A 1,027,810-nucleotide genomic window follows, 5' to 3' on the forward strand; every position below is an offset into this window, starting at 1 on the left:
CTCGCTCTTGTCTCAAGTGAATGTTATTTATACATCCTTAACAGTTGCTAGTGCCCTTGGTCTGTACATCATGTAAAGAACTATTCTAGGACACTAGACGGTGCCGGCTGATTGTGTTCACGGTGATCGTACCACTGTTTAGTCATAACATGCACGCAGCTGCAAATACCAGAAAGTCGTAGGCTTTAATATTACAGCGCAGCATTTTGTTAGAGCATTCGATAGAAGAGCTGAAGCAGAGAACACTGAGCTGATCCTGTGATGTGATACACCTAAGCTGATCTATACGGTATGGGGTCCCCTATGCAAGCCTATGAGACCTTCTAATAGTCTAATAATATTTTATTAGTTGCTAGAGAAAGGAGGGTGGTTGTTTTCCACTGTCATTATTAATATGATCGTTCCTTTCATTTTCTATGGTATTGTAACAATGCTAATGGTAATGATCTTAACCATTTGTCTGCTTATGTTAGCCAAAGTACTGTATAACAGGACTCGAGGTTTATGAATAAATTCTTTAAACTTTACTGTGTCTTAGTTATTCTGTTGTGGACTGATATACATGTGCAAACGGGTATTTCGGGTTCCCACCATTCCTGAGAATAACTAAGTCGCATGTTCTGGGTTGTCTATACATTGGGACCGCCGAGCTAAATCTCGGATAACGAATGTGACACTAAGCTAGTCGGATAAGGGGTTCTTAGTTCTGAGGGGAGTTTCTGGTACACCACAATTCTCTAAGGTTCTGGTTTCCTGCGCATAGTTCTGTGCATACGCAGAATCCCTACAACAGTATAGTGAAATATGAAAGTAATTTGAGTGGTGGATATGTTTTTCAGTTATTTGGATAGAGAAGGGTAGTGGAGGGATAGAAGAGGGAAAACGTTTTGCATTTATATAGTGCTTGCTACCTCTGATGAGGTGTTGAAGCGCTTTTTTGGCGAGTAACATGCTACTCTGGAACCAATAAAGGATTAGTGGTGAGTTAGTATAGCGAAATATGAAATTTGAGAAGTGAACATGTTAGTCTGTTACTTTGATTAAAAAGCATAGTGGAGGGATAGAAGAGTGAAAGATTTAGATTTTTTTTGGGGGGGGAGGTCATTGCAGTAGGAAGAGGCTTTGGGATGAGTAAAGAAGGGAAGAGTTTAGAAAGGCTTGTTTTGGGGGATCGGTATAGTAAAAGAGGTATCAGATGATGCAAGGAGGGGTAGAGTATGGGAGAGTTTAGAAAGGGTTATTTTGGGGATCATAGTAGTGGTATGGCATTTGGGATAAATGAGAGAGTGGATGTAGAGGATATATTGATAGAGGTATAGGGTGAGAAATAGGGTAGTGCATTGGTAAGAGTAGTAAAAAGAAGTTTGAGATGAGTCAGAAAGTTGGGGTAGAAGATATATGAGAGAAGTATAGGGTGATAAATAGGATAGTGATTGGATATGTTGAATTGGAAGAAAGTGATAAATATATAGATCCATAAGTACATGGAAAGTATATAGATGCATAAAGGAGGTAGGTATATGTAGATTAAAGATATTGATGGAGGTATAGGATGAGAAATAGGGTAGTGCATTGGATAAGCTTTTTTAGGAGAAAAGTCATAAATATATAGATCCAAGTGCATGGAAGGTATATAGATGCATAAAGGAAGTAAAAAGATGCATTAAATAAACTCTGGTTTTTAAGTGTTATTGTACTTAAAAATTGTATTTGTATTTATTTTTTAACAACATAATTATTCTACATGTTTATACAAAGCAATACACAAAGATAGGTACATATCTATAGTAAAGTAAATGCTTATATACATAGGGATATGCTGTAAATTTCTGCTTGCGTATAGTGCTTATGAGAAGAGCCAATTCTTGAGTAGTTTTCTGAAGATAAGGTGGTTGTCCCTGGATCTTATTTTGGGGGGTAAAGAGTTCCATAGTTTGGATGGTTGAACAGAAAATGATGTGTCACCCATGGGTTTTTTCTTGTATCTCGGGATTTTGAGGCGAGGTGCCACTTTAGAGTGGAGGTTCCTTTGTTGAATGTGTTTGGTGATTTTATTCCTGATGAAGAGCGGTCCCATTCCATGTATTGCTTTGTGGGTGATACAAAGCAGCTTGAACATGGATCTTCTGGCAACTGGTAACCAATGCAGGGCTTTCATGGCAGGTGAGCTGTTGTCTCGTGGTTTGATATGCAAGAGTAGTCTGGCAGCCGAGTTCTGAATCCATTGTAGTCTTTTTGTGGTTGTTAAAATACATTTCACTGACTTAAAGTTGTGACACATCCATTGCAAAATGTCCTTTAACTCCACTTTTAGAACACTTTCGGTTAACTGCTGGACATCTCTTGTCATGAGCTAATTGATTATGGCTGCCACAGTAATAACACCTGCTTTAAGATAATCTATTCTTTTATTGACGTATTTCTTAGAACTTTTTTTGTTTTCTTGATCTTCCTTAGTATTTAATTTCTTTTTTACTCCTTTCACCACTTCACCCACAGTCTTATTCTTTCCTGAAGATACAACTGCTTTCGCACACCTAGAAGTGGCAGTAACTTCTTGTAAGGATGAATCACCATGAATCCATAACTTATCCTGTAGACTAGACTTATTACAATGCATAATGACTTGGTCTCTAATTAGTTCATTGTGTAGCAAATCACATCTACATGTAATGGCCATTTTTTCAAGTGGCTACATAATCTTTTGTTTTCTTTGTGTCACCCTGTTTCCTCTGAAAGAAATTATAATGGTCAATCACTATGCACAAAGTCGGAGGAAAATATGCTTTAAGATCTGCAAGTGTGTGTTTAAAAACATCCTCCCTCCACTTCTGATTGGGGGTTTTTCTCCATGCGATTATACACCTTCAACACTCCAGGACCTAAACAATGCAGAAAAATGTTATTTTTCCTTTCTGGTGAAAATTCTTCATTGTCAAAGGTAGAAGTGTAGTTAATTAAATACTTCTTCTATTCCTCCCACTTCAAATTAGGTTCACACTCAGTCACCATAAGTGGTTGCAGAACTAGCATGTTCCATTTGTCATACTATTCAAGATCACACTTCCAAGACAGAACTTCAAAGGAATAACAGGTCTTCTGTGCTACTAAATATAGTTCCACTGGAATAATGGCCTGACCGACTACGTTGTCTTCAATTTTCACACGTAGCTGACATAGTATTTAACGGTATTTGTTGTATCCATCACCGAGATGGGTTGAAACCAAAATTCTTGTACCTTGCAGACATCCAAGTCTTCTCCCTAAATATATACAGCAGGCCACACCTCGTAGACACAGTGCACCTGAGGGTAAGAGACGTGAATACTTAAAGTCTCTATTGTCTCTCAGCACAATGCTTAATATAGTGATCTCAACCCAATCTAAAATGGCTGCCAACCCAAAATGGAGATGGAAGGAAAATCAATCCAGAAGGAGAATGTCAAGATGAAACAATAGGAAGCGATGCTGTGCTGGCAACCAACCTGGAGCGATGACTGAAACTTGAAACTGATGCAGCTATTGAGCAGAATTGACAGTGACACCAAGCGGGTAGCCAATCTTGAGTGATGATCAGAATTTGAAACCTAGGCATTCAATGAGCGTACATGTAATCACTCTTGCGGATGCCAATAGTGAAAGACATCATGGAAGAACAGGCAGCCCTCACGTGCTCATGTAATTGCCATATGAAGATAGACCTTGGAATACACAGTTGCCGTGCAATGGTACGTCTTGCGTGAGATAGCTGGGCAATGGAAAATTCACGTTCCCTACTTACTCCCACTTGACCTATAGACACACTCCTAGCAAGTGGCATGCAGACAGGATGCATGAGGCAGCAAAACCAGGGGCAAATAATGGTATCAAGCCAATTTAATTCAATACAGCCTCCTTCACACACTGACTCTCCTGCTATGCTGCACACAGGCAGGAAGTACGAGGCATTAAGGCCAGCGGCACAAAAGGGTCTTGAGATAATTAAGTTAATTGGGCCTTCTTCACTCGCCAACTCGCAGTCTGTCCTTCAGTCCCAGAGACTCGCAGAGGTCACATGGGTGTGATGGCAGTACTCCTGGGTTCAGGGCTTGAGTGAGCTCGTTGACAACCTTGCTATGTAGCGTTGTGGCACAAATGTGACTTTTCATCCAATTTATAGTCCGAGATTTATTCTGTAAACTAAAGCCCTTTGAGATTGCAGGGCCTTGCCTTCCTACCAGGACCAACCTGCTCCCTTGTTCTCCTTCCATCTTCCCACATGATCCAAACCCAATCTACATTCTAAGAATCAATGGTGACTAAAAACCTTAACATTGCAATTAAGCCAACAAAGAACACATGGAGATGTACAGTCTGACTTGTCGAGATTCTGCCTTGCTTAAGCTGTAGCGTGCTTCCATGAGGATCTTGGTACTACAGAAACTACCATGGTCAGAGGCCTGTAACTGGTACTCAGCCCACCAAGATCACAACAACAAATGAGCGGTAGAACGTTTGGATGAGTGAAGTGAAGTATACGCGCAGAGCAGACTCCAAGGGCATGTTGCCTGTGGTCTCTGTCATGTTTCCCCGTTTGGTGTCCCGATGTGAATGTGAGAGACGATGAGACTTCGCCGTGGTGCTATGCTACAATATTTCTTCTGCTGTGGTGACAAAGTTAAGCATGAGGGCCTAAGAGCATCTATATTGGTACCTCTTCTTGCACCCTGAACAAAGGCTACCTGAAGCGTGAAAGTTCTGTGAGACTGTTGACTAAGCACCACCGCTTCCCTGGAGATACACCTGTGACAGCATGATAACCTCTTCCCTTAACCGAACCCTTGCACACAATCCAATTTTGGCCATGATCAGAGCATGAATATAGGATCTGATGTCCAGCAGAGCTGATACTTCAGTTGCAGTCAGAACAAAGAACTAGTTCCCTCTAGTTGTAGATTAAAAACATGTACTTGACATTGTTTTCTAGTTGCTAACAGAAGGCCTTCAAAAAGTGCAAGACAAGTCAATGTGCACGAGTTTATTTCTCTGTAAAGCAGAAAAATAATGTGAAATAATTTCCAAATGCTGGTCTTGCTCGTCCTTATCTTTTTTCGTAGCTAACAAGATGTCGTTTTTCATGACTACAACACACAGTGCGCCTGCGTTATCAGGAGTGAATTTCCATGATCTGTTATGAAGTTTCTTTCTCCGTGTAACCTGTAAGAAGGAATGATGTGCAAAAACATTAATTTGTGCAGTGCATTTTAAAGTCGATATTGTGCTTCTGCTGAAATAATGAATGTTTGCGTATTAACAAGAACATATATCTGAACAGAAAGCAAATGTGTTTAATTTGAAGTACTAATTCTAGTTTCGTAAATCTGTTGCTAACAATTGTTATATGTCATATTCTTCTGTATAACTTGTATTTTCAAACCACTATAAAAAGGCATGAGTTTAGCTTTTTCTCTCTTATTTCATTTACACAGATAGCTGTTGGTCTATGCTGCTATTTTTCATTTGAAGGTATTTTTGCTAAAAGCATTTGGTTTATACATTTATTAAGTGCAGGGCACTTGCTACTTATTTAAACTGGATCATGATTTGTTTCTGTGAGAAGCTGGCCTGGTATATGATGTAAACTTATATAAGTGGACACCTTGCACCAGTCCGGACAACCTTTATGGTGATTTAAGAGGTCTTAGACAACCTTAAAAGCTCTCTAAGTGGTAGATGTGAAGAGCAGCCTTCATGCTTAGTCCAGGAGTGTAAAGCAGCTTGTTTTACAAGAATGCAATCTTATAGTATAGATTGAGTGAAAAATAACCACACAAGGTATTTATAAAAATATGTATTTATTATATAATACTCTCTGACACATACAAATCTCTCCTACCCGGAGATATGCACAATGCACACAATACTTAGCAAAGAAACACAGGAAATAGCACGTAATACACAGTGGCCCTGGGGGGTGGGACCAAACCCTATTCTAAGAAAGTATGCAAGAACCACAACTCTGGTCAAGACAATGTCAAGAGGCATAGAAGTGCTGGGGACCCAAGGAACCACCCAGGACAAGTAACTAAGAACCCCACGGAGAGTGTGTGAAGTGTGGGAACACGACGGCATGCTCCGTACAAGTCTATGTGTAAGTCACGGTTGGATTTTTAAAGATTAAGGACCCTTCCCAGTGGACCTTGACGAAACCCCATGGAAGACAGAAGGTTGGTGAGCCACCCCACCCGTGGAAACCCTAGTACCCATGTTACCTACACCAGGGAAGCCAGGTGCATAGGTGTGAAGTGGTGTCGGAAACCACCGTTGTACCCAATGGAGGACTTCAGGAAAGTTCTGCTACTGGAAGACGAGAAAGTGTCTGGTGGACGAGAAAGTGTCTAGAATCCGAAGGTGGATTCTAGACAAGAAGTACCTGCAAGCAGAGGGGCCAGAGTCTATGTCACTTAGGAGTGGCCTGGAGAGTTGGAAGACAAATTTCCTCCGATGTCGGGTGTTGCAGGAGAGTTGACAATGACTTTGACGCTGCTGCTGTGGGGACCAGGCAATGCTGAGGAAGTCCAGGAGCACAACCAAGCCTTGGCAAATGCAACCCATGTAGAAGTCGCAAAAAGGTGCAATGTCGGGACCAGCAAGGTCCAGGGGACTCACCAAAATCAGGGGAGTCAGTGCAGGCCTCGAGCAATCAGGTGAGCCCAAGAGAAGCAAAGGTGACCGTCAAATGGACACACAGGCCGGTGGCACTGGAGTCGCAAGAGGACCTCAAGCAGCTCACCAAAAGATGCAAGCCACGATACACACGATGTGGTGTGGCCAAAGATTCTGGTTTCAGGAGATGCTCGAGGTTGGGGCTACTTGGAGCCCTATGATCTTCTTGGAAGGAAGTCAATGAGCCTTTGCAACTGCAAGTTGATGCAGTGCACAGGGATTTGATTATTGCAAGCCCTACGAGGTATACTGGCCTCAAACTTGGTGAGAAGGCAGGGCAGGCCAGGCCTCGGGAGCTGTGGAAAACCACCACCTGTTTTGCAAAACCTTTCGGAGTCTGGAGGAGCTAAGAATAAGCAGACCGGTCGACTTAGCTGCAGTGCCTGCGAATGCAGGGGAATGAGTCCTTCACTCCAAGGGAGATTCCTTCAGGTGTCTTTGATGCCCACAGTCCTTGGAAGGTTCCTGTGTGGTGCACAGGCACAGACGATGCAGCAGCCCAAACGAAGTCCAGTGAAGTCCAGAGTGCCCTTACGGTAGAAGAAGAAGTGGTGTCTGATCTGAATCTTATCCCATGATGAATCTAGAGACCTACACCCAGGTAAGGCCTTATGTACCCTAGAAAAAGGGTTGGGATGATTCAGGGGACCCTCCCAGTGGAGGGTCTGGACGGAGGGGAGTTTACTCCATTGTTCTTTGTCCAGTTTCATGCCAGAGCGGGAGCCAATGGCTCCCAGGACTGGTTTGAACTGGACTATGCATGCGGACACCAAATTTGCCCCACATGCAGAATGAGTGGCACTGGCAAGCGCAATCACCCTGCCCCAATACACTAAATCTTGTCTGGGATGTGCTCACACCTCCCTGTGACAGGATGCCTATTGTTCTGCCTCCCCCTGCTCAAGCTTGACTCAGCAGCAGGAAGGCAGAATCGTGTCTCTGGTCAGCAGCAACCATTTTGTGCTGTCTGGGTCAAGAAGGCTGGTACCAGGAACACTAAGAGCCTAACGGAGGGCTCTTCCATTGCTTGAAATCATGCCTCCCACACCGTTTACAGTGTGGGGGTAAGATTCCAACATGTTTGATACCAAACATGATAGGATTTGTTGCAGCTAGTTTGAAGATGGTCATAGTGTAATTACACGGTGCCCCTCTTTATAGTATATGGCTGCTTCACTGACAACCCGGGAGAATGGACTCTGTAGACTGTAGGGGTGTCTTGCTCATACAGGGGCACCCTTTCACTTAGAACCAAGCACCCTGCCTTCAGGATTGTAAAGGACTGCCATAGGGGTGACTTATAGGTTTTAAGTGCAGTGACCCTAGATATAGGGAACTCATATCAGCAGTAAGTGGTGCTAGCACCAGCTTACATGGGCTGCAATAGCAGGCCTGTAGCTCCATTTTGAATGGTCTCCCATGGGTGGCACAATGCATGCTTCAACCCATGGGGGACCTCAGGGGTACCTAATCCCTGGGTAACTGAGTACCATATACTAGTGACTTATAAGGGTACTTCAGTATCCAATCTGGGATGTACTGAAGTACTGATCATAACAATTTAAGGAAGAAAGCAGAGAGACTGGGGTACTGATTAGCAACAGGCAAACATTAGGGGTAGCCATGCAGAAGGATCCTACCTTCCTACAGTTTCTTTTGACAATTTCTGCGCGAAAAGCATACAATTGTTTTTCCGTAATGTATTAATTGTTGCTGATGTAATTTTAACTGTATTCACTGAATAAATAAAATGATAAAAGAAACAAATGAGAGCCTTTTTGTTCAAATATTTCTAGCATTTGCCGCTTGATCAACCTATTGATGTCCTTGACACTCCATGTTATGACTATGCTAGCCTCTTGTGTGTTTGTATACTTCTGTATTTGGTATGTGAGTCACCTGCAGCACAACAATCTGTGTGTGTGGCTTCCCTTCAGTTCCCTTAATGGCCCTAACTCCCTTCCTTTCCTGAGGGGACGCCCCAACTTGGACCCCACAATGTGTACATACAGTACCTCCCTCCCATCAGCCGATGATATAAAATATATTCCTAATTTCCCCATCAGTGGTTGGTTTTTATTCAGTTCCCCCCATGAAAGGTCCACCGGCGCTAGCCAAGTCAGCCTCCTCTTCTTTCTAGTTTCCTCACTTCCACGCTGCCTTAGATTTTTCCTTGTTTCTACTGTCTTTGTGGTGCCTCCTCAATCTTACCAATCTGTCATTATTGCAAAATTGGGCAGAGCATGCTAATACATTACATGTTTGTCTGCAGGCATTCAATGAAGTGCAATACTTTGTGTGGATGCTTGAAAAATGTCTCTTCCCTTTTATGTCAATACAAAGGAGCACCAAGGTGTGCATGTGGTAGTAAAGTGTATGAAATATTGAATTGTCTACGTTTCCTTTTCACTTCTTAGAAAGTCTTCTATCTCTTTGCTTGTTGGGGCCATGGGCTGGGTAGAATGAAACCCTGTTCATTTTGTAAATAATGTGTCTTTGCTGTCCTGCTATCAATAGTATATGGGTCTTAAAGCAATTTTTCTACTTCGTCATCATAACTATCCTGGACCGAGCTCCCGGTGGGGGGTGGGGGGATGGGTGCTGAGACTGCATTATGCCATCTAACAAATCTTTCTCCATGAACAGTTCTTGAAGATACTTTTCCAAGAATAGTTCCATTGGGGGGTTTCTAAACCCCCTGTAAGACCTAGGGTGTGTTTGTTATTATGCCTTTATCTTTTTTTTTTAGATCAGGGTGCTTTTCCTCATGGCGTTTTGCAACTTGATTTGGCTTGGCTAGTTGCTCTGTGTATACAATGGTGTGGTCTTGTATTGTGAATGTTCTACTTCAGTGTTTTGTTTTTGTATTTTATCCAGACTTTGTCCTATTCTGTGACACTAATTACTAAGTTGTCAGTCTTCTCAGTAATTTCTCTGTTGCCTTCCATTATCAATTGCTTGACTACTGTGTTGAAGGTGGCTGATCCGGGCTGCTTGATTGTGCCATTTTTGCAGTTACTTCCTTGATTGTGTTTTTATTTTGAATTGGCTGCATAGCACCCATTTCGCTTTGTGTGGCATCTGCTTAATTCCTATTCTTGGTGTGATCTGGAATGTAGCCTTCTATTCGTGTATAGTATCTTTCGTCCCCTGGCTGGTTCCTCTACCATATATTTATCTTAATACCTAAGCTGTGAGCTTTGGTTATTATTTAATTTCGAGGCTCTTTCCCAGTCATCAGATTGCACCCCACATCTTCTTATCTTCTGCTCCCACTTCTCAAGATATAGGTTCTGGTCTGTGTTTAGTGCTACTGCCCTCTGTGGTGGGGATCTGGGTTTGCTTCATCCTTTCAATGCTTTTTTTTCCCCTTCACCATGCGCAAAAAAGGCCTGCTTACTCCTCTGGGGCCCTCCTCTGGAAACAGACAACCCAAGTACGTGGAAACATATTCCTAGCACTGCGGGTACTGTGAGGTTTACCTCTCACCCTTGTATGTTTCGGTCAACCAGTATCAGTTTATGTGGGCCCACCCACTCTCAATGTTGTGAGACCTTCTGTTTAAATGATACTGAGCCCTCATTGACTCTCGCCCACATATATGGGAGAGAAATTTCCCCACCACTCGTGTGACTAGCCACTACCCGACTCAATTTGTGGTTACAGGCAGGGCCTACATCCCAGTGTCTCCTGTTTGCAATGCTTTACTCACTTCTAAGCACAGCCCATGGATCAGGCACTATCGCAGCTTCCTCCTTCTCAACTGTCTCTTCCTCCTTATCACTCTGAGGTCTCTTTCCTTCTCATGGGAGTGGCCCTTTGGCATTACCCTTATCCCATACAGTGCTCTGAGCCCGCTGCTGTAGGAATCTGGCTCTGTATATATTATACCAAAATGAGTATAGTGTGCACAGGATCCAGTGGAACCCCAAAGGTAGGTAGAGGTAAAAGTATATAGCACCTTACTCTCTATTTGTGTTAGTGTGGGCGAGCAGTAAGGTTTTATCAGAGGGTAGTATTAAGCATTTGTTGTACACACTCAATCAGCAAATGATGTCACACACGCAAAGACTGAACTCAGACCAATTTGATTTGCATAAAAATATTACTTAGTTGTATTTATTTCCTAGAACCAAGCAAGCCTGGCACAGGTAAATGTATTGGATAATTTTCAAGGCAGGTTGAACAATACAAGCAAGTTGAATGAAAATGACTTTGTTACAGTTTTGTAAATGTTTTCAATACAGTGGAAATTACTGTTAGATTACTTTGAATTATTTTGCAAATTACTTTCTGGATTATTTTTCTACTCTGTGCGATACACCTAGATATCACACTGGGACATTCCCTAGAGAAAATGTAAGTAAGCAATTTTTAGTTCTTTGCAGTTTTTTAAAGTTCAATACAAAACCAACTCCACACTTAAAGCATTTTTCAGGGACAGGCTATGTATTCCTATGGAGAGAAATTAAGTTATTGGTTATCAGGTCAGTACTTTGTTGTGAGAGTTGGTATTCTGGGGTTAGAACCAGAGTCAAGGATGCACTCTCAAAACACCCTCAGCGGCACTAGGGCGGCCGGGTGCAGAGTACTGAGGCCCAATGTTATTCAATGGAGGATAGGAGGCCTCCAGTCGGTCGCTGCTAACGAGCAGGCCACAAGATTGTGGGAGCTCCTGGAGTTTAGCTCAGGACAAAGGGGGATCCATTTTAGCACCCAAAGTACACCTGCAGTGGCGCAGGGGCGGCTGGGTGCAGGGTGCTGGTTTGATGTCTGGTGCCCTGTTGATTTCACTGGGGAATCTCCGGTTTCAATAAAGACTGCAGGCTCGGGGATGGAGATCTTCTGGGGGTGACCACCGGTTGGAGGGGTAAGTTCGGATGTCTGGGAATGCTGGGACAGCGCGGTTGGGCCACCCAAGGCCGTGGGACTTCGGGTGCAGGGGTGTCTTTAGGCGTCGTATTTTCCTTACCAGCTCCTCTCAGGGGGATTCTCCAGAAAGAGGCTGCAGGCTTCGCTGGGAGATTCGAGGCAGATCAGAGATCACCAGATCTCAGGTCAGGATTGCTGCAGAGACCTTGTGGTGTTGGGCCACTCGAATTTGGGCTCTGGGCATCGGGTGCAGAGTGGTGCAGACTTGCGATTTGGCTGGAGCCAGAGACTGTGGGTGAGCAAATCTGGTGCTCACGGGAAACAGAGTCTTTTCTGTGGAAGGCATGGCAGGTCCTCTGGGTTCTTGAGGTTGATGGCTGCAGGACACACTAGGATTTCGCTTCTGCAGGTTCGAGGTTAAGACAGGCTGGTAGGGCTGGGGCCAAGTCAGTGGGCGTCCTTCTCTTCTTAGCTTTAGCACGGCTTCTTTGGTCCTTCTTCTTCTTAGTTGGTTCTTGTCTGAGGAGGCAAGGTTCGGGGTTGTCCCTAATACTAAGCGTTACAGGTAGGTAAAGTTTGGGACCAATGGGTCCCTTCCTTGAGGTGGGTACACCCCTTATTATGCCACCCTCCAGTGGGAGGGGGCATATGCCTCACTCTGGTTGGCTGTGTCCCCCATCTGAAAGATGGCAGGGACTGAGAGTTGTGTTTCAAATTGCCTCCCCCACCTGAGTGGTGGGGTATGCAAAGGTGGGCACACCTCCCTTCCTCACTTGGTTTTCCCACCAATGCTCCTGCCCAAACTGGAGGTCAGAACCGGTGCGGGCCAGTTGCTGGAAGCAGCAAAATGAGTGGGGAAGCTCACAAAGGCGGCAAGCCTTTAAAGCTTCCTCTTCGTGGATCCTGCCCATCCTGGGGGAGGATGCTTGGCACCTCATCCCAGGATGTGCATTGTTTCAGACCCCTGAGTGCAGCAGGCTCTTGACCCAGGGGTCCAGAAACATGTCTGGTGGTGGTAGCTGGTGAGCAGCCACTCAGCCTGGGCACTAGTGTTAGGTCATTTTTCAGGGGCCATCTCTAAGATGCCCTCTGTGTGCAATTTTCATTAAATCCCGCACTGGCATCAGTGTGGGTTTAATGTGCTGAGAAGTTTGATACCAAACTTCCCAGTTTTCAGGAAAGCCATTATCGTGCTGTGGAGTTCGTAATGACAAACTCCCAGTACCACATACTCTTAATGGCATTACTGCACTTACGATGTCTAAGAATTGGCTTAGACACTGTAGGGGTGCATGGCTCATGCACCTGTCCCCTCACCACTGGCATAGTGTACCCAGCTAGATGGGTGGCTGACCTATGCCGCGGCAGTGGGTTGTAGGCATGGCACATAGGGATGTGTGCCATGTCGACTCTTCACTTTGTTCTGCACTAACAAAATGCAGCCTGCAAAGGTACAGGGCCTCTAAGGGTGGCAGAGTAAGTGCTGCAGCCCTCAGAGGCATTTCCTGGCCACAGTGCCCTTGGTACCTGTGGTACCATTTACAAGGGAAAGAGTACCAATTGGGTTTTGTTTTCAATGCAGTTTAGGGAAAGAACATAGGCCCTGGGTCCCTGTTTGGCAGGAGCCCAGGGCACACTCAGTCAAAGCACATCAGCAGTTTAGCAAACCGTGGGGGCAACCATGCAAAAAGAGGGCACTTTCTTACGGCTGCTGCTCCTCTCTCCTTCCCTCGATGTGCATGTACTGCACACACCATCTCCTGCCCGCTCCAGTCCTTCCACACTGGCAATGGCACTTGGTGGTAGGTTGTGGGAGCCTACTCAGCTGGCGGCCTGGTGGTAATACAACGGATAGCCACTGCACATGAAGGCATCTTAGGTGTTCCACCCAGGATATGCCTCTTTATTAACTTAAATAAGGTCTTATTTACTTTGTCTAAGACAAAAATGCACAATACATGGAAATTATGGGGCTGATTTACAAAAGTAACTGACAATTTTGAGGAAGTGTATCACTTTTCGATATTCACAAATTGCACTTTTGTAGTAACTTAGGCCTGATTTAATTCCTGGTGGATGGCCCGTGGGTCTGCCAGGGCAACAGAGTAAATTACTTCATTGCCATTGTGGAAGGACCGCATGCTACATTTATAAATGACCACCAGGCAGGCGGTCATTAATAAAAACATTGCCAGAAATCACAATGACAATCGTTCCTGTCAATGCATTTTACTTTCTGTTATCAAATCAAATCAAATCAGGGACATTTATTCAGCGCACAAATCACTCGAAAGTCTCATGGCGCTTGCAGACAGCTCGGAGAGTTAGCTAATTTAGTTGTCGAACAGCCATGTCTTTAACTTCCTGCGAAAGCAGTTGTGATCTGTGATAGTGCGTAAGTTTGAGGGCAGTTTGTTCCAAAAAGCTGGGGCAAGAAAAGAAAAGGACCTTCCTCCATTTCTAGTGGTGCGGATTCTGAGTGGTGTAAGAAATGATTCCTTACTAGGTCTCAGGGTCCTAGAAGGCTTGTACCAACTTAGCCTTTGGCCCAATACCCCAATATGTTATGGGCTGCATCAGCAGGACACAGCCCTGTATCACTGAGTATTTAATTTTTCTTTTCAAAAAGAAAACCCCAAAACTATTGGAGTTGTCTAACATGGCTGGAAGAGCATTGTAATGATTTTACTGTTCCTTACCACCAGGTTTTACTTGGCGGTCAGAAACAGTAAAAACTGACTACTGCTCCACCTATTTATAGTGGGTGGGCGTACATATAGCCATTTCTCCGACAGCCCTTACTCCCCAGAGCCATCGGAGAAGTTTGGCCAAGGTCGGAGACAGAGTATTCTCTGCCATGACCAAACTGAAAGTCGGCCCACATTTGAAACGGGGGGCAGACCTTCAAATTGGTGGCATGTATGCTCCATCGTCATTGTGAAGGAGTATACATACCGCCAATATATAAATCGGTCCCTTACACTTTGTTAGTACCTTACATTTTTGTGGTGAGACCAGCACCTCACATGGCCAACCACTGGTTTACAACTCACTCCCATAGCAAATAATAGAGATAGGGACATACTACAAAAGTGTAAGTTACTACAAAAATGCACTTTGTGAATATTAAAAAGTAGTAAACTAACTCAAAATGTTAAGTTACTACAAAAGTGCAGTTTGTGAATAGCACTTTGTACTAAGTTTTATAGTACTGCTGTAGAAACTAAAAAAAATACTATAAAGAACAGTTTGGGAATCAGGTCCTATAGCTATACTACAAGACACCTTGGCTTACTGAAACTGTAACTTTGTACTCCACGACACAATCTAAGAATAAGCCCTGACTTTTTGACCTTGCTACCCCCTGAAAGTTGAAGTCTAAAAATGAGGTACTCAACAATTCAGTTAGCTTACAGTGGTATCTGAATTCAATCTGCAATATTTGTCAGAAGGGTTGCATGATTGCCCTTGTGTTTCACAGACCCCAAATAGCTGGACCCACATATGGGCCCCTAATGCTTGTTGCCCCTGTGGACCTTCTGTTGTTGCAGGCCATCTCATGCATCAGTAGTCAGTAAGCATTGGTAGCCAGTCAGCATCAGAAGTTCACCAGTTTGAGCCTTGACTTTAAAACCGGTTGGAGCAGCACTTGGTATCAAGTGCCCCCTTATAATTGACAAATGGAGTCCCACAGCCTGCATGCTGGCTGAACACTACGAATATGACTTTGGACCAGTTTTTGTGTGCATCCTTAAAACATTTTTTGTTGTGCATGGAAAATGCAGGCCACTCTTGGTTCATGGATTTTTGAATGTTCAAAGCATTTTGAGGTTTGTGACTTTTCTGGCAAATTCCCAGCTGAGATGTCCCACAATGCACTCAAGACTGTTGAGAAACTAGTCAAAATAGCAAGTGTATCATAGCATGTTTGCTATAATGCGAATTCCTCTGGCACTTGTGTCACTGGGAACTGCAAACAAAACCATAGTGTATCCAGGGGTAGCCTGAGAACACAAAGTCTCCACCAATAGCATACAATTGTTACTACAGATCAATATTATTTGGAATGTAGCACCTCAACCTATATGTACTATAGAACTTATAATTAGGCTAGATGCTCCTCTCTTTTTTGGTTAATGTACAGATTAACAATGAAAATGATGATAGTCGTCCTGTCTCTTCCTCAGGAGATGCTAAGTACTCTTAGAATTTTGTGGCATTTTTAGCTGCCCTACATCACACAGAGATAAATAAAGAAATGTTCATTTTTAAACGTTACAGTAGTGGCTGGTCGTTGAGTCTACAGTGTCTGATTACTGTGTGATACCAAATTCAAGCTCTAAACCATCTAGCACTTCCAGGAATAAGCTTTGAGTGTTCAATTTTGCTACACTTGGAGCGTCAAATTGTTGTGCTATACAGGACCGGACTGGCCGTAGGGGGCACCGGGCATTTCCCCGGTGGGCCGCCAGGGTGGGGGCCGGTTTTGGGCCACTGGGGGCCGTTTTTGTTACAGGGACATTTTTGCAGCATAGCTTCAAAATTGGCCCCTTTAACAAAATCGACCGAAACTAGCCCTGGCAAACAGCTCGGCAGCACCCCCAACCCCTTGGGGGCTGGCCGAGCACTTTGCCAGGGCCGGTTTCGGTTCCCAGTCCGGCCCTGGTGCTATAGCAATGGAGCCGGCATAATCAGTTGGATTACTCAGAGGGGGTCTCAGTTATAAAAATGAATGAAGCAGCGTGGCACCGAAAGCCATTTTGCTGGGCCGAGCTGCATCATTTTAAAAGCACACGGATGCGTCGTATTAACAACAATACGACGCATCTGTGTGCTTTCCCCTGCGTGGGGCACAATTGGCTACCTTGTGTCATGTTGCAAGGGTGCCTGCAACGGGATGATTATTTTTGTGTGGGAAGGGACACCTTCCTGCACAAAAAACAATAAATCATGGCATTTGAAAGAGGAGTAATTGAGAACAAATAATCGTTTTTTTCCCTGTTGCACCACTCCTATGCCTCCCCTGGTGAGTTGGGGGATTCTGAAGCATTCCCAGCTTTACAAAACTTTGTAAATCTGGGAATGTGCCCATATTTACAAGGCCATGAAAAGTGACGCAGGGTGACTTTATGTGGGCTTTTAAATATGGGCAGGCACACTGCGCTGGTGCTGCTTCAAAAATAGTGATGTGCCAACGCCGCATGGCTTTGTAAATGAGGCCCTTAATGTTTACTGCCAATATAGACTGGGAGCAGACAGGGATGTATATATATTTGTGGTGCAGATGGTGAAGTGGCACCATGGCTTGAAGAATAGTTGGCATTCCTGCTCAGCTGCAGTTTACTCAACAGGCTGAAAGGGAAATGAGAACTTTCAAATGTAGTGAAAAGTGGGGAGAGTAACAGACGTAAAGTAGCGAGATTCAGACAGATGCAGGGAGAAAATAGAAGAGAAAGCATGGTGAGTGAAAAGGGAGAAGGGTAATGCAGGAGAAAATAGGAGTGAACGGCTAAATACAATACAGAATGGAAACATTAATGGAGAATGGAAAGGGGGAAGGGCAAGTGGAGAGATACAGGTGGGAGGGTTAAAGGTGGAAACCTTTGAGATAGCAAAATAGAGTGAGGATACACAAGGAAGGATGGATACATAAGAATAAAGAAGAGTAGGAGAAAGTGAAGAGATGTGGAAGACAAAGTGGGAATGGTCAAGAGAGATACAGGAATGAAAGGAGAGATGGAACTGTGCAGAATGTAACCATCAGGGAGAGGGTGTAGCATAACGGCCAAAGCTGCTAACTTAGGCGCTGGGTTCAAGTCTCTGGGTAGGCTCAATATCCTATAATTTTGGGCAAATCACGTAATCTCCCAGTGCCTATGGACAGCGCCTAGAGACCCTCAAGGGTGATAGCCTCGCTATACAAATCTAAGTATTATTACTATTATAATTAGAAGCGATTTGCAAGGGGGAGGTAAAGGGTGGAAGGTAGCGATATGGATGGAAAGGAAGAGAAGGTGGGTCTGGGGATATTCAAGAACTGATGCAGGAGTACCAAGGTGGGAAGCGATGTGGGGGAGCAGGAAAATAGCTATCAATAGTGCAGAAGGTGCAGTGGTGCCGAGGTCCGGGAATGTGCAAGGGCCCATTGCAAACCAATGTCTGTAATTTTTTAACTAGCTAGCCACTGAGATAGGGCATCAGTTTCTTTATGTGCATTGGGGCCCATGGCAACCTAACTGCACCACTGGGAGCAGGCAAGTGCAGTCAGATTTCCTTCTTAAGTAGCATAAGGGAAGCAGGAATGTGCAGTCACATTTCCTGTTTACTTTTTACTAGTACTCAAGGGTGGAAACAGGCGCATGTACAGTCAGGTTTCGATTTTTGCACTTCTAATTCAGAGTGGGTAGAAGTTTGTGTGAGTTCAGTTCAAATGTTAGTTATTTATGAAGGTCTAGATTTGCAGCAGACACATGCTTCCAGAATTCCCGTGTAGTCCTTACTGCTAGAATAGAGTGGGAGCAGGCCCATCGCCTCAGATTGTAAACAGCGGAGCAGGCACATGCAGGCAGCACAATCAGTCTCCCCGTTTAACTTTTCCTGTAAGGTGGCAGCAGACGTGCAGTCCTATTTTAAGCTGTTCACCGCTGCTCTGGAGTGTCCATTTCGTTTTTTATGTCTCGCCTAGGCTGCGCGCATGCGTTGCTCTAGGAGGGCCTTTAACCATCGGCCTGCTCCTTTTCAAGCACACTCATGCTTGTGCTGGCATCCACCTTGCGGGAGTGAGCAGTGGGGCGCGTGGTAATTGAAAACATATGGCTCTTGCGCCGCCGCTGCTCGCTCCTGCAAGGCGGATGCCAGCACAAGCAGGAGTGAGTGCATTTGCCTGCTCTTTCGCGGCCGCGTGGCCGCGCCACGCTCCCTCACGCTTGTCCTTCCACTCACAGTTTCATTTTTGATGTTCAGACAATGCCGCGTGGAAAGCAGAACACACAGGGAAGGGACAAATCGGCTCATGAGGAACTAATCAGCTAATGAAGACCGAATGTATTTGCGGATTTAAAGTGCACATATGCATGGCCAAAAATGTCCTTTCTCTCAGATGCTCTTTTATGCAGGTGGACATGGAATATTCGTCTAAAATTGGTTGATGTATTTATTGTTGTGAGTAAACGCTTTCTCATGCCTAGTTACAAAGTGCATCTTTCCTGAAGTAACTTTTTGTTTCTTTATGTGGCTGTGTCTTAGTGACCTTTGAACATCATGTGTAATATTTTCCACTGTGTTTCTGCATGCCACCTTTTAGTCTCTGTCCATCGGCCAGTTTCGTACAGGGCAAGCGTGAGGTTTATGGTACCAGAGCTCTTGCGTTTCCCAGCTCAGTTAATTCAGGTTTTTGCCTTTGCATTATGGGAACTATAGCCCGGACCCGCTTATTCCACTATAAAATCAGGACCGCAAATCCTTAATCCTCAAATCACTCTATTTCCCATACCTTAAAAAACGGAATCTGACCTTATGTAAGGTAATCTGATCCTTATGTAAAACGCCTGTAATGCACCAGGTCCAAGCTCGCGCTATATAAAAACCGGGAAAAAAACACAACAAAAAACACACGTAAATCAAAAAACGAAACTGTACGATCAGCTGATTGAAAATCCCACAAAATGGCAAAACAGTGGAAAGAAGGTGCACAGATGTTTCTCAGGTCAAGGTGTCTCAGAGAATCACTCTTTTGCACTCTATCAGATACGAGACTGTCCGAATATTGCAAATGCAAACCAAGACTGTGCACTGGGCCATGTGCTGCAGATTCGTTCTAAATAGTAATCTTTAAGAGTTATTTAAAGTAAACTCAAATTACAACATACAACAACACGGTGTGCAATCTGTGCACAGAAAACTGGTACAGATTACAGGAATTTGGCTATATTTTTTAAGTATACTCATTGCATGGTTGCCCTCGTTAAATTTGGCGTGTCAGGGTTTTTATTGTGCATGCGGTACATTTCTATGTTTGAGTTGTGTTTATTTCTGAAATTTCTATGTCTCATATGTAACATGTTTTGAAACTGCGGTGTTGAACAAGAAAAGGGTGTGCCACAGAGATCTCTCAGACCTTCTTTTTTCTTTGCATTCACTTGTGTGTCGTTCTGAATTTATGATGAAAGCAATAATACTGCAAGTACCATATGTGGGTGGAGTCTTATTACCTAACATATGACTACCATAGCCTGACAAGGGTAACCTTGAGATTTCCAAAGTTGTCCCAACTCAGAGGTAGGCCTTCTTTCCTTTTATAGCTTAGACAGTGTTATTCAGTTGTCAAACTGAAACAACAATATGAGCTTCAAGTAAAAGTGCATCCTAATATATATTCACAACAAATGAAGTACAGTGATCCTAAAATGTGCTTTGTGAGGTATGAAGAGCAAATCCAATCGTATTTAGGCCTGGCTGCAAACAGCTTTTGTTGCTGCCAGATGCCATGCCTTCAACATAACAAGTCTCCTCCAGCATTGCTTGTCTAATATGTATTTCATAATTTGAATGTGGCAATGGTATTTTGCCGATGTGTCCATTTTACAGTGCAGATCGCCTGACAAAATAGTGCATCTTGACATTTGCAGCTGCTCCTCCGACAATTCTCCCGCTCCCACGAGAGGTTGTGCAAGGGAAGCCACTACCCCCCGCCCCATCTCCTTCTCCCTTGGCCATACTTTAAGCAGTAATGGCTCACTGCAGCGAGCGAGCCACGAGAAGCCATCTTACTGCTCATCATTTCAACGAGAAGCAAGCTACCTTATTGGATTAAAAGAGGAGTCTATGCCACGAAGATGGTTGCCAATTGAAAGTGATGACACAATAACCAAAGTAGATGATTGAGCCTCTCATAGTGCCGTGGAGCTGCTGCCCATTCATTTTACTTATCTCTAGCAGTGACTAAGAGTTATTATCTTGTATATTATTCACAGGGCAAACTGTGCAAACATATTTGTGCACTGTACAGCCATGCCGAAGCTGGTATCTGTTGAGGCAAATATTTGATATTACATTTCAGGTCAATAAAAAGCTGCTTTAAATGCAGAATTTCATTTCCAAATGCCAACTGTTGTCTCAGTAAAAAATATTTGTAAGCATCTGTAATACTTTTGAAATACTTTAAATCCTTTTTTAGGTCTCGCCTACGCAGCACGCATGCGCTATATAGGAAAAGACCTTTAGCCATCGGCACAGCTTTGCTGCCAAAAACGTGCACGCATTGCAATGCTTTGAATGCAACGCGTGCACGTCTGGCGATTCCTTTGCGGGAGCGAGTTTTCAATCCATGTGTTAATTACAAACATATGGTTCCTGCTCGCTCCCTCAAGGGAAACAGGCGCAGGCCCCCTCCTCTCTCCCCTCCCCCTGCTGCCTCCTCCTCGCCTCATCTTTTTTTTCCTCTTCGGCGCGAGGCGCGCGCTTGTCTTTTAGAGTAGTGGTCAGATCTTCTTCTGAGCTTAGTGGGCTTGTTGCAACGCCTGAGACTTGACGATTCTGGGAGCTTTGATTTGCCCTTGCAGCTGCAGATGTCGATGTCATTGGTGCACCACTCTTTTTGGCTGTAAGGGCTAACGTTGGGACGAGGTCTAAAGTTCCAACCAAATCGGCTGTCTTGAGGTGCTTTCCCATATTTATTATAGAGTCCTTCTAATAATGCCTTCAGCCCCAAAGGCAAACAGCCGGCCAAGAATAAACTACCAGTAGCCCCTGGAGCCCTCCGAAGACAGTCACTTTTGGCTTTAAATAGGTGAGGGCCAAGACTGATGTTTGCGGGGTCATAGTCAGTGACCCTCAGCCGGGAGAAATGTAAGCGACCCAATGATAGTAACTAAAACACCCCCGATGAGAAAACTGGCTTTGCACCCCTGCCGAGCAGTCCACAAGCATCCGTTTGTTCCGCAGTGATAGAGAGAGGCTACCAAGAGCTGTTGTTTGGTACCTAGAGCACCTCTAGGATAGGTCCTGATAGCGGTCGGCAGGACTCATTTTACCGCCGTGTACACTGAATCTGCCCCCGCTTGCTTCTTCACATTGCCGAATTCGCATGTGTCAGTACTGATGATTACAACTATGTTTGCGCATTTGTCATTGAAGTGTCGTGGAGCCAACCACTCCTCACTGCCGCCGCGGCCTCTACCAAGCAATCTCAACCCGGAAGCAGATGCACCATGGAAGGAAGCGGAGGGGCTGACCCTGTCTCAGACACGGAGCATGTGGGATACGTCCCCGGCCCACACTTGTCCGTTACGATTCTTTTTCAGTGTATAGGAATGTAAAACTGAACGAGGCTGGCATTTTCTTTTAGTGGACTGGAGCCATGGGAAGCCTCTGGGGCTAGTTTGAGCATTTTTGCCACTGCTGCTTTTGGTTCCCCAGTCCAGCCTCGTAGGCCAAGCAGTGCCTTTTGACATCTGTTTCACTGATGTGATACCTGGCGGTGCACAGTGTTGAATGCCATTACTACTTGTTGGTAAATTAGAAGGTTTAAACTTAAATGAAAACCCATTGTCCTAGTCATACACAGTATGTATTCATGCATAATCAATGTTGTTGGGATGAAATACTGGGGGGGTCTCTCGAAGGGGCGTGGCCAATGTAATTATGGGCGTGGCTTAAACACGTAAACTAAAAATCTGTGCTTAGCATAGTGTGCCTCCCAACTTGTATTTTGCTGTTTCTGTCATTGCATTCAGATGTATGATACAAGTAACATACCTACAACAAGTCAGGACTATTGGCTTTGTCAATGGTTGTTAGTTGCATAAGATAAATAAGCAGCAAATATGGCTTCTATATAATATTAAAAAAGCTTCCACTTAAAGCCCTGGTAACACCACAACAATGTTGCTGCTCCTGAGTTTCAAACAGAGAAGGGAAATCCAGAGAGAAAAGGTCTCTTTAAAGGATTTCCCTTCCCTTAAAAAGCTTACAGGGCATTCACCTGGCATGACGTCATGCTGTAACTTCTCCACTAGTAAGAAGTGAGCAGTGTGAGCATGTGCACATCGATGTGCCTGCTGTCACTGCAGTCCGGGAAAAAACAGGACCGCCTGTTCCAGGGCACAAAATAGAGCCCGATAGAGACCCGTTTCGAGGCCCCCTTTAAAAAACTGCGGGTGCTCAGCACCGGTGAGACCCTGCCCACTTAAAGCCCTGATTGTTGCTATACCTTGTCAGTACCTTCTACCAGCAAGCATTTGCTCAGCTGTCAAACACCTCCTGCTGAAAGCCGGAGCACCTCCCGTGCATTCACAGATTGTTTTAATTCAGTGGGGAAAAACATAGGTATGATATTAAACAAGCATTGGCAAAGGTAATAATTCTCACTTTTTTAGTGCTGAGCTGTTGGCTTTGTCAATGTTTGTATTATAAAAGAAAAAAACATTTCGAAATACTGGAGTAAAGCAAGCACATACCTTATGGTTTCTCAGAACTGTACACTTAATTCAATGTTTTCTGTCTTTATATATAGTATAGTTCGTTTTTCAAGTAATTATCACTGAGAAAACGCAGAACAGAGCATTGGCATTTGGGACCTTATAAGTATTTAGTTATGCAGCACAATATCCTTGGTGCAACAGCATCAACCGTTGCATGGCTAAACACTTATAAGGTCCCAAAGGCGAGACCTATTGGCTATGCCAATGCTTTTTTGTTCCTGTTTATGCTTTCATAACTGATTGATACAGATGCACTAGAGGCATTACCAATCTCCTACTCTCACCCACTCCTATGATTGCATTTGCTATGAGCGTTGATTCAAGATGGCTGCCTTCATGTTCTCGTCGACTCTTCTTGATGGGGTGGTTGTCATTTAGTCTGTCCTGAGACACCACCTTTCTGACAGGCGAGCTCGGCACCACACTGAATGGTGATACCAACGGGGATGAATGGTGGCAGTGAGTGGCTCAAGGGTTGGCACTCCACTGCGGCGGAGCTTGAATGAAATGTTGGCAGAAATCTTAGTGACATCAATTCCACTGTTCAAGAGTGCTTGTGACATCGGGTGAAGAATGTGTTACAGGTGCTTGATGGTGAGTGTAGGCAGCTCTACAAGGAACAGGCAGAAGCTGGGTAGTTTGAGCACTGAATTGCATTTCACTGTTTCGTGTGTGTCCTCCAGCTGTGTGTCCCCCCTCTCCCACCTTTCACCTGAGTACACATTTAAATGGAGGTACGGCGGGCTGAAAAACCCCAGCTGTCTCTTGGTTAGAGAGCGATAGCTGTATTAATGCCCTTCTCTCTGCCCCATCCTGGCTTCACCCAAGGAGGCTGTAATGGACTGTGCACCCCTGGGATCTCTGCACCTCCGGAATGGCTGCAACTCTCCTCCTGCTGTGCCATCCCAAGATTTTAGACTTCGCACCCAGTAGAAGGTATGAGCTGTAAAAGGATACAAAGAGTTTTTGAAAGAAATGGAAAATTGGCAGGTGGCTTTAACCTGTCCACTCTGGTCCGGTGAAATAAGGGTGTTAGGAGTACGATAAACTTGTCAGCGAATCTCTTTCATCCGGAGGTGATGTAGTCAAGCCCCACTCAAACACCAGGAATAGTATACATATGAAGTTTGGAAATGTGTAGTACATTAGAATTTATTGTGTGATCTCATATAAATCATGGATATGAATATGGATTATGATCATAAAAAAAATATTCCATCAACCAAAAATGAAATAAAGGTGGAAACTGGACCAACCGTAAACACTGTTCTTTGCACATCCCTAACCTATTGGTAACATCCACAAGTCTATCATATTTAGCTGGTTAACAGCGTGGTATGTTAGCTTAAAATAGATTCTAAAATTTGCTGAGTCATGTAAAGCCACTTGCACCCCTGTATGCCAGTAGGCTTCAAACGAGAGCCCCAGCAGCATATCTTCCCAGCAACCGGCCAGATATCTAACCCTCCAATTGTTTGGATCTTTTATGCTTTTTTCCAAGTATTAAGGTCTAAGGAGTAAGTGGGAGTGGACTCCTGCTCGGGCCCTGTATTGGTTACGCGGGACAGAAAGCGATGCTTCGATTAGTTGGTTGGGAAACCTGCAGGCCCAACTGTGCTATATCTTTCTAATTCCATTGGCATAGAACCTGCTCAAGGTCATTCTGCAAGCAGATTTATATCTGCTGCGCCGCATGGAAAGGACAAATACTTCACTGGCTATTATAACATGAGCAGCAGGAAATAATACATTATATGCAAACTCCTTTAGTCTGCACAAGAAATAAAGCTAAACATCTCTTCATCAAAAAGAGTCTACACCTAGGACTAGCACACGAAAATTCTTCCAATGCACAAGCATCTGGTAACATGCATCAGGACCTGTGTCTCATGTAACATGTTATAATCTGTACAATAGGAGTGCTTTCCTAACACTGTGTTGTAGCTGCACCTGTCCCTGGATCTCACCTTGCACCCCATCAGTGTCTGCCTGCACTTCTCTCCTCAGAGTTCCCTTGCCATCTCCTTGTCTGGGAGATGCTGCACTTCTCTCACTGGGCCCAAACTGCACAATGGTAGTGGTTGTACGTCTATCCCTCCTGTTACCCTTCCACATGGGTGCTTGCTGCGCCTCTGTCTAAGGCATTCTCTCAATGAGACCTGTATACACAGTCAATATATGGCATCATTTGTTTGCACTGTGCACCTTTTATTTAAATTGAGGGCAGATTTTAAAGCATTTAACCAGGGATCAAGTCCTGAAAAAAGAAGGGGGGGACTCACCAAGCTAGGCAGAATGGTGTGACATCACAGGAAGTGACTCAAGGCACGTGACATCGCATGTGGCATCACAGGAAGGGGCATCACAAACTATGACCTCACAAGAAGTGACATTAGCTCTTAAGACCTCACATATGTTTAGCAGGTCTATCATGAGTACATTTGAGCGCAGTGCGATATTTAACAAATTAGATTTTGCATTGGGGTTGTGCCAAATATTGACTCAACCCTGATGCAAAATCTGGGCCTCAACATTTGCATTTATTTTTTCTTAAATCCTACCACAAAGAAATTGGCAACAGGGAGAAACGTGGCTGTAAATCTGTTCTGCTTAACTGGTTGCAATGTTTGTATTTTAAAATATCGTATGGGGGTTAAGGCACCTGCTGTAGAAATCCTTGTGTGCCAGCTAAATCTCAAGAATAACAATAATGGTTAGATGACTCTGGAAAATACCGTATTTGCTGAAGAGGTCTATGTTTTGCCTAGTCCTAGTTTTGAATCAAAATGGCATAGAGGGTTAATGTCTCCTGCAAGGCACATTTTGTAACACACAGATGACTGATTTTTACTTTATGTAAATGGGTAAGGCATTGGGATGAGTAGTGCAAAAGCGTTATAAAAGAAATAAAATAAAATAGTGGTATTTAAATTGTGATTTGTGTAAATACTGGGGCGACCAACACATCGGAGGCAACAAACATACTTCTCGGCGCTCTTCCGAGGTATGTGGCGCTATATTATTAAAGGATCGCAGTGTGTGGGCATGCCAGTGGGGAATAATGGACTGTATTGCTAAACACTTATAAGGCCTCAAAGGCGAGACCGATTGGCTATGCAAATGCTTGTTTTTTTTTTACTTCTAGTGTAGAGTGCTGACATATATATATATGTGAGCGAAATTCCCCGATTAGATATTTCCCGTTAATCAAGAGTGCGAGCAAGCACGTGCAGTAAGATTCCCCGTTCAGTTTTTACTGCAGGTATAGAAAGAGAGCAGACACGTGCAGGCATATGGAGTCCATCTTTGTTTTTGGCTGCTATGTCGAGTGGTAGCAGGCACGTGCTGTCACGTCCCCCTTCAGTTATTTCTGCTCAGTGGCAGACAGCGGTGTGGAAGCCATGTTTCTACCAGCCCTGCACAGAAGGCCGTGTATGCCCAACCTAACAGGTTGATTAATGTTCTGATATCTGTTAAGCCTCTTCTGAAAACTCACTTTAATATCCATGTACATGTAAAAAAACACCATCTCTTTTCCAACCTGGCAATGTAACATGCTGTAGGATTAGGTGAGGCAGCTAAACCCCGAGACCTCTCACAATCATTTGCAAACAGGAGCCTGGATTAAAGTATCGTTTGTTGTTTTTATTTCTGGCAGATTAGTTGGTATTACTGCTGCTTCGGATACCCAGAGCCCCCACGCCGCCAACCCCTGGCTGCTGCTCGCTGCATTTTCACGTTCCCTGAAATAAAAACAACTTTATGGACTTGTGAGGCCAGTAATACTTTCAGTCCAGAGCAAATGAATACACAAAGATAAGCTTGTGCGTGCCACAGCGATTTATATTTTCGTGGATTTATGAAATTATCTGGATAGAAAAGTTAAAAAAAGATATCTATTCTCTGATGTTTTTCCAGGATAGTGTGTCAGTGGGAGTAATGACCATCTCGAGCGCCTGTGGCATATACTCAGTATTGCTGTATATATGTTCCATCCGATTTCAAATTAACTTCTATGGAATTCTATCCAGAAGCACGTTATACATTAACTGATTATTAAATTGTGTCTACGCCAAAAATCATTGTGCTCCAATGTTAATTTCCTTATATATCAGCGGCAAAACTAGTGCATAAGCCATGAAGCCTAGCTGCAAGGTTCTCCAATTCTCCTGTCCAAAGATATTTGGAAATATATTATAGATTTCCGATAGGGGTGAACTTTGGTAGAAGTCAGTCCATTATCAGCTAGTACATATAGAGCTATATATAGCTTCCGGATAGCATAATGCTCCAAGCAAAAGGCGTCTTACTAGAAGACCTAGACCTTGTGATGAAATCAAATTTGTGTAAAGTACAAAAAAGGCTGTCGTTCATAGCTGTTAGAAGTAGACAGATTACTGAACAACAAACAGAAGGGCCCTGGTAAGCTTCTAATTAGTTGGGAGCACATGAAAAGGGCCAAAACACATTGGCTGATCTTTTAATATAGATTCTGGAAAGAATATAAATTCGAAATAAAAAAGAATGAATGAATTCAACACCCAAAGTCAAGATCTGTATTTGTATTTTCTAATAATTGGCATATGTGTACAATAATGCACTCACACCAGAACCTCTAATATGATATTGTACAGAGCTTGGTCCCAGTGGCATTCACCAGCATGCCTAAAATATTGAATATATAAATGAAACTCTAAATTATTTTATTTTTTTTGTAAATACAGAGCATGCTTACACAGTCTGTACCCCCTTTGTGTGTCCGTGATACAGTTATTTGCCTACTTTGCTCATACCTGATAGAGAAAATTCCCACTGTCTTGGTTTTGTTAATCGGGTAGGTTTGGATCTTGAAGCGCTCCCTCTTCAAGGATATTATTTGCCATCACTACCTTTATAATATTTGTTGATCATCGTTGTACGTTTTGTCTCTTGTGCACCATTACCCCAAATAAATAGAACCCCCAGCAGTGTTACACTTCACTGCGCTAAGAATCCCCAAAGTTCGTGACAATGGCGGCATTGTAAATGAGATCCGAGATGAAGCTCAGGGATGTCTGCTGGCCATGCTCAGACCTGCTCTGAGGGAGCAGCTCCCAACAAGACATCTGCGAGGAAACCATCTGGTCAAAGTCTGTGAACTCTGAGCCGTACATCTCAGCCTGGTACCCAGATGTAACCCTCTTCTCGGCACCATCTACATCGCCATCAAACGAGTTGAAGTTCTGCCAGTGGGATCCATCCTGGCATAAAGGTGATAGGGTTTGATGAGAATGCAAAGTGTTCTCCCCACATAGGTGCTGCTCTGAGAGCTCTGGAGGCATGTCTGAGAAGGACTGATGCTGGCACTGCTGGAGGGAAGTCCCCTGTAAGCTCAGGCCAGGCATATGATGCAGTCTGGTGTCTCGGTCCTGAATTCTGGGGTCCAAGAACTGCATCCTGGGGTCTGAGTGCTGCATGGTGGTCAAAGGCTCCCTGTGACTGTACCTCTGATCTGGAAGAGAACTGGAGAAGGGCTGGAGGAGGCCCAGCTGAGGTGTGTGGCCAGACGAGCATATCTTGTACATGGACCGGTCCAGCTTCCCTCTCTTCATTCTTCGTGCGCGTCTGTTCTGGAACCAGACCTGGAAAAAGTGGGTCAAGGAATCAGAAGGGATCTGAAGTTATCATGGGTACAGGTTGAACATGTTGGGAACAGTTGAATGGGGAAGTATTGCTGAAGGCTACACATGCAGGGTATTCACCACAGCCGTAAAAAACTTAGACAAAATAGATTGTTACACTGGCAGAGTGGAATGGTACAAATAGAGAGCATACACTATAGGAAACTGAAAATAAAAAGACCTTTTTATTCTGTTCTGGAGGGGATTTATCACTAGTGGAAATATGACTATCTACGTCATTCCAGCATGAGTGTATGGGCTGCAAGGCAACAATAGGGCAAAAGTATATATTGCACAGTGCAGAGATTGTGTGAATAAGAATCCCCATGATAGTCAAAGAAGGCGGATATGGCAGCACAGTGGAGTAGGCTGGTGGAACTATATTATGACTTGAACCCTGTTCCTGTCTTGAATTTTACCCATGGGACTGAAGTTTAGCGAGATCGATACCTACTCCATTGAAAGGAGTTTTTGACTTCCACCTTGCAAAATCTCCTAGATTATCCAAATGTTCTACTTCCTTCTTTTTGTCCAACTGTGAATTCACCAATACACATCCCTCTCCTCTTTCTGCATTACTCATCCACACTAACATCAGGACCCGTAAGGTGGTGCACCACCCTCATAGCAGTGTTGAAGCCTTACCAGTCGCCCTCCATCACTGCAAACAAGGCACATTCAACCATTAACTTAAGCCTGAAAGCCACAGATTACGATCAATGGAAGCACATACAGATGGGCCAATGAACCAGCAGAGAGATGGAAGAAGGGGTCAACAAACAGAACCATTGATGGATGAATGGCTTCGTTCAGTGGGTGATGGGCAGATGATGATTGGGTAACTATGTGGATGACTGGATAGATCTTTGGTTACATGACTGAGTAGCAATGGATAGCCCACTTCCAAGCGCAATGGACCTTAGACTGCTGATCCTCTATGCCTTGACTTGCTGCCTTGGAAAGAGTTATCATTTAGTGGCTTTTGAAATGTGGGCATGTTCTTGCTCTTTTGGAGGGATTTTCAGCATCAGTTCCAGATTGAGCCCCAAGGGAAAAGAAGAACGTGCTGCATTTTCTGGGATAGTTGACCACGAATAGTGTCAATAGAGGCTGGGTGAAATTTAAATTATGCCAGTGTAATTCACATAATGTGTATTTCATATTACTCAAAATTCCATCGTTCCGCCATATCGTTTAATTACGCAACCGCTCGTGGCAAATTATAGTGCAGGATCACGGGAACAATGTGAACAACCAGACCACAAGAGGCTGTTGTTTGTGGTAATTGTCATTTTTTCCTACTTTTTAAGCACGAAATGTGTCATTTTGTTTTGTAAACAATTGCCCCAAGGGTGCTTTTAGTGCTAAAATGTAGCACTAAATGACACTTTCGCATTTTGATAATTACGAGTAATAGTGTTTTTTCCTGAACTTTTGTGTAATAACGCCAAAGAAAATTACAATAATATTGAGAGTTGGTTAATTGGAGATTGTGATTGGAATTGTTAGACACTGTACAAGAAGAGATGTTATTTTTAATTGTTAGAAAGTTTGCGTTGTCAGAATATCGCTGGCTGTTTGGATTGCTAGTAGATCAGAATTGGTGGAGGGGTGTCTGCAGGGAGGGTACGTAGATCTTAGGTGGTGGAACACAGGTGTTGGGATGATTGGTATTAAATTAGATTTTCCCAAATAGATGTGGCAAGTGTAATTGTTAAAAGATAAGTGTTGGTGTAGCAAAGGTAGAGAACTGTAGGAATTGTAAGAAAGAGCAACCAATCTGATGGCTGGAAATATAAGTAGCTCGTACTTGGCCACATGCATGGAAATACAGGTTGGGGTTGTTAGAAGTTTAGAGCTGCCTGCATGGATGTAAATAAAATAATAGGGGCCATAGTTGGGGGAGTGGAGATGATGGTTGGTATTGTAAGCAGGTCATGGTTGGGAAAGTTGGAATTGGTCAAGTGGAAGTGGAAGTTTGCTGGTTAGTAATTCATGATTGGTGATGGTAGGGATGGAATAAAAATGGAACTTAGTATAGTTAACAAGTGAGAGATAGTAGCCATTAGGATTGTTGGCGAGCCATAAATACCAAACAGGAGGTGATTGATGGAATTGGGACACATTAATAGTTGGTGTAGCAACGATGATGGTTGGAATTGTTAGGGTAGGCCTGGAAAAACTGAGGTGAATGTTAGACTTGTTTGGAGGTTGGAGTAGGGAGAGTGCAGGATTGTTAGAGCGTTAGAACTAGGTCTACGTTAGTGGTTAGTGAGATTTCCACAGAGTTGAAATTGGAAGACTGGAAATGCTCAAATAGCGTTTCATTTGGAAGAAGAGGCGGTGTTTGAACTGCTTAGGCTAGAAACGAGTTAACGGAACGGAAGAGCCTGTTGGTTTTGTTAGGTGGCTGGAGCTGGAAGAATCACAACTCAAGTTGTAGGCACTGATAGTTGACTGGGTGGAGTTGTAATTCTTAGATCTGTCTCAGTAGAGGAAATATACCAGTAGGATTATTAGTAGGTGATGTTGGCAGGATGGAGTACTTGGCTGCCGACATACCGCTGCAGTTTGTTGTGTTGTTATGTACACTTGCTCCTGTAGACCGTGATCTTTACAAGGGAGATAGCTTTGTAAGTCGCTCTGCCTTTCTTAAAGTAACAGTGTATTTAGGATTACTCAGACGGCCGAGTATTTAAATCTACAGTCTCCCTTTAAAATGTTGAATTTTTTTGTTGTACTTTGGTGCTGGATTTTTCTCAGAGTTGTAGGTAGTTTTGAGCTTGGTGTGGTCTGACTTCTATAATAGTGGAAATCTGGGGCTGTAGTCCTGTGCACAGGAGTCTAAGTATCCAGTGGAACGTGGAAGTTGGTGCAGGTATTCATATGTGCAGTCATAGGTACCCGACCATTCAAACGACCAGGGTTTTGCTTGTGGTGACACGTGGACTATGAAGATGTAAAGTGGAGTGAACTGTGAGCACGATGAGGAATAGTGGATCTATGAATGGATAAATTAACTGATGGGCGGTTGGTTGGATAAAAATCTGTTTTTCAATTGTGGGCACACATGTCGTTGTGCCTGTTGGGCAGAGGATGCATAAGAGGTCTGGCTATAAACAGTGTGGAGATGGGTTAGGGAGTCTCTGGGCTGTTAGGGTCTCTGCGGTCTGCTCTGGGGTCTCTCCAACACTCTACTGCGGTTTCTAACTATGTCATGGCCTTTCTGCTCTCGCTGTCACTCCTTGTCCTGGCTTCTGAGACTTCTCTCGCCTGTGTTCTATGGCCTCCTCCCTAACTCCCATCCTGCCTCCTCAATCACTACCCCTAGACAGATGCATAGGACCAGCCACTCGCAATGCACCGCTGCACGGTCCAGGGTGGTGTTGGTGACGGGTGCCTTCCACCCACAGGCCTCCTCCATCATTTCCGCTATGTTGTTCCTCTACGGATCCCTCTCTGACTCGCCCCCTTTCCCTCCCCACACTTATAGAAGATCTTTGAGTCATGTAAAGTACTATGGAAATAGAGAAACATTCTTTAACAGGCTGGCATTACAACGCAAAGCCTTTACCACGCAATGCCTTTACTGCGCGTGTTTTTACCATATAAGTGCCTTATGGAAATAAGTACAGATAACGTAGGGGTCTCGAGCATACCTGGATTTTGGCCTCTGGGAGCTTTGTGACGGCTGCAAGCTCCTCCCGGGTGCTGATGTCAGGGTAGGGCACCATTGTGAAGACCCTCTCCAGCTCTGCCAGCTGCCCCCTGGTGAAGGTGGTTCGCTTCCGTTTCCTCTGCCCCGGAAGGGATGCAGTCAGCTCGTTCTCTGGGTCCTCCTCGTACTGCGCCTTCCCAGCTCGCCGCAAACCTGGGATATGAAAAGAGACTCCTGTTACCACTAGGCCGCGTGGGTGTGTGACGTGAGAGCCGGACATCTGATGCATACTACTAGCGCGCGAGCTCTCACACCTGTCAACCATGCTGCCTGCAGCCAGGTGGGCGCCAGCCCCTGTGCTGGTGTTCTTGTGTAGTGTGTTGGTCCTTTCCACTCGTGCACCAGAGCAAGCACGCTGCCAACCTCATTTGTGTGTTAACTGACAACATTTGCGTGTGTATAAATTAGTGTCCGCGTGCGCAAACCTATTGGTAAATGAAGTTCCGAAAGACAGGCAACTTCAAATATTTTTGGTGCTCGTCAAAAAGCACTTCGAAGTTTACCAGTAGCACCCTGGGGTGCTTTGAGTCTGGCCGCTATCTAGTGGACGTCTCTAAGCCGCCAGAGTCCAGTCCCCACCATCCCTTGCGCAGCTAGTGCCATGGGTCACAGCAGCTGCTTAGCAGCTTATTCCACCTCTGAAAAATCACCCCCGCGCCCCTAGGGCGGCTTCCTATTTGCCAATTGGAGCATTTGGAGGGCGTTTAAAATCCTAGCTCTCGGGTTAGGGGCACTTTATTTTCTCTATCTCCACAGGCAGCCTTCTTTCTAAACCCATCCTGCTGTCGGCCAATATATTTATTAGGTTCGGCCGGTAACCTTCTCGTAAAGGCCCTGCCGTGACGTAAGAAAGGAGCGCGCCTGCCCCAGCCAGCCAAGGCCTGAATACAATATCAACGCAAGCATGGGGGGTGAGGGGCAAGGGGGCCGCACTGAGATGACCACGACATAAGAATCCACTAGGTTGTTAAAATACACCCCAGGAGTGGGGCACTCCGTCGCTGTTGCCATGGAGTCATCTAGTATCCTTACAGCTGCGAAAATTAAACAGCTATGGACACAGCGCACCCTTTTAATGGAAGATGGAGCCACACAGAGACAGAATAATGGACCCCGGTGAAGATCCCCAGAGGACTGCAGATTGAAAGAGGCTTGGTAAAGAAGCAGCGTGGGCCTGGCACCAGTGTGACCTTGAGGAACACTGCCCGCCAACAGGAGACTGTCCGAGACTGTCCTGGGGCAGCACACATGCCTTCTCATATACACTGTCTCAGAACATGAGACATGTTATTTCACATGCTGCCGCGGAACAGGGGACATGCTGTCTCAGATACTGTCCCAAAACAGGACACACTGTCCCAAAAAATGAGACATGCTGTCTCATGCACGGCCACAGAGCATGACACGCTATTTCATATGCTACCTTTGAACAAGTGACATGCTGTCTCATATACTGACCCGAAACATGAGACGTGCTGTCTCCTACACTGTCCTGGGACAGGACACATGCTGTCTCATATACACTGTCCTAGACCATGGGACCTGCTGTCTCATACACTGTCACAGAGCATGAGATGCTGTTTCATATGCTACCAGGAACAAGGGACATGCTGTCTCATAACTTTCCCGGAACAGGAGGCAAGACATCTCCTACACTGCCCAGTGACAGCAGTCAAGCTGTCTCATATAGTGTGGGTAAATGCTGTCTCATGTATAGTCCCGGGACAGGAGACATGCTGTCACTTATTTCACCCATGCATCCGCACCCTCTCCTCTCCCGACGGTCCTTCTTTCTGTAGGACCGCGGACCCCACCCCCCATTCTCACTAGTGTCTCTCAAGCCCCGCACCCGCTCTGATTCGCTTACAGTCAGACCAGCGCCCCGATTTTCTCCTAAGCGGCTTTGCACCCCCGTTCCTAGTCTGACTGGCAGTTCAGTATCTTTAGGTATCTTCTGACAGCCCCGGTCACGCATCCACTACTGCCCAGTCGGGTAGTGATTATCGCCCTGAGGTGCCCGCAGGAGTGTAGGCAGCAGGCGAGGGCACACTCAGGCTGAAGGTGGCACCCCAGTGTAACACGCACCTGCGCGCTGCTGGGTAAAACGACTGTGCGCACCGAACACAGTGAAGCATTGGGGAGCCCACCGGGTGCAGGGGAGACTTCATGGGACTATGGGGGAGCAAGCGCCGGCCGCAGGGGAGCTGGGGCGATGAACGGATTGGAAAATGAGGGAGACTGGATCAGGGGGCTGCAGTTGGGTAGAAGGGTGTTGGTCGTTAGGCAAAGAGTAGGGGGGGGGGGTGGTAGCTCGAGGATGGAGTGCCGCTTGAGGCAGGGAGTGTAATGAAACTACAGTCCTCCTGGGGGGTTGGTTCTAGGGGAAGAGTTGGAGCACGGAGTGCAGTGCTCGGAGAGGAAAACGTTGGATCGGTCGATGTTCTGCATTAGGGAAGGGGTGTGGCGGAGTGAAGAGTTGGTGCAGGGTTAGTGTTTGGTCAGGGACGGTTTTGTAGGGCGCAGTTGTGGTGAAGATAGTTCGGGGTCAGGGTGAAAGGTGATTCAGGGGTGGGGTCTTGTCCCCGGAGATGGGGCGAGGATGCTTCTTTGGGTGACCGGTCCCGGGGAAGGGAAGTGAGGTCGCATCGGTCTTACCTGCCGCTTGCGGCTCCTTCTTGAGGTGCTGGTGGCAGGGCGCAAACTCCCCCTGGCTGAAGAGACTCGTGCCCAGATGTGCCATGTCTGCAGAGGGGGCTCGTGCTGTCCTTAAAGCCCAGGCGAGGGCTCGTGCCGCCCGGTAATTCCTATCCCTGCGTCCGGCAATTCAGGAGAATTCTGCTCCTACCGCCCGGTATTCCTAGTGTATAAAAGTGATTTCTAGCGCTACACGTCCAGGGGTCCCTCCGCTTTTACCGCCCGGTATTTTCTAATTGTGGACCGAAGAGTCCGGAAAACCATAAGCAAAGACTGCGGGCCCCGTCGTGTGGGCCCCGGACCCTGGCATCGGTGCCAGAGTGGTTATTACGGGCGAGGCTGTCCCTGTGCGTGGTGATGCTGTTGCTCCCTCCGCCGCCCGGGCGGCTTTGCACTTTATATCCAGGACAGAGACCGACCCATCAGTTGCCCCCACACCTCAGCGGCTGCCTTTGATCCTGGCCCCCACCCCCGGACTTAGTCTGTCTGACACCTGGAGCACTCGCCTTGTCCAGCCCAATCCACAGTCAGCGGGACGCACCCAGCCTGACAGGAAGAGCCCCCGTCCCACCCTCGCCAGAAAGATACCTCCTGCCACTGAAGGGTGTAGGGAGCAGGAAACACCACAGACCGAGGGCTGGCTGGCGGCTCTCGTATTCATGCCGCGTTGGCACGGGGGGCACTGAGCCTTAGTACTGTTAATACTGATAAAGCGGTGACTTTTACAATTTAGACTCGTGAAATAGTGGTGCAGGTTACCTATTTTTATTAATCCTTGCCACCTAGGGAATATGATTCAGCGCCTATCATTACAGTTAAGCACATGTGTATACCCACTACCTTTACTTATATCTCGGGTAGGGCCTCTGATGTCCGGGAAGTATTGTAATGTCCAATTAAAATAGGACAGAGCGCGCTTGCACAGATGCAACGTTTCCAGTGTTTAAATCAACCACCCAGAACAGTGCTCAGACGATAACAAAATAACTCCGAACCCTGCTCCTAAAACCCAGGCCCGAAACTCACAAGAGTAGACAGAACCCCCACTTTGAAGCGAGTAAGCACAACCCTCCTTACAAGAGTTCAGTTCACCATTTCTTCCATCCATTTATCCACCATCCTTTCATCCACCCACGTACCCGTTTACAATCGCCCTTCACTTCCGCCCCTCCTTTTTATTACCTTTCCGTCCTCCCTTCCATTCATTCATCTTTTTATTCATCTATCAATCATATCCATTCATCCTTTTGCCTATGTGTTAATCTGTTCATCCATCTATCCGTCCATTATTCCTCCTATCTTTCCTTTCAACTTTCTATCTGACCACCACCCTTCAACTATCTTTCCATCCTTTGGTTTTGCATCCAATCTACTCTGTCCCCCATGCATCCATCAATGCACCATTCAGCCCATCCACCATCCACTCCTATTTTCACCCGTTGATCCTTTCATCCTTCCAACCAAACTTTATCCCTTCCATGTAGCCATCTTTTCAACCTTGCAGCTATTCGAACTTTCACTGTTCCACCGATCCACAGTTATAGCATTCCTTCTTTCCACTATTTTTTTTATCGTTCTTTTACCATTCTTTCTTTTTTTACCTTTCCTTCTTCTTCATTTTAATTTTCTTCTTCTCACCCTTACTTAGTTTAAATTTTCCTTCTGTCTCCCCTTCTTTCCACGTATATGCATCTTTCTTTCTTTTCTTCCTCCTATACTATTTTCTTTCTTATCTTGATTTATCCTGCTTCCTCTTTCTATTTGCCTCCCTCACTCTCTACCCTATTATCACAATTTCTCTTTCTCCTTCACTCTGCATGGCCTCTTTGGCAGCCTTTGGCCCACACTCCTCAGCTCTGTTGGTTCCCTCCCTAGATTTGTTTATGACTCGAGGTAGTGGATGTTATCCTTGCTGCCAGACACCCTGCCATGTTGTCCATCTATGCTGGTGCAATGTTGTTGCCTGCGGAGTAAGACCTCTGTTGTTGAGGAGTAAGACCATCGACCCTCGGTCTATGTCCAGCTCTGCTGTGCCGTCTCTTGCCTCCAGACCCCGACCTCCTCCTTGGGAGGTTCGAGGCTTCTGTCTGCTCCTGCGCCTGCTGCCCGCTCCAACTGGGACCAGACTGCCTGCAACCACCTTAACCTTTCTCTGCCGTTTTTTTCTTCTTAATATTCCCTGTAGTGTCACTGTTATTGTGCCCATCTGTGTCTTGCTCTAATTCCACAACTGTTTTTATTTTCTCGTGCCTGCCTGTTCCTTTCGCCTTTTGCCGCTGCTGCCCCTGCGGCCCCTCCCCCCCCCCGGAATTCCCACCGGGAATTCCCCTCCAGAATTCCCCCCCGGAATTTCCCCGCTCCCGCCTTCCAGCATCTCGTCCCTCCCACCTCCCCTACTTAATGGCGGCCGCAGCGCGGTCGCGTAGCGGACGAGTGTAACGGGCGCGCCGCTGGCGCACCGAAGACTCGCCAAAGGTAAGCCAGTCTGTGCCCGTACGCGACCCGACCACGACCAGCGCCAGGGACCCTGGACCTCCCACAACCCATCGCTACGACACCACCACCCTCCTCGCATTTAACCCTGGAAGACGTAGAGAATGCCAATAGGCCTCGCCGAACACGACCCACGGCCAGTTCTCCTGCCTCCACTGCCGCCAGACCCTCACCGCCAACCCAGCCTCCAACACCGCCGACGCCAATACCGGCGACACCCTAAAATGCATCCTCCTCAACGTACGCTCCGTACACAAACACGCCATGGAAATCTGGAACCTACTCGACTTTCTATCGCCCGACATCGCCTTCTTCACAGAGACCTGGACCAACTCATCCTCCGCCCCCGACATCAGCACCGCCATCCCAGACGGATACAAGATCCAGAGGAAAGACCGCCCCAACCACCCAGGAGGGGGCCTCGCCATCATTCACAAGAGCACCTTCCGCCTCACCACCTCCAGTGAAACCTTCCCCTCCGCCAAACACCTGCACTTCCAGATTCAGATCACCCCTAAAGCCACACTCCGAGGAACCCTCGTCTACAGACCCCCCAACCCCCGAACAGCCTTCGCCACCACCATCACCAACTTCATCGCACCCCATGCCCTCACCTCAACAAACTACATACTCACTGGAGACCTGCACTTCCACCTCAACAACTCCAGCGACCGCAACTCCACTATCCTTCGTGACAACCTCGCCAGCATCGGACTTAAACAACTCGTCAACACACCGACCCACAGAGCAGGACACAACCTCGACCCCATCTTCGCGGCTGGAAACAGCATCCAATTCAGCCACACAACGCAGCCGCCATGGACCGACCACCACTGCGTACACTTCGCCATCAACAAACCCAAGGCACCCAAACCAGCCGCGCGCCCACCACAAAGGAACTGGAGCAAGGTTACCAATGAGCAACTTAACTCCACCCTCACCTGAGACAACCACACCTGGGCACCCGATGCAAACAACGCAGCCAGAGAACTCCACACCTGGATCTCCGACTGCACAGATGAGCTCTCCACGCTATGCAACCCCGACAGACAACGCCCCAGGAAAGCCGCCTGGTTCACCACCGCTCTCCAAGAAGCCAGACACACCTGCAGATGCCTGGAGAAGAATTGGAGAAACACCAAGACAACCGAAAACCACAATACCTACAAGGACGCCATGACGGACTGCCACAACCAGACCAGAGCCACCAAGAGGAACTTCATCCACAACAAAATCCTGGCTAACTCCACCAACTCCAAGGAACTTTTCAGTGTCATTCAAGAATTCACCAACCCAAGCAGCGAAGCCACAGACATCACCCCATCACAAGACCTCTGCGACAAGCTTGGAACCCATTTCCACCTCAAGATCAAAAACCTCTACGACAACTTCATCGACCATCCACCAGACGCCACAGATGGCCCCCGAGAAACACCAGCCAGCCCACCATCTCCAACTGGACACCAATCATGGCAGAAGACACCACCTCGACCATGAAAAGCATCCACTCGGGGGCCCCCACCTGCCCCTGCCCCCTCACATCTACCACAGAGCCACAGCTGCCATCGCACCCGAACTACAACGCACCATCAACACCACCTTCAAAACAGGCACCTTCCCAGATAACTGGAAGCGTGCAGAAGTCAGACCTCTGCTCAAGAAGCCCACAGCTGACCCCACCGACCTCAAGAACTATCGGCCCATCTCGCTCCTCCCCTTCGTAGCCAAAGTTGCAGAGAAAACAGTCAACAGGAAACTGACACGATTCATTGAAGAGAACGCCATCCTCGACCCTTCCCAATCCTGATTCCGAAGCAACAACAGCACAGAGACCGCCCTACTCGCCACCACCGATGACATCCACAACCTTCTGGACCAAGGCCACTTCACAGCCCTCATCCTACTCGACCTATCAGCAGCCTTCGACACCGTCTCCCACTGCACACTAGTCGCCAGACTACACGACGCAGGCATACAAGGAACAGCCCTGGACTGGATCCGATCATTCCTCACCGGAAGAAGCCAGATCCCCCGCCGCTGCTGGGGCAAAGTCACTGAAGAACAACTACAGACAAACCTCGGACTCAACCCACTGACCAACCCCACCAACCACGACGATGGTGCACGCACCCTCAGACGCTGGATGGACAACTGCGCCAACACCTTAGCCCCGCTGAAAAAGCCAACCGACAGAGACACCAGCAAGAGAGCCAGCTGGTTCACCCCGGAACTCCTAGCATCAAAGTGCACCTGCCGGAAATTGGAGAACAAATGGCACAGCGACAAGACGCCGGACAGCCGTGCTGCCCACAAAGACGCCATCGGCAACCACCACCACCTCATCAGGACCGCCAAAAGGACCTCCTTCAAAGACCGCCTTGACAACAACACACACAACAGCAAGGAGCGCTTCAACATCGTGAAGGAACTCTCCAACCCCAGCTCCAGCGTCAACGACATCCCGCCATCGCAAGCCCCGTGCGACTCCCTCGCCACCTTCTTTCACCGCAAGATCACCGACATCCATGACAGCTTCAACCCCTGGACGACCCCTACAGGCCTCGACACACCGGACCCACCGCACCCCATCGACCACGACTCCCTGACTACCTGTGCCAACGTGAGCTTCGAGGACACAATCAAGTCCATGGGCACAATCCACTCCGGCTCCCCATCTGACCCTCTCCCACACCACGTCTTCAACAAAGCCGGCAGCTCCATCGCACCCCACCTGCGCAGCATCATCAACCTCTGCTTCGAGACCGCTACCTTCCCTGAGAGCTGGAAGCATGCCGAGATCAACGCCCTACTGAAGAAACCCAAGGCGGATCCGAGCGACCTCAAGAACTTCCGGCCCATCTCCCTGCTTCCGTTCCCAGCAAAGGTCATCGAGAAGATAGTTAACACCCAGCTCACCCGTCACCTCGAAGACAGCAGCATCCTGGACCCCTCCCAATCAGGATTCCGCAGCAACCACAGCACCAAGACCGCCCTCATCGCCGCCACAGACGACATCAGGATCCTGCTAGACAACGGCGAGACGGCGGACCTCATCCTCCTGGACCTCTCCGCCGCCTTCGACACCATCTGCCACCGCACACTACGCACGCGCCTCCACGACGCAGGGATCCGAGACAAGGCCTTGGACTGAACCACCTCCTTCCTCTCCGGCAGAACTCAGAGAATCCGCCTCCCCCGTTCCGGTCCGAAGCCTCCGAGATCATCTGCGGCTTCCCACAGGGATCCTCCCTCAGCCCGACGCTGTTCAACGTCTGCATGGCACCACTCGCACGCATCGCCCGACAGCACAACCTCAACATAATCTCCTACGCGACGACACGTAGCTGATCCTCTCCCTCACCAAGGACCCCCTCACCGCCAAATCCAACCTCCACCAGGGAATGAAGGCTGTCGCCGACTGGATGAAGGAAAGCTGACTTAAGCTGAACTCAGACAAGACGGAGATCCTCATCCTCGGGCCCAACCCCTCAGCATGGGACGACTCCTGGTGGCCCGCATCACTGGGGACACCCGCGGCTCCTACCAACCACGCACGCAACCTGGGAGTCATCCTCGACACAAACTCACCATGACCAAACAAGTCAACACAGTCTCCTCTACCTGCTTCAACACCCTCCGTATGCTCCGCAAGATCTACAGATGTATCCCAACAGACACGAGGAAAACAGTCACCCAGGCCCTAGTCAGCAGCAGTCTCGACTACGGAAACGCCCTCTATGCCGGATCCCCGTCCAAGCTCATCAACAGACTGCAAAGAATCCAGAACGCTTCTGCACGCCTGATCCTCGACGTCCCGCGCCGCGACCACATCACCCCCCACCTGAGGAACCTGCACTGGCTCCCCGTCGACAGAAGAATCTCCTTCAAGCTCCTGATCCACGCACACAAGGCACTCAACAAAACCGACTCAGCCTATCTCAACAGTCGACTCTCCTTCTACGTACCAAACAGGAAACTCCGCTCCGCTGACCACGCCCTGGCCACGGTCCCGCGCATCCGTTGAACCACTTCCGGAGGCAGGTCCTTCTCCCACCGCGCCGCCAAGACCTGGAACACCCTCCCCCTCAACCTACGACAATCCGAAGACCTGCTGACCTTCAGGAGATGACTCAAGACCTGGCATTTCGACCAGTAGAAGCAGCGCCCCCCCCCAGCGCCTTGAAACCCTTACGGGTAAGTAGTGCGCTTTACACATTAACTGATTGATTGATTGATTGAAGGGATCAGACTCCCACCCTTCCTCTACGACCCCACGAAAATCACCTGCGGAGTCCCAAATGGTTCATCCCTGAGACCCACCCTCTTCAACATCTACATGGCGCCCCTCGCAGCCATCGTCCGAAAACACGACCTCAACATCGTATCCAATGCAGACGACACACAGCTCATCCTCTCCCTCACCAAAGACCCACCACTGCCAAACTCAACTTCCAGAAAGAAATGCAAGATGTCGCAGTCTGGATGACCAACAGCTGCCTGAAGCTCAATGCCGAGAAGACAGAAGTCCTCGTCCTCGGTACCACCCCTTCTGCATGGGACAGCACCAGGCGTCCGACCGCCCTCTGAAGCCCACCTACCCCCTCAGACCACACCAAAAACCTCAGCATCATACTTGACTCATCACTCACCATGAACCAACAGGTCAACGCCGTCACCTCCAGCTGCTTCAACACCCTCCGCATCCTCCGCAAGACTTTCAAGTGGATCCCCCCTGAGTCAAGGAAGACAGTCACCCACGCACTCATCACTAGCAGACTGGACTATGGAAACGCACTCTACGCTGGCATCAACAAGTCCCTACTCCGCAAACTCCAGACAATACAGAACACTGTTGCCAGACTTGTCCTCGGCATCCCCCGACACGAACACATCAGTCAGCACCTACGAAGTCTCCACTGGCTCTCCGTGGAGAAAAGAGTCACTTTCAAAATCCTCACTCATGCCTACAAATGCCTACACAACAACGCACCCAAATACCTCAAACACAACTTCCACGTACCCAAAAGAAACCTCCGATCTTCCAACCTCGCACTGGCAGAAACCCCGCGCATCCACAGAGCCAGAGCAGGCGGAAGATCCTTCTCTCACATTGCAGCCAAGACCTGGAATGAGCGACTGGCAGACATCAGACGTGCCCCCTCCCTGAACACCTTCGGGAAGACCCTCAAGACCTGGCTCTTCGGCTAAACAGATCTGCGGACCCCCCTCAGCGCCTTGAGACCTTCACGGGTGATGAGCGTGCTTACAATTCCCCGATTGATTAATTGATTGATTGATTGATTGCCTGGTGTGGAGTCCGGGACACTGATTCCTTACAAGTAGCCCTGGGCGGAATTTCAATTAAGACAGACTAATTGGAGTCATTTTGGCAATTCTGCGTTACACTTTGCATAATAAGAGTAATTTGGGGAGAAAAAGTACTACTGCGAGACAACATTTTGTGAGCGTGAGCGGCTGCTCGTTCTGCTGTTTATGTTCTTTTGCATTTAGCCCTATTTTTTTAGAATAAAATGCAGCCTTATGTCCATATTTTGACACGAGGGAGCATTTTGCATTAAGAAACTAGCTAAATACTGGGTTTAAGTTGGGAAAAAGTCCTACTCCAAGTGGACATTTAGCAAATGCGAGCGACTGCTCACGCTCGCTATTCATGTATTGTTTCACTTAGCGCTATTTCTTAGTGCAAAATGCATCCTCACATCTATTTTGGTCGTGGGAGGGCATTTTTGCACTAAGAAAAAGGGAAACATCCTTTACCCCGCATGTTTTTACTCCACAAAAACGTTTACAACACATTCCCCAAAGTAACGCCCACCTGGAGTTAGAATAGTAATTGCATTGAAATGAGGAATGCATTGTAACAGATTGCGTTGTAAAGCCCTGCGTTGTAAAAAGTTTTACAGAATAAAAAATGCGGGGTAAAGTGTCCTATTCTAAAAAAAGCCCTTAATGTAGAATTACTCTTCTCACGTAATCTTGCAGAATCTTTGGGTAATTCCACGTGACTACGCTACACGGAAATACACAAGCTATGCCCACAGCTACTCACAAGCCAAACTTATCAATGAACATTTGTTTGTTCTTTCCTTAGCCCAGAAAGTTGGTGAAGTGTGCACAGTGAAAGTTCTTTTATCAGCCCTTTCAGAATTTCTATGTTTTCTGGGCAACAGTCCTTGTTTAAATCACCAGTTTTTATGTGTTTCCTCAAAGGTTTGACACTCATTTTGTTCCTCCCAACCCATTTGTAATGTCTCACTAGGAACTTAACCTGGTGTTGATATACCTATACACCCTTTGAGCCAACGCACATCTGCTCATTAAGGCTCTTGATGCTGAAAACAGTTTCTCTTTTTGCCGTCAGGTTGGTATACCATGTGATTTAGCTGAAGCCACTGTTGGTATAACCACTCTACACTAGATTCTTGTCTGAAAAGTTGATCTCGGGGTCACAGGAGGCTTTCCTCCCCAAGGTTGTGGCTCCCTTTCATGTCAGCTAACCAGTCACCTTGCCCACATTCTTCACCCTGCTTCATGCCTTGAATGAGGAGGAGAGTCTCCATTGCATTGATCTGAGGGGAGCATCGAGATTTTATATCAACCGGATGAAAGATCATCAGATAGACACTCAGCTGTTATTGGCTTCTCAGGTGCAAAGGGCAGGGCGGTGCAAGACAGGGCTCTGTCTTGGTGGATAGTACTCTGCATTAACATCTGCTAGGCACTGACAAAAAAGCAGCCCCAAGGGCCTCAGAGCCCATTCCACCAAGGCCAAGGCTGCTACAGCAGCATTGACCAGAGGGTTGCCTATTCTTGATATCTGCCAGGCTGCAACGTGGGCATCGGTACATACATTCACAAAGCACTACTGCTTTGACATCCAGGTCCGACGAGAGGGTCACTTCGCTCACTCAGTCCTGCAAGACTTTTTGATTGGAGTTCACTCCTCAGACCTTTCACCCTAGAGATGGAACTAATGTGGTATGTATTCTAAAGGTGAGGAATCTGTGGCTAGAAGTATCCATCACAAGAACAAGTTACTTATCTTTGGTAGAACTCTTCATGGTGGATACTTTATCCAACATCAGATTCCTCACTACCCTCCCACCTCCCTGTTCTGTGGAATGACCTCTTTAAGTTTTAAAGCTTTATTTAAACCTTGGAGATACAAATCGCAGATTAGTAGAAGTATAGGAAATATTATAACAGTATATAAGAGCAATAAATGATCAGGGAAAGAAAAGTACAACGTGGATAGTGTAATATTACATAGTAAAGCTTATTTTTGGTTTATATGGATAAAAATGGAACATGAGAAATAATAGTCATAAAAAGAAAAGAGAAAGTGGTAGGAGAAGAATAGAGAAGGCCAGGAATGAAAAATATAAGCAAATAACTGATAAGAAAAAAATACTAATCAGGAAAAAGAAAATAAATAGATGGGAAAATAGTGACATAGTAACAAATAAATGTGAGGAGAAGTGAAGAGGCATTATAAGTTCAAGGCGGTTTAATATTTTCTGAGGTAACAGAAGATGCATGCAGGAGATTTTCACAAACAATGTTTAAATAAGATGTTATTGGAAGCAAACATGCATCTCTATTAACTGCTAGAACTGAGGAGTCCACAAATGCTCTATCTACTGTAATGTGATTACAAGCTGCATACCTCTACTGTTAGACCTGGCATCCTTGGCCCACCGACCTCTCTGAGGGTACCCTAAGGAAGGCCATATCAGCACTAAAATCACAAGTGCAGGTTTGGAAACATATACCCCTGAGACCTGGATACCTTTGTTGGTGACCTCCTCTGGGTAGATACACACCATTGAATCGGGCTGAAGAAGTTGCAGCTGCTGGTTGGCGGGAGAACGGGGGGGCCTTGTCATTCAAAGTCTGCTATTTGGCAGTGTATTTACAATGGGTCTCATGGTGGCTGGCTGCACGCTACAGGAGGTAGACGTGCAATTGATCCGGACCCCTCGCGACTGCTACACTCTAAGTCCTCCTGCTTCCCAACATAACGCCTCCATCCACATGGTCATCGCAGGTATCGTTTGCCCGCAGATGTGTGGTCATCGTTTCTCACCTTACGTACCATGTCAGGCGGTATGCCCCAGCATTCGTCTGCAGGGCCTTTCCTGCATCCTTGGAGCCTACTGTGGGTAATTGGGTTCTTGTTGCAGTGCTCTCCACTTTTTGCCTGGTTTTTGATGCAACTTTGACTGAGGTGTACTAGGTCCCTACTAACCAGGCTCCCAGTACCAGTGTTCTTTTCTGAAAACTGTACCACAATTGGCACAACTTCAGCAACCCCCTAAAAGTCCTTAGTAAATGGTACCCCTGGTACCTAGGGCTTTGGGACTGAAGAGGGTCCACTAGGATTGGAGCACAAATTGCGGCACCCTAGGGATCCCTAACCAAGACCATCCAAACTGCCATTGCAGTCTGCGTGTTTTGGTGCAGAGAAAACTGAAGAGTCGACATGGGACACATCCATGTACGAATATAACTCTTTACATCGCAAATTGTACTCTGCAATGCATTCACAACGCGGTTGTTACAACGACCGCTTGGTCACAACGCAGTGCCATTACAACGCAAGTCAGTACAACGACTTCCTCTAGATGATGGGCTGGACTTAGGAATAGTATGATTTACTATTCCAACTCCAGTGTGTGCAACACTAGGGAAGGTGTTGGAATAGTAAATCATACTATTCCTTAGTCTAGAGCGCCATCTAGCGCAAGACGTTGTTACAACTTGCGTAGTAATGGCACTGCATTGTAACAATGCGGTCGTTGTGTTTGCACGCAGTGCAAAATCCGTGATGTAAACGCTGTTTCCCCGTATGCCATTCCCACAGACACTGCATGAGGTGTAGGTAAGTCACCCCTACTGCAGGCCTTAGAGCCCTAAGGCAGGGTGCACTACATTCCATGTGTGGGCATATCTGTATGAGCAGATATGACCCTATAACATCTAAGTCCATTCTTGGATATCGTAAGTGCTCAGGGAAGCCATAGAGAGTATACGGGCTCGATACTTGTCATCAGGAGTTTCCTTGCTCCATGATGGCTTCACTGTACCCTAAGATGTTTGGTACCAAACATCTCATCTTAAAAAATCCTCACTGCTGCCAGTGTTGAATTTATTAATAAATACACACAGTGGACACCTTTGAGGGCCTCCTGAAAACCTACCAAGCACTGATGTGGTTAGTGACTAGTCTTAGCCAGCCTGCCACCACCAGACATGTTTCTGAACTCATGGGGTAAGAGCCAGCACTGTCAAAGGCCAGGAACAAAGCCTGCTCTGGGAGGAGGCACTTCACACCTCTCCCAGGCCAGGATGGCCTTTGAAGGCAGAAAGCTTCAAGGGCGATGCCGCCTTTGAAATGCAACCCAGGTATCTCCAGATAGTAGAGGATGTCAAACCCCTCTTTCCTGCTCCACATTTGGTTGGAGGACAGGCAGGAAAATTAGGTAAAATAGGAAGTGGGTCTCCATTCAGCCAGCACCACCCCTAAGGTGGGGCAGGTGATGTGGATCCCACTTTTCATTTTCCTCCATCTTGGTTTGAGAGGGAATTAGCCAATTAGGGATAGGGTAATTCCGCTTGTCACAGGAAGTGGTCACTTAGAGGGTGTAGACACCATAAAGTTAGGTTGCCCATTGGCTACTACCTGTCACCTCCTTTAATGCCCTTGTATTATTTAGGTGGCAACCCTGGGCCCTGAACTTTAGATTTAATGGACACAGAGAAGAAAAGGACAAAGAAGAGCTGAGTATTGAAGCCATGCTGCAGAAAAGTGGCGCCAAACCCTGCCTGCTGCCTTAAGGACTCAACAATCATGGTGTACTGTCCTGCCTGCAACTGTGAGACCTCCAAGAACCCCGAAAGGCCTCAGCCTTCGATAAGTCACCAAAGAACTCCTATAGAGTAGCGGTACTACTCCCATGCAGTCCGCAGGAACCGAACCAGCAGAATCCGGTTTCCCGACTTGCTGCTCCCCGGCAACTCCGAAGCAGCACTCAAGCTAAAAGTGGCACACCAGCCCTGGAGGATCAAATCTGTCTCAACTCCAAGTGTGGAGACACCAGAATCTACCGGAGACGTGTCGCACCAATACCCGGGGTACCAGACCGTCTGCAGCATTCACCGAGACGAAGAGTTCAATCCGGACTTCAACTATCCAGGAAGCAAGCACCCATCAAGGGACATTAAGACCCCTGAGACCCATTTCATGAGTGGCCCAGCTGTCCTGGAATTGCCTCTCTATGCTGCCTGCTCCTGCCCGCGAGGACATATTGAAGTGCACCGCCCGGATGGCCTATCTGATCTGTAGCCAGCCTGTCTGGCCTGGGTATCGATGAGCCAGCTGTGCTTGCATTGTCCTGAGGCCCTTTTAACCTGCTGCCTCGAGTGAGACCCTTTGGACTTACCTTTAAGTCCCCTTGTGCATTGTGTTTTCAGGTGGTCCACTTCTTCATTGCACACCAGCTACCAACGACCTCAGGCCCCAGCTCCCGGCCGAATCCAGGATGCTTCCTAGAATCCGCTGGTGGAACATTGGGCCTGGTCTGGCTGCTTACCTTACTCCTGAAGGTGAACCTCGAAATCCAACTGAAGGATTTTATATACATTTTTCTATTTTCTCTCATTGACTTCAATGGTGCGTAATTCCACACAAAAAGGATTTATTTAGCGAACTTGAAAAATTAATATCTTGAAAAGTAATTACTGTTGAACGAAGTTATTGGTTTGAAAAATTATATAAAAATCAGTGTTATTTTCATAAATTGGTCTCCGATTTATTGTTGTGTTTGTATCATTTATTGCGTCTTTGAGCACAACAGATGATTAACACTACCCTCTGATGAGCCTAACTGCTCGCCCACACTACCACAAATTGCGCGGAGATTTAGCTACTTTTGCCTATGTATACCAATCTGGGTCTCACTGGACTCTCCTCCGGATGTGCTTCATTTTAGTGCAATATATTTCAAGCTAGTTTCCAACACCTACTCCCCTATGGACCTGAGGAACTGGCATGAACTATCTTTGACTAAAGTTGGTTACCTCTTCACAGATGACCACCTTCTCACCCTTGACCAACTTATCTCCGCTCAAGCTCCATCACCAAGGCAGTTTCTCACCTATGAACAGCTGCGTAAAACATGACAAGTTTTCTGGTCCACTAACGACGAGGAACCTTAGACCCACTCTGTCACACAGACACTTCTCCAAATAGGTGACGGGCAGCACCATACAACCTGCATTTGTAGGGCGATATGGGAACACATAGGGGCCTCACTGACCGCCCTGTGGGATAAATGGGAGAATGACATAGGGAGAGTGCTCCATGACACGGAATGGGAGCTGGCCTTGGAGTTCCCTCAGCAAATGTCCAGGAAAGCTCGATGTAAAAGCATACAGTTTACCATCCTACAACACACCTACTTGACACCAAACCAACTCAATAATTTTTTCTCAACGGTACACCTTTGTTCTCCCCGCGTGCCGTGCGGTCTCAGCAGACTTGCAGCACATGCTGTGGTCCTGCCCAGACCTATCTTCCTATTTGCACTCCATCCACGACACACTGCAGGAGGTCACAGAATTTACTGACATTCACACAAGGCGGCTTACACCATAGGCATTCTTAAGCTCAGGAAGTGGCATAGGGTGAGGCAGCTCACATATCAGCAGCGAAGATCTTCCCTCATAGGCCCACCGGACCTCCATCTATAGGTGGCAATCTACACCAGTATGTTCACTAAGGAGCCCCTCCCTGCGGCTTAGCAGATCTGTCTCCGAACCCAGGACACCCACACGCCTTACCAAGACTCACCCATAGTGGAGCTCACCTCACGCCTAACAGGAGTTTTGCTCCAGATGATCTTGGCACCCTTCATGGGTGTGATTCCATTAGCCTCCAGATCAGAATGACTGTTTTCCTTCCTCAGTTTTGCAGTTATGCCCCCGTTAGTCAGATCGACACATCAGCGTGCAGCTGCACCACATGCTTGCACCCATCCCTTTCAGCAGGGAGATGTTAGTGGCGGCCCTCCTAATGCATAACCGTGTGTGTTCAATATTGCTTTATGACTAACTGCACTGTGGTCATCCACATTTTTGTACTTAATTATGGTCATGCAATGCCGTTACTGTTTGCATATGAAAACCCAAATAAAAACAGTTCAAAAAACAAAGACCTGGCATCCTTGGCATGGTTTTCCCCCTAACATTTTGACTTCAACCCTCCTGTTTGCTGAATACGTTTTTTGCTGGTTTTAGGACGCTGCACACTTTACCACTGCTATCTAGAGCTAAAGTAGTGCTTGTGCTCTCTGCTTAAAATTTGGTAAGATTGACTTGCACCCAATTGGCACATTTAATTTTCCTGTAAGTCCCTAGCGAAGTGGCTCTACCTATGCCCAGGACCTGTAAATTAAATCCTACTAGTGGACCTGCATTACTGATTGTGCCACCCACTTAAGTAGCGCTTTCAACATGTCTCAGGCCTGCCATTGCAGCCAGTGTGTGCAGCTTTAAACTGCAATTTGGACCTTGCAGAATAAACCTTTTGCCAGGCCCAAAACTTCCTTTTTTAATACGTAATAGTCACCCCAGGGAAGGCCCTGGATTGCCCAGGGTGCAGTATATTTAAAAAGTTGGACATGTATTTTTAAGTCTTACTTATCCTGGTGTTGAAAAACACCTCAAGTTGTTTTTCACTACTGGAAGCCCTGTCTCTCTGATAGGATAACATTGAAGTTACCTTATTATATTTCATAAGTGCAATTTCCAAATGGGAACTGGTAACCAGTTCATTTTTAGTGTCTTTGGAATTGTAATGAAAAATCATAACATGTTGAAGTCGGATTTTAAACTACAATTTCAAAAATGGCACTTTTAGAAAGTTTGCATTTTCCTGCCTTCGCTTTTTGGTGCCTGCAACCAGTCTCTGAGTCACATGACTGGTTAAAGGTGGCAGTTGAGCTTTGTGTGTGCCTCCTAAACAGCCACCTACGATGGGGAGCTTAGGCGTGCCTGAATGGGCCATCACTTGAACAATGGGAGGGAGGAGCTGGACCCAGCTCCACTTTCACTAGAATAGGCTGTATCCTGCCTCCAAACAAAGGGCTGCATAACCCCTGTAGTTAGTCTGGAGACAGGCAGGGAAGGCAGGGCATCTGTTCACTTCAAAGGCCTGCCTGGAGAAGCTTCTCCCCACTTCTAAGGCACAACTGGATATATATATACTGGACCTCAGACACCACGCCTTCGGTACACTTATGGACCTGTGGATACTCTGCCAGGAAGAAGGACTGCTGTGTTGCTGAAAGGACTGCGACTCTGCTGGACTGCTGATCTGAAGGACTACTGCCCTGCTGTGCTGACCTGCTATCTGCTGCCCTCTTGCCTGGGTGAGAAGGACTGGACCTGAATCTCTTGAACCCAGAACCCAGAACTCAGAGTGACTTCAAGGGCTAGTTGGCGGGCCTCCTGATCTGAAGCCTCATGGACACAAAATGCTTCCAACAACCTTGCACCTTCACCTGGACTCTGCGATCTGTGAGTCTACCCTGCCAAGTTGTGCCACCCCTGTTCTAGACCCTTGGAAGTGGGTTTAAGGTGCTCTTCCAGCCTCTGTGGATCCAGTGGAATCAAAACATCTCCTCATCTCCTCTGATATGCTGGTCAATCCCGAGCTGAACCGACGCATCATTACTGCTGCCTGGATTGGACCTGTCACAAAGGCCCGCATCCCCTTTGCAGCCCCATCGGAACTGCCATTGCGCAACACATCCTCGACACAGGCCTTTGCATCCCTCGTCGACTGCAGCCTCGATTACGCTGGACACCGCATCGCAGCCTTGCAGCTGTTCAAAACTGATGCATCGCCCCAAATGCACGCTGCATCCGTGACGAAGGACTATGTATCGAAAGCCTCATTGATGGGATCCTTGATAACAATGCAGGCCCTCACATTACAAGATCGCTGCATCTTGGAACCAACGCATTGCTTCAGCTGTGTGTTGCTTCTTCGACGTGGATCCTTGCAACAAATTTCAAACCGGAATTCAAGGTACTCTGTTTTGTGGACATAACTGGGTCCCCGTAGCTGGCCCGTGCTCTATCGCGGTCACCCTGAACTTGGGACTTTGTCCAGGTCTGGCGCGACCAGATGCCTTAAGTTGGCACTTACTACTTTTTGGTGCTACTGCCACTAAAATCTTTAAAATTGGATAACTCTGGTTCTACTGATTGGATGTTCGTTATTTTTGTCTTGTTTTATATATTGAAGCAAGTTAAATTGTTCTAACGTGCTGTGGGATCTTTTTTGTGTGGTGTTTTTCACTCTATTGCTGTTGGAAGTGCTAAACAAATACTTTACACATTGCCTCTTAGTTAGGCTTGACTGCTCTGTGCCAAGCTACAAGATGTTTGGGCATAGGTTAATTTAGGGTTAGCTTTGCCTCACCCTGACAAGGATTGTGGTTATTGCTTGACCAGGGCTCACACTCAAGGCAACCAACAACCCAATTACTTACAACCATAAGGTGAGAAGTTGGCCTAGTATGTGCTGTTCACTGGTTAAAGTGGACACCTTGCACAAGTACAATTCGACTCTTATGGTAGTAGGTTTAAGACAACCTTTAAAGAAAGCTATCCTAGTGCTGGCTGTGGAGAGCAGCCTTCAGGCTAAGTCTTTAGAGGAATTTAAAGCAGCTTGTTTTATCTTATAATCTCTTGAATTACTAAATGAAAGGACACCACACAGGTATCTATATCAAATATATATGCATTTATTACTAAAAACACTCAGCTAATCTCTTTATGAGATTAGAAGCCAGAAACATATGCACAAATCAACATTTCACAATAGGTTAAGCACAAATATGGCTGAGGTCCTAGGGGCGTACCAGACCATATACTAAAAAAGAGACTTAGAGATAACAACTTGCAAGGGGACAAGGCCTAGGGCCTTCAGAAGCGCTGGGGCCTCACGAAACCACCCAAGGCAGGTAAATAAAGGACCCACGGGAGACGCATGCAGTGTGAGAACACAGCAACAAATCCCTATTGACTTTCAATGGAGCAAGTCGCGATTGGAAATTAAGAGTTTTAGGATACTTCGGGAGAGTCTACAAGCAAGTCACTTACAGGGTAAGTAGTTCTAGAGCCAACAGAGCACGGTAGTGCTGGAGTTACCTCACCCAGGGAAGCCGGGTGCATAGGTGTCTTTTGGTGTCGGGTCGTGGCGTCGTTTTCAATGGGAGCCAATGAAGACTTGCTGCTTGTGAAGACAGGAGAAGTGTCCGGTGGAATCCAAGGCTGGATTCAGAAGAAGGAAGACCTGAAAGCAGAGGGGACAGTGTTCAAAGTCACTTGGCAGTGACCCGGGGCAAGGAAGATGGATGCCCACAGTCGTCGGGTGATTTCAGGTGATCATGGGTGTCTTGACTCTTCAGCCACAAGGTCCAGGAGGCGTCGACGACAACCAGGAGCTGGATTCGGTGTGCCCCATAAAGTTTGCAGCTTACTGCGGTGTCGGTGACCAGATTGGAGCCAACAAGCCTCGGTAACAGCAAGTCTTGTGGAAAGGATAAAAAGTCAGCGGTGCAGACCAGCAAGGTCTGAGGGACTCACCCAGCAAAGGTAAGTCAGGGCATGCCTGGAGCAACCAGGGGAGCCCTTTGGAACTGTAGAAAAGTATTCTGGGGACCCACAAGCCAACCGGCAAGGGATCATGAAGACGCCTCAGGAGGATTCACTCAACAGGGGCCCATGGTCACTTGAGACTAGGTAGGCCTCTGATCTTTGGAGAGATGCCTGCTGGACGCTTGGACCATACGTAGTCCAATGCACAGGTTCATAGAACGTCGTGAAGGGGTTGCACTCGAAAATAGTGCACGGTACCCAGGGATTGTGGTTCCTCATCACTCGTGGGGTCCACTTGCGTCAGCGTCGCTGGGGCCTCACTATGGCCTTGGAGAAGTCAGGAAATCCTCTTCCTGGGCTGCAGCGACTTTGGACTCGGGCAGGAGTGGGAAAGTTTGCAATGGCAAGGGTTCCCTAACTTATACTGAATGGAAGGGAGGGACTAGCTCATGACTCCACCTATGGGAGGGTCAGGGGAGTGGGTGGCTACACCCACTTCTCTTTATCCAGTTTCGCACCAGAGCAGGGGCAGGTAGCCCCTGAGCCGGTTTGAACTGGTGTATGCACATAGGAGCCTACTGCTCCCCCAGTGCAGGTCTTCAAAGCACTCCAGGAGTGTACCCACCCAGCCCCAATACACAAAACCCTGTCTGGGAGGTGGTCACACCTCCCTGTGACAGGATACCTATTGTTGGGCCTCCTCCACTGCGAGTTTCGGTCATCAGCAGGAGGGCAGCCCAGTGTCTGTGACTGGTGGCATCCATTTTGTGATGCCAGGGTTCTTCAGGATTCTACTGTGTTTCCACAGTAGGTACATGCCTATCCCTCTAGAAGGGTGGCATAATACATGCTAGATAGAATGGTGCTACAAAGAGAAAGAGGGACTGGTAACTTAGTCATCTATACATGTTTTTATGAATTATATTATTAAAACTTCATCATCAGGCTTATTAATTGTCATGTAGAGGAAAAAATACCTTTTAGTTGCCTCTTATTCATAAGTTTCTCTGTATCCTCACTCAGTATTTTCACCATGTATGGCTATCTTTTGATAATGGATTCTGTTTAACTGACAGAGAGAATTGACATATAATAGGAAAATTAAGATCTATTCTCACCATCCAATTTTATTGCATCTCTAAGTTATTCATTTAACATTTAATATCAAGGGTATATAGATCTAGGTACCTTGTTGCATAGAGTGCGTTTTATATATCGCTATCTCAATTATACTTCAAACTTCATGTTTCTAACATCATTCAAGGAAGTCTGTTATCTGCCGACAAAATGGTTTATTTCTTCTAGTAAGCGCCACCTAATACATCTTTCAATTTTATATCCTATTCTAGTTATTCCAGGCTTCATTATTCACCCCTTACCTTATTCATTTCTGAGGGATATATGCGGGACGGACTCTACTTAGTTAGGTTCCTCGCTATATGAACTAACACATCTTGTTTTACCAGCTAGCCATACATGGTGAAAATACTGAGTGAGGATACAGAGAAACTTATGAATAAGAGGCAACTAAAAGGTATTTTTTCCTCTACATGACAATTAATAAGCCTGATGATTAAGTTTTATTAATATAATTCATAAAAACATTTATAGATGACTAAGTTACCAGCCTCTCTTTCTCTTTGTAGCACCATTCTATCTTTTATCTGAAAGTACTGAAGGATTGCAATAATATCTTTTGCCGATTGATTGAGGCTTCAAAACAGTACCAAATTCAGGTATGGAACAAAACATACAGTCTTTCAGGGATAGAAATAATAGTTAAAAGAAAAATCCTCTCCCAAGGAGAGTGATCAACATGATACTGTCTACAGGTTACCAAATATTAGAATGATTATTTGTAAATATATATCCAACAGTGTTGATGATGTTCTTCACCATGGTATTGAGATGTTTTAATATAAAGTAAATTATACAATTGTGGTAGAACAACTTTGGTCTAATGAAAGTGGTGAGACCCTAAATGAATTAAGGAGCCGTTCTTAAGACAAAGTGGGGATAAATAGATGGTTGTATGAATATACAATGTCAAAAGAAAAGTTTGTTGGATTGTTGCATGTATTTTCTGAAAACGAGCAAAGGAATATAAACATAAGAATACCAGTTCTTTCTTTACAATAATTCAATGTTCATATTTTTGTCTAGATGTTTTTATAATTTGAAATTGGGGTCCTGAAGAAGGTGACATTATTTTAGAACACGGAAACGCCGCGTCGACAGTCTTTTTTCAAAATATCTTTGTTTTATTATTATGTATTGTATATGTTTTTTTAATAAATAACATGGAAAAGTGTTTTTAACTGATATGGATGAATAATGAAAAATAGACTGGTTAATAAAATAGGTAAACATCTTATTCCTTTGCATCTGTGTAGTTGTTTTGTTTGACTGTGTAATCACAAAGCATTGAATTACTTTATTGTAAATTTGGTAACCTGCATAAGACTCTATCGCACATTTAGTCCCTATTTCTCACGTAAGAAAAGGGAGGCCCAGGAGGAGATAATCTCTTCCTAATCACATCAACAGGAGAAGGTAACTTTTGTATTTTTGAGTCCATATACCCATCCCTTTTCCAAAGAAGGGTACCTCCCACATTACCTTTAGATCCTTTGGAATGTTGACACTGGAGCACTTCAGTCAAGACTGCACTTCATTCTGGCAAACTGAAGGTGCAGAGGTTCGTTTCTTCCAATAAAGAAAGTTTCACTTACCTCCTGCGTCAGTTCTTACTTCAGCCTGTTTAACCGTCCTATGTTTCAGAATTCTGGGGACATTCCAGAGCTAGGTCACGTTTGCTTCTAGAAGTGAGAGCTTTCCTAGAAATGTTATCTTTTTGCGAGCTATTTTGGGGTTTGCAGATGTGCTTGCAGGTGAACCTGTAGTAGCATTTTGCTTCAAGCATGGGTCGCTTCAGACCATCAGCACTGGGAGATGTGGCCTTTATGGCAGGTGCCAGCCATAAGGCATGACACTAAATGTAGCATTGCTTTTAGAAATTGAAGCCAGGCTTTGGGAATGCCAATCAAGAGGGCATGACCATAAACAACATTCTTATGTGTTCTACAAAACCTCAGCATTTATTTGAATAACCCCCCACCCACTTGGAGTTTGTAAAACGTTGCATTATTAGTTTGGACACAATGCCCTTTCATGCACTGGTAAGTTGGAGCTGAACTCTTTTAAATTGTTCTTGCAAAATCACTAAATGCACCCATTCATATATATATATTTTTTAAAACAGATTTTATTTGCCAAATAACAAAGATATTGCAGAGCACTGTCACCCAGCAACTCGTGCACAGAAAATGTACATAGAAATGACTTTGACACTTTCTGGAACAAAATAGGACAAATTGAGAGCAATACAGTTGCAATATTAACCAAAGAAATAGAAAGAAACAAACCCCCCATCGCACTCACGCCTACCCCAAAGCAGCACCAGAGGAGAACAGTCACAACCGCCTAGACACAGTACACCTACCTCCACAGGGCAATATTACATATCCCCTATAACGGGAGGGACGCCAAGTCAGTGGACCTGGCTACTGAAACGGGTTCCAGCTCCAGGCCTCGATACTCTGCCCATCGCCGCCAGATTTTATAATGCTTAAGTGGGCACCCCCTGGCCACAAAGATAGGGATTTCCAGCCCCATACAGAAATCCATGCCATTTTTCCAAACGGATACTGAGGGCGCCCTCGGAGCCTTCCATGCTTTAGCAATATCCCGCTTAGTCAAAGTGAACCCCAGTGGCATGAGATGACGTTTGTATATGTTCCCTCCTATATCGTCCATAACATGCAGCAGGACCAGCTTTGGGGAGCTGGGGAGGTCCCATCCCAGAACCTCAGAGAGGCACGACAAAACTCCCTGCCAAAATCGTGCTAGGGCGGAGCAGCGCCAGATAGTATGCATCAAAGTGCCCTCCTCATGCTGGCATCGGAGACACACCGGGGAGGCCACCAATCTCGCCCTCCAGAGCCTGACCCTCGTGAAATAGACCGATGGAGATACCTAAACTGGATAAGGCGAAGACTCACGGCTATGGATACCCCCCGTGGGGAGGCCAGGGTCTCCACCCAGTCCTCTTCCTCCAGCGGGCCTTTGTCCTCCTCCCAGACCTCCCAGAGATGCTGCAATGTGGGGGAGCAATGTGTGACCAAGGACTGGTAGATCTTAGAGATTTTGTGGTCATGGAGGTTCCCCATAAATACCTTAGCCTCTATGGGACTAAACTCAGCCAAGGACCCCAACCCCTCGATATATGGGGTGATAGCATGTCGGAACTGCAGGTATCTGAAAAATTGGGTTTTAGGCATTTGAAAGTCCTTTTGGAGATCCTGAAAAGACTTCAGAACCGAGCCCTGCATGACATCCCCAAGAGTAGAAATGCCAATATGGTCCCAGCCACAAAAACCGGACAATGTAGCCAGTTGCGGCAGTCACCCATTGTGCCAAAGGGGAGTCTCCCTAGTTAGCCTGTTCCACGACCCGGTCCTCCGCAGCACCTGTCGCCATATTTGAAAGACAAATTTCGTAGCCGGGGGCAAGGAGCTGCGTAATGACGCCAAGTAAAGTATAGCATGTAGGGTGTGATCCCCCATACAACATCTCTCGACCGCGTAGGCTGGATCTGCCCTATCCCCATACCACCACTCATTGAGGACTAATAGGTGGAAGGCCATATAATAGGACAGGATATGGGAGGTTGCCAAACCCCCACAATACGTGGACCGAAAGCACGTCCACAGGGCCACTCTTGCCATTCCACCCGCCCACAAAAACTGATCCATTAACCCGTTGGAACCATCTGGGAGAGATCGGATATGGATGGTTTTGCAGTTGGTAAAGGAGACGGGGAAGCGACACCATCTTAAAGATGGCCGACCGGTCATATATTGATAGGGGCATGTGGGACCAGACTTTAAGATCCTCGTGCACGTGATCCCATACAGGGGCTAGATTCCTTTCCCATGAGACGAGTGCTGAATCTGATATGAACACTCCTAAGTACTGCAATCCCCCAGAGGCCACCTGAACAGAGGAGGCCCAGGAACCAGGACCCACCCCTCCCCCAATGACCCATCGAGTAGATTTGCGAGGGTTCATATATAGACCCAAGGTCTCCCCAAACATTTGCATAATGCGCAGAAGGCGCATTCCCGTCCTATCGATATTCATGAGAAAGAAGAGGACGTCGTCCGCATACAATGCAATGCGATCCGACACTCCAGACCAGTCACTTCGGCATCAATCCGTACCCAGGACGCTAAGGGTTCCATCGCTAGAGCGAACAAATAGGGGGACTGCGGACAACCCTGCCTAGTGCCCCGTCCGATAGAGAACGTGGATGAGACAGAGCCCGCCACCCGTACAGACGCAGTCAGGTCTGTATATAGGAGAGTTATATAGGACAGGAAGCGCGGTCTAAAATGTAACTTACGGTGGAGAGCGAATAAATACACCCAGCTGAGGGAATCAAAGGCCCTATCCATGTCTGCAAGCAATAGCGCGGCCCGCTCCCCCAACCCCTGGACAGTTGCCACTGCCACATGGGCGCATCGAATATTGTGGCGGATCGCCCACTGAGGCATAAACCCGGCCTGATCGGAATGAACCAAAGATGTAATATGAGCACGAAGGCGATTGGCCAGAGCCTTAGCCAGCACCTTGGCCTCCACATTGAGAAGAGATATGGGGCGATATAACGCATGTCGATCCGGAGGTCTTCCGGGCTTATGAAACACCACGATCTCCACGTGTCTCCAATCGCGAGGCAGGCATCCCTGCTCCCTGGCCTCCTCAACCACTCTACAGAGATGAGGTCCCAATTGCAGAAAATAGCGTTTAAAGAATTCACATGGGAAGCCATTGGGCCTTCCTGGGCTGCATTTCACCCAATGCCGCACCCAGGTCCTCCTCTGTGAGCGGGAGTTCCAGCTCCTCGCGCACATCGTCGGAGATGGTCCTGGGTGGCAAATCATCAAGAAAGTGACCGACTACCACTGCAGGGAGGCATTCCCTAGGGGCATAAAGGTCTGCATAATACATAGAAAAGCTTTCAGCTGTCACGGAGGGGTCCGAGAGGGTGGACCCATCTGGGCCCAGAATGCCCGGGAGCGACTGAGAATATAGCGACCGCTGACACAACCTATGCAATAATTTGCTGGACTTATCCCCGCACTGGTAGATCCTACTGCGGGTCACCAGCCATGCCTGTCGGGCCTCGTCTCACAGAGTATGGGCATATTCTTGGTGCGTCAACAGGAGTTGGCTCTAAGAGACGCCACCGAAACGGCTGCGGCACACTACCCACACGCATTGTAAGAGTAATCGGTGAGTGGTCTGTAAGACCACGTGGAAGAATATTTGCGGTGACCACCCTGCTATCCATGGCATGGGGAACGAAGATGTAATCAAGGTGGGAGAAGGAGCCATGTCCAACAGACAAGTATGTATAGCCCTGCGACGTCTCATGTAAGCGACGCCAAGGGTCCACACAATCCAGGCCCGCCACCATTGAGTGTAGCTTAGTAGTCCCACCTGCGTCCGGCGGGCCCCCAGGGAGCCAGCGATCCCCAGCCATGTCTAGCAAATCGTTCCAGTCTCCGCCCACAGCAGTTAGCCCATCAGGCATGTCTGTCCATAGGGTCGTAAGCTTTTCCACCAAGCTCCAAGAAAGGGGGGGAGGGGTGTAAACACATCCCAAATCTATGGATTCCATCCCTATCCGCCCCTGTAGGAAGAGATATCTACCCTGCGTATCCCTCCAAGTCTCTATGTGCGTGTATGGGACCCGTCTATGGATCAGTATCGCAACCCCCCGCGATCCCCTCACAAACCCGGAGTGAAAGACATGTATGTACCCAAATCGTTGAAAACATAACGCCTTAGACCCCATAAGATGTGTCTCCTGCAGCATGAGAACATCTGCATGCACTCGCTTTGCCTGCTTCAATATTGCGCCCCTCTTAATTTTATCCAACGCCCCCCTGACATTCCAACTCATTCGTTTAAGGGTCCCAGCAGGAACCCGCGCATCGCTAAGGGGCCCAGCCATGAAAAAGGTCGAGGAATGGATGCGTACCAGGCACAAATACGTGGTCCAGATAAGATGCCTCTGATGCAGCGTAGGCCAGTGCAATCAAACAACAGAACCCCCCTTCCTCTCCCCAAACAGCCTAACAGCACACTCCCCCCCACCCTATAACTCAAAAACGATGAAGTATCTGTTGCGGCGAGCGTGAGCGGGAGACCCCAACAGGAGGTCCCTCCACCCACCCATCAATGGATCTCCAACATACAGCCCATTGTCAGCTGGCCCTTTCCCTTCCAACTAACGTGTTCCAGGGATATCGGCCCTCAATTGTGCTTCCCCGGTCAAGGCAAACATATCAAGGAACTATATAAGTACAACCTCCCCCCCCCAAGTTAGTCTGATGTATTTGGCAGTCGCTGGGCCGATGCAGCTCAGGATGAGGTACTACATGACTGGGACCTGTGCCTGGATCTGGATCGTCGCTGTCCCTTCCCCTTTAGTATCGGTTGTTTCCAGACCATCTCGCTCGATGAGGAGTCAGAGTCTCTCCGGGGCGGCGTGTGTGGGCGAAGGCACACCGTCTTGTCCGTCCAGTGGAAGACCTCCTCCAGAGAATCAAAGAAATGGGTGCGAGAGCGATAGACCACCCGCAGTCTGGCCGGGTATAATAGGGCATAGGGGAGTTAGAGCACTCGGAGCTGGGCCTTTGCTGCCATAAAAGACTGCCTGCGTTGTTAGACCATTTTAGTATTGTCTGGGAATATAAGGATGCGGGCATTGTCAAACAACAGTGGTTCCTTGGCCCTAGCTTGTTTCTGGATAATGTCACAGTTGTGGTAGTTTAGTATTTTCGCAAGGACAGGTCTCGGGCGAGCACCACGGGGGCTTCTGAGTCAGTGCCCTGTGTGCGCGCTCCACCACGAAACACTTGGACAATGACCCCGGAGGGAGTCAACTCTCAAGCCACTAGGTGAGGAGCCGCTCCATACCGCCCTTCTCGAATCCCTCCGGAAATCCATCAAACCAAAGATTATTGAGGCAGTCCCTCCCCTCCGCATTCTCCACCCGGGACGCCAGTCCACGTTGAATTGTCTCCAGGGAGGCCACTCACTTCTGCAGAGTCTCTACCACATCTTCCACCCCTGAGACCCTCATCTCAGTCTCCGTGATCCGTGCTACCGCATTGCGTAGATCTTGACGCAGCAGCATGACGTCTGAGCCAACCGCACCTATCTTGGCATCTAGGGCATCTTGCGACTGGGTGATGGCTGCAAGGAGGCCGGCATTATCGGCACATCGCCAGGTGTCCCCCCTGACGCCACGGCAGAGGCCCCGGGGCCCGTGAATTTGTCCATTGTACTCTGCTTGGAGGACCCATCACCTGGCCGATCCCTCGTCATGGTCAATCCAAGGCCTCCCTGCAGGTTAGGGGGTGTCGTGCCTGCCCCCTGTACGTCAAGCTCCGTATATTATGAGGCCCCAAGATGCCACCGGGGGGAGGTAGTATGCCACAGTCTGACCACTCGGCCCAGGACCCCAACTCCGAAGTCCAGCGTCTATCGAGGGACCCCCTCCCGCTGGCACGGTCTGGCCGCCGATCCTGGGATGGGCTCGAAAGCAAGATGAATGGGGGAGCCTCGGAACTCCACACACCAAGGGCCCCAAAGGAGCCACACACCACTCGCCAGGCCCGTGTACAGTCAAATAGACTACTCTAGGCGCCGTGTCCAGCCAAGAGCACCGGGGGGGGGGGGGGGCACACACAGTCACGCCATGGCTCCTCCGGGACCTGCAGACAACGTAGAAATGGCGGCTCTGCAGTCTTTGACAGGACCCTAGTGGCGAGCCCACGCGGCCCGATCGACCGCCGGGGTGAGCCCACCAGCCCACCAGCCCACCAGGGGGGGGAGAGATCTGCCGCGTTCAGCCTCCCACCGGGAAGCTCAAGACAGCACCCGACTCCAGCTCCACCAGCAGAGCGGCAAGAGCGACTTCTCAGTGAAGGCGGCTCCAAGCATCTGGCCTCCCAAATATCAATGTACAGGCAGGACACCTAGGCCCCCCACCAGGCACCTACAGATCCCAGGAGTCGCCCTCCACGCAGGGGAGACCGAGCACACACCCCCACGCGGCCTGACACAGCCGCCGATCAGGTACATACAGTGCACGGGGGGGTTCCGCAGGGGGGCACGTCACGGCTCAGTCATATTATTTTTATTCTTCTGTGGTTCTGTTTTGTGCAATATGTCCAATTTCCTCTGAGTTTTGTGCACAAGGCATATCTTGTGGTTGACACAATTCCTTTAGAGTTCTATCTAGTTGTTTCGTATTGTCCTTTAGGGCATCCATGCCTCTAGTTATAGCAGCCTTAAGGCAGTCTGCTTATAGCCCATTGATAGTAATTTTCAGGGCCTGATTCACAAATATCTGGCAGCGCCCCGTCCCTTCTGTGTGGATCACTAGTGTGCTGCAGGAGTAGTCCCGGGTTGTGGTTGGGGCTGGACGATGGGTGGGGTGAGACCTGCAGGCAAACTGACAGAACAACAGTGCAAAGACAGTGCTTGAGGCATGCAGGATGGACCATTTTTCACTGACTCAATCCATTCAGGACCCTGGTTGTTTACCAAGGTCGCCTTTTATGTTCTTGGGCCCCGGGCACCATGCACTGTGTGACTTATGGCATGGAAGTTTCTGAACCCGCTGTGCTTAGAGCAATCCTTTGACCAGTGCACACAATTAATCACCAGTACAGAAGTCAGCCCAACCACTCTGGCAACCTAAATTTCAAGAACGTTTTAATTCCTCAAAATAGCCTAATGAAGTCTTTGTGGGTGGAAGCGGCAGCAGATTGGAACACTCGGAAACCAGAGGAGGAGGTATGTGATCTCTTGATTGAATACGTTATAGAGCCATTTGCGAATGAGTGATGGCGAGATAGTTTCAGTATTGGCACTGGTCCAAAGATTGTAGAAGATTTTGTGCATTTATAAACTTGTGGATTATTAACAACATGCAGTAAATGGATTTACTCTTGAATTTACATGTATATACTGATGTGGTACTATTGCATTTGAAACAAATTTGCTGTGACTTGTTGAAGTGTCTTTTCCTGCCCTATGCTAACTAGGCTTCAGTTAGGCCTCAACACCATCTTGTTCAAAATGGATGTCCCCTACTGCATGTTCACTGTTTATTATTTCTGCAGCACACAACCATGTGATGTCATGATTGTTTATTTCCGTTGACCTTGTTCTTGCTTTTCTTTTTTTTAAACCTCTTTATATTGAACATTTTGAGTTAAATCAGTTTAGCAGTAATACATCACTTAGCCCGTGCGGCACATATTTCCCCCCATTACATCCTCTAAGGCAGTTTAACACTGACAATGGCATACTGAAGCCCCTCAGATTGGTGGGGATAGGCCCTCCACTCCTTCATCAGTCCTCCTGACAGGAGACCTCCGGGCCTGTGGAGGGTTACATATGTTTCCCTAAATTTGTTCCATTTTCCCCAGACGCAGTCCCATTTCCGGGGGCAACCTCTGCGTTTGTAAACATCTGCTTCGGCAATCATGCACCAATCCATGTCTTGCTTCCATTCAGCCAGAGTTGGCGTCTCCGCCAACCCCACCCTCGAGCAATATTGCGTTTTGCAATCATTGTTCTCATAGTTATCCAGAGCTGCCCAGCACAATCAAGATCAGTGTGTTCCCACACATTCAACAGGCACACCGTATGAGAAAGTGATAATGTGCCCCCAATTGGTTCTTTCATACATAAGAGTATCGCTCTCCTGAATCGTTGGATGGATGGACACTCCCAGATAGTGTGAAAGAAGGTGCAAATCCCTCTACATGTTCTTCTACCCCCCGCATATTCAAGCCTTCCCATTTAAAAAGCGCAGTACATGTAATATATGACCTGTCGAATATTTTTAATTGAACAATTCGCAGTCTCAATGAAATCGCCACTTCATGAGGCGATGCAAGCGCCTCCCTCTAATCTTCTTCCTCCAAAGCCCCAACGTTTGCTTGCCACTGTTCCCAGAGACTGAGCAACGGGTCCGGTAGATTATTAATGATTTTTTTGTATGTCAGGGAGATAGCGTTGATCGGCATATATTCAGAAATTAGTCTATCCTCCAGAGGAGAGGCCTCCGGCAAGTCCTCCCCTCCTGAAACCACCCCCTTGAGAACGTGTCTTATTTGGGAGTCTCTAAAAAGTTCCCTATCTGCTAGTTCATAGTCTCTTTGCAATTCTGCGAATGGGATCATATCACCCTCGCCCAGAGGTCTTTACCCTTTGATATACCAACGATATCCCACTCACGAAACCCTCGGCACCGACCCAGTTTCTCTAGGTTTTCTGCCAACCAGAGGGGTGTGGCAAGAGTTACCTTATTGCTCCATCCTAGCTGTTTCGTGAGTCTGTGCCAGATTATGACCGTCTGCGCCATCTGCCCAGTACAGTGGTGTTTCTGTGAGTTGATGTATAATGCCTCAATGAACCCCCCCAAGTCCCATGAGCCACTTGTCCATGGAACACGCCGGGTCCACTTGTCTGCGGTGGGCCCATCTATTAATGACCACCAGCTGTGCCGCCAAAAAATATACATGGATATTGGGAAGTGCGATTCAGCCATCATGCCACCCACAAACAAGTTTATGGGTAGCAATTCGGGGTGGCCTTCCATCCCATAGCAGGCTAAGAACCTCCCCGTCAATTGCTTTAAAATAGGAATCCGGAATCGCGTAAGGCGTATTTTGCAGGGCGTACAGAAATCGTGGCAGTGCCATCATTTTAAATAATGCTGCCCTTCCCAGCAGGGAGAGTGGCAGGGCTCACCAGTGTTGCACATCTCCTTTCAGTCGGACGAGCGGGGCGAGAAGATTCCACTTGTAAAAGGCATCCTCACTGGAATTGACATATTAACCCAAGTAGGTAAACCCCTCTGTCTCAATGTTTGCTCCACAGCCCGCTCGCAAGGCTGGAGCTGCACCCCTTAGGGGGTACACCACTGACTTGGACCAATTGATGGTATAACCAGAGTATTGCCCAAAAATAGTACATATCTTAAGGATCCTGGCGATGGAAGAACTTGGCGATGCGACGTACAGCTGCACATAGTCTGCGTAGAGCGAGATTCTATCCTCCTGCCCTTCTGTCCATTTTAGTTCCCAGATAATTGGGTCTCCCCGTATCCAGCTTGCCAGAGGCTCCAGTATCAGGAGGGGGGACAGCGGGCAGCTCTGCCTTGTTCCCCTATTTATGCGAAACATGCGGGATGTATGTCCATTAACTACCACTTGGGCCAGTGGAGCAGCATAGAGCAGTTGAAGCTATGTCAGAAACTTGTCACCCAGACCTGTGCGTTTTAGAACTGCAAACATATATGGTCACTCGACCGTGTCAAAAGCCTTATGGGCGTCCAATGATAGAATTGCAGCGTCCTCCTGTATGCTACCCCTTTGACCCAAAACTGCTTTCAACCGCCTCCGGTTTAGGGCTGTTTTTCGACCCAGCATAAATCCGGACTGGTCCGCATGTACGAGCTTGGTCACTACTGGGATCAGTCGGAGGGCCAGCACCTTGGCTAAAATCTTAACCTCCACATTAAGAAAGGAAGTAGGCCTATATGAAGAGCATTCCTCTGCTGGATTCCGGTCTTATGGATAACCACCACAGATGCCAGTCGCTGATCCTTGGGCAGCTTCTCCACCCGCTTGCTTTCATTATACATCTTGAGGAGGTGGGGTGCCACCTTTGTGGCAACCAGTATGAGGAGCTCGATTGAGATACCATTAGGCCCCATGGCCTTACCAGATTGTATATTCTGTATGGCGGCCACTACTTCCTCTGCCGTGAGATCTTCCCCAAGCTGTTTCCTATCCTCCTCCAGGAGAACTGGGATCTGGACATCTTGCAACAAGTTCAGAGACTCTTTGATCGTACCGGATGCTTCTGGGGAGTAGAGACTTGCGTAATGGTCTGCGAAGGCCTCCGCAATGTCCTGCGGGTCCTGCAGCCACTCCCCCCATGAATCCCTTATGGTCATGACCCATCTCCCTGCCTTGTCTCTCTTGTCGAGCCAGACAAGTAGCTTGCCGGCCTTATCTCCGAGTTCATAAACTTTATGTTGTGTCGCCTGGAGTTTACTATTTACTGTTTCCGCCACCAGGTTTTTATATTCTTGGTGCTTCATTGCAAGCAAATGCTGGGTGTCTTCATCTAGCAAGGAGGCTCCAGGGCCAATATCTCCTGCTCTATGACCTCTAACTTAGCCTTTTTTTCTTCCCCATATCCAGCCGCAAGGGAGAGTGCTTGCCCCTTTACGACCTCCTTATATGCTTCCCAGATGGTCTGATGGGACTGAACAGATTCAACATTTTCTTTAAAATAGTAGTCAGCGGTTTTTACAATGTCCTCTCTAATGTGTGGGATAGTTAGGTACCAGGGGCTTATGGAAATTGATCGTCTCCTGAATTTCTTCCTTAGGCTGTATTTGGCCCACAGTGGAGCGTGGTCTGAGATTCCTCTTGCTAGGTGGCTGACTTCCGAGAAATTGTCTCCCGCCGCTGTCAGTATGTGATCAATTCAGGATAAACTGTTGTGTGCCCCCGACTGGAACGTGAATTGTTGCATTTCAGGGTGAGATTCGCGCCACACATCTATTAAGCCCAGGGCCATCAGGAATACAGGCATGGTACTGAATGTACGTGTGGTGGTCCTAGGCAGGAACCTGTGTAGCTGATCATTGAGGGTCATGTTTAAGTCTCTTCCTAAAACCAACGCCTCTTCAGGAAATTCAAGAATCATTTTATTCTTATCAGGAAGGGCAATGTTATGTAGAGCGGGGGGTATAAATGCCGACAGGACATTTACTCTCCTCCCCTCCCAATACTCTGTCATCCCTGCAAATCTACCCTGTGGATCAGTGTATGTGTCCGTCACCGTGATGGGAAATTGTTAGCGTAGCAGCAGACATCACTTAGCCCGTGCGGGCACATTTTTCCCCCCATTACATCCTCCAAGTGAACACCGAGTGTACTATAAGCTTATATCACCACCTATTAAGCGCCTCGCAAGTGTTCCTGATCAAGCGAGTCTCCTGGAGTAGTACCATCTCTGGGGTCTGCCGTTTAATATATTGGAGCACTATCACTCTCTTGAGTTTGTCTCCAAGACCATTAACATTCCAGGAGAGTATTTGGAAAGATGCTGGTGCCCCTACCTCCCTCTCAAAAGCAATGTCTCCCCTCATAGGTGCTGTCATTAGCAGGATGGGATGGAGCGATCTCGCATGTGGCCCGGGCTTGCTCTACTCGTATCCCGAGTATCCCTGGCGTTTCTAAGGTTTGTTGTCATGTATCCTGCCTTAGAGGAGACAATAGTGATGTGTTTCGTTGCTGCGCATAAACAACATAACAAACAATTCTACATCCCCCCTGACACCTATCCCCTCCCCCCACCATGCCTCTCTGCATGACCATGTCCATAGGCCTGCCTCCCCAACTGTGCAGACTGCCCGTCGCCCTCCCATCCCTGTGTTGGAGAAGTCATCGGCCAACCCTCCCTTCTGCCCCTCCCTCCATTTCCGATCAAATAGTTTGCTACAGGAGATGCCTGTCTTTAGCTCTTTCTGCAGCTCCTTTGGGGGTGATTCCGTCGCTTTATAAATCCCATACATACATACACGCGGTGTGCTCGCTCTACGGAGAAATAGTTGGAGAGGTTCTTGGGTTGCAGGTGTGTCCTTACCATGTCCTCCACAAAGAGATCGGCTGCTGGTCCCTCAGCCCTCTCTGGCACTCCTAGGATGCGGACGTTGTTGCGCCTCGACCTGCCCTCATAGTCCTCTATCTGCGCTTTTGGTGCAAGTTTGTAGGTCAGAGACTGGCTTCTTGAGAGTTTTCATTTCTGCGACCAGGTCCTGAGTGATATCCTCCACCTCTTTTACCCCGGAGACCATTTTTCTGAGGTCTGCCCGGAGCAGGGATATGTCCAAGGAGACGGAGTCTAGTCGTCCCTCCAAGGAGGTGCGCACACTAGTAATTGCCACCATAACATCGTGCAGTGTGGGGGATTCCTGTTCTGTCTGCTTTTGTTGTGCCTCCTGTTCCTAGCCTGGGCACGACGTTCCTCCTTCCTGTGCTTTCTGCCACGAGAATGTATCTATCTTGGGCTGATGCGAACCACGTCCCCCTTTGTTGGTCACCCTTACCTCGCACAGTGCCTCAGACTCATTGCGTTGGGGTACTCACTGCCGCCTACTGGGGTAACTCCCACTTGGCCTGTTGGTTTTCCCTCTTTGGAAAACTGCGTCGCTCCGGGAGCATCACTAGTGACAGTACTTTGAGCCAATGGGATCGTGCAGCGTGGCTGTCACAACAGTTTTGTGCCTCTGTATTTCTGGGAGCTAATCTCGCCCTGTGTTGTATCCCGTGCCCTCCATGGCCCCTCAATGTCCGATTTTATATATGTCGCCAAGGCACACCCTCCAACTGCACACCCGGTGGGCCTTCACGCACCCGCAGTCCAGTAGCTGTGCTCCCAGTGTCAGGCCGTACCACAAGCGTCACTGGGGGTCAGTAGATCCTCCTTTCCCAACAGCAGTTCCAGCAGGGGATCCTAGACTGCTCAGCCTCGGCCGTACCGGTGTCTCACCAAGCCACAGCCCAGGCCAGGGCCCACAGCCGGTCACATCGACCCTTCCGGGGAAATTGCTCTTGTCTGCTGGTATTTCACTGGTGTGCCCCTCTTTGGGTTACACTCCTCCGCTGCACGATCAGGGTCTCCTCTACGTTGCTTAATGCCACAGCTGGAGAAAGGCCGCTCCTCATTGGAGTTATAGCGGGCGCGCCCACACCACGTAGCCGAGTCCGCAGCCTTGCGGTCAGGCCCATGCCTACGTGCCTCTGCGGCTTCTGTGCTCTGATGGGCCGTGACCTCGTGGGCGTCCAGCCATGCCAAAGACAGTTTTTTATTTCCTTATGCCGAGTTCCCAGGCACCTTACTTGGTCGCCACCTGATGCACGTCCCATGCAGCCAGATCAGGTCCAGGATATTAACGGAGATATGAGGTTCAGGGCCATAGCCGCGCTACTATGCGGCCATCTACTCTGACAGTTGGCCATGCCCCCGTTCTTGCTTGTCTTGAATAAACATTTCCAACATGGTCATAGTAGTGTTACAGTTACTCAAGGCCCTTCTGCTAGCTCATTGTACTGCATTCTTTCACAATGGTTTGCTGTTTTTTTGCTACCGGTTTGTCTTGCCATCTCCTGACAATATAACATAGAGTGAGCAGAATCCCTATTCATGCAGTGGTATAGTGCTTAGATGGGAAGGCACTGTGACATTTAACAGAACCGGGCTTTGATTTGCTAAAAGTGCAATTCTTTTTTTTAAATTAAACCTTTTCGTCATTTTATCAGCTACAAACAAACAACATAGCTACACCGATGCTGCATCTTATATTGCATGTTAGGTTATTCACATTTACATCAACAATCATTGTTCAATTCTGAGGCATATTAATTAGATATCTAGGTACCAGCATCTATCTCATTTGCATCTCTTTCTCTTAAGTATTCTGTCAGTGGACTCAAGATGTCTTTGGATTTGGACGATTTTGGGAGTTCTTCTGCATATAGGACCAGAGTTTCTTTACATTATACCAAGTCCTTAACCCATTGTTCCAGTTTAGGGTTTGACCTGCTTTCCCAGTTCATTGCTACTCGCCTCTTGGCCATTAATAGAGTAATTGCTGTAAATGTATGTATGCTTCCTTTCAAGTTTGGAAGTAGTCCTAGAAAGCAGGTATGCGGGCTGCTCATGTTCTCTATAATTTTATTTACCCTGCTTACCACTTCAGACGAGAAATGTTTTATCTGATCGCATTCCCATGCTAAATGCATAAAGTCTGCATCTTCTTCCCCACATCTTCGGCATACATCACTTTCTTTGATACCATATCTATATAACCTTGCAGGTGTGTAGTACATTTGCTGTATGTGTTTGAAATGTATGATACGGAGATTGCAATTGGACGTTAGCATCTCTGTTTGATTACAACAGCTGGTCCACTCACCCTGTGTAAGCTGTGGATGCAGCTGTGCATTCCAGCGTTCAAGGGCTTGATTGGAGGTGCTCTTTTTGCCTTCTATGGCTGTCGTGTATAGTTTGGTAACTAATTTACATCTTGTGGTAGCTGTCAGCAGCGCCTGTATTGTATTTAGTGTAGGGGGCTCCTCTGGGAACATCGGGTACAGTTCCCTCATAGCCCTTCTGAGCCTTTGATATATAAATGTAAATGATGGTGTTTTGTTTTGTATGAATTGTAGGTCTTCAGGAGTGAGAATCCTTCCTTCTGGGAAGATATCATTCGCCCTCTCGATGCCCGCCTGTTTCCGTATGTCAGGCGCTCCCGCTCGAGGGTTGCTGATAGAGCCTGCGGGGCATATAGTGGCACTTTTTCTTCTCTTGTCCCCAATGTTTGTCATGCGTTTGTAGAGCATTGTATTGTATTCATTTCTATGCGTGGTATTCCCCTTTTGTGATGTAACAAGCACATTCCGTAGCAGCATAGGGTGTGCATTTCCCTCCTCCACCGCTGGCGTGCACACATCTGGGTTGTACAAATAATGTGCAAAATGTGCTTGAGCGCACGGACAGTATAGGTATAGGTCAGATACACTGAATCCTTCGCTTTTGTGAGACGTAGTTAGGGTTTCCCACTTAACTTGTGGCTGTTTAATTGCCCAGATCAGCCTTAGTAATTGTGAGCGTATATTCGCGAAGCATGAGCCCGGCAGGACAACGGGACTATTTATGAGCAAGTAAAGGAAGCACAGTATTATCATTTTTATTAGTGCTATCCTGTCTGCCAACGACAGCGTCATTCATAATTTTTATTAGCGCTATCCTGTCTGCTGATGATAGCGTCATTTTTATATATTTCCACCCTGTTTTCTAATTTAGTTAATGCCCTGCAATAGTTTTCTCTTATAACTAGGTCTGGGTTTCTGTACCCACACTCCTAAATATTTCACAGGCTCTGTGGACCACTCTATACAGTGTCGTGCATTCTGTGAGAGGTATGATTGTCGATTTTACCTAATTGTTACTGAGCCCTGAGAAGTGTCCGAAGTGGATGTGTTCACGGAGGACTGGCTCCAGGTATGTTTCGGGTTCCCGTACTGAGAGTACCATGTCATCAGCATATAGAGATATATTAAGCGGCCTCTGTCTAAATCGCAGCGCTGATTCCCCATGTCGCTGCCTTATAATACATGCCCATGGTTCTAACATTTGAGAGAACAGCAGCGGGGAGAGAGGGTAACCCTGCCCAGTACCTCTGTGTATCGCTATTGGTTGTGATGTGTTCCCCTCTTCTCGCACTCTCCCCAGTGGGTGGTGTAAAGGAGTCCTATCCATTTTTCTAAGTACCTAGGGGGCCCCATTCTTTGAAGTATTCAGAACATATAGTTTGACTCTATGGAGTCAAAAGCTTTAGGGACGTCCAGCAGAACTGCCACAGCTTTAAGTTCTGGATTGAGCTAGTGATAAAGTGCAAAGAGCGTGCGCAGGATGTGGGTGGTGGAACTAGTTGGTATGAATCCTGATTGACCTGGGAGTACCATCTTCATCAGAAGGGGGTGTAATCTGGTGGCTAAAATTCAGGCCAGTATTTTGGCATCTATATCAATAAGGGATAAAGGCCTATAGGAGTCACATCTCATTCGGAGGCTTATCAGGTATAAGCAAAGTCATTATTCAGGCTTCGTGCAGTGTTTTTCTTTTTTGTCCTCATTCGTGCAATAAGCATCTTGGAAGAAAACAGGGGGTCCCGCTTTCCTCACTGTACCGAGCAGATGATTATAGAGCAAGTCCCCAATCTTCCTGTCCCATAAGGTCCAAAAATTAGAAGTTCTGGAAACTCCAGCCCTTATCCCTGATAAATGGGATTAAGGAAGTATTGCTTAATCATTGGACTTCCATAACATGATTTTACCTATTTTACCCAGTCCCCTGTGTCCCAAAACTAAAATTCTGTTCCAATATATCCCAAAATGTATACCTCTTATTTTTCTCCCTGCTCTGGTCCAATTTCCGTATTCTTTGGACTGAGGCCAACCACTCACTTTTTGGTGTCCAATACACCCTGTGTATTGTAAATAACGGATTTTTCCTGAGTTGAGCTGCACTGATAACATACGACAAGGTAGATATTGATACTTGCCAGAGATTTTGTACTTCGAGCGACGGCAGGTCTATGTCCCAAATCTCTATAGGTAGTGCAAACTCTTTGTCCCCGGCACATATAAGCATCCAAATACCAGGCTGATATCTCCTTTTTCTGTGTTGAGCTGCTTAGAATGTTTTCTTCAAGGTCTTCATTACCTTCAACATCCTTCTCCAGTGCTTTCGCCAGCTAGCCAGTTGATAGTATTTAAATCTTGAGATACTACCATTCGTTATTAGCGACATATGTTCCCAATCTACTAGAGTCTTCCGTTCCAGCAATGGACCTCATCTCGTTATTCCCCCCTCTGCTAACGGGCTTGAACGTTTGTCCTTCAGGCACTCAGGGGTTCCTGGGAACGTCCATATCAGGGCATAGCCACTGTAATAAGGGATTTTTAGGGGTTTTCTGATCTGAAACCAAAGTTTACACGCCGCAAAGAGAATCTTCAATTTCACCTTTTTTTTTAAAGTTCGGGTGACCAATCTTGTAAAGGAAAGAAATCACCCTCTAACTGTGTCACAGCTTGAAGATACGGAGCATATTCTTGATGTTCTCAAAGCAAAGGTCTCATATTTTTAAATTGAGATGCCCTACAATATTGGAAAAGTCCAGACTTGCAATACCTCCCTGCTCTTTCTTCCTTCAAAGCTTTTTCCAGGCGATTCTTATTGCTTCGGAGGCCCAAATAAAATTGTTTTAATCACCTTGTAATGTTTTAAACCAAACTTGTTTAAATTCTAAAGATATAAACTAAAAAGTAACATTTGGTAATATAGTAATTTTAAAAATGTTAGTTCTTCCCAGAAATGATAATGGAAGCCCTGCCCAGGCTTTTAATGGTTTCCTGGATTCCATTACAGCTTTCTCAAAATTCAAACGTGCTACATCTTCAAGATCTTTTGTTACCATGATGCCCAAATATCTTATCTTCCCTCTTACTAGGGGATTGTTGCTTTGGTAATTCCATTCCATAATTTATGTTTTCTGCCAGTTTACTTGATAACCAGAAACTTCCCCGAATTTATCTAGGATATTCAATATTATTGGAAATGACAGTGACAGGTTCTTTGTAAATAACATCAGGTCATCTGCATATAAGGCAACATTCTTCTCCCCACCCGAAACCCAAAAGAGGGGATTTGTTCGGTAGCCCTTATTTTACTGGCTAATGGTTCGATATATAAGTCCAAAAGGAGGGGGGAGAGTGGGAAACCCTGCCGTGTTCTCCTTGATATAACTATTTTCTGTGTGAGATCACCATTAACCAATATCTTTGCAGAGGGGTTTTTATAAATCAATTTTAAGGCCCTTTAAACACCTCCCCTAAGTCATACTGCTACACGACTCTATGCATAAAAGGCCAGCTCACCCTATCAAAGGCCTTGTCCGCATCAAAGTTGATTATGGACAAAGGGAACCCTCCTTGTGTTGCCATATCTACTGCCCCAAACTGCTCATGTGTTAGCTCATACATCTTCCGGTTAGAACAGTGCAACACCTACCCGCTCACCTGTTGGACCATTCAGCAGTTCGCTTGAAACTGATGATAGATCCGATAGGCACATCTCTGAGGTTGACTCTGGATAGAAATTTACTTCTGGACCAACAGATAGTGAAAAATTTGAAAGAGACAGCAAAGGAATTTTTTTGTCTAAATTATACCAACACATCTATCCAAGTGACATGGGATGCATATAAGGCAGTTATTAGGGGGATGCTGATTAGCAATGCAGCTTTCAAGAACAAAACTATTAGGAGTAAAATAAAGTCCCTAGAAAATAGATTACAACAGTTGGATAGATTGGGAGATCAAAGCCACGGAATACAGGGTACAAGCAAGATTGAGGCTGAAATAAAAGAGAAAAAAGATGAGTTGACTGATAACCTAGGGGGAATAGTCAGGAAGCGAGTAAATTCTTGAACTATGAGTATGGAGAGGGTTGTGGTAAACTACTGGCTTGGAAATTAAAAATGGAACAAGGACAGAATAAGATTCCAGTAATCCGGGTGGCGATGATCCAGTGGGTTACTAACCTCAGGTACTCAACTACCATATACTCACCTGGGCCCATACACACACACACACATTCACATAGGCTATTAGATACCGCTGGGGTCAATTTGTTGTACTAATACCTGTACGATGAATTTATCTCATCATTTCTTACCAAACCTTTCTGACCAAATGTATTTTCCTCTGGTCAATGGACCTTTTAGTTAACTATATAGGTAAAAATTGACATTAGAATAAACCTTTAATACCCACAGACTCAGGAGAGTTTTAAATGTTTATCCAGTTAAATTCATGTGAGCCAAGAACCAAGAATACAATTAGAACACCGTTTTCTCCAAGGAAAGGAAGGGAATAAAATGTAAGCAGAATAATCGTTAAACAAAGTTAATACGATGACAGTGCCTGAATAGGGAGAAAACAGAGAGAGCAGTACAATGACATACTAAACAAGATTATAGTTACCTAGAGTGGTGTGAAAACCAAGCCCTTGGCCAAGGAGATGGAATGGGTCCCCTGGGACAGATCAGGTGACAAAGGCTCAGAACAGGACTTAGGGACAGGATAGATGACCTCTTCTAGATCCAATGCCTGCGTCGCACCCCTCTCTGACACTACCTTCCTCCTCGATTCTTCCGCGATCTTCTTCTATTATGTGCCTCCTCGGTTCTTCCGCGATGTTCCTCTAATTAATTGGCTCAGAATTTTAAGTCTGGAAATGGATCTTCTTCAGTATTCTTTTAATTCTCTGACAGCATCTCGGTCTCTCAGCATTCTGGTCTTGCTGCGGTCTCTCTACTAACTAACTAACTACCTCAATTATACCCTTCCAATGGCATGTACCACCCCTAAATGTTTCACATTTATGAAACTCCTAAAAGGGGAGATGATCATCACACCATGCTAAGTTTATTATTTTTCTTTAAGCCCATTGTTCTGTGTTCCCGCCCCTTAATTTACTTTCCCATGCTTTATTTCCCACCCGAGTTCACATTCTTATCAATCAGAATTATATATTTTAATATTTTCTTCAGTCATCAGTCAGGAAGACAATTTCGTTCCCAGGACATGTAGAGGTCGTGGCCTTGGATGAGTTTCAAGTACATTCGTCATGGTCCCTGGCGGGTTACAAGTGCACCTGTGCGGAGGCCACGTGGGGTATGGACATTGGTCATCCTTTGAGGCCCAAAATACGAACTAATAAAGAAGTCAGAAAGAGACATATTAAATTCAAAATAAAATGATTTCACTGTATCACCTAGCTCTACTCTAACCCCCTTTACTCATATGAATCTTTCGCATTAGCATTTTATAAAATTTGCATGGTTTAGTTTCAGCAAAAACATGCGCATTAACATGTAAGTTCCAAGTGGCCATCTTGAAAGCGATTGCGCAACTGCAAAGATTTCCCTCCAAAGCATAGACAAGTCATTACTATGTAGATGTAGTTGAACCATGCGCAGTAAAGATTCCCACGTTAGCAACCATTTTTAGTCACTCTCTGGTTACTTGTTAGTACGACACATAGGCAAGCTTCCCCTAAGCTTAAATGTAAGAATTTTTGATGCATTATTAGTATTTACAAACACAATTATTAGAGTCTAACGAGTTATCTGAGAAGATTGCATCCGAGCAAGTCTCTTTTATACGAGTCCTTGCTCCATCAGCGGGACAGAGAACTCTCAGCTCAGATGATAGCGAGATTGAGAGTGCTTTTGTGGATTTCTTCCAGGACCTGTACACAGAGGATATAGTTGTTACAAAATACCAAATTGACTCATATTTTGAGGGTATGGTTACCCGTACGCTGTCAAACGAACAAAATGAGGTGCTAAATTTGGAAATTTCAACTGAGGAGGTATTGGGAGTGATAGAGAAATTTAAAAAAGGGAAAGCAGCCAGCCCGGATTCTTTACAAAGTGAAATTTATATGTCGCTAAAAGAGGAGGTTGCCCCGTTTTTGACAGATCTTTTTAATTCGATCTTTTTAAAAGGGTTAGATATACCAGTCATGGGAGGAGGCAACTATCTGTCTTTTTCAGAAAACGGGGAAAGGCCCCAGGTGTTGAGAGTCTTACTGACCCAAATCACTGCTAAATAGTGATTACAAGATCTTCCCACAGATCCTGGCTGGGAGATTGGGGAGAGTGGTGGATGAGCTGGCATATCCAGATCAAAAAGGATTTATTAAAGGAAGGCTTCGTGCAGTATTGCCGGAAGAGTTCCCTTTCCAAATGCTTCCTTGTACATTTATAACATATGTGGGATTAGTAGGTCCACAAAGGCTTTATAAAACTGGCCCACTGAGTCCATCAGGACCTTGCGATTTACTGTTTGGTAATGTGTGTATTGTCTCTTTCAGCTCTGCTTCTTCGATGGCTTGGCTTAAATACTACCTCTGTCCATCAGACAGCCATGGGAGTGCTATATCAGATTAATAGTTGTCTAGCTCTTCTGGTTTTACTTGCCTGCAAGAGGCATTGAGGCTTTTATAGAATTGCTTAAATTGTGTCATTATTCCCCCTGGGTCATAATAATTATTCCCTTCATCATCTGTAATCTTTGTAATGTGATGATTATTTGTATTCACTGTTATTTTGGTTACTAGGTGATGTCCTGGTCTTCCTCCCTCTCCATATGCCCTCGCTATGTGTCTTTTTGTCAGGAAATGGACTTCCGTTTGTGCTACGGCATTGTATTCCATTATTTGCTCTCTTATATCTGCTAATGTGGCCTGGCTCTGTTTTACGTCATAGTCCTGCTCTAAGTGTTGCAGGGTCTGTTCTGCCCATTGCATCTGTGTGCGGATGTCTTTTAGTATTCCCGCGCTTGTGCTGCTACATACACCCCTTATGGTGACTTTAAATTCTTCCCAGAGCGTAGAGACTTCACTGACTTAGCCTTTGTTTAATATGAAGTAGTCTATGATGGCTTCCCTAATTTTAGCCTCAAAGACCTGATCAAGTAGTGCATCTGCCCTGAATCTCCATGTGTATTGCCAAGGGGTGCATTCTGGGATTTGTAGGTCCATCCTGAATGGATTATGATCTGACAGTATCCTTGCCAGGTGACCAATCCCTGTCACCCTAGCGTTTGCACCTGCAGTCACCAGCCAGTATTCTAGTCTGGACCAGGATCCATATGCCAATGATGCATGTGTTCCTTCTAAGCAATCTGGGTGGCAGACACTCCAGGCGTCCACTAAACCCATCTTGTCTATAACCTCCCTAGTAATTCTTGCAGCTCTAGTGTTTTGCCCCCATTATGGCTTGATTTATCATTGTTTGGGTCCAGATGTGTGTTTAAATATCCCCCATATTATTTCTGATTGTGGAAGTGGGCATAGGGCATTAAGTATGTCTGTGTACAAATCTCGATCGTCCACATTTGGCCCGTACACATTCACCAACGTTATTAGTTAACCTGCATGTCGACCTGTAGTATGGCATACCATCCTAGTCCGTCCGTGGCAGAGTGTGCAACGATGAACGGTGTTCCCTTACTCACGAGCGTTAAAACCCCCCTTGCATATGTGGAATACAAGTATGCCAGCCGAACCCCTGTCCAGTACCCTCCCACCCTAGTCTCTGTATGTTTTGTTAAATGTGTTTCTTGAAGAAGCGCTATTTAAATATTATGCCTGGTGAGCTAGGCCAGTACTTGCAGAATTTTCTTTGGATTATTTAACCCTTGTACATTCCATGTCATGCATGCTACTTTGATGTTACCGGAGTTACCAACTAGTGAAATCTAAGCAATGGAGTAGCTTTATCTGCAAACGTGATAACCTTGTATCTGTACCATATGTATACCTTCAGTGCTCTACAATAATTCAAACAATGAATGTGCTTTCCCTTCTCTCCCGCCCTGTCCCACTTGAGCATCCCAAACATACTAAAGACACTTTCCCACCTATCCCACCTAGCGTCTATCTGTCTAACACTAACAAAGTACTTATGGGTTCTCCCGTGTGGAGGGCTGCCAGAAGCTTGGCTCCCTCCAGTCTCGAAGGGGGCCAGGTGGTTCATATGGTCCGCTTACAGAAAGACCATGGCTCAAGATTGGGTCCTAGTTTAAAGTATATATGTATTTCTGTCTCGTGCCTCTGTGGAGAATCTTTGTGTGGTTGTTTACCCTATGCGTTGAAGTTATTGTCTGAGTCCTCTCCATCTTGAGTGCATTGAATGAGCTTCCGTCTTATGATGGATCTCAAAAACTCCTGCGCAGCTTTCAGGGTTGGGTATATTTTTTGCTTCCCTTTGTATTCAATGCGTTGCCGGCTGGATACAGCACACATATGGTGTTTCTTCTTTCTGCAGTTGCCATTTAATAGTCTGATACACCCTCCTTGCGGGTCTTGTACTATTGCTGGGTAAAAAGCTACCTGGTATCCTTGATGATTGAGTTCCTGCTTCTCTCTCGCCAGGCGCAGTATCGGATCCAGAGCCCGATAATTGAGCATTTTAGCTATTATGGGCCCCGGCGTTGATCTGGGCAGGGGTTTTGCCATCAGCTATCTATGTGCACGCTTAACCACCATTATGCGGGAGAGTTCTTACTGACCAAATAGCTCCTTAATCATCTGTTCCAGGAAAAGTTCTTTCTTTCCTGTATTCATTGATTTTGGAACCCCTATTATGCGTAGGCTATTGTGCCATGAGCTCGCTTCTAAATCTTCATTTTTCACTTGGACTATGGTCAGAAGCTTTTCCATTTTTGAGCATTTACTGGTTGTTGCTTGTGTCTCGTCTTCTGCCGTCGAGATTCTTTTTCTGCTTCTGTGATTCTGGATGCCTGCTTGTCAATTCTAGTAGTTATATTGTCTATGCGCTGGTTTTAAGAGTCTATTTTGCTATCGATAGACAGGAGGCTCTGTTGCACAGCCTGTAGGGTCAGTTATAGTGCTGTGGCCCCATGTGCATCTGGCTCGTGATTTGAGTCTCTCTGTTTTTCATGTGCTGGTGTGGACAGATTTTTATCCTCCAAGGTGAAACGTGGCTGATTTTTAGGTGTCGCCTAGGCAGCGCGCATGTGCTGCTCTAGGAGGGCCTTTAGCCATCAGTCTTCACTTTTCAAGCACTGCACTCGTGCTTATGGCAGCATCCACCTTGCGGGAGCGAGCAGCGGCATGCCACAAGCATGAGTGCAGTGCTTGAAAAGTGAAGACTGCTCTCCCAAAAGTGCTAACGCGCGCACCATTTTTTTTTCAGCCACGTGGCCACGCGACCGCGCTTGTTAACAGGGGGAGCAGGACAGGGCACGTTCACGATCTGATTTGTTGACGAGATCCAGCCCCTGTCACAAAAAATTATCCAGCCGGGAACATTAAAAGAAGACCCCATGTTGCTCAACATGACGTCCCCAACAGTGGTCTCTCTCTCTCTCTCTCTCTCTCATTTTCTCTCTGCCGCTGTGGAGGCTTTCCCTCTGCTTGTACTTGAGGCCTCAGCTCCCGACGACCTCACACTGCAGGCCTGTGATCTCATAGGCGTTCCCTTTCCCCGGGTTCTGTTTCTGGTGGTCTTGTGAAGGCAGTAAGCTTTCGATTGAATTTTAGATTAATTTTGAAATCTAGTTATTAAGATTACATAAATAAAGAAAACAGGTTCACATAATTTTTAAATTCATTTTAGAATGTATGTTTTTCTCAATTTAAAGTAAATGGCACAGTCTACATATTGCGACTCCTCATAACCTGTCTGCACAGAGCACATTCGATTTATATGTTGAAGGATTCTCACTGGGCCACATCGCAGTGTCTGACCTGCTCCGTTCCTCTAGCAACTGTTGGTTTCCCCGCTTTCCTTTCAAAAGACTCAAATATTACTGTGACGATTTAATCCTTGTGACAGGTCTGGACGCCTGTAGATCGAACCCTGCGCCATATTGGCAGCTGCCTCAAACGGCCCTTGTGCCTCTGGAGATGTAGCTTCTCTAGATGGACATGGTGCGGCTGATGAGAGGTTTGGCCTGCAACTAGTCCACTTCTTGTTTCCTTCTTGGTTGCCCTCCTGCGGCATGACCATCCCCTTTGTTTGGTGCTGCTATTTGCTCATCATCAGCTCTGATGGTGGGCTTCTTACCCTCAGAGCCAGCATCAAATGACAGATTCCTTTTCCTAGTCCACGCTGACATGTTTAAATAAAATGACATAATTTAAAGTTTTTAAGTGCATGCAGAACCGCGCCATTAACATATTTAGTGGCACAACTAAAGCTTTTGACTAGACCGAATCTGCATACTTTTCATAATGTTTCCCCCATTGTACTCTAATATAGCTTCTATGCGCTATAGAGCTCATCTGCACATAGTGTAATAGATTCTTATTAAGATAAGATCCCAACTCACGGAAGGATTGGTCACCTATACTCCCTGCTGTCTATGGGGTAGCTTATCCGAGCTCTTTCGTTATTTTTAACAGCATTTTGGGGTTCCTATACACGTGACTTTAAAAGTGGGATTTGTGTCAATGTGTACAGATTCGTGTGTTTATTTCACAGATCGATACTTTTGCTGCTCAAACTTATTCTTTCTTTAATAACTGGCATCTGGGCCAGCAGTATCACCCAAAACACAACCTGCTGTTCACACCAAGAGATACAAAACACATGCCTGCGTTAAAACATGAAATTGGACCCTTGTATCCTCTGATTGTCCTTTTTTTTCTCTGATCATTTGTTTATGAAAAAATGTGCTCAATAAAATTTGCCTGAAATAAAAAAAATATTAAAAATACCAGGGCTTTTGGTTATAACTAATGCACATGACCTGAGATACAAAGGTGCTACTCATGCATGGATTCGGGGCTCAGGGGCATATGTACAAGCCCCTATTGCCACAGGAATGTCACATCACTTTTTGTGACGTTCCTGTGGCGATAGAGGCCTTGCCTTATGTACAAGGCAATGTTAAGCCACTTAGCATGGCTTAACGCTGCCTTGTACATGCAGTGGGTGTTGTGGTGGGCGTTTCACCGCAACACACATTGTATTTGACGCTGCTCCCTATGTACAAGGGTGGCGTACATAAGAAGCAGTGCCAAAATTAAGATCAGGAAAACCCTGGTCTTAAGTTGGCGAAACAAGGAGAAGTGCATTATTTCTCCTCGTTTTTGCTTTTTCCATGTGTGCTGCCAGAAGCAGCACTCATGAAAGTTACAAAATGGAATTTTATGATTGATTATGTCTCTATCTCACTGACTAACTCTCTCTCTTTCAATGACTCTCTCACTGACTGACTCTCTCTCACTGACTGACTCTCTCACGCTGTCTCACTGACTGACTGATTGACTCTCTCACTGACTGACTCTCTCTCACTGACTGACTGACTAACTCACTCTCTTAATCTCTCTCCCACTGAGTGACTGACTGACTCTTTCGCTGACTGGCTGACTATCTCACTGACTCTCTGACTGACTGTCTCACTCTCTCTCTGGAAGAGGTGTGGCGCAGCGGCCAGGGCAGCTGACTGTGGAGTACAGGGCTCACGGTTCGATCCCTGGCTCTGGCGGCAGCTCAGCCCAGCACAATGTGACTCTGGGCAATAGCTCGCTTAATCTTCCCAACGGCCCCAAGCGCCTTGAGACCCTTATGGGTGATTAGTTCGCGCTTTACAAGAAATGGGTTATTATTATAATGACTGACTGACTGACTCTCTCACTGACTGACTCTCTCACTCTCACTGACTGACTGACTAAATGACTGACTGACTCTCTCACTCTTTCTCTCTCACTGACTGCCTGACTCTCTCTCTCACTGACTAACAGACTCTCACTCTCTCTCACTGACTTACTGACTGAGTCTCTCACTGACTGACTCTCTCACTGACTCACTGACTCTCTCACTAACTGACTGCCTCTCTCTCACTGACTTACTCTGTCTCGCTGACTGAATGACTCTCTCACTGACTCACTGACTGACTCTCTCTCTCACTGATTGACTGACTAACTCACTCTCTTAATCTCTCTCCCACTGACTGAACTGACTGACTGACTCTCTCACTGACTGACTGACTCTCACTGACTGACAGTCTCTCCCTCCCTCTGGAACAGGTGTGGCAGAGCGGCAAGGACAGCTGACTCTGGAGTACGGGGCTCATGGTTCGATCCCCAGCTCCGGCGGCAGCTTAGCCCAGCACCATGTGACTCTGGGCAATAGCTCACTTAATCTTCCTAACGGCTCCAAGCACCTTGAGACCCTTAGGGGTGATTAGTTTGCGCTTTACAAAAAACGGGTTATTATTATATTGACTGACTGTCTCACCGACTCACTGACTGACTCTCTCACTCTCTCTGTCACTGACTGACTCTCTCACTCTCTCCCTCACTGACTGACTGACTGCCAGACTCTTTCAATCTCTCTCTCACTGACTAACAGACTCTCTCACTCTCTCACTGACTGACTGACTCCCACTGACTCTAAATGACTGACTTTCACTCTCTCTCTCATTGCCTTACTGACTGACTCTCTCAGTGACTGACTCCCTCTCTGACTAACTGGCTCCCTGACTGACTCTCTCACTAACTGACTGACTCTCTCACTCGCTGTCTCACTGACTGACTGACTCTCTCACTCTCTCTCACTGACTGACTGATTGACTGACTCAATCTCTCTCACTGACTGACTGACTCTCTCACTCGCTGTCTCACTGACTGACTGACTGACTCTCACTCGCTGTCTCACTGACTGACTGACTGACTCTCACTAACTGACTGACTAACTGACTCTCATACTCTCTCTCTCACTGACTGACTGACTCACTGACTGACTCTCTGTGAGAAGTGGGCCTGGTATATGCTGTTCACTAGTTAAAGTGGACACCTTGCACCAGTACAATTCGACTCTTGGTAGTAGGTTTAAGACAACCTTTAAAGAAAGCTATCCTAGTGGTAGCTGTGGAGAGCAGCCTTCAGGCTAAGTCTTGGAAGGAATGTAAAGCAGCTTGTTTTACCACATAATCTCCTGAATTACCAAATGAAAGGACACCACACAGGTATATATATCAAATATATAGGTATTTATTACTAAACAACTCTCTACTAATCTCTTTCTGAGGTTAGAAGTCAGGAACATATGCACAAATCAACGTTTCACAATAAATTAAGCACAAATATGGCTGGGGCGTACCAGACAATATACTAAAAAAGAGACTTAGAGATAACGACTTGCAGAGGGACATGGCCTAGGGCCTTCAGAAGCGTTGGGGCCTCACGAAACCACCCAAGGCAGGTAAGTAAAGGATCCACGGGGACGCATGCAGTGTGTTAACCCAGCCGCGAATCCCCGTTGACTTCAATGGTGCAAGTCGCGGTTGGAAATTAAGAGTTTAAGGGTACTTCGGGAGAGTCTACAAGCAAGTCACTTACAGGGTAAGTAGTTCTAGAGCCAACACCCACAGGAGCACCATAGTGCTGGAGATACCTCACCCAGGGAAGCCGGGTGCATAGGTGTCTTTTGGTGTCGGCTCGCGGCGTCGTTTTCAATGGGAGCCAATGAAGACTTGCTGCTTGTGAAGACAGAAGAAGTGTCCGGTGGAATCCAAGCCTGGATTCAGAAGAAGGAAGACCTAAAAGCAGAGGGAACAATGTTCAAAGTCACTTGGCAGTGACCCGGGGCAAGGAAGATGGATGCTCACAGTCGTCGGGTGTTTTCAGGTAGTTCACGGGTGTCTTGACTCTTCAGCCACGAGGTCCAGGAGGCGTCGATGATGACCAGGAGCTGGATTCGGTGTGTCCCATAAAGTCTGCAGCTTACTGCAGTGTCAGCGACCAGATTGGAGCCAACAAGCCTTGGCAACAGCAAGTGTCGTGGAAAGGACAAAAAGTCAGCGGTGCAGACCAGCAAGGTCTGGGGGACTCACCTAGTGAAGGTAAGTCAGGGCAGGCATGGAGCAACCAGGGGAGCCCTTTGGAATTGTAGAAAAGTCTTCAGGGGACCCACAAGCCAGCTGGCAAGGCTTCGCAAAGACGCCTCAGGAGGATCCACTCAACAGGGGCCCACGGTCACTCGGGACGGGCTAGGCCTCTGATCTTCGGAAGGATATCTGCTAGAGGCTTGGACCACACGTGGCCCAAAGCACAGGTTCGTAGAACATCGGGAAGGGGTTGCACTCGACAATAGTGCACGGTACCCAGGGATTGCGATTCCTCATCACTCTGGGGGGTCCACTTGCCTTAGCGTCGCTAGGGACTCATGATGGCCTTAGGGAATTCAGGAAATCCTCTTCCTGGGCTGCAGGGACTTCGGGCTTTGACGGGAGCGGTGGAGATTGCGACCGTTGTTGCAGTTTTTGGTGCCTGCCAAGCAGGGGAGTCACTCCTTGACTCCAAGGGAGATTCTTCAGTCTTCCAGAGGTAGTGGAACGTCGAAGGTCTGGGATTCTTCTTCAGAGTGTTGTCCAGGGATATCTAGTTTACAATGGCAAGCGTTCCCTAACTTATACTGAAAGGAAGGGAGGGACTAGCTCTATGACCCCACCTATGGGAGGGTCAGGGGAGTGGGTGGCTACACCCACTTCCCTTTGTCCAGTTTCGTGCCAGAGCAGGGGCAGGTAGCCCCTAAGCCAGTTTGAACTGGTGTATGCACAGAGGAGCCTACTGCTCCCCCAGTGCAGGACTTCAAAGCACTCTAGGAGTGCACCCACCCAGCCCCAATACACTAAACCCTGTCTGGGAGGTGGTCACACCTCCCTGTGACAGGATACCTATTGTTGGGCTTCCTCCACTGCGAGTTTCGGCCATCAGCAGGAACTTGTGCATTGGATAACGTGTGGTCCAAGCCTCCAGCAGGATTTCCACTGAAAATCAGAGGCCTACCTCGTCTCGAGTGACCGTGGGCTCCTGTGAAGTGAATCCTCATGAGGCGTCTTTGCGATCCCTTGCCGGCTGGGTTGTGGGTCCCCTGAAGACTTTTTTATCAAACCAAAGGGCTCCCCTGGTTGCTCCAGGCCTGCCCTGACTTACCCTCACTGGGTGAGTCCCTCAGACGTTGCTGGTCTGCAACGCTGACTTTCTTCACATTCCATGAGACTTGCAGTTGCCAAGGCTTGTTGGCTCCAATCCGGTTGCCGACACCTCAGTAAGCTGCAGACTTCATGGTACATTCCGAATCCAGCTCCTGGTTATTATCGACGCCTCCTGGACCTCGTGGCTGAAGAGTCAAGACACCCATGATCACCTGACATCACCCGACATCTGTGGGCATCCAGCTTTCTGGCCCCGGGTCACTGGCAAGTAACTTTGAACACTGTCTCCACTAATTTCAGGTCTTCTTTCTTCAGAATCCAGCCTTGGATTCCACCGGACACTTCTCCTGTCTTCACAAGCAGCAAGTCTTCTTTGGCTCCCATTGTAAACAATGCCGCGACCCGACACCAAAAGACACCTATGCACCCGGCTTCCCTGGGTGAGGTAACTCGTGCACTCTGGTGCTCCTCTGTGTGTTGGATCTAGAACTACTTACCCTGTAAGTGACTTGCTTGTAGACTCTCCCGAAGTACCCTAAAACTTTTAAATTCCAACCGCGACTTGCTCCATTGAAGTCTATTGGGATCCGCGGCTGTGTTCTCACACTGCATGCGTCTCCCGTGGGTCCTTTACTTACCTGCCTTGGGTGGATTAGTGAGGCCCCAGCGCTTCTGAAGACCATAGGCCTTCTCCCTTTTCAAGTCGTTCTTCTTATACCTCTTTTTTACTATATGGTCTGGTACGCCCCTAGGGCCCCAGCCATATAAGTGCTTAATTTGTTGTGAAACATTGATTTGTGCATATGTTCCTGACTTCTAATCTCATAAAGAGATTAGTAGAGCGTGTCTAGAAATAAATACATATATACCTGTGTGGTGCCTTTTCATTTGGTAATTCAAGAGATTATAAGGTAAAACAAGCTGCTTTACATTCCTCAGAGACTTAGCCTTTAGGCTGCTCTCCACAGCTACCACTAGGATAGCTTTCTTTAAAAGGTTGTCTTAAACCTATCTACCATAAGAGTCGAATTGGACTGGTGCAAGGTGGCCACTTTAACTAGTGACCAGCATATGCCAGGTCAACTTCTCACATTGGTGGGCTGGCATGTGGGATTCCAGCTTGCCATTGTTTTACCAGAAAATCTCTAATTGAATTACTAACTGAAAACCACTAAAGGTACTCAAGGTACATATAAAGTCAAGCTTAGTATCAACAAGTTCTACTGAACTTAGAGCTGTGTGCCAAGGGATAGCACAACCTTTCTACAGCTCAAGCTAGGACCAGTAGGCCACAAACTAGTATAGGTAGTACTACACTGCACATCACTAGAATGTCCTTAAGGGTTGGAACCAGTGGGTCCACCCAGCCTCAGAATAAGGACATTACTTTCTTTGACTTGAAAGCCATGTGTGCTGCCTGCAAGGCACCTGAAGCTAGGACAGAGTCCCTCCACACTACACCTGATAGATCTGCTGACAGCAGATGATCTTAGATTAGCTCTAGGAGCTAATAGGTCTGAATCAGGGGGTGGGTCAATTACAGTGTCTGGGTCAGATGATGAAGGAGCAGCGCTCTTGCGCAATTAGACACATAGCCCCTGTTATGGAAATTTACACAGCAAGGGGAGTCAGCTCCGCTCTTTATGGGGCCGGGCTGAGCTGTTGGGCTCATGCAACTCTAGTGAGTTGTCAAGATCAGAGAGAAAGTTCTGTAGGGCTATCATGTCACTCCCTCAGGGTACCCCCACGACCCCATTGATGCTTGATTTAGGTTGTCGCCCTATTGATGAGTTGGCGAAATTTCGCCCTTTACTGTTATGGGCTTGGTTGTGGCGAGTCCCGGAATTAGCTAAATATGCTAAAGGACTCTCTGAAGTAATGTCACTTCCCGGGTGGCACAAGATCAAATGGTTGAGAGACATGAAAACCCTCCTTTGCAATCTGGGACTAAGTACAGCATGGGAAAGCAGGTCCTCCCCACCGAAAGCTACACTCAAAACCTTATACTGGAACTGGATTGCATCCCAACAGAACTCTAACTGCATATTGGGCAGACTTACGGAGGACTTTCTGAGTTTCAAGGACCTGCCCATCCGGGAATTATATCTTGACATCATAGAGAGACCATTTGATAGGACCCTTTACTTTAAATTTAGGACCGGGACTCTTCCACTCCACGCTTTTACATCTGGGTGGAAACCCCCCGTACAGACGACAGAATTTTGCCCTTTTTGTATATCTAGGCATGAGACTGTGGCACACTTTCTATTTGAATGCCAAGAGTATGTACTCCCAAGAAGAAGATGGCTTAAACATCTGTGCCGTTCATTAGGTACCAGACAGCATGTCGAGGCGTTACGCATTCTAAGGTCCGACTCTCGCCCATTGTATGCTTGTGCCCTCTCTAAATTTTTATATTGGGCATGGCGCATCAGAACCAATAGGCTTAAAATAATTGTTTAATCTTTTTTTTAAAATTTATTTATGATATGTTTCTCTTTTTATTGTAAAAAATGGTTTTTAAGATAAAATGAACTGAAATTTTTTATTGTGATGCTTTTATGATAAGTTTTTATCGAAATAAAGCCTTTAATTGATTGATTGATTGAACAAGTTCTACTGAATTTAGAGCTGTTTGTGAAGGGATAGCACACCCTTGCTACAGCTCAAGCTAGGATCAGTAGGCCACAAACTAGTGTAGGTAGTATAACACTGCACAACACTAGACTATCCTTAAGGGTTGGAGCCAGTGGGTCCACCCAGCCTCAGTATAAGGACATGACTTTCTTTGACTTGAAAGCCATGTGTGCTGCAAGGCACCTGAAGCTAGGACAGAGTCCCTCCACACTACACCTGATAGATCTGCTGACAGCAGATGATCTTAGATTAGCTATAGGAGCTAATGGATCTGGATCAGGGAGTGGGTCAGCTATAGTCTCTGGGTCAGATTATGAAAATCAAGATGACCTGGACTCTGTAGTTGAAGGGCCAGATCCACAGGGATCTGAAAAGGACAGAGGAATTCTACCTAAGAGAACTGACAGAGTGGAGGAGAGGCCTAGGTCCCTTTCTAGGGAATCTGACCACTCATATCACTCTGGCAGGGAATCTGTCCAGCAGAGGAACTTATACCTTCCTAGAAGGGAGACCTCCTCGGACAGAATGTACAAACTGCTGCAGTATGAGGAAGCAAGATTTGCCCCTAAGGCCAAGCAGTTGGCATTAGACAAAGAAGCCTTTGAGCTCCAGAGAGCTTCTAGAAGAGAGGGTTTAGAAACTCCTGGTGGCAGCAACAGTGTCCCTAGAGTCAGAGATTACATTCCAGACCATAGGAACCTGTCCAAGGTTGTTCCTCCCTACCAGAGTGGGGATGATATCCACAAATGGATAACTGCTATGGAGAGGGCCTGTAGAGTACAATACGTCCCCAGAAACAGTGGGCAGCAATCTTGTGGCTCTCCTTTTCTGATAAAGGTAGAGACAAGCTCCTCACTGTTAGAGAAGAGGATGCTGATGATTATGAAGTCGTGAAGAGTGCATTAATAGATGGGTTTGGCATAACCACTGAGCAGTACAGGTTGAAGTTCAGAGACACCCAGAAAGCACAGACTCAAGACTGGACTGACTTTGTTGATTGTGCAACCAAGGCTCTGCAGGGTTGGCTGGTTGGTAGTAGAGTCACTGATTTTAAGGGATTGTATAATCTTATGATGAGAGAACAGATCCTTAAAAATTGCCAAAACCAGTTGTTGCATCAATACTTGGTGGACTCTGATATGACCTCTCCCCAAGAATTGGGAAAGAAGGCAGACAAATGGGTCAGAACCAGGGTGAGGCAGAAAACACAGAACCAAGGGGGTGACACTAAGAAGAAGGATCCTAAAGGCTCTGAGAAAGGTGGGGATAAGTCAAAAGACCAGAAGTCTTCACAAGGGCCCCAAAAATCTGCATCTGGTGGGGATTCACAGTCTAACAAAGGGAAAGGCCAAAAGAAGCCCTGGTGCAAATTCTGTAAACAGAAAGGGCACTGGACTTCTGACTGTAACAAGTCCAAAGACCAAACCACCCCCACTCCCGCCCCTAAGGCATCTATTCCCCCTAGTACAGCTACTGGTGGAGGTGGTAATCAGAATAAGGGTGTAGTTGGGTTGACCCTGGCATCTGAAGCGGACTCTGGCCTAGTCAGCGTACCCACTCAGGCATTGCTGATTTGTGATGGATACATTGATATGTCCTTCCTAGTGAGCCCCACTAATCTGGGCAAATACAAACAGCAGCCTGTAATAAATGGCAAACAGGCTTTGGCATTCAGGGACACAGGTGCTAGTGTCACCATGGTGGCAGAGGATCCTGTTGACCCTGGGCAGATCATCCTGGGTGAAATGTACCAGGTTACCAATGCAAGCAATGTCAGGACCAACCATAGTCAGGCAGTTGTGAATTTCTCCTGGGGAGGGGTAACTGGCCTCAAGAAAGTAGTAGTCAGTGCAGACCTCCCTGTCGAATGTCTATTGGGCAATGATCTAGAGACTTCAGCCTGGTCTGAAGTAGAGTTATGGACTCATGCTGAGATGTTGGGCATACCTGCAGAGATATTTGCTGTGACAAGGTCACAGGCCAAAATGCATAAAGCGGAACCAACTCTGGATCCTGAAACTATGGACCAGATGCTACCCAAGAGGAGGAGCAGTAGGGTTAAGGCAGTGCCTTCCCCTCTGTCTCAGATCACAGATTCCCCTCCTGAGGGAGGAGAAGCAGATCCTGAAGAAGGAACTGCCCCAGAGGGACTTGAACCTGATCAGGTTGAGTTCTTGGGGGCAGGGGACCCTTCTAGGGAAGATCTGAGCAAAGAGCAACAGTGGTGACCCTCTCTTGAACCCCTCAGACAGCAGGCCGCTGCTGAGGCTGCTGGGAGTGCTAGTGGGTCCCATAAGGTTTATTGGGATGAGGGACTCCTATATTCTGAGGCTAGAGATCCTACCCCTGGAGCCACCAGGAGGTTGGTAATACCTCAGAAGTTTAGGGGGTTCCTCTTGACCCTAGCACATGACATCCCTTTAGCAGGACACTTGGGCCAAAAAAAGACCTGGGATAGGCTTGTTCCACATTTTCATTGGCCACATATGTCAGAGGACACCAAGGAGTTTTGTCTCTCTTGTGTCACTTGCCATGCCAGTGGCAAGTCAGGTGGCACAACAAAGGCCCCCCTGATACCACTACCTGTGGTGGGAGTACACTTTGAAAGGGTAGGGATTGACATTGTTGGTCCCCTTGACCCTCCAACAGCATCTGAGCACAGGTTTATCCTGCTGGTAGTGGATCATGCCACCAGGTACCCAGAAGCAATTCCCCTGAGGACCACCACAGCCCCTGTGGTGGCAAGAGCCCTCAATGGAGTTTTCTCCAGAGTGGGCTTCCCTAAGGAGGTTATATCTGACAGAGGTACCAACTTCATGTCAGGGTATCTAAAAGCAATGTGGAAGGAGTGTGATGTAAATGACAAATTCACTACTCCCTATCACCCACAACGCAATGGGTTAGTTGACAGGTTCAACAAAACCCTAAAGGGAATGATTAAGGGCCTCCCAGAAAAGCTTAGCTGAAAATGGGACCTTTTACTTCCCTGCCTTCTGTTTGCATACAGAGAAGTTCCAGAGAAGGGGGTTGGCTACATCCCTTTTGAACTTCTGTTTAGGTATCCTGTAAGAGGTCCATTATGTCTGGTGAAGGAGGGCTGGGAGTTACCTCTCAAACCTCCCGAACAGGATGTGATGCACTATGTACTTGGTCTCCACTCCAGGATTGCTGAATACATGAAGAAAGCAACTAAAAACCTGGAGGCCAGCCAAGAACTACAAAAAACTTGACATGACCAAAAGGCTGTGCTGACTGTATACCAGCCAGGACAGAAGGTGTGGGTGTTGGAGCCTGTGGCGCCAGCAGCTCTCCAAGACAAATGGAGTGACCCCCATACAATTGTTGAGGAAAAGGGAGAAGTCACCCATCTGGTGGATCTTGGAACTCCCAGGAGCCCCCTTAGGGTGCTCCATGTCAACAGATTGAAACCATATGTTGACAGGGCTTGCTCATGGCAACTGATGAGGAACAGGAAGAGGACAGTGACCCTCTCCCTGACCTGCTCTCACAGAACCCTGATGATGGATCAGTAGATGATGTTGCCTTGGCAAGCAGCCTCACTATCATCAGCAAACTGAGTGCAGACAAGTTTTGCAACAGTTTAGACATATGTTTAGCCTGACCCCTAGTCAGACTTCCTGGTGCACCCATGAGGTGGACACTGGAGACAGTCTGCCTGTCAAGAGTAAAATCTACAGGCAACCTGACCATGTCAGGGACTGTATCAGGACTGAAGTCCAGAAATTGTTGGAGTTAGGTGTAATTGAGACTTCAGATAGCCCTTGGGCTAGTCCAGTAGTCCTAGTACCCAAACCTCATACCCAGGGTGATAAGAAAGAAATTAGGTTTTGTGTAGACTACAGAGGCCTCAATGCAGTCACCAGGACTGATGCCTGCCCCATACCAAGGGCAGATGAGCTAATTGATACTTTGGCCTCAGCAAAGTATCTTAGTACATTTGACCTAACAGCTGGCTACTGGCAGATCAGGTTAGCTGAGGATGCCAAGGCCAAAACTGCATTCTCAACCTCTGGTGGGCACTACCACTTTGTGGTGATGCCCTTTGGTTTGAAAAATGCACCTGCCACCTTTCAGAGGTTGGTGAACAAAGTTCTGACAGGTATGGAAACGTATTGCTCAGCTTATCTAGATGATATTGCTGTCTTTAGTTCCACCTGGCAGGATCACCTGGTCCACCTCAGAAATGTTTTGGAGGCCCTGAAAAAAGCAGGCCTCACTATCAAGGCCACCAAGTGCCAGATAGGGCAGAGTCAAGTTGTGTACCTGGGCCACCTTGTAGGTGGAGCCCAGGTTCAACCTTTGCAGAGCAAAATCCAAACCATCATGGAATGGGTTGCTCCAACCACCCAGACACAGGTGAGAACCTTTCTGGGCCTGACTGGGTACTAAAGGAGGTTTGTTAAGGGATATGGATCTATAGTGACCCCCTTAAATGATCTTACCTCAAAGAAAATGCAAAAAAAAATTCAGTGGACAGCTAGCTGTCAAAAGGCATTTGAAGACCTAAAGCAGGCCATGTGCACTGCCCCCATCTTTCAGAGTCCAGACTACACCAAATACTTCATTGTACAAACAGATGCTTCTGAGCTGGATGTGGGAGCTGTACTGTCTCAACTGAATGATGAAGGTCAAGACCAGCCATTAGCTTTTATAAGCAGAAGGCTGACCCCAAGAGAGAAACGTTGGTCAGCTATAGAGAGGGAGGCATTTGTTGTGGTGCGGGCCCTGAAGAAGCTGAGGCCATACTTGTTTGGCACTCACTTCATAGTTCAGACTGACCACACGCCCCTCCTATGGCTTAAACAGATGAAAGGTGAAAACCCCAAACTTTTAGGTGGTACATTTCCCTACAGGGGATGGACTATACAGTGGAACATAGACCTGGGACCCAACATGCCAATGCAGATGGACTCTCAAGGTATTTCCACTTAGAACACGAAGACTCAACTGGTCAAGGTTAGTTTAGTGTCCCTGCATCTTGGGTAGGGGGTTGTGTAGGAGAGTAGGATCTGCACTTATGTTACCCCCACTCTTTTTCTGATGTTTACACTGGTTTCTGGCTATAGTCTGGCTGGGTCCCTGCTAATCAGGTCCCCACCCTCTCTGTTCTATCTAAACAACTTGGAGTGCATATTTGATGCACTAGTGATTGGATACTGTGGTACCTTATGAGCCCCTAGTATATGGTACCTTAGGTACCAAGGGTATGGGTACTTCACAGGCCTACCAGGGGCTGAAGCATGTATTATGCCACCCCTGGAAAGCAGACTAAATCTGACACCACAGGCCTGCTACTGCTACCTGGGCGAGGTACTGTTAGCACTCCTCACTGAGATATAGGTTCACTATATCTCTCCTTACACATACATATAAACCTATCAGTCACCCCTAAAGCAGGCCCTATCAATCCAGAGGGCAGGATGCTTGGTTTCCATGTGAGGGGGTGTCTCTGAATGAGCAGGGCCCCTCTGCAGCTCTCAGAGTCTATTCTCTGTAGCTGTTTGTGGATGCGGTTAAGTGCATTATAACCTAGCGGTAAATGCTAACTTTGGGATGGCTGCATCAAAACATGTCATGTTTGGTGTCAAACGCCTTGGAGTCATACCCCCACACCAGTAACTAGTGTGGGAGTATGATCCCACCCTTCTAGAGGGGAGGAAATGTACCTACTGTGGAACGACGGTAGAAATCTGAAAGAGCCTGGCATCACAAAATGGATGCCACCAGCACAGACACTGGGCTGCCCTCCTACTGCTGACTGAAACTCGCAGTGGAGGAGGCCCAACAATAGGCATCCTGTCACAGGGAGGTGTAACCACCTTCCAGACAGGATTTAGTGTATTGGGGGTGGGTGGCTGCACCTGGGGAGCAGTAGGCTCCTCTGTGCATATGCCAGCTCAAACCGGTTCAGGGGCTACCAGCCCCTGCTCTGGTGCGAAACTGGACAAAGGGAAGTGGGTGTAACCACCCACTCCCCTGACCCTCCCATAGGAGTGGTCATAGAGCTAGTCCCTCCCTTTCCTTTAGTATAAGATAGGGAAACCTTGCCATTACAAACTAGATATCCCTGCACGACACTCTACAAGAAGAATCCTGGACCTTCGACTTTCCACTACCTTTGGAAGACTGAAGAATCTCCCTTGGAGTCAAGGAGTGACTCCCCTGCTTGGCAGGCACCAAAACTTTGAATCAACAGTCGCAAACTTTCCCGCCGGAGTCCGAAGTCCCTGCAGCCCTGGAAGTGGATTTCCTGACTTCTTGACGGCCATTGTGAGTCCCCAGCAAACCTGAGGCGAGTGCACCCCACGAGTGACGAGGAACAGCAATACCCGGATACAGTGCACTATTGTCAAGTGCAACCCCTTCACTATGTTCTACGAACTTGTGCTTTGGACGACGTGTGGTCCAAGCCTCCAGCAGGATTTCCACCGAAAATCAGAGGCATACCTCATCCCGAGTGACCGTGGGCTCCTGTGAAGTGAATCCTCATGAGGTGTCTTCGCGATCTCTTGCCAGCTGGCTTGTGGGTCCCCTGAAGACCCTTTTCATGGAACCAAAGGGCTCCCCTGGTTGCTCCAGTCCTGCCCTGACTTACCTTCGCTGGGTGAATCCCTCAGATCTTGCTGGTCTGCAACGCTGACTTTCTTCACATTCCACGAGAGTTGCTGTTGCTGTTGTTGGCTCCAATCTAGTTGCCGACACCTCAGTAAGCTGCAGACTTTATGAGACACTCCGAATCCAGCTCCTGGTTGTCGTCGACGCCTCCTGGACCTCGTGGCTGAAGAGTCAAGACACCCATGATCACCTGAAATCACCCGACATCTGTGGGCATCCAGCTTCCTGGCCCCAGGTCACTGGCAAGTGACTTTGAACACTGTCTCCACTGCTTTCAGGTCTTCTTTCTTCAGAATCCAGCCTTGGATTCCACCGGACACTTCTCCTGTCTTCACAAGTAGCAAGTCTTCTTTGGCTCCCATTGAAAACGACGCCGCGACCCGACACCAAAAGACACCTATGCACCCGGCTTCCCTGGGTGAGGTAACTCGTGCACTCCGGTGCTCCTGTGTGTGTTGGCTCTAGAACTACTTACCCTGTAAGTGACTTGCTTGTAGACTCTCCCGAAGTACCCTAAAACTTAAAAATTCCAACTGCGACTTGCTCCATTGAAGTCTATTGGGATCTGCGGCTGTGTTCTCACACTGCATGCGTCTCCCGTGGGTCCTTTACTTACCTGCCTTGGGTGGATTAGTGAGGCCCCAGCGCTTCTGAAGACTATAGGCCTTCTCCCTTCTCAAGTCGTTCTTCTTATACCTCTTTTTTAGTATATGGTCTGGTACGCCCCTAGGGCCCCAGCCATATAAGTGCTTAATTTGTTGTGAAACATTGATTTGTGCATATATTCCTGACTTCTAATCTCATAAAGAGATTAGAAGAGCGTGTCTAGAAATAAATACATATATATTTTATATATATACCTGTATGGTGCCTTTTCATTTGGTAATTCAAGAGATTATAAGGTAAAACAAGCTGCTTTACATTCCTCAGAGACTTAGCCTTAAGGCTGCTCTCCACAGCTACCACTAGGATAGCTTTCTTTAAAAGGTTGTCTTAAACCTATCTACCATAAGAGTCGAATTGGACTGGTGCAAGGTGGCCACTTTAACTAGTGACCAGCATATGCCAGCCCAACTTCTCACACAAGGCTCTTCAGGATTCTACTGCTTTCCACAGTAGGTACATGTCTATCCCTCTAGAAGGGTGGGATCATACTCCCACACCAGTTACTGGTGTGGGGGTATGATTCCAAAGCATTTGACACCAAACACAACATGTTTTGATGCAGCCATTCCAAAGTTAGCATTTACCGCGAGGTTATAATGCACTTAAGAGTACATGGTTTGACCGCATTCACAAACAGCCCCAGAGAATGGACTCTTAGAGCTGCAGAGGGGCCCTGCTCAGGCAGAGGCACCCCCTCACATGGAAACCAAGCACCCTGCCCTCCGGATTGATAGGGCCTACCTTAGGGGTGACTGATAGATTTAAATGTGTGTGTAGGAGAGATATAGTGAATCTATATCTCAGTGAGGAGTGCTAGCACCACCTCACCCAGGCTGCAGTAGCAGGTCTGTGGTGTCAGATTTAGTCTGCTTCCCAGGGGTGGCATAATACATGCTTCAGCCCCTGGTAGGCCTGTGAAGTACCTATGCCCTTGGTACCTAAGGTACCATATACTAGGGGCTCATAAGGCACCGCAGTATCCAATCACTAGTGCACCTAATATGCTCTCCATGCAATGGGTTGGTTGAGCATTTCAACAAAACCCTTAAGGGTTTTGTTGAAACGCTCAACCAACCCATTGCATTGTGGGTGATAGGGGGTGGTGAACATATAAGTTACATTACACTCCTTCCACATTGCTTTCAAATATCCTGACATGAAGTTTGTACCACTGTCAGAGATGACCTCCTTTGGGAAACCCACTCTGGAGAAAACTCCAATGAGGGCTCTTGCCACCACAGGGGCTGTGGCGGTCCTCAGGGGAATTGCTTCTGGGTACCTGGTGGCATGATCCACTACCACCAGGATAAATCTGGGCCCAGATGCAGTTTGAGGGTCAAGGGGGCCAACAATGTAAATCCCTACCCTTTCAAAGGGTACCCCCACCACAGTTAGTGGTATCAGGGGGGCCTTTGTTGTACCACCTGCCTTGCCACTGGCTTGACAGGTGACACAGGAGCGACAAAACTCCTTTGTGTCTTCTGACATATGTGGCCAATGAAAATGTGGAACAAGCCGGTCCCAGGTCTTGTTTTGGCCCTAGTGACCTGCCAAAGGGATATCATTTGCTAGGGTCAAGAGGAACCCCCTAAACCTCTGAGGTATTACCAACCTCCTGGTGGCTCCAGGGGTTGGATCTCTACCCTTAGAATATAGGAGTCCCTCATCCCAATAAACTTTATGGGACCCATTAGCACTCCCAGCAGCCTCAGCAGCAGCCTGCTGTCTGAGGGAATCAAGAGAGGGCCAGCACTGTTGCTCCTTACTCAGATCTTCCCTAGAAGGGTCCCCTGCCCCCAGGAACTCAACCCGATCAGGCTTAAGTCCCTCTGGTGCAGTTCCTTCTTCAGGATCTTCTTCTCCTCCCTCAAGAGGTAAATCTTGGATCTGAAACAGGGGGGAAGGCACTGCCTTAACCCTACTGCTCCTCTTCTTGGGAAGCATCTGGTCCATGGTTCCAGGATCCAGAGCTGGTTCAGTGTTATGCATTTTGGCTTGTGACCTGGTCACAGCAAATACCTCTACAGGGATGCCCAACATCTCAGCATGAGTCCATAACTCTACTTCAGACCAGGCTGAAGTCTCAAGATCATTGCCCAATAGATATTCTAAAGGGAGGTCTGCACTGACTACAACCTTCTTGAGGCCAGTTACCCCTCCCCAGGAGAAATTCACAACTGCCAGACTATGGTTGGTCCTGATATTGCTTGCATTGGTCACCTGGTACATTTCGCCCAGGATGATCTGTCCAGGGTCCACAAGATCCTCTGCCACCATGGTGACACTAGCACCTATGTCCATAAATGCCAAAGCCTTTCTGCCAATTATTACATGCTGCTGTTTGTATTTGCCCAGATTACAGGGGCTCACTAGGAAGGACATATCAATGTCTCCATCACAAACCAGTGATGGAGCAGGTAAAGCAAAATGTTGTATACCTCCTCTATCTTGCATGAAAATACTAATTATATAACCTACTTATGATATTTGCAGAGCAGAATAACTCTGATAACCAATTATGTACGCATATTAATAGTAGTACGTGTTGTAATAGAATATTGCTTGATTTATGTTGCTTTTGTGATGTTTGCGTTCCCGTTTTGGACCGTAAGGGTTGTTTTTTATTGCTTCAAACGTCGCTAAAAGCTAGGAAAATACTAATACATAAAGGGATTAGTGAGGGTTTAACATTAGAATCTTCATTTATATGTATTAATTACTCTTTTGTGATTGTTTCGCTTAAGTTGGCATTTGGGCCTTTCAAATAATGGAATCCAAAATGGAGTTCAGAAGTGGCCACCGTCTTGTGAGCGCGATGCCTACTGCGCAGACTTGGATGGCTCCGTAGACCTCCAGGCGACCTCAAGGCACAGTGTTCCTGGTCAAGGATAGGAACACGGAGGACTGCCAAACTTCAGTCAGTAAAATCTGGTCTAAATGAACAATTGGGACATACAAGCAAAACCTTTACAATGTTGCATAAGGGCAACATGGACAGAGGAAGTGAACCAGCAAAATCCGTGAGAACCTCAAGTGATGTAAAAATCGGATGTTTCAAACTAGCCAATCATCTGCTTTCTTACTCTAAGAATGTTTCATGTTATCCCGAATTTCATTATAAAAAGGTAGTAGAATAGGGAGGGGCTGGCATTCTGGGGTTTCGATGACTGCACACCCCTGTTGACCCCACAGGCGATGAAAGATGCTTGCACGATTTCTGGTCCTTTGGAGATCTTTGGGACTGTAACGTGCTGAGCAAAGAACTTTCGGACTTTGAGCTTTGGCCTGCTTTATTTGGACAATTTAACGTCTAAATTCGGTTATGCAGAGCCAAATGAATTAGGAAAAATCCAGATAGCAAGATTAGGTAAATATAAATGTCATGCGATTTGTGCTGATTGAACAAAATTCTAAACTTTGATTGACCAAAATGCTAATATTAATTGCAAACAATATTTAGATAAACAGATAATTGAATAACAGAAATTACGAGTTTGTGGTTTTTCAATGAAGAGAGTAGAGGATTCTGAGTCTTAAATGTGTTTTAGCTGGTTCTAAATAACCATCAACCAGTCCAGCTAATTGGTCCGTCGACCAAGTGGTTGAGTGCCTTGATGTTTTAGGTTAGTATCCTATAGGGGGTGATGCTAATGCATATTCTGTAAAATAACTTTTCTTCCCTATAGGTAATAAGGTATTCCCCCACATGTCCAGCGTTTGATTTATCATCCCTCCTGAGTGGAGACGTGCGAGTGTTGGTGTTATGGGCCCCACCAATTACTGCGTGTGTGAATGAGCTAGTTTGACATCGGGTCTGCGACGCAGGAGGACAGTTGTAAATATTTGCCTCTTTCTTTCTCTTTTCCCCGGGTTTTTCCACGCTGGATCAGTTTTTCTAGTAGCAGAATGATGGTTATTATTGGCTAGTTTGGTGATTATTGCTTATTGATTTCCGATTTGAATATTGATTATTGATTGCGGATGTTTGGATGAGTATTGATTTTTGTACTAACATTCTACGTTGAGTCGCGTTGCGTTCTATGTTGTTTTTGAAGACTTCTGGGATGTAGGAAGTCGGATGACCTGTGGCAAGTGAAGTCACATGGTGAATTGTTTGTTGCCCTGTAGGTACACGGGGAAAACGTGTGACGATTGAAGTTGCACGACGCATTGACATCGCCGTGTGTTACCGTTAGGGACATTTCTGTGTGAAAGAGGTGTATGGGTAGCGAAGGCCACCTGTGAAATTTTGCTCTTAAATAACAGGAGTCCACGTGAACTCTGATTATGCTTATCACTGGAAAGGTAATAGGTGATCCCTAAGCTTGTAAGAAGGATAAAGTAGAGGGAGGTGCTACTTTATTAACGAGTGTAATAATTCTGTAGTAGGGCAGAGGTAAGCGCTGCTCTCGGGAAAGACAGGATTCTGTGTGAATCAACTACATTTTCCGTATGAATGTGTGCAAATGAAATAGCATTCGACTTAATTTTGAAACTCTGGTCTTATTTCTCAGGAGCAGTGCGTCTCCAACAGGTGTCTTATTTCCAGAGAAACGGTTAGTTAATGCTTGCTAGAAGGGTAAGGTAGAGGGAAGTGCTACTTTATCGGCGAATGTAATAATTCCGTAGTAGGGCAGAGGTAAGCTCTGCTCTCGGGAAAGACGGAATTCTTGTGAGAAAGGTCAAGACTATCTCTTTTGTTAGTGAAACAGCTAATGGTGTTGTTTTTATGTCGTTACTAACAGAATTTGAGTAAAAGAGAACGTAAAAAAGTTTGCCGATAAATTTTGTAAAGGAGGGGTCAGCAGAAGCAGGAGTAGCGAGAAAAGCTGACGTCAGAAAAGACAGCGCTGGGATTGGCCAGTCAGTAGGGGACATAGACGCTCCTGATTGGTGCGTTAGTGTACGCCGTGGTAGGATTGGAGAATTACAGGGTGACGTAGACGCTCCGGATTGGTGCGTTAGTGTGAGTTGCGCTACGATTGGATAAAACAACAGAATAGTCGTAGGAGAAATCTAGCGATACTGAGAAGAGAAAATGATGTATTACGATCCACCAGAAAAAGAGAAAAAGTCCTGGTTTGGAAAGATCAAGAGTTTATTTAAAAAGGACAAACCGATTGTGATTAGAGAGTGACAGTTGCTTCCTCCACCGAAATCACCTGCATCCTTTATGGTTGCGAAATATGGATATCATACATGTATTTGGCTAGACAATTGGGCAAAGTATACAAAAGATAATGGAGTTTTAGCATTTCCGGAACATGGTTCATTCAATTTAGCGGTATTGAGGAATTTAAGGGAAAGAATGATGAGATTAGAACCAAGACCTAGACCAACTCAGTTTGAAGCATTGACAGAATGGGAAGATGAGATGTATGACAGAGAACGACAGCGGAGTGGCGGAAGGTACAAATATATGTTCGGTAGTCCGTGTGGACAAGAGAATCATGATGATAGAATGAGGAGATGGCGAAGTGCAAATATGGCTGATGGTATGTTCCCCATGAGTAGTGCTGAAGAGACTAGTAGTAGAAAATGTACAGAGAAAATAAATAATACAGGATCATAAGGTTATAAGTATGGTGTGCATGAGTCGGAGGATGATGTTCTTGAGGACATGTTTTATTAAAATCCACCCCCGTACCAACCAAATTCCACATTGTTGACAGCAAGTGCCCCAGTAAAAGAATCACCACAAAAATAAAGTTTGAGTCAATACCACCTGAGGTAGGAAGAAATAATCCCTTTAGAGAAATAGAAAATATACAACTTGGTAAAATGACAAATGAAAATTCAGCTGAATTAGCCAGAACTACTTTAGAGTTAACTGAAAAGATTAGGGAATTGACTAAAAACATGGAAGCTGTAAGTAACTGTTCCTGTAACGATAGGACCCGTAATGCCTATTTTTGATAAGCAAAAGGATAGTGAGCATTGTCTGACGATTCCTTATAACAGTAATAAACAAACCGAAATGGAAAGAAGAGGTTCAAGAGAAAATCCATGGGGACAAGTGGTAGAAACTTCTGAACTAAGTACTCCTAAAAATTTGACAGTAAATCAGAGTCTAGCAAATAGAGTAATAATGACAACAGAATCAGTACCAGGGTCACCAAAAAGTTTAGAACAAACAAGAAATGAAACGATTCCTGTAGGTCCTACTTCTGATGAATTAAGTGAATGGTTAAGGAGTTTAAAGCAAAAAGATGCTGAACCTCGACCTTTAGATGTGTCTAAATTAAAAATAGTTCTAGAAGAATTAATAGTAGGAAATATTCCCACAGAAAAGTTAAAAGCCTATCAGGATGAAGAACTAATGTTTCTATGCAAAAGTATAACATGGAGAGCAAGAAATTTACATGAAAGATTGGAAGAAGTAGCAAGTGATATGGGTGTCGACTTTGAAAAAATAAAATCATTACAGAAACCATACAGAGTAGACGGTGCTGAAAAAGACATTGAAAATTTGAATACAGCAGGAAGAATAACTCAGATTAAAGACCTAATTGATTTACTGAGAAAATGGGGCGATGTAGACAAATGGAAAAGTAGGTGGTTTCGAAAACGAGACGATGCAATAGACAAAACGTTTGCAGCTTTCCCAGTAAGAGAAAAAGAAAAGGTGGTAACTGAATGTCCCATGAGGGAGATTCCAGGCGGAGGCTATGTGCATGTCCCCTGGACCAGACAAGACATTTTATCATGCACCAATGACTTTCCTCACTTGCGCGAGAAGCCGGTTGAATGGTACAGGCAGGTAGACAGGTTTGTAAAATTATCAAAGGTACTATGGATTGATTTGAACAGTTTATTTGACATAATTGTGCCAGCAGACCTATGGGCAGAATGTAAAATTACAATAGGTTGGCTTACTAAAGAATACCCTAGAGATCCAAAAACAGGTGCTCCTGATCCAGAAGTAATGAGAAAATATGAACAGGTAGTTACCTTCCTGAAAAATAAAGTGCCTCCTAAAGAAACTGATTGGGTAAAAATTGATAGAACTCATCAAGAAGTAAAAGAATCTGTACATGCCTGACTATGAGAAAGATTTTGAACTCTATTGCAGCGAAAGAAATGGATGCGCACTTTCTGTGTTAATACAGAAACATGGAAAATTGAGGAGACCAATTGCATATTTTAGACCCTGTAGCTGTAGCATTGCCTGGATGTTTGAAAGCTGTAGCAGCTACTTGTAAGAGTCTGGAGCAGAGTGAAGGAATTGTGATGGGATATCCTGTGAGAGTGTTTGTACCTCATGATGTGACAATCCTTTTAACAAGGAGCCGCACTCAGTTGATGATGCATAGTCGTCTGACTAAATATGAAAAAGTCATCTTAGGTGCAATGAATGTGAGCCTTGTGAGATGTCTGAATGTGAACCCTTCAACACTGTTATCTGATGCTGAGAATGTGGAAGTCAGAGATGATGAGGATCATGACTGTTTGGAAGTGCTTGAATTTTGTACCAAACCACGTCCTGATATAAAAGATGTACCTTTGACAGAAAGTAACTACGTGATGTTCGTGTATGGATCATGCCTGAGAACGGATGAGGGAATTTTGAGTGCAACGTATGCAGTATGTACGGTAGCAGCTGTACTGTAAGCATCTTGTCTGAAAGGAGTAAAATCAGCCCAGGTTGCTGAACTTTTTGCATAAACGATAGCATGCAAGTTGGGAAAGAATCCAAGAGTGACTGTGATAACCGATAGTCAGTACGGCTTTGGTGTGGTGCATGACTTTGGGCAGATTTGGTCCCAAAGAGGGTTTTTGACATCGAGTGGAACCCCTATAAGGAATGCTGAAGTGGTTGGAAAATTACTTGAGGCGATACAGCTGCCTAAGCAATTAGCAGTGGTGAAATGTGCTGCACATTCAAAGTCTGCTGATTACATTTCAGCGGGAAACCAGTTTGCCAACGACATGGCTCAGTATTGTGCACGAAATCAGAACTCTGTAAATCGGGGAAGAGAAAATGAAATGAATTCATGTCCCTTGCTGTTTACTAACACTGTGAATACATGGGAAGAAGTGAGGCAGTTACAGGAAGAAGCAGGAGATGAGGAAATGAGACTGTGGGTAAAAGCAGGATGTGCACCACGGGAAACAGATCCTGTGTGGGTTTATCGGGATGGAAGGCCAGTCATGCCTGATAGCATGGTTTCTACCATGGCACGGATGTATCATGGACAAGCACATGTAGGAAGAGATGCTATGATCAGACTTTTCAAACAGACATGGTATAATGCAAAGTTCAGACTTGTAGCTGAAAGCCTTTGTCAAAGATGCCTTATATGTCAGCAATACAATCCTGGAAGAAAAACAGTGGTAAGTCTGGGAACGATAGGACGAGAAGGCGGGCCTTTCACAAGAATGCAGATTGACTTAATTGAAATGCCCCCCTCCAACAGGTTGAGGTATGTTCTAGTGATAGTTTGTCTGTTCTCTCAATGGGTGGAAGCATACCCAACTCGAAGGAGTGATGGAATTACAGTAGCAAAACTACTATTGAGAGAGTTCATTCCCAGATTTGGTTTTCCAGTCACGATCGAGTCAGATAGAGGAGAACATTTCCATAATGAAATCATGAAATTAATTTGTGAAGCATTGAATGTACAACAGAAACTACATTGTGCCTATCGCCCAGAGGCTTCTGGTGTGGTGGAACAAGTAAATGGTACCATTAAAAATAGATTGGGAAAAATGTGTTTAGCCACAGGTTTGAAATGGCCTGATGTCTTGCCTCTGGTACTCATGACTATTAGATCTATTCCAGATAGGAATACTGGCTTGAGTCCTCATGAGATTGTGATGGGGAGAGCAATGAGACATGTTTTCATACCTGTCAACAAGCTATTACCTATATCTGATGACTTGGTGTTGGATTATTGCAAGGGGTTGGCTGATTCCGTTCATTTTGTTTCATCAGGTTGGATCGGATGCCACCACTCTTGAAAAGAAGCCAGCTCATGATCTGAGCCCAGGTGACTGGGTGAGAATAAAAGTGCATAGAAGAAGAAATTGTTTGGTCCCAAGGTGGGGTAAACCACGTCAGGTGATCCTGACCATGACGACAGCTGTAAAATGTACAGGAGTGAAAAACTGGATTCATGCTTGTCATACCTTGCGAATTCCAAATCCAGTGGATAACAGAGAAGAAGAATACTTTGAAGAATCTGATACAAGTTCCGAATCGGATACAGAAGAAATAAGAGCAAGACCAACTCCTGAAAGGGGGGAGTCAGAACCATGTTCAGCTATAGCACCAGAGAATCTACCATTAGGAAGAAAATTGCAAATTTCTGACACCAGCTCAGAATCAGACACTGAAACAGTACAAGCACATAAGAGTGTAAACAATACCAGTGGAGAGACTGTCAAAGAAATTCTGAATAAAGAAGTTCCGTATGAAAAGTCAAGAGAAATTCCACCTGAAATAACAGAAGTAGATGGTAAGGTACCAGATACAGAGAGAGAGGGAAAGATTGTTGCGGAAGACCCCTGAGGAGATGTAGGGAAACCATACATCCAGGTAGAAGAAGGGACAGTTAGTCAGCAGGAAGATTGTGTGGAAGAATTACGAGGAGGGACAGAAGTAGATAAGAAAAAGGAAGTGGTGTAAAGAAGGACTACTGAAAGTAAGAGTCAAGTTGGAACTGAATCTGAGGACAGTGACGAAGAAGTACCAGAAGGTCGAGTCCTGAGAAAAGGAGCATGGAGAACTGAGAGAAATGAAAAGGGAAATAAGTTAAAAAGGCCAGCAAGGGATGAAATTTGGCCCAACAAGATAAAGAGATTGAGATACAGATTGACACGAGTAAAATCATCCAGAGCTGAACAAGTGAATGAGGTGTCTAGCCAAGAGAAATCAAAAGACGTTGAACAGACACCAACAGAGGAAAGCAAAAGGACTAGAAAACCTAACCAGAAGTATAAGTCATCAGAATGGTCGTATGTGGCACTTCCTGAAGTACAAGAAGAGGCAGACAGCCAAGGAGATCTAGAGGTGACTATACCAGAAGTGGTTGAGGACGACGAAGAATCGGAAATCCTGAGAGTTATCTTGTCCGACATCGGGTAAGAGACGGATGTTCAGGAAATTCTGAATCAAGATTGTGAAAGAAAAGTGAAAGACGATCAAATGCCAAACTGAAGAGACAAAAGCACTCTAAAAGGAGAATCTTGAAAATAACTAAATAAAAGACATAACAGAAAAGAACCAAGTAGGTGCTTAGAGAATTGGGTTTAGACAAAACTAGTTGTGAAGTAGACGAGGCTAAGTCAAAAGACACTGATTATTTTCCGAAATGGCAAACACAGAAAGTAGCAAATCTACATGTGTGTTCCTTCGAAGATGGTGCAAAATGTGTTGTTGTTGTACAGGATTACTAATGCTTTTGTGGAGTGTGTTGGCTTTAATGGTCTCATTTAAGGTTACACTAGAAACAATAGAAGGTCATAGTGATAATAAGACTGATGTAGAAAAGATTCAGAAGATTTATCCAACTAAAATAGATAGAAATTATTTACATAAAGATAGGTCCATAACTGATTTTTCTAACAATGTTTTCTCAAAATTATTATATGAATATGTAAAAACAATGGATGTGAGAGACTGCTATGTATGCATGCAGTTGCCTGCATCACTGTCTGAGGGAGTGACGTACCATTACCTTCCAGTGACATATGGAATAACATGTAGCGTATTAGCAAGTTTGTTTTACAAAATAGGGAAACTAGAATATTATTTTTCAGATGTAGATAACATATTTTCACAAGTACCCGTAGTCCATAAACTGAATAAAGTAAAACCTGGTAAAGTTTTAGGTGAATTTTTCTTAGAAACTAGAGAATTAACATTAGAGTCAGTATTCAAAAATAATCTAACTTGTAGTCTGAAAAGAGAGGAGAAGACTTTCTTAGATATGGTAGAAGAGAGGAGAATAAAAATGCAAAAGAAGTTACCTGAGGGAAAAGAAGAAAAGACAGTTTGGGATGTTGAAAGAGAAAAACATTTGAAAGGAGAAGTTAGTCCAGCAATGGCTCTAGATTGGCCTCAGAAAGCGAAATTGTGTATTAGAAGAAATCAAACTGCATATGTAACTATTTCATAGGTGCATGTGATTGTCATGATACTTATAGAACCATGGGTGGATGGGGATTTAAAGGAGGAAATGATCCGGTATTGCCTCGATTATATTTTATCTGCGGGAACAAAGCTTATTATCGATTACCCGACCATTGGTATGGCACATGTTATCTAGGCCTGGTTTTCCCAAAGATATTTCATGTGGGAAGAGGAAAAGATGGTGCACATGAGATTGGTAGACAAGTAACACGTAGAAGAAGGGAATCTTGGTCAGAAATTGTAGGAGACATTTTTGGAGCGTTGATACCAGCAGTTGGAATATCTCTGAATGCACATAAAATTAGAAAACTATCAACAGTAGTGGATCGCTTGTCAACAAGCACTGCTGGAGGATTTTTATTGGTAAATACCAAAATGGTTGCCATGCGAGCCATGGAGATGCAAAATCGACTTGCCCTTGATTTAATTTTGGCAAAAGAGAGTGGAGTCTGTGGAATGCTGAAGGTTCAACATTGTTGTACTTATATTCCTGACGAAAGTCAAGATTTAAAGACGTACATAAAGAATATAACTGATTTGCATGAGGAGATTGTTCCACTGGAGGTTGAAGGAATTTGGGAAAAGATTGGGAAAAATTTTTCTACTATTAAAGACTTTTTACTAAAATTAGGTAGTACCTTTATTGGTAAGATTTTATTTCCAGTAACATGTGTGATTATTCTAGTATTAATTCTGAAATTAGGATGTTTATGTCGCAAAAGAAGGAAAATTCGAAATAAAATAAAAAGAGAAACTGTAAAGAAAAGAGAGAAAGAGAGAAAAGAAAGAGAATTTGAAGAGGTAGAATTAGAAGAATGGAAATAGAATATGTATAAAAAGACAAGAAAAGAAGAGAACTGAATTCATTTCTATTTACAAATGTTATCAAAAGTTTAGGGATTTGTGGTGATATTAAAAATCACCAAAGGGGGGATTGATGGAGCAGGTGAAGCAAAATTTTGTATACCTCCTCTACCTTGCCTGAAAATACTAATTATATAACCTACTTATATTATAATTTAAATTAACTGTTTGCAGTGTTATACTAACCAACATTTTACAAAACACAAATACACGTGGGACTAATTGCTATTTGCATGTCAGAATAACTCTGATAACTAATTATGTACGCATATTATTAGTAGTACGTGTTGTAATTGAATATTGCATGATTTATGTTGCTTTTGTGATGTTTGCGTTCCCGTTTTGGACCGTAAGGGTGAGTTTTATTGCTTTAAATGTTGCTAAAAGCTAGGAAAATACTAATACATAAAGGGATTAGTGAGGGTTTAACATTAGAATCTTCATTTCTATGTATTAATTACTCTTTTCTGTTTGTTTCGCTTAAGTTGGCATTTGGGCCTACCAAAATTTGGCGTCCAAAATGGACTTCAGAAGTGGCCACCGTCTTGTGAGCACAATGCCTACTGCGCAGACTCGGATGGCTCCGTAGACCTCCAGGCAACATCAAGGCACAGTATTCCTGGTCAAGGATAGGAACATGGAGGACTGCCAAACTTCAGTCAGTAAAATCTGGTCTAAATGAACAATTGGGACATACAAGCAAAACTTTTACAATGTTGCATAAGGGCAACATGGACAGAGGAAGTGAACCAGCAAAATCCATGAGAACCTCAAGTGATGTAAAAATCAGACGTTTCAAACTAGCCAATCATTTGCTTTCTTACTCTAAGAATGTTTCATGTTATTCCGAATTTCATTATAAAAAGGGTAGTAGAATAGGGAGGGGCTGGCATTCTGCGGTTTTCGATGACTGCACACCCCTATCGACCCCTCAGGCGATGACAGATACTTGCACGATTTCTGGTCCTTTGGAGATCTTTGGGACTGTAGCGTGCTGAGCAAAGAACTTTCGGACTTTGAGCTTTGGCCTGCTTTATTTGGACAATTTAACGGCTAAATTCGGTTATGCAGAGCCAAATGTATTAGGAAAAATCCAGATAGCAAGAATAGGTAAATATAAATGTCATGCGATTTGTGCTGATTTAACAAAATTCTAAACTTTGATTGACCAAAATGCTAATATTAATTGCAAACAATATTTAGATAAACAGATAATTGAATAACAGAAATTACGAGTTTGTGGTTTTTCAATGAAGAGAGTAGGGGATTCTGAGTCTTAAATGTGTTTTAGCTGATTCTAAATCACCATCAACCAGTCCAACTAATTGGTCCGTCGACCAAGTGGTGGAGTGCCTTGATGTTTTAAGGTTAGGATCCTATAGGGGGTGATGCTAATGTATATTCTGTAAAATAACTTTTCTTCCCTATAGGTAATAAGGTATTCGCCCACATGTCCAGTGCTTGATTTATCATCCCTCCTGTGTGCAGACTCGTGAGTGAAGACGTGTGAGTGTTGGTGTTATGGGCCCCACCAATGACTGCATGTGTGAATGAACTAGTTTAACTTCGGGTCTGCGACGCAGGAGGACAGTTGTAAAGATTTGCCTCTTTCTTTCTCTTTTCCCCAGGTTTTTCCGTGCTGGATCACCAGCAATGCCTGAGTGGGCACTCTAACTAGGCCAGAGTCCACTTCAGAACCCAGGGTCAACCCTACTACACCCTTATTCTATGTACCACCTCCACTAGTAGTAGCTGAACTAGGGGGAACAGTTGCCTTAAGGGCAGGAGTGGTGGTGGTTTGGTCTTTGGACTTGTTACAATCAGAAGTCCAGTGCCCTTTCTGTTTACAGAATTTGCACCAGGGCTTCTTTTGGCCTTTTCCCTTGTTGGATTGTGACTTCCCACCAGATGCAGATTTTTGGGGCCCTTGTGAAGACTTCTGGTCTTTTGACTCATCCCCACCTTTCTCAGAGCCCTTAGAATCCTGCTTCTTTGTGTCAACCCCTTGGTTCTGGGTTTTCTGCCTCACCCTGGTTCTGACCCAATTCTTGGGGAGAGGTCAGATCAGAGTCCACCAGGTATTGATGCAACAACTGGTTCTGGCAATTATTAAAGATCTGTTCTCTCATCATTAGATTATACAATCCCTTGAAATCAGTAACCCTACTGCCAACCAGCCAATCCTCCAGAGCCTTGGTTGCACAATCTACAAAGTCAGTCCAGTCCTGAGTCTGTGCCTTCTGGGTGTCTCTGAACTTCAACCTGTCATGCTCAGTGATTTAGCCAAACCTATCTATCAATGCACTCTTCAGGACTTCATAGTCATCAGCATCCTCTTCTGTAACAGTGAGGAGCTTGTCTCCACCTTTATCTGAAAAGGAGACCCACAAGATTGCTGCCCACTGCTTTTGGGGGACCTGTTGTACTCTACGGGCCCTTTCCATAGCAGTTATCCACTTGTGGATATCATCCCCACTCTGGTAGGGAGGAATAACCTTGCTCAGGTTCCTATGGTCTGGAATATATTCTCTACCTCTAGGGACACTGTTGCTACCACCATGGGGTTCTAACCCCTCTCTTCTAGAAGCTCTCTGGAGCTCAAAGGCTTCTCTATCTAATGCCAACTGCTTGGTTTTAAGGGCAAATCTTGCTTCCTCATACTGCAGCAGTTTGTACATTCTGTCGGAGGAGGTCTCCCTTCCAGGAAAGTAGGAGCTCCACTGGTGGACAGATTCTCTGCCAGAGTGATAGAAGTGGTCAGACTCCCTAGAAAGGGACCTAGGCCTTTCCTCCACTCTGTCAGTTCTCTTAGGGAGAATTCCTCTGTCCTTTTCAGACCCTTGGGGATCTGGCCCTTCAACCACAGAGTCATGGTCATCCTGATTTTCATCATCTGACCCAGACACTGTAATTGACCCACCCCCTGATTCAGATCCATTAGCTCCTCGAGCTAATGTAAGATCATCTGCTGTCAGCAGATCTATCAGGTGTAGTGTGGAGGGACTCTTTCCTAGCTTCAGGTGCCTTGCAGCACACATGGCTTTCAAGTCAAAGAAAGTCATGTCCTTATACTGAGGCTGGGTGGACCCACTGGTTCCAACCCTTAAGGACATTCTAGTGTTGTGCAGTGTTGTACTACCTACACTAGTTTGTGGCCTACTGATCCTAGCTTTAGCTGTAGAAAGGGTGTGCTATCCCTTGACACACAGCTCTAAGTTCAGTAGAACTTATTGATACTAAGCTTGACTTTATATGTACCTTGAGTACCTACAGTGGTTTTCAGTTAGTAATTCAAATAGAGATTTTCTGGTAAAACAATAGCAAGCTGGAATCCCACACGCTGCCACCAATGTGAGAAGTTGGCCTGGTATATGCTGTCCACTAGTTAAAGTGGACACCTTGCACCAGTACAATTCAACTCTTATGGTAGTAGGTTTAAGACAACCTTTAAAGAAAGCTAACCTAGTGGTAGCTGTGGAGAGCAGCCTTCAGGCTAAGTTCTTAGAGGAATGTAAAGTAGCTTGTTTTACCTTATAATCTCTTGAATTACTAAATGAAAGGACACCACACAGGTATATTTATCAAATATATATGTATTTATTACTAACAACTCTCTACTAATCTCTTTTTGAGATTAGAAGTCAGGAACATATGCACAAATCAACGTTTCACAATAAATTAAGCACAAATATGGCTGGGGCCCTAGGGGCGTACCAGACCATATACTAAAAAAGAGACTTAGAGATAACGACTTGCAAGGGGACAAGGCCTAGGGCCTTCAGAAGCGCTGGGGCCTCACAAAACCACCCAAGGCAGGTAAGATAAAGGACTCACGGGAGACGCATGCAGTGTGAGAACACAGCCGCGAATCCCTATCGACTTCAATGGAGCATGTCGCGATTGGAAATTAAGAGTTTAAGGATACTTCGGAGAGTCTACAAGCAAGTCACTTACAGGGTAAGTAGTTCTAGAGCCAACACCCACAGGAGCACCGTAGTGCTGGAGTTACCTCACCCAGGGAAGCCGGGTGCATAGGTTCTTTTGGTGTCGGGTTGCGGTGTCGTTTTCAATGGGAGCCAATGAAGACTTGCTGCTTGTGAAGACAGAAGAAGTGTCCGGGGGAATCCAAGCGTGGATTCAGAAGAAGGAAGACCTGAAAGCAGAGGGGACAATCTTCAAAGTCACTTGGCAGTGACCTGGAGCCAGGAAGCTGGATGCCCACAGTCGACGGGTGATTTCAGGTAGTTCACGGGTGTCTTGACTTTTCAGCCACGAGGTCCAGGAGGCGTTGACGACAACCAGGAGCTGGATTCGGCGTGTCCCATGACGTCTGCAGCTTACTGTAGTGTCCATAACCAGATTGGAGCCAACAAGCCTTGGTAACAGCAAGTTTCGTGGAAAGGATAAAAAGTCAGTGGTGCATACCAGCAGGGTCTGAGGGACTCACCCAGCGAGGGTAAATCAGGGCAGGCCTGGAGCAACCAGGGAAGCCTTTTGAAATTGTAGGAAAGTCTTCAGGGGACCCACAAGCCAACCGGCAAAGGATTGCAAAGACGCCTCAGGAGGATCCACTCAACAGGGGCCCACGGTCACTCGGTATGGGTAGGCCTCTGATCTTCGGAGGGATTCCTGCTAGAGGCGTGGACCACACGTGGCCCAAAGCACAGGTTCGTAGAACGTCGTGAAGGGGTTGCACTCGAAAATAGTGCACGGTACCCAGGGATTGCGATTCCTCGTCACTCGTCCACTTGCCTCAGCGTCGCTGGGGACTCACGATGGCCTTAGGGAAGTCAGGAAATCCTCGTCCTGGGCTGCAGAGACTTCGGGCTCCGGCGGGAGCGATGGAGTTTGTGACCGTTGATTGCAGTTTTGGGTGCCTGCCAAGCAGGGGAGTCACTCCTTGACTCCAAGGGAGATTCTTCCGTCTTCCAGAGGTAGTGGAACGTCGAAGGTCTGGGATTCGTCTTCAGAGCATCGTCCAGGGGTATCTAGTTTGCAATGACAAGGATTTCCTAACTTATACTGAAAGGAAGGGAGGGACTAGCTCTATGACCCCACCTATGGTGGTTTGAACTGATGGATGCACAGAGGAGCCTACTGCTCCCTCAGTGCAGGACTTCAAAGCAATCTAGGAGTGCACCCACCCAGCCCCAATACACTAAACCCTGTCTGGGAGGTGGTCACACCTCCCTGTGACAGGATACCTATTGTTGAGCCTCCTCCACTGCGAGTTTCGGTCATCAGCAGCCCAGTGTCTGTGACTGGTGGCATCCATTTTGTGATGCCAGGGCTCTGCAGGATTCTACCGCGTTTCCACAGTAGGTACATGTCTATCCCTCTAGAAGGGTGGGATCATACTCCCACACCAGTTACTGGTGTGGGGGTATGATTCCAAAGCATTTGACACCAAAGATGACATGTTTTGATGCAGCCATTCCAAAGTTAGCATTTACCGTGAGGTTATAATGCACTTAAGAGTATATGGTTGGACCGCATTCACAAACAGCCCCAGAGAATGGACTCTGAGAGCTGCAGAGTGGCCCTGCTCAGTCAGAGGCACCCCCTCACATGGAAACCAAGCACCCTGCCCTTCGTATTGATAGGGCCTGCCTTAGGGGTGACTGATAGGTTTAAATGTATGTGTAGGAGAGATATAGTGAACCTTTATCTCAGTGAGGAGTGCTAGCACCACCTCACCAAGACTGCAGTAGAAGGCCTGTGGTGTCAGATTTAGTCTGCTTCCCAGGGGTGGCATAATACATGCTTCAGCCCCTGGTAGGCCTGTGAAGTACCTAAGCCCTTGGTACCTAAGGTACCATATACTAGGGACTCATAAGGCACCACAGTATCCAATCACTAGTGCACCTAATATGCACTCCATGTCGTTTAGAGAGAACAGAGAGGCTGGGGCCCTGATTAGCAGGGTCCCAGCCAGAGTATAGCCAGAAACCAGTGTAAACATCAGAAAAAAAGTGGGGGCAACATAAGAGGCAGATCCTACTCTCCTACACTTACTGACTGACTCTCTCAATCTCTCTCTCACTGACTGACTCTCACTGACTGACTGACTGACTCTCTCACTCTCTCTCTCACTGACTGACTGACTAACTCCCTGCGGACTCTCTCTCTCTTACTAACTGCCTGACTAACTCACTCTCTCTCCCACTGACTGACTGACTCTCTCACTGACTGACTCACTGACTGACTCTGACTGACTGTCTCACTCTCTCTCTGGAAGAAGTGTGGTGCAGCAGCCAGCTCCTGGTTCGACCCTGGCTCTGGCGGCAGCTCAGCCCAGCACCATGTGACTCTGGGCAATAGCTTGCTTAATCTTCCTAACGGCCCCAAGCATCTGGAGATTCTTAGGGGTGATTAGTTCGCACTTTACAAAAAACGGGTTATTATTATAATGACTGACTGACTGACTCTCTCACTGACTGACTGACTGACTCTCTCAGTAACTGACTGACTGACTCTCTCATTGACTAACTGACTGACTCTCTCACTCTCAATGACTGACTGACTAAATGACTGACTGACACTCTCACTCTCTCTTTCACCGACTGATTGAATCTCTCATTCTCTCACTGACTGACTGACTCTCACTGACTCTGATTGACTGACTCTCACTCTCTCTCTCATTGACTTACTGACTGACTCTCTCACTGACTGACTCTCTCACTGATTGACTGATTCTCTCACTGACTGACTGACTCTCTCACTCACTGTCTCACTGACTGACTGACTCAATCTCTCTCACTGACTGACTGACTCTCTCAGTCTCTCACTGACTGACTGACTGACTCTCACGAACTGACTGACTGACTAACTGACTCTCCCACTGACTGACTGACTGACTGACTGACTCACTGACTGACTGACTCTCTCACTTTCTCACTGACTGACTGACTCTCTCTCTCACTAACTGACTGACTCTCTGACTCTCTCTGTCTCACTGACTAACTTTCTCACTCTCTCTCACTGACTGACTCTCTCACTCTCTCTCACTGACTGACTCTCCTGCTCTCTCTCTCACACTGACTGACTGACTCTCTCTCACTGACTTACTCTCTCACTCTGTTTCATTGGCGGACTGACTCTCTCTCTCACTGACTGACTGACTAACTCACTCTCTTAATCTCTCTCCCACTGACTGACTGACTGATTGACTCTCTCACTCTCTCACTGACTGACTAACTGACTAACTCACGTTCTTAATCTCTCTCCCACTGACTGACTCTCTCACTATCTCACTGACTGACTGACTCTCTCACTGACTCTCTGACTAACTGACTGACTCGCTTACTGACTGACTGACTCTCTCAATGAGTGACTGACTCTCTCTCTCACTGACTGACTGACTAATTGACTGACTGACTTTCTCACTTTCTCTCTCACTGACTGACGTTCTCACTTTCTCTCTCACTGACTGACTAACTGACTGCCTGACTCTCTCAATCTCTCTCTCACTGACTGACTGACTCTCTCACTATCTCGCTAACTGACTGACTCTCACTGACTGACTGACTGACTCTCACTCTCTCTCTCACTGACTGACTGACTGACTGACTCACTGACTCTATCTCTCACTGACTGACTCTCACTGACTGACTAACTGACTGACTCTCTCACTGACTGACTGACTCACTCTCTCTCTCACTGACTGACTCTCAATCTCTCTCTCACTGACTCACTCTGTCACTCACTCTCTCTCTCACTGACTTACTGAGTGACTCTCTCAATCTCTCTCTCACTGACTGACTGACTCACTCACTCTATCTCTCACTGACTGACTCTCACTGACTGACTGACTGACTCTCTCACTGACTGACTGACTCTCTCACTCTCTCTCTCATTGACTGACTCTCTCAATCTCTCTCTCACTGATTGACTCTCTCACTCACTCTCTCTCTCACTGACTTACTGACTGACTCTCTCAATCTCTCTCTCACTGACTGACTGACTGACTCACTCTCTCACTGACTAACTGACTCTCACTGACAGACTGACTGACTCTCACTCTCTCTCTCACTGACTGACTGACTGACTGGCTGACTGACTCACTGACTCACTCTCTCGCTAACTGACTGACTACGTAACTGACTGACTCTCTCACTCTCTCTCTCACTGACTGACTGACTCTCTCTCTCACTGACTGACTCTCTCTCTCTCACTGACTCTCTCACTCTCTCTCACTGGCTGACTCTCTCACCGACTGACTCTCTCACTGACTGACTGACTCTCTCGCTCACAGACTGACTGACTCTCTCACTGACTGACTGACTCTCTCACTGACTCTGACTGGCTGAATTACTCTCAGTCTCTCTCTCACTGACTAACTAACTGACTCTCTCACTGACTGACTTAGTGACTGACTCTCTCACTGTCTGTTATACAGGTACTATTTTTCAACCTTCACCCTCCTGTTATTTATGCCCCATAACAAAATAAAAACCATAACAAGCAACCATTGGGACAGGCAGATAGAAGTTGCCTGCATTGAAATGACACTTTCTGACTCTCTCACTGACTGACTGACTCTCTCACTCTCTCACTGACTGACTGACTAACTCACTTTCTTAATCTCTCTCCCACTGACTGACTCTCTCACTATCTCACTGACTGAATGACTCTCTCACTGACTCTCTGACTAACTGACTGACTCTCTCACTGACTGACTGACTCTCTCACTGACTGACTGACTCTCTCTCTCACTAACTGACTGACTAAATGACTGACTGACTCTCTCACTTTCTCTCTCACTGACTGACTAACTGACTGCCTGACTCTCTCAATCTCTGTGAGAAGTTGGCCTGGCATATGCTGGTCACTAGTTATAGTGGCCACCTTGCACCAGTCCAATTCGACTCATATGGTCGATAGGTTTAAGACAACCTTTTAAAGAAAGCTATCCTAGTGGTAGCTGTGGAGAGTAGCCTTCAGGCTAAGTCTCAGAGGAAAGTAAAGCAGCTTGTTTTACCTTATAATCTCTTGAATTACCGAATGAAATGACACCACACAGGTATATATATCAAATATATATGTATTTATTACTAGTCACACTCTACTAATCTCTTTATGAGATTAGAAGCCAGGAACACATTTAAATATCAACATTTCACAATAAGTTGAACACAAATATGGCTGGGGCCCTGGGGGCGTACCAGACCATATACTAAAAAATGGGTTATGAATGTCGACTTGCAAATGACAAGGCCCAGGGCCTGTAGAATTGCTGGGGCTTCACTACTGCAGTTAAAGCAGGTAAGTAACAGACCCACGGGAGATGCATGCAGTGTGTGAACACAGCCACGGGTCAACACACACTAGGACACCGGAGTGCACGAGTTACCTCACCCAGGGAAGCCGGGTACATAGGTGTCTTTTGGTGTCGGGTCGCGTCGCTGTTTTCTATGGAGACCAAAGAAGATTTGCTGCTTGCGTCGACTGAAGAAGTGTCCGGTGGAATCCAAGGGTGGATTCGAGATGCAGATGACCTGAAAATTGAAGGGACAGTGTTCAAAGTCACTTGCCAGTGACCGGTGGCCAGGAAGATGGATGACCACAGATGTTGGGTGATTTCAGGTCATCGATGGTGTATTGGCTCTTCGCTCACGAGGTCCAGGAGAGATCGATGATGACCAGCAGCTGGATTCTGAGTGTACCACAACGACTGCAGCTGACTGCGGTGTCGGCAACCGGATTGGAGCCAACAAGCCTTGGCAACTGCAAGTCTTGTGGAAATCAAAGAAGGTCAGAGTTGCAGACCAGCGAGGTCTGAGAGACTCACCCAGCAAGGGTGAGTGAGAGCAGGCCTGAAGCAACCAGAGGAGCCCTTTTAGTTGATAAGAAAATCTTTGGGGGACCCACAAACCAATGGGCAAGGGATTGCGAGATGCCTCATGAGGAAATGCTTCACAGGAGCCCACGGTCACTCTGGATGGGGTAGGCCTCTGAATTTCACTGCAAAACCTGCTGGAGGCTTGGGCCACAAATGGTCCAATGCACAAGTTCATAGATTGTCGTGAAGGGGTTGCACTTGACAATAGTGTACAGTACCTGTGTATTACTGTTCCTCATCACTCGTGGAGTCCACTCACCTCAGCTCTGCTGGGGACTCACAATGACGTTGAAAAGTCAGGAAATCTACTTTCAGGGCTGCAGGGACTTTGAACTCCAGCGGGAGCGGGAAAGTTTGCGACCGTTGATTAAGGTTTTTGGTGCCTGCCAAGCAGGGGAGTCACTCCTTGACTCCAAGGGAGAATCTTCTGTCTTCCAAAGGTAGTGGAACATCGAAGGGCCAGGATTGTTGTTTGTAGAGCGTCGTCCAGGGTTATCTGTCTATGCTATCTTATACTGAAGATAGGGGAGGGACTAGCTCTAGGACCACTCCTCTGGGAGGGTCAGGGTAGGCGGTGGTTACACCCACTTCCCTTTGTCCAGTTTCACGCCAGAGCAGGGACAGGTAGCCCCTGAACCGGTTTGAGCTGGCATATGCACAGAGGAGCCTACTGCTCCCCCAGTGCAAGACTTCAAAGCACTCTAGAAGTGCACCCACCCAGCTCCAATACACAAAATCCTGTCTGGAAGGTGGTGACACCTCCCTGTGACAGGATGCCTATTTTTGGGCCTCCTCCACTGCGAGTTTCAGTCAGCAGCAGGAGGGCAGCCCAGTGTCTGTGCTGGTGGCATCCATTTTGTGATACCAGGGCTCTTTCAGATTTCTGTCCTTTTACTACAGTGGGTACATGTCATCCCCTCTAGGACTGATGTGGGGGTATGATTCCAAGTTGTTTGACACCAAACACGACATGTTTTGATGCAGTCATTCCAAAGTTAGCATTTATAATGCACTTAAAAGTATATGGTTTTTCCGCATTCACAAACAGCCATAGAGAATAGACTCTGGTAGCTGCAGAGGGGCCCTGCTCATGCAGAGGCACCCCCTCACATTGTAAACCGAGCACCCTGCCCTTAGGATTGATAGGGCCTGCCATAGGGGTGGCTGATAGGTTTATATGTGTGTGTATGGTGAGATAGAGAAACCTATATCTGTGTGAGGAGTGCTAACACTACCTCACCCAGGCTGCAGTAGCAGGCCTGTGGAGTCAGATTGAGAATGCTTCCCAGGGGTGGCATAATACATGCTGCAGCCCCTGGTAGGCCTGTGAAGTGCCTATGCCCTAGGTACCTAAGGTACCATATACTAGTGGCTCATAAGGTACCACAGTATCCAATCACTAGTGCATCAAATATGCACACCAAGTCGTTTAGAGAGAACAGAGAGACTGGGGCCCTGATTAGCAGGGACCCAGCCAGACTATAGCCAGAAACCAGTGTATACATCAGAAAAAAGTGGGGGCAACATAAGTGCAGATCCTACTCTCTTACAATCGCTCTCTCACTGACTGACTGACTCTCTCACTATCTCACAAACTGACTGACTGACTCTCACTGATTCTCTGACTGACTGACTCTCTCACTCTCTCACTCTCTCTCACTGACTGACTGACTGACTTTCACTGACTGACTGACTGACTGACTCTCTCACTGACTGACTCTCTCTCTCTCACTGACTGACTCTCTCACTCACTGTCTCTCTCACTGACTGACTCTCTCAATCTCTCTCTCACTGACTGACTGACTGACTCTCTCCCTCTCTCACTGACTGACTGACTGACTCTCTCCCTCTCTCTCTCACTGACTGACTGACTTACTCACTCACTCACTCACTGACTCTCTCACTCTCTAACTGACTGACTAACTAACTGACTGACTCGCTCTCTCTCTCACTGACTGACTGACTCTCTCACTAACTGACTGGCTCTCTCACTGACTGACTGACTCTCTCACTGTCTGACTCTCTGACTCTCTCACTGTCTGACTCTCTCTCTCACTGACTGACTCTCTCTTTCTCACTGACTGTCTCTCTCTCTCTCTCTCTCTCTCTCTCATTGACTGACTCTTTCTCTCTCACTGACTCTCTCACTGGCTGACTCTCTCACTCTCTCTCACTGACTTACTGACTGACTCTCTCGCTCACTGACTGACTGACTGACTCTCTCACTGACCGACTGACTCTCTCACTGACTCTCTCACTGATTCTGACTGGCTGAATTACTCTCACTCTCTCTCTCACTGACTAACTAACTGACTCTCTCACTGACTGACTAAGTGACTGACTCTGTCACTGACTGTTATACAGGTACTATTTCCCAACCTTCACCCTCCTGTTATTTATGCCCCCCATAACAAAATAAAAATCATAAAAAGCAACCATTGGGACAGGCAGATAGAAGTTGCCTGCGTTGAAAGGACAAAAAAACTAAAGACATTATTTATTGTTAATACTTTTTTAATAATGGTCACTCAGTTGTACATAATGCTTTCTTGGTCATATATTCAATTTTCAATTCAAAGATAGCTTTATTCGGTATTTGACAAAACACCATATAAGCAAACATTACAAAAATACGGTTAAAACAGTGTTATTTACATACTAAAAGGTGATAGAAGGGTCGAGGTAAATATGACATATTTATGTATTATATGATGTTATTAGGCACAAAATAATACTTCTACAAACCCTCAACCTTCTAATCACTTCTCATAGACCCTCTACATTTTATAATAAACGACAGAAATTTTATCATCACTCCAATAGTACATTCGTCTTGAAGCAGATACAATCTGTGGAGAGCTGCTTTACAGCTTCTCAGGCCCCACAGTTTTAACAGAGGCAATAGATGTTTTTTCCTACCCCATTGATAGTACTTGCAGAACAATATGCAATGTATGTTAGACTGGGTGGCTATTCCGTCACACGGGCAATTAATCATTTTCACTGACCAATCATTCGGTGTAGGGAACGTTATTAACCTGAAAAAACAGTCTGTCCTCAGACGAGCCAACAGCATTCTATGGTAAGGGGAGATATTTGGCGCTAGATAAGGATGTAAACCATGTTCGTGCAAAATCTGGCGGTGGGCTATAATGGTAGATTTATTCCCATCTAAATAGTATCTCCTCTCCTCCAATAGGCCAAGACACGTCTCTTTTAGTGCTTTTTTGGGGATTTGGGCGCATGATATTGGGTCTGAAAAGAGTTCTGGGTTGCCGATGGAGTTCAAGAGTTTTTTAACGTAGGCTAGCCAAGGTTGTTTAGCGCCATTTCCTTGCTGCAGGCAATCCTGAATTACCTCCCTATTAAAGGTTGTGTCCTCGCATGTCCAGATCTTATGCCACAACATCACTGGCGCTATCTTTATAATGTCACTAATGTGAAATCTATCCAGTTCGTTGTGGCAGATAGTAGTAGATGTGGAACGCGGGACTCCTAAGAGGTACCTCAGGAAGGCATTCTCCACCCTTTGAATTTCGGAACTATCTGCAAGTCCCCAAATCCCCGCCCCATAAACAGCTGTGGACACACATTTAGCTGCATAGATCTTAAGTAGTGTGTCTACCGGTTTCCCGCCCAGTTTTTTAGCAAATTGCTTAACCGCCCCTATTGCGCGGGCAAAAGCCAGGTTTCGGGAGGTAACCGCGGCAGACCATGTCCCCCTATTATTAAAAATGATACCCAAATAGGAAAAAGTTTTCGACATCGCTATCTTTGAATTATTAACAAAGGTTTTGCAGTCTGGTACTTTTTTTCTCGTTGTACATGACATCGTGAAAGTTTTCCCCACATTTATTATAAGGCCTCTAGAGCTCATGAAAGTTGCAAAGCCTGTTAGTGCCTTTTGGAGTCCCCGCTGAGTGCGGGCCATAATCACCGCATCATCAGCGTATAGCAATAACGGGACTGCGAGTCCGTTTATCTTGGGGTAATCCACCTCCAGGTCATTCATCGAGTCTGCTACCTCGTTTATATACAAATTAAATAAAAACGGTGCAAGGATGCAACCCTGGCGAACGCCCTTTGCAATTGGGAATTTTCTGGTTTGTTCGCCATTTTTGCCATATCTCACCGTAGCTCCTGCATCTCTGTAAAGTTCCTGGATAAAAGTTAGGATGTTTTTATCTATCCCCATATTAGTCAGGGTTTTCCACAGGGTTCCATGATCCAGACAATCGAAAGCCGAAGTTAAATCGACAAATGTCAGGAACAAGTTCCCTTTTTTTGATCCAATATATTTGTTTATTATAAGGGACAGGTTTAAACCCTGCTCTATGGTTCCCACCCCCGACTTAAAACCATATTGGAATTTTGAAAGTATCCCGTTAGTCTTGGACCAGGTTTGTAGTTTGGTTAGTAACACCCTGCCAGCAACCTTCATTAAATTATCTAACAGAGAAATTGGGCGATAACATTTTGGGTCTTGTCTATCTCCTTTTTTAAATATTGGAATGACTATCGCTTCCTTCCATGTTTTAGGGAAACCCAAATTGGTATAAGCATTTAGAACATTTGCCAGTAAGGGAGCCCAGAGATCTACATTCCCTTTAAATAGGTCAATGGGTACACCGTCAGGCCCTGGAGCTTTTAGGCTTGCACTCTGGGAAATCGCTTGTTCCAGGTCTGCAGGGGTGAACATTACTTTTAGTGGGAAATTTCCCTGTGGTTGTAAAAGGATCTCCCTCCCCTCAGCCAACTCCTCTTGTGAGGTCGACATAAGTAAGTCTTTCTTATAAAGAGCAGTAAAATGCTTGACCCAGACATCTTCAGCTATGCCAATTTCCATGGAATCTACCTTCCTATCTAGAAAAAAGGGGGCATTTACCTCTTTCCAGAAGGACGTATTATCCCTTAGTGCACTTGCCTTTATCAAGGCTTCCCAAGCTGCATTTTTGAGTTCTTTCTTTCTTGTCAGGAGAGTCAGCTTATAAGCTTGTCTAGCCTCCTTGACTTGTCTGCTATCCCTGGGTATAGTCTTTAAAGCCTGTAAAAGTGTTTTGTGGGCACTTGTGCAGGCTCGGTTAAACCAGCCATATGTTCTCGTTTCCTCCCTTGCCTTTAATTTTTTAGTTAGCTTGGCGTTTATTTCTGCTTTAATCTCATCAAATGCCTGTATTATTTGTTCTGGGTTAATGCTTGGTTCCAGGCAGGTGTTAAATTGACTAGTTTCTTTCAGTAGTAGATCTTTCAGAAAATTCGTGGGTTCAATTTTTGCCCATTTAATGGCATAGCCATTTTTCCTGGCCAGTGCCACTGAACGGCCATGCAATATATCCGTGGTGGTTATTTTTTGCGTGCCCCGTTTCCCTAATTTAAGGGAAGTGCTAATGGGAAAATGGTCACTTATTGCTAGGCCCTCCGTTTCAAACCCACCCACCCAACCTTGGTTCCTATTTGAGACCAGGATGAAGTCTATTACAGTACCTGCCCCATGACCAAAAAAGGTTGTTTGAAACACTACGGGTGGCTGGCAAAGTTCATTTGCAAAAGCCAAATCCCATTCATGCATGAATTGATTTAGCAGATTTCCCGCTAGGGAATGTTCAAAATGTGTGGTGGGATCCCCTTGTGAGTCAAAAATGCCACATTTTTTTGTTTGGCTATAGGGACATAAATGACAATTAAAATCCCCTGCTATGATTAAGCAGTCTGCCACCTGACCGCCTTTGGTTAGCAATGAATCCAGTTCCGCTATTAGAGTTTTTACCTCTACTTTTGGCATATTATTATAAAGGTTTATCAGAAAAAAGGAGCGCCCATTTAATTTAAAAGACAATCCTAGTAGTGAACTCCCTACACCTGCTTTTGGCCCATTTGCCTCGTACATGTTCTGTTCTATGTTACAGAGGTTAGAGGTAAAAATACAAAGTCCCCCCGAACCCCTGCCTCGGTTACCCTGGATCGGGGGAACGTAGAAAGTACTAAAACCCTCTACTGATGTCTCATATGGGTCCCAACACTCCTGTAGGCAGACTATATCCTGCTTTTCCATGAAAGTTAAAAATAGCTGGTCACGCGCTTTTTTCGCAAGCCCAGCAATATTCCAGGAAGATATCTTAAGCAGATGAAACCCCTCAGTGATGAGGCAGGGTTCTTCCTGCCTAAGTTGTGAGACCATGCCCTCTTGCAAGGCTTCGATCTCATTATCGAGTTGGGTCTTGGTCCTATCTACTGTACTCAGATATGGTTTTATGTTAATAATTTCAGTTATTGTCCCAGTTCCGTTCTCAGTCCGTAACCTGCTGGAATTTTCTGTTAACTGCTGGCTTAGTCGGTTACCTCCAGACGAGTCTTGCACTAGTGTAATCTCTGGCATCACGGGGTTAGTATTTTCTACTAGGGAAGGGACGTCATGGATCTTATGTAGGGGAGCAGTGACTTCTAAAAGGGAAGGGACGTCATGGATCTTATGTAGGGGAGCAGTGACTTCTAAAACCCCTGTGGTGACCTTTATTGGTCAATCGACCATGTCTAGACAGTCAAATCTGTTCCTCATGGGAACCCCCTCCCAGTAGTCGAAATTTGAGTTGCCTCTACTATGGTACCAGGGGCGGGAATTCCAGCCTCTATTCCATCCATTATTATTGTTATTCCTATTTCTGTTTCTATTAGTGTACCCCACCTGTGTCCAAGGCCAGTCCTGAGCATCCTCCCATCCAGTTTTATTTTCATAATTCGGGGTATTTAACGGAGGATAAAAATAGGAAAGGCGCTGTACATCCACCCCCCCCCTTTTTTCAAGTGCTGGCCAGGAAGAGATATAGTCAGCCATAGCAGGATCGTCACAGTTGACTATAACGCAGTCACCCTGTAAGCTTTTTTTAGTTTCCCCGATCCAAAACACTCTTCTAACTGAGTTAATTCTGTTATAATGCGATGGCTGTATAGGTCTATTTTGGCTAAGCCATTGCAGAACTTTGTTTCTCAGTGACCACTGGGACTCATCCGCTCCCTCTATTAGTTCTGAGACCCCTGTTAGGACAACAGTGAACGGGGTGGCCTCAGGTGGGAGATGGAATGGCCGTCTAGGTCTAAATCCCGTCCTCTGTTTCCCCTGTGCTTGAGAGGGCTGAGATTTCTGGAGTTTTTGTGTATTCTCCTTTAGGTTTGCTAGCTGAGTATTTAGGGCTACTAGAGCTGGGGTGGGTTGTGCGTTATCGCTAGTGGTGACGAGTTGGCCCATTCCCTCTGCAGTTTGGGGTTTAGGAATATTTTGTGGATTCTGTTTGACGTTTTTGGTGGTCAGGATGTTCCCTACTTTATCTGGTCCACAGGACTTTGGGCAAGCGGCTGGTGTTGTAGATGGTTGAATTGGTTTAGCCGATTTGGCCAATTTACTTGGTTGTTTGATCTTCCCCTCGCCCATGTCTAAGGTACTAAGTGACTTCTGCATAAATGCAGGAGTATTTAGTTTGGCGAGTTGTTTTTCAATTACCCTTAGGCTTTTCTCCAGGGGTTTCAGATGGTATTTTAACAGTTCCCCCATGCTGTTTGTGAGAAAGTCGTGTAGTGTCACACATGAGGTACAAGGTTTTTGTATGCCCCCTACTGCGCCTAGTGTATCAAGGTTCTCCAGTGGCGTGATGTTCCGTGGGGGCGTATTTAGAATCACACTATTGGTTGGTGATGGTGTTTGCAACAGTACGGTGTTGTTGCTGTCTATATTCAGGTTGCTAGGAATCCCACCATTTGGTGGAACTAATAGATGCACATGTGGGTTCGCCCCCTTATTTAACCTCTTATGTATGGCGCCCTCCCTAGCCCCCGTGATGTTTAGTTCTGTGGCCGTTTCATAATTATGTAGGGATTGTAAATCTGGTGTTTTTTCCAGATCCTCCCTAGAATCAGAATCGGAACCTAGTGACAACTGTGTTGCTGACAAATCCACAGTGTTTGAAACTGTGTGAACTAGTGCACTTGTTTGATTCAGCAGGGGTATAATCGACCCCTTTTGTATAGGGGTTTGTGCTGAGGCCAGCGGGCCCATAGACGATCTTTTTCTGGCCATCTCTAATTCGTGAGACACCCGTCGATCTATCAGTTGGATAGTGTTGTCAATGGCTGCATTGGCCTTGTGTAGAAATAGGTCAAGTGGACCCGTTATATCGGTGGTTTTGTCTGTTTTTTTGCTTCTAGTGACTCTGGACATGATTATGATTAAGCACTCTGCGTCACAGGGGCAATAACTTGTGGGTCGCAAGCAGAACTGGTGTCACTGTTACAACTAGAATATGAGTTCCCACTAATTTATGACCACACAGGACAGCAAGAAAACGGAGAAAAATATAGACATGAAGACAAAAATAGAAATACCGTGGCCCAGTCCAGTCCTGCACAGTCTGTAACGGGCTGAAACGGGCCCGCCCTTGGCCCGGGCTTCGCCTCGCGCTTCTCCTCGCGCGCGTCCCGCGTTGCGTGAAGTATGGTTTAATTTAAAGGGGGAGTAAGAGGGCGTTACCGCCGGGGGAAGAGGCACCAGGTGATGGAAGCAAAGGCTTCTGGTCCTCGCAGTCCCCCGGTGCAGGCAGCCAACTAGAGTGGGGTCTAGCGCACGCTGGGAGCTATTGGACACTCCGTCGATCAAGGAGGAGCTCCCACCAGCAGCGCGACCTCGAAAAGTTTCTGCAGGCAAGTTTGGCGCAAATCCGCTTCCCAGGCGTCCCTCAACAGGCAGTAAATTGGATTTTGTGAGTGGCACCCGCGAAGCGGGTGTCACGAAGGATAAATAGAGAACAGCAGGTGATGGGCGTTACCGCCGGGGGAAGAGGCACCAGGTGATGGAAGCAAAGGCTTCTGGTCCTCGCAGTCCCCCGGTGCAGGCAGCCAACTAGAGTGGGGTCTAGCGCACGCTGGGAGCTATTGGACACTCCGTCGATCAAGGAGGAGCTCCCACCAGCAGCGCGACCTCGAAAAGTTTCTGCAGGCAAGTTTGGCGCAAATCCGCTTCCCAGGCGTCCCTCAACAGGCAGTAAATTGGATTTTGTGAGTGGCACCCGCGAAGCGGGTGTCACGAAGGATAAATAGAGAACAGCAGGTGATGGGCGTTACCGCCGGGGGAAGAGGCACCAGGTGATGGAAGCAAAGGCTTCTGGTCCTCGCAGTCCCCCGGTGCAGGCAGCCAACTAGAGTGGGGTCTAGCGCACGCTGGGAGCTATTGGACACTCCGTCGATCAAGGAGGAGCTCCCACCAGCAGCGCGACCTCGAAAAGTTTCTGCAGGCAAGTTTGGCGCAAATCCGCTTCCCAGGCGTCCCTCAACAGGCAGTAAATTGGATTTTGTGGTCATATATAAGGTAACAAAAATGCTTCTGACACTTCTTTATTGTAACTTTTCAGCATGCTGCAGACTTCTGTACAGCACAGCTTAAAGACATAGGCAAAGTCAATATCTCTGGCTAAACGCTTATAAGGTCCCAAAGGCGAGACCTATTGGCTATGCCAATACTTGTTTGACTTTCCCTATGTTTATAGGTCTTTCTTACCGCTGATCTCTAGAGCCGAGTGTGCGTCAGACGCGCTATGCCCACAGTTTCACACTGATCTGGTGTTGCTCCTTTCTTAGGCGGTTGCTTTAGTTGAGGCCTTTCTTGATCTTCTTGGCTTTTATTCAGGACGTTATAAGCTTGTAGGCCTTCATTAAGTCTGCTGTTTATTGACCAGCGTCCATTTATCCTCAATGCTGTTTTCCGTTTAATCTGACAGTTTTTCTGTTCTAGTCGCACCTGCTATCCGTTGCTCTTGAGGCCTACTATGATTCTGGTTCGTTATTTTACCCACCCACAGGAGCGCTGGAGCGCTCGCAGGCCTTGGGACACTCAGCTGCTTCAGCTGAGGTCGCATTAACTTTACACAAGCCTGATTGCTACGCTTACGGATTGCTTTCTGTCTATACGTGTATATAGCCAGGGCCGGACTGAGAACCAAAACCGGCCCTGGCAAAGTGCTCGGCCGCCCCCCCCCCCCCCCCCCCCGGGGCTTGGGAGTGCCGCCGAGCTCTTTGCCAGGGCCGGTTTTCGACCGATTTTGTTACAGGGCCGAAACTGCCCTATAACAAAAACGGCCCCCAGGGGCCCAAAAACGGCCCCCACCCCTGCGGTGCACCAGGGAATTACCCGGTGCCGCTACGGCCAGTCCGGCCTGTATATAGCTAACTTACTGGTTGCATCTTATGCATGGGTGGGTAGTCTTCACTTACCGTCTTTACTTCCTGCATCTTCGTTATGGAGTTCACGGCCCTCCCAACTTGCCTGCACAGTAGCTCAACCCGCCTACGCCAACCGCGATCCTCCTCTCGCCCTGCTGGGATGGGCGCAGGTACCGCTCCCGGCGTCCGCACTTTGTCACACTACAGACACGGCCCTGCTTGCACACCACATGGCCTCGCCAAGTGTGATGGGACCTTTCTAGCTGCCAGTGCTTAATTTGAGCCGGAGCTTTCCGGTGCTGAGCACCAGCACTTAATTGGTTTCCGGTGCTGGCACCGGCACCTAATTGTCAACACCACACTTAGGGCAGTCTGCCACAAGGTGGCGCTGCTCATGTAATTTAGAGGGGAGAAGTATAAGAGCTGTTTAGGGAACAAAATACATTAAACAATTACTAATACCTGCCTTCCCAGACATTCCTTTAGCTTTGGGGACCTGGAATAATCTGAACTGTCGCATTTACATGCGAGAGAGATGGTTAGTAGGTGTTTTGGCAACGATGACAAGGGCGATGGATGGTGCAAGCTGCAGTGGCCGCCTGGTCAGAGCCCTGGCACTTAATATTTTACAAATTAAGCACTGTAGCTGGCCAGAATTGCTTTGTAACAGCCAGGCCTGGGTTTGCCTCTCTTCGCTCGCTGTTCGTGTGACTGCCGAGGCTAAACTGCGTCTTTCATGTGCCGGTTTTCCAAAATCTTTGGTTTTGAATGCGTACTTCACTGCTCGGACTCCTCATGTGCCATATTTCTCATATTTTGAAACAGGATGAACGGATTATTGTCAGATTATTTCACCTGGCCGGCAGAACAGCACCAACGTGCGGCCATCTTGCCTCGGGCTCTCTAGCGCCCCTAAAATAGTAATTCTTAGGCTCATACCATGATGAATCTGCAGTTTTCATTCTATTCTACAAGAAGATTTCCTCTATGAACCCTCAAATTGGGGGGGGGGGGGGGGTGAGCCAGAAGACTTTCTGATGCTACAAGGGATGCTGTCTGAAGTCTCACTGATTTTGCTGCTCATTTGGTAATTCAAATTTCCAAAATTTGCACCTATTTTGACCTATCTCTGATAGCCTTTATGGTAATGACTTTATGCATTTATGATTTCTGTACCATACTTTTTGAATTTTAGTATTACATCTTCCTAAATGTTCTAATCTTTGAGTTTGTGCTTACTCAATCAACTGTATTTTTGATAAGCTGTATGGTGCCTTATCTTGGTGACACATTGCCTCATGAAATTGACCTTTAACACTATCTCTGTTTCATTCACCAGTGGTTGTGTTGTTGAGATGTAATTTTTGAGGTGTTCAATTTAGGGGTTCCACGCACCCACAAGAGCATGGGCCATCATGCAAACATGACCTATAGAGCTGCCAGAAATAAACTATCCACAAATCGCAATATGAGGGAACACTGGTCACTTTGTGCAAAATTGTAAGCTGGTAGAGGAAATTACCATCCAGGTTCACATGTTAATGAATAATGCACAGGCATTATATAAACAAATGGTTTGCTTCCGCTACAACCCACCAGCCCATTGTTGCAGCACTCATGGATTATGAGTAGAAATATTGAAATTATAAAAGTTGTGCTTTAGAGAAACAGAGAGGGCTCAGAGTGGCATTTGAGCCTCCCTCAAATGTAATCCCTTCATCTAAAAATATTGCAACAGCATCCAAAAAAGATCTTCCTTGATCATTGCTAACTAGTCCCTTTATCTCTTTAGGAGGTCTGAGATGAGACCCCAAGAGACCCAAGCAATCAATATGCAAACCCTGCCTTTTCACTAGACCACAGACAAAGCTTTAGCCAGCTAGCAGCCTTTTTCCGTTCATTTGCTAGCGCAATATGAATAAATCACTAGAATTAGTCATTGCTGACCTCTCTCAATGCTCACATAAAATGGAGGTTCAAGTGGACTTTCTGCAGGCAACAGCAACAGCTATCACAGAAGTGGATAAGAAAGTGAGCCTTCTGACGCATGTTGCTGCATAGACATTAAATCTCAGGTGCCTTTACTGGACTGTTTATGTACGGCAGTTATAGCTAAACTGCAATCCCTGCCAAAGTTCTTGCACTCTGTGATAGACAATGAAAAAAATCCTAGCTTTCTATTAATGGCTCAGAGGCGCAGATTATGCTTTACTTCCTTTGCTTTTATTACATGACTTCAAAACAGCAGTCCTTTTAGTATCAAACAAAAATAAATTAATGTTCCCAGAAAAACTATGAAACCACAATTTTGTGAACAACCAATCATAGGTCAACAGTCCCAAAAAAGTTCTTTGTTTCTGTTAAAGTTCCCTTTTTCTTCGTGCAAATCACACTGCTGCACGCTGTTTATGCGTTCTCTTTGGAACAATCAGCTCCTATGAAGAGATAAAACCCGTAAATACCTGGTTTCAGAGAAAAACCGTCATCAAGCATAATTCTTGAACTTCAGTGTTGTGACTTCAGCAGAAAAATATACTGTTAAACAAATACACTCATTAAGCATAAATGCTACAATCAACGGTGAGCCTTCGCACCAGCATGTATATTAATAGAAACTGTTGTGATTCCTCTGCCTTTAAAACAAGCAGAGTTATTTATCCTTAAAAAACCCTCTCCTTTCCCGTGTAAACCTGCACCACCAATGTGTAAAATATAATGTTTGTGTCTGCAACTGTGTTAAATGTTACTAAAATGTGAAATGTAATGTTTAGTCTCTAGGCAACGTTTCAACAATGTCCTTTATAGTTTCATGGTATTATTGCATTACGGGTACTTTTTGCTTCTCGTTTGCTTTTTAGGTGAACTATTTAGCATAATATGATCATTGGACTTTATTCTCTAAGATTGCACGCTGTTTAGAGACGTCAGGATGACAGTGAGCTCAAGGCGTGTGTAATGAATCTGGTTTTCACTAAAAGAACACACCCAACCCCTGCACTCCCTTTCTGGGAGGTAAATATATCACTGCACCTTAAAAAATACACGTTGAACAGCACTTCCTAAAGATGAGGAAAGAACACAGCGCTCCCTTTAGGCAAGGCAAGGCAAACAAATTCTGGTGCATTTAAAATAACACACAAGTTTATTAATGCAAGATTTTAAAAAGACAGGCCGAACATATCAATTATGGCAGACTCAAAGAAAACTATTGATTAATGCAATGTTAAAAAAAAAGTAAGCCAAATATATCAGTAAATGCAGATTCTCAGATGTTAAATGAATAAATGAACATTTGAAATAGAATGCAAAATATATGCAGATGGCAAAGATTAGAAAATATATACGAGAGAGAGAGAGAGAGAGAGAGAGAGAGAGAGAGAGAGTGGTTAGGAACACCTCACCGACTGATTCTGCAACATCCTTGCCCGCTCTTTAGCTGGGGAAGCCCTTTCAACAGCCCAGATAGGAGTGTCAGTCAAGACTCAAGTTCCATCACCTTCCACAGCAATACGTCTATTCTGTGGTGAACTTCCACCTGACCTACGAAAGCTTCCAGCTTAAATATCATTATTCAACGTGAGGCAAAGTTTCTAGAAAACCCTGCTCCTTTCTCATTGGACAAAAACGAGCAGGCTGTACCAGTCTGCGTCAAGGCCAAGACAGTGGCTGGCCAAGCCTCTGTATTTTGACTCTGAGATAGAGTTTGTACATTCCACAGATAATATCCAGTTCACTCTGGTCAGTGAGGTGCCAAAAACAAGTGAGGAGCAGAAAGACCTTGAATTATTAATCGCAAGCTCTGCTGTGTAGGTAGGAGCAAGGCAAAGTTAGACATGAGGCCATGTCAAAGCCAATAGTAAGGACTCATAATTCTGTGCACGCAGAAGCAAGGCAAAGTCAGAACGCAAGATGACATGAGACCATGTCAAAGCCAACAGTCAAAGTCAGGAAACAAGATGAGATGAAGCCATGTCAAAGCCAATAGTAAGCACTTATAATATAAATGTACTGTTCTACTCCATGACAGCTCTCACTTAAAGACAGCAAGATTATAAGACAAAAGAGAAGCAGGCATATGCAGGACCATTCTACATTAAGGCTAGGGTAAAATAACACGCTAAAGTCAGTTAGAATGATGGTAGTCGGGGGTCATCATAGGGTGCCAAATCACAAGAGCGCCTCTTTTATTACATTGCACCCCATGACCCTCGACTATCATCATACACATATATCAAAAACAAAATCTCTCAACTAAAGACACCACTACTAGTAAAAAAACTGCATTTCCAAAATACATGTTGAAGCAGTAACTCGTGCTGAACTGAAAAATCACAAAATCATAAAGGTACGTAGGAATAGCATAAAATGGAGTCAGTTATGTAAAACGGAGTCGATGGTCAATATATCTTTCCCCCACTCATAACGGCCCATCCCTTGACTAAGGACTACTATAATACATCGGTCTAAAGTCAACCACTTGGGGACGAAGCATAGATAAAAGATTAGGCACACACTGAATACAACAACAGAATGATACCAAGACACATATTGCTACTGCTATCACACCTAGAACCGAGCGAAGTTTAGCAAAATCTGATAACCACCCAAACAACCAATCCCACCATCCCTGTTCCACATTCTGCTTGACTTCTTTGGCTAATCTGTGTAAAGCATCAATGTGGGATTGGATTGATTTAGAATGATCTGACAGATTAAAGCAACACATTCCCTCGTAATCTGAGCATCCATGATCATGTTTCAGCAGTATATAATCAATTGCGGCTCTGTTCTGTAATATGGCTTTTCTAGCACCCCGTACATCTAATAATAATTCTGCTAAAGCAATTGATGTATGATTAATATTTTTCGGTACAAAAGGGGGTGGTGATGGACGGAGCATCAGAACCAATCAAACACTCACACCCAGTCAACAGATCTGGGTTTGATCCATCACCGTTCTTTAGCCCACTCTGCCACCCCAGTTCAGACATGGCCATATGCAAATCAGTCTGACCCTGTGCCTCATGGGAACAGTCCAGCCCAAACTGCCAAGCCATGCCTTCCCTGGACCGGAAACAAGCTTCCTAGGACCGGTTTCTGGCATTTCAGCCATCTTCAGCCAGGCTTGCTTGAATTCAGTGGCAAAGTGAGCAAGGGACTCACGTCTGAGCATACCCTGCCAACTTATGGCGAACAAAGCGGTACAAAAGGGGGTGGTGATGGACGGAGCATCAGAACCAATCAAACACTCACACCCAGTCAACAGATCTGGGTTTGATCCATCACCGTTCTTTAGCCCACTATGCCACCCCAGTTCAGACATGGCCATATGCAAATCAGTCTGACCCTGTGCCTCATGGGAACAGTCCAGCCCGAACTGCCAAGCCATGCCTTCCCTGGACCGGAAACAAGCTTCCTAGGACCGGTTTCTGGCATTTCAGCCGTCTTCAGCCAGGCTTGCTTGAATTCAGTGGCAAAGTGAGCAAGGGACTCACGTCTGCGCATACCCTGCCGACTTATGGCGAACAAAGCGGTACAAAAGGGGGTGGTGATGGACGGATCATCAGAACCAATCAAACACTCACACCCAGTCAACAGATCTGGGTTTGATCCATCACCGTTCTTTAGCCCACTCTGCCACCCCAGTTCAGACATGGCCATATGCAAATCAGTCTGACCCTGTGCCTCATGGGAACAGTCCAGCCCGAACTGCCAAGCCATGCCTTCCCTGGACCGGAAACAAGCTTCCTAGGACCGGTTTCTGGCATTTCAGCCGTCTTCAGCCAGGCTTGCTTGAATTCAGTGGCAAAGTGAGCAAGGGACTCACGTCTGAGCATACCCTGCCAACTTATGGCGAACAAAGCGGTACAAAAGGGGGTGGTGATGGACGGAGCATCAGAACCAATCAAACACTCACACCCAGTCAACAGATCTGGGTTTGATCCATCACTGTTCTTTAGCCCACTCTGCCACCCCAGTTCAGACATGGCCATATGCAAATCAGTCTGACCCTGTGCCTCATGGGAACAGTCCAGCCCGAACTGCCAAGCCATGCCTTCCCTGGACCGGAAACAAGCTTCCTAGGACCGGTTTCTGGCATTTCAGCCGTCTTCAGCCAGGCTTGCTTGAATTCAGTGGCAAAGTGAGCAAGGGACTCACGTCTGAGCATACCCTGCCAACTTATGGCGAACAAAGCGGTACAAAAGGGGGTGGTGATGGACGGAGCATCAGAACCAATCAAACACTCACACCCAGTCAACAGATCTGGGTTTGATCCATCACCGTTCTTTAGCCCACTCTGCCAATAATATTTTTCACCATTAAACTTGCCAATCTACTAATAGTTCTAGAGTTATAAATGGCTAGGCCTGGAATTCCTACTAATGCAGCAGCTAAACTAATATATTCAGATTTGGATAACAAGTGAACTTCAGAGTCACAATGTTCACTAAGCTGAACAGCTTCTCTCGTATTCTGAGCATGTGATGCTGGATCTAATGGAAACATCATCAGACCTAATCTAGCAAAGGCACATGGCCCTCCTGTGATGTTCGCTGGAATATATGTATATGTCACATTCCCACATGAGAATAACCACCCCACAGGCAACTTGACATGCCTGAAATGACTGGCAGCAGATAACACATTTTTGCTCACCATGTTGTTTTGCACATTTGCACAAACATTGTCATGTCTATGTTGATATAAAACTTCTTCCTGCCAAGACATAGTGGATCTATTTCCGTCAAGTCGAATTTGAGCACATTTACCAATGAGAGTAGGGTCGCAAGTTAAATTGTAACAGAGGTCGGCTTCCGTAATGTTAAACATGACCACTTGTGTCATGTTCTTCCAATCTGCTTCAGCAGTGTCTGGACAAAACCGGCAGAATTCATATGGTGAGAGATGAGAGTTCACGTCATGTTCCTCCACTGCCCGGTCTGCATTTGTGACATTAAAGAGTTGCAAAAGCAGTTCAACAGGGGTAGGCATTGCTACGAGGCACATGGAAACGATATCCATGGTGCTCTTCATGTTGGACATGCAGAAGTACGATCTATTGAGGACTGTCTGTGCGAGGTAAGACCACACATTATCAGGTCGAGTCAGCAGCGCTGTCAATCTGCGCGGTCGACTGCCCACTTCGGGGTAAGGGGCTCCTCGTCCTCCCCGGCCCCACATGCACACGCCCAAAAGGACTCCAACGAGCACAAGCAGAGCACAGACACGCAATACTGTGATCTAAAAGAACAGAAACAAAACAGGTATTACTCATTCTCTCAAGTAACATTTGTCAGCAGGCACATGTTCCCATTTTTCCTGCCTTGGTTTCATAATCAATAGGACATTGTCCTTTCCTGTTGCAATGATTTCCGCCTGTTCGGGGTACTATTTTGAGACTCTACCCACATTTTGGCTCCTGGGTTCTTATCAGTAGAGCCAAACCCTCCTTCCCCACATACGGTAAGGAGGGCTGGGGCAGTCCCCTTCTTAACTACCCCTCTGTACACCGGCATAATCACCATTTGAGCAACTCTGTCTCCAGATTGTATGATCAGATTTGCATCACCACTGTTAAGTAGGATGACTTTGATTTCACCTTGATAGTCTGCATCAATAACTCCTTCCAGCACTTGGATGCCCTTTAGAGCCAATACAGATTGAGGGGCAATCAAACCAAAGTGCTCTGGGGGTATCTGAATTCCCACTCCCATCTCAATGAGTGTAATATCTCTTGGTTTCAGTCTGTACAGTTTCAATGCATGCAGGTCAAGACCTGCAGCCTCCGTTGTCGCCCGGTATGGAGCCAAAGCTCCAGGAGCTGTCTCCTAGTAAAGAATGGTATTGGTGGTCACATGTGGCTGAATCTGCAAGGCTGGAGTTAACATTCGCATTAAAAGAGTCTCTGCATTTGCTAAAGGTCTATTATTCACAACCTGTAAGGCTTCACTCAAATGATCTCTCCAGTTTTTAAAAGAGCCGTTAGACAGCTTTCTCAATTGATCTTTCAACAATCCATTCATGCGCTCAATCAAACCCGCAGCCTGTGGGTAGTATGGGACATGAAAAATCCATTCAATATTGTGTTATACACAATATTCCTGCACCAATCTGCCTTTGAAATTAGACCCATTGTCACTTTGGATCTGTAATGGAATTCCATAATACAAAATCAGCAAGTCTAATGTTTTCAATGTATTCACCTGAGTAGGACGTTTACATGGAAACGCTATCAAATATCCAGAGTATGTATCCACAGCCGTGCACACATATTGACATCCTCGACTAGTTGGCAGAGGCCCGATGAAATCTATCTGCCAAATCTGCGCTGGTAATTTTCCTCTACCTCGCTGTCCTCTCACTATCTGTGGGACTGATCTATGTCGGGCATGCTGACAAACAGGACACTGCAAAATCACAATTTTAATCAAATCTAGGGGAATGTGTATCCCTCTATTCTCGGACCACCTGCTAGTAATCTGTTCTCCAAAGTGTACGCATTTCTGATGTGCCGAATTCGCAATCCCAACCAGGTCAGAATCCTGCGTTGCCACCTCGGCCTCTGAAATCTTAGCGTTTTCATCTGTGAGGGAATTAAACTAGCGGTCAAGTGAGTCGGTGGAGCAATGGGCATCTATGTGATACACGGTAACTGTACTTTGTGTCAACAAGGTCCAAATCTTTTTCCACAATTCCTTGCCCCACACTTCCTTTGCATTTATCATCCAATTATGAGCATGCCACGTGGGAAGTCAAGTTTCTAACCCATTGGCAGTGGAGCATGAATCAGTGTAAATATGACATGTTCCTGGCAATTCTTGTTTCAAAGCTTGATACACAGCATATAGTTCTGCAAACTGACTACACTTTCCTTCTCCAATAGTGGTCAACAATTTCTGGATCACAGGATCGTATGACACCGCCTTCCAGTGCCTCTTAGCCCATACATACCTGGCTGCCCCATCAGTAAACCACACATGCTTCTTGTCCTCCACGGACAATTCACTAAATGGCTTACCCCACTTTAAAGGAGACTCCTGCATTTCAGGTACATCATGCAATACCGCTGTCTCTTCCATTGGCGCCTGCGCCACCTGCTCATGTAACACCGTGGTGCCTTTGGGACCTACTGGGGCCCTATCCTGTATATACACCTTTCATTTGATTATGCTGGCTTCCTGTGCATGTCCAATTCTGTGAGTCTTGGGGGAGTTCATCACCTACTGCATTATTGGAATTTCAGGTCTCAAATCAAATCATGCCATATAGTCAATTGCTCAATATCCACCAGAGCCCAATAGCATGCAAGCAACTATTTCTTAAAGGGGGTGTACCTCTCTCCAGCATCTTGCAATTTCTTTGTCCAAAACCCTAATGGTACTTTCGTTGTTCCCTGCTTCTGCCCTAAACTCCAATTAGCATATGGTCCTTGTACTCTCACATTCAGCTCCACATCCCCCTCCCGCACTGGCCACAAATCCAAAGCGTACTGAATAGCCTCTTTTGCCAATTCAAATGCAATCTGCTGTTGCTATCCCCATTCAAATGCATTTTTCTTTTGCGTAACTTTGTACAATAGGGCCAAAATCTGACTCAAGTGAGGGATGTGCTGTCTCCAAGAACCAAACAAACCATTGAACCTCTGTGCTTCCTTTCTGTTTCTGGGCACTGCAAATTCTCTGATCTTTTGTTTCACTTGAGGCACCACCTCTCTGTGTCCCTGATGCCACTGAATACCCTAAAACTTCACACTCTGAGAGGGTCCTTGTAGTTTGGCGGGATTTATCTCCAATCCCTTGCTCTGCAAATGCTCCACAATCCTGTCTAACTTTGTCTGCACTTGTTCTTGTGTCTTTCCCTGTATCATCACATCATCAATGTAATGACAAAGCTGTACTCCAGAAATAACTGACACCTCATCTAAATGCTCTGCCACCAGCCAGTGACAGATCATGGGACTATGCAAATACCGTTGTGGTAAATTTTTAAATGTCATTTGTCTACCATCCCATGAGAAACTGAATTGCTCTTGACATTCAGGGGCAATTAGTATTGAAGAGAAAGCATTGGCAATGTCAACAGTCGCATACCAAGTCCCAGGGTGCTTCTGTATTTTCTCAATTAAAGTAACAGTGTCTGGGACAGTAGCAGTTAAAGGTGGTGTATGCTTATTCAATTCACGATAATCAACTGTCATGCGCCAAGTATTATCACTTTTGCGCACAGGCCACATGGAGTTATTCCAAGCGGTAGTGATTGGGGTCACCACCCCTGCCTCTATCAAGTCCTGTATGGTTGCACTGATCTCTTCATGCCCTACTGGAATTCTGTACTGTTTCAAATGAATTACCTTAGTAGCCTGAGGCACCTTCACTGGGGGAATTTTCAAGTGACTCATCCTTACAGCGCCAACTGAAATGTACTTCTTTGATCCAAATTGATAGTACAAATCCTCCAAATAAAGTAATTCCCTTCAAAATATCAATTCCAATAATATGTTCAGAGAGGGGCACAATCAATATAGTGTATTCTCTTTTTGGTATTCTCCCTATTTTCATTTGAACCTTTGTTTGCACTGCTGGTGTCTCTTTACCACCTAAGCCTGTGATTGTGAAATACTGTCCTTTAAACTTTCTGGGATTTCCATATATTAAAGTGGCAGGTCTCTCCCCCTCTTTCCTCTGCTCCTCGCTCTCACCCTCATCTGACTGTCTTTGCGTTTTATTTTGCTTATTCACTCTCCTGCTTCCTTCCTTCTTATCCAAACCTCTTTTTCGGTACATTTCCCATAGACTTTTAGTCTCTATTCCATCTACCTTTTCTTTCTGCACACCATCTTTTAACAAAGCCATAAATATATCTCTTCTAGACAGCCTGTTATTGTCTGTATGAGTCTCAGACCTGGAAGCTCTTTCAGTCTTTATCCAGTCCCCCAACTCTCCAAACTCACACACTTCCTCAACCACCAGCCCCAAAGTGTTACCAGTTTGATTGATTGGCAAAGTCATCATCACTTGTTTATATGCAGGGGGAGCTGTACGAATTAGTCTATTTCGCACAGACGCATTCAACAGCCCATCCATCAACCTATGAGCATTGTCCAGAAAAATAGCAGTTTTCATCACCTCCTCCTTAAGCCTCTGTATAGCATCTCTCAATGTATACCAAGGTTTGTCATTCTTTGGCCAGTCTGACTCTGTTGGGTATTTATGACTACATCCAATCACTGCCAAATGCAAAAAGCTGATTTGATTATTGTCACTGTAGTTCCTAAACTGCTCCTGCACTGTAGAATCAGAACTAAGCGTACAGAATTTCACTTCATCTCCGTGATCTAATATTACACCAGCAGCACCCAGATCAAACGACCTAACCATCCACGTAAGCAGAGACTCTCTGGGTCTCTGTCGGAATCTGTCTGAAATGTCATTAATCTCCTGCTGAGTAAAATCTTCCATAGAGTCCATCGCAACTCCCTGTGGATAATTAGGACCACCTTGGATTTTTCAACGATATATGGGCTGCGCCTGAATCACTTTGCATTTCCTTAACTCACTCTGCTTGTCAGCCTGGCTACGCTCGTCAAGTTTATCACACTCTCCACCAGAGTCTGAAAACTCAGAGGAATCCCAAATATTTCCATCCCACGTTTCAGGGTCCCAGTCTATTCCAACCTTAGAAATAGCTAAATGTACTTTTCTCTTGTTAACCCTTCCTCTCCTTTTCTTATACTTGTATTGTGCAATACTAACTACAACCTTTTCTGATACAGTCTGGTAAGTTTCCAGCTTATCTTGCAATAATTTATTCTGACAGGTTAACATGGTAGAGGTATTTCTGGCTTCAACAAACTTTTTCTCTAATTTCTCACATTCACTTTGCAACGGAACATATTTGTCATGTATGAGACGATAAGCATTTAAAAGGATCCAACCTATTCTTCCTAATGTAGAGAGTTCCTCTCCCTTTCTCACAGGTACTTTTTGCAAACACGCAAGCACTTGCGCTGGCTCAGCGTCAGCTAACCACACACTCCAATTCTCACTTCCTAATGTACTATATGGGACTACCTCCCATCCAGGAATTTCAGTTGGTATCTGAGAATCTGCTTTTGATATCCTAGAAAACATATTTTTTGCCCTTTAAAATCAACATTCAAATCCTGTGAGAATGATGCCAAGATGTAATGATTCTGGCTTTTCACTAAAAGAACACACCCAACACCTGCACTCCCTTTCTGGGAGGTACATATACCACTGTACCTTTAAAAATACACTTTGAAAAGCACTCCCTAAAGATGAGGAAAGAACACAGCACTCCCTTTAGGCAAGGCAAGAAAAACAAATTCTGGTTCATTTAAAATAACACACACAAGTTTATTAATGCAACATTTTAAAAAGACAGGTCGAACATATCAATTATGGCCGACTCAAAGAAAACTATTGATTAAAGCAATGTTAAACAAAAAGTAAGCCAAATATATCAGTAAATGCAGATTCTCAGATGTAAAATGAATAATTAATTGAACAAATGAAATAGAATGCAATATATATACAGATGGCAAAGAGTAGAAAATATATAAGAGAGAGAAAGAGAGAGAGAGAGAGTGTGGTTAGGATTCTGCAACATCCTTGCCCGCTCTTTAGCTGGGGAAGCCCTTTCAACAGCCCAGGTAGGAGTGTCAGTCAGGACTCAAGTTCCATGACCTTCCACAGCAATACGTCTATTCGGTGGTAAACTTACATCTGACCTACAAAAGCTTCCAGCTTCCAGCTTAAATATCATTTTTCAATGTGAGGTGAAGTTTCTAGAAAACCCTGCCCCTTTCTCATTGGAAAAAACCAAGCAGGCTGTACCAGTCTTCGTCAAGACCAAGACAGTGGCTGGCCAAGCCCCTGTATCTTGACTCTGAGACAGAGTTTGTACATTCCACAGATAATATCCAGTTCACTCTGGTCAGTGAGGTGCCAAAAACAAGTGAGGAGCAGAAAGACCTTGAATTATGAATCGCAAGCACTGCTGTGTAGGCAGGAGCAAGGCAAAGTTAGACATGAGGCCATGTCAAAGCCAATAGTAAGGACTCATAATTCTGTGCACGCAGAAGCAAGGCAAAGTCAGAAAGCAAGATGACATGAGACCATGTCAAAGTCAATAGTCAAAGTCAGGAAACAAGATGACATGAAGCCATGTCAAAGCCAATAGTAAGCACTTATAATATAAATGTCCTGTTCTACTCCATGACAGCTCTCACTAAAAGACAGCAAGATTATAAGACAGAAGAGAAGCAGGCATATGCAGGACCGTTCTACATTAAGGCTAGGGTTAAATCCCACACTAAAGTCAGTTAGAATGATGGTAGTCGGGGATCATCATAGGGTGCCAAATCACAAGAGTGCCTCTTTTATTACCGCGTGTTACCACCGGTGAGGCATGGCCAATACAGAACAAGGTAGTGCCACGCCCCACGTCACATTAAAACGTGCTCCAACGTGATGCCATTTTGGGTGTGGCACTTCTATTTAAAGCCACACCTAAGTTCCAGAACCTACTTAGTCTTCCATCGTCTTCCTGGAAAGCTCCTGTGACTTCATCCTTACCTGAAAATATGGCGCGGCAAGTCCAAGGCCCAAGGTCTTCACAGGCAACATCCATCAGACATCAAAGGAAGTTTCTTCGTGACCCGCTGAGCAGGAAATGACCTGAAAGAAAAAGGAAAGACAAACCAGCTAAGTTATTTAATTTAATCTAAGGCGCCCATCGCAAGACAGTTCATTGTACTAATGCATGGAAAGACAATTTGTGGACAGTATTTATTTAAAGAAAATACTTTTTGAAACTTAAAAAAGCCACAACAAAACCCATGATGAATGTTTGTAACTAAACAGGAGAAGACTATTGTTTGTTTTGGAATTTTGTTTTCTTTTCTCTAAGTGATCATATTGATGGACCTCATTGGGGATAGTGAAAGAATGTAAGTACAGTTTTGCAAAGAATATTGTGGAATCCTAAAGGGAGTAAGATTGCTCAGGTGTAATTTGATAATATTTTCTTTCTTCAAAGAAAAGAAGAGGTAACCAAAAGTGAGAAAGGCACCTCAGAGTCTACGTACTTCATAATCTCCATAGGAATCATCTTAGTGGACATCACAAGAACTACTAAGACACTCATAACACTTACTTGAGTTCTCAGGTAGGGAACCTATCACAAACATAGTATCCTTTTAATAAGAAGAAACTAGATAATGCAGTCTGACTATTGCTATTAGGTTGGTGTCCTATTGTTGCCTCGCAGGTCGACAACAAGAGCCCACCAGCGTCCAGTATCCGGCCCTCCTCCCTAAAACCTAATTGTTTAGCTTAGTGATTCTATAAATCCACAGGAAATCAAGTAGGGTTAAAGGAGGTTGGTCCATAGCGTCTCTGCGAAACCAACGGTGCACGTACAAGGTAAGAGTGCATGGTTATTCTGAAAGAAGGCTAAGCCCATGAAAAATGTTTCGCCCAGACACCATGGATCAAGCTTAGCAAATCTCTTTACAAGATATCCCCACCATGTTAACTGATATTAAATCAGAAAACGCGTCCTTAAGCAGAGATTTATCAACACTGCAAAATTCTATGCAGGAACATTCGGCTTAGGGTTTCTCCACTACGCACAAACCTGTTCGTAAACCAGCTACTTTTCAACCTAATTTTAAGTCAGCAACGCAAATGTTTCATTCTTCTAGTGCCACTTCTTCCACTCAAATTCAAGTGTAATCACAGTATCTGTTCCGTTAGCTCCCCCAGAACATTTTCTTGGAGACAGCAACAAGTTCACGATTTTCTTGAATCAATGCCATTTGCATTTTATCGCTAAACCTGCAGCCTTTCCCTATGATTCTTCCAAAGTGGCCTTTATTCTGTCATATCTGGGAGGGGACGCAGCTTTATGGTCAGTCCCTTTAGTGGAACGTGAAGATCCATTACTATATAACTTTAGTTGTTTTAAGGCTACAATGAAAAAACTATTTGCCAAACATGTGTTTGTACAATCAGCAGACCATGAATTACTTAATTTAAAACACGGCTCATCAGATCTATTACATTATATTTCCATATTCAACCAGTTGGTTATTGAAGCAGAATGGCCAGAAGAAAAACGAGTCTCCCTCTTTTATAGAGGCCTACGAGATGAGCTCAAGGATATGATAACTTAGATTTTAGATCCTCCTGATGATATTAATGACTTTATCGATCTCGTAGTAAAACTAAACCATAGTTTGAAGGAATGTAAAGGGGAAAGAGGCAAAACAGAACATAAAATGTTTGTCTTTAAATAAAGAACTTATCAAAAAACAGAGACCTCTAGTAAGCTTGATTTAGGGGAACCGATGCAAATAGGAGCTACCGGGGACACCTCACTAAAAAAGAAAAAGAGAAACGTCGAAAATTGAACCAGTGACTTTATTGCGGGAAAACAGGACACTTCGTAAAAGAATATCCTACTCGTCCAAATAAAGGGAAACCCAAGTCAGCAGAAGTAGCTGTCAGTCAATTATCGGAAAACTAGAACACTCGATGAAAGACGAGGTCAGTTTGTCGAGTATATTTTCTAGTTTGGCCTCCTAGCTCCTGCTGCTTCCTACCACCATCTTAGCTTTCAGGTTACACTAAGGTCAATAGATAACGACACACATACCTGGTCATTAGATGCTTTAATTGACTCTGGAGCTACGGGAAATTTCATTGATACACAATTTTTACAAAACTTAGGGTTAAGAACCGAGTCTAAAGCCCATCCCGAAATCATGCGTGCAGTAGATGGGAAAGAATTGACTTCAGGACTAATACAAAATCATACGGAAAGCCAAATTATGATGTGTTCTGCAATTCATAGTGAAACAAATGTATTCGATGTCATAGATGCCCCTCAGATTCATCTCATTTTAGGAATTCCTTGGTTAGTTCAACATAACCTAAGAATAGATTGGATCAAGAAAACAATATCATTTAATTCTGAACATTGTATCACCCATTGTTTTCGACACAAAGTTTTAGAAGATAAAGTACAAGGTTATGATTTTCCAAAAGAAGCACAAAGTATCTTACTCATTGATGGTGTTCCAAAAGAATACGTAGATCTTTTAGATGTTTTTGACAAGAAAAAAAATACCTTACCACCACATCGGGATTACGACTGTCGAATTGATTTCATGCCCGGGGCTTTGTTACTCTATAGCAGTATATATGCCCTTACTGAGAAGGAGAATGAATATCTGAGAACATACCTTGATGAATACCTGGCTAACGGATTCATACGACATTCCAAATCCCCGGTCTCTTCTCCTCTATTCCTTACACCAAAGAAGGGGGGAGAATTGCGCGTGTGCATTGATTATCGTGCACTAAATAAAGTAACAGTAAAAAAAGTTACCCCATGCCTTTGATACCCACATTGTTAGATCAGATGAACAGGCAATAATTTTTACCAAACTTGACTTGCGTGGAGCTTATCACCTTGAAAGAGTCCGAAAGGGTCATGAATGGAAAAAGGCATTTCACACTAAATTTGGCATTTTCGAATATCAAGTCATGCCCTTCAGACTCTGCAACGCTCCCACAGTTTTTCAATTTTTTATTTCTGAGGTTTTGCATGAATTCATTGACATCTGTTGTGTTGTCTACATTGATGACATACGTATATATTCCAATTCCGTATCAGAACATGTAAAACAAGAACAAGCCATTCTTCAAAAATTGTTGCAAAATTCCTTATATGTCAAATTGGAAAAAAGCATGTTTCACACCTTCAGAGTAGATTTTCTGGGATACATAATTAGTCTGTCTGGAATTAAAATGGACCCGAAAAAGATCGAAGCAATACTTAACTGGCCCAGCCCTTCGTCTGTGAAACAAATCCAAAGTTTTTTAGGGTTTGCCAATTTGTACCGGCAGTTTATTCCCAACTTATCTCAAACGATTACATCAATTACCAAACTTCTTCGTAAAGGAGTAAAGTTTGAATGGAACAAATCAGTTGTGAAGGCCTTTTAAGATTTAAAGAAATTGTTTACTTCAGCTCCCATTTTAAGGTATCCCGACCCTTCTCTTCCATTCATAGTTGAACCTGACGCTTAACAATTTGCTTTAGGAGGTATTATGTCGCAAAGACATAAGGACACGGGACAAATGCATCCTATTGCCTATTACTCCAGAAAATTATCTTCTGCAGAACAGAACTACGCCATAGCTGACAGGGAACTATTGGCCATAAAAGCCGTTTTTGAAGAATGGCAACACTACTTGTTGGGAGCAAGACACCCTATTACAATTCATACAGATCATCGTAATCTGCAAAGCTTAAGAATTGTAAAAGCTCTCTCAGCTCGCCAACTTCGCTGGACATTGTTTTTTAATGATTACAACTTTGTTATTACCTTTCGACCTGGAAAAGAAAACAGTAAAGCTGATGCTCTGTCACTCATATGTTTAGATAAAGGAATCATAAATCTTCAAGAAGACCTTAAAACTATTTTACCCACACACTGCTTTCAAGCCAGCATTACACATTCAGATGTGATATCAAACATACAAAACAAATTAAAATCAAAAACTGTTTCAGAATGGCAGTAATTGTACCCATTGTTACAATGGAAAAAGGAAACACTATTTATGAATGAAGAAATATTTGTGCCTTCTACGACTTCCCAAACACAAGTTATACAACTACATCACAATACTTCTTTGTCTGCTCATCTTGGGATTACCAAAACATATCCTTTAATTAAACAAACATTTTGGTGGCCTTCCATGTTTAAGGATATTCAAGAATATGTTGAAACCTGTGTTACATGTACTCAGAACAAATCACACCATCACACCCCTAGTAGTTTATTACAACCATTACCAATACCTCCTCAACCGTGGCATACTGTTTCCCTTGATTTTATAGTTTAACTCCCGCCTACAAAAAATTGTCTCACTATTATTTGTAGTCGACCATTTTATACGTATGGCACATGTTATACCACTAAAGAAACTTCCTTTAGCAGTCGAGTTGGCTCAAATATTTGTGCGAGAAATCATTCATCTTCATGGCATACCATCTGTTATAATTTCCTACAGAGGCCCTGAAGGACTGGGTTATTCTTAAGACCCAGCGGTGCCAGGGAACAACACCTGAAACCTTCGTGGGTTACCTGTTCTGGCGTACCAAACACAGAGACACGGGACACTTCCAGCGACGTCAGAGATCAGCGTTTATTTACTGCAGGGATACAGAGGTCACAAGAAGTACACAACGTGTAGGTTCTCGGAGACTGCTTCAAATTCGTAGAAGTGGATCGCTCCTTTTATACAGGTTTCGGCCATAGCACAGTATGGTGAACAAAGGTTACAGCTCAGTTCCCACAATAAACTGCAAAGGGTCGCATTCATGTTTCAAGAGGCCGGAACATAATTACAACAGTCTTGCCGGTTTCCAACTGTAAAAACATATCCCCTCCGCGATAAACACATTCCATCCTAACCATAAACGCATTAAAGAGGAAAGACGGAAAACAGATGTAAGGAAAGGACAAGGGTGCACAACAGGTTAGAAAAGAGTGTTGGGGCAATAAAGGAAACTCGATAGAGGGTCAAAGACCTCGTGTCTAATGTATGCGTGGCTAAAACAATAGACCGGCGCGGCAAGATGAGCCTCGAGCGGGGCCATCTGCTTTAGTCGCGTCATTCCCCTCATCATAAAAGTCACCTCAAAGGAACACGTGTCCTCCGTGTAAGCTTGAGAGTTCCAGGGTCACGAAGCGGACAAGAAGCCCGTTCGCTGGCTACCTGAGGGCAAGAAACAAAATGGACGCTGTATCTAAAATGGAACCCGAGGGCTCGGATGAACGAACCCAAAAATGAGGCGAACCATACGTGGCTGCATAGCGAAACTTCGTACACCCACTATACTCGTCATTTGCGGTTCATAGATACCAAACTCATCCATATTCGTCACCACTCAGAAAGTGGCGTCCCGTCTCGCACGGAACCTCAGACGCTCCTTTTGCCCTCATGTAGGCAAGCACTAGTCAAGATCGGAATCTATATCGATATTCATCAGATCGTTCAGCTGCTGCTGGAACATCATTCTATCCATCAATGTCTCCTTGGTAACAGATGGCCGCCCTATACACGTCGTAGCACATAGGCCACATAAGGCAGGACCACACTGCACACAAAGACAACACGTGAACAGGAATGCTACAACAGCCCCTACGATCATTAGAATCTTCCAACCCCAGGTTGACATCAAGCCCCAAAACCATCCTAGGAGCGTCCAATTACCTTCGTCCACGTGTATGGACTCGGAAATCTTGTGCAACTTCGAGATGGCTTGATAAACAGTTGGAGCATTGTCAGGAATAAAAATGCAACAACTCGAATGGATAATTTTACACACGCCCCCTCTATCTGCAAGAACAACGTCTAGAACCATACGGTTCTGCAACGTCATGAGTCTATCCGCCTGTAGTTCAGCTGTTAGATTACCAAGGGCATTTGCAGTAATATTAGCAGTCGACTCTACCACACGGGTCAACTGTCTTAGGTTCCTACTATTAACCATAGGTCCCCAAAACGGCAAGAAACCCTTAAAGAAGTCTCCTGCTTCTTGACCAGCAGTATCCTCTTTGCTAATAACGCCTCTCATGACTCTAGTTTTGTGGTAGTCCGAAGCGACTGTGAAGGTTGGAGGCAAAAGATTCGCAATATAACAGGTACCCGAAAAATCGCGGGGTAACCACGTATATGCGCGTTCATAACACACAAAATAGGTGCCCTTAGCAGTCAGAAAAACAGGGGAGGAGAGCATCGGTAGGACGTACGTTTCAGTGCAAGCACTGTTCCCAAGTTGTGCTCTCGGATTTCGACCCAAACCCTGCAAACAGAAATTTCCAAGGTGCGGTACAATCCATATTGGGGACGAGCTCTTAAGTTGTCTATCACCCACTGACGTACTATACTCAGTCTCGCTCAGATCCTTATAGGCCTGCACTTCTTCATCTGGAATGAGTGATGCATCAAAAACATCTCTATCCAGATCTGCTATGGCTATCGCCAAAGGCTTGTGGTACGGCCCAGGACCAAAGTTGACAGACCGTGGCTCTCGACTGGGGTAGGAATCTAGTGCACTGCGAAACATAGTTTGGAATGCTCGAGCTGAACCCTGGGAGCTGTATGGAAGGACCAAATACGGAATACCCCTATCCATAGTGTGTGGCATTAACCCACACACCCAACAATTGGTAGTATTCACCACCAACTGATGCTGATGTAGGAGTTGAATAAAGGAATTATTCATAAATTCCGCACGTCTAACCTGCTCATGTTGAGGCAAAGGATGAAAGGAATGTGGGGAAACAGTGGTGAGGGAACTTAGGTTAAGAGCAGAGGTAGGTGAAGCAGAAGGCAAGAACAACGATACTCCGAAGTACACTCCACCCACCAATAACATAGATACAGTTAGAAACAATAGGAACACCTGAAACAGAAAACATTTTGTTTGTACAACCCTCCATAACTCTGATCTCTGCGCTGACACCCTTTCTTCGTCCACTAGCTTAGAGAATGCCATCCTCTACAAACCGTCCGTGACGTACTTGACGCACTTCGTTCTGAGTGGCGATTATCAATCCCCAGGAGTTCCCAGAGATCGACAAAAGTAACCAACCTAACGTCAGAAACCTGCTAAACAGAAAGAAGTACCCGCACGGCCCTACGGTGACCCGGATGGCGAGGTTTCCTCGATTTATTACAAGTCTCTTAGCAGTGGAAAGCACGAAAAACTCAGAAAGAAAGGATGTAATTGTTCATAATATTCGTAACGTTAAAGACCACTATACTGTCAATTTTTATTAGTCCTTGAACGAAGAAAGTATCGACTTCTTCCAGGTCGAGTTTGCTCTACGAACAATTGTTCAGATGGCGCAACAGTGTTCAATGAAACAGATGACGAGTCAGACCTTGGGTTCTCTGCTACTAATGACTCCACCTGTGGATCTGACAATGACGAATCCTCCTCCACAGGGTGAGCGTCGCTAAATGGCACAAAGCGCAAAGGAGTCTCAGTTTCTGCGGCCGAAATCCCAGTTCTCACCCAACAGTCGGTTGGTAAGGGGATCGGTACCTTCTTTGTGTGGCTGGCATGAACCCAATTTTTCCGGCCCGCCAGTCGAACCGCTGTCCTCGTCGTCAACAAGACTTGGTGGGGTCCGACGAATCTTGGCTCCAAATTACGCTTTCGACCAAAGTTTCGGGTAACCACCCAATCTCCTGGCCGAAGCTGGTGTCCAGGACCCTCTGTCTGCGCTGGTAGAGCTTCAAAGACCTGTTGGTGAATTAACCGTAGTTTAGTGGTCAAATCATGCAAGTAATCGATCAACATTGGATATTCAAGACTATCAAAAGCCCTAGGTCTCGGGACTCCCCAAATATTCGCAGGGCGACCGAACACAATCTCATATGGGCTGAGCCCTACTCGAGAGTGTACAGTTGCTCTGGTCGATAGGAGAGCCAGAGGCAAGGCATCAGGCCATGACAGACCAGTCGTAGCTTGAATCTTGGCAAGTTTCAGCTTCAGGGTACCATTGTACCCTTCAACCAAACCCGCTGCCTGAGGATGATTAGCACTGTGGAATTTCTGACGAATTCCAAGGCCCTTACACACACTCTGCATTACACTTCCCACAAACTCACTCCCATTATCCGACCATACAATCCGGGGCATTCCGTACCGAGGAAAGTATTCCTTCAGCAGGATTTTTGCTGTGGACAGGGCAGTATTATCCTTAAGAGGATAGGCCTCAATCCATCTGGAGAACGCGCAAACCACAACCAAAACATACTTCAGATTATTGCATCTCTCCATATGGATGAAGTCCAGCTGGATAACCTCAAAGGGACAGGCAGGAGGAGCGAAATGACCAGGTGGAGTGGGGGTGCCTTTTCCGGGATTATGCATCAAACACACCATACAATTCTTAACCACTCTTTCGGCACACTTAGCGATACCATCATTCCTCCATACAGGAGACAAGAACTTACATATTCCTTTCGCACTAATATGTGACAACCCATGAGCCATCGTCACAACAGCTAATACATATGCGTCTGGTAACATCCACCTCTGGCATTCCGTCAGGTCAACCCAACATCCATGCATATCCAATTTCCCTGTACTTTCTTTCCACTTGGTCTTTTCAGCTTCCGTAGCTTCGTTCTGAATTGCTTTCACACTTTCAACAGTATTTTCACACATACCAGTCTCCGCCGGCCACCTCACTAAACTCGTGACATACATTCGAGTCGCAAGATTCTTAGCCGTTTCTTTAGCAATCTCATCCGCAAATGCATTACCACGACCGACATCATCCGTCACTTTCCGATGTGCACTACATTTGACGATCGCCACTTGTTTAGGCAATGTGAGTGCATCCAAAAGATCATTCACGAGATGCCCGTGCTGGATCTTTGTACCATGCGATGTCATAAATCCTCTTTCTCTCCACAATCTTCCAAAATTGTGCGCAACACCAAACGCATACTGACTGTCAGTAAACACATTCACTCGCTTTCCCTTCGACAAAACACACGCTCTTGTCAATGCAATTAACTCTGCCGCTTGCGCGGAATTCTGGTTCAATCTTGCAGTTTCCACAACCGTACTCAACGTCACTACAGCATACGCAGTCGTCACATCACCATTCGGCAACTTGAAGCAAGAGCCATCCACATACAAAGTACCATCGGGATCTGACAAAGGAGTGTTTTTCAGGTCCACACGACCTTTTGTTTCTTCCTCAGTCCGTAAATAACAATCATGTGGTAGCACATCATCTGATTCCATATTAATCGGCAACAATGTCGCCGGATTCAGTACATTACAACGCTTGATCTGTACGTGACTTGCCAAAAGGGTCAGCTCGTACCCAGACAACCTTGCACTCGTCAGATGTTGAGTCTTTGTCCGATTCAAGAGAGTATCAACTGCATGCGGAACCATTACTATGAGCATATTGTCCATGACCAGACCTGCGGACTGCCGAATAGACGCCGCAGCTGCCGCTGTCGCCCTCAAGCAACTTGGCAACGCTCTAGCCACCGGGTCTAAGGTCGAGGAAAAATATGCACACGGACGCTGCTTATCACCAAATTGTTGCGTTAGAACACTCAACGCACAACCGTCCCTCTCATGGACGTATAATGTGAAAGGCTTGCTGTAATCAGGAGTACCTAACACAGGAGCCGAACACAATGAATCACGTAATTCAGAAAAACTTTTCTGACATTCCTCCGTCCAAGGCAAAGGAGTCGAAACGTCCTTGCACGTGAGAGCTACCAATGGCTTCGCTAACAGTGAAAAATTCGGGATCCACTGTCTGCAGTATGACGTGATACCTAAAAAGGCACGCACATCTCTCTGAGTTGCTGGCACAGGCATTCGAGCAATTGCTGCAATTCGTTCAGGGGTCAACCTTCTTCCCGCCTTTGACAATAAGTGACCGAGATAGGTAACTTCTTGACAACAATATTGTAGTTTGGAAGGTGACACTTTATGATGTAAAGCACAGAGATGCTGTAACAAAGACACTGTAGCGGCTCTACAGAGCTGTTCAGTGTCAGCAGCAACTAACAGATCATCAACGTACTGAATCAAGGCTGCACCAGCCGGTAACACAAACGCGTCAAGCTGACTTTTAAGAGCTTGACTGTAGATTGATGGACTCTCACAGTAGCCCTGTGGAGCGCGTTTGAATCTGAAGCTACGACCACCTAATGAGAAACCAAACAAATCTCTGCTTTCCTCAGCAATTGGAATGCTAAAGAACGCATTCTTCAGATCGATGACCGAGAACCATGATGCAGTGGCTGGAATCAGAGTCAGTAAAGCTGTAATATCTGGCACCACAGGAAATTGCGGAACAACTACTTTATTCACCTCCCGTAAGTCGATAACTAGACGATACACGGGAGGCTTGGAGGGATCCGTTCGTTTCAGAATAGGCAACACGGGACTATTGCACACATTACCTCGTGTCTCCTCAATAACATCCTTGCCGATCAGATCATAAATGATCGCTAATAGTGCCCTTTCACCATCAAGGGAAATACGATACTGAGGTATACGTGGCAAACGCGCACCAACTTTTAGGTGGACAACATAAGGTGGTATATCCAACAGGCCCACGTCATTGGGAACTGTCGCCCACAAGGAGTCTGGAAGATATCTCAATTCCGATGGGAGCTTGTCGATCGATAAATACATAGGGGAAATCACGCTCTTACCCAACGTGAGCTCCACACCCGTAGGAGAACAGTACAAAGTCGCATGTAACCTTTTCAACAAATCTAAACCCAAAAGATTCTCACCACAACCAGTAGTCAAAATCAAAGGAGCTTCCAGCTCATGAGACCCGATTGTAAGGGGCAAAGGGCTAGAAACTGGATTACTAACGGGGGCGCCAGAAAATCCAACGGAAACATTCGTTAAGCCAGACAAAGGCGCGCCAGGGAGTTTTGAATGCATGATGGAACTTTTTGCCGCACCAGTGTCCAACAGAAAAGGCTCAACAACGCCCATAGTGGCTACTGCAACATATGGCCCTCTCTGATCAACCGGAACTGATACTTCTCCCTTCCTTTGTCTATGGCTGTCCTAGTAGATACCGTCCGCATCAACATCACACTCAACATAACAATCATCTACATGATACTGTGTAGACCGGCCGGACGGCAGGTCGCGGCGATCGAAACAATTTTGCGAATCCGAAGACGTCGCAAAGCGTTCGGCCTGATTCTGGGTAACTCCGCGACCTCTACCACGAGAAACCTGTTGAGGGCCACTACGTCCTCCTCGAGCCGACACACCATTGTTCCTATCACGGAGAACCGGACAGTCAAACTTCAAATGGCCCTCCCCACGGCAATATGCACATTGATTATAGCCCAGCACAAGGCGAGGCGCAGGCGAAACATTTCGCGGCTGTGATCTAGAAAACTGTGATTGCGATCTGTTTGGCTGCTGTGTATCACTGAAATTCGGACGCGGTGGGTAGGCTTGCTGCAACAAGACCTTAGTTTTGAGATCCTTCGTTTTCTTTTCTGCACGCTCACTTTCCTCCTTTTCTCTATTCTCGTAATATTGGGCCGTAGCCAATATTTGGGCAGTGGTAGAAACAGCCCACGCACTCTCAGAATTCTTCAACTTGTTGCTAAGGTCGGGCAACAAATTCGATACAAACTTATCAACGAACAGCCGCTGACCACCCTCGGAACCCATGTCCTGACCGCTATGGTCAATGAACGCTTCCTCAAATCTCGTAAAGAAATCGGAAACACTTTCATCTCTCTTTTGCCTGCACGCCGATAATTTGTCCCAATTGACGCGCATCGCAGGCATAAGCGTTTTCATGAGGGTAATTATCCTCTGGGGCAAAGCCACAATAATCTGTTCGGGTTTAGCCCCACCGACCTGCCGGGCATCTGCCGCTGTAAGGGCAGCCCAGTCACCGCCTAACTCGGCCACGTGATTCTCGTGACGAATTTTCGCCCAAATCGGCTGAGGCACCACATTGCCAAACAACATATCAACATCGGCTAGGTTCATAACAGTAGCATCCACCAATTGGGACAGTTCTTTATAGTACCCTGCAGGATTCTTACGGGGATCAGGTAGGGATTGCTTCACTTGCAAAACTTCCGATCGCTTCCAAGGGAGGTGTATCCACACCCTCTGGAAATGGCCTGGGACAGGAGGGTTAGCAGCAGAGTCACCTGGCATCCATACCGGGGGGACTTCCCGCATAGGATATTGGCCAGGTTGTGCCATCCATTCCGCGGTCGCGTCCTTAAACAGCGCACGCGGTTGCACTGTACATCGAAAGGATAACAAGCGTTCCAGAGCCTCTCGAACTTTGTCACCTACAATGACACCCGTGGCAAACCGAAGCTGTAGCTCGGAAACCTCAGGTGGTATATCATCAGCTATATCATCGTCCCACTCCTCTTTCAATGACTTACACAATTCTTCGAACACAAACCGTTGCGTGGGCACATTAAACTGAGAAAACGTTTCGAACACTACACGTGGGGTGTATTTAACAGGGTTGCGAATCCACCTACGTGCAGTTTTCACCAACGATTCACGTTCCCTACCATCAGGAAGCTGACTGCGTCTTTGAGCGATATCTGAAAGAGTCGAGCCAAGTATCGGCCCAAAAAGCGGAGAATAAAGAGAAGCAACAGCAGTCAAGAGACGACTACGAACAGAAGGAGAAGAAGACGAAGATGCAGGCGTAGCAGCCATAGGGGTGGAAACGGTAGAAGTAGACGCAGCAGCAGGAGTAGCGGGAACGACAGGCTGAGGAGGAACTTGGAAAGGCACAGTAGGGAGAGAAGCCGGGACAAGAGGATGTACGATCTGTGGCCCAAGGGGATTCGGGAGTATGGGAGGAACGGCGGGCTGACCAGCAGCCGCCAAACCAGCGGGTTGAGGAAGAGGTGGACGAACGGGACCCATAACATCAGGAGCATAGGGAGGTGGCGATTTCATCAGATAAGACAAAAGCGAATCTTCCACCGATTCTTCTCCTGTCTTATCGGTCGTAGAAGGTAGCGCCGGATAACATTTGTCCACTGCCATGTGGTGAAGCCGAGCACTAACTTCCTGCTCTTTCTCATCTTTATCTAACTGATATTGTTCTGCATTGCGCATCACCGTAATAACACCTTCTCGTTTATTTTTCTTATTCTGTTTGATTTCTTTCTGTTTGGCCTCTTTCCGCCATAACCGGAAGGAATCAAACATGGCCGGCCTAGCTTTCTTTTTAAATAATTTAGCTTCCAAGTTATCTAAAATAGCAGTCTCGAAACTACCATGAGGTGGCCAACTAAGGACACCATCCTTTTTAGTGTAACGAACCCAATATGCATTATATACGATAGGACCCACGCCATGGCGACTATAGAGCTCGTAAAGCGGAGTTCCAGCCGGAGGTATCGGACATGAGTCCTCCAGCCGGGAATCCATGCTGCAACATTTAAGAAACCCAAACAAAGTACTACGGCCAGGCATCGTGCACACTAACCGAGTATACAAACTTCAAGGGCTATCGGATTACGATGTCCTCGCAAAAATGCAAGACCCTCGGTTTTTGGCAATTGCAATCGTCAAATAAAACCCAACAACTAAGACCCACGAATACTATGGAACCATGCAAACAACAAAGCAACACTGGGAGCGACCCACAAATACTTAACTGAAAGAACAATGGCGTCACCAGGAAGGCCCGTTGATCGTCTCGCCGTTCAAAGGACTACGCCAGGCGCCAAAACAGGTCGACAGTCAGGGCATCGGTCCGTCGCAGCCGTCAGGAGGCGGGGATCTTCGCGGGAAAAGACGTCGGGCCACTTATTTCGACAACTGGATCGATGAAGCGGGGTGCACCTTCCCTCGGAGATTTCACACGAAGTTCCTCACGATCGTCGGGCTTTGGACCGGTACCGTTGATGTCGCCCCACGTTGGGCGCCAACTGAAGGACTGGGTTATTCTTAAGACCCAGCGGTGCCAGGGAACAACACCTGAAACCTTCGTGGGTTACCTGTTCTGGCGTACCAAACACAGAGACACGGGACACTTCCAGCGACGTCAGAGATCAGCGTTTATTTACTGCAGGGATACAGAGGTCACAAGAAGTACACAACGTGTAGGTTCTCGGAGACTGCTTCAAATTCGTAGAAGTGGATCGCTCCTTTTATACAGGTTTCGGCCATAGCACAGTATGGTGAACAAAGGTTACAGCTCAGTTCCCACAATAAACTGCAAAGGGTCGCATTCATGTTTCAAGAGGCCGGAACATAATTACAACAGTCTTGCCGGTTTCCAACTGTAAAAACATATCCCCTCCGCGATAAACACATTCCATCCTAACCATAAACGCATTAAAGAGGAAAGACGGAAAACAGATGTAAGGAAAGGACAAGGGTGCACAACAGGTTAGAAAAGAGTGTTGGGGCAATAAAGGAAACTCGATAGAGGGTCAAAGACCTCGTGTCTAATGTATGCGTGGCTAAAACAATAGACCGGCGCGGCAAGATGAGCCTCGAGCGGGGCCATCTGCTTTAGTCGCGTCATTCCCCTCATCATAAAAGTCACCTCAAAGGAACACGTGTCCTCCGTGTAAGCTTGAGAGTTCCAGGGTCACGAAGCGGACAAGAAGCCCGTTCGCTGGCTACCTGAGGGCAAGAAACAAAATGGACGCTGTATCTAAAATGGAACCCGAGGGCTCGGATGAACGAACCCAAAAATGAGGCGAACCATACGTGGCTGCATAGCGAAACTTCGTACACCCACTATACTCGTCATTTGCGGTTCATAGATACCAAACTCATCCATATTCGTCACCACTCAGAAAGTGGCGTCCCGTCTCGCACGGAACCTCAGCCCTCAATTTATTTCCCATTTTTGGCATAATCTAAGTAAGTCACTAGTCATTGAAGTGCGTACTTCTTCAGGTTATCATCCCCAAACTGATGGGTTAACAGAAAGCACTAATCAAACAATTGAACAATACTTGCGTTGTATGCTGGGAACTTGTGATCAAGATTAGTGTGATATTTTATGGGCATTGGAATTTGCTTATAATAATGCAGAACACTCTTCCATTGACATGTCACCATTATTTTATGCTTATGGTTATCATCCAAAGAACATCCCTGGACAATTGCCTTCTTCATTACCTGTTCCTTCAATTCATGATTATGTAGCTAGATTGACAACCATTCAACAACAGGCTCAATTGTATTTAGCAAAAACAAAAGAAAATCAAAAGAAGACAGCAGATCTCCATCGCTCTAAACAACCATTATATGACATAGGGGACAAGGTTTGGTTGTCTACAAAGCATCTGAGTATAAAAGGAAAGAAAAAGTTCTTCCCCCGGTTCATTGGGCCATTCCCAGTAGGAAAAATTATAAACCCAGTTAACCTAAAATTGACTCTTCCACCAAAATACCATTGTCATCCCGTTTTCCACGTTTCTCTTCTGAAACCACACAACCCCATGACTTGCATGAAACCCTCCTCCTATTGACATTGAGGGTGTTCCAGAATTTGAGGTTAAAGCAGTATTAGATTCTAAGAGAGAGAGGGGAACATTCTATTATCTAGTGGAGTGGAAAGCGTATGGTCCCGAGGAGCGATCTTGAGAACCCCTTGCACATTTAAAAAATGCTCCACGTGTAGTAAAGGCCTTTCATCTTCGATATCCTGATAAACCAAAACCGATTCCTATGGTTATAGGGGGGATTTTGAGAGGGGAGTACTGTTGTGATTACTCTGCCTTTGAAACAAGCAAGAATTATTTATCCAGAGAAAGCACCTCAGTCTACGTGCTTCATCATCTCCATAGGAATCATCTTAGTGGACAACTACAAGGATGCTTATCACACTTACTTGAGCTCGTAGGTAGGGAATCTATCATAAGCATAGTATCCTTTTAATAAGAAGAAACTAGATAATGCTTAATTCACAGTCTGCCTTTTGCTATTAAGTTGGTGTCCTATTGTTGCCTTGCAGGTCGACAAGAGCTCACCAGCGTCCAGTATCCAGCCCTCCTCCCCAAAACCTAATTGTTTAGCTTAGTGATTCTATAAATCCACAGGTAATCAAGTAGGGTTAAGGGAAGTTGGTCCATAGCGTCTCTGCGAAACCAACGGTGCATGTACAAGGTTAGAGTGCATGGTTATTCTGACAGAAACTAGAGTAAATGTGGATTATATACCATAAACAGGGGAAGGAACAAAGCAGATACTCTTCACTGGGTGGGATAATCCTCACCTCTGAGTCCTTTATAGAATTGAAACCGAAGATGAGGATTATGCTAGTGTGAAGCTTGCTCATCCACATCCAACTCTTAAAACTTAAAGTAGAATATCTTCAAGATGGAATCTGAGCAGGACCAATCTGCTTCATTCATTATGTCTGCCAAATGAGCACCTATTCTGAATGACTTAGAGGCCATTGCTCCTCTTGCTGAATGTGCCCAAACACCCTGGAGTTTATACCAGCTTCCTTCATGACCCAAGGTACCCAACAGGCTATAGTGGGTGAAGCGACTGCCTTGTGCTGTTTATGTAATGTGATGAGGAATTTCTGATCGCCTGGTGGACGAATATCTTCAGTCATCTCCTCATAAGCCTTGAGGCACTGTACCACACACCGCCTGGGGCCATCCAGGAAGGCTGAGTAAGAGATAATCCTAGTATTAGAATTAGTCCGTCTACTGACTGTAAAGGAGACCCTGTCTGGGGAAAACACTCTACCGCTAAGATCAAGTGCTGCCATATCTGAGACCCGTCTGCAGGACACCATACTTAGAAGCATTACCTATTTGCCCAAAAGTTCTTTCTGTGACAGAAATCTGTTAGGCTTCCAAGACAGAAATAGGTTAACAACCTAAATCACGCCCCCAAGAACCAAGTAGCAAGGTTCCGGGGGAAGCAATAGGCAAATCCTCTGAAGCAATCTGGAAATTAAAGGATGCTCGCCCACTGAGGAACCATCAATCAGGGCATGACCTGCAGGGATAGCAGTTTGAAAGGCATTAATTGAACGATAGGCCAGCCTATGCGAAGGCAGGCTGGACAAGAAATTGAACACCTGTGCCAAATTGCCGCCTATGGGATCAACACCCCGTCGCCGACACTAAAGCATCCATAGTGTCTAGGCGAACTGGTCGCGGTAGATGGTGCTGTCAGGCCAAGCCTTGGACAGGAGGATCTCAGCTTCTTTTGTTTCCAAAGTCCTGGGATTGTCCAGAGTCCCCTGTAGTCCTCCATACCATCAGGTGCAATGAACCCTCAGTCACTGTCCGGTGTGGAACACGGTCCAGATTCAATAGAAGATTTTGGAAGAGGGGAAGACAGATTGGAGAACCCCAAGAAAGTCCTATCTGAACTGGAAATCAAACTTGAGATCTCCAAATGGGAGTAATCACTTACACTTTTTGACTCCTCACCTGGGCCAATACCCTCGTGATCATTAAGAATAGGGGAAACAGTAGCCCCTTTCCTGACTCCAATCTTGGAGGAATGCACTGATCTCTACTGCTTGCGGATCCGGTCTCCAGCTAAAGAACTGGATTATCTGGTGGTCCAGATGGAGGGGCATAGAAACCTAAAGAGAATGGGCCCCACCTGTCCAAGATCATGGAAAAAACCTGAGGGTCTTATTCCCACAGGCTCGATACATGTACGTGGCGAGAATGCCAATCCGCCACCTGGTTTGCTTGGCCAGGAATATACTCCGCTGTGACTGATACATGATGTTCCAGGCAGAACTGCCAAAAGGTTTACACCAGATCTGACAGGGCTTTGGATTTTGTTCCTCCCAGATGGTTAATGTATCGCACTGCCAATACATTGTCCTTCTTGAGGAGGACACCAGATTGGTCCAACTCCAAACCATGAAGTAGCTGGAGAAGATCTTCAAACAGTTGATAGATAACCTCTGTTCTTGTTGTGACCATCTTCATCCTGTGCAGATGTCCCTACACCTCACACCCCATGGCTGTCCTGGTGGCTTCTGACTCTATGACAAGGTCTGGAGTAGAACCGAAGATTGCTCTCCTGTTCCAGGCCTCCAAGTGGGAAAGCAACAAGCATATTTCCTCCTTGGCCTCCTCCAACAATGGCACTCATTGAGAGTAAGTTAGGCCCTTCTGAAAGTGGTGCACCTTAAGGCGCTGTAGTACCTGCTAATGTACAGTGCCCGGGAAAATCAATTGGATAGAGGATGGCAGTAAGCCCACTAGACGAGCAATTTTCCGAGGGATATGTGCAGTCTGGATAGCGTTTTTTACAATTCATGTTGGATCTTCACCACCTTCCTGGACTGAAGGCTCAAAGATGTGGTGGTAGAATCTATTACGAACCCCAGGAATGTCGTTCTCTGGGAGGGTGTCAGGATCGACTTCTTCTCATTGATCCCAAATCTTCTAGGAGGTTCACCGCTGTCTGCAGTTGAAGGGACAGCTTCCTGGGGCACTTGGCCAGGAACAGAATGTCGACCAAATAGGTGTTGAGCTGTATCCCCTGTGCACGCGTAGGTGTTCCACCTCTGGCTTGGGAAATTTCGTGAAACACCAGGGAGCTGATGAGAGTCCAAACGGTAGGGTGAGAACTCTAACATTTGGCGATGATGGGGAGGGAAGACAGGGATTGTCAAGTAATCATCCATAAGATCCAGACAATCCATCCAATTGAATGGTTGTAAGACGTCTCTGAGTAGAAGGATCGTTTCCATTTTGACTTGTTGAACTCCCTGAGGTTGATAACTGATTACTGCCCACTGTTGCTTTAGTCGACCAAGGGATGTGCCACTGATGGGCAAATGACCCTTTGTCTAAGAGGGCCTTGACCTATGTGTCGATGAGTCTGGCAGTGTCCTTGGAAAAGCTGATTGGTCATGGTCGGGACTCTTGATGTGGGAAGCTATAGAACTCGATCTGAAATCTCCAGGCCATTTCTTGGACCAATGCGTCTGTTGTGATAGAGACCAAGGCCATTGTCTGGAAGAAGGGTGAAAACTCATCATTGGTGGAGGTGTGGTTAGCTTGTCCTTGTAAGCCTCCTCCACCACAGAATCAGTGGCATCTGAGGGAGTAGAACGATGTGAAGCAAGTGCTATCCTGCCATTGGCCATGCTTGGAGCCTAGTCCCCTGGAGGGGTTTTGGGAGGAACAACTGAGGCTTGAGCAGCCCACGCCATGACCGCCCCCTTGGAAAACCTATGCGTTGAAGTCTGCTTAATGTAGGACTGGGCTATGTCCAAGGACGTGAATATCGCCAAAAACGTCCCCAACTCCGTAATGAAGGGTTTGTGAAACAAACCACCCAGGGCCACTTCTGAGGAGGCGAGGTCTCCCAACTTTGGGTCTACCTAAATAAGAAGCAGGCATCAGCACTCTGTGGAGAGCGTGCAGTTAGCATTACCCAAGAAGATAACTGCATGCTGAGTCCATCGGAGAGGACATCAGGAGGGCCTACACCATCTAGAAACTTGTCTTGGCAAGAGCGCTAAGACCTATCAATGCCATTCTTGGGGTCCTTCATAAACTTCACCAGGAAGGTGGCCATCCTGGGATCGTTTGTCTGGAGTAGGGGCAACCTTTCCCTCCAATGAGGCGCGAGGGCATACCACCTGGAGAAGGCTGCGGGATTCCTTTTCCAGGGGCATACGCAAGTGCCCTGACATGTACCTTGCAACCTTATCAGTTGGGGCCCAGTCAGAGGCTGTAGGATGTATGATGTTGTCTGGGTCTAGCATATCTGACACAGTATCCAGAAGGAAAGTCCCAGGGAGAGGAGAGAATCAGGGGCTAGGTGTCAGGGCCTGAAGCGGCCTGCCTCACCATCAGCATGCACATCGGAGTCATCTCCCTGCTGGTTAATCTCCCTGCTGGTTATCTGGTGGTCCGGGCTGTGAAAGCCCTGGAATACAATCAGAAGGCTCAGTGGGCCTGCCTGGGGGCAAAGCCTGGGCCAGAAAGGCCCTCGTCAAGCATGCAAATACATTATGATCCACCCCTGTGTCTCATTTTCTATATGGGGTGGGGTATCTGGCCCCTGGGAATCCTGAAAGCTGCTAGGTCCAAGCTGGGGACCTTGGCTCATTCATGCGCTATCTGTCTTGAGAGTCATTGTTCAAGAGTGGCCACAGCCTTAGAGAATGCCCAGTAAATTGAGGCATCCAACACCTCATAATTATCCTTATCCCATTGAAGGAAGGATAGGGCTTCCTCCTCAGTGTGAGTGCTCTCAATCAATCAATCAGGATTTATAAAGTGCGGCAAATCACCCGTGAGGGTCTCAAGGCGCTGGCTTTGCTAGCTGCTTTACGCTGCTCTGTTCATTTGACGTTCCTGAGGTGCAGGGGATGGTCGTTCCAGGTTTTGGCCACCAGGAGCAACAAAGCTCCTGTTGCTCCTGGTGGCTATTGAGCTCCATCTAGCAGGCAGAGGACTGCAGTGCATTGTCCACAAATATGAGGGGAAATGAGCAGGCGGGTAAGGAGCACACTAGTGCTCCCGTGATACAGAAATAAACAAAATCTGTGAAGCACACTGGGTACTCAATTTCCTTTAGTTTTTTTTGCTGGGTTTTATATATCGGGAGCTCGACCCGAAGGTATTAGGTATCAGAGAACTTTACATGAGCACCAGTTGCGTTACAGACAGACACATTCGTTAGGCACGGGTAGATTAAGTGGTTTGCCCAGAATCAAAGGGTGTTGAGCGTTGTTGCTGAGACTCGAACCCGGGTCACCAGCTTCGAGGTCAACTACTCTAGTCGTTAGCCAGATCCTACCCGCAATCAAACAATTATCACATCTATTAACTATTTAAGAGTAAAAACCAATGAGAGAGCATTAAACATGACTTATAGGAGGCTGATGAGCAGCGAAATAAGAAGGAGCTTTAACAGAGACAAAGGACTTTATTGGGGCTTGATTGAGCAACCAACAGCACAAAATGTCACTTTATAATGCCTTAGATTTTTTTAAAGTGTATGATACCGGAGTCTCTTTTCTATCATCATTGGAATTTAAAGCCAATTTTAAAAAGTGCCTGCATTCATAATTCTTTAATCAAGATAATACAAATTACATTATATTAAAAACACTATTACATTTTATTAGAACTTTATGCTTAGGGTAAATTAAACCTCTTCCTCACTGAAGCAGTTTCGTTACGCTTAAACAAACATATTGCTAGATTTAAATTTGGCCTGTTTGATATTGGTGAAATAAAATTAAAATTGAAAGTTATCTGATGCACATATTACTGCATGCTCTGTTCTTATAAAACATAATCTCTGGTGCACATTATGGGGCCGATTCCAATCATGGAAAAAGGCTGTACGAATAGTCGTACGGAGCGTTTTCTCCATACGACTCGTACCAGGTAAACTCATTCTACAAACTAGGAAGTACGATTCGTACAGAAAGCCTTTTTCTGTACGAATCGTACAAAAGACCATACAGCAAAAAAATACCCACGATTTTGATCCGGAACTGCTTGTACGCGACGTCCACACGTATTTCAACAGCGTTTTCCGGCCCAGCAAGTACGATTCGTACCGACGTCACTATGTACCTCGCTGTGATTACGGGAGTGAAAAAGTGCCGGGAAAGCAGAACCCTACGCCACGGAGCCCCGGTACGTGACGTACAGCCATGAACCCCGTCGTACGTGTCATCCCGGTCCTCTTGGCCTACGACCTGGTGCACCGCACCCTACGCACACGCTGCAGAAGGTAAGAACAACATGCGTGGGTACGGTGCATACCACACATACCCCTACGGCGCCATGACAACAGGGGTAGGGACCATACCCACGCATGAATACGTGGGTCCGGTGTGCACCCCTACGGCCACATGAGTCCTCAGGTACGGACCGTACCCACGCATGAATGCGTGGGTACGGTGCGTACCATACGTACCCCTACGGCACCATGCCAACAGTGGCAGGGACAGTACCCACGCATGAATGCGTGGGTACGGTGCGTACTCCTACGGCCCCATGAGTACTCAGGTAGTACCGTACCCACGCATGGATGCGTGGGTACGGTGCGTACCCCTACGGCCCCATGATTAATCAGGTACGGACCGTACCCACGCATGAATGCTTGGGTACGGTGCGTATCCCTACGGCCCCATGATTAATCAGGTACGGACCGTACCCACGCATACATGGGTGGGTACGGTCCGAACCACACGTACCCCATTACGGCAGCAGGAAATTTTGGATACGAGGCGTACACACGCCAGGAATGTGGGCATAGAGGACTGCCCCAGCATGTTACCTACAAATTGTTGTGTGTGTAGGTCCTGGCCAGCAGTGTACAGCTCCAAGGGGGTGCGTGGGTGGGTGCAGAGGCCTCCCAGCAGTGCCCAGACATATGAGGGGTGGGTGCAGAGGACTCCCAGCAGTGCCCAGACATATGAGGGGGGGTGCAGAGGACTCCCAGCAGTGTCCAGACATATGAGGGGTGGGTGCATATCACTCCCAGCAGTGCCCAGACATATTAGGGGTGGGTGCAGAGGACTCCCAGCAGTGCCCAGACATATGAGGGGTGGGTGCAGTGGCCTCCTAGCAGTGCCCAGACAAATGAGGGGTGGGTGCAGAGGACTCCCAGCAGTGCCCAGACATATGAGGGGTGGGTGCAGAGGACTCCCAGCAGTGTCCAGAGATATGAGGGGTGGGTGCATATCACTCCCAGCAGTGCCCAGACATATGAGGGGTGGGTGCAGAGGACTCCCAGCAGTGCCCAGACATATGAGGGGTGGGTGCAGTGGCCTCCCAGCAGTGCCCAGATATATGAGGGGTGGGTGCAGTGGCCTCCCAGCAGTGCCCAGACATATGAGGGGTGGGTGCAGAGGACTCCCAGCAGTGCCCAGACATATGAGGGGTGGGTGCATATCACTCCCAGCAGTGCCCAGACATATGGGGGGTGGGTGCATATCACTACCAGCAGTGTCCAGACATATGAGGGGTGGGTACATATCACACCCAGCAGTGCCCAGAGATATGAGGGGTGGGTGCAGTGTCCTCCCAGCAGTGCCCAGACATATGAGGGGTGGGTGCAGTGGCCTCCCAGCAGTGCCCAGACATATGAGGGGTGGGTGCAGAGGACTCCCAGCAGTGCCCAGACATATGAGGGGTGGGTGCAGAGGACTCCCAGCAGTGTCCAGACATATGAGGGGTGGGTGCATATCACTCCCAGCAGTGCCCAGACATATTAGGGGTGGGTGCAGAGGACTCCCAGCAGTGCCCAGACATATGAGGGGTGGGTGCAGTGGCCTCCCAGCAGTGCCCAGACATATGAGGGGTGGGTGCAGAGGACTCCCAGCAGTGCCCAGACATATGAGGGGTGGGTGCAGAGGACTCCCAGCAGTGTCCAGAGATATGAGGGGTGGGTGCATATCACTCCCAGCAGTGCCCAGACATATGAGGGGTGGGTGCAGAGGACTCCCAGCAGTGCCCAGACATATGAGGGGTGGGTGCAGTGGCCTCCCAGCAGTGCCCAGATATATGAGGGGTGGGTGCAGTGGCCTCCCAGCAGTGCCCAGACATATGAGGGGTGGGTGCAGAGAACTTCCAGCAGTTCCCAGACATATGAGGGGTGGGTGCATATCACTCCCAGCAGTGCCCAGACATATGAGGGGTGGGTGCATATCACTACCAGCAGTGTCCAGACATATGAGGGGTGGGTGCATATCACACCCAGCAATGCCCAGAGATATGAGGGGTGGGTGCAGAGGTCTCCCAGCAGTGCCCAGACATATGAGGGGTGGGTGCAGTGGCCTCCCAGCAGTGCCCAGACATATGAGGGGTGGGTGCAGTGGCCTCCCAGCAGTGCCCAGACATATGAGGGGTGGGTGCAGAGGACTCCCAGCAGTGCCCAGACATATGAGGGGTGGGTGCAGTGGCCTCCCAGCAGTGCCCAGACATATGAGGGGTGGGTGCAGTGGCCTCCCAGCAGTGCCCAGACATATGAGGGGTGGGTGCATATCACTACCAGCAGTGCCCAGACATATGAGGGGTGGGTGCATATCACTCCCAGCAGTGCCCAGACATATGAGGGGTGGGTGCATATCACTCCCAGCAGTTCCCAGACATATGAGGGGTGGGTGCATATCACTCCCAGCAGTGCCCAGACATATGAGGGGTAGGTGCAGAGGACTCCCATCAGTGCCCAGATATATGAGGGGTGGGTGCAGAGGACTCCCAGCAGTGCCCAGACATATGAGGGGTGGGTGCATATCACTCCCAGCAGTGCCCAGACATATGAGGGGTGGGTGCATATCACTCCCAGCAGTGCCCAGACATATGAGGGGTGGGTTGCAGAGGACTCCCAGCAGTGCCCAGACATATGAGGGGTGGGTGCAGTGGCATCCCAGCAGTGCCCCACTCCCAGGAGGATGGATGTCATTCACACACTGCATGACACACCACATGTGGGTGTGAGGACATACAACACATGTATACCCACCCATGGCTGATGCCCCACAATACACACCAGGATTTAATGCCAACAGACTGTATAGTCATGGAAATGCATACTAAAATAAGTTAGCCAAGGGGAACACACACTGTCACGCACATCACAGGAGTGAGAGGAATGTCCAGGTGCTGGTCCAGCCACCCAGATGATGTCTCTCATGTAAGGAATAGGGTTCACTGCGACTAGATACAATGCCCACAATTGTGAGTCAGGTGCCCAAATACCCTGCATTACACGTGCCATTTGTGTGTTAGGCCGTGATTACACACATGCATAGTGATGAAAAGGGCCAATTGGTCCCTGATGCCATTCCTACATACACAAAACACAAGTACAGTGACTGGCAAGGATGGCACAGACGAGTCAGCAGGAGACATCAGTGAGCATACATGGCCATTGTTGAAGGGATCTGTCACCAACAAAAGATATGTTGACATAGGTCAGCACAACAATTGTGCAACTGTTTGCAGGGAACATGTCAGGTGCCACAGAGGAAGGAGCACTTCCTGGGACAATGTCTCACAATCCAAAGGAACACCCACTACCAATTAATACTTTCACAGACATTGAGATGGTCCACCTCATGACCATCATACTAAAACATTACTCAGAACCCTAACACATTACCAGAACACCAACTTCCTGGGCCTCATCACCAACATCAAGTACCTGAAATGCAATAGTGTGGAAACTAAAAGAAAAGGCTTTATTCAGCATACAAAAATAAAAATGTTATAACACATTATTTACAAAGGCCAATGGCCAGTCCATAATTCGAGTCCAAGGGTGGACGTATGCGAGTGTGTCCACCCCTACCTTGCCTGCACAAAGTCACCTCAAGGGTTGTTGACCGGGGGGGCATCATCAGTGGGAGTACCAGGCACCGCAGGGGCAGGAGTGGGTTGGGTAGGTGTGGTGGGTGCAGGGCTGGACGTATCCACCACAGGGGGTGGGGCAGCGCCAAAGGTGGTGGTGAGCAGCTCGCTGCACACTGCTGCCAGGGTGTCCAGAGGAACCCCTGCACCGGAAGGAACACCAGGGCCAATGGAGGGGGGGTGTCCGAGGGATGGGGTGCAGCGCTCTTGGGGGAGGTGGTGGACATGGGGGGGACTCAACTCCCCTGGCCGGAGACTTCCTCAACCGCTTGCGGGGTGGTGTCACAGTGGGGCTGAGGTACAGACTAGCCATGAAGGACTCTTTGGGTGACATTTTGCCAGGGGAGCTAAGGGGAGTGGATTTGGAGGAAGTGGGTCATGAGGACTGCAGACTCTGACTGTGGCTGCGTGTCTGCCGTTTGCCCCCAGACCCTGTGGGTGTGTGCCAGGAGGTGTGCGCTGTGCCTTAGTTGGGGGTGTGCTGGATGTGTCTGTTGTGGTGTGTGCCTGTGACTGGCTGTGTGTGCTTTGGACAGGCATGGGAGAGGGCAGTGTTGATGGGTCCAGGGTAGGGCGGGGGGACGGAGCGCCGCAGGAGAGACACTGTTTCCGTCAGTGAAGAGTCCATGGACCACAGAAACCTGCGTTGCTCATTCATCGTTGATGACATGCCCTCCACGAACAACACCAACTGTGTGAGCAGTCTAGTGTGTTCATGGAGGACATGCAGCATCGATGCCTGACCAACCTGCAACTGGTGCAGTGTGTCCACAGATTCTTCACTGAGGACAGCAGGGGTGACAGGGGCTGCGGTGCCTGGTCTGAAGGAGACACGGTGGGACCGTGCATGGACAGAAGGGACGGGAGCAACTTGGAGGGTGGAGATGGCAATGGAGGAGGCGGGTACAGATGGTGGGATGCTGCCAGATGTTGTTGCATCCTCCGCCTCCTCAAGGATGTCTGCCTGGGACCCGTCGGTGTCGTACATGCTCTCGCCTCCGGACAGGTCCTCCGACTGACTCCCCTCAAACTCCGTGCCACTGTCTCCTGCTGACTCCACAGCACTGGTGGCACTGTCGCTGGGTCCCTCCTCAAGGTCCATGCCAGTGTCTCCCTTGCGTGTGGATGATGATGCTGTGGGCAAGGAGAAGAAACCAGAAAGCATCAGTCACCTGTATACATCTGACACATGAGCACAAGAACAATTGGTCACAGTGCATATCAGGCAATGCATCATGAGTAACAGCGGGATTACTCCGCACATATGTAAGCCCTGTACTGCCCAGTTGGTAGACCCACCATTCCACTTTCACACCAAGAAACTCAATACACAAAAGGCCACAACTTGAATGAGCAATACACTGAGAAGCTAGTGTCTGCGAACCGGTGAGCACAGCAATACAATGAATTCATGACACCTCTTGTTTACCCTGAAAGAAACAGGAGTGGTGCACTCAAGGTTAACTAACACACCTTAATACTCAAGGTGTCACCACACTCAGAGACCTGTAAGTCCCTTGGAACACAAAACGAACAAATGTTGGTACCTTGGGACTCACACAACTGCAACCAATCTACATGTTTGGGATGTGCCAATTGGCCATTTTGCAAAAAGAACACTGATGTGCCTGCATGCAAGATGTTGCACTAGGCAGTGCACACAAAAGTACATTGACACTGTCATTGAAGAAGCTGGCACCTTTTCAGAGGAGCCACTGTTAGAAATAGATTGTGTTGCAGAAAGTACATATACATGGGCCCACGGAGGTCTGGACGTCTTGACACTCGTTAGATTGTATCACCGACAACTAATGAGTCTCACAAAATCAAGACCACCGTGGGCACATGTATATGGAGAATCTGTGACAACATTTATTTATAACAGTGGCTTCATTGAAAATGTGCCAGCTCATTCCATGACAGCGTCAATGTAGTTTTGTGTGCACTGCCTTGTGCGACATATTGCATGCAGGCACATTAGTGTTCTTAACACAAATCAACTAATTGCCACATGTGAAACATGAACAACTGTTGACAAGTGCTGTGAGTGCCAAGGTAAAAATCATGAAGAGTAACAACTTGAATCATGTCAGTTGTCACCAGGCCATCCGTCACCTGATTACACAGTTGGCTACACATATGACCTACTGCCTGTCATCTTGAGTGGCACCCATGTCCACACCCAGGACAATGCATAAGCTAATGGGCCTGCAATTGGGTGGTAAAAAAGGCTAGCTGTACTGTGGGGACACCCTCATGGCAAGCCTGAATGTACACACAGATGTCAGCACACACAGTCCAAACAGCGTTGCATCTGAACCACACACGTGCCAAAAATGTATGAGCAGGATTTTTGTTGGTAAAAAAATGACACAGGCTGCAAAGCACTTACATTGAGCACTGGCCAGCATCACAGGGGCACTGCCCAGTGTATTTTAGTACAGGCAATTCTCCCACACGAGTCAGACCTGCCACTGAAAAATCTGAGTTGCACATGTATGCCTCTCCCACACCCCCTCCCCCAATACCTGAGTCTATGTGATTTATACAGATCAAGAAGTGACACCTCTCATTCAGGGTTACAACAACTGTGCTCGCAAAATTGCTTCATTGACACCACATCACCTCGTGGGGCTGACAACACATATTTGTGACAAACAACCATCAACAGATTGTTGTGAATAGCCACACAGGCACTGGCCAGTGTGAGTATGCACAAGCAAAATGTTGTATCCCTGTCCAGTGGACACATGTAGCACACATTAACCAAATAAAAGTAGGGCAGGGAACAATGCCACAGAGGCAGAACTATGCAGCACACACAGAGAATGTGCACAGTGTTGGATGACACACATGATTAGGAGGCCAGGGTGTCTCAGGGGACTGTAGTGGGCACACTGCTCCATGGTCCTGGACAGAGTTGACTCTACCATGTACAACTGTCATGGCACTATGCATATCTCACACTCATGCACATCATGTCTGAGACCACAACATTGCACATGCATGCTGCAAGGGTGTCCAGTTGAAAGCTCACACTCCTATGTTGAGAATCAGCATCAGTGACAACAACTATGGACCCCCTACATAGTGAACAAGTCATGGCACAGGCAAGGTACCGACACGAGTCACAGACCACCCTCCCACATGATGCATAAAGCAATGTGCACTTAGATGTACTGGCACCCTAGATGACCATGTACAAATGTGATTACACACACACCAGGGGAAACATGTAAAGGAGAGGAAGGGATGAAAAAGATCCCCAGGTGACATTTTGAAAGAGAAAATGCACTGCACATATGAACTCTGGGAGTGTATTCATGCAAAATAGCACTTCCTAAAGCTGGCGACACATAACACAACAATAAGCCATGTACCTACCCCCTCCTTGCTGCAGTCCCTCCTCTAACTGCCTATCGAGGTCAGGGAAGACCATCACCAGGACACGTTTCATGTGGGGGGTCAGGTGTCTTCGCCCGCCGTGGCGGCGAGGTGGAGAGAGCTTGATCTGGACCCGGGCGATCCGCCGGGTCCAGCACCGGATGTCCTGCCACCTCTTGCGGACCTGGGCCAGCTGCCGATCACGCCCCCCCGCAGTCCTCACGGCCCTGACGACGTTGGTCCAGATGACCCTCTTCTCGTAGGCAGTTACCTGTCAGGATGACAAAGTGACACAACATCAATACACCTGCTCCATGTCCCAGAAACACACATCAGAACATCTTTGAAATGTTGAACAGGGCATAGGATGCTGACAGGAATAGCTTCATTCACAACATGCAAGTGGCCTGTGTGCAAGCGCCAATGCAGTACATGGCATTGAAAGTCTACAGGTGGCATGAGGGGTGCAAAACACTCAATGAACATGCCACACACTGTGCAGCACATGCAACAGCAGGCTGATGGGCAGCACGTGCCATGCAGTCACATGTCCCACTCCACTGACGCACCCTCAGCAGACTAGACAGACACACCCAGCCGCTGATCACTGGCCTGTCATTGACTACAGCGGATACAACCCTCACTCTCCACATGTGCCATTTGCCAGGGGGGAGTCACAGGTGTCGTGAAGCACTGCAAGTCAGACACAAAGCACGGCTCACCTTGTCACATCAGATGGTTAGATCAGTAGCCTTCAACATGCAGCTGTGGTGCAACACTTCACATAGACACTCACCCACATGACAAGAAACATTCACACACGTCAATGTCCATGAGGTCGTACGCGTCATTTGGACACTCTCGCCACAGGTCCACCCAACTCATACAATCTGTGGGTACAGTCACCTGTCACACCGGGGGGACCACTGAATCACCTCAGGACAACATGAATAAAAGCCCCCAAGGATTAGCCAGGCTGAATGTCTCATCCACTATGCAGTGAAAGTCACTGTAAGCACCATGCAAGTGAGGAGTGCACACAGGAACTACATGATGCACTGCATGAGTGACATAAGCATGCCCCCCCCCCCCCCCGGGACACACTCTGAAAAACATTGCATGTCAGTCCCACCTGGACACAATATTGGCTGTCACAAAACAGGTGCATAGGCAAAGGTAGTGGACTCAGAACTCACCTGCTCCCCTGGTCTCCCATACAGGCTGGTGTACTGTGGGAGGAGGACGTCCAGCAGGGCCTGATACACCTCCAGGGTGAATGGCTGGGCCCTCTCCACAGCACGAGACATGGTCCAGGGAAGCAGAGACAGCAGCAATGTTGTCGACAGGAAAGTTGTGCAGGCAAGTGCCCTCTCATGGCTTCTGGCTGCCTTATATCTGTCTTGCTGAGGGGCATTCATTTTGAGGAGTACATAGTGATTGGTCTGAATCATTCGTATCTTACGTTTACTCCAATCCCTTTAAACATACACCAGTGACAGCATTTGCATCGTTCAAATTTAGAGCATCATGTCAAGTCAACAACTACTTTGCAACATTGTATTTTGCGGCCAACTGACTTTTCCAGAACACCTGCTGGAAAAATTTGAAGAGAAAACTCGGTATCCATGGCAACCTGCATGCATTTAGGGCCTAATACCTGTCCCTTATGTGTCCCCTATGTAAATTTGAAAGCCACACACAGGTACGGTGTGTTTCACACGTACCCCTATGGCACCAGTTGCACAGTGCGTTTGACACATAAGTGTAGGCACTGGTAGTACACGTACGTGTACAACTGGTGCCTACACATACCTGTACAAGTACGTGTACGCCATGGTAGTACACGTACGTGTAGGCACTGTTAGTACACGTACGTGTACAACTGGTGCGTACACGTACACGTACAGGTACATGTAGGCACCAGTCTTTATAGTAGTGAGTCAAATCCCCTCTCTCTTATAATGAACCATGTTCAGGCTTTTGGTAAAAACAGAAGGTTCTTTTTATTCATAATTTGAATGAACATAGAAAATCAATTGAACGTGAACAGCCAACACGTGTTTCGCCCCCTGGGCTCAGTTGAGGCCGGGGCTTTCTCAAGGCTGTACGGGGGCAAGGGAAAAAAAGGACAAAAAGAAATTTAATCGTAAAAGAAGGAATTCAGTGAGCTATGAGAGGTTAGAGTGACCACTCCCAGTGAGTAGAAATTGTGTTTCGAAAAAATAAAGTAGGGCGTGATTTCAAACAAAGGAACTCGTGTTTCTAGATAAATCTAGATATGTCAAATCGTTACAAAATTATAGTGAACAAGTTATTTTAATTTATTGTGAATTAATTATTTCGGTATTAGGACTTCGTAGCGTTCAGCATGTGTCAAAGATACTTTAGTTCTTAACCGGGGTCACTTATAGACACATTAAGCAACCTATGCTAGGAGAGAAATACTGTGCTAGAAAAGGTTCATTGAAGTTGGTAAAGTAAAGAGTCCAATCACCAAGGGCTATAGTATGAGGCAGGAAATTGCAAGCAGGTTTTACCTGAAGATGTGCTTTCAGAATTCTTTCGGTACTAAACAACTCAAACAGGTCATAAATATCTTCATTATTTCATCGTTCGTTTCATAGGTTACTTGTGAAATACAGGTATACCAGCCTCTGTGTGAAACAATATGTATTGATACAATCACAAGAATTGCAGGCGGCTAGTCATTTTAAAATGAGGTCTGGACAAGAATCAGTTGGTACAGTAAGCATTAAATCATATCGAGGACCCCTATTCTGTTTCCTATGAAGATGTGAAGATTCTGGGGGCCCAATAGTTGATTAACATGATGGAAAGGGGTTGGTAAGTTAATTGAGACAATTCTAGGAAATAAAGTAACCCAATGAAAAAACAGCGTTTCGGCGCGTGATGGGGGGAACAGTTATTTGTTATTTAAGAGATTCAAACGCTAGTCTAGTCATGTTGACAGGACATTACATAGGGGTAATCTACTTACTTTCAGGCATAAGATCAGAGTCCCTACGGGGGTGCCGTTTCTGGTCGTCTTCCGTGCGCCGTATTCGCGTTCTGGTCCGCGGCCATTTTAAAGGGGTTAATGCGGCCAGTCCCGTGTTAATCACGTAGGAAGGGGATCTTTTTTAGCGCCATCTTTGAGTGTTGTTGTATACCCATTAGCGAAAACGATTGATGTCTAAAAGCTACATATTTATTATTTGTTAATAAAGAGTGGAATTAGATCCTTTTCCAGTATATTTGAATTTGCTCTAATAATTTTTAGGGAGGTATTTAATTTTGTTTTAAATTATATATATTTTGCTCGCCCGTGTATGCGGGATTACTATGATAATACGCGCCGCTTTGTGGTACACTTATAAACATTTATGATCTCTATTAGCGGTGGTTTATTTCAGTGCGCTCGTGGTTTTAGTAAGACCATCGACGCCATCTTGGAATGGGCTTTAGCCATTCTACAGTTGAGTTAATCCACTCTATTTGGACTATATTTGTTATAGACAGTATACACAGATACGTTGGGGTTACTTTATTCCTATATTTTGATTAGCTTTTATTATCGGTTTTATTTTGATTGGATTATTTATTTGGGATGAGTACCGCGTTGTTTGGGTGAGAAGGATGACTAAAGAAAGGAATTATTATGCAATATATTATTCATTTATAGCTTTGAATCGCTCTATTTATTATATGGTTTATAATGGGGCCAGTCAGGGGAAACCTGTTAGGAAAATCTAACTTGCTGATCAGGGAACAGTTTGGTGGAGAGGAGACAGGAAAACAACAGTGCATTATATAAGCTGGGTATGCATATATACACACAGGTGTCATCAACAGTGTCTTTGAGAATATTTCGATGTACATTTCAGTCTTTTTAGTGGCTGTTTGATGTTGTCAATTTCTTTTTTACTTTTTACAGCCAATGATGCCACTCATGATCTTTATTGAGGCCAAATTCTACAGTTCCACAACGGATTATGTAGGAGCTTTCCTTCTGTCTCAGACGTTGTTCCAAATTTCCTCCTCTATCGGATTGTCGGATCTTTTCTAGGCCACAGAAGACAAAATTCCGGTTATGTTCATGGCATTGATTATAATGTTCAACTAAGGGTTGTCTCTCATCTGTTTTATTGATGTTGCGATAATGTTCCTGTATCCGCTTTTTGAGTGGGCGGGTTGTGCTCCCAATGTAGTGTTGGCCACAAGGGCATGTGATGAGATAAATCACATTAGTGCTCTCACAGTTGATGAAGTCATGGATAGTAATTGTATGTCCATTTATTGTTGTTTGTTGTAGTTTTGATTGGCCTAGTTTACATATTGAACAGTTGGAGCATGTATAGAATCCATGTGGTTTCTGTAGAAAGGTTGTTGGTTTTGGTTTGGCTTCAAAGAATGAAGGACATAGTGAGTCTCTCAGATTTTTGCTTCTCTTAAAACTGAATTGCGGTTGGTCTTTTATTGCAGATTTGATGGTTGGGTTCAGTGTCAATAGGTTCCAATGTTTTTTGAGCACTTTCCGTATGTGGTGATGACCGTTGTGAAAAGGGGTAAGGAAGCGTATGGTGGGTTCTGTCTCCTTCTTTTTCCTGTTTTGTAGGAGATTATTTCTGTCCAGAGAAGAGACTTGTTGTTGAGTGTTTCTAAGAGAACTGGTGTTATATCCTCGTTGGGCGAGTCGTGATGTAATTTCCCTTGAGTGTATTTCAAATCCTTGGTCTGAGCTGCAATTGATTCTGGCCCTGCGGAATTCACCTGCTGGTATATTTTTGATGGTATGCTGTGGATGACTACTGGTCGCATGTAAGATGGAGTTAGCGGCTGTGGTTTTGCGATGAAACTGTGTTATTAAGGCGTTGTCTACAACAGATATTTTTACATCCAGGAACTCTATTTCGTTTTTGGATATGGTGTAGGTGATATTGATATCCCATTGGTTTGGTGTCAGGGTTCTGAGGAAGTTTCGTAGAAGTTCTTCAGATCCTTGCCATATTAGCAGCACGTCGTCTATGTATCTTCCCCACATTACTATGTTCTCGGAGTAGTTTGGTTCATGATCCTTCCAAATCCAGTGACGCTCTACTTCCCCCATAAAGATACAGGCGTATGGAGGAGCAAATTTTGCCCCCATCGCCGTACCTTGGGTCTGTAGGTAATAGGTACCATTGAATAGAAAGAAGTTGTTATAAAGACAAAATTCCAGGAATTCCAGAATCATGTTGTTTCTCGCGGTGAAGTGTACTGATCTTCCTAGTAGGCATTTCCTTACTGCCGCTATACCATCAGGGTGTCGAATTGACGTATATAAACTGACGACATCAATACTTGAAAGAAGGTAGTCCGGTTGCCATGTGATGTTATTCAGCTTCTGCAGTATGTCCTTGGTGTCCCGGATGAATGAGGGAAGGTCTCTCATGAACGGCTGAAGTTCCTCATCAATATACGCCCCGATCCTGGAGCATATAGAATCGATACCTGCAATGATGGGTCTTCCTTTCGGAGGTGTGCCTGGCTTGTGGACTTTGGGCAGGAGGTATAAAGTCGGAGTTACTGGCGTATCTATAAAAAGAAGTTGTTTTTCTGCCAGTGTGAGAAGACCTTTTTCATACCATTTGTTCAATAAGCACTGCAGTTTGTTTTGTATGTCTTTAGTCGGGTTATTGGTAAGTTTGCTGTAGCAGACTGGGTCTTGGAGTTGGCGTCCGGCTTCTTGGAGGTAATCCGATGTATTAAGGATGACAATATTGCCCCCTTTGTCTGCTTCCTTGATTGTTAACAATGAGTCATTTTTGAGTTCCAATAGTGCATGTTCTTGTTCTCGTGTTATGTTATGTGTGAGATATTTTCGTTTGGACAGATATTTACGATGTTCAGTTATCAGGTCATTACTTACTGCCGAGAAGAAAGTATCTATTGGATTGCCCGCTGGTAAGATTGGCGTAAATTTTGATTTCCCCCTCAGTGTTGTGTTTTTACAATAAAAGATATCAATATCCAATTCTTCTGCCGTGCTTGTAAGGGATTCCAAGTCATCTGTTGGAGCATCCGTAGACAAATGTGTTAATAGGTTGATGTCTTCTAGGTCTTTGGCTGAAAGATGACTGGTGATGTTGGGGTGACCTGGTTGTCTCTGTTGTTGGATTCCGTCAGAGAAAAAGGAATGTAGTTTCAGTTTCCGAGTGAATTTGTATAAATCCACTTGGGTCTGTACCAAATTCCAGCTAGATGTGGGGCAAAACGAAAGGCCCTTATTTAATATCTGATGATGAATAGGAGACAGGGTCCTATCTGAGAGATTGACCACAAGGTTGCATGGTGTTACTTCTGTTCTGTTGGTCCCGTCTTTGTCAATTCTTTGCTTCGTGCCCGTGTTTGCACTCCCAATGTACTTGGTTTTGATGTTTGAATATTTGGTGGTCGGGTTCGGTTGTCTTGTATGTTTCCCAGACGGTGTCGACGTACTTCCTCGTGAAAATTTACATGTGGTCTCGTGTTTCTCACTTCCTCTGGTTGTTCTATGGATTCTACATCGGATGATGGTATCATTTCAGAAGAGCTGCTTGCATGGTTTGTAGTGGTGGTGGGGGTAATGTTGTCATACTTTTTTGCAAAAGTGTATACCCTGCCTTGTTGGTAATCAGTCATGTCGCGTCGAAATTTTCGGTTCTTCCTTTGGATAATATCTTCCTCGAAATCATCTAGGACTTTGTTCAGGATGGCATAATTTTTGACTGTAATGTCACCCCAGTTGGCTTCTTCAATAGTTTTGGACAGTGTGTCCACTTCCAGTTTATATTTGTCATATTCTTCCTGAGCAATATCTATTAGTTGTCTTAACATGTTGTTAGATGCCGTTCTGAGATTGTCTTCCCAGAGTTGTAGTTTTTCAGGTAGTGTGGTTTCAATGGGTGGAAATATCAGAATTCTCAGGCCTCTCGGTATCAGATTGTGTTCTAAGTATTTCTTGAGTGACGCTCCTTCCCACCATTTAGAAGTTTCTTTTTTGACTGATTTTTCCAAAGCCTGGAAAGTACTTTTTGCAGATTGTGTGTTAAGTACATTCGTTGATCTCGTCGTATTGGTTCCTAATGGGTCAAAGATTTCCTCAAGTCTGATGTTCCTTCTTTCTCTCCTGGTATCATAGGTTGCCATTTTTCCTGTAGATTTTCTTTGTTTTGATGCAAAATAGTAAATATTTACAATTTGTGGCAAGGTCTCTGTTTATTAGAAGATTTAGTTAGCAAAATAATCCTAGCGCTCCAGGAATGGTAGAATCCTTATTGTGTATGGAGTAAGGTTCTGAGGTCCTAGGATCCCAAGTCCCGGAGAGTATTGCTTAATTCAAAGAAATAGATTCTCGAGGGAATAGACTCAAGGCACTGGACCTCTATGGCCTTAAAAATTCAATAGTCTTTATAGTAGTGAGTCAAATCCCCTCTCTCTTATAATGAACCATGTTCAGGCTTTTGGTAAAAACAGAAGGTTCTTTTTATTCATAATTTGAATGAACATAGAAAATCAATTGAACGTGAACAGCCAACACGTGTTTCGCCCCCTGGGCTCAGTTGAGGCCGGGGCTTTCTCAAGGCTGTACGGGGGCAAGGGAAAAAAAGGACAAAAAGAAATTTAATCGTAAAAGAAGGAATTCAGTGAGCTATGAGAGGTTAGAGTGACCACTCCCAGTGAGTAGAAATTGTGTTTCGAAAAAATAAAGTAGGGCGTGATTTCAAACAAAGGAACTCGTGTTTCTAGATAAATCTAGATATGTCAAATCGTTACAAAATTATAGTGAACAAGTTATTTTAATTTATTGTGAATTAACTATTTCGGTATTAGGACTTCGTAGCGTTCAGCATGTGTCAAAGATACTTTAGTTCTTAACCGGGGTCACTTATAGACACATTAAGCAACCTATGCTAGGAGAGAAATACTGTGCTAGAAAAGGTTCATTGAAGTTGGTAAAGTAAAGAGTCCAATCACCAAGGGCTATAGTATGAGGCAGGAAATTGCAAGCAGGTTTTACCTGAAGATGTGCTTTCAGAATTCTTTCGGTACTAAACAACTCAAACAGGTCATAAATATCTTCATTATTTCATCGTTCGTTTCATAGGTTACTTGTGAAATACAGGTATACCAGCCTCTGTGTGAAACAATATGTATTGATACAATCACAAGAATTGCAGGCGGCTAGTCATTTTAAAATGAGGTCTGGACAAGAATCAGTTGGTACAGTAAGCATTAAATCATATCGAGGACCCCTATTCTGTTTCCTATGAAGATGTGAAGATTCTGGGGGCCCAATAGTTGATTAACATGATGGAAAGGGGTTGGTAAGTTAATTGAGACAATTCTAGGAAATAAAGTAACCCAATGAAAAAACAGCGTTTCGGCGCGTGATGGGGGGAACAGTTATTTGTTATTTAAGAGATTCAAACGCTAGTCTAGTCATGTTGACAGGACATTACATAGGGGTAATCTACTTACTTTCAGGCATAAGATCAGAGTCCCTACGGGGGTGCCGTTTCTGGTCGTCTTCCGTGCGCCGTATTCGCGTTCTGGTCCGCGGCCATTTTAAAGGGGTTAATGCGGCCAGTCCCGTGTTAATCACGTAGGAAGGGGATCTTTTTTAGCGCCATCTTTGAGTGTTGTTGTATACCCATTAGCGAAAACGATTGATGTCTAAAAGCTACATATTTATTATTTGTTAATAAAGAGTGGAATTAGATCCTTTTCCAGTATATTTGAATTTGCTCTAATAATTTTTAGGGAGGTATTTAATTTTGTTTTAAATTATATATATTTTGCTCGCCCGTGTATGCGGGATTACTATGATAATACGCGCCGCTTTGTGGTACACTTATAAACATTTATGATCTCTATTAGCGGTGGCACCAGTTGTACACGTACGTGTACAACTGGTGCCTACACGTACCTGTACAAGTACGTGTATGCCATGGTAGTACACGTACGTGTAGGCACTGGTAGTACACGTATGTGTACAACTGGTGCGTACACGTACGTGTACCGGTACGTCTAGGCACCGGTTGTACACGTACGTGTACAACTGGTGCCTACACGTACCTGTACACGTACGTGTAGGCACTGGTAGTACATGTACGTGTAGGTACTGGTAGTACACGTATGTGTACAACTGGTGCGTACACATACGTGTACAGGTACGTGTAGGCACCGGTTGTACACGTACGTGTACAACTGGTGCCTACACGTACCTGTACAGGTACGTGTAGGCACTGGTAGTACATGTATGTGTACAACTGGTGCATACACGTACATGTCCAGGTACGTGTAGGCACCAGTTGTACACATACGTGTACAACTGGTGCCTACACGAACCTGTACAGGTATGTGTAGGCACTGGTAGTACACGTACGTGTACAACTGGTACGTACACGTACGTGTACAGGTACGTGTACGCACCAGTTGTACACGTACGTGTACTACCGGTGCCTACACATACCTGTACACGTACGTGTACCCACCAGTTGTACAAATACGTGTACAACCGGTGCCTACACGTACCTGTACACGTATGTGTACGCACCAGTTGTACACGTAAGTGTACTACCAGTGCCTACACGTACGTGTACTACCATGGCGTACACGTACCTGTACACGTACGTGTACGCACCAGTTGTACACGTACGTGTACTACCAGTGCCTACATGTACGTGTACTACCATGGCATACACGTACTTGTACAGGTACGTGTAGGCACCAGTTGTACACGTACGTGTACAACTGGTGCGTACACGTACGTGTACAAGTACGTGTACGCACCAGTTGTACACGTACGTTTACTACCAGTGCCTACACATACGTGTACTACCATGGCGTACACGTACTTGTACAGGTACGTGTAGGCACCAGTTGTACGCGTACGTCCAATCCAGAGGGGTTGAGGGATGTCAAGGGGGATTTCTATGGCCTGGGTGGGATGTCCCATGTAATTGGGTCCATTGATGGTACACATTTGGCGTTTGTACCATCACAGGCACAGGAACAAGCCTATCGCAACCGCAAACATTACCACTCGATAAATGCCCTTGTGGTGTGTCTTGCTAACATGCTGATTTCCCATGTCTGTGCACGTTTTCCAGGATAAGCACACTTTGCCTACATCATGAGGCGTAGCAGGGTGCACAAATGAAGCTGCGGCTGCACAACGAACGAGGTTGGTGGGTCTAGTCTTTTTGTCCTATATGTTGCGGTATCTTTGTCTCTTACGGCATCTCGTGACCCACTTATTTACATTATGTTTCCATGTAGGGGACTCTGGCTATCCGAACATGCCATGACTGATGACACCTCTCCGTAACCCAAGAACAGCTGCAGATCACCGGTACAACGATGCACACGGCCAGACCAGGCGAGTGATTGAGAGGACCTTTGGACTCCTGAAGAGCCGATTCCGGTGCCTGGACAAGACAGGCGGGTCCCTCCATTATGCCCCGGAGAAGGTCTGCAAAATCTTCATTGTGTGCTGCATGCTGCACAACATGGCAGTTGAGAAGGCAGTGCCACTCATCCTGGATCCGGATGAGCAGGAACATCCACCCGTGGAGGATCAAGGGCTTGGTCACGAGGCTAGTGATGATGAGGAGGAGGGGGGTGATATCCGGAGTCAGCTCATAGGCAACTTCTTCTCATAATGGTGAGTCACTGGCTATGAGTGTGAAAGCTTGTAGCGTGGCATGTGTTGCAATGTGTGTGTCCAGCTGACTGAATGCACAGTGACTTGGATGTGTGTTCTGATGTGTCACTCGAGTGATGATGTCATGCAACACAGTTTTGCAGAGAGACTTGATTGGCAATTTACATGTGTCCAACATTGTTGCTGTTTTGTACACTTCCATGTGTGCGTTGAGAATCTTTTTTTGGTGACTTCTCGTGTGTCTGTCATTCCCAGGTATTTGGCACATGTTGTCTGGTCGTGTCATCGTTGTCCTCCTGCTATTCCTCGTGTGGATTGCAACGTGGGCTGAATCAGCGTTCCATGCACGGACATGTGGAAATGTCAGTTTGGGTAAGTATTGCAGCAAGGCTTTTTTGTGGTCATACAGGTTGGGAATGTGTGGTGACTGCTTCTGTGCATGTTGTGGTACCATGCATACATGTCTTCTCACCATGGAGCATATGACATGTAGCATCACTCCCATGACATGATAGTCAGCCTTCTTGACAGTCATCTGTAGTGGAATATGGCGTCTGATGAAGGCTTCAATGTGTGTGTACTTTGGCTCTGAAACATTGCAGATGCTACGGGTGGACATAGTGGGGGACATCACAACAACATGCTCTATGGGGAATTGCAGCCTCTCAGTGTGCAGCAGGATGTGTTTTGCTCATCCCCTTACCTTGTGTGCCAGTTCATTGGGCTTGACATCATCCGTGTTGTGAAGGGGGGGTCCAGCGTATGTTCCACATTTTCTGTCAACTGACCTGTGAGTCTGTTAATATGGAGGCATATCCCTTTGTGTGTGTATGTGGAATAAAGGTGTTCAGCACAAACCAAAGTGCCTCATCTCGGTCACTGCAGCTCTCTTACCAGTTTGCATGCGTCATCTATGGCAGAATTGACAAAGATTGAGCATGTGAGTGTATGTGTACTTTGGCAACATGCATGCAGTGCTTCATGGCTAATGATCTCTATTGTGCATGACGTGCCTGGTTGTGTATGTATTTGTGCAGGTTGCTGACCACAACGGGACGTGAATGCCTGCTGATGGTGTGTCTCCTTTGCGCATCTCCGCATTTTGTTGCCTGACACATTGGCTGTCATTTATGGTGATTGATCATACACTTTCTGGGAGTGACCCATGAGTGAGCTGACACTCCTTCCTTGACATACACCTGTTGCACTGTGCCTTGCAGACCTCCTTGTCTTTGTGTGTTGATTTTTGCATGATTTCTAACTCCTTCCACCTGCTGCTGCCTCACCTGCGGCCCCGCCACTCCGAGTGCCCTGATTCTGCAACCCCCACGCCTCAGAAATGCTCAGCCCTTCCCCCTACACCCATTTGTAATGCAGGCAGCAGCTTTTCTGTGCCACTGTAGCCCCAGCGCCGTGCCAAAGGCCGGACCGACTGCGCCTGCAACATGCACAGTGCACGACCCTCTAGTCTTTGCATGACCCACATCACACAACAGGCTCATGCTGCAGCCACTCTCCAGGCAATGTCCTTGTGACAATCATCCTCCTGCCATCAGGCAACCCCTAAGCACACACACGACACCTTCGCATGCTGAGTGTGCTACTCCAACTGCCTACACAGCGCTGCCCAGCCTACCAGACCCTGTCATTCCAACCAGGTTATGTGCCTCCTACTCCACACCCGCTCCATCCACCAGCACGCCATTGGACTCTGTTACCTCCTCAACACTACAGCCCCACACATCACCTTCATGACAGTAACCAGGACAAAAGCATCCTCAGCACATGACGTCTTCATTGCCATCTCAGACGGATCCAAGATCACCCGCAGGGACGCCAACACCACTCCCGGGGGCAGAATTGGTAATTATTGACAAGTACACCCTCAGAGTCACAAGTCTGGGTTCGCAGCAACTCCCTAGCAAGCCTCGGAGTAACACTCATCTACAGATCTGCAGGCCTACATCCACAACTGTTGTTGTGCTTCACAGGAAAGTCCGTCAATGTGGCAAGATTGATGGATCAGTTGCTGATCCAGTGTGTGAGTTTGCAGGGTGTGGCGGTGGTGTTGTTTTGAGTGTTCAAGAAATACTCATGCGCTGGCTGCCAACAGACAACGTCCCTCTGGGCGCTGCATTAAATCTTCGCAAAAGCGAATTTGGGGTTGTGGTAAAGGTTGAATCAATAAAGATTGATGCTATTCGTTGGTTTCAAGGTTTATTAACAGAAACTTTATGGGTAATCCATCCGTTGTATGTTAGAAACATCCAAAAGTGATTATCTCGCTGTTTGAGCTTGATCCACGCTCTTAAGCGTGATCCCAATGCATTTCGGGCACACTGGGCCCTTCATCAGGGGTATCTAAATGAAAAAAAGATACATATATGTAGCTAAGTGTTACAATGAGGGGTTATGCCATATCGACAAAAAAACATTATGAACGATGCTTGAAAAGGTTAATGAGAATGAGAACCCATGAAAACGGTACGTCATAGCAATGAATCTGGAAATCATTAAGAAAGCCACAATCTAGTTTAAAATTTTAATCACGTTTTCCTTACGGCAGACATCACAGTTTATTCTTTTCATATTCGCATCTAATGTGTTCACGAAATTTAACACCATTCAGAATTATCCCCAATGTGACGACGTAGTGATATTAATGCACAAACTAGATTGTGGCTTTCTTAATGATTTCCAGATACATTGGTATGACGTACCGTTTTCATGGGTTCTCATTCTCATTAACCTATTAAAGCATCGTTCATAATGTTTTTTTGTCGATATGGCATAACCCCTCATTGTAACACTTAGCTACATATATGTATCTTTTTTTCATTTAGATTCCCCTGATGAAGGGCCCAGTGTGCCCGAAATGCATTGGGATCACGCTTAAGAGCGGGGATCAAGCTCAAACAGCGAGATAATCACTTTTGGATATTTCTAACATACAACGGATGGATTACCCATAGAGTTTCTGTTAATAAACCTTGAAACAAACTAATAGCATCAATCTTTATTGATTCAACCTTTACCACAGCCCCAAATTCGCTTTTGCAAAGATTTAACGCAGCGCCCAGAGGGACGTTGTCTGTTGGCAGCCAGCGCATGAGTATTTCTTGAACACTCAAAACAACACCACCGCCACACCCTGCAAACTCACACACTGGATCAGCAACTGATCCATCAATCTTGCCACATTGACGGACTTTCCTGTGAAGCACAACAACAGTTAAGGCACCTGGGACAAGGCAGACCTACTGGACTCCTACAGACCTAGCCGGACTCTTGTGCAAACCTTGCAACACAAAGAGACATCATTTTCCTTACAGCCCTGGAAAACACCACACACAGCCATCACCATATCATCAGCAAGGCCAAGTGGAGATCCTTCAGATAGTGCCGAGACACCCAAACACACGACATCAAGGTGCTCATCAGCATTGTGAGTGAACTGACAGCAGATCTCCATCCAGGACACCCCACCCTTGCAAGGCAGATCCCATCCCTTGCTACTTTGTACCACTGCAAGCTCATGGCCATGGACAACAGCCTTGGCACACAGAGGCAGACAGCACTATTTTCCGCTGGACAAACCCCCCTCAGGTCATGGATTCCCATCAGCAGCAAGTACACAACCAGGATCAGGTGCACCATCCACTCTGGCTCTCCATCAGGCCCCTTACCACTCAACATCTCAGCCACATCATTCGCCATCCTTGAAGCCCACGTCCTGCGCGTCATGAATGTCTCCTTTGAGTGAGCCACATTCCATGGCTGCAGGAGGCATGCAGAGCCCCAGGCCCTTCTTAAACAGCGGACGGCAGTACCGCAGAATCTCCTGGTACATCAGCCTACTTCCCTACCCAGCAAATGTCACCAGGAAGACACTCAACTAGCAACTGACCAATTTCCTACATGCAACCAGCTCCAGCCAACTGGCACCAGACCGTTTTACACAGTAATCACACCACTGCAACCGTCATCATTGCCAACACCAACGACTACTTTGCCCTGCTCACCAATGGTGAGGCCACCACCCTTAACCTCTCAACGCCATTCTACACCATGTGCTACCACACTGTCAGCTCACACATATCCAACAGTGGTATCCAGAGGAGGGCCCAGGATTCACTCAGGAAGTAGCTCACCAGCAAGGCCCAGGGAGTCTGCCTCTACCCTGCAACATGTAGTACACTGGGGTCATCTGGCCCATGCCACATGGCTCTTTTCTCAGCGTGACGATCTTCAATGTCTCCATGACCCCCCTCTCCACCATCACATGCACACACAACCTCATCATCATCTGGTATGCCATTGACACCCAGCTGCTCCTCAGACTCACCAAAGAGCCAGCCATTGCCAGATCCAAACTTCAAGAAGGCATGAGGTCCGTTGATGAATGGCTGAACATCAGCCATCTGGCGCAGGACTTGGACGGGACAGAGGTCATCATCTGAGGATTGCCACCTTACGTCTGGGTCAACTCCTTGCGTCCCACTGGTCTGTGCACCGCACCAGCACCCAGTGGCCACGCAGGCAAGCTGGTGTTCATCATGGACCCATCGCACACAATTAACCCCTTCAGTGCCCATGACGAGCTGGACTCGTCATGGGCTGCGGTGGCGCTGTGCCCATGACGAGTCCAGCTCGTCATGAACTCCGCCCGCTAATGCAAGGCGCGGCACTGGGCGGGGAAAGGGGCGGGCATGCAAGGGGTTAACATGCAACTCACCAACATGTGTACCTCATGCTGCAACACCCTCCACATGCTGCTGATGGCCCCCAGATAGATCCACTCCAAGGCAAGACAGACCGTCCCCCTGGTCCAGGACACCAGCTGGCTCAAATACAGCACCGGCCTCTACAGAGGACAACAGCAAACATGCAGGAGAACTTATCCACATCCAGGGTGCATCCGCACACCTCATCTGCAACATCCCCCGCCCCAGCCACATCACCATCCACCTGAGAGAGGTACAATGGCTCACTGTGTGCTGCAGGATCACCTTCAGACTCCTCAACCACACTCAGGAGGCGGTACACAACCCCAGACCCAAACCCACCTTGGACGTGTGTCATCCAACACCCCGTTGTCCCTACTCCATGCAGCCCACTTTGCCCTGACCACCATTCATCACATCCACATAACCTCTGCATGCAGGAGATAGTTCTCCCACCTCGCAAAACAGACCTGGTACTCCCTCCCCGGGCACATCAACATGACCCATGACCTCTACACCTTCATGTAACTCTACCAAATTGGTCTGACAGAGCAATATAGCACGCCCCCCTCAGCAGCTTGAGGCCATCACAGGTGAGTGTTAGGCTCCATGTCTGTATTTTGTGATACATTGTGAGCCAAGTGTGTCCTCGACCGGACTCAGATCCAAGTGTATGGATGGCTGGAGTTAGTTCCACACTCAGGCATACTTTAACATATCCCCACACGTAGGTTGTGGACTCATGCTAAATGACTGCAACATGAAATTTCAAGTATTACATTTTTAATTTCGAGCTCTGGAAATGGGGAAATGCAGGGACCATTGAATCCAAAGTTCACAGGGGGAGATGGGATCCTTGGCATTTGAAGTCATCAGAGTCCAGCCCACAGTGTTTGGCATCATTGGTCAGACTGTGACCAGCAAGTCCATGTGGCAGATGATGTCAGTCAATGGGGTGATGCTGTCGCACATGAAGGCCAGGTGCCTGGCCAGGTGACCGGGGAGATGTGGATGGCCCGCTGCCTCTCACGGTCTTTTCCGTGGACGACCAACCTTCCTCCGGGGACCCTCAGATGCAGGCCTGGACGATGTTTGGGACACTCCGTCGGACGAATCCTTCTCCTCCTCCCTCCCTGTGGCTGGTGCTGGTCTGCGCCTGGTGTCACAGGGAGGGTTGCCCATGTTGTCGGCGATCCGACGGAGTGAATGGCTTATGTCCCTTTGCACCGCCAGGAGCTCAGCCAGTCTTGCCTCCATCCGTCCTTGGTGTTGTTGTTGACTGGCGTGTTGCTCGGCCTGCTGGTTTTTGATCTCTGTGAGGGTCCCCACTAACTGGCTGATCTCCCTGGTGTCACGCCGGTATGCCTCCATGATGTTGCGGATGTGTCACATACCGGTCCCTTCAGCTGGCTGGTCAGGTTCTCGCCTCCGCCTGCCTCCACTCCCGCCACCCCTGCCCACACGAGCCGGGCCTACCGTTGTGGGCACATCGGGTCGACAGGACCCCTGAGGGATGGCAGTGGTGGTGTTGTCTGCCTTCTCCTGGGTGCCCGCCGCACCTGGTCCCTCCTGGTCAGACTGGCTCTGTTCACTGCGGGCAGGGCTCCTGGGTGTCTCCTGTGATGTGGCAGGAATGGGGGTGGTGTTTGGCACAGATGTTTCTGTACCAGGTGCTGCAGGGGCTTGGACACCAGAGGGTCCAGGTCGGTCGGGGTCATCTGCGGAGTGTTGAGAGGCGTCGCTGCTGGTGGGATCCGGTTCCATCCGAGCCTGTGACTGTGATTCTTCCCCCCCATTGTTGGGGGGATGTTCATCACGTTGCCCTGTGTGTGAGAAAGAGACAATGTTAAAGCTGTTTAATGCAACATGCATGTTTCATACACATTCAAGTTGGCACAGTTCCTCCAGGTAGTTGTATGTGCCTAGCATTCTCCTCAATGTTTACTTGTGTATGGGTATGTTGCGGGGACAGATTGATATGTTCTCCTGAGTCTTTGACATGTCCATTTGTGGCTTGGATGCTTCTTCGGCTATGTATTGGTGTTGTTGTGTTACATGTCCATTGTGGCAGTGGGTAAATCCATTGCCTGTCCTGGTGGTGTGTGCTTGTGTAAGGGGTGTGTGTGACAGGGCCTGCTGGTGGGTGTAGTGTGATTTGTCCCTGGGGCTCCTAGGTGATGTAGCTGTCCCCCATGGAGCATGCTGCCATGACAGTGAGTGTGAGTTCCTATCCTAGATATCTGACCTTGTTGTGTTGGTGTTTGTGTTTGCACTGGTCACAGGAGGGCCTTGTGCTGCCTACACCAGGGCCAAGTGTGAGCTATCTTGTCAGTACTTTCCCAATCCCTGTGCATTGCGCATGGTGCATGGGTTTGTAGCTGGGCCATATGGGATGAGGGCAATTGTGTCTGATTTGCAATTCAAACATGCGTTTTTGTGCACCCACCCTCCCAGCATACGGGACATCCATTCTTGAGTTGGTGCTTCGTGTAGCATGGGACATGGCATGGCCTTGCTTTCTCAATGGGGCATACACATGTTATTGGCATTCGTGTTGTTTGTGACTGTGGTTCTGGCGGGTGAGGGCTTGGGGTAGTTGCATGCATTAGGTGTAGTTGGCATGTGGATGCCATTACCCCCATGTTACGTAAGTGGTTTGTGTACTCACCAGGCTCTGGAGGTCTTTGGAGTCCATGTACTCCCACCGGCGGAAGCATGGCCATCACCTTCTCCTCCCAGGGATGGTAATGTACTGGTCTGCGGGGCGCGCCACCTCCAGTGATGTTGGTCTGGGCGTGCTCTTCATTCATTTTTCTCGTGACCGCCCTCCGCAGATCGTACCACCTGGCTTGGCATTCATTCCTGGTCCTTCTGATGGGTGCGACAGCATTCACCCTCTCGACGATCCTCTGCCACAGGTGTGATTTTTAAGCTATGCTGGTCTGTCTGACCAATGTTCCAAACAGCTGTGGCTCCACTCTGATGACTTCATTGACAAGGATGTCCAGCTCCTCCCTTGTGAACTTTGGATTCTTGTCGGTGGGCATGGTGTGGGGTGAGGGTGTGGATGGTTGTGGGTGTGTGGGTCTGAATGTGACGGTGTGGGTGTGAATGTGGAGAGTGGGTATGTGTGAAGGGGTGTGTGTGTAGGTGTATATGTTTGGTGGATGGGTGCAGTGGTGTGTCTGTTGCAAAGGCTCATGGTTTGTGTGTGTGGTCCCTTTTTATTGGTCCATTTGTGGGTGGGGCTCAGTTTGAATATTTGGTGGGTGTGTTATAAGGGGTGGTTGTGAGGTTGCCCCTCTGTTTGCCTGTTTGGATGTGTCCAGGCCAGTCCTTTTCATTCTTTGTGCAGTGTAGACGTGTTTTGTGGTGTTGTGCGAGTCGACAAGGCCCTCCTTGTGCTGTTTTACAGTGTCCGTGTTTCAGTATGGTACAGGGGTACGAGTCGTACGGCCACACACCCCCATGCGTTGTGTATGTACGGCGCGTACACGGACATTGCTATGTACGGTGCGTACACCCCATTGCTTCTGTACGGTGCGGGTGCGTAGACCGCCATCGCGTATGTACGGTGTGTACCCGCAACATCGCGTACCCGCAACATCCACCGTACATACACGATGTTGGGGGTACGCACCGTACATTCGCAATGGGGGTACGGTGCATACATACGCGCTGGGGGTACGGTGCGTAAATACGTGCTGGGGGTACGCACCGTACATTCGCATTGGGGGTACGGTGTGTACCTAAGCGGTGGGGTACGGTGCGTACCTACGTGCTGGGGGTACGGTGCATACCTACGCACGGGGGGTATGCACCATACATTCGCGCTGGGGGTACGGTGCGTACAAACTTCGCTTCATAGGGGGCAAAGTCATTCCCCGTGTACAGGACGTTTTCCGTACGAATCGTAAATTGTAACGCCGGTCCGGATCGTACTAGTACGGTCGGACTTCATTTTTACGATTTGTACGGAGAAGTGTCCGGGTCCGTCTCGTACTAATTTTCCAGGTACGATTCGTACGGATCGGGCCGATCCGTATGTACTTTTTCCCGTACGGATCATACTTCACGGGTCGGACGTGACTTGTACAATTCGTACGGAATAAAATACGGATACGAGTCGTACGGGAAAAGAAAATACAGGATCGGAATCGACCCCTATATGTTGCTGTACGAGCATCAGACCTGAACGAGACATATTTTTAATACCATCATTTAGATGTCTTGGGCAGATATACAGGTAGCAAGCGACTATGTAAAGTTTTTTTATTATTATCTTAGCTAAATTGAAAGCTGCTTCTAAAGCTTTATATTGATAGTAAATAAAACTGTTTAGTAAAGTCTTGGAGACATTTCCCAGAAATAAATGTTATTTCATTAATGTTGTTCTAACTGCACATTTAAGTCTATTTTATCTAATTTCGATCTGATTAAGTGTGATTTGCAATGGATTTTATTAACTATGCAGAAAAGAAAAGATTAGATTCGACAAATGCAAAAAATCCATATTTTGCAGAAAACTTATTGGCTGCAGAATCGCATAATTCCAGTGGCCTTGGTTATAAGATCCTAACTTGACTATGCACCCTGAAATAAAGGAATTTTTGCATGTCAAGTACAGTTGCAGCGCTCTCAGTAAAATATTTAAAGATAGTACAACTCTCACATCTGCATTATTCAAGTACCTATTTTTTCTTTAAAAATTCATCATTAAAAATACATTCATAATTGTACCTAGTGTAATTCAAAAAGGCCTGGGACTGGCACAGGTGAAAAATCTCAGAATAAAATTTTTATTTACTAAGGATTTTCACTAACCTCTGCATACCACTGATCTCTTCCTTTAAGGTGCTGACAGTGGGAAGTTAGGTAAGCAGCTAGAAGGGCAAGATAAAGTCCAATCGGGGCAAAGCAATTAACCATGTCTGATATTTATTCATTGTGATCCTGTTCAGTGTCAACTTTAGTTGAAGGTATGTCTAAATAGTTTTGTGTCCTGAACACTAGGGGTTGGATTCATATTTCCGGGATTGATTGAGGGCATCCATAGTTTCAACCATTTTATTTGTCATTTGTCACCCAGTGAACTGACTTTGTTTACAATCTCTTGAATGATTGGTTGTTATACGACCAAATAAATGGATGTCTCTAGATAGGTTCCACTGAGGTGTCAATCTCTGCAAGAGTGCAGGGCCTTTGCGCCAGTATGCTTAATGGATGGTGCACAAGACTTTTAATTTAATCCTGGCATCCAATAGACTGCTCTGAGGGGGAATTGCTGTGATCCTGCTTGCAAAGGTTAAAACACTTTCTGGCTGCATGATTCTGAAAACTCTGGAGCACATTGAAGATTAAATGAACATGTCATCAATTTATTAATTTGATACATAAAAAATACTTTACTATAAACATATAATTTTGCTCGCATCGAGGTAAGCAACCAAGGGGGCGATTGCGACAGGAGCAGAGCAGTAGCCCCAGTTAGCACACCTCTCTGGTAAATTATAAGTGCCGGGGTGTTCCTGTGCCAAGGTTTTCCGGGTGTGAGAACAGTGGACTGATTTTGCCAGTTGGAATATCTGGTTGGTAAAATTGCTAAAGTTTTGTACTACAAGAACAGCCCGCCCTGGGTCCTCAACCCGCGTACGATACCTTCTTATGGCCTGATACCTTCTTATGGCAGAAGCAGAGCACGTCTGCTCCCCCGTCACTCACTTCCTCCCCTGTCCCCTACCATCATCATGATCCCTGCCCACCATTACCCTCTAGAACGCTCAGTTGCATTTACAGTAGGTGGTAAATGAGAGTATTACTCTCCAGGGAATTGGGAAATCCCAGGGCTGAACGTTTATTCTCTATTCCATGGGCATTACCTCATACCTGCATTAACTCATACCTGCTAGAATGTTATGCATGGTATTAGTGTCTAAAGTTCCAGAATTTCGACCCTGCTTCTGCTGTACAAATAGTAATTGGCCACACGTGGTTTAAGGCAATGTCTTGAAATTGAAGAGACATTAGGCATGCATAAATGATCATAAGTATTTATAGTTTTGCTGTATACAAATGTTGAGATTATTACTATAAATAGTGATAAGGTTAGTGCAACTCTTCCAATAATAGTACTGACGGCAGTAATATTAAGGATACTCAAAAGTATGTTGCTTTTAGCTCTCATGATTTATTGAATAGAGCTGGAGAAAGGATACATAATCTAAGATCAGTTGCACACCACTTAGACATTAAATGAATGACTGACAGAAATTGTATTCACAGAGCCTAGAAATACCCGATGGGCGTCTCAACACTAAGAAAGGACTGGAAGAGTCTGGAAGGAGACTGGAGAGCCAGGTTTTCAAAGCGTTCCCTGAACTTCTCATGGTCCTGGGGGGTTTTCAGCTGTAGAGGAAGTGATTTCCACCAACTGGTGACCAAATAGGAAACAATTAGGCCCTACCTCTAAAGCGCGTGATTGTGGTAACTGTCATCTTTTACAGGCAGGAGAATGCAAAGTGCACCTCGGAGTGCAGGGAATTAATTTTTTCCTGATGTACATAGTACACGTCATCCAAAGTCCTCAATGAGTGATTTAAAGGGACTTTGTTTGCCAACAGGTAGACAGCGTGGATCCTTTAAATGTTTGGAGAGGAACTCTGTTCGAGGTACATTGAGAACAAGCCGAGCCACAGAATTCTGGATAAGCTGCTGATGTTGAATAACATACTGGGAAACTTCCAGGAATAGGGAGTTCCTAAAGTCCAAATGGGACTGAATGAGGGCCTGCAGAACCGTTTTACAATAGTCCATAGAAAGCAAAGAAAAGTTATTTTATAGCATTCTCATAAGCAGGAGACATGTGGCAGAGAGATTATTGATCGAGGTTTCAAAGTACAACTGATGGTAAAATCAAATACCAAGATTTTTGGGAGGGGAAACAGGAACGGGGCATCCCTAGTCTACAGGCCACCACTGGGAGACCAGTTGTCGGATAGTAGGATTTACTTTCATGGTTACCCCCACTCTTTGCCTGGTGTTAAGCTGTTTCTGACTAGTCTGACTGGGATCCTGCTAATCAGGACCCCAGTCTCTGTGCTTTCTCCCCTACATTGGTTATGGTGAGCACTTAGGTCCATCCCAAATTGGCTGCTGGTATTGTATTGTATTGTAATTGCATTTATATAGCGCCTATAACCCCTCACGAGGCATCGAAGCGCTTTTTGGGCGAGTAGCACGCTACTTCGGAACCCATAAAGGATTAGTGTTGAAGTAGTATAGTGAAATATGAAAGTAATTTGAGTGGTGGATAGGTTAGTCAGTTATTTGGAATCGGGATAGTGGAGGGATAGAAGAGGAAAAAAGGTCTGCATTTATATAGTGCTTGTTACCCCTGATGGGGTGTTGAAGCGCTTTTTTGGCGAGGAGCACGCTACTCTGGAACCCATAAAGGATTAGTGACAAATTAGTATAGTGAAATACGAAAATAATTTGAGTGGTGGATATTAGTCAGTCATTTGGATTGAGAAGGACATTGCAGGGATAGAAGAGGGAAAAAGGTTTGCATTTATATAGAGCTTGTTACCCCTGATGGGGTGTTGAAGCACTTTTTTGGAGAGTAGCATGCTGCTCCGGAACCCATAAAGGATTAGTGTTGAATTAGTATAGTGAAATATCAAAGTAATTTGAGACGTGGATATGTTAGTTATTTGGATTGATAAGGGTAGGGGAGGGATAGAAGAGGGAAAAGGGTTTGCATTTATATAGCGCTTGTTACCCCTGATGGGGTGTTGAGGCACTTTTTTGGCTAGTAGCACGCTACTCTGGAATCCATAAAGGATTAGTGTTGAAAATTGGTATAGTGAAATATGAAAGTAATTTGAGTGGTGGATATGTTATTCAGTTATTTGGATAGAGAAGGGTAGCAGAGGGATAATTATGCTCGTAAACCACAGAACCCTCTTCTAGTACATCTTACTTGGTTTTCAAACTCCTTGTATTCCAGCAAAATATTTTTAAACTGCCTATTTTCAAGAGGCAAGATGGTTGATGTGGACATGTTAATAGACAGTGGCCTAGCCCTATTAAACTTTTAGGGACTAGCTAATCAAGTACTCACCCTTCCACCCACTTTGGATTTGAGCCAATCCATCTCTGAAGTTGTCTCCATAACCCCCTCCAAAAAAGAGTCTGTGCATAGTTTACCTCTATTGTTTTTTTATTCTCCTGATCTTTTTTTAATTAATGTTTGTCCTTCCACAATTGTACAGCATTCTGCAGCTGAAAAGTCTATATTTGTACTGCGTAAATATGTTTAATTAACAATATTACATGAATATTACAGTTGTCGGGTAGGGAAAGTAAGTAGCCAATACACCCTCCACCATTTTCTCAAAGACTACCAATAATTTCTAATGAATCATACCCGTGCCAATAGTTGCTTTCAAACCCATAACTATGCACACCTTTTAGAAAGTGGTTGCAGAAACTAAACACTTGCATTACTCGGCCAACCCCATCCCTGAGCATAATGCAATAAACTGTATCCATGCTGTATGTCTGTCAGCCTCCACATTGTAAACTCTTTCCTTGAACAAGGCTCAATTCTCAATCGTCTTACCTCCCCAAAACTTGGTTGCAATTCTGGGAAACGAGCATAGCAACCGACCTCACAACTTGGGTCCCTTAATATCAGGTTAATATCTTGTTGCTGTAGGAAAGCTCCCATCTATTTGACAAAGAAAGTTCCTAATGGAACATGGATACATTTAAAGACCTGGTTGCATGGGCCTGGCAGACCAATTTAAAACAAAAAAGGTTGGAAGGTAATGCTACCTGGCAGGTGACAGGTGATATGCTTTGACCCTATAAGTTATTGTTGTCCCCACCAAGTGTCCACCTGATGAGAGGACTCTACTATTGCTCAGAAAAGGATGGTGCACATGTTGTACCTGTCAAGACCACAGAAGTCAACTCTGGTGCTCCTTTCATCTCATAGGGAGTCCTCCGTGGACATGAATGTATGTCATATTTTTTATTTATATTTGCAAAGTTTTATATAGCGCTGGCTAGACCCGGAGGTATCAGAGCGCTTTACATGAGGATCAGTGAGTTACAGGTTCCATAATTACATAAACAGGTATAGACATAGGAGAAAAGGAAAATACATGAGATTACACAATAATGTGAGATTATTAGTGCGTACACACGTCTTATGGGAAGTGAAGAGGTAGAGGGGGGATGGTAAACGGGGTTAGGGAATGCAGGTAGGAAAACACAACGTGGAGGCGAGGAAAATGGTGTCCGATGTCCGGCTGGGTAGGGGCCAGCCGAGGGGTGAACCTGAGCCAAACTCCTCTATAGCTGCATATGACAGCTCCACCGGGTATCAGCCAAAGTTGCTCGGGCACCGCGGTATTATTTGCAAAGATTTACATAGAGCTGACTAGACCCCGAGGTATCAGAGCGTTTTACATGGGGATCAGAGAGTTACAGGTTCCATAATTACATAGACAAGTATAGACATAGGAGAAAAGAAAAAAACATGAGATTACACAAAAATGTGAGATTATTAGCGCGTACACACATTTTATGGGGAGTGAAGAGGTATAGGGGGAATGGTAAACCGGGGTAGGGAATGCAAGTAGGAAAACACAATGGGGAAGCGAGGAAAACGATGTCCGATGTCCGGCTGGGTAGATCCCGGCCGAGGGGTGAACCATAGCCAAACTCCTCTATAGCTGCATATGACAGCTCCACCGGGCACCAAACAAAGTTGCTCGGGAACCGCGGTAAGTACAGACAGTTTTGGTTTCCGCCCAGGGAGCATCTTTAAAGTTCCATCAGGAGCACCAGTCACGGTGTTGCTGGTAAATGCTGCCCGTCTCATCCTCCTGCTTACCCCCAGGTCAAGAGTGGAGAGAGAGGAGAGGTGGAAGGGACAGTTCCAAAAGTCCGAAGAGTGCTTCTGGAGTGACCCCCTTGTCCCTGCGTCCCCATGCCTACCGTGGATACTCCCCAAGTAGAGGTGGATTTTTCCACCGCGGGCACCAGGTGGGTTTGCACTAGGTCTCTCCCGATCAGCCAGCAAGGGTCCCGCCCGTTCCCTTCAGGCTATTTTCCCCTGTCCGGTGTCTTACCCCCGCTTTGAGTATGGTCCTGCAGGGGATCAGGTCCCATCAGTGCCTTGTAGAGTTGACTTTTCTGTGGAGTCTCTGTGGCTGTTGGAGCTTCTTTTTGTGTCTGGAGCTGTTCTATTACCCTTGGGTGTCCGCCATGTTGAGGTCAGGCGCCTAGGGGTTCATGAGGCTGCCCTGTGGGGCCCCCAGATGCCTGCATTGCCCATTGTGTGCTTCTTTCCCAGCCATAACACACTCTTCGGGCAGCTGCTCCATTTTCACCCACCCCACCGGTGTCTGCAGAGCCTCGGGCCTATCCACAGCTCACCAGGCCGCCATCTTGGAGTCAGGCGTCTGTCTCCGCGCTCTCTACTTCTTTGATTCCTTCCCCCGCCACCTCGCCAGTTGTGGTTAATGCTCTCTGGGCCGCACAGCTCCCCAGGGGGTGAGCCTGCTTGGTCAACCCCAGATGTGCGCCGCCTGCCGCTGTATTGCCCCGTGGCAATATAGGCCGGTACAAAGGTGTGAGGCAGCGGGACGTAACCCGCTCTATTATGCTGTCACTCCTTACTTTAATGCAGTACCGCTGACTTTAATCTGGCACCATCTTGCCGTGCTGCCAGAAGGCCGCACTCCGTCCTTCAACTCTCAGCACTCTCATAGGTGGGGAGGTGTTGGACCTGTCAGCCCTAGGGTGGTCTCTTCTCTATTTTTGATCGTGCCTCATTTTTTCCACCCTCATTAGGTCTCATCTGAGCTAGCGCTTGCGCTGCTCTGTGCGAGATATTTTGTAAGTGGAATTTTCAAAGTGCTACCCACAGTCTTTTGGCTGGCCTAAAGCTTGAGTGCACGATCACATGCACGTGCACAGCTGGCATCTAATGGCTCCTCAGCTCCCACTCCCCCCTTCCTTCTCCATAGCTTTGGCTCCAGCCGCCATCTGCCTTTCTTATCTACCAGCCGTCATGGCTCATTAAGTGCTTTAGCGGCCAATGCTTGTTTATTGTTATCGCGGGCAGCTTCAATTGCACAAGCGCGGTCCGTTTCGGCCGCGCTTGTAACATTGTTACTGGTTTAAAGAGCTTGTTTTTTTCTTCTTTGCATTTCTGCCTGAAACATCCTCTGCTTTTCCTTTTGCTGACCCGACTCTAATGCTTACATGTCATGCCCTGCTTTGTATGTGCGCGCAACGACAACACACTGCCACAAGCATTGGACGCACGGACTGGAAAGAGTGCTACGCTCACTGACTCCGTAAAACTGCACAGCTTAATGCGTTAATTGTAGTGGGTTCTCAGCATGTGGTTTTTGTTCCTTGCCTGTGTTTGTGCTCGATCTGCTCTGCTCTGCTATCCTGCAGCCAGCTCGTGATTGCCTCGGCGCTGAAGAGCACTGATGGCTTTCCTGGGTTTACTGCACTTCATAAGGATTGGGAGAGAGACGCATGCACATTGCTTCCTAATGGCCGTTAGCCATTTCCTTAAAGCAGTGCAGCCTAACTTGCTCCACATTTCATTGGATAATTGACAATAACGTTTCAGTGATTAGATTTTGTTCTGTTCATTTTTGGCTTTGTGGCGAACGTGCAACTAGTCTGGAAGATCTCATGTGTACACAGAGAGAGGCCAATTAATGTATGTCTGGAAATCGGGTGATCCTGTATGCACACCAGGAGAAGGGGAGAGCTGACGCCCCGGGGTCTTTTCAGATTCCCAAACTTCATCTAGCAAAAATAATTTCAATCAGTTTTTATTCAGTTCTTTTTGACATAAAAAGGGGCGTGGCTGAAGACCAAAGTAAATTACACCTGAGAAGAATATTAAATGATAGATGGCATGTGTGTACTGCTGGTAGTTCTACACATCGGCGAGGACTGCTTGCTGCTGAGTCAAGCATGGAACAAAGGCCTGTGCCACGTCACTGCGCGTGCCATGGAGTTATGGAGAGAACCTTCTGCGTTGCTTCTTGTTCTCCTCGCCCTCTCGAGCTCTTGGGCAGTAGGGACAATCCTGTTATCCCGTAACAACAGGAATCCGACGCTAATGCAAGCTCACTGATTTAACACGTATGTCTGTTTGGGCTTTAACTCTCAAAGTCGAGCAGTCAAGGTTTACTTTTAGGGGATGGTGTGGGACAGAGGCTCAGACACAAAGCACGCGACAACCAGACACAATTAGCTGATTATCCAGTCAGTACTTTTATTTGAGTTAACTTCAATAGCCAAGTCATAAGCAACATCACATAAATTAAACAGTTCCACCCTTAATCCGGGGATACTGGATTTCCCTAAAAGTAATGCCTACCTTTTTGCAGCTCACATTTATCCCATCAAGGGTAGCAAGCGCTATATAAATGCAAACCTGTTTCCCTTTTCTATCCCTCCACTATCCTTCTCAATCCAAATAACTGACTAATATATCCACCACTCAAATTACTTTCATATTTGACTATACTAATTCACCACTAATCCTTTATGGGTTCTGGAGTAGCGTGCTACTTGGCGAAAAATCGCTTTAATGCCTCGTCAGGGGTAGTAAGTGCTATATAAATGCAATTACAATACAATACATAGTGCTTTTTCACTAGTTAGTGCAGCCTAAGCTGTGAATGCCTCATTAGGGCTTTAAAAATGTCAGCATTTGTGCACGTGTTGCATTATGGTTCCAGGGCCATGTGTGAAAAGCTGATCTGTGCAGGACAACGCTGCCGCCGGCAGGTCCCTTTGATAAACCAGGGCTCAGATATGCGTGATGCAGGCCATGCATCACTTGCAGGATTATTGAACTAATGCATCTAAACTCTGGGCTGGAGTGGCCCACACGACCTTGGATGCTGGAGTGGCCCACACGACCTTGGATGCTGGAGTGGCCCACACGACCTTGGATGCTGGAGTGGCCCATACGACCTTGGATGGCAAGAAGGGGGCACTGGCAACATTAGCTTAGCAAGGGCAAGATGCCTCAACCGTGATCCTGCGTCTCAGCACTTTGTGGTTGGCATAAGGCAATCCACCAGGTAGAAGAGCAGTGTATGAAGTCCAGAGCATCAAGGTTGAGCTGACATGGCAGGAAGGTGTGTTGATGACTGTGGGGCAATAAGAGTGGCCATGGAAGGCTAGCGGAATGGTAGTGGTTGGTTCCAACGGCTTCTGAAAGTATTCTTTATTTACCACACCACCCACAGCAGGTTTTTTCTCAGTCCTGGAGTATGCACCCTACTTGTTTATGGGGGACGGCCATGACTCGTGCCTTTGGCTCAATGCTTTCCTCTGTTATGGTGCATACATTAAAAGGTGAACTTGAATATCTGATTCACGGTGCCAGCTCAAATCCAGAAACAATGGCAGTTGGTGTTAGGTCACTGGCAAGCCACATTTAAAACCAGACCTGAAAAAGTGACCCAATCAATGCTAAAATGCTAAGCACATATATTTGGAAGCCTGTGGCTTGAAAACCAGTCTCCCACTCTGGTTACCATGCATCCCATGAGGACCGCTATGTTTGTATATCTGTCCCAGACACTCCTGCAGCCAACGAGTGGCTGTTTCTGAACTCATCTCTTTGCCAGAGATGGAGACAGGATGCAGAGGACGGACAGGCAGCGCAGCTCCTTTTTAGGTCTCGCCTGACCCAGCACATGCGCTGGTCTGGCGAGACATATTGAGAGGGCTCCAAAAAGTGCTACCAGGCCAGCCTAGAGCTACAGTGCATGTGCGCGGGTGCGCGCGCCGCGCTTTACCGCGATTACTTTCACTTTCGCGGCCGCACGGCCGCTTTGCATAGTCAATAGGTCTCGCTTTTGGGACCTTATAAGTATTTAGTTATGCAACTGTTGCATGGCTAAACACTTATAAGGTCCCAAAGGCGAGACCTATTGGCTATGCCAATGCTTGTTTTTATGTTGGACTTAGGTCTCCGGGCGCCTTTTCATTGCCAATCAGTGTTAAGGTGCAGGTGCTCCCTTCTCCCAAGATGGCTGCCACAGGCCCCTGCTACTGCAGAGTGGTCTTCATTAGTAGCACCCTAGCTGCCAGAAGCTGGCTGGGACCCCACAACAATGTTGCGACACCAGCCCGCCTTTTTTGTCCCATAGGTAGAATGGGGAAGCTCCTGGAATGTGCTGGAACCTTCTAGAAGGGAGGTGTGGTTTTTACTTTTGCCGCCTTGGTTAGAGGTCACCTGACCTAGGGCTACTTAACAGAGGGAGGGAACTTTTTCTAATCAGTTGGCCAGTGGGGTAAAGCAGAGCTGGAGAATCCACGCAGGAGTTTTAGGCGGTAGGGCCTAGCCAGGGACTTATGCCTCTGAGAGTGACAGGATTTAGGTGCTGCCTCTTAAGTGAGTGAGGGATCCTATAAAGCCCACTGATCTTACCCAGCAGTAGGAGGACCCAGGGACCCTCTGCCTACCTGACTAGGAAGGACCTAGTCGCCAACTCAATCCCTACCCCCCAGGAACAGAACCCCCAAGGGCGCCAGAGACATCTGCGCCATCAGGACTTTATGGCACAACTGCATGCTGAACCTGAATGCTGAAATTTCATGTCACGACTGCATGCTGGACCTGAATGCTGAGACCTCGTGTCACGACTGCATGCTGAACCTGAATGCTGAGACTTCATGTCAAACCTGAACACTGAAACTTTATGCTAAAGCTGATTGCGGAACGGCTGGGGATCAACCAGGTACTAGCGCTGAGACCCCTGCGCTCCCTGACCTGGCCTGGGATCCCCAGCATCAATCCCCGTTGAGCGCGGAGCTCCCCCGCTTAATTTGACTCCCCCCCTGTGTGTGCGGGGACCAGAGCGCGCTCACCGCTGCGGCCCAGAAGCCTGAAGTGTGCACCATCACCCCAGCGTGGCCCGCGGAGAAGCCCGGGGCCTCGTCGCTGCCGTGGCAGTTGCATGCAGAGGTGTGTAAGGCCGTGGCCTGGCCCGTCGCGGAAGGATCTACTGCGGAGTCCGGAGCTGGGTTGGACGCCTCCAGACGTCGAGATCAAGGTAAGCCGGGAGGCTTGGGACGGACCCGGTGCGCCCCCTACAGACCGGGAGCGGCACCGAACCCTGACACCCGGATTCCCCCTCCGAGGGAGTTCCCCCCGTTCCCCCAAGACTTTGACACCCCGCCGAGGGATTGCCCCTCGCCTCCGAGACTGTCGAGCAGCGTTGTGACCCACGAACTGCACAGAAGTATTTGAAGCTTGATTAGTACGAGTAGCGCTATGATCGTAGGCTTTGCTCTGAAGCGTTCAATGCTTAATTATTACGAGTAATGCTATGTTGGTAGGCTTTGCTCTGAAGTGTTCAATGATCAATTATTACGAGTAATGCTATGTTCGCAGGCTTTGCTCCGAAGTGTTCAATGCTTAATTATTACGAGTAACGCTATGTTCGCAGGCTTTGCTCTGAAGTGTTCAATGCTTAATTATTACGAGTAACGCTGTGTTGGTTGGCTTTGCTCTGAAGTGTTCGATGCTCACTTATTACTAGTAACGCTACGTTTGCAGGCTCTGCTCACAAGGATTCACGGCGCAATTATTGCGAGCAGCGCGGTAACCGCCCACTGAGGCGCTAAGGGTGCCAGAGGGGCGGGAAGCCCGTGAAGTCGGCCCTGAGCCCCCACTAAACCCCAGGTGTGGTGCTACGATTCCCAGTCCGTACAACGGATGTTAAGGTAGACGAGTGTGGCCTAGGGCCTCAGAGGGAATTGTTGGTGAATATAGCGTTGAGGTCACCCGGTACTGCCTACAGCACCGTTATGTATGAGTGGTGCAACAGATGCTAATCAATGTAGTGAACTGCATTTACCTCTAGTGAATTGCATTAACATATAATGAACTGCATTTACCTCTAGTGAATTGCATTAACATATAATGAACTGCCTTTACCTCTAGTGAATTGCATTTACATATAATGAACTGCATTTACATCTAAGGAACTGCATTTGCATATAATGAACTGCATTTACATCTAATGAATTGCATTCACGTATACTGAACTGTCTTTATGCCTATCTGCTTAGATAAACTTGAATTGTTTGCATAAACCCTACAGTGTGGCGTCCCTTATTGTGTGCGTTCCCTGCTCCAGAGGAGGTGTGTGTTGTATGGTCGCTTTACACAAAAGCCTTTGGGTGCCCAGCCGCTCGAGTCACGTTACCCCCTTAGGGCTTGGTGACCCCAGGTCTTACATTGTTGGCGGGCGGTGGGATTAGGACCTGTGACCATACAGCACCCTTCCGGGAAGCGGAGGGCACCACAATTAAACGCCTATTGTATTTAAGCTCTGCAACTGTTATTACTGCACTGATTACATTCCACTGTCCAGACTGAGGGTGTAAAATCCGGGTTAGCTGGTAACTGTCACCCATATCCTAGAGTTTTTCTTCCTTAGTATCTAGGTCCCCACCTGTCACGATGGAGTTTCGGTTAGCTGACCTCGAGGGGTACACTGTAAGGCAACTGAGAGAATTCGGGCAGGGGATGGGGGTGCCTGGGGTGCGGAGGGCCAAAGGACCGGAACTCCGTACCGCCTTAAGGGCATGGGTAGAGGCCCACCCAGAAGGGAGAGAGGATGAGGGACAGGAGGCGCCAGATGCACCTCAGGAGGAGAGCGCCCAGGAAGTACTAGACATACTAAATGTAGATGTGTCTGAAAATGTGCCCCCAGGGAGACGTTCTGGGGCCAGTAGTAGGACCGGGTCTAGGAGGAGCGCGTCTCCAGAGGAGTATGAGGACAGGAGGGAGGAGAGGCAGTTAAAATGGGAGCTGGCGAAGTTGGAACATGAGAGAGAGAGAGAAAGAGAAAACTAGACATGGGCAATGGAGGAAAAGAAGCTGGGGCACGAGCTTCAGCTGAAGGAGTTGGAGCTGTGCGCCCTCCAGTTAAATGCGTCCAATAAGGACAATGGTGGCAGCGTACCAAGAGAGTCCCATGAGTCAAAATTTTACCTACCCAAAGAAGTCATTGCCAGGTACACAGTGGGGGATGATATTGCCAAGTGGTTGGAAGCATACGAGGTGGCCTTGACTGCCCATGGGGTTCCCGAGAGCAATTGGGGAGGGGGCCTGTATCGCTATATACCTCCCAATGTCAGGGACACCCTGTTATACTTAACCAAGGTGGATCAGGTCAGGTATGCCCCGATGAAGGAGGCCTTACTCAAGAAATTTGGTCTCAACCCCGAGAGGTACAGGCAGAAATTCCGTGGCTGCCATAAGCTGTCCACACAGACGTGGGTGGATTTTTTTGACTATCCCCGCAAGGCACTAGATGGTTGGGTGCGTGGCAGCGAGGTGCAGGACTATCAAGGGGTGTACAATCTTTTTTTACGGGAGCACCTCTTGGATAAGTGCTTTCCGGAGCTGCGCCAACATCTGGTGGACCGCAAGTTAACGGATCCCCGTGAGCTTGCGGAGGAGGCAGATATTTGGGTGAGCACCCGGGTGTCTCACAAGGGCCCCGGGGGAGATGGCTCGAAAGGCGAACAGGGTTTCCCCCAGAAGAGAGAGGGGGGAGAGAAAAAGGTGGAGTTCTCAAAAGGCCCCCAAAATAAGTTTGGGAAAGGAGTAGGAACCCCACCCCCGTCCAATTCCCCAAAACCCACTTACCCTGACAGGAGTCAGGAGCCAAGGATTTTGAGGTGCTACGAATGTGGGGAGATTGGACACTACAAAGGAGATCCCAAGTGTCGCAAGCGACCCCCAGCCCCACCGGGCGGGAAGAGCCCCGGGGTAAGTAGTGTAGCGCTTGGGGTGGAGTTGCCCTTAGATAGGGAAGGGGAGTGGACAGGCCTGACCCTGGTTTCACTCGGGGATAGAGAGGTGGTCCCCGTAGTGTCCCTGCCCCCGAACACTGCTAAATATCAGCAGAGGGTGAAAGTTAACGGGGAGGAGGTGGAGGCTCTGAGGGACACAGGTGCCAGCATGACCACCGTAGTGAGGCGGCTGGTGTCCCCAGACCAAGTAGTCCCCGAGGAGTTCCATCCGGCCGTATTGGCTGACGGCAGTGTGAGTCACTATCCAGTGGCTTGTGTTCCATTTGAGTGGGGAGGAGTCAAAGGCCTACTGAGAGTTGCGGTGAGCCCTGTCTTGCCTGTGGGGTGCTTGCTAGGGAACGACCTGGAGCACACCAAGTGGAAAGATGTCGAGTTTCGAGCGCATACCGAGATGCTGGGATTACCAGGGTGGACTTGCGTAGTCACGCGGTCCATGGCTGCCCGGCATGGAACTCAACCCGGGTTGGAGCCTGGAATCATGGCCCAACCCAACGCCAAGTGTGGAAAGAAGAAGGTGGTAGAGGACACGCCCCGTGAGATGGATGGGGAGGCCGCAGAGGTGCCCCCGGAGTCCGCGGAGGTGGATGTCGTTCCCGTGGGGGACTTGCCGACCCTTGCCGACTGGCATGTGGAAGGAGGGCCTACCCGGGAGGAATTTTGTCAGGCACAAAGGGCGTGCCCCACGCTTGAAGGCATGCGGCGACAGGCCGAAGCCCAAGTGGCCAGTCAGGAGGCGGGCGGAGATCATGTGTATTGGGAGGATGGTCTCCTGTACAGTGAGCCTAAGGTGCCGGTACATGGATCTTCGAGGGCCATAGTGGTCCCCCAATGTTACCGGGCCTTCCTGCTGGAGTTAGCGCACGAGATACCCTTAGCCGGACATCTGGGTCAGGACAAAACCTTTGCACGGTTGGTCCCACATTTTTATTGGCCCAGGATGAGGATCACCTCAGACACCTTTTGTAAGACCTGTAAGTCTTGTCAGGCAAGTGGCAAGACTGGGACCAAATTGAAGGTCCCTTTGGAACCGCTCCCGGTGGTCGGGACCCCTTTTGAGAGGGTCGGCATAGACATTGTTGGGCCGTTGGACCCTCCGACCGCAGCGGGACACCGGTTCATTCTGGTCTTGGTGGACCACGCCACTCAGTACCCAGAGGCTATTCCTCTGAGGACCATCACTGCACCGGTGGTGGCGCGGGCACTGTTGGGGATTTTTACCCGAGTGGGATTCCCCAAGGTCGTGGTGTCGGACAGAGGCACAAATTTCATGTCGGCCTATATGCAGGCCATGTGGAAGGAGTGTGGAGTGACCTACCGGTTCTCCACTCCTTACCACCCCCAGACTAACGGGCTCGTAGAGCGCTTCAACAAAACCTTGAAGGGAATGATCCGGAGCCTGCAAGAGGGCTTGAGGCGTAAATGGGACGTCCTCCTCCCCTGCTTATTGTTCTCCTACCGCAGAAGGGAGTCTGGTTCAGCCCGTTTGAGTTGCTCTATGGCCATCCCGTTAGGGGTCCCCTCAGTTTAGTGAAGGAGGGGTGGGAGAAGACTTCGCAGAAGCTTCCCCGTGACATTGTCAGCTACATGCTGGCGTTCCGCAGCCAGATGGCCAAGCTGTGGAAGACGGCCTCAGAGAACCTTGAGGCTAGCCAGACCGTTATGAAGGAGTGGTACGACCGCAACGCTCGGACGGTCGAGTTGGACGTTAGACAGAAGGTGTGGGTAATGGAACCTGGGGAGCTTTGTGCCCTCCAGGACCGGTGGACTGGTCCGTATGACATTGTGGAGTGACGAGGCCAGACCACATACGTAGTGGTTCTAAAGACCCCCCGACAGCCCCTGAGGGTATTCCACGTCAACCGCCTGAAACCGCACCATGAGCGATCAGAGCTTGCTCTCCTTATGGTGACGGATGGGAGCGAAGAGGAAGAGAGTGAAGCTCTTCCTGACCTTCTAGCGGTACAGGAGAAGGATGGCTCGGTAGAAGGTGTAGTCCATTCCCCATCCTTGACCCCAGAGCAACAGAGGGACTGCCGCCATGTCCTGGGACAGTTCGCCTCGTTGTTCTCCCTCACGCCTGGAATCACTCATCTGTGTACCCATGACGTGGACACAGGGGACAGGCCCCTGGTGAAGAACAAGTCTTACCGGCTCTCTGACCGAGTGAAGGATAGCATCCAGCATGAGGTAGCCAAGATCTTTGGAGCTGGGGGTGATAGAACCTTCCAGCAGCCTGTGGGCTAGTCCGGTGGTGTTGGTGCTGAAAGCGGCCCACCGGGTACCACGCCGGAACTTCGGTTTTGTGTGGACTACAGGGGGTTGAACTCTGTCACGAAGACAGATGCTCACCCCATCCCACGAGCGGACAAGCTGGTGGACCGGCTGGGAGCAGCCCGGTACCTCAGCACCATTGATCTAACATCTGGATATTGGCAGATTGCCATGGCCGATGGAGCAAGGGAGAAGACAGCATTCTCCACCCCCGAGGGCCACTTTCAGTTCCGAGTGATGCCCTTTGGGCTCAAAAATGCTCCGGCCACATTCCAGAGGTTAGTGAATCAGGTACTATCCGGTCTGAAGTCCTTCTCAGCGGCATACCTGGATGACATAGCTGTCTTCAGCAGCACCTGGGAGGACCATCTGCAGCACCTCCAGGAGGTATTGCAGGCGCTGCAACGCGCTGGCCTAACCATTAAAGCCAGCAAGTGCCAGATTGGACAGGGATCTGTCGTGTACCTGGGACACCTGGTGGGCGGAGGTAAGGTGAAACCCCTCCAGGCCAAAATAGAAACCATCTTGGCTTGGGAGCCCCCCAAGACCCAAGCAGAGGTCCGAGCTTTCCTCGGCCTCACTGGGTAATACTGCCGGTTCGTCAAGGGATATGGTACCATCGTAACCCCCTTGACAGAATTAACCTCAAAGAAGCAACCTCGCAAGGTCATATGGACAGCTGCTTGCCAGGAGGCATTTGACACGCTGAAACATGCAATGTGTACCGCTCCAGTACTCGCAACCCCAGATTTCAGTAAGGAATTCATTGTACAGACAGCCGCCTCAGAGCACGGCATAGGTGCGGTGCTCTCGCAACTCAACACCAAGGGCCAAGATCAACCTGTGGCCTTCATCTCCAGAAGACTCCTCCCTCGGGAACGGCGATGGAGCACCATTGAGAGAGAAGCCTTCGCGGTGGTCTGGGCTCTGAAGAAGTTGAGGCCATATCTCTTTGGGACTCACTTCCTAATTCAGACTGACCACCGCCCCCTTCGCTGGCTCATGCAGATGAGAGGCGAAAACCCCAAGTTGTTGAGGTGGTCCATTTCTCTACAGGGATGGACTTTCGGGTGGAACATCGGCCCAGAGTTGACCACGCCAATGCTGACGGTCTCTCCAGGTTTTTCCGCCTTAGCGATGGATGTATGACGTTACAACGCACACTTTTACAACGCATGCACTTACAACGCATTTTTTACAACGCATAATCCATTACAACGCATGACATTACAACGCATGACACTACAACGCATTTTTAAAAACTACCTTTACAACGCATTTCCATTACAACGCATAATACCTTTACAACGCATACCATTACAACGCATAATATTAAATTGCATTTAAGGTAAGTATTAGATAGTATAGGGGTAAAAGTTACTTTTCTAACTCCAGGGGGTGCAACAGTAGGGTAAGTGTTGGATAGTATAGGGGTAAAAATTACTATTCTAACTCCAGGGGGTGCAACAGTAGGGTAAGTGTTGGATAGTATAGGGGTAAAAATTACTATTCTAACTCCAGGGGGTGCAACAGTGGGATAAGTGTTGGATAGTATAGGGGTAAAAATTACTATTCTAACTCCAGGGGGTGCATCAGTAGGGTAAGTGTTGGATAGTATAGGGGTAAAAGTTACTATTCTAACTCCAGGGGGTGCAACAGTAGGGTAAGTGTTGGATAGTATAGGGGTAAAAATTACTATTCTAACTCCAGGGGGTGCAACAGTAGGGTTAGTGTTGGATAGTATAGGGGTAAAAATTACTATTCTAACTCCAGGGGGTGCAACAGTAGGGTAAGTGTTGGATAGAATAGGGGTAAAAATTACTATTCTAACTCCAGGGGGTGCAACAGTAGGGTAAGTGTTGGATAGTATAGGGGTAAAAATTACTATTCTAACTCCAGGGGGTGCAACAGTAGGGTAAGTGTTGGATAGTGTAGTGTAATATTATGCGTTGTAATGGTATGCGTTGTAATGGTAGTATGCGTTGTAGTGGAATGCGTTGTAAAGGTAGTTTTTAAAAATGCGTTGTAGTGTCATGCGTTGTAATGTCATGCGTTGTAATGGATTATGCGTTGTAAAAAATGCGTTGTAAAGGTAGTGCGTTGTAAAAGTTGCGTTGTAAAGGTTGTTCCCCCTTAGCGATGAGAACTCCCTAGAGGTTGGGTAGCTCTCCCCTCTTTCGGCTGGGGGGGACGCGTGTTGGACCTGTCAGCCCTAGGGTGGTCTCCCCTCTATTTTTGATCGTGCCTCATTTTTTCCACCCTCATTTTTATGTTGGACTTAGGTCTCCGGGCGCCTTTTCATTGCCAATCAGTGTTAAGGTTCAGGTGCTCCCTTCTCCCAAGATGGCTGCCATAGGCCCCTGCTACTGCAGAGTGGTCTTCATTAGTAGCACCCTAGCTGCCAGGTGCTGGCTGGGACCCCACAACAATGTTGCGACACCAGCCCGCCTTTTTTGTCCCATAGGTAGAGTGGGGAAGCTCCTGGAATGTGCTGGAACCTTCTAGAAGGGAGGTGTGTTTTTTACTTTTGCCGCCTTGGTTAGAGGTCACCTGACCTAGGGCTACTTAACAGAGGGAGGGAACTTTTTCTAGTCAGTTGGCCAGTGGGGTAAAGCAGAGCTGGAGAATCCACGCAGGAGTTTTAGGCGGTAGGGCCTAGCCAGGGACTTATGCCTCTGAGAGTGACAGGATTTAGGTGCTGCCTCTTAAGTGAGTGAGGGATCCTGTAAAGCCCACTGATCTTACCCAGCAGTAGGAGGACCCAGGGACCCTCTGCCTACCTGACTAGGAAGAACCTAGTCGCCAACTCAATCCCTACCCCCCAGGAACAGAACCCCCCAAGGGCGCCAGAGACATCTGCGCCATCAGGACTTCATGGCACAACTGAATGCTGAACCTGAATGCTGAAATTTCATGTCACGACTGCATGCTGGACCTGAATGCTGAGACCTCGTGTCACGACTGCATGCTGAACCTGAATGCTGAGACTTCATGTCAAACCTGAACACTGAAACTTTACGCTAAAGCTGATTGCGGAACGGCTGGGGATCAACCAGGTACTAGCGCTGAGACTCCTGCACTCCCTGACCTGGCCTGGGATCCCCGGCATCAATCCCCGTTGAGCGCGGAGCTCCCCCGCTTAATTTGACTCCCCCCCTGTGTGTGCGGGGACCAGAGCGCGCTCACCGCTGCGGCCCGGAAGCCTGAAGTGTGCACCATCACCCCAGCGTGGCCCGCGGAGAAGCCCGGGGCCCCGTCGCTGCCGTGGCAGTTGCATGCAGAGGTGTGTAAGGCCGTGGCCTGGCCCGTCGCGGAAGGATCTACTGCTCAGTCCGGAGTTGGGTTGGACGCCTCCAGACGTCGAGATCAAGGTAAGCCGGGAGGCTTGGGACGGACCCGGTGCGCCCCCTACAGACCGGGAGCGGCACCGCACCCTGACACCCGGATTTCCCCTCCGAGGGAGTTCCCCCCGTTCCCCCAAGACTTTGACACCCCGCCGAGGGATTGCCCCTCGCCTCCGAGACTGTCGAGCAGCGTTGTGCCCCACGAACTGCACAGAAGTATTTGAAGCTTGATTAGTACGAGTAGCGCTATGTTCGTAGGCTTTGCTCTGAAGCGTTCAATGCTTAATTATTACGAGTAACGCTGTGTTGGTAGGCTTTGCTCTGAAGTGTTCAATGCTCAATTATTGCGAGTAATGCTATGTTCGCAGGGTTTGCTCCGACGTGTTCAATGCTTAATTATTACGAGTAACGCTATGTTCGCAGGCTTTGCTCTGAAGTGTTCAATGCTTAATTATTACGAGTAACGCTGTGTTGGTAGGCTTTGCTCTGAAGTGTTCGATGCTCACTTATTACGAATAACGCTACGTTCGCAGGCTCTGCTCACAAGGATTCACAGCGCAATTATTGCGAGTAGCGCGGTAACCGCCCACTGAGGCGCTAAGGGTGCCAGAGGGGCGGGAAGCCCGCGAAGTCGGCCCTGAGCCCCCACTAGACCCCAGGTGTGGCGCTACGATTCCCAGTCCGTACAACGGATGTTAAGGTAGACGAGTGTGGCCTAGGGCCTCAGAGGGAATTGTTGGTGAATATAGCGTTGAGGTCACCAGGTACTGCCTACAGCACCGTTATGTATGAGTGGTGCAACAGATGCTAACCAATGTAGTGAACTGCATTTACCTCTAGTGAATTGCATTAACATATAATGAACTGCATTTACCTCTAGTGAATTGCATTAACATATAATGAACTGCATTTACCTCTAGTGAATTGCATTTACATATAATGAACTGCATTTACATCTAAGGAACTGCATTTGCATATAATGAACTGCATTTACATCTAATGAATTGCATTTACGTATACTGAACTGTCTTTATGCCTATCTGCTTAGATAAACTTGAATTGTTTGCATAAACCCTACAGTGTGGCGTCCCTTATTGTGTACGTTCCCTGCTCCAGAGGAGGTGTGTGTTGTATGGTCGCTTTACACAAAAGCCTTTGGGTGCCCAGCCGCTCGAGTCACGTTACCCCCTTAGGGCTTGGTGACCCCAGGTCTTACAGGAGGTAAGAATCTAAAACCAAGAGTAACTTCCAATGGGTACTGGTGGCCGGGTTCATGATTTCCAGAGCCAAGCAGGTGACCTTTTACAACCCAACCGTGTTGGTGTTATAAGACTGGGGCTGGTAAAACTTTTTCTGCCTTTGACACTATCAAGCAATTCCTATATCCTTATAAGTCCCTAGTATATGGTAATGAGGTACCTAGGGAATGGGTACACCAGGGGGTCTCCCATGGGCTGAAGCATGTATTATGCCACCCGTGGGAGACCACACAACCCGTAAGGACAGGCCTGCCATTGCAGCCTGTGTGAGCTGGTGTTAACACCACTTAAGACAGATACAGGTTTCCACATATCAGGTCACTGCACTTTAAACTATAAGTCACCCCTAAGGCAGGCCTTTCAATCTTGATGGCAGGGTGCTTGGTTCTGAGTGTGAGGGTTCACCTGCATGAGCGGGACACCCCTACAACCTTCAGAGGCCATTCTCCCGGGTTGTATGTGCATCAGTTATTACGCTATATAGAGTGGCCATGCATCATTACATGATAGCTAACACAAAACTGGCGGTAACAAACTCTGTCATGTTTGGTATCAAACATGTTGGAATCATACCTCTACACCGTAAACAGTGTTGGAGGTATGATTCCATGCACTGCAAAGCTCGTCCAGGAGACCTTCAGTGCTCCCGGCACCCGTCTTCCAGAACCGGACAGCAAGCTAGGGCTGCTGTCGACCAGAGACATGTTTCTGCCCTCCTGCTGCTGAGCCAAGCTCAAGCAGGGGAAGGCGGAACAATAGATATCCTGTCACAGGGAGGTGTGACCACCTCCCAAATAGGGTTTAGTGTATTGAGGCAGGGTGGGAGGGATTGCCGGCGCCACTGAGACTGCTTCCAGGGCAAATTTGGTGCCCTCCTTGCATAGTCCAGTTCAAACCAGTTCAGGGAGCCACTGGCTCCTGCTCTGGCCCGAAACTGGACAAAGGACATGGGAGTATCCTCCCCACTGTCTGACCCCTCCACTGGGAGGGAACCTTGAATCGTCCCAACCCTTTCCTTTGGGTACTTAAGGACGTCCCTGTGGGTGGGTCCCTAGATTTGTCGTTGGACAAGATTCATATCAAGACTTCATCTTCGACCATCTGGGCACTCTGGACTTCGCTGGATCTTGCTCTGGGCTCCGAATCGTTGCATGGATGCGGGGAAACGTCGTAGTTCTGAAGACGTTTCCCCGCACCCATGCAACGATCGGCGCATTGAAGGCTATAGGGGACAGATAACACTAAGGACGATTTATCCACAAACGGTCTCGTCTAACCTATAAGCCTTCCGCTGTTGCAGTCGATGAAAATGTATCCATATATTACGGACAATGCGGTAGAACAACAGTGCAGTAAAAGAAAGGACACGGGGTGGAAGACAAACGAAGAACTTTATACAGGCTCGATCCCTGACACCATTTTATTCATAGAAACGGACAGAGATTTTATCACAAGACTAATGTGGGCATAGAAACGACATCAATAACGAAAAAAGCACAGAATATTGAGAGAAAACAACTATCTATGGTCTTGAGGAAGATAGTGGCATTAAAAATAGCCTATCGAAACGCGTCGACGCTTAAGAGAAATACACAATCCAAAGAAACGGATACATGCTTATAGGGATAAAGAACCCAAAACATCCCACAAGCAGTCAAAGCCCAGTATTGTTTTTGGATGTGTTAATTTATGACAAAGTGTACTGTCTGTTGTATGTGTGTTTTCTCAGTTATGCTGGTTCATAACGTGATGTTTGTAATGTATTAATGGATTCGCTTAGATTACTTATAGTATCAAATGATTTTTGAGTTTTGTCTTGTTCTTGTTCAAATCATATACAGTGCTGGAATTACATCCTCTACTTTGATCAATGTTAAGTAGGGACTAGAATAGATTGTGTTTTTAATGGTGATGCATTACATGTTTTATAAACAATAAATGGTAATCAAAAAAATTTTTAATTTTTTTTTTTAAATAATACGTGAGTGTGTGAATACTATGTTCTTGAAGTACATTGGTGTGTATATATAGTCAAGGGACTGCTAGTAGACACTTGTAAAAGTATCCTATTCCCTTGGTTTTGAAGAGATCTCTCTCTACTTTCTTTGAATTGAGCTCCAAGGTCACCGTCAGCTCTCCTGCAATACCCAACATCGGTGGGCATTCGTCTTCCATGCCTCCTGGTCACTCCTGAGTGCTTGCATGTACTTCTCATCCTGAATCCACCTTTGGGTTCCTCCAGACACTTCCACCTTCTCCAGCAGCAGCATCTTCCTGAAGTCCTCCTTTGAGTTTGACAACGGTTTCCCACGCCGGTGTCCCACGCCACTTCACACTTATGCACCTGGCTCCCCTGGAGTAGGTATCCTAGTTCCTAGGGTATACACAGGTGGGGTGGCTCTCCAACTTTCTGTCTTCCACTGAATTTCTTCAGGGTCCACTGGGATGGGTCATTCTTCTTTAAAATTGCAAATGCGATTTACCCATTGACTGGAATTGAGTACGTTGTCGTGTTCCCACTCTGCACACGGCCTCCGTGGGGTTCCTTTGCACTTACCTCGAGTGTTTCCTTGAATCCCCAGCACTTCTACGTCTTCTGGGTATAGTCTTGACATGGGCCGTGGTTCGCATACCACTATTTTAGTATATGGTTTGGTCTCCCCCTGGCGACCACTGTGGATTTGTGCTACAGACCTGTTTAATTTGCAAAGTATTGTGTTCCTTGTGTATATCTCCGGGCAGGTGAAATTGGTATGTGTTAGTGAGTGTCGTATAATAAATGCACATTTTTATAAATACACTGTGTGGTTCTTTTTCACTTAATCTTTATCAATAAGATTATGCTCTGGTAAAACAAGCTGCTTTACACTCCTTCTGGACTAAGCCTGAAGGCTGCTCTCCACAGCTACCACTTAGAAAGCTTTCTAAGGTTGTCTGAAACCTCCTAAATCACCATAAGGGTTGTCTGGATTAGTGCAGGGTGCACACTTACATAAGTGTGCACCATATACTAAGCCAGCTTCGCACACCAGTAAACTGATTGTTTTTCAATAGTAGGATTTCTGTCTTATCACTATTATGTTTTAGACAGTTTTCTTTCATCCAGTGTGCACCTGCTGACTTAGATTGGATAAAAGTCAGTTTGGTTGTCTCATAGCTGTCGGCTATGATAACAACAATTTAAGTGGCGTCTGCATACTACAGGATCTTAAAGCCAAAAGAATCATTATAATCCTGTCACCAGTGAGCTTTAAGATCCAAGAGGCCAAGGCCCCTCAGATGATCCAGATTTGGCTGTTACCAGTCTGTCCAAGACGGACTGTTCACTATAAGTAAAGTGAAAGAACTGAGAAGACTTCCCTTTGATGGTCTTTTTTTAATCACTCAGCAATTGAAGGAGAATCTACAGAATCCAGAGTTTTAGAGTTTTTGTAGATATTCTCTATTTTGTTCCTAAAGAATTTAGCCATATTATTGCATGGGATCTGTAAGAGTATGATCATGTTGACTTCAACTGAGGGATGACTGAGTAGTTCACTAGGGGCTTTTTTTGATGATGTAATCATTAAAGAATATCATGAAGAATTTGCTGATCAAATCTGTTGTTATTGATCATAGTTGTCTAGTAGGTGTTTTTAATAACAACATCATAGCTATTTCTCCATTTTCCTCCTCCACCTTGCAACAACTTATTGAGTATTTCATCTCAAAATCAAGGAAAACACAAAAGCCGAAGGAGGAAAAGCACATTTTCTCTGGTGAAGAATCACGTTGCAGCATTAAAGATTCTAAGCAAATGTGTCATAATGTACCGGTGGTAATACTTTAAGCACAACTTTATCAACCAACAAGCATTGACACTGCCAATAGCTTTAGCTTATGAACGCACTGTCAAGCCAGACCGAAAAATACATGTACGTTAATGACTGCCTCCTCCCATCTGTGCTGCTGCCAGAGAAAAACATCATAACTTATCTAGTTATCTAAGACACTCTGTTTGAATTACAATGGCATGTGTATGCCCCTTAAACTTCAAGCTGGGACAGCTGGATAAATTAACAAAATGAGCTCTGTGGAGTACAAGCACTTTATTGTGGAAGCACCCAACTTCTGCCCAATCAAAACAAACATGTAAGCCTGACTCTCAACAGGTGGGCGGAGCCACCATAGCCCTCTTCTTGCCAATTGGTGGTTCTCAGGTAATAGTCACGCGACAGCGGCGCTGTCAAGCAAGACCATAAAAAAAGAGCACTGCTTTTAAGGTTAGCCCCGCAAGTCATTCTTTGTTTATTATATTTTCAAGCACTTCCGTGTGTTATAAGGTATGCGGACACTTTGCCGCGCTGCAATGTCGTTTGGTGTGAATGATATGTCTGCCAGTGGAACAGACAGTGCCTCCTTCTTTGTGAGAGAGGTGGGGCGTGAGCGGGGCCAGTAGAGTAGCATGGATGCCAAAGGCCCTGGTGCAAGCATGGAAAATGACTAGTTTCACTGCTTTTGGGGTAGTAAATTACAGGAATTATCAGGGTTCAATGGGCCCCTTGGGGCTCTGTGTTCCACCAGTGCAACTGCACCGGCTGCACGAATGGGCGCCATGCCCCTGGGTGTGGTGAGTTGATCTAGTGTTATTAAAAGGCCACTTTAAAGAACACTATTTTCGAAGTCTTTTTGAAAGTTGGGAGGGTAATCAGGGTCCTCAGGTCTGGGTCCAGGACAGTGCATATAACTGCCTAGAGGCAGGGCTTTCAGTAGGCCGGGTCTGTCTGGTGCTGAGCACTGGCAGTTGTTTTAAGGGGGCATCGAAATGGGTCTCTATCGGGCTATGTTTTCGGGCCTCGCACTGACGGTCCGTTTTTTTTTCTGGACTGCAGTGAATGCATGCACATCGATGTGCGCATGCTCATTTTGCTCACTTCTGAGTAGTGGAGGTGACGGCATAACGTCATGCCAGGTGAGCGTTGTAGGAGGAAAGGAAATCCTTTAAAGAGAGACATTTTCTCTCAGGATTTCCTTTCTCTTTTTTGTAGCGCAGAAGCAACATCCTCGCCATGGTACACCAAAACTGCTTGTATCACTTAATGCTCTCTTCACATGTATATATCATTAATGTTATTTTTTACCTTAATGTAGATTAATTGTGTACTAAATTGGAAAGTGTTTGGCAGATGATTATTATCCGTTAGTGGGAAGTTGGGGCAAGGATTCCCTAAACTGACTCTCACATTTGTTATATTATGTTATGTTATATGGTATTTATAAAGCGTGCAGGTACTCCCAGGAGTGTCCCGGCGCTGAAGAGAAAGACCACATAACAGCTAACAGAGAAAAACACCCCAATGCAAAAAGCTGGCCGGAACCTACAGTTGGAAAAGCCAAGTCTTTAATTTTCTCCTAAAGGTGAGGAGGTCCTGTACCTGTCTAAGAGAAAGAGGTAGAGTGTTCCATAAGCGAGAGGCCACCGCTTGAAAGGATCTTCCCCCAATCTGGGACAGCAAGACCTTAGGCGTAGACGTCAGAAGCTGAGCAGATGACCTCAAGGTTCTCCATCCTATCTATCCTCTTTCTGCAAGAAGGTTCTTCCAGTGACTGCTGTAATCAAACACTCTAACCAGGAGCCTTGAGAGGCAGAGACTGACGCCCAAATTAAAAGCTGATCGATTTGGTAATCAGTCAAATATGTTCACTCTAGTTTTTCCTCGTTAACCAGAATTTCTATTTTTTTGCGCTCTTTATCTGCTTTGTTTTTACTGCTCACCTGAGAAAACAAGCATTTACAATGCAACAGGTCTCGCATTTGCGAGAGTTTAAGCTATTGACATTGTAAATGAGAATGCTTTTTATTTATGTTTTAAAAACCAAAACATAAATAAAAGGCATTGTCATTTACAATGCCAGTAGCTTAAACTCGCGTAAATGCGAGACCTATTGCATTGCAAATGCTTGTTTTTTTTGTTAGGCAAGGGGAGATTACGTGATTTGCCCAGAATCACAAGATGTTCCCCGTCATTGCTGAGACTCGAACCCAGTTCCCCAGAATCAAAGTCGACCGTTAGGCCAACTCCTCTCCCCATGCACTGTAACTTCCCTTTCGTGTGTCCCAGGCATATCACCTGCACCAAAAAGCACTTCTTTGTGCTTGATGGCTTGCTCCCTCCACCCTCCGGTGTTCTTTCAGGACCCACTTAACCTCTGAAATATGCTTCTTTTCTCAGTGTTTTTTGTCAGTGGTCTTTGCATATCTGTCCTCGTCATCATCTCTCCCACATTACATCGGTATACGTCTGTATCTCTTCTTGTGATTTCTTAGCCTGACCTTGAACCCTATTGGCTTGTAGGTAACAAGGACCCCCTGATATAATAGAAATGAAATTCCTAGAACAGGGCAATACACAATGAAAAATAACTTCCTAGGCAATAATTGTATATAACATTTCTTATTTTGTGTGTCTAGTTGAAGTGACTAAGTGTAACAACGAAGTAATTAAAAAAAAATCAAAAGTTTATTCTTTACATATCAATGTTCAGTGTTATTCAACACAATATAAAAACCACCGTATTATTTGTAAACATACAATTTCTTTATCATTTATTACAAAGTTCTCATTAAAAAACAATTATTAAAAGAGACAATCTCATGGCAAAATACTTAATCTTCTACGCGCATTTCGGCGTAAAGTACGCCTTTGTCAGTAAAAGGAAATCTTTATGTCCTGTGGCCAAGGGATTAGTATGCCAAGGAGCAGTATGTTCTGTTTAATGTTCAGATGTAGCTTAGAACCTTTTCTTTTATTTTTAGGTGCAGGCAGGGTGTAGTGACGCTGGACACTTCTGGGAATCTGATATGGTTTCTTAAATATATTAGGCAGCGCTCTGTTGCATGATAAGAATCTGATTGAAAATTGAAGCCCAGTGTGACAGTCCGCATAGATGGCGAGTTTCTGATAAAATAGGTTATTTTGCCTTTTTATATTTATCCCATAGGTTGGAGGTGTCGGTCCGATGTATTACCGGCGTTAGGGTGACTGCCGGAAGATTCGATTTTTTTTAATTACTTCGTTGTTACACTTAGTCACTTCAACTAGACACTCAGAATACGAAATGTTAGATACAATTATTGCCTAGGACGTTATTTTTCATTGTGTCTTGAACCCTACTGGTACCTTTTATTCTGTGCTGTGTCCAATCCATCCTCGTTCTTTTGCAGATGAGGAACCAACCAGACCTGGACACGTCACTCTAGGCCTCAGCAGTGAGGGAATTCTTAACCAGCATACTTTGAAACGTGTCATTTATCCAGATCTGGGCCTCTAAAGTTTACAAACACAAACCAATGAAGTCGGGCCATAATCACAGTGCATGGGCTGAGGATTGTTGTACTCTGCAGTGCTAGGTGCAGAGCAGTAGCATTTTCTGTTCCATGCAGCCGGTCCTAGCGCCTCTCAGCAGCGATCTTGTACTTTAATGGGACAGTATTGGTACTTTTCAGCAGGGTCCGATGTTCCCTCGGCATTCCTGCACCTCTCAGCAGGCATCGTGTTTTTTTAATAGGAAAGTACCGGCACATCGCAACAAGACTTTTATTCGTTTAGGAGTTCAGAGCAGGCGCTTGTTCTTTTACCAGGAAAGTGCTGTTTTGTGTCAGCAGGGCTCCAGTCCCTTTAATAGAAGAGTGCCAGCCCTTCTCAGCAGTACCTGCAGCCTGTCCCTTTAATAGAACCGTGCCAGTCCTTCTCAGCAGGTCCCCTGTTCTTTTAATTCAATAGTATAATCACTTCTCAGCAGAGCTCCTGTTCTTTTAATGGGGCAGTACCACATTTCTCTGCAGGACACCTTTTCTTTTATTGGGGCAGTACTAGAACTTATCGGTGGGATCCTTTTTTGTCGGGCACTACCGGCACTTCTCATCAGGGTGCATTTCAGTTTAGTGGAACAGTACCAGGGCTCCTTCTCAGTATGGTCTATGTTTTTAGGTCTTGCCTGAGCCAGCGCGCATGCGCTGCTCTGCGAGACTTTAAGTAAGGGCTTTTTAACTTTAAACACACGCTCATGCGTGTGCTTTTTCTTTTAATCACACCTATTGGCCTTTGTGTGCGTCTTTCTAAGAAAGACAGCACACAATTGGCCAAAGGCGGGTGCATGGCCCGCCTTCTCTCTGCCTTGGCCTAGGGTCCGTGGGGGCGCGCAGCAGTGCCATCTGTAACTAATTATCTTAATTGGATACAGATGGCGGTCAGCGCTGGTCGTGTTGGTTTGCCCATAGTGCACACGTGCGTTATTAACGTGTTCGTGGTTGCCGCACTGCCCGGCTTGTTATATAGCGTGAACACGACTCTGAAAGTCCTGAAGCGCTTTACATGAGCACGGGTTCTCCCCTAGATCTCTACCATTATCCCAGATCTTTTTGGGTTGCTACATTTCTTCTTCCTGTTCTTTGGCACATGATGATAAAACGGATTGCAGATTTGGGATGTGAAGAATGGCTTGCTAAGAATAGTTGCTTCCAGGACCCTCTCCTCTGACCCCCACCGACAGTCTGATTCTTGGATCCGGAAACTCTTCAGCCTGCACTTCAATGGGTGTGGACTGGGTAACCTGCGAGCAAGAGGGGTCTCCTGCAAACGGGATGTAAATTGGGGAGCTATGCAGGGTGCTTGACTTATTACATGTGAAGAACCAGAACCTTATGGGCCTGGCGGCGCAGGGTACGCCTTAATCTCCTAGGTTCACCTGCTTTATCTAACAGAGACACAGGACACTCTGTTGGGCGTAAAAGATCAGGTTTATTAGCTGCAGCTAAGTACAGTTGTCCCAGAAGTACACTCGGTATGTTCTTAGGAGACTGGCACTTCACTCCGTGGCGCACAATCTTTGTAGTACATGGATGACATACAGATTAACCAAGAACACTCCCAATACATACATAAAGAGCCAATAAGAAAAGCTCGAAAACAAGGCTTTACCAATGGAAAGAGGTTGGGAAATAAGGTATCGAGTAACCCGAAGAAGCCTCTCCTCCAACTGTGTTTGTCATCCCTCCCCACAGGTTAATTCATTAACGTGTCTGCAACTGACTTGCAGATGGCAAGATACGTTTGTGTGCTTTGGAGGACAGTTGTGAAATGAGAGAATACGAGCAGAGAACAGCGAAGGCCAGAAGATAAGATAAAGTCAGGAGAGAATAGTGTGAACCAACAGATAGTTGAGACAGGGATTAGTCTAACCAGACAGGGATTAGTGGACTCGGCCAGTCCCTGACACTAGTTCATAAACAGAGGCAGAAGGCTATTTTGACACGATGCCGCAGGAAAAGCAGAAAAGACCTTGTTCGCCGTGCTGCCTGAGTGAGGGCAACATAAAATGGTGGCGGAACACAAAATGGCGGCTCAATACAATCGAGATCGAAAATCGAATTTCCTCAGACCCTCCTTTTGCCAGAACTCAGGCAAAATACACGGACTCATGTTAATCTGAGTCGATGTCGATGGCCATGAGGTAACATCATTTTTTTTTTTTTAACAACACTTTTTATTGATCAAGTAGGCAAGGGCTGCAAACCAGGGGAAACTGCCACATAGTAAATAGCAACAACACTTGACATTTTGTCGTATAGAGGAACAATGGAGAGCTATTCATACGGCATCCATCAAGAAACCCCCCCCCCCTCCCTTCCCAACGCCCAACCCCCTCCCCCCAACCGCACCACCGCCAGACACCACCAGAACCATCGCTATACAGTTAGCATGCAGTACCACGCATGGCATTCAAGTAGGCCCCAAATCTCCATCCGCAGGGACCGGTGCAAGGAAAATGCCCCTATAATCAGCCCACCGCTTCCAAATCTTGAAGTGTTTCCGAGGGCACCCACGCGCCCTAAAGATCGGTAACTCCAGACCCGTATTGAAATCCAGACCCCGTTTCCAAACATTGAGAGAGGGAGCCACCGGGGCCTTCCACGCATGAGCTAGATCCCGCTTGGCTGTCGTTAGGCCCAGAAGCAGCAAGTGGCGCTTATAAATATTGCCCCCAATATCAGCCATAACATGGAGCAACGCCAAGCGGGGGTCTACAGGGAGATCCCAGCCCAACACTTCGGATAAGCACCCCAACACTCTCCCCCAAAACCTATACACTGCAGGGAAGTGCCAGACCGTGTGCACCAAAGACCCCACCTCTCGTCCACACCTAAGGCAGTCCGGGGAGGCAATAAGACCCGCCCGCCACAGCCGCTGTCGCGTGTAATAGGTCCTGTGCAAATACCGAAATTGGACGAGATGCAGGCGGATCGCTATACAAGCCTCACGGGGGAGGCCAGCGCCTCCCTCCAGTCCGTCTCATCCAACGGCCCGACATCCATCTCCCACCGTTCCCGCAGACCCTGCAGGGATGGGGCCCCATGAAATACCAAGGACCGATATATTTTAGAAACTTTCTTCTCCTGGAGATCCCCCATAAACACCTGAGCCTCAAGGGGACTGTATTCGGGAATGGATTGGAGACCCTCCAGTCTAGGGGCGAGGGCGTGGCGCAGCTGGAGGTATTTAAAGAACTGCGTCCGTGGCATTTGATACTCATGCTGTAAGACCTCAAAGGATTTCATCACACACCCCTGGACCACCGATCCCAACGTAGAGACACCAATTCTGTCCCAGTCCCTGAATCCAGAGAGGGTCGCCAACTGAGGGAGGAGCCCGTTCTGCCACAACGGGGTCTCCCGGGTAAGCCTACCTCACCAGCCAATATGACGCAGAGCCCGGCTCCACACCCGAAACACCACTTGAGTGACCGGTGGCAGTGCCGCCCGCAACGCAGTCGCGTAGAGTAGGGTATGCACTGTATGTGGGTCCATGAGGCGCCTCTCCACCGCATATGCCGGGTCCCCCTATCTCCATACCACCATTCGTTGAGGACCAATAGATGGGAGGCGTAATAATAGGATAAAATATCGGAGGTAGCCAGTCCCCCATCATACACGGACAAAAAGCAAACCCTTAGCGACACCCTGGCCAAGCCCCATTCCCACAGAAAGTGACTCAGCACCGCATTGACCTTCCGAAACCAACTGAGAGGAATCTCATAGGGGTGGTTTTGGAGCTGGTAGAGAAGGCGAGGCAGCGCCACCATCTTAAAGATGGCAGAACGGCCACAAATGGTGAGAGGCATACGTGCCCAGAGCTTAACATCGCAACATACCATCTCCCACACCGGCACCACATTGCGCTCCCAGGCGAACGTCGGTCAAAAAGACCCCCAGATATTGGAGCCCTCCGGCCGCAATCCGCAGAGACGTCGTCCACTCCCCCTGCACGTCACGACCGCCCAGCACTAGGCCTGGGCAAAATTTCCGTTCCGTTCGCGGAATTTGCGATAATTTGGCATTTCCACGTTCCGCGGAGAGCGCGGAAATGTCAAAATTTCCGCATTCCGCAGCTTTGCGATAATTTGGTTCTTGCTCGCGCTGTAAAATATTACATTCTCGCGCGCACGCGATCGCCTTACCTGAATCCCCGCGTTCGCCGACAAGTTTTCCCGATCCGGTCGCGTTCTCCATGAGATGTTGTATTGTTTTAGCCATTTGCGCTGTCTCGCGACAGTTCGCGTCCGCAGTGACATCATGCGTCGCGCGATCACGTCTTTTTTCTCGCGATCATGCACCGCGAGACAACTGAAAACAAGATGGCCGCGCCCGCAAGCAACCACATGGGTAAGTTGGCGACCCGCAACCATGCAGAAAATCTCGCGAACATGCCGGAAAAAAACTTCCGCATCTTCGCGATATTTCCGCTTGTTTGCGGAGATTTTTAACATTTTCGCGATAATTTGCGAAAGTCGCTTTCGCAAATTCCGCCCACCCCTACCCAGCACCCACAGGGTGGATTTCCTCGGGTTCCTGTATAGCCCAGACGTCTCTCCAAAGACCTGCATCATGCGAAGCAGCCGCGGTCCGGTTCTATCGAGATCCGACAGGAAGAACAACACGTCGTCGGCATATAAGGCAGTACGATCCGATAGGCCATGTTCCCACTCAAACCCCGTGTATTGCGCATCCATACAAACCCAAGCGGCCAGCGGCTCCATGGCCAGGGCAAATAGGTATGGCGACAGGGGCAACCCTGTATCGTCCCCCGCTTCACCGGGAATCGCGCCGAGGCTGCCCCCGCCACCCGAACCGAGGCTGTAAGATCGGTATACAAAAGTGTTAAATAGGATAAGAAGCGCGGCCCCAGATTTAGGCAAAGAGATAGCGCCAACTCAGAGAGTCAAAAGCTCTATCTATGTCGGCCAACAGGAGAACCGCCCGAGCCTCACGCCGCTGGACCGCAGCTATCGCCACATGTGCACGCAGAATGTTGTGGCGCGTTGCCCTATGGGGCATAAACCCGGCTTGGTCCGGGTGGACCAGGGTAGAAATATAGGGCAAGAGCCGGTTGGCCAGAGCCTTGGCCAGAATCTTCGCCTCCACATTCAGAAGGGAAATCAGCCGATAAGAGGCATGTTGTTCGGGAGGACGGCCCGGCTTGTGGAATACGACAATCTCCGCGTGGCGCCAATCAGCCGGCAAAACCCCCCGCTCACAAGCATCTTCCACCACCGCATGATAATGGGGCCCCAGTTGCAGAAAGTATTTGCTGAAGAACTCACTCGGGAACCCATTCGGGCCCGGGGCCTTCCCGACGGACAAGCTCCCCAGCGCCGTCCCCAGCTCATCCACCGTGAGCGGGCGGTCCAAGTCTGCGCGCGCCTCATCCGAAAGGGCTCTAGGGGGAAGATCATCAAGGAACCGATCCACAAGCTCCCCGGTTATGGTCTCCCGCTGTTCGTACAGCTCCGCATAGTATGCCGCAAAGCTGTCCGCTAATGCGCCAGGGTCAGTCAGCACCCGGCCCTCTCTATCTGTGATCCCCGGGAGGGTCTGTGCCTGATGCTGCCCCTGACACAACCTGTAAAGCATGGTCCCCGATTTGTCTCCCCACTGACAAACCCGACTTCTCGTAGCTAACCACGCCTGCCTCGCCTCGTCCAGCAGGAGCGAGGCATATGTTTGCTGGGCATATTGCAACTGACACCGCGTGGCCCCCCCGGATTCCTCCTGGCTACCGCTCTCGAGCTCCCGAATCTCCCGCTCCGCCTGAACCAATCCCGCTTCACGCGCTCGGCGGGCCGCCGCACTATATGAGATGTCAACTCCCCGCAGCGTAGGCTTCCAAGCTTCCCATAGTATATCAACTCCCGACACCGAGCCCACATTTCGGGCCCAGTAAAGATCCAGAGCCTCCGTTATGCGGGCGCAGTAGTCGTCCTGCCGAAGAGGCCAGCCCGAAAGGCGCCAGCGAAATTGCCCACTGACCCCCCCCAGCCGCAGACGAAGCGATACAGGGGAATGATCCGACAAACCACAGGGGAGGATATCCGCCTCCACCACCCGTGTCACGGCGGCACCCGAGAGGAAAATGTAGTCCAACCGAGAGAACGAGCCATGAACGGCAGAAAGATAGGTATACGCCCGTGCATTCCCATTAAGCCGCCGCCAGGCTTCCACCCAAGCGAGGCCCTCAGCAAGCACCCGTAGCTTGGTCGGGAGATCATCGCCTCGCATACCACTCCCCGAACAGCGGTCCCGCGACACCATCATAACGTCATTCCAATCGCCGCCCACTATACCAGCTGCCAACGGCATCTCTGCCCACACACTCATGATCTGTTCGGCTAGGGTCCATGAAAAGGGGGGTGGGGCATACACGCTTCCGAAGATCACTACTTCCGCCCCAATCTTGCCTTGCACAAAAACATACCGCCCGTGCGTATCCGCCCACAGGCGTGTGTGTGAATATCGGACCCGTTTATGAATGAGAATGGCCACCCCTCGGGAACCCCTAGTGAACCCAGAGTGAAAGACCTGCAGGTACCCATATCTTTGAAGGCAGGGAGCCTTAGTACCCAGGAGATGCGTTTCTTGCAAAAACAGGACATCCGCCGACGCCCGCTTGGCATAATGCAGAACCGCCCCCCGTTTAATCTTATCGAGCAGGCCGCGGACGTTCCAACTCAGAACTCGGAGTACCGCCGGTCTCCCATCCACCCCAGTAATTGTATCAGCCATGATCGGTCAATGGAGGCCACTGAGCCCCCTCTAGGAGCAGCTTAATGCCACCCTCCACTGGCAGCTGCCACAGGCGTGCGCGGACTAACAAACCCCATAACCCCAACAACAACAGTGCCAACCCCCCCCAACCCCCCACCCCATACCTCAAAACCACTGAAGTATCTGTCGCGGTGGATAGCATCGCAAGACCCCAACCACGGATCTCCGACCCCCCACCAATGGATCCCCAACCCAACCCCACCAACAAGTCGCAGGTGACTACCCTGCCTGCAAGACGCTACTGCGGCACCTGCCCATTACGCATTTCCCCGACCCAGGAACCTCCCCGGCCCCACACACACAGCATCAAGTAAGACCCATGGTTCGCAATATGGTAAAGTCCCCCGACAAGGCAGCAGCAGCAGTCAAGGGGTGGAAGGTGGACGCCCAGCAACTCCCCCAGCTCCAGGCTGCACTCCCCCCGATTTGGAGCGGTGGCGCGACCTGGACCGCTGGCCCCGTCCACCCCTCTGCCGACCTCCAGGCCGAGACGTCCCATCATGCGAGGAGGTGGATCCACCGCCAGGGGGAGTGTGACAACGAGGTTGCACAGTTTCATCCGTCCATTTAAACACCTCCTAGGGCATATCAAAGATCAAGGTCTTGGAGTTATACACCACCCGCAGCCGAGCCGGGTACAACAAGGCGTAGGAGAGCTGGAGTTCCCGCAGCCGAGCCTTAGCCGCCAGAAAGGATTGACGCTGCTGCTGTACCAACCGTGTATAGTCCGGAAAGATAAGAATGCGAGAATTTTCAAAGTGGAGTGGTTCCTTCGCCCTGGCCTGCCTGAGGATGACATCGCGATCATGGTAATTAAGGACCCTGGCGATCACCGGTCGCGGGCGGGCTCCCACTGGCAGTTTTTGGACCAGCGCCCTATGCGCCCGTTCCACCACAAAACAGCTGGAGAGAGTCTCAGGGGGGAGCCAGGATATCAGCCACTCCGTCAAGAAGCGCTCCATATTAGTCCCTTCACATCCTTCCGGTAAGCCTACGAAGCGCAGGTTATTGCGGCGAGCCCTCCCTTCCGCATCTTCAATGTGGCCCACCAAGTTCTTATGAGAGGATTCCAGGGCCGCCATCTGTTTCTTTAGGGTCGTCACGTTGTCCTCCACCCCCGAGACCCTGGTCTCCGCCTCCGTGATGCGAGCCACTGCTTTCCGCAAGTCCTGTCGCAGCAGTGTCACGTCGGAGCCCACCGCACCAATTTTCGCGTCCAGCATGTCCCTGGACTGGGTAATGGCTGTAACATCATTTTAATGTTCTCTGTTCTCTGTAACTTAGATTTTGGGATGCACACAGTAGCACAAAGGCCACAGATGGCGGGGCCACAGTGCATGCAGAGACAACAGGAGAAAATGATGGCCAAAACCATTCCAAGGAATGTTAATACCTTCCATCCCCATTTTGATAGTAGTCCCCAAAACCATCCCAATAATGACCAATCTCCTTCGTCCTGATGAATCGACTCAGAGATTACATGTAGTTTAGAGATGGCTTGGTATACCGTCGGAGCATCGTCAGGTATATAAATACAGCAACTAGATCTGATCAATTTACAGACTCCACCACGGTCCGCAAGAACAACATCTAAGGCAACTCGGTTCTGTAATGTCATAAGACGATCCGCCTGTAGTTCTGCTGTGATATTACTTAAGGCTCCTACAGTGATGTCTATAGTAGTCTCTACGACACGAACCAGTTGTCTCATAGTTCTGATGTTGGCCATTGGACCTCAAAAAGGAAGAAATCCTTTGAGGAAATCTCCTCCCTCTTGTCCTGCTGTGTCTTTGGAACTAATAATTCCTCTGCCATATCTGTTTCTATGATGATTTGAAGAGGCAGTGTATGTAGGGGGAAGAAGGAAAGCTATATAGCATGTTCCGGAGAAACCAGTTGGCAACCACGTATAGGCTCTATCGTGGCAGATAAAATACGTGCCCTGAGATGGTACTAGTGGCGGCGAATTCTGAGATGAGTGGATGTATGTGTGAGAACAAAAGCTTTTTCTTTGTTCGGTGTCAGCAGTCTGGCCATTTATTTGCAAACAGAAATTGCCTTGATGAGGATCAGTCCATATTGGCGGAGATTTTCCCTGTTTAACCTTATCACTAAGGCTAGTGATGTAATGAGTGACGTTCCAATTGGTATATGCTTTTCTCTCATCAACAGAAATTTTACTATTCTCCATGATTTTAGCCATAGCTACCATTCCCTTTATCAACAAACTATGACTAAAATCTGGTCCACCAATATATGAACTGACAGGTCGTTTAAATCGGCTTTGATATGCGTTAGAGAATATTACAAAATAAGCCCAAGCGGAACCTTCATAAGAGAATGGAAGGACTAAATATGGCATCCCCTTTTCTGTGGTATGAGGCATAAGTCCACACACCCAACAGTCGGTTGTATTGATTACTAATTGTTGCTGGTGCAATAACTGGACAAAATAATTATTGTAATATTCGGTTCTTCTTATGAATACATGCTGAGGAAGTGTATGAAATAGATGTGGAGAGACAGTAGAATAAGAAGGCAAAGAGATAGAAATAGAGACAACTTTTTGCTGCATAGCATGAATAATCCAACCTATACACGCCAATAAAATACACAATAATATAAAAACACATAAAGTTACACCACAATGACTGTACACTAGTTTACAATACTTTTCTCTCATTTTGTTCTTTTTCTCTCTTTCTCCTAATGTAGTCTCCATCTTCTAAGTGGATGCTCACGGCAATCTTCCTCAATCACTTGGTTACGATTGTCTGCCGTCCTATGACACTGCACGTCCTGCAGGCCTATTGCCACTACTCAGGTCACAACCAAGACTCCTACCGTGACCCTGCAACCGGGATAGAAACTACATGGAAGAGAGAATCTCAAATTTTCTTAATTAGTCTTGGTCTGAGATTTTAGCGGACTTTATCAGGTACAGTCTGGTCTCGAAACAATGTTTGTGGATTTGTAGTGTTTAATCGAAGATGTGGTGGTACAGCTTCTTGAAGAATATCGTTGTCTTCTTTTTTCGACAGTGTTCCATTCAGGGGTGCATCACTAAAAGGTATGAATCGAGGAACCTTTTCGCTTTCAGAGTCACTTATACCCTTACGGACCCACTGATCAAAGGGCAAAGGCAAAGGCACCTTCTTGCAGTGCACGCCGTGTATCCAGTTTTTCTTTCCTTCAACCTTTATTGCTGTTCGCGTCGTCAAAAAAACCTGTCGAGGCTCCCTCCAACGAGGCTCCAAATTCCTTGTCCTCTGGAATTTCTTCACGCACACCCAGTCACCTGGTTGGATGGAATGACCTGGGTCTGTGGAGGCCTCGTGCAAAGCGTTCTGAACCTGTTGGTGGAGAACACGCAATTTAGTTGTAAGGTCGTGCAAATAATCAATCAGCATTGGGTATGGTATGTCAGAATACTTTTTAGGGCGAGGGACTCCCCATACATTAGCTGGGCGTGCGAAAACAACCTCGTATGGGCTGAGTCCCAAACGAGAATGCACAGTTGTTCTAGTGGACAGAAGAGCCAAAGGTAAAGCATCGGGCCAGGCAAGACCTGTGCTGGCTTGTATCTTTGCAAGTTTAAGTTTGAGAGTGCCATTATAACATTCTACCAAACCCGCTGACTGTGGATGGTTTGCCGCATGGCACTTCTGCTTTATACCAAGTCCTGCACAAACTTTTTGCATGATTTGGCCCACAAATTCACTCCCATCGTCACTCCAGACAATGCGCGGCAAAACAATCCTAGGAAAGAACTCCTTCAGAAGAACCTTGGCAGTGGACAAAGCAGTGTTGTCTTTCAGAGGGTAAGCCTCTATCCATCTGGAAAAGGCACACACCACTACTAGAACATATTTGAGATTGTTGCATCGCTCCATGTGAATATAGTCGGGGGAACAACCTTTACAACGCAACTGTTACAACGCACTACACTTACAACGCATTTTTTACAACGCATAATCCATTACAACGCACTACACTTACAACGCATGACACTACAACGCATTTTTAAAAACTACCTTTACAACGCATTCCATTACAACGCCTACCATTACAACGCATAATATTACACTACACTATCCAACACTTACCCTACTGTTGCACCCCCTGGAGTTAGAATAGTAATTTTTACCCCTATACTATCCAACACTTACCCTACTGTTGCACCCCCTGGAGTTAGAATAGTAATTTTTACCCCTATACTATCCAACACTTACCCTACTGTTGCACCCCCTGGAGTTAGAATAGTAATTTTTACCCCTATACTATCCAACACTTACCCTACTGTTGCACCCCCTGGAGTTAGAATAGTAATTTTTACCCCTATACTATCCAACACTTACCCTACTGTTGCACCCCCTGGAGTTAGAATAGCAATTTTTACCCCTATACTATCCAACACTTACCCTACTGTTGCACCCCCTGGAGTTAGAATAGTAATTTTTACCCTTATACTATCCAACACTTACCCTACTGTTGCACCCCCTGGACTTAGAATAGTAATTTTTACCCCTATACTATCCAACACTTACCCTACTGTTGCACCCCCTGGAGTTAGAATAGTAATTTTTACCCCTATACTATCCAACACTTACCCTACTGTTGCACCCCCTGGAGTTAGAATAGTAATTTTTACCCCTATACTATCCAACACTTACCCTACTGTTGCACCCCCTGGAGTTAGAATAGCAATTTTTACCCCTATACTATCCAACACTTACCCTACTGTTGCACCCCCTGGAGTTAGAATAGCAATTTTTACCCCTATACTATCCAACACTTACCCTACTGTTGCACCCCCTGGAGTTAGAATAGTAATTTTTACCCCTATACTATCCAACACTTACCCTACTGTTGCACCCCCTGGAGTTAGAATAGCAATTTTTACCCCTATACTATCCAACACTTACCCTACTGTTGCACCCCCGGAGTTAGAATAGTAATTTTTACCCCTACACTATCCAACACTTACCCTACTGTTGCACCCCCTGGAGTTAGAAAAGTAATTTTTACCCCTATACTATCTAATACTTACCTTAAATGCAATGTAATATTATGCGTTGTAATGGTATGCGTTGTAAAGGTAGTTTTTAAAAATGCGTTGTAGTGTCATGCGTTGTAAGTGTAGTGCGTTGTAATGGATTATGCGTTGTAAAAAATGCGTTGTAAGTGCATGCGTTGTAAAAGTGTGCGTTGTAACGTCATACATCCATATAGTCGATCTGCAACACCTCAAAAGGATATGTCGGGGGGCAAAATGACCTGCCGGAGTTGGGGTTCCTTTTCCCGGATTGTACATCAAGCAAATGATACAATGTTTCACCATATTATCTGCACATTTTGGAATCCCTTCATTCAGCCACACTGGAGCCAGAAGTTTACATATTCCTTTCGCACTGATGTGGGCTGGACCATGCGCCATAGTAACTACAGACAGTACGTAGGCGTCTGGTAGCAGCCAACGTTGGTGCTCTGACAATTCTACCCAACATCATGTCTCATCTAACATTCCTGTACTTTCTTTCCACTTTCTCAACTCTTTCTCTGTAGCATCTCCCTGAATCGATCTCACACTTTCTATTGTGTCCTCACACATCCCTCTTTCCCTGACCCAATTTGCAGGGCCCGCAACATACATGCGACTTGTAGCATCTCTGGCTGTCCTTTTTGCTACCTCGTCCGCAAAAGCATTTCCGCAACCAACATCATCAGTAATCTTCTTATGCGCACTGCATTTCACAATTGCTATCTGGGTAGGTAAGGCAAGTGATTCAAGAAGATCAGTTACCAATTGACCATGCTGTATTTTATTACCATGGGAGGTAAGGAATCCTCTTTTCCTTCCACAAACGTCCAAAGCTATGCGTCACACCGAACGCATACTGGCTGTCGGTATACACATTCACTCTCTTTCCTTTAGATAACACACACGCTCTGGTCAAAGCTATCAGTTCGGTCGCCTGAGCTGAATTATGTCTGATGCGTGCTGTCTCCACAATGGTATGCAAGGTAGTAACAGCATAAGCTGAAGTTGTCTCACCATTTGGGAGTTTGAAACAAGACCCATCCACCCATAGGATCCCATCTGGATCCACTAACGGCGTATCTATCAAATCAATTCTACCTTTTGTCTCCTCCTCAGTACGGAGAAAACAATCATGTGGTTCTTGAATACCTTTCCCTTCTGGAAGAGGTAACAAAGTGGCTGGATTTAAAGTGTTACATCGTTTGATGTGCACATGACTAGCCAAGAGCGTCAGCTCATATCCAGACAAGCGAGCACTCGTGAGATGCTGTGTTTTCGTCCTATTTAGCAAGGTATCCATTGCATGTGGTACCATAACAATGAGAGTATAATCTAGCACCACTCCAGCAGACTGACGAATAGAAATCGCTGCTGCTGCTGTAGCTTTAAGACAACTAGGCAATGCCTTGGCTACTGGGTCTAACGTAGCTGAAAAATAGGCACATGGCTGCTGTCTGTCTCCAAATCGTTGTGTTAAGACTGACAATGCACAACCCTCTCTTTCATGGACATAGAGCGTGAAGGGCTTACTGTAATCCGGAGTACCCAACACAGGAGCAGAACACAGAGCAGCACGTAAATCAGAAAAACTCTTCTGACATTCGTCAGTCCAAGGAAGGGGTTGGGGTGTGTCTTTCAAAGTGAGTGCTAACAAAGGTTTGGCCAACAATGAGAAATTCGGGATCCATTGCCTACAATAAGAGGCAATGCCCAGAAAGGCACGCACCTCTCTTTGTGTGGATGGCACGGACATTTGTGCAATTGCTTTAATTCTTTCTGGGGCTAAACGCCTTCCCTCCTTTGATAAGAGATGACCCAAATAAGTAACCTCTCGACGAACGTATTGTAGTTTAGAAGGCGAAACTTTATGATTAAGATCAGACAAGTGACGTAATAATGCAACAGTCACATTCCTGCAGACACTCTCTGAGTCAGCAGCAATTAACAAATCATCCATATATTGAATAAGAGTAGCACCTGGGGGCAAAGGGAAAGCATCGAGCTGACATTTCAGAGCTTGACTATAAATGCAGGGGCTTTCACAATAGCCTTGGGGTGCGCGCTTGAACCGGAAACTTCGGCCACCTAGAGAGAAACCAAAAATATCCCTACTCTCTTCGGCAATGGGAATGCTGAAGAAAGCATTTTTCAGATCAATAACAGAAAACCAAGCCGCTGAGGCAGGTATCATAGTTAACAGGGCAGTAATATCTGGGACAACAGGAAACTGTGGTACAACAATTTTGTTAACCAACCAAAGATCAATCACAAAATGATAAACAGGAGGCTGAGAAGGGTCAGTGCGTTTAAGAACAGGAAGAATAGGACTATTACATAAATTTCCTCTCGTTTCCTCAATCACACCCTTCTGAACCAAATCATAAATGATATCCAAAAGCGCTCTTTCACCTTCATTAGAAATTCTTTATTGAGGAATGCGTGGCAATTTAACATTGGGCTTGAGAGTAACAACATAAGGCGGATCTCAAGACAACCAACATCATTTGGACCCGTAGCCCAAAGCGTTGCAGGAAGAGAGAGCAATTCAGGTGGGAATTGATCTTTAGACAAATACATTGGAGAAGTCAATTTCTGCCCCAAAGTAAGATGTACACCAGAAGGAGAACAATATATTGTTGCATGCATTCTTTTCAATAGATCCAAACCCAACAGATTCTCGCCACAACCAGTTGTTAAAAGAAGAGGAGCTTCCAAATCATACGGGCCAATTGAAATAGGCAGAGGGCTAGAGACCGGATTACGAACTGGGGCGCCAGAAAATCCTACTGATACATTCGTTGAGCCAGACAAAGGTGCCCCAGGGAGTTTAGAGTGAATGATAGGACATCTCATCGCACCAGTATCTAAAAGAAATTGCTCTGAAGCACCCATTGTAGTGACATTAACATAAGGTCCACTCTGATCTACTGGAATCGATACAACTCCCTCACTTTGTCTATGGCTGTCCTAGTTACCATGAAGGTTTTCATTTTCACCTTCAACATGATAATCATCATTGTAATACTGTGTAGACTGAGTATTTTGTTGATCAAAGTAGTTCATAGAATTTGGAGGGGGAAGGGAACTCTGTTCTTGGGTCAACACACCTCGACCTCTACCCCTGGGTGCTAACTGATAAATACCTCGACCTCGTGGAGCAGATAGTCCTTCACTACGCTGTAATAAAACCGGGCAACTATTCTTAAAATGACCCTCCTCTCTACAATAGGCACATTGGTTAGGACCTAATAAAGGTTGCGGAATAAAAGGCTCAGGCTTTTGATACACCCTCTGAAACTGTGGAGGCTGTTGAAACTGGCGCTGAGCAAGACGAGGAGGATAAGCCTGTTGCAGAAGAACCTTCATTTTTAATTCTTTAGTCTTTTTCACATGCTTATCTTTCTCCTCTTTATCCCTGTTCTCATAATATTGAGCAGTAGCCAATATCTGAGCAGAAGAGGAAACAGCCCATGAACTTTCAGAGTCTTTCAACTTATGTGACAGCTCGGGAAGCAAATTAAATACGAATTTATCTACAAATAATCGCTGTCCACCCTCTGTAGTCATATCCTGACCACTGTGATCAATAAACGTCTCTTCAAAACGAGTGAAGAAATCAGAGACACTCTCATCTTTCTTCTGTTTACACACAGCTAATTTATCCCAATTAACTCGCAAGGCGGGCATCATCGTTTTCATTAAAGTAATAATCCTACCAGGTAGTTCTGAAATCAAAGCATCAGGCTTAGCACCACCCACTTGGGCTCTATCTGCGGCAATTATAGCATTCCAATCACCACCTAATGCTTGGGCGTGATTCTCTCTCCGAATTCGAGCCCATAATGCTTGTGGGACTACATTCCCCATCAACATATCAATATCGGCTAAATTCATAATGCAGGCATCAACAGTCTGGAACAACTCTTTATAATAACCAGCAGGGTTTTTACAGGGATCCGGTAGAGACTGTTTAAGAGCCAAAACTTCAGATCTTTTCCAGGGGACATGTACCCATATACGCTGGAAATGCGCGGGAACAGCTAGATTAGCACCTGCTGCTGGAACCGCTTCTCTCCATACTGGAGGAACCTCTCTCATTGGATAATGTTTGGATGTCAGCCTAACAGCAGGGTCGGAGTTAAGGAAAGTTTGCGAGGAAAATAGGGATCTAAGAATGACAAGTGTCTTTACGGCGTCCTCAACCTTAGGACCCACAATGAGTCCCTTATCGAAATTAGCCTGAACATCCAACAGACCCTGAGGAACTGAACCCAAATCCATATCCTCCCATCCTTTAACAAGAGTGTCACACATAACATTAAAAACATATCTCTGCGTGGGCGCTTCCCACTGATGAAAGGTGGCCAAAATATCATTCACACTATACTGGGGACCCTTCTCAATCCATTTGCGAGCGAGAGAGTCCAATTCCACCCGTTCATCGGAATCTGGAAGCTGACTATGAGACTGTCTTCGAGAGAAAGCCGGAGACATATTAAGAGTCTCAAAGAAAGGAGACAGAAACCCAGAGACAGTATCTGTGATCCGTTTACGGACAGTAGGAGAATTGTACATAAGGACAGGGGACAAGGTATTGGGCGAACTAATAGGAGACGAACTGGCAGTTATAAGAGGAGCCAAAGGCAAAGGAGATTGTGGTTCAAGAGATGGAGGTAACGCAACCGGTGGCAAAGGAAGTGGGGGTGGCAATGCTTGAAGGGGCAAATGCGGAAGAACCGGAGCAGGCGGAGGAGCAACTAATGGCTGAACTGGTTGTAATAATGGGGGTGCATTAGCACCTTGTACATAGGGAGGAGGCAATCTCAATAGGTGAGACATTAAAGGGTCTTCTTCCATTTCCCTACTTTTATCAGGAGGGGAAGTAGGCAACACCGGATAGCATTTATCTATCGCCATTAGATGCTGTCTCTCTGAAATTTCCATTTCATGATGAATCTCATTATCTTTAAACTGCTGGGCAGCCTGTATAATCGTCATATTTTGTGCTTTCTTATCTCGTTTTGCCTGTTTAATATCTCTCTGTTTGGCTTCCTTACGCCAGAGGCTGAAAGAGTCACACATTGCCAGCCAGGCTTTTCTTTTAAACAAAATTGCTTCCAAATTATCTAATATGTCAGGGTCAAAGCTACCATTCTGTGGCCACTGTAAAACACCATAGTTCTTTGTGTATCGGATCCATGCCTCATTAAAGGCAATGGGGCCAACACCATGTTTAGAATAAAGCTCATAAGTGTGAGTTCCAACCGAAGGAATCGGACAAGAGTCCTCCAGTCGGGAGTCTCTATCACAACCAAAACAACAAAACTTCCTAAACTTACTCAGACCAGGCATCGTTATTTCACTGGACTGTTCACAAACATCAAGGAGTTAAATCAATTAACACAGCACAAATGTACTCACCCCTCGGCTTCGGCTTTTACAATAGCCGAATCAAAGACCCAAAGACCAAACAAAATAGTGGGAGCTACCCACCACCAATACTTAACTAAGTGTCTTCTTACGCCAACAGAGACCCGTCTCACGTCTCGCATTACCATACATCACCAAAATGGGCCAAAGCAGGGTGGCAATCAGGGCAGCAGTCGTCAGCAGCCGTCAGGAAGGAGAAACCACGCTGAAAAAGACCTTCGGACCACTTCGACATACAGGGGTCGCTTGACGTGGCTCCCGATTCCTCCAGAATTTTCTTGCGGGGCTCCTCACGACCTTCAGGCAGAACCACTACCTCTGAAGCTGCCCCACGTTGGGCGCCAGTTGAAGAACCAGAACCTTATGGGCCTGGCGGCGCAGGGTACGCCTTAATCTCCTAGGTTCACCTGCTTTATCTAACAGAGACACAGGACACTCTGTTGGGCATAAAAGATCACGTTTATTAGCTGCAGCTAAGTACAGTAGTCCCAGAAGTACACTCGGTATGTTCTTAGGAGACTGCCACTTCACTCCGTGGCGCACAATCTTTTGTAGTACATGGATGACATACAGATTAACCAAGAACACTCCCAATACATACATAAAGAGCCAATAAGAAAAGCTCGAAAACAAGGCTTTACCAATGGAAAGAGGTTGGGAAATAAGGTATCGAGTAACCCGAAGAAGCCTCTCCTCCAACTGTGTTTGTCATCCCTCCCCACAGGTTAATTCATTAACGTGTCTGCAACTGACTTGCAGATGGCAAGATACATTTGTGTGCTTTGGAGGACAGTTGTGAAACAAGAGAATACGAGCAGAGAACAGCGAAACCCAGAAGATAAGATAAAGTCAGGAGAGAATAGTGTGAACCAACAGATAGTTGAGACAGGGATTAGTCTAACCAGACAGGGATTAGTGGACTCGGCCAGTCCCTGACACCAGTTTGTAAACAGAGGCAGAAGGCTATTTTGACACGATGCCGCAGGAAAAGCAGAAAAGACCTCGTTCGCCGTGCTGCCTGAGTGAGGGCAACATAAAATGGTGGCGGAACACAAAATGGCGGCTCAATACGATCGAGATCGAAAATCGAATTTCCTCACATGGTTAAGCTCATTGCAGACTCACTGAGGGGCGGAAGGAGGAGGGTGTCCCACTGCTTGTATCCTCATTCATCCCGTTATTAAAAGATCATATTGACTTTCTTACTCGTTTTATCTTACTGTCTCCAACTTTCATAGCCCTACACTTGACTATGCTTCTTAAAAGTAGGAGTTCTCCCTGCCTATGTCCCGTTTTCCACATTTCCCCTGTTTTTCCCTTCATTCCTGACTCGCCATCTGCTTTCTGTCTCTACACCTCCCTTTCTCGTGTTGGTCCCTCCCTGTCCCCTCCTTCGTCTTCAGAGCAGTAGGTTTGCATGTGAAACAGTAAAATATGGACAGAGACCTCTTTTGTGCAGGCGGGAGTTCCCCACCGGACAACCTTCGCTGCACTCTGTGATGAGCGACAGTGTGCCTGGTGAGTGAATCTGTCTGCTGAGTGACCGTATCTACAGCGAACCTCTCTCTGCTGCGAGTGCCTGCTTGCGGTGAGTAGCTGTCTTAAGCGAATGAGTGACTGTCTTCAGAGAGTGACTGTCTCGGGAGAAAGACTGTGAGATTAAGTGGGTCACTGTGTTTGGTACCCAATTGTGTTCCTGGTAAATGGCTGCCTGGTTGCACACATGCTGGGTTAACCAATGTTTCTTTATAGTTTCTGTGAAACACGGTCTTGTGGGTGTATGTCATAATTTTAAAATAGTATATGACGTGTTGTTTTGTTTAGCGAGTAGATTTTGTCAATGATGTGTGTATCTATATGTTTTTTATTAACTGCCAATAAAGCTTTAGCCTGGAATGTGTATGGCTATCTGCTATGTGACTGTTCTGACGTGTTCTGCTCCTTGCAGTGAGAGGATGTCTGCAGAGACGGTCTGCTTCAGAGCGCGTTTCTGCAGAAAGTGACTTAGTCTGCAATGAAGTCCAGTATCTTCAGTGAGTGATTCCGCCTGCAGAGAGTAACAGTGACAGTGTCTGTGGTTATAGGTAAAGACTGGCTTCTACGTCCCCTGTGATAGTCAGTTGTCAGTGGCTGGATCCGAGGTGAAGGAATGCCAGTGATTCCTTGCTGCCTTGATAAGGCTGCATGTGATCAACAGCTACAAATAGAATGAGAGACTGCCCGGATGAAAGACCGCCGGGGCGGTGTTGTGTGAGGTGAGTAGGTGTCTGCAGTGAGTTACTCTGATGAGTGGCTGTCTGTAGTGACCGACCAAGCGTGTCCACAGTGAATCATTTTATATTTGTCAGTTGACTGTGTCTGGGGTTGGTGACTGCCCACAAGGTGCGAATGTGCCTAATCAGTGATTGTATCTACGGCGAATACAGATGCTTCAGTGTGTTGGAGTAATCGGCTAAGCCAGCAGTTCGTAACTGTAGTGAGTGACTGCAAAGAATGGCTGTGGGCAAACCACCGACAGGGCTTTGAATGACTGTCTTTTTAGGTCTCGCCTGGGAACCCATGAGTGCACACCGGGGTGTTCTGCACGCTCTATGCCGCCAAGTTGCAAGAGAGTAACAATTCTTTCTTCTGATGTACTGGAGGCCGGCAGTGCTTTTCAGCTATTTACCTCAATAGAAAACAGAAAGAACAAGCATTGGCCAATAGGTCTCGCCTTTGGGACCTTATAAGTATTTAGTTATGCAGCAGGTCCCAAAGGCGAGACCTATTGGCTATGCCAATGCTTGTTTAATAGGACAGCAGTTAGTTTAATGGGCAGAAGGGCTCCTGTATGTTTTTTTTTATTTCAGAGTAAAGGCACTTCTCGACAGGGCGTCGCCCCTTACGTCCAGCGCGTACCAGCGCCGCATCAGCCGGCAGATTTCAGGATTCTAATGAGAAATGCTGAGCTCTGACAGCTAGTGATGGGAGGACAAGCCTGCACCTGCACAGGGAGGCACTGAGTGCACTGAGTCAGCCGCCTTAGGGCTTGGAAAGATGTCTCACAGGTTAGAGACCATGGAAAGTGGGAGTGCATTCCTCGGAGGCTGGGGGAAATCATCAACAGTGAGGCCGAACGAGACTGTCAGTCTCCAGGTGCCTTCCCCAGAAGCAGAGGGCCGTAAAACACATGCAGGAATTTAGGAACTGCAAGTGGGATTGCACACGAGTGGATTGGAGTGCCTGAATGGATTGGAGTCTTGTTTCATATAATTGCACTGGATTCTGTACAGCCATTTCTAAGCGCTGTAACTGGTGCTAATATTAACAACCTTAATAGTCCTCAGTATTACAGCCTCGGAACGATAACAGGCTGAGCGCCCTTGCTGAGAATTCATCTAGTGATCTGAAAATTTCAGTGAGAAGCGTACATCTCGCCGAGCCATCGGGCCGCTCTGTGTTTGAATTGCCTATGTGTGTACCAGGGGACAAGTCCTAAATTGCCTTGGACAGCTACAGTGCTCTACTCACCAGAGTGTGCGACACCAACTCCCCCTCCCCTCCCCCCGCACCTTCCCAATTACTCAGCTTACGTTTGCGCAACGACCTTGGATACAGCAAGTCAATTTAATCACTTTCTCATGCACGAATTCAGGCAGAAACCAGATAACAGCAAAAACAGGACCTCTACATTCTTATCGGCACGTTTCGTCATTCCAATTTTGAAACGTGACTCTGCATAACGGGCGATCAGTACAACGCATGCATTCTCCTTGAGTTCTGCAACTCAAAGGCACCCATGGTGCCAAAAGCCTTATTTATCTTTGCCCTTCTGAAAAACAGAAATCGATAACACTTGGGGACCCGGGGCGCTACTGGGAGAAAAACGAATGTCTCGAGATGGCAACTCTTTTGAAATATCTTGCAGCCTCGCGCAGTTTTCCACGTGACCCCTACCTCTGGGTCACTTAAGGCACATAGAAGTCAGGCTTTTCATCTAATACATTTCTATATCAATTGCATCTGATTCACAACTGTCAACAAAAGCAATGGAGGGGTGAAGGCAAAAACAATCTCTGCAGGATTTGAAATGCATTGGGATCTTGCTGAGCATTTACATTGCAGCGAAATCCGGACTGAAGGACATATGTCATATTTTTGGACAGTTTCAAACCACTGTTAAACCCATCTATTGGTTGAAAAACAATAGCGTGCAGAAAGAATATTGCTGATGCCAAAGAATCAATACATGCTGAAAAGAGCCTGAGGTCCTCAGAACTCGTTCAAATGCGGCCACGGAATGAAAACAACATTTATTCAACAAGCGCGGTCCCAAAAGTGAAAGAGTACCGCGCTGCAGCTGGAGCATGGGGATCTCTTGTCTTTATGGGGCCATGTGTTTAAACAGATGGCCCCATAAAGATAAGAAAGTGCTTCACGACAGCCGTGAAGCAGGCGACCCAGTCTGGATCGCAGGCCAAAGGGCGGCAACCAAAACCCCTCATTTCCAATTAGCATAAACGGTGACGCCGGCCATTGGAAATGAGCGATGGGGCTTCAAGCCCTCTACTAAACTCCTCATTAGCAATAAATCTAGCCGAGCGTGCTGCGCATGTGCGCAGCAACGCTGGGCGAGACTTAAAAACTGATGAGGTGGAGGAAAGAGCCAAATATAAACTTGGCAAATGAAGAGGTTCAGTGTTAGAAAAAAAAACATAAAGATTTGCTGCAATTCCCTATGGTAGGCGGTCTTTTATCCGACCTTTGCAAATTCACTGGGCCCGGGGGACGGAGGAGGGTCGGAAGAGGGGGTGATGCTGATCTTCCTGTGCAGAAGGGTCAAAGCAAGCTCATAGTTTTCAAAGAAGGGAACAATTCTACTTAAAAGCGTAGGAAAGGAAGTCAGATAAGAAAGCAAACTAACTCATCCAAAATAAATTCACTTTTATATAATTTCCTAAAAGTAATAGCTTTTTTGACAGTCTTCTTCTAGCACAAAGAGGGAGCTGTGAAAGAGACAGGATCACTGAAAAGCACTTACTTTACCACTGGGTCTAAAATAATATTAATAGTGTCTCTCTCTCTCTCTCTGGAGATTTAAGAACCAGATCAAAGCAAAGGATACATGGCCACAAAAGCATTGCTTCTATTCTTGGTTTACTCTACCTTAACATAGACCTGCCAAAATATTTTCACAGTAAGAGGAGGCGATACCTTAAAGGAGGCAGTGCTTTGAGCCAGGCACTGACTTAGCAGCAATTGAGGGGTGTTTTAGTGGGTGGGACCAGGAGACTCGGCGGTCATAGAGGACAGCACTACTTGAACCAGCACTCCTCCAAAAATTCTAACTAAGGGTTCTGGGCCTGCCACCCGTTTCCCAGGAAGGTTGCAAAACACCTGATGGTCCTAAGCTAAGCAAAGCCTTCACACACAGTGGGGCTGGTATCTTCTTAAAGGCTCATGGAAATTGAAAGGAGCCTCTTGATTTAGACCACGCCCCTACGTGGATAGGCCACACCCCTTTACGAGGTTTGCCACGCCCCTTTTAGAGCACCCCGAGTTTTTTTCTCCCACTTAAAGCCCTGCCTAGAGGGATGTGTGACACTCGCCCAGCAAAAGCTTTTTTCACGTGTGTTTACTTCCTGTTTTGCCAAAATGTTGTACCTGAACAATAAATAATAACTGAAGGTTAACTTATGACGACAGGTGGGTTAACGCAGAGATGAGCACATACTGATGAGTATAGTAACTGGACGCAAATAACCGCGCGATTCATCATTAACGCAGTGTCTCGCGCGGGTGCCGCCGTTGCCTGCTTTCTTGTTCTATACTTCTACTTCGAAGAGGGCCTGTGTGTTGTCACCGGCACCCGCTCTTCAGATGTTCTCTCACGAGTCCAAAGCAGTGCAGGGCTGTGCCCCTCTCCTCCGCCCCGTAGACCGCTTCTAAAAGAAGTCCAGGTGAGTTTTACCCAGTACTTGATTTCTGCAGGTGGTGGGCGCAGGCACTCGTTTTTGGGGTCCGGAAATATTGACACTTTGACCCACAGCGTTTGAGGAGCTGAAAAAGGTGAAAGAAATTAAAACAGTGACAAATGAAGAAACCGGATGACAATGAGCTGGTAGGGGTAAGATAAAGAGAACGGAGAGTATGGCGCTGGAAGAATGGGCACAAGGTGGAGATTCGGCGACACCGTCATTCGGCAGCGCCGACGGAGGAGGAAAACGCAGATTCCGTGCACTTATTTGTTTCGCACAATAAACACTGGTTTTCCTTCTCAACCCCCTGCTGAAGGCCCTTCAGACATCACAGAAGGCGCTTCATTAAAGGCCCGCGCCGATTGTCTGCGATTCTGCCCCTTCTCACCCCACGCCTCCTGTGTATTACAGGCCCCGTGCTGAGACAGTGTGTCTTCTGGTTGTTTGCTTCTGTGAAATATTGAAATCACTCCCAAAACTCGGGTCCTCTCATGTCCCTAGAGGTCAGCAGCTCAGTCCTCATCTGCTGTTTCTGAGAGAGGCACAGCGCTCGACAACGTCACATGGGTCTGGTGCGCACTGCCTTGTGATCTTCCGCAAACCCTCTTCTTTGAGGACTTCAGAGCGCTGGGATGACACGGTAAGTTCAATGCACCCACCGCTCAAGTGCTGCCGCGCAGCCTGTCCTCAGTGAGTACCCAGAAATCTGGCCTCAAGAACCAGACACACTATCTCTTCTGAAGCCTACAGGTCTGGCTTCAACGATGCTGTGCAGCGTGGCTAAAAACCAATGGTAAAGCCAATAGGTCGCAAAGGTGAGACCTATTGTCTTTGCTAATGCTTATTTCTCAAATGTTTCTTGGGAGACAGTCACCTCGCCTCATCTTCCTTGTTACTCCAGACCCATAATGGCACTTCAGTTTCTAGAAGTTATCTTCTGCTACAGTATTGCTTTGCCTCGGTCTCTCCCCATGGGAGTTGTTCTTAAAATCTTGGACCATTTTAGTTTTTAAGCGTTCTCCAATCAATCTTTATTTGCTATTTTAGAGGCGTGACATCTAGCACTGAACATAATTCTTCAGCTGTAGTCTCATGCAATGGATGTAAAACGTGAGAGAGGAGATTTTAAGATAGAGAGAAGCATGACAGAGACTGGCAAAGAGGAAAGAGTGGCTGCTTATCTGCTGCCCTTCTCTGCATGTACCCAGCCAGCCCAGCCAGCCTTGCATAGGAAGTTCAATTTACCCAAGAATGAAGATCTAAAGAAGGGGGCTGATATACCTACCATTGGACTGCGGCAAATCATTGTGGCCTTCTCAGGGGTGACATAAGAGGAGTCGAAGGGTGTTTGGGGTTCATGTGTGATCAGAAGTGTCACATGCTCATCCAGACCCCTGAGGAAGCAGTGCATGGGTGATTTGGAGTTTGCATTCTACACTTCCTCACCCCTCTTGAACTAATGTGGAGTCGGGTCGGCCATGATCTCCTCTTTGCACCATCTTCCTGCATTCATGCTTACACGGATCTACAGAGGCCTCTTTGTCCATTGTTCCACTCTGAATTATCCCCAACCTAAACCAATTAGAATTCACTTTTCAGGGCCATCACTTCTGCCCCTGTAGGAAGTAGGTTCCTGGAAATATGTGGAAGTGGAGAAGCCCTGCTCTGAGACGCTGTCCCTGCTGCTGATCCCTATCATTCTAGCGTTAGCATTCTTGCCACAGATCTTCCTAAAGTTACTAAGCACATCAACTTGATAACAATGGCAGTCATATATGTTATTAAAAAATAACAGGGCTTGGACGTTCTATTTAGTGCAAGCAATAAATATGCTTTTTGAATCACACTGCCCTCCTCGACTAATGTTTGACTGCTCTACTTTGCTACTGCTGCAAGTTAAGGCATACAATGGAGGCACTCTGCAGTTCAGTGAGATCGCAGTAACACCTGACTCTGGCCTCAAAGGACACAGGCCTTACTTGTTGCAAGAGTTGACGAAGCGCCATTGCGTCTCATGGGTTCCAGGGAACTGAGCTGAGACTGGTGGCGAGTGGTGAGATGTAGGCCATAGACTTCAGATAGCACCACAGTCCAAGCGTCAAGTCATTTATTATAAAGTGCTTCGTAAAGACAGAGAAGCAGCACTTTAGGACAGATGAGTGGGACGCTTCTCCAGGAGGGGGAAATTATGCATCACATATTTCGAAGCGCTGGTACAGAGAATAACTAATTTCACACAACCTAAATCTCACCACATCTCATGTCAGTCAGTGCATTATAGACAGTCTTTGCCTCGCGCATATTTGGGCTTCATCAGACACCCAGCAGAGAGCCTTACCCAACAATAACAACACACACGACCATTCTAATATCTCCTACTAATGGTCATGCTTGGGCAGCACATTAGACAGGATCATAACACCATTGGGCTTACAACATGGCCCCAAAGCCATATAGATAGCAAAGTGCAGCCAAATAAGTGGTTTGGTCACGGACCACACAATATGCATTCTTGAAACCTGCAGATACAACTAGCAGCAACTTAACACACCATCACACATACAGCTTGTTTAAGACACGGACCTGGATTGTGGTTCAGGTATTGAAAATACCACACTTGAACTTAGCAATGGACAGTCAACGCCTCAATTTAGAGAAAAAACAGAAAAAACCCTTATTGCCCCCACTCATACACTTAAAACATAACATGGATCTTCCAAGATCAAACTCACTTTACATTCACACTAACTCACATCCTTTGGAAACACAACACTGGCAAACTCTCGACCAACCTCACAGAACCGAATAACAACAACATAACGTGAATGGTTCACCAAGTTTGGTGGATGAGACCTCCAAACTATATGCAATGCTGTAGATGAGGCCTAAAGAACTGGATACAGTCCTCTAGATGCAACCCCAAAAATTACCACAATATTCCTGATCTGCCCTCATCCCGCATGAGAGGCTGAGTGCTTGCCTCGGTTGTTGACTGTTTATGCAGATGGATAATGACTATATTCAGTGGAATTGTGCACCAATGAAGGCCGACATTATGCAACATGGTTGACTAAATTATGTTTCAAGAAAAGCAAATTATGCTGCACATTCTCTACCAGTATTATTTTGCTGTTTTGTTAATTTAATACATAGTAGTACTACTTGGCCGAAAATGTCAGCTACTTTGCACCAATTTAATGTCGACTATAGAAATCAACACCTGAAAGGTGAACAGTAAACCTTTACAAAGGTTACGTCACTGTGTAATACCATGTGTGGCAGTCATTGTAATAACATCTGACCTGAATGAGCTAGAAACAAAGGGCCTTATTTACAAGACAGTAATGCAGCGCGGTGCTGCAAGCCGTTTGGCTGCACCATGCTGTTTACTTTCAAAGCACAGGGATGTGTCATATTTACAACAATATAACGTATCCCTGAGCTCTCCCCTGTGCTGGTACACAATTGGCTGCCATGCGCCATCGCAGGCACTCTTGCACCATGGTGCAAGGGTGCCTGTGTTCCGGGGATGATTGTTGTTGTGCAGGAAGGGACATCTTCCTGCACAAAAACATTCACGATCGACGTTTTCCTCTGTCTATGCGTGCTGCATCAGCACGCATAGAAAGAGGAAAAAACGACCAGTAATAAAAGTATTTCTCCTCGTTGTGCCTCCTTACGCCTCCACTAGGGAGGTGTAGGATTCTGCAGCATTCCCAGGTTTACAAAACGTTGTAAATCTCCAAATGCAGTAGAATCCACAGGGAACACCCACAGCAACACCCATGGAACCCCCCTTTCACGCAGAGTGCTGCGTGAAAAGGGCCCTATTTACAAGGCCACGAAAAGCCACGCGGGGTGGCTTTACGTGGCCTTGTAAACATGGAGCACCACACTGCACCGCCGGTGCATCAAAAAAAGTGACGCACCGGTGGTGCAAGGGGCTTGTAACTATGTCTTAAAGTTTTTGGGGTTGAAATATGCAAATTATGCAGCAGAAGACAGATTATGCAGCAAGAACAGTAAATAACATTTTTCTACAAAACTCTGCAGCCACAGAATTGCATAATTCTAGTATTCGTTTCTGCATTATCTGCAGTTACACTTTCTGTGATATAGTCAAAAATGTTGTTAATTTTTTAAGCCAATTGTTGTAATCTGATGAGTTTGTGGTGCTGGTAACATACATATGGCTCTTGTTGCTCCCCTCTTTCACCTCTTTGCCTTTACTTTCCCTCCTGCCTCCCCTGAACTTACGCATTATACCTGCTTTCAATAAAAGATCAAAGGGTCAATGGTGTCGAGTCCCCGTGCCCAGGGCCCAAAAGAAGAAACGATGAGGCTGGTAGGTGTATAGCAGGGGTTCTTTATTGTTTGAACTCCCACTGACCCAGGTCTATCCTCCTTGCCTCGTGTCCCTGCAACAAGTGTCTGTCCAGTTCCTGCCTCACCCTTCCAATCAGGAAGCAGTGTCTAGTGTTCAATCCAATGGAGTCCAGTGTGTGCATGGTCTTAATGGCTTGCCTCATCCTGTCACTGTGAAATCCCCCCCTTTGTTAACAAGATATACATATTTTCATGGAGCGGGAGAGACAGAGAGAGAGAGAGAGAGACAGAGAGAGAGAGAGAGAGAGAGAGAGAGAGACAGAAGAAAAACGAGAGAGAGAAAATAAATTGCTTATACCAATGACAGCTGTGCTTTGTAACCATTACAAACTAATGGGGTAACCCAAAAGAAGAAAGGACCTGGGTACAATCTGATACAAGGAATAAATGGTCCTATTGGCAAGGTTATAAACAACAGACACATTGTCCAATACTGTGTTCACATAAACATTAATTAATACGTAGGAAGAAGAGAGAAAACAACAATGCAAGTGAAATAAATTCAAGTTTTGTATCTTTTACCTTTCAGGAAAAAATATAAAATCAATAATTACTTTCAGGTTGCTCCATAAGGTGCATCAGAAAAGTTCTGATAGAAGTGCGCAAGTGTGGAGTGTAGAGAAAGGAAGAAAAATGAATCTAGAAATTACAGAAAACCACAAACCACAGTAGGAAGGAATGTGCTACTGCGATAAGCATGTCAAGGAAAAATCTCTCAAGTATTCATGGTATACCCGTATAGAGGCTGGTGGCCGATGAATCGAAGCACATCTGTCATTTGGATAATCAGAACCTAATACAGACTTGCCGAAATTAGTCAATTCGACCCAGATGATCAATATGGCAACTTAGACCTAAATGGCAGTTCTTCATCAGGACGTTAAATACAAAGGAACATGGGCAACCTTCAGTGGTGTCGTAGGACTCAGCGGCAGGTAAAATGCAAAAGGATGACCAATGGGCTCTTCATCCAATGTTTGATATGGGCAGGAGATCTTGTGTAATATAGGGAATATTTAGGAAGATACCGCCTGAACAATGAGAAATTAGTGCGAGAAACAGGGGGCCAGGGCCCAGAATTAATTGGATGGGTCACTGACTTCGTAATGAGGAATCAGATGTTGTATGCAACCAGTTCCTTCTCCATACTCTAAGTTGGTGTGTTTGGCCGCAGCACAAAATTGGGGTTTCTGTAGCCATGGAGAGTGTCTGTTTTGCATGTGACAAAGGGTGTTGCAACATGTAATCTACAGAACACTGTTCCTTCCCTGGTTTGTGGGCAATTTTGAAGTCATAGTCCATCAAGGGTATCCCCCACCTCTCCATGCGTAGTGGAATCTTAGCTTTCAGGTAGCCGTATATTGTTACCAGTGCTTGGTGGTCTGTCACAGTTGTGAACAGCTTCCCATAGTTGAACATGTAGTAATGCTCAAATACCCACACCACGGCTAAACTCTCTTTCTCTGGTTGAGAGTACACTCTTTCTACTTCCAACAGGCTTCTGCTTGCGTATGCAACAATGCGCCTGAGTGAGTCGCATCCAGGCTTGTGTTGAGCTAGAATGGCCCCACCGGGCTGACATCCACCATGAGCTCAGTGCAAAGCGATGTGTTGAAGTAGGCAAGGTGATCCACAGCTGTGACAGCATGCCGGATATTCACAAATCCCTTCTCACACTCTGGGGTCCAGATGAACGGATGCCCTTGTTTGGTGAGTTCATGAGGTGGGGTGTTCACTGTGCCAGTAGAGTGATAACATTATGAACCGGAAAAAGGAAGGTGTGTGTGAAGGTGATCACTATATCATACCATGCCATCAATGCGCACTGTACCTATATCTAAGACCTCACACATGGTGCAACAAAGAAAATCTGTACACCATTCAAAGAATGCGTGCCAAAGCAATAACCTCCTGAGTCCTGTGTTGATATGTTACTACAAAGAGGGGGGAGCAAGATGAATTCTTAGTTAGTTCCAAACTCAAAGACATATAATCTCATGATGTGAGATTAAAGTATATTAGGTTCGAATTCCCACTTACTATAAGTGTGGTGATAATTCCAACCCACACGGTATGTAGGTGAGGGCAGTATTGAGATGCGTCCGAACAACAGATCCCGATTAGTGGTCTGTCACCTGTAAATTAAAAAAAAGAGAGTACCTTGTAGTTTCTAATTTTGATATCACACATATATAGCCAGTAGAAAAGGTGCATACCTTTATATAAATAAACGTTAATTCTAGTATTGAGTCGAGAAGTGTATTATCTGCAATGTCCCAGCGAAAAACTTTTAAAATTCTGCCATGGGAATTCAAATTGGTATCGTCAACATAAAAGTTGCACAAACTTGAAGAGTCTTTGCGTCAAAGAAAGTAATTTGCGATCGGGCAACAGTAATTAAAGATAATCCTGCAAAGCCGGTTCTAATCCAACCTTCCTCCGTGCTTTTGCGAAAATCACATTTTCCCTACTTCTTTACCATATGTTAGAGCGGTGATCGCATCTGTATCACCTATCTCGTACTCGAGTATGAGAGTCGGCTTCTCATGCAGGCCCCGTTAAATGGCCGTGCAGATCAAAGCCCGCGAAAATACGTCGGTGTAGGAGAGTGGGATCTGCACCTTATGTTGCCCCCACTTTTTTTCTTGTGTTTACACTGGTTTCTGGCTATAGTCTGACTGGAACCCTGCTAATTAGGGCACCAGTCTCTCTGTTCTCTCTAAACAACTTGGAGTGCATATTAGGTGCACTAGTGATTGAATACTGTGGTACCTTATGAGCCCCTAGTATATGGTACCTTAGGTACCAAGGGCATAGGTACTTCACAGGCCTACCAGGGGCTGAAGCATGTATTATGCCACCCCTGGGAAGCAGGCTAAATCTGACACCACAGGCCTGCTACTGCAGCCTGCGTGAGGTAGTGTTAGCACTCCTCACTGAGATATAGGTTCACTATATCTCTCCCTGCACACACATTTAAACCTATCAGTCACCCCTAAGACAGGCCCTATCAATCCTGAGGGCAGGTGCTTGGTTTCCATGTGAGGGGGTGCCTCTGCCTGAGCAGGGCCCCTCTGCAGCTCTCAGAATCTATTCTCTGGGGCTGTTTGTGAATGCGGTCAAACCATATACTCTTAAGTTCATTATAACCTTGCGGTAAATGCTAACTCTGGGATGGCTGCATCAAAACATGTCGTGTTTGGTGTCAAAAGCTTTGGAATCATACCCCCACACCAGTAACTGAGCTAGTCCCTCCCTTCCTTTCAGTATAAGTTAGGGAACCCTTGCCATTGCAAACTAGATATCCCTGGACGATGCTCTCTCTGAAGAAGAATCCTGGACCTTCGACGTTCCACTACCTCTGGAAGACTGAAGAATCTCCCTTGGAGTCAAGGAGTGACTCCCCTGCTTGGCAGGCACCCAATCTTGCAATCAACGGTCGCAGACTTTCCCGCTCCCGCCGGATTTCGAAGTCCCTGCATCCCAGGAAGAGGATTTCCTGACTTCTCCATGGGCATCGTGAGTCCCCAGTGACGCTGAGGCAAGTGGACCCCACGAGTGACGAGGAACCGCAATCCCTGGGTACAGTGCACTATTTTCGAGTGCAACCCCTTCACGACATTCTACGAACTTGTGCATTGGGCCACGTGTGGTCCAAGCCTCCAGCAGGATTTCCACCGAAGATCAGAGGCCTACCCTGTCCCGAGTGACCGTGGGCCCCTGTTGAGTGAATCCTCCCGAGGAGTCTTCGCGATCCCTTGCCGGTTGGCTTGTTGGTCCCTAGAAGACTTTTCTACAATCCCAAAGGGCTCCCCTGGTTGCTCCAGGCCTGCCCTGACTTACCCTCACTGGGTGAGTCCCTCAGACCTTGCTGGTCTGCACCGCTGACTTTTTACAGTTTCCACGAGACTTGCTGTTGAGAAGGCTTGTTGGCTCCAATCTGGTTGCCGACACAGCAGTAAGCTGCAGACTTCGTGGGACACTCCGAGTCCAGCTCCTGGTTATCGTCGACGCCTCCTGGACCTCGTGGCTGAAGAGTCAAGACACCCATGGATCACCTGAAATCACCCGACGACTGTGAGCGCCCATCTTCCTTGCCCCGGGTCACTGCCAAGTGACTTTGAACACTGTCCCCTCTGCTTTCAGGTCTTCCTTCTTCTGAATCCAGCCTTGGATTCCACCGGACACTTCTCCTGTCTTCACAAGCAGCAAGTCTTCTTTGGCTCCCATTGAAAACGACGCCGCGACCCGACACCAAAAGACACCTATGCACCCCGCTTCCCTGGGTGAGGTAACTCCAGCACTATGGTGCTCCTGTGGGTGTTGGCTCTAGAACTACTTACCCTGTAAGTGACTTGCTTATAGACTCTCCCGAAGCATCCTAAAAACTCTAAATTTCCAATCGCGACTTGCTCATTGAAGTCAATTGGGATCCGCGGCTGTGTTCTCGCACTGCATGCGTCTCCCTTGGGTCCTTTACTTACCTGCCTTGGGTGGATTAGTGAGGCCCCAGCACTTCGGAAGGCCCTAGGCCTTGCAAGTTGTTAACTCTAAGGGGCAGATTTATAAGCCCTGTGCGTCACTTTTGCGCCACCGTTGCGTCACTTTTGTGACGCAGCAGCGGCGCAAAGCCAGCGCCATGCTGCAGCAGATTTACAACGTGACACATCTAGGGAGACGCGTCACGTTGTAAAGCTTGCGCCACATGTGGGCGTACCCTCACAGGGGGGGGGGGCGTTCCGGCGCAGGAACGCCTCCGAAAAGTGGCTGAGTGAAATCTACAAGATTTCACTCAGTCACTTTTCCGGCCATGCTGCGTCAAATCCCTGCGCCTGCTCGAAGCAGGCGTAAGGATTGACGCAGCATTGTACCGATAGGGCACCCCCGAGCCTTGCTGGAGCTGCGTCGCGCTTGCGATGCAACTCCAGCAATGCGCCGCCCTTCCGCCATCAGATGCGTCACGCATCTGTTTATCCTTGCGCCACGATGCGCTGCATTGTAAATGCGGATCTAACAATTGATGGACAGAATGCAGAACAATGTCATACATTCACCCCAGTACAGAGATCTGGGCCTAAATCCATCGTTTTTTTGCTCACCATGCCATTCCAGTTTGAACCCAGCCATATGCAAATCAGTCTTGACCCTGTGCCCCATGGGAACAGTCCAGCCCGAACTGCCAAGCCAGGTCCTCCCTGGACTGGAAACAAGCATCCTAGGACCGGTTTCGGGCTTTCAGCCCTCGTCAGCCAGGATAGCTTGATTCCAGTGGCATGGAGAGCAAGGGACTCACGTCTGAGCATACCCTTCCCACTCGGGGTGACAAATGCAATTCTAACAATTGATGGACAGAATGCAGAACAATGTCATACATTCACCCCAGTACAGAGATCTGGGCCTAAATCCATCGTTTTTTTGCTCACCATGCCATTCCAGTTTGAACCCAGCCATATGCAAATCAGTCTTGACCCTGTGCCCCATGGGAACAGTCCAGCCCGAACTGCCAAGCCAGGTCCTCCCTGGACTGGAAACAAGCATCCTAGGACCGGTTTCGGGCTTTCAGCCCTCGTCAGCCAGGATAGCTTGATTCCAGTGGCATGGAGAGCAAGGGACTCACGTCTGAGCATACCCTTCCCACTCGGGGTGACAAATGCAAATCTAACAATTGATGGACAGAATGCAGAACAATGTCATACATTCACCCCAGTACAGAGATCTGGGCCTAAATCCATCGTTTTTTTGCTCACCATGCCATTCCAGTTTGAACCCAGCCATATGCAAATCAGTCTTGACCCTGTGCCCCATGGGAACAGTCCAGCCCGAACTGCCAAGCCAGGTCCTCCCTGGACTGGAAACAAGCATCCTAGGACCGGTTTCGGGCTTTCAGCCCTCGTCAGCCAGGATAGCTTGATTCCAGTGGCATGGAGAGCAAGGGACTCACGTCTGAGCATACCCTTCCCACTCGGGGTGACAAATGCAATTCTAACAATTGATGGACAGAATGCAGAACAATGTCATACATTCACCCCAGTACAGAGATCTGGGCCTAAATCCATCGTTTTTTTGCTCACCATGCCATTCCAGTTTGAACCCAGCCATATGCAAATCAGTCTTGACCCTGTGCCCCATGGGAACAGTCCAGCCCGAACTGCCAAGCCAGGTCCTCCCTGGACTGGAAACAAGCATCCTAGGACCGGTTTCGGGCTTTCAGCCCTCGTCAGCCAGGATAGCTTGATTCCAGTGGCATGGAGAGCAAGGGACTCACGTCTGAGCATACCCTTCCCACTCGGGGTGACAAATGCAATTCTAACAATTGATGGACAGAATGCAGAACAATGTCATACATTCACCCCAGTACAGAGATCTGGGCCTAAATCCATCGTTTTTTTGCTCACCATGCCATTCCAGTTTGAACCCAGCCATATGCAAATCAGTCTTGACCCTGTGCCCCATGGGAACAGTCCAGCCCGAACTGCCAAGCCAGGTCCTCCCTGGACTGGAAACAAGCATCCTAGGACCGGTTTCGGGCTTTCAGCCCTCGTCAGCCAGGATAGCTTGATTCCAGTGGCATGGAGAGCAAGGGACTCACGTCTGAGCATACCCTTCCCACTCGGGGTGACAAATGCAAATCTAACAATTGATGGACAGAATGCAGAACAATGTCATACATTCACCCCAGTACAGAGATCTGGGCCTAAATCCATCGTTTTTTTGCTCACCATGCCATTCCAGTTTGAACCCAGCCATATGCAAATCAGTCTTGACCCTGTGCCCCATGGGAACAGTCCAGCCCGAACTGCCAAGCCAGGTCCTCCCTGGACTGGAAACAAGCATCCTAGGACCGGTTTCGGGCTTTCAGCCCTCGTCAGCCAGGATAGCTTGATTCCAGTGGCATGGAGAGCAAGGGACTCACGTCTGAGCATACCCTTCCCACTCGGGGTGACAAATGCAAATCTAACAATTGATGGACAGAATGCAGAACAATGTCATACATTCACCCCAGTACAGAGATCTGGGCCTAAATCCATCGTTTTTTTGCTCACCATGCCATTCCAGTTTGAACCCAGCCATATGCAAATCAGTCTTGACCCTGTGCCCCATGGGAACAGTCCAGCCCGAACTGCCAAGCCAGGTCCTCCCTGGACTGGAAACAAGCATCCTAGGACCGGTTTCGGGCTTTCAGCCCTCGTCAGCCAGGATAGCTTGATTCCAGTGGCATGGAGAGCAAGGGACTCACGTCTGAGCATACCCTTCCCACTCGGGGTGACAAATGCAAATCTAACAATTGATGGACAGAATGCAGAACAATGTCATACATTCACCCCAGTACAGAGATCTGGGCCTAAATCCATCGTTTTTTTGCTCACCATGCCATTCCAGTTTGAACCCAGCCATATGCAAATCAGTCTTGACCCTGTGCCCCATGGGAACAGTCCAGCCCGAACTGCCAAGCCAGGTCCTCCCTGGACTGGAAACAAGCATCCTAGGACCGGTTTCGGGCTTTCAGCCCTCGTCAGCCAGGATAGCTTGATTCCAGTGGCATGGAGAGCAAGGGACTCACGTCTGAGCATACCCTTCCCACTCGGGGTGACAAATGCAAATCTAACAATTGATGGACAGAATGCAGAACAATGTCATACATTCACCCCAGTACAGAGATCTGGGCCTAAATCCATCGTTTTTTTGCTCACCATGCCATTCCAGTTTGAACCCAGCCATATGCAAATCAGTCTTGACCCTGTGCCCCATGGGAACAGTCCAGCCCGAACTGCCAAGCCAGGTCCTCCCTGGACTGGAAACAAGCATCCTAGGACCGGTTTCGGGCTTTCAGCCCTCGTCAGCCAGGATAGCTTGATTCCAGTGGCATGGAGAGCAAGGGACTCACGTCTGAGCATACCCTTCCCACTCGGGGTGACAAATGCAAATCTAACAATTGATGGACAGAATGCAGAACAATGTCATACATTCACCCCAGTACAGAGATCTGGGCCTAAATCCATCGTTTTTTTGCTCACCATGCCATTCCAGTTTGAACCCAGCCATATGCAAATCAGTCTTGACCCTGTGCCCCATGGGAACAGTCCAGCCCGAACTGCCAAGCCAGGTCCTCCCTGGACTGGAAACAAGCATCCTAGGACCGGTTTTGGGCTTTCAGCCCTCGTCAGCCAGGATAGCTTGATTCCAGTGGCATGTAGAGCACGGGACTCACGTCTGAGCATACCCGTCCCACTCAGGGTGACAAATGCAAAAACAACAATTGATGGACAGAATGCAGAACAATGTCATACATTCACCCCAGTACAGAGATCTGGGCCTAAATCCATCGTTTTTTTGCTCACCATGCCAGACGTGGGACCCGTGCTCACTACGCCACTGGAGTCAAGCTATCCTTGCTGATGACGGCTGATAGCCAGAAACCGGTCCTAGGATGCTTGATTCCGGTTCAGGGAAGACATGGCTTGGCAGTTCGGGCTGGACTGTTCCCATGAGGCACAGGGTCAAGACTGATTTGCATATGGCCATGTCTAAACTGGGGTGGCGTAGTGGGCAAAAGAACGATGGATTTAACCCAGATCTCTTGACTGGGGGAGAATGTCTGCATTGTCAGCATTCCGTCCATCATTTGTTTGTTGTAACGCATTGTAAATGCGGTGCATCTATTGTGGCGCAAGGATAAACTTGCGTGACGCATCTTCCCTGGCGCATCCATGCTGATTTGCAGGGATGCACCAGGGAACATAAATCTGCCCCTAAGTCTCTTTTTTAGTATATGGTCTGGTACACCCCAGCCATATTTGTGCTTAACTTGTTGTGAAATGTTGATTTGTGCATATGTCCTTGACTTCTAATCTCATAAAGAGATTAGCAGAGAGTTGTTAGTAATAAATTCATATATATTTGATATATATTCCTGTGTGGTGTCCTTTCATTTAGTGATTCAAGAGATTATAAGGTAAAACAAGCTGCTTTACATTCCTCTAAAGACTAAGCCTGGAGGCTGCTCTCCACAGCTGCCACTAGGATAGCTTTCTTTAAAAGGTTGTCTTAAACCTACTACCATAAGATGTACTGGTGCAAGGTGTCCACTTAAACTAGTGAACAGCATATACCAGGCCAACTTCTCACAGCCGGGCTTCCAAGATGCAACCCAGGATAATGAGAGTATTCTAAGCGCCATCTTAAAGTGTGCACAAAATACGTTCCCTATGTGTTGATAGACCGAAAAGAGATATTAAATCAGCCTAAATGAGTAGATCTGAAGTAGTGTTTAAAATTAGAGTGACACCAGAAGGGTTCGTGTGATCTTCGATGTGTCATTATGAATATTGGCAGGAGTGGGTAAAAATTCCCATGTGTGTAGAGTGAGGGTTTAGAATTAATAATCCAACCACGTATATCCACTCGAATTTCATAATTACAAGCGAGTGACAAGGCGAACGAGAAAAACTGAACCTAGTTAGTCCTTGTTCAGATTGCACGTAGTATTTGGCATCTCTAAAGCACCCAACATAATCCCTTCGTAGCAGAGCGCCATTTTGGAATGGGAAAGTTTCTTAAGGACTACATTCATTGGAATTAAACACAACCGGGAAATCATCTGAATATGCCTATAAATACGCTCTAGAGGGATATAACAAGTGTTCCAAGTGATAAATAAGAGGGATAGGCTTGGTAACTGCATGTGAAAAATAAAACCTCATTTCTAGCAAAAAAGTGTGTTATTACTCCTAGATTGATATTTTCCCTCCCCAAATAACTTTTATCTTGTGTAGTCCAGTTATGTGCGGCTGCTTATCACTCATTCACCAGGTGACAGTCATTCAGAGCCATAATTCCGATGTCAATGTGCAGACGGTGTCTTATTTTTTGTTTTTTGTGTATATTTATTTCTTTCCTAAGTGGCAAACAACCATACTGTGATTTCTCCTACCTGTTATGGCTACTAATCACTCATCTTCCAAGTGACACTCATTCTACGTGACATGTTAGTCATATTACTGGTCTGTCTATAATTATAAATGGAATTTTAGAGAAATAATTGAAGTGAATGAAATTGGGTGGAAAGTGATAAATGGGTATTTCAGAGATAAACTGGTTGTCGCAAAGCTTTACATTGACAGTACATGTGTCATAACTTAACATATACAGTGAACACACATTATTATTTGTACAATAATCCTTAGTTCAACCTCCTGTGTTCTTGAGAGGAATACAAGTGCGTTTATGTCATTTAATTCACAGTCCGTTTTGAGGTTGCATTCATCTCCGATACAACACTCTTTCTGTAAAGGGACCTGTTCTTGAGCCCCTTATAACTGTAAATTAGGTTCACAACATCCACCAATACCATTCTATGTTAAGTAATCATAAATCCACAACAAATGAATAGGAAACTTTTTATGATAGCCTTTTCTAACAAACTGTGCGGTTATCTTCCCAAGAAATAATGTAATTCCTGGTCAACATTAAGACCTATCTCTGTGCTACATAGCCTAAGTATCCATAGTGCCTCACTCCTTCGTAGCATTAATTCCCTGTTTCCTCCCCTGGGATGTCTCAGGGTTTGATCAATCCCATAGAAAACAAAATCCTTTGTTCTCTTCTGGGATGCGCATTCCATAATGTGTGCAGCAATAGGATATCTTACATCACCCTGTTTCACTGCCCGCATGTGTTCTCCAATCCTCTCCCTTAAGGTTCTGATAGTGCTGCCCACATATTTTTTGCCACATCTGCACTCAATCACATACACTACAAATTTAGTGTTACAGTTAATGTTAGATAGGATCTTGTAAATTCTCTTATCCGGACCCGTGAACGCGTTTTTCTTATTACAAGTCCATTTACACGTTACACAATGTCCGCAGACATAAAAGCCAATAGTGTGTTGCGTCAACCAAGTTGTGGGTCCCTTGGATCTCGGGTAACTAGAGCTAAGCAGATTTCTTAGGCAGACCCCTCTCCTATATGTAATATCAGGTCGTGTGCCGACCGATCCTACAAGTGAGGTGTCATCTTTCAAGATATGCCAATGTCTATTTAAGCTGCGTGTAAGTACCATGGATATGGCATTGTAGTTGATAACTATCCGTATTTTATCATTCTTGGGTCGTGTTATAGATCTATCTTTCAATGTGTCATGTCTATCAATAGTTAGTATCCTTTGTTTCGCTTTATCGAGTGTGTGTTTCTTGTAACCTCTCTTGCTAAAACGTTCCATCATCCCATTGGCACATTCCTCAAATTCTGGATTGTAGCTGCAATTGCGTCTGGCCCTGGTAAGTTCCCCAAAAGGGATACTTCTAATTTGGTGTGCAGGATGAGCACTAATTGCGTGCAAGACTGCATTGCATGATGTGGTCTTGCGATACAGTAGACTGTGTATCTGGCTTTCTCTGATATAGATCTCAGTGTCTAAGAACGTGATTTTCTCTGTGCTGAAATGCGACGTGAACCTGATGTTATAATCATTACTGTTCAGGTGTTCAATAAAGTTTTTCTGTGCTTCCTGTCCATATCATGAGGCAGTCACTGATATATCTGCCCCAGAATAAAATCGAGTCATTCCATAAGGAGCCCCTGTCGCTCCAGATCCACATCTCCTCCAGCCAACCCATGAACAGTTTGGCATACGAGGGAGAGAACCTAGAGCCCATGGCTACTCCCTGATTTTGTCTGAACCAAGTATCTTTGAACAAGAAAACATTATTGTCCAAGATTAGTTGTATCATATCCATAAGCATTTCCGTATGATCCCAATTACTTGCTGACATAGTACTCAGAATACTCCGAATGGCAGTCAGCCCTATGTCTCTTCTGATGCTTGTATACAATGCAGTAACATCTAGTGTTACCATGATCATATTTTCCTCCCATGTTAGGTCTGATAGAATTCCTAGAATGTGCATTGTGTCCCTAATATAAGATGGTAAGTTGCTGACTAGGGGTTTTAGGAAAATGTCAACGTACTCTGAAATTCTTTCTGTTGGTCCTTCATTACCCGATATGATCGGCCTACCTGGTGGAAAAGGGAGGTTTTTGTGAATTTTAGGTAGCGTGTATAAGCATGGATATTTAGGACGATCGACCCTTAAGTATGTCACCTCATCATCATCGAGAAGTCCCATCCCATGCCATTGACTGAGGTATCTGTTGATATAGTCAGTGTCCAAATAGGGTTCTGGGGAAGTTGTTCATAGCACTCACTATCATTGATTTGTGAGAGAATCTCCTTTTCATAATCTGCGCTTTCCATCACCACTATATTCCCACCTTTGTCAGCTTCTCTTATTATGATTTTGTCGTCTGTACTCAGGGTTCTCAGGGCTTGTCTCTCACCATGTGTCAAGTTATCTGTACCTCTATGCGGCTGTCTTTTCTTATTCATATGTCTGTCCATGTCTTGTAAGACTAACCGGTGAAAAATGTAAATGTTGTTCCCCATCTTGACTCTTCCTTTAGACCATTCGAGATATTGTAATCACTCACAACATTCAGATCTCTCATAATGATATCTGCGCTTACTAATTCATCCTCACATTCAGTTAAGGACATCAAAAGTCTTGTGTCGAATATGTCCTGAACCGACAGGTCACTTGATTCAGATGCACCAAACTGTTTGCCAAGTCCTTTATTTCCGATATTAAACATTGGAAAATGTTTCTTGATTTTAATCCGTCTCACTAATTTAAACAGGTCAATTTTCCCATCACAAATATCTCCATTGCTGTTGGGGCAGTAACCCAGACCTTTAGTAAGCAAAGATAAATCATCATCAGACAGACATTTATTTGACAAATTCACGACATTGACCTCCCCTACTTCCTTTGATTCCAAGACCTTGTCCTCATTCTCTGGCGGTCTGGTTGAGAGTACACTCTTTCTACTTCCATCAGGCTTCTGCTTGCGTATGCAACAATGTGCCTGAGTGAATCACATCCAGGCTTGTGTTGAGCTAGAATGGCCCCACCGGGCTGACATCCACCATAAGCTCAGTGCAAAGCGGTGCATTGAAGTAGGCAAGGTGATCCACAGCTGTGACAGATATTCACAAATCCCTTCTCACACTCTGGGGTCCAGATGAACGGATGCCCTTGTTTGGTGAGTTCATGAGGTGGGGTGTTCACTGTGCCAAAGTCTTTAATATAGTGAGCACAGTAGCTTACTAACCCGGGACATGACCTCACTTCTGCAGTGTACGCTGGGGCCCGTGTTTTGTGTAGTGTTTCAACTTTGCTAGGGTCTGACTGCATTCCCCTCTGGGAGAAGATGTGCCCAAAGAAGATGTGTTCTTCCTATCCCACATTTAACTTTATTCAATGTCTGTCCAGCTTTTTCCAACTGACTGCATACTTACCTCAGTGCCTTGTCTTGAACTTCATTCGTGAGACTGAATACCTGAATGTTGTTGCTGTAGTTAAGGCAGTTCTTTATGGGCCTTATCACTCTCCGCACCATTTCTAGAAACATTTCAGTTGTGGATGACACCTCAAAGCTTAAGCGTTTGTAGCGGAACAGCCCCAGGTGAGAGGAGAACGGGGTTATGTAGTGTGACTGAGGGTCAAGTTCCAGCTGGTGATAGCCTTTGAAGAAGTCTAGCTTGAAGAACACAAAGGCTCCATTTAGGCAACTGATCATGTCATTCAGATGAGGGCCTGGATGATCTTTCAATGGCTGTGTTCGGTAGATGCATGCCGATGCAAATGCATATTTTGTGGGTATTTGTCTTCAGCACGGAAACAATGGAGGACACCCACTGACTTGGCCCTACTGCTGGATCAAGGGTGTCTTGTGCTAGTAAACTCTTTAGTTATTCCTCTACTTGTCGTTAGAGGTGTACTGGAACTCTGCAGTGATTCTGAGCAATAGGTTTGATTGCTTCGTTGATGTGAAGAATGACTGGGGCGTCTATTCATTTTCCAAGCCTTTTGAAAAGTGCAGGGTACTCCTTAAATAGGTTGTGATGCTCAGACATGTGATATGTCTTGGCCAGGAGGCCCATGAGTTGAGCCGTGATGTTGCTGAGCAAGCACAGTGCTGGCATGTCACCTCGTAGGACATGTACCTCTTCTTGTATGGACATTGTTGTATGTGACCGTCTCCACAAATTTGTCTAAGTTCCTAACCGGGTGTTTCACACCCCTTGTGAAAACATTGACAGTGGAAGACGACATTGGATGTTTGTGGTTTATTTTGTCTTATTCTGACACACGCATAGTGTTGCATGTGGTTGCGCAGCGAGTATAAATCGAGTGTCGTGATAGCCTAACCTGAGGTCTACTGTGGCCGTCTTCTTAATTTCCCTTTTATCAGCTACCTGGATATGCTCTGAGTGTCTCTCTGATGCTGGTGTTTCCATCATGAGGTATAGGCGTTCATTGGTCTTTCATATGGAAGTAAAGTCTGAGTCTGTGGAGGGGTTGCGATTGCATACTTCCATGTGCCTTGCGTGACTCGAGTTCATTTGCATCATGGCAAACCCCCCTGTCTCTTTACATGTCTGCCCTTGCAGACACTCGCAAAATGATTGTCTTTGTTACATTTCTGGCATTTCTATCCCACGGCTGGGCAGGTGCCGATGTGTGGGTACTCCGGCCTGCAGCAACAGTATGCTCTCTCAAGCTTGGTCAGTGGTGGCCTTTGTTTGTCATGTCTGTTGCTGCCGCCTGCCATGCAGTGAACTTCCTCCATTGTTTGTGTCCTCCAAGTAGCCATATGGATGGCGTGCGAGGTGGCCCTGGCTTCTGTCCAAGCAATGGCTATTATTTTGTCTAGTGTGTATGTTTCTTTCAGCTTCTTCGTCCGAAACCCAGTTGAGTGACATCCTTTAATGATGCGCAGCTTGGTTGCTTTTTCATTGGTAAACTTGTCAAACTCGCAGTAGGTCACGAGTTTGCGTAGTCGGGTCACAAAGCTGTTAAGGTACTCATCCGCTCTTTGGCACGCTGTGTTGAATGTATACAATTCGAAGTCCACATTCTGCTGGGGGTCGAAACTGTCTGTAAGGCCTTTAATTAGGCCTTTGTAAGTAGTAATTGACCAAGGCAGGAAAGCTACAAGCAAATCTTCCACATCGTCACTGACAAATTATAAGAACAGATCCCTGGCCGGCTCATCCATGTCGTTTCTGCCAGTGACACAGATTTAGGATAGAGTGTGTGAGTTGCTTTTAACAGTTGTCAAAAGGTTGAGTTTATTACTTAAAGTATTCTGGATCCACTGATCTCAGAAAAGCTAGGGAATAAAACAAATTTTCAGTCCACCAAGCCATTTCAAAAACTTTCTGGGTTAATACTTCAGTCTAGTCCCGAGCCCATATCTCGAGCCAGACCATATAATAGAATGACATTGGTTAAGATGGCTCACAGATAAAATACTTGGGCTCATAAATAGTAAATCAAGGGGTCAATGGGTCCACCCAGACTGAACAAAAGAGCAAATATTACTCAGGTTAGCCACAACATGTACTTATCAGATGGCTGCTGTTCTCGCAATGGTTAATTAATTTTAACCACAAATTAGGCTGTATCGACCCACTAAAGTGGTATTCATGAAAGAGGATCAGCTATTTAATGAGAAAACATGTCTGTTACCCAATTTCTGCTCGACCCACTTCTGGTCTCAACATTTGTTATCAACTGTTTGTGTAATAAAGTGCCCCTTCTCACTCACAATCGTGATTATTGTGGTCTCACATAGTTACACGGAACCCATAATAAACGGTAATCCACCTAGCAATAAAAATATAAAATTGTACCAAATTGTTGGCCACTTGCACCTATAATCATGGGCTGTTTGTAAGCAAATTATTTCTATATATGTAAAATTGTGCCCCTCGTGCTGCTTGAGGATAGCAGTACATGAAACACAGGGAATACATCAATGGGTCCCAAATGTTAACCACCTTAGAACGATCAGTGCTAACTACAACAAAGATCACTGTCATAAGACTCTAGTAAATAGAAATAATTCTGCCATCAAGTGGATATGAAGGGAATTTACTTGTTTTTTAGAACTCTTGAACTAATCTATTACCTTTTCCCTAAAACCACCAGTTACCTGTGCAAAACTATATGTTAAGGATACCTTGTCAGGTACCCACATGGTTCAATGTCTCCTTATCTGGCATTGCTCTTGGAAAGAACTATTTCAGATTCGATACAGAATTATTTTTTCAAATCAAAGGATAATATCAAGGGTGGATGGTTTTGCTCCGGATCTGGCAAATATATCATTGGCAGACAACAAGGAAATAATCATTGTTTCCACACACAATCCTTTCCACAACAACGTTTCAGATGCATAGATGGTGTATTTCTGATCTGGCAAGATTCTGAATTAAGACTATATGAATTTCACAGCTGGTTAAATTCTATTTCCATGGACATCCAATGTACTATCGTCCATGATCAAACATAGATACCATTTTTAGATTTTTGGGTCAAGATGGAAGAAGGAAAGATTTACACATCTCTTTAGAGAAAGCCAAGAGAAAGAAATTCACTCCTTCGATTCCAAAGTCACCATCCTATCAATTTGAGAGGCAATCTGCCGTTCAGTCAGTCATGCGCAATCACAGGAATTGCACCAAAAGGGTGATTTTCTAAGAAGTTGGTCAATCGGCCCCCAAGAGCGCTGTATGACATTACAATGCATGCCTTTACCAAGCAGTCTTGACCACGCATATACCACTATCATGCGTATCTTTACCATGCAGGTCTTTACCACACACATATATAGAAATACATTATATAAACCATTACTACACATACTGTAACCACGCAGACTTTTACCATGCAAACCATTACAACACATTTTTTTAAATACAAAAAGGTACTAATATACATGGTTTCATAGTTTTATAATGAAATTTAGATAAATATTATAATTATAATTATAATGTAAGCAATCATATTTTTTAATTATTTTTTAAATTAAACAACTTTTGGGAAGCCCATCTCCATGCAACACAACGCAACTCATCGCAAGTGAACGCAAAAGATTGAATTCCTATGACATTTTTACTCACATGAAGCTATCACTTAACACACCGCTAAACATAGCAACACTGCAAATTTTTTAAACTTCACCATATATTTCAGTGCTACACAATGCAATACACAGAGCAACCCTTCCCATACATTTTGGAAAACAAATATAAAACAAAGCAACACATCACAAAGCAGCACACATGTTCTAGAAAAGTAAAACACTATTGACATGTAAACGTTCTGACTTTCTTTCTATTCTACATAAGTGAACACCCTGTCCCCAACAAAGATGAAGAAGGGCAAATTCAACTTGCATTACACCACTTCAGTCACGTTTTTAGAAAAAAACGTAGTTTTCAGCACATCTTAATGTAAATTATGGTATGCATTTGTAATACATATAAAAACAGGAGCTCACCATTTTGTAGGCAGTGGTACATGACCTTCTAACATGAGCACATGCACCAGAGTACAGGAGAGTGAGACGTACTGTGAAAGACTGCTATCTATCCTTAAAAGTAAGTACAGTTTGCACAATTAATAAAAAACAAACAGCATGGTATTAGATACAAATAAAATGTAATATTTTTACATTTCAATTTCGGGCATATTCTCCCTGAATAGACCAAAGAAGAATACCACTGTGAACATTTATTAAATAGGCTAGAATGTAAATATTCTGTTTAACTCCCACAACATACAGAATGTCAAAATCTTTTTTTTTAATGAAAAATAGAATTACAGTATATTGTTTTTTTCAAGAAAGGTGCTGGGCAGTTTCTGGGGGCAAAATTGCTATTCTAAATCCGCCAAGTACTTACCTCAGGGAAGGTGCTGGACAGTGACTTGGGGCAAAATTTCTATTCTAACTCTCCCAAGTACTTACATCAGGAAAGGTGCTGGACAGTGGCTGAGGGGCAAAATTACAATTCTAAATCCGCCATTTACTTACCTTAGGAAAGGGGTTGGACAGTGTCTTGGAGACAAAATGTGCATTATAACTCTGCCAAACCATTACCACAGGGATGGGGTGGACAGTGACTTGGGGGCAAAAATAGTATTCTAACTCCGCCAAGTACTTACCTCAGGGAAGGTGCTGGACATTGACTGGGGGGCAAACATAATATGCTAACTCTACCAAGTACCTACCTTAGGTAGGTGCTGGAAGGTGACTGGGGCAAAATTACGATTGTAATTCTGCCAAGTACTTACCTCAGCGAAGATGATGGACAGTGACTGGGGGGCAAAATTACCATTCTAACTCCGCCACGTACTTACCTCAGGGAAAGTGCTGGACAGTAAATAAGGGCAAAATTACTATTCTAACTCCGCCACGTACTTACCTCAGGGAAAGTGCTGGACAGTGAATAAGGGCAAAATTACTATTCTAACTCCGAGTATTTACCTTATTCTTTTTTTTCCTGGACTAGAGAAACCAAATACAAAGCATCTAAAGGTTGAAAAATACTACAAATCAAAAAGTATAAATACAAAATCAATGAGCATCACTAACAGAAAATCACCAAGACAAAAGTAAGTAATCCAAATGTGACTACTTAACACCAATACATGAGAAAGGCATAAAACAGAAAATATTGTAACATTTTCCTTTTACCCTTAAGTAGACAACAAAGAAACAATAGCAACAGCAGGTCTGTAAACCTCTGCCAATCCAATAAATACCACCAACAAATTTCAAAGGACATGGGAACAAGAAATAAATCAGCAGGTAATATTTTTATTACATTAAAAATACATGTACAATAATAACTTTCTTTTCACTGACGACAAAACTACCATAAACTTAATTTCTTCTCTCTCAATGGGGTGATTAAACATTTTTTTCTCAACAGGCTGCATCAGTTAACCTTATGATTTTTTAAAATCTTAGCAGGACCAATTTCAATGAAGAAAATAAACTAGAACGTTATTACATTAAACTCATGTATTTTCTTTTTCTACAGATCATTGAAAATGGAAGACTCAAGGGAAGCCAGCTACATCAAATTAAAACGTGGCAATAGATTATTAAAGTATGGTGGCTATATTTATTGTAAGGAGACATTATCAGAGCCCAGGAGTCACTGGAGGTGTGTTGAGTATTTCTCATCCCATTGCAAAGGCAGAGTGGTTACTCTTGGTGATACAGTGGAAAGAACCACAGAGCATAACCACTCTGCCTCTGCAATGGAGATTGAAGTTAGAGAAAGTATTCAACAGATAAAGAGACTTGCAACCACCTCCAATTAACACCGTGGCTCATTTTTGAGGGAGGTAGCCCAGAACATCCCCATGCACATTGACAGTAGTATGCCCACCATCCCACATTTAAGGAGAATGGTTCAAAGACAAAAACAGGTGAGTAATCCCCAAAGAGTAATTCCTCAAACCTATTCTTACATTACCATTCCCCCTGAACTTACCCTTTCTTTTACTAATGAACCGTTTCTTCTCTGTGATATCAAAAACCCTATAAAACATATATGAATCTATACTACAGCACATACCACCGTAACGCTGAAGAATAGTGAAATTTAGATGATGGATTGAACTTTTAAATCTACTCGCCATTCATTTACCCAAATACACTGTGTTCATGCCAACATTAATAACACAACTATCACATTAGTTTACGGTTTACTTCCTGACAGGCAATCCTCAACTCACACTGAATTTTTATCAGTTGTAAAATGTAAAAAAAAAAAGAAAAGTCCTAGGGAAATAAAAATTGATTTTGAATTAGAAATGATCAATACAATGACTAAAATATATCTTAACGCACAAATTCAAAGTTTTTTTTCTCACTTTTTCAAGGCATGTTGGCAAAATATTAAAATAAAATCCTTAGCTGAGGATTATATTTCAAAAAGCAAATTGCAATATGAACTAAAGAAACTAAAAGATTTGTGTTGTGTACCTTCTGAGTGTGTAAATGACTTCTACACTTCAATTATCCAATCTGAATACTTTTTGCGAAATGAGGAAAATGTGGTTGCACTTCTAAATTACTTCAAAGGTACAGGAATTGGCCATCTAAGCAGCTCGGGTCACAGAAGGAAACCAAGATTTGTTATAGGATGGTGGAACTGTTGCTTGACCTGCTTAATTCATTCTACAATGCAATAGGCAAAACTCACCCCAATCTCTATCATTTCCTGGAAATTTTGAAAAAAGAACAATGTTTTCAGGAAATTAGGATGGTGCAGTCAATGCCAGGTACTCTGAATACTGTTATTTCTAAAAAAAAAAGTAAAGAGCTGTCTGAAAGAATATTGGCAAAGATTCATCAATTTCCATTAATGGAAGCTTCAGGCTACCGTGACAATATTGCATACATTTTACACTACTGACATCCGCACATACTCTCTAAAATTACTCTCCTGTTTTGACTACCTATTTAAATTAAATTGGCCTTTCTGACATAATTTTGTTGCAAATTAAAAAAAATAATTAGAGTCCCTTCCTGTTTGTCTTCTTTCTTCGACTCTTGGTGATATTTTATGAAACAGCTCACCAAGAGTCCCAAATAGTCCAACAATCCAAAAAGAGGAACACAAATGCACTGAAACCCATTAATATTTGTTTTTTAAAATAACATTTATAACGTTCTATTCTTCGGTAATCCACTAATAAAGTAATCCCAAAAGGTCCAAACAATTCTTTTTAGGAAAAGATAAAAAACTATGCAATTTTCAAAATGAAAACAAAAGAGAAAATAGAAACGAGTCCAAAAAAGCAGGCTGTTTTCTTCAAAGCATTTTTTTCTTCTAAAATGGAAGAACGATAAAAACACATGACGCAAATTAAATACACTATTACTTTTATTTCAAATAGATTTAAAAAAGGTTTAAGTGGGATTTTTTAACACCTTTTGTAAACCTATGTCCCTAAAATAATGTAGACACCAGTATGTTTTAAAAAGTAAATTAAATTGTTCTTACCTTACCATAGTTCCTCCTTGCTTCTGATCTTGACCAAGACGCCCATCTGTAGAAACAGATGCTGAACCCTAATATAAAGCTAGAAAAACAAAAATAAAAAAGGACAATATCTTCCATTGAAATCGGTGTAAACCATGAGAAAATGTTTTTATTTATAAAGTAAGAAACGTAATACATTTTCAATGTGCACTGTGGGATTTATATGACCTGAGGACTACAGAGTCACATGGTAGGCCTTCTTTAAAAGCACATGATCACTTTGTATCGGAGAACTGCTCACCTGTGAGAAAGGCTAATTTGAGTAGCTAAAATGCATCGGAGTAAAGAGAGCAAGCTGCCAGTTTGAATATTTCATAAAGCACATGGTTATTACTGAAATTGGTGCTTCGGTGCATTTCTTTCGAGTTGTGCGAGTTATGGGGTTCTCCGTTCCCGCAAAACTGCTGAAGCTGCCCTGCCAGGTTTGGAGGCTCCCAGAACAGAGGAAGTTTGGTGTGATTTGCAAATGGGAGCATGACCTGCTCGCCCCATAGAAGAAATGGATTTTACCTGAGTATAATGTTAATGGAGGTGAGCAAGGGATGCGAGAGGAGCACTGCATTTTCTGTTGCAATATTTCGAATTAATGCGCAAAAGAGGACATTAAATAACCATGGCAACACTATGGGTCCTAGTCTGATGCGGTTAGGAATCTTCCCGAACTAATCAGTTTGGAAATGGTTTCCAACCAACTCGGATCGGGAGAGTCCGAACGACCGAGTATGATGCATCCAGATGTTTCCAGATAATATTTGGTTGGACTCCCATTAACTTCTATGGGAGCCTATGTTCCTAACTGCATCATAATTTGGCCTTCGGTCGGGAAGACACTTTCCCGATCCGATTCGGAAAGAGCAAATGCCGTTAGGAGGCCTTCCTAACCGCATGAGAATCAGGCCCCGGTGGGAATGCTTTCCTAACCGCATCAGAATCAGGCCCTAAGTATATTGAGGGGCAGAGTGCTTTGAAAACATGAGGATCTGAATTGGTGACTGCAGAGATTTGGTGCAATTAACTTGATTTAGATTTGCACTGCAATCTGTAAGAAACATGTGATACATTTTCAACGTGCATCCTGGGATTTGTATGACCTGAGGACTACAGAGTCACATGGTAACTCTACTTTAAAAGTACATGGTCACTTTCTATCGGAGAACTGCTCACCTGTGAGAAAGGCTCATCAGAGGAGCATAAACACGTTGGAGGAAAGAGAGCAGGCTGCCAGTTTGAATGTTTGATAAAGTGCATGGTTATTCCTTAAATTGGTGCTGCAGTGCATTTCTAAATTGAAAAGTGTGTTTTCCCATGTTAATTCCCATAGAACATTTAGACACGCCTGCAGCCCAAACTGCTGGACGTAATTACACCAAATTTGGCAAAAAGCTAGCTTTTGGTCCACAGATCGTGATTATTGGTGTGAATACGTTCAGTAGTTGTTGAGAAATTTCTAAAAATGCACTTAGTTATATCTGTGGCTGTGATGCCTTTGTGGAAAATAATGAGCTTGTGCAGAGAAATGCAGAGCTCTGATTCGCTCCCAACACTACCTCCAAGGAGGTGTTGCCAGCCATGTTTATCTCGCTTCAGCTGAGTCCCAAAAATAAATGTAGAAAAAGCTAAAAGGGGGCAGAGTAGTAATACCCTGACCCTATAAAGTTAGTCGTGGGGTCCCAGAGGGATCCGGACAGGCTAAAAAAGCATTAAAAAAAACATACAGCAAAATCGTGATATTTGCAAATTCACAGTAAAAATACCCCATAGCCATAGTATAATGTAAGGGCCCCCGGGGAATAGGGTGCTCGTTACGAAATTGGCTTGGGGACGAGGGCCGCACGCCCACATGCCCAAAGTACAATTTATCCAGATGTGTTTTCTCTATAGTTCCACTTTTGAAAGTTATCTGGTGAAGGCGCTCGAGAAACAATCACATTGGGAAAGTTACAGACAGACAAGGTCACTGGAGATATTTCCTCGGCATCCTTTATGCAGTTGTAGTGTAGGAGATGCACTATACATTTACCCAACGAGGTAGCACTTACTATTTAGCCAGTAGAAAGTACTCCATTTGGGTAGAGGTGTTGCATAAAATGGTGCCGTCTTGGATAAATACATAGGAAGGATTCATTCTGGCACAATGCTCATTTAACAGAAATAGAACCTCAACGAGAATCACTTACAGACATAAACAAAGAAGGTACAAACGTTGAATTCCCACTACTGTAAAGCACTATTCATCCTAACTTCGTGGGCATGGTCAAAGCAAACCAATTGTGTTTTCTCTGCATTTCCACAGTGAAAATGTATCTGTAATACTTAATGGAGGTGTTTGTATCCTTGCTTTTCTCAAGAGCAAAATCTCATACAGTGTTTGTGATGATGAGGTTCTTTCTTGACATCTGATGGTGAGACCAGAGATAGTGTTCTAAACTTTTACAAAGTACAAGTATGTAAACTACAAGCCGCCCCATATAATTAGCGGTATGCAACGTCTTCCTACCCTTTTCCCAGTATGATAGACAGCTTTCTAAAAGAACCCCCACAGCATTCCCTGTCCATTTTGGAGATGTTTTCCTCATGCCTAGGAATGGATGGGTTTATGAATTACTGTGTGAATCTGTGAGTGGGTCTGTGAGTGCCTGTGTGAGTGTCAGTGTGGGTCTGTGAGTGGGTGTGTGATTGCCTGTGTGTCTGTAAGTGGATCTGTGAGTACCTGTGTTTGTCTGTGAGTGGTTTTGTGAATGGTGCTATGGATTCTGGGCATTTGCATACTTGGGATATTTAAGAGGGAGAACCATGAACTCTGCTGTCACCAGGAGACAACAAGAAACAAACCACTCATCATCATCACAGTCATTACATAAAGGGCCACCGGGTTCTCATAATCACTGAAGTGCAGGATGGGCTCTGTATACGTGCCGCCAAAGGAGTATGCAGAGAATTTTCCGCATTTATGTGGAGGCCCGAAAGATTCTCGAAGGTGAATAACAACTGGTCCATCTTTGCTTGTGTCTCTGGAATATCTTAAAAACACAAAATCATGTCATCCGCGTAGAGTGATATAGTATGGACTGCATTGCCCACAGGAATCCCCTTATGACCAGCCTCCTGTTGAATTCTTTGTGCTATTGGTTCTACTGCTCGTATGAAAAGAAGAGGGGAGAGGAGACAACCTTACCGTGTACCTCGCCATACCGGGTGGATTTGGGATATCTGTGGTGCCTGTTCAAACCCGAGCCATTGGAGTAGTATAGAACATTTTGACCTTCCTCATGTAGACTGGAGGTATCCTGAAACGAGTCAAGGCCGCCAGCATGAAAATCCCAATTTAAGGAATCGAAAGTCGGTCGAATGTCAAGTCAGACGCAACCGGCAGAGGGGAATACATACCAGCTTGCATCCTTTATCTTGAACAACTGCCAGATATTCAGCGAGGTGTTTTGGCGTGGCAGAAACCCGCATTGGTCTATATGTATCAGTTGTGGGAGCAACAGAAGCAACCTGCGAGCCAGAATCTTGCTAAGTATTTTATACTGGGTGTTCAGTATCGAGAGTGGGCGATATAAGGATAACTCCAGCTGGGGCTTCCCTGACTTCAGCAAGGATAGCACTAGTGCTTCTCTGGTGGAAAAGGGGAGAAGACCTATGTCTAGGGATGTGTTATACAATTTTTTGAGTTGCGGGATCAATTTAGTGGAGTATGTGGAATAAAACTCCATCGGGAGTCCCTCGGACTCGGCGTTTTATTGACTGCTAGTTCCTTCAGGGCCACTCTGACTTAATTCGCCATAATAGGAGCAGACAGGTCCTCCCTGTCAGCTGCCTGCACCCTAGAAAGTCACGTCCCTTGAAGGAACCTAGTCAATTCCACCAGATCACTAGGAGGGTATGCTGATCATAACTCCATGTAATAATCTTGGAATGCTGTATTAATCCCAAATTGAGTTACTACCTCGCCCAAGGCCGGGGTGTGAACCACTAGGATCGGTGTGGGGGAGAGGTCTAGACGTATTGAGCATGCCAGGAGTGTGGCTGATTTGTTCGCCTGGCGTGTACACTCTGTGTGTATAGGCGATAGACCACTACCTTGAGGTGTTCCAGCAACTCTGCGTATTGCACTCTGGCCACTGGGGCACCATGACTGCATTATCAGAGACTGCTCACTCAGGGGGCCCTGGAGAGTCCTCTACTTTCTTCAGGTCTTGGAAAATCACTTTTCTAGCCCCCACCACTGTATTAATGGCCATGCCCCGGATCACCACCTTGAACGCCTCCAATTCTACAACGGGGGAGGAAGTAGTGCCAGAGTTGGCTGTGAAGTAAGTCAATGGCAGTAGCTAGGTTGTCCTGGGATGCAACAAAGCGAGGTTGGAGCCTCCATGTGGGAATTGGAGCTGTGACCCGTCCCTGTGCCAGTGAGATCCCTAGGGGGTTATGATCAGACATGGTCTTGCCAAGGTAAGTGGCATGAGTGACACTCGGTTGCAGATGTGCTGGGCATAAGATTCAGTCTAATAGTAAGTGCAGTGCATGTGGGTGTGAATAAAAGGAGTGTTTCCTCATGCCTTCATTGTGGCCATGCCACACATCACATAATTCCCAACCATCTACCCATTGTTTCAGCATTCGGGCTTGGGGGCCGGCGTGGCCCCTGGCTAGTATTCTGTGTCATTTTTGTACACATCCCATACCTCGCACATTCCAGGTTCCCAAGTTATGCAGTTTAGTTACCGACGCAATTTTTGTACCCGTGTAACTGCATACACTATATGGCTCTGCACACCAAACAGTGTTACCGCTCACCATCATTATAGGTGACACAATCAAACAGATTAAACTAGTCCCCCAATACTAGGTCCAGTGATTCTCAGTTGTTCGACCAAACCTGCAACAAAAATATGAACAATACAAATATCATAAACCAGGTACACTTGCTAAAGGGGTGCAAGCAATAAAAAAGCAGCAAAAGGCATTGAGACAACACAGCATAGACTGGAGACCATTCAAGAAACTACCTGGTCCCTGGGCCCGAACCAGTATGAAGTAAGGGTAAGTAATGGATCTGTGTTGTGTCAAGTCGCTTCCTTCAGTTCACCGGTGGAAACAGAGTGACATATCTGATATTCATCAGCAAGCATCACTGTTTGAGGGCATTTGCTCTTGTGGGGGCAAGGAAGCATGTGCAAACGGGGTAGTGCATGGTGGCAGTTCAGCTTAGCCCTAGGAGCACACCACGCTGGACAATGGATGCAGCAAGGCTCCCCCTATAAGTCATCTGCAGTTTGTAGAGTAACCGTCTGGAACAACAATACACTCCCATTCGTATCCAAGGCACTGCCCTGGGACGAGCTGGGGCTTATGGGCTGATGCGGGGTCCGTAGGGTGGTTGCCAACCGGATAGCCCCCAGTTGACCCTTCAGTACTTGTTACGGGGAAGGATTACCCCGGCTGTCATTTCCAGTCCTGAGAGCTGAGCCACACCATTGCCTTATTGGTGTACGCTTAGCCTTCAGGGGTGCCAGGTCTGTCTGTTCCCGCCTCTGGGAATCAGGGAAGAGGCCCGTTTGTGCTGTACAGCGATGGTATAGCCCGGGAAGAGGGAGGCCCTTACATTGTCTACCAGGATAGGTGCTCGTTCCCTGGTGGCTTGTAACAGAACATCCCGATCTCTAAAATTAAGGATCTTGGCCACAAAGGGCCTCAGTGGAGCTCCAGGGATCGGTTTCCTGTTAGGGATCCTATGGGCCCTCTCGGCCACAAACTTTTTCAAGAGACCAGTGGAAGCTACTGATGTCATAAGCCAGTCCTCCAAAATTGGGTCCCACGTGTGCCCTCCAAGCCCTTGTGGAATCCATTGATATGTGCATTGCTGCAGTGGACTCTCCCCTCTGCATCCTCTGCCTGGACCTATAGAAGATCCACCCGGCATTGCAGCTGTTCTACCTGCTCAGTAATTTCTCCATGTCTAGGGGACAATGTCGACAGCAACAGTTCATTAGCTTAGACACTATTGGACAACTTGTGAAGGTCATCTTTTAACAGACTTACATAGGTGGTGATGGCCCACAGCCGTTGCTCCATGGCCTATCATGATTCCCGTATTTCCTGCAGGATCAGTCTAGATTGTCCATTGGAGATTTCACCTCAGATGTGGGTATGTCGATCTCTGGTGTCGTAGCTGGGGAACTATTCAACGGAAGCAACCGGGAGCATGCAGGGGGAGTCGGCTTATCAGTTTTGGCCCTGGTTCACCCCATGGTCCCCTCCAACTGACGTAAGCAACTGGGATGGAGCAAGGGAGAGAGCCGCTGGTAGTAGTAGTGCAGGATCACCGATTCCAAAATGGGATGATTCACTCCTGGCCCCAGGGGTGATCCCAACCTCGATAGTAGCCTAATATAGAGGTGACATGCACCTGAGGGCGCTGCTACTAATGAGGCCAAAAACAGGGAATCAAGGTGTTTCCAGGGGGCCTGTACGACCCTGGCACCAACCAGGGCCCCAGCACCAAAATGGGCTCCGCGCTCTGCTGTCAGGTTCCCCAGACGGTTAAACTAGTTGGCCACTCAGGGCATGCAAGGCCCGCCACTGTTCGTGCCCCGTACTTGAATCCAATATTATCTGGTGCTCGCCACTGCCAAAGACCTGTAGTGGCACTGGGGCTCTCAGACGGAGGGTGCAGCCAGCAGAGACAGTGTCCCAACCAGGGGGGGGGTGTTCAGGGGGTCCACCCCTGTACTCAGAGCTCTGGCCCGACATGAGTCCACAGTCAGAGAGCCTCAGGCAGCTTTGCCCTCAAACCCAGGGCCACTGGGATCCCCTGCTGAATGCTCATGTAAGAGTAGCACCTCCAGCCCAACGCTCCGCAGGGCCCTGGCCTCACCGCCAACTGTCTCCTGCCATCACTGCCCAGGCCTCGTCCACTCCTTGGGCTTCCAGCCCAGGCTAATTGAAGCTGTTCTGAGCAAGCTCCCCTGCTGTAATTGTGGAGTGTGGGGAAGAGTGAAACCGGGCAAGATAGAAAGATAGTCAATGGGGGGAAGTCGAAGACGAGGGGGGCCATCCACTCCTCACTTGGTGCACCCCCAGGCCTCCTCTCAGGCCTTGGGGCCCGGCAACCAGGCCTCTCTCCTGCTGGGGAAGCTTGACAAGATGGGAGCTCCGCACCATTCTCCTCAGATCAGGTGTCTTGTCAGAGTGGGGTACTGGACACGGACCGGTTCATTAGCGCCACCAAGTAGGCATGGCCGTCGGGGCTCCGGGGACTTACTCCCTGGGGCCAGCCACAGTCACGAACAGCTGCACTGTGTGCGAGCAGTCCTCTCTGAGCTCCCAACCACCAGGTGTTCACGCCATCACTTTGTCATGGCAGGGCACCTTCATCAGCAGTGTCACTGGCGTACTGCATCGCCAATGGCTTTTGAGGGCCTCCGCCAGTTTGCCTCCTCTAGACCAGTCTCTGCCTGCCATTTTGTTAGCATGGTTCGGTCACCGATCAGCCAGCCATCAGAGCTGTATCTATTCTCCCTGCTTGCTCACTGGGATGCTGTTGTCAGCAGGGGGGTGTCACCCGGTGCTGATCCTCTGGGGTAGGCTGCTGATGGTGCAGCTAGTGCGTGATTATGGTGGGATTTTGGGGCCCGGGTACAGGAGCCCTCTGACTACACGTCCGCCATGTCTGGGTTTGGCCATGCCCCCACTGATGACATCACTGATGAAATCTTCCACAGAACCACTCACACCACCACAGAACCACTCATACATAATCTCACACACCAACATAACCACTTACACACCCACCCACTCATCCATAAAGCCACTCATACACCCATTCACTCACCCAAACAGCCACTCAAACAGCCACTCATTCACTGATACAGCAACTCACATCCCCACTCACTCACCCATGCAGCCTCTCAATAGAACCCCTCATTCAGCCATACAACCATTCAGGCACCCGCTCACACACCAACATAACTACTTTTATACCCACTCACACATCCATGCAAGCACTCACATAACCACTCATCAGTGCAGCCACTCACACAGATACTCACTCTCCAATAAAGCTAGTCACATATCAACTCAATTAACCAAACACTGACTCAAACAGCAATGCACTCACCAATACACCCACTTACACACCTAGTAACTCACCCAAACAGCCACTCAGTCACCCATACATCCACTCACACAAACACCCACCCATACAACTACTCACTCACCCTTAACAGCCACTCACGTACTCACTCACTCACCAATACATCTACACACCCATACAGCTACTCACACACCAACTTATTCAGCCATGCAGCTACTCACACACCATCTTATTCACCCATACAGCCACTCATACATCCACTCACACACCCATACACACACTCACACACTCACTGGATACAATCACACAACCACTCAGATCACATTTGTTAGAAATAGTATCACTCATTAGTAGTACAGAAAGAATAGTAATTTAACTCATGCAGTAGTTCACAATATATCTTTAAGTCTCAGAAACATTTTCAAAACACACTCACTGGTTGTCATCCGTGATGTAATTTGAGATGTCATCAGTGATGTCACTAACCAATGTCATAAGTGATTGACTGTGTGAGGTCATAAGCAGTGCATTGTGGGGGCATAAGTTGCACTGCTTAGGACCTTACAAATATCATCATTGATGTAATTTGATATGTCATCAGAGATGTCACTGGCCATGTCATGAGTGATGTAATAAGTGAGGTCATAAGCAGTGCAATGTGGGGGCATACGTTATAGTTAGCTCAGGTAAGTATAACTGCTGAATTTCTATATTTTTTATGAGTGAAAGCTCAGCCTAGCTATAACGTCCCTGTAACCTTTGCTTTTTTCAGTGAAATTCTAAGGTTTTTTCAGTTCTACTTCCTAACAATAACGAACCTGTAACCTTTGGGTTTTTTCAGTGAATTTCACGTTTTTTTAAACTCTATTTCCTAACTATAACATCCCTGTAACCTTTGTTTTTAAGTGAATTTCTAAGTTAAAAAATATATATTTTCTAAATGTAACTACTAACCATTGACAGGGAGAGTTTCTCAGTAAGTCTGTGAGTGGGTGTGTGAGTCTCTGAGTGGGTCTGTGAGTCAGTGTGAGAGTGTCTGAGTAGGTCTGTGAGAGGGTGTGTGAGTGGCCGAGTGCCTCTGTTTTGCCCTCTTCTGCTCGTTCTCTGCTCATTATTTGCCTTTTTTCTGCTGACTTCTGACCTTTATTTTGCCTCTTTCTGCTCGTTGCTGAATTTTATTCCGCCTCTTTCTGCTCGCTTCTCACCCTTATTTTATTTTTCCTCTTTCTGTTCGGTACTGACCTTTAATTTACCTATTTCTACTAATTTCTCACCTTAATCGGACCGTGATCAGACCTTAATTTTGCCTCTTTCTGCTTATTGCTAACCTTTTTTTTAACCTATTTCTGCTTGTTTCACACCTTTGTTTGCCTCTTTCTGCCCGTTGCTGTCCTTTATTTTGCCTCTTTCCTGCTCGTTTCTGTCCTTTATTCTGCCTCTTTCTGCTCATTTTGCACCTTGATTTTATTTTGCCTCTTTCTACTTGTTCCTGACCTTCATTTGCCTGCTCGTTTCTCACCTTTATCAGATCTTAATCAGACCATGATCAAAACTTTATTTTGCCTCTTTCTGCTCATTACTGACCTTTATTTTGCCTATTTCTACTTATTTCCCACCTTTAATTTCCCTCTTTCTGCTTGTTGCTGACCTTTATTTTGCCTCTTTCTGCTTGTTTCTGATCTCTATTTAGCCTCTTTCGGCTCTTTGCTGACCTTTATTATTCCTCTTCCTGCTCATTTCTGATCGTTTATCACCTTTATTCTGCCTCTTGCTGCTTGTTTCTGACCTCTATTTGACCTCTTTCTGCTCGTTTCTGACTTTTATGCAGCCTCTTTCTGCTTGTTTCTTCACATTTTTTTAGGGGTGGACTGTGGACTCCGCTCCTCCCTCGGAGTTCACAGAGTTTTTGCTGCTCCGCTTGGAGCCCGAAGTTTGGTAAAGCCCTGCCACCCGTTGCATAGCGGAATTTGCTGTCCATCCACCCAACTATGTCTCATCATGTGCAGAGAGTCTGCAGAGTTCCCTTGTGGTCATGCTGCTCTAGCTGCTCTCCTCTCTTTGTTGTCAGGAGAGTGTGACACTCTATCCTCTGCTCCGTCTCTACTGCGCCTGCCCTTTCCCATCATGCTACGGTTGTAACGGGAGGCGGAGAGGAGACATGGGATGGAGAGATGTGGACTGGACATTTAAAAACTGAGAGCAGAACAGGAGCCCTGGACTTGGCCTCATGGAGAACCACCTCCAGCGTATTCAGTAAGTCATGGTCTAAGTAAAATCTGCAGCTGTATGGCAACTTTAATGATTAATGTTTTGCCTCCCTCAACAAGCTTGCGATGTTATACACACTAATGACGATGCGGGGAAACACTGGCTTCTGTGCATTTCATTTAATTAAATTTTCATTGCTGGATGATACCCTACCTCTGCCACTGCTGCAGAGAGAGGTGGAGGGGCTGGGACTAAGCGATGGACTGCGGTGGATAGGCGGTGACTCAGGCGAGCTGAGGCGTAGGAAAAAAAAGACTAGCACCATGAGGCGGGACCGAGTAGATCTGATGACTTGTGGACGTGAGGCCTAAGCTGGAGGGGGTGCAGAGGGCCGAAGGTGGGTTGAGGTGAGGGCTCTGCTCGGACATGGAAGCAACCGACTGGAGAGTAGACTACAACAGGAGACATTCTGAATAATCACTCGAAGTGCAGGTAGGCGAAGTCCGCTGTAACTGCTTTGCTTTTGTGTCCCAGACCGTCTGCTCATGTTACCCTTCATTCTATTACCCCCACCATTGGCATTTTTCTATGCCTAATATAATATTATCTTCATTGCTGGCATTATGCAAAATACAAATGACTATAATGTGTCTGTAATTGTTATTTTAAGTTGAGCAGAGATCGGCGGAGCAATACAGGGAGATGTGACTGAGTCGAAAGGCTGTAAACTTAGTTTATCTCCTCTGATTTCCTCGCTTGAATATGAAGTAATGATTTTTTATAGATTTATGGCCCCTTTATGAGCTGCAATACAGGAACTTCGCATTCAAGCAGTACCCTGCAGAATCAAGCGGAGTTTTGATGTCACTTAGCGGAATTCCATGGAGTACAACTCCGTGAGCTCCGCCCAACCCTATTTCTTTGCTGCCCTTTATTCTGCTTTTTTTCTGCTCGTTTCTCATCTTTATTCTGCCTCTTGCTGCTCATTTCTGACCTTTATTTTCCCTCTTTCTACTCATTGCTGACCTATATTAAGCTTGTTTCTGCTCATTTCTCACCTGTATTTTGCTTTTCGCTGCTCTTGTCCCCCTCAAGGTCTCTGCGGCCCCTGCCAGCTCCCTGCTTCCTATGGGAGCCAGCATTGCTGCTGCATGGAGGGAGCTGCGGAAAGGCAGCTCCCTCCATGCAGGAGCTATTCTTGTATCTGATTCCAGCAGGTGAGAGCATTTTGTAAGCTCTCGCTTGCTGGAAGCGGAGTGTTTACTCTGACTTGGCGGGAGCTGTCAAAGCTGCTGCCAAGTTACAGAAAACAGCCTAGTCCCAGGAGTGGGCACCCTGGGACATAGCAGGAGCCGGCCCTGGGGGAGGCAGTCCCCAAGGCCATAATTGGCTCCAGGGTGTAGGGGCTGCATGCCCTCCCTCCTTCTGTGAGCATGGGCTGGCATCAGAGAGGTGCGGGTCCCCCGGGCCCTGTATGGCCCGGGTGGGAGGCCGTGTGGCCCCCTTCCACTTTGAAAATGGTATTTTGTCCTGGGGAGGGCGTAGTCCCCAGGGCTCTGGGAGGTCCACAAGGACCCTCATTACTATCAAATTTGCCCTGGGGAGGTGGTGTCAGCCAAGGCATGGGGGGTCCATGTGGCCCCTCCCCGATTTCTTTACAGTTAGCCCCTAGGGCCTGGGTGGCTGCGTGGGCCCAAGAAACACAATGATAAGCCCCAGAGAGGTGGTGCTCCCCATGGCTTACAAGAGCCTCAGATGGGGGGCCCGTGATTGGCCGGTCAGAATCTAAGTAGAAAGTTGCAGCCGCCATTTTAAATAAAGGGGAATGGTCCCGGGCAGAAAAGATTCACATCAAATGCAATAGAAGGGGCCATGGTAGAGGTATCCTGACCCCTTGGATGCAATATCAGGGTCTGTGAGTGACCCCTAATAAGCAAGAAAATGTCCTGAAATTATTTTTTTTCCACATGTGAGAATTCGTGGATCCGCAGCGATGTTCAGAGCGAATCTGATGTAAAGTCATGGTGGATCCATGAATTCGGGCGTAAACCTATAAAAAAATTATATGCACTCACAGGCACACTAATAAACGCATACACCCACTCACAGACCCACTCAGACACTCTCACGCCCACTCACAGACCTACTCAGACAGTCACACACCCACTGACAGACCCACTCAGATACTCACATTCCCACTCACAGACCCACTCACAAACACACCCAGAACCCCACTCAGACATTCTTACACCCACTGAAAGATCCACTCAGACACTTCCAAACCCACTCAGAGACCTCTCAAACACTTTCACATTCACTGGCAAACACACTCAGACACTCATACACCCCCTCATAGACCGACTGAAACACTCACACATCTACTCACAGACACACTCAGAAACTCACACACCCACTCACAGACCCACTCAGAAACTCTCATGTTCACTCCCAGACCCATTGAGACACTCATACCCCCACTCACACTCACTCACAAACCCACTCACAGACCCACTCAGACACTCTCACACCCACTCACAGGCCCACTCACTCTTACACCCACTCACAGACCTACCCACAGACCCACTCAGACACTCTCACACCTACTCACAGATGCACTCACACACTCATATAGCCACTCACAGATTCACACTGACACTCACACACCCAGAGAGATACTCACACATCCACTCACAGACCCACATAGGCACTCACACACTCATACAACCACTCACACACCACTCAGAGACCCACACAGCCACTTACACACCCGCTCATACACCCACCCACTATACTCCCACTTACACACCCATGCCACCACTCACACACTCACCCAGAGACCAAGAAACCACTAACACACCCATATAGACACTCACACACCCAGATATCACTCACAAACCCATTTACACACTCACACAACCACTCACACACCCACTCACATACCCACAAAACCACTCACACACCCACTCACTGAACCATACGGTCACACGGAAACTCACTTACAGATCCATATAGCCACTCACACCACCCACTCACAGACCCATACAGCCCCTCACACACCCACTCACTGACCCATACAGTCACTCAGACACTCACTCACAGACCCATTCAGCCACTCACACACCCATTCAGCCACTCACACACCCACTCACCGACCCATGCAGTCACTCACACACTAACTCACAGACCCATACAGTCACTTACACACCCAGTCACAGACCCATACAGCCACTCACACAGCCGCTCACAAACCTATACATCACACATGACATCTCAAATCAGTGATGTCATCAGTGATGCACTGACCATGTCATGAGTGATGTTATATGTGAGGTAATAAGCAGTGTATTGCTGGGACGTAAGTTATAGTTAGCTCAGGTAAAACTATAACTAGGGAATTTCTATGGTTTTGTGTGTGGACAATCTGAGCCTAACTATAACGTTCCTGTAACCGTGTTGTTTTCAGAAAAATTTTAAGTTATTTTTACTACTATTTCTTAACTATAAAGTACCTGTAACCTTTGTTTTTTTCAGTGTGTGTATATATATTTAGGTTGGGCACCTTACCACTTAGGGACTTTACTAAAAATTGGTCCAAACGAATTGAAACAATTTGCCCAGCCTGTGGAAGGTCGACCGAGACACTAATCCACGTATTGTTTCTCTGCGTTGCATATAGAGCTCCCAGGAAATATTGGCTCATCCCTCTATGTAGGAGTTTAGGATTTACAAGATGTACTGAAGCCTATCGCATTTTAGCCACTGATACAAGTACTGTTGTAGTGTTTGCTGTTTCACGTTTTTTACATGCAATGTGGATTAAGCGTCTTAGTTTTAAATAATCTTATGCTGCTATGTATATTTTGCCCCGGTCTATTTTAAAACCATTTTTTAATGTTTTTATCTGCCTCTAAATGTGTTTCTTAAAATGTATTTTATGCAACTTTTATGATCTTCTGATCGAAATAAAGTTTACAAATGGTTAAAAATGGTATATATATATACTTATTATATATGTATATATTTATTAACTATATAAACTCAGCACATTTGTTTTATAATTTGCCCATACTTACCAATATCCCTACCAAACATGTGTAGTGAAGACATGTGTAGTGAAGGCATGTGTGGTAAAGCCATGTGTGGTAAAGGCACATGCATTGTCAGAGGCATGCGTGGTAAAGACATATGTGTCATAAGTGTACTAAATGGTAAAGTTTGTTTAACCTGCAAGAGAGCATGGTACAATCCTAAACAGGAACTCCTCGAACCACACAAGTGGGAAGGGGAGATAGAGTGGATAATTTGTGCAAACACTTTTAGCACACTGAGCAAAGAGATAAAAAAGATTGTTTCAAAAGACCATCTATCCATTAGTGAAAATCCTCTTTTTTTCTTTCAAGAAAGGGACCAACCTGAAAGACAATATAGTGAGAGCTGCCCTACCTAGACCAGTTACAAGAATTGTACAAATACAATGGAGATTACCACTGTTTGTGGGGCATTATAAATGTGGAAATTGTTTAGCCTGCAAATACAGTAGTTGTACCAACTGTAACTCCAGAAATGTCATTAATAAAATTTGATGTCCCAGCAGCTCCATTTATATTGGAAAAACTACACAAGTGGTGAAGAGCTGCATTTTACAACATAGGAGCTGTATCAAGTGTGTGGTTACAGGGACACTTCTAGTTGAACATTTTCAAACACTGGGACACACAACAGAAGATAGCTGGTGGCAAGTTGAGCAGATGTCGCCTGCAGAGAAGGCGACTTCTCAAATCTGAATGCGAGAAAAGAACTCAAATATATTGAACTGGTGAATTCCATAGCAAAAGGACTTAACACCATTGAGGACTGAAGAAATCCAGCACTTTTTTGAGTCTCCATTACATAGTGATCGTGATATACATAGATAGGACTGTCACTTTGATGTGCATGTGCATCGTTTTCCCTAGCGCATTAACTGTATTTTTGCATCTCGACACACCAATAACCACTTTTGGTACGTGTGCTTAATTTACACCACAATGAGAACTGGTGACAGGAAGCATTATTTTGAGTCACCATTGCATATTGATAATGATATACATAGTTATGTTTGTGACTATGATGTATGTTTGTATCGTTTTCCCCATTGTATTAACTGATGGTATTTCCCTAATCTGCTTTGCCACCTCTGCTCATCTAATGCCATATCCAGAGCACCACCACAATGTATGTAGAACGTGTGGTGATGTGCATGGTTTCCCTGGTTAAGTTTAAGGGATTTAATATGTCACTGGTAGTTTTCTTCTAGTTGTATTGATTTTTTTTACCATTCTGGTGCGGTTTATCAAAGAAAATCAGCAAATGGAATTAATTTCCCTGATTTCGTTGATTCACCTGGACAGCAACGTTCACGCAAACCGTCAATCGAATGCTATATTCAGAGCATTCATGCGCACGCGCTGTGGAACCCTCTGTTTTATTCAGTTTCATTCAGCTGCAAGGCCCGAATAAAATCCCCCAATATCCACTTGTTGGCAGAATTACTTCTCTTTACTAGATTTTCATGACAATGTATTTTGTCCTAGTTAACACCCATCGTTCGACGATGGTTAACATTTGAGACTCATTGATGCATTCCCTGTGTTCCATGCACCACTAACCGCAAGGAGGGTGTGTGGCACACGGTAATATAAAAATTTATATAAATATTGATATAAAATATTTTGTTCCAATAAATTGGTGCAAGTGCCCCGACCATTTGGTACAACATTATCTTTTCATTGCTAGGTGGATTACAATTTTTTGTGAGTTCCATACAACGATGTGTGGCCACAAAAATCACAACCTTTATTTGAACAATTCCTATTGATAAGTTTTTTTCCCAATAATATACTTGTGAAGGATAATTGGCACTTTGTTACACGAAGTGTAGGTTAAAAAATGTTTAGAATACAATTGAGTCAAGCAAAAACTGGATAACAGACCAGTTTTCCTGTTAAATATTCGATTCTCTTCGATGAATCCCACTGTAGTGGGTCGATACAGTCTATTTGTTGGTTAAAATTCATTCACAATTGTGAGGACTGCAGACATCTGATTAGTACATGTTGTGACAAATCTGTGTAATATTTTGCTCTCTTGTTAAGTCTGGCTGGACCCTTTGACCTATCATTTATGAGTCCAGTGTTTTATCTGTGATCCATCTTAGCCAATGCCATTCTATTTTACGGTCTAATGCAAGATGTGGGCTTGGACTATACTGAAGTAATATGAAGTATCATCAAAAAACTGAAAAATAGAGGATGAAGCACATCAGTTGGGTGGGCATCCTAACCACACAAAGCGTAATGCCCAAAATGGTGTAACCACGAATAAGTGTGCCAAATATCATGCTGAAGAAAAAAGAGACAAAACAAAACTGGAGGAGAATCTTTCTTATTTGAAGAACATTCCATAGCCATGCATTTTCTATCCTGGTCAAAAAAATGAAAATTACCAGATTCTTCTGGTCAGAGAAGCCTGCTGTCTTCTCATGAAGGCCAGAGCAAACATATTGGAAGCACATTCTGGTGGGACAAAACTGTACCATCAAGCTGTTTATGCAACAAATAAGAAATCGAAGGCCAAACCCATCTTCTAGTCAGCTTTCCCATGCTTGAAAATTCCAAGAAATGCAAATTGGGCCCAGTCCAGAGGGTAGAAGTCCTACTATTCAACCAAAGGGGCACCCTGGCATTCCTTTTGAGCAGTTGCAACCAAAGAGCAAGAGTGGAAGTAGCCATCTCCAAAGAAGCCATGAAAATTAGGATCAGGATGGTTCAGAACTCCTTGAATAGCAATTTGCAGACCCTGCCTTAGACTGAAGACTACTAGTTCTACTAACTGCAGTTATAGTTTTTAAAAACGTTACATGTGTGCTCTTTATTACGCTGTGGAAGCATTAGTGTCCATGGAACTGAACCCCACATTTGCCCTAAGCGCAAGAATTCACCATTTAATGGCCATGACCCTTTGGCAGCTAGGATCCTGGCAAATGGGCAAGAAAGAAATAGCCGAGATGGAACTGGATAATAAGAGATGCAAGAGGGCCTGGAGCAAAACATGAGGACTAATTAACCCAAAAAACGAAAAAATACTCTTATAGCATCCTACCACCTGCTACAAACCTGCACGACAAAACTGCCACAGACCTAAACGCATTACCCTTTTACATAAATGATCACCCTGTGCATTAAGTCAAGACTACTGAACGTGCTCTTGAAACAAACAATACACATTAAGAACAGGGAACTATTATTTCTAGGATTGTGAAATGTTAGGAGTGACCACAATTAATCCATGAGATCACAACTATTATCCTGTAACCAGTCAGACTGTTGTGAAGTATAGGCAACTATTATGCCAAGGATAAGCAAAATGTTGTAAAGAATTTCCACAATCTTTCCAAGTCAAGTCAAAAATAAAGTTTATTTAAACCATTGTTCTTTAAACCACATAAAATATATCAGTTTATATAAATATTCTCAAATAATGACAAATTCATCATCCTACGCCATTCTAAAATCCACATTTCCATAAATTGCATTATTTTTTCTCGAATAACTCCACTCGTGAACTGTGTATACACGCATATTACAACAAAGTCTGAATAGTGCAAAAATCCTATAAAATTATTTTAAAATTTAAAATTTTCATTAAGATCTCTATACCTCATTGCTTCCACCATACTTGCACCCAGGAAGCTTTCTGTCGCATAAAAAACCTATTTCCAGCCTGCATATACTTTCCAAAAGCTATTGCAATATCAAGATTTTCCATATCAGTGAGAAGCTCACATGCTTGAGTACGCGACCTAATATCATATTTTGAAAAGAATGGGCGTAAAAGCAGTTTTCGCGGAAATAACAATTTTTGACAGTCCATTAAAATGTGCAAACTATTACATTTCATACCCATTTTACACACACATTTACCATCAGGTCACATCAATTCTGTTTTAATTTTGCCATTTAACATAGGAGGATTGATAACAATTCTCAGCCTTAATACATACATTCTAAGCCATTGGTTAGGTAAAGTGTCTACATAAGGGTATCAGATTTCTTTCTCCCAACTGTTTCTCATGATCTTCACAGAGCCTTTCTTACTCAGGTACTCCATATCTAATAATCTAGACAATTCTTTCCCTAACAATCTAAGTACACTCTTTGATTCGTCAATGTGCAAAATGTGTGGATCAATTTTCACCTTCAAGTGATCACATATGGTATAAAGTTTCTTTCTTGTTGATTTGGCCCATTTTAGTTCACTACACCATTGGGACACTTTCGTAACTTTCCCCGCGCCTAGACGCTTCCAAAACCTAAGTAGACCTATTTGCATCTGAACATTCCAAGCGGTCAACCCTAGCTCCAATCTAATAGCCTGGATCATTGTGGAGCTAGGGAGGGACAATAGTGATTTAAACATTTCCCTTTTTCATTATCCCAAAAACTTTTGCCGCCTAGACCCATAATTCCTGCTCTATACTGGAGTTGCGGGGGGATCATTGCATTATAGGCCGTCAACAGAGGTCTATGGGACATATCACCATAACTACGATTTAATTTTTTCAGCCCACATACCGAAAATTGGGCTTTTACTTTCTGTGCCTCCAAATGTGTACCCCACGTTAAAGAGTTGACAAACCAAATTCCAAGGTATTTGTACTCATTAACAATATCTAATTTGGGACTTCCGCTCTACAGCATATGCTGTGCACTGGACACTGGTCCACCCTGCACCCCAAGCCTGTGTTGCTCCGGTGCACAATCTACTGATCATCAAGTGATCATGCCACTCCTGATACGCGGTCGCTTGACTTCAGGTCACGATGAAGCCCAATGGAGGTCCACCTGTACAAACTAATAAACTGGATAAATATGCAGTTCCCAAACAGCTAACGCCGGAGGACAGAGCCGCAAGTGGCACTACAAATGACCCTGAACCATCATTAAGCTCCATAATGGCCGCGATCCAAGTACTGGGAACTATACGTGAAACAAAGATTAATAAAGTCTCCATTGAAATGAACCTGGTGGACATTAATAAAACGTCAGAACGCGCAACACAGACAGAAGTCAATGTCACAGAGCTCCAGAACAAAACTCGGAAACTGGAAAGAGTCCAACAATTGGTTCACCAACATCGTCAGGTGGCTCTTAAGATGGAGGACCAGGAAGGGCGAGCCCGCCGTAACAACGTCCGAGTGGTTGGGGTTCCGGAAGGGGCAGAGGGACCGAGTGTGGACCTCTTCCTCGAAGACCTAATACTAAACCATCTCAAACCTAAACGGCTCTCCGCCCCTTTTCACTGTGGAACGGTCGCATAGGGCCTCAATCCCCCTTGCCAAAACCGGGCAATCATAGCCAAAATCCTCAACTACAGAGATCGTGACGCAATACTACAGGCGGCCCACCTACATGGGGATCTCAAGTACGAAAATGCAACTATCTGGTTCTTCCCGGACTTTACCCTCAAGGTCCAGCAAGAACGCCACTCCTTTGATGGAGTGAAATGGGCCCTCAGAGACAAGGGCATCAAACACATGATGTTTTTGCAGCGAAACTCAAAGTTATGGTAAACGGAAAATCATGGTTCTTCACTACCCCATCGGATGTGCAGACTTGGCTAGATGAGGGGGCTGCGCGGAGGACGAGGCCGGTGAACGCTAGTAGCTGGAGGGATTCCCGGGTGAGTCCGCCAAGCTCCCAAGACCGCAGAGCAGAACCCGACAAGAGAAGCCTGCGATCCTGGAGATCGAGATCCATGAGTCCGGCTGTATCTGTGACTGGCGGAGAATGACCTCATCTCGACTAGCGACAAACTCTGGGACTCTTCGCAACATTTTGTAATGTATATTATTTGCTCTTTTATAAGGGGTAGCGGACACTAAGCGTGCTAGACACTGGGGGACCAATGATACGCCTCTTTCCTAGTTGGAGCTGGAGGTGGGCTCTGGGGGGCTTTAAGCAGGGCCACTCCACACCCCTGTAGTAGTTGACAAGTTATTTGGGGGACAGGCGCTCTGCTAGTTGGGGATGTGGGTAGTTTTGAGCCTACGCAGCAGGGTAGCAGGGAGGGAAGGGACGTTCATGGGGCTTTTTCTTCTATTGTTTGCCCCTCTTTTTCTTTCAATGGGGAACGGGGGAAGGGGCGGGGGGTGTTGGGTTGAAACTGTACAATCGTTACACGTTGTTGGAGTTACATCGATGGTGAATGCTGATCTTTACACAGAGGAACTCGTATCTTATTTTGGGTCCAATGAGTACGCAATGGGATAGAAGTGTTAAAATATTGAGCTGGAATGTCAATGGGCTTAGAGATAAAATCAAACCTAGTGTTGTCCTGCAATACATTAAACGCCATGCCCCTGATGTTATTATGCTTCAAGAAACACACCTGGTGGGGTACTCCTGTAAGGCACTCAACAGGTGGGGCTACAAGCTACTAGCCCATGCAGGATTCACAGCTAGCTCACGGGGCGTAGGCATTCTGGTGAAAAATTCCTTTCCTCTGGCCGTGAGCTCAACATGGACTGATGACAGAGGCAGATATATAGGGGTCACAGGTTCCTGGGAGGGCTACACGCTCATACTGCTGTCAGTTTACATACTGCCTGGCTTCCAGAACACTACATTTAAAGATCTAGCCACTCTTCCACTCTCACTACCGGAAGGTCTCCTGATGGTTGGGGGGGACTTTAACTCAGTTGTCTCAGGCACATTAGTTAGACACTCACCGCGTGAGCTTGGGTCTTCCCACAGGTGGCTACCCGATTTTCTAGAAGCACTCGGGGTTTCTGATGGGTGGAGAACATACCACCCAGAGAAAATCCAACATACTTTCCACTCCGGGGCCCATCATAGCCTCTCCCGCATTGATTATGTCCTGATTCCGACTTCGCAGGCTGCATACATCTGCGAAGTCAAGCACCTAGCAAGGGGAAGCTCGGATCACTCCCCGGTTTGGATCCAGATAGTACTCAGCCAGGCAAGGGTGGGGAGTGTTGCCCCCATCAACCCGTGGCATCTCCGAGACCCTAGAATCCGGAAAGCATTATCAACGGCTATTGACTCCTATTTCCAAGAAAATGATAGATCACTAGATTCTTCCCAAACCCTATGGGAGGCGTTCAAATCCGTAATTCAGGGACAAGCGCTGTCACTCATTGCTGGCGCGAAAAAAAGAGACAGAAAGCTATTGTGGAAATGGAGGTAGAAATCGGCAGGTTAGAGGACGACTTAGAAGATGAGGTCACACAAGCAAAACTCCACACACTACATCTCAAACAAGATGAATATAAAGCTCTAGTAACTGACAGGGCCAAATGCCTTGGGAAGGAAAAGCTGGGTAGAGTGTACGACTTGGGAGATAAGGCAGGGAAACTAATTGCCTGGCTCGACAAGAAGGAATAGGCGAGTCGATTGGTGCCAGAATTAATAGGTGCAGACAATGATTCCATTACTGACCCTCAAGCAATTGCCAATCACTTTGCCACCCATTACTAGACAGTGTATGCAACTTGCTCACATTACATTGAGGAGGACTCACATGACTTGCCTGCGGGACATTGCACTCCCAACCCTGTCAGTTGAAGACCAGCACTTCTTGGACAGTGCCTTAACAAATGAAGAAATAGTGCAAGCCATTAGAACACTGCGTTCTGGGAAAGCCCTTGGCTCTACAAACTCAAACCCGACAAATTAGCCGTGTTCGAAGAGAGGAAAGAGTTGGGGGCCCTACCACAGGATGAGAGAATAGCCATGTTGGTCACTATTCACAAAGAGGGTAGGCCTAAAACTGACTGTGCCTCATATAGACCGATCTCCCTTTTAAATGCCGAGCCCAAAATCCTGGCCAAACTCCTTGCGAACTGCCTGGTCAAAGTAATTGGAGGACTAGTCCATCCTGATCAGTCAGGTTTTATGATGCACCGCAATACTGCGCTGAACTTGCGCAGGCTGAAAGGGGTGTTGGGGAGAGTAACTACTATCCGGGAAGATGCCCTGGTGGTGTCGTTGGACGCAACCATGGCGTTCGACACCATTGAATGGCCTTACCTATTTGCAGTACTCGCAAAGTTGGGCTCTGGCCCCGAATTTATCCAATGGGTGCGGGTCATATATTCGGAGCCCCACGCACAAGTCGTGGTTAATAACAAGATGTCAGTCCCATTCACTCTGAGCCGGGACACTCAACAGGGATGCCCCCCTCTCCTCTCCTGTTCGCCCTCACCTTTGAATCTGTTGCGGCATGGACTCGTCAGGACCCAGAGATACGAGGCCTGCGTTGGTCTCCCGAGTGGGAGGACCGCATCTCTCTTTTATGCCGACGACATCCTCTTACACCTGGCCTCCCCGAGGAAGTCATTAATATGTGTTTTAGACATCATGGCAATCTTTGGTAGGTATTCTGGATGCTCCATCAACTGGAATAAATCCTTCCTATATGTCCTCAGTGGGGACCCTCCCACCACACCAATTAGCTGCCCGATCCAGATAAATACGGTGGGCTTCAAGTATCTGGGTATTTATATTACATTAGATTCCAAACTTCGCTTTACTCAAAACCTTCTCCCACCATTGCAGAGGCTTAAATGTGACATAGCTAGCTGGAAAACCCTACCGTCTCATTGCTGGGCAAAGCGGCCCTTTTCAAGATGATGTCGCTGCCCTGCTTCCTGTATGCTTTGCAGAACACCCTGGACCCAATCCCCGCAGAGTACTTTAGAGAGGTCGAGAGCCTACAGAGACACCTGTTGTGAGACGAGAAACCTTGCATTGCTTTGCCCAAATTCTTACTCAACTGGTATGATGGGAGATCAGTCTCCCGGATATCAAAAGATACTATTGGGCAGCGCACCTTGCAGCCATTAATCAGGGCACCTATGGTCGACTGGATGGCCCCGGATATGCTATGGATGGATGGACTCTGCCGGGTGGGAACTATAATAGGGCACTATATTCAGAACCCAAATGATACCCCTTGACAGGACCAACTGACCACTCTGTCCGAATCTGGCATGCAGTTAACAAAAATCTGAGCTGGGAGCGAAAACTCACTCTAGCAACCCCACTTTGGGACTCCGAGCAACTGGGCGGCTTATGGAAATCGAAGGGATTCGATAAGTGGGACCTTATTGGAATCTCACTCATCAAAGACATGTGGGAGAAGGACGAAGTGAAATCCTTTACCTCTTTGCAGCAGCAGCATGAGTTGGCTAACTCAGAATGTTTCAGATACACGTAAATTCGTAATGCACTGAAATCCCGCTTCCCGGCAGGCTCCTCCCCTCCAATACCCTCTCCATTAGAAGATAGATTGTTAGACGGGCATCTACCCGAAAAAGCCATTTCACTGACCTAGAAAAAACTGATCAACAATATGACAGATCCACTCGGGCCACTACATGAGAAATGGGTGAGAGATGGTAATCGAACTAGATGACGAAGACTGGCAGGATGCAGTGTCCTCACCATGAGTAGTGGCAATCTTGGCCAGACTCAGGCTAGTTCAACTTAAAATCTACACAGAGTATACATCACAGGGCCTAATCTGGTCCGCATGGGTAGAGCAGACAGAGGGGATTGTAGGATAGAGTGTGGGCAGGAAGGAACATTTCTACACATAATATGGGAATGCGAATACATACAATCATACTGGTGCAGGATCCACGATGTGTTGGGCGAAGTGCTCTTAATCATCATACGCCCAGATGCATGAAAATGCATCTTAAACATATGGGAGCCCACTGATTTAAATAGTCATCACACGCAATGGGCCACACTAGGGCTTATGCTGGCAAAGCAGAATATAGCACGGCTGTGGGAAGCGGCGCAGGTACCTAAAATGGAAGCCTGGAAGGAGGACCTAGACTGGTGTATGTATACAGAAAAGACAGTCTTCATAGCCCGTGGCTTCCCCAAAAAGTGGTTCAAGATATGGGACCCTTGGAACTCCTATAGCGGACATATCTGCAATCCTCCGCTTAACACTGACCCGGATGATCCCCCCACCCCATAGTTTGTACCCATGGTGCTCTGGCATAGACAACTACTCATGATTGCCTTTACTTCGTGTACCTGATTCCTCTGCATTGTATACCATATATCGATGAATGTTGATAAAAAGAAGTTAAAAAAAAAACCAATATCTAATTTGGTTTGTCCCAGATACCAATTAAACTTCATGTTTCTCTTCTCAAAACACGGGACTTTCGTTTTATCCATGTTTACTGTAAGTCGTTTTGCCGCACAATATGTGCTAAAGCATTTAACTTCCTTTGTAGACCCATCTCGGTCTGATCTAAAATTACTAGATCATCGGCATACAGAAAACAGGATAAATGCTTCCCATTCACTTTTGGACTAGCACTTTTGACAGTCCCCAGTATGGATGGCAGATCTGTTAGAAAAATGGCAAAAAGAAGCGGGGCCAAAACGCAGCCCTGAGGCCATTGTTAATTGTTAATTCAGGTGTCAAGCCCCCCATCGTGTCTTTAATAACCTGGGCCCAGTTCTGGCTGTGCAACTCCTGAATTACAAGCAGGAGGTCTTCTAGGACCTCATATTTTCACAGGGTCTACCATAAGCATTCCCTATCTACCAAATCAAAGGCCGCACGGAAGTCCACGAAGCAGCAATACAGCTTAGCTTGCTGCTCCATGGACTTCCATGCCACTGCCCATAGGTAGAAGCAGTGGTCAATGGTAGAATGTCCCTCCTTAAATCCTCCCTGTTCTACTGGCACAATCAACTGCTGCTCCACCCACTCCTTCAATCTGCCCAGGATTATTTTGGAGAACACCTTCACTCCTATATCCAACAGGTTGATCAGTCTGTAGTTCTTTGGATCCTTCCTATCTCCCTTTTTGTGAAGTGGTCTAATAACCACCCTCTCCAAGATTTGGGGATATGGCCAGAATACAATATAGCAACAAACATATGGGATAAGAATTCTGCCCACCAGTTTATTTGCGTTTTAATTTTGATGGCAGGTAAATTGACGGGCCCTGCCGCACGAGTTTATTATAGCTTCTTGATAGTTTCCTTTACTTTATCGGCAGTAAATGCTGCTTTTAAATCATCTACAGACCCTCCCCAGTGAGCTTTTTCCTTACGTATTGCGGGTACTTTGTTTGCCTCATATAGTTCTCCTAAATATTTCATCCAAGCGGCCTCATCCACTACGCAGCTCATGGTTCCTGGGATCCTACCGGAAGCGTCCTATACCAGCCTCCAAAAACCTTTGACATTTTTAGCTACTATTGTTTCTAGCAGGTTTTCCCAACACTTTTCTTTAAAGAGCCCCTTCTGCTTCCTTACCAAGGTTTTATATTCTTTCCTTAATTTAGTCAGGTGAACTAAGCTTTCCTGGTCGTATCTTATCCTCAGGCATCTCTCTATTCTCCGTATTATCCCTTTTTTGTTCTTACACGCTAGATTAAACCACCTGGGTTGCCTTCCTTGTCTGGATTGTGTATTTACATTGTCTTGTTTCTTACTTTTTAGAGAACTCTCAGGCATTGTACAGCCTGTTTTATTTGCCCACAAACCATTCTATTTTCTGATCTATAGCACATTCCATATTTAAATTTTGTTGGAAACCGGCTCGTTTCTCTAAGTACTCATCTGTTAATTTTGTAGTCAGGCATTTAGGGTATATCAATTTTTGAGGAAGAACTTTCACGGTGGCTTAGTGTCCCCCTTAATAATTCACAATACAGGGCATTATGATCGCTGTCTTTGCGCCTGATTACCCGGAACCTTTTTATTATATCATGGTACCAGGCATGAATGAATACATATTCTATTGGGCAAGATCGATTACCTAGTCTAAAGGTCTGTGTCGCTGTACGGTTGGGGTCCATCCTGCCGTTCAGGCAGAACAATCCCTTATATCCTAGAAATTTTCCAAGTGCTTCATCCTGTTTAGTTGATGAGCACGTGGGCAAGTCAGCTAACCTTATATCAAAGGAGCTCAGAATTTCATCAAACCATGGGTCTATCTTTTCAAAATCTAATTTGTGATTAAAATCTCCCATTATGACCATCAGATCATTTTCATACACTTCACTTAAGGTATTCGAATCTTCTTCAAAAAGCCCCATTTCAATTTCATACTCCTCTTGGGAACCCCATTGTAGATAAACATTTACGAGAATGAGGTGAGCATTCTTTATTTCAGTAACCGGTTGGGAAATCTTACAAACCAGCCACCATTTACATGTTGTATTTGCTTCACGTTTCTCGCAATCCTAGTTGAGGTAAGTGCCATGATCATCCCGGATGAACGGCCAAATCTTTTCTTTTTACTGACAGGTTTATGAATTTGAACGAAGCCTTCAACCACCGGGGTATTGTCGCATAGCCATGTTTCCTGCAAACAAATGATATCAGCACACGGTGCTACGTAATTTAAACATTCCACTCTTGTTTGCCCTCCAAGCCCGTTAATGTTCCAAGAAACTATTTTCAGGCTATGCGACAACCCGGTGCCCTAATCGATATCGCTGAGACTACCTGACCAATCCAGATTCCATGAGGATGTACTTAACTGGCTATTTCCAGGGCTCCAGTTACCCCAGTATTTACTGGGCTCTGTGCTTTTAACCACTATGTTGATAGTTGCTCTTTCCCCGCCAGCCCCGGCTAACAATCTCACTTGCCTTCTCCCCAAGCCTGCATGATTTTTCAAAAAGGCACTGCCTCGCTGGTTTGCCCCTACCACTTCTGCTTCCGATATTATCCTTATGCCTTCTTTTAAAATCTCCTTTTCGGCTTTTAAAATTGCCGCCTTAACCAGCCCTGAGTAAACTTGAATCTTGATACAGTCATTGCCTTTATTATTGAGGCTAAAACCTACCTGCCTCAGATCCTTTGTCCCAATTTCTTTCAGGCTAGGGCATTTTGCAAAAGAGAATAAGAGTTGGGAACGATTTAGCGGTATGATCTTTCTTTGTTTTTTCCTCCCCTTCTCTATTTCGCTGTGTTCAAAATATGGCCACATCCTGGCACTGGAGTCTAATGCTTTTATATCTCGATTTTGTCTTCCCGACTTTTCCTTCTTTCTAGATTGTATATTTGTTATGTTTCCCCCCTCTGCTAGTTTCCTTGGGGATTCTTTCCCTCGCTGCATCTTTTCACATATTTTCAATCTTTTACCCTCCCCACAGGCATTTTAAATACATTTTTGTTGGGCCCTTTTCCCTTCCAATTCTGCTAGTGCCAGATTGGATGGACACTCCAGGTTCCTCCTTTCCCGTCTACTGTTGGGAGGGGTTCCTATCTCACTTGATTCTACTTGTGTTTGCTCCACCTTATCCCTCCCTTTTTTTAAGCCCTGCTTTCTTAGATAGTACCGAGAATTCTGGTGCCTATACCAAGAGAGATCTCCCCGTCTCCTAATCAGCATAGGACATCTGGAGATATACACATCATGCTGGTCATTCGCTTGCGCTACATTCCCTGTACTACCTTCGATGGGGGGGCATCTGGCACCGGTCTAACCATAGATGGCATATGACCCCTTATCCCCTGAAGTTCTTCTACCATTCTTTTAAGGTGGATTTCATGATTATTTAGCAAGGTTTTATTTAACACTGAAACGTCTAACAATCCTTTTTTTTTTTTTTTTTTAAACCTTTATTGAAACAAAAGAAAACACCCATTCTGACACAGCTGTCTTCCGCTTACAACCCCGTCGGGGCCGCCAGTACTGCATGATCGTCAAGAAGCGACACAGTTTGTAATATTAACACAGCATGCCGCCTACAACCCAACAGGGCCGGCCGCGTAAACACATATAGTCCCGTTAACACCAGGCAACACGAGAGGCAACCCAGAGCAATCAATGGCATCACAGTAGTAAAAAACAGAAAAACGAGAAATAGTATGAAGGCAATAGGGAGGGGTCAGGCTAGCACATATACCCTAAATTATGACCCCCACCATCACGCACTCACAAAGGACCCCACCTAACAGGCAAGGCGTCGCCGCCCCGCAGCCCGCGCCCCCGCAGAGACGCCTCACGGCACCCCTATATCCCCACCAGTCACCCCCTGCAAATTCAATAGTAGGCCCCAGGGACCAGACAGCCCGCCCCAGCAGAAGAGACCCGGCAGCAGGATCTCCGTACTCCCCCGTTGCACCCTAGGCGTCTCCGGCGCACGGTCAGCTCAGGAAGCAGAAGCATTGGTACTAACATGCGCCTGAGGGTTCTGAAGCAGGTACCCCCTCAAAGGGTCCCATATGTCCCTGGGCTTAGAGGCGGCCGGCAGGAGGTCCGCATACAGAGTTAATTCATCCTGCCATCGCATCAGGTCCTCCAGCCAGTTCTTGAACTTAGGGGCCCGACCTCTCCCCCATCTGCAGGCCACCCTGCGCTTGGCAAGGAGAAGACAAAATGAGCCGAATTTCCTGTGAGGAGCCGGTATGCCCTCCGTACAACCTAAAATACCCATTATCGGGGACGGTGGCAGGGGGGCAGCAATCATCTTCCCCACCGCGTCAAACACCAGAGTCCAGAACGCATGTACAGAGGGGAAAGTCCATGCCAGATGCAACATGCCCGCCCCTTCGGCCCCGCACCGATCGCATTTAGTATCCTCCCTTAGCCCAAACCGATGTAGCTTCACGGGGGTGTAGTAGTAACGCTGAACGAACTTATAGTGTGTGACACGGAACCTGCTGTTAGCCACAACCTGCTCTGTCTGCCTGCAACTAAATAGCCAGTCACGGTCAGTCAACGGTTGCCCCAATTCCTCCTCCCACTTGCTACGTGCAGCACATTGCGCATACTCCGTCCCCGAGTATATTGAATGGTATAAAGCTGACACCAGATGAGAGGCAGAATAGCCCGCAGCACCGCATGCAGTTGGGGCGACGTCGCAGGCTCTAATGGATAGCCAGGCGTGACAGCCTGAATTCCGGCTCGGAGCCGAATGTACAAGAAGGTTTCCATGGTGGTGGGGGAAGGGTCGGCACAAAGCTGCTGTAAAGTGATGAATCTGCCGCCCCTATATAAATCACCCCATGTATGCAGCCCCCTGTGATGCTTCAATTTGTTGAAAATTCCCTCCTGCAAAACCGGTATGCGGGGATGGTACACGAGCGGGAGCAGCGGGGAGTACAACAAAGGCAGCCCCTTCTGTCTCATGATCCACTCCCAAGCTCGGCCCGTACACTCCACAGTATCGTGACTGCGTTCCCGCCGGGATGTGTGCCGCCATATTGCCCCGTCTAACGGCACGGGATCAGCAAGCCAATGCTCCGTGGCAACATGCGCTGCGTACCGCGGGCCGCTCGTCCAGTAGTGCGCATAATGGGCCTGGGCGCACTGATAATACAGTTCAAAATTTGGCAGGTCTAAACCCCCTGCCGCATATGGTCGAGCCAACACATCCCATCTGATACGGGCCTGCTTCCCTCCCCACACAAGCCGCAAGAGCTCAGTGCGCAGGGCAGCGAAGAACACTCTGCCCGGGTGATATGGAATATTCATGTAGTAGTAAAGCATTTTCGGTAGGATCACCATTTTTATCAGGGACACTCTGTCCGCAAGGGACAGCGGCAGGGCAATCCAGCGTGTAATAGTGTCTTTCAGTGCATCCATCGCTCGCCCATAGTTGTCTCTCATGAGTTCCTCCCGGTCCGCAGAAACATGTACCCCCAGGTACCTCACGGTGGAGTCGCACCACTCCAGCGGGAAGTCAGCCTGGAAACGCGATACGGCCGCAGTAAGTGGGAATATCTGGGATTTAGCCCAATTAATGTGGATACCCGAGAGCCCCCCGAAACGCACAAACTCCCTCAGCAGTGGATTTAAATTTGTCTCCAGATCCTTTACATAGAGAGTGATGTCGTCCGCGTAAAGCGAAATAAGGAGTAGACCTCCAACAACACTGGCGCGAGGTGTTCCACATATAATTTATAGAAGTCTGCCGGCAGGCCATCGGATCCGGGCGCCTTCCCCGCTGGCAGCTGGGCGATGGCGTCCCGAATCTCTTCCAGCGTGAACGGGGTTGCGAAGAACTCTCTTTGCCGCCCACTGAGATATCCCAAGGTGATGTCCCCAAAGAATGCAGCAAAATCATTTGAGTTAACCCCTTTAGCCGAACACAGTGATTCATAGAATGTGGTAAAGGTATTCAGAATCTCTAAGCCATCCCTGTGTCTATCCCCCTGGGCATCCTCAATTTCAAGCACATAATTCATGTAACTTGGTCTGCTGATGTCGCGGGCCAGAGCGCGCCCCGGCCTGCCTCCCTCGCCCTATCGTCGGGCAGTAACATATTTCCCCCTAAACCGAGCTTCCCGTTCTGCCGTGGAAATGTAGTCGGTGATGATGTCACGCATTTTAGCCCTCCCCTCGCCCGAGTCCCCGCGCCAAAGATCCACCTCCAGTACCTTTAGTTGGTCCTCAAGCAGGCAAAGGCGCCGTCGCATGTTCCTCAAGACTCCAAAACTCTTTGCCATGCAGGTGCCCTGAATGGTGACCTTAAAGGCCTCCCAGAGCGTGCCCAACCGTGCCACCGACCTCCTGTTGCGGGCAATAAAGTCTACTATCTCCTCCTCTAGCTCAGTTTTAAACACTTCATCCAGAAGAACCCCAGGGACCAGTCTCCAGCTTCTAGGAGTGGCAATAAGGTTCGGTATCTCAAGCGTGAGGCACACAGGCGAATGATCAGAAAAAGTGCGAGCAAGGTGTTCCACCGCGCAAACCCAGTGACACAACCCCCTAGAGCCCAGCCAGTAGTCCAGCCGTGACCAGGCCGCCTGCACCGTCGAGTAGTAAGTACCTCTCTACCAGCCGGGTGAGTATAACGCCAAAGGTCCGTAAGTCCCTCGTGTGTGAGGAGCCCGGCCATCGCCGCCTGACTACGGGTATAGTGGTGCGGGAGCGCCCCTGATCTATCCATCCGGGGGTCACTGACTGTATTAAAATCCCCAGCCCATAATACGTGTGTGGCTCCCACCCCCGCTATCTGTCCCCAGAGTGAGTGTAGAAAATCGGGGTCATGAACGTTAGGACCATAGCAGTTCACAAGCACAACAGACTGCGTGCCCAGCGTGCCCCACAGCATACAACTCCTCCCATCCCTACTCCTCTGCTGTCCCGCACATACAAACGGAGTACCCCGTTTTACGAGGATCACAGTGCCTCTGGCATACGTGGAGTAGGACGAGAATACTCGTTCAGAGGCCCATTTACATCCAAACGTCGGGTCATCCCCAGGGGCCATGTGTGTTTCTTGGAGGAGCGCTATACTAACATGATGCCTATCAAGGTATGCGAGGATCTGACGCCGCTTACGGGGGTCCCCCAGCCCTCTAACATTCCAGGACAATAGTTTCAATTTGGTCAGAGCAGGTTGAGCGTGCGTACCGTATTAAACATGCCCAACGAATTGCGGCCTTCTGACCTACCTCCCACTGCCATCCTCACGCCATGTGAATATGTACCCTGAACATTGTGACCTCCCTCAGTCGTAGTTGCCTGAGCGGTTGCCGATGTCTCCCTCATCCCCCCCAAAGATGCAGACCCATCAAAAGGTACGCCCCGTCCCTCCCACAACAGCACCCCAATCGTGCCGTATCAATACTTCCCTCCCCCCCTAACCCACTAGCGACCTCAACAGGTGGGTCAACTGAAATACAAAAACATCGCTACCCAGTGGGGGACTGCCCATGATGGGGGCGCCTGTGGACCCAGATAACCCTCCCGTATCCCTCTCGCCCTTGGTGGACCACTACCCACCCATAAGGCAGGAGCATGGAGAGGGAGTGTTGGGAGGGGGCCTGGCTGTACATCAAAATTCGCACGTTTCCCCTCTCTCAGCAAATTCGCAAATGGGGAAACGCTAAGGGATCGGACCATGCCGGTAGCCAGAAGAATCATAGATTACTAACCTCCCCCACCAGCATCTCATTAAGGGTGGTAATCCCATGTTATACATTTGGGAGTCCGCAACACCACCCCTGCATCAATCTCTCACCTCCAGTCTCCAAGTTGCAGACAGTCCAGCAGCGGAGGCCACACCAGTGCATGGGCCCGGAGATGCTCACTCCCCCCCCCCCCGCGCCGCAGGGGCAGGCGAAGGGGGACGCGACCCCCCGTCATCCACAGCATGGCTGGGTGAGCGGCGTCGCAGCGTCTTGAGAAATTCCTCCGCCTGCTGTGGGGTCAGGCACAGGACCATGCGACCCTGGTGTCGGAGGCGCAGTTTCGCTGGATACAGAAGGGCGTATTCAATGCCGGCTGCGCGCAGTTTCTGTTTAACAGTTACAAATTTACGTCTCGCCTCCTGAACAGCCATAGTGAAGTCTGGGAATATGGAGAACGCTGTACCCTCAAACTGCAAATTTTGCTGCTCTCTCGCCCGCCTCAAGGCCACATCTCGGTCTCTATAGTTAAGTATGCGTGCCACAATGGGCCGAGGCGGACCGCCCGGCGGCGGTCGAGGTCCCAGCGACCTGTGGGCCCGCTCCACTATCAAATGAGACGAGAATGCCTCAGCCCCAAATGTCGTCAGGAGGAGCCTCTCAACGTAATCCTCCATCCGTCCGACATTGGTACTTTCCGGAATCCCCGTGAGGCGTATGTTGTTCCGGCGGCTGCGGGCCTCCAAGTCCTCATTCTTTGCCGCTATTACCCTCAGGAGGCGGTCCATCTGCGTCAATTGTTTATCCATGGTTCCTGTGCGATCCTCATTGTCTGAGATACGCTGCTCCATTTCCTTCAGTTGTTCGTCATGCTTATCCACCTTAAGTACGAGGAAGTCGAGCCTGTTGTTCATCGTGTCCATTTTTCCCGACAGCCTATTCATACTCTGCTGTAGCATTTGCAGCATCTCCTTGACCTCATTTTCCGCCGGACCGGGTGGCGATGCCCGCTCCAGCCCAGGGGGCTCTTCCGCCACCGAGCGAGTGCCCGCCTTCTTAGTCTCAAAATGTAGCCGCTGCTGCCGCCCATCCGACTTCCCCATCTCGGCAGGCCCAGCGCTGTCCGCAAATGCGCTCTAGTCGGTGGGGGCGTCCGCACGTTAACAGTAGGCCTCCGCACTCCGATGCTATGGCCAGCAGCTGCGGTCGCAGGGTCACCCTCGTCGCGGGGCCGAGCAACACTCCGATGGCCCCCTCAGATCCCCACCGCAGAGAGGAGACGAGCGTGCCAACCTCCCCTATGCAACGACGGACCAGGAGTCGTAGACATTCAATATGAGCAGGAAATCTTCTGTGAATCTCTTTATACGTATCCAGTGCTTTCCGGCAGTTGCCACTTCACCTGTAACAACTAGCCACCATCAGCTGCCACTGCCCCTGGGTGGGTAGGATAAGTGCTGCTCTTTCAAAGTGCTTGATGGCTGTTTCACAGAATTGCGTATCAATGTAATAGGCTCCCAGCCACTCAGTGACCCCAAGCGGGGGGGGAACCGGGGCAGCGCCCCACGTCAAGCCAGCGAGCCCCTGGGCGGCCCCCACAATCAGCGCCACGCCAGATCCGCGGTCTTCCTTATGTAGGGCTAAGGCCCAACGAACTCCATCCCATTCCACACTCTCCCCTCCAGGTCCACACAGGTCTCCAGCCAGCTGAGGGGGATGCGGACGGGGAGCACACGTAGGCCGCATGGCAGTCACACAGAGGCCGCCAGTGCGTTCAGCAATGCCACCAGAATCCCACCGAGGCAGGGTCCGTGCCAACAGTCCACCAGCCGCACAGGTGAGCGTCCCAAAAGGCACCACCAGCAATAGTCGAACCCACAAACAACCAGGGCATCAGCAGCCGCACGATGGGTGGGGAAGCGCCGTATCCAGCCGGCAGGTGTCTCAGGATGGTTGCCCAGCCGTTATTGGCGCCACGATAGGCAGAGGAGGCACACACAGAGGCAAACGGCCCATACCTCCAGGAGCGAGGGCGCACTCACCCAGTCCACACAAATCGCCGCCAGCAGTCGCCGTATATCCTCCGGTGTCCCTCCCGTCAGCGAGGGAGGCGCAGCCGTCGGGGGACGCCGCAACCGCACTACGGTGCCCGCCAAGGCAGGGGAGCAGAGATCAGAGATGCGCCACCAGGCTCATGTAGCTCCCCTCAGGGTATCAAAGCTCTCGGGTGCAGCGTGAAAGCGCTAGCGAGCCGCGATCAGAGCGGCCCCACGCTTCGTCCACAGCAGCACTTCCAGCAGTCCGCGGCCTCTCCCCTCGTGGCCGCGCCGAGCTCGCTTAGAATCAGCGCCCGCCTCAAAGCTCCAGAGCAGTCCGCAGTCCGACCCCCTGCCGATCACCCGAGGCCGCCTCGCCTCCGTTCCGCCACCGATCGGGCCAAAACTTGCTCGGAGGCTGGCTGTCATCTTCCGCCACTCGATATCAGCAGTGTGGAGCACGGGGAACGTGTGAAAAAGCAAATAAGTGCAGGATAAACGGGCCAGGTTGCCAGAGCCTCACAGCGGTGCGGCCATCTTGGTCTCGCGCCACCTAGCGCCCCCTGGAACGTCTAACAATCCTTGCAAGGTTTTTTGCAGCATCAGCATTATGTCCAACATTGAGCCCGAGGGTGAAGCGGATCTATCTAAGCCCAATGTGTTATTACGCACCACTTCTTCTATGGACTTAGAGCCTTGAGTTTCTGAATGGCCCATACTCTTATCGGACTTATGCCCTGTAGCCGGGTTCAGCAAGTCACTTCAATCTCCCAAGTCCTTAAAAAGATCCCCCTCAATTTCTACTTCTTCTACTACTTCTACTTCTTTGACACCAGACGAAGAAAATATCCGAGGGGGGTGATGAAAGTCTTGGTTCCAATGGGGGGTTCAATTCGACTTAAATCACTTTGGGTGAGAGATAGGTCGTCAAGGTCTGTGTGGCAGTATTCGTTAGCCTCCAGTACATTTGGCTGCTCCTTTCACAGGCATTGGTGCCTTTTTAAAGTGTTTGCCCACAAAGTCCTTTATTGATTTTGACAATAGACCCCCCCTTTTCATGCTGACTAAAGATTTTTCAGGTAGGGTGGTCTTCTTTGAATTCCTCTTATTAACCCTTTTTTTTCATATTCCTCATGACCGTCCGTATGACCGTGCATTCCCTCCCCTAGAGACCCGTTTTCATCTGTAGTCTCATTACTCAGCGTACTTTTCTAATTTTTGTCTTCCTTGGTGCCATCTACTAGGAAGTCTCCTTATGTCTTACTAATTAAAAACTATGTTAAATGCGGTAAGGGAGTGAAACAAATTGAGTTTGGAGGAGGGGCAGTCAACTTCCTTACACCCACGCGCCACCTCTTTCCTCTTCTTCTTGGACTGGTCCCTGGTGTATCTACTAGAATAGATACCTTATGAACTCAACAAGAATTTTTATATATAATTTAAAGACACTTACCTCTGCTGTGTGCTAAGCTGTCTGGCCGTGATTCCTGCTTAGGACTTGAAAGAACCTATGTAAATTGTCCCTTTAATCTTCATTCATAGGCCCGGGACCGGGGGCAGGGGTCATGGACCGAGGGGCCAGGGCTTTTCGTCCCTTCCCACTGTGGGTATACAAAACCCCTTCAAATTCTTTCAGTCCCCCCTCTCGGGGCCCCCAGGCGTGGGCGTGTTCCCACCACTCACTTCACCGCCGCTGGCAAACCAAATTTTCAAACTCCCCTCAGCGTTCGCCAACAACGCAGAGAAGAGATGGAGTGGCACAGCCTGTCAGGCGATCGGCGTCTCGCGCTCCTGAAGATGTGTACAACACAAGGACACCACTTTTCTGATGCCGATGTAGCCTCCTGATCCTGCTCCGATCCAATCAATCAATCTGGTGTTTGCTAAGCGCGACTACTCACCCGTAAGGGTCTCAAGGCGCTGGGGGGAGGGGGGTGTCAGCAGGCTCAGTCCATCAAGGGGGGGGGTCTGTCGAAGAGCCAGGTTTGGAGGTTTCTTGCGAAGATGGGGAGCGATGTTGTCTGTCTGAGGTGGAGCGTCAGGGTGTTCCAGGCTCGGGCTGCGAGGAAGGAGAAGGAGCGGCCTCCCGAACTGGTCTTTCTGGTGCGGGGGACCACAGCGTAGGAGAGCTGGGCAGATTGTAGGGTCCTCTGGGGTGTGTGGAATTTGAGTTGGCTGTTCAGGTATGCTGGTCCGGTGTCGTGAAGGGCCTTGTGGGCGTGGGTAAGCATCTTGAAGGTGACTCTAGCTTCGATGGGGAGCCAGTGGAGTGTGCGCAGGTGCTGGGAGATGTGGCAGTGCCTTGGCAGGTCGAGGACCAGTCTTGCGGTGACATTCTGGATGTTCTGTAGCTTGCGGGTGAGGTTTTTGTTTATTCCGGCATAGAGTGCGTTGCCGTAGTCGAGTCTGCTGGTGACCAGGGTGTGAGTGACGGTCTTTCTGTGTTCGAGGGGGGTCCATTTGAAGGTCTTACGTAGGAGGCGGAGGGTGTGGAAGCAGGAGGACGAGACGGAGTTGATCTGGCGGTCCATTTTGAGCTTGGAGTCCAGGATGATTCCCAGGTTGCGTGCGTGGTCCGTGGGGGTGGGCGGGCTTCCGAGGGTGGGGGGCCACCAGGTGTCGTTCCATGTGTCGGGGTTTGGGCCCATGATGAGTACTCCTGTTTTGTTGGTATTTAGTTATAGGCAGCTGTTTTTCATCCATTTGGCGACAGCTTCCATGCCTTCTCGAAAATTGTGTCTGGCGGTATTGGGTTCGTTGGATAGGGAGAGGATGAGTTGGGTGTCTCTGCGTATGACACAATGTTGAGTCCGTAGGTTCTGACGATGGGGATGAGTGGAGCCATGTAGACGTTGAAGAGTGGAGGACCCCTGGGAGACTCCGCAGGTGGTAGATGTAGGGTCAGAGAGGAAAGGGGGGAGTCTGACCCGCTGCGTTCTGCCGGAGAGGAAAGAGCAGATCCAGTTGAGGGCCTTGTCTTGGATCCCTGCATTGAGGAGTCTGCGTATTAGGGTGCGGTGTGAGACTGTGTTGAACGCCACTGAGAGGTCGAGGAGGATGAGGGCTGCTATTTCTCCTTTGTCCAGTAGGGTGCGGATGTCGTCTGTTGCAGCGAGGAGGGCGGTTTCCGTACTGTGGTTTTTTTCTGAAGCCGGATTGGGAGGAGTCGAGGATGTTGTGCTCTTCGATGAATGTGGTGAGTTGGCTGTTGATGGCTTTCTAGATGCATTTCGCTGGGAACGTGAGCAGGGAGATGGGTCTGTAGTTCCTGAGGTCGGTGGGCTCCGCCGAGGGTTTCTTCAGGAGGGGGTTGACCTCAGCATGTTTCCAGTCGTCGGGGAACGTGGCGGTTGCCAGGGAGCGGTTGATGGTGTGGCAGAGCATGGGTGCGATGGTATCAGCATCTCTGTTGAAAATGTGGTGGGGGCAGGGGTCCATGGGGGCCCCGGAGTGGATTGACTTCATCGTCTTCAGTGTGTCTTCGGTGGTGAGGGCTGTCCAGTTGTTGATCGCGGGCTTCAGGGTGTCGGGGTTGGTTGGTGAGGGTTCAGTGTGTTGGTTGTCTTCGTTGAAGATGACGTAGATGCTCTTGATTTTGTGGTGGAAAAAGGTGCTGAGTTTACCACAGAGGTCTTGTGAGGGAGGGATGTCAGTGTACTGGCTGGTGGGTTGGGAGAACTCCTTGATGATGTTGAAGAGTTCTTTGCTGTTGTGTGTGTGAGTTGAGATTCTGTCTTCAATCGCTTTTTTCCTCGTTTTTCTGATGAGTTGGTGGTGGGCGTTGGTGGCGGCTCTGAAGTTGTTGTAGGCTTCTGTGGATCTGGTGTTCCTCCAGGCCTTTTTGAGGCAACGGCAAGTGCGTCTGGACTCTCAAAGTTCGGTGGTAAACCATCTGGCTTTCTTGGCGTGGGTGTTGTTGTTTTTCTTGAGGGGGCTATGGTGTTGGTGCTGTCGGAGATCCATCTGTGCAGGGTTCGGGCTGCGGCATTGGGGTCGTCGTATTCCGCGATGGTTGGGGTGGAGTTGCTGAGTGATTGGGTTAGCTGGTTGTTGGTGATTCTGGTCCAGTTTCTTCGTGAGAGCAGGTGCAGGTGTCTGTGGATGGTGGGTGTTCTGAGGGTGAAGTGGACGCATCGATGGTCAGTCCATGGGAGTTCGGTGGTGTGGCTGAAGGTGATGGAGTTACCTTTTCTGAAGAGGGGGTCGAGGGTGTGTCCTGCTGAGTGTGTGGGTTCGATCACGATCTGGTGGAGTCCAATGTTGTGGAAGTTGTCCAGGAGGGATGTGGTGCTGGGGTCCAGTTGGTTGTCGAGGTGGAAGTTGAGGTCTCCCAGTAGGGTGTAGTTGGTGGACGCGATGGCATGCGGGGAGATGATGTCCGTGATGGAGTTGGCGAAAAGTCGGCGGGGTCCAGGGGGTCGGTAGATGAGGGTTCCTCGGAGGATGGTGGTAGGGCTGACCAGTATCTTGAAGTGAAGGTGTTCCATCAGGTCTGTGGGCTTGTCAGGGAGTGTGCTCAGGTGGAGGTTGGATTTGTGGACGATGGCGATTCCTCCTCCTGGGCGGGTGGGGTGGTCCTTCCTGGAGATCTTGCATCCTTGGGGAATGATGATGGCGATGTCTGGTCCTGAGGTGGTGTTGGTCTATGTTTCGGTGAAGAACGCTACGTCCAGGGTGGTGCTGTCTAGGAGGTTCCAGATTTCGGTGGCGTGTTCGTGGAGGGATCGGACTATGAGGAGGATGCATTGCAGGGTCTTCAGTTGGGTTGTGGTCTTGCGAGCGGGTTGTGCCGGGTCCATGGTCTTGGCGGTGCTGCAGGTGTGCCGGCTGCGGTGACAGCTGAAGGGTCCGTGGGTGTCGGCTGGTGATGCTAGCTTGCAGTTGTTGTTGCGTCCTGGGTTGAGAGTGTGGAGTGCCGCTGGGTCGTAGTGTTGGCATTGAGGAGGTCCAGGGTTCCTGGCGCTGGTCGCGGTCGAGTCGCGGACGGGCGCACACGGGTTTACCTTTGGTGCGCCTTTGGCGTGCCAGCAGTGCGCCTGCAGCAGCCACCATTAAGTAGGGGTCGGGGAGGGCTGGACAGCTGGGAGGCGGGGAGGGGAGCTGTTGGGCCGGTCATGTTGGTCATGCGGGGGGGGGGGCAGCAGTGGCAGGGAAAAATGGGCAGAAAAGGCAAAAAGAGAGGAAAGAGTGAAAATGAGGCAGTGAAAGGTGCAAGAAAAGTGGGGGAAAGACATAGAAGGAGAGTGAGAGGGGAAGATTAAATCAGTGAAAAACGAGTGAAAACGGAGGAAAGACACAGAGGGGGAGTGAAAGGGGGAGATTGAAATCGGTAAAAAATGAGTAAAAACGGAGGAGAGACACAGAGGGGTAGTGAAAGGGGGAGATTGAAATCAGTAAAAAACGAGAGAAAATGGAGGAAAGACACAGAAGGAGAGTAAAAGGGGGAGATTGAAATCAGTGAAAAACAAGTGAAAACGGAGAGAAAGAAAGGAAACAGAGGTCCACTGGACCACCAGGGATGAGGCGTATGTAAAACCTGCGGGTGGAGGAGGGCCTCGAACACCAGCACTTGAGAGTGCAGGGGCTCAGGGAAAGGCCTCACTTGATGGTGGAGCTGTGAGGGGGAGAGCAATTTCACTGACAATGAGTCAGTGGTCTTGCTCCGATCCTGCTCCGATGAGACGCCAAGCTCCGATGAGCTCCGCAGCACGTTGCAGGTTGCACGCTTGCACGTTGTACGTAGTACATAATTCGATGCACGGCAGCCACTCAGCAGAGATGCCACCAAAGCAGTGGTCGAAGTGGGGGGAAAAAAGTAGGGGAACTGTAGGCGGTGAATCAGAGGGCAGAAATAACCCGAGGATTGGGGCAGTGGGCGGAGTCAGAGGTGTGGCCAGAAGGAGCAAAACATACCAATTTTTAGTATTTGTTTTGCATTTCACTGACCAGTTACAGCTCATTACGTTATTTAATTAAAATTGACATTAAAATACATTCCCAAATTGGGATACGTATCCAATCACAGAATGTTCCAAATACACTTCAAAGTGCTATCACAAGCCATTTGTCTCTCAGCCGTACAGTTTCTGTCATCAGCGCTTTTCCGCCCCTTTTCCACAAAAGTAGTTCAAACATGAATGGCAAAATATCCTATTTTGCAAATGTTTTCCACATAATTATGGCTCTGCCATATTTGCTACATAATACATCATCTGCTGCATTATCTGACGCATTTAACTAATAAATTGTTTGTAGCTCAAACAGATCAAAAGTTACTAAAAATGTGACTTGTGTTGCTGCGAAGTGAATGGCCCTTTGCAAAGGTTGAGTGGTTACCTTTATCACTGCTACATTTGTATGTTGAACTGGTACTAACGAGTCAAAATATTTGCAGAGACTGTTAGTATGTGTAAAAATGTCAAAATAATAAAGTATCAGGAAATATACCGCATGACGCTGCAGCCTTTTTCTTGCTGCATAATTTAGTTAACACTGCAGCATAATTTTGTCCTCCATTGCTGCATAATTCCAGCGACTTCAAAGCAGGCAGCACATGTTAAAAGTGCTTGTGCATGAAGCAAAGAGACTGTTAACTTTGTGAACTTATTTTGGTGTGCGTGCAAATCCTGCATTGCCGAGCCCTGATGAGTTGCAGCTAATACTGCTGAAACAAGGCCAATGGTGGTACCAATGGGTGAGGTGGATCGGCATCAAGGGTCCTGGGACCTCAGGGACAGAGTCACTGTCGCTCTAGGGTGTGCTTCTTTGTATGCCTGCCGACAAGACTGGAGGTGAACTTCAGTATGGATTGCCTTGAAGATTAACCCACACTTGCCACCCCTAGGGTCCACCTGCTGATGCTAAGGCACCAGGGGGCATATTATCAAGAAATGGAGTTAAAATTATCGCCGCTTTAGCGGCAGAAAACTGCCGCTAAAGCGGCGATAGTGGGCTTTGATAATATGTCTTTGAGAATTCCAAAAGAAGCCCATGTTCTGGTGTCAACATGGGCTTCTATTGGAATTCTCACGGGCATATTATCAAGCCCATTATCGCCGCTTTAGCGGCAGTTTTCTGCCGCTAAAGCGGAGATAATTTTAACGCCATGCTTGATAATATGCCCCCAGGGCTTTTAAGGTCTAGCTGGGCCTTCTAAGGTCTAGCAGGGGAATGTGCTCTCTCAGGAGAGTAGTCTGTTGAACTGGTCATAAAGGCTGAACCTGGTTCCCCAGTTACAAATTCCGCATCTCTGGCCAAAGAAGTGCCACATCCTCTCCCACCACTGGACACCATACTGCCCCACTTAGAGAAAATCGCACTGCCTTTAACTACTACCAAATTGTGCCCCTCTATAAACACCTAGATGAGATTCAATTCAAAATATACACTTGACAAGAGTAATACACTTGGTGAAAAAAGTAACAACACTCTGGAAAAAGCAAACACTCATAGGGAATACAACTTAACACTTTTACACTCATTATTCAGAAATCAATGAGCGTTTTTGCCTGAAAAGTTAAGCACATGACTAAAGGGCTTGGAAGGGACCTGTTTCAATGTCCATTGCTTATATCCTTACAAAACATAGGCAGTGTGGTTTAAAAAGACCACATCCCTGGACACAGAGTAGCGGTACACATTTTATGAACTAAAATAGGGAAAACAACTGATAAGGATCACATTAAATGTTTTCCAATCCACTCATCAAGCAGGTATTGCAGTACCTCCATGAATGGCGCTCTTCCCCACTTGGGGAAAAATGTTGTTTAAAGAAAGATAAGAAAAGAAAAGTAGCGATTCATTGGCAAACGCTATAAAGTGCCGCTAATGTGTTTGGGGGTGAATAAAATCAATCAGGCCAATTTGCGACCACTCTCTCCTGCTTTATTTAGTTATGTATTTATTGTTCAAATGTTAAACCTTTTTCTCCCTCCTCCCGAGGCTGCATAGAAAAATGTCAGAAAAAGACATTTGCAGCAAAAGTGTTTCCTCATTTTTTGGATCCATTTCCGAGGGGAATGAATGAAGGAAAGCAGAGGAAAGGAAAGTCACGGTTTTCATCAAGTGACCTGGAGCACGACAAAAAGGTAGAGAAAAAGAGAAAGAGAGGGGGCGGCTGCTAGGGGTGGAGCAGGAGAAGTGGACACTGCCCTTGACTTCTCTGGGCAAGAAGGAGACGACAGCCCTTTTCCTTCTGTGCCCGCCCGTCCTTGAACAGCCACGAACGGCCGGGCTATTTCGGCCGTCCTGGGACGCATATCTAAAATAATAAAGTAGGGGAACGGACTGTATTAAATGAAAGAAGTAGGGGCACGCCGTGCCCTGCCGATCCCGCCCACTTCGACCACTGCACCAAAGAGGTCTGTCCAAAGAATGACTTCTCTCCTCAAGTGAGGAAAAGGGCTGATCACTAAGGGGCTTAGAGCAGAGGATGAGGAGAGAGGGATGAAGACGGGGACTTGAAGGATGAGTTGTGAGGAATCACAGGAGTGCAGGGTGGGGAATGGCGACTGGTGGGAGAGGAGTGAGGTATGAGAAGTGTGGCATGAGGAATGATGGATGCAGACTGAGGTTTGGAAAGTGAGTGCTGAAAAAAGGAATGAAGGATGAGGACAGATGCCTATGGGGAAAGTGTGAAAAATAAGTAGCGAGGGAGGAGAATTGATCAATGAGTGATGGTTGAAAAATAGCAAATGATGAATAAGAAATCAAGATAGAGAGAATAGGAATGCCCGAAAATAAATAATGTCCATGAGGACTGTCCTACAGTTGAACTGGTCATCTTAAAAGAGCACAGCGTGTAAAATGTCTTCAATAAAGAATTGCACAAAAGATCTTGAGGTTGAAAAAATCTCGAAACATTATGGAGTCTCTTTTGCCGAGACCCTGTAATCGAGCCCACGCGCTGATTATGCCTCAATAACGATCACACGCTGTACACGTCTCATTCATCATCAGTGCTTAATTTGTGCCGGTGCTTAGCACCGGCACTTATTTATCAGGGCCGGGTCTACACGCTTACTGCACCCAGTATTATTCACATATATGTATAATAAATAAGTATAACTCACATATATAAATATTATATAACTCACTGTCTCGGCGCAGAGTGTTTTGATAGCTCCCGAGTCCGGCTCTGCTCTCGAGTCCCGGTGAAGAAGAGTGGCGGCTGAGAGAGCTTGAGCCATTGATTCGGCCAAGAACAGAAGATTCAATATGATTACAATCACGGCATTGGCAGCCTCGGCCGGCCCTTAATTCAATGTTGCTGTTGCACATAAAGAATGATCAACAACTCGCTGTGGGATTAAAGCCCAGTATGGTCTGATGTATTTTCGATTCGAGAATCCCAGGACGGGTCACAAATGCGGGGCCCTATCCGGAAATGGTGCACTGAAATTGATGCCATGCCATGAAAGTTTGGGGTTGTGGGGTGGGGGAGGGGCAAGGATGGTGTTATTTCTGATAGGGCAATGATGTAGTGACTGCTGATAGGCGGCTGCGACCGACTTGCAGGGAAAGTTAACTTTTCCTCTCAAGCAAATATTTAACTCGCAATAAGTATTTCTGTTCTGCATGAGCTGCTCTGAGCCCAGACCGCAGCTCAGGTATTTGCAAGTGAGTGTGTTCGGGCTGGGGGAGGGGTCTGGGCTAATGCCGAGAGGAAGTGTTTGTGGATTGCCCCCCCCCCCGCACACCTTGCCTTTCAAAGACCTTATGTTCCAAATGTCGCCCCAGGCTCTCGCCACTGAAGTCCTGTGTGTATTGAAGGCACCCAGACCTCTTCTGGTGTTAATTAGGGCCGTTTGACGCGGTATACAATGACTGACGTCACGTGCCCCTCTCATCAGTGTTTAGCCCATAACGCCGAGCGCCCATTGCCCTCACCTTGAGCCCTGTTCTCGACTTCTGTGCTTAAACCCGTGTATTGCACATCACCTACATCTCTGCGATACATCCCCTGTACTCTGCCCCCGCCCGCTCTATGACGTATTGTGTCAGTGGGCAGTTGATGTCCTACGGACAAGGCGTCGTGTCTGTGAGAGGGAGTCGTTGGTGTAAGAGGGACGGGCTATAGGGTGGCTCCGGGGACAGATGGCACGGAAGGCATCACTGGGAGCGTGGCAGCTCTCAGGAGTGGGTCGGGCCTGGGTAGTGGGTCTAAGGGCAGGGTAACGGGGGGGGGGGAGGTGGGGGGTCGACGAGTATTGGGTGCGAGCAGACTGTTGGTCTAATGGCGACATGTAGCAGCATTGGGGACTCTTGTGGGGGGGGGGGGGGTGGGTGGAGGGGGCGTGGAGGGGTATTAGCAGCTCTAGGGTGGTGGAGCCACGGGATGGCTGGGTCTGAAGTTGAGGCCATGTGACGTGGTTTGCTGATGTGGTACGGGCGATGACTTCGGAAGAGGGTGGGGGTGTGATGGTGCAGGGCAGGTATTTTCCAGGTCTACCTGGGCTGCATTCCTCAAAGCAAGGCAAGGGTTAACCGAGTGTGGGGGGTGGTTTGCACACTATACTAGGATTCCTGAGGACTGCAGTTTAATATTAACCTACACCACACTTCCCACCGGACAGAATAAACACAATGTCTCTCTTCAGCCACCTGTAAGTATCTGGAGGTTTCTCGAAGGGGTTTTGAAATTGGTCGTGTCTTCTGTCTCTGAGGGGGATTCCCATGGCGTTCGGGGCGTCCTCCCCTCGGACACCGGTGGGACCGGAGGGCGTTCATGGCAGAGACGGTCCGTGAGAAACCCGTGGCCGAGAGGCCAGTCCTCCCCCCTCGGAGTCCGCCTGTCTCGTTCAACGCAGTCACTGTAAAGTGCCTTCAGACTGGTAAACCTGTTTTTGTTGTGCGCTCATCTTTGCGCCGTTTCTACACTGATTCGACCTATAAAACGTTCCATTATTTAAGTTTTTGTGGAAGAAAATGTGTCTGCGCTTCTGCTGTGTTCACTCGCTCTCTCGGCCGCTGTCTATTTAGGCGTCTCTGAGTCCTTGGGGTGTCTCAGAGACACTCATCAGTGGGTATTGGAAACAGTGGTGGGTGCTTCAGGCACAGCAGTCCTCTGGATGTCACATTCACAGAAACTGTCCGCAGGGTGCCTTACTCTCAGGCCCTGTCCTCCTTCTGTCTCAGATACAGTCTCTGTGGGACTCCAGCGGGTACTTCAGGGAGTCTGACATAGTGGCCCCCAGTACCCCACTTTCAGACATAGTCCTTCAGATGTCGCAGACACAGTCCCTGCCTGTCTCGTGTCGAATTATCGGGGTACATCTCTCAGACACAATCACTATGGGGGGCTCAGAAACACTCCCGAGTGTCTCAGGCACTTATAAGGTGCATCGGAAACAGTCATCATGGGTGTCTCATAGACATCGTATGTGTGTCTTTAGTCCCAGAGGCAGGCCGCATGGTGTCTCGGACACCGTCTCTCTGGGTGTGTCAGTCTCAGCCCTCTGCGTGTCTCAGTCACAGTCATTATGGTGTCTCAGGCAAGGCTGCCCTCTCAATGTCTTACTCACAGAAGGAGTTCACCGGGTGTCTGACAGAATCTTTTTGGGTCCGTCAGTCTGAACCTCCGTATGCTTTAGGCACAGTTAAGAGGGTGTCTCGGGCACAGACTGCCTCTCTGTGACTCACTCTGATGCACTTATTTGTGATTTGTATAGCGCAGACTTCATCAATTCAACATCAGGGCGCTTTACACGAAACAATATCAGTTAAACGGCCAGACCTGAATGCTTCCTGGGAGCTGTCAGCCATGACTAGAATAGCATAGAATGCAATAGAATATGACAGAATCGAATAGAATCTCAGACGATTAAAAAACCCTATGGCTTTGGACAGAATCTGATGAAACCTTCCTCCAGCAGCATCTTTTATTGCAGGGGCGGCCGACGTCTGCCACGTTTTCTATGCAGTCCATGTTGGTCAAACTCCAAATAAGGCCCGTAGTTCTGTAGGATGTACAGAGCTACAATGGAGAACCAGACATGTCCAAGCAGAGGCAGGTAAGTGGTAAAGGTACCCAGGTATCTCTGACCTGCTGCCACCGGTCTGTTGGTAGGGCATAGCTGGAATGTTCCATAGGTGGATTTACCCACCTCCCTTGAAATCTAGCAGCCATGTCTGACAAGGCGCACCAGTCTTCCTCACCTCCTTAGGTCACCTGTTGCAAGGGTTTAAGCGGCAAGGCCTCAGCTCAGCCAGCTGTGGCTGGGATGGAATGGGGGACAAAGTAATGGGGTAGTGCACTATCAAACACATCAAGGGGCGTCCATCTTGAATTTGATATTAAAAACAAACACCCCTCTAACGTGGATAACAAAGGTAACCCAGTAAAAATAAAATAAACATGAGGTATGATCCAAAACAGTTTAAAGGTCAAAGGGAGACTATAAAAACTATCAGAAACCCTGGAGACCCTACAAGCTCCACGGTAATGATAAAGTGCCTTCCATGAAGTGCAGCATTCACTTCTCAGAGGGCCACCAGGGCTTTTCCATGTAGTGATCCAATTGGGCCTCAGACAAAATGAGTGCTGGAAGGAGAGAGCCCGTTATGCAGATTCTGGGCATGCGATTAGTAGAGCGTTATTAAACTTACTTGTTGTTTCTTTACAGACATTGTTCAAGCAATACTTTAATGTCTCCCGAATAGCAGACACGTTTCAGAATGATGCTCACTCCAAGGCATATTGACACTTCACCTAGGAAGGTGCACTTTGGTTTCCTGGTTGGTAATATACAAAAGGAACAGCATTTTAGCACCCTCAGTTTCCGAATGTCTGACTACTCTTTTCTGATGATTGTCAAAAAGCATGCCATGTGCATAAGAACATTTGCAGCACTAAAACTGAATGAAATCTACTAGAAAATGTCACACTGACTGTCTGTGTATCATAGATAGCCTTCACCACTTCAACCGCATTACAGTGAGGACATTGGACACCTCCAGTACCAAAATCTTCCCTGAGGCTAGCAGCATTCTCAAATAAAAATGAAATTAGTAACATCCTTTGAAGGTGCTGCCAGATCCTCAATACTTTTCAGGATTTGCTAGGATCACTCCATGACAATAATGCACCCAAGTGATGAAATCTTGTACAAACATTATTGACAATTTGAACCAAAACTATTACACACCAACAATCTCGCTGGAACAATTTTCTTAACCCACCTAACCGTTTTTAAACATAGCTTTGGGTTGCGTTTCAATAGATTGTTTTAAACTAATGGATATTTACCTAGGGTGTTCAAGGCCATGTGTGGGGTGGGCGGACATCCCCACCCTTTACTCCCCATAAATACTGACTCGTCTGTACTATTTACTTAATGCTGAGCCCAAAAGTCCATGTATGTAAATTAGTGGGCTTACTCCACTTTGTGAAAACTTTATCTAGTTCCATGCTTTTGTGTAAATTTAATGACTATAAATTATTTCTTTGTAAAAACATATCTTGATACTAGTTTCACTTGAGCTATGGTCTGGTTCACCTGCACCTGTTACTAAAATTGCACGATGTTGGGAGAAAGTCCTTTCTCTCCTAGTCAAGTCCAGCTGTAGTGTGTCTGTGATGTAAAGTCTTAACTGACCTTGAGTGTCCCTCTAGACTTGAAAACCCTTACATTGGTACTAAGACTACAATTTGGAAGTTCTTGAGTGGCAGGAGGAGGCCATGCGTCTCTCATGATAGACAGACACACTGATTTCCTTTGGTGCCCTTCTGACCAGGCATCAGTCAGACGATACAGTCTCCACTCGTAGCATACAGCCTGCACTCTCAGTTTAGAGGCCCAAGTAGCTTGGAAAAGGTGAAGGGAAATTGTGTGCCGACTGCATTACGATGTCTCCATGGCACAGGGACCATTAGCCTCTTGCTCGTTCAAGTTTCATGGTTCACGTGATCTCTGTAATGGAGAACTTCCTCCTGGAATCATGAATGACACAGAGGCATCATTTCTCTTTTTTGGGCAAGGAAGTGCTTTCACGGACCCTCCAGGATAATACATTCTCTATGTGCCCTACAGAATTTCTACCATGACTAGACCTCAAGCAGCCTGTGGCAGCTGGTTCATAATGAGCATGTTGAGTGGAGTCAAGGCCCATATCAGCCACTAACTAAAGGAATGGACTGAAATCAGGCCATCACTTTACTTGCACCTTTGCTTTTGCATGCATACTATAGATAGAGCAAAAGCTGATCCATCACCTCCCTCCCCGTTAATTTTAGGTGGCACAGGAGAGAATCACATGTTTATGCAAGGGACCCTCACAATTGTGACCTTTTTAGTGTACAACAACTTTGTCAATTTGGTTTTGATTGGAGTCGGAATAATAGATCTGATCCCTTTAGTCAGCAGCGTAGCTTCAGGGGTGTGTTTGGGGGGTTACACCCCCTAATATATCTTTTATTAATAGATAGTTGGGTCAGGAGCTTTTAGTCGGATATGCTAAGGTGTCTGTCAGATTTCACTTAGGGTCTTTGAATGCTCAGACAAAAACACACACACACACACATGCTGTCATCTCTGGTTTGAGGGTCTTAAAACATGGTTATTTTACAAAATAGTGTTTAAGTACCCCTCACAATCCGCACTCCTTTCTATTTCCACTAGCCCTAAAGCCCCCTCATGTGCAGCTTCCCATATAATGAGCAGCATGATCATCGAAAAATCTGAAGCTCACACCCCCAGACTTGCTGACCAAGCTACTCCCCTGCCTTAGTGGTTTAGACTGGCATGGGGATAGCAAATGCGACCCCTTCAGTGTCAAACAACTTTCTCCAAAATAGTTATGATTGGAGTGAGAATAGTAAATGTGACCTCTTTGGTATCCAACACCCTTCCCCAATATCGTTTAGATTAGAGTGGGAATAGTAAACCATACCCCTTTAGTGTCCAACACCTACCCCAAAATAGTTTAGATTGAAATGGGAATAGTAAATCTGACCCCTTTAGTGTCCAACACCTTCCCCCAAATGATTTCATGTTTGTAGTTGTGTGTGGAGTATGTTTAAAAAAAAAATAATAGTAAGGAATACATTTCAATGTTTTGACATTTTTTATTCATCGTACAATATTTTTATATGCTTTATTTGGTGTAGTATCAAACATAACGTATTTTTACAATGTATACTTACTTCTTTTTTTTACAAATAGTACATAATTATTTTTTCATACATGTATTTTGTAAACATTGTAAATTGTATTTTTCCATTTTTAGAATACTTTTACAGTATACATTAATTAGTACTATTTAATATATGTATATATATTGTTATAATGCTATTTAATTTACACTCTACACATAAATGTGTATTTGTCCAATACATTGTTTAACATCTTTTGGACATTTTTGCAACTTTTACATACATATTTCAAACATTTAAATATTTTTGACATTTCTATTGTTTTCGATAGGAAAATAGTATATTTGTCATTTAATTTATCGTCACTTTTTTATTGCTACCTGTATTTGTACTCTTTTACTACCATTTTGAGGTGGAATTTATTTGTGTTGGTTGTGATTCCTTGTTGCTGCTCGATGGACAAGGTAAGACAGTTTTAAAGTATTTAATTAAGGTTTTTTGGATAGGTGGGGTGTGGGTAGGTATAGTTTTTGTGGGTTATGGTGTTAGTTTGATTTTGAACGTTTGTTTAGCGGTAGTTTGTGTTCCACTGTTATGTAGTGTTATAATACTTTATTAGTAGTACTTTGTTATTAGAGATATTGTCATATTTTTCATGAGGTTTGTAAAGCTGTAACGTTATGTATGCATTGTTCTTATAAGTATGTTTTGTGAGGGTTTATATGTTATGTTTTTTTACAGGTTTGGAAGTTGGAGTGCAACGTGTGCAACTATATTAATGCATTTTCATAAAGGAACATAGGACCTGATTATGATGGCGGTCGGACGAGCGTCTGACTGCAATCCTGTCATGAACGGGACCACCCGACTAGCTTTCGGCTGTCCTGTAATTGTAATTGTAAAATATTTGTAGAGCGCATGGTTACCAAAGGCATCCCAACGTTAGCGGCCAAAGTTAATGAAATAGTAACACTTTATGGAAGCAAAAAAGTTTTTAAGCGTTTCCGGAAGCCCAGATGGCTATTTTCACTCCGAATGTCTAGGGGGAGGGTGTTCCATAACCTAGCTGCATTGTATGAAAAAAGGCGACCCCCTGCACGTACTTTCCTAATTCTAGGAACTGCTGCCAACCACTTGTTGCCTGAACGCAGGGTTCTGGCAGGATGATAAAAAGAAGCGAGGGAACAGATGATAGGTGGGGCGGAACCTGACAATATTTTGTGTGAAATGCAGAGAGCCTTAAACTGCACTCTCTGCTGAATAGGTAGCCAATAAAGGGTGGCCAGAGCTGCCCGTGCTGACTGTCGATTGGGAATGTTCAGGAGTTGGCGTGACACACAATTCTGTACTATTTGCAATGTCTTGACCGTGGAACAAGGTGCTCCTAGGTAAAGAACATTGGAATAGTCGATCCTGGATTGGATGAGGGACTGGACCACCACTTTCCTTGCAGTGAAAGGGAGGAGCGGAATAATTTTCCGAGTCATCCCACAGTAATCCATAACAGCTGCCAGCAACCTTCCTTGCTTGTTCCCCAAAATCAAGATTATGATCCAACCACACCCCCAAGCTTTTAATGTAGTCTTTGGGGAGTGGGGGGAGGCCAAAACAATTCGGCCAGGATGATATTAAGTTAGGTACGGAAGTATTACCCCAAACCATCAACTCTGTTTCAGATCCGTTCAGCTTCAGGAAAGAACCTTCCATCCAAGCTGAAATCTCTCCCAAACACAAGACCAAGTCCGAAGCGGATTTGTTCAGCTGATTGAAAGAGACAATCAGCTGCGTATCATCGGCATAAGTAACAATTTGAATGCCGACACCTGCCAAGGGGAACATTAAAGAGCGTAGGGGACAGGGAAGATCCCTGAGGAACCCCACATCGAAGCGGCTGAGGTTCGGAAATGCAGTCTTCATGAAACACTTGAAATGACCGGTCCTCCAAAAATGAAGGAATCCATTTAAGGACCAAATTAGTCACTCCTGCCTCTCTGAGCCTCTGGATAAGCAACTGATGATTGACTGTATCGAAGGCTGCGCTGAGATCTAAAAGGATAATAGTAGCGCAGCCTCCCATGTCTAAGATTTTTCTGGTAGCCTCGACTACAGTCAAAAGAGCAATTTCTGTGCCCTGCAATGGTCTAAAACCAGTCTGGGACGGGTGAAGACAATTATTACTTTCCAGGAACCTGGACAGAACACTATTCGCATGTTTTTCAGCAATTTTGCTGCTCCCTGGTAACAGCGAGATAGGACGATAATTTCCCAATACCTCAGGGTCCAGGTTTGTTTTTTTCAGCAACGGTCCAAGAGGGGAAAATCAGCTAAACTACAGTTATCAATGCATCCTTTGTTGTTAATTGAGGGATTGGGATTAGGATGCAACCGCCTTCCAGGCGGTCGCAATCTGTTTATTTTATATTGGGGCATGTGCTGTGGGCTGCAGCACACACAGCAGTCCAAAATAAACACATTGCACATATCCCTGCACTATGTGGCAAGCACCATGTGGTGCCTGCCACATGGTGCAGGGATATGCATGGAGGGCCATGGGAGAAGGGGGGCCGGCTACAGGCCCCCCAAGTCACTTTCCGACAGCCTTTTCATGGTGGGTTAACCGCCATGAAACGTCCGCGGGAAGGGACATTGTAATCCCTACCACGGTGCCTGAGCAGGCACTGCCACTGTTGTAGAGTTTGCAGTCCCTCCGACGCACAGATGAGTGGCGGTCGCTCTCTCCTGCCCGCCCCCCATCCACCTGCCATCATAATGTGGCAGGCAGTCATGCAGGGTACGATGGCGGTCGGACCGCCACCTACAGCCTGACGGTGGCTGTCTCACCACCATCGTAATGATGCCCTAAATTTGGTTATAATTTAAACCAACATTATTTTTTAATTTCCTTTAATTTTTCAGATTTCCTTCCATTTTGTTTACTTAAAATTTTCGGATTTTTTATGATTCACAATGATTGTGCATTACTTCAGTGGATTTATCTGTGGATTTAATTTTTGCATTTTTTTCAGTTCTTTGGTTTTATTTTTCACTTTTGCCTGGACTGGATTTTTTGGAAGTGGAGGTATTTCAGGAACATCATCTACACAAATGTAAGTAGAATTGTCTTATTTATGTTTGCGGGGGAAGTGTTATATTTTATTCTCGATATGCATTTTTCTTTTACAGTAATTAAAAGGTTTTCTTTTACATATGTGTTTTTTAACTTGTTTTTTAAGCTGCATTGTATATGTTTCTATGTAATATTTTTAGTTTTTTGAGTATATTAAATTAAATATTGAAATTAATAAATATTTATTTTTCATTCTTATTCTTCGTATTATGTAGTTTTTAAAGATATATTTAGTATAGGCTGATTTATAAAAATATGCTTCAATATTTATTTTAAATTGTTTATGATATGCTGCTCTTGTTTTTTGTTGTATCTTAGTTGAGGGTATATTGGTAGTCTCCGCCTTTGTTATTATCAAGGAGTCGGACTTTGAAGTGCAGCATTCCATACATTTCCTTGGTTTGTTTAGTTAGTTTAGGTTTGATTTGGTGTACTGACTGTTCTATCCTTAGTTGTTGGTAGCTTTGTTCTTTTTGAAGAGCCTCTATGAATTTATAAAGTGTTAGTTGGGTTCTTCCTAGTGTGACTTGGAAGGCATTGTGCCATCGTTTTAATTCGTTGTTGTTTTTGGTATTTTGAGACATGGTACCATCATAGACATTTCACCATGGTATTTGGAATTTAGGTTTGCATCTGTGTCCAGAATAGTGCAGTCTGCCAACACAAGTGTCTTGAAAGTACTCCATTATTGGACTTAGTTTTTGTTAGTTTCTTTGGCAAAATGGGGACTCAATTACCACAAATTAAAAGCAAACTAACTGTTTGTTGTATATTGTGCTTTTAGTGCACATTTTTGAAGATATTTCAAAAGCTTTGTTTGAATTGGTAATAGCAGCCTTTTATGATTGTGTGCGGGTATAATTTTAGTATTGTTTGTATCATTGCCTGTTCAAAGCCTATTATAATTTTGTGTGCAGAATAGTTTTCAGGTCGAGCCTAGGCAGTGTGCATGCGCTGTCTCGAAGACCTGCTGTAATATGCTGTAATATGTAGGTAGCTAAATACCGGTCGGTAACGGCCAAAAATCGGTAAATATCCCGTTATCGACCGGTATTTAGGCATTTGAGATGTAGGAGGCATGATTTAAGGATTCGGTAATTTACCGAATCGGTAAGGGATCGGTAAAATACTGAATCGGTAAAATACAGATTCGGTAAATTACCGAATCCTTAAATCATATGTAGGGAGCACTCAAGTGAGTGAATTTCAGTAGTAAGTATTCGGTATTTACCACCAACTACAGGTTAATGATAAATAACGAATACCTTTCAAAAAGCTATATTTGGCTGATTTAAAAGTGCCATGTGGCAGACATACATGCCCTTAGGGCATGTATGTGCGCCACATGTGCACACATGCACGAATCAGGGGTGCAACAGGGTGTCAATGTGACACCCTGCCACCCATGAATATGCTTCCCCTATTACCGATTCGGTATTTACCGAATCGGTAATAGTAAATGGCTTCCCATTCATTCCTATGGGCCTCCAGGCCCATAGGAATGAATGGGAAGGGATGCATTATTACCGATTCGGTAAATACCTATTCATAAATACTGATATTTACCGAATCGGTAATAATTACCGATTGTTTACCTACATACTATTTACCGATTCATAAATACCGAATCGGTAAAATTCGGTATTTATGAATCGGTAAATATAATTTATTTACATATGGCCCTATATGTAGTGTAATCCCACCTGCTGTTTCCCATTGGTTCACTTCTGCTTCGCTCTTCTTTGCTGGCTCCTCATTAGTAGGGCTGGGTATAATTTGCGTAGTCGCGCTACGCAAAGCTCCGCTAAACAGTAAAAAATCTCCGCGAGCACGCAGAAATTCCGCGAACACGCGGAATTGCTTGTTGGCGATTCTTTTTTGCTGTTCGCGAACGCTGTTTGCATGTTCGGGGGAAAATATCTAGAGAACACGCATTTTGAGAACACGAACAAGCAAAAAATTCCGCAAAGCCACGGAACGCAGAATGTTGGACAATTCCGCGTTCTCCGCGGAACACGAAATTACCCAAATTCCGCAAATTCCGTGTGCGGAACGGAATTTATCACCCAGGCCTACTCATTAGTTGGTGCTCCTGATACATCACTTCTGTTTTTCCTTTGGCAACACAGCTCAACTACAGTTCCCTTACGCTTATACTGTTGATATGTGGCTTGGGGGGACTACTTGTTTTTTTTCAGTTACCATACCCGCCACTTCAGGAGGTGTGCTGCGTCATTTCTTTAATGAACACAACGTCCGGTGCACTGTTTTTTAATAAGCACAGCTCTCCTCCTGAGCCTCCCTTTATTATCCCATCTCGTCTCTCAACCCACAGCAGGAGGCACGCAGCCTGTTTTCTTTAATAAACAGGACTCACTCCGTGCTTTAAAAAACATAAATAATCACTGCTCTTAACAGCGCTGCTGCAGGGCCTCCTTTCCCTATTCTAGTTCGTCTCTCAACCCACAACAGTAGGAGTGCGGTGTATTTTATTGAATAAATATGGCACCCAATTTTCTTTTAGTTTTTTAAAGCACATCTCTTCTGCCAGCCCTCCCTTTCCTTTCCTTTCCTATCCCATCCCATCTCATCTCTCAGCCCACAGCAGTAGTCGCGCAGTGTGTTTTATTTAATAAACACGGCACCCGCAGCACTTATTTTTCATGAGCACACCTTTTAACAGCTCTCCCGCCGGGCCTCTCTTCCCTTCCTCATCTTCCTATAACTTGTTCTCCCCTTAAAGCCCGCTGTGGACTAACTAACTGTGTGACGGGGGTCAAGAAGACCCCTGAAGGAACATCTGGTGGCAAGTATAAGTTATGTTTATTTATACGCCACATTTACTTATTGGACTAATATATGTGAGGTGTAATATCTATTCCATGCAGTTCCCTCATGGCCCTCACACCTCCCTTTTTAGGTCTCGCTGGCGTTGCAGCGCGAAGTGCTGCCGCCAACGAGAACTAATGTTGCCGTGATGCCTCTCAAGGGAGACAGACCGGGGCACGCGCAGCGATCGGGGTCTGTGGACGCGCTTCTGAGAAGCGCTTGCGCAGTCGCGCACACACAGACACGCGCGCGCACACACCCCGCCGCTGTCGACCCCCCTCACCGCAACCTCGGATCGGCTGTTTTATCAAATTGTCCTTTTGTCACTTTTAAGATTTCTTCCATCAGCTGTTTCCCCGTCAAACGACTGCGTTAACAGGGCACGCGTAACAAAATTATTGGCGGACTAATGGCACTCTCTCAGGCAAAGCTGTGCCTACGGCGCATGCGCACGACTTTGTTACATGCACCTCGGTTCCTGTGATCTATTACAGTAATGCCGCTTGGATCTCGGTACTCACGGAGAATCTCCCTGTTTGGCCCGCTGATCTTCCACTCGCGATCACTGCCGCCACGATCGGGGCACGCTACCCTAGATAGGGCACACCACTGCTGCCTGCTTCGCTGTCAATACTCTCACGAAGAACCAACTACTCCATCCCGCTTGCCGTTTGTACACACCCCGCCCACACTGCACATTCATTGGTCGGATGATAACCAGTGGACGCATTTTCGGCTGTTCTATTGGACATGGCCTTTGACAAGCAAATCTTTACTGCCAATCAAAGCGATAACCTCATTGCACACGGAAAAACAAGCAAACTACATCCTTATTGGTAGTGCAGCAAAAAAAATCGCATGCGCATTCCCCAAATAGTGTCCTTTTGGCTCACTACCGCAGTGGTTAGTCACAAGCAGCCACGAGCTGTGAGATGTCATTAGTGAGGGCTAATGACGTACACGGAAGCAGATGGATCCTCTCGTAGCAGCAGTCGCGTTAAGAACAGAAAGCACACCGGCTAGGAAAGGTGACATTCCAAATGCGGAAATTGGTAAATAATAGAACACGAGGGTGCAATTTTGAGGTCTCCCCCGATCTGCTCCTTTCAAACCTCCAAGGTAAACGTGCCATGTAGCCAGTATGGTTTTACCTTTAGACTCCTCACGGTAGCTCCCATTTTCGTGTATTCTAGTTGCATTTATGTAGCGCTTACTACCCTTTATGCGACGTTAAAGCATTTGCTTTTCTTAATTTCCTTATATTTCCTGCTGTCGTTACTATCTTGTTCTACTTCTTGTGTGTCTGGCTGGCTGTGTGAATCAAAGTGCAGTGTGTTGGCTTTATGTGTCTGTTCGTATTCGTCTCAGTGCGTTCCGCAGTGCCAAGTGCAGTGCTGGCCGTAGGGCTGGGCCGGCGGCGATGGCGTCGTCTCACTGAAGTGCTTGAGAAGTGTCACTAAGACATACAGGGTACCCTTGTGTCTAATGACAAACAACAGCTGATGCGATCTCTCAGATGGTGTATGAGTTATCGTTTCTGCCAGTAGCTGAGTCGGCCCCAGAACCAAAATGGAAAATGGTCTTCGCCCTGGGGGCAGGACGGAGACGGTAGTCAACAGGTCGTTTACATTTGTGAACATTGGCAATGTTAACGTTTTTATTTTGAAGAGATTGCTTAATTTGATGTGTGTAATTAGGTTATCTTTATTAAACAGCACATATCGACACACGAGGCTCCTGTGACCGTATAACATGGCTCTGTCAAATGAGAGAATGAAAACCTATATTTGAGGGAATATGTGGCATTGTATTTGACACCACACTCTGACCGTGAACAATAGGCCCCTAGTGTCTGTTTCTGGCCCTTTCTTATTCGTAAGCCCTATGTGCATCTGGGAATAACACACATATGCACGCCAAACAGCTATACAGCCTTGGTTGTACATACATTTACATTAACATGACCCGTAACACATTTTTGCTTGAATTTAGAGAAGAGGCAAGGGTTGCGCGTGCACGTGACAAAAAGGGAGGGCTGGAGCGCCAGGCGGGAGAGAGAACAGAAGGGCACTGAGAAAGAACTTATAAAGAGAGCGGGGAATGACAGTGGGGGTGCAGACGGAGAAACACACAGTGAAAGGGAAGGAAGGAAAGAGAACAACTGAGAGAAAGAGACACAATGAGAAACAGCCACAGAGAGAAGAGAAAGCACAGAGAAACCGAATCTGCTGCGGCGTGGGGTGGGGGGGCTTTTAGTCTGTGCGGGCTCCTGACCGACCCCTGCTTTCACTTAGAAAATAACTTTATTTGACAATTCGGAAACTTGTCCGGTTAGCTGGACCCGTCGACTCCGTGCTCCCCACCCCCCGCTTCCCCACACTCCCCCTCACTGAGAATTAAAGGGCCCTCCACCCTGAGTGCTGCTGGGCACAAGAACCCCATCACCTTCAGAGTTGGTACCACCCCTTCTCCCCCAACCCCGGGCCCCCATCTGTGTCCCCCTGAGAGTTCAGAGACCAACCTAAGCGTTTGAGCCCCCGCCCTGAACATATGAACTCCATCCTGGCATTCACAACACCAGCCCCCCACCTCAGCGTTCAGACCCCCACCCTGAGCATTGCGACCTTCACCCCCACTGTGGGAAATGAAGTAAAAACAGATATTTAAATAGTTATCTGGCTTAGTACTCACACAGACCCATGCATCCACACAGTCTTTTTTTCAAGTTTGAGTTTATTGAGAAACAGGGAACAGCATTTAGTAATGCCTCAAGCAAGAAGAACACAAGTCAACAAAGAATAAACAAGCAATAAAAATGCCATAGGTCTCGCCTTTCATTAAGTTAAAGCCATTTGCCTTGCTATACAATACCATTAGCGAATCAAATGGCTTTAACTTAATCAAAGGCGAGACCTGTTGCATTTTCAATGCTTGTTATTACTGTTATAAATCACCCCGTTTGTCCTCACCCCACGCTTCTCCTAAGTACTTACCCTTGGTTCTTGCAGTGACAAAGATCAGCGCATGGAAGGTAGGTTTTTGTTTGTGCTCACTAGATTTATGTGATGCACACACCTCAGATGGAGTGAATTGCATTGGTTACAAGTGAATACCCGAGCTGTCTCTGGCCACTACCTGTGTCATTTCTGGAGTCCAGACATAGACCAGTCCTGTAAGGAGTGTAATTACCACAGGTTATGAGTCTGCCATAGATCCCACCGAGCTAGTGATAGATGCTACTCTATTGGAATCAACATAACCAGCATTGTATCAAAGCGTTGTTGCATGGGGGTACATCGGCTTTTACCTAGGTGGGCTGCACGTGACCTTGAATAATTTAAAAAGTCTACATTGTAAATAACAATGCCTTTTATTTATTTGTTTTGAAAACCTGCAAGCGTTGTGTAAACACGCACTTTGTACTGATAGTCGTTGCTTACGAGAAGCAAGGCTGGCAGTAACTGCACCTTTTTAAGCCAGCCTTGCTTCTCGTAAGCAACAACTTCAAGTACAAAGTCGTGTTTACGCACCGCTTGCAGGTTTTAAAACACATAAATAAAAGGCACTCTCATTTACAATACCAATAGCTCAAATCCTCGCAACTGTGAGACCTACTGCATTGCAAATGCTTGTTATTTTGATGTGATTAAAAAGTTCAAAGAATGATTATTCTTTTTTATTGATTTTTCAAGTTTTATATAGCGCAAACTAGGCTGAGAACATCAGAGTGCTTTACAAGGGTTTCATATACAACAATAACAGGAGATGTAAGGCAGTAGGATACATATTGGAGATATAATACAAGTAGGAGGCATACAGTATTACACAATATAAAACAAGGGTGAAATATACAGTGGAAATACAAAAGAGCATTGTCAGTGCAGTTCAGAGGTAGTTACAGGAGACTGAGGCATGGGCAGGGTCGGCTCCTCCATGTGGGCAGAGGAGCGCCGCCCCACGCCTTTCTTGCAGTGCGAAAAGCAGAAACATAAAATGGTATAAATACCATTTTATGTTTCTGCTTCTTGCACTGTGAGAAAGCAGAAGAAGGGTTTGGTTGGGGGTTGTGGGAGCCGGCCTCGTGGCGTGGTCCTGTTTCCCCGCGCTAAGCCGCACGAGGTCCCATGCACCTCGGGGCTCCTCCATTTTGGATTATACGTCACTCCACGTGACCACCTGCGTGACCCCGCTTCACCCGGCCCCTGTCCCAGCGAGGCCCGACATCAAGGCGCCAACCCCTGGCCCGGGGGATACTACGGGAACCCTTCCCACTCCCGGCGGAGGGCAGTATCGATGGGACCCCCAACCGTCCTTCCACACCTAGGTGCGATCGCCCCACAGCTCTCTGGGGCCTGGCGCCTCTCCTGCTGGGCGTCTGGCCGCTCCCTACTCGGCCTCTTCGCCCCCTCCGGGTGCAAGGGTCCGGACATCAAAGGGCTCCAGTCCTATATCTGGGGCGACCCGACAACAGGACGGTAGTTGTATCCTGGAGTCAAGAGCCCTGCTGATCGGATCGCGGCTGACCCTACGGAAGAAGACTCACCTTGAACCCACCCTCTGAGCCCTGCTGACGACGTCGCGGCTCCACCGTGCTTAAAGACCTTCACGAACCTCTGGAGCCCTGCTGACGCTGTCGCGGCCCGACCTTGTTGAACATTACCATCAGAGCCCAGCTGACCTCTTCGCGGCTCGACCGAAGCTGACCTACCACCGGAGCCCTGTTGACTGTGTCGCGGCTCAGCCTAAGCGGAACTACCACCCGAGCCCTGCAGACTCCGTCGCGGCTCCCCACGTCCGAGCCGCTCTGAGACCCGCACTCAAGGTCTGGCGCAGAGTCCTCCCGTACCTGGCTGGTACTAAGACTGTCCCGCTACCCTATCCCTCTAACAGACATTGAGACTCTTATAGGATCCCTCAATCCCACTGTAAATATTGAACGTACTACTGCTGATAAAGAACCAAGTCACGCAACTGATATTGATTCCTGTGTGGTGGTGTTACTGGGCCTAGTACGATCCTAGGAGAAAGACCTCCCCGAGGGGGCTTCTCAGCGGCGCTCGGCTACAACTTTGCGGTAGGAAGGTGCCCCGGAATAGTCCCTCCGACTACCCGGTGGTCCTCCCTCCAACATTTGGTGGCCAGCGACGGGATCCGAGCCAGACGCAATCATACAGGCAAGTAACGCACCCACTACCTGACCAGACGGAAAAAGAAAAAGGGAACCATGGACGGCCAAGAAGCAACCGTGGCCGCAACCTTCCAGTTGGAAAAACTGGAAGAATACACCCACAAAGAACTCAAACAATTCTGCAAGGACAAAGGGATCCCAACCACAGGATTGGGCGCCAAGGAGGAAATGCAGAAAGCCCTGAAAGCCTGGGCAGAACCCGAGACCACTCCACCCCGAGCCGAAGGGACCTCGGCCCGGGACGGAAACCTGCCGACCCCAACCCCGACAGATGGGGAGCGAACCGTCCCAGAAACCAGCCTTTCCCACGAAGAAATACGAGAACGGGAAAGGGTCCGGACACACGAAATGGACCTCGCCCGACTCCGGCTGGACGGTGAGCTCCTACTGGCGGAGAAGAAGATAGCCTTGGAGCAACTACGGCTGCAAGAGGAAATCGAGGAAAAGAAACGGCATCGGGAACTAGAGGAGAGACGGCTAACCCTCGAGCACGAGAGGAGCCTTAAGGAACTTGAACTAAAAGCTAAAACAGGGGAGACCAGCAACCCCGGAGGCCGGGACGCTCTGCCCCTGACCGAGCCAAAGGTTCACATCCCCAAGGATGTCGTCAAGGAGTACTATAAAAATGACGACATCCAGCAATGGTTCCGAGCGTACGAAGTAGCAATGACCTCCCATCGGGTACCCCGGAAGGATTGGGGTGCCGGCCTATGGGGGAGGTTCCTCAGCGAGGGCCGGGATACCCTGCTGCAACTCCCCGACGCGGTGATGACCTCATACGACCACATGAAAGAAGCCCTACTCACACGCTACGGACTATCAGCCGAAATGTACCGGCAACGCTTCCGGGACTGCAAGAAGCTCCCCGGTACCACATTGGTCGAATACATGGACTTCTTCAGCCGAGCGTTGGAAGGATGGATCAAAGGAAGCAAGGTCACCTCATATAATGAACTGTTCGACCTCATTGTCTGGGAGCACCTCGCCAACAACTGCTTTGTTGAACTAAGGCAACACCCCCTGGACAGTAAACTGACCAAGCCCCGGAAGCTCGCCGCCGAAGCGGACCGATGGGTCAACACCCGGGTCCCCCAGAACCCCGTGGGGGACTACACACGGAGTACCACGGGACCTCCCCGCCAGCGAGGCGGCGGAGGGGGGTCCCACCGCAGTCGAGAATTCCCGGCCGGGCCGCCCAGAAGCCCGCCACGGGGTCAAGCCACCAACCACACTTCCCCGACCCAGGGCCGAAGGGGGACCCCTATCGCCCGGCCTGGACCACGACCGACAGTGACCTGCTTCGGCTGTCAGCAGACCGGCCACTATGCGAGTGACCCGGCCTGCCCCGTGAACCGACGGAACGGGACCACTGGGCCCCCTCCCCGATAAATAGCCGCCGCAGCCCTGGGGGAGGGAGAAGACAAGGAGGAAAACCACGACGACGGGTCCCCCGAGTGGGAACCAGCTGCCATGTCGCTTGTATGCCTGGGCTCCCGAGAAATGGTGCCCCGAGCCGCCATCCCAAGCAACACCCAGAAGTACCAACAGTGGGTCACCATCAATGGGCGACGGGCCGAGGCCCTCCGGGACACTGGGGCCAGTGTGACCGCTGTCCGCTGCCACCTGGTGACCCCCGAACAAATCCTGCCGCATGTCCTATGCCCTGTCCGGACCGCGGACAACACCGAGAGCATGTGCCGGATGGCCAGGATCCCCTTCGAGTGGGGAGGAGTGTCCGGCACCCTAAAAGTAACTGTCCGCGACGACGCCCCGGTGGACTGCCTCCTGGGGAACGACCTAGAGAGCTCACCCTGGGCACAGGTGGAACGCTGAGAGCATCTGGGGATGCTAGGACTACCCGAGTGGGCCTGCGCCACCACTCGGTCCATGAACGCCCAACCAGCCGCTGCCACGGCCCCCGACCAGCCGACGGGCCCCGAACTATCATCCTCCTCCGGCACGGAGGAACCTGACGAGGAGGCCGGGCCATCCGAACTTTCTCCCAACGGGGCCGCCCCCCTCAGCGAGATCCCCGAGCTGGCCCAGTGGCGCCACGACGGGGGCCCCACCCGCGAACAATTCCAGCAAGAGCAGAAGGTCTGCCCGTCCCTCGATGGGGCCCGACAGCAAGCGGCCGCCCAGGCTGCGGGGGACCCCACGGGAACCCACTGGGTCTATTGGGACAATGACTTATTGTATAGCGAGCAGAAAGTCGCCGAACTAGGGGCCGGCCGGGTGCTGGTGGTCCCCCTCCGATTTCGAGAGTTCCTCCTGAACCTGGCACATGACGTGCCCCTCGCCGGACACCTCGGGCGGGACAAGACTTACAGCCGCCTAGTGACCCATTTCTATTGGCCCCGAATGAGAAGAGACGTGGACCAGCACTGCCGGTCCTGCCCGACCTGCCAAGCTAGCGGGAAGACTGGGGGACGAGTGAAAGCCCCCCTCCAACCATTTCCAGCCGTCCACACCCCGTTCGAACGGGTGGGAATCGACATCGTGGGGCCCCTCGACCCCCGAACCGCCCTGGGGCACCGCTTCATCCTGGTACTGGTCGACCACGCCACCCGGTACCCAGAGGCCGTTCCCCTCCAAACTGTGACAGCTCCAGTGGTGGGCCGGGCCCTGATGGGCATCTTCTCCAGGGTGGGGTTCCCCCGAGAAGTGGTGAGCGACAGGGGTACAAACTTTATTTCGAAGTACATGAGATCACTCTGGCAACAATGTGGGGTCACCTATAAATTCACCACCCCTTACCACCCCCAGGGGAACGGACTGGTCGAGCGGTTCAACAGAACCCTGAAGGGGATGATCAAGGGCCTGGAAGAGCCCCTGAGGAGGAGATGGGATGTCCTGCTGCCCTGCCTCCTGTTCGCCTATCGGGAGGTACCACAGAAATCCCTGGGCTTCAGCCCCTTCGAACTGTTGTATGGGCACCCCGTCCGAGGGCCCCTCAGCCTGGTCAAGGAGGGCTGGGAGGCGAACGTCCAAGATGCCCCCCCCGACATCTACCGGTACCTCCTGACCCTGCGGAACCAGACTCGGAAGTTCCGGGCCCTGGCAGAAGCCAACCTCGAAGCCAGCCAAGAGGACATGAAACGCTGGTATGACGAAAATTCCTCAGCCATCGAGTTCGAGCCGGGCCAGCAAGTCTGGGTCATGTCACCCGTGGACCCCTGCGCCCTGCAGGACAAGTGGACCGGGCCCTTCAAGGTAGTTGAGAGGAAGAGCCCCGTCACCTACCTGGTCGACATGGAGTCCCCGAGGAACCCCCTCCGGGCCCTGCACGCCAACCGGCTCAAGCCCCACTTTGCCCGAACTGAACTAAGCCTACTGCTGGCTACCGACGATGGGGGCGAAAGTGACTCCGAGCCCCTACCAGACCTCCTGGGGTCCTCGAGCCAAGACGGCTCCTTGAAGGGTGTCCGCCTCTCCGCCACCCTGACACCAGAACAGCGCCATGATTGCCAGAAGCTGCTGCAACCTTTCGCTGCCCTCTTCTCTCTCACGCCCGGGGTGACCCCCTGGTGCGTCCACGACGTGGACACGGGGGACAGCCCCCCTGTACGACACCGCGCTTATAGAGTACCTGACCGAGTCCGAGCCTGCATACAGACCGAGGTCGCCAAGATGCTCGCCCTCGGAGTCATCGAGCCTTCCGACAGCCCGTGGGCCAGCCCGGTAGTCTTGGTGCCGAAGGCCGCCGCCCCCGGCACTGCCCCCGAACTCAGATTTTGTGTCGACTACCGGGGCCTGAACGCAGTCACCAAGACCGATGCCCACCCCTTGCCACGAGCGGACGAGCTGATCGATCGCTTAGGGGCCGCCCGCTACCTAAGCACCTTTGATCTCACCGCCGTGTACTGGCAGATCAAGCTCACTCCCGGCGCCCAAGAACGATCAGCCTTTTCCACCCCCGATGGGCACTACCACTTTCGGGTAATGCCCTTCGGTATGAAGAACGCCCCAGCGACCTTTCAGAGGCTAGTAAACAAGGTCCTGGCCGGACTAGAAGCCTTCAGCGCGGCCTACCTCGACGACATTGCTGTCTTCAGCGACCACTGGGCCGCGCACCTAGGGCACCTTGGGGAAGTCCTGGCCGCTCTCCAAAGGGCCGGGCTTACCATTAAGGCCAGTAAATGCCAGATCGGTCAAGGATCTGTGACCTATCTGGGCCACCAGGTGGGGAGTGGCCAGGTGGCGCCCCTCCAGTTAAAAGTCGACGCCATCCAGGCGTGGGAGCCCCCCGCAACCCAAACTGCTGTCCGGGCCTTCCTAGGCCTAACAGGCTACTACCGATGATTCATCAAGGATTATGGCAGCATTGTGGGCCCCCTTACGGAACTCACTTCAAAGAAACAGCCCAAGGCGGTGCACTGGACGCCCGCTGTCAGACCGCGTTTGATGCTCTCAAGGTGGCCATGTGGGCTGCCCCCGTGCTACAGGCCCCCGACTACAGCAAGGAATTTGTAGTCCAGACCGATGCCTCGGAGTACGGGGTCGGGCCGGTCCTCTCCCAGCTGGACGCCAAGGGCCTCGACCGACCGGTGGCCTTTATCAGCCGCCGACTGCTGCCGCGAGAACAGAGGTGGAGCACCATCGAGCGGGAGGCCTTCGCTGTGGTATGGGCTCTCAAGAAGCTCCGGCCCTACTTTTTCGGCACCCACTTCAGGGTCCAGACTGACCACCGGCCCTTGCGGTGGCTCATGCAAATGCGGGGCGAGCACCCCAAGCTGTTGCGCTGGTCCATCTCGCTGCAAGGGATGGACTTCACTGTGGAACACCGGCCCGGCAACGACCACGCCAATGCTGACGGCCTGTCCCGATTCTTCTGCCTCGGCGAGGAGAACCCCCAAGGAGATGGGTGACTCTCCCTGCCTTCAGCTGGGGGGGACGCATGTGGGAGCCGGCCTCGTGGCCTGGTCCTGTTTCCCCGCGCTAAGCCGCACGAGGTCCCATGCACCTCGGGGCTCCTCCATTTTGGATTATACGTCACTCCACGTGACCACCTGCGTGACCCTGCTTCACCCGGCCCCTGTCCCAGCGAGGCCCGACATCAAGGCGCCAACCCCTGGCCCGGGGGATACTACAGGAACCCTTCCCACTCCCGGCGGAGGGCAGTATCGATGGGACCCCCAACCGTCCTTCCACACCTAGGTGCGATCGCCCCACAGCTCTCTGGGGCCTGGCGCCTCTCCTGCTGGGCGTCTGGCCGCTCCCTACTCGGCCTCTCCGCCCCCTCCGGGCGCAAGGGTCCGGACATCAAAGGGCTCCAGTCCTATATCTGGGGCGACCCGACAACAGGACGGTAGTTGTATCCTGGAGTCAAGAGCCCTGCTGATCGGATCGCGGCTGACCCTACGGAAGAAGACTCCCCTTGAACCCACCCTCTGAGCCCTGCTGACGACGTCGCGGCTCCACCGTGCTTAAAGACCTTCACGAACCTCTGGAGCCCTGCTGACGCTGTCGCGGCCCGACCTTGTTGAACATTACCATCAGAGCCCAGCTGACCTCGTCGCGGCTCGACCGAAGCTGACCTACCACCGGAGCCCTGCTGACTGTGTCGCGGCTCAGCCTAAGCGGAACTACCACCCGAGCCCTGCAGACGCCGTCGCGGCTCCCCACATCCGAGCCGCTCTGAGACCCGCACTCAAGGTCTGGCGCAGAGCCCTCCCGTACCTGGCTGGTACTAAGACTGTCCCGCTACCCTATCCCTCTAACAGACATTGAGACTCTTATAGGATCCCTCGATCCCACTGTAAATATTGAACGTACTACTGCTGATAAAGAACCAAGTCACGCAACTGATATTGAGTCCTGTGTGGTGGTGTTACTGGGCCTAGTACGATCCTAGGAGAAAGACCTCCCCGAGGGGGCTTCTCAGCGGCGCTCGGCTACAACTTTGCGGTAGGAAGGTGCCCCGGAATAGTCCCTCCGACTACCCGGTGGTCCTCCCTCCAACAGGGGTGGGCAGGTGGGCTGTCCTGCTGCAGGGCAGGGGAGGATTGGCTAGCCCAATGTTGTGCGTGCTGACTGTTTGGTCGGCCCCAGGGCCGACCAAACCAGTCATGCACACTCTCCCTTTTATCCATGTAGGCTGCATGCAGCCGACATGGAGAAAATGGTCTCCCCACAGATGCCTGTGTTTTGGGCATCCCAGCCAATCACAAGTTTGTCATTGCAGCATTGTGATTGGCTAAGGGGAGGGTAGGGAGGCTGCCTTCAGTTGCTTTCTGCGAGGACGAAGCAACGCGGGACCAAACTGCTGAAGGTACGTTTTTTAAAACTTTAATATTACCCCCCCCACCCCGTGCGACCCCCTCCCGAGAAATCATGCCGGCCACGCCTGGGCCTGGGCCTGGGACTGGGCCTGGGCCTGGGCCGTGGACTCATAAGATGAAAAAGTTTGTTCCGAAATCGGGGCGTGAAACAGGGCGGAAAGAATAGATTTAGGATGTAGGGTTTAGGTATTTGTTGAAAAGAGATAGTTTGAGGTTTTTCCTGAAGTGTAGGTAAGATTGGTTGTCACATAGCAGTCTTTTGGAAGGACATTCCAAATTCTGGAAGCATTCCCTGAGAAGGAGTGGGTGCAAGATTTATTAGACTTGAATTTGGTAGAATCAAGAAAAGAGTGTTAGAGTTTCGAAGGGGTCTGTTTTGGCCCACTTTTGAGAGTTTGTGAGCAAGGTTGGTTGGTTTTCTAGAGTAGAGGGCTTTGTGGGTTATGCAAGTTGTTTTGAATATACTTTTCACTTCAATTGGAAACCAGTTGTGTTTTTTGAGTGTGGGAGTGATGTGGTCATATTGTTTCTCTCTCTCTCTCTCTCTCTCTCTCTCTCTCTCTCTCTCTCTCTCTCTCTCTCTCTCTCTCGAGAGAGAGAGAGAGAGAGAGAGAGAGAGAGAGAGAGAGAGAGAGAGAGAGAGAGAGAAGTCTGGCCACTGCGTGGAGTGTGGACTTCATTGGCAAAAGGTGGATTTTTGGGGTGCGGGTGATTGTTGCTTTGCCGTAGTCCAGTTTGGAGAGGACGAGGGCTTGTGTTACGGTCTTCGAGCAGGATAAGTAGTAACATTTTTTTAAAGGTGTTTCAGTGTGTAGAAGATGCTTTTTGCTGAGGCGTTGATATGGGCTTTCATGTTCAGGTTTTTGTTGAGAGTGATTCCAAGAGATTTAAAAGAGTTGGAGATGTATAGTTTATAGATTAAAAAATAAAAATAAATTTTACTATCAATTTATGACATAGATCAACATGACACACTGTGATTTTAGTTTACATAATTTCAGTGCAACATGTGACATCTTGTTGTGCAACATGACATTTCTAAGTAATCTATCTACTGCAGTTACCTCCTACTCCAAATTCTGTTGACTATCAAGGACATTTCTCTCCCCCTCATCTGATGGAGCATCTTACTGTGTCTGTAAATACAGAATCACTGGTACCCATATATCTTTAGGTCTTGAAGTCACAGGTAGCTCCTCTGCATATGTTCCAAATTGCTCCTTACAGTACACCATGTCTTTAACCCCTTCGCTGCTAGGCCTTTCCCCCCCCCTGTGCTAAGCCTTTTTTTGGCTATTTGGGGTAGTTCGCGCTTTTGCCCCTGTAACGTTTTGACTACATAAGGTATCCACGCCAAATTTGCGTCCTTTTCTTCCAACATCATGGGGATTCTAAAGGTACCCAGGGTTTGTGGATTCCCCTGGAGGGGACCCAGAAATCAGGGTTACAGATGAAAGCGTCTGGTTTTTTCCCTGCAAATGGTATCAACAAAGGGGTTGTGGGGCTGAAATCACTATTATCCCAGTTTTCAGGGACAAGCAGACTTTTGTCAAAAAACCAACATTTTTTACTCCGTTTTGGCATTTTTCTGGGACATAGCCTATTTTTGCTATATTTTGTGCTTTCAACCTACTTCCAGTTAATGGTAGAAACGGGTATGAAAGCAATAATGGATCCTGGAAAGCTATACATTTTAGAAAAGTAGATAACATTCTGAATTCAGCAAAGAGTCATTTGTGTAGATCTTTCAAGATTTCTTAATAGAAACTAACAGTTGAATATAGGAAAAATTGAAAATTAGTTGAAAAAAACAGCCATTTGTGTCAACGTTTTCACCTGTAACTTCTTCTAATTATGACAGCTCTTTGAAAGCAATATACCGTTACATCCGCCGGACTTTTCTGGTTGTGGGTATATACAGAACTTGTAGGTTCACCAAGAACTCGACGAACCCAGAGCCAATAACTGAGCAGTGTCTTGCAATGTTTTTTTAGGTCTCGCCTGAGCCAACACATGCGGTACACTGCGAGACATTTAGTAAGTGGGATTTTAAAAGTCCTACCACACGCTTTTGCTGGCCTCAAGCTTGCGGTCACGCGCATGTGCACGAGCGCAGCCTCCATCTGGCTTTCTGTCATGGCTCATTAAGCCTTACAGTGCGTGAATCATGCTCCTCCGCCCCCTTGCTCTCTGCTCTTACTACCCCCTCCCTTCTCCCCCTCCCTCCTTGTCAGCTTCATGGCAGACTCTACCGTTTACTTCAAGGCTTATTTCAAATCGGACATTGATCTATAGTTTCCGTTTACATTGTTGTGAGGCTGCGAATGCACCTTGGCCCCCACTGCACTGCATGTATTTTCATTCTTTGACCCGGAAGGCCTGCATGAGGTGAGACCCTGCAGAGTGCCCGGCCAGCAGTGCCTGCAGGCGCCCACCCTAAGCCCGCACGGTTTCCTGCTGCATGGGCCGTCCATTGTTTGGGGCTCTGTGGCCGCTCGGGGCACGGGTTACTCCTTCGTGGCACATGCGGGGGATTTGCTGTGATTGAAGTCCTCGTGTAAGTGCCGGTGGCTTCAGGGATGCTGAGGCCTGCCTGCTCCATTTAAATAAATAAACAAGCAGGAATGCTGCTCCCACAGCCACCACTTAACAGCCGCGGCACACCAGCACCTTGTGTGCGTGCAGTGTCATAATACGAGCGCAGCTTTGTTTTATGTAAAACACGGGCACCTATATGTATATATTATGTTTGAATTATGTATGAGTGATACTCGTTCATTTCAGTTTGACTCCTTGTAAACAAACAATTTAACAGCAGGTGCAGAAGGCAATTCTACAAGATACTTTGGCAGACTTAAATAAACAAACACTTCTCATTAGAATTTTCCTCTAATAATAATAATCAATTTCCACTTTTTCAGGCGTTTACTCGTGAACCATCAACGAAGTACCTGGTTATTGTGTTACGCATTACATTATTTTTCCATTGCAAAGTGCCTGATTGTTGCGTTACGCATTGCATTATTCTTACATTGCAAAGTGCCTGATTCGAGCATTATGAACTGCATTATTTTTACCTTGCAAAGTGCCTGATTCTAGCATTACGAACTGCATAACATTGTATTAGGACTAAAGTGGAACGTTTAGAAGTGCTCATTAATATCGCCAGAACTTACAAGGTCTGGCTGGCCAAACAACCGGCCACGAAGAATATTACAAATACACATATGTTGGATTTATATCATGTGGTCTTATTGTATATCTTTTTATATAAATTTATACTAGTTTTTATGAAACTCATGTGAAGTCCATTTGTGGTTTCATCATTGGGTTGCAGTGAGTGTGGTTGCAAATACTTTACACATTTGCCTTGAAGATAAGCCTGGGTGCTCGTGCCAAGCTACCAAGGGGGTGAGCGGGGGCTATCTGAGAAGGTGTCCTTCCTTTCCCTGACGTGGAAATGAGGGTCCCTATTTGGCCTAAGGTACCTACCTCAGCCAACCAGGCATCCCGGTCTAACACAGCCTCACTCTGAACATGTCCCCCATGGTGCGCAAGCCCATCTTGTCCAACAGTTTCTGTGCCTTTTGTTCTTGTGTGACTGATATATATGGATGGTGTAGAAGGGGGAGTGCAGGGGCAGACAATGGTGCCTTATGTGCTTGTTCTGCTAATTTGCTCCATGCTTGGATCGTGCCCTGTACTGGTTTTATAACAGAGCGTGGAATTCCTGTCCTTTTCTGTGGTATAAGGGCTGTAAATGGAATAGGGAGAGCCTCATCCGATTCTATGGCAACGTGTGTGACATAATTATGCGGGCGATGCCAGCGGTGCATAAAGTGTGCCTGCGCACAGAGATAATAGAGGTGCATATTTGGTGCTCCGAAACCCCCCTGTGCGTACGGGCGAGTGAGTTCTTCCTAACTAATTCTCGGCTGATGGCCTGCCCACGTTAGTATGATTAGATGGGATCTCGATTTTGTAAAGAAGTGTTGTGTCAAGGGGATAGGTATATTTGTGAATAAATATAAAAAACGTGGTAGTATGACCATTTTTTTAATTGCGATCCGGTCGGCCAGGGACAGTGTCGCCGGATCCAGTGGGCCCCTTGGCCTTCTAATTTCCCCAGCGCCCTTCCATAATTCACGCTTATCACCAGTTCTGGATCTCGATGAACCCAGATCACTAGATACTTGCCTGGGTCTGTACCCAAAATCAGGGGGGAATTTGATTGTGAACTGCTGCATACAGGGGGTTAGCGGGATAACCACCGACTTAGCTCAAGTCCTGAGAATCGCTCGTACCAAATATTTTCCCTTAGCAAAGGCTCCAGGTTATCTGCTGGGTTACGTACATATAAGACCATATCGTCTGCATACACTGATATATTAAGAGGCCTCAATCTGAACCTTTTTTTTTATAAAACAAACTTTATTGGGTTTTGTTTCCTTTACTGTCATTACTGATTACATTTTTTTTTGTCATATCATATGTTGAGTCGTCTTTACAATAACAGAATTCAATAGCGTGCAAGTCCTGTTACATGTATGATTATAACATCAAACTCGTACGTTTCAGAGGAATACAGCAGCCATTAACCGATGCGTATCTAGACTCTCCTTCGACATTTTCGCCCGGCTCTTAGTAGAATGATTCTACTATCTCAGCCCCCTCAACTCCGGCCTCCTTCCTGCTGATGCCCACCTCCTCCCGTAACTAATTCTGGCCGTTCATGACATGAACTTAATCAAACATCCCTATACAGCGCAATTGCTCTGTGTACATTTCGTGCTCATATTGTTCCACCTGTTACCGCCGTGAGCTACTATATTTCGTATCTTATCTACTATTTTAGGTACTTGAAACCATCTGAGCTAGTATTTTTATAGGTTTCAATCATTGCATCCCATTCCAAGGAGATTGGGTTTTTCCGAAGGCCGCAGGCCTCCTCCCTGCTCTGGCCCATCTAAGCAGCTAAGTATGCCTCATTGATATGGTGGGGGCTCTGGCTGATTTCCAGGTCATTGTTATCAACAGTATAAGCGCCAAGTCTAAGAAGCGCAGTTGGACCTTGTGTGTTTTCGGCCGCCTACGAACTCCTAATACGCATTCCAGTGCAGTGTCTCCCATGGGCTGGCGTGTGGCTGTCTCTATCGTGTATTTGACCCTCCTCCAGTACTCCACAAGACCCGTGCACGCCCACAACATATGCAGGAGGTCTGCTTCAGGTAGGTGACATTGGGGGCATTGATGTGTCGTTTCCGGGTACATTCGGTGCAGCCTACGTGGGGTCAGGTAGGCCCTGTGTACTATCATACATTGAATAAACTTACATTTTGCATTGCGTGGTATTGTCCGTGGGTATTCCAATGCATTGCCCCATTCTTTGTCCGTTGATTCTCGTCCCACCTCTGCTACCCATTGAGACCTTGTAGGATCCAGCTGGGCCCGGGCATGTGTACGGATAGTAAGGTAAAGCCATTTAATTAAATGGCTGCCACATCTCATGTAGTATAGTGCTTTTATAAGCGCATTTGATTGGGGCTCCTCCCCCTGGGGAGCCCAGTGTTTTTTAATGTAGTGCGTTAGGGCAACATGTGTCACATACAATGTGGTAGGCGCTCCCGTAATGCGTAAAGGTGTTATGATCCAGAAGTGTCCCATCACTGAAGAACATCTCAACGGTCTCCACCCCCACGTCCGTCCAGGTCTCCAGTGCCCATTTCGTCAGCCTTCCAGACTCCAAAGGTATTCCTACCAGGGGAATGTTGTCAGCGTTCTGCCCCCCATGGAAGTATATCTCAGCGCTCTTCCCCAGCATCGGAGTGCCGCGTGCAAGAGATGCGGTGCCCCCGGGGGTGGCCTGCTATGCGGTAGTAATAAGATAGCCTCAATCTGAACCTTAATGCTGTATCCGCAGGTCGTTGTCGTATTTTACACACCAGTGGTTCTAACCTGAGAGTGAACAACAGTGGTGACAGAGGGCATCTCAGCCATGTTCTTCTATGAATGTTAAATGGTTCTTTTGTGTACCATTTACCCAGAGCCTTACCACTTGTTCAGTGTACAATAGCTGGACCCAGCAGAGGAAAGCCAGAGGTAGCCTGACCCTACACAGGATCGCAAACATATATCCCCAATCCACAGAGTCAAACGCTTTGGCCGCGTCTAATAGAGCAGGCTGCTCTGAGTCTAGCTAGTGGAATAGGGCAAAAATTGTGCATACATTTTAGGTTGTTGATCGGGTGGGGATAAAACCTGACTGATCTTGCAACACTAGATGCTGCATTAGTGGGTGCATTCTGGCCGCTAGTATTTTTGTCAATATTTTGGCATCAATACTGATAAGTGAAAGCAGTCTATAGGAATCGCAATGTTCCGGTTATTTATCTGGTTTGAGTAACGTGATTAGTAGCGCCTTTCAGAGTGTCATTGGGAGAAGACCCTGCTTATAGCCTCTTTGTACATTTCAAGCAGGTGCGACACTAAGAAATCTCCAAATTCCTTATAAAATTCTCCCTGGAACCAGTCCGTTCCTCGGGCCTTGCAATTTGGAGAGCTTGTATTGCATCTCTAACCTCTTCTTTTGTAATGGGATGCATAAAATATTCCTTTTCCCCATCTGAGAGCCATGCCTTAGCGATGTCTTGAAGAAACGCCACTATCTCCTCATCATAGGCCTGCATACACGTAGAATATAATTGTGAGTAATATTCGGTAAACACATCATTCCATTTCCTGCCCTGCTCATCTGTTATCTGCACAATTTGTGTAGATACTCACGCCTTTCGACGCTTATTAGCCAGGGTACGGCCTGGTCATCTGCCCTCCCCGTATGTACATGCTGTATATCTGTGTGACAAAAAGCGGGTTTCTCAGTCTGCCGTCTCCGGATATATTGACATTTTTTCTCTTGCAGTGTCCAGTAATCTTGCATTGAAGGTCTGTTCGTACTCCCTTTCTAAAGCTTGAATGCCTCTTTGGAGTATGCGTATCTGCTGACAAATGTCTCCAAGAACCCCCACTCGTTTATCTGTGCAGACCCCACGGAGTGTGGCCTTAAAGGCCTCCCATATCACTCTCACACTTGACACTGAACTTAAGTTATGCACAAAGAATTCACCAATGGCTTGTTTTATTTTGGCTTTGAACACTTATAGCAGTGGAGCAGTCGGGAAGTGCCATGTAAACTGTTTGGGTGTGAGGGTGGGCAACAATAGTTCTAGCCGGACAGTGTCGTGGTCAGATAAGGTCTTCAGCATTGCTCTAACGTCTTTGTTCAGGTGCTCACCTCTTTAGTACCCATCCAGTAGTCTATCCTAAGCCAAGAGCTGTGTGTGAGAGAGGAGCAAGAGCCTTCTCGCTTGGTCGGGTGTCTTATCCTCCACAGGTCTACTAAGTCCTGTTCCTCCATACCTTCTTTAAGCACCTTGGCCACTTGCGTATCATACCTGTCAACATATGTGGCTCTATCTAGAGTTGGATCTATGCAAATATTAAAATCACCCCCGCCACATAGAACCGCTGCTGGTGTCAGTTCATGTAGTTGCACCCAAATCTGTGCAAAAAATGCAGGGTCGTCTGTGTTTGGACCGTATACATTAATCAATGTCAGTATTGTGCCACTGAAATCACCATGGACAATTACACAACGTCCCTGTGTGTCCGTTTTTGTATGCAGCACTGCAAATGTGGTCCCCTTTTTCACCATTAAAATCACACCTCTGGCGTAGGAGGAATAGGAGGAGCATATGTGCACCGCCGCCTACCAGGCTCCGATATTAAGTTCAGATTGTTTGGTGAGGCCAGTCTCCTGAAGCAGTGCTACCTGTACATTATGCTAGTCTAGTTATGCTAAAACCTGTTGTATTTTCCAGGGGTTATTAAGACCCCTTACATTCCAAGTGAGTAGGGTCAGCTGCCTATGCATCTGTGTTGTACTCTGGTCTATGGGTTGTGCTCAAAGGATAAAGTAGTGTTGTGTGTCCGATGACATTTAGCATTGTGCTAATGCCATGTTGTCTGTTGTCATGACTCACCATTAACAAGTCCCGCCCAATGGCGCCAAAGACATTACCCTCTTCTGGGTAACCCCACACTAACAACTCTTCCCCCACCCTCTGAGAACAACCTATTATTGAATACCGTAGTCGTGCACACATTTGGGACATGAGCAGCCCCCCAAATCCTGCCACATCAGAGGTGCGGGAGGGCTGCACATACTAAGCCTCTGTACGCTACTTGCCAATATTTGTGACAGGGAAGTCTCCACCGCACATCAATCGTGCCGCAGAGCAGCCCCTGCCATTCATCAATACATCCTAGTCATTTAAACAATGTATAGCAAGTTGAATTTAACATGCCTGGTATATGGGTCCGTCTTTATAGTGTTCAATGACCTGCCAGCACAGGGCCTTTTGAGTTAGCCTGCGTGACTTACCTATGTTTTGTGAAACAAAATTAGATTGATAATATATACTAATGTGCCTGAGAGGCCGTTTTACTCTGGATCGTCCAGATTAGAAGGGGCCATTTGTTTGCCATTGTCCTCTCGTGGAGATGTACGCCTATTACCTGCCATCTCCTGTTGCTGCAAGTAGTGCTGCAAACTTTTATGATCTCCAAATATATTTTGCTTGCCATCCACAGTTATTTTCAGGTGTGCTGGGTAGAGTATAATGTAAGCAATGTTCGTTTCCTGCAATTTCCTCTTTGCTGACAAGAATCTCTTTCATACTTCTTGGACCTGTGGTGTAAAGTCTGGGTACAAGGAGATCTCTGTGCCTTTGTATCAGAGTGACTTCAGCTCTCTAGAGCAGCGCAGCACCACATCTGGTCCCTGTAGTTCAGGTTCTTCACTATAAAGGGGGGGTCTTACCCTCAGTGGCGGTGAAGGGGCTAGGGATCTATGTGCTCTTTCCACCACAAAAGTGTCAGAGAAAGTGTTGCACCCAAGACCTCAGCCAGTAGTTGTTCTACGAACCTCTCCGTATTACTGGTGTTGGCAAACTCAGCAATTCCTGTAATTCTGAGATTATTTCATCTTGACCGTGTCTCCAAATCTTCTGCTTTGGTTTGGAGTGTTGCTATCCCCATTTCCAGTTGACTCTGGGACTCCGCAACCTTCCCCTAGGTGTCTTCATTGTCGGAAATCCTGCGCTCTACCATGTCAAACCGTTCTGCATGCTTATCCATCCTCTCCGATAGTCTATCCACTCTGTATGTGAGTGCATCTATCGTGCCGTCAATAGCCGTTAGGGTCGGAGGCGGAGCTTGCCGGCGCCCAAGATGGCTGCGTAGCTTAATAGTTCCGTGGAGCCGTCGGATGATCCTAAATTTATTCGACATTGATGCTGACTATTTGGACCTGCAATCCTTCCGTGTCCTTCCCGGAACACCTGGTGCACATCCTGTAAAAATTTCGGAACCCCAAGCCCGCCGACGTGCCCGATATCGGAGAGAGCCCCGACCTGGAATTACATTGTAGTGGTGTGTCAGTGAGCGTGCCCACACTTCCGCTGGCGGGTCGCCTGCTACACCGCCACACTTCCAGAGTCTGGAAGATTGCTGCCGGAGCTGGCTAAGTTATCGAGCGCCTGAGAGCTACAGCGCGGTGGTGAGTCAGGCGCGGTGGGCACAGGGATCGCTCGAGTGTCCCTCCGTGGCCGGCACTGGAGTTGTAAAGACTGGCACATCGCGCCCAGAGGGGCTCTCTGCTGGTACTTGGGACTGGGACCCAGTGCTGCCCCGCGACTGGGTCCCGTGCTCACTACGCCACTGGAGTCAAGCTATCCTGGCTAATGACGGCTGATAGCCAGAAACCGGTCCTAGGATGCTTGATTCCGGTCCAGGGAAGACATGGCTTGGCAGTTCGGGCTGGACTGTTCCCATGAGGCACAGGGTCAAGACTGATTTGCATATGGCCATGTCTGAACTGGGGTGGCGTAGTGGGCAAAAGAACGATGGATTTAACCCAGATCTCTTGACTGGGGGAGAATGTTTGCATTGTCAGCATTCCGTCCATCATTTGTTTGTTGTAACGCTTTTCGCCCTAAGTGGGATGGGTATGCCCAGACGTGGGTCCCGTGCTCACTACGCCACTGGAGTCAAGCTATCCTGGCTGATGACGGCTGATAGCCAGAAACCGGTCCTAGGATGCTTGATTCCGGTCCAGGGAAGACATGGCTTGGCAGTTCGGGCTGGACTGTTCCCATGAGGCACAGGGTCAAGACTGATTTGCATATGGCCATGTCTGAACTGGGGTGGCGTAGTGGGCAAAAGAACGATGGATTTAACCCAGATCTCTTGACTGGGGGAGAATGTTTGCATTGTCAGCATTCTGTCCATCATTTGTTTGTTGTAACGCCCCGCGACTGTGGCACACCTCTACTGGGATACATCACTGCGGCCCCCGGCGAGTGCCCCCACTGTGAGTGACTCCTGCGCTAACGCAACAAAAGGCTCTTGGGTGCTGCTGCACTAGAAACTCTGCCGGAGTTGTTGGTGAACGTCTGCGCGGCCCCCCCATCTGAAGGCTCCTGACGATGGTGTGATGGCTGTGCTCCGTTCTTGGCTGGCCACTGGAGCTTGCTGGGCCTGGACTTTAGCGGGCTTACACACACTGGGATGGATCTTGCACTGCTGATCGGAGGCGTTGGAGTGCCCGGAACGCGCTGTGGTATGCTGCGCTTGGTCTACGTGGCAGAGCACTGTGGATTGACCTTGTCAGTCGTGTAGGCCAGGCGGGACTTCGCTTCTGAGGAAGCCCCATTGCATGTGCCATATTCCTGGTCTAAGTAGTGGCTTTAACAACCCTACGAGCCCTGAAGATGCACCAACTCATTCAGGCTTTGCTGATCCCCCCGGCCACCCACGCTCCCCCGGCATATGAGGTTCATTTCTCGCGGTACACTGGGACTGTTGCAGGGTGGAGTAGGCAGGCACCCCCGGCAGCGCCACCGATGAGTAGCAACGATCTAACTGGTGAACCTACCACTGAAGGCTCGCAGAAGGTGACTCTGCATCACACGACAGATCTCCCAGTGATGGGGGTGGTGCTGCTGTCAGCTATAGCCAAAACGAAATGGGGAGGGTGGACACATCCCAACCCAAGCTAACCTTTGACCAACGCAAGACAAGAGGGCGGGAAGAGGCCATCAGGGAAGTGGACAATGCACAAGACGCTTCGCAGGCCTACTGAAGGCTATGGTAAAGAACTTGCAGAGCAGCCTATCGTTAGTCGGTAACAAGCTGGATTCCCTGTCCTATCGCATGGACAGCATGACTAAACGGATGATAGACAGGTTGAAAGACTCGATATGGCAGAAGCAGGGTCACGGATGTCGAGAAGGCACAGACGGACCTCAACACAGAACAGAAGCAAATGGTCAAAGCGCTACAAACTCTGCAAGACAAGGCGGTGGACCTGGAAGCGAGGTCTCGCCACAGTAATCTTCGCATTGTGGGTCTGCCGGAGTTGACTCAAATTGGGAACATGGAACTCTATGTCGAAAAACTCCTGGTTACCCTAATGGGCAGCAAGACTTTTTCCCCCATGTTCGTGGTGGAAACAGAACACTGCTCGCTGGGCCCGCGTCCGGTTCCTGGCGCCCCCCCCCCCCCGCGGCCCGTCATAGCCACATTGTTGAACTATAGGTATAGGGATGCGGCGTTAAAGGTGGCCTGAGAAAAACAATCATTGCAGTTTGAGGGCTCGACGATTTCGTTATTTCCTGATTTCACGACCCGCATGCAGGAGGCGCGCCAACAATTTGCTCCTCTGGAGCGTCAATTTTGGGGCCAGAACCTAGACTATGCCATGTTATACTCAGGCAGACTTCGTGTGAATCGACGGGGCAAGTCGCGGATCTTCACGGACCCCATTTCACTGCAAAAGGTCCTGAAGGAGTGGTCCAGGGAGCATCGATCATACGCGACGGGTGGCAGTCTAGACGACCAGGACTGAGAGCGGAGCCGCTGGGGCCACTAATAAGATGTTGCTTGTGGGGCATGTCCGGGGAAGGCCATGGATCTTTAGCTGGGGACATAGACCTGGCGACCTACTAGCATAGCGTTGGGTAAGCTGGTAGTTGTTGTTTGGGATGTCAGCTGTTAGGTCCAAATGCCCACTGGGCAGACATGGATGGCATGTCCTTCATTTATCCTTGCCAGATGGAAAAGGCGGGGGGAGGACACAGTTATGCTTTTGCACGATGCACCGTTTTTACTTAATGCATACAGACGGCCAGGGGTGTGCTTGGTACCCTCTAGTTAGGTTTTCGTAATCTACTGGGCTGGCAAAATCTGCCTACATGTGCAGCACACCACGGGGTTCTAGTTCTGTTTTCAATGTGGTTATATTTCTCAACAGTTTTTGTAGAGCAGCGTGGGAATTGTCGGGATATGTACTGAGGCATTCTAGCCTTACGCTGGAGCCCATTCCTGTTATCTCATTGCTGTGGGGTGTGGTGGAAGGGAAATCATGCCGTGTATGCACTGTTGGAGATCGCATACCATGGGTGTGGGGGGAGTTTTACAGAGAACACAGTTTTTTCTCTTTGAATGTAGGAGCAGGATTGATTTAATATACCAGACTCATACAGCTAGACACATTGAAGCACAGGCTCACACGTGGATGGTTCTGTCCACCTCACCTCAATTTCTGCTACTTATCTAGATGCATGTACAGCTTCGCAAATTGAAGATCCTAACCTGGAACGTCCGTGGTCTGAATGACCATAGAAAGCTGAGGAAAATCAGGACTTTTCTTACCAGACGTGGTATAGACATAGCTCTCTTGCAGGAGACACATTTGCCCCCTCATAGTGCGCTGCTATATGATCGGGGTTGCAAGGTAACATACACGCTGCGGAGTTCACATTGCATGCCCGCGGTGTATTAACATGGGTAAACCCCAGATCTGATCTCCGCCTGGAAGCACTGGACACTGACTCAGAGGGGCGCTTTGCGATCTCGCGCTTCAGTGGGAAGGGGTTTGGACTCCTTATATGTAATGTTTATGGCCCTAATTTTGATAACCCTGCCTTTTTTACAGAATTATTAGAGAGCATGAGCCGCTATGGCTCGGGTCCCCTGCTTTGCGGTGGAGATTTTAACTGCGTCCTGGATCTTGCCTTAGATAGATCGGGAGGCACATCTCAGCGCCCTATAGCTTCCGCCCGATCCATTATGTCAGCCTTAACCCAATTAGACTTATGCGATGTATGGCGCACACGCTCACTGGGCCCGGGAGGCTACACACACTACTCAGCCTACCATAACCTCCACATGAGGATTGATTACTTATTCCTTTCAATTGATTTGCTCGCACAAATCTGGGATTGTAAAGTTTTGCCCCGCACGTTATCAGATCACGCCCCCATACAGATTGCCTTAGAAACCCCGCGTACAGCTATACCTCCTTTTACTTGGAGATTCCCCCCGTACTCCTTATTAGACCCTGTCTTCTTAAGGATGAACTGGCAGAAACCATTGAGTCATTCTTTGAAATTAATGTGGGGTCAGTCGACTCTTTCGCCACAGTGTGGGAAACTTTCAAGGTGTATATTCCCGGTTTTGCCATGACAAAATACTCTGGAGTCCTCCACACACTTCGTCAACACCTCACTTACCTACAAACCACTTTAGCCACCCTGGAACAACAGTTCGTGGTGGGTGCAGACGAAACTGTCAAGCAAGACATACATTGTACTCTGGAAGACAATAATTTGACTGCGGACGCTGAGGTACGGCACCTAGGCAAAAATGCGGCCGCTCGCGTATATGGGGAGGGCGACCGCCCGGGATCGGTGCTGGCTTCCCTGCTACAAACCAGAAGAGATAAATCCAATGTTACAGCCCTGCAGGATGTAGAGGGGGTGCCCTTAACAGACCCCCTAGACATAGCCAACAGATTTAAACAATACTACGCCTCCCTATACAGCACGGAGAGTGGGTGCGACGACAAAGCTATTTTAGATTATCTCACTCATATTAAACTGCCTTGGCTTCTGAATGGACACAGGGAATATCTCATGCATACATTGGAGCTCGAAGAAATAACTGCAGCCCTAGCAAGAATTAAATCTAATAGCACTCCTGGTGTGGAGGGTCTCAGAGTCTCCTTCTACAAAGAGTTTAGGGACCTTCTGGCTCACATCTATAGACCCTGTTTGAGGAAATGATTGAAACAGGTATATTGCCTCCTACTATGCGGGATGCACTAATTGTTGCTATCCTCAAACCTGAGAAACCCCTGGCGGCCTGCAGCTCCTATTGGCCACTCTCGCTCCTCAACGTGGATACCAAAATTTACGCGAAGGTCCTTGCGACCAGATTATCCCCCCTAGTGCTGCTGCTGATATCCCCAGAACAAGGTGGTTTTGTCCCTGGGAGGAACCTCACTTTCAATCTCAGGACTGTCTTTGGGGCTACCCAAGCAGTTGCAGTCTTTCTCGATATGGAGAAGGCCTTTGACTCGGTGGAGTGGAAATTCATGAGGCATGTACTGACCAGAATGGGGCTCGGGAGCGTTTTTTCGCAAATGATGGGTGTACTTTACAACTCGCCTACTTCCAGAATTAATATTGGAGATCTGGTCACAGACCCTATTCATATCACTAGAGGTACGAGGCAGTGCTGCCCCCTATCCCCATTGCTATATGCTCTGGTGGCCGAACCCCTTACTTGCGCAATGAGGGAATACCATAGTCATAGAGGCATATGTTTCCCGACATACAATTTGATAACATCCACCTACGTAGACGACATTTTGCTATATGTTAGAAACCCTGATCAGAATCTCTCAACGGTCCTACGCGAATGATTCTATTCGGGACCCGGTCAGGCCTCAAGGTGAATTGGAATAAATCCCTTATTTTCCCTCTCACGGTGGAGACAGTTCAGTTTGTACCAGACTACCCTTTGAACTGGATGACGGATCCTATCAGATACCTGGGTATCAAAGTGCACTCTGACTCAGAGGTTGTTTTTAGGGAGAGTTATGGCACGGCGATCTCCAGGCTGGAAGACGACATGGAGAGGTGGATTCAGTTACTTCTCTCCCTGGTAGGCTGAATCTCGATTATGAAAATGGTGATATTACCACGGTTTCTGTTCCTATTCACTAACATTCCTATTGTTCTTCCACGCTCTTTTTTCTGGACGTTGACAACTCTGACGATCCGATTGGCCTGGGCTGGGAAACACGCTAGAGTCAAATGGGAGATACTCACACTCCCATATAGCTTGGGGGGACTAGGAGCACAGACCTAGAATGGTATTATAGGGCGGCGCAGGGTGCACATGCTCACCACTGGATTCACGGTCCCAAAGATGCCCCGCATTTTCAGATAGAGAGGGTGGTCACGGACCCGACTCCACTGCCAGCGCTCTTGTTCAAGCCCCAAGATCGAAGAACGGGGATATTAGACTCAATGAACACGACAACACATGCTTGGCATAACCCTTTGAAACTGCAAGCTGGAGCCATACTTTACTACCCTATTACTCCGTTGGACTGGTGTTACTGGTTGGCCCCGTGCAGGGAACAGAGGGTGGTTCGGACTATGAAAACTATAAATATCCACACGATAGGGGAACTATTTGACGACGGTAACGCAAAATCATGTTACACCGTAATACCTGAAGACGCTACGCCAACTACACTAACCCAATTTCAATTCCACAGGGTCCGACATGCGCTAAGGGAACTTCTGGCTCCTGAGTTGGAGGAGCCGCCAGAGGTGGCACCGCTAACATGTGTGATCAAAGCTGCTTCGCCGGTCCGCATAATTTCCAAAATTTACAATATAGTGCATGGCTATAGTGCTAACCACTACACCAAGGCTCGTCTATCATGGCAGACAGACCTCAACCGTATACTTGATGACGCAACATGGAAGTACTGCTGTGAAAGCACAAAACGTATATCACTCAATGGGTGACATAGGCTCATACATTGTAAGTTTCTAAATAGGGTATATTATACACCAGAGCGACTCTGCAGATACGGGTTATGGGATTCTGCTGCATGTGAACGCTCAATTGCAGACCCTGCAGATTTTTATCACCTGGCCTGGTTGTGCCCCAGGGTGGCGTCTTTCTGGGTCCTGATCTTTAAGGCACTTAGTGATATAACTGACACTTCACTTGATCCGGATCCGGCACTAGCACTGCTGGGATTCTCCAAACACCTGCCTAAGGGTATCAGGCATCTATTAGATATGGGGCTCCTTATGGATAGACGTAGGGTGGCAATTTGTTGGTCACGTGCCCTGACCCATACCTTGCTGGGTTAGACGCACGATATGACATACAGCAGCACGCAAACTGAACATTATAGCGAGTTACCACCTCCCCGTAATGGACCCCAAAATTTCTGGGGCCTTTACCAAACTTATTTGACCACTAAGTTGAATGGCAAGGACCGGGGTGGCTTCTCCTGAAGTTTAGTACGGGTTCGGGGGTTGCAAGATCTATGCTCCAGAGCCGACTGAAATGATAGCCCTAGCCAAGGTACCCACTGTCTAGACTGTAGACATACTCTCTGTTCCAGGTGGTGATAACGATGTACTGTGCTGGTAAGAATATTGCTTTGAACTACTAATTGTACAAGTGGTAATGGTGTAACAATGACTGTTGTGATGGACTTGCAGAGCTGATTTCTGTGAACTGTGTCTCAAGAAACAAGAATGTAATATCTCTGTCCTGCTTTTTGTTCCTAATTAACAATCTCAACAAAAAAAATATAGCATTTAGGGTGTTCTACATAGCGGTTAGGATCTGACGCAGTTCAGTCCCCTGTCCTGGTTTCACAGCTTGAATAGTTTACAGTTTAGTGCAGTTAGGTTGTTGAGGCACTTTTGGATGGGGTAAGGACTGGTTTTTGGCTGGATGAGGAAAAGTTACGTTTTGTTTGGTTGTTGGTCAGCCAAGTTTGTATCCGGGAGAGAGTGTTGTTTAGGTGTTGGATGTCTTAATGTGATGAGATTTTAATGTAGATATGGGTGCTATCAGCGTAAAGATGGTAGGCAGTCCTGGTTTGTTTTAATATCAATGCAAGGGGTTCCATGTAGAGGTTGAACAAGGCAGGGGATTGGATTGAGCCATAGGGAACTCCTTGGTTGACTAGTACCGCTGCTGATGTTGAGTTTTTTATTTTTATTAGGTGGGATCTTTTGCTCAGGTATGATGCAAACAACTGCAGGAAAGTACCGCTGAAGCCAGCGCGTTGTGAGACTGGGTTTAGAAGATTGTTGTGGTTGACTGTATCAAAGGCTGAGGAGAAGTCCAGGAGGAATAGGAGGCAGGCGTCACCATTGTTGAGGGATCTATGTAGATCATTGGTAATGTTCGGTATTGCATTCTCTATACTGCAGCCTTTTCCAAATCCATTTCGGAAGGTGTCATGTAAATTGAATTTTTTTATGCGGTTGTTTAACTGGGAGAGCACACATTTTTCCATGGTTTTGGCAAAAAGAGGGAGGTTGGTTATAGGTCTTTACTTGTTGAGGTCATTGGGGTCGGCGTCTGGCTTTTCCAGGAGGGGGATGATTTGGCCGAGTTTAAGAGAAGCAGACATGGAGCCGCTGGATAGGGAGGAGTTGATGATTTTAGTCCAAGTTGGTGAGAGGATGTGTCTGAGATTTTGACAAGTGAGTAGGGCAGAGGGTCAGATAGGTGGTAGGTTGGCTTTAAGCATGATAGTATTTCGAGGACTTGCCTTTCAGAGATGATTTCAAACTTTGACCATGTTGCGTTATTCTTTAGTTGTAGGTGATATGGGATTGTTTTCTAGTTCTCTGAGAGGATGGATTTGGGAGGTCTTTTTTCAGTTGCTGATGAGGCAAGGTGGGGGTGCATCTTTGGAGGAAGGGTCAACTCTAGTAGGTGGAGAAAGGGTGAGAGGGTCCAGTGAGAGTTCAATGTTTGTTATTTTATCTGAGAATAATTTAGTGAACTCTTCACTGCGCTTGGTGGAGGAATCAATAGGATGTTGTGGGATAGTGGAGGTTTGATGTTTGATGATATTGAAGAGGTCTTTGGGTCTGTTTCTGGAATTTTGCAGTTTGGTAAGGAAAAAAGATGATTTTTCTCACTAGATGTGTTTTTTGTATTTTGTTCGTTCTCTGTCATTATTGTGATTGTCGTGTAGGAGTAAGGGTTCATAATTCTGTGTAGGTGTTTTGGAATCTCTATATCTTGTTATCATCCATGGGCAGTAGAAGTTTGACTTGTGCCTTTCTTAGTATGTGATATTAGTCTTTTTAAAGTAGGAATTGCTGTTAGTTAACGTGTAATCTGCTCAGGTACTTTAGTAAGTACGTATATTAAAAGTTTAGTAGAAGCCTCTTGGAAACTTGTGCTTGCCTCTTTTGCATCTTGAAGTACACGCCTTTCTTCTCTCTCTGTTACATTAGGGGTTGGGTATGTTCTCTCACGTTAATTATAATATCATTTGTCATTGTAGTCCTCCCATAACAAATATTTGCATAATATTTCATACATTTCCAATTCACGTTTTCGATCCTTGTTATTTCCTGGCTGTAGGTATATCCCACGTGTGAAAGAAATTGTTTGCCTTTCTGTGATTCTTTCTGCCATTCTGTCTGAAAGTGATATCATTTTATTATTAATAGTTTTGCAAAAATACTTATATTTGCTAATATTATTTAAACATGCGTAGAAACGTTTTACACTCTGTACTTACAAATGTGCTGTTGCTTTAAGTTACACTTGATGTTCATCAGTTTGTCTTTAATTTAAATGAGATTTGCTTTTCTGAGGGTGAGAAAATGTTTGTTTTAGTTTTATGTTATAATACAGATATGGTTAGCTCTGGAGGATGATGGGGTTTTACATTTAAGTTTAGGGATTGTATTTTTATAACTATATTTCACTTACTTGTTTGTGTAGGTATTCGAGTGTAGAGTTGCAGTTTTCGGTGGGCAGTACTTCATTTTTGATTAAGGGTTTTTTTAGTATCTAAGCATTGATATAGCTAATTAAGGAGACAGTTTATTTTCAGACTTGCATTTTACAATTATATTAGTTTACATTGCAGTTAAGTTATTTTTTAGACTTGCCTGTGAAGGTGGTTAGTTAATTTGTTGAAGTTTTCTTTCTGGCTTTCCTTTGTGCAGTGATGCACATTGTCCCTTTCTTGTAGTTGAAAAATTCGTTTTCCTGAGAAAATCTGTGCGGTTATGTGCTCTTCTTATAAAGTTCATTGAATTAGGTTTATAATGCTATTGGTTAGTTTGCTTTACAGTCAATTGTTTTACAGAAGTTGTACGTAGTTTGAAATTTTTCCTCCTTTTTTGGTGGACGTTAATTAGCATTTCTGTTTTACTTTTGAATATGTTAATTTGTTGTTTTATTGTGTAATTAGTATATTTTGAAATGTCACATTTATTTTTATTATTTTAATGTATGGTGTAATATTTATTCTCTTGTATTACTGTTTGCTTTTTAAAATGTTTTTCTTTGTAATAGTGTATGTAATGTGACAAGATATAGGTTTATATTTGAATAATTTAATTTTTGTGGTTTAAACGTATTATTTATGTTTTGTTGTAGTGTGTTTATTGATATTTTTTTATATCTATCTTAATTTAAAAAGGAGTTTATGATTTTTTGGTTAGTTTTTATGATATTGTTGTAGTCAATAATGTTTGTTTTGGTATGTTTTTTCACTGTATGTATATTTAAATAGTAGATGAAATGTAGGGCCTCATTACGAGTACGATGGTCCATAGGACCGCCGTATTTGCGGTGGAGGTCTGACAACCGCCACACTACAGGTCCACCCGTATTATTCAGAGTGTGGCAGTTGGACTGCCATGAGGCCGCCAGCTCCACCGGGATCAAGGATCCAGCTTGGCTGGCGGTCTGCTACTGGCATGAATAAAGCATATTCTGAGTTGCCTTTTCTCCGCCCTTTTTATGGCATTGTGCCCACCATGAAAAGGATTGCGGAGAGGTAAACAAGTGAGCCCGAACAGGGCCCCCTGCCGGATCTGGGCCTGAGGGTGCGTGCAAAAGGGCACATGTTGTGCCTCCCTGTAATTACATCCCTGTTCCTCCAGGGTGTGCATGCATGTCACACTATGCAGGAACATGCTGCAGATGCTGACACGGCTGGCGGGCTGCATGTTTGGCTCTCTTATGAGCGTAACAGCCCACTGCCGTGACACTGCTGCAGCATTGGCCGCTAATCATAACCCAGCGAGCGGGCTTACCGCGGCTTTGACGGTCCTCCAGTGGACGGTGTATTGGGGCACTGCTGGAGCACCACCAAAGTCGTAATATGGCCCTACGTATTTTGAAATTTGTGTGTTCAATATTGTTACATTTAGATATTTTTTTACTGAGGTCGATATTTGTGTTTTTTTCCTCCTTTATTTATAGGATGAGGGTAATAATGGGGTGTGTGGCCAAGATGATGGCCTGAACGGATGTACTGCCTCTCACATCATAATGGGAGACTGGGCCCAACAGATGGGGCATGGTGTATAGCAGTCGTGGACTCTCTTGGGTCTAGGCCCCCGCTGGCACACCAGTTGAATTGCCCCAAGGAACATTCCCAACGTCAGGGGACCTCCTGAGCGGTGATAAGGTGGCGCCCAGGCGCTACACTTTGTAAAATAGCTGGAGGTCAGTTTCCCTCAGGGACATCTCCTGCTTTGTGAGGAAAGAGAGTGGCACTACTTGCTCCACATTAGAGGGAGTCCCTGTTGGTGAAAAAACAGAAATCTGACACTATGCCACCCTCTGCACACACGCTGAGTAAGGCCCGCAGAGCACTTAATGGCATCTGGTCATGCTGACGTAGCTGTGAATAAACATCTGGGTCATGATAGTGAAACCTAAACCAGCAAAAATGATGCCCCCTTACCTCCTGTGATTATGGGGAGGCGCCTCTGCCATTCTTGTCCCTTCCAAGTCCTGCACCATGCAAGTCTGTGGGTCTGGTTAACATTCTTTCATGGTTATATTTCCAACTGTGCTTTGTCTCTTGAGAGCTTTGGAAGCTAATTGACTATCCACATGACCTCCCACAACTTCACAGGGTCTGTGACCAAGGCTCGTAGGCAGCGGGCAGCAAAAGTATGCAAGTGTCAAATTCATTGCCTTGGTCTGAAACATAATTAGGTGTTGCACCTAGCAGAAGTGGGATTATTATCCTCATGCTGGCAGATAGACTGCTACCCCGTATTCAGGACCTTGTCCACTCAGACCAGCCTGGGTTTACACCTTCCAGCTGCTTATACGAGTGCTGGACGGCCCACTGTACTCCTTCCGACTGCCATGGCATTAGCCATTAACATCGAGAAAGCTTTTGACTCTCTGTCCTGAGACTTCCTGTACGCTGCAATGATGGGTATGGCACTGTGTGTGGGTTCATTGGTTGGACAAAGCTGCTTTACACAAACCTGACAGCCTGAGTCAAGAATGTTGCCATTATCTTGGACAGTTACAAGGTGGGCAGAGGAACTCGACAAGGGTGCCCATTATCACCCATGTTGTTCACACTAGCCCTTGCACCCCTAGCCAATGTGGCCCGTCAGGGAACATGATACCAGGGTCTCTGTATCAATGGGACCCCACTTTATCTTTCATTGTACGCAGATAACATGCTATTATATATACAAGGTACTGCGGAGGATAGCCAAGGGGCTTATGGTGTATTGGATCAATGCCGTACACTCTCCGAGTTAAAGGTCAAATGGGAAAAATAATGTGCATGCCCGCTGGCGACTGTTGGGGGTGGGGGGATTATTCCGGAAGCCCTGCAAAGGAAATCAGCCCTTCTGCGACCGTCTCCTACAATGATCAGTCAGGTTGTGCGCTTGCAGATGAGAAATTGAATACAATAAACTTGAATAGGATAAAGGAAAATTGCACTGAGAAACCATGTAGTGGTTTCTCAATGCACAGAGTTGAAATACCAGCAGTGTCTGGAAGAAAAACAAGCATTTGCAGTGCAATAGGTCTCGTATTTGTTAAAGCTAGAGCTATTGGCATTGAAAATAATGTTTTTTACTTTTTTTTTTTTGCAGTGGAGTTTTTATATCTGCATAGCACTATTGCCAATGGTATAAAAAAGCAAAAGTAAAAAACATTGTAATTTTCAATGCCAACAGCACTAATGTTAACAAATGCCAGACTTATTGAATTGGAAATGCAATTGTCTCGCATTTGTTGGAGTTGGAGTTATTGGCATTATAAATGCCAATATTTTTTACCTAGCAAAAGGCACACAATTGATGGACGGAATGCAGAACAAATCAAGCATCCTAGGACCGGTTTCGGGGTTTCACCCCTCTTCAGCCAGGATAGTTTGATTCCAGTGGCACAGTGAGCCTGAGACCCACGTCTGGGCATACCTGGCGCACTTAGGGCAAGAAAGCAAAAGGCACACAATTGATGGACGAAATGCAGAACAAATCAAAACATTCACCCCTGTCAAGAGATCTGGGTTAAATCCGTCATTCTTTTGCTCACCATGCCACCCCAGTTTAGACCTGGCCGTATGCAAATCAGTGTTGACCCTGTGCCTCATGGGAACAGTTAAGCCCGAACTGCCAAGCCAGGTCCTCCCTGGAACGGAAACAAGCATCCTAGGACCGGTTTTGGGGTTTCACCTCTCTTCAGCTAGGATAGCTTGATTCGAGTGAAGAACAAAAAGCAGGGCAGCCAACAAGTGTTTTGCCCCCCCTCTGTGGCATGCCAGCCTGGGGCTTTTTCAAGGCTGAACATTCTTACAAGTGGTGCAGTTATGTGTATGTATGGAGGTCTTTGAGCAGTATCTGTGCAATTTAGATGGAATCCCTGGCATAAGGTAGGCAACTCTTGCATAAGGTGGGCACGCTTGATGAGATGTGTGCACAATTACAATTGTGAGGTCCCTTCAGCATTTCATGGGCATCAAAAACTGAAAGTATAAATTTCGGCATCTGGTGGCCACTCTTAGATACCACGAGTGGCTGAGTGCAGAAACTCTGAAACAAGCGTCAATCAATCAATCAATCATAGGCATTTGTATAGCGCACTGCTCACCCGGAGGGTCTCAAGGCGCTGGGGGGGGGGGGGGGAACGCTACTGCTCGAACAGCCAGGTCTTGAGTTGCTTCCTGAAGGCGAGATAGTCTTGCGTTGTCCGGAGGTGGATGGGGAGGGAGTTCCATGTCTTGGCTGCCAGGTAGGAGAAGGATCTTCCTCCGGCGGTGGCTCTGCGGATGCGGGGGACGGTGGCGAGAGCGAGGCTGGCGGAGCGGAGCTGGCGGGTGGGCTTGTGGAAGGTCAGGCGGCTGTTGAGGAACTTGGGGCCCAGGTCATGGAGGGCCTTGTGTGCGTGGGTGAGGAGTCGGAACGTGATTCTTTTGTTGACGGGGAGCCAGTGCAGGTCTCTCAGGTGTCCGGAGATGTGGCTGTGTCGGGGGATGTCCAGGATGAGTCGTGCTGAGGCGTTCTGGATCCGTTGGTGTTTCTTCTGGAGTTTGGCGGTGGTGCCGGCGTAGAGGGCGTTCCCGTAGTCCAGCCGACTGGTGACGAGGGCCTGGGTGACCGTCTTCCTGGTCTCGGTGGGGATCTTTCGAAGCATGCGCAGGGTGTTGAAGCATGAAGACGAGACGGCGTTGACTTGTCTGGTCATCGAGAGGGAGGAGTCCAGGATGAAGCCTAGGTTGCGTGCGTGGTCCATTGGCTTGGGGGTGGCTCCCAGGGCGGGGGCCACCAGGAGTCGTCCCAGGCGGAGGGTGATGATCCCAGGATGAGGACCTCCGTCTTGTCTGAGTTCAGTTTCAGGCGGCTGTTCTTCATCCATTCGGCAACGTCTTTCATCCCTTCGTGTAGGCTGGCTCTGGCGGCGTCCGGGTCGCTGGTGAGGGAGAGGATCAGCTGGGTGTCGTCGGCGTAGGTGATGATCTTGAGGTTGTGTTGACGTGCGATGGTTGCGAAGGGGCTCATGTAGACGTTGAAGAGGGTGGGGCTGAGCGATGACCCTTGTGGAACGCCGCAGATGACTTCGGTGGCCGCTGACCGGAACGGGGGGAGGCGGACTCTCTGGGTTCTTCCGGCGAGGAATGAGGTGATCCACTCCAGGGCCTTCTCCTGGATGCTGGTGTTGTTCAGGCGCTGTACCAGGGTGCGGTGACAGACAGTGTCGAACGCTGCGGAGAGGTCCAGGAGGATGAGGGCCGCAGTTTCCCCGTTGTCCATTAGGGATCTGATGTCGTCTGTGGCTGCGATGAGGGCGGTCTCCGTGCTGTGGTTGGCTCGGAAGCCGGATTGCGAGTGGTCGAGGGATCCGTTGGTCTCGAGGAAGGCGGCTAGCTGTCTGTTGACGGTCTTCTCGATGACTTTGGCAGGAAACGGGAGGAGCGAGATGGGGCGGTAGTTCTTGAGGTCGGAGGGGTCTGCAGTTGGTTTCTTCAGCAGGGCACTGATCTCGGCGTGTTATCAGCACTCTGGGAAGGTGGCGGTGTTGAAGGAGGCGTTGATGATGTCGCGGAGGTGGGGTGCGATGATGTGGTCGGCCGTGTTGAAGATGTGGTGTGGGCAGGGGTCCGTAGGGGATCCGGAGTGGATGGTGTTCATTGTGCGTGTTGTGTCTTCGGTGCTGACTGGGGTCCAGGTGCGGAGGGTGGCGGTGGGGGGCATCGGTTCGGTGGTGGGGTTCGTGGTTGGTGGGCTGAAGCTGTTGTGAATGTTGGCGATCTTGTCGTGGAACAAGGCTACGAGGGAGTCGCAGAGGTCTTGCGAGGGAGTGATGTCATTGTTTCCGGCGTCGGGGTTGGAGAGCTCTTTGACGATGCTGAAGAGTTCCTTGCTGTTGTGGGTGTTGTTGTCCAGTCGTTCCTTGAAGGCTGTCTTCTTTGTGGCGCGGATCAGTTGGTGGTGTTTGCGGGTGGCGTGTTTGAGGGCCGTCATGTTGTCTGTGGTCTGGTTGGTGCGCCAGGTGTTCTCCAGGGAGCGGCAGTTCTTCTTGGAGGTGATGAGCTCGTCGGTGAACCAGGAGGCTTTCTTGCTGCCGCGTCTGCTGGGGGGGTTCTTCTTCAGTGGTGCGAGGGCGTCTGCGCAGTTGGTGATCCACTGTATGAGGTTGTTGGCGGCTTCGTTGGGGTCCGTTGAGCTGGTGGGGGGGTTCTGGCTGAGGAAGGTGGTGAGCTGGTCGCCGGTGATCTTGTTCCAGCTCCTGCGGGGGGCTTGTTGAGGGTGGTGGTGGGTCGTCGTTTTACTGAAGCTGAAGTGGACGCAGCTGTGGTCAGTCCACTGGAGATTGGTGGAGTGGCTGAAGGTGACGTATTTGCTGGATGAGAAGACTGGGTCAAGCGTGTGGCCGGCGTAGTGGGTGGGGGTGGTTACCAGTTGCTTGAGTCCGAGGTTGGCCAGGTTGTCCAGCAGAGCAGTGGTGTTGCGGTCCTTGTTGTCCTCCAGGTGGAAGTTGAGGTCCCCCAGGAGGATGTAATCGGTGGAATTGATGGCGTGCGGGCTGACGAAGTCTGTGATGTCTTCGCTGAACTGTGTGCGTGGTCCCGGTGGTCTGTAGACGAGGGTGCCTCTGAGCGTGGTCTTGGGGTCGGTGTGTATCTGGAAGTGGAGGTGTTCGGCGGAGGTGAAGGTGTCATCGGAGTTGGTCGTGATGCGGATGGTGTTCTTGTGGATGATGGCGATGCCTCCTCCTGTCTGGTTGACACGGTCCTTCCTGGTGATTTTGTAGCCTTCCGGGACGGCGATGGCGACGTCGGGCGCTGAGGAGGCGTTCATCCAGGTTTCCGTCAGGAAGGCGATGTCTAGTGCTGTCGAGTCGAGGAGGTTCCAGAGTTCGACGGCATGCCTGTGAACGGGGCGGGTGTTGAGCAGGATGCACATCAGGTGTTTGTTGCTGGGGCTCGGTTTAGCAGGTGCGGTGTTGGGTCAGAGGCCGGTGAAGCGGCAGGTCAGGCAGGTGAAGGGTCCGTGGGTGCGTCTCGGGGTGGCTCAGTAGCAGGCGGTGTTTCGGCCGGCGTTGAGTGCGTGGAGGGTTTTGGCATCATAAATGTGCAGGGTGTGCTGGCGAGGGCGAGGACCAGAGGGTCTGGCGCTGGGCGCGGTCCAGGCGCGGATGGGCGCTGACGGGCTTACCTTTGGCGCATCTTCGGCGCTCAATCGGCGCTCCCGCTGCACGCGTCCGCTGCGCGGTCGCTCTGGGGGCGTCATAAGTAAGGAGCAGGGAGGGAGGAGCAGCTGGGTGGCGGGAGCGGGGCGGCGAATGGAATCACAGGGGGGCGGGGCCGCAGGGAGGCAGCGGCGGGAAATTCCAGGAAGCAGCGGGCAGCAGGAAATTCCCAGGAGCAGCGGGAAATTCCCAGGAGCAGCGGGCAGCGAGCGAAGGAATCTGCAGGCAGGAGGCGTCAAAGGCAGGCAGGAGCGGCAGCAGTGAGTGGGGCGACCAAGCCCTGTGGAGGGCTGAGCGTCGAGAAAAATAGTTACATCTTACAGGAAATGCCCATTTGCCCCCTGGTTTTCTCCCACACTTGTAGCTATGAGACAAAAATGCAGCAGATTGGAGAAAGTTTGAAGGCTGGATTATAGCGAGATAGACAGAAACCAATATAGGAAAGTTATTAATAAATACAAAAATTAATTGTGGATGCAAAGAACAAATATTATTCGGAAAAAATTGAATTGGCATCAAATTCTTCAAAGGAACTTTTTTTTAAAGTAGTTCAATCTCTCAAGCCCTATTCCCCTGTTTAGTCACCTCCTAGCCAGGAATTCTGTGACAGGCTGGCAGCCTTTTTTAAACATAAGGTTGAGACAGTGTACAGAGAATTTGATTCTGCCTGTTATTTGGCAACCGCTTCCCATGAGTTATTGTCTTTGGGCGTTAGGGAATGAGGGCTAAATGGTTTTTCACCATTAAGCATAGAGCAGTTAACTCAGCTTATCGGGCAGGTAAAGTCCGGAGCACCTTCAGATCCATGTCCGCCTAAAATAGTACAAGACTTTGCAGTTAATCTTTCGCCAGTTTTGCCCCCATTGTTGAATGTCATAGTAACAGGACATTTTCCTTCTGAGAGGAAAAAGGTCTCTATTCTACATTTGTTAAAAAAAAATCCCTTGTTGGATCCCACTGAAGAGAAACATTTCCGCCCAATTTCGCAGCTTCCTTGTTCAGCTAAGCTCCTTGAAAAATATCTTAACGTGGAATTATCTGGTTACCTGGAAGTGAATGGTGTTCTAGATAATGCACAATGCGGGTTCGGTTCTGGCTATAGCACTGACACAGCTTTAATTGCTGTTTCAGAAGAGATTAGAGCTATTAAAGATAACGGTGGAAGAGCGGCGGTGGTTCTTTTAGGTCTCTCCACCACTTTTGCCACGGTTTATCATACAGTTCTGTTGAAATGTCTGACAGAAATTGGGATCGGGTTTCAGCACATGATCTAATCACCTCCTTTTTTAAGTAACAGAAGCAAATGGTGGACCTGGGGATTTTAATTCTAAACCCTTCTCTCTCCCTTGTGCGATTCCCCACGGTCATCGCTTAGCCCCACGCTCTTAAACATTTATGTAGCACCATTGGCTAAGCTGATTCATTCTTATAGTTTTGCTACAGTAGCATATGCTGATGATACTCAGATTGTGATATCAGTCCCTGGCAGTGTGGAAGAGGTGGCAGATAGATTTAATAAGTGTATGAATTCTACTGTCAATTGGATGACTACAAATTGTCTAAAATTGAACTCTGATAAAATAGAGACTTATTTTCAGAAAAGAGTCCTCTTTTTGGGGTCACTCATGGTGGCCACAAACTCTTGGTTCTACCCCAGAGCCAGTGACCAGAGTAACAAATCTCTGGATGTTTTTTGTTTTGGATATTTCTTTAAAGGAGCAAATCAACAAAGTGGTGACATCTTGCTTCCTTTCACTTAGATTATTGAAGAAGGTGTCGCCTATTATCCCTTTTTATCTTAAAAAAACTGTAGTTATCGCTCGCGACCTTGCCAGGATTAACTACTGCAATGCCCCGTTTATGGGCATGCAACAGTCGGAGTTTAAAAAGTTGCAGACAAAGCTGAATGCAGCTGTTTGCATTCTGATAAAGCTTCCTAAATATGTGTCAGTGTCAAGTACTTTAAAAGAACTTCATTGGCTCCCTGTAAAGAAAAGGGTGGCTTTTAAAGAACTCTGTATAGCTCATAAGTCATCAAGGGGTCCAGACCGAATGGCCTGTGAGGAAAAATTAGGTGGTATCAACCTAATAGATATCTCAAATCTGCTGCATCTTGGTCAGTACTAGTCCCCATGATATACAAAGCTTCCTGTGGTGGCCGTAGCCTTTTGCATAATGCTTGTCAGTTGTGGAGCAAAATGCCATTGTACCTTAAAAATCAATCGAATCCTTTAGGGTTTCGGAAACAGCTTAAATCTTGGCTGTTTATCTTCTTAATAAGTTGTATCTCTAGTTGCTTGTCCTAGATGACTGTTTTGATTCCTAGAGCAAAGACAGCCGTTGGTATTTGCACGCTTTAAAAATTACAATTACAATTACTATATGGCGGCCCCCTCTGTCATCCAGGGACAATCCCTGACATCTTCTGGGTATTGCTAGTATGTGAGGCATTACCTGAGCATGTGGGTGCAGTAATAAAGACGAGTACCTGATAAAAATGGCGAGTTGATAGACAGGGGAGGTGGAACCGAACTGATATAATTACCAGAATTGAAAAGGCTTTTTGTAGGGGAAAATAGTATATATTTAGAAAATAAGAAGCCATTTTAGGGGAAATACATTCTCCACAAATATAAAGCAATTATGTACATTTTTTTTTTTAAACAGTAAGTTAAGGTAGGAAGAAAAATTGCTATTTTTTTTAACAAGGAATAAGAAGTAGCATGTGAGTCCTCTATGTACGAGAGCCTTTTGGAAAGTTTTAAGCCTTTTGATTATTATATCCCTAGCTTGTGTTCTATGGTGAAGGACAACTCTTGCCTGAACCTGGACCACCACAGAAGCTTGAGATTGTCGCCTTTCATTGAAAAGCCAGTTCAGACATCTGGTTGGTAAAATTGTTCCAAACTTCTTTAAAACCTGTATAATTGCCAAGCAATTCTGCTCAATCACTGCACAGTTCTGTTCTTTGGTCACAAGATTATGGCACATAAAGACCATATGATTCTCTCGTCTTTTCCTGGAGTTGGTCTGGGCAATCTCCATCTCCCTTGTCCGGGGCACCTGTTTGGGAAAAGAAGGGCTGTGTGTAGTGAGGAGCCTTCATTGCCAACGCAAGCTTCTGAAATGGTCCCTGACAGTCTGCAGCCTAAATGATCTTCTTTGCCTGCTTATCAGAGTTCTAGGGGGTGGAGCAGTGGGGATGGGATGGGGACATCTGTGGACTCATAGCTGGCTGTGAGGATCATCTGGTGTCTAGTATGCCCCAAGAAAGCTCCTGCCTTAGTTTAGTTCGTGGGAACTTCATAGTCTGGTCACAGCCTCGACCTTGGCTTGAGAGTGTGTATCTTTCTAGTCACCACCTGGTGCTTAAGGCACACTAAGACCATTGACCTGTCTGTTACATGAATGAATGAATTTATAGAGCGCACCGCTACTCAAGAGAGTCCCGGCGCTAAAGCTTGGATGCCTTAATGGCCAGTTTAGAATGCAGGTGTGCTTAAAACACAGTTTCGGGGGTGTCCCAAAAGTTCCTACTAACTGGTGCTGCACACATCTGTCATTCAGTAGGTGACATTGAAACTTCCTACCCCAGACAGCACCTGCTTTACCAGCCGCTGGAACGTCACATCTGTATTCCGTAACCCAAAGGGCAAAGCCTATTTAATTATATAATTGGCCATCTGTAGGGCATAGAATTCAGCGCTGGACACTCAACTTCTTGTTCTTACACTGACGTGTTTATATTAGTTCCAATGCATAGACACTGGTGTATGTCGAGTGTGGGGAGCAAGGTGTCGGGTGCAGTCCTATGTGCGTGTCAGGCAAATTCTTCTGAGTCTCAGTCACACACACTGACGTCAATTGAGGGTCACCAACGGTTGAGCAGCTTGCTTGATTACCGGTCACTTACATTCTAGGGAAGGTAGGCTTTGAACAGGGCCGGCTTTGGGTGGGAAACTGGTGCAGCTGTACCTGGCGCTAAGTTGGGGAGGAGGCACTGTGTTTAAAAGTAGCCTGTGGGTTTAAAAGCACCTGCTGCAGAGTTTCTTTTGTGTCCTGCAGCTTTCATACCAGATCTCAAAATCACTCTGGTGATTAATATTCCTGCTGGAGAGAGATCAGACTTTCTTTTGTCTAGTGGCAGTTTTGACTTATCTTAAAGTAGTGCAGAGGGTTAATGTGCCTGCTGCAAAGAACATGTACCAGGCAGAACACAGTACGGAGTGTGAGTGAACGATTAATAGAGCTAGAAAAAATTAAATGGATGTCAGAGAGGGTCTATGGAGAGAAGAGGGCGACTGTGTGGTAGTGAGGGAATCAGCAGAGAAGGTCAAAAGAGGGGCATGGGGGAATGTTGCACCAGGCGCCATGAGCGCTACAGCCGGTCCTGGCTTTGAGGCACTGAGAGAGAAGAAGGGATTCATTCAGTCAGTCAGTCAGTCAGAGACCTTTATTCGACCAATATACTGGTCATATAACCACACAGGATAAATACAAAATTCACAATTAATAACAAAACAACAAAACAATAAATGCCCTCAATAAACTATGTTTCTAAAAAGCTAAACTCAGAATAGAAATCTTTTACAATGCATAACATTTCCTGAGTTTCATAGCAGCAGTAATATAATTAAGTGTAGCAGTGCAAATTTCTGGGGAGGCTAAAGATTGGATATATCCTAAACCCTCTGTGTGTGAGGTAAAATGCTTGTGCAAAAGTAAAGGTCGTCAAAATGTCACCCTTAGCGAACAATACAAGGTGCAAAATAGCATAAAGTGCAAAGCTGAATGGGTTGAATCATCGGCACATGGGCATCTCGAAAAGAAACCAACCCAAGAGCCAGGGAAGGGAAAAGCGACCAAATGTTAGATTCGATTTAATCTCAGAATTTTAAAATAAAATCTGTGTTGACGGTGTGTTGAAGGTTGGCAAACCAAGTTAAATATGAATCAATATCAGGGACATTAAAAATGTCCATGTAATCAATAATTGTACAAGAGCCTAGAGACTTAACAATCCTGGCCCCTTCTTGATGTGAAGCAAAAATCATGTTGACCCTCTCCTTGGTCTGAGGACCTATATTATCAAGAGAGTTAAAGAGTGCGCTCAAACCTAGGGAAAGAAGTCCTTTTTAAACATGAGCCAGCCATGGAATAGCATTCATATTGTCAAGATTTAAATCTTTCAAAACCTCCCTGGAGAAACTAGCCCTAGGGGTGCTCTAGTGTTTTACCCACAAAAACAAGGGAGCTATGTTAATAAGATCTTCCAAAAAACCTGCCCCACTTCCGTACGTGTGATAAAACTTGCAATAGATTTGGGTAAGGCTAAAAGTTTAGCTAAAAACTTATTTTCCACCGTCTGTAGCCTTCCAAGAGCTGTTTAGCCCCACAGTCCTGCTCCATAGGACATGGGACAAACGCTTACTTCTATATAACTGAAACATCTCCTTAATCGGTTTATGCCCCAGCTTTTTGGAAAATCTAAATAATATTTCACAAGCAGCCCCTATATTTTATATTCTCTGGATTATTAAGGATTTCCAAGGATTAATTCAATTTCCATAATCCTGCAATTCGAGAAATACTGTAGTTCAACTTTGCTTATTTTTGCATCTCCTCCTGTGTTCTATGTCACAATATTGACTCCTGAAAAATCAACCGAAAGCTAGATCTGGGCCATAACCCTTCATTTTATTCAAGGATCGCTTATGTGGTGTGTCGTGTACACAACGTAGTATCCGGTGTTCCTAGGTCAGCTTTACTGATTTATGGTGGGTTATTGCCACCTGCTGGTAAAAGCCAGAATAGTGACTGGTTAATTGATTTTCATTTCATAACTTCAAACCGTTGAAAAATACAGATCATATTAAGCCATTGAAATTGTAAATTAAAGAGGCTAAAGGACAAAGAACATTTCGTTTTGGCAGATTAAAGTCCAGTGCCTGTATCTGGTATTTTCAGAATGTGCGGAAGTCTGTGCTGAATGAACTAGCTGATGTTACTCTGCTAAATTAACTTCGAGGCACATCTCACGAAACCACCGAAGACGCTGCTTGAGTCGGTCACCAGTTTTGACTCCCTTCGGGCAATGAATCACCTTTCAGGTCGATGGGGGTTAAAAGGTCGCTTTTATTTAGCAACAAAGCAAAATAATCATAATGTAATCAATGACTTTCAATGAAAAAATACCCCGCCCCCGCCACCCCTCAATGATCCCCCAAGAAAAATCCCCAAACCGATCCCCCAATGAAATTTCCCCCCATATCGATCCCCCGATGAAATTTCCCCCATATTGATCCTCCAAGAGATTTTCCCCATGAATTTTTTCCCCCACATAGATCCCTAATTCCCCCCCACCTGGAACCTCTACACCAGCCCCTCATCTCTGTTTCCCTTATGTCCTAAACTATTCTGCCTGACCCAACCCTTCCTACCTGCCTCAATCCCGTCCCAATCTGCCTCTAATTGAAAAAGGGGGAGAGGGGAGTGACCAGAACCCAGGAAACCAAAAAACAAGGAACGTTACCGGAAATGCCCATATAAAATCTGCAATAAAATAGGGAGGGTGGGCGGGGCACAAAAGCGAGCGCGCCTCCTGCCTACCTGCCTCCTGGACCCCCAACTGCCATTTATTAGAACGTGGCATTTGAAAATGCCGCATTCTAAAGCAGGCGCCCTGCCTGCACGCGCTCGGCCCTGGGCGATACCATGCGCCTGAAGCTGCCCCCAAGCCCCCATCGGGCAATGAATCACATCGCAGGCCGATGGGGGTAAAAAGGTCGCTTTTATTTAGCAACACATCAAAATAGTCATAATGCAATCAATGACTTTCAATGAAAAAATTCCCCGCCCCCGCCACCCCTCAATGATCCCCCAAGAAAAATCCCCAAACCAATCCCCCAATGAAATTTCCCCATATCGATCCCCCAATAAAAATTTCCCCCATATCGATCCCCCAATGAAATTTCCCCCATATTGACCCGCAAGAGATTTTTCCCATGAATTTTTCCCCCACATAGATCCCCAATTCTCCCCCACCTGGAACCTGTACCCCAGCCCCTTATCTCTGTTTCCCTTCTGTCCTAAGCTATTCTGCCTGACCCAACCCTTCCTACCTGCCTCAATCCCGTCCCAATCTGCCACCAGGAAAAAACCTGGTAAAGGTGTTTTTCCTGTCCCCCACCCCGCCCCCCCCTTTTTTTTAACGATAATCAGATATCGTGTTAAAGCACTTCCCCCAAATGATAGAAAATCATCATTGCAAGAATAACCAGAATTTCTTTAATATCATATATGTTCCCCAAACAAGAAGGAAAGCTGCTAATGCAAACCTTCAACCCCACGGATGCAAACCCAAAATATAAGATAACTTATCTTTGATATTTACAATGTACAATTCATTTGCAATTAATGTTAAATGTACACCATCCGATCTGAAAAATTGAAAGTCATCTTTACTGATGTCCTCATGTGCCAACCAAGAAATGCCATTGATGAGGCAGAACTGGCGTAGTTCTCTGTTAAATTTACGCCGGGCTCTGTCGATGGCAGAAAACTTCTCGGCGCCCCTCCAAACCCACCTTGGCACAAGTGCAGTAAAAACAATTTTTGTATTAGGCCATGAAAGCACTATTTTGGCTAAGTTAGCTTTAACCTCCAGAAGGAGTCCCAGGCCAGACAACTGTACTAAATCATTTTCGCCCAAATGAATTAATAACACCTTAGGTGGCGGCTTTGAAGGAGCCAACTCATTTAAACTGGGTAACAGTTGACCCCACGTCATTCCCCTCTTACCAAACCATAAAATGTCCGTATCTTCAAAGCTAAAGCCTAAATTTCCACCATAGTGGCTGCTGTCTGCTTGTTTGGCTGCCCATCTGACGAAAGAGTGTCCTACAATCCACACATTCGCCATGGAAGTTGATGAAGATAAGTGGGGACCTAGAAAGAGATACATCCGCGTCCAGACGCTTCCAGTCTCCGGACCCAGCTGTCATCATGGTAGGAAATCTCCTCACATACAGCACTTCCTCACTATATGCATTGCGTCCTTCGGTCAACCCACTATGTTTGCATTCAGTCCTTCCCTTACACCCGAAGGCCCACTGCAAAACTTGTGATTGGGGCATAACTACTCCAAATGTTGTGAAAAACCCCTCCAAGCAGAAATGGAGGATGTTCCTTCTTAACTGCCGTTCCCTGCCCAAACACCATACTGAACTGGCCATGCTGATAGAGGAGCTCAATCCAGACGCCCTCTTTCTAACAGAGACATGGCTTCAGCTAGAAACTGATCCTGCAATAGCATGGGCCACCCCCCAAGGCTATACTATTAAACATTTGGATCGCAAGACTGGCAGAGGTGGAGGGCTGGCTATTATCTATAGGGACAACTTTAGATGCCGCATCACTCCCTCCCCCATGCCAGCCTGTGAGAACCTACATTTCACTCTTGAGTTCTCCCCATCCACTACTTTCTCCGGTATCCTAGTCTATCGACCACCTGGCACCCTCAACAACTTTATCACTAACATGACGGATTTAGCTGCCAACCTAGTGCTCACCTCGGCAAATTTCACCCTGCTGGGCGATCTTAATTTACACCTAGATGAGCCACTTGATTCAACAGCCAATAGTCTTCGAACAAACTTTCAGTCAATTGACCTGGCTCAGAAAGGCTTTCAATCAATGCATGTTAAGGGACATCTCCTAGATCACATCTACAGCAATCTAGATAGCTTAACCGTCGGGGCTCCAGTACCACTATCCTGGACCGATCATTTTTTAGTACCTTTTACATGGTCCACTTGCTCCCCCCATCTCACAAAATCACAATAAGCAGCGGGGAAGAAAATGGGCCTCCCTCCCACTTTCTAAGTGGAAACTGGCTCTTATAGAACACCTACCCCCAAATGTGACCAATCCCAATACAGCCATTGTCAATTTTGATAACTGGATCTCCAGTTCCCTTGACCTAGTCCTACCAGAGGAATCTTTGCACTTAATAAACAGAGCCAAAGTGGCCCCCTGGTACTCCCCGACTCTCAGGACTATGAAGCAATCTTGCCGCAAACTAGAGAGAGCCTGGAGACAAGATTACTCACAATCAAAGCAAGTTGAGTATAGGGCCGCAATAAAGCTCTATAAAAATCAAATAAAATCTGCGCAAGCCCATTTTTATGAAGCCAAAATCAATCTAGCTGCAAACTCCCCCAAAGAATTTTTTAAAATAGCCAAATCTTTAATTTCTCCCCCTCCCCCCGAGCGTCTGTCACCTGACGGCGCGCAAACCCGTTGCAATAATTTAGCCACTTTCTCCTCCCAGAAGATCCAGGCCATCTATTCTTCATTTTCTACTGGCAGTGGTGACATGGACCACACCACCACCACAGATTCTGACTTCTTAGCCCCCAGCTCACTGGATGAATTCCCCCTCCTAGATTCCGACACTTTAGACAGAATGCTTCTTAAAGTCATCTCGGGATCCCCCAATGACCCAGCACCCCCGCAAACTCTCAATAAGGTGATGGACATCATCCGCCCTGTCATTCTGGATGTCCTTAATGCTTCCATCTCCTCTAACTCCGTCCCAGCACCATGGAAATGTGCGATGGTTAGGGCCCTTTTGAAAAAACCCACCTTGGACCAGAACAACTTGGCCAATTTCCGCCCCATTTCCCTACTTCCCTGGATGAGCAAACTGCTTGAAAGGCACATCAATAATATCTTAGTGGACTACTTAGAATCAAATAGTCTGCTATGCGCCTCTCAGACGGGTTTCCGCCCGCAGCATGGAACTGAAACTGCTCTCCTAGCAGTGACGGAAGAAACTAGATTGGTGCTGGACCGGGGAGGAAAAGCAGCCATCATACTACTCGACCTCAGTGCCGCGTTCGACACTGTCAACCATGCCACACTGCTACACCGTCTGAAAGGCATGGGCGTGTCGGGCGCGGCCCTGGAGTGGCTGACCTCCTTCCTGGACGAGCGCTTCTTCCAGGTGTTTGAGGGCAAAGCAGTCTCCCCTAAGCAACCACTTAGATGTGGGGTTCCTCAGGGCTCCTCCCTGAGCCCCACACTTTTTAATGTCTATATGCGACCTCTAGCGGAGATAGTCCAGCCCTTTGGCGTGCGTATTGTCACCTACGCGAACGACACCCAGTTGGTGGTCTCTCTGGACCACACTGAGGAGCCGTCCAACACCCTGGGCCTCTGTCTAGAGGCCGTTGCTAAGTGGATGCAATCGTCCTGTCTCAAACTTAACGGGGAGAAGACAGAGATTATGCTATTGGGTAACCCTCCTCCGACCATTTTGACATCAATTTGGCCCACCTGCCTTGGTGCTCCCCCCCTCCCAAACCGCAGATAAAGAGTCTGGGAATCTGGCTCGATAAAGCGCTGGACTTCTCGGTCCAGGCTACCAAAACTGCCTCCACGTGTGTCGGCCTAATGAAAATGCTCCGCAAAGTACTCCCTCTGCTTCCTTTCCAGGCGAGGAGAATCATGGTTCAGGCCCTGATACTCTCCCGCCTGGACTATGGAAACGCGCTATATCTGGGTGCCCCGGCTTCAGTGACCAACAGGCTCCAAGTCACGCAAAACTGCGCCGCCCGATTATTATTCAACATCCCCCGCTGGCAGTCAGCCAAGAAAGCTCTAAAAGAATTGCACTGGCTCCCGATGGCTGCTAGAGCACAGTTTAAGGCTATGTGCATTGTGCACAAATCTTTCCATCGAACAGGCCCTGCCATCCTGTCCCCCTTAGTTGTGCCCTACACTCCATCCAGAGCCCTTCGCTCGGGATCATTGCACCTAGTTACCACTTCTAAAATCAACAAAGCACGTTGGGGCGGCCGTTCCTTCTCCCATACTGCTGCGAGACTTTGGAACTCCCTCCCCTTAGCCCTCAGAGAAAATAATAACCGGCTGGCTTTTAGGAAAGCTTTGAAAACCCACCTGTTTGCAAAAACGTGCTAGTCTCACCCTGCGGCCCGCCACAGTGATCAATTAAAGCGCTGCGAGGCCTCCGGGTAGTCTATGCGCTATATAAATATAATTTTTCATTTCATTTCATTTCACATATTAGCAACAGCGAAATGGATGTTTAACAATCATTAAAATTTCTAACATATTTTAAACAACAATTAGATGACCAACGGCCGAGCCTACGCAGCTGTTGTAAAGAGAAACCCCTCCTGGCGGCCCCCGAAGCAGCTCCTATGCGAAACGTATGCGTTCCAAAATCTAACGGATTTAGCCCTAATGACAACAAAGATTTCCTTATAACTGCCAAAAGCTGAGAAGCAGTCAGCACAGAGCCATCCTGGTGTTGAAAAATGCAGTTGCTGTTAGGATAATGAGGAAATTCTTGAAATTTTAACCAGGCGAACCATGGGCATAGCGGACCACTAAGTTTCCACAATACCACAGTAGCCCCCTTACCTCTTTGATCTGTTTTGGATGACTCTAAATACATTTTCAGTGAATCTGCAGACGTAGATACATTTGAATATCTGAGACCCTGAATAAAAGGCTTACCCAAAAGTTCGGATACTCTAAAGGCACCAAAAAATAACCATAACATGCAAAGTGTAAAGAGCGCAACTTAAAACTTGGAAAAGCAAAGTGTGGGCAACGTTGTTATAATCCCTTCCAATAAATTAAGAGATATAGGCTAGCGCAGCATTATACCACGTTTCTTTACCTTGGACCAACCTAACAAAATTCTTCTACCCAACTCTCCCAAAGACGGGTCATAACCCCAAAAACATTTTCTGTAAAAGGATATTCCTGATAGCTTTCCTGCAATGGTGGCAGCTGTTATGCCCTTATCAATGTTGCTCAGCACAAAACGTAGAATTACATCATTGCGTAGTTAAAAGCCTGTATGATCATTGTTACGACAAGCCGCACCTGACTGTAGAAATTCCGCCCATGCCCTCCAGTAAGCTAAGCGTGTGCTGATAGCCAGAGAAAATTGCTGTTTTTTTTTAACAAGGAATAAGAAGTAGCATGTGAGTCCTCTATGTACGAGAGCCTTTTGGAAAGTTTTAAGCCTTTTGATTATTATATCCCTAGCTTGTGTTCTATGGTGAAGGACAACTTTTGCCTGAACCCGGACCACCACAGAAGCTTGAGATTGTCGCCTTTCATTGAAAAGCCAGTTCAGACATCTGGTTGGTAAAATTGTTCCAAACTTCTTTAAAACCTGTATAATTGCCAAGCAATTCTGCTCAATCACTGCACAGTTCTGTTCTTTGGTCACAAGATTATGGCACATAAAGACCATATGATTCTCTCGTCTTTTCCTGGAGTTGGTCTGGGCAATCTCCATCTCCCTTGTCCGGGGCACCTGTTTGGGAAAAGAAGGGCTGTGTGTAGTGAGGAGCCTTCATTGCCAACGCAAGCTTCTGAAATGGTCCCTGACAGTCTGCAGCCTAAATGATCTTCTTTGCCTGCTTATCAGAGTTCTAGGGGGTGGAGCAGTGGGGATGGGAAGGGGACATCTGTGGACTCATAGCTGGCTGTGAGGATCATCTGGTGTCTAGTATGCCCCTAGAAAGCTCCTGCCTTAGTTTAGTTCGTGGGAACTTCATAGTCTGGTCACAGCCTCGACCTTGGCTTGAGAGTGTGTATCTTTCTAGTCACCACCTGGTGCTTAAGGCACACTAAGACCATTGACCTGTCTGTTACATGAATGAATGAATTTATAGAGCGCACAGCTACTCAAGAGAGTCCCGGCGCTAAAGCTCGGATGCCTTAATGGCCAGTTTAGAATGCAGGTGTGCTTAAAACACAGTTTCGGGGGTGTCCCAAAAGTTCCTACTAACTGGTGCTGCACACATCTGTCATTCAGTAGGTGACATTGAAACTTCCTACCCCAGACAGCACCTGCTTTACCAGCCGCTGGAACATCACATCTGTATTCCGTAACCCAAAGGGCAAAGCCTATTTAATTATATAAATGGACATCTGTAGGGCATAGAATTCAGCACTGGACACTCAACTTCTAGTTCTTACACTGACGTGTTTAGCAATATTAATTACCAATGCATAGGCACTGGTGTATGTCGAGTGTGGGGAGCAAGGTGTCGGGTGCAGTCCTATGTGCTTGTCAGGCAAATACTTCTGAGTCTCAGTCACACACACTGACGTCAATTGAGGGTCACCAACGGTTGAGCAGCTTGCTTGATTACCGGTCACTTACATTCTAGGGAAGGTAGGCTTTGAACAGGGCTGGCTTTGGGTAGGAAACTGGTGCAGCTGTACCTGGCGCTAAGTTGGGGAGGAGGCACTGTGTTTAAAAGTAGCCTGTGGGTTTAAAAGCACCTGCTGCAGAGTTTCTTTTGTGTCCTGCAGCTTTCAGACCAGATCTCAAGATCGCTCTGGTGATTAAAATTCCTGCTGGAGAGAGATCAGACTTTCTTTTGTCTAGTGGCAGTTTTGACTTATCTTAAAGTAGTGCAGAGGGTTAATGTGCCTGCTGCAAAGAACATGTACAAGGCAGAACACAATACGGAGTGTGAGTGAACGATTAGTAGAGCTAGAAAAAATGAAATGTATGTCAGAGAGGGGCTATGGAGAGAAGAGGGCGACCGTGTGGTAGTGAGGGAATCAGCAGAGAAGGTTAAAAGAGGGGCATGGGGGAATGTTGCACCAGGCGCCATGAGCGCTACAGCCGGTCCTGGCTTTGAGGCACTGAGAGAGAAGAAGGGATTCATTCAGTCAGTCAGTCAAAGACCTTTATTCGACCAATATACTGGTCATATAACCACACAGGATAAATACAAAATTCACAATTAATAACAAAACAACAAAACAATAAATGCCCTCAATAAACTATGTTTCTAAAAAGCTAAACTCAGAATAGAAATCTTTTACAATATATAACATTTCCTGAGTTTCATAGCAGCAGTAATATAATTGAGTGTAGCAGTGCAAATTTATGGGGAGGCTAAAGATTGGATATATCCTAAACCCTCTGTGTGTGAGGTAAAATGCTTGTGCAAAAATAAAGGTCGTCAAAATGTCACCCTTAGCGAACAATACAAGGTGCAAAATAGCATAAAGTGCAAAGCTGAATGGGTTGAATCATTGGCACATGGGCATCTCGAAAAGAAACCAACCCAAGAGCCAGGGAAGGGAAAAGCGACCAAATGTTAGATTCGATTTAATCTCAGCACTTTAAAATAAAATCTGTTTTGACGGTGTGTTTAATGTTGGCAAACCAAGTTAAATATGAATCAATATCAGGGACATTAAAAATGTCCATGTAATCAATAATTGTACAAGAGCCTAGAGACTTAACAATCCTGGCCCCTTCTTGATGTGAAGCAAAAATCATGTTGACCCTCTCCTTGGTCTGAGGACCTATATTATCAAGAGAGTTAAAGAGTGCGCTCAAACCTAGGGAAAGAAGTCCTTTTTAAACATGAGCCAGCCATGGAATAGCATTCATATTGTGAAGATTTAAATCTTTCAAAACCTCCCTGGAGAAACTAGCCCTAGGGGTGCTCTAGTGTTTTACCCACAAAAACAAGGGAGCTATGTTAATAAGATCTTCCAAAAAACCTGCCCCACTTCCGTACGTGTGATAAAACTTGCAATAGATTTGGGTAAGGCTAAAAGTTTAGCTAAAAACTTATTTTCCACCGTCTGTAGCCTTCCAAGAGCTGTTTAGCCCCACAGTCCTGCTCCATAGGACATGGGACAAACGCTTACTTCTATATAACTGAAACATCTCCTTAATCGGTTTATGCCCCAGCTTTTTGGAAAATCTAAATAACATTTCACAAGCAGCCCCTATATTTTATATTCTCTGGATTATTAAGGATTCCCAAGGATTCATTCAACTTCCATAATCCTGCAATTCGTGAAATACTCTAGTTCAACTTTGCTTATTTTTGCATCTCCTCCTGTGTTCTATGTCACAATATTGACTCCTGAAAAATCAACCGAAAGCTAGATCTGGGCCCTAACCCTTCATTTTATTCAAGGATCGCTTATGTGGTGTGTGGTGTACACAACGTAGTATCCGGTGTTCCTAGGTCAGCTTTACTGATTTATGGTGTGTTGTTGCCACCTGCTGGTGAAAACCAGAATGGTGACTGGTTGATTGATTTTCATTTCATAACTTCAAACCGTTGAAAAATACAGATCATATTAAGCCATTGAAATTGTAAATTAAAGAGGCTAAAGGACAGAGAACATTTCCTTTTGGCAGATTAAAGTCCAGTGCCTGTATCTGGTATTTTCAGAATGTGTGGAAGTCTGTGCTGAATGAACTAGCTGATGTTACTCCGCTAAATTAACTTCGAGGCACATCTCACGAAACCACCGAAGACGCTGCTTGAGTCGGTCACCAGTTTTGACTCCCTTCGGGCAATGAATCACATCGCAGGGCGATGCGGGTTAAAACGTCGCTTTTATTTAGCAACAAACCAAAATAATCATAATGCAATCAATGACTTTCAATGAAAAAATACCCCGCCCCCGCCACCCCTCAATGATCCCCCAAGAAAAATCCCCAAACCAATCCCCCAATGAAATTTCCCCCATATTGATCCCCAATAAAAATTTCCCCCATATCGATCCCCCAATGTAATTTCCCCCATATTGATCCTCCAAGAGATTTTCCCCCATGAATTTTTCCCCCCACATAGAGCCCCAATTCTCCCCCACCTGGAACCTCTACCCCAGCCCCTTATCTCTGTTTCCCTTCTGTCCTAAGCTATTCTGCCTGTCCCAACCCTTCCTACCTGCCTCAATCCCGTCCCAATCTGCCTCTAATGGAAAAAAGGGGGAGAGGAGAGTGACCAGAACCGAGGAAACCAAAAAACAAGGAACGTTACCGGAAATGCCCATATAAAATCTGCAATAAAATAGGGAGGGTGGGCGGGGCACAAAAGCGAGCGCGCCTCCTGCCTACCTGCCTCCTGGACCCCCAACTGCCATTAATTAGAACGCGGCATTTGAAAATGCCGTGTTCTAAAGCAGGCGCCCTGCCTGCACGCGCTCGGCCCTGGGCGATATCATGCGCCTGAAGCTGCTCCCAAGCCCCCATCGGGCAATGAATCACACCGCAGGCCGATGGGGGTTAAAAGTTCGCTTTTATTTAGCAACAAACCAAAATAATCATAATGCAATCAATGACTTTCAATGAAAAAATACCACGCCCCGCCACCCCTCAATGATCCCCCTAGAAAAATCCCCAAACCGATCCCCCAATGAAATTTCACCCATATCGATCCCCCAATAAAAATTTCCCCCATATCGATCCCTCAATGAAACTTCCCCCATATTGACCCCCCAAGAGATTTTTCCCATGAATTTTTCCCCCACATAGATCCCCAATTCTCCCCCACCTGGAACCTGTACCCCAGCCCCTTATCTCTGTTTCCCTTCTGTCCTAACCTATTCTGCCTGACCCAACCCTTCCTACCTGCCTCAATCCCGTCCCAATCTGCCACCAGGAAAAAACCCGGTAAAGGTGTTTTTCCTGTCCCCCACCCCGCTCCCCCCCTTTTTTTTTTTTTTTTTTAATGATAATCAGATATCGTGTTAAAGCACTTCCCCCAAGTGATAGAAAATCATCATTGCAAGAATAACCAGAATTTCTTTAATATCATATATGTTCCCCAAACAAGAAGGAAAGCTGCTAATGCAAACTTTAACCCCACGGATGCAAACCCAAAATATAAGATAGCTTATCTTTGATATTTACAATGTACAATTCATTTGCAATTAATGTTAAATGTACACCATCCGATCTGAAAAATTGAAAGTCATCTTTACTGATGTCCTCATGTGCCAACCAAGAAATGCCATTGATGAGGCAGAACTGGCGTAGTTCTCTGTTAAATTTACGCCGGGATCTGTCGATGGCAGAAAACTTCTCGGTGCCCCTCCAAACCCGCCTTGGCACAAGTGCAGTACAAACAATTTTCGTATTAGGCCATGAAAGCACTATTTTGGCTAAGTCAGCTTTAACCTTCAGAAGGAGTCCCAGGCCAGACAACTGTACTAAATCATTTTCGCCCAAATGAATTATAATAACACCTTAGGTGGCGGCTTTGAAGAAGCCAACTCATTTAAACTGGGTAACAGTTGACCCCACGTCATTCCCCTCTTACCAAACCATAAAATGTCCATATCTTCAAAGCTAAAGCCTAAATTTACACCATAGTGGCTGCTGTCTGCTTGTTTGGCTGCCCATCTGACGAAAGAGTGTCCTACAATCCACACATTCACAATGGAAGTTGATGAAGATAAGTGGGGACCTAGAAAGAGATACATATTAGCAACAGCGAAATGGATGTTTAACAATCATTAAAATTTCTAACATATTTTAAACAACAATTAGATGACCAACGGCCGAGCCTACGCAGCTGTTGTAAAGAGAAACCCCTCCTGGCGGCCTCCGAAGCAGCTCCTATGCGAAACGTATGCGTTCCAAAATCTAACGGATTTAGCCCTAATGACAACAAAGATTTCCTTATAACTGCCAAAAGCTGAGAAGCAGTCAGCACAGAGCCATCCTGGTGTTGAAAAATGCAGTTGCTGTTAGGATAATGAGGACATTCTTGAAATTTTAACCAGGCGAACCATGGGCATAGCGGACCACTAAGTTTCCACAATACCACAGTAGCCCCCTTACCTCTTTGATCTGTTTTGGATGACTCTAAATAAATTTTCAGTGAATCTGCAGACGTAGTTACATTTGAATATCTGAGACCCTGAATAAAAGGCTTACCCAAAAGTTCAGATACTCTAAAGGCACCAAAAAATAACCATAACATGCAAAGTGTAAAGAGCGCAACTTCAAACTTGGAAAAGCAAAGTGTGGGCAACGTTGTTATAATCCCTTCCAATAAATTAAGAGATATAGGCTTGCGCAGCATTATACCATGTTTCTTTACCTTGGACCAACCTAACAAAATTCTTCTACCCAACTCTCCCAAAGACGGGTCATAATCCCAAAAACATTTTCTGTAAAAGGATATTCCTGATAGCTTTCCTGCAATGGTGGCATCTGTTATGCCCTTATCAATGTTGCTCAGCACAAAACGTAGAATTACATCATTGCGTAGTAAAAAGCCTGTATGATCATTGTTACGACAAGCCGCACCTGACTGTAGAAATTCCGCCCATGCCCTCCTGTAAGCTAAGCGTGTGCTGATAGCCAGAGAGTGCTCCACCAACATCCTAATCGTCAGTCCGCTAGCAGCCATAGCTCCTGAGGAATTGGAGTCTTTTCCGCATCCGCTGTGGGTGCCAAACCACGGAATCTCAGCCACTGGGAACGAGATAACGCATCTGCTATATTATTGTCCATACCAGGAATATGCTTCACTCTAAAAGTTATATTCAACAACAAGCAACTCAGCATGAACTTCTGCAATAACTGAAGCAGACGTTTGTCCCTTGCTTTCTGACCACTGACCAGATCGACCAAGGTCCTGTTATCAACATGAAAAAGCACAGATTTGTTAGCTAGGAACTTACCCCAGACTGACAAAGCTACTATTAAGGGAAAAAATTCAAAAAACGCAATACTGTGCTTTTCCATGACCCAGTGCTGAGGCCAATGTTCAGCACACCATTTTCCATCCCAGAAAAGTCCAAAACCGTTAGATCCTGAAGCATCAGAAAATATCTGTATAGACCACAAAAATTGCTCGTGCATGGACCTAATAGGAACACCATTAAAACTGTCCAGGAAAATCAACCAGACCTCAAAATCTGCTCTCATGTGAAGAAATACTCTGACCCTGTGATGTGGTAATGACACACCCGCCATAGCAAAACCCAACCTCCTACAGAATGATCTCCCAGCTTTTACTACTCTGCAGGAAAAATTCAGATGGCCCAACAACCGTTGCATCTCAAATAGAGTCAGTTTTCGTGTTGCTTTAGCATAATTTAGCAACTGCACAATTTCTTGCACCTTGGCCTTTGGTAACCTAGCTTCCATTTTTTCAGTATCAATTTCTATGCCTAGAAATATTAGACAAGTCACTGGTCCCTCTGTTTTCTCTGCCGCCAAAGGAACACCTAATTACTGCATCACAGATTGGAAAAATTGGAGGGCCTTACCACATGAACGTGAGCCCCTCTTACCCACAAAAAGAAAATCATCCAAATAATGCGACACTTGCATGTAGCCAGACCTGAATGAAAAAAGCCATCGTAAGAAAGAACTGAACTCTTTAAAAAGTTGGCAGGAGACTGCACATCCCATAGGTAACACTTTGTCAACAAAGAAATGACCTTGAAAATGAATACCTAGTAACTCAAAGTCTTGAGGATGTAGTGGAAGCAATCTAAAAGCTGATTTTATATCACACTTTGACAACTCCGCTCCTGAGCCGGCCTTTTGAACTAAATCCAGAGCTACATCCACTGAAGCCAACTACACTACAGTATCCTCTTTAGCTATGAAATCATTTACTGATAGTCCTTGAGGACAAGACAAATGTTGAATCATACGGAATTCTCCCTGCATCTTCTTGGGAACCACTCCTAAAGGAGAAACAATAAGATTGGGAAGGGGCCACGAAAAGAAGGGGCCAGCTATCCTACCTTCAGCAATTTCGGAGTCTAACTTGTTAGCAATAACTTGTGGAAACTGCTTTGCAGATTTTAAATTTTGCGCAAGCCTACGTTGCCTAGGACCCTGATAACCGAGTTTGAAACCTTCCTTAAACCCCCACTCCAATTTTAAAGCTTTGGTCCTGAGAGGGTAACATTTTAGCCACTTACATAAGTTGGGAATATCAATTGGTGTAACAGCCTTTGAAAGGAGGCTGGACAGGGGCGCCTCTTCCTCTGCCCTGACCTGTATAAAAGCTGGAGTTTTGTTCACTAAAACATTGCAACACAGCATGCTTACCGCCGCATTTTCAACATTCGTGCCTATATTTGCATGGATACTTTTGACAGAAACCCCTGTTGAAATTCCAGCACGCACCCGTGGCGAAAGCTGCGTTCTTAGCCCATGACCCCACCCCTCCCGGAGTGGGTCTATTAAGAAAGGGCCGTGGGGTAACAGCCAAACCGCTGGCTGTATGTAATGCAGGAGGAGGCCTTTGGGGATACATCTACTGGACCCACAACTCGTTATCTACCTCACCCCAGGGTTTTTCGGGAATTAACACTAAACAAGCACGGAACTCCTTGTCATAGTGTAACCATGCAAAGCCCCCAAATTCTGCATGAGCCTTTCTAATAGTATCCAAATATTTTATAAGAGATGTGGTAAATAAAATATTACGCTCTCATAATTTCATAATATCAATAAGATCATGCATAAAGCAAGAGGCTGAGTCTGTGGTATCAGGTTCTAAAAGGGCTTTATTCCAATAACTCGAGTCAAAGGGAGAATATTACCATCACCAAAAAGGATCTGGAAGGGGACTCAAAAGTATTCTCAATATTCTCAAAACATTATTCACAGAGTACAGTATATATACATTTCTCAATTGTACGTAAGCAAAAGAGCAAGAGAGAATGAGATAAGAGCATGTGGGCGTGTAAGTAGGCGTGAAGGTGGGCGTCCATGTGGGCGTCCACTTGATGATAATGGGTAATTTGTCATGTGTGGGTGGATACCTGGAGGGGGTTGCGTGATCTGCTGGAATTGTACTGGAACTTTGCCTTACTTGTGCTCAACTCGAGCATGACGTGTAACTGACGTGGGGAGGGTTGCTATGCAACCGGACAAGTCTGGAAGTGAGGCCTTCAGTGAGTGAGGCCTTCAGTGTCAGGACGACCAGCACATCTTGTATTATCTGATATCCGATGTCTGGAGCAGGGACTGATTTGTGACATAGGTTGCTCATCACCAAGAGCCGATGTGGCATCTATTTCTTCATTTACTTCATTTACTGCAGAGGCCTTACATGGGGGCTATGGGCTTTTTACTGACGTGAGCTTTGCAATCTCACAAAGAGAGACAGTAGGGCTGGGCTCCCTCCTTGCAGATGGGTCGCGTTCATTCCTCCTTCACCAGGCAAGAATGTGGTTTCAGTAAGAGTAAGCAGATAACCGTGCTCAATACTGTCTCGGCACCTCGGTCGGGGCCCCTTTGGCTGAGGCCCAAGTGTGCAAGGCCAAGGATACGTAGCTGCAGCTTTCAGAGCGTTCTGAGGCATGAAACCTCTTTTCGGCTCTGGCTGAGCCATAAACATGGGCTTCATGAAAATGCAGGAAAACATGATGAAAAACGTGTAGGCCTCAATACAGATTTGTCGTTTCTCTCATGGGAGACTGGATGATGGCAGGCCACGTTATAGCATAAGCATCATGATAGAAAGGCCATGGAGGGGAAATACATAGGTTACATGTATGTGCATATAAGCGTTTGGGGGGGGCACATGGGGACACATAGGCCTCATAGATTTTTATTTTCCTCATTCCCCCCTTGTACCCTAGTGAACCCCCTATGTAACGTCTATTTTCATGAGACAGTCGATCTGTTCTTGCAGCATTATTTTTCCATTTTCAATGCTTTGTAAATAGGGATGTGGAACACATGCAGTAGCACACAGGCCACAAATGGCCGGGCCACACTGCAGACATAGGCAACAACTGAATATCATTAATAGTATCAACCCACAGACGGTCAACACTTTCCATCCCCAAGCCGATATTAATCCCCAGAGCCAACCGGACCATGTCCACGTGCCTGGGTCTTGATGTATGTTTTGGGCAATCTTGTGGAGCCTTGTTATTGCTTTGTATTCTTTGGCATCACCGTTGATGGATGTCATTAAGGCAAACCATGCTCCGCAAGAACCATTATGGGAGAACGGAAAAGGAAAAAGAGGCAACACTCCCTTTACCTTCTGATACGGGGGAAATCGGCCACAGACCCAGCAGTCTGTAGCATTGCTAGTCTGATGTGAATGGTGCAGCATCTGAATAAAGGTATTGTTGCGTAAGGCAAGTCGATATGATAGCTCAATGGATGGCAGATCACTAAATGTGTGCTTTATGGTATCATTAGTGGAGGAGTATAAGAGTGAGGCAATAGGAGGAAAAATAGCATGTAGTATTAAGCTGATACATATTATCGTGATGCACAGAAGAGATAGAAAAATTACGGTCACTATACATCTACCACGTAATATTTTACAGTATTTGCCTTTTATCTTGCTCTCTTATTTTTGCTTTATGTTATTGTCCAAGATCTTGTGCGAGCCAGAATACATGTTCAACCGCTTCACCACCTAGTGGACTTAATTGATCAAACGGGTTCTGACTTTTTAGATCAAAGTTTAGCTTTGTGGAAACTTCTGGGGAGTCTCCTCTAGAAAATGGTGTTCAAAGTCTTTCCTTTGTAAAAGAGTGGTGAAGGTGCAACCATCCTTTCCGCCCTTTGACTTTAACGGCCGTCCCCGTGGTCCAGAGCACTGACTTTGGCGCCTTCCATCCAGGAGCGATGGAGTATTCTTTGACCTGGGTGTTGTCAGGGAAGGCGGCAGCAACCTGCGAACAACAAGAGAGTAGTGCAGACATCAAGGAAGCCAGGTAATCTGTCAGCATGTTACTATCAACATCAGTAATCTTTTAGGCATTGGAGTGCCCCACATATTTGGTAGTCTACCAAAGACCACTTCATAGGGAGATAAGCCTGTTCTAGAATGGGCTACCATTCGCATGTAAAAGAGGGCAACCGGCAGGGCTACCATCCAATCTACACCTTTGTCTGCGCAAATTTTTAAGGTCCGATTATGTCTTTCTACAAGGCCTGCTGCTTCAGGATGTCGCACACAATGGAATTTCCAGGTATACCCTAACAGAAGGGACACCTGCTTCATTAGTACCAGGACATATTTGTAACCTCTACATCTGTTTATTTGGATATAATCCATTTGGAGCACTTCAAAAGGGTGGTCAGGTGGATGGAATCCACCTTGTTCCATCGGAATGCCTTTACCTGGATTGAATTGGCAACAGATCATACATGTTCTGACCTTTTGTTTCGCTGCTGCACGCAGGTGCTTGTTGAACCATATATTCTGTAAGCTATCTATCATTGCTTTCTCTCCTAAGTGTGCAGGACTATGTGCGGTATTTATAATCACTTGTACCATCGAATCAGGAAGAAACCATGTGGATTTGCCCTTATTCATCCAACCCTGATCAGTCAGTACCCCTCCTTGTTCCGACCATTTCTTTAATTCGTCTAGAGTAGCATGTGTCTGAATGTCTTGTACATCCTTGGAAGGATCCCTAACTGTCATGGCTTTGGACAGTGATAGTATCTGTGATTTTGTCATGTCTAGTGGGGTCTGAGCTGTCTGTTTAGCTGTTCGGTCTGCCAGATCATTGCCTTGGGAAATGGTATCTGTGGCTCTAGTATGTGCTTTACATTTTAGGATAGCTATGGCTGTTGGTAAATGTATTGCTTCCAGTAGGGCTTGAATAAGGGGGCCATGCTGTATCTTGGCCCCATGAGAGGTCAAGAAACCTCTTTCTCGCCACAGAATCGGTGTAAATGTTTACTCTCAGGTGCTTAGCTCTTATGCACGCTTGTGTCAGGGCGATGAGCTCTGCTGCTTGTGCTGACAATATGTCTATTCTTTTAGTCTCTATTATTACAGTATCAGTAGTCACTGCATATGCTGCCACTAATTCTCCCGCCCCTGTCCTCATGCATGAGCCGTCAACTTATAGTGTTAGGTCGGGGTCCGGGAGTGCAACATCTGTCAAGTCTTGTCTTGGTTTAGTCACGGTATGTATTACTTCAACACAGTCGTGTGGTGAAACGCTTTCTGTACTGGAGGGCAAAAGGGTAGCGGGATTCAGTATGTTGCATCGTCTGATCTCTATGTGTGGTTGAAATAACGTTAGCTCATAGTCTGTCAGTCTAGCTACAGTCAGGTGTTGTGTTTGTGTCCGGTTCAAGAGAACCTCTACTGCGTGTGGTACTTGTACTGTCAGAGGGTGGCCCAGCACTATCGAGTCACTTTGTCTTATGGCTAAGGCCGTTGCTGCAACTGATTTTAGGCACGCAGGCAAAGCCTGTGCTACTGGGTCTAATGTACTAGAAAAATAAGCACAGGGCTCGTGTTTTCCTGCATGATCTTGTGTTAGGACAGATAGTGCTGTTCCATCCCGCTCTGTCACAAAAAGCATAAACGATTTGTTGTAATCAGGGTTTGCTAAAACTGGTGCTTGACATAAAGCTCTCTTTAATTCTTCAAATGCCACAGTGTGTTCTTGTGTCCAAGAGAGGACTTTAGTAGAAACTGCCTCCTGTGTCGTCAACTGTATTAGGGGCTTGGCTATGTAAGCATACTGGGGAATCCACTGCCTTCAATATGAAGTGAGGCCAATGAATGCACGTACCTCCTTTTGTGTCTTGGGCTGTGAAAAACCAGAAATCAATTGAATATGTTCCGGTGCCCACAACTAATTCCCCTGAAAGATCACAATAAAACATGAGAAAAAGGGGAAAGCACCATACCTATTTCCTCGGCTTAATTTCTAAGGGGGCTAATTTCTAAGGGGCTTAATTTCTTAAGGGGCTAGCGGGAAGCGAACCTCCTCAGGGGCCAGCAGAAAGCCAATATTCTCCTCCTTCCCCCCCTTTTTGACAGGAGGAAATCTGAAACAGATTTCACTGCTGTCAAACACTATCAAACCCTGTGTCTTGTCAACACTATTAATCCCTGTGTGTAGCTACTGGGCGTAAGCAAAATTATAGGAGATACACAGCGTAATTGAAACGGCGAGAAATCCTTCAAATTAATGTACAAACCTCATTGTGTTAGCTCATAAGCTGGCCAAATGACATCTCATATGCAAATGTCCCTATTACATGAACCTACACCAACCTGAAGTCAATATTAATGCTAGGAGGCCCTAATAGGAATGCTAAATTACCTAAATATTCGGAAAACCAAGTTTAAGAACAGTTGTTAATGTTGATAATTAATAATTTATCTGCTAAAGAAATCAGTCATTGTGCAATAATTTCCACCTATACAATAAATAGCCTAATTTAAAAACAAGTCAACTTTTGGGGCCACCACTTACAAGAATGAGCTTACTAAAGCAAACTTTAAAAAGGAAATCCTGTCAGATATTTTCTCATTACCCTAAATACCGAGCCTCATTTGTCACTCTGGGGTGGCAGTCCTTATTTAAAACAGGCCTTTCAAGAGTTAAGATGCGAGTGCATAGATCATAATGGTTCCTTAATGTCCAATCTGGAAACATATGACCGAGGCTGCCTGTCTATAAGAGAAAGGCAGTCATGTGATACATATTTAAGTCTTGCATAACTATTTTCTTCTTTTATTCATCACCAATACCAATTAGACATACACTGATAACGTGTTGTCTGCTATTTTGACAGCATGATAAAGGAAATATCATGTCTGTGAAATTTAGTAATTGTGAACAAGTTCCAGCCAAGCGCTGCGCAAAGATTTACGTCGTCACGTCCATCTCTGTGACGCCCAGGAGAACTTGTATCAATGCCAAACATACTGGTCAATACAACACAAAAACAAAACATATATAAAATACATATGCCAAGCCATCAGTATACCAAGCACAGAAAGCATAGACAATTACACTAACATATATAAATGAGCAGTGATGCGCAATTACAGTACCTACAGCTCAGAGGCGAACATTCTGGCCTGCTTAATTTGTCAGGCTTATAATCAATAACTGATTTACCTGCCCTATACACCCCCATCTGAAATCACCGTGTCAAGTCTGACACACAGAATCAGCAAGAATAATCAAAAACGAAGAACACACGAACTTGTTTGTTTTCTTTTATAAAAATGAGCTATGCATCTTCGTCAACACAATGTACCCTAATGTCCCAGACGAAGACGCACCTCTCATCTCTCCTCACAGACTTTTAACCACTGGATCATTTATCCAATGCAACTGGTGGCAGCTTGTGGCCACAATTAAAAAATGTCTGAATTTGAAAATCGTTTTTATATAGGCATATAGCCCTTAAAATTCCAAGCAAGAGCAACATTTTACTTTCTGGCCAGAAGCAATATAACATTTGCTAAAAAATAAAACAAATCTTCTCCATAGACATTTCCTCGGGGCACTGGTTTAGCACAGAATAGACCAAGGGAATCTTTCTCGACTTACATTTCTCAGCTGCCCTGTCTTATCAGAGAAGCTAAAAATAGCCCCTCAGCGCGGCCTGAGCCTGGGCTGCCAGCCAACTTTTTTGTTTTTCCTACTCCTGGCCCCCAAGGCTCTCCGGCTGCAGGCATTACACAGATGCGATGTCAGAGAAGCTTTCTAAGCAGTGCCTCTGTTCTGCTCCTCTCACCGGCCCCCACCTACACTGGCTACAAGGTCAGAATCTGTCTCCGATTTCTGTATCACATTCTGCTCTACACAGCCCCCACCTTCTCCTCACTCTGAAGCTGTCAAAGACAAAAAGACTACTCAATTCCATAAAAACTGCAATAATTCGCCCAATTGAAAAATTATTTTTATATACAATTTGCTCTCAGGGGGTCATAATCTTACCGTCTTGACCCAGCACATTGGCTCACTGGACCACCAAGAACACAAACCTGTATTCTTGAACAATTTGCAAATTCGAAATACCCACAATTCTTTTTTCAAGCTAAACTTTTCACTAATTATTTTTTCGTTAACACTTTGTACATTAGGGGTGTCATCAAATCACAGGTGTTGCTCCTTCTCTAGCTACACCCCTCTCAATTTCCTATTGACAACGTAGTCAAATGTTGGACCATGTAAACACCAGCTATGCGCTGTTCATTTGGTGGGTGGCTCAAGAACCTCTGGGCTACTATATCATTATTATATGTATCGTGGTACTTGCGGTGGCACTCTAACTGGTCCTTCTACTGGGGCCACTCTTGCTAGGTCCTCTGAAAGGACGGGATAAATACCAGCAACGTCAGTATTTCTTTCTCTGTCAGCCTGCGCTCATTTTACCTGCTCCACTTCCTCCTGTAACATCTTTTCCTTGGCTTTTCCAGACTCCAGTCTACTTCTCTCTGCTTCGTGAAACACTTACTCTGTCCTCCTATGTGACTCCTTGCGCCAAAACTCAATGGCATCCTTCCGAGCTGGTCTACATTTTCTCTTTCATAAGAGTGTTTCGTTGTCTGTCTACTTGTTCTGCTTTTACTCGGATACCTTCCTCAACTAATACGTTTTCTCGGGCTTTGTCTGAATCCTCCCTACTTTTCTCTTCTTTTCTGAGCGCTTTCTCTGTGCGTCTATGCCATTCTTTACGCCATAAATCAATGGCATCTTTCTGTGACTGTCTGGCTTTCTTTTTCCATAATTCTTCTTCTACTCTCATGATGCAATCTGCATCCCATGTCCCAACAGCGGGCCATCTCTGATTCTCTGCTAAATCCTTGGTGTAGTCCACCCACAAATCGAGATATAATACGGCATCTAGGCCATGTTTATGATACAAAAAGTACCCTGGAGTGTCCCTAGGTGGAATGGGAACAGCTTCCTCGAGTACCCCTTTTCTAGTTTTGATCTGTCTTAATTTTGAAAAGAACGGCATCTTTAAACTTTGCTACTTGATTTTGAACACAATAAATTACAATAAACACAATAATGAACACTCATTCATACCACAATTTTTAAAACATATTAAAACATTTAACGAACGATGATAACTAATAGGAAACTAGTTACTGACATAATACTAACACTAGAGAATACTGAATTATATGCAAGACATACTAGATATACTGCTAAACAGTACAGATACACTGCTGAAACAGTGCAGACCGGATTTGTGTACCCAAACCCGTCTTGACCGGCACAACCTAATGTGCATCCCCAGCAACGGTACTCACCGGGTAGCACGGAACGGAAGGCCTCGGAACTGAACTGGACTAGACCAAACTGGACTGGACTGGACTCGACTCGTGACTTGGATACTTCGGAACTTCGGAATCTGGTGGGCCTCTGTATACCTCGGACACAGCTCTCTCGCAGGTGGGCTCTGGGTAGGACAATCTGCGTTCCTCACCGCCTCGTATGGATGCCTGGTCGCAGTCTGTCCCCTTCGTTGGCCTGAGGGAGTTGGCGGGAAGACCCGCGACGTGCGCGCTTGAAGTCCGTCACGGCTATGGAAGGGGGCAAAACTGGACCTTCATCTCCGGCGTGTGGGGAAAGAGATGTAACTGTTCGGGCGCCATTATGTGGTAAATAAAATATTACGCTCTCATAATTTCATAATATCAATAAGATCATGCATAAAGCAAGAGGCTGAGTCTGTGGTATCAGGTTCTAAAAGGGCTTTATTCCAATAACTCGAGTCAAAGGGAGAATATTACCATCACCAAAAAGGATCTGGAAGGGGACTCAAAAGTATTCTCAATATTCTCAAAACATTATTCACAGAGTACAGTATATATACATTTCTCAATTGTACGTAAGCAAAAGAGCAAGAGAGAATGAGATAAGAGCATGTGGGCGTGTAAGTAGGCGTGAAGGTGGGCGTCCATGTGGGCGTCCACTTGATGATAATGGGTAATTTGTCATGTGTGGGTGGATACCTGGAGGGGGTTGCGTGATCTGCTGGAATTGTACTGGAACTTTGCCTTACTTGTGCTCAACTCGAGCATGACGTGTAACTGACGTGGGGAGGGTTGCTATGCAACCGGACAAGTCTGGAAGTGAGGCCTTCAGTGAGTGAGGCCTTCAGTGTCAGGACGACCAGCACATCTTGTATTATCTGATATCCGATGTCTGGAGCAGGGACTGATTTGTGACATAGGTTGCTCATCACCAAGAGCCGATGTGGCATCTATTTCTTCATTTACTTCATTTACTGCAGAGGCCTTACATGGGGGCTATGGGCTTTTTACAGACGTGAGCTTTGCAATCTCACAAAGAGAGACAGTAGGGCTGGGCTCCCTCCTTGCAGATGGGTCGCGTTCATTCCTCCTTCACCAGGCAAGAATGTGGTTTCAGTAAGAGTAAGCAGATAACCGTGCTCAATACTGTCTCGGCACCTCGGTCGGGGCCCCTTTGGCTGAGGCCCAAGTGTGCAAGGCCAAGGATACGTAGCTGCAGCTTTCAGAGCGTTCTGAGGCATGAAACCTCTTTTCGGCTCTGGCTGAGCCATAAACATGGGCTTCATGAAAATGCAGGAAAACATGATGAAAAACGTGTAGGCCTCAATACAGATTTGTCGTTTCTCTCATGGGAGACTGGATGATGGCAGGCCACGTTATAGCATAAGCATCATGATAGAAAGGCCATGGAGGGGAAATACATAGGTTACATGTATGTGCATATAAGCGTTTGGGGGGGGCACATGGGGACACATAGGCCTCATAGATTTTTATTTTCCTCAGAGAGACCGAATGGTCCAGAAACTTTTCACAGTAAACGCTTGCAAAAATCAAAAAGGCAGAGGTCCAGGAATCAATGTTAGTGGGAACCCTGGGTCTCCTCGCTAGCTCCCATGACCACTCCTTTGAACCTTCTTTAGATTGAAGCTCTCTATGTAGTCCCCGCTCCAAATCTTATCCTTAGTATGCTTACTTAAATGTGAACCCAAGGGCATGGACAACCTCTTCAAACCTGTAGTTTTGTCTTTGGTATCATTCTCTTCTTGCGAAATTGAACCAGGCACCTTAGCTGCAACCGTATCTGTTTTAGGGGATACCTGTTCCTGTAATCTCGCAAATTTACAATGACAACAGACCTTATCACCTGTGATTGACTCAAGAACTGCTACTTCCTTACGTTTTGGCCTGCAAGTCACTACTACTTGCAGACAAGTGAGATTCAGGCACCGCAAGGCTGCCTTTATTTCCCCCCCCCACCCAAACCCATCCACCTGCACCAGAAGGCTCACTCGCTGACCTAAAGCGGCTAACGTCTGCTCCGCCAACATCAGAAGTAGACAAACCATTCTTATTTAATTCCCTGACCGGAAAATCCAAAGAAGGCAAACCAGAAGATACAACAGGAGCAATATTCTCTTCAACCGTTGCAATGGGGGGGCGTGGCCAACTGCCGAACATGGCGGTCGCCTCTTAGGGAAGCTCCGGACCCGGGCAACAATTATCCTGGTTTTGGCTGTTTCCTGCGGTGCTACCTGCAGCCAGAGACCGAGTGCCACGGCACAGCACCAGTGCCGAACATCGGAGCTGTCTGGAGGCTCTCGCGAGGCCCCCGCTGTGGAGCGACGCGATCGGCTGCTAAGAGGCCTACGGAGTGGCGGAGAGTCAAGGCGCGCCGAGCCGGAGAGATGGCGGGGCTGTAAAGCGATGTAGGCGGCCCCGAGACCAGCGGAAGGGGGGTGAGTCCGGATAGGATCGGTGGGACCCCGTTGGGATCGCTCACCAGCAGCCAGACTGATCTGGGTGGTGTGGCACGACCTAGAGAGGGAGCGCCGGAGATCTGGAGAGGCGCGCGGTGGGAACTTGGCAACGCGAGCGCCGGGGATGCGGCGCGGCCTACACGGGCCTGTTGTATCCGGCACAGCCAGTGGGAGTGAATAGCCCGGTGCACAAAGGCGGACGGCAACGGAGGGACACTGCCAAGGTTCTGCAGGAGAGGAGACCCTGCTGTGCTGTGTGGATGGACCTCAGAGGTTGCGGGGCACTTCGGATGGGAACTGTCTGATCGCGAGCGCATGGGGCAGCACTGACGCCAGCGGTAGGTGAAGGCCTGCGCAGAGTGTGCGGACAGAGTGCGTACGGAGCTGCAGAGCTGATGGGGACATAGACTACTGGGTGAGGCTATAGAGAAAAGGCCACACAGAAAGTCTGGACGACTGCGACCTCCAACCTCTCTGGGAAGGCATTGAAATGGTGCAGCTACATTGTGTTGCGTGGCTGCCGGCGGGGTGCCTGGCACGAAACACCGACGACAGGACCAAGGGTCTGGAAGCGTGAGCCGGTGCTAAGAATTACTTTGGAGACCAACGGCGGGGTTGGTTGGGACAGCTGCATAGTAAGGGGTCTGGCCGACACAGCAGGAAGCACATGAGAATAGCCCTACGGCGACAGAGGGCGCGGATTCCCCGCGGTGGTGCGGGACACAGCTCATGGTAGTTTCGTGATGGGGCGAGTGAAGGGCAAACAACAGGAAAGCGAGGCGGGCACTGATCGTGTCCCAAGCACAGCAGCATCCATGGAAGCTTCCTCGCAGGCCAGCTGCATCCCACCTACCAACGTGGTGGGCACAGTGGACAAATTGGATTTAATTTTGCAGGAAGTGAGAGACTCGAGGAAAGCTATCGAAACACAAATTGGCGTCCTCACGACTGGTCTGTCGTTACTCCGAGCGGATCATACTAAGCTCGCCGATAAAGTGAAGGACCATGCTGATGAGCTGGGTGCCCTCTGCCCTCAGCAGACCCACAACACCACCCATATCAAACAGCTGCAGACCCAGGTTGCCACCTTGATGGAGCGTGTGGAGGATGCGGAAGGGAGGGCGCGAAGGAAAAATATCCACGTCATTGGTATGCCGGAGAGAAGCGAGGGGGCTGACGCTGTCCGATACATGGAGGCATGGCTGAAGGAACATGTCACCACTGAGGGGCTCTCTGACCATTTCTGTATAGAGCGAGCACACAGGATCCCTGTGGGCCAGCCGAAACCAGGGGCTCCGTCAAGACCACTCATAATTAAATTGCTCAACTACAGGGATCGGGATGTGTTGTTGCAGAAATCGAGAGACTTGCCCCAGATTAGATTTGAGAACACTATGGTTTCGTTGTACCCAGACTATACAAAGAAGGTGCCGAAGCAGCGCTCCTCCTTCCAGGCAGTGAAGAAGAAGATGCGGGAATTGAATGTACAGTACGCCCTTCTCATTCCGGCGCGGCTCCGGATCATTCATGAACGGAAGACTTATTTCTTTGAAAGCCCTGGCGATGCGGAGGAGTGGCTAGAGGTGACGGAGTCGGAAAGGCGATCGTGGATAGTCTCACAGACCTCGAATACCACAGCACGGGATGGTCGGTCGACAGGACAGCGTAACTCGCGCAGACTGCGAAGAAGAGATATGCAGCTCCGCCCAACGACCCAGCAGATGCAGAAGGGCAAGGAGAAGGCGATTCTTGCGGTTTCCTCCCTCCGAGACATGGCAGGGGCCGGTGATCTGACTACCTCGGAGGTGGACACCCAGAGATCGGACTCTGATGGGAGTATGGCCCTGTTTCCTTCGGTGACTCCGCAGACGGCAGACGAGCTGATCCCTTAGTGGATGACCCTGGACTCAAGCAGAACAGTAACGTACATAGTTGCTAGCTCCTTATTCATAGAGTTGCTATAACGGCATTATATTTGTTATATATGTGGCCCGGGGGATGCAGGACTACTGTGACACCTCGGGGGCGGCGAATGTGTTGGATGGGTAGGTTTGGCCACGTACCCCTACATGCGAAAGCCTCGTTTGAATGCTATGTTGGTTTTTCTGTTTTTTGTTTGATTGGGTGGTTCGGATTAGTTTTTAAATCGGACCGAATATTGGGTGTTACTGGGGTGGGAATTGGTCCTGGGTTGTGCGCTCTCCCAAGATGGTATGGCAGTATACAAGTTAGAGCTACCATGTGGTGGCCACATTGGGATAAGCGATACACATGCAGAATAAATACACCATAATTACGTGGAATGTCCGGGGGCTGGGCTCAGTCCAGAAACGCCATAGAATACACGCACAGCTGCTGAGGCGCAAGGCGCAGATAGTATACCTGCAGGAGTCTCATATGGTTGAGATAGAGGTGGGGAAACTTCGTAGAAAATGGAAGGGGCAGGTTTTCTCTACCCCATGCTCGGGATATGCGCGAGGAGCCACAATATGGGTCAGGCGTGGAGTGCCCTTTACGCCGGTGGAGCAAAGAGTGGACATGCAGGGGAGGTACATTCTGGTGCGGGGTACCCTGGATGGCAGACCAGTAGTACTGGGCTCTATATATGCACCGAACTCAGAGCAGGAGAGGTTCCTAGGTGCGCTGTCGTTGGCATTAACTGGATGGGAGGGCTATCCATGGATAATAGGTGGTGACTGCAACGCTGTGATGGATGTGGCACTTGATAGGTCGCATCCACCACTGCATGGGACAGGGGTCTGCAAACAGGCAAGTGCGCTGTGTGGATGGGCGGAGGGGTGGAGGTTGTGTGATGTTTGGAGAATGAGGCACCCAACTCATAGGGAGTACTCCTTTTACTCACCAGTGCACATGCTACACACGAGAATTGATAGTCTGTACTGTTCAAATAACATTGCGATTCAGGTGACGGATACTACTTATTTGGCGAAATCTTTTTCTGATCATAATACACTGGAAATGGTGATCGAGTGGGGGAGGATACCCACCTCAGTGCCAACATGGCGGTTGTGGCCCCAAATGCTGGAAGACTCAGTATTTCGTGATGCTATATTAGACACCATTCAGCATTATTTTACTGAAAATAGTAACACGGCGTCTACTAGATTAATCGAGTGGGATGCCTTTAAAACGGTGATTCGCGGGAAGGCAATAGGGGTGACGGTGGGTGCGTGACAAGAGGTTAATAAATCCCTTACAGAAGTAGAAGAAAGACTCAATAAGTTGGAGCAGGAGGCTGTGCAGAGCGCTGATAAGCGGGCCTCCCTGCAGGAGGCTAGAATTAAGCAGGCTGAACTCCTGGAATCACTCAGGGTTATAGACTATCGAAGGTACACGCAATTGTGCCATACAGAGGCGGAAAAGACAGGGACCCTGTTGGCAAAACTGTTAAGGGACGACCCTCCTAGCGTGGTTATCAGTGAGGTCACTGCCATTACAGGAGAGGTGGTGTCCACCCAAGGGGAGATAAATGAGGCTTTCAGGCAGTATTATGAGAGACTGTACAGCGAACCTGGGGAAACATTGGAAGTAGATGTAGAGGAGTTTTTGAACACAACGCCTTGCCCCCGACTATCGGCGGAGGCACAGAAGGGGCTGCTAGGTCCCATCACGAAATTAGAAATCAAAGCCGCCATTAAGGGCCTCCCCAGAAATAAAACCCCGGGGATGGACGGCCTGCCAGCCGAATTTTATGACACCTATGCGGAAATACTGGTACCCCAGTTGGAAATTTTATATAAAGAAGCACTGGAAAAGAGAAGTTTGCCCCTCACTACGGCACAGGCGTTAGTGGTGTCAATCCCGAAACCAGGCAGAGACCTCACTGACATGGCTAGTTACCGCCCCCTATCATTGTTAACGACGGAGTATAAAATTCTTAGTAAAGTGCTGGCTAATAGACTTCTTCAGAATTTGCATAAACTGATCCATATGGATGAGACCGTTTTTTTGCCTGAGCGAAGTACATTATTGAACACGAGGAAATTGCACCATCTGATTGCGGAAGCCCCGAATCATTATGAATATGCGGGTTGTATTTCACTAGATATGCGGCAAGCGTTCGACTTTGTTAAGTGGGACTATATATTCAAGGCCCTGGGAAGATTCGGATTGCCAGAAGAGTATGTCCGGTGGATCCACCTCCTTTACAGCGCCCCTACGGCTAGAGCGCGAACGGGAGGGCACATATCGGCAGAATACCAGATACGTAGGGGAACGAGACAGGGGTGCCCGCGGTCGCCGCTTCTTTTTATACTAGCACTAGAGCCCATGGCATTGAAAATTAGGGCAGAATTAGGGGATATGGGGATCAGAGTGGGATGTACCACGCATTTGATATCGGCGTATGCAGATGACATTGTATTATACTTACGCGACCTCCGTACCCCAGTGGATGCTATGGCGGCGATGTTTCTACGCTTTGAGCAGTTGTCGGGGCTAGCTATCAACCCAACGAAATCGACGGTATTTTACTTTAAGGAACAGGTGCCAGTACGGGACTTCTGGTTTGGTACGTTACAGTTCAAGGTGGCACCTCACACGTTCAAGTATCTAGGTATCCACGTTTACCGGTCTCAGGCAGACATGGTAGAGGGCAACCTGAATAGGGCACTTAGAGCTTTGTGATCTAGCATTGCCTTTTGGACTGCTCTGCCGTTGTCGGTGGCGGGCAGGGCGGCAATAGCAAAAATGGTGGTCCTCCCGAGGCTGCTCTACTATTTTACAAACATACCACCCATGCTCCCGGGCACCACTTTCAAATTGATGAATACACTATTAATAGACCTTATCTGGGGGACAGGCAGGTGGCGAATTAGCCTTAAGAAGCTACAATGCAGCACCTCGGGAGGAGACTTGGGAGTGCCTGATCTCAGAGCTTATTTCTATGCCTGTCAATTGCAGTGGCTGGCCTACTGGGCAGCAGGGCGCAACCTACAGGAAATAGGGATGACTGAGCAGGATGTTGAAAGAGGGGCTCTGCACACCCTCTTGCTACCACACAGCAGGATCATGCAGGATCTCCCCCCCCCCTTTGCACACGGCGTTGCGCTGTTGGAGGGCAGCCTTGCAGTACACTGGAGTAACCCCTGCATATGCGGGGAACATACCCATGCTCGGTATACCTTTACAAGATGGATGCTTGACGACGCGTAGGCTGGCGCCTTGGTTGGATGTAGCGGTCAGCACAGTGGCGGATCTTTTTAGAGACGGAGAGCTAATGGACCACGATAATTTCGTGCGAGAAACCGGAGCTCCGGACCACCTGTACCTCTTACACGCAGCACTATTGCAATACGTCAGAACACAGTGGGCCCCACAGAGACAAGAGCCAGCCACGAATGATCTGGTTAAAACACTGTACTATATGGGGAGGGGTCGACACCTCATTAAATGGCTGTATGTAGGGCTGCGCTCCCATACACAAATAGACCTGCTGCCGGTGCGCACAGCATGGGAGAGAGACAAAGGCAGAGCCTTAGAGGACAGGGAATGGGAGAGGGTAGTGGAATACCCGAAGAAGGTATCAAGGAATGCAAGGTTCAAGTACATCCAAACCATGATCTTACATAGGGCATTTCTTACACCGCATAGATTAGATAAGATGTACCCCACTACAGAACATCATTGCCCTAGATGTCGATTAGAGGGAGCGGACGTTATACATATGATATGGTCCTGCCACAGACTTGGAGGGTACTGGGACTCGATCAGACGCCATACGGCGGAGATTACACACAGGGACGTGCCTGCTACAATCGAGAGCTGTATCCTGGGATTAAGGGCGGGGACTTCAAAATATAAAGTACAGACAAGGTTTGTGAACCTAGCGCTTTTATTGGCAGTGCGAGCGATCACCAAGAGATGGAAATCAAAAATGCTGCCTACAATCTATGCATGGCATACTGAGATGGTGAGATGGGGGGGAGCAGAGAGTGCAGCACTGAGACGGGAGGAAGTGAGAGGGTTAAGGAGGATTCCTATTGCGATGGAATGGGATGTTATGCTGGAGACGGGGCGAGCCTTAGATGTAGACTTTCCTGCCACTAATGACAGCACGCAGGGTAGTGGATGAGGCCGGGATACGGGCAGACAAATGCAAAGCAGTAAGAAATTTGCAATGTGTATGATGTGTGAAGCAGTTAGTTACAAGCCGAACACGACGATGGGAGATGTGTATGGACCCAGGGAGAAGGGGAGGGGGGAGGGAATGTTATTGTTGTGGTTATATATTATTTGCTGAATCAACACTATGGGAAGTAATTGCAGGAGTTGAGAACAGATGCGGAAAGAGGACAAGATGCTATTTCACATTGCAAGGTATATATAAGAGTTATTAAGCAATGTCACGCTAATGTATGAAACGTGCAACTTTGGTAAACTAATAAAATTATGTTTAAGAAAAACAAAAAAAAAAGTTGCAATGGGAACATTTGGCAAACTTGGACACTTCGCTGACAAATTAATGGTATCTGAAAACATAACAGGAGAAAGAGACCGGTCACCAGAAACAGAATTCTCAACTGTTGACTATAACATTTTCGTATTAAAAATAGGAATATCGCGTTTTACAGACGATTTTCCAGAAAATTTCTTCACCACATTGCCAGAATCACAAAACTGCACTTCGCCGCTGGATGGCGCCAACGCTACATTATTAACAGTGGCAACAACATCAGAAACCTTGGATATATATCCCTTTAACCCCTTACACGCACGGCAAATTCTGACGCGGTGCGAGGGGGGGCTGGGCGTGGCGCCCAGGTACTCAGGACGGCTCCCGGCCGTCATAAATCACGGTGGGCGTGTGCTCATGACGGTCGGGAGCCGTCCGAACTCCGCCCACTAATTATTTCGCCCGCACAGGTGGGGAATTAGCCGCGCGTGGGCGGAGCGGCAACGGTCGATCGGCTCCCGGCCGTCATGAGCACACGACTACCGTGACTCATGACGGCCGGGAGCCGTCATGAGCATGGAAGTGGTTAAGTAAAGCAGGTTTCCTAGCCCCTCTACCCCTCACTGAGCGTGTGCGAGCCCTCCCTCTGCCTTTCACCACAACAGTAGGAGCTGAATGCTGAAAAGAGGTAAGCAGGGGAGCCTCCCTAGATAATTTATTCAAAGATTTTATATTTTCTTCAGGAACCACTTCAGGGGAGCTGTCTGATAATGTGCAGGCAATAACTGCAGCAGGCATACCCTCAGAGGAAGCCCTCTTCTTGAGGGTTAACCCAGTCCAAGCCTGATTCAACACACCAGGGGCCAATAAATCCTCCCTCCCTGCTTGGCATAATACTCTAAGCACCTCCCTGACTTTCTCAGGTGCTTCAGCCATCTCAAAATGCTGATAAACAGCCTCCCAGAGCCCTATAAATCAAAAAGAGAGGCACAGAAGCGAGCGCGCCTCCTGCCTACCTGCCTCCTGGACCCCCAACTGCCATTAATTAGAACGTGGCGTTTGAAAACGCCGCGTTCTAAAGCAGGCGCCCTGCCTATATGCGCTCCGCCCTGGGCGATACCATGTGCCCGAAGCTGCCAGGGGGTATACATTCAGCCCCCATTGGCAACTTCACCTTCGGAAACCTCACAACCAGCAGATGCTAAAGCAAGGCAGTCGATGTTGCGCTATAAAACATCAGCTTCTTACAACCATGCCAGCAAAAGAACTATTCATGTAGTTCACACTGCAAACAAAGGCGGGTGCTACCAGCAAGTCATTGTTGGGAGCAGGTTAGCGTCACCTCCCTAAATGGCCACGACAAGGCACCATTTTGTAACAAATGTCATAAAAACGGCATAGTGCCACATATAATGGAAGCTTTCAGAAAGTAACATTTCTTTTTGCCTCTGGCTCCGAGAATACTTGCACCAGAACTGACGCAAGAGGTATGCCTTTAGCAAATATGCGTCATCTGAGACGGCTCACGAAATAGTAGGTTAAATCATAGAGATCATAAATTATCCCCAGAAAGACTTATTCTGTCTCTTGTATGTACCCTTCATAAACGCAGGAAAACAAATACCGAAGTAAAAGTAAAATTCAGGACTGTCAGTCAAGACATCAGTCACTCGCCCCTTATGTGGGGCAACTAGCCACTGTCCTGGCCCACCACTGTAGTTAAAGTGTTGTGTGTGTCTTCGAACTCCTGGTGGTTACAGCTCTGTGCATGGCGGGGATGAATACAATGTGCATGTAGCAAAATGCTGCTAGCTGTTGTTACGCTTGTCGTGCGTGACACCTTCAGTGATGTTTATACTATTTTAGCATTCACTACAAGCGTTACCGTGCAAACTGCTGTTCTAGAACGAGAAGTGGTTGATAGGTGTTCGGTAGAACATGATTTCTATTTGAATATGTGTTCATTTTCCAAACTTTGCTCACTCTTTCTCATCTCTCCTCTTTTCAGGAGCGCAGCAGAGGAGTTTGCAGACCAGGAAGACATTAAACAAAACAACTTTTCTGTGGCTGTGAGGTGAGTGGTTGACATTTTACTGCCTCGTCACTCAAGAAGCGCTGGCGGAGGGCATCACAGTCTCGGAGATGAACTGCACAGGGTTGGGAATTCCACCTGGCCCTGCTTTGTAACTCGCATCACTGCATTCTGGGGAAGTGATCTGAATCACTAATATTCATGGTGTCCGGTGAAGACACTGTAGAGTTGTGGGCCCTAGGCCCACATACTACTAAATGATGAACACAGATGCAGTGGATATACTGGTTAACTGGCGACGAGCACGTGCACTTAGGCCCTTTTATTTGCAGGCTCACGTCACTTATGAGGGACACCTGTGGCGGATGGGTGTGGGTTGCAAGTGTGTCCAGCCTTCGAAAGAGTAGCTGGCAAACAAGTTGTTGTGTCGCAATCAGCGCACAGACGACACTAATTAGGTATTCAGTGGGAGCTTTATTTGGACAGGGTCCTCACTCTTCCATTCCCTTCTTCTATCTGACCCCTGACTCCTCCCGTTCCGTTTTCCATTCCCCTCCTACTTTCAGATCCCTGGTGCCGGTCCTAGTGCCCGGCCCAGCTACAAAATTACATCTCCCCCTTCTTAAAGAACTTGAAACATTTCAGAGGTGTCCATGCATGTCAGAGTAAACAATAAAAGAAAACAACATAGTTACAGTTCCTCAATGAGGGGAACGGGTCTTCGATGAGTTCGCTGCGGCCGGTGAGCTACATCCTGAGTCACCTGTTCATTTTCACCAGGAGAAGTGGAAGTTCGATGATCACTTGCTAACTCAGGTGTGTTCCCTGTCAAAGCATTGTTAGGCACGGTCAGTGCTTCTCCGACAGTGGGCCTGCATTCCTGGAAGTGGGCCACTTTCCTAGTGATCCTCTTGTCTTCTGACGCGGCCGTGATAATGGTCCCTTTTTGTTTTGTTACTAACAGCGGGCAAGGATGATATAGACAGTCTGCTTTTCTCTGTTGTTCTTGCCGTACCAGCACCCAGTCTCCTTCCTGGATGGATGACTGAGCAGCTTTTCTCCGACTGTCGGCGTATTCTTTCATCTTCTCTTTTTTCAGTCTGTCTCATGCTACTAATTCTTCGTGATCAGAGTCTTGATGAATACCACTAGCAATGTCTTCCCAGGCCGGTATTCTAATACGCACTGTGTGACCCAACATTAAGGTTGCAGGACATTTACCTGTAGTGGTATGGGGTGTGGTTCGATAGGCTCGTAACACCTCATTTAAAGCCACTTGAACATCACACTTTGAAAGTTCTGCTTGCTGGATGGTTTTCTTTAGAGTGGCCATAAATCTTTCTACCATTCCATTGGCCTGTGGCCACAGGGTGGTGAACTTCCTGTGCCTGAAATTCAAGTGGTTGGCAAAAGTAGCAAAGTCTTGCCCACTGAACGGTGGGCCATTGTCTGTTTTCACTACTTTCGGTATGCCCCATGCTGCAAAGACCTCATCCAACACAGGTATAGTGGTGGCAGCTTTGGTTGACGCTATGAGATGTGCAATGGGGAAACGTGAGTACTCGTCCATGATGACCAGGATATACTTGCCAGATTGCAATGGGCCAAAGAAATCTATCGCAACATGTTGCCACACGCCATCTGGCATTCTGACATTTGTAGAGGTGCAGGTGGATCCTTTCGACTTACTAGCTGACACTGCGGGCAGTCTTTCAGGGTGAGTTCAACCATCTGATCAAGTGCAAGGAATCAGACTCGCTCCTGCAATGCTCTCTTCGTGGCTACGATAACTCTGTGCCCTTAATGTGCTAAGTTGATGACTCCCTGGCGCAGTTGTTTCGCAATGATGATCTGTTTGTCTCGTAGTAGAAGACCATTGAATGTGATGGACAGTTCATCCTTCACATGTCTAAAGGAGGACAGTTCCTGACTGTCAACCTATTCATTTTGTCCGGATTCATCTAGGTGTCTCCAGCTGTTTGGCTGGATGTGCTGCTTCACATTTTGTAAGGTGATATCCTCATTGGTGGCGTCCAGGATGGCCTCCAGAGGGACTTCTGTTGATTTGGCTTGGGCCACTACAAAGTGAATGTACTCCTCCGCTAGTGATACATTTGATCTGGACGTTGCTTTAGGATGCCTCGACATATAGTCAGCTGGATTTGCCGCTTTCCAGGTTTGTGAACGATAGTATATGTATACTCTTGAAGGCGGATGCCCCACCGCTCTATTCTGGGTAGCATTTTTGGCTCGGGGATTTCCAAAAATAGTTAACAGGGTCTGGTGGTCCGTTATAAGCGTGAAATGTTTTCCATAAATGAAGATGTGGAAATGTTCGCAGGCCCATACCACCGCCAAGCTTTCCTTTTCGGGCTGAGAGTACGCTTTCTCTGTGTCCGTGAGACTCCGAATTGCATAGGCTACGATGTTTCGTTGATCACCCTCCCTGTCATATTGAGCTAATATGGTTCCAGGTCCCACAGGACTCGCATCCACAGTGATTTCATTTTTTCGCCGAGGATTGAAATAAGTGAGGTTGTTCGCTGATTCCACGGAAGCTTTGATCGCATGGAAGGCTCGATCACATCTTGTGGTCCATTGGAATGGGTGACCCTGTTTGGTCAGCTTTCTCAGCGGATAACTGATGGTGGCGTAATTGATATAACGTGCACAGTAGCTTGACATTCCTAGAAACAAGCGCACATCCCCAGCGTCTCTTGGTCTGGGAGTATCGTTTAAGGCTGCGATCTTTTCCGGATATGGTCTCATACCTGCACCTGAAAAAATGTGTCCAAAGAACTTTAACGTAGATTTGTGAAATTCACACTTGTCTTTATTTAATGTGAGGTTGGCATCCATTAGGGCATGACAAACTCAGTCTAGCGCCTTGTCGTGTTCTTCTTGTTGCTCCATACACGAGAATATCATCACTGTAGTTTAAAGCGTTGGGGATATGATGTATTACTTTCCTGATGGCCTCTTGAAAGATCTCAGCAGCCAATGAGACCCCAAAGCTGAGCCTTTTGCATCTTAACAGGCCTTGGTGAGTCGAACGTGGTGATGTATCTCGATTTTTCATGAAGTTCCAACTGGTGATAACCTTTGTTGAGGTCTAGTTTGGAGAATATTTGCGCCCCATTGAGTGACGCAATCATGTCGCTGATGTGAGGTCCCGGGTGTCTCTCTCTTTCAATGGCGGTGTTGGGTGCTCTCATATCCACACAGGGACGCAGTTTGCCAGGCGAGCCCTTTTTCGGTACTACGACCACTGGAGAGACCCAGGAAGTGGGTCCTGATGTTCTCTCAATGATGTCAGCCCTGAGAAGATCCTGCAACTTCTCTTCCACGGACTGTTGAAGGTGAAATGGAATTTTCCTGTGATGTTGTGCTATGCGTGTCACCCGTTCATTTATGTGCAGTCGAACTTGACAATGAGCCATTTTTCCAAGTCCATTAAATAATTTTGGAAATTTGTGAACTCTATCAGGTTCATCATCAACTCGATATAATATTTCTACTAGTCGCAGTCGTTCCGCCGTGGGCAAACTGAGGAGACAATCTGCTTCAGGACCGTCAATGACATGAATGCGGGCGGAAATAGTCCTGTCCTTGTATGTGAGATTAGTCTGAAATTGTCCTAAACACGGAAGAGGTTCCTTTGACATCCATGTGTAGACCCGCACAGCAGTTTTATGCAGGCGTGGTTGTGGGCCCATTTGATTGTATTCTGCCACGGAAATATAGTTGAGAGATGCCCCACTATCCAGTCCGAACTTGGCCATGTGGGTGTCCATTTGAAGATGTTGTCGCGGGTATTTCTTCAGTTGGTCAGAATCCGCGACCATACAGACATATTCATCACTGTCTTAAGGTACAGGTGACAGCGACCTCGACTCACGAGAGTGTGATCGACGTGAGTTGTATGTGCCATGAGACTGACGACTGGACCTTGAAGAACCAGTAGAAGAATCTCTGCGGTCTCGCACTGCCTTGGCATGATGGCAAACGGTGGATTGTCTGGATTGTCTGTAAGTATCTCTGTGAGAGTCTTTGCGAGGTGCTCTGCAGACGTTTTCAAAATGATTGTCCCGGCCACACTTCCTACATCTTTGGCCTAATACAGGGCAAGGCTCCGTGTGAGGGAAGTCATATCCACAGCGATAGAATTTAATTTGCAGCCTCTGTGAGCTTCCCCAGGCCACGGCAACCCCCCACTCTGGCGGGAACCTTTGGCCTGGAAACCCCAAATAAGCACAGGGGATGTGCCAGCCTGCCAACCCCACCCCTCAGGTGGGGGAGGCGAGGTCAAGCACATCTCCGGGCTCTCGCCATTTTGAAGATGGGAAGCCCTACCCTATCAGGACTAGGCTACTGCCCCCCTCCCACAGGAGAGAGGCAGGATAGGGGGTGTACCCACCCCAGGACAGGGACCCATTGGTCCCTGGCTTTCACCTACCTGTAACGCCCCTAAATCTAGTATTTAGGGGCACTCTGAACCTTCCTTCCCCAGATTCCAGATTCCAAAATACAAAGAAGAGCAAGAAGAAAGAAGACCTGCCCTGCAGCTGCTAAGAAGAGGAAGACATCAACTGCTTTGGCCCCAGCCCTACCGGCCTGTCGACCCTCAAACCTGCTCCTGCACCAACCCGGCATCTCTTGTGGCCAGCAACCTCACAAACCCCGGAGGACCTGGCTACCTTTTGGCTCTAAGCCCCTGGGACTCCCATGAGTAGAGGCTCTACTCAAAACCTACCTCTAATCCCTGGCAGCAGCCCAGAACCGCGAACCCAGCACACTCTGCACCAGCCAGGCCTTGCCAGTGCCGGAGTGAACAAAGACCACGAGGACGACCCCGCGGCGACTGTGACCCCGAGTCCGGCACCCAAGGACCTCCCTCGACACTCCTGAAGAAGCCTGCAGCCTCAGAACAAGGTGCCCCCCCACCGCGATCAACAGAGGGTAAGATTTCCCGACACCAAAAGGCACCCCTGCACACGGCGCCCTGCGGCCCCCTGTGCCCAATCCCGGGGTACCTACCTATCCTCCAACTACCCAACTTACCTCTCGAAGTGGTGGTGGCACCTGAGAATCCTCATCCCCGAGCTTGCAGTCTTTTTCTAAACCGGAGATTTCCCATTGAAATCAATTGAGCGCCCGAAGGATCAAAAACACCCTGCACCCAGCCGCCCGAGTGACCCTGGCAGTGCAACCTCTACACCTACCTACTTCCCCACTTGCCCCGAGTAAGTGACCAGGAGCCCAGCTCCCACAGCCGCGTAGCTTGCTAGTCAGCAGCCACCAACCAAGGCCCCCCTATCCCTCCTAGGATAACATTGGGCCTAACTCTCTCTGCACCCGGCCGCCCTAGAGTCTCTGAGGGTAAACCAACTGTACCTACCTGACCCTGGGGGACCCCTGAGTCTATGCCCAGAACCTAAACTCTGCCAGTCGAGTACTTACCTTTAAACCGATAACTCTATTTTCTTCATAGGGTAACATTGACTGGCTTTTTCCTGAAATTTCTTCTAAGTGTGGACTCTTCAAATCTTAAAATATTCACCAAAAATCAGCCGAGTAACGAAAACGAAAATACTCACCTGCTCTTAGGTGAGCTCCCAGTGCTGGATCGTGGTGCCCAGCACCGACTCTGAAAAATACTTACAACGGTAATTACCAGTAACCCAATTTTCTCCCATAGGAAATCATTGACTGTTTTTCTGTGAAATTTCTTCTGTGTCAATTTCTGCAATCTTTAAATATTCTTTAAAAATCGTATAATATCTGAAAACGTAATTACTTACCTGTTTTGGATAAAGGTCCCAGTACTGAGTCTAGGCACCCAGTACTGGATTACAAAAGTAACGAGAACATACTGTACCTGCAACTTGAATTTTCTTCCATAGGGAATCATTGACTGTTTTTAAAAAAAATATTTTCTAAGTGTCAACTTTTAAAATAGCTTAATATTGTTTAAAAATCATCACAGTAATTAAGTTGACTTTCATCACTTGATTCTAAGTACTGACCCTGGACTGAATCTAGGATCCAGTCCTGGAATTTCAAAAGTAATCCTAAAAGTAATCTGTTGCAAGTAACTTGAAATTTCCATTGAGCTCAATGCATTGTTGTGTTTAAAATAGAGTTGCCTATTGCAACCACTTGTAACTGTTTACAAAAGTCAATTGCATATTGCAAAAGTATTTATATAAAGCATCTCGTTCTGAGAAAGTATATTTTAAATCCAATTGTTGGTTCTAAAATAAAACAAGCATATATTTTTTATATATAACCCATTGGCCTAGAGTTCAGTTATTGAGTGTGTGAGACCATTTGCTGACTGAGTGTGTACAACAAATACTTTACACTGTCCTCTGATACTGCCTTACTGCTCGACCAAGCTACCACTTTAGAGAGTAAGGTTATATCTAACTTTGGCCTCTGTCAAACCCTTGGGGACTGTGGACTCTGTACACCCTGTACCTATTAAGGAACAGTATATACAGAACCACTTTCTCACAAAGCATTTGTAGGGGTCCTTAAATGCTTTTTCGGTACGTGCCTGACTTATATATGGCCGCCGGGCAATCCTCGAAGGGGATTGGCTGAGGTGCCTGATTCCAAGATGGCCGCCGGTGAGATCTCGCTCCTCGCGAGAGTACAGCCAGAAGCAAAGGCTCCACAACACGGGAGCAGGCGGGCATTCAAACGCACCGGTACTGCAGTGCGTAAGCAGGCAGGCATTGAAATTTACCGGCGCTTGTAGAAAATCAGTCACCGGGCCCAGGACTCTTCTCCACGTAGCTCCGCCGGCACTCTCGGGAAGAACAGCACGTCGGGCACTACGCAGCCCGGATCCCACACGATCGGGGTGGGCTCCCGGGTCGCGGCCACAACAGACACAGCAGGATACACACGCGACCGGGGTGGGCTCCCAGGTCACGGCACACATCCACAGCTTCTAGTCAACGGAGCGTACGGCAGGACGGCAGCCACAGCAGGGGCACGACGCGACCGGAGTGGACTCCCCAGGTCGCAGCACGGTACAGCTCCAAATTAGCGGAGCGCTCCACAGGATACTACTGCACCAGGAAAGAGCAGCAATGGTTCACGACCACCTTCGTCACCAGCTGTAGCATCGCAATCAGCACACAGACAACACTAATTAGGTATTCAGTGGGAGCTTTATTTGCACAGCGTCCTCACTCTTCCATTTCCTGCTTCTATCTGACCCCTGACTCCTCCCGTTCCGTTTTCCATTCCCCTCCCACTTTCAGATCCCTGGTGCCTGTCCTAGTGCCCGGCCCAGCTACAACATTACACAAGTGTTTGCTGAGACACTAGAACGTGTCCCGCACAGCACAACAGACACCATGTGGCAGAGACGTGCTTTAGTGGAGGTGCGCTCTAGTTCCTAGTGGTGAGATGCCTCCAACTGGAATTGTGGTCTAGCACAAGAGGTGCTACGCGGTTGGGAAAGAAACTAAGTGGTGATGTGGACTGGTGGAAGGGATGGTGTCTAACGGTATAGATGTATCTAGTGAGTATGTGATCTACATTTTAGAAATGGTTTGTGAAAGAGGCATGACTAATGGAGTTTAGGTCTGACAGAGAAAATGCTCTATAGTGGATGAGGTGTGGTCTAATCAGGGAAAAGGTGAGGGAAGTCTCTAAAAGGGGCGTGGCCTATGTAGTTATAGGCATGGCTTAAAACCGTAAACTAAATTTCTATGATTTAGGGGCATATGTATCAAATTCCGTTTTTGCGATTCTCAAATAGCGATTTTTAAGGAATCGCTATTTGAGAATCGCAAAACGGGATGTAATAAAAAATTCGCAAATGTTTTGCGATTCCTTTGCATTCCTTAATTGCGATTAGCAAATTGCTAATCGCAATTAAAGAATACCGCCCCATTCATTCCTATGGGCTAGGAGGCCCATAGGAATGAATGGGAAGACATTCTCATTTTGCGATTCGCAATTTGAGAATCGCAAAATGAGAATGCAATTTCAAGGGTGCCAGGGTGTGAAAAGGACACCCTGTTGCACCCCTGAAATATGTATGTGTATAAATGTGGCGCACAAACATGCCCTAAGGGCATGTCTGTGCGTCACATGGCACTTTGAAAAATGCCAAAAATTGTATTTTTTCAAAGAAATCGCAATTTACCACCAACTTGAAGTTGGTGGTAATTTGCGATTCCTTACGGCCAAATTGCACTTTTTCTAGGCTTCATACATTGCATTTAAGGAATCGCAAATTTGCGATTCCTTAAATGCAATCGCAAAATAGAGAATCGCAAATTTTGCGATTCTCTAATTTGCGATGCCCTTTTGGGATGATACATCCCAAAAAGCCTTTTCCCGTTCGCAAACGGGCCGATTCTGAGAATCGGCCCATTTGCGAATGGGAAAAGGGCTTGATACATATGCCCCTTATCTATTATTTATTTTTGCATTTTTATATAGCGCCAACTTTACCCGCAGCTGTCAGCGCACTTTACAGTTGAACCAGTTACATTACATAAGGAGTTCAAAGTACATGAATAACATAACAGATACAAACAGATAAACTCTAAAATCACATAAGAATGGTAGTAAGTACATAAGTCTACTACAGATATAAGTGGTTAGGGTTACATATATACAAGTTGTAAATTCACTCAAGATTACATTTTAAAAAGAGTTGAAGCGATTAGGGTTGGACAATTTATATATTACATATTTACAGAGCATGATCTTCTCACCATTGCTGGGGTTCTTGCGGTGCTCATTCAGCCAGGCCTTCAGGGTGCACTCATAGGCTGTGATCTTGGGCCTGGAGGAATCCCTGAGTTGGCGATGGCCTTAAGGGTAGAAGGCCGGGTGGTGGTAGGCGGAGGCGGCATGCTGGATGCAGGGATGTTCTTGAGCTCGTGCTGAAATCCAGCTGTGGGAAAGGGGGTAGCTCGGCACTGAAGGGCATGAAGGCTCCATAGCCGGTGTAGGGAAGTTTGTGAATGGAGGAAAGGAAGTAATTTGGGAGAGAGACTTGGGCAGTGGGGGCCGGCCAGACTACATTGCGCCGCTTGATGGCGTTGATGGGTCAGCTGTCCTCCACGCCTCTTGTCCGCTCTATGCTCCATTGCCTGCCAGATTGCCCTCCGCTGTTGTCGCTTATGCCTGTTGGTGTCGCTCCCCCATCAGTCAGATCGGGAAGGGAGGTCATCCGCACTCCCTGCCCCTTGGGCGCACCTCCCAGGCGGCTCCACCTCCACGAATTCTCAGCCGCTGCCAAGTGGGCAGGCAGGAATGCCACGCAGTCCGGTAGGGTCTCCACCCTGAGCGCCCCAACCTCCGTGTCCAACTACACCGCCTCCTCTGTCTCTTCGGTTCCCATAGTGTGCCACCCGATCGGTATTTTGGTGTCTTTCCCAACTTTCTTTTATTCCATCCAGATGTAATAACATAACAACTATATGCAAAACCAGAAAACCAGAGAGGTCTATAAGTCAGTTTGCCTGACCACAGTAACAAGTCTATAAAGTATGTCACCGAGTGCATTAGTCACTGATAACTATAAAAAGGAAAAATAAAACGCGTGTATGCAAGAAAGTAGAAGTAATTGCTGGTTCAAAAGAACAACTGGTCAACATGATCCAAGTTATAGGATAACCATCAAACCGACCAAGTGATCAATCCTATCATGTGGTTGTCCAGACTGCACGTAGGCAGGCCCTTTGATCATCAGGACCGTACGCCTGGCAGTAAAACTTTTGACACTGGATCAAATCCACAGCTGGTATATTAGCCACCAATTTCTTATGGATGGTTCATGGTAATAAGAAAACAGTGCAACATAAACAAAAAGTGTAGTGATGTTAAGATAAGGTGATGTGTCTATACCAACTAATTTTAATAAAGAACAAGACACATCCCCTAATTAAAAAATTAGAACAGCGCAAGCGACAGTGTGAAACAAATAACTGTCGTAAAACGGGCCAACATGTTTCTGCCTATCGGGCTAACAGTCCCTCGGCATTCATCAGGGCCACTGCTCTTAAATTGCTGCTACTGTCACGAAAATGTTTTGAAAATTAAATATATTATCCCTGAACGCAGTTCATGTGATAATCAAAAATAAAGTGAATTTATTAGAAACAATACAACCTGTAGCCACAGTTGTACATTAATCCTCCTTGTCTCGTTTGGTTCTGGAGGACATCTGAAAAACCATAAATAATTTATTTTAGAAAAACTTTCTACAATCTCGTCAATACGTGCGTTCTCTGAATCAAACTTTATAAAGAAAAAAAAAAATGTCCTTATTTCTCACCCAAACTGACAGGGGACTGGACCTCACCTCACCTGGACCGTGCTCAGGTATCCGAGGCCCCGCACTGTGGATTAAAGAGTGCAAACAAGGCTGGCCTCAAATAGCTACCTGTTGGACCTGTCAGCCCTAGGGTGGTCTCCCCGTCTATTTTTGATCGTGCCTCATTTTTTTCCACCCTCATTTTTATGTTGGACTAGGTCTCCGGGCGCCTTTTCATTGCCAATCAGTGTTAAGGTGCAGGTGCTCCCTTCTCCCAAGATGGCTGCCACAGGCCCCTGCTACTGCAGAGTGGTCTTTCATAGTAGCACCCTAGCTGCCAGGAGCTGGCTGGAACCCCACAACAATGTTGCGACTCCAGCCCGCCTTTTTGTCCCATAGGTAGAGTGGGGAAGCTCCTGGAATGTGCTGGAACCTTCTAGAAGGGAGGTGTGGTTTTTCTTTTGCCTCCTTGGCTAGAGGTCACCTGACCTAGGGCTACTTAAGTGAGGGAGGGAACTTTTTGTGTTGAGTTGGCCAGTGGGGTGAAGCAGAGCTGGAAGAATCCACCAGGAGTGTAGGCGGTAGGGCCTAGCCAGGGACTTATGCCTCTGAGAGTGACAGGATTTAGGTGCTGCCTCTTAAGTGAGTGAGGGACCCTGTGAAACCCACTGATCTTGCCCAGCAGTAGGAGGACCCAGAGAACCTCTGCCCAGCCTGACTAGGAAGGACCTAGTCGCCTTCTCCATCCCTACCCCCCTGTAACAGAACCCCTTTAAGGGCGCCAGATACATCTGCGCCAACAAGACTTCATCTAACATCTGAGAACAGAGACTTATATGCCAAGCACTGAGACTGTGTGTCCAGATTGAAATCTAAAACTTATATGCCAAGCACTGAGACTGCGTGTCCAGATTGAACTCTAAAACTTATATGCCAAGCACTGAGACTGCGTGTCCAGACTGACCCCTGACGCCGTATGCAAAGCAGATTGAAGAGCCACCGGGAATCGACCAGGTATTAGCGCTGTGACCCCTGCGCTCCCTGACCTGGTCTGGGACCCCCGGCAGCGTGCTCCGCTGAGCGCGGAACCCCCATCCTTAACTTGAGCACCCCCCTGTGACGTGGAAGCCAGCGCGCTCACCGCCGCGGCCCGGAGGCCGGAAGAAGTGCCCTGCAGAGTCGCGAGGCCCGTGAGAAGCCCGGGGCCCCGCCGCTCCCGTCGCAGCTGTGTGAGAAAGTGCGCGAGGCCTGGGGCCGAGTTTCCCCATCGTCGCTGGAGCGGATGCCGTCTGACGCCGAGAACGAGGTAAACCCGGAGGCTGGGATTGCCCCTGGTGCGCCCCCTACTGGTTGGGAGCCGCACCGCACCCTCAGCCCGGGTCCCCTCTCCGTGGGAGTTCCCCCCTGTCATCGCGACGGAGAGACCCCGCCGAGGGATCCTTTCCTTGTGCACCCTTGAACAGTACTGAAGCGTGGTGCCCTACGAACTGCACCGGAGCTGGGAGACTCGCACTGCAAGTCCCGTGCGCTCCCTGCGGACAGCCCCCGTGTGAATCATTGACTGCCCCGGAGTACGAGCAGCGCTCTGATAGCCCGGTTCCGACCTGAAGTGCTCAACACCCGTACTCACGAATAGCGCTATGTTATCTATGCTCCGTAGTGAAATGCTGAATGTCATTGCTCACGAGTAGCTCTATGGTATCTATGCTCCGTAGTGAAATGCTGAATGTCATTGCTCACGAGTAGCGCTCTGTTGTTCATGGTCCATATTGAAGTGCTACGTGCTATTGATTACGAGTAGCGCTCTGTTATTCATGTGCCATATTGAAGTGCTACGTGCTAGTGATTACGAGTAGCGCTCTGTTATTCATGGTCCATATTGAAGTGCTACGTGCTATTGATTACGAGTAGCGCTCTATTATTCATGGTCCATATTGAAGTGCTACGTGCTATTGATTACGAGTAGCGCTCTGTTATTCATGTTCCATATTGAAGTGCTACGTGCTATTGATTACGAGTAGCGCTCTGTTATTCATGTTCCATAATGAAGTGCTAAATGTCCTTGACTACGAGTAGCTCTCTGTGCTAGATGCCCCGTTCTGAGGTTGTCACCGATTAGCCCGCCTAGCGCTATAATCACCCCCCTAAGGTGCTACAGGAAAGTGAAGCGCGCGAGTGCATATACGTGAATGGTGATTATATCTCAGGCAGTACTGATATTTCATGAATGGCAGTTATGGTATGACCAACATTTATAGCTCCTGACTGACATGTACGTCGCTAGGAATTGTATTATCAGCTTATGAAATGTACTGCTACCTCATGAACTGCATCGAACGTGATCTACTTGGATAAACTTGAGTATTTACATAACTCCTCCAGTGTGGCGTCACTTATTGTGTGTGTTCCTCGTCCCATGTGAGGTGCGTGTTGTATGGTTGCTTTACACACAGACCTTTGGTGGCCCGACCGCTCGTGTCACGTTACCGCCCCATAGGGCCTGGAGACCCCAGGTCCTACACTACCTATATGTAGATTAACCATGAAGCCCAACGAATAACCCTGTTATACCTGTCACTCCTGTCCACAATAGTTAAATGATAGAGCGACCATCAGTTCTCAACCCAGCACCCCAAAGTGCCAACCCTCACACCTCATCTTGTTTTCTCTTGTTTTAGACACAGTGATCTTATGTCTCAGTATTAAATAAAAAATGTGTGTTATCACCCATCATGTCTGGGATAGGTTCAGTTTTAGAACCACTTTCCACCTTTGTGGATTTTTTCTTGAAGCCAATCGTAGCGAGAATGCCGACCTACCTCCAAGACACGAAGGATGTCTTGAGAGTCCTTCCGGATATTGCCTTCGACCCCGAAAGAGACCTATTGGTCTCCTTTGATGTGGAGTCGTTGTATACCTCAATCCCCCAGGAGGAAACTCTTGAAGTGGTTACAATCATCCTGGGGGAGAATATTGGGGACACTATTACGCCAGTGGCCTTCATAATGGCCTTGGCTACTTTGGCTATGAAGGAAAACTTTTTTTGCTTCGAGGACACTGTTTATCTTCAGACCTCCGGCACGAGCATTGGCAGTGTTTTCGCGCCGAGTCTGGCGAATTTGTACATACATGATTTTGAGCAACGACATGTTCTTACTCCCACAAACCCTTTTTTTCATCAATAAAATGGTGGAAAAGATACATCGATGATGTGTTGGTAGTGTGGAGTGGAAATATGGAATCAGTGAGCAAATTTCATCTCTGGCTTGCACTCTTTTATCCACAGTGCGGGGCCTCGGATACCTGAGCACGGTCCAGGTGAGGTGATGTCCAGTCCCCTGTCAGTTTGGGTGAGAAATAAGGAAAAAAAAAAATAAATTTTTTTTTTATAAAGTTTGATTCAGAGAACGCACGTATTGACGAGATTGTAGGAAGTTTTTCTAAAATAAATGATTTATGGTTTTTCAGATGTCCTCCAGAACCAAACGAGACAAGGAGAATTAATATACAACTGTGGCTACAGGTTGTATTGTTTCTAATTAATTCACTTTATTTTTGATTATCCCATGAACTGCGTTCAGGGATGATATATTTAATTTTCACAACATTTTCGTGACAGTAGCAGCAATTTAAGAGCAGTGGCCCTGATGAATGCCGAGGGACTGTTAGCCCGATAGGCAGAAACATATTGGCCCGTTTTACGACAGTTATTTGTTTCACACTGTCGCTTGCGCTGTTCTAATTTTTTAATTAGGGGATGTGTCTTGTTCTTTATTAAAATTAGTTGGTATAGACACATCAACTTATCTTAACATCACTACACTTTTTGTTTATGTTGCACTGTTTTCTTATTACCATGAACCATCCATAAGAAATTGGTGGCTAATAGACCAGCTGTGGATTTGATCCAGTGTCAAATGTTTTACTGCCAGGCGTACGGTCCGGATGATCAAAGGGCCTGCCTACGTGCAGTCTGGACGACCACATGATAGGATTGATCACTTGGTCGGTTTGATGGTTATCCTATAACTTGGATCATGTTGACCAGTTGTTCTTTTGAACCAGCAATTACTTCTACTTTCTTGCATACACACGTTTTATTTTTCCTTTTTATAGTTATCAGTGACTAATGCACTCGGTGACATACTTTATAGACTTGTTACTGTGGTCAGGCAAACTGACTTATAGACCTCTCTGGTTTTCTGGTTTTGCATATAGTTGTGTCTGGGGAAGTAAACCATGAGGAGGTCTTTAAATATTTGTTCCCTCTGACCCTCCATTCTTTGTTGTGTTATGTATAACATAACAACTGACAGAACCTAACACCAGCTTGGACTATAGGCTTTGTCAATGGTTGTCAGTATGGGTTCTGGAGAGAGGCCAAGGATTGGATGAACATGTGCTCAGAACACCTTCACACTGCCTTCAGCCCTAATTCCAGAACTCTCATTGTGGCTGTTATAAACATCTGGAAGTGACTGAGTTTAAAGCATGCAGTGTACAAGAGTAGTGACTGCACACAAAAAAATACAAAAACACCACTACCTGGGAAATTTCTCACACTCTAATGGAGTGCAAGATTCAGTCAAACGTGAAATGTAAACAGTAACTAAATCATTGAAATGGATTACCTTGATATTTATTAAACTAGCTGTTCAGAATTCGTAAGTGTTATTCCCAGTACAGTTATAAGGACATGAATATAGGTCCCGATAGGGACCTGTTTTAATTCCTGCTATAAAATACTACCGGTTGTAAACCCGTGCAGATGTGATTTTGATGGCAAAATGGTGTATAATCGAGGTGACGTGGTCTAGTGGAGATGTGATCTTGATGAAGAAATGGCATGTAGTGAAGGTGCAATCTTGAAGAAAAGCCATGAGGTTGGGAAGGTGTAGTGTAGTGAATATAGGACTTTAATGAAGAAATGGCATGTAGTTGAGAAGGTGTGGTATAGTAGGTATGCAATCTTAATGAAGAATCGTGTGTAGGGGAGAACGTGTAGAGTAGTAGGAGAGATGCAGTTTCGAAGAGGTGTGTTCTAGCTGAAAAGAGGTTTTGTAGTGGCTGCCAAGCCCATAGTCTAAATGAGGGAGTACGAAATTAACCCCCCTGATATTTTATTAGTGGTGAAACAGTCCTGGTGACATCAGGACTCGCGTTCAAGATTTAGATCTTACAATGAGATCTACAATATATAAAGTACATCAAATAATTCAATTAATACAGATGTAAAAATGAGCAAAAAAAATCTAAACATATTACTGCACATTCATTCATTGACAGGATAATTTATTCTCTCCATGGGAGCTTTAGCAGTTGTAATTCCATATTGTTAAAAAATGGTTTTAAAGCTCTCTGTTGGCAGACCCTTAAAATGGGACAGACAAATATAACTTGTTTGATAACCTGGACACCATTATAACGTACAGAGCGAATTCTTTCATCCAAAACTACATTCTGCCATGCATCTGTCGCAGATTTTAATGGTAAAATGTCAATCTATAAAGCATTATGCACCTTCGCCCACCGTGTTCCAGGTTGTAGTTCAAATACACTTGAGGGACTACTAGCTGCCATGATTGAGTGACACACTGGAAGCGTGGTTTCACACAACATATACCCATATCATTCTCCAACGATGATTTTGCCATGGTAAGGTTTAAACACATTTTGACCTGGAGATAGCTCATATTCTGAATGTCTGATCTAGTCAGGGAAAAGTGCTGAAGTGCAGATAAAATATTAGTTAAAAACAGAGCAGCCTTTATAGTAGGAAGGAGGCGGTCCATGGCCATAAGACTCCTTAGGGACTTTTCCTTTGTATGCAGAATACAGTGTTACCAAGGTACAATGGCGGCTAGACCTCCTATGTAAGTGCTCCTCAACCCTAATTCCAGCCTTAGTGCTTCTATCGAGACCATGGAATTTAAAGTGCAAATAGTGAGAAGAATCTTACCCTCCACCTTATGCATAAAGTGCCATTGCTTAATATTTATGGTCTCCATACCATATAGAAGGGTCAACGGAATCTTCATTTTGAATCCTGTTAGGAGATGATCTTGAAGATACCCACTTTACAAATAATCATGTTGATATATATTGAAAGAACTCACTTACTAAATGAGCATTTTCTTGGCTTGGCGAAATATAAAGATTAACCAAAATAAAGGGGAAAACAGAGCTGTGCCCTGAATTCTGCTCTGGGGACAGGATACAGTGTAATACATTCCGCCGGTGCTGATACACTTGATATGTTCAAGTAAAATTTGTAGACAATAGTGCGTCTATACCACCACTAACATGGCCTTTCTTTGACTTATTAGCAGGACTTCTAAGTACATAGAAATTTTCAACCTCAAAAGCGGCAGAAGCCCACGTTTCTTGCAAGCAAACTACTGCTGGACTTGATACATCCAAATTCAGAGCTTTCCCCAAATTATTCCAGCAACCCACTATATTCAATGATACCATTTTAACAGAGTGGGACTCCCTAGTAAACACCCCATTTAAGCACATTTGGGGTGACCATTTTTCCAGTGTTTAGCTAACCGGCTAGCCAACCCCTTAGAGACACATGATCACTTTTAGACATGAAGCCCGATTTATAATCATTGCATGAAACCACCCTAGAACCAGCTTTACAAGAGATTAATGTTAATTTTGTGTTGTAGGCCATCTCTTCCTGTGAAACGGAACATTCCTCAATAGGACATAACAAAGGCAGATAATTCTCTTCCCCCCCGACTGGCAAAATCTTGTTATCAAGAGGGGAGGGAATGAGGTTGATCTCTTGAGAGATAAAAAAGTCACTGTTATTCAAGATAAAATTTAGAATAATTGGTGAGTTAAATGTAACCCTTGTTTTCTTCTCCAATCGACTGTCTAATAATTCTACCAGTTCCCAATCACTGCTGCTTACCAACTTAAATTGGTCTACCTGGGCTAAGAGATTCAACAAAAGGGATCAGTTCAAAAAGGAAAAATCGTTCTCAAATAACTTTACGTCTAGGATTTTGTCTTAGTTAAACTTAAGTTTGTCTTAAGATCAAAACATAAGTTTAACGGAGACAGAATCCTAACTTTAGTACTCCTAAATGCCTTCTGTGACTACCGAAAGTCGTAAAGTTAGGATTTTGTCTCAGATTACTTTTGTGAATCGGCCCCTCGATCTGTTCGATGAACGTGTGGTTTTCTCCGGGCAGGTGATAGGCAGTGTGGAGGGAGCACCTTGTGTTGTTAGTGGTGGTGATGTCGATTCTGAGGTATTCCCAGGAGGGCCGACATAGTGTTTGATAGTTTCATAGAGAGTGAGGATCTGTATGTATAGGCTAGGCCACCTCCTAGCATCCTGAACGGTCTAGTCTAATGATGTAATGACTGGGTGGGAGGGGTGCTAGAACGTCCAGAATAGGAGTAGAGGATTCCTTTAACCAGGTTTCAGTGAACATGAGGATGTCTAGGTCCTGGTTAAGATCAGCTATTTCCGCCACATGTTTCATGTCTGAGTGACAGTTTAGTAATGCACATTTCAGGGTTGTTTTGGAGGTAGTCGAGGATGTATGTGAGATGGGAACATGTGTGAGGTTAGTTTTATTAATAAACCTAGTGCTCGGGTGGGATGTCCTGATAGAGTGAGTGACAATAGTCTTGATTTTAGCAAGGGGAAGAGTGTGAACGGCCGGATCAAGTTTGCAGTTGTCAAGGAGGGAGAGTATATCGTCACTTGATAGCTATCTGACTAAGCTATTAGGTCAGGAGGAGTGGTTAAGGCTGGGTGTGGATCTCCAGCGAGAGTGTGAGATCTCTGTGTAAGCGGAGTAGTGCATTGGTTTTCCAATGAAGTAGCACATAACTTCGGTTTAATCCCCATTAAATTTCAGGGAGTTTGCGATGAGCCAGATAAATATGAGGACCTGCTGAAAGGAATTGGATGCTTGCAAGACAAGAACATGGGTCTACATATTGATAAACCAATTCTTCCAGTAGAATTAAGGCATAGGAAAAATATATTCCACGCAAAAGACCAGGTGGAAAAAGAAAAACATGAAAAAGCTGTATTAATTGAAAACGTGCAAGCCCAAGCAGTGCAGAGATGTATGCATCTGTGTAGGTATGAGAATGTTAAACCGAGCTGTCACAAGAGAGTGACACATCACACCAGCTGTAGATGATTTAATCCCCGAAGTAAACAGTGCTAAGTGGTTCTCGAAAATTGAACTTAAGGGAGCCATATCGGCCTCCAGAAGTATGTGTCTGGGTTTTGGCATCTCTAACACAGCCAAAGTGATTCAGAACTGCATTAGAGAAACATTGTCAGGACTACAAGAGTTGATAAGTGTCACCAATGACATTCTGGTATATGCCACGTCCACAGAACAACACCAAGCCTACCTAAGAACTCTGTTGGAAAGAATTTGAGTAAGTAGCCTCATCCTGAAAGGACCAAAGTGTGATTTCCGCGACAGAGACATTGAGTTCTTTGGGTACATGTTCACAGCTGAATGTGTTGCACCTAACCTGAAAAAAGTAGACACTCAAACAGCATCGTCACTGCAGAACATCGCTGAAGCTTGCCAATTTCTTGGAATGTGTTGTTGCAGTTTCATACCGAATCTTCCTGTACCAATGAAACCAGTGAGGGATATCTTAAATGCTGGAACTGTGTGGACCTGGTCTTAAGAGCTGGAACAATTGTTCCAAAATACAAAAAAGCTGTTGTCAGCTGAGACAACCATGACGTTTTATGATCCCTGTTAGCCAACCAAGCTATTAGCAGATGCCAGCCCCTCTTGGTTGGGAGCCTTTTTGCTACAGCCCAATGAGCACCAGTAGCATATACCAACAGAGCTCTCATGCTGAGAGAACACCGTTATCTACATTTTGAAAAATAGCCATCCGCTATCTTGTAGGGGATGGCGCCATTTCCAGATTTAGCTGTATGGAAACAGATTTCATGTCGGCACAGTCACAAACGCTCATACCCATTTTTCAAGGATCTGCAACTAAGCCTCATCCACAAATTGGAAAGTGGACACTTCAAATGCAGCAGTACACCTTTGAGGTCATTTACTGGCCTGGCCATGGGAACCCTGTGACCAACTGTCAATATAGCTGTGCCGGGTAGTACCTTAATAGGCATTAGCACCACGGGTTTCTAGTGCTTTATCGTGGCTATAAAGGAACCTTGACTTTTTAAAGGTGTCGACGCAGCCCATGTATACACTTTAGTTTTCAAATGCTCGAGTTGTGGTAATGGAGACAATTCACAATATTTCTCCTCGGGTATGATGTTTATCGACGCACCGCTATCAATAATAAAAGGTATGGAACACCCATTTATCTTCAGGGTAACTTTTTGACAATGTTTGTAAGTCTTTGGTGCTTTTTTGTGTTGATTTTCCTTCAGTCTATGGTTTTTCTCCCATTAGACTAGTCCCACATGAGCATGGCTCTCTGAAGTAAACATCGACATTGCACAATTATCATTGTCACTTTCACTAGTAACCGACGCTGAGGAACTCTATGACGATGATTTAGATGACGATCGACTGCATTTGGTGGTGATTTACCTCAGTTGCTATGACCGCTTGCCCTGGTGGGATTGTGTCAAACATTGTTGATGCAGCACTCGGTCGTCCATTTTGTCTTCACGTTGTGACACACTCACCTTTCCCTTTGCCTTTTAAAACATCACAAAATCGTTCACTTTTCCACAGCCATTGCAAATCTGTCCAATAGCAGGACAGCTGCTGTCATGTGGAAACGACAATCTACATCTGAAACACATTTTCTTTTGTCTCTGTGGAGACATCGCTTTACGTCCATCAACGTTAAGCTTAATGACTGACACAATCTGGGCATCTCCAGCCTCCATGCCAGCTGCCTTTCGAATAGCACACATCTCAGCTTGGACAGCTGTAAGGAATTGCTCCAAGTTCAGAGTTTCCTTCGGCATTTGTCATCAAAACAAATCTGACAGCCATCCATCTATAACTCTGAGGCAGGAGCTTACTCATCATTAAATTCTTTGAACTTACAGTGCCTTATGAGGAGATATAGTCTCTTTGATGAATTCATCAATGGTTTCACCTACTCACTGGCTTTCTTGACTGAAGATATATTTCATTCGTAATCTACAATTTGTACTGGGATGAATTTGACACTCAGGGCTGCTTTGATTTGATTGCATTTCACTTCACCATCTTCTGGGATCTTTTTTATGGCTTCTTTTACACCTTCACCAGCCATGTCCTTCAGATACTTGATGAACTTTTTGTCATCCATTTCATCTATGGCCTCTATGAAATCCTCAAATGTCTGTATCCAAGCAGTCTGTCTAGTGCCAATATTGTGTTTTTTGGCAGTATCAAATGATGGTGGCAGTTTTTTTTAAAAAAAGGAGTGTGACCAGTTGTGACTCTTACTGACAGTGAGAGTATGCTCTGTTCACTTGATCCTATACCTTTCATACAATCTATAAGTCTTTGCGATGTGCTGGCCTGAGGGTCATCTTTGACAGATTGTGGAACTCTGACCTCACCCTTGCTCTCCATTAGAGGTCTTTATCATGACAGAGCTCTGTGGAATTGTTCAGGACCCCCACGTGGCAGTTTGATGGTGGAATGCTTTGTTTAGGGACAGCACCTCAAGCTGTAGACAAGTGTTTTCGTATTCTAATGGTTTGATAAGCAGATAACATTCCCAACATCCAATTTACTTTGCACTAAAATGTCTCTTTGTAACTACCTGGTTGATCTCTGCTTCACAGCACATCAGATTACAGTTTACTTGCACAAGATTATCACCATACGCTGCTGTTCAAAACCTGGTTGCATCCGCCCTTAGCTTTATCACTCCCTATGACATATATCATAAATTTGTGTAGGAGCGTGGTACCTCTGTTTTCGGCCCTTCCATTAGATTCTGGGCCACCGATGTGTTGATTTTCAATTATACTTTCTTTATCCTTGACAGCTTTACACAGGCTGGCATTCTGCTGAGACTGCACAGGAGCCAGCGTCGATTCTGCACTTCGACTGCAGCACACGTGGCATGAGTAAGCAGTTTGCTGGACCATAGCAAACTCTCTGGGGAGGGCACTGTAGATCTACGGGTTACTTATCCCCTACTCGTTGCCAGTTGTAGCGTCATATCCAGCCCGGGCACTCGCCAATGAGTACACCACACATGGAAAGTAGTTATACATGTCTTTTTTTCTTCAGAGTGTAAGCAAGAAGTCAATGTTCTAAACCTGCATTCACTTCATTACCCTCCAAAGCCTATGTCACAGGTCTACTGAGTCCACTGGGAACCAAAAGAGTGCCGTCATTCTCTATTTACACAACATCACACGAGGCTGATCTCACTTAAACTGATTTGGTAACCTCGGATCTTAGGCTTCAATAGAGACCAGGCTGAAAACATGTGTCTTCATCATTCTAGCATCCCTGCCTGCTGATTTCATTGATTCAATGGTCCCAGCTAATTCCACATTCCTCTATTATCTCCTCTATGGAGCTGTTACAAAGGTGGCTGTCATGCTCCTGTTGCTCCCTCCGCCACTCCCTTAGAACTGCAGAACCCTGTGATTTCTAGCAAAGGGAATCAGCTCTTCTGTGTCTCTCTCCTGTAAAGAACAGGCAGGTTGTAGGGGTCTTGCTGAGAAATTGAATACAGCAGTCCTGGTATACCATACTGCCTTTCCTCTGAGATGTCATTATCTAGTGCACTGACCCCAGAGCTAGCTTGTGTCCTGGGCTCATGAAAGTCTCTACAGACAAATCCTGACATCCCTCATATCTTTTAATGCTAAAATGCACACTAAGGTGCTCTCTTTAAGCTTCCCAGGCTCTCAGAGTAGGAGCTAAAGCCTTAATATGCAGACATCCTTCTTCTCCCTGCACCTCTGCCATCTCTTGCATGATACTATGAGACATTTGGGGCTATTCACAAAGGCAATGTACCCTTGTGAGTATTTATACGTGTAATGTACTCTTAGACCTTTGAGTAACTTTACTACTTTTGGATATTCACAAAATCAGAGTGTAAAGTTATTCAAAGGTGTAGAGTTGCATTTCTCCACACCCAGAAACATGGGGGTGGGTGGGGGGTGGGTTTGAGGCATATTTACGAATGTAAGTTACTGCTGCCAAAAAGAAACAGTAGTAAGTACATCGAAAATAATGAAGGTAAGGACTTCAAATAATGTTAAATTAAATTAACTTATTTGTAATAGGTAAAAATATAAATATGGTATAAATACATATTATTTAATGTTAAAAAAACTCAAAATAAAACATAATTTAACAATAACATATTTTAACAATGTTTTTTTAATTTATAAATTGATTTAACATTCATTTTTATTAAACTATAATTAAACTACTTAATTCAACATATCAATTATTAATTAATGCATAATTATACAATGTCCATTTTTTTAAAACTTTAGCTGGAAATTAATTTTTTTATTTAAACTTCAAATCAATAGCTGAGGAGGTAGGGCTTAGGACTTCACATAGGGATGACAAGGTTGTGGGGGATCCGGAAACATGGGCAGTATTAAGCACTATATTTACAGAATGAAATGAGGAGTACATGGGAGCACCAACAACAACATCACAGAGGAAGGTGAGATATTAGAAGGTCTCTAATGATGAGGGACTAACAACTGAGAAAGAGAATCAGTTATGGGCTTACTTAATGGACTATCCACGATTAGTGGAAGTAATAGGAAAGGTACATGATCTAAAATGTGCACAATATCACATCAATGGGGAATACCACTACTAGAACGGTCTGAAATGCAAAGGTATGTTGTTGGGATGGGTGGGGCTCTTATACACAGTCATGTTTGTTATAAGTACCATATTGAATTAATGTTGGAAGAGTAAGAAAGTTCAATAAAGAAATGTGATTAAAAAACTTCATAAAATAACTTTTTTTTAATGCTATGTATTTATAATGATTACATTTTTTGTTTAAAATTGAGTTAATTTTAATTATTTTGACCTACATTTAAGATGAATTTATTAAATGAATTTACATTAATATTTATCAATGTGTAACATACAAATATGTTTATTTTTTTTATTTAAATCATTTTTTACCCATCACTATTCTGTACTGTTTAATTAAACTTAAACTGAAGCAGGTTCTGATTATCAAAAAGGAGAACATTACTATAGAAAAACTCCGGAGACGGGTGGATATTTCCCTGTGGTGAAGTATGAAAAATGTTAAAAGTTTATAAAACATTTAGAATAAATTAATAAACATATTTTATATTTAATATTAATGTAAAATAGTTTTATATATTTATCTTAAATATAGAACAAAACACAAACAAATACTACAGCACTATTAATTTAATTTCAAATTAAGTCTTTAATTTATTTAAATGTATTCAAATAAATAAAAAATATTTTCTTGAAGTTCAAATTAAAAATAAAATACTATCTAAAGTAAAAAATTACATTTGTTTTATTATGCATGACTAGTTATTAAAAGGGGTGTACAGAATTAATTAAAATAAGTTGAATTATATTTTTTATATTTTTTATGCATTTATAATTAGGCCAAATAGAGGGGCATCTACTGGACAGAGCATGTTGCATGGAGTGGCATCTTTTTTATATTTAAGTTGCTTTTGGAGCTCTTAAAGAAGCAATTGGTGGTGGGGGCAGGGAGAACAGAACCCAAGGGGAAATAGTGGTTTGGACCTTGTGAGGCACAGGTGAAGATAGCACCTGAGTAACACTCAGAAAGGTGATTGGCGTTAGGGGCACACAAAAAGAAGCCACACTTTATCTGAGCACATAAAGGCAAAGATGGAGAGCATAAGATCACATCTGTAAATGGCATCCTAGTGTGGCTGTAAAGACGTGGGTCCTGGGCTCACTGTGCCACTGGAATCAAGCTATCCTGGCTGAAGAAGGGTGAAACCCTGAAACTGGTACTAGGATGCTTGAGGCCAGGGAGGACCTGGCTTGGTAGTTCGGGCTGGACTTTTCCCATGAGGCACAGGGTCAAGACTGATTTGCATATGGCGAGGTCTAAACTGGGGTGGCATGGTGAGCAAAAGAATGATGGATTTAACCCAGATCTCTTGGCTGGGGGTGAATGTTTTGATTTGTTCTGCATTCCGTCCATCAATTGTGTGTCTTTTGCTTTCTTGCCATAAGTGCGCCAGGTATGCCAAGATGTGGGTCCTGGGCTTACTGTGCCACTGGAATCAAGCTATCCTGGCTGAAGAGGGGTGAAACCCCGAAACCGGTCCTCGGATGCTTGTTTCCGGTCCAGTAAATGGCATCCCTAGTGTGGCTGTAAAGACGTGGGTCCTGGGCATACTGCCACTGGAGTCAAGCTATCCTGGCTGAAGAGGGGTGAAACCCCGAATCTGGTCCTAGGATGCTTGTTTCCGGTCCAGGGAGGACCTGGCTTGGCAGTTCAGGCTGGACTGTTCCCATGAGGCACAGGGTCAAGACTGATTTGCATATGGCCAGGTCTAAACTGGAGTGGTGACTGTGGGGGTGGTGCCTCAGGGTACGAGAGCGCCCATGGCTGGGAAGCAGCAAGCACTCTGGGAGCTAACGGAGCTGGAGAAGGAGGTAGGCTGCAGCGCTATTGAGCCAGTTCATGGTGAGGAAATAGAGGCGGTGTGAACTTGATGCAGATTGGGGTGTACAAAATCTCCCTACTTCCACGGATAGAGTAATTTCACAGTTACACGCACATACACTCACCATACACTAGGGCCCATTTCACTAACATACAATCAAATACTCTACCAGCATTGAACCTGTGGAAAGAAACCTTCTTAAACTTCTAAACCCCACATCTACACCGAGGTCGATAAGACCTAGCTATTGCAATTGCCATAATCTAAACAAATCTATACATCAATAATCAAATAGAGTACTCAATAATTGACAAGAAATAATCACCAACACCGTATTTAAAATTATGATTCTTTATCTAAAATTAGTCAAAAGAAATTAATCAGAATAAATCATTTTCTCATAATTACCTATTCTAGCTAAATGTCAGAATGGGTCATCAGGACAAGTCTCTCAGTAGAAATCTCCCAAGTCACCGTCCTCACAGCATCGATCCTCACCAACGCAGGTTTGGGAAGAAAAATGGCAAAGTGGCAAAACGCAATGGAATGAAACCCTCTCTAGTCTAGTATATTTATAATAATTCAGACAAAGGAAAGAAACATTTAACATAACTTCATCCGCCGAACCGCTGAGCAGAGCGAGAAGGAAAGGATGTAGCATCGCTACATTTTGAAAAATCTCCGCTCAGAAAAAGTCACAAAAATAAAAAGACAGAACAGGAACTAAATCTTAAAATGTTTCTTCTCAACTTCCACACATTTCCTCTGGTGAGCTCAGAGTTTAGAGTCTTTCTTTAAAGCTCCTTTGTTTTCCAAGGCTGCCAAGGCTGCTATCCCAATGCATCTGGAAACATGCCCAGATCTGCTGCTGTCCTCACGGAAAGTTTTAACCAGGCAAGGACTGTGGACAGATGACTCGCGTCCATATTCAGCAAGGCCTTTTCCATCACAAATTCTCACTCGAAACCAGGCTTCAAAAGTCAGCCATCTTTTAGTAGGCCACAATAGGCCACAATAGACCATCTTAATTAAAAGAGACAAAACAACGTTACCACAGCATAGTGATTAAACAGTGTTAACCCCACTAATACCCTTATGTGTATGCAATTATCTAGCTTTAGCAACACAAAAAAGCATTAATTCAAAAGCGTTTCGTGCTTAAAAATAAACAGCACTCAGCAACGTTTATTTAATAAAACATGCACATTGTCAATAGCAACACGTAAGCGTTCCCTCGTGTCGGTTTTCTCTTGTTAATACATACATATTGATTAATAAAAAACATTTACACAAAACAAATAATTAATGATTAAAATTAGTAATTTTATTTTTACCACGTTTAGACAACTGAAGCTTCAAAACCCGATGAATTTTCAACAGAAAACTCTGCTCCAGCAATCGCCCCTTTGGTGATTTTATCACCAAATAATTCACAAAAAAATTTTTAGTGAAATTTAGTCCCATTTTAGGAGAAATTTGAAATGTCTTTTTCCTCCTTACACAACACTACACACCAGACACTCTTTCATCATCCCTCCTTGTTTCTAAGTAGACACTCTCCCTTAATTCTTCTAATTCAATTTCTTGTGGTTCTCTTTTCAACCTTTTATTTCTCTTTTCATTGTTTCTTTTAATTAACTTCTTTTTCCCTCCCCTGTTTTTACAACACAAACACACCAATCTCAATATCAATAAAGCAACAATTATACAAGTTAAAGGAAACAATATCTTACCTACAATAGTACTACCTATTTTTGCAATAAAACTCTTAACAGCTATCACCTTATTAGCTATTTTAGTCCAGATACTTTCAGCTTCAAGTGGTACTAATTCTTCATGCAAATCAGTAATATTTTTGATATAGACCTTCAGGTCTTTGCTTTCGTCTGGAATGTAAGTGCAACAATGTTGAACTTTCAGCATTCCACAAACTCCACCCTCCTTAGCCAATAATATATCAAGAGCAAGTCTATTTTGCATAGACATAGCACGTACGGCAATTAGTTCCGTATTCACCAAAAGAAACCCTCCAGCGGTATTTGTCGATAAGCGATCCACCACTGTTGACAGTTTCCGAATCCCATTGGCATTTAAAGAAATTCCCACTGCTGGAATTAAAGCTCCAAAAATGTCACCCACAATTTCAAACCAAGTTTCCCTCTTGAAGCGCATTAGTAAATTAATATGTTCTACATCTTCTATTCTATCTATATGAAAAATCTTTGGAAAAACCAGGCCCACATAACACGTGCCATACCAATGGTCAGGCAACTTGTAATAAGCCTTGTTCCCACAAACATAATACACTCCTGGAAAAATTGTATCTTCTCCACCTCTGAAACCCCATCCTGTTGCAATGAAGTATGTATCATGACATTCACTAGTCCCAACAAAATATGTATCATATTGGGATTTCCCTCTTGTAATGCACAGCTTACCCTTCTGTGGTGCATCTAAAGCTAAAGTTGGACTAGCTCCATTTCTCAATTCTTTTCCCATCTCAATGTCCCAAATTGTCTCACTCACTTTATATTTCCCTGCCTTTTCCTGCATACTCAATCTCCTCTCCTCCACCATGTTCAGGAAAGCTTTCTCCTCTTCTTCCAAACTACAAGTTAAATTATTCTTAAAAATGTAATCTAATGTTAATTCTTCTTTTTCAATAAAAATCTCACCAAAAATGTTAGCTTCTTTAGCTGGATTCAGCTCTTTGTTCATTGGCAAGTGCCCAAAAATACTATCTTTATTAGACATCTTATAATCTATTTTCCCTAACAAATAAAAAACACTACTTAATACACTACAAGAAATTCCATACGTAGCTGGTAAATGGTGATAAGTAACACCCTCTGAAACAGATGCTGGTAATTGCATACAAACGTAGCAATCCCTTACTTCCATTGTTTTCACATATTCGTATAACAACTTTGAAAAAACATTACTAGAAAAATCATTAATTGACCTATCTTTATGCATGTAAGTATTACTAATTCTAGTTGGAACTACTTTTTGCGAATTCTTTTCTACATTTGTCTCATTCTCAGTATGTATTCCAAATGTACCTATTGAAACTCTAAATGTAACTAATAAAGCTAAAATACCCCATAGTAGCATTAATAATCCAGTACAGCAGCAGCACATTCTACACCATCTTTTTAAGAAGGCACATTTACTTTGATTATTCTCTATGTTAGCCATTTTACTACTTTGACCTTGTCTTTTGACTTAGCCTCTACTACTCCACTACTGTATTTCTCAAACTTTGGATTACTTCAGACAGCTGAATTTCAGACTTTCTCCTTTTCACTTTTTCCAAGTGATTTTTTCAGTTCACTCAATTTGGATATTCATCACTTTTCACTCCTTCTTCTTCAGCAACATCAAACTGTATCAGATCATCAACAACATCCTGTGCATCTGACTCTTCTCCAATGTCAGTCAGAATAACTTTTAAGATTCCAACAGATTCTTCCTTTTCCTCAACCACTTTTCTCAAGATCCCCTCCGGATTATCTCGAGTCACTGTTTCTTCTTCTCCTTCTTCAGACAGTGCCACATAAGACCATTCCGGTGATCTGTACTTTTGGTTGGGTCTTCTAATTCTTTTTATTTCCTCAGGTTCTCTTGACCCCTTTTGCTCCTTCCTTTTTACTTCATTTTGACTCGATACTTCATTCACTTGTTCACCTTTCGATGTATTTCCTCTTATCAGTCTGTATCTCAGCCTCTTTACTCTGTTATTAGGCCAAAAATCTCCTCTTATGACCTTTTTCGGTCTTATTTCTGTATTATTTCTTTCTCCAATCCAAGTTCTCTTTCTCAGAACTCGACCCTTTGATTTTTCACTTTCACTTTCATCCGATTCTGTTTCAAATGCCTCTTGTTCTTCAGCAGTTTTCTTTTGCTCTTGTTCTTCAGCAGTTTTCTTTCGCTCCACAGTCTTTTTCACCACTATTTGAGACTTCCCTACTTCTTTCCCTCCTCGGGTCTCCGACACGCAATCTTCTTGCTGTCTACTTGTCCCTTCACCTAGCTTATTAGAAGTGTTCCCTACACCTCCTCGGGGGTCTTCCGCAATCTGTCCCTCTCTATCTTCTTCTGACCCTACTTCTTCAGAAATAATCTCAAGTGGTTCTTCAATCTCCTCCTCTTCTGATTCAGGAGTAATTTCTGTGGAACTGCTCTTTTCTTTTCTTTTTCCTCCACTGCTTTTTGGAACTTCAGGCTCTCTCTCAGAATCAGATCTCCTTTCTGAAATTCTCAATGGTTCTCTTGAACTTGTAGAAAAAGCTTCTTTCCCTGAACCTTAATTCTTTCTCACTGGTTCTGGGTCTTCATCATCACTGGAATCTAACTCTTCAAAATACTCTCTACCAGTCCCATCCTTTTGTGGTAAATAAAATTCCTTTACCGGGACTGAATTTGATACAGAATCATAATAAAATAGCTCAGTAAAATGAGAGGCAGAATCCGTGATATTAGAGTTTCGGAATGGGCTTTATTCCAATAATCGATTATAATCGGATGCTCCAAGTTCCATCACCACGGGGGTTCAGGAAGTGAAGTACATACTTTATTGACAAGAAGTAACTTTTATAGTACATACATTATAATGAAGCAAATACAGTAGGCGTAACAATTGATAAGGAACTTGACGTGGTACCTGCGTAACCGAAAATGGGTGTAATAAGGAGTAAAAAGGAACATGATTGGTTATGATGTCGTACATAGGTGGATCTATAAGATAATACTTGGCATAGATGCGCGCGCAGCAGCATGACGTGTAATTGACGTGTAACTAGGGGGTGAAGGGGACTTGACATTAGCTTTACATGTGGAGACGAAAAGTCTGGGGAGTCAGGTCAACCTAATCCCAAATCATATCTAACATCCTATGTTTAAAGAACTATGTTATCCACAAAAGAAGGACTCTCGGACAGAATCTATTCTATACTGACTGTGCGTGCGTGTACAAGCGTCTAAGTGTCTACACTGAATGCGAGGGGGTAGGAATATTCCATGGTGACAGGGCTATGAATTACTTGCATGAGGACAGAGAAGCCTTTTGCTTGGTAACTGGAAGAATGTTTACTTAAACTACTAGGCAGGAATGCATCTGCTGAGGGGGAAGCAGATAATTCGAAGGTGAAATACAGTTCTTGGCAGAGAATAGGCTGATGTCAGGCTTCGTGAGCCGCGCAGAGAATGAGACAAAGTTCATGGTCACAGATGCAGGCTCAGACTGGAGCTTTCAGAGGCAGAAGGCAAAAGGAGTTTGATGACAGAATCAGGGCCTACTTGCCTGGACTGTAAAATGGCAAAAGTGAACCATATAAAGCCGGTGGCCTTTCATATTTAGGAATGGAATATCCGGCCTATTCATGGCGGATCTGACAGAGGACATGTTGACGGTGGACGCACATGTATTTGCGTCTTCATAACTGGAACTGGAGGGAACATACATGTACTTGTGACATGCACATAGAACCGTTGGGGTCCAAGATAGGGGACATAACTGACCAGGAAAATCCACATTTCCACATTCCCTCCTTGTCCCCTACTTGCCCTTCAAGAGATATCGATCTTCATCAATCCATTGATCTGTTCATATAGCATCATTTGTTCTTCTTTCTTCTTCCGTGATCTTGAATGAAATCTTGGTGGTGGAATACACGATGTGGCACACAGACCACAAATCGCTGGTCCACATTGTAGACATAGACAGCAACTGAATAGTATGAGAAGGCCAATACCTAGGAAGGATAAAACTCTCCATCCCCAGGCTGATATCACACTCCAAAACCAACTGGACCAAGTCCAAGTGCCTGGGTTCTGGTGTATCTGGTTTACAATCTTATGAAGGCGAGTGATGGCTTTATATACAGATGGCGAATTTTCTGGTATGAATACGCAGCAGCTTGATCCGATGACCCTACAAGCTCCGCCCCTGTCAGCCAGGATGACGTCAAGGACAAGACGATTTTGAAGCACAACAATCCGCATAGCAGACTGCTCTTCTGTTAAATTGCCTAAGGCGGAAATAGTCTCATTCACTACTGCTTCAAGGGTTCTGGTTAATCTACGTATCAGCTTACTATTAGTAACAGTACCTATATAGGGAAAGATGCCTTTATTAAAATCTACATACTTGTCCCATGCCGTCTCAGTGTAATCGACAATGGGGAGATCTCTCCGCTTTCTGTTGTGTACTAAATGAATATTTCTGTAATAATCAGGAGGAGCTAGAAAAACGGGTGGCAGAAGGAATGCAATGTAGCAGGTACCATCCCAATCTGGAGGTAGACGCATATATGCAGTCTGACCACATATAAAGTAGGAGTGGCGAGAAGCTTTAAATGAAGATTTGCCTTGATCACGGAATTCTACTATAGTAGTGCATTTACTATGGCCCATATGTATGGAACCAACCTTTCTTACACACAATTCACCCTTTGCTGGGAATACTGACATGGTGGGTAAGACTAGTTCAACTTCGGATACGACATTTAGAATCATGAGATCAGGTGTAAAATTACCTAATCCATATACTTCATTTTCTAGATCAGTTCCTGTTCTTTTGGGGCGACCCTCCTTGTCAGGGTAGCAGACCTTGAGTAAAACTAGGTTCAGGTTTCCCCATATCCAATGATCTTGGTAAACTGCTGTGTCTGAGTCTATGGAATTGATTAAACTAAACCATGCTCCACAGGAGCCATTATGTGTGAATGGATGTGGAAAGAAAGGCAGGACTCCTTCATAATTCTGATAGGGAGGGAGTCGGCCACACACCCAACAATTGGTGGCATTACTAGTCTGATGGGAATGATGTAACATACTAATGAAAGTGTTATTGCGCAGCGCAAGTCTATAAGATAATTCATGCGGAGGTAAGTCACTAAAAGAATGTTCAGCAGTAACATTATAAACATGTCTAGAAATAGGGTAATATATGTGCAACAACATACTTGTAATAATTATTAAAAGACTCAATAAAAACAGAACTAATAATGTCCCCATACAGTGGCTACGCAGTGATTTATAATACGCCTGTCGTTTCAACATTTTTCGCGACTGTTCATGATTCAGGTTTAGAGGATACATGTCAGGGACAAATTCAACCGCTTCACCTTGGAGAGGACTTAAACAATCAAATTGTCTGACGTTCTAGGCCTCAATTTTTCTTTACAAAGTTCTGTTTCAGTTTTTTCAACCAAAGGAAGTTTTGAATCAGTCTGTGAGGGAGTGCAGGGCACAGTGTCTATATCCGAGGATAGTCCATGAAATTTCTTGATATGACTTGAATGAATCCAGCCCTTGCGGCCCTCGATCTTCACGGCTGTCCTCGTGGTCAACAGGACCAACTTGGGTGCTTTCCACCTGGGCTCCAGCTGAGTCTTTCGGTCGAAATTCCTCACAAACACAAGATCACCCGGAACAACGTCATGGGGTTTCACCTCAGTGTTGTCGGGAAAGGCTGCAGCTACCTGTGAACGACAAGATTGTAGTGCAGACATCAAAGAAGCCAAGTAATCTGTCAGCATATTACAGTCAATATCAGTTATTTTGCGTGGTATGGGCGTCCCCCACATATTCAGTGGTCTGCCGAAGATCACCTCATACGGGGATAGCCCTGTTCGTGAGTGTGCTACCATTCTCATGTAAAAGAGTGCAACGGGTAACGCTACTACCCAGTCGACACCTTTTTCTCTGCATATTTTGGACATTCTGATTTTCAGGATCTGGTTATGTCTTTCTACGAGACCTGCTGCCTCGGGGTGTCGGACACAGTGGAATTTCCACTGATATCCTAACAGAAGTGAAACGTGTTTCATTAATTCGGATGAGAACGGCTGGCCGTTATCTGAGTGAACAGCACGTGGTAAACCGTATCGTGGGAAGAATTCTCGAACCAACTGTTTGGCAGTAGTCGGGGCAGTGTAATCTGAAACCGGGTATGCCTCTGTCCAACGGGACAGAGCGCAGACAACTACAAGAACATATTTGAATCCTCGACATCGTTCCATCTGGATATAATCCATCTGGAGTACTTCAAAAGGATGATTAGGAGTATGAAATCCACCCTGTTCTACGGGAACGCTTTTTCCTGGGTTAAACTGACAACAGATCATACAGGTACGGACCTTTTGTTTTGCTGCTGCTCGTAAATGTTTATTGAACCAAATGTGTTGAATGCTGTCTAGCATAGCTTTTTCTCCTAGATGTGCTGGACTATGTATAGTGTTAATTATAACTTGGACCATTGAGTCAGGAAGGAACCATACAGACTTTTCCTTCATCATCCATCCTTGGTCCGTTTGGATCCCTCCTAATTCAGTCCATTTCTTTATTTCATCTGGTGTAGCATGTGTCTGTATGTCAATTACGTCAAGAGTGGGATCTTTAACTGTCATACAATGTGTCGGTGTCGGGACTGTTGTCTTTGTCATGTCGGGGGTTTGAGTTTGAGCAGTCTGTTTAGCTGTTTTGTCGGCTAGATCATTGCCTTGGGAAATGATATCAGTAACCTTCGTATGAGCTTTACATTTTATAATTGATATTGCAGTGGGTAGATGTATTGCATCTAATAAGGCATGAATGAGGGGTCCGTGCTGAATGTGGGCACCGTGGGAAGTTAAATAACCTCTCTCTCGCCACAGCACGCCGAAGTCGTGTACAACTCCGAATGCATAACGTGAGTCAGTGTATATGTTGACTTTTTTATTCGTGGCTTGAATACAGGCTTGTGTCAGAGCGATGAGCTCTGCGGCTTGGGCTGACAAAGTATTTATACGATTAGTTTCAATGACTTCAGTATCTGTTGTGACTGCGTAAGCGGCCACTAACTCTCCTGTACTTGTTCTCATGCATGAACCATCTACATACAATGTCAGGTCTGGATCTGACAATGGGACATCGGTTAAGTCTTGTCTGGGTTTCGTCGTTATCGTAATAACTTCAATACAGTCATGGGCTAGTGGGTCTGTTCCGATTACAGGTAGAAGTGTGGCAGGATTCAATGTGTTACAGCGTCTGATTTCTATATGTGGCTGAAACAATGTAAGTTCATACCCCGTAAGTCGTGCTATAGTCAAGTGTTGTGTTTGCGTTCTATTCACAAGAACCTCTACTGCGTGTGGTACTTGAACTGTCAATGGATGTCCTAACACTATAGCATCGCTTTGTCTGATTGCTAAAGCTGTCGCTGCTACTGATTTCAGGCATGCAGGCAAAGCCTGAGCTACGGGATCTAATGTACTAGAAAAATAAGCACATGGTTTGTGTGCTCCTGCTTGTTCCTGTGTGAGTACTGACAAGGCAGTACCTTCGCGTTCTGTAACAAAGAGTGTAAACTGTTTTCTGTAACATGGCGTTGCTAAAACGGGTGCTTGACATAAAGCTTTCTTTAGGCTTTCAAAAGCTTGTGTGTGTTCCTGAGTCCAAGGGAGAACAGTCGGTGTGGCTGCCTCCTGTGTGGTTAACTGAATGAGTGGTTTTGCTAGAAATGCGTACTGAGGGATCCACTGCCTGCAATATGACGTGAGGCCTATGAAAGCTCGTACTTCCTTTTGTGTCTTGGGTATTGGCATGTTAGCTATTAACTGAATGCGGTCGGGTGTAAGCTGCCTTCCCTCCTTGGACAGCGAGTGTCCAAGATAAACAACTCGCTGGACACAGAATTGCTGCTTAGAAGGGGACACCTTGTGCCCCTTTTCGGCTAGAAATTGTAAAACGGTCAGTGATGCTTTCTCACATTCGGGTTCGCTTCGGGCGGTGATCAGCAGATCATCGACGTATTGAAGCAGAGCAGTGTTAACTGGCATGTGGATACTGTCAAGTTCTCGTTTCAGTGCTTGGCTATAGATGCTGGGGCTTTCTGTAAATCCTTGAGGTGCGCGTGAGAATTTAAAGCTGCGCCCATTTAAACTAAATCCGAACAAATATTGACTTTCCGGATCTATTGGGACGCTGAAAAAGGCATTCTTGAGGTCAATTACAGTAAAGAATGTTGCTTCAGAATCAATAGCTGTCAATAATGACGAGATATCTGGAACCACAGGAAATTGTGGCACAATGCATTTGTTTAACTCGCGCAGATCAATAACCAATCGATATACTGGCGGAGCTGTAGGATCTGTTCGTTTAAGAATCGGAATTATCGGTGAATTACATACATTGGAGTCTGTTTCTACAACTACTCCTTGGGCAATTAGCTCGTCAATGATTTGTAGTAAAGCCACTACAGCATCTGGTGGTAACTTGTATTGTCGCATTCGTGGTAGCACCACTCCTGCCTTGAGTGTGACTCGATATGGTGTAATATTCATGCAACCAACATCAGTAGGGCCTTGTGCCCATAGATGTGTAGGTAAAGTCTGTAGTCGGGGATCCATGTCTCTAGACACATAGTGACCTTTAAAATCACGTAAAAACAACCTTACTCCTTCCGGAGAACAACATATTATGGCTCCTAGAGCTTTCAGGGTTTTAATTCCTAACAGATTTTCTGGACATGATTTAGTAAGCAATAAATCTGTAGTTCGGGTCAAAGGTCCTATCGTAAGTGGAAGAGGCTGTGATACTTCATTAACAATAGGTTTTCCTGAAAAACCAAGGGAAATATTCTGAGAGCCTGAGAGGGGTGCCCCTGGAACTTCACTACGTTTTATAGTTGTTCGACTTGCCCCTGTATCGAGTAAAAATTTTCTATCTTGACCTAATAATTCACTATGTACATAAGGTCCTTCTTGATCTACAGGAATCTCAATAAGGGGTAAGTCAACTTCCCTCTCTAGGCTAGTTCATGCGTAACGCTGATACTCAGGATATTCATACTGTGCAGTCTGATACATTTGTCGTGTTGTGGTCTGTGTGGCAGCAGCAGGCAACGGTGGTGCAGCTGGCACAAACTGTATTGGCTGTTGTGCGGCTGGCATGGCCTGGGCATGCTGCATAGCTCCTTGTTCATTCTGATCTTGTCTTAGTGGCCGTGATCTTTCTTGTGTTTTACCTATAGAGATATTATGTTTTAGCACTGGACAATCGTGTACATAATGACCTGGCTTTTTACAATAATTGCATGTCCCTTTTACAGGTCCTGCTGAATCGGAATGTGTCATACCCTTTTTATGTCCTTCAGCTGGTACTGTCTGGGAAACTAGCATTTTCATTTTTGTGTCTTTCATGCGTCTGTGTTCATGTTCTTGTTCCTCTCTAATTCTATTGTGATGGTACTGTAACATTTGTAACATTTGTGTTGGAGTGTTACCTTGCCAGGTACTCTCGAATTTTAATACTCTATTCTTCACTGGGGGCAGAGCATTTTCTACTAATTTTGTTACAAACAGATGTGGGTATGATTCGCTACTTGCTTTTATGCCACTATTTATACCAAAACATTTCTCGAATCGGGCATAGTAATCACTAGTGTCTTCATCTTGCTTCTGTTTACAGGCTGAAATTGTACCCCAATCTTCCTTTTTCGTAGTTAATAACCGTGGCAGTACCTGTACTAGTAAACCTGGTAGTGCTTTAGTTTTGTCCCCAAGCCCCGAACCTGGACCTCGGGCCCTTTCTTCTGCTTCTAATGCTGACCATTCTATCTTTTGATCTCCTACCTCCCACTCTTTTTCCTTGAGTTTCTCATAAATGCCAGCAGGCATCAACACCTTTAATATTGTCATAATGTCGGGATAGGTATACTCTCCCATGAGTAACATGTCTTTAATTTCTCGGTGAAAACCCGCTGGATCTTTGTCATGACTGGGTACCACTTTCTTCATTTGCAACAGTTCTATTTTTGATATGGGCGTATATACAAATACGCGCCTAAACTCGTTGTCCTCGTCTCTTATTGGGTGTACTTCTCGTAAGGGATTCTGTCTATCCATGTGATACGTGGTTCTTTCCTTGCCGGGCAATGAGGCATGCTCTGAGCATACAAAAAGAATATACTGCTTTCTTGATACTAGAATTTCTTTAATTAATTCGGTACCTGGACCTCTCCATTTATTCATAAGTAATTCAGTCAATATGTCAGGTAAGGGACCAGGGTCCGAATGCTGACTCCGATATAGTATAATGAGTTGTTGAATCATATAAATCCCAGCTAACCTCTGTTCATCTGGGGTGAGATTCAAAAATGTGCGTACTACTGTAGCATCACTATATTTTCCGGGACTGTCCACCCAATGGACAGCTGCCCTGGCTAAATCTTGTTCATCCATAGAATCGAGAAAATGATAACCCCTTCGTTCTCGGAGTAGTTTGTCGGCAGTTTGGAACGAATGCTCGTTAGACCTTATATTAATTATAGGTATTTGGAAATTCTTGTTATTATCTGGACATATCGGACGTATTGAGTCAGTATGACATCTAGTCTGATTTCTATTACAAGATCTTCCTCTACCTACATAGGCTATGGTGTCCAACTGTCCCGCGGGCGGTCCTGACCCTTCTTCCTCGCTTGGTTCGAACTCGTCTGTCTCTAATCGCTCTTCGTGTAGGCGTTCTATTTCTTTACGGATCTTTCGGCACATGGCTATTATACAATTTTGCTTATCGTGTCTCCCTTCTGATATATTCTGGCTCCATCTTGTAAGAATTTGCATTGCATCCGGGTCTACCCCCGGTCGGTCTTGATTTCTGATCACACAGTTTATGAGGAAACGTAACAGTTCCCCCTGTATCTCTACTTTCTGGTATTCCATAGCTCTGTTAATACATTCTGGATCTCGCCCTGTTTGAACAAAATGATATATTTTATCTAGATGCGTAGTCATTCCTGGTAACTTCGCTAAATACCCTGCGGCTCGTCTGATACGTAATGATGCCAGGATCATTTTGTCCTCCTTACCGATCACCGGGTCATATCTACAATCTATAAGAAGTTCCTTAAGCGCACGTTCACTTACGAATTTGGGTGTACGTGAATGCGCTGACTCTTGAAAAATAAGTTTATTTATTCTAGGTGGCGTGGAAAAAGTATTGGTAGCACCTCCCGTGGCCCCATCTGGGGCGTCGGGTGTGAAAGGATTCGTCGAACGTGACACGGCAACTATAGGTGTGGACACAGCTATGGAAGTACCTGTAGGGACAGATGCGGAAACAGATGTGCTTGCCGGAACTTGTGACTCGATTTGTTGCTGTAGGGATACGGGTGCTGGATCTTGGCGTTGGACCTCCCTGGTATGCGGTCTATGTGGGGCGGAATTAGCATACTCGGGAGCTACGTCATCTAAATATGAGGAAAGAAAAACATCTTCTGCGGTTCTAGGATGCCCCTTAGGATGTACCTTAATTGGAAATAATGGGGGTGGCAAGTCTTTCGGTATCTCTGGAGTAGCCTTAGGTAATCCTTCGGCTAGAAGGGGATACATACCATTCATGAGGGCATTTCTTTGCCTATCTACTTGTTCTGATTTCACTCGGATACCTTCCTCAATTAATAGATTTTCTTGAACTTTATTTGAACTTTCTTTACTCTTCTCTTCCTGTCTACGTGCTTTTTCTGTACGTCTATGAGATTCTTTACGCCATAACTCAACGGCGTCTTTCTGTGACTGTCTGACTTTCCTTTTCCATAACTCTTCCTCGACTTTCATGATGCACTCTGCATCCCAGGTCCCAGCTGCGGGCCACCTCTGACTTTCTGGTAATCCCTTGGTGTAGTCTACCCATAAATCAAGAAATAATATAGCGTCTAAGCCATGTTTGTGATACATGAAGTGCCCTGGAGTATCCCTAGGAGGAATAGGGACGGCTTCTTCAAGTACCCCTTTCCTAGTAGTGATCTGTCTTAATTTCGAAAAGAGCGGCATATTGACAACTAATCCGATACTTAATTTTGAACACACTTAATACAAAAGCACACTAATGAACAACCATTCATACCACAATATGCAGGACGTTTAACACATTAGACATTAAACATTAAACATTTTTTTTTAACCTTTAGAATAAGCAACAATGATGATCGTCTGCATAACTAATCACCAAGCATAATTCTTGACAATAACTAGATACTTCGGAATACTTGATATACTGCTAAACAGTACAGATACACTGCTAAAACAGTGCAGACCGGATTTGTGTACCCAAACCCGTCTTGACCGGCACAACCTATGTGCACGTCAGAAATGCCTCCCCAGTAATGGTACTCACCGGGTAGCTTCGGAAACGGAAGGCCTCGGTAACCTGAACTTGAACCGGACTGGACTCGACTCGACTCGTCGGGAACTGGGCTTGACTTCGAACTGGTGGGTCTCTGTATACCTCGGATCTTGCTCTCTCTCAGCTAGGCTCTGGTCGGGATACTTCGCACTTCTCACCGCCTCGTCTGGGTGTTGATCGTAGTCTCAGTCGCCCCCGCTTGACCGGAGGGAGATACAGGAAATCCTGCTGGTACGCGTAATTGTCCGTCCAGCTGTGGCAGGAGACCGGGCCTACAACTCACCGCCGGCGCGTGAGATGAGAAAGTGTCCCTGTTCGGGCGCCATCATGTGGTAAATAAAATTCCTTTACCGGGACTGAATTTGATACAGAATCATAATAAAATAGCTCAGTAAAATGAGAGGCAGAATCCGTGATATTAGAGTTTTGGAATGGGCTTTATTCCAATAATCGATTATAATCGGATGCTCCAAGTTCCATCACCACGGGGGTTCAGGAAGTGAAGTACATACTTTATTGACAAGAAGTAACTTTTATAGTACATACATTATAATGAAGCAAATACAGTAGGCGTAACAATTGATAAGGAACTTGACGTGGTACCTGCGTAACCGAAAATGGGTGTAATAAGGAGTAAAAAGGAACATGATTGGTTTATGATGTCGTACATAGGTGGATCTATAAGATAATACTTGGCATAGATGCGCGCGCAGCAGCATGACGTGTAATTGACGTGTAACTAGGGGGTGAAGGGGACTTGACATTAGCTTTACATGTGGAGACGAAAAGTCTGGGGAGTCAGGTCAACCTAATCCCAAATCATATCTAACATCCTATGTTTAAAGAACTATGTTATCCACAAAAGAAGGACTCTCGGACAGAATCTATTCTATACTGACTGTGCGTGCGTGTACAAGCGTCTAAGTGTCTACACTGAATGCGAGGGGGTAGGAATATTCCATGGTGACAGGGCTATGAATTACTTGCATGAGGACAGAGAAGCCGGGCCTTTTGCTTGGTAACTGGAAGAATGTTTACTTAAACTACTAGGCAGGAATGCATCTGCTGAGGGGGAAGCAGATAATTCGAAGGTGAAATACAGTTCTTGGCAGAGAATAGGCTGATGTCAGGCTTCGTGAGCCGCGCAGAGAATGAGACAAAGTTCATGGTCACAGATGCAGGCTCAGACTGGAGCTTTCAGAGGCAGAAGGCAAAAGGAGTTTGATGACAGAATCAGGGCCTACTTGCCTGGACTGTAAAATGGCAAAAGTGAACCATATAAAGCCGGTGGCCTTTCATATTTAGGAATGGAATATCCGGCCTATTCATGGCGGATCTGACAGAGGACATGTTGACGGTGGACGCACATGTATTTGCGTCTTCATAACTGGAACTGGAGGGAACATACATGTACTTGTGACATGCACATAGAACCGTTGGGGTCCAAGATAGGGGACATAACTGACCAGGAAAATCCACATTTCCACACTTTGGGTTTGGAACTCTCAGAGTATGACTCGCATGCACCCAGTTTTTCACACCAGCACACTTCACTACAGTCGTCGTAGTTAGAATGACTTGTCTTGGTCTTCCCCACCTTGGAACCAAGCAATTTCTTCTTCTGTGCACTTTAATCCTCACCCAGTCCCCTGGACTCAGATCATGAGCTTGCTTCTTCTCAAGTGTAGTAGCTTCTTCTCCAATCTGGTGAAACACAGAATGAACTGCGTCAGCCAGGCCTTTACAGTAATCCAAAATCATGTCATCAGTTATTGTCATCAACTTATTGACAGGTACATATGCATGTCGCATTGCACGTCCCATGATTATCTCGTGCGGACTTAAACCAGTAGTTCTATCTGGAGTAGATCTGATAGTCATTAGCACTAGAGGCAAGACATCTGGCCATTTCATGCCAGTGGCTAAGCACGTCTTACCAATCCTGTTCTTAATTGTGCCATTTATCTGCTCAACCACACCAGAAGCCTCTGGTCTGTATGCACAATGTAGCTTCTGCTGTATGCTTAATGCTTCACAAATCAAACTCATGAGTTCATTATAGAAGTGTCCACCTCTATCAGACTCAATCGTTACTGGAAATCCGTACCTAGGAATCAACTCTCTTAACAATAACTTTGCCACTGTTACTCCATCATTTCTCCTAGTCGGATAGGCCTCAACCCATCTTGAAAACAAACAGACTACCACTAGTACATATCTCAGTCTGTTCACTTGGGGCATTTCAATGAAATCAATCTGCATTCTTGTAAAAGGACCTCCTTCTCTGCCTATTGTTCCCAGACTCACCACTGTCTTCTTCCCAGTGTTAAATTGCTGGCAAATCAAACATCTTTGACAGATACTCTCTGCAATTGTCCTGAACTTTGCATTGTACCAGGTTTGTTTGAAAGACCTGATCATCGCATCCCTCCCCAAATGTCCCTGGCCATGATACATCCTTGCCATTGCTGACAGCATGGAGTTGGGCATTACTGGTCTGCCATCTCTATAGACCCAAACATGGTCTGTCTCTCTCGGGGCACAACCTGCCTTAATCCGATCTTTCTTTTCTTACTCCTCTGCCTCATCCTGCAACTGTTTCACTTCATCACATGTCTCTAAGACATTAGTAAACATCACAGAACAAAAAGACATTTCACTCTCTCGTTCACGATTAATAGATTGATTATTCTTTGCACAGTATTGTGCAATGTCGTTTGCGTATCTGTTGCCAACTGTCACAAAATCGTCTCCTTGTCCATGGGCAGCACATTTCACAACTGCTAATTCTTTAGGCAGCTGTATCGCCTCAAGCAATTTCCCAATCACTTCAGCATTCTTTATTGGAGTCCCACTCGACGTCAAGAAACCTCTTTGTAGCCAAAGTTGGCCAAAGTCATGCACAACTCCAAATCCATACTGACTATCAGTCATCACAGTCATTCTCAAATCTTTCCCAATTTCACAAGCTTTTGTCAATGCAATTAATTCAGCAACTTGCGCAGATTTCACTCCTTTCAATGATGATGCTTCCATTACTTCTGAAACCTTACACACTGCATATGCTGCACATAGCACACCCTCATCATTCCTCAGGCATGATCCATCCACAAACAACACATGATCACTCTCATGCAAGGGAAGATCCCTTATGTCTGGTCTCGGTTTTGTACAGTAATCAAGCACATCCAAACAATTGTGATCATCTTCTGTTTTCACACCCACATTTTCAATATCCGGCAACAATGTCGCTGGATTCACATTCACACATCTCTCAAGAGTCACATTTGATGCTCCCAGAATGACTTTTTCATATTTAGTCAACCGACTATGTGACATATACTGAGTTCTGCTTCTTGTCAAAAGAATTGCCACATTATGAGGTACGAATACCCTTACAGGATATCCCATTATGATTCCCTCACTCTGTTCTAGGCTTCTGCATGTTGCAGCCACAGATTTCAGACAACCTGGTAAACCCACAGCTACAGGGTCAAGTGTCGATGAGAAGTACGCAATAGGCCTTCTCAGTAATCCATGCTTCTGAATTAACACTGAAAGTGCACATCCATTTCTCTCACTGCAGTACAATTCAAACTCCTTTTCATAATCAGGCATACCCAAAGCAGGGGCTTCACACATTCTGCTTTTCAGCTCTTCGAATGCTGCCATTTGTTCTCCATCTAGTTCCAATGGGTCTGTCATCTCACTTTTAGTCAGCTTAATCAGTGGCTTTGCTATCAGCGAAAAATTGATTATCCACTGACGACAATAACCCACCATTCCCAGGAACATTCTCACTTCCCTCTGGGTCTTTGGGGCTTTCATTTCCCTGATAATTTTGATCCTGTCATCAGTCACTTTTCTCAGACCTTTCTCAATATTGTGTCCAAGATAATGCACCTCTTTCTTGCAGAACTGCAATTTAGCTGGAGATACTTTTAACCCAGAGAACCAGGGTGTGCAAGGACAGTAAAGGTACTGTTTTAAAAACCCTCAATCACGTTATAAACGTTTCGGATGTTAGCGGTATATTTTCGTTCTCCGCTTCGTTCTTAGTAACGTGACAGCATCATCATTGGGTTTGCTGTTATGCTTTCTCCACCTGGAGATCGTACCACTGGTTGTTTTGGTAGTGATCGTAAATAAAAAATGAGAGTGAATTTGGTGAAGTGTTCAGTGGTGAAAAAAAGATAATTAAAAACCAACAGAGCTAGTAAAAAATCTTTAATTGTACTAGATGTTAGTGAGTTTAGTCAGTGTGCACTCAGGGTGAGTTAAGACCCTGTGCATTCTAAGGTGCCATTAAAAAGGTCGACATGTTTCAGCCCTTGTTGTGCCCCGAAGGGTCACGTGGGCTTTCTTCAGGACCTAGGAGGTGAAACAAAGACCTGAATATTCACAGGATCTTTAGGGTGAATTGATTAATGGGTTAATTATTCCCAAAGGTAACTATGCAACTTGAGCCTGTAAGAGTAGTTTCAAAGAGTAAGGTGGGGAAGGAAAGAAAAACAGACCTAGTTAAAATAATTAATTGTGAAGATAAAAACAGATTGTCATAACACATTCGTCAGAAACAGACAGCCAACTATACACAGATTGTTCCTTTATATCTATAAGGTTGTCTGCAGCAACTGGAAAATGGCAATTTTTAGATTCAAGACACTAAGTGTGTCCCATATTTCGTATGGCAAAATTCGTCCCTCCTTCAGCAACTCGTAAGAGATTTACACATTCCATCTTGTCATATAAGGTGTTGAGAGCGTTCATATGTGATTGTATCAATAATACAACTGAATGTGTAAGGAGACTCATGATTAGATCAGGGTGACAGTACTGACAGCCTTTGTTGTCCTAAACTCGCAAGCGCGTGTTAAAAAAGGGGGAGTCTACTTGAGGAAGTGCAGAGGCGCGTAATCATGGCGGTAGTTCTGTATTCATTAAAAATTCACAGATGTCTTAGTAGCGCTCGTATTTTTACAGTTAGCTCAGAAGCAGTTAGTTTATATGGGAAATAGGAGGAGCGGTATAGAGTTTGCGTACTCATGGCAGCTTTTATATTTTTACGCAGAGTAGTTGAAGCTTACGTATGAAACTTACAGCAGCTTGTAAAATAGATTGAGCAGTAGCACTGCTTGATGTTACATAGTGCGAGTAAATATAAATCTGACAGGGATATATTGGCGAAAATATATTAATAGCTGGTGCTCAAAACGGAGGCGGCGCGTGTGATTTGAAAGGGCTTCCGTACCTGTTTCCCGTTACTGTGGGTAACAGCGGGTGTGGAGTAGGGCGGTCGCTCGCGCTCTACAAAAATAATAAAGAAGAAACACAGGATTTGAACTGTCACACTTGGACCAAGAAATACATTACGGTTCTGTTGTGAAGTTGAGTCCACCATCTCGCTAACCTCTTCGGCGCTGGACGCGGCTTCTGTGCTGGCTCTGCCCTAGTCGACCCGGTACTGCCGGTAGGACCTCAGAGCTCGCGTTATATCTGATATGGACCGCGTAGAGATAGTCGAAAGACTACTAAGAGATGGGCCACATAGAATTTAGAAAACTGAGCGGCAAGACGTGGTAATTACCGATTCTGTGTAGATAAAAAGCGGAATTGATGACATTGATGCAAATTATTCAGAAATGTACACAAGGTAGTTAAAAAAGGGAAAAGGGGGTCTTTATGGAGAAAGCGCTATGAACACGCCTTTAAATCATTGTCAGCAGCGTGTGTCCTCATACGGGACTACATATGCTCGATCAGGTACATCAACCCTTAAGCTTTTAAGAGGTTGGTATATATTTGGCCAGATTCTCAAATATTGGCAATGAAGTCTTGGAAGACAGGGGGTCAGAACATCATTTTCTCAATACACTCAACCATGGTATATTGTCATTCAAACCGTGGGTATTCGTTGAAAGTCGATGGACCCATCTTTGTTCTTTTTCGAACAAAACTTTCTCTGCTTGGTTGTTCTTGTTAGCAAGGGTTTCTAGGATTACCCAACGTAAGTCGTTGACAGTATGTCCTTGTTCCAGGAAGTGATTGCTCATCTTCGTAGTGCTTCTCTTGCACTTGACGTTACTGCGATGTTCGCAGAGTCGTTGTTTTACCTTCCTGCAGGTCATTCCAATGTAGCGCAAGCCGCATGGGCACGTGATCATGTAGATAGCGTGGGTGGTATTGCAGTTAGTGCGCTCTTATGGTCCAGTTTAGGTTGGGTAATAGCTGTAAATGTTTGGTTGCTGTTGTCAGGTGGCAAACTGAGCATGACCCGCACGGAAAGTGTCCTGTGACCGGTGTGTTATGCCAGAGGCCTTGTTGTATCTGCGTGGCTGGTTTTTCCAAAGGTCTTGTGTGTACGAGTATGTCTTTAAGGTTCCTCGTTCTTTTATTTGAGAATCTGGGTTTTGGCCATTTCAAGTTTCCCGAGGTCAGAGTTCGCCAGTTCTTGTTGACGATTTTCTTGATCTCGTTTGACACAGTACTGTAAGTGCTAACACATGTCAGCTGATCCAAGGTGGATTCCTTTACTGTGGTGTCTAGGAGGATCTCTCTTGGCTGGTTCCTTGCCCTTTTCTGGCATTTATTAATAATGTGTATTGGGTAGTCTCTGGTTTGCAGTTTTTCACTTAGTTCCATCGCCTGGCTTTTGTAGTCTCTGATGTTGCTGCAGTTTCTTCTGAGTCGTAGGAACTGTCCATACGGGAGGTTTTCCCTCAATGGACGTGGGTGAAAGCTGTTATATGATAACAGGCTGTTTTTAGCTGTGGGTTTGAAGTAGGTCTTAGTTTTTAGATTTTCCCCTTCGTTGAAGATAGTGACATCTAGGAAGTCAAGTTTGCTGGGATCCGCTGTGTATGTAAATTTCAAGCAGTCATCCCTGGTATTGAGCCATTGGTGGAATTCGCTCAGATCTTCATTATTTCCTTCCCATATCAGAAGCACGTCATCTATATATCGCTTCCAGAACATGATTTGGCTCAGGAAGGGATTGGAGGGGTCATAGATGTATGTAGTTTCAAAGTTGCTGACATAGAGCCCCGCTACACTTGGCGCAAAGGTACTGCCCATTGAAGTACCGTGGCGCTGTTTATACATGATTTTGTTGTATTCAAAATGGTTTTCTGTAAGTGCTAACCTACAGCACTCAAGTACGAAATGTCTCGGTGTCTTGTGTTCCCATTGTTGGTTGAAGAGAAGGGTCTCTAAGGTCTCCAGGGTTTTCTGTTGCGGGAGGCTCGTGTACAAACTTTCGATGTCAAGTCCCACTAGTAACATTCTGTTCTGTGAGTATTGTAGGTTCTGTAAGTGGTTGAGTAGATCTTTCGTGTCTTTCAAATAGGTGGGAGTTTTTTGTACTAATGGTCGTAAGTAGTAGTCAGCAAATTGTGACAACGGTTCTAGAATAGAACCGATTCCAGAGACAATAGGACGTCCGGGTGGCGGGCGTCGTTCTTTGTGGATTTTAGGTAAAGAATAAAAGTAGGGCATTCTAGGTGTCTTGGTTATCAGAAACTCTGCTTCAGTCTTGGAGACCCAGTTGTTAGTTTCTGCTTCATCGACCATGATGGCAATGGTGTTCTGTAAGCGTTGGGTCGGGTCTGTCCTGATGACTTCGTAGAATTTTTCGTCAGAGAGTAATTCGATGCACTGTTGATGATAGCCTTCTTTACTGAGAAGCACAATGCCACCTCCCTTGTCCGCTGGTTTGATTACTAGCTCTTGGTCATGTCGTAATGTATCTAGTGCTCTTTGTTCAGCATTAGATATGTTCATGAAGGGTCTTCTGGTTTGGTCTTTCAGATCACCCACTTCTTTCATTATGGCCTGTTCGAAGGCTAGTACTTCTACTGGAACTTGGTGGTTAAGTGGGCAGAAGTTGGATTTACGGCGGAGTGTCGTATCGCCGTCTTTCGTTATTTCTTCTTTTCCATTGAAGAAGGCTTTCAGCTTAATCTTCCTGCAGAATTCAGCCATTTCACACTGGAGTCTAAAGATGTCTACGGGTGGTGTGGGTACGTAACTAAGACCTTTGTTAAGAACATCCTCTTGTTCTTTGGTAAGTCTTACGTTGGTGAGGTTGAAAATCAGGTTGTTGTGCTTGTTCCCGCTTTTGCGCCTGTCATGCTCCTCGTGTGGACTTGATGTTGCTGGTCTGACCAGGTGACCCCTTTGCGTCTTGTCCTGTGGGTTGTCTGGCCTCTCCCTAAAAAAGGCGGTCTATGCGTGTAGTTGGATCCCATGTCAGGCATTACTGGAGGGCCCATAGGTGGAGGACCTGGATAGAAAGGGTTTGCCCATGCTGGAAGGTTGGGGTTGAAAGGAGTAAAGGGCATTTGAGGTGTCTGTGTGCCAAAGTAGGGATTGAACCAGGTGTTTGGTCTTCTTCTGTTTTGGCGTCTGTATTGACCTCTGTTCCTCCTCGGTGTGTAGGATTCTTCTCCACTCCAGTCAGAGCCATTATTCGTTGAACCTGTGCTTGAAATACTTGAGTTGTCAAAGGTGTCATCCGGGATCTTATAATCATCTGCACTGTAAGGGTGCATCTTTTCCATAGAGAATTTTTTCAGATCCTTCCCTAATTTTTGGATCTTGTTCTGTGTGATGTAGTCCTTTGTTTCGTTCATTTCTTTATTGATTTCTTCTAACCTTTTTTTATATACAGTTAGCTGTACCGTGCTCTTGATTTTCGTTTCTAGTATTTGTATTTTGATCGTCAGTTCTTCTGTGAGGCGTGTGGCGGTTTTTATTATGAGAACTAGGTAATCTCGGGTGCACTTCCAAGAGATGGAAGACCAATCTTTTCGAAAGACTAGGTCTTGAAGGAAGATGCGTGGGGCATTGTTTACCCAAAGTCCTCTTGGTGCTGCGTTGGCGCGTAGGTACTCTGTCATAATTACGCCATGGATGGCTGTGCGCACTTGTTCTTTCTTTGTTTCTGATAGCTCATCCCAGTCTGTAGTCTGGGCTAGGGTCTGTGTGATATCTCTGTCATGTAGTAGCGAAGGAAGGGACAGAATTGCATTAATTTCTTCCGTGGAGTAGCTCAAGCCTAGATTCTCGGACATGGTGGCTTACCACAGGCAGTGTCTTGGGTAAAGGACGGAAAAAAAGGAGGGGGAGGGGGACTCCCACAGCTGCACGCTGCTAAATATTATAGTAATCAAACTGGAGGGAGAAGGAAGATCTGCTGATCCACTCAGCTTCCTTGTCATAAGTATCAAGTAAATCAAAAGGGAGTGGATCACTAGTCCCAGAGAACCAGGGTGTGCAAGGACAGTAAAGGTACTGTTTTAAAAACCCTCAATCACGTTATAAACGTTTCGGATGTTAGCGGTATATTTTCGTTCTCCGCTTCGTTCTTAGTAACGTGACAGCATCATCATTGGGTTTGCTGTTATGCTTTCTCCACCTGGAGATCGTACCACTGGTTGTTTTGGTAGTGATCGTAAATAAAAAATGAGAGTGAATTTGGTGAAGTGTTCAGTGGTGAAAAAAAGATAATTAAAAACCAACAGAGCTAGTAAAAAATCTTTAATTGTACTAGATGTTAGTGAGTTTAGTCAGTGTGCACTCAGGGTGAGTTAAGACCCTGTGCATTCTAAGGTGCCATTAAAAAGGTCGACATGTTTCAGCCCTTGTTGTGCCCCGAAGGGTCACGTGGGCTTTCTTCAGGACCTAGGAGGTGAAACAAAGACCTGAATATTCACAGGATCTTTAGGGTGAATTGATTAATGGGTTAATTATTCCCAAAGGTAACTATGCAACTTGAGCCTGTAAGAGTAGTTTCAAAGAGTAAGGTGGGGAAGGAAAGAAAAACAGACCTAGTTAAAATAATTAATTGTGAAGATAAAAACAGATTGTCATAACACATTCGTCAGAAACAGACAGCCAACTATACACAGATTGTTCCTTTATATCTATAAGGTTGTCTGCAGCAACTGGAAAATGGCAATTTTTAGATTCAAGACACTAAGTGTGTCCCATATTTCGTATGGCAAAATTCGTCCCTCCTTCAGCAACTCGTAAGAGATTTACACATTCCATCTTGTCATATAAGGTGTTGAGAGCGTTCATATGTGATTGTATCAATAATACAACTGAATGTGTAAGGAGACTCATGATTAGATCAGGGTGACAGTACTGACAGCCTTTGTTGTCCTAAACTCGCAAGCGCGTGTTAAAAAAGGGGGAGTCTACTTGAGGAAGTGCAGAGGCGCGTAATCATGGCGGTAGTTCTGTATTCATTAAAAATTCACAGATGTCTTAGTAGCGCTCGTATTTTTACAGTTAGCTCAGAAGCAGTTAGTTTATATGGGAAATAGGAGGAGCGGTATAGAGTTTGCGTACTCATGGCAGCTTTTATATTTTTACGCAGAGTAGTTGAAGCTTACGTATGAAACTTACAGCAGCTTGTAAAATAGATTGAGCAGTAGCACTGCTTGATGTTACATAGTGCGAGTAAATATAAATCTGACAGGGATATATTGGCGAAAATATATTAATAGCTGGTGCTCAAAACGGAGGCGGCGCGTGTGATTTGAAAGGGCTTCCGTACCTGTTTCCCGTTACTGTGGGTAACAGCGGGTGTGGAGTAGGGCGGTCGCTCGCGCTCTACAAAAATAATAAAGAAGAAACACAGGATTTGAACTGTCACACTTGGACCAAGAAATACATTACGGTTCTGTTGTGAAGTTGAGTCCACCATCTCGCTAACCTCTTCGGCGCTGGACGCGGCTTCTGTGCTGGCTCTGCCCTAGTCGACCCGGTACTGCCGGTAGGACCTCAGAGCTCGCGTTATATCTGATATGGACCGCGTAGAGATAGTCGAAAGACTACTAAGAGATGGGCCACATAGAATTTAGAAAACTGAGCGGCAAGACGTGGTAATTACCGATTCTGTGTAGATAAAAAGCGGAATTGATGACATTGATGCAAATTATTCAGAAATGTACACAAGGTAGTTAAAAAAGGGAAAAGGGGGTCTTTATGGAGAAAGCGCTATGAACACGCCTTTAAATCATTGTCAGCAGCGTGTGTCCTCATACGGGACTACATATGCTCGATCAGGTACATCAACCCTTAAGCTTTTAAGAGGTTGGTATATATTTGGCCAGATTCTCAAATATTGGCAATGAAGTCGACTTCATTGCCAATATTTGAGAATCTGGCCAAATATATACCAACCTCTTAAAAGCTTAAGGGTTGATGTACCTGATCGAGCATATGTAGTCCCGTATGAGGACACACGCTGCTGACAATGATTTAAAGGCGTGTTCATAGCGCTTTCTCCATAAAGACCCCCTTTTCCCTTTTTTAACTACCTTGTGTACATTTCTGAATAATTTGCATCAATGTCATCAATTCCGCTTTTTATCTACACAGAATCGGTAATTACCACGTCTTGCCGCTCAGTTTTCTAAATTCTATGTGGCCCATCTCTTAGTAGTCTTTCGACTATCTCTACGCGGTCCATATCAGATATAACGCGAGCTCTGAGGTCCTACCGGCAGTACCGGGTCGACTAGGGCAGAGCCAGCACAGAAGCCGCGTCCAGCGCCGAAGAGGTTAGCGAGATGGTGGACTCAACTTCACAACAGAACCGTAATGTATTTCTTGGTCCAAGTGTGACAGTTCAAATCCTGTGTTTCTTCTTTATTATTTTTGTAGAGCGCGAGCGACCGCCCTACTCCACACCCGCTGTTACCCACAGTAACGGGAAACAGGTACGGAAGCCCTTTCAAATCACACGCGCCGCCTCCGTTTTGAGCACCAGCTATTAATATATTTTCGCCAATATATCCCTGTCAGATTTATATTTACTCGCACTATGTAACATCAAGCAGTGCTACTGCTCAATCTATTTTACAAGCTGCTGTAAGTTTCATACGTAAGCTTCAACTACTCTGCGTAAAAATATAAAAGCTGCCATGAGTACGCAAACTCTATACCGCTCCTCCTATTTCCCATATAAACTAACTGCTTCTGAGCTAACTGTAAAAATACGAGCGCTACTAAGACATCTGTGAATTTTTAATGAATACAGAACTACCGCCATGATTACGCGCCTCTGCACTTCCTCAAGTAGACTCCCCCTTTTTTAACACGCGCTTGCGAGTTTAGGACAACAAAGGCTGTCAGTACTGTCACCCTGATCTAATCATGAGTCTCCTTACACATTCAGTTGTATTATTGATACAATCACATATGAACGCTCTCAACACCTTATATGACAAGATGGAATGTGTAAATCTCTTACGAGTTGCTGAAGGAGGGACGAATTTTGCCATACGAAATATGGGACACACTTAGTGTCTTGAATCTAAAAATTGCCATTTTCCAGTTGCTGCAGACAACCTTATAGATATAAAGGAACAATCTGTGTATAGTTGGCTGTCTGTTTCTGACGAATGTGTTATGACAATCTGTTTTTATCTTCACAATTAATTATTTTAACTAGGTCTGTTTTTCTTTCCTTCCCCACCTTACTCTTTGAAACTACTCTTACAGGCTCAAGTTGCATAGTTACCTTTGGGAATAATTAACCCATTAATCAATTCACCCTAAAGATCCTGTGAATATTCAGGTCTTTGTTTCACCTCCTAGGTCCTGAAGAAAGCCCACGTGACCCTTCGGGGCACAACAAGGGCTGAAACATGTCGACCTTTTTAATGGCACCTTAGAATGCACAGGGTCTTAACTCACCCTGAGTGCACACTGACTAAACTCACTAACATCTAGTACAATTAAAGATTTTTTACTAGCTCTGTTGGTTTTTAATGATCTTTTTTTCACCACTGAACACTTCACCAAATTCACTCTCATTTTTTATTTACGATCACTACCAAAACAACCAGTGGTACGATCTCCAGGTGGAGAAAGCATACCAGCAAACCCAATGATGATGCTGTCACGTTACTAAGAACGAAGCGGAGAACGAAAATATACCGCTAACATCCGAAACGTTTATAACGTGATTGAGGGTTTTTAAAACAGTACCTTTACTGTCCTTGCACACCCTGGTTCTCTGGGACTAGTGATCCACTCCCTTTTGATTTACTTGATACTTATGACAAGGAAGCTGAGTGGATCAGCAGATCTTCCTTCTCCCTCCAGTTTGATTACTATAATATTTAGCAGCGTGCAGCTGTGGGAGTCCCCCTCCCCCTCCTTTTTTTCCGTCCTTTACCCAAGACACTGCCTGTGGTAAGCCACCATGTCCGAGAATCTAGGCTTGAGCTACTCCACGGAAGAAATTAATGCAATTCTGTCCCTTCCTTCGCTACTACATGACAGAGATATCACACAGACCCTAGCCCAGACTACAGACTGGGATGAGCTATCAGAAACAAAGAAAGAACAAGTGCGCACAGCCATCCATGGCGTAATTATGACAGAGTACCTACGCGCCAACGCAGCACCAAGAGGACTTTGGGTAAACAATGCCCCACGCATCTTCCTTCAAGACCTAGTCTTTCGAAAAGATTGGTCTTCCATGTCTTGGAAGTGCACCCGAGATTACCTAGTTCTCATAATAAAAACCGCCACACGCCTCACAGAAGAACTGACGATCAAAATACAAATACTAGAAACGAAAATCAAGAGCACGGTACAGCTAACTGTATATAAAAAAAGGTTAGAAGAAATCAATAAAGAAATGAACGAAACAAAGGACTACATCACACAGAACAAGATCCAAAAATTAGGGAAGGATCTGAAAAAATTCTCTATGGAAAAGATGCACCCTTACAGTGCAGATGATTATAAGATCCCGGATGACACCTTTGACAACTCAAGTATTTCAAGCACAGGTTCAACGAATAATGGCTCTGACTGGAGTGGAGAAGAATCCTACACACCGAGGAGGAACAGAGGTCAATACAGACGCCAAAACAGAAGAAGACCAAACACCTGGTTCAATCCCTACTTTGGCACACAGACACCTCAAATGCCCTTTACTCCTTTCAACCCCAACCTTCCAGCATGGGCAAACCCTTTCTATCCAGGTCCTCCACCTATGGGCCCTCCAGTAATGCCTGACATGGGATCCAACTACACGCATAGACCGCCTTTTTTAGGGAGAGGCCAGACAACCCACAGGACAAGACGCAAAGGGGTCACCTGGTCAGACCAGCAACATCAAGTCCACACGAGGAGCATGACAGGCGCAAAAGCGGGAACAAGCACAACAACCTGATTTTCAACCTCACCAACGTAAGACTTACCAAAGAACAAGAGGATGTTCTTAACAAAGGTCTTAGTTACGTACCCACACCACCCGTAGACATCTTTAGACTCCAGTGTGAAATGGCTGAATTCTGCAGGAAGATTAAGCTGAAAGCCTTCTTCAATGGAAAAGAAGAAATAACGAAAGACGGCGATACGACACTCCGCCGTAAATCCAACTTCTGCCCACTTAACCACCAAGTTCCAGTAGAAGTACTAGCCTTCGAACAGGCCATAATGAAAGAAGTGGGTGATCTGAAAGACCAAACCAGAAGACCCTTCATGAACATATCTAATGCTGAACAAAGAGCACTAGATACATTACGACATGACCAAGAGCTAGTAATCAAACCAGCGGACAAGGGAGGTGGCATTGTGCTTCTCAGTAAAGAAGGCTATCATCAACAGTGCATCGAATTACTCTCTGACGAAAAATTCTACGAAGTCATCAGGACAGACCCGACCCAACGCTTACAGAACACCATTGCCATCATGGTCGATGAAGCAGAAACTAACAACTGGGTCTCCAAGACTGAAGCAGAGTTTCTGATAACCAAGACACCTAGAATGCCCTACTTTTATTCTTTACCTAAAATCCACAAAGAACGACGCCCGCCACCCGGACGTCCTATTGTCTCTGGAATCGGTTCTATTCTAGAACCGTTGTCACAATTTGCTGACTACTACTTACGACCATTAGTACAAAAAACTCCCACCTATTTGAAAGACACGAAAGATCTACTCAACCACTTACAGAACCTACAATACTCACAGAACAGAATGTTACTAGTGGGACTTGACATCGAAAGTTTGTACACGAGCCTCCCGCAACAGAAAACCCTGGAGACCTTAGAGACCCTTCTCTTCAACCAACAATGGGAACACAAGACACCGAGACATTTCGTACTTGAGTGCTGTAGGTTAGCACTTACAGAAAACCATTTTGAATACAACAAAATCATGTATAAACAGCGCCACGGTACTTCAATGGGCAGTACCTTTGCGCCAAGTGTAGCGGGGCTCTATGTCAGCAACTTTGAAACTACATACATCTATGACCCCTCCAATCCCTTCCTGAGCCAAATCATGTTCTGGAAGCGATATATAGATGACGTGCTTCTGATATGGGAAGGAAATAATGAAGATCTGAGCGAATTCCACCAATGGCTCAATACCAGGGATGACTGCTTGAAATTTACATACACAGCGGATCCCAGCAAACTTGACTTCCTAGATGTCACTATCTTCAACGAAGGGGAAAATCTAAAAACTAAGACCTACTTCAAACCCACAGCTAAAAACAGCCTGTTATCATATAACAGCTTTCACCCACGTCCATTGAGGGAAAACCTCCCGTATGGACAGTTCCTACGACTCAGAAGAAACTGCAGCAACATCAGAGACTACAAAAGCCAGGCGATGGAACTAAGTGAAAAACTGCAAACCAGAGACTACCCAATACACATTATTAATAAATGCCAGAAAAGGGCAAGGAACCAGCCAAGAGAGATCCTCCTAGACACCACAGTAAAGGAATCCACCTTGGATCAGCTGACATGTGTTAGCACTTACAGTACTGTGTCAAACGAGATCAAGAAAATCGTCAACAAGAACTGGCGAACTCTGACCTCGGGAAACTCGAAATGGCCAAAACCCAGATTCTCAAATAAAAGAACGAGGAACCTTAAAGACATACTCGTACACACAAGACCTTTGGAAAAACCAGCCACGCAGATACAACAAGGCCTCTGGCATAACACACCGGTCACAGGACACTTTCCGTGCGGGTCATGCTCAGTTTGCCACCTGACAACAGCAACCAAACATTTACAGCTATTACCCAACCTAAACTGGACCATAAGAGCGCACACTAACTGCAATACCACCCACGCTATCTACATGATCACGTGCCCATGCGGCTTGCGCTACATTGGAATGACCTGCAGGAAGGTAAAACAACGACTCTGCGAACATCGCAGTAACGTCAAGTGCAAGAGAAGCACTACGAAGATGAGCAATCACTTCCTGGAACAAGGACATACTGTCAACGACTTACGTTGGGTAATCCTAGAAACCCTTGCTAACAAGAACAACCAAGCAGAGAAAGTTTTGTTCGAAAAAGAACAAAGATGGGTCCATCGACTTTCAACGAATACCCACGGTTTGAATGACAATATACCATGGTTGAGTGTATTGAGAAAATGATGTTCTGACCCCCTGTCTTCCAAGACTTCATTGCCAATATTTGAGAATCTGGCCAAATATATACCAACCTCTTAAAAGCTTAAGGGTTGATGTACCTGATCGAGCATATGTAGTCCCGTATGAGGACACACGCTGCTGACAATGATTTAAAGGCGTGTTCATAGCGCTTTCTCCATAAAGACCCCCTTTTCCCTTTTTTAACTACCTTGTGTACATTTCTGAATAATTTGCATCAATGTCATCAATTCCGCTTTTTATCTACACAGAATCGGTAATTACCACGTCTTGCCGCTCAGTTTTCTAAATTCTATGTGGCCCATCTCTTAGTAGTCTTTCGACTATCTCTACGCGGTCCATATCAGATATAACGCGAGCTCTGAGGTCCTACCGGCAGTACCGGGTCGACTAGGGCAGAGCCAGCACAGAAGCCGCGTCCAGCGCCGAAGAGGTTAGCGAGATGGTGGACTCAACTTCACAACAGAACCGTAATGTATTTCTTGGTCCAAGTGTGACAGTTCAAATCCTGTGTTTCTTCTTTATTATTTTTGTAGAGCGCGAGCGACCGCCCTACTCCACACCCGCTGTTACCCACAGTAACGGGAAACAGGTACGGAAGCCCTTTCAAATCACACGCGCCGCCTCCGTTTTGAGCACCAGCTATTAATATATTTTCGCCAATATATCCCTGTCAGATTTATATTTACTCGCACTATGTAACATCAAGCAGTGCTACTGCTCAATCTATTTTACAAGCTGCTGTAAGTTTCATACGTAAGCTTCAACTACTCTGCGTAAAAATATAAAAGCTGCCATGAGTACGCAAACTCTATACCGCTCCTCCTATTTCCCATATAAACTAACTGCTTCTGAGCTAACTGTAAAAATACGAGCGCTACTAAGACATCTGTGAATTTTTAATGAATACAGAACTACCGCCATGATTACGCGCCTCTGCACTTCCTCAAGTAGACTCCCCCTTTTTTAACACGCGCTTGCGAGTTTAGGACAACAAAGGCTGTCAGTACTGTCACCCTGATCTAATCATGAGTCTCCTTACACATTCAGTTGTATTATTGATACAATCACATATGAACGCTCTCAACACCTTATATGACAAGATGGAATGTGTAAATCTCTTACGAGTTGCTGAAGGAGGGACGAATTTTGCCATACGAAATATGGGACACACTTAGTGTCTTGAATCTAAAAATTGCCATTTTCCAGTTGCTGCAGACAACCTTATAGATATAAAGGAACAATCTGTGTATAGTTGGCTGTCTGTTTCTGACGAATGTGTTATGACAATCTGTTTTTATCTTCACAATTAATTATTTTAACTAGGTCTGTTTTTCTTTCCTTCCCCACCTTACTCTTTGAAACTACTCTTACAGGCTCAAGTTGCATAGTTACCTTTGGGAATAATTAACCCATTAATCAATTCACCCTAAAGATCCTGTGAATATTCAGGTCTTTGTTTCACCTCCTAGGTCCTGAAGAAAGCCCACGTGACCCTTCGGGGCACAACAAGGGCTGAAACATGTCGACCTTTTTAATGGCACCTTAGAATGCACAGGGTCTTAACTCACCCTGAGTGCACACTGACTAAACTCACTAACATCTAGTACAATTAAAGATTTTTTACTAGCTCTGTTGGTTTTTAATTATCTTTTTTTCACCACTGAACACTTCACCAAATTCACTCTCATTTTTTATTTACGATCACTACCAAAACAACCAGTGGTACGATCTCCAGGTGGAGAAAGCATAACAGCAAACCCAATGATGATGCTGTCACGTTACTAAGAACGAAGCGGAGAACGAAAATATACCGCTAACATCCGAAACGTTTATAACGTGATTGAGGGTTTTTAAAACAGTACCTTTACTGTCCTTGCACACCCTGGTTCTCTGGGACTAGTGATCCACTCCCTTTTGATTTACTTGATACTTATGACAAGGAAGCTGAGTGGATCAGCAGATCTTCCTTCTCCCTCCAGTTTGATTACTATGATACTTTTAACCCTCCATCTGCCAGATGATTCAGTAAAGCTATAGTATCTACTTCACAAGCTTCACGTGTCTTTGATGCCACAAGTAGGTCATCGATATACTGCACTAATACTGAGTTTTCAGGCATGATCAAACTCTCCAATGACTTTTTCAATAACTGATTGAATATTGAAGGACTCTCTGTATACCCCTGTGGGATACGACACCATGCTAAAATACGCTGGCCAAATCTAAATGCAAAAATCGGCTGGCTGTCATGATGCAATGGAATTGAAAAGAAAGCATGACACAAATCAATCACTGTATACCACTCAGCATCATGTGGAATCTGATACAAAATCACTGATGGATTTGGCACAATAGGACAACATGCCACCACAATTTGATTAACTTTTCTCAAATCCTGTACGATCCTGAATTTCCCATTAGGCTTCTTTAGCCCCATTATCGGTGTATTACACGGACTACTCAGTAGTTCTCTCAGAACTCCCTGCTGAATCATTTTCTCAATTATAGGAGTTATTCCCTCAATTATTTCTGGTGTCATTTTGTACTGAAGAATGTTAGGATAAGTAATTCCCTCTTTCACTGACATTTTCACAGGATCTACATTATTCATCAATCCCACATCCTCTCCAGTAAAATCCCAAACTGTCCTTTTCACTGTGTCTCTCAGCTCTTGAGGCAAATCCTCTGGATCAAACACAGCATATGCACCAATTAACTCACTTTCTCTATTTTCTAGAGTCATTCGGTACAAAACATCCTCATCTGGTGTTTCAAAAGCTATTCCATCTGGTGTACAAAAAATTGTACAATTCATTTTACATAACAAATCCCTACCTAACAGGTTCACTGGACTTGTGTCACAGACGATAAATCTGTGCATGTCTGAAAATTTCCCTATTTGTACTCTTACTGGTTCAGTAAGACGTGTTCTGATTTGTGTATTGGCTACACCAACTACTTGGATTGCTTCATCCGAGAGAGGAAGATTTCTAATATCTGTTGACCTGACAGTTGATCTTGTCGCACCTGTGTCTACTAAAAAAGTAACACCTTCTTCATTTATTTTTCCATCCACAAATGGTCCTGCCTGGTCTATTTCTAGAGTTGCACCAAGTATGCACTCTTCCTCCTCTCTTCGGCACCGTCAATAATCACCCTCAGACTCACTCCCTTCATTCTTTAACAAGTACTGTTGTACCTGGTTAGAACGTCTTGGTTTGTTTACCTGCTCATCATTGTAGAATCCCGAATCCGGATTATACTTTTGTGCTCCTCTATTCTGCGGCAAGGGCGGTTTTGGCTCTTGACTCTGCTGTCTCACAACTTTCTGCTGTTGCTGCTGTTGATTTTTCCCCTCGTTCTGCACCTGTTGATTCAAGGAGTTTCCCTCATTATTCACTAATGGTGGATTGGTACATTCTGATCTCCAATGTCCCAGTTGGCCACAGTTGTGACATGGGAACTTCTTTTTTGCTTCCTCAAGATTCCCCTTTCCTTTCCCTGCATACCTAGGTCTATTCCCTGCATTATTTCCTGGATTATTCGCCTGTTCCACCAACTGTGCTTCCTGTCTTTCCGCAACTTTCACCTGTGCCCACATTGCTTTCTCTTTCAGCTTTCTTTGTTTTGCTTCAATCTCATCACTGAAGTATTTTGCATGTCTCAGAATCTCATCTATTTTCTTACTCTGCCAATCCACAGTATGCTCACGAATTCTTTCACTAATCTCAGGTCTCAGGCCATATACAAATCTGTATACAAAATGACTCAAATCCTTGTCACCCAGGTGTTCATCTCCACTGAATTGTTTAAATGCCAGTATCAGCCTCTCGTAAAAAGCATGAACTGATTCTTTTGCTTCCTGATGTGTTCGATCTATTTTAACCCAGTCTGTTTCTTTTGGAGGTACTTTATTTTTCAGATATACGATCACCTGCTCATACTTTCTCATTACTTCTGGATCTGGTGCTCCTGTTCTCTGATCTCTTGGATATTCCTCAGTAGGCCAACTCACAACTATTTTACACTCAGCCCACAAGTCTGCTGGAACAATTATATCAAACAGACTATTTAGGTCAATCCACAGCACTTTTGACAATTTCACAAACCTGTCTACCTGCCTGTACCACTCGACGGGCTTTTCTCTCAATCGAGGGAAATCATTCGTAAATGACAAAATATCCTGTCTGGTTCATGGAACATGTACATATCCTCCTCCAGGTATTTCTCTCATAGGATAAATATCCACTGGTTTTTCCTTTTCTCTCACAGAAAATGCTGAATAAGTCCTATCCCCTGATTCTTCTCTCTTTTTGTACCATCTATCCTTCCACTTTTCAACATCACCCCATTTTCGCAATAAAGCGATCATCTCTTTAATCTGTCCTGTTCTACCAGTACCATTCAAATTTTCTATATCCTTGTCTGTGAAATCCATCCTGTAAGACTTCTGCAAAACTTTCACTTTATCAATGTCAACTCCATAGTCATTTGCTATTGCTCTTAATCTGTCATGTGTATTTCTCGCTCTCCAGGTGATATTCTTGCACATGAATAATAATTCACCATCATGATGATTTTTTAGAATTTCCGTTGGAACTGTCCCTGCAACCAGCTCTTCTAATTCTACACGTAACCTAGCAACATCAATTGCTTTTGAATCTTTATCCCTCTTTTGAAGAACTTTCATCCATTCATTCAGATCCTCAGCTGTTATTTCAGTAGATTTTCTCACTGGAACCACTTTCTTCTGCGGTTCTAAAATTGGCATCTCTGAACAACTAGCTTCACCAGCATCCAGTCCTGAATTAGACTCCTCTAATCCTTCATTACAGGTGTCATGTCTGAATTTTCCTGCCCTTTTTCCTGAATCTCCTGAAGGACCAGCCAAACTTGTCAATCTATTCCCAACATATGGAATAACCAAACCATTCTCACCCTTCCTCTGCTTATCAAAAACAGGCATAACCGGACCTATGGTTACGGGTAACGTAACAGCATCTAGATTTTTTGTCAGTTCCTTGATCCTTTCAGTCAACTCCGATGTAGTTCTGGCTAATTCTCTCGTATTTTTGCCACTGCTTCTATTCTCCCTCTCCCTGAAAGGATTACCACTTCTTAACTCAGGTGTCACATTTTCTGTCTCAATGATACAATGCGTATCTCTTATCGTAGAAACAATTGGTGTACTCTCTTCTGGTTCCGGTCTATATGGAGGTGGTCTTTTGTAAATCATGTCATTTAAAACCTCATCCTCATATTCATTAACTCCATATCTTCTCACTTCTGCCTCAGGAACCCTTTCTGCTCCCTCTTCAACTGTTCTCACAGGATATAATCCCTCTGACATACTAGCATCTCGCCATCTTGTCATTCGATCATGATGAGTTTCACGACCATGTCTCCTCCCGAACATATACCTATAGTTGCCTCCAGACCTCTGTTTCTCTCGCTCATGTACTTCCTCTTCCCATTCCACTAAAGCCTCGAATTGTGTCGGCCTTGGTCTTGGGTCAAGACATAACATCTTTTCCCGTAAATTTTTCAACACGGCCAGATTAAATGAACCATGTTCTGGAAATGCTAAAACTCCATCTTCTTTGGTATACCTAACCCAATTCTCCAACCATATACAGGTATGATTCCCATATCTCGCAGCCATGAAGGATGCAGGCGTTTTCGATGGAGGTAACAATTCACCCTCTCTCGTTTTAACATCTTTATCCTTGTCGAACCAATTTTTAATCTTTCTGAACAAAGATTTTTTCTTTTTCTCCTCTTGGTAATACATTTTAACGCTTACCAAAACTTTCTAATCCCTTCCGTAATACAACTACACAATATGATTTTTCAACCAATAACAGCGCGACTCACACTAACGCACCAATCCTGGAATGTTACGTCACTAGAATAGCTCCACCAATCCTTGCGCGGCTCACACCAACGCACCAATCTCAGCGCGAGCACTATTCTGATCTAATATCCAATGAGAGCGCGGTCTGTTTGACGTCAGCAGTCGCTGCAGTTTCTCGCTCCTGTCTCCTGTCAGTCGTCTACCCCTCCTTTACAAAATTTCTCAGTAGACTTTGTGTCGAATTTCTACAAAATCTATTAGTTACAACATATAAACATCTCCATTGTCTGCTTCGCTAACCAAAGAATAATAAAGAAAATCTATTTCACAAGAAACCTCTCGTTGACACAGTAGCACATTCCTCTACTCTGCCCTTCTAACATACATTCATTAACTGTTTCCTCTAGGACTTGTCCAAAGAGTCTTACAATCAACTAAATGTATAAACATTCACGCACATTCATACAAGAAAATATAGTACATACACACAGAATCCTGCTTTTCCCGAGAACAGCGAACAATCTGCTCCACTACAGAATTATAACACACATCAACCAAGCAGCTTACTTCTACCCAGTTTCTCAAACAAGCTCAGAGAATACCTATTACTTCTCCCGCGATAAGCTTTAACGGTGAACCTTACGGATCCCTGGGACTTAAAACCAGAGTTTCACAGATAACCTTCACTACCATACGCACTCCTTATATACCAGAAATATCTCTAATAGTAACATATAACAATGTCACTGTTTCCGAACCCAGACAATGTGAATTTTCCTGCATACGTACAGGACCAACAATCCCGTCTTTCCCGAGAGCAGCATATACTTCCCTCTGCCCTACTACGGAACTGCTACTAGCTCCCAAGTTCCAGAAGCACTACATATAACTCAACATGACGACTCCAACATATAGTATTAGTACATATACCAACATCAATCAATAATCAATAATCAATAAGCTAATGTACAAGCAATCTAATCAGATCAAGACAATCATCAATAACCATCCTCTGCTACCAGGAACTTGATGCAGATTGGGGTGTACAAAATCTCCCTACTTCCACGGATAGAGTAATTTCACAGTTACACGCACATACACTCACCATACACTAGGGCCCATTTCACTAACATACACTCAAATACTCTACCAGCATTGAACCTGTGGAAAGAAACCTTCTTAAACTTCTAAACCCCACATCTACACCGAGGTCGATAAGACCTAGCTATTGCAATTGTCATAATCTAAACAAATCTATACATCAATAATCAAATAGAGTACTCAATAATTGACAAGAAATAATCACCAACACCGTATTTAAAATTATGATTCTTTATCTAAAATTAGTCAAAAGAAATTAATCAGAATAAATAATTTTCTCATAATTACCTATTCTAGCTAAATGTCAGAATGGGTCATCAGGACAAGTCTCTCAGTAGAAATCTCCCAAGTCACCGTCCTCACAGCATCGATCCTCACCAACGCAGGTTTGGGAAGAAAAATGGCAAAGTGGCAAAACGCAATGGAATGAAACCCTCTCTAGTCTAGTATATTTATAATAATTCAGACAAAGGAAAGAAACATTTAACATAACTTCATCCGCCGAACCGCTGAGCAGAGCGAGAAGGAAAGGATGTAGCATCGCTACATTTTGAAAAATCTCCGCTCAGAAAAAGTCACAAAAATAAAAAGACAGAACAGGAACTAAATCTTAAAATGTTTCTTCTCAACTTCCACACATTTCCTCTGGTGAGCTCAGAGTTTAGAGTCTTTCTTTAAAGCTCCTTTGTTTTCCAAGGCTGCCAAGGCTGCTATCCCAATGCATCTGGAAACATGCCCAGATCTGCTGCTGTCCTCACGGAAAGTTTTAACCAGGCAAGGACTGTGGACAGATGACTCGCGTCCATATTCAGCAAGGCCTTTTCCATCACAAATTCTCACTCGAAACCAGGCTTCAAAAGTCAGCCATCTTTTAGTAGGCCACAATAGGCCACAATAGACCATCTTAATTAAAAGAGACAAAACAACGTTACCACAGCATAGTGATTAAACAGTGTTAACCCCACTAATACCCTTATGTGTATGCAATTATCTAGCTTTAGCAACACAAAAAAGCATTAATTCAAAAGCGTTTCGTGCTTAAAAATAAACAGCACTCAGCAACGTTTATTTAATAAAACATGCACATTGTCAATAGCAACACGTAAGCGTTCCCTCGTGTCGGTTTTCTCTTGTTAATACATACATATTGATTAATAAAAAACATTTACACAAAACAAATAATTAATGATTAAAATTAGTAATTTTATTTTTACCACGTTTAGACAACTGAAGCTTCAAAACCCGATGAATTTTCAACAGAAAACTCTGCTCCAGCAACCCCCCCACCGAATTTCTTAAGCAGAGCGGAGTCAGTGGGGACCCCGAGCCGGGGGGCTCCCGCTTAGTGATAAGCAGCGGAGGTAAGGAGACCCTGGTGCAGCTTAGAGCTGGACTAGGCCCTGGCTGTGTCGGCCACGGAAGGAGATGGCTGTGAGTGGCTCTGGCATGTGGCCTAGCATGGGTGGGGCCCGAGGGATGAGTTGGTGATGGGGTTGGTCCCCTGGGGCCCCTGGAACCACCTGAATGCCCTGTTGAGTGGGCAATTGACCTGGAGAAGGGGACAGTGCATCGATTGAGGCCATCAGCCAGACGGGAGCAGAGATCTGCACGACCGGGACGCTGCTGCATCTCCTCTTTCTTGCTAGCCCGGCTGCTGGCAGGGCAGCTCTGTGGGACCCAACTGCACAGAGAGTGTACTAGTGGCACTGGCTTCTCTCAAGTGACTAACACCTGGATTGTTGCTGCACTGTCCTGGGGCAGCCTCTGCTGGGGAAACACGCTGCCTGTTCTTAGTCCCTGAGGAGTGTGTACAAGGAGCTGGCCCGTGACTGGATATGGGTGGGCTCCGGGTGCTGTGGAGTCAGGGACCCTTAGTGTGGGGACGCTCCTTGGTCTCCCTGCACAACGGCTATCACCGAGACCCAGGTCTGAAAGGGGAGTCTGCCCTCTAACGTTTATTGGAGACACAGGCCTGCCGCAGAGGTGTGGGAGGGCTGGTTGTCTTGCGGTGGGGTTGCACCGTGGATGCTTCTGACCAGAACGGTGTACTGCCCCGGGGGTTGTCAGGACTCTCCGGACTGGGCCATGTGATTGCCTAGAGATATTCCACAGATAGTGTCCGGGCTGGGTGCTTGACAAGCCTGATAATTCCTGCACTGGATGGAGGCACTGGGGCCGGAGGTCCGCCCGCACTAGCGCTCCTGAGTCGGACGGGCTGATTGGTGACCCTCATCATGTCTACCATGCAATCTAAGAAAGACCGGTCTTTGAGAGACATGCTTACCAAACTTACAGCTGCTGGGGCTCCATCTAAGTTCACCTTGTCCAATGCAGACCCTTAAGAAGAGGCTGCGGATACCAACGGGCCTGCCATGAAAGTTTTCATGGCATCGCTCTTCTCGTCCCTTCGAGAGGACTTACAAGCTATGAGGACTCAGCTCTTTGCGGACTTGAAAGAGGTGCGTCAGGACTTAGAGGAGGTGGGAGACAGGGTGGCCGTGCTGGAAGACTGCATAACCAGGAGGGAGAAGGAGCTGGAGATTATGAAGGAGGAGATCCTCTGGCTGAAGGAACATCAAGTCGCGCTTCAGGCACATGTAGAGGACCTAGGAAAATGGTCCAGCTGGAACAACGTCCGAATCAGAGGGGTTCAGGCCCAAGCAGAGGAAGAGGACCTGAGGGGCTACGCTGGGGCTTTGTTCTGCCACATGCTGGGGTCCCCCAAAGAAAGACATTTCGATCGACTGGGTCCATAGATTAAGCTTGCCCAGATTTGGAAACACCCCTCCTCTGGACATACTTGGGTGTGTGCACAACTTTCAACTCAATGAGTCAATCCTTCGCCAGGCCAGGGAGACCCATCCAGTCCAGTTCAGGGGCCATACTCCGGTGCTGTATTAGGATTTCTCTGTGATTACCCTCAGAAAGCCCAGAGAATTTTGTCACTTCACAGGACACCTCAGAGAGAAAGGGATATTGTATTCATGGGGGCACCCCTTCCACCTAATCTTCCGTTATGAGGGTATGCTGCGGCAACTGCGATCCCTTCGGGAGGCTCTCAAAGTTGTGGGCCTTAAAGAAGAGACGGCTGCGAAGGGGAAGTCTTTTTATGATTTGCAATGTACCCCAATACAGGCCTGTGTAATCACCAACATTTACCCTGCCATTGTACTACATAATGGGTTTGTGCTGACCTTTTACCTAGTTAGGTGCTGCATAAATGTTGTGTGTTTTTCTCTGAAAACTAGCCTTATTTATTATGCATGAGGATTCTCAGAATAACAGCAGGACTACCATCTTCTGCATAATAACTATGTATAAGGGTCATCCCTATCGTCATCCTCGGCCGACATGACACAGCAAGGTAGAACCCCTGAGGGTGCCTTTTGGGTATATAAGCACCATATCTTTGCTGACAGAGGAAAAATACTTCCATGCTGACAAGCTGACACGAGACGCTGAGGTCCATGCACGAAGTACTCCAGCACGCAGTGGTCTGACATTTCTCGCGGGGTGTCCAGCTCGAGACCAAGACAGGGTCCTTCATTTTTTCACTTCAGGTAATAGGGTTGGCTTTATCCTAGGGGGATTCTGGCCGATACACCTACATGCATGCTAGATACATTTAGCTGCATCTAGTTAGGGTTCACATCGTAGGAGTAAGCATTATAACTGTCATGTATCTGTATCCTGCATAACTCTATTGTTTTAGCCCTATGGTAGAAGTCTACCATCTATTTACTCTTTTGGTGCTTATAACCGTATATATCTGTTTCTGTCTTATGGTTGTTGCAGCACACATATTTTACACTAGGATGACGCTGGTTCAATAAATGCATATTGAAAACATCCACATTGTTTATTCTGTGTATCTCTCTGAGACAAAGTGAGTGAAAAGTACTGTGCTGTTTCCATGATGAGGGGACAGAGTTGTCATGTTCGATAGTTACCAGAAACTATTTTCTCCTTGGTAAGAGGAGTTCATAGTGGCACTGAGAGCGATCTGGTATACAGGCGAACACATCAGGTGGGGGTATCTGGAATTAGTCTGGACACCAATCCCACAGTTTATGTTGTCTAAACCCGCAAATCCTATATAGATTGATAGGTACTACACGACATCTCGCCCAACATGGGGCGCCATGTCATGTAGTTCCTATAAATCTATATAGGATCTGTGCGTTTAGACAACATAAACTGTGGGATTGGTGTCTAGAATCAGTCTGGACACCAATCCCACAGTTTATGTTGTCTAAAAACGGAGATCCTATATAGATTTATAGGAACTACACGACAGTCTGACTCTCTGTACAACAAAGGACGCAGTCAGCATTTGTGCCACTAGAAGAAAGGAACCCCCGTGACACAGCCACCATGGCCAAAGAGAGGCAGGCTTTGCTCACCACTTTAGCTGGATCGCCGGTGTTGCTGGAGACTCCCTGAAATTGCAGAGGAATGCCAGGCAAGAGGGCTCAAGGCTGGTGGCTTTGGAGAGGCGCACCAGCCATGCAGACAGTTCCCCTTCTACCTTCTCCTCTGGGAGTTGTGACCCCCGGTGGGGGAGTCTGGGCTGGCTGCAAAAGCTTCAACTGGCCAACGGCCCATACAAGTTTTCTGACCATGACAGACTGATGTCACCACACGTTTTACTGATTGTTGCTGATTTGTGTTTATGTTTTTTTTTCTTTTCACTCCTCCACACCAGTTGCCCGCGGCGTGTCCATGTAGAAGCGCTCTTGTGATTCCTAGCTGCATAGGCTGCTTGCATTTTGTATAATTCCTCAATCTGAGGCGTGCCCCACTTTCCCCATAACTCATGCCTAGGGAAATAATTGTCCTCAGCCTCAATGTTTGGGAGTTAAATAACCCTGTGAAGCGTGCAGCAGAACTGTCTCTCTTGGAGCGATTGGGGGGAGGACATATGTTTACATCAAGAGACTCACCTGGTCCTGAAGGACATTGCCCACATGCTCTCCCGCTGGTTCCCCCGCCAGATCTGGTCATCGGGCCCCACTCAGAAGAATGTGATAGCTATCCTCTTTTCCCAGAAATTTAACTGCAAGCTAATATGCAGAATAGCTGAAACAAAGGGGCACCTGCTAGTAGTGTGCATACAGTGGGGCTCCTTTCACTTCACCCTGGCCAACATCTATACCCTGAATGAGTGACAGGAACCCTGTATTCTTAATGCTCTCGCAGCAGCCCTTGCGACCCCGGGTGTGTCACTGTTGATAGGGGGAATTTTATTTGGTCATGCACCCCACTCTGGATCTCTCCAACTAGCACTCATCACAAGCAGCAGCCTTCAGGTCTGACGGCCTATGTTGGCTGCAGATGGAGGAGGGGCTCTCCGATATCTGGCATCACCTGCACCCCTCTTTGAGGGACTGCACATTCTACTCTGCGGCATTTTTAAATTGTACGCGCGCATTGACCATTTTCTTACACCCCCACACTCACAGCTATAGTCAGAGACATGAGAATAGAATCCCGATCCATTCCGGACCACGCCATGACCTCTAACTCCAAGGTTGGGAGACTCTCATCCCTGCCCCTCCCGGTGGGGACTCTGTGACACGTTACTGCAATCCCCTTCCATGACTGCTGCAGTGTGCGTGGTGCTTGTGGATTACCTCTGAATCAATCACATAGAGGGCACTGCCCTATCATCGGTGTGGGAAGCTCTAAAGTTGGTAGTTAGGGGCAAATTCATTCCTATCTCGGTGGCAGAAAATCGGGTTCGCGGGGAGAAGTGCCTGCACTTGGAGCAATCGGTCTCTGAGTTAGAGGCGATTTATAAGCAGACGGGGGCCCCCAGGGTCAGGCGATTCATTGAGCGAAAGAGGCTTCTTTTAAAGCGTTTGGACCTATATAGGGTGGAGTATGCCCTCCTCCCACTCAGACACAAATTCTACCTGAGCAGCAACCACTGCGGACAGATGCTGGCTCATAGGCTCCACAACAAGACCCTGTCTAGTGCAGTGAGTATGATTTGGACGGCACGGGGAAAGGAGGTACACTCAGTTAAGGAAATCACCACAGCCTTCAAATGTTTTATAGCGACCTGTACTCCGACTCAAACAGGCCCTCGGAGGGGCCCAAGACTCTATCTGTGGGGGATTCCTCTGACTCAATTACCGGCAGCTTTGAGTCCCAACTTGATCAGCTGATATGAGTCAAGGAGGTGGTTGAGGCAATCGCGTGGCTGAAGCCCGCCAAGGGCCGGGTCCGTATGGGTTCAAGGGCCAATTTGATAAAACCTTCTTTCAGTAGTTGGCTCCCCTTCTTACGCGACTCTATAACTCTTTCCTCAACTCGGGCGCGTTGATGGACTTGATGATGGAGGCGTACATATCGTAGGATCCTGGAAACAGTGGGTCCAAGAGACACATCCCCCTACCCAATATAGATGCCAAACTCTTTGCCTGGATCCTGGCCTCCCGTCTGAACCCGGTCATGCCTGGGCTGGTTGACCCCAACCAAGCTGACTTTATCCCCACGAGACAAAGCGAGGACAATACAAAAAGGCTTTTGCACCTACTTGATATTATTCAGAGATCACGAAAAGAAGCTCTTTTCTTCTCCATTGACGCAGAGGAATTGTTTGACTGCGTCCATTGGCCATACATACTTGAAACTCTCTGCCACTTTGGCTTTGGGGACATGTTCATCAAATGGATCTGCTGTATTTACAGTGCCCACAGAGCCTCCACACGGGACAATGGAACGTCATCTGCTACGTTCCCGATAGCGCATGGCACCCATCAGGAGTGCCCTCTCTTGCCATTCCTCCCACTATGAAAATATGGGACTGCATTGCCCCTAGGTGGGGCCTGATGACGTTCCCCTCCCCGATGTCACAGATTGTCGATAATCCTGACTTCTCCCCTGGATGCGGCTCGGAAGTGTTCAGTCAATGGCACGAGCAAGGGTTCAAATGGGTAGGCTCCCTTTTCAACCCTTTGGGGATTATCCCCTTCGATCAACTTCAACATCTTCCCGGTTCAGATGCGTTCCATTACCTACAGCCTCGGCACTGGGTGACCTCTCCGGGGTATAAGACAGCGTCCTCTCTCCGACATACCGTTTTCGAGAATTGGCTGGTCCGTAAGGAGGGTGATGAGCTTCTTACCTGCGAACTCCATGGTCTGCTTTCCGACAATGGCTCTGCGAGTAAATCCAAATGTCAGTTACACTGGTAGGAGGAACTGGGGCACTCTCCCTCCTCAAAAGAATGGAATGACATCTATTTTAGAATACAGAGTCTGCCTACAAAATAGCATCCTACTGGTATCTTACACCAGCACATATCCAAAGATGGAACAAGGGGCACTCGGAGAAATGTTGGAGGGTCTATGGTCAAATGGGTTCTCTCCTTCATCTCATGCGGCACTGCTCCAAACCAACACTGGGAGTAGTTCACGAAGTAGCGCTACACGCAGCCACGCAAAGTGCACTTCGCACTACGCGAGCTACGCGTAGCACTTCGCGAACTGCGTAGTACCCTGTTTGCACCGTGCAAGATGCCGTTTTCAATGATTGCACAGTGCGGACAAGCATCCAGCACTGTGCAATCATTGAAAACGGCATCTTGCACAGTGCGAGCTGTAGTTTTCTGCCGCTCGAGTAGATTTTTACTCGAGCGGCAGCTTTCTCAACGCGGACTGGTAGTTTCTCATCGCGTGCGGTCGCGAGCATACACGACCACTCGCAATGGGAAACCTAACGTCCCCGCGTTGAGAATCTCGCCGGGAGGTTTATTTTCCACACTCGCGATCGGTAACTTGATGTTGCTGATCGCGAACGAGGAAAAAGTCTCGCCGGGATGTCATTTTGCTTGCTCGCGGTCGCCAACTTGACGTTGAGGACCGTGAGCAAGCATGGTTTGCATTTCACTGGTAACTTCTCTTACTTTCTTTATTTGTTTATTGTTAAATGGTCCCTACATCGATGTAGGCCCCTGGGTTGTGGGCATGCAGCTGTGTACGACTGGCCCTCTATTGTGTACGCTGCCGGCCGCTGGTTGTCGGCAGAAAAGTTGTGTTATTTACATCGTGGACCTCAATAAACAGAATTGTTCCACAAAAAACAAGAAAAGCACACTACCCAGAAAAAAATCAATATAACCACACTGTCTTCACCCAGGTGGTCACACAAACAATATTTTGAATAAATCCAATCAGAAGATCACTTGGAAACACAAAATCCTCTTAACCGTATAGGCTTATGAATCCCTAGTCCCATACAGTTGTTTCTTTGTTCCAACAATGATATGAACTGATGAGAAGGATGATACTGTAAATGATGTAAAAGAGGAGGAACTGTCGATGTGTCGGTCTCTTATGGCTACAAGGTCTACAAGACCATCATCAGGACACAGTGTTGAGTTGCGCAACTGGGGACAATACCTAAATATTCTTGCAAATGTGTCATGCAAAAGTGATGCACATAATGCTCAACCACCACAACCGAGGGATCATTATTTCAACCAGGTAGGTACATTTATCCACAGACAGAACACTGCATTGCACATGTCGGAAAACTCACATTCACTCTCAGTTACACTGTCTTCATGCCTGTGCAGCAACTGTACCCCTGTATAAGCCACTAGACACAGTGAACACAATGCCCATCTTGGTGTAGCCCTTAGTAGTCTCAAATAATGCCCCAAACACCCAGTCCCTCTGAGTGCTATGGGCCTCTTCAAAATGCCCCCTCCATTAATTGCACCTGTCCCTCGCGTGCAGTGAGCTACCCTATCAATCTGCATCACTTATCCATGAATATTTATTTATTATCTCAGCTAAACAAATATAAAGATAAAAAGTTTAAGATGGCATTTAAAGGCATTAATTCTTAAAATGCAATAAAAAAACACCCTTATGAAGCAGATACATAGCCCTTATGTCTGATTGCTGCTGAATTCCCTCAGAGTCCTTGAACAGGGCCATTGCCTCACTGAGTTTTGTCCCATAGGGCTTGAATAATGGGATTATTGATTGCTTTCATGGGATACTGTTGTTATTCAAAAGAACATAAAATGAAAAATTGTTCTCTTTCACACCCTTCTCGCAAATATACTTGGACAACCTTGCAATGAAGAAAAGGATGGGCAAGATACCTTGCCAGAGTGTCAAATACAAGGATCAACATATTTGTCGTTGACTCATATCTGGGTAAATTTCTATGCCACGGTGTGATTTTATTTTTAGATAGTTCTGCAACAATGTTCCATCTTTGCCATTGATAGTTAGGTCCTTCATTTTAGTTTCTTAGGACTATGGGACAGATATACTAACACTTTGCAAGGGTTTGCGTTACAACCGTGATGCACACCGGCGTAAAGTGCTGTTTTGTGATTTACTCTACAGAGTACATCCTGATATGCACTGTAAAGTATGCCTAAAGTTTTGTGGGTGTTACATGGGCATTCCGATAGATTTTAATGCAAAGCCCTGTCTATTAAAAAACAAAGGTAGACAAGATTTTCCATCAATCAATTCATGTCTCCTTGCGGCAGGCGTAAAGTTTGAGAAACGTTTTCTCCATAATTTTTCCTGAAAGAGTACTGTTCCAGGACAAAACTAATGCTTGACATCACCAGCACACCCTTTCACTATGGTACAAATGTGTGCACATTATGCAAGCCAACCTAAAGTGCCCCACTGCAGGGACAGAGAGAAACAGCACCATATCTTTGTGGATATAGTATGTCTCTCCATTTCACGCAATTCAGTGCTTTATTCCAAGAAAGTTTAGTAATTCTGGCCATAATCATAATTAGCTTGCTGTATTCAGTTATTTGGGGTTGGCAGACATTTCGGATGGCGAGAGACATGCAGTAGCACTGCGAAGGACAGTTCTAAGCCAAAGGCTAAAACCTCATGTCCAAAAACTCCTCCATACCATGGCGTAATTGAAATGTCTGCTTGAGTTATAGGCCAATGATGGTGCCTATAACCACGTTCCATCTGGAGCAAAATGTGCTCTCTGACGAAGACGTGTGAGTGAATCCACCCATCTGCAGTGTAAAGTGTAAGGTCTTCACACTTCTGGTCCTGACGAAGGCTATAAACCCACAAGGGATGTTCCAGGCTGAAACATGTTGATCCGACCACTAGGTGTCATGGATTAATGACTCATCAACTTTACACCGACTTTGTTTTAGGTCTTATCCCTATTCTATTCCTTTCCCTTAATAAAGATTTACCTGCAGGATAGAATGTAATTTTAATCCACTTACCGCTGTCAACATCCAGACAGTCTCCCTCCTGGTGTAGGCTATGATGTCACTTGGAGAATGGAACACTCAAGTGACAGACTCTATGATGACACTATCGGAGATTATATACACTGCAGACTATGAACGTATTGATTAGGGTCTCTGATACAATATTCCTGAGACACTGGTACTGAGGGCCAGATATATCAAGGGTTTTCCCTTTCCGTTTGCGAACGGGAAAAAGCCTTTTGGGATGGATCATCCCAAAAGGCCATCGCTAAATAAGGAATCGCAAAATTTGCGATTCCCTATTTTGCGACTGCATTTAAGGAATCGCAAATTGCAATTCCTTAAATGCAATTCTGGAAGCACCCAAAATTTGCGATCTGGCCTTAATCGCAAATTACCACAAACTTCAAATTGGTGGTAATTTGCGATTTCCTAGAAATGCCCTTAGGGCATGTATGTGTGCCACATGTGCACATATGCATATTTGAGGGGTGCAATAGGGTGTCCTTTTGGCACCCTTGCACCCTTGAAATTGCATGCGCAATTTGCGAGTACCTATTGGGTACATGCAAATTGCGCACGCAATTCCCATTCCTTTCTATGGGCCTCTTGGCCCATAGAAAGGAATGGGAAGCCATTCCTTATTTGCGACTCGCAATTTGCGAGTTGCAAAAAAGGAATGCGTAGGAATCGCTATTTAAATTGCGTAACCTACATAAATTGCATTTTGCGAGTCCTTACTAGCGAATCTGTAAAATTCGCTATTAAGGACTAGCAAAATACAATGATGATACATCTGCCCCTGAGACCTTTGTGGTTCATTCTTCCCCTTATTTGATTGATGATAAGTATGGCTTGGAAGCTGAATGAACCTCTGCTTCTCCCTCCCTTTTTTAGACTCTTAAGTTGTTTAATTATAATGCAATGTATGTGAGCCTCATACTCTCTTCTGCTCTTCTAATAAAATTAGAACTCTCCTTTACTGTCCATCTAGGAAAGCTGACGTTCTAATTGTTATTCTTACTGAAATCCACACTATCTCTTCTATTTTATGGACAGAGTTCGGCCACTAACCAACACTGAGGTCCAGCGAGGGGAGAAGACAGTCTTATTCTGTCCTGGAGAGAGCACCTTGTATGTGAGTACCAACCTTTAGCTCCTGTATGACAATGTTGGTAACTGATCTTGTATATAGCACTAATTTACACAAGTTACTATTTCCCCACCCAATGTTTCTCATTTTATCAACATCAGAAAAATGAAAGGCCTAGTTACAGTGCTTAATTTGTGCCGATGGTTGCAGGTGGTGTGCACCTGCACTCATTTTTGGGAACCGGGACTTGTTTTTCATCTGGCCATGTCTGAACTGGGGTGGCAGAGTGGGCTAAAGAACGGTGATGGATCAAACCCAGATCTGTTGACTGGGTGTGAGTGTTTGATTGGTTCTGATGCTCCGTCCATCACCACCCCTTTTTGTACCGCTTTGTTTTTCATCAGCAAGCTTTGGCTTACAGCAGCAGAGTCACAAAGAGAGAAACAGGATTAAAAAGAACCAGCAAGAGAAAGGTGAAGCCACAGGGTGTAGGGATGCACCTTGTCGGGACAGAAATGTAAAAAAGGGGGAGAAGCCAGCAAAGCCCCAATTTCACCTACCCTGCGACCAGAAGAAACCGCCACCAAAAACAAAACCTTAGCAAAAAGAAATTTAAGGTCAACTGAAGAAAGAGGCACCAACAGAGGACCTGAAAATGCCTGAAGCACCAATAGAGGATCCCAAGGGGGGACCGGACAGCGGGACACAGGACACTGAAGCCAAAAACTCCCTAAGAGGTTTGCCACCAAGGGAAAAACAGGAGACATATCTGGACCTCTGAAGACAAAAATAGTGGCCCACTGGGCACAAAGAGTAGAGACCACCAGACCCAACACAAATCCATCCCTTGAAAAGTCTAACTGCCTGACAGGATCGCAGGAAACAGGAGACACCCCTTTCCCCCTAAACCAAGAGTCACCGTTCTTCCACTGACAACTGCAAGACTTCAGGGTGGAATGCGGACAAGACAACTGGATTTTCTGAGCTATCTCAAGTGAACAACCCTGGTCAACAATGTCAGCCACTCAAGTATGTTACCCACAGCCGGAGGCGCATGAGAGAGGATGGGCTGTGAAGAGATACACACAGCGGAGACGGGTGAATGAGACTCCGCCAATGGGGACACAGTGCCAAGCCCTAAAGAAGGGGAAACCAAGGTCTCTGAGACCATTCCGTGATGACTATCACCACTTCCGCCGAACCACCTGAATCATCCCAAGAACCCTGGAAATCAAGGAAAACAGGAAAAGGTAAACAGGAGCCCCTGAGACCACGGGATGGAGAATTGCCCATGCTGATATGGAAAGAATCAGGTTGTAAAACTGAAGGAAAAGGGCAGTCTCCTCTGAAGCAAAAAGATTCAGCCACGGAAGACCAAACCTGGAGAGAATCTGTTGAACAGAAGGGGAGATCGACACATTGTCACAGACGAGGGGAACACCCTGTTCAAGGATCCGAAAGGCCCATTCTCCTTCCCTGGAAGATAGACTGCAGAGAGAGAGAGAGAGAGAGAGAAAGGAGAGTTTCCTCTCAGCCCACAGGCCAATTTTCTGGGAAAAGACAAACAGAGCACGTCTCATCCACCCTTTGCTGGTTGACATAGGCATACACAATCTGGTTGTCTGTCTGGACACAAACAGCCAACCCCGAAGGAGACGAGCAAACCAAAGAAGAGCCTGCCAAACCAACATCGACTCTCTCCCGTTCGAAGACTGGAGACCCTCGAAGCGGGACCATCTGCCATGGGCCTTGGAAACTCCCAGAACCGCCCCCCATCCTTTGGCTCATGCATCAGTTATCAAGATACACCAAGGGAGGAGGAGTGAGACTGAAACCCCTGGAAAGGTTCAGAGGCGTCAACCACCCCTGGTGATACTCCCAAATCTCTGGGTTAACTAGAATGAGAGCCTTGTATTTCTGAGAATCTGGATCTCAGTGGCAAAGAAGGTGATGCATGAGAGGATACAAATGGAGATGTGCCTAGGAGAGCACCTGCAGAGTGGAAACCATCTCCTCCTGACTCCACAACCAGAGACAGCGAGGAAGCTCCCCTGATGAACCAACTGAAGAATTGACTGTAAGGTCACCATCTTGAAGTGTCGATGTGGAATGTGCATATTCACTCCTTTGACATCCACAACCAGACAGAATTTGCCTGAGGATTTCTGCACAAGAAACAGGAAGGAATAATAACTCAGTCCCCTCTTCTGTGGCGGGACCTCAACTATTGCTGCCTTCTCCAAAAGAAGACGACCACCTTCCAGCAAGGTTGCTTGCTTTACGGCATTCTGGGGCTGAGTAGTCTCTTTTGAAAGGCAGGCAAGATAAAAACTCGATCTGGTAACCGGAGGTCACCATCTGAACTGCCCAGGCATCTGATATGTCCTGCCACTGGTTACAAAAGAAGTGAAGCTGAGCTCCAACTGGAAGGGATGGATAGTCACTGCTTTGGAGAAGTAGTGGATGAGGCCCTAGTTGACTGAGACCGGGATTTGTCACCTCCAGGCCCCCCCGGCCACAACTACAGCCTCAAAAGGGCTGGCCCCCATAGCCTGAGGATAGACAAAGGCATGATGATATCAAACACGTCTCCCGTTGGAGGGACGGCGAACGGGAGCAACCAGCTTCTGATTCTCTGCCGACTGCCTCACTGTCTCCACAAGTCCAAACACCCTTGAATCCTCAAAAGGCAGATTCAAGAGGACAGATTACTGTGCAGCATTCGTCTTCTATGCCTGCACCCAAATATGGTGACACACAGCAATGGAAGCCCCTTGTGCTGCTGAGGAACACAAATTATCAAAGGAGATGTCGGTCAACCATAAGATCTTGATCAGAAGGCTTGAGGAGAGTGGCATTGTGGGCAAGGCACTGGACTGGCTGCAGTCCTATCTCTCAAACAGACAGCAGGCAGTGACCTTGAGGCCATTTCTCTCCCAGAATAGCCCAGTAAAACACGGGGTTCCGCAGGGCTCGGCAATCAGCCCAATTATTTTTAATTTATACCTGTGCCTACTTATCTCTCTCATAAAATCTAATGGCATTGACGTTATAAATTATGCGGACGATACCCAACTTGTCTTCTCCTTTGAGGGCAATGATGCAGTTCCTCTGGAGAAACTCCATAGCTGCATGCGAGAAACAGTAGGCTGGCTCAGAGATAACTCATTACAATTTAATGGGGACAAGACGGAAGTACTCTGCTGTGCTGCAAGTAAAGTCCCTCGCCCCCTGCCAGTAGATTTCTGGCAACCTCTGCTAACAATCCTCCACTGCGTGCTAAAACAGCGGGTAATCTAGGAGTACTGCTAGTCAGTAATCTACAATTGGATTCTCAAGTAGATAAAACCGTGAGCACCTGTCTATCTCTGCTCCGAGTCCTTCGGAAAATACTTCCTTTACTACCTGCCTCAGCTAGACTTCAAGTGGTAAGGAGCATTATTATGAGCAGATTAGATTACTGCAATGCCCTTCTCCTAGGAGCCCCAGCTTCATTGCTAAAAAAACTGCAAAGGATACAGCCTATTGCAGCTAAGCATGCGTTAAACAGACAACACAGAGCATCAGCCTCGCTTGCCCTAAAAGATCTTCACTGGCTGCCCATTGTGCAGTGAGTCTAGTTTAAGGCACTCTGTATCATTTGTAGGGCAGCACATAAAATGGGGCCTGAGCTCTTACAGAGGAGATTTCTGTGGTACTCCCCAGCAAGAAGCTTGCGTTCCTTTTCAGCCAGTCTGATATGCAGTCCCCGTGTCAAAGTTCGACTGGGAGGCAGATCATTTAGTTTTGTAGCCTCCCGGCTCTGGAACACTCTGCCAATTGAGTTTAGACAAATGGATACTTTGTCACGCTTCAGGAAGCAATTGAAAACTAGACTCTTTCCTAGAGATTAATTCTCAGCTCTGTTCTTCAATCTCAGTTAAACACAGTGTCTTTTGGTAATCCCAGTGCCAGGATACCCGTTGGGTTGCAGCCGCGCTATAGAAGTGCCCCTTACATTACATTACATTACAAATAGTTGACCTGGAGCTCAAGCAACGCCAGCAGAGAGGTAGTATCTCCTCCCTCACTCATCTGCTGTGCCAGTGACTGGAAGGGATTGGACCATATAATTCTTATCGGCAGGAGCCATGATGGAAAAATTGGGGGCTGCAAATGACCTCTTCACTTCCCCTTCCACCTTTTTATCCATAGGGCCAGAAGGAAGAGCATCATCTGAAAGCACCATGCCCTGTGAAGAGAAGCCAGCCATCAGGTAATCCACCTCGACGGATTGCAGGAATTAGTCTGAAAACCCCTCCAAAGCATACCGCATGCCCAAAAATTGAAGGAATGCAGAGCTATTGATATCCCTTCACTCATGAGAAAGCACTTTGTGCACTGCACTGTGCAAGGGCAAAGAGTCAGGGTCCGGGAGCTGATATTGGGTGAAAAAATCACCCTCCAACTTCTGCTCCACAGGTGCCGGGAAACCCCCTCCCAATTCCCGCCGCAGCGAAAGGGTTAAACAGAGTTGTGATCATGTACATTCACAGCATTTCCAAATATATATATCATGCATACAATACAAAAAACAACTGAATACTTCCTGTATTTCTACAGATTATTGTTGGTGATGACATTGCATTTGCTAAGGACATGACTTACATTTCAACGAGATATGCATACTGGAATTTCAGTGTGCCATCACTCTCATTGCTTCCGCAGCATGATTTGGAATTTATGATCATTCCTAAACATAACTAACTCCCGACTCATTGGACTAAATACATACTGAAACATTCCTATGCACCTATAACACAAATGTACATTTGCTGCTTTTCGATCATCACGTTACTAGATAACAAGAATAACATTTCCGTCCAGTGGCATTTTATGAAATGAAAGCACTGAAAATGTCCAATAAAGCTTATTATCTAAAACTTTACAAACCAAACTAATACTTATATAAATAAATGAATAAATAAAGAAAGGGAAAGGAACTTAAAAAAAGGGGCGGGTGAGGAAGTTTGCCATCAACGAAATACTAATGAAATCATTTTCTCTTGGTTGGGTATGTGGAGATATTGTTGGACCTATTTCACACAGTGCAATGGAACAGAGCGTGCAGCTAGGTGTAATTACCAACTAGGAGAGGCGACCCCAGTGTCTAACGAAGCAGCTAGGGAGTGCATATCTTCCCATGTTCTGAGCCAGGAATATGAGGAACAGTCTTATGGTGCATTCACTGATCAGTGACCAGTGTGCCATCTGCAGTAATGGCGATAGTGGCACGCAATGTAGTGAGGAATGCGTCCCAATCTTGCGCAATAGGGTATTTACGGAGACCCGCTGTCTCTTCCCTATGCAGCACCGTACTTTCCGCTTGTGCCCATGTCAGAAATGTGCACTGCCAGTTGGGTGTTACTGGAGGATTCGTGTTTTTCCAATTCTTGGTTATGAGGCGCTTTGCAGTAATTAAGCCTAAATCATGAAATCTCGAGGCAACTTTGCTTTTTTTTAGATCTGGCATAGAGCCCAAGGAGGCAGGTTTCCCATGACATTGGCAGCTGCATGTCTGTACAGGAGTTGAAAGTCGTGACTACTTCCCGTCAGTAATGCTGAAGAGATGTGCAAGCCCACAAAATGTGAAGCAGATCTGCGCCTAGTTGTTGACAGCATGCGCATGCAGAAGCGGCAGTGTTAAAATACCTGTTTATGATGTCCGGTGAGAGGTATGCCCTTTGTATGATATGTTTGTGTGAGCCTAAATCTGGAATTTCTCTGTATATTCCTGGCTCCTGCCAATATGGCATCCCACTCCTTCTCTGTCCAAGGTCGGCCCCTGTCTGTCTCCCATCGTACTCGGAGACGCTGCATCGGTTTCATTGTGTGTGTGAGCAACGCCTCCACTAGCCTGTGTACTACATGCGATCCTGCCCCCATAACGTAGATATTGCAACACTAGATGTGTCGGTGGTTCAGTCGTCAGATCACCCCAAATGTTTGACAGAGCCTTCAAAAGAGAGGTATGTAAAAGGAATTGGCCCGCTGGCAACCCAGACTCTTCGGCCAACGGCTCAAATGTTAACAGTGCACCGTCCCTATACAAATCACCCGGAGTGTGTAAGTCTGCCGTATGCCAGGTTGTCAATACTGCCTCTGATGTGCCCAACCTTCCTCTTGGCATCCCCAGTAATGGCAAAATCGGGGCGTAAGGTACTAGCTTTGTATTATTTAGTGTAAATTTGTGTTATGTTGTAGTTGAATGTAGTTAGAATTGTTTTGTTAGTTGTGTAGTAGTTTAAAACATAGAGTTAGTAGGAAAAGAGCAGTGTTTCAGATTTGGGAGGTGAATGAATAGAAGAATAGTATGTGTTAATTTCGTATAGTGAGGAGTACAATAGCATGAGGCAGACGAAAGGGGCGAGGGGAGAGCAAATATATGCAAATATATGCATATATCACAAATATACACTAAATAATGCCAAGCTAGAATACAATACCATTAGCAAAGCAAATGGCTTTAACTTAATCAAAGGATCCACACATTACAGTTCATGGACTGCATTAAATACGTAGGAAAAGAGACCTTAAATTGCATTTCTTAACATTAGCGGCAGCATGGTATGGCCTGCATAAGAGTTCAAAATAGAACCCTGTTAGCTACAGTGGGTCATTCTGGCTGCCGAGATTGCGTAACTTGGATTTTAGGAACTGGTTGATTAGCGGCTCTCGTAATACACCTTACAGGTGCTTATCTGTCATCTGTTTCCAGAGGAAGCCGCCGTAATCCGCTGTCGGCAACAGGCTGTCACATATTCTCTTTTGGCACTACGAGCCTACGAAGAATTAACAATGTCCTTTGTAAAACATACTTCGCAGTGTAAGTCTTATGGGACAAATTAACCGTGCATTTTAAAAGACAAAGCGGCGATCACTTTCTCACAAGCTTTAGTATGTTATTGCAAAGGGGTGCCTTTAGCTTGGGGGAGAGTAGTTTGCACACCACTGCAAGTGAACCACCATAGGCGAGGCTGCCTGCTCCCGGATCCTGCTCTAGGGTGTGTGCTGTTCATCTACAACTCATCACCGACCAGAGCCTGAGGAATAACATCCAAGCCAACAGAAAAGGAAGGCGTGCAAGCCTCTTCCTCTGGCCGCCCCCAATTGTGCGTTTCTGTAAATAGAGGAGGCATGAACTGTCACAAGTCACGGGCAGTTTAAAGCACCAGTAAACCTTTGAAATCACATGAAACATCGCCCACCACACAGAGTTAACCACAGAGGACGACATGTGTGCCATTAGGGGCAGGGCGAAGCTCTACCCAGCAGTTACCCGTGGTGGGATGGAGCTTAATGAAAGCGAAAGTAGGGTGGAACTCGCTTGAAAAAATAGCAAGTGGAATTCTTTGGCTATGCAAACTCCATTGAAGGCGGTGTTAGTACCAGAGAAAATGTAAAAAAGGTGGGGACACATCAGGCATCAGAGAGAGCGGCGATGAAAAAGCCCACTAACGTTGCCTTCTGGGACTTGCAGTCCTGTTTGTTCCATTATAAATTCAGGACTAAAAGTTCCAGAATGCCAAGCTTAACATGACTGGGTAAACATGAGAAACGTTGTCATGTGCGGGCAAAGAGATAATCTTCCAAACGACAAAGGAAAGGTGTTCTTCTAATCCCCCATAAAAGAGCTTTTAAAGAATGCAAACTTTATGGGCCGAAAGGTTTCCGAGGACCTTCAAGAAGTCTTCAAACAAAACAAAAAATGCTCTATACATACAGGGACGCCACTAAAGGAGAGGAGTAAGGAAAACAGTTGGTCCCCAACACTCCTGAAAACACTCAAATAATAACTGTAAAAGAGTGTAATATAAAATTAATCCATATAATCAAGAATTCAAAGTAGAGGCACATTCAGCAGGGAGATACACGGTCACCAAAAGTCAATTGAATTGTAAGCATCAATTTATTTTCATATTAAAAAATGAAAAATATAAATGAGACATAATACGTAGCATATGATACTAACGCAGTTATTTCCAAGGTAGGAGAAAGAAGTGAAGATAAGTGCTCATGTGTATAGTAGAGAAGGAAGATGAAAAAGCATCAAAAGGTATTATACAGAGAACAAGTCAAAATAGTTAAAGAAAAAGGGATCCGGCTTGAATTCCTGACAGAGCAGGTACCCCTTACGTAATGGGCCTACCCCTAATTACAATTGCAATACTAATTGTTTGTTTAATTCAGAGCACAGTGAAACTTCATCTGTGGTATGAGTAGTAGGGGAGTGGATGTTGGGTGTAGGCCTCTTGTGGAAATGTCGAAAGAAGGCTAAGTCTTGAAGGAGTGTTAAGCTTATTGTTTTACCATAGATAACCTCTTGAATGACCAAATGAAAGAGTAGTCCACACAGGTATATATATATAAAATATATATATTTATTCTAAACAGAATCCCACAAGTCTCTTTATGAGGCTAGAGGTAAAGTTACAATTCAAACAAGCATTTATAGATACAATAAATAGCACTGGAATCACAGCGCCCAAGGGGGGGACCAAACCATATATTAAAAAAGTGGTATAAGAACCACAACAATTCTACAGACAATGCCTAGGGCATTTAGGATCGCTGGCCCCTTGAGAATCCACCCCAGGTGAGGAGGAAGGGGACCCACAGGAGGCGCGTGCAGTGGTAATAGCTGCTATCGGGATCTCTATTAAAGCCTATGGAGAATGTCGCGGTTTGATTTAAACAGATTAAAGACACTTCTAGCAGGAGTTCAAAGTTAAAAACTTAGAGTTAAGCTTTTGAGGAGCCCACTACCACGGGAGTACCGAGGTACCACTGTTACCTGCCCCAGGGAAGCCGGGTGCATAGGGCGTTTTCGATGTCGGGTCGTGGGCTGATTTTCAATGGGAAAATGTACAAAACTGCTGCTAGCCAAAAGCGTCGATGATGCTGTGAAGAATGAAGTTGTAGATCTTGTAGAGGAGAACCTGAAAGCAGAGGGGACAGAGTCTGGGTCACGGCACAGTGACCAGGGAGCTCAAGGAAAAGAGCCCTTCAATGTCGGGTGCTTCAAGTGGAAAAGGTGTAGCTTGGATCTGCAGCCACGGGCTCCGGGAGGCTTCAAGGAAGGCCAGCTTTGGGAAGGCAACTGTCCCACAAAGGATGAGGGTCGCTGCAATGTTAGTGTCTGGATCGGATCCACTAAGCCTTGGCAACCGCAACCCACGCAAGATGAACAAATCAGCTACTGGTGCAAACCCACGAGGTCTGAGCGAGGTCTCCTTCAAGGAGACTGTAAAGCAGGCCTGGAGCAATCAGAGGAGCTCTTAAAACTAAAGATTGACCTCTGCTAGGGCCCACAAGTTGAGAGACAAGGGACCATGGGAGGCAGCAATTTGGAGTGCGTAAAAGGGTGCCCACGGGCCACCGAAGTGAGCTAGGGCGCTGATCTTTGGAACAGTTGCTGCTGAGAGGTTGGCTCAATATGGGGCCAAAGTACAACTTACCACTGGTCAGGGTCGTGTGCTACGCAAGAGGTGGCTGGTATCCTGGGGTATTGGGGATCTCGGCACCCACGCGGTCCATGGTGCTCAGACTTGCTGGGCACATTCACTGGCCTCTGGGATGCTAGGAAACCCACCTCAAGGTTGAGAGGAGTCGTCGATGTCCGAAGGAGCAGCGAAGTTCCAACTGGGTCACTTGCAGTGTTTCAGGTGCCTTCCAAGCAGGGGGGTAACTCCTTTACCCCAAGGGAGATTTCTTCAGTCAGCTGGGCAGCAGCTTGTCGAAGGTCAAGTCTGTGAAGTCCAAGATTAATCTGAGGCTCTGGGGACACAGTATTCACCTTTATCCAAGAGATTAGGGGAGGGTCCAGATCACCAATGGGAGTTGAGGCGGGAAAGGGTGGCTACACCCTCTCCCCTTTGTGTGTTTCCCGCCTGGGCGAGGGGCAGGATGCCCCTGAACCAGTTCCAGGCGGTGTATGCAGAATGTAGGCGCTGTAGCAGCCTACGTGCAACTCTGAAAGGCATCCTATGGTGCACCCACCCAGTTCCAATCCACATAGCCTGTCTGGGAAGGCTGGCACCTCCCTGCAACAGGATCCCTATTGTCCAGCTGCTGGGGTTTTGCCCAGCAACAGGCAGCCAGAGTCGTGTGGGTGGCGGGTAGCATCCATTTTGTTATACGTGTGCACTTTTAAATTGGTGTCTAAATTCTGCCGCTTTTCCCATATTGCCCCTCTATCAGGGGGGAATCATGCCCTCATGCCCATGGCTGGACTGGGAGTATGATTCCTACATGTTTGACACCAAACACAATATAGTTCTGTGTAGCCATTCTCATGTTATCACGCTATTGCGATATACTTATAATGCGGTTAAGAGTATATGGTATGGCTACACTACAAACAACCCAGCAATGATTTTTACGAGGGTTGTTTGTTGTAACGCTTTTCGCCCTAAGTGGGATGGGTATTCCCAGACGTGGGACCCGTGCTCACTACGCCACTGGAGTCAAGCTATCCTGGCTGATGACGGCTGATAGCCAGAAACCGGTCCTAGGATGCTTGATTCCGGTTCAGGGAAGACATGGCTTGGCAGTTCGGGCTGGACTGTTCCCATGAGGCACAGGGTCAAGACTGATTTGCATATGGCTATGTCTAAACTGGGGTGGTGTAGTGGGCAAAAGAACGATGGATTTAACCCAGATCTCTTGACTGGGGCAGAATGTCTGCATTGTCAGCATTCCGTCCATCAATTGTTTGTTGTAACGCTTTTCGCCCTAAGTGGGATGGGTATTCCCAGACGTGGGACCCGTGCTCACTACGCCACTGGAGTCAAGCTATCCTGGCTGATGACGGCTGATAGCCAGAAACCGGTCCTAGGATGCTTGATTCCGGTCCAGGGAAGACATGGCTTGGCAGTTCGGGCTGGACTGTTCCCATGAGGCACAGGGTCAAGACTGATTTGCATATGGCCATGTCTAAACTGGGGTGGTGTAGTGGGCAAAAGAACGATGGATTTAACCCAGATCTCTTGACTGGGGGAGAATGTCTGCATTGTCAGCATTCCGTCCATCAATTGTTTGTTGTAACGCTTTTCGCCCTAAGAGGGATGGGTATTCCCAGACGTGGGACCCGTGCTCACTACGCCACTGGAGTCAAGCTATCCTGGCTGATGACGGCTGATAGCCAGAAACCGGTCCTAGGATGCTTGATTCCGGTCCAGGGAAGACATGGCTTGGCAGTTCGGGCTGGACTGTTCCCATGAGGCACAGGGTCAAGACTGATTTGCATATGGCCATGTCTAAACTGGGGTGGTGTAGTGGGCAAAAGAACGATGGATTTAACCCAGATCTCTTGACTGGGGGAGAATGTCTGCATTGTCAGCATTCCGTCCATCAATTGTTTGTTGTTACACTACAAACAACCCAGCAATGATTTTTACGAGGGTTGCAGAGGGGCCCTACTCAGGTAGGGGTCCCCACTCACACATATCTCAGGACCCTGCCTTGTAGGATTAGTAAGGCCTGCTTGAGGGGTGACCAATGAGAATACATGTGTTGTACATAGGTGGGATACAGGGTACCTGTATCCCTGTAAGGGGGTGCAAGCACAACCTTACCCAGACTACAGTAGTGGTCTGGTGGTGTCATTTGGTATGGCTGTCCCAGGGTGGCACAATAAGTGCTGCAGCCCTGGTAGGCCTCTGAGGGACCCATGCCCTGGGTACCTAGGGTACCATCTACAAGGGGCTGGTAGGGTGTCCTCAGTATCCAATTGGAATGTACCTAGGGTACTCACATCAGTTTTAGGGAGGAAGCAGATAGGCTGGGGTCCTGGATAGCAGGATCCCAGCCAGACTAGTCAAAAAGCATCCAAATACCAGGCAGAAAGTTGGGGGCAACCATATAGTCAGATTCCACCTTCCAACATGCAGCAACTCATCTGATAGTAAGTCCTACACACAAAACATGTTAGTTACCGTTTGTCCAGTACAGGTAATAAAGTATTGGGTAGGTATTTGCACAGCAGCTAGACGAACATTCCATGTTCCAGTAGACAAGATTTAATGCTGGTGTAAAAACACCTCCATAAATCTATCAATCCCCTCAGCTGCCAATCTATTTTGCAATGAATTCCTAACAATTGGCACACAAACAAAAGATATAAATCTATAGCTCCAGGACACCATTGCGTCATTGCTGCACACCCACCATTTTCTCCTTTGTGCTGTTCTGCCCCAAAAATTTCAAATGCAATATTTCTTTCTCGTCGCCCCAGTCTGTTTTCAGCATTGTTAACATCTTAGAGCTGGCAGCTGATTGTATGCTTGACAGGCGTTTAAATTGAATGAAGTGCCCCTTGCATTAGAATCTTTATAGAGTGGACGCCACCACAGATAGCACACAGTAGCAAACCTTTTGAAGAGATTGCACCTTTTCAGTCCCACTGACACCCTGTTTATATCCCCTTGCAAATTCTCTTACTGTTCCTGCAAAGAGGGGTCCTCGAATATCTCTGAAGAGAATCCCTTTCCACTTCTCTGTGTTTTTTCTGAAGCCCAACTCGTTCTGTCTGCTGCCTTGTATGTATGGAAGGATGGATGATATGTGCGTGCGCCTGGCAGTCTATGTATGTACATGACTAAACGCATGTAGTGTGAGCTGCCTAAATGCTTCTTGGTGAGTTCAGATTCACGTTTCTTGTGAATCGAGCTGGCGTGCCTTCGCTCCCACAGTGCCTTTAGAAAGCTGGACCAAGGCTGCAAAAAGCAACAGGATTATTTCGGAGGAGAGGAATTTTATACTTGACTTTTAAAGGGAGGAAGTGAAGAATGAACCAGCAAAAATAAACAAGCATTTGCAATGCAATAGGTCTCGCATTTACGCAAGTTTAACCTATTGGCATTGTAAATGGCAATGCCTTTTATTTATGTTTTAAAAACCAAATCATTACAATGCCAATAGCTCAAACTTACGTAAATGCGAGACCAATTGCATTGCAAATGCTTGTTCTCTCTCTCTTCACACCCTCTGCAATAATGAACACAATTCATCGCTGTCGAAACAGGTAGGAATAAGTGTGCATATCTCGACAAATGGGAAGGCCCACTTGGAGTGAGCTGCCACAACCAACATGGAAAACGAAAACTGGCCTGTGGTCTTCTGTCAGGCTGAGGCTTTGATGAATATCAATGTATGACAACACTCCTAACTCCACCAGATGACTCCGGTGGACAGGAGCTCGATTCCATTGTAGACAAATACTACTAATGTAGCGCGCAGTGAGGAAAGCTGCCGCGGGGAGTGAGCGAGAGCAAGCAGGTATTGACTGGCGTCTGCTGGGACTAATTTGCTTATCGAAGCCTGTTAGATCATTACTGCAGTCCTGTAGCTGGGGAGGGGGCGGTGTCCTGCGGCAGCCTGCGAGCAGGGGGGCAAGAACAGGCGCAGCTAAGCGGGGCAACTGAACCTCTCCCAGAATATAGGAGGGCTGTGTTGTATACATAGTTAAACAGCCTCAGTAAATATGGGTCAATAATTGTTTCAATTAGCATGATTTTTACTCAGTTTGATGGAAAGTATGTTATCGATCTCGGAAGAATGAAAGGCTCGGCTGTCCCACACTGGGACTTGTTGCCTGCAGCTTACACAAGAGTTCTTCTGAGCAGTCAACCCGATGCACTACATCGCTATTAGTTCTGCGGTATGAGGTTGACATGTTTTCTGGCGTTTTTATTTTCATAGTAACCCGGCGACTACTTAGCAATTTGCATACAACTAAATTTACAGAACCCGAAAAGTTCCCATTCCCCTGAAAAATAACTGCAGACTGCACATCTCTGAAAATACAAGTTCCCAAACACATCCAAGATTTTGCTACCTTGAACCTCAAGTTACAATGGAAGATTTAATTGGTGTCTCGTTTCACATACATTCCTTTTTCCCAGAAAAAAAACCGATGTATATTCATTTAAAAATAATGCTCTGTCATTTATAAGAACAAACGAAACCTAAAGGCATTTATTAAATGAATATACGTATGCTGCCGGTTTCTCCCTGCCACGGCCCAGTGCAGCGATGATACACTGAACTGGACGTAAACCGTGCTAGCTCTTCCACCACGAACTGGCCAGTGAAACCAGAGGCGCCAAGCACTGCCACCTGGTAGGGTCTGCAAGAGTCGTCCGCATCGCCGCCTCGGGTAGCCATGGTGACATGCACGAGAGAACTTCGAGCGTCTCAGAATTAAGAAGTGAAGACGACTCGGTTCTGAGACTGCGTGCAAGCTCGATGGTCAAGGCAAGTCAATGGGAGCTGTGCCAACCAATGGCTTGTGGGGCTCTTCGATCAAGTGATGGCGCGTACTGTAGGGCGAAGGTTAAAGTCTTTTAGTCACAAGCGAGTCAAAGAGACAGTGGAGCTGGGTTACGGTGCCGAGGGAGCTGGAGCCTGCACAGGGCTGACATCGGCAGCAAGCGTTCTCAAACACATAACAAGCAGTGGGGGAGCCAGTGGTGCGCGCGCACCACAGAGGAGCGGGGGGAGGGAGTGCGGCAGCGAGGCGAACGTGCGCTGCTGTGTGTGCTAGACACGGTCGGGAATGGGCGTTGCAAAGGCGGGACATGCGCCCGCCTTTGCCCAATCGCGTGCCTTTGCCTGCCGGCGAAGCCTGATCACACGCACAAGCGTGTGGTCAGCTTTCAAAACCCCATACAAAAGGGCTCTCGCAGCGCGAGCAGGCTGTGCACTGCAACGCAGGCACGAGCTCTAAAAAGGCTTGTGTCCACTTAGGTCTACTCCGACAAAAACAGTGGAGCTCGCTCACTGTTTGGAAAGGAAGGGGAGGGAGGAGAGGAAGGGGGCAGGGCGGAGGGAAGGGAGGGGGAGAGGGAGGAGAGAAGGGAGGGAGAGAAGAGAGTTGGGAGGAGTGGGGGTAAAGGCAAGACAACGAAAGCAAAACCAGCACGACACTCATGAAAGGGCACGACGCTGAGAGAGCAAATACCTGCAGTACTCCACGGAGACAAATCCAGTTAACGGCCGGAGGAGCTGCATGTTTTTTTAACATTTGTTAACATACTTTATCAGCGCTTGTTTCGCTTTAATTTTTGTGTATTTTGTTTGCTCTCCCTCCCAATCAGTCATGGGGCTCCAGCCTCGACTGTCTCACAGCAGAGCTGAGGAGCCAGGCGGATGGAGAGGGAGGGCTGTGCTGGAGCCTGCTGACTAATTGGGGGAGAGGAGGGGAGACCATATAAAATACACAACAATGAAAGTGAAACCAGCGTTGCGCTAGTGAAACGCGCGCAGTGCTGATAAAGTATGTTCACACATTATCCTGCCTGCAGTATTAAACAAGCATTGGCTGCTTCTTCTGCTCGGCGCTCAGCTCATCCGCTATGAAGCTGTGTAATTAAACGTAAAAAAGCTTGATTGTTGCCAGCAGTGAGCAGAAGCCATTTTAGGCAGCTTGCTCTGTTTTAGCTGCAGGCACCATGGTGGAAAAAAAGAAAGGCATGCGACCTTCGCAAGCAGCTGCCATGCTGTGATGAAACGCGGCTGAAAATTAATAGTGAAAGCGATTGTTCCATTGCCGACGGAAGCCATTCAAGACAGCCTGCTCGAGTTTAGCTACAGGTGCCATGCAAAAAAAAACTAAAGTTGCACAGCCTCAAGAAGCGGCTGCTATACTGTGAGGAAGGGCGGCTGCAAATTAAAAGTGAAAGCATTTGATCCGTTGCCGGCAGAAGATGCAAGCCGTTTTAGGCAGCCTGCTCTGTTTTTGGTGCGGACGCAGTGCAGGATGCTATGCTGTGATAAAACACTGCTGTAAAGTGAAAAAGTGCCTACACCGAGTAATGAAGGGGAGAGTGTCACGCCGCCAGTAAAGCATCCAGTCCAGGTGGGCGGGGCTAAAACCGGACAGGGTGGTAACCGGGAGGGACTAAAAAGCCTCACAAAGAATTGGAAGCCAGGGTTTAGCATGCACGATGACGCTAGCGAATGGAAACAGGGGGCAACCTGTATCTGTATCGATTACAAGAAGCCCTCGCATGGCGTTAGCAGCGCATGTGCGCTGCTAACGCCAGGCGCTACCATAGATGAAGCAGTTGCTCATAGGACACTGCAATACACTAATTTCTTCCTACTTGGAGATTTTAACGTGCATGCTGATAATCCTAGGATTCCCTAGCTGTCACATTAATTGAGGCATTAGTGTCTCTTTAAGCTAACTTTATGTGTTTCTCCACCTCACACATTCAGCCGCACACATAATTGATCTTATTTTCTTTAACATTGCATTAGTGGTGGTGGGCCCTATGGCAGGTACATGGTCAGATCATTCTCTTACTTCATTTTCCTGACTGGCAAAGCTGATACCACGCAGGAGACTTAAAACCCATACTATGCGTTTTGTGCCTGGGATGAAATCAAAGCTCTCAACTTCCCAGTACCTCAGGACTCATCCCTGAGCTTGACTTTATTTCATATTTCCACTGGCCTCATTGGTTAAATCTTTTGGTATTAAGATAATCTCTTATGCAGACGATACTCAGCTCCTCCACTCATGTGAAAATGGCTCTTCGGCATCCCAGGAATCCATTAAGGCTTGCTTGGGACCAGTGATGAACTGGGCCAATAACCTGCAGGGCAATTCTGATACAATAGAAATTCTTCTGTGTGGACCCGCTTCCACCTTGTGGTGGGAGAATTGTTGGCCAGATGCATTTCCTTCGCCCCTCACCCTCTGCAGTGGCTAAGAATTTGGGAGTCAATTTCGATCAATGACTTTCTTTTCAGCCCCAGGTATCAGTTGTGGTAAGTTCTTGTTTTTCATTAATGAGACTATAAAGAAACTTCTCTTTCTGTTACCACATGATTTCCAGTGAATGTTGGTGGTACATGCTTTAGTTACTTCTAAGCTAGACTACTCCAATGTACTGTATTTGGGTTTGCTGGGTTGCCTTAATAAGTGCTTGCAATGGTTCAGAAACCATTAATTAATTAATTAATTGGTAATTATTTTTAATTAACTTTTTATTGGTATTGATAATTAATGTAATCTTATTTTAAATTTAAATCATTACTTTCCCTACTTTTGCACTCTCAGGAGTGGGAATAGTATTTTTTACCCTCCGTTATCCAACTCTTTCCCTACTGTTGCACTCACTGGAGTGTGAAGAGTAATTTTTACCCTCCTCCTATCCAACGTTTTCCCTACTGTTACACTCTTTGGAGTGGGAATAGTAATTTGTACCCCTACGCTATCCAACACTTTCCCTACTGTTGCATTCACTGGAGTGGGAATAGTAATTTGTACCCCTACGCTATCCAACGCTTTCCCTACTTTTGCACTCACTGGAGTGGGAATAGTAATTTTTCAATTCCCGCTATCCAACGCTTTCCCTACTGTTGCACTCATTGGAGTGGGAATAGTACTTTTTCTCTTCCTGCTATCCAATGCTTTCTGTACTGTTGCACTCTCTGGAGTGGGAATAGTAATTTTTACCCCTACGTTATCCAATGCTTTCCCTACTGTTGGAGTCACTGGAGTGGGAATAGTTTTATCCTCCCGCTATCCAACGTTTTCCCTACTGTTGCACTCTTTGGAGTGGAAATAGTAATTTTTACCCCTACGCTATCCAACATTTTCCCTACTGTTGCACTCACTGGAGTGGGAATAGTAATTTTTACCCCTACGCTATCCAACGCTTTCCCTACAGTTGCACTCATTGGAGTGGGAATAGTAATTTTTCTCTTCCTGCTATCCAATGCTTTCTGTACTGTTGCACTCTCTGGAGTGGGAATAGTAATTTTTACCCCTACGCTATCCAATGCTTTCCCTACTGTTGGAGTCACTGGAGTGGGAATAGTAATGTTTCCATTCCCGCTATCCAACTATTTCCCTACTGTTGCACTCTCTGGAGTGGGAATAGTAATTTTAACTCTCCCGCTATCCAATGCTTTCCCTACTGTTGCACTCTTTGGAGTGGGAATAGCAATTTTTACCCCTACGCTATCCAACGTTTTCCCTACTGTTGCACTCACTGGAGTGGGAATAGTAATTTTTACCCCTACGCTATCCAACGCTTTCCCTACTGTTGCACTCACTGGAGTGGGAATAGTAATTTTTCCATTCCCGCTATCCAACGTTTTCCCTACTGTTGCACTCTCTGGAGTGGGAATAGTAATTTTTACCCCTACGCTATCCAACGCTTTCCCTACTGTTGCACTCACTGGAGTGGGAATAGTAATTTGTACGCTCTCACTATCCAACAAAATCTCTATTTTTTTTTACATTACTTTTATTATGTTTACATTTTAAGCTTTTTTATATTATATTATGTATGTTTTATTTAATTGTTTTTAATATTTAATTACTTTTATATTATTTTTAATACATTAAAAAAATTCGATATTTTAGCTAACTATATTTTAACATTCTATATTTTAGAATCAATATTTTAGTACTTACCTGTTTGTAGATAGGGAGTCGAAATTCTGTCCTTCTATATTTTGGCGTGAATATTTTGTGTAGTCGATATTTTGTCTCTCGATATTAAGTCACTGAACCGTTAGGAATGGCCTTAGTAGAGGCTGGAAGTCCTTGCAGGGCAACACCTTCCACTCCAGCTGCACATGTTCAAGAGTCGTTTTTGGTCACTGCACAAGTACAAGAGTGCCAGAACAGCAGCTCTTGGCTCCTGGACATTTCAACTTGCTTTTGCTGCTGTAGAAGTTATCAATGCACGGGCATGGTAGCAGGAGATTTCCTTTCTCATTGGACATGACACAGTGGGAGTAGAGAAGTAGCTGTCATTTCAGTTTTCCATGCATGCAGATCTGTAAAACCTAGTGGGCGTGGCGTGCTTTTTTCTGAGCATGGGCAATGCATCTTTTTAGCATACCTGTCTTAAATGACTAAATCTTCACCGACATCAATGAAGGTTTCTGTAGTTCGAATAATAAAGGAAAGTCCAGATTTTTGTAAAGACACAGAGGCGAATATTATGCTTTCTGAACTCGCTACTTTTATTATAGCAGACACAAATCAAAAACCTATGCGTCTTGCAAACAGTGGATCACAAACTACAAGTTGAAGGGAAGTAAAGCCACAAATCCACCATGAGCTTAGTCTACATATAGCGGTAACCAGAAGTAACGGCCTTGTTTATTGATGTGAAGACAAACTGAATCCCATAAATGAAATGGAACAACATCAGAGCAAACCCAACGAAAACAATAGAACAACTTCTTTCGTATCACCAGACCACTTTTTGGGAATATTCAGAAGCCTGGACGCTTGAGCTTCCTATGTGTCCTTCTTCAGTGGCATTGCGAACTCCCCGCTTTAACAGCTATAGTGGGGGTGGGGTTCTTTATGGGACTCTTCTGTCTGCAACTGGGAAGACAAACGCTCCTAATTGATGCTATAAGAATGATGGATTAATAGAAAAGGGAGTGAAAGATGGATGGTTAAAAAAAGTCAAGGTGAAAGTAAGGAAGGATGAAAGAAAGATAGGATGGGTGAAAGGAAGAACGGATGGATGAGTGAATAGATGGATGATTGGGTGAAAGGATAAGTGAATGGATAAGTAGATGGGTGAATGAAAGGATGACAGAGTAAATGGAAATATGAGAGTGTGCATGGATGGATGGATGGATACCTTGATGGACAGACGCATGCATAGATGAAGAATGTGCGAACGGATGGATGGTTGGAGTGGCAAATGTATCGATGAAATGGTTAAAGACTGAATGATGGACAAAAGAATGAATGGATGACAGAATGTAAAGGTAGATTTGGGGGATATCAGAGGCAAAGGAGCTCTTCTATGGAGAGTCTGGCTCACTTACTTGGTGACATCAGTGGTTTGGTTCAAGGTGGGGGTATTTTAATTTTCTGGCTACTCTATTGGTCCTGTTGAGATGAACTCTTAACACACTAATGGAGGGGGGGGGGTAAGACCACCGTACACCCTCCCTTGTCAAAATACTGCATCACAATAGAGTAGGGTGCCCAAACAGTAAAAAGACAGACTGTTTCCCTAATTGAGACAACAAGTCCGGGCCCAATTTGGACGTCACAGGAATACTGTCAGGATATGTGGGGGGTGAGGGGGCATTCTTTTGAAAGAGGAGGCCTCACACACAATTTGTGCCATGCTTCATCATTTGCAACCTCTCCCTACCTTTGTAGGACAATCCCACCAGACCTGATTCAGCCTTCTTGTGGACTCGAATGAAGGAGGGATTTCTTACATAAAGATCGACTGGAGAAATGGCAGGATCCAGATCAACTAAAAATGCCTTGTGGTCCCCAGGTATTTCACCTTTAATAATGGGGACCTCAGATATATCTAAAAACAAGAATGAAATGGTGTGTGAGGACATTGGCTCAATCCGTCTTCCAAAGACAACATGTTTCTGACCTAATGTTTACCCTATACAGGTCAGGGGCATTCTTCACCTGTGTGCCGACACCGAGAATGTGGTGTTTCTGCATGCTAGCATAGGGAATTCCTATGTATTCTAACTTTTGTTTATTTAATTTTACCTTCAATGGTGTAATATATCTATTCTCAGGTAGGATTCACCTGGGTATTCTGGTTTTAATGTCCTGTATATTTGGCTATTAGGCCATCTAATTAGGGATCCTTAGCCCTTAAGAATGCCCCTAGCCTGTATAGGCTAAACATTAGGGCAGAAACATGTTGGCTTAGGGAAACCGTTTGAGCCATTGTCCTCAAATACCATCTCATTCTTGTTTTTGGATATACCTGAGGTCTCCATTAATAAAAGTGATTTACGGGGGAACCACAAGGTATTTTTAGTATATCTGAGTCCCGCCATGTGTCCAGTAGATCTTTATTCAAGAACTACCTCCTTTGTTCGAGTCCACCAGGAGGTTGAGTTTGCCCTGGTTGCGTTATCTTGCCAGGGTGGGGAGAAGTTACTGATGATGAAGCATGCCACAAACTGTGCATGAGGCTTCCTCTTTCAAAAGAATGCCTCCCCACCCCCATGTTTCCTACAGTATTACTGTGACATCAAAATTGGTCCCAGACTTGTAGCCACAAATAGGGAAAAAGTCTGTCTTTTCACTGTTTGAGCTACCATGATCTATTGTGATGTAGCCTGTTGAGATGAATCCTTAGGAAGAACGTAGAGTTGTAACAGCTGAATATTAAAGAATCAAGAATATATGTATAGAAAATGAAATAGGAGAGAAACAAAAAATCATTATATATAACAGGGGAGGGATAATATGTGCCTCTGATTTTTTAATAAAATCTGGACTTTTCTTCACTATTCTAGATAGAAATATCGGCATTTTATTACTAGGACACGTGCTCATATTATGCTTGGAAAGAGCTCATTCAACCCTACCAAATAGGCGTTAATCACCATGTTGCAATAAAAGGTCCCAAAAGTTTTTGTATGTTTTCAGTCAAAAATATATAGCCTTAGCCCATCTGGCTAAAGTAGGAGAAGATATAGAAGCATTGTTTTTCGAAAGATTAAAAAAGGAAGAGAGGTGTTTTTAAACCAGTAGACTTTAATACATACACACAACTTTGAATTATAAGAAAAATAAAAATACTGACAACTATTGCAGGTATTCTTCGTGCATCTGGTAACAGAAATTAACACCCCTGAAGGAGAATAATGTATTGTAGAAATACTTGGATCCCCATCATTTGAGACTCTTTCAAAAAGAAATTAAGGGGATTAGTGTGGTTAGTTTGCAATGATAGGGATCTATTGTTAGCTGCGTTTGGAACAACTGCAAAATTATTTGAGGAATAACAAAGTTTAGAGGGGGGGGGGGGTGTCTGATATCCATTAGTAATTTACAGACTAAAGGATGTAACCCTATGTGTTTGTCCTCAAAAAGCAAGGGCTCGCAGTGTAGCCATGAATAGTTGGGAAAGACTTGCCTTGAGATGCCAAAGAGGCAAGGAAGTTCAGAACTAATTGGACATTTGCTAAAATTAAATAGTGATTCCTTTCCACATGCCAACCAACTCCAAGCTTGCCAAGTTTTCTTGTAAGTTTTGATGCTATCCTGGGCAATGGAAAATTTATGAGGCTAGCCGCTGAAGGTAGAAGACCCATTGGTGACAAAGAATACCAGAAAGTTTTTAATCCATCAGCAATAGATTAGCCAATAGATTAGATTGTGACTTGCAATGGTGATTTTAAAGGAGGTAAAGGTGAAATGGATGCAATACAGGAATATCTATGACCATTCAGATAAGAGATCGGAACCAAGCCTGAGACATACAAAGTGAAGCAGCAAGCCTGAACAATCCAGAGTAGGGAAATTAGAGGCCTTTATTTAAGTATTTGAATCAGGCATGTGGAAATCAAGACAAAAGGAGAAATGGCATAAATGTGACCGACATTGCAAGAATATGTCTATGGCAAGAAGACACTGTAAAAGTAGGGGAATTTGTGAGATCTCACATAGGACGAATAATTATTGGCAGTGTTCCCCAGTGATTAATCAGTTTTTGAAAAAGTACTGGATGGAGTTTTCTGTCATGAAGGTACCTGGAGTGCCGACATACCACCAAGTGAATGCGAGAAAAAAACTTTGCACTAACAATTTCTTTTACGCAGACAGAATCTCTAACTTGCCTTTGTCAACCATACCAGTAGTTTAGACTTGGCACCTGCCAGATGGTTTATGGTTTATTTATTGGACCATGGAAATGTTGTCCACCTGCAACAGTACAGGTAAATGTGGCTTGTCCTTGGTGAAAGTGATTGGTAAAGGAGCCTGCAAAAGATCTAAACAATTGATATGCATTGAAAATTCCATTACAGATGTTGCCCCACCGGTTGAGTACTCAACACTCCAAGAACCTCATCTCAAGAGATTGAGCTGTGACTACCACTAGATCTGGGGCACTGGCTAAGATGGTACGACCATTTCAAGCAACTAAATGGTCTTGCCACAATGTCATCTCTTTTTCAAGTATCTTTGTCTACAGGCACTTTGTCTGGAGTTTGATAGGTGCGAAAGTTCATATTTGGAAATTGCAGAGAAATTTGGTGAAACATGGAGCAGAAGACAGACTCACAATGGTTTGACATAATTGGCCAATTTTTGTGTTCCAATTAAATTAAAGGAATCATCTGTGTTACAGACAAATAGGAACAGAGATGTAACTTCCCTTAGGGTCTAGATTCACATCCATTCTCCTGGAAATAAAATCTCTGTTATGAACAATGACCTCTATTTTTAAGTGACTGTTTTCTTTTTGATCTTTTCTTATCCATTTATTGGTGAAATAAACTAACCAAACCCCCTAGGATGGAGTTAAAACTAGCGCTTTTCTATGGATCCCTTTCAAAGAAGCTGTACTATATACAGCATGAGCTCTAATTATTCTGCACTGAAAGGAATTGGCCTTAGAGAAAACCATAAAATGAAGGAGAAAAGACTATTTAAAAAAACATGTATGATTTCAAGATCTCAGGAATTGTCTTGAATTGCTTGCCGAATATGAAGAAATGCGTTTGCAACTAATTAAAAGAGGGGAGGAAAATGGGATTCTGGCCCTGAGACGAAGCTTCTCCTCGGATGGAAAATATTGGTCCATTCTCGTTTGGTGAGAGAAGGAGGGTCATTTGTATTGCTGCAACAGGCCACCACACGAGTACTGTTGAAACCATTTCCTAAAGTCTTCTCAAGTGAAATTCTTGCTGACATCACTGATCACATTACTGATGACACAATCCTAGCCCTTGATGGATCCACCCTGGGCACAAAATGAAAAAAAAAAGTTTGGCAGGTCTTCACAGTTCAGCGGGAGTTAGCGGGAACCTCCATGCAACATAAAAAACATTAAAAAAATAAATAACCTAGGTTAAGGGTCTATGGGGGCGGGCATACACGTGTAAGTCTTCACATTGTTCTTTCCAGTAAAAAAAGGTGGGGGATCATGGCCATTGCTCCATTTTAGGCTGTGGGCAAGTGGGCACACACCCAACACAAAGAAAGGCTCAAATACTGTTTAAAGATTTGCAGGAAAGTGTTCCCTCCGTATATTGAGCAGTATTGACCAGCAGGCCCAATTCACTTGTTTTCTTCTTGCTTACTGCCCGTCCCCTCCGAATATATGAATTAACAGGCTTCCAGTAAAGTGGGCCAGCCAGACGCAACAAGGTATCAGGTAGCAGGGAGGCTTCACGCAGCTGGGGATGCCGGCTGTAGCTGGGTGAAGGGTGAGGGGCTGCATTCTAAGGACATCACTGACTGAACTGGCAGAAGCACTTTGGCCAGTAGGTCTGGGGTCTGCATCAGTAATCCAGGCAGTCTGTCCATGTTGCTTTAAAAAAGTGTTTGCTATGAGCAGCATCTCGTACGGGCCTTGCCACCGTGCTAGATTGCTGACGTTCATTAACGGATCTTGAAATGGGCCCAGTCTCTATGCTGTAGATCATGGCAGGCTTCAGTCTGTTGGGTAGTACTGTTTGGACCTGGGAACAAAATATATTGTGACACCTAATCAGTTGTTTGCAATACTTTAAAGTGACATCATTATTCAGGTGCAAATCTAGTAACGCTGGCGACGCAGGAAGTGTCGCTGGAAACCTCATGGGCTTGTCCCTCCAAATCTCATACATGCCTAACTTAGGCCCTCATTAAGAATTTGTAGATGACACATAGTCCATCATATGCAGAGATCTTCACCAGCCTGGTGCTGATCCCCGTGCATTCAAAGGTGCTGCCACCAGACTTGACAATCTATCAAATTTTAAAACTTGTCTGACTTGATCTGTCAGCTGAACACCTGGCTGTCTTCTACCTACTCTGCCACAGAGCTGTCTTACCTTTGGCACCTAAAGCTGTGGTGTCGAGGTCTGGTCTGGCTTAGGTCACCATCTGCCAAGCGGAAGCATTTCCAGCTGTAAGCACCAGGTTCTTTGTACACGTCAATCGAAGTCTGAAATGCTTATTGACAAAAAGAAAATGAATGGTAAGCAAATCTCAGAGCGAATCCACCAGGGTGTCCCCAGCACTGAGTAATGGAGCAGGCACATATAGAAAAGAGTGGACTCATATTTAGTCCCTAGTGTAGACACGTTTCTAATAATTGTCACATCACTAATTCTTACAATCAACACAAGCAGGTGTCTAAGCTGCGCTGTGGAGAATGAGTGAGACGATCCTAACATCTCTACCCTAGCCAGCTCATCTTCACCTTTCTCGCCCTGGGAGCCAAGATGCAATGGAATCTCAACATCAGATCTGGACTCTTCCTGTGGGCAACAATGGCATGAGCAAGAAGACATGGCTGCTGCAGGCTACAGTTAGTTCTCCGATGCTCCTGGAGTACTCTGGCCACCTGACTCAGACATGGCCACTATAGTCCATTCCATCTTTTGGGGCTGCTTTCTTCTTTCCTGGCCCTGTGCTTCTACACATAAACACATGCACTCACGCTGACAGTGCTGGGACCTGCAACATGACAGATTTGTGTGTGCAGGAGCATTGATTTGTTTGGCTGACACTCTGACGGTGCCCAGCAACGTGTGGAAGGTTGCAGCACTCAGATACAGAACCTTTGAAGGATCTACTGGCAGTGAGCCATATACGTGTGCATAAGCTACCAGGCAAATCTTGGATGACCCTTAGGTAGGTAATGTTAGCAAGAACATTCAGAAACAGCTTGGCTATTTGTGCTTTTTCTTCCTGAAGAGGACACATTTCAATTAAAATCTTCACATGATCAGATCTGTTCAAGTTGATGAGATCGTCTCAGATCTCAGTGGACTCTAAAATAGTGTGAAAGGGGACTGACATGGATCAATCAGTACTTGGGAAAACCTTACTTGTGGTATTTCACAGGGGACGACATATTTGGATTTCACTGAACTCTGAGATTTTCTCAACTAAATCTGCATCTCACACATGACTTTTGGGTTTGGTGCTTGGTGGGTATTGTAGGGCATTGATTGCTCAGAGTAACACATTTGCACTATTCTACGTTCCCCTTTTTCCCAGGTGAACCATATCAGTCAGGAGAAAGTCTTCAGGTTTGATGCAGTCTTCGATCCCACCACCTCTCAGGAAGAGCTGTTTGAAGAGAGTGGTGTAAAGCGACTGATTGACCTGGCGCTGTCTGGGTGAGTTCTATGCTGGGAGCAGACAATAGTGGCTTGGTGGCTGAGTTTCATCTCACAGATATCGTAGGTCTGGGATCAATGAGGTTATTCAGAAGGGAACTTGATGGAGGTAGTTTAAGACATCTGACATCTTTACTTTAGGGGCATTTGACCCTTACTCACCATAGTGGCATCCTTCATCCTCAGGCCTGCTCATCTCGGCAGTAGGCTTTATAAAGCTTGGGTGGGCTCCAACATAAGAGCTCTTAAATCTATCTATCTATCTATCTATCTATCTATCTATCTATCTATCTATCTATCTATCTATCTATCTATCTATCTATCTATCTATCTATCTATCTATCTATCTATCTATCTATCTATCTATCTATCTATCTATCTATCTATCTATCTATCTATCTATCTATCTATCTATCTACTTGTCTGTCTGTCTGTCTGTCTGTCTGTCTGTCTGTCTGTCTGTCTATATTTTGTAGTGGTTTCAAAACTTGTATATCGTGAAAGTTGCATCCTTCCTGTGAATTATGAAAAATGTTTCAGCTGAGGATGTCATTTACAGGCTGTACCTCTACTCTTTGCTGTGTTTTCAGGATTATGATTGTCATTTTCAGCATGTCCTGATTAAGGGCAATGAAATGTCAGCAGGAGCCACATGGCTTTCCTTTGTCCTGTTGAGCCAACTGCTTCCAATTGGCAGAACAGATACTAAGAGGCCCCCATGGGTGGTTCTCTCTTATTGTACTGCTCCTCCACAATATACTTTAATTTCAGATATACTCTTGGGATATTCCTAATTTTATTATTGTTTTAATACAGAGACAACTGATTTCTTTATAGACATATTTATTTTCTTCAAGCCAAGTGTACCATCCATGCTGAGCTAAAAAAGGATAAAAGCCTTTCACCACACCAGGCACAGTATTGCAGCTTTGGATTGGTACAATACCATCCAAGCCAACCTGGAATGAATAGAAGCAATCCGACATGTGTTTCTCTGTTATTATGAGTTCTTCAGAGAGTTATAGCCTTGTCCAGACACAAGGGAGCACCCAGTATAAGGTGAAGTACATTTGAGGTGACCAGATGCAGAGTGTCGCTGGGGTTGTGGGGTGCTCCATAGAGAAGCTGCTCTAAACCTAAACTTGGAAACTACCCAGAGTTCCTTGCTTCCTTTTTGCATAAGATGGGTGACACTCTAAGCCTGAAATGGTATTGTTTTGAGATATATATGTGTGTGTGTGTGTGTGAAAAGTTCAAAATAATTTAATTTAATTAATATTATTTAGTATGGTATTTTATATTAAGCCTCTGCCTTCATTATTTTCTATGGGAGTGAGTTGCACTACCAGTGAGTGGCCATATGTGGTGCTAGGGTTACTTCAAGGCTAAGCTGGATTACATTTACTGTTTCTGGCTGTATTAACTTTAGAAGTGTAGTTTGTCTACAGCAATAGCTTCCTCTTTTCTGGGTTAATGTTTTGTGTTTTTGTGGGTGAATGTTCGAATTTGTATGCCCATCCCTAATTAGCACCCATTTAGGAGCAAGTATTCCCCCTTTTCCCGCCATTCCCCCTGGGTCCTCCCACATTTCCTACCAAACCGTAGGTGTACGTGTACTGTGATCACCACACTTGTGGCGGGAACTCCACACTGAAAATATAGGAGTGGCAGAGGCCTCTGCAAGTATGTTTGTGAATTGTGTTTGGTAGCTTTTTTATAGTACTAATTTAGTACTCATAAACAAACTATAAAATACAGTTTGTGAATTGGGCCCAATATATTTAGAAAATGCTTTATTAATAATTAATGCCCTAATTTAGTGTGGTTATATGAATGGCGCTAACTGCAAATATAAACACAATGGTTGTAATTGAACAGGTAATTTATTAGTATATTAAAAATAATATCAACATATTAAATACAGCATAGATGTTTTTCATTCAATCAAAGCTCTGAGTAATAAAAGCAGCCTATAGTAAAACACCTCCCTTTCTAGCCCCCAGCTAAACCTTTCATAGCACCAAAGTGTCCATAAAGGTTTCCCAGGTGGCCTCTAACACGCCTACCTTTTCTGGACAATAAAGTTTGATCACACTGTGCTTTGCGAAGGTTGTAGCTTGGCTCTGCTATACAGCTCTGAGTTGCGAAAAGCAAAGATAAGGCCAGCGGCGCCAGCCAGTAGCCTTCAGCTAAGATGTCTGTAGCATGCAGCTCGCTCGGTAGCCCCCAAGGAAAGCCAAGATGTCTCTCTTCAAAGATGATTAATAATATATGAGCAATTGATGCACTATCAACCTCTCATAAAGCACATTTTATGTAATAGAGCCATGCAATTAATACTAAATGAGCCCTGTGTCTATAAATAAGAAATGCTCATACAAATACATGCAACATGGGGCACAGAAGCAAAAAAAATGCAAAGCTTGCAACAAGTAGTGGATCGAAAACAGGTCCTACTTGTTCCTTTGTCTTATATGTGCTTTGAGGGCAACATTGGTACAGCAATTGCTGAGACACGTGGTCATTCGGGACTTGAGCTCAACGATGGACGTAGTAAAGTCCTCTTTAATTGAGGTATTTGTACTCTCGCCCTATTAGATGGCTGTTTGCATAATTAGATACAGTATTATTGATTAATATGTATTTTAAATATTGTATGCACATTAAATTCCTTGGGAACCTTTTTGTAGCATTATTTGTATTTATGAGCTTTTCACCCCAAGTAAATAATTTCTGACATTAATGACTCTGCCAAATGGCAGCCTGAAGTAGTTCCAGCCAACCTAGAAGTTGTCTAAGCTAATGTGCTTCAAACACTAGTGCGCTAACCTGCATCTCAGCATTCTCCAAGCTCCTGTTCTACACTGCTGTGTAAATCACTATTCCGCGTGCTTCTTTGCTGATCTTCGTGAGGCAGTGTGCATCGTCCTTGAAATTCATGGGTTTTATGGATGTACCCCTGGGGGCAAGCTTTTCTTATGGACGTGTTCCATCTGCATTGCTCTGAACCCCTTACAGTTCCTTTATAGGCTGCCCTCGTCTTTTACTTTCTGATCCAAATGTGTACCTCTCCTTGCCAGCATCTGTAGTGACTGTGCAACCAATATGTATAAAGACTCTTCCATTTTCGTGCCTGGTGCCCATCATTCCCATGTCTGAAGTGCCTGCCCTCTCCATCATATTAGTGTTATATCCTGTCATGTTAGCAAGCTGTCTCCACCATCAGCAAGTTTACTGCCTTGTCTACGTGGGCAGTGGCAATCCACCCACCTTCAAGGCTGGACTACCTTTCCTATGTGGAAGGTGACTGTGCATTCCAAGGGCGAAACAATCTTGTCCATGCCATATGCAACATGGTATCTCACCTTCATAAGATTTTAATTTCGTATTGGCCTTCTCCTCACGTTTTCAACTCTACTGGCTTTGAGTAGATACAATAGCTCCCCTGGTCCCCAGGATTGGTGCTTGTAATGTCCTGTTGACTTTTCCCCTCTTGGCCGTCGTTTTCTGTTTCCGTTCTTTTCCCCTCTGTCATTGACACCTCTTGTCTACCATTACTAAACTCTCCCCAACTTCCATTATCTTTCAGATATTCATGCACCGTGTTCGCTTTTGGACAAACAGGATCAGGAAAAACGTACAGCTTAATGGGCCCCCTGACAAGGGTAAGCACAGCCCAATGTGAGGGATACATAGAACACCTGCCTGCATTAGCGAGTGCTTGTCTAAACCTGCTCTCTGGCTATCTTCCCAACACCGAGGCTGCATGGGATGGGGCAGGGGTGCTGGTGGCAGCATGGAGCTGTGAATGGAGTACTAGTGTGGGTGATTTGCAACTAATGGTGTAGAGTGCTGGATCTGAAAAGCTACAGAATGGTGCAGCTGTGCAGGCTGTGAGGACCTGAAAGGAAGTAGTGTGTGTCTGTCAATGGGGTTGTGGTTTGTAGTGGGTGGAGCATGAGCACTGGCTTTGGAGAACTTGCTTTGAGTAGAGTGCTGCTTCTTGAGGAGTTGTGGTTTGTAGTGAATGTAGTTTGACATTGGTGTGCTGACTGTATAGAGGATTTGTAGTAAATGGAATAGGGGCCCTGGCATTTGAGGAGGTGTAGTTAGTAGTGAATGGTGTATGATTGCTGGCTGGGTGGAGTTGTAGTTAATGGATGGCAGTGAGGTAGCTCTAGGAAAGTGTGGGCAGGATGAAGGGATTGGATGGCTCTCTAGAAGCAGTAGGGACTGGATGACTGTTGGGGAGGTATAGGGAAAGGATTACTTTGGGGAACTGTATGAAATGTGCTCCTGTGGGCTGAGAGATCTGCATTGAATGAATGAATGATGTCTGACTGGATTACAGTGGGGAGATGCAGGAAATAGATGGCTGCGGGTTTGGAGAACTATGGCTGGGTCTGGGATGGGACAGCTGTAGGGAATGGATGTATCGGGGGAAACATAGGAGCACCGGCTGTGGGGGCTATATGCTACTGCCGCTCCTTTTACATCATTTCAAGTTCACCAGATCTTCAAACAGTCCTTAGTGCTCTCTTTTAATTGCCTCTCCTGCACTCAATTTTAGCTTGTATCTTTTGCCTTCTTCGTTTGGACAGCTCCCTCCATGCCCCTTTTGATTTGTCTTGCTCTCCCCATCTTCTGCCTTTACCCCCTGCACCAAATCTTTCAAGGTCTACTCTCCTCCCCCTTTTCAATTTTCTCTCTCTACTCTCCACAGTATGAGGATCATTTGATGCCCCGCAGCCTGGCAGGACTGATGCAGAGGTCCTTCCTGTATCTCTTAGAGCAGAGTCAGTCCCGTGCCGTGGATTTCACACTCAGCGCATCGTACATTGAGATCTACAATGAGCAGGTACAGGAGCTGGGGGTATGGTTGGAATCCTGGAAAACTAGTGGTATCCACTCACACAATTAACTGTAAGTATTAATAATTTACCTCGACAATTGGTTGCCATAAATTCAAAATTGCAGGTTAGAAATTGCAATTTTGTTGCCTTGGTGCATAGAGGTCCACGCGAATCTCTAGGATGCCCAGAATAATGTTATTATAGTACAGAGAAGCGATTGTCCACCCTCTTATGATTCCTGGTCTTGTACTTTGGGGAATTCAATTAACTATCTGATGATTGGGCCCTATTGAACATCTCACCCCACCACACTTGCTGACCACTGCTGGAGTCAAGCCAAGAGTGCCCGACCAGGCCCATGCACCGCTGGTAGTCAAGCTATCAAGCCACTTCTCTCTAGCCACTCTTTAGGCTGACACACGAAAGTACAGACCAGGAAATAATGTCCGTAATGATCAGGAGCGAGGTGGTGACTCTACTCGCACACAGCACTCATGCTCAGAATTCTCGTGTGTCTCTCTCTTAAATGATCATATCTGAAGTACACCCAAAGGGTCTCCATACCACACGCAAGCACTGCTGAGAAAATCAAATCCAAACGTAGCAAGCACATGACAACATACTGAACTATTTACCAGATAGGGTTTTGTGACCTGCGAGTTACACAAAGGTTTATGAAAAAAGCACACTGTTCAACAATATTAGTAGTCCAAGTTGTGGGTTAAAAGTTGAAGGCAGCGCTCTACAATAAACTCATTAACCCTCAAGGATCTTTTAGAATAATTCAAATGCATGGATTATGCTTTAAATGTAAAATCACTAACTGGCTGAAGCATGTACTGCTTTCCGTTCAAAGACATCAAGTTGAATTATATTTATGTTTGGTTTAGATATAGATGCCTACATTGTATACATAAAGTTATATTTTTTATGTTTAGCAGAGACTGTATCTCAGGTTTGATTGACAAGCGGGCTTGTTTCCCTTTACAAGAGGGATATTATATGAGTGTGAAGTCATGTTCTGAGATGCCATGGCTGATGATGGCTAGTCCCACCACTGTTTTTAATGGGACGTTTAAACAGCTCCCCAGGGCAAGCATGTGGACTATATCCACCCATGCTTAACTGCAGATAGGCCCTCTTGTCTTGAGGATGCAGGTAGGTTCCCTTGTCAGCATGGCATTTCTTTGGAATTTGCATCGCATCTCTATAATACATGTGGAAATCTGTCCACCATCGTATAGTTGACCTTCATTTTGAATTCATTGTTTCTGGTTCCAGGTCAGAGACCTCCTAAACCCACGACTGTGTGACTCGCTGCCTGTCAGATGGAGCAAAGCACGTGGTTTTTACGTGGAGAACCTCTTCAATGTGGAGTTTGAAAGCCTGGACACTGTCATGGCCCTTCTGAATGATGGTAAGGCTCAGAGGTTGGATGGATTTAAAAGAATATAATACCCAGGTCCCCCCATCCCATCTGTCTTCATTAATCTTGAAATGTCCTTCTGTCACAGGCCAGTGTGTATACAAGTGCTTCCAAAGATGCTTGGGTATAAATTAACTGTGGTATGTGACACACATTACTCTGGCATTCGACCATATGTCTGCGAGGACTGACATGTTGTTTCATGCATAACCATGAAAAAACTTCTAAGACCAAGCCAGTGATTTTCAAAGACATCTACTTTAGTTAGTTTAAATAATGATAATTAAAGATATATATACGAGACCGGCGGTGAGGCTTGATCCATGGTCAAAGGCTTGCAAGGCCACTTGAATTATCCCTACACCAACTTGTTTCTATAGCTGTTATTTTGCCAAAAGTCCTTTTACCATATTGCTTTTGCATTGGCCTATTTCTATTACTTTGCTGGTGTTCCCTTACATGCCACAAACTCACAAGAATATTTAAAGCCTAAAAAAACAACTAACCATTCCTCTCTCAGAATATCATAGCATTTTACACATTTCTGACATGTACTTTAATGCCTAACCATGCACAACATCTGCAATATATTGCCAGTGGGTGATTTCAAAACAAATCTACTTTCTGCTGGTTAAAACAATAATAATAATATAAAAAGGAACATCCAGTTCTGGTTCTTGAACCACGTTCAAGAGGTTTACAAACAGCTTTGTTTTTCTGATTACAACTATTCTGCTCCATTGAGTGCCTTGGAATGTTTTTACTGCAACAATTGATGGACGGAATGCTGAATGATTCAAACATTCTCCCCCGGTCAAGAGATCTGGGTTAAATCCATTGTTCTTTTGCCCACTACGCCACCCCAGTTTGGACCCAGCCATATGCAAATCAGTCTTGGCCCTGTGCCTCATGGGAACAGTCCAGACCGAACTGCCATGCCAGGTCCTCCCTGGACTGGAAACAAGAAACCTAGGACTGGTTTCGGGGTATGTCACCCTTCATCAGCCAGGCTAGCTTGAATCCAGTGGCACAGTGAGAAAGGGACCCACGGCTGGGCATACCCATCCCACTTAGGGCGAAAAGTGTAACTGCAACAAATGATGGGCGGAATGCTGAATGATTCAAACAGTCTCTCCCAGTCAAGATATCTTGGTTAAATCCATCATTCTTTTGCCCACTACGCCATCCCAGTTTGGACCCAGCCATGGAATGTTTTTATGTTTAAAACGTTTTTATTGAGACAAAACAAACCATGGGGGAGGGGGACAGGAGGCAGGATACGTGGAATACAGTCAAAGAAGAAGGGATGCATCTCCAGAGGGTTGGCAATAGGTGAAGCGTTGGCTCAGAGGGAAGAACACAGTAAATGAACGCTAGAATTACAAGCTGTGGAATCCCACGCGCGTATCCGACACCCAAAAGCAGAGCAATAAAACCCCCCCCAATCAACCCCTCAACAGAACACAGTCCCCCCCCTCCCATCCCCCATCCTCCCAGTACAAAAACAACAACACTCCCCCCTCCCCCCGTCCTATGGTCCCGCAGCAAAGTAGCCCTAACCAGGAAGCCCCGCACAGCCCCCCCCCCCCCCCGCCGGGGGTCCCCATCTCACATGTAAGCTAGTCCGCCGGGGTCACCGGCGGCCGCAGCCTGAGAAGCCTAAGATACCTCGGGCAGGTGAGCTCCCGGAATTCAGTGGACAGCAGCGCTAGAAAGGGTTGCCATAGCTCCTCAAATTGGTCTATCTCCCCCGCAACCGTAAGCGACAGCTTCTCCATCCCCAGCACATGCCAGAGTCTGTGCAACCAACCGGTGATGGAGGGGGCGGTGGATGTGCGCCAGTGGATCAGAATGTTCTGAACCGCAGACCCCAGCGCTATCGCAATCTGCCTACCCCTGCGGGACTTCAGTGGGTACATTAGATCATTGGGGAGGCCCAGCAGGACATACGCCGGGAGGCGCGGCAGCTCTATGCCAAAGTGCTCATCCACCTCGTCCAGAACTTCCTTCCAGTAGGCGGTCAGCACTGGGCAATCCCATAGGATGTGTGTAAGGGTACCTTCCTGCCCGCAGCTCCGCCAGCACCCCTTGTCAGTGTGTCTATGCATTTCATACAGTCTCTCCGGGGTATAGTACCAGTATGTGGACACTTTAGTGAAGGTTTCCGTAAGGCCCGTGTGGTATGCAGAGTGCCGCGCCCGATACGCAATTTTGTCCCATTCCTTGTGGCTGAGTGTCCTACCCAATTCCCTGTGCCAACGCTCCCTCCCCGGATTGTAGTAGTGAAACGGCGGGGGTTGTAGGTGTTTGTACAGATCAGTGATCAGTTTAGCGTCGGAGGTCCGAGTAGCCAACCACCGCTCATACGGTGTAATTGGACGGGCAGCGGCGGCACGCACCTGAGGCTGGAGGGCCCAATGCCGAACTTGCATGTAGCGCAATCTGTCCAGCTCCGTCAGGCCGAACTCCTGGCGGAGTTGCTGAAAAGGAACCACTCCTTCCGGGCCATAGATCTGGAAGAGTGCCCTGCAGCCCGCCTGCACCCAGTGGGAGAAAACCCCCGGCTCCATCCCAGGGGAGAAGTCCGGGTTGCCCGCAATGGGCGTGAGCGGCGAAGGGAAGGTGGTAAGGCCCCGGGCCTCACAGACCGCGTCCCACACACGCAGGGGGACCCGCGTAACAAAGGAAGCGTAAAGATTAGCGGGGCGGTGCGCGCGGCGCAGGAATGGAACCTCTTGTAAGGTGCGGCCCGCCACTGCCTGGTCTTGGAAGAGCCAATGTTTGTCGGACTCCCACCTGCTCCACTCCACCAGATAGCGGAGCTGTGCCGCCTGAAAGTACTTACGGAGGTCCGGAATGCCGAGACCCCCCGCTTCCGGAGCAAGCGTGGAGAGGACCCTCTTCATGCGTGGCCTGCGGCCCTGCCAGACAAAGCGGGAGATGTCAGCCTGCATTTGTCGTATCCAGCCCACCGGGGGTTGGAGTGGAAGGGCCCGGAAAAGATATAGTATCTGGGGCAGCACCGTCATTTTGACCGCCGCGATTCGCCCCAGCCAGGACAGCAGGCCCTTGTTCCAGCGGCCAAGCTCGTCCTTGATCTTCCTGCTGAGGGAGGCATAATTGGCCGTAACCATCTCCGACAGTGTAGGCGCCAGCAGAATCCCCAGATACGGCACCGTGGACGAGGACCACTGCATGGGGAAGAGCCGTTGAAGATCCCTCCTGGTTTCCGCAGCCAGGGACACGTCCAGTGCCATCGACTTGCTCATATTCATTTTGAAGCCGGCCACCCCCGCGAAGGCGTCCAACTCTCGGAGGCAAGTAGGCAGCGACCTCCTAGGGTCGTCCAAAGTCAGCAGGACATCGTCCGCATAGAGACTGACGGTGTGGACGTACTGGCCCATCCGGACCCCGACAGCATCCGGATTGTCACGAATCCTCTGAGCAAACGGCTCCATGTAGAGGGCAAACAGGAGCGGCGAGAGAGGGCAGCCCTGCCGCGTGCCGCGCTCGATGGCAAAGCTACCAGAGCTACACCCGTTTACCCGCACCGACGCTGAAGGATGCTTATAGCAATTAAATACCATGGTGCGGAACTTATCGCCGATTCCCAGTTTCTTAAGGACCCGCTCAAGATACGGCCAGTGAACTCTGTCGAAGGCCTTCTCTGCATCAACGGACAACAACATCCGCTCCCCCGAGATCCTTGAGGCCTTCTCCAGAACATGTGTCACCCTCTTGGTGTTGTCAACCGTCTGTCTACCGGGCACAAAACCAGCCTGGTCCGCCTCCACCAGGTCGGGGAGGTGTGGACCCAGCCTGGCTGCGAGAATCCCCGTGTACAACTTGAGGTCGACATTTAGGAGAGAGATGGGCCGGTATGAGCCGCAAAGGGCCCGGTCCTTCCCAGGCTTCGGGATTACCGCGACCGTCGCCCTCAGGAGATCCGGAGGGATGGCTCCCGGTGCGGAGAAAGAGTTAAACAGCCGCGTAAGGACAGGGGCCACGGCCGTGCAAAAAGTCTTGTAGAATAGCGACGTGAACCCGTCCGGGCCCGGGGCCTTGCCATGTTTCAGCCGCGCAATAGCTGAAATCACTTCCTCCACATGGATGTCCCGCTCCAGGTGGTCAGCCTGAGCCGGGTCCAGTACCGGGAGGGTCACCGACTCCAAATAGCTATCGGTCTCCCGTGGCGGGGAGGGCTCCTCAGCATACAGCGCCTCGTAGAAGCCGCGGAAAGACTCCGCTACTTCCGCGTCCCCGGAGACAACCCCCCCGTCCGCGCCCACCAATTCTTTCACGACGCTGCGCTGTTGCGCGACCCGGAGCCGGTGTGCTAGGAGCTTGCCACATCTGTCCCCCCCAGTGTAGTAGGCATGTTTCAAATGTAAGGCGGCGTACTCCGCCCTATCAAGATCCAGAGCCGAGAGGAGCTTCCTCGCTGCCTTCAACTGCCTCCAGACCCTCGGCGCTCCCGTACGGCGGTGGACCTGCTCAAGCTCCCGAACTTGAGCCGTCAACTCATCCCTCTTCAGTTGTCGCTCCTTATTCTCGGCTGCAGAGATAGAGATGAATTCCCCCCGTAGGACGGCCTTCAATGCCGCCCACTGTGTCGCCTGCGAGGTGTCAGTGTTGCTATTGTGAGTGAGATAGTCCTGTATGACCTCCCCGATGCGTTGCACCACCGATTTTTTGTGTAGAAGTGTGTCCCGGAGGCGCCACACCCCCCGAGAGGGGGAGGCCGCCGGCCACTGGAAAACGCCGATAACTGGAGAGTGGTCAGACAGGGTCAGGACCCCGATGTCCGCCGCCGTGGCAGCGGCACGCATCGGTCCACTCACCAGGAGGTAGTCCAGCCGTGAGTAAGTGCGGTGTGCGTGCGAGAAGAAAGAGTAGTCCCTATCCGTGGGGTGCAGGGAGCGCCAGAGATCATGCAAGTCCATGTCCGCAATTCGGGCCTTCCCAGCCTGGGACAGTTCCCCCGTCTGCGGGAAGCGCTGCGCCGATCTGTCCATCCCAGAGTCAAAGACAATGTTGAGGTCTCCGCCCAAGATAACGTGTCGGTCCGGGGAAGCAGTGACATCCACCAGCGCGGAGTCTAGGAAGCGCTCCTGGTGCTCGTTTGGGCTATAAACGGAGCCAACCGTAAATGCTATGCCTCCCAGGCTCATGCGATACGCAAGGAGCCTCCCCTTCTGTTCAGCACACTTATGCAACACCTCCCCCCGAAAGGAGCTCGCTAGGAGAATGGCTACCCCTGCCGTCTTGTTCGCTGCCGAGGAAAAGAACTGGGTGGGGAACTTAGCAGAGCGCATCCTGTGGCAGTCTCGGGGCAATAAGTGTGTCTCCTGCAAAAGGCAAATGTCCGCCTGCGTCCCCTCCAGCAACGACAGGATCGCCCTGCGCTTCACCGGGTTATTCAGACCCTGAACATTAAGGGTCACTACCTTTAGGCCCGGCATTCCTCGCAGGGATCGGGAGCGCCATGCAATGGGTAGGGAATCAGCGGGTGGGGCGCGCGGGGCCGCAGCGCGGGACAAGCCAAGACAAAGCGGGCAAAGACAACATCGGACGGGACCTTCCCAACCCCAAAACAACCCCCTCCCCCACCCAAAACACAACCTTGGCAACTAGCCATCCCCAAACTCAAACACCCCATAGTCTCAGTCAAGCCCCAAAACGGGCAAGTCCGTAGAAAATAGCAAAGTGGACGTCCAGCCACTCACCTCCGCCCGCTCCCCCCCAACCCCCCCGCCCCGTGCCAAGCATGTTAAGAAGCTAAAGACATCTCCCCCCGGAGTGTATGTTAGGCCGTCAAGGCCACGCTAGAGGAGCCGATCGAGTCCCCGGCCGCCGCCCTCAGGGCGTCTGCCATGTCCGCCCTAATGGTAGGGGAGTCCGGGCGCCCTGCACTGGTCGCTGAGCGCCGCCTCGATGACCTCCGCCGATTCCGTCCCTCCGAGGACCTCCACGACGGCGTAGCTCCCTCTTCCTCCGCTGCCGTGAGCCCCAGGACACCACAAATGTCTTGCAAGGAGCGTAGCTGATGCAATACCCCGTTCCACCGAAAAATCAAGCGGAAGGGGTGACCCCAAGAGTACGGCGTCTCATGCTCGCGCAAAAAGTCAGTGGCAATCCTAAAGGACCTGCGTTTCTGGAGAGTGATGGCAGAGAGGTCCTGGTACAGCGCCACCGGCCGATCCCGAAAGGTCAGGGGCTGTTTCCTGCGGGCTTCAGCCATGATACGCTCCTTTAGTGGAAAGTCGGGCAGGAAGGCCAGAATGTCCGGTGGGGGTGCCGATGGCTGGCGCTGGCGGCCAACCCTATGCGCCCTGTCGATGCTGATGGGAAAGTCCGCGGCCTCCCCCAGGATTTCTCGGAACAGGGCCCGCAGATAGCCCCCCAGATCGGACCCCTCATCCGCAGTCGGCACGCCACGCACTCGGATGTTGTTCCTCCGAGATCTGTTCTCGAGGTCCTCAGAGTGGGCCTGGAGCTCCACACACTGTTCCCGGAGGCGAAGAACGTCCTGCTGGAGGTGGACTATCTCCTCCGCTCGCTGTTGGCCCTCCGTCTCCACCGCCTCCACACGCTCACCTAGGCCCTCCACCTCTCTGCGCACTTCTCGGACCTCGCTGGCCACCTCCCGCTTCAGTGTCTGGAAGTCCTCCCTGAGGGAGCTAAACAGTTCCTCCATGAAGGCCCTCGTGACGGGTGGCTCCCCTCCAGTCACATCCGCCGGAGCCCGGGAGGGCCCCGGCGAGGGCTGTGTCCTGTCCCGCAAGTGCTGGGCCCTGCCAAGCATGTCCGGCAGAGTACGGTCCCCTTTCTTCGGGCCTCCTTTCCCAGCCATCGTCAGCTCCGCAGTCGGGCCCCGATCCAGGCGCCCCAGAGATGCTCAGCCGCCGGCAAGCACTCGGGCCGGGGGATCCCCCACAAGTGAGGTCGCTGCGTCACAGGTGACAAAATGGCGGCCGAGCCCGGTCACCGTCAGCCGCAAGAGCTAGCGTGAGACAACCAAGGGGGCCGCAGCGAGGGGGTCCCAACAGCTCATCCCTCCGGTAGTCAAGACAGCAATATCGGGAGGTCGTGTGCAGCCAGCATCCAGGGCTCAGCGGAGGTCGCCACCACTGCTCCTTCGGGGACAAAATGGCGGCCGGGCGGAGCAAGCCACACCGACTAGGCCCGGCGACACCCCCGGGGCCTCCGAGGTGCCCCGCCGTGAAATAAGTTCCACCACCGGCCCCCGTTAGTCACGCACAGGGGGCCAGATGATCCGGCCCCAACAAGGAGTCCGCCGTACCTCGGCTAGGGGTCAGGGCCTCCGCAGTGCCAGGTGTCGCCGTCACCAGTCCGAGTGCCGGGGCACCCGTCCCAAGCCCTCCACACCGTCGGGCCCCTTCCCGCCAGGCTCCTTCAGTCACCGTCGAGCGGCGGGCCAGATCCCCTCCAGACCGCAGCTTTCAGCACCAGGCCCAACCGAGGCGCCCGGACAGCTCTCCAATACGCTCCGCCCCTCGGGCTCACCGCCGTCGTCCCCTGATCTCAGACGAACTTTTGGGGGGGTTCCCCCGGGGCGATCCGGACCAAAACAGCACCGATATGTGCCCCTGATGTTCCGCCACGCTCCTCTCCCGCGCTGAGCCTCAGCGGGGGGAGAAAAGCATAACAAAAAGGCTTTAGCTTGGCCGGGCCGGAGGAGCTACGGGAGGAAGCGTCCGCTCACCCCGCCATCTTGGCCACGCCCCATGGAATGTTTTTAACACATTTGTTTGCTATAGTTCTTCTACCATTACCATGAGGAAATTCCTTCACCTGCCATCAATTCGTATGTATTTTTCATGGCTTAAAAACAGCTACTCAATCATCTCTTTCATTGTGTCACTGCCCAGCACATTTCTGCTTCTCCCAAAGTTTTCCATTATCCATCAAATTAAGATTTTTCTTTCACAAAGACCACGGGTGGCTACATTTTGACACATTCCTTTCCCAGTAGTCCTTCTTCCATTACCATGCTGAACTTCCTCTGCATACCATAAACCCACAAGTATTTTCCATGCCTTAAAAAAACTCACTATTCCACACCTGCACTGTGGCACTGGCCTCACACATTTCTGCTTCAGTCAGGGTCAGATGTACAACGATTTATAGCGTGCGCAAACGGGTTTTCGAACGCTAAAAGCTTTGGGCCCATGTACAAAACCTTTTTTGCGACTCGCTAATCAATTAGCGAGTCGCAAAATAGGTTTTGCGACTCGCTATTAAGAAGGGGTGTTCCCTTCCTAATAGTGACTCATGAGCCATGTATGACTGTTTTGTGTTGCAAAACACTCGCAAATTACCACCTACTTGAAGTAGGTGGTAATGCAATCGCAAATTGAAAGGTGTCCCCAGGGGCCCCTGTCCCCTTTGCAAATGCATGTTAAAATATATTTTAAGGGCATGTAGTGGTCCCAAAGACCACTGCCTGACCTTAAAGGATGAAACAAAAACGTTTCATTAACATTTTTTTAAATGCAGCCTGTTTTCCTTTAAGAAAAACGGGCTGCATTTAAAAAAAAAAAAAGCTACTTTAATTAAAAGCAGTCCCAGGCATGGTGGTCTGCTGAATCCAGCAGGTCACCATCCCTAGGAGGGCCAGCCATTCGCAATAGGGTCGCAAAATGCGAGTTCCTCATTAATATTAATGAGCCTTGCATTTTGCGACCCCATTAGGAATCGCAATCAGTGTCTCTGACACTGTCGTACATAGCAAATTGCGACTCGCAATTTGCGTCTCGCAATGGAGTGCAAATTGCGACTCGCAATTTACTAGGGTCATACATCCTGCCCTCAGGGTCTTCCTTTACAACAAATTTTTCAAATTAAGGGTTTTCTTTCACAACAAACTATATCCTCATTTTGTATACCACAACATGTTGCATATTCCTGAGGAGTATAACCACCTCATTTTGAGTCTGATATTTGACATTTCTTTTCCTTTAGTGTGCTCATGTGCGACATTCCAACACCTTATTTGTGACACTTTGAGTGACACTATATAGTGTATTTAAAAAAGGTTTTTATGTTTATGTAGTGAGATAAATATTAGAAATTACCCTTTACGTGAAATGATATAGACTGGACATTAATTTAAATAAGTTGCAATGCTCCTGAAGTACTTATTCTATTTCACGAATCGAATTATTTTCTAATATGACATGGGCTGTTTCACAGCTTTGGACCTGCATGCTGTTCCCACTGTGTACCTCTGAGCCCTGTGCTGATGAAAGGCTACAGGCAGAATAGACATTGAGTGACAGTCATGACCTGACAAAAATAAACACGCACAGCAATAGTCAGTGACTGCCTACGTTACTGGACGTGTGGACCATCTCTATAGACATTTGTAGCTCGGTGTACTTGTGTTGAGCGCACCATGCACTTCACATGCTTCAAATTGTGAGCCTGAACACTGAACAGGCCTTCTTTTCCACACGGAAATGAAATGAAATGAAATAACATTTTATAGCCGAGGGTGTTTAGGCGCACCGGATCTGAAATAGAGGCTACCCGGAGGTGAAAAGGCTGGATGAGTGAGCTCAAGCTAATTGTTAATCAGCCAGGTATTTAGAAGTTTGCGAAACGCAACAAGATTGCTTTTTTTCTTGAGTCCCAGAGGTAAAGAATTCCACAGGCTAACTGTGCCTGCCACGAAACTTCTTCCCCCCCAGGAGGCAGTTTTTGCCCTTGGGATTACAGGATTAAAAGATGTGGCCGACTCTTTTCGCAGACGATGTGCTTTCATCTATCACTGACCCATCGCACTCCATGCCTCCCCTCCAAACCGAGTTGAAAAGATTCAAAGAAGTGGCAGGGTTTAAGGTTAATTTTGGCAAATCATACACTCTCAATCTCACTTTTTTTACTGACGCTGATGTTCGGGATCTACAGAGACACACCCTGCTTCAATGGACTTCTAGTTCGCTCCAATACTCGGGGTTCCAATTGATGCCAACATTTTATAATCAAGATTAAGTAAAGATAATGACCTATATGAACCATACATGGGCAGGTCTTTTCCAGGTTTAGGCAATAAAACTATAACTGTTTCACGCAGTGTGGGGGGGCAAAACTTTACTCTCCAGGGCTTCATTGTATACTTCTAAAGATGGGGGGCCAATAGCTCCTTATAATAATTTTTATAAAAATTCCCTGTGAACACATCTAGGCCAGGAGCGGTGGTGCAGTTCAGCGCATCAATGGTGCTTGTAATATCCTCTTTGGAGAATGGGTCCACCAGGAAATCTTGCATCCCCTTTTCCAGCCAAACTAGAGTTATCTTCGACAAATAATCCCATCGGGCCTCCTCCCCATGTGCAGCGCGGGAAGTGTATGGCTCTGTATAGTGTTCTAGAAATAAGTCAGGTATCTCTCCAGTGTCTGACACTAACCTATCACCTGGTGCCTGAATGCCTGGGATAGAAGCCTGTCCAGATATCGGGCGCAGGAGCCTACCCAAGGTGCGGCTCGGTCGATCTCCCTCACCATATCGTCTTGCTGTGGCATATTTGCACAGAAAGAGCGTCTCTTGTTCCGCTGCTTCCCTGAACTCCAATAGGAGTTTCAGTCTACTTTTCTGATTAAGTTGGGCGTTACCAGTGATGGGTTCCTTATCCATATCCTCTAACTGTTGTTCAATGTGTGATAATGTGCCCCTAACATTTCTCAGAACCCCTGCGTGTTTCTCAATGCAGATACCCCGCATATAGGATTTAAATGCTTCCCATAAGACTGCCCATGCCTGGACTGAGCCTGGGTTTAATTCAAAGTACTCAATAATGGCCGTTCGGAGCACAGCATTCAACACCGTGTCCATCAACACCTGTCCCGAGAACCTCCATTGCCATTCACAACCCTCTGGGCTGGGGAGCAGAGCCATGAGAAGTAACGGTGAATGATCCAAAAGTGTTCTGGGGAGACGTTTAGTTTCACAATACCAAGAAGTAAGATTTGGGGACACCAACCAAAAATCCAACCTGGTCCAAGTTTTATATTGTGCGTATAATGTGTGTAGGCAGTCTCCCCAGGTCAGCAAAATCTCCACACATCTACTAACCCAATCAATTTGCAAAGTTCCAATAGTGCACCACAAGCTCGAGATTCAGTATCGGAGGAGTCCGATGTGCTGTCTTTCGTAGGGTCCAACAGCAGGTTAAAATCCCCACCCATATAAATATAATCCGCGTCTAAATGTAGTAGCTGAAGTTCATGAAAAAAGCCTGTACTATCGTTGTTCAGGGCATATATACATATAAAAGCCACCTCGTAGCCCACCAAGCTTCCTGTGACCATCGTATACCGACCCTCCTCATCGTTATGGACACACACCATCTGGAAGGGCAACTGCTTGTGAAGTAAGACTGCAGTCCCCCTTGCGTATGCACCATCATTTGCAAAATAGCGATGGTAGCCCCAGGCGCTTGCGAAATGATTGAAGGATTGTTTAGAGAGATGGCTTTCTTGTAAAAAGGCGACATCTACTTTATGCTGCTGCAAATATTCCTCTTTTTGGCATTATTAAGTCCCCAAACATTCCAGGTGATTAATGTGAGGTCAGAGAAGGTGGGAAGCCTTCCCCCGGAAGACATGTAAGGAGCCTGCCTTATAGTCCTGACAAAAGGCTTGGACAGCTGCAGCGGTATCGAAAAATCTAGACCTGCCATCTACATCAACCCGGAGTTGAGTTGGGTATATCATGCCGTATCTCAGGCCCAGGTTACGAAGCGTGGTCTTCACACCCGTATATTTCCTTCTCGCCTCTTGGACCATTGCCGTGAAGTCCGCGTAGAGCGCAATGTTGAAACCCTGTCATACAGTCACCCATTTTCCCTGGCTAATCGGAGTGTTGTATCCCTATCACGGAAGTTCAGCTAGCGGGCAATTATGGGCCAGTGGGGGCATCATGGATTGGGCCTGGGACCAAGAGAACGATGGGCCTGTTCAACTAAAAAGGCAGGAGTAAAAGCGTCTTTATCAAAAAGGTCAATGAGCAGTTTCTCCACAAATGTGTCCATACGCCCCACATTGGTAGACTCAGGGACCCCTAAAATGCGGATGTTGTTGCGCCAACTGCGCGCTTCCAAGTCCTCATTCTTCAAAGCCACTGTCTTTAGAATCATCTCCATTTGGTCTATTCGTTTCGTAGACTGTGCCGCTCCATCCTACAAATCAGACACTCTACCCTCAACATTATCCAATCTCCATTTGTGTGTGTCCAATTTGGCTCCCATTGTGTCTAACCACTTTTCCAATGAGTCAAAGCGCCCTGAATCCCATCCTGAGTTCCTGCATGAGTGCATCCGATCCCAGTGCAGCAGCAGCCGAAGTAGAATCTCAGTACCCCCCTCCACCATGATCGGCAGAGCGGCCAAACTGAAGTAGACACTGCTTCGGGTCTTTATGACCCATATCAGATTTTGCCACTGACCTCGCATCCATGTACACCAAGGAAAGGGTTATGAGCAAGTACTTCAATCCTGCACGGGGAAGGGCGGGAGTGCAACAAGATGGCGCTCACTGACAGCAACCAGGAGAAGCAGGCACATCAAACAGCAGTGCACCATGCAGATCGACTGATGATCAGAGTCTATTTGAGACCACCAGCCAATTCAGACCGTCAACATAGCCACTGGCGCAGGGGGACCCCACTTCAGATACCTCAGGTAACAACACTCCTTGCGCCTATTACATGTCACAGGCATCGGGGGCTCAAGTCATGGCTCAAGACCCACACTCTTAGCACTGCTGCTACTCGGCACACTGCATCATCTTGTGACGCCTCTGCACCTGCGACCACACCAGGCCGTGTCACCCACCAGGCCAAGTCACAATCGTCCGGGGGGGCCCTGCCGCCCCCAAGATGCTGCCAACAAAATGCATCCCCTCAGCGTCCCCTCTGCAGGCAGCGCCACAGCGCAACAGGGGCGAGACCACTTACTCATAACTGGCAGCACTGGGGGCCCTCCACAGGCCCTCCGGCATCACGTGGCACCACCCGATCACAGGGGAGGCGCCAGACGCTAAGCCCAAAGCACTCTGGGAGATCCAAGGTCCCCGCTGGAGCATGCGCAGGGAGCCGCTGAAATTTAGCCCGTGCTTCAGGTCCACCTCAGATTGGTCACACAGGCCGCTACAGCAATAGCTCTGTGTTGATCACGGAATGCCACTTTACCACCACGGCGTGAGGGATCAGGACGTATTTATTCTAGGGCTAGACCATCAGGATGTGCGCTGGTAGGGCCAGGATATTGGGCGATACGGCGGAGCTTCAGAGCTGCACGACCATCTTGGTTGGTAACCTGGCCACGCCCCCCTACAATAATCAATCTTTGACAGAATATGTGCCGAAACCATGGCTTTCTGCAGCTCTAAAGGAATAAAAAGTACCACTTTCCTGGGAGTTTTGATCATAAAAAAGCAGGAAGAGGTGATAGCATTAATTTGCCTTTCGAAAGACAATTAGGTGTCGAAATAGACTCCTAAATATTTTACCTTGGTGATCGGATTGGGAAGTTCTCCCAGTTCCTGCGGCCACGAACTTGGTGTCCAGAAGGAGGTATTGCACCCAAACAGAAGCACCTCGGTTCTTCCTGTATTCAACTTCAGACAGTTTTTGGACATCCATTTCCCAACTTCCCGCATACAGCCATTAAATCTAGAAGCGGTGTCCTTTGGGTCACCAGCAAAGGTTGCCACAATTTGCATGTCGTCGGCGTATGACACCATCGTAAATCCGAATGACTTTATAACTGAGCAGAGGGGGGTGACATAAAGATTAAAAAGGATCGGACTCAGAGAGTAACCCTGCAGCACACAGCAGGGAAAAGAGAACAGGGAGGACCTGTACCCACCAAGCTCCATCTGTTGCTCCATATCTTTGAGAAAAGACTTAAGGAATTCCAGTGCCCTGCCCCTAATGCCTAGGACAAAGAGTCGATCAATTAAAAGATGATCTTGATCAACCATATCGAAGGCCGCAGAGAGTCCAACAGAATCAAGGCCTTCTTCCCTCCTTTGTCCAGGACCTCTCTATTTTCCTCCGACACATTAATCTGGGCCAACTCAGGGACTTCTGAACCCGTATTGAGAGCTATCAAGGAGATTGTTATCTGTAATGAACTGGGTTAGTTCTATATTCATATTCATAGCCTTCTCAGCGATCTTGGCTGGAAAAGGTAATCGAGAGATCGGCGTATAGTTGTTAGGGTCTTTATTATCCAGATATGGTTTCTTCGGCAGTGGGAGAATGGATGCCCTCTTCCATTCTCTTGGATAATACCCATCTCAAAACATACTGGTGAAGATACCTTTAAGGTAGCTAGCTGTAACCTCAGGAACCAAATAGAGGACCTTTGGAGGTCACCGGTCCCAGGGCGATCCAGATCTTGTCTGACTAAGGATAGTCATGACAAGTGATTCCAAAATGGGATTAAAAATGTCAAAAATTGAAGTAGTGACTGCTGGGATAGCTGTTCAATTTATTCCCCCAAGAGTTGAGGAGGTAGATCCCTCTATGCGCACTTCCACCGCCCGATGAGTGGGGGTAAAAAAGTCCAAGACTGCTTTAACTTTTGCCTGAAAGAAACCTGCTGGAAGATCGCAGAATTCTTGATCTGCTCCTTGTTTTTCTGTTCAGGGAGTTTACTCAACTTCTGAACTGTAGAAAAAAGTTCTTTAGGAATATTGAGGGAGGTCCTGATTTTAGTAGAGAAATAACATTTTTTAGCAGTTGAAATTCTTATTTTGTACTCCATGATGGCTTTTTTATAGGAGATTTTGTCATTATTATCATAATGAGTGCGCCATTTCATTTGAATCCTATGGGAGATTTGTTTCTGTCGTCTCCGGCTATCGTCAAACCAAGGCTCGGAATGAGAGGTCATTTTATTGGTCACGGTTTTTAAGGTTCCAAGATGTTTAGGTTACCAGTAATCCAATTATGGTAAGTATTAGTGGCCTAATCAAGTTCCACCGAAATTCCAAGTTTAGAGTCACGCAAGTAAGTCTTGGGAATTTCGGGGGTAATTTTATGCCAAGAGCGACTTAGCGATTTGGCCAAGGAGGGGGGCGCCGGCACAGCTGCCGCTTCTGGAGAGATACTGAACATCACAGCTGAGTGGTGAAACCATCCCAGAGGGAGAATGGATAGGATTTTGAGATAGGGCTGTCTGAAAAATAGCATCTAGGAAGTGGCCGACCACATGAGTAGGACCTTTAACTAGCTTTGAGAGACCTGCATTTTTAAGAAGGTCAATGAGAGCAGCACTGTCTCTATCAGCTATATTTTTGAGGTGGAAATTAAAGTCTCTTAAGATAGTAAAGTCAGAAAAATGAACTTAAATATCCAGAAGTTGGCTGCTGTTGTTCATTAAGGCAGCACTAAGGCCTAGGGCCTCTACATTAAAGTCCCCGTTAAAGGAATACTGGTTAGTCAAGGCAATTTTGAAGACTAACGTTTCCCAATTCGATACGGCCCATAGAAACGCAGAAGAGACTTTCAGGTGTTCATGAAAGATAATTGCTTACCCTCTGCCCCCTTTTAAAGTAAGGTCTAATTTGGAATTTGCAAATCCTGGCGATGCGGCCATAATAAGATCTGGATCAGATCCGGCATCAGCCCAGGTCTCTGTAACAAACACCAAATCCAATTCATGAGACTGTAAGAACTCAGCAAAAGCCAATGCGTTTTTTATCAGTGACCTGGCATTAATAAGCATCACTTTAAAGCATTTAGACCCTTTACTAATAGGAATTTAATCAGTAGTTGTTTGAATCAAATTGGAAGAGGTAGTAGCTGGTATAGTAGGGATGGCGTCTTTAATTTTGAAGTTTGTTAAGATGAGCCGGCATTGAGGGTAAGTCCTAATAATCAAAGGGGAATGAGGTTTCATTGCAGGTCCTGGGCAGTACTTACAGGAATCTTGCACGAGAATCAGTTAATCTTGTGAGTACTGAAGACAATTTGACCTTTACCCTGAAAAATTGGTAAGGTGGCTGGCGCTGGGCGTGGTCAGAGCAAAGATGGGCTTGCCTTTGGCGAGCCAGCAGTGTGCCCGCTGTGCTCGTCCGCTGCCCGTCAGGGTCATCATAGTGTTTAAATAGTTATGAGCCGAGAACAACTAGACCGTTGGCCCTGTGATCCCGCAGGAGACCGGAAGTAGCCGGGGGTCGATTCTCTCCCTCAACGCTCTCTCTTCTCAAACGGGAAGAACCTGCGGTGGAATGAAGAGCGGGAGGGAGAGGAAGGAGCACAAGAGGCCTGTGGCAGTTAAAAAGGTGAGCCCAAAGATAAAAGTTCTTCCCCAAATTAAAAAGAATTCTGCACACAACAATTCCTTAAAAACATCAAATAGTACGCTTGGGTGACCTGGCCCTAAAATACCGGGGTAGGCACTCCGCATATCAGTCAGCATAAACTTGTAATAAACAGCTCTGTGCTAACCTGATCGTCAAGACTTTGGTTTAAGCCCTACATAACTCAACATGTATAATGAGCTACTACCAGACATTCAGCTTGAAAGTTCAGACTTATGATGATGATACACAGCAAATTTACATGCATAAAAGAACATGCATAAAAGAACAAGTTGAAACCCTTCCCAATTGGAATTTTGTTGTCACACAATGACTGCATAATGACAATGATACCTCAGTGCATGGACTAATCAAGATGTACACTAGTAAGTGAAGTAGCAGCTTACTGGGACAAACAAACTGTATTACTACATTCATTTAATCCCTTTGCTGCCAGCCCCCCCCCCCCCCCCCACCCCCCTGGCGTGCCGTGCCGTTTTGGTTATTTCGGATAGGGATAGTTGCTCTTCGGCCCCCATAACTTTTGTCCACAGAAGGTATCCACGACAAATTTGCATCCTTTTCTTCCAATATCCTGAGGATTCTAGAGGTACCCAGGGTGTTGTGGATTCCCTTGGAGGAAACCGAGAAATTATGCAAAATACAGGTAAATTTTGGGTTTTTGGGAGAAAAATGGGAAAAAGGTGATGCAGAAGATAGCGTCTAGTTTTTATCCTGAAAATGATATCAGCACAGGGTCTATGGTGCTAAAATCACTATCTTCCCAGCTTTCAGGAACAAGCAGACTTTTGTCAGCAAATCAACATTTTCTACACAGTTTTGGCATTTTACTGGGACATAGCATATTTTTCCTATTTTTCGTGCTTTCAACCTCCTTCCAGTTAGTGGTAGAAATGGGTGTGAAACCAACAATGGAGCCCAGAAAGCTATACATTTCTGAAAAGAAGATAAAATTCTAAATTCAGGATGGGGTTATTTGTGTCGTTCCGTCAAGGTTTTCCTATAGAGTGTAACTTAGAACTTGCTGTGCTATCCCATCAATCTCTATGTTTTTGTCAGTCATAGGCCCTTGGCCCACCCACACAGGTCAGGTATCATTTTACTCAAATGACTGAGAGGAACACTGGGTGATAGGAAATGTATGCTGGTGCGGTGATCCCAGACAGAAATGTGAAGAAAATTTGATTTATTTGAGCTGAATTTGAGGTTTACTGGGGATTCTGGATAAACGTTGGGGGATCCACGCAAACCACACTTCCCAGAACTCCCCCAGGTGTCTAGTTTTCATAAATGTCTGGGTTTGGAAGATTTCTCTTGATGGCCGCCTAGCCTGTCACCAAAAACGCAGGTGCCCCCCCTTGCAAAACCAGAACGTTTTGTGAAGGATAATTCTGAAGTCTTCACAATATGTTTTGGACCCTTCCCTGTTGCGGGTACTCGAGGAACGGAGGGTGGTAGGAAATTTGTGCGAGCCTGGTGATACCACAACTTTCCCACACAGAAATGTGAGGAAAACTTGATTTTCCTAGCTAAATTTGAGGGTTGCAGGGGATTCTGGGTAGAAAAACGTTGGGAGATCCATGCAAGCCACACCTCCATGGACTCCCCCGGATGTCTACTTTTCAAAAATGTCTAGGTTTTGTAGTTTTTCCAAGATGGCTGCTGAGCCTGGGACCAAAAATGCAGGTGCCCCTCTTGCAAAAACTGTTTGTTTTGTCATACATAGGGGGCACTGGCATTTTTGGTCCAGGGCTGGGCGGCCATGTAGGGAAACCTATCAAACCCAGGCATTTCTGAAAGGTATGTGTGGCTTATGTGGATCCCCCAAGGTTTTCTTACCTAGAATCCCCTGCAAACCTCAAATTTTGCTAAAAGTCACATTTTTCCCACATTTCTGTGTTGGAAGGTTGTGAGATTACCACGCCTGCACAAATTTCCTACCAACCAGCGTTCCCCTTAGTCTCTTGATAAAAATGATACCTCACTTGTGTGGGTGCCCAAAGCAGTGTCAACCTAAAAATGTATGAAAAAAACCTGCCCTTTTGGACCCACTTTGGTTCCCCCTCAGTTTTTCATTTTATCAACTTTTAGGTTCCCTGCTTTGGGGGCCCACACAAGTGAGGTATCATTTTTTTCAGGAGACCGAGGGAAACGCTGGGTGGTGGGAAATATGTGCCAATGCAGAGATCTGCCAAATTTTCACACAGAAATGTGAAGAAAGTGTGAATTGTTAGCTAAATTTGAGGTTTGCAGTGGATTCTGGGTAAAACAATACTGGAGAATCTGCGCAAGCCACACCACCAGCCAAGCACCATCCATGCACAGCACCAGCCAAGCTCCATTCACGCACACCGCCAGCCAACCACCATCCAAGCACACCGCTAGCCAAGCGACAGTCCACGCACACTGTCAGACAAGCTCTAGTCCAAACACACAGCCAGCAAAATGCAGGTTTTCACACAGCCGGCCAAACGCCAGTAAACACAAACCATCAGCTGAACTCCAGTTCACAAACACACACAGAAACTTTTGCTAGTGTCTAGTGGTTTTCTGCCTCCCCCCCCCCCCCCGGGGAGCAGATGTGCCTAAAAATATCGCTGATCTGGGGCAGAAGCAGCTATAATGTGGTCACAAAAAAAAGGGTAGCAACCCTTGCTCCCTGACATTCCCATGAACATATCTCTGGTGCCTAGTGGGCTTTCTGACGCCCCAAGGGGCAGATCAGCGGCTAATGCCCCTTATGCCCCCCAGGGGGGCAGAAAGACTGTGGAGGTGGAGGCAGTAGCATTGCCCATTATGGGCAGCCCCCATTCATCTTTTACCTCTTTTAGGAAGAAAAACAATCCCTGGTGTCTAATGTTCTTTCTACCCCCCCCCCAGGGGCAGATTGCGGGTAGTAACTCCCATCTGCCTCAGGGGGGGCAAAAAGACTGTCCCTTATGTGTTGGGGTGGAGGCATTGTCATGCCCGTTGTGGCCAGCCCCCACCCCTAAGTATTAAAAAAAATCCCTAGTGTCTTGTAGACTTTCTGCACCGCCAGGGGGCAGATTGGGGGTAATAACCTCCATCCGCCTCCTGGGGGCTGAAAGACTGTCCTTTTTGTGTTGCGGGGTGGGGGCATTATTGTGCCCATTTAGAGCAGCCCTCACCTCTAAATATAACAAAAAAAATAATCCCTGGTGTTTAGTGAGCTTTCTGCCTCCTCTGGGAGGCAGAACAGGGGTAATAACCCCCATCTGCTTATCGGGGGCTAGAAGACTGTCCCTTTTGTGTTGATGGGTGCGGAAACTGGTATGTCCATTGTGGGCAGCCCCCACCCCTCTTTTATAAAAAAAAAGAAAACAGCATCCCTGGTGCCTAAAGGGCTTTCTGCCCCCGGGGGGCCAGATTGGGGACTATTGCCCCTATCTGCACCCCAGGGGGGACAGAAAGACTGTGGCAACTTTTGGGGAGGGGTGGGGCATTATAGGGCAACCCCTACCCTGAGTGTTACAAAAAAAATCCCTGTTGTCTAGTAGGCATTCTGCCACACAGGCCAGATTGGGGGTAATAACCACACCTGCCTCCCAGGGGGGCAGAAGGACTGTCCCTTTGTGTTGGGGGTGGGGGCATTGGTATGCCCATTGTGGGCAGCCCCACCCCTCTTTTACATAAAAACAAAAAACATCCCTGGTGCCTAGTGGGCTTTCTGCCACCCCAAGGAATGGCAGATCAGGGGCGATTGCCCTCATCTGCACCCCTGGGGGTACAGAAAGACTGTGGCAAATTTGTTGGAAGGGGTCGATTATAGTGCCATTTAGGGCAACCCCCACCCCAAGTATAAAAAAATTCCTGGTGTCTAATGGGCTTTCTCCTTCCCCCAGGGGGCGGATCGGCGGTAATAACTGCCATCTGCCTATCCAGGGCAGGAAGACCATCACTTTCGGTTTGGGAGGTGGGGCATTGGTATACCTGTTGTGGGCAGCCCCCACCCCTCTTTTACAAAACAAAAATCATCCCTGATGCCTAGTGGGCTTTCTGCTCCCCTGGGGGCAGATCAGGGGTAAAACCCCCATCTGTTGAGGGGTGTGGACATTAGTATGTCAATTGTGGGCTGCAACCACCCCTTTTTTATAAATTAAATAACACAACCATCCCTGGTGACTAGTGGACTTTCTGTTCGCCCCCGGTAGTCAGATTGGGGGCTATTGCCCCCATCTGCCCCCCCTGAGGAGGCAGAAAGACTTTAGCAAATTTTTGGGAGGGGTAGGGGCATTATAGTACCCAATTAGGGCAGCCCCCACCACTAAGCATAACAAAAAAAAGTATCCCTGGTGTCTAATGTGCTTTCTGCCCGCCCGAGTGCAGATTGGGGGCTACTGCCCCATCTGTCCCCCCTGACTGTGCCCAATTTATTATGAGAGGAGCAAAAGCCATTGCCCAAGTGACTGCTCCTCCCAGCCTGATGTCTAGTGGGTGGATCCCTGCTTGGGTACCGCCCTCTTGCAGCGATTCCCCAAGCAGGAATCCACTAGGGAGGGGTACCATTTGAAAGGGGAGATTCTCCCCTTTCCAATGGTACCTCTCCTGTGTATTTCGGTGTTTTGGGGGCTGAGATAGCCCCATAAGCACCGAAACAACGAAGCAGCGGAACTGAAACAAACCGATCGGCTCATTTCAGTTTCATTTTCAATGTAATGACGTCAGCGTGCCATGCGCGCGATGCTCATTACATTGGGTAAATAATGCCACGGGAGGTTGAGGAAGCTCTTCCCGACCTCCTGAGGCAAAAAAAAAGGAAATCCCTCTGCTTTTTGGACATAACGGTTACATTCATGGCACAACAGCGCTGCAGCCATGGACGTAACCGTTACGTCCATTGCACAGAAGGTGTTAAAGAAAATGCAGAAAACAGCACAAGGAATAGAGCAGAAATTATGAATGTTGCCTGGTTTACATTATTTACATTAATAGTCTCCCAACCCATATTACTTTCCTAAATCAGTAATGGACATTAAGGTATTCATTGCGAACCATAATTCTGTGTTCCTTAATGATACATGATTTTTAGCAACAGTTAATAGCTGGTATAATAAAAAATAACTGTCTCTCCCTTTAATCAAAATGTGCAACACGAAATGTTTTCAAATTTGTGGAGATAACGAACCACGCAACTGCAGTAGTTAAGATTAACATGTACGTGTTAATGAAGGCGACATTCTATATGTGTCATCTGATCCAAATAAAACCAGTCTGGAGATTCAGATTACTTCCAACCTTATTGCTCTACAACTATAATTTTCTACTTGGTCCCAAAATGCTGTTAGTAATGGCCAAAAGAAAACATTTGTGTATGACCAACATTGATCATCTTACATTAGGGAAATCTAAAATTGAAGTTGGGGTACACAATTTCTAGAGGTAGTCAAAAAGTGCTGACAGTGATCAAATAACGTTGCCCGAGTCCATAACATGGAATTCCAAGAAAGTTGTCAATTCTAGTGTCCAACATACATTTCTGTTACAAAATTTGTTGCAAACTTGTGTTACTATTTTCACAGTGTATTCTGATAAATATAATGGTTCAAAAATTGGTGTGGGGGACCTGTAAATGTAATCTAATTGCCTTTGAAAGTTTGTTTAATTGAAAATATTGCATTTGATTGAATTTGATTATCTCTATCTATTAATAATATCGTATATCATTTCAGCCCATTATTTGCATCTGCTATCTCACGTAAATAAAAAATGTCATTAATAATCTGTAAATTGATTGGTAATTGTAATAGTGAAAATGTCATATTCCCTCATATTGCTCTAAATTTTGTAAAGTGAAAGAACTCAAGCTATTTGTGGATATTATACCAAATCCAGCCTTATGATTAATAATTATAAATCTTATTTTTTAAGTACTTTCGGGAATTAAAATTATTTAGATATCCTTTTGGAATTGAGCGGTAAATGAAATCTGACAAAAACCTGAATTTAATGGCGCGTAAATATGCTGAGCAGTATCATCTTTTAAAGGTCAGACAAGCCAGACCTTCTACTTCTCCCAAATCACCATACAGTTTTTTTCTGGCTGCTCTCAGAATAGAATTTAGCCAGTTAAGGCCATCTAGAGAAGAATTTAGTTTAGTAAAAAAAACAATTATCCAGAACGTTAACCGGTAACTGCTGAAAGAAGAAGAGAACTTTTGGAAGAATTATAATTTTTTCAAAATTGACTATCTCAGTCTAAGTGATGGGTCAATTCTGATCAAACATTTAATTGACCTCCACCCATCTATTGTGATAATTTATGGAGTAGCTGTTATCAAACTTACTTGTTTTTTTGATAGCTAGATCAATCACCCCTATCTTCAGTAATGTGTTTGCTCCTCTGGGGTATTGCACAGCAGAACTCCAGATTTATCCATTGTAATTTTATACCCAGAGAACCATATGAACCTGAGTAAGTTGTCTAGAACTATTCTGACAGCTGAAGAGTGTGTGGTTAGGACCAGTAAATCACTAGCATATAATTTGATTTTGGTAGTAGATAGCCAATATATTTCTATGTAGTCAGTGTTGGACAGGCCACACGAAGGGCTTGCTCCCTCCCCGCCCGACAGGGCCCGAGCTCCGGCCCACCAGGCATAACCCACAAAAAGCACCGGTACCCCGTCTCCCGACGGATCTTCTGCCCTCGGACCTCTACTCATCACGGGGCCCAGCCCCACCGGCTCCCCCGGCCGGTTCAAGCCGCCATCTTGGGCCCTGCACCACGAGGCCGCGTGGCCTCGCCCCGACCCTAACCCCGGGCCTGGCCGGCCCCGACATCCCGGCACCACCATCCACCCAGGAGGTGAGCGGACCACTTGGCAGGTCAATGGGAGAACGAAGTGTCAAGAGCTCTTCCCCCGCCAGGTGCCGATCGCCTCCAGCTCCCCCAGGCGCTGGCTCCACCCCCTGCTGGGTGTCTGGACACCTTCATCCCGGGCCCTCCGACCTCCAAGTGCGAGGGTCCGGACATGAAAGGGCGCCTGCCCTATAACTGGGGCAACTCCGGAGCAGGAAGGCAGTTGTATCCTGGAGTCGAGAGACACCGAGAGAACTCAGCCTTGACGGACTACTGGCGCTGCCGTAGCCCGCTCTTGGGAACCATCGTCCTGCCTGCTGGCGCTGCCGCGGCCTTCTGCAACATCCATCCTCGTCGGGACCTGCTGGCGCTGCCGCGGCCCGTTGTAACGACCATCCTCACCGGGACCTGCTGGCGATGCCGCGGACCGTACATCGACCATCTTTCCGGGACCTGCTGGCGCTGCCGCGGACCGTGTACCGACCATCTCGACCGGGACCTGCTGGCGCTGCCGCGGCCCGTACCAACTAAACCACCAAGCTCGAGGATTGTGAGCTAGTCATCATCTCATCCGAACTACCTGACTGGTAAACAGACTGTCCCGCTACCCCTTACCCTGCATTGAGAGACTTGAATCGAGGGGACCCCTGAGTCCAGACCTCCTTGTACCATTCAACCGTACCTTAAGAAGTGCTTATAAAGAACACTGAACCTTATCCGTGTGTGGTATCTGTCTGTGGGGGGGAAGTTACTTGTCTGTACGATCGCTGGAGACGGCTCTCCCCGGAGACCTCTCCTCCTGACCCCGGCCGACCCTCCCGGTCCGTCTACCCTTTCTAACATTGGTGGCCAGCGGCACGATCCGAATCAACGCGTAATCGTACAGAGAGTAGCTCACCCCACGACAAAAACACGATGTTAGCCAAAGATAGCAGCTCCACCGAGAAATTCCAAATGGATAAGTTAGAAGAATACAACCACCGCGAACTGAGACAATTCTGCATAGAACTTGGCATTGCTACCACCGGCCTGAGTACCAAGGGTGATCTAAAGCACGCCCTAGAGTCGTGGACAGAAACTGGGGTCGCCGGACCCTCCGACCAAAGCAGCATCACACCAGAGGGGAACGCCACGGCTCCCGAGGAGCGGGGAACGGGCCTCTCGCAGGAGGAGATCCGAGAAAGAGAAAGAACCAGATTGCACGAGTTGGAAATGGCACGACTCAAGATGGATGGGGAACTCAAGTTAGCTGAACAGAAACTCAACCTCGAGCATATGCGGCTCCGAGAAGAACGAGAAGAGAAGCAGAGACAGAGAGAGCTGGAGGAGAAAAAAATAACGCTCGAGCACGAGCGCCAACTAGCGGAGATAGAACTTCGGAAACAGAATAAAGAACTGGGGGTGCCTGAGCGACCACACACCCCGGGGCCAATCGAGAAAAAAGTCCACATCCCCAAGGATGTTGTCCGCGAGTATGTCCGAGAAGACGACATACAACAGTGGTTTAAAGCCTACGAGATCGCCATGACCTCCCACCGGATCGACCGGAGTGATTGGGGAGCCGGACTTTGGGGGAGGTTTATCAACGAGGGTCGCGATGCCCTACTGCAGCTCCCAGATCACCAAATGTCGTCCTACGACCACATGAAGGCTGCCCTCCTCACCCGCTACGGCCTCACACCCGAGATGTACCGCCAGAGGTTCAGAGATTGCACCCGGATCCCAGGTACAACTTGGGTAGAATACGTGAACTATTTCAGCCGTGCCTTCGAGGGTTGGATCAAGGGGAGCCATGTCACCACCTACGAACAACTCTTTAACCTTATGGTATGGGAGCACCTGTCGAACAACTGTTTCGTCGAGCTCAGGCAGCACCTCCTCGACAGTAAGCTGACTGACCCCCGGCAGCTCGCCGCCGAAGCTGACCGATGGGAAAGCACCCGAGTGGGCCGGAGGGGGCCACACGAACAGAACAGAAGCAACCAAGGCCAGCACCGTCCTCGGGGAGGAGGAGGGGGCCAGGGGCGAGGGAGAGACGCCTTGCCAGCAACCCCCGTGGCCAGCACCCCGCCTCTGGCCGGCCGGGGCAACCCCCCGTGGCGTCCTGGGTTCCGAGCCAACGTCACGTGCCACCGATGCCAGCGAGTCGGCCACTACGCCAATGACCCGAGCTGCCCGCAGAACCAAACACCCAAGCCCCGCCAGGTAGCTGCCGCCGCCCTGGGGGAAGAGCGATTATCGGAGGAACCAGAAGAGTATGAGCCGGCCCAGCAAGAGTGGGAACCGGCCGCCATGGTCCTGGCGTGCTTAGGGGGAAGAGACATGGTCCCACGGGCTCCCCTACCCGCGAACACCAGGAAATACGGTCAGTGGGTGACCATCAATGGACAGCGAGCCGAGGCCTTGCGTGACACAGGCGCCAGTGTGACGGCCGTCCGCTGTCACCTGGTGAAGCCCGAGCAGATCCTGCCGAACATTCTCTGCCCCGTCCGCTCGGCAGACAACTCTGAGAGTATGTGTCAAATGGCCTGCATCCCATTCGAATGGGGAGGGGTCTCCGGCCTGTTGAAGGTGACGGTCCGGGACGATGCCCCCGTGGACTGCCTCCTGGGGAATGACCTCGAGAGTTCCCCGTGGGCCACCGTTGAGAGAAGAGAGCACCTGGGGATGCTGGGCCTCCCGGACTGGGCCTGCATAACCACCCGGTCCATGGCCGCCCGTGCCGTCCCCCGATCAGAAGAACCGGAATGGCCAGCACCTCCGCCCCCGGTCGCCCCAGTAGAAGACAACGATGAGGCCAGCCTCCCAGACCCGGCGACCGAAGGGGACGCGCAACCCCAGGACCTTCCTGACCTGGCTCAGTGGCGTCAAGAAGGGGGGCCCACCCAAGAACAGTTCCGCCAGGAACAAAAGACCTGTCCCTCCCTCGAGGGACTCCGCCAACAAGCCAGCGCCCAGAACGCAGGGGACTCCACCGGAACTCACTGGGTCTACTGGGATAACGACCTGCTATACAGCGAGCAAAGAATCGCCGAGCTGGGGGCCGGTCGAGTACTGGTGGTACCTCTCCGCTTCAGAGACTTTCTGCTCAACCTGGCCCACGATGTCCCCCTGGCTGGACACCTGGGCCAGGACAAAACGTACAGCCGCCTAGTGACCCACTTTTTCTGGCCGAAAATGAGGAACGACGTCCTGAACCACTGCCGATCTTGCCCCACATGCCAAGCCAGCGGGAAGAGTGGTCGGAAGCTGAAAGCCCCTCTGCAACCCTTCCCTGTGGTCACCACCCCGTTCGAGAGGGTGGGGATAGACATTGTGGGGCCTCTGGACCCCCGCACGGCACAAGGACACAGGTTCATCTTAGTACTGGTGGACCATGCCACCCGCTACCCCGAGGCGGTGCCCCTACGGACCGTGACAGCTCTGGTGGTTGGCCGGGCCCTAATGGGGATCTTCTCCCGGGTAGGCTTCCCCCGAGAAGTCGTCAGCGACCGAGGCACGAACTTTATATCCAAATACATGAAGTCCCTCTGGCAACAATGCGGGGTCACCTACAGATTCACGACCCCCTATCACCCCCAAGGGAACGGACTAGTGGAGCGTTTTAACCGCACTCTCAAGGGGATGATTGGGGGATTGGAAGAGCCCCTCCGTCGCCAGTGGGATGTACTACTCCCGTGCCTCCTCTTCGCCTACCGAGAAGTTCCCCAGAAGTCCCTCGGTTTTAGCCCTTTCGAACTCCTGTACGGGCACCCTGTGCGAGGGCCCCTCAGCCTAGTAAAAGAAGGTTGGGAGATGGCCCCCCTAAAGACCCCTCCAGACGTCTTCAAATACCTCCTGGCCCTACGCAATCAGACCCGGCGCTTCAGAGAGATGGCCAAGGCGAACCTCGAGGCCAGCCAGGAGGACATGAAGAGGTGGTATGATCACAATGCCTCCTCCGTTGAGTTCGAGCCTGGACAACAAGTATGGGTGATGTCCCCCACCGAACCATGTGCCTTGCAAGATAAGTGGACGGGGCCCTTCAAAGTGGTCGAGCGCAAAAGCCCCGTCACTTACCTCATCGACCTGGGGACCTCCCAGAACCCCCTTCGGGTCCTCCACACCAACCGACTCAAGCCACACTTTGTGCGCTCAGAACTCAGCCTCCTGATGGCTACGGACAGTGGAGCAGAGGAAGACTCCGAACCCCTCCCGGATCTTCTGAAGACTCAGGAGAATGACGGCTCCGTGGACGGGGTCCGGCTCTCTGACGCCCTCACTTCGGAGCAACGCCAGGGCTGCCGGAACCTCCTGCTGCAGTTCGCTACCCTGTTCTCCCTCACCCCCGGGGTCACCCCTTGGTGTTTGCACGACGTGGACACCGGGGACAGTCCCCCTGTCCGACACCGGGCCTACCGCGTACCAGATCGGGTACGGGCCTGCATACAGGAGGAAGTGGCCAAGATGCTCACAATCGGGGTCATCGAGCCCTCGGACAGTCCCTGGGCCAGTCCGGTTGTATTGGTTCCCAAAGCCGCTGCCCCCGGCACCGCACCTGAACTGAGATTCTGCGTCGACTACCGGGGCTTGAACGCTGTCACCCGGACCGACGCTCATCCGATCCCCCGAGCAGACGAGCTGATCGACCGGCTGGGGGCCGCCCGCTACCTCAGTATCTTCAACCTAACAGCGGGCTACTGGCAGATCGGCCTCACACCCAGGGCCCAGGAACGGTCAGCCTTCTCTACCCCCGATGGCCACTACCAATTCAAGGTCATGCCCTTCGGCATGAAGAATGCCCCCGCCACGTTTCAACGCCTCGTGAACCAGGTCTTGGCGGGGCTCGAAGAGTTCAGCGCTGCCTACCTGGACGATATCGCTGTATACAGCCGCCACTGGCCCGACCACCTCCGTCACCTCCAAGAGGTCCTACAGGCCCTCCAGCGGGCCGGCCTCACAATTAAGGCCGGCAAGTGCCAAATTGGCCAAGGGTCTGTGACCTACCTTGGGCACCAAGTGGGAAGCGGGCTGGTGGCCCCGCTACAACTTAAGATTGCTGCCATCCAGTCCTGGCAGCCCCCCGTCACCCAGACCGAGGTCCGAGCCTTCTTGGGGCTCACCGGCTACTACCGGCGGTTCGTGAAGGACTACGGCAGCATCGTGGGGCCCCTCACGGGTCTCACGTCCAAGAACCAACCGAAGCGGATTAACTGGACCCCCGATTGTCAAGCGGCCTTCGAGAAGCTGAAGGCCGCCCTGTGCACCGCCCCTGTGCTCCAGGCCCCCGATTACAGTCGGGAATTCGTGGTACAGACCGACGCCTCCGACCACGGCATCGGAGCCGTCCTTTCTCAGTTAAACCCCGAAGGTCATGACCAGCCGGTGGCCTTCATCAGTCGACGTCTCCTGGCCCGAGAACAGCGCTGGAGCACCATCGAGAGGGAGGCCTTCGCAGTGGTGTGGGCCCTCAAAAAGCTCCGGCCCTATCTCTTCGGTACCCACTTCCGGGTACAAACCGACCATCGACCCCTGCAGTGGCTGATGCAGATGCGGGGGGAGAACCCAAAACTCTTGCGCTGGTCCATTTCCCTGCAGGGAATGGACTTCACTGTGGAGCACCGACCAGGCCAAGACCACGCCAACGCGGATGGCCTGTCCCGCTTTTTCCGCCTCGACGAAGAGAGTCCCCAAGGAGATGGGTGACTCTCTCCGCCTTCAGCTGGGGGGGACGCATGTTGGACAGGCCACACGAAGGGCTTGCTCCCTCCCCGCCCGACAGGGCCCGAGCTCCGGCCCACCAGGCATAACCCACGAAAAGCACCGGTACCCCGTCTCCCGACGGATCTTCTGCCCTCTGACCTCTACTCATCACGGGGCCCAGCCCCACCGGCTCCCCCGGCCGGTTCAAGCCGCCATCTTGGGCCCTGCACCACGAGGCCGCGTGGCCTCGCCCCGACCCTAACCCCGGGCCTGGCCGGCCCCGACATCCCGGCACCACCATCCACCCAGGAGGTGAGCGGACCACTTGGCAGGTCAATGGGAGAACGAAGTGTCAAGAGCTCTTCCCCCGCCAGGTGCCGATCGCCTCCAGCTCCCCCAGGCGCTGGCTCCACCCCCTGCTGGGTGTCTGGACACCTTCATCCCGGGCCCTCCGACCTCCAAGTGCGAGGGTCCGGACATCAAAGGGCGCCTGCCCTATAACTGGGGCAACTCCGGAGCAGGAAGGCAGTTGTATCCTGGAGTCGAGAGACACCGAGAGAACTCAGCCTTGACGGACTACTGGCGCTGCCGTAGCCCGCTCTTGGGAACCATCGTCCTGCCTGCTGGCGCTGCCGCGGCCTTCTGCAACATCCATCCTCGTCGGGACCTGCTGGCGCTGCCGCGGCCCGTTGTAACGACCATCCTCACCGGGACCTGCTGGCGCTGCCGCGGACCGTACATCGACCATCTTTCCGGGACCTGCTGGCGCTGCCGCGGACCGTGTACCGACCATCTCGACCGGGACCTGCTGGCGCTGCCGCGGCCCGTACCAACTAAACCACCAAGCTCGAGGATTGTGAGCTAGTCATCATCTCATCCGAACTACCTGACTGGTAAACAGACTGTCCCGCTACCCCTTACCCTGCATTGAGAGACTTGAATCGAGGGGACCCCTGAGTCCAGACCTCCTTGTACCATTCAACCGTACCTTAAGAAGTGCTTATAAAGAACACTGAACCTTATCCGTGTGTGGTATCTGTCTGTGGGGGGGAAGTTACTTGTCTGTACGATCGCTGGAGACGGCTCTCCCCGGAGACCTCTCCTCCTGACCCCGGCCGACCCTCCCGGTCCGTCTACCCTTTCTAACAGTCAGTAATTTCTCTGTTCTTCCACAGTGTTTCTGCGAATAGTTTAAAAAAACACAAAGGAGGGGAGAAAAGGGGACATCCTTGCCTAATGCCTCTGTGATTCCAAATTCTCAGCTTTGACTTCCTCTATAATGATGGTGCCTACCATAGATAAGTCATATTTACTAAATTAAAGGCTTTCTCTGCATTAACCAGAAAAGCTGCCATTGGGCATATGAGTACGGTTGCAGTGTCTATAATTCTATGATGGTCAGAAAGACTAACCCTTATATTTCTACCAATACAATGTTCCTTAATGAAACCATCATGAATTAGAGTGGAGAGAACTGTCTCTTCTCTTTCAGGTAATATTTTAGTATAGATTTTACGATCATTATTTAGTAATGATACCGGCTGATAAGATGGGTAGAAGGCACTTTTGCCCCCTCTGCCACTTCGAAAAAAGGATCTAAATGTCACCACGTCTCTGTGTTTTAATCTGCCCTGTACAAGAACCATGGCAATGTTTTTGGTTAGAAACTGAAAGCACAAACATTCCCTGAGGTGCCTTCACTTTATATCAAGATCCACGTCCCTCTCATTCACCAAACTCATTAATTCAACACCTATTTGCTCTTTAAGCGATATTTATAAATACTATAGTACATACTACATGGGTTTTAGAAAAAAGATATAGCTTTTAATATATTGTATTGTGTTAATTATTAAAAACAAGAATTATTCCTAAAACGTCACATATAAAATGACATTTCTCAAATTCATTATGGCAAATATTCAAAATAAAACAAAACCATTTTAGTACAGAGACTTTCAATCTATCAATGGGTTCCTATGTATTCCTTTGCACATATCTAAAAACAACTAGTGCATCGTAGATAGTGGCTTAACAATGTCGTCAACACATTTCAGTGGTACATTAGTATCACTACCATCTTCTTTAGGAAAAAATGTATAGAAATTCCCCATTGGAAAATCCTCACGGTATCACTGCAAAAAGATGTAGAAGAAGATCTATCCTTCTTACAAAATCTTCAAACCCATATTATGCTGTTATGTATCCCATTACTCATATATGTGATGCTCGAGGATGGATATCCTTGCGCCCTCTCCACACTCACTGTTGTCTTATTACCATCACTTAATCCATTAGTGTCCATTTGGCTCAGAAATCTTAGTTAAATCTCACTTAAACTACCTCACACCTTATTGGACCTCTGAGGGGAATCCCTTTGCCTGAATTGGGCTATTCACGCCTCACTTTATAGGGCTCGAATCGTCATCACTAATTACTCTCTTACAGCTCATACACTGCTCTGTAGCTCACCACACTGCATGTTTTTGGTTATACCATTCATAGACACAGAATACTGGATCTTTTGGTGATGATGCAATAGTTTGTATTGTGAAGACAACGTTACATTTGTAAAATGGACTCCAGTGGACCAGAGAGAAAATGTGTGAGTGAAAGGAGCGAGTTTTTGTTTGTTTTTATGATGTGAAAAATGCTTAGCATTTCAACATAGTAATAAAAGAGCTACTGCTAAATAAATACATAAATGTAACGTTTATCCTCTCTGCAGACTAGCTGGCCTTATAATAAATGATGTGAGTGTTCGAACCCCACCTCCAGATATATTTAATTGTATTTGTTAAATTATTATTGTACCTACTGAAATTTAGCTCCTGTGGGAAATACCCACTGGCTCTCTCTGCTATGGTTTTTGACTTGATTTGGCATGAAAGAGCATGTCATAAATCCTTGACATGATGTGTAATGAAGAAGCGGTGCATGGTTTGTTGTGACAGAAAACCCATCATTTGTAACTTATTAAGAGTCTTGGAGAAGCAGAAATTTGTGGGATCAGTACCACAGTGAAAGGAGGAATAATTCGTTGATTTCAAGGTAAATACTTGTGAGTTTGTGGCTTGTGGGAAATGTATCCTAGTATTAGAAGTAGAACTACTACAAAATGAATAGACGAAAAGAAAATTTAGCCAAGTGGCTGAGTACTGCGAGTGTTTTGTGTAATGGAAAATTATAAAGGCTTGTATACCTTTTGAAAGTAGATGCCGTTTGTCATATACTGTGGCGTGCCTGCCAGGGGTGGGGAAAGTGGGCTGAGTGGGTTGTGGTGAAAGAAAATCCTAGATTTGAGAAATGAGTTACAAAGATGGAGTCTGGAAGAACTGTGTGGGGTCATGGACACGGTGAAATACAGGAATAGTTTATTGTTTTAAGACATGAAAAATACTTCTAGGTTTGAGGCATGTCAAGGAAATATGTTTTTTTGTTGTTGTTATTATTTTAGCAAATTGAAAGTCAATCCCTTTGGAAATTAACCACTGGAACTGTCTCGGAGGAGTTTCGGTATGATTAGGCATACAACAGAATGTCAAAACTCTGTGACATGCTGTAGGATGCTAAAGAGGGGATGAAGGGAAGAGTCTGGAAGAAGCAGAAATCCATGGGGCCAGTGCCGCAGTGAAGGAGAGGAATAGTTAATTAAAAACGGGATCTTGCTAAGGTTTGCACACTAATCTCCCTTGCTGGCTAGAACCTGTGATGAGGTTCATCATAGCTGCGCTGCGTCACCTGGAAATAGCAGGAATACGCCATATTTATGGCATACCATGCCTTCCTGACTTTCCCCCCTGTCCTTGCGCACATTGGGCTGCCTAGCGGCAATGCAGTCACTCTTGCGCCGTGGTGCAAGGGTGCCTGTGTCACATGCAGAATTGTTTTTGTGGAGGAAGGCACACCTTCCTGCACAAAATCAATCCTGAGAGGCATTTTCTTCTTTCTATGTGTGATGCACAATGCACCACACATAGAACGAGGAAGTAACAGGGAGAAAGAAAGATATTTCTCCTCGTTATGGCTCTCCTGGGAAGGTGTATCTTTTTGGTGCATTCCCAGGTTTACAAGGTCTTGTAAATCTGGGAATGCATCAAAAACCATAGGAGTTGCATGGGAACACCCACGCAATGCCCATAGAATGCCTTCCCTGGACAGAGCAATGTAGCGATTTGCGCTGCATTGTATTACTCCAGATCTTTATAGCCACGTAAAGTGGCTATGCTTGGCTCAAAAATCTGTCTTAAGGTTTGTGTCACTCTTGCACAAAGTTGTGTGATGCAAGAGTGACAAAAACCAGGTCATAAATACAGCCCTTGTTGTATTATTTTCGAAGGTGTATGATTTGTGCTGGTTCCCTCTATGTAAAGGGTCAGCGGTGCTAGCCAACTCAGCTCATCTACACCTACTCTAACTGTTCTCAATTAAGAGAAGTAACATACTGCAGCGCGCATAGAGCAACATTCTACAACACGCATGGAGCTAAGACATTTGAAATAGAGAGTGCCCTTAAGAAATATAAAGTGTAATTCTTCGTTCCAAATGACAAACTGATTTGGGGACACTGCTTCACTGCTCCGCACTGCCCTGCCATTGCTGCCGCCACCTGAGGGGACTCCAAGCCCCAGAGTACCTTGCTCACAGGAGGAAGGAGCACTTTTCCTAGCGCTACAAAAAGCGCCAACGATAACCGCAGCGCGGGACGCTGCTTCACTGCTCTGCACTGCCCTGCCATTGCTGCCAACACCTGAGGGGACTCCAAGCCCCAGAGTACCTTGCTCACAGGAGGAAGGAGCACTTTTCCTAGCGCTACAAAAAGCGCCAACGATCACTGCAGCGCGGGGCGCGCCCGAGCAAAGCCCAGGCCAAGGGCGCGCCCATCCTTGCCCGTCATTGCCAGGAAGAGGCAGGGCCACCTCTCTTGGCTTGGCGCCCCAAGGCCAACATTATTGTGATGTAAACTTCCCTGGTAGTATTTTCCTGGCTCTCTATTTTGTTTGTTATTCTGGTATTAATGCGCTGGACTCTTGCCTATTGGACTTATATTGTGACATTGCTACAGCTTTTTTGGATCTTTATATCTTTGCTTCTTAGGTTTAGATATTGATTCTAATGATAGAATTGATTTTTTTTTCCTTTTATTTCTATAGTATTTTTGTCCTTCTACATTACGAAGTTCTTTACTGTTTGTAACATAAAGTCCTAAATTAATGGGCAAAAGGAAATCGGCTATGAATGGGGGGAGGGACTGGTGGTCATTGCCCGAAGGCCACTAGACGTAAACTGTCCCACAAATCAGTGGCAACTGATGGTCTTTGAGATCGTATTGACCACCTTCTAGTGGAATGTGAGGACATTTTGACCCCTGTTATTCCTCCTGATACCTTAGGTACTCTATACCCCTCTGTGGAGTTCTTAAATTCTAACAATGCATCTTCCTCTGCCACTCCCCTCCCGAATCTCAACCCTTCCCCTATTTCCTCTCCTATCTGTACGAGATGTGTACCGGTTATATTTAAAAAGCGGAATACTCGCAGCAATAGAAACCCTTCGTTAGGCACCAAAGCTGATCTTAATGTTAGTGCCACTACAGTAGTATCTAAAGCACCAGAGAATAGGGGACCATCCACTGACACTAACATTTCTAACTCTACAGATAAAATTATAGGTGCTACAGATACGACTGATAATAGTGATTCAATAATTGACTCCAATATCGTTTTGTCAAATAGGTTTCTCCCTTTACAGAATGGCCCATGATATTCAAAATGGAGTAACTGATTTGGAAGCATTTCATCTATAGGGAGTGCTTTGAGTGAACGAACAAGTGATCATAGAGATTAGGGCACTTTAGATGTATTGTCTGTAGGGGATCAGGATTTATCTTCAATTGTGTTAGATCTAAGGACTGAAGTTACTACACTTAAGACACTTATAGCAGCACGTATTGACCAAGGTAAGCTCCTCCAAGAGAGAAACACTCCTCTATCAACCCAAGTCAGAAACAGTTTGTGCCCTAGGATCAGCTACCAATATAAAACCCATAGTTCCCTTGATGTCTATCCCCATATGCCCTCCTGGTTCTACCCTTGAAAACAATAGTAAACAAAACCAAGGCAGAATACAAACTCCAAATGTACCAAAAGTGAGTTATAATCAACACCAGGCTCATACTCAGGGTAGGAGTATATATTTGATCAATGTGCCCAAAAGCATCTCACATATGGGATATGTAGACAAAGATTCTTTGATCAACAAAGCTACACATTGGATCCGTAAAGTGAGATGATGCATATCAGTAATCAGAGAGGAAATTCTATGGGCTAAAAGGCAAAATGACCCTATTTCAAAATTGGATTGTATTGAGCTATTATTTAAAGATGAGAATATTGCCCATAATCTTGTGTCCCTAGAGGCTAGATGTTGTTCTTGAAGTCGACCAGTATTCAAATAAAATATAGGCCTCAAACTTCTTTTCGGTCACAAATCAACAGTGGCAACAACGCTTTAATGGGGTCCGACTCTACACTTGCTACTGTTGATTGACTACCTTATGAAAATACCAGGCCTATATTGAATCCTAAACTAACTGCAGCGAAAGGTTCATGTGAAGGTTATTATGACCAATCACTGACAGATATTGGTGTCCCTAAAGATAGCCTCTGCTTACCACTGGAGTTAATTCTAGACTCGCACTTAAGTTGCAGTTCGGAAGGGAGAAGCTCCCCAATGGTGCGCAGGATGATTTCCTGGAATATAGCTGGTGTGAGGTCCAAAATGGCACTTGCACACTGGGTACAATACATAGAACATTATGATGTATGTATTCTACAGGAAACCTGGTCAACCGCTCCAGTCTTTATACCTGGGTATGTAACTTTTTGTCATCCAGCACATAACAAAACGCATGGGCGGCCTGTTGGGGGGTTATTGATCTGGGTGAAAATAGATCTCCAACTGACCCTATGTGTGATCGATACTCATAGCCTGGATATTCTTTTCTTTTTTTTAAATCTCTTTATTGACAGTTTCATTTAATGCAAGCAGGGAACAGCAGTTGTATAACTGATACAGAAAGGAAACAAAACATATAATATCTTAACATAATATGCCAGATTATTGGCGAGGTAAAGGACTTCCAGACACATATTAAGTAAAAAAACATCTTAATGCGTAATCTCATTAATCCAGTTCTCTAGAGACGCCCACAATTGTTCACCCATCATTCTCCTTTTCCTGCCTTTAGCCCTATATATGGCCCTTTCCAAATTATATTTAGCTAATAGGCGTGCTCTCCAAAAAGAAAAAGAGGGGGGTCTTGGTTCACCCAAACTTGAGTAATACATGCCCTCCAAGTTGCCATAGAAATAAAAAGAAAATTTGTCTGACCTTCAGATGGGTCAATGGACGATACGCCTATTACTACTAATTCTCCTGTCAAAACAATTGTCTGACCTGTTAATATTTTAAGAAAAGTTTGAATTTCAGACAATACTAAAGACAATCGAGGGCATGCAAAAAACATGTGAATTGCATCTGCTGCAAAAAGTCCACATCTGTTACATGAGGTACCTGCAGTAGTACCCCATTTACTAATTTTGAAGGGTGAATAATATAAATCAAATAGGGCCATATAATGTTGTGTACGGGCTCTCCCAGTAATTAATATACTATTAGCCATAGCTATGGATTCATCGATTTTAATATTGGTAATACCCAATTATTCGTTCCATCGGTTTTGATATGAAAGAATACCATCTGGAAGTGAGGCCAAAAGTAAATTATAATACACACCAATCTTTTTTTTTGTAAAAAGACTATCAATGAGTGGGATCCTCTTTAAACCAGATCGATCTTGCGGTCGGAAAGTATTAAAAAAGCTTTGTATCTGTACATATTTGAAATAATCATTGCGAGTTAAGTTATATTTGCTCGCTAATAATAAAAAAGGAATTAGATGACCATCCTGCCAGAGATCGCCTATGCAACTAATGCCTAGATTACGCCACCGAGTCATAACTGAATCCTGAAAGGTTGACGGAAAAATACTAGATGATTTAAATGGGGTATATAGCGAAATTTTATCTATACCCATTTTTTTGTATGACCTACGGTGCCCCCTGTACCCCCAGAGAAATCTAGCAGACATTCTTTCCAGCTGTTGAAAAAGAGTCGAGGGAAACGCTAATGGGATTGCCCTAAACATATATAAAAATTTAGGTAAGATCATCATTTTTAAAACGTTACATCTGCCATATAAAGATAAATGAAGATGATCAATGCGTTCTAGAGAAGAATTCACTTTTTTCAGTACGGGAGTCAGGTTAAGTTCTGGAATAGCTGTAACAGGTGATGTAATTTTTATGCCCAGGTAGGTGGCCACTGAAACTATATTTAAATGTGTTGGGGGATTCGAACCAACAAATAAAATTTGTGTTTTTTGCATATTTAGGCGATAGCCAGAAAAATTACCAAATTGGCATGCTAGATCTTGAATTATTGGTATTGCCCCCTTAATATCCGTAGTCAGGACTGCTATGTCGTCCGCGTAAGCTAAAGCTCTATATGTAGTAGCAGCCACTTGAACTGGTTTTATATCATCAGCATTGTTCAGTCTATTTAAAAAAATATCAATGTATAAAGCGAACAGAAGAGGTGAAGCGGGACAGCCATGTCGAGTACCTCGGTGAATACTGAAGGGAAGAGATTTCTTCCCACCAATACTAATACTGGAAAAGGGGGCGACGTATAGTGCTTTTAAAGCCCTAACCATTTTAGAACTGAAGCCTTTACAGGTGAGGAGATTCCAAAGATAAGGCCACGCCACCCTGTCGAATGCCTTTTCGGCATCCAACAGGGTGATTCCCAGGTCTGTATTTGAGCCATGGGCCCAGTCCATCAAAGCAATCACTCGTCTGATATGGTCAGTAGTATCACGATTTGGGATGAGCCCATGCTGCAGATGTGAGACAATTGTAGAGATAACCCCGGAAATGCGAGAAGCCAGTATTTTTAATAGATTTTACTGTCTGCATTTAAAAGAGATATGGGTCTGTATGAAGCCGGTTGTAAAGGTGGTTTTTCCTTTTTTAGGAATGCCATAATAGTTGACTCGCTCCAAGAAGGGGGAGTCGCACTCTTCTGTGCTTCCAAACATATGAAAACCAACGGCTGTTTTAAAACATGCCGAAAAAATCTGTAAAACTCAAGAGGAATTCTGTCTGGTCTCATGGACTTTCCCAATGGTAAAGAAAGAATAGCTGCTTCTATCTCCTCCCAAGTGATATCTTTGTCTAACAGGGCTGTCTGTGTGGATGATAACCTGGAGATATTATTATTGGCGGTAAAGTTCAGGATTAAGTCTGATGTATACGCTATTACTTCCTCTGTATATAAATTCTTATGAAAAAGGCGAAAAACCTCCAAGATTTTATCAGGCTGATCATGGACTTGGCCCAATTCGTCCTGTATTTTGTTAATAGAATTGAAGATTTCTTCTTGCCGGATTTTTTTTTGCCAAAATATGACCTGACCTCTCGCCCATCTCGTATACCTGTGTCCTGAAAGCAGTGAGCTGTTCTGCAAGTATGGAAGCAAAAATTCTCATATAACCTAGATTTAAATATGGCTAAAGTTGCTTTGATCCTCTCCGTATCTAAGGAGTTCTTAATGGCTACCGTTAGTTTTGTTTCATATTCCAGAACCACCTTATAATAAGATGTTAATTTACGTTGATAGTTACTTTGTTTATTAATGGAAAAAGAGAGAGTCTCCCCTCTCACCCCTGAATTAAAAGCATCCCATACCATCTGAATGGAGGTTGATCCCATATTAAACTCAAAAAAGTCTTTAATCCATTTTTCCATATGCTCAATGTAAGCTGGATCTCTTAAGAGCCTCCGTTCAAATGTCCATGTTGTTGGTTTGCCTAGTGACCCAGAGTCTATTTTGATTTCTATTGCAATAGGATTATGATCCGAGATTATCTTTGGGAAAATCTCGTACTTGCCGTCAGACATCAAAATAGAAGATATAAAGAAATAGTCCAAACGGACAAATTTTTGATGGGGTGCTGAGAAAAAAGTATAACCGGAAAGAGAGTCTCTTTTTACAAATCCTACGTCCTGAAGCCCCAATTCAGAAACCAAACTACTTAATGCCTTAAACATCTTTTTTTTTTATCCTGTATATAGTGACTCGTGAAGAATATCAAAATCTGCTTCCAGATGAATATTTATGTCACCACAGAGGATAAGGGTGGAAGGCCAACTTGCAAGCTCTGTACTTAAAAAATTAAGGAGGTCTGGATCATCTGTATTTGAGCCATATATAGAACAGAGAGTCCATGATATACAATCTACTAAGATTTCGGCTATCACCCACCGACCATACTGGTCGGTCTTTATCCGTTTCAGGGTAGCCTGATTTCTTCTACTGAGGATAGCAACCCCCTAGTAGTAGTACCCTGTTTAGTACAGCCAATTACATGCATGCCCAAATCAGCCAGCCAAGCTCTGTTATTCCATATAAGATGAGTTTCCTATATACATAGAAAATATAACCGCATACTCTGTATTATTTGTGCACATATTCCCCTTTTCTTTTAATTATTGAGGCCACAGACGTTCCAAGAACATATCCTGATGCTAGCCATTACCGCAAGTTAGTCCATGTCTAAACAATAGATCACATAATGTCGTATAATGTAGATTGAGTATAAGAAATACTAAACAGTGAAAAGAAAAATATAAATGACAAGGTCCTTCACAATCACAATGTTTCCTAAGGATACTAAAGTTACTAAGGCTGTCCCTGCTTGCCCCCCCCCAAGCGCGAGAGAACCCCCCTCCACCCATAGCAAACCCCCCACCCTTCCCTACACCACCCCACAAAGGGCAAAGGGACTGAAAAGTCCCTCTAATGATGGATTGAGAAGCTTAGAGCTGCTCACCATTCGCTTCCGACCATATAGGGTATCTTTAAAAAACAAACAAAGTGAAGAGTAAGATATATGGACTGTAAAGTCTGAAATTCCTAAGGCTCTACAAAAAAAAGAAAAGAAAGGGGGAAAATAAAAAGCCAGAGAGCAGAAAAAGAAAGATAAGTAAGTGGGTTACATCCTAACATACACCAGCTACAATTTTTTTTAGCTTGGACTTATACCTTTCCCTTTCACATCCTGAAAAGGCCATGATACCCCTAATGAGCCAACTGACTTTTTTTTTTTTCCCTTTATCCCCAATGACATCAAAGCAATTGTAAACAGTCCCTAGCTGCTTTCTCTGTAACCAAAAAATATGTTCTTTCCTTATGAATAACTTTAAGTTTTGAAGGATTAAGTAGAAAAGCCTGAGCGCCCTTGGCTTGAAAAGAGGGAATCAGTTGACATAAATGCCAGCGTTGTTGAACCGTGGCATGGCAGTAGTCCGGGCGAACAAAAAAATCAAAATTTTTCCCCTTGCGCTTTCGGTCTGGACGAGCAAGATCGTATAAAGCTTCTCGGGCCAAAAAGTTGTTAATAGCCTGGATATTCTAGCCATCCACATCAGGGGCCGAAATGGTGTTGGTCTAGATCTCTTTAATGTTTGTGCCCGAGACAATTGACCCATTGATAGTAGCAGGTGACTTTAATGTGAGCTACGAACTGTTGGAGTAGAGGATTTAACAGACAGTGGTAACATCGATGAGCTATGGTGTGTACCGGGGCTTGACTTATCACCTATCAAAAGATGGACATGCACAGTGTTGCAGCTTTATGCACTAATGCTTGAATATGGGCTTAGGGCAGCAAATGGTTGGACAAGGTCAGATAGGAACGGGGCAAATACTTTTAATAGGACAGCTAGTATGAGTCGTATTGACTATTTCCTATTAGGTGTCAAGCTGTGGCCTCGGGTATTGGCTATGGTGGTTGGAGCGACCATTGACAGTGATCATAACCCTCTTGAGCGCACAATGTCCTCATTGTGGTCACTGGCCCAAACAGCCCCAAGTGTACAACTTACTTCTAGGAAAAAGTATCCCTCGATTAACAATAGGCGAATAAAATGGGAGCGAGTCGCTATTGATACAGTGAAAATTGGAAAAATACAGATTGAACTATTAGATAGTTGCAGTGAACTGGGAAATTTACTTAAGCAACAGGATGAGCTTCACAAGATCATGGAGTGCCATTCAACTTTGCTGCCTTATATTATCATGCCCCATCGGCCCCATCGGCCTAAGGGTAACTAACAAAGCTGGCTTTAGTTGGTTTAACAAAGAATGTAGGGCTTTAAGTTTGATATTAGCAAATGCAATTATGGCTAATATTTTGGACGAAATAAGAGAAGTAAGGAGAAACTATAAGGTAGCTTTAATCAAGGCAAAAAGGCTTGGGAGGAAGACCGCTGGCTTAAGATTAGTGATACATGTAGGAGGAAATACTCTCGGCAACTCTGGCTTCTTGTGACAAGGAGGGGATAGAAAAACCAATTCCACCCTCCAATAATATTTCCATATCCACTTGGTATGACCATTTTACTGCGGTATACACTGGTTCAAGGGATAGATTGATGAGGTCTTCTCTATTGACCATAGCAGCCATCGGACCTCAAGTCTATACTCCATAGCAGATATTACACTCAGAATAAGATATATTGTAAAGGAAAAGGCTCCAGGGCCTGATGGCATCCCTGGAGATGTCTTCTTAAGTGATATAACCCAATTGGTCCAAATACCTTTTTGGCTCTGGCAAATGGCATTGTTGCAGGGGCTCCTATTCCATCTATGTGGAAGGGAGCCGAGGTGATCCTAGTTTTCAAGAAAGGTGATCGCTCATTCGCAACCAATTATAGGCCTATCAGTCTGATCGACAGTGCACTGTGTTGGGTTGTACTCATACTGTATTGCAAGGTACACTGTATATGTATTGTTTGTTCCCCTGTACCTCTCGTGACCTTAGGGAACGTCCATTACTGTGGTGCTCCAGAATGTAAGAACGGGGAGAGACACGGTGGTAGAGGTCCTGGAAAGACTAGCTGTTCGTTGCTCCTGTCTTGTGGGTAATAAAGAAATAAGAAGACTTACCTACCTCTTCTTTTCACTGGCGACGAGTTCCTGTTGTCCTCAAGACATCCACGCGTGCCTGCAGCTCCTCCTGTGTCCTTCCCTGTCTCCAGCCGTCGACTCGGAGCAATGGACCAATTTGAAGTCGTCGCGCCTGTTAATTGATTGATGGATTTGAAATTCAGCAAAATGGAACACTCTAAGTCTGAAACCGCATCCGAAATTGTGGTGAGAAATTGTAAATTTTGACCTCTTTATTTAAAATGCCTCGCGCTCCTCTAAGCGAACTTCCACGTGCTTCCACCGGACACATAACTGCATTCATGCTGTGACGTACCCATGTCTCGAGCTTCAAATGTAAAGTTTGCCTGTCTGCCTGGCGCCACTTCACACTGCGTCCCCACCCTGCTTGCCACCATTTTGCCTTCGTGTTGCGTTACAATAGAAACGCCAACGCCAGCTCCTAAACTGGACAACGAATGCTTTTATCATTTTGATCTTCATGCGCACTGTTTTTAAAGGAATCACTTTTAAATTGCAAAATAGACACTTTTGACAAGGTGTGTGTGTCACCGCAGTATTAGCTACTTAAAATTGCAAAAATTACACACCTTTTTAAAAGTGTGTCACTCCTGCAATTTCTCTGACACAATCACTGCGTGCTTTTCAACTATATTATAGTCTTTCAGTATTATATACCATTTTCTTTGTCCTTATATTTGGTCACTTTCTCTGTCATGCAACAATCTATATTACCTCCTTCTGCATTTTCACCCAATCCTGCTTCTTCTCAATCCGATTGGGAGAAATGGAAGGAAAGTTTCAAAGCATATCTAGATGCCCTTGATGGTGACTCATTTACACAGAAGAAACAATTCGCAATTCTAAGACATTGCCTTGGTTCAGAAGGTCGCACTATTCTTAAGCACACTCCTAAAGTATTAGTTTTGTTTATCGAAGGTGAAGGCGATGGAGTTGAAGACGAATACGCCACAGCAATTAAATCTCTTGGCACTACGTTTAAAGCCTGTAAGAATGTTACATTAAAAAGGCACACATTCTACAAAAGAGCGCAACATCCTGCAGAGTCCGCATCTACCTACGTAGGCGCTTTATGTATCCTAGCAGTTTCATGCGATTATAAAACATTTGAGGAAGAAATGATTAGGGATCAACTTGTGGAGAAAACCAATAATAAAAAAGTTCAAGAAGCTCTTTTGTCCAAGCCTGAGTTAACTCTACAAAAAGCATTAGAGATTGCCAATAGGATTGAGAGAGCTACCTCCTATCTGGAACAAATGTCGATTTCTAGTTCTAGTTCTTCAACACAAAATGTTTCAGCGGTAAAACTAAATATAAAACTTCAAGACGCACTAAGAAAGAACTGGAGGATATGCAAAATTTAATACCAACGCCAGACTCTCTAACAAACGTTGGGAATGTTACCGTTGCAGTAGCAGTTCTCACTTTGGAAATGCAAGATTCTGTCCTGCTTTGAACAAAACCTGTAGCAAATGTTTTAAGAAAGGCCACTTTGCCAGAACATGGGAGTCTGTGTATCCTGAAAATTTTAAAGACAAGTTAGGTCTATTTAAAGGATTCAAATGCAAAATCAGATTGCTCGATAGTGCACAAAGTTCGCAGAGTACCTTTGGCTTTACGTGATGCACTTAAAAAAGAATTAGATAAACTATGCTCTAGTGATGTCATAGAACCCATCGAATCTTCTGATTGGGTTTCCCCCATTGTCCTAGCCCGAAAAGCCAATGGAGTGTTGCGCATGTGTGTTGATCTTCGCGATTCGAATCACCATATCTGGATTGATCAACACCCATTGCCCAACATCACTGAGATGACTACTACCCTTAAGAATGGTAAATGGTTCAGTTTACTTAACATGACATCAGCTTAACATCAAATTGATTTACACCCTGATTCACGGCACTACACTGCGTTCATCACCCCAGAGGGTTTGTTCCAACACAAACGCATGCCTTTTGGTCTTGCTTCCACATCCGCGGTCCTTCAAAGAATTGTGGAGATCATGTTTAAGGATATCCCCGGGGTGATGGCATTCCAAGATGATGTGTTTATGGTTCTGATCAGATTCAACACAATGAAAGATTGTGTACTGTTTTTTCTATTCAAAAAGAAAAAGGTGTCACATTGAGTCTTGAAAAATGGAAATTGAATGTGACTTCTGTGGATTATTTGGGGTACAGAAGATCTGCTAAGTGTGTTTAGCCTAAAGCCAGTCTAGTTAAAGCTATAGAGGATTTTTATGCTCCTGGTGATAAAGATCAGTTGAGATCCTTCATGGGACTCATCATGTTCTATGCTAGATTTGTACCTAATTGTTCTTCCAAATCATTTCACTTGAGAAATCTCCTTAAGTAAAATGTCAGTTCAGTTCATGAAGCTTTATTCGGTTCACAACATGTAATGACCATAAAAGCACACGACAAAATGCAGAAATACAAAAAATACAGACAAAATAGAAACACATTTAAAAAGTCATACTTCTCCTGTAATAAATAGATTTACAGATAAAACTGGCAGTATAAAAACATATATCTGGAGAGTTCCTATTAAAAAGCAACCTCATTGCATCTTCCATATTAGAAATACCATATTTTAAAAACATGGGTTTTAAAAATGTAATCCTTACATTCAAGAAGAGAGTGCAGATAAGCATAAAGTGCATGCTGCTTTGTTTTGAATGACCATCGCACGGGCAAGGGCCGACAGGGTACCTTTTTTGTTGGGGGAAGGCCACCAAGACATGTACCATTCCTAACCTTAATCTGGTTAAGACAAAACTGTGAGCTGGTCGGGTTACCATGTTCAGATACTGCTGGAAACCCTCGCTTACAGTATATTTGTTATAAAGTTGAACAGTAGTGAGGGGACCAGTCCCAGCTAAACGTTTTTGGGTTCTAAACAACATAAAAGATTTTTTCATATCATGTTTGACAAGAACTCGGGGGGGACAAGAATCTAGCAACAAGTTCAACCCGAAAATAGCCTGGTAGCTCTCAACAACATACTTGAGCCATGGGATTTTCATACAATTATCTAATTTGAGGCAATCCTTAATAACAAGTTGGTTGAACTCGGTCTCTTCCTTGTGCCAAATTGCTTGGTAAAGCGACAAAGGCGTAAGTGAAGCAAGGTCACTCAAATAGGTGACCCCAACCTCTTTATGAATCAACTCTGTTGGGGCAGAAGCAGGTAGACACATTAGTTTCTTGAGGAAGATGTTTTCTTCCCTCTGTAAGCAACCAACATTAGAGTAACCCCACAACCCTGCCCCATATAGGGCAATGGAGACACTTTTAGCCTTGTATATCTCCATCATTTCTCTGATTCGCCTATCCCCTATGTTTGCGGCAAATTTAAATATGCCATAGGAGCTTTTGACCATTTTGGTCCTAACACTTATTAAGTCCTGGGCCCAACTGCCATCACTCGAAAAAGTGACACCCAAATAGCAAAAATTATTTACTTGCTGCACTTTCACACCTTCTACAAAAAAAGCATAATTCTTGCGAGTCTTGGCCCCGCAAATCATGGTGTGGGTTTTGCTTTTGTTTATCAGCAACTTCCTCTCCCCTATAAATTCAGAAAACCGGTCCATCAGGCGCTGCAAACCAATAGGTGTCCGAGATAGGAGCACAGCATCATCCGCGTAAAGCAGAACTGGCACACTAATCCCGGCAACCTGAGGTGCATCAGCCTTAACTGTTTTCAGGACGGTTTCCACCCCATTAATAAATAAAGTAAACAACAAGGGGGCGAGGACACAGCCCTGTCTTATTCCGCGTTTCACACTGAAGTTCGGGGTACACTCCCCGTTGACCCCATATCGAACACACGCTTGCATCTTATTGTATAATCTAACAAGGAAGAAAATGATTTCCTTGGGGGCGCCTAATTCTAACAAAACTGACCAAAGGAGCGAATGGTTAACTAGATCAAAAGCGCTACTTAGATCGGCAAAGCAAAGATACAAATTACCATGCATAGCTTTAGTAAACTTGCCGATTAATAATTCTAAATTCAAGCACTGATCTAGGGTCCCACGGCCATTTCTAAAGCCATATTGGGAGTTGGCAAGAATCCCATTCTCCTCAGCCCACGTTTCCAATCTAGACAACATCACCCTGCTCATAATTTTCACCGATGAGTCCAGCAGACTAATCGGCCGATAGTTACAGGCTGATGCCTTGTCCCCCTTTTTGTAAATAGGGACAATAATTGAATCTCCCCATGTGGGTGGAATCAAAGTGGTTACCGCTGCATTGAGGACCAAAGTAAGTATTGGTCCCCAAATCAGTGGTTGGGCCTTATAAACATCGATAGGGACTCCGTCGGGCCCCTGTGCCTTTCCCCCCTTGCTAGCTTTAATACTACATTCCACCTCACCTAAGGAGATGTCTAGTGAAAGCATGGGCCATTGCCTTTGCTCATTGTCAGTCGGGACACTATCTTGGAAAATGGCTGAGAAATGGGACACCCAGGCCTCACTCCCCACATTAGAAGAAAGTTGAGGGATTTTATCATCTTGTAGGAAGGGGGAATTAATGGTAGACCAGAATAAGCGGCTGTCCAAGGTTTCTGCCGCCTGTGTTAAATTATCCCAAGCTTCCTGCTGTAGTTCCTTCTTCCTTCTAATAAGTGCCATTTTATAATCGTATCGCAGAAGTGTGACTTGATTCTTATCCCTTGGTATAAGGGCTAAAGCTTGTTTAAGTTGGGAAAGAAGGGCTGTGCAAGCATGGTCAAACCAACCCTTACCCTTGCCTCTCGTACCCGGCTTGTTTCCCGTAAATATGTTATTAATAGTCATATTGATATTAATGAAATTAGTCACAACAAAGGTAGGCGAGCACCCTGGTGTTAAAATAGCGTTAATGTCTACCAAGTTTTTAGATATGATTATGGGCACTCATACTGCAGATTTTTCCCCTTTCCACCTTAGCCTAGTCCCGTTTACTCTATGCGGCTCGATGTTAGCTAAATTTCTTGGCGCCGGCTGGTCTCTACACTTCCATGATTCGATTCGCATAGTAATACAGTTATGATCGCTCAAATTAGAGGCATCCCTTATCTTGATCAGACAATGGGGCACTAAACTAGATGAGACCAAAATGTGGTCGATGCTAGAGCTAGCGTTCCTCCCAGTGAATGTGGGAATAGAATAACCACTGGCCTCTACATCAGGCCTCACCAGCTCTAAATCATAAGTTGCCATTACACTATTAATAGCCTCCCCATAGGCGTTATGTGGGAAATGGGGCGTGTTCTTACCACTGTTATTTTGTACCCCACAAACCCTAGAGGAGGACAAACCACAGGTTGTGGAATTAAAATCACCTAACCAAATAAAAGTAAAAATACATTTTGCTTCTGCTACAAGCTTCATGAGGGCACTATCAAGCTCATCTATCACTTTGTGCCGAGAATTATTAAAAATATTGTTGTAAAAGTTTATTAAAAGCACCTCTATGCCTTCTGGTAGTCGCACCCAGAGAATTTGGGAATGGGTTCCGACTGACAGATGTTTTACAACCGTCAGCTTTAGGTCTACTGATATAAGAAAAAGCATTCCCCCCTTGGCTCTTCCATGTCTGGACTCTGAAGCTTCTAGGCTATAACATACATAGCCATCGAAACTTGGTTTAACAGTACACCAAGTTTCTTGGAGACATAGAATGTCGTATGATCTAATCAAAGCCTCCCATCCCAGTTTGTTTCCCTTAGAGGCCCAACCGGCTATATTCCAGCTGGCGACGGAGATACCCCCAAAGGAACAGCTATTGGGCTCATCTTGGGAAGTAAAATGTCATTTTCAAGTGGAGTACTGAATGTGATGAGGAATTCCAATTAATCAAGAAGGAAATTGCACACGCCATTCCCTTCAAGCCTTTCTACATCAGTGACCATACTATAATCATGACTGATGCCAGTCAGAAGGGTCTTGGTGCTGTACTTATGCTGCACAGGAATGATAGAGTTGAGGTATCAGCGTTTGCTTCCAGAGGTCTCAAGGGTGCCGAAGCTACATACTCGGTGAGAGAGCGTGAAGTGTTGGCTTGCTGGTGGGGCATTGTCCATTTTAAACACTACTTGTGGGGCTCCAAGTTTACTGTAAGAGTGGATCATAAACCTTTGACCAGCTCTTTACCACCAAAGGGGGAGACATGGCAATATAGGCTGTTAGAACATAACTTTGATGTTGAGTATGTTCCTGGGATACAAAATATCTTAGCGGATTGTTTATCCAGGATACCCAGCAGTACACATGATGTGGACGATTATGACGATGTGAAATTTGAGTCCGACATTTTTTGTTACGCTGTATCTCAATCTGATGGAGCCATTTTGGAGAGTGATTGGAGAGGTGTGTATGATTCTGATTTAGACATTAAAAAGCTTATGGATGTGATTCACACAGGGTGGACAAAGGAATGTTCGAATGATGAAACCATCAGTAAATTCAAGCATGTCTTTGATGAGCATTCTATAGTTAATGGTCTTCTGTATCGCTCCTCTTTACTCGTAGTTCCCATGGGCATGAGAAACAAAGTGCTTTCCCTAGTTTATGAAGGCCACATTGGCATGCCTGCAATGAAAAGAAGGGTTAGAGAGCAATTTTGGTGGCCTGGTCTTGACAAGCATGTTGAACATTTTGTTAGAGACTGTTTGTACTGTGCTGTAAGTGATAAGTCTCAAGTGACAGTTCCTAGTCCTGTTCAAGCTGTGAGCGTTCCTCCAAGCCTTGGTCCAAGCTAGCCATTGACATTATTGGCCCATTGACTATGTCTGACAGTGGTGTTTTAGAATATTGTATAGTCCTAATGGATTATCACAGTTGTTGGCCAGAGTTACAATTTGTTAAAGTTCCCACAACTTCTTGTGTGATAGAATTTCTTTTTGCTAGGGAAGGTGTTCCTGATGAAGTAGTCTCGGACAATGGTTGTCAATTCACTTCTTCAGAATTTGAGAAGTTTTTAGTATTCATGTATATTAAACACACCAAAACCTCACTTTACCACCCTAGGAGTAATGGTCTCGTTGAGAGATTCAATAGAGTGATTAAGGATAACATACAATTGTCTAAAGCCAGTAATTTTAATTGCAAAAATGAACTTAAAAACTTGTTATGGGCTGTACGCACAAACCCCAATTCTGATACTGAAGTTTCCCTGTTCGTTTTACTGAGGGGGCCGTCTTCCATCTTCTAAGTTGTTAAGGAAGTGGATGGGTGTGTTTGAATTACCAGCAGCTAAGATACAAGAAGTAGGCAAGAAAAGAGCTGAAGCCCAAAACAAGTACATTCAATGTAGCACCAGGGAACTTAATGTGAAAGTTGGTGATCGTGTCAGGGTCAAATGTTCTCGGATTTTGTCCAAGGGTACATCCAAGTTCTCTGATCCCAAGTCTGTTGTAAGAGTGAACAAGAGTGCTGTATAATTGGAGGACGGAAGATGGTGAAACAAAAGCAAGATCTCTGTTCCTAAATTTTCTCATGTTTTGGTACCTAGTTGTTGTGTATCTCGCTCAAATCAAGGTAGTACATGTCAGAATTCCGATACCCGTGTGCCTTCTTCCAGATCAGATTACCCAGTAGGTTTCATGGCTATGTTATGCATTAGTGTTCCTGCATATTGATCATCTTTACAGTGTTGTTTCTTTATTATGAGCCTTTGCTTAATGTTTTTTTTCTTTAACCATGTTTCCACTTTTTTTTCATTTGTATAAGGGGAAGATGTGTTGGGTTGTGCTCATATGGCTTCCTTTGAATATCTGGGTATTGCTCTATCAGAGAAAATGGTATGAAAAGATCAGACCTCAAAGCAGAACCTCCAGTAGAGACAGACCATTGGGACACAGATCTTCCCAGACCAGACCAATAGCTGCCCCCTTGCAGATTTATGAGCAAAAGGTAATGAGCTCTGCCCTTTATGGGGCAGAACTCTGGGGATTTGAAAATACTGAAAATGTACTCATTACTGAAAAACAGTTCTTAAGATCTTTATGTTTACTCCCAGAGAGCACACCACTTCATCCTTTGCGACTTGATATGGGTAGACGCATAGTTGTGGCTAAGGCTAGATTGCGTCCTTTACTATTCTGGTTGCGTCGTAGACAAACTCCTGAGCTTTCACATTATATGGCAGCGCTTGATGAGGTCTACAAGCTTGATCGCTTTAAAAAGATTAGGTGGTTTAAGGAAGTCAGATCACTATTAATACCGGTAGGCCTGGGAAGTTCTTGGGATAGTAGAGACGCAAGTCAATTGCCTAGCAAAGATTTGGTTAAATCTCAGTACTTGAGTTGGGTAGCACAATCCTTTGTTGCACAATCATCAGTGGGCCACCTTACGATGGAATTCAAAATACAAAGCACTTTAGAGGCCTACCTGGATCCTATTACCATCCCGCAGGATAGAAAACTGTATATTCAGTTTTGATTAGGCTGTCTTCCAGTGAATTCCTTCACAGCTAGTTGGCGCCAGCTCTCGTCCACTACCCAACATTGTCCGGGCTGCGCTTCAATGGCTGAAACAATTGGCCATATTTTCTTTGCTTGTCCACTTTATAACTATCAAAGACTTTAGTGGTATCCCCAGTTTGCAGGTCATTAGGAACCCGTTGCCACCAGGAAGCACTCTGCATCCTTAAATCAGACTGTAGGATTTTTGTAGCATGTGGTGTTGCAAATGTTTTGGGTAAAATGTGGACAAGCCGAAGGTTTGCGTGCATGACACGATAATCTGCTTTCTGTAATTGCTATAAAAGAGTTATACTATGCTTATAATACCCATGTATTGCTACTATTTGTAAATTGTCCAAATCTGATTACATTTTGAGCTCTTTCTTAAATATGTGATACATGTTTTTATAATATTAATAGATTTTAATCTTTTAGAACATGTTTTATTCCATCAGTGGTGTTTAATATCCTTTTATCATATATGTATTTATTAATGATGGTTTATTTAATGTGTAATGATGGATTAATGTATTGCAAGCATTCGCACTTTAATGGTCGTATTAACCGAATAAAGTTTAATGAATGAAGTATCTGTTTTCAACTATTGCCATGTCACTTCTTATAAAAAACATTCAAACTGTTGCTATGATGAACCTCATACCATTTAGTAGACTCAGAAGAAAAGACAATATCATTGGGAGGGGGGAGAGAACCAACCACTCATTGTTTACGATTTTACGCCTCCAGGCAAAATGCTGCACCACCACTAAGCCCCTCACCACAAAAGTTATTAAGTCATAAAACATGTGACTTAAAGAGTCCTGCATGATGTGTAATTGCATATTACTACAACTATATAATATTTGTGAAGAAATTAATGTATGTAAAGTTTATGTATGTAAGCGTTCCCCACTCTGAGGGCGTGGTGATTGGTCTCTGAATTTGCTGTTTTTCAATTATAGCACTTTGGCATGTTTGCTTGGCTGAAGAAAGATGGGAATCAAATTTGTAACATTGTGCTTACTTATGAGTTAGGATCCTGCTAGGTCTAAGGATTTAGAGTTAATCTTTTTAATAGAATGTGGATGGCTTCTCTCTGTCCCTTAGTCTTCCTTGTTCATCGGCAAACATTTCTGGCTCAGTTGTGTTTGAAGTAAACACTCCAATCCTGTAGGTAGGTGCAGTGGTGTAACAAAACTTGAGGGGGCCCCCCTTCAAAGTGCTCGGAGGGGGGCCTCACTCCCTGGCCCATCACCTATAAGTTTCGGTGGGGGGCCCCCTGGAGCTCGGAGGCCCCCCTGCACCCAGGGGGCTGCGGAGGCTTATGCCACGCCACTGGGAAGGCGCAATCTTTAACTGCTTCTGAGCTCCTACACTCTATGCTCAATTGAGTGGGAGGCTTCAGAGCAGCGGGTCAGTGGAATCCATTCATCATTTGATTTCTTCAGACATATCTCCTTATCTGGGGGACATATTTAGCAATGGGTTATGGCATGCTCAGTGCCGGCTCTAGGGCGGTGCGATCGGTGTCACCGCACCGGGTGCTGACTTGAGGTGGGGGCGTAATTTTTGCAAGTTTATTAATATCTTAAACGCACCTGCTGCCGCGTTCCTGGCCTCCAGCATTTTTCTGGCATCAATTAAAATGTCAAGATAACTCCTGTGATTAATCGTCTTCCTTGACCTACGGTAGCAGATGGTTAAAATGCCTGCTGTTAAGAACGTGTACCATGTAGATAACAAAGTGCATATATGTAAATAGGTCAGCTGGTTACTTCTTTTGTAAGAGAGCTCCTTTTGTTACTTATCGTTTATAAGTCAAAATCCTAATGTAGAACATTGAGTTATTAACTGTCATCAAAGAGCTGCATGCAAACTGCAAGGTATATGTTAGAGCTATATGTTTCTTGCCCAGTCTTTCATTATTCTAATCTTGCCAAAAGGGTTAATTTGGGTAGAAAACAATTCTTATTATTAAAGGGAACCCCTAACAATGATATTATGTTTTAAATTCTAAATTTGTGCTTTTCCAGAATAAGGACTCAATCTATATTGCCTACCAGTATCAAAGACATGTCACTCCTACACTACACGGTGTAGTCCTGTCTGATGTAACATTTCCTATGCACTGATTTACACATATATTATTGCCTCTGTGCAATGTGTGTGTGATGTAAAGTGCTCTGATACCTTACACTGGTATGAGTGGTGCTATAAAACGAAATTAATCTGCGAGACAGCAGTTATAGATACTTGAGGGGCACTGTTAAAGGGTGCTTATGAGGGAATCCATGGGTGAGGTGGTCATTCGGGGGGACACCAAAAAACATCGTCGCACAGGGTGCCACCAGTGTTCAAGCCGGCCGTATTTTAATCCATGTAGCGCTGTCATGCCAAAGGTGCATATCAATGGAACACGTTTGTCAGATAGTGTCGATTTCTGATGCCGGCATCCTCATGAAATAAATTTTCTTTCTGATGGAGACTTATTACTGTTAATTTTTTTGTTGGGCCCTGTTTTTCTTAGGTCCATGTTACAATCCAAGTGTCCATGTCCATCGGCACATTGTTGTAACTGCAGGGCACATCTTGATTTCAAAGTGAAGTGCCTTTTATTATAGTCTTAATCCATTACTGATAATATTGTCTTTGATATTTATAATAATGTGATAAGTGTTATGATAACATTGGTGGCCAACACGTGGATTTCAGAATTCGCTCTGAGTGATTGAGGCCATGAGGTTGGGGAGCCTGAGCTCCTCAGTTTTTACTCTTTCCAGTCCGATGGTGTGTGGAGACCCAAATATGCCAGGTTCTTATTGTAGCCTTTAGAGTTTGTCAAAAAGAGGTCTTGGACTGGCTAATGGTTCGAGGTTACCGTTTCTTCTACCAGCGGTTTACACAGATATTTATTCTTTATTTCTGATAGGCAGTGTCAGTTCTACACCATGACATATATGTTTGCAGGTGGTTTTTAAATGGTTGTAAAGAGTTTCATCAAACATTTTGGAGCTTAAGGATTTGTTTCCTTGTGTAAAACAAATGCTTTGTGTTGACATAATGTTTGTTCTAACAGTGTCTAGCATAGTTGACTTCAAAGATGTCTCCATATGACTTTTTCCCAAAACGTGAGCAATTAGAAGACTTGTCTTGCATCTGATCCTTGATTTAGATTGTGCAATTGATGCCTTTATCTCTTACATAGTCTAGCCAGCATACTCTAATTCAGAAGACAACACAATGGGGAAAATCTATTTTTTTGTATTACAATTTGTGAAATCTTCATGGATTATTTTGATGTCACTATGTTCACATTTTTTGCCTGTAATTGTTTGGTTACATGCTGTGCCTTGGTGGTAACTTAATCATGCTTCTCGGAGGTGCATCTTCTTATAGGCTTTTAAAGCTGAGTGGACCTAGCCTTACTTGATGTGTTCTGCATTAAAGAGAGCTGATATGGGTTTAGATTGTGGTATGGAGCTCACTAGATTCCATTCTTTATCAATAATATTCCATATGTTGTTGTTTTATTGGCAGAAAGGTGTAACACAGGTTAATTTAACTTCATCAGACCTCAGTCTTAGTTCAAGTAATGCCCCTCTAGGCTACTTTTTGGCATCTCTTTCACAACCTTGTTGGGTAACCTCTTTCTTTGAGCTTGTTCAGTAGATGGTATATATTCCTGAATTTGGCATACCATTTGCTTATGTAGTGTCTGTGACTCCATGGCCAATCATAAAATATAGCGAGCACCAATTGCAATTCCATCTCATCCAAATGCCTGCACATTACCAAAACCATTAACATCCCATACAGTAGTAAACTAACAATCACCGGCTCACCTGCTTTCAAAGGCAATGCCACTGCTACTAGCTTCAGAAATAGAACCATTATGATACAAACCAATGATGCCAACCTACGCACTTTTGAATCGATTTTTCTTTCACTAAAAAGTACCATATCACTGCCTCACTCCAATTACTCCCCTCATCATTCTCCCCCACAGGACACTACGCAAAACGAAACCCACGTGTCACTCCAATAACACTACCTCCTCCCTCGATACTCATCATGCCCTTAAGGAGGCACTTAAGAATTGCACACCTAACTCTAACCCCTCCCTCACAACCCACCTTTCCCCCACCCCAGCTGACACCGAACTCGGTTCACCTGGTAGCCCACTGATCTGCACCACTACCCCATGCTCACTAATGAGATTCGAGTTACCCACCGACTCACTCACCAGCCCAGCTCAGCTCACCAGCTCACACCAAAATTACACCACTCCCCAACAACTCCCATAATCCCCAGTCCCATACACAAGCCACACACCCTGTCCCTCTCCCCCAGACCTCCTGGACATCTCTGGACAACAACCAAAGGTCACATGCCCGAACTCCCACCACCCACTTTCTACACGCCCCAAGAAGCTGACGACACTATTTCTGAGGGGCATACTCTATACACTCCCACCAGCCCCTTAATTAACAACCAAGGACCTAGTACCCTTCCCTATCACCCCCACCTACGACATCGTGAACCCCACTCCCACCGACACTCACTCTAGGACTGTGGACAGCCCTACCCCTCACAAAATGAAGCGCAACTCCCCAACCCCCATTTCACGAAATCAAATGCCCATGTCCTGGCTACTTTAGCGACCAACGCACATACAAAACCAACTAGAAAAAGTACTACAGAATCTCACCAACATGTCAATTAAACTAAACTCATGACCTGATTTTTTTCACCCATCACCACCAGCACTCCACTAAATGCAGCAACCAACACCTCCTAATACCAGGGAAGACACAACCACACAGCTGGTCCACTACACCTCTCAACAACAAAGCTCAAAGACCTATAGGAGCAAGCACCGCAATGTCTCTGAGAGAAGCGGAGGAACTAGCCAGACATTACAACCTGGCAGATAATAGAAACCACCCAACCTCCAAGATCTAGGTTATCACGGGACAAGGGAGAAATCTCAAACCAACGAATGCGACCAGGTCATCAACACACCTCATCAATATACCCTTGACTTCTTCCCTGCTAGATACCAATAACTGCAGAACGCATGCTCATAAACTGCAGATCTGCAACTAAGCATGCAACAGAACTAGCAGAATCAGTACTGAACCACAACATTGATATTACTTTCATCACGAATACATGGCTAAAAGAATCCTCATACCCAATCTTAGACATGCAAGTCCCCCCAGGATTTTCAATCATCCAGAAAGACATGAAGGACAGCCGAGGTGGAGGCATCGCCAACAACAACATCAAAGTGAGGGAAGCACACTTACAACACTTACAACACATTTGAATATATCAGTACCACCAGAAGGATGTAAGTCAACACCACAATAAACTTTCACTTTTATTACCACCCACCATGAAATGTAATCTCCTCTGGTGAACAGCTAGCTAATCTAATTTCACACTGCTTACTCTCACATGCCAACATCATCATCCTAGATGACTTCAACTTTCACTTGAACGATCAAAACAATACCCTAATATAATCCTTAAATGACCACTTCCTCAGTAAAAACCTCTTCTAGCACTGCAAATGTCAAACCCACAACAAAGGCTCAACCGTAGACGCTATCATAGCGCATGAAGAAAAACTAGCTATTGAAAACATCCTACTCATTGAATGGTTGGACCACCACATAATTTTATTCCACATCAACAAAGTGCTTTCCTACCCAACCCCATGCAAAAAAACTTTGAAGGACAAGAAATATAAGGCAAGATCTACAAGCGTTCCTTGAAGAAAGAATGTTGGCTCCACTGCCCTCCCCATCCAAGAACCTCTCTACAGCCAAACTCACTAATCACTGCAACTCAACAATTTTCTCCACCCTCGACCAAGTAGCCCCTCAAAAACTAAAAAAGATGAGAAACACACTAGTGAGATTTTGGTTAAACAAAGACCTCAACGGGGAAAGACGACAGCTCAGAACAGCAGAAAGACTCTGGCGAAACCCACCTGGACCAGCTCAGGAGAGAACGCAGCAAATATTAACAACCCGTCATGAACAAAAAAGCCTTTTTCTTCTGCAATGCCCTGGGCAAAGCAAAAAAACGCCCAAAAGAACTCTTCAACATCATCAAACATCAAACCGCCAAACCAGCACCAAAAAATCCTCTGCTATCAAAAGAAAGGTGCGAAAAATTTGCCAAAAGTAAAATCACAAAAATAGAGCTCTCCCTTGACGATCACAACCAGTCCTCCAAGGAGATCCCCCTCCAGGTAATGATGTTAACAACCCCCACCCCATGACCACCCTTTCATTCACTACACCTCAAAATGACAACTGATGCAATAGACCCCAAAAGCCACATAGCTCCTAAGAATAATAATAATAAATAATCCACATTTGTAAAGCGCGAACAATCACCCGTAAGGGTCTCTAGGCACTGGGGGCCGTCAGTAAGATTAAGCAAGCTATTGCCAAGAGTCACATGGTGCTGGGCTAATCTGTCGCCGGCGCCCGAACCGTGATCCCCAGATTCCGGAGTCAGTCGCCCTGGCCGCGGCACCACACCTCTTCCTAAGAGGTGAATGTATTCTACCCACTTTTGGAGGCAGACATATTTGCTCTGCTGGCTACATCCAAACGATCATCCCACCAAACTGACCCAACCCAACCACGCACTAGCGCTCCTCTGTACTAAAATTATAAACGGCTCGCTGATGACTGAAGTGATGCCTGACTGTCTAAAACATGGTCAAGTCACACCTCTACTTAAAAAACCAGAAGCAGACCCAAATGACCTAAATAACTTCCGACCTACTTCCAATCTCGCTTTCCTAGCCAAAACTCTACAGATATTTATTTTCTCACAACTCAATGAACACATCAAAAGCAGTGCTTAATTTGAACCAGTGGTTTCCGGTGCTCAGCAACAGCACTTAATTTTCAGCACGGAGACTTAATTCTCACCACTGACACTCAGACAAACAGCGCCACCATTTAGCAGGGTAAACAGCATTTGCAACGCATGCCATTACAACGCAAGTCGTTACAACAACGCGTTGTTACATCGCATGCAATTACAATGCAAGTCGTTACAACGACTTGCTGTCGGGGGGAAAAGGTGTTGGATTTGTTGGATATTCAATCCAGCACCTTCCCTACTGTTGCACACACTGGAGTTGGAATAGTAAATTATACTATTCCAAACTCCAGCGCCCCCCTACAGCAAGTCTTTGTAATGACTTGCGTTGTAATGGCATGCGATGTAACAATGCGTTGTTATAACAATTTGTTTTGTAATGGCATGCGTTGTCAACGCATGCATTGTAACAAGTGCTATTCATGTGGGAGACTTCCCTAATTTAGAGATCAGCACAACAACATTTGTTTATTAATTCAAAATACATTGAAAATGACTAATACCTGTGGCACAAGCCATTCTTATAGCTATGATGGCCCAGAATAGTCTAAATTTGCACACTGCTAGGTGTGTGGTGGTTGGTAGTTGTGCTGGTATTGTTACTGGCAGTGCTGGTAGAAGCAATGGGTGGTGCAACCTGCAGTGGGCTCCTGACGAGAACCCTGCACTTATTATTTTGCAAATTAAGCACTGATCGAAAGAAACAATCTCCTGATCCCTCACCAATCTGGGTTCAGAAAAGGATGCAGCATGGAAACAGCTATTTTGAACATAGTAGATGACCTTGACAAATCCTTGGATACAGACCGTTGCTGCCTGCTCATACTCCTTGACCTATCAGAGATCTTCGAGACGGTCGATCACAATCGCCTCCTAGACTCTCTCCAAAAAAGGATCGGTGCGGAAGGCGTGGTTCCACGCTGGTTGACATCCTCCCTACAAAACTGCTCTAAAAGAAAAATATAAGCAACCAGACATCTGCTACAATGGCAATAACCTGGGTGTCCTGCAAGCAGTAGAGGCTCCTTCGCTAAGGCAAAGAAGCGTCGTCTCACTGCTCAAAACGAAAAATAAAATGATAACTATCGTTATTAACATTTTATTTTTCCTGTTGAAGTCAGTGGCTCTTGGGTGGGGCTGGCCGGAGCAGGGATAGGAATGGTTTGAACTCCTTAAGGACGCATGACTGCTTGCCGGTCTGAGAGTCCTGAGTACTTTGCATCTTCCCCACCAGGCTACATTACACAGCCTGGTGAGGAACATGCAAAGCCTCCCGTCCCCGTCTGAGCACCGGTCCACTACGCTCAGACCAATCACAATGCTGAATTGCAGCGTTGTGATTCGCTATACTCATTGCCCCAAACTAGGGGCCCGATTCACAGAACTAACTTAACACAAAATTCTAAACTTACTTACCATTTTCGTATTCACAGAAGGCACTTACTCATTTTGGTATTCACAGAAGACACTTACTCACTTCGATATTCACAGAAGTTAGGAGTCCTAACTTTAGAACTCCTAAATGCCTTCTGTGAATACCGAAAGTCTTAAAATTAGGATTTTTTTCAGTTTTGGAGTCCTAAAGTTAGGACTTCTAACTTTACTACTACTAAACTGAGAAAAATCCTAATTTTAAGGCTTTCGGTTTTCACAGAAGGCTTTTAGGAGTCCTAAAGTTAGGAGTCCTAACTTTACGACTACTAAATTGAGAAAAATCCTAGTTATAAGACTTTCGGTATTCACAGAAGGCATTTAGGAGTCCTAAAGTTAAGAGTCCTAACTATACTACTACTAAACTGAGAAAAATCCTAATTTTAAGGCTTACGGTATTCACAGAAGGCATTTAGGAGTCCTAAGGTTAGGAGTCCTAACTTTACTACTACTAAATTGAGAAAAATCTTAATTTCAAGACATTCGGTATTCACAGAAGGCATTTAGGAGTCCTAAAGTTAGGAGTCCTAACTATACTACTACTAAACTGAGAAAAATCCTAATTTTAAGGCTTTCGGTATTCACAGAAGGCATTTAGGAGTCCTAAAGTTAGGACTCCTAACTTCTGTGAATACCGAAATGAGTAAGTGCCTTCTGTGAATACCAAAATGAGTAAGTGCCTTCTGTGAATACCAAAATGGTAGTAAGTTTAGGATTTTGTCTTAAGTTAGTTCTGTGAATCAGGCCCTAGGTATTTGTTCCTGACCTCGGTCGACATACTCCCTTATCTGGAATGAGGACCCAAGGGCTTTTGTCCCTTTCCATAGAAACCTCTTTGATTATATTCGTTGCTGTCATTCACTCTTGAACTTGTGAACTAAGCAACCTTTATTGCCCTGAAGAAGCCCTTTTTATAGGGTGAAACGCGTTGGCTGTTCTTGTACATGTATACTAAGGATATTTGAATAATAAAAGACTTTCAATCAACATCTGAAGACTGCATGTTATATTGTTTAAACTTTACCTGCTGAATTTGTGTATTGCCTCTCATCAACTTTTTCTAATCACATTTTTGAACTACAATGCAAGACCAGCTCATAGTCAGGTAAACACTGTTTCTCTAAGAGAGCCTTATTTATTCCTTAGTTGAACAGAGCTGACAGGGTAGGCTGCTTCAGAAATTGTGTGTTAACGGTTAACAGTACCTAGACAAAACTTGGATCAAGAAACCACTCAGGAAAGCTCCCATACCAATTTAGTAAATTAAGAAAGTATTTTAGTGTGAAAATAAGGCCCAAAATGACAGATATTATATCAGTCTCTGTAAAAGAATAGTGCTTTAAACTGACCAGTCTAGGTGGCTTCGATGAGCGTTTCTGCACAGGGCTCACAAATGGCCACGGCCGGATGCCTCCCGCTCCAGCCATATAGCAGAACTCCCAGCTCCAGGATAAATCTTACCTTCAGACAGGCCGGAGGGTCAGTCGCTTCCACAGACATTCACAGTTCCTATAGGGGGGTCTCTGGCTTGCCTCCTCATGGCAGTCAAAATCATCCTGGTTTTTCCGAGCCTGCCGAAGCCAGTAAACTGTACCCCTTCCTTCTCAGCTACCAGTTCAGTCCTTGTTGTTGACTCCAAAGTCCTTGCCTTCCTCTGGAGACTGCACTTTCCAGATGCCAGTTCACAGTGGGTGTAAGTTCGTTCTGCCACTCATTTTCATATTCCAACAAAGAATCTTAATTCATTCTGGTGTGAGAAGAGTTACAATTATTCAACTAGTATGCTTTGCAAGAAGCGTTTTGTGGGTGCTCTTATATGACCTCGTGAGCTAACCGAAGATCAGCCAACACTAACCCTTTTGTAGATCAAAACGCACCAGGCCTGGTCTTTGAGGGTCACACTCCCACGCAGAGTTCAGCAGTCTCTTATCTGCTTCCAAGTCCAGCACCATGCAAGTTTGTGGATTTGGTTGTCTTTCCTCCATGGTCAAACGTCCTGCTGTGCTCTGTCTCATGGGTACCTTACAAGCTTTTATTCAAAATTATTTGTATTTTGCAGATCAAACATGACATTTTGGTGTCAACAAAAATTCTGTTATTCATCATTATCATTACGACACAGTGCAACAAGCTCCTCTTCTTAGCTTACAAACGCTTAGCGTATTCCCACCACGCCGACATGTCAGCTCCATGTACCAACCTAACAGATATACATTCAAGTCATTTCAAGGGGATTAACTTGATCAATGAGTATACACATCATCCCTTTGTATTCACTCCACTTTCCCCAGAGTTCACCCCGCACTTCAGAGTTCTCCTTTGGCTGCCCATTCAGGAAAGATGTCTCTTCAAGCTCCTTATGCATGCCTATAAGTCCGGACCCTCCTACCTCAATGACCGACTTACTTTCCACCGACTGACTAGGGAACTCCGATCCTCCACCCTTGCCTTGGCCTGCATCCTCTGCATCTGCTGCAGCTGCTGTGGAGGCCGCTCCTTCTCCTACTTCGCCGCCCGGTCTTGGAATGACCTCCTCCTCTACCTGTGCACCTCACCATCTTTGAGTGTGGCCTAACGGCTAGAGTGGTCGACCTTGAAGATGGGGAACTGGGTTTGAGTTTTGTCAGGGTCGCTCAGCATCCAGTATATTCTGGGCAAATCACTATATCTCCTTGTGCCTAACAAAATGAATGTGTCCATCTGTAACGCAACTGGTGCTCATGTAAACTGCTCTGATACCTTTGGGTCAAGTTCATGCTATATAAAACTCCCCAAAAAAGGACTTCGACTGAAGCTTGCACTGTCCACCAGCTCCTGGAGAGCCCCGGAGTGGCAAGCTGCACTCTACAAGACCCCCTGTTTGATTGATAGTCCATTTATTTGGGCAACCTCTGCTTTCGTAAACAACCTTTTCTGCCTGCATATACCAATCCATACCTATTGCCCATTCTTGCAGAGTCGGAGTGGATGATGTCCTCCACTTCCTGGCTATATTGCGTTTGACCACCATAAATCCCAATGTCACCCAGAGATGATCCTTACTACTTAGGCCAGTTTCATCCCAAATATTCAATAAACACCACTTTGCTGATGGCGCCATAATACATTGCGCCGAGTCGGCCCTACCCCTCTTAAACATTGTTGTGCATGCGTAATAAGTCCTGTGTAAGATTTCCAACTGCACCAGGTGAGAGCATATGGCTACTTCCAGAGGAGGTGCAATCACCTCCTTCCAGTCCTCATCCTCCAAATCACTCATGTCACCCACCCATTTCTCTCGCAGATGAGCCAAGGGGTTGGGGGAGTTATATAGGAGTTTACGATAGGTCAATGTAATCGTTTTTTTCTCCATATAGTCATCCAACAGCCTATCCTCTAGTGGGGAGGCCTCTGGGAGCTCCTCTCTTGGTAGCGCCTTGTGAAGGCTTGGCTAATCTGGAGGTAGCGGTATGTCTCTGTGTGCACCAACTGATAATTATTTTGAAAGTCGGCAAAGGATATCTCCTCCCCATGTGCCCACATGTCCCCCACCCTGGAAAGGCCAATCAAGTCCCACTTATTAAAGCCCTGTTGCATAGCCAATATGCCCAGTTTCCCTGTGCCGCATAGTGGGGTAACTTGGGTGATTTTACCCCTCCACCCCAGTGCCCCAAGTGCTGTGTGCCATATTTGAATCATAAGGAAGTCGTAGTTGGAAAGGACTTGTAGCGCTTCCCACCATATATCGCCCGGAGGTGGCCCCTGGTTGCATGTTACGCTGGTCCATTTAATAAGTGGTTTCATCCTGTTGGAGGTGAACCGAGTGATTCACCGCTGTAAGCTGGGCAGCCTAATATTATTTTTGAAGAGATGGAAGAGCTATTCCTCCGCCATTCAAGCTCATCATCAATTTTGGGAGGGATATTCTCGGGGCACCCTCATCCCATAGGAGTGTTTGGATCACATTATCTGGGAGCTTTACAAGCTTGAGCTATGGTGGCTTACAGGCCACCCACGCTATCTCCCAGCACTTCAGGGCATCTGTGTCTCCAAAACACTTCAGGGCGCAAGTGACAGGCAGCAGAGGTCAAATGTGACGGTTTTCTCGGAAACACCATTCAATATAGCACCTAGAAGAGGTGAGGAAAATACCCTTATTCTGATTCCCCCCCATCCACAATTTACCACAGTCTTTCTTTACAGCAAAGACCCTGCTAAAGGAGTCATCAGTTCAAATCTTTCAAAGGATTACATTAATAATATTAGAAATGTGGCCTGCCTTCCCAAAGGCTATTCACATAGATTCCGTCCCACGCAAGCCAAGGTATCTTTACAGTGGTCTTATCTTAGTCTTTAGTTGAGAACAGGCTGAAAACCGATATCTCCCCATTCACGCATCTCAGTTTTACTAGTTCTTTGGTGGTTCACTGATGGAGTGGTCCAAGCCTGCCCTCCACACTCCTGTCTAACCTCCTCTCAGTGGCTCCCAGGAAGGTGGCTGTCACCCATGCATCCCCCTTAGGACTGCTGACCCCTGTGAGATTGTTCAAAGGGAATCAGCTCCACTGCAGCTGTCGCCTGCAGAGAACAGGTAGGTTATGTATTAGATAAACAGAATGCAACCTACTTAGTGCCACCATTGGCAACACACCCCACCAACACAAACACATAGCATGCATGCTAAATAAATAAATACACAATACAACTTTTGTTTGGGTAAATTTTTCTGTAGGTTTATTCCATACAAAAGTATGCAATATGGTGAGTTATCTTGCGGGCGAGCCAAGGGCAGGCAGCTGTAACCAAACTGTGCTGCCTGCCCGCCTGATGAGCCAAGCAGCACTGGGGAGAACCCAATCAGTGCTGCACCTTATGGGGTGATCCTCTTTCCGGATCACATGACACATTGGTCCCTTATTACTCACGCCCCTTTCAGGGCGGAGCGTAGCAAGGCAAGACCCCGGTTGTTCAGGCCCACAACCGCCCGAAGGACTAACGGGGCGCTGATGCGGTTTTCCAGGAACCTGCAATGAGGATCCTCAGATTTGGCTCTGGCACCCCTATTATGCCATGCAGAGGTACCCTTCTGTACCCATTTGCTTCCAGATTGCCCTGTAACTCCACCTCAATGAAAAAGAAAACATTACAACATTCCAGGGGGCTCATTTATGAGCCCCTGCGTCACTTTTGCGCCGCCGGTGCGTCACTTTTTGTGACGCACCAGTGGCAGAAAACATGCGCCATGTTGCGCCATATTTACAAAGTGACGCATCTAGGTAGATGCGTCACTTTGTAAACCCCTGCGCCACATTATACCTGCGCCAGGTATAATGTATGCAAGGGGGGCGTTTTGACGCAACAAAGGGTCGTAGAAGTGACGCAGTGAAATCTACGAGATTTCACTGCGCCACTTCTAGTGTGCAAATGCGTCAATTTCTTGCGCCTGCCTCACAGCAGGCGTAAGACTGACGCAGGCCCTTTCACATGGGGCTTGCCCCATGTGAAAGGACACATTGCTGGAGTTGCGTCACTTTTGTGACACACTCTAGCGATGCGTCACTTTTGCGCCTACAGATACGTCAGAAATACTGACGTATCTGTGACTCCTTGCGACATGATGCGTCATACTGTAAATATGACGCATCACTGGAGTCGCAGGGAGGGCGCAGTGAAAAGTGGCGCATCACTGTTTTCACGCAGTGATGCGTCACTTTTCATAAATGAGGCCCCATATATCTTGCCTGCAACCCCCACGCCGGGCAAGCGGTAGGGTGGGAGACTCGTGTCCAGCGCAACAGAGGACGCCAGGATGGCGGGGGAAGACCTATATACCTTCCCCCAATCCTCAGCGCGCCGGAAGTGACGCGCCCAGCGCACCGGAAGTGACGCATCTAGCGTGCCACAGGCAAAGAGGGGGAGACCCCTCCCTGAGTCCCCGCATTAGAGAGGGGGGTGGGTTGATGCCCAGATGGCACTAGAGGGCCGCCCTCTTGAGTGGCCGCCGGAGTGGGCCACGCGCAGCCGCATAGTGCCACCATTGGCAACACACCCTACCCACACAAACACATAACATGCATGCTAAATAAATAAATACACAATACAACTTTTGTTTGGGAAAATATTGCTGCAGGTTTTTTCCATACAAAAGTATGCAATATGGTGGGTTATCTTACGGGCGATTCAAGGGCAGGCAGCTGTAACCAAACTGTGCTGCCTGCCCGCCTGATGAGCCAAGCAGCACTGGGGATAACCCAATCTGTGCTGCACCCTATGGGGTGATCCTCTTTCTGGATCACGTGACATATTGGTCCCTTATTACTCACGCCCCTTTCAGGGCAGAGCGTAGCAAGGCAAGCCCCCGGTTTTTCATGCCCAAAACCGCCCGAAGGACTAACGGGACGACAACGTGGTTTTCCAGGAACCTGCCATGAGGCTCCTGGGATTTGGCTCTGGCACCCCTATTGTGCCCTGCAGAGGTACCCTTCTGTACCCATTTGCTTCCAGATCGCCCTGTAACTTTGCCACAGCTCTGGAGGTGGCCTTTGTTGCCGCCAGAGCCCCCCACCAAAACAGCTATACTCTTACCTGCAATCTCTCATCTCCAGAGCCTTCTGCAAATCTAGAGGGAAGAGATCCATCCCTACCGGTAATAAATGAACCCCAACTTTATCCTTTCACCTTAGCTTGAATCATCTCATATCTGATGATGCCCAGACCCCTCTGATCTGTGAACTTACGCATTGAACTATTAACTCTCTTCCGGGAATGTTCAACGGCCTCCTCTGACTTTGCCCTGTGCCACACTCTGCGTGGAATTATCTCTGACCACCAGAGCTCACATTGCCCCATGTATTTACTGATTTCCCCCAAGTCAGCTTTCATGGCTTGTAAGAGTGACCTCCTCCCCATGGCAATGAGGTTGTTGCCCCCTAGGTGTATCACTAAGAAATTGAGGGGGACCCCCCCTTGGGCCAGTCTCTGATGCAATCTGTTCATGAGGCTGCTCCATCTCGTTCCGGGGAAACCCATCCAAACAAACTCTGTTTGTGAAAATACCAGCGTCCTATTCCGGCGCGCAGCCCACTGTGCCACTCCGGCAACGAAAGAGTGCCCGATCACCCATACTTGGAATCCTGGGAAAGTAAAGGACACCATTTTCACACTCTGCTTTTTAATGATCATTGTATTCACGCATAATTCATCATTAGTACACTCAAAGTCACTGCGCACTGTAATTACTTATATATACAAAATTGCCTTCAAGGGCGGATGTAACGCTTGTAGCAGTGAGACTCCCAACGTCCCACCTTTTTTATCCCCTCCAGCTCCATGCCTACTTTGAACGCAACTGTGGCCGCCCCGATCCTGAAGGAGTGACTAGAGTAATTTTTTTTCAGGGTGGGCAAGACGTGACCGTGCTAGGCAAGCCCTCATTATGCGTTCTATCTGAAATTTGGTCCGGGGCCCCTGGTCAGCGTGAATCAGAAAGTAGCCAGGAACGTCGGGGCGCAGCGCCATATACTCTTTTACCTTGGCGACTGGGCAGTATCTTTGATCCCCTAGAGGTCTTAGTACCACATCGGTGCCTCGCCCTGTCTGATCAGTTTTGGACTTTCTGATATGAATGGACAGGGTACCCTCCAGGATGACGTCCTGTCTGCTTAAGGCATCGCCTGACCTATCTGTCTTTGACCTGGCCACCAGCTCACTGATTTGAAAAGCCCCAAAAAACTCCAGACAGAAGGCCGTCGAGAAGAGTCTGGCCTCAGACTGTGAATACGTGACCTGCTCTATCACATCCAACATGCCCTGTAGTGTGGGAAAGTCAATGGGGGCCCTGTTGTCTGGAACCCTGATCTCATCCCTGGCCCAACCCTTGAGGGCCGCCCTGATCAGGAAGGACTTAGTAGGATCGTGCCCTCCCCTTAGTTTGGCGTCATGGCTTACTGCCGCCAAGTGGCCGCATACCCAAGAATGGCTCCTCCCCTGTTCCTTTGCCCATAGTACGAATGCCTGCACTCTCTGTTCCAGGGGTAGCGAAGAGTGGCCCTGAGTCTGTGAAACTTCCAAGAATGTGATACGGTGTGCCTTATATCTCTTCCTGGTACCTGGTGCCAGAGAGTGTTCTCACAGTGCTCTCAATTGCTGTTCCACTGTAGGATCCGCCAGAGGTGTGCCGGGAAGCGGGACATCTCCGCTGTCGCTCGTGGCCAGGCCTCCTGGAAACAGAGCCACTGAAAATGAGAGAACATTCTTGGCCCCCTCAATATGCCTCACCCTAAACTCAACATTGCAGCGCAGGCATGCCCTGACTAATTCTCTTAGCAAGCACAGCACCAATGGGCACTTGGTTGTCTGCCCATTGATGGCCTGCACCACTGCCATGTTGTGAGACCAGAATAGGACCTTTCTGGCGGATAGCGCTTCGGGCCACAAATGTAGTGCGATCACAATGGGGAACAATTTTAGGACAGTGATATTTGCCATTATGTTATGCTTGCGCCAGGTGTTGGGCCACTACTGTGCACACCATTTGGTACCCATTATTGCTCCAAAGCCCTCTCTGCCTGATGCATCCATGAAGAGGCAGAGCTCTGGACTCTCCGCCCAGGGTGCTCTCCAGATCACCGTTCCATTTAAATGAATGAGGAACTCATGCCACATTGCTAGGTCCTCCTTCAAACCTTTCCCCAGCCGGACCAGATGATGTTTCTTACTGACTTTCACTGTTGCCCTTGCTAGTCTTCTGGCAAACACCCTACCCACCGGGATCACTCTAGCTGCAAAATTCAGCTTTCCCAAGAGGCATTGGATGGCATCTTTGTCCTTCTCTAGCAATGCCTGATTGTCCTGACGCAGAGCCTGCACCTTATCCGCAGGAAGCCTGGACCCACTCTTAATCGTGTCCAGCTCAATGCCTAAAAAAGTGAGAACCTGCGCCGGACCCTCAGTCTTACCAGGTGCTAACGAGACCCCTAGGTGCCTCACCAGTTCTTGAAAACACTGCAGGCCCCTGATACAATCCTGTGTACCCAATGAAACAATAACTTCCTAGGCAATAATTAATTATGAAGCAATTCTGTTATGTGTGTCAAAATAGTGTAACCACAAATTAATTAAAAAATTGCAAAATAATATTTAGTTTTGATATCTCAAAATATCACAAGATATAAAAATCACATTTGTGAAATACAGGCATACAATATATAATCACTTTTTACAATGATTTCGTTAAAATTACAATTGTTATAAAAAATTGGAAAAAGGACAATCCTGTGGCTATATCTTAGTCTTCTTGACTAATTTGACACACATAAAATAGATTAGCTTCATAATTAATTATTGCCTAGGAAGTTATTGTTTCATTGTGTATTACCCTGTCCTAGGAATTTTATCTCCACAAATTCAGGGGGTCCTAGTTATTTACGTATTATAACAATCCTGTGTACCTGCGCCCCAGTGAACAGAAAGTCGTCCAGGTAGTGGGTCACTCCCTCAACGTTGAATGTCCCAGTGAGCACCCACTGAAGGAAAGGGCTGAAAACCTCGAAGTAGGCGCAAGGCACGGCGCACCCCATGGGCATGCATCTGTCAAAGAAGAATTTACCCTGCCACTTGAAACCCAAAGGATGCTGGCTTTCTGGGTGGACCGGCAACAGGTGGAATGCTGACTCAATGTCTGCCTTTTCCAGGCATGCCCCCCTGCCCACTCTCCTAATCATGTCCACTGCCATATCTAGTGAGCAGTAGGAAACCGAACACGTCCCCTCCTCTAACCAGTGGTTAACTGAGTTGCCTTCAGGGTAGGACAGGTGATGGATCAACCGGAAGGCCTCTTGGCTCTTTCTTAGGAACCACACCCAGTGGGGAGATTACAAAATTCTTGAGGGGGGCTGATTAAAGGGTCCGGCAACCCTACAAGGGGGAAGCTTCCTTCTGAACTTTCTCCATTACCACCTCACATAGCTCTCTGGCAGACTTAAGGTTCTCAGCAGCATCCCTACAAACTAAAGGACCCAAATATGGTATTCTGAAACCTTCAATGAAACCTTCTGCTAGGAGCAGTCTGTCCTTGGGGTTCGGGTAGTATCGGATCAGGGGGAGGAGGTTGGAAATAATGATGGGGGAAGAGCCCTTCGCCTTGGGAACCTTAGAGGACACCACTTGGGAGGGTGAGCAAAGGGCGTCCGCACTGAGTGGTGATGGAGATACCTGGGAGGGTGGGATCCGGGGAGGGCTGGACTCCAGAACTGGACTACTTGTCTTGCCATCCAGCAAGTGTAGGGGGACCCTCACGCTTGGTGTTACAAGAGGCGGCCGGCTGGGTGGACCCACACTTACTGCAGCTGTGGGCAAACTTGCAAGCTTTGCCCCAGGAGCAGGTCCCCGCATTGTACAACCTATAGGTGGCATTGTTGAATCTTTTACTCCCTTGCTTCTGACCACCACCTTGACCTCCTCGAAAGGGCTGCTTGAACTGGCCTTTCTTCGCCTGCTTCTGACCCTTGGGTTTGTCTCCCCCCTTCGTGTCCATACTTGTCCTATCCTTAATTTCAGCCGTGCCTTTCCCCATGTCCTGGACCCAGAGCCGGACCTCCATTTGGTCCCACCCCTGTTCGGGACACATTGCCATCTTTTTCCGGAATTCACGGTCGTAGTTGTACCAACCCATCCCACCGCTCATTTCCGCCTCTTTGGTTATAGTGCAAGCCTACTGGAACAACCCCGGCCCCTGCTCTGGGTATTTTTCCATGATCACCGCTGCTAAGATGGCAAAAGCTTGCCCCCAGGTTGCAATTGTTTTCTCAGGCCACGCTTGGAATCGTACCTTCTTCTCATCTTCCTTACCCCCCATCTTTCTTGTGTCCACCCCGTCTACCCCATGCATCAATAAGGTGAATATGTTGATGAACTCCTGCCGCCAGATCCCCTCCTTGGACGCTAAAGGCACCTCCCATGCCAAGGAGCAATGCCTGGACACCAATGGTGCCACTGTGACGAGTGGCAGGGGCGCCGCAGCTGCTTTGGCTTGTTCAGCCTAAGGTGTGGGAACGCTAACTTCCTGGGGCGCGGTCAAAGGGGTCACAAAAATGGGAGGGACTAGGGGGCTGGGCGCGATTGCCGGAGTCATTTGGGCAGCTGCCGCCTGCTGCTTCCCCCCCCCAGCTCTGGGGGAATGCTACTTGACACTGCGCCACCATGGATCTGGGCTGCCATTGCACCCACTCCCGCCATCTGCTGAGTCCCTGGATTCCCTGCGTTGGTGGCTGCCTCAGGAGCTCTGTGGCTGCTCACGCTGCTGGCTTGATCCCCCCAGACCTGTGTAATTGAAGGTGCCCCTACTCTGCCCACGACAGGGGGAACAGGTGGGATGGATGCAATGGGATTGTCTAGACGTGATTGAAAGTTGGCCATCAAGCTTAACATAAAGTCCATCATCTTACCCATCTTCTCCATGTTCCCGTTGCCAACAGCGGAAATGTTTGGTGCACCCACAGGTGCAGCCAGCGCTGGCTCTGCTTCTTGCAGGCTGGCCCCTACCCTGACCTTTGGAGCTGGGTCTGGAGGGAAGTCCTTATTGGTGGGCCGACGAGCCCGTTTCGGCCTGCCTGGTCCTACTTCCATCAGTCCAACCTGGGGGGCAACTGGTATGTCCGCCGCCACCCCAGAATCTTCTTGCTCTCTGGAGTTGAGCAATCCTTTAGCCCAATCAACTCCTTTGGCCTTAGCCATTGCCATAAAGTCCGCCCATACTGCATCCTGTGACGTGCCGGGTTGGGACTTATCCACACAGCTGATTTGGGAAAACAAGAGGGCGGGGGTTCCTTGGCTAACCATAGCTCCGGACTTGTTGGACCGACTGCCTCAATGCGGCTTCTAGGGGGGATAAAGAATCGTAAATAGCTACTCCCAACATTTCCTGCTCATGCCACCACGTGGCTGTGTCACGGGAGCCCCATGCCCCTACGCCCTCTTGCGTGTCCAACCCACGCCTGCCCCAGTACTTACTTTGTCTCTTGCTCTCCTGATACCTATCCTGGTGAGCGGTTCCGGGAGGGTGGGGGTGGGCTTCTATTATCCTTGATGGCTGGAGCGTACGTGGATGCGATGTGACTTTGCATGGGCCTGTACTAGATGACTTTGCATGGGCCTGTACTAGATGTAATTGAAAATTGCATATCAGATCTCCTTCTACTCGTTGTTACCATCCCTGAGCTGTGATAAGCCCGAACGCCTCCCCAACTGTGCGCGCCCTGGCCATACCTGAGCCTGTTCCCTGCAATCCTCTCTGTGCAGTGCCTGAGCGCTTGTTCCAATGGGTCCTGTAATTAGAAAAACGTCACACTCTATTTCTGGGTATTCCTGCCTCCTGATACCCTGCATCACTGACAGAAACGACCACAATGTGACCCTTTTAAACCTGAAACTGTTGCTGAGCCTTGCACCGCCGTGTCTTTTAGGCAATTGACGGTGAACGGTTAATCACCGTGCGAGTAACTGGAACAGAAAACAACAGGCATTAACAAAAGGCCCCCCCTACCTGCACCTCCAACCCGGTCAAAGGGGTTGCTCATACTGTGCCCGAAGCCCCTGGTCGCTAGACTACCAGTTGGGACATGTGTACAAACATTCATAAATACTTTAACCTTATGCGCAGGCCAAAGCCCCCCCAGCTCCTTCCTGAATTAGGTTGCGCCGAGCTTAAGAGGAAGTTACCGTCCCTGTGTAACAACATGTGAAGCAGTAGCATTGCCCTAAATACGTAACTAGTTAACATGCATTGGGCTCCGTGCTGGAGACCAACTTGCTGTATGTAGTGCCACTAGTTCGAAGCGCGATCTGGAAGATTTAACATAAGTAAGATACCTTTGTGGCCACCCTGACATACCTCCTTCCCCCCCATTACACATGATATTTAGTGCAAGTAGAACAGGCACAACGAATTCTTTCAGTTGAGTAGGCGCACTACGCAATCGGCGGAGGGCACAACAGCCCAAGGGCTCCCAAACCATCCTGGGTGCCACTCCGCCTTGACAAAATATTTGGCTCGCTTACATGAGCGCTCGTTACCTTACACCCGGGACGACTTGGTCTGGTTGTCTTTCCGCTAGCATAGTAAATTGTTTTAGCAACCTTAATTTATATTCATAATTACAATCTATTGACGCAAGTTGCGATTCTCAGGCTCATGCCTTGCTGAAACCAGACCAGGCCTCGTTCGAGGAGACATCAGTCCCCGCCACCTTTGGCTGTTTCCATAGCTCTCTGCAGACGGAACCACAAGGAAACCGCCTTTAATTAACTTACAGCCGTTTTGCAAGAAAGATATGCATTGTGATTTCCTGGCTCAATCTAGCCCCAATCCCCAATGCCTCGAAATGTACGCCGCATTCCAAGGATCACACACACCACAGAGACACAATCCCAGGGCCTTCCCCTGCCCCAGTGACTCCGCGGGCCTTGGAGCCTGGACAGCTGGTCGTAGGACCAGTTCCACGGCACTCTCAGAGCTCGTCTGCATCTGTAACTCTTGGGCAAGGAAAAGACAACCAGCCCCCATGAGTAGAGGAAAAGCTCAGTCCAGGTTCCCCACAGCCAGCAGGAACCCAGAGGCAGAGAATGAAGGCAGCCAGCACAGACTCCCTAACTACAAGGACACACAGGTGGCAGATGCAGACCCACGGTGCCCATGTGTCCGTCGAACCAGGGCGGGCACGCACACTTGTGAGACCGCCCCCCCTCCAAGTGGCTGTTCGCTGTCCGGGACTTTGCTGCTTCGCGAATTCCCCCTTCCCCCACAGAGACTGCTGGCTCGCTTGCCCAGGGCTGCATCATCGCGCCCCCTTCCTTACGAAGCCACCCCTGCATGCTCAAAGCGGGAGCGGAAGACCGTATACCCAAATAACCGCAATTGCTCAGCTGAGCAGAGGCAACGGAGGGGGCTATGCGACTCGCTGCTCCCCCACCCCCCAAATGGTGGGGGAAAGACCTATATACCTTCCCCCAATCCTCGGCGCGCCGGAAGTGACACGCCTAGTGCGCCACAGGCAAGGAGGCGGGTACTCCTCCCTGAGTCCCCGCATTAGAGAGGGGGTGGGCTGGTGCCCAGATGGCACTAGAGGGCCACGGACAGCCGCATATACATCACAAAGGAAACATATGCCCGATAAAGCAGTTAGTGGTTTCTCAATGTGCAGATTCACAATGCCAACAGTATTTGACACAGAAAAGAACGAGAACCATGTTGAAAAAATTGGATTTTCTACTTTGAACAAAACTGAATCTTATGCAGGAGAAAGCTCTCATGAGCAACAACAGAGCTGAGTGCAGCCTCATGACTGTTATAGAAAATGTAGCTCGTAGAGTATAGGAGATATAAAATAGTTTGCGATCACATAGTAGGCTCAAAGTTGCCAGTACCTTTTAATATTCTGTGTTTATGCGCTAATTTTAGCTGTGCTTTTTACCCAGCTGTCAATAAAGTGCCTATTCTTTCCTGAAGTTGTAGCACTGAGCGAAAACTGAAGTAATGTTCAGTATCTTGCACCTAAGAAAACATCCGCCGATGGAAGGGCATGTTCTGGTTGTGGGGAGGGGAGGCATATGGGGGGAGGAGGAAGTCACCTTTCCAGCCTTGTTTCGCATGGAAACGATGCCCCGATCCCTCTGTTTATACCAGACATAGACAGCCCTAACACAACTTTCCTCGCAAATAATGGTGAGGAGTCCATGATTCCTGAATTGGCAATTCCAGCCCTGCGCGCGATTCATGTCACCACCGCTCCAGCATCTGTGGCAGCGGAAAGACAAACCTCTTAGGATTCACAGGAGCTGGATAGAGATTATGGCTGGGAAGTAGAAGGACTCGACTGTTCATTATGTTACACTCAATTCCCCAACTGGGAAGAACAGGAGGGCACTCTGCTATCCAGTTGCATCCACCTTCTCCCCCTTTACAGGCAAGAGGGCCCAGGGAAAAATGGAGGCATGGAAAGAGGGCACGAGGGGGTCCTGACCCCTATTCTGGTACATCACCTCTCCCTTTACAGACCCCCAGGAGCACGCCAAAGCCTCAGGTCCTTAAAGGTCAAGAATAATAATTTGAAACCTTCATTAGTAACTTAATTAAAAAACTCCAAAACGAGTGAACCTAGTAGAGTGTATAAAAGAATGAAAGAATCTGACGTGAAGACTAACAGTCTTCCTATTATGGACTCAAAGCCCAGCGATAAACTTTCCTTTACGATGGAATAAAGAATTGCCAATGTTTGCTGTTGTGGTCTGGTTTTGGTGAAAATTGGGAGTGGTACTTTCTAACGACTTATACAAATAAAGTGTATTGAGCACCACGCGACACCTGGCTGTTGCATCATTTCCTCACATACCCCAAAAAAGCAAACTGGTTATCCAATTAGAGGGCAGTTGTGTTGGGGTCCTGGGACATCCGTGGTAAGCAGCAGTATCCGTACAGGATACTCACCAATAACTGCAGAGTGTCTATGATTCAGACACACATCCACCAAAGAGGAGCAGGGTTGTCTGAGAAGGGCTGGGTTACAATGTAATGGAGCTTTAGAGACAGTGCTGAAAGGTGGTGATGATGTCAGATACACCGAGGTGAAGCAGCTATTCCAGAGATAAGCTGAGTGTTCATGCCACTGATACATAATGAATTATGCTATTTCTCAGGAGAGGTAATTCATTTGCTTGCTAAAGAAACCTAAATATCTCATCCTTTCTTGTTTTCCTTTCAACAGGAGCAAATTGCTCACACATTTGCTAATAATGTTGTTTCCTTGCTTTCCTTCCTCTTCAAGCTGCTTTCTTCCACCTCTTTATGACCCCCTTCTGATGTCATCTCTCACTCTCCTTTCTCTGCATAATACCTATCTTACTTTCGTCCTTTCTCTCTCTATATACATACCCTCTCCTCTGCATCCATCACCTTTCCCTCTCTTCCCATGGCGCTCAGCTCACTGTTCCATCTTTCCACTCTCATTTTCACATGCTCTCACTACCCTGTTTTTTTTCGCCTCCCCTATTCCAGCATCCATTGCGTAAGTGTATTACCCCTTCATCTTCCCCACTTCTATGCATGTCTACACCCTACTTTATTATTTTCCCAGCCCTTCCTATGCCTTTCATTGTGTGTATCTAATCTCTTCTTTCTTACTTTGACACTCTATTTTGACCTGTTTAAGGAATGAGGAACCGCCAGAATTCGGCCCATATGTTGAACGAGTCGTCTAGTCGTAGCCATGCCCTGCTGACCATCTGCATCCGCAGTGAGGCTGTGAGTATCTGACGCGTAGGCTTTCTGGAGTACGGCCGACAGCATTTCTGCTGTAGGCATGTCTGCTACCAGGCTGTGAGTATCCCAGGTGTAAGAATGAATTGAGTAAGGTTGGGACCATACCAGCTCCTATTCTAGAGTTGAGACTGAGCCATGGTGCATCCCATTCCCTCTCTTATGCTGATGTTTCTGCAGTGAGGTTGTGACTTTTCTAGGTGGAGAAATGTCTGTAGTAAGGCGTTGAGTAAATCCGTGTATGAATTTTTGCAATGAGACTGTCTGTATCCCATGTGTTGAAATGTATGCGCTAAGGCTGTGGCACTACCAGGCGAATGGGTGCCTTTTGAGGGGGGCGAAGCAGCACTTTACCACTTCACTTGATCCGCCCCCCAAATGGTGGCGGGGGGGAAATTAAAATCTAAATTAATTTCACTAAAAATATATTTCAAATAAAAAAGAAATAAACATTTAGAAGTTAAAATTTAATAACATGTTATGTTTTAGTTCAGGCTTCTTCAGCACTGTTACTTTGGTAGTCCTAGTTGAATATGACTGGGAGTAGTTGAATGTTTTTTGAATATGTTTAATTAAAGATAACTATTTTTTTTATAGTAATTTGAATTTATTTTTCTTAAAGTTCCCCATTACTTTCTTTAGGGTGAATTCTGCTCCAGTGGTGGAGATCTCCACAAACCACTAAAATATTAATAATAGTAGCTTTTTGATCATAAATCTGATTGCAGGACTCTCCAGACGCTCATATGAGAGGGTAGAGACAGAGAGGTCTTTCATAACCAACTTGTTGCTGCACATATATGGAGTGAAGCTTAGAGGTGCAAGAGAAACATAGTCACATTTTGCCCATTAGCGAAAGGTAGATGCTAAATATAGGATTAGGGTATTAGATAACAAAACGCTCAAAATAGGAGTCAAGGAGAATCACATCTGTACATATGGACATTGCACTATTTATGTGTGTGTGTAACCATCATTCTCTTCCTGTGTTTGCTCCTCACCCTGGTGCAGCCAGACCCCCTGAACAGCTCCTGCTTCATTACCAAACACGGCAAGCTGTGCTTCGTGGACTTGGCAGGCAGTGAGAAGGTGAAGCACACTGGTTCCACCGGAGAACTCATGGTGGAGGCCAACAGCATCAACCGCAGCCTACTGGCATTAGGTAAGTATCTGAGGGCCTACTGGGACAGGCATCTATGGGACCCTCTCCAATAGCATATAGTACAGCCTGCAGACATTAGGTAGGTACATTATGTACAGCATCTTCCTGGCATGAGATAAGTACTGATAAATCCTCATTAACACCATAAACCACATCCAGGTGTCATTAGCTCCCTCTGCCCTTCTGGGCTGTCCCTGCTACTAGAATGAGCCAGTGTCCAGATCTGCACAGGTAGCGTGGAGCTCTGGTGCTAACCCCTTCCCTGTCAGACACGACAAATTGGAGTCCCTGAAATCCAGACATGCCCACCCGTTGGCATGCCTTGAGCTTTACTCTGCCATCCAGGACACTCACTGAATGAGCCTGCGGGCAGACGCAGGGCACACTTGTGGGACACCCCCACGCCGCACGGCCACCAGCTGCTGTGTGTGCCCCCTCGCCTTGCCCTCTGCCTCGCTGCCTGCCTCGCTGCCGGCTGACGCCGCTGGCGTCTGTTTTTGCTTGTTTTGTCTAGCATTTGTGCCTGTTTGAACTGCATTTTCCTCCCGTGTTAGCAGCTTGTGTCTGACTTTTGTGCCTGTATTTTTTCTAGTCAGTTTCTGCATTTTCCTCCCGTGTTAGCAGCTTTTGTCTGACTTTTGTGCTTGTTTTGTCTAGCATTTGTGCTTGTTTGAACTGCATTTTCCTCCCGTGTTAGCAGCTTTTGTCTGACTTTTGTGCCTGTATTTTTTCTAGTCAGTTTCAGCCCTTTGCGTTCTCCTGCCTGTCTGCCCGCCTACCTCGCCGCCCTCCGCCTTCCCTCCCCGCTCCCCGCTTCCCGCCACCACCGCTGACCACGCCCCTTTTTCCTTTCTGTTCCCTCCCCGCTCCCGCCTCCCAGCTGCCCCGCCCACCCGCGCACTTGGCCTTATATGGCGACCGTGCGACGCAGGTGAGTGTGACCCACTTGTGGGACACCCCCGCGCCGCACGGCCACCAGCTGCTGTGTGTGCCCCCTCGCCTTGCCCTCTGCCTCGCTGCCTGCCTCGCTGCCGGCTGACGCCGCTGGCGTCTGTTTTTGCTTGTTTTGTCTAGCATTTGTGCCTGTTTGAACTGCATTTTCCTCCCGTGTTAGCAGCTTTTGTCTGACTTTTGTGCCTGTATTTTTTCTAGTCAGTTTCTGCATTTTCCTCCCGTGTTAGCAGCTTTTGTCTGACTTTTGTGCTTGTTTTGTCTAGCATTTGTGCTTGTTTGAACTGCATTTTCCTCCCGTGTTAGCAGCTTTTGTCTGACTTTTGTGCCTGTATTTTTTTCTAGTCAGTTTCAGCCCTTTGCGTTCTCCTGCCTGTCTGCCCGCCTACCTCGCCGCCCTCCGCCTTCCCTCCCCGCTCCCCGCTTCCCGCCACCACCGCTGACCACGCCCCTTTTTCCTTTCTGTTCCCTCCCCGCTCCCGCCTCCCAGCTGCCCCGCCCACCCGCGCACTTGGCCTTATATGGCGACCGTGCGACGCAGGTGAGTGTGACCCACTTGTGGGACACCCCCGCGCCGCACGGCCACCAGCTGCTGTGTGTGCCCCCTCGCCTTGCCCTCTGCCTCGCTGCCTGCCTCGCTGCCGGCTGACGCCGCTGGCGTCTGTTTTTGCTTGTTTTGTCTAGCATTTGTGCCTGTTTGAGCTGCATTTTCCTCCCGTGTTAGCAGCTTTTGTCTGACTTTTGTGCCTGTATTTTTTCTAGTCAGTTTCTGCATTTTCCTCCCGTGTTAGCAGCTTTTGTCTGACTTTTGTGCTTGTTTTGTCTAGCATTTGTGCTTGTTTGAACTGCATTTTCCTCCCGTGTTAGCAGCTTTTGTCTGACTTTTGTGCCTGTATTTTTTTCTAGTCAGTTTCAGCCCTTTGCGTTCTCCTGCCTGTCTGCCCGCCTACCTCGCCGCCCTCCGCCTTCCCTCCCCGCTCCCCGCTTCCCGCCACCACCGCTGACCACGCCCCTTTTTCCTTTCTGTTCCCTCCCCGCTCCCGCCTCCCAGCTGCCCCGCCCACCCGCGCACTTCGCCTTATATGGCGACCGTGCGAACGCGCTCCGGTCACGCGCAGCGGGCGCGCCGATTGTGCGCCGAAGGCGCGCCAAAGGTAAGCCCGTCTGCGCCCGTCCGCGACCGGACCGCGCCCAGCGCCAGGACCCCTGGCCAACGAAGATCCCGACCGACCCGCCTGACGTACTCCGCCGCCACCCTCACCGCACTCAACACCGGCCGACTCCCAGAATGCCATCAAGCCACTCCACGACGTACCCACGGACCTTTCAGCTGCCACGCCTGCAAGTTCACCTGCATCCGGACCAGCCTCGCACCAGCACCCACCAAGTCGAACACCAGCAGCACCCACCTCAAGTGCATCCTGCTCAACACCCGCTCCGTCCACAGACACGCCATCGAACTCTGGAACCTTCTAGACGCCACAGCCCCTGACGTCGCCTTCCTCACGGAGACCTGGATGAACGCCTCTTCAGCTCCCGACATCGCCATCGCTATCCCAGAGGGCTACAAGGTCGTCCGGAGGGACCGAAACGCCAACCAGATGGGAGGAGGCATCGCCATCATCCACAGGAACACCATCCGTCTCACGACCAGCACCGACAACACCCTGACCAGCGCCGAACACCTGCATTTCCAGATCCACACCAACCCGAACACCACCCTCAGAGGCACCCTGATCTACCGACCCCCTGGACCACGCACACAATTCAGCGAGGACATCGCCGACTTCGTCAGCCCGCATGCCCTCCCCTCCGCCGACTACATCCTCCTGGGAGACCTCAACTTCCATCTGGAGAACAACAATGACCGCAACACCAGCACCCTGCTCGACAACCTCGCCAACCTGGGACTCAAGCAACTGGTGTCCACCCCCACCCACCTCGCCGGACACACACTCGACGCAGTCTTCTCATCCAGCACAGACATAGACTTCAGCCACGCCACAGAGCTTCAATGGACGGACCACAGCTGCGTCCACTTCACCTTCAAGAGAACGACGACCCACCAACACCAGCAACAGGCAGCCCGCAGAAGCTGGAACAAGATCACAGCAGACCAGCTCGCCACCTCCCTGAACCAGCACCCTCCTGCCAGCTCAGCGAACCCCAGCCAAGCCGCCGACAATCTCACGAAGTGGATCAGCAACTGCGCGGACGAACTCGCCCCACTGAGGACCCCGCCTAGCAGACCCGGCAGCAAGAAGGCCCCATGGTTCACCGACGAACTCAAGAGCTCCAAGAAGAACTGCCGAGCCCTCGAGAAAGTCTGGAGAAGGGAACCGACACCAGACAACAGGACCTCCTTCAAACTTGCCACCCGGAAACACCACCAGCTGATCCGCGCCGCCAAGAAAACAGCATTCAAAGACCGGTTGGACAACAACGCACACAACTGCAAGGAACTCTTCAACATCGTGAAAGAGCTTTCCAACCCCAGCGCAGGAAACAACGACATCACCCCATCGCAAGACCTCTGCAACTCCCTCGCTTCATACTTCCACAACAAGATCGCGGACATACATAACAGCTTCAACAACCAACCAACGCACACCATGACCGAACAACCACCCCCCACCACCACCCTCCACGCCTGGACCCCGATCAGCACCGAAGACACCATCCGCACGATGAACTCCATCCACTCCGGATCACCGACCGACCCATGCCCTCACCACGTCTTCAACAAGGCCGACGCTGTCATCGCACCCCACCTGCGAGACATCATCAACACTTCCTTCGACACCACCATCTTCCCTGAGAGCTGGAAGCACGCCGAACTCAGCGCCCTACTAAAGAAACCTACAGCGGACCCCACCGACCTCAAGAATTACCGCCCCATCTCGCTCCTCCCATTTCCAGCCAAAGTCATCGAGAAGACCGTCAACAAGCAGATGGCCGCCTTCCTCGAGACAAACGGATCCCTCGACCCCTCACAGTCCGGCTTCCGAGCCAATCACAGCACCGAGACCGCCCTCATCGCCGCCACCGATGACATCCGAGCCCTGATGGACAATGGAGAAACAGCGTCCCTCATCCTCCTAGACCTCTCTGCGGCATTCGACGCGGTCTGCCACCGCACCCTAGTACGGCGCCTCAGCAACATCGGATTCCAGGACAAGGCGCTGGACTGGATCATCTCCTTCCTCGACGGAAGAACACAGAGAGTCCGCCTACCACCGTACAAGTCAGAGGCCTCCGAAGTCACCTGCAGCGTCCCTCAAGGATCATCTCTGAGCCCCACCCTCTTCAACGTCTACATGAGCCCCCTCGCGGCCATCGTACGCAAACACAACCTCAGCATAATCTCCTACGCCGACGACACCCAACTGATCCTCTCCCTGACCAACGACCCCGCCGCCGCCAGATCCAACCTGCACGAAGGGATGAAAGAGGTAGCCGAGTGGATGACGACCAGCCGCCTGAAACTGAACTCGGACAAGACGGAGGTCCTCATCCTGGGCTCCTCACCCTCCGCCTGGGACGACTCCTGGTGGCCTCCCGCCCTGGGCACCGCACCCAAACCGACAGACCATGCACGCAACCTGGGCTTCCTCCTGGACTCCTCCCTCTCCATGACCAGGCAAGTCAACAACGTCTCCTCGGCGTGCTTCAACATCCTACGCATGCTACGGAAGATCTTCTGGTGGATCCCCACCGAGACCAGGAAGACCGTCACCCAGGCCCTCGTCACCAGCCGACTGGACTACGGCAACGCCCTCTACGCCGGTACCACCGCCAAGCTCCAGAAGAGACTCCAGCGGATCCAGAACGCCTCAGCCAGACTCATCCTCGACATCCCACGAACCAGCCACATCTCCGGACATCTGAGAGACCTTCACTGGCTCCCCGTCAACAAAAGAATCACCTTCCGCCTCCTCACCCACGCACACAAAGCCCTACACGACCAAGGCCCGAGCTACCTCAACAGCCGAGTCAACTTCTACGCTCCCAAACGCCACCTCCGATCAGCCAACCACGCCCTCGCCGCCGTCCCCCGCATCCGAAGAGCGACTACAGGAGGAAGGTCCTTCTCCTACCTGGCCGCCAAGACCTGGAACTCCCTCCCTACCGACCTGCGCCTGACCCAAGACCACCTCTCCTTCAGGAAGAAGCTGAAGACCTGGCTGTTCGAGCAGTAGCGGCACCCCCCCCTCCCCCCCCCCAGCGCCTTGAGACCCTACGGGTATGTAGCGCGCTTTACAAGTGTCACTGATTGATTGATTGATTGACAACATATGCTAACTGTGTTGCTGTTGAGCTGTTCGCCCACTTCAACATTCGTTCATGAACCAAACACGCTGACACAGCTGTATTGGCATTTTACATTAGAAAAGGCGCCAGCAGCACCCCTCGCACCTTTCACACGTGCACACATGTAATTGGTATCTATTTGTTTCTATAGCTCTTTGTGTACTCCCAATGACTTCCAGCCCAGCACTGCCATCACTCTTTCAGGCCATCCATAACTCATTATTTCTCTTCCAGTCTACCCTGAAATCCTGCTGTTATCCCCAAATTATGCCTAACCCCATTACACTTCCAGTCAACCAGTCACATACTTTGGCCCTTCACACTTGTGAACACTTAAATTGTCCTCTATCTGTTACCCTCTTTACGTATCCGTTATGCTTTTTCATGATGCTGGTGACCCGCTGTGCTCTTCGCAAGTCTACATCACCTTCAGCACAGCTCACTTCCAGTGTAACTCAATGTTCTGTGTTGTGTTTCACCACAGGTCACTGCATCTCTTTACTGGTTGACTCAAAGAAGAAACCCAACCACATTCCCTATAGAGACAGCAACCTCACCCGACTCCTGGCCGACTCACTGGGGGGATCCGGAGTCACCTTAATGGTAACAGCCAATGGCATGCACGTTTCTGCTCAGTCACCCTTCAGACAAACTTCATTTGCATTTTTTAGCCAACACTGAAATAGCCTAATCGGAGCATGATCCACACAGAGTCCTTGGCAGTAGATGTGTGCTATGTGATGAACCTTGAAAGGTGAGAGGAGAAGTTATTAATACTAAAGCATACGTTCTACTGCAGTCAACTCTGAATGGAAGAACGAGAGTATAGGCAGCCCAAGTCTACTCAACCTCATAGAGGTGTCCATGGTTGAACCTAATCTCGGAATCCAATATTTACATTTATTCTTGAAGCAACTTCAAATATTGTAAAAACAGAAGTTAAGTTTGTCTTTATTCCTGGGTTCAACCTTTCCACAGATGCATTCTGGGATGAAACCATCGTATACTTGTCACCCCGCCCTACAATTTCCTCAAAAGCTAAAATTCTGTTTGTTTACCTCTTTCCTCAAATGAAATGCTGGACTAGCCTCGGTTGGACCTCTTTTTCTTCCCATTAGTGGCCTTGTTCTTTTTGGTAAACAGGTGACCTGGCCATCTGGGAGCTGGTGGTGACATGATCCTGTGGAATTATAGTCCTTGTGGAGAGCATGAGCAGAGTGGGCTGTCTTGTGTGGCGTGGTGTTTGCTTTGTCTTATGTAGGAATGCTGCTCATTATTGCACTATTAGTGGCCTGGTCCTTGTGTGAGGTAGTGGTAGCTTGGTTCTGTGTGGCTTGCTACTGACGTAGTACTGGAAGGGTAGCTGCTGGCTCGGTCCTCCATGGACTAGCTCTTGCCCTTTGCAGGGTATGTTTGCCATGGCTTCATCTGAGCAAGTTGTTAGCTGTTTAACGAACCTACTCAACCATTAATAGGAGGTTGAAGTAGATTGGCAGAGAGGAGCTCGACTGGCAACTGACTCAACAAGTTACCTTCACTATCAGTTACATTGTTTATCAGATACTTCCAGCTCCATCTACTCTCTACTTACACACCTACTCGGTTACAACATATTTCCACTATAAAAAACACACAGCACCGATACAATGGAATCTTAATCTGTATGTTGAGAAAGGAGGACATCACATCAACCCTTATCTAGTGTTAGCATCTAGTGGTCTGAGCTGTGTATGGTTGATGTATTGTATTTGTATTTTTGGAAATCAATAGAGTGCATAATACGCAAGGGTGTCAAAGTGCTAGCAAAGAGTAAGAGCAACTACAAGAGAGGAGACCAAACCTATCCATCACGGAAGAGAGAAAAGCCAGGTTTTCAACTGCATGCAAAAGGCGGTATGGGGGAAAGACTTGCAATGTGAGTGGGTAGCAGATTCCACAGCTTGGCAGCGGCGACCCGAAAGGACTACCTCCCTCCCCCCCAACCTGGCTTTCCGAAATCTAGGTACCTCCACCTTCCTAATACAGGAAGACCGCAGACGTCTATTGGGAATTTACCAGCAGAAGGCCGTTCTCAAGTGCAACGGCCCCTGGCGGTGGAGAGCAGCTGTGACATCTTCCTTGCATTGGTCACAGCTGGTCAGGGGTGTGGATACCAGTGGTGCAGCTGGTGCAATGTTCAGGTCCAAAGGAAGGAGCGGGCCAACTACAACAGCCTCTTGAGCCCTTAATCTTGTCACATTTACTGTGCGTTCCAATACAGAGGTCAAATGTCAGTCTAGTCTTCTGACAAATGCTGTGTTTTCTTTTTACATGGAGACTGGTGTTTACTTTTCTTTCTGTTAATGGAAAGTGTGAGGATAGAGTAAGTTGAACTATGTGACAATCTTGTCAGTGTGAAAGGATAGGCTGTGGGATGTACTTTTCTTCTAGCACACAGTAAACTTTACATACCTATAAATGAAGTCTACAAATATTTCAATAGAAATAAACAGAAAAGCACAAATGAAGTACTTTTTTCTAATTCTGAAGTATGATGGAAACAAAGACTTTAATAGGATCAAAACAACCCGGGACACTTTATATGATGTTGCACAAGAGGCACATTTTTATTGAAACACGATTAACAAACATTATCCTTTGTGCACTATATAGTTTTAGCAGTAAAACTGCATGTCTTTGCAAATTTAGTGATTATTTCAATAGTGTGCTACCCCACCATGTTCTAGCAATATATTTGTGCCAGTGTACTCCTAAGAGCAAATCAGCTACATACTACTCCCTTGCCACTCTCCTGATGAGTGGACATTATTTGTGACACTTGTTCTTTGTGTGATGCTTAGAGCTTCCAGAATCCCTATGATTTCAATGATGTAACATTGGTGGCAGTACCCCCGTCTGAAACATGTTCCAGCACTGCTGCCTGCTAGGGCCACAATGAGCTCTAACAGCACTGGGAGCTTGCTGCTAGCTCCGTCCGATTCCCTCAGCGGCAGGAATCAGCCTCCGAGCAGCAGAATCCCCTGAAGCACCTGCAGTGGCACAGCAAAGGCCTCATTGCACAGTCACTGAATAGCCAAGCACTGCACATGCTCACTGTTGTAAACACAGAGTGCGCCATCCACCCCTAGCTGCCTGCCTCCAACAGAGGTCAAAGAAGTCCTGCCCACGCTGATGCATGACTTCTGCAGTCACAGTGATCACATCACTACCTTCAACCTGCCAGGTGGAGGGCAGACGCTGGCATGGTAAAATAACATGAACATGCTTAGGACATAGTGTTGCAACTGGGAAAATGAATTATTTAAGGGTTGTTTGTTTAATTGTATGATAAAAGAAAACGCAAGGGTAATGTTAAAACAACTATCGTGTCCCTATTAAAACCAGAAGTAGGAATGGATTACAGTCTGAGACCTGTAGGAAATCGGTCAGAATCTCGGAGAACAGGATGCTGTCTCCAGAGCGAGATACTGATGGGGCAGGGGGAACACGAGTAACTGTTGTACACATTACTGCAGTAGAGATAGGCGAGCCAACAATTTAACAGGGAGGGCCAAGGCAAGGATCTGTGGTGGCTCTAAGAGCCCAGGCATGAGCTCAGTTATGGGAACATTTGGCATGGAAATAGTGCAACAAAAATCATATAAAAATATAGATAAAGTGTCTCCAAAAAAGTATAAAGTATATTTCTTTAACAGATGTTTCACCTTATTACAACAGATTATATCACTGCGTTGAGAGGCATTTTTTAAAGTGATTTCTTTTAAACATGAACTTGGAAACATTCATACCCCCTTGTCCCATCCGGAAGACAATTCTGTTAGCGAGCTAAGGGGCAAGTCAGTTGTCATGTGTGCCCTACATTTGGGATCTTCTTATTTTACACGGATAAACATTACAGCCTGTTATAGAGATTTTTGTACAGCAAACATTCTCTTGTACTTTAAGGTTTCCTCATATGTAATAATTAAAAAATTACGCGGCATGGTAAAAAAAATAATTGGCTATGATCACACAATTTGGTCATGTGACCAAGGCAGGACTGATCAGGTTTTCTGGTTTCACATTGTGTAATTCAGCCACTAGATTGGTATATTTTACTCACTACTATTTGAAAAAAAGTGTAAGGCTGTGTCTTTCGTTCTTGGAGTATGAAGTTAGAGTGTGGGTAGCAGGCAGAAGTCGCATGAACGCTAAGCTCGTTTTGGGTTTGAGAGCTTATGAGAACCTCGACTAAACCAGAGCCTGGAATCTGGCTTGAGCCGTCAGTGAAACATACACCTCTATACTATACTCAGGGCATTCTGTGCCGCAAATAGGGCTGCTGTCAGTATGATATGTGTTTTGTATTTAATGATATCTTAGGAGCTTGCAATGCTTCTGACCAGCATGTACTTGTGCTGTGTGAGGGGAACTTACACTGCTGCCAAATGCTGCACATTGTATGTGTGTTTAGGCACAGGCCTGGACTGCGGCAGCAGATGCTGTCCATTTTCTGGGCATGCAAGGGAAGCTTGCATTGTTTCAGCCCAGACTAATATGTGTTCTATGGGTTTAAATGAAATGTGTACTCCTGCCTGGTGCTGTACATGTTTTTTGCATTGAAATCCTGTTATCCAAGTTAAGATTGCATTCAAACACACCCAGTGCTGGTCCTTACATTTGTACCACATCTGAAATGCTGCTTATTCGTTGTGTCTAAGTGAGGCGTACAATAGTGCTGCCCAATGCCACACTTTCCCCATGTCTTTTAAAGAAGCTTCCATTGGTTCTGCAGTGCCACACTTGTTTCATGTATTTCAGTGAATATTGTGATGCTCTTGACCAGGGCTGTATGTCTTATGTATGAGAGCCAAGGACTCGCTACATTCCTGCTCCCTGTGTTCTATTTTTTCTGTGTTGTACGTGTCACCAAAGAGGTTGATTTAGCTTCCTTACCAGCCAGATTTTTTCCCAAAAATAATGCATAACCTTGCTTATGAAAAATGCCCGATGGGTAAGCCCACATCAGGTATTCATCAGACAGTGTAATTCACATATTGGTTTAACCCTTCTGAACTGCAGACATACAATTGGGCTGCTGATCAGCTTTCTTCAGCCATTGTCTTTGTTGCTAATATTTAACTGTCTGTTGACAGCCGCTAGTCTTTAGGATGTCAGGCAGCCTAAGTAACAGTTCTTTGCTTGCTCACTCTGTGTTACTCTGCATCCAAGGGAGTTTGACCACAGGCGATATTTCCCTTAGTTCATCTCTCAGCAGCTCACCTGTACCTGTAGACTAGTGCTATTTGAGTAATGAGAGTAACAGCAGCTCCTTTACCATTGCTACTGGACTACATCTTTCTTATGAAGAGCGCCAGGCATCATTGCTGCAACCTTCAAACCATGCCCCCATCTTGAAACGGAATTCTGCAGACTCTATCATCTTTTACAATTACAAGGTGACAGACCAGTGTGAAGCTTTAATTTTTGATTTTGTTTGTTGAAGGACACGCCCTCCATATTTAGTTGACATATTTTTTCTTTTGTTATTCTTTATTTTTTTTTAATATCAAGTCTCTTTCCTGCTATAATCGACAAAGATCAAGCTTGCATAGTTTGCAGTGCCGGTCCAAGTGTGGCCAATAGGAGATTAGGTAACTACAGTAGATATTTAGGCTTCAGTAGACTTTCAGGCCTCAGTGTAGCTTACCTCAACAGCTTTGAATTGCACTAGTGGACCAATGCACCAGATACTCAGCTAGTGCCTCCTATGTTTCATCTGTCCTAACTCTCCTCCTCGCTAGTGAGCAGTGTACCTGTGTTTGAGCAGTGTGCTTGTGTGAGTGCAGGATATCCATCATGTTTTGTAAGTACATTGTGAGAGGTGTGCCTATATGAATGCAGGTTGTGCTTGTGTGAGTGCAGAGTGAGGCATATGCCTGTTTGAGTGCAGCGTGAGGGGCATGCCTATGTGAGGCCTGCAGTATGAGTGTGATGTCCCTGCATGTTATGTCTTTGTGTGCCTGCACTTTACAAGGCCCAAACCTATTGGCTTTGGTAAGGCTTTTTAGGGTTATGGCTTTGACTTTCAGAAATGCAGTGTAGGCAGTGGAAATACAATTGTTTGTATCAGAATGTTAGTGAGTTTTGATATGACAGATGCAGACTATGTCGAAGGAGGTTGAGGAGTGTTGGGGGCATATGACAGACAGAGATGTCATGCTAGTCAGGTGGTCAGTGACTTTGTTTACACTAGGGCCTATGGCAACCTAGCTACGCCACTGCTGGTGGTGTGGTACTGTGTTGGATTCTTGTTACCTGCTTCTTGTGTTGACCAGTGGCAGCCTAATCTGGTAGAAGCAGTGGCAGCCAAGTATGCTTTTGTGGCTGAGCTCAGTCAAGGATCCTGTGTGACTAAGCTCTGGCAGGTCCTGTGTGACTCAGTTGTAACCTGGTCATGTGATGGCAGGCACAGGCCTGTTCCTCTGATAAACAGGGAGTTTACGAGGAACATTTCTGTCTTCAGGAAGAAAATGTGTGCAGACAGATCTCAGAAAATAACACCACAAGCATCTAGGTGGCTGAGTCACATAAACAGATAACATACATTCAGGTACATATTCATTTTTATATGTACAACTAGTTGTATGGTCTAAGCATGGGAGAAATTTGTGTAATTTCCATTGGGAAATTACTTGAAATACGAAAAAAAGGTTTTAAATGTATGTGTTATCATGTGAAATGCTGGTCCAGCACCTTGTATCCAGAATTGACACGATGAGATAAGCAGTACAGACTGACGGTGACTGAGAGGGACTTGGAGGTAGGCCCGGGGGTATGCTTGCTACATGGATTTCCGCATACAGCAAAGACTAAGGTCACCAGTAGGTTTCTTGATCTAGGGCTGGTCCTGGCCAAGCGGGAGATTACTTCTCATTGGAAGGCGCGGCAGGGCCCTAATTTTTTACGGTGGGCTAGGGTAATGGAGAAATGGGCGGGAAGTGAGGGGACTTATAGATTATGTTTGGCTCGACGCAGTGACAATGAAAGATCGCATGAATGGGCCCGGGCATGGATGGCTCTCCTGGACTTGTTCAAATGTTCGGTTGTGGGAGATGGGGGAGATCCGGTAGGGGATGACGGGGCCCCGGTTCCTTGAGCGCCCTCTGCAGGGCTTCCCCCCTCTGCTCTTGAGGTACTCTCTGTTGGGATTCCCGAGAGGCGGACTCGACGGGTGATGACTGCGATTTTGATGTACATGTACTTCTGATAGGTACTGGCGACATGCTTGGGTGGGTGGGTAGGGAGGAGGGGCTCGTTGGGGGGGATGTTGGGGGATGGGGTGGGGGGTATTTTGGCTATCTCGCACACTAATGGTGGATTACTCCTGTGGATGCACTACCTAGTAGAACGGACATTATTGGGGTGAATGCTGTACAGATGTAGCTTATGTGCTGGGATGGTTATTGCAAGATGTCCTGACTTGGCTGGGGGGCGGACTATGGGGGACGGGGATTGATTGCATTTTGTTCAATGAACTAATAAAATTTGTTTAAAAAAAAAAATGAGATAAGCAGTACAGAATCACATTGCATATGAACACCTCCTGCTCGTGTTCGATTCGTTCGCATTGTCCCTGTGCACCCACGTTAGGGCTTTTACCAGAACAAAATCTTGTTCATGTGTCATGGCATAGTAGCGTAATTTAAGGCATTGACAATCGTAACTCGGAAAGCCAGAAATTACTCAAGGACATTTCACCAGGACTTAGTAGGATCCCTCACTCATGCCTATATTTGAGGTAGTACATCAGCATGATATCTTCTACATCCTGCCTCTACTTTTCCTAGAAGTCTTCCGAGGCGGCTCTCAATCTCCCGGCTGTAATGGTAAGAAAGGTAAGTGGTGAGGCTTGTGACAAGATCTTGTGAGGTAGTGTGGGAGGCTGACCATCCTGTGAGGGCACATGGGATAATGGAATTGTGGCATAATTTGTAGTGTGCATCCTCTTAGACAAGGAGCAGGAATCCTAACTGAGCCCTTCTCACTCACAGGCTCAAAGCCTCAACATGGGGACATGTCTCCTCCTTACTGCCTGATAGGACGCAGTAGATCCAGTTTTCAAGTGTCTTCTCATTTTCATCGCTGTTTACAATTCAGTGATGGTCTCTTCATATCATAGTTCGCATTTAAAAGATTTAACAAACAAACTTGGGTTTTCATATAAATTGCAAATTGCGCTTGATTGGCAACCACCTTTGGCCTATTGGTATCGCTGCTTCACCGGCTCAGTGGGTTAATTATAGGGGCTTTGTCACCAGGTGTGAGTGGGGTAAGCTTGAGGAATGGCTTTGTTTGTAGGTATTTTGCTGTAGTGCATAAACTGCAGGGAGATTAGACGTTCTGTGTGTTTATTGCAGTGGAGTTGAGGATCTGGTGCAGTATATTTACGCCACTGCTTTAACTATGTAGTGAGCTTGTGGACTTGATGAAATCTTGTAGTGTACTAGCTGTAGTGTACTCGCGTGGCTTGTTGAGACTTGTAATGCATTAGAGGGTTCCTCATAACAGGCTTCAAGTGTGTTTGTTGCAATAGGTTTATCATTTTGGGCTTGTACATAAACTCTCCTGAATTTGAAGCTAGTCCCATGTTGTCAATATTTTGGTGACTTGTACTGGCTCCTTATGGGTTTGCAGTCGGTTTGTGCTGTGTTATTGGTAAATGTGTTGTAGCTGGTTTGCTACAGTTGACTTGTGTTAGAAGGGCTAGCCCCAGGGAAGGACAGAATATGTGCCTGACCACCCTGCGCCCACCCTTCCAGGAGAAATAGCCGAGCACTGGTCGGAGACCCCTTCAGGACTGGGTCTCGTACCTAGGATCGTACACGCTGATTCAGCACCAGGCAACACAGCGTAGATTCTGGAATACGTATGCTTTATCTAGCAATATCAGGATCTTTATGATCCGCAGGTGTATGTACAAGTAGAGCAAGGGCTCACAAAGTCTCGGTTGGGGTAGGGGTAGCGGGACAGTCTTAGGATCAGGGTCAGTGCGGGAGCGTATCCGGCGCACGGCTCTCAATCCTCAAGCCGGGGGATACGAGACGATCTTTGGGGCCCAGCCGGACCGGAATGTCTCTTGAGTGTGTGTCCAATCTGCAGGACTCGAGTCCGGGTGTCGGAGGTCGGACAATCTTCCAGGAGGCGCGAGTCACTCAGCAGGGCTCAGAGTTCTCTAGGGTGCAAGGTGAGCCGCGACCACGTCAGCAGGGCTCGGATGTTTTAGGGCAGAAGTCCGTCTCTGCCAGGTGGAGCCTCGACGCTGTCTGCAGGGCTCACCAAGGTTCCAAGAGTTCCGTCGGATGTTGGGAGGATGTTCTTCAGCCGCGACCACGTCAGCAGGGCTCGTTCGTTCCAGGATTCAACTGCCGAGGGTCCCAGGGTGCCCCTTGTTATAGGTCGACTCCTCTTTGATGTCCGGAGTCCTCACGGGCAGGGGTCTTAGCGCCTGGGGGTCGTTTGTTGGGGGTTCCTGCCACGCGCCCCTTTGATCCTTTCAAAGCGGGGTCGGGAGGGATCCCAGACACGCAGCAGGCGTGGAGCCAGCCCTCAGGGTGGCCGTAGGGCCGATCGAAAGCATCTCTTGGGAGGAGGCCAGGTGTGAATGAAACCACTCCTCCCTCTCCTGCTCACCAGGAGCTCTCTCTCCCCCCAGCCGGCATGGCGCGACTAGGCCGGGGTTGCGCTTGGGTCAAGGGCGGCCATCTGGGGTGCTGGGCCGGGTACTGGAGGCCGCGAGGCCGATGGAAGGGGAAGGATGCCTGGGGTCGGGAAGATGGAGGGGAGGACGGGGGTAACCCCGGGTTCTGGGTCGGGTAGGCTACGCTAGTCAGTGTCGTGTGGGGTGTAGGGGGTAGCCTGGTGTCGCTACGGGTCTGAATGGGCCACGCCACGAGGCCGAGTCCAACAACTTGCACCGGGCGTGTTACTCTGGTCTATTGTGGACTTGACACCTGGGTCAGGATCCCATTGCACACTTTGGAAATGGCTCACTTTTAGCCAGCCGCTGTTTGCCTTCCTTCTCCACACCCTACCCCACACCCTACCTCACTTGCTTCCTCTTTTACTGTTTGCTATGTAGCGGGCCGCTTTAAAAGACAGTTAGGCCCAGATTGGCAAAGGTTTAGCGTCAGGTTAGCGTAACTTTTTTAACGGTAACCCGACGCTAAACCTTTTTGGAGATTAACAAATCAAAGCTAATTGGTATTAGCGTTGGTTTGCATGGGAAAGTAACGCAAAGCAGGCCAAAATGCTGCTTGCATTACTTTGCAACAAGGGGGTTTTACATGGGTGGTCCTCTGCTGACCCTGAGTGCCTGGTTTTACTTACCTGTGGTGGGGCTGTGCTTGCAGCGTCGCTGGTGTGCGGCGTGGTCATCGGCAGCCTGTTCTCTCTCACCGCTGCGGTCCCAGCCCCGGACTACAACTCCCTACTGCCCTAGCGGCGGACCCGGAACCCGCCGGACTTCGTTTCGCGCCTGGAGGCGCTTAAATTGCAACTGTGCCCCCGCATCGCGGGTCCGCGCGCGGGTCGGCGCCGGGAGAAGCCCGGGACAAGGGCGGGACAGTCTGTGACAGTCCGGGACTGGTTCGGGCTGGGCTGGCCCACATTGATCGATCGTCGATTTCCCGGACTTCCCGGATAGAGGGGACTTCTCTGTGGTAACGTGTTGATCCGGGTTCGAATTCTTGTTGTGATCTATTGCCCTAGGCCATCTTGCTGGGCTGGACATTTACTATATTGGGTCGGGGTACACAATGCCTATAGGCTCAAGGGATACACCGACGCCAGGGATAGGTCCCCTTGATAATTACATGGTGAAAAAGGTAAATAAAATAATTAATGAAAGAAGGGCCTCTTTGGGAATGGTCAGTCCTCCAGGAAATATCCAAACTTCATTGACATCAGTAGAGACCCCGTTGGTACATGGCTTGTGTGACCAGGCCCCTATAGCCGCTCCTACGGTTACAGTCCAGGTCCACTCGGATCCTATACCTCTAGATTCATATATACTGAGTGATACAACAGATGATGTCACCCATGTTGGTAGACCAGTCAGGAACTGTAGGAAGCAAAAAAGCAAGTGGGGGGGGCTAAATCAACTAAAAGGGTTGACATCACCGAACAAGAACAGGTTAATTTAGACGAGCCCTCACATTCTCGTGTTGATAGTGATGTCACAAATAGCCCTTTATGCCCTGACCAATTTGCCCAACTACTTAGTTCCTTAGAAGTGATATTGGAATCCAAATTAGAACAGTTGGTGCAACCCCTAATCCAGAAACTTGATTTGGTGGTCGATGAGGTCAATAGGTTAGGAGGGTTGCTAACTAAACATCTAAAATTATTAGATAGCAAAAATAAAAAGGTGACGGGTGCAGTTGGGCATGTGCCTACAGAAGGAATTCAACAGCAGATAGCTCAGCCCCCCATTACTACACTCCCAGTCATACCTTCTTTACCGGCGTCAACCTCTGCACACAGAATTGATATACCAGCGCCAAGGGGGTTGGTTCCGGCTCCTACTAGACAGGAAGAAACAAAATGTAGAGTCATAAATTTACCCCCGGCATGTTCCCCATACGTTGTGATTTTAACCAATGTCCCGCCCCAGGATAGCGACTTAGATTCACATGACTCCCTTAAACGTAAAACCGTTTCTTGGTTGCATAGGAAGTGTGGATTTCCACTAAATTTTGCCAACGACATCTTAACTACCAGACGAGTGAGTTGGATTGGGCCCACAAAAAAATCTTGCACAGGTGAATGTGTAATAGTTAACTTTAGACATCCACAACATGTGGCTACCGTCTTACTGAGGGCCGCTTCGTTGTTACAAGATGTAAACAGCATTCAGGTGCACCCCCTAGGGTTTTTCTATAATCTTCCACCTAGACATCCCCCGTATAGTTTAAAAATGAGTACTTTTATCCCACCGATTGTCTTGCCCTTGTCTGTCATTCAGGGTCCTGGAGGAGAAAGCTTCTTTAAGTATGGGTCTAACATCCCCACGCGAAATCGTTTTGAGGTTTTTTCCTCCTTAGACACGTGTGATTGACAAAAGGCTGATGAGGGAACAGGGGATGAGTCCAGCCCCCTTTTGGTTCCTCAGGAATTAGTCCAAGCACCTACGATCCCTTCTGAAAATAATTGTAGTAAAACGTCACGTGGAAATTCCAAGGAGACAACTTTTAAGTTGTTAACCTGGAACGTGGCGGGTTTACGCTCAAAGAGAGATAATCCCTCTTGGTTAAGTTTCTTGGAAGATTACGACATTATGGCATTCCAAGAGACCTGGGAAATTGACTGTGATTTCTGGTTGAACGGTTACACATCCTTTTTTGCTCCAGCTTTAACACCTGTATCTGGAAGGGCTATAGGGGGCTTAGTGGTCCTGGTATCAGTGAAACTAAGAGGGACAGTCAGCAGGTTAACTTGTCCTTCCAATAATTTTCTTATCCTGGAATTTAAATTCACTGATAATACGAAATTACTACTAGTGAATTGTTATAATTCCCAGCAAGGGGACTTGCCGAATGTTCATTTGGTTTGGTTATTGAATTTTTTAAACACTTATACTTTAAAGCAAACCACTTTTTGTCATTATATTTTGCTAGGCGATTTTAACGTGCATTTATGTAGTCTCAATTGTATGATAACTGACATTGATGAGCCTGATTTTTTATCCCCGCAACATTTTGAGCATTCAAGCAAGGGGGAAGCACTGGAAAAACTCTTAGCCGAAAACGCATTGTATGAACCGGGTTTCCCCGATCAAAGGACACGGGTTCCTACTTTCAAAGGCAGGGATAATGATACAATAATCGACTACATATTTCTTTCTTCTAGTCTTTTAAAATTTGTTGTGTCATATAATGCTATACAGTCAATTTTTAGTGACCATAACCCGGTGACAATTGAACTGATTGATGGTTTCTCCTTTTTAAATTCTTGCTCCCCTCACCTGACGGTGGTTGATTTGAAGGCAAAGGATCAGGGGAGGAGGTTGAACTGGAGCAAGGTAATTCCAGAAGAGTTTTTTAATATTATTACTTTAGCCGTGGCTTCGGATCTGGATATTTGTGGAGATGTCCACTCCACGGGGAAACAAGTAATATCCTCGTATGAAGCTATTTGCTCTATAGTGGCAAAAGAGCTAACTTGTAAAAATAGACCAGCCACTGATAGTACAGCCCTGGGTTGGTTTAATCATAAATGTACCAAATCCCATAGCGATCTTAAAAGAGCTCTTCAGGCATTCCCAAGGAACAAAGGCTTGGTGTCACAGCTCAGAAGAGTTTATAAAAAAACGTTGCATGATAGGAAAGAAGAAATTAAACATAATGCCTGGGTCGAACTTATGGATAAAGCCACCCTAAAAGATAGTGCAAAATTTTGGTCAATAATAAATACTCCACTCTTTTCTAACGCCAAAAATAGTGTGCTGGAAACCAATATCGCCGAGGCAGATTGGCTGAGTCATTTTGAAACTATATCTGGTAGTCACCTTGAACCAGAAACTTTCACGGGACCAGTCCCTGATCCTATCCCTGCGCCAATTAGATTCCATATAGGAGAGGTCATAAAAGCGATTGAAGACTGCAGGAAGAAAGGCACCTGGTCCTGATGGTGTCCCTACTGATATGTATAAAGCCAACCCTTTGTTTTGGGCCAATATATTGACTAATGTATTTAACCATTCAGTTTGCTCTGGTTTCCCAAAATCGTGGTCCCGGTCGGTCATAATACCGATTTTTAAGAAGGGTCAAAGGGCAGACCCCAGATGTTACAGGCCCATATCCCTGCTGGATTCCTCTATAAAAATCTTGGGGAAAGTCATCCTAGCTAGGATAACCCGGTGGGCCTCTGACAATAATATTCTGTCAGATGCCCAATACGGTTTTCGAGCTGGGCGGAGTACGGAGGACCAATGTTTGAATCTTCTTTTAATAACAGCCAAATACACCAAGGCGACCAGGGGCTCCATCTATCTGGGTTTTATGGATCTGTCCACAGCTTTTGACCTTGTCAATAGGTCTAAGCTGTGGACAATGCTCCTGGATATGGGACTTGATGTATCCCTCGTACATTTTCTCGCTGAGCTCCACAAAGACCTGAACGCCTGTATTAGGATGTCGACCGATGGGAAATGCACGTCCAGCTTTAAGTCTAGTAGAGGGGTACGTCAGGGTTGTATATTAGCCCCTATGTTGTTCACATTATATATAAATGCCCTGGAACAAAATCTGCTGGCAGTAACGCCGGATATTCCGCGCATGGGAGGTACCCCGATCCCGGTCCTCCTGTACGCGGATGACGCCGTTCTTCTGGCCAGGACCCCTCTGGCTCTCCAAAGATTGTTGGTCGCGTTTGGAGATTTCATGAAAAGTTTGGACCTGGTAGTTAACAACAGCAAATCCCATGTAATGTCGTTGGGCCCAACAAAGAATAATGTTAAGCCTTTCTTTTGTGGGGGAGAAGAAATCTCGAGAGTAAAGGTTTTCACCTATTTGGGAGTGGTCTTTGATGACAAAAGCTCGTGGTCCCCTCAGCTGTCACTAAAGGCTAACTCCGCGAGAAATTCTTCTGCGGCAGTTCTTGGTTTTTCAAAAAGATTGGGTGGAAAACCGGTCGAGGCTATTTTAACTGTTTACAAAGCAAAAACCATTTCTACCGTAAGGTATGGGGCATCTATTTGGGGCTACATCAAACATGATGTGATCCAGACGATGGAAAATAAATTTTTGCGCTCTCTTCTTGGCCTTCCACACTCAACTGCTTCCCATTCAGCCCACATGGAACTCGGGATTGGATATATAGCAGACATAATTACACTAGCACCTTTACTGCTTTGGATTAAAACTTGGTTAAACCCGAATCTCATACTTAACCACAAAATCCTGTTGGACTGTATGAGATTAGACAACAGGAATAAAATCCAGTGGTTGGCAAACATTGAGATGTTAGCTGCATACTTGGGGAGACCTGATATTTTTTTCCAACCCAGAATCCTTATGTAAGGCTGACTTAGAGTGGGTAAAATCCAACTTTATTAAATTAAAGGAGGCCGAGCGGGAGGGAGTTGAGCTTTGTAAATCTTCAGTTAGGGGGCACGTCTTATTAACTCCGTCCTCAGGGATGCCCCTATACCTGTCAACAGTCTCCAATCCCTTCCACAGATGGTTATTGACCAAATTGCGGTTTAACCAAATACACATGATCCTCTGGGACGTGGAGGGCTGGAGTAGACCGGAAGAGGTTGCACCTTGCAAGTGTGATGATTTCTCCCTTCAAGACACGATGCACTTTGTATTCTTTTGCTCATTTTTTAAACAGGCTAGGAAAAAGTTTATTACTCCACTGTTGAAAAATTTGAATTTTGTTCAGTGTAAGCCAGCCTTAATGTTTTTAGCTTTATTAGAATGTCCATTAACCATGTTCTGTGTTGCCAGTTTTTTAGCAGCTTCAGTTAGAGAGAGGAGGGGCAGACTAAAAATTGTTCAAGATACTGCCCCCCCCCCCCCCCCTAGCTATTGATAAATGAACTTCCTTTAACTGATTAACTTGGTCATGATTTTTAATGTTATCGGAATAGCTTTTATCTGTATATTTGTTGTTATTAACTTTTTAACACTTTGCACTTGTATAGCTTACTTTTATGATTTTAATTAATCGAATAAAGTGGTTTTGACTGACTGACTGACATGGGTGGTACGCGGGTGTTCCCATGCAACCACACCCATGCATTTTGATGCTAAAACCCATTTACTAACATGAGTAGACATGGTTTATCTCCAAAACTTAATGTTGCTGGAAAGCATGCTTTAAAAGGAGAAATGTTTTCGTTTCTCATTTTTTACCGACTTTGCATGCATCCTGCACTGTGCAGTTCACACACAAAGTAAGAAAAGCTTTAAGGTGTGTCTAGCCATAGTATTTTGTACAGGAATGGTACCCTTCATGTACAAAACCATTGGTAGACTCTGGCACAGACCATAGCACTATGGTGCTTGGGTGTGTGTCTGGCGCACAGCAGTTAAAATTAGCACCGGTGCTAGGAAGAAGGGCGGAAGAGAGCCATATCTCTGTGAATATGGCGCTCTCCTGCCTTCTCCCAGTCACTCAACGCAGTGCAACATTTTTGGCTGCTGTGCTGAGTTCCATGGCACATTTCAGGATCTGGGTCTTAATTTCCATACCCGTGATATCTCGGCACCCTGGGTCCGGACAGGAGTCAAGGCCTGTCATCACACAGCTGTCTCTCTTGTGGGGTCTCTGTGCTCCTTCCTCTCGAGCTGACTCCCCACCTCCAGTCACCCCAGAGACCATTGAAGAGGTAGCGTGGAAGGGGGGAGAACACCATGGAAGAGGAGGCAGGGCCATTAATGATTCTGGCAGCAAACTGAGCGGATGCCCCTCAGCACCTCTCAGAATCTGGTGCACGTCACTCCCTGGCATATTCGTCCCGTCCCTCGAGGGGGCCACACACTTATCCGCATGAATAATTAATCTCTTTAGTGTGGGTTGAATCTCAGTCGCATCAGGCAAAATTGTCTCCTGATCAGAAGTTACTCATTAGGACCCTCACGAGGACGACTCCCGGAGCATAAAGGGGGCTGTGCGCAAGGGAGTAGCCAGAAACATAAAATACCCTCCACTTTGAGCCCCATGGAATGAAATGTCCTGGCAAAGTAAGCGCTCTCGAATCTTTCTACTAAGGAGATAGCGGTCATTGTTCCCCAGAGGAAAAACCTTCAGAATGATGCATTTTACAGCATGACTTGAAAAGAAAGAGACAAAAACCTGCGCATTTACCAGCATTGACATTTCTTTGTTTTATTCTTCCCCTATTTCTCTCCATCTTTCTTTCCCACTTTATATTTATTTATTTCCTCCCTTTTCATTCTCCCCTCATTCCATTTCTCCATCTTTCTTTTGTTCTGTCCATTCTTCTTTCAAGTGTCTTTTGAGCTTTCTGTCCTTCTTTATATTCATGTTTAATTTTCCTTCCTGCTTTCCATCTTCCCTTTCCTTAGTCCCAGTCTCGCATTCTTATTCCTTCCTTTCTTCGTATCATCCCCCTGTCCTTCCGTTTCCCCTTCTCTCATCTGTTTTTCTTCTTGAATTCCTTCCATGTGCTAATTATTTATTTTCGTTCCTCATACCCCTCTCTCATTTCTTCGTTCTATTATTTCATCCTATTTTCTGCTTTCTTTTCTTTCGCTCCTCATAATTCTCCCCTCCCACTTTTATTTCTTTGTTTCTTTCTTTTATCTTTTTGCTAACCCTTTTTCCAAGTTTAATTATTTTCACTTCCTTTTATTCTTTTTCCCTTTCCATCCTTCCCTACTTCTTTCCATGCTTCTATTGTGCCCACGTTCCACCTTACTTCCATTTAACTTTCCTTCTTTCTTTTCTCATTTTCTTTTCCTTTCCTTCCTTCAAGCTAGTTCACTACAATTGCCATTAACTTACTTTTTTTAAATGTTATATTCAAAACATTTCTCTTTCATTTTGTCACCATTTTAAGCTTTTTTGAGCTCCCCCATCCCTTCCCCATCCCACAGTTGTGCCCTGCAATTTATTATTTCAGAATCTATCGGTCATTCCTTTTACCTTGCAATAACCTGCAAGCCGGAGAGGTGAAAGTTAAGAAGGGCCATAAAAGGATTTAATCTGTCACAGGCACCCCGCTTAAACTGGCATAGCGGGGGCTTCGCTACGCCCTTCGCCGTGCGTGTACTGTACATGGAGGGCATCCATCGCTCCATGGTGTGTGCACATTATCAGCGGATGCACTGATATTCCAAACTCTACAGCGTGAATACTGTAGCATTGTACCATAACAGCCAATCCTAAATCTTCGCGGTGAGCCAGGGCCGGCTCTAGGGCGGTGCGATCGGATCCACCGCACCGGCTGCTGACTTTGAGGGAGAGCCGTGTTTTCAAGTGCAATATTGTTTTAAAAGCACCTGCTTAAGCGTTCCTTGCCTCCAGCATTTTTCATGCAAGCATAAAAATGTCAAAATAACTCTGGTTGTAAATGTCAAGATAACTCTGTTGATTGATGGACCTGCTGCAGAGAGATCGGAGTTTTGTTTAGTGAACGTTTTGACTCATCATAAAGTAGCGCAGGAGGTTAAAATGCCTGCTGCAAAGCACGTGTACAATGCAGATCACAAAGTGCATACAATGTAAATAGGTCAGTGCTTTACTGCTTCTGTCAGACGCCCCTTTTGTTACTTGCAGTTTATAGGTTTAAATCCTAAAGTAGGACAGTGAGCTATTAGCTATCATCAAAGAGCTGCATGCAAACTGCAAGGTATAGATTACAGTTGTGTGTCCCCTCCCCCCCAACCAGTCTTTCATTATCCTAATGTTGCAAAAAGGGTTCACTTGGGTAGAAATCAATTCTCATTAGTAAAGCCAACCCCCAACCATGGTGTTCCGTTTTAAATTCTGAATTTGTGCTTCTACAGACCAAGAAATCTTAAACTATTCTGTCTACCAGTAGGGATGTTTTGTGACTCCTACACCTTGTCTCTGTCTGATGTAACATTTCTTATACATTGATTTACACATTTATGATTCATTGTCTCTGTGATGTAAATTGCTCTGACACCGTACACTGGTAAGAGTGGCACTTTAAAACAAAATAAATGCATGAGAGTGGTTATGGAGACAAGAAGGGGACTGTTAAAGGGTGATAGTGAGGGAAACTGTGGAGAAGGAGGTCATAGGGGAGCACTAACAAACACTGTCGTACTGGGCGCCACAAAGCTGAAGCTGGCCCTGGCGGTGGCCCCCGTAACATGTGTACCTACACATTGATGGTTGTATGACATAATATTGTGTCCAAATATAGACTATCGTAAAACAACTTGAAGGTAAGTATATATAGGCAAGCATACATTTACTATTCTTAACTACAGATTTACATACTTTGAAAAAAAATAAAAAATAATATATATATATATATATATATATATATATATATATATATATATATATATATTCACTTAAAAAACCGTAGGTTTCACACATGTTATAGTTAGGTGGACATTTCACTCGTAAAAAAACAATGAAATTCCCCCGTTATAGTTAGTTCAGATAACTATAACTCGCGCGCCCGCAATCCACTGCTCATGACGTCACATATTACATCACTCATGACATGGTCAGTGGCATCACTCATGACATCACTGATGACATCATCCTTTTGATAGAGTGGCGGTCGCGTGAGTTATAGTTAGCTGAACTAACTATAACGGGGGAATTTCATTGTTTTTTTACAAGTGAAATGTCCACCTAACTATAACATGTGTGAAACCTATAGTTTTTTAAGTGAATTTGCAAGGTTTTTTAAATGCTAATTCCTAACTATAACATGTGTGAAACCTATGGTTTTACAGTGAATTTGTACGGTTTTTTAAATGCTAAGTTATGTATTTATTATTATATATTTTATATATTTATTTTACAATAAAGTAAGTTATAAAAATGTTTTTTTAATGGTTTTTCACCGTGCACGCACGGTGCGCGCACCCCGCGATTTTTTAAAAAAAAATTAAAATGTTTTTTTCTGCCTTCGGGGTCCTTCAGGGACCCCCTGACAAAGGCTGGGGGGTCAGGAACTCTCTACCCTGTCCCCTTTTCACATTCGCCACCTTCCTTTTTCACTCTCGCACTCAAAACAAACAAAATAGCGGCCGACACTTCCTGATTTCGACCGATTCGAACGTTGACTGACATGTAACCACCAATCAGAATTATGCTCGCGCACGTTAGGGTGCACGCACCGTGCGCGGCTATAGATATTTATGTACTTTAACTGCAATTTTCTCAGGAACTACTGAGCAGATTGACTCCATATATGCAAAAGGCACATCCCTGACCTGAGGACTACCTCTTTGCCAAATTTCAAGTAATGCTGTTCAGCCGTTCGGGCTGTACCTTCGACTAAAGGTCTTATGGGAAAATGCATGGGGAAAACGCATTTTGGGACCCCCCTTTTTTCTCGGCCCCCGCTTGACGAATCCCCCCGAGACTTTCAGGGTAGGAGCTGAGCGGAGCGCCCCATTAGTTTTGAAAAGTTCGCGAGGATTCGTCAACCGGCGCCAAAGTTATTCAAAATAGAATTTTGAGATTTCCTATGGAAACACGGTCCTAACTATAACTATCTACTGGCGACCGCCAGTAGATAATATATATATATATATATATATATATTCACTGAACAAACCATAGGTTTCATGCACGTTATAGTTAGGAATTGGCATTTAAAAAACCTTTGAAATTCACAGAAAAAAACAAAGGTTTCAGGGGCGTTATAGTTAGGAATTGGCATTTAAAAAACCTTAGAAATTCACTGAAAAAATCATAGGTTTCAGGGGCGTTATAGTTAGCTGGACATTTCCCTCGTACAAAACCCTAGAAGTTCCCCTGTTCTAGTTAGTTCAGCTAATTATAACTCACGCCCCCGCAATGCACTGCTGATGATGTCACATATTACATCACTCATGACATGGGTCAGTGACATCACTGATGACATCACTGATGACATCTCAAATGACATCACAGATGACATCACTGATGATGTCATCCATGTGATAAATTAGTGCATCTTCTCACACCTTAATATAACCTTTGATACACCGACTCAAAATTTCAGACGGCCATTTTGAAAACCATAGATACTCCAATACCAATAACTACATACCCACTCATTGACTCTTAGGTCTACATACACTTCCACTCACTCACCTGTACAGTCACACATACTTACAGTCACTCCGTACAAGACTATCATATGCATTTATACACCTATATAGACACCGCCAATCATCCGTTGAGGTACTGACACACCTAGTCAGTTGTGCAAATAATTAAACACAGTCCAATTTACTCACCTATACAGTTAAACACACTCAAGTTCACTTACTCATAAAAATACTAACAAATTCTGACACTCTTATACAATTACTAATACAAGCACACACTCATCCATACAGCCACTCCCGCAATCACACACTCTCACATATAGATAGTTATATACTCTTACACACATATACTCTGCGTTTCACATATGTAGTTACTGACACATGTACAACTGAGATATACATTCAATCACTAACACACTCATACATACACTCACCCAACCATACAGTCCATCACAGTTGCACTGTTAAAACCATGCACCCATAGAATCACCCACTCACACATCTATGCACAGAGTCACACACACCCTACCCACACAAACACTCAGGAACCCATACAACCATACACTCAGACAACCAATCAATAACCCATATAGACACTCATATAGCTATTCACAAAACCATGCAGCCACTTATACACCAACACACAGACACATACAGACATTCACACAGTTTAGTCACTAGTCTGCAGTAAGATACATTTAATGACTCACTTATAGAGTCAGTTACGCACCTAGAAAATCACCCATTCGCACACTTATACACCCACTGTGGGAGCCGGCCTCGTGGCGTGGTCCTGTTTCCCCGCGCTAAGCCGCACGAGGTCCCATGCACATCGGGACTCCTCCATTTTGGATTGCACGTCACTCCACGTGACCACCTGTATGACCCTGCTCTACCCGGCCTCGGTCCCAGCGAGGCCCGACATCGAGACGCCAACCCCTGGCCCGGGGGATACCACGTGAGCCCTTCCCACTCCCGGCGGAGGGCAGTATCGATGGGACCCCCAACCGTCTCCCCACACCTAGGTGTGATCGACCCCAGCTCCCTGGGGCCTGGCGCCTCTCCTGCTGGGCGTCTGGCCGCTCCCTACCCGGCCTCTCCGCCCCCTCCGGGCGCAAGGGTCCGGACATCAAAGGGCTCCCGTCCTATATCTGGGGCGACCCAACAACAGGGCAGCAGTTGTATCCTGGAGTCAAGAGCCCTGCTGATCGGATCGCGGCTGACCCTACGGAAGAAGACTCACCCTGAACCACCACTTGAGCCCTGCTGACGGCGTCGCGGCTCCACCGTGCTTAAAGACCTTCACGAACCTTTGGGGCCCTGCTGACGTTGTCGCGGCCCGACCTTGTTGAACCTTACCACCAGAGCCCAGCTGACCTCGTCGCGGCTCGACCGAAGCGGAACTACCATCCGAGCCCTGCAGACGACATCGCGGCTCTCCACGTCCGAGCCGCTCTGAGACCAGCATCCAAGGTCTGGCGCAGAGCCTCCCGTGCCTGGCTGGCACTAAGACTGTCCCGCTACCCTTCCCTCTTGAACGAACATTGAGACTCTGATAGGATCCCTCGATCCCTCTGTAAATATTGCACGCATTGCTCCCGATAAAGAATCTAATCTTGCAACTACTACTGAGTCCTGTGTGGTGGTGTTACTGGGCCTAGTACGAACATAGGAGAAAGACCTCCCCGAGGGGGCTTCTCAGCGGCGCTCGGCTATAACCTTTGCGGTAGGAGGGTGTCCGGAATAGTCTCCCCGACTACCCGGTGGGCCCCCCTCCAACATTTGGTGGCCAGCGACGGGATCCGAGCAAACGCAATCGTACAAGCAAGTAACGCAACCACTGCCTGACCAGACGAAGAGAGAAAAAGGGAACCATGGATGGCCAAGAAGCAACCGTGGCCGCAACCTTCCAGTTGGAGAAACTGGAGGAATACACCCACAAGGAACTCAAACAATTCTGCAAAGACAAAGGGATCCCAACCACAGGATTGGGCACCAAGGAGGAAATGCAGAAAGCCCTGAAAGCCTGGGCAGAACCCGAAACCCCTCCACCCAGAGCCGAAGGGACCGCGGCCCGGGACGGAAACCTGCCAACCACGACCCCGACAAACGGGGAGCGAACCACCCCAGACACCAGCCTTTCCCCCGAAGAGATCCGAGAACGGGAAAGGGCCCGGACCCACGAAATGGACCTTGCCCGACTCCGGCTGGACGGGGAGCTCCTACTGGCGGAGAAAAAGATAGCCCTGGAGCAACTACGACTACAGGAAGAAATCGAGGAGAAGAAAAGGCATCGGGAGCTAGATGAGAGACGGCTAACCCTCGAGCACGAGAGGAGCCTTAAAGAACTTGAACTAAAAGCTAAAACTGGGGAGACCAGCAACCCCGGAGGCCGGGACGCCCTGCCCCCGACCGAGCCAAAAGTTCACATCCCTAAGGATGTCGTCAAGGAATACTATAAAAATTACGACATCCAGCAATGGTTCAGAGCGTACGAAGTCGCCATGACCTCCCATCGGGTACCCCGGAAGGATTGGGGCGCCGGCCTATGGGGGAGGTTCCTCAGCGAGGGGCGAGATACCCTGCTGCAACTCCCCGACACAGTGATGACCTCGTACGATCACATGAAGGAAGCCCTACTCACACGCTACGGACTGTCGGCCGAGATGTACCGGCAACGCTTCCGGGACTGCAAGAAGATCCCCGGCACCACATGGGTCGAATACGTAGACTTCTTCAGCCGAGCGTTGGAAGGATGGATCAAAGGGAGCAAGGTCACCTCATATAACGAACTGTTCGACCTCATTGTCTGGGAGCACCTCGCCAACAACTGCTTTGTGGAACTAAGGCAGCACCTCCTGGACAGTAAACTGACCGAGCCCCGGAAGCTCGCCGCCGAAGCAGACCGATGGGTCAACACCCGGGTCCCCCGGAACCCCGTGGGGGACTACCAACGGAGCACCGCGGGCCCTCCCTGCCAGCGCGGCAGAGGAGGGGGGTCCCACCGCAGTCGAGAATTCCCAGCCGGGCCGCCCAGAAGCCCGCCACGAGGTCAAGCAACCAACCACCCTTCCCCGACCCAGGGCTGAAGAGGGACCCCTATCACCCGGTCTGGACCGCGACCGACGGTAACCTGCTTCGGATGTCAGCAGGCCGGCCATTATGCAAGTGACCCGGCTTGCCCCGTGAACCGGCGGAACGGGACCACGGGGCCACCTCCCCGACAAATTGCCGCCGCAGCCCTGGGGGAGGGAGAGGACGAGGAGGAGAACCACGACGACGGGTCCCCCGAGTGGGAACCAGCTGCCATGTCGCTTGTGTGCCTAGGCTCCCGAGAGATGGTGCCCCGCGCCACCATCCCCAGCAACACCCAGAAGTACCAACAGTGGGTCACCATCAATGGGCGAAGGGCCGAGGCCCTCCGGGACACTGGGGCCAGTGTGACCGCTGTCCGTTGCCATCTGGTGACCCCCGAACAGATCCTACCACATGTCCTCTGCCCTGTCCGGACCGCCGACAACACCGAGAGCATGTGCCGGATGGCCCAAATCCCCTTCGAGTGGGGAGGAGTGTCCGGCACCCTGAAAGTGACTGTCCGCGACGACGCCCCGGTGGACTGCCTCCTGGGGAACGACCTAGAGAGATCCCCCTGGGCCCAGGTGGAGCGCCAAGAGCATCTGGGGATGCTAGCACTACCCGAGTGGGCCTGCGCCACCACTCGGTCCATGACCGTCCAGCCAGCTGCGGCCCCGGCCCCCGACCAACCGGCGGGCCCCGAACCATCCACTTCGCCGGCCCGGAGGAACCTAACGAGGAGGCCGGGCCACCCGAACTTTCTTCCAACGAGGCCGCTCTCCTCAGCGAGACCCCCGAGCTGGCCCAGTGGCGCCACGACGGGGGCCCCACCCGTGAACAATTCCAGCAAGAACAGAAGGGCTGCCCGTCCCTCGAGGGGGCCCGACAGCAGGCGGCCGCCCAGGCTGCGGGGGACCCCTCGGGAACCCACTGGGTCTATTGGGACAATGACTTATTGTATAGCGAGCAGAAAGTCGCCGAACTAGGGGCCAGCCGGGTGCTGGTGGTCCCCCTCCAATTTCGAGAATTCCTCTTGAACCTGGCACATGACGTGCCCCTCGCCGGACATCTCGGGCGAGACAAGACTTAAAGCCGCCTCGTGACCCATTTCTATTGGCCCCGAATGAGACGAGACGTGGACCAGCACTGCCGGTCCTGCCCGACCTGCCAAGCTAGCGGGAAGACGGGGGGACGAGTGAAAGCCCCCCTGCAGCCATTCCCAGCCGTCCACACCCCGTTCGAGCGAGTGGGGATAGACATCGTGGGGCCCCTCGACCCCTGAACCGCCCTGGGCCACCGCTTCATCCTGGTACTGGTCGACCACGCCACCCGGTACCCAGAAGCTGTCCCCCTCCGAACTGTGACCGCTCCAGTGGTGGGCCGGGCCCTAATGGGCATCTTCTCCAGGGTGGGGTTCCCCCGAGAGGTGGTGAGCGACAGGGGGACGAACTTTATCTCGAAGTACATGAGATCCCTCTGGCAACAATGTGGGGTCACCTATAAGTTCACCACCCCTTACCACCCCCAGGGGAACGGACTGGTCGAGCGGTTCAACCGAACCCTGAAGGGGATGATCAAGGGCCTGGAAGAGCCCCTCAGGAGGAGATGGGATGTCCTGTTGCCCTGCCTCCTGTTCGCCTACCGGGAGGTACCACAGAAATCCCTGGGCTTCAGCCCCTTCGAACTGTTGTATGGGCACCCCATCCGAGGGCCCCTCAGCCTGGTCAAGGAAGGTTGGGAGGCGAACGTCCAAAGTGCCCCGCCCGACGTCTACCGGTACCTCCTGACCCTGCGGAACCAGACTCGAAAGTTCCGTGCCCTGGCAGAAGCCAACCTTGAAGCCAGCCAAGAAGATATGAAACGCTGGTATGACGAGAATGCCTCAGCTGTCGAGTTTGAGCCGGGCCAGCAAGTCTGGGTCATGTCCCCCGTGGACCCCTGCGCCCTGCAGGACAAGTGGACCGGGCCCTTCAAGATAGTTGAAAGGAAGAGCCCCGTCACGTACCTGGTCGACATGGAGTCCCCGAGGAACCCCCTCAGGGTCCTGCACGCCAACCGGCTCAAGCCCCATTTTGCCCGAACTGAACTAAGCTTACTACTGGCTACCGACGATGGGGGTGAAAGTGACTCCGAGCCCCTACCAGACCTCCTGGGGACCTCGAGCCAAGACGGCTCCTTGGAGGGCGTCCACCTCTCCGCCACCCTGACACCGGAACAGCGCCATGATTGCCAGAAGCTACTGCGGCCCTTCGCTGCCCTCTTCTCCCTCACGCCTGCTATAAATATATCAAACATATTTAAACTTTTCAGAAAAACGCACATTTACTGGATGATGTCATCAGTGATGTCATCAGTGATGTCACTGACCATGTCATGAGTGATGTAATATGTGACGTCATCAGCAGTGCATTGCGGGGGCGCGAGTTATAGTTAGCTGAACTAACTATAACAGGGGAATTTCTAGGGTTTTGTATGAGGGAAATGTCCAGCTAACTATAACGCCCCTGAAACCTATGGTTTTTCAGTGAATTTCTAAGGTTTGTTAAATGTCGATTCCTAACTATAACGCCCCTGAAACCTTTGTTTTTTTCAGTGAATTTCAAAGGTTTTTTAAATGCCAATTCCTAACTATAACGTGCATGAAACCTATGGTTTTTTCAGTGAATTTCAAAGGTTTTTTAAATGCTAATTCCTATCTATAACTTATCTCTAAAGATATCATGTTTAATGATTTTCATTGGATTTCTATATTTTTCAATTTCAGTGTGTCAATTTCATTAAATATGTTTTTTTGAAATTCTTTTTTAACACTATTTTTTTAACCTATTTTATCATTTAAATCTTTTCAAAATTAAAAAATATTATTTGTTTTTATTGGGTTTTTCAAACATATTTATATATATTTTTAAAAATATTTTTTTAACTATATGTTCAAAACTTTATTTTATATATATTTTTTCCATGTTTTTTGGATCTGCGCACCCTATGCGCACCGTTCTCGATCCCTACGCGATAGCATCCGCGCATGGTATGCGTTGGGTACGTGTTTTGTGCGCGATCGCAATGCGACCGGTACACGACTCCCAGCCTATACGCGACACGTTCGATGTACGTAACGCGACATTTACGCGCTTCCGCGATGCGTCATCTGCATCTATGACGCGGTAGCTGCGCGGATCCCGCGAAATATTTAACATTAAAAAAACATATATATGTATTTCATGTGAATATTAATTGAAGACAAACTCTGAACTAGTCCTAAAAGTAATATATTTGTACATCTAATCCTATATTTATTTTTAATTCAATTTCGCGGATGCGCGCTGGGTGCGTGCTGCATATGCGCATGGTGCGCGGATCCCATGTGACCTGCATATAAAAGAGATTTGATTGGTTCATTACACTTCCTGTTCTAACTATTGAAAGACCCCACCCAATTCAATCATTCTTCTTTGACCTTCTTTGGAGGAGCATCTCTTTGCAGAGAAGAAGAATTTTTTTAGACTAAGTTTACACTTAGCTCTAACTTTTTTCTACCAAAAATGGCTTCAGGGCAGCAGGCATCACCTGTATCTCCTCATACATCTGAGGATGAATTTTTGGAGGAGACACCACGTTTTTCTTCAGTGGTGTGGAAATTTTTTACTTTTCCCGAGGGGCAAACAAAGACCAATGCCACCTTGGTCACGTGCAAGATTTGCAAAAGAGTGCTGTCGCGAGGGGATCCTAACAAGAAATACTCGTGCGGCACGGTGAGTATGATGAAGCACCTAAGGACGCTTCATCCGAACAATCTTGCACGAGAAGAGTGCAAACGGATGAGAAACACTCCTGTGCCTTCCACCTCATCGCAGCCGAGCACTTCAAGAGTGCATCCATCAGCCAAAAACTTGGACATCCGTCCTCAATTTCAATATTTAAAAGTGCTCTGCACTAAGTGCAATGTGACTTTGTGTTACGGTGAGCAGTCGATCAATCTGATCTGCCGCCGGCAAGAAAGTCACATTTGCTAGTTTTTTAAATTTATTTTTTATTGTTCCCTGAAGTTCATTGTTTGGTTCCTCCTGTTTTTTTTTTGCAGAAAAACTCCCCAAATTTAAAAATTGTTCAGAAAACCCCCCAAAAAATATAAAAGAAGAAAGAAGAAAAAAAAAAGTTCTTGTAAGAACTAACTTTCCTGGTTTAAAAAAAGAGCTACATTTCCTTGTTAGTGTGTGAAAGTTTAGATGAATGTATGTGTAGTACGTAATTGAGTGAATGAATGCATTAGTAGCGTATGGTGAATGTATAAGTGCAGAACTATGAGGAAGTGCTGCAGCATCACACAGTAACCTCTTTAACTACAGTGTGCTGTAGTACTTCCGAAGCACAGGGATGCAACATATGTACATAAATGTGTTGCAAATCTATGCTTCTCTCTACACGACTACTTAAACTGCAGCCATGTGGTGACACAGGCACCCTTGCACCATAGTGCAAGGATATCTGTGTCATGAGCTGTTTGTTTTTGTGCAGGAAGACTCACCTTCCTGCACAAAAACAATCAGTAAAGGCATTTTTCACTTCAATGTATGCTAAGCATTGTAGCATGCATTGAAGATATAAAAATGTGGAGAAATGAAAACAATTCTCCTTGTTGTGCTTTCCTACACCAATTGTAGAATGGTGCAGCATTCACACACATATCGAGATTTATGATTTCTGACAAATCTAGACATGTCACTTTTCTATGAGTATTCAGTGCAATCATGCACAACAACACTTATAGAACACCCTTTCAACGCAAACTGGTGTGCATAATGAGGGTGGAGTATAAAAAGTGCACAGAGTGCCTTTTCCTCTCTTTGTAAATATGAAAGAGTGTCTTGCGCAATAACTATGTTACAAAAAGTGACATATTTCCAGTTTAAAAATTCCTTGCGAATGATAGAAGGTAAGCACAGAGTTTTGTCTGCAAAGATGTTCAAAGAAGAATGATTGAAATAATTGCGGTCCTTCAATAGCTACAATGGGAAATATTATAAACCCCTCAAATCTCTTTTTTTGCAGGTCACATGATATCTGATTATGGTCAGATTTCAAAACTACATAGGTATAAACAGAGTGTTTTTAGAAACGTGTTTCAACTTTGTAGCTTTTTGCAGACCTCCTCATTCTGCATATTGAGACTTAGTTAAACTTACCTTCACAGTAAAAGCAATAAAAAATGGTATACATTTTTTTCAGATTTTCATTGCAATCTAAATTCATATAAATTGTTATTTTTAAATTTGGATCTGTGAAAGAAAAGGAAAATAAAATTATAACATGTAATAATACATTTTTTACAACACAGCATCATTTCCACAAAGTAATTTGTTTGCCTTTTTTGCTGTTCTCAGAATATATTGAATTTCACAAAAAAATAGTGATTTCAATCGTACTCATCACTTAACAGCGGGCAAAAAAAAAAACAATCAAAAAGATTGTTAAAAAAAAACCCAACATGCTATTCTCAGCAAAATACCACAAGATACAAATCACAGATATATAAAATGCTTACAGCTAACAAAATTTTATAAGTTTAACTTACAAAAACTGTAAATGTTGTCGCTTTAAAATATTCACCGAATCTAAGGATGAATTTTTGGAGGACGCACCACGCCCACAACGTTTTTTTCAGTGGTGTGGAAATTTTTTACTTTTCCCGAGGGGCAAACAAAGATCAATGCCACCTTGGTCACGTGCAAGATTTGCAAAAGAGTTCTGTTGCAAGGGGATCCTAACAAGAAATATTCGTACGGCACGGCAAGTATGATGAAACACCGAAGGATCCTTCATCCAAACAATTTTGCACGAGAAGAATGCAAACGGATGAGAAACACTCCTGTTCTGTATCTGTAAAAAAGAATCACAAATATGGGGCCGATTCCGATCCTGTATTTTTTTTTCCCGTACGACTCGTATCCGTATTTTTTTACGTACGAATCGTACAAGTACCGTACAAACGGTGAAGTACGATTCGTACGGGAAAAATACATACGAATCGCCTCGGGAAAAGTCTACGAGACGTCCCCGGACAGTTTTACGTACGAGTCGTAAAACTGAAGTCCGAGCGCACAAGTCCGATCCATACCGGCGTTCCGAATGCACAAGCGTATGGAAAGCATCCCGTACGGAGCGAACTGTGTACAAACCCTACCCCAGGTACACTTGTGCCCGGGGTACGAGTCGTACGGCCCCCCCACCCCATGCGTGGTATGGCGCGTACATACGGGGCTGGGGGTACGGCGCGTACATACGGGGGGGCTGGGGGTATGGAGCGTACATACGGGGCCAGGGGTACGGCACGTACATACAGGGGGCTGCGGGTACGGCGCGTACATACGGGGGGGCAGGGGTACGGTGCCGACATACGGGGCTGGGGGTATGGTGCGTACATACGGGGGGCTGGGGGTACGGCGCGTACATACGGGGCTGGGGGTACGGCACGTACATATGGGGCTGGGGGTAGGGTCCGTACGTATGCAATGTTGGGGTACGCACCGTACATGATGACACATACGATGTGGGTGATGGCGTGTACGGCACGTACCGGGCCCCCTTTTCCTCGTGCATCGCGGCGTACTTAGCTTTTCTGGCACTTTTTGGCTCCCGTAAAAATATAGCCGTGCAGAGTGCTGTGGGTACGAATCGTACTTGCTGGTCCGTGAAACGCTGCCTGACTCCGTGCGGACGTCACGTACGCGCTGTCCAGGATCGGAATTGTATGTATTTTTTAGCCGTATGGTGTTTTTTACGATTCGTATGGAAATGGTATTTCTGTACAAATCGTACTTGCTGGTTTGTAAGGTGGAATTCCTGGGTACGAGTCGTACGGAGAAAACGCTCCGTACGACCATTTGTACCCGGGTTTTACAGGATCGGAATCAGCACCTAAATGTATATTAATAGCTTTCAAATTTATACTATTCCATTACTGTACAAACACATTTTATATAAAAACTGACTAAGAAACTATCTAGCACATGCATCAAAAATGCCATTTGCGATTCCTTATTAGCGAAAAATAAGGATTCGCTAATAAGGAATCGCAAAAGCCTATGCATGTAGAAATCGCTTACAAAATAGCGATTTCTAAATATTTCTTAATTGCGAGTCGCAAATTGCGAGTCGCAATTAAGGAATACCTCCCCATTCATTCCTATGGGCCTAGAGTCCCATAGGAATGAATGGGAGGAAGTTCTCAAATTGCGATTCTCAATTAGAGAATCGCAAATTGAGAATGCAATTTTAAGGGTGCAAGGGTGTCAAAACGACACCCTGTTGCACCCCTGAAATCGATCTGTGTACAAATGTTGCGCACCCACATGTCCAAAGGACATGTGTGTGTGTAACCTACCACTTTGAAAAATGCACTTTCGTGCATTTTTCAAAGTTTTTGCAAATTACCATGAAGTTCAACTTCATGGTAATTTGCGCCCCCTATCAGCAAAATCGCTAATTATTTTACTTTAATGCATTGCATTTAAGGAATCACAATTTGCGATTCCATAAATGCAATCGCAATTTGAGAACTCGCAATTAATTGCGAATTCTCATATTGTGAGTGCCTTGACCCTTCATGCATCGGAAATGCTCTTTTTGCGGGCGCAAACGGCCGATTTTTGCGAATCGCACCGTTTGCGCTCGCAAAAATGGTTGATGCATGTGCCTCTAAAGCCCTGAACCACAAGTGTGACGATGGTTAAAACACTACATGCATAGTGCATACTACTTTGAAGCAGTTCATGGCCTAAAGACTACCTCACTAAAAGACTACATGCTAACTGACTGAATGATTACAGTACTATAAGGAGACACACTGGGTGAGTGACAGGGTGTTTGCTAGAAGTGTATGAATACTGACTGGGGAATTGAAGGTGTGAAAGACAACTGTGTAGGTGGTTAGAGGCCTGCATGCATAGTGAATAGGCATTTGAAGCAGTCTATGTTCTAAGGCCTGGCTCACTGCATGAGTACTTGGGAACTGACGGAATGATTAGAGTACAGCAAAGAGAGTGCCTGGGTGAATTTATAAGTGGTTGGCTTTTGACACAGTGAATGGATTAGTACTTGGTACTGAATGGGTCACTAGAGGAGTGCAAAGGGAGTGACAGGATGTTTGCTGGACTGTATGGATACTGACTAGGGAATTGAAGATGTGAAAGACAAGTGTATAGTATGTTAGAAGACTGCATGCATACTGCATAGACATTTGAAGCAGTCTATGTGGTAATGTACGGTTCACAACATGAGTAATTGGAAACTGACTAAATCATCAGACTACTGCTAGGACAGTGCCTGGGTAAAACTTTAAAATTTTCAGTTCTGGCACAGTGAAGAGAATAGTACATGGTACTGCACTTTAGTGTCAAACCCTGACTCATTTTATCAATGCATAAGCAAAGAATAGCCTCTAAAGCTACTAAAACTTGACAACATGACCAATTTTAAAACAGTTATCTGTCAGCAAATACACGATGTTACCAAATGCTTCTATCACAATCCTTACCCAAATGTACACAGACTCACAGTGTGATTTTAGAGAAGCAACACTATCCTAGGAGTTTACCAAAACACATTCACTAGTCTAGAAGAGATAAGGGTACTGCACACAATCTACATATTTAAGTACAGCACATTGTGTCAAAGCATGACTCATTTTATTAATGCATAAGCAAAGACTGGCTTCTAAAGCTACTAAAACTTGACAACATGACCGGTTTTAAAACAGTTATCTGTCAGCAGATACACGATGTTACCAAATGCTTCTATCACAATCCTTACCTAAATGCACACAGACTCACAGTGTGATTTTAGACAAGCAACACTATCCTAGAAGTTTACCAAAACTCATTCACTAGTCTAGAAGAGGTAAGGGTTCTGCACACAATCTACATATTTAAGTACAGCACATTAGTGTCAAAGCATGACTCATTTAATCAACGCATAAGCAAAGACTGGCTTCTACTGAAACTTGACAACATGACAAGTTTTAAAAGAGTTATCTGCCAGAAAATACACGATGTTACCAAATGCTTCCCTCACAGTGGTTCCCAAATGCACACAGACTCACAGTGTGATTCTAGACAACAACCACTATACCTAGAAGTTTACCAAAAATCATCCACTACTGTGGAAGTGATAAGGGAACAGCACACAATCTACATATTTCAGGACTGCACCTTTGTGTCAAAGCCTGACTGTTTAATCAAAGCATAAGCAAAGACTGGCTTCTAATGCTACTAAAACTTGACAACATGACAGGTTTTAAAAGAGTTATCTGTCACCAAATACACAATGTTACCAAATGCTTCTCTCACAGTGGTTCCCAAATGCACACAGACTCACAGTGTGATTCTAGACAACAAGCACTATACTTAGGAGTTTACCAAAAATTATTCACTACCGTGGAAGTGGTAAGGGAACTGCACACAATCTACATATTTCAGGACTGCACTTTTGTGTCAAAGCCTAACTCATTTAATCAACGCATAAGCAAAGACTGGCTTCTAATGCTACTAAAACTTGACAACATGACAGGTTTTAAAAAAGTTATCTGTCAGAAAATACACGATGTTACCAAATGCTTCTCTCACAGTGGTTCCCAAATGCACACTAACTCACAGTGTGATTCTAGACAAGCACCACTATCCCTAGTAGTTTACCAAAACTCATTCACTACAGTGGAAGTGGTAAGGGAACTGCACACAATCTACATATTTCAGGACTACACTTTTGTGTCAAAGCCTGACTCATTTAATCAAAGCATAAGCAAAAACTGCCTTCTAATGCTACTAAAACTTGACAACAAGACAGGTATAAAAAAAGTTAACCGTCAGCAAATACACAATGTTACCACATACTTCTCTCACAGTGGTTCCCAAATGCACACCGACTCACAGTGTGATTCTAGACAAGCAACACTATCCCTAGCAGCTTACCAAAACTCATTCACTACTGTGCAAGGGGTAAGGAGACTACACACAATCTACATATTAAAGTACAGCACATTAGTGTCAAAGCATGACTTATTTTATCAATGCATAAGCAAAGACTGGCTTCTAATGCTACTAAAACTTGACAACATGACAGGTTTTAAAACAGTTATCTGTCAGCAAATACACAATGTTACCAAATGCTTCTCTCACAGTGGTTCCCAAATGCACACATACTCACTGTGTGATTCTAGACAAACAACACTCTGGCACATGCATCAACAATGCCATTTGCGATTCCTTATTAGCGAAAAATAAGGATTCGCTTATAAGCAATAGCAAAAGGCTATGCATGTAGAAATCGCTTACAAAATAGCGATTTCTAAACATTCCTTAATTGCGACTCGCAAATTGCGAGTCGCAATTAAGGAATACCTCCCCATTTATTCCTATGGGCCTAGAGGCCCATAGGAATGAATGGGAAGACTTTCTCAATTTGCAATTCTCAATTAGAGAATCGCAAATTGCTCATGCAATTTCAAGGGTGCCAGGGTGTCAAAAGGACACCCTGTTGCACCCCTGAAATCTGCATATGAGTACATCTTGCACACACACATGCCCCAAGGGCATGTGTGTGTGTAAAATGGAACTTTGAAAAATGCACTTTAGTGCATTTTTCAACGTTTTTGCAAATTACCATGAAGTTCAACTTCATGGTAATTTGCTCCCCCTATTAGCGAAATCCCTAATATTATTACTTTAATGCATTGCATTTAAGGAATCTCAATTTGAGATTCCTTAAATGCAATCGCAATTTAAGTAATCGCAATTTAGAGATTACTTAAATTGTGATTTTTGCATTTGTGATGATGCATCTCAAATGCAAAAAGACCGGTTGCAAAGGGGCAGATTCTGAAAATCTGCCCGTTTACGACCGGTTTTTGCTTTGATGCATGTGGGCCACTATCCCTTGCACTATACCAAAACACATTTCTTCATCTAGAAGGAGTACTACATTTTAATATAGAAACATAACTCATTTCACAAATTCATAAACAATGACTGGTTTCTAATTCTACCAAAATATAAAAACAGCACAATTATCTGTCTGCAAACACATGAAAAACACAAATGCTTATCACAGAATGGTTTCTACATGCACACACACTGTCAATAAGATTGTAGAGAAAAAAAAGTACTCCCTACACTTTAGCAGGAGAAATACATTAGTCTGATTAAATTTAAAATAGTCTACATTCATCCCCTCACAATTAAATAACTCACCTTTCAAGTTTTTTTGTAGATTAAGAAGTATATCAGTCACACACCAGATTTTCTTTTACAGAATCTCTGCACTGTGCACCTCTCAGCAAAAACAAAGAATGGAAAAGTTTCCCTTTCGTTTTCTACACATATACATGTAAACATCAAATCACAATCCTTCACACATAAATTCAAAAGCAAACACACATTTCTATTGGTTAAACATTTCAACCCATTCCAAATGAAATACATTTCAACCCTTCCCCCAATCTGCCTTCTTCCTGTTACCATAGAAACAGGTCATGGAACACTGCACTGAGCACACAGGTCACAAGTTCAGCACACAATGTTGCTAAACAAGACACCAAGTTTGCTTGACTTTTCAACATACCAGCTTATCATATATAATGTTCCTTACAATCAGTTTTTGTTAACCAATAAGAATCATGCCTTTAAAAAACAGAAATATACACCCTACCTTTCAGTGTAGAAAGTTGTGATACAACCAATGATTTCTTGTCTTTTTTTCAAATTGTTTTTTCTTGGATCCGCGCACCTAACGCGAGAGGATCCATGCACCAAACGCGATAGGATGCGCGCACCGTGCGCGCATTTCACCTTTTTTTTAAAAAAAAGGGGGCCCCAGGGGGTCCTTCTGGGACCCCCTAAGCACCTCTACAGGGTCAGAGTATTTCCACTCTGCCCCCTTTCTATGTTTTACACACTTATTCCCCATGCTTCTACAACCTCGCTTCTACTGCGGCAGAAAATGGCCGCCAACAGTTCCTGGTTTCGAATGTAGAAAGACACTCGACAGTCAATTAGCATTCAGCATTTGGGAGGGTGCGCGCTCGGTTCGAGGAGGGTGCGCTTACAGTGCGGGTAGGGTGCGCGGATCCTCCCCGGCCATAGATATATATGTACTTTTAACTCTAATTTTTTCAGGAACTACTGAACGGATTCACACCATTTATGCAAAAGGCATGAGTCTGAACTGAGGTCTACCTCTTTGCCAAATTTGGTGTCATTCCATTCAGCGGTTCGGGCTGTAGCTGCGACAACAGATCCTATGGGAAATTGCTTGGGAAAAATGCGTTTTGAGACCCCCCCTTTTTTCTGGGCCCCGCTTGACGAATCACCACAAAACTTTCAGGGTCGGAGCGGAGCTGGCCAAAAGTTTGGAAAATTTCACGACAGACTTATTGGGAATAGAATGTTGTGGATTTCCTATGGAAAATAGGTCCTAACTATAACTATCTACTGGCGACCGCCAGTAGATAATATATATCTCCAACACTCGATTTTGCGTGGAGACCCGAGCCGCTTGCCAATGGCGGGTCGTGGTGGGGACGCGAGCCTCAGCATCGTCATCCGAATCAATGAAATAACAAACCGTGGCCCAAAACTTCTTTAAGCGTGATTTTTTATTGCAATGTCACTCCACGCATTTCGGAGCAAGGAGCAGATGCTCCGAAGCGTGTAGAGTGATATTGCAATAAAAAAAAATCACGCTTAAAGAAGTTTTGGGCCACGGTTTGTTGTTTCATTGATCTGGATAACAACGTTGTGTGTGTGTGGTGGGTGTGTGTGGTTGTGGGTGCATGTGTGGTTGTGGGTGTGTGGTGTGTGGCTGTGTGGTTGTGTGTGTGGTTGTGGTTGAGGGTGTGTGTGTGTGGTTGTGGGTGCATGTGTGGTTGTGTGTGTGGTTGTGGTTGAGGGTGTGTGGTTGTGGTTGGGTGTGGTTGTATGTGTGGTTGGGTGTGGTTGGGTGTGGGTGCGGTTGGGTGTGGTTATGTGTGTGTTTGTGTATGTGTGTGGTTGGGGTTGTGTGTGGAGTTGTATGGGTGGTTGTGTGTGTGGTTGTGGTTGTGTGTGGTAGTGGTTGTGTGTGGTTGTGTTTGTGGTTGTGTATGTGCAGTTGGTGTGGTTGTGTGTGTGTGTTTGTGTGTGTGTGTTTTTGTGTGTGTGGGTGTGGTTGTGTGTGTGTGGTTGTGTGGGGTTGGGTTTGTGTGTGTGGGGTTGGGGTTGTGTGTGTGGTTGTGTGTGGGTGTGTGTGTATGGTTGTGTGTGTGTGGTTGTGTGTGTGTGGTTGTGTGTGTGTGGTTGTGTGTGCGTGTGTAGATGTGTGTGTGTGGTTGTGTGTGTGTGGTTGTGTGTGTGCGTGGTTGTGTGTGTGTGGTTCTGTGTATGTGGTTGTGTGTGTGGTTGTGTGTGTGTGCTTGTGTGTGTGTGGTGTGTGGTTATGTGTATGTGTGGTTGTGGGTGTGTGTGTGGTTGTGTGTGTGTGGTTTTGGGTGTTTGGTTGTGTGTGTGTGGCTGTGTGTATGGTTATGTGTGTGTGGTTATGTGTGTGTGGTTGTGTGTGTGTGGCTGTGTGTGTTTGTGGTTGTGTGTGTGTGGGTGTGTGGTTGTGTGTGGGTGTGTGGTTGTGTGTGGTTGTGTGTGTGTGTGTGGTTATGGGTGCATGTGTGGTTGTGTGTGGTTGTGGGTGGTTGTGGTTGTGTGTGGTTGTATGTGTGGTTGTGTGTGGTTGTGTGTGTGCTGTTGGGTGTGGTTGTGTGTGTGTGGTTGTGTATGTGTGTGTGGTTGTGTGTGTGGTTGTGTGTGTGTGGTTGTGTGTGTGTGGTTGTGTGGGGTTGGGTTTGTGTGTGTGGGGTTGGGGTTGTGTGTGTGTTTGTGTGTGGGTGTGTGTGTGTGGTTGTGTGTGTGTGGTTGTGTGTGTGTGGTTGTGTGTGGGTGGTTGTGTGTGCGTGTGTAGATGTGTGTGTGTGGTTGTGTGTGTGTGGTTGTGTGTGTGGTTGTGTGTGTGTGGTTGTGTGTGTGGTTCTGTGTATGTGGTTGTGTGTGTGGTTGTGTGTGTGCTTGTGTGTGTGGTGTGTGTGTGTGGTTATGTGTGTGTGTGGTTGTGGGTGGGTGTGGTTGTGTGTGTGTGGTTTTGGGTGTTTGGTTGTGTGTGTGTGGCTGTGTGTATGGTTATGTGTGTGTGGTTATGTATGTGTGGTTGTGTGTGTGTGGTTGTGTGTGTTTGTGTGTGTGTGGGTGTGTGGTTGTGTGTGGGTGTGTGGTTGTGGGTACATGTGTGGTTGTGTGTGGTTGTGGGTGGTTGTGGTTGTGTGTGGTTGTATGTGTGGTTGTGTGTGGTTGTGTGTGTGCTGTTGGGTGTGGTTGTGTATGTGGTTGTGTATGTGTGTGTGGTTATGTGTGCAGTTGTGTGTGTGGTTGTGGTTGTGTGTGGGTGCAGTTGAGGGTGGGTGCAGTTGTGGGTGCTGGTGTGTGGTTGTGTGTGTGTGGTTGTGTGTGTGGTTGTGTGTGGTTGTGTGTGGGGGCATGTGTGGTTGTGGGTGTGGTTGTGTGTGGGTGTGGGTGTGTGTGTGGTTGTGTGTGGTTGTGTGTGTGGTTGTGGTTGTGTGTGGGTGTGTGTGTGTGTGTGGTTGTGTGTGTGGTTGTGGTTGTGTGTGGGTGCAGTTGTGGGTGGGTGCGGTTGTGGGTGTGGGTGTGTGGTTGTGTGTGGTTGTGGTTGTGTGTGTGGTTGTGTGTGGTTGTGGTTGTGTGTGGGGTTGTGTGTGGTTGTGTGTGTGCTTGTGGTTGTGTGTGTGGTTGTGTGTGTGTGGTCGTGGGTGTGTGTGGTTGTGGGTGCGGGTGTGGTTGTGGGTGTGTGTGATTGTGTGTTGTGGTGTGTGGTTGTGGTTGTGGTTGTGTGTGTGGTTGTTGTTGTGTGTGTGGTTGTGTGTGTGGTTGTGTGTGTGGTTGTGGTTGTGGGTGTGTGTGGGTGTGTGGGGTTGTGTGTGTGTGTGGGGTTGTGTATATGGGGCTGTGTGTGTGGGGGGTTGTGTGTGTGTGGTTGTGTGTGTGGTTGTGGGTATGGATGTATGTGGTTGTGTTTGTATGTGGTTGTGTGTGTGGGTGTGTGGGTGTGTGGTTGTGTGTGGTTGTATGTGGTTGTGGCTGTGTGTGTGGTTGTGTGTGTTGTTGTGGGTGTGGTTGTGTGTGGTTGTGGTGTGCATGGTTGTTGTGTCTATGGTTGTGTGTGGTTGTGTGTGTGGTTGTGGGTGTGGGTGGTTGTGGGTGTGTGTGGGTGTGTGGGGTTGTGTGTGTGTGGGGTTGTGTGTGTGGGGTGTGTGTGTGGTTGTGTGTATGGTTGTGGTTCTGTGTGTGGTTGTGTGTATGGTTGTGATTGTGTGTGTGTGGTTGTGTGTGTATGTGGTTGTGTGTTGGTGTGTGGTTGTGTGTGGGTGTGTGGTTGTGTGTGTGTGTGGTTGTGGGTGCATGTGTGGTTGTGTGTGTGGTTGTGGGTGGTTGTGGTTGTGTGTGGTTGTATGTGTGGGTGGTTGTGGTTGTGTGGGTGTGGTTTTGTGTAGGTGCAGTTGTGGGTGGGTGCAGTTGTGGGTGCTGGTGTGTGGTTGTGTGTGGTTGTGTGTGTGTGGTTGTGTGTGGTTGTGGTTGTGTGTGGGGGTGTGTGGTTGTGGGTGTATGTGTGTGTGTGTGTGCGGGTGTGGTTTTGGATGTGTGTGGTTGTGTGTGGTTGTGGTGTGTGGTTGTGGTTGTGTGTGGTTGTGCGGTTGTGTGTGGTTGTGTGTGGTTACGGTTGTGTGTGTGGTTGTGTGTGTGGTTGTGGGTGTGGTTGTGTGTGGTTGTGTGGTTGTGGTTGTGTGTGTGGTTGTTGTGTGTGTGTGGTTGTGTGTGTGGTTGTGTGTGTGGTTGTGTGTGTGGTTGTGGGTGTGTGTGGTTGTGGGTGTGTGTGGGTGTGTGGGGTTGTGTATGTGGGGTTGTGTGTGTGTGGGGCTGTGTGTGTGTGGGTTTGCGTGTGTGTGGTTGTGTGTGTGTGGTTGTGTGTATGGTTGTGGTTGTGTGTGTGGTTGTGTGTTTGGTTGTGGTTGTGTGTGTGGTTGTTTGTGGTTGTGTGGGTGTGTGGTTGTGTGTGGGGTTGTGTGTGGTTGTGGGGTTGTGTGTGGTTGTGGGGTTGTGTGTGGGGTTGTGGAGTTGTGTGTGTGGGGTTGTATGTGTGTGGTTGTGTGTGTGGTTGTTTGATTGTGTGTGTGTGTGGTTGTGTGTGTGGGTGTGTGTGTGGTTGTGTGTGTGGGGTTGTGGTTGTGTGTGTGTGGTTGGGTGTGTGTGTGGTTGTGTGTGTGTGTGGTTGTATGTGTGGTTGGGTGTGGTTGTGTGTGCGGTTGTGTATGCGGTTGTGTGTGGTTATGTGTGCGGTTGTGTGCGGTTGTGTGTGGTTGTGTGTATGGTTGTGTGTATGGTTGTGGTTGTGTATGTGTGGTTGTGTGTGTGGTTGTGTGTGTATGGTTGTGTGTGTGGCTGGGTGTGTGTGGTTGTGTGTGGTTGTGTGAGTGTGGTTGTGTGTGTGTGGTTGTGTGCGTGTGGTTGTGGGTGCGTGTGGTTGTGGGTGCGTGTGTGGTTGCGTGTGTGTGGTTGTGCATGTGTGGTTGTGTGTGTGTGGTTGTGTGTGTGTGTGGTAGTGTGTGTGTGGGGGGTTGTGTGTGTGGTTGTGTGCGTGTGGTTGTGGGTGCGTGTGGTTGTGGGTGCGTGTGTGGTTGCGTGTGTGGTTGTGCATGTGTGGTTGTGTGTGTGTGTGGTTGTGTGTGGTAGTGTGTGTGTGGGGGGTTGTGTGTGTGGTTGTGTGTGTGTGTGGTTGTGTGTGTGTGTGGTTGTGTGTGTGTGGTTGTGTGTGGTTATGTGTGTGTGTGGTTGTGGGTGTGTGTGTGGTTGTGTGTGTGTGGTTATGTGTGTGTGGTTGTGTGTGTGTGGTTATGCATGTGGTCATGTGTGTGTGGTTGTGTGTGTGGGTGTGTGGTTGTGTGGTTGTGTGTGGGGTTGTGTGTGTGGTTGTGGGGTTGTGTGTGGTTGTGGGGTTGTGTGTGTGGGGCTGTATGTGTGTGGTAGTGTGTGGTTGCGTAATTGTGTGTGTGTGTGTGGTTGTGTGTGTGGGTGTGTGTGGGTGGTTGTGTGTGTGGGGTTGTGGTTGTGTGTGTGTGGTTGTGTGTGTGCGTGGTTGTATGTGTGTGGTTGTATGTGTGGTTGGGTGTGGTTGTGTGTGCGGTTGTGTGTGCGGTTGTGTGTGGTTATGTGTGCGGTTGTATGTGGTTGTGTGTATGGTTGTGGTTGTGTGTGTGTGGTTGTGTGTGTGGTTGTGTGTGTGTGTGGTTGTGTGTGTGGCTGTGTGTGTGTGGTTGTGTGTGGGTGGTTGTGTGTGTGGTTGTGGGTGTGTGTGGTTGTGGGTGCATGTGTGGTTGTGTGTGTGTGGTTGTGCATGTGTGGTTTTGTGTGCGTGTGTGGTTGTGTGTGTGTGGTAGTGTGTGTGGGGGGTTGTGTGTGTGTGTGGTTGTGTGTGTGTGTGTGGTTACGTGTGTGTGTGGTTGTGTGTGTGTGGTTGTGTGTGTGTGGTTATGTGTGTGGTTATGCATGTGTGGTTGTGTGTGTGGTTGTGTGTGTGTGTGTGTGTGGTTGTGTGTGTGGGTGTGTGGTTGTGTGTGTGTGGCTGGTTGTGTGGTTGTGGTTGTGTGTGTGGTTGTGGTTGAGTGTGTGTGTGTGGTTGTGGTTGTGGGTGCGTGTGTGGTTGTGTGTGGGGTTGTGGTTGAGGGTGTGTGGTTGTGGTTGGGTGTGGTTGTATGTGTGGTTGGGTATGGGTGTAGTTGTGTGTGGTTGTGTGTGTGTGTGTGTGTATGTGGTTGTGGGTGTGGTTGTGGTTTTGTGTGGGTGCGGTGGTGGGTGTGGGTGTGTGGTTGTGTGTGTGTGGTTTTGTGTGTGTGTAGTTGAGTGTGTGTGGTTGTGTGTGTGTGGTTGTGTGTGGTTGGGGTTGTGTGTGTGGTTGGGGTTGTGTGTGGGGTTGTGTGTGGTTGTGTGTGTGGTTGTGGTTGTGTGTGGTAGTGGTTGTGTGTGGTTGTATGGGTGGTTGTGTGTTTGCAGTTGGGTGTGGTTGTGTGTGTGTGTGGGGTTGTGTGTGCGTTTGTGTGTGTGGTTGTGGGTGTAGTTGTGTGTGGGTGCGGTTGTGGGTGTGCGTGTGTGGTTGTGTGTGTGGTTGTGTGTATGTGGGTAGGTGTGGTTGTGTGTGTGTGGTTGTGTGTGTTTGGGGTTGTGTGTGTGTGTGTTTGGGGTTGTGTGTGTGGTTGTGTGGGTGTGTGTGGGGGGTTGTTTGTCGTTGTGTGTTTTGGTGTGTGTGTGGTTGTGTGTGTGTGTGTGTTTGTGTGTGCGTGTGTGGTTGTGTGTGTGTGGTTGTGTGTGTGTGGTTGTGTGTGTGTGGTTGTGTGTGTGGTTGTGTGTGTGTGTGTTTGTGGGGGGTTCTGTGTGTGAGGGGAGGTTCTGTGTGTGTGGTGGTGTGTGTGTGGTTGTGTGTGGGTGTGGTTGTGGGTGTGTGTGTGGTTGTGTGTGTGTGGTTGTGTGTGGTTGTGTGTGTGTGGTTGTGTGTGGTTGTGGTTGTATGTGTGGTTGTGTGTGGTTGTGTGTGCGGTTGTGTGTGGTTGTGTGTGTGTGTGAGGTTGTATATGTGTATTTGTGTGTGTCTGTGGGTGCAGTTGTGGGTGGGTGCGGTTGTGGGTGCGGGTGTGTGGTTGTGTGTGGTTGTGTGTGTGTGTATGGTTGTGTGTGGTTGTGGTTGTGTGTGGTTATGTGTGTGGTTGTGTGTGTGTGTGGTTGTGTATGTGTGGTTATGTGTGTGGTTATGTGTGTGGTTATGTGTGTGTGGTTGTATGTGTGTGTGTGTATATATATATATATATAACATTGCCAATGTTCTAATTCATCTTGCAGATGAGATTACATATCACTATACATATACTACTTTTGACAGTGATGACTATGAATGTAGTATAATCTATTGGTTTGATTATGTATTACTGTTTAATTACATGTGACTTTTAAGCATGGTTTTCAATTCGTAGTAATATTGTGAGTACATAAGCATGACATTCGGTGTGCCAGTTAGGTTTTGCATTGCTACTGTGCGAGTGATCGTATATTGCATCCAAGAGTTCCCTGTGCCCAGCCCCCCTCCCCCCACTGTGCATGCCCAAAGGCCATTCACACCGAGATTAGCTGTAGGCACAGCCCTGAACCAATCCCTCCATGGGCTGTCCCCAACCTCTCCAGGTGACCATTGCCCACTGCACATGCCCGAAGGCTGTCCGCACCAGGGTTAACCATAGGGCCTGCCATGCGCCCAGCCCATCACATGCAGCCAACCCCTGCAGTGCACAGACTTTGGCATCTCACCATGGGGTTGGCCACAGAGTCTGGCCTCCAGCCAGGTGCTGTGTCCAAGTCTCAGCAGGTGCCCGACAATTGGAGCATTTGTTCGTGCGTGTAGGAGATGGCCACACGGCACCCAACCTTTCACAGGCGGCCAACCTCATCTGCAAGTGGACTTTAGCATTTGCAGATTGAGCTGTCCAAAGGGTCTGGCCTGTGGCCAAGTCCTGTTCCTACCCGATTGCATGTGGCCAACCCCCAAGTGTGGCTGTTTGCCAAGTGCAACAGTAGTGCACTGAATACTTTTTTATCAGGATTCACAAATTCAGCATAAAATTCACAAATCCTGCAATAAAAAAAGATTTTTTTGATAAAATATTATGTTGCTTGGAGGGTTACTTTGGGACCACATGGGCCTGTGAGTCATGGTAGGTACACCCTGCTCGCTTAATCCCTTTTTTTTCCTAACATGGTATTTGGTGTACCATGTTGGGTAATAGTCCGAATATCTCCTACATTTAACCTCTTCATACCATGATCAGAACACTTTTTAAATGCTAATTTCACTAAAACTTCTGAACGGATTTACACTAGACCAAATTAAGGCACTTCCTTTAGTAAAGTTTTCTTTACATGCATAGCCTGGGTCATTCCATTCAGCTGTTCTTACTGTATTGAGGAGCAAAGAACCCTAAGGGTTGAAACTCTTCCTCAGCATCTTCAGGGTATGGAAGCATGAACAATGAGGTGGAGATGGCATTGACTTTGGCGGTCATGTCGAGCTTGCTTTCAATGATGATCCTGAGGTTCTGGGTATGGGTGGTGGGTGTTGGTCTTAGCTCTCTTGGCAACCGGGTGGAGTACCACAGTGATATGCTCTTTCCTAAGATCACAATTTTGGCCTTGTCAGAGTTTGGCTTCATCCAGTGGGCGATTTTAGTCATGCAGGCATCAAATTTGATCTGGGTACTGAGTTGCAGGTCATTAGCGTAATAGACGATGTTGATATCATAAGATTTGTTGATGCTGACGAGAGGGATCAAAAAAGCATTGAAGAGGGTTGGGCACAGGGAGGATCCTTGCAGAACTCCGCAGATGAGGTTGAAGGCATCTGAGGTGTACTGTGCTAGGCTGGCTATCTCCTTCCAGTTGGGAAGGAGCCGATCCATTGGAGTGTGTGTCCTTGGATTGTGATGTAGTGTAGGCATTGGATGGGGTTGGAATGGGAGATTGTGTTGAATGCTGCTTGGAGATCTAGGAGGATGAGGGCCGCCATGTCTTCTTTGTCGAGAGTCATGAGAATGTCATCCCTGGTAACAATGAGGGCAGTATCTATGCTGTGGTTGCGTGTGAAACCTGACTGAGTGGTGTTGAGAAGTTGGTGCTCGCTGAGATATTCAGTGAGGTGTTTCTTGATGATTTTCTCCCAAACCTTGGCCAGGAGTGGTAGTACGGAGATCGGTCTGTAGTTTTGCAGGTTTCCAAGCATCTGGGAAGGTCAAAGAAGAGGTTGAGGCATTCAGAATGGATGTGAGTATAGTGTTGATAGGTTGCAGTGCTCTAAAGTAGGCGTGGTGGGGGCAGGGTCTGATGGGGCCCTGAGTGGATGGAATTCATGGTGGCAGCAGTTTCTGCTAGGGTGATGGTAGGCCATCTTCTTAGCATTGGCTCTTTGGGTAAGATCGGGAGGTGTTTGGCGAGGTCTGTTGGGTACAGTTGGGGGCTAAAGTTAAATATCTGTTATTCAGTGCCTTGAGACCCTTGGGTGATAAGTGCGCTTTACAAATACACGTGTTATGTTTTTTATGTTATGTAAATGTTTTATTGCTGAAAAATTGAGAGATTGTTTTAGAGGTCCTGTGAGGGAGTGATCATGTTGGAGGCGGCCAATGGTGAGATAAAATCTTTCAGAATGGCAAAGATTTATTTGCTTCTGGAGGTGCTAACATTGATATGGCCCAGTCTGGATCATTTGGTGGTAGCATCTGAGAGCAGATTTGAATGTGCTCCTGTCTGCATTGTCCTAGCTCATTCTCCACTTGCACTCCAGTTGTTTGCAGTGGTGTGTCATCAGTCTGAGTTCCTACATGTGCCAACTGGCCTGAGGTCAGGAAGGATCTTTCGTATTGCTGTGTTTGACGGAGGCCAGGGAGTCGACATAGGAGGTGATGCAATTGTTGAAATTCTTGATGGCTTTTGGAAGGCTGTTGATGTGTTTGAGTGGTGGGTGTTGAGAATGGTGTTCCAGGCCTTGTCAGTTCCAGTTTTTGAGGATTGGTCTGGTGAGAGTGTGTGTGTGTGTGTGTTGGACTGGGATGGGGATGCTGAACTTGATGAGGGCGTGGTCTGCCCCGGGAACTGGTGTGGGCTCATCGACTTGGAAGTTGCTGAAGTAGGTGAAAAATAGGGTCCAGGAGGTGTCCGGCGGTGTGGGTAGGTCCCTTTATTCATTGTGTTAAGCCCAGGCTTCCAAGGTTTTCAATTAGGGCTCTTGAGTTTGGGTTGGTGTGGTCTGTAGGAGAGTAGGATCTGCTTCACAAGGGTACCCCCACTTTCTGCTGGTGTTTCACTGTTTTTCGACCTTAGTCTGGCTGTGGCCCTGCTAATCAGGACCCCAGCCTAGCTGCTTCCTCTCTAAAATGGTTTCCATGTACATTAGGTACATTTCTAATTGGATTCTGGGGTGCCTTATAAGCCCCTAGTATATGGTATACTATGTACCTAGGGCATAGTTACCTCAGAGGCCTACCAGGGGCTGAAGCATGTATTATTCCACCCCTGGGAAACACTCCACAATGACACCACAGGTCTGCTACTGCAGCCTGAGTAAGGTGGTGCTTGCACCCCTTACAGTGGTATAGGCTACCTATATAGCTACCATTGCACACACATGTAAAACCTATAAGTCACTCCTATGGCAGGCCTTAACAATCCTGAAGGCAGAGTGCTTGGTTTTTATGTGAGAGGGTGCCCCTGCATGAGCAGAACCCCTCTGCAGCGTTCGGAGTACCTCCTCTGATGCTGTTTGTGGTGTAGTCTGACCATATACTCTTAAGTGCATTTTAACCTCGTGGTAAATGCTAACTTTGGACTGGCTGCACGGAAATATGTTGTGTTTGGTGTCAAACGCTTTGAAATACTACCCCCATGCCAGTTCTGGCAGCGGGGGTAGCATTCCACCCTTCTAGAGGGAGAGACATGTTCATACCGGTCTACCCGCTAAGGACTTTCTATAGCCCTGGCATCACAAAATGGATGCCACAGACAGGGGTCTGGCCTCCTGCTGCTGACTGAAACTCCGGCAGGGGAGGCCTGGACAATAGGTTTCCTGTCCCAGGGAGGTGTAACCACCTCCCCAGACAGGCAGATGTGTATTGGGGCTGGGCGGGAGCACTCTCTGGTGCTTTGAAGTCCTGCACTGGGGGCACACTTGGTATCCCTGTGCATAGTCTAGTTCAAACCGGTTGCAGGGGCTACCTGCCCCTGCTCTGGTGTAAAACTGGAAAAAGGAAATTGGTGTAACCACTCCTCTTTCCAAACCCTCCCATAGGTGGGTCCCTAGAGTATGTCCAACCCCCAAACTTTGTATAAGTATGGGAACCCAGTCCTTGCGACTTTAGATTACCCTAGACGAAACTCTGCAACATATATCCTGGACCTTCGACGTTCTACTTTAACTAGAAGACTGAAGAAATCTCCCTTGGGGTCAAGGAGTGACTCCCCTGCATGTCAGGCACCAAAGAAGCAACTGTCTGGTCTGCAATTCTGAAGCTCCTGCCGGACGCCGAAGTCTCTGCATCCCCAGAGGTGGATTTCCAGACTTCCCGAAGGCTACCCTGAGTCCACAGCAAAGCTGAGGCCCATGGCTATCGTGGGTGACGTGGAACCTTGACCCCTGGACACAGTGATCTTTTGCTGATCCATCATCTTCCTGGTCTTCCTCGAAGTTGTGCTTTGGGCTCCGAGTAGCCCCAGCCTTGAGCTCTTCCTGCACCGAAGATTTCTGGTCTCCACTCCACGAGTGACCCGTGGGCCAGTTTCCAGTGCGACCGCTTGAGGCTCCTTCGCGATCGCTAGCCCGTTGTCTAGTAGGTCCCCACAAAGGCGACTCCTCTTTTGATTGGGCTTTCCTGGCTGCTCCAGAAGTTCCCCAACTTACCCTCACTGGGTGAGTCCCCCAGACCTTGCTGGTCTGCACCGACGTCCTTTCTCTGATTCCAAGTGACTTGCCGTTGCCAAGGCTTGTTGGGTCCAATCTGGGCGCCGACACCGCAGCACTCGACAGACTTTCTGGGACAGCTCGAATCCAGCTCCTGGTTGTCATCGGTACTTTCTGGACCTCATGGCTGAAGAGTCAAGACACCCGTCAACTCACCTGAAGCACCCGACATCTGTGGGCATTGGTCTATCGTGCCCTTGGTCGCTGGTAAGTGACCCAGACTCTGTCCCCTCTGCTTTCAGGTTCTTTCCATCCTCGATCCGGGCTTGGATCACTTCGGACACTTCTCCTCTCCACGGCAGCAGCACTTCCTGAGCAGCTTCCATTGAAAACAGCGACGCAACCCGACACCATTTGACACCTATGCACCCAGCTTCCCTGGGTGAGGCAACTCGATGTTGGAGGGAGGACCACCGGGGAGTCGGGGGGACTACTCCGGGGCACTTTCCTACCGCAAAGTTATAGCCGAGCGCCGCTGAGAAGCCGCCTAGGAGAGGTCCTTCTCCTATGATCGTACTAGGCCCAGTAACACCACCACACAGGACTCTGTATCAGTTGCTTATCTGGGTTCTTTATATAAAAAGGAGTACACTCAATATTTACAGTGGGATCGAGTGATCCAGTAAGAGTCTCAATGTCCTTGGAGGGATAGGGTAGCGGGACAGTCTTAGTACCAGCCAGGTACGGGAAGGCTCTGCGCCAGACCTTGGGTGCTGGTCTCAGAGCGGCTCGGACGTGGAGAGCCGTGACGGCGTCAGCAGGGCTCGGGGGGTAGTTCCGCTTGGGTCGAGCCGCGACACAGTCAGCAGGGCTCCGGTGGTAGGTCCGCTTCGGTCGAGCCGCGACGAGGTCAGCTGGGCTCTGATGGTACGTTTCAACAAGGTCGGGCCGCGACAGCGTCAGCAGGGCCCCAAAGGTTCATGAAGGTCTTGTAAGCACGATGGAACCGCGACGTCGTCAGCAGGGCTCAGAGTGTGGTTTCAGGAAGAGTCTTTCTCCGTAGGGTCAGCCGCGATCCGATCAGCAGGGCTCTTGACTCCGGGATACAACTGTCGTCTTGTTGCCGGGTCGCCCCAGATATAGGTCTGGAGCCCTTTGATGTCCGGACCCTTGCGCCCAGGAGGGCGGAGAGGCCGGGTAGGGCGCGGCCAGACGCCCAGCAGGAGAGGCGCCAGGCCCCAGAGAGCTGTGGGGCGATCGCACCTAGGTGTGGAAGGACGGTTGGGGGTCCCATCGTTACTGCCCTCCGCCGGGAGTGGGAAGGGCTCACGTGGTATCCCACGGGCCAGGGGTTGGCGCCTCGATGTCGGGCCTCGCTGGGACCGTGGCCGGGTAGAGCAGGGTCACGTAGGTGGTCACGTGGAGTGACGTATAATCCAAAATGGAGGAGCCCCGAGGTGCATGGGACCTCGTGCGGCTTAGCGAGGGGGAACAGGACCACGCCACGAGGCCGGCTCCAACACGCGTCCCCCCCAGCTGAAGGCAGGGAGAGTCACCCATCTCCTTGGGGGTTCTCCTCGCCGAGGCGGAAGAATCTGGACAGGCCGTCAGCATTGGCGTGGTCGTTGCCGGGCCGGTGTTCCACGGTGAAGTCCATCCCTTGCAGCGAGATGGACCATCGCAACAACTTGGGGTTCTCGCCCCGCATTTGCATGAGCCACCGCAAGGGCCGGTGGTCAGTCTGGACCCTGAAGTGGGTGCCGAAAAGGTAGGGCCGGAGCTTCTTGAGAGCCCATACCACAGCGAAGGCCTCCCGCTCGATGGTGCTCCACCTCTGTTCTCGTGGCAGCCGTCGGCGGCTGATAAAGGCCACAGGTCGGTCGAGGCCCTCGGCGTCCATCTCGGAGAGGACCGCCCCGACCCCGTACTCTGATGCGTCGGTCTGCACCACAAATTCCTTGCTGTAGTCAGGGGCCTGTAGCACCGGGGCAGCACACATGGCCGCCTTGAGGGCTTCAAAAGCGGTCTGACAGTGGGGCGTCCAGTGCACCACCTTGGGCTGTTTCTTGGAAGTGAGCTCCGTAAGGGGGCCCACAATGCTGCCATAATCTTTAATAAATCGCCGGTAGTAGCCTGTGAGGCCTAAGAAGGCCCGGACAGCGGTTTGGGTTGCGGGGGGCTCCCACGCCTGGATGGCATCGACCTTTAACTGGAGGGGCGCCACCTGGCCACTCCCCACCTGGTGGCCCAGATAGGTCACAGATCCTTGACCGATCTGGCACTTGCTGGCCTTAATTGTGAGCCCGGCCCTTTGGAGAGCGGCCAGGACTTCTCCGAGGTGTCCTAGGTGCGCGGCCCAATTGTCGCTGAAGACTGCAATGTCGTCGAGGTAGGCCGCGCTGAAGGCTTCTAGCCCGGCCAGGACCTTGTTCACCAGCCTCTGAAAGGTCGCTGGGGCGTTCTTCATACCGAAGGGCATCACCCGAAAGTGGTAGTGCCCATCGGGGGTGGAAAAGGCGGATCGTTCCTGGGCGCCGGGAGTGAGCTTGATCTGCCAGTACCCAGCGGTGAGATCAAAGGTGCTTAGGTAGCGGGCGGCCCCTAAGCGATCAATCAGCTCATCTGCCCGTGGCAGGGGGTGGGCATCGGTCTTGGTGACGGCGTTCAGGCCCCGGTAGTCTACACAAAATCTGAGGTCCGGAGAAGTGCCGGGGGCGGCGGCCTTCGGCACCAAGACCACCGGGCTGGCCCACTGGCTGTCTGAGGGCTCGATGACTCCGAGGGCGAGCATCTTGGCGACCTCGGTCTGTATGCAGGCTCGGACTCGGTCAGGTACTCTGTAGGCGCGGTGTCGCACAGGGGGGCTGTCCCCGGTATCCACGTCGTGGACGCACCAGGGGGTCACCCCGGGCGTGAGAGAGAAGAGGGCAGCGAAGGGTTGCAGCAGCCTCCGTCAGTCATGGCGCTGTTCTGGGGTCAGCGTGGCGGAGAGGTGGACGCCCTCCAAGGAGCCGTCTTGGCCCGAGGACCCCAGGAGGTCTGGTAGGGGCTCGGAGTCGCTTTCGCCCCCATCGTCAGTAGCCAGCAGCAGGCTTAGTTCAGTTCGGGCAAAGTGGGGTTTGAGCCGGTTGGCGTGTAGGACCCGGAGGGGGTTCCTCGGGGACTCCATGTCGACCAGGTAGGTGACGGGGCTCTTCCTCTCAACCACCTTGAAGGGCCCGGTCCACTTGTCCTGCAGGGCGCAGGGGTCCACGGGTGACATGACCCAGACTTGCTGGCCCGGCTCGAACTCGATGGTCGAGGCATTTGCGTCATACCAGCGCTTCATGTCTTCTTGGCTGGCTTCGAGGTTGGCTTCTGCCAGGGCCCGGAACTTCCGAGTCTGGTTCCGCAGGGTCAGGAGGTACCGGTAGATGTCGGGGGGGGCATCTTGGACGTTCGCCTCCCAGCCCTCCTTGACCAGGCTGAGGGGCCCTCGGATGGGGTGCCCATACAATAGTTCGAAGGGGCTGAAGCCCAGGGATTTCTGTGGTACCTCTCGATAGGCGAACAGGAGGCAGGGCAGCAGGACATCCCACCTCCTCCTCAGGGGCTCTTCCAGGCCCTTGATCATCCCTTTTAGGGTTCTGTTGAACCGCTCGACCAGTCCGTTCCCCTGGGGGTGGTAAGGGGTGGTGAATCGGTAGGTGACCCAACATTGTTGCCAGAGGGATCTCATGTACTTTGAAATAAAGTTCGTACCCCTGTCGCTCACCACTTCTCGGGGGAACCCCACCCTGGAGAAGATGCCCATCAGGGCCCGGCCCACCACTGGAGCTGTCACAGTGCGGAGTGGGATGGCCTCGGGGTATCGGGTGGCGTGGTCGACCAGTACCAGGATGAAGCGGTGTCCCAGGGCGGTTTGGGGGTCGAGGGGCCCCACGATGTCGATCCCCACTCGTTCGAACGGGGTGTGGACGGCTGGAAATGGTTGGAGGGGGGCTTTAACTCGACCCCCAGTCTTTCCGCTAGCCTGGCAGGTCTGGCAGGACCGGCAGTGGTGGTCCACGTCTCTCCGCATTCGGGGCCAATAGAAATGGGTCACTAGGCGGCTGTAAGTCTTGTCCCGCCCGAGGTGTCCGGCGAGGGGCACGTCATGCGCCAGGTTCAGGAGGAACTCCCGGAACCGGAGGGGAACCACCAACCCCCGGCCGGCTCCCAGTTCGGCGACTTTCTGCTCGCTATATAGTAAGTTATTGTCCCAATAGACCCAGTGGGTTCCTGTGGGGTCCCCCGAGGCCTGGGCGGCCGCTTGCTGTCGGGCCCCCTCGAGGGACGGGCAGGCCTTCTGTTCTTGCTGGAATTGTTCGCGGGTGGGGCCCCCATCGTGGCGCCACTGGGCCAGCTCGGGAATCTCGCTGAGGGAGGCGGCCTCGTCGGGGGAAAGTTCGGATGGCCCGGCCTCATCGTCGGGTTCCTCCGTGCCGGAGGAGGGTGATAGTTCTGGGCCCGTAGGCTTGTCGGTGGCCGCGGCAGCGGCTGGTTGGGCGGTCATGGACCGGGTGGTGGCGCAGGCCCACTCGGGCAGCCCTAGCATCCCCAGATGCTCTCGGCGCTCCACCTGGGCCCAGGGGGAGCTCTCTAGGTCATTCCCCAGGAGGCAGTCCACGGGGGCGTCGTCGCGGACAGTCACTTTTAGGGTGCCGGACACTCCTCCCCACTCGAAGGGGATCCTGGCCATCCGGCACATGCTTTCGGTGTTGTCCGCGGTCCGGACAGGGCATAGGACATGTGGCAAGATTTGTTCAGGGGTCACTAGGTGGCAGCGGACAGCGGTCACGCTGGCCCCAGTGTCCCGGAGGGCTTCGGCCCGTCGTCCATTGATGGTGACCCACTGCTGGTACTTCTGGGTGTTGCTTGGGATGGCCGCTCGGGGCACCATTTCTCGGGAGCCCAGGCATACGAGCGACATGGCAGCTGGTTCCCACTCGGGGGATCCGTCGTGGTGGTTTTCCTCCCCGTCCTCTCCTTCCCCCAGGGCTGCGGCGGCTATTTGTCGGGGAGGGGGCCCAGCGGTCCCGTTCCGTCGGTTCACGGGGCAGGCCGGGTCGCTCGCATAGTGGCCGGTCTGCTGGCAGCCAAAGCAGGTCACTGGTGGTCGGGGTCCAGGCCGGGCGATGGGGGTCCCCCTTCGGCCCAGGGTCGGGGACGTGTGGTTGGCGGGTTGGCCTCGTGGCGGGCTTCTGGGCGGTCCGGCCGGGAATTCTCGACTGCGGTGGGACCCCCCTCCTCCGCCCCGCTGGCGAGGAGGTCCCGTGGTACTCCGTTGGTAGTCCCCCACGGGGTTCCGGGGGACCCGGGTGTTGACCCATCAGTCTGCTTCGGCGGCGAGCTTCCGGGGCTCAGTCAGCTTACTGTCCAGGAGGTGTTGCCTTAGTTCCACAAAGCAGTTGTTGGTGAGGTGCTCCCAGACAATGAGGTCGAACAGTTCATTGTACGAGGTGACCTTGCTCCCTTTTATCCACCCTTCAAAGGCCCGGCTGAAGAAGTCCACGTACTCGACCCATGTGGTACCGGGGAGCTTCTTGCAGTCCCGGAAGCGCTGCCGGTACATCTCGGCTGATAGTCCGTAGCGGGTGAGTAGGGCTTCTTTCATGTGGTTGTAGGAGGTCATCACTGCGTCGGGGAGTTGCAGCAGGGTATCACGGCCCTCGCTGAGGAACCTCCCCCATAGGCCGGCACCCCAATCCTTCCGGGGTACCCGATGGGAGGTCATGGCTACCTCGTAGGCTCGGAACCACTGCTGGATGTCGTCGTTCTTGTAGTATTCCTTGACGACATCCTTGGGGATATGAACCTTTGGCTCGGTCAGTGGCAGAGCGTCCCGGGTCCCGGGGGTGCTTGTCTCCCCCGTTTTGGATTTCAGTTCGAGTTCTTTGAGGCTCCGCTCGTGCTCGAGGGTTAGACGTCTCTCTTCGAGTTCCCGATGCCGTTTCTTTTCTTCGATTTCCTCTTGCAGCCGTAGTTGCTCCAAGGCTATTTTCTTCTCCGCCAGTAGGAGCTCACCGTCCAGCCGGAGTCGTGCGAGGTCCATTTCGTGTGTCCGGACCCTCTCCCGTTCTCGCATTTCTTCGTGGGATAGGCTGGCTTCGGGGATGCCTCGCCCCCCATCTGTCGGGGTTGTGGTCGGCAGGTTTTCGTCCCGGGCCGAGGTCCCTTCGGTGCGGGGTGGAGTGGCCTCGGCTTCTGCCCAGGCTTTCAGGGCTTTCTGCATTTCTTCCTTGGTGCCCAATCCTGTGGTTGGGATCCCTTTGTCCTTGCAGAATTGTTTTAGTTCTTTGTGAGTGTATTCTTCCAGTTTTTCCAGCTGGAAGGTTGCGGCCACGGTTGCTTCTTGGCCGTCCATGGTTCCCTTTTTCTTTTTCCGTCTGGTTAGGTAGTGGGTGCGTTACTTGCCTGTACGATTGCGTCTGGCTCGGATCCCGTCGCTGGCCACCAAATGTTGGAGGGAGGACCACCGGGGAGTCGGGGGGACTACTCCGGGGCACCTTCCTACCGCAAAGTTATAGCCGAGCGCCGCTAAGAAGCCGCCTAGGAGAGGTCCTTCTCCTATGATCGTACTAGGCCCAGTAACACCACCACACAGGACTCTGTATCAGTTGCTTATCTGGGTTCTTTATATAAAAAGGAGCACGCTCAATATTTACAGTGGGATCGAGTGATCCAGTAAGAGTCTCAATGTCCTTGGAGGGATAGGGTAGCGGGACAGTCTTAGTACCAGCCAGGTACGGGAAGGCTCTGCGCCAGACCTTGGGTGCTGGTCTCAGAGCGGCTCGGACGTGGAGAGCCGCGACGGCGTCAGCAGGGCTCGGGGGGTAGTTCCGCTTGGGTCGAGCCGCGACACAGTCAGCAGGGCTCCGGTGGTAGGTCCGCTTCGGTCGAGCCGCGACGAGGTCAGCTGGGCTCTGATGGTACGTTTCAACAAGGTCGGGCCGCGACAGCGTCAGCAGGGCCCCAAAGGTTTGTGAAGGTCTTGTAAGCACGATGGAACCGCGACGTCGTCAGCAGGGCTCAGAGTGTGGTTTCAGGAAGAGTCTTTCTCCGTAGGGTCAGCCGCGATCCGATCAGCAGGGCTCTTGACTCCGGGATACAACTGTCGTCTTGTTGCCGGGTCGCCCCAGATATAGGTCTGGAGCCCTTTGATGTCCGGACCCTTGCGCCCAGGAGGGCGGAGAGGCCGGGTAGGGCGCGGCCAGACGCCCAGCAGGAGAGGCGCCAGGCCCCAGAGAGCTGTGGGGCGATCGCACCTAGGTGTGGAAGGACGGTTGGGGGTCCCATCGATACTGCCCTCCGCCGGGAGTGGGAAGGGCTCACGTGGTATCCCCCGGGCCAGGGGTTGGCGCCTCGATGTCGGGCCTCGCTGGGACCGAGGCCGGGTAGAGCAGGGTCACGTAGGTGGTCACGTGGAGTGACGTATAATCCAAAATGGAGGAGCCCCGAGGTGCATGGGACCTCGTGCGGCTTAGCGAGGGGGAACAGGACCACGCCACGAGGCCGGCTCCAACACTCGAGTACTCCGGTGCACCCGTGGGTGTTGGCCCTAGACACCTCTAGTCCAAAAGGGTTTGCTCGTAGATATCCTCTAAGTGTCCTTAAACTCTAAATTTCCAACCGAGACTTTCCCCATAGAAGTAAACGTAGATTTGCGTCTGTGTTCTCACACTGCACACGTCCCCCGTGGGTCCCCTGTGTCACTGCCTTGGGTGGTTCCTTGTGGTCCAAGCACTTCTACAGGCTCTAGGCCTTGTGTCTAGTTCAGTCGTGGTTGTTATACCACTTTATTGGTATATGGTTTGGTACGCCCCTAGGGCCCAAACGTGTATTTGTGCTATTACTGTTGATTGCTGACTTGTAACGTAAGTACTTTGAACTCCAGTCTCATAAAAAGACTGGAGGGGTGTGTTTTATCTTAAATACATATATTTTAAATATATACCTGGTATGGTTGTCCTTTCATTTGGTCATTCAAGAGATTATAGACTGGTAAAACAAGCTGCTTTACATTCCTTCAAGACTTAGCCTGAAGGCTGCTCTCCATAGCTACCACTAGAAAAGTTTTCAATAAAGTTTGTATTTAAACTATCACCATAAGAGGTTGTTTGGACTGATACAGGCTGCCCACCGTAACTAGAGGACAGCATATATCAGGCCAACTGCTCACATGGTCTTCCAGGTGGAAGTGTAGGTCTCCAAGCAGGATGTAATTGCTATAGGTCTGGCCAGTCATAGTTGGAACAGCCTCATGGATCCAGATTGGTCCCACACCCTATGCCAAAACCAGCCCAACCTCACTGGTTTATGTAATCAGCAACACCAACCAATTCAACAAGTGGATCACAGAATGCACAGACTGCCCAGCACCTCACTAACATAACTACCAGAAGAGAATCAGGAAGCAGGCCAACTGGTACACAGAGGAACTCTGATCAATCAAGCGCTATTCCAATCAACTGGAATGAAAAAGGAGAACCAGTCAGAATCCAACCGACAAACCACCATCAGAGTGGCCCAAAGACATTGACACCAATAAATCAGAGGAACCAAGAAGTAGGTCCTAGCCGAACACATAGAACACTCCAACAGCAGCAAAGATATCTTTACATTTGTCAAGGACTTCACCTCAGCAGCATCTACCACCAACAGTATCACTCCTTCCCAAGACATCTTGAGAACCTATTGGAATTCTTCAACAACAAAATAGTAACTATTTACAACAAAATCAACCTACAATCGAAACTCAGCAGTCTCGCCTCCAACCTATCCACAGAAAGCTCAGCAAATGCCATGAATACTTGAAAATTGATCACTGTGGAAGAAACAGCTAACATCATGAGAAGCACCCCCTCTGGATCCCCAGCAGACCTTTGCCCCCACCGCATCTACAACTTGGGTGTCTTTCTGATCAGTGAAGCACTTTCACGCATCCTAAACACCTCCATCACCCATGCCACCTTCATGAAAGCCTTGGAAAATCCAGCAGTCAACGCACTACTAAATAAACCTTTAGCAAACCTCACCCAGCTCACCACCTACCACCTGCTGTCCTTACTACCATATGCATCCAAGGTCATGGAAAAAGCAATCAACAAGTGGCTCGCAGACCACCTCGAACTACACCAGCTCCTGGACACCAGTCAATCAGATTTTAGACCCAAACACAGCACTGAGACAGCCTGCTGCAACCGACAACGTCAGAGTGATCCTCAACTTCAACCTGATTTGAAGACTTCACACGACATACATCGAAGGGCCCACCCTCAACTGGAGATGCTGCATCCTCATTGAAAGAACTCAGAAAGTCATCATGCCACCCTACACTTCGAAAGTCAGGAACCTCATGTGTGGACTCACCCAAGGATCGTCTCTCAGCCCAACCCTTTTCAAGCTCTGCATGACTCTACTAGTCAACATCTTCAGGTTGCATTGCATTAACATTCTTTCATATGCAGACAACACACAACTGATATTCTCCCTTATGGACAAGACACCCATGACAAGAACCAACTTCGCCACCTGCGTGACCAAAATAGTTCTCCAGGAAGCTGAAAACCTGGCTTTTTTAATAACCTCCAGGGAGTTCTCTGCCTACCCTCCTGCTAGGTGCCTGGATACCCTCACAAGTAATGACTGCTCTATAGAAATCAAAATACCATAAAGTGTAATGACCTTAAATTTCAGAAGGCACTGAAAATCCTAATAAAACTTTTTTTAGCCTCCCAACATAACTTTGACCAGAGATATCTTCACTAACAAACTTACCATTCATGCAATTCTTCTTCTTGCAGATTAAATAAAGAGAAGGATTTTCATGCAGATCCAGCCTGTTCCCTATTTCCTTCTGATAAGGGATGGAGTCAACCTTACCCTGCTTCCTATACCTTCTCTCATGCTCTCTACCCTTAAAATTAGCCTACACAATCTGTTTTATGACCAGTGTATCCTTCAGTTGATGTAAGCAGGAAACAGCTTCCTTTCAACGGACAGTTTCCCCATTAACTCAGTTCAGTTAATCTTTATTTGGTTAAAAGTATCAACCTTAAAAAATAGATAGTTGTTAAAATACACTAAATAACATACAAAATGTATAAAATTCCAAATGTTAAAAAAACAGCATACATTTCAGATTCCCCTTAGTAAAGCATGAATGTACATCACATAAATCTAATGCTAACAAGAATGCATTTTCATAGTTTGCTCATTACTAAAATACCACACTTTTATGAACTTTAATTGCACTATTGAAAACATTTATCGGGCATATACTTTAATAACAACAATTAAAGATATAAAAACCTGGTCTGCATTGTTTAAAATTCATGATTCTAGGATGAGGAATTAAATGACGTTTCCTAGAATTTTTATAAAATGTACAAAATAATATATAATGCATCGATGATCGAACTGAATGGTGGTCACAAGGGCAGTGGGAGAAAGTGTGCAGTCATTCTCCTGGGATTGGAAAACCTACCAAACATTGAACTGTGCGCAACGTGAAATGGGTGAACAGTTGTCTGTGGTGCGGGTTTTCTACAGAAGATTAATAAGGCTCGATTCGATATGAAGCTATCAATGACAGATGCGCTCTGGCTTCATGCATTCTGTGCTGTCTCTTTCTTCTTTGCGCAATTTATAACAAAGTGACTTCACTTATGTAGCTTGGTAATCATCCCAGGATCATAAAATAATTCGGATTTACGATGTTGATACATATAGATTTAACAGTTTTAACATAATTAAACCAAGGGATTCTACCAGCATCATCCAGGCTCATGCAGGCTGGTGTCACCATCTGAATAAACGTAGTTTCTGTCTGAGCCCAAACAGAGATTCACAGCAACACGAGCAGAAGTTTATTATAATCTTCCAAGAAGCTCATCTGTGTTTTTAAGTTGGTTTAAGTGCAGGTAGCAGCAGTGGTGTAGCTAAGCTGCCATAGGACCTAGTGCAAGCAAAGTAACTGGGCCCCTTCACTAGGGTGACATCTCTGTCTGTTGGATGCCCCTACAATCCTCAACCTCCTTCGACAACATTCCAAAATTCCCCTGTCCATACATTCCATCTACCATGAAGCACGCATCAAGGATATCATACAGCCCTGGACCACTGTAAGTGTTCTATACATAGACCTTCCCGTCTATCTCAATTCTGGTTTTCAAATCATTTAGAATTCGGCTGCCCGCAAAGTCCTTGGCCACTCTCATATCTCTCCCCATTGGAATTGCCATCATTGGCTTCCGATTAGGAAGTGTTGTTTGTTTAAGTTCATCTGTATCTGCCATTATGCCTTTCATCAAAAGGGTCCTCTCTGTTTTCAACAACTCCATCCTCAGTTCATCCACTCAAGTACTCTTCACTCAGGCGCCATCCACCTGACTCCACTTTCAAGAATCACACTTCCAAGTTACGTCTGGACTCCTTCTACTCAATATTTGTGTTAGACCCGGCCCTCGTAACATAGTCAGACCTGACCCCTGCACCTCACACCAGCCCCGAGCCCATGGCCTAGCCGATCCTTCCCACCAGAACACACACACCCGACCCGGACTTCCCCCGTCCGTGGCCTTCCTCCTTCGGCCACCCCGGGCCCGCGTGCCCACTTCATGCACCAAGATGGCCGCCCGGCCCCAGCGCGAGCCTAGCCTATAGGCGCCACTCCGGCTGGAGGACATCGCGCTCCCCTTGGGATGAGAAAGGGAGGAGCAGTTTCCATCACACCTCTGCGCTTCCCTGGGAAGGTGGGTTTCGATCGACCCGCCGGCCTCCCCGAGGGCTGGCTCCACGCCTGCTGGGTGTCTGGGGCTCCTCCCGACCCGGCCCTGAAAGGATCAAAGGACAATGGCAGGAAACCCCCAACAAGCGACCCCCAGGTGACAAGACCCCTGCCTGCACAGACTCCGGACATCAAAGAGGAGTCGCCCTATAACAAGGGGCGCTCTGGGACTGTCCGGCAGATTCGCCTTGGAAACACCTGAGCCCTGCTGAGTGACTCGCGGCTCCCTGAAGATCGTAAGACCTCCGAACTTGTGCTTGAGCCCTGCTGAGTGACTTGCGGCTCCCTGAAGATCGTAAGACCTCCGACTTTGTGCTTGAGCCCTGCTGAGTGACTCGCGGCTCCCTGAAGATCGTAAGACCTCCGACTTTGTGCTTGAGCCCTGCTGAGTGACTCGCGGCTCCCTGAAGATCGTAAGACCTCCGAACTTGTGCTTGAGCCCTGCTGAGTGACTCGCGGCTCCCCGAAGATCGTAAGACCTCCGAACTTATACTCGAGCCTGCTGAGTGACCCGCAGCCCCCACAGACTCTCTTGGTCCCGCCGGACCCCACGACGACAAGCGTATCCCCCAGCTCGAGGATTGTGAGCTGTGCGCCGGGTACGCTCCTGCATTTGATTCTTATCCCCAAAGACTGTCCCGCTACCTCCTAACCCCCCTCCAAGACTTTGTGAGCCCGCGCTCTACTTGTATATATTTTGCCTTGCTGATCATAAAGATCCTATCACTCCGATCTGATAAAGATTTGCTCTTAAGAACTCCTCGTGTAGTGTCTCTCTGTCGTGTGGTGCCGAGTGTACGATCCTAGATACGAGGTTCCTCCCCTGAGGAGTCTCCCGCCAGTGCCCGGCTACGATACCTCGAGGGTGGGTCTCAGGGCAGTCAGGGCCCCTTCCGGGCCCCTCTGAGGTCGCCTTCTAACAATTTGACATTCTTTCTTGCAGTATCTGAGGCTCCTCGTGACTACCTCTAGGGCCTTTTATTTCAGTGTCATGGCTCTTTTCTAGATGCATCTGGACTCCATCTCAGCCATGTCTGGACAGGCTGAGGCAGTTGCTAGAGTGCTAATGCAAGTTAGCCTTTAGCAGCTTCCGACAGGGTAAAGGTAATTTTTTTTAAAGTTGCATTTCCAATATATGTACATAGTATCCAACTTTATCATTAGATTGGATTTTTGTTAAATGTAAAAATAAGTATTTGAATGGAGTGTGTAGCTGCTACGGGCCAACATTTATAGATTAAACTGTATAAACTATACTTTGATTTTTCCTATGTGCCTGCTACAGCCTGACCACTGGCAATGTCATTTTGGGCTGCGTCACTGGTGGATTATGCCATTTCTATTCCACTCTTAAATTTTATGCACTCTACCTTGTGGACAGCAAGGTGTGTGCAAGAGTGAGTTATTTAATATTTAAAATCAGGTTTTCCTACCTTTAAGAAGGGTGATTTTGACAGGTCTGGGTAGCGAAGTTCAAGATGCTTCTGTTGGGATACACAGGGTAGGCCTGAAGCCATGTTTTCACTGACACTATAGTGGATTGCTTAATAGGTGCTGCAGTTCACAAGTGACATATAACTTTCTGTGCCAGAAGTGTATTTCTTCACCACATACTCTTGCCAGAGATATATGCCCCAATATTGCAGCAAATTCTGTTCTATTCTGTTTGATTTATAGTGCGCATGGTTACCCACAGGCTTCCCAACACTAGAAAACCCACACAACACTCATTGAATCTGCATCCAGGGCTGAAGAAAGCTAGTTTACAAACAGCCAGGTTTTCAGAGCCTTTCTGAAGGAGCGTTCTAGGTCCACTTGACACAGCCTGTTCATCAAGCAGTTACAAAGCCTGTGAGACAGATGAGCAAACGAACAGCCTCCCCATCTTGCCCTGAGAATTTTGGGTACTGTCATGCGGTGGGAATCGGCCGACATCAATGTCCTACCAGGAATGCAGGGTGTGCCAAGGGTTGTGACAGAAGGGGGCATTTGTTGTAAAAGGCTCTATGCGCAGTACATAGCAACTTGAACTGCACCCGCTGTTTCACCGGAAGCCAGGGAAGATCCTTTTTAGCTGAACGATGCCTGGGAATGTTTGGATTTTTGGACATTTTGGATGACCTGCTGCCTTTTTATTACATAGTGAGAGGATCCCAAATACAGAAAGTTCCTGTAATCCAGCCACAAGATTATCAAAGACCATATGAAAAGCCTCCTGAAAGGGAAACTTCCTTAAGCATTCTAAGAATGCCATAACAGCTCGCTGCAAGATGTTTGGCTTGGAAATCCATAGTGAGGGTATTATCTAGCTAGACGTCCATGCTCTTTATAGGACTTTTGGGCTGGGAGGACTCCTGAGACAAACAGGCAGAGTGTCAATGCCTGGTTCTTGATGTTATTGCCAAAAGCACAACCTCAGTCTTGTCCCCGTTGAGTTTAAGGCAGCAGTTTGCCATCCAGTTGGCCACTTAATTTAAGCAGGGGGTCAGTTGTTGAGAAATCAAATTATGTGCTGGAGAGATAGACGTGACTATTTGGGTGTCGTCCACGTAAGAGACTATTGACAACCCAAAAGACTGTACGATCTCGGCCAGGAGGCGCATATAGATATTGAAGAGGGTAGGGTTTAAAGCCGAGCCCTGAGGCACCCCAAAGTTCAACTGGAAGTTGTCAGAGTAACAAGTCTGATCAAGCACTTGAAAAGTCCTACCCTCAAGAAAAGATGATAGCCATTTCAGCTCCCTGCCTTTTATATCCACATATGACATTTTCTGGGTAAGTACTGCATGGTCAACAGTGTCAAAAGTGGCACTGAGATCCAAAAGGATAATTGCTGCAGAACCTCCTTGATCTAGGGGCGGCCTGAGTTCCTCCACCACAGCTGACAGTGCTCGTTCACTACTGCGTTGCAGTCTAAACCCCATTTGGATGGGATGGAGGATTTTGTTTGACTCCAGAAAGGAGGGGAGGTGCTCATTTACAAGCTTCTCCAGGAGTTTAGACACTCCTGGCAGCAGGGAAATAGGCGTGTAGTTTCCCAGACATAGTGGGTCCAGACTGGGCTTTTTTAACAGCGACTTTAATACCACTGCATGTTTGGGAACCAGCCTAATGGTTAAAGACAGATTCAGAAAATGCAGCAGGACAGGAAATATACTTTCAGACCCTTGTTCCAAAATATAGAGGGGTGCCGGGCCCAAGGGGAAGCCCGACATCACCGTGTTGAGTAGTTCTGCAAGGCGACTCAATGTGATAACAGGAAAAGCAGACAGGCCTTGTTCAGGTCTCTCTAAAGATATCCTCCGAGAGAGGATCAGGCAAATTCAGCTGTTGGGCAATGATGAGTAAATATCTGTGATCTCTTTTTAGGAAACAATTGGCCAGGTCGTTTCTGCGGTCCACTGTTGCATCCGGTTGACCGCTGTCCGAGCTGAGCTCAGTGAGAGATTATAAGATCTGAAAGATTTCTTTTGGCGAGTTGGAGGACTTTATTCTTGCAGTGTAATAGGAAGCTTGAGAGGTTCCAATTTCAGAATGATAGTTCCTGCTTGCTTTCCTATACTCTTGTTTGATTAACTCGTTGTTGGACTTTCCCCATTTCCATTTCTTCTCTAGACGTTTACATTCCTCTTTTAAAGACAATACATGAGAGCTGTACCATGGGGATTTTTTACCTTGTCTGACATATTTGTGCCAAGTCACCAGGATCACTTGCTGAGAGCAACTTTCCACTCCTCAAGGTGTAGTTTCGACCAACGACGGTCCTGCTGAATGGCCTGAGGTAGGGAGCTTGATGAAGGGGGGAAATATAAGGTATTAGGTGTCAGGTGGTGATCCAACCAAACTATAGGCAGAGGTTGTGATACTTGCAGATTTGAAATATTAGTAAAGACTAAGGGCCTAACTAAGAGTTTTGGTGGTGCAGGAGTGGACGGCACTTCACCACCCTGCTCTGCCAAACCTCACAGCCCTCAAGATTACGAGTAAAATAGTGGTCTGGCAGACGGGCAGTGTGGCGGTCCCACAGCAGTGCAGTTTAAAGGCTCACATGTGAGCCTTAAACTGCATCGCTGCGGAACCACCAGTGCACGTTCCTGCATGGCATGGACTGTGCAGTCCATGCCATGCAGGAATGTGGTACATGCACACAGGGGGGCACAACATGTGCCCCCCTGTATGCACCCCAGTGCACAGGGGCAACAGGGGGCCCTCTAGGAACCATCTTTCTTTCCTCACTGCCAGCAGTTTCATGGAGTAAGAAACTCCATGAGGAAAGTCATAATATGCTTGGTGGTGCCGCAGGGCACAACCAAGCATACTGCGGCCCTCAGACTGCCGCGCCACCGCCAGGGATCTCTGATCCCTGTCCGTTGCGGCGATGCTATGGTCGTCCGACCACCCAAGTTGTCAAGCGGCGGACGGACAGCCAGTGCAGCGGTGGCTGTACTGCCACAGCTGTGCCACCGTGAGTTTGGCGGTCTTCAGACCGCCAAGTTTATAATTAAGTCCTAAGTCAATGGTATGCCCCTTCTCATGAGTAGGGCCCATAGCCAATTGTGTAAACTGCAGGGAGGTGAGATCTTGGAGAAGGTTCCTCGAAGCACCATTGTTAATGTCATCGACATAAATATTAAAATCACCCAGCAGGGTGAAGTTGGTGTTATTCGTGGCCAAGCATGCAATAATGTCGGGAAATACCTAAAGGAAATGGGCGGATGGGCCCAGGGGTCTATAGAATAGCACTCCCGAGAGTGAACATCGGGATAAGTGAGATAGATAAAAGAAGACTCTCACAATTAGGGAGGGTGAGAGGCGTAAAGATACATGTAAATGAATCTCTATAAACAATGGCTTCCCCACCACCTCCCTTATATTTCTGATCCACCTTGCCTATAAGATTGCCTGAGGGCAAAGATTGAACTACATCAGGTAGGGAGCCCTCATGCAACCAGGTTTAAGCCAGAAACAGCACATCCATCTGAATGTCCAAGATAAAAGAAAATATGTCAAGTTTGTGGCCTGCCAAAGATCGCCAGTTAATCACAAACACATGCCACTCTGCCCGCTCTATAGCTGCACTAGTCCGACAGGGATGGAGTTGGCAGCGTGAAGCATAAGTGTTACAAAACAATTCCAACAAACTTAGATCAATTGAATGTAGGCAGGAGTCTTCGGCTTTTCCCTGGTGCGCTCGCAGTTGATTAGAGTTGTAGGATACCTTATTTTGTTTGAAAGGGGCAGGGTGACTGGTCCCTGGTCCCGCTTAGGTGCAGATAGATGCAGACGAGGGCATACGGGCTTACCTTTGGTGTGCCAGTGGCGTGCCCACTGCATGCATCAGTGCCACGGCCTGCATTTATGGAGGACCACCTCAGAAAATACGGCTTGCGCTTCTACCAAGATGCTGTCTCAAGATGAGCAAACACGTGATAAAGTGCAGTGCAGTCACAGGTTTAAATTCACATTTCAAATTCAAGTATAACTCAACTATAACTTTCACAGTTCCCTGCGAAGCCAACATCCCCTCTCAATACAGGATGGCTAAAAACTTGACAAAACTCTTAAAAAGTCTTAAACTCTTAAAAAGTCAACCTCAGCAGCTAAATCAACAGGCTGACAGCAGAGTTTCAATGCCAGATTGCGTCAGTTGCGCTGCATTGGTTTTCAGCTAATAGTAGATAGCAAATAGTGGATGTGAAGTGTATTCCTGGTCTCCTGTGGATGGTCAACTTTTTGTAGTTTCTGTTCTTCTAAGCTGGGTCAGTGAAATGACAGCATGTATGACAATGGTAGGCTAGTCAATATCGAGGGCAGAGGGGGAGAGACAATGTGACCCTATGCAATTGATAATAGGTCAGATATATATTTTAACCTTATGAGTGTGGGGCGGACCTTCTGGAGGAACCCCATAGATTACATGTGGGAATTACCCCAGCTATGTTTGGCACCCTTCATAGCCGTATCTGTGCTCTTTTCTGTTTCATCAAAGCTCTCTCCCATAAGAAGCTTTCTCTAAACTGAGGGGTTTTTGTTATTTTTTGTGATATCTAAGTAAGCGTAGAAAAGTAGAGGGATTCTAAATGTATTTTATGCTTTTACCGCAGGTGGCCTGTGTGTCCCCTTCATCTCGCTGTCTGCCTGAGACGATGTATACCCTGCGCTACGCTAACAGGGCCAAGCGGATCAAGAACAGGCCCGTGGTTCATGTGGTGAGGACCATCTTCAAGTTAATCGTTCAGATACTTGTTAGAACAAAGTTATTTTAGTTAACATGAACTTATTAACGAGTCCCTCTTCTAAAGAGGCCCTATTCTACACATCTTAGCTGCAACTCAAACCAGGTTTGTGGCAAAGCATCCTTGATAGGATACCCCTGATGAGGGAATTTCCACAGACTAACTGCGTGTTCGTGATTACTGGTTCTCACTAAAAGACCCCGGATCAGGCCTTTTTAGGGTTTAGCCATAAAACGTTCTTCTAACCAAGCCCCAGAAGAGCAAAATCCCAAAAGCTCAAAAGCAGTTACTAATAAAAGTTGGAGGTGAATTTAGCATGGGGGTTCACTGTTAAAAACTATGCTGTTGACCTCTCCGCTGGGAATCCCCTGCTTTTTTGATTCTGGGAGTTCCTCCTGCTTCGCTGTTAACTTCCCCAAAACCCTACGATGCATTTTCGTTCTCCTCAGCCCTCTATGCTGTACGTTCCTGCCCATGTCATGTGGTCTGTGTCTCCTTCACCTGCTCGTAATTTGGATATGCGGACTGCCACACTCCCCCACTTTATGTTTTTCAGGACATTGGCCCACTGCTTGCTGAGGCTGCCGGATCCTTTTTTGACACTTGAGCCCTGGCTCAACTCTTTACCATACATTTTCCCTGACTATACAAGGGTGCCATACTGTGGAAGTGGCTGGCCTCAGTTGAAGTGACTGAGAGTGCTTGGCCCGGAACTTAAATGCACCAGGGGGCACAACCAAATACATCAATTACGTTTTTTCTAATGGGTTCCAAGATCAGGACATTCACAAAACTTCACACTAGGTTAGTGATCAATTTCAAATGGAGCCCTAGGGAGACATTTCCAAAAGCTGACACCAGGTTATGTTGTTATGTTATGCTAAGGTTATTGTAAAGTGTGGCAAATAGCGAACAGCATCCATTGCGATAAAGAGGCCAGATCAGCCTACTCTTGGATCTGACATTGGCTTAGTGTGAAAGTTTGTATCTGAGGATCGCAAAAGAGCATGGCTGACAAAGGCCTTGTACTCATTGGGAAAACATAAGAAATACGATTGAAAAAAACTGATGGAAACAGCTGGCACATCCATACCAATAAGCCTGATTCAACCTGTGCATGACCAGTGTCGCCAGCTGGATGCAAAATAACTGTTTTAAACTCAACACCGACAAAACGGAGTTATCTATCTTCAGGAGCAACACACCCCCATGGAATGTCTCCTGGTGGTCGACAGAGCTGGGACCCTCACCTACACCCACAGAACACGCCAAGATTCTAAGCATCATACTAGACTGCAAACATACCATGAACAAACAGATAAACACAGTATCCTCAGCCTGCTTCTTCACTCTCTGCATGCTCCAGAACATAGCTGGTAAATAGACTTCCGACAATTTGGAACTCAGCAGCCAGGCTTGTCCTCGACCTCCCAAGGTGGGCCCACATCACCCCTCACCTCAGAGCCCTTCAATGGTGCCCCGTCCACAAAAGGTGCCAGTTCAAAATGCTACCCTATGCCTACAGTATTTGTAAAGAGACAAGGGATCACTATGAGTCGAGAGGGATTAAGGGTATGTAATGTATTACAAGAGACAACAGTCCCTCTATGAGGCTAACAGACAATGGTACACAGAATGAGAATGAGACCTGTGTTACAAATCTCCAAATGGAGAAACAGTATATTTATTAAACACACAATCAAAAGACACACAGAAAAATATATACAAAATTCTGTGGGTAAAAGTTTGGAAGTCACCAGATTTCCAAACCTCAGGCATTAACACATATAGTGACTTTATCCATAAATGCACATTAGAAACAGTCACAATACACAAAATATCTTGTGCTCCACATAACTCCAAATTAGTCAGTTTTGAGTCAAGATGTGCAAGTCGACGACGATTCGATCCCAGCTAGAAATAGGGGAATCATCATCAGGACGCATGAGTCTATGCCTCTGAGAAACAGCCTAGGAATGACCAAAGGGGCTCATCCAGTGGGGGGATCCAGAGTGGGTGAAAGATGGTCCACGTCCCACAAGTGGGGGACTGGAGTTGCTCACTGCAGGATAGTATTTGGAGGCATGGCTGCAATTGGGTCAGAAATCAGCTACCATTGAGGCAACCTGCATCAGAGCCCCTATGCTGGGAGTGAGCATTAGACACGCTGCGATAGGGTCAACCGGAGAACAGTGATGTTCGGGAAGTGCAAGGTATAGGGCACAACCAAGGACCAGCCTACATCAACCACATGTTGAACTTCGACCAACCCCTCAGACAACTGCGCTTCGCCTCCCTCTCTCTAGCCCACACTCCCTGCTTCCACCAAAGCAGAAGCAGGGGCTGCTCTTTCTCCTACCTGGACTCCATTACCTGGAACAGCCTCCCCCTCTGCCTCCGAACCTCCCTTACCATGCAGGAATTTAGAAAAAGGTCTGAAAACCTGGCTGTTCAACTATCTACACCCATCAGCAGCAACCCTCAGTGCCTGGATACCCTCACAGGTGATAGGCAGTGCTGACAAATCCGGTTTGAATTTTTCCGGAGACTCCTGGTTTTATAAAGCCAGAAATGGCTATATTTAGCATTCTCCTGTCTGAATTTCTCCCCTCTTCAGTACAAGCTAATAGCTCCCCCCAATTATTATTTTTTTTACCTTCCTCTTTCTTCATTCTAAATGTTGGCATGCATGCATGCATCATACCAATGAGGAGAACAACATGTATAATAATGCAGTGTGAGGACTGTTGCTCGGAGTGTGTGATCCACCTCATTGAAAACAGTTCCACCTAAAGGAACCTAGGTTAGGTCATTCCATTCGGAGCAGCAGATAGCAAGGCGAATTACCTCTATTAGTCTGACAATTTGAAATGCATGTTTTAATTTTCCAGGACCCAAAGGAAAAACTGCTGCGCAATTTGGAGGACGAAATCCAGTGCCTGAAAGCAGAGAACGTCTTTCTGCGGCAACAGCTCCCTCAGGTGGCCATTCGTCGGCGTGGCTCCATTGAGCAGAAGCAACTCACATCCCACCCAAGTATGATCCTGCACATGTAACTGTAACCCACAAAGTTGGTATTGACAAATGACAATAATGAACAAGCGTTTGCAACGCAATAGGACTCGTATATCCGCGAGAGCCATTGCATTGGAAACGGGAGTGTGGGCGGGGGGGGGGGGTGAGAAGGCACAGACAACGGGAGTGGGGGGAGAAGGCACGGGCAACGGGAGTGCGGGGGGGGGCGAGAAGGCACAGACAACGGGAGTGCGGGGGAGGGAGAAGGCACGGGCAGTAAGAGAACCTCATTAAAGAAAGTAGTGCTCACAATCTAAATAACACATACTGTGTAACACTCGAAGTAAAGGGGCCAGTAGCCTTGGGAGATACAAATGACGACATGGCCATCATAAGAAGGAACTAACAAGCCTATAAACCAATCGGAAGGCAGCATTTACAAAGGACAAAGACACAAGCAAATGAAAAATATGGGCAGGGGAGTGGGCGGGGCTTCCCTCACGACTGAACTACCACAGATCTTCCCTAGAGCAGCGCTTGCGCGCTGAATCTAGGCTCGACCTAAAAAGCCAAGATCGATGCCACATGACAGCCTTTGGAACTTAGTGATTGTTCTGATATTTATCGTCCCGACTGCTCGGTTCAGAATTTTATAAAGCCTTAGGGCTAGTAACAGGAGTTCCGGCCAACACAAACATTTGAAAATTCACCTACAGCTGCTATTTAAGTCTGGGCCCTTATAGAATCCTAAGAGATGAATAAATGGCCGGTATTTGTCTTTGGGGAAAAAGTGGCAACTCTGCTCCCAAATGGCATCATTTTGCCAAGGGTTTCTATGTCAGACTGACTTGACATATGATTAACTTTTCCTCAGGTAGGGTTCAGGTGGTGGGGTGTTGTGTCTAAGGGTATAATTGCAGTCTTCTCAGTGCTCGCTGAATTGTGGGAAGCAACCAGGGAATGTTATAACAGCAATATAGGTCCAACCAGTCTCTGTAATTATCTTTACATAGACACAGCCCCACCACTGACCACAGGGTCGTGGATTTAAGGGCCACTCACTTCTGCATCCCTACTAGTGACAGGTCTATATGTTTCTGAATTGTCCTTATGTCCTCTGAAGGGAGAAGGTTTTACATAAGCCCTGTTCTCTTTCTTTTCTGAAAACTGTCTTACACTAAGCTTAAGTTGTTGAGATGTACTCAGTGTCTTAAAGACTCAGGAACATTTATCAGAATAGCCAGGAAATAGTAAAAGAATAAAGTTGGATTACTGTTCGAGTGGTGGGTACAAGTGAGGGGACCGCCGCTGCTTCAGATGAGATGAACATGTCTGTCCTTTTCACTGCAGAGCTCCTCCAGAGGCACAGCGACAGCAGAGAGGGTGGGTCCGAGGAGCTCTCCAGCAGCGGTCCCCCTGGCCTGGAGCAGGGTCTTTATGGCATGCTTCAGGAGTTTCTGTCTGAAAATGAGAAGCTCAGGTACGTGTGTCCTCATCTGTTGGGGTCTCTTCTAACTTTGCTTGGAGCTGCCAACTCAAACACTTCTTAGCAATATGTTTTTTAGTCCTGAAAACTGTGAACGACTACTTTTTCTACCTCAGATGCTCAACTCGGTAAGTCTTTTGAGGACTCACCTACCAACAGGTTTGGCTGTCTGTTGTTGAAGACCTATTGTGATATTATGAACAATACAATACATAGAGCGGACTATGGGTGTTGGACCTGACCCTTTTTGCAGGGTCATCCCTAAACATTTTGCCTTCCTCCTATATTTTTTCTGACCTGTTGTTGGCTGTTTTATGACTCTGGGCACCTTACCACTGCTGATCAGTGCTAAGGTGCATATGCTCTCCCTATGGTAAAATGTTGAAATTGATTGGTTTCCATGTTTGGCTTATTTGGTTTACTATCAGCCCCTAGTAAAGTGCACCAGGAGTGCCAGGGCTTTTAAATACAAATGCTGCTGGTGGGCTTGCAGCACTGGTTGTGCCACCCACAGAAGCGGCATAGTAAAATGTGTCTAGGGTCTGCCACTGCAGAACCTGCGCGCGGTCTGGTACTGTCGCGCTGATTGCGCAAGTGCACCCACTTGTCAGTCACTAAACCTTCCCATAACTACATATTAGTCACCCCTCTGGTAGGCCCAAGGGCAGGGTGTATTGTAGGCATAAGGTAGGACATGCCCTGATGTGTGTGTCATGTCCTAATAGTGAATTACAGCCATTTTCGTTTTTCACTATTGAAGGCTACCTGCTCTCCATAGGCCAGAATGGGCTGCTGGAATTACTACACGCTGTAATCCCGGTGGACTCAGAGAGCATGGTAGAAAGTCAAGTTTAGTATGCCTGAACTCAGAATAATAAAATACTTCTTTTAGTAAAGTTTATTTTAATATCCTGTGTTTGTAAATACTACGTTTAGAAAGTTAGTATTTACTGACCTGGCCATTTCAGTCCGCCTCTGCTGTGTGTGTGTTCTGCCTAGTAACAGTAAAGGAGCAGGGCTGGGGAATTCCAGGAGACAGGCTGGCGGACGGGTGGTGGGTAGAGAGATTGCACCAGGATGGGTGGGAGGAGTACACCTTTGACTCTGAATTGACCTGTGCTCTGCCTCCACAATGCCGGCTCCGCCCCCTGTGGAGCGGCTGATGTCTCTGCCCTGCTGCTGAAAGGAAAGAGCAGAGTCACCACAACAAATTGCTCCAAAACTGGACTGAGACAGGCCCAGGCCCCCTGGCGACAAAGAACAGAAGAATTGTGCTATAAAAGAAGGAGCCCTGCTCCTAAGAAATCAGATCCTGTTTGCGCCAAGAAGAAACTCTGCCTGAAGAGAAGGACCTGGGAAAGCTGCATGGAGGACTACTGTCTCTGACCTGTGAGACTGGCCTGTGGTGGGTGCCTTGCTGCTGAAGGAGAGGAGGAAAAGACTGAGAAAACACTTTGAAATTCAACTTGTGCTGAACAATCTCCAAGGGCTTGCTGGTGAACTTGCCCCCTGAACTGCGCCCCAGGAACAGTGGGCACTACCTTTCCCTAAGAAGAAGAGAAGCTGCTGGAGGTGACCCTGTAACGCTGACCCCCAGAGAACCTGTGTGCTCCTCTCTCTCTCCGAGCACCGCGACGTCTGCCCCCGGGGCTACCGTAAGCACCGCAAAGGCCTGCCTGCCTGGCCCAAGCACTGCAAACAACTGTCCCCCGAGCCGTAGCTCGCAACGCAAGGAAGAGACCCTGGACGTCCAAGCGCCGAGCCTCTGCGACCGTGCGCCGCTGAGATCACTGTAAGGACCCCAAGCACCTGTTCGTCACCTGGACGAAGCCGACAGCGCTGCAACGCGCTAGGAATCACCCCCGAGCCGCCCCTCCTTCTGCCAACCTCGTTGTGCGCCGGGGACTGTCCTCGAGTGCTCCACGAAGCACCGCCGCCCTCTGACTGCAAGGGACGACAACGCGACGTGGGACACCTCCTTGTGGACTCCTGAGGCCGCAGCGAACCTTCCCCGCAAAGAACTGAGGTATTTGTGACTTGTACGCTGTGGTACGACCCGTACTTGCCTTTGTACGAGCCGTACCTACTCTGCCGTTCTTGTGCGGCGCGTCCCTGCCTCTGTACGGCCCGTACCGTGTAAAGTCCATTGCCGGCGCTCACGCGGGAAGCGTGGGACTTGGCAAGAGACGTCCCGAACGAGCACAACACGTACCTGCGAGGGTACGGTCCGTACGGTTCTCGTCCGGCATACGTGTACTCACGCGAGAAGCGCGAGGAACGGCACGACGCGTCCAAATAGTGGTACGACGCGTACCGGAGGCGCTACGAAACGTACAATACCCCAAAGAAGCATTTTTAAAGTAGAACTTTGCCATTTTAAGATCTGTGGACTGCCTGAAAGCATTTAAAAGTAACTGAAACATTATTGAAGCAAGAGAACTGTATTTTGACAACCTGCCTAAAGAAATCTTTTATATAAAGAACTTTATTTTGATATAAATACAGCCTTGTGTCTTTGTGTGGTGGGGAGGTGATTATTGTGTGAGATATCTTGAACGCTTAACCTAATGCCCTCTGGAAATCTAGCCTGACTGCTCGCGCCACGTTACCTAGAGGGTGAGCAGGGGTTATTTTTAAAGAGTTAATCCTACGCCCTGACTTAGAGGAAAGGGTCCCTGCTTGTCGCAAGTGCATACCTGCGCCTACCAGAGACCCCGGATTCTTACAATGGGTGAGTTCCTTTCTCAACTTTCTAGACTATCTCAGTTCCCTGCTCTTGGTTGAATATCTTCAGTGGCGTAGCTAGACCGTTTGCCGCCCGTGTCGGTCCCTGCTTTTGTCGCCCCGTGGCAGCCACATAAAAGAGCAGGGGTTGGGTACTGGCGATTCCTGTGTTTGCCGCCCCGCGATAGGCACAGTTAAGAGTGGGGGGAGGGGACGCTGCCGCCCCCAAAACTTGTGCTGTCAGGGGCTGACAACATTGCTATGCCACTGGATATCTTTCCTTCCTATCCTTTTTCCACCCCTGGAGCTTAGCTTCTTTAACATCATTTTGAGTGGATTAGGTATATACTTCCACTGCTGGGATGAGGAAACATTTTTTTTTTCTTTGAGCACCCCATCGGAGCTTATTCTTTGCTGTCTTCCATCCATTCATTTTACTTCAAATCCCTTTGTGCTTTCCTGAGGCTTGACACCTAACCCTGCTACTCATTTGTTGCTCCCCCCACCCCTTCTTCTTAAATGCCAGGCTTTTTCCATACTTCTTCTGAGCCTTTTATTTCTTTGTATTTGTACTGCAGCACAAGCGTCGGTATTTTCTCATTCACCATTCTAAAATGTCATTTGGCTGCCTAGGCACTACAAACTAAAAGTTAAAAAAAATATCCCAAAATGGCTGCTGGTGCCAACAAATGGGTGTGCATGTGCCTACAACGGTAGCCATCACGGAATGCTTTTTTTATTTAAAAAAAATCCAAGGTGGCTGCCCATGACTGTGCCTGTGTGGTGGTGCTCCAGCAGCTATATGCAATGGTTTTTCTCACAGAAAATGACAAGTATTGGCAAAAGCCAGTCAACCTCGCCTTAGGGACCTATTGGTTTTGCCAATGCCATTTGGCGATATAGCATATCATTAGAAAAAAAGCAATGGCAAAAAGAAAAAAAAGTTGTGCCCATGCGGCTGATATGGATAACCTTGACATTTTTTAGGTGAACACGTGCATGATGAGGTATGCTTGTGCAAAGGACAAAGGTGCCATTTTTTAAAAATTGGAGTAGCGCAAAAACGCATATTCGTAAGATAGAAGGGCTGGCAGAAATTTGCTGGTGCGCCGTCCCAAACACTTTTTTTTTTAAAACAGAAGGATTGACTGTATGGAGGAGCAGGTGGCAGACCCAGTGGGCACAAATGGTGGGAACTGGGTTGGAAAATAACAAAAAAAAAAGTAAACGTGTGGGTAGAAGGGAAAAGCAGCATATGAGGGAGAGAGCAACACAGGGTTTTGGGGAAAAGCCAACGAGGGAGAGACTAACACAGAGCATAGGGTTGGAGGAGAAATACTTGAGAGAGAGAGAGCTTGACCACTTAAGGGAGGGAGCAGCACAGAGTGTGGTGGGAGAGTATTTGGCAGAGGAGAAGTACATGAGGGAGATAGCCCTATTAGGGAGTGCCTAAGCAAAAAGAAAAAAGTAGTTCACAAAAAGTGAGCTGTGGAAGAATACAAGTTAGCCAGTCAAAAATATGGTAAAGAGGCTATCCTCCAGGAGAGAGAGAAACACAAGATAGAACAAGGACAGGCATTGAATTAGCAGCAAGCAAATAAGCGTGACAGTAAAGCCAACTAGTTGTAAGGCCACTGTAAGTTCTTGGAATCCCATAATAGGTATTTTGCAACCAGACTGCTTGCTGTTTCTGAGAGGTGAGATCTAAAAAGCAAAAGTTCCAAAATGACTGTGCAAAATCTTGTTTCAGTATGCGGTGGGGATTTCTTTTGCTTGGAGAGAAACATACTTAAGGCTTCCGTGGATGAGTGGACAAGCACGAGAAGGCCAAATTTGAAAGATTTTCTGAAGCATAAGGAAAAACATTCCAAGACGACTAGTGAGTGTGTGCGCACAGCCACCATCTTGGAGTGATTTTTCTTTTGCATGCAGAAAAATCATGCCAGCATGACCATTGCGTCTGCATGTGCACTCAGCAGTTGCCATCTGGGGGCTAAAAAGGCATTGGCAAAACCAAAAGGTTGAAGCCTACTGGCTTCACGAGTGCTTAGTTTTCCTTTTTGCCTTGTACACTGATGAAATGAGTCATAGGTTTGCAGAAGTACCTTCACAAACCCTCTTTTCTCTAATCTGTGGAATAAGAGTACTAAGCATTTAGTTTCCGTTCACAGAGTCACTAAAATCAACTCTTTAAAGGTTATGTGAGCGTTATATGTGAACATGTGCTGTGTGCATGTGTGTGTGAATGAATGTCTTGAGATCATAGAGGTGACGAGGTCTGTGGCTCTCTACGTGAAGTTCTTTCGCCTCCTACTCTTTGTGTGGGTCTGAACCCCATACATCGTTATAGACCTCATACTTTGGCGAGTCTGCATCAAGATGAGGGACCTGCAAGCCGGGAATGAATGAACACCATTTACATGGGTTCAGAACATATATGTGAGCGCTACACATTTGTGTGCCCTTTTAACAAGCACCTAATACCAGAATACATAGAGAGTTCTGTGCTTCAGTCCTGGCAGTTAAGAATTCATAATATTTCAATTATAACCTTGCTGGTGGTGGCATTGCCTTTCAGAGATAGTTAGGTTTGTCAATACTTAAAATAATATTCGAAAAATGCACTTGAATGCTTTGAGCAAAATATGTACTTTAATTGAGACCAAATGAAGTTCTACCACTCCAGTCTTAGCATCGCAGGCTCCTTCAAGTTGCTGTCTCCCTCACCGCTGGGCTTAATAGCAAATGGAAGCGAGGTAGGTTTAACCGCACAATAAGCCTTATGCTTCTGATGGAACATGATCTAAAAAGAGACTTCATCTTGCCTCTCATCTTCCCTTACAAGTTACTTTTCATTGAGGTACATTTTTTAATCTCTCCACTTCATGGACATTGGGATAGAACTTTCCTCACGCGTGTGCAATGTCTATCGGTATGCCATGAAAAATCATACCCATTGACACTCCTACGGTAAATATAGCTTTCGGTCCAAATGGTATAGCATAAGTTTTGAAAGTACATGGCTATTATTTTTCCACCACTCCACTCTGTGTTGTAGTGCGTCTTAAAAAGTCACAGCTTTATTTGTTTGCTGTCTAACACGTTGCTTCTACGGGGAAAAGTTGGTGGATGTTGATTTTTTTTTAATACCTTAAGGGTTACAAGATAAACTGAGCATACATTACTCAATAAAAGAGAAATATTACACAGTATGCAATGACATTTATATTGTATGTGAAGATGTTTTATTCTTCTTCTTCTTCTTACAGATAAACAGGTCCTTACACACAATACAATCAATACAATCAAAAAACATCTGATATTTTGTCTGAGCCACCAGGCCACCTAATTTGCCGTCTGTTGTGCTATTCATATGACATTGCATTACAAATAGGTATTACCAAGAGTGATGTACAAGTCCCAAATTGGCTCAGCCAAAAATAGAATAAAGAACCTATTTGTTATCATACATCCCACTCCAATTCACTTAGTTGAAAATTTAGCCAAAATCATTTGAAGCTTAACTTGAGAGCCCTACTCTCACTCACCAGTGTTCTCTGCCAAGGAAACTATCCAATAATTGGTATATTTTTAAAGAGGTACCCAAATTGAACTCCTTGCCTCATTCATACCCTCAAACCATTTTGTGGTTCTGATACCAGCACATCTAGCCAGATATCTGCATAGACATTTTCTGCCATAGTGGAACAACCTTATCAATCTTTCACTCACACAGAAAATATTTCCAGAAGTCGTAAAGGTTGTTCAGGCACCTCCCTTAATAAACAAAAAGGCAACGACAGGCCCATCGATCCTAATAACTTCCAACTAGTCTCAAATTGCTTTCTTTGCAGAAGTTGCTGATGCTGTACTGCACATTCTGAACAACAGCAACTCTGCTTTATGACACTGCTAGATTTATCAGAAGCCTTTGACACAGTTGACCACGTTAACTATAGTCACACTCTCTAGAATCAAAAAGGATTTGAGGACAAAGTGTTGGAATGGCTAAATTCCTAATCACCTGCAACAGATTGATATAGGCATCTCCTTTTCAACCCCTACTTCAAAGAATGTGTGTCCTCATGTAACGTAACTAGTGCTATGTAAAGAGCTCTGATACCAGATTGTATACGGGTCAAGTTCGCGCTATATAAAACTCTGCACAAAAAAAGGAGCTCCTCAATAATAGGTTCCAGCTCCCCCACTAAGGCTCTCTCTTGGGCCACTGGGTCCCATCATCAAAATAGGCTGGAATACTATATCACCAGTGAGCTGACAATACTGTGTGTATATATATATATATATATTCACTGAAAAAACCATAGGTTTCACACATGTTATAGTTAGCTGGACATTTTACTCATAAAAAACCAATCAAATTCCCCCGTTATAGTTACTGTAGGCAACTATAACTCACTCGACCGCAATCCTCTGCTGATGCTAATACTGTATTTAGACACTTATTTGCCCATGTCTTCTTCCATTAAATTTTAGCTATACATATATTACAAATATTTTTTTTTCATAAAGACACATATGTCATCAGCAGAGGATTACGGTCGCGTGAGTTATAGTTGCCTACAGTAACTATAACGGGGGAATTTCATTGGTTTTTTATCAGTAAAATGTCCAGCTAACTATAACATGTGTGAAACCTATGGTTTTTTCAGTGAATTTGCAAGGTTTTTTAAATGCTAATTCCTAACTATAACGTGTGTGAAACCTATGGTTTTTTCAGTGAATTTGTACGGTTTTTTAAATGCTAAGTTACTTTACGCCATTCGTGGCGTGCGCGCCCACTTAACGCAGTTTGTTCCGTGGATGGGCCATGTACGCACGATGCGCTTTGCGCACCGTGCGCACATGGAGGACATATTATGCGCTTCGCTGTGAAAGGTAATTTTTTACATTTACAACTTGTTTGTAAAGCCATGCACAAATGGTGCCCTTCAAGCACCATTTGCACACGGGGTGGGGAGAGTGTGGATATTTTTATTTTTTTTTATTTTTTTTTACCGTACGCGGTAAGCGCAATCGGCGATTTTTCGTAAAAAAAAAAAAATGAATTTTTGACCTTGCGGTAATTGTGGGGACCCATTAGTCAAGGCTAGGTGGTAAGGAGCTGTCTAACCAGTCCCTTTACATGTTTTTTGCCTTTGTTTTTCCTCTCCGCTTAAGAGTGCGAGAGAGAAAATGGCGGCCGCCGCTTCCTGGTTTCGGACGATTCGAATGTTTACTAAGAACTAACAGCCAATCAGAATCCCGCTCGCGCACGTCACCGTACGCGTACGGTAAGCGCACCGTAAGCGCACCGTAAGCTGGCTCAGATATATATATTGATTTAAAGGCTATTTTCTCAGAATCTACTGAACAGATTTACACCAAACCTACAAAAGGCACTTCCTTGACCTGAGGACTACCTCTCTGCCAAATTTCAAGTAACTCTGTTCAGCCGTTCGGGCTGTAGCTGTGTCTAAAGGTCCTATGGAAAAATGCATGGGAAAAACGCGTTTTGGGACCCCCCTTTTATCTCAGCCCCCGCTTGACGAATCCCCCCGAGACTTTCAGGGTAGGAGCGGAGCACAGCGCCCCACCTATTTTGAAAATTTGGCGAGGATTCGTCGACCGGCGCCAAAGTTATTCAAAATAGAATGTTGCGGTTTTCCTATGGAAACAGGGTCCTAACTATAACTACCTACTGGCGACCGCCAGTAGGTAATATATATATATATATATATATATATATATATATATATATATATATATATATATATATATATATATATATATACATGAAAAGGCAGTGTGCCGAAACGTGTCTGTCAGTGTTTGGAGACTTGCACAGTAAAGCTTTGATTTAATAATACACCTGTGAATGCACTTGTCATTGGCCGAGATTTACGGTTCATCTTTAGTTTATATATATTATCTACTGGCGGTCGCCAGTAGATAGTTATAGTTAGGACCGAGTTTCCATAGGAAATCTCAAAATTCTATTTTGAATAACTTTGGCGCCGGTTGATGAATCCTCGCGAAATTTTCAAAACTAATGGGGCGCTCCGCTCAGCTCCTACCCTGAAAGTCTCGGGGTGATTCGTCAAGCGGGGGCCGAGAAAAAAGTGGGGTCCCAAAACACGTTTTCTCCATGCATTTTCCCATAGGACCTTTAGTCGAAGGTACAGCCCGAACGGCTGAACAGAATTACTTGAAATTTGGCAGAGAGGTAGTCCTCAGGTCAGGCATGTGCCTTTTGCATATATGGAGTCAATCTGTTCAGTAGTTCCTGAGAAAATTGCAGTTAAAAGTACATAAATATCTATAAGCGCGCACCGTGCGCGCACCCTGTGCCCACCCTTACGTGCGCGAGCGTAATTCTGATTGGTGGTTACATGTCAGTCAACGTTCGAATCGGTCGAAATCAGGAAGTGTCGGCCGCCATTTTGTTTGTTTTGGGTGCGACACTGAAAAAGAGAGGTGGCGAACGTGAAAAGGGGGCAGGGTAAAGAGTTCCTGACCCCCTAGCCTTAGTCAGGGGGTCCCTGAAGGACCCCGAAGGGTAAAAAAAACATTTTATTTTTCTTTAAAAAAATCGTGGGGTGCGCGCACCTTAAAATCGCGGGGTGCGCGCACGGTCCGCGCACGGTGAAAAACCTTAAAAAAAAATATATAATAATACATACATAACTTAGCATTTAAAAAACCCTACAAATTCACTTAAAAAACCATAGGTTTCACACACATTATAGTTAAGAATTAGCATTTAAAAAACCTTGCAAATTCACTTAAAAAACCATAGGTTTCACACATGTTATAGTTAGGTGGACATTTCACTCTTAAAAAAACAATGAAATTCCCCCGTTATAGTTAGTTCAGATAACTATAACTCGCGCGACCGCCACTCTATCACAAGGATGATGTCATCAGTGATGTCATGAGTGATGCCATTGACCATGTTATGAGTGATGTAATATGTGAAGTCATCAGCAGTGGATTGCGGGCGCGCGAGTTATAGTTATCTGAACTAACTATAACGGGGAATTTCATTGGTTTTTTACGAGTGAAATGTCCACCTAACTATAACATGTGTGAAACCTATGGTTTTTTAAGTGAATATATATATATATATATATTGTGGTGGAATAAACCCGGTTGCATACTCACTTGGATCGTAGTGGAATAAACCCGGTTGCATACTCACTTGGCTGGTGTTTACTTGGTGACTATTGAAAATATATATATGTATGTATATATATGTATATGTATATGTGTATATATGTATATATATATATATTTTCTCCAGTTCCAAACATCCAAATAGACTGAGATACCAACACATATAAAGGATTCTTCTCCCCTAGCCTAAACAATAGATAATATACAATACTGCTGATGGGAAACATCCTTTATCCTGCAGGGAGAACCACTACCTGCCTTGACTCCGTAGTCACTACCCTGACTGCGACGTTACCACGCGTTCCTTTACCACACCAGTCATTGCAACGGCTTGCTTTAGAGGGCACGTTATTGGACTGGTGTTGGATTTTAATTTCAACACCTTCCCTACTGATACACTGACCGGTGTTGGAACAGTAATTTATAGTATTCCAAAGACCAGCGCCCCCTAAGGCAAGTCATTTTAACGACTTGCATGGTAAAGGAAAACGTGGTAACGTTGCAGTCAGAGTGGTTACTAAGGAGTAAAGGCATGCGTAGGAAATGCATGCGGCGTTCTGTCATACATCCCTGCCCGACCGCTCATCACATCAAATTTATTCCTAACAACTGAGTTCCTATTTATCTCACCACAATCACTTCAGTTGAAGTATGGTTTGATTCGCCAAATATTCTTGACTGTATGCCGACCATTATTGAGAGTGCCAAATCACTTGATTTTACTTGGAACAATTGAATGAACCTTCACGAACACTTCAACAATATGGCATGCATGCACCAGCCTACAAAATGATACGGCCCAGCTGCTGCATCATTGTGCTCGTATTTTTATTATTTTTTAAAATTTTTATTTATGCTATAGAACAACTACTTTGATGCTGTACAGCAAGAAGAAAAAACAGGTGCAGAGTCCATAGGTCTGTAAAGCGAGACCCAGGCTTTGCCAATGCTTGTTACAAATACAATTGCATGGATACTGCCAATTTGATAGCTATGTGGTTAAAAAGTTTATATGCTGGTCTAGTTAGCGCTTGTTCTTCTAGCAGTGAACTGATTGTGGAAGTTGAGAAGCACAAAACGCAGATGACTGACACTCCACGTTAGAATTTTATGTTACAAAATATATCCGTGGATTAGTTAACATTAGTTTTTCCGCAGTAAACAGACTGTGGTGGTTACATTACAAATACAGATTACTATGCTGTGGAAAAGTAGCATCTACAAGTCTACAGATTATCAAAGAACTGGTTGAGGGAAAAAGGACGAAATGTAAGATAGGGGTCCACAGTTCTGAAAGATGATGACACATCAATACAAAGAGAAACAGGGATAGTTGAAAATGGCATGCGATTGAGGAGACGCGCGAGCGCGCAAAACAAGATGGAGGCTCAGAAATAAGCTCCGACTCACCCATCCATACGACGAGGTTAATTAAGCCAGAATTGCAGGATTTAAGCATTTCCTTCTATTAGCACATCTTACCTGCTTTAAAGAGAGCATTTCTCTGGCTTTTTTCATTGATTTTGGCAACTTCTGGTCACCTCCAGCTGCAGGCTGTTCTCCACCGAGGCTCCCTTCAGCTTGCTCTGAGGTTCCTGTCTGGAAGGTGGAGTTCTACACCAAGAGAGGGCGTGGCTTCAGCCTTGGTTTCCTCCCACAGCCAGTTTGAATTATTTATCTTTATTTCTACTCCAATTTTGAAAATATTTGCCTGGGTTTCTTTATTTTCTTGAGAAAGGAAAGTAAGGTTACAGCAAATAAGCGTAAACAAACAGTTTCTCCTCCACCTTTGAAGTAAAAAATGGTTGACTCATCGGAACCTTCTCTTATTACTATTCTGGTGGAATTAAAGGCAGTTAGATTAAACACTGACAATATTGCCATGGAAATTAAAAATGTACGCAAAGACATGGACAGTTTTTCAATGAAGGTTGCAGATAATGAGATCAAGATGCGCGACGTTATAACCAAAACAGATCAGATTTTGCCAATGGTTACAAAAATCCCCTTCATAAGTACCAGATTGCTTGAGTTAGAGAACAGGAATAGGCAATATAATTTACTTATTTTTAATTTACCTGACGATATTGAATGGAATGATTGCAAGCGATATTTAGAGAATCTGCTAACTAATTTATTGAATGTGAAGTTCTCAGAAAAATTTGAGATAGATAAAGCACATCGTATTCCATCTCACAGTAAAGCAGGTCAAACTAAACCCAGGCAAGATATCTTCATGGTTCTATGCCATCAGCACCTCATCCTTATCAGGAAGGCAGCTCGTGATAATCCTTCTCTTCTAGTTATTGGCTCGAAGATATTCATCCATCAGGACTTTGCCAAGGAAACGGTTGTGATGCGAAGACATTTTGCAGCGTTGAGACCACGACTGAGAGACTCTGGATTCAAATATGGTCTCTTTGATCCATCCACAATGTGTATTTGGAAAGGCAACATCTCCAAATCCTTTCATCGACCAGAAGACCTTCAAGCTTTTCTTAACAACCACTCTCCTCTATCATTGGATACTCATGTCTCTCCAACTTGAAGTCATTCTATTGGTGCTACTGCTTATGCTTTATTATTACTGTTATAACTCAAAGGTATATTTGATATCCAACTAGTAATGCTCCTGTTATTATTATGATAGTCCTTTTAGTATGGGTGTACCACCCTCTTCCTTTATCCCCTCTTGGATGCACGTGTGTGTCTCTTTTTCGTATATGTATGGTTTCCTACTTTGTATATATATATTTGTCTTTTTGTTTTTATGTCCTCCATGTCCCTTGGCTACTTCTCTGGGCTCTTATACTACTCCTGTTGTAAATTGTCATTCTTCCTCTCTTTTTCTATTCTCCTTCTTTTTCACCTCTAAAGTTAAAGTTGTTTCACTGAATGTCAAAGGCTTACTTCATCCAGTTAAAAGATTAAAGATTTTAGACTATTTCATAGGCAAAAAGCTGAGATTTGTTTTCTGCAAGAAACTCACATCGATGACACCATTTTAACATACATGCAAAAGAAGTGGGTTGGCCAGATTATCTCCTCCTGTGCGCAAGTTAAACAGAATGGCATGGCTATTCTTTTTTCAAAATCTCTTCAGCTGCAAGTTCTTGACAAAAAAACTGATTCAGATGGTAGATTTCTTTTAGTCAAAGTTAAAATTGGAGATATGATTTTACACCTAATTAATATCTATGGACCAACAGCAGATGAACCTAATTTTTGGTCTCGTATTACTGAGATTCTTTAACTTGGGAAAGTTTCCTTAATTTTGTGGGTGATTTTAATTTGATTAGTGACCCCCTTTTAGATAGACTATCTTCCACCAAATATACTCCTCCTAAAGTGTTTCATTCCCTCAGAACGTTATTTAAAAACACTAAATTGGTTGATGTCTGGAGATTACATTTCCCCACCCAGAAAGAATTCACATTTTTTTCCAGTCCCCACAGTTCTCACTCACGTTTAGATTATTTGTTGGTCTCTAGAGACTTAGTGAAAACTATAACTCGACCTACTATTGGTAGTATTGAAGTATCAGACCATGCCATAATTTCGCTTCACTTACAAACAAGTCATTTTTCAGTCTCTCATTCTCGGTGGCGCATGAATGTTGATGTTGTTCTTCATGATGCTCATAAAGACACATTTTAAAAGCTATTCATGAATATTTTTTACATAACCATGATGATGTTACCTCCCCTATTGATAAAATGTGATGCTTTTAAAGCTTGTTTAAGAGGAATTGTTATTTCTATAATGGCACATGAAAATAAATCGTTTAATACCAAATTGTTACACCTAGAAAAACAGATTGCAAAATGTGAACGCCTGTTTATCTCTTCACAGAATCTTGATTTAATTTAGATATGAATATAATTCGATGTTGAGTAAAAGCGCTGGTATACAGAATGCCAACCAGAAAGCAAAAGTTGCTTTTAATGCGAACAAGTCAGGAAAACTCTTAGCTAATTATCTCTGTACCAAGAAAGATAGAAATCAAATTCATGCTATCCACAGACACAATGGTACCGTTGCTGTATCTACACCTGACATTATAGATGAATTTCTTAAATTTAACTCCACATTGTATATCAACACAAACCTTCTAGATCCTCAACCTATTGATCATTTTTTTATCTCTGTCAATCTCCCTCAACTTTCCCAGTCTGACAAAATCAAATTAGACAACCCTATCACGACAGATGAATTTTTATTTGCTATTGAATCACTGAAACCTCAAAAATCTCCTGGCCCTGATGATATTCCTGCATAATTTTATAAAACCTTTGCTGACACTCTCATTCCTCACCTACATCATCTGTTCACTACATTTGCTTACACTGGTTTGCTTGGTGGCTCCTTTACAGAGGCTTGAATTATAGTTTTATCCAAACTAGATAAAGACCACACCAAAGTTTCGAACTATCGGCCTATCTCAGTGATCAGCCAGGATTGTAAAATTTTGCAAAAATTCTTGCAATCAGATTAGCTCGAGTTTTGCCGTCCCTTATTCATCTAGATCAATCTGGATTTATGTCAAAATGCTTCTCTGTCAATAGCACAAGACTCCTTTTTGGGTCGAGCATTCGAGACCTAATATATATACTTTAGTATATACTTTAGTATATATACTTTAGTATATAGTTATATGTGTATGTACTTTGTGGGCTCTGGAGATCAGCCCTAGGACTTTTCTGCTTCCGCTTAGGGACTTTCTTTCTGTTCAACTGCCTCTGTTTAACTGTCTTGATAGGAAATGACCAGCAGAGGTCAGTAAAATACCAGATTTGCTTTCTGCTGAGCGACTTACTTTTTTTACATTTTTCTGGCAACTGCCTCTATTTAACTTTCTTGATAGAAAGCGACCAGCAGAGGTTAGTAAAATACCAGAATCACTTTAGCACTCTCTAGATTTCAGTCCATAGAAATTGTTTTCCAGGAGCACCCATAGACAATATTATTTTTTTCAAATCTTGTATTTTAAATGATCTGACCACCGAAGACCCTGCTTTTATATTAAAACAGAGCTTTGGACTATAACATTTCCTGCTGAAAGGCAATATTTCTCTCCATGTGTTCCCAAACCTGGTGTGTCACGCAGTATGGTGCTTACTTTCCCTCCATGTTAAAGAACAGTAGATGTTTTAGCATCCAAGCTAATGTGCTGTATAGCTAAATACATATAAGGTCCCAAAGGCGAAAAGTTGTCAATGGTACACCTTACACTTATCATGGTGGAGGAAACTGAAACCGTTAAAATGGTATGAGCCCCAATTATTTTCTATACCTTGTCTATGATACAATTGCCCCTCTCAGTATACAAAAAATTTCAGAAGCTTATTTCTAAATTTATTTGAAATCGCAAACCTCCTCGTATTGCTTACAATAAACTTAAACTGTCTAAACTGAATGGAGGATTTGGTATGCCTGATTATTTCAAATATCATACAGCATTTATTTTAAAACAAGTTTCGCTTTGGTTCTCGTGCCTGGACCCTAACTATTCCCCTAAATGGTTAATAATTGAGTACAATATCCTCTCACATCACTTGTGTCCATGTCTGATTCAAATACATTTTTTAAATCCTCCCCCATTATTGCATCCACTATACTGATTATTAATGATTTTGACGCATCCTTTTGAACCTGTATTTCAGATTCTACTATGATCTCCCTTTGGCATAATCCTGCATTAAAATGTAATCGTAGAATCACACTCTGTAAATTATGTATTTCGGCTGGCATGAACTACAGGCCACATTCATGTTACCCAATACTGAAGCCATTAAATATGAACTTCTTTGTAACACACTGCTTAACACCGTTCCAAATGTGCTTCCCCAAATTAAGACTCCAGATTTGGTAAATTGTATTAAAGCTTTTCCTGCTTCCCAACATACTGTCTCTAAATTTTATAAACAATTTCATTGTACAAATGCTACTGACTTTCTCTTTTTATCCACTATTTGGAATAAAGAACTTTCCCGGAATCTTTAGTTAAAAGAGTGGAGACAAATATGGGCCATCAATATTTAAGGATGTTTCCTGTATCATTATCCCAAACCAACGCCTTTATTTTGTTCAATTGTCTATGGACTCCCTATAAATTATTTAAGGCTAAACTTATAGACTCATCACTTTGTTGGAACTGCAAATGTTGTGATGGTACTTTAAAACATATGCTTTTTGAATGTAATATAATAGCTCGATTCTGGAAAAACAATTGGGATATCATTGGTAAAATACTTCCTATTTCTGAGTCTCTCACTTACAACATACTTATTGGTAAATCTTATGTACTATCATCTACACTATTGGAGCCCCAGGCTAAACTTTTTAATCTCCTTATCTCTATTACTATTAAATCCATTACTTCCAATTGGAAATCATCGGAAACAATTTCAATCAATGCATGGTGGTCATATGTTATTTTTATTAGATCTGGTGCTCAATTATCTTACAAGGGACCATTAAAAAAATACATTGTCTTTTCAACAGTTATGGAAACCAATTGAGGATTATATTAAAACGTATTTATATAAAATATTTTATAACTCTATTTGCTTCTGTTAAGAGTTTTGTATAATTTCTGTTTTTAGGAGTAGCCTTGTTTTTTCCTTTTTCTAACTTTTATAATTTCACTGTTTATATGACAATTGGGAATTGTTGGGGTATATGGATAATATTTTAATGTTAGTACTATTTTATTATATATACAATTTTTTTTGATTGTCATGTTTACAAAAAATCCTAATAAAATATTTTGAACAAGAAAATGACACGTGGTGGTGGAAAGGTTAGAAACAAAGTTTAGAGTAACAGGCGGTGGTGAGAATGTTATAGAGAAGTGTAGATTAGAGTGACAGGAATCAGTTAGAAGGGAGGCTGGAAACAGGTGTGGGTAACATTGATAAGAGGTGTTGAGAATGTCACCTACAATGGCAGTTTTGAGTGACAGGCAGTGGTGAGAATGTTACAGACAAGGATAGTTTATAGTGACAGGTAGAGATGAGAAGGTTATAGATATTGGTAGTTGATAATGGCATGCGGAAATGGGAAGGTTAGAAACAAGTAGTTTACAGTGACAGGCAGTGATGACAATGTTACAGACACGTTTGTTTAGAGTGAGGTGGTGAGAAGGGTGGTTCAGAATAACAGACAGTGGTGAGAAGGTTAGAAACAAGGGTAGTTAAGTAGAGACAGGTGTAGTAAGAAGGTTAGAAACGATGGTAGATTAGAGTGACTGGTAGTGTTAAGAAGTTTAGAAACAAGGGTGGTTTAGAATGACAGGAGACCATACAAATGCTGGAAACAAGTGTGGTTTAGGGTGATAGACAGTGGTGAGTAGGTTAGAAATAAAAGGAGTTTAGTGTGACAGGCAAGGGTGAGAGAATTGGAAAAATGTTGGAGAGCAGTCCTACTTAAATAGACTAAGGAGGGGCAGAAGAGGATGTTGTTTTAAATGAGAAAAAGTAAAAACAATTGAGAAAGGATGTCATGGAGTAAGGGGTCAAATATAGATTATTTAAGGAGCAAGAGGGTTAAAACATTTCTATACAAATCAGGAGAAGAACCACAGGATAAAGTAAGGATGAAAAGACATATATGAGACTCATAGTGAGACACAAGCATTGCTGAGCAGTTACTGGCTGCTGTCCATTGGATCTTCCAGTATGTAATACTTTTGGATGAAGGACACATTTAATGCTCATATTCCCTTAAACATTGTCTTCCCACTATCTGTGTATCCCCTACAAGTGATGGATAGCAACCTGGAACAAAAGTGGGACCTTCCCTCATTTTTATGCTATCGTTTGTAGTCGCTTCCCTGGGATCTGACCTCAAACTGCTCTGTTACTTGTAGTCCAGGATCAGACGATAGACTTCTGAGCTGACGCCTGTGGCACTCTATTATTGCGCCCCACTCCCACCTTAAGTGAATCAGTTTCTTTTGTTTCAGGAGAGAAAACCTGGTGCTGATGAACAGTAACAACAGTGCAAAAAATGCCACTAGGGCCCTAAGCCATGAGAATGATCAGCTGGTGAGGAAATTAGAGGAACTGGAGAGGTGAGACTTAAGGACCTGGTGAATGGGTGAGAAGAAAGGAGCACGGTGTGAGGTGGGCTCCGCCCGCTCGTAATGATGTATGAATGATGTATCCATGATCTGTCTCCACTGCAATGTTTGAGGCATTGGTTGAATGTTCAGCTGGTGAGGAAATTAGAGCAACTGGAGAGGTGAGACTAAAGGACCTGGTGAATGGGTGAGAAGAAAGGAGCACGGTGTGAGGTGGGCTCCGCCCGCTCGTAATGATGTATGAATGATGTATCCATGATCTGTCTCCACTGCAATGTTTGAGGCATTGGTTGAATGTTTACTCCAGGGAGGGATAAGATCATTGGTTATAAGGTTACAAAAGAAGGAGAGAGTCGGAGTTTGTTTACTAAGCTGATAGTGAGGTCTATACTTTCACTGAGTAAAGAAGGCATAGGTATGAGCTGTGAACCTGAGGATTATCAATATGAATCATGTGTAGACAGTAGACACAGTAGCAGTTCCCTCAGAAAGGCAGTGATCCTTGGGTTATCTCAAATGTCCCTCAAGTATGGAACACACATGCTCAGTTGAGAACAGTGCTGATTGTTGGGTAAAACAAGATATGACATTGGTGTAGAGCACCACCATCGGGGGCAACAGAATGCTGCTTTAAGCAAAAAAGGATACACCGTGCCTCATGTGTCTGTGTGTATGTGTCAGTGAGCATGAGAGTGGCAACATTTTTATCTTTTTCCACTTCTTCAGATTAGAATGAAGGACTCTTTTCTGTGATGTCTCTTGTGATGGGGACTCATAGTCGCTTAATGGTTTGTTATTTCTCTTGTTCTCTCGTAGGGTTCTCTCCTCCTCCCCAACAGTCAGTAGCCGCAGCTTCTCTGGAAACAGTCAGTCCTTGCGCATCTCTTCTCCAGACACTTCTGGACACTGCATGCCTGTAAGTGCCCATATTCCTTTAGGTCACCTTGTGCTGGCAAGTGAATAAGTGTCTGGTAGTGACCATACAAAACAGCATGTCACACTCTGCTCAATGATGACTGTGCCTAGAGCCAAACTCCAAGGTAAGAGCACGGATCCATTTGCAATGGGAAATCAAGGGGAATCTTTATTGAGCTATTGCTTAGCATTTGGGTGACACAAGTGACTATGAAGTCAATGCTAACTGTCAATGAGCCTACCAATCTAGGTTCAGCAATTACTTAACCCATAAAAGGTGTGAGCCAGATGTGAGGTTTAGTAGGTGATGAATTGGGAATCTCAATGCGGGTTCAGTGCCACATATGATTTGATGAAGGCACTGATTAGAGGAGGTATCAGGCTGATGTTGAGGTAATAGGTTGGTGAGCAGGTAGCAGGAGGAGCTGATGCTGATGCGTATTGGTATGGTTTAGGTATCAGGCTAGTGAAAGGGCATCACGGGCTGTTGAGGGCATCAAGAACTGCTTACATGGTATCAGACTGGTGAGGTCATTTTGGCTTTATGCAAAGCTACTAGAAGAATAAGGATATATCAGGAACATGTGGATATATCAGGAACATGATATATCAGGAACATGACATGAGGATATCAGGAACATGAGTATATATCAGGAACATTTCTCAGACACTGATGTGAAGGTATTGCCTGCTGTGAAGGTATTGCTTGGTGTGGAGGCACTGTGCTTGTGAGAAAGCAGGTGTACAACTGTTTTAGGAAAATATGTTGTAATCTGTGAAAACTCCCAGCTTCTCATGCATTTGGACCTCTGCTTTGTGGCAAGCCTCTCTGTTGGGGTTTCACAATCTGTAAACTTGGTTTAAATTGGATTACGAGTTATAACATGTAGGTAGATTGTTAATGAAAGGACAGCTGTTTGTCAAAAGCTACGGTAAGGGGCTCTAAGTGGGTTGCAGGGAACGTGCATCTAGGTCAATCAGTTAGAACTTTAAGGAGCATCCTGTTTGAATAAAATAGAAGTAGGTGCAGTGTAAGTAATCAATTTGCATAAGTTTCAATCTGGTGATCTTAGAAGCTTTTTGAAGGTATCCAAGAACCGCCACCCAATTTGTGCCTGCGAGATTCCCCAAAGTCTTTTCCCTAGTAGTCTTTCAGAATAATGAGGTCTTTGCATTGCTTCGATCTAAGAGATTTGTATAAGTTAGTAATCATTCTTCTGCCCCCTGTCCAATGTAATGATTAAGACCCTAGGCCCTCATACAGAGCTAATAACAACACAGACACATAAGGATACTATCTGGAACTGATTAAGGGTACATGCGCCGGCCCCTTTTATTAGCAGTTTCACCTGACCGGTGACTCTTGTGACGGATGGGTGTGGGGTGAGTGTGGAAGCCAACCCTCAAGAGTTGCTTGTGGCTACATCCCTTCTAAACTTTATTGAAAATAGAAAACGAGTCCAACCTGTGGGAGAGAACAAACCAACAAAACAAAAACACCACTGAGACTATTCAGGCGGTCTGTAGGACAGGATGAGCAGACAGGTGCAGCTGGGCACCTCCGACTTCACGGCACACATCCGTAGTTTAACCATGGGACTCTGGGCACAAAATGCAGTGTGGATAAAGTCTGGATCTCTTGATTATCTGTCCGTGGGGCTACAGTCCACATTGGCACTGATGATCCGTCCTGCCTGGTCTCACGATGTTGAAGTCTATTTACAAAGGTCATTGTGATGGTGCATCCAGAGCAGTGGTGGAGTCTGCCTCAATGATATCTTTGGTGATGCCCTGTTTCCAGGGGTGGCCAATCACAAAGACGGAGGATGACAGTGTAGTGGGTAAGGGCCACATGCATCAAGCTAAGGAATAGCGGTTCCTTAATAGCGATTCTTAAGGAATCGCTATTAAAGAATCGCAATTCCTTATGCATGTAGGTTTCGCTAAAATGTTAGCGATTCCTACACATTCCTTAATTGCGAATCGCAAATTGCGATTACCAAATAGGTAATCGCAAATTGTGCATGCAATTTCAAGGTTGCAAGGGGGCCAAAAGGCCACCCTGATGCACCCCCAACAAAGGTAAGTATGCACATGTGGTGCACACACATGCCTGTATGCACCACATTGCACTTTGAAAAATGCATTTTTGTGCATTTTTCAAAGGAATCACAAATTACCAGCAACTTGAAGTTGATGGTAATTTGCGATTTCAAATTGCAAAAACGCAATTTGTGAATGCATAATTCATCGCAATTAGGGAATCGCAATTTGTGATTCCCTAACTGCATTCGCAAAATAGGTAATCGCAAAAATTGTGATGACCTGTTTTGCGAATGCCTTTGAGCTTGATGCATCGCAAATGGCATTTTAACGGTCGCAAACGGGCCGATTCTGCGAATCAGCCCATCCGCGACAGGTAAAATGTTTGATGCATGTGCCCCTAAGTGTCTTCCTCAATGACCGTGGTGCTTCCAGGTACCCACTGGTGGAATAGCTTCAGACTCCCTCTCGTGCCAGGACTCCACTCTCACAGGACTTTCCTTGAGCCCCTTTCTGCTGGGCTGCTATGGGATTGTGTGGACTGTGCGGGGCCTCTCGTAGGCTTGCGAAAGCGTTGCTCAGGAACTGCCAAAAGGACCACATCCAAGTCGTTCGAACAGCCACAAAGGGCGGTAGTCTCAGGGTCTGTGTGCTCTGGCTATCAGAACTCCGGTGCATGTATTTGGGTGACCAGTCACCATCCATGACCTCAGTGATTCTGGTGCCTGTCGTGGAGCTGCTGCAGACGCATCTCTCATATCAGGGCTCCCCTCTCACAAGGATCCCCAAGATCTTTGCTTGTGCTCCTTAGTGCACAGGTTGTTTGCTGACACACTGTAAAGAACCTCTTTTATTACACATTTCACATGCACTAGGTCTTTGTGTAAGGTGTGCATGTCAGCCTCTCACATACTATCTACTGATTCATGCCCACCTTATTGGAAATAAATATGAAATCACCAATTAATGATGTGGGTTTAGACTCTTTGACCTGAGGCGTGTGCTGGCTGGACCCGTGAAACGTCTGAGATTGTAACCAAAAACCTAGCAAATGCCTTATCCAGGCCCTGGCCAGTTTCCACACCAACCGTTCACCTCTTCATGATCTGGGCCCAGCTCAAACTTCAATATGAAACCTCTCTCATGGGCCTAATGGGAATCAAATTACTATCCACATAAAATAACGATACAATACGATATAATATTCAGTAAAGCAGTTAAATATTTCCTGACTTGCAAACCATTATATTACTATCATGTAATCGCTATGTGAGGAACCAAAAATTAGTATTTGAGCACTCACTTGACACTGTACTCTGAACTTAACTCCGGTGCCAGGCAGCTGATGACTACCTGCCTTGAAAGTACGGGTATCTCGGCCCACCTGCGCCAGCCAGAGAAGAGTGAGGAACGACTGGTGAAAACCTGATGCTAGGCACCTGGTGCAGCAGAAGGTGGGCCCGAAGAGTGCTTAGGAACTATTAAGTGATACCAAAGGGGATGATGAGCGGAGCGTTTGAGCCAATCAAACACTCACCCCCAGTCAACTGATCTGGGTTAAATCCATCATCATTCTTTAGCTCACTCAACCACCCCAGTTCAGACATGGCCATATGCAAATCAGTCTGACCCTGTGCCTCATGGGAACAGTCCATCCCGAACTGCTAAGCCATGTCTTTCCTGGACCAGAAACAAGCATCCTGGGACCGGTTTCGGGTTCATAACCCTCCTCAGCCAGGCTATCTTGAATCCAGTGGCAAAGTGAGCAAGGGACCCACGTCTGGGCATACCCTGCCAACTTAGGGCGAACAAAGCGATACCAAAGGGGATGATGGACGGAGCGTTTGAGCTAATCAAACACTCACCCCCAGTCAACTGATGTGGGTTAAATCCATCATCATTCTTTAGCTCAGCTCACTTCACCACCCCAGTTCAAACATGGCCATATGCAAATCAGTCTGACCCTGTGCCTCATGGGAACAGTCCATCCCGAACCGCCATAAGTTGGCAGGGTATGCTCAGACGTGAGTCCCTTGCTCACTTTGCCACTGGATTCAAGCAAGCCTGGCTGAAGACGGCTGAAATGCCAGAAACCGGTCCTAGGAAGCTTGTTTCTGGTCCAGGGAAGGCATGGCTTGGCTGTTCGGGCTGGACTGTTCCCATGAGGCACAGGGTCAGACTGATTTGCATATGGCCATGTCTGAACTGGGGTGGCAGAGTGGGCTAAAGAACGGTGATGGATCAAACCCAGATCTGTTGACTGTGTGTGAGTGTTTGATTGGTTCTGATGCTCCATCCATCACCACCCCCTTTTGTACCGCTTTGTTCGCCATAAGTTGGCAGGGTATGCTCAGACGTGAGTCCCTTGCTCACTTTGCCACTGGATTCAAGCAAGCCTGGCTGAAGACGGCTGAAATGCCAGAAACCGGTCCTAGGAAGCTTGTTTCCGGTCCAGGGAAGGCATGGCTCGGCAGTTCGGGCTGGACTGTTCCCATGAGGCACAGGGTCAGACTGATTTGCATATTGCCATGTCTGAACTGGGGTGGCAGAGTGGGCTAAAGAACGGTGAAGGATCAAACCCAGATCTGTTGACTGGGTGTGAGTGTTTGATTGGTTCTGATGCTCCGTCCATCACCACCCCCTTTTGTACCGCTAGGAACTATTAAGTGGCAGCATCATGGGCACGGATATCCTGCTGTTCTATTTGGGGGAAAATGTATGATTTGCTTCTGTTCAGTTTAAGCCCAGATATCAACCTGGATTGTTTTTGCTTCTGCAGAACAATTGGAAGGCCTGTGCGAGCTCCCTGCAGATATTACAAAACTTCGTCTGCATATAACAAGACACAGTACATTTGTCCATGTCTTTCTCCCTCACTGTGCCTAAGACTAGCAAAAAAGCTCTATTGCTTTAGAAAACAACAATGGCAATAGGGGGCACCTCTACCGTGTTCCCTAATGTTCTAGTATCTGAACCACAATCACCCTCCAAGTTTTGACTTTTGCAATGGTGTTGCTGTATAGGAGCTTAACACATGAAACAATATCTTCATTCAGGCATTGCGATACCGTAGGCTGGTAAGCTTTAGCAAATTCACTGATTCACGGTTATCAGAATCTGGTAAGGAGGTATTGTGCTGGTGAATCGATATCTGGCTAATGTGGCAGTATTATGCTAGTCAGAATGTAACAGTAGCATTTGAGGTAGTGCCAGGGGTTTAGTGTGGAGATGCTGAGCCAGGAGAAGGTAATATGGGTGGGTAAGATGGCTGTACAGGCTGGTGAAGAATTAGCTCCTTGGTGTTTCAGTGCCATGTGGAAAGTGATGCAGAGGATGATGGGAAAATGGCGTAGTAGTGAAAGGTTGTCAGTGGCTGGTGGAGACATATGAAGATCTGTTTAGGAAGCAAGAGGGTCTGGTAAGGAGGCCACGGGATCTGATGATGGGGTATTAAATTGCTGAGGAAGATATCAGGCAGATGTTTAGGTATCAGGTTGTGAGGAGGGCTAAAAGGCTGGCGATAATTTGTAAGGAATTGATGTAAACACTTTGTACTGGTGTCATAGTATTGTACTGGTGTGGAGATTTTGTATTGGTGATGAGACTCGTGAACTGGCGACATGGTGTCAGGAGCTGGTGATCATTTTTGGCTTTAGTGAGGAAGTATCAGGGACTGCTGAGAAGGTATTGTGCTGGTTCAGAGGAATCAGACGCATGTAGAGGTACTAGGACTGGACTGCTCTTAAGGAAATGAGTTGATGAAGAGAGGTGATACTGGGTTGGATGTAAATGGAGAACATGTGGCGGTCTTGTGAAGATCATCAGATTTGAAGAGCTAGATAGTTCTCAGACGTTGAGGAGTTATCAGACACCCACGAGGAGGTATCAGAAGCCGATGATACGTTTTTCGCTAGTAAGGTGACATCAGGGGTTTATGTATTGTTGGGGTTCTGAGATGTCAGCAGCTGGTGTGGATATTTAGAGCTTAAATGAATGTATTCGGTTGGTGTGGCTATTCTACAGGATATTAATGGCCTATATAAGATTTCACACCTAGTGATCTTGAAGGAAATAATTTGCTTCCAGCTAAGTATCAAAATATAGCTATTTCAATAATAGGAAGGGTACATTTCATAAAAATGATGATACGGTCAGATATGCTGTTACCTTGTAAATTATTGATTGTTTATGTTCCAAATCATTTTTCATGAAGTAAGAATCCACTTTTTGCAATTTACTGGAACTTTACAAATATAAGACTGCTTGGGCGTTTTTCTGCAAAACATTCTAAAATATCTACTTAAAAATGGAAAACCTGCTTCTGTTGGGAATTTCTGCCTGTAGATTTCTCACCTCATGAATCCTCCCCAGACTGCTTCCAGAAAACTTGTAGTGCCCCCCAGCTACTGGGAAAAGGTTGGAGTTGCTCTGTTGGAACCGAAAAGGTCCCCTGCATGGCTTTTGAATATGTGACCGCCACCTTGGATTTCTCATAACAAGATTCTCCTATTCTCTTCATATTTGTCACTCAACAGTCCTGCAAGCATTGCTCTGTGGTCTGGAGAGGCACAGCATTTGTGCTCTCCTTATTTTCCTCCATGACTCCTGTGAGCTAGCTGGGCTTTAAAAGACTGAAAGTGATGACAGCAACAGAGTTTAGTTACATGAAATGCCTTTCTACTTGTCACATGCCAGTGAGAGATGCCTACAGGCCTATTAGCATTTTAAAAATGTCTGTAAGTCCCCCTGAAACTAAGTCCTTCTTTCCTTTGATGTGGGACATGAATGACACATGTATGTATGTACGTCTACTGTAGAATGTGGGTCAAGCAAGCATGCTTAATGTGACTGTGGCAACACAGGAATCCATTTTAATTTCCTCAGCCAAAGTGTTTCATAAGATGGAGGTTGGAGAACTCCTTACACAGCAGAGTGATTTGGTGGCTTCCTCCAAAGAATTCCTGGTTTCCTTTGTAGCGGACAAGAAGGTAGTAGGCGAAGAGCGGGCCCATTTGAAGTAGAGGGGATTTCCTTTGGACTTTCCTACTCTATTGTTCCCTAGAAGTGTTCCCCTCAGCAGGCTCAAGGGTAGTTAAGTGAGGAAACCTCTCTTTCTCCCAACTCCACCCCACCATCCTGTTGACAACAGTAGAACAAAGACTGTGCCTGGACTAGTCTTGGAGGAATACACAAAAGTTGAGAACTGTCTTAAACCAGTCCCATAGTGGACGTGTGCAATACAGAATTCCTGAAAATTCAATATAAGTATAGGGCAGAAACTACCAGCCATTTTGCCAAGATTTCGCTACCAGAATCCAGTGTCCCACAGCAGTAGCAACCTGGAAACTCTTTTGTGCTCCAGGGTCAGTGTATTGACCATCAAACTCCTTGTATTGTTTGGGACCAGAAATCTGGGGAAGTTTGATAGCCTGCCAGGAGAAGCTGACTTGAGCCTAACATGAAGGGAAGGAGTTGACCAATTGCTTAGTGGAGACATTGTACATGCTATTGCATGAGGAAGACCCTGCTTCAAAAACGGGAGGGCTGCCAGAAGCTGAGGCAGGATGAACTGGAGCACCCCGATGTGACTCAGGAGAAGGATCAGCATCACTGGGGCACAAGGGGCGGCCAGGGAAACTGAAAATGTACTTTGTGGTGGGTGAAGGGGGCCTCTTTTAAACGGGAATTTATAAAGTGCAACATCTACTCATAAGTGACGCGATGCTAAATAAACTGCAACAATTCACCCCGTCCACAGAGGAAAAGCCCTCAAAAGACCCGATCGTATAGCCAGGTTTTCACAGCTTTCCTACAGAGATATTCCCCCCTAATCTTGCAGCAATCGAGAGGGAGCTGGTTCCATGCTTGAGCTGGATGATCGGAGAATGATGCCTCTTCCTAATTTTTTGTCTGATGCTTGGCACAGATTTGCATCAGACAAATGGAGGGTTTTAGACGGGAGATAATGCTGTAGCTTCATCGAAAGAGAGTAGGGACCTGTACGATAGAAAGCTCTGTGAGCCAAGACTAGCGCCTAAACTGAATTCTTTCCTTAACAGGTAGCCAATGGAGCTCCTTCAGATGGGGAGCAAATGAAAGAAGCCTCAGCACTTTTAAGAGTAGTCTAGTTGCTGCGCTCTGAACAATCTGCAATCTCTTGAGCAGACAGGCAGACCCATGTACAGGATATTAGCATAATCTATGCATGAAGTGATTACAGCATGGATTACTGTCCTCTGTGTCTGGCAAGGGAGCAATCTCAAAAACCTTTTTAACTATCTTAATAAGGCAAAGCATGAACTGACTACAGTAGGGATCTGCGATTGCATGGAGAAGATAGAACCAAACTTAACACCTAGATTCCATGCCAGAGTGGTAGGGGGAGGAGGGGTCAGCCCACTTTGGCCAGCATTCTTGGTCTGAAAGAGCAGGGGACCCAAATAGCAGGATTTCTGTTTTTCCAGTGTTATATTGAAGGTTGCTTGCACTATCCACTTAAAATCTGAGACTGAGCGATTTTTCCGTCTGTGTGAAGTTGGAAGTTGAGATGGTCCATTATCGGGGTTGAGTGGTCTGATGAGAACATGCAGCAGATAGTGCCCTTGAGATGATGGCAATTCCACTTCCGTGCTTATTGGTTCGGTCTCAGTATGTTATCTTGTATCCTTCGGGGGTGGCACAGGTGATGTCCGGAATGGAGGCTATCATTTTTTTATCAAGGGAATTAGTCTGGCTACTTTCCAGCAAGACAGGACAATAGCTGATTGAATCGAAAGATTGAATAAGTAATTAAAAATGTGACTCATGAATTTAACTACAGCATCCAGAATCTGGAGAGGACAAAGATCCTCTGGTTAGCCCTACTTGCATGTCAGAATAGCTTGTTTAGACTCCTCGTGCGAAATCGGAGAACATTCACACAGCTTATTTGTGATTGACCGTACATTGACTGTAGATGTGATCTCGGTGTTATGTGCAGCCCTGTTTCGTTCTCGATTGGTCACAATTTTGACAATCTTCTTGAAATAAATTGAGAGATCCTTACACAGTGTCGCTGATGCTGCAATAGGCTGTGAGAGGGTTGTAGGTTGGAGAAAAATTGTAACTGTATTGAGGACTTCACGTGGGCTATTACCTGTGGAAAGTATTCTTTCTGAGAAAAAGGTGGTCTGAGCCTGCCTTATTGTTCTGTGGTAATGTTTCAATGCCAACCTATAGATCTCCTTATTCTCTGGGACATTATGCCGTCTCAACTGCTTTTTGGCATGTTGACAATGTTTTTATTGCTGCCAGTTCCAAAAAAAATCAAGTGGTAGGAAGGTATCTCGGTTGTCCACTACGTTGTTTTGGGGGCCACCTTGCTTGCTAGCTCTAGAAGCCACATATTCGATGCTAAAGTATCAGCCTCCACATCCCCACCTAATATGGGCTTCAAACTTCTTAACAATGGCTCCATTTCAGTTATTTTATCCTTCGCCCATCCCCTATAATATCTAGGGGTGGTTCAATCATATCTTATGGGCCATATCCATTTGCCAAGTAAAGTAGATTAGAGAGTGGTCTAACCATATTTTAGCTTCTACTTTTCAAACTATAACTTCCCTATTCAAGAAAATAGTGTCAAGAATATGTCCAGCCTGAGGAATTGGACAGTTAACAAATTAGTCCAAATTTATAGATGACATCCTTTTCAGCGAAGCAGTCGCTTGCACATCTGTAGCATTGTCAATATGTATATTAAAGTCCCTAAGGAGAGTGAAATTCGAGATGTGCACTAGATGATTCGCAATGTTGTCAACTAGAGACGTAATGAAGTCTCCCGAGTACCCCAGGGGCCAACAGACCAAAGTCCCTGCAAGGGATAGTTGTGCTGAGATATGGATGCAGAACCCTAGGGCGTCAGCGCCTATGAGGTGGGGAAGGGAAAAGGCTTAAATGGTGGATTTGTGTTTGGGCCAAATGAAGATCACCTGTGTGATCCTGCTCTGTGGCCTATGAGGACTCACACTACCAAGAGCAGCAGTGCCCACTTCTCATCTTCTGCCACTATGCAGAGGGCTGGCATGTGGATAAAACCAACCAAGGGCAAGAAGGTACTGAGCAAGAGTGAGGCACCTCGGTATGGGCATTGGGAGCTCGCCCACTACTTATGAGATCTTACTGTCAGTCAGTCAACTAGTGAGCTCTTTCAATGTGAGGACAAATAAGTTGGGCAAGTATGATCTTGCAGACATGAGTGTCATATCCATGAATAGTGGGTTCAATCAGTTCACACCTTCTGGTGTGCAGCTCAGCTCAACCTGTTTGACACTAACTGTTCCGTGCCAACTGTTCTATTTCATGGTACCATGGGGGCTGTATTTCGCACAAGGTGGATTTCCATCTTCATTACGTATTCCCCTCCCATCCCCCTGATTCCTCATGTTCTGAGAATCTCTTGGTCCTCCCTCAGCTTGTTAAGAACAAAGGTAAAAATGATTGTACAAGATTGGGCAAGGAGTGTTTGGCATGCGGACATACTTCTCCTCAGTGTTTTTCCTCCTCTTTCTCTTCTGCTCACAGAAGGTGTTCCACTGGTAAGATAGAGTGCTCCATCCAAATCTTTCCAGCTTCCAACTTCAGGCTTCTAAACTGAGTGAGGCAATATGAATGCTTGAGGTTGTGGATGGCATCCTCCCTGTATGCAAACCCGCCACCTGATCAGTTGATTCAAGCTGCTGGTCATGCTTTGTGTGCCTAAGAGAAAGTTGATCTGCATTAGGCACAGTTGTCTGATGTGTTGCGGTATGTGCTTTCTTAAGTCTGGCCTGGAGACAGATTAAGTGTTGGCTTTATTTGCTTTCTTACCAGATCAATATTCATAGATGAAATCAGCTGTAGAGATACAATTTTAAGAGTTTTGACCCATACATTTTCTCCATCTCCATTCATCATCTCTCAATGGGGACTGAATTTGGTTCTTGCTTTTTTGATGGAGATGCTATTTGAGCGTGGCGCCTCTCTGAGGCTCTTTCCATGAAGGGTTTCTCCGTTATTGGTGGTATCTTGATTCAGCGAGCGGGTGCACTGTGGACCCTTTCAGTTCATATTAAGTCTATCTGTTTTTTTCAAGACATGTTGATTCTTCGGACACAGAGCTCCTTTCATCCTAAATTGATTTCCTCATGTCATGACGGTTAATCATCAAGATGAGTTTTGTTCTAGTTCAAAATATATTTTGGGCTTCAAAGTGGGCTTAGGTCCATGCCTTCATAAAGTCTGTAGAAACGTTCATTTAGCTGTAAGACTATTTGATGCAGTCCTCTTCTCAGATGAGGAATATATGGGTAGAAGTGTCCATCAGAAGAATTATTTACTCACTTTTGGAAATGACATTTCTTGTGGACACTCAATCTACCCACAGACCCATTATGAAAAATGTCTGAGCTAGGAAATGATTACAAGTTTTCTGGATCAAGTATTGCAACTAGGTAACTTAAGATACAAGGAATCTGCGGATAGATGGAGTATCCACTAGAGAAATTGTTGTACTTCTAAAAAATGGCATGAGATTAGCCATGACTTCAAATTATCATCCATTATCACCTTCTCATAAAGAAATACATTTCCAACAATCTAATATGAAGAGAATTGTTTCAAATCCTGGAGAGCATTTATTGAAAAGGAGACATTTTAATACATTTTAATAAACAGAAATGCAGATAAGTTTAAATATTTATGATCAGCTAACACAGATAAGGTTGATTTTATAAATTTAGGATTTAAGGAATATATTTACAGGCTAAAGCACTAAATTTCAGAATATTGAAGATCACGTTCATATTGTTTATTTTCCAAACATGTGTGTTAAGCAGTGAAGTGTGGGCACAGAGAACATGTGAGGAATAAACATTGACAAAATAATGTAAACAGATGTACTCCACACTCATCTCTACCAGTATAATACGAAAACCTTTTTTCACATTATGCAGAATATGTTTCACCCCTGAGATGATTAATACTTTAAATATTTCACCTCAGGATTGCCATTGATTTAAATTCTTAAATCACCACTTACAACGCTGATATGCATATGATATTCTTTCTATAAAAATTATAAATTTTCGTGGACAACCAAAAGTTGTTGAAATGTTCTTCACTGTTAGTATAGCACATATAATTGTTATTTAAGGTGGTTGCTTAAGAATCCTCCCCATTTACACACCAGCAGATATTCACATAAATCTGAAAGCTCTGTTGAAGCTTCACTGTTATTAGTGTTTGATAAACTCCTTCTCTTGTGCTTTTTGAACTAAAACTTTTTATTGATTAAAAACATTAACATGAGTTCTAATTAGGAAGCAAAACTTGAGGCCTAGTGATCATATGGCTACATTTGTCTTAAATCTTGACTGAAAAAAAAGTGATGAGAGGAATGCTTTCAAATAGTCAAATCACTGGTAATCTCTTGGAAAAGCATTCTAACCCATAATTTTTTACCACATTGCCACCTCAGTGTAGATCCAGCCATATGTAATTCAGCCTTGATCCTGCTTTAATAAGAACAGTCCAGCCCGAACTTCCAAGCCCGGTCCTCTCTTATCCGGAACACAAGCAACCCAAGACTGATTTCAGCTCGGTTGGGCCTCTTCAGTCGGCTGCAGCTTGGTTCTGGTGATACAGTGAGCACGGGCCCATGTCTGGGCATACACTTGGCCACAAACGGTGTTACACCAAACGCACAAAAACACACAAACACAGGAGGATTACTTGTAAATAGTTAAAACATAGCAATTGCTAAGGTTTGCATTCCAATCCATTATTTTTTCGTCCACAATGCTACCTCGGATTAGACCCAGTCATATGGAAATCAGAGTTGGTCATGCTCCAATAATAACAGTCCAGATTTGCCTAGCAGTTTGTGATGGACTGTTACCATGAGGAGCAGGGTCAGTACTGACGTGCATAAGGCAGGTGGTGTTCCCTTCTGGAGGGTGCTTCACCAGATTGTGTGCCTTTCTGTTCTGGCTTTACCTGGCAGTTGGGGCTGGACTGTTCCAATGAGGAGCAGGTTCAGAACTGATTAGCTTACGGTGGCCTTTGTCTAGATTAGCATATTGGGTGAAAAAACAATGGGTTGGAATGGAATCCGAGCAAATTTCAGTGGTTAGACTATGTGCAAGCATTCCTCCTATCACCTTTTATGTTATTAATATAACGTCCTAAGTTGCCAAGGGGATGCCCAGACATGAGTCTCTTGGACTAATTAGGCCGAAACCGATCTGGGGTTGCTGGTGTTCCCTTCTGGAGGGGGCTTCCCCAGGCAGTTTGGGATGGAATGTTCCCATGCGGAGCTGGGTCAGTACTGATTTGCATAAGACAGGTCTTTGTCTAGAGTGGCTGAAAAAGAACTGCTTGAAATGCTACTCCAAGAGATTGCATTACCAGTGGTTGGACTATTTGCACGCATTCCTGTTCTGGGGTTGCTTGTGTTCCCTTCTGGAGCGTGCTTCACCTGGCAGTTGGGGATTACTTCTTCAATGAGGAGCAGTGTCAAAATGGATTTGCATAAAGCGTCCTTTGTCTGGATTGGCACAGTGGACAAAAAAACAATGGGATGAAATCAAGAAAATATCAGTGTTCGACTAACTGTAAGCTTTCCTTCCATCACCTTTTATGTGATTGATATAACTCCCTAAGTCGCCAAGGGAATGCCCAGATATAGGCTCCTTACTCACTGTGCCATAGGATCCAATCAATACCTCACACACGAGGCCTAACCAGACCAAAACTGATCTGGGTTACTTGCTATCCCTTTTGGAGGGGGTTTCCCTGGTAGTTTGGAAGGGACTGTTCCCATGAGGAGCAGGGCCAGTTCTATTTTTCATAGGACAGGCCTTTGTCTAGAGTGACACAGTGGTTGAAAAATGATGGATTGGAATGCTACTCCTAGAGATGGGAAACATAATTTGAGCATTGTATCATTGTATTTTGGTAGCTTTTAAAGAGTTCTGATTCTTTCAATTGCTCTCTAAGGACATTGCAAAACCAAAGGGGATGATGGACGGAGTGTTGAACTTTGCAAGCACTCACCCCCAGTCAACTGATCTGGGTTTAATCCATCATCATTCTTTAGCTCACTCCGCCACCCCAGTTCAGACATGGCCATATGCAAATCAGTCTGACCCTGTGCCTCATGGGAACAGTCCAGCCCGAACTGCCAAGCCATGTCTTCCCTGGACCGGAAACAAGGATCCTGGGACCGGTTTCGGGTTCATAACCCTCATCAGCCAGGCTATCTTGAATCCAGTGGTAAAGTGAGCAAGGGACCCACGTCTGGGCATACCCTGCCAACTTAGGGCGAACAAAGCAAAACCAAAGGGGATGATGGACGGAGTGTTGAACATTGCAAGCACTCACCCCCAGTCAACTGATCTGGGTTTAATCCATCATCATTCTTTAGCTCACTCCGCCACCTCAGTTCAGACATGGCCATATGCAAATCAGTCTGACCCTGTGCCTCATGGGAACAGTTCAGCCCGAACTGCCAAGCCATGTCTTCCCTGGACCGGAAACAAGCATCCTGGGACTGGTTCTGGGTTCATAACCCTTATCAGCCAGGCTATCTTGAATCCAGTGGCAAAGTGAGCAAGGGACCCACGTCTGGGCATCCCCTGCCAACTTAGGGCGAACAAAGCAAAACCAAAGGGGATGATAGACGGAGTTTTGAACATTGCAAGCACTCACCCCCAGTCAACTGATCTGGGTTTAATCCATCATCTTTCTTTAGCTCACTCCGCCACACCAGTTCAAACATGGCCATATGCAAATCAGTCTGACCCTGTGCCTCATGGGAACAGTCCAGCCCGAACTGCCAAGCCATGTCTTCCCTGGACCGGAAACAAGCATCCTGGGACCGGTTTCGGGTTCATAACCCTCATCAGCCAGGCTATCTTGAATCCAGTGGCAAAGTGAGCAAGGGAGTCACGTCTGGGCATACCCTGCCAACTTAGGGCGAACAAAGCAAAACCAAAGGGGATGATGGACGGAGTGTTGAACATTGCAAGCACTCACCCCCAGTCAACTGATCTGGGTTTAATCAATCATCATTCTTTAGCTCACTCCGCCACCCCAGTTCAGACATGGCCATATGCAAATCGGTCTAACCATGTGCCTCATGGGAACAGTCCAGCCCAAACTGACAAGCCATGTCTTCCCCGGACCGGAAACAAGCATCCTGGGACCGGTTTCGGGTTCATAACCCTCATCAGCCAGGCTATCTTGAATCCAGTGGCAAAGTGAGCAAGGGAGCCACGTCTGGGCATACCCTGCCAACTTAGGGCGAACAAAGCAAAACCAAAGGGGATGACGGACGGAGTGTTGAACATTGCAAGCACTCACCCCCAGTCAACTGATCTGGGTTTCAATCCATCAGCATTCTTTAGCTCACTCCGCCACCCCAGTTCAGACATGGCCATATGCAAATCAGTCTAACCCTGTGCCTCATGGGAACAGTCCAGCCCAAACTGCCAAGCCATGTCTTCCCTGGACCGGAAACAAGCATCCTGGGACCGGTTTCGTGTTCATAACCCTCATCAGCCAGGCTATCTTGAATCCAGTGGCAAAGTGAGCAAGGGACCCACATCTGGGCATACCCTGCCAACTTAGGGCGAACAAAGCAAAACCAAAGGGGATGATGGACGGAGTGTTGAACATTGCAAGCATTCACCCCCAGTCAACTGAGGGGTCCCTTGCTCACTTGAAACTGGTCCCAGGATGCTTGTTTCCGGTCCAGGTCAAGACATGGCTTGGCTGTTCGTGCTGGACTGTTCCCATGAGGCACAGGGTCAGACTGATTTGCATATGGCCATGTCTGAACTGGGGTGGTGGAGTGAGCTAAAGAATGATGATGTATTAAACCCAGATCAGTTGACTGGGGGTGAGTGTTTGATTTGCTCAAACGCTCCGTCCATCATCTCCTTTGGTATCGCTCTAAGGACATTGTACACACAGTTTTGAAAATTGACTTTTTTCTATGACATCTGAAAAGGATTTTCTGAGGAGCATCATCATTTTATTTTAAATAACTCTTACTAAATAAACTTTGTAAGTGGTTTTAAAAACATTGTGCAGTGCTTCCTGCTGTTGCGGTGTTTGCCATGTCCTTTTTAGGTCTCGCCTACGCAGCGCATTCTGCATAGGAAAAAGACCTTTAGCCATTGGCACAGCTTTGCGCGCAAAAACGTGCACGCGTTGCATTGGTTCCAATGGCAATGCGTGCACGTCCGGCGATTCCTTTGCGGGAGCGAGCTTTCAAACCATGTGTTAATTACAAACAAATGGTTCCTGCTCGCTCCCGCAAGAGAAACAGGCGCAGGACCCCTCCTCTCTCCCCTCCCCCTGCTGCCTCCTTTCAGCGCGCGCGGCTTGTTTCTATTCTGATTCCCCGGGGGCAACTTTTAAATTTGATGCCCAGGGCTTATTTTCTAACCCCCGCCAGCCCTGCGAATCACATTTGGAGAGATGGAAATGAAGAGGATATTTATGAAATTCACGATACTTCGAACACGCGCCCTCTTTCCTTAGAGTTACTTTTCTAGTTTCCTTGCTTGTCGTGCCAGTAGCTTTCTCTTAAAAGAACCTCTCCATGCACGCTTCTTACTGCGCGTAGAACAAACAGCAGGGTGCGCCATTGTGTGCAGTGCGTTAAGAACACCCCAGCCCCATTAATGGAGGCAAACAGCTGTCAGGCTCCATGGGGTGTGGGGCGCGACCCTCACGAGTGCTAGCAGGGCACATTCTCGAACTTTCTGTGGGCAGTCACCATGCTCGCCAGGGTAAAGAACAGCAGCCGTCTCTTGATTTGTCAGCCAGTTTTCCGCTGATGCATTTCTTTAGCCCTAGTGTCTGTGGTGCCCCCACTCCCGGGAGGCCTGGTCCGCCATGGCGCTCCTCCGTGCCCGGCCTGCAGCTACTTCTTACAGCGCCAGATTTTTATCTGGGACACAGGTCCCTTAGTGGACTTCTTTGATTTGTGATTCGTGCGTTTCTGATGATGCAATACTCGTAAGCTTCCAGGTCGGAAATTCTTGTTTTTGGTCTTTTTTGTGTGCTTAACAGGCCAGGTGGGCATAACCGGCAGTACCCATTATCGTAAGCATTACTCTCCTTATAAGGCACACTGTGCAAAACAAACCACGTAGATATACGTGTTGCAGCTTGGTAGTGGGGGTACTTTGAAGAGAAGGGTACATCGACAGCGGGGCTTCTTCCTCTCACCTGTCCTTGTTCTGAAGTTGCTCCCTCAAAGTCCATTCGTTAGAAGATCGATATTGAAGAGGGCCGGGTCACCGTTATTGATATGGGAGTGAGAGATAAGCGCAGTTCCTCAGGGCTTTAAGTGGGCCGGGTCCTGCCGGTGAGATCCTAAAAGCAGGTGCCAAGACGGGTCCCTAACGGGCTCTCCGCTTTTGCCCTCAACATCAGGGTGTAAAAAAAATCTTTACTCTGCAGCAGTGCCACACTTCACTTCCTCTGATGTAACTTCCAAGAGGCTCGTTATAGTACTTTACAGTCTCATCATTTCAGAACTGAAACATTTTCAGTATTATAGCCATAATTGTTGCTTATTTATCTTATGCATCTAACAACCATTGACAAAGCCTATAGTCCTGGCTTGTTGTAGGTGGAATGTTACTTGTTGTATTATATGTCTGGATGGAAAGACAGAAGCAGAAAAATACCAGTGGGGCGGCACACTATGGTAAGCACAGATTTTTAGTTTAGGTGTGTTTAAGCCACACCCTTAATTATATCGACCACACCCTGTTGGGAACCCCCCGCTCCCCTCCAGTTTTTTCATCCCACTTAAAGCCCTTCTCAAAGCCATACACTTTTAACATCTTTACATTTGGTGAGAATTTGTATGGCTTTTTAGGAGTTTGGCAAAGGTACCATGAGATCTGGAATAAGATACTATGTGCCCCTGAAAGAAAAAGTCGAGACTTGCACCTCATTTAGAGACTGGTGGTAATCAGATGTTTGCTAGAAACTGGCAGTTGTCCCTTCCACCCACCTTTCACATCTTCTCCCTCATTTAGAATATGAGGTATGCGATTTTCCTGATGATGGCGCTACCACTGGATCCACCACACCATCAGGAAAACTATTGCATGGAGCACCTGCAAGTGGAAGTTGAGGGGTCTGCTCTTTTTTGTCATCATGTCGGGCCTCCCCTCAATGTTTTTAATTTCCTCAATGTGGCAACCCCATGGGGGTGACATGGCTGGGAGTTCTAGATTGTACAAGCTGGCCACACAGCTAAAGTACCAGAGGCAGTGGCAGTGCCTCTTCTACCCCCATTTAGTGAATGGCCTTCAATGTGCTAAATGATGCTATGGCACTCTTAAGAACTTCTGCAAGTGTTCCATAACCCAGCCATACACTGTATTATTGCACTAGTGAACCCGCAGAACCCCTGCAAAGAACTGACAACATTTGCTGAAGGCCTTCTGTTATTCAATAATTCACAATTACTAAATAAGGTGAATGCCACTGAGTTGGAAAACAATAAACTTGTTATAGATTGTCAAGAAGCCCATTGTGAATGTTTATAACTTCACACCAAGATGATCAGTAAGCAGTTGTAGGGTTATCCAGATACGCCCTTCATCCACAGCCGCCTTCAGCTTCTTCTCATTCTCTTCTCTGCCGCTTCTAAAAGAGGGACATTCTCGATCTCACATGAGATATCAACATTCCCTCTCAGCAGTTAATCACACCGTCTATTGATAAATTGCACCAGTGATAGCACACCCCTCAAACCTGGCATTAAGTAACCCTGCTAGTCCAAGAACAGCACACACATAACTCTGCTGATGATCCTCATCACTTCCCTGAGGTTATATGACACAACCACGAATGCCTAAACCATACGTTCGTTCACAACACGGTCAGAACAATGAATTCGTCTTAACCAAGCATTCCTTTACCACGCAAGTCTTTACAACAACTTGCCTTAGGCAAAGCTCTGGTCTTTGGAACAGTATAATTTACTATTCCAACTCCAGTCCGCGCAACAGTAGGGAAAACGTTGGACTTTAAAGTCCAATGCCGCTTTACCTAAGGCATGTCGTTGTAATGACATGCGAGGTAAAGGAATGCGAGGATAAGAGGCATTCGTTGTTCCGACCAAGTTGCAAAGGTAATGCGTGGTTCGGCCATCGTTGTAATTGCTGTTTTGCCTTCCCTGACAGCATCTCTTGGATTTTCACGACTCAAACCCACAAGCAGTTGTGCAATTGCACACACAAGCCTGATCTGCAGCAAGGGCTCATTTTCCTTGAATGCATATAGTTCTCCCAATGCACCTCATTCTTAACCTGTCGGACACCGCTCCACACATATCAATATATTTGTTTTCAATTATTCTTGAAATATAACTGTTCAAAATAGACACAAAAAAACATCCTCCATAAATAAACTTAAAATAAGCTTTATAGCCCCTTTATTCGAATGCAAAAATATTTTTATTGAAAAAATTTAACTAACAGAAAGAACCACCCATTGCTGAGGTCAGCAATCACTATCAATCAAACCCTCTTAGTTCCAAATGCGTTTAAAATGCTCTAAATTGTGTGTAATTGTGTTTGTTTTACCTGACAATACAACACTATTATTTTTATGTTTCATAGACCCACACCTGCCTTCTTAAATACAGTTTCAAATATTAACAAGCATTGGCATAGCCAATAGGTCTCGCCTTTGGTATGTTATAAGTGTTTAGTTATCCAGCACAATATCCTTGGTGCAACAACATCAATTGTTGCATGGCTAAACACTTATAAGGTCCCAAAGGCGAGACCTATTGGCTACGTCAATGCTTGTTTTCTCCGTGGATGAAAATATGATAAACCATCAGCATCTAAGAGATGCTCCACGTTTTTTTAGGGAGATCATGTGTACATTATTTGAACTGGTAAATTGTAATGAGTGTGCTTGCCCTTTGAGCATTTGGAGTCTTCAATAACTACTGATTCAAAGTAAGCAGCAGCCGTGAGGATTCCTCACTGGTTGTGATGAGATCAGTGGCGGCCCGATCAGGTAAGCGAGGTGAGGCGGGGGCGGAGCGGGTGGAAGTGACAAACGACGGAATAGGGAAAATAAATAAAACCACTTACCTTGCGCTCGCCGCATCACCGAGTCGGATATGCGGCGAGCGCAAGGTAAGTTGTTTTATTTATTTCTTTATTTTATTTTCCCTATTCCATTGTTCGTCACTTCCACCCCACCCCACCCCGCCTCACCATGCTTACCTGCAAGGGCCGCCACTGGATGAGATATGTCACTGGAATCCTAATAGGCATAAGTTGGTTATTTTAATTCTTACTTTTTTCTCTGTAGAAAATTTCTCTCACCTTCCTTATGTACAAATTCCAATCCACTCATTGCTTTTCTTGTAGGCTCTCACAACGTGTGTGTAATTTTATCACTCACTCTCTTTCTATCCAGAAATTGCCTTCTATCTGTTCCTGCCACTGCTGTCACATGTGCCACCAGTGCTGCGCCTCCGCAGCACCACCAGTTCCCCAGGTATGTATCATGCTCCATGTATTCTAAGGGAGAAAGCAAAGTAACAGGAGATAGAGACAAATAGCGAGAGATAGAGAAAGTGAAAATTCTGTAGGAGCAGCAAAGTTACTGAGGAGGTTTAAAGCACAGTGAGTATGGGTGGAACACTATGCAGAGGTTCTGGGTAGGAAATAGAGAAGCCAATACCAAACATATTGTGTGCCAACTGAAAACAAAGGACCTGATTCATAGTTTATAACATGACAAATGCACGACAGTCATCAAAAACAGGCAAGTGTCCCATCAGCTCTTTTGAGAGTATATAGGTGTCAAGAACTGAAAGCTGAGAAAGTTTGTTGAGTTCCCTGCTAAATTGTCTGAGGAAAGAGTGACTCCCCCCAGTTGCGCTTGTCCCACCCTGCACAGGATAGTAAACGCTAAAGGTGTCACGTGTCTCCTTAAGAGGATCACAATTAAGAGGAAAAAACAATATATATGGGGAAAAAACTTCTTGGCAATCTTTTAGCTCTTGAGTGATGATGACAATTGAATTAAAGAATACCAGCAAGGAACCAAACTCTTTCTGACATCAGGCACGGTAGAATAGCTAGGCTCCCTCTCAATGCAAAGAACTGCAGAAGAATCACAGAAAACTAGAAGCAAAAACCCTTGGACAAAAATGGAAGCAAGGTGTGATGAAATTGGAGTAAAATAGTGAACAAGTACATTGTGATGCATGGGGCACTTGGAAATTGCCTCTTATATATAATGCTAATAGGTATTGACATCATAGGAAGAATTCAGCCACATATAGGATTGGGAACTCACATTGACAATCCATGGACAACCCTGCATCTTGGCTCTGGCTAGTATACAATGATTAACCTCACTGCCTTTCTGGAATCCATGTCATTCACCAAGAAGTCGATGAAGAAGCCCAAAATTGACATCGTTCGGCCCATGTGGAATTCCATGATTCTGCTGCTGCCCTGCCCTGTGGTCCTACCTGCCCATGGATCGCCCCTCTAGGTGACCAGTAGCATGGGATATGGGATCACAACAGCGGCTCAGGCTGTGTGTGGTCCTCACATAGATGCTGCAGATGAATGCAACTCGCTCTTCTTCCACCTCAGCCTGCATGAAGCTTCTGGTGAGTTTCGGAGCACACTCTTGCTGTAATTACAACAAGTGGTTGTATTAATCATGGTGGTAGTGTTCTTGCTCAGCAAAGCACAGTGCCTTAGAAGCCCTATTGTTTCTAATCTTTCTATTCAGTGTCATGATGATACACATACAATACCACAGTTAAAACAAAACACTTTAAAAATTCGATCAAATACATAGAAATCACTTCCCTTCAAGACACGTATTTACCTGCATATATAAAAAAAGTTTTTATACCCTTCAAAGGCAATTGAATTGGAAAAAAAACAAAATTATGTTTGGACCGTGTGTAGGTCACATTCTCAAACCCTATCTAGTTTATATACTCAGAGCATGTAAGCTTACTGCCTGCCTGTCTGGAAATATTACAGTATATCTTGGAAGAACAAAGCATCACCCCTTCAAAGAATCTCAACTATAGTCTCAACACCACTTTCTCAAGATTTGTGACTACGTGAGTCTTTTGTTTGTATTGCACCAACAACTTAGCGTGTTGCGCATCATGGATTGCGCACCAACACCTATCGGAGATTAACTCCTGCTATAATTTGTTGGCTCAAAGCCAATAAGAATAGACCTCTAAATTGTATTTACTTTTTTCAAGTCTGTCACTTTGTGGACATCCTTTCTGTTCTGTTATCCCTCTGATCCCTACTTGTAAACTGGAAGGTAGTGTTCACTGTTGTACTCCGTATCGGTTTAGCAGGTTATACTGCTTGAGACATGGGACATCAGTAACATCCTGGAGTAGGTATGGCTCTGGTGGGAAATCTGATCAGCTCAAAGTCCTCAGATATAGAGAACTCAACAAATTTTCCAAACACATTTTGTTTTCCATATGGAGAACTGATGTTGCAGAACAGTATGGAAATTCACCAAATGTCGCTTTGGATTTTTTTATCGAGTGAACAGAAATATTGTTAAGTAGAACCCCTTCAATGTGGCCTACTGGACAAAGCTTCTTTGCCAGAAGTACTCCTCCTGGTCTATTCACCAGAGCACTACCCTCCAGCACGACAGGGAACTTTTAACAGGAGATGGGCTCATGTGTGCTGTTGGCTGGCCTTGTCAAATACTAACTGGAGACACATGGCTTTAGCTTTTAAGGCAATTCAAGATGGTCCCTTTCATGCTAGAACATATTCGTGTGGACATTGTGTAGGAAAGTCATCGCAAATATTTGTAAACATCCATAGGGTTACAAAAATGCCTGTGTTGTCACTATTTGGATTGCCCACCTCCCACAGAATAGACGGTTCCCCACCCCTATTTTTTATTTGTTAATGGCATGTAAAAAAATTGATATTACATCGATGATCTATTTCAACATTGAGCATATGTATAGACATACAAAAATGAGTGACTTCTCATTTAAGAGATGGCTAATTATAGTTTTATGGCTCCTATTCTCTTACTGCTCTACATAAAAATTAAGGTATTTTCAGCCTATCAATTTTTACTCACAGCTGTGGAACCAATAACCGCGTAATTCTCTACACTATAGTTATCTGAAGTCTGCCTTTATTATACTTAAACGAGGGTATGGCACCAGAGAATGTTAGCTTAAAAATTGTTTGACAAAAATGTTGTGTCCTAGGTAGCACTTACAAAAAACAATCATTGCTTTACATTCAATGTGGCCATGGACATCGAAAGAGGGTACCAGAAGCAGGAAGTGCTATAACTGGAATGCCTTTGGTTCTCCTGACATCGCCCCTCTGAACCCTTGCCTTTCAAGTCACACAAGCAGCATCAGACACAGTAGATGGAGTAGATGGACAGGGTTCTGAGAGCTGAGGTTATGCTCTGTAGTTCCCACCCCTTTCTCCGTCCCTTGCATCCTTAGCATCAAGTAGTGGAAGTGTGGAACAAGGCGAGGGATTTCTTAGCTGTGTGTCTCATCTGTGTTGTATCCTAGCATTGATATAGCGCTATGTACTCCGTTGTCAGGGGCTGAAGCACATTTTCAGATTTTCAGATAGGGAGCTTGCTACACTGTTGCCCCCTAGCGTTTTCACTTTGGTGGCTGGTGTTGGTGGCCAGAGCTGGACTGGCCATAGCGGGCACCGGGCGTTTTCCCAGTCGGCTAGAAGGGTGAGGGCCGGTTTTGAACAAGTGGGGGCCATTTTTGGTAGAGTGGGCTGGTTTGCAGCAGTGCTGCAATATCGGCCTCCTGTACTAAAAGCAGCAGCATGGTTTCCCACCAGCACCACCCCCCCCCCCCCCCCCCCTCCCCGCAGACTGTCAGACGTAATTGCCAGGGCCGGTTTGCATTCCAAGTCCAGACCCTGTTAGTGCCAGGTGGAGGGTAACACATGGCTGTATTTCCTCTATCTGACATGTCAAGAAAAGAAAAGGAAAGCAAATAGTAAAGCTGGTTCCACCACAGGACAGGCACATACCTCCATGTGCTGCTGTTAACTGCTTTGTTGATGGTTGTCTGATGGAAGGCAGCTTTAGATAAGTTAGATCTGTAGGCCTTGCAGCGTGCTATGAGTTTGGTGAAGTCGTCAAGGACATTTGGCCCTGTCCATTTTTTGTCCCTTCTTTGTATGGTGCGCATGTTCTCAGACAGTTCTTGGAAGTAGTAGGGTTTTGTAGGTTTTTGCATGGAAGATTGTATTTTCGGAAGTCTACGTGGTTATTCAATGGTTGTATTTGCTAAGGTGAGTGTTTATGGGGGTTAAGATGTCGATCACTCCCCTTTTGCAGAGATTCCATGAGAAATTATTTGAGGGAGCAGAAGGTCTGTTTATTTCTTTTTGGGCAGTCGTGGTAGATATTCTCACACTTCACTGAACTAATCTCCTGTTGTACTTTAGTTATCCCTGCTAGTATATGAGACAGCATTGTGTCAGAATCAATTACCGAGGATGGATGATAATATGGGCTAGGCATTCTGTCAGAAAGCACTAACCTTGTATTCTGGATTTAACATTGTCGAGGACTCTAGTTTTCTGCCAGTTGCGACCTCTCCATAGGCAATGTAAACAACGCTGGACATAGGCTTACTTCCACAGTCTTTCATAAGACCACCTTATCTTCCACGTAAATATGAGCACACATACATACAAATATAAACTATGTATGTCTTTTTTTCTCTCTCTTTTTAGTTATGGGTCCTCTTACACTGCCTAATTGCACAGGCTGTGAAGCTTCTGTAACTATTTCTTCCAACTGAGACCAGACTACTAATACTTTTGACTTTTCTGAACAACGATCAGATAAGCGACGATTCAACTAAACAATTAAATCTATGAGCTGTGGGGAACAGCCATTACAACGCGGTTATTACCACGCTGTGCAGTTACATCGCATGCGTTACAACGCATGCGATGTTACAACGCTATGCCATTAGAACGCAAGTCTGTACATCGACTTGCGCTAGATGGCGTGCTAACATTACAAATAGTGTAGTTTACTATCCCAACACCTTCCCTACTGTTAAGTGGACTGGAGTTGGAATAGTAAATTACACTTTTTTAATGTCAGCACGCCATCTAGCGCAAGTCGATGTAAAGACTTGCGTTCTAATGGCATAGCGTTGTAACATCGCATGCGTTGTAACGCATGCGATGTAACTGCACGCGTGGTAAAAACCTGCGTCGTAATATCATACATCCCCAGCTGTGATCTCAGCACACTTAGTAGGAGGATTAACCACTTGTGCCAAGACATCCTTCAATACACTTTGCAGCTGTTGATAGATTATGGATGTCCATTTCTCCCCTGACCAATTATTCTCAATTACTAAGCGATTAAATGTGGTATTAAAACTTAAGTGATCTTGATAGCCCTGTTTTAATTATTACAACTCATTACTTAAAGAGTGTGCAATTTCCTATCAAGCATCTTCCACACTTGATCGCAGATGTCAGAAAAATTGTAAAGCAGGGCATCTTTTCTCTCTACCAATGGAATGCTAAGATTTGTCGCATTCCCACTTACATATGACAAAACAACAGCACCCCTAGTTTAATCATCAAGGAAGGTCACATGCGTGACCTTCCTTGATGATTAAGCAATAACACAAACGTCTTTTGGTCTCCAGAAAATCTTTCAGGATGTGTTTAGGGTATGAATGGAGTCACCACAGAACAGAAATTAGCAAAAACCTTGGGGCCGAATGTACTAATATGGCTTTAAAAAGAGGTTGAAAGTTGGACACTGACATTTTTTATTTTTTAACCAGTATTATATTTTGCGGCCCGAGTTATGTACTAAAAGGTCAGATCTCAAAATAGGTGGTTGCAGAATGCCCTACCTACCATTAATATTTATTAGGGAGATTACAATGTGTGACCCACAGCGTTTGACTACAATCACAGGAATGGTGGCTGGCATGGGACAGTAGAAAACCATACCTGTGTGTTGCTCTCCAAAACAAAAACTTTTCTGAACCAAGGAACCAGGTCAGCTCTAAAAAAAACTATTTGGAAAGCTTCAGTGAGAGCAGGACCCCCAAAGCTGCCACCCTGAATACTAAAGGGTAAGGGGTCCAAATGAGCCCCCTGCCTCTTGGCAAATCATTTACCACCGTACCTTGGGAGTTGGTAACTGATCAACGATCAATGAAGAGTACAGTCAAAAATTATTGAGGCGATATGTTCCGTATTTCATGTCTCTCTGTCTAAATTGTAATACTACTGCACTGTTTAATTCCGCCTATAGTAACCGCCTGCCACACATGAAGATTGATGAGTGGTCTTTTTCTTTTGTGTTTGCAAATTCAATAAAAATATTTCAAAAAAAAAAATTATTGATACATACCATATAGGCTCACAATTTAGAAGGGACACTCCTTACATCAAATTGCGATTCTGCGTGTGTCAGAAACCCCATTTTCCGAAACTTGTCTATATTGCAAAGTGGGGTTAGTAAATATGGAAAAGGGTTTTTGTGGTCGCACACCCTGGGAATTTGAGAATCTTGAGGTTTGCGAACGCAGAAACTCTTAGTACATATTGCCCTTGGGTCTCGTAAGGAATCATCGTTCTTACACCCTGTGGGCAAAGCATTTGACTACCATCTTTCATCTCTGATTTACACTTACTATATGGCTCCTCTTTTACTCCAACTCATTCTGAATGTGGAGCCTCGTTTTCAGACTTCACTGAACGGATCTTAGGTTGTAATTTAGTTATAACTTCTAATATCTGAACATATGTCTTTTCAACTGACATCATGACTCTCTTCCGTCTCACATGCTTTTCGTTTCTCCCCAGATTTTGCCAGACCTGCCCCCATTAGAGATGTTTACCGGTGACAACAATGGTCAGCCCCAGCATAATGACCTGGAACCCACACAAGGCCCTCAGACACACCGCTCAGCTCCTCATCGCAGTCAGCAACAGCAGCCAGCCTTAAAGACAAAGTAAGTGTGGTTGCTCAGAGGATTGACAGTGAATGTTCATACTCTCACAATCCTATAGGTAGACACCAGTGAAACAGTGCCATTACAGAATCTGCATCAGCAGGTTGATTAGTTTCAAGAAATATCAAGTGTCAGGTGCTTCATTTAATATGTGGGAGGCACTGTATCTGCTGGTGTCACTATATGCCTACAAACACAGGACCTCGTTTATGAGAAGTGACGCATCGCTGCGTGAAAGCAGCCATGCGTCACTTCTCAGTGCGCCCTCCTTGCGACATGATGGATGCGTCAAATTTACAGTATGACACATCATGTCGCAAGGAGTTACAGATACGTCAGTATTTCTGACGTATCTGTAGGCGCAAAAGTGACGCATGTATAATGTAGTGCAGGGGTTAACCAAGTGACGCATCTACCTAGATGTGTCTCTTTGTAAATATGGTGCAACAAGGTCCAATTTTTACGCCGCAGGTGCGGTATAAAAAGTGACGCACCGGTGGTGCAAAAGAGACGCAAGAACTCATAAATGAGTCCCACAATGTTTTCAATGGTCACTGGTGTGAAGCACATCTCTCATTGTTGACAGTATGTTTTTGTGTTTTTGTGGTCAGTATGCAGGAGCTGCCTGTGCAGGTAATAGAGGTGGGACGGGGTGGGGAGGGAGTCGACAGACAACGAGGAGGGTAAATTCAATATAAAAAAGAAAACACTTACCTTGCGCTCGCCCCATCGCCGACTTGGCGATGCGGCGAGCGCAAGGTAAGTGGTTTTCTCTTTGTTAAATTTAATTTTCCCTCCTTGACATCTATCACCTTTGTGCCCGCCCCACTGCTCATACCTGCACCGGCTGCTCCGGTCAATACTATTCAGTTTTTGATATCTGTATGTGTGTTTCTATTATTAGCCAGAAGACCACGTCTTATTGTCAGTGTGTATATGCTTCTGTGTTCAATAAGAGATACCACATGCTCTCTGAGTGGCTATTTTGCTAGTAGGTAAAGGACATCTCTTTGCCTGTTTAGGAGTATTAGCCTGATTCACAAAAGTAACTTATACTTTAGAGTATGTTTACCACTTTAGGTTTTCACAAAGTCTGAGTGAAAACTTACAACATATTTGTAAGTTACATGTCTCCAACCCCAGAGTATTGCAATTAGCTTATTCTTGTGTGGGTGGGTGACGTCTATCCCCAGCAGTGGCACAACAAAACTTGATGAGGCCCCTCTGCAAAATACATGTCGGGGACCCCCCACGCCCAGAACCAGTCAAGAGGTCTCAGATGCCGCCCGTGGACAGTGCCGAAGGGACCCCTGTAGAGCTCAGGCCCCCGCTGCAACGTGGGGGCTATTACTAAATCCCTCATATTCCTCTCAAATGCCATCATCTTTTGTAGTAAGTCTGCACCTTCTTTAAGCCACTCCCCTGTGGCCCTCCCACGTTTACTACTAAAACCTATACTTACGGGTGCAGAGACTTCACAGACAGGGGTAAGAACTCAGCACTCATAAGTATAGGCAATGCAGAGGTGTAAAACTGTTTTTGAATTGCAATTTGTAGTACATTTGTACTATTACAAAACATACTACAAGGTGCAGTTTGTGAGCAGGGCCCATATGTTTTTTGGCCAGTGAAGGGCACCTCACTTATCAGCCCAGTATGTTTCTGTGGTGAGCAGTATATCAGTAAATAAGTTATGTGCTCTGTGAGATTTTACATTGTCCTTAACAAGCAGGTGGCCACGTGCTGAGAATTACTGACACTATTTGCCCAGTATGAACATTTTTGCTGACTTCCATTCTGGGTTGGATTGTGCCCTGTATGAGAGAGTTTGCTGTTTTGGGCCTGATTTTAAGTTTGGTGAACATGTTACTCTATCAGATGTGACGGAGATCCTGTTTGCTTAATAGCAAGTGCATTATATCCTGTGGCACTTGTAGGCGGCGTACAGGATATCTATATCCAACACCACAAGACCATAGGCAACTTCTGCGATTTTCTAAAACCATATATCTGTTTCTGAGGTCTGCAGAGCAGCCGTCTGTCTGCAAAACATGCTTTCTAACAACATTGCTTTTTGGCAAGCACTAATTCCTTTCTCTGTAATTAAAAGAATTCTCTTTCAACCTCACCCTCTGCTCTCACTGTCTGAGATGTAAGGCCAAGCCTAGAAACAATTTAGTTTCTAATGTGCATAGCACAAGCAACGAGCAGAACATAACATTAGGGTGCACACTCAAGCAGGCAGTCACTTTGCTCAGACAACCCTCATAACTTGTTTACCTAATATCTGGCTTAAACTGTCCCATTCACTCAACCTCCTCCGCTTTCTGCAAGAAGTAAAGAGGGTTTGCTTTGTGTAACAGAGTCATTTCCTAGTTGGCTGAGGTAGGTACCTTAAGCCAAGTATTGGACCCTCGTTTCCACATCAGGGAAAGGAAGGACACCTTCTCAGATAACCCCTGCTCACTCCCTTGGTAGCTTGGCATGAGCAGCCAGGCTTATCTTCAAGGATAATGTGTAAAATATTTGAAACCAAGCTCCCAGTGACCCAATGGTGACACCACAAAAGGACTCCACACGAGTTTCATATAAAAAAAGCATAAGTTTATATAAAAAGATATATGAGACCAAAAAAATCCAACATATGCGTATTTGTAATATACCTCCTGGCCGGTTATTGGGCCAACCAGCTCTTGTAAGTTCTGGCGGTATTAATGAGCAATTCTAGGGGATCCTATGCAGTTCTAATGCAATGCTATGCAGTTCGTAATGCAAGAATCAGGCACCTTGCAATGTAAAAATAAAGCAGTTCGTGATGGAAACTAATGCAATGCGTAATACAACAATCAGTCAGTTCGTTATGCAGAAATAATGCAATGCGCAATGCAACAATCAGGTAGCTCGTTCTGCAAACTAATGCAATGCGTAATACAACAATCAGTCAGTTTTTTATGCAGAAGTAATGCAATGCGTAATGCAACAATCAGGTAGTTTGTTCTGTAAACTAATGCAATGCGTAATACAACAATCAGGTAGTTTGTTCTGCAGAAATAATGCAATGCGTAATGCAACAATCCGGTAGTTCATTCTGCAAACGAATGCTATGCGTAATACAACAATCAGGCAGTTCATTATGCAGAAATAATACAATGCATAATGCAACAATCAGGTAATTCGTAATGCAGAATTAATGCAATGCGTAATACACTCCAGCACCGATCACGGTGCTTCAGACGGTCTCTCCGCCCCTCGTACTGACTCACGGTCAGTTTCCGTCAACATATGCCCCCAACACAGATCTGGTGTAAACCACAGTGCAGCTCCACGCTCCTGCCCCGGTACTGCCACTCCTTGGCACGTACGGGCTGCGACACAAGCTGGAACAGAGGCTTGCGCTACAAGAAGGGGAGAGGCAGAGAGCTTCTCTCTCCGAGCCCGCACCACATCCCAGGCGCCGACACACGTTACCTGGGGGGGCAACCTCACTCTCCTCTCCTCCTCTCGCGACTTGGGCCTCCGATGCAATTTGGTTGATTCCAGGCCGATGACGATCACGAAGATCTCAGGCTGTAACAGGGCACACGCACACAACCTCGCTGAGACTCCTTTGAGCCTCGGGTGTGCACGATCACAGGGCAATCCTCACGAACATCTCAGACTGCACGAAGCACACGCACACAGCGTCGCTAAGACTTACTTGGACTCCAGGTGCACACGATCACAGGCCAATCCTTACGAAGGGCACAGGCTGCAAAAAGCACAAGCACACAGTGTCGCTGAGACTCGCTTGGACTCCTGGCGCTCCCGATCACAGGCCAATTCTTACAAGGGCCTCAGGCTGCAGATAGCACACGCACACAGCGTCGCTGAGACACACTTGAACTTCTGGTGCCCACGATCACAGGTCAATTCTTCCGAGGGTCTCAGGCTCCAAAAAGCACACACACACAGCATCGCTGAGACACTCTTGAACTTCTGGTGTGCACGGTCACAGGGCAATCCTCACGAAGGTCTTAGGCTGCACGAAGCACACGCACACAGTGTCGCTGAGACTCACTTGGACTCCAGGTGCACACGATCACAGGACAATCCTCACAAAGGGCTCAGGCTGAAAAAAGCACACACACACAGGACTCCAGGTGCCCAGAATCAAAGGGCACGGCTTCCGAAGGTCTCAGGCTGCACAAAGCACACCCACACATCATCGCTGAGACACTTCTGGAAACTTTTGTGTTCCTGAGTTTCCACAACACGAAGCCAGCTCACCTCGGGCCTTTGGGGTTAAGTTACTTCAGGACACAACACAGCAAAGTCCTTTCAAGCAAGGAGACACAGGAAAGTCCCTTTAGCCTATCCTTGGTTAAAGCAGCAAACTGCAGGCCAGCCCCAGGACAGACAGCTAGGGTCAGTCCTTTCCTTCAGTCTATTCAGCTGTTTCTTCCTTGGCAGGGGTTCCTCTTGACCACGAAGTAGTTTCAATCCTTTTCAGTCTTGATCAATCCAATTCCCATTTTCAGGGGTTTCAGCTCTCGTAGTTATACCCCCAAAGTCTTCGAAGTCTTTGTGTTCATGGGGGCACTGGCACCTGTCTAAACTAGTTCTGGGTGTCTCCCTGCCAGTGACACCTTCTTCCTTTGATAGTAGTGGTCTGGATCCTTAATCACTCAGCAGGGGGTGGAGCCATTGTTTTATGGCTGCAGCCCAGGCCTCTTCACCTCCAGGGGCTACTCCTCCCCCCTACTCTCCAGATGCAGGTCAGCCTGCTGCTTTCTCACCTCCTCCCCTGGGTCAAGACATTCTCCAGATCCTATCACTTCAGATCCAGACAGTCAATTCACAACCAGGCAGAGACACACATAAATGTTAGAGCACAAAAACCCAGCCACTTCTAAAAGAGTGGTCTCTAAACACACAATGCAAAAACCACCTTCACAAAATGATGTGTTATTGAATTGTTCAGGCATACTAAATTTCACCTCTCCATCTTAAGCCTTTGGGATGATAGGCTGGAAACATATTACACAGCCTCCCCCATTCTGTCCTATGGGCAAGATGGCCTTTCAACACTGAAAAACGAAATGGAGAGTATTTCACTGTCAGGACATGGTACATACCTTAGTACATGTCCTACCCTTCACATACACTGCACTCTGCCCAGGGGGTACCTTGGGCCTACCATAGGGGTGTCTGATGTGCATAAAAAGGGAAGGGTAAAGTCTGGCAAGTGGGTGCACTTGTCAGAACAACATGGCAGTTTAACAAACTGCACGCAGGCACTGCAGTGGCAGGCCTGAGTTCTCTCTTTAAAGCTACTTGTGTGGGTGCCACAATTAGTGCTGCAGGCCCACTAGTAGCATTTGCATTACCAGCCCTGGCACACATAGTGCACTTTACTAGGGACTTAACTAGTAGGGCAAACATACCAATCATGGACAACCAATTACTATTACACTTTACACTGGGAGCACTTGCCCTTTGACACTGATCAGCAGTGGCAAACTGCCCAAGCATCTAAGTTGGCAATACCTGGTCAGAAAAAAGGTCTAGGCGGAAAGCAAAAAGTTTAAGGAACTTTAGCCAAAAAGGGCCAAGTCCAACAATGTTGCTCATCCGTAGCAATCAATAATCACAGTTATAGCGTCCATTTTATAGGCACTTGGATAACTTTCCATCAATAGCAATCACAACAAAATCACTATGTTTGCTTTTGAGTAGTGCATGTGCACAAAGTTATACAAACTACTGGCACACATGAACGCACAGACCAAGAGACCTACTGACAGCCATTTTCATAGGAATGCAGGCACCAATGCACACAAATGAACACACATGAATCCTTAATGCAAATATAGCAACAGTTACGAGAGACCTTGTAAAGCGTGGAGCACAGGGTGATGCTCCTCGGGAGTGGAGAGGGTACAGGGCCATTTCAGGGGCGGAACTAGACCCGAACTTCGAGGGGGAGGGGCTAACACTCCTAGACAGGGCTGGCCCTAGCACTGGTCGCACACGGTTCAACAGTCTTTTTTGACGCCTCCTCTCCCATTTCTTCTTCTCCATGAACTTCCTCACTACCACTTACCAACAATGCACCTCATTTCTCTGTGGCACCTTTCTGACAAACATTTAATTTTTTTATAGTCCTACTCATAGTTTACTCACACTCAGTTCTGTGATCTACATGGTACACATTCTTTTTGCAGGCACATTAACCCTCTGCGCTGTGTGGGTGGCAAAAGTGCCCATGTGAGTGCACGGTGAAAAATGCGACAGTGTGAGAGTAGGGTAAGAGTGACTGCAGGGTGAGTGAGGTGACCATATGAATTTGGGCGTGGATGTAATTGCAGAGTGGGAGGAATGAATGCACGGTTAGTGATGGGCTTGTTTGAGTGAGATGCAGATTGAGCAGTGAGGGGGACAGGTGAGTGAAGTGTCACATGAGTGCAGGGTAAGTAGTGTCCTCGTGTGACTTCATGTGAGGTACAGGGCGAATAGCGCAAGTGCATTGTGAGTGCAGAGTGATCACTGTGAGTGCAGGGTGAGTGGGTGAATGGTGTGAGTACATGTTGATCAGTGTGAGTGCATTGTGATCACTGTGAGTGCAGGGTGAGCGTGAAAGTGAAGGGCGAGAATGAGGAGTGAATTGTCTGAATGCAGGGTGCATTCCCAGACACTTTAAGTAACTCAGCATGTTATTGACGGTGGCGTAGGGTTTCAGATATAAGTTCAGCTATTGCTGTTATGGCATTAATCAGGGATTGAGGGTGGAGGAAATGAATAATGTGCTGATCCTACAACAAACCTCCAGTCTTATGATTAGGGTTGCCAGGTCATTATTTTAAGGTCCCAGACCGTACAAAAATAAACAGTGACCTAAAGCCGTATTTTCAGCACTAATCTGTGCATACATGGAACAGCAAATATAAATAGAAAGCACTTTTAATTGTGTTGTAGGGCTGCCTGAACGATCCATGACTGATAATTAAAGGGAACAAAGACAGAAAGGTCACATTACAAATGAAGACATACTTTTATTTATTTATAACTCTATTAAGTGTCAAGAGGAGGTCTTTCCAGGCTCTTTAAACACATAGCTGGCATTTTTCTTTTGACAACCCTACTTTGTATTCCTTTTCATGAAATGCATCCTCACACTACAATGCATCCTCACACTACTCAGTAAATGTAAAATGCAAATGTAAGGAATAGGCAGAGTGGTGGCCCAGGGGGTACTGGAACTAGAAAAAAAACGAAGCCTTGGTAACCAGTTAACAAAGGTATGTAAATATGCTAATGGTCTTTAAAGACCTGTGACAAATACGGGCATGACAGAAATAAAACTGCAGACACTGCCCAGCTGAGCCTACAGCAGCTCGAGCTGCAGCAACCCGGGTGAGATACACGATGGGTGGGGGGGTGCTGAAGCCCTTACAGCCCTATGGGCCATGTGCATTTAGGGGCAAAGGATGCACAGCCGAAGTGCAAAGGGATGACAGTGCACATTGAGGGCGCACAGGGTGATATATAGCAGAAAGCACTAGTGATGCACCTAGGGGAAGCTCAGGGCCAAAAAGTATGGACATTATGGAGGACCAGTATGGTTTACAGCAGGATATACCAGCTGAGCCACAAAAGGTTGCGGAGTTAATGTTTATTTGGTGATGTCAGAAAGATTCTCAAACTCATCTATGTCAGACATGAGCTGCTCACCCAGTTCTTTTTCTCTGCATTTTGAATTTGCAGTATTTATTTCTATTACAAATACAAGATCTCTAGTACGAGAATGCAAAGGAAAAAAATATTGAGACTGGATTATCAACTATCTCCTTGGGCCACATTGCAGAAAGTGCCCCGGGTGCACAGCGGGCGTTTGCACCAGCTTTGCGCACCCCTGGCGCACTTTTATTACAGAAGGGGTCACAGACACTTGTGAGGCCCTTTCTGTAATACATATAGCGCTGGTGCACATAAAGCACAAATGCTATCAGCAGGGGGCGTTCCCTCATTTGCATGGGGGCATGTCCCATTCAAATGAGGGAATCCCTTGCCTCTGTCCCTGTACCGTATTACAGACAACAGCGGAGAGGCAAAGAAGGCCTCAGGAGGCGCAATGAAAGTGAGCCACCTAAAAGGTTGCACTGTCACTCCTGAGAGCAGCCCTCTGCAGGGGGTAAAGGGCGGTCTTTGATCCCCAGACATCCCCTTGCAGGCGGGTGCAGTCAATGACCATTCGGTTTGTGTATTGCAGAGCTCTCCTCCAGTAGCTAAGGGCTATTTTTGGTAATTGTGGCACTGCTGGTGGAGTCTTGCTCTGGGGCAGTAGTAATGTGTGTAGAGTTCCTTGGGATAAGGCAAAAGCCGCGTATCCTAGCTCATGTAAGTTGCGTCCAGCAAGCCAGTATGCAAGCCATTGCAACCGGCTTGCGAAGTAATATGCTAGGAAGTCTGGCGCTCCCATGCCCTCTTTGTCTGTCCTAACTGCAGCTTAGGAAGACCCACCCTTCTGCGGCGTTTTACCCATATTAAATCAGATAGTAGTGTGTTTAGGACTGTAATTAACGAAGCTTGGATCACTATTGGGAGGTTGGTAAAATAATAAAGTAATCGTGGGAGCATGACCATTTTGGAGATTGCTATACTTCCTGCTACCGACAGGGGAAGGGATATCCAGCAGATCACTTGGGTATGGAGGGCGGTGACTGCTTTTTGGAGATTACCTTCCAATAGATCTTGTGGTGTTCTATATATTTGAATGCCTAGATATTTGAAGGTGGTAGGTGCGACCTGGAAGTTATAGAACCCAAATGGTATTGTTGGTGGCTCCAAATTATTTTACAAAAAGGAGGCGTAGGATTTAGTCTAATTTATAGCGAGTCCTGAAATTTGTTTAAAATGCATAAAAATATGCGCTATGGGATGTAGATCTTGCAGGCTTTTGATATAAAGGACTATATTGTCTGCATATAGAGACAGTGTGTGTGTATTGTTTGACCGATGTTGAAGCTGTCTCTTGTCGTTGCTTTATCGCTAGAGGCTCAAGTGCTAACACCGATAATAGTGGAGATAATGGGCAGCCTTGTCTTGTGCCTCTGCGCACTGGATAGGGCTGTGATATATGTGTGCCTGTGTGGGATAACGTGGTTGGCAACGTATATAGTAATTTTCCCCAGCGCAGGTATTCGGGGGGGGGATACCAAACTGGCTGAGTACCACTTGCATATATTCCCAGGCAAGAGTATCAAAAGCCTGGTGTAGGTCTAGGGAGATGCACCCAGTTCCTGTAAGCTCAGCAGGGGTTGAGTCCATTACATGGTAGAGATGCCGTATATTTAGAGAGGTCCTACGGCCAGGCACAAAACCACATTGGTTTGGGTGCATGAGTTGTGGCAAGAAGGGGAGTAATCTATGGGCCAGTATCTTGCTTACGATCTTATACTCCGTGTTTAGGAGTGATAGTGGGCGGTATCCTGAGATGTCTTTAGGGTCACTTCTGGGCTTTGGGAGTGAATTAACTAGGGATTGCATTGTAGTGGGAGGAGACCCCCCCCCCCCATTTCTAATGCTGTTTTGTAGAGGCATCCCAACTGAGGGATTAATTGGGCCGAGAAGGTATCATAACATCTGTCCGGAAGGCCATCTAGCCCTGGTGTTTTGTTGTGCTTGAGTTCTCTAATAGCATCTTTCATCTCAGTTTTAGTGATTGGGCCTGTCAGTTCTTTTTGATCCATCCAGGACAGTTGTGGGCAGTTGAGGTCTCTCAAGAATACTTCTGTTATGTCCTCGACTACTGATATGGGGGTCTCATATAGCATCTTATAATAGTCCCGAAAGGCGGAATTTATTTCGTTCTGCGTATTGACTGTTGCGCCGTCTATTGTGGTAATTGCATGTACTGGGGTGGGATTCGGGGCATTGCATAGTATTTGTGCTAGGAGAGTGCCAGCCTTGTCAGCTTCAGCGTGTAGTTGTTGTGTATAGGATTGGTAATCTATTATGCGGAGGCATTCAAGCAGTTCAGCATACGATATGCATGCTTCTTGTAAATTTGCTGAACTATTAGTATTGTTTAATGCTTCCTTTTGTAGTTTTCCTAGCTTGTTTTCACTTCTTTCAAGTCCTTGTGTATGGTTTGTCGCGCTCCTAAAGTTGGACTAATAGCTGTTCCCCGTACTACTGTCTTGAATGCTTCCCATTCATTTAGACACGAGGGGGTGATGTTGGCGTTTTCAGTGAAATAATTGTTAATGGTGTCGGTCATAGTGCTTAGAAACACTGCATCCTCCAGCATCTGGGGTCGCAGTCTCCAAGTGGGGACCAGTGTAGGGATCCTTCCCCAAAACAAGGAGAGTTCCAAAGGGTTGTGATCCGATAGCGTCTTCCCCAGGTAGGTGGTGTGCATGGCTTGGGTTATGAGGTTAGAGGAGCAGAACACCCGATCAAGTCTTGTGTGTAGCATTTGTGACAGGGAGTAAAATGAGTATTCATGAAAGCCTGTGTTTTCGATGAGCCAAACGTCTGATAGGGACCACCCATACCCCAATTTCAAAGGGCTTTGGCCTGCCTGATGGTTGCCTCTCATTGTAGCGGGAGATGTGTGCTGTCTAGGTTAATGTCTAGCACTGCGTTGTCCCCCCCCCTCAAGTATCCAAGGGTATCCTGCCCATTCCGCTAGTGTTACATTTAGGTTTTCTAAAAACTTGTCCTGATTATAATTTGGGGCGTATATGCTTCCTAGAACCACATGTATCCAATCTAATGTGCCATGTATAAGGACATATCTTCCGTTAGTATCTATACGCTGTTCCAGGATTACAAAGGGTGTACCATTTTTTATCCATATAGCGCCCCGCGTGCAAATGCTGAGTATGATGTGTTGAAGACTTGGCCTCTCCATTTCCTTTGCAGTTTGGCTGCTTCAGAGTTGGTGAGGTGTGTCTCTTGGAGTAAGACCATATGTGCTTTTCTCCTATACAATTGAGCATATACTTTGTCGCTTATGTACTGAGCCCAATCCCCAGACATTCCAAGTAATTATAGTATATTTCCCTAATGTGGCCATGTGTTTATTGGTGTCGCTAGGTTTCTTGCTACATCTTGTGGATGTACACTTAGAGGAGGGAGCCTGGTTGGTGAGCCAAGCATACAAATTATCCCTTTACAACCCAATACTGGGTCCAACAATGTAACTATTGTGGACCAAACAAAGAATCATAAAAGCAACCGTTCCAACTGTGGTCATCTTGCGTTTACAATGGGGGACATAGTTGCTGAGCCTTATAGGTCACGCGTGACCTTGGATACTAGTATCGAGATAATACCAAGCAGGACCCAGCCCATTTCATCAGTTGAACATGGATTGTAGTGCGAGGTTGGGACAACACTAATACATATTAACTATATTGGTGAGACCTGGATCATATCGTGTGGAGTGTCACATTGTTATTTCATCCCAAATAGTCGTACACCAGTTGTGTGGTAAAAGAGAGAAATAGAGTTAAACTGTTCTCAGAGTCCTAGTGCATGGTAGTGGCCTCTGAAGGCTCAGCTGAAGAGGGGGGGGTCCTGATCTTTGAGTTTGAGCGGTGCCCGCAGTGCGCCAGCCGTGTCCTCAGACCACCGTCCAAGGTTCGTGTGGGCAGGGTTTAGAGGGGGTATCTCTTAAAAGATAGGCCCTCTACTTCCTCTCCTCATGCGCATTTGTTGCGTGGGCCTGGGATAGGCCCTGGTCTTGTTCTTTGCCCGTGCAGCTTTACAGCGGTCGGAGAGCCAGTCCCGCTTTATATTTGGTTTGGGGTGGGCAAATGGCCTCTGTTTTGCATGGTAGTGCGCTCCAGCTCACTCCGATCGCCGCCCCCCTGCAACGTCCGAGGTCAGGACTCTCGTCGGGTCACGCTAATATGGCCGCGATGCTCTTACCGCAGGGTGATGTTGTTGTATGCCAGCTCCGCAGCCCTCAATGTCACCTCATTTCTTTGACTGTAGTCGTTTTATGGCCGGGTGCGATGTCACAGTGATTCCGAGACCGCAGGGGCAGGTCTCGGCCAGCCGGTGACTCCGATGCTCGTAGCTCATTACTAATCGCCCGCACTGCCGGTTCGGACCTATGCCGATTTTCGGCACAGGGCAGTGGTGGCTGGTGACATTTGAAAGTGGTGGGGCGTGACATTATTGCTGTACTGTACTGCAGCGAGCGAGAGTAGTGAGCGAGCTAGAACAACCGACGCAGGGTACTTTGCCCAAGAAAATTTTGAAAACAGAGTGGACAAACGGTGCATTTTTAAGCAAATTTGAGGAAGCAGGAAGGTTAATAAAGCATTTAGTGCTGAGCCTAATAAACATAGATCGGTCACTGCACCTCCCTTCCCCTCACTTCACTTCACACAGCTTTGCTCTTGTTGCTGAAAGAGTACAGCACCATCTCAACACGTCTGACAGCCAATCCTATTGGTGCTAGAAAATGTGGACACTTAACAATCTGAACCAGCAACCCCTGTACACCAGCCAAAGCATACAAGCTACAAACAATGTCCAACCTGCAGCATGCATTAGTAAAGAATTAACATGTAATATCAAAAGAAAGTCAACTTTAAAAACAGAGCGAATGATGAGTCCATCACTCATTTTCACGCGTAAAGTCAAGAGATGTCCAGTCCAGAGAAGCACTGTACTTGGCACTAGAGGCAGGCAGTCGAAAAAATGAATATGCTGAGCCGAACCAAGCCATAGTAAATCACGCAGCATATAACATGTACAAATATGACAAACAATTGATATAAAGGAAGCAGGCATTCCATTTGTGAATCAGTCAGAATGCCGGATGCCGGGAGGAATAGCGGACCTCTATCCCTGCATTTAGCTTCTCAAAATAGTTTTTCTTTAATTGCAGCCACTGCCCATTAGACCCGGGCAGCATTAAAATCATCTGCCATGGTATGCGGGGCACCTGGGGTAGCAGGCTGGCTTCCCCCATCAAACGCTTTCATAAGACGGAAACGCATTCACTCACTTCTACATATCCTCACCCTCAATCACACTCTGGTCCTGATGAAAACCCGGCAACCATGCCCCTCCAACTACAGAAACCACTTCAAAGCCAGTCTATGGCACATTGTACACTCCACAAACATCAAAAAGCAATAACAGCGGTTCTTCCGTAATTGACATATGTGGAAAATATTTGACCATTGAACATTCTTTGAAACAAATATTATTAAGCGTGGTGTGCAATACAAGTGTACTGTCTGCTCTTAAATTTAGGAGACGTCTTATGCTTTCGGTACATGTGGGCAATGAGCATCATTTACACGCAGACTTAAAAATGGGGTTTACATCCTGAATGCATTTAAAGTGGAGCCAGGTTTGTTTAACTTCACAGCTCCTGAGTCAGTATGTATCATTAGTTTATCTCAGATGGACTCAGAAGAGCCCCAAATGGCTTACCAAGAACAAAGAATGTGAACAGCTGGTGCTGGGAAAGACGGGAGCAGTATCTAATGGGCCCATTACCAGTCGCGGCTCGTGGGGGAGTGGGGTTGGGGGGGGAGGGATGTCGCGCGGGGGTGAGGGCCGGGGGGAAGTGCTAAAATAATTTTTTTTAAATCCTTATCCTACCTGAGGTCCTGAGCATGTCCGTGCCGCCTCGGGTCCGTCCGTTGGCGCCTACAGCCCCTCTCAGGCTCTCAGCCAATCCTGGCGCTGCCAGCAGTGCCAGGATTGGCTTAGGGCACGTTACTTCTCGCCCGCCTGCCCATTAGGAGACCGAGGTTTGAGCCTTTGCTAAACCCATGGCCTCCTAATGGGCATGCGCCAGCCAGAGCAGACACTAGTGCGCATGACTGGGCACGGAGCAAAAATTCGCTCAACTTCCCCAATCATGCGCACTTGTACTGCTGCCTGTTGCCCCTGCCTGGTCCGTCTGACAATCATGTCAGTCAACATGACGCCGGACCGCCCACCCCCTTCAAACTCTGAAGGGGGTGGGCGGTCCGACGTCATGATGACTGACATGATTGCCAGTTCTCCCTCTGCTTCTTTGAACTTAAGTAAACTGATTCAGTTTACTTAAGTTCAAAGACGCCGACACTGCGGGCGAAGCTGCGGGAGGGGGGGGCTATGCCCCAACACCCTAATGGAAGCTCCGCTAATGGCATAGGGCAAGGCAGAATGGTTATATGAGCACCCGCTTCCCCTCTTGCTTGCTCTGTAGCGGGTTAGAGCCATGGATGTCCCCATCACGCAGCAGATAATTGCAGGATTTTTATGGCCTGGTCTGGGAGCTCTGCTACGGTGCGTCTGCCATGTTCGGCAGTTAGCTACGCCCCCCCCAAGCTACCTAATATAAAGACAGTGCCCTCTCCATTGCTGCTCACGGTGCACTCATCAGTTTCTAAACGTTTTGGGGACTGTCTGAATTTTTTCTGAGTCTGGACTAGATGTTCCAAGTGGCTTACAGGTAGTAATTTTCTTAAACCATTTCCGGTTAAGTATCTGTAAAAGACGAAGACAAGACATCGGACTGTCTACCTCAATATATTTGATTCCGGAGTACGAGATCAACACTGCCCTGAGCACAGTAAGCCAGTCTTTGTTGTTGAAACTACAAAGTTCTGAGCTGGCATTCTTCTAATGCCAGTGGATGTTAAACCAAGAAGATCCCTTCTCTATTTCCTGGTCAACATTGCAACTAATGGCATTAGGGCTCTACGGATTTTGTAAAAAGATCTTCTAGTGGCAATCCAATTTTCAGGCTTGTGCAGTCTTCAAACTCCTGGAATTTGAGAGATTCGGGAACCAAAGGAATGTCACCCATTTCTCCTCAAGTGCTGACTCTAAGTGGCATTTGCAGACTGGGGTTAGGACTTCAACAAGGAAGCAGGCAGATGTCAGTATCGTAATGGGCAGCTCCTGCGGCAAGGAAGACATCATAGACATTCTTATGAACATTTGTAAGTGCAGTAGAGCACAATTTCTTGCTACCAGAAACCCTAAAAGTCTCCAAATTGCGCCTGCTGGTCGTACTTTTAGACACAAAACTGGATTTCTGATTAGTAAGGGGCTCTTCCTGTAAAGGCAACCCAGCAGGAACTTCCCTGGCCTGCATTAGAGTAATTGGTAGCAATCGAGAAGGTTTAAGGCATGTAGACATTGATGTGCCACATTAGAAACATATACTTTAACTACATTTATATGCAGAAATCAAGCCTGAATCAGAGAGAAAGAAAGAAAGAAAGAAAGAAAGAAAGAAAGAAAGAAAGAAAGAAAGAAAGAAAGAAAGAAAGAAAGAAAGAAAGAAAGAAAGAAAGAAAGAAAGAGTCACTATAGGATAAAGCAGCTTTGTATCATACATTCCTTTGTAGGGACTGATCTGTGGTAGTGATCTGAACCTGACTGTTTGTAACTAGAAAGTGGTCTATATAGTGGTAGTGCAGTGTGTAGTTGAGAGTAATTCTCCCTGGAGTAGAAACCCTCTCCAGTCGCACAAGTCCTGCTAGAGCCGCATGCACTAGAGTATGGGACCATTTCATTGTTTTGGGAATCTACTCTGAATGCCCTCTACATGACTAAGCCTTACCCTTTTAGAGGGCATTTGGTGGAAGGGCCATTACACCTTCACAGAATGGGCTGACAAAAGTGACTACACCACAGTGAAAAAACGTAATTCTAAAAATATAGCATAGACCCTCATTTCAACCCCTACACTTACCCTAATCCATTAATGCATCCTAAACCTCCCTTGGAACCCACGTGATATCTTAATCCTAATGCTATTTATAATCCTTACCCTAGCCATAATTTCACTTTCTTCCTTTTTAATTACTACCACTTTGTTGTTTCAAAACATAGCCAAAATGTAGATTACTTAATTGTCTATTTTCCATCTTTGCCTAAAATGTGTTCTTTGTCACATTTCTTCTTTTTAAGATTGCTATTGTGGTATTTGTATTTGTTCTTCCATGTAATGCTGGGCCATTGCATTTGAGCTTTATTTCTTAATGAAATGTATGTCTAGATGCCCCACAAAGTCTAGCTATGATTGAATACAGAAAATATTTCATTGGCAACTTTCAATTGTAGGTTATAAATTTGAGATCTTTATACATCATTCATGCACTGTACAGCATACGGTTTCTTCAATGGTTTTCAAACATTTCACTTAGTTTTTAGAATCCTTAATTTTCAAAGACCGTGGTACCCTTTGACCTCACCCCTTGTTAAACACTTATTGAGGAGTTTCCGATACCTTCATAAAGTAACGCAGTCATCCGTACCGCAAATCTTTAATGTGTATTAGCTTATGGGCTCTGATTTACCATAGGTGAGTATGGAATGGGTATTCATATAGCGCCAACTACCCATGGCGAGGCACTGAAGGAGTTTGGCGGAGTAGAAAGCTACTCTGTGGAGCCCATTGCTATTTAGTCAAGTGTAAGAGTTTTTATTTTGCTTCACCTGCTGCTGAGCAATTTGTGATATTATTCCAATGCCCACTGTTGAATAATGTACTCAAGATTCCACCTGTGATGTACTTTCATGTACTCAAGATAGTGGGGGGATTGCTCACTATCATTAATATCAACATGCATAAGATCTAGTTGTCATGAGATATTTCGTCTAGTCATGCAATGTGTGCATAGTATCTCACTCCATTATCTGTGGAGAGAGCTTCAGCTGTAAAGAATAACAAAGTGATATTCAGTCTAGTGATTATGGACATTTAAAGCTATAGCATAGATCGGAATATCAAATTATTTAAATTTAGGAAGACACATTCATGGTAATGTTATAGTTCATGGACCTTGTAAAAATGTTATTTGCAACTGACATGCAAAGGTCATGCAGAGAGGTGCTCCTATCTGGTTTTGGGGTGCAGCACCAATTGGCATAATGCAGAAGGAAGTGTGGGAGATAGGTGCTCAAAATATGATTGTAATTAGCTGCTAATTATATTTTTATGTTAGCCTCACCTACTCAGTAGCAGCGTTAATCCTTTGCGAGTGCTCAAAAAGAGACCTTTGAGGCCAGGGGCGTAGCTATCAATGTTGACGCAGTTGCAGTGGCACCATGGTTCAGTGGCCCAGCAGCCCACTCTACTCTGATTATTGCACTATTTTACAATCCAGTCAGTGGTCAGGGGCCCATTTTCTTTGCTTGGACTCAGGCCCATGGCACTCTTGCTACGCCACCATTTGAGGCTGAGTTCCTAACCTGATCTTCGTTTATGTTTCAGAGGTTTGGGGAAAAGCAAGAGTTGCACAGACCAGAGCCAGCTCCTAGCACAGGTCAAAGTAAAGCCAGAAGACCCCGGTATCCCAGCCCGCTCCCAGGAGAGGGTCATTCCCTCTGCCCCGCCCCTCCCGGCCATCGACAGCTCTCACTCTGGGAGAGGAGCTAATGCTGATCTCAAAGGTAAGCACACAAGTAAGTATCCCACCTGTCCTAATGCCAACTTTTAAGCACTCCTTATCACATAGGATTTAGAAATTCTGTAATCATCTGAAAAATTTTGAGAAACCGTGTCCACAAAATCTAGTTCACCAAACCAGAACACATCACTGACAAGCTTTGAGCACTCCCTTGTCACCACTAATGACATCACTGGGAAAACAATTGTCCCACACTTTTTACACAGATGACAACATTTAGGACTCAATTTTAACAGAACATCACCATTGATGATATTGTTGCAGGCTGTGCAGGTAGGGCCTAACTGCAAGTGCGGGAACAATAAAGACACACTTTAGTAGTTATGGGCTGAAGGACCACGAGCGATCCTTGCCCCTTATTTTATCCCTCTGGCCACCCATGGCCAAAGGTGATACAATGTTTGAATGCCCTTCCTGGCCAAGGTCCGGGTTCCGCTTCTCGCGGTACTTGGATCATTACATCTTTTCCCAAGTTGATCTCAAAACGGGCTAATAAGTATATAAACAAATAAAGTCTTTGAGTCTCTGTCTAGGTGCAGGGTTCTGCCTTAGGTGGTAGCTCCGTTGACTAGATCGTTGGTTTGAGCGAGGGCTTTGCGGGGACAGGGCGATCAAACTCTCATCTCCTTCCGTGAAGCTGGCCAATGGTCATGGGGGTTCTGCTTGGCTCCGCTCTCTGATGCAGAGAGGGAGTGTTTCTCCGTCAGACACATTTCTAGTTTCAGCGTCTCTGGGGCTGACCTCCTCACGGTCTGACTGCTGAATCTTCCGGAACCAAGATATATTCCTGGTGACCACTTCGGCGCCACGCTGGTCAGTGAAGCAGTTGCATTTTCTCTCAGGACAGTCCAAGGTTCTGTTTCGTAGGCAGTTTTAAATTTTCCTCCTGCACGTCGATTTCGAACTAGACCTGAGCTCCCTGGTGCGCTTACTCGGGTTTTGCGCTTCATCGTTGACTGGCATGCTCTATTTATTCTTGGTCCGTCGAGTTTGAGTGTTGGCTGGCTCGTACGGGGCCAGGACCTGATTTTCAGCCACAGGGATGGTGCCTCGACGGTGTCCAGCGAGCATTAAGGACCGGGGGACCACTGGGTCGTGCAGTGAGGGGTGCTTCAGTATTCGTGTAGGAACTGTTGCAGCGTTGCTTCTGGTTCAGCTTGCTCCACCACTGCGATGCGTAGGATCTTATTCAGTGTGCGCATGAAACTCTTGGCTTTGCCGTTGACTTGCAGCCATTGGAGTGTGATCCGATGATGGCATACACCCAGTGATGTGAGCAAGTGTTTGAACTCCCCTCCCTTGAGTTCATGTGGCAAACTGAAGAGCGCAAATAATCTTTCTAGAACTGGTAGCAGGTGTGCCAATGATGTGGATGCGATTACCTCAACTATTGGATATTTGGAGTAGCTGTCGATGAGTACTGCAGTCACTCCCCCATCTGGGAAGCTTACAAAATTGATGCTTACTAGCGACCACGGGGCCACGACTGGTTCTGCCGGTATTTCTGGTGCGGGTGACACTTGGCTGCTGGTGATTTGGCAGGGGCGACAGCTTTGCACCAGGGTATCCACGGTGGCATCTAGGCCGGGGAACCACACCTTCTCCCTCATGCGTGACTTCATCCGCACCATTCCTTGGCGGCCTTCGTGAGGGCTCAGCAGGATCACAATTCGGAATCCTCTTAGCACTGGACCTCCCGCCGCTGAGCTTAGATCATCTGGCACCCTCCACAGCTTTCCTAGACGCTCCCTGTCTGATCTGCACCACTTGTTGCTGTCACGCAGGAAGTCTTCCCAGGACCCTTCTGCAGGGAGTCCATTTCCTTGGATAGGACAGGGTCGCTTTTGGTGGCTGTCTTGATTTCCTTGAGGGTGAAGGCGTGGGGCATGACCATTGAGACACCATGTCGACGTATTCTTCAGTCCTTGCTTTGCTGTCATCATCTTCTCCCTGCCGCTCTGCTGGGTGCCCGGAGAGGAAGTCTGACGGGTTTTCGCCCAGGGCCAATACAATAGCCCCATCTGGTAGTGTTGCAACTGTATTGCCCACCGCTCAATCCTTGGCAGAGGATGTGGGGCTGTGCCTCGAAACAACGGGACCAGTGGTTGATGGTCGGTCACTACCCTGAAAGGGTGGCACTCACGTATAGGTGAAAGTGGTTGCCGGGCCATTTAATTGCTAGTGCTTCCCGTTTGATTTGGGAGTAGCGTGTTTCGGTTGGTGTGTGAGCTTTGCTTGAGAATGCGAGTGGGGCCCATTTGCTTGGTTCAGTTTCTTATGTGAGGACTGCTCCAAGGCCTACGGGGCTAGTGTCGACCAGTAGCTCAGTGGCCCGGGTGGCATCGAAGTACGCCATGGTGGTCTTTCCGAAAAATGCTTCCTTGACCTTCCGAAATGCTTTGTCCTCCTCTCTGCCCCACTTCCATGCAGCGGTTTTTTTGTGAGGGCCTGCAGGGGCTCGGCTATCGTAGCTAGGTTGGGTATGAATCGTCTGCATCATGTGGCCATCCTGAGAAAACTCTGTATTTCCGATACTGTGGTTGGCGCTGGGGCTTGTTGTATGGCATGTGATTTCCGTGGATCCACCTATACTTCATCCTGGCTGAAAACGTATCTAAAGAATTCGATGGAACTCTGAAAAAATGAACATTTTGTTATTGTGGAGGGTCACGCCGTGGTCAGACAGTCGTTGCTGGGTCACTTGTAAGTGGCGGTGGTGCTCTTCGATGGTCCGTGAGTGTATTAAGATGTCGTCACTGACATTTAACACTCTTTGGAGGCCTGACAGAATTTCCCAAACAGCGTTTTGGAACGTTTCGGCAGCAGACGAGATTCTAAAGTTCATCCGCTTGTATTGGCGCAACCCTATGTGTGTCGCGAAGGTTGTTATGTGCCGGCTCTCTTTAGCTAGCCTCAGCTGGGGATATCCTGCGTTGAGGTCTAGCTTAGAGAACCACCTGGATCCGTTCAAATCAGCTATGATGTTGTCGACTGTTGTTGTTATGTGCCTTTCTCTTTTAATCGCCTGGTTGGGCAGGCACATGTCGATACACAGTCTTATTTTCCCGGGCTGCCTCTGTTTTTCAGCTATTACCATAGGCGAGACCCAGGGTGTCGGGCCGGTGACCTTTTCAGTCACTCCTTGCTGTTCTAGATTGTAGAGCTCCTGTGCGACCTGTGGCCGCTGGTGAAACGGGATGCGCCGGTGACATAGCGCTACCGGCTTTATGGCTTTGTCGATGTGCAGCTTGACTGGTGGTCTTTTTATGCATTCTAGTCCTGTGAAGAATTGCAGGAACTGTTCCAGTACCTTGTCTGTTTGTAGGGCTTTGACTGCACGGGCGAACGTGACGAGACCCAGGTCCTCCGCCGTGTGACCCCCACTAGGATATCAGCTTCTCTGTCCACTACGTGGAACGTTGTTGTGATTTGTGGCATTCTGACTTCACCTGCACAGTCATCGTGCCTTTTATGGAGAGGGGTGTTTGGCTTCTGTAAGTGAATATCTTGATGTGCGACAGGGTTAGCTGGGGTCTTGATTATAGTTGTTTGTATTGGTGACTCCCCATTACATTTACAGAAGTGCCAGTGTCAATTAGTGCTGTGACACGGGATCCAGCGATATCAAGGACTCACATGGGTCGCGGGTGCCTCCAACTTTTCAAGTCGCTGGCAAAGGAGATGAGGTAGCATTCGCCTTCATCCTCTGTGGACGAGTCTTCCAGGCGGTGGCGCTGTCGTCGCGACACTTTGCCTGTTTTTGAACTGTTGGGGTCTTTGAGGGACAGTTGTCTCACTGCTTTTGATGGTGGTCTCCTTCCACGTGTGCTTCTGTTCCTCGGACCACCTCTGCAGGCAATGGTGAAGTGAAGTGGTTTGGAGTGCCACATTTTGAAAACGTGCGCTTTTGTTCGGGACATTCTTCTGGGGGGTGTTCTTTTCGCCCACAGTACCCACATCTCGATCCGGGTGTGTTCTTTGCCAGCCATCTCCCTCTGTTCCCTCTGCTTCGTGCGCGGAACGCATGCGCAGGTTCTGTTTTTATGGCTGCAGGTTTTTCTGGATGCTGGGTGAAGTCAATGTCCGTCCATCTCTGTCGCTCTTGCATTCAACAGGTCATGGGATCTTGCCATGACTAGGATGTCTTCTTGTGAGATCTCAGGTTGGCGAAGGATGAGTGTCTGAAGGGTCTTTTTTCGGCATCCTTGTATGACTTGCACCCTCACTTCTTTGTTTTGATCATCAGCTGTCTACGTGCTTGCTAGCTCCCTCAGGCATGCGTGTAACACGTCCATTGATTCTCCTTCTCTTTAGTGCACTTGTCAGAGCTGGAATCTCTTATAGTCTGGATTCTGCTGGGGGTCGAAGTGCGCCTTCAGGGCTCTGACTGTGGCGTCATAGTCATCTACAGCTCCAGTGTTTGGCAGGTTTGCGAACAGTTGTATATCTCCTCCCCACGAAATGTAGTAGTAGGGACCTTTTGACGATGTTGTCCGTCTCCCGCATCGCAGTGAAGTAGTTGTATAGGCGGCCGATCAATACTTTCCACCTAGGGGAGACAGTAGGGGGATCTATAAGCTTGCTGAATGGTGGCAGCACATTGATTTGGGTGTGCTGCGTGGTAGGTTGAATGTGCTGGTGACTTGACTGCTGCGCCAGCTGCTGGGGTTGCTTTGCGCCTGTTTGCACGGCTGCTTCTGTCATGATTACTGGTGCTTGTGTCTTCCACTTACTTCTATGCTAGCTGGGCCTCAGCTCTGTGTTTTCGTTTGTAGTTTTTTAGTTTTTTTCTCTCTGTGCTTCTTTTCCCCTTTTATCACACTCGCCAACAGTGTGGGGCCTGCTGAGGTCTTGGAGGCAGTGTGGTGCCACGTGGGGGCTCAGCTCCTCTTTCCTCTATGGTGAGTTCTGTGCCAGCCCAGGCATTGTGCAAGGCAGTTGGGGCCTTGATTGGTATAGGAAGCAGTGCGCGCGTGTGCGCTTGGCCGCTAGGCAATGTGGGCTTGGCCACTGTACCTCTCAGTTGCACTTTCGGCAGCGTCGCGGTATATCGGTGTTTCCTTGTTCCCACAGTCAGGAGGGCGGTTGGGGCACCGTTGGCAAGAGCAAGGGCAGCCGTGAGGCGCTGAAGGGTCGGTGCATCGCTTGGACGTCATGGCAGCGCCAGGAATGCCGTCCGATGTCGTGTACTCCGCGGGACTCCGATCTGCAAGTCGGCAGTCTCGGTGGCCTTTTACAGTACGTCCGTCGTCTTCACGAAGGTGGTGTCGAGTGTCAACCACCCTCGTTGCCAGTAGGGCCTAACTGTAAGTGCGGGAACAATAAAGAAACACTTTTTTTCCCGAAAACCTTTTTATTGGCATTGATTTAATAGTACATACAACACATCTGTTAATGCAGTTGATATTGACTTACAAGCAAGATCGCACAATCGTGCCCTATGTTGACATTAGAGTGTATAGTCCTAGAGTATGTAGGCCCCCTCTCAGTCTTTGAGCTGGCGACAGTCCCAAGAGGCCTGTGTCGAAGTATAGCTAACCAGCTTGCAGGGTGGTCGCTGCGCCTTGCTGAGGTTGTGGGGTGTGTCTGTTCCCCCCTTGCACTTTATCATAGGGGTTATGGGATGTCAGATGTGTGTTAACCTTGAACAAACTGGGGATATATAAAACTGGGGTGCACTGTGACGCATATAATGGTTACTGGTAGTATTTCGCCTGAGAGCTGTACCAGTGCGGGGTATCATGCTGGAGTTACGCAGGTACGGGGGAAGGGGAGGTGGGATTACTGATCGCTGCCCGCGTGAGGGTGTGGTAATGAGTCAGTCGGGTGTCTGGACCCCAACAATAAAGAAACGCTTTGGTAGTTATGGGCCTAAGGACTCTGAGCGATCCTCGCCCCTTTATTTAACCCCTCTGGCCACGCCTGGCTGGAGGGTTATACAATGTTTGAAAGCCCTTCCGGGTCAAGCTCTGGGTTCCACTTCTCTCGGGACTTGGATCATTACAGATATCATAACCCAAAATTCAAAGTCTCACCACTGCAGTGGGCGGTTGCCGCCCCACTTCCCCAATAAATGGGTGTCGGCTTTTGTTCTGGGGTGACCAGATTGATAATGTTAAAATCGGGACAGGTGATAGACATAGAAGTAGGACAAACATTTCGCAGTGACTAGGGTTAGATTCATAAAAGGAAATATTTGCATCTATCCACAGAGAACAAAATAGAAACCATACAGGGTACATTTTTGAAACATTGTATCATGCAACCTTTGTTAAAAACTGTCATTGTCCCTCCTCAGACTCTGATAACGCTCAGAGGAAGGCCAGAGAACCTGGACCTTGCCCGAGGACATTTAATGGTGCTGAAACAGTTTTCAGAGTGCGGATGCTGTCATCAATATTGCATCACTGAAGACGGGGATTGTAAATAATCCAAGCAACACATACAGGCCTTTTATACCACCAGGCATTTTCCCTGTAGGCTGGAGCCCTTGGAGGCCGGTTTTGAAAGCTCAGGGTGATCCTGGTGACTCTGTCACTTTCATATTTACATAGATGCGCTGAGAAAGAAGGGGAAACACACCTGTACGGTACTCTTTAGTCCTGCCCAGCAAAGGAACCTGCCAGGTAAACTGACCATGGAATTTGTTTTTAAAGGACGGAAGCCCTCAGCCACCCAATGGTGGCATGCTTCACCCTCTTCCTCAGATGACAAGGGAAGCTCTTGCAGATGGTGTGACAGTCTGGGTATTCTATGAGTTGGTGTGGATGCGCTGGAATTGGTAAGGAGATAGTAAAGATGGAATGAAACTAAACATAGCCCTTGGAGGACCACATCTATTTTGTTTAGGGTCCTCAGTCGGTATACCTAAATTGGCATAGGGGAATAATTCAACCAACCTCTATATTTTTCCCTTTCTCACCAGAGTTAATTGCGGCAGACTTTTGAGGCTTCAAGAGAGAGAAAGAGAGGGAGGGGGAAAGCACAGAGAAAGTGATCAGTGAGGGATAAGAGAAAGAGTAAAGAAAGCGAGAGAGAGAGAGAGAGAATGGATGGATAGAAATAGAGTGATCGTGTGAGGAAATGAAGGGACATGATGCTAGTTTGAGCTTTTTTGCCAGGGTTGCTTTTGGTTGTCCTGTCCGGCCATGGTCACACAAAGAACAAGTAAAGCAAATGAGTCATCCCCAATCCGTAGAAAAGTTGTAAGGGTGTGGTGTGTAGACGGGGATGCATTTTGGAACAAACTGTCAGAAATATATCACTAAAGCACGGTGGTGTAGCACACCTGTTCCATTGAAATAGCCATAAAAATCACACTGACATTCAGTTTTACAAATGAAATTATATAGTGCGCAAAAAATAAGTGCGGAAATAGATTTTGCACAAATATTTACCATTTGCACATCACTGGTGTCTTAATTAGTGTTGATCCTATTAAAATCTTTGTTTCCGTCTCACTTTCAGAATTACAAAAAAAGTGATTTTTTTTGTGCTTTTTTTAACTGCTGATATTTTAAAAATATTTGTACTGCTAAATGTAAATGTTGTGTGTTACAACTTTTCTTTTCACACTCCCTATACCCCAGCAAGATTGCCAGATAGTTCAATTTACAAAATCCCGACTGTAAAAAAGTAAATACCAATCGCCATGTTAAAGGAGCAATTTGTCAGAAGACATAGTCTGACGTGTGACCTCTGTCTCTGAACGTGCAGCAAATGTGGTAAGAAAAAATTTATATTTAAAGGCATCGTTATTGCTTATTCACCCTTTGACTCCAGTCTGGGTATTTTGGGGGCGCTGCAGCACCCCGCTACCTACTTCCAGCGCCTATGCTTGTATGCTGATTGACATCTCCTCCCTTAAATCCTGCTGTGCTTCGTGAAAGAAGCAGCACACCAGGGAAAGCATGAAAGCAACACCTCTCTGTGCAAGGAAAGCCTGGTGGAAACATAAGTATGCATAACATTATTTACGGATGTCCTCCTACACAAAGAACTCTGGGGCATATGTACAAGGAATTAACGCCACCAGAACATCACTTACTTTGATGTTCTGTGCGCCTTAATTCCTTCGCCTTATTTGATATTCGGGGATCAGGGTGAGATGTACGGAGATTAGTAATATCGATTACTAAATAGCAATTTTTTGCGAATCGCTATTTGGTAAACGTTATTATCAATGTACAAAAGTAGTAACTGGCCCATTATCAATTCGCATAGGGTCGCAAATAGAGCTATCCCTTGAATATTAATGATGTAGGTCGCAATTTGTGACCCACTAGGATTCGCTGCCATTAATGGGATGGTGACCTGCTGAGGTCAACAGACAACCATGCCTGTGATTGCTTTTAAATAAAGTCATCATTTTATTGTTAAATGCAGCCTGTTTTCCTAAAAAGGAAAACGGAATGCATTTAAAAATAAAAAATGAAGTTTCACTTTTATTTTGTAAGAATAGGCAGTGGTCCATGGGACTACTGCATCTGCTTAAAAAATATTTTTGAAATATTCTCAAAGGGGAAGGGGTCTAAAGGGAACCCCTTCTCATTTGTGAATGGGTTGCCACCAACTTTGAATTGGTGGTAAAGTGTGAATGTTTTGCAACCGCGTCTCTGTCACAAACCATTCATACATCCCACTCTGATTCGGTATTTGTAAGGGACACCATAAACACCCCACTTCCAAATACCGAATCGGTATATATTCACAAGTCCAAATTGTAATTCGGCAACATGTTATTAATACAAACCAAAATGCATTTTTGTGGTCAGAAATGGCCCGATTCTGCGAATTGAGCCGTTTGAGACTGCAAAATTCCTTCATGCATCTATCCCTTAATAACATTCTTTATCTCAACGATCTTTGCCATGACCTAAGCTTCCTTCAGAAGTGCCGTTATTCCATATTCCTTAAAGCAAGAGTGGATCACTTCCCTCATAAAAAGCTCTCAGCATCCTTGAAAATGTGCGAGCTACCCTCTCATCTCCAATGTCCCTTTCACCAAAAGATGTTAGAGCATACCACAGAATTATGCCCCCAGGCTTTCATGGGACAGCATCATCATAACATGGCAGCCTTGCAAAATGGTGCATTCTGATTGTAGGAAAGGGGTGCCTTGGATTCCCAGGGACGCCTTTAGGCTGCTTCTGTTTACTTGGTCTGGGCGTGTGGGGCAAAGAAGGGTCCCACAAGGTTCGACAGGTTTGGTGTGGGCGCCCATGTATCCCAATTAAGTCTTTGTTACTTGGAGGCATTAAAAATGGACAGCCTGTATATGGGGCGGTCAGGAGGTGGTTTTGAAACAGGAAGTAGAAAGATACTGGAAATAGCATTTGATGACAGATAATGACACAGACACGTTGTCTGCAGCTTTTTCCCTTTCATTGAGCCGGAAGATGCCTTCAGAGTTTGCTACGTGTTCATGCTGTAACTTGAACATTGAGGGGGGCTGGCGGAATTGTGCAGCAGTGCAGTGATTTTAAATCTTTTTCGTATTGGTTGCCAGGACAGGGCCACGGTATCCGACAGGAGGAACAACTGGATCCCCTAAAAGACCAGATGCAGAATTACCACCGTCTGCAAAGAACCCGGACAGCTCCTCTACAGCGCACCTCAAGGAGCTACGGCAGCAGCACCAGGGCACAAGGCCGGGACCGTCCAAAGCCCAAAGCATAATCAATCAATCTGACGATCTTTTAATACGTTCTATGTTACTGGAATAAATGGAATACAGTGAATTTGCTTCGTTTTCAAATTCGTTTAACACGTTATTAAGGAGAATTGAAAAGGCTGTTTTATTAAGTAAAACATTATAGAGTTTCTTTGAGAGCTTATCAAGACTAGATTCAGTCCATTTTAAAATATTGAGGAGTGTAAAGATTTGGAATTAATACAAATCTGGTAAACTGTTTCTTTTCAGTGAAACCTTTATCATCGTGAGCCTGAATAATTTCAAAGCAATTGGAATTTCTGTCTTAGAGCATATATCAAAGAGCGTATATGATTTGTTGGTTTGGGGGAATATGGGAAACAGTATGCCGAAGGGACGCAGCTGAAAGTTTAATTGTAGTGTCCTGATCTTCTAGTTATGCCAGACAGCCGTGATGTTGATCTTCTGATATCAATCTGCACCGAAGCTTCGTGAGATAGCCTTCAGAAATAATGTAGTTTCTCAAGTGACACCGGAAATGTGGATTCAGAAGGGGCAACATGTTTCAGCCTACTGGTGTGCCTGAGTTAGTGGCCATCATCAGGGCAAACGTGTTTTCCTGTGCCTAATATGGAATCGCATTAGTGTATATGCAAGGTTGTTGGAAAGCTGTACATCCAAACTATTAAAGTAAAGATAGTAAAGGAGGTACCGACCCCTTTGGAATTAGGAGAGTCTATGGAACACATTGAATCTGGTGCATTTTTCCCAGCCATTCTGGTTCTTAAAAGCAGCTGAAATGTCCATGTGAAACTCTGTGGAAGAAAGACCAATTAATGGGGTAGTTGGGTGCGGTATTGCGTCTTCCCCATTCCGCATCAGGAATACCACACCCCTAGTAAGTCCTAATTTCTCAGGGATCCACTTGTCACACCACATTTAATCCCCTCCCATCTCTAGGAGTTACCCATGCCCCAGTATCACTATATACAGGGCTGGGTAATTTACCCACATTTTATTTTTAATTATTTATATTTTTATATAGAGTGGGCAAGACCTGAGAGTATCGGAGCACTTTACATAAGTTAAAACAGAGGCAAACAAAAAGGTACAATGCATCCTTGGTCAACATGTCAGCTGAACACTGTTGGATATCATGTAAGTTGTCCGCAGCACCTCATGGTCTTGCCCCTATGGTCCTCAAAATCGACAAGGTGTGTCTCAATGCGACTTAAAAGCCTCCCAGCCCCCCCCCTGCAGTATTCAGCACCTACCATTTCCAGTCCTCCCTGTTCCCTCCATACATCACACACTCAAAGCCAATGATACAATTGTGTTGTTTTTATTGTGCTTACGTTGAAAACAACGAGACAGTGTGTAGGTACTCGTGTTACTGCTTGTGTCAGGGTATATCACTGATTTTTTACAGCATACGAAGATTGTTCTTAGGAAGGAGCGAGAGCTATAGGGTGGCTTATGGGCTTTCAAAACAGAAGAGAGCCAAGGGACATCTCACACCCTCCCCCTGGGGACAGCAGAGACCAGAAGGTCATCTCAGGATGAAAGATCTGCAAGACATTGTACACCCACCACCCCCTTACAACACTACCTCTATGAATGAATGAATGAATTTGCATTTATAGAGCGCATTGAGGTTCCGTGTGAGACGGGACGGCACTTTTTGAGTGGTGACGAATATGGACGAGTGTGGTATCTATGAACCGCAAATGACGAGTACAGTGGGTGTGCGAAGTTTCGCTATGCAGCCTTGTACGGTTCATCTCATTTTTGTGTTCGTTCATTCGAACCCTCGGGTTCCATTTTAGATACAGCGTCCATTTTGTTTCTTGCCCTCAAGTAGCCAGCGAACGGGCTTTTGTCCGTTTCGTGACCCTGGGACTTTCAAGATAGTATGAAGGACACGTGTTTCTTTGAGGTGACTTTTATGACGAGGGGAATGACACGAGTAAGGCAGATGGCCCCGCTCGAGGCTCATCTTGCCGCTCCGGTCTATTGTTTCAGTCACGCATACATTAGACACGAGGTCTTTGATCCCTCTCTCGAGTTTCCTTTATTGCCTCTAACACTCTTTTCTAACCTGTTGTGCATCCTCATCCTTTCCTCGTATCCTATTTTCCGTCCTTCCTCTTAATGTGTTTATTGCGGAGGGGATATGTTTTTACAGTTGGGAACCGGCAAGACTGTTGTAATCATGTTCCGGCCTCCTGAAACATGAACGCGACCCTTTTTGAAGTTTATTATGGGAACTGAGTTGTAACCTTTGTTCGCCATACTGCGCTATGGCAAAAACGTGTATAAAAGGAGCAACCCACTTCTACGAATTTGAAGCAGTCTCCGAGAACCTACACGCTGTGTACTTCTTGTGACTTCTGTATCCCTGCAGTAAATAAACTCTGATCTCTGACGTCACTGGAAGTGTCCCGTGTCTCTGTGTCTTGTACGCCAGAACAGGTAACCCACGAAGGTTTCAGGTGTTGTCCCCTGGCACCGCTGGGTCTTAAGAAAACCCAGTCCTTCAGCATGGCTACCAGAAGGCCTCCCAGCGCTAGGAGCAGAGTCATCCCAGTACTACAGTTAGGCATCAAGGAAACAGAAAGGTTTTTTCAGAAGTTTGCGAAAGGATACATAGTTGTACTGAAGACGGATATGATTAGGTAGCTGGTTCCAACATTTCGCCGCGTTGTATGAAAACAGGCTTCCGCCACTCTGAGCCCTGTCTATCTTGTGAACAACTGCCAAATGTTTATTCCCAGAGCGCAGAGGCCTATTGGGGCAATAGGAAGAAATAGTAGATTGAAGAATCGGTGGACCCTTGGACGATTGAGTCTTTTTGACAATACACAGAGCTTTAAACTGAACTCTTTCCGCGACCGGTAGCCAATGGAGAGAGGCAATGGAGGGTCTTGCAGATTCCAGATTAGGAACCTGCATTAGGTGGCATGCTGCACAGTTTTGTACAGTCTGAAGTTGTTTTTTTATTGTTGAGCATGGAGACCCTAGATAAAGCACATTGGCGTAATCAAGTCGGGAAAGAATCAAAGCTTGAACCAACAATCTTTTAGCATTGAAAGGTAGCTGGGGAAGAATTCTCCTAATCATCTTCAGGATCCCATAACAGGTATCCGCCAATTTCCGCACTCTACATGGTTAATATCGTGGACATGGAGCTTGTCTTCACAGATCCAGTCCCTGATTAGCTTCCAAGGTCCAGAACAGGTGGGAGGAGGAGGGGAATCCTTAATGGCCAGCCAGAGCAAAGACACAGAGGAAGGTGCCTGGTTGGTAAGAGAGATTAGGGGCATCTTTAGGGTACCTGTGAAACCCATTCGTGATCAGAGAGTTCTGGGACACCCCGAGTCACAATGATGGTTAGAGAGCTGAAGAGCACTTTGTACAGCCTACCCATGATGGCCAGAGAACTGCAGGGCACCTTACCCGCACTTCCCACAATGGCCAGAGAGCTCCAGGGCACCTTACCAACCCTCTGCATGATGGTCATATTGAGGGCAGCCACCTTAGCAGGCACTGATGTTTACAAAGCTGCTGAACACCTTCGGACTACTTAGTGGTCCAAGTGGTCAGAGAGCTTCGAACGCTCCAGCCCTGACACTTGACAAGTCTGGAAATTGTAGCATCTCTTGTGGATGTTCCTTTGGGTAGACGGACAGATAGAGGACTCCTCTGGGAGCCTCATACCCCTCTGGGTCTCTCGGGCTGACAGAGCTGTAGGTCTTCTGAAGGTTATCCGCTCAGGACAAGCAGAGGGTTATAGGGTGACAGTTCCCCTATTTGGTAGAGCTGTGGGGGCCTTGGTGGGGGGGGGGACACACTTAGGACAAAGAGAGCGCTGCAGGATGCTCGTTTCCCCATGACCATAGAATTGAGGACATCTTGAACACTCTCTCTCTCTTAGAGCAAACAGAGAGGGACAGATGGCGCAAGGCAGCTCGCAGAATGGCAGGGAGCATGATGTCTCAGGGTTCTTCCCCAGTTGACAAGCAGAAAGCTGTGGCAAGCTTCAGGGGTTCACAGGATGTCAATGCTTTGGACCCCTCTCAACAGAAGTGTTCTTTCTAGCGCAGCTTTTTCCTGTCCACGCAGCCCAGCCAGTACTGTGCGATGGGTCGCGGGTAGCGGGGGTACACATAGTCCACTCGCTTCGTGTCCAGGTTCACCCGGTAATACTTATCTGAAAGAGAGGAAAAGGCACAAGAGAGAATTTAAGGGGTCTGCAGGCATTATGGTATACCTAAAGTCTCACAGGGCATGTATTTACACTGCAGGGGAGCTTCATATACATAGTAGTACAGGGGGGGCACTTGAAGTAGTACACTCAGTGCAGGGGAACACACAATGAGAACACTCCCTCTACATACTATCTGTGAAAACTCTATGTACTCTTTGTATATAGGGGGCATGTGCCCTGTAGGTGTATGAAACACTATGTAAAATGCGGGTGGGAATCACACAGAGGTAGAACTATGGGCACTGGGGATGGGATAGTACTCAGCACACAGAGGTTAGAGACTGCTGTATGTAAGCACACAACGCAAACAATGCATTATATACACAGTCGGTTTTGCCTATGCTGCACCTAATTGGGGGAGGGCCATACTGGAAATGGATAGAGAAAACAAGAATATGAAAGCTGGAGGAGGAGAAATCGATGGTCGCAGTCAAGATGAAGCCCTCTTTAACAACCGAGAAGCAGGGACATTCTTGTAAACACAGTGGTGGAAGAAGGTCAAAAAATAGATTAGAAAACCTGTTATTGTTGTGATTAACATCATCAGAGGACTTTATTTCGATCACTGTAGAACATAAAAGTTTAAGACATAACAAAGCATCACACATATATAAAAACAAATAAATAACAAATATTGTTAGAAGTACAATAGGAAAAGATAAAACCTGTTATTGTTGCGATTAACAATAGTTGCATAAATTAAAAAATAATTAAAATGCATTTGTTTATACCTGAATTGTACAGAGTTTACAAACAAAGTGCCCAACCAACACCACTCAATGGAGGAAGCACTCGCTGCACACTTATGAACAAACATTCTGCTTTATATACGTAGTGACCAGGCAGCATTCTATGTAAACACAGAGAATAAAGAGTCCCCACTCTAACCAAATTTACTTTCAAAGCTGATTTCGACTCAACAAATTTTACGTGGAAATCTTCTCATATTAAATATCTGGGATTGTGTTTTAAACCCACGATTAAGGACACGGTTACTCTATGTTTGAATACCTGTATTAAAAAACTTTCGGATCTGACCGCGAAATGGCATCCCCTCTACCTTTCCTGGTGGGGCCGCTTAGATACCATAAAAATGATGCTTTCCCCTATGGTTTTATACATCATCTCCAATATTCCAGTCTCCATCCCTCCTAAATTGTTTAAGTCGATCAATTCGCTATTATCATCCTTCCTGTGGAATTCAAAAAAAGCTCGGATGTCTTTCTCTAGGTTAGTTCGTCCTAAAGCTGAGGGTGGGGTTAATTTTCCTAATTTCTCTGTTTATCACAGAGCCTTTCTATTGCGGCAAGCTTCATATTGGTTGCTGGATTCAACAGATCCCTGTCCATTATGGGTTTCAGTTGAAAGCTCGTTTTTGTCCCCCTTTTCATTTCAAGAATACCTCTCTTTCTCCCGCAAACCCCAAGCACTGTCTTCTCCTATATTTAAATTTACCTCCAATCTTCTTGCCCCCTCTTTTTCGATAGTCCCTGATACTCTTGAGTCCTTGATGTCGTCTACTATTTGGCATAATACGGCTCTCTTGATAAATAACAAACCTTTTTATTGGACGTCTTGGAGGCGGCAAGGTTTGATTTGGGTTCATCAATTATTCTCAAACAATGAATTTATTCCTTTTCCGTTGCTTCAACAGACCTACAATTTACATACCTCCTGGATTCCTAAATACTGCGTTCTTCGGCATACGGTACTTGATACACACGCTCGGCTTCTCCAAAACGCCAGTACTTCTAGTGCCACTGATACACCTAATGCTCTATCTATCCTTTTGCATACCAAACCTAAGGCCTCTACCCTATATACTCTACTCCAATCCAAAGTTAATCCCAGGCCTAGTTCTAAGATTGAAGCTGCCTGGGAAAGAGATTTCAGTACGACTTGGTCCCCATCGACATGGAATAAGATTTGGACTAAGATCCGTAAAATCTCCAGAACAGCTAGTTTAACACAAACTTTGTTTTTTACATACAATAGGTTACTATTGTCTCCCCACGTTTTAAATAAAACTTTTTCTGCTGTGCAGGATAACTGTTGGTCCTGTTCCTCTTCCAATGCTGACCTGTTTCACATGCTTTTCACATGTTCATTTGTGGACAGGTTTTGGAAACAGGTTTGGTCACAAATCAATTTAATTTTTGACACTGATGCCCCATTTTGCGCACAGAGCATCTTTCTAGGTAGCCTTTCCCCAATCTGGGATAACTATGAAGCTGATGTAAGAACCGTTGATTTGTTAATAGCAGTTGCCTTTCAGCAGATCACAAGGAATTGGAAAGACTTCACGAAAATTTCTTATAAAGCTTGGTGGTATGATGTATGCCACCATCACAGATTGGACACGTTTCTCCTGTTTCCTTTACAAATGGCCATGGAACGTATCCAGTTATGGTCGCCTGTTACAACTTTTTTTGATAAATGTGCATCTAAACATTCTTTACCAACCCCCTCCCAGCAACAAGTACTTAAACCCCCTTAACTCCTAGTGTTATTCTTGTACACCTTTTATTTTTCTGTGCATTGTGTTTCTCCATGATTAAACTTAAGAAAGGAATAAGGTTAGATAGAACTTATGTATATCCTATTTCGCTTCCGCTTAAAGGAGGCTTCCCTCTGGTTAATTGTTACAACCTTTTTAGATGTATCTGTTGATAACCTTTTTTCATTGGCTCCCTTCATGGAAGATATAACAACACCACCTTGCATTTTACAACCATTGTTGCCTTATTTCCCTGTATTTAATTATTATGTGCTATACTAATGCATTGAGAACTTTTATGTAATACTTTTTTTTTTATTTTTATTTTTTCTTACAATTGTTATTGTTCCCTCCCTCCCCTCTCCCTTTTCTCTTCCTTCCCTCCTTATCCCCGTATATGATGTATTATTATCCTTTTATAATTATATAATGCTGTTCCCGTATTATTTGTATTATGTTATATCATAGTCTTTCTTATATCAAATAAAGCCTTTTTAAACTGAAAAAAAGAGTCCCCACTCAACAGAATTATATGTACATTTAGCCCTTGGTATTTCTGTCTCCCTTGAGTGGCAGCACTAACCACAAGGAAGTGGTCATTCCCTCCCGCGGATAAACAAACCTAGGAAGGTGCAAGTGTACCATAACCAAGCGAGGATTCCTGCAATGAAGTACCTATGTGTTGAGATTACAGTGTGTGCGTGTGTGTGTGTTAGGGAGGTATGGGCCTTACCTCACAGTCAATGGACCTGACAGACCTCAAGGATTGATGCATTGGTATATCCTACTAATGGATTCGGGAGCCCTATGGTTTCTGGTCTTGATCTGCCCGAATTATTGGGACCTCTTGCTCTAAGGTATCTGTGGTCCAACAAAGGATGTGGGGCCATGCCCCCATGCTAAAGAGGTGATGCCCCTAAGGATAGTGCTGGAGCTCTATGTGCATCAGTGCTAGCTGTATTACAGAAAAGGGTGACAAGCATCTGTGTGTTCTTCTGCAATACTACAGTGCTCCAGGGATACAGAAAAAGGGCGCACACTCCCATTGCGCCCTCGGGGCACTGTTTGTTACCAGCCCCTGGTATAGTCTCAGAGCCAGGCATGAAGTATGTTGATTGATTCCTCCTCCATCTGTTTAGCATGCCTCAGCCTGAAACACTGGCAGTCAATGTTCCCTCGTGGGATGAAGTATGAGGTGAAGACATTATCCTCACCAGTGTAGAGAAATGCATACAACACTTTGTGCACATCCTCTCCAGCGAAGTAGAGGAGCAGAGATCTTTCTCTGTTTATTCTGTCACTTTCTTTGGTGACCTGGAACTACTTGTTTCAACGCACTCTCCACCTTGTCAATTTCCAACATACCTGGGCGCCTCATTTCCTTAGAAGGATAGGAACACGATGATGGGAGCACTGTGCATGGATATGAGACTTGAAGCTGCAACCACAATGCTCTGCTGCGATATTTCTTGCCACGCACCATAGGCACAGCTATCATTAATGCAGCAGATGCAATGCAACTAAGGCACAGGCATGTGAAGGTCCCACTGCGCTCAAATTATGGCTGCATTTAACAATTCAGCTAAGGAGAAAGGGGCCCATTTTCCTTGCTTCTGTTAGAGGCCATGGCACGCCTACTAACTGTTACCAGACAATTTTTCATAGCACCCCCCATTTACTTTTGCTGGATTGAACCTTAAAGATAGTTCAGGTACTTGTAAAATAGTTGTCTTGCACAAAGAAAGCACACTACTCAGTATATTGCTACACTTTTACACCGACCAATGCATGGGAGTTTCTCTTTCTATTTACCCGGCAAAGTGTTCCATTAGTGTAAGCATGCACATGAGCGCCATCAGCTCCCTTAAAGCAGTGACTGGATGTCCGATGAACAAAACAAAGTAGAAGGAGTGGGTATGTAGTATTGTGCAATTGCAATATTTCTTATGGGGGAATGGTCTGAGGTTTGCCCCTTTGATGGAGTTGTACATGATCTAGCCTAGGTGTCGCAGGTAAACGACAACAGGTATGCCCAGCGGCTTGTGCTGACAGATGTAGGGTTGTATGTCGGAACCATGCAGGTGTTAATCTCACCTGCCTTAATAACGTGGTCCAAACAACGAATGCGTCTTTACAATGCATTCCGTTACAACGCAAGTTTTTTACAAAGATTTGCTTTAGGGAGAGCACTGGAGTTGGAATAGTATACCTTACTATTCCATCTCCAGTCTGTGCAACTGTAGGGAAAGTGTTGGACTTAAAGTCCAACATCAATCCAACAACGCGTTCCTTAAGGTAAGTCGCTGTAATAACTTGCTTGGTAAAGGAATGCATTTTAACGATGCATTTGTGGTTCGGACCACGCTGTTAAGGCACAGCGTGGTTCGATCCGTGGCATAAAGGCTGTTACCCAGATGTGGCTAACCACAACAATTGTGTTGGCATCCTGTTTAGGTGCACTGGGTGACACAAAAGAAAAGGGCACAAGTGAGTAGTGGTGGTCCGTGCAACTTATTGGACAGTAGTCCCTCAAGAAAGATGGAAGCTAAACGCTCATTCTGAGCCATGCTCACCTGCATTATCCTCAAACAGCAGCCAACACATTGCAGGGGCATGAGAGGCTCTACAACACACTGAGGGTGGTCACCAATCAAGCACCACAGCACCTTTGAAGTGAGCCCACCAGGAAGAGCCAGTGCACACAGCAACCCACCAAGGTACGCACCCTTGTAGACCTAAGAGGTCATTTGTGAAATTTGGCAAAGCTGCACCTGCACACTGGGCCTACCTATTACTGGGCAGAAAATCACCCAGACCCCACCAGGAGCGACTAGGAGACATCCAACCATGGCCAACCATTGTCCATCACTTCTGCTAATGAAGTGGTTCTGAAGTTTTAAAAGAACATGGCAACTCATGGGCTAAGCGGTGAGATCCAGACAGACAACGGTCTGTCATTCCAGGAGAAAGTGATGGCAGACTAATTCAGATCGCTAGGTGCAAGGCATCGGAAGATCATTCCCAGGTGGCCCCAAACTAATCGTGAGGCCGAACGAGTCATGCACACCCTGTCCTATAGCCCAAGCCATCAACCACAATCTGAAGTGAACCATTCAGTCCTTTTTGAGGGAGTACAGACATTCTCACCATGTGACACGCCTCAAGCCTGGCCTGCAAGAGGCATCAAGTAGTAGACACAATCTCACACCATCTGGAGTGGTGCCCGGAACAACTACCTGGTGACTAGGCCCACTAATGCAGCGAGGAGCAGAATGATCATGCCAACAGGTATCACCTAACAAGTTAAAGAACACTGCAAGTGGGTGAGCTGGTGCTTGCCAAAGACTGGTCCCTGCGGAGCAAGTCCCGGCTCCCGTTTGAATGTATCCCTTGAAGAGTCACCTGGATATGGGGCACCATGGTGACCGGAGGGGCTGAGGACATCAAGCGGAACATTTTGTTATTTAACGTTGTCAAGCAAAAGCACTAATCCTCCAGGACCGAAGAGGGCTAATAACCCCTTAAGACCTTAGAGGTTCCCCGATGGTGGGATATACTTGGGGACTGTCTGAGGGTGTGAGATACCTGCAAGTTTGCCCCCAGCAGCTATAACAGAGCTGTTTTCCCCACACCTAAAGGCACCAACCCAGTGGGAGGGCCGTCTAAAGAACCAATGTCGGAGTCACACAGGAGAGGAGGTCATCCATGGTACAACCCCTGTGCAGATCATGCCCTTTTGCAGAGGTACCGTGATTTTGTGAAATTGACAGTCAATGTGTGGTAGCTCAGAGACTTGAATAGTTGTGTGCAAATAGTTACTGATTTTCATCATTTGCATTTTGGGGAGGAATGTAGCATTGACCAATCGCGGTACCTGTGATGGGGGAATGATGTGGGTTTGACCCTTAGGGGGAGATATACAGCCCCAGTGACCTCAGGTAACTAATAAAGGGTCTGCCCTGCAGCTTGTGTGGGGAGACATGGCTAACTGCAACTGCTGAGTCTGTGTCCTGTTTAGGTGGGGCGTGCAACACAACAGGGTACTCTGTGCATAAATGCCAGACTGAGGCAGGAGACTCGCAATAGGTCTCGGGCCTGGCAAACCGTCATGCGCGCTTTGCATGTTCCCCTACCAGCTGTATAGCACAGCCTGGATGGAGAACATGCACATCCTCCCAGTCCCTCTCTGAGCAACGAACCACTGCACTCAGACCAATCAAAACGCTGCTTAAAGAAGCGTTGTGATTGGTCAGGGGATTCTGGGAGGCTGGGTGTTTCCTGCTGGAGGAGAAGCGGCAGCTGTGACAGCGACCTCCAGGTAAGTTTTCTTTTCTTTCTTTCTTTTTTTTGCCTATTCCACTAACCACCCCCACGCCACTGTTCCCTACTAGCCGCCACTGGATGAGCACAACAACTATTTATGAATCGAATATACATTAACAATAACTGATAACTCCCACACAAGCTGTTCTTATACCTTTGGAGGCCTGAGAGTGTGATGGTTAGTAGCTGAGCTGGTATTGTCATTGGCAGCATGGCTGGGGCAATGGCGCAAGTGCCGTGGCCTCCTGACGAGGGCCCTGGCACTAATGGTTTTTTACAAACTAAGCACTCACAGTGGCTATCAAGCACTCTCTGCACACACAATACAATGGCAGGAACACTGCATGCATAAAAAAACTCCTCGCCTGTACCGTTCTTGAAGAAGTAGACGCTCTGGACAGGTTGGCAGCGCGGGGCGACAGGCATGATCCAGTCGGGGTCGAAATCAGTGTCATCCTCGTCCTCCTCCGACATCCAATCGAAGAAGCTGGAAGAGGGCTTTCTTTTCCTCAGCTGATATCTCCGGCGGGTCCGCCGGTTCCTGCGGGACTTCCTCCTCCAGCTCCGGCTGTTTTGCTTGCTTGGCTGTGGCAGGTAGAGCCTCCCAGCTACGGCTGCATCCAGGTTACTGGGAAGACCTCGCCATGCTCGGCTGATGGACAAGGGCTTGCTGGCCCCTTCTGGGAATACAGGAAAATGATGCACTATGAGGGTCAGTGATACTAATGGTGCTTGAACATGGCTTTACTCTCTGGATTCAGAGTCCTGGGTCATCATAGCTGTCAAGTTTTGGGTGAGGTTATGTGTGACGTTTTTATGTTTGCAATGTGCTTATGTGTGACACTTTCAGGTAAGCTGAGCGAAGCAGTTATATCCATGTACTGAGGTTAGTTCCATACACTGTTATGCTTTATGAGGAGCTTTAAAACAATTGCAACACTCCTGAAAGGAGATTAACCTTTTAAACACAAGCCCTTGACATTTCCAAACTAGTTCCTGCAAGCCTCATGATGACTTCTGGCTTTCTTCAATACCTTTCTACCTCAGATAATACCTCGTTCTATTCCTTACTACAGCCTTTTTTCTTCTTTATTCCCCACTTAAATGTGGAATATTCCTGTTACTGATTTACTTACCCATAGTGCAAGGCTGCTTGAATTGTGACACCTTCCTGCACATAAACAACCATACATGGGGTTTTGCTGTTTTTATGTGTGCTGCACAATACAGTATACATAGAAACAGCAAATACTAGGAGAAATAAAGCATTTCTCATCATTCCGCATGTTTAGACCAGCTTTTCCCTGGTCTTAATTTTGGCACTGCCCTATATTTACGCCACCCTTGTAAATAGGGGGCAGCGTCAAAATCAATTGGTGTTGCTGCGGAACGCCCACTGCAACAACCATTGCCCACCCCTTTCACGCTAAGTATAGCGTGAAAGGGTGCCTTATTCACAAGGCAGCGTTAAACCACATGAAGTGGCTTATCACCGCCTTGATAATAAGGCGAGGCCCCTATCGCCACAGGAACGTCGGAAAAAGTAACGTTCCTGTGGCGATAGGGGCTTGTACATATGCCCTTTCGTTTCCCAAAAATTCCATCACGCAGCCTGCAGGAAACCTGGTTACCTGCACCTAGCTTCTGAGATGTGGTACTGAAACCCCTGAAGTCCCAGATACAAGGGGTCCGTGCATGAGATGTGTGCCTGTCTGTGTCAATAGCCTTTGCATTTCCATATAATGGCATTTATATGTGAGATATATGTTTGCAAGGTTTGTATATGTTGGAGAATTTTTGCCCGAAGGTTTGTGAAGGTTGGGACTGCGTACAAGACATGCCGTATCTCCACCTGTGCATGATGTGTGTACTTGCACGTGGCAAAGGTGTGTTTTCACACTTACTGTTTTTTGAGCCTCCAAAGAGGCGCTGGAAGAACTGGCTCCAGTCATCCTCCATCTGCATTAGCGCGTATTGGGTAAATGCCAGTGAGGGGGAGCTGCCCCTGCAGTCCCCCAGGCTCGGCTGCTGCTTGAATTCATACTCCCAGTATCGGGAACCTGAGAACAGAGAACACACACAGCTCACGTCGATCTGTCTGTCCGTCATGGTGAACACGTAGCATGAATACATGAACCAGGAACTGGTCTATCTCAAAGCAGCCCTGACATCCTATTGACACCATAAATAAAATGTGGGTCATCAAAGAGTCAGCACCCCTTGTGAAAGGTGATACAGAGGTACCAAACACTGCCTTAATAAGGAACCAAGGCCTTTATCAACAAAAGTTTTGAGTTGGTCGCTTGCGCAATGCAACGCAAAAAACTGCGGGGCTTATTTACAAGCCCCTTGCGCTGCTGGTATGTCATTTTTTCTCATGTCAAAAGTGACGCACTGGCGGTGCAAAGGGCTTCTAAATAAGCCCTTGTGTCTGCATACTAACCATTTTAAAGGCCCACAGCTGGAGCACTAAATTGTGTTGCATCGCCCAAGTACCCACACAGCGGGGTATATTTACAAGTGAATAGCAGGCGTTAAGCAAAAATTGCTTAGTCCACACTCCTCCATTCTGAAAATGCAGGGATGCGATGCATTTACAATGGTACGGCACATCCCTGCGTTTTGCCTACCGCTGACGCTAAACTCTGCTGACTAGCTTCAACGCCGGCACCCTTGCACCACTGTGCAAAGGTGCCTGCGTTCAGGGAATTATTGCTTATGTGCAGGAAGGGACACCTTCCTGCACATAAACAATCATTCATAGCGATTTGCCGTTTCTATGTGTGCTGCCCAATGCAAAAACGGGGAGAAATTAAACATTTCTCCTCGTTTCACTATGTTAAAACCAGGTTTTCACTGGTCTTAATTTTGGTGCTGCTGCATATATACGCCACCCTTATAAATAGGGGGCAGCTTCAAAATCAATGGGTATTGCGGCCGAACAAAAATGGGCTACCCCTTTTCACGCTAAGTGTAGCATGAAAAGGGGCCTTATTTACAAGGTGGCGTTAAGCCACGTTGAATAATTTAACGCTGCCTTGTAAATAAAGCAAAGGGTTTATCGCCAAAGGAATGTCACAAAAAGTGACGTTCCTGTGAATATAAGCCCTTGTAAATATACCCCAGTGTTTAATAAATAAGACAGAAAGTGGGTAGAAGACCTTTGCTGCACCTAATATGTATATAAAAAATAAGGTAACAGAAAAAATCAAAGGACTCCTTTATCGTGAACACTATCAAACCAACTGCAGTCTGTGTCTTCCCACAATGGAAGAACTAGTTGCACACACAAAATAAGTATGTATATGTGAGGGGACTATTTCAGGAGTCCCAGGTCAATCACGGGTTATTACATCAACTTCTATTAATAAGAGCCTTTTACTTTGAGCTTTACCCTACTGTTGGAAACACCATTGGAGCATCAAATACATCCCTTCAGTGCTTTGTCTTTAGAGTAGCGAAGTTGACTGTCCAAGGCTTAAATAGGAAGGTGGTGAGAAGCTAGAGACTTAGAACTCAATTAACCTTTTATTAGTAGTATTGGACCCTGTTCGGGGGCAGAAGGCAGATGGGTGACTGGGCCCCAACTGTAGCGGTTAAGGTTGTTTGCTACCTATGCTCTGGGCCTGTCCCACTGTAGCTCTGCAAACTCAGTCAAGTACAACCCTTCTGCACTTGGCTCTCAGGGTAACAAGGGCATACTGTCTTCTCAGGGAGGTAGCTTTGGGGGCATGAGCTCAGAACTCAACAGTCAGCCAACAGACACGATAAATCAATGTCCAGCCCAGTACTTGACTTTTTGGTAAAAGTACTTTTAATCACACTACAGAACTTAATAGTGCACAATCTAATTTATGTACTTTTAATTTACACAGCAGAACTAAATAGTACACAATCCAATTTGAAGATGCAGGGTGTTGCTTCTGATCACGATTTTACATCCCTTGTAGATGTTACCCCTCTTACTCTACCCAATGCTCTGTTTCCACCAGAGTGACCCAATGCATTATAGTTCCCAAGTAGTCTCTAGGAAAGTCATGAATTAGGCTAAGGTGAAGTTAATATTTCCACAGGTTTAATGCTTAATCAGTCACTTTTATCGTACCCCGCAGTAGCCGTGGGCAGTCTCAAGTCTTTTGCGCTCGAGTCAGGGCATTGTAGTACTCATTCCTAGCTTCCTTAACAGTCGATGGGGGGGTTTGAGTCCATCCATGTCTTAGGTCAATGCAGCTTTCTGTCAGGAAATATCAAGCATGGCTCAGTGGCTGATGGCCTAGAAATCTTGGTGTCTTGGCAGTTGCGTCATCCAGCCTGATGAATACAGATCCTACAGCAAGGCAGTTGCAATCTCCATCTCAGCCAATGTGTGGTCGATGTAGGCCGATCAGTTGTGGCAACACCTAATGGCAGCTCCGAGCAGGCACCAGGGGGTACACAGGTGTTGATCTCTGGCAGTCTTTGAGTACTCTCATTGGGAACTGCAGAGACAGTAATGTGTGCCCACTTGCAGCATGGGTCACCACTGGGCCCTCTCTCACGCGTCCTCTTTCATTGAGTGTTTCCCAGTCTAGGTACTCTCTGGGCTTCTCTCCATGGACAGTCTTCTCTAGCAGGGCTGGGCAAACTCCTTCCCTCTCTCACCAGGCAGGCTTCTAGCAGACCCTCACTTACTCCAACAGAAAGTACAGACTTCAAGTGATGTTTCCTCACCTCTGGGAAACTAGCTGTCAGGCAGACACGAGCCCTGGTCAAAAAGCAATCTCTTGCGTCTTCTGTGAACTCTGTGGAGCCCACCCTTTTTTAGTCATGAAGAACTTGGAACAGGAACAAATTAGGGGGGTGTGGATCAACCTATTTTACACATTGTTGAGGCAGGGCATGTGGATCCATGCTATCAAACTTCAGAACTAGTTTGGGGTAGTTATATTTCAAGTGTCCTTCTCATGCTGCTATTCAGATGTTCCCATTGTGTAGAGTGATAGTCCTCACAGCAGGTGGCAGTTGGGTTACCTCCAAGATCGGCTACCACATAAACAACTTAGGCACCAGTAAGTGTAACCTATCTCCACATGGCTGTCATCAACCATGCTGAGGAGCAATTAGGGACAGAAAAAGGGCAAACCTGACCTAGAAACGTCCCCACTTTGGAAACAGGAATTGCAATCTCACCCCTACCATCACCCTAATGGCAGTACTCATGAAGAAATAAACAGTAGCTCCTTGCTAACAAAGTCTTTGTAGAATTTGTGGAAGTAGCACTGCCTCAATCTTCCTCACTTCAGTGTCTGACTCCCCCCTCCAGTCACAGGAATGTAGGCCATGCACTTCCACTGTCTGGGGAAGCTGCCCTCATCCTCATTCTTCTGCCATACCAAACATGAGACATTCAAAGTTGATCCCACTGGCTTCAGCACTAAGACTCAGACACACACAGTCCTACCCTACATGTATTACATGCAACTATAGAAGTACATGCACTTGACATACACACAGGATACCAGTGCAAGGTTCTTGGTTTCAAATAACAGCAGACATTTACATGAGAGGGAGTCAGTAGGCTATACTCCCACTTACACCGATAAAAATGTCTGGTCACACTAAGGATTTAAATAAAACACTCTACGCTGCCACCGCTGCTTTGTGTGCTAAACCCTAGATAGGGACAGTTTTCCTCTGTCTACTTTGGGGGCAAGCTTGCTGCACCCTTCCAGGTCACAGGCCAGGTGCTGGATCTCGCATTATTAGGAGACAGACCTTGGTCTCTGCACACATGCTGGATTAGCATGACGCCAGCACCAAAATAAAATTCAGGAAACTAGATTTACCATCAGTTGGCCACTCTTTGCAGAACATACCAAATTTACCATGCAGGAGACTTTCCTGTTCCAACAAGTTGTATCGAAATAATTTTCCAGCCGGCGCTTTTATGTAAGAGAAAATGTACTTTTCTTCTTCACAGTACAATACTGTACACAAAAACTGAGAGGGCAATTTTATGCTATACAGTCAGTAAAGTAACTTCCATGACTGGGTGGGACAACCAATGCTAACTTAAAACAGCCCTGTGAGACAGGCATTACTATCTACAGTGCAAATCCCAACATGTACCCCAGCAGGAGAAAAGGATGAGGGTTTCTGCAGTGTAAAGAGTCCCAAAAAGAGTTCTACCTTCAGTGTGCCATTCTTAGTTCTGTCCATTACGTGATGGGTCTCAATGTTTGCAAGCCATGTCTATTGCTGCAGGGAAAATAGTAGCTGTGTCTGCTCTAGGTGGCATTCAGTCTGCACAGCCCTCTGATCGGAATCATACTCCGTCTGCCCTGACCCAGCCAACACGGAATCATGTTTACTGCCACCATACCTGCTGCTCACACCGGGACCAGGACAGAGTCATGACCGCAAGACCCAGGTTCCACAGCGGCCCATTTCCACCCACGTCATTAGCAGCACCAGTAGGCGCTTTAAAAATCGTCGCGTTCTCCCGCAGTGTGGGACGCCCGTTTAATGCCACCATACCTGTTTCTCACATTGGGACCAGGACAGGGTCAGGACCGCAAGACCCAGGTTCTAATGCGGCCTGTTGCCGCCCACGTCATTAGCAGCACCAGGAGGCACTTTAAAAATCGTCGCGGGCTCCCACAGCACGGGACGCGCACAGGCCGTGCCCGGGCAAGGCCCGGGCCAATCCTTGCTCATTATTGCCATGAAGAGGCAGGGCAGGGCCACCCTGCTTACGTCTGGTTACTGGAACCTCTGTGATGACCACGCATGCATGAGGTACTGTGTCGCTTTGCTATTCCCACCTGGCGGTTTCGGTCCAAGTTAAGAATTAGGACATTGTCACAAAAACCACCAAGTACTGCCAATTTTCACTATTCCTACTGATTCATCGTAGAGTTCCTGAAAGGACTTTGTTCGTAGGTCAATTGGGGGACAAATTGGGACACTGGGTGCTGTCCAGTGATCAAAACAGCCATTCATCTTATGTAGCAGCAGTGTGCCGGGGGAGCTTGTGTGAGCTTAAACTTTGTTAATCTCTGCTACCACTACAGGGAGAGAGCTCCCAGTTAGTGTAGCCACACCTCCCCAAATATTTTCTAAATCACCTGCCAGGGTTGGGCTTCTTCTCACTTCTAGCACCTCTTTCCAGTTTGAATAGGCAAGTGCTGGACTGGTTGTAATTATTACCACTTCATTGCTGCATTAGGTTGCTTGATTAAGTTGAGTAGGATTTATACTATAACTGTTCTAACACACCCTGGGCGACGCTCCTTGAGCCTCCTGAGAACTGGGATATGGGGAGGAGAAAATCTATGGACGGTACGGGTGGTGCGCAATCTGGGAAAGGGAAAAAGGTCTAGAAAGCCTTACAACACCCAGATAGTAACTGCGTTCTAGATTGCATTGATAATATGATAAGTGAGTGTGAAGATATACTAGACGCAGGATCTCCATCTCCACCCACTCCTCCTCCAACTTCAACTAACAAACCCCATGCCACATGAATTACTACTAGCGACAATTGTGCCCCTGTAATCCCAGCTATGTTCAAAAACACATTTCCCAGGGAGGCCCGTGCACAAAACAAGGAGGACTTAACACACACAGCTGGGATCCACTCTCCCCCTGCCACTTGTAATCTTAACACCAACCCGAGCTCTCCCAAAACTTCCTATAGCACATCACCACAGGTAGATTCCAGTATCCCTTGCACTAATAGGTTTACCCCTCTAATTGCCTTATCCGAAAAAGCCACGGAAGATCAATCCCAGTATGGGCCCGAGTCCTCGGATGCGATCACAGTTGCTCCAAATTTAGAACCCCTGGACTCAAGCATCCACCAGCTTATTAACGATCTGAGGGCTGAAGGAGGGTCTCTCAGAGTGATGATCGATGGGCTCACTGCACTAGTTAAATCCATGCTACACATTGGTCTTCCACCCGCATCTCCAGCCACACAGGAGGCGGGTGTTCTAGTACAGCAACTACAGTCGGCAACACAAGGCTTAAGCAGTCACTCTCAGCCTTATCGGCCAAACACCAGCCAAGGGATAATCCGCAATCATGGGCCCCCACAGCTACTGTTAGCAGCTGCTGTTCCCCACACTCAAACACTTCCCTACCTTAATGCTAATCCTGTTAACCGCCCATTCAATCGAGTAGGTGCGCATGGTTCCCGCAATCTCCAGAGGATCCGCAATCTGTCCCAAAGCCAGTCATTATCCCATCATTGCAGGAACCCCCTATCACATTCAGTCCCTCCTCGCTTGCCACTCGTCAACAAAATTTTCATGATCAACGTTCCCATTTGGCGCGAGACAGGGATTTTAGCGGGAAGACTCCTTGATCAATAAAGTGATCCACTGGATCCTCTATGTTAGGGGCTGTTCCTCGGTAATTCGAGACAACATTATTAGGGCACGTAGATGTAAATCACCAGGTCAACTATCAGATTGCATCGAGTTGATAGTAAAAGGATCAGATTTGTCTGAAAATCTCCTTGCCCTAGAATTCCGCACTTGTCCCCCTGACTCTTACTCTATTAAATTCAGGCGTTCTATTCCTCACATGCCAACTCCGTTCCTAACATTGGATGGTAGACTTAGCAGATCCAGCTTAAAACATAACAACTGACTCCTGGAGGAAGCCTACCAGCCCTCCAGACCACACCCCGCCCCCTTCTTCCCAGGGTGACACTAGCTTTAGTGACAGGCTCCAACAGAAAGTGCCTAACCCAAATGAAAACGGTCCCCTACTTGCTGTAGGCGCAAGTAGCGCTGCTAGTAGTCTTAGTGGGCTGGAGGGTGTGCCACGCTGTGTGGGTGTGCCTTCCACTATAGATTATAACACTTTAACATAGAAAATACATGCGCAAGGACAAACACCCATAGATATAGTATCCTGGAATGTTGCCGGATAAAAACAAAAACCTGATGACCCGGATTGGCATAGCTACATAGATACATTTCATATCTACCTTTTCCAGGAGACATGGTCACTTATCCGGCCAATTAAGTTAGGATATAAAACGTACCACAAGAATGCTATTCCATCACAGCGAGGAAGACCATCTGGGGGCCTTGTTATATGGATTAAAATAACATTGGGGATGCGATCAAACTACTACATTATAGACTCCCCAGACCTATAGGCAGTGTACCTAGATGACAACAATGAAAAAATATATTTGTTTAACACCTATAACAGACCAATCAGGCACAATCTAAATTCTGAGACCATTAATATACTAGGTAGCTCCCTGGACCATGTAGATCCTAGCAACACTGTGATCGTATGTGGGGATTTCAATTTCACCTACGAGCCACTAAACGAATTAGAAAATTCAACAGAGGAAGCGGATATGGCCATGGGGTTGCCTCAACTACAAGCTGGACCACCAAAACCTTGCACTAACGCTGCATTACAGATAAGCAGGTGTAGAATCCTCTCTTAAGAAAGATAGCAGGAAACAGGCAGGTAAATAGTAGTAAGTTTAATCCATAGAAAAGGATCCCATCCATCCAGAAGCTGGGACAAACGATCTCTGAACCAGTTTACATATGAACATTTCACATAGAGTTCTGTGAGTTCTGTGACATCACAGATGACACAGCTAACAATCTTAACCTATCAACCAATAGAAAACTGAGAGATTAAAAGAGTATGTCATGATCTTGACATACTACAGCAGCTCACCATAGAACATCACTTAAGGTCATGTAACTGGAGGATATTTAGCAACTGGGATGAGAAAGCCTCGCAACACTTTTAAACGCGGTAGCTCACAGTCGAGAATAGATTATATAATGCACAGCATGCACAGCTGGAGCAGTTTAGTGAGCTTCCGAATAGAGGCGAGGGAGGACAGTGACCATCTACCACTTTGTCTGGAAGTAACAGGTTAGATAGTAGGGGATGACCAACCCGATACTTGCATGCAAAATGTATATCCCCTAGTGGGAAACAATTGAAGATCTATTAAGTGACCTAAGGTCACAGGTAATATTCAGCTAGTGACAAGTATCTACAACACCTTTGCGGAGGTAGTGAGCGCCAATCTAGAGACAAGCGAACTGCCTGTAATACCAATACACACTCTTTTAGTTGCAAAGCTAGAGCCTTTTCTCACCAAAAACACACAGGAAGAAATCGAAACCCAATTCTAAGTATGGACCAAAAGCAAATCCTTGGTATACAACAGAGTGTAGAAGAACCAAGAAAATCTTAGAATAGCATGCGGGGGCAAGGACTAAGTAGCGAGGGCAACTTTTGACCTTTTACCTTTTACCTAGATGCTTACTATGAGACTCACTAAAAAACACAAAAGGTTCTCCCCAGCCTATTAACACAGATAAAAACGCTGCACAATGAAAACTATGCTAGAGTCCGTTGGGACATGAATGGGGAACTCACAAAACCAATCCCAATAGACAGAGGAGTGAAACAGGGATGCGTACTTGCTCCCACCCTGTTCTCACTCTACATCAATGACGTGGTAAACCACCTTCAAAAAACTGCAACTAACCCTCCCAAATTGAACAGAAACTTGGTACCGGCGCTGCTGTTCGCAGATGATACTATCTTGATTTCCCAGACTCCAAAGGGATTACAAAACTTGAAGGATGATTTTAACAGATATTGCAATGTAAAAGGCCTAGAAATAAACACCAGTAAAACCAAGTATATGGCCATAAACCAACATAAGGGTTTTAGAAATAACTTTACGTTGAGTAATCAGTGAATAGAACATGCCACTAATTTTACTTATTTGGGCATTCTACTAGACTCCAAATTAGCATGGAAACAGCAAGTCAATCACTCAGCACTAAGGTTGGCCCAGGGGATAGGGGTAGTCCTCAAGAAGTATATTTTGTCCTCAAGCAAACCAGTGACACCAGCGCTCGAGCTATATAAATGCAAGGCCCAGGCGGCAGCACTGTATGGATCAGAGCTATGGGGCACTAGTGAAACTAAACAACTAACAATCAGGGAAAATAAATTTGCAAGAAGACTATTGGGGCTACCCTCATCAACAACACTTATCTCAATGTTCCACGATTTAAATATCAGGCGCATAGGGCATCTCACAACTCTATGACCATTGCTTTCCTGGATACGTTTGTGGATAACACCAAAACTAGTTGCATACAGAGAAGGTGCACGAGAATTACTGGCCACTGACACATGCCTCCCCTTACCTTGGCTAAGATTTGTAAGGAAATGGCTCATAGAGATAGGACTCAGTCATATTGGACCGAGCCGCACAGTTTAACATCTAGTTGCAAAGATATACTAAAGAGAACTTATTGGCAACACATACTGAATGTGCTCCACTGCGACCCGAGATTAGGAAGGTTAGCATTGCAGTTCCTTACTATTACACCAAACCTGAGTCGCGAAGAACTTCTTGACAATGTACAGCCGTACTTAGCAAGAACTCGGTATCTAAAGTTAAGGTACAATATCTTATAGACTAAGAGCCATACAGCAAACTGGGGGGTCAAGGGGACAGGCACTTTAGGATCCATAGAAAATACAACACATATCATAGTCTTCTGCCCGGCATATGAAATGGCAAGTAGGAAATGGATCTGACCGTTATGCATATCATTGGGATTCGGAAAGCGCCAAGAGGCACTGAGGGTATTGACAGCTAACACTGCACCACAAGTCATATTTGCCCAATCCCGAAACCTGTTTATAGCGGGACTGATAAGAAGCAAAACAGGGCTAAAGCTGTGATGTTTCAAGGACTAACGCACTCATGACTGTGAAAGTCTCTTGAATTGTACAATATATCCAGTCATTTTTTTTTTTTACTGTATTATAAGAATCTTTTTATCTAAGTTTAAAAGAGAATCTATTGGGGTGGTAATAACAGAATGTCATGGCGATTGGTTCAAATTGTTTTATCTGAAACTGATGATTATTTTATTAAGAATATTTTTATATATGGCTTGATGTATTTTAAATTGTATTGTTAATGATTGTATTACTATGAAACTTTTATGGCCTTTGGCCGAAATAAAGTATTTACTACCAGTGCGCATGTCTGTTTGGCCGTCTTAAGACCGCCAGCCAAATCTACATGCGCACTTCGCATCAGTGCCCACCATTCCTCCTATGCCCGTCCTCACGATGACCCTGCCCCCTAGACTCGGCCCTATGTAGAAAAATCAAATGATAATAAACCTGACACTTTTCCCCTGGTAAATTTGGTGGGTTTGAATGGCCAAAATATAATGAAGGGTGAGATATTTAACGCACCTGGGGGCATATTAACAAGGGCAGTATCGCTGCTTTAGCCGCACTTTTTGCCGCTAAAGCGGCGATATTTTCATCGCTCTATTTACAAGGTGGTGCTAACATGCATTAGCGTATGTTAGCACCCGTTTTCCCGACGCCTCGCTTTGCATCTCTAATGAGATGCAAAGTGGGCGTCACTGGGCTTACCCCTGATCGACTACCTTGTAAAATATCGCTAGATGTACATTGCGATATTACAAGGAGGCCCGCGCATTTTAGCAGACGTTAGTTTTTGGCGAAAATTGCGGTTTTTGCCAAAAACTTACGTCTGCTAAAATGCTGACTTACCTATACCTAACAATGGGGGTGGATTATGCTGATATGACCACAGGGTCGTATCAGCAAGGTTATCCCCGTTTTCCATGCAACATCGCTGGGAAACCAGCGATGTTCCTTGGAAAACACCGCTATCGCTGTAAAATTATCGCCATTGCGCTATGCGTTATTGATACAGCGATAGCATGGCGATAATTGCCAGCGATAGCCGGCGATAAATAAGTTCTCGCTACGAGCGGCCAGCGATAATTATCGCTGCCGCTTGATAATATCCCCCTTAGTTACTGGACCCAACCTATAATTCCGACCCCAGCGCAAACAGGGGTTTATGCAAGTTTTCGAAAACACTGATGCACTTGCAATCAGAGCCATAGTCTGGCTAAGCCATTAGACACAACCATCCCCTAGGGCAGATCCAAGTCCATCTTTTGTGTAGACAGCAGAGGCTTTGCTTTCCACTGCAGAGTTCTCCTTCTGGATACCAGTTGGCTTTGTCACTCACTTCCAAGTTCCAATAAATAACTGTCACTCAAACCCTTGCTAAAGAAATTACATCTGGTCAACTTGCCTAACTCACAGGAAGAATCTTTTGGGTGACTTTGGGTGCTGTCTCTGGTCCTCTCTTAGGACACACGTTCACAGATCTTGGGTTGGGCTGGCATAACCCTTCCCCAATGTTCCGGCACTTTGCTTTCAAGTTCTGTACCACATATATTTGTGGTCTGGCTGTCTTCCTGTTATGTTCAGACTTCTGGCTGTGTTTTGTCATGAGAACACACACACTTCCCCACTGTTCCAGTGTCTCTTTTGCTTCTAAGTTCTGTACCGTGTATGTTTGGGGTTTGGCTGTCTTCCTGACATGTTTGGACTTCCGGCTGTGTTCTGTGTCTTGAGAGCACACACTTGGTGCTGTTAGCAACCTGTCACACACGACCTCCAACCGCCTCTGGTTGAGGTCTGTGCCTAGTTTCTGATCTTCCACCCTAGCCACACCATAATTCACTACAGGTTTTTCACTGATGGCTAGAACTCTGCAAACTAAATAATAATTTTAAAGCTTTTGAAACTATCATAACTCCTAACAGTAAAAATAGAATGCCCATATAAAAACTCATTTCCATTGGTTCCCTCACATGACAAACCCGATTAGTGATTTCTCAATTCAGAGTCAGAACACAAGCAGAATCTAGCAGAGGAAAATGCGGTGAACCTTGTGAGAAAACAGTTTTTTTCTATAGTTTACAGAATACGGCTTAATGTGTCCCATTTAAGGTTTTGAATCTATGAACAGGTTACACAACTCAAGCAAAGTTATGATATAACATGATGATTTGATCACTGCACCATCATGGTTGGTGGATGGATTCTGGGGAATCAGTTCCTCTATATGGCTTAAATGAAAAGCTGATTTACTCGTGTGTTTTGTAATATTAGACCTCACTGGGAATACGCATCAATCCATAAATCAGAATTTAGAGCATCGTTATTAGTAAAAAGGGAAAACAGATGGAACTAATGGTGAACTAGAGGAAAGACTATTACATGGCAACTTGTAGAAATGGAAGAAAGACTGAACCCATGGTGAAGTAGAGAAACCATGGGGTCAATGTCATAGCAGCGTGAATGTTTCTGGACGTTTCAACAAAGATACAGTCTGTGCACCTTTTAGTGCCTTCCGCAAAAGAAAAATGAAACTTAGAGTAAGAATTTGTTATGGAAGCTAATGAAGATTATTAATCACTTTTGCTTATAATATTTGGTTTCAGAACTTGGTTATAAGACCCTGTCTCTTTTAACTACTCTGAGATTGATTTAATTGTGTACTAGAAGTTGACAAAATGTTGAAAAGGGACCTTTGCACTGCATCCCTGCCAATGACCTTTTTCAAGAGCAGTAAGTGAGAAGAAAATTGAGGAATTAGGCTCAATGCCTGCCATTTAATTGAGGAGGTGAGTTTGGGAGCATACTTCCTGCCCTCAACACTGATGGCTGGGCGGTTGCTCTAGGGAAGGACAAGAGCAAACAGGGCTTGTGCTGGGAGGAGTGTTTTTTTACAGCCTTGAGAGAACTTACTTATGAATTTAGAGTAACCCAAGGACCTACTACCAAAGTCTTCAAACCCAGAAGCAGATTGATTGATTGGTTGCTTCCAATAGCGTAGCTTGTCATTCCGAAAGAAGTAAAAGAACCACACTGAAGGACATTGGCCTCAAACAGTATGCCCAGTTTGAGTGGTCAGTGACCTCTGTGTGCCAGTTGTGTGAAACCACAAAGAGTTAACACACATCCTAACATTTAAATAGGGCGGGCAGTGATGCCACCAGACCTTTAGGTGCCCTTTTAATGGAACATTGTGGTCACAACCAGGTACGAGGCCCTTAGCAACATTATACCCAATAGGTGACACAAGCTATCAGTTGTCTCCCTGACACCAGTAGGCACTTAAGACTATTTGTGGGACAGGTTGAATGTCGCTACCGGTCTGCTGAACCCTATCTGACAACCCTTATTACCCATACTGGAGCACAAAATCCTCAATAAACCAATAACTTAATGATTTGTGATACTCACCAGTTTCCCCTGCCATCCAGTGGCACTCTTAACTGGTAAAGGACATTGCTCATAGTGATGTCTGCATACTGTAATACCACTTATGCTATGAAGGTTAGCAGTAAATATTGAAACTTCTAAGGGTTGGAGTAACATTTGGGGTCATATTTGAGGCCAAAAGAAGAGATCATGTATTTTGGGTAGTTATGTGTTGTTTCCTATTTTTGCTCCCTATCTATCTTATGTATACAAAAGGCATATAGTTTGGAAAGGCAATAGCTCGGACTGAACATTGTTTTTATAGTGTGTGGATACTGTGGCATACAGTATCAGAGGATCAAACCTACAATCCTACTATAACTTGTCTGTGAACACCTAGGCATCTCACGTCCCTAGCATTGGGGAGCGTGATTATAACTGGAACATTTGGTTGTCCAATTGCATTCTGGGACACTAACGGTACAGGACAGAACCCGCACAATTGCATTCTGGGACACTAACGGTACAAGACAGAACCCGCACAAATGCTCCCAGGTAACCACTGACTTCATGAGGACTTTGTGTATCAGCCTTACATATAGTGCCAGTGGGGTCAAATGCCAACATTCTGAGACCATGGCAAGAACTGAACCCATAGCACTCTCCATGGAACCTCAGCCACACCTCACCCCTTACCTTTAAAGAAATAAACCCTCTCTCTGCTCCGGTAGTCTTTTGCTGGAATAGCAAATGCTGCATCAATGTCATTCGGGATTTTGTCAAATCCTTTTGAGATGTTTCTGGGAAAGCCAGGATCCAGTACTCCATTGTCAAAGCGCCAGTATTCACCACCCTGAGGGTGAAAAGTAACAACAGTTCTAAATACACACCTTATCAAACAGGTTTTCAACCCACATGCCCTGCCCCAATCCAACAGAACCTCATTTTCCCCATACTAATACACAGCCAACTCTCGCCCCACTCCCCGCCAATTAGCTTTTAACATCCCTACCTACTCAAGTTATCAAGCCCCCAGGCACCTCTTTGTCTCAGCTCTTTTCATACAATCATTTCCAAATGTGTCATGCACCATTATGTATTCCTCTGTTCATTCATGACAATGGGACTTTCTTAGAGAATGGCGGGAGGCCTGCCATCTGACAAAGGAGCACAGGTAATAACCTCGGATACCCTGGCCAACTACCTCCTGCCATTTTAGAGATCTGTACCTGCCTGGCAGAGATCACTGTACCATCAGTGGAACTACCACTGAGGCAGCTTCTCTGAAGCTGAAGGCACGGAATGTTTGCAGAGCAGCCGCCATGTTTCATGGACCCGCTCAGCAAGCTTTTTTTGTTTCCGTAAAATAAAAGCTGTGGGGATCCAATATATATATATTTTTTTTGCTTTGCAACCGCCGGGCTTTTGTTTGTGGTCCTGAAGAGAGAAAATAGTACATGGGACAATCATCTCCAAATAGGGCGGGCAGTGTCAGCTCTTTCTTGTAATAATGAGGAAACATTTATTGAGTTATGATTAGAATAACACCTTTCCCTAGAATGCCTGCATTAGTCGTATGCATATTTTTATGGGTTTTATGTGTCCTGTAGCGCTATCTGAATGTGGACGTATGTGGTCTGTGCACTCAGGGGAAAACCTGCAGGACACTTTAAATGGAAGAGTGAGCTTAGAAAATAATCCCCCTATAATATCTTCATTGGCCCCACCTTAAAGATGTAAGTTTTCCCCTCGCAGTTGATACGAGTGAAGGCTGCATCAATGGGGCCTGGGATCCCCCAAACATCCTGGATCAACTTCGGGTAGCCATCTCTCGCCTTCTTCTCATCGAGCTCGTAGAAGTACTTTCCTAAGAAGCAACAATAAGGATGTGTCAGGGAACAGAAGGAATTGCACAGCACTGAGGTCCTGCAAGCAGCATCAGAAGGACAGAAGGACTTGGCCCAAATGGACCTTGAACAGAAGGACATGGAATCCAAGCTCAGAAACAGACCAGGAACATCAAGGGTATTCAGGATATGGCTCCAGGTGACTAAAAGCAGAAAGGACTGGAGGGGCCGATATATCTGACCTGGAGCAGGAGGGGCAGCAGAACACGGGCCCAATGTAATCTAGCACCAGAAGGGCAGTAGGACATGGGCTTCTTGTGACCTGAAGCTGGAAGGACAGCAAGAAGCATGCTTTCTGTGACCTGTTCAGGAGCTAGAGCGCGAAATGAACTCAATTTGATGTTGAGCAGTGGGGAGCAGCAAAACATGGGCTCCGTGTGACCTACAGCAGAGAGGAAAGCAGGCATCTTACTCGGCACGTGAAGCTGAGTAGGGGCATGTGACTTAAAGCAGGAAGAACAGAGGAACATTGGGGCAAAGTGGCGAGGAGCAGGAAGGACGGAAGGATATGGGCTACATGTGGCCGATAGCAGCAGCAGGTCATTGGATGTTCATGTAGGAACTGGAAGGACTGGGGGATCTGAGCTAAAATTGAGTAGGAGCAAGAATGACCCTAGGTAATGAACGCCAGGCGACCGGGAACAGGCAAGACACAGGACATGGGAATGCACCAGGCTGTATGTCCATTTCCTGCATATCTTCACAAAAATTCAAGAGTGATACTCAGGTGTCACCTCACGATACCCACTGTAGTCAATGGCAGTCATGCATAAGCCCCCATAGACAATGTCCAATACTTATTGGGCATCGGGAGCACCCAGTCTTCCTTCATGGAACCTATTAGAGATGTCCCTTGGATGACGGCAGATCCATCTAAGTGTCATGTTTATTTCTTCACTTATAACAGATTCAACCTCTCTGTGACATACCAGGGACATGGGTGCTGCCTAAGTTATCCATTAAGAGTGAGACATAAGTGTTTCTGGTAACATTTAACAACCAATACCAGTGGTTATCAATGTGGGCAAGAATGCGGAAAGTTTAAGGTTTTTTTTGTTCTGGATTTATAATTCACATATTAGGGGGAAAGGGTCCTATGTGATCCCGTGGGGCTAACAGAAATTAATAATGTTAAATGCCTCCTGTGAGTTTGTACCTCGAAAGGTGTAGATGGAGCCATTCTTGAGGTCAGTGAATGCGTCGAAGGGCTTCCCACTGCACAGGTCTTCCTCTTCTTCTTCTTCTGGGCTGAGTTGTGTCTCGGTTCTAGGTGGCTCGGACTCCGAGGTACCAGACTCTGTGGGCTCTGCAGTAGAGAGAGGCTTTGGGATCACAGCTGCCGGCTCTGTGGCCTCTTGTAGTGGAGCTTCTGCCTCCACAGGGTCCATCACCACAGGATCGGGCATCACTGGGCCAACCTCCTCGAAGACTGTTGTCACCGGGTCTGTATCAACAGGGTCAGTGATCTCTGGGTCTGTCTCCACAGGGTCTATCGCCAAAAGATCTGCCAACGTGGGTTCTGTCTCCGCAGGTTCTGTGGCAAACAGTGGTGACCCCGTGGCTTCGTCATAGGTATCAAATCCATACTCATCATCCGGCAAGGCGAAGACGTCCCCACGTGTGACTGCAGACACAAACAAAGTGCAGTTAACAATTTGCATTGACTACTTTTTACAAAAGCGTGCTTAATTCTGATAAATACTTCCCTGAGTTGTAGGCGTATGTGAGAAGAATATATTTCAGTAGAAGCTGCGAGTGAACAAACTGCTTTTGCAATGTGCTCGCTTTGTGGTATTTGGTCTGCATGTCACCATTAGCTCTACACAACTCATGAATCGCTGCAAGTTCAAAGGGATAGACCTACATGAACAGGAGTCCCTAGTATATGATAGTGATCTGACCTTAAATGTGGGGGAGCAGCCGTGTTGCTGTGTCAACAAGCAGGTGCAGGGAATAGTAAAGAGCGAGTGGCTGCTCGTGAGGCAGAGTTGGTGCTGGGCATGAAGCAGTGAGTTAGATGTGAGGTAGGTATCAAGGAGCATGGTTCACGGTTGCTGTTTTTGATTGAGTGAAATCCGTAGCATAGCAAGGGTGCCACGTGCCCCAAGGCAAGCGTGGACAAATAGTCCTCCCAGTCTCTGGCCCTGGTGCCACTGCGACTGATGCACTACTGATGACTGTGCCCTCTTTTTACGTTTATGGAAAGAGGGCTGGTTCTCTGCATGTGGTAACTGCTCCAGTCGCCCATTGGACTTACAAGTGAGGTCCCAGCAACTAAAGGCTTCCTTCCTGGCATACACATTTTACGGAGGGTGACGCAACAGACAACCAAAATATACAATCAAAGTGCTTGAGCTAATTCATTTAACCCACTGCTACAACACCTTGTGTGCCCTAGGGGTGGTTAGAGCATTTGTAACACCTTCTAAACGTTTTTTGGCTGTGTTGCAGAAAGGGGTAGAGGGATTTAGAGCTGTGCGTGTGGGATGTTGGGAGGTTTCCGTGGACACTGGATGGAAGGAGATAGGGTTGTGGATCTCAGAGAGCTTCGGTCCAGAAAGAGGTGTGGAAGGATGATAGATGCATCTTTATCAGGCAGGGGAGTGCAGTGCTTGCATTTTATTTTGTTTATGACACACCTTCGTTAACATTTCAAACAGAAATGCCTCAGCTACGGGCAGAAACAGTACATTGCATGGAATGCACTTATGGAAGGGAACATAAAAGAAGTTGATTGAAACATTTGTACCTAGATGCTGATTTCTGAGAGATGATCAGCAAAAATTAAGATACATGGCCAAGATGGACAAGTTGCATTTTGGACATCACACGCACCTTTATTTATTCCTCCACTCCAATTCCATGAGACACCCTTTAAACTGGTATTAAACTCATTAAGTGTGGGGCTGGCATGGACGTCTGAAGCCAGGTCCTTCTAGTGACATGGGTCTTGCAGTAGAGACATCAGTCTAGAGACCACGGATCAGATGCACGACCCGTTTTTGCATGCGCAAACGAGTTTGCGACCCGTTTGCGCATGCAAAAACCTATAGGGCCATGTACAAACCCTATTTAGCGAGTCACTGTTTATTTGCGACTCGCTAATAAGGATTTGCGACTTGCAATTTGGAAGGGGCGTTCCAAGGGCGTCCCTTCCTAATTGCAACTCACTACCCTACGTAAGAATGTTTTGCAACCGCAATTGCGGTCGCAAAACTCTCACAATTTACCGCCCTCTTCAAGAGGGTGGTAATGCATTAGCAAATGGGAAGGGGTACCCAGGAGGCCCCTTCCCCTTTGCAAATGCAGGGGTAAAATATATTTTAGGGGCAGGCAGCGGTCCCAGGGACGAAAACGTTTAATTGTTTTTTTTTTTAAATGCAGCTCATTTTCCTTTAAGGAAAACGAGTTGCATTTAAAGAAAAAAAACTGCTTTATTTAAAAGCAGTCCCAGACATGAATATGTGCTGAGCCCAGCAGGCCACCATACCTGGGAGGGCCAGCCATTCTCATTGGGGTCGCAAATTGCGAGTGCTTTATAAATATCCATGAGGCATGCAATTTGCGACCCCATTGAGAATCGCTAACAGTGTCTCTGACTTGAATCCAGTGGCAAAGTGAGCAAGGGACTCACGTCTGAGCATACCCTGCCAACTTATGGCGAACAAAGCAAAACCAAAGGAAATGATGGACGGAGTGTTGAACATTGCAAGCACTCACCCCCAGTTAACTGATCTGGGTTTAATCCATCACCGTTCTTTAGCCCACTCTGCCACCCCAGTTCAGACATGGCCATATGCAAATCAGTCTGACCCTGTGCCTCATGGGAACAGTCCGGCCCGAACTGCCAAGCCATGCCTTCCCTGGACCGGAAACAAGCTTCCTAGGACCAGTTTCTGGCATTTCAGCCGTCTTCAGCCAGGCTTGCTTGAATCCAGTGGCAAAGTGAGCAAGGGACTCATGTCTGAGCATACCCTGACAACTTATGGCGAACAAAGCAAAACCAAAGGAAATGATGGACGGAGTGTTGAACATTGCAAGCACTCACCCCCAGTCAACTGATCTGGGTTTAATCCATCACCGTTCTTTAGCCCACTCTGCCACCCCAGTTCAGACATGGCCATATGCAAATCAGTCTGACCCTGTGCCTCATGGGAACAGTCCAGCCCGAACTGCCAAGCCATGTCTTCCCTGGACCGGAAACAAGCTTCCTAGGACCGGTTTCTGGCATTTCAGCCGTCTTCAGCCAGGCTTGCTTGAATCCAGTGGCAAAGTGAGCAAGGGACTCACGTCTGAGCATACCCTGCCAACTTATGGCGAACGAAGCAAAACCAAAGGAAATGATGGACGGAGTGTTGAACATTGCAAGCACTCACCCCCAGTCAATTGATCTGGCTTTAATCCACCATCGTTCTTTAGCCCACTCTGCCACCCCAGTTCAGACCCCCAGATCAGTTGACTGAGGGTGAGTGCTTGCAATGTTCAACACTCCGTCCATCATTTCCTTTGGTTTTGCTGTGTGCAAATGTCATAGCACGACAATTATGTGCTTAGCTCACCATAAGTGCGCTGTGTAATGTGTCACTGCAGACACATTACTGGCTAAGCTTCAGAGCGTGGCTTTCTGCTGCTTTGTTAGAGATGTGAGAGCAAGGGCTTTGCAGAAGTGAGTGTTGATGCTGGAAGTGATCCTGCATCTGATGACTGGCGTAGACACCATTAAATGTGTGCTGGTTACTGGTGTGTATGGTGTCACCACAGAATCATGGACAGCATGGTCTGCAACAGGTGCTGATGTTGACTGTGTGGTGTCATGGTGGATGCTTTACATTGCCCCCCCCCTGGGTGCTGAAGCTGTGTGTGTGGTGCACACGAGGACCATGGCAGCTATCTGCTGCAGTGGGTGCTGGTGATGTGTATGAGGTGCACAGCAGGACCATGGCAGACCAGGGCCCCAGTAGGTGCTTGTGCTGTGTATGAGGCGCACAGGAGGGCCATGGGAGACCGGGGCTGCAGATGCCGCAGTTACCTTTAGGCTTGCAGGCAGTCACGTAGTCGAAGCAGCAGCTTTGGTAGTAGACACACAAAGGGTCACACTGGCATTTGCGGGTGATATTGAATCCTTCCGTACAGCGGCCAACACACAGCTCTAGAATACAAACACATGTACAGAATGAGTTTAAGAACTACTCATGTGGGCCTGCTTTCAGTTCTTAATTTTTGTAAAAATAAATAAACGAATGAATAAATAAATAAATAACAGTAAAAAGACGCTGGCGAATCAGGGTTGCCAAATGTCAAGCATGCCTAGTCTGGATTCCACTTCATGCTTTTTTCATCCACCACTCTACACTCTGGGCCTTATTACGATTTCGGGCGGACACTGTCACGGAAACAGGACCGCCCAACCTCCAGTCAGCGGTCCTGACCGCCTGATTATGATGCGACCGAATACTGTTCGGTCGCATTCCCACAGGAACAGGCGTTTCCCCGGTGGACTGACAATATCGGCCCCCTGTAACAATATTGGCAAGACCGGCACTAGCAAACAGCTCAGATGATTTCCTCCCCCCAGTGGGCCTGGACGAGCAGTTTGCCAGGGCTGGTTTCGGTTCCCAGTCCGGCCCTGCATGGGAGCATGTGTTTAGGCCATACACCGGCCATAGTACATGCTCCTATAGGGAAATGGGAGTTTGTCTTAATCCCTGCATCCCGTGGCAGGCATTTTAGGGTGCCTACCACAAGGTGCAGGGATTAACAGGGGGGCACCATAGGTGCCCTCCTAGCCTCCAACCAGAGGCCTTAAGGGAAAGGGGGCCCTGCTAGCGGCCCCCAAACATACTTTCCAGCAGGGTTTCTATGTCGGAAAAGCCAGCATGGAAACCATGCATCGTAATCCAGAAGCTGGAAACTCCTTCCATTTGGATTACGGGCCAGTCTCCTACTAGCAGACTGGCTTCTATGGCCCATCGGAAGGCAGCAGGAATGACCGGCCGGTTTCAATTCCAACCAGCTGTATCATAATCAATTTGTCGGAATTGAAACCGACGATGTCGGTCGTAAGGCCTCTGACCTAAGGTCGGAGGCCTTACGACCTACATCCTAATAAGGCCCTCTGTCTTTTTATCGCACTCTTGCAGGTTTTTTTATCACTGCTTTCCTCCTTTGCCCCCGTTTTATTATCTGCCTCTGCCTCTCCCTTCTTCTTTATCTTATTCTTTCTTCTCTTACTCTGGATCAAATTCTGATGATGAAAAATACATCTTAGTTCCCAAAAATGAGTGCCTTTGCCAACCACCCACTACCACCTACACAAATGAACTATTGCCTGCCTTCTGTAGTATATGCCTGTCTCCTGGCTCCTTCGTGAGGGTCCAAAACAGGGTGAAGGAGAGCTACATTACCCTGGTGTGTCCATTGTGCCCAGGATGACATGGGAAAAATGTCATCTCTTCTTCCTTATAGAATTTCACCTCTCCTGGGTACTTATGTTATTATTATTGATTTTTTTGTAGATTTAACAGTGTCAGCGACAGAAAGCTTAACATGGATAAGGCAAATATGCAGAGAATAATTTTAAAACGTAGTATGGAGGTAGCAACATACAACACCAACAAGCTGGCTGATGAACAGAAATAAGAAGTAAATACATTGAACATCTTATCACATAACCTAGCTGTAATGTAAAATCTGTTAGTAACATGGTAAGAAGGAGATGGCACATCAGGTTTTTTCGTAAAGATTTCTAACAACACAGATGATCCAAGAAAATGTCAACAAACCTACGATAGCTAGGAAAGAGCAGGATCAAGTTGTATGCATTCTCCCATTATCGTTCACTATCTAGTAAGTGGTCTTTCACCCCTTTCTTGAAGGCAATCTACGAGGTTGCAGTAATTGCTTGTGATCCCTACAGTGGCATAGGAAGGGGGGTGCGGTGGGAACAGGCCGCCCTGGGTGTCATCACTGAGGGGGTGACAAAATTTCAAAAATATGGGTTTTAAACACATATTTTTGCCATTTTATCAAGCCGGGGGTGACAAGAACTTTTCAGCACCGGGTACCACCTGAACTTGCTATGCCACTGGATCCCTAGCCCTGTTGTGGGAAACTGGGAAGCCTTTGTTTGCAGTGTATGCCCTGCCACTGGAAAATGTTGACCATGATAGGTGGGTATGTAGAAATGGACCACTACAGTTAGACTAAAGGGACTTCTTGGTGAGTGCTGATACACTATACCCTCTGCACTTTTGCTACTATCTGAAAAACAGTTGGCACCATAACTGGTTTTGGAAACTCATGATCGGAGTCCTGACCAGACACATGAAACCAGTACCCCGGTCGCCAATTACTCGGACACAGAGACTGTGAAGGAACTCTCAACTACACCAATACCTACGTTGAGTGGGACCTCTATGTTTAGCGTGGTGGGTTTTTGGTTTCATGCTTTTCACATTTGTTTTGCTTTTTTACAGGAAACTCAACAGATCAGACTTCAGCTCTCTGAGGGGCATATTATCAAGAAGCGGCGTTAAAATTATCGCCGCTTTAGCGGCAGAAAACTGCAGCTAAAGTGGTGATAATGGGCTTGATAATATGCCCTTGAGAATTCCCAAAGAAGCCCATGTTCTGGTGTCAACATGGGCATCAATTGGAATTCTCAAGGGCATATTATCAAGCCCATTATCGCCGCTTTAGCGGCAGTTTTCTGCCGCTAGAGCGGCGATAATTTTAACTCTGTGCTTGATAATATGCCCCTGAGTTGTCTAGTCTTACAATCAGTGCCGCAGTTAATGAAGCCGATGGCCACACATACCATTGCAAGATTGCTACAGCATATCATTTTTACTTGGCGCTCTGTCCCAGAGAGAGGCAAAGATCTCCAATATGTCCAGAAGGCAGTCACATAAGTTAACATTGTCAATAGATACAATGTTACAGAAAATAACTAAAATACAACCCAACGCACCTCTATAGTGCATGAAGGTGTGTTGAGTCATCTCCCGGCTGTTGAATGTGCTAGCATATTTTAGTTTACTTTGTCTATCGTATATGTGGCTGTTTCTTTTTTCAAGATATAGCACTGGCTCGTCATTTGAGGGCATATTTATGAGAGGCTTGTGTCATGTTTCCACCATGCAGCGTGGTACATCTGTCACACAGATCTCTAAGTCAGATTTCTGAAGCCACGCAAAGCCACTTTGCGTGGCTCTAAGTAGCTCCAAAAATCTGGAGTAACGCAACACAGCACAAATCACTGTGCCATTAAACTGTGGGGTACCTCAGGGATCTTCCCTAAGCCCCACCCTATTCAATATTTATTTGGGCCCTTTGGCCAAAATAGTATTGCCATTTGGGGTACAAATAGTCACTTATGCTGATGACACTCAGCTGGTGGTCTCTATCAACCAGCCAGACAGTTCCTCACCAGGCTTAGCCTCATGTCTTGGAGTTGTCTCTAAGTGGATGGATGAATCATACTTAAAGCTCAATGGGGCCAAGACTGAGCTTATGCTACTGGGCAACTCAGCCCCCCTGAATATAGATCATCTCTGGCCCAGTTGCATGGGTCCAGCCCCTAACCCCAAAGAACACATTAAGAGCCTATGTGTGTGGCTTGAGCGTAACCTAGACCTTAAAGAACAAGCTCGAAAGGTTGCGGCTAGCTGCTACGGAATGCTGAGGCTGATCAGAAAGATCCTCCCTCTATTACCTTTTAGTGCTAATAGGCTGCTGGTTCAAGCATTAATTATTCGCGGTTGGATTATTCCAATGCACTATATCTTGTAGCAGCACCTCCTACGATCAGAAGACTGCAGACTGTGCAGAACTGTGCAGCTCATTTGCTGCTGAATACTCCCAGGCGTATGTCGGCCAAACCTACTCTTGCCTCCCTCCACCGCCTCCCTATTAAAGAATGAGTTCAGTTTAAGGCTTTATGCATCGCTCATAAAGCACTCTCTGGTAAAGGCGCTCATTTGATGCATACTCTCATCCAGTCCTACCACCCAAATAGAGCTCTGAGATCTGAAAATAAGCGACTGATCACAGTCCCGAAAATCAGAAGAGTTCGAAGCGGGGGCCGACTCTTCTCGCATAATGTGGCAAAGCTATGGAACGATCTACCTCCTCACATACGCTTTGAGGCTGACTACTTGATCTTTCGAAAGAAAGTAAAAACGCATCTTTTCCCTTGCTGTCCGCTTAAGTGTTAAGTTGCTGCCGTTAGCGCTGGGATGCCTACGGGTGAGCATGTGCTTTACAAATGCTACTTTCATTTTATTTTCATTTCATTCATTCATTTCATTCACTCTGCTCTGGGAAGGCATTCCATGGGTGTTGCATGGTGTTCCCATGTAACTCCCATGGTTTCTGATGCATTCTCAGATTTACATAAACTTGCAAATCTGGAAATGCACCAAAACTTTGCAAATTCCCAGGGGAGGCATAACGAGGAGAAATATTTATTTTTCTCCTCCTTTCTTTCTCTTCCTATGTGTGCTGCATTCTACGGGACACATAGCAAGAGGAATATGCCTCCCAGGATTGTTTTTGTTCAAGAAGGTGCCCCTTCCTGCACAAGAACGATCCAGAATGCAACACAGGCATCCCTACACCATGGTGCAATGCATGCCTGCGTCGAAGCTAGGCAGCCAAAAGGACACCAGTGCAGGGGAAAAGGACAGGCATGTGCCGTATTGCCTTAAATATGGTGCTTTCCTGCCCTGTCCATGTCATGCAGTGCAGCGCAGCAAGGTGACAGCGTGATTTTCTTAAAAATATGCCCCTGAGTTTTTTGTGTTACTTACTTTGTCATGGTGTCTCAAAACCCTTGCCAACTCCTGGAGTAAGCATTCACTGTTCAACGCCACTTCCTCAAGAGAGTCATAAATAGACTGACTCGGTTATCCACTGTGAGGGTAACAAGATTGGTTGTCCTGGACCAACGATAATTAAATGACCCACACAGGTTCCCGCTGAGTAACCTTTTGACTAAGAAAAGGCCTCACACCCTTCACTCAGAATACCCGCAAGACCCAATTTGACCAATCCTCACTATCACATACAAGGCATTCAGGTGCAAGACGAGAAGTACCTAAATTGCTGTTCTATGCCCAGAATCAATTGGACTATGGAATATCGAGGCTAGTAATATCGTGATACTGTAATATCGTGGACAGAATATCGAGTGACAATATATTGAAAGGTAGGTGCATGTAAACACAGTATAGATGTACTATTCTTAACTCCACATCTATGCACCATGTATATATTTCATAGACAAACATACATTTGGAGTTAGATATAGAAAATCTATACTTGCCATGTTTGGTGAGATTCCTACCTCGATATTCTGGGGGCACACCCTTAGAATCACAACTGAAGTCAACAGTTAGAACTAACACCACAACATCAATAGTCCAATAATTGGTGAATTCTGAACAAAAATAATGTGTAAGATATCATAGCAGAGACTAAGAGTCCTTTGTTCGAGGTAGCATTGCTGCTGTCTTAGAGCTTGCATTCTGTCTTACAATTACAGAGCATGGGTCAATGTTGAAATGCATGGATTTGTGAAGCCGTGCCACCCTGCGCTTGTGATTTCTGGATCTCACTTTGTTTTCCCCCACTTATCTCAACAATCATTCAATCCCACTCGACGTGCTATGTGCTTGTTGATACTAGACCTGTGCTCTGCAGTCTAGAAGCACCAAAAATGTTCCCACATATTGAGTCAGTGGCTAAAACCGTCTCAACTCAGACCATGTGGTGATCAATGCCAGGGACTAAGGCTGTTCTACCTGTCTTCCTGTGACGAGACTCCCTGTCGTCTGTTGCCTGTAGAAGGTCCATAAAGTCGCCTTAACTGAGGCCCTGTCTCTTCATCATGCTAGAACCATGTATGAAGGATACAGGTTTTATGTTTGGGAATGTGTGGTTTACAAATTAACTGCTGAGCCCTCGGGCCATTTGGACCCCATGTGTGTATGTGCACTGCATAAGATGGTTTCCTTTGGGCTGATCTGGTCGCCTCCCCTCTGACATTTTTGCCTTCATTTATACTTTTAATTTCCACTCTCCGAACCCTGTTTTTCTTGGGGGTGGATGAGGTCTCCATCCCATTATCTCTGTCACAATGTTGATTTTTCCTGCCTGAGTGAAACTCACCAATTCTCCGTTTCCTGTGTTTTGACTTCTCCCTTAATTACAAAAGCAGAAAAAAGCCTCCTGACAGGCTAATATGCTTCACAAATGAGCCAATCAGAAGTGACCTCAATATGGAAACTGGCCAAGAAGTCTTTGAAATCTGGCCATCGAAAGAATGTTCCTCCAAAATGTAAGCAGCCCACAAATGTTTAACTTTGGCTGATTCTCTGGATGGATCTGGAAGGTCGCCTAAAGCCGCAGAAGAGTATATGTACTAAACCCCATAGCTAATGCTTGTTCACCATCATCGACTCAACCCTGAGGAGGCGTGCACACTTATGCAGGACAGATGGCTGCAGGACCACAAGGAGATTATCTGCTGGGTTGCTATCCTCCCTGCGGTCTGGGCGTAATTCTGGTAAATCATGTAGAGAATCACCTTGTTGTTGTGATCTGGGAAGAGAGGGAAGGCCTACCTGTCAACTGAGAAGCTGGAGTGTGCCTGCCAGGCCAGGAGGAGTGAACAGTGCAACAGACCGAAACTATCCAAGGGCCATAAAATTGTCACAGACCCGCTGCCCAGGAGAAGGTAGAAGGCCGTCAAGGTCGAGAAGCCCCTCCATCATCTACAAGAATTGAGAACTGGCATCATCTCTGACCCATTGAGTGCATTGCTTAATTTGAGCCAGGGGTTGTCGGTGGGGGCCACCGTCACTCATTTTTTAGGACCAGCACTTATTTTTCTGGATCAGACATACAACGAGAGAAAGAGAGGGAAAACTAAACAAATTGGAAAGACAGAGGTAGAGAAAGATGAAAAATCCGCAACAAACGGAGAACGCCGGAACCTGCAAGGGTGAGATAAAGGGGGAGGGAGTGTCTGGTAGAGGATAAGGAATGCAGGAGGTGGATTCAAGACTATGGATCCTTGGTATTCAAGGCGTCGACATTTGATTGCAGGAGTGGGGGTTTCTGAGCAGAGCTTTGGGCACCAGCACTCTCTCTTTTACAAATGAAGCACTGGTTGTCACGTCACTGTCCCGTCACTGGAAACACTGCACTGTGGTTGGTGGATTTCAATACAGAGGCAACTGATCATCTAGTCACCCTTGAGGCCCACCTGGGAGCTGGCACATTGTTGATTTTGGTCCCCTGCATTAGCCACAGGGACCACGTGGGCCCTTAAGTGGACTGTCACCAAGTGGATATTGGACAGTCTAGACGTCTGGCTGCTAGTAAAGAAAGAAGGAGAGAATGCAGCTCAGCGAACCCCAGCCAGGCCGCAGACAACCTCACGAAGTGGATCAGCAACTGCGCGGACGAGCTCGCCCCACTGAGGACCCCGCCCAGCAGACCCGGCAGCAAGAAAGCCCCATGGTTCACCGACGAACTCAAGAGCTCCAAGAAGAACTGCCGAGCCCTCGAGAAAGTCTGGAGAAGGGAACCAACACCGGACAACAGGACCACCTTCAAGCTTGCCACCCGGAAGCACCACCAGCTGATCCGCGCCGCCAAGAAAACTGCATTCAAGGACCGGCTAGACAACAACGCACACAACTGCAAGGAACTCTTCAACATCGTGAAAGAGCTTTCCAACCCCAGCGCAGGAAACAACGACATCACCCCATCGCAAGACCTCTGCAACTCCCTCGCCTCATACTTCCACAACAAGATCGCGGACATACACAACAGCTTCAACAACCAACCAACGCACACCACGACCGAACCACCACCCCCCACCACCACCCTCCGCGCCTGGACTCCGATCAGCACCGAAGACACCGTCCGCACGATGAACTCCATCCACTCAGGATCTCCGACCGACCCCTGCCCCCACCACGTCTTCAACAAAGCCGGCGCTGTCATCGCACCCCACCTGCGAGACATCATCAACACATCCTTCGACACCGCCACCTTCCCTGAGAGCTGGAAGCACGCCGAACTCAGCGCTCTACTCAAGAAACCCACCGCGGACATCACCGAACTCAAGAATTACCGCCCCATTTCGCTCCTCCCGTTTCCAGCCAAAGTCATCGAGAAGACCGTCAACAAGCAGCTGGCCGCCTTCCTTGAGATGAATGGATCCCTCGACCCCTCACAGTCTGGCTTCCGAGCCAACCACAGCACCGAGACCGCCCTCATCGCCGCCACCGATGACATCCGAGCCCTGATGGACAACGGAGAAACAGCGGCCCTCATCCTCCTAGACCTTTCCGCGGCATTCGACACTGTCTGCCACCGCACCCTAGTACAGCGCCTCAGCAACGTCGGAATCCAGGAGAAGGCTCTGGAATGGATCATCTCCTTCCTCGACGGAAGAACATAGAGAGTCCGCCTACCACCGTACAAGTCAGAGGCCACCGAAGTCATCTGCGGCGTCCCTCAAGGATCCTCGCTGAGCCCCACCCTCTTCAACATCTACATGAGCCCCCTCGCGGCCATCGCACGCCAACACAACCTCAACATAATCTCCTACGCCGACGACACCCAGCTGATCCTCTCCCTGACCAACGACCCCGCCGCCGCTAGAGCCAATCTGCACGAAGGGATGAAAGAGGTAGCCGAGTGGATGACGACCAGCCGCCTGAAACTGAACTCAGACAAGACGGAGGTCCTCATCCTAGGCTCTTCACCCTCCGCCTGGGACGACTCCTGGTGGCCCCCCGCCCTGGGCACCGCACCCAAACCGACAGACCACGCACGCAACCTGGGCTTCATCCTGGACTCCTCTCTCTCCATGACCAGGCAAGTCAACACCGTCTCCTCGGCGTGCTTCAACATCCTACGCATGCTACGGAAGATCTTCTGGTGGATCCCCACCGAGACCAGGAAGACCGTCACCCAGGCCCTCGTCACCAGTCGACTGGACTACGGCAACGCCCTCTACGCCGGCACCACCGCCAAGCTCCAGAAGAGACTCCAGCGGATCCAGAACGCCTCAGCCAGACTCATCCTCGACATCCCGCGAACCAGCCACATCTCCGGACATCTCAGAGACCTGCATTGGCTCCCCGTCAACAAAAGAATCACCTTCCGCCTCCTCACCCACGCACACAAAGCCCTACACGACCAAGGCCCGAGCTACCTCAACAACCGAATCAACTTCTACGCTCCCAAACGCCACCTCCGCTCAGCCAACCACGCCCTCGCCGCCGTCCCCCGCATCCGAAGAGCGACAACAGGAGGAAGGTCCTTCTCCTACCTGGCCGTCAAGACCTGGAACTCCCTCCCGACCGACCTGCGCCTGACCCAAGACCACCTCTCCTTCAGGAAGAAGCTGAAGACCTGGCTGTTCGAGCAGTAACGGCACCCCCCTCCCCCCAGCGCCTTGAGACCCTATGGGTAGGTAGTGCGCTCTATAAATGTCCTTGATTGATTGATTGATTGAATGCAATATACAAATAAGGGCAGAGACAGAATAGAGTCAGGAGGAGGGATGCGGAACAAATCAGTGACAATAATGATGAAGTGGGTATAGAGAGAGACACACACAACAAGACAACCTGACTGGGAGAGGGCAGGCGCGTAGCTAGGGTGGGGCGGTGGGGGCGGTCCGCCCCAGGCGGCACTATTTTTAGGGCGGCAGCCGCGCGGCACTGGTGGCCCGTTGCGGCGGCCTTTATAATTTATTTGGGGACACTGACACTACTGTTACAGTAGTGTCAGTCAGTGTCCCCAAATAAATTATAAAGGCCGCCGCAACGGGCCACCAGTGCCGCGCGCGCGGCCCTGTTTGAAATGTATGCGCATGCGCACCGCCCGCCACCACCTAGCATAGGCCCGTGACGTCGCAGGACACGAGCTTCTGCAAGGTTAACAGCGATCCGGGCGGAGGTGGTGGCAGGCCGACGGAGCTGCAGGCAGAGAGAAGATAGATACAATACAAATCTGCGAGTCTAGAAGCGATGTACCGCCCTAGGCTCGAAGCAGTTGATTGTTCGGGGACGTGGACTACAGGCAGGGCAGAGACCAGAGGACCCTCCACGGCACTTTCTGAGAACGCCGGGCGCAACTTCGCAAGTAAGTGATTTTAGATGAAGGGGAGAGGATGTGGTCCCTCGGCCGGCTTAAACTGCCGCCTTTGGTGCTGGACACCAGAGTTCGAGCCTCGAGGTCACCACACCAGGTGCTGGCTTCCTGGCGGCGCCGTGTTTGAAAGTTTTATTATGCTTTTGAAGCACCTGCTGCAGCGTTTCTCCCCCCCCCTCCCCATTCCCCCCCAATTACCAGGCCTTACATAAATGTCAAGATAACTCGTGTGATTAATTACCTTCCTGGCGAGAGATCAGCATTTTGTATAGTTGAGGGTGCAGAGGGTTAATATTCCTGCTGCAAAGAACGTGTACCAAGTAGATTACAGAGTGCGTATGATGCAAACAGATCAGCAGGTTACTGCTATCAAAAGAGACATCCTTTTGTTACTTGCAATTTATAACTTAAAGTCCTAATATAGTATAGTGAGCTATTAACTTTCATCCTGGAACTGCATACAGACTGCAGAGTATACATTAGAACATTAATTAATGTTGCAAAAAGGGTTAATTTGGCTTGAAATCGATTCTTATTATTAAAGAAAACTCCCAACTACGCGGTTCCATTTTCGCCTCGGAGTTTGTGCTTCTCCACACCAAGCACTCTTAAACTATACTGCCTATCAGTATGGATGACATGTGACTCCTACACTTTTAGTCCTTTGGCTTATGTGACATTTCCTATACACTGATTTACACGCGTATGATTGATTGTCTCTGTGTAATGTGTGTGTGATGCAAAGTGCTCGGACACCCTACACTGGTATGAGTGGCGCTATAACTAATTCAGTGCATCTGAGAGAGTGTGGTTATGGAGACTTGGTCACTGTTAAAGGGTGCTAGCGAGAGATACCTGTGGTGGTGGAGGTGGTCATTGGGGGGGCGCCAACAAACGTCGCACAGGGCGCCACCAGCACTTAAGCTGGCCCTGGGTCTAATACCTTCGGGTCGAGTTTGCGCTATATAAATATGCAAAAAAAAAAAATGTCAAAGTACACAAGTTTTGTGAGTTCTGCTATAAGCACAGTTGCTCCAATGTGCTTCCGTGTTCACACTCCACTGAGTGGGGGTGAAGGAGGGTGTGTTTGTGATATGTTTATAGCTTCTTTAGTTTCTTGAATTAAACTTGCCATGGGTTTATGGTGAGCCTGTGTGTCAGTGTTCAGCTGTGATATCTAGCAACCATATGCATGACGTTACACATTCTGCAGTAAACATGTGGTAGGTGCATAACATCTTGAAATAGTTTTTCACGTGTGATGCACTGGACAGTCCATGAACTGATTGGCTACAGACCGCCACTGTTTCACAGCCTAGCTAATGCATGCAGTAGATGACCCGAGGCCTGGTGATTGCGTGCGAGTGAGCAGGTGATTGTGTGCGAGCAGGTGATTGCTTGGAAGTGAGATCACAGAGAGCCATCACTGGGTCTGATCTGTGGAAGTTCTGCATGCTTTCACAGATACACAGCACCAAGTGACAATGGCTGTCTCTTCAAAGCACCAGCCATAGTCTGTGCCTACCTGCTCCACAGGGTTGTACGTGATTTCATAGAAAAACGGTTAAATGCCACATAAACTGACTGTTGGAAACTTTCGGGATGAACTGCATTTACCATTTCATAGAAACCGATGAATAGATTTAGCATGCTTATTGTTTAAGGTGTAAATCAAACCCTTCAGGATGTCATGATTGCAAAAAAAATCACAATATCAACACTTTTGTAAAAATGCCTCGCATTTTACAAAAGTGCCTGTGAAATTTTGATAATGCTTAAACTTTTGCCCTCCCCACCGCCCGCTCGTGAGGTTGGATCACTGCATTTGTAAAATGTTTTAGTGGCGCAGGCCCTGCATCTTCTGCAGCAAAGCAACTCTTTCTCTCCTCTTCAGCGCGAATATCCAAAATCAGCCTTACCCCAGCTAATTTAGCAGCAGAAGTAGGCTCCAGCCCCTGAAGGTGGGGCTAATATGTGCGTTCTCTCTCTTTAGTAATATAAAACCTGCGGGACTGTGAAACTGAATAGCTCCTCCGCACTTCTTTCTGGACTGATTAGTTATGTTTCAAAATGTGCACACACTGCACTACGATGCCGAAGGAGTGGGTGGAGGAGTGGTAATACGTCAGCAGCCAGCAAGAAGGCCCAGCAAGTTAAGACCTCTAGTTTTACCTGCAGGTCAGAAGTTTGCATCGCAGTAAAGTGGATCTTAGCCTTTCATCCTTTCAAGGTTGATAACCAGAGCACTCTGTGAGTAATTATAGAATATGTTATTTAATTTGGAAAAAAAATCCTATTTACTTTTATTGTAGTAATGCTTCAGGTGCCAATAACTCTTATTTATTTGAAGTTTTTGAAAAGTGCTCTTACAATTGTCCTTTCTCACATTCTCCATGTATCCAAGGCTGACATTCAGTTCTCCAGTGTGCAGCATTGAAGTAACAATTACCATGCAGCACTGTACCCTGCCTTCTCATCACACCTCATTCCACCCTGGCCCACTCCTTCCTGTCCCACCCTATACCACAACTCTACCCTGTCCCATCAAACCAAACCCCCACCATGCCCATCTCACCCCTTTCCCTCACATCTCATTTCTTCCCTCACATCTCACCCCACCCCATCCCATTTGCATCAAATCCTACCTCACCATCTTCTCAATCCATCCCATCTGAACGTTACAAGATCAAACCCCAACCCCACCTACCCTCTCCTCATCTCATCACATCACCTCGCATCATAGCCCATCCCAAAGACCACCCCATCCCTTTTACTTTCCCATCCCCTATCCCATTGCATTCCATCCCACCATTCTCCCATCTCTTTCCATCCACTTACATTCCATCCATTACACTTCAGTCACCATTGCATCTCCCTTGCCCACCCTCCCTTTTCCCATTTCATCCCATCTTCTCACGCCCCATCTCACTCACCTGATTCCAGGGGCGTAGCTAAGAGGGGGGCGGTCCGCCCCAGGCGGCACTATTTTTGGGGTGGCGGTCGCGCAGCACTGGTGGCCCGTTGCGGCGGCCTTTATAATTTATTTGGGGAATCTGACACTACTGTTACAGTAGTGTCAGTGTCCCCAAATAAATTATAAAGGCCAATGCAATGGGCCACCAGTGCCACGCGCGCGGCCCTGTTTGAAGTACGAGCGCATGCGCACCGCCACCTGCTGCTTGCAACTGCTGCCTGCAGCGTACGCACGCCGCCACCACCACCTAGCATAGGCCCGTGACGTCGCACGAGCTTCTGCGAGGTTGACTGCACGCTGGGCGGAGGCGTCCGGGTTCATTGTGCGCGCCGCCTGGGGTCTGGTCCGGGTCGGGACACAAAATAGTGCTTTCGCTTCCTGTGGACGGCGCTGTGCAGCGGAGCTTGGGGTGCCTAGGCTTGGGGTCTCCTGGTGCTTGCGAGGACGAGACATTTAAACCTGGAGCACTGTTTGTGGAATGTAGCGTGAGGGGAGCTTCATTCAAACAGGTAAGCCCCGGCGCAGTTCTTGTCTATTAGGTTCCTCTTGTGAGAGAACTGGGGACAGAGACAGGAAACGTTTATCCTTGCACACTTCGTTACTTTTTAATATAATTATGTGAAATGGTGACAGGCTGTGCCCTTACAGCCCTAGATGATGCAGACTTGATACATACAACAGTGTATTCCTGGTGTACCTACATAGAAGTTTGATTCAAACTGTTTGAACGTCAATATTCAAGCTTAATTTGGGAAATTTTATAAAAAAATAATGGAAACACAATTGTAAGCAGCTAAATATAAAAAAAATTGACAAGGACAGTCATTTTGATTTCTTTTGTTTTTTTACGTGGAACGGTCTCTTAAAGCTTCGCTAATTCACACACAGCATAGGGACAGTATGGACAGCTGGTATGCAACGTTTCCAAACACACGGAGCATTGTTTAGCATGTGTAGCAGCAGTTCTGTTATGTTGACCTGCCAGATATGGTTCAGAGATAGCCAATTACTTGGCCTCGGCACTTTATGCAGACATTGTGATTCATCCATCAGAGGTTTTCCAGTAGAGGAACTGAATCACATTAATGTGGGTGGCTGGCTTGGAAGACATTGGTTATCCTCATAGAGCTGTTCTATAAAGGGAGTTGGGGGGGGGGGAGAGACTCTTGACACTTTCCAGCCTAACCTGTGTTAATGTTGAGTGTGTTTGGGGGTTCTGCATGGTGGTTCACAGTGGAGGTTAGGGCCTTGAATCCTTCCCCCTAATTAGTGTCAGCTATGGTAGTGTTGTTTGAAAGTAATGCCATGTGCCCTTCTACATGACACAGGTGGTTGATGCAAGAGTCATTCTAGTGCAATATTTGTGGATTTTATGTTTCTCCTTTGGTATGCATTGTTCCTCATCTAGGTTCAAATTCAAACATTCCACCCTAGGTTCTTATTTGCCTGCATCCTTGTAGTTGGAACTGGCCTGTCTCTTGCTTTCAATGTCTCTGTTGTCTTGTTCTAGCCTTCCATTTCTACTCTGCCTGATGTTTCCCAGCCTAAAGCTGCTCAATATTAAGGCCTCTCTGTCTCCAAGGCCTATCTATTGCGTCTCCCGGTTCCTTTGTTTTACCTGTCCCACTAAAGTATGAGAGGCTCTCTTTCTCCAAACGCCATCCTGAAAGCATTAGTTCCCGAACCCCTCTTGTTCACTGGTTCCCTGTTCCCTAGTTGCTTAGACACCGTGCAGACAGATTGTCAGAAGGACAATCACCTATTCAGGGATAGCTCAGCTGCTATTAAGGCATAGCTTTGCTCCCTGTAACTTGTTTGGGAATGCTCTGTTGTCTGGTGAGAGTAGCTCTGCTGACAAAAAACTTAAAGGATAGATTTGCTGTTTGTACTGAGTAAGAAATTAACCAGAAGAGCAAGGGATTGATCAGATGAATGGTACTAATCAGCTGCCTTTGACATGTGATGATAGCTGTGGTCACTGTGGCACGTAAGTAGTACTTTTGCTATCTGTGACATATGAGTGATACTTGTACTATAAGCGCTGAGTGTGGAATAAGTCTTCATCTGAGCTAGTGGTGGCTGTGCTGTTAGCGCCAGTTAGACATGTGGGCTATTGCACCTGTCTCTGGGTAAATGTCAGTCTCTACCCTGCCATTATGTTGATGTCTTCTTGTAATTCTCCTCAGGAAACAGCAGGGATAAACTGACCTCTCTGCTTCCATTCTCTCATTGATACATTTACCTGCGAGCACAGGCAAGCCTTTCTACTCTCTCTTCCTAAATAATGGTTTCATCTGTAGAGCCTAGAGTTCTAGAGAGAGTTGAATGTTGTGTGAGCTATTTACCTTAAGCATTTTGGCTTGTGAGAGGAAAGGAACACAAAAGATTGAGATACAAGATACAAGAGAAGAACCTGGTATTCTCTGATCCCAGGGCACCAGGGCCTAGGTTACGAGAGCTCCAGTTGTGATTGCAGGTTGCCAGTGTGATTGCTCCAGTTAGTCAGCAGTTGTCTAGGCGCATCCAGGTCTGTGTCCACTAAGGTTATGAACCTTTTGAAATGCGTAAGGGATCTGATGAAGGGCTTTATTCCTGGATGTCTGTGAGTAGAGCGATACCAGTAGTAGCAAGCTACCACTGTCCAATGATTGAGCCGTGGACATTTTGAAACACACATGCGTAAAAGCACACATAACTTACTTCATATCCGGACTTCTTTTAAGTGGTTATTTTTCTCCAGACCTTGATTCTGCCATGCCGACATTCGGGTCTGGGAGGCAGCTGAAGACGTGTGTTACAGGGACGTGTGTTACACAGCCTTGGCGTTCCATACTAGACACGTTATTATGATTTTACTGTTTTTGCAGACTTAACACTGTTGGTTACCATGAAAGTAATGTGAAAACAAAATTGCAGAAAAATGTAATGTTTCTTGTTTCTTCTGATTATTCACGGAGTCCCTGGATAGGGTTGAACATATTCCCATGGCCCCTACAGCTTTAAGGATTGTGATGACAATGTGTCTCCACTCCCTATATTTTAGCTTTGGGCCCCCTGGGTAGGCTGTGCACCATGTGTGTGCTGAGGCTGCTCTGAAGGAGAGAGGCACTATTACAAGCTGGCTTTGGGTCCCAGGGAGTTGGTTGCTGCTGCTTAGAAGTAATGACAGGGCGTGATCCCTGGTTGTTGCCATTGGGCCACCAGAGCGGGCTTTGTATCTGGTCTGTGTTGGCAAGGTTGTGGAGCTGACTGACCCCTTTGTGCTGAGTTTAGTTCTAAGGGCACCCAGTGAGTCATTCCCTGTGAATAATTAATTTGCTGTTTTTGAAAGATAAAGAATTACAGGCTTCGACACTGTTAAGTTGGCTCTGGGTCCTCAGAGCACATCACGTTTGTGCACGTCCCCACTGCTTTAATGGGGGGGACCATGATGTTTGGTCATTTATTGTCAGCTGTAAATGACGGATCCCCGAACAGTGTCATGTATGTGCATGTTTACATTGTGCTGAGGTGATTACCAGGTAATCGTTCACGCAGCTTTCTGATAGATGTCGCATGTGGTTTTTCTGAGTCCCCAGATAGATCATGCAGTCTGTGTGTCCTCCTTTGTACTGCCGGTCACTGGTGTATTCAGCTGTGTAGCCCTGGACCGTGTCATGTATGTACATGTAACTTGCATGATCGAGGTAACTATTAGCGGCGATGCTACGTGTCTCTCGGACCTCTTTCAAGTGCGTGCTGTCCTTTCTCCCCCCCCCGGCCCCCCTCCCCCACCGGGGCGGCAATCTTAGGGATAGCCCCGGGCGCCATAAGCTCTAGCTACGCCACTGGGAGAGGGAAAGGGATTAAGAGGAGATTACAGAAGTGAGAGATGAAAGAGTGAAGGGGAGTACAAACAGAGACAGGAAAGCATTTATAGTGGGGATGTGGTGCACAGTCACAAGGCAGGCAGAGACAGAGGATGAAAAAGAAAGGGAGAAACGGAGAGTAGGGGAGACCGAGAGATAGAGGGAGAGGGAGAAATTCGCTGGAGAGTTCTACAGAGGAGGGGAAGGGGAGGGGGGGGGGGCGAAGAGCTTCCGGGACTAGAGCACGTGGGCAGAGCCCCTGCTTCAAGCAGCACTGCCAGGTGCCACTCTAGACATTTGTCCCAGTCAATAATGACATATTTGGCTGAATCAGCGCGCAGCTGCTGCGTCTAATTACATTTCACGCACGTTTATGAGGAATCGACCGAAGCCATTACTAACCCGAGCCTCTTAAAACTGACGCAGAGGGCGGCTGAGGAGTGAGGCTTCAGCCGCCTGGCACCGCGGCTCATCAGAGACCAGTTACGGCTCCCGTGATTCGCAGATGAGAGATATTTATAAGCACAAGTTATAAATGAGCCAGGAAAAATCACCGGGCCGGTCTAGAGGCAAAGTCACTGCTGCCGCTGGACCCTTTTTATTGGGAAATTAATTCCTTCTTGGAGCTAAGGCTGCCCCCCTAAACAAAGTCGCTGCTACCAGGAACACGGGTCACAAGGGGCCAACTCGCAACACCCTGTAAAGCTAAACCCCTTAAAGCACTCCTGCAAGCAGATTTAATCCGCTTCGGAAGTCCACGGACATCGGCAGTAGTCTGATAGGACAGTGTGCGCGTTGCAGGTTTCCGGGCGCGCTGCTGGTGATCTCACCTCGCATTTACCGGCCGCTGTGGCCACATGCCTCCGCAAGGTACAATTAGACATTGGAGGAAGGTAGGTCTTGAGGCACATTTGCATTTTTGTCTTGAGTTTACTCCCAGTGAAAACTATTTTTCCCGGGGAAGGAGCTCCTACAGCGCTGCACAGTCGGGCGTGTTTGGCCCCCCTTGCTCTTGTATTAAACCTCTGAGGTCCACCTAGGTGGGAAAGGATTGGAGAGGAGTTTCTGAATCCAACAAACCCACACTCTGGCAAATCACACCTTGATTCACACACTCATTGCCTGGAATTTCCTAAGGGGTAACAGTACTTAATTGTGGCATTCAATTACGTAGAAGGGAATGCATTTATGCCTGCTCGGCATCCTTTTCTAGATACCTGACAGGTGTAAGTGCAGCCGTCGATGTCCTTGTTAATAATACTCACACTCTCTGTAGGGATGTTATCACCACCAAGGACATTGAACACACACTTTTTACTGGGAGTTGCATCTTCCTTCGGTCTAGCACAGAATGCACAACCTCTAAAGGGTGAGACACTTGGGAAGAGAAAAGATGCACATAAAAGAAGCACTCTCAATAAGGAATAATTCCTATTTGAGGACACAGGACACGAACCATAAATACGAGAAACCTATGGGATACAGATCGTAAACACTCCGTAAAAGACCCGAATACTATATGGCACAGAGGCTGCACACTCTCCTTAAGGGACAGCACTGCTACCTGTGGCACTGGCCACCCACTGGTGTAACGAAACTTGAGGTGACCCCCCTACAAGGTACGTGCAGAGGCCCCCTCCGACCTCAATCGGGAGCTCTCCAGCCAGAGTATCGGAGCTTGGGGGGCCCCCGCACCGCAGGGGCTGCGTGGGCCTTTGTTATGCTACCGTGGCCACCCACTCTCTTTGTGAGTCTAGTGGCTCAGACAACTAATCCATCTATTCCAGGCTCATGTTTACTCATGTGATCACGAATTCAAAACCCAGCATGTACTTTCAGCCTTTCACGGTTTTAAAAATTAGCACCCTGTACTTATATGTCAATAAAGATTTGTCAGAGAAGTGTGGCTCAATGATTAGAGCGGCAGACCCTGATGCAGAGGTCTAGCCTGGGACCAGGGTTCAATTCCCCACCTTGGTGGGTCTTGGGCTCAAAAATTCCACAGACATGATAACTCTCGCCTCGGTACCTATTCCTATCACGGAGTCCCACTCTGCAACTCTGGGCAATAGCTTGCTTAATCTCCACAATGCTAAGGATGCCTGGCCTCCACCTTGGGGGTGCCCAGGAGTGGATGCCTCACAGGGAAAGCCAGGATGGGTTCCACAGCGGTATTCGTACAAGCGCCTTGAGACCCTTGCAGGTGAATAGTGTGCTATACAAGTATCCACTTTGGAGATGAACATGCATTTTACAAATAAACCGTTATGTTATGTTATGAGGGTAGTGCTTGCTAACTGGTACATAGGACACACACATCCTCTCTATTGGAAATTTGCCCTTTCTGCAGGATCACTCTGGAATTATTTGCCTTTTTCTTGCTGAACCCAATTTTTGGTGGCTATAGGACTCTGTGCACTTCCCCCTGCTAACCAGTGATTAAGTGTTTATGCTCCTCCTTTAAACACGATGAACTTCGTAAATACCTGGTTAACTTATTTAACGTACCTATAAATCCGTAGTATATGACACCAAGGTGTACCGAGGGCCTGTAAGTTAAATATCACAAGAGGACTGCAACACCCATTGTGCCGTTCACTCCAGCGACAATGTAACCTGACAGCAGGCCTGCAGGCCTGCCAACAGTAGCCTTGTTGTGCAGGTTTTACCTTAAAATTTGACAAGTCTAAATAACCCCTTTTGACAGGTCTAAACCTTCCTTTTAAATATTTATACAACACACCTAATTAGGCCACATTACTCATATGGCAAGGTATTTAAAAGTAGGACATGTAAAAGGTTAATGTTAAACAAGCCCTTATAGCAAAACATTCCTAAAGGATATTTTAACTGTAGCAGTGTTGGCCTGGTCCATAGTAATACATATTTTGGAAAGATGACTTTAAAAAATTATGTTTGCCCTGGCTGATGTCCCTGGAAACGAAATCTGCATTTTGTTCTCTCACTTGTTCTAGCCAGTTATTAGCATTTCAATAGGCATAAATGAGGTGTGCACTTGCTCCCAGGACAGTGACAAAGACCGTGGATGTGGGGAGGTGTTTTGTGCCTGTGACAGGGTGGTCTTTTGGCTGATGTCAAGGACGTGATGATTAACTTCAAATAAACCTACCCGATCACAAGCAGATGTAGCTAACACTCAGGCCTTCTATTATCTCTCTCAGAGTGGGAGCATATTCATCAAACTTTCACGCAACGTATCTAACCACCTTGCTATGCTGCGCTGTGTGAAAGGGCAGGAATGCACATTGTTCAATATTATATAATGCATTTCAGACATTTCCTTGCGCTGGTGCTCTTTTGGCTGCTTAGTGCCAACGAAGGCACCCTTGCGCCATGGTGCAAAGGTGCCTGCGTTGTTAGGCAGGAATGTTATTGTGCAGGAAGGTGCCCCTTCCTGCACAAAAACAACCCTCAGAGGTATTTTCCTCTTTCTAAGTGTGCTGTAAAATGCAGCCCACTTAGAAAGAGCAAGCAACGAGGAGAAATAAAGATATTTCTCCTGGTTACGCTTCCCCTGGGGAGATAGCATTTTGACAAATTCCCAGGTTTACAAGTGTTAGTAAATCTGGTGATCCGCCAAAATCCATGGATGGATGCATGGGAACACCTACGCTCCACCCATGGAACATTTCCCTAAGTCAGAGTAACACAGGGGGGGGGGAGGCTAGCCATAATCTACCATAAATCCCTAACAGCGTCATTCAAACCCTCATCTAATGAGGAATGCGAAGCTTTGGAATTCAACTTCTATCTCTCCAATCACCATACATTCAAAGGTACTCTTCTCTATAGACCACCTGGCCCTAGAAGCCCGTTCTCAACAAAAGCTATTTCCATGTTCGAAAATATCCTCAGTGCCAGTTCATGTACTATCCTGGGAGATTTTAATTTCTACCTAGAAGCACAATCTGACCCAGAAACCTCAAATTTGATAGATTTTATGAGTAACCTTGACTTAAAGCAATTAGTCAATGGTTCAACCCACAAAGCAGGACATACCTTAGATGGAATATTTTCCAATAACGAGAATCTTTCTATCGTGGGTCTTCATCCCGTGACATGGTCAGACCACAAGGTAGTGCTGTTTACAATAACTACACCTAAGCGACAAGCTGTGAAACCAATATTCTAAATTGATAACTAGTAGAGCATGGAACAAGGTAGCCGCAAACGAATTACAAGAAGTACTAGTGTCCACCCCTTTCAATACTCTAACAGACCTAGACGAGGGCGCGCTCCAATACACAAACTGGCTGGAATCAGCCGGAAATTTACTTGCTCCAAAGAAAATACATTGATCTAACAGAACACAACCTTCCTCCCCATGGTATACCCAAGAGCTCAGAGACCAAAAATTGGTCTGTAAGCATCTAGAGAGAGCCTGGAGAAGGGAATATAAGGACAAAGAAAAAAACGAATATAAAGCAGACCTAGCCAAGTATAAAAAAATGCTACAAGACACAAAACAAGATTTTTATATGAACAAAATCAACTCAGCCTAAAATTCCACAAAAGAACTTTTTAAAACAGTATCTGCCTTAGCATATCCTGCCCCGCCGCCCATCCCGGCCAATCAGGTACTGTGTGACAAAATCACAAACTTTTTCTTTGAAAAAGTTGATGCCATCTTTTCATCCTTCAATAATACTAAGATTAATACGTTAACCACGCATCCTCCTGAGATAGAGACAGGACATATTCCCGGTACATTTTTAACCGAGTTTGCCAAAATCACCACAATAGACATCTCTAATGCCCTGCTGAAAGTGAAAACAGGTTCGCCATCCAACCCGTGCCCAGTCTCATTTTTAAAACTAGCAGCTGAGCCCGTTGTCTCCACTCTGACCTCTATCATTAATGTCATGTTAATGGAAGGACACGTCCCCAAACTCTGGAAGGAGGCATCGATACTACCCTTGCTCAAAAAGCCGAGTTTGGACCCTGAAAACATGAATAATTACAGACCTATCTCCCGACTTCCCCGTCCCGCAAAAATAGCAGAGAAGGTTATGAATGAACAACTCAGCTCCTTCATGGAAAAAGCTCAGGCACTAGCCCCACACAATATGGCTTCCGTAGTGGCCATAGTACAGAAACTGCACTGCTCAAATCGACAGAAGAAATCCGAGCCATTATAGATCAGGGAGGAAAAGCAGCCATGATAATGTTGGATCTCTATGCGGCCTTTGACACGGTCCATCACGCTTTACTGATGGACCGGCTGTGGGAGATCGGAGTACATGGTCAGGCATGGAGACTACTGAAATCATTTCTGTCAGACAGACAACAGACAGTTACCCTGGGGGAATTTGCTACTAAACCTTACTCTCTCCCATGTGGGGTACCCCAGGGGTCATCATTAAGCCCTACACTTTTTAATATATATGTTTCACTTCTTGCTCCCCTCATTGAATCATTCGGTTTTAATTTGACCTCATACGAAGACGACACCCAAATTGTGGTGTCACTAAGGCCAGAAGAATTGCAAGGAACAGCATCCAGATTTCATGATTGCATGATAGCTGTAGGGAACTGGATGGCCCGAAATTGTCTTAAATTGAATTCCAGTAAGACGGAGGTGGTCTTATTCAGCAATGATGTAAACTTCTGGACCCCGGAATGGTGGCCAGACACACTAGGTCCTCTTCCCAAAAAAGGCAAAAAACTTAGGAGTCTGGATAAATAACAGACTCAACCTCAGGGATCAGGTGAACGCAGTAGTCTCCTCCACCTCCTACATTCTAAAAGCCTGTAAGAAAATCTTGCCAGTCCTGCCCAAAAATAGTCATCAAATAATTATCACGGCTTTAGTAATGTCCAGACTGGACTATTGCAACAGTCTATATGTTAACATCGAGGAAGGACTAATAAATAAATTGCAACTCATGCAGAATGCTGCAGCCAGATTGCTGACTGGCCCTCCCAAACATGCCTCCATATCAGCAGAAATCAGAAGGCTCCATTGGTTGCCAGTGCGAAAAAGGGTTCAGTTTAAGGTTCTGTGTACAGTATACAAGGCACTTTATCAAACTGGACCTAACCATCTCAAAAAGCAATTCCAATGGTACAAACCAACCAGATGTTTACGCTCTTCTGACACTAAACTAGTGGCGGCACCTTTCGTAAAAAAAGCCAACTGGGGGGGGAAGAAGCTTTACGGTCGGGGCTGCTGAGGCTTGGAATGGACTCTCAATGCATCTTAGAGCCATGCCAAGCCTACTGGCCTTTAGAAAGGGTTTGAAGCCTTGGCTCTTTGCTAGCTAGGCTCAATTACTGCTTTACCTCCCCTCCCTCGCATTTGGATCCAGGTTGGACTTCAAGCAGCGCCAGGACACCCTTGGGTAGCAGTTTGCGCTTTAGAAATATCAATAATATTAACATTAACAACACACCGAATTGCGCTGTGTTACATCACTTCAGATTTATCAAGCCATGCAGGGCCATGCAAGGTGACCTTGCGTGACTAGATAAATCTTACTTTAGTGTTGCGTCGCCCGTGAGCACCCCTTGCGCACCCCATGCGTGGCACAATGGCGACAAAACATATTGATAAATATGGGCCCGAGGTTAATATGTCTGCATGGATAATAAATATGAGCATTGCACTAGCAAGGGTGTGGTTGACTATGCATTAAAAAAGCAGCAAAGATCCGCCCATACTGATTATCATAGTTTTAGGGCGAGCCTCGCAGTGTGAGCGGCAAATACTACTGCAGTAATCAGAAGGTAGCCGATCTGTTGTTGCCAACACACTGTCAGACGGTGATAGAGTTTCAAGACCTACTTGACAGGTCGGCTGGGGTTTTTCATATGAAATTTGAGACACATCTCAATGGAGGGAAATCGACTTCCAAAACAATTTGTGTGTATCCACTCTGTGGTTGCTGAAAACTCAGCTTTGTTCTACCAGACTTCTGTCTCTGAGTATATTAGGAGTACAGGGACTGCCTCCAACTAGATTTTAGTGTTAGATTTTGAAGGATAATAGGATTAAGACAGTACACTCCCCACACACCCAGACCCCTCGGAGCTCCTGAAAATGCCCAAAGTGGGTAGGACCAACCCTGGGAATTTTACCCCATTGGTTAGGGTGCCCCCAAGGTCCTTCTCGCCCAGTAGTTCATGCCAGGCATAAATGTATCATCTCCAGACACCCAATATAGAACAATCCTGGACCTCAGGGAGATCAGAAGAGGACTGGACATGCTGTCTGCAACCTTATAACAGCCCTGGAGGACTGGACCTGCTCTCTCTTTCATACAAATGACAAGGAAGTGAACTCCAAGGGTCATATGGCTAACCTCCTGTTCAGGCTACAGGGATACAACAAGTTCCAAGAGGCATTCCTGCTACAGCCCAGCAGACCAGTGGCAACTGGATCAGATCTTGACCCTACTGTTGGTCTCTGCTGTCCACTATTGGAGTCTCTAAGTGCCTCCTCTGATGCCCTGGGAGCTTTAGAAGTGGACTCCTGGGGTTGATTGGGCCTTAAAGGACTAAAGTCAAAAGGTACAATCTTTGACAAGGATGAACATGGTTAGTGTATGCAACCTGTCTTGGCACTTTGTGATTTTTGATGTTATTTCTACTTAAAACTTTAAAATGTCAAAGCTCCAATTCTAATTGTATTTTTGTCATTTTTGTATTGTTTTGTTTACTTAATTGTACTCTATTTGTCTAATACGTTTTGGGATTTTATTGTTTTGACTTTATTACTGTTTAGAGTACACCATAATTACTTTACACATTGCGTCTAAGTTAAGCCTGTATGTTTTGTGCCATGCATACCAGGGGGTTGAGCTCAGGTTAATTTAGTGACCTTAGTGGTTCACCCTGGCAAGGAATGTGATTTTTACTTGAGCTGGATACTTACCCACCTCAACTAATAACTCAATGTCTTACTCCCTGTTAAAAAGGCGTTTGTGGCTTCTCCCATTGACCTTAATGTTGAGTTTTCTCCATCCATCCCTTAGAAGTATTTGTGCTGTTAAAATTGTTAGACATAATGTCTGTGTCTGGGATATCTGTATGTTTTGTCAAATATTTTGTTAATGTTGCATTCTAATTTTGTCTGTCATTTTCTTTGAGAGTTTTTTTTTCTAAATCCTAACTTTTGCCGGCACAACTATAAATGCTGGACACATTTTACAACCTTAGAGCTGTGACAAACAACTGATTTTATCTATTTAATAAAATTTGATTTCATGATTTTATAAAGTGGGCTTCAAGGTTAAAAGTTAGCCAGTGAGCTCATTAGGGTAGGTGGAGTTAACGCCTAAATAGTACCACAATATAACTTTTATTATTAAAAGTTGTGTAAGGATTGTTGGTCATTGGCGGGAAACACTTAAAATTACTTTCTGAGAGTTCACCTGGAACAATGGATTTAGGCAAGATCCTCAATTTATGGGATTCTGCGACTGTGGCATTTATTAAACTCTCTCGTATGGGAGACCCTCATACATGCTTCCAAAATATGGTAATTAATCAACACAGGTATTAGGGTACTGTAAGGTTGGTTCAGACATGAGATTTCCCATTTTCAGTAGATAAGAACCATGAGGATCCCACCCTGCAAGTGTTGACATATCGCTATGGGTTTTCCTAAGAAGGACAGTTACCCTCACTTACTTTTCGTGGCATGCTTCATCATCAGGTACCTCCTTACTGCAACTATCATTTTGGTACATACCTGGCTACCCTGTGAGCACTTATCAGGGTGAAGAATGAATGAACACTTAAATAGTGTATTTCACGCCATTGCTGTGAGATAGAGAACGTCTGGCCTTCTTTTTGACATGGATCCTTTCCACGAAGAAATCTTTGGGATTTAAAATGCATCCAAGAGGGACTTAAGTCTATACTCGAATACAGCAGGCCTCACAGAGCAGTGCATGCGCTGCCCAGGCTCGACCTTAAAATGCAGATAAAAAATGGCACCTGGATATCTTTTTCCACTGACTTTTACAAATAGCCAACGTGAAGATCGAGGGGGGAAAGTGAAGAAAACAGAGAGTGACCAGAGAGACAAAGCAAGGACGAGAGAGATGTGTGGGGTATGAGTTGAGGCCAGCTGTGAGAGCGCGTGCCGTTCATCAGTGAGGGTTCTGGGTGCAAGAGTGGGCATCCAGTGTGAACGTCTATGACAAGTTCTAAAGTGGATGCCTCGTGCAAAACTGGTCATGGGTGAGAGAGCAAGTGCCAGGTGCGGGGATTAGTGCCAGATGTGAAAGTGGATGCTGGGTGGGAGTGGAGAGTAGGGATGAGTGATGAGGGCATGCGGATGGGCTGAGAATCAGCATAGAGTGAGAGTGTGGTAGGAGTGAGTCTGGCTGCGTGTATGGATGTATGTGGTTGACACCTAGACGAAAGCCAGTGTAGCACTATAGAGGGTCCATGGCAAATACATAGCTAACGTGTGATTGGAGGGAAGCTGGGTTCTGAGAGTGAAAGTGGATTCTTACTGCATCAGGATGCAGTGTACTTTGAAGCCTTGTGTCCTCAGCTCTTTCCTAAATTGGACCATGATTGGAGTAGTATTGATGAAATTGGCGCTGATATTCCAGATGCCGGGTGTATAAATGTAGAAAGCCCGCTGCCATGTTTTTTCTTTTTTGAATATTTCTGTCTCCAGGCTAATGGTGCCTTAGCAGTGGTTGTGCCATAAACCACAGGAGGCGGTGAGCTTCTCAGCCAGAAAGGCTTTGAAGAGGGTGCAGCTGGTTTTAAAGATGGCGAGGGCTAGCAGAGGCAGTGAGTGGCGTTCCATCAGGGTGTGGGTGGAGTGGTTATATTTCTTTATGCTGCTGCATGTAGGATGTACATAAGGGAAACAAACGTATAGTCAGGGAGGCTGGCGAAAAGGGCTTTGCCACCATTCAGGTGCGATAATACGGGGAATTTAACAGCCATTTTGATGACACGTTCAGAAGGAATGGCTCACTTATTTTCTAGCAGAGAGATCTGGTACCAAGACATCTTTGTTTTCTTGGCAGTGTGTTCCTTTAGGGTGAGGTCAGTAGTCAGGGTCAGTCCAAGGTTCTGGCCTCATGTGCAGTTTGGGGTTCAAATCTGCATACGTTCTTGTTGTTTAGCAAGGTGTGGACTAGTAGTCTCTTGCTCTCGAAGAACAGCAGGAATTCTATTGTATTGTGGTGGGATTAAGAATAGAAATGTGCTGGAAATCCAGAGCTGGACGAGGTACAAGAAATGGTTGAAGCGTTGCAATCCTGGAGCAGAGGCGACTTTCAAATACAGTTCAGATTTAAAGTTGATGATGAGGCGAGGCTGTTTGGTTTGAGGAAAGTAAGAGGATGCAGTGAAAAAAGGATGGGGGAGAGTAAAGGAGCAGCAAATCGGATAAAGGGTTGATCTGTGAGTCAACATTCAAAATCTAGCCGTGAAGACAGCATGTAAATGCAACATGCACGGCTACAGGCTTGTTTGGCTTGAGAGCTATTGGCTCGTTCGGCACAAGATTAGTTTGGAACCCTCTAACCTTCCAGCACCCCAGATTATTGGCCATGTCGCCCCCATACCTCGCTGCTTCTCCGACCTCGGGTCACACCAGCCTTACCTTCATCGGCCACAGACCAGCCGACGGTGCCCAGCACCGAGGCCAGCAGCAGCAGCGCCTTCATGCTTGCAGCCAGAAGCTCCTCCGTGCCACTGGACAACTGACCCTTCCCTGGTCGGTGGCGCAGTGCTCATCAATAAGCCAGCCCTCCACCCACACCTTTCCTGTCTGCCCCCTCCGCCCCCTTCCGAAGAGTCCCCTGCCAGGGCCTGGCGCCCCCCCCCCCCCCAACTCCTTTCCTGTTTACACACGCTCTCCACCTACACTGGGCCATTGAACTGACCGCCCTCCCCCCACACCCTCCTTTCTACTTCTGCACTCACTGGCTGTCCTCCAACCCCCCTATCTGGGGCTGCCCGTCACATTCACCTGCCCTATCTGCACAGACTGTCCATCTGCAGCCATCACCTCTCCCTCTTGTGTCTACCTCCCGCCGGCAGACATGCCAACCCTCCCGATTCAGGCGGGAGACTACCGATTTCAAGGCTAGTCTCCCGCCTCCCGATTCCTGCAAGCAAAAACCCGATTCCTCGGAGGTTTCAGCTGACAGGGCTTGGTATGTGTAACGTGCTAATTCTTACAGCAATAGTCAAGAGTGGCGATGCAGGGGTTCTGGAAGGTGTGACAAGCCAACAAAGCCTCATTAACAAGCGAATGGTCTTTAAAAGACCTGTGAAGTGCTTGGGGGCGGCTGTGTGGGGTGCCTGGGAAGCGGTCTCAGACCGGGCTGACACACAGGGGGATGGGGTGTATGCACTGCCAGCAACCTACCAGGCCAGTGCACAACACTCGCATCACCCTCTCTCTGCAGCCATTGCGCTCCATGCTTCTGAAAGGTAAGAACAAAACGTGCATTTGCGTTTCAAATGTCCGATCCTGCAGCAGCACACTTCCAAGGCCCATACATGACAGTAACCCAATTCAAGGCCCCATTCTCCTGATTATTTTTTTTAAATCTCCCACTTTGCTCTTCTGAAATGTTGGCATGTATGCGCCGGAACCAAATGGTTCACTCAGGGCCTGACGCCCCGGTTGCACTGCACCTGCTGCGCTAATTGCAGTTGTGCCCCTTCCTGCTTTTGGTTTTTCATCCAGAAGTGACTGATAACCATCGATATTCAATGAGCATCTGAACCGAGCCGCACCACCAGGTGTTGGCTCCATCCATGCCAGACATCTTGCTCACACGCACACAGTTATCTGTGCCACAGGCGCCCTTCATCGATGGCTCCCCTCTGCCTCGACTTACCCTCACCTCCCACCCCTTCCTTATCTGAACCCACCATGCTTTTAGGCGCGAGTTTCAGGTAAGTTTCACAGCATTTAAAAATGTGACAACTACCCACACCTACTACATCTACTATGTACCTCGTGCCCCCATGCCACCCACTCCCCCGCAAGCTCGCGCTGGCTCGACTTATTGATATTGGTTCACCACCCACTGGCATACCGCACAATGACGGACAACCTCTGCAGAATGTGAAGAGGGACCCTTGACTCTCCCATACCTCCCATTTGTGCATTGGCATTGGGCTGAATTGTGCCCCCTTGAAGGGTTGAGAGCCCCCCCTCACCTCCCCACCCGGCGTCGGATAGATCCTTCCTATCTCATCCCCTCACACACACTCTGTGCCTGAACCGGAGTTTGTTTAACCCTGCCCTCCAGTGCACCGCTGTTTGCTAGATAAACACAGCGTTCCAATAAATCGGTCTAAATATTGCATCGGTGGTGAAGCAAAGAAACAAGGCCGAAGGTCTATGGTGAGCAGAAAGCTGAAACCTATTTGTTCTGAGTGCTGAGAGGGTGGAGTCAGCGAGGGAGAGGTATTCAGAGGATAGGAGAGTCAAAGCCACCCTGAGAAGCGCTTTGGATACATGAAAGGCCTTCTCTCGCCTGCTCCCCTCCTTGAAACCACTTTTCAAGACTTGGGCACACATTTATGTCTAATCTGATTCAGAGTTGGTGTAGGGGCAGTGACAGTGTCAATACAGACCTGAAATTCCTATCATGAGAAATCCGCATCACTGTGTGCCAGGGACAGGCACCAGTAATCAGGGGCAAATGTAAGTGGATGAAAGTGTCTTCTCACATACCGAGATTGCAAGTTATCCTCGGTCATATGGGAGAAAGGTATGACACCAGAATATCGTGGAGGAAGTAGCATCCTCCAAAGATATTGAAACCTAAATATCATGTACTAAGCTGTCATGAAGGTAAATACGTATAAGGTAAGTATAGGTTTACCATATTACACTTCACATTGAAGCATAAATATATATATAAATATATATAATATATATATGTGTATATATATATATACACACACACGCTTACATACATACATACATATATATGTATATATATATCACAGCTCCAGCATTTGCAATTCCAGCATACGCAGGCACTCTTGGGATGGATTTCAATCAACTTTATTAAGTGCAGACGCGTTTCAGCCTGTAGCCTTTATCAATGCATAAAATTAAAGTTTCTTAGCCCTCAGCGCACAGCATGACATTTAAATAAACAGTGCTGTTCCCTTATTGGTAAATTCATAATGATGGTGATCAAAGACGGACTGCAAAAGTTATTCTCTCAGTTAAGGCTGCCACGTAAGCAAGGCGATATGTTCACAATGTTAAATTTGTTTCAAATGTCACCTTTCATATTGACTTTCATATCAAGTTCTTACATTCAGGAATAAAATGACCCGATTCCTTTTCCTTACTTATCAGGCATGTAGCATGTTGTAGCAGTTCCTTTCGCTGTGTGTTAATTTTCCCTCGCCAAGCCTCTAGATGTTATGCCTAGATATAGTTCCGCGGGTAGCAGTACAATTCCTGCGTTCCCCAACGTTGAATAATTTGGATCGCAAATTATTCAAAGTTGCTGAAAAACCTGTGAATAAAGGCTTCCATAGAATCCCCGCTGTGTCCCTGGACTTCTTTGAAGAAAAGTTAGTCGTTTTGTGATGTTTTTCGCGCCTGCCAGGAGCGCGATACAGGGACCCGTCCATTAAGTAGTCCTGGACTTTGCTGGCAAATCGGACTGTGAAATCAAGGTATTGATATGGCCAGGACCGCCTCCAGAACGGGCAGCCTGTGATTACATGGGGAGGCGAGCATGACTTCAGTTCGCCTCAGGCCCGGCGTGTTCTCATTACTGGGGCTGGACGTAGGGGACTTGAGGGAGCCTTCAACATGTTTATTATTTTGTTTGCACCTGCCACTACATGGTCCCCCCTTTGTGCAGCATTTATCAGCACTCACGGCAGTTACAACGATATCCGGCTGCAGTACTCACCTGAACAATGGATGCTGGAGATTGTAGTTGTACATGAAACTTCATTCCTTATACGGCAGCAGGACCAGCTGATCTCCCACCAATGGGAGCGCAATGAGATTTTCAAAAGAGGGAACAGGTGACGACAATTCAGCAGTATCATCTGAAGAAGACGAAAGTCGAAATGCATCATGCCATGCTGAAAAACCTGTCAATAAAGGCTCCCATAGAAACCCCGCTGTGTCCCTGGACTTCCTTCAAGAAGGGTGGTCGTTTTGTGACATATATATATTATCTACTGGCGGTCGCCATTAGATAGTTATAGTTAGGACCGTGTTTCCATAGGAAATATCAAAATTCTATTTTGAATAACTTTGGTGCCGTTTGACGAATCGTCGCGAAATTTTCAAAACTAATGGGGCGCTCCGCTCAGCTCCTACCCTGAAAGTCTCGGGGGGATTCGTCAAGCGGGGGGCGAGAAAAAAGGGGGGTCCCAAAACGCGTTTTCCCCATGCATTTTCCCATAGGACCTTTAGTCGAAGGTAGAGCCCGAACGGCTGAACAGAATTACTTGAAATTTGGCAGAAAGGTAGTCCTCAGGTCAGGGATGTGCCTTTTGCATATATGGAGTCAATCTGTTCAGTAGTTCCTGGGAAAATTGCAGTTAAAAGCACATACATATCTATAGCCGCGCACCGTGCGCGCACAGTGCGCGCACCCTAACGTGCACGAGCGTAATTCTGATTGGTTGTTACATGTCAGTCAACGTTCGAATCGGTCGAAATCAGGAAGTGTCGGCCGCCATTTTGTTTGTTTTCAGTGCGAGAGTGGAAAAGGAAGGTGGCGAACGTGAAAAGGGGGCAGGGTAGAGAGTTCCTGACCCCCTAGCCTTTGTCAGGGGGTCCCTGAAGGACCCCTAAGGCAGAAAAAAACATTTTTTTTTTTTTTAATCGCGGGGGTGCGCGCACTGTGCGCGCACGGTGAAAAACCATTAAAAAAAAATAAGTTTAATACGTAGTTTTTTGAAAAATAAATATATAAAAAAAATAATAATACATACATAACTTAGCATTTAAAAAACCGTACAAATTCACTGAAAAAACCATAGGTTTCACACACGTTATAGTTAGGAATTAGCATTTAAAAAACCTTGCAAATTCACTTAAAAAACCATAGGTTTCACACATGTTATAGTTAGGTGGATATTTCACTCGTAAAAAACCAATGAAATTCCACCGTTATAGTTAGTTCAGATAACTATAACTCGCGCGACCGCCACTCTATCACAAGGATGATGTCATCAGTGATGTCAAGAGTGATGCCACTGACCATTTCATGAGTGGTGTAATATGTGACGGCATGAGCAGAGGATTGCGGGCGCGCGAGTTATAGTCATCTGAACTAACTATAACGGTGGAATTTCATTGGTTTTTTACGAGTGAAATATCCACCTAACTATAACATGTGTGAAACCTATGGTTTTTTAAGTGTATATATATATATATATATATATATATATATATATATATATATATATATATATATATATATATATATATACCCAGTCGTGATAGTTAGGACCATGTCTATAGATATTTTGATTTGCTAATAGCTTTGGTGCCATTTTATGAATCTTTGCAAAACTTTCGAACAAAAAGTCTCTTCCACTTGACTTTTGCTTGGAAAGATTTGGGGTGATCCATCAAGTGGGGGCTGAGAAAAGAGGGGAGCCTCCCAAAACATGTTTTCCCCATGCAATTTTCTATAGGAGAATTGGACAGTGATATAGAAAAAATGATAGATCTAAAGATAAGGTATGATCGGTTGCCTTAACATCAACCTCAAAAATGTTGTGACAGCCCTTTTAGAACTCGAGGGCTCAGTCCATGTCGTGCAAAAAGAATAAAAAACATACAGGGGGCAAGGTAGGAATACTTCCTTGGAACCAAAAATGTAAGTTTTTTGATGGTACCGCAGATCCATGGAGGATCCACGGATCCATGGAAGATCCACAGATGAGCAGCACCATAGACGTCCCCTGGGGTGGCACAGGGCCCCTAGAAGTTGGCGCAACCATTTATTTGGGGAAAAGGAGGCATGTTGCCTCCCCTTCCTGAGCCAATTTAAGGCTCCAGGGACTCAATACCCCGTGGCTGATTTCATTTTTAGGGGAGGGAGGTTTGTCCCCTCTCCCCCAACCTTCAGAAGGCCGTGAGGACCCCATCGGGGGTAACAAGCGCTATATACCTGCAAACCTTTTTCCCTCTTCTATCCCTCCGCTATCCTTCTCAATCCAAATAACTGACTAATATCCACCACTCAAATTACTTTCATATTTCACTATATTAATTCACCACAAATCCATATGGATTCCGGAGTAGCATGCTACTCGCCAAAAAAGTGCTTCAACACCCCATTAGGGGTAACAAGCGCTATATAAATGCAAACCTTTTTCCTTCTTGTATCCCACTGCTATCCTTCTCAATCCAAATAACTGACTAATATCCACCATTCAAATTACTTTCATATTTCACTATACTAATCTAACACTAATCCTTTATGGGCACCGGAGGAGTGTGTTACTCGCCAAAAAAGCACTTCGACGCCTTATCAGGGGTATTAAGCACTATATAAATGCAATTACAATACAATACAATTCACTCGGGCAGATTTCAGATTTAAGGGAGGGAGCACGTGGCTCCTAACCTGAGATTTTAGAAGGTCCCAGGGACCCTATTCCTACGTCAGTGTTTTGATTTAGACGTACAGGTGCATGTGGCCCCCTCCCCAAGCCATAAAACAGCCACAGGGACCTCATCCCCAGGGCTTGAAGAGCTAGAGTCCCGGCGACGCCATCCCCCGGGACACTAACTTCTTCCCTGCCCGGGAGGATGTGGGTGGCACCAGGGCACTCATGGTCAAATTAACAATGGCCAGCTCTTGTCAGCACCAAGGGTGGGGTCTGGCTGGGCAGTTGACAGGGGCCGAGGGGGCCTTGGGGATCCCCTCATGGATCCAAACAGTCAATAAAGGAGGAGGTGCCCACACATTGCAATGTGTGTATTTATAAAATATACCTTTTATTATAATTATTGCTTAAGTTAAAGGCAGTAGGTCTTCTTTATACATGTTGATGTGCTAACATTCTGATAAAGAATAGACCTGCCTTTTAAATTTGATATATTTACAAAACAGGAGTCTGAGCACCCGCGGATGGTTGAGTGCAGGGCCTGGCTGCGGCGGGAGGGTGCACAGTGATGAAAATCTGACTTTACATTAAAAAACAAAGAAATTCACTAAGATAAAGAAAGGCTAAAGTGAAATTATAGTTTGGAATTTCAATAATATCTTACATTACATTAAAAAAACCGTAGAAATTCACTGTACAAAGTTTAAAGGGACGTCATAGTTTGGTGAAAATCTCAGTTAAAACGTAACAAAACCATTGAAATCCTACAGTTATAGTGTTCTCAAGAAACTGTAACTCATGCCCTAAAGTAATGATAATTCATGCCCTCGCAATACACTGCTAATTACCTTACATATTAAATTGCTCATGCCGTTTTCTATGTCATCGTTGATAACATCACTACAACAACTGAAATGACATCATTGATAACAACACTGTGCAAGCCAGAGGTGAGAGTTGTATTTAGTTTAGGGCGCCATTGTGTACTTATAGTTAGGAGCTAATTACCATAGAAAGAGCATTGTTTGGTTTGCTAATAACTTTGTTGCCCTTTGACAAATCTTCCTAAAAATGTCCAAAAAAAGGTTCATCCACATCATATCCTTCCTTGAAAGTTTTGAGGTGATTTGTCAAATGGGGGCAAAAGTAGGAGAGTAGGATCTGCTTCACATGTTTACCCCCACTTTTTACTTTTGTTTCACTGTTTTGTTTACTTTAGTCTGGCTGGGACCCTGCTATTCAGGGCCCCAGCCTAGCTGCTTCCTCTCTAAATTGATTGCATGTACTTTAGGTGCACCACAGATTGAGTCCCTAGTATATGGTACACTATGTACCCAGGGCTTAGGTACAACAGAGACCTACCAGGGGCTGAAGCATGTATTATGCCACCCCTGGAAAGCCACCTAAAATGACACCACAGGTCTGCTACTGCAGCCTGGGTAAGGTGGTGCATGCACCCTTTACTGTGATATAGCTTACCTATATCACTACATATATACACACATATAAACCTATAAGTCACTCCTATGGCAGGCCTTGTCAATCCTGAAGGCAGAGTGCTTGGTTCTTATGTGAGAGGGTGTCCCTGCATGAGCAGAGCCCCTCTTCAGCGTTCGGAGTCCCTTCTCTGATGCTGTTTGTAGTGCAGCCTGACCATATACTCTTAAGTGCATTATAATCCAACGGTAAATGCTAACTTTGGACTGGCTGCACGGAAACATGTCGTGTTTGGTGTCAAACACCTTGGAGTCATACCCCTACACCAGTAACTGGTGTGGGAGTATGATCTCACCCTTCTAGAGGGAGAGACATGACAGCACTGGTATACCGTGTAGAAACTTAATAGAGCCCTGGCATCACAAAATGGATGCTGCAGCCGCAGACACGGGTCTGGCCTCCTGCTGCTGACCGAAACTCCGACAGGGGAGGCCTGGACAATAGGTTTCCTGTCACAGGGAGGTGTAATCACCTCTCAGACAGGCTTATGTGTATTGGGGCTGGGTGGGAGCACTCTGAGTGCTTTGAAGTCCTGCACTGGGGGCACATTTGGTGTCCCTGAGCATAGTCCAGCTCAAACCGGGTCAGGGGCTTCAAGCCCCTGCTCTGGCACGAAACTGGACAAAGGAAATGGGTGTAGCCACCCCTCTTTCCAAACCCTCCCATAGGTGGGTCCCCAGAACTAGTCCAACCCCTTCCTTAGGTATAAGTAAGGAACCTCTGTAACCAGAACTTTAGATATCCCTGGACGAAACTCTGAAGCTGAATCCTGGAATTTCGACGCTCTACTCAAGACTAGAGGACTGAAGAAATCTCCCTTGGGTTCAAGGAGTGACTCCCCTCCTTGGCAGGCACCAACAAAGCAATTTGCTGGTCTGCATTTCCAAAGCTCCCACCGGACTCCAAAGTATTTACAGCCCAGGAAGAGGATTTCCAGACATCTCAGAGGCCGACCCGAGTCCCCAGCGAAGCTAAGACCTGCAGCCCTCGTGAGTACCGTGGAACCAGAACTCCTGGTCACCGTGCACTTTTGCAAGTGCATTGACTTCTCGACATCTCCTAAAGTCGTGCTTGGGCTGACTTGTAGCCCCACATCGCTCACAGAATCCACTGAAGATTGTCAGCCTAGTCACCCCGAGTGACCCGTGGGCCGCCATTTTGTGTTTCATCTTGAGGTCCCTTTGCGATCCTTGGTCTGTGGACTGATGGGTCCCTGAGGGGGTAACCTTGAATTTCCTTGGGCTTTCCAGATTGCTCCAGACGTGCCCCAACTCCCTACCAAGTGGTGAGTCCCACAGACCTTGCTGGTCTGTACCGAAGCATCTTTCTCGTTTCTGCTTGGGTTGCTGTTGCCAAAGCTTGGTGAGTCCAATCCGGACCCCGACACTGCAGCACTCGACATCCTTTTTGAGACACCTCAAATCCAGCTCCTGGTCATCCTTGACACCTCCTGGTCCTTGTGGCTGAAGAGTCAAGCTTCACCTTCTACACCTGAAATCACCCGACATCGGTGGGCAGCTCGTGACCCAGCATCTGTCCCCTCTGCTTTCAGGTTCTTCTCATCTTCGATCCAGGCTTGGATCTCTTCTGACACTTTGCATCTTCCCGGCAGCAGCACTTCTTCTACAGCTCCCATTGAAATCGACGACGCGACCCGACACCATTTGACACCTATGCACCCGGCTTCCCTGGGTGAGGTAACACGAGTACTCCGGTGCTCCCGTGGGTGTTGACCCTAGCACTGTCTAAGTCCAAGAGGATTTGGTCCTGACTCAATTCTAAGTGTCCCCAATCTTTAAAAATCTAACCGCGACTTTCCCCATAGAAGCTAACGGGATCTTGCGGTTGTGTTCTCACGCTGCACACGGCCTCCGTGGGTCCCCTGTGTCACTACCTTGGGTGGTTCCTTCGGGGCCCAGCGAATCTACAGGCTCTAGGCCTTGTGTCTAGTTAAGTCGTGGTTCTTATACCACTATTTTAGTATATGGTTTGGCTCGCCCCTAGGGCCTGACGTGTATTTGTGCTTATTACTGTCCTATTTGAAGTGTAACTTATGTGTTTTGACTTCTAGCCTCATAAAGAGTCTAGGAGGGTGTGTTTAGAAAGAAATACATATATTTTATATATATACCTGGTGTGGTTATCTTTCATTTAGGCACTCAAGAGATTATAGACTGGTAAAACAAGCTGCTTTACAAGACTTAGCCTGAAGGCTGCTCTCCATAGCTACCACTAGGATAGCTTTCAATAAAGGTTGTATTTAACCTATAGCCAATAAGGGGTTGTTTGGACTGGTACAGGGTGCCCACTATAACTAGTGTGCAGCATATACCAGGCCAACTTCTCACATTGGTGTGCAGCGTGTGGTATTCCAGCTTGCTATTGTTTTACCAGATAATCTCAATTGAGTGACTAACTGAAACCCACTAAAGTACCCTAGGTACATATAATACAAGCTTTAGGATACAGTAAGATCTACTGAACTTAGAGTTGTGTGTTAAGGGCTTAGCACACCCTTTCTACAACTCAAGAGAGTTTAGTAGGCCACACTAGAGTACGTAGTGCAATACACCACACGTCCCTAGTAATGTTATCAAGGCCAGGAGCCAGTGGGTCCCTGCCAGAAGCCAATGGGCTTCTAGTTTCCAAGTATGATAACCTCCCATTCATGGAACTGATAGCATTATGCACAGCTAGGAAACTGAGGACAGGCAAAAGTCCAACCACCCAGCATCTCATAGAGGTACTCAGGCTGGATGATCTCCGAAGACCTTTAGGGTCTGAAGGGGCAGGCAGAGTGGGTGGTGCATCTAATGAGGAAAGGCCTAGGGGTGGAATCCCCCATGACCTGACCTCTGAGGCTGGCCAGGCAGATGACAATGATCTGGACCTGGAAAATCCAATTCCCCTAGAAGGTAATGGAGAGGACCACCATGGGCCCCTCTTTGTCTCTCCTGGAAGAGTTGGTAGTGGGCCTAGAAGGTCAAGCACTCCCTCAGTGGAGTCTAACCATTCTTTCTCATCTATAGGGACCTTGATCTCGTCTCATAGGAGGGAAACCTCTCAGGAGAGAAGGGACAGACTGCTCAAGTATGAGGAAGCTCAGCTTGAAATCAGAAGAAAGCAGGTAGCCCTAGATAGGGAGGCCCTAGAGCTCTACAGAGCTAGAAAAAAGTTGGGACTAGAGTCCCATGGTGGCAGCAACATCCCTAAAGATAAGGAGAGGTCTCATGACCATAGAAACCTGAATACGTTTGTCCCTCCCTACCAGAGTGGGGATGACATCCACAAATGGACATCTGCACTGGAAAGGGCCTGTAAAGTTCAAAGGGTCCCCCAAGAGCAGTGGGCAGCAATCTTATGGGTCTCCTTTGCAGACAAAGCTAGAGATAAACTCCTCACTGTTAGAGAAGAGGAGGCAGATGATTACAACAGTCTGAAGAGTGCCTTAACTGAAGGGTTTGGCCTAAACACTGAGCAATACAGGTTAAAGTTCAGTGATACCCAAAAGGCACAGGATCAGGACTGGGTAGACTTTGTAGATTGTGCTACTAAGGCTCTGGAAGGTTGGTTACTTGGCAGCAAAGTGCATGACTTTCAAGGATTGTACAATTTGATTATGAGGGAGCAGATCCTTAATAATTGTCAGAATCAGCTGTTGCACCAGTACCTGGTGGACTCAGATCTGACCTCTCCCCAAGAATTGCGAAAGAAGGCAGACAAGTGGGTCAGAACCAGGGTGAGGTAGAAGGTACACAACCAAGGTGGGGAACCCAAGAAGCAAGATCCTAAAAACTCTGACAAGGGTGGGGAGAAGGGTACAGGCCAGAAGTCTTCACAAGGCCCCCAAAAATCTTCTTCAGGTGGGGATTCACAGTCTAACAAGGGAAAAGGCCAAAAGAAACCATGGTGCAAAATCTGTAAGCAGAAGACTCACTGGACCAGTGACTGCACCAAGTCCAAAGAATCTACTCCAGTCACCATTGCCCCTAAGGCAACTGTTCCCCCTATTACAGCTACAAGTGGTGGTGGTAATGTTCAGAATAAGGGTGTATTAAGGTTGACCCTGGGTTCTGAGATGGACTCTGGCCTAGTCGGAGTTCAAAATCAGGCTGTTCTAGTCTGTGATGGAGGCATGGATATGTCCTCCTTTGTGAGTCCCAGTAATCTGGGCAAATGCAGACAACAGCCTTTAATAAGTGGAAAAGAGGCTTTGGCATTCAGGGACACAGGAGCAAGTGTCACAATGGTGACAAAAGATCTTGTGGACCCTGGGCAGATTATACTTGGTGAAATGTACCAAGTGACCAATGATAGCAATGTCAGAACAGACCACTGTCTGGCAGTTGTTAACTTCTTCTGGGGAGGGGTAACTGGCCTTAAGAAGGTTGTGGTAATTGCAGACCCACCAGTACAGTGCTTGCTTGGCAATGATCTAGAAACTTCAGCTTGGGCTGAAGTGGAGCTCAGGACACATGCAGAAATGTTAGGGATCCCTGCTCATGTCTTTGCAGTGACTAGGTCACAGGCCATCATGTCTAACACTGGACAGGCCCTGGATTCTGGAATAATGGACCAGGTGCCTCCCAAGAGGAGGAGCAGTAGGGTTAAGGCAGTGCCTTCCCCCCTGACTCAGAATGCAGATCGGTCTCCTCAGGGAGCCTGAAGAAGGAACTGTCCCAGAGGAGCTTGAACCTGACCAGGTTGAGTTCTTGGGGGCAGGGGGCCTTTCCAGGTCCGATCTGAGCCAGGAGCAGAAAACCTGCCCCTCTCTTGAACCCCTCAGAAGGCAAGCTGCTGATGAGGCTGCTGGGAATGCTAGTGGCACCCATAAGATATATTGGGATGATGGACTCCTTTACTCAGAGAGTAGAGACCCCAAGCCTGTTGCATCCAGGAGGTTGGTTATACCTCTGAAGTTTAGGGGCTTCCTATTGACACTAGCCCATTATATTCCCCTAGCAGGACACTTGGGCCAGAACAAGACTTGGGACAGAAGTGTCCCTCATTTTCACTTGCCCCACATGTCTGAAGACACTAAGGAGTTTTGTCGCTCCTGTGTGACCTGCCAAGCCAGTGGCAAGGCAGGTGGAACCACAAAGGCCCCCCTAATACCACTACCTGTGGTGGGGGTTCCCCTTGAGAGGGTTGGGATTGACATTGTTGGTCCCATGGATCCTCATACAGCATCTGGGCACAGGTTTATACTGGTGGTGGTGGACCATGCCACCAGGTACCCAGAAGCAATACCCCTAAGGACCACTACAGCACCTGTGGTGGCAAGAGGTCTCTTGGGTGTATTCTCAAGATTAGGCTTTTCTAAGGAGGAAGTATCTGACAGGGATGCCAACTTCATGTCTAGTTACTTGACTGCTATGCGGAAGGAGTGTGGAGTGAACTACAAGTTCACCACACCCTATCACCCACAATGCAATGGTTTAGTTGAAATATTCAACAAAACCTTAAAGGGCATGATTAAAGGTCTCCCAGAGAAGCTTAGGCGCAGATGGGACATCCTTTTGCCCTGCCTTTTGTTTGCCTACAGGGAGGTGCCACAAAAAGGGGTTGGTTACAGCCCCTTTGAACTTTTGTTTGGCCATCCTGTTAGGGGTCCTTTGTGTCTGGTGAAGGAGGGATGGGAGTTACCTCTCAAACCCCCTAAACAGGACATAGTGGACTATGTACTAGGTCTCAGCTCCAGGATGGCTGAGTATATGAAAAAGGCAACCAAAAACCTTGAGGCTAGCCAGGAAGTACAAAAGGCCTGGCATGACCAAAAGGCTGTACTGACTGTTTACCAGCCAGGACATAAAGTGCGGGTGTTGGAGCCTGTGGCCCCAGCAGCCCTCCAGGACAAATGGAGTGGCCCCCATACAATTGTTGAACAGAAAGGGGAGATCACCTACTTGGTAGACCTTGGAACCCCTAGGAGTCCCTACAGGGTACTTCATGTCAACAGACTTAAACCATATGTTGACAGGGCAGACATGGGCTTGCTCATGGCTACTGATGAAGGACAGGAGGAAGAGAGGGACCCACTCCCTGACCTGCTTTCTCAAAACCCTGATGATGGGTCAGTTGATGGTGTAGCCTTGGCAGGCAGCCTCACTGCCCAGCAACAAACTGACTGCAGAAAACATCTTAGCCAGTTCAGACATATGTTTTCTCTGACTCCAAGTCAGACTACCTGGTGCACTCATCAAGTGGACACTGGGGACAGTCTGCCTGTGAAGAATAAGATCTACAGGCAACCTGACCATGTCAGGGACTGTATAAGGACAGAAGTCCAAAAGATGTTGGATTTGGGAGTTATTGAACTCTCAGATAGCCCTTGGGCTAGTCCAGTAGTCCTGGTACCAAAACCTCACACCAAAGATGGCAAGAGAGAGATGAGGTTTTGTGTGGATTACAGGGCTCTCAATGCATTCACTAGGCAGACCCCCCAGGATATTGCGGCATGGATTAGCAAATTTAGCGGCCTAAATATGGAAATTTAGCGGCACAAATATGGAAATTTAGCGGCATTTTTGCTGCACTTTATTTAACTCATAATCATCCATTTTCAGAGTTCAAACAATGGAAACTGTTTTAGCTGAGTATCCCACTTTAGCGGAAGAGCCGCCGCTGATCTCATCGCTGCTTGGATGTTTTGTAGTCAACCCTGATTTTTTAAGAGTATATGTGCATTTTCTGAATAATCCTTGAAATTCGAAAGGGTTACAGAACAATGATATGTCATGGACATGCATGGTTTGCACTCTATCTATTGCACTTTGCACTTTGACCACTATGGCCCGAAATAATGCATTAGTATTTTCACACCCGTAATGAACATTTTTTTTCTTTTCTTTTTCTGAGTTTTTTTATATAGTGCGAACTTGACCGGAAAGTATCCGGTATCAGAGCGCTTTATTACATGAGCACTAGTTGCGTTACACAAGGACACATTTATTTTTGTTATGCAAGGGGAGATTAATTGATTTGCCCAGAATCACAGGATGTTGAGCATCGTTGCCGAGACTCGAACCTGGCTCCCCAGATTTGAGGTCGACCCCCTGGCCGTTAGGCCACATCCTCTCATTGAGGGTATTGGTAATTCCAGGAATGCTGTGGTATTCCGAGTTGAAACCTCCGAAATAGGTGATGGAAAAGGAATCACTTACTTGATTCCCATGGTGAATCTGCATTCTGGGGCATTTTCCACCCGGATATTTTTTCAGCTTTTGGTTGGTGTAAGGTCCAGCTGGAAAAAACAGGGAACGTGGTATTCATTAAACCAGATTTAGTTGGTATCTCCTGCAATCCGAATGAAGGTTGCCCCTTTTTTTGGAGGTTTTATATAGGTATTGGAGCGCTTTTTCAAGATGGGGGCCTAAAGGTAGAAAGCATATATATGCAAATGGGGGTAAAGTGCCATCTGCAGCATCCTCACAATATATGTTAAGAGTTAGCTGATTTGGTATAGTTGGTTGGTAAATGCTAATTGTCTTTTTGAGAATGCAATGTTATAAATCACAGATGTGCTCGGTTCTTTTTTCCAGTGGAATAAAAAATGCTACTTGGTTCAAGTGCTTAATATAGGACAAGGGAGTGTTTACGTCAGGCTGAATCATTACAACATGTTTTTTTTTCCAAACCGACACGGGCACCTGTCAAGTAAACGACGTACACCAGCCGGTCAAAGGCTTGTTTAGTCATCTTTCCGAAGCCTTAGTGAGTGCTAAAAGATTAAAGTGTCTCAGACACTTGTAGTTTAGTTTCTCATATTCTGGCAGAAACGTGTCTAATCTGTCCCTCGCTTTCCTAACCCCACAGATGTGACTGGCTTCAGCTTCTGTGCCGTAACAGCGATCTTTTAGCACTTTATTCCTCTTTTTTCTGCCTATAATAATTTTCTGAACTGTGTGGTGATACCATGGTTTCTGGCAAAGGCAATTAACTTTCCACAAGCAGCTAATACGATACGGCTGTACAGCGCCGTTTCAAAGGGTGACGTAAGCGCGTACAGCCAATAAAATGGCATAATTTTTTTATGCCTACCGGGAGACTCTTTTTCGCGGCCGGTTTGGTAAATATCGCGGCCGTCGCACTTTCCAGCAGATTTCGCGATTTTTTCGTGAATCGCGAAATCGCGAAATGCTGGAGGGTCTGACTAGGACTGATGCTCATCCCATCCCCAGGGCAGATGAGCTGATAGATACTTTGGCCTCAGCCAAGTTTCTAAGCACATTTGACCTGATAGCTGGCTACTGGCAGATCAGACTAGCTGATGATGCAAAGCCAAAGACAGCATTTTTTTCTACCTTTAGTGGGCACTATCAATATGTGGTAATGCCCTTTGGTTTGAAGAATGCACCTGCCACTTTCCAAAGGTTGGTAAATCAAGTCCTGACAGGCCTGTAAGACTATAGTGCAGCATATCTAGATGATATTGCCTTCTTTAGCTTCACCTGGGAGGATCACCTGGTCCACCTGAGGAATGTTTTGGAGGCCCTGCAAAAAGCAGGCCTAACTATCAAGGCTACTAAGTGCCAGATAGGGCAGAGTCAGGTTGTGTACCTGGGCCACCTTGTAGGTGGAGGCCAGGTTCAACCACTGCAGAGCAAAATTCCAGACCATAATGGACTGGGTTGCTCCCACTATCCATACTCAGGTGAGAGCCTTCTTAGGCCTGACTGGGTACTATAGAAGATTTGTCAAGTGGTATGGATCAATAGTGACACCCCTGAATGACTCAACCTCTAAGAAAATGCCCAAAAAGGTTCAGTGGACAGTTAGTTGTCAAAAGGCATTTGATGACCTGAAGCAGGCCATGTGCACTGCTCCCATTCTGCAAAGTCCTGACTACGTCAAAAAGTTAATTGTCCCAACAGATGCATCTGAGTTGGGGGTAGGGGTTGTACTGTCACAGTTGAATGATGAAGGTCAGGATCAACCAGTAGCTTTCATAAGCAGAAGGTTGACTCCCAGAGAGAAACGTTGGTCAGCCATTGAGAGGGAGGCCTTTGCCGTGGTTTGGGCTCTGAAGAAGTTGAGGCCATACTTGTTTGTTACTCACTTCATTTTTCAGACAGACCATAAGCCCCTCTTATGGCTAAAACAGATGAAGGGTGAAAACCCCAAACTTCTCAGGTGGTCCATTTCCCACAGGGAATGGACTATACAGTGGAACATAGACCTGGGAGTAACCATGCCAATGCAGATGAAGACTCTCCAGATATTTCCACTTAGAACATGAAGACTCAACTGGTCAAGGTTAGTTTAATTTCCCTGCGTTTGGGGGGGAGGGGGTTGTGTAGGAGAGTAGGGTCTGCTTCACATGTTTACCCCCACTTTTTGCTGGTGTTTCAATGTTTTTCGACTTTAGTCCGGCTGGGACCCTGCTATTCAGGGCCCCAGCCTAGCTGCTTCCTCTCTAAATTGATTGCATGTACTTTAGGTACAACAAACACAAGAAAAATTATCTGTCTGGAAAAATGATGATTAACTCTAACAACAACTAGTTAAACTGAGTAGATTAGGGGAATCCTTATAAAAAGGATAGAATCCCATCACCCACCAAAGTGGCATGCTTCATCATTTGGGATTCCACTGGGTTGCAAACCCTAGTGCATCTGAACGTTGCAACCTTCTCAAATATTGAAGGAAGCTAACAGATGTTTGTAGGGAGTCGCATAAGGTGGAAACTGCAATAGTCCCTAGATGAGTTGCCTCAAAATCTTATTTATGGGAGATGGTTGCAGTGCATGTGTATGAAAAAAAGTGATTTTAAAATTGGCTACCAGGATACTCAAAATTTTAATAGGCGCTATCCTAGTGTCAAACCTAACAACAGTGCGTGTACAGTTTTAAATAAATAACTGTAAAAAGTCCACAAGGATGGCAGGTCTACATGTTTCAGCCTGAGGATACTATGATCCTGGCTTTCATCAGGACCTTTAGAAAGAAATCGCTACTGCAAATAATGTGCTATGTGTCTAAAATAAATCAGATCACAAACATCAAATGGTTGGTTCAATACCACCTGTACGCTCCTGTGCGTGTAAAGTAGTTTTGACTGACACAGGAGTTTAGGATGCAATCCCGGCTTTATGCGGGTGTGCTCCTCACCTCACCTGGCATCTACTCAGGAAGTGAGGCACCGCTCTGTCCGTCGGAAGCTGGAAGCTCTAGTGACACCAGGAGAACCGACGGACAAAGCAGTGCCTCACTTCCTGGGATTGCATCCTAAACTCCTGTGACAGTCGCAGGAGTCCCACAGGAGAGCAGAGGGGCAGCAATGGTTCCTGTGAGAGCCTTGAGGGATCAGAATGTTTTTTTTTAAATGGTGCAGGAATTGAGTGTCTGACGTGCATTGCTGCGAACAGGTGAAGTCTGTGTGTGGCAGTGAAGTTGGCTGCTCGTGGGAGATTGTAGGCAGTGCTTGTCTGCAGGCTAAGCCCTGCATCCAACCCCTCTGCCTCTCATGGCCTAAGGCCCTTTGCAGAAGGAGTTTGACTGCCCCTGGGGTGTGTGTGTCCTTGATGTTGAAAGCAGGGCCTGGCCGCAGGGGGTTGGCCTTACATATGGTAATAAAAAACAACTAGAAATTCACTGAAAAACACAAAACATGCACAAAACCTAGAGATTCACTGAAAAAACAAAGGTTAAAGTGATGTTTTTAATTAGGTATCATAATAATATCTTACTTTGCATTAAAAAATTCACTGAAAAAAAATCAAAGGTTAAAATGGTATCATAGTTGGGTAAAAATTACATTTGAAACAAAAAAAATACTGAAATTCATCATTTATAGTTATTTCAAGTAAATATAACTCGCGTCCTCGCCAAGCACAGGTTGTGACCTCACATAAAACAACACTCAAGACATGTGCTGTGAAATCATTTATAACATTACTGACGACAGCTTAAAGTGACATAATTGACGACAAAACTATGCATAGTGGGGGCACTACTTATAGTTACTTGAAATAGTTGTTGAAGTTTTTTTTATTTTAAAATGTTATGTTTATACTTATGTTACCTAACTCTAATGTAACTTTAACCTTTGTTTTTTTCTGTAAATATATATATTTTTATTCACTGAAAAAACGAACAAAGCCCCACCAACTTGTGCCGGACTCCTAGGTGGCTGCTAATGCAGGTGAGGGTAGGGCTCACACAGGGCCAGGTGAACGACTCGCGGGTGGGGAGACGGGGCTGGGGCTGCTTTAACCCCTTCCATGCCCATGACGGAACGGTTCCGTCATGAGCATCGGTTGCGCTGTGCTCATGACGGAACCGTTCCATCATGGCCCCGCCCGCGCTCGAACCCTTCAGCACCGCGGGGGAATTCCCGCCGCGCTGAAGGGGTTAAAACAATAATAATAAACAAAATAAAGCTTACCTTGCGGCCGCGGGTCCTGTGTCTTCTCTCCTGCTTGCCTGTGCCCGACTTCAGGTCGGAACAGGAAAGTAGACAGCCAGTCTCCCATCCTTAAGCCAATCACAGCATTGTGAGTGGGTCTGAGCACCATGACATGGTCCTCAGCCAGGAACAGAAGGGGCGGGCATGTTCTCCATGCAGGCTGTAATGCAGCCTGCATGGAGAACAGGGGATTGCGCATGACTGTTGTGGGAAGCCCCAGAGGGCCGACCAAACAGTCATTGCACACAGGAGTGTTCTACCTCTCCTCCCTGCAGCTCCACCTTGCCCCCTCACGCACATCTGCAGCAGCAGGAAAAAATGAAATGATAATAACAGTTCATTTTTATAATTTTATTTTTTCCTTTCTTTGCTGCTCCTGGCATTGGGGAGATGCTCCTCCACCTTAGCGGAGGAGCCGCCACCGGGTTCACAGAATATGCACATTCCCAAAATTATTGAGCACTCACAGGGTAAATTAATGGTTTCTTGAATTAAAACAGATGCGTTTCGGCTATGATGCTTTCCCAATGCTTATAAGTTAAGAATTCAAATGGCACACAAAGTTTCCCCTCATAAAGTTCATTTCGGGTTTGTGTCCCATTTGAATTCTTAATTTATAAGCATTGAGGAAGGCATCATAGCCAAATCGCATCTGTTTTAATTAAAGAAACTATCAATTTACCCTGTGAGTGCTCTGCAATTCCATGAGCCCTACCCTCACGCTGTGGTATCACCTGCCTTGGAGTTCAGCACAAGTTAGTGGGACTTGGTTCGTTGTGTTTACAAGTAAGTGCCTGAAACACTGCATCAGATTGATTCCAGTCACTCATGGCGTGAGTTATTCCATTCAAGGCTGTTTAGTTATAAACTGACACCTGTGAGGATGATTTTCCTATTGTACAGCCAGGTAGAGGCATTTGGCACGTAATAAGGAGTGGCAGGACTGTGTGAATGGCGCCAGTTCAAAGCATAAATGTAATTGTAAGTCCCTGTATGTTCTGATGCCTACTGAGGAGAGATGGAGTATTGAGGCACTTAAACCTAAATGAACTTGATGAGGGGAAATACAGCGTCTGCCATTGGGAATATAATCATATAACAGCACGTCAATATGGCGGCCGAGACTAACATTTAGTGAAGAACGGCTGAAGTACGTTGTTGCTGGCCATAATGGGAAACCCTCCAATGGGAGTGATGTTGTGACTTTTTAAAGATCCTGTTCTTTGTGTGCCATTTGAATTCTTAACTTATAAGCTTTGAGGAAGGCATCGTAGCCGAAACGTGTCTGCTTTAATTAAAGAAGCCTCAATTACCCGGTGAGTGCTCAGCAATTTTCTTTTGGAGCGTGTGTGTGTATAAATATATATAAATTTACTGGGAAAAACACAGGTTTCAGGGACATTATAGTTAGTTGGACATTTCAGTTGTCCAAAACCAGAGAAATTCGTCCGTTATAGTTAGTTGAGGTAACTATAACTCGCGCCTCGCAATGCACTGCTGATGATGTCACATATTACATCCCTCATTACATTGTAAGTGCCATCACTGATGACATCACTGATGACATCTCAAATGACATCACTGATGACATCACTGATGACATCATCCAGTGACGGAGTGTTTCTAAAACGTTAAAACATGTTTTATATATATATATATATGCCAAGGTGTATTGAAGAATGAGTGGGTGTATGAGTGTCTGTGTGGATGATTTAGTAGGTGCGTGACTGACTGTATAAGTGAGTGATTAAACTTGACTTACTGAATGCATGGGTTAGTGACTAAACTGTGTGAATGTCTGTATTAGTCTCTCAGTTGGTGTGTAAGCGGCTGCATGGGTTGGGGAGTAGCTACATGAGTGTCTATATGGGTTATTGCTTGATTATCTGAGTATCTTTATAGGTGCCTGAGTTTCTGTGTGGGTGGGTAGGGGGTATGTGACTTTGTGCATAGATGTGTGAGTGGGTGATTCACTGGGTGTATGGGTTTAAGAGTGCGTCTGTGAAGAGCTGTATGGGTGGATGAGCGTGTGTATGAGTGTGTTGGTGAGTGTTTAGATGTAGCGCAAAAAAAGATCTGACATCAGGGATCAGAGAACCTAGCTAGATGGGAAGGGAGGGGTCTACTTAGTGAGTAAGACGCACCTCAAATAGAGAAAAGAAAATACTTTTCTAGAGTCCCCTCACTCACCAAAGTTTTCCCCTAGGTGACATGCTTCATCATTGGGGCCATCCCAAGCATCTACTGCTTGGGGCGTGCTGCGACTTGCGACAGTTACGTAGGAGCACTATTTAGTGAAGACTATGTGTAGTGCAGTGAGAGGGGAGTGGTGTGGGTTTAAATAAAAAATTACCTAGCTAGTGAGTGTAAATGAGTTTATTCGTGCTCCTAGTTGGTAGAGCCAACATGTTTCGAGGTTATCCCCTAAACCTTGACCTATTGGATCCCATCGGCGGACCGCGGTCCGCCGATGGGATCCAATAGGTCAATTTGATGGAGGCAAGCTGAGTCAAGGTTATTTAGGCTCCTCCACCCCGGCAGACCATGAGGCAAATTTTGATTAACTACTAAATACTACGCGTTCAATCTCACCGTATGTAATTGATTTACGCTGACACTAATGTGCGCGTTTATTTTTATTTTTCCTTTTTACTTTATCACCTTATTATAGGTCTTTGCACGGAGTGGTACACATGGGGCGGGTCCCCCTGCGGTCCTGAAGAGGAGGTTTAGGGGATAACCTTGAAACATGTTGGCTTTGAATATTAGGGACTGTTAGCACATTATTACCTAATTCCTACCTTTTATTAACCCCCCTTTTTATACTTTACCAACTAGGAGCACGAATAAACTCATTTACGCTCACTAGCTAGGTAATTTTTAATTTAAACCCACACCACTCCCCTCTCACTGCACTACACATAGTATTCACTAAATAGTGCTCCTACGTAACTGTCGCAAGTCACAGCACGCCCTGCCCCAATGATGAAGCATGTCACGTAGGGGAAACCTTTGGTGAGTGAGGGGACTCAAGAAAAGTATTTTCTTTTCTCTATTTGAGGTGCGTCTTACTCACTAAGTAGACCCCTCCCTTCCCATCTAGCTAGGTTCTCTGATCCCTGATGTCGGATCTTTTTTTGCGTTATTAGTACCTAGGAGGACAAACCTAGCCATATCCTCCTCTCCCCTCTCCTTATTTCGAGTGTTTAGATGTCTCAGTGGTACATGTATGAGTAACTACATATGTGAAAGGCAGTATATGTGAGTGTTGGACTATATAAATGACTATATGTGAGAGTGAGTGATTGTGAGACTGGCTGTATGGATGAGTGTGTGCTTGTGTCAGTGATTGTATAAGAGAGTAAGTATGTGTTAGTATCTGTATGAATAAGTGAGGTGATGTGTGAATAATTGTGTATGTGAGTAAATGGGAGTGTGATTGATTCTTTGCATGACTGACTATGTGTGTGAGTAACTCTATGGGAGAGTGACGGTGGGTGAGTGTCTGTATAGGTGTATGAATGCATATGATAGTGCTGTATTGATGAGTGACTACATGTATGAGTGACTGTATGGTTGAATGAGTAGATGTATGTATAGTCCTAGGAACCAGTGAGTGGGTATGTAGTAAGTGGTATTGGTGTGTCTTTGGTTTTAAAAATGGTAGTCTGTATTTTAGAGTGGATGTATCAAAGTTTATATTAGGGTGTGAGGAGGTGCATCAGATTATCATGTGGATGATATCATCAGTGATGTCATCAGTGATGTCATTTGAGATGTCGTCAGTGATGTCATCAGTGATGTCACTGACCATGTCATGAGTGATGTAATATGGGACATCATCAGTAGTGAATTGTAGGGGCGCGAGTTATAGTTACCTCAACTAGCTATAATTTCTCTGGTTTTGTATGGCTGAAATGTCCAACTAACTATAACGTCCCTGAAACCTGTGGTATTTTTCAGTGAATTTCTAAGGGAGAGGAGTTGGCCTAACGGCTGGAGCGGTCGATCTCGAATCTGGGAAACTGGGTTCGAGTCTCGGCAGTGACGCTGAACATCCTGTGATTCTGGGCAAATCACTTAATCTCTCCGTGCCTAACAAAAATTAATGTGTCCTCGTGTAATTCAACTGGTGCTATGTAAAGCACTCTGATACCCGATTCGGGTCAAGTTTGCGCTATATAAAACTCTGGAAAAAAAAGGCTTTTTTAAATGCTAATTTCTAACTATAACGTCCCTAAAACCTATGGTTTTTCAGTGAATTTCAAAAGTTTTTTAAATGCTAATTTCTAGCTATAATGTCCCTGAAACCTATGGTTTTTCAGTGAATTTCTAAGGTTTTTTAAATGCTAATTAATAACTATAATGTCTCTGAAACCTATGTTTTTTCAGTGAATTTCTAAGGTTTTTTAAATGCTAATTTCTAACTATGCCTACATAGGTAGGACATATGCAGAAAGAAGAAGAAAGGCGCAGAAAGAAGCTAGAGAAATGCAGAAAGAGGCAACAGAAGTCCAGAAAGACAAATAAAGGTGCAAAAAGAAGCAAGAGATATTCAGAAAGAACCAACAGAGGTGCACAAAGAGGCCTTGTTGCAAAATCATCCTGTGTCCCCAACTTTTTGCTGACTGGTACTGGTTGTAACTGACTCTGACTAACCAGACCCGGAGCCAGTGCTATGCTGAAAGGCACTTAGAATACAGTGAAAACACCTACATACACGAGGGTACACTATGGGTTGGGGTACCCCTGTGAGTGGCATGACCTCCCCTGTAAGGCCCTTGTTGGAGGGAGGACCACCGGGGAGTCGGGGGGACTACTCCGGAGCACCTTCCTACCGCAAAGTTATAGCCGAGCGCCGCTGAGAAGCCCCCCTAGGGGAGGTCCTTCTCCTGTGATCGTACTAGGCCCAGTAACACCACCACACGGGACTCCGTATCAGTTGCTTATCTTGGTTCTTTATCAATAGTAGCACATTCAATATTTACAGTGGGATCGAGTGATCCAGTAAGAGTCTCAATGTCCTTGGAGGGATAGGGTAGCAGGACAGTCTTAGTACCAGCCAGGTACGGGAAGGCTCTGCGCCAGACCTTGCATGCTGGTCTCAAAGCAGCTCGGACGTGGAGAGCCGCGACGGCGTCAGCAGGGCTCGGGTGGTAGTTCCGCTTGGGTCGAGCCGCGACACGGTCAGCAGGGCTCCGGTGGTAGGTCCGCTTCGGTCGAGCCGCGACGAGGTCAGCTGGGCTCTGATGGTACGTTCAACAAGGTCGGGCCGCGACAGCGTCAGCAGGGCCCCAAAGGTTCGTGAAGGTCTTTAAGCACGGTGGAGCCGCGACGTCGTCAGCAGGGCTCAGAGTGTGGTTTCAGGATGAGTCTTTCTCCGTAGGGTCAGCCGCGATCCGATTAGCAGGGCTCTTGACTCCGGGATACAACTGTCGTCTTGTTGCCGGGTCGCCCCAGATATAGGTCTGGAGCCCTTTGATGTCCGGTCCCTTGCGCCGGGGGGGCGGAGAGGCCGGGTAGGGAGCGGCCAGACGCCCAGCAGGAGAGGCGCCAGGCCCCAGAGAGCTGTGGGGAGATCGCACCTAGGTGTGGAAGGACGGTTGGGGGTCCCATCGATACTGCCCTCCGCCGGGAGTGGGAAGGGGGCACGTGGTATCCCCCGGGCCAGGGGTTGGCACCTCGATGTCGGGCCTCGCTGGGACCGAGGCCGGGTGGAGCGGGGTCACGTAGGTGGTTACGTAGAGTCACGTACAATCCAAAATGGAGGGGCCCCGAGGTGCATGGGACCTCGTGCGGCTTAGCGAGGGGGAACAGGACCACGCCACGAGGCCGGCTCCAACAGCCCTAGTACATGATAGGGCAGGGGGATTACAACTACCTCTAAGTCAGAGGTGCAGAAAGAGGTAAGAGGAATACAAAAATGTGCAAGAGAGGTGCAGAAAGAAGCAAGAGCAGTGCAGAAAGAAAGAGGAGAAGTGCAGAAAGAAATAAGAGAGGTAGAGAAATAGGGAAGAGGGTGCAGAAAGAGCCATAAGGGATGCAGAAATTTGCAAAAGAGGTGCAGAAAGAAGCAAGAGCAGTGCAGAAAGAACTAACAGAGGTACACAAAGAGGCAAGAGGAGTGCAGAAGGAGGTAGGGGAGATGCACAACTTGGCAAGAGAGGTACAGAAAGAGGCAGGAGGTGTGCAGAAAGAAGGAAGAGAAGTGCAGAAAGAAGCAACAGAGGTGCAGAAAGAGGTGTGAAGGGTGCAGAAAGAGGCGAGAGAAGTGCAGAAAGAAGCAACAGAGATACAGAAAGAAGAAAGAAACGTGCAGAAATAGGCAGCAAAGGTGGAAAAAGAGGGAACCAGGGTGCAAAAAGAGGCACAAGAGGTGCAGAACGAGGGAAGAGGGGTGCAGAAAGAGCCAAAAGGGGTGCAGAAAGAAGCAACTGAGGTGCAAAAAGAGGCAACTGAGGTACAGAAAGACGCAAGAGAAGTGCTGAAACAAGCAAGAGAAGTGCAGAAAGAGGCAAGAGAAGTGCTGAAAGAAGCTACAGAGGTGTAGAAAGAAGCAAGAGAAGTGAAGAAAGAGGCAAGTGAGGTACAGAAAGAAGCAAGAGCAGTGCAGAAATAACCAACAGAGGTGCAAAAAGAGGCAAGATAGGTGCAGAAAGAGACAGGAGAGGTGCACAAAGAGGCAAGAAAGGCACAGAGAGAGGCAAGAGGCTTACAGACAAAAAGAAGAGTAGTACAGAAAGAGTCAGAATTGCTGAAAGAAGCAACAGAGTTTTGGAAAGAAGCAAGAGAAGTGCAGAAAGAGGCAAGTAAGGTGCAGAAAGAAGCAAGAGCAGTGCATAAAGAACCAACAGAGGTGCAAAAAGAGGCAGGACAAGTACAGAAAGAGGCAGGAGGGGTGCAGAAAGAAGGAAGAGAAATGCAGAAAGAAGCAAGAGCGGTGCTAAGAGAAGCACGAAGGGTGCTCAAAGAGCAATAGAAGTGCAGAACGAAGCAACAGAGGTACAGAAAGAGGCAAGAGAGGTGCAAAAACAGGTAGGAAAGGTGCAGAAAGAGGGAATAGGGATGCAGAAATATGCAAGAGAGGTGCAGAAAGAGAAAGAAAGGGTGCAAAAAGCAGCAAGAGGGGTGCAGAAAGAAGCAAGCAAGGTGCAGAAAGAGTCAACAGAAGTGCAGAAAGACACAAGAGAGGTGCAGAAAGAAGTAAGAGAAGTACAGAAAGATGCAAGAGAATGGCTGAAAGAAGCAACAAAGGTGTGGAAAGAAGCAACAGAGGTACAGAAAGAGGCAAGAGAGGTGCAGAAACAGGTAGGAAAGGTGCAGAAAGAGGGAATAGGGATGCAGAAATATGCAAGAGAGGTGCAGAAAGAGAAAGAAAGGGTGCAAAAAGCAGCAAGAGGGGTGCAGAAAGAAAGAAGCAAGCAAGGTGCAGAAAGAGTCAACAGAAGTGCAGAAAGACACAAGAGAGGTGCAGAAAGAAGTAAGAGAAGTACAGAAAGATGCAAGCGAATGGCTGAAAGAAGCAACAAAGGTGTGGAAAGAAGCAAGAGAAGTGCAGAAAGAGGCAAGTGAGGTGCAGTAAGAGGCAAGAGAGGTACAGAAAATGGCAAGAGAACAGCAGAAAGTAGGAAGAGGGATAAAAAAAAGGGAAGAAGGATGCAGAAAGAAGCAAGAGAGGTGCAGAAAGAAGAAAGACGAGTGCAGAAAGAGATAACAGGGGTGCAGAAAGAGACAACAGGGGTGCAGAACGAAGCAAGAGAGGTGCAGAAAGATGGAACTGAAGTGCAGAAAAAGGCAAATGAGGAGCAGAAGGAGGCAAGAGAACTGCAGAAAGAGCCAAGAGAGTTGCAGAAACAGGCAAAAGGGGTGCAGAATGAGGGAACAGGTGTGCAGACAGAGGCAAGAGAGGTGCAGAAAGAGGGAAGAGGGGTAAAGAAAGAGGCAAGAGGGATCTAGAAATTTGCAAAAGAGGTGCAGAAATAAGCAAGAGCAGTGCAGAAAGAACCAACAGAGGTGTTAAAAGAGGCAAGAGGGGTGTAGAAAAAAAGTAGGAGAGGTGCACAAAGAGGCAAGACAAGTACAGAAAGAGGAAGGAGGGGTGCAGAAAGAAGGAAGAGAAGTGCAGAAAGAAGCAACAGAGGTGCTGAAAGAGGCACGTCGGGTGCAGAGAGAACAAGAGAAGTACAGTAAGAAGCAACAGTGGTATAGAAAGAGGCAAGAGAGGTACAAAAACAGGTAGGAAAGGTGCAGAAAGAGGGAACAATGGTGCCAAATGAGGTGAGAGAGGTGCAGAAAGAGGGAAGAGGGGTGCAGAAAGAGGCAATAGGAGTGCAGAAAGAAGCAAGTGAGGTGCAGAAAGAGTCAACAAAGTTGCAGAAAGACACAAGAGAGGTGCAGAAACAAGCAGGAGAAGTGCAGAAAGAGGTAAGAGAATTGCTGAAAGAAGCAACAGAGGTGTGGAAAGAAGCAAGAGAAGTGCAGAAAGAGGCAAGTGAAGTGCAGAAAAATGTAAGAAAGGTGCAGAAAATGGCAAACAAACAGCAGAAAGAGGCAAGAGGGACGAAAAAAGGAAGAAGAGTGCAGAAAGAAGCAAGAGAGGTGAAGAAAGAAGCAAGAGAAGTACAGAAAGAAGCAAGAGAGGTGCAGAAAGAGGGACGACAAGTGCAGAAAGAGACAACAGGGGTGCAGATAGAAGCAAGAGAGGTACAGAAATAGGCAATAGAAGTGCAGAAATAGGCAAGTGTGGTGCAGAAACAGGCAAAAGGGGCGCAGAAAGAGGGAACAGGTGTGCAGACAGAGGCAAGAGAGATGCCGAAAGAGGTAAGAGGGGTACAGAAAGAGGAAAGAGGGATGCAGACATTTGCAAAAGAGGTCCATAAAGAAGCAAGAGCAGTGCAGAAAAAAGCAACAGAGGTGCAGAAAGAGGCATGAAGGGTGCAGAAAGAGCAAGAGAGGTACAGAAAGAAGAAAGACAAGTGCAGAAAGAGATAACAGGGGTGCAGAAAGAGACAACAAGGGTGCAGAATGAACCAAGAGAGGTGCAGAAAGAGGGAATTGAAGTACAGAAAGAGGCAAATGAGGAGCAGAAGGAGGCAAGAGAACTGCAAAAAGAGACAAGGGAATTGCAGGAGAACTGCAGAAAGAGGCAAGGGAATTGCAGAAACAGGCAAAAGGGGTGAAGAGGTGTGAAAAGAGGCAAGAGAGGTGCATAAATAAGTAGGAGAGGTGCACAAAGAGGCATGGCAAGTACAGAAAGAGGCATGATGGGTACAGAAAGAGGAAAGAGGGATGCAGAAATTTACAAAAGAGGTCCATAAAGAAGCAAGAGATGTGCAGAAAAAAGCAACAGAGGTGCTGAAAGAGGCATGAAGGGTGCAGAAAGAGCAAGAGAGGTACAGAAAGAAGAAAGACGAGTGCAGCAAGAGATAACAGGGGTGCAGAAAGAGACAACAAGGGTGCAGAATGAAGCAAGAGAGGTGCAGAAAGAGGGAATTGAAGTACAGAAAGAGGCAAATGAGGAGCAGAAGGAGGCAAGAGAACTGCAGAAATAGGCAAGGGAATTGCAGAAACAGGCAAAAGGGGTGCAGAAAGAGGGAACAGGTGTGCAGACAGAGGCAAGAGAGATGCAGAAAGAGGGATACAGAAATTTGCAAACGAGGTCCATAAAGAAGCAAGAGAAGTGCAGAAAAAAGCAACAGAGGTACCGAAAGAGGCGTGAAGGGTGCAGAAAGAGCAAGAGAAGTACAGAAAGAAGCAACATAGGTACAGAAAGAGGCAAGAGAGTTACGGAAACAGGCAGGGAAGGTGCAGAAAGAGGGAAAACGGATGCAAAAAGAGGCAAGAAAGGTGCAGAAAGAGGGAAGAGGGTTGTAGAAAGACGAAAGAGGGGTGAAGAAAGAAAAATGAGCTGGCTGCAGAAAGAGGCAACAGAGGTACAGAAAGACGCAAGAGAAGTGCAGAAACAAGCAATAGAAGTGAAGAAAGAGGCAAGAGAATTGCTCAAAGAAGCTGCAGAGGTGTAGAGAGAAGTGCAGAAAGAGGCAAGTGAGGTGCAGAAAGAAGCAAGAGCAGTGCAGAAAGAACAAACAGAGGTGCAAAAGAGGAAAGAGGGGTACAGAAAGAGATAGGAGAGGTGCACTAAGAGGCAAGAGGCAAGAAAGGTACAGAAAGAGCCAGGAGGGGTACAGTAAGAAAGAAGACAAGTACAGAAAGAGGCAAGAGAATTGCTGAAAGAAGCAACAGAAGTTTAGAAAGAAGCAAGAGAAGTGCAGAAAGAGGCAAGTAAGGTGCAGAAAGAAGCAAGAGCACTGCAGAAAGAACCAACAGAGGTGCAAAAAGAGGTAAGAGGGGTGCAGAAAAAAGTAGGAGAGGTGCACAAAGAGGCAAGACAAGCAAAGAAAGGGGCAGGAGGGGTGTAGAAAGATGGAAGAGAAGTGTAGAAAGAAGCAACAGAGGGGTGCTGAAAGAGGCAAGAGAGGTGTAGAAACAGGCAGGAAAGGTGCAGAAAGAGGGAACACAGGTGCAGAAAGACGCAAGAGTGGTGCAGAAAGGGAAGAAAGGGGTGCAAAAAGAGGCACGAGGGGTGCAGAAAGAAGCAAGTGAGGTGCAGAAAGAAGCAACAGAGGTGCAGAGAGACACAAGAGAGTTGCAGAAACAAGCAAGAGAATTGCATAAAGAGGCAAAATAACTGCTGAAAGAGGCAACATAGGTGTGGAAAGAAGCAAGAGAAGTGCAGAAAGAGACAAGAGAAATGCAGAAAGAAGCAAGTGAGGTGCAGAAAGAGGCAAGGGAAGAGCATAAAGAGGCACTTGAGGTGCAGAAAGAGGCAAGAGAGGCACAGAAAGAGGCCCAAGAAGTGCAGAAAGAGGCAAAAGAAGTGCACAAAGCGGCAAGAGAGGTGCATAAGGAAGAGAGTGAGGTGCAGAAAGAGGCAAATGACATGCAGAAAGAGGCAAGAGAGGTACAGAAATAGGCAGGGGAACTGCAGAAACAGGCAAGAGAAATGCACATAGAGGCAAGAGAAGAGCAGAACGAGGCAAGAGAGGTGTAGAAAGAAGCAAGAAAAGTGCAGAAAGAGGCAAGTGAGGTACAGAAAGAGGCAAGAGAGGTGCAGAAAGAGGCAAGAGATCTGCAGATAAAAGCAAATGTGGAGCTGAAAGAGGCAGGTGAGGTGCAGAAAGGGGCAAGAGAAATGCAGAAAGAGACAAGTGAAGTGCAGAAAGAAGACAGTGAGGTGCAGAAAGAGGAAGAAAGGTGCAGAAGGAAGCAAGAGAAATGCAGAACGGGGCAAGAGAGGCACAAAAAGAAGAGAGGTTTGTGCACCATTAGTACCAGATTAACACCCATATTTTGCAATAAGTAACACGTGACCATTCCAGCTTTGCAATGGGCATTCCACCACCCTGTAACACGTGACCCTGCATTTTTGGGAACATTTGAGCTGTTTGAGCAAGCAACACTCTTTTTTTGTTCAAATCTGCAGATTAGGCAGCAGATGATGGAATATTTGGCAAGAAAGGTGCAGAAAGAAGCAAGAGAGGTGCAGAAAAAAGCAAGAGAAGTGCAGAAAGAAGCAAGAAAGGTGCAGGAAGAGGGAAGACAAGTGCAGTGAGAGACAACAGGGGTGCAGAAAGAGACCACAGAGGTGCAGAAAGAGGCAATAGAAGTGCAGAAAGAGGTAAGTGAGGTGCAGAAGAAGGCAAGAGAGCTGCAGAAAGAGGCAAGAGAGTTGCAGAAACAGGCAAAAGGGGTACAGACAGAGGGAACAAGTGTGCAGACAGAGGCAAGAGAGGTGCAGAAAGAGGGAAGAGGGGTGCAGAAAGAGGCAAGAGGGGTGCAGAAAGAGGCAAGAGGGATGCAGAAAATTGCAAAAGGGGTGCAGAAAGAAGCAAGAGCAGTACAGACAGAACCAACAGAGGTGCAGAAAGAGGCAAGAGGGGTGCAGAAAGTGGCAAGAGGGGTACAGAAAGAGGCAAGAAGGGTGCAGAAAGAAGGAAGAGAAGTGCAGAAAGAAGCAACAGAGGTGATGAAAGAGACAAGAAGTGTGGGGAAAGGGGCAAGAGAAGTGCAGAAAGAGGCAAGAGAAGAGCAGAAAGTGGCAAGTGAGGTGCAGAAAGAGGCAAGAGAGGTATGGAAATAGGCAAGATAAGTGGAGAAAGAGGCAAGAGAAGTGCACAAAGAGGCAAGAGAGGTGCATAACCTGAGGTTACCACTCCACAACACAGAATACAATACCACATAATTATTCTCCACAACACATAATCCTGCTCCACACAATTCCTATACACTAAATACCACACACTTTCTATTCACATAATTTCACTGCACAACATACCACATAATTTCATTACACATCTTGTCATCCACTCTATAGAAAAAAACATGAGTAAAAAACGTTTACATTTACAACACCAATAGCTCTAATTCTTGCAAATGCTAAACTTATCACATTGCAAATGCTTCTTTAACTAGTAGTTGCGTTTGCAGAGTGGTGGAGAAAGGGTGCTGGGCCTCCGACCAGCGCTCAGGAATTCCGCGGCAAAGGACTTACAGGAGGTACCAGGAGGGCTTCTTGGCCCCCAAAGTCCCCCAGGAGTAAAGTGGACTTCATCCCCCATCCCGTAGTCTGCCAGGAGGCACGTTTGGAGAGTAGTAGGGAAAGGGGTTGTGGCCTCCGAAGACATCAAGAGGGGTAGTTGGCCCCCAAGGACATCCTTGGGAGCCAACTACCCCTCCTATAACTTCCAGTAAGTCCCACACAGCAGGATTGCTAAGTTCTTACGCTTGAGGCCGATGTAAGAAAATTATGGAGGGAGGAGCTTAATGAGGAGGAAGTTGAAATGAGATGGGCAAAATCATTTGAAATGTTACAAGCAGTTGTGAAACCAGCCTCATTTAAGCGTAACCATTTATTTACTGCTCACAGAGTTTGCTGGTCTCCGATGAAGTTAACAAAGGTTACAGATAATAAATACTGCAGCCCAAGATGTAAGATAGAAGGAGCCGATGACAGGCATATGTTACTGGAATGCCAAAAAATCACGAAATTCTGGTCGGGGGTCTGCAATTTTCTGGGAGAGTTTGGAGGTAAACATATCAAGGTAAGCCCTTGTTTGGTGTTCTTAGGGCTCTCGCAAGAGGAAGAGATGGGGAAAATGTTGCTTCCAAACTTATCTTTTATGTGATGTTACTTGCAAGACGTGAGATATGCAAGAAGTAGAAGTCTGAGGACCCCCCATCCTTTGCTGAACTTTTAAAAAGCATGATAGTAACAAGTGAATCAGAAATGGCCTGTAAACCAGGGAGTAGAGACAAGGTCTGGACTTTATTGATGGAATGGAAAGAAAAAACAAGCGGGTCAAATGATTAAGCCAATGTGCCGGCGGCTCTGAAGTTCCCAGTGTTTATTCTCAAGGGCAGTACAGAGAAATGGGGACGGGTATCAGAAATGGCACTCTCCATAATGTAGTACTCCTTCCTCTCTCTGATGGTCATCACAATCAGTATAGAGAGATAGGAAGAGTCTCAACATGAGAGCTGGCAATATGAGGACATAAAAATTTTTTAAAAAAGGATTGCTAAGTTCTTGTAGCAGGCCACGGCCCCTTTGCCTACCACTCTGCAAACACGCTCCCTGGCATGTTCTTGGATGGGGATTGAAGTCACCTTCTCTGCTAGGAGTCCTTTGGGGCCAACTAGCCTACCTCTTACCTCCAGTAAGCACCACACAGTGGGATTGCTGAGAGGTGGACACATGCCATGCCCCGTTTCCACCACTCTGCAAACACACCTCCTGGTGCACTCTTGGTTGGGGGATGAAGTCCCCTTGTCTCCTGAAGGTCCCTGGGGGCACACTAGCCCAACAGGTACCTCCAGTAAGCCCCACACAGCTGGATTGCTGAGAGTGGTCCGAGGCTACACCCCCTTTTTACACCACTCTGCAAACACGCCTCCTGGTGCACTGCTGCTCAAAAGATGAAGTTCACTTGTGTGGAAATGGAATATAAAGGGATTTATATTTCATCAGATGGGATATCTGTCACCGTTGTGATGGAGTAACCCATCGTCCGAGATCTGAATCAGGCCATAAGTCCCTAAATACTGACATTCTTTTATCCCAAAGCGCAGTTCTGTTTTTCCAGCAGAATCCCTGTGACCAAACTACATGGCTGCCTTTCACTTTTGTAAACTCAGTCATTAACCAATGATATACTGCCTTGTGATCGGCATGTACTACGGTATACTGCAAGGATACTGCCGCCCAATATATAACATAGTGTTTTGTCACTTATAACTTTGATAGTGTTGGAGCAGAGTTTTCTGATGAAAGTCTATTGGGTTTTTAAGCTCTGGTTTGTCTATTTGTCATAATTAAAATTATTAATTATTAATCACTAATTATTTGTTTTGTGTAAATGTTTAAACTTACCAACATGTACTAATGAGAAGAAAACCGACACGTGGGAATGTTTTCGTTTGCTTATTAATAATGTGCATGTTTTATTAAATAAACGTTGCTGAGTGCTGTTTATTTTAAAGCACGAAACGCTTTTGAATTAATGCTTTTCTGTGTTGCAAAGGCTAGATAATTACATACACATAAGGGTATTAGTGGGGTTAACACTGTTTAATCACTATGCTGTGGTAACGTTGTTTTTGTCTCTTTTAATTAAGATGGTCTATTTTGGCCTAGAATAAAATGGCCACCGTTTGCAGCCTGGCCTCGAGTGAGAGATTTGTGATGAGAGGGCCTTGCTGAATATGGTCGAAGTCATCTGACCACAGTCTTCGCCTGGTTAAAATTTTCCGTGAGGACAGCAGCAGTGCTGGGCGAGTCTCCAAGAAACATTTGAATAGCCTTGGAGGACAAAGGAGCCATAATGGATGAACTGAATGGACTCTGAAGTCATCATGTTAGTTCCGAGGAAATGCGGATGTCGAAAGATACATTCTTTTAGTTCCTGTTCTGTCTTTTTATTTTTGTGATTTTTTCTGAGCGGAGATTTTCCAAATGTAGCGATGCTACATCCTTTCCTGCTCGCTCTGCTCAGCGGTTCGGCGGACGTTTAGAACATTTTATGTTTCTATAATATTGCAAGTTTCTTTATAAATATTGTTAGCCTAGAGAGGGTTGAAGGCCACTTTGCCACTTCTTCCCAAACCTGCGTTGGTGAGGATCGATGCTGTGAGGACGGTGACTCGGGAGATTTCTACTGAGAGACTTGTCCTGATGACCCATTCTGACATTTAGCTAGAATAGGTAATTATGAGAAAATGATTTATTCTGATTGATTTCCTTTGACTAATTTTAGATAAAGAACCATAATTTTAAATACGGTGTTGATGATTATTTCTTGTCAATTATTGAGTACTCTATTTGATTATTGTTGTATAGATTGTTTAGATTATGATTCAGGACAATTACAATAACTAGGTCTTATCGACCTCAGTGTAGATGTGGGGTGTTTAGGAGGTTTCTTTCCACAGGTTCAGTGCTGGTAGAGTATTTGAGTGTATGTTAGTGAAATGGGCCCTAGTGTATGATGAGTGTATGTGCGTGTAACTGTGAAATTACTCTATCCGTGGAAGTAGGGAGATTTTGTACACCCCAATCTGCATCAATTTCCTGGTAGCAGAGTGAGGATGGTTATTGATGATTGTCTTGATCTGATTAGATTGCTTGTACATTAGCTTATTGATTATTGATTATTGATTGATGTTGGTATATGTACTAATACTATATGTTGGAGTCGTCATGTTGAGTTATATGTAGTGCTTCTGGAACTTGGGAGCTAGTAGCAGTTCCGTAGTAGGGCAGAGGGAACTATATGCTGCTCTCGGGAAAGACGGGATTGTTGGTCCTGTATGTATGCAGGAAAAGAAAACGTGTGACAATCGAAGTTGCGCGTCACATTGTCTGGGTTCGGAATCAGTGACATTGTCGTATGTTACTATTAGAAATATTTCTGGTATATAAGGAGTGCGTATGGTAGTGAAGGTTATCTGTGAAACTCTGGTCTTAAGTCCCAGGGATCCGTAAGGTTCACCGTTAAAGCTTATCGCGGGAGAAGTAATAGGTATTCTCTGAGCTTGTTTGAGAAACTGGGCAGAGGTAAGCTGCTTGGTTAACGTGTGTTATAATTCTGTAGTGGAGCAGATTGTTCTCTGTTCTCGGGAAAAGCAGGATTCTGTGTGTATGTACTATATATTTTCTTGTATGAATGTGCGTGAATGCTTATATATTTAGTTGATTGTAAGACTCTTTGGACAAGTCCTAGAGGAAACAATTAATGAATATATGTTAGAAGGGCAGAGTAGAGGGATGTGCTACTGTGTCAACGGGATTCTTGTGAAATAGATTTTCTTTACTATTCTGTGGTTAGCGAAGCAGACAATGGAGATGTTTATATGTTGTAACTAATAGATTTTGTAGAAATTTGACACGGAGTCTACTGAGAAATTTTGTAAAGGAGGGGTAGACGAGTGACAAGAGACAGGAGACAGAAGCGACTGCAGCGACTGCTGACGTCAAACAGAGCGCGCTCTGATTGGATATTAGATCAGAACAGGGCTCGCGCTGAGATTGGTGCGTTGGTGTGAGCCGCGCAAGGATTGGAAGAGCTATTCTAGTGACGTAGACGTTCCAGGATTGGTGCGTTAGTGTGAGTCGCGCTGTTATTGGATAAAACATCGTACTATTAAGTTGTATTACGGAAGGGATTAGAAAGTTTTGGTAAACGTTAAAATGTATTACCAAGAAGAGAAAAAGAAAAAATCTTTGTTCAGAAAGATAAAAAATTGGTTCGACAAGGATAAAGATGTTAAAACGAGAGAGGGTGAATTGATACCTCCATCGAAAACGCCTGCATCCTTCATGGCTGCGAGATATGGGTATCATACCTGTATATGGTTGGAGAATTGGGTTAGGTATACAAAGGAAGATGGTGTTTTAGCATTTCCAGAACATGGTTCATTTAATCTGGCCGTGTTGAAAAATTTACGGGAAAAGATGTTATGTCTTGACCCAAGACCAAGGCCGACACAGTTTGAGGCTTTAGTGGAATGGGAAGAGGAAGTGCATGAGCGAGAAAAGCAGAGGTCTGGGGGAAACTATAGGTACATGTTTGGGAGGAGACATGGTCGTGAAACTCATCATGATCGAATGACGAGATGGCGAGATGCTAGTATGTCAGAGGGATTATATCCTATGAGAACAGTTGAAGAGGGAACAGAAAGGGTTCCTGAGGCAGAAGTGAGGAGATATGGAGTTAATGAATATGAGGATGAGGTCTTGAATGACATGATTTACAAAAGACCACCTCCATATAGACCAGAACCAGACGAGAGTACACCAGTTGTTTCTCCGATAAGGGATACAGTGCGTATCATTGAAACAGAAAATGTGACACCTGAGTTAAGAAGTGGTAATCCTTTCAGAGAAAGAGAGAATAGAAGCAGTGGCGAAAATACGAGAGAATTAGCCAGAACTACATCGGAATTGACAGAAAAGATCAAAGAGCTGACAAAGAATCTAGACGCTGTTACGGTGCCCGTAACTATAGGTCCGATTATGCCTGTTTTTGATAAGCAGAGGACAGGTGAAAATGGTTTGGTGATTCCATATGTTGGGAATAAGATAACAAGTTTAGCTGGTCCCTCAGGAGATTCAGGTAGAAGGACAGAAAGTAGTGATCTGAGGCAATCCAAACATGACACATGTAGTGAAGGATTAGAGGTACAGTCTAATTCAAGACTGGATGCTAGTGAAGCTAGTTGTTCAGGGATGCCAATTTTAGAACCGCAGAAGAAAGTGGTTCCAGTGAGAAAAACTACTGAAATAACAGCTGAAGATTTGAATGATTGGATGAAAGTTCTTCAAAAGAGGGATAAAGATTCACAAGCAATTGATGTGGCTAGGTTACGTGTAGAATTAGAAGAGCTTGTTGCAGGGACTGTTCCTACAGAAATTCTAAAAAATCATCATGATGGTGACTTGTTATTTATGTGTAAAAACATCACCTGGAGAACTAAAAATACACATGACAGATTAAGAGCAATAGCAAATGACTATGGAGTTGACATTGATAAAGTGAAAGTTTTGCAGAAGTCTTACAGGATGGATTTCACAGATAAAGATATTGAAAATTTGAATGGTACTGGTAGAACAGGACAGATTAAAGAAATGATCGCTTTATTGCGAAAATGGGGTGATGTTGAGAAGTGGAAGGATAGGTGGTACAAGAAGAGGGAAGAATCAGGAGATAGAACTTATTCAGCATTTCCTGTGATAGAAAAAGAGAAATAAAAGGTTGAAAAGAGAACCACAAGAAATTGAATTAGAAGAATTAAGGGAGAGTGTTTACTTAGAAACAAAGAGGGATGATGAAAGAGTGTCTGGTGTGTAGTGTTGTGTAAGGAGAAAAAGACATTTCCAATTTCTCCTAAAATGGGACTAAATTTCACGAAATTTTTTTTTTGGGTTGTTTATTTGGTGATAATATCACCAAAGGGGGGATTGCTGGAGCAGAGTTTTCTGATGAAAGTCTATTGGGTTTTTAAGCTCTGGTTTGTCTATTTGTCATAATTAAAATTATTAATTATTAATCACTAATTATTTGTTTTGTGTAAATGTTTAAACTTACCAACATGTACTAATGAGAAGAAAACCGACACGTGGGAATGTTTTCGTTTGCTTATTAATAATGTGCATGTTTTATTAAATAAACGTTGCTGAGTGCTGTTTATTTTAAAGCACGAAACGCTTTTGAATTAATGCTTTTCTGTGTTGCAAAGGCTAGATAATTACATACACATAAGGGTATTAGTGGGGTTAACACTGTTTAATCACTATGCTGTGGTAACGTTGTTTTTGTCTCTTTTAACCCCTTCAGTGCCCATGACGAGCTGGACTCGTCATGGGCTGCGGTGGCGCTGTGCCCATGACGAGTCCAGCTCGTCATGAACTCCGCCCGCTAATACAAAGCGCGGCACTGGGCGGGGAAAGGGGCGGGCATGCAAGGGGTTAATTAAGATGGTCTATTTTGGCCTAGAATAAAATGGCCGCCGTTTGCAGCCTGGCCTCGAGTGAGAGATTTGTGATGAGAGGGCCTTGCTGAATATGGTCGAAGTCATCTGACCACAGTCTTCGCCTGGTTAAAATTTTCCGTGAGGACAGCAGCAGTGCTGGGCGAGTCTCCAAGAAACATTTGAATAGCCTTGGAGGACAAAGGAGCCATAATGGATGAACTGAATGGACTCAGAAGTCATCATGTTAGTTCCGAGGAAATGCGGATGTCGAAAGATACATTCTTTTAGTTCCTGTTCTGTCTTTTTATTTTTGTGATTTTTTCTGAGCGGAGATTTTCCAAATGTAGCGATGCTACATCCTTTCCTGCTCGCTCTGCTCAGCGGTTCGGCGGACGTTTAGAACATTTTATGTTTCTATAATATTGCAAGTTTCTTTATAAATATTGTTAGCCTAGAGAGGGTTGAAGGCCACTTTGCCACTTCTTCCAAACCTGCGTTGGTGAGGATCGATGCTGTGAGGACGGTGACTCGGGAGATTTCTACTGAGAGACTTGTCCTGATGACCCATTCTGACATTTAGCTAGAATAGGTAATTATGAGAAAATGATTTATTCTGATTGATTTCCTTTGACTATTTTTAGATAAAGAACCATAATTTTAAATACGGTGTTGATGATTATTTCTTGTCAATTATTGAGTACTCTATTTGATTATTGTTGTATAGATTGTTTAGATTATGATTCAGGACAATTACAATAACTAGGTCTTATCGACCTCAGTGTAGATGTGGGGTGTTTAGGAGGTTTCTTTCCACAGGTTCAGTGCTGGTAGAGTATTTGAGTGTATGTTAGTGAAATGGGCCCTAGTGTATGATGAGTGTATGTGCGTGTAACTGTGAAATTACTCTATCCGTGGAAGTAGGGAGATTTTGTACACCCCAATCTGCATCAATTTCCTGGTAGCAGAGTGAGGATGGTTATTGATGATTGTCTTGATCTGATTAGATTGCTTGTACATTAGCTTATTGATTATTGATTATTGATTGATGTTGGTATATGTACTAATACTATATGTTGGAGTCGTCATGTTGAGTTATATGTAGTGCTTCTGGAACTTGGGAGCTAGTAGCAGTTCCGTAGTAGGGCAGAGGGAACTATATGCTGCTCTCGGGAAAGACGGGATTGTTGGTCCTGTATGTATGCAGGAAAAGAAAACGTGTGACAATCGAAGTTGCGCGTCACATTGTCTGGGTTCGGAATCAGTGACATTGTCGTATGTTACTATTAGAAATATTTCTGGTATATAAGGAGTGCGTATGGTAGTGAAGGTTATCTGTGAAACTCTGGTCTTAAGTCCCAGGGATCCGTAAGGTTCACCGTTAAAGCTTATCGTGGGAGAAGTATTCTATTTCACAAGAATCCCGTTGACACAGTACCCTCTACTCTGCCCTTCTAACATATATTCATTAATTGTTTCCTCTAGGACTTGTCCAAAGAGTCTTACAATCAAGTAAATATATAAGCATTCCTGACTGACATTGGAGAAGAGTCGGATGCACAGGATGTTGTTGATGATCTGATACAATTTGATGTTGCTGAAGAAGAAGGAGTGAAAAGTGATGAATATCCAAATTGAGTGAACAAAAGAAATCACTTGGAGAAAAGTGAAAAGGAGAAAGTCTGAAATTCAACTGTCTGAAGTAATCCAAAGTTCGAGAAATTTCAGTAGTGGAGTAGTAGAGGCTAAGTCAAAAGACAAGGTCAAAGTAGTAAAATGGCTAATATAGAGAATAACCAAAGTAGATGTGCCTTCTTAAGAAGATGGTGTAGAATGTGCTGCTGCTGTACTGGATTATTAATGCTACTATGGGGTGTTTTAGCTTTATTAGTTACATTTAGAGTTTCAATAGGTACATTTGAAATACATACTGAGAATGTGACAAATGTGGAGAAGAGTTCGCAAAAAGTAGTTCCAACTAGAATTAGTAATACTTACATGCATAAAGATAGGTCAATTAATGATTTTTCTAGTAATGTTTTTTCAAAGTTGTTATACGAATATGTGAAAACAATGGAAGTTAGGGATTGCTATGTTTGTATGCAATTATCATTGAGACAGAAAATGTGACACCTGAGTTAAGAAGTGGTAATCCTTTCAGGGAAAGAGAGAATAGAAGCAGTGGCGAAAATACGAGAGAATTAGTCAGAACTACATCGGAATTGACTGAAAAGATCAAAGAGCTGACAAAGAATCTAGACGCTGTTACGGTGCCCGTAACTATAGGTCCGATTATGCCTGTTTTTGATAAGCAGAGGACGGGTGAGAATGGTTTGGTGATTCCATATGTTGGGAATAAGATAACAAGTTTAGCTGGTCCCTCAGGAGATTGAGGAAAAAGGACAGAAAGTAGTGATCTGAGGCAATTCAGACATGACACATTTACGAATGATTTCCCTCGATTGAGAGAAAAGCACGTCGAGTGGTATAGGCAGGTAGACAGGTTTGTGAAATTGTCAAAAGTGCTGTGGATTGACCTGAATAGTGTGTTTGATATAATTGTTCTAGCAGACTTGTGGGCTGAGTGTAAAATAGTTGTAAGTTGGCCTACTGAGGAATATCCAAGAGATCAGAGAACAGGAGCACCAGATGCAGAAGTAATGAGAAAGTATGAGCAGGTGATCGTATACCTGAAAAATAAAGTACCTCCAAAAGAGACAGACTGGTTTAAAATAGATCGAACACATCAGGAAGCAAAAGAATCAGTTCATGCTTTTTACGAGAGGCTGATACTGGCGTTTAAACAATTCAGTGGAGATGAACACCTGGGTGACAAGGATTTGAGCCATTTTGTATACAGATTTGTATATGGCCTGAGACCTGAGATTAGTGAAAGAATTCGTGAGCATACTGTGGATTGGCAGAGTAAGAAAATAGATGAGATTCTGAGAAATGCAAAATACTTCAGTGATGAAATTGAAGCAAAACAGAGAAAGCTGAAAGAGAAAGCAATGTGGGCACAAGTGAAGGTTGCGGAAAGACAGGAAGCACAGTTGGTGGAACAGGCAAATAATGCAGGGAATAGACCTAGGTATGCAGGGAAAGGAAAGGGGAATCTTGAGGAAGCTAAAAAAAAGTTCCCATGTCACAACTGTGGCCAACTGGGACATTGGAGATCTGAGTGTATCAATCCACCATTAGTGAATAATGAGGGAAAATCCTTAAATCAACAGGTGCAGAACGAGGGGAATAATTGGTGGAACAGGCGAATAATGCAGGAAATAATGCAGGGAATAGACCTAGGTATGCAGGGAAAGGAAAGGGGAATCTTGAGGAAGCTAAAAAAAAGTTCCCATGTCACAACTGTGGCCAACTGGGACATTGGAGATCTGAGTGTATCAATCCACCATTAGTGAATAATGAGGGAAAATCCTTAAATCAACAGGTGCAGAACGAGGGGAATAATTGGTGGAACAGGCGAATAATGCAGGAAATAATGCAGGGAATAGACCTAGGTATGCAGGGAAAGGAAAGGGGAATCTTGAGGAAGCTAAAAAAAAGTTCCCATGTCACAACTGTGGCCAACTGGGACATTGGAGATCTGAGTGTACCAATCCACCATTAGTGAATAATGAGGGAAAATCCTTAAATCAACAGGTGCAGAACGAGGGGAATAATCAACAGCAGCAACAACAGAAAGTTGTGAGACAGCAGAGTCAAGAGCCAAAACCGCCCTTGCCGCAGAATAGAGGATCACAAAAGTATAATCCGGATTCGGGATTCTACAATGATGAGCAGGTAAACAAACCAAGGCGTTCTAACCAGGTACAACAGTACTTGTTAAAGAATGAAGGGAGTGAGTCTGAGGGTGATTATTGACGGTGCCGAAGAGAGGAGGAAGAGTGCATACTTGGTGCAACTCTAGAAATAGACCAGGCAGGACCATTTGTAGATGGGAAAATAAATGAAGAAAGTGTTACTTTTTTAGTAGACACAGGTGCGACAAGATCAACTGTCAGGTCAACAGATATTAGAAATCTTCCTCTCTCGGATGAAGCAATCCAAGTAGTTGGTGTAGCCAATACACAAATCAGGACACGTCTTACTGAACCAGTAAGAGTACAAATAGGGAAATTTTCAGACATGCACAGATTTATCGTCTGTGACACAAGTCCAGTGAACCTGTTAGGTAGGGATTTGTTATGTAAAATGAATTGTACAATTTTTTGTACACCGGATGGAATAGCTTTTGAAACACCAGATGAGGATGTTTTGTACCGAATGACTCTAGAAAATAGAGAGAGTGAGTTAATTGGTGCATATGCTGTGTTTGATCCGGAGGATTTGCCTCAAGAGCTGAGAGACACAGTGAAAAGGAAAGTTTGGGATTTTACTGGAGAGGATGTGGGATTGATGAATAATGTAGATCCTGTGAAAATTTCAGTGAAAGAGGGAATTACTTATCCTAACATTCCTCAGTATAAAATGACACCAGAAATAATTGAGGGAATAACTCCTATAATTGAGAAAATGATTCAGCAGGGAGTTCTGAGAGAACTACTGAGTAGTCCGTGTAATTCACCGATAATGGGGCTAAAGAAGCCTAATGGGAAGTTCAGGATTGTACAAGATTTGAGAAAAGTTAACCAAATTGTGGTGGCATGTTGTCCTATTGTGCCAAATCCATCAGTGATTTTGTATCAGATTCCACATGATGCTGAGTGGTATACAGTGATTGATTTGTGTCATGCTTTCTTTTCAATTCCATTGCATCATGACAGCCAGCCGATTTTTGCATTTAGATTTGGCCAGCGTATTTTAGCATGGTGTCGTATCCCACAGGGGTATACAGAGAGTCCTTCGATATTCAATCAGTTATTGAAAAAGTCATTGGAGAGTTTGATCATGCCTGAAAACTCAGTACTAGTGCAGTATATTGATGACCTACTTGTGGCATCAAAGACACGTGAAGCTTGTGAAGTAGATACTATAGCTTTACTGAATCATCTGGCAGATGGAGGGTTAAAAGTATCTCCAGCCAAATTGCAATTCTGCAAGAAAGAGGTGCATTATCTTGGACACAATATTGAAAAAGGTCTGAGAAAAGTGACTGATGACAGGATCAAAATCATCAGGGGAATGAAGGCCCCAAAGACCCAGAGGGAAGTGAGAATGTTCCTGGGAATGGTGGGTTATTGTCGTCAGTGGATAATTAATTTCTCGCTGATAGCAAAGCCACTGATTAAGCTGACAAAAAGTGAGATGACAGACCCATTGGAACTAGATGGAGAACAAATGGCAGCATTTGAAGAGTTGAAAAACAGAATGTGTGAAGCCCCTGCTTTGGGTATGCCAGACTATGAAAAGAAATTTGAATTGTACTGTAGTGAGAGAAATGGATGTGCACTTTCAGTGTTAATTCAGAAGCATGGATTACTGAGAAGGCCTATTGCGTACTTCTCATCGACACTTGACCCTGTAGCTGTAGGTTTACCAGGATGTCTGAAATCTGTGGCTGCAACATGCAGAAGCCTGGAACAGAGTGAGGTAATCATAATGGGATATCCTGTAAGGGTATTCGTACCTCATAATGTGGCAATTCTTTTGACAAGAAGCAGAACTCAATACATGTCACATAGTCGGTTGACTAAATATGAAAAAGTAATTCTGGGAGCATCAAATGTGACTTTGGAGAGATGTGTGAATGTGAATCCAGCGACATTGTTGCCGGATATTGAAAATGTGGGTGTGAAAACAGAAGATGATCACAATTGTTTGGATGTGCTTGACTACTGTACAAAACCGAGACCAGACATAAGGGATCTTCCCTTGCATGAGAGTGATCATGTGTTGTTTGTGGATGGATCATGCCTGAGGAATGATGAGGGTGTGCTATGTGCAGCATATGCAGTGTGCAAGGTTTCAGAGGTTATGGAAGCATCACCATTGAAAGGAATGAAATCTGCGCAAGTGGCTGAATTAGTGGCATTGACAAAAGTTTGTGAAATTGGGAAAGATTTGAGAACGACTGTGATGACTGATAGTCAGTATGGATTTGGAGTTGTGCATGACTTTGGCCAACTTTGGCTCCAAAGAGGTTTCTTGACGTCGAGTGGGACTCCAATAAAGAATGCTGAAGTGATTGGAAAATTACTTGAGGCGATACAGCTGCCTAAAGAATTAGCAGTTGTGAAATGTGCTGCTCTTGGACAAGGAGATGATTTTGTGACAGTTGGCAATCGATACGCAAATGACATTGCTCAATATTGCGCTAAGAATAATCAGTCAATTAATCGGGAACGAGAAGGTGAAATGTCTTTTTGTTCTGTGATGTTTACTAATGTCTTAGAGACGTGGGATGAAGTGAAACAGTTGCAGGATGAGGCAGAGGAGGAAGAAAAGAAAGATTGGATCAAGGCAGGTTGTGCCCCAAGAGAAACAGATCAAGTTTGGGTCTATAGAGATGGCAGACCAGTAATGCCGAACTCCATGCTGTCGACAATGGCAAGGATGTATCATGGCCAGGGACATTTGGGAAGGGATGCGATGATTAGGTCTTTTAAACAAACCTGGTACAATGCAAAGTTCAGGACAATTGCAGAAAGTATCTGTCAAAGATGTTTGATTTACCAGCAATTTAACACTGGGAAAAAGACAGTGGTGAGTCTGGGAACAATAGGCAGAGAAGGAGGTCCTTTTACAAGAATGCAGATTGATTTAAGTGAAATGCCCCAAGTGAACAGATTAAGGTATGTACTAGTGGTAGTCTGTTTGTTTTCAAGATGGGTTGAGGCCTATCCGACTAGGAGAAATGATGGAGTAACAGTGGCAAAATTACTGTTAAGAGAGTTGATTCCTAGGTACGGATTTCCGGTAACGATTGAGTCTGATAGAGGTGGACACTTCTATAATGAACTCATGAGTTTGATTTGTGAAGCATTAAGCATACAGCAGAAGCTACATTGTGCATACAGACCAGAGGCTTCTGGTGTTGTTGAGCAGATAAATGGCACAATCAAGAACAGGATTGGTAAGATGTGTTTAGCCACTGGTATGAAATGGCCCGATGTCTTGCCTCTAGTGCTAATGACTATTAGATCTACTCCAGATAGAACTACTGGTTTAAGTCCGCACGAAATCATAATGGGACGTGCAATGCGACATGCATATGTACCTGTAAATAAGTTGATGACAATAACTGATGACATGATTTTGGATTACTGTAAAGGCCTGGCTGACGCAGTTCATTCTGTGTTTCATCAGATTGGAGAAGAAGCTACCACACTTGAGAAGAAGCAAGCTCATGATCTGAGTCCAGGGGACTGGGTAAGGATTAAAGTACACAGAAGAAGAAACTGCTTGGTTCCAAGGTGGGGAAGACCAAGACAAGTTATTTTGACTACGACAACTGCAGTGAAGTGTGCTGGTGTGAAAAACTGGGTACATGCGAGTCATACTCTGAGAGTTCCAAACCCAAAAGATGGGACTGGTAGAGAGTATTTTGAAGAGTCAGATTCCAGTGATGATGAAGACCCAGAACCAGTGAGAAAAAATCAAAGTTCAGGAAAAGAAGCAGAAAAGGTTTCAAGAGAACCATTGAGAATCTCAGAAAGGAGATCAGATTCTGTAAGAGAGCCTGAAGTTCCAAAAAGCAGTGGAGGAAAAAGAAAAGAAAAGAGCAGTTCCACAGAAATTACTCCTGAATCAGAAGAGGAGGAGATTGAAGAACTACTTGAGATTATATCTGAAGAAGTAGGGTCAGAAGAAGATAGTGAGGGACAGATTGCGGAAGACCCCCGAGGAGGTGTAGGGAACATTCTTGACAAGCTAGGTGAAGGGACAAGTAGACAGCAAGAAGATTGCGTGTCAGAGACCCGAGGAGGGACAGAAGTAGGGAAGTCTCAAATAGTGGTGAAAAAGACTGTGGAGCGAAAGAAAACTGCTGAAGAACAAGAGGCATTTGAAACAGAATCGGATGAAAGTGAGAATGGAAAATCAGAAGGTCGAGTTCTGAGAAAGAGAACTTGGATTGGAGAAAGAAATAATACAGAAACGAGACCGAAAAAGGTTGTAAGAGGAGATTTTTGGCCTAACAACAGAGTAAAGAGGCTGAGATACAGACTGATAAGAGGGAATACATCGAAAGCTGAACAAGTGAATGAGGTGTTGTGTCAAAACGAAGTAAAAAGAAAGGAACAAAAGGAGTCAAGAGAACCTGAAGAGATAAAGAGAATTAGAAAGCCCAACCAAAAGTACAGATCACCGGAATGGTCTTATGTGGCACTGTCTGAAGAAGGAGAAGAAGAAACAGTGAATCGAGACAATCCGGAGGGGATCTTGAGAAAAGTGGTTGAGGAAAAGGAAAAATCTGTTGGAATCTTAAAAGTTATCCTGACTGACATTGGAGAAGAGTCGGATGCACAGGATGTTGTTGATGATCTGATACAATTTGATGTTGCTGAAGAAGAAGGAGTGAAAAGTGATGAATATCCAAATTGAGTGAACAAAAGAAATAATTTGGAGAAAAGTGAAAAGGAGAAAGTCTGAAATTCAGCTGTCTGAAGTAATCCAAAGTTCGAGAAATTTCAGTAGTGGAGTAGTAGAGGCTAAGTCAAAAGACAAGGTCAAAGTAGTAAAATGGCTAATATAGAGAATAACCAAAGTAGATGTGCCTTCTTAAGAAGATGGTGTAGAATGTGCTGCTGCTGTACTGGATTATGAATGCTACTATGGGGTGTTTTAGCTTTATTAGTTACATTTAGAGTTTCAATAGGTACATTTGAAATACATACTGAGAATGTGACAAATGTGGAGAAGAGTTCGCAAAAAGTAGTTCCAACTAGAATTAGTAATACTTACATGCATAAAGATAGGTCAATTAATGATTTTTCTAGTAATGTTTTTTCAAAGTTGTTATACGAATATGTGAAAACAATGGAAGTTAGGGATTGCTACGTTTGTATGCAATTACCTGCATTCGTTTCAGAGGGTGTTACTTATCACCATTTACCAGCTACGTATGGAATTTCTTGTAGTGTATTAAGTAGTGTTTTTTATTTGTTAGGGAAAATAGATTATAAGATGTCTAACAAAGATAGTATTTTTGGGCACTTGCCAATGAACAAAAAGCTGAATCCAGCTAAAGAAGCTAACATTTTTGGTGAGATTTTTATTGAGAAAGAAGAATTAACATTAGATTACATTTTTAAGAATAATTTGACTTGTAGTTTGAAAGAAGAGGAGAAAGCTTTCCTAAATATGGTGGAGGAAAGGAGATTGAGCATGCATGAAAAGGCAGGGAAATATAAAGTGAGTGAGACAATTTGGGACATTGAGATGGGAAAAGAATTAAGAAATGGGGTTAGTCCAACTTTAGCTCTAGATGCACCACAGAAGGGTAAGCTGTGCATTACAAGAGGGAAATCCCAATATGATACATATTTTGTTGGGACTAGTGAATGTCATGATACATACTTCATTGCAACAGGATGGGGTTTCAGAGGTGGAGAAGATACAATTTTTCCAGGAGTGTATTATGTTTGTGGGAACAAGGCTTATTACAAGTTGCCTGACCATTGGTATGGCACGTGTTATGTGGGCCTGGTCTTTCCAAAGATCTTTCATATAGATAGAATAGAAGATGTAGAACATATTAATTTACTAATGCGCTTCAAGAGGGAAACTTGGTCTGAAATAGTGGGTGACATTTTTGGAGCTTTAATTCCAGCAGTGGGAATTTCTTTGAATGCTTATGGGATTCGGAAACTGTCAACAGTGGTGGATCGCTTATCGACAAATACCGCTGGAGGGTTTCTTTTGGTGAATACGGAACTAATTGCCATACGTGCCATGTCTATGCAAAATAGACTTGCCCTTGATATTCTATTAGCTAAGGAGGGTGGAGTTTGTGGAATGCTGAAAGTTCAACATTGTTGCACTTACATTCCAGACGAAAGCAAAGACCTGAAGATCTATATAAAAAATATTACTGATTTGCATGAAGAATTAGTACCACTTGAAGCTGAAAGTATTTGGACTAAAATAGCTAATAAAATAGTTGCTGTTAAGAGTTTTATTGCAAAAATAAGTAGTACTATTATAGGTAAGATATTGTTTCCTTTAACTTGTATAATTGTTGCTTTATTGATATTGAGATTGGTGTGTTTGTGTTGTAAAAACAGGGGAGGGAAAAAGAAATTAATTAAAAGAAACATAGAAAAAGAGAAATAAAAGGTTGAAAAGAGAACCACAAGAAATTGAATTAGAAGAATTAAGGGAGAGTGTTTACTTAGAAACAAAGAGGGATGATGAAAGAGTGTCTGGTGTGTAGTGTTGTGTAAGGAGAAAAAGACATTTCCAATTTCTCCTAAAATGGGACTAAATTTCACGAAATTTTTTTTTTGGGTTGTTTATTTGGTGATAATATCACCAAAGGGGGGATTGCTGGAGCAGAGTTTTCTGATGAAAGTCTATTGGGTTTTTAAGCTCTGGTTTGTCTATTTGTCATAATTAAAATTATTAATTATTAATCACTAATTATTTGTTTTGTGTAAATGTTTAAACTTACCAACATGTACTAATGAGAAGAAAACCGACACGTGGGAATGTTTTCGTTTGCTTATTAATAATGTGCATGTTTTATTAAATAAACGTTGCTGAGTGCTGTTTATTTTAAAGCACGAAACGCTTTTGAATTAATGCTTTTCTGTGTTGCAAAGGCTAGATAATTACATACACATAAGGGTATTAGTGGGGTTAACACTGTTTAATCACTATGCTGTGGTAACGTTGTTTTTGTCTCTTTTAATTAAGATGGTCTATTTTGGCCTAGAATAAAATGGCCGCCGTTTGCAGCCTGGCCTCGAGTGAGAGATTTGTGATGAGAGGGCCTTGCTGAATATAGTCGAAGTCATCTGACCACAGTCTTCGCCTGGTTAAAATTTTCCGTGAGGACAGCAGCAGTGCTGGGCGAGTCTCCAAGAAACATTTGAATAGCCTTGGAGGACAAAGGAGCCATAATGGATGAACTGAATGGACTCTGAAGTCATCATGTTAGTTCCGAGGAAATGCGGATGTCGAAAGATACATTCTTTTAGTTCCTGTTCTGTCTTTTTATTTTTGTGATTTTTTCTGAGCGGAGATTTTCCAAATGTAGCGATGCTACATCCTTTCCTGCTCGCTCTGCTCAGCGGTTCGGCGGACGTTTAGAACATTTTATGTTTCTATAATATTGCAAGTTTCTTTATAAATATTGTTAGCCTAGAGAGGGTTGAAGGCCACTTTGCCACTTCTTCCCAAACCTGCGTTGGTGAGGATCGATGCTGTGAGGACGGTGACTCGGGAGATTTCTACTGAGAGACTTGTCCTGATGACCCATTCTGACATTTAGCTAGAATAGGTAATTATGAGAAAATGATTTATTCTGATTGATTTCCTTTGACTAATTTTAGATAAAGAACCATAATTTTAAATACGGTGTTGATGATTATTTCTTGTCAATTATTGAGTACTCTATTTGATTATTGTTGTATAGATTGTTTAGATTATGATTCAGGACAATTACAATAACTAGGTCTTATCGACCTCAGTGTAGATGTGGGGTGTTTAGGAGATTTCTTTCCACAGGTTCAGTGCTGGTAGAGTATTTGAGTGTATGTTAGTGAAATGGGCCCTAGTGTATGATGAGTGTATGTGCGTGTAACTGTGAAATTACTCTATCCGTGGAAGTAGGGAGATTTTGTACACCCCAATCTGCATCAATAGTGCTCAACCAATGTAACGATAATACCAAAAATAGCCTTTTGTACCCTATAATATATATTCCTGCCAAATTTTATACTCAGCTTTTCAGCCACTTTCACACTATGGCCCAGATTTATTAGACTGCCACACAGTGCAGCAGCCGCAAATGCTGCGCTACATGAGAATTAAAGACAGTAGATCGCCATATTTACAGAAATATGACACTTTCCTCACCTCTCCCTAGTGCCGAGGCAGAAATGTGCTGCCGCGTGCTACAGACAAACCTTTTCATCTTCGTGCAAGGGTATCTCTGTGAGTGTAGCACAGGAGGATACTGTTCCAGTACAAAATACAATGCTTAGACTAACTTTAAACCTTTTCCCACTTTGTATGTATGCTGTAGAGTGCAGCACACATGCAAAATCAGAAAAGAATGGAGAAATGAAAGTATTTCGCCTTCATAGTGCCTATTTGAAATTACCACAGTTTTTTTGCAGGAAAACCATGTCTACGTTTTTAAGTAATTAGGGTTTTGTGTCAAATACCTTGGGTGATTCCATGGGAACGTCATAGAACCACCCATGGAGCTCCCCCTAGGTGCTAAGTAATGCAAAGCAGCACTATGTGCTGGTTTGCGTTACTTTCAAGTGATTTCCCAGAGCAAAAGAGGTTTTATGCTGGAAAGTAAATAGGTAAAAAAAGATTTTGCGTCCATTTGCGTTACTTTTGTGACACAAACACTGAGTACAATTTAGTAAATATACCTCAAAGTCTCTTTAACCTACACTGTACTACACCACACGCCACTCCATGTTACACCACTACTCTTTATGCCACTCCTCTCTACTCAACTATGCGCCACTCCACTCTACGCTATTCCATTCTATGCCACTCAACTCTACACCACTTTACTCCTCTACACTGTACGGCACTCCATTCTTTGACACTCCACTCTATGCCACTCCTGCTATGCTATTCCATTGTATGCGAATCTACTCTACGGCACTCCACTTTACGTCACCCTACTTTATGCCAATTCACCATATGCCTCTCCACTCTACGCCACTTCAATCCACTCCACTCTACGCTATCCTATTCTACGCTACTCCATTCTATGGCACTTCAGTCTACGGCATTCAACTGTATGCTCCTCCACTCTGCGCCACTCCACTGTACTCCACTCAACTCTACTCTATGCCACTTCATTCTCCGTCATTCCACTATGCACTCTTCCACTCTATGACATTAAACTTTATGCCATTCATCATCATCATCATCATTTGTCTTTATTTCGGTCACTCGGACCATAAAAGAGTACTAAAAATACCATAAAATCATGACAGTATAAAATAGCATTATTTTCAGTTACGAATTTAACACAACACAATTGTACTGAAATCATCAAGTTAATTCGTTCGACTGGAATAGTTTAAGACAATGCATGTGAGTAAACCACATTGATGTTAAAAATTTGGCAACTGCAAATACAATTGGAGCCGACAAATCTGTTTTCAGTATTCTGAAAGCTGGGAAATGCTGTCTAAAGCCCAGGTTTCTAAGGAGAGGGCGGAGCCAATAAATCCTTGCTCTATGGTACGCTGGACAGAAAAATATAATATGCAAATCTGTCTCACGTGTGTGGTTGCAAACAGGGCAAAGAGCTGTGTGATCCGAGTGTGCCCAAAGAGCCGTATATGCCCTGAGGGGGAGGGTACTGTAACGCCATTGCATGTAGAGCTTCCTTGTAAGTGGCGGGCCCATATCATTAAAGATCTGCTCTAGGTGGTACGAGTCTTTGAAGGCCAAAAAGTGGGCGATTTGGGACCCCTCCCGCACACTCATGATGGCAACTCGTAAATTATGCTTATAATATGCCTTCGCGATAAGTTTGCGTGAGACCCTGGGGCATGCCGACTCTAGGTCACGCCACAGGTCTGGTCTGCCCAATAACTCGCAGATATGCTTTATGTAACTTAGCCATGGAATTTGCGTGTTTTTGTAGAGGCGCAAAATCTCTGACAGCTCCGCTCTGTAATTGGAAAGTTCTGGCGAGGACCATATTTTGCACCAAAATGTAAGGGGTTTGAGGCCCAGCTCCTCTGAGATTGGTCTTAGCCCCAGATCTAATCTAAGTGGCAAAAGAGGTGTGCTTACCGGCAGGGCTGCCAACTGTCTCAGAAAATTTTTCTCCGTTACCTGGAGCTTCTGCGTTGATGTATGGCCCCATATTTCTGCTCCATAAGTGACGGCCCCTCTGGCCTGAACTTTGTAAATTTGTATGCGTGGACCAAAGGGCCTGTAAGTCAGTCCTTTGGTCATCCTAGCAATTCCACCCACCATCTGGGACAATTTCATGTTTGCCTTTATTTTATGGGAATCCCAAGTCATGGATTGGTTGATAACTATTCCCAAATATTCAAAGGTGTAGACCCTCTCTAATCTGCAGGCCCCTATAGAGGGGCTTGCGCGCGTTGTGGGGGGCGGATTGAAGACCATATACTTGGTTTTGGCAGCATTGATCTCCAAACCGCGGTCCGCACAAAAACTCGCGAACCCGTCCAGCACCCGTTGTAATCCCATAGGAGATTTGGAGAGCAGCAGGGTATCATCCGCAAACATAATTGCAGGGACCCTGCTGCCATCCAGCTTGGGGGCGTCGATGTTACTCAGGGCGCTAAGATGTTTTATAACCCTGTTGACAAAGAGGCAGAAAAGGGTCGGAGCAAGGACACAGCCCTGTCTGACCCCCCGTCAACGGGGAAAGCGTCCGAGAGACTACCTCCTCTGCCGTATCTTACCTTGGCGAGATTTCCCTGGTGCAATCTTATCAGAATTGAGAGTATGTCTGCGGGAACCTCGAGTTCCGTTAACACCGCCCATAATTTGTCCCTAGGCACCAAATCGAAGGCGGCATGCAGGTCCACAAAAACCGTATAAAGGGTGCCGCCCTCGATCAGCATCGTCTTCCAGTATAGAAGATTCAAACGGAAGATTTGGTCGGTGGTAGAAATGCCTCTTCGGAACCGCTTGGTATGGACTCATGATCGCGGTATCCTCAATCCAATCCTGGAGGCGATTTAGTATGAGTCTGCCAAAGATCTTCTGTGGCACATCTATAAGGCTAATAGGTCTGTAGTTGGCGGGGAGCAGAGGCGAACCCTTTTTAAAAATTGGGACGATCTCTGCACCCAGCCAAGTACCCGGCATAGCCATGCCTCCCAGGATGGCATTGAAGAGAATCGCGAGATAAGGCGACCAGACGTCCGGTTCCTGCTTAAATAAATCGCCCGGCAACCCATCCAATCCTGGTGCCTTTCCTGATGCCAAGCCAATGACAGCTGCGCGCACCTCCTTGGTTGTGAACAGCTCGCCTATCCCAACAGGGCAGTGGGGTTGGCTCGGATTTACCCTGTCATCCTCAGGCAATTTATAAAGGGACTGAAAATGGTCCTGCCATGCCTTAGCTGAAATATTAGGTTCTATGGCGGATATCAATTCCTCCGAGCCTGTATTGACACAGCGCCAAAACTTGCGTGAGTCCGCACAGGCCAGGGAATTGGTAAGTTTGATCCATTTATCATGTTCCTACTCGCATTTTGCATTAGAGATCAAAAGCTTATGGGCTAGTCGCCTTTCCCTGATTTCCGCACTGCCCTTTCCTTCTTTAATTGAAATAATGAGATCGGTTTTTGCCTTACGGCAAGCCCCGTTGTACCAAAGGGGGCCAGCTGATTTTCCAATAGGCCTAGTTAATTTTTTAGTTAGGGATTCAGAGAGTGATTTAGCAAGGGCAGCATGTAACTGGCCCAATTGCAGATGTACGTCCTCGGTGGTGCCTTTCGTCATAAGCGCCTCAACTTTTTCTAGTAGGGGGACTGCCTGCGCATATAGCTTAGATATCTTCACTGGGTGGGAAGCTATTAGCTCCCACTTCACTCTGCGCCTGTTATTCTCGAGGACCAGACTCTCCACGGTTGCCTCTCTATACTTCCCCTTGGACGTGGGCCCAGGATGATTGTATATTAATTCTAAGGCATTGTGGTCGCTGTCTTCCCTGATAGTGACCCAGAAATCTCTGATATGCGACCAAGAGGACAGGGGAACCAGGACATAATTGAGCCGTGACTCGCTGCCGACTCTGTTAAATGTGCATCTTGCCGGAATATCGGATTTAAACCTTCCATTGCAGGCCTGGAGGCCATATTTTAAGGTTAGGGAGGTAATTTGTAGGGCCAGGGGGGACCATGTTCTTGGGGCCGGGGCCTGCGAGGGCGGTATATGCCACAGAAGGTCCTCCTCCAGAGCCAGGCCTTCCATAGTGCCTAAGAGGGCTCATAGTGACAATTAAAATCTCCTCCTATAAGATAGGGGGTGCCCTCCCTAATATCATTCAAGGCAAGGGCAAGCTCCGTAAAAGTAGGCGACTCCTGTTTGATATTGGTTGGCCTAGAATAGATATTTATCAGCAGGAGGCTTTGGGCATTTGGCCATTCTAGCAATACAGCGAGAATATCTGCCGTATTCGTTGGAAGGACAGCAGCCCTTCCACTCTAAGCTGTTCCACTCTATGCCGCTCCACTCTAAGACACTCCACTCTACACCACCACCCTATGCCACTCCACACTATGCCACAACACTCTATGCCACAACACTCTATGCTGTTTCACTTCACGCCTTTCCACTGTATGCCACTCTATTGTATGCCACTCCAATGTTCGCCAATGCGCTCTATGCCTCGTCACTCTATGCTATTCCACAGTGCAACACTCAACTTCATGCCGCTATACGCCACTGGACTCTCTGCCATTACACTCACTGGGACTCCACTCTGTGCCACTCTACTCTATGCCACTCCACTGTATACCACTATACTGTATGCCCTTACACATCGTTTATTTAAAATTATTAGAATGCATGTCATTATGTCCACAATGTACAAATGTATAAATATACATTACAGTAAAAAGCACAATAGAACAACTAAAATCATTGAGGGCCATATGTATGAGCCGTTTTTGCATACGCAAACGGGTTTGCAAACCCGTTTGCGCATGCAAAAACATATTGGGCCATGTACATAGCCTATTTTGCGAGTTGCAATTGTTTTGCGACTCGCTCAAAAGGGTTTTGCGACTTGCTATTTGTAAGGGGCGTTCCCTTCCAAATAGCGAGTCTCAAAACAATGTACTAATGTTTTGCGACCGCAATTGCAGTCGCAAAACACTCACAATTACCACCTACTTCAAGTAGGTGGTAATACATTTGCAAAGGGGAAGGGATCCCAAGGGGACCCCTTCCCCTTTGCAAATGCATGCGAAATAATTTTTTAAGGCCAGGCAGTGGTCCCTGGTGTGAGAAGTTGGCCTGGAATATGCTGTCCACTAATTATAGTGGGCACCTTGCACCAGTCTAAACAACCCCTTATTGATGATAGGTTAAAGACAACCTTTATTGAAAGCTATCCTAGTGGTAGCTATGGAGAGCAGCCTTCAGGCTAAGTCTTGAAGGAATGTACAGCAGCTTGTTTTACCAGTCTATAATCTCTCGAATGGCTAAATGAAAGGCAACCACACCAGGTATATATATATAATATATATTTATTTATTTCTAAACACACTACTAGTCTCTTTATGAGGCTAGAGGTCCAAACACATGTTACACTTCAAATATTACAGTAAAATAGCACAAATACACGTCAGGCCCTAGGGGCGAGCCAAACCATATACTAAAACAGTGGTATAAGAACCACGACTTAACTAGACACAAGGCCTAGAGCCTGTAGAATCGCTGGGACCCCATGGAACCACCCAAGGTAGTGACACAGGGGACCCACGGGGGCTGTGTGCAGTGTGAGAACACAGCCGCGAGCTCCCGTTAGCTTCTATGGGGAAAGTCGCGGTTAGATTTTTAAAGATTAGGGACACTTAGAGATGAGCTAGGACCAAACCCTTTTGGACTTAGGAAGTTCTAGGATCAACACCCACGGGAGCACCGGAGTACTTGAGTTACCTCACCCAGGGAAAACGGGTGTATAGGTGTCAAATAGTGTCGGGTCGCGTCATCGTTTTCAGTGGGAGCTGGTAAAGAAGTGCTGCTGCCGGGAAGATGCGAAGTGTCCGAAGAGATCCAAGCCTGTTCCTTTGTCCAGTTTTGCGCCAGAGCAGGGGCTGGAAGCCCCTGAACCGGTTTGAGCTGGACTATGCACAGGGATACCAAATGTACCCCCAGTGCAGGACTTCAAAGCACTCTGACAGTGCTCCCACCCAGCCCCAATACACATCAGCCTGTCTGGGAGTTGGTTACACCTCCCTGTGACAGGGCACCCTCTCACATATAACCAAGCACCCTGCCTTCAGGATTGATAAGGCCTGCCATAGGGGTGACTGATATATTTCTATGTGCAGTGATAGGTGAGATATAGTGAACCTATATCTCAGTAAGGGGTGCATGCACCACAGGTCTGCAGTATCAGACCTGTGATGTCATTTTGGAGGTCTTTCTAGGGGTGGCATTTTACATGCTTCAGCCCCTGGTAGGTCTTTGGGGTACCTATTCCCTAGGTACATAGTACACCATATACTAGGGACTTATAAGGGCACCTCAGAATCCAATCTGTGATGTACCTAATGTCCATGGAATCAATTTAGAGAGGAAGCAGCTAGGCTGGGGTCCTGAATAGCAGGGCCCCAGCCAGACTAAAGTCGAAAAACAGTGTTACAGCAGCAAAAAGTGGGGGTAACCATGTGAAGCAGATTCTACTCTCCTACACCAGGGACCACTGCCTGCCCTTAACAAATGAAACGAAAATGTTTCATATACATATATATATATTTTCAAATGCATCCTGTTTTCCTTTAAGCAAAACAGGCTGCATTTTCTTTTTTTAAAAGCTTTGTTATTAAAAAGTAGTCCCAGACATCATGGTGGTCTGCTGAGCCCAGCAGGTCACCATCCCTGGGAGGGCTGGCATTCACAATGGACTCGCAAATTGCGAGAGGCTCATTAGTATTATTGAGCCTCGCAATTTGCGACCCCATAGGGAATCACAAAACAGTGAGAACACACTGTTTTACATTTAATTTAGCGCCTCGCAATTTGTGACTCGCAATGTGTCGCAAATTGCGGGGCGCAAACTGAAAGGGTCGTACATCTGGCCCTGAATCTCTTAATCAATGTCAGAAATCATCTGTACAGCAATCAAGGCATTCAATTAAAATATTCTTACAACAGATCCTCTGTTATTTATATACACCTTGTATGAACTATCAATTATAAGCATACACAAATAAGAACACATAGTTACTGTGCATCAGAGTACTTTCACTCTACAAATTGTGTTGTCGTGGCATTTCGGCGGTTCTTGGAATCAAATCCCCACCTTCTTTAGGACAATGTTCACATAAATTATTTTTTTCATATAAAAGTTGTTTGCTTGATTCCAACTCCGTTCCCCAATTTCCCTCCAGGGGCGTGTTTCAATGATGAGAGTATAATCACCTCCAGAATAATGTTACCTGTATATTAAAGAGAAAACATGTTCTGTTTAGTAAACCCTTTCGAATCAAGGTTTATTGTCTTCTGTATCATCCCCTCTGCTTATGCCAATAGCTTTCCCTTGGCTGGGTAATAGGGGTCCCTCGTGGTCGTCCTAGATTTCCACAAGTTGTGTTCCTTTACGCTTTTTAGTCCCTGGTCATGTACAATCTTGGGGGCTTATTATCAAGACAGGCAATAAAATTATTGCCGTTTTAGTGGCAGTTTTCTGCCGCTAAAACGGCGATATTGGAGTTGATAATATGCTCTATGGAATTCCAATTGAAGCTCAGTTTAGATGTCCTTCACATCTAACATGGGCTTCAATTGGAATTCCATAGAGCATATTTTCAAGCCCATTATCGCCGCTTTAGCTGCAATTTTCTGCCGCTAAAGCGGCGATAATTTTATCGCCTGTCTTGATAATATGCCCCCAAGTCTACTCGGCGGCCATGTATCTGATAATCTGGTTAAGAGATTCAATGATTTTAGTTGTTCTATTGTGCTTTTTACTGTAATATAGATTTATGAATGTGTGCATTGTGGACATAATGACATGCATTTTAATCATTTAAATAAATACATATGTTTTTTCTCATAAAAAGGAGACAATCATAATTTATGGTATAGTTCAAGACTATTGACAAGGATTTTGTTCAGTGCATTCTGATTGACTTAAAATGGAAACGTTTAGTGATTGAATAGCGTGAGCACAAAAGGTTTTTTTTTTTCCTTTTTAGTTTTATCTATCCTTTCCATTTTGGTTTGAAAGGGTGATTCTTTGATATTTGGAGTGAGTACCAGAGATGTCAAGCAATTATGTATCAGGCAAAAGCATCACACCTAATACAGAGGACTCATGTAGTCTTGTCAAGAGTGAGCTCTTCGACTCATGGGAATATTTACAAGAGGATAGTGCTGTTGCAGGGATTCTGCTTATGCACAGAACTATGCGCAGGAGACCAGGACCTCAGAGAATTGTGGTGTACCAGAAAACTCCCCTCAGAACCAAGAACCCCTTATCCGACTAGCTTAGTATCCCATTCGTTAGCCTAGATCTAGCTAGGCGGTCCCAATGTATAGACAAACCAGAACAAGCGACTTAGATATTTCTCAGGAGTGGTGGGAATCCGAATTACCTGTTTGTATCTATTTGTTAGTCCACAACAGAATAATACAGACACAGTTTATTTTATAAACCTCGCGTCCTAAGATGCAGTACTTTGGCTAACACTAGCAGACTAACGGTACAGATCAGAACCATAAGCATTATTACAATACCATACAAAATGAAAGGAGCAATCATACTAATAATGACAGTGGTATACAGCCACACTCCTTTCTCTAGAATCTAATACATTTTTATTATTAGACTATTAGAAGGTCTCTTAGGTTAACAGGGGGGACCCCATACCGTATAGATCAGCTTAGTAGAATCACATCAAAGGATCAGCTAGCTCTCTCATGCATCAGCTCTTCTGTTCGAATGTGTGCAAACCCAAACTGTTCTGCAATATTAAAGACGCTTGTCCTTCAGATATTGGCAGCTGCATGTATGATATGTCTAAGAAGTGGTACGATCAATCTAATCACAACACTCTGTACCTTCTAGTGACCCAGACTCGTTCTTTACATGATGTACAGACCAAGGGCACATTTCACTGTTAAGAATGTGAAACAACAGTTTGTTATCCTGTAAGGCAAAGTCGAGTCAGCATTTCTAAAATGAATAACACATAACAACAGTGTTGTGTGCAGCGCAGCAGAAACGACATGCTGGCTTGCTAACAATTATCTCGTTTATGCTAACTTAGTGTTGTAAATAGGGCGTGGCTTAATCCATCCTATACCCCCCCATGATCGGAGCACGAACCAATAGGGATACACTTATCAAGAACACAGAGTTCAAGTGATATAGAACGGAACCAAGGGCATGAACTATAAGTCCATATAAGGTAAGTGTAAAGTCCGAGAATAAAAAGGAAGAAAAATTTGTTTAAAAAAAATAAAAAATAAAAACGATGTCTTAAAAAATCTGTAAAAAAATTTCAAAGAAAATTAACAACCCTGGATGCACCCTGGAGTGACAATGTCAATCAGTCAATCCATAAAGGTATATGCACCGTAAGTTGCAACAGCTTCCAAGAGGAAATCATTGGAGCGTTCCGCAAAAGTATCTGCCATCAAATTTAGCAAGGGAAAGGAACACACGTGTTCATCAATTATCGGAACATCCAGCACCACAATAGGACAACTGTCAGCATCCTCGATATAACTCCTTTCAAGGAATTCAATAGCCGCCTCTCCGATATCCCAGTCACCAAGGACTCCTTGTGCAGCACCCAAAGCCATAAACCCAACACCAGAACAATCAAAATCATGAGCCACTAAGGGACACATTAGTTCATCAAAATCCGGGTCAGGTGACGCCAAGGTTGACAGGCACAAGTCCAGAGCCCACTGGAAGGGACAATCTAGGCAATGAAAGACAGGTTGCACACAGGTAAAAAAGGGAAACCGGAAAGACAATCCATACTTGACGCTTAAGACCGCCAAAGGGAAAGTGCCGTAATAATCAAGCATCCGGCTACGAAGATGGAGCAGGCGGAGCATGCTGTCTTGCAACTCCTGGTGTGCAGCCATATCGAAGTGCGCAAATCAACAAGAGGATCCCGGCCACCAAAGCGAGGAGCAAGGGGAACCCTCCGAAGACACTCAAAAAAATAGAATGTAAAAATGCGGGGATTACACCAAAAACAGTCTGGAAAGATGTCACGAGGCCTGAGCCCACAATTTTAAAAAAATGAACAAGGCCAGTCGTAGACGAAGCATTAAAGATAGTTTGAATCAAGGTTCCAAAATGGAGGGGGAGGTCAGTATTTAAAAGAGCTTGTACCTCAGTGCGTGTGTTCGCCACATTAAGAAGAAATGTTTCACGGGACGAAGTCAACGCAACTTCCTTTTTAGACAAAAGAGCCCTTATTCTGCTCATCCTATTGAACTCTGCGTTCAAGGTCGGAATCGCCAGCCAGATGGCTATATCGAGTCGGCCTTGCGAGGGAGGGAAAAGGACGTTATTACAGCAAACCACCTTTTGCGAAACAGTGACTATGTAAGGAATACCCACTAGCATCCCACAGCAAGCTTCACTATTTAAAAGCAAATAACTACCGTTGGCAAGCAGCTTAAAAGAAGACGTTATAACTGGCATTGGAATCCCCTTTAGGACACAAGCCAAATTTGGAGCGTGTATATTGCAAGTGCCATGTAATTGTATATGTCTGCAAACCACAGAATGATCTGGAGCGGAAGTGCATTCTTCACCCTTTAAGTAAACCTCCTTGCCATCCCTTACGCATCTGTAAGTGAACGGAAGTGACCAAACTTCGTGCAGGAACGCATCACCAAGTTGTTCATATCTACCAATGGCATAATGCTTCATGCACGAACTAAATTTAAACAGACTAAAAGGTAAAGTGACCAATCCGTGTATAAGCCACACGGCTGAATTCAACTCAGCAACAGAAAAAGGTAAAGGTTCTAATTTTTCAATGTGCAGCAATGCATAAGTTGCATCTTTCATGGACATGAACTGCTGTTTTGCTGTCAAATTAAAAGGAAGGAACAACAATGAAATATTCATGTAATCCCAAGGGACTTTCCCTGCCTGTAACGTTTGCAATGTCCATGCAAACTGCATAATTGAACGCAACTGATTTTGGCCATGATACAACACAGATACATCATCTTGCACAATGTCTACGACAGAAGAAACAATATTGTCTAGTGTATAAATTCTAGAAGACAAAGTATTAATACTATTATCTATCACAGCTAATACTTTTTCCATATTGGCCTGGTCAATAGCACGTAATCTTGAAGCAGCTTCAATTTGTGACAATTTCCAAATTTCATTGTAAATAGCATAAACCCATCGTTTGGACCTGTCATTTGCAGGACCCTTAATAAAATCATTCAAATCTATTTTGTCATTTAATCGTGATAAATGTAGCTTAACTGAAGTTAACGTGGAATGCTGCAGCCACGACTGACATAACTTACCTACAGAGTAGGTAGTCACAGTGTGTGAAGATGTAAAACGAGGGTCAACCCTAAGTTGTGTATACCCTGGAGCCAAATCCAGAAACCGACGTTGACAAGAATCTGAGCTTGTTTGCCAAACCAACCAACCCTCAGGATTCAATGTTGAAATATTGAATGTGTCCTTGGAAACAAGGGACTGCAACATAGTAAGGGACAGATCTGAGTGATTCTCCCAACCAGGGTAAGCACCCAGATCCGGTATCAAGGGGGAAATTAATTTTTTAGACATAGCCAATCCAAAACAGGTGGTCTGAAAAATAGATGAATTCAAAAATAATATATGGTTTGGGATAAGACAGGCACGATGCAAAGCTTCTGTTCCTTGTACCTGCCACGGTTTAGTTCCCCAAACCAATTTAAGATCGATAGCAGCTTTCCATACGTCATAACCGCCAATAGCCAATTCATCCATAAAGGATTTGGAATATAATAATTTTGTGTGTGTCAATCTGACCTTAGAAGGGGGTTCTACCGCCACCTTAAAATAAAAAGAATCCGGGTTTGACACACTAAAATCCGAAAAGTATGTGCATTTTTTCAATAAAGTGGCAGAGCTGCCAGGCATAGGGACAGGACAATGTTCCCATTGAGTGAAATTAACAAAATTCCGAAACGTATTTGCTCTATGTAGGAAATGTGTGCCATAATGTTGAAAACAAAATTGCTCATCGTAGTTTGCAGAATTTAAATACAGATCTTCAGTATCAAATGCAGCATAATATTTTAAATCAGAAAACAGTGCTTCTATTGTTTGTACATCCCAATCATCTGAGCGTATGTTTTGTTTAACTACATCACCCATAGAAACACGAAAAACAGTTGGCACATTAATAACTTCGGTGGGACCATGAATTTGAAAGTTCACTGCATCCCAAGCCCCACTTTGGGCGCCATGTTGCAGGGATTCTGCTTATGCACAGAACTATGCGCAGGAGACCAGGACCTCAGAGAATTGTGGTGTACCAGAGAACTCCCCTCAGAACCAAGAACCCCTTATCCGACTAGCTTAGTATCCCATTCGTTAGCCTAGATCTAGCTAGGCGGTCCCAATGTATAGGCAAACTAGAACAAGCGACTTAGATATTTCTCAGGAGTGGTGGGAATCCAAAATACCTGTTCGTATCTATTTGTTAGTCCACAACAGAATAATACAGACACGGTAAAGTTTAAAGAGTTTATTTTATAAACCTTGCGTCCTAAGATGCAGTACTTTGGCTAACACTAGCAGACTAACGGTACAGATCAGAACCATAAGCATTATTACAATACCATACAAAATGAAAGGAGCAATCATACTAATAATGACAGTGGTATACAGCCACACTCCTTTCTCTAGAATCTAATACATTATTATTATTAGACTATTAGAAGGTCTCTTAGGTTAACAGGGGGGACCCCATACCGTATAGATCAGCTTAGTAGAATCACATCAAAGGATCAGCTAGCTCTCTCATGCATCAGCTCTTCTGTTAGAATGTGTGCAAACCCAAACTGTTCTGCAATATTAAAGACGCTTGTCCTTCAGATATTGGCAGCTGCATGTATGATATGTCTAAGAAGTGGTACGATCAATCTAATCACAACACTCTGTACCTTCTAGTGACCCAGACTCGTTCTTTACATGATGTACAGACCAAGGGCACATTTCACTGTTAAGAATGTGAAACAACAGTTTGTTATCCTGTAAGGCAAAGTTGAGTCAGCATTTCTAAAATGAATAACAAATAACAACAGTGTCGTGTGCAGCGCAGCAGAAACAACATGCTGGCTTGCTAACAATTATCTCGTTTATGCTAACTTAGTGTTGTAAATAGGGCGTGGTTTAATCCATCCTACAGTGCTACCAGGGCATCACTTTTATCGACGTTCTGTTGCACGCTATGCCTTTCTCCATATTTTGTAGCTTAATGCCGCCTTGTAAATATGGGCCCTTTACAAGCATCACTTGGCGTGGAAAAGGAGTGCAATGGGTGGTACTGTGGGCGTTCCACTGGAACACCCATTCCTTTTTGGCACATCACCAGATTTACAAGGATGTATAAATCTTAGGCAGTGCCAAAAGCTGACGCCATGCACTAGCAGGTGTTAGAAAGGTGAAATGAAGATAGATCATTTTATTTCTCCTTGTTTTTGCATTCAAACCATCATTAATGATTGTTTATGTGCAGGAAGGTGTCCCTCTCTGCACATAAACAATCATTAAACAATGACGATTTGCTACTTCTATGTGTGCTGCCTTCTGCAGCACACAGAGCAGTAACAAATCGCCATTATTGATTGTTTATGAGCAAGAAAGGACACCTTCCTGCACGTAAATAATCATTCCCTGCAACGTAGGCCCCCTTGCACAATGGTGCAAGGGTGCCTGTGTTGGCGCTAGGGAGCTAATTTTAGCGCCAGTGCTATGGAAAACACAGGGGTGCGCCATATTGTTGTAAATATGGCACATCCCTGCGTTTTGGAAATTTTAGAGCAGTGCACTGCCAAATTTGGTACAGCTCTGCTCTCCGACATTTCCTTGTAAATATGCCCCTCAGTTTACAGAACTCATGTTGGGTGAAGTCAGATCTCAGTTCATGCTTCTAGAGAACACAAGAAGACACATGTCAAGAATGAGATCTAACATTTGTATGTTTTTAAGTGACTACCTCACCCAGTCCATGTATGTCAAGTTGTCCCTGTCAGTTGTGAGTAGCTCACCCCATCAAGAGAAACCAGATTGCTCATGGTCAAGTGCAAGTACCTCATTTGAAAAATGAGATTTCAAGCGGTTCTAGATCCAGGGCAGATTTACTAAGGGATTGTATTGCCCTCAAGTCACACAAGGTGATGATAGGAGCAACCCCTTATGTGGGATTTACTAAAGCCACCGTGCGTGACTCTGCATGGTTTAGCAAATCCAGAGTAACACAAGGCAGCTCAAATTTCTCCCCTGCATTACTCTGCATTGAGAAGGCGTTCTATGGGTGTAGCATGAGTATTCCCATGCGTCCACCCATGGATTTTGATGTAACCCAGGATTTATTAAGGTCAGGAAATCTGGGATTACGTCAGAATGGTACGCCTTCCCAAGTGAGGCGTAGTGAAGAGAAATATCTTTATTCTCCTCGTTATTATCTCTTTCCGAATGTATTGAAAGAGGAAAAAGTCTCTAAGGGTTATTTTTGTGCAGGATGGTTTCCCTTCCTGCACAAAAACAATCCTGGCTGTACTGCAGGCCCTCTTGCACCATGAAGCAAGGGTGCGTTAGCACTAGGTAGCACACAATGCGCCAGCCCAATGCATCACATCTTAGTAGATATGACACATTTCTGCGCCCTCCCTGTCATACAATGCAGCGTAGCAAGTTGTCTTGCTGCAATGCGTTGCGTGGCTTCTTAGTAAATCTGCCGCCTGATATGAGCAGCTCACCCACCAGACAGATCTCAAGCTGTGTCTTATCAGACACCAGCAGTTTATTCAGTCCTGGGCGGTTCTTGGCATTCTGGTAATGGGAGTCACATGGCCCTTAAGACCAGTAACAACCGAAAATGGATAAGCAACTTACACCTGCATAACACAGCATTCGATCCCTGTACACAAGGCCGTTCCACTGAGCCAGCTGCTTGTAAATGCCATGAAAACGCCAGATATTGGATATGAAGAGAGCAGTCGAAGTGGGTGGGCAGTGGGGACCAGGGAGCTCGCCCCCCTAATCTTCTGCGCCCATTGACAAACAGAGATCTGTGTACTTTTTCATCAGCTTGTGACTTTGAACCACCCCTGTTACTGATTAATGCCTCACTGTTTTCTGCTGGCTGGTACATATCACTGCCCAGGTCCAGGGGTCACTGACACTCAAGGAAAGTGGGTGGGGCCTTGAAACACCGAAGTCCATGAGGGGTGCACTAAAACACTGCCTGCATGCAGGCTGTTTACAGAGAAGGGCCAGGATGGAGGGAACTAAAGAGAGTCATTAGGCGTGGGGCGGAGTCACTAGCCTACCAGAGTCCCTTCCAAAACATTCTAAATTAAGGTTAGGCTGTTCTGAGCTCAGCTCACTCTGCTCGTGAAGCTTGGCAAACGTCACACTGATGTACCCTAAAGTTGGAGAAAAGGGTATAAAGTTGCATGGTTATAGTTTGAAAGTGACTGCATAATGCAAAGAAAAAGAACCATTTCTTGTTGCCTTCTTATCTGCTTTGCCAACAATAAGTATCCCAGGCACGGTCGTAGCTTCTTGCGGGCTGGGGGGCCTGCTCAGGGTGTCACGCCCCTCAAAGGCCCCATTATCCAGCTGTTATTGGGGTCCAGGGATTGTGAGCTTGTTCGGTACTGAGTGTCCCTTTGGTTCATAAACACTCACAGTACAGGCCCAATCCCCCCTTAACCTGTAAGAACTCGTGTCTCCCTCCCACACACCATAAGGCAAGGATAACCAGGGGCAGTTATTCGACTGCAGTGCGATGTAACGACTCTACAGAGGCGCAACTAGAGCCAAATTTCGGGGGGGCTAAGAAAAAATTTCGGGGGGGGGGGGGCTGAAACTTTAAGCAATAGGCAGAGTGGAGCTGCAGGGGCTCTTAGAAGGGGTGAGCAATAGGCAGAATGGAACTGCAGGGGCTCTTAGAAGGGGTGAAACAACAGCAAGGCCTCATTAACATGGAAATGGTCTTTTAAAGACCTGTGAAGTGCTCGGGTGCGGCTGCTTTTTTGCCCGGGAAGGTGTCTCATCCCGGGCTGCCACACACGACGGGGGGGGGGCACTGAAGCCCTTCGAGTCCAATGGATGTTGCGCGCCTGCGACTCTACAATGATCAGAGGCAGTGAACCCTCTCACCGCATAGTGACCGCACCGTCATCCGCTTCAGTCAACATGCATACACAGACGTCACCCAATGATTACACTGAGACTTTCTTTGTGGGTGAAGAACTGCTGCAGGTTTATTTCATACAACATAGTATGATAATAAAATTAGGTTATCTTACGGGTGATCCAGGGCAAGCAGCCCCTTGCTGCTCCGCCCGCCTGGTGAGCCAGCACACACGGTGGGTCGATGCCCTGCAGTGTGGCACATAATTATTTACAGATCATCCACTGGGTCACGTGATCTGTCTCCAACTCCCGCCCCTTCCGACAGGGGCGGAGCGTGTTGTGGCACACCCCCGGTTGGTCAGGCCCCCCAACCGCCCGAAGGACTAACGGGGCGCCGTCGCGGTCTTCCCAGAACCCCCTTCGGCTCCTGGACCTTGGCTCGGGCACCCTTACTGTGCCGGACAGGGGTACCCTTACTGTACCGCCTGTCGCAGCGGTACCCTTACTGTACCCGTCTGCCTCCAGATCGCCCTGTAACTCTGCCTGCAACGCAAAAAGAAAACATTAAAACATTCCAATAACGCGCTGTGTCTGACACGTGGGGTAAGCGGAAAGGGTGGGATTACGCGTGTCCAGGCTGGAGCGGCGCGCAGGGAACAGAGGAGGAACTGGGCGAGAGGGCCTCCTAAGTAGGGGGGCAAGCCTCGCCCCCCACCCCCAACGGCCCGCCTCCACCTACACACTATTGGGAGGTCATAACCTTCGTGGGCGTAGCCTCGCGCGCGAGGCAGAAAGGGGGAAGGCTCCGACGGGCGGCCACTAGAGGGCTGCCCTGCTGATGTCCCACTGCTTGGGACGCGGGCAGCGGCATAGTGACCGCACCGTCATCCGCTTCAGTCAACATGCATACACAGACGTCACCCAATGATTACACTGAGACTTTCTTTGTGGGTGAAGTACTGCTGCAGGTTTATTTCATACAACATAGTATGATAATAAAATTGGGTTATCTTACGGGCGATCCAGGGCAAGCAGCCCCTTGCTGCTCCGCCCGCCTGGTGAGCCAGCACACACGGTGGGTCGATGCCCTGCAGTGTGGCACATAATTATTTACAGATCATCCACTGGGTCACGTGATCTGTCTCCAACTCCCGCCCCTTCCGACAGGGGCGGAGCGTGTTGTGGCACACCCCCGGTTGGTCAGGCCCCCCAACCGCCCGAAGGACTAACGGGGCGCCGTCGCGGTCTTCCCAGAACCCCCTTCGGCTCCTGGACCTTGGCTCGGGCACCCTTACTGTGCCGGACAGGGGTACCCTTACTGTACCGCCTGTCGCAGAGGTACCCTTACTGTACCCATCTGCCTCCAGATCGCCCTGTAACTCCGCCACAGCTCTGGGGAGGCTACCGTCGCTGCCAGAGCCCCCCTTCCTCCCTTTGCTGTTATCTGTGCCCTGCCCCTGCGAGCCAGCTTATAATGGGCTAAATTAGGGGACCTGTTCTGTAACCCGTAACAGACTGCATTAATTTGCAACATTACTCAGAAGCCCAGGGCAGACGAACAAAGGATGTCTTTTGGCCCCACTGCCGTAAGCTTAGACGCGCCTGGTTTTCCTAACCTTCTAAGCGAAGCCACAGCAGATCATCCTAACGTATTTATGAAGATCTAGCACCTGCATATGGAGACGGGTACAGTAAGGGTACCTCTGCGATAGGCGGTACAGTAAGGGTACCCCTGTCCGGCACAGTAAGGGTGCCCGAGCCAAGGTCCAGGAGCCGAAGGGGGTTCTGGGAAGACCGCGACGGCGCCCCGTTAGTCCTTCGGGCGGTTGGGGGGCCTGACCAACCGGGGGTGTGCCACAACACGCTCCGCCCCTGTCGGAAGGGGCGGGAGTAGGAGACAGATCACGTGACCCAGTGGATGATCTGTAAATAATTATGTGCCACACTGCCGGGCATCGACCCACCGTGTGTGCTGGCTCACCAGGCGGGCGGAGCAGCAAGGGGCTGCCTGCCCTGGATCGCGTGTTTATTCTCTGGTAAGGTCCTTGGAGACTCAGAGTCAAAACATCTTTGCCATTATGGGAAGGGGAGAGTAGAGTGAATACCTATGGTCCTCTGTTCAGCATCTCTTCTGTGTTTTCATATGGGATGGGAGGGATGTGTAGTGAGAGAACATGTTTGGACATCCAGAGGTGTGGGCGCGTGGCCCCACGATGAGTGGGGGGCAGCGGGGGACCCCATACGACTGTGCCAGACATAGGCTGCGAGGGCACGGCTGCGCCATTCCGGGGACTTGAGGCACTGGGTTCGGAGTAGAAAGGCGCCAGTGCACGGTGGATCCTATGAATACCGGTCACTAGAACGGGGGCATAGGCTAATCCTTTGCCCCTAGGGTAGGGTGACCAGATTCTCAAAACAAAAAACGGGGACAGGTCATAGACATAGAAGTAGGACTATGGTTTGCAGTAACCATCGACATAAAAGTAGGACTATTTAGACATAGAAAAAGGACTACAATTACAGCTCCCTCCACAGACCGAGATGAAGCATTACAGACAACAAATCCGCTGTCTTTTATTGGCAACCCTCTCCTTCACACAGCAGCATTAGTACTTTTTATTACATTTACACTTTTAAGGACTATAGCATATATTTGCCAATAATCAATAAAACATCACAGGCTAGCAAACGCCAGATTTACTAGCTTTATCAATGCTCGTTTCTATAGCTGCGCGTCAGCACCTCATAAAGTACAACTCACCAATGTTGCTTAGTTGCTCATGACAGAAAAGCATGGGAGGTAAACTGCGGAATGCTAAATTGCCAAAGAGCAGCCATGGACCAATGTGAGAAAAACACTTCTCTCCAGGTATTACTGCCTTAGGGTCTTAAGGGTGGCAAAGGCTGGCCGACCACACAGTTCTCCCACATTTGCGTAGTCACTGCTGGGATGTCATGTTACCTTACTGGGGTATGTATAGTGCACTCTAGCCATTGGCATCATCTCATAGTGCAATAGTGTGAAGACCTGAGCAAAAAGCTCGAGCAGCGCTGCTCGCCTCTCCCACAGGCGTTAACCCTGCTCCTTTAAGTCCTTTCCAGCTAAACAGTTTGCCGTGATCTGAAAGGTCAGTCAAAAGGTCAAGTCATAGCTTTGATATGGAGAACACAAAGCATGCATCAATTGGTTATGAATAAAACATGCAATGAGCAATGCATTAATCCTTGCACGGTATGCATAAGGGCTACTGAAAAGTTTGTATGACTATGAATACAAGCGACAGGATGAAGAAATATTGTTTTATCCAAAGTAGAAACTTTGGCTGGCACGATGACGTAGGTGGCGCTGCCTGTAAAATGTCTCTCTTCAAAGGATTTCCCTTCTTGCTACAGCGCTCACCTCAGTGACGACACATGCCGTAAACAGTGCAAAGAGAGCGTGCGCGCGCATGCTCAACCGGAACAATGAAAAACAGGGACATTTCTGTGTTTAACGGGGACACTGTTTGAAAACAGGGACATTTGAGTCACTTGGAGAAAAGTGTCGGGACACGGGGACACTTCCCCAAAAACGGGGACCGTCCTGGGAAAACGGGGACGTCTGGTCACCCTACCCTAGGGGAGCCCTAAACCCTACAGGCGATCTCCTGCTGATTGCATACATGCCAACATTTTAAAGCAGGCATGCGGGAGATTTAAAAAAAAAAAAAAAAAAGAGTCAGGAGAATATATTTTCCCCACTGACTTATATTGAAGCAGAGCAATCTGCCTGAATCTGGTCTTTCGGTATGTATGGTGACAGACAATCAGCAATTTTAATTATACAGTGCAACCAAAAACAGAGTTCTAAACTCTGTTTTTGGTTGTGCTATGTAAAACTGCCAAAAATAAAATGTCAATGCCTGTCACATTCTCTTATATCCTCCTCCATGAATTAAGGACAATTCGTTAACCTTTGATGTCAGAGGTAATTCTTGGAGGGAGACATTGGTGTGTGTGTGACAGGCATCAACATGTTTTTTTAGGCAGTTTTCCAAAACTCCAAATCGGGTTTCTGCATGCAGGAATCAGGAGGCTGGAGAATAGCCTTGAACTCGGTAGTCTCCCGCCTGAATCGAGAGGGTTGGCATGTATGAGGCTGTGCTTGGCCCCCCACCTGGGGGTGAAATGGAGAATAGGCGTGGCTGGGCTGCTCGTGATGCCTCGTCCCATAGGACAGAGTTGGTGGCAGAGCAAACGTGCCCAGTTTGCAGCACGCAACCATTTGAGGGCCCATGGACGGAGACACACAGGAACAGATGCACAAAAAATGCAAAGAAGGCGGTACCGCCTCCGCGGTCCCCCTGCACCTAGTGTCGACCCTCTACACCCAAATTAGTTGCCATCCTAACAGCAATTGAAGCCTTTTGGGTTTGTCTGGAGGTGAAGGTTGACAATGTAGCCGAATTAATCAACCTTCTCTGTCAAGACCATAGGAAACTATCAAAGTGACTCATGCATTCTAAGAAGGCCTTTGCTGAACTTCAACCACAAACAACGGTTGAAAAGCACTGGGTCCCCATCTCCGGCGGCATCTACCGGTCAAGGACTGGATTGGCGGCAAGCCGGTTGCTGTCACCGCTCTGGAACACGGCTGGCTGGCTCCTTTCTGACTCTGGGAACTCCAATTTAAGAACAGATCTGAAACAACCAATGGTCCGCATTGGATACTGCGGCAACCTTCAGGGACTCAATACGGGACCATCTGGATTCTTCCTCTGATGCATTAGGGAATAAAAGTTCATCTACATCCTCCTACTTAGACCATGATACACCACTGTGCATGACTCCCCCGATGGCCATTGATCTCATTTAACCCAATTGGGCTAGCAATCCACCCAGACCCTTGCATGGATCAAACTCTGCAAATGGATATGGCTGCCCCTGGGACCTGCACTATTCCCGACAGTCTCCTGAGTGCCCCTTTGTGTGGCCACCCCATACATAGCATGGCTTTGCCTCTATAGTCTGTGGATTTAGATTGTGCTTGCTTTGGGTTATGCTCCCAGGGGATACTCGATGGTCACGACACCCCATGCCACTTGTGCCTTTTGGGCAGTGGGTCATAGAGCTACCTTGCCAACCGATGAGGGTCGCCTCCCCTACCAGTTTCATCTCAAGAGCCTGGCCTTATGACTCACCACAGTGCCTCTTCACTTGTCCTACACCGTCATTGGATAATTGTTTTAACCAGATTGGATAGTTGACCATTGGCCTTCTGCCCTCAGTATTACTTTTTTCATTGCTTACTGTTCTAATGTTTTCTTCCCAGTTATATCAGTCTTGTGAGCTGGTTCCCTCCCCTTTCCCTGCCAATGCACAGTAAACACCTGCTTAGACTCCTGGATACCCAACATGCTCACCACCATGTGGGAATCCAGGGGAGGAGATACCCTCTTGAGCCGTTAAACACCTGACCATAAAACAAAATATCCTGGAATATCCAGGGAATACAGACCCTGGCCAAACAAAACTGCATACACACATACCTTAATTGGACTGCTTCAAGAATCTCATATTGCACATATCAAATAGACTAGACTACAAAAGCAGTGGAGGGGCCAATTCTACGCAATAAATTCCTTCGCTTCTGCCAGAGACACATTGATCTGGGTGAAGGTCGGGACCCCTTTGGAGGAGATAGACGCCAAAGTTAGATTTGTACTTCTTGAGGCCAGAATGAATAGCACTCCCCTTCTCAATGGCAGCCTCTATGCTCCCAACACAGGTCAACCCATGTTTCTCTTTTGACTCTCCTCCGGCCTCACCAAATGGTCACACATCCAATGATACAGGGGGGATTTCAACTGTGTCTTGAATCCTTCTCTAGATCGCGCTCCTCCACCACTCCAGAACACCCCCAAAGTCACTAGCTCTAAGAGTCTGATGATGACTCCAACAATGGGCCTTGACTGATGCCTGATGTCACTACAGCCCTGGGGCTAAACTGTAATATTTTTACTCTCCATTGAATGATGTATACACACACCTCCCCAGGTAGCCTGTTCGCCCCCCATCTGCCACTCCATTTCCTCCCTCGACTATCTTGGTAGAGAATTATCCGACCACAACCCTTTACTCTTAAGCCTGGGGTGGTGTAGAGACCCATCCCCAATAGCCACCTGGCAGCTACAACCCTCCACACTCGAGGGCACGCCCTTTCAAGATACCTTGTCTGATAAAATGATTGAACATAATGAGGGCTCAGCATACTCACCCATGGTCAAATGGGAGGCCTTCAAGGTTGTTTTCCGGGGGATTTGTATCCATACCATGTCCAGAGTTTGTCCAAAATTCATTGCATATTGAATTCTGCAGAGCAAGACTACATCATTGTAGAGTGACGAGCAGTTATAGACCCTCAGCTTCTGCCTTTTTTGGTTCCACTCAGTGAGGCTGAGGCTTTGTTGTCTCGACTTACACCGCTCAAACACACTCTGAGGGTGAAAAATCAGGCTGCCTTCTGGCATGGCTGGCCAACCGTGACTCTAAGCAACCAACTGTGGTTTCAGTCCGTGGTCCTGAAGGCACCTTTTGCTACCTACTATACAGCCCTCGACAGCCCCCACCAGGGGACTCGCCTAATGACATCATAGAGTTCCCAAAATACTGCATTATGGAGGACATCCAGGGTAGATGAGCTAATGCAGCCGCCTTGGTCCTGGACTTGCAAAAGTCCTTCAACACCCTCAGTTGGGAGTACTTATTCGCAGAACCATCCATATTTGGCTTTGGATCTTATATCACCAAGTTAATCTGTCTCCTGTATACTTATCTTTCAATCCGTATTCACTTTGGGGGGGGGGTGGCGACTCTCCGAGCTCATAGAGGGTGGATGGGGCACAAGACAAGGTTGCCCTCGTGATGGAAGTGCTGGCAGCGAGGGCACACTTGGGTGGTGTGGAGTTGGGCCTACCCACGGCAGGACTGGGAACCGAAACCGACTCTGGCAAACTGCTCGGCCAGTGCGGGAGGTGGGAGGGCACCCTGTTTGCCAGGGCCGGTTTCGGCCAATTTTGTTACAGGGGCCCAAAACCGGCTGCCACCCTGGCAGCCCACGGGGGAAATTCCCGGTGCCTGCTACGGCCAGTCCGGCCTTGGGCATACCCCTCTCTGACAGCTTTCATGCAATCTCACTCTACGCAGACGACGTATTGTTTTACCTTCAGGACGCCACTTCTGATCTCACTCGTATTGCCTGCCTCCTGGAGGATTTCAGCTTGGTCTTGGGGGCTACATGTCAGTTGGAACAAATACCTTATCTTACTGTTAATGCTCAGGGCAATACTGCAGGTCCTAGAGCCGGGGGAGGGCCACATTCACTTCAAACCCATTTCCTTTCATTATCTAGGTGTCCGAATATATCACACCATTCTGGATTTATTCAATGCCAACTTAACAACAGCCTTCACCTCAATCAGAATACAGCTGATCTTTTAGAAATCTCTTCTCTTGACATTTATGGGCCCCATAGCCAGAACTAAAATAGCGAGGCTTCCATACTTACGCTACTATGTCGTAAACTTCACCTAATGGAAACTCTTCCCGGCACTCCATAAACTCCTGGGAAACCTGATTTGGCATAAATCCGACAGGCGGGTGACGCTCCATACAATCCAGCTTCCCTCAGAGCATGGAGGCATCGTGGCACCTAACTTTGACTATTATTACCTGGTGGTCCAACTACAAGGGCTTTCGCACTTTTCACATTGGCTAGCGGGTCTTTTTTTGAAGGTCATAGGATTTACCAACCCCTTATTCTCCAGAGAGGAACTCCTTCAGGCACTAAACCCTACGCTCAACCCATTTGTGATTCCCCCATTGTTCTCCTAGTGACTCTTTCTTGTCATGTGGAGGCAATCAGACTCACCAAGCATTTACCCCCTTATGTATCTGCTATCCCACTTCATGGCGTCCAAACTTGTAGACACCACATCTGCAGATGCCAGCTACAACCCTGGGAACAAGTAGAGCTTTCTGCCATGGGAAACCTGTTCCAGAACAGACAGCTCTTAACATTCCAGACATCGACTGATAAATATAGACTATCCAAGGTGCAATTTATTTTATATGTCTCCATGAAAGGCGTCCTTGGGGATGCTTTGGCACTACAGGAGAAGGGAACCATCATGCACCAACTCATGCAATCATTGCACACTATGGGGCATATTTGCAATATTTTGGCGTAGGGCAACACTGCAAGCCTTCTAGCTGCACTGTCATACGTCAAAAGAAAAGGGTACCTTCCTGCACAAAAATGATCAAAGGAGGAGTTTTCCTTGTTCTGTGTGTGTTGCAGAATGCAGCACTCATGGAAAGAGGAAAAAATGAGGAGAAATGTAAACATTTCTGCTTGTTACGCCTGCTTTGGAAAGGCTTTAGTTTTGGTGCTGCCGTTGACTTACGCTATGTTATAAATCTGGGGTAGAGTAAAAAACCATGGATCTTGCATGGGACCATTATTTTGAATGGTCTGGAACATATTACATGCAATGTTCGGGCACATCTATGGGCAATTGTGCCGCGCCTACGTATGCCAATCTTTACATGTACCGTTTCGAACTTGATCATATTCTCAGTAAAGTTGACTGGACAAACAACCTTATCCTTTACAAAAGATACATTGATGACATTTTTATCATTTGGAAAGGACCTACCATTCTACTGGACCAACTCATCGAAACACTCAACGCAGTTGATCACCGAATCGAATTCACCCACACCATCAGCCATGATTCAGTTACTTTTTTGGACACTCTTGTTACCAACATTGGAGATCAATTAACTACACAAGTATACACCAAACCGACTGACAGGAATAACCTATTACATTATGACAGTTTCCATCAGCCCTCTCTAAAAGAACACTTACCATACTCCCAATTGTTAAGACTTAAAAGAATTGCTAGTTCAGATGAACTCTACGAATCCAGTAAAATTGCCTGTATTGACAAATTCAAAAAACGCAATTATCCTCTTACTATCCTGGAAAGTGCCATCATCAAAGCTGACATCCCTACTAGACAGGATTTGCTTCAACCCAAATCACAAGTACAACAAGAAACCAGATCCGTGTTCATCTCAAAATTCTCTACAAGAAGTCATCAAATCAAAAAAATCGTTTTAAGGTATTGGCCGATACTCAGTAACGAACCAGACTTTCAACACATCTTTGATTCACAACCTAGATTTGCTTACCAGAGATCTCGAAATTTGAAACAACTCTTGTCTACGCCCAAGAATCTCACCACTACTGGTTTTAAAGGCACCATCCCCTGCTTGAATTGTGGAAACTGCAACTCTATCATCAAGGGCAACAAGATTTCACACCCTCACAAAGGTTTTCCTATCAATCTAACAGTAACAGCTACGTGCAATACTCAGAACGTCATTTACTTGCTTAAATGTCCCTGTGGGCTTGTTTACGTCGGCAAGACAGAGAGGAAAATACGAATTCGACTCAACGAACACAAGAGCAACATACGTACTCATCAGATAAAATCTCCTATTGCTAACCATTTCGATCTCTTACAACACAACATCTGTCAACTGCGTTTCTTGATTCTCGAACAAGTTCCTATCATAAAAGGACGAAATAACACAGAATATCTATTACAACGCAAAGTTTTCTGGATCAACAAACTAGATTCGATTCACCCTAAAGGACTCAATGAACGTTATGATCTAGGTTGTTTTTTGTAATGTTCTCTGATTCTCACTTGACTTTCAGCTTTCAGAATACACTTATGTACTATTGTTAAGGGTATAATCCCATGAGACCAGGGACCCTATAACTTTGTGTTTCCTGATGTTCTATCATTGTCATTTACTTTACTCGCTACCCATTGTAGTTGATTTCACCACAAACATGTTCTGTTTACCACTATACATCATCCTTTTATAGAATTTTTGTCTCCTCTGTGGATTTTCGCAGAACACTTTTTGTTAACCTTATCACTGTCTTAATGCATCGTATCACCATGCCATTAATACCTTCATACACGCTTTTCGTTTCATTCCCATGGTTACCCCGTACACACTATTTTTATGTTCACTCCAGACCACTTTTCTTCCGCTCGTTACATCAATATACCTTAATTACTAACCCCGCAATCACGACCTCACTCTCTTTCCAGCTTTTTGTTTCACGTGTTTTTCTGTTTGCATTTTTCGTATTCACCGTTCTGAACACACACTCTGACAATTTCTGATACTCCGCACCGGACTTGCACTTTCCCCCACGATCGACGTAACCATCCGTATACATTCGTACACTCGCCGATACATTGTATCAGACTTGTAATTTTCCTTTCTGATTGGTTTCCACCGTCTCATGACGCACCTATCCGCTTCCTACACGTTTGACGGTATATTGACCAGTATAATCTTTTCTGATTGGCTACGAGGCCCTCAGTCATTCTGATTTGCGACGACAATCACATGACACCCTTTAAATACTACGAGCGTTTTACAGTTGACTGACTCGCTGACACGCCGGTACTTTATGACTGCACAGCCTTGATCGATTTGAACTATCCGCATCACGTAAGTGTTTTGCGCCATGCCCTACACCGCCTTGCTCTTCAACAATTGTTTAGTTGTTCGTTCTGTACGTTCTTTTGTTCACTCCGTTAATTAATGCACCCGTGACCCTCCTTTCACCCGGTACTTAACTTCCATCACAAATTTCATTCTCGACAGCTCACGCACTGTTCGTTTGTTATCTCTTCCAATGGCACTTAATTTTCGAGCACGCACACTCGTAACGTTTCAACTTCATGCCACTAGACCTTGACAAACACGCTGTATTCTTTTCATTTTTTCACGTTCGCATGTATTTATTCTTTACCATACCCCATTTACTTTTTAGGATTCATTACCCCTGCTTGTGACTTTAAGTTTACCGTTTAAACATCCACTTAACAGGACCCATCCCTCCATCTAACACTATTTTGTTTAAACAACACCATCACAACACTGCTTTTATTTACGCATGTTTCATCCATATCTATCCCGTTATTTTGAAAGTATTGATCCATGTTTTTTCACACTGCTTTTTAGACTGATTGATACATGATACTATTGTATTGATTAAAGCTGCTTCCTTGTATCCTCCTATTACAGTGCCGCCCCTGACGAAGGGCCACACTGGCACGAAATGCATTGGGCTACATCGAGTTATGAATCTCAATATACTCGTTTGTGATGTTTGAATTTCAGTGAAAATTACACTTTTCAAAGGAGCTACTGAATTCATGTAAATTGAATAAATCAACGAATCACAGAATTTACTCTCGCTTGATTAATTTCTCCTCCGGAGTGCAACTCGAGTGACACGCTTCTGATCAGAACGTGCTTCCGCATGATTTCCATCCCTACTCAGGGGGATCTACTCGTCTGCACCCATACCCTGTTCTACTTGAAATACCTCGTTTGAACACAAGTGCGCTTCCTCTTTCTTCAACAATCTTGCATGGGAACACCCACAGCAACACCCATGGAATGTCTCCGTCCACGCAAAGTAAGGCATTGCCTTACTCCATATTTATAAGGCCATCAAAATCCACACACTGGGGGTTTGCGTGGCCTTGTAAATATCGGCCAACACACTGCGCCTCAGGAGCATCACAAAAGTGATGCTCTGGTGGCATAAAAGTGACGCAGGAGCATTGTAAATATGCCCCCATGGGTGATAGTTGCAAACAGATCAGCTGGCTCACTAAGGGCCTAGTCACCCTTACATGAACCATATTCCTGCCCCTGTGAGATACCTGGAAGATGGAATTTGGCAGACTGCTTCATGACAAAGAATGGGAAAAGGTGCTGGCATCCCCGAGGAGAGTGTCGCGGAATGCCCACCTGAAATGTATCCAGTTCTATATCCTCCACAGGGCATACATCTCCCCCATGCAACTCGTCTGTATATTACCTGAAAACACAGACAAATGTGCAATGCCCTGGTGGCAATCCTGAAGCATATTCTGTGGGAGTACCTTCAATTGCAGGCCTACTGGAGCACTGTTCTGTCACAGCTCAAACGAGTCACAGGAATAGTGGACATTAAATCCTGAATGAAATGTACTGACAAGAATGGTCAGTCACTTCCCAGAATAAACCTCCCATTCTCCATTCCGTTCTTCAACCATATTACTATCCACAATTAACCTGGCAAGGGAGTAATTATTATATAAAGCCTTATGAGGGAGTTCTAAATTTGTTTGTAGACACAATTTGCTTATCAAGGCCCACTGGGAGTGCCGCACAGATTAAAGGGTGAGCATTATTATGGAGGATGGAGTAGGATATGAGTATTTGAAGGACACTGGCCAGGTTAATTGTGTATAGTAATATGGTTGAAGAAAGGCAGGGCCGGACTTACCATAGCGGGCACCAGGCATTTCCCCTGTAGGCCGCTAGGGATGGGGCCGGTTTTGGGCCCCGGGGGGGCCGGTTTTGTTACCGGGGGTCGGCAATACCGGCCTCCTGTAACAAAATCGTCCGAAACCGGCCGACGCAAACTGCTCAGCTTCACTCCCCCTCACCCCTTGGGGGACGGGGTGGGGGGGGGGGTGGCTGAGCAGTTTGCCAGGGCCGGTTTCTGTTCCCAGTCCGTCCCTAAAGAAAGGAATGGAGAATGGGAGGTTTATTCTGGGAAGTAATTGACCATGCTTGTTAGTACATTTTGTTCAGGTATGAAGGTGAATTAATGTTTGTAGGACATTTGTTTGTTTTGATTGTAGAAAAATACGGGAACAGAAGGTTGTGCTTGGGTATAAATTGCACCCAGACAAATATAACAAACACAAGAACAGAGTCCTTGGACTCATTGTGATCTTGAGGTAACAATTTTTTACTTTGTGACAATGGTATCTGCTCCCTAAATAGTGAAAAGGGGGGACGAGGTTTTTTTTTACGAATGCAGGCCGATCGGTCCAATTCACTATGCGGTAGGATTGTGACACTGGGACTGTTTCCCAGGAGAGGGCATGCCATTACACAAAGACTCAATGATAAAGGATCTTGGGGGCGTTAACATATAAGGAAAATCAATTTAGGGGAATCTGGGGAGCAACCAGGATGCTATGCACTAGGATTATTGATCTAAAAATGGAATATGTGACTGTTACATATTGTCTTTGATAGATTGTATATAGGTAGCAATGGTGGAGATCAACTGAGATGCCATGCACTAGGATTACTGATCTAATAATGGAAAATGTCACTGTTGCAGTTTCTTGACACAATGTTTTAGATAGATTGTATATAGGTAGGGAGTCTTATAGTGGGACTTGGGATAGTTCTTTGTTTCAATGGGGGAAATCATGTACAGAGACTGATCTGAATTATATTGAGTTACCATCACAAAAATTTAATGTTTGTTTGAAATTTACAGCCCTGATGATGTCCATATGGGACGAAACATGTTGGCTGGATTGAGTTAACTGCTTCTGATGAAAAGTATTGACTGAATAAAATTTGGAATCAGAAAAAGAAACATAAGACTCCCAAGTGACTTTTTTTGGTTGAATCGAAATGGGGTATGGATCACCATTATGATTGTTGGAATCTTAGAAAAAAAAATTATGGATTGATTTATACATGCTCCTTTTCTTCTAAAGTTGAACCTTCATTTCGAGAGAATGTCGGGGAATATTATCAAGCACGGCGTTAAAATTATCGCCGCTTTAGCGGCAGAAAACTGCCGCTAAAGTGGCGATAATGGGCTTGATAATATGCCGCAGAGAATTCCAATAGAAGCCCATGTTGACACCAGAACTTGGCTTCTATGAGAATTCTCAAGGGCATAATATCAAGCCCATTATCGCCGCTTTAGCAGCAGTTTTCTGCCACTAAAGCGGCAATAATTTTAACACTGTTTCTTGATAATATCCCCCTAATGAGTTCCATCATTGACTGTAATAGACCTCTGATCTTAGATGCATTTATACTTCTCCACAATGCTGAAAATGATAAATGTACCCATGCATTTACCATTCACCTTCCAGCAAGCCTTATGATTCCAGCTCTTTAATGACCCCACTCACAAATTGCACCTTATATGCTCTTGTGAATGTCTCAACTGTCCTGAAGATTTTTCGATCAAGGACTCATTAAGTCTTCAGGACCCCACTCTCCACCTTCCAGGAATCCTATAATAGTGCAAGAAACTTGAAAGAAAAATGTACTTGACTTTCCCAGATCATCTAGATTCTAATTTTTAATCCATTCATTATTTGACCTATTGTGACTATTGAACAAGGCCCTTGATTTGATTGATCCAGCCAAGGAGCAACGTATTCGCAGTAGTTCATTTGCATTAGACAAAAACCTGTGGCCTGGTTTTCCAAGGATCGCTCAACCTCAATTGAGCTGCAAGGCAAGTAGAATGCTGTTGGAGTCTGGAATATCACAAAATAAATCCGAAATAAGGGATAAGGTATAACAACAAAACCATTTTGTCAGAAAATTCCCATAAGGTAATATTTAAAGTTGTTGGCAAACTTACGGAGACCTACCTTCTCATCCCACCTATTCTGCTTACTATGACTTTCTAGAAGAGCCTGCAGTATTACTTATCATGTTAAACGTATAGCCTCAGGAAAACCTAACACTGACTACTCCCTCCCCAACTGTCCTGGTCCTTCAATTACTTCACTCCTATTATCCTAGAAGACCTCTTTGACGCCATAACTCTTGTCGCAAATGGGGGTCTCCTCTTGTCTCCCACCCAGTTTGGTTCCTTCACCTAATTGACCATTGTATTGTTAACATATGCCTCACAAAATGCGGCACAACTCAGCCCTTCAAGGAAGAATGTGGTAGTTTCTCTTACAAAGAAACCAGGATTTGATCCTGCCTCCCCAGCAAACTACGGTCTAAGTTCCCTATTACCATCATCAGCCAAGTTAATTGTACAACATAGATCAAAGCAAATTTGGTCCTAAACCAACTGTGTGCTTGATGATGCCCAGGCCAAAGTCTGTCTTGCAGCGGACAAAGGCATTGTCAACACCTTGATTTTGTTGGACCTTTTAGATCTGTACGATGATTCTGACCACGGATTCTTACTGAAAAGATGAGTTGAGCTCAGGACAGGCAGAGCTGGCCTGAGCTGGTTTTCCTCCTTTTTGACAAAATATACTAAAAAGTGGCCCTAGGATGTTACATGTCATCTACCTCCCTCATTATGTGTGGTTAGTCGCAGGGTTCCACAGTCTCTCCATTCTTATTCAACATTTAAGTCGCTCATCTCTGTTCCATTATTTGCTCCCACAACTTTCAATCTTAAACCCATGCTGATGATACTTAGCTGCCTTTCCATCTATGTGGTCATAAAGCTTTAGACACTGAGCTCCACCAGTACATGCTTAGCATCAGGGAGTGGATAAAAGGACATTGGTTGAAACTAAGAGGCAGATTTACGAGCCCAGTGCACCACATTTGCGCCGCCGTTGCGTCACTTCTGTGACGCAGCGGCGGCGTAAATCATGCACCATGTTGCGCCCTATTTACAACGTGACGCATCTAGGGAGATGCGTCATTTTGTAAAGCCCTGCGCCACATGAAGCCTGCGTCAGGTTTCATGTGGGAGTTCCGGCGCGGGGGACGGCGTTCTGTTGAAGGAACGCCTCGGAAAAGTGCCTGAGTGAAATCTACAAGATTTCACTCAGTCAATTTTCCGACGCTGCTGCGTGAAAACCTTGCGCCTGCTTGAAGCAGGCGTAAGGCGTGACGCACCATGTTGAGGATAGGCTAGGTTGGAACAGTGCGGGAGTTGCGTCACACCCGCGACACAACTCCAGCACTGTGCCACCCTTACGCCAGCAGATGAGACACGTATCTGTTTATCCTTGCGCCATGATGCGCCGCATTGTAAATGCTAAACAAAACAGAGAGAGTGCCAGTGCTGCACTAAACTTCCAAAAGAGTTTTAAACATGAACTGAATTAAACACGTTCACTTTTGACCATTTTTTTGGTTGATTTTAATCAAAAATATTTTAATGCAAATTCTCTTATTATTTTGCACGGTTATATTGAAGTAATTAAAGCATTTCACAAATAATCAAAAAAATACATTACTAATATTTACACTACATAACACATGTAAATAACACCACCACTAGCGTACCTCAATCACTCAGACAACAACAACACTCAAGATTCACAAAATACTGACTATACACCATAAAACAAACAATTTACACTTGTATGTACAAAATACATCAGGCCATCAGCAAATACCACTTGCAGTACTTCTAAACGCTTATTTTTAGTTGTTTTAGCAGATGATTGGCCAAAGGCGAAGATAGGTCTACGCGTTTCGAATCCCTTCACCGGGGATTCTCATCAGGACCAACACTCTCTGGGAACAAAAACGGACACAACACTGAATTAGACCAGTTGGCCCCTCAATACTCAAGAGATTAGCCGTTCACCCATATTAGGGAACCTTACCTACAACTTGAAAGTACGCAACCCAGGCTTTTAATATGAAATGAACGTCCAGCGGAATATCTGTGGACAGCAGAAAAGATAAGTTTTCAGAGAAAGGAAAAGATCAAACGTCTAGGCTGATGTCTAATGGCTTCAAGGTGCAGTAATCTGATAATCGAAATCTTACTTGTCAGGACAAAAGATGTCTCGCAGGCACGTATAAATCCTTACTCCTCCTGGTAGGAGTTGGCTGTGCTTCCGATTGTTTTAAAGCGGCGTGTAGATTGTATCAATCCCTCTACGGCTAAGTCCTAGGGGCGGATGACAAACGTAGGCATGAGACCTCGGGTGTTTAAACTATTTAAACGATCTCAATTATTTTTACACATGCTATCTTAGACGGTCTCTAAGTCGTGTTTACCTCTTTATCAGTTTAATCCAACGCCATCGGAGCCATCGCGAACCGTGCACACAACGCCATAGTCGAATGCTTAGGGAAGGAAGTGGTGACCATTTTGTTAATCCGTGACACCATCCAAATTGGTAGGCGGAGCACTAGGGCATTCTGGGAGATGTAGTTACAGCAGTGTATTTGGACCAATTTGTATCCCTTAAATAGACATTACTCTACGGAAACAAGGCAGGATGCTTACTGGGACGTGCAACGGTTGGTGTGATTATGTATATTACACATAACTGCCCGTGATTTTTCAGAGGCCCGTCACGTTGGCCAATCAGAGTCAAGGTGGGAGCTGTAGTTTGATATTGAAAAGCTTTATTGTACAATGTATGTGAACACTACATTATAATCGCAATGTGAAGCAGTTGTGGGGAGAAACGACAATCTATGGCTGTTCACCCGACATTATAATTAATAAGGATCAAACTGATGGGCAATTCCTTGTCGCGTGCATAGTTAGATTGCATTCACAGGGCTCAGGAGGAATTAAACTGTACAATTCTACGAGTCGCCTGCACGAGGATTGACCCGACAACATTCACAGAATACTGGGGCTCAGTCTCCAAAAGTGGTGGGAGGTGTAATAGAAAGTATATTGTCAACATATCAAAATCCGCGCGACCACATAGACTGTGTATATTTCATAGAGCACCGTATTGGATGCCAGAAGACAAAGCCTTGGGTAGTTTTTGCCGCTTGAAAGTGTCCATATGAACAATTTAAGAGGTTCACAGATTATAGATCTCGGATAATTCGTTCAGGCCATCCACTGATGTGTTGAACTTGATAATGAGCATGGCCTCTCTTTTAACCAGTTTGGCGTCCAAGTCACCTCCTCGGCTATCTTGTGTGACTTTTGAGATCACAGTCCATCTCACATATTTTTCTGTGTGATTGTTAAGAAGCCAATGATTGACCAGCGGGGCATTAGGCACATTCTTGCGTACCCTTGATTTATGCTGTTGAATTCTTAGCCTTATCTCCTGATTTGTTTTCCCGATATATAGCTTGTCGCATGGACAAAAAATTCCGTATACTACATATTTTGTTTTGCAGTTTGAGAAAGTATTATGTTTTCAATGAATTCCCTTGTGGGTGAAATGGTTACCTTCCATGGTGGAATCGCAACAAACACATGTCCCACATTTATGATGGCCTTGTATTGGAGACAGATTTAGGAAACTTCTTAAGTTCGGACTTTTAGTTTTTGGAAGTGCAGCTCGCACTAACTGGTTGGCAATGCTCTTGTCTTTTTTAAAAGCAAATAGCGGAGGTTCTTTGAGTGAGACATCAAGTTTTTTAACCAGATGCCAATTTTGGGAAATGGTCTTTTTTAGCCAATTCGATGTGGGACTGTAGGTGGATACACACACAATCCTGTTTGTTTTAGATTTATCTTTTCTCTCCAGAAGTGCTTCACGTGGGGTCCACCAGGCTCGTTTGATGGCTTTCTTCAATAGTTTTTTGGGATAGCCCCTGGATAGTAAGTTGATTTTCAAATTTTCAGCATGAGACAAATATTCATCCTTGAATGTACAGTTTCGACGGATTCGCAAAAATTGGCCATACGGCAGATTGTCCCTTAAACTGCGTGGATGGTTGCTTGAATAATGTAGTGCTTTATTCCTATCCGTTTTTTTCTTATATAGTGTGGTAACTAGGCCGCCATTGAAAGGATAGATCTCAACGTCTAGAAAAGGCATCTTAAGTTTGGAATAGTTCAGGCTGAATTTTATGTCTGCAGGTTTCAAAATTATTCACGGTGTTTGTCTCAGTAAAGAGACGTTTCTAGTACTATTCTTTGAGTTTTGTTTCTACCACCTTTATTCTGTCTCTTTTTTTCATTTTTTTCATTATATCATGTCCGCTAGCGACACATTTGCATACAGTGAGGAACACATACTGAAGTTGATCAATGACCCCCCATTATTTTCTTCCGCCGCTTTAAGTACAACAGCTAAAATTAACGACGAATCTGACAAACTCATAAGACTAAAGAAAAAACAAATTAGGACAGACCTACATGGGCATTTTTTTATTGAACATCTGCGGTCAGGAACCATCCCAGGTGGCCTTCAGATACGTAACGTCCCAGTCATTTTCACAGAGGATCCTATTTATAAAAAAGGTTACAGTCAGATCGAAACGAAATGTAGCAGAGATCTAATGGTCTTGACTGTGGAAACAGCACAAAGACTCTCAAAGCACCAGTTGGAGGAAATTGCCGGCCTAGAGACTGAAATTAAATCTAACCAACTCATCACGGACGCTAAGGCACTTCTTGAAAAGGTCGACAAGGAAATTCTAGAATTTAAGGACTATACAATCAATCAAAAAGGCACCCAGTTTGAGAAAGATAGGAAGACCTTCTCATTGTAAAAAGTCTATCCGTACCTTCAATTGGATTTTTACACTAGACCAGAATCACGCAGATTCTTATCGGATTACCAAGGAAGATCAAGACAAAAGTTCATCACCTTTTCCGACACCACTTCATCATCAAGTGGGAGTGACACAGACAATACCAACATAAGAGGTGAATCCAATAGGCGCGGCAATTTCCAACAAAACTACCAATCGAATTTCCAACAACCGTCTTTTTTAGGACGGGGCCGACAGAAACAACGCGGCAGGGCGAGATTTACCAACCAGCCATGGGAAATGTCCACAAGACGCCAAAATTACAAAAATTGAGGACTCAAGAGGATGTTTCCATGCATGAATCCTTGGAACAGAACATTTCGCCCATTTTTAATCTTTCAGATAAAACTCTGACACAGGACGAATTCAGTGTGTTGGAGAAGGGATTATCTTTTGTACCATCCAAAACAACCAATTTTGTTCAACTCAAGACGGAATTTATCGAATTCTGCCGTAAGATACGTCTGATTACTTTCTTTATGGACAGTCCACTGAAAGAGAACACAGAAACAACGGGATTAAAGAAAAAATCTAGTTTTTGTCCTCCAACGGCAAAAACTTCAAAAGAAGTGATCCTTTTTGAGAAAGTAGTCATATCAGCTATCACTGAAGTTGAACATCAAAGGAAGAGATTTGTTAAATCTAACATAACTAGAGCTCAAAAAGAAGCACTGTTTGCCCTAAAAAATGATCCGTCCATAATAATTAAACAAGCCGATAAAGGCGGATCAATTGTCATCTGGGCCACTGAACGCTACACAACGGAAGTGATGAGGCAACTTTCAAATGAACAATGCTATCGGAAATTGAACAAAGATCCAACTGCTGAACTTCAAGGGAAACTCTTCAATATTCTACAAAAAGGTTTTGAACAAGGGTTCCTGGGAAAAAAGGAATATGATTTTCTAAAGAACAAAAATCCCCGTACACCGATCTTTTATGTACTTCCTAAAGTGCATAAAGACCAGAGGTGTCCCCCGGGACGCCCGATAGTCTCGGGTGGTGAGTCACTTAACGAATCAATATCTAAATTCGTGGATTTTTTCCTCAAACCATTCATGCAAGATGTTAAATCGTTCATACAAGACACCACTGACTTTTTAACCAAACTAAACACAATGGAATTTGAAGAAAACGTACATTTCCTTGCTACGCTAGATGTGACCTCACTCTATACGGAGATCCCACAAGATGAAGGTCTGGCCGTTTTGGAGTCATTTCTGAATAGCAGACCTAAACCTGAAAAGGTCCCGACGCAATTCATTTTGGAACTAGCCACATTTGCCTTAAAAAATAACTACTTTTGTTTCAAAGATGACTTCTTTTTACAAATTAAAGGCGTCGCAATGGGGTGTCCTTTCGCCCCAGAGCTGGCAGTCCTTTTTATGTCCAAATACGAGGACCGATTCGTATATAACAACAACCCCTTCGTAATTTCCATCACGAATTGGGTCAGATACATCGACGATGTCTTCCTAACTTGGACTGGAGATGAAAACCAACTACAAGAGTTTGTGCACTGGCTAAACAACAGAACACCAGACATAAAATTCAGCCTGAACTATTCCAAACTTAAGATGCCTTTTCTAGACGTTGAGATCTATCCTTTCAATGGCGGCCTAGTTACCACACTATATAAGAAAAAAACGGATAGGAATAAAGCACTACATTATTCAAGCAACCATCCACGCAGTTTAAGGGACAATCTGCCGTATGGCCAATTTTTGCGAATCCGTCGAAACTGTATATTCAAGGATGAATATTTGTCTCATGCTGAAAATTTGAAAATCAACTTACCATCCAGGGGCTATCCCAAAAAACTATTGAAGAAAGCCATCAAACGAGCCTGGTGGACCCCACGTGAAGCACTTCTGGAGAGAAAAGATAAATCTAAAACAAACAGGATTGTGTGTGTATCCACCTACAGTCCCACATCGAATTGGCTAAAAAAGACCATTTCCCAAAATTGGCATCTGGTTAAAAAACTTGATGTCTCACTCAAAGAACCTCCGCTATTTGCTTTTAAAAAAGACAAGAGCATTGCCAACCAGTTAGTGCGAGCTGCACTTCCAAAAACTAAAAGTCCGAACTTAAGAAGTTTCCTAAATCTGTCTCCAATGCAAGGCCATCATAAATGTGGGACATGTGTTTGTTGCGATTCCACCATGGAAGGTAACCATTTCACCCACAAGGGAATTCATTGGAAACATAATACTTTCTCAAACTGCAAAACAAAATATGTAGTATACGGAATTTTTTGTCCATGCGACAAGCTATATATCGGGAAAACAAATCAGGAGATAAGGCTAAGAATTCAACAGCATAAATCAAGGGTACGCAAGAATGTGCCTAATGCCCCGCTGGTCAATCATTGGCATCTTAACAATCACACAGAAAAAGATGTGAGATGGACTGTGATCTCAAAAGTCACACAAGATAGCCGAGGAGGTGACTTGGACGCCAAACTGGTTAAAAGAGAGGCCATGCTCTTTATCAAGTTCAACACATCAGTGGATGGCCTGAACGAATTATCCGAGATCTATAATCTGTGAACCTCTTAAATTGTTCATATGGACACTTTCAAGCGGCATAAACTACCCAAGGCTTTGTCTTCTGGCATCCAATACGGTGCTCTATGAAATATACACAGTCTATGTGGTCGCGCGGATTTTGATATGTTGACAATATACTTTCTATTACACCTCCCACCACTTTTGGAGACTGAGCCCCAGTATTCTGTGACTGTTGTCGGGTCAATCCTCGTGCAGGCGACTCATAGAATTGTACAGTTTAATTCCTCCTGAGCCCTGTGAATGCAATCTAACTATGCACGCGACAAGGAATTGCCCATCAGTTTGATCCTTATTAATTATAATGTCGGGTGAACAGCCATAGATTGTCGTTTCTCCCCACAACTGCTTCACATTGCGATTATAATGTAGTGTTCACATACATTGTACAATAAAGCTTTTCAATATCAAACTACAGCTCCCACCTTGACTCTGATTGGCCAACGTGACGGGCCTCTGAAAAATCACGGGCACTTATGTGTAATATACATAATCACACCAACCGTTGCACGTCCCAGTAAGCATCCTGCCTTGTTTCCGTAGAGTAATGTCTATTTAAGGGATACAAATTGGTCCAAATACACTGCTGTAACTACATCTCCAGAATGCCCTAGTGCTCCGCCTACCAATTTGGATGGCGTCACGGATTAACAAAATGGTCACCACTTCCTTGCCTAAGCATTCGACTATGGCGTTGTGTGCACGGTTCGCGATGGCTCCGATGGCGTTGGATTAAACTGATAAAGAGGTAAACACGACTTAGAGACCGTCTAAGATAGCATGTGTAAAAATAATCGAGATCGTTTAAATAGTTTAAACACCCGAGGTCTCATGCCTACGTTTGTCATCCGCCCCTAGGACTTAGCCGTAGAGGGATTGATACAATCTACACGCCGCTTTAAAACAATCGGAAGCACAGCCAACTCCTACCAGGAGGAGTAAGGATTTATACGTGCCTGCGAGACATCTTTTGTCCTGACAAGTAAGATTTCGATTATCAGATTACTGCACCTTGAAGCCATTAGACATCAGCCTAGACGTTTGATCTTTTCCTTTCTCTGAAAACTTATCATTTCTGCTGTCCACAGATATTCCGCTGGACGTTCATTTCATATGAAAAGCCTGGGTTGCGTACTTTCAAGTTGTAGGTAAGGTTCCCTAATATGGGTGAACGGCTAATCTCTTGAGTATTGAGGGGCCAACTGGTCTAATTCAGTGTTGTGTCCGTTTTTGTTCCCAGAGAGTGTTGGTCCTGATGAGAATCCCCGGTGAAGGGATTCGAAACGCGTAGACCTATCTTCGCCTTTGGCCAATCATCTGCTAAAACAACTAAAAATAAGCGTTTAGAAGTACTGCAAGTGTTATTTGCTGATGGCCTGATGTATTTTGTACATACAAGTGTAAATTGTTTGTTTTATGGTGTATAGTCAGTATTTTGTGAATCTTGAGTGTTGTTGTTGTCTGAGTGATTGAGGTACGCTAGTGGTGGTGTTATTTACATGTGTTATGTAGTGTAAATATTAGTAATGTATTTTTTTGATTATTTGTGAAATGCTTTTATTACTTCAATATAACCGTGCAAAATAATAAGAGAATTTGCATTAAAATATTTTTGATTAAAATCAACCAAAAAAATGGTCAAAAGTGAACGTGTTTAATTCAGTTCATGTTTAAAACTCTTTTGGAAGTTTAGTGCAGCACTGGCACTCTCTCTGTTTTGTTTAGTTTATATGACTTGGCCTTGCTGCCATTGAGTCAAAACCCAAGCTTGTTTTGCATTGTAAATGCGGCGCATCTGTGGTGGCGCAAGGGTAAACTTGCGTCACGCATTTTTCCTAGCGCATCCCTGCTGATTTGCAGGGATGCGCCAGGAAACGTAAATCTACCCCTACATATATTTCAAAGACAATGATTTTGGTTACTAGTGATAGAATGAATCTATGCAACCAGACACTCTAGCCACTGGAATTTGGTCCGACCCAACCCACAATTACTGTCAAAACATTAGGCCTGCAGTTAAATGCAGGAATGCACATACATTCTTGTCACTGTAGCAATCTCATCTTGCAACTATCAAAAGATGGAACGTTGTTTAATATTACTGTATCTTGTTTTAGAGGGACAGCGGCTTGGTGTCACCACTCTGATTTGTTCAAAATCAGACTACTGCAATCCACTTTACATAAGGATTGCTAGGTTTCTTCTTCATTACCTTCACATCCTTTAAAACAATGCAGCAAGTATGGTGTTTAAGCACCTAGGTTCAACAGATCATCACCTATCTTCATTGGATCCCAGATCACTCCGGAGTATCTTTTAAAGTTCTCTGCCTGATCATCAGATCTTTCGGACAGGTCTCCTGATTGTCTGGAAAGACGTCTAGATGTAATTCCATCAGATGATCATTTTGTAGGCTAAGTCTTCCTAGAAGTCACATCGCTCATGAAGGTTTGATATGCTTTCTGGATTCTCTGGAACACCCCACTTTCTAGGCCCCCTGGCATCAAGGACTTTTGTTGGAATAAAAATGTTTTAGCTGTACTGTTCATGCATTGTACATGTTAAGTTAGCATTTGCGGCATAATTTTAGGTTCATCCACCATTTTGATTCATGTCGCTAGTTGTGTATTCCCTGACTCGAGAGACAGGCTGTGGAAATTTTCATTTCTCCAAGGTTAGCCCTTGCTCTGCTAACGAATACACTGTTCCAATTAGTGCATTCCTTTGTCCATAGATAGAGGCTTTCTCGCATTAGCCTAGCTGTAGACATGAACAGAATAACCTTGGCAACTAGGTAATGTGTGCCCGGTCCCAGAGTCGAAACGCATCTTACTGTACTCCTTTGTTTTAGCGGCACCTGCTAGTAGATTTCAATTAGGGGCAGGACGTTCTTGTTTCAGAATGCGTACATATTGTACCTCTATGTTTGCTGAAGTCACTCCCTCTGCAGCAATTCAAGGAGGCTGGTCAGACCGGACTCCACTCGAGTGTACCTGAATAAAATATACTTGGTTTGTATTCTCTACTGTCTGACCGACTCTTCATTTGTGTGGAAGGCTGAGAGGTGGTCGCGAGTGACCCCGGTGACCCTAATTGGGTCACTTCCTTCAGTTGGCACCTGAACAGGGACCCCATCGGGTGACCCTTCCTTGCCCGCGGACGGGTGAGGAGGTCGAGGCCATCGTCGGGTCGGACGGGCGGACCAGGGATCCCTGCACGAGAGAGTCCTGAACTCGCAGCTGCCCCGTCCGTCTGACCGGGCGGTGCCTCGCCCTGCGATCGTCCCGACTGGGTTCCTTAATGGCGAAACCCTTGGATCTGACCGTTTGGTCTGAAGAGTCGAAGTGGAGAATACATTAGTTTGACCTGTGCACACCAGGTAAGTTTGCTTTGGTTCTTTGTGGAGATGGTACCATTTTGCTTTCTCTTGGGTACGGTCTAAGGACCAATTTTGAATTGTCTTTGGTACAGTCTGAGGACCGCTTTGGATATATAGTGCTTTTGGACACTTTGATAGGCAACACAACAAATTAGGCCTACTTTCGAAAATGCCTTGTTTAAGTCGCTTCTTGGTTTCTTGTCGTTGTTTTTCTGCTGATGTTCAACTGGAAGAAAGTCAGCCAGCGCCTCCGGAAGGCACTCCCAAGTTCGATATGTATGTAAAACATGGCCTTGGCCCTATTATGTTTAGTACGTTATGGCACAAATATACGACGGACATTGCCGAGTTACAGTGACCTTTGACAGGCACCTTTGATGAACAAAAAATTGGGCTCTTACAGGAAAAGTTGTTTGCAAGAAGAAGTAGGCAGTCTATGTTTGATTCCCTCAGAACATGGCAAAAAGAGGCTAAACAGAGGCGAATGAAAGCAGAGAAAGAGGCCTGGAAGGGGAGAATTGACACATTGACTCAGAAAGCTGTAGCGCATGATAGAGAGAAACAAGAGATAGGAAGAGAGCGTGAGGATAGGAGGTTTCGACTGAATATTGATAAATCTTATGTAGCCCTGGAGGAGAATGATGCTTTCGTTGAAGAATTGTTCGATGCTCGAACCCCACCTCCGTATGCCTCTCAGAGGGTATATTCCGTTCTTCCCACACAGGCCCAGCTGTCCGGTTCTTCTGCCGTTTCTGCTTCTGCTACCGTTACTCAGTCTGCCTTGGCCACGGCACCTCCTGTCCTTTCTTTGTCTTCGCCGTCTGTGGCAACTACGACTGCCAGCATTCCTGCAACACCTATTGCTTCAGCATCCCTTTCGCCAGCTCTTACGCCCATAACCCAGCCAGCAGTGACGTTAATGCCCACTACCTCTGTTGTCACTCCCACTGTTTTCCTCCATTCCCCGACATTGCAGAACATCGGGACACCAGTACTCGGCCCTTAAGACAGAGACAGGACGAAATTCAAGGAACGATTAGGGTGAACGTTGATACGATCTGACATGGGAAAGGCAGACAAACAGGTAGTGGCTAATCAAGCTGCGCAGTGGGCCCGGAATCTCATTTATATTGTAGCGGATGTGTGGAATGTGATGAAAGATTATGAGCCTTTTGTGCAGCAGCATGCCCCTAGACACATGTCGGCTACTGTGATTGGGCTTTGGGAGCAGTGTTTCAATGAGGCAGCACCACAGGTTATCTATGATATTAAGTATCATGTCTATGTAGCTGATATGGCGCCTGGTCAGGTTTTTGGTAATGTTGTGACATTGGTTGCTTATCGGAGTAGGCTGCTTGAAAAGAGCCCGAAGGTGGTGTCTCAGTTTCCGATGAGGGAAGTCCACCTCATATATCACCCTGAAATGCCAGAGCTACGGGATCAGCATGACGTTGTTACTAGAGCAGGGATAGCAGCCCATTTCCAAGAACAGTGGGTTTATACTCCATGGAAAAGGAGTGAGGTTTTATCCCTTAAGACTCAGTTACCAGACCCTAGGAAAAATCCTACTGCATATTACAAAGAATTGACTGAGGCAGCTTCTTTAACAGTGATGACGATTGCGTTCTTTGATTTATTGGTTCCTTTTGATATTTGGAGACAGGTACACACACAGGACAACGTTGTGGAATTGGGTGGTACCTGGGATCAGATTAAAGCATCAGACCAGGGGAGGAAGCCTGGTGAGAAGCCTAAGGCAGAGATACTTGCTTTGTCTGGCCGAATTATCACTTATATGCATTCCCTTATTCCACCCAGAAAGATTGATTGGGACAAGCTATCAGCTTGTCGCTAGAAGAAAGAAGAAGAAAGATGAGAGTGTGTCTGATTTTTTCACCCAGTTTGAAAGTGTGTTTCTGGATTATAGTGGATAGGACTTGTTGATTGAAGGTGGTGTGCATTTGTTTGTTAGTAGATTTGTTTCCAACCTGCTTCCCGAGATTGCAACTCGATTACAGGCTTCCAAGAGTACCTAGTCCACATCTTATCCTTCTGTTTTCTTGAATATGGTGCAGTATTATGAGCACAGGGAAAATGAAGCGATGGAGAAGGTGGAGAAAAGCATAAATAGTTGAAGATGGAGGCTTCTCGAGGAAATGGTAGAGGACGTGGTCGCATGGCCTGACAGCTTCCCCGTACTGGCAGAAATACTATGCCTGTAGGACAAAACCAGTGCATGTACTGTAGGGAGGCGGGACACTGGCACAGCGAGTGTCCTGTGCTTTTGCAGAAGGTGGCAGTCCCAAGAGGACGAGGGTCTCGTGGACTGGGTTGTGGAGATGGTGGCCAGGACAGAGCTCAGAAAGCTGACACATCGGAGGGCCGAACTGATCAAAATTACTTTGAAGACCCTCGGGGCAAACAGTATTCTCATGATGACTATGATACAGATGAGGTGACAGGGATGTTTTACAGCTAGGGCAGCCAGGGTCAGAGTGAGGGACCAGTTCCAATACCTGTAGATCAACGTGGTCCGTACTTTAGAGCGTATGTGCATGGTTCGACTAAGAAGTTTTTGGTGGATACAGGTGCAACAAACAGCTCTATTTCCCGTTCCTTGGTCCCTGGGGCGACTCTGTCTGGCCATAATAATGTTTTGGTGGGTTTTTCTGGTGTACCGGTTGAGAGCCCCATTTCCAAACCTCTTGCGTTGACTATCGGTACTTTCACTGTGGATTCACCATTCTTGCTCACGTCCAATTGTGGAGAGGATTTGATGGGTTTGGATCGTTGAAAAAATTGCATGCCACAATTTATTGCTCCCCGGAGGGTGTCTACATCGCAATGGGTCCGAATGTTGTGTGCGCTGCGCAGTGTCTGTCTAAAGATGCGCCCCTCCCTGCTGAATTTAAAGATGTGCTACCCACACTGTGGGCAACGGGCAACACAGATGTGGGTTTGTTGCAGATATCGCCTGTTTTGATTTGTGTCAAGGAAGGTGCTATTTTACCCTCAATATAAGATACCGCAGGCAGGTGAGTGAGCTATGATTCAAATTGTGCAAGACTTCATTGAGAAAAGAATGGTTGAGGAGACAACTGCTAATGTTTGTAATAGCCCTATTCTTCCAATCTTCAAACGGACGCCTTCGGGTCCCTCTGAGTATCAGGAAGATGTTTACAGTTTTTTGATTGATTTGCGTGAAATTAACAAAATAGTCATTCCTCAGTCTCCGGTGGTTCCTAACATTACGACTCTCTTGACGATGATTCCTTCTTCTGCCAAATTCTTTTCCGTCATTGACTTGAAAAACGCATTCTTCAGTATTCCCATTCATCTCGAAAGCAGATATCTGTTTGTGGTCACCCTTGCTGGTAGAAGTTTTAGAATCTGTCGCACTCCTCAAGGCTATACAGAAAGTCTGAGCATTTATTCTCAGGCATTGAAAAGCCAGCTGGATTAGTTGTCGCTCCCCACAGGTAATGTATTACTTGAATATGTTGACGACCTGCTCATCTCTTCAGACCCAGAACAAGGTTGCAGAGATAGTACGGTTAAACTGTTGCTTCATCTAGCTGACCATGGTCATAAGTAACCCTGGGCTTAGTCGGCTTAGTGGGGCTACGCGGAGCATCACGTAGTGTGGCCAAATCTACGCACACTCGCGCAAACCGCGTAGCCCCACTACGCGCCGCCCGCCTCCCGCTCGCCCTCATTTTAAAATAATTTAAAGTATTTTAAAGTAAGAAAATGCCTTACCTGAGGTGCGGCGTCCCGGGGCTCCCTCTTCCTGGTTCAACCGCAACTTCTTCCTCACAAATGCGCAAGCGCGGACGCCCGCGCATGTGCATTTTCCACGGGTCACGCATCCAGCAGGGTCCCCTTATACATAGGCTACTGTCCGCTTTGACGCTCCCTAAGAGAGTAGCCATAGTGAAGTGCAGCGCTCATAAGAAAATTACTGGCGATGTGGGTAAGAGGAATGCTTTCTCAAACAGCTAAGGAAACAGCCCGAACGAAGATAAAAAGAATGTTTGTAGCAGGTCGCGCTAGGTGGATGCCCGAGGATTCCATGTTTGAGGGTACCTCGAGAATGTTGAAGAAATCCAGAGTGAGGCCAAGATGGAGGAATTAGCGGTGTGGAAAGAGAGTACAGAAATTTAAATTATGAGGGATGTTGGATTGATAAGTCAGGGAAGCAGAGATGGATGTTGCCAGATGCATATGTTCTTCCTGCAGTGACAATGGCCCATGGCCAGCTCATATCAGTGCTAAGGGTATTTGCAAGTTGTTAGACACCGTGTGGCAAAATAACAACATCTCCAAGACAGCTACATGCTTATTAAATACTGCATGGTGTGCATGATGCACAATCCTGGCAAGCGTACCCCTACACCACCCGGTAACTTTGCACCTCCCACTTTCCCTTTTGAGGTGCTTCAAATGGATTTCATTGAAATGGACAGGATCAATAATATGAAGTATGTATTGGTGGTTGTTTGTGCGTTCAGTAAATGTGTTGAGACTAACCCCACTAAAGAGAACACAGCCATTACGACTGCAAAGATACTCCTGAAGTTTTTTTCTCGCTTTGGCTTTCCCTGTTTGATCTGGAGGGATAACGGAAGTCATTTCAATGCCAAGGTTATTCAGCTAGTTTGCGAGGGTCTAGACATCAGACAGACGTTCCATGCTACGAATCGCCCCCAGTCAGCAGGTTTGGTTGAGAAGTACAACGGTACTCTCAAACTGAAATTGGCAAAGATACAGGAGACCACAGGGTTGCAGTGGCCAGGTGCTTTACCATTAGCCCATTTGTCCACAAGAACAACAGCACATCTAGGACAGGATTGTCACCTTACGAGGTCGTGTTCGGGCACCCGGCGAATATCTGGGGCGTCCCCCGACCGCGAAATTGAGTATCCTCTGCTGACAGATTACCTGTGTGAGTTAACTAAAAGTATTGTTCTATTCACCACAGATATATGACTACCTGCCACCTGTACCCTAGGGGCCAGGACATGATATTCGGCCCGGTGATTTAGTCTTAGTGAAGAATTTCCAGCGGAATAGAGTTTGGAGCCCCACTGGAAGGAACCTGTCCAGGTCCTCCTCGCCACCTGCACAGCCGTAAAAGCCGCCGGCTGAAAGAATGCACCACTGCCGCAGTATACCCCTGCCCTTGCCCTATGATCAGTGGGTAAGGGAGGGCACTGGGGACTTGAAACATGAGAAGGTGCCCCAGTTCATCCCATTCAGGGATGCGGTTTTAACATGGACCCAAACGGATGCCGAAAATAATGAGGTGCTGAATGCGGCACTGCCCCCGGAGATCAGGGCCATTCAGGAGCCCCTTTCCACTGACTCCTTTGTGCCTGAGCCGCTTTTCATTGACCCCTCTGTGCCTGGAGTCACCAGGTACAATTTGCGCCCTCGAGCTAAGGACAGTGCACCAAAGGAGAAGTCAGATTAGTTAGGGATGGACTGCGCAAGTCAGGGTGTACTTTGCCTATAGTACCAACAGTGTTAGTTTAGGGCGAGGCGAGATTGGTGCATTGTTTGGACATTGGACAGGATAGGTCGAATGTGCTTCCTTGAAGGGGGTACGTTATCCTGGACTTAGTGGGATTCATCTAGAGGTAGGACTGAGCAGCTCCACCGCCGGTGCTCAAGAGCGTCAAAGTTGATGAACAATAGGAGTCTACCAGTGAGGCTCTGACGGACACTGGGAACAATAGCCCTTGCCATCAGTTTTATTGCATTCCATTTTCCTTGTTTTATAATGTACCCGTTTGGGTGGCCCATTGAGGAAGAGGAGCAGCCATTTGCATCACCGCGACTGGCGCAACAGGGCTGGTCCAAAAAGAGAAAAATTGTTTTTGCATCAATAGTTGCGATTGGGTTAATAATTGTACTGGAGATATCCTGGTTTCTGGAACAGAAGTATTCTGTTCATTCCTTGGATTGGTACAACACTGATTCCTCCTGAACACATGTTTGTCACTTTGGTCCCTCACAAAGGAGAGCACCAAAAGTCTTATAAGGATAATGTATTCATACAAATGTTGCATCAGACTCATGAGGTGTCTAATACAACTAATTGTTGGGTGTGTGGATTACTTCCCTCGGTGACTCATAAAAGGAATAACCTGTTGTCCATGCCACTGTCATACATAAGAAGTTGCAAGGGTTGGTTTGCATTGCTCAGTATGGTGCGCCCCTGTCCCCTATTCGATACTTTGGATAGGCCACTTGCTAATACTCGCACTGTGGTACAGAATGTACATTTCTATCACAAGGTTCTCCCCGGCGGTTCGATGGGCAAAGAGTTGTTTGGTAGATTGTTTTTAAGGTCCTGTATGAACGCATACAAGAGTGTGAAGAACGGGATATGGTCTTGAATGGAAATAGCTGATTTCCTAGGGTTTAACATGTCAAAGTATTTCCAGTCTTTCCAGGCTCGTAATATTACTGAGGACAAGCCAATACCAGTGTCAGTGGTCAACACAACAGCTAGTTTCTGTGTCCAGGGGACTGAGAGGCAGTTACACTGCAACAATGCTACAACCCACTGAGCACTGCTTGAATGAGATGTGTTTTAGATAACAATCAATCCAATGGGATGTCACAGGGACAATTAGTGGAACATAAGTTCACATTCATCATGGAAAGGCACATTCAAGAACACTAGGAAATCAGGGATCTATTGTAAAGATGTATTTTCAAAATCAAAATCCTATCCTTGTACATGCAATATGAATAGTAACTATTATAAAGTTTAACAAAATGATTTACCAAGAGAAAAAATAACAGATAATATTGTCAAACATTTGTAAAATCATAGGTTTTTAGATCTCGCCTGAGCCTAGTAAGGACTTTTAAACTCTAAACACACGCTTGTGTGTGTGCTTTTACTTCCATGACCCACTATTGGCCTTTGCATGCGTCTTTCTAAGAAAGACAGCACGCAATTGGCCAAAGGCGGGTGCATGTCCTGCCTTCTTTCTCCCCTGGCCTAGGGAGCTCGGGAGCGAGCAGCAGCTCAGGAGCGAGCAGCAGCACCATCTGTTTCCAATTTTTATGACCGCGAGTTAATTGGAAACAGATGGCGGTCGCGCTGGCCCTGGTGCACTTTTGCTACAAACGCGGCGCTTTCACTTTCGCCGCCGACCTGGCATGCGCGGCCGCACTGGTTTTTTATTCCAGCTCTGAGAGTAATCATATTACCACCACCACAGTAAACGTTAATATGAACTCCGACTCCAATGTTTACACTGCAACATTTCAGCAGCAAAAAAAAATGGCCCTGCTGCGTCTTCCTCCAACGCAGAAACGTTTCACTTTCAGCAGGTTTCTCTGAGGCCACAAACTCTGCCGAATTAACAGTAAATTCCCGAAGCGAGCCAGAGTGCCTTTGTAACGTGACCCTTCTCTTGCCCGGGCATGCAAGGGGGGCCCAGGGATGCAGACCCTTGATGGAGGGCCGCCTGGTGAAGACTTTACACAACTCAACATTTATCAGCAGTCTCACGAAGACGAGTGCTGTTCTGTGCAAGTGCTAACACCGTCTACGAAGAGAAGGGCGCCAGAAAGATGGACGTTCACATCAGCCTCGACCCGTTTACAAACACACCTGCTACAGTCGAGTAAATCACGGGGCTTGCGCCGGATGCTGCAGCAGCCCCTAGTGACTGCGAATATTCAATGTTCAAATTGCACGGGTCTGCGCAGGACGTCTCAACGGCGGGCAGCCCCAGTCAAACATTTACTGCAGGTGACCAGGCGACACTGAACCTGCAGGCTCCTAAGCGCACCATTATTACAGGGAGGCCTGTTTGGAAGAGACGGTGGCAGATCAAGCCAAACACGTCACGGTGGCGAGCCACGTGCAAAGGAGGGGGGGGGGGGGGGGGGGAGTCTGCCGGCTGCTGGCCGTTCGGTTAGTTTTTCAGAAAGTTTTGCTTTACCTCTGCCTTTACGTCAGATGGTAGCATTCTGGGACTTTGTGTACCATATATGAAGTTAAAATCCAATCACTCCCTGATGGGCATTTACAAATCCACAGTTATTTGATCTGCATGATTTCACAGTAAAGATGCATAACTGAGTTGCATTAACCCAGGTCGTGACAGGTAACACCAGGCATATTGCAAGGACACTCTTAAAACACTGCCTGGCAGGTCTGCTTGTAACTAGACAGGGAACTAAAACGAGGCTGATCACCTTATCAATTTTCACATCAAGACAGCACCATGTCAACAGTCATCCCTAGTTGCCCAAGTGAGCAGTAGCTTGCATCCGCTCACCCATCCCCACCCAATACAATTTGTATTTATTTTATAAGTGGGCACTGTCGCAACGTGTGCCATTACAAACCAATCGTAATCTGTCTGGATCAGCCAAAGAGAGCATTTGTAAAATGAAGTCAGTTAAATTACAAGCGGTGCTTAGTGAAATCACCCCTACTTTACTCACATCCCCATGCAAACATTTCTTTTTTCAAAAAGAGCACTCGGAACGGATTCGAAAGAAAGGCATTTCCAGCAAATGGAATAATTTGGATGCCTCAAATGCTTTTATGACCTCGTGTTTTGAGATTGCAAACACATTTAACAACTGAAATGCAGAACTCCTATATATAAGGGCTTACTTGCACTGAAATCCGAATCCACACAACGTGTACAAGTACAGTGTTTAATGACTTTGGTGCCCTCCATCACTTTGAGGGTGGGGGGGGTGCACAAACACATGATGTCAGAAGCAGGGGCAGAGAATGAAATAAGGTATCTCCTCCTCCGCTCTGTGACTGCGAGGTGCCTGAATAAGGCCTCAGAGCTCCTTCAGAAGCTGTAACTCTCAGAGAACTGGGTAATTTCGCGTTCCGCGGAGAACGTGGAATTGCCCAAAATTCTGCCTTCCGAGGCTTCGCAGAATTTTTTGCATGTTCGCGTTCTCAAAATGCGTGTTCGCAAGATATTCTCCACGAGCACGCAAACAGCGTTCGTGAACAGGAAAAAAGCATAGCGAACAAGCAATTCTGCATGGTTGCGGAATTTCTGCGTGCTCGCAGAGATTTTTTACCGTTTCGCGGAGCTTTGCGTAGGCCGATCGTGACGAAACTTCATCCTCCACTAAAGGACTCATGCGTGGACCAGATAATGGCACAAGGGCCCATTACTTTCGTAAAGGAAGCTCCCAATTACAGGCATGGCAATGTCTGCCAGAAACTCCCAAGTGCAGCCAGGGCAACGTCCGTCAGCCATAAGGCAAACTACATCACGTTACCTCCAGTGGGACGAGCAAGGCACCTCTTGACGACCTGGCTCACCTTAGGACTCGACTTCAACGCTGTATTACTGCCTCGTGCATGGGAAGGCTTGACTGACCAAGCAGGCTAGGCCAAGTTTAATGCCAAGCATGCGCCTGGCCTCGTGATTTCATCATTACAGGCGCGCTAAAGCAGATCGTTGTCCTCTCAGCAGAATATAGTCACCAGCTATGTAAAATATTGCTAATGTCATTTAAAAACAATCTCCAAAAACCGAAAGACTCCAAAGACGTGCTCCTTAAACGTCCACCTAAGATGCACCGGTATTAATGCCCTTCATTTTGTACACAGAGCTGTCTCTCTGCGTTTGAAGGGCTGTTTATCCAAATCAAATCGAATTGCCAGGAAATGCCCCTTGTTCAGTGGCATAACGAAAGTTGAGGGGCCCCCCTGCAAAGTACACCGAGCCACCATCTACCACTTTTGCAGAGGAGGCCCCCTGGAGCTTGATGGCCCACCCTGCACCGAGGGGGCTGCGGGGGGTTATCCTACGCCACTGTGAAGATGCCAGAAATGCCTCTTATTTCAGTTATGGACCTATCTCAATAGAAAAACAACAGACCTACAACTTCGGGCCATAAGACTTCCACTTTTAGTCTGTGGGACTGGCAGGTTTCTCTGCCTGGGGAGGTCTGTGGGGCTGGCAGGTTTCTGTGCTAGGTGAGGTCTGTGGGGCTGGCAGGTTTCTGTGCTTGTTGAGGTCTGTGGGGCTGGCAGATCACGTGCCTGTGGAGGTCTGTGGGACCGGCAGGTTTCTGTGCTTGGGGAGGTCTGTGAGACTGGCAGATTCTGTACCTGTGGAGGTCTGTGGGACTGGCAGGTTTGTGTGCTTGGGGAGGTCTGTGGGGTGGCAGGTTTCTGTGCTTGGTGAGGTCTGTGTGGCTGGCAGGTTTCTGTGCTTGGTGAGGTCTGTGGGGCTGGCAGGTTTCCTTGCCCGGGGAGGTCTGTGGGACTGGCAGGTTTCTGTGTCCTGGGAGGTCTGTGGGGCTAACAGGTTTCTGTGCCTGGGGAGGTCAGTGGGACTGGCAGGTTTCTCTGCCTGGGGAGGTCTTTGGGGCTGGCAAGGTTCTGTGCTTGGGGAGGTCTGTGGGGCTGGCAGGTTATTGTGCTTGGGGAGGTCTGTGGGGCTGGCAGGTTTCTGTGCCCGGGGAGGTCTGTGGGACTGGCACGTTTCTGTGCCCGGGGAGGTCTGTGGGACTGGAGGGTTTCTGTGCTTGGGGAGGTCTGTGGGGCTGGCAGGTTATTGTGCTTGGGGAGGTCTGTGGGGCTAGCAGATTTCTGTGCCCGGGGAGGTCTGTGGGACTGGCACGTTTCTGTGCCCGGGGAGGTCTGTGGGACTGGCAGGTTTCTGTACCCTGGGAGGTCTGTGGGGCTAACAGGTTTCTGTGCCTGGGGAGGTCTGTGGGACTGGTTGGTTTCTCTGCCTCGGGAGGTCTATGGCGCTGACAGGTTTCTCTTCTTGGGGAGGTCTGTGGGACTGGCAGGTTTCTCTACCTGGGGAGGTCTGTGGGGCTGGCAGGTTTCTGTGCTAGGTGAGGTCTGTGGGACTGGCAAGTTTCTGTGTCCGGGGAGGTCTGTGGGGCTGGCAGGTTTCTGTGCTTGATGAGGTCTGTGGGGCTGGCAGATCACGTGCCTGTGGAGGTCTGTGGGACTGGCAGGTTTCTGTGCTTGGGGAGGTCTGTGGGACTGGCAGATTCTGTACCTGTGAAGGTCTGTGGGACTGGCAGGTTTCTGTGCCTGGGGAGGTCAGTGGGACTGGCAGGTTTCTCTGCCTGGGGAGGTTTTTGGGGCTGGCAAGGTTCTGTGCTTGGGGAGGTCTGTGGGGCAGGCAGGTTATTGTGCTTGGGGAGGTCTGTGGGGCTAGCAGGTTTTTGTGCCCGGGGAGGTCTGTGGGACTGGCACGTTTCTCTGCCCGGGGAGGTCTGTGGGACTGGCAGGTTTCTGTGCTTGGGGAGGTCTGTGGGGCTGGCAGGTTATTGTGCTTGGGAAGGTCTGTGGGACTGGCACGGTTCTGTGCCTGGGGAGGTCTGTGGGACTGGCAGGTTTCTGTACCCTGGGAGGTCTGTGGGGCTAACAGGTTTCTGTGCCTGGTGAGGTCTGTGGGACTGGTTGGTTTCTCTGCCTGGGGAGGTCTGTGGGACTGGCAGGTTTCTCTGCCTTGGGAGGTCTGTGGGGCTGGCAGGTTTCTGTGCTAGGTGAGGTCTGTGGAACTGGCAGGTTTGTGTGCCCGGGGAGGTCTGTGGGGCTGGCAGCTTTCTGTGCTTGATGAGGTCTGTGGGTCTGGCAGATCACGTGCCTGTGGAGGTCTGTGGGACTGGCAGGTTTCTGTGCTTGGGGTGGTCTGTGGGACTGGCAGATTCTGTACCTGTGGAGGTCTGTGGGACTGGCAGGTTTCTGTGCTTGGGGAGGTCTGTGGTGCTGGCAGGTTTCTGTGCTTGGTGAGGTCTTTGTGGCTGGCAGGTTTCTGTGCTTGGTGAGGTCTGTGGGGCTGGCAGGTTTCCTTGCCCGGGGAGGTCTGTGGGACTGGCAGGTTTCTGTGTCCTGGGAGGTCTGTGGGGCTAACAGGTTTCTGTGCCTGGGGAGGTCAGTGGGACTGGCAGGTTTCTCTGCCCTGGGAGGTCTGTGGGGCTAACAGGTTTCCCTGCCTGGAGAGGTCAGTGGGACTGGCAGGATTCTGTGCTTGGGGAGGTCAATGGGACTGGCTCGTTTCTGTGCCCGGGGAGGTCTGTGGGACTGGCAGGTTTCTCTGCCTGGGGAGGTCTGTGGGACTGTTCTGCTTGGGTTTTCGGATCAGATAGAACCCGCTCATCAGAGCCTCACTAACCCAGCCAGAACGTTACCCCCTCCCTAGGGCCTATTTACTATAGTGCAACCACATATATCTACCACCTAAGGACAGGGAATTCCTACTATACATACCAAGACCTCTTATAATCGGCGGCCTCGCGATCCCATACGGATCCAGACCTCTCTGCCCATACGACAGTATCACAAGTGGCGGCCTCGCGATCCCATACGAATCCAGACCTCTCTACCCAGACGGCAGTCTCAGCACAATCGGCGGCCTCGCGATCCCATACGAATCCAGACCTCTCTGCCCATACGACAGTATCACAAGTGGCGGCCTCGCGATCCCATACGAATCCAGACCTCTCTGCCCATACGACAGTATCACAAGTGGCGGCCTCGCGATCCCATACGAATCCAGACCTCTCTACCCAGACGGCAGTCTCAGCACAATCGGCGGCCTCGCGATCCCATACGAATCCAGACCTCTCTGCCCATACGACAGTATCACAAGTGGCGGCCTCGCGATCCCATACGAATCCAGACCTCTCTGCCCATACGACAGTATCACAAGTGGCGGTCTCGCGATCCCATACGAATCCAGACCTCTCTGCCCATACGACAGTATCAGCACAATCGGCGGCCTCGCGATCCCATACGAATCCAGACCTCTCTGCCCATACGACAGTATCACAAGTGGCGGCCTCGCGATCCCATACGAATCCAGACCTCTCTACCCAGACGGCAGTCTCAGCACAAGCGGCGGCCTCGCGATCCCATACGAATCCAGACCTCTCTGCCCATACGACAGTATCACAAGTGGCGGCCTCGCGATCCCATACGAATCCAGACCTCTCTACCCAGACGGCAGTCTCATACGACAGTTCATCCTATGATCACCATAACATACAAAAAGGGAATCAGTCTCACTATTCATCAGATCACACAAGGACTGCCAGTTCGAGCATAGCCTGTTCTCCGGTTCGAGGGGCTCCTCTTTCCCTTATTCAGTTACCACTTACCTGATCAGGGTTAACATCTGTTCATGTAGCCGCAGCTGACTAGAAGAATAGGCTACCCTCTCATACAAGAACACGTAGCACATGTTGGTTCACTACAAACTGGATACTTTATTACTCATTACATACGCAATCACATAACATTACAATATAACACATAACCTGCAAAGAAAAGTGAAAGATTAAGTTGTACACTCTAATAAGAAAGGGTCGACATCACCTTAGTAGTGTGTAGCCTGCACTCAGTGGTCATCTAGGTTCCCTTCTCGTCTGTGCCTCGGCTCGCCTGGAAGTCACACCTCCGCAGTCACCCTTCTCCAAGTCACTGGGACCTCTTCCTTATCGGCTACTCTCTCCTCTCTGGCTATTCTGCTAGGAGAGTATCTGTCTCTCGGTTCTTCTCCGCCATCAAGATGGCGTCTGTCTTCCCTGGAATAAGTAGTAGCTTTACTGCTAACGGCTAGATGCCGCCTACGGACTGAACATCTAACTGCCTCAGACTTTCACTAATATAGAGGTGCGTTTCCTCATGGAAAATTCCGGCCCGTAACCTGCCGCCCACCAAATTCTTGTACCTCCCCGTACCAAGGACACGTTCCCAGCCGGCCGGCCTGATGTAGTGTCTTCGGCATGAAGAAAAATACAATCCTTCGATAAGGGCCGGCCTGAACCGGTTCTCTCCAAGCGAATAACACCTCATAACTAAAACATTACATTTGACCTAGAAGCATCCCAAGCTGCCGGAGCAGAAAGAAAGATGGAGTCTCTCCCGTTTGAGGCCTACCAGGCCTGAATTCAGCACTGCTCCATGAAATACCCTCACTACAGGACAGATTATCCCTAATACTAACGAATCTATCCCCTAGGCTATGTGTGCAAGCCCTGATCTATGGGGAAGAGCACAGGATCATGTCGAAGTGCCTAGTAAATAGGTTCCATTCACTACTCTAACCCTTAGACTTGAATGGTAAGAGACTGAAGTCACATTCAATTACTTTTCAACACAAGAAGGCCGGGAAAATCGAGCAGAACATTTCACCCTTGACTTCAGTCTATTATACATTCATTAAACAGAACTAATATCTGTTGAAGAATAATATGAAACAAGACTAACTGATCTATGTCTAGTACCAGGTGTGCAGAATTGAAATAGTGAAGGAATACACTGAATAAAGCAACAGATAGAAATCAAAATGCCGATAGTAATCAGAATACCTCCTAACATCTGACGTAACATATGCAAATCAGGTAACCAATTAAAGAGCCAGTCAAACCAGCCCTGGTCAATGTGTTTTCTAACTTCTTCTGTCAAGTCATGTAGTTTATCATTGTGAGCTTGAATGGATTTTGTATGATCAGACAAGTTAAAACAACAAAGACCCTCAAAATCAGAACAATCGTGTCCATGTTTAAGCAAAAGATAATCAATGGCCGCTCGATTTTGCAAGATAGCTCTACGTTCACCCTGGGCGTCTATTAGCATGTCAGACAGGACTGTAGAAGTATGATTAATGGATTTTACCATCCAGCAGGCCATTTTCCCAATAGATTTGGCATTATAAACTGCCAAAGCAGGAACACCAACAATTGAAACAGCCAGGCTAAGGTATTCAGACTTGGAATATAAATGCAAAGATGAGTCACAATCCTCCTGTAACCTCACTGTATCTCGAATCACACGAGAGTTGGCATTCGGATGTGATGAAAACAATAACAAGCTCAGTCTAGTAATGGCACAAGGGCCTCCAGAAATATTTGCGGGGATATATGGCCAGGAAGTATTACCACATGAGAAAAGCCATCCGGCAGGTAGTAACATCGTGCGATAATGACTGGGGGTAACTACCATACTCTTGCAAGTCATGTCATTCTGAACAGAAGTACATGTTTTCGGTGTCCTTTGAAGGCACAAAGTTCGTTCATGAGCGGTGAATGAAGTGGCACCTTTCAATCTTAAACGCATACATTCAGAAATCGCACTAGGATCACAAGTAAGGAAAAAACACAAATCACCCTGTGTGATATTATAGGTAACTATTTGGGACTGGATGGGGGGATCGGGTCTGACAGTACAGTACACAAGGGGCAATACTCATGGGTAGCAAAATCGCCCAGAAGAACATTGGGGCGAGCATTCGATATATTAAAAATATGAGTCAAAGTCTCCAATGAAGCAGGGACAGCAACTAAACAAGTCGCTAGAATGTCAGTCACTGATCTCATCGGTGTCAAGCAGAAATGAGGGGCTTTAGTCACTCGTTTGGCTAACGTGGTCCAAAAGTTCGACGACGAATCCCACGCAGCGAAGGAACGCGACACTCGGGTTCTCAACTCAGCCCGGGTTGATGGGATCCCTCCTCTCTCGTCGTACTAGCCCAAAAGGAGTCCAACGCCGACACATCCTGCAGCAACAGTCCAAAGAATGATCTGAAAGAGAATCAAATACAGGCATTATTCATTCTCGTAAGTAACATTTGTCAGCCGGGACTGCTTCCCAGCTATCTTTCCCTGGTCTCATAACTAAAATGGTGTTGTCTTGACCGGTTGCAATGACTTCTGCTTGTTCAGGGGGATTCTTAGGCGACTGCACCCAAACTCTGGCCCCAGGATTATCTGTGGAGCCAAAACCTTTCTGGCCTCGTACAGTTAGCAACGTTGGGGCAGTGCCTTTAGTGATCTCACCACTGAAAACAGGCATTATTAGCAATTGAGCCACTCGGTCAGTCTGATGTATCAGTAAGTCAACCTCACTGCTATTCAGCAGGAGCACCTTAATCTCTCCCTGATAATCACTATCAATGATTCCTCCAAGCACCTGAATGCCTTTTACAGCCAGCCCCGATCTAGGGGCTATTAATCCGAAATTCCCAGTTGGTATATGAACACCAACACCAGTTTCAATGATGACTCGATCCTTACTTTTTATAATGGTGTTATCCATGGCATGCAAGTCTAAACCTGCCGACCCTGGGGTCGCTCTACATGGAGCCAAAGCTCCGGGAGTAATCTCCCAGTACATCACAGTCTCTCTGATTTCATTGGGCTTAGCATCAACATTCGGAGGAAACAAACGCATAAGTGGGGATTCAGCATTTAGAAAAGGACGGTTATTCAAAATCAATAGCGCTTGAGGCAAAAAGTCTCGCCAATTCTTATACTTGTCATCTGTTAATTTACGTAACTGATCTTTCAGCAGGCCATTCAACCTCTCCACAAGACCCGAGGCCTGTGGATAATATGGTATATGAAACACCCATTCAATATTGTTTTCCACACAGAATTCCTGTACCAATCTTCCACGAAAATGGGATGCATTATCAGATTGAATTTGGAATGGCACACCATAATACATCATAATCAATTCCAATGTTTTAATAGTATTCAATTGGGTAGCTTGCTTACAGGGAAGGGCCACCAACAGGCCACTGTATGTATCAACAATAGTGCAAACATATTGACAATTCCTACTCATAGGGAAGTGGACCAATGTAATCAATCTGCCAAATTTGAGCGGGCAATTTCCCGCGATGTAAATGACCTTTAACAGTTTGGGGCACTTTGCGCTGCCTGATATGCTGACAAATGGGACAATGTAGAATAACATTTTTGATTAAATCTAGGGGAATATAAATTCCTCGATCAGCAGCCCACCTGCTAGTGGCTTTCTCTCCAAAGTGTCCTGCTTTCTGGTGGGCCCATTTCGCCAATCCCGCAATATCAGAATCTTGCCTGTCCACCACTGCCTCAGCAATTTTAGATTTCTCATCTGCAATGTTTTGAAAGAATTTGTCAAGAGAGTCTATCGGGGTATGAGCATCCACATGGAAGATTGTAACAGTACTCTGTGGGAGCATTTCCCAAATCTCCTGCCATAATTCTTTTCCCCACAGTTCTTTTGAATGGATTTTCCAACTATGGGAATGCCAAGTCGGTAACCAAACTGCCAGTCCATTGGCAGTAGACCAAGAATCGGTGAAAATATGACATGTGCCAGGTAACTCTTGTTTCAGAACTTGATAAACAGCATAGAGTTCAGCAAATTGACTGCTCTTACCCTCACCAGTTGTACTCAGCAATTTTTGTGTGATCGGATTATAGGACACCGCCTTCCAATGCCGTTTCGTCCCTATGAACCTTGCCGAACCATCCGTAAACCAGACATGGTTTCTGTCCTCTACGGACAAATCATCAAAAGGTCTACCCCACTTAACAGGAGACTCCTGTACTAAAGGTACGGAACATTCACTCTCAGTCTCAGTCGATGGCGCCCGCGCCACCTGCTCATGCAAAGATGCAACTCCTTTTTGTCCCACACGTGCCCTGTCTTGTATATACCATTTCCATTTAATCACACTCGCCTCTTGAGCGTGTCCAATTCGGTGAGTTTTCGGCGAACTCATAACCCACTGCATGATAGGAATTTCAGGTCGCAAAACTATATCATGTCCCAAAGTCAATTGCTTGGTATCCACCAGAGCCCAATAACATGCAAGTAACTGTTTCTCAAAAGGTGTATAACGCTCACCAGCATCAGGTAACTTTTTGGTCCAGAAACCTAACGGTACTCTACTCTTGCCTTGTTTCTGCCACAAACTCCAATTCGCATAAAGGCCTTGTACAGACACATTCAAATCCACATCACCATCACATACAGGCCATAAATCCAGAGCATGCTGAATTGCTTCTTTTGCCAGACTGAACGCATCTTGCTGTGGTTTACCCCATTCAAATGCATTCTTTTTACGAGTGACCTGGTACAAAGGGGCCAATATTTGACTCAAATGAGGAATATGCTGGCGCCAAAAACCAAACAAACCAATGAAGCTTTGGGCTTCTTTCCTATTCCTCGGAACTGCAAAATCAAGAATTTTCTGTTTAACCTGAGGGATCACTTCTCGGTGCCCCTCATGCCAATTAATACCCAAAAATTTCACAGCCTGGGACGGACCTTGTAATTTATCCGGGTTGATTTCCCAACCTTTCTCACGCAGGCACTCAATGACTCTGTCCAATTGGGTCTGAACTTCCTCTTGTGTTTCGCCTTGGATCAAAATATCATCAATATAGTGACATATCTGAATTTGCGGATGAACCGGTACCTCAGCCAAATGCTCTGCCACCAGCCGGTGACATATCGTAGGACTATGCACATAGCCCTGGGGAAGACTTCTAAACGTCATCTGACGCCCGTTCCACGTAAAACTGAATTGTTCCTGACACTCAGGGGCAATCGGAATCGAAAAGAAAGCATTAGCAATATCAATGGACGCATACCATGTACCTGGATGTTTTTGGATTCTTTCAATTAGGGTAATAACATCCGGTACTGCAACAGTCAAAGAGGGTGTGTGTCTATTCAATTCTCGATAATCAACAGTCATGCGCCAAGAATTATCACTCTTACGTACAGGCCAAACAGGATTATTCCAAGCAGAAGTAACTGGGGTTATAACTCCTGCATCCACCAACTCCTGAATAGTGGTACTAATCTCTTCATGACCACCTGGAATACGATACTGCTTCTGACGAACCACTTTTGTCGCCTGGGGAACTTTTATGGGGGGCATTCTTAAACGACCAACCCGTACAGGCCTGGACGATATATAATGTTTAGTTCCAAATTGGTAACATCCATCATCTAAGTGCAAAGTCATTCCTTTCAAAATATCAATTCCAATTATGAATTCTAAGAGTGGCACCACTAATACAGAGTATTCTTTTCTAGGAATTCTACCTATTCTCATTTCAAGTAAAGTTTGAACTGCGGGAGTTTCCTTTCCACCTAATCCGGTAATTGTAAAAGGCTGACCTTTAAACTTCTTTGATTTTCCATGAATAAGAGTGGCCTCCGCTCCTGTATCTACCAATGCTCGGGCCCTTTGGACATTACGATGTCTCCAATAAATATCAATATCTACATAGGGTCTATTATCTCTGTGAGCCCATCTGTGTACTGGAGCTTGACCTATTTCCTAGTCATTTTTACTGCGTTCTGTGTACCAGGATAAATCAGGATAAAGACTGTCACGTTTCCCAGGTATCGATACCTCCTGTTCATATCCATCTCCATTACGAAATGGATTCCTGTCCTCTGCATTGTACTGCGGGTTTCGATCGGCCAATCTGTGTCGATCCTCTCTCCTTCTCAACTCAGGGGATTGATCCCTATCATCTCTACGTCTGCTGTTAACATAATCATCTCTCCCCCTCTCTCTTTCCCCCTCTCTCTCCCTGTCTCTCTCACGACGGGGGGACAAATCACGTACATAACGTCGATCATCACGACGATCAGAGCGCCCACGGCGGTCGTCATCACCGCTACCGTCAGAAAAACCACGATCACACTCAGTCGTCCGAACACGCCGGGCACCCTCCTTTCGATCCAAGCCACGTTTGCGAAACATTTCCCACAAACGAGAAGTAGTCTCACCGTCAATGTCCTCCTTCCGCACACCATCGGCCATAAGAGCAAAAAACATATCACGTCTAGTAAGTTTATTGTCACCAGGAGTACGAGTGTCAGGCCGGGACTGCCGTTCAGGTTTAAACCACTCACCCAACTCACCGAGTTGGCGTACCGATTCCAGCACCACAGATAACATGTTACCAGTCTGATTAATCAATAAAGTCATCATGACCTGCTTATAAGCAACAGGGGAAGAACGAATAATACGATTCCGCACAGAAGATGTCAAGAAACCATCAAGCAACCTGTCAGCAGTATTCAGAAAAATTGCCGTTTTCATCACCTCCTCTTTGAGACGTTGTGCAGCATCGCGCAAAGTATACCACGGTTTGTCATTCACAGGCCAGTCAGACTCAGTAGGATATTTTTGATTACAACCCTCAGTCGCCAATTGAAGCAAAGAAATTTGACCACCAACATTAAAGTTACGAAAATGATCCTGTACAGTAGAATCCGAACTCAAGGAACAAAACTTCAAACAATCGGCAGCATCCAACATAATGCCAGCAGCGCCCAGTTCATAAAGGCGCACCATCCATGTGAGTAAGGTCTCACCAGCTCGCTGCCGAAATCGCTGCAAAATATCACTAATTTCTTGTTGAGTAAAATCCTCCAAAGAGTCTAAAGCAATACCATTCGGAGCACTGGGAGCCTGCTGCAACTTCCGCCGAAAAACTGGATGCACCGAGACCGCGGGACGAGCATCACAAGGAGCTCGACCAGTACACGTAGAGGAACAATCAGTGTAAGAAGCATCGATCCCGCTCGAAGGATGAGCGCAATCACGGGGTGCACCATCAGAGGCGCAAGAAGCAGACTTACAATCACGGCCGGAGCGAGAGGACTCGCGCTTGGCAGACTCCTCACCCGAGTAAGGAGAATCACTCGAGTTCCAGATATTACCATCCCATTCATCAGGATTCCAATCCAGTCCGGCTTTCGCCACGACCAGACGCACCTTTCGCGTCGAAACCCGACCACGCCGATTCTTGTATTTATAACGAGCAATTCGCACAGCCGCCCTCTCGGCAATAGTTTGGTATGTCTCAAGTTTGTCAGCAAGCAACTTATTTTGACACCGCAACAAAGTATGAGCATTCTGAATCTCAACAAAGTTCGCTTCCAAATCCTTATGCAAGTTCTGTAACTTCAACAACCTCTCATGCAGAATCCTGTACGCAGACAGAACAATCCAACCTCTGCGCCCCAAAACGGGAAGCTCATCACCCTTAGATACCGGCGCCTTCTGTAAACAAGTAATCACATTAGCCGGCTCCGCCAGCTCCAAAAAAGAATTCCAATTCTCACTCAAACCAGTAGAATCAGCCCACTCACAGGCTAAGGCTTCATAAGGCGTTGAATCCCAGCCGGGAATATCAACGGGCAACTTAAAAGTAGATTTCGACTTTCTAGAAAACATCTCGGAAAAGAAAGAAAAAGAGAAAAAGAAAAAGAAGAAAGAGAAAAGAAAACTACACACAATTATATACAAATAATATACAAACGAAACCACGCACGCGCCAAAAGCAAACACGATACAACCACAACGCACACAGGTTTCGTAAACGGTTTGTGACGCCAAATGTTCTGCTTGGGTTTTCGGATCAGATAGAACCCGCTCATCAGAGCCTCACTAACTTCTTCCAGAACGTTACCCCCTCCCTAGGGCCTATTTACTATAGTGCAACCACATATATCTACCACCTAAGGACAGGGAATTCCTACTATACATACCAAGACCTCTTATAATCGGCGGCCTCGCGATCCCATACGGATCCAGACCTCTCTGCCCATACGACAGTATCACAAGTGGCGGCCTCGCGATCCCATACGAATCCAGACCTCTCTACCCAGACGGCAGTCTCAGCACAATCGGCGGCCTCGTGATCCCATACGAATCCAGACCTCTCTGCCCATACGACAGTATCACAAGTGGCGGCCTCGCGATCCCATACGAATCCAGACCTCTCTGCCCATACGACAGTATCACAAGTGGCGGCCTCGCGATCCCATACGAATCCAGACCTCTCTACCCAGACGGCAGTCTCAGCACAATCGGCGGCCTCGCGATCCCATACGAATCCAGACCTCTCTGCCCATACGACAGTATCACAAGTGGCGGCCTCGCGATCCCATACGAATCCAGACCTCTCTGCCCATACGACAGTATCACAAGTGGCGGTCTCGCGATCCCATACGAATCCAGACATCTCTGCCCATACGACAGTATCAGCACAATCGGCGGCCTCGCGATCCCATACGAATCCAGACCTCTCTGCCCATACGACAGTATCACAAGTGGCGGCCTCGCGATCCCATACGAATCCAGACCTCTCTACCCAGACGGCAGTCTCAGCACAAGCGGCGGCCTCGCGATCCCATACGAATCCAGACCTCTCTGCCCATACGACAGTATCACAAGTGGCGGCCTCGCGATCCCATACGAATCCAGACCTCTCTACCCAGACGGCAGTCTCATACGACAGTTCATCCTATGATCACCATAACATACAAAAAGGGAATCAGTCTCACTATTCATCAGATCACACAAGGACTGCCAGTTCGAGCATAGCCTGTTCTCCGGTTCGAGGGGCTCCTCTTTCCCTTATTCAGTTACCACTTACCTGATCAGGGTTAACATCTGTTCATGTAGCCGCAGCTGACTAGAAGAATAGGCTACCCTCTCATACAAGAACACGTAGCACATGTTGGTTCACTACAAACTGGATACTTTATTACTCATTACATACGCAATCACATAACATTACAATATAACACATAACCTGCAAAGAAAAGTGAAAGATTAAGTTGTACACTCTAATAAGAAAGGGTCGACATCACCTTAGTAGTGTGTAGCCTGCACTCAGTGGTCATCTAGGTTCCCTTCTCGTCTGTGCCTCGGCTCGCCTGGAAGTCACACCTCCGCAGTCACCCTTCTCCGAGTCACTGGGACCTCTTCCTTATCGGCTACTCTCTCCTCTCTGGCTATTCTGCTAGGAGAGTATCTGTCTCTCGGTTCTTCTCCGCCATCAAGATGGCGTCTGTCTTCCCTGGAATAAGTAGTAGCTTTACTGCTAACGGCTAGATGCCGCCTACGGACTGAACATCTAACTGCCTCAGACTTTCACTAATATAGAGGTGCGTTTCCTCATGGAAAATTCCGGCCCGTAACCTGCCGCCCACCAAATTCTTGTACCTCCCCGTACCAAGGACACGTTCCCAGCTGGCCGGCCTGATGTAGTGTCTTCGGCATGAAGAAAAATACAATCCTTCGACAAGGGCCGGCCTGAACCGGTTCTCTCCAAGCGAATAACACCTCATAACTAAAACATTACATTTGACCTAGAAGCATCCCAAGCTGCCGGAGCAGAAAGAAAGATGGAGTCTCTCCCGTTTGAGGCCTACCAGGCCTGAATTCAGCACTGCTCCATGAAATACCCAAACTACAGGACAGATTATCCCTAATACTAACGAATCTATCCCCTAGGATATGTGTGCAAGCCCTGATCTATGGGGAAGAGCACAGGATCATGTCGAAGTGCCTAGTAAATAGGTTCCATTCACTACTCTAACCCTTAGACTTGAATGGTAAGAGACTGAAGTCACATTCAATTACTTTTCAACACAAGAAGGCCGGGAAAATCGAGCAGAACAGGGACTGGCAGGGTTCTGTGCCCACAGAGGTCTGTGGACTGGCAGGTTTCTCTGCCTGGGGAGGTCTGTGGGACTGGCAGGATTCTCTGCCTGGAGTGGTCTGTGGGACTGGCAGGTTTCTCTGCCTGGGGAGGTCTGTGGGACTGGCAGGTTTCTCTGCCTGGGGAGGTCAGTGGGGCTGGGAGGATTCTGTGCTTGGGGAGTTCTGAGGGGCCGGCAGGTTTCTCTGCCTGGAGAGGTCTGTGGGGCTGGCAGATTCTGTGCCTGTGGAGGTCTGTTGGACTGGCAGGTTTCTGTGCTTGGGGAGGTCTGTGGGTCTGACAGGTTTCTGTGCCCATGGAGGTTTGTGGCACTGGCAGGTGTCTGTTCCCTAGGAGGTCTGTCGGGCTAACAGGTTTCTGTGCCTGGGGTGGGGGTCAGTGGGACTGGCTGATTTCTCTGCCTGAGAAGGTCTGTGGGACTGGCAGGTCCCAGGGAGGTCTGTGGTGCTGGCAGGTTTCTCTGCCTGGAGAAGTCTGTGATACTGGCAGGATTCTCTGCCTGGAGAGGTCTGTTGGACTGGCAGATTTCTGAGCTTGGGAAGGTCTGTGGGGCTGGCAAGTTTCTGTGCTTGGGGAGATCTGTGGGGCTGGCAGGTTTCTGTGCTTGGGGAGGTCTGTGGGGCTGGCTGGTTTCTCTGCCTGGGGAGGTCTCTGAGTCTGGCAGGTTTCTGTGCCCGGAGAGGTCTGTGGTGCTGGCTGGTTACGCTCCCTGGAGAGGTCTGTGGGGCTTGCAGGTTTCTGTGCCCGGAGAGATCTGTGGGGCTGGCAGGTTTCTCTGCCTGGAGAGGTCTGTGGGGCTAGCAGGTTTCTGGGGCAGGATGCTGGGTGATCTTGTCACACCCACAGAGTCAGGGATTTGGAGCCATTTATGGACCAGAAAAATTGATCCTTTTACTGCTATTGAGCGGAGAATGACGGCTTCAGAGCGTAAAAGTGCACGGAGCGCCCCACAGTTCAAAGGTCGCACGTGAGGTAGGTTGTGTTAGTGTTAAAAAAAAACTCCAGAAAGAGAAGAGTTACACGCGCTGGTGCCTGTTTCCACAGAAGCCACTTGCAACCTCTGGTAGAACATGCTTCGTAATGTAGAAAGGCTGGAAATGTAATTTTTTTCCTTTCATATCAATGGGGTAGGATTGATGGCTCTTTACGAGAGCAGTAAACAGAGGGGAAGTACATGGTATGCAGTGCCATGCGAATTATGCTGTAGGTACTCAATTATGCAGCAGGAAAAGGCAAATTATGGGGTCCAATGCAGCACATTTTGTGATACTTCTACTTAATTTTTTGTTATTTTTGCACTTTTTAAGTTCTGGCAAATGTTTAACCTCAGTCTCGGTTTAACAACCAAACAGCAAAGAGTAACTGAAAGGTGGCCTGTCAATTTTAGCGAAGGGCATTCGACTGTGCAGCAAAGCATGTTGCTATATTTTAGTAACTTTTATCTGTTTCAGCTAGAAACCATTTTTTCTGCAAGCTGCAAATTATGTAGCACCACTGCCACCACAGCCACAATCCTCACCCTCTCTGCCCCAACCCTCCCCCACTCCACCCACTCACACCCTGATGTCCAGTTCAGCTGGACCCGCCCCTTCAGAACTGACATAACTCGGCAACTAGAAATCAGCTACAAGAAATCGGGTCAGTTTTGGGTGTAAGTGGGTACCACTTTGCCTTGACAAAGTCGGGCGAAACCGGGAAACTTCTCCCAAAGTCACAGACGAAGGTGTAAATTCATAGGTGAAGGGTACATTTTCTTGCGCCCACAAACTTCAATGACGATTTTTGTGTTTTCTGTGAAATCCGCAAATCAACATAAATCGCAGGTGATACTGATGACACGCACTTTTAATCTTTAATGTGTAACATAACCCCCCCCCCTCTTTTCCAAACAACCTTCATGTACCAAAGGCACCTTTCTTTTACTAAATGCCTTCACTCTAATCTGGAGATTTTACGCACACAAGTGGTCGTCGCAATGAATTTTGGGTGGGGTGGACTTGTCTGCAGGGGGGTGGCATAGACTGGGCGGTGAACAGACAGACTCACCTGCGTGGGCCGCAGAAGACAGGGCAAACAAGGCTAGCCAGAGAAATAATTAAATCATGGCAGGTGGTCTCCGTCGCACGTTACCTCTCAATTGTCTCCACTCTGGCCTCTGGGATGCCTCCTCACTTCACCAGTCAGCAATCCGCATGACAATTGGTCACCAGCCCCACCCTAAGGGTGAGGAGTAAGACCGCGCAGACACGGCGGCGGAGACATCTGCACGCTTCGCAGTGTGCACCATTACCATTTTTTAAATTTTACCATTTAATTTATGAAGAAAAGTCTAGAGCGAGCGTAAGTTACATAACCTACCTATATTAATGAATTACCTATCCCAGACAGTCACGGATGTGTTGTGCTTGCTGGCACCACTGAGGGGGCATCTGGAGCGCTGGGGTCCCCTGCAACGCGGGGCTGCAGGGGCCTGTGTTATGCCCCTTGTGCCTGTGTTACGCCCCTGCTTATAATTCCATACCACACAATTCAACTATAAATAATTTAACCCTACAACATTCCATACCACATAATTACAATCCTAAAAATACACATATTTCCACTTCACTCCATACCACATAATTCCACATCACAAAATAACATTCCACACAAGTTAATACCACTCCCAACCACATAATTACACTCCACACAACTCAACCACACATAATTCCACTTCAACCTATATAATTACACTTTACACAACATATTTACACTCAACTCTAAAACACATAACTACCCTCTACAAAATACAACTCTGCAACATGCTGCATAATTCCACTCTGCATAATTATACACCACACCATGCCACATAATTCCACACGTCACACAATTCCACAATTCATCCCCACACAATTTATCACACAGCATAATAACACTCCACATAATACCACTCAGCTCCACATAATTAACCTCCACATAATTATGCTCTACTCCATTCTGCATACATATATTCCACATAAATCCAGTCTATGCCACGTAGCAACACTCCACATAGCTACACTTCACACCATGCCTCAAAAAACCACTCAACATAATTTCACTCAACACTGCAACTTTCACGTCACACAATTCAACTCTACACATTTCCATTCCACACCACATATTTCACAACAAACTACATAATTCAGACTAACACCACAAATGCATAACACACCACATACATCCAATCTACACCACAAAATTCCACATCATGCTACAATATTTAACAGCACACCACATAAGTAAACCCCACTACATACCACTCCACAACACAAAATATCATTCCAGATAATCCCACTCCAAGACACACAATCCCACTCCACTCAATACCACATAATTACACTGCACACCATGACACATTATTTCACTACACAGATCCAATCCACGTAACACAATTCCATAACTAACAATTCCAATCCAAACCATATATGTCCACTTGACACCACACACATTCCTTCCACTCCAAACAGAAAATGCATTGGTAAAATACATTCTCCATTACAACATCAACAGCTCTAACTCTCACCTTCTAATGTGTCCCAACAGATCCTGTTTCTGGAGCTGCAAACTTTCTGGCGGAAGTCAGAGCTCTGTGCTGCCTCAGAGGAGCAGTGCCCTGTCGTGAATGCAGTGCTGTGCTGCCTCCGGCTCTCTCTGGGGCCCCCACCCCCCTCCTTTTTCCGGGACTGGCTGGTGGCTCTGACTGAAGAGAAACAATGTAACTTGTTACTTTGTTTCTCCTCAGTCCTGGGTCAGTCCTGAGGAGCTCAGTGCAGGCTGCTTTAGAGGCTGCTTTATAGGGAGAGAGGCCTGATTTAGAGCAAGCCTCTCTTTCACAGCTCTCTACCGAAGAGCTGAGGGGGCCGCCTTTATTTACTGAGAGTGGGGGCCCCCCGCACCGCGGGGGCTGCGGGGGTGTTTGTTACGCCCCTGCAGCCCGTTGAGACTATGCCTGAGAAGTGCACCAACTCCCAGTATGGCCCTAGCATTGCGATATGCCTCTTCGTGGAGTGAGTTTGGCATGGGCCCAATTCTTCAGCATATAAACCCTCAGTATCTCACACTAAGCAAAACAATAATGTCATAAATGCGGAGGCCAACCAAACCGTTACACAAAACCACACAAATGGCATCTAGTGTTCACCCCATCATATGTAATGTTGCAAGTTTTTACGTAGCTAATGTAGTAGAGAATCAAGCTTTCTATTCTACATGGCTGGCCTCCACAATAAATAGACAGCAATGCCCGATATAAAGTTGATGCCCAATATAAAGTTTCAGCAAACGAAAATGCAGCAGCATCTGTATAAAATTGAGCTTTATCACGCATTGTACTTTATAATGTTTTACTTTGGCTCGGTGTAAAATAGCACACAAATGCATTTACTTCTGGGCCTTCTTTCATGAGACCAAAGTGTTTGCAAGCTCGTTGCACAGCAAGTGTGAATTAGGAAAAGAAGCTTACTATGCAATTTTCATACAGCATTTCCTCATTCTCCCCAGCCGCTCTTGCTCTCAGAATAGAGTGTCCATCTCTGTAATTCAAGATTCATACAATGATGTGTCTGGGATTAACACTATATTTTGACTTAGGTCCAGTGGATCTAGCAGCCCTTTCCACTGGGAAAACCTCTGATGTCTTTGACCTAGGATGAAAGTCCCTTTTCAGCTTCTCCACAGGAGCTCCATGGGGTCAGATTCTGGCCTTTCTCGAGCATGCACAATTTGAATATTGTTCCTGCAGGCCCTTCCAGCCTTTGTACTACTTTGTTTCAAGGGATTATCCGAAGAGAGGTGCATGGGAATTCCCGGGGTAACATTGGTAGTCAAGGCTTTGCACAAACAAATATGCCTCTCTTAAGTAAGCGCAAAAACGAAGTGAAGCTTTTTTTTTCTACAAACCTATCTATCGTTGTACGTATGTTGCACTGTATAACACACAAACAAAATTGGGCAAGTTTATAAGTAAGTCTAAGCATACTACTTTTTACCGGAAGGGCACCCTTCCAGTACAAACCTATGCTAGACATCAGGCAAATGCTCTTCCACTGTGTTGTTTTCTGCTCTCTCCCTGTGGCACAAAGTAGCATAGCAAATTAGGTTGCTGAGCTACTTTGCTTCATATCTTAGTAAAGCTGCCCCAAAAAGACTTGCTATATTTTCAGGAGCAGCAGCAGGTGGTGGGGGGATTTTGATTAATGCAGAAGCCATTGTTAAAAAGGCTTCTCCTACTATGAGCAATAAACGTACTGTGTACTTCCAGAGATTCTGTGAATCACGACTGAATAATTGAAATTTTAATAGAGCTTATTTTTTAGACCTAAATGTGAGGTTACACTTAAAATTGATGTTGCACATAAATGTCTTTTTTCATCTAAATGTGATTTTCACTCCTACATGTGATTTCACTCTCTTGTTGATGTTGCCCCAAGAGTGAGATTTGGAACTTAAATGTGAGTTTGAACCTAAGTGTGATTTTGAACCTCAATGTGCTGTTAACCAAATGTGATCATATCCAATATCACAGGGACTTGACCACCCATATGGATGATTCTCATGAGGTGTGTGATTACTCACCTACTTAATCAATAAATCCTCTTACTACGATTACAGAACACAAATCTATTGTCCACTCCCCAAAATGAACTGCTTGACTGCACACTGATGCTGGTCATCTGCATGAGATGATACAAAGTTTAGTCTGCTAAACATGCTCTCCAACTCTCTTTCTCCCACAAAACTTTCATTTCACGTCTGTTCTCCTCCCCCTCCCCCAAAACACCTTACTCAGAACACCTACTCTAGAAGAGCTCAACATGCAGGTCCTTCCCAACGCTTAGTGGCATTTTTCCACACACATGACCTCTAACGCACCCGATACATCCAAATACTCCATTATCAAAGATCCTACAACACAGTCTATTAACAGTCTACAGAGCTAAATGTACTACATACAAAGATGGATCTTCCCAAGCAACCGCAGAAGAATTACCTTCTTTCAAACCCATCTTCTACAAATCACAGCAGAGCTGCCTCATGAACTGTTGATCGCTGGTCTTTAATGCAACTTGCTTATCTGCCTTTTTGTAATCTTGTGACCTTACAGCTAATCTACTCACAGAACACTGGTCCTACTCATCCTACACATCTCTGTTTCATTCTAACCTACGACTAGGATACAGCATCATTCACATTGATAGAGCAGGGAAATATGGTGGGGCTATACCCTTACGAACAAAGTGTCATTCAAAAGAGATCAAATGCCATCCATGCAGATTTCTCATTCAGACCCTACATCATAAAAGCAGAGGTCCCTCAAGGCACTATCATCTCATCCATCTTTTCAACACCTACATGAAGTCATTAGCTGCAATGATGAAAGAATTTGAACTCACCTGCTGTAACTACGCAGATGAGACACGAGTACTTCTTGAACTGGAAAGCCCCAAAATCATAGTAACTTCAAAATCTTCAGTTGCCTCCATGCCGTTAATCAGTGGATGACATGGAGTCATCTTAAATTGAATGAGTACCATTGCGTTGGGTAACAATAAACATCTGTTATTCATCACCAAGATACCCTTGGGTGAACGTGCACTTTAAAAATACACATGTTATATTATGTTATGTTATTGCGCACAAAACTGAATTATTCTCCTGTGGTGATTCGAAATATTGTGATCCTCTCTCCACCTCCTAAAGTATCCAAGGAAGTAAGAGACCTCAAAATGATCATGGATTGTAAGCTATCAATGAATGCCCAGGTGGATAAGGTAGCAAGATCTACTTCATTACAATACAAACTCTGCGAAGCATCTTTTCCCACCTAGGATTTCCCCACAAGGTCCAAACTACTATTCCTCTTGTACTGTCTAAAATTGATTACACCAATAGCCTCTAACATAGATGACCTCTTTCAACTATGAATAGACTACAACAAATTCAAAACTCTGCTGCCAGACTACTCCTACATATAAAATCACAAGCCCACATCTTCCCGTCTAAAGGGGCCTACATTGGTTACCGGTTGCCAGACGACCCACTTTGAAGCTGCTTTGTATCACCCCTGAGCAATACATGCAACAGGACCACTTTTCATCAGCAAGAAAATCACAAAATACACATAACAAAGAAACCTTTGCTCTAGATTGGCACCCTGTCTCAAAAATTCCAGCATGCAAGAAAAAAAACACGGCTGGAGCATCTTTCTCTGTTCAAGCAGCCACACTATGCAATTCATTACCCTCAAACATAAGATCCACAGATGACCATTTTATCTTTAGAAGATTACTCAAGAGCTGGCTTTCTCAACATGTCCTATGTGACCTCCATGTTCAAAATACAAATGTAAAGCAATAGTATAAACAAGACACCAATGGTGCATATACGTGTGTTTGTAACTTGAATACATGCATGATTATATGTATGTATTCAGATAGGCACATTTCTTTGTAAAAATTCACTTATTTCTTATGAATAAAATCATATTTTTATTTCTTATATTTCTGCTTCACAAATATACAAATGAATATATTACTTATGGTTTGCATATAATAATTTCTTATGTCTATGATTAAAATGTATATCGGTCATTACAAAAATAGCATATACATTTTGGACAACATGCTTATGTGTCTCTATTATGATCACTCATATCACAACATATAAAAATGGTTATACAGAAAGTATGTGTAAATGTTACAATTCAATACACTTTTACAAATAATACTAAAAAATTGGGAAGAAACTAATCAAAAGCTTATATCGGTATGTATCTCTCGCTATATTTTATCATGCAAACCAAAGAATGAAAAATAAATAAATATATTTAATAACCAAAAACATAAAGAAATAAAAAGTATATGCATATATATATATATATTTCATATATATATATATATAATGTTATCTTTATAGCCATATATAAGTAGATCAATACATCAGTAACATATAAGATGATGAGTGCATGCTTATGTGTTTATTTTCCTATATAAACATACATCTGTCACAATGTATAAATATGATTATAGCAATTTTATCTAAAAATGCTTCACAACTGAAATATTGGGGGACAAATATATATGAAAATAACATGCTAATTAAATATAAGAACCCTTAATTTACAGCACAAATGGAAATCCTGAGTTTGTAAATGTTTATCCATGCATGTACTTTATCTACTACAATTTTCAATCGCCTACTTATTTTCCATATGCCTATCATGTTTAAATCTCTATGAATGTATTCATCTTATGTTTGGTTATGTATCTACATATTTCTAAATTGTTATCCCACTGCAGAGAAAAATAAAAATAAAATAACTAATCGTCCCAAACCTCAAATTGCCCCTCTATAATTCATCCTATTCCTTTTCCAAAATATCCATTACCTCATCTCTCAGACTCATCCCAAACCTCTTTTATCACAATGAACTCCCAAATAATTCTTTCTAAACTCTTCCCTCTTCTATCCATTCTTTATCCTAGTCATCCAACTAACAGACTTACATGTCTACCACTCCTACCACCAATTGATATTACCCATACTAATCCATCACTAATCCACCTTTGGGTCTGGAATAGTGTACTACTCGCAAAAAAAGTGATTCAACGCCTCGCCAGGGGTAGTACGTGCAATATAAATATAATTAGAATATTCCTGTAGTATTTCAACCTCCACTGGGAAAAAGACAAAGACACCTACACATTCCTCCTTAAACTATTTCGATAAGGGACTTCCAACTACAACATTTCACCTTGCCAACGCACAGTAAGATTCGATCCTGAATCTGCTTTTCTGGTGGAAACCTCACATGCTAATATCTCACACTCTCAAATTGGATTGGTTAGACCACTTCTTCATTCCGTTCAAATTCCTGACCTTAAAGCACATTGCCTATCTTAAACCAAACACATTTCGAAACTCAGAGCAAATTGACAACAAACATTGACAAAGCCAAGAGGTCTAGCTTTATTATACTAACACGTGCAAACACAAACATGCACACGTGTCAGATGATTTGTATTGCATTTTAGGGCAATTTGATCCTTTTGCGCCTCCTCTGCCTGCCCAGCTTTTTATTCTCCAACTGTGAGTTGTTCTTTTTTTTATTTCCAGTTCTTGCTGTTGTGGAGCCATGCAGCACCACAAGCTTGAACAATAAACACTAGCACAGAATTAGGAGTCATGGAGAAACAGCCAAATAGTCTGTGTGCATTTGTGCATCCTTGTGTATGCATGCATTCGAAGGTTAAAGGTTGACGACAATGCTTGTTTGCTCTTTTACTTTCTTCCACTGCTCTACTTATCGAGTTCGTGGCTGAAGCTGCCAGAAGGTCTCTTGTAGGTTGCTGTGTGACGTTGCAACCCGTATGATCATTGATTCTTCGTGGGGTGCTTGTAGCACTATGTTTAACTGTATGCATGACGTTTATGGCATTAACAAGTAGGCTTGTGGTTTCTCTCCTGTTATTTTATTCTTTCTCTGGGCTTGTAGTGAAAGAAGGTAAGGAGGCGAATGCCTGCCTGATAGTCCCTATATGTTAGGCTCAGTAGTTGTTGATTCTAGAAGTGCCATTGGAGACCAAAACATCTGCATTCGAGCGTAGAACATCCGGGATACTTGATTCCCGTCGCCAGGGGTTAGCATGTTGCTATGTTAAGTGCTTCTCTCGTCCATGGAATTCCACGTTTGTATAGGTTTGTCTTGCTCCCAAACCCGCTGGGTTCTTGTCGTTTGAACCGTCTATTCAAGAGTTTATCCAAGAGATGTTTTTAGGATGACAGCAGGGTAATGCGGTTTGGAGCTTATGCTTAAAGATATACAGATGCATATGAGACATCTGACCTAAATGTTTGAAGAGACCATATTAGAACAGTAGACGCATTTTATCCAAAAACAATATTGCAGATATAGCTTTCTATGTTCTATGCTAACACCATATGAGATGCATATGACACTTTTGATTTAATTCTGTTTATCCTTTGTTTTCAACATAATTCATACACATGCACAGACATATTAAAAAATCATGAATACTGTGAATATTTGGTTTGGCCTTGCGTCACTTTAAAATTGCTCCAACAACTATATATAACATACGTTCCATGAGCATTTCATACACCTGAGTGCACACACGTGAAAAGGCTTTCCACCACATTCTCACATGCACTTCAGACAAATACACACGTGCTATGTAAACTCCCTTAATTGTGCAGGCTGTCTCTGTTCTAAGCATAAATGATGTGCGTTAAACACATGCTATTCCACACAAGCTGTTCCAGGGCTGGAGCTGCTGAGACCGGCTACCTGTGCCAGGAGTGTGCTGCTGGGACTTACTAGCTGTTGAGAGGACTGTGCTGCTGGGCCTACCCGGTGACGGGGTGTGCCGCGTGTGTGCTGCTGAGCAGGGCTAGCTGTGCCGGGGCTGTGTTTCTGGAACTGGCTAGCTGCCCCAGGACTGTGCAAGCGTTAGTATATGACTCTTCTGAGGGGCATGGCTACCTGGTTGCGACTGTTCTATGTTACTGGGCCTAGTTGACTTTTTCCGAGTGGTGGTGCTCAGCTGTGCTAGGGCTGGGGCTGTTCTCTACTCCGCCCCCATCTGCAGCCCCCAGACTCCTCTGTGGCGCTGATCTCATTTCCAAGCCACAGGGGCCATCACGTCGGACTCACTGATGCTGAATGGTCTTGACATACATCCCCATTCATTGGTCCCGAGGGACATTAGAAGCTGCCCTGGAAGGCTGCCCACAGACGTGCGCCCCTGTGAATGTGATGAGGCTCTCGGCTCCTGGGCCCCCCATAGATGGAGACAGAAGAGAGACAGTGCGACACTCATTTTCCTCTTCCATAAAGCAGAATAGTGCTGTCCTGATGCCGTCTGTGCACAGTTCATGGGTTGAAAGCTGGGCATGGCAGCTGGAGGAACAGTTTGATGCAACTGTGTCTATCACTGAGAAGAGCATTTCACAAGAGCAGGATCCATGGATGAGTGTTGCGTGAAAATTATGCCCATAAGGGCGAGTTTAATGAGAACTGAGGTGGCCATTAGCTAGCGCCTTCTTAAAAACAAACAGTAGAAATTAGCAAATGCCGTGCGCAATTCATTGAAAATAATTTTCACATTTACTTTGAAACAACCATGCCCTGACAAACTGCATCACTTAAATCCCAAACGGACAAACTTTACATAGCAAAGTGCTAACATCTGAACACAAACTATTGGAATATTTAAACATGCACACATATGTTTATTGTGTACATCCAATGATCTCCTCATCGCATCTTAGGGTGGCCTTGGTTTTCCCTCTGCATACTTTTCTTGACACCAGTCACCTAGTGCCCGCTCAACCTATTCCCTCACAGCGACATGTCTATCCATACTTGGGCAAACCCAAAGTAGGGATAAGAGGCCATGGCGGACAGAAGGCAAGCCTCACCTCCAGCCAGCGGGTCGCCCAATGGGGTGTTCAGGTACTGCCCATTATCTCCCCCAACCCTCATTTTTCCCTGTCCGAGCGAGGGTCTGAAATCTTCAGGATCTCACACTGACAGAAGAGGCAGTACTCCTGAGGTCAGTAGAAACTTTTATTGGAAAGGACTACGTCCTCATTCTAAGAGAACCTCTTCCCCAACTGTCCTCCCAAACAACACATCCCAACACCAACGTTCTACACAGAACCACCCAAGGGGAGGAGGGGCGAGGAAAGGACAGCATGAGGAAAAAAACCAAAAAGAATACAACATATCCTGCTCAAGGATGTGAGACGCTGAAACAAAATATCAGAATATTATGTTAAAATTACTTCTTGGAGGATTCTCTGCGAGGGACTTCTAATTCTGGCAGATGATGTGACATGTTCCGCCACAGAAACCTCTGAAAAATTGCGATATTTTGGAAAACGAGGCAGCATCTGTGAGGCCTGCACAAATAACATGACTACATTTGTCTTCACTGGGAACCAAACACCCAATTGTAGCGCCTGACTCTCAGAGGGTAGCGTTGCAGAGCAGTCTGAGGCTTACTCAAGGGAGGTGGTGTGGGCTAGTAATCGCCATTTGCAGGTGCACAAAAATAACACTCAATAATAGATTATCCAGTCTGTACTTTGCTTTATAAAAGTAAGAGTACATTTATTAAACACATACACTACTCAACACTATGCACCAATTTACAAATATACATAAGCTGTTGGAATTACTTTGTGACATTGCATAACATCTCCACCCCTCCCGCAAAGGGGGGGTGGGGTCTAGTACCAGCACTCCCATGTATGCACATCAACTTGCTCCCAGTGCAGATAGTTGAACATAACCTGGAGCGAGGGCCCTGCACACTGGCACCATCCCAGTGGCGACCCACCCCATTACCTCAACAAGCATTAAAAAGGGGTAAACCTGCCTTGGTGACACATGACCCTGACTGAGCATCTCCTACTGACCATAAAGTATGCACCTCTATATCTTAAGGGCTAGCAGTCTGGGGACTTCACCTAAGCGCAGCAGCAAGAATCCATGTTTACGCACACTTTAGAATGACAGTACTCATCACCTTGGTTGATCATTTTAATGCATTGTAATTACATCCCCTAAAGGTATCACAGATGAAATCACAGGATTGCGCATATACAGCCAGACACCCTAGCAGGATTGTCTGGCAACATAGCCCCATTTGGCTTATGACATCTCCTTACACATGTGACTTACAGTCCCTTCAAAAGAAGTACTCCTGGCAACTACACTTCTCCTGCAGTGCGCCACTTCACTTTAAAAGAAATCACAGGTAAAAGCATGGGATTACGTAAATACAGCCAGACCCCATAGCAGGAAGGTCCAGCAACATAACTCCCTTTAGCTTAACATCACTTTACACAGGTACTTCACTTTACACATGTGACTTTCAGTCCACCTAAAAATAAATAACCAATAGTAAATGCATTTCGGTGCAATTACACCACTTCACCTCCAGGGGATGCCCTTCTCCAGACATCCCCAACTCAGCCCTTCACTCCATGATGCACTTCATAGTACACCCTCAGTTGTAGAACATAAGTTCCAGCCTAGAAGGTTTTAAAGGCTGGCTGAGCCCTTGAGGGTTTATTCTTTCAGATGCCCTGTGAAACTTATGGGGGGACTGTTCTTCTTTATGCTGGGGGAGGCTGTGGTGCTCCTGCAGCCCCCCTGCACTCCTTTTCACACATGAGGGTGACCCCCTCCTCTGGGGGCCACCAGGCACCAAAATGGCAGATTTCTTCGTTCTGGGGGGGGGGGGGAAAGACTGCGCTTCTCCAGCAACTCCCCAGCACCTTTTCACAAGTGATGGTGACCCCCCTCCTCTGGGGGCCACAAAGCACCAAAACAGCAGATTTCCAGATGTCTGGCGAGGCATTATGGGGCGCTTCATGCTCCTCTTTACCAGCCCCAGCCACTGGGAACACTCTCCTCTGCCCTCTGGGTCTCTGAGAGGGTAGATTCAGCAGTGTGCTGTCTTCACTGGCTCCCTGCGCCAACCTTTCGCCAGGCTCTCCTTCTGGGCCTCTCTTCTCCCTGCGCAGAGGTCCCTGCTTCTGTGCACCAGTCCTGGGCTCTTCTTCTGGTGCTGATAGGGTCCTGGGGGCAGTCAGGGGGTCTCTCCGTCCAACTGCCCATTGCGCCAGGCTCCAGCACCTTCACACCCCAGAGACCCCTCCCCAGAGAGCTTCTCTACCTGTGCAAGCACTTTTTAAAAGTTGAGTAGGGGGCTGGCAGGAAGTCTCTGTTGGTGCTATCAAACAGCGACACATCACGTCCCTGCCCCTGCTCCCTCCTTCTTGTCCAGCCTCTGGGTTTGTTCAAACATGGCGTCGTCCAGTGTCTCTGGCCACATGCTCCCCTTCCCCCAGTGCTGACTTCACCTGGGACAGCGGTTGATGGATTGACCTATCTCCCTTCCTTGGAGGGAAGATCTTCGCTCAGGGAAGAAAGGGCATTAATCTAACCTGCCAGGGCCAGACCCCAGCCAGACCCCATTGACATTTCTGGACGACCCAAAAGCAGTACAAATATGACTTTGGACTCTGCAGAATACTTCTTTTCACCTCCAATACAATGGACTTTAGTGCGTGTCTGGAAACTGTAGGCCTTGTGGAAGTTAATCTAGCCATGTGCCCCGCATTCCCTTAGGGGAATAATGAAGTGAAAACACAGTAAAACACACTGACTTTCCCTGGCATGTTTCTTTCCAGCGTATAAAGCCTATTCCATGTCACCACCCAATACTGCATAAGTCCTGCCACACCTTTCACTTTGTAGCTGCTCCTGGACTGCGCACGCTAGAAATCTCCCCTGCGCAGCCCGTACATGTGTGCACACGCATGTACACATGTGTCTGCATGTAACCAGCCCGATGTCCCTTACTCCAGCTGCTGCGCAGTGGCCTGGTCAAGCCGGGGGAACACCAGTAAAACCCCCATGCAGTCTCTTACATCCTGAGTTCACTGTGGGTGAGTCCCAACTTATGAGGCTCCCCCACAGTAAAAGCTCAACAATTAGGTGCTCAAAAAGCGAAAAATCCAGGCGGCCCATAGTGTCAGAACCACCTTCTAACACCATAAACGAGCATCAGTTGCAGACGTAAGAACATGAGAAGAGCAACTACCCTCTCAGAATTAAAACATCGTCATAGCTAACATAGTTTTCAGCCTCACTTGCGATATTTTCACTGCCCTCAAGAAGGACAGCATTGCTATTACATTTAGCCAAACATTTGACTATCCACCACCTTACTTCCTGGATAATTACGCTTCTTTTAATGACTATGACTACCTTCCTTGATCTAGAGACCTTGTGACACCATCTCTCCACATGCCCTGAAAGTTTTACTTTGACAAAATGCCCCACGCAGAAGGCTTTGGATTTTACTCTGTTCACCAGATTATAACGGACTTTGGACATATGTTGTCGAGAACACATTGTACTCCTGACTTCATTCATATTGACATGGTTGAAACTGCTATCTTGAGGAAGGAAGCTTACTCTTGAACAACCAAAGGCACAAATCAGATACAGGATGTCTACCTTTAACTTAAGTACTAGGAGTGGACTCACACCAGTTACTGAGTTGAGTGAAATCCTATAAGCGCTTTGCCTATTTCTAACCGTCGAAACGAGTTGATAAGGCAAGATGTGCACTATCCTTAAGGTAACAGTTAAACCGCTTCACTTGCGTATTACATTGGGGGTCGTATAAGGTTGTGGTCAAGTGTGTGATAGCATGTGCTGCCAGAAACTCAGTGTACTCATGCAGCATCAATACTACCCCTTTGTGAGTGAGTAGGATTTCATAGCATGATTCCTTGCTGAATACTTCCATCAAAAAATCTATGGCCACAGAAGTAATGATGGCATCTATGAAGTTAATTTCTAGCCCCTTTGAATGGCAGAACTTGTGAAACTTGTCGACACTGTTGAGTTCATTAACAGCCAACATGGGATCAGGAGTGGAAGGATCAAGGACTATTCTTAACAATGGTCCCTCCAGCCCAGTAAACATACCATTTTAGCAGATATATACGTTTTAATTTCTGCATTTCTTCCTTTAAATTGCACGAGTGGTGGAAATTCCTGCCTTAAATCAATTAGTCTCCCAAAAGGATATCTGGTGTACTCATCCTATGCATCATGGAAGCAAAGAAAAGTTCCAACATCTCTTTGGGGATAATAGTGCACAGGGGTCCAGAGTGCGCCAGAACAAATAGTTCCTTCTCCAACACTTACAACAAACTCATAGGGGGTTAATCCACATTGGTTGTTTTAATGCTATTCACTCCATTGTTTGCCTCCTATCTATGGTCTTCCTTAAGGTAGCTACCCATCGCACTTTCCTCTGATACTGGTGCAACCCTAGGTTTAGACAAGCTTCTGCTTTCCTTGCAGCCTTTGGAGAAATACCCAACCCATCCACACGTCACAATTTTTGTTCAATACCTGACGGCCTCTGCATGATGCCAGATGAGAGATACTACCACAACAATACCAAGTAAACTCCACTCTTTCATCTTTCCAAGGACCATTTTTCTCTTGCTTGTTGTTTATACAGCAAATCTCATTATTTATTTGGTCCTGTCTGTCCTCATTGACTTCTCTTGTCTATGACACAGATTTCTCAATGGATTTAGCAGACTTAACCACTTCTTCAAGATCCGGATCCCTCATGACCTACAGTCTCACTTGTATTCTTTCATCGTTGGTGTTGACCATGAACTAGTCATGTAGCATCTCATTAATGGCTGTACCAAAGTCACAGGTTACTGAAAGGCTTCTCATAGTTGTCAGAAATTCATCGAATGACTTAACATTCCTCTGTCTACATGTATAAAAAATCTATATTTCTAGGGGAATACTGATTGTGAACTTAAAATAATTTTCTAATCTGATTAAGGCCTCGTCATACCTTCACCTTCAGGAGGTTCAATTTCAGAAAGTGTTCTGAAAATGGCTGGGCCCTCTGACCCTAAGAAATGGAGGATTATGCCTTTCCTGTGTTAAATAGGCATCTTATTTGCATCTGTGACAATGCTATAAGTCAAAAATTCTTCCTTCCACCTTTTCCACGGGATGGATTGTTCACCTTTGCTTTGCAGGAATTTTTGAGGTGGGCCAAACTGCATTATGGAGGAGGAAACAAAGTCTTATTTTACAAATATGAAAAATGGGTGGAAACAAGCAATATTTACATGAGAAAGCGTGGAGAGAGGGCTGGAACAGAGCAGCACATGCTCTGAATAATAGTGGAGAACAGTCAATATGCACATAAAATATACTGTAAATCAAATCTTCTCAAACATTTATAAAATTGCCCCAAAAGGGTTTTAAGTCAAGATGGAAAGGTACTTTTAACAGTCATTAGCAAAGCCAATAGGTCTTGCCTATGCAACAGCTATTGGCTTTGCCAATGTGTTTTAGCCATATTATACACTGGTGTGGCAGCTGTGCAGCATTGCTAAATGTTAGTGGCATAGAGGAGAGTGGCGAGAAGTGGAGTGTCATTGAGTGGAGTGGAGTGAAGTCGAGTGGACTGTTGTTGAGTCCAGTGGTGTCAAGGCGAGGGGTAGAGTGGAGTAGAGTGTTGTAGAGTGCAGGGGCACAGAGTTTTGTACAGTAGAGTAGCGTAGAGTGGTGAAGTAGAGTGGAGTAGGGTGTTATAGCATAGAGTGGAGTGGCATCAAATGGAATAAAGTGCATAGCAGGAGTTTGGTGGAGTGCAGCAGAGTGTTGTAGAGTGAAGAGTCGTGGAGTCGAGTGTTTCAGTGTGGCATAGAGTGGAGTAGAGTGTCATGGAGTGGAGTGGCATATGGTGAAGTAGCATGGCATGGAGTAGGGTGCCATAGTGAGGAGTCATGTATAGTGGAGTGGTGTAGAGTGAAGTAAAGTGTCTTAGAGTGGAGGGACATAGAGTGAAGGGACGTAGAGTGGGGGTTGTAGCATGGAGGTGCATCGAGTAGAGGCAAGTACTGTGGAGGGGCATACAGTGCAGTAGAGTGGCATACAATGGAGGGGTGCAGAGTGGAGAAGAGTGTCGTACAGTACAGTGGCATAGAGTAGAGGAGAGTGTTGTACAGTGAAGTGGCATAGAGGGGAGTGGAGTGTTGTAGATTGGAGTAAAATGGTGTGGAGTGGCATAGAATGGCGTAGAGTGGAGGGTTGTAGAGTGTTATGGAGTGGAGTGTCATAGAGTGGACAGTAGTGTTGTAGAGTGGAGTATCATAGAGTAGCGGGTCAGAGAGTGGAGTAAAGTGTCATAGAGTAAAGTGGCGTGTAGTGGTGTAGAGTTGAGTAGAGTGAAGCAAAGTGGAGTTGTGTAGAGTGGAGTGGAATGGACTGGAGTGGCGTTAAGTGGCGTAGAGTATCGTAGAGTGGAGTGGTGTAGAGTGGCATAGAGTGGAGTAGAATGTCATAGTGTGCAGTAGAGTAGAGTGGCATAGAGTGAAGTGGCGTACAGTGGTGGGGCATAATGTGGAAGGTCGTACAGTGGTGTAGAATATTATGGAGTAAAGTGTTGTAGAGTAGAGTAGAGGTGAGTGGCGTGGAGTAGAGTGGAGTGAAGTAACACAGAGTGAAGTAAAGTGTTCTAGTGTGGAATGGAGTGGCGCAGCATAGAGTGGTTTAAAGTGGCGTGGAGTGTCGTAGAGAGAAGTGGCATGGAGTGTCATAGAGTGGAGTATCATAGTAGCAGAGTGAAGTGTTGTGGAGTGCAGTGTTGTTGAGTGGAGTAGCGTAGAGTGCAGTAAAGTGTCATAGAGTGGAGTGAAATAGTGTGGAGTGGCGTAGGGTGGTGTAAAATGGCGTGTAGTCTTGTGGAGTGTCGGATAGTGGAGTGTCGCATAATGGAGAGTCTTAGAATGGAATGTGGCTTAGAGTGAAATGGCATAGAGTGGAGTGTCGTAGAGTGCAGTGTTGCAGAGTGGAGAGTCGTAGAATGGAGTGGTGTAGAGTGCAGTATGCATGGTTTGGTAGCACACTGCCATTACAGGCAACACATTTTCAATTGAAATGACCATTACATTTGCACATACAGTTTTACTGATAAAACTATACAGCACACAAACGATAATGTGTGCAAATGGCATCACTTAGTGTATTGATGTGTTTTGATTGTATTCAAATATTTGTTTCCAACACACTTCAGAATTACAAAAAATGTGCTTTATTTGTGTTTTCCTCATTGTGATATATTCCGAAATATTTGCACAGTTCATTTACAGACATTTAAATGTTTTTGTTTGCTAGAAAAAGCCTTTCCTTTCCCGTACCCAGCAAAACTGTCACATAGGGCCATATGTAGGAAGCCAAATACCGGTCGGTAACGGCCGATTTTCGGTAAATATCCCGTTACCGACTGGTATTTAGGCTTTTGGTATGTAGGGGGCATATTTCAGGATTCGGTAATTTACCGAATCGGTAAAATTACCGAATCGGTAATTTTACCGATTCGGTAAATACCGAATCCTGAAATGATATGTAGGGGGAGTGTGTCGTTGGTGTGGGGATTCGTTATTTACCACCAACTAAAAGTTGATGGTAAATGACGAATACCTGTAAAAAAGCATTTTTTTGCTATTTGAAGTGTGCAATGTGGCAGACATACATGCCCTTAGGGCATGTATGTGTGCCACATGTGCACACATGGACGAATCAGGGGTGCAACAGGGTGTCAATGTGACACCCTGCCACCCATGATGATGCCTCCCCCATTACCGAGTCGGTATTTACCGAATCGGTAATGGCAACTGGCTTCCCATTCATTCCCATGGGCCTCCAGGCCCATAGGAATGAATGGGAAGCCAGTTTCCATTACCGAATCGGTAAATACCGATTCTAAAATACCGACATACACCGATTCGGTAATTATTTACCTACATTACATTTACCGATTCATAAATACCGAATCGGTAAAATTCGGTATTTAAGAATCGGTAAATGTAATTTACCTACATATGGCCCATAGATCCTCTCACTTTGTAGTCAGAGAAAGAAAAGTAAACACCAATTTCCCTTGGAAGTTAGAGACTGACATTTGACCTCTGCCTCTGAATGCACAGCAAATATGACAAGATAAAAACAAAATGATAGGCCTGCTTACAGAAAGTGAGCACTTGTGGGGGAATACAGTAAACAGGCTATTCTCCATGGGATAGACTAACTCAAGCTGGTCAGTTGAAACCAAATAGAGCCAGCAAATAGAAAGCAAAGCAAATGTGAGTTACAAACCACAAAGCCAATGGTAAGCAATGGGCAGAATGGATTCCCAGGGAAGCTTTCAGAATGTCCACAAGAAGTCTTTTCACAACCAAGCAGTTGCACTGTCTAGTAGGCTTCGACCTAAAAATAGGACTTCATAAAAAACACAAGAAGTAAGATGAAGTAACATCAGTGAACTGCTTCACCTTAGGTAAGCCGCAAGTTCAGGCAGTCTATGTGAATCTATAGTTCCACAATGGAATGCATAGCAAATAATGGAAGTTGTAGTACGGCACAGTGGACACCTGACACCATGACACACTCACATGCACGCACGCCCTGACCCCATGTTAGGAGTCGAGGAGTTAATAAAGGGGAGAGCCCTGACACGCACAGTTAGTGCGACACATGTAACCCAGCACTCTCTGCCTCCTGGGTTGTTTGTTTCTACCAAGTGCTTGGGCAACGGGGGTGGCTACGCACCTGCCACAACAGTGGCGACAAGAGGGCTGACCCCGCGCCATCATCGTATCACCCAGTCTGCCACTTTCGAGCAGTATGCTCACTCCAGTTTGATAACTGCCAGAATGTTTCGAGGGGCAGGTTCACGCTTTCTGCTATCTCAAGCCCTAGATACAAGGCCACCTCGAAGCCAGCATCCTTCGCCTGTGACTCTGTGCTGGCAGCAGCGCCCGTGGTCCTGCCTCCAAGCCAGTCTTGGCCCCTCCCACGCTCCAGCACTGGTGCCTGTCCGGCAGTGTTCTGTGATTGTGGTGCCCAGGGCCTCCGGTTTTCCAGCGCCCAGTTTATAGTGCCTGAAGACTGACCCTGCCACATCCTGCCAGTAAGTACCTCATTGACCTCATCATACCTGTCCTCATCAAGACTGCTCCCCAGTTGTGTGCACACCACTCTAGCTTCCTGGCATCTCCAGTTCACTTCCCCGAGCTGTGAATATGAATCCGCAGGCAGACACCACTGCGCCTCATGCCATCCCACACCATTAGTGGTGCGTCCAATCCACTGCCACTCTGCAGTGAGCTCAACGATCCAGGAGCAGGTGCCCCCTGCTGGCACACATGGGTGGTACTGCTGAACAATTACTTTAAGGCCACCAAAGAGACTGATGGAGAGAATAAACGCTCACTACTTCTCCGTTATGCTGGGGAAGAGATCTTCAAGCTCTTCTGCAACCTATCTAGGACAGGAGTGGACGTCGATTACAACAGGGCCATCACAGTTCTCAAGGCATACTTTGACCCCCAGATTAACCCAGATTTCGAAATGTTCAAAGTACAGCAAGCCCATCGGCACAAGTGTGAATCCATTGACGTATTTTGTGCCTGCTTGCGAAAACTCTCCAGTACCTGTACCATAGTCGATGCACAGATGAATTGAGTGCTCAGATCATACAGGACTGTCGATCCACTTCGCTTCGACGTCACATCCTCTGCAGGTCCTACATAGCCCTCGATGAGGTTTTGACAATCGACAGCTTCCATGAACTGTCCAATGATCAAGCAGATCATCTTGACCTGGCCCTCCAGAAGTTCTCTGTCACTCCTGAGCCCACTTCCCTACCGATTAAAACGGAGCTGGTTGCAACACTCTCAAGAGGGCCTGTAAACCGTAACTGCCCACACCCCGGCCCTGGAGGTATGACTCCAACAGGCCACTGTGGATACTGTGGGTCCTCACTGCATTCACTTTCTGAGTGCCCAGCCAGAGGCAAAACATACTCTGCATGCCACTGCCCCAATCACTTTGCCAAGGTGTGCCACGGGGGCGTCAGAACTTTCTTTCTCAGGTCACAGCACACCCAAGCGCCATGGAGTAAAAGCAATTGCACATGACCACGCTTCGGACCCAAATGGTGTGGCAGCCTTCCCCAACACCAAGTCTGCTGAAGTCGAAGAAGAGGAGATGAAATATTCCTGATCTCCTGTATACTACATTCAGAACATACCACGCTATGTGCCCACCCCACCTGCCAGGGTAAAATAGATCATACAGTCACCACACTCATTGACACAGGGGCAACAATTACAGTCACCAGCCTGACACAGTTCAACACCCTCATCCCGCAGCCCCCGTTGCAGCCGAAGATAACCCACCAATTCGTCTATGGAAGCTCCATGCTCATTCCGCTTGCCAGAGTCTTCTCCTGCTCAGTCTCCTATAGCATGTACTCCTATCCAGTGAAGTTCCTTGTTACCTCATCAGACTCTGAAACACTCCTCAGTTGTGACACTGATGAGTGCCTACTTCTCATTCACTTTGCTGCAACAGTTGAGGACCCTGTGAGTGAGATTGACCTCCACCTCCAAGCGTTCTCTCGCCTCTTCTATGGCCTAGACTGCTTGAAAAGGCCTCCGATCTCTCTCCACTTCGACACAACGGTCTGCCCTGTCAACCTGAGGCACTGCAGAGTCCCGTTTCACCTCCATCCCGCGGTTGTAGCAGAACATCAAAAATTGTAGGACACAGGGCTCATCGAGAAAGTCTCCGGCCTGACCCCCTGGGTGTCTCCCATGGTGGTCGCAAACAAAACCAAGCAGCCTGGGTACATTTGAATCTGCATTGATATGCACCTTCCCAACCAAGCCATTAGGAGAGAGCGTCACATATCCCCCACCATTGACCAGATTGTAGACTTCAACAGTGCTGCATGGTTATCAAAGCTAGACCTGAACTCTGGGTACCACCAGCTAGAACTCTACGAGGAAAACGATACATTATGACATTTCCCACCCACACTGGCCTCCACTGCTACACAAGACTCAACTTTGGTATATTGTCTATGGCGGAGGTGTTTCAAACTGCAATATGGGAAATGTTTGCAGGTCTAGGTGTCACCAACATCAGCGATGACATTCTTATCCATGCACCCACTCTTGACAGCCATTGCAGCCGCCCTTGCAAGAATTGATGCCTCCGGCATCATGCTCAATCAGAGCCAAATGCCACCTCTTTTGCCAGACCATGGGGTTCTTCAGATACGTCTTCTCCAATGCAGGCATCAAAGTGGACCCATCCAAATACACAGACTTTGTAGAGGTGATCTTGCCGCCCTCTGCGGCAGAAGTCAAGAGCTTCCGTGGCCTCGCAACATACTATGGGACGTTCATCCATAACCTGGCAACCCTGAGAAACCTTGCAAAAGCTTTGACTCCGTGGGCGTGGGGGATGTATTCCAACCTATCAAAAGGCATTCCTTCGTGACACCGTCATGGCCTACTTTGACCCTGCAAAGGACTCTAAACTCATTGTTGACACCATCTCCATTGGCCCCTGAGCTGTCCTCGTGCACACAGGTAATTGTGACTGGGCACTGGCGACACTGAAAAACGCTACACCCACATCCAGAAAGAAGCCTTTGCCATCAAGTGGGGATACCATCACTTTCATCTTCATCTCTACGTATGTCCCTTCCGAGTCATCAAGGATGACAAACCATAAGTACCCGTCTTTGTGTGCACCGCGCCTCACCTGCCACCTCAGACTGAAAAGTAGACCCTGCAACTGCAAATTCATCAGATTCCAGTGGGGTACTAACCAGGCTGTGATCGTTGAACCAATTATGTCTCCTGCCACCCCCACCCAACCGGCAGATGTCCTCTCTTGCCCTTCATCTGACGCAGATGACTGCATTCACTGGGTTGCAGAACTGGGCTGCCCCAGACCACCTGGAAGACATTGCCGATGCCACTGCTTCAGACCCTTATATGCAGTAGGCCTAGGCGGCGGTTGAATCAGGTAGAAGTATGTTCTCTGAGACCTAGAAAAATACGATGACATTACCCAGCTTGACCTCTGGAACATCCAGCATGAACTCGGCAGTACACCACCAGGTCTGCTCCGGCACGGCCACTGGATTGTTATACGTCGCCCACTTTGACCCAGGCACACACAGGTCACTAAGTTGCTACCAAGATAAAGGCCCATTTAAGATGGAAAGCCTTGTACCATGCACTCAATGCTGAGGTTGATGACATAGTCGACAAATGCCACTGGTTTGAAGTCAGCAAGTTGCCTTACCGACCACCCCCAGTCGCAACAGACTGCCTCAGAGATGGCTCATGGTGTGACATCAGCATTGACTGTGACGATTGCCTGATGGATGACACATGCTTATTGTCTCAGACGCTTTCTCGAGATTTCCTATAGTGGAAGTACTTCAAGCTACTATGTTTGAGCATACCAAAAGGTTCCTGAACAAGATATTCACGACATTTGGAGTCCTGAACACCCTCAGGAGTGATAATGGACCCCCTTTCTGGGCCAAGAATTTAAGCAGTACCTACTGTCCTTCGCAATCACCCACCAGAAAATTGATCAGCATTGCGCATGAGGGGCATTTGGGTCAGTCTCTTATCAAGACACATTTAAAGGAAAGATGTTCGTGGTCAGGCATGGATAATGAAGTCAAGGTGTGGGTTGAGGTTTGTAATTTGTGTAAGGAATATGAGAAATGGTTAAAGGTAGGAAGATAACTGATGGGCTCATTGAGTAAGGCAGAAGGTGATTGAATGAAACTGTGTGAGGACTTCACTGGACGTACGGATTATTTGTTTGAAAAAAAACGTTTTGCTGTAGTGATGATGGATGTGTTTCAAGGTGGATGGAAGTAGATTTTTTGAAAATCATCAATACAAAGAGTGTCACTGCATAGATATCAATTCATTAAAATGCCATGGGTAGCGAAAGTGACATCACACACCATTTGACACCGATGACATCAAAGGAAGTGATGTCACATGACCGTTGACCCTGATGACATCACAGGAAGTGACAACACTAGTGTTGTTTTAAAAAATATACAATAAGTTTAAGAGTAATGAAATAGCAAGAAAGTTACTAACAATGATAAAATCTAGTTTATTTACCACCTATTAGGGAGCTGCTATATGTTTGGTGTATGCATGCATGTGTGTGTATATAGCTATATACACACGCACACACACAGATGCATATGTATATATATGTATGTATATATATACATATAGATCAGGAACTGTGTGCAAATTGCTTACCGAGAATTGGAAAATTCTCCAGACTGATGCCATTATAGGGAAAGATATAGGAAAAAGACCACTGATCACCTATAAGAGGGGTAAAAGTCTGAAAGATATATTGGTAAGAGGGGATATTACTGAACACAAAAGCCATCATTTCCATGACCTTAAAGGATTCTTCCCTTGCGGGCATTGCAGAGCCTGCAAATTCAGTAACTCTGTGAAAGAATTTGACATCCCGGGGAGAAACAAAAAGTGGAAAATCAACCAGTTTTTAACATGCAGCAGCAATTGTATTGTTTATGTACTTGAATGTCCCTGCAAACGCAGGTATGTAGGTAGTACAATTTGCATGGTTAAAAAACGTGTGATGGAACATCTCCGTGCAATTACCAATGTTAATGTCCAATACCCAATTGCTAGGCACTTCTTGGAGTTTCATCAATCCAATAACTCCTTGTTACGGTACTTTGCCATCGAACAAATAGTCTCTAATCCACGTGGTGGCAATAGAGACCTCAGACTGAGACAACAGGAGTCTAAATGGATACTTGAGTTGGAGACTAGATTCCCCGGAGGTCATAATCTAGATGAGGAACTAGCCTCTCACCTCCATATAGATTGAAAACAACCATCCAATATTACGACTGTATTGTGAGAAGTCTTATGAGTATGCTGTTTTCGTGTCTTCGTTTCTTCTTTTTTGGATACTTGTGTCCCCTTGTTTCTCTTCGAGAATGTAATGGCTATATATCTCTTATTTGTGTTTTTTACAGGAAGAAAGGAAGGGGCCCACTACGTATCTGACTTCTCACGGGTTCCCTAACCTTTTCTTCCCCGGGCTCGGGACTGCACTGTACACAGATAAGAGAATTTTATGAATTTCTATCCAATTTGGAAATAGAATTGGTTATGTTGTTGTGCTTTGGTTTTTTGTTTTTATTTTTCACTTTTTACGGTGTCATGGATTGAGTCGGGACAGTAACCTGCAATTACAATCCTAGTTCGTATGATGTTGCAAATAATATTTGATTATTGCCAAATCCATTTTACGTTTTAACATATAGTCTGCTATTGGCACTAGACCGCCAGAATATATGAACAATAGACCCTTTGTTTAGCAAGCCACTAGAGCGATTGAATACCTATTCATGTAAATGATACACTGGGGCAAAACGAAAACGTGTACCACAGTGTAGCGATTGCATACTGTTACACAGAAGGATTACTAGATCAACAACGGCTATTTAGCCTTGCAATAGGATATAAATGCAAATGATATAAATGTACAACAATGCATTCGCAAATGTAAATACTGTATATATGTAAATACGTGCATATTGTATGTGTATCTTCACTATACAAGCAATTAATCTTTTGGTGTCTATTAAGCGATTCGCTTAAACAACTTAAGTATGACTATAATTTGCAAAAATGTTGATTTTGGACGTTCCAATATGTCTGCCGCACTATGACATCACAATCGACTAACTAAGGGATAGTCCCACTTCTATTACCATGCTCTGTGTGAATTCACTTCAATGAACTTTATTTAAATCACTTCGAAATGTTCGTAGATTCGTGTGATCAAGACACTCTGTGTGTCGAAACGCGTAGCGAAGATTAAACTACTGCCACTTTGGAAATACCCGTGACTCTGAGTGTGCTTTGTTTACATGCAATCGGATTGACATTGATTTGCCGGTTTTTCTGGTTTTCCGGCACTTATGCACCAACTGACAACGGGCTCGGATCCGAAACAAACCCGCTGGGAGAAAGGAATATATGTATGTATATATATATTTATATATACATATATATATATATATATATATATAAATATATATATATATATATATATAGAGAGAGAGAGAGAGAGAGAGAGAGATTGATAGATAGATAGATCTGTATCTACATCTATATCTATACATATAAAATAAACAGAAATTTGGCACTGGAGTCTGTACCCTTTCTTCCGGTCGGAGTATGGATGATTTGAGAATGTGGTTACTGGAGATATATATATATATATATCAGCGACACAGCTAATGTAACTGTTCAGCCAAACAAAAGCGGAATACCAACAGCACCGACAGGCAGTGATCTAAAAAAAACTCACAGTAGAACTTGAGAGATTACGTAAGCATGAAGTTTCCAAATGGTGGGAATGTACATCTCTGAAAAGATACCTCGACGTAGGCCATATTCCTAGGGGGCTGAGGATTTTAGTAGCACCTACTTACGAGAATCCAGACCCTGCGATGTTACAGGAATGGGCAGACAACAATGCACAATCCTCCAGGAACATGCTACAGATCTTAATTAAGTAGGCCACTACTGACAGAGACAAAATAATGGTCAGAATTGAAGAAATCTACAATGAGCTTAAGAAATTGGACCAAGAAGAAGTAAATAAAAGTCTTGAGGAAATCAAACCCAGAGTGATGAAACATGAGCAAATCATCAAGGAACGTAAAGCCGTGAAATTCCAACGAGACAGAAATGATTATTTACAAGGAAGGATTTATACCTTTTCAAGGAAATTTGATAACATCCGCCGACAACAAATGTCATCAGCAGGCACCAGTACAACAAGACCAGTGGTACCCAGTGAATCTGAACTAAGTTCGGAGATTGAATCCGACACTGAAGCTATGAGCAGTACTACTCAGACATGCAATGCACCTACACCTGTGGAAGAATTTGGTTTTTTACGCATGGAGCGCATGATGAGTTTACGACCAAGACCAATGCGCCAAGACCAAATGTCCAAAGCACAAAGTCAAAAAGGAGACGAAGGAAAGACAGGAGATGGGGCAAACACAATACAAAGAACAGGCAAACCGGTATACAGAAGGAACAGACGCAGATAGACATGGACATAGATAGTCAAAATACAGTTATAAACCTTACGAACATGGCGTTGACTAAAGAAGAAGAAAGAATCCTTTCCCTTGGCTTATCGTTCTGTACCAACACAAATTTTGACTACACACAAACTGGGGTAGATCTATACAATTTTACCCGTGCACTAAAACTACGTAAACATTTTTTCAACAGCCCAAGTACCAATACTGAAGCCAACAAGGAGATATCAATCACTCCACAATTGGAAGGACTAAATGTGGCTGATATGACTATTCTGAAAGACATCACAGAACTGGCATATGAACAAGAATCCTGCCCTATCACCACAATAGAGGCAGCAACCAGATCTGACTTAAATATCTTGGAGTCAATCCCAACACCCTTCAAACCCAAGTCTGTATTTACACCACTCATGCCTAAGGATGGCATTGATATTTTTGCAGAAAGGGTAATCAAAGACCTTAAGGATTTGGCCATTAAGAGTAGTAATGATTTTACCAAAACTAATTATAACGTCAGAATTGAATATGCTAATGTTATGAAGAAAATCAAGGACAGAACTGACATTGTAGTGCGTTGTTCTGACCAAAGGGGGAAACATAGTTCTTTGGCCCATTGAAATGTATAATACGGAGGCATTAAATCAACTACAAGATAGAGAGTGTTACAATCGTATCAGCGCTACAAGTATCATTAGCGTGAAAGAAAAATATCATAAGAATCTATATGAATGGAGATGTGGTGGTCTTATCTCGAAAGCTGAATTCGATTTTCTGAAAAATGATTACCCCATCACGCCTCAATTATACCTTCTCCCGAAGATACATAAAAATGCCCAGACTCCTCCTGGTAGGCCAATTATATCTGCAATTGGCAGCCTATTCGAAAACACCAGTAGATTCATCGATTATTTTTTACAACCATTTGTTAAGGAACTTCCAGCCTACATCAGAGACACTGGTGACTTTTTGGCTAAAATTTATGATTTATCATGGCATGATGATTATGTCCTTATGACCCTCGATGTGCAAAGCCTGTACACAAGTATTAGACACAAAGATGGCCTAAATGCACTTAAACACTACTTAGGCACCAGACACATAGGGTTACATCAACACACACTCATGCTTTTGCATATGGCGGAGTGGTGTCTGGAAAATAATATCTTCATCTTTGACAGGCTACTGTACAAGCAAATGCAGGGAACTGCCATGGGTACCTGCTTCGCCCCCAGCTATGCTAATTTGATTATGGGCTGGTGGGAGGAGCAGGTACTCATGAAGAAACATGAAAGCTACCTCATAAACCATGTCATTCTGTATAAAGGATATATAGATGACATCTTTATCTTGTGGCAAGGCACTGAACAGAGCGCAATTGACTTTGTGTCTATTATCAACGACAACTCTCTCAACCTTAATTTCACATGTGCCACCAGTAAAGAGTCCATTGTCTTTTTGGATCTAGAATTGTACATAGAAAATCAAAAAATACAATCAAGGACTTTTAGGAAACCAACGTCAGGCAATGCTATCCTTCATGCCAGCAGTTTCCATCCCCGTAATCTTATAGAAAGCATTCCTTATGCTGAATGTTTAAGGATGAAACGCAATTGTAGCACCCAAGACAGTCTTAACACCTCTATGGACAGTCTCTTTACACGACTAAAAAACAGGGGCTACAAGGCCAAAACATTGAAATTAGCGAAACTGAAATGCGATAATCTTAAAAGGGAAGAACTAATCTTTAAGGTTAGTGAACCACAAACACCGAAGACCATAGACAATACACCCAGACTCATTACTGGTTACAACACCTACCACATGAACCTAAGAAAGATCATATATAGACACTGGCCTTTAGTGCGCAATGATCCTACAATAGGACCAATATGCACAAAATTCCCTCAGTTGACATTCAGAAGGGTGAAGAGCATGCGACAAGAATTGGTAACTAATGCACCTGCACTTGTTAAGGGGGGAACCTGGCTTAAACCACAGAGGGGCTTTCAGCAATGCTCCAAATGCAAGGCCTGTAAACATGGTGTGAACACGAGAACCATTCCACTTCCCCTTAGAAAAACCCCTTTTGAAATCCGGGGAAGTTATTCTTGCAAAACGGATTTCGCAGTATATGTCCTTCGCTGTACCTGCAATAAGATGTATGTAGGCAGCACGATATATCCTGTACATGTCCGGATACTGCAACATCTAAGGGCCATCACCAACGATGACCAGACAAACCCGGTAGCGAGACATATTAATTTACATCATGAGGGCAGAATAGACGAAATTTCCTATTTTGTAATTGATAGCATTGCTAAAAACATAAGGGGAGGGAACAGACAACTGAATCTGAGGAGACTTGAATCCAGATATATCATCCTTCTGGATAGCAAGATCCCTAATGGGATGAATGCTGACGAAGCGCTAAATGTACATCTCTGAAAAATCTTGCATATGTCTACCAGCTGTGTACTTATCTCACTCCTGAATTCCGATCCGAAAACATGTGGATCTTTCTCTTTTATTACAACATTCTTTATTTTTATTTTATCTTTTTGGCACACACCCCTCTAAGTCTCTCTTTTTTTTATGATAAGCCGTAGTACCTCATGAATACCTTGCTTATCTGCCCACTTGGGCTTCAAATATGAACGCCAATCTAGTTGACACATTAGAAATTTCATTTGGTTTAACATTTGTTAACCGGCTCTGATATACCTAAGTGCTAAATTATCTTTGTATGTACATACATAATCTAAACTGTGGCACGTCTACACACTGGTGTAGTATTCCACTATCCTATATGGATTCAAATTAACACACGGTATATCCAACAGTGCTAAAATGTATTGGTGTTTCTTCATATAGAATGTATGCAAAGTGTATCTCATTTAACTATTGTATATATAATTTGTTGATACATTGTTTAGACATACCTGATATTTCTTTTATGTCCATGATGAGAGTTGCTGTGACAACCATGGTGGTTTGTGCCTTGCATTTGTAAATATAAGTAAACACTATAGAGGGACCAGATGTAGTGAACAAGGCGGTTTTACCCGTCGAAACGCATCTGGGCGTCCTTTCGAAATAAACATTTCTTTGATGCATCGTCCCACGGTGTCAGCGCCTGTCTTTATATGCCAGAAATTCAGGATTGGTATAATATATATATATATATATATATATATATATATATATATATATATATATAACTATATTGGGTTCAAACTTGCTTCTGCAGTCACCACCTCCTAAACGCAACGCGCGTCGGCCTTAATGGACCTCCGAAGCCCGGTCCAGTAATATAATACGAACTCCAAAGAAATGGAATGTCGACGCCGTGTCGTTTGGAAAATAATTTTATGTCAGCTGAAAAGAGTCAGACGCGTTTCGCCTGCCCAGCAGGCTTGCTCACCAACAACTCCAATAAAGTTTTTTACCACCATTTAAACTCGTGAATAAGTTCCGTGTCACATAGTAAACTACAACCATAAACAGTGAAGACATACTCGTAGTTTTTGATTATCACATACGTTAAACTCATTTGCGTTATTTTATAATATGTTTGAAATTCAACTTTATGGCTTATACACACCATGATAGCATAGCGAATAGCACATTTCATTTTTACAACGTTGCTCAATTATTACAATAAATCATTTCTCCAGTGAGAGTAATTATTAGCGTGCATGCTAGAATGACATATCTCGATCATACGCAGTAACTGGATATTAAATTTATCGGTGACACAAAATCTTCTCAATAATATTCAAATGGCTCATTTGATGGCCAAGCCAATAATCATTATTAACAGTCGACATCTCTAGTGAGACTAATCACTGTGCTAGTGCCACAAAATTAAAATCGGTCTTTCTTAGATATTCAATGTGTCACAATTATTAAAACATTTTTCACAGCATTACTACCCCAGTGGGTTATCATGTTAATTATCCTATCTTTTCTTCGTATTAGGTTAATATATTAACGCGCCAGTGCGCAAAAAGATCTATCATTACCCTATCGTTTTCCTGGATGTGTGCCCTAATATATTGAATTGCCCCATACTAAATTGTCTCCACATTATTCAATGTTCGTGAAAAGTGAAATCCAGAACCAATTAAAACATTTTTACATTTTTACATAGCAGAAGAAAGTAGGATCATGAGGAAAATTCATAAATACGTATACAAATCTTCTTCCACATTTAACCCCATAGGGGTTTTTGTGTTAAGCTTAATGATGTAACTAGATTCTAGTCTTCGTAGGGTTTTCTGCCGATCACCCCCTCTAATGTTGATAGGTACAGCATCTATGACAAAATATGTCAAACCACTCACATCCTTGTTATACATTTGATTGAAATGACGGGCAACCGAATACGATTGGTCCGCATTCTTTATAGCCCGCAGGTGTTGTAACACCCGCTTGTGTACTTGTAGAATTGTGCTACCTACGTACCTCAGACCACAAGGGCACTGAAGAACGTAGACCGCAAACTCCGTTTTACAAGAGAACTGTCCCTTGATTTTCTGCTCCGTCTCCGTGAAGCCATAAACATAACTGGTGGTATTCTTCCCAAAAGTACAGGCCTTGCACTTCGTGCATTTAATGAACCCATCTTTTCTGGTTAGCCATGTACTCTTGGTCTTAAATATTCTGTCAGGTGGTAGCATATTGCTTACCAATGCTTGCTTTAACGAACGTGCCCTCCTAAAAGTGATGAGAGGTTTCCTCTGAACACACTTTTTAAAAATTGGATCGTTCCAAATAATATGCCAATGTTTTTGTAAAATGTGGCGCAGATCTTTATGTTGATTGTTAAACGTGGTAATCATCCTACATTGGGAATACCCTGTCTTCTTACTCTCTTTTTACTGGGTTTGAAGAGTAGTTCTTCTCTTGATTGTTTTGTGGCTCTATACACAGATGATGCAAAGCATTCCTCTGAGTATCCTCTAGCAGAAAATCTGTTTTTTAGACATTCAATTTCCGCCTCCAGATCCTCCTTGATGCTGCAATTCCTCATGGCTCGAAGACATTCTCCATAGGGAATGCTTCTTACCAAATTCGCTGGGTGAAAACTAGTGGCATGCAACAACTATCAATCAAGAGAAGAACTACTCTTCAAACCCAGTAAAAAAGAGAGTAAGAAGACAGGGTATTCCCAATGTAGGATGATTACCATGTTTAACAATCAACATAAAGATCTGCGCCACATTTTACAAAAACATTGGCATATTATTTGGAATGATCCAATTTTAAAAAAGTGTGTTCAGAGGAAACCTCTCATCACTTTTAGGAGGGCACGTTCGTTAAAGCAAGCATTGGTAAGCAATATGCTACCACCTGACAGAATATCTAAGACCAAGAGTACATGGCTAACCAGAAAAGATGGATTCATTAAATGCACGAAGTGCAAGGCCTGTACTTTTGGGAAGAATACCACCAGTTATGTTTCTGGCTTCACGGATAAGGGAGCAGAAAATCAAGGGACAGTTCTCTTGTAAAACGGAGTTTGCGGTCTACGTGCTTCAGTGCCCTTGTGGCCTGAGGTACGTAGGTAGCACAATTCTACAAGTACACAAGCGGGTGTTACAACACCTGCGGGCTATAAAGAATGCGGACCAATCGTATTCGGTTGCCCGTCATTTCAATCAAATGCATAACAAAGATGTGAGTGGTTTGACATATTTTGTCATAGATGCTGTACCTATCAACATTAGAGGGGGTGATCGGCAGAAAACCCTACGAAGACTAGAATCTAGTTACATCATTAAGCTTAACACAAAAACCCCTATGGGGTTAAATGTGGAAGAAGATTTGTATACGTATTTATGAATTTTCCTCACGATCCTACTTTCTTCTGCTATGTAAAAATGTAAAAATGTTTTAATTGGTTCTGGATTTCACTTTTCACGAACATTGAATAATGTGGAGACAATTTAGTATGGGGCAATTCAATATATTAGGGCACACATCCAGGAAAACAATAGGGTAATGATAGATCTTTTTGCGCACTGGCGCGTTAATATATTAACCTAATACGAAGAAAAGATAGGATAATTAACATGATAACCCACTGGGGTAGTACTGCTGTGAAAAATGTTTTAATTATTGTGACACATTGAATATCTAAGAAAGACCGATTTTAATTTTGTGGCACTAGCGCAGTGATTAGTCTCACTAGAGATGTCGACTGTTAATAATGATTATTGACTTGGCCATCAAATGAGCCATTTGAATATTATTGAGAAGATTTTGTGTCACCGATAAATGTAATATCCTGTTACTGCGTATGATCGAGATATGTCATTCTAGCATGCACGCTAATAATTACTCTCACTGGAGAAATGATTTATTGTAATAATTGAGCAACGTTGTAAAAATGAAATGTGCTATTCGCTATGCTATCATGGTGTGTATAAGCCATAAAGTTGAATTTCAAACATATTATAAAATAACGCAAATGAGTTTAACGTATGTGATAATCAAAAATTACGAGTATGTCTTCACTGTTTATGGTTGTAGTTTACCATGTGACACGGAACTTATTCACGAGTTTAAATGGTGGTAAAAAACTTTATTGGAGTTGTTGGTGAGCAAGCCTGCTGGGCAGGCGAAACGCGTCTGACTCTTTTCAGCTGACATAAAATTATTTTCCAAACGACACGGCGTCGACATTCCATTTCTTTGGAGTTCGTATTATATATAACTATATATATATATTCCACCACAGTGACCGCTTGTCAGAGCGATCCAGCGCACTCACTCCGCGAAACAGCCCAAAAACACCAGCTTCTTTAGTCGTGCTTTTTATTTGCATATAATTAATTCATGAGCCGCAACACCCAACACAGGAAGCCAACATGTTTCGTCTTGCGCCTTCAACTGGGCAACCCCATTCCCATAACCAACGTGAATTTTAAAAGACAAGTATACATTACATGACCCTCTATCATTTCCTGTTTGCAACATCTAGACCGCTTCTCACATTATTACTCAGACAACTTTTTCCACCATATTGGATTACAATGTGACAAAATTAAAACTTTCACTAATTCAGATTGTTTTATATGTGTATCAATTATCCCCAGTTTCTTTATATGCATCCAAGAATTTCCATAAAGTGCACTATGCATGTTTAAAGTGCAAGTGCATATTTTTCTATATAACATGTAAACATAATGGCTCATCTGCTGCATTTGGTGTGAGTAGTTACCTCTTTACTGACCCTCTCACGTTCTAGGTTTTCAAAACCTCGCAAAGTGCACATAAACACTTCCAGAAAGTTCAAATGCTTAATTTCAAACAGTCACACTAAATCGATATTTGTTAAGGCCTCAATGTGTACAACATAAGTACACGAAACAATGCTACATGCATACTTATAAAGTGCAGATGCATGAAACGTTTTTTCTTTCCTTTAACAGTGTTACAGTGATATCATACACTACACACTACCAAGATGATCCTCTGTCTTGTTCTAATACTGTTATTAGCCTGATATCAATCTATACACAGAATACACAGAGGGACTTAAAGTGCAAGTGCTTAACTGTAAACATTCACTCAAGTTAAGTCTGTGTCAGAGCCTCCATATCCTCAATTTGGATATACTATTTATAACTTGTACTTAGATTTAAAGTGCAGGTGCATTGGGGGCAATTCCTACCTTCTCCTCAAGAGATTAGGATATTTATGCAAATAATTACATACAATTTCAAGACGGTCATACATACTGCGCTCTCTTTGTTTTTCCTAGTATACATGATAAAGTTCAATTGCATGATAAATAATTCCTGTTCTTTCTTGGCAAAGTGTTATTGTTGATATAAAAGAGCAACATAATGTCACAATGTAATGAATCCTAATATGATGTATCAATTGCTCGGTCTAGATCCATATTTCCCACCACTGTGAGATCAGTGAATAAAGTGCTTGTGCAATTATTATGTGCAAAGCATGTGTGCAAAAGCTATCCCTCATGCAAATATTTCAGTACAGAGCCTAGTCATCAGATTCGTACTTTGGATGTGCAGCAATGTTCATTTTCATTAAAATTACAATTACATTCAAAGTCCTCTAAACGCCAGAGCAAGTTCAAATCAATTCTTCCAGACAGGGCAACGTAGCAATAATCAGGGGTATGATACCTCAAAGATGAACATACAATTCCGCATCCAGATTGTGGCCCCATGGTTTCTCAGTGCCTAATAGTACAATCATCCTTGATTCACAGCACCGTAGCTCAAGTTTTCTGTTACCTCTATGTAGGTGAATACTCACATGTTTTTTGCCATAATATTGCAAGGATGTCACATTGCCCTGATGTACTTCCCAGAAATGTTTAGCCATTGGGTATGCTCTATCTTTCTGCTTATTGGCCCTGATATGCTGTAATATCCTGAGTTTGACTTTGTTGAACGTACTCCCTACTTATCGCATACTACAACCACATTCCAATACATAGACCACAAATTCAGTCTCACAGGTTGTGAGAAGCTGGCCTGGTATATGATGTGCACTTGTGTAAGTGGACACCTTGCACCAGTCCAGACAACCCTTATGGTGATTTACGAGGTCTTAGACAACGATAGAAAGCTCTTTAAGTGGTAGCTGTGGAGAGCATTCTCCAAGCTTAGCCTAGAAGGAGTGTAAAGCAGCATGTTTTACCAGAACACAATCTTATATGTATAGATTAACTGAAAAAGAACCACTCAAGGTATTTATAGAAATATGTATCTATTTTAGAATACTCTCAAACACATACAGATATCTCTTACCCAGAGATATGGACAATGCACACAATACTTTGCATAGAAATCAAGTAAATAGCACAAACTACACAGTGGACCCCAGGGGGGGACCAAACAATATACTAAGAAAGTGGTATAAGAACCACAACTTGGGTCAAGACAATGTCGAGGGGACGTAGAAGTGCTAGGGACCCAAAGAACAACCCAAGGTGAGTGACTAGGAACCACACGGAGAGCGGGTGCAGTGTGGGAACACAACCGTGGGCTCAGTACAAATCAATGTGTAAGTCATGGTTGGACTTTTGAAGGTTAAGGAACCTTCCCAGTTGTCTCTGAAGAAACTCTGTGGAAGACAGAAGGTTGGAGAGCCACCCCATCCGTGGATACGCTAGTACCCATGTTACCTACAGCAGGGAAGCCGGGTGCATAGGTGCAAATTGGTGTCGGAAACCGCCATTGTTTCCAATGGAGGACTTCAGGAAAGTGCAGCTGTTGGAGAAGGAGAAAGTGTCTGGTGGAATCCGAAGGTGAATTCTAGTTGAGAGGTACCTGCAAGCAGAGGGGACAGAGTCTAAGTCACACAGGAGTGACCAGGAGAGCTGGAAGACGAATGCCCACCATGGAGTTGCAGGAGATTTGACGAGGACCTTGATTCTGCAGCTGGGAGAACAAGGCGATGCTGAGGTAGACCCGGAGCTGTGCACAAGCTGTCCCACATTGGATGTCGAGTGCTGAGGGGTCAGTGTCTGGCGGGAGCACCAACAAGCCTTGGCAAATGCAACCCAAGCAGAAGTCGAAAAAGGAGCAATGTCGGGACCAGCAAGATCCAGGAGACTCACCACAAGCAAGGGAGTCAGGGCAGGCCTGAGCAATCAGAGGACCCAACAGACACAAAGATGACCCTCAACAGGACCCACAGGCCAGAGGCACTGGAGTCACAAGAGAACCTTGAGCAGGTCACCAAAAGATGCAGGCCACGATGCAAGCAATGCAGTGTGGAGGAAGATTCTGGTCACTCGAGATGCTAGAGGTTGGAGCTACTGGGAACCCAACAATCTTGATGGAAGGAAGCCAACAAGCCTTGGCAACAGCAAGTCAACATGGTGCACAGGAGTTCGTTTCCTGCGGCTTCCACGAGGGATACTGGCCTCAGACTTGGTGAGAGGGCAGGGCAGGCCTCAAAAGCTGTGAAGAAGTACCACCTGTGTTGAACCTTTCGGAGTCCATAGGAGCTCAGGATCAGCAGACCGGGCAGGTTGGTTGTGGTGCCTGCGGATGCAGGGAAGTGACTCCTTCACTTCAAGAGAGATTCCTTCAAGTGTCTTGGATGCCTACAGGCCTTGGAAGGTTCCTGTATGGTGCACAGGCACAGACGATGCCGCAGACTGAAAGGGGGACAGATTTGAACCCAAACGAAGTCCAGAGTGCCCAGAGGGTAGAAGTTGAAGTGGTGTCTGAATTGAATACATGCTTAAGCCCATGGAGGACCTTTGGGGTACCTATGCCCTGGGTACCTTACTACCATATGTGGGATGTACCTAAGTACTGAACATAACAATTTAAGGGAGAAAGCAGAGAGACTGGGGTCCTGATTAGCAGGATCCCAGTCAAACTAGTCAAAAACAGCTTAGCACCAGGCAAAAAGTGGCGGTAACCTTGCAAAAGGATCCTACTTTCCTACACAGGTGATCTTTTCCTTGAATCTGCAGGCTCTTCCCTCATAGGTTGCATGAGAGGTTCAGTTTGATCCAAACTTGCAAGCTTTGCACATGGCATATTTCCTGAAGCCTATACTCCTTTTGGTGAGCCAATTCAATTCCTGATAAAACTTGGACTTGGTTAGCATATCGCCCAATCATGGAGCTTTACGATAAGTTATATGCGGATATTGGCCCACTACCCCCTTAAGGTGTTCATCATGCTGCAGTATGTGTCAGTTTTGTTTGATAAGAGAACAGATCGTGCTGTATTCCATGTTGTGCCCCATAAAGAACCTTATCATATGGTCTTGTTCATTCATGTTCTCTGATGTGGTGTCCGTTTGCCTTTTTTTTAAAAAAGAAACTGCCCTCTTTCTTTGGTCAAAACTCTTTGTTTTGCTTAGATGACAACTTGTTCTGAATATCTTCTTGCCATAAATCTAGAATCATACACCTTGCTTCAGTCTCCAACAGTTCATTAGTAGAACATATTCCTTGTGCTCTCAAAAGCTGGCTGCATGGTATGCTCCATTTCAGGGAGTGTGGGTGTCCACTATTGCCATGCAATATTGAACTACATGCCATCTTTTTTACGAAAAATGGTTGTTCGTATTCATTTATCTCTCATTTGTAGCTTCAAATCAGAAAAATCTATCTCACATGGGCTGCACTTTACAGTCAATTGTATATTGAATGGTTTCTTATTTAAGATGATTACATCTCATTCAATGATATCTCATTTCCATCCCACAGGATGAAAATATAATCTATAAAGCGCACCCACATCACAATCCTCTCTGTGTGGTGCGCATTGCAGTCGGCCCATGCTACTTCTTTCTCCCACCAACCCATCTAAATGTTGGCATACGTGGGGGCAAAGGCTGCCATCATTGCCGTACCCTGTTTTGTAGGTACATCTTCCTGTCAAAGGGAAAGCCATTGTGTGTCAGACAGAACAAAAGCATCTTGAGAAGCATCATGGTGTGCTGTACAAGATTCAGAGACCTCGACCTTAAGAAATAACGGCAAGCTTCAATGCCATATTCATGGGAGATGGAAGTATAAAGAAAGCAGACATCCATGGTTACCATAAGATAACTGTTCCACCACGGAATGCCATTGGTCTTCCACAAGAAATTGTTCATATCTTGTATGTAAGATGGAAAACTGGTGACATAGTTGCATTAAAACAAATCTAGAAATGTGGAACTGTTTTCTAGTAATGGCCCAATCATGCTTACGATAGGTCTCCCAGAAAGATTTTGCAGATGCTTGTGAATCTTTGGAAGACAACATATGACAGGTGTCCTTGGGTAATCAACTTTTAGATATTGATATTTCTCCCTGGACAATAGACCGTCATCAGTCCAATTCTTTAACATAGCATGATATTCCTTTTGATGGTTTCCAATGGGATTATTTTTTAATTCTTCATAATGTTCCTCGACACTTAGTTTTCTGGTCATCTCTCTAGTATATTGTTCAGCATCCAGTACCACTGTATTACTTCCTTTGTCCAAAGGGTTCAGAATGATGGACTTATTGTTTCTGAAAGCATTCAATTCCTGCCAGTCTGCTGCAGTAAAGTTGTTCTATTGCTTCCGGCATGCTGAAGCCCTCATTTTATTGATGTCCTCAGTTAGGAGTTCGTCAAATACATCCACCAGATTACCTGTTGGTAACTGTGGCATGAACCTACTAGCTGGTCTCAGACCACTCTCTATTGTTTGCTTTATTGAAAATTCCATTCATTCTAGTTGTGGAATATCTATTTAATTTACTGTCTGTGTTGAGCCACTCATACTTCCTGCTCTGTCCAGATTGTCAATGTTCATTATCTCAGGGATGTCATCAATAGAGAATTGGGTAGTTTTTTTATTCATGTTCATGACATTAGTTATAGACCTTGGGTCTCTCATAGCGAAGGTTTTGTACAGCTTCTATTCTTAGGTTCACAAAGTCAGGGCTTACTGATGGGCAGAAGCTGAGGCTTAAATTTAAGATCTTCACTCGGCCTAGTGTCAAGGGTACACCCTAGATGTTAATAACTGTATCCGCTTCTTCTCCCATCTCATCACACAAGGAAATGATTCAGCGGATTCTGTTGTCTGTTTCCCCTTTCCTTTTCCCTTTCCTTTTTCCCCTCCTCGTTTTAAATTTCCTTGCCGGTGGACACAATTTTGCCCCCAGCCTCTCTGGGGTGTCACTATTCTCAACAACCTCATTTCCTTGTGAAAATCCAATTTCTCCCTTGGACCTTCATCAGCAGAGGATCCGGGCTCAGAACATGCATCCGTGTCGCTGATATCCACTGTAGTATGACCTCTCATGTTGAGGTTCTCTTTTGTTCGAAATGGTTTGTATTTCTTAGCGAATGTGTAGATCCTACCAAGTTGATAATCCTGTCTATTCCTATTAAATTTGTGAGCCTTCTGGATTCGGGTTTCTTCTTCATGTTTTTCAATCAGCTCTTCCAATTTCTTTAATAGTTTACATATTTCCTCTTGCTCTTTTATTAGTTCAAGCTCTTTCAGGAGGGAATCAATGATTACAGTGTGTTCCTCCATACTATGTCTTGCATTTGTTATCAGCGTCTCAAGTAGTCTGAAGGAGCAACCCTCTGTATTTCATCTCCGTTCCTTGATTTAATCTTTATCCATATCCTCAAATGTTGGCATAACAAAGATACGTAGACCACATGGTATCCTTTTGCATGCAATGTATCTCTTTAGTGATGTCATCTCCCACCATTTTTAGGTCTCGCCTACGCAGTGCGCATGCGTTGCTTAGGAGGAGTCCTTTAGAAATCGATTCAGTTTTTCAGGCAAAAACGTGCACGCATTGCATTGCTTTGAATGGCAACGCGTGCACGTTTGGTGATTCCCTTGCGGGAGCGAGCGGTGCCATGTGTTAGCAATTATTGCGCTCGCTCCCACAAGGTAAACGCTGCGTGTCCCTGTTCTCGGCCGTACTCCCCCCACCCCTCCCAAAGCCCCGCCTCCGTTCTCCACCATGGCATTGCCGGCCCTGCTCCACTCAAACCCCCTTGGCTGCCTCTGCATTTCTACATTTCTTTGTGTCTCCACTCAAACCCCCTTGGCTGCCTTTGCATTTCTGCATTTCTTCGTGTCGTCATTTACAGCATTCAAACCCCCTTGGCTGCCTTTGCATTTCTACATTTCTTCGTGTCTTCACTCAAACCCCCTTGGCTGCCTTTGCATTTCTACATTTCTTCGTGTCATCATTTACAGCGTTCACACTTATTCTATGACCCTCTCCCGGAGTCCCCCTACCATCTCCTACACCCATCTGTCCTCTTGTCCACTCAACCACTCCAGCTCCTCTCAGGACGGCAATAACAGGCTCCCCCACAGCAGGCAAGTCGGGCAGCTAAAGTTGCTGACGGGCTTCCGGTCCTCCCATGGAAGCCCCCAGGAGGTAAGCTCCATTCAGCCGGGGGCAGCACTCAGGCTTCGGCCACTCTCCCCAGGGTTCCTGGCACCTCTCACACTGTCTTCTCCCCCCAGGGGCCTGCCTTTCAACTCCCGCTCACCTCAGGCCAGGTTCCGCGACACACGGGCACGCGAATATGGCCACAGACCTAGGGGAAATGCTGGTGCCCTACATGCCCACCATTCGCTTGCCCAAGACCGAAGACTGCGTCTACCACTCCGAGTGCACCTACTCCTACGACTCTCTGGTGAGCGTGCGAGCAGCCAGGGATGCTGGGGGTCCTGCTCAGGCAGCGCACGCAGGCCGTCTTCCCCCTCAGTACAGCCCTCTGTGCTCACCACACACTGCATGCCTCCGGACAGCTTACCTTCCGTTGCTACACATTTTAAATCAAATGTGTGAACAGTTCTACAGAGGAACAGCTAGCACATGTTCCTCGCCCATTCATAATTCATTGAACTACGATATATGCACGTGCCTGAATTTAACTCCGTGAACAGCGTATACCATTTTATCCCACCAAGCCCGACAGTCTTTGAAGCATCGTTCATGCTGATTTACAGCGTTTCAGGGTTTGTCAGATATTTAGGTGAGTATTAACGAAGTCACAGAATCCGTGCCGCTCGCTGTTGTTGTCAATGCGTGCTGCAAATCCCTTTTCCACACATGGCCCAGGTTTAACACGTTGTGTCAATCCCAGGTTTTCCAGGAAATGCCTTTGCTGACCCTTGCTGACATGTCGGTCTTCCCCTTCTCTCGCTCTCTTGTGCGAACTTACACACTCGCACTAGATTTGTTGCTCTCTCTCTTCCCCTACACATGCACACAAAACACCCCTCTCTTTCTTTCCCAGTCTTTTTACTCTATGAATTAGCACCTGCAATTCTGTACTAATTAATGGGGTTACAAGGGCAGGCGACGCCATTCTATGTTGATAGTCTTAGTGAGCAGGCCAGTATGATCTCTTTGTTTAATTATGTATTATATGGGTGCGTGATGCGTAATTCCATTGGCACCAGGTGTGGTTACGCAGACCCACTGAGCGCCCGCTAGTGCAAAACAGACCCTGGGGCATTGTGAGCCCTCGGTTAGGAGGGCCGAGGACTTGCCTTCTCCTTTGCTCCGTGATGCTGGTGTCTGTCATTCTTTTAAGGCTTGTGCTGTCATTGTTGTGTAACTTTGCGGTGTTGCCAGGTTGACGTGAAGAGGATGTCTCTCATTCTAATCCTTATCAGTACCACACACTCTCACCCCACGGCTTCCGTTCTCCAATCTTGTCCTCCTTTTGGTGATTGACTGCACAACCTGTAGTTTATTTTTATTTTATTTTACAGTTCTAGTTGTTTGATTTGTGCCTTCTCTCGTTTTGCTGCTGTAATGCGAGCGGAGCAGCCGGTGGTTTCCTTTGCCCCCACATATAGAAAGCTGTGGTCTTGGAATGCTTCTGCCCTGGTGTACCAGCGTCGCTGAGCCAGGAAGGCTGTGTCACACACTTCCCTATCGAGAGCACGCAGAACCTGACTGCAGAAACGACTCAGTTCTCTCAGGGTTCCTCACACGCACTGAAGGGCCCCCCCGGCTCGCTGGCTCCTCTTCAAATTCCTCATTTCTGCACCTTACAGCTTCTGTGAACTCCAGCTTTCAGGATTTTCTGCAAGTTCGGGGCAGCATGGTGAGGTAAGGGCCTCTCTGTGCACCTCATGCAGGGTCTCAGTTGGGTGCAGCATGGTGAGGTCAGTGGCTCTCTGTGCACCTCATGCAGGGTCTCAGTTGGGGGCAGCTTGCTGAGGTAAGGGCCTCTCTGCGCACCTCATGCAGGGTCTCAGTTGTGGGCAGCATGGTGAGGTAAGGGCCTCTCTGCACCTCATGCAGGGTCTCAGTTGGGGGCAGCATGGTGAGGTAAGGGGTTCTCTGTGCACCTCATGCAGGGTCTCAGTTGGGGGCAGCATGCTGAGGTAAGGGCCTCTCTGCGCACCTCATGCAGGTTCTCAGTTGTGGGCAACATGGTGAGGTAAGGGGCTCTCTGCACCTCATGCAGGATCTCACTTGGGGGCAGCGTGGTGAGGTAAGGGCCTCTGCGCACCTCATGCATGGTCTTAGTTGGGGGCAGCATGCTGAGGTAAGGGCCTTTCTGCACACCTCATGCAGTGTCTCAGTTGGGGGCAGCATGCTGAGGTAAGGGCCTCTCTACTCACCTCATGATTTAGAACTTACATAATACTCATTTCTATAATTGGTGGTTATCTTGAAAATGGGCACGGATCCTGACCGAAGTTGTGTTTGCAAAGTGCTGTGCACCAGGACGAGCAGGCCCATCTTTATTGCTCGTGGCGCCCAGAGTTACAATCTTTTTGCTGCCCCATCCACCCTCATGACCTCCTTCTCAACTGATCCCCTCACTACCACCCTCCAACAGTGCCCCTCATCTCTTCATAGCCCCTCTCTCACATTCATGTATTTTTTAACACTACTCTTAATAGTATTGGGTGTCAGAGCACATTAAATCACACACATTATATAGAGGCAATTAATCATCTTGTCTAAATCAGTCAACGGGAAATGTTACAAAAAGCAATTGATTACCTTCTACAAGAACACAAGAACTAGAAGACATTTGTTCTGTTAATTCTTTTTTTAATAGGGTCGTTCAGTTCTACAAAATATCTTCTTGGTTTTATGTAAAATAAAAAAAAATACAACACTTTTTTATTATAACTTTACAACATGTTGCACAGCAGCCACACTGCTCTACATCATATCTTAAAAACATTGGCAAAGCCACTAGCTGTGGCTAAACACTTTTAAAGTCCCAAAAGCGAGACCTATTGGCTATGCCAGTGCTTGTTTTGATTTGGCGATGCAAGCTTTCTCCAACTCTCTGATCACAGCATTTGGTGTTCTTGCTGCTGTTGATTTTTCTTGATGTGTGCCTGCTTGGGTTGGAGCACCACTAAAAACATCCAACACTGCCTTTTCCCACTTCGCTTTACGTTCTGCCATAGTTCTCTCTGTCAATACTGTTAAACCCAACGGAGTGTCACCTTCTAGTGGTAACCTGCACCACACCGCGTAATTGTTCGTAAGCTTCAGTCTTTCAATGCACCATCCAGTGATGATTTATCATGTGAGGTAAAGTCTAAAGTCTAAAAATAAAAGTAAAATTCGATAGTTGTATGGGTGTCACGCAATCAGGCCATATAATTAAGAAAGAGGACAATTCAACCTGGTTGTTTCTCCATGGTTTTCACCTGCCGCATCATGCAAAGTCCGGTACGCCATGCCCACTTTTGTGAAGAGGCCGGTATAGAGTCCACAACCAAGCGAATTCTTACCCGAGCTCCGATCGATGAGTCACACACCGTCAGTCCTTGCTCCTGCAATTCCGGTGGAGAGCAGCCTCCAAACGTCCATACTTAGATTCCCAATGCAAACAACAGACGCGATTCTCTCCTGAACGTGCCAGATGTCTGCGTGCGGGACCGCGCATTTAAATTCCAACACAGTGACCACTCGTTTGAAGCGATCCATCCGCACTCACTCCACAGAACAGCCAAAGAATACCGGTTTCTTTAGTTGTGCATTTTATTTGCATATAATTCAATCATGTGCCGCAACACCCAATACATGACGCCTATGCGTTTCGGTTTGCGCCTTCAACTGGGCAACCCCATTCCCACAACCATCGTAAATTTTAAAAGACAAGTATACATCACATGATCCTCTATCATTTCCTGTTTGCAAACTCTGGACAAACCGCTTTTCACATTAATATATAATGTAATAGTGCTCATCCTCATTAAATATGCGGAGATCGACAGAGCCAAACTTCTGATAGAGATAGCTTCCCTACAGGAACAAATTGAAACTATGGGCACTAAAGAAGAGAAGGACCTATTAACTAGCGAAATGAAAGCACGCCTGAAAAAGGAGGAGACTAGGATTATGGAAAGAAAAGCCTATAAATTTCAGAGGGACAGAAATGATTACGAGTTGGGCCAAATATTTACCTTTTCAAAGAAATTTGACACTCTGAGAAAGGCTAACAGTGCAGGTCAAACAAAGATGAGAATTACCCGAAAAGCCAACAAAGCTGAAACATTGGTATCAGATTTGAGTTCAGGGACAGGCACAGAATCTGAAACTGAGATGCGTGATGAGACACAAGCAAGGCAAACCAACAAACCGTCCCCGGGCAGAGAAATCGGTTTTTTAAACCGGGAGAGACTCCAATCGCTCAGACCCCGGACCCAAAAACAACAAGAAGAAAACACACCAATTTCAAGAACAGGCACAGGCAGAGGGCGAGGAAGAGGCGGCGCCTACTCGAACAGAAGGAGGGGCAGGGGTCAGTGGAAGCCCAAGGAATAATTGTTAAATCGACAGACAAGACCATCATTAACCTCAGCTCTTGCATTCTAACAAAAGAAGAGGGGGATATTCTCAAACTGGGTCTCTCCTATGTACCGCCAAGCAATATGAATTATACCAAAACTAGGTGTGACATTTACAAGGCGGTGAGGAAATTAAAATTACGAAAGTTCTTTGCACTCAATAAAAACACTGACGGTAAAAAAATCAGCAGTCAGGCAGAGGGTAACTTTGACTCTAGTGATATGTCACAAACAGCTGAGCTCCTGGAACTATGGGAAACGGAAGGAGAGGGTTATCAATTTAACAAAAAGGAAAGCAAACAAATAACGACACATTTTAAACTACCATCTACGTTTAATCCTATAATGCCAAGAGATGCCATAGACATATTTCATGAAAACACAGTCAGTCAAATTAAAAAACTCTATAAAAAAACAGTAACTCAAAGGAACAAGTATGACCGTCAAACTTTGCAATACAACAACCTAATAAAAAAACTAGGGGACAATAAGAACATTGTGATACGTCAAAGCGATAAGGGTGGCAATGTGGTACTTTTGGAGCGATCACTCTATGAGAAGGAAGCCTATGCCCAACTCAATGACAGAGAATGCTATATGAGGTCAAATGCAAGTGATTTAAAAAACATGATTCAAGACTACCACTTGAAACTTACAAAATGGAAAAACAAAAAATTGATCACAGAAGCAGAATTCAGGTACCTTAGAGTTGATAACCCTATCACACCCATTATTTATTTTATTCCTAAAGTACATAAGGATATCAGCAAACCTCCTGGCAGACCAATAATCTCAGCCAGGGGTGGACTACTGGAGAAAACTTCAATATATATCGACTATTTCCTTCAACCCTTTGTCAAACAACTGCCCTCTTACATCCAGGACACAGGGGATTTCCTGTACAAGATACAGCAGATTAAATGGGAAGACGGTTACTGGATGCTAGCGCTAGGCGTTACAGCTCTTTATACGAGCATCAAACATGAGACTGGTCTCAAAGCAATTTCGCATTTCTTGCAACAAAGGGGTGACCAGGACAAAGAGCATAATACCATGTTATTGCAGATGTTACAGTACTGTTTAACCAATAACGTATTTATGTTTAATAACCTGCTTTGCCGTCAACTCCAGGGTGTGGCTATGGGGGCCAGTTTTACGCCAAGCTATGCCTGTCTAGTGATGGGGGCTTGGGAGGAACTGGCCCTCAGGACTCAATTCAATGAAGTAATGAGCAATAATGTGGTAGCTTGGTGTCGATTTATCGATGACTTATTCATTGTTTGGCGGGGTGACGTAAATTTGGCCAACAAGTTCATTGGAGACATCAGCAGCAATGATTACAATTTAAGCTTTACTGCAACAATGAGTCAGTCGTCAGTAACATTCTTAGACACTGAGATTTATGTCTTCAAAGGGGTATTGGAAACCAGACTTTACCGCAAAAAAACAGCAGGTAATACGTTATTACATGCTAGGAGCTCACACCCGGCCCATCTGATAGCTAGCATCCCCTACGGGGAAATGCTACGCATCAGAAGGGTTTGCAGTAATCCAGCAGATTTAACCATGGCACAACTTTCCAGCAGCTTAAGATTCCTTGAGAGAGGTTACTCTAAAAAAGTAATTGACAGTGCCATTAGCAAATCTTTGCAGCACACCAGGGACAATCTATTGAGCTCCTATGCAATCAATCAAGGCACCCTAATTAAAAGCTTAACTCCCACTCCTGATGTAGAAAAGCACAACACATTCAGGGTTATTACAGGATACAGTAAGCAGCATAGAGACATATATAAAATAATTAATCGCAATTGGCCCATAGTACTTAACGACCCAGTCATTGGTGCTTCATTACCTACACGTGCATCGCTTACTTTCAGTAGAGCTCCCTCAATGAGTGACTCTCTGGTTGATAAATATCCTGAAATCATTGAGAGAACATCATGGCTACAGTCCAATATAGGGTTTTACAAATGCAAAACATGTAAATCTTGTCTCCAAGGCGTGAACACTAAGAATTATCAGGATGGTTTTAGTAGCAGGGATCACCCGATCACTAAGCTGCTTACATGTAAAACGGAGTTTGCAGTTTATATCCTGACATGCCCTTGTCCACTAAGATATGTGGGAAGCACCAAATTACCGGTGCATAAACGCATCCTTCAACATCTTAGGGCAATCAATAATCAGGACAACACATACCCAGTGGCCAGACACTTCAGGGAGTCCCACAACTGTGATAGTCGCCAGCTCAGATTTTATGTCATTGATCCTATCAATGCGAGCAGACAAGGTGGCAACAGGGAGGCGAAACTGCGTAAATTAGAAACCCAATACATATTACGCCTTGATACCAAACATCCGAAAGGGCTCAATACAACCGAGGACCTTTATACCTGTTTACCTTGAATATGAGATTTGATTGTTTATGAAATTGATTTTTTTGATTATCCTTATCTATTGAAGAAGTTGTTTCATTTCTAGCTGTGATCCGATTTCTCCTCTATTTTTATCCATTGTATTTGAGGTTCTACCCTATGAACAATTTATCAATGAGACATCTTTTAGGGTTATGATCCTGATCAACCATGTGCGTTTTGCTCTAAGAAACGTTATGACGACAGCCTCATGAATCGATTAAAATAAGCACTTTATCAAAGGTCCGTGTCAGCGAGTGTTTTTGGAGCTACGGATGTCTACTACGTCTTCCATGCACCAGCGATTTCTGGATATATATATATATATATATATATATATATACATATATATATATATATATATATATATATCATCTACTGGCGGTCGCCAGAAGATAGTTATAGTTAGGACCTATTTTCCATAGGAAATCTGCAACATTCTATTCCCAATAAGTCTGGCGCCGATTGACGAATCGAGACACTATGTCTAGGTTAAGTTTATGATTATTTACTGACAGATTTATAACAACCCAAAAAATCCTTTTTTTGCCATTAGATACATCTGGGTACTCAAACTGAAGATTGGGACATGACAATACGAAGCTATGAAACTGACTAAGAATTTGAAATGAAGAGATTACTTAAGGGACATCTGTATTTATGCTGCTATATATATCTATATTTTCAGTATTTTGAAATTTAATACTATGCACTTTTGCACGAGATCACTTATATGCACAGTTTGCACATATCAAATTACCATTTTAATGAGTAAATAGACTCATTTTTGAAGTACTAACTTTAAAAATTAGTATTAAGCCAATTATTGATATTAGATATATTTAAGTCTTTAATATGTTTTCACCTTTTAGGCCTAATTAATTGAATGAAACTTAGCGAGCTGATTATTCGGTACAATATACATAAAGGGACTATTAGCACTATGCTGTTATGTATATATTCCATGAATTATATTTTTATATATTTAAAAAAAGAAAAAAAGTACATAATAGGTGTTTTTACCCACTGTGGGAGAATTGTAAAACCAGTTATTCATGCTCGCATTCTATTTTTACTCTAATTGGATAAAATGTATCATGTGCTTTTTTTGAATTTCACTACTTATATGCACTGATAGGTCCAGCGCGTCATTTGATCAAGACTGCCGTTGGGCAGTCGAAACGCGTCAGGCTGGGCACTTGCTGTAACAGAGACTTTTGCACTTGCTTTTTTTAAATCTGCAACAATAAAAAGAAGAATAAATCTCCACATTGAGGTCCGTACCTGTTTGGTGTGATCGAGACTGTGATCATTGCAGGATGGTGGTTAGCATATATATATATATATATATATATCAATCATCTACTGGCGGTCACCAGTAGATAGTTATAGTTAGGACCTATTTTCCATAGGAAATCCTCAACATTCTATTCCCAATAAGTCTGGCGCCGATTGACGAATCTTTGCGAAATTTTTGGCCAGCTCCGCTCCACTCCTACCCTGAAAGTTTCGTGGTGATTCGTCAAGCGGGGGCCGAGAAAAAAGGGGGGTCGCAAAACGCGTTTTCCTCATGCAATTTCCCATAGGATCTGTTGTCGCAGCTACAGCCCAAACTGCTGAACGGAATTACACCAAATTTGGCAAAGAGGTAGTCCTAAGTTCAAACTCGTGCCTTTTGCATAAATGGTGTGAATCTGTTTAGTAGTTCCTGAGAAAATTAGGGTAAAAAAGTTAGTGATATCTATGGCCAGGGAGGATCCGCGCACCCTACCCGCACCGTAAGCGCACCCTCCCTGACCCGAGCGCACACCCTCCCGATCACGCGCTGAATGCTAATTGGCTGTTGAGTGTCTGTCTACATTCGAAACCAGGAACTGTTGGCGGCCATTTCCTGCCTCGGTAGAAGCGAGGCTGAAGAAGCAAGGGAAATTAGTGTGTAAAACATATAAAGGGGGCAGAGTGGAAATACTCTGACCCTCTAGATCTGCTTAGGGGGTCCCAGAAGGACCCCCTGGGGCCCCCTTTTGAAAAAAACAAAAAAAACGGCGAAATGCGCGCAGGATGTGCGCATCCTATCGCGTTGGGTGCACGGATTCTCTCGCGTTGGGTGAGCGGTTCCTATCGCGTTGGGTGTGCGGATCCAAGGGAAAAAAAATTGACATTTTTGGGAGATAAACATCAAGCTTAAGTGTTTTGTTCTTGAGTGGCTCTAAAAAGAGCCGTTGTGTTCATTGAGAGTTTTTGGTACTTATAAGTGAGTATCTATACAGAGTCTAAAGTTGTTGAGGAAGACTCTGTTTCCTTCATCAGTAAAGTGTACTCCATGTCTCCTATACATCTCTTGCATATGAAAGTGCAGATTGTTATTGAAAATGGACCCCATTCTATAGTCTCGGAGAAAAGCAGAAACAGATTTATTCACATGTTTCCTAGCTTTCTCAATTTGTGGAAAAAAATGATTGGACCAGTTCCATTTCTGCCTTTGGCATATGTTAGAATACACAAAGGCAGTTTTGGGGAAAAGTGAAATCAGTTCTGCAAAGGTGTCCTTCATAAGCATTTCCAGACCTACCCCAGTCAAAGTGCCTAGGTCATTGCCACCACAGTGCACTATAATGAGGTCAGGGTGTTGGATATGCATGAAGGATTTCACCAATGGCATCAATTGGTGCCACTTTAACCCTCTCTGTCCAATCCATTTAATGTCTACATTTGGCAAACCTAGGTCTTTGTGAATGCCTTTATTTTCTACATACCTTTGGCTCCAGAAAATATAGCTGTGTCCCACAATCCACACTCTAAGCATCTTGAAAGGAGGTCTGGATGCACTCAGATGGTCTCTGCAAATGAAATGGCAGTTTGGAAAGGAAGATTTTTCTAAAATGGTGGCTAAGATGCAGTTTTGAAAAAAGACAAGAAATCATTGGTTGTTTGACAACCTTCTACACTGAAAGGTAGGGTGCATATTTCTGTTTTTTAAACGCATGATTCTTATTGGTTAAGAAAAACTGATTGTAAGGAACATTATATATGATAAGCTGATATGTTGAAAAGTCAAGCACACTTGCTGTCTTGATTAGCAACATTGTGTGCTGAACTTGTGACCTGTGTGCGCAGTACAGTGTTCCATGACCTGTTTCTATGGTAACAGGCAGAAGGCAGATTGGGGGAAGGGTTAACATTTATGTCATTTGGAAAGGGTTGAAATGTTTAACCAATAGAAATGTGTGTTTGGTTTTGAATTTATGTGGGAAGGAATGTGATTTGATGTTTACATGTATATGTGGGGAAAATGAGAGGGAAACTTTGCCATTCTTTGGTTTTGCTGACAGGTGCACAGTGCAGAGATTCTGTATAAGAAAATCTGGTGTGTGACTGATATACTTCTTAATCTACAAAACTACTTGAAAGGTGAGTTATTTAATTGAGAGGAGGTCTTTTGTGATAAGCGTTTGTGTTTTTCATGTGTTTGCAGGGAGATAACTGTGCTGTTTTTATATTTTGGTACAATTAGAAATCAGTGATTGTTTATGAATTTGTGAAATGAGTTATGTTTCTACACTAAAATGTAGTACTCCTTCTAGATGAAGAAATGTGTTTTGGTATAGTGCAAGGGATAGTGTTGTTTGTCTAGAATCACACAGTGAGCCTGTGTGCATTTGGGAGTCACTGTGAGAGAATCATTTGGTAACATTATGTATTTGCTGACAGATAACTGTTTTAAAACCTGTCATGTTGTGAAGTTTTAGTAGCATTAGAAACCAGTTTTTGCTTATGCATTGATAAAATGAGTCATGTTTTGACACTAATGTGCTGTACTTTAATATGTAGATTGTGTGCAGTCCCCTTACCCCTTCCACAGTAATGAATGAGTTTTGGTAAGCTGCTAGGGATAATGTTGCTTGTCTAGAATCACACTGTGAGTCTGTGTGCATTTGGGAACCACTGTGAGAGAAGCATTTGGTAACATCGTGTATTTGCTGACAGATAAGTGTTTTAAAACCTGTCTTGTTGTCAAGTTTCAGTAGCATTAGAAGGCAGCTTTTGCTTATGCTTTGATTAAATGAGTCAGGCTTTGATACTAATGTGCTGTACTTTAATATGTAGTTTGTGTGTAGTCCCCTTATCCCATGCACAGTAGTGCATGAGTTTTGGTAAGCTGCTAGGGATAGTGTTGCTTGTCTAGAATCACACTGTGAGTCTGTGTGCATTTGGGTAAGGATTGTGAGCGAACCATTTGGTAACATCGTGTATTTGCTGACAGATTACTGTTTTAAAACCTGTCATGTTGTCAAGTTTTAGTAGCAATAGAAGCCAGTCTTTGCTTATGCATTGATAAAATGAGTCATGCTTTGACACTAAAATGAGTCATGCTTTGACACTAATGTGCTGTACTTTAATATGTAGATTGTGTGTAGTCCCCTTACCCCTTGCACAGTAGTGAATGAGTTTTGGTAAACTGGTAGGGATAGTGTTGCTTGTCTAGAATCACACTGTGAGTCTGTGTGCATTTGGGAACCACTGTGAGAGAAGCATTTGGTAACATCGTGTATTTGCTGACAGATAACTGTTTTAAAACCTGTCTTGTTGTCAAGTTTTAGTAGCATTAGAAGGCAGTTTTTACTTATGCTTTGATTAAATGAGTCAGGCTTTGACACAAAAGTGCAGTCCTGAAATATGTAGATTGTGTGCAGTTCCCTTACCACTTCCACAGTAGTAAATGAGTTTTGGTAAACTCCTAGGGATAGTGGTTGTTGTCTAGAATCACACTGTGAGTCTGTGTGCATTTGTGTAACCACTGTGAGAGAAGAATTTGAGTACTTCATTTCTTTGAATATGCATAACTGCTTAAAAAATGTCCTGTTCTCAAGTTTAGGTAGAATTAAAAGGTAGTCATTCCTTATGTATTCACCGAGGAACTGTCCTTGCAATACTGTAAACATTCAGTTAATATTCAAGTAGTAATGGAGTGAGGCAGGCCTGTGCACATGCATTGATTCAAATGCTTATCTACTATGCATGCAGTTCTCTAACCATCTACATAGTTCTCTTTCGTACCTTTAATTCCACAGTCAGTATCCACACACTTCAAGCAAACACCCTGTCACTCCCCATGTACTCCTCTAGTGACCCATTCAGCACCATGTACTAATCCATTCACTGCGCAAAAACGAAAAAACACTTATAAATTCTCCCAGGCACTCTCTTTGCAGTACTTTAATCATTCAGTCAGTGTCTAAGTACTGATGGTGTGAGCCAGGCCTTTCAACATGGACTGCTTTAAACCCTATACAGTATGCATACAGGCTTCTAGTCACCTACGCACTTGTCTTTCAGTTCTTTAATTAACTACTCTGTATCTATATATTTCAATAAACATCTTGTCAGTCATCTTGCACTCATCCAGTGACTGATTCAGTACCATGTACTATTCTCTTCACTGCACCTGAACTGAAAATGTAAAAGTTTTACCCAGGCACTGTCCTAGCAGTAGTCTAATGATTTAGTCAGTTTTCAAGTACTCATGTTGTGAACCATGCATTACCACTTAGACTGCTTCATATGTCTGTGCAGTATGCTTGCAGTCTTCTAACATACTATACACTTGTCTTTAACAGCTTCAATTCCCCAGTCAGTATCCATGTACTTCCAGCAAACATTCTGTCACTCCCCTTGCACTGTTCCAGTGACCCATTCAGCGCCATGTAGTAATGAATTCACTGCGCCAAAACTGAAACACTTATAAATTCACCCAGGCACTCTTCTTGCAATAGTATAATCATTCAGTCAGTACCCAAGTACTAATGGAGTGAGACAGGCCTTTGCACATAGATTGATTCAAACGTGTTTCCACTATGCATGGAGGCCTCTAAGTATCAACACAATTGTCTTTCAGACCTTCAATTTCCCAGTCAGTATCTATAAACTCCAATAAACACTCTGTCACTTCAATTGCACACATCCATTGACTCATATGGCACTAAGTACTAATCTATTCACTGCACCAAAACCAAAAAACTTAAAAAGATTCACCCAGTCACTCTTTTTGTAGTACTGTAATGATTCTGTCAGTACTCAGGTAGTTTTGCAGTGATCCAAGTGTTACTCTATGGCCTGTTTTAAACATCTATCTACTATGCATGTAGGTCTCTAGCCACCTACATACTTGTCTTTCACACCTTCAATATTACAGACAGTATTCATACAGTTCCCACAAACACTCTGTCACTCTCCTTATACTTCTCCAGTGACCCATTCAGCACCATGTACTAATCAATTCACTGTGCCAAATTCTAATCACTTATAAATTCACCCAGGCACTCTCCTTGCAGTACTCTAATCATTCAGTCAGTACCCAAGTACTAATGCAGTGAGCCAGGCCTTAGCACATGGACTACTTCAAACGCCTATGCACTATGCATGCAGTTCTCTAACCATCTACACACTTCTCTTTCACACCTTCAATTCCCCAGTCAGTATAGATACACTCCAGCAAACACCGTATCACTCCCCTTGCACTCCTCCAGTGACCCATTCAGCACCATGTACTAATGTATTTACTGCACCAAAAGCCAACCACTTATAAATTCACCCAGGCACTCTCCTTGCAGTACTCTAATCATTCTGTCAGTACCCAAGTGTTCATGCATTGAGTCAGGCCTTAGCACATAGACTGCTTCAAACGCCTATTCACAATGCATGCAGTCCTCTAACCACCTACACAGTTGTTTTTCACACCTTCAATTCCCCAGTCAGTATTCATTCCCTTCCAGCAAACACCCAGTCACTCCTTTTGTACTCCTCTAGTGACCCATTCAGCACCATGTACTAATCCATTCACTGCGCCAACAGCCAACCACTAAATTCAGCCAGGCACTCTCCTTGCAGTACTCTAATCATTCAGTCAGTACCCAAGTACTCATGCAGTGAGCCAGGCCTTAGCACATTGACTGCTTCAAATGCCTATCCACTATGCATGCTGTCCTCTAACCACCTACACACTTGTCTTTCACACCTTCAATTCCCCAGTCAGTATTCATACACTTCTAGCAAACACCCTGTCACTCACCCAGTCTGTCTCCTTATAGTACTGTAATCATTCAGTCAGTTAGCATGTAGTCTTTTAGTGAGGTAGGCTTAGGGCATGAACTGCTTCAAAGTAGTATGCACTATGCATGTAGTGTTTTAACCATTGTCACACTTGTGCTCCAGGGTTTTAGTTTCTTAGTCAGTTTTTATATAAAATGTGTTTCTACAGTAATAGAATAGTATAAATTTGAAAGTTATTAATATACATTTATTTGTGATTCTTTTTTACAGATACTGTTTTTCAACGTTAAAATAGAGAAATCATGCCAGAAATAAAAAGAAAAAGAAAAGAACAGAGACAGGAGGATTACTTGAAGAAACATCAACCACAAGTATTGAATGTACAAGATAATGTGGCTAAAAGGAAAAAATCTTTTGGTAAGATCACAAAGCAATTTATTAAAAATGTTTGTAGGACCAAACAGAATGTACATAATGCTGGAACTACTGAGAATGCTTCAACTAAGAAAAAAATTCAAAATGAGAGGAAAAGCAAAAAAGCAAATGGTCAGTCAAAGGAGATAAAGTATGGTAAAAGAAGGCAAAATCAGTATAAGGAATTACGCAAAAAAATATTTTACAAGAGACTAGTGCATAATTTGCTGAAAGATGTGAAGAAATATAAAAAGAGAGCTTTATTTTATAAAAAGAAGAAGTATATTGAAAACATTGTGGAAAAGGCTTTTGAAATAAAAAGGAAACTGTTTATTTCAGTATTAAACAGAATTCGATCACTAGATCATTACTAGATGTAATGAAGGCCAAAAGTAGGAGGAAATGAGTTATTAATAAAAAAAAAATTGGGATTTTTTTTTGGGAGAATGGAAACACAGTTCCAGTTCAGAGCCTTTTTTTAACGAAGAGAGTTATTCACAGAGCGAAAAAGTATAGTATGCAGCTGACACCAGTGGTAGAGGTTATGAGGTTAGAGACGGTTGTCCAATTGAGAAAGAGAAAATGGTTGAAAGAAATGCAGAAGAAGTGATAGCTGATGAAGTTTTAGGGAGACGTGCTAAAAACCCTGTGTACACTTGGGATCGCAGTAGTATTTGCAGTGTATGACAGTAATCTATTGAAAAATTATGTCGTTTTTTACGAGCCTATACTAAAAAAAGTGTAAAACAAAAGATTAAGCTGTTGCAAGGACTAGACCCTTGCAGAGTGAGAAAACATACTGGTTTGCAAGGTCATTCTCTGGCTTGTCTTTCTAGGAAAGTTTGTCAAAGTGTTTTTCACCATTTCACAATGCTGGCAGTACATCATACTCAAATGCGGAAGTTAGTGAGAAGGTTGTTTTATGCAAAAAGTCCAGCACTAAAGTTAAGTGAGTTGAACAGTGCTCTTTTGCGTGGGTCAGTATCAGATGTGAAGCAGGTCTGTGATCATATTGAGTTTTGTTACTTTGGTCCTCAGCAAGAGAGTGAAGAAACTGACACATTAGTAGAACAAAATTTTGAAGACAATGTACAGCCCGTAATTACAGAAAGGAGGATGAAATCACAAAGTTTAAGGTAATTTCAGGTGAAAGACCAAATGTTTCTTGTATTTGTTGTCGGTGAAGTCACTATAAAAATCAGACTAGGGGTGTCAATCTGTATTTAAAAAGTGAAATAGAAGATAATGATAAGTGGATGGAATTTGCAACTTATTTGTTGATAGAGGATTGTTTTGATTTGGGATCTGAGCAGCGTATTTGCAAATATTGTTATAACAAATTAGATGAGAATAAAATGCCTGCTAGAGCTGTTCATAATAATCTAGAGTTGGTTGCTATTCCACCAGAGCTGATAGATTTAAATACGTATGAGTCTATTCTTATACAATGTGTTCACCCGTTTCAGGCTATTGTTCGTATGGAGCCCAAAACAGGTAAATCACCTCCATCAGAGTTGCAAAGAGGATTGAAAGGAAGAGTTGTGTATTTACCGTTAGATTTAATGAAAAATATTGAAACTATTGGTGTAGACCATGCAGAAAATGAGCCACTAGTCATTCTAGTTAATGGTGTTCCTACTAAGAATAAGAACATTTGGCAAGAGTTAGTGGATGTTAGAAAAGTGCAAAAGGCGTCATTGTATCTGTTAAAAAATAATGAGTACTATAGAAATGTGTTTGTTGGAGAAGAAGAAATAGATTTAGCAGAAGAAACTGAAACAATAAGTGGACAAATAGAAAAAGTGGACATGTCCAGATGTGAAGAGATCTATGAACATTACAGTGTACATCCACTTCATTCCAAAGAGGTGATGGGGAATATAATTGAGTTGTTTCAAATGAAAAAAGCAACAGGAAGTCCCATGAGTGTATGGGAAGAGAGCTTGGAAGCTCGTTGTTTCCCACAGTTGTTTCCGACAGGAAAAGGTGGACGATATGATGAACGTCCTGTGCAGATTCCTGCATCTGAATATCGGAAAACAAGATTATATGCAGAAGATCCAAGATTTCGACAATGTATCCCTTATATGTTTCATCTTCTGTTTGAAAGTGACTTGTCTGGACTTTCATATGCAGTAAATCACATTTTAAAAACTGGAATGCATCTTCAAAATGTAACTGCAAAGGATTTTATGGATAAAGTGCATCAGAGAGATGATCATTTAGAATCTCAGTTGATTAATCTGATGGCATGTCAGCGTGGGACTAATGAATATTGGTACCGTCGACATGGAGAACTGAAATGTATGCTACGGAACTTGGAAACTCCAACATGGTTTGTTACACTAAGCTGTGCTGAGTATGCTTGGGATGATTTACTTGAATTTCTTCGAGAGGCAAATTCCAATATAAAAAATATCGAATACAAGACACCTGGAGAATTGTGCCCTTTGGATCCTGTAAATGTATGCAGATATTTCAATCATAGATTTGAAGCTATGATGTTTTTCATCTGCAATAAAAAGAATCCTCCTCTTGGAGAAGTTGTGGATTTCTTTTGGAGAAAGGAGTATGAAGCAAGAGGTGCTCCTCACATACATATGTTGTTATGGATCAAGGACGCCCCCAAATTTGGAACAGATTCAGATGAAACTGTTTTGTCTTTCATTGAAGATTATGCTACATGTGCTCTTCCCAATAGCAGAGAAGATAAAAACTTAAAACAACAAGTCTTACGATTTCAAAGCCACAGGTGTGGAAAATACTGTCGACAAAAGTACAAGTCAAAGGATAAGTTCTATACCAAATGTCGTTTTGGATTTCCACGTCCTGTATTATCCAAAGGAAGAGTGAACAGTTTTATGTCAACTATGCGACATACCATCACAAGAAAGTCTCCGAAAAACACCTACAACTTAAGAAGACGCGAAGAATCGAAATACATAAATGACTACAATCCAGTTATTTTATCCATGTGGAACGCTAACATGGATATTCAGTATGTTGCAGACAATTCCATTGCTGTTGCTCGATATGTAACGTCTTACATTACTAAATCAGAAAAGACTGAATTGAAAGAAATGTGGGAAGAGATTTCTCACGAGAAGACTCTAAGTAAGAAATTATACAGTTTCAGTTTGAAGATGTTATCGCATCGTGAAATTGGAGCATATGAATGTTCAGATCGGTTATCATCTGCAAGTCTATATTCCAAAAGTAGAAGAATCATTTGGGTGAGTCTAGGTCTTGCAGGAATGCGAAATCGGGTACTGAAATCTGTTCAAGAAATTGAATATTTAGCAGAAAATGAACCAGAAAGTACAGATATTTTGAAAACGAATATGTTGGACACATACTACCCAAGTAGAAGTCATCATCTTGAGAACATGTGTCTCTATGAAGTGCTGCAAAACTACACTTTTAAACGGAATACTACAGAGAACATCAACGATGGAAAATATGCAGTGATTGGTTCCGAAGGATGTCTGGTGAAACAAAGGAAAGGAAATTTAATTAATCACAGGAAACGGAGTTGCGACACTGCTGACAAAAGGGAATTTTACTATTTAGCCCTTTTGCAAATGTTCAAACTATGGCGTTCAGAACTGGAATTACTTGGAGATTTTCCCAGCAATGAAGATTCATTTAATGCTTCTAAAGATAGCGTACAATGCAGTGCTTTCGCAAAATGTTGAATGATGAAATTGATCAAGAAGCTACAATTGCAGCTGAGATTGCTAGAGACAGTTCTCAAGACAGTCAAAGTTCTGCTGCTCTGAGTCAAGATCCACTAGGAAAACCAATTGTTGAAAATGAAGCAGCGATTGCAATGAATGAGGTGGAAACAGCAGTGTATCAAGCTCAAGAAGATGCAATACAGTTAGGAAACTTGGAAGAACAACTCGGGTGCCGATTCCGATCGGGTAAAAAAAATTCCCGTACGACTCGTATCCGTATATTTTTACGTACGAATCATACAAGTCCCGTCCCACCGGTGAAGTACGATTCGTACGTGAAAAATACATACGATTCGTATCGGGAAAAGGTCTACGAGACGTACCCGGACAGTTTTACGTACAAATCGTAAAACTGAAGTCCGAGCGCACAAGTACGATCCGTACCGCCCTTCCGAATACACAAGCGTATGTAAAACATCCTGTACGTAGCGAACTCTGTACCACTCGTATCCCGGGTAAACTTGTGCCCGGGATATGAGTCGTACAGCCCCCCCTCCCCCCGCGTATGTCCGCACGTACCCCAGTATGTCAGCCCCGTACCCCCTGTATGTCAGCACTGTACACCCCCCCATGTCCGCACCGTACCCCAGCCCTGTACTTGGACGTACCGTACCCCAGCACCGTACCCCAGCCCTGTACTTAGACGCACGTACCCCAGCACCGTACCCTAGCCCCGTACTTGGACGCACCGTACCCCAGCCCCATACTCGTACGCACTGTACCCCAGCACCATACCCCAGCCCCATACTTGGACGCACCATACCCCAGCACCGTAGCCCAGGTCCGTACTTGGACACACCGTACCCCAGCCCCGTACTTGTACACACCGTACCCCAACACTGTACCCCAGCCCCGTACTTGTACGCACCATGCCCCAGCACTGTACCCCAGCCCCGTACTTGGACGGACCGTACCCCAGCACCGTACCCCAGCCCTGTACTTGGACGCACGAACCCCAGCACCGTACCCCAGCCCCGTACTTGGACGCACCGTACCCCAGCCCCGTACTTGGATGCACCGTACCCCAGCACCGTACCCCAACCCCGTACTTGGATGCACCGTACCCCAGCCCCGTACTCGTATGCACCGTACCCCAGCACCGTACCCCAGCCCCGTACTTGGACACACCGTACCCCAGCCCCATACTTGGACGCACCGCACCCCAGCCCCGTACTTGGATGCACCGTATGCCAGCACCGTACCCCAGCCCTGTACTTGGACGCACCGTACCCCAGCCCCGTACTTGTATGCACCGTACCCCAGCACCGTACCCCAGCCCCGTACTTGGACGCACCGTACCCTAGCACCGTACCCCAGCCCCGTACTTGGACGCACCATACCCCAGCACCGTACCCCAGCCCCGTACTAAGACGCACCATACCCCAGCACCGTACTTGTACGCACCGTACCCCAGCACCGTACCCCAGCCTCGTACTTGGACGCACCATACCCCAGCACCGTACCCCAGCCCCGTACTTGGACGCACCATACCCCAGCCCCGTACTTGGACGCACTGTACGCCAGCACCGTACCCCAGCCCTGTACTTGGACGCACCGTACCCCAGCCCTGTACTTGGACACACCGTACCCCAGCACCGTACCCCAGCCCCGTACTTGGACGCACCGTACCCTAGCACCGTACCCCAGCCCCGTACTTGGATGCACCGTACCCCAGCACCGTACCCCAGCCCCGTACTAAGACGCACCATACCCCAGCACCGTACTTGTACGCACCGTACCCCAGCACCGTACCGCAGCCTCGTACTTGGACGCACCATACCCCAGCACCGTACCCCAGCCCCGTACTTGGACGCACCGTACCCCAGCCCTGTACTTGGACGCATCGTACCCCAGCACCGTCCCCCAGCATCGCGTATGTACAGACCTTACAACAACATTGCGTATGCGAGCACGGTACAACAACATCACGTATGTACGCACCTTAAATACGCGAAAATGACTTGTACTGAACCAGGACACTGTAAAACAGCACAAGGAGGGTCAATTTGACTCGCACAACACCACAAAACCCGTCTACAGTAGAAAAAACATCAAAATTACTGACCTGGCACATCCAAACAGGCAAACAGAGGCCCAAACTCACAACCACCTCTTATAACACACCCACAACAATTTCAAACTCAGGCACACCCACAAATGGACCAATAAAAAGGGCCCACACACACAAACCATGAGCCTTTGCAATAGACTCACTTCAGCTACAGAGCACACCCCAACAACTGCACCCATACACCTTAACATATACACCTTCACACAAACTCCTTCACACATTCCCCCTCTTCACATTCCCACACACACCTACACATTCACACCCACACACCCACAACCATCCACAACCTCACCCCACATCATGCCCACAGACAAGAATCCAAAGTTCACAAGGGAGGAGCTGGACATCCTTGTCAACAAAGTCATCAGAGTCGAGCCACAGCTCTTTGGAACATTGGTCAGACAGACCAGCATAGCCGAAAAATCACGCCTGTGGCAGAGGATCATCGATAGGGTGAATGCTGTTGCACCCATCAGAAGGACCAGGAATGAATGCCAAGCCAGGTGGTACGATCTGCGGAGGGCAGTCAAGCGGAAAATGAACGAGGACTACGCCCAGAGCAACATCACTGGAGGTGGGCTGCCCCGCAGACCGGTACATTACCATCCCTGGGAGGAGAAGGTGATGGCCCGGCTTCCGCCGGTGGGAGTACATGGACTCCAAGGAGTTGCAGAGCCTGGTGAGTACACAAACAACTTACGTAACATGGGGGTAATGGCATCCACACCCCAACTACACCAAATGCACGCAACTACCCCCAAGCCCTCACCGGACACAACCACACTCAAAAACAACACTCATGCCACTAACATGTATGCCCCATTCACAAAGCAAGGCCATGCCATGTCCCAGGCTACACAAAGCACTAACCCAAGACTGGATGTCCGGGATGCTGGGAGGGTGGGGCTCACAAAACACATTGTTCAACTCTGAATCACACACCATTGCCCTCAGCCCATATGGCCCAGGTACGTACCCATGCACCATGGTCAATGCACAGGGACTGGCAAAGTACTGACAAGGTAGCTGACACTTGGCCCTGCTGTAGGCAGCACAAGGCCCTCCTGTGACCACTGCAAACTCAAACACGAACACAACAAGCTCAGATATCTAGGACAGGATCTCACACTCACTGTCATGGCAGCATGCTCCATGGGGGACAGATACATCACCTGGGAGACCCACTGCCAAATCACACTACACCCACCAGCAGACCCTGTCACACACACCCCTTACACAAGCACACACCCCCGGGGCAGGCAATGGATTTACCCACTCTCACAATGGACATGTGACACAACAAGATCAATCCATAGCCAAAGAAGCATCCAAGCCAAAAAGCTACATGTTAAACACTCAGGGGAACATATCAATCTGTCCCCCGCAACATACCCATCCACAAGTGAACATTGAGGAGAATGCTAGGCACATACAACTACCTGGAGGAACTGTGCCAAGTTGAATATGTATGAATCATGGATGTCGCATGAAACAGCATCAACATTGTCTCTCTCTCACGCACAGGGCAACCTCATGGATCTCCCCCCAACAATGGGGGTGAAGAATAACAGTCCCAGGCTCGGGAGGAACCTGAGCCCACCTGCAGCGACGCCTCTCAACACTCCGCGGATGACCCCAACCCACCTGGACCCTCTGGTGTCCAAGCCCCTGCAACACCTGCTTCAGGAATATCTGTGCCAACCACCACCCCCATTCCTGCCACATCCCAGGAGACACCCAGGAGCCCTGCCCGCACTGAACAACTGAGCCAGTCTGACCTGGAGGGACAAGGTTCACCGGGCACCCAGGAAGAGGCAGACAACCCCGCAACTGCCATCCCTCAGGGGTCCTGTAGACCAGATGTGCCCACAATGGCAGGCCAGGCTCGTGTGGGCAGGGGTGGTGGGAGTGGAGGCAGGCGGAGGCGAGAACCTGACCAGCCAGCTGAAGGGACCGGTATGTCACAAATACGCAACATGATGGATGCATACCGGCGTGACACCAGGGCCATCAGCCAGGTAGTGGAGACCCTCACAGAGATTAAGAACCAGCAGGCCGAGCAACACACCAGTCAACAACAACACCAAGGACGGATGGAGGCAAGACTGGCTGAGCTCCTGGCGGTGCAAACGGACATAAGCCGTTCACTCCATCGGATCGCCGACAACATTGGCAACCCTCCCTGTGCCACCAGGTGAAGACCAACACCAGCCACAGGGAGGGAGGAGGAGGAGGATTTGTCCGACGGAGCGTCCCAGACATCGTCAAGGCCTCCATCTGAGGGTCCCGTGAGGAAGGTGGGTCGTCCACGGAAAAGACCGTGAGAGGCAGCGGACGATCCACATCTCCCAGGTCACCTGGCCTGGCACCTGGCCTTCATGCGCAACAGCATCACCTCATTCACTGACATTCTCTGCCACATGGACTTGCTGGTCACAGTCTGACCAATGATGACAAACACTGTGTTCTGGACTCTGATGACTTCAAATGCCAAGGATCCCATCTCCCCCTGTGAACTTTGGATTCTAGGCACACTGTATAGCACCTATTGTTTCCCACAAAACACGCCCCCCACCGAGAATAAAACTAAATTTCTTTAATTAGATGTTGCAGTCATTTTGGATGAGTCTACAACATACGTGTGGGGAAATGTCAAACTATGCCTGAGTGTTGAACTAACTCAAGCCATCCATACCCTGGGATCTGAGTCCGGTACAGGACACACATGGGTCACAATGTATCATCCAATACAGACATGGAGCACAATACTCACCCGTGATGGCCTCAAGCTGCTGAGGAGGGGCTTGCAATACTGTGCGGACAGACCAATTTGGAAGAGTATCATTAAGGCGTAAAGGTCATGGCTCATGTGGAGGTTCATGGGGAGGGAGTCCCAGGTATGTTTGCCCAGGTGGGAGAACTATGTCCTGCATGCTGGAGTTCGGTGGATGTGAAGAATGGTGGCCAGGGCAAGGTCGGATGCACGCAGTTGGCCCAACAGGGTCTTGGATGACAGACGTCCAAGGTTGGTTTGGGGTCTGGGGTTGTGGACTGCCTCCTGAGTGTGGGTGAGGAGTGTGAAGGTCATCCTGCAGCAGACAGTGATCCATTGCAGCTATCTCAGGTGGACGGTGATGTGGCTGGGGCGCGGGATGTTGAAGCTGAGGTGTGCAGATGCACCCTGGATGTGGACAAGTTTTCCGGGAGTTTGGCTGTACTTGCTCCGTAGAGGGCGGGGCTGTAGTTGACACGGCTGGTGTTGTGGACCTGGGGGACGGTCTGTCTTGCCTTGGAGTGGATCTATCTGTGAATCATGTGCATCATGCGGAGGGTGTTGCAGAATGAGGTACAGATGCTGGTGAGTTGCATGGCAATTGTGAGCGATGAGTCCATGATGCACACCATCTTGTGTGCGTGGCCGCTGGGTGCTGGTGCAGTGCCCTGGCGGGTGGGACACAAGGAGTTGACCCAGCTGTAAGGGGACAATCCTCAGATGATTACCTCAGTCCTGGCCAAGTCCAGCCTCAGGTGGCTGATGTTCAGCCATTCATCAACGGACCTCATGCCTTCTTGAAGGTTGGAACTGACAATGAGGGTGAGGAGCAGCTGGCTGTCAATGGCATACGAGATGATGATGAGGTTGTGTGCGCATGTGATGGTGGAGAGGGGGGTCATGGACACATTGCATATTGACACGCTGAGAGATGAGCCCTGGGCCATGTGCCAGATGACGCCACTGTACTACATGCTTAAGGCTTGAGTCCCACTCCCATGGCCTTGCTGGTGAGCTACTTGGTGATTTCATCCTGGTCCATCCCCTGGATACCAGTGTTGGAGATGTGTGAGCTGACAGTGTGTGAGCACATCATGTATAATGCTGTGGAGAGGTCAAGGGGGGTGGCCTCACCATTGTTGAGCAGGGCAAAGTTGTTGGTGTTGGTGGCAATGGTGACGGTTGCAGTGGGGTGATTACTGTGGAAGATGGTCTTGTGCAGGTTGCCTGGAGCTCTTTGTGTGGAGGAAGTTTGTCAGTTGCTCGTTGACTGTCTTCCTGATGACATTTGCTGGCTAGGGAAGCACGGTGATGTTCCTTGAGAGCCTGCGTTCCTGCCGTCCATTGTCTAAGAAGGGCATGGGTCACTGCATGCCTCTATCTACCATGGAATGTGGTTAACTCCAATGATACATACATGACGTGCTGGACGGGGGCTACAAGGATGGGGAATGATGTGGTTGAGATGTTGTGTGGGAAGGGGCCTGATGGAGATCCCCAGGGGATGTTGCACATGAGCCGGGTGTTGTATCTCCTGATGATGGAAGTCCAAAACCTGAGGGGGGTTGGTCCCGCGTATAATAGTATGTTCTGCCTCTGTGTGCCAAGGCTTGCGTGTATGTCCATGAGCTTGCAGTGGTAGAAAGTTAGAAGGGATTGGCTCAGCCTTGCAAGGGTGGGGTGTCTTTTGGATGGAGAGCTGATGTCAGTGCACTCACAATGCTGATGAGCTCCTTGATGTTGTGCGTTTTTTGGCCTCTGCCCCATCTGAAGGATCTCCAATTGTCCTTGCTGATGATATGGTGATGGCTGTGTGTGCCGTTTTCCAGGGTTGTAAGGCCACTGATGGTTATTTGTGTTGCAAGCTGTGCACAAGAGTCCTGCTAGACGTGTAGGAGTCCAGTAGGTCTGCCTTGTCCCAGGTGGCTTAATTGTTGATGTGCGTCACAAGAAAGTCCGTCAACGTGGCTAGATTGTTGGATCAGTTGCTGATCCAGTGTGTGAGGTTGCAGGGTGTGGCGGTGGTGTTGGTTCCAGTGTCCCACACAGCATGTCTGTGTTCTTACATCAAGCATCTTTGGGGGATTGGTAGCGGGGTGTGTGGCAGTGTGTTGCTCGTCGGAGACGTGGATGCTAATGTGGATGGACCAATGATGGCTGCTGGTGTGGTTCTCATCCAGCCAGAAGTTCCTGGCCCACAGCCATATGTATCCTGTGGATGTGAGGGCGTGCGTGAAGATGGACGTGTTGATGGCTTTGCGGAATTGTGGATGTAGGCCTGGAGATCTGTAGATGAGTGTTACTCTGAGGGTTTGCAGGGGGTTTGTGCCAAACCGGATTTGTGACCCTGAGTGCGTACTTGGGAATAGATATCAATTCATCCTCCGGGATTGTTAGTGCCGTCCCTGCGGGTGCTCTTGTATCCGTCTGAGATGGCAATGAAGAAGTTGTGTGCTGAGGATGCTTTTATCCAGGTCACTGTCATGAAGGTGATGTGTGGGCCTGTTGTGTTGAGGAGGTAACAGAGTCCTATGGCGTGCTGTTGGACGGAGCCGGTGTGGAGTAGGAGGGACATGACCTGGTTGGTGTGACAGGGCCTGGAAGGCGGGGCAGCGCTGTGTAGGCAGTTGGAGTTGCACACTCAGCATGCGAAGGTGTCGTGTGTGCGCTTAGGGTATGCCTGAGAGCAGGCGGTTGATTTTCGGTTGGACATTGCTTGGAGGGTGGCTGCAACATGAGACTGTTGTGTGATGTTGGTCATGCAAGGACATGAGGGTCGTGCAATGTGCACGTTGCATGCGCTGACGGTCCTGCCTTTGGCACCGCGTGGCTGCAACAGTGGCACAGACAAGCTGATGACAGCCTAATGAATGGGTGGAGGGAGGAAGGGAGGAGCATCTTGGAGGCGTGTGGGTTGCAGAATCCGGGAACTTGGTGGGCCCTTGCCGCAGGGGCCGCAGCAGCAGGCGGCATGTACTGGAAACTAGGCCAAAAGTAGCACACAAAGACAAGGATGTCAGAAAGGACAACTACAACAGGCGTACGTAAAGGAAGGAGTGTCAGGTTACTCATGGCTCACCCAGTGAAAATGGATGAACAATCACCAAAGATGACTGACACAGGATCAGGAAACAGAAGGCCGAGCTGCGCACAGGAGACACACCCTCAGCAGGCGTTGACAGCCCGTTGGGGGGTGCAACCTGCCCAAATACATACACAACCATGGACTTCATGCAAAATAGAGATTATTAGCCATGAAGAACTGCATGCATGTTGCCGAACTACACATACATTCATATGCACAATCTTTGACAACTATGCCAGAGATGACGCATGCAAAGTGGCAAGAGACCTGCATTGACAGAGATGAGGCACTTTGGAGGGTGAGGAACACCTTTATTACTCAAGCTCACACTAAGGGAAATGCATCAATATGAACAGACTCACAGGTCATTTGACTGAACATGTGGGACCTACGCTGGACACCCCCTTCACAAAACGGATGTTGTATATCTAAATGAACTGGCACACAAGTTAAGGGGATGAGCCAAACACCTTCTGCTGCACCCGGAGAGGCTGCAATTCCCCATTGAGCCTGTTATGGGGATGTCCCACACTATGTCCACCCGTAGCATCCCGTATGTTTCAGAGGGAAGTTTTACACACATTGATGCCTTCATCAGAATCCAAAATCCATTACAGACGGCTGTCACGAAGGGTGACTATCAATTCATGGGAGTCATGCTACATGTTATGTACCCCATGGTGAGTCGACATGTATGCATGGTAACACAACATGCACAGAAGCAGTCCCCACACATTCCAAACACGTACCACCCCCAAAATGCCTTGCTGCAATCCTTACCCAAAATGACATTTCCCCATGTCCGTGCATGGAACGCTGATTCAGCACACGTTGCAATACTCATGAGGAATAGCAGGAGGACAACGATGACACGAGCAGACAACATGCGCAAGAACCTGGGAATGACAGACACACAAGAAATCAGCTAAAAGATTTTTCTCCGCATACATGGTCATATACTAAACATGAACAATGTTGTCCCCATGCTAATTTAAAAGAAAGTGTCTCTGCTAAAATGTGTGGAATGACATCATCACTCGAGTGGCACATCAGAACACACATCTAAGTCACTTAGCATACAGTCAGCTGGACACACATATTGCAACACATGCCACCCAAGGCTACAAGCGTGCACACTCAGACCCAGTGACTCACCATTATGAGAAGAAGTTGCGTATGAGCTGACTCCGGATATCCTCCTCCTCCTCCTCCTCCTCCTCACTCATGACCAAGCCCTTCATCCTCCACAGGTGGATGTTCCTGCTCATCCTGCTCCAGGATGAGTGGCACTGCCTTCTCCACTGCCATGTTGTGCAGCATGCAGCACACGAGGAAGATTTTGCAGACCTTCGCCTGTGCATATGGGAGGGACCCGCCTGTCTTGTGAAGGCACCGGAATCGGCTCTTTAGGAGGCCAAACGTCCTCTCAATCACTCGCCTGGTCTGCCCGTGTGCATTGTTGTACCGGTGATCTGCAGCTGACCTTGGGTTGCGGAGAGGTGTCATCAGCCATGGCATGTTGAGATAGCCAGAGTCCCCTACATGGAAACATCATGTTAATAAGTGGGTCAGGAGATGCCGTAAGAGCCAAAGATACCGCAACACACAGGACAAACAGAGTATACCCACCAACAAGACATGCTCGTTCGTTGTGCAGCCGCAGCATCATTTGTGGCACCCTGCTACGCCTCATGATGTAGGCATCGTGTGCTGACCCTGGAAAACGTGCACAGACATGGGAAATCAGCATGTTAGCAAGACACACCACAAGGGCATTTATAGAGTGGTAATGTTTACGGTTGCGATAGGCTACCTCCTGTGCCTGTGGTGGTACCAAAGCCACATGTGTCCCATCAATGGACCCAATGTAATGGGGCATCCCTCCCAGGGCATAGAAATCACCCTTGACACCTGTCAACTCCTCAGGAGTAGGAAAATGGATGAATTCATCAAGGTGCTCCAACATGGCTGCCAAAACATCACGCAGGACATGGCTGAACATTGTCTGTGACACTCCACCATCAGCTATGGTGAATTGAAACGTACCTGTGGCAAAAAATGTAGGGCTGCCATCACCTTCATCTTGGGGGGTCAGGGCAGTAGGATACCTGTGTCGTGGTTGGAGGTGTGGTGCCAGCTTGTCGGTCAAGTCCTCAATCAACTATTGAGTGAATCTGTAACGTCGGATGCAGGCACGTTCTCTCATGGCACCCAAGTCTGGCATTGGTCGGGGGACAGGCGGTGCCCTGCAGAAAATTGTATTGAATAACAAAGATTGAGAGCATAACAACATCAATGTCAATGAACAGAGCACATGCTAAACTGCTACTACACATCAGCTAAATACATGTGCAATACATCCAGGACATGTATGCCAGCTTGGTGATACTCTTACGAAAAGCCAGATACACCCGTTGATTGGCAAGTCTACATGACATGCCCTGAAACGAGCTGGGGGCCAGTCTGAGTGAACAGCCAGAGACATCACAGGAGTGACAGACATCCACATAGCTGCATTTAAAGGGTCATCTCATACAGACAGCTGACGGCAAGCTAGACGCACATGTCACATGGAATGTCAAATGTACAGATCAAACACATTGCGATGAAGGGGTACGCATGACAACAGAAAACACAGACATTGAGACGACGCAGATATGTCCTCATGTGAAAATATCATGTCCGATGCATACAGACCCTGCTTACGTGGGAATCCACATATGGCATGGTGTGCGTGGATGTGTGCCATGCCCATCTCCACACAGACACATGTTGGATGCAGCAACAGCAGATGTAGTTGACGGAACACTAACAGCAATCTCATGGGAACACATGACACACACATGACATAGTCACATCGGGGCACGCTAATCGTGAAATGTCAGTTGTTAGTGTCCCTGTCCCTGGCATCAGGGGACAGTTGCGGGTGGTGGTGACTGTGCCATACCAGTGATGCTGTGCTTGACACGTTTGTACTACAGGCACACATGTGCAAAGTGTGAAGGGGAAGTGTGCCACATAGTGCCCCATCACACATGACATGTATACACAGGTCATCACACATCAATTGTGCAACTACATGAGGAGACATGTGCAATATCACTGCCTGAGACACCTAGGCCCTGCACATGAAAGTCTGCAATGACAATGACTTGATGTACAGCCTTGTGTGAGTCGGAGACCTCCATTCCTTTCGTGTGCACCTCCTATCACCAGTGTAAGCGTGTGAAACGCACCGTACACACGCTCTGAGAGCGTGTGTACGGTCCGTATCACTATAGTAGTGGTGCCGTATGAGTGCGCGTGGTACGGGCCATACACATGCTCTCAGAGCGTGTGTATGGCCCATATCACTATAGTAGTGATGCCGTACGAGTATGAGTGGTACGGGCAGTACAAACGCTCTGAGAGCATGTGTACGGCCCGTATCACTATAGTAGTGGTGCCTTACGAGTGGTGCCGTACGTGTGGTACGGGCCGTACACACGCTCTGAGAGCGTGTGTACGGTCCATACCACGCGTACTCCTACGGCACCACGACTATAGTGATACGGGACGTACACACGCTCTCAGAGCGTGTGTACGGCCCGTATCACTATAGTAGTGGTGCCGTAGGAGTGCGCGTGGTACCAGGGACATCTTAAGGATTTGGGGGGCCCTGGGCCAAACGTATTTTGGGGGGCCCCTTTTGGGAAGAGTTTTGAATTCATGATTCAATTTAAGCTCTTTCATGCAGTTTTTAGCCAGACCACTAACAGGCACACTCGTCCAAATTCTAAATGTGTTTACTTCTAATATTCAGGGATAGTGACTTGTGTTTTCAATATTGTAACACAGCAGTAGCTCACTAATATTGCTGCAAATAATCTCAGTGACACCCTCCCATTTCTTATATATGAAGTCCTGTTTTGATCTAAAAGAAAGTTTTTTGTATGGATGCTGCATGAAACATAAACACAACATTTCTCTGCAAAATGTCTGAAACAGACTCACATATCGCCCACAATAAAAATAAATTAAAGGGAAAATGATATTTAAAATAATCTGTCTCAAGAATTAGTAAAGGTCATCAGGGCAAGACTTTCTGCAGAACAGAGCTGGCTCTCTCAGGGGGCCCCCTGAAAGAGTGGGGCCCTGGGCCAGAGCCCACTTTGCCCATGCCTTAAAACGTCTCTGCGTGGTACGGGCCGTACACATGCTCTCAGAGCGTGTGTACGGCCCGTATCACTATAGTAGTGGTGCCGTAGGAGTGCGCGTGATACAGGCCGTACACACGCTCTCAGAGCGTGTGTACAGCCCGTATCACTATAGTAGTGGTGCCGTAGGAGTGCGCGTGGTACGGGCCGTACACACGCTCTCAGAGCGTGTGTACAGTCCGTATCACTATAGAAGGGGTGCCGTAGGAGTACGCATGGTACGGACCGTACACACGCTCTCAGAGCGTGTGTACGGCCCGTATCACTATAGTAGTGGTGCCGTAGGAGTGCGCGTGGTACGGGCCGTACACACGCTCTCAGAGCGTGTGTACGGCCCGTATCACTATAGTAGTGGTGCCATAGGAGTGTGCGTAATACAGGCCGTACACACGCTCTCAGAGCGTGTGTACAGCCCGTATCACTATAGTAGTGGTGCCGTAGGAGTGCGTGTGGTACGGACCGTACACACGCTCTCAGAGCGTGTGTACAGCCCGTATCTCTATAGTAGTGGTGCCGTAGGAGTGCGCGTGGTACGGGCCGTACACACACTCTCAGAGCGTGTGTACGGCCCGTATCACTATAGTAGTAGTGCCGTAGGAGTGCGCGTGGTACGGACCGTACACACGCTCTCAGAGCGTGTGTACGGCCCGTATCACTATAGTAGTGGTGCCGTGCGAGTACGCGTGGTACGGACCGTACACACGCTCTCAGAGCATATGTACGGCCCGTATCACTATAGTAGTGGTGCCGTACGAGTACGCGTGGTACGGGCCGTACACACGATCTCAGAGCGTGTGTACGGCCCGTACCACACGTACTCCTACGGCACCACTACTATAGTGATACGCACCGTACCCACGCTATGGATGTGTGAGTACGGTGCGTATCACTATTGTAGTGGTGCCGTACGTGTACAGGTACGTGTGAAACGCACCGTACATGTTTTTTGGAATCATAAATTACATAGGGGACAAGTATTAGGCCCAAAATGCATGCTGGTTGTCATGGATACAGAGATTTCAGTTGCAATGTGGCCATTATGTGGGCTTGAAAAGTCAGTTGGCCCAAAAATTACAATGTTGCAAAGTGGTGTTTGCCTTGCTATGATGCTCAAAATTTGAACCATGCTAATTCGTGTCATTGGTGTATGTTTAAAGGGATTGGAAAAAACGTAGGATGCAAATGAGTCTGACCAATCACTCTGTACTCCTGTAAATGAAAGCCCCCAGTAAGACAGATATAAGTCAGCCAGAACCCATGAGAGGGCACTTGCCTGCACAACTTTCCTGTCGACCACACTGCTGCTGTCTGTACTTCCTCTGGCACCATGTCACGTACTGTGGAGAGGGCCCAGTCATTCACACTTGAGGAGAATGAGGCATTGCTGGATGTCCTCCTCCCACAGTACCCCAGGCTGTATGGGAGACCAGGGGTGCAGGTGAGTGCTAACCCCACTACCTTTGACTGTGCACCTTTTTTGTGACTGTCACTTCTGGCATTGTGTCCAGGTGTGACAGACATGCAATGTTGTTTAGTGTGGGTCCCAGGGGGGGGAGGCTTATGTCTCTCATGCAGAGCATGATGTAGTTCCTGTGTGCACTCCTCACTTGCATTGTGCTTATTGTAACATTCACTGCATAGTGCATGACACATTCAGCCTGGCAAATCCTTGGTGGCATTTTTTGGCTATTGTCCTGAGGTGATTCAGTGGTCCCCCCGGTGTGACAGGTGGCTGTACCCACAGATGTGTATGAGTTGAGTGGACCTGTGGTGAGAGTGTCCAAGTGATGTGTACGCCCTCCTGGACATTGATGTGTGTGAATGTTCCTTGTCATGTGGGTGAGTGTCTATGTGAAGTGTTGCACCACAGCTGCATGGAGGAGGCAACAGCTCTACCCATCTGATGTGAGAAGTAAGCCGTGCTGTGTGTCTGACTTGCTGAGCTAGCCCGACACCTGTGACACCCCACAGGCAAGTGGCACATGTGTAGAGTGAGGTTTGTATCCACTGTTCCCAATGGCAGGTGATTGATCTGTGCCTGTGTGTGTCTGTGTACTCTGCTGAGGTTGCGTCAGTGGCCTGGGGCATGGAACTGCTTTGAGGTGCTGTCCATCAGCCTGGTGTTGCATGTGATGCACAGTGTGTGCCATGATCAGGGAGTGTGTCGCACCCCTCCTGCCACCTGTGTACTTTCAATGCCATGTAGTGCATTGGGGCTTCCACAGAGGCCAATGTCTATATGAGAAAGATGCTATTCCTTGGCAGCATCCTATGCCCTGTTCAACATATCAAAGATGTTCAAATGTGTGTCTCTGTGACATGGAGCAGGTGTAGTGATGTTGTCTCACTTTGTCATCCTCACAGGTAACTGCCTATGAGAAGGGGGGGATCTGGAAGGAGATCGTCAGGTCCGTGAGATCGGCGGGGGGTCGCAGTTGCACCTAGCCCAAATCCGAAAACGATGGCAGGACATCCGGTGCTGGACCCGGAGGATCGTCCAGGTCCAGCTGGGGCTCTCACTTCCACACCCCCACGGCGGGCGCCGACGCCTGACCACCCACATGATGCGTGTCCTGGCGGTGGTCTTCCCTGACCTGGATAGGAAGTTACAGGAGAGACAGCAGCAAGGAGGGGGTAGGTACATGTCTGTTTGCTGTGTTGAGTGTCCCCAGCTTTTGGAAGTGCTCTGTAGCCTGGAGACACTGCCAGGGTTTATATGTGCAGTGCATATTCTGTTCCCCAAAGTCAACCGGTGATCTTATTCATCCCTTCCCCTCCTTGACATGTGTCCCCTGGTCTGTGTGTAATCACAATTGCACATGATCATCTAGGCTGCTAGTTAATCCAAGTGCACATTGCTTTCTGCATCATGTGGGAGGGTGGTCTGTGACATGTGTTGGTACCTTGCCTGTGCCCTGTCCTGTTCACTCTGTTGGGGTCCATATTTGTTGGCACTGATGATGAGTCTCAACATAGGAGTGTGAGGTTTCAAATGAACACACTTGCAGCATGCATGACCAATGTTGTGGCCTCAGACATGATGTGCATGAGTGGGAGATATGCATAGTGCCAGGACGGTTGCTCATGTTACAGTCGGATCATTCCAGGAACAAGGAGCAGTGTGCCCACTACAGTCCCCTGAGACACCCTTGCCTCGTAATAATGTGTGTCATCAAACACTGTGTCCATTCTCAGTGTGTTTAGCATATGTTTGCCTCTGTGGCATTGTTCCCTGGCCTCATTTGTATTTATCCAAAGTGTGCTACATGTGTCCACTGGACAGGGAGACCCCATTTGGCTTGTGCATACTCACACTGGGCAGTGCCTGTGTGTCTATTCACAACTATCTGTTGATGGTTGTTTGTCACAAATATGTGTTGCCAGCCACACGAGGTGATGTGGAGTACATTTGGGAATTCTTACAGCACATTTTTGTAAACCCTGATTACTTCACTTCACTTACTGTCACTTCTTGATCTGTCTCAATCACATTGTCTCAGGTATGGGGGATTTGTGCGGGCGTGGCCTACATGGCCAACCCTTATGTCTCCTTGCCAGGTCTGACCTGTGTGTGATAATTGGCTGGACAGAGACTCAACGTGCAGTGACCCAGTGATGTTGTGCAGGGTTTAATGCTTGTGTTTTGCAGCATGTGTCAATTGTTTAAATACATGATTCCTGCTCATACATTTTTTGCACCAGTGTGTGGTCCAGATGCTACGTAGTTTGGTCTTTGTGTGCTGACATCTGTGTGGACATTCTGGCTTGCCATGAGGGTGTCTCCTCAGTGCAGGTATGCCTTTTTGCGACACAATTGCAGGCCCATTAGCTTATGCACATGTGTGCCACTCCACATGACAGGCAGTGGGTCAGATGTGTTCCCAACTGTGTCATCCGGTAACGGATGGCCATGTGACAACTGACATAATTCAAGTTGTTAGTCAAAAGGTATTGTACCTTGGCACTCACAACACTTGTCAACAGGTCTTCATGTTTTAAATGCTTTAGTTTGATGTTTTGTTGTTAAGAACAATAATGTGCCTGCATGACAGATGTCTCCCAAGGAAATGTACAACAAACCACCTTTACACTTTCAGGGAACACGCTGGCACATTTTAAAAGAAGGCAAAACCAAAGGAAATGATGGACGGAGTGTTGAACATTGCAAGCACTCACCCCCAGTCAACTGATCTGGGTTTAATCCATCACCGTTCTTTAGCCCACTCTGCCACCCCAGTTCAGACATAGCCATATGCAAATCAGTCTGACCCTGTGCCTCATGGGAACAGTCCAGCCCGAACTGCCAAGCCATGTCTTCCCTGGACCGGAAACAAGCTTCCTAGGACCGGTTTCTGGCATTTCAGCCGTCTTCAGCCAGGCTTGCTTGAATCCAGTGGCAAAGTGAGCAAGGGACTCACGTCTGAGCATACCCTGCCAACTTATGGCGAACAAAGCAAAACCAAAGAAAATGATGGACGGAGTGTTGAACATTGCAAGCACTCACCCCCAGTCAACTGATCTGGGTTTAATCCATCACCGTTCTTTAGCCCACTCTGCCACCCCAGTTCAGACATGGCCATATGCAAATCAGTCTGACCCTGTGCCTCATGGGAACAGTCCAGCCCGAACTGCCAAGCCATGTCTTCCCTGGACCGGAAACAAGCTTCCTAGGACCGGTTTCTGGCATTTCAGCCGTCTTCAGCCAGGCTTGCTTGAATCCAGTGGCAAAGTGAGCAAGGGACTCACGTCTGAGCATACCCTGCCAACTTATGGCGAACAAAGCAAAACCAAAGGAAATGATGGACGGAGTGTTGAACATTGCAAGCACTCACCCCCAGTCAACTGATCTGGGTTTAATCCATCACCGTTCTTTACCCCACTCTGCCACCCCAGTTCAGACATGGCCATATGCAAATCAGTCTGACCCTGTGCCTCATGGGAACAGTCCAGCCCGAACTGCCAAGCCATGTCTTCCCTGGACCGGAAACAAGCTTCCTAGGACCGGTTTCTGGCATTTCAGCCGTCTTCAGCCAGGCTTGCTTGAATCCAGTGGCAAAGTGAGCAAGGGACTCACGTCTGAGCATACCCTGCCAACTTATGGCGAACAAAGCAAAACCAAAGGAAATGATGGACGGAGTGTTGAACATTGCAAGCACTCACCCCCAGTCAACTGATCTGGGTTTAATCCATCACCGTTCTTTAGCCCACTCTGCCACCCCAGTTCAGACATGGCCATATGCAAATCAGTCTGACCCTGTGCCTCATGGGAACAGTCCAGCCCGAACTGCCAAGCCATGTCTTCCCTGGACCGGAAACAAGCTTCCTAGGACCGGTTTCTGGCATTTCAGCTGTCTTCAGCCAGGCTTGCTTGAATCCAGTGGCAAAGTGAGCAAGGGACTCACGTCTGAGCATACCCTGCCAACTTATGGCGAACAAAGCAAAACCAAAGGAAATGATGGACGGAGTGTTGAACATTGCAAGCACTCACCCCCAGTCAACTGATATGGGTTTAATCCATCACTGTTCTTTACCCCACTCTGCCACCCCAGTTCAGACATGGCCATATGCAAATCAGTCTGACCCTGTGCCTCATGGGAACAGTCCAGCCCGAACTGCCGAGCCATGTTTTAAAAGAAGGCACTGTTCTAATGAGACTGTTTTTCTGATTATACATATACATGTTCTCACAGTGTTGTGGAATTTGGGTAAGTCCTTGGTTGTTGGTGATACCAACTTACAAGTGTCAAGTCATCAAGACCTCCGTGGGCCAATGTATATGTACTTTCTGCAACACCATTTCTTTCTAACAGTGGCTTCTTTAAAGAAGGCTGCCAGCTTCTTCAATGACTGGGTAAATGTAGTTTTGTGTGCACCTCCTTGGGAGCCATCTTTTATGAAGGCACATGTGTGTTCTGTTCACAAAATGGCACATTCCCTCATTCTGACCATGTCGATTGTGTAAAGTATTGTGATTCCCAAGGGACCAACATTTTTTCCGTTTTGTTTTTCAAAGTACTTACAGGTCTCTGAGTGTGGGGACACCTTTGGTATTGAGGTGTGTTACTTTGCCTTGGGTGCACCACTACTGTTTCTTTCAGGGTAAACAAGAGGTGGCATGACTTCATTGTATTGCTGTGCTCACCTGTTCCCAGACACTAGCTTCTCAGATTATTTCTCATTCAAATTTTGGGCTGGTTTGTCCTATTTTTCCTTGTGTCCAAGTGGCATGGTGGGTCTACCAACTGGGGAGTACAGGGCTTACATATGTGCGGAGTAATCTAGCTGTTACTCATGATGCATTGCCTGATATGCACTGTGACCTATTGGTTTTGTACCCATGTGTCAGATGTATACAGGTGACTGATGTTTTTCTGTATCTTCACCTTGCCCACAGCATCATCATTGGAAACCGAGGGAGACACCTGCACGGACCTGGATGAGAGACCCAGGACCAGTGCCACCAGTGCTGGCGAGTCTGCTGGAGCCAGTGGCACGGAGGGCGAGGGGAGTCAGTCGGAGGACCTGTCTGGTGGTGATTCCAACTATGACACAGACGGGTCCGAGGCTGACCTCATCGAGGGGGCGGAGGCTGCTACAACACCTGGCAGCAGCCCAACATCTGTCCCCGCCCCCTCCATTCCCATCACCGCCCTCCCAGTTGCTCCAGTCCCTTCTGTCCGTGCAGGGCCCCACCATGTCTCCTTCGGGACAGGCACCGCACCCCCTGCCCCTGTCACCCCTGCTGCCCTCAGTGCAGAGTCTGTGGACATACTGCGGCAGTTGCAGGTTGGGCATGCATCGGTGCTGACTGTCCTCCATGGCCACACCACACTGCTGACACAGATGGTGTCGTTCATGGAGGACATGTCAGCAACGATGTCTGAACAACGCAGGTTTCTGCGGTCCATGGACTCTTCCCTAACGGCAGCAGTGAATCTCCTGCAGCGCTTCGTCCCTCCCTACCCCAGCCCCATCCACACTTCCCTCTCCCATACCTGTCCCATGCACACCCAGACATTCCCAAGCACGCACCCCACCAGACCCAGGCAGCACACCACCAAGTAAGGGCAAGCGCACACCTCCTGGCACGCACACTCAGGTGGATGTAGGCACACCCACTGGGTCTTGGGCAAAAAGACATACACACACCCACAGTCTGAGTCCGCAGGCCTCACAACCCAGTCCCTCCAAAAGCACTCCCCTTGGATCCCCTGCCAAACTGACACCCAAAGAGGTCGACATGGGTGAGCTGGCCCTCGCCCCCACTGTGACACCACAACAAGCGAGTGAGGAAGTCCCCGGGCAGGGTAGTTGAGTCCCCCCCCTGTCCACCCCCTCCCCCAAGAGTGCTGCACCACATCCCTCAGCCACCCCCCCTCCGCTGGCCCTGGGGTTTCTTCCTGTGCAGGGGTTACTCTGGACGCCCTGGCAGCAGTGTGCAGCGCCGAGCTCACCTCCACCTTTGGCGCTGCCCCACCCCCTGTGGTGGAGACGTCCACCCCTGCACCCACCACACCTACCCTTCCCCCTCCTGTCCCTGCGGTGCCTGGTCCTTCCCCGCATGATGCCCCCCCACCCGGTCGACGAAACTGAGGGTTCCACTGTGCAGGCAAGCTAGGGGAGACACGTGCCCATGTGTCTCCCCAAGGACTTCTATTATGCACTGGCCATTGGCCTTTGTAAATAGTGTGATTTCATGATTTGTTTTTTATGCTGAATAAAGCATTTTATTTTTGCTTTGAACACTATTGCATTTCAGGTATTGATGTTGGTGCTGAGGCTCCAGGAGTTGGTGTTGTGGTAATGTGTTATGGTTCTGAGAAATGTTCTAGTCTGTTGGTCATGAGGTGGACCATTGTATCTGCGTGCCATCACAAGGTCTCTGCAAAGAATCATTGGTAGTGTGTGTTATTTTGGTTTTGAGACATTGTCCCAAGGAGTGTTCCTTCCTCTGTGACACCTGACATCTTCCCTGCAAAGAGTTGCACAATTGTTGTGCAGACCTGTGTCTACATTTCCTTGGTTGGTGACGGATCCCTTCAACTATGGCCATGCCTGCTCAGCAATGTCCCCGGCTGCATCGTCTGTGCCATCCTTGCTAGTCACTGTACTTGTGTATTGAGTATGTTGAAATGCCTTCATGGAGAAATTGTCCCTTTTCAACACTATGCATGTGTGTACTCCCGGCCTAGCACACATATGGTACTTGTTCTGCAGGGTATTTGGCCACCTGCATTGTATCTGTGGGAACTCCACCCTATTCCTTCCATGAGACACAACATTTTGGTAGCTGGCCCAGCACCTGTACATTCCTATCAGTCCTGGGATGTGCGTGACAGTGTGTGTTCCCTTTGTCTCTTAGTTTAGTAGGCAGTGACATGACTATACAGTCTTGTGGCATGATCTCAGTGTGTGTATTGTGCTGCATCCGCCAGGGTTGGGTATGCATGTGTTATTTGTCCTCACACCCACATGTGGTGTGTCATGCAGTGGGGGAAAGACATCCATCCTCCTGGGAGTGGGACACTGCTGTCAGTGATGTGTTGTTATGGCACTATCATCATTGTCCAAAGTTAGGGATGCGTACATACACCCATGGAGTTGTGGTCATCTGATAATGATGTACACCCCCCCCCCCATGTCTCTCTCCACTGCTGGGAGTCCTCTGCACCCACCCATATATGTCTGTCCACTGCTGGGTGTCCTCTGCACCCACACACATATGTGTGTCCACTGCTGGGAGTGATATGCACCCACTCCCATGTCTCTGTCCACTGCTGGGAGTGATATGCACCCACCCCTCATATTGCAGGCCACTGCTGGTAGTCATTTACACCCACCCCTCACATGCCTGTCCACTGCTGGTAGTGATATGCACCCACCCCCATGTCTCTGTCCACTGCTGGTAGGGATATTAGGCCTGGGCTAAATTACCGTTCCGCTCGCGGAAATTGCGATAATTTGACATTTTCGCGTTCCACGGAGAGCGCGAAAATGTCAAAATTTCCTCAATCTTTTGAATTTTTTGCTTCCTCGCGCTGTAAAATAATACATTCTAGCGTGCGCAGGATCGCCATACCTGAATCTCCGCGTTCGCCGACAAGTTTTCCCGGTCCTGTCGCGTTCTCCACGAGATGTTGGATTGTTGGTAGCCATTTGCGCTGTCTCGCGACAGTTCGCGCCCGCAGTAACGTCATTCGTCGCGCGATCACGTCTTGCTTCTCGCGTTCATGCACCGCGAGACAAGTGAAAACAAGATGGCCGCGCCCGCGAGCAACCGCATGGGTAAGTTGGTGAGCCGCGACCACGCAGAAAATACCGCGAACGGGCGGGAAAAAAACGTCCACATCTTCTCGATATTTCCGCGTGTTTGTGGAGATTTTTAACATTTTCGCGATAATTTGCAAAAGTGAGTTTCGCAAATTCTGCCCACCCCTAAGGGATATGCACCCACCCCCTTGTCTCTGTCCACTGCTGGGAGTCCTCTGCACCCACACACATATGTCTGACCACTGCTGGGAGTCCTCTGCAGCCACCCCTCACATGTCTGTCCACTGCTGGGAGTGATATGCACCCACCCCCATGTCTCTGTTCACTGCTGGGAGTGATATGCACCCACCTCTCATATTGCAGGCCACTGCTGGTAGTCATTTACACCCACCCCTCACATGTTTGTCCACTGCTGGTAGTTATATGCACCCACCTCCATGTCTCTGTCCACTGCTGGGAGTCCTCTGCACCCACACACATATGTCTGTCCACTGCTGGGAGTCATATACACCCACCCCTCACATGTCTGTCCACTGCTGGTAGTGATATGCACCCACCCCCATGTCTCTGTCCACTGCTGTGAGTCCTCTGCACCCACACACATATGTCTGTCCACTGCTGGGAGTCATATACACCTACCCCTCACATGTCTGTCCACTGCTAGTAGTGATATGCACCCACCCCCATGTCTCTGTCCACTGCTGGTAGGGATATGCACCCACCCCCATGTCTCTGTCCACTGCTGGGAGTCCTTTGCACCCACACACATATGTCTGTCCACTGCTGGGAGTCCTCTGCACCCACCCCTCACATGTCAGTCCACTGCTGGGAATCCTATGCAGCTACACATCCACCCACCCAACCCCTTGGTGCAGTACACTGCTGTCCTGGGCCTACACACACACCAATATAAAGGTAATATGCTGCACCAGGCCGTAGGCCTACATTCGTGGCGTGTGTACGCCTTGTATCCCAAATGTACTGGTGCCGTAGGGGTACGTGTGATACGGACCATACCCCCGCATTCATAGGGTGTGTACGGTCCGTACCACGCGTACCCCTACGGCCCCAATCCAATAGTGATACGGCCCTTACCCACGCTATGTATGTGTGGGTGCGGTCCGTATCACTATAGTAGTGGTGCCGTAGGAGTACGCGTGTTACGGCCCGTACACACGCTCTGAGAGCGTGTGTACGGTCCGTACCACGCGTACCCCTACGGCACCACTACAAAAGTGATACGGCCCGTACACACGCTCTGAGAGCGTGTGTACGGTCCGTACCACGCGTACCCCTACGGCACCACTACAATAGTGATACAGCCCGTACACACGCTCTGAGAGCGTGTGTACGGTCCGTACCACGCATACCCCTACGGCACCACTACAATAGTGATACGGACCATACACACGCTCTGAGAGCGTGTGTACGGGCCGTATCATGCGTACCCCTATGGCACCACTACTATAGTGATACGGGCCGTACACACGCTCTGAGAGCATGTGTACGGTCCGTACCACGCGTACCCCCACGGCACCACTACTATAGTGCTATGGACCGTACCCACGCTATGGATGTGTGAGTACAGTGCGTATCACTATTGTAGTGTTGCCGTAGGTGTACGCGTACACGTCCACTTCCGTTGTTGCGGGACACAGGGATTGGTGGACACGCCCCCCGGAGTGACCAGACCCTGGAGGTAATGTATGTCCTCAATATTGCAGGTTTTAATTTGGGTAGGGGGTATGTTTCCTGCCCCTCACCCCTCCCTTGGCCCCTGGGTGTTGTTCTCACCTTCTGCGGCATGTGCACCAGGTCGTAGGCTAAGAGGGCCGGGATGACACATAGGATGGGGTCCATGACTGTCCGTCGCGTACCGGGGCTCCGTTTTCGCGTTGGACTCAGTTTTCTGTCATTTTTTGGCTGCCGTAAAAAAATAGCTGTGCGGAGTGACGTAGGGACGAATCGTACTTGCTGGTCTGTAAAACGCTGCCTGACTCCGTACAGACGTCGCGTACGCGCTGTCCAGGATCAGACTCGTAGGTATTTTTTAGCCGTACGGTAATTTGTACGATTTGTACGGAAATGCTATTTCTCTATGAACCGTACTTGCTGGATTGTACGGTGGATTTCCCGGGTACGAGTCATACGGAGAATACGCTCCGTACGACGAATCGTACCCGGGTTTTACAGGATTGGAATCGGCACCTCAATGTTGAACAGAAACAAATATATCAGCAAGTGAAAGAGCAGATTGACCATGGATTACTTCATGAAAAGAGAGGGTGCTCATGTACATCATTTCAACCTATCCGAATGTATGTGAGTGGTCAAGCTGGAACAGGAAAAAGTTTCTTAATTAAAGTAATTACAAGTTTTGGGCTGACGGATGCACTCTTGAAGTGCTCGGCTGCGATGAGGTGGAAGGCGCAGGAGCAGGAGTGTCTCTCATCCGTAGGCATTCTTCTCATGCAAGATTGACAGGTGCTTCAGCATGCTGGCTGTCCCGCATGAGTATTTCTTTGTCGGATCCCCTCGAGACAGCACTTTTTAACAAATCTTGCACGTGACCAAGGTGGCATTGGTCTTCGTTTGCCCCTCGGGAAAAGTAAAACATTTCCACACCACTGAAGAAAAACATGGTGTGCGTGATGGCTCCTCCAAAAATTCATCCTCAGATGTATGAGGAGATGCAGGTGATGCCTGCTGCCCTGAAGCCATTTTTAGGAGAAAAAAGCTAGAGCTAAATGTAAACTTAGCCCAAAAAATCTTCTTCTCTGCAAAGAGATGCTCCTCCAAAGAAGGTGAAAAAAGAATGATTGAAATGGGTGGGGTCTTTCAATAGTTAGAACAGAAAGTGTAATGAACCAATCAAATCTCTTTTTTTGCAGGCCACATGGGATCCACGCACCCTGCGCTTATGCAGCACGCACCCAGCGCGCATCCGCGAAATTGAATTAAAGAGAAATATAGGATTAGGTGTAAAAATATATTACTTTTAAGACTAGCTTAGAGTTTGTGTTCAATTAATATTCACATTAAATACATATATATATGTTTTTTTAAATGTTAAATATTTCGTGGGATCCGCGCACCTACCGCGTCATACACGCACATGACGCATCGCGGAAGCGCGTAAACATCGCGTTACGTACATTGAACGTGTCGCGTATAGGCTGGGAGTCGCGTACCAGTCGCATTGCGATCGCGCACTAAACACGTACCCAATGCATACCATACGTGGATGCTATCGCGTAGGGATCGAGAACAGTGCACATAGGGTGCGCGGATCCAAAAAACATGGAAAAAATATATAAAATAAAGTTTTGAACATATAGTAAAAAATATATTTTTAAAAATATAAAAAAATATGTTCTGTCATTTTTTGGCTGCCGTAAAAAAATAGCTGTGCGGAGTGACGTAGGGACGAATCGTACTTGCTGGTCTGTAAAACGCTGCCTGACTCCGTACAGACGTCGCGTACGCGCTGTCCAGGATCAGACTCGTAGGTATTTTTTAGCCGTACGGTAATTTGTACGATTTGTACGGAAATGCTATTTCTCTATGAACCGTACTTGCTGGATTGTACGGTGGATTTCCCGGGTACGAGTCATACGGAGAATACGCTCCGTACGACGAATCGTACCCGGGTTTTACAGGATTGGAATCGGCACCTCAATGTTGAACAGAAACAAATATATCAGCAAGTGAAAGAGCAGATTGACCATGGATTACTTCATGAAAAGAGAGGGTGCTCATGTACATCATTTCAACCTATCCGAATGTATGTGAGTGGTCAAGCTGGAACAGGAAAAAGTTTCTTAATTAAAGTAATTACAAGTTATCTGCAGAAAACAACTGATTCGCATTTGTCTTGTGTTGTCACTGCTCCAACTTAAAGGAATTACTTTACATCGTTTACCAATGCTGCCAGTAGAGCATGAGAACAAATTGGAATACCACAAGCTATCTGGAGAAGCTTGTTGTGAAGTTTCAAGAGTCCTGAAGAAAATGAAACTTCTCATTATTGATGAGGTGAGCATGGTCTCAAACTTGATACTTGCCTTTGTGCATTTATGAATGCAGCAAATTCTTAAAACAGAGTATGACGTGTTATTTGGAGGAAAAAGCGTCATAGTTTTTGGAGATCTACTGCAACTGACTCAGGTAAAAGGACAACCGGTATTTAAAACACTAGCAAATGACGATACCAGAAAGTCTCTTGGCAGTGTTGGTAATGTGAACATTTGGACTCATTTTGAATACAAAGAACTGACAACAAATATGCGACAGGCAAATGATGCTGAATATGGACGTATTCTTCAAGGTATAAGAATTGGAATTCTTTCAAAACAAGGTAAACAGGCTTTGGAGAGTCGATTACTTTGCAATGTCTTTCCAAATGAAAATGCAGTTCCTGCAAAAGTGTATGTGGAAATTGCTAAAAATAAATCAGTGATTTGTTTAATGCCAACACTGCGCGAGTGTTCCATATTCAACTAAGAACTATTGAAACTGGAAAATGAAGAAATTGTAAAAATGAAAGCCATCGATAAAATACAGCATGAAGGAATCACTATTATTTTGACGGGAAAGTTGAGATCAAAACTGGATTGTTTAGAAAAAAAAATATCTAAAACTGCTGGTTTAGAAAAGACACTATGGGGCAGATTTACGTTCCCTGGCGCATCCCTGCAAATCAGCAGGGATGCGCCAGGGAAGATGCGTCACGCAAGTTTGCCCTTGCGCCACCGCAGATGCACCACATTTACAATGCAGTGCATCGTGGCGCAAGGACAAGCAGATGCGTGACGCATCTGCCGGCGTAAGGTTGGCGCAGTGCTGAAGTTGTGTCGCAAGCGCGACGCAACTCCAGCACTGTTCCAACCTGCCCTATCCCTAACATGCCGCCTTGTGTCTGCTTGAAGCAGGCGTAAGGATTAGACGCACCAGCGTCGGAAAAGTGACTGCCTGAAATCATGTAGATTTCACTGCGTCACTTTTCCGAGGCTTTTTCCGATGTAACGCCCACCCTGCATACATTAAACCTGACGGGGTTTAATGCGACGCAGGGCTTTACAACGTGACGCATCTGCCTAGATGCGTCACGTTGTTAATCTGTCGCAGTATGACGCTAGCTTTGCGCCGCCGCTGTGTCACAAAAGTGACGCAACGGCGACGCAAAAGTGGCGCACGGGGCTTGTAAATCTGCCCCTTCATGCGTGTGTAAACTGTCGGGTAAATTGAAGGCGTAATTTGGATGTAGAGAAAGGTTTAGTTAATGGTGCAATGGGTAAAGTGGTGGATTTTGTGAATTATCAGAAAAAAGAAGGAACTTGAATTTTTACAAATTAAATTTGATCAGATTCATGAAGTTAAAGAAATTGGTCGTTGTTCAGTTTGTTTTTTGCTTCTTAAAGATTTATATATCCGTAGGAAACAATTTCCATTTTCTCTGGCATACGCAGTGACTATTCATAAATCTCAAGGATTAAGTGTAGACAGTGCATTGGTGAACATTGGATCTATCGTATTTAAAGAGGGTATGGCATATGTTGTTTTGTCGCGAGTCAGAACATTATCTGGTTTGTTTTTGATTGATTTTGATGAGACGAAGGTTACTGCAGATGCAAACTGTGTAAAAGAGTATAATAGGTTAAGAAGGGTTTATGCTCCAAATTTAGGTCAATATCCTTTATTTGAAAAGCGTGTGGTTGGTCTAAAAAGAAGGTTAGAGAATATCTGTTCTGAAGGTGTCATGAAGGGAAAAGAACAAGATAATGTTGTGATTGCAGGTAAAAAGAAATTGGACACTGTTGAAGAGATTGTTGGTTATCGGTTTGAAAATAGTTCAGGTGTCAATTGCTATGCTAATGTAGTGGTCAATGTTGTTTTTTATCTGGAAGGTTTGCGAGAACAAATTATGCAGAATCGGCAAAAAAGATTTTGTTCTCTGTTGCATTCTGTTTATGAAAAGTTGACACAATTTCACAAAATATCCAACAAGATGCTCAGGAATTTTTAATGTATATGCTTACCATTTTTGAAAATGAAGGTGTAGAAATAGAAAATATTTTTAGCCTTTCTTACAAATGGGGACATCATTGTGAAAATTGCATGTATACATGTAGCACCAATGTAGACACTGAGAGATTTCTGTATTTAACATTACCAGACTGTAAATCAGTGTCTTTCAATAAATTAGTTAAAGGTGCAAATCAAAACATGGAGTGTAGCCAATGTAAATCAGAAATGTTATCCACATTATTCTTAACAAAATATGGAAAGTACATAATTTTTATGATGCAACGTTGTACAGCTGACAGAAGAAAATTGGATACTTTAATAAAGCAATTTGTAACAGCACAAATATCAGAATCAGGAAGGACTTTTGTAGCAATTGCTATAATTTTCCATGATGGTCCTTCCAGCACATCTGAACATTACACTGCCTATCTAAAATGTGACAAAGGCTGGACACTTTGTAATGATTCCCAGTTGGTTTTTAAACAACGTTTGCCTAGGGAATTACAAAATTCCTACCTAATATTTTTAAAGTCAAAGTTTTAGGAAGATAATTCATTCTCTGAGGAATTTATTATTATAATTTAATAGGACTATCATTGGACAATTTACATAAAGAAGGAGTGCAAAAATACCATTTGGCCTCAAGGAAAGGCATATTTTTGAATTATGGACTTTTTGGTGGTCATTGATTCAGTGAATATTTTCAAGCGGCAATATTTACAGTTTTTATAAGTTAAAGTTATAAAATTGTGTACTCTGTAAGCATTTCATATATGTGTGATTTGTATTTTCTGGTATTTTACTGAGAATAGCATGTTGGGTTTTTTTAACAATCTTTCTGATTGTTTTTTTTTTACCCGCTGTTAAGTGATGAGTACGATTGAAATCACTATTTCTAGTGAAATTTAATATATTCTGAGAACAGCAAAAAAGGCAAACAAATTACTTTGTGGAAATTATGCTGTGTTGTAAAAAATGTATTATTACATGTTATAATTTTTTTTTCTTTTCTTTCACAGATCCAAATTTTAAAATAAGCAATTTATATCAATTTAGATTGCAACAAAAATCTGAAAAAAATGTATACCATTTTTTATTCCTATTACTGTGAAGGTAAGTTTAACTAAGTCTAAATATGCAGACTGAGGAGGTCTGCAAGAAGCTACAAAGTTGAAACACATTTCTAAAAACACTCTGTTTATACCTATGTAGTTTTGAAATCTGACCATAATCAGATATCATGTGACCTGCAAAAAAAGAGATTTGAGGGGTTCATAATATTTCCCATTGTACATATTGAAGGACCGCAATCATTTCAATCATTCTTCTTTGAACATCTTTGCAGACAAAACTCCCTGCTTACCTTCTATCATTTGCAAGGAATTTTAAAACCGGAAATATGTCACTTTTTGTAACATAGTTATTGCGCAAGACATTCTTTCATATTTACAAAGAGAGGAAAATGCACTCTGTGTACTTTTTCTACTCCATGTAAATACAACCTCATCATACACACCACTTTGCGTTGAAAGGGTGTTCTATAAGTGTTGTTGTGTATGATTGCACTGAATACTCATAGAACAAGACACATCTCTAGATTTATCAGAAATTATAAATCTCAATATGTGTGTGAATGCTGCACCATTCTAAAATTGGAGTAGGAAAGCACAACATTTTTATATCTTCAATGCGTGCTGAAATGTTCAGCATACATTGAAGGAGAAAAATGCATTTTCTTATTGTTTTTGTGCAGGAAGGTGTGTCTTCCTGCAGAAAAACAAACAGCACATGACACAGATATCCTTGCACTATGGTGCAAGGGTGCCTGTGTCACCACATGGCTGCAGTTTAAGCAGCCGTGCAGAGAGAAGCAGAGATTTGCAACATATTTATGTACATATGTTGCATTCCTGTGCTTCGGAAGTACTACAGCACACTGCAGTTAAAGAGGATACTGTGTGATGCTGCAGCACTTCCTCATAGTTCTGCACTTATACATTCACCCTACGCTACTAATGCATTAATTCAGTCAATTACGTACTACACATACATTCATCTAAACTTTCACACACTAACAAAGAAATGTAGCTCTTTTTTTAAACCAGGAGAGTTAGTTCTTAGAAGATCTTTTTTTTGTCTTCTTTCTTCTTTTATATTTTTTTTTTGTTTTTTCCAACGATTTTGTGATTTTTTTGATTTTTCTGGAAAAAAAAAAACAAGAGGAACAAAACAATGAACTTCAGGTAACAAAAAAAAATAGCAATGGTGACTTTCTTGCCGGCGGCAGATCAGATCGATCGACTGCCCCCGTAGCACAAAGTCGCATTGCACATAGTGCAGAGCACTTTTTAAAAATTGAAATTGAGGACGGATGTCCAAGTTTTGGGCTGACGGATGCACTCTTGAAGTGCTCGGCTGCGATGAGGTGGAAGGCGCAGGAGCAGGAGTGTCTCTCATCCGTAGGCATTCTTCTCATGCAAGATTGACAGGTGCTTCAGCATGCTGGCTGTCCCGCATGAGTATTTCTTTGTCGGATCCCCTCGAGACAGCACTTTTTAACAAATCTTGCACGTGACCAAGGTGGCATTGGTCTTCGTTTGCCCCTCGGGAAAAGTAAAACATTTCCACACCACTGAAGAAAAACATGGTGTGCGTGATGGCTCCTCCAAAAATTCATCCTCAGATGTATGAGGAGATGCAGGTGATGCCTGCTGCCCTGAAGCCATTTTTAGGAGAAAAAAGCTAGAGCTAAATGTAAACTTAGCCCAAAAAATCTTCTTCTCTGCAAAGAGATGCTCCTCCAAAGAAGGTGAAAAAAGAATGATTGAAATGGGTGGGGTCTTTCAATAGTTAGAACAGAAAGTGTAATGAACCAATCAAATCTCTTTTTTTGCAGGCCACATGGGATCCACGCACCCTGCGCTTATGCAGCACGCACCCAGCGCGCATCCGCGAAATTGAATTAAAGAGAAATATAGGATTAGGTGTAAAAATATATTACTTTTAAGACTAGCTTAGAGTTTGTGTTCAATTAATATTCACATTAAATACATATATATATGTTTTTTTAAATGTTAAATATTTCGTGGGATCCGCGCACCTACCGCGTCATACACGCACATGACGCATCGCGGAAGCGCGTAAACATCGCGTTACGTACATTGAACGTGTCGCGTATAGGCTGGGAGTCGCGTACCAGTCGCATTGCGATCGCGCACTAAACACGTACCCAATGCATACCATACGTGGATGCTATCGCGTAGGGATCGAGAACAGTGCACATAGGGTGCGCGGATCCAAAAAACATGGAAAAAATATATAAAATAAAGTTTTGAACATATAGTAAAAAATATATTTTTAAAAATATAAAAAAATATGTTTGAAAAACCCAATAAAAACAAATAGGTTAAAAAAATAGTGTTAAAAAAGAATTTCAAAAAAACATAATTAATCAAATTGACACACTGAAGTTGAAAAATATAGAAATCCAATGAAAATCATTAAACATGATATCTTTAGAGATAAGTTATAGTTAGGAATTGGCATTTAAAAAACCTTTGAAATTCACTGAAAAAACCAAAGGTTTCAGGGGAGTTATAGTCAGGAATTGGCATTTAAAAAACCTTAGAAATTCACTGCAAAAACCATAGGTTTCAAGGGCGTTATAGTTAGCTGGAAATTTCCCGCATACAAAACCCTAGAAATTCCCCCGTTATAGTTAGTTCAGCTTACTATAACTTGCGCCCCCGCAATGCACTGCTGATGACGTCACATATTACATCACTCATGACATGGTCAGTGACATCACTGATGACATCACTGATGACATCTGAAATGACATCACTGAGGACATCACTGATGACGTCATCCATGCGATAAATTAGTGCATCTTCTCACACCCTTTGATATACTCAATCAAAATTTCAGACGTCCATTCTCAAAACCATAGATACTCCAATACCAATAACTACATACCCACTCATTGACTCTTAGATCTACACACACATCCACTCACTCACCTGTACAGTCACTCATACTTACAGTCACACGTAGCCCTGACTAAATAGTGCTTTTTAATGAGTGCTATTTCTTTGTGTTTTACTGAAACAAATTTCAAAACTCATCTCCTCCTGTTAGGGTTGCCACCTGACTGTGTTTTTTTACTGCCCTGAACAGTATTTTCCTGCCCCAGCAGGCCCATAAATTAGGTTAAAAATCACTTTAAGTCAGTATTTTTCCTCTCACCAGTACATACTTAGAACAACAGAAAATATATATAAAAGAGAACACCTTAAAGTGTGTTATAGAGCTCCCTTAATTATCTCAGACTGATAATTAAAGACTGAAACAGTGGCATAACAAAGGCCCTGCAGTGCAAGGAAGCCCCTTCAGCACAGTACCCTGGGCTGAGAGCTCCTGAGTGAGCCTCCTCCATATACTTTGCAGGAGGGGGTTCAAGTTTCATTTGCTCCACTGGACAGAAAGGCCATGTTAAAACTGAAAAAATACAATTTATGAAGGTGTATTCAAATATCATGTCCTGTCCTTTGCAGCTTCTAAAAAACATGAACATATGGCCAATATTTTTCTCTTGGAAAGGCGGAAACTCTACTTTCTACACTAAACCTTAAATGCTTACTCCCACCATAGAGGCATTTAGGAATACTTGCCACTTACTGTGAAGTACAATATTACACAATTTATACACTGATTTAGAGTTTGGCGTCTGGGCTACTCCATCACAGATGTGACTTATTTCATGCCCACCCTATTTTAAAAAGTGCCATAGAATATAATGTACTTGTAATATGGTGAACAGGATAACCGTCAAGTTTGTGATGGAGTATCCCATCTGACAAACTCTAAATCAGGCCTCTAGACATAAGAGGTAAACATTAGTTACCACTGATTCCCTCAGGATCTGGAGAAGAAGCCTTACATAGGTCCAAACAGCCAGCCGTCCATTGTAACTCAGTACTGGGACTCATGCAGTGCACACCTTGCACTTCAATCCTGAATGATGACACCTCTGATTTCTAAACAGTGGCAACACATAACTTACACATCTACAGTTAAATAATTATTCCATGTTAAAAAGACACCTTGACCTTGGTTTACTAACACTTTGCGCCTGGTTTGGTCACAAAAGTGACACAAACTTTGAACAAAATGTTGTTGTGTGATGTACATTCCAACACAAATCATGATTTGCTGTAGAATGTTGCCAAAATAGCACTTAGGAGCGCAATGCACTACTTGACGTCAAAGAGGCACATTATGGGTTTTACAAGGGCATTCCCATACAACCACCCAAAGGTTTTTATGTAAATCCCCATCTACTAACATTTGTAAGCAGGGATTTGCACAAAAAAATGATGTCTCCTGGAGACGGATGCAACAGTGAAGCAACTTTAAAACTCTCCACATTTTTCTAACTTTGCCTGTGTGCTAAACTGTACAGCACACATAAAAGGAGGAAAAAGTATTAAAGCATAGGTCTTGTACAGGAAGGTTTCCCTTGGCAGCAGGGTCTTGCAGCTCTACCGGGGTCTGGTACCGTCCAGCCATGGTTTTGATTTTAGAGATTCCACCACAGCCCAGAGTCAGGTACACTTCAGAAGTAGTATCACCAATTATATATTTGTATTTCTGTTACTGATTACAGTGGGTGTGTTTTATTTGCTGATAGCTCAGTGGGTTAAAGCTTTAGACTACAGTGGCCAGGGGTCTTAAAAAAATTAGATTTCAGTTTGGAACCTATTCATATTTACAAACCTAAAAACCCTGAAATTAATTACACAGTTTGAGGTGTTAAGTGCAGGAAGGCTTGGGGAGTTTGTGCCTTTCAAATCAGAAATGTTATACAATGTAACAAAGGGTCTAAAACTCGTCCCATGGGGGCGTGGCCAAGATGGCGGGGTAGGAGGACGCGGCCTCAGCGAGCTCCCCCGACCCGGGCCCCGGAACACACTTGCCGCTACTGGTCTCCCCCCGTCGTTGATGACCAGCGACGGAGAGTGTGGTGAAGAGCCTGCGGACCCTGCCGGGGGGAAAATCAGTGCACCAGCGGGCATTGCCGGCGGCCGGGGACGCTGAGTCGCGACCTTCGGAGGCCGCGACCCGACCGGAAGTGCCGTTGGGTCCGCCTGGAGCACCTACTCGAGTCTGCGGCGCGGAGCGGAGGCCGCCGGCGCGGCCGGAAGAGGAGCTGCAGGCTGTGGCGCAGAGCGCGAGGGACGGAGGTGGAGAGACGTTGGTGCCCTGTTGCGGCAGACGGCCGATTCCCGGCCGGGTGCGGGATCAGAGCGGCTTCAAAGACTTTGAGGGCCCTGCCTGGACCGGCCGGAAGCGCGAGGCCGACCCGCCGGAGCAGCCAAATTGGAGGTGAGGAGTGCCTGGCGGTGCCTCACAGGCCCAGTGGGGCCCCGGATGCTAGCGGCGGACCGTGGAGGCTGCGGTGAACTGTTTGCCCCCATGTGAGGACAGGACCTGGGCCCGCCCGGGGAGCTGCTGGCGTGGCAGTGCTCGGAGGACTGAGGCTGCGATCGGGCGCTTGGTGGTACGTTCAGCCGGCCTAGCGCTGCAGTAGAGCTGGCGGGCGCTGCCGCTCGAAGAACGCGAACGAGGTGGTGAGCGGGGGCGGCCTCTGCCGCAGGAGCGAGCGGCCTGCCTGGCCGGGTGGCTCGGCGGTGCGGTGGGCTCTGCTGCCGCTGGTGTGGATTGTGCGCTTTCCCTCGGCGCCCAGGATGGCCGGCAGCAAGGGGAACAGAAAGGGGGACCGCACCCTACCGGAACTGTTGAGCAGGAGCACTGCCCGGCCGGATCGTGGACAGCTCTCCCCGGGTGCGGCTGGCAGCTCGCAGGGGGCGAGCGGAGGGGAGCCGCCGGTTACCAGGTCGTTCCTGGAGTCGCTTTTCAGCTCCTTGCGGGAGGACTTCCAGACCCTCAAGCAGGAATTGGCGGGGGAGGTGCGAGAGGTCCGGAGAGAGGTTGATGGCTTGGGTGAGAGGGTCTCATCGGTGGAGGAAGCGGGCCATGCCCGGGATGGGGAACTCACACAGCTCCAGCAGGAAGTGATCAGGCTCCGGGACCAGCAGATTGACCTGCAGGCACATGTGGAGGACCTCGAGAACCGTTCCCGGAGGAACAACGTCAGGGTCCGGGGCATGCCGCTCGGAGAAGAGGGAGAGGACGTGGCCACCTACCTGCAGGACTTGTTCCGGGAGGTCCTGGGAGAGCCGACAGACTTTTCCATCAGGATCGATAGGGCTCATAGAGTGGGCCCGTGGCGCGGGGCATCGGCGCCCCCCCCCGACCTTCTGGCCTACCTACCCGACTACCCCCTGAAGGAGAGGATCCTGCGGGTGGCTCGCACTAGGCCCTCTCTGGAGTTCAGAGGCCACAGGGTGGCCCTCTTCCAGGATCTCTCTGTGGTCACCCTGCAGAAGCGCAAGTCCTTTAAAATTGTGACTGACTTCCTGAGGGAACATGGTGTTCAATACTCGTGGGGCCACCCTTTTCGTATTATCTTCCGCTGGAACGGAATACTGCATCAGTTGCGCTCCCTTCAGGAAACCTGCACTGTCCTGGGCATCACGGCAACTGATGACGATGCCCCCACTCCGCGTCGACGCCGGATTACCCGGGATGGCTGGCGGTCGGTCCCCGGTCGCAGATCTTCGTCCACTTCGGTGAGACCGGACTCGTCCACTTTCGAGACTTTTCCATAGACTTGCCGTTGGGCTGGCCTTGGACAATGGTTTCCCTGCCTTCCTTCTCGGGGGGACGGGGACAGGGTTTTGGGTTTGATAGGGGTGGGTTAGGGGTGTTGGGGTATTGGGGGGGTCGTGGGAGTTGGGTGTGGGGGTAGGGGTTGTCCAGTGCGCTGTGCAGGGATTTGCTGCTTTGTTTGCGCTTCCCCACATTGTTTTGCTTTGTGCTTCAGGGGAGATGCATGGAGAGGCGGAGTGCCGGGTCGACGGGAGGGGGGGGGGGAGAGACCTGGTCGCACTGGGGTTGGTGATTGGTGCTAGGATGCGCGCCGCAGAGGGGAGAGGCGCTGCCTCCTGCTTTTGGGAGCCTAGCTTGAGATTTGAGTGGGGGGGGGTTCGGCCCTCCCACTGTGGTCACCATGCAGGACACTTGCACCTTCCTACGTAGTTCTTACTATGTCTCCACATACTTTTAAGATTGTGACTTTGAATGTTAGGGGTCTGAACAACCCGGTTAAGCGGCGGGCGGTGCTTTCCTTGTTAGAAAACACCCGGGCAGACATCTGCCTTCTACAGGAAACCCATCTCTTGCCACAGGATACACATAGGCTGCGCTCCTGTAAATTTCCGACGCAGTTCTTTTCTTCCGGTAATGCGAAGACGGCCGGGGTAGCGATATTAGTGGCTCGACACTTCGGAGGGGAACACATCCACAAATTTGCAGAAATAAAAGGGAGGATGCTGGCGCACAGGTTTCGGGTGGGGGGCATCACATTCACAATAGGTTCCCTTTATAGTCCCAATGATAAACAGGAGCGGTTCTTGCAGTCCGCGGTGGAGGAGATTTCGGCCTCGCCGGATAGGCATGTTATCCTCGGGGGAGATCTTAATATGGTCTTTGACTCGGTGATCGACAGATCGGCGCAGCGCTCCCCGCAAATCGGGGAATTCTCTGCGGGTTGTAAGGCTAGGCTTGCGGAGGTGGACCTTCGGGACCTCTGGCGCCAGAAACACCCCGTCGCCAGGGATTACTCATACTATTCCCACGCGCACAAGACCTATGCGCGGCTTGATCATCTACTGGTCACCTCGCCGACGCAGGCTCTGGTGTCCGCAGTGGACATGGGGGTTATCTCCTTGTCGGATCATGCCCCTGTTGAGGCCTCTTTTTGCTTGCCGCCGTCTGCCGCCCCGGCGAGGGTCTGGCGCCTCCGGGATACCCTACTGCACAGGAAAACGGTGACGGATCGTATTGAGCGGGTGCTTAGGGAATATTTGGCACATAATGATAACACGGACACCACTAGAGCCACCCAATAGGCGGCGCTGAAGTCGGTACTCCGGGGGGAGTTGCTGTCCATTTCCGCGGCCGAAAATAGGGAGCGCACGATTAAGAGGGATGAGCTTACGGATAGAGTCCGGGAGCTGGAGTTGATTCACCGTAGAACTGGGGCTCCGAGGATTTGGCGGCAGCTTAAGGAAGCGAGGAAGCTTCTTGCCGCCCTAGATGTAGACCGAGCGGAGTATGCGGCCCTCCGATTGCGCCATGCTTTTCATACTGGGGGGGACTGTTGTGGCAAGCTTCTGGCTAACAGACTCCGGGCCACCCGGCAGAGCCAGTTGGTGAGGGAACTCTCTGATCCCGCGGGCGGGGTGGTTACGGATGATGCTTGCATCTCGGCCGCGTTCCGAGGGTTCTATGGAACCCTTTACGCGGGTGATCCGCCGGATGTTCCGGCTATGACCTCCTATCTGGACTCAGTCACTCTGCCCTCCCTAGACCCAGGGCAGGCTGACCACCTGAACAGGGCCATTAGCATAGAGGAAGTAGTGACAGCCATTGCCAGACTTAAGCACGGCAAAGCGCCAGGTCCGGATGGTTACTCTGCCCTCTTCTATAAGACATTCTGCGGGTCGTTGGCACCCATCCTCGCTCGCCTCTTCAACTCTTTTGCGGAACCTGGAGCCATCTCGCCTGACCTCCTGAGGGCATCCGTCACGGTCATCCCCAAACCGGGGAAAGATCCGAAACGCTGTGGCTCTTATCGGCCGATATCTCTCCTGAATGTCGACCTGAAACTCTATACTGGAATTCTGGCACGCCGCCTGGCGTTGCATCTGCCCGACCTGGTCGACACGGATCAGGCGGGGTTCGTTCCGGGGCGGCAGACGGTGGATAATACGAAACGAGTGGTCCACCTGCTGGAAAATGCTTCCCGGGTTCCGGGTGAGAGGGTGATGCTCGCGGTTGACGCAGAAAAGGCGTTTGATCGGGTGCATTGGCCCTTTTTGGAACAAGTGCTGGTGAAGGCAGGCATCGGGGAGCGGTTCCGTACTATGATTCTTAATTGCTATAGAGGGCCTTCGGCGGTGGTCAGGGTTAACGGACACACTTCGGCAGCTTTTCCCATCGAGAGAGGCACTAGGCAGGGCTGCCCGCTCTCGCCCTTGCTCTTTGCCCTCTACATGGAGCCGTTCGCTCAGCGGGTGCGGCGCGGCCGGCGGTGGTGGGGATACGGATGGGGGGCTTTACCCATGCGGTTAGCCTCTATGCGGATGACGTCATCTTTACACTGGATACACCCCGGACATCGCTGCCAGCCTGTATGGAGGAACTGGCGGCGTTTGGCGCGGTTTTGGGCTTCAAAGTAAATATGGAGAAGTCGGTGGCTTTAGACATTTCCCTGGCACCTGATACTAAGGCATATTTGCAGAACAGGTTCCCGTTACTTTGGTCCTCGGAGGCAATACCGTATTTAGGGATTCTGATTGCTCCAACGTTGTCAGCTATGGTTTCGGCCAACAATCGGGCCCTGGGTGCCAAGATCAAGAGTGAGCTCAGCCGCTGGAACCGCGGCGTTCTAGCCTGGTTGGGCAGGATAGCTGCCGTCAAGATGACGATTTTGCCGCAAGTACTCTACTTGTTCAGGGCTCTGCCGCTGCCGCCGCCTAAAGGGTGGATACAGCAATTGCAGTCGGACGCGGCCCGGTTCGTCTGGCGGGGGAAAAAGCCTCGGTTACGTAGGTCCCTCTCCCTTTTGTCTACCGACGCTGGAGGCCTAGGTATTCCCGACTTTCGTAAATACTTCCAGGCGACGCAATTGCGGAACCTGGTCGAATGGTGTAAGTGGGAGTCGGATAAGCATTGGCTCTTTCAAGACCAGGCGGTGGCGGGTCGGCCCCTGCAGGAGATACCGTTTCTGCACCGGTCCCACCGACCTAGGAACCTCTAGGCCTCTTTTATTACTAGAGGGCCACTACGGGTCTGGGATGCGACCTACCTTAGATATGGCCTCACCACATTTCCCTCGCCGCTCTCGCCGATAGTGGATAATCTGGCCTTTGCTCCTGGGATGGAGAAGGGAGCCTTCACGCATTGGCGGCAGGCGGGATGTAGAGCATTATGTCACCTGTATGGCCCCGAGGGTGTTATCCCGTTCACACAATTTCGGCTGGACTTCTCGCTCCCCGAGACGGAGAGGTACCGCTATGTGCAGGTTCGGCATTGGGCCCTTCAGCCACAGGTGAGGGAGGTGGCGGATAGGAGGCTCTTACCGTGTGAGAGATGGCTGCTGTCCCGTACATCGGACTCGAAACTAATCTCGGACCTGTACAAGTTTTTGCAAACGCCTCCTACACATTTCTATAATCCGGGGAGGGTGAGATGGGAACGGGAGCTTGGGAGGACACTGAGCCCCAAGGACTGGGAACACATTTCTTTTAGGGCGCGCCACTCAGCATATCACATGGGCCTCACTGATACTTTTACTAAAGTGTCCACTTACTGGTACTATACGCCTGAGCGGATCCACGAGTTTGACCATAGCAAGACAGACGCATGCTGGCGAGGGTGTGGACTCCGGGGTACACTCACGCACATTCTCTGGGACTGCCCCTTGCTAATTGGCTACTGGAAAGAAGTGCTGGACGAAATTGATTCTCACTTCGGCATAGAGCTCCCGCGCTTCCCAGCCTACGCTTTGCTAGGACTCCCAAACGACCTAATGTATCCCCTCAAGTCCAGAAGGGGCAGGCAGATCGCCATTGCACTTGGATCTGCAGTGCAGAATATCTTGATATACTGGCGTACAGACACGGTGCCCACGATAACAGGGTGGCTCCACCGGCTGTGGCATGTGCTGGGGATGGAGAAACTGTCTTTGGTGGTGGCTGGAGATGTAACGCAATTTAATGAACTATGGCAACCATTCCACTCGTTGCTGGTCACAGAGTTTAGGGAGCTCACTTGTCCGAGGTACCTTCGCCTCCTGAGGCTTACGAGCCCGCTAGCACCGGCTCCGTGAGGGGGAAGGATCCTTCCTGCCCCGTTTCCAACAGCTTGGGGAGAGGGGCTGTCTGTTAGTAGCGCACTGGACGGTGGGTGGGGTGGGTGGGGTTGGGGGGGGAGTTGGGGGGACGTTGGGGCATTTGAGGGGTGGGGGTTGTTTGTATTGATATGTTGTGTCATGCCAGACTCTTGCTTCCTTTCGATGGCTGATCCCATGTTGCTGTATAGGAGTTTGGATGTGACGTGCTTGAATAAAATACTTTAAACATAAAACTCGTCCCATCAGAGTCTGGAAAACGTTTTTTCTTCTGTTCACCTTAAAAGCAGAACAAGGTCATAGCTGAGACCTACCCTCTTAACTAACCCTAGGCGGACAACTACGTTACGCTCACGAAGTTTGCGTAGTTTGTGCTACTTCGCGCTATGCGAATTGCATGTAGCACAGTGCAAAATCGCATAGACGAGCGTAGTTGGCATTTTTTGCTCGCTCGCGGTCCTCAATGTCAACTTGGAGACCGCGAGCGAGCAAAATGACATCCCGGCGAGAATTTTTCTTCGTTCGCGATCAGCAACATCAAGTTGCCGATCGCGAGCGTGGAAAATAAACCCCCGGCGAGATTCTCACCGTGAGGAGATCAGGTTTCTCATTGCGAGTGGTCGCGTATGCTCGCGACCGCTCGCGATGGGAAACTACCAGTCCGCGTTGAGAAAGCTGCCGCTCAAGTAAAAATCTACTTGAGCGGCAGAAAACGACAGCTCGCCCTGTGCAAGATGCTGTTTTGAATGATTGCACAGTGCGGACAAGCATCCGGCACTGTGCAATCATCGCGAACAGTGCACTACGCAGTTCGCGTAGTGCTACGCGTATCTCGCGTAGTGCAAACTGCACTTCGCGTAGCTACGCTTAGTGCTACTACGCAAACTACGTCCAGGGTTACTCTTAACATTCTGTTTTTTAATGATCCACATCTTCCTCCTAGATCTCCAGGTCAAAATGAAACTGTTGCTCCCCACCGTGAGAGGAAAAGTGCCTCTCTAAGATGTGAAGAGGGATGTTAAAAAGAAAGCATATTCTGGAAGGTGAGTGGGTAAAAATTAAGTTGTAAAGAAAGAGTGAGGGAGGAAAAAAATGTCTGTTCCCGTGAAAGTGAAGTCTGTGCATAACTAGCATGTGGTTTTGAAAATGGTCAAATGTGGAACAAGAGGAGGGGAGCATTATACTCTAAAAAGAATAGTGTTGTTGAAGAGAAGAGGAGTTATGTTCATCCTTTACATGGAGAAAAAGCAAGAAAGGGTAACTTCAATAAGAGGTTCAGTGGCTTCATGATTATGAAAGATAATGCGATGATAATGGAATCTGGCACACTTGCAGTTTGTGGAGATTCAGAAGACCGGGATCACGAACCGGGATTCGTTTTGGTTGACCCTTATTGTCGTGTTTTTCTCGAGCTTCTACATCTCTTTTGCAATTACTTAAAGTGTTGAACACTCTACTCAATACATGGAGCCCTGATGAATTTCCTTTAGTCAAAGGAACGAAACACGTTGGCTGATGGCCACTTTTACTTCTGTCATTAATAAAGGGAACTAACGGACTAACTCGTATGATTCGGACTTCATTCCTGGTGCACCTTCTTAAATTAAAGAATTTGCTCAATCTAGATAGCAGCGGCACTCAACGGCGGCAAGTGCCAGAAGCTGATGCACAGGACTTTTAATGTGCTTAGATAGGGATTGATGCGCTGAACCTGAGGTCAGCCACTGTAAGGAGTGTTTGATTACCCCAACACAACACTCATTCACCCATCTTTCATCCATTGCACAATTTAGAGCCTTAAAGCATGACCCACATGCTTCACCATCACTCTGTACCCATACACTTCCACCCATAACATACGCAAATGATCTAAACAGCATACCACTCTTCACAACTTTGCATCCCCTTGTCTACACACAACAAGAATACTCTACAAAAACAAAACAGCACACCAACTCACTCTCAACCACCATCTCCACCACCTGTACACATAGACCCAACAAAATGCTTTCTAAGCCTGCTGGATGAGGATTACAACATAGACAAACAACGTTATTGCTATCCTGATGCAGTTAATACCAACACTAATAATAAACCTGCTACTAGTTCAAAGACTACTACTCACTCTTCTAGAAAACAAAGGGCCAAATTTACGACCATTTTTTGCAGTCTCAAATTGGAAATCGGCCCATGTTCGACGGCAAAATGGGTCTGTGCAATGTACAAATCCTATTTTGTGAGTCGGTAACCTATTACTGACTCGCAAAACAGGGTTTACGACTCGCTCTTTGGAAGGGGCGTGCCAAGGGCGTCCCATCCTAATAGCGAGTTGCACTTCTATATACGACTGTTTTGTAACCGCAAATGCGTTTGCAAAACACTCGCAGTTTACCACCTATTTCAAAATGGTGGTAAGCCACTCGCAAACAGGAAGGAGTCCCTTGGGGACCCCTTCCCCTTTGTAACTGGCAGCAAAAATAATTTTAAGAGCGTGCAGGGGACCACTGCCTACTAATGAAACAGAAACGTTTCATTTTTCTTTTTTAAATGCTTCCCATTTTCCTTAAAGTAAAATGGGTTGCATTTAAAAAAAAATATTTAAAATGCCGTCACAGACTTGGTGGTCTGCTGATCCCAGAAAGCCACCAACCCTGTGAGTGCTGGCCATTCCCAATGGGGTCGTAAATTGCGATCTGCCTCATGAATATTAATGAGGAATGTCGTTTGTGACCCCATTGGGAATCGTAAACAGTGTCTGAGACACTGTTGTACATTCCATTTTGTGAGTTGCAAATTGTGACAACGCAATCTGAGATTCACAAAATGGAAGGGTCGTACATCTGACCCCGAGTCACATCACCACCAAAACACAATCTTTAGACTGTCTACTAATAAATGCTCAACCACTTTCTAAAAACAAACACCACATCTACGACCTACTCACTGACACACAGTCTAACTTACTCTTCATAACTGAATCATGGTTGGGAGATGACTTGGTTCCAGTACTGCATGAAGCTATGAAGCTGTTCCTCCAGCCTATCAAACTGTTACGCAAAATCACGTAGGCGAAAGAGAAGGCGGAGTAGCTGTTATCTTCAAGGAAACAATAAATCTCACCAAAGCTGGCATTTCTATACATGGTTTTGAGGCCTTCATCAGCAGATGCATCCCTACACCACTTTCTCCTGTAGTTTCCTTCTTCTCTACAGGCCACCACCCAGCAATGCAACATTCCCAGAAACGTTTCTAGACACAGTTTCAAACCTTAAGACACTACACTTCAACCTAATTATCCTTGGTGGCCTAAGCATATGGTTTGACAAACTCCAACATGCCCCATTCAAGAGCTATTATCCCTGGACTAGGAACACTAAACCCACATCAAATCTTCCACAAATTCACAAACATCACTGGACACATCTTAGATATAATTTTTGTGAATCCAGATCTAGTTACCTTTCAAAGATTAGTCCAGTCACATGGTCACACCACCATCTGGAAGCTTCCAACACAAAACACCAAAACTCTCCACACATAAAGCCACCTTATAAGCAACCACATATCAAGCATGGAACAAACTTTTGAATACTTAGGGGCCGATTACGATGGCGGGTGGACTCATCGTAGCGGGATCGGGACCGCCCACCTGTAATGCGGCGGTCCGCACCCCTAATTACAATGCCACCACGGGGGTCGCATCCAGCAATTTAACATTGCGGAGGGTGCTGCTGGCTGCAGCACCCCCCGCAATGTTAAATGGCCATGTTGTGCATTTCCATGCACAACGTGGCAGGCACCGCGCGGTGCATGCCACCTTGTGCATGGAAATTTAGGAGGGTACCATGGGTACCCCCCAGTGCACAACTGGCTCTCCCAACACTGAGGGGGCCTGCAAAGGGCCCCCCGAATCAAGTGTCCGCCAGCCTATCCATGGCGGTTCCACCGCCATGGAAAGGCTGGCTTGTGCCAGCATTGTGATCAGTCAGGCTGCGCCTTCGAGGCACCGCCAACATATCCCCGGTCTTATCCGCTCCGCCAGGCAATTGTTACAATTGGCTGTGGCGGAAGCGTGGCGGGTCGCCATACTGATGTGGCAGGGGGAAATGGGCATGCAGATGGCGGAAGGACCGCCGGCGGTGGCGGTCCCTTGGCCATCATAATCAGCCCTTTAGAAACACAACTAACATCCAATACAGTTCTAGATACAATAAATTCAGTTTAAAAACGCTATGAGTAACTCCAGGAAGCTTTTGATATCCTAATACCACTAAAAACAACAAAACTGGACAAGCGAAAACAATCACCTTGGTTGAATGCAGAACTAAATACAACAAATTGGAAAGCGCAGCGCACCTGGTTCAACATAAATATCACTCAAGACAAACTTCACCAACACAAGATTAACAGAGTCAGCAATCAAAAACACTAAATAAAGGTACTATTCAAACAGAATTCGAAATGCTAAATGTGTAAATAAAGAATTTTATAAAAATGATGCACAAAAACTTCCATTTCTCAATGGGAGCTTGTGCTAAGGGTGGTGTCGGCCCACTTCACAAGCTCCCATTGAAAAATGGAAGTTTGTGAGCCCACCATGTGCGGTCGCATCCAAATTGCGATGTCGGAACCGCTGACCAGAGGTCGGTCGGTTTCACATCCACGGGAATGTTGGTCCGAGGAAACTCCAACCGAGATCCAAATCAGGCCCATAGTGTAACATAATTAATAAAAAATATGTACTATGAAAACACATTAGTATGTAATTAATACAAATATTATTTTACACTATATTAATTGTTTTATATTTTACATCTATTAATCTGAACATATCTATATATATATAAATATTACATGTAAAATATATATTTAAAATATTAATATAATGTAAAATAAATATTTTTATTATGTAGTGATATATATATATATATATATATATATATATATATATATATATATATATATATATATATGTATATATATATATATATATATATTACCTACTGGCGGTCGCCAGTAGGTAGTTATAGTTAGGACCCTGTTTCCATAGGAAAACCGCAACATTCTATTTGGAATAACTTTGGCGCCGGTCGACGAATCCTCGCGAAATTTTCAAAACTAATGGGGCGCTACGCTACGCTCCTACCCTGAAAGTCTCGGGGGGATTCGTCAAGCGGGGGCTGAGATAAAAGGGGGGTCCCAAAACGCGTTTTTCCCATACTTTTTTCCATAGGACCTTTAGACACAGCTACAGCCCGAACGTCTACAGGTCAAGGAAGTGCCTTTTGTAGGTTTGGTGTAAATCTGTTCAGTAGATTCTGAGAAAATAGCCTTTAAATCAATATATATATCTGAGCCAGCTTACGGTGCGCTTACGGTGCGCTTACCGTACGCGCACGCCGCCGTGCGCGAGCGCGAGCGCGATTCTGATTGGCTGTTAGATCTTAGTAAACATTCGAATTGGTCGAAACCAGGAAGGGGCGGCCGCCATTTTCTCTCTCGCAGTCTGTGAGGGGGTGAAAAAACAAAGGCCAAAAACATGTAAAGGGGCTGTTTAGACAGCTCCTAAGCACCTAGCCATGTTGAGGGAGTACTCTAAGATCCCCCAAGGCCAAAAACGGAATTTAAATTTTTTCGATATTTTCGCCGATTACGCTTACCGTACGCGTACGGTAAAAATTAATAAAAACCGAAGGGGCAGTTGAGTTGGATGTATGCACGCGGCAGCCCTTGCCGCGAAGGACGCACCACCCCACCAGCATTGGGGGCCATGGGGCTCGGTATGCAACCTAGCCTCTCCCATGGGACATGGACTATGGATTTATCTCACGTCCGTATGCGGAGGCCCATCCATGGGCTTTGAACTTGAGCAGCGGAAACGAGTGCACCCATCCAGGGAACCCATCCAGGGAATATTTTTTTTGTGACACACTACGGGAACCAGAATCCTTTGCCTATGGTGGGCGTGGTATCGTATTTGAACAGGTGTGTCCCATTTTGCACTCGGATGTCAAGCCTTTGAAAAAGAAGCGACAGGCTTTGAAACGCGTCAGGCGGAATTGACTTTGAAGCTGCAATATCTGTATACGCAACGTGAGTTTGCCAGTAAATGATGAAGGACAGTCTGTGTCCGAGTGCGTTCTTAAACCGAAGGGGCAGTTGAGTTGGATGTATGCACGCGGCAGCCCTTGCCGCGAAGGACGCACCACCCCACCAGCATTGGGGGCCATGGGGCTCGGTATGCAACCTAGCCTCTCCCATGGGACATGGACTATGGATTTATCTCACGTCCGTATGCGGAGGCCCATCCATGGGCTTTGAACTTGAGCAGCGGAAACGAGTGCACCCATCCAGGGAACCCATCCAGGGAATATTTTTTTTGTGACACACTACGGGAACCAGAATCCTTTGCCTATGGTGGGCGTGGTATCGTATTTGAACAGGTGTGTCCCATTTTGCACTCGGATGTCAAGCCTTTGAAAAAGAAGCGACAGGCTTTGAAACGCGTCAGGCGGAATTGACTTTGAAGCTGCAATATCTGTATACGCAACGTGAGTTTGCCAGTAAATGATGAAGGACAGTCTGTGTCCGAGTGCGTTCTTAAACCGAAGGGGCAGTTGAGTTGGATGTATGCACGCGGCAGCCCTTGCCGCGAAGGACGCACCACCCCACCAGCATTGGGGGCCATGGGGCTCGGTATGCAACCTAGCCTCTCCCATGGGACATGGACTATGGATTTATCTCACGTCCGTATGCGGAGGCCCATCCATGGGCTTTGAACTTGAGCAGCGGAAACGAGTGCACCCATCCAGGGAACCCATCCAGGGAATATTTTTTTTGTGACACACTACGGGAACCAGAATCCTTTGCCTATGGTGGGCGTGGTATCGTATTTGAACAGGTGTGTCCCATTTTGCACTCGGATGTCAAGCCTTTGAAAAAGAAGCGACAGGCTTTGAAACGCGTCAGGCGGAATTGACTTTGAAGCTGCAATATCTGTATACGCAACGTGAGTTTGCCAGTAAATGATGAAGGACAGTCTGTGTCCGAGTGCGTTCTTAAACCGAAGGGGCAGTTGAGTTGGATGTATGCACGCGGCAGCCCTTGCCGCGAAGGACGCACCACCCCACCAGCATTGGGGGCCATGGGGCTCGGTATGCAACCTAGCCTCTCCCATGGGACATGGACTATGGATTTATCTCACGTCCGTATGCGGAGGCCCATCCATGGGCTTTGAACTTGAGCAGCGGAAACGAGTGCACCCATCCAGGGAACCCATCCAGGGAATATTTTTTTTGTGACACACTACGGGAACCAGAATCCTTTGCCTATGGTGGGCGTGGTATCGTATTTGAACAGGTGTGTCCCATTTTGCACTCGGATGTCAAGCCTTTGAAAAAGAAGCGACAGGCTTTGAAACGCGTCAGGCGGAATTGACTTTGAAGCTGCAATATCTGTATACGCAACGTGAGTTTGCCAGTAAATGATGAAGGACAGTCTGTGTCCGAGTGCGTTCTTAAACCGAAGGGGCAGTTGAGTTGGATGTATGCACGCGGCAGCCCTTGCCGCGAAGGACGCACCACCCCACCAGCATTGGGGGCCATGGGGCTCGGTATGCAACCTAGCCTCTCCCATGGGACATGGACTATGGATTTATCTCACGTCCGTATGCGGAGGCCCATCCATGGGCTTTGAACTTGAGCAGCGGAAACGAGTGCACCCATCCAGGGAACCCATCCAGGGAATATTTTTTTTGTGACACACTACGGGAACCAGAATCCTTTGCCTATGGTGGGCGTGTGAGTTATAGTTGCCTGCACTAACTATAACGGGGGAATTTCATTGGTTTTTTATCAGTAAAATTTCCAGCTAACTATAACATGTGTGAAACCTATGGTTTGTTCACTGAATTTGCAAGGTTTTTTAAATGCTAATTCCTAACTATAACGTGTGTGAAACCTATGGTTTTTTCAGTGAATATATATATATATATATATCCAATTTCTAGGCAAAATAAAGTATGCTCTCAGTAGAACAAACGTATCTGTTTGTTCTACTGAGAGCATATTTTATTTTGCCTGGAAATTGGATATTGTTCACCGGTTGGCTCCGCCGGTATGTATGCCAACCTTCAAGGGTCCCAGTAATCCGGAAGGAGCATTTGCGTGTTTGGGATATATATATATATATATATATATATATATATATATATATATATATATATATATATATATATATATATGTATATATAGCTCCAAAATTTTGTCCATAAAGACGAAGATGCACAACCCATTCAGTTGTTTTTTAATTCAATCAGGCAAGCAAATTCTGGTGTAAATGTAATTCTACCTGACACACGTCGAACTCTCACAGTCCTTGTTCACATGTAAGTTCCCAGGGTGCTGTTCGGCATGCTATCACGACTGTCACTGATTTACTTGTCCACTTTGCACTTTATTAGTTCTGCCATCCGGTTGGCCTCCACAGTGGATTCTCAGTAACATAGCATGCTGGGTCTCATAGTCCTTAACAGCACACATTACACCCTCCAGTGGGCTAGCAATACCATACATACCAGATTGTTGACATTTTGCATTTTCTCTGCCAAACTGAACATTCTGAATTGATTGCGCCTCTTTAGCACAAATCCAAACCCACTTGAATTTGCAGCAGTGGTGCGTCTTCACGGCAAAACCACCGCAACATAACTCCCCGATTTTGTCCATAAAGATAAAGACGCACTCCCCATTCAGTTGTTGTTTAATTCAATCAGGTAAGCACAATTCTGGTGTAAATGTAATTCTACCCGACGCGTTTCAGACTCTCACAGTCCTTGTTCACAGGTAAGTTCCCAGGGTGCTGTTTGGCATGCTAGCATGGCTGTTACTAACTTACTTGTCCGCTTTACACTTTATTAGTTCTGCCATACAGTTGGCCTCCACAGTGCATTCTCAGTACCATAACATGCTGGGTCTCGTCGTCCTATAAATATATATATAAATAATGCATGCACAGTAAAGTAAAAAAAATTGAATAAAAAATATATATATATAAATTAATGTAGGCATGGCAATAAATAAAATATAAAAAATTTGAACATCTTAAAAGCATATTTACAAAAAAAACTATAAACATTAAAATACATTTAAAAATAAGAACAAATAATATAAAAAATAAAATTATGAATGCTATAAACTAAAAGTCTAAGAATATTAAATCTACTAGTCCCACTCTAGTTTATGCGATGGTAGGGAAAGTTTTGGACTTCGTTGGGGTAAAATTTACTATACCCACTCCAGTTAAGGCAACAGTAGGGAAAGTGTTCTATTTTGCAGGGGTAATATTTAGGGGCCGATTCCGATACCCGGTCGGACAGCTGTCCGTAGCCTTACTGTGCGACCAACACGTCCCCGGAGCCGGTCTGTCCTGTAGAGTAAGTACGATGCACATAACTGCCAAAAACACAACCGACACGTAGGCTGTGATTGAAGCTCCTTTTTCCGTCCGAGCCGTAACTCCTAACGCTGGACCGAGTCGCCTGGAAGCAGTATCCATAGCAGTTTCCGGCATGACAAGTATGATGCGTACTTCCTACGCGCCGGACGGGCCGCCACGTATGGGACATCACAGCATCTGGAAAACAAACATATCAGCTACGATTCGTGCCACAACTCAATACACGGCTATGAGACGGACTAGCTTGCAGCGGGTATGAGACGGAGCAACAAGCAGCGTGTACAACACGAACACATCATGAATCCCATCGCGCAGCTCATACTCTACATCTATGACCGGCTCAGGCGGTAAGTCAGACACCTACCACATAACAAATGACACGTACCCGCAAAATGGCACACACACACAGGGGATCCACATCCTGGCCACTCACAACCGCCCACCATAGGGGTTGCATGGCCAGCACCACTAACACCCCCACCCATAGGGAACCTGTTGTCCATCACTACTGCCACCCCCACCCATAGGGACTATGTTGCCCATCACCCCTGCCACCCACACCCATAGGGGACATGTTGCCCATCACTACTGCTACCTCCAGCCATAGGGCTTATGATGCCCATCACTACTGCAACCCCCACTCATAGAGGACCTGTTGCCCATCACTACTGCCACTACCACCCATAGGGGACCTGTTGTCCATCACTACTGCCACCGCCACCCATAGGGACTATGTTGCCTATCACCCCTGACACCCCCAGCCATAGGGGACCTGTTGCCCATCACTACTGCCACCCCCAGCCATAGGGGCTTATGTTGCCCATCACTACTGCCACCTCCAGCCATAGGGCTATGTTGCCCATCACCCCTGCCACCCCCAGCCATAGGGCTTATGTTGCCCATCACTACTGCCACCCCCAGCCATAGGATGGGTGATGCGCAACACATCCAGCATACTCCAACATCAGGTATGTCAGCAAAATACATCCCCCCTAACATCATGACAACGGTGTGTAGTCTGTGACAAATGCCCACAACAGTGAATATGACTTCGAACATACAATGTAACTAACAGAACATGTGTGACCAACACATGAGTGTGACATACACAAGGCAAGCATCACTATAGCACTGGGGCAATGTAAAAAGAACACCCCCTCACTGTGTAGAACAGAAGTTAAGTGTGGGCTTCCAAAATGCAGCAGATGTGGAGAATTGTGGTGATGGGGACTAAACCCCCCCTCATCACAGTGACCAAAAGGTAAGTGTCATCATGGTCAAAGCTGCAAATAACAAACAGCATGTATGATCTCTGCTCCCAACACATTAAACACTTCTGGGGCAAACTAGTGGTTGTGTCCCATTCCCACAGAGATGTGGTGAGGCTAAAAGTGCTGTGAAAACATAACACACTCTCGGCCATGTGCAGACAAGCACCACACATGGGGTCTGACAATGCATACAGTGTACAATGACACAAGAGCAGAAGTGACCATCACCAAGCATGCACACATCTCGAAAATAGACACACTAATCAAAACAACATGTGTAGACTGTAGGTGTCAGTTCACAAACACACATTCCATGCCAGCAATGGCACCTAACAACCCGGATGAATGTGCACAATGATGTGATATGACTCACAGGGACAGCAGGCAAAATCACAGAAACAGCATCCAGACAAAGGCCCACGACAGCAATACCAATGCACTGGTGCAGATGCACAAACACAAACAGGCAACCTCACACTGCACATCTGACACAGCATGTGTGTGTGTGTCACAGTATCCTCAGGCAACTACAAAACACATGAGGGGGGCTGAACCACAGTGACACAGATGTGGACACAGTGCCACACAAAAGTAAACCATCATTGGGACACCCTCAGTGGGCAATCAGGCATTGGGAGATGAGAGGGAGCACAATAGACACATGTGACACAAGCTGGAATTAACACAAACTTACACAGCAAGAGACTGACACAAAACACCACTAGCCCCAGGGACCAGACATTGGGGTGACACAAGCATGCATGACACCTCCACTGTGATGACAAAGGTAGATGTCGTACAAACTGGGAAACCAAGACATGTGTCCTGTGCCACAAACGTACATCACATATATACAAACACAATTCGCTCAGCATGGCCACTCATCCATGGACAAACGGGAGCTAGGGGATCATCCATGCAAACATTTACATCAGTCCACCCTCAACACCACACACCCTGAACTGCAACAATGTGTATCTGTGAAGCCCACATGGACAGGTGACATTGCACATGCACCCATGACAAACACAAGAATGTTGGGAGGAACTAAGGTGCACAGACACATCACACAAGGACCGTTTACAACCCTGGGGACTGACAGACATACTGCACAGTATGCGGTACATGGCCATGACCTCAAAGCTCATGTAACCTTCAGAATCCCTGCCACAGTCCCAGGACAATGCTGAAGCCAAGGAGAACCACAAGGCACACATGCTGACACCTGCCAGCATCGCAGCCATGAACCCGACAAGTGGGAGCAGTCACACACACATACACATGTCTCAATCACTGAAAGGTACCACCTAGGGACAACTACATGATTTAGCAAATAAACAGGTGCCTTGGGGAACCATGACTGTGTCCCATCAGTGTCTGACAACATCATCACCACTCCGAACTGACAAATCCCAATGATGATACACCAATTAACAGTAGTGTGTCATACACCCACACATCTGGTAGCACATTGGAAAAGTAGTGGGATGAACCCAGTACCACTCAGTAAGCATCAACAACAGGAACATATCAAGGGAACACTGTCTGTGTATGAACAGGGATGTGGACACACACACATGCTCATACAACCCACACCATGGGCCCAGGCCATGTCACTGGACAACACACTTACTTGAGGGGACCCAACTCCTGTGGAATCCCAGCGGTGCCAAACATATTCCCAGCACGTCTCACTCATGTCTGCAGAACACTTGGTCAGTCAGCCTTCAGTTACCTCACAATTAAGGCTCTGGTCACAACAGCCTGGGTACGGGAGTCTTCCCTAAGTCATCTGCACATACCCAAAACATATGTCTAGCAAGTTGCACAGAGGACCCAGTTGCTCCCATACCAATGATTCCCACACCTGTAGGTCCAGTGTTGAGGAGCACAAAGTCTGTTGAATTGATAAATTGGACAATGGGAAGCACATCATATGTGCAGGGGTGCAAGCCAGATATGTGACCATGCAAATGAAATATTCACAGAGATGTCCACAAATGGTTGATCCTGACCCACCCAGGTAGCTGCAAAGGATGACATGGATACCCACCAGAATAGGATACATATCTCATGAACCACAGGGAGTACCTCACAGCAACACATCAGTATTCAACATTGGAAACCAAGCATCACAGGTGCAAGGGCATGTTAAACATCATCAACATAATGTACAGCTAAATCAAGTTCACAGGGATAAAGAAAAAAGCTTTATTCAGCATATTAAAAGTTAAACGTCTGTTCAAACAAAAGACCAATGGCCAGTCCATGTCCAAATGCCAAGGAGTGAAGTAGAGTGACAACTGTCACACCTTGCTTGCCTGCACTGCTAAGGACCGGGGTCATCCCCTCGGAGGGGCATACATGGGGGCAGGCCAGGCACCGCAGGGACAGGATCAGGGTGCAGCAGAAGGAGGCGGTGAAGGGGTGGAGGATGCAGGCGAGACACTTGCAACTGCAGTGGAGCTGACTGAAGTGGTGGGTGCTGTCACAACTGTGGGGCACAAGTCAGATGGGGTGGGTGCCGGCACAACTCCAGTGGGCAGGTCAGATGGAGTGGATTGGGTCACCACTGCAGTGCCCAAGTCAGACGGGGTGGTCGTGGACTCCAATGCAGTGCCTACATCTATAGGAGCGAAATGGGGGGCAGGTGAGGTTGGCAGGGCGGGGTGGACACGGTCCCCACATCAGTGGCACTAACCGTCTGACCAGGTGTGGAGGACCAAGTGCCGGGGGGAGGGCCTTAGCATTTTGGGGATGGTGTATCTGTGGGTGGGGGAACCCGGGGCAGGGAGTGGCGGGGGAACCTCTGGAGTGATGGCCTGAGGGATGGAGGATGGAGACTTTGCCTTGGAGCTGCGTGGTGGTGGGGGGGTCTTGCTCGTCTTGCGCCGGGGAGACTTGCGGGTGGGGGTCTGTCTGACTGCGCCTGGGGGAGGGTGTTCAGGTGTGAGGGGCACTCCCCTCTGTGTGTGGGGACTTACTCTTCCCCTTGTAATCAGGATCTGCTGGGTCGGTGGGGAAGAGGCCAAGGTCACAGAGGAAGAGCTTCTGGGGAGATGGGGTTGCAGGTGATGCAAGAGAAGGGGGCTGGGAGGGAGAGGTCTCGGAAGACTGTGGAGTGGTTGTGGATGACTGTGTGTGTGTCTGCAAACCAGCCCCTGTGAGTGTGTCTTCAGTCCCCTGCGCTTGCTTGTGTGCATGTCTAGACCTTTGTTTGCGTGTTTGTGTGCTTTGGATAGGTAGGCTGCTAGGAATCGTGGGTGGTGCAGGGGTAGGAGGGGTGCGGGACTGTTGGAGGAGGGACACTGCTGCCGTCGGGGAGGAGGCCACGGACTGATTGGTCCTAGGGCAGGCATGCCCGAGCAAATGCCCTCCATGAATGATACCAGTTGTGTCAACAGACCTGTGTGGGCATGGAGGACCTTCAGCATTGACGCCTGCCCTACATGGATTTGTCGAAGTAAGTCCACAGACTCCTCACTCAAGGCAGCAGGGGACACAGGGGCAGGGGGTACAGTGCCGGGCACGAAGGAGACATGCTCAAGAGCACGGGAGCCCACAGGGACCTCTGGGATGGGAGCTGATGGGAGGGTGGTGGTGGTGGTGGTGGACCTGCACCGACTGCACACACCACAGTGAGTACATCACATCACAGGGCAAGCCCTGGCATCATCAGATGAACACAGCTCAAAGTGCCAACACCCTTTAGGATAAGACTATTGTCATTCTCAACATCAACCATGGCACACATATCCCTCCTTGACTTTCACACATATGTCTGTTGCTTGTTGGATGGTAACACCCCAATGTGCCAACATGCACCACCCACACATTAGTTGTACATGCAAGTGAACATGTGGGGATATGTCACTATACACACAGCACATCTCTTGCTACTGAATCAGTACAGGTGTCCGGATGAAGGGATGGGCAGAGATTCATTTCACATGCTTGTGATGCATGCCAGCAACACACACTATGATGTTCTCATGTCCTGATGGGTAATGACACAAAGGTGTTCACGGTGCACACTTGAACACAATGCAGGATCACCCATAGCAAGTTAAATGCCATGGCACTGGGATGCCCTGAAAGTCAGTCAACACTGTCTCCTGTCACAGGGGCAGGGCATCCAGACAGCAACAATGTGCACTGACTCACAATCCTAGCTCAGGGGTAAAGAAAACTCTGCAGATGACCGGCGCACTTGCCCATCCCATGCAAACAACATGTCCAGGAGCCAGAAGACCCCACATCATGCAAATCAGACATCTGAGTATCTGCAAACACAAATCCCTGTACATTAACACGTCACAGTCTGTCATGCATGTAACCCAGCTGCCTGAAGGACACAGTTGCATACACCATTGTGCGCTATCAGATGATCACACACCTATATGTCACACATGTCTTGTCTCTCACAGTTACATCTCAGATGTCATGCTGACCCTCTGAATCATGGACACCCCAGTTGTACGTAACAACAAGCCACACCCCACACCCTAATGACACAGAGGCAGACACCTGAGGGCACATGTCACTAAGCACAACCTGCAATTTCATACACAGGAGTGGGATTACAGAGTGCTTCGAAATGCCCTTGAGGAGGCATGACTGGCAAGGTCTACGTGAAACAGTGTTTGGCCCTGGACAGTAGTCAGGTGGCTAAGCAAGTGTGACATACTCGATATACATGCTCCTGCAGCCCAAAAATTGGAGTCCCTTGCTGCATGGGTTTGTTTAAAATACCCCAGCCACATGTTGCGAGTCAGACCAGCAAATGGAACACATCTCAAGGGCACACACAGATCACATGTCAGATCTCAGGCATTGTGTAATCAATTGACCCACCCATGAAACACACAACAGAGTCACGGGAACAGATGCTGACCGGTAGCTGAAGCGTAGCTGAGTGCAGGGACACAGTGCCCTAGTGACACAAGCAACAGACTGTAGGGGCCACACCTGTGGAACAGATGAGGAGGGTGCATCACACAATTGAGGGACATGAGTATTGGACTACAAGACCTACGTAATGTGGAAGTGTGACCAGGCCAAAAGACTGCTATTAGCATGTCAGACATAGTACACAGATCAGGCATGGATTTACCCCTTTTCTGCTGCTGTCTGGCCTTCAGCTGCCTATCCAGGTCCGGGAAGACCACCGCCAGTATCCGGAGCATGTGGGGAGTCAGGGTCCGGTGTCCGCCCCTCCTGCGTGGAGGTGACAGTTTCAGCTGGACTCTAGCTATCCTCAGGGTCCAGCCCCGAAGGTCCTGCCACCTCTTCTGGCAGTTGCGGATCTGGCGCTTGGAGACCCCCACCGAACGAACAGCCCGGGCGATGGTCAGCCAGATCTCCTGCTTCTGGTGGGCATCAACCTGTGAGGATGACAAAGTGAAAAGTACATTAACACACATACCCCAGATTTGTGCAGCACACATTTGGATATACATGTCATCATCACAAAGGGAAATGAATTACACAGGTAGTGCAACCATAGGGAAGGACAAATCACCTGCATGTCTGACATGTTAACAATGCCTGGATAGTTTGCACTAATGCACTTTAGCAGCAGGAAACCTATTCAGTACATGTACCTACACACTTTGGGGGATGAAAGTAGTCAGTGAGAATGCTTTCCACTGGTGTACACACTGCTAGTCCTGCTAGTCAGACAACATGCATAATTAGGAAAGCAGTGGACTGTACACTCACCTGCTCCCCTGGTTTCCCATAGAGCTTGCTGTACTGTGGAAGGAGCCCGTCCAGCAGGGCCTGGTTCTCCTCCTCAGTGAATGCTGGGGCCCTCTCCAGAGTGCGTGCCATAGTAGGAGCCAGAGAATGCAGAGACAGCAGCAGTGGTAGCAGAGATGTGGTCCAGTAGCATGTAGTGCAGGCAAGTGAGCTCCCTGGGGGCCAGCCAGCCTTATATCTGTGCTGCAGAGGCAGACTCTGTGCCATGTGTCCCAAGTGATAGGTCCAACACGATTACATTCTATGAATCTGGCCAATCCATTTAAATGTATGACTCGTACACGCCTTCCGCATCGTTCAAATCTCCACCTTCATGAAACACTTGAAATTGCAACATTGTTGTAGGCATCCAACTGAATTTCCAGTGCACAACTCCTACAAGTTTTGAATCCGCATCCGTCTCCATGACAGTCCGGAGCCAATGGGTGCGCCCGGCTCGTTCAACTGACTGTATGACGCGTATTTTGAATATACACATGCACCCGTCTCCATACGATTCAATGACAAAGTGTATGCACGGCTCGGTCATGACCCGTGCAATGCGTACGCATTGTCACCCACGTCGGACCTCATTGCATTCAATGACAAAGCGTACGCAAGGCTCGGTCATGACCCGTGCAATGCGTACGCATTGTCACCCGTGTCGGACCTCATTGCATTCAATGACAAAGCGTACGCATGGCTCGGTCATGACACGTACAATGCGTACGCATTGTCACCCGCGTCGGACATCATTGCATTCAATGACAAAGCGTACGCACGGCTCGGTCATGACCCGTGCAATGCATACGCATTGTCACCCGCGTCGGACCTCATTGCATTCAATGACAAAGCGTACGCACGGCTCGGTCATGACCCGTGCAATGCGTACACATTGTCACCCGCGTCGGACCTCATTGCATTCAATGACAAAGCGTACGCACGGCTCGGTCATGACCCGTGCAATGCGTACGCATTGTCACCCGCGTCAGACCTCATTGCATTCAATGACAAAGCGTACGCACGGCTCGGTCATGACCCGTGCAATGCGTATGCATTGTCACCCACGTCGGACCTCATTGCATTCAATGACAAAGTGTACGCACGGCTCGGTCATGACCCGTGCAATGCGTACGCATTGTCACCCGCGTCGGACCTCATTGCATTCAATGACAAAGTGTACGCACGGATCGGTCATGACCCGTGCAATGCATACGCATTGTCACCCGCGTCGGACCTCATTGCATTCAATGACAAAGCATACGCACGGCTCGGTCATAACCCGTGCAATGCGTATGCATTGTCACCCGCGTCGGACATCATTGGTGTGACTATTATACGGATGCAACACATATTTACTGGCCAGGGACACCTGTGCACACTTACCACACTACAGCATTGGCCACACAGTGTCCCATGGCATGTAAGGCTGCATTCCCTGGGTGTTTGTGGGGGGCCACATCTGGTTTTTTGGCTGGCACTTTGTGCAGCCACTCCCAGGCTGTGCACGTGTACATGGGGGCAGAATCCTTTGTGTGTTGTGCACATTACCACTGTGATGTGCAATTGTATAGTAATGGGCATGAGTCACGGACACAGTGTCAGGTTGGATATGTTTAGGACATGTCACATAGACCCTGATTCCTGGGGGTGATGGCATGTATGTCACAGTGCGACCTGTAGCCACAATAATGATGTGCACCCACAGTCTGTGTGCATTTTGTGTCTGATCAAATGTGCCCAATGGGTGACAGTCTCCACATCCATGTGGTATATGCATCACCCTTGATGGGGTGTGTGTCTAAGAGACGTATATGTAGGGTCGGCAGGAACAACAGTGGCCACTACCTGTGGGACTTACGCTTGCCTTGTGGTGTGTACGTGATACACCATGTCCATTGCTGTGTCGATGTGATAATACAGGGACCCTGGGTTTCTGCATGGCAAAGATCTGTGATGCCTGGGAGACATGAGGCCTCACTTGTCACTGTGGTGTGTGCTTGGAACGTTGCAGCAGCACATAGGTTGGGTGACACAGCCAGATGATTGGCCATTGCACCACATGGGACTCATGTGGACATGTGGAATTGAGATGTGAGGTGGTGGTCATGTAGGTGACATATGTGTCCATGCCCAACAGCACACACCTCAGTACATTGTGTAATGTCATGATCTAGCATGTGATATTGATCGTGGTCATGGCCACATGGGTGGTTGAACTGACAATCTTCCTTTGTGCATCTCTGTACTGCAGGGCACCAGTTGTCCATCGGCCGTTCCCAGACCTTGCAACCATGCAGGAACGCGACTGCATCAGACGGTACCGCTTCACCAGGCCACTGATTGCGGAGTTGGCAAAGCAATTGGTGCCACATCTGCTACCTGGCCAGACATACCCTACAGCACTGACCCCACAGGTGAAGGTGATGGCAGCCCTGCACTTCTTTGCTACTGGTACCTTCCAGTACACTGTGGCTACTGCTGGTGGGATGTCGCAAACGATGTTTAGTCGGGTGCTACGCGATGTCTTGGAGGGGATATTGCATTTCCTAGACCTGTATATCAAGTTCCCGAGCCCAGCTGATCTACCTGAAATAAAGGATGCCTTTAACACACTGGGGAGGATGCCGAACGTCATTGGATCTATTGATGGAACACATGTTGCCCTGATACCACCACAGGCACATGAGCAGTTATACCGTAACAGGAAGCACTACCATTCGAGCAATGCTCTGGTTGTCTGTCTTGCTGACATGTCGATCACACATGTAATCCTTGTATGTTGCATGCTACACAACATGGCAGTGCGGAAGGAGGTGCCTCTCATCCAGGATGACGATGACCAACCTCCGGCACTTGTGGAGGATCCCGGCCTGGGCCAAGATGCTGGTGATGATGAGAATGAGGATGACGTCCGCTCACAGCTCATCAACAACTTCTTCACCTGAATGTGAGTTTCCAGGGTTGTTATGTGAATGTATGGAGGTAGCCTGGAATGTGTTGTGCCAGCTTTGTTGCTGTCTGAGTGTGTCTGTGTGCCACTTGACTGGATGCGTGCTGTGATGTGTCCATTCAGGTGGTGTGTACTCCACAATCGGGTAGTACTGCTAACTAGTGTTTGTTTAGGTGTCTTGCAACATGTTTTGTGTCATGTGTATTGCATTGCTCTGCTGTTCTTCTGTGCTTTTGACTGTGTCTTGTGTCTGTCCTTCCCAGGGTACTTTGCCTGTTGTGTGATCAACATTGACCCCCAACACACAGAAGCCATCACCAGTGTGGAAGTTGACAATTCCCATCAACTGATGTACCACACATCCCTGGACTTCCATTCTCCAACACATTGAGAGAATGTGTCCACTGTTACATAGAATTACCGTGCAACTATTGCGGAATAAACATGTTGCTGATGTGTAATGAACCTGTGCTACGCTTTCTCATGTGCGTTGTCTGTCTTCCCACATCTGAGTGACATCTGCTTACCTCACCTGTGGACTTGTTACCACTGACTGGGGTTGGTGTTGTGTCTGTGCATGCCAATGCGTTTCAGGTCAACATCATTGTGTGTGATGAGTAACATGGCCATGGTGAGTATGTTTTGTGTTGCCATAGTGGTGTGTCTCTCTCACATGTGTCACATCACCATGACTCACCTTACGTTGGTCACATTGTTGCAGTATTTGGCATGCACTGTGGTGTGTAGCAGATCGACATATCCCTGAACATGACAAGTTGGAATCACAACAGAGGCAAGTAAGGTGTACTGGTGAGTTTATTTACAAACATGTGTGAGGGAAGTGCACAGGATGGTGGGTGCTGTACACATGGCCGGACTGGGAACCAAAACCGGCCCTGGCAAAGTGCTCGGCTGCCCCCGCCACCCCGCGGGGGGTTGGGGGTGCCGCCGAGCTCTTTGCCAAGGCCGGTTTTCGGCCGATTTTGTTACAGGGCGGATTTTGCATCTATGCTGCAAAAACGGCCCTGTAACAAAAACGGCCCCCAGGGGCCCAAAACTGGCCCCCACCTGTGCGGCACACCGGGGGATTGCCCGGTGTCCGCTATGGCCAGTCCGGCCCTGGCTGTATATTGGTTTGGGAATCCAAAGTTCATATTGGAGTTGGAAGTGCTGGTAGATGAAATGTCCAGAGTTAAGTCCACAGTCATCTGCTACATTGGCCCAACATGAACCATCCATGTCATGTGGGCGAGTTGTGTGCGATTGGACAAGGTGAACGGGTTGCGCACAAAGGATATTGTCCAGAACAGATTTAGAGGCCCTGGGGGATGTGCTGGTTCATCTGCCTCCCACATTTCCTTCTTCGGACGACCCCACTTCTTCTGGCGGGGGGATCCTCATGTGCAGGCCTCTGCGGTGCAGGGGACTCTCCGCCAGAGTCCTCCTCCCTCCCTGTGGCACTGGCAGATGGTGTTGCGACAGTTGTTGTGGCCACACAGGGGGATGTGGACAGGTTGGTGTTGATCTGGCAGAGGCATTGGAGTATGTCCCAATGCACCGCAGTAATGTCATCCCACTTGGCCTCCATGTGGGCATGGTGGGCGACCTGCTTGTGTTGCATGTCCTTGAGGATCCCCACTACCTGGCCAAATCCTCCGGTGCTATCCAGGTACGCATCTAAGATGCGTGCCAGGTGGGGGTCATCATGCAGTCCAGACCCCTCTGCAAGGCGCGCCCTATGCCTCCCACCTCTCCCAGCACCTCTCTCCACACGGGCAGGACCAGCGGCAGGACGCACAGGTGACACTGGGACCCCTTGGGTGGTGTTGCTGGTGGTGTTTGCTGTAGCTTCCGGGGGGGTCCTGTGTCTCTGTGCTGTGGGTATTGATTGGCCTTGGTCTGTCCGTGTTGGCGGGGGTGCCCTGTCGGTTTCCAGATGCTGGAGGCGTGGGTACAGGGGGTGCAGATGTTGATGCTGCTGCATGATGGCTCACACCGGAGGGGCCAGGTTGGTCGTCGTCATCCGAAGAGGACAGAGAGAGAGTCAGACGAGAGAGCTCAGTGTCCGCCAGAGTCTGGGACTGGGTATCCTCATCATTTGGTGCTGGGTGCCCAGCACCACCTGTGTTTGGAAGAGACACACAATGTGAGTTATGTTTCTACATGCATCGATGGTTCACAAACATGACATTTTCTACTTTTCGAACAGATGCCTGCAAGTACACGGCTTCTGCCCTGCTTGTCACGGACAGAGTTTGCTATTGTTGTTGGCCATTTCCCAGCATGGCCTTGTGCTCCCCACGACAGAGCCCAGTGTCAGACATCTTGTCAGTCCCTTCCCACTCCCTGAGAGGTGAGTATGGTTCAGTGTGAGCTTACTGGGCCATGTGGGTGGGTGTAGATTGTCTGTGACTGCGACTCCCATCATACTCTTGACTACACCCCCTTCCCAGCATGCCCATACTTCCTCCCTCTTGACTCTGCTTCCTTGTGAGGGTGTGTGACAGCAATGGCAGGATGGCTGACTGTGTATTCCTGGTGTTTGTTGTTGGCCATTTCCCAGCATGGCCTTGTTTACCCCACGACAGAGCCCAGTGTCAGACATCTTGTCAGTCCCTTCCCACTCCCTGTGAGGCGAGTATGGTTCAGTGTGAGCTTGCTGGGCCATGTGGGTGGGTGTAGATTGTCTGTGACTGCGACTCCCATCATACTCTTGGCTACACCCCCTTCCCAGCATGCCCATATGTAGTATCTTCATGTAAGGTTATCACTGTTCTCCTGTATCTTGTAACTAGCTGCTCAGCCAGTGTGAGAATTCCATGTGGAATGTTGACGTGACTGGAATGTTGGAGGTTGGTGTGGTGTAAGACAGTTGAGAGGATGGGCTGAGCAGCTAGCAGGCTGCTCCTGGTGGGGCTATTCTATGGACTTAATTAACTTAATAAATACGCTTAAGATCTATCCTGGCTACGTCTGCTGTGTCACATCAACCTATGGAACCAGGTCACTTCACCATACTTCCTCCCTCTTGACTCTGCTTCCCTGTGAGGGGATGTGACAGCAGTGGCAAGATGGCTGACTGTGAAAATTTGGCTACAAGTCAAAAGTGAGCCCCTGTGCTTCACACAGCAGCACCCAGTACGGGGTATCTTTTGCTGATATTTCAATGAGGTGTGTGTCAATGCATTGTACCCGGTGAGTTGTGTGGAGTTTGTGTTGAGGGGGGTTGGTGTCTCCACATGCTGGTAAGTATGGTCAGGGCTGTCAGTCCTCCTTCCCATCATGAAACTTGCTTCCATTGTAGGGCGTGCAAGTTGTCTTTCAGGATGTCAGTCAGTGGTGTCCTGCTTCTGATTTGCACACAACCCCTAGCAGGGCCTTGTGCTCCCCACAGCAGGACCCAGGGTCAGCCATCTTGTCAGTCATTTTCCACTCCCTGTGATGCGGGCATGTTTCAGAGAGGTCTTGATGGGCCAATCAGGAGGGGGAGCATTATCTGTGACTACAGGCCCCATCATGCTTTTGGTTACACTCACTTCACCTGCATCCCCACTATTCCTTCCTGACAGTCAGCTGCACTGTGAGGTGGTGTGTTTGTGGTGGCAAACTGTCTGGCAGGGTCTATTTGGCTTTGTGCCACTGGCTTGCTCTATTTGTTTGTAGGTTGGTGCATGTCATGACACAGTTTCAAGTCACTATGAGATGGCAGGTATTGTGTTTGTCTGACTGGCATACACATCGTGGTATGATTATCCATTGGTTAGTGTATCTTTGCTTGCGGTGCATGGTTTCACTGTCCCCTTGCCACACAATCTTGGGTATGTTGTTTGTGTACTCACCAGGCTCTGGGATGTCTGTTAGGCCATGGACGCTCTCTGGTGGTAGGATGTCCGCACCTTCTCCTCCCAGGTCCTGAAGTAGACTGGTTTGCCAGGAGGGCCACCGCCGGTGCACTGACTCAGGGCGTGACCTTTTTCGATGAGTTTCTTAACCCTCCTGCGCACGTCATACCACCTGTTCTGGATATCGTCCTTTGTGCGCCTTGCTGGTGCTTGAGCGTTCACCTTGTCCACAATCCTCGCCCACATCTTGGTTTTCTGTGAGATGTGAGTCCTGTGGACCAATGTACCAAACAAATGTGGCTCTATTCTGATGATCTCATCTACCAGCACTTCTAACTCACTATCTGTGAACTTTGGATTCTTCTTTGGGGGCATGGTGATGGGTGGTGGTGGTGAGGGATGTGTGTGTGACGGTGCAAGTGAGGGTGGTTCGGTGTTGGTTTTGCTGGGTGTATGTGTGTGTGCTTTTGTATGAGGTGCTGATGGTGTGTGAGTTGTGTGATGGGAGAGTTGTGAGTGTGTCTGTGGTTGCTGTGTACTGGTGTTTGCTGCTAGCTGTGTCTCCTGTTTGCAAGGGATGATGGTAGTGATTGTAGTCCTTTATATAGTTGGAGTTGTGGGTGTGTCTTTGTCCCATGTTTTTTTCTTTGGTATTTATTGTCTTTGTCATTGCTTGTTTGGTCCTTTTTTTGTCTTTTTTCCTTTGGGTTTTGTAGGCATGAAGGAGACGTTCATGTGACGGAAACGGACGCTGCTGTTGTCTCGTGCGGGCTTCTCCGCCTCGTTCACGATGCCTAACTTCTGTGTTTGGTACGCGGCGGTCGCGGCGGTCTCTATTGCTTGTGTGCCGGGTTGTCTATGCGTGTCGGTCGTGTGGCTTGGTCTCCGTGCGAGTCGGTCTGGTTTTACACGCATTGCATCGTACTGTGCTGATCGTACATCGCGGATACGGGTCGGTCGGGTTCATTCTGGGTTCGTGTCGGTCGGTGAAAATCACGTCGGTTTTCCAGACGGATCACTATTTTCCCTACGGCTCGGTCGTACGGCTTGTATTCCGTACGTGTCGGTTGTAATTCACTCGCATTGCATCGTACTGCACGGGTCGTACGGCGCTGGGCCGTGTCGGTCGGTATTCGGTCCGGGTCCGTGTCGGTCGGTTCGTTTTGCGGCCGGAATCGGCTCCTTAATATTCCCACTCCACTCTCTGCAACAGTACAGAAAGCATCGGATTTTGTAGAACTAAAATTTACTATTACCGCTCTAAGCAGTTGAACAGTAGGGAAAGTGTTTGACTTTGAAGGGGTAAAAATTACTATTTGCACTCCAGTCTGTGAAAACGTAGAGAAAGTATTGGATTTTTGAGGGGTGAGATTTAAAATTCCCACTCCAAACAGCGCATCACTAGGGAAAGTGTTGAACTGCAAAGAGGTTCATTTTACTATTCGTACAGTAGTCTAAGCAAGAGTATGGAAAGTACTTCACTTCAAACACATGACATATATAAGTAACACCATGAATGTAAGTAAAAAAAATCTTACTCCTAATACAAGAAATAATAAAAAATCTTAATCCATTTTTAAAATACTATTCAATACAATAACTACTTGTAAATTAACAAATGCTATTCAATCATTAATTAACTTCCTGCTCTATACCCCTAAAAACCTAGCAGCCTGCTCCTAAAACTTGA

The 1,027,810-nt window shown here is 46.2% G+C and overlaps 3 protein-coding genes across 7 annotated transcripts; 1 reads left to right on the plus strand and 2 right to left on the minus strand.

The window, feature by feature from the left end:
- Nucleotides 1-27,989: 27,989 nt before the first annotated feature.
- Nucleotides 27,990-321,969, minus strand: SEBOX (SEBOX homeobox). 4 transcript variants are annotated; one of them, XM_085649106.1, is made up of 5 exons: nt 321,846-321,969; nt 265,986-266,064; nt 141,171-141,272; nt 32,377-32,588; nt 27,990-28,678 (listed from the first exon to the last, which is right to left on the minus strand). In XM_085649106.1, exons 3-5 carry the CDS (start codon nt 141,223-141,225, stop codon nt 28,043-28,045), a joined length of 903 nt encoding a protein of 300 aa, XP_085505232.1. In that variant the 5' UTR covers nt 141,226-141,272; nt 265,986-266,064; nt 321,846-321,969; the 3' UTR covers nt 27,990-28,042. The 4 variants fall into 4 exon arrangements, 3 of the variants coding, with proteins under 3 accessions (XP_085505232.1, XP_085505231.1, XP_085505233.1); XM_085649105.1 differs by lacking the exon at nt 321,846-321,969 and adding an exon at nt 309,373-309,641; XM_085649107.1 differs by lacking the exons at nt 141,171-141,272; nt 265,986-266,064; nt 321,846-321,969 and adding an exon at nt 35,091-35,280.
- KIF12 (kinesin family member 12) lies at nt 310,840-728,612 on the plus strand. 2 transcript variants are annotated; one of them, XM_085649101.1, is made up of 19 exons: nt 310,840-310,881; nt 397,714-397,779; nt 471,518-471,596; nt 497,569-497,690; nt 501,280-501,355; nt 502,414-502,548; nt 503,825-503,960; nt 578,898-578,989; nt 580,016-580,166; nt 585,913-586,031; nt 650,747-650,851; nt 653,770-653,914; nt 655,244-655,373; nt 673,246-673,353; nt 674,179-674,278; nt 694,810-694,890; nt 701,259-701,407; nt 718,635-718,813; nt 728,339-728,612. In XM_085649101.1, the coding sequence occupies exons 1-19, from the start codon at nt 310,862-310,864 to the stop codon at nt 728,506-728,508; spliced, it is 2,163 nt and encodes a 720-aa protein (XP_085505227.1). In that variant the 5' UTR covers nt 310,840-310,861; the 3' UTR covers nt 728,509-728,612. The 2 variants fall into 2 exon arrangements, with proteins under 2 accessions (XP_085505227.1, XP_085505228.1); XM_085649102.1 differs by lacking the exon at nt 310,840-310,881 and adding an exon at nt 310,882-311,109.
- Nucleotides 728,613-729,808: 1,196 nt separating this feature from the next.
- Nucleotides 729,809-789,337, minus strand: VTN (vitronectin). Its single transcript, XM_085649104.1, has 8 exons — nt 789,184-789,337; nt 761,617-761,736; nt 757,744-758,211; nt 756,408-756,547; nt 755,377-755,533; nt 741,474-741,629; nt 739,941-740,249; nt 729,809-732,692 (listed from the first exon to the last, which is right to left on the minus strand). Exons 1-8 carry the CDS (start codon nt 789,245-789,247, stop codon nt 732,577-732,579), a joined length of 1,530 nt encoding a protein of 509 aa, XP_085505230.1. The 5' UTR covers nt 789,248-789,337; the 3' UTR covers nt 729,809-732,576.
- Between the last annotated feature and the right edge of the window lie 238,473 nt (nt 789,338-1,027,810).

The sequence above is a fragment of the Triturus cristatus genome, chromosome 3_2, assembly GCF_964204655.1.
Source record: "Triturus cristatus chromosome 3_2, aTriCri1.1, whole genome shotgun sequence".
Taxonomy (NCBI): domain Eukaryota; kingdom Metazoa; phylum Chordata; class Amphibia; order Caudata; family Salamandridae; genus Triturus; species Triturus cristatus.

Bases quoted from the DNA above. Each gene is read 5' to 3' on its own strand.
- SEBOX (XM_085649107.1), bottom strand. From the start codon at position 35,175: ATGGCACATCTGGGCACGAGTCTCTTCAGCCAGGGGGAGTTTGCGCCC. The intron at 32,589-35,090 runs GTAAGACCGATG...TTCATATCCCAG, and splicing joins GAAGGAGCCGCAAGCGGCAG to GTTTGCGGCGAGCTGGGAAG. The intron at 28,679-32,376 runs GTATGCTCGAGA...CACTTTTTCCAG, and splicing joins TCCCAGAGGCCAAAATCCAG to GTCTGGTTCCAGAACAGACG.
- KIF12 (XM_085649101.1), top strand. From the start codon at position 310,862: ATGTCTCTCTTCAGCCACCT. The intron at 650,852-653,769 runs GTGAGGACCATC...TTAATTTTCCAG, and splicing joins ACAGGCCCGTGGTTCATGTG to GACCCAAAGGAAAAACTGCT. The intron at 718,814-728,338 runs GTAAGCACACAA...ATTGGTTGCCAG, and splicing joins AGCTAATGCTGATCTCAAAG to GACAGGGCCACGGTATCCGA.
- VTN (XM_085649104.1), bottom strand. From the start codon at position 789,247: ATGAAGGCGCTGCTGCTGCTGGCCTCGGTGCTGGGCACCGTCGGCTGG. The intron at 761,737-789,183 runs GTAAGGCTGGTG...TTTGTATTCTAG, and splicing joins CTGGTCTGTGGCCGATGAAG to AGCTGTGTGTTGGCCGCTGT. The intron at 758,212-761,616 runs GTAACTGCGGCA...TTGTGTCTGCAG, and splicing joins GACTGCCTGCAAGCCTAAAG to TCACACGTGGGGACGTCTTC.